The sequence below is a fragment of the Mustela nivalis genome, assembly GCF_964662115.1.
Source record: "Mustela nivalis genome assembly, chromosome: 7".
Taxonomy (NCBI): Eukaryota; Metazoa; Chordata; class Mammalia; order Carnivora; family Mustelidae; genus Mustela; species Mustela nivalis.
Genome location: NC_139026.1, coordinates 37,468,737 through 38,441,297, shown reverse-complemented (window position 1 = coordinate 38,441,297; position 972,561 = coordinate 37,468,737). Strand labels below are relative to the sequence as shown.

The window sequence follows — 972,561 nt, the reverse complement described above, 5'->3', positions numbered from 1 at the left end:
CATGAACTACAAGAGTTCTTGGCACAAACTACAGATGAATAAACATTTGCTAACGAAGTACCACAAAAAAAGGATCTCCTTCCCCACATACCAGATGGCTAGTGTTTTGCCAGAATTAGCACACCTAGAAGGCGCTACAGTTTGAAAAACAACTTATGTCTTTGAAAGGAATGTTTCAGACCACTGTGAATCAGATTTTTATCCCAGAGTAAAGAAATGACTTGTCATAAGCAGACGCAAGAGTCTTTCATTTTTCCTCCTCCTTGGATTAAGATTTAAAAGTCTGATTTCAGCGTCCTGAGCTCTTCTAACTACACCTGATGAGTTATTTCCCCTTTCCTGTCAACAGATAAACAGAAGCTGCTGGTCAATTCTTACTCTCATTTACTCCATCTTCGATCTTTGGGATTGTTTGCTTCATCTTAATGCAGTTACAGCTCCACTCTGTGGAAAAACAGAGAAAACAGGCGATGCAGAGCAGGTATGCTACCTATGTGACCGCTAAGACAATCTGGGAAACTGTATAGAGATCACAGTCAGTAGAAAGATGCACAAGATTTCAAAATGATGACATGTCTTTTGTTCTAACTTGAATTGGATATGGTACTCTCTAAAACCTAAATGTGAATCACAGGCCAATAAATATTGGCTGGTTTACACTTGCTCTCTTCCCATAGTCCCACCTTCCCATCTCTCTTTGTTTCCACAGCGTGCTTGAAACTATTCAGCAAGTTTCTCTTTTCAGTAAACTAAAAACATGGTGACATGTATAAAAATCACAAACACAAGACGCAAAGTTCATTTTGGTCAGACCCAGAAATGAGACAAAAGCAAATGATTTCCTATGTCTAGATGCACAGAAATACAGCCATGGAAACCAGAGGAGGCAGCACTGCCTTTTGTTAAAAGGAAAAGAACATTTTTCACTGATACCCCTTGACCCTCACCTATGAATAAGATCCTTCATGAAGTGGCCAATCATGATGAACAACATTGAATCAAGACTTAATCAATGTCCAACTGGTTCAGTTTCTAAGAGATGGGTGCTGATATGAGTGAACCATCACTCCCAGAAAAGCCCAGAAATATTTTTAACATTTCTTAGGACTTAATGCATTGCAGTTTGGAGGTCTCCATGGAATCAAAGCACAGCTTGGTTTCCAGTAACACAGTGACACATGACACAAGAGCAACACTGCTTCCACCACTTTATCATCTAAGAATTTAAAACCATTCGGACCCAGTTTCAACGTAAGATTGACGGACACCGTATTCATCATCCCTTCTCTACCTTGAGTTGAATTTGAGCTCCACTTCATACTGGGCTTTTCACTGACTAACGCATTAGAGAGCTTTAACCCTTAGTGAAATTAGAAACTAGGCAACATTTATCTTTGGTGACCCAAGATAACCCTTCATCTCCACCCTCCCCCATGCTCCGGACCCTCTTTACTTCTCAGGTTCTTTCCTTATCAAAACAGCCTCTAATGAAGAGATCTGAATTCCTTAGCACCAAAATAAATCTCTGCTAGGAGCTTCAAGGTTGACTTTTCTCAAGGAGCTAAGGGAACAAATAGGAATTACAGCTTTGAATTACACTGTTTTCAAGAATAAGAGAGCAAGCATAAAGGACAGATTAGTACAAAAAGGGAAAGTTTCATAGAGGGGCCAGTGACTGAACTTGGTTCTCAAGGATAAATAAGAATTTGTTCAGCAGTCAAGGTTAAAAGACATTTTAAGCAATGAGATCAAAATGAGCAAGGTAAGGTGGAGTGAAAGCATTGTTTTAGTAGCATGGCTTCTAATTTACCTTTCTTCCCCCTCCAGAAGATCTTGACCCTTGGGATTATAAAATCTGCTTACAACAATCGGTGCTCAGTTTTAGAACATAGATATGTACTGAGAATATTACTGATGGATATTCACTATGTGGAATACAATGAGTCAGACACAGCCCAACCACAAAGCAATTCACAATATAACGGGTTTCGATAGAAGTGTATGCATATCACATAAGAGACTGAAGATTGTCTAGGAGGGAGAGAGAATGCTGCACAAACTGGATAAAAAGCCAGCTCGCCGTGAAGCTAGTCAGCCACTAGCTTCCAAATTCAAGTAAAGATGTACAGATGATTTAAAAAATCCTACCGAGCGATAAGGTCAATGTTAGGAAGTCCTGCCTGAGTTAGAGGAGACTGGTGTTGTGGGTAGAAGTGGTTGCCTTCGGTCCCATCGTAGTGTTTCCAATTTCTTGAATAAACTTAACTCACAAAGATCAGATTATCCCAGAAAGGGACAAAAACCAAAGGTTTTACACTTTCCACATTTATTAACTTATCACAGAAGAATCCCTCATCACAGGAGAATTCACCCACAGCTTAAATCATGTGGGAGCGTTCTCAGCGAAAAGGGTGACCACTTTCTTGTTTGCTCTGACTGCAGGACCCATCTTCCTTGAAAAAGAAATTAAACCTCAATATCTTGCTGATTCCTCAAAATCTTGCCTCTTGTTTCTAAGGGCTGCACGTCCCAGTCATCTGCTTCCCTTGCACACCTCACCCCTCAGCCTCAGCTCCTTGATGTGGGTGGGGCCACATATACAGACCACTCAAAATGAAGTTCAGGAATTCTCTCAATCTGGGTAGAGTTCTCTCCATATCGCTGCTAGTAGCAACAGTCCCGGCTGAGGCCAGCCTTCACTCCGCCAACAGTGTGAAGCCCAATTAGAGCCGGGAGGGAGAGCTTTGCTGCCACTGCAAATGTTGACAAATTGCCCTTCACCCATGGCTAGATCATGGGTGTTGAGTCTGAGCTCACTAAGAAGCCTCTGACCTCTCTGGTCAAACAACCAGCTGATTGTTTTGGACAATATGAATTGTGTCAATATTTTCTGAAGGCTGAATATTTTTAATAGTTTGAGAGAATGCTCTTCAAAGCTTCAGGTACTGGGTCAAATGTACCTTTCCTTTAAAGAAAATAAAAGCTCTTCCTTTCTCTTTTTTATCTTTTGTAGCATTATGGACAATATTTGAAAAAGCTGCTCTTTTTTTTTTCTTGTTTGCCTTCTTGAGTATGGAAGTTGGAAGGCCCATATTAAGATGCCCTTCTCTCCTGTGAAAGCATCTCAAGTCCAAGCACGTGCCTTCAGATTCCCACCGATGTAACAACTGAGCTCACACACACAATGAAATCAACCTCAGTAAACACTGAGTTTTCTATTACATGAAAATATGAACAGGGTATCCTATAGTTTCAAGTCACAGAAACACAGATTCCAAAAGACTTCTGGGTATTATATATAAATGATGAGTTACTAAATTCTATTCCTGAAACCAATATCACACTATATGTTACCTAACTAGAATTTAAATAAAAACTAAAAAAAAAAAAAAACAAAAAAAAACTTAAAAAAAAAGATTCAAAAGGACCTCAGAGACCATCTCCTCTAATCTCTCATTTTATGATTTAGGGAATTCATTCTCATTCATTCATTCATTTGTTTTAACTGGGCAAGATTCATCCCAGGCCAGCATTCATCCCAGTGATTCTCAAAGTGTGATTTCGGGACCAGCAATAGCCTCATCACCTGGGACCTTTTAGAAATGAAAATTCTTGTGCACCATCCCAGATCCACTGCATTAGAAATGGTGGAGGAAGGCCCCAGCAGTTGGTATCTTAACAAGTCTTCCAGGTTATTCTAATGCACCCACAAGTCTGAGAATCATTTCCCTATACCTTATAAGTGGAATATTTTAGTCAGAGCTACTTATTTTAACTGGATTAAACAAAAAGGGACTGTTAGTCCATGCCAACTAAAGAGTTCAGAACAATCTTTGAAAAACACCATGTTTCACTTTTCTTCAATGGCTGCAGATTTCCTCCTCCATCAGCTACAGACAGCTCAGTTAGGGCTGTCCACGCCATGATGCTAAGCTACCCATCAAACTTGACTTCACACTGCTCTCCAACAGCCACCTTGGACATAACTTTCAGTCTCTTCCCTATGGTTTGACCACAGCACAACCATTCTCGCATTGTCATTTCATCCATGAAGTTCCCCTTGAGTGAAACATGGCCTTTCCCTCAGCCAGTCAAAAATCCTGCCCCGATTTCAAGAGTAAGCTCCATCCAGTTCTACTACTTCCATCAAAAATCCTCTGTCGGCTCCAAACCTGTCTTAAAATTTTTTTGTGAACTCCTACAACTTTCCGTGTCTGACACATAACAATACAACCCTTAATTACATGTTCAAGGCAGGGACCGTTTTGTTGTAAGAGAAAACATTCGTGCCCATTTAAATAAATAGAGATAGTTGTAAGGATTCAGAGGGACTTCATGTAACCCAATCATGGGGGAATTAGCTAAACCTCCATAGTTTTGAAAGGTCCCAAATATTAGACTAGAATAATTATTCCTCAAGTTTTACAATGCATGGACTCTCCCCATACCCCTCAATTTTGATTATCTGATTGGTGACGTTGTGGTAAGAAACCACACACTACACACGTGTAGTCCTGTCCTCTGTCTTTTCAGGGGGACTTCTGTGGGGGTCGTTCAGGGGCAGGTGCTCAGGGCAGGGAGAAACGGAAGCAGGGCAGCAGCCAGCACTGCGATTTTTAACTCTGCCTCTGATGAGGTGGACACTTTTATTTTAAAGCTGAAGAGAGCGAGTCCCTTGTGATTGCAGGGTAAAAGTTGTTCTCCGAACAGTTTAATCAATAATAAAAGTGACACTTTCAACTCCATCTGTCTAACTTCTTTGTCCTTTAATTGGTTCCAACTCTGGAGAAAAAGAAAAGGGTATTATTACAGGTCACCATAAAATTTAAATAACAGGCAGCTGTTCTCTCTTTCTCCCTCTGGAGCTGCATATTTATCACCCCTGCTGTAAATCCACTCCAACTCCTCACATTCTCAAAATTCACTTCTTTTCAACTTGGACTTCTGGCTCCTCATTAACTTGGGCATTTGTGTGGAACTGAGTGTGACCATTAGTGACAGAGACTGCTAAGTTCCCCCATATGTATTCCCCTCTTCTTGTTTAATAACAGAACACCCAAATTTTAGCTGGGCATGTGGAAGCCCAGAATAAAGAATACATTCCCCAAGTAGGTACAGTCATATGGCTAAGTTCTGTCCAGTGGGATTTAAGTGAAAGAGCTGTGGACAACTTCTGGAAGATATCTTTTAATAGGAGGGAATTTGCTCCTCTCTTCTGATTTCTTCCTTTCTACTAGTTGAAATGCAGTTTTGTTTGTTTTTTGTTTTTTTTTAAGATTTTATTTATTTATTTGGCAGAGAGATAGAGAGAGAACAAACAGGGGGAGCAGCAGACAGAGGGAGAGGGAGAAGCAGGTTTCCTGCTGAGCAGGGAGCTCAATGCAGGGCTCTGATCCCAAGACCCTGGGATCAGGACCTGAGCTAAAGGCAGATGCTTAACTGACTGAACCACCCAGGAGCCCCTGAAATGTAGTTCTAATGTATGGAACCAGGACAGTTATTTTGGACCATGAGGCAGAAGCCGTGGTATTTCAGCCTGGTTCATACAGGTTCAGGACAGCAGATCATTGAACATTCAGGAATTTTGCAGCCAGTTTATTAAAACATTGATAGCTTGAAATTGGCCATGGTGGGAATATTTCTATGCTAGGAATCAGGCAACACTATGTGTCAAGCACCCCCCTCCCCCAGAGCCAGCTCACCAGCACGGCACTGGATAGAAGTACACACTGAAGACAACAAAGCAATAGAATGGGGGAAGCCTGAGTCACTGATGGCAGTGAAATGGCTTTGCCATACAAGCCCTGGGCCGCCTATGCTCATGTGAGAGAGAAATGAGTTTCTACCTTGTTCAGGCATTTCCGCCTTTCCAGTTCTTGTTTTCCACCCTCAAAGGTTTACTGAGACCTAGTTGAGGCACTGGGCCTAACTCAGCATAGCTGATCATAGTTTGGGATCATTAGGAAAGAGAAATCTAATTGCTTCAACTTAAGTCAAGTTTCCATATCCTAGACACAAACTAAGGGGAACAAAGGTGTGGGTTCCATGGTACAACCTGGCCAACTAAACCCACAGCAGGGGTGTGGGTTTACATCAGGGGGAAAAAAAAAAAGATCTGAATGGAGCAGACATCCAAACTGTACTATTGTTGACTATGGTATAAAATAGTAATATTACATATATTACATATAGCATAGTTTATTATACTACCATTTATTACATTAGATACATCATCTAATGTCATTCCATGTAGTGTTTAAGTCTCTGTGTCTGAATTATTTTCCAAAATAGTTTATAAATCATTGTTTATATGAATTTTTCCCTATAACTGATCTATATTCCCCCTATGCCCTGCGTTCAACAGACTACACTACACTCTCTTGGCCCCTGAGAGTTCTGTCGCGCTGCCCTGAGTTAAGTGTCTCGTCTATTCCAGTGTGGTCTCTCTCCATTTGTTTTATGTTCTGGCAAACAGCTCTGATCAATAAGGCTTGACAAAAGCCGTTCAGATGACAGTGCTGTACCTGCCAAAAGGAACGAGAAAGAGTATCACAGGAAATTTCAAATGCTTATTTTATTGTAGTTCTAGGCACCTGCAAGGAAGCAGAAACTAAAGTTCCTTGGGCAATGAGACTCGTGGAAGTCCTTTAACTTTATGAAAACCTCATAAACATTACGACATCCAGGGCAGACTGGCCAACGATCGCATGAGTAAGTAGCTAGAGAGAGATACAGTTTGGAGGCAGAACTTTAGGGCATCTGAAGAGACTGAAAAATGCTATTGCCAGTCTACTCAGAGGAGTACATTTCCAGGGGACTTTGCTGTAAGGGACTTTCACATTGCCGATCCAGTTAAGAGTACCAAAATTCGAGACCACAACTGTACCACTGAGTGCAATATGCATCTACTTAAAATGTACACGCGTATTTATGTTTCATTTGTGGGTGATATTTTATCTCCAATCAGATTATAAATTCCTAGAGGACATGGAGAGAATAAGATAAAGAAGACAAGATCTTTGACCTGCTAGAGAAAATGGGCAAGTGAAGGCACTACTCCAGAACGGTGTGAAAGTGCTAGGAGAGAGATGGGCGGAGAGTAGTGGCTCCTGACGCTTCAATGTCCGTTCTACTCCACGTGAATCATCTAGTCCACTCATGAGAATCCCACCTCCTTCACTGGTCAGTGGTTTAAAAAGGGGCCTAGGACCCAATCTTGGTCACCAAGACATGAAAATAAGTGGATAATTTTCTCACTCCTAAAGAGACACACACACACACAAAGAGATGTTTCCTGTCTTCCTCTGGACTTCGGGGCCAACCACTTGCCCGGTGGGCTTACTATAAGAAAGTAGACACTATTTCAGCAGGTGAAAAAGAAAGCCTAGAAAGACGAAAAAGCAGAGTAGAGTAGAGAGACTGAGACTCTCTGAGTAGAGAGACTTGAAGCGCTGTAGGAAGATGTAGCAATTACTTTGGTCATAGCCAGGAGATAAGTCTCTTAAGAAACCAGCTGATTTAAATGATAACTATTTACAGAAATCTCATCTTATCCCTATCCTCTACTATGTTATAGGGCAAGGACTATATCTAAAGGCCTCAGGCACAGTGCCTTGAGCAGCCCAATCAGCAGTGTTAAGAAAAAGTTCAAGAGCAAAAACTCCAATGAACCTTTTGCAAGGAATAAGATTGGGTATTTAATGGGTGAAAAAAACCAAAATCACTAGAAAGAATTTTGGAGGAAATAAAACAATTCCAGGATCCCCTCCCCAAATTCTTCCTCCATTAAACCATTCATACAGAAATCTACCTTCTTCTCTCTCTCTCTCACTCTTTTAGATTTATTATTTATTTCACAGAAAGAGAGTGAGAGAGCACAAGTAGTGGGGGCAATAGAAGCAGAGGGAGAAGATTCCCCACTGAGAGGGAGCCTAATGCGGGGCTCCATCCCCAAACCCTGGGATCATGACCTAAGCCAAAGGCAGATGTTTAACGGATTGAGCCACTCAGGTGTCCCCAGAAGCCTATTTTCTTCAGTTGTAACTCAAGTACCTATTTCTCACTTCAGAATTCATTCTAAATCCTGTCACTTCAGGGTCCTATTCTGCCTGGCACTGGCCATATAAACTTCTTAACCCTTACTCTATACCAAAATCACAAGGAGAATTTTTTTAAAAATACCAAAATGAGGTCCCACTTCCAGACTGATTGAATCTAATATGAAGCCAGGACTGAGAACCACAGTATCACCATAAATAGACTGTTGTTGGGTGCTAAATACCGAGAATTATTGGGGTACCTACTCGAAATATTAAAATAAAATATTTTTTAAAAATTATTGAGGAATGCCTGGAGCTAAGAACAAAACTGTATCCCACATTCCAAATTTGGAGAACTTACAGATGTAAGGGACAGACACCTTCACCCAGGAACTGGAGAGAGTCAACATTTCAGCAGACTTACTTCTTTGATTAAAGAGGAAGGATGGTAGAAAGACAGGGGTTACCTCTTTGGGGGCGGGGTGGGGAATGTACCCTGATAGGGTGGCAACTATCCCTCCCATTACCCGTTTGTGTTCAGGTTAGAACTCTACCTGGGCCCTCCACACAATGAGATGGACACTGAAATGTTGCTTCCCACCACTATAGCTAAGTTGTGGGTTGGAGATTGGCTCTGGTCTGAGCATGGGCAAATCACTGGTCAGGCACAGCACTTGATCTTCTGGAGAGTGGAACAAGGAGCAGGAGAGAGATGTTGAAGCTGATGGGAAGTATGGGAAGGCAAGCGACATTGCCACTTTTCGGAGTAGCAAGAATGCAGGGCTTTCCCACGGCTCTGCTCTGTAAAAGCAGCAGGTGGCTGCTTTTACACAAAGCTGTATGCCCCATGGAATAAAGAAGAATACTGCACCTGAGAGAGATCCCTACCTGGCCTGGCCAGGGATAGCCTATAGAGCCCTTTGAAGAATAAGTCCTGTGCCCCAAGAGAGTAGCAGCATTCAGGCTTCTTCCACACAGAATCAAGCAAAGGACACTTCACGTTAGCCAAATAGCAGCCACAGCCTACAGAGAGAAGAGGTAGTACAAGATACACTTACTCAAAGCGGGCAGGTAAGAGGACTCAATGTCAGTGTTAATTCCTATTGCAGAGGGGAAGCACAAAAAAGGGGGCTGAGATGAGAAAGAAGAGACCAAGACCCCCATCTCAACCTCCAGCATTTAAGATTAGTGGTCCTTCTGGGGATGAGCAAGAGAAGGAAAGAGGAGACTTTGAATAGAAAATCATTTTTAGGGGCACCTGGGTGGCTCAATGGGTTAAGCCTCTGCCTTTGGCTCAGGTCATGATCTCGGGGTCCTAGGATGGAGTCCTGTATCAGGTTCTCTGCTCAGCGGGGAGCCTGCTTCTCTCCCCCTCTCTCTGCCTGCCTCTATGCCTACTTGTGATCTCTGTCTGTTAAATAAATAAATAAAATCTTAAAGAAAAAATATCCCCCATTTTTAAACTCAAACGAACATTACAGTGTCTTGAGATTTCAGTGATACTATTTTAATAAACTGGAAGTGACATAAGTTATGGAATTAGGCTGGGACACCCTTAAGGGAGCTGACCACCAGCTGACAAAGAGTTTTGACAGAACACAGCCGTGATTATGGGAAAAATAAATCCCTTTCATGTTCATATAAGATTCTCACAAAACTGGTGGCATATGGCAGCGTTCACAGCCCTTAAACGTGAGATGAAGTGTTGCCTATCCTAAGTAACGCATTTATGTTTCCAATGAGGTTTTTATGGAGACAAAGGTGGAAAAGGGTGCTGGTATGAGGAGGTAGCAGAGTTTGAGGGTATTAACTTGCCAAGAGCCAGATGTGCCTCAAAATAAAAGGTAAACAAATAATTCATAAAAGGAGCCTCATATTACCTACCAACTAGATCATGTTCCCCATGTGAGATTCTTCTAATCGTCACAAAGATTGTTGGGTGTGTATGTAGGTTTCATGGTCATCCTCCTAATTGTGAGTTAAGTGAAAAACATTTAAAAATAACCAAATAAAAAATGTGGAAAGAGAGCCAGAGGGACTCCGATGATAGTTTTGAGTCAGACTCTCCCACATTTCCCCCCTCCTTTTCCTGTAATGAAATAAGATTCCAGCCTAATTTCCAGGATGCAGCAAATCCAGGATCAGTACCTTATGGCTCAGCCTTGAAGGGACTAATAGCTACAGAGTTGCCTCTGTTTGCTTACCAATTGTGTTGAATACAATGAAATAGTACAACAAATAACTCCTTTCTCAAGACCTAGAACCAGATTAATTTTGCATATCTGCAGTTTTCTACACCACAACCACCTATCCCAGAGGCCACTGCCCCCAGGTCAGCAGACAGAGAGGGACTCAAGATGAGAGTCTGGCTTCAGAGTTCCATAGCCTAAGGTAATTGTGATTTGAGGTATTTTTGAAGGCCCTTTCCCTTCCCTCTGGGCCAAAACTTTCTTTCCTGTGGGTCTGCAAAGTAGTGCGTGAAATTCTCAGCATTCCTGTCATTCCCTAAGGGCTCGGGCAGCTCTCTAAACATTCTTGCCCACAGGCACCTGAGGAATGGGCCCCCAAGTTCTTGCGTGGGAAGACAGCAGGAAGTTAAATGCACGGTGCAGAATATTTGGGAAATATTTGGGGAAATGACAGGGAGGCCTAAAGCAAACACAGAAAAGAGTGCAGTGTATGCGATAAGGAGGTGGTCTACGTGAGCGCCTGCCACAGATGGTTCCACCACTCCGCTTGGTTAGTGACCTACCTTGAAATGGAATGTGGGCCAGAAGAAGCGGATACAAAGCTTTGAAGGCTGGAAAGCAACCCAGCGCCCTAGCACAGATCCTTAATAAAAAGTTTTAGCTAGTTATCCCTTGCAGGAACCCTGGGAAAAAATGTTCTCACTGAGGTCCTCAATGGATCTCAGAAGCCCTGTTCAGAAAGCCCAGTCATTGTACACGGAGATGAGCTACACTGGCAAACACCTTGTCCCCTTTCTTTCTTTTTCTCACCCTCCTTCCCTCCTCTTTTCTTTCCCACACACAATCTGGGAATTCAGTTGGGTAAATTTTTTTTAGAGAACTGGGGTCCAACTGCAGTTTATTCGTTTAGGCCACAGACAGGCCACTAGAGGGCAGTGTCATCACTAATCACGGAAACTCTCCTGAGTTCCTTTGGCTTCAGTGTTGGAGGCAGGCCCATCTGCACATCCTGTGACAGGATGTTTCAGAACTTTTCCTTCAATTCCCATTGTAAATAAACAGCCTCGGGGTGGACACATCCAGATGCACATCACAGCTGGTATGAATTGCCCAGGCCAAAGTTTCTGGTAATCTATAACCATCTTGCCCAAAATTGTGGGCACAGTTCAGAATCCAGGGCTTATTCTTGGCCTTCTAAATTTCTTCCTAAATTTTGGAATTCCTCTCATATGCTATCCTCAAAAGCAAAAGGAACTTTTCAAAGTAATGAAGAGTTAAATAATCCAGCACAACCTGTTTGTACAAGATTCTGTTTTGTTTCCATATCCAAGTTGCACGTGTTTAGCTTGCTCTAAAGCAGGGTTGCCCAACTGGTCAAAAGTTATTAGGAGAGTAGGCATGTGTGCAAACACCGGGACCAAGGGCCACAGGTTTCTCTCTACTAGAGACACAGAGTGTAAAGTAAATTTGGTCCTCCGAAGTATGCCAAAGAAAGCAAAGTTGCTAGAAGTTTGGGGCTTTTTTTTTTTTTTTTTGGCATTATTCTTCTTCCTGTGAGTTCAACTAGTGCTCCTAGGCAGACTTTGCACCCTTGCATGGGGGCAGGCGAGTATCTGATTTTTCTGAAATGAGTATTTTAAGAAGCCGTGCAAACTACCCTACTAACCAAACACCTGCATGCCATTATAAATCATCAGGTAAAGGACAGAACATGGCATAGGTATGGCTGCCCCAACACTGGTGCTATACTTCTTCAAACAACAGATAGCTGCTCGTATTAAGTTCAGCCTCAGTTTATCAGCAGAAGCAGATAAGGTGAGGGAAACATCTGCAGCCAGAGAGATTTCTGGAATTTTCCTACAGTGCTGAAATACCATCCAAAGTTCAAGTGGGCCATATTTGGACAAAGATTGCTATGTTATTTTTTCTATCTTTTGTATTTTCCCTGCTATATCATAACATTAACACTCTTTACACAGGTCAGCACTATTTACCCAAGATTTTCCCACAGGTTTCTCTTCTTTCCTACCACCTCTTCTCAAAGCATCGTGAGTACATGCTACATTTTTTTGAGGGGTAAAATAAAATATAGGAAAAATGTATAGAAATTAGGCAGGTGGGGATTGTAAACACAGCAAATCCACATTTACTGAGGCGAAGATGGACCTGAAAATTAGTCCCAAGGTTTAAAGATCATGTTTCAACAGAAGGCTTCTGGAGAGTTGGGCCAACATTGTGTTTCACAGCAGGTGAGGAGAGAGAAAAAATTACAGGAAAACAAAGACAGAAGAAATTGCTGTGGAAGATGACTGATTCCTGAGCAAAACCTGACTAGGTAGACTATTGACCAAGCATGGAAATGGACTTGCAGATAACACCAGTGGCTTTCATCCACCTCCTCACAAACCTGGGAACATTACCAAGAAGACATCACAGCCTTTTCTTTTACAGGCACCCTCTTTACAGGACTGTGCCCCAGGAAATCAGGGAACAAGCACCTCTTTGGTTCCAGCTTCCCTTTACAAATCCAAGATCTTGGCACACTGAGACAAACAAAAACAGAGAGGTAGGAAAGGATAAACAGGAGACGAGATCCCAACTGTAACTGCCTAAATAGAGTTGTTTTAGAACACAACAACGTGGTTTTTAGTCTGTATTATTCTGAATGTATAATCCCTGTGGCCATCTTTTTCCAGGAAAAGAATTTTTGTTTTACTATTTTTCTTCTACCCTTTCACTCAGAATGAATGGCTTCCTCATTAGGCAGTGTTCACATGCCCTGGGAAAATGTGTTTGGAATAGAGACTCCCTGGAATCGCAGATTAAAATGCCAGCAGAGTTGAGTACATTCTTCCCTATTCTGAGCTGGCTAAATGAGAACTGTCGCTCTCCTTGCAGGGAAATTCTCAGGTAAGACTATTAAAGCCATGGAGCCATCTACTTAGTGTAGTTATCAAAATCCTATGGCACTCAGGTAAATAGTGAGTAAATTGGCAGCTAGAACATCTTTTCCCGTTCCAGCCTCTGTATTTCCTGGATTTATAGAGGCAAAACAAATAGGGAAGATTTGGGTCTTCTCACCCATTTTGAAGATAATAGCTGAATACCTACGCAATGTATTAGCCACTGGAGTGCAACAATGAACAGGGCCTCGTCGTCTTTGCCTTCAGAATCTAGAGTCATGAGGGAAACAAGCCAGTTAAAGGCATTTATAACTTCACACCTACTAGGGTAACTATCATTTAAAAATCACCCAAAAAGCAGAAATAACAAAGATTGGCAAGGAGGTGGAAAAATTAGAACCCTCACAGATTGTTGTGGGGATATAAATGGTATTGAAATGGTGTGGAAAACAGTTACCACATGACCTAGGAATACCATCCCTAGGTACATATCTGAGCGAATTAGAAACACAGGATCACAGAAAAACTTGTATACAAATGTTCATTAGAAGCATTATTCATAGTAGTCAAAAAGAGAAAATAACTTAAATGTCCATAAATTAATAAACTAATGACTATCGGATAAGCAAAATGTGCTATATTCGTACCATGGAATATTATTCAGCCATAAAAAGGGATGGAGTACTGACACAGATTACAAGATGGATGATCCTTACATTATGCTTAGTGAAAGAAGCCAGACACAAAAAGACAAATGTTGTATGATTCCAATTATATGAAATGCCCAGAACAGGCAAATACATGGAGGTAGAAATCAGATTAGTAGTTGTCAGTGGATGGGAAAAGCGGGGGAATTGGGGAGTGACTATCAATAGATGTGTGATTTCTTTGGGGGATGATGAAACTGTTCTGAAATTATACAGTGGTGATGGGTGCACAACCCTGTGAATATAAAAACCCTGGAATTGTATGCTTTGAAAGGGTGAATTTTATGGTATGTGAGTTATATCTCAATAAAATGAGTTAATTACAATGCCACGTGATAAGTACCTCATGAGAACAGAGTGCTGTTTGACATATTTGGAGTGGAGCTGGAGAAGGAGTCCAGAAAGGTTTTCTGAAAGAAGAGGCTCTCAAGCAGAGACAACAGGCACGTAGGAGTAAGAGGGACAAAGGAGGGAGAATGATCAAGGCTGAGGAGAGAGCAAAGCATGCCCACTGCTGAGGGGAGAGAACACAGGGCACTGTGAGCAGAAAGAACTTCTGCTGAGCCCAAGCAGTGCTGGCCACAGGCTGAGGAGAGAAAAGAGCCTCAGGCTAAAAGGGGCCAACAGGCTACGCTAAAGAATTTGGACTTGGTCCAGATTATAAGAGAAAACCCTTGCAAGAGTTAAAGCTTGGGAGCAACGGATCTGAACCGCTCTTCCAAAGGGTGCTTCCAAGGGCAGTGTGAAGAACAGATTGAAAGTGAGGCAAGGCTAGTGGCTGAGAGATTCGTTAGATTACTGCACTAATACCAGTCAGAACTGACCAAATAGGGGAAACTGGAAGGTACTGGGGAAGTTTATCCAAACTCTCTGTAATGTTCTGCCAACCCTAACAGCGCTGGGCTCCACCAGGAGCAAGAAGATGTGGTCCTGTAAAGACGCAGTGCTGAGACTAACAGCAGGCCCTAGCCCTGCCTTTGGTCTAGTTTCTTTTCTATTCAATCCCCTCTAGACTTGGTTTCCCTTTTCTGGCCACCATGACCATAAATATCCATTTGAGGATATTTGTGAATAAATATCTTCCAACTATCTCAGTAGTTGTGACTATACTAGAACATGCAACTTTATGTCCTTCTTTTAAAATTTTAATAAGGTAAGCACTTTTGAACCTTATTTATTCACCATTTGCAACGGAAAACCAGTCTACTCTTCATAGAGGATGAAATTGAGAGTCAGAAACACTTGGGATTTCAAATTCCTATTCTGACATTTTCAAACTATGTGATCTTATGTAAGCCATTCCATTTCTGACCTCAGTTTTGTTCAAATGTGAAATTTGGAAGAAACTGCATATCTCATAGTTTTTATTGAGGGTTATGACTACAGATGTAAAAAGCAGCCTTGTACCAGGCCTGTCTTTTGGTGGGTGTCCAACAGATGTGGTTCTGTACGATTCAAGCCCTCTGAGATGGTAACTCTGTGGTTAAAGTTGCCATCATAATTTCTCAACGTGAGTATGAAATCAAAGAGTGGTAAGTAAGCCTTAGGCCCGGTGCTGTCAAGACTTTAGGAAGCGAGGAAAGACTATCCCACTAACAATCTAGAGACAGGTATTTAGCCAGATGACAAACATAAGTCATTTGCATCCATGGCTCATTAAGTACCACTTCAAAATCAAATATATTTAAATTAATTCCTAAAAGGAAAGGTCTGAGAGCTCCTCAGACAACTCATCAAACAGGGCCTGTTTACACCCAAACAGAAAGGCCAAAGTTCCAGGTAAAGGCTCTCCTTTCTGGCGGCTCAGCATAACTCCGGGGCAGCAGACCATATAAATAGTTTGAGGTACTGAACAAATGGAATGCTGTCTGGAATGATAATGTGGAAAGAGAAAAACAGTTCATGTAAACACAGCAGGCAATTTAATTTAAAGAAACACATTTAACAAGCCACCTCTATGGAGCTTTCTAGGCACAAGTGTCTGGTTAGGTTTTTATGCAGGAAGGAAAGCATTTAAAGAACAGCTAAGAAGAGAAAAATATCACAAAACGTCTTAAAACCTTTCTTAAGGAGCTTATTGTTATCAGCACTAAAACCAAGGTCTTCACTCTCCTCCTTTACTAGGATGCAGTTTCTAGTGGTAAAATGTAACCTCGTAAATGAGCCCCTAAACTTTTGGAAAGATTTCTCTCTCTCCCTTTCTCTCTCTCACACCCAGTCACACCCACACACGCAATTATCTTCCACGCATTTGAAATGTTTCCTTCTCACCCTCTTTTTATCGTAAGAAAATTTATCTCCAAAGGAACAACCTTCCCAAGTATTTTTCTTTGTTCGCAGATTACTGTAATGGGTTTCCAAAAGCACAAGGTGGCAGAAGCGCACTAGGAATGGGGCTGGAATCAGCTTGGCTATCCTGGAAACTGCAGCAACAATCAAGTTATTTTTTAGAAAAATAAGAGATTTCTCCTTGTAAGAACAAATACGCTCAATAAAGCATGGGAAATAGGACTGTAAAAAGAAGAAAGAGAATGCTATCACCCAGAGATACAAATGTTTAATTCTTCTTCCAACTATCTCAGTAGTTGTGACTATACTAGAACATGCAACTTTATGTCCTTCTTTTAAAATTTTAATAAGGTAAGCACTTTTGAACCTTATTTATTCATAGAGCTCATTCCAAAAAAGATTTAAGGTATCTTCATGTGTCCATATTTTTGTAAACCCTTTAAAAAGGTCGTTCATTAGAATGTGGCTCATTTAATCTAGACATTTTCCTCTTACCAACAACAAGAAACATAACCAGTAATGTCTCACCAAGTAAATTTACATTTTTAAGATGCCATTTCCAAACACAAAAAGCCAGATATCAGAGAAAATCAGAACTGAGCAAATATAACGATAATCATTTTTTTTTCTAAAACAGAGAATGAAATGATGGTATTCTTCTCTGTCCAAACAGCATCTACTCAAAGACCTTTGTAACTCCAGTAAACAAATACAGAACATATGATCTCTTGAGCTGACATTTATGTAACTGGATCTTGTTTTTCAAAACTGTACTATTGTGTATAAAATGTATTATATGTGTGTATACCTGTTTATTTATGTATAATTTTATATGTAGAAAACATACATAATAAATTAGTTTTTTAAATATTTAAGTTCTTCCCAAAGCAGCCAGAAGTCATTTATATTTTTAAAAGATTGCCCTAATTAGCTTTGCTCTTGGAAAATTAGCCAAAGCCAAAATTTATTGCTGCTTTGGAATCATGAATCTGAATGCTGAAAGGAACTGTATACAAATAATGTTGGTCGAGTAAGCCATTATTGTTCCCCTCTGTTCTGGCAAGTGAAGTTTGCACCAGTATCAGGCAACTAAGGAGGAGAGGGGGTATTTAGAACTCTGTAGCAATTGGGAAAATTTCATATGTTTTGGGTCCTTAATTCATACCTTTAACACACAGGTCAAACTGAACAATTAGAAATAATGTGACGATTCCTCTCCTTTTTTAAATGAAAACTTCATTTGCTCTGTTAAATGAGCAAAATACTGACTTCTGTAGGAGGGGAAATTCAATTGTCAGGAACAAATACTATTACATTCAAGAAACTCCTGAATGCTAAGTCTTGATTCTCTCCTTTGTAAGAACTTAGTAGGTATCACATGAAATTCTCTTCGAAGAACAACTCTATTCATGCCTCCCCCTACCCCAGTCAGAACTCCAAACCAAAGGGCTCTCACTCTGATGGTTTCACTTGCTCCTTTCCAGCCTCCTCCTTACCAGGCAGCTTTGAAGAAGTTTCTCATTTTATTCAAATGCTCTCAGTCAGTTCACAGAGGGGATTTCTTCTCCTCTGAACACCAAGGTTAAGTCTTCAGAGTTCAATACACTACAAGTTGGAAATAGCTGCAGGGGGGAAGAAAATCACCTTAAAGAAATTATTAGTGCAGGAACTTACTGCACTTTATCAACATTTCTTCTCTTTAGGCCTATATAAGAAATTCAAGGGTCTAGATAATCTGACTAGAACCTCAGTTACAGAAACTTTTTCTGCCTCCCTGAGTCCTGAGGTTCCCCAAAGATTGGGCTTATCCATTTCCAGAGCCCTGGGGAAGAGGAAAAAACAAGAACTATATTAAGTAGCAAGCCTTGTCTTTGGAGCATCCACAGGTTAAAAGCCTAGAGATTCTGGTTTGGAAAAGCTAAAAAAGTAAACACCAACTATGATGACTGGAGAAGTTAATCTTTCCTTTGCTCAATCTTGTCCCCAAACTTCCAATAAAAATAATTTAGGTTTTTGCCCTCAGAATTATTTCCTTACAGAGACTGCTTACCATCATACAAGAATAGCTTCCCCTATTTTTTGTTTATTTGTCTTTCCTCTATTTCTATTCTTTCCCACATAGATTAAACCAAAATAAGATTAGCCAGACCTAATTTGATTCCAATCCAAACCACACACCCTATGTATTCCATTCCAAATCAAGTTTAATTTACTGACTTCCTTGGGTCCCAACTGAATGACCTACTGGAATTCATGAAAGAGGTCACAGAATATTATTGCAGGCCAGAAAAAGAATGTGAAAAACACAAACAAGCCTGGAAACAGATTGGCCCAAAGACATGACTTGCTTAAGATGTTTTTTGTGGAATTCAAATGATAAAAGATCAAGTCTTCCAACAGGAAAAGCAGATGAAGAAAAGCAGATGCATTTGTATTTACCTATCATTCATTCATACATTCATTTGTTCATTCATTCATTCAGCAAATATTTATTGAGTACCTATCATACCATCAGCCCTTCCGCACTCATAGACCTTACAAAGGCACAGGAGACTTGAAGAAAACATCTGCTCTTTTGGTTCCCAATTTTGCATTGAACTGTACGTTGTAAAACCTGCGAGCATGAGCTTTACTTTTTATCTGCTTTATCTTTTGGTAATTTAGAAGCTAAATTAAAAACCTCCCTTTTGATTCTGGCTACCCACAGATTTTGGATTCCTTAATCCAAAGGATTTTAGACTTTTTTAAAAAAAACCTTTGAAATAAGATTGACTGCTAAAAGATAAAGCCAATTTCATTTGATAACAATATAAGAGCTAATAAGAGAACAGCTTTATATGGTTTTATACTAGTGGTAAGTCACTAATACTGTTACAGCTCATGTTACAAACTTTTTAATCAATTAATAAACAATTTTTAATCAAGAATTCCTCCTTATGATTCAGAAGATTCCTGCTTAGTCCTAAATCTTTGGTTTTGCTTTAACAATATATCATCTGCTCCATTTGGTTTAAAAACAGAAATTAAACAAATTAAACATGATAACAACAGAGTATAAATAGATAAGACTTCCATAAATAGAACAAAAATGGTCACTTCTTGGTTATAGCATGTCATTTTGGTGGACAGGAAATCAGAAAAACTATTTTAGTCCCCATTTCAGCATTATTTAGCTAATTAACGTTGGGCAAGTCCCTCAAGTTCTTTGCTACAATTTTATACACTATTAAGTGGGTATTAAAATTGTCCTTTTAAGTTTTACAAGCAGTACAAAATCATTAATTGTAAAAATATTTTATGTAGTTCCTAGTGCTACTGGTATACGAATTCTGAAAAGGTCCAGAAAAAAGCCCATTTCCAGTTTCACTTCATATAGTATCTTAAGAGACAAGGTACTTTTTTTTTTTTTTTGAGGTTTCTTGTTTAATATCTAGAATATTGTGTTCACATTCAATGAATTCTTTAAATTCCTTTTACTGACATTCATTTGGACCATGAATCCAGAATCATGTAGGCATTTTTGCTATTACATGAATAGACTGACTGGTTTGCTCAACTTACACAGTAAGTTAGTAGCAGGATCAAAGGTCAAAATCTCTGATCAATATCCTAAGCATGCCAGAATCATTAGGTGACACCTCTGCTAACAAGCGAGAACTGTGACACCCTCTCTAATGTATCAACAGAATTCTCTAAGCAAAGCCTTATTTTAGCTATCAGTTTCTCTCAATTCAGATACTAAATTTTTTTTTTTTTAAACCAGATCTGCTTCTTTCTTTCTCTATTCATGCCTAACAAGCAAAGACACAGATAAAAGGAAACCTGTAAGTGCAGAGGCAAAGAATGAATAATCCACAAGCCAGAAAAACCTGACTAAATGAGAATTAACTAAATGGATTTCTTTTCTACAGTTTAGAAAGTAGATTACCTTAAATCATATGGTTAGTCTCAAGATCTACAGCAAGGTACAATGTGGGTGCAATTAAATTTCATTTTCATGAAAACTTTTACATAGTCATAACCTGGAGATGAGGAAGTGTGTAAGCTGGCTTATCCTAAGAGAAAGAAAAACATCTGTCACAACTCTCTCACCAGCACAAAACAGAAAAAATCATGAAAAGCTTTCAGAAAAGTTAGTATAATCATCAAAAGTAATTTATAAATTGGCTGGAGATCTATTGGTAGTACAAAGTCCTTAGAGATTAGGAAGAACTGGAATATACAGACAAAGCATATATGGAAATAACAATACCAATGGTTCTGCATTTACCATATGACACACATTATTGACCCAGGAATTCTTTAAAATCTTACTTAATTCTTACAAATGCTAGATCCTGGGGCACCTGGGTGGCTCAGTGTGTTAAAGCCTCTGCTTTTAGCTTGGGTCATGATCCCAGGGTCCTGGGATCAAGCCTCGTATCAGGCTCCCTGCTGAGCAGATAGCCAGCTTCCCCCAACGCTCTCTCTCTGCCTCTCTGCCTACTTGTGATCTCTGTCAAATAATGAAACAAAATCTTAAAAAAAAAAAAAAAAGTTAGATTCTTAAAAAGTTCACCAATCCTTTTAGAGAATTAATCTCTCCTTCCTCTGTACTTGTTTACATCATGTCTATACTTTATGTAAATTTACCAAAAACAGAGGCAGTCTGATCGCCTGTAGTACTGCCTTGGGCATCTATCAAGTGCCCTGCCCAATAAATAGTACGGTTTAAATAAGTGGTTTTCAAACTTTGGATGCATAACGATTACCAAGAGATTTGTTAAAAAGGGCAAATCCCCAGGCTCCAGAAAACTGGACTCGGTACAGCTGAACTGAATCTAGTGATTAATTCAGATATTCAATAAACATTTATTAAATACTTTACGTGGTAGGTGTTATTAACTCCACTTTATAGACAAGGAAAGAAAGCTATGGGTAAAGTAACTTCTTAACAGTCATAAAACTTGTAATAAATAAGACTCAGGGTTAGGCTAACATAGCAATCAATCAATGTTTCTCATTCACTCATTCATTCTTTCTTGCATTTACTTATTCAATAAGTATTTGAAAACCTCCTATGGGCTTTCAAAAGCAAAATAGAGGCAGACACTAAATGCGAATTATTTCAGCACCATTAGCTAGCAGTCTTGGAAAAGCTTTCTCTACTAATATAGCCTGGAATAGCCATCAGAAAGGGTACAAATCTAGAAGACAAAAGGGATGTCCTAGAGTTCTATTTCTAGATACAGCAGTGCTTCACTATTTTGGGAATAACTTTTTACTTTGTACACTAAATTTATTCTATTGGGAATGTGTTTTTTAAACTACCTTTTCAATCTCTTTTTCTGTATAGCAGCTTAGTTGGCCATTTTTAAGACACCAAGAAAATCCAACTATATTCTTTAATCCATATTACCTTTGGTAATCCCCACCAATTGAAATTTAAGTCCCAAATATTTTAGTTGAAAAACTAAACTCTATTGCCTGCTTTTTCTTATTAATATCACTCATAGGGAATAGTTCCTATTTCTGAACTCAATTAGAGATTGGAGCACCTCGGTGGCTCAGTTGGTTGAGCACCCTACTTTTTTTTTTTTTTTTTTTAAGAGCTTATTTATTTGTCAGAGAGAGAGCGAGCGAGAGCGAGCACAGGCAGAGTGGCAGGCAGAGTCAGAGGGAGAAGCAGGCTCCCTGCAGAGCAAGGAGCCCGATGTGGGACTCGATCCCAGGACGCTGGAATCATGACCTGAGCCGAAGGCAGCTGCTTAACCAACTGAGCCACCCAGGCGTCCCGAGCACCCTACTTTTGATTTCAGCTCAGGTCACAATCTCAGTGCTGTGGTATTGAGCCCCATGTCATCAGGCTCTGTGCTGAGCAGGCAGTCTGCTGGAGATTCTCTCTTCCTCTGCCCCTCATCCTGTGTGTGAATGCTCTAAAAATAAGTCTTAAAATAAATACAAAAGAGATTAAACTTTCTTATACTCTACAAATTTCATATAATGACAAGTGAATCACCTGTTTAAGCTGAGCAAGGTAGTATCCTGCTAGAGTGATACTAATCAGAAATGTAAGATCTAGGAATCGACAAGTATAAAATCCAGTATTTGAGGACAGAATACAAAAGGAATTACACTGTATGTACAATTTCAAGTTAATACATATAATCGGACAATAAAATATTCACATCCTAGTTAACTTTTTTTAGGTCAGAAGATAAACACTGCTTTCAAATTTGTGCAATTCAGAGGGAAGATGTTTTGTTCTAATCTTTTTGAATACCCCGTGGCATTCTGCCATAGTGATCAAAAAAATCATCCCCAGTAACACCTATAATTGCCATTCTCTATTTTACTGACTTACAGTAAGCAAATCCAAATCAACAAAAATTGCTTCTTGTTATCAAGGACCAGGTCAGTAGACAAACAACTTCTTGCTTTGATATGCTTCCTGTTCTCTGTTATTAGGACATACTGGTCATAGTAATCAGGTACACTGAAAAAACAAGTGAAGTAGAGAAAGAAATTGACTTGTTGCCAAGGTTCATGAATTCACGCTGATTCATCCTGTTTGTTTAGTTCTCATATCAGCTTGGCTAATGACACTGCCCTGGAATATATTTGTTCAGGAGTCCAGGCAGAGGCATTTCTTAGCAGGAAAGCAGGCTGAGGATGAGGCTGGGGATTTGGAAAGAAGGGAGACCTAACTGGGAAATACTCAGAGCTTCTCAAGTAAACTAACTCAAAAAGCTCTTTATTTCTAGAAGATATTTTCTTTATCCAAGACTTTGTTCAATGTTCTTTCAATAGCTACATTTAGCAGGGGATATAGAAATTGTATTAGATACATACAATACATACAGCATTCTTTTTTTTTTTTTTTTTAGCACAGAGTTTTGACTTGCTTCTAAGGACAACCTCCCTAGAAAAGCAAATATAAAACCAAATGGTAGTTTTATTACTTATCCAGAGCTTCCTGATAACTTTTTTTTTTTTTTTTTAAATTTCAGGAAAGACAACCATTATAATGTTCTCAACTTCATTGGTACAAATCATACTATAAGAATTACCTCATTTTAATTCTTCTCCCATCATAGCTATGAACAGGCATTGTATCACACATTTTACATGTATTACCTCATTTATTCTTCACAATGACCCAGTTAAGTTAGCCCTACTTTGTCTTGTTGCAGATGGTGAGATTATAAAGCAACATGTTCAAGGTCACACATCTAACAGTGGTACAGCCAGGATCTGATTTCAAGTAGGTCTAACTTGGAAACCAGTTCTCAAGTGGTTTGGAAGCTACCCCTTCAATAGGTGGTATGCATACAAAGTGCATTAGATGAGGCCTTTCGCTGTAAAACCAGGATTCATCAGATGAATACATTTTCTAAATATTTCTGCCTATAGTTGACACCAACCCTTCCTCCCCAAGTCCTTCAAAGTTTGCTTCAAATGCTAGGTCCTAAAGAAGTCTATCCAAGTTTTCTGGGAATTCAATCTCTCACTCCTCTTTTACTTGTGTAGATTCTATTCTTTAAACATATGTAAGCTTTTCGGGAATAGTTTGACTCCTTTGAGTATTCCTGCGGATGCCAGGGGACTCTGATGTAGGAACAGAACAACTATCACACTTGAACACTGCCTCCGACTATTTGCAACACTGAATTGAAATCATGTTCTAAAGAGGTAAGGTTAGAGTTAATTTCTATTCTCCATCAAAGAGTAAGTTTTATAACTTTCTGTATCTTACAGTATTTTGTAATCTCTAACATTCCCTCTAAACAGACCCGTGTTGCAGACCAGTTTTGTCAGTAATCAGACACCTCGGTTTTCCGGTTCTAGAAAGATATGATTCCACTTATACCACCATGTGACATCAGGGTAAATGACATGCTCTTCCCAGGCTTACTTCCTCTTGTACAGAGATCATCAGCTTTTTAAAAGTTAGGAAGATGTTATAAACCCATTTGAGACCAAATAAGAGAACCTCCTCAAGTAGCCTGAAAAAGAGAAATAGCTCTTACCAAATTGCTATTTTTAAGAGTTTTTAAAAATCTAAGTATAAAAAGACTAATGCTATTCTATAAGTGAACCAGGGGTAAATACTCAAAACTGGATCTAGTTCTCCCACATATATCCTTTCCAAATAAAATAAATCTTTAGGCAAGGACCACAAGAAAAGGATAAAATGTACTAACTACTCAATTACAAAAAAAAAAAAAAAAAAGAAAGACAACTGATGATTTCATCACAGGGGGAGCATTTCTCAAGTAACTAGACAACAAAAGCCTGTGAAATACACTGTACTTAGTTCTACCTCAACTGCAGAGCTCAGAAGAAAAGAAAAATCCAGGAAGAAATAATTTATTTAGCTGTGGGTGACTTTGGGGCTCTAAGTCCACAATCACTTTAAATTTCTCAAGATTAGGGGAGTAAATCCTTTCCAAACATAAGATTTATAAGCATGATTTTGAGAACATAAACTATATAGCCCATGACATGTATTAAGGCTACCACTGCTTAGTGGTAAGCATTTATGCAAGGATAAATGAATTTCAATTCTCATCTTTGGAAGGTCCAAAGTACATTCTAAGAAGCAACCACTCCTCAACCCTGTGTCCACATTTTTTTGGGCAATAAGAATAAAATGATGTAGGTTAAGATTTTTTCACTGCTGTGTCCCTTGTACCTAGAGCAAAACCTAGCACAAAGTAGGTGAACCAATGTGAATCAATGCAATATGCAAGAATGTAGGCTAAGGTTGATTTCCATATTCAGGAATAAGAGTGGATCCTTCTTTTTGGATGGTATTGGCAGGAGTAAATGATTTTGCCAATATTAATTATTAGGTAGTCCCCTAGGTGATGACTGCCAACAGCTGGGTTTTATTCTAAGCACTGTTTGACTCTCAATGGCCCAATCAGTCACATGGTAACTTCACAACCTACCCTCTAGCCATCATTCAACATTTTCCTTTTCATTAAAAAAGTAAGGGAGTTTATATTAAGCAACATGTACCCTAATACTCAAGTTGATGCCTTAAAAAAAAAAAAAATCTAGTGTAGTTAACATATCGTGTGGTATTAGTTTCAGGTGTACAATATAGTGATTCAACAATTCTATCATGTCACTCAGTGTTCATCAGGATAAGTGTACTCTTACAACTCAATCACCTATATTACCCATTCTTTCTCTGGTAACCATCAGTTTGTTCTCCATAGTTGAAGAATCTGTTTCTTGGTTTCTCTTTCTCTTTGTTCATTTGTTTCTTAAATTCCACTAGTGAAATCATATGGCATTTCTTTTTCTGACTTATTTCACTTCTACTATCTCCAACCATTTACTACAAATCACAAGATTTCATTCTTTTTTATGGCTGAGTAATATTCCATTGTATATTCTGAATTGCCTCCCCACCAACACTCCCATTTTCTTCAACCATTCATCCATCACTGGACACTTGGGCTGCTTCCATATTTTGGCTATTGTAAATAATGCTGCAATAAAAACAGGGGTGCATATATCTTTTCAAATTAGTGTTTTCATATGTAGGTAAACACTCTGAAGTAGAATTACTAGATCATATGGTAGTTCTATGTTTAATTTTTTAGTAATCCCCACACTGTTTTACAGAGTGGCTGTACCAGTTTGCATTCCATCATCCAACATTCTTATTGCCCCTCCATACCAGGCCTGGCTCACAACCAGCTATGAAGATTTATCAATGGCTGGCACCTCTGCATAGACTCTCATTCAGAGGTGACTAGAGATAGAAATGTCTAGTCTCTATTAAAATCCACAGGATGAGTTTGAGTCAAATTTTAATGTGGTGGGTGAAGAAACTGCAATTTGGGCATTTTTTTATTATAAATTTTAGCTTATTATATAAGCTGTCTTTTCACACCCAACTTAATATTTATACATTTTTACACAGTTATGTGGCTGCATTCTAACTTGGAACACTTTAAAGTGACTTACCTACTTAAAAAAAAATCTGGACTTTTATAATTAATCTCCTGAGATTCTCAATAAACATGAATAGATTCAAATTTTTTTAAAAAATTAAGATATATTTAGGATTTACCTTCTATTTGCCCAGAAAATGGGTAAGAAGATAAGTGAAAAATGGCAAAGGAACAAGTAGATTTCTGTCATCTCCTTAAAAATTTTCCCATGAAAACCTAAGTTGGAATATTTCAATATCCACATAGCTTTCACAATTAAGAAGACCTCTACGACTGCCCTCTGGTTTTTATATCGTCTGATAATTTCAATGGCTATCAAGGCTTTAATTTTTCACAAAGAAAGGTAGCTCTTGATTCTGTGTCCTGAAAGGGAATATATACAGGATAAAACTGAAAAAATTATGCTGGAAAACAAGGAAGGGCTAAAGGGACACAAAAGCCAACTTGGAAGGGACTCCTACTAGCTAAACATGAGACAATGTGGACATAAAAATAGTAAGTGGACTAAAACACACTAAGTAAGCAAGCGGTGGACTAAAACACACTAAATATATAAACATACATATGACTTACCTTTGGAGATTGCTTTAGCTGTGGTCTATTATTACTAAAATGATAAAGGGAAACAAACAATGTGATCTTATCTTACTCATATTTTAAGGAACCAAGTATTGGTAATTCAAAATTTCTCTTTAAAGAATTCCAACTACTAAGGTACATAGAATCAAAGAATTAGAAAACTATATGATATAATGGCATCTAATGATATAATGGGTCTGGGCAATAATTATCAATGTCTGCTAAAATCATTACATAAAAGGTTGAAGAGGAACTTTAAAATAGAATAATCAAAAATGAAAGAAGATGGGATCAGGAGGGAGACAAACCATAAGTGACTCTTAATCTCACAAAACAAACTGAGGGTTGCTGGAGGGAGGGGGGATCGGGAGAGGGGGGGTGGGGTTATGGACATTGGGGAGGGTATGTGCTATGGTGAGTGCTGTCAAGTGTGTAAACCTGGCAATTCACATACCTGTACCCCTGGGGATAAAAATACATAAATATTTATTTAAAAATAAATTAATTAATTAATTTAAAAAAAGAATAATCAAGTTAACACTATCCCAAATCTGTTATTCTTAACATTACTATAAGTGAGAAAAGACATAGGGTGCCTTCTCATGTGATTCAATATAAAGTACACACAACCTATGAATTACTGTACAAAAGGTATATATATTGAATCTAATAAAGCCTCTATCTAATAAATAATTTGCAGAAAAACAGTGGGTATAGAGGGACAAAATAAACAGCATCATTAAGATGCAATCTGTCAAATCCAGAAAGTGGGAAATTCTACAGAGCAAATTATCTAATTTCCTCAATTTGAAAAATGGCAAAAAAATTGGAGGTATAATTTATATGCTAAAAAAGACTTAAGAGACATATCAACCAAATGACTCTCATTTAGATCTTTATTTGAATAAACTACAATAAGGACATTTTTGAGGTGTCTGGGGAAATCTGAACATAAAGTACTTACTATCTATGTGAGAGCCATGCAAAGGGGTCTCTCTAGTCTCCTACTGTGGGAAAGGTAATTAACTGACAGTTCTGTGGTCTGAATTTACCATGGTCTTCAACTAAGTCCCTATTTCTTGCAGGTGCTCCCTGCCAACAAAGGAGCATAGCATAGAATACAAAGTCAAGCCCACCCCTGCAAGATGTAGGTCTACTGCAATAAACAGGCACCTTTGGTTTGAGGACTTTTTATGCTTCCCTAAAACTTCTTTCAAGCTATACTATTATAAAGACTTCCTGCTCAGCCATCCTTCTTCCCTCTCTCCTTCACAGTAATCAGACCTGTACTAAGGCCTCCCAGCCTCTCCTAGGTCCTCACGGTTATTTTCCCCCAATAAATCTCTTGCAGGCCTTCCCCTCAGGAACCTACGCTAAACAGATGATATCAAAAAATTAGCATTAAATTTCTTATGTATGATAATATTATGGTTATTTAAGTTCTTATCTATTAGAGAAACATACATGAAATGATAGGATGATTAAAATTTAACTTTACAATACCCCAGGATAAAAAGAAAAATGGGGGATAAAATAAAATAGCAATATATGGGGGCACCTGGGTTGCTCAGTGAGTTAATGCCTCTGCCTTCGGCTCAGGTCATGATCTCAGGGTCCTGGGATCAAGCCCCCCATTGGGTTCTCTGCTCAGTGGGGTGCCTGCTTCCTCCTCTCTCTCTGCCTGCCCCTCTGCCTATTTGGATCTCTGTCTGTCAAATAAATAAATAAAATCTTTACAAAAAAAAATTAGCAATATATGAATCATTTTCTCAACTTCTATGCATATCTGGAGATGGTCATAGTAACAAGTGAAAAATACCTGACCGGTAATCCTCAGAACTGCTAATGTCATAAAAAATAAGAGAAGTCTAAGAAACTCTCACAACTAAGAGGACTGTTCAGAAATATAACTACTAAATGTAATGTGGTGTCTTAGATTGGAACCTAGAACAGAGAAAAGACATCAGTGAAAAACTGAGCAAATCTGAATCAAATATATTGATAATAATGTATCAATACTGGTTTATTAGTTGTAAAAAATACACCATGCTATTTTTTAAAAGATTTATTTATTTTAGAGATAGAGTGCAAGTCAGAGGTAGGGAAGGGCAGATAGAGATAGAGAATACCAAGTAGACTCTGTGCCTAGTTCAAAGTCCAGTGTGGGCCTTGATCCCATGAACCTGACATCATGACCTGCACTGAAACCAAGAGTCAACTGTACCACCCAGGTGCCCCTGATGACATTTTTATTAACATATAACGTAATATTTGTCTCAGGGGTACAGGTCTGTGAATCATTAGTCTTACACATTTCACAGCACTCACCATAGCACATACCCTCCCCAGTTTCCATAACCCAGCCACCCTACCCCTACCTCCCCACCACCCCAAGTAGCCCTCAGTTTGTTTCAGGAGATTAAGAGCCTCTTATGGTTTGACTCCCTCCCAATCCCATCTTATTTCATTTCTTCCTTCCCTACCTGCCACAACCCCCTGCCCTGCCTCTCAAATTCCTCATATCAGAGAGATTATATGGTAATTGTCTTTCTCCAATTGACTTATTTCGCTTAGCATCATACCCTCTAGTTCCATCCATGTTACTGCAAATGGCAAAGTTTCGTTTCTTTTGATGGCAGCATAGTATTCTAGTGTGTGTGTGCGCACACACACACACACATACACATACCACTTCTTCTTTATCCAGTCATGTGTTGATGGACATCTAGGTTCTTTCCATACTTTGGCTATTGTGCACATTGCTGTCATAAACATTTGGGTGCATGTGCCCCTTTGGATCACTACATTAGTATCCTTAGGGTAAATACCCAGTAGTGTGATTGCTGGATTGTAGGGTAGCTCTATTTTCAACTTTTTGAGGAGCCTCCATACTGTTTTTCAGAGTGGCTGCACCAGCTTGCATTCCCACCAACACTGTAGAAGAGGTCCCCTTTCTCTGCATCCTCACCAAAAATCTGCCGTTTCCTGACTTGTTAGACATTCTGGCAGGTGTGAGATGGTATCTCACTGTGGTTTTGATTTGTATTTCCCTGATGCCAAGTGATGTTGAGTACTTTTTCATGTGTCTGTTGGCCATTTGGATGTCTTCTTTGCTGAAATGTCTGTTCATGTCTTTTGTCCATTTCTTGATTGAATTATTTGTTCTTTGGGTGTTGAGTTTGATAAGTTCTTTATAGATTTTAGATACTAGCCCTTTATCTGATGTTGTTTGCAAATATCTTCTCCCACTCTATTGGTTGTCTTTTGGTTTTGTTGACTGTTTCCTTTACTGTGCAAAAGCTTTTGATCTCGGTGAAGTCCCAATAGTTTATTTTGCCTTTGCTTCCCTTGCCTTTGGTGATGTTACTAGGAAAAAGTTGCTGTGGCTGAGGTCAAAGAGGTTGCTGCCTATGTTCTCCTCAAGTATATTGATGGATTCCTTTATCACATTGAGGTCCTTCATCCATTTTGAGTGTTTTTGTGTGTGGTGTAAGGAAATGGTCCAGTCTCATTTTTCTGCAAGTGGCTTTCCAATTTTCCCAACACCATTTGTTGAAGAGATTTTTTTCCATTGGACATTCTTTCCTGCTTTATCGAAGAGTTGACGATAGAGCTGAGGGTCTATTTCTGGGCTCTTTCTTCTGCTCCATTGATCTTTGTGTCTGTTTTTGTGCCAGTACCATACTGTCTTGATGATGACAGCAATGTAATAGAGCTTGAAGTCTGGATTTGTGATGCCACCAACTTTGGCTTTCTTTTTCAATATTCCTTTGGCTATTCGAGGTCTTTTCTGGCTCCACATAAATTTTAAGATTATTTGTTCCATTTCTTTGAAGAAAATGGATGGGACTTTTATAGGGATTCCATTAAATGTACAGATTGCCTTAGGTAGCATAGATATTTTCACAATATTTATTCTTCCAATCCAGGAACATGAAACATTTTTCCATTTCTTTGTGTCTTCTTCAATTTCTTTCATGAGTGCTTTATAGTTTTCTGAGTATAGATTCTTTGCCTCTTTGGTTAGGTTTATTCCTAGGTATCTTATGGTTTTGGGTGCAATTGTAAATGGGATTGTCTCCTTAATTTCTCTTTCTTCTGTCTCGTTGTTGGTGTAAAGAAATAGAACTGATTTCTGTGCATTGATTTTAGATCCTGACACTTTACTGAATTCCTATACAAGTTCTAGCAGATTTGGAGTCTTTGGGTTTTCCACATATAGTATCATATCATCTGCAAAGAATGACAGTTTGATTTCTTCTTTGCCAATTTGGATGCCTTTTACTTCTTTTTGTTGTCTGATTGCTGAGGCTTGGACTTCTAGTACTATGTTGAATACCAGTGGCATGCACCACACTAATGAAAATCATTAGTAATGAGGAAAACTGGGTGTGAGGTATTCTTTTACTCACTGTACTAACTTCTCAGTAACTCTTTAATTTAAAATTCCTCTCTAGTACTTAAAAAGCAGCAATAATTAAAAATAATAAACTACCTGGAAAGAAAAGAAATATTCTAAATCAATAAACATAGACTTCAAATTTTTTCTTTACTCACTGATATGCAACACTGAATTTCTCCTTACTGATGAATTAGCGAGAAGATACTACTGATTTTCTGAGTTCACAGTGAATTTTGAAGATTCAATCTCCGCATGGGCCACCCCAGTGTCCTTACATGGAAAAAAACAAAACCCCAAAATCAACAAAAACAAAACTGTAACTGATGAAACATATATTTGTTCCAATCAAGTTTTAAAATTTGAAGAAAAAAAAAACGTTACTAAAAACCTTCAGACAATAAGAGAGATCAAGCTTAACACAGTAAAACAAAGATTTCATTCCATAGTCTGTTGGACTTAAGAATCCATTTGAGTTCCAGAGAGAATACTAAACTAATGCAGTTATTTCACGCTGCCAATATCCACGCTGGGTCTTTTCCTAATACACTCTTTTGCATCATAAGCAACAATGAAAAGATCACCTTTTTTTTTAAGTCCACATTATGTATATAATGTCCAAAAAAAGACCAAGATCTTTACCTAAAAATAGAAATGCACAATGCAAATTTGCAAGCATTGATCTGTATCAGAATCACTTCAAGGGCCTGTTAAAACATAGATTGCTGGGCCTTACCTCATTCAGGGTCCAAGAGGTACTATTTCTAATCGATTTCAAAGTGAAGTCAATACTACTAGTGTGGGGACCACACTTTGAGAACCACTGGCAAACTATTGAATAGTACAATAATTATGTCATAAAAGTGAATATGTTGCAGCGAAGCAAAAAGCACTGCTTTGTGACTTTGGGCAAATCACCCTTCCCAATCTGTATTTTGCACAAGTTTTAAAGAGTCAAATAAAAATATTTAAAGCATTTAACACAATGCCTGGCAAATGGTACTACTGAACTTCTAATTATTTAATGCTGTTATGCTATCTTGCATTAGCATTAGAGTTGTGCTCAGACTGTCAACCAAGTCACTATACTTAGCTGAACCTCTTAAGCTACACTGATCTTAAAGGAGTTACAAGAAACATACTTAGCTTTTTGAAAGTGAAGAGTAAAGTTGGGCATTTGGTCCAATATTAAAAGGGAAGGTTTGCTTTCTAGCTTCCTTTTCAACCTCATCTGGTTAGACATCAAAATAAAATGAATGAATTGTAAAGGATATTATAACCAGTCCTACCTCTTTAGTATGAAGGTCCAAAATTACATAACTTCTCTCCAAGAAGTTAACCAGGAAGAAAATGTAACCGCTTATAGATGTGAAAAGGAAATTAGACACAGGAGATTAAGAAAATATGTGGGTAGTATACAGCTACTGATAGAATTGTGTGCATGCACAGAGTGAATCTAGAAGAAATAAAACAGGGATTTGATGAAGTCTAAGATAAAGGCCTCAAGGTCCCATTACGACTAAGAGACCTTACAATTTTTTCAACAGGCTTACTAATGGAGTAGGTTCTTATATAAGGACTTGAGACATTATCTAAACAGTCTGACTGAAGGATGCTTGTTCACTTGTTAGACATGCATGACATTACTGAGAAGATTAATTTAGAGTTGTAGAAGTAAAGAAGACTGATTAGCTTGTGCAGGTGTATGAAAAACGACACATTCGCAAAAGGTTATGTAAACCATTTACTCAAAAAACAAAGACCAGATTTTTACATTCCCAGACTCCTACTTATCTTTTTCAAACTATGAAGGACCTGAAATTCTTTGAACACCATCAGATTTAGTTGATAAGAGATCCAATTTTGAATTAGGAAATTATTCATGTAGTTTTAAAACAAAGACCATTAAAAAAAATTTTCAGTCAGATTGAACATATGTACACTTCCTCACTTCTTCAAGAAGTCCCACCACTGAAGTATACAGATCTTAGCAATATGGCATTTTTATTTTTTACAACATTTTTCCTTCTACAATAATGTATACTAAAGATTCAAATGTGCTGTTTTAGTAAGAGGCACACAAATTAATTAGAAGATTAACATCATCCCTTAACTCCAAAAGTAAAACTCATGGTCAGCGTTTTACTGATAGTTCAGGGAGGAAAAAAGATAATTAACCATTGTTGAAAAATAAATGAAAATTTATTTTTATTGACTATTATTTTACATGCAAAACATATTAAAAGTCAATCTATATCAAGTTGACTATTCCAACATGAAAACCTATGCCATGGTAATTATAAAAGCTCTCTACACAATACTAATGTCGTCAATAAATTATCCAGGTGTTTTTCTATAAATATTTAATTACCTGAATTAACTGATTTTTCAACAAAACAGTAAATTTTAGTTTTCATATGGTTTTTGCTGGTAGCAGCAGCCATCTGATACTTAAACTCAGAAGAAAAACCCTGATTAAAATAGCCAAATCTTCCCCAAAAAAGGTTCACCAAAAAAAGTAATGTATATCTGTTAGGTATCCAGAGGAGTCAAAACAAAACAGGAACATAATTAGTGTCCATCAAGTGATCATCACTAACACTCTATTATTACCAAAGAAATATGTGTCAGGATGTGAACTGCTTATTAAATGTAAATACTTAAAAACAAACTAGTAATCAGTAATGTACAGAGAGAATACCATTAATAGTTTGTTGTATCTGAAATATTATTGAGTTCTTTTTACTTCATTACTGCTATATTCTTAACAACATTCTCTTCATAAAGAATAATTACCTAAATGAAATATAGTAAGATATTTCCCAACATGCATCAGGTCTTCCACTCCACCATTCAGTAAATGCTGCAGCAAATTAAATGGTACCTATTAACTAGACCTGAAAGACAATGGCTAGATAACACCAAAACCAAAAACCAAAAAACAAAAAACAAATTTTTGAATGAACTATTCAGATTAGACCAGCTAATGCTAATTAAGGTTATACTTTGTGCTACTGACACACACTACATAGACTGTACACTGCTAAATGAAAGGGCTGATCCATGTTCATTTTTTAAAAATGTCTATAAAAACTATAACTAGATACCTATCAGAATAGTAAATACTTGCGAAAAGATATGAAAATTTAATATATTTATAGTCCTTATCCATATTCCTCTCATATACTGACACATAATTACTTTTAGAATGGGGAGAACATTTTAACATGCTATGAGAGTCTAGCTAAGTAAAATTAAAAAAACAATATGGGTTTAGGTTTTCTAGAATAATTTTTTAAGTCAATACTGAGAATGAAACAACCAACTTCTATACTTTAATGAGAAACTTAACAACATGGGGGAAGCACCTGAAGAGCAAAACATTTGTTGTCTATTAGTATTATGCTTTCGGCTTAATGGAACAACAAAAGTGCACTAGTTCTCAGATAAGTAACATATAAATTACAATCCTAGTTGATGGGATGTCCTTTACTTATGAGAGTGAACACAGTTCCAAAGCAAAGGAAGTAAAGCTTACCATTACATATTAGGAATGGTTCAGATACAGTAAGAGAATGTTCAGCACTGACTTTAACATGTTATTTTAGTTCTAACGCCTTGAATGCTAGATCTTTCTCAATTACTATTTCTACCAATGAAAAACTGGTGTGTTTGGTTTCTTACATTACAAGATGAAAATCTATGCTGGAATCTTGTAACAGGCTATTAACTAAACCATGAACAGTTACTAAATAAGTGCCAATACTACATGGAAATTACCAGGCACGGACTCAAGATTATAAAACTACAAAAAAGACAAAAGATGACTATCACTCTACATATAAATATTGTCTAGGACATCAGATCAATGATCAAACCAAAGGTCTTTCCTGTTTTATATTACAGTGTTGAACTTACAAAATCATTATACTGACTTGTATTTTCAAGAAAGTGTTAGTGGACTCAAAATGTTACATTTTAATTTGCAATTATAAAAATCCAGATTAATCCAGAAAACATAAACCCACATATAATTGAGGTAGGGTTTTCACCTTAAGAATACATTGTTTTAAACCACAATTAAAAAGTTAATTAAAAAAAATTATTGCTACATGTGTCTGCCCTGATACTAATTTTTTATGTTTTAAACTACTTGAGCCAGTGTGACTGTGCTAATCTTAATCTCTGTATTTAGTAAATTCCCTCAGAAATACATAACCACCAAACTCTTCCTTTCTAAAGGTGACTGTAGTACAATAAAATAATAATTCTAGAAAAATGAAAAATGGAGGTTACTTTGTAATTCCAAGTTAATGCATGTCAGAAATCAGGGGAGACAAGTCATGTTCATGCTTCAAAATTAATAAACATTGTTTTGAAAATAATATCATAAACACATTAAAACTTTTGTATGCTTTATTATGCCATAAATTCCCAGGAAATATAAGAAATATCATTTCTGAGTGGTACTAAAAATTTCACAAATACTAGCATTCTATTGACAACAGCCAAGTTTTCTAAGGTAGTGCACATGTCTTTATCTTTTTAAAATCTCAATGCTTTTTTTCAACCTCAATGCTTTTTATACATTTTAAAGGGAAATTGCAAAAGATCCTACTTAATTTTTCAATATTCAGTGTCAAAATCTATAAGTGATATAAATATACATTTTAAGGCCAAGAGGAAGGACTGCTTGTGAACTGCTTTGCTTAAGTTGTCAGGCTCCTCTATTTGCACTAGGTATTATGTAAAAAATCATTGCTGGAACTTTTCTAACAAACTGAAGAAAAGGAAAATTTAAAAACAGTCCGTCTTTAAAAGCACTAATAACTGGCATAATTTTAAAAAGGGAAATGAAATATTCCTTTATTTACATATGGATTAAATAGAAGTTTCAAAAACTTTACTGAAAAACCAGCACACTAATATATTTTAAAGCTGGATACTGACAGCATTTTCACAACATCCAAAGCTTGGATGCAAACTAGAAAATACTGCTATTTCTACCACATACTTAAGGGTAATTAAAGGGAGATGAGTGCCTCAGAACCAAGGCAGTAACTGAACCTGGCATACCACTTTGATATGTGGAGAGCAGGTCACTGTTCCCATGTTTGCTAACATTCTTCAAAAAGGATGCCCTTATGCAATAATTCTGTAACTATATCAAGTTTGGTAATCTAACATTAAACTTTTGGGTAAATATACTTAAACATATGAAAACTTCCCCAGAGACCAGATAAATTATTAAATAAACTAAAAGGGGGACAAAATGCTCATAGCTAACATATGTTAATTCTAGGGTCTGCAGTGGATGATAGAGAAAGGAAAGAGGCAACAGGAGCTATTTCCAAACCTAGGTTATGATCAGAATCATCAGACAGTGAGATTTAAAAATTCTGTTCAGGGTCTCAACCTAAATCTATCTAGAAATTACAGACTGGGAATTCTTTGTAGGCAAAAGTGATTCTGATGATCAACCAAGGCTGAAACTTCTGAATGAGAAGCCAACCTAGAATTATAGAATTCAACATGGGTGATATTTATCAGTTACTCTACATTTTGTCCAACTGTCTCACTTCCCTATTTTTCCAGTAGTAAATAATGAAAGGACTTGGCAAGTAAAGAAAAAGTTAGTAGGTTACCCAAAATGGATTTTACTATGTTTAATTGGACAAAACAGGATTAGTATACTGTTTGGGATTCAATTATCAGACAGACATTCCTTAATGTTTATATATTTTGAAAGAGGGGGTTTTCCTTACTCAACATGAAAATTTAATATACAACTCTAAACACTAAATGATATTTAATAGAAAATTTATATACTTCAAAAATTTTTTAAATTGTTTTTAAAAATCCAATGTTAGGAAGAAAATCCCTTAAATTTGAGGTTATTCTCAAATGAGAATAACTGTATCATAGTGTTATTCTCCAAGTTAGAAATAAGCAAAGTATTTTGATACTATTTGTTTATGTGTTGTTTTGTAAATGTAAGTATAAATGTTTATAGTGTGGATAAATATTTTGGTTTTGTTTTTAATGCAAATGATAATTAAAAATATAAATTTTTTTCTTTTACATTGAAATTGTACATGCTCTACTGGAATGATGAGTTAACAACTTTTTAAATATTCTATGTTCATTTATAAACCTTGGAATAATAAAAAATGTAGTACCTACATAAGAAATTTTACAATGAAATTATAAGTTTATGTTTTTCAGATGCTAAAGTGATTTAAAATTTTTTTTCAATATTCAAATACAAAAGTTGTATATTTTAATTTACTGTAGCACAATTCAAGTATTCTCTAAATTTTTTTATATTTAGCCAACTGGTACATGATATTAAATGACATTTCATAATAGCTTTCCTTTTTAAAGATGACTGTTAGTACAAAATGGTATGACACTCTATTACTCTAAGCTGCTTAGAATAAGTTGAAAGAACAAATGACAATAGACAAAGCCTATATGAGTAAATCAACAACACATAAGTTTGCACACATCAGTAATAAGGCAATTGCAGGTAATTCCCCAAAAGTATTTGAATCCATGTAAACAAAGACTATGTATATTCCTTTAGGGAGAAAACACACTACCGTAGATAAAATATATTCAAATGGTTGTGACTTTAAACCACATATTATTTGAATACCACACAAAACCAAAAGAGGCATAACTGATCATTTTAATAACTGAAAGATGTTACTTATTGGTGAAACAGAAGGTTGATACTGTTTTGAAATAATGAAAAAGAAGTATTTTGAAAATAAACACCCACTGTTTTCTCAAAATAAATATACATACTTAATGTATTGCAGCATAGGAATATTATCCTAGCATTAACCATAACATTCAATCAGTAGTTTTAAAATGTTTTTTCCACACTGGGTCTTGAATCTTCTACCTTGTTAGCTGACCAACAACTTTCAAAAGAGTTTTATTTTCCTGCTTTAGTTGTTCATTTTCATCTTCTATGTCATCTAGGTCCTTAAGCAAACAAAAAAGAAAATAACATAGGAGTTTTTTTAAGTACTTAAAAATATTCTAAAGGTGATTTTAAAAAACACTTCAAAATAAATACATTCAAATATAATTCATACATGCACTTAATTTGGAAACAAGGCCAAGTTCCAAAAACAACTTTAGGTGGAGTATGCCCCACACCTGAAGGGAGCACCCACTACTCAACTCCTTCTCATTATTATCATGGTTAAGACAGATCACGTCTTGCCAGATTTTTCATTTTTAAGAGAAATAAAAAATCAGAATTCTTTAATTGTGAATCTTCTAATTTTTAATCATTATAAACAGCTTAATTTTTTAGTTAAGAACACCCCCCCCCAAATTGAGGGCTAAATAAAATAAATATGTGGACAGTATGAGGTTCAGGGTCTCAGATAACAGCCTGTGTCAAATGAGACATCAGAAAGATCGAGGTACAGGTTCTGGATGTACTCCTACCACCTTGTATGATCTTTAATAAGAGTGTATGTTGTGAGGTGAAAATCTGAGGAAGTGATAAAATGGAGGCATACAGTAAAGGAGATCTGGAGCACAGAGAGTTGATCTGGTTCAATTCGTGTTAGGTTCCTCTATAACATTTTGTTTGAGGAAAAGGTTTTTAAAGCTCAAAAAAAGAAAGCCACTAAACTAAGTAATCATCCTCCAGCTTTAAAGTTATATGATTACAGGTCTATGTTCCCTATGTTAATCCTAGGCACCATATACAACAATTGGTAAATATGAAGATAATCTACTCTAAGTTTTAGTTAGAAGAAACTATTTCAAGGCAGAATGCTTACTGATAGTTCTAAAAGCACATATTTTAGAATTATCCTTGTCATTCAAAATACTAAAACTTGAAGTAATCAATTTAAAGTATAAGCATGCTACCAGATAGCAGCATTCTGATAAATTCAGCATACTGCCTTTGGACAATTATGTAAGTGTTTTTAAAATGTGCAAAAATAGAATCTGCATTTAATCACAAACTAAATGAATGATGCTGGGGAACTTACCTGTTGAAAACAACAATAATATACAAGATTCTGAAAATTACTACAACTGAGACCTTTCCAAGATGTAGAATTAAGTAAGATATATTTCTGTATCATTACTAGATTAGAAACTCTGTAAGAGCAGATGTTTTATTATTCTTTTTAATGCACAGTGCCTAAGACAGTACTAATACTACTTCAAAACTATTCTCAGATTTTATTAAATCATATTCCAAAACCAGTAGAGGAACACCTGTGTTCTAAACCAAGATGGAAGACTGTCTACAAAAACAGAAGAGCTCAGAATTAGGATTTTGGAATACCTGCTGTCAAATACTGGTTCAGATAGTTACTCTGTGATTCTACCTATGACCTTGAGCAAGTTAAACTAAGTTTTGCTGTCCTCATCTATTACCTATAGTTAATGCCTCAGAGCTTTATTTAGAATGGGTTTATATAATGAAGCCTCTTTATTGCCTCTTCTTTCATTGTTAGGGTTAAGACTCAATTAGGAGGGGCGCCTGGGTGGCTCAGTGGGTTAAGCTGCTGCCTTCGGCTCAGGTCGTGATCTCAGGGTCCTGGGATCGAGTCTCACATTGGGCTCTCTGCTCCGCGGGGAGCCTGCTTCCCTCTCTCTCTCTCTCTCTGCCAGCCTCTCTGCCTACCTGCGATCTCTCTCTGTCAAATAAATAAATAAAATATTAAAAAAAAAAAAAAAGACTCAATTAGGAATCTGCTTCCCAGCACCTGGGTGGCTCAGTGGGTTAAGCCTCTGCCTTCGGCTCAGGTCATGATCTTAGGGTCTGGGGATCAAGTCCCGCATCAGGCTCTCTGCTCAGCAGGGGGCCTGCTTTCCCCTCTTTCTCTGCCTGCCTCTCTGCCTATTTGTGATCTCACTCACTCTCTCTCTCTCTCTCTCTGTGTCAAATAAAGAAATAAAATCTTTAAAAAAAAGGAATCTGTTTCCCTCCCCTCACCCCCAAGCAAACTTTTTTTTTTAAAGATTTTATTTATTTATTTGACAGACAGAGATCACAAGTAGGCAGAGAGGCAGGCAGAAAGAAAGGAAAGGCAGTAGGCTCCCTGCCGAACAGACAGTCCACCACGGGGCTCAATCCCAGGCCAGGCGGGGCTCAATCCCAGGACCCTGGGATCATGACCTGAGCCAAAGGCAGAGGCTTTAACCCACTGAACCACCCTGGCGCCACAAACTTTTTTTCTTTTATCTAAAGCATTCCAGTATTCAAAACTATGGAATCTCTTCTCATCAGCATTGCTTAAGTATGGCCCAGCACTAACACTTGCTTCTTAAGCAAAAAGTAAATTCTAGGCTGAAAGCAAGAAAAAGAATTACAAAATAGTATAATAGAGACCTAGCATAATGCTAAACTTAAGGGAGACATGCATTAAATACAACTGGGGAGAAAAAGGTGGTAAAACACAAAGACATCTCAAGTTTCTTATGGCAAGAAAGCAGCAAGTTTTGCTCTTCACTGAGGCAACTCTGTACCAATGTCCTTTTATGTGTGGTGGTGACCAAGCTGCCTCTCACCTTGACTAACAAAACACCGAACAAATCCATTCATCAGTCCATCCCCAAAAGAACAATATTAACTGAATACAACTGACAACTGGCCAGAGGAAATCAGTTTACAGAAAGAAATGATGAATTTTATTACCACAAATTACCATCTCTTTAACAAAATAATGAAATTACATAATCTCTTCATATATATGTATTTTCATCCAACTGTCAGGGAAAAAAACTGTGAAACTGAAATGTGTGAATACTTACTCGATTTAACAAATCAATTTCTTCTTTGAGTTTTCCGATCATTTCCTCTTTATCTTGCATTAGTCTCACAAGTCTTAAGTTTTCTTGCCTTTCTCTTACTACTTCCTGGTAGATATAATTAATATGAAGTATTAATTGTGAAGTAACTGGTTGTTTTTAACCTTAAGTGACATGTATCTGCCAAGTTTAGTGACGCACCTTAGATATATAAAGATTTCAATGGATTTCTTAAGTCACCTGGTGAGGGAAGGAAAAACCCAGCCTAGGAAAGACCCAAAGAATGAGAGGAATACAGGAGATGTAAGATATATTCCTCCTCCTTCTTCTTCTTCTTCTTCTTCTTTTTTTTTTTAAAAGGATTTATGTATTTTATTTGAGAGAGAGAGAGAGATAAAGAGAGTATGCCCCGGTAAAGGTGAGCATGGGCAAAAGGGGAGAGGGAAAGAATCCAAGCAAAATCCCAAGGCGGGGCTTGATCTCACAATCTATTAGATCATGATACGAGAAGGACCCAAGAGTCAGATGCTTAACCAAATGAGCCATCCAGGTGCCCCATATTTTGATTAAACTGATGTTTACACAATTCTTTAACAAACAGTAATACCCAATGACTTACCCTCTTTAGTTCATTACCACCATTAGTAATGATATATCTTATTTTTTAAATGACTAATATCCTGTTTGAAGAAATTCAAATTTGTTATTTAAAATACAAAGTTTAAGGTACACCTAGGTGGTGCAGTTGGTTAAGCCTCCTACTCAGGTACTGATCTCTGAGCCCCTTGTCAGCTCCAAGCTCAGCGGAGGGTGCTTGGGATTCTTTCTCCCTCACCACCTGTCCCTCCTCAACCAAGTAAGTAAATAAATATATCTTAAAAACAAAACAAAACAAACCCACAAAGTTTAAGAAAAGGAGATGGCTCTGGAAAACTAAACAGAAAAACGATGGTTCTCAATGTTACCTGTGGCTCTACCAGTTAATGGATAAAATAAAGGAACTGAAATAGATTACTGGTTTTTAATTTTTTTTTTTTTTAAATAATAATGCAACACCTTTTTCAAAGAAATCTGACTTAGAATCCAGGGCCTTGGGCTGGGCTGACTACCATGGGGGCAAAAGGATAGCAGAACTGAAAAATTTTGCTCAGAATTTAACCTCTTTTCTGCTAGCCCTCAGAAAAAGCAGCCAGCGGGTCTCATTAAACAGCTGCTGCCAAACTACTCAGGACTGGATCCAAACTCATGTGGAACTAAAAGCCTTTCTAAAGAAAGCTTTTAAACTGGTTAGACTATGTATTCCTTGAAGTTTTTAATTTAAATTCACAGAAACTGGTATCAAAGCTGAAATATGAACTAAAAAACAATCATAATGCATACAAATTTTTTAAAATTAAATTTCTACTTAAAGCAATCTTTGTATCACAAGGAATAATTTCAAGTCAGCAATACAAAACATTTTCAACAATCAGAAAGTAATCAGCACCATTACCAACTTTACATATTAAATGTCAACAGAAAAAAACCCCAGAGACTGTATGGTTAATATATTTATGACAATATTCATTTGACTTGTTCTCAACTACACTCCTGAATAGGTCTATTCTGACAATTGTTTCAAACACCAAAGATGACTCTAAGCTCTAAACAAAACCCAGAAGAAAGTCTACAAATGATACACTATACTGATAATATAATAAACACACAGTAGGACACACAGCCAGCATAGATTTAGAATCATTTAAAAAGACTGTCTTTTAAAATGTTAGGGGTAACATGTAGCAAGAACGGGAGTACACATTAAATATTAAGGAATACAAGAACTGGCTTCATTCCTGAAAGTTTTAGCAACAGAACTGTATAGAAAAGTGTTAATGGAGTCAGAAAATGTCTAGCCACAATGCATCTGGAAAATATATACTTAAGATTTAAAGATGCAACTTGACTATATATGGAAATACCAATTAACCGTAATAGTATCTTCCACTAGCACCTCTCATTCTTTTCCTTTTGTTGGCACTATCTCTCCCATACAAATTTCAATTTATTTTCTCAGCTGCTCTAAAGGTAAAAAAAAGGAATCCCTAAGGTATATGAAATTTATCAATCTTAAAATAGTTTGTAATTCATACCTTTTCAAGATCTTCAATTTTCTTTTCCAACATGCTACTTGAGACCAAATTACCTGAAGCATTTGCATCCCTGTTATATCTGCTGAACCCACTTCTATCTGTTCGGGGATATCTACTTGAAACATCTTCTTCTGAGGCAGTTGTGCTATGGAAATAAAAAGATGTATTTTATAAAAGTATCTAATACTCAGCAAGAAGAATGCCAAGAATATTTTCTATTCACCATAAATAATTACCATTCCCTGAGGACACATGGTTATAGTAGCCAACTCATCTATAACTAAAGAAGTTAATCATTATTCCAACACAACGAAAAAAAAATTAAAAAACAAAAAGTTAATTCTTCTGACCAATAACTACTGAGTAGCCACTAAGTACCAGACACTGTTCTGTGCATGAAGATATAGCAGCAAAGAAAGACATGGACTCTACCTTTCAAAGAGCTTTCAGTCTAAGAGGGAATATAACCGATCATAATAAAGCAAGATGACCACCACAATAAGGTTAAATGTAGGGTACTATGACAACTGACAGGGAACTTAATGTAGATTACCTGTGGTAGAAAACCATTTTGTTTTCTTTTTCCATTTTTTTTTTTTTAATTCTAATCCATCATGGACCAATAGATCAAATGAAAACAAACTAGTGGAAAAATAGGCCATATAAAATACAAGTTCACTGTTTTATTAGCTATGTCCATAAAGTTGTATTTCAATAATTAGAATGAACAGAAAAAAGAACTACATAAATTGTGTACTTTCATTGAACTGTATATAGGCAATCACAGAAAACAGCCATCACACTAATAACTTTTGCCATTTCATAATTATAAGTGAAAGTGATGACTGAAATGGCAATTCTTCATATTAAACACCAATTCACATTCCCTGAACTAATAGCATATATGCTCATATTTAAAGTTTTTAACATAATAAGTGAGTTTGCTTCTTGTTTTTCATATTAGTTATTTATTACTACATTAAAAGTTACACCAAAACTTAGTGGCTTAAAACACCACACACTTATCTCACAATATCTGTTGGTTAGGAATCTGGAAGCAGTCTAGCTGGGTGGTTATGTTTCAAGGTCTTTTATGAGATTTTTGGTCAGGACTACAGTCATCTGAAGGCCTGACTGGTCTAGAAAAATTTGCCTTTGAGTTCACTCATATGGCTGATGGCAAAAGGCTTCAGTTTCTAACTGGCTGTTGACCAAGCATTAGTTCCTCAGTATGTAGGCCTCATGTAGGGGGTTGTTCACCACGTGACAGCTGGTTTCCGGAGACAGACAAGACAGACACTGCAGTATCTATGACCTAATCTCCTAAGTGATATACTATCACATCAACCCTATATATACTGCCATATGGAAGGAGATTACGAAGATGGAAATACCAGGAGGTAGGGCATCCTGGGAGCTCTGTCAGAGGCTGGCTACCATGTTTGTAAATTGACCTATACAAGGTTAGACTGATGACAATGCCAGCCATGAGGGATAAGGTATATCTAAACTACTTCTAGGTTTTCCTTCAATAGCACTCATAACAGAAAACCTAGTTTCATAGCTGTATGTTAACAGGAATAGAAAGTATTTTAAAGCAATTTCAGCTCAGGATACTAATTTTTAACTTTTACCCAAAATCCAGAAAATGATGCTTTTTAAAATTTGTCTTCAATCCTTTATTAGTAGCCAATATCAATAATTTATCCATCAAAATTATAGTTCAATCCACAATAGTTCTTGATGAAAAAAATGGTTTCTTGAGCTATTGATTTTATGATTTGATTTTATATTTTATATGATTTTATATTTTAATAAAAAATAAAATTCAAAGTATGTCTCACCAAATTTATAAATCTGTCAAACTTCTTACCAAGTTTGCCTTACCAATTTGATATTAACATTTTATAAATGCGCACTACAAAAATTACCAACTATTTTACTGACAATTGTTACTGTGAAACCCATCATAACAATCTGTGGAAATTTTTCCCCCAAATTTCTAAGTTTCATTTTTGTCCTTTGATATTATATAATATTAAAAACATCTGACTTTCTTTCCTTGCATGGAAAGGTAAAATTATTTTTAAAAAATAATAAGGCTGTCAGACAAATAAAACTAATTCACATATTTAAAAAGTTTGGAGACCAAACTGGCTCCCTGCAAAAACACTAAGCGTTCATCCCAAAGTTCAAACACTTTTGTCTGAATATTTCCCTTTGAAAATTATTGTATACCTTAGCATATGGTAACAGCTGACTGGCTCAGCTTCCAAACTATAGTTTATTTTTTTTTAATCTCAAATTTAATGCATTAGTGTTTGAGCAATTCACACTTTTAGTGAACTACTGTTAATTTAGCTGATAAAGGAAGTATACTGTTTAGTTCAGCTGACAATAGCAAGGCTTTCTCAATGAAAGAAGCTGGACATTGATTCACATTATGGCACAGGTTCCAGAGTGTTTTTCTTGTCACCATCTCTCTATAATCAGAACATACTCCTACAAAAAGCAAAAAAACCCTCCAAACCATATCTATTGATTTGTTAACCTTTTAAAGTTTTACATAAGTCCTAGTAAGTTGTGTTTGTAAACAAGGAAGCTGAAAAATAAATTCTGCCTTCCTATCACTGTCATATTAACAAAATCAATGTGATCATCAAACTGTAACAGAAAATCCCTTTGCTATCTCTATCTGTCCAAGAGTCAGTCTTCTGTATCACTAAACTATTCCTAAATATATCAAGCTATGGTGTTGTCAGAAAATATTATATAAACTACCTTCTCTGCTATGGACTCATCCAAAATTTCCAAAGAAACACCTTTGTCTTTTCATTTTTGTGTAGTTGTTTTTAATGTTAGCACCATGAAAATGAGACTTAGAAAGAAACTAAAAAAGCTCTAATGATTACATAAGAAATCCTGCAGATCTGCTTTTGTCAGCTTAACTGTAATATGCCTTCTTTCAAATAATTCATTTGTGGTTGTGAATGTACTTATGTAATACATATAAATGCCACTTAAATTTTGATGTTATTATTGTTGTAGCAGCCAGCACATCACTGCAAATAAACCATTGTGGTTTTAGCACTTCCCCATCAATTACGGGTAAAAACCGAACTCAACACAGGCATCCCTTGGCGATACTTTGGGTTTGGTTCCAAACCACCACAATGAAGCACGTATCGCAATAGAGTCAAATGAATTTTTTGACTTCCCAGTGCATATAAAAGTTATGTTTACACCATACTGTTGACTATTTTTAAAAAATTTATATGACTACAAAGTGTTGTTTTTTTTTTTAAGACTTCATTTATTTATTTGACAGAGAAAGAGAGAGAGATCACAAGTAGGCACAGAGGCAGGGGGAAGCAGGCTCCCTGCTGAGCAAAGAGCCTGATGTGAGGCTCGATCCCAAGACCCTGAGATCATGACCAGAGCCGAAGGCAGAGGCTTAACCCTCTGTAAGTTGTTTTTTGTTTGTTTGCTTATTATTTAAATTCTAGTTAGTTAAAATACAATACAATATTGGTTTCAGGAGAATTCAGTGATTCATCACTTACATACAACATCCAGTTCTAATCGTAACAAGTGCTCTCCTTTATCCCCATCACCCACCTAGCCCATTTTTCCCTCTCTCAACCTTCAGTTTGTCCTCTGTCATTGAGTTGGCTCCCTCTCCTTTTTTCTTTTCTCCCCTCCCATATGTTCATCTGTTTTGTTTCTTAAATTCCACATATGAATGACTTATTTTGCTTAGCATAATACTCTCCAGCTCCATCCACATCATTGCAAAAGGCAAGACTTTATTCTTTTTGATGGCTAAGTAATAGTCCATTGTATATACTACTACATCTTCTTTATCCATTCATCAGTTGATGGACATTTGAGCTCTTTGCATAGTTTGGCTACTGTTGATAATGCTGCTTATAAACATTTGGGTAAATGTACCCCTTTGAATCAGTACTTTTATATTCTTTGGGTAATTACCTAGTAGTGAAATTGCCAGCTGATATGGTAGTTCTATTTTTAACTTTTTGAGGGCCTCCATACTGTTTTCCAGAGTGGCTGTACCAGTTTGCATTCCCACCAATAGTGCAAAAGGGGTTTCCCTTCCTCCCCATCTTTGCCAACACCTATACTATAGCCTATTAAGTGTGCAATAACATTATGTTTAAAAAAATGTACATGCTTAAATTTACAAATATTTTTTAAAATGCTAACCATCATCTGAACTTTCAATGAGTCATAAGCTTTTTGCTGGTATTGGGGGGCAGGGGTCCATACTACCCAAAGCAATGTCTATACTACCCCAGAGCAATCTACATCTACTTCTGTGTTAATGGCTGCTGACAGATCAGGGTGATGGTTGCTAAAGGCTGGGTGGTTGTGGCAATTTCTCAAAATAAGACAACAATGAAGTCTAATGGATTGACTGAATCTTTCTTTCACAAACTATTTCTTTGTAGCATGCAATGCTGTAACATAGCATTTTACCCACAGCAGAGTTTCTTTCAAAACCGGGAGTCATTCTCTCAAACCCTGCCAATGCTTCATCAACTACATTTATGTATTATCTAAATCCTCTGTTGTCCTTTCAACAATCTTCACAGCATCTTCACCAGGAGTGAAGATGAAAACACCCATCTCAACAAACCACTTTTTCTGCCCATTCATAAGAGACAACTCCTCATCCAGTAAGGTTCTATCACAAGACTTCAACAACTCAGTCACATCTTCAGGCTTCACTTTTAATTCTACTTCTCTTTTTTCTACCCCATGTGGAGTTAACTTCCTCTATTGGTCTTGAACTTCAACCTGTAAAAAAGACAGTAACTACAAAACAAAAAAGCAGAGTGCAATAAAAGAAAGTATGCCTATATAGGAAAACCAATGCTTCCCAACAAAACTAGCACAAACTCTTTTGGTCTGTAACTCTTTGAAATTACTTCCATCATCATCATCATCATCATCATCATCATCATTCTAAATGCTACTGTCGCATTCAGAAAAGGTATTCTCTTTTCCTATCAAAAGAAGTCTAGTAAAGCTTGTTTTATTATATATAAATAGGATTAAAAATACGGATTAAAATTTTACTTCCTAGATTTAGATAACACTAACAAAAGCAGAAATGGAAAAGAATGAAAGATTTTCTATTTGTTTATTTTTAATTATTATATACTCACTTTTTAATTATCTTCTTTATGAAATAAGAATAAATAATGCCAGATTTTTAAAGTAAATAAATTCTTGTTATTTCCTTCAGCTCTTACACATTTTGGATTACAACTGACTCACATAAAAATATTTTAGACCATAAAACACACCTTCACAAATTTAGAAGAACAGAAATCATACAAGGTCTGCTTTTAGACCAAAACAGAATTACACTGGAAATTAATAACAGAAAGATAACTGGAAACTTGTAAAATGTGTAGAAATTAGTTATCGGAGTTCTAAATAATACATGAGTCAAAGAAGAAATCCCGAAGAATTTTTAAAATGTTTGAACTAAACAAAAATGAACCCAAAACTTAAAATTTGTGCAATGAAAGCAGTTATTTGCAGGGAACTTTATAGCACTGAATGCCTATGTTAGAAAAGAAAGAAAATCTACAATCAATACTTTAGGTTTCTGCCATAGGAAACTGGAAAAGACAAATTAATCCAAAACAAGCAGAAGAAATAACAATCAGACCAGAAATCAATTATATTGGAAACAGGAAATCAATAAAGAAAATCAATGAAACCAAAAACTATCTCTTTGAAAAGATCAATAAATTCAATAGGGTAGGCTAACTAAGCAAATGAGGGGACACAGATTATTAGTATCAGAAATGAAAAAAGGGACAGCACTAGAGAGTCCATGGCCATTAAAAGGAATACTGTGAACAACTCTTCTCAAAAATTTAATAACCTAGGTGAAATGGACCAATTCCTTAAAAGATACAGTCTGCCAAAACTCACACAAGAAGAAATAGAAAATTTGAATAGGCCTATATCTGTTAAAGAAATTGAATCGATAATTGATAACCTTCCAAAACAGAAACCACCAGGCCCAGACAGGTTCACTGGTGAATCCTGTCAAACATTTAAGGAAGAATTATACCAATTCTCTACAATATCTTTCAGAAAGACAGAAGCAGAAGGAATACTTCCTAACTTATTCTGTAAGGCCAGCATTACTCTAACACCATAATCAGCTGAAGATATAAGAACACTACAGACTGTTGTTGCTCATGAACATATAGATGCAAAAATCCTCAATAAAATATTTGCAAATAAAATTTAACACCGTATAAAAAAAATTACAGGGGAACCTGAGTGGCTCAGTTGGTTAAGTATCTGCCTACAACTCAGGCATGCTCCCAGGGTCCTGGGACCTGGCCCCATGTTGGGCTTCCTGCCCAGCGGGGAGTCTGCTCCTCCTTCTCCCTTTGCCTGCAGTTCTCTCTACTGTTTTCTCTCTCTAATACAAATATAAAATCTTTTTAAAAAAATTATATTAAGCAGAATTTCCCAGGAATCCAAGGTTGGCTCAACATTCCAAAATCAATTAATGTAACTGACAGCTTTCCCCTAAGGTTAGGAACAAGACAGGATGTCTACTCTCACCACTTTAATTCAACACAGTACCAGTGGTCTTAGCCAAAGCAATCAGACAGCATAAAGAAATAAAAGTCATCCAAATTGATACAGAAAAAGTAAAACTTTCACTATTTGCAGATGATAGGATACTATATACAGAAAACCCTAAAGAATCCACAAAAAGACTACTAGAACTAATAACTGAATTCAGTGAAGTAGCAGAATATTAAATCAATGTACAGAAATCTGTTGCGTTCTTATACACTAATAATAAAACAGCAGAAAGTGAAATTAAGAAAATAATCCCCTTTACAAAAACTGCAACAAAAACAGTAAAATACCAAGGAACAAATTTAACCAAAGATGTGAAAGACCTATACTCTGAAAACTATAAAATACTGATGAAAGAATTCAAGAGGACACAAACAAATGGAAAGACATTCCAAGCTCATGTGTTGGAAAAACAATATTGTTAAAATATCTATACTACTGAAAGCGATCTACACATTTAATGGAATCCCAATAAAAATACCAACATCATCTTTTACAGATCTAGAACAATTCTAAAATCTTTTTTTTTTAAGATTTTTAAAATTTATTTATTTGACAGAGATCACAAGCAGGCAGAGAGGCAGGCAGAGAGAGGAGGGGAAGCAGGCTCCCTGCCAAGCAGAGAGCCTGATGCGGGGCTCGATCCCAGGACCCTGGGACCATGAGCTGAAGGCAGAGGCTTTAGCCCACTGAGCCACCCAGGCACCCCTAGAACAAACAATTCTAAAATTTTATGGAACTACAAAAGACCTTGAACAGCTAAAGCAATCTTGAAAAAGAAAAACTAAATTGCAAGTATCACAATGCCAAATCTCAAGTTATATTACAAAGCAGTGGTAATTAAACAGTATAGTACTGACATAAAAATAAATGCACAGATCAATGGAACAGAACAAAAAAACCTGGAAATAAACTCACAATTACATAGTGAATTAATCTTTGACAAAGGAGGAAAGAATATACAATGGAAAAAAGTCTCTTTACAAATGGTGTTGGGACAACTGGACAGCAACAGGCAAAAGAATGAAACCGGACTACCTTCTTTTGCCATACACAAAAATAAACTCCAAATAGATTAAACATCCAAATGTGAGACCTGAAACCATAAAAATCCTTGAAGACAGAACCGGCAGTAATCTCTCAGGGCCATAACATCTTCTAGCTATGTCTTCTAAGGCAAAGGAAATAAAATGAAAAATAAACTACTGGGACTACATCAAAACAAAAAGTTTCTGCACAGCAAAGGAAACAACAGAAATGAATGGGAAGTGATATTTGATATGGGATACAATGATTAGTATCCAAAACAAATAAAGTACTGATACAATTCAATACTTCAAAACAAATAATCCAATTAAAAATGGGCAGAAGACATGAACAGACATTTCTCCACTGAAGACATAGAGATGGCCAATAGACACACAAAAAATTCTCAACATCACTTATCATCGAGAAAATGCAAATCAAAACTACAATGAAATACCACCTTATGCCTGGCAGACTGGCTAAAATAAAAAACACAAGAAACTGCAAGTGTTAACAAGGATATGGATAAAAAGGAATCATCTTGCAGTATGGAGAGAAATGCAAATTGATACAGCCACTGTGGAAAACAGCATGGAGGTTCCTCAAAGAATTAAAAACAGAACTATCTTATGACCCAGGAGTCACACTACTAAGTAACCAAGAAATATGAAAACTAATTCAAAGGGATACATGCACCCTCATGTTTACTGCAGCATTATTTACAATAGCCAAGATATGGAAGCAGCCCAAGTGTCCATCAATAGATGAATGGATAAAGAAAAGGTGATATATATATATATATATATATATATATATATAATATATATATATATATATATAATCTTGAGATTATATATATAATCTTGAGATTATATATATAATCTTGAGATATATATATATCAAGAGGTGATATATATGTGTATATATTTATCTTATAGCTTAATAATATATACATTATCAGCCATAAAAAAATTTTCCATTTCCAACAACATGGACAGAATTAGAGGGTATAATGTTAATCTAAGTCAGAAAAAGACAAATAGCATATGATTTCATTCATATGTGGAATTTAAGAAAAAAAAAATGAGCAAAGGAAAAAAAGAGAGAGACAAACCAAGAAGCAGACTCTTAATTATGAGAACAAACTGATGGTTTACCAGAAGAAAGGTGGGTGGAGAGATGGGTGAAAAAGAGGATGGGATTTGGAGTATACTTACCATGATGAAAAAAAAAACCAATTAAAAAAAATCAATACAGTCCATCATGTCAACAAGCTAAAGAAGAAAATCAAATGATCATACCAATAGATGTAGAAAAAAATCACATGACAAAATCCAACAATTATTCATGAGGAAAATCTGAAACAAATTAAGCACAGAAGGGAATCCTCCTCAACTTGATAAAGAATACCTACAAAAAACCTACATCATACTAAATGGTGAGACACTTGAAGCTACCCTATTAAAAGACCAGGAACAAGGCCAAAATGTCTCCTCTCAGCCCTCCTTTTCAACATCTTAGAGGAGTCCTAGCTAATGCAACAAAACAAGAAAAGGAGATAAAAGGTATACAGATTGGGAAGACAAAAATAAAACTGTATTTGTTTACCGATGACATCATTGTCTATGTAGAAAATCTGAAAGAATCAACAAAAAAATTCCTGGAACTAACAAACAATTATAGCAAGGTTGAAAGATACAAGTTTAATACACAAGTCAATCAATCACTGTACTAGCAAGTGGAATATGTAATTAAAAAACAATATATTTATATTAGCTCCCCCAAATGAAATACTTCGGTATAAATCTAATAAGAAAGTACTGGATCTATAGGAGGAAAACTACAAAACTCTTGATGAAAGATATCAAAGAAAAACTAAGTAACTAGAGATATTCTCAGCTAATGAATAGGAAGATTCAACATTGGTAAAATGTAAATTTTTCCCAACTTGGTCTGTAATCAATACAAATCCAATCACAATCCCAGCCATGTTATTTTGTATTGACAAACTAATTCTGAAGTTCACACAGACAGGCAATAAATAAATAAATAAATAAATAAATAAATAAATGAAAATAAATCCAGAATAGCTAACACAAGATTGAAAAACAAAGCTGGAAGACTGATTATAGTCAACTCAATACTTACTATAAGGCTACCGTAACCAAGACAGTGTGGTACTATTGAAAGAATAAACAAATAGAGCAATAGAACAGATAGGGAGCCCAGAAATAAACTAACATAAATAACCCGCAACTGATCTTTGACAAAGGAGCAAATGCAATACAATGGAGAGAAAAGACAGTGTCTTCAACAACTGGTGCTAGAACAGCTGAACATTCACATGAATTTTTCAAATTAAAAATTAAGATAAAGATCGTATACCCTTCACAAAAAAACAACTCAAAATGGATAACAGACCTAAATGTAAAATGCAAAACTACGAACTCCTAGAACGTAACCAACATAGGACAAAACCTAGAAAACCCTGGTCATGGCAATGACTTTTTAGATTCAACACCAAAGGCATAATCTACAAAAGAAATAATCAACTGCAGGACTTCATTAAAATTAAAAATTTCTGCTCTGTAAAGGACAATGTTAAGAAAAAGGGAAATGGGGCCTTGGGTGGCTCAGTCGGTTAAGCATCTTCCTCCCATTCATGTCATGATCTCAGGGTTCTGGGATCAAGCCCCATGTCTGACTTTCTACTTAGCAGGGAATCTGCTTCTCCCTCTCCTTTTGCCTGCCACTCCCCTTGCTTGTGCTCTCCCTGGAGCTACTTCCTCTGTCAAATAAATAAATAAAATCTTAAAAAAAAAAAAGGGAAGAGAAACCACACTGAGAAAAAATACTTATAAAAGACACGTGCAACAAAGAACTACTACCCAAAATGTACAAAGAACTTTTAAAATTCAATAGTAAACAAACAACCCTATTAAAAAATAGGCCAAAGACCTTAACAGACACCTTATCAAAGAAGATACACAGATAGCAAATTAGCATATGAAAAGATGTTCCATATTATGTCATCAGGGAAATGCAAACTAAAAAAATAATGCACATCCATAAGAAAGGCTAAAATCAGAAACAATGACAATCCCAAATGCTCTTGAGGATTTAGAACTGCTAGTAGGAAGGTAAAATGGCACAATCACTATGGAAGACAATTTGGTAGCTTCTTATAAACTAAATATACTCTCAACCACATGATCCATCAGTCATGCTTCCTGGCATTTACCTGAAGAAACTTTTGTCTACACAAAAATCTGCACATGGATGTTTACAGCAGCTTTATTCCCAATTGCCAAAATTTAGAAGCAATTATAATACCCTTTCATAGATCAATGGACAAATAAACTGTGGTATATGCAGACAATGGGATATTATTCAGTGCTAAAAAGAAGCTTAAATGCCTATTACTAAGGAACAGAATCCAGTATGAGAGAACTATACACTGTATGATTTCAATTATATGACATTGTGGAAAAGGCAAAACTATGCTCGAAGTAAAGATAGGTAGTTTCCAAGGGGTAAAGGGAGAGATAATACAGGGAAGGAAAAAACAGAGGCAGTACAGAAGATTTTCAGAGCAGGGAAAATACTCTGTATGCCATAATGATGAATACATGTCATTCATTTGTCCAAACCCATAGAATGTACAACACTAAGACTGACCCATAATGTAAACTATGCCCTTTGGGTGATTATGATGTGATATGGAATTTATCAGTTTTAACAACTGTGCCTCTCTGTTGGGGAACACTGATAATGTGGGAGGCTATGAGTGAGGGGAGGCAGGGAATATACTGGAAACCTCTGTACCTTTCCCTCAATTTTGCTGTTAATTTTAAACAGCTCTAAAAAAAACCTCGAGTTAAAAAAGGAAATGAGGGGCCCCTGGGTGGCTCAGTGGGTTAAGCCTCTGCCTTCAGGTCAGGTCATGATCTCAGGGTCCTGGGATTGAGCCCCGCATCAGGCTCTCTGCATGGCAGGGAGCCTGCTTCCTCCCCTCTCTCTCTGCTTGCCTCTCTGCCTACTTGTGATCTCTCTCTGTGAAATGAATAAATAAAATCTTAAAAAAAAAAAAAAAAAAAGGAAATCACACAAGCATCATGGTACTTGAACTAGTTAATATCCTATTGAGAAAGGAGACCACTGATCATGCACTTAGATGTGACGATGACAATATCAAAATGCAATTCAAGCTTTGAAATGTTTACTCTCAAGTTCTTTTCTTATCTTGTCATGGGCTGGTAAGAGTTGAAGGACCATACTTTGAGTAGCACTATGCATGCTAGTGAATATTTAAGCTACGACTTAAAAGAGGAATAAGAATGTACAAATATTTATAAACAAAGAGTATATGGCTCATTTAAGAAACAGAAAAGTCCAACATAGCTAAGGTATGAAATATAAATATAGGCATGGTAAGATATGATTCTTGAAAAGCATATAGGAAGGCTGAAAGGTACTTTATAGAAAAATTTGAACTAATGATCTCCAAACTTTATTTATTACATAACCATGTTGATATGTGTCTTTGTCTCCTATTTTTATAATGACTTATAAACATTATATAAATAATACATTTACATATAGTACATTATTACACAAATATATGAAATATATAACATATAATACATGTACATAATATATAAAATATTTACAATATAATCATACCATGAAAATGTTATCTGTATCACAAAAAATAGAACATAAAGGGATGAAAAGAATTTGTTTTAATTACTTATGATACAAAATTTTTTTGTTTTCTTAAAAACAGACTATAGTATTTTTAGTAAAAGTATAGTTGAGTATGTTTCATTACTTCTTAGGGTCTTACTTTAACACTCTGACATAGAGATTCAAAGAACTAGTTCTAAGATCAGCTAGCAAACTTGATCTTAAGTGGCCATCATAGCAAAAAGAGGTAACTGAAAATAAGAACTTAAAATTTTTAAAACCTTTCACTTACAACTCTGAAATAAGGATATAAGAACAGATCTGATTTTGTATATTTTGCCTGCTGACCAACCATGAGTTCATCTTTGTACTTTTTTTTTTTTTAAGATTTATTTATTTACTTGAGAGAGAAAAAGTGTATGCGCACATGAGTGGAGAGGGAGAGGGGAAGCAGACTCCCCACTGAGTGCAGAGTCCCACACGGGGCTCAATCCCACACCCTGAGGTCATGACCTGAAATTAAAAAAGATTTTCTTCTTGCATACTAGCATTATCTTGTGTATCACCCTACCTTGGAGACTAGTTTAGACTTAATTCAAAGGCCACAGGAAGCCATTAAAGCCGGGAAAGTGAAAAACTCATTTAACAAAAAGCATGAAAGAGAAACAAAACTGGAAGCCGGGAAGCCAGTTTGGAACCTATCCTAATAATCTATGTAAGGGATGATAATGTCCTAGACTGGTGTGTTTGCATGGAAGATATGCAGGAGATATAAACTCAATCTTGATAAATGCCTGAATGTAGATGCAGTAGTAGGGGGATAAAAAAGGTCATAAACAATGTCCAGATTTCTAGCTTGAGCAAAAGTAGATTATGATGTCAACTACTGAAATTTAGCAGGTTTAACAAGTTTACTCTTGAACATGCTGAGTTTTTAAATACTTCTGAGATACCTGTAAGTAGATATTTAAAAGTTGTTGGTTAATACAGATACAGAGTCAAGGACTTAGAAGCCACTGGTGTATGTATAGGTAGTACTGTAAGTCTGAGAAGTAAAGAAAATTTCTGGCACAAAAACACCAAACAAAAAGAAAATAAAGTTGAAGACAGATAGCTGAGTAATACCAACACATAAAGAACAAGTACAGGAAAGGATAAACTACAAATAAGACTGGGAAATAGCAGCAAAATGGTAGAGAGGAAATAAAGAGAGTAAGGTATCACTGAAGCCATATCATATTATAGAAGGGCACTGGAATAACTCTTAAAAAGCTTTTCGCTTAAAAAATCTAGTTATCACATGAACAGACATTTCTGCAAAGAAGACATCCAGATGGCCAACAGACCCATGAAAAAGTGCTCCATATCACTCAGCATCAGGGAAATACAAATCAAAACCACAATGAGATACTACTACCTAACACCAGTCAGAATGACTAAAATTAACAAGTCAGGAAACGACAGATGCTGGCGAGGATGCAGAGAAAGGGGAACCCTCCTACACTGTTGGTGGGAATGCAAGCTGGTGCAGCCACTCTGGAAAACAGCATGGAGGTTCCTCAAAATGTTGAAAATAGAACTATCCTATGACCCAGCAATTGCACTACTGGGTATTTACCCTAAAGATACAAACATAGTGATCTGAAGGGGCACGTGCACCCGAATGTTTATAGCAGCAATGTCTACAATAGCCAAACTATGGAAAGAACCTAGATGTCCATCAACAGATGAGTGGATAAAGAAGATGTATATATACACAAAGGAATACTATGCAGCCATCAAAAGAAATGAAATCTTGCCATTTGCAATGACGTGGATAGAACTAGAGGGTATCATGCTTAGCAAAATAAGTCAAGCGGAGAAAGACAACTATCATATGATCTCCCTGATATGAGGAAGTGGAGATGCAACATGGGGGGTTAAAGGGGTAGGAAAAGAATAAATGAAACAAGATGGGATTGGGAGGGAGACAAACCATAAGTGACTCTCAATCTCACAAAACAAAGTGAGGGTTGCTGGAGGGAGGGGGGTTGGGAGAAGGGGGGTGGGGTTATGGACACTGGGGAGGGTATGTGCTATGGTGAGTGCTGTGAAGTGTATAAACCTGGTGATTCACAGACCTGTACCCCTGGGGATAAAAATATATTATATGTTTATAAAAAATTAAAAATTAAAAAAAAATCTAGTTATCTGTATCAAACACAATGCCATTTATGTAGAAATTACAAGGCTGGCAACCACAAACATAAAAACCTAGAAATATGGCTATCCCTTAAGAGTTCATATTTGCGGGGCACCTGGGTGGCTCAGTGGGTTAAAGCCTCTGCCTTCGGTTCAGTTCATGATCCTAAGGTCCTGGGATCGAGCCCCATGTCGGGCTCTCTGCTCAGTGGGGAGCCTGCTTCCCTTCCTCTCTCTCTGCCTATTTGTGATCTCTGTCAAATAAATAAATTTAAAAAAAAAAACAGTTTGTATTTACTTGATGCAGAAGCTTAGGACAGTATTTCAGAAAATTTAACCCATTAACAATTTCTGAAATCCTTCATATTAAGCTAGGTAACTATATAAATGATACTATTAAATAATTTTAAAACAAGGAATAATTAATACTAAAAAAAAACATTGCTTTATGTGCTATGTATTAGGTTTATAAGGAATACTGTCAAAATTATGAATAGCAGTTACTTTATCTTTTGCCAAATTTAACTCTGTTTATTTTAAAAACAGAAATGTTTTCAACGTATTTTGAGGGACAGATATGTACAGTACAAAATATACAGAATAAAAGTTTGTTTTGTCAACTCCAAAAAGTTTGTAATATTCTACTTGGGAATGTTGACATAAAGCTCTAATACAATTCCAAAAAGAATCCCCTCTGCCCTTAGCTATTAAAGATATTAACTATAAAGTTCAGAAGAGGGAAAAGAATAAAGTGTCATAAAAGATAAATACTTCCATTCACTGGAAGTTTTTCCCCTCTGGGAATTTTCACATCTTCTATGGAAAGACTAGGAGGTGTTACATTGGGGAATAAAAAACTGTTATTCTAAAACTATCATGAGAACAAGATTGGCACAGCATTATAAGATTACAGCTAGAGGAATTTTCCACTATAAAAGGTATTTTAAGGCTTAGCAATTAGAAGAAATACAAGATTCATGAGTAAAATCTCACTTGTAGAATGGTATCAAATATTTAGCAGTATTGGATAAACTATGAAATCCCTAAATAACCAACCAGTACAGGATTGCCCTTCATATTTTTAACATGTTTTGCTATCTCTCTCCCACCATTACTCACACTCCTCCCTAAAAACAGCCACTTACTCTGTGTAAGTCTTCACTTTCTTCCTTTACACACACACATACACATAGAGTAACAACTAAAGATCAAAATCAAAAACTCTCAGACTCATTCAAATTTATATATTAACTGCAGGAACCAAAAAATATAAATCACTCATCTCAATAATCCCACTAATGCAGAGATAACTACTGATATATTGTAAACATAGTAGTTCTTAACTTTTTTAGATCACAGTCCCCTTTGAGAATATGTTTAAACGATAATTATTTATTAATAAACGTTACATTCTATTACGTATAATTTTAGTAATTTCAAGTTATGAAGACTTAATATATATTATGATACTTTGTTTTGTATCATTCTCTTTGTATATGTGCTGCCTAAGCGAGCACTGTATCATTCTCTTTGTAACATGCCCGCCCTCTCCCCATTTAACATATAGGTAATAATTATTCTACATAATTGTTTTCTACAGCATCAGATTAATGTCTGCATTGTAACTATTTATAATATATTAATATATTATAGCTAATAACCTCCTCATTGTTAGAAATTTAAGTTTTTCCAGTTAGGGTCTATCATACATGCTCATTTCTGGTATATTACATATACTGAATTATCCTAACGAGATCAAATGACAGTTATCTCATCATTTTACTCAACTACCTGGTTGCTAAATTTCACTACCTGAGGGACAGACAAACCCAGAAAACATTCTTCCAGAGGCAAGTCACAGCATTTGCTAAGCTAAGATTATACACTTTTCATTATTCTCTTAGCACGTGTCTCCTAAACACCAAGCATAGTACCTTGTACCTCAGAATTATTCGAAACATATTGACATAAAACATCTACTTTTTTCAGAAAAATTTTCAACTAAGCAATATGGAAAATTTCTGTGTATTAAGAATAAATAAGAATCACAAAAATTTATACATGAATGTTCATAGCATACTATATACTATATATTCTAATAAAATTCCTATGAGCCAAAAGGTGGAAACACCCTAAATATCCATCAAATGATGAATGGTTAAACAAAATGTGGTTTTATCCAGGTAGGCTACAACACAGACAAATCTTGGCAGGCATTATGCTATATGAAAGAAGCCAGACCAAAAAGCCACATATTATATGATTTCACTTAATGCATTACCCAGCATATGAAAATCTATTAAAAAACACAAAACAGAGTACTGGTTGCTTAAGCTAAGGGGAAGGGAAAATGGGGACTGGCTGGCCATTTAACAGGCATGGGGTTTCCCCTTTTATTTGGTGTGGAGGTAGTTCTGGAACTAGATCGTGGTAATGGGTATATAACCCTGTGTAAGTACTGTCAACCACTGAATTGTATACTTTCAAAAAATGAACTTATGATATCTGAAGTACATTTCAAAGCTCTTAAAAACAGAGATTAAATATGGAAGAGCAAATTCAGATTAGTGATTAATTCCTAAGGAAATATAATACATAAAATGCACTTTAAAATAATGTACCAAATGTTATCACACAATTTATCTTTCATGATTTTAAAGATAACTTTAGATCTTGTTGGATTTGAAGATTAAGAAAAAAACTTATTTTCCCATGCTGTAGCCAGAATAAAAGTAAAGATAGCTGAGTGAACTCTGTGAAATCCAAAGCCACATGAGTAGTAAACTATGTTAAACAAAAAAAAAATCTAGTTATGGGTACCTTCCAGTTACTTGGGAGTCAAAATAAGCAAAATCAAACTCTGAATCAAATACTCTACATTCTAAAACACTAAGCAAATTAATATTACCATGAGGTATAAATATGTTGATAAGATCAACCAATTAATATGTCTGATCTCAAAAAGACATTAAATTTCCCTGTGCCTCAGTTTGCTCATTTGTAAAATGGGGATAATAAGGTTACCAGGAGATTTAACTGAACTAATATATAAGGAAAGTACTCTGAATAGTGTATATTACATAATAAATACTATATAAATCCTAGCTACTAATATTTATAGCATAGATAAAAATTCACCAATCCACAAGGGAACCATGAGGTCCACAAAACGTGCCAGTATCTCAATTATTTTTAAATTATCATCTTTTTGACATTCACATTCATTTGTAATATCCATTCATCAGAAGAACCACAGCTAGAACATACAGCTACTGTATGCCTTATAGCATTAGGTAAAATAAAGAATATATTAATAAAAAAAACAAGACATTTTGAAAAGGAATATATTTCCTTAGAAAACACACAGTCCAAGAAACCTGGTTCCTCTTCAGTTACTAGAAGATACATTTGGTCTTTAGTCGGTAATTCTCACCTTTAAACAATCCAGCTGATTGTTTTGGTTTGATCCCTAACCAACAAACCAAAGAAATTTCTTGTGACTCAGTAATTCTCAAAACACATGTGCAATCAAACAAGAACTACTGGTTTTAAAACAATGGTTATAGAGAAAGTGCCATTTAGAAAAAAAGTTGCAACATCTTAAAATATTTGCATGAAATTTTTCTGAATAAATTATTTACCTTCCAAACTTAAATAGGTTCTATTTAATTTCCTATGAAAGAGCCTCAGAATCAAGTGACAACTAAAGGTTTGAATTTCTGTTTGGTAGTTCAAAACAACAGATCTAAGATAATATCTGAGAAATAATCTGAAGATACAGTATCTTTTAAAAGTGATCCTTCTTTTTTTTTCCACAAGAAATATAAGAAGGAGAGTTATCTGAAATCATATGGGAAGTTGTGACTCACACTCAAGTCTTCTGGTAGATGTCTGAGGTGTGTGTTTTTTGTGTCTTCCTACATGGTTCAGTTAAGCTAGGCAGTTTTATACGCTTACCTAGTGTTTCCGATGAACAAAATTGTGTCTTGACAAACACAAAAATCTGTGTTATGGCCAAACTGTTCCCTAATATATCCACTGGGACAAATTCGAGTTTCCAAAAACATGTATTATAGCAGAACTGACAGGAAGATGATGCTGTTGTCATGTCTGTCCTAATAAAGAATTGAGGGACCCTAACTGGCTTAGAATAGCATGCAACTTTTTGATCTCAGGTCCACGTTGGGTATAGAGATCACTTAAATAAATAAAAACTTAAAAATAAAAAATAAAGAAATTAAGGGTCCCCAAAGGAGTTACAATGAGTGTCTCTGGTATATTTATGTTGTACTTCATGAAAGGGAGAAAAGAAGAGACTGCTCTATTGATATCAGCCATTCTATTGAAAACTTAAGAAGGAGCAAACCAGAATGCAAAATCATACATCCATTAAGCCCATGGTCATTCAAATAAAAGCCTAAAAACTAAAGTGGAAGTAAAAAATTAAAATAATGTTAATAATGATTAACGTGGAGGGTAGTGTTATGAGTGGGATTTTCCAATTCAAATCTTCCAATAGTGAGGACTGCCTTTAAAGAGAAGAAAACAATTTTTAAATCGTATAAAAATTCTACCCTGATTGCTTTTAGTAACAGCAAAAAATTATAAGGGAAGAAAAGTCCCAAAGAAGGTACACACATTAGAGTTACAGAAAGAATAATAACATAAAACATTATAGATCTGAAATAGGATTTTGCACCTATGTTTTAGTTAAGACAATGTTTATTCTTTCTAACATTCATATCCTGATGTGTCCATGCTCTTTGTAAAAGCAAAACCTTGTGGTGCCCAGGTGGTTCAGTCTGTTAAGCTTTAAGACTTGATTTCAGCTTCCGCTCCTATCAAGATCATCAACTAAATTACCTTGAGATTAGGCCCCTGGACAAGCTCAGTGGGGAGTCTGCTTCTCCCTTTGCACCACCCGCCCTGCACTCACTCGGGAGCAGGTACCGTCTTTCACTCTCTCAAATCTTTACAATAAAAAAATAAAGGAAAACCTTGTAATATTTCCTCTCTTGTAACTTAACTAATTTCTGCTCAGAGGGCATGTGGTAAAACAAAGGGTTCACTGAACTAAAGCCTTTTTCTTCACTTTGGAAAGAAGATACCTGTCCTGCTGCCTGATAGGATTACTGTTAGGTAATGTCTGTGAAGGTGCTTTGCATACCATTAAAAACTACATAAATGTAACCTAATGTTAAGGTTACTAGATGGGGGGAGGACTTAGAAGCATTTTTGACTCCATAATTACTTAATAAAACAATTAATACTGCATTGAATACATTTGTGAAAACAAAGAGACCAGTTAATTACTATGTGAGAATGATAAAACTTAGTATTTGTCTTAAATCGCTTCCCTATTTTTTAATCAGAGCCATTCCCTATTTTTTAATCAGAGCCTTTAATCAGAGCTGAATTACATACATAAATAAAAATGGTAAATTATAAACTCTGGTTAATCCTGCCCTTTGCAAGTCATTTAGAAGTGTCTTGCCTTTTTTTTGGGGGGGGGGGGCGGTATATGACAGTTTTATTTAGATATCACACTGAGTAGGGTATCTGCAAGCACACATCTAATAACCTGTCTTGCCTTTTTAAAAAAAAACCTTATTTTGACCAATGCACTATAAACTTAACGAAGTAGGCATATTAAGAAAAATCACACAATGAAAAACAAAAACAAAAACCTACAAATATGTGATACTGATTCATTGTTCCTAAATCTTGAGTTGCAGAAATTTCATTATTCCCACCTCCAAATAGTTTCTAAATATATTTTTTTAAAGATTTTATTTATTTGAGAGAGAAAGAGAGAGAGAGAGACAAGGCACAGGCAGGGGGAGGAACAGAAGAAGAGGGAGAAGCAGACACCTCTTTGAGCAGGGAGCCCAATGTGGGACTTGATCTTGGGACTTCCCATGAACTGAGCCGAAGACAGCCACTTAACCGAGCCACCCAGGTGCCTCTAAATATGTTTTAAAAAGGAAATTAGTCCATATATAAGAGATGCCCGAGATAAACAAGAGTTGATTCAATAAAATACAGCCTAACTAGTACTTAACAGACTCAATTCTCAAAAAGTACATTCTTGCTATTTGTTAGAAAAATTAAATATTTAATTCATAATTTATAACAGCACGCATACAAACTAGTTCTGTGAGTTCTTGTATCCTCCAATGACTTTTTTTTTTTTTAAGATTTTATTTATTTATTTGACAGACAGAGATTACATGTTCGCAGAGAGGCAGGCAGAGAGAAAGAGGAGGAAGCAGGCTCCCTGCTGAGCAGAGAGCCCGATGTGGGACTTGATCCCAGAACCCTGGGATCATGACCTGAGCTGAAGGGAGTGGTTTAACCCACTGAGCCACCCAAGCGCCCTCCTCCAATGACTTTTTAAGAATTTGTCTAGCTGTGTACAGTATCTCATAAATTGTTTGGTACAGTGGAAACATTTTCTAACATATGAGGCCAAATTTCTATTCTTTAGGCAGTCTTCCTTTTTTTAAATGCCCATTAGTCAGCAGACACCCTCACCAAGATCATCCATTCTCTAGTCCCTGCTACATGTGCTGACAGATTAATGAAAATAATGAACTGCTGATGCACAATTTAACAAATTCCTTTAGATAAGAAATTAGTAATTTCAAAATAGATTCTAGATTTTGTTTGTTTTTATTTTTTTAGTTATTTTTCTCCTTTTTAAACAGTATTCAAACTAAAAGTTGCTGTAAGTCAGGGAATAATGACTAGAAGCTTTAAAAATGTTTGTTTTATAACAGAATTAAACAGGGCTAAACCTTTGAAAGCTGAAAATTAACAAAACACGCTCTAGGTCACGAAAACAAAAAAGTATCAGTATAGCAACAGGTCCCAAGTAAAATAATGGTCTGAAAAGCTTAAAAATAGAAACATTCATGATGGAAAACCAATCTTCTTCCTGATTTAACACAATGAAATGTAAATGAAGTATTTGATGAGTATTCATAAGAAAATTATTCCCTTGTTGATTCTACTTAACACTAATCTGAAAAGTGTCAATTATAATTCAAGGTTTACTATTTAATAAGTAAATATTTATACATTTATTAAGTTACTGAAGTTTATCTTTATCCCCAAACCAAAAACTAACGATAAAAATGTTTCTGGTTTGAGAATGTACCCTGGAAATAAGCCAAATCAAAGCTATTCGACCGGCAATAATTTCTAGCAAAAGAAATGAGATTCTTTCCAGTTTAAGGTACTCATGTTCAGTAAAAATTATTAAGCAATGTATAAATGTTAGACACTTTAAAAAGAATCACAGGTTTCATTATACCTAAATCAAAATTACTCAGAAATGAAAATTAAAACAGAAGGAATAGCAAATATATTAAGTTCACCTGAAACCGTTTCACTTTCTTACAGTCAATAGTCGCTTATTTTGGTCTTTTTACCTTTTTCTACTACTAGTAGATATTATGGCCCACACTAAAAATTAAAAATTGAGTTTTGTTTATATGTAATAGTATTAAAATTAGAGCTCCTCTTAATCAATGTTTTATTTTAGAAGGAATATAGTAACTACAACTTTCAACCAAACACTTTAACATACAAATAGAGGAACTCGGTGGTTTTATGTGTATAGATCTACATAGATGGTGCAGGCAGGCATGTGTTGGGCTGTCTGAGTTCAAATCATGATTCTGCTAATGACTAACAAGCGTATTCCCTAGTGAAATTATTCTACCTCTTGAATCCCACACTTTTCTCATCTACAAAATGAAAGTGAACATTGTATCTATTGTACCACCTTTTAAGACAATTGTGAGAATTGAATGAGATCGCTCTATGTAAAACACCTGAGACATTATAAGCACTTGATAAGGTTTACCACTATTCTATGATTTTAGCGCATGTATGACCATATCTTCTGTAACCTTTATGATGTCACCAGGGAAAGAGGAAGCTAAGAGCCCAACCATCTCCATTAAACAACTTCTCATATCTAATTCTGATTTTCCTCCTGTACATGTACATACATACTCAAACACATTTTCTGCTAAAAGTATTACTCATAGTGTAGAAGAATTGGTATTGTCTGAGTGTTCTGCAACCTCCCAAAAATTGTATTTTGAAATCCTCATGTTCAATGTGGTAGTATTAGGAGATAGAGCTTGGAGGTGTTTCAGAGGTTCTTAGGTCACAAATATAGAGTCCTCATGGATGGAATTAGTGCTCTGATAAAGCAATCTGAGAGAGCTCCTTGGCCCCTTCCTTACCACAGTAAGGACAGAGCAAGAAGTCTGCAACAACTAAGATGGCCTTCACCAAAATCTGACCTTGGTGGCTCTCTGATCCCTAACTGCCAGCCTCCAGAACCATGCGAAAAGTAATTTCTGTTTAAGCCCTCCCTTTCTATGGTGTTTTGTTATGGCAGCCCAAGCTGACTAATAAAGGTAGTATACTTATATTTTCAATGTTCAAATACAAAAGGGGATATGATACTTAGTTTCTATTTTGCTTAATTTCATCAGTTCCATATAAATTCATGGTATGCACAGTTTTCAAAGACAGCAGGGTATAACAGAGTAAGTCATGATGAAACAGACATTACTATACTCCTGCCTACAATGTAATTTCTTAACAGCACAATATTAAGGTTTCTTATTTTTCAACAAGCTGTTTGAAACAGTTCTACTTAGTTAAGCCATGGTCAGACAGATATTACAGTCACATCTATAATATGTTGTAAGTTAAAATTTAAGGAGTCTTACCTTTTATATCTGCCTGAAACTGTTCTAGATGGGTCCTGTAAAGCAATAATAATGACATTAATTTCGGTGTATGTGCAAGAACACAATTCCACATTACATAAAACAGTTAATAAATGATTTTGAAAGAAATTAATTTGGAACAAATATCACCGCTTTAAAAACTTGACAATGCTAGTCAAACAAAATAAGAGTCTGCATCTGATTTCTCAGACAAAACCAACCACTTTTTAAAAATAGTATTTTTAATTTATGAGATTTTTAAAACTCAGAAAATTGAAAAAGGAAACATTATTCATCAACCAATCAGCTTAAATCACTTAGGAAGTCACTGAACATTTAAAAACACAGTTAGACTACACACACACACACACACACACACACACGATACATATATGTATATAATGTATCTCCCTCTGCTGCTTTTTTATACCCTCAATTTAAAAAAGACTCACCTCAAATACATATAATGACTAATGCTTATTTTAAAAGACAGCTAAAAATTAAAAGTAAGAAAGTATTCTTTATGCTGATTGTATGCTATCCAAAAGAAAGGCTGTTGTAAAATTAACATTAACAACTGGGATGGGGTAATTATTACCTTGCAATTAACCAGGGATTTTTCTGTTCAATTTTTTTTTTTTTTTTAAGATTTTATTTATTTATTTGAGAGAGAGTGAGTGAGTGCCCACACCTGGGAGTACCAGGAGGAACACCGGAGGAGGTGAAGGAAGGTGGAAGAATCTCAAACAGACAGTGGTGGGCTTGATCCCTTCACCCTGATCATGACCTGATCTGAAACCAAGAGTCAGACACTTAACCAAGTGAGGAACTCTGGCACACCACTGAATCTTTGTTTTTTTTAAGATTTGATTTATTCACTTGAGAGAGAGAGAGAGAGAGAGAGAGAGACATCAAGAGACAGCATGAGCGGGTAGGAGAGAGAGAAGCAGGCTCCCTGATGAACAGGCATCCTGATGCAGGGCTTAATCCCAAGACCCTAGTATCATGACCCCTAAGCAACTGAGCCACCCAGGTGCCCCACCCTCTTTCAATATTTTAATACTCCAGGCTCTCCAAATATTTTTTGCAGTTTCATTTTAATAAAACCTGTCAAAATGAAATGATGAGTCTTTTTAAAAATTGATCATTCTTTTCTTCTAGTTATCATTTAAAGTATTCAAGACTCTACAGTTAAAGAATGTCCCATGTTAAAATCAGAGAATCCACCCTTTTATAAATAAAATGACCAGATGCCAGACTAAAACAGCAAATACTGATTGCATGGTGCAATAAAGGACTCATCAATGTAGAGGAAACAGTATAGCAAACCACATGGTTTAGAGTAAGATTTAGATCCAAGTTCCAACCAGACAGACTTCAGTAGCTATGAAGCAATGGTAAGTTATTTAACTTCTATCAGTCTCAGTTTTCTCATCTCTAAAATAGGAGTAACAATGTCTATGTTATTGGATTACGTGGGGATTAAAGGACATAAGTGAGTAAAAAAATTGCATAACTCCTTTACAATAGGCTTACAATTTAAAGTTTGAAGCGAAGATTTTTTTTTTTAAGATTTTATTTGACAGACAGAGATGGCAAACAGGCAGAGAGGCAGGCAGAGAGAGGGGGAAAGCGGACTCCCCGCTGAGCAGAGAGCCCGATGCGGGGCTCAATTCCAGGATGCTGGGATCATGACCTGAGCTGAAGGCAGTAGCTTTAACCCACTGAGCCACCCAGGAGCCCCAAGATTTTTTTTTTTTAACTGGGATACAGAATAATCTTTACCAATTTTTCTATGTGGAATTTTAGTAAATCTGTTTCAATTGTTCCAAGTCAGTACATACCCATTACGACAGTCTAACCTACCTACTTAAATAAAAGTTTATCTCATTTTTTCATGTCTGATATATATCTTATTTTCTGGAAGATAGGGATTCCCACCTTTGATAACTTTTTTGTCCCAACCCCCAGCTCAAATAGTATGGAATAAATAATATGGGCAATGTATGAAAATAACCTCTCTAGTCACCTGCCACTATAGAAAAGTACCACTTTGGAATTAAGCAGTCGCAGAAAGTAACCAGGCTACAGATAGGATGCTAGAAGTGTCCGTATGTATGGGCTTGACCCCTAAACAGACTACCTTTGAGAAAGTTATGCTTTGACAGCTGGTTTAAAGACATTTTAACTCTCCCTACCCTGGCATCAGCTGTTCTTACAGAAGGGAGTAACAACGCCTACCAAGTAAACTTGAAACAATTTATCAGCCTGTATTAAAGTGGCAGTACCTAAAGATAAGGCAGGTGAATCTTTGTACTTTATACATCAAACATGTAAACAAATCATCTGTTTACAAAAATATTTCTTATAATCAACAAAAAATACTTTGTAAAACCTAGCTTTTCAGTTATTTTAAAAACCACAATAACTAGATTAAAATGTCTAATCACTTGCTGAAAAAGCATCTTACAAAGTACAGCATCCTTTCCTGATCAAAACTCTTCAAAGTGTAGGGAAAGAGGGTACATACCTCCATATCATCAAAGCCATCTATGAAAAACCCACCGCAAATATCATTCTCAATGGAGAAAAACTGAGAGCTTTTCCATTGAGGTAAGGAACACGGCAGGGATGTCCATTATCACCACTGCTATTCAACAAAGTACTAGAAGTCCAAGCCTCAGCAATCAGACAACAAAAAGAAATGAAAGGCATCCAAATTGGCAAAGTAGAAATCAAACTATCACTCTTTGCAGATGATATGATACTTTATGTGGAAAACCCAAAGACTCCAAATCTGCTAGAACTTGTACAGGAATTCAGTAAAGTGTCAGGATATAAAATCAATGCACAGAACTCAGTTCCATTTCTTTACACCAACAACAAGACAGAAGAAAGAGAAATTAAGGAGGCAATCCCATTTACAATTGCACCCAAAACCATAAGATACCTAGGAATAAACCTAACCAAAGAGGCAAAGAATCTATACTCAGAAAACTATAAAGCACTCATGAAAGAAATTGAGGAAGACAAAAAGAAATGGAAAAATGTTCCATGTTCGTGGATTGGAAGAACAAATATTGTGAAAATGTGTATGCTACTTAGAGCAATCTATACATTTAATGGAATCCCTATCAAAGTCCCATCCATTTTTTTCAAAGAAATGGAACAAATAATCCTAAAATTTATATGGAACCAGAAAAGACCTCAAATAACCAAAGGAATATTGAAAAGGAAAGCTAAAGTTGGTGCTATCACAAATCCAGGCTTCGAACTCTATTACAAAGCTGTCATCATCAAGACAGCATGGTACTGGAACAAAAACAGACACATAGATCAATGGAACAGAAGAGAGCCCAGAAATAGACCCTCAACTCTGTGGTCAACTAATCTTCAACAAAGCAGGGAAGAATGTCCAATGGGAAAAAGTCTCTTCAACAAATGGTGTTGGGAAAATTGGACAGCCACATGCAGAAAAATGAAACTGGACCATTTCCTTACACCACACACGAAAACACTCAAAATGGGTGAAGGACTTCAATGTGAGAAAGAAATCCATCATTATCCTTGAGGAGAATACAGGCAGTAACCTCTTTGACCTCAGCCACAGCAACTTCTTCCAAAGAACATCACCAAAGGCAAGGGAAGCAAGGGCAAAAATGAACTAATGGGACTTCATCAAGATCAAAAGCTTTTGCACAGCAAAGGAAACAGTTAACAAAACCAAAAGACAACTGACAGAATGGAAGAAGATATTTGCAAATGACATTATCAGATAAAGGGCTAGTATCCAAAATCTATAAAGAGTTTATCAAACTCAACACCCAAAGAACAAATAATCCAAAAACAAAAACAAAAACAAAAAACCCCACAAATAATCCAATTAAGAAATGGGCAGAGAACATGAACAGACATTTCTGCAAAGAAGACATCCAGATGGCAACACATGAAAAAGTGCTCCACAACACTCAACATCAGGGAAATACAAATCAAAACCACAATGAGATACTACTACCTCACACCAGTCAGTATGACTAAAATTGACAAATCAGGAAATGACAGATGCTGACGAGGATGCAGAGAAAGGGGAACCCTCCTACACTGTTGGTGAGTATGCAAGCTGGTGCAGCCACTCTGGAAAACAGCATGGAGGTTCCTCAAAAAGTTGAAAATAGAGCTACCCTATAACCCAGCAATTGCACTACTGGGTATTTACCCTAAAAATACAAATGCAGTGATCCGAAGGGGCACGTGCACCCAAATGTTTATAGCAGCAATGTCCACAATAGCCAAACTATGGAAAAAACCTAGATGTCCATCAACAGATGAATGGATAAAGAAGATGTGGTATATATATGCAATGGAATACTATGCAGCCATCAAAAGAAATGAAATCTTGCCATTTGTGACGACGTGGATGGAACTAGAGGGTATTATACTTAGCGAAATAAGTCAATAGGAGAAAGACAACTATCATATGATCTCCCTCATAAGAAAAGGGGAGATGCAACGTGGGGGGTTTGGGGGTAGGAAAAGAATAAATGAAACAAGATGGAATTGGGAGACAAACCATAAGAGACTCTTAATCTCACAAAACAAACTGAGGGTTGCTGGGGAGAGGGGGGTAGGGAGAGAGTGGTAGGGTTACTGACACTGGGGAAGGTATGTGCTATGATGAGTGCTGTGAAGTGTGTAAACCTGGCGGTTCACAGACCTGTACCCCTGGGGATAAAAATATATGTTTATAAAAAATAAAAAATTAAAAAAAAAAAAAGAAAACAGCTTTTTTGGAAGCTGATTTTTTTTTATAGGAAGTTATATAAGATCAGTTTTCCATATTTCTTGCAGCTTTTTTTTTAAACAATTAGTCACTTAGAACACATCTCAATCAAGTTTCACACAGTATTTTCTATACAGCTAGTATAGAAATCGGGAAAATAAGAATTCTGATCAAATCACTCCATGTTTATATCCAAGATGTGTAAACAATTAGAATTTAAGCTTATTTCTAGATAACCACAGTTTCAATAGTGAAGATTCTGAAGCAGAGAGAAGACACTTAAGCTTATTCTATATTGGTAGATTTAAATAGGGTATTTTATTAGATTATATATTTTGTAGCTAAATGTTATTTTACAGTAATTCTAGTAATCAAATTACATTCCTTAACAATGGAATGTTCCCCAAACTGGACAGACTATATTAGTATGAGAACTAGTACCAGAAGAAACTAGGAGGAGTAGTAGTAGTCTGCTTCTCATGTGCATTCAATATGGTCAATTACAGATGGAGTTTAAAGAGATTTCTAACCTCTATCCAAAGAGAAAAAACTGAGCATTTCTTGAATGAGAAATATTAGACAGAAAAAGCAAAATCAACCTCATACTACAGCAAGAGTCTCCTACAATTTTAAGAAGGAAAATGCTTGATGTATTTACACATTAATACACAAATAAAAACTTCACCTCAGATTTTTTAACAAGAAATCTCTGTATTCCTGTGGCAATAAAGACTTACAAACAAAGGATGACAACTCGGTAATTATGATACCTGTTAAAGTTGACAACTGCATTCTAAATGGGGGTGGGAGGTAAAAGAAATACCAGTATCACTGAAACCAGTTATAAGAATTACAACTGCTAAGAGTGACATTGGTCTTAAAAGTTTCAAAGACTATGTAATTAGACCTTCCAATAACCCCAAAGCCTGTTATACAACTGATTTAAATATGCTTTGCCTGAAATAATCTCCCTTGCAATGGGATGGTTTATATTACTAAAGGGAGGGGTAAAGACCTTTACAGCACTTAGAAAATGTTGGCAAGACACAAACTGTTTTGTGTAAGTTTAAATAAAACATGCTGCTTTAGTCAAGCTTAGAATGGTCAATGAGGAAATCCCATGAATTGTCTTTACAGGTGCAGTGGCAAATCAGAACTAAAGTATAAACAAATATAAAAGCATATGTGAAATAAGATCAGAGAAAATCAAGACCAGCTAAATATAGCAAAACAATACTGAAGTTATTCAAATAAACTAATTACTGACAAAGCCATAGCCCTCAATAAAATTATGGCATTACATGCTAACTGGCTCTCAGGACTTATACTGATAGACATAATGTAGCAAGATATACTGCTGAAGATGAATGCAGAACAAAATATCTGCAATGTGTAACTGATAAAAATAGCTAAGAAAATGAAAAAACAAAACAAGAACTTTAACAAATTAACAAAGATTTTAAAAGGAAAAACACATCATTCCCCTTCCTTTCTGAACGATTCAGTCCTAAAACCATTAGGTGAAGCAGAGCTAGATGGAGAAGAAACATAGTGGCCCAAACCAGGGTATCAGAGTACTGGAGCCCTATATGAAGAAGAGCTGCCTGGAACAGAGAATCAGAGTGTAAGCAATCTGAAGAGAATATCCATACAGCAGGGGGACTTTACTTAGACTGAGAATTCAGACCCAGAGCAGAAATGAGGGTGTCTACAGAGCAGGAAGGGGAAGGCAGACTATCAGTCCTGGGACAATGTCAGAAGCAAGTCCCATATAGGGAACATCAAGAGGCCCAAGTAGAGTGTGAGGGTCATTCATTTAGGAGAACAGAGAACAGGTGGCAGAGAACAGAGTTTTAGAGCTCCAGAAGAGTACGAAAGCAGTATGGCACAGAAGTTTGCAGCCCTTGCAGAGAGCCTCTCTACAGAAAGATTAACAGGGATGATATGCCAGAGCCAAAACATGATGAAGAGAGTGTCCACATTAAATGGTATTCTAGTCTGAAGGTGTCAAAACCCAATCAGGTTGATGATGGGTCTCCATGGAGAAGCAAATCAGCATGAGGTCTTAGAATCTGAACATGAACAAAGACCCTAGGAAGGGCAGCCTATCATAAGGTTACAGAAGCTAAGCGGTATAAGGAGGGAATCCCAGGGCTGGGGGTGGGGGGGGGTGGGGAGGAGGTTGTGATCCAGTGTGGGGAGTCACAATTCAAGCAGGGTATGGAGGGCATCCTACAGCCTTGCATAGGATGCCCAAGCCTGAAGAGGGTCAGCAAGAGTTCATGCACAAAGAAAGCCACCATGTGATGTCAAGCCCCACTTGTGGTGAGGAGGGTATAAATATGGGGAAGGGGTGGCAATGGGAGATAAGTTACATAAAAGGGGATTGAACAAATAAGAAAGTATTAATAAGAAAGTATTAAGGATAACGGGAAACAAGTTTCTCAATGTCACAAAAGGGATTTACAACTACTAGAATAAATTGTAGTATTAGATTAGATTGGAAGTTATCAGTATAAATTAGTTTCAGTATCTACACAGATGTAGGCAGGTGGGCAGACAGAAGACAGATATGTATATATACAGATATACATATATTCTGTAGGTCTATACACAGAGACGGACCAGGAATGGTGACATTTCAGTATCATAAACAAACCTACAGCTCAGATCGTGGCTTCAAAGTACTTTCTAGTGAAAGGAATCCGAGCTCCTTAGCTTCTCAAAGAAATGGCTGCTTCCAATGTCCGTGTAGAAAAGTTAAAAATGAGCCTGTTAACATCATATTATGCCAAGAAGTAGTCCAAGAATGATGGAGATGTGGCAAAGGATACAAAAGCTCGAAAGAGTTTCCACTGGCAAAATCTGGGATAATTTGAACATCAAAATAAAGAATAATGGTGTGGTAGGCAGAATAATGACCCTCAAAAATGTCTATGTCCTAATTCCTGTAACCTTCAAACATATTAGATAATCCGACAAAGGGAAATAAAGGTTGCTAATCAACAACCCTAAATCAGGAGATTATCCTAGATTGTCTGACTGGCTCAATGTAATCACAAGATTCATTAAAAGTAGAAGACAGAGGCAAAAGAAGGTCAGAGGGAGATATGATTAAGAAGAAAGGTCAGAAGGACAAGCTGCAGGAAGTACTCAGCCTACCGTTGCAGGCTTTGATGGAAGAAGGAGGATCATAATCCAAAGAATGTGGGTAGTCACTGAGAAAGAGCTAAACAAGGTAAGAAAATGGATTCTCCCCTAAAGCCTCCAAAAATGAATGTAGTCCTATTTTCGCCTTTGAAGTCTTTGATTTTAGTCCTTGATTTTGGCCAATTAGAACCGTGTTGGACTACCAAATTATAAAATTGTAAGATGATAAGTTTGTGCTGTTTTTAAGACAACAAATTTGTAGTAATTTGTTACAGGAGCAACAGTAAACTATTAGATTGTAACAGGGTACACAACCCATCAGATAAAATAGGTAACAGTGAGTCTATACAGATATAAAGGCAGGAAGATGATAAAGTTTGATAGAGATTAAGATATCTACATGGTTCAAAGCACTTACCCACAAAATACTTTTTTTTTTTTTCCTGTTAAAGGACTCATTTGATCATCAGTTCCACAAAAGACTTACTAAGAAAGGGAAAGTGAAGCCTGAAAAAAAAACTACCTTAATCATATGACCAGACTGATCAGCAGCCATGAGGGGACAAATTACAATTATGTGTGAACTGACAGGATACATAATGAGAAGAATATAGCATTAATTCTGTGATATTCCTGACACAGATCTATAACCTGAATCTAGAAGTAAATATCAGGTAAACCAAACTGAAGGTATATCATAAAGTAACTGCCCTGTAGCCCTATAATCTTTTATTATTTTTAAAGATTTTATTCATTCATTTGAGAGAAAGAGAGAAAGCACAAGCAAGGGGAGAGGCAGGGAGAGAGGAAGCAGGAGACTCCCCGCTGAGCAGGGAACCAGATGAGGCAATTGATCCCAGGACCTTGGGATCATGACCTGAGCTGAAGGCAGATGCTTAACCATCTGAGCCACCCAGCCACCCACCCTATAATCTTTTAAAGTGGTAAGATTAAGAAATTTATTTTTTTAAAGATTGATTGATTGATTGATTGATTGATTTGACAGAGAGAGAGAAAGAGCACAAGCAGGGAGAGTGGCAGGCAGCGGGAGAAGCAGGCTCCCCACCAAGCAGGGAGCCCAATGTGGGGCTCCATCCCAGGGTCCTGGGATCATGACCTGAGCCAAAAGCAGACATTTAACCAACTGAGCCACCTAGGCCCCCCACAATAAGACATTTAAAGAGAGATTGCTTTAGATTAAAGGAAACTAAAGGGATAACAGCAACTAAATGCAACACCTGATTTGGAATGAGATCCTTCTGCTATACTTTGGAATATCACTGGGATAACTGGTGAAACCTGAATAAGGTCTAAATATTAAATGGTAAGAATGTATTATTTTTAATTTTCTATTTTTAAGAGCCATGTTGTTGTTATATAGGCGACTCTGTTTGTAGAAAATACTCAGTAAAGCAAAGAAAGGCTCTTTCCTTTCTCTGTGGCAGCCATCAGCTCAAAGGTAAGCCAAGATGGGCAAAATTGTTCCTACCAATCAGGAGTCCATTCAGGAACTATGGAGGAAGAAGTAGTCCACTACAATGTACTTTATTCTCAGGGTGCACTGCTGGCAGTACCACCAGCTCTCTGCACTCCATGGGGCCCCTACTCAACCTGGCCCAATAAAGCACACAGACTAGGGTATAATGCCAAGCAAAGTTACGTCATATTTAGGATTCGTGCACAATGTGGAAGCCACAAATGCTCAGTCCCTACAGGTGCGACCTACAGCAAGCTTGTCCACCATGGTGTTAACCAGCTAAAGTTTGCCTGAAGCCTTCAGTTTGTTGCAGAGGAGTGAGCTGGACACCACTGTGGGCATCTGAAAGTCCTAGGAATTCTTACTTGGTTGGCAAAGATTCCATATACAAATTGAGGTTATCCTCATTGATCCATTCTATAAAGCTAGCAAAAGAAATCCTGACACCCAGTGGATCACCACACCAGTCCACAAGCACAGGGAGACACAAAGGCTGACATCTGCAGGCCGCAAGAATGTGGCCTTGGAAAGGGTCACAAGTTTCACCACACTAATGGTGGTTCTCGCTGTGCAGCATGGGGTAGCTCCACCATTACTGCTAATATAAGTAATGTTTGTAAAATTAAAAGTGTTCTTTGTCAAAATTAGTTGTCTGCGGAATGTCCCATGAATGCACTGTCAAATTATGAAAGTTAAAGTGCAATAATGTTTGAAGACTAAAAGTGAGGGTGAGGGTATATCTTGTTTCTTATAAGAGAAACGCTTTTATCTTTGCTCTACCTTATTAAGGTGTTTATATGTCAGTGTTTAAAATGCTATTTGGTATAACAGGTATAATACAAATTCTGCAAAAGTGAAATGCAGAAGTTAGCCATGTAGATTTGCTGGTGCGTGTAATGAAACCTACAGCTTCACTGTAGGCTGATGTTCACTGTACATCATCCGAGATGATGCTCTGCTGGTTTATTCTCAAATGGCTGTTTTTAAGGGTTTGGTAGAAACAATTTTTTTTTTTTTTTTAAGATTTTATTTATTTGTTTGAGAGAGAGCATTGTTGGGGGGGGGGGGGGGTGTCAGAGGGAGAAGCAGATTCCCCACAGAGATACTTGGTGCTATTTGAGTATACCAAAGTGGCATGACCAAGAATTAAAATTTTAATTCTTAATACATTTTTAAAAAGACTATTTATTTATCTGAAAGACAGAGATCCCAAGTAGGCAGAGAGGCAGGCGGAGGGGTGGGGAAGGAAGTAGGCTCCCTGATGAGCCTGACGACAGGCTCCATCCCAGGACCCTGAGATCATGACCTGAGCCGAAGGTAGAGGGCTTAATCCACTGAGCCACCCAGGTGCCCCCTTAATAAACTTATTCTTAATAAAAATACTGTATTGTCTGTATTTCAATAAATTAAGCCTCTATCTTCACCTGGAATACACCCAGATTTAACTTCAATTTTGTTAAACAAAGGATACAAAGATATTTTAGACTATGAATAGTCACACAGATACTGAGAGAAACATGGCTTATTAGCTTACACCATGTCATAATAGGGTAGGTACTTCTAGTAACAACAACTTAGATACAAAGAACAGATAAACTTGCATCACTTCATCATTCTTCCCATCAGTGTATCTGCCTCAAAGAGGAGATGACAAAGAAATTTTGCACCTGCATTTCCAAACTACCTCAAAATATTTGCATCTTTCAAATGCCTTTTTATCATAACCTTACAAAGTAAGAGAGTTTATATTTAATTTTTTTCATTAATAAAATGGGGAGATATTCGATCTGCTCAGAAACGCCTTTTAAAGTGATATATAATAAAATGCATTTATAAAGTCAAAACTGGAGGCACCTGGCTGCCTCAGTCAGAAGAGTATGCAACTCTTGATCTCAGGGTCACATGTTTGAGCCCCACACTGGGTACGGGAGGTTACTTGAATAAATAATTTTTTTAACATCAAAAATGAACTCTGAGGGGCGCCTGGGTGGCTCAGTGGGTTAAGCCACTGCCTTCGGCTCAGGTCATGATCTCAGGGTCCTGGGATCGAGTCCCGCATCAGGCTCTCTGCTCCACAGGGAGCCTGCTTCCTCCTCTCTCTCTCTGCCTGCCTCTCTGCCTACTTGTGATCTCTGTCAAATAAAAAAATAAAATCTTTAAAAAAAAAAAAAAATGAACTCTGAGAAGATGACAGATAGTTTATGATCTCAATCATCAAATTAACATAAGATTAGATTATATCACGATCATTCCCAAATTCCAATTTAAATTAAACAATTCCGCAGAATAGTTTGCTTTCTACTGATGCATTCTAATACGATCAACTCCAAGTTTTCTTTGCCACAAAAACCCAAAATAACAGCTAATTTGAAATTGAGTTTAATTTTACTTGTATAATTATAAAGAAGTGCTGATGTTTCTGGCAATTCACAATACTACAGTTCATTCTTTAGTTGCTATATAATTCTAATGCAGTATCAGCGTACAGCAGAACTCAAAGGCTTACTAATTCTAACTTTATTAAGAGCAAAGAGGAAATTTTTTCCTAGCTATCACTGATCAGGAACCAAGAACCATATATACTTGTATTTGAACAGAAGGAAAGTCAATGATTAAATCCATTGAAAATACTTAAATGGAGCAGATGTCACCAAAAGGAGAATGGAAAAATTATTAAAAGCTACTTAAAAATGATTGTTAAAATAGCAACTGACATCCTAGTATTTTTAGATATTCATTTGTAAACTAAAAAAATTTTAAAAATAGATTTTTAGGGGTGCCTGGCTGGTTTAGTTGGTTGAGCACGTCACTCTTCATCTTAAGAGTTCAAAATCAATCAACATATAGTAACTCATAAGAAAATGAATTTTTAAGGTAATTATTTAAAATTAAACTTAAATAAATAAATACTCACTTGTAGCAGGTAGGAACTGCCTGGATCTAATAAGCTGACAGCTTCATTCTGCATCGTGTTCTGTTGTGTAATTGCATCCTCACGTTTCCGCTCTTTCTGCCCTGCTTCATCATCTTCATATTCATCTAAGCACTAGAAGAAAAAATAGTTTCCATTTTATTTCCAGATATACTAACAGATTGTATTGGCAGTATGTGAAGATACATTTGGATAGCATTAAAGAAGTATCTGCATTCAGAAACTAATTTATGTGATAATGGTGTTCCTTTCAGTAATATGTACATTTAATTCCTGTAAATTAAATTACCTGCTTAAACCCCAAACTCCACATTCACACCCCTGACAACTTATCTTTCCTCTAGACTCTAAATAGCAGTGAGAAAGCTTGCTTAAAAGGCAAGGTTCTTTCTTTCACATTCATCCAACAAGTAAATGAAAGGTGTCTACCTTTAAAAAGGCACTTTTCAGAGAGTAACAAATGATATACCCAAGACGTGGAATTTATGGTCTAGTGGGAAGTTAACATAGAAGATGTAAGATATACAGAGATATAGATATAGATGCAAATAACTCAATGATAAAGGCCATTTTCCAGCTTAGTACTACCTAAAAGTATACACAGAAAGAGTATTTTCACCTGCAGAATAGTCTTCTATAAAAACTCTGTAGCAGAGTTTATAATTTAAAAAATGGGTAAAATTTAGAACTGCGGATATAGAAAAAAGAAAATTTCAGATGGTGGGAAGAGCATATGGAAAGGTTGTTGCTAAAAAGCTGAATCAACATCTGCATTATCAATTTCCATACCCTACAGAAAAAAAAGTCATAAATAGAAACAAATTTCTATTCATTACAGCCATTGTGGAATGGGCTATCTGTTCCTTGCAAATGAACACATTCTTTTTTTTTTTTTTTTAAGATTTTATTTATTTCTTTGAGAGAGAGAGAACAAGAGAGCACAAAAGCAGGGAGAACAGCTGAGGGAGAGGGAAAAGCAGGCAGCCCTAAGTGGGAGTCGATCCCAAGGACCTGGGATCACGACTTGAGCCAAAGGCAGATGCTTAACCGACTCCAACACCTAGGCACCCCTACAACTGAAAACATTCTTAACCAATATCGCCCTAAAGGGTTCTGTGAGACATGAAAAATAATGTTTCAGCAGGCAGCCTGTAAATAAGAAGGCACTAACAAAAGAAACAGGACCTACAAATTATAAAAAGAGAAAAAAAGTTAAGTTACATCACTGGGAAAACCAAGAAGGGACACAGTAGATAAGCAGCACATTCAAAGACACAAGGTTCACGATGGGGGATATGGAAGAAAGCGCCTGAGATGGAGTCTTAAAAATTACAACGATATGGAAAGGAAGTGAGGGGAAAGAATGAAATCTCCTGCTCTCCCTATAATGGAACTGACTGTGTGTACAGGTGTCTTCTGGCCCTAAATGGGACTTGGGTTATTGGTACAAAAAAAAAATTATGATACTGAGGCTACTTGACTCTGAACCAGGAGACTAGTGTATTTGGTCATGATCCATGAAATTACAGCAGGCTAACATGGTTAGTTTGCAAGCAGGTGAGATCTCAAACCCTTCACAGTTCTTGACAGAGGTGAAGACTGGAAAGGCAATACTCTGATCACAAAAAACACAAATAACCTGAGAAGTGTGGACTTTTCACTATGTAACACAGAAAGATGTTATGGTGCTACAATTCCCTGGAATATAAATAAAACATAATCAAAACTGATGCAGGGGTGGGGGGCACCTGGGAGGCTCAGATGGTTAAGCATCTGCTTTGCGCTCAGGTCATGATCTCCAAATCCTGGGATCCAGCCCCATGTCTGGCTCCTGGCTCAGCAGGGAGTCTGCTTCCCCCTCTCCCTCTGCTTCCCCCCACCCCCTGACTGTGGTCTCTCTCTCTTTCTCAAATGAATAAATAAAATCTTTAAAAAAAAAAAAACAAAACTGATTTTGGAAATAGAACCTATATAAAAAGCAGTTCAGAGTGGAAATTAACAGGGACCAAAAGTGGAGAGTAGACAACAAAGCAGACAATTTGATCCTATGAAAAATACCATATCCTAGGTAGAACACAGAATCAGTTAAAAGAAATCTAATAAAGGGTACTAAACTTTAAGAAACTAGTCCCGATTAGAAAAAGAATCTCTCTTAGGACTCTTTTTAGAAAACCTTTCTCAGACCAACAGATAGTATCATGTTTAACGGCAAAATATCAATAAAATTTAAAGCAAAATCAGACTTAAAACACTGATATCCATTCTACTATAAACAGAGTTATTAACATCATTCTGGAGGTGCTATCTGATAAATCCAGGTAAGAAAAATAAAAGATTTCAGCAATAGGAAGAAGGCAAAATTCCATCACTTCAGATGATACAATGTTGAAATAACATAAAAATCTTAGAATTATTAAAGTTCATTAAAATGGTTTTTATAGACGTATACAAAAATTGCTTCCCAAAGTAACATCAACAGCCAGACCATATAATTTTAATAACTATAAAAATAAGTCAAAAAACTTTATGAAAAAAACTACACAATTAAAATCAATTCTTACATTGAGAAAAACCTAATATTGTGAAGATGTCAATTATCTGTAAGCCAATTTATAAATTGAATAAAAATCCCAATCAAAATCTTAAGGAAATTATTTGGAAAGTAGGGGTAACCATCTGGATAAAGACATAAACATCCAGAAAACTTAACTTTTTAAAAAAGTTATGACAAAACAATCATTTTAACATTAAAATATATAAAACCACAATAATAAAAACTTTGTAACCGAGGTCCTAGAATAGAAAAGAGAATAAAGTAAAGGAATTTCTCAATACACATTACTGAGATAAAAGGTCATTTAATGCAAAGTGGGGGCTGAGAAGCAAGTGTATAAGATCTGGAAAAAATAAAGAGTAATCTCATCTCTAGGCTTCTACTCCATGAAAAGAATCATCTCATTCTTCAGTACCTGGACTGCAAAAACCCCTGACCTTGGGATCAAATGTCAGTAGTATAACGCTAGAACTCTTAAATCCTAACGTAGTGTAAACAGAAAATTAAAGCTGAAGCAGACAGCCATGAACTCCCTGAGCACTGGAATATTATTTTATTTATCTTTGTTTTCATTTTCTGAGATCCAGTCCCTCAACACTAACCTCCCTTCCTTCCACTACCTCAATAAATGTATGCTCCCTTACCAACACTTTAAAAAGAAGAAAAAAAAATTCAGTAAATGCTTGATAAATGAATGAATGAGTTACCAAGATGAAACAAATCAGGGAGATGGACTATAGCACCCCAAGATAAAATAGAACATTCTTTTCTGTGGCAACACTGTTACCCACTGACCTGGGAGCCTATTCATCACACACACTATCTCTGAGAAGAATGTGCGCATAGTACTTCCAGGCAGCTTGGATTATATGATGAATCACAACTTCCCTCCAAGGTTCTTGTAGCAACCCCTAGAATTCTTTTAGCAACAAGCATCCTACAAATTCTCTAAGCTATCTTATGTAACTGGGATAAATACACCTAGAGGAAACTTTGGTGGAAATGGTGAGAAGAAAGAATGAAAGCAAAAAAGAATTGAGTCAGTGGACCAAAGTGGGTTAAGACATTTTCCACTTCTATTGCTTTTTTTTTTTTAAGATTTTATTTATTTATTTGACAGATCACAAGTAGGCAGAGAAGCAGGCAGAGAGAGAGAGGAGGAAGCAGGCTCCCCACTGAGCAGAGAGCCTGATTTGGGGCTCGATCCCAGGACCCTGGGATCATGACCTGAGCCGAACGCAGAGGCTTTAAGCCACTGAGCCACCCAAGCGCCCCTCCACTTTTATTTCTTGCAAAGATTAAGAATTCTCTACATGCACAGCTGATGGTATCCTTAATGGAGACAGTTATTTTGGGGTGTTTTTTTTTTAACATTTTTTCATTTTTAAGTAATTGCTATACCCACCATAGGGCTCAAATTTACAACCCCGAGATCAAGAGTCACATGCTCTATTTAGACAGCCAGTCGTCCCAAGAGTAATTTTTTTTTAAAGATCTTATTCCTTTATTTGACAGAAATTACAAGTAGGCAGAGAGGCAGGCAGAGAGAGAGAGGAAGGGAAGCAGGCTCCCTGCTAGCAGAGAGTCCAATGCAGGGCTCAATCCCAGAAACCTCAGATCGTGACCTGAGCGGAAGGCAGAGGCTTAACCCACTGAGCCACTCAGGCGCCCCCCAAGAGTAATTTTAAAATAAGTACTAGCAAGAGAGAACCAAAAAGAACTCAAACATGTTTTAAAGTTTATTTCTGGGCACTTGGGTGGCTCAGTGGTCAAGCCTCTGCCTTTGACTCTAGTCGTATCTCAGGACCCTGGGATCAAGCCCCATATCAGGCTCTCTGCTCATCAGGGAGCCTGCTTTCCCTCCCCTTCTGCCTGCCTCTCTGCCTACCTGTGATTCTGTCAAATAAATAAATAAAATCTTTTTTAAAAATTCAGTTTCTTTCTACTAATCAAAAGCTTTTTATCTGAGAGAGAAAAAGAGGAGATGAAAATAAATGCTGGTTCTATATTATAATTACACCAATGTGTAACTCAATGCACTCTCTTCCCAGCTCTTATTTCTAGATAAATGTAATCACGTCAAAGTTACTGTGCCCTTTTATATAGAATAGAGAGAACCGCATGAGAACAGGGTTAACAATTATTTTAAATTGAAACCAAAACGCTTTATGAAATAACGTTTTTTAAACAAGGTGAGAGTAAATATCATTGATTGTCACCAAGCTCTTTACTATTTCCAAAACTGCATTTTGGAGCACCAGTATTTTGGCAAATAAAACTCCTGAATAAAACAAAAGTATGATTTCTCTCTCTCTTTTTTTTTTTTTTTTGTGGCCATATAATATCCCTTGTCTTTATTTCCTTCTTTTCAGTGTTCCAGAATTCATTGTTTATGCACCACACCCAGTGCTCCATGCAACATGTGCCCTCCATAACACCCACCACCAGGCTCACCCAACCCTCCATCCTCCTCCCCTCCAAAACCCTCAGTTTTTTTCTCAGAGTCCACAGCCTCTCATGGTTTGTCTCCCACTCCAATTTCCCCCAACTCACTTCTCCTCTCCATCTCCCCATGTCTTCTGTGTTATTCCTTATGCTCCACAAGCAAAACCATATAATTGACTCTCTCTGCTTGACTTATTTCACTCAGCATAATCTCCTCCAGTCCCATCCATGTTGATACAAAAGTTGGGTATTCATCCTTTCTGATGGAGGCATAATACTCCATTAGTATATATAGACCATATCTTCTTTATTCATTCATCCGTTAAAGGGCATTTTGGTTTTTTCCACAGTTTGGTGACTGTGGCCATTGCTACTATGAACATTGGGGTACAGATGGCCCTTCTTTTCACTACATCTGTATCTTTGGGGGTAAATACCCAATAGTGCAATTGCAGGGTCATAGGGAAGCTCTATTTTTAATTGCTTAAGGAATCTCCATACTGTTTTCCAAAGTGGCTGCACCAACTTGCATTCCCACTAACAGTGTAAGATGGTTCCCCTTTCTCCATACCCTCTCCAACATGTTGGACAAACAATTGTCTAACAAACATGTTGTTTACTGTCCTAACTTTGGCCATTCTGTTTTAAGTGTGTTGTAAGGTGGTATCTCAATGTGGTTTTGATTTGAATCTCCCTGGTGGCTAATGATGATGAACATTTTTTCATGTGTCTGTTAGCCATCTGTATGTCTTTCTTTGGAGAAGTGTCTGTTCATGTCTTCTGACCATTTTTTGACATGACTACATGTGTCTATTGCAAATATCTTCTCCCGTTCCATGGGTTGCCTCTTTTTTTTGTTGTTGACTGTTTCCTTTGCTGTGCAGAAGCTTTTGATCTTGAGGAAGTCCTAAAAGTTCATTTTCACTTTTCTTTCCTTTGCCTTTGGAGACATATCTTGAAAGAAGTTGCTGTGGCCCATGTCAAAGAGGTTACTGCCTATGTTCTCCTTTAGGATTCTGATGGATTCCTGACCTCCAGCTGAGGTCTTTTATCCATTTCCAGTTTATCTTTGTGTATGGTATAAGAGAATGGTCGAGTTTCAGTCTTCTATACATATAGCTGTCCAATTTTCCCAGCACTATTCGTTGAAGAGACCATCTTTTTTCCTAGCATATTTTTTCCTAGTTTGTCGAAGATTATTTGGCCATAGAGTTGCGGGTCCATATCTAGGCTCTCTACTCTGTTCCAGACCCCAGTTTTGTTTTTCTTTTTCAACATTTCCTTAGCGATTTGGGATCTCCTTCTGGTCCACATGAATTTTAGGATTGTTTGTTCCAGCTCTTTGAAAATGGTACTGAAATTATAGACTGCTCTAGGCAGTATACACATTTTAACAATGTTTATTCTTCCGATCCATGAGCATGGAATAACCTTCCAATTCTTTTTGTGTCTTCAATTTCTTTCATAAGTGTTCTGTAGTTCCTTGAGTACAGATCCTTTACCTCTTTGGTTAGGTTTATTCCCAGGTATCTTATGGTTCTTGGTGCTATAGTAAATGGAATCAATCCTCTAATTTCCCTTTCTGTATTTTCATTGTTAGTGTATAACAAAGTAACTGATTTCTGTACATTGATTTTGTATCCTGCCACATTACTGAATTGCTGTATGAGTTCTAGTAGTTTGGGGCTGGAGTCTTTTGGGTTTTCCATATAAAGTACCATGTCATCTGTGAAGAGAGAGAGTTTGACTTCTTCATTGCCAACTGGAATACCTTTTGTTTCTTCTTGTTGTCTGAATGCTGTTGCTAGGACTAGTACTATGTTGAACAAGACTGGCAAGAGTGGGCATCCTTTTCAAGTTCATGATCTCAAAGGGAAGGCTGTCAGCTTTTCCCCATTGAGGATGATATTCGCCATGGGGTTTTCATAGATTTCATGAGGTTGAGGAATGTTCCCTCTATCCCTATACTTTGAAGCGTTTTAATCAGGAACAAATGCTGTATCTTGTCAAATGCTTTTTCTATATCAATTGAGAGGACCATGAGGTTCTTCTCTCTTCTCTTGATTTGTTCTATCACATTGATTGATTTGTGAATGTCGAACCACTCCTGCATCCCATGGATAAATCCTACCTGGTCATGGTAGATAATCTTTTTAATGTATTGTTGGATCCTATTAGCTAGGATCTTGTTGAGAATCTTAGCATCCATATTCATCAGGGATGTTGGTCTGAAATTCTCCTTTCTGGTGGGTTCTCTGCCTGGTTTGGGGATCAGGGTAATGCTGGCTTCATAAAATGAGTCTGGAAGTTTTCCTTCTGCTTCTATTTTTTGAAACAGCTTCAGGAGAATAGGTATTATTTCTTCTTTGAATGTTTGGTAGAATTCCCCAGGGAATTCTTCAGGTCCTGGGCTCTTGTTTTTTGGGAGGTTGTTGATCACTGCTTCCATCTCCTTACTAGATACTGGTCTATTCAGGTTGTCAATTTCTTCCTGATTCAGTTTTGGAAGTTTATAGGTTTCCAGAAACGCATCCATTCCGTCTAGGTTGATTAACTTATTGGCATATAACTGTTGATAATAATTTCTGATGATTATTTCTATTTCCTTGGTGTTAGTCGTGATCTCTCCCTTTTCATTCATAATTTTATTAATTTGGGTCCTCTCTCTTTTCTTTTGGATTAGTTTCACCAATGGTTTATCGATCTTGTTCTTTCAAAAAACCAGCTTCTAGTTTCATTGATGTGTTCTACTGTATGTCTAGTTTCTATCTCATTGATCTCTGCTCTAATCTTAATTATTTCCCTTCTTGTGTGGGAGTTGGCTTAATTTGTTGTTGATGTCCAGTTGTTGTTGTTGTCCAGTTCTTTAAGGTGTAAAGAGAACTGGTGTATTCTAGATTTTTTCAATTTTTTTGAGGGAGGCTTGGATGGCTATGTATTTCCCCCTTAGGACTGCCTTTGCTGTATCCCATAGGTTTTGGACTGAAGTGTCTTCATTCTCATTGTTTACCATGAATTGTTTAAGTTCTTCTTTGGTTTCCTGGTTGAACCAAACATTCTTAAGCAAGGTGGTTTTTAACTCCCAGGTGTTTGAATCCCTTTCAAACTCTTCCTTGTGGCTGAGTTCCAGTTTCAAAGCACTGTGGTCTGAGAATATGCAGGGAATAATCTCTATCTTTTGGTATAAGTTGAGTCCTGATTTGTGACCAGAGGTCTATTCTGGAGAAAGTTCCAGAGAACTTTTTTTTAACCTATTTAACCTTTTTTAGCCTCAACACAACGAAAGGTTCAATACAACAAATTCCATAATAATAACCTTTAACTTGAACTTTTTTTTTATACATATACCTGTGTTTTTCTTTTTTCTTTTCTATTTTTTTAAATATTCATATAGAGATAAGCTTCAAGGGTAATCCTCTTTCCCCAATCAATACTATCCCTATATACTATCCCTATAAATAAACCAGTTTTAATCCCCCTTTATCTCTGGAAAGTTGAGCCCTTTAACAAAGATATCAAGATATACCCAGGAAGAATCAAAATAACCTTCCCCCACACTGAGGATTTATAACACCCTCCCATCTTTTCTTCTGTTTCTGTATAGTGGTTTTTCTGGTAATATATAAATGTTCTGGTAATATGTAAATATTATACTTGGGGTTCATTTTGGCAGGGTTCTTTTTTCCTTGTCATTTACTTTTGTCGGTTTTTTTGTCTGTTTTTGTTTGTACACCTTATAAATCTTACCTTTGGGGCCCATTCTGGCTTGGTCTTCTTTCTCTTTCTCTCTCTCTCTCTCTTTTTTTTTTTTTTCTGTCTCTCTCTTCCTCTCTCTTTTTTTTCCTTTTTCTTTCTTTTTGGTGGGGAGTCCCAATAGCTCGGAAGTGTGCCAGGGTGCACCTTGCCCAGATCACGGTTGATACATTCAGCTACACATCCCCTCAGCCATCTCTCACCAAAATGACTAGGAGGAGGAATGCCCAACAGAGGAAAAATTCAGAGACTGTGCCCTCTCCATCAGAGCTACTGGATATGGATATAAACAGTATGTTGGAAAGGGAATTCAGGGTAACAATTATCCAGGCAATGGCTAGGTTGGAGAAAACCATTAATGACAACATGGAATCGATTAGGGCAGAAACGAAAGTCACCAGGGAAGAAGTTAAAAATGCTATCAAGGAGTTCCAATCTAATCTAAATTCTCTAATAGCTAGGGTAAATGAGGCAGAAGATAGAATTAGTGATCTAGAGGATGAACCGAGAGAAAAAGGATCAGGAGGAGGCCTGGAACAAACAGCTTAGAAGCCATGAAAACAGAATTAGGGAAATAAATGACTCCATGAAACGTTCTAGTGTCAGAATTATGGGAATCACTGAAGGGGAGGAGAAAGAAAGAAGACTAGAAGATATAGCTGAACAAATTCTCCATGAAAATCTTCCCAATCTGGGAATAGAACCAGCATTCCTGTCCTAGGGCAGAAAGGTCTCCCCACCAAGATCATAGAATCTAGAAAGACCTCAAGACACCTGATTGTGAAACTGATGAAATCATAATTTTAGACAGGAGCCCTTGAGAGCAGCTAGGGGGAAGAGATTCCTCACGTACAGAGGAAGGCCCATCAGAATAATGTCAGACCTATATTGAAATACCTAAGATACTGATGATAAACACTGAGCTAATATGTCATTTGAGATCTGCTTCAAAATAACACAAGAAATAAAATGGGTAGTGTGTGGTGCGTATAGATAAAACTTGCCAGAAGTTGATAACTCTTGAAGCTGAAGGAGGCATACATGGAGAACCTCATTACAACATTTTCCTTAATTTTGTACATGATTAAAAGTCCCATAAGGTTTTTTAAAAAGCAGTAAAATTTAACTGACCATTTACTAAATAACTAAAACTAGATAAATATTTATTCTAAGGGCATTTGGGTGGTTCAGTTATTAGGCGGCTGCCTTAGGCTCAGTCCATGAACCCAGACTCCTGTGATGGAGCCCCGCATCAGCTCCCTGCTTGGTGGGAAGCCTGCTTCTCCCTCTCCCGCTTCCTCTGCTTGTGTTCCCTCTCCATCAAGTAAATAAATAAAATCTTTAAAATATACATATATTTTATTCTAAGTAACACAACTCTTCTGCTTCTAGAGAATAAAATAATGGAGTATTATTCACAAAGTGTTTTCCAAGAAATGGGAAATGTTTGCAATTTCATGCAGAGTGAAAAAAAGATATGAAATTCACTCAGCACATCACAACCCAGAATTTTTATGAAGAAAAAGAAAACAGAACAGAAAATATCAAAGAACACTTTTTTGTACAACTTTTGTTTTAGATTGTCTGTGAATGCACTGCCTCACTTAGTACAAGATAGAATTAGTAAAAGTTGCAGGGAAAGAGTGGCTATGAGTTGACAATGGCTATAGCTAGATGACAGTTGGATAAGCATTTATCTACCCTACAGTTCTATATATGTGTATTTTTATTTTTTATTTTTTAACTTTAAAGGGACTTTCTGGAGGGATTCTATCAGATCTTATTTCCACATCTACTTTGGACACTGACAGCAGGCCAAGCTTCCCTGGGTCTCATCCATCACTGTACAGACCCTCATTTCCATCTTATTCTGTACATTCTATAATCTGCTTCAATCCTATATCCCCCTCCTCTCCCTTCCAAATCATCCCATTGTATCCTCTGAATTCCTGTAGATTAATATTTTGCTCTCCTCAACTGCAGAATGAAGTCTAGCTGGCTCCCTGAAAAATCCCTTTCCCCTATGGCTGTCTCAATTGAAAGCTATTTGTGTTTTAATTTCTCTAGTGTCAAAAAAAAAAAAAAAACCATGTCTCTAGTGTCTTCTCTGACTACCTATCTAGAACAAGTCTCTCCTTTGGTCACAAAGCGCTAGCCCAGTGATTCTCATTCCGTCAATACCACTCCCTACAAGGCATGGAATTTTTTGAAGGCATTTTTGGCCATATTGATGACTAAGCCATGCTACTGGTTTATGGATCAGAGGCATGGAATGAATATCTTGCAATTTGAAAAACTAGTCCCTCTAAGAAAGAACTGACCCATATCCCATTCAACCACAGAATATAATACTGAACAGTCATGCAGGTGAAAAACCCATTATTATAATTATCTGAGCCTAGACATATTCTACCTCTAAAACACAGTATGTTTTGGGGGTAGTTTACAGCATTTTAAAATATATAGAGATCTTTCCAGAAAGACAATTATATCCTGTAAACGATATTTTGTTAGTAATCTTATGAAAAAATTTGCTTGACATTTCAGAAAATGTCACTAACAGCATGGTATTTGAGTCATTAATAAAGCACACTTTTATCAGTCCAAAACAAAGTTTGAAAGCCACTCCATTATGTTTTGATAGCTCTAAGACTTTGCGTAAGGCAACAGATTCCACCATCACAATAGCAACGTCACCACAGTATATCACACTTATTACAAAACATGGCAGATATGGTATATATTCGATGTTTGCCGAACTAAATACTGGTTGCATAGTGAAAAGACAAGACTAGACTGAACCAGGTTAAAAAAGACACTGAAACTAAGGAGAAGTTGGGGCTTAAAGTCCTAAACACAAAGTAACCAGACAATCATCACTTAATTTCTTGAACAAATGAGAGACATACTGGTTTTCAAAGACTAACCACAGAGTGATATATATGTGAAATACGCAAATAAACTTGGCTTAGAACTCTTAAGGCTGTAGTTTCCTACTACTAAAATTTTTATGACTATACCTCAAAGGTTGTGGGGTTTTTTACTTCTTTTCAGTTCAAACTCATTTCCCTTTTATTAAAGTCCAAGTTACCATTACATCGTTTGGTATTTAATAAAGGAAAACTTGTTCAAATAAGGTAAAATGTCATCCAGGATCCTGGATGACATCATCCATGTCCATGATGACCATGGAGTATTTCCAAATACTGGAAATCAGTATTTCCAGGTGGCTGTTTGCAGCCAAGTAGCATCATGCATAAATCTTTAAGAAGCCCATCTATGAAGTTTATACTTTGTCAAGGCCCAATTCCTCTGGAGTGGAGATTCTCAGTTTAAAGTTGATCCCCTGAATGACTTAGGGGTAGATTTCCTTATGAGGTCCTACTTTGTTCTTAACAATCTCTAGGATGAAAACTACACTAGCAAAATCATTTCACCACCTACATGCCAGCAAAGCAGCAACATTGATTTTGGATTCTGGAACCAGATCACAGCCAACAAGTATGTTCATCCCTTCACAATTTCCAGGCATCACTATCTGGCTTATAGAAGTATGTCACCCAATGAGCATCAAATTCCTCATCTGTTTCCTCTGACCCACAAGAGTAGCAGCAAACTGGACAGTGGCAGTGGGGCAGGGGGCCTGGGACCAGGTACAGGAAGCCTCAAGGGCTGGTAACGGCCATTATAGCTACTGCTACAGTACGAAAGAGAACAACGCCAAGCCTAATGGTGAAGTCAGCATGTACTTTATCTATGTCAAGGTTTTTAATATATCAAAAATGTAGTAGGTTCATAGAATAAAATACTAAAAAGGATCCAATTCATAGCCACTTTTCCTTATCAATTTTATAAGGCAGAATTCCATGAAATTTAGGAGTTCAGAAAAAGCAATCAACATACCATTTGCCAACTTTATTATTTTTTAAAAATATGTACATATTTGAGAGAGGTAGTGTGCGTGTGCAAGGGATGGGGGTGGGGGATGGGTACAGAGAGAGAGGGAGGAGTAGACTTCCCTGCTGAACACAGAGCCCAACATGAAGCTCAATCTTAGGACTCTGGGATCATGACCTGAGCTGAAACTGAGAGTTAGCTGCTTAACTGACTGACCTACCCAGACGTCCGTCCCCATTTGCCAACTTTAAACACAATTTTATTAAGGTATTTTTAAATTTTTGTAATATATGGAAAACAGCACACTCCATAGGACTTTTTACTTACAACAGTAAGAATTCTTGGACACTAGGGGTATACCTAACCATAACAGATTACCATCATTCACAACTATTATTTACCTAAAACTACACATACAAAACAAAATACAATTTAAAAAAATTCTGATTTGAACACACTAAGAATTTTTAAAATTAATTTTTGTTAAATATAAATGCTTAAGCCTAGTTTTGAGACTTTGATATTTTGACAGTATAAATTGTGTGGTATACTATTTAGTTCTTGGAGGAGTTCAGCTAGATACTGCTTCACATTCCTCTTTTTTCACAGCTTAATCTTTTTCTTAAGCAATGAGTCTTACAAAGAATGAAATAATCCATTCATCTCCAAACAATATTGAACAGTTCATAAAATTCATTTAAAAATGCTACTTCCTTTAATTTTCAGAATTCTCCCCAATTTTAATATTCTCTTCTATCCAAATGCTTAACTCTGTATAACATACGCATATCTGATCTTAAAATAAAGAATCCCCATAAATTCCTTAAGTGTTCTCATTTTTCAATAAATTTTTGCAAAGTATAAATACTTCTCCAGGGAATAGGACATTTTCCTCATATGAATTAGAATGAGGACAAGAATTAAAACAGAACTAAAATGAAATGCAAATTTCAAACAGCCAGGTAAATTTAACTGTATCTATTATAATAAATCATATGAATGTGGCTCTAAAAGCATTCTCACTGTCCTTTGCATTTAAAAGAAAATCAAGTAAGCAATCCTAGCAAAGCTTTTAGGGAAAAGAAAGAAAAGCTATATAGCTCCAAGAGAATGAAAAAAGTTTCTATTCAGGATCACACAATTACAAACCATAAATGTGGGTATGTAGCTATGCTTTTTCAAAATGAAAGTTACTATATCCATGAAAGGCATTAGGAAAGTTGAGATTTTGTTCAGTAAGACTATGTCAATCCCTATCGGTACTGCTGCTGCTTTATCTGCCCCCCTTTCTGGTAACACCCTTTTTACACCCTCCATTAGTTCTTTTCTAGCATATAGCAGTCTGTCATCACGCAACCTCTGCCTAGCTTCTCCTCACCTTCCTCCCCGCTAAGTCAAGAGGTTTATTTTGAATGGTTAAACAAAAGAAACTTTTCAATAACAAAAAGAAAACTGAAATAAGATCAAAATAATAAGTATCTGTACATGAAAAGAACTGAACAAAATGAACAAATGAATCCTCTCTCCTCTCATCAGGTGGCTAAAAAAGCCATGTATATCGTACCACAATGATTAAAACTACTACTACTATTATCACAACAAACAGCCCTAAGCCAGAAAGTTTGGAAAATAAATGGAGTAATTAAAATGTATGGAATTTCCAAAACTAATTATTAAATAAGAATTCAATAACTGAATTAGTTGTGTTTTCTAACAACTTTGTAATATCTAGCAGAAGTACTCTGACTTCATGGATTTAAAAGCTAAATTTACAATAAACACTAGCATTTTCAATAAAAAAGAAATCTTAGTTATAAAGAATCTCAAAATATAACCCTCCAAAAACAAAAAATGAAATCAGAATTTCATTCTTACAGTTTTAAAGCACCTTTCTCACCATTAAAATCTACACCAATACCATCAGATATGACGACTCAGCCATGGTCAGACCCAACCACACAATCTTGTGCTGGGATCCTACTGGACCTCAGGGCTAAGCAAGTGTTAAATTCTCTAAATAGCAATATTCATGATTAGACAGGTAGCACTTTCATTTTCAGCCATTTCAACTAATATTAGTAAACATAAGTCTTTAAAAATAATTTTAAAACTGCAGTTGGGTACTTTTATTTAAACAGAAAATGACATTTTTCCTAATTACAAAATTAATTAATGTACATTACCAAAACACTTTCGAAATAAAAAAGGAGAAGCGCCTGTGTGGCTCAGCTGGTAAAGCATCACTCTTGATTTCAGCTCAGGTCATGATCTCGGGATCCTCAGATTGAGCCCTGGGTTGGGTTCTGTGCTCATTGGGGAATCTGTTTCTCACTCTTCCTCTCCCTGCCACACCATCCCCGCCCCCAGGCTCCCATTCACTCACTCTCTCTAAAATAAATATTTAAAATAATAGACAAAACTGTTATCATTTTGGCACAAATCCCTCCTTCCACTAGAACTTTCTTCTTAAACTCATATAATTATAGGCATCCTGTTGAGACCTACTTGTACATCTCTCTGTTTTCAACAAAAATTTTAGTAGCTGCATAGTATGATTTCACATTATGAATATACATCATGATTTATTTAATCATATCCAGTTGTAGGTCATACAAGCTCAACAGTCTTTCATATAAATTCTAGTATACATCTCTAATTTTCATGGCTCTTTAAGAATGCTGCCAAGGGGCACCTGGGTGGCTCAGTGGGTTAAAGCCTCTGCCTTCGGCTCAGGTCATGATCCTGGGGTCCTGTGATGGAGCCCTACATAGGGCTCTCTGCTCAGCAGGGAGCCTGTTTCCTCCTCTCTCTCTGCCTGCCTCTCTGCCTACCTGTGATGTCTGTCAAATAAATAAATAAAATCTTTAAAAAAAAAGAATGCTGCGAAATCTTCTGCCAAGAAAGTTGTTTCATCCTTACTATTTTTTTTAACTATTTCCAAACATATTAGGCAAATAATGGTTTGACTGAATCCTAGTTAGCAAAATAAACTTGGGTTATCTTTATTAACCTTATGTATCTCTTTATGTATCTTTACTTTCCTCACTATGACCTCTCTCAATTTTTATTTTTTTTTTAAGATTTTATTTATTTATTTGCTAGAGAGAGAGAAAGAGCACGAGCACAGGCAGACAAAGTGGTAGGCAGAGGCAGAGGGAGAAGCAGGCTCCCCGCCCAGCAAGGAGCCCGATGTGGGACTCAATCCCAGGATGCTGGGATCATGACCTGAGCCAAAGGCAGCTGCCCAACCAACTGAGCCACCCAGGTGCCCCTCCTCTCTCAATTTTTATATTAGTTTCATTTCCCTAATATTTCTGAAAGCTCTTAATATAGTAATATGGCAACTTCTATCATATAGCTAATCTTTTCCTAGCTCACCTTTTAATTCTGTTTCCTTTTGAAATTTTCTCCCTGTGGTTTTAAGAAAATATTTTCCCATTTTGAGATCTAACAAACACATACACTTTCTAATTTTTACTATCTCATTATTAATTTCTTAACCCATTTCCTATTTAATTTGTTATATGGTCAGGCTGGAAACAAACCTGTTTCCTTTTTTTATAATAAGCAGCTGTTCTAGCCATATATATGGAATAATCCAGAACTGCAACACTGGTAGTGGGTTGTATGAGTTATGGCTCCTGGAGCACCCCCTCCAAGTTTCATACCCAGGGGCTCTGAACAACCCATCTCCCTACCATAGATACAAAATCCTACCTTTATTACATATTTATGGGTATGTTTTTAGCTTTCTATTATGTTCCACTGACCTACGAAACCAGGTATTACTAATTTAAAACTCATTAGTGCTATGAGTCTAATATTCTATTCTGAAAGCTTATTTATCAGTATTTTCAGCAAGCTCTCTAATTATTTCTGGAATGAATATGAAAGAGGGTCTTCCCATATCCCTCAATTGTAAAAACAGGTAATTCAGAAGCAAGTCCTGACTAGCAGGATATTAACTGTGTAATTATACTTGAATATATTAACTGGGCTAGTATCCTTTCCCATCAAAACTGACTACCCTATGGAATTTTTTTAAGTTCTTAAACTTAGTGAATCCAGGATTTTACTAGTTTTTCGCAAATTTTCTTTCCATAGCCTTATATTATACACTTTCTTCTATTACCCACAACCCACGTCTCAACCTAGCTAGACTTGTTTTAATGCTTAGCAGTTGGGAGTAATAGGTCTTGGTATTTATAACATACGAATTCCTCAACATGAGTCACAAAAACAATGCTAGGAAAACAAACTAGGCACTAGTTTAAGTAAAGAGACTATCTTCAGAAGAAACTATTAAAAAAAAGACAAATATGCAAAACATATTCTATCTTAAATGTATCAATGATGGCTCTTAAGCATAGTGTTAAGATCAGAAAAATAAACACCATACTCTTCAGCTCAAGAGTTCACACATTACGGATTACAGCCCTAGAGAGCAATATGAATATCAAAGAAAATGAACAATCCAAGTTATCTACAGTTTTCAGCTATTATCAGATTTAAACAATCCAGTATTCACAGGCTTTCTTGAGCTACATCCAATGATGCAATCTAATCCCATGATAGTTATTCCTCAGCTTCCAAAATATTTGGGCAATATACTCAACCATTCTATGCTTGTTCTGCTCATCTACAAAATGGGGATAACACCAATAGATATTCCCATAGAACTGTAAGGATTAAAGGAAATAATGACTGCAGAAAAACTAAAACAGTAACACACAGCACTTAGTAAATACTGTATCATAACGCTCATCAAAGAACACTCAGACATACATTTAAGCATGATACTGACAGTAACAGCTAACTTTTACTGCATACTTACTATGTACCAGATATTTTTCTAATACTTTACTTGGATTATTTCAGTTAATCCTCACAGGTAGGTACTACTATAGATTTATTTGGTCAATGCTGCTTCAACTGGAATTTCCTTCTCCTTACTTGCCTATGTTTCCAATTCCCAGTATCCAATTCTTCCACATAGTAGGGATATAGGTATTTATTGAATGAAACCTTGTCTGATTATTTCAAATGGAAAAATCAGACTATAAATCCTTAAATTCTTAATATTTAACTCATTCTAGTTCCTGATTACCTACCACTACATTGCTCCTTTCTTTCATGTTACCTACTTAGTTAGACTTTAAGGTTCCCAAAAGCAGGTTTCTCATCCAGTATTGTTTCTGGATCCTTCAGTCTCTTGTCAGTAATAACTACAAAATGGGAAGTTAATAAATACAAATGCATATTCCTTAATTTAATATTTCCTAAGGACTTCCAATAATATTTTAAAATAATTTTAACAGCAAATTTACTAACTTATTCAAGGACATTCCTTTTTCTTAAAGCTACGATTGGAAAAATACTCAGGAGAACTCTCATACATAACATGCTCTAAGAAACACTATACAAATGCAGTAAAGTCTTATTTCTTCTGCACTGAACAGGCCAAACCTCCCTATGTTCTAAATAATTAATATGGGTCACTCAACCTCAAACCCCTCCCTCTAAATAATGAAAAGCAGTGATTACTAAATTCAGAGGATCGAAAATTAAGTCTAAAAAGACTGCAGACAGAAGTTCTGAAACTTTTAGAGTAAGTTATGTCTTTCTAGTTTTTGTGGGAATGTTTACTATAAAATCATTCAGAATTTTCTTTAAACTACCTATTGAGATTTTGGGAAGCAGAAAGAGAGAAGACTATGGAACAGAAAGCAATCTACCACATGTTGAGATTTCTCCAATGCAATGTGCTTTTTCCGAGAATTTAGAAATATTTGGATAAACACAATGACAGAATAATTTGTATACATACTTCAACAAAAGGAATGATAGCACTGAATCCTTTGGAACTGAGCAATTATCCTGGAATCTCTTTTATGCCTGGAGTAACAAAACCACCAAAGAGCTCTTCTCTATTTTAGCCAGAATTTTCAATAGAGAACATTACCATTTGGTCAATACTACTAAAAAGAAATTACTAAGTAAAGGAAAGTCATAGGAAAAGGAATCCTAAAGAAAAGATGGAGAGTCACAGTTTTGCTAAGGTTTCCACTTTCACAGCATAAAGTTTTGTAAAGGTTCTACAGGAAACCTACCTTTTCAGTTTAGTATCTCTTAAGTGCATCTTCTTTTTTCCATTAGAAACATTCATCTAGCCCCTCTTATGAAGTTATATTTCTGTTTAAATTTTCTTTTTTTTTTTTTTTTTTAAGATTTTATTTATTTGTCAGAGAGAGCGAGCGAGAGCGAGCACAGGCAGACAGAGTGGAAGGCAGAGTCAGACGGAGAAGCAAGCTCCCTGTGGAGCAAGGAGCCCGATATGGGACTCGATCCCAGGACGCTGGGACCATGACCTGAGCCGAAGGCAGCTGCTTAACCAACTGAGCCACCCAGGCGTCCCACTGTTTAAATTTTCTTGTTCCCTACACACATCCTCTCCCATCCTCAATATAGTTCCACGAAAATAATTCAACTTAAACTTAACATATAAATCATTCATACTAATATGTAATTTCATTAAGAATGGTTTCTCTCAAAAATTAATTAATTAAAAGTGTATGTCTACATAAAACAAACTAAACTGATCTTGAATGTAAGTCAGCACTTAGCACAGAGGCTGGCACACTGCGGGTATTTAAAAATTAAGTAGATGAACAACTTAACAAGTGAACCAATGAATCTACTCTTGCCTAGCATGCTCCCACCCACCAAGGGTCTTTCCTCAGCGCTCTCTTCGTCCTAGATCCTCCATTTTTCTCCCATCCGTTGGCCCCAAGACTCAAGGACCCAAGTCCTACGTGCTGTATCCTATTCTTCTATCCCAGGCGTACAACCACAGAATGACCCAAACAGGCAATCCAACTTGTATAACCAAGAGAGATTCGCCTTCTCAAACTCTTTAATCCTTTGGATACACATATCTCAGGCATTAAGAAGAGAAAGAACCTAGGAGAAAGACTACTTTGGGAGCACAGGGGTATAGCTTAAAGGAAGTCAATCCTAGAAGAGTTTGACAGGTAGGGATCTTGGAAGACAGCTTATGCGTATATGTATCTGAGTCTGAGGTCAAGAGGAGTAACTAAAAACTGAAGTAGCAGTTTTTAGCAGATAGTAAAGATAGTAAAGAAAATATAAGGAGAACTAAAAATTTAATCTCAATTTTGTCTAATTACCATATAACACCCACCACTGAATGGTGAATTCATTTTACTTTACATTTTATTGGATAACATTAAACTCTATTTGTGCCCTTAATTCTCAGGTTTTATTGATTATACGAATGTAGTAAAAATGATTTTTTTTAAATTTTCTATATAGTACATGATCATGCTAACTCAAATGTAGTAACAACAGTAATAGTTAACAATCATAGAACACTTCTAGGTCAGGCACTGGCCTAAGTGTTTTTCAGAGAATAACTCTTAATCTGCACAACCCTGTAAAAGAGAGGTATCATCAAACCCACTTTATAAATTCCGAAGCAGTTAAGTAACTTACCTAAAGTCATACAGCTAACAAGTTGATGGAACTGTGATTTGAACTCAGATAATGTATCTGCAGGGCCTATTTTATATTATTTTTTTATTTTTTAGGGCCTATGTTCTTAATCAGTAACCAGTATTTACTATTCTGTGGTGACTAGCTTATTCTCTACTCTTATAAAAAAAAAAAATTTAAGTCTCAAATACAACAGATATTTTATAAAATGTTTACTAACAGAATTAAGAAAATCTAATGACTTACAAAGGGAAACCGCGTATCTCCTTTCTTGAGCATTCTGAAAAATCATAAATATTTACCTGCTATGCTATAAGATGAAGATGGGGGAAGGTGCATAACAGGAATACTATTTTGTGGTGACTAGCTTATTCTCTACTTTAGAAAAATTTTTTTTAAAAAGTCCCAAATAGGGACACCTGGGTGGCTCAGTAGGTTAAGCCTCTGCCTTCCGCTCAGGTCGTGATCCCAGGGTCCTGGGATTGAGTCCCACATCGGGACTCCTGCTCAGCAGGGAGCCTGCTTCTCCCTCTGCCTGCTGCTCCCCCTGCTTGTGCTTGCACGCGCTCTCTCTCTCTCTCTCGCTCTCTCTCTGACAAATAAATAAAATTTAAAAAAAAAAAAAGGTCCCAAATACAGCAGCTATTTTATGTTTACTAATAGGAGTAAGAAAGTCTAATGATTTACCAAGGGAAACTGCATATCTCCTTTCCTGAACATTCTGAAAAATCATAAATATTTATCTGATATGCTGTAAGATGAAGGTAGGAGAGGGTGCATAACAGGCAAAATATATTTTATTAAATCAAAGATGCCAGTGATTTAAAACATACCATTTTTTTACATGCCACTGACAAAAAACACACACACACACACACACACCTGCCAAAAGATAATGCAGTATTATGTTAAAACATATCATATCTTAAATGAAAAGGGAACAAAGGTATAACTATGTCAACAAACTACAGTCACTTAATCGAGGAAACTTCAATATATAGTTGCTTAATAGATGAGACCATGTAAAGGAAAATTAGTATTTCCTGAAATCTGCTTTATTATTCTGGGTATCTACATATGTAGAAGAAATTAAAGACTGGAAAACAACCTAAGACTAGCTTTTAAACTGTGGTTGTAGAGAATTTTAAAACTACATGAGATACTGGTTTACCAACCATATGCCTAGATTAGTTAGCTGGGGATACCATTAACAAAACATGATACAATGGGGGCCTAAAGAAGAGAACTTTAATTTTCTCACAGTTCTGGAGGCTGAAAGTCCAAGACCAATGTGTCAGCAGGTTTTGTTTCTACTGACACCTCTCTCCTTGGTTTGTAGACAGCTGTCTTCTCACAGTACCTTCATATGGCCTTTTCTGTGTGGGTGTGTTTCTCTGCTATCTCTCTCTCTTCTTATGGACACAAGTCATACTGGATTAGTGTCCCCCTCTCAAAATCTCATTTAACCTTAATTATCTCCTTAAGGGCCCTATCTCCAAGTGTAGTCATATCGGAGGTTAGGGCTTAGGTAGATGGAAGAAGATAAAATTCAGTCTGTTATAAAATACAAGAGCAGATCTTATTGGAACCCATTCCTAGAATGCAAAACATCATTTCTGTATAGGCAACTACTATTGATGTAATAGTCCTCAGTACAAAATCATTTCTACATTAGGATCGACAACTAAAACATAATAATAAAATAATAATAGTAGCTCTTCATTTGAGACTAAAAAAATTATTCTGGGATTTTTATAAATTGTTTAAGGCTCAAGAAATTACCCTTATTTCTGGTTCTTGCTATATTCTCATATGAGAATCAATTTACATTTTACATGACAAATACTGCTTTCAGGCAATTTTTGCACATTATTCTATGTATTACTTAAGAATAAGAATCCTGGGGCGCCTGGGTGGCTCAGTGGGTTAAGCCGCTGCCTTCGGCTCAGGTCATGATCTCAGGGTCCCGGGATCGAGTCCCGCATCAGGCTCTCCGCTCAGCAGGGAGCCTGCTTCCCTCTCTCTCTCTCTGCCTGCCTCTCCATCTACTTGTAATCTCTCTCTGTCAAATAAATAAATAAAACCTTAAAAAAAAAGAAGAAGAATCCTATGGCCACCTGGGTGGCTAAGCGGGTTAAAGCCTCTTCCTTTGGCTCGGGTCATGATCCCAGGGTCCTGGGATCAAGCCCCACATCGGGCTCTCTGCTTGGCGGAGAGCCTGCTTCCCCCACTCTCTCTACCTGCCTCTCTGCCTACTTGTGATCTCCATCTGTCAAATAAATAAATAAAATTTTAAAAAAAAGAAGAAGAAGAAGAATCCTATTTACCTTTGATTCCTTAGCACCTCACAAAATGCCTGGCATGTAGTGGCTGCTTAGTAAGTATCAGGGGGAAATTTGAAAGAAAAGAAGGAAGAAATAAGTTAATTTAGATACAGCACTCTTAACGCTCCCCAGTTTCTCCTAGTAGGTACTCTGTAGATTACTTGAACAAAGTACTTAACATTCAAAAAATATATAAAGAAATACCCAGCAAATTTAAGGTCTAACAGACTCGCTTCATGTCACAAATCATAAAAGTAGAAAGCAAGAAAATCTCATGAACAAAATGTCAGCTCCCTCTGAATAAGCATTTAAATGCTATTTGAAAGAAGAAAACAGGGACACCTGGGTGGCGCAGTTGGTTAAGCCGCTGCCTTAGGCTCAGGTCATGATTCCAGCATCCTGGGATCTAGTCCCACATCGTGCTCCTTGCTCAGCGGGAGCCTGCTTCTCCATCTGCCTCTGCCTACCACTCTGTCTGCCTGCGCTCACTCTGACAAATAAATAAATAAAATATTTTTTTAAAAAAAAAAGAAAACAGACACAGTTTAAAAGACCTTTCAAAGCTTAGAGGGTCTGTTTAAAAGTCTACTAGTTCAAAAGCTTGTTTTTGAAGCTTGCTAGATTCTACTGTTTCAACAAGAAACTTCTACGAAATTTTATCGGCTTTGTCCCCCAAAAAGCCTTCATAAAACACAGCATTTACTTACAATGCCTATTCTAAACCCCAGATTTTCAGAAACCATCCATGCAATAAGTCATCAGCTCATTCAAGGTTTATCATCTGTATGGCTCTACTGTACATGGAGAAAAGCAGAAGCATAGAGTAGGCTAAAGATAGGTGAAAAGAAACATTCTGACGGTGGTTACCCACTATTTTTCAACTGTCAAAGAGTATCAGAATGGATGTACAAACCAAAAATAAAGCAGTATCTAAATATTCAGTTGGGGGTGCCTGGGTGGCTTAGTTGGTTGAGCATCCAACTCTTGGTTTAGGCTCAGGTCATGATCTCATGGGTGGTGAAATGAGCCCTGCATCAGGTTCTGCACTCAGAGGGGAATCTGCTTAAAGATTCTCTCCCCCTTAACCCTCACCACTGGTGCATTTGTACTTATGCATTTACGCATATGTGCTCTCTCTCAAATAAATATATACATTTTTAAATGTTTGGTTGGGATCTTAACCATAACAGATACATGAACGAAGGTGGACCATTTTTAGATTATTGTGTCCATGCTTCTCCATAAAATTTAGACAATTAAGTATGAAAGCAAACAGTAATAACATTACTTTGTCTTGACACATCTGAATCAATGAACATTAACACACAATAGTTATTTAGAAAGAAAAACATTCCTTCAGTACAAATGTGCTTATTACAAGGCTTCTTGTCTTTGTAATTTGAAATTTAAGATTTGTTTAAATTGCCAAAATCCCGTATCATTGAGTTTTAGTTTATTTTAAAAGGATCCAAAAAAGCTCTTGGTCTCATGTCAGAAGAAGTGAATAAGACTTTTATTATGAAAGAGAAAACAAAATGCCTACAGAAAATGATAAATTCATTTTGTCTTAAATCTGAGATTTACTGAAACATATTCTTGTGTAGCATACTTTTCAAAGCCTTTCAAAGAATGATAATAATATGCTTTTCCTATTACATAGTTCAGATCAAATTACATGCCTAACAATTACAAACATGAAGTACTTATTTACATACCTTTTTTCAGTGTTCAGAACACGTTTCTTATTGACCAAATTGCTTATGTGAAAGATTTAAATAAGACATTAGGTAACAAAAGTCCATTTCTCATTTGTTTTCCTATTCCTTTTATTAAACACTTTCTGAGCCATATCCTTAAATATTGATATCTAACTATATCCAAAATATTTTGTGTGTATATATATATATATATATATATCTGCAACTATATCCAAAATATATTATTCTATAGCACTGCTTTGTATAATCTGGAGCCCCATGGAGCCAGCTCAATATTGATCTGGTTATAGCAATTCAAACAGCTCCTTTCAGTAGTAAGCCCAGTATCTCAATTATGAACATGACGGCTGCAGTCAGGTTCTACTACCATGTACCTACCCTTAAAGCCGCGTCTCTACTTTTTTATATAACCACATTTAGTGTTGTTCAAATGAAATTATGCTTATTAAAATACCTCATAAAATGTTTACTTGTTACACAATCTAATGGATACACCGTTCCTTCAAATATTTACATGTAAGGCACTGTGTTAGCAAATGGGGACTGAGAAAACAGAAAGAATCCCTCTCCTCATGGAACTCAGGTTCTAGCTGTGGAAATAATTAATAAACTTAATCTCAGTTTCCTTCCACTAAAGATGACAATGAAGAAATGTAAAAAAGACTTTACTACATAATGACCAAAAAAAAAAGAGGCAACAGAAGGAGAGATGACGGCTAAGTCTTGGATTACAAAAAGCAGATGGACAACTGCTGATTTAGCAAAGTAAATAAAGCTGAAATCTACACATCAATCAAAAAAGAAAAAGTATACCAAGGAATTGAAGAAAAGGTTTAGGAACTAGAAGTATCAGAAGTCCATCCCCTAAAGACAAGAAGGGGGGTTAAGCAAAAAGAGGAGGAATAGTAAAATCTCTATGTCAAAGGAAATTAGGACAACCTGCTCGTACCCTCAAGTCAACTATTTTCTCCCCACAGACAAGATTTAACTCTTTACAAATACTGAATCAAAGAGGTGCCTGACTCTGAGACTTCAGTAACAGTGACATCACTAACAGTTAAGGGTAGAAGTGAGGAATGAATCACCCTGAAACAAGGAGTGAACATACATACATATAAAATAGTTACATTTTTTAAAAACAGTGTCATTTTTTTTTAAGTGTTCTTTTCAGGGGGGACTGGGTGGCTCGGTGGGTTAAAGCCTCTGCCTTCAGCTCAGGTCATGAATTCAGGGTCCTGGGATCCCCATTAGGTGCTCTGCTCAGCAGGGAGCCTGCTCTGTTCCCACCCCCTCACACCCCCTCCCCCGCCACCTCTCTCTGCCTGCCTCTCTACTTGAGATCTCTGTCAAATAAATAAATAAAATCTTTAAAAAAAAAAAAAAAACTATTTTTTAAAAAGTGTCCTTTTCAGTCTTCTTCCATCACAAGGATATCAAAACATCCAATGAAAAAAGTGCACCAAGTATTATCCATAATTTCAGGCTTATCCATTAAGTCACATATTAAATACAGTAAGTATTTATAATACTTCATCAAAAAGCTATATTTCTCTATCAAAATAATTTATTTATTATGTTCAGAGAAAAAGGACATAAGGAATTATTTTTGGAGGTTAGATGATGATCGATCATCCTGTCAGGGACTGCTTTAGGCAATGAGTAAAAAGGTAATCAACACAATTTTAAATAGCATACAAATGGTTATTATTTTAACATACATTAGAAAAAATACTGCTATATACTGAATCTGTAATTTCAGATATTATTGCTTAGCCAAGGCTAAAGTTAAAAAAATATTACTGTAAATACTAGCAAAGCACTTTGCAGAAGTAACAGCAGTATGTAAACATCTGCACTTCTAAGCACACTACTGCAGAGACAATGACTAAGTTGGCTAATAATATTAAGACCAGATAAAATTCCTTCAAACTCCAAGGATTACTTCAAATCTGATTCTAAAAATGTTTTCAATAGGGGTGTCTGGCTGGCTTAGGCCATAGAATATGCAATTCTTTGAGCTACAGTAATTTAAAATTTGAAACAGAATAATAAATTAATGAAGAAATAAGGAAGTACTTAGAAAAAAAGGAAAATTAGAAGTTATATTAATAAAAACTACCATTTACTGAAGTTCTCTGTACTGAGTCAGACAATAGAAATAGGCAGTCTTCACAAAATTGTCGTTTATAGATTAAAAATCTAAGACTCAGAGATTAAGTAATGTAGCAGTGGTCCCGGGGGAAAGATGGGAGGAAAAATTGAGACATAAGGGAAAAAATTATCTGAATATCAACTAAGTATCACAATCAAATTCTTCATATAGTTTTCTAACTTCCTAACATCTAAAAATCCTTATAAAAATCCATAAAGTAAATGACTAAAGACTATGAGGCAAACAAAATGGTCAATAAATTAGATTTACTTTAACATTCCAAGGAGATATTATCCCCAGAAAAACCTTCAATTTGATAGAATAGATTCTTCATGTTCATCTTATTCTGAGGATTTAATTACATTGCTGGTTCAGCCAATGAAGAGTCATAGCAAAACAAATGCCCAAAACTTAAATGGTCACATACCACTTTTCAATAACACAAAGTCATTGAGCTGATAACAAGAAGTTACTGAGCAGCCCAACGAAACAACAAAACAAAACTTGGCCACATGCTTTTTATTTCTCTGACCTGTGTCCTTAGAATGTCAAAGGACTACGTTAGCAGTTATACATAAATTCTCTAAGTTTTCAGAAATCCTCCCATATTTGTATTATCATAAAAAGTAGTAATTTTGTGAAACTGAAGGGAGACTCTGCTATTCATGCTTTTAAAATGTGCTTTTAATTTTTCTGACTACTAAAGGCTATAATAATGTCACTTGGAAAACAGAAGGCTGAGTGAGCATCTGAGGGTAAAAAGGAATGTTTTCACAGGCGCAGTTGGTAAATACCACTGGCTCTAGATGAACATTCTTCCCTAACTGGAAGCCAATCACAATTCAACTTGAAAAATCTCCTTGTTACACAGAGCAATGGGAGATCATATTATCTTAATTATCCCTTCACTTAAACACAAGGGTTCAACTAATACTTTAAACATTATCAACATCCGTTCCTTTTTACTGTTTCTAAGTCCATAACCAGAGTTAAGATTTAGCCTAAACCAGTAAACAGGCCTACATGTTAGTTCTCTAGTTTGGGTACAACAAAAAGCTGGTTTTTATACTCCATACTTTGCAAACATTCAATTTGCAAGTTATAATACAAGTGCTCTAAGGAAAGAACTTGAGACCCCCATTTCAAAATTTTAATGTCATAGCAATCATTCCTTGTATTATATGCAGCAGTATTCAGCACAGCTGAATAAGGACAATATTATGGGAAGATGTAATTCTATACAATTTCTAAGGTTAATAAATCTGCAATCAGTAAATCTATTTGGATACTAAAGTACATGATCTTGAACAGAAAGAACTAGATGTCCAGGAGAAATATGAAGTATAATCATATGAGGTAAGTAAAAATTTTTAAATTAAGCAAAATATTACATTTCTGAAAGTTAAAGTATTTTTCTTTCCTCTGACATAAATTTTTACTCTATGTGTCTGAATATTGAATATATCATAAACATGAACAGGCAACTCAGAAAACACCAATACCCAGTTAAGTAAGTGTAAACATGTACTATCTCAAAGAAAAGCAAATTACAATAAAAAAAGAGAACTGATTAAAGACTTTATGGAACACAATTCAAATTTGAAGCTTTCCTTTATAAGCCTGAATCCTCAATCCCAGATCATAGTCCTCCATATCTTGACTCAATCTCTCAATATAGATGCCCCATGTGATATCTCAGTTTCCACCTGGACAGAGGATCAGGTTATGCTCACCTCTAGGCTGTACTAGCAAAACCAACACTCAAGTAACAATAAGAAAATCGAGGAGGAAAGTAAGAGTACCCTTGGTCCCTTCTACAGTGGATTTCTAAAACACTGTTCATAGTTGTAAACACTAGGAACGACTGATATGATCTGTATTTAAAATTTATGCTATAAAAGGAAAAAAAAGGAAGCAAACCATGTCACTCAGCTGATGAATGAACAAATACAAACAAAAGTGGTATATGTGTGTGTGTGTGTGTGTGTGTACACACACACACACAGCCTTAATAGGGAAATTCTGACACACACGACAACATGGATGAGACATATGCTAAATGAAATAAATTAGTAACAGAAGGACAAATAACAGCATGATTCCACTTCTTTTTTTTTTTTTTAAGATTTTATTTATTTCTTTGACAGAGAGAAATCACAAGTAGATGGAGAGGCAGGCAGAGAGAGAGAGAGAGAGGGAAGCAGGCTCCCCGCTGAGCAGAGAGCCCGACGCAGGACTCGATCCCAGGACCCTGAGATCATGACCTGAGCCGAAGGCACGGGCCCAACCCACTGAGCCACCCAGGCGCCCCATGATTCCACTTCTATGAGGTACCCAAAGCAGTCAAATTCATAGACAAAAAAGTAGAATGATGGTTACTGGGGGTGGGGTGGGAAGGAAGGGGAACTAGGGATTTACCGTCCAACAGAGTTTCAGTTTGGGAAGATGATTAAGTGGCTGCACAACAATGTGAATGTATTTAATTTAATGTATACTTTAAGACAGAATGGTAAATTTTATGTTATGTATATTCTACCACAATGAAAAAGGAAAAGATAAAAACAATGAAGCTCATAAGTGCAAAGATTCTTTAAGACTCTCAAAAGCACTAGTAGAATTTAAATACTTAATTGACTAATACAAGGATATTCTTTGGCTAAACATACCTTGTAATACAGACTACGACCTGATGAATGTGAGGATTTGCGCTGATAAAGGAAAGGCTTTCAATACAAGTCCATTTAAATCTTTCATATGGAAAAATCCTCCGATTTGTGATTCAATGGAGAATGTCATTTCAAAAGCTCTTTGGAAAGAGTTCAATGATAAAATAAGATAAAAATACGGACCTTGATGCACTTACTTCGTTTTCCAAACTCTATATTAACCTCTTCCTGAAAGGAATGCATATTCTGCAGCAAATCTTTTCATCAATCACCATGTGAAAACCTTTGGCAGGGACACTGTGCATTCCTGGGAGGATTTAAATGAGTTTGTGAGAGACTAAAACCTGGCTTTAAAGCAAAGAATTGGATTCAGAATTTGACAAAGAGTTTCTTTTCTGAAGAACTAAAAATGTTCTATCATGAGTTTCATATTTATTTTCTCCGTCATTAGCAAAGAAGCAAAATAAAATTATCTTTTGGTAGTTTTCTACAAAATTACTGCCCTAGCTCTATCTGTCTATACTACAGTCCTATATTTGAAATCATATTCCTATTTTTAGCAAAAAAGGAATAAACTAAAAATTCCAATTACAGGAAATCCTATTTCAAATCCATTATTTAAAAATTCTTAACTCATATGGACATTGGGGAGGGTATGTGATATGGTAAGTGCTGCGAAGTGTGTAAACCTCACAATTCACAGACCTGTACCCCTGGGGATAAAAATACATTATATGTTTATAAAAAAAATTTTAATTAAAAAAAAAACCTTAACTCATCTACTTTTGAACTCATTCTCTACTAGAAAACAGGATAATTTTTTTAATTATGCAATTTCAATCTCTGTAAACATTTCACTTGAATTGATACCAGCGCTTATTAAAAATAAATCCACCCTTTATTTCAAATTCTTGGGGTTTTTCTTCAAAAGTTTTTTTTTTTTTTTTAAGATTTTATTTATTTGTCAGAGAGAGAGCGCGAGCGAAAGTGAGCACAGGCAGACAGAGTGGAAGGCAGAGTCAGAGGGAGAAGCAGGCTCCCTGCGGAGCAAGAAGCCCGATGTGGGACCTGATCCCAGGACGCTGGGATCATGACCTGAGCCGAAGGCAGCTGCTTAACCAACTGAGCCACCCAGGCGTCCCTCTTGGGGTTTTTCTTAATGTTCATTTGTCGTGACAAATTATCTTAATTATAAAAAACAGACACTCATTTAATTCTGCAACATTTAGTTTACACCTAAAAACTGAAATTGCTCTAAAGAATCCTTATTTGTAGGGGTGCCTGGTGGCTCAGTGGGTTAAGCCTCTGCCTTTAGTCAGGTCATGATCTTAGGGTCCTGGGATGGTGCCCCCCCCCCATCGCATGGGGCTCTCTGCTCAGCGGGGAGCCTGCTTCCCTCTCTCTCTGACTTCCTCTCTGCCTACTTGTGATCGCTCTCTCTCTCTCCTACTTGTGATCAAATAAATAAAATCTTTTTAAAAAAATCCTCATTTGGGGCGCCTGGGTGGCTCAGTGGGTTGAGCCGCTGCCTTCGGCTCAGGTCATGATCTCGGGGTCCCGGGATCGAGTCCCACATCGGGCTCTCTGCTCCTCTCTTTCTCTGCCTCTCTGCCTACTTGTGATCTCTGTCAAATAAATAAATAAAATCTTAAAAAAAAAAATCCTCATTTGTAGTGGAACAAATTACAGAAAATAAAGTACTCATACAGGTGCTATCTGAATGATATACAATCTTCCTGGAAGAGCCAAATTGTCAGATCAGCTTAATTTAAGTACTAAAACATGTTAAAACAGCTGCTGTAAGCCCAGGAGAACAAGATAAAAAAATTAAGAAAAACGAATTGACAGTCCTTGAAGAATAGAAGGGGGAAAACCAAAAGATCCTTGTGAAGAATATTTCAGTCCTATGACTCAGGGAAATAGCATCCTATTGGCACAACAACAATGGTAAAAAAAAAAAAAAAAAAAAAACAAGAAAAGTCTACCCATAATGGCATCACCCACCATTTCCATAGGTAATATTTGCTTAAATACAACTGCATTCAAAATTTACCATAATTACAAATAATATTCTCTTAATTAAAGCAACAAAATGTGGGGGGTGGGGAAGAAGACATGAACTAGTCAATCCACTGGTTATAATATGACCAAATATAATAACAATAATAATAAGGCAGTCTGTGATCGATTTATTAAAAAGAGGGAATACACTCCCATGTAACAGACAAAGCTTTGCATCAATTATAAGACAGTGATTCAAATGACAGCTCACTTATCCCTCTACACAAAAGCATGTGTTTCTCCTTCCCATAAATCAACTGACCAAGAAAGGCTCTGGAGAGTTTGCTTTACTTCTTAATATAGAAAACTGCTCAAAAAAGTATAATTTTAATGGCGTTTTAAGACCCCATGCAAGGGGCAATTATCACTTGGGTACTGGGGACTGCAAGCACTTGAATACCCTTTCTTTTCAGTAACAATCAAGGAATACTTTCACCTTGTGAAGTATTGCTACTGTACTATGAGGAAAGAGCTAAGGTAGTAGAAGAAAGTTCATTTGTTTTTATTAAAGCCGCTTAACATCTCTATTACTTTTCTAATGTATTTCGGAGTGCTAAAAATGCAGAATCTCAGGCCTCTCCCTGGATTCTCTCAACAAAATCTGCATTTTACAAAAGCCTCAGGTAATCTGCAGGCACATGGAAGTCTGAGGTGTATTCGTCTAAAATGGCCACACCTGCCAACCTCTGAATCAGCCCAGACCTAATTACATATCAGCAGTCTCCAAACATTTTTAAACTTTAAAATGGAAGTGTGAAAGGAGCTCAAAATCTGAATATGAACTAACATTTCCTCCAGTATCAGACTAAAATGAGAGAGGACTCAATGAAAGTATAGGATCCCCTTGGGAGTGTTAAGAAAATATTCATGTCTAGGACGCACACCACAGGATTAAATACCAAGCATCAGTCCTCCAGATGACTTTAATATACAGCTAAAAAAGATAACCAATCAACTAGAGCCTGGCTTCTCACTTTAGTGCACCTATCACCTGTAGATTTGTAAAAGTGCAAATTCTAATTCATTCTCTGAAATTAGGCCTGAAATACAACATTTCCAAAAAGATTCTCAGAAGCAACAGCCTCTGTCCATGTGGTCTTAACAACTCAGGAACAGGTTGTCAAAAATAGAGATTTTGAAAAAAAAAAAAAAAAAATAGAGATTTTGAGTTATTGTGCATCTTATGTTCAATAGTCAAGTCTGAGTATGGATGATCTCCAAATTCAGAATATTCATATTATGTGTCACCGTTTTAGACAAACCACTACAAAAATTAACGAGATACATAAAATTCCTACCCTCATGGAGTGGACCATCTAATACACGAAAGAGACAAGCAATTAAAATAGTGCTGATGGAGATACCTAACGCAGACCTGGAATGGAGAGAGATTTTTTAAGTACCATATTACAGAGATGAGCACATTTGGGATAGAATTCCTTCAGGGGCAGCAGACAGTGCATCTGAAGGTATCAAGGTGAGGAAGACATCACACTGAGGAATCCAATATTCACTATGTCTAAAGTTCAAAACATGAAGGAGAGAATCTGGGAGATGGGACTGAAGGGCAGACTGAGCAAAGGCCAAAGCATGCAGAGTCTGGTAAACTAAGAGTCTAGACATTTCCTAACTCCTTTTTGAATAGGAGAATTATATGACCAGATTTGTGTTTTGAAATCTAGCTCTTACTAGGACGGAGAACAGACTGGAGGCAGATAAATTAATTCGAAGCTACCACAGCGATCCAAATTAAGTAATACTGGTGGCTTGAATTATTGCAGTAATAATGAGGATGGGAAAAAAGTAGATGAATCTGAGTGATAGGGAGGAACTAAAGTTGACAAGATGTAGTGAATGAATGGATGTGATATGGAAGTGGAGCAAGAAAATATAGAAGATAATCATGTTAATTCAGAGCATTCATAACAATAACTTAGCGAAACTAGATGGTCATACTACTCACAAGTTAAGGAACACAAGAACAATAAAGTTCAGCAGGAAAAGGTTATAAATTTTTAGGGAAAAAAGCAGAAATATTTAGTAGGCAGACTGCACACATGTCTCAAGCTCAAGAGGAAAAAAGACACTGGAAATACAGTCATAAATTAACAGTGATGACATCAATTTCTGGCTAAGTTGGAGTAACAGGGACCAGACTTACCTTCCTGTCTGGGGTGGAAAAACAAACAAACAAAAAAACAGTTGAAATATATGAAATAATGATTTCAGACAATGAACATAAGGCAGCATACAATAATGAACACTGAGAGAAAGAAAACTAAGAAGTAAACTCCAAAGTTACTGCTTAGTTTCCAGACTGTAACACAGTGAAGAACCTGGGCAGAGCCCAGCAATCTCCAGGAATTGAAGAAATAGATGTGGGAGTCTTGGAGTGCCTAGAATTTGCAGGGCAGAATTCTGAAGAGGACAGAGGCACAGAAATCTCCAGAGATGGAACCCCCTCAAGACTGAAGCTAAGTATTGATCAATGAGTGCCCATGAGAAAGTACCCCAAAGCAGGGCAGAAAACCATCCATGAGATTAGTGGGAACAAATCTAAACAAAGCTAAATAGGCAACACCACTATGCTGAAGGAGACCAAATTTAAGAGTACATACTGTATGATTACAGGTATATAAAATTCTAGAAAATGCCAAGTAATCTATTGTGACAGAAAACAGATCACTGGTTGTCTTGGATGGGGGAAAAATTACAAAGGGGTAATGGGTAAACTACTGAGAGCAACCGATGTGTTCAGTATCTTAATTCTAGGGGTAGTTTCATGGGTGTATACAAAAGTCAAAACTTGTATACTGTACACTTTAAATATGTATGGTTTACACAGTGTTTATCTCTCAATAAAATTTTTTTAAAAACCATCAGCATATACATACAAACTGAGGCTATGGAGTAGCTAAGATTGCTGAGCAATCACATATAGATTCAGAAGATGATCTAGGTAGGACCATAAAGAATACCAATATTTAGGGGCACCTGGGTGGCTCAGTGGGTTAAAGCCTCTGCCTTCGGCTCAGGTTATGATCCCAGGGTCCTAGGATCGAGCCCCACATCAGGCTCTCTGCTCAGTGGGGAGCCTGCTTCCCCCCTCTCTCTCTGCCTGCCTCTCCATCTACTTGTGAACTCTGTCAAATGAATAAAATCTAAAAAAAAAAAAAAAAAAAAAAGAATACCATATTTAAAGAAGTAATAAAGCAAAGAGATTGTGAAGGAGTGTCCAAAGAATTAAAGGAGAAATCTGGAAAGTATGGCATCACTGAAGCAAAAAAGTAAGTTTTCTCTCAGGAAGTCTGTTAAGGAAAGAGCAGTCTATGATGTCAAATATAAGGCCTACGAAAAGTTCAATGTGCAAAAGAGATGAAGACTATGAGGCAGGCAACACAGCTTAGTAGAAAGAGCACCAAGACAAACATTCTTTATTCAATAATTTGTCAAATTTAACAAGAAAGACTAAGAAATAGGGTGAAATTTTTATTTTAGGTTTGACAGCTAAGAAAAACCATGAATCCTAGATGCCAACAGACTGTTACATCTGGCACTAGCACCCTCCTAACTGATATACTATATACAACATAAACAACAGTAATTAATTATCCTTAATTGAGTCTTTAAAGGAAATTAAATCAGAATCATATTCTCATTAAGTATGAAAAAAAATCCAACTTGGAGGTCTATCTTCCCATCTAAATTTAATAGGAAACTAAATACTTGAAATTCTTCCAGTTTTTCTTTTTTGATGAGTAATAGGGTTATTTATGTTCTTCCTATCAACCAACCATAGCAGAACAAGATTTTTTTGCCTCATGCTAAAATAAAAATTTATGTTTACATACAGATGCACACTATCAGAACACATAAGAATTCAGTAAATTAAAGTTAGTGAAAAATCTTTAAAACAAATGAAGATTTATCTATGTTATATAACACTAAAATTCCAAGATAATAAATTAGTCATCCTTCAAAGTAAATACCAGAAAGTAGTTGTTTTATTGCTCCTTTTAAATGTTTATACAGATTCAACTTACTAAATATCTCAAAATGAAAAAGTTATAGATTCTATCTATATGTTAGTCTCTTGATTCTCTCTATATATTTTAATCCAAATTCAAGCTACAAATATCGGTAATATTTTATAGCAGGAGCACTTTACTTTTAATTTTACTTTTTTCAGTGTTCCAAGATTCACTGTTTATGCAACACACCCAGTATTCCATGCAATACGTGCCCTCCTAAATACCCACCACCAGGTTCACCCAAACCCTAACCCCCTCCCCTCCAAAACCCTCAGTTTGTTTCTCAGAGTTCAGTCTCTCAATGCTTCGTCTCTCCCTCCGATTTCCCCCAATTCACTTTTCCTTTCCTTCCATGTTATTCCTTATGCTCCACAAATAAGTGAAACAAATAAGTGAAATAAGATAATTGACTCTGTCTGCTTGACTTATTTCACTCAGCATAATCTCCTCCAGTCCCATCCATGTTGATACAAAAGTTGGGTATTCATCATTTCTGATGGAGGCATAATATTCCATTGTATATATGGACCATATCTTCTTTATCCATTCATTTGTTGAAGGGCATCTTGGCTCTTTCCACAGTTTGGCAATTGTGTCCACTGCTGCTATGAACATTGGAGTACATATGGCCCTTCTTTACACTACACTTGTATCTTTGGGGTAAATACCAAGTAATGCAATTGCAGGGACATAGAGAAGCTCTATTTTTCATTTCTTAAGGAATCTCCACAATGTTTTCCAAAGTGGCTACACCAACTTGAATTCCCACCAACCGTGTAAGAGGGCTTTCCTTTCTCCACATCCTCTCCAACACTTGTTGTCTACTGTCTTGTCAATTTTGGCCATTCTAAATGGTGTAAGGTGGTATCTCAATGTGGTTTTGATTTGAATCTCCCTGATGGCTAATGATGATGAACATTATTTCACGTGTCTGTTAGCCATTTGTATGTCTTCTTTGGAGAAGTGTCTGTTCATGTGTTCTGCCCATTTTTTGACATGATTATATGTTCTGTGTGTGTTGAGTCTGAGGAGTTCTTTATAGATCTTGGATATCAGCCCTTTGTACTGTCATTTGCAAAGATCTTCTCCCATTCCGTGGGTTGCCTCTTTGTTTCATTGACTGTTTCCTTTGCTGTGCAGAAACTTTTGATCTTGAATAAGTCCCAAAAGTTCATTTTCGCTTTTCTTTTCTTTGCCTTTGGAGACGTGTCTTGAAAAAAGTTGCTGTGGCCCCTGTGGAAGAGGTTACTGCCTATGTTCTCCTTGAGGATTTTGATAGACTCCTGCCTCACACTGAGGTCTTTTATCCACTTCGAGTTTATCTTTGTGTATGGTGTAAGAGACTGGTCCAGTTTCATTCTTCTATACATAGCTGTCCAATTTTCCCAGCACCATTTATTGAAGAGACCGTCTTTTTTCCACTGGATATTTTTCCCTAGTTTGTCAAAGATTATTTGGCCATAGAGTTGCAGGTCCATATCTGGGCTCCCTACACTGTTCCACTGGTCTATGTGTCTGTGACAGTATATGCTGTCTTGGTGATCACAGCTTTGTAGTAAAGCTTGAAATCAGGCAACATGATGTCCCCAGTTGTTTTCCTTTTTCAACATTTCCTTAGCAATTTGGGGCCTTTTCTGTTTCCATACAAATTTTAGGGTTGTTTGTCCCAGAACTTTGAAAAGTGCAGGAGCATTTTAGATACTGGATAAAATAAGCCGATAGAGAAGGCCAAATACAGCCACAGACATTCACAAGCATAGACAGGCTTTATTTGATCTTGTCATGAAAAACACTGCCCCACATTCTCCCTCATTTTACTAGCATCATCTCCACCTGTACAGTAGTAATATATGACTGGATAAAACCCACGAGTTCTCATATAGTCTTATATGAGAATATATAAGACCAACTGATCCCTAAATAAGATTAAAGTGTTAATTTTTTTTTCACAGTAAATTCCATTTTATAACAATGCATATTTCTATCTGTGGTCATTCAGAATATTTATTGCATTCTCATGTAACTATAAGAGAAAAATAAGCTATAGCAGCTTAAGACTACACATTAATTATCATTTATCAATGATAAAGAAGATTAAGGTTTTTAAAAATAATTTACAGTGATATTTAAAAAGGATTTTGTCTCTGGTCTGTCCGGTTTCCCTTTTTATCTTTTATGATATTTAACAGAAGAAAATATTGGGGTTTAAAAGACTACATACTTCCCAAACACAGTGATACAAACTGTTCAAAAGTAGAAAGGATAAAGAGAGGTGGGGGAGAGAGACATGGAATGAAAAGAGTAACTCATACTAACCAACAATTTTATTAGACGAGGCTGCAAGAAATAACAGTAAAGTGAAAACAATATATTCCTCGTGTTTAGTGAACGGCCCATGTTGAAAGTCTGAGAGACATAACTAGCCTTTAAAAGGCATTAAAAGCAAATTTACCATAGACATATGAATTATAAATACAAGTATTTGGGAGCTCTACAATCACCTACAGTGAGCAGCCCGAAGTCTCTGATGAATTTACCTTGGTCAGGAGTAGCAAGAGAAATGAAGCAAGGGAAACAGGAAACAACATGGATAAAATGGTTTTTCCTAAGGTAAACGTCAAAGTGCCACTGACAGGAATCTGGTCCTTTCCTGATCAACTGAACATGTTAAGAGGCAGAGAATAAAAGTACATAGTTATTAGGTACCACAATACAATTCAAGATGACAGAAAGAAACATGCAGCAGAAGTGCAAGGAGAAGGAACCAGGAAAAGAGGAGAATGAAGGGAAAGTAAAGATTAAAAAACACATTCCGGTGGGACGCCTGGGTGGCTCAGTTGGTTAAGCAGCTGCCTTCGGCTCAGGTCATGATCCCAGCGTCCTGGGATCGAGTCCCATATCGGGCTCCTTGCTCCGCAGGGAGCCTGCTTCTCCGTCTGACTCTGCCTTCCACTCTGTCTGCCTGTGCTCGCTCTCGCTCGCTCTCTCTGACAAATAAATAAAATCTTTAAAAAAAAAAAAAAATTTCTTAAACACACACTATAACCACCACGATCACCTCACAAGTCAAGGATACTTTCCTGTCATATAGACTTTCATAATAGCCCATAACAGAAGTTCTTTTTTTTTTTTTTTAAGATTTTATTTATTTATTCGACAGAGATCACAAGTAGGCAGAGCAGCAGGCAGAGAGAGAGAGGGGGAAGCAGGCTCGCCGCTGAGCAGGGAGCCCAACGCTGGGCTTGATCCCAGGACCCTGGGATCACGACCTGAGCCAAAGGCAGAGGCTTTAACCCACTGAGCCACACAGGCGCCTCTATACCAAAAGTTCTTAAGCTCTAGCATCCATCAGTAAAATACCCAGGGAGCTTGCTAAAACACTAGGTCCGGAGTGAAGTACAAGAATTTGAATTTCTAACAAGGCTGTTAGAAACTCTCACATTTGATGAGGCTGCCAGACCCAGAACCACACTTTAAGAAGCACTGCTCTATATTTACCTTTTTCTAACACTTATCCTACTCAAGACCACTTATTTAATATCTGTCATCTGAGAGGGGAGAGACTCTGTTAAATCCATCACTATATGCCTATCTCCCAGCACAACAGGTGATATACATCATAGTCTCCAAATATTATACAATGAATAAAGACCACCATGAAAAACCTGGAATGCACACAAAACAGAAGTAAATGGGGGTGGGGGGAAATGCACTAAAAAGAGAAATTAAAGTACAAAGCTGTAGAAAACAAAAGCACAATATAAATTTACAAGCATTTACCAACAAGAACTGCCCAAGTCTTTTTTTTGTTTGTTTTTTTAAGATTTTATTTATTTGACGGAGAGAGAGAGGTCACAAGTAGGCAGAGAGGCAGGCAGAGAGAGGGGGAAGCAGGCTCCCCACCGAGCAGAGAGCCCGATGTGGGGCTCGATCCCAGGACCCTGAGATCATGACCTGAGCTGAAGGCAGAGGCTCAACCCACTGAGCCACCCTGGTGCCCCAAGAACTGCCCATGTCTTAATGAGAACGGCACCAACTGTACACGGATCTAATTTCACATAGAGGTCGTAAGCAGAGAAATGTGTGTGACAATGAGCCAGAAAAAGTAAAAAAGTTAGAAGTAAAGGAAGAAAAGTCAAAGAGTATTGATATCATTAAAAAGATGGTATTTTAGATGGAAAGAGTGGTAAATTACATTCAAGTAGAGAAAATCTGTTATGGACATACTGCTGTTAGACAGCTGTGATCCTAATCATCAACATCAATACTAAAATTAAGTATCTATGAGTCAGACACTACATTAAGCAGTTACATTTGACTAACCACTCCAGATAGTTGTTCTCTACATTTTACAGATAAGGAAACTAGACTAAGTGATAAAATCATTGACCTTTAGAGTCAGACGGACCTAGACTTGAACCCCTAGAATAGTCTTTAGCAAATATTTTAGCTTTTTAACCTCTTGCTTAATTGTTACTCCTCTCATTAAATTAGTTTTTTCTTACGGTTGTTTATTTTGTTTTTAACTTAGCATTTAATGAGTCTCCTGTGTGCTAAATAAATGGTGGTCAAGAGTACCAAGGTATAAACTCAATGCCTAGGTTGATTTCACAATGAAATGGATATAATAATAAGACCACTAGCCACACAGGCTTAGAAAAGTGTCTAGCAATAAAACCTAACATCTATTATCATTACAGATCATTGCCATTATTACTATTAATCCATATACCAACACAGATATTAGTCCAAGCCAAAAGAGAATAGGACCTAGTAACTAACTGTTATCTATTAAGTATTTGTTGGATTTAGTTGTTTTATCTATACTCAAAATGCTACTAATAAACTTTTTACAAAGTTTAGAGAATTGAGTCTTCTCATTTACAAGAAATTATTTTTCTGTATGCGATGGGGGGAAGGGGAGCAAAATTGTCAGGGGAGCTGTGTAACAAAACTAACATCTAAGTAAGAATAGAGAGTAAAAGAGAAAAGAAAGCAGAAGGTGACACCTCTTGTTATGTCCAGAACTCATAAAAGAGGCCCTCAAGATATACTTGATCTTATATATTTCTACTTTCTTGGAAGGTGTATCTCTCATTTCCGGATACAATCACCCTTCCTGGAAATACACCATGATACCCTGGTATGCAGAGGCACAAAACATATATGATCTATTCTTACAGCACCAAATATATTCAAAGATGCAGGAGGGGGTGGTACATAGAGGAAAGGAGACTTCAAAGAACTATGCAACCATACCAGTACAACTTGGGCCACTTGTGATACACAGAACTGTATGCTCTCCTGCCCAGGAGTTATTTGGTGGCAGTTTGAGAAGTACTGGTTTCTATATAAACCTATCAGTGGTATAATACTAAATCTTTTTCTACAATTACTAAAAATGAGGTCAGTATGATCAAATCAGATAACACATGTACATTTTCTTCAAACTGTCAAGAACTACCACATAAATTTGTATTAATGCCCTCTTCAGTTTTAAAATACTATGACTTGGGGGACCTGGGTAGCTCAATGGGTTAAAACCTCTGCCTTCGGCTCAGGTCATGATCCCAGGGCCCTGGGATCAAGCCCCGAATTAGGCTCTCTGCTCAGCAGGGAGCCTGCTTCCTCCTCTCTCTCTCTGCCTGGTTCTTTGCCTACTTGTGATCTCTGTCAAATAAATAAAAATGAAAAAAATCTTAAAAAAAAGAAAATACTGTGACTCCCCTCCTTGAGGAAAGGCCTCATGTAACAGATAATTTTTCTCTCCAAAGTCATTTTTATAACTAACATTTATATAAGATTTCCTACCACTATATTTTTAGAATACCTATGCAAATTGCTAGTGTCAAGCCATTTAAAGGTAACAGATCTTTGTTAATCTTTTTTTTAAGGATTTATTTATTTGAGAGGCATATGTGTGCATGAGTGGGAGGGACAAAGGGAGAGGGAGAGAGAATCTCAAGCACACTCCATGCTGAGCATGGAGCCCAATACAGGGTTCAATCTCAGGACCCTAAGATCATGATCCAAGCCAAAATCAAGAGTCAGGTGCTTAACCAACTATGCCGCCCAGGTGCCCCTGTATTAATCTTTTCCTAAAATTGTATGATTCACTATCTAGGTTCACCTCTTTACTTACATCCAAAGTTTTTTCAACTGCTGACAAATACCAGAATATTAAAAATCAGATGTTTCTATTATGATTTTCCCTATCCCCAGATCCATGCTGTCCAATAGAAATAAATTATAAGCCAGAGAGATTATTTTAAATGTTCTAGTAACCACATTAAAAACAAGTCAAAAGAAGCAGGTAAAATTAATTTTGATAATATACTTTATTTCATCCAATAGACCAAAAGTATAATTTTGTTTTATTTAAAGATTTTATTTATTTGACAGAGATCACAAGTAGGCAGAGAGGCAGGCAGAGAGAGAGGAGGAAGCAGGCTCCCTGCTAAGCAGAGAGCCTGATTCGGGGCTTGATCCCAGGACCCTGGGATCATGACCTGAGCCGAAGGCAGTGGCTTTAACCCACTGAGCCACCCAGGTGCCCCAAAAGTATAATTTTAATATGTAATTCATATAAAGTTTAACATTTTAATGTTCTCATAATTTTATATTAATATTTTTTCAAACAAAGTCTTCAAAACTCAGTTTATATTTTATTTGGTCTCCCCCCCAGTGTGTTTTATACTTAACAGCACATCTCAACTCAGACGAGTCACATTTCAGGTGCTCAATACCCACCTGTAACGGTGGCTATCATATAAGATACAGAAACCCTATTTGGTGACACAAACAAGTTTCACTAACCTAAATGCTACAAATTCCTGATCTTATGCCTACCTAATCTACTAAAGGAATTAAGAGAGAAAACTTTTACTCCCTCTCCCTTCATTGTCTATCAGATTAAAACTGAAAATGTAGTCAAATGCTCTACCACTGAGCTATACCCCCTAAAACTGAAAATGAATGCAGACAAAGATCTAATTCAACAAAATAAATACAAGTATAAACCTCTGCACTAGCAAAATTAAAAAGATTCAGTAGCACATCAACAAACCAGAAACCAAAAAACCCATGAAAGTGAAAATTCATTAACTGAGTACCTACTGTGTTTAATATTAATCTATAAAAAATACAGCTCTAAGTATCAGTTAGTGATTCTCAAACATGGCTGGAATTCAAACACAGGCAAACTAACTTCAGAATTAGAAAATTCCACTAGGATTTTTTTGCTGGGTACCATGTTCTTTCTGTCATAAATCCAAATGACTTTCCTCTTGGTAATTGCCTATACTTCCCCCACTTTTACATCACACCAACTTCCTCTGGACCGCCTAGATATGCAAGAGTCCCGATCATAAACCCTTCCTTCCCTCCTGAAGGCAGGTATACAGACCTTTTCTTTAAAACACACAAATTCTTTCCTCAAGAATTTCTTAAATCCTTTACCATGTTTGTGTGTATTCTGAAACATCCAAGAAACAGTAATAGGACACAAAAAATATTCCAAATTTATTTAACTAGTAGAACTCTTCTCCTCCTCCTGGACATGACTTCACCCCCACCTTACTCCATCCCTTGACTCCATTAACTAAATAAAGATGCTCAGTGCTCAGCTCTCAAAATTCTGCTCTTATATATCTAAGCTACCTCCCTATATCTACTCTTTCATGGTTTAAACAACACATATCATTAATTCCCAAAGTGTGGTCGGCAAAGTAAAAGTAGCATCACTTGGGGACATGTGCAAAATGTAAATTCTTGGACATCCCTCCAGACCTACTGAAAAAGAAACTATTTGGGTGGACCCCAGCAACTGCATGTTAGAACAAGTCATCTAAGTGATGTTAATGTGTGTTGAAGTTTGAGAACCACTGCTCATGACAGACCTTCTAGCTCCAAATTATTATCTCTAGGCCAGACTTCTTCCTTGAAATACAGGCTTAGCCTATGTAGTAATAAGATAGCCAAAAAGCATCTTATTGCATTTTTTTAAAGATGGGATTTACATACTAGAGAATAATATAAATAGTAAATATTTGCCTATAGCTAAGAGAAAAAATATTTGCCCTTAAGAACTTCTATTTCAATTTTTTTTTTAAAGATTTTATTTACTTATTTGACAGAGAGGAGACAGCAAGAGAGGGAATACAAGCAGGGGGAGAGGGAGAAGCAGGCTTCCTGCTAAGCAGGGAGCCTGATGCAGGGCTTGATTCCAGGACCCTAGGATCATGACAAGAGCTGAAGGCAGACCCTTAACGACTGAGCCACCAGGCGACCCTATTTCAACTCTTAACCATAAGATTTCTAACTAAAAAACTTAATAACAAAAAATTTCAAACTGAGTATGGTATTCATTATCAGCCTTGAAAGAATCTCTGGGGATATTCATATATATTTGCTGGTAAAAAAAAAATCACTGGAAGCCATACAAGTCAAGTTAACAATGGTTATTTATATATACCATTTGATTTTGTCATGGGCATGTTAAGTTTTAAAAATTAATATATTTAAGGTACTATTTCACTTTCAGTTGTAAGAAGATAGTTTTCTTACTTTCTTAAAAAACTGTTCTTAGTAGCTCTATCTCTCTGTCAAATAAATTAAAAAAAAAAAAAGCCCCTATACATAGGCTGTGATATCAGAATAACTAGGTTATGATGTCCTTAACAAATAAAGAAATCAAAGATCAGAGAAGTTAGGTAACCGCTCAGAGTCATATAGTCACAGAAAAGTAAAAAATATTTTTGTCCTTAATCTGTGACCTTCTACTGTATCTAGGGGAAATCTATGGGGAAATCTATATCATCTGGAATTATTAATCTCTTGCTTCCACTCACATCCTCATTCCAGCCCATTCACCAACGGACTTTACTGCCAAACTGAACTAGAATTCAGTTCAGCTTGCTTCCCTCTAGCAAAGCAAAAGGAATCATTCACACATAAAGGCCCAGCTCTTCTGGATTCCAGACTAAGAAATCTATACGAAGGCTTAAACCAAATCACATAAAGTCCTTTTAAGCATCTGCAAACTGTAATAAAATGGCATCCATTCCAATCAGGCCTATTCTAGAAAAGAGAGGACAGAAATAAACAGAAATAGCTCTAAAGTGTATGAATCAACACTTAAAACCGTAAGTGAGATAGGAAAAATGGGCAGGACACCAACAAGAATCTCAGCAGATCTCCACACACCTGCTAAAACACAGAGTAAGTGACTGGAGTTCATTCCACCGCAACACTGATCCTCACTTTATCAAACATTTACCCATTCATCAGATTTATTAATTCTTAATATTTATCCTTCATAGTCATTCTTAATAATTATTATTGAATACTGTTAACTATTAAAGATGTTCATTAAGAAGGGTGGATGTCCAAGTGAGATAAACCTGAATTTCAATCTTAACACCATCAGTTAGTAGCTATGTAAAACTGGGTAGGGGCACAGGTGGCCCTTTAAAAAAATGAAGAGTCACTCAACTATCTTTAGATTAAATTAAATAAGTTAAATTTAAATTTAATTTTTAAATAAATTTACTTATTTATTAAATAAACTAAATAAATTTATTATTTAGGATTAAATAAATTTATTTCTCACAGTTCTGGAGGCTGCGAATTCCAAAATCAGGGTGCTGGCAGTTTGGTTGTCTGGTGAGAGCCCACTTCTTCATTCACAGACAAGGGTCTTTTTTGCTCTCTTCTCAAGGTGGAAGGTGCAAGGGAACTCACTGGAACCTTTTATAAGGGCACTTATCCCATTCATCCCAACCTAATCACTTCCCAAAACCCCCCCACCTCCAAATACCATCATCACATATGAATTTGGGGGAAAACACTTAGTCTATAGCAGCTTATAATGAAGTTGTCCTTTACACTCTGAACAAAAAAATTGCCCATCAAAAATAAACACACCTAGTGAGAAATTTACTATCTACTTTTCATAAGCAATTATTTTCTTAAAGAGCTGTACAAAACAAATCTGAAAATAGTCACCAAAGGCCACCACTTCAAAGGCTGAATAGCAACTAGCCCCTAATATTTCTTTAAAGACTTTATTTATTTATTTATTTATTTATTTATTTTTATTTGAGAGAGGGAGAGTGTGCACAAATGTGGTGTGGTGGGGGGTGGTTTAGGGAGAGGGAGAAGCAGACTCTCCACTAAGCAGAGAACCTGATGCAGGGCTCAATCCCAGGACGGTGAGATCATGACCTGAACCTAAGGCAGATGCTTAACCCACTTAAGCCACTCAGGCACCCTGTCCCTAATTTTTTTAAGTGAGTTTTCTTTGGCCAAAATGATTTGGAGATTGAAAAAAAGGATCCGAATAATCCTCTTCTTTGACTGCAACTCAGCAAAACCCTCTCCTCGATTTAAAGAGAAATCACATAATAAATTAAGCACTCAAAAAGGAAGTCTCTTTACTGTCTTAAGAGTCTTCTCGAGGGGTGCCTGGATGGCTCAGTGGCTTAAGCCTCTGCCTTCAGCTCAGGTCATGATCTCAGGGCCTGGGATCAAGTCCCGCACCGAGCTCTCTGCTCGGCAGGCAGCCTGCTTCCTCCTCTCTCTCCGCCTGTCTCTCTGCCTATTTGTAATCTCTGTCAAATAAATAAATAAAATCTTAAAAAAAAAAAAGAGTCTTGTCTAAATTTTGGCCCAGTAGGATAATGTAGTGTTTTTAAATTATTAATTACCATGAACTATCATTAACAAGTTTTTACACTGAATCGTATTGACAGGAACATGCCCTGGAAATATATTTTTATTTTGTTTTTAAACCACGATATTATCTTGTTTGGGGTCATATTATTGTTTTTTAGTAAGGCTTTTTTTCTTTTTTTTGAAGTAATTATACCCAGGGGCGCCTGGGTGGTTCAGTGGATTAAGCCACTGCCTTCGGCTCAGGTCATGATCTCCAGGTCCTGAGATCGAGTCCCACATCGGGCTCTCAGCTCAGCAAGGAGTCTGCTTCCCTCTCCTTCTCTCTCTGCCTGCCTAACTACTTGTGATCTCTGTCAAATAAATAAATAAAACCTTTAAAAAAAAAAAAGATTCTCAGAAAAAAAGCAAAAATTTTATAAATGCGAAAATTAATTTTTAAGTTCTTCTTATAGTCTACAAATACAAAACTAAAATAGATACCTTCAAACCATAGCTATGCTATTAAATTCTAATCTCTAAAATAGTTTTCAACAGCTCCAAAAACAACAAGAGTCTAACTAGAGATTTATTTTGCTGACAGATTATTCTTTGTGGTTCAGCTTCCTTCCAGCCTTCAACTCATATCCTTCTTACTTCTAACCTGCATTAAATAACCACTTAAACTGCCAAATATTTTAAGATCTATAGATAGTTGGCTTAATAAACTTGTCTCAACATATTCCTATTGTATTGTAAAAATTCCAAAAGTCAATTAAAATAAAAATTGTTAAGTACAAGAAAATTCCACATTTCATCTCAAATATACATAAATAAGGAGTTAAGATGACCTCCCCTCTTTCATTTATGAAATTTTATTATGACTAATTAATCTATTGCTTACACTACTCTGACACACATCTTCTCTCTCCAGACTTCATTCCATTCCAAGTTTTAGTCTCTGGGCTTTATCATTTTTGACAGCTTACAACTCCCAGTCTTGCTCAAATTTTGGAAGCAATTCTGGAACTGGATTACACAGTTCAGTTTTCTAAAATCAAACTGTGGTAAAGCCTAACATCCCATAACAGAATCTGTATTTTAACTTCTATGGAGTTAACAATAATATATCTCACAATACCCAAGAGCTTTAAACTATTCACAGACATTATCTTGTTAATCTTCACAACATTTCTATAAGGAAGTGATAGGTAAAAGCATCAGATAGCTTGGAAGCTTTCAATCCTTTTTAAACTCAGGTAGTTTCTTAGAGATTATGTTATTTGACATACTACTAAAATAAGCAACCTCTAAGATACAAACTGCATCCTAAATAAGGCGGCAACTCAAATGGATTAGCAAAGGGCTTCCTTTCTCTTTAGGAGTCTAACTGAAAGTAGTTTCAGTTAGTATAAAGGGGGTTTTGTGGTCCTCTTTCTCACATAGTAAAACAAATGCAATAAAGCTTTTATCTCCCTAAAAAGAAAGAATTAATAATTTAACTCACCTTATTTGTACAAACCATATCTCAGGGTAACTAAATAGTTGATAAAAGAAAAGTTCTTTTTATAAAATACTCCAGCTAATAAGTCTTTTTTTAAGATTTATTTGACAGAGAGAAAACACATGCGCACACAAGTGAGGGGGGCAGAGGGAGAGAGAGAATTTCCAGGAGACTCCCCAATGAGCACAGAACAGACGCAGGGCTCATCTGAGGCAAAACCAAGAGTCTGCTGCTTAACCATCTGAGCCACCCAAGCACTCCTAGCTAATAAATTTTAAGGGTATGACAGAATTAGAATATCACCATTTTGCAGCCCCTAATAAAATGGATCCTGACCAAGAATACCCAAAGCATGGTCTGGGCATCGCTATGGGTCCCTAAAACCCTTTCAGAGAATCTGCAAAGTCAAAACTATTTACATTACTAAAATGTTGGGGCATCTGGGTGGCTCAGTCAGTTAAGTGGCTACCTTTGGCTCAGGTCATGATCCCAGGGTCCTAGGATTGAGTCTCCTGTCAGGTTCCCTGCTCAGCAGAGAGCCTGCCTTTCCCTCTGTCTGTCTGCTGCTCTGCCTACTTGTGCGCTCTCTCGCTCTCTCTCTCTCAAGTAAATAAAATCTTAAAAAAAAAAAACTAAAATGTTACTTGTGTCCCCCCCCCATGCTCTCATCTGTGTATATGAAGTTTCCAGAAGCTACAGGATACAGATATCACAAAAAAACTAAATGATAAAGTAGATATGAGAATCCAGCAGTCTTTTTTAAGCCAGATAGTAGAGATTTACAAAAATGTAAAACAATGCCACTCTTCTCACTAAGTTTATGTTCTTGAAGTAGTTTTCACAAAAACGTTATTCATATAAACATGGCAGTTTTTGTTATTTTTAAATAAATGATTATTTCTAAAATTTGTTTTAATTTCTATTAAAATAAACACCAATAGATATGATATTTATACATAAACAAACTCTCTAGGGTCCTTAATAATTTTTAGGAATATAAAGGGGTCCTGGGACTAAAAAGTTTTGGGACAACTGATCTAAGCAATTCATTAGTAACTGCTAACATCATAAAAATCATAAAAAGAGAGATAACTGAACAATTTATCCCTCCTGACACAAGTACCAAATATCAACTATGAGGTATTCTTAACCCACAAAAAAACAAAAACAAAAAAAAAAACCACAACACATCTGAACATGACTCTGATCAGCTTCTAGTTTAAATAATATCGACCAACTTACAGGAAATACAGGGTGCACAGGTTTACAATAAATACCACCATGGGGATGCATTCAGCAAAATCCAAACTACAGTAAATACTACACATCAGCTTTATTCAATAAATAAACTGCCAAAGCATATAGGAGAAAGAATGTAAAGAGTAAAAAAAGTAAAAGACATAGTAACCAACTGCAGCATATACCTTATTTAGGTATAATATTAAAAAAAATGAAACAATTACACAAATGTGAGCAATGGATATTTGATATTAAGGAATTATTATCTACCTGTAATCATATTATAAAAGTAATATTGTGGTTATCATTAAAAGAGTCTTTATCTTTTATAAACTTTTTCTATTTACAAATGAAATGACAGGATTCAAGGATGTCTCAAAATAATGAGGACTGATGGAAAATAAAATTACTAAATCCAGATAGTTAACGGTTGTACACAGGGTTCACTATACTATTTTGTTTACCTTTGTTCTTTTGGTTTTTCTATAAGTTGCTGTTGCTTTTTAATGTTTGAAGTTAGGAGAAAAGGTATTTCCATATGTTAAGGTCATTCACTCACTCTGAAACCAAAGGGAGCTATAACCAGTATTTCCTCCCATTAAGCTACCTGATAATGTGTTGTTTCAGCTTCACAAGGCAGCCCTACGCAGTTTGTCATTGGTTACCCAGCATCCTACTTCTGAATTTTTCACCTCCAATAATATTATAAAACAACAAAAAAAAAAACCAACTAGGAGAGGACAAATACAAAGAGAGGAATCCGGACAAGTTGGGGACTTCACACTAGAAGGAAACAGTCTCTTCCCAATAGAACAAACATAGACATGCTTACACAGAGGCACATATTGTCCATTATAGCCCAGAAATGGGAAAGTTCAAAACAAAGCCAGGGAAAGGAAGGAATGAGTGCATTGCTCTTTAAAGATTTATTTATTTGAGAGAGAGAGAGAGAAAAAGTGAGTGAGCATGGGCCAGGGGGTGTGGGGGCCCAAGGGAGAGAGGGAGAATCCCAAGCAGGCTCCCCTCTGAGTGCAGAGCCAGATATGGGGCTCAATCTCATGATTCTGAGACCACCAACCAAGCCAAAATCAAGAGTCGAATGCTCAACTAAGCCACCCAGGTACCCCTGTAATGAGTGCTTTTTTTTTTTTTTTAACTTAAGTTCAATTAGCCAACCTATAGTGGTACACCATTAGTTTTTGACATAGTACTCAATGAGTGCATTTTAAAATAATTGTACTCCTATCTTTTTCTATTGCAGACACATCAAAGACTGATTAGTTTTCACATTTTGATTTGAAGTCTTCAGTCCTAGAGTTGTTGAAAGGCAAGCCCTAAAAGTTACTGCCCTTAGTTATCTATAGAATACCCCACCAACTGGAGACTATGTAAAGATTAAAGTTATAAAATCAATAATCTTAAATTTAGAGTTTCTTGCACATGGTATTACTTGTTTTTTAAAAGTAATCTGCATGACAAACTTATGAATCACAAAGGCTTCAATCTTTCCCCGCAAGGAAGGAAAGGTGTAAGCCATATTCTCAAATAGGACCATGTCCATTTATCTAAGATCATCCACATTTCAAATTTCCTATCTTGTCATCAGGTCTTACATTCTGATTATTGGTTTGAGGAAAAAAAGTCATCGATCCACAGAACTTAAGTAACTAAGAAATATATTTAAATAACATCTAAACAAACAAACAAACAGCATCTTTCACAATATAAGGTTGCACTTCCAAAACCTCCAAAAGAAGCAACTCTATCAATAATCTATCAGGAGTTGAATAACTCTGAATAAAGTTTAAATAACTTTAAAAAACAAATCATATAATAAATGGGAAAATTAACTGAAAATTAACTGAAAAATTAACTGTTAGATAACTTATTCTATATCGATGGTAGTTAGTCTTTATTTTTAATGATCACTTTTCAAGAAAAAACTCAGTATTTTTAACCTAAAAAATGGATAAAAAGCAGAAGAATCTGTCTTCAAAATAGGGAAGAAAGCTGTCAATCACACTTTCATTCCTTGAACCAGAGCACATTTTTAATATTTTCCATTTTAGCAACATAAACAGTTTATACAAAACAACAAAAAGTTTTAAAGAACTAATTGATAGGGTCCCTGGGTGGCTCAGTTGGTTAAGCGACTGCCTTCAGCTTAAGTCCTGGGATCAAGTCCCACATGAGGCTCCCAGCTCCAGGGTAAGTCTGCTTCTCCCTCTGACCTCCCCTCTCATGCTCTCTCACTCTGTCTCTCTCAAATAAATAAATAAAATCTTTAAAAAAGAGCTAATAGATAGTATGTAACCAAGGCCAAGAGAAAAATGCAAGGGAAAATTACAAAAGGGTTTTTCTGTTTGTTTTCAAAACTATATTCTCAAAGACTACCATGGAATCACATAATTTAAACCTAAAAAATGAACTATCATCCTAGTTAATACAGTAAGGAAAGAAAATATATACAGATTGGAAAGGAAGAAATAAAACTGTCTTTGTTCAGAGATGACATGATGGTCTATATAGAAACCTCAAAGAATCAACAACAACAACAACAAAAATGCTGGAAATAGGGCACCAGAAATGGGGTGGTTCAGTGGGTTGAGTATCTGCCTATGGTTCAGGTCATGATCCCAGGGTTCTGGAATTGAGCCTCGTATTGGGCTGGCTCTCTGCTCAGCAGGTGAGTGTGCTTTTCCCTCTCCTCCCACCTTCCCCCCTCATGCTCACTCTCAATCTCAAATAAATAAGTAAAATCTTTTTTAAAAACTCCAAAAATGATAAGCAATTACAGAAAAGTTGCAGAATACATAATTAATACAAAAAAATCATTTCCCCATACATCAGCAATAAACAAGTGGAATTTGAAACAAAAACACATTTCTATTAGCACCCCCCAAAATAAGAAACCTAGATGTAAATCTAACAAAAATATATGCAAAATCTATATGAAGAAAACCATAAAACTCTGATGAGAGTTGTCAAAGAAGAGCTAAATAAATGGAGAGATATTCCCTATTTATGGTTAGGAAGACTCATCACTGTCAAGATGTCAGTTCTTTCCAACTAATCTATAAAGTCAATGAAAGCCCAATCAAAATTCCAGCAGTAAATATTTTGTGGATATAGACAAACTGATTCTGGAGAGGCCAAAGTCCCAGAACAGCCAACAAAATACTAAAAGAGAAGAACAAAGCTGGAGGACCAACACTACCCAACTTCAAGACTTACTATAAAGCTTCAATAATCAAGACAGTATGGCACTGCTGAAAGAATAAACAAATAGGAGCAGTAGAACAGACAGAGAGCCCAGAAACAGATCCATGTAAATACAGTCCACCTGACAAAGGAGCAAAGGCAATACAATAGAGCAAAGACAATCTTTTCAACAAATGGTGCTAGAACTACTGGACATCCATATGCAAAAATTCTATCTAGACATAGACCTTACAACTCTCCAAAAAAATTAATTCAAACTGGACTACAGACTTAAGTACAAAACATTAAACTATAAAACTCCTGGAAAATAACTAACATAGGGGGCCTGGGTGACTCAGTGGTTGGGTGTCTGCCTTTGGTACAGGTCATGAGGGTAGGGTCCTGGGATCAAGTCCCTGCTTAGTGGGAAGCCTGCTTCTCCCTCTTCCACTCCCCCTGCTTGGAACTCCCATGCTCGCTCTCTGTCAAATAAATAAATAAAATCTTAAAAAACAAAAACAAACAAAAAAAAAAACCACAGAAAGAAAATTACTAATATAGGAGAAAACTTATATGATGGTAGGTTTTACAATGACTTTTTAGATCTAATGCCAAAGACACAATTCATGAAAGAAATAAGTGATGAGCTAAGACTTCATTAAAATTAAAAACTTCTACTCTGAAAAAGACACTGTCAAGAAAATGAGGAATGGGAAACAACATTTACAAAAAAAACATTAAAGACTGTTATCCAAAATACACAAAGAACTCGTAAAATGCAGCAAGAAAACAACCCCAAAAATGGTCCAAAGACCTTAAAAGACAATTCACCAAAGACATACAGATAGCAAATAAGTATATGAAAAGAGGCTTCATATCACATGTCAGAGGGAAATGCAAATTAAAATTACATAGGCATGTTACCTATCAATCAGAATGGCCAAAATCAAAAACACTGACAACCCCAAATGATGTCAAGGATATGGAGCAACGGGAACTCTCACTGTTCATAGGAATACAAAATAGTACAACCACTGCAGAAGACAGTTTCTTACAAAACTATACACTTGGGTGCCTAGGTGGCTCAGTTGGTCAAGTATAGGACTTTTGGTTTTGGCTCTGGTCATGATCTCAGGGTCCTGGGATGGAGCACCGTCTCAGGCTTCCTGCTCACCAGGGAGTATGCTTGAGATCCTCTCTCTCCCTCTGTCCCTCTCCCTGCGCGCATGCACACATTTTCTGTCTCTCTAAAATAAATAAATTAATTAAAATGGATAAATAAATAAATAAATAAAGCTGAACATACTCTTACCATTCAATCCATCAATCACACTCCTTGGTATTTACCTAAAGAAACTGAAAATTTAGAAGAAAAAGGAACTGAAACTGAAAATTATGTCCACAGAAAAACCTGCGATGGTTATAATAACTTTAATTATAATTGCCACAACTTGGAACCAATCTTCTTTAGTAAGTGAGTGGATTGAGTGGTACATCCAGACAATGGAATATTATTCAACACTAAAAAGAGCTAATGAAAAGATGGAGGAAACTTAAATGCATATTACTAAGTGAAAGAAGCCAGTATAAAAAGACTACATACTGTATGATTCTTACTATATGACATTCTGGTAAAGACAAAGCTATGGAGATAGTAAAAAGATCTGTGGTTGCCAAGGGTGGGGAGGGAAAGGCTGAAGAGATCGAACACAAAGGATTCTTAAGTGTGTGAAACTACTCTGTATGATAACTATAACAATGGATATATACCATTATATATTTATCCAAACTCACAGAACGTACAAAACCAAGAATGAATAACATAAAATACAGACTTGGTAATAATGATGTGTCAGTGCGATTCATCAATTCTAAACAAATAAACAAATCACCTAACTCTTGTTAGGTGATACTGATAATGGGAGAACCTATGCATAGGTGGGGGCAGAAAATACACCGAAGATCTCTGTATCTTCTGTTCAATTTTGCTCTAAGTATAAAATCGCTCTAAAATATAAAGTCTAGGGGCACCTATGTGGCTCAACTGGTTAAGCTCAGTTGATTAAGCTGGTTAATAAGCTCCTTTGGTTAGGAGTTTTTCGATCAAGCCCTGTGTCAGGCTCCTGGCTCAGCCAGGAATCAGCTTGTCCCTCTACCTCTGCCCTGCTCATGCTCTAATAATAAATAAATTAAAAACCTTGTTAAAAATTTTTTAAAATAAAATATAGAGCCTATTTAAAAAAGCTATCAGATCTGGTCCTGGAACCAAAATTAAATGGATGAAACATCTTAACATTAAAATACCCATTTTATGTGTTATTATTATAAATTTTTTTTCTTGAACAAAAAATGCCAATTAGTTAAGAGTAAAAATTCTTCATAGAAAAATCAATTGGCTTCAAAAACACTAAAAATAACTCATTCAGAGTGCCTGGCTGGCTCAGTCCATAGGATTCTCAAAGCATACTCTTATCTTAGGATTGGGAATTCAAACCACATGTTGGGTATATAGCTTACTTTAAAAATAAATAGGGACACCTGGGTGGCTCAGTTGGTTAAGTGTCTGCCTCTTGCTCAGGTCACAGTCCCAGGGTTCTGGGATGGAGTCCCTCATTGGGCTCCTTGCTTGGTAGGGAGCCTGCTATGGGGATTCCCTACTTTCTAATCAATTTCCCTATAAACCTAAAACTGCTCCAACATGTTACTATAATCTAATATAAGTGGTTCAGATCATCCAGAGTAGAGCTCTGAAAGAAACATTAGGGGTACCTGGATGGCTCAGTCAATTGATCGTCTACTCTTGGTTTAGGTTTGGGTCATGATCTCAGGGGAGTGGGAGTAGGCCCCACGCTAGGTTCCTCACTTGGTACAGAATCTGCTTCAGATTCTCTCCCTCTCCCTTGGACCCTCCCCCTGCTCGTGCTCTCTCCCTAAATAGATTCTTTAAAGAAAAGAAAAGAGGGGCGCCTGGGTGGATCAGTGGGTTGAAGCCTCTGCCTTCAGCTCGGGTCGTGATTCCAGGGTAGTGGGATCGAGCCCCGCATTGGGCTCTCTGCTCAGCGGGGAGCCTGCTTCCTCCTCTCTCTCTGCCTGCCTCTCTGCCTACTTGTGATCTCTCTCTCTCTGTCAAATAAATAAATAAAATCTTAAAAAAAAAAAAAAAGATAAAAAAATAAAGAAACCTCAAACCAAACTACCGACTTTAATATCTATACCCCTCTACTACGTGTTTGAAAACTGAGATTTTACAGTTATGTATTTTTTCCATTAACCTTCTGCTTATAAAATGTAATTCTGTCAAAGTTCAAGGAGAAATTGACAAGCCAACAGCAATTAACATCAGTATATCATCTAAGAAACAACAGATCAAACAAGACAGAAATAAGTTAAGGTTAAATGATGTGGAGCATAATTTGGGAGACTGGCTTAACAGAAAATACTCAGAATTTTATACTCAGAAAATACACACCTTTTCAAATACCCCTGGAATATCTACAGAAACTTCCCATGCCTTAGGTCACGGAGAAAATCTCAACAAAGAAAGATTACACAAAGAACATTCCAACAACAAATATCTCCTCAATTCAACCATCCAGAGATAATCACTATTAATCAGTCCATGGGTATCTTTTCAAATCATTTGCTATGCTTCTCTCACATGCAGCTTTTACCTCAAAATAAGCAGGAAAGAGAAAAAAATCTCTTAAAACAAACTAATTAATTAAAAACCTGAAAGATGGAACACGTGGGTGGCTCAGTCAGTTAAGCATCTATCTTCCGCTCAGGTTATGATCCCAGAGTCCTGGGATCCAGTCCCTCACAGGGTCCTCGCTCAGCAGGGAGCCTGCTTCTCCCTCTCTTTCTGCCTGCCGCTCCCATTGCTTGTGCTCTCTTTCTCTGACAAACAAATAAAAATCTTTAATAAAATAAAAACCTGAAAGCAACTTAAATATAAGGATGTCAACTTTGTTCAGGCTAATGCTAAAAGGTGATACTGCTCCTACTGTAAACTTGAAAGCATTGGGGTGAAGAGACAAAGTTGGCATCTAATTCTTTAAATCAGAAATCCAATATGGCTTATCATCTCTGTACTTCACTTTCCTCATCAGTAAAACATATAGCAGTTACCTTCCTGGAGTTTTTCTAAAAGTGTAGTGAGTTCAGGGCGCCTTGGTGGCTCAGCTGGTTGGGCATCTGCCTTCGACTCAGATCATGATCCCACAGTCCTGGGATCAATCCCCATGTCTGGTTCTCTGCTCAGAGCCCACTTCTCCCCCTCTGCCCGCCTGCTGCTCCCCCTGGCTCCCCGCGCTTGTGCTCTGTCAAATAAATAAATAAAACCTTCAAAATAAATAAATAAAATAAAAATAAGAATAAAAATTTAGTGAGTTCATACCCATAAAGGGCTTAGAATAGTGCCAGGCCCAGTAAGCATGCAAATGCTACCTATTTATTAACATAGCTTGCTTATCCTAAGAGACAAATGTCTTTCTCTTCACCTACAATCTAAATAATAAAATATTCTTTTTTTTTTTTTCAAAAGATTTTATTTCTTTATTTGACAGAGAGAGATCACAAGAGGCAGGCAGAGAGAGAGGAAGGGAAGCAGGCTCTCCGCTGAGCAGAGAGCCCGATGCGGGACTCAATCCCAGGACCCTGAGATCATGACCTGAGCCGAAGACAGCGGCTTAACCCACTGAGCCACCCAGGCGCCCAATAATAAAATATTCTAAAAGCCAGTTTGTAGTATAAGTGATTTCTGGTTTATTATCTTTGAAATATTCATGTAACTCATAATAAGCCCCCCTAAGCACTCCAACTGAAGACAGTAATAGTCAATTAATCAAGACATAAAACTAAGAATGTTAATGAACTGGGACGCCTGGGTGGCTCAGTTGGTTAAGCGGCTGCCTTCGGCTCAGGTCATGATCCCAGCGTCCTGGGATCGAGTCCCACATCGGGCTCCTTGCTCAGCAGGGAGCCTGCTTCGCCCTCTGCCTCTGCCTGCCATTCTGTCTGCCTGGGCTCGCTCTCTCCCCCCCTCTCTCTCTGATAAATAAATAAAATCTTTAAAAAAAAAAAAAAAAGAATGTTAATGAACTATATTCTACTACAATGTTCTAATGGTTTTACATACAATGTCTCCCCACTGTGTATGACAACCTCCCAATTCATTTCCTTACTTATGTTCTCCCCTTCCTCTTACCTATTCTACACATCACTACCCAGCTGATCCTGTTAAATTCCTGGTGTCACAAATATGAACATATCCTGCTCAAGGTTCTCCTTAGGCTGACACATCAAGCCTAAAATTTTCAGCCCAGTTTTTAAGATCCTTCACAATTCTGCTCCCTAACTATAATGATTTCCTAATATAAACCACTTATTCCAATCAAGTTGCTAACTCCGACCTTTGTAACTTTACCCACCCTGCTCTCTCAGTCTGAAATAATGACTCCCTTCTTTATGCATCCACTTCTTACAGTCCCTCAAGATCAGCTCAAATCTCACACTCACTCCATGAAACTTCCCGGTTCTCTGTACTAACAGCATGGCATAACATTTAACACTTTATTATACATTTCTCTTTAATGTTTCAAAATTATCCTACATAATACATATTTCTCCAAATTAAATAACTTGCTCAAGGACAAAATGATGAACTATATTGTACATTCAAATCCTGAGTGCAGGTTAACAGAACAGATACAGCAATTCATATGCCCAAAAGGCCTACATCAGTGTCTAACATGTATTACTTATGGAGACTGAATAATAAAATATGTACTAAGACTGTAGCAAATGTATGGTAGCTTTATCAGAACATCATATTATGAAATATTCTATATTAAGAGTAACAACAACACAGTGGGGCACCTGGCTGGTTCAATCAGAACACATGACTCTTGATCTCCAGGCTGTGAGTTCAAGCTCCATACTGTGTAGAGATTACTAAAAAATAAAAATAAATTAAAAAATAATAACAACAACACAGGTATATATATTTGCTGGCATACAAAGATGCTCATGAGATACTGAAAACAAAAAGGTCTAATAGTATTTGTAGAATGATTAAATTTCTGGATATATTTATTTTTATACTCAAGAATTATATGCCAAAAGTATAAAGTAAGAGTTACCACTGGACAGTGGGAGTTATGATTATGAAGCAAAAAATATTCAGTAATTAACATCTCTTCCAAAAAGCTTAAAAGGAAATAGTAATATTATTATTGGCCATGTTCAATGATAGGTCATGTTTAAGTTTCTAAAAATGTACACAATATAATCCCACTGTATAAAAATAAAAATTGAAAAACATGTCAAATTGATACAGTAATCTATAGCTGATTTTTGCACAATCCTGTTTTCGCTAATTTTACTTCTAATTTTCTACAAAGAAGCAGGCATTACCTTTGCATCACCAAAAATAAATACTATTCCTAAACCATCATTTGGAGAAGCACGTGACTTCCTCTAAGATAACAGAGACAGAAGGGATAAGGGGGCACCCGGGGAACATCTGTGGAAGTTGAGCAAATAGTATGTGAGAAATGATTCAAAGGCAATGCTCACCCTTTAACACCTATATCCCAAGAATCTATATCACAAGATCAATCGTAAGAAAGTGGGAATGGAAAAAACATCACCTTTCACATCAAGTACTGAGCCACATCTAAACCCAGGGACAATATTAAACTATAAACTTCTTCATGGTAACACTCATTACAGAATCTGGCAATTTAATACCATCAGAGTCCCCATCTCCTCCCTCCTACTCCACTAAAAATGCCACTCCCAAATCTACCTACAGTATAGAATTATTTTTGTAATAAAAGGAATTACTTGGGCACAACTCTGCTTAGAGGTTATCCTCTCATTTCTTTTTAACCCATATGGATATTCAGAATTATTTATTCTATTATATGCATATAATTTTTACCTAATTTTATATTGTTTATTATTTTTGAACAGATACCTGCCTCTGAACAAGAAGATCCTCTTAATGACTTCAAATTAGGCAAGCTAAAGTTTTCCGTTCCAGAAGCAGTCAGCATTACTAGATATACAGGTATGGAAAGAGGAAGGAAATACCCAGCCAACAACACTAACAGAAGAATAGCAGAATAAAGTCTGAATTCCTTGGCATGACATCCAGTTCCAGCAAAATCGGTCCATACTATTCCTCTTCAGCCACTCTCCATTCACTCCCCACCAAGAATTCTCTGAACATCAAAGTTTCCTCTGTTAGAATATATCCCTCCCTCTTTCCAACAGTGACAACCCATGTGTATGCACTGGCACCCAAACAAATCTGGAGTCAAATCCAAGTTCTGCCAGTATGGCCTTTGGGCAAGTCACAACTTCTTCGAGGCATCTTGTAAAACGAGGAATATATTTTTAAAACCTACCTTGTGAATCAATGTGAAGATTAGAATTAACACATGGAAATCCCCCAATACAATGTAGGGTACAGAGGAGATATATTTGTAATAGAATGTTATTATTTCCTGGCTTTGTGCCTTCACAAATGCTAGTTCCTCCACACAAAATGTTACCGAGTCTCCCCTCTCCAATTGGGAAATCCTTCTTATCAGTCAAGACACAGGGCTCAATAATACTTTATCTTATGTAAAGCCCTCCTTGACTCCCTCATGTAACTAATGGCTCCCTTTTCGGAGCTAGTTCAGTACTTTGTTCTTTTCTCTATTTGGAATGTGTGCCCCCAAAATTTCTAGGTCAAGACCCTAACCCCCAATATTACAATATTAGAAGTTGGGTCCCTTGAGATTAGCTCATAAGAATGGGGCCCCTCATGAGTGGGATTAGTGCCCTGATAAAAGGTAACTCTCTCACCCTTTCCACCATGTGAATGAACCAGGAAGCAGGTTCTCACTAGACACCAATTCTGCTGCTGCCTGACACTTCACAGCCTCCAGAACTGTGAAAATAAAGTTCTGTTGTTTGGAAGCCACCCAGTCTATGGTATGGTTATGGTAGCCTGAACTAAAAATTATTTTTTCTCTGAGAGATGACAGAAAGTTCCTTAAAGACTGGTGAGTATGTAATTCATCTATGTATCATCTAGCACTGAGCTTGGGGCAAATGGCAGGCACTCAAATGTTTCTGAGTAAACCAAGTAAAAAAGAATCTAACAAAAATGCTGTAGCACCCAAGGGAGAAGAATGACAAGGGCAAATACTACAGGGAAGTCAAATAGGCTGAAAGTAGAAAAAAAGCTATCTCATTTGGCCATTAGGAGGTCACAAGCAACCTTGTAGAGATCAACTTCAATGAGGTAACAGGAAATGAGCAATAAAATGGAAGTTAACAGGGGAAAACAATACTGCAACTTGAGCAATTAAGTTGAAAGTGAAGCAGAATTAAGGTAACAGTTCTTCATGAAAGATGAACGAACCAAGAGGGAAAGTAGATGTATTTAAGAAAGAAGGAAAATACCAAGCAAGATTTAGATAGGAATCCCGGTACAGGTAGCCCTGGAGGGTGGGAAGGTATGTGCTACCCTCAGCTAGAGGCAGGAATATATAAGAGGCAGGAACGTTAAGGACGAATTTTCCAGCTCAAAACACTGTTACATAATTTTCTAACACCAATGAAATACCTCTTAATCCATCCATTCCTTTCCTTTTTTAACTGCCATTGCCCTAGCAATCAGTACTATTATACTCTTAAATAAGTATTCTTATCTCTAGTCACACCTGCTCCCTAGCCCTTTCTCTGTCTCATTACTTAGATTGAATTTCTCAAGCCACTGTTTCACATATTTTGGATGAAAGAAGATGTGCACATAAATGTATAAATAGATGTATACATATGGATATTTACATATACATTATAATATTTCTTTGGAAAACTGATTTATTTGTTCCAACACAACTGATATATTAGGGAGCAAGTCGAGCATAATATAAATACGACATCTGCTTACATGCAACTGAAAGAAACACTAGGTGAGCACAGAAAATGCAACCCAGTCACACAGAATGACACAGAACACATACATCTTAAATGTCTGCCAGCTCACTCCTGGTGTAGGAACCCATCCACATCTGGAGTTAACAGTTCCAGTCCAATTCAGATAACCATTCTTCCAACACTTCACAAACTGTCACCCTTTTGATACCCATTTCTATAAGAAAGCTCGGGTTTTTTTCAAGGTCAAGTTTCCTACCTATTGTAGTATTTACATATTTCTTAACCATTTAACATGTGTAAAATTGTGCTGCTCTTTATTATATTTCTATCTTTTTACATGTTACTGACAAAATTTCTGAGTATTATGACCCTAAACTCCATTTTTCCTTATGTCCTACATTTTCATTGTATGATTTTGCATGTATAATTAGGAGCAGTTACTTACACACACTTATAATTATTGCAACTGTGATCACCAATTTCCCACTGAAATCAAAGGCCACAGAGGAGGTTAAAAAGGGGGGGGGGGGCATGGGGCATCTTAGTTAAGATTTCAGCTCAGGTCATCATCTCAGGTTCTGGGATCCAGCCCCATGCTGGGCTCCATGCTCAGCTGGGAGTTCACTTGAGGATCCTTTCTCTCCCCGCCCCCCGCCCTCTCTCTCTCTCTCTCCTTCTCAAATAAATAAACAAATCTTGAAAAAATTGGGCATCCCTCACAAAAATCTGAAGGTCCTAGTATCTATGAGGTGCTTTGAAAGACCCAAACACTTGTCTTAAAGAACGCTTCAGGAAACAAATACATGAAAACAAAAAAATATATATCTGTTTATCTTAAGACAACTTACTTATCTGCCAATCAGACAACTACATAATAGAGCAAAGAAGCAATAGAGTCCTTTACCAATGAAGTAAAGCTCAAGTATTATAATACCAAAGAACACAACCATATCCATCCCTAAAGACAGAAGTATAATGGTAGTTGCCAGGGACTAAGTAGGTAGAATGAGGAGTTATTGTTTAATAGGTATAGAGTTTCAATGTTACAACACGAAAAGAGTAATGCGATGGGCTGTGATGATAACTGTACAGTAATATGAATATATTTAATACCACTGAATGTACACTCAAAACAGTTAGAATTTTCTTATTAGTATTTTACCACAAAGAAAATAATCCCTATATTGCACACCTAAAACTCATTTTTTAAAAAATCCATCCTTATTTTTGAAGAACACCATCACAAAAACTCACGATGAATGACTACTAAGTGCACATAAAATGTGTATAGTGTGGTTCCATTTTTTATGTAGATATAGAGAAAAAGGATCTGAAATAAACATTTATATAAATAAGATAACGGGTGATGTTTATCTTTTCCTGTATTTCTACATGGGAACTACAATGAACATATTCTTTTTTTTTTTAAACATGTTACTTTTACCAGCAGAAAAAATTAAGATTATGTAAGTTTAGTGTGGATCAATTTTTGCCTGCACTACAGGATATCAAGTCCTGCCAAGAATTTGAAACCCAAAGTAACCTCTTTGACTACTGCAACTAATACAATCTTACTTTTTATTCCTCAAGTACCATATTCTGAATATTAATACTGTTCTTCAAAATGATTTCCATTCTTTTTTAAAGTACTACTAAAAATATTCTGGGGGCGCCTGCGTGGCTCAGTCGTTAAGCATCTGCCTTCGGCTCAGGTCATGATCCTGGGGTCCTGGGATCAAGCCCCCCATCAGGCTCCATGCTGAGCAGGAAGCCTGCCTTTCCCTCTCTCACTCCCCCTGCTTGTGTTCCCTCTCTTGATGTGTCTCTGTCAAATACACAAAATCTTTAAAAATAAAACAAAATAAATAATAAAAATTAAAATGTTCTGCACAAAATTCCAAAAGCAATACAAAGTCATTACATACTTTGTGTAACTTGTGAATTTCACCTTATGTCCATAAGCTTAATATTAAATAGCATCTTTTAAAGTTAATTTTATTATAAAACATGTTTTCATCCTGTATTTCAAACTGTATTATTTTTATTTCTTATTCAGCTAGTCCCCTAGGGTTTATATAAAGAAACTGCAAACACAATTTTAACTATTACAGAAATGTAATCTGTAAATTCTCTCCTTTCTATTCATTTCAGCAAAACCCTAAAATACCTTCAGAATACAACAGACTGTTTTAAAAAAAATTCAGCCCTATAAAACAAATGAAACTATTACTGAAAACTACCTTATGACCCATAGAATTTGGTGAAGGAATTTTCTAAAGACTATCACAGGATATATATTTAATATCCAATTTTCACATGCTAGGTTTTGAACTCACTGGAGCAGTTTCTACCTTTTGAGATATGTAATTTTGCCACATGTAGAAACTACATGTTCCTACAATTTCATTCAGACATGGTGCCTAGTGTATTTTTAAGTAACCCAAGAAGAATATGAAAGATGGCTAAGGCTTGATTCTATACACTATGTCTATGGCTCTAAACACAAATGCCTAAGATTTAAACTGAAAAGTTCCCTCAGCAAAACCAGATATTTTAAGAATCAATTGGCTAGCTAAGAATGCCTATAGATTTAATATGTAATAATGAACAAGAGAAAAAATCATGCAGTTGGGAATATTTTGTGATAAGATGGACAAAACCTGATTTAAGAGTTTGAACCACTAAGTATTAAATACACTTACAAACATGATTATACACCTTCCCTTAAAGATATGTAAAAATGAAAAATGAATGAAAGTTCAAATTACATATTAAGGTCGAGTTGTGGGGTTTTTTTCCTATAGTCTATGCTTCTAACAAATTCAAAATAAGCAAGGCAGATGCAACATTTTTCATAAATGTTTAAGGTGCTTTGAATTTCCAAGTAGTTCAAGTTATCTTTGTTAAAATGTTTAAGAAGTTTTTAATTAGAGGCACCTGGGTAGCTCAGTGGGTTAAAGCCTCCGCTTTCAGCTCTGGTCATGATCCCAGGGTCCTGGGATCAAGCCCCTCATTGTGTTCTCTTCTCAGCAGGGAGCCTGCTTCTCCCTCTCTCTCTGTCCACCTCTCTTCCTACTTGTGATCTCTCTCTGTTAAATAAATAAAATATCAAAAAAAAATTTTTTTAAGTTTTTAATTAGAAGGGAAAAAAAAAAAGAATTTAACATCCCAATAAGAAATTTCCATTAGAGATCAACAGTTATCGATATAACCACACAGTAACTATAATTTATCACTTTATCATTTTTAGAACACATATACCAACATTATTTTGATTCCTGTAACAATCCTGTTAGATAACAAGTATCAATTTCACTTGACAGATCAGTAAACCATCACAGGGCATTTAAGTCAGTTCTTCCCAAACTTTAGGGTGTACAAGAATCACTCAGGAACATGTTAAGACTTTGCAGTCTCCGTAACCCCTCCCTCTCCCCAGACTGAGCTGGATCCCAGAAATTTCCATTCCAAATAAACAACACAGGTAATACTTGTACAGAAGGTCCTAATCCCCACATCCCCAAGCCACTAAGATACTGACTTAAGTAACATGACTAAGATTTCAGGTGGTTTAAAATTCCATTTTTACTGTGAATCAAAGTTCCCAAATGTTTAGATAGCAGAGCTGTGCAGAGCTCCTTGAAAGATATGTAAAATTTTAATTTTTAAAAAATTTTCTATTTATTTAAAATTTTAATTTTTTTTAAGATTTTATTTTTTTGAGAGAGAGCGCGAGCATGAGAGGGTGCAGGGTCAGAGGGAGGCGGAGACTCCCTGCTAAGCAGGGAGCCAGATGCAGGACTCCTTCTGGAACTCCAGGATCATGACTTGAGCAGAAGGAAGTCACTTAACCAACTGAGCCACCCAGGCACCCTAAAAATTTAACTTTTAAAAAATTTTACATTCAGTTTAATTAAATATCTCTTATACTAAACTCCTATATGAACAAATGGTAGATGTTTAAAGAAATATAAAATGGAGAAAATTCTACCATAATTTCATTTTCTCTGTGAAATGCAAGAAAAGCTGAGATTGAATTATTTGAATACTGCTGCATTTTATAGGGTGGGAAGCTAAAACTTAGGTACCACATGTTCTAAAAACATAATGAAAAATTAAGATGAAAATATAAAAGCACTTAGAGCACAACTTCATGAATACATTAAAAACCACTGACCTGAATAATTTAAAGGATTAATTTTATAATCAATGAATTATAATCTCACTTTTTAAAAAGAAAAAAGCACTCAAAAACTTGAAACTCTAATTTGTCAATCATTTTAAACTTCTAAAACATATATTATCCTTGCCACTAAACAGCATAATTTTCTGGCCTACATCACAGGTGCTAAAAACCAATGCACAAATAATAAAGAGCATAAATAAAGCCACTAGCTTGTAGTGATTTTTTTTTAAAGATTTTTTATTTATTCATTTGAGAGAGACAGAGACAGATAGCAACAGCAGGGAGAAGAGGATAAAGCAGGCTCTCACTGAGCAGGGAGCCCCAATGCAGGGCTCCATCCCAGGACCCTGGGATCATGACCTGAGCCGAAGGCAGATGCTTAACTGACTGAGCCACCCACGCAACCCTTGACAGTGATTTTAAATAAGAATTTTAATGTTACTGTTTATTTGCTCTCAAGTTTTTCTAATAAAGTTCAACTTTATCTGCCTTTTTATTATAGGGCTATTTTCAAATTCTATAGTCACATGTTAGCATCTTCTAGTTTACTGCTAAAATAATCTTTGTCTTTCTTAAACTAGGTATAAAGTATCAATACACTGAAATACAGTAAGATGGTTTAAAGGCAGACTATCTCTACTCTGCTGCATACCACATTTGTGACTCGAAGCAAGTATGCTTACTTGCTCTCCTCCATCTTCCCATAGGGTCGCAGTGAGAATTAAATGCACCAATACATGTGAAGTGCTTAGAACAGTGCCTACCACTTAATAACCACACCATAAATGTTATCTATTTTAATTACATAACTATTTTTATAGAAAAAGGCATCTCAGCTTAGATGACTCTTTACAAATCCTAATAATACTAAAATTTTAATTTACTTTATCAATGAGTTCAAACATTTAGGGAAGTTGGGCTTCATACCTTATTAAGCAGTCTTAATGTTTTTGCTATATCTACCCTATTCACAAGTTCAATTTTCCCCAACCTGAGTCACTATTAGTTCCTCTTCTGACTCATCACATAGAAAGGTAGACAGTCTGGAACATACTGGGCATACCGAAAGGCATTTCTTAATCCACCTGGATTTACATAGTTTACTAAGTAAAACTTGTCCTACATAATGTTCAATAAGTATGTTAAATAATTATAACTTAAAACTGTGCTCACTTAAAAGTGCTTTCTATATATCACATGCTCCTTCAAACTATAGTGTAGGTGTTTAGTCCCATCTTGACAGAAAAACAACATATCACTTAAGTAAAAACAAAGACACATTTTCTGACTTCTAGCCAAAACAGATTTTGCTGGTGACCTGGTGTTCAAAATCTTGCCAAGCAAACTAGAAATTAGAGTCAGAAGCAATGTCTGAGCCTACAAATTTGACCTTTATTTCTATTCAGTTCCTTTTACTGTTTTCCCCAATCCGTTGTTTAAATTATTTAGGAGAACCTCTAATAAAGAGAGAGAAAAAAAAAAAAAAAAGCTATAGGGAAATTAAATAATGCAAAATAGGTTTTTTTTATTTTTTATTTTTTTAATTTTACGTAGGCTTCGCACTCAATATAGGGCTTGAAATCATGACCCCAAGATCAAGAATTACACACTCTACCAACTGAGTCAGCCAGGTGGCCCCAGAGTAGGTTAATTCCTAAAAACACTTTCCCAAAATGCACATACATTAAACACACACACACACAAACATTTAAAATATTGCTCTACCACTTATTCACCTTCCATGTGATCCCGAGTCGTTTGAATTCTCTAAGCCTCCATTTTGTCTTCTGGAAAGGAGGATAAAAAGAGAAACTATAACTACCACCTGGGATTGCTGTGAGCATGAATTAAAACAACACAAAGCACTCTAGCCAATCACTATGAAAATAGTAAGTTTTGATATATACTAACTTTATATTTAAATCAAAACTTCAGTGCCAGTTGACCTTGACCTATCGAATTATTGTATCTTCATAAGCACTCTGAAAACTGGAGTGGTATAGTAGAGCAATCCTTCCTCAACTATCCCCTCCACAAGTTAGATACCCTGCTCAGGAAACAGGCTGTACTTAACGCTGTACTTTACCTCAGTTCCCTAGATTACTTGAGAGGCCCTATGGAAAAGTCCTGTGTCCTATTCATTTCTCTATCCCCAGACTGCAGCCCAACAATTCTAAACCCTGACTCACAGCAGAATCACATGTGAAGTTTATCAAAATATTAATGCCTGGTATCCATCCCAGACCCATTAAATCAAAAGGGAGTCAGGGAGGGAGAGGGCAAGTATTCTCCATGGGGAGCATTTTTTTAAGATCCTCACATGATTTTAATTTGCTACAATTAAGAACCACTGCACTGATACTTAAAATACTATACAAACAGGTATATATGTGTATGTGTGAATATATGTTAAAATATATAACTACAGAAAAACAAGTCTCAGCTCAAGATCCTCATCCTCAGTAGCTTCTCACAGCCCAATCATCACTTTCCTCTAAACACAAAATATATAGAGATTTTTTTTAAGTAATCTCCACACCCAATGAGGGCTTGAACTCACAACCGTGAGATTAAGGGTTGCACGTCCACCGAGTCAGTCAGGCACCCCTAAACACAAAATATTTCTAATAAACAATTTGCTGTGTTAAGATGGATTTTCAATTGTTAACTCAGTACTTAAGTTTTTTCATATAATTATGCCTTATCCTTCCTCTTGGATTATAGTTCAGCTCCTTAAGAATATACACTGCCTTACTTTTCTCTTTCTACAGCACTTACAATAGTGCCTTGAAAACAGACATGTAATAAACATCTGACTGATCTAATAAACATATACGAAAATGACCAGCAGGAGGTATGTCACATCCAAATTATCCAATTTGGACTACTACCCCTAAAAATAAAGTAAAAATTTAGAAAAAAACATTTTTAAAATAATCTTTACCTCAGTAAATGAGAACTAAAGTTTGTCCAACAACTGAATATTTGCACTTTTCATTAAAATTATTACAAGCAGTATCTCCCCCCCAGCTTCCCATCCCCATCTACACTTTAACTTTTTGACTTGCTTCCTCACTGAAACTATCTTCTAGCTATTTGTGGTATCTTCAGCTGTTGTCAGGTATCTTTCCAACAATTTTATAATACTCTGTAATTACTAAAATAAGTTAATGAAAGTCACAATGTGTCACACAGATGTTTAATAAATACTTCTTGAAGGAGCTTAATGTTTATCAACCACTAAAATAGGCTTTTGCATACAAGTTACATACTACTCTTCTACTATAAACTTGGCTGAGAATATTGCCTGAAAATAAAAGTCTTTCTCAACGTTATATAAGATGACAAGGCCACACCTAAATGACACATTGGTGATTTTGTTATTATATTTGCAAACCTGAAAATTTTTAAAAATATTATGACTTCTTAAACCAGGATTGCTAAGTTGTATTACACAAGAAACTCCACAGCAACTGATATTCTCAATCTTGAAACTACTACGAGGAATGAATAGTGCACAATTCTAAAAAAACCACCACCTACAACAACCTAAAGATATAAAGATGGCCCACCTTTAAAGTTTTGTGTCATGTATTTACCACTATTAAAATAATCTGTATGACTTAAGTTGTTTTAAATGAAAATGAAAAGGCCCTTAAGAAGTATGCCTGCTAATTAGATATTGCAGTAAAACATTACCATGTTTTGTTGCGTCCTACACCAGCAACAGACAGAACCATAGTTACCACAAAAAGAAAGCAGTCTTCAATTCCCTATTCAATAAAAAAGGTTCAAATTCCACAGACAAAAAATGGTACCCTGAGCTGTTTGTTTTTAAGGAAGATTAAATTTAGGAGTTGCCAACACCCAAACGAAAAACATTCCAGAGTATTAGACTCAATTGTAGTGGGGAGTCATCTACATTCTCAGCACTATGTTCTCTAACCCAAAGCAGCAGTATTAACAAAGGATGTTTCTTAGGATCTCATAAGATACACCACACTTATTTCCCCCAGTAAACATTACCCTTGTTAAAAACAAAAACAAAAAAGGTACTTGAGAAGTAACAATTCTAGCACAAGCAGCCAGACAAAAATGAAGTTTAACATCTGCCAAGATATTTCCCAAAATAAGACCCCTGTCAGTTGAACAATGAGGAAAAGATTGAAATGACTAATTCTTTTATTTGGACCATCAGCTACTTTTAAAAATAAAGTTGAGGAATGTAGCTTTTCCAAAGCCTTGTCTTTAGTTTCCCCTTAATCTTCATATTTTTAACTAAAAAAAAAAAAAAAAAAAAACCTAGAAATTTGATTACCACTCTCATGAAATTCCTTTTAAAGCAATTTAATGAATAACAGATCTTTTGTGCAAGTAGCAAACCACAGAGGACAGTTCTGCTGGCTGATAAAAATCTGTCTGAAACATGCATATAAAAATATATCCTTCAAAGACAAACCGTAATTTTCCAGGTATGGAAAACATATTAACACTTAAAAAGCTGGGTATGTTTGACACACACCCTAACTTACTGCGAATGCTTTTACTTAAATCACAATTAAAGTTAGTATACTCTTATTATTTACTGGTCATCAAAGTTGAATAATTAGAAAACCACGAGTAAAAAAATGTAAAAAATTAAAAAATTAAAAAACCTGAAGAGCCAATGAGAAAAAGATGCAACTACTTTGGGTGAAACAAAGTTGTGTAATCACTTCCCAAAACCAGTGCGCTTCTATTAAAGTAGCCAAAATTGCTTAGGACTTTTTTTTTTTTTTTTTTTGAGGGCAGAGATAGGTGCGGTTACACATTAAGTAAAAATGTTTCACCACTCACTCTAATAGGAAGATGCTGCTGCCTGCAGAAATGTTGAGACAGCTCAAAAATACAAAACAAAAACAAAACCCCTACCACAACTCTTTCCCGCAATATACAGAGCCAAATACTTAAATACAAGGAAAGATCATCTTAGCAAAAAGAATTATGGATTACTACAACTTTCCTATTGTCCTAACTATCACTCAGAATTAACTGCGGGGTAGGGGGGTGGGGGGTGAGGGGCTGAGGAGCGCTCTTCCCCAAAGCTGGTTTATAGATAAAATAGTAATATCTTTAGTTGGATATTCTCATCTGGATACACTGAAAAACTTGTGCTAGATAGTGCTAAGGACACGTTTTTTTACAGGTGCTACTAAACACTGTCAAGAGAAAAGAGATAAACAATCTGATAACTTCAGATAGACACGTGGGAAACCAAACTTAGTATGTCGTCATCGCCATTAATCAATTTTTTTAACTGATTAGGCGAAAACAAACAACCCTAGGTGGGCAAGTTTTGGAGTTTTGTCTTTCCACCGCTACAGAGAAGGATCCTGAATTTTCAGCCAGGAAGCCCGAAAAGCACGTGTCCCACTTGGCGTTCGGGGAACTTCCCAGGAAGCACCGAGTAAAACTCCATCACCCCCTGCCTGCCTAACCCGGTGAAAGGCTAAGTAATGCGGGACGGGCTAGAGCGGGGAAACTCGGCGGCCCGGGGGCCGGGGGAGCTCCGCCCGCCGCCCCCGCCCGCTCACCTCGGCCGCGGGGATGTTGACCACGCCGGTGGAGCGACGCTTCTCCCGCAGCTTTCTCTTCTCGATCTGCCCCTTGCCTTTCCTGGCACTGGGGCCCGAGCTCTTGCCTTTCTCCGCGGCGCCGTCCCGCTCCTCCTCGTCGCCCCGGGCCGGCGGTGCCCCCGAGGCGGAGACCGCGGCGGTGGCCGTGGGGGGCGACTCGTCCTCGGGCCGCCGGGAGCCGGGGGTGGACCGGGGCAGCGCCGCGGGGCCCACCGCGCAGTTCACGCCCCCAGAGCCGGGGGCGGCAGGTGCGGCCGCGCCGCCCGGGAGGTTGTTGTTGAACTCGTTGGCGGCGGCTGCGGCCGAGGTGCCCGGAGCCCCCGCCGGGGGCTTCCCGGTCGCGTCACTGCCGCCCCCGCTCGGAGCGGCCGGGCCCGGGGGGTTCTGCTTGGCGCGCATCTTCTCGCGCTTCGCCTTCCACTCCTCCAGGAAGTCTGTGGTGCTGCCGCTGCTGCCGCTGCTGGTCCGGTAGCCACCGGTCGCCATATTCCCAGCGGGGCCGGCCGGGCTCTCACCTCAGGCCGCCCAGCCCGGCTCCGGCCGCCGCCGCCGCCTTCCCGAGGCCGGGAGGATGCGAGGGAACGACCCCCCGGGCGCGGGGGCGGCCGAGGCTCCCCCGGTGGCCGGTGAGTCTGAGGGGAAACACAAAAGGGGGCGGGGAAGAGAAGCGTTCAGGTCCCTCGCCCGGCCGGAGGGTCTGCCCGCCGGCCCGCCTCGGAGCCCCCCGCCCCCCGCGGAGCGCTCTGCCCAGTCCCCGCCGGCAAGTGGCTGCCCAGTCCCCACCCTGCAAAGATTCTCGGACGCACCTACACAGCGGGCCTGGACGATCGCCGCCCCTCGAGGGGAGGAGAAAAGGGCCTGTCCCCACCCCCGGCCCGCCCGCCCCATCCCCACCGGGGTCTGCGCCCGCGGCGGTCGGGGGACCAGGGCCAGACCCCTCCACCTGTCGGCCCGCCGGACCTCCTGCCCCTCGCTCCGGCCACCGTGGGCCAAGGTCCCCACCACCAACACCTTCGTTCCTGGGCGAGGCGCGAAGCCCCTAGGCGGCTCGCTGAGGAGGCGGGACGCGGACACACAGCAGCTGTCCGGCCGCCTCGAGGGTCGAGCTCGGGCGGCCCAAGCAGCCCCTTACCTGAGAAGAGTTTTGCTGGGGGGCGAGGCGTGGGGTCTGGGAGGAGGCGTCCAGGTGAGCCCGCCCGGCGGCGCGGAAGGAGCGGCGGCTGCAAACTCGCGGCCAGATCTCACGGCTCCGCCGGGCCAGAGGGAGGGAGAGAGGGAGGGTGCGAGGGGCGGGAGGGGAACCGAGCGGCGCCGAAGCGCGGGCGGAAAGGGCCGAGACGGCGCGCGAGGGGCGCGGCGCGCAGTGCGGGGGGTCGTGCCCGCCGACGCCCCGCCCCCGGCGCTCAGGTGCGCGCCGCCTGGTCCAGCCCGCCGCTGCAGCCCGCCCCGCGCCCGCCTGTCCCACCGCACATTCCTGGGCTCGCGGCCCTGCAGCGGCGGGCCCCGCGGCAGCGCTGACTCGGAGCGGGACAGCCCTCCACGCCCTGCACCCCGCTCCTGTTCTCCGCCTCTCCGTCTCCCACCACTCTTCCTTTTAAGTACAAGTTATATTCTTCGAGGGAAAATCAAGAATGGGGCTGGCCGAGGGGGAAAATGCAATGAAGTTGGGATGATTCAGCCCTGACTGGCTGGGATGGGAAAACAGTCGCGCGTCACTTTTCCTGGTCGCTGCCCGCTCTTCAGATGTGCTAGAGTGGCAGGCAGAAGAGTCGGAAACAACAACAACAACCAACAACAACAAAACCGAAACAAACCCAGACCCTTCTCTCTGAGCAAAACCTGTGGTTTCTGGGTGAAAGGGTGGGCTGAAAGAAGGAGGGGCTTAAATTATCAGTGAACTATCAAGGGTTTACTATGTTAGGCTTGCAAGAGAAAAGGAAAAACTCGTTTTTACAGTGTATTGCACTGGCATCCGAATCCTATTTGGAATTGTCCTTTTAACCCTTCTCTACACCTCTTCTTTACAGAGAGAGAATTTAAGATACCAAGATACCAAAACTGCGTTGAAGCTGATCTAATGTGACCTGGGGCGGTAATTGACTCTATTTTTCTATCTTGAACATGTCATAGGATATATCTTATCCTCAGAGGCAAGTCATCTAACATTTCTGGATCGGGGCTGGGTGGACTGCCACCATCATACACCTCAAGAGACAGATCTCACTATATTACAAGTGGAGCCAGGGCACATCATTGTCACAGCCTACAACTGCCAGGTCACCACCTTGAGAAAAAAAAAAAAAAGTAGGCGAGCTCTGAGTCACACTCTTACCTAACATAAAACTTTCTTCCTTCTTAGTATTCCTGTTTTGCCCAGGTGGCACATGGTGGGTGGGCAGTCAGTGTGTGCCTGCCACAAGAATGAGATTGGGAGAAAGTGATTCACATGCTATTTATTTCTCAGAGGGAAAGTCACACAGTTCTCTCTTTGGTCTGGCTGTTGGGGTGAACATGTGGGTAGCAGGGAGAGAACTCTGGAAAAATCCTTAGAAAATTAAAGGCCTTCCTTGGGAATTGGTTTCAAAGGCTGAGCCTAACTGGTACCATCCGGGGTGTGCCACCTGAAATTCCTCAATTACAGATTCACTACAGTGTTTTGTTTTCTGAGTTTTAAGGGGGTGGTAGGAGGGTTGGGCATTAGACAGATTCACATTAATGCTTTTTAACTTACCAAAGGATTTTCACCTGGAGGGGCCTGCAGGATACAGTGGAAAGAGGATTCAGTGTGCCTGAACACAAATTCATAAGTAGCTGAGAGATCTTGGAGGTGTTGTGTTGTTTAAATTCTCTGAAACTCAGCTTTCTTTACTATAAAATCAGTAACAACAGCATGTATTTTTAAGCTATTATAAGAATCAACACTATGCTTGGTTCAAGGAAGACACTCAGTAAATATCCTCTTGTTAACAGGATATCAAACAATTTTTGGTCTCTAAGAAGTGGGGGAGGAGTGTGGGAGAGAGAGAAGGCAGGCGAAAAAGATAAAGTACTGAATACATTATTAATTTGAAAATTATGAAAGAGAATAAACTAGAATAACACTTAACGCCACATGAATTTATCACACACTTTTGGACTAGTTCTCTTAGTATTAATAGGCTCTGACTCGGGAATTGGCTACTACTGACTCCTGTGGCTTTGGGCAAGTTGCTTAACTTTTGTGCCTCTGTTTACTTACATATAAAATGGGGATAATGATACTTCCTACATTGTGAGAGTGTTGTGAAGGTGCCTGAGATCCTTGGATAAAAGGTAGTATATGAGAACCAGAGTAGTTATTATTAGTCTATAAATGCCCTAGGAACCATGGATGAAAGAGATTATTGAGGTACAAAGCACTGTGTATTATTATTATCATTTATTATACCTTTTGTCTTTACCTTACCATTCTCATTTCCAAAGATGTATTTCACAGTCAGACTGCTTCCAGCCCTGCACCAAGCTATTTAGCTGAGTCAGGCCTAAATTGCAAAATGTTTGCATATCATCAATCTTTATGTTTAGTATCTGATGAAATAATCCTCAAAGACTGAGAGCATGGTTTCTCAACCATGGCGCTACAGACATTGAGGACTTGGTAATTCCTGGGGGTTTGTCCTGTCCATTGTAGGATGTTTAGCAGCATCTTTGGCTTGTAGCCACTGGATACCAGTGGCTGCCCCTGTCCCCCAGTTGTGACTATGCCGAATGTTCCCTGAAGGGGAGAATCTTCCCCAGTTGAGAACTGAGCTAGCCCTAAAATAACTAATATTGGTGATGCACTTGCCCTTAATAATAAAAGTAAATATGATGATGCTAACAAATAAAAGGATTCATTGTAATATGTCTGAATGAAATTCACTCTAAATGTTAAGTCTTACTTCATGTTTTCCAGGCAGTGGATTAGCCATAATGTGAAATAGCCCGTTTGTATGTATTGAAATAATTAATAGGGTATTGAGGAATAGTCATTGTTCCTTCAATGCCAGTATTTCTAGAACATATGCAATTCACCGTCTAAAATCAAAATAATACATGCATATAGTCTTAGAAGGTAAATACTTTAATTCTGCAAGGATTATTACAAAAGACAATGCCCTACCTAGCCTTCCCACTCCCCCCCAAAAAAAGTTGTAACTATGCAAATATTGTTCACAGCTGAGCCATGCAGTGTACTATGACTGCATTTTTACAACTTTTGTCTTGTTACACAATTATTTCTTTTTCCTCCACAGTTAAAACTTGCCATTTTTAAAATCATTTCATCATATTCCATATACCAGTCATAAATTGAAACCCAAATTTTCCTCCTCTCAGTACAATTAGTCATGTCAGGTAATCTATAAGTTCTATTTCTCATTTTCTTGGAGATATCTCTCTTGGAGCCCTCTATCCCCTGCTGTGATCTGGGCTGACTTTAACAGCTCATGGCTCTATGGTCATCTTAGGATTGTTTCCCTAACATCCTGAGAATCATTCCTATACAAACCTCTTGTTTCTTGAATCCAATATTGTCCTCTTTCCTTTTCTCCCCCATTATTTCAGTGGAGTATAATTTCAGTTTATTCTGGAGGTAGAATTACACATTCCTGAAGACACTGTGTGTTGGAAAATTTTTTTTTTAAGATTTTATTTATTTATTTGACAGAGAGAAATTACAAGTACACTGAGAGGCAGGCAGAGAGAGAGAGAAGGAAGCAGGCTCCCTGCTGAGCAGAGAGCCCGATGCGGGACTCGATCCCAGGACCCTGAGATCATGACCTGAGCCGAAGGCAGCGGCTTAACCCACTGAGCCACCCAGACGCCCCGAAAATGTTTTTAATCTATCTTCACACTCAACAGTTTGTGGGGTGTGGAACTCTAGGTTAGAAATCACTTCCTTGGGACGCCCTGCACAAGATTCTCTTCCTCTGTCCTCCCCCATCCCACACTCTGTCTCTCTTTTAAAAAAAGAAAAAAGGTGTCACTATATTGTCTTCTAGTTTCCAGAGTAGATGCTGAGAAGACCAAAGGCATTGATTCCTTTGTGTTTTCTCTCTGGAATTTTCTGAACTTTTTAACCCAAATCTTCTGGAATATCTTGGATTTGCCTTGATTTAGCCTTTTTTCATTATAATATTAGGCACTCGGTGGGCCCTTTCAGTCTGCCATCTGCCCTTTAGCTGGGAAATTTCCTTATCCTATTACCTTTGGTAATTCTTCTCTTCAGTTTTCTCTGTTCTCTCTAGAACTTTTGTTAAATAAGTGTTTGACTTCTAAACATTCTCTAATAAATGTTTACTCTTTTCCTGTTTCCATCTCTTTGGCATGTTATTCTACTTTCAGTGAAATTTCCTCTATTTTATATGCCAACATTTCCATCCAATTTTCTGTTTCTGCCACCATTTTTTTTTGTAAGATTTGTTTCTTATTCTCTAAGTTCTTTTTCCATCCATATCTTCATGTTCTTATGTCATAGATTCACCATCTTTTCTCTCCCAAAGGGAATTTCTTTAACTTTTCTTCTACTGGTCCTGCACTCTGTCTCATCTATATGTTCCTTTTTTCACTTTTTTTTTTTTAAGATTTTATTTATTTATTTGACAGACAGAGATCACAAGTAGGCAGAGAGGCAGGCAGAGAGAACGAGGAGGAAGCAGGCTCCCCGCTGAGCAGAGAGCCCAATGTAGGGCTCCATCCCAAGACTCTGAGATCATGACCTGAGCCAAAGGCAGAGACTTTAACCCACTGAGCCACCCAGGTGCCCCTCCTTTTTTCACTTTTTTATTGCTTTAGCCTTCATCTTTCTGTTAGAAGATTTCCTCCTCCTTCTGCCATTCATTCATATTTAAGACAGAAATACTAAAAAGCCAACTGGATGCTCTGAAAAGGCAGAGCTTGTGGACTGATGGTCCTTATTTAGGAGGCTGATGTTTGGACCCAGGCATTCTGTGGAGGCATGTGTCAAATGTCAGCATTTATGGGACTTTTCTCTTGGCCAGAACAGTTTCCCTGAGAGAACTTGCGTTTCTGCCTGTGTTGCCAGTTGTCAACCATTTCAGGTGCCAAGTAGGGAAAGAGGACTTGGGAAGTCTCATTACTCAATATGCAAGTTTGACCCCATACCTATGCTCAATATTCCTGGAGTACACAAGTTCGGTACATTTGAGATTCAGCAACTGCAGTGTGTGAACTTCCAGGTCTCTGGCAGGATCAGGGGAGACAGCCTCCTTACTCCTGAGCCTTAGAGAAGGGACTTAAGAATCTAACTGTTCCTTTCACAGATTTTCAACTAATTCTTTGTTTTCACCACCTTCTTCTGTTTTCGTAAGTACATGATTCTGCCTCCAATTTCTGAGCTTTCTTCCGGACAAAAAGGGTTATTTCTTGTCAGTTCTGTCTCTTAGAGGTGGTTGGAAGTCACCTTTCTCTGCTCTGCTAATGTCTGTTTCCCAGCTTCCAACATTTTGTTCTTGTCTTCCATTCCCTTTGTTATGACTGGTTTATTAGTTTATTTTTGTTTTGGTAAAATTACTTGAGGACAAAGAGGTAAACATGTGTATTCTGCCTGTTATATTTAACAGGAAGCCTAATCCATCCAGTTTGCAGATTTCCAGATACTTTGAAATCTAATCTGTGTTGAGGCCAGATAAGTAGAGCCCTCTACATCTCCTTATTGAATTACATCATAAGACCCTATGGATAGACACTGTGAGAAAGAACTCATGAGATGTATTGTCTCTAGGCTGTCTATAAAGATGTGGCACGTGATATTATATAATGTTCCTATTATAATAAAAACTAGGAAAAATGCCTGACATTAATATTAAATATAGTTACACAGTATTGTAAGAGCACTGTACAGTGATAGACAGTAGCTATACTTGTAGTGAGCACAGCATAACAGAGTTGCTGAATCACTACACCACACACCTGAAACTAATGTAACATTATGTGCTAGCTATACTTCAATATATAAAAGTAGAAATAAAATAAAATGATGGTATCAGACAGAGTCTTTCACATTGCAGTCATGACCCCTTAATGGGCCATGGTCAAAGAAAAAAGAAAAACATTAGAGAAAAGCCCTCATGTAAAGGTGAAGGTTGTTTGATGACCTGTTGGTCTCAGTTGTGTGAGGAGCCCCTCTGTGAGCATGTGAAGTTCATTCCATATGGTAAGCAGAGTCAAAAAAGCATGAAAACCAGTATCATAAATAAATATTTATAAAGATATGGAGTAATAAAAAACAGACAAATAAAAATATGGAGTAGGGCTTATCCACTTAAAATGCAAAAACCAGTTTACATAACCAAATGCACATTATAATCTCATTCTGTGGAAGGAAAAAAGAATAGCAGCATATTTCTTTTGCTAATGGTTTTGTGGGTTTTTTTAACCATAGTAAAACTACGTGTTATATAGCTTGTAAATTTTCCCTTGACTTCTGGTAATCTTAAGCCACATTTGTGGCTTATCCAGGAAAGACCTCGGTTTTGTGGTATCTGAGGCTTATATAACTTAAGAAACCTCATTAAGAAAAAGAATGTGTAAGAAAATAAATATTTAGGATAAGATGGCTTTAAAAATTGTAAGTTTTAATAAATTGAAAAATGCCATAAACAATTGCAAAACCCAGAAAGACAACCTAAATTATTTTACTCTGGCGTATTTTATAATACTATTTTGTCTGCATTTTTATTATTGATTTTATTATTACTTACTGATGCACAAAATAGATGACTTTACACACAGACGTATCCTCTATTTGCAGAACAAATATGTAGATTAATGTACCATACATACAGGAACTCTGATAAGTCCAATTTCATACTATTTCCATCATAAAAGAAAATAATATACTCAGCATTTATAATCTTATGGCTTGTATTATGAAATATATCTGAGGTAGGAAAGAACTTCTGTTTCAACTAGACTTGCCAACCTCTTTGCTGGGGTCACTAGCCAACTTCCCCGCCACTCTGAATCACTGAGGATCTTAGCTCCTGGTTGACTGTCTTCTCCTATTTATGTCACTTCTTAGTGATAACTTGCAAAGATAACCTATTCAATCTTCTGGCATCTCAGAAACTTGACTTTACTTCCAATAATCTTTTCCTCTTTACCTCTCCTCAGTTAGGCAGCTCTTGACTTTGTCATCACCAGCCAGTACACCTCCAGATTCCCAGTTTAAACATCCCATTTCCCAACCACTACCTCCTACTCCTCTAGCACACTTACTCCAGTATCCCCACCAACCATTTTGTTTCTGTTGATCCCACTGATTTTTCGTTATCTATTTTTCCATGTCCTAACTTCCTTACTCAGCTTAGATTCTAAAGTTGATTGTTATTAGCCTCCTCTGTGCCTGTACCGCTCAGCTAAATAAGGTTAATTAAAAACAGTAGGGCAGGGGCACCTGGGTGGCTCAGTGGGTTAAAGCCTCTGTCTTCGGCTCGGGTCATGATCCCAGGGTCCTGGGATCGAGCCCCGCATCAGGCTCTGCTCATTGGGGAGCCTGCTTCCTCCTCTCTCTCTGCCTGCCTCTCTGCCTGCCTCTCTGCCTGCTTGTGATCTCTGTCCGTCAAAAAAAAAAAAAAAAAAAAAAAAAAATTAAAACAAAAAAAACAGTAAGGCATGCTTTCTAACCCTACTTGAAATGTATGACCATAGTCTCAACTGAACAGTCTATGCAGTCTAGCAATCCTGCAGTCCTCGTAAGCTTGCTCTTCTGTGCTCCAGAATGACTAGTTCACATCAGTCCCTTAAACTTCCAATACCCCTTTTCCACCCTGGCACTCAGTTGATGAACTTGTTTTCCTATTTCATTGACTAAAGTAGGACTGATCAGAGCAGAGCTCCTCGTATTCCTAAAACAGCTCTACCCACTTTCCTATACCTGGATTCACTCTCTGCCTTCTTTCTTTAAGATGAAGTTCTCTACTCCTTTCAAAAGCAGTTCTGCCATCTGTGTCTTTCCCTTCTCAGGAGTTTGCTCCTGCTACCACACTCTCCTCTTGTGCATAATCAGTTCCTCGTTCTCTATTAAATCATCCCCTTCAACATACAAATAAACTCTAGTAATCCCTTCTGTATTAATTTTCTCTTTATTGCTCTAACAAAATTTCACAGATGTAGCATCTTAAACAACACTTTATCATTGTATAGTTCTATAGTAGATGTCCCACATGGGTCTCACTCATCAAAAATGAGGGGACTGGCAGGGCTGCCCTCCTTTTGGGAGGGTTTCTGGAAGAACCTGTTTCCTTGCCGTTTCCAACAGTTAGAACCTCCCACATTCCTTGGCTCCAGGTCCTCTTCCCCCATTTTCAAAATAAGCAATGTTGTATCTCTCTGTATCCTCCTTTCATTATCACCAATCCCTATGATTCTCTTTTCTGCCTCCCTTTTCCACTTGTAAGGATCCACGATTGCATTGCGGGTACCTGTATATTCCAGGATAATCTATTAAAGTTAGCTGATTAGCAACATTAATCCCATCTTCAACCTTAATTCTCCTTTGCTATAATTCAACATACTCACAGGTTCTAGGAATTAGGGCCTGGAAACACTTTGGGGGTCATTATTTTAACTCTAGCATCCTCTTAAAGGGAAAAAAAAAATCCCTTGACTAGGGGATCTATTCTGGTCGATGTCCCATTTCTCCTATGGTGTTCAGTCAAAATTCTTGGAAGAGTCATCTTTACTCACCGTTGCAGTCTTATGGGACTGGGTCACTAACCAGTAGGATCTGTGCTAACTCCAGGTAGTTAATGTTAGCACTGAATTAATTGTAGGACATCTGATTAGTGTTCAGAGAGTGGGAGACTGGTTAGTGTGAGAACCCACTAACATTTGGTGTTAGAATTGTTGAGAGTAAAGGAACACACTGCTTCCCCTTTTACCTGGCTAAGTTGATGATGTGATTTTTTTTATTTTTTATTTTTAGTAACATCTAATGTATTATTTGCCCTAGGGGTACAGGTCGGTGAATCATCAGGCCTACACATTTCACAACACTCACCATAGTACATACCCTCCCCAATGTCTATAACCCCACCACCCTATCCCTACCCTCCCACCCCCCAGCAACCCTGTTTGTTTCATGAGAATAAGAGTCTCTTATTGTTTCCCTCCCGATCCTATCTTGTTTCATTTTTTCCTTCCCTACTCACCCCCCCACAACCTCCACCTTGCTTCTCAAATTCCTCATATCAGAGAGATCAAATAATTGTCTTTCTCTGATTGACTTATTTCACTCAGCTAATACCCTCTAGTTCAATCCATGTCATCGCAAATGGCAAGATTTCATTTCTTTTGATGGCTGCATAGTATTCCACTGTATATATATATACCACAAAGATGTGATTTCCTGACAATCCAGTGATGGTACCCTCAGGTATCTCCCCTAGAGAAACTATGACATAAACAGGGACACATGGACATAAAGGTTCTTCACTGCAGTACTTATCATAATAGTGAAAATGTGGAGATGTACCTATAGTTAGCAGGAGAGTGAATATATAAATTTACAGTTTATTAATACAACAGACCATTTAGAGCATTTCAGAAACATCATTAAAACCCAGTTTCAAATGGGTATGTAATGTATACTCTTCGTATAAATTTCTAAAATGTGTAATAAAAATAAACATATGCATATATTTGACAAAGACTTACTTTTGTAATATAAACACAAACACAGCAAACCACCAGTTCAGTGTATTAGTGACTCCTGAGGACAGATGGGAGGAAAAGATAGAGGAACTATAATTTGCTTTATTTATGTATTTATGTTTTATTATTTAAAAAATAGAAGAGATCAGGGACACCTGGGTGGTGCAGTCAGTTAAGCATTAAACTCTTTGTTTCCACTCAATTCATGGTCTCAGTGTTGAGATTGAGCCCTACGTCAGGCTCCGTGCTCAGCATGGAGTCTGCTTAAAGCTCACTCTCCCTCTTACCCCCCTCCTCTTAGCCCCCCTTTCTTTCTCCCTTTAAAATAAATAAACCTTCTAAAAAATAAAAAATAGAAGAGATCTAAGATAAATGTTTCAAATCATTAACATTTGTTAAATCTCAATGGGGGATGGAGAGGACCTAGGCTCTTTGTTATATTATTTTCTATACTTTTATATGTTTCAAATATGCTAGAATTTAAAGTAATTTTTAAAGGAAAATTTCTGGACTTCAATAAATCATTTTATAAGACAAGGTTTGATTTTTAAAAGGCCAAAACTTTAACAAAATTGTACTTGCCCATCACATCTTGGGGCAACCTTAAAACAGCCCCGTTTTTTCATGCCAAGCAAAAGAAGAATCAAAATTGTAGAAAATTTAATGGAGCCATGTACCCTGGAAATATTGGAAGTGGTTTATTGCTTGGGGCAAAGGAAGAAAACTGAAGGCATACCAATTTCAGAGGGCACGATCCCCTTGATAATCACTGATCTTCCCTCTAATATCTGGAAACATGTCGCTAAACCATCTCCTAAACCACTTTCATTCAATAGGCAAACAACTGGAAGAAACTGCTGATGCCTCTCATTTCAACTGCTCTTTATTATTATTTATTTAATAATACATTTGTTTATATTATTTTACATATATAAATATATATTATATTTAAATATATATTATAGATTTAATATATACATACATATGTATGTATATATTATATAAAATATATTTTATATATTATATAAAATATATTTTATATATTATATAAAATATATTTTATATAATATATAAAAATATAGATATTGGAATACTTCTTTGGTGGCATCTGTACAAATTAAATAATAACAATAATTTATTATTAATTATATATTAATTTAATTAATTAATTAACTTATTTATTATATTATATGCCTATATAAATATATTTATATACTCAAGAAGTATTCCAATTTTTCTGCTCCTGTTTCAGAAACTTGACAATTCATTGTCATGTTCCAAATAGTGAAAAAATGTGTCTTTGTCAAGGAAAGCTTTGTGCAGACACAGTGTTTGGTTCTCTGGGCGAGGTAACATACCTGGTTGAGCGACTTTGCTGAAGGTGCTCCACGCGTCGTCATGACTCATTGCCCTCAGCATCAACAGGAATTGATTCGTGCCAGCAATTCTCAAAGGCGTCTTGTTTACTGCTGTGAAAGTCATCAACTCTATCGCAGCCTGATCCTGACCTCAGCCTTTTCAACAAATTTTGACTAGAAAAGAGATCAGAGTAGGAAGTTCTTCTCTATTACACTTAGTCCACTAACTTTACAAAGAATACATCGTCAAGTATGTGATTGAACTTCATGCTTAAGTTGTATGTATGCTCTAAGGAGAGAGACGCAGAGAGAGAGCGAGAGAACAGTTCTCAGAACAATGTAATTAAGAGGAGTTCCTTCCTGGTTTTGTTACATCATAGATATTTCTGACCAGGAGACTAAAGCAAATCTTTTGATTTAAGGGTCTAGAGAGGGTGTTACGGATACTGCTAAAAGGAACTCACCAAATTCATAGCTGAGCACCATTTCAGGAAGTGAGGATAGAATGCAGGCAACACTGTAAGCTTTCCAGTGAGGAGAAGGGCTTTCTATGGTCTGAAGCCCACTGAGAAAGTTTTTTGTTTTTTTTTTTTAAAGATTTTATCTATTTGACATATAAAGAGACAGCAAGAGAGGGAACACAAGCAGGGGGAGTGGGAGAGGGAAAAGCAGGACTCCCACCAAGCAGGGAGCCCAATGTTGGGCTTGATCCCAGGACCCTGGGATCATGACCTGAACTGAAGGCAGACACTTAACAACTGAACCACCCAGGCACCCCCCCACTGAGAAAGTCTTATTAATTTCCCTACAAACAGAAATTTTCAATATCCCCAAACATCATAGAATTCTTTTACAAACAGAAATTTTCAATATCCCCAAACACCATAGAATTCTTTTACAAGCTTCTGTTCCAATGACTTTAAAATTAAAACACAAAGTAATCCTTTTTGGTCCCCTCCAGAAAGCTTCGACAATATACCTAATCAAAGATAGTTTCATTAATTTATGGTGGTGGTGATGAAGCAGGAATTCAACTTAATCTTGGGGTATGTTTTTGACCTGTAGGAGCCAATGTTTTCAGTGTTTATTACCACTAAAAAAGAAGTGAAATCAAGTGGATGACATAAATGACATAGCTTTTTTTTTTTTTTTTTTTTTTTACATAACCCAACTTCTTATTCAAATCAAAAGCATCCTTTCACTGGAATTTACTACTGAGTACAGTTAAGGTTGCCTTTGATTTTATTGGCACTCAAATTAATGAAGACAATATTTTGCATAATAACACTAATAGCAATAAGTCCTTGCTTACTACACACTAGGGACTGCACTGTCACTTCGTGTGTAACACCTAACAATTCTCAACAGTCCTATCAGGGAAGCACTAATATTCCTTTGACAGATCAGCAAACTGAGGCATAGTGACAGTAAGTAATTTGTCCAGTGTCACAGCTAGTACATGATAAAGCCAAGTACTTCAGCACATGGCTGTCTGATTCCTGAGCCCATCCTATATTATGTCAAAGGCATTTATTTTCAATGCTTTAAAGCAAACTAAATGCAAACAGACTAGTTTCTGTGCATTTTTCCGTGAAAGATTTGTTTCGGTTTCATCAAAATTTTAGGGTTTCATAATCAGTGATTCTTAGGACTGAGAGCAACTGCCTTAGACAACACAGCACTTGGGAAACCTGAGCAGCCCCTTCCCTCTCTGTCTTTGCGTCCTAGTGTCTGGTCTACAGCAGGTGCTCTGCATATAAAAACTTCTCAAAAGGCATGCAGGCAGGATGGCTGTCCTAAGGTTGTCCTGGAAGCAGACTGTCCACCAGGGCTTACTTGGGCAACGGGCACAGTTCTGGTTGGAGAAGTGAAAGACCCGCGGATCCCCTTACCCAAGAATCCAACACTGCCACTGGATGCAATCAGCAAGAGGTTTATTGTCACGCAGGTACCAGCGGGTGGTTGGTAGCTCCGGCTAACCGAACACACCGATCGGAGTGAAGCGGGGTCTTTTATAGGAAGGTACAAACAAGTTTTGGGTGGGGCGCAACTGATTGGTGGACAGTTTGAACTTTTGAAAAAGGCATACTTGGGTTTTGCTGATTGGCTCTGAGGACCTGCGCGCGCGCGCGAAGAGAGCGGCGGGAAGGGGGAACAAGCTGATTGGTTATGAGGGCCCGCGCTCGGGAAGGGAGAGGCGGGAGAGGGGAACAAGAAGGGGGGAGGAATGCCATCATGGCGTCTCCATTATTTCTATAAGCCAAGCGGTTACAGAAAGGCAAAAGAGCAATTAATAAGCAATTAATCACACAATTAATAACCTAACCTTATACCTAAAAGCCAGCGGTTTACAGAAAAGCAAACAAGCGGTTAGTTATCCTATCTGTCTACTAAGGGAGGGGTCTTTCTAGGGGAGGGGTCTTTCAGAAGTAGTCCTGGATATCTTTACCATAGTCAGCCTTTGATCCTCAGCATCGCTGATTCAGAACTCTGATTTTTTTTTTAAGATTTTATTCATTTATTAGACAGAGATCACAAGCAGGCAGAGAGGCAGGCAGAGAGGAGGAAGCAGGCTCCCCGCTGAGCAGAGAGCCCGATGCAGGGCTCGATCCCAGGACCCTGAGATCATGACCTGAGCGGGAGGCGGCTTAACCCACTGAGCCACCCAGGCGCCCCCAGAACTGTGATTTTATCAGCAATTAGAGAGTGTATTAATTTTCAACAGCACATTCACATTAATGTAGCCCACTTGCCTGATGTCTAAGCGCCAAATAACTCATTGATTTATGATGAAAAATATGAAGGTCAGAAACACAGGAATGTTAAAGTCATCACTAAGAGTGTGTAATCTCCAAGAAGGCAGACCTACAGGGGAGTGAAAACATAACTGGAAGTTTACTTGGTGAATATGGAAAACGAACAATAGAGGTTAATTCGAGGAATCCAGTGTTTATTGCCCTCTGGTAAGAGAGCCAGAGCATTCATCCCCACAAATAAGGAGGTCTTGCCAAACCTAAGAGAACAGAATGGCTCTCTCCAGGACCTTTGCATTCCATCTCTTGTTTGCTAAGGAAGCTGCTAACTTGGCTACTGATGGACACATTCTTTCTTTGTATATGCTAATGATTTTAATCTGGTTATGGGCCTATTTTCTTGGTCAGACCTCTTTCAGGTGAATTTGAATATTTCCACAAAATCCATCTATTGAGTTTTTAAAAATTATTTTTAAAATATTTTTAAAGATTTTATTTATTTATTAGATATAGAGCATGCACCAGAGGGGAGGGACAGCAGAGAAGGGAGAAAGAATCTGAAGCAGATTCCAAACTGGTCTTGGAACCCTATGTGGGGCTCAATCCCATGACCACAGCATTGTGTCCTGAGCTGAAACCAAGAGACCATGGCTTAACAGACTGAGACTCCCAGGCGCCCCATTTATTGAAGTTGAATTCTCCCTGGACGATGTTATTGGTGGGCATTCTACTATAACTTCAGTGTGCTGATGACTAACATTTTCTAAAGCCCCTCAGTAAAAGTCTGTGATCCGTTGATCTTGCAATAGAAATTGCTCCTCATTTTAAAGTTTATGTATAAGCTACAAGAAGAGAAGGATTGTGGGTCATTCATAAACACTTTGGGGGTGTACCTACTGTGCATCAGGCTTGTTCCATGCAAGTTACTGTTTAGACAATGGATGGATGACAGCTCCTGCCTTCAAGGCACTTGCAGGTGGGTAAAGACTTACATAACAAAAAGAGATACTACAGAAGAACTTCTGTATAAAAAGACTTGGAAAGTGCATTCCAACAGACGGACCCAGGGAAGCTCAAACACAGAATTGTAAAGTGTGCACAAGAAATGGGGAAGGTGAGGCCCTTGGAAGGCTGGGAGGGGCGACACAGGTGAGCTGGAGGACATGGAAGCACAGGGATGACAGGGCTTGAGCTCTTTAGGGCCAAAGGCACAGGAGACATTTCCTCCCTCTCCCACGCTCCTTCCCTCATCCCCAGAACATTCGTTTTTCTATGTTTGCCTCTTGGGCCTCTAGTTATTAATTCTCTGTTTCTTTCAGAAGCTTCTGTTTTGGGGCGTCTGGGTGGCTCAGTGGGTTAAGCCGCTGCCTTCGGTTCAGGTCATGATCTCAGGGTCCTGGGATCGAGCCCTGTATCAGGCTCTCTGCTCAGTGGGGAACCTGCTCCCCCCCCCCTTTGCTGGCTGTTCTGTCTACTTGTGATCTCTCTCTCTGTCAAATAAATAAAATCTTTTTTAAAAAAGAGCCATAAAAAAAAAAAAAAGAAACTTCTGTTTTCTCAGGTTCATTTTTTAAATCAATAATTTTTTAAAAACTGGGGACCTCGGTTGGTTCAGTCAGTACAGCATGCAACTCTGGATCTCAGCATCATGGGTTTGAGTCCCATGTTTGGTATAGAGATTACTCTAAATAAATAAATAAATAAACAAATAAAAACATAAATAAAATTTTTAAAATTTGGTTTTTGGTTACATAATACCTGTTCGTGGAATGATGTTCAAGAGCTATAAGGGCAAAGTGCAAAAAACCTAGTTTCCCTCTCACCTGGGCCAGCTGCCCAGCTCTGCTCTTCTGATCCTAGGGACAACCACTGGCACTGGCTTCCTGTATTTCCTTCCATAAAGTCTCTGGATAGGCAAGCATTTATGTGTGTGTATAAGTGCACGGCTATGTGTGTATACATAGTTTTTTACACCAAGAGTAGAATATTACTGCATTTTGCTTTCTCCACTTTAAAATGGATTTTAGAGATTTTTCCATATCTGTCCCTTCTTTTATGCATTCAGTTGACAAGTTCTTATGCAGCATCTACCATGTGCCGGGCACTCGTAGATGGTAAAGATAGAGCAGTGGACAAAAATCTCTGCGTTTGTGGAACTTCTCTTCTAGGAGAGGGGTACAGGGAAGACAAACACACACCAAAGAAGCAACGAAGTACGTACAAGATGCCAGCTGGAGAGGAGAGCTAAAGGAGAGTGCTGGAAGGGTAGACGCCGGAGAGTGGCTGCAGCCGTCTAAAGGAGGGAAAAACCAGAGCCCGAGAGAGAGAGAAAGGCCTAGTTCTTCTGTTGGCCCCATGACATTCTGTCAGATGACTATACCATAATTTGTTTAATCAGTTGCCTACCGACATTTACCTTGCTTCTCACACTTTGCTGTTACAGTAACGCAAATCGGACCTGTAGGTCATTTGACACATCTAAGAGTATATTTGTAAATTAAATTCCTAGAAGTGGAATTGCCATTTTAAGGGTCTGTGCTTTTTAAATTTTATTTTTATTTTTAATTTTAACAGATATTGCTAAATTACTTTCTGCAGAGTACCAACTTACAGTTCTTTCAGTAATGAATGGGAGGACCCCACCAGCTACAGCAACACTGTGTTGTCAAGATTTGTGATGTTTGCTTATGTGATGAGTCAGCTATGAAATCTTGTTATACGTCTAAATTGCATTTTACTGTTTATGATTGAAGTAAAATGTCTAAAGCCCCCCCTCCTTTTTATTTTTATTTTTTTTATTTTTTTTTTTAAAGATTTTATTTATTTATTTGACAGACAGAGATCACAAGCAGGCAGAGAGGCAGGCAGAGAGAGAGAGGGAAGCAGGCTCCCTGCTGAGCAGAGAGCCCAATGCGGGCCTCGATCCCAGGACCCTGAGATCATGACCTGAGCCGAAGGCAGCAGCTTAACCCACTGAGCCACCCAGGCGCCCCCCCCTCCCCTCCTTTTTAAAAGATTTTATTTATTTATTTGACAGAGATCACAAGTAGGCAGAGAGGCAGGCAGAGAGAGGGGGGAGGCAGGCTCCCCACTGAGGGGCTCTATCCCAGGACCCTGAGATCATGACCTGAGCCGAAGGCAGAGGCTTAATCCACTGAGCCACCCAGGTGCCCCTCTAAAGGCCCTTTTTATTCCTTCTAAACTGATCATGTCCTTTGCCAAATTTTCTACTGTATGTGTGAGGAGTGGGGCCGAGGGTGGTTGCTTCGTTTTGTTTTATTTCTGATTCATAGAAGACTTCTCAGTAAAGAGTTACAGCTTTCTTGGGATGTAGGTAGCAAAAATTTTACCTAATTTGTCAGTTCTCTTTAGATTGTGTTTATAATAAATGGTTTTCATAATACATAAAAATTTTACTATTATATATAACCCAGTTAAATAATCTTTTAAATTACTTTTTTAAATATTTTATTTATTTATTTGAGAGAGAGAATGAGAGAGAGAGAGAGAACATGAGAGGGGGAAGGTCAGAGGGAAAAGCACTCTCGCTGCTGACCAGGGAGCCCGATGCGGGATTCAAAGTGGGACTCAATCCTGGGACTCCAGGATCATGACCTGAGCAAAGGCAGTCACATAACCAACTGGGCCACCCAGGCACCCAGAATTTTTTTTTTTAATTACTGTTTTTCTTCTAGTACTTCAACATTTTTTTTTAAAGATTTTATTTATTTGAGAGACTGAGAGAGAGAGAGAGAAAGAGATGAGGGGGTAGATCCAGGACCCCCAGATCATAATCTGAGGTGAAGGCAGACATTTAACCAACTGAGCCACCTAGGCGCCCCAACTGTGTGTTTTTTAACATTTAAATATTTGATTAATTTAGAATTCATTATATGGAAGGTGTGAGGCATGGTTCCAATTTTTTTTTTCCCAACGGGAAAACGGGACCCAATTGTCCCAACCCCATTGATAGAATACTTCCTCTTTTCTCCACTTTTTTTTTTTTAATATTTTATTTTTTTAAGTGATCACTATACCCAACGTGGGGTTCGAACTTATAATCCAGAGATCAAAATTCAAGTGTTCTACCAACAGAGCCAGCCAGGCATCCCTCCATGACTTTTAAATTCCACTTTTTCACATGATAAATTCCAGTAAGAATTTGGGTCCAATTTGGGTATTCTAGACAAATCTGTTGATTCAACTTTTCATTTAGTCAACAATTTGTAAATTATATGTGCCAAGTACTGCTCTACATGCATTAGTAATATTTTAAATGTTACAGCTTATAAAATATAGTGTACTATCTGATAGAAGAGTACATCTTATTTTTCCTATTCTTCTTGACTTTCTCAGGCTCTTTTTATTTGCTTATTTTCCATTTGAACTTTAGGATCAGTTTGTCTAGTTCCAAAATAAATCATCTCAGTGTTTTTATTGGGATTACACTGAATTTACAGATTAATTTAGGGAGAATTGACATCTCTCTCATGCTAAAGTTTTCTGAACAAGAGTATAGGACATCCTGTAGTACATTTTTGTGTGTTTGTGTCCCTCAGTATCTTAGTTTTCTTCATATAAATTGTGCACATTATCTGTAAATCTTACTTTTTTCCAGTTTTTTTCCTTCATATTGGCTCCATGAATGTTCTTATGGATTTTGAATTCTCTTACTGTTTCTAACAGTTTTTCATTAAATTCTCTTGCACTTTCTGATTAAAAAAAAAAATCCTACCATCAGCAAATAATGATGATTTTACTTCACTTTTTCTAATTTTTATTTGTATTCATTTCTGTTATCTATTTATATTGGCTAAATAGTAGCAGTGATAAAGAAGACCCTTAACTTACTCCTGATTTGAATGGGAATGCTACCCTAACAGAAGCTTCTTTGTCAAAGCTAGAGGCAGAAGGTTCCACTCAGAAGTTTTTAATCATCAGAATTTGGAGTGTTCACCAGAGATCAAACTTTTGGAAAATGAAGAGGTTCATGTATAGGTTCTTTCTAGTGATAGAGATTTATTATAAAGATATTTGGGAAAACAAAGGATAGAGGAAACCATGGCAACATGGTTGCTAATAACTTATTGTTTCATTCTTTTTTTGCTAACCTAACACTATGCTACCATTTTTACACATATGAGGTTGTTTGAAATTAATCTCCTCAAGGGTTACAGGCGATATGCAGAAGCAAAATGCCTGAAAAGGAAAGTTAAATGATAGAAGTTTCCATGTCTTGCTCTGATTGCTCATTCTTTTATTTTGTTAAGGCTTATTTATTTATTTGAGAGAGAAGGAACGTGTGTGACCACCAATGCACATGTGCACATAGGGGAAGGGGGAGAGGGAGAGAGGAAATCTTAAGCAGACTCCCTGTTGAGTGAGAAGATCAATGTAGGGCTTGATCTCATGATCTTCAGATCATGACCTGAGCCAAAATCAAGAGTTGGGTACTTATCGACCTAAGCCATCCCCTGAAATCACTCATTCTTTAATGGATGTACCAGAGGAGAATAAAATTGCCAAACAAAAAGAGTAGGAAGGAGGTCTGAGATCCAAATAACCCAATAGCATGCTAACTCATCAACCTCTAATTAGCCAAAACTTGGCCTTAATTTAGACCTTTTTTCTCTCAAATGTAAAAAAAAAAAAAAAAAAAAATTGGCTCCTGCTTGTCTAATCTATCAATACTCAAGTTTTCCTGTTTCAAAAAATTGCCTTGATATTGTTCAAAGGCTTTCATTTACCTCCACAATGCCTTAAATATAAGAGATGTTTAAAAAGGTCAGTTGAGGGACGCCTGGGTGGCTCAGTCTGTTAAGCGTCTGCCTTCGGCTTCGGTCATAATCCCAGGGTCCTGGGATGGAATCTGCATCGGATTCCCTGCTCAGTGGGGGAGTGTGCTTCCCTCTCTGCTTGCCTCTCCCTGTGCTTGTGTTCTCTCTCTGATAAATAAATAAATAAAATAAATAAAAGTTGAATGAGTGAATGTTAGGTAATTAGCATATCCGTATGGTTTTAAAGTAGTGATCTGTCGCAATGTCTGTTAAACAAGGAAAGACTTCAGTTAGTCTGACATAGGCATCAGCTTTTTAGAAGATGGTGAAGGTAGATAGTTTGAAAACGTCATATTGCTATAAAAATATATTGATGGATTGCTAACGATTGAATTTGTACTGAAACTTTATCAATCATTATGGTTAAAATTTACTTTATCTTTTGTTATTTTTGTTTTTCTTTAAAACACCACAAAAAGCCAGTGTAACTCTGTAAATCAGATATTCATTAATAGCACGCATGTTAAGATAAGGACATTTCCAAAACTCCTAATTGCTGTCTTTTTAGAGCTTTTAGACCATGATTTTTTTTTCAAGTTGCAATGTAGGAGTGAGAGTTGAGTAACTTATATACTACTCTACATGTGGTAAGCTGAAAAACTAGGAAAATTTTAGCAGTCTGGAAAAAAAGCTTTCTCAAAACAGCCTCTTTGTTTTAAGTCTCTAGATGTTATTTGGAAGATAACATCTGTTTGGTTCAGTTGTCACAATACAGTATCACTTTCCTCCATGGGTTCTTACCTCAAGTTCCTGGCCTTCCTGTGGGTCAGCGGCTTCCAAGCACTATGACCACAATCTACAGTAATAAGTGGATTACATTGAAGTCTGATGCACATGTGCATATACCCATAGAGTTTCTTAGGACAACACTTAAGCCATCTGCATGTTTTATAGTCTGATCTTCTCTGTTCTGAACCTAGCCTATCCTATCCCATTCTGCTCTATTCATTAAAAAATTTGCTTGTCGTGACTTGCCAAATTGATTTCATAACTCTGCAGTTTGAAAAACAATGCTATAAATCAGTGCTTCTCAAATTTTGATGCTCACCAAATCACCTAGAGATCTTGTTAAAAATGCAGATTCTGATTCAGTAGGCTCTAAGAATGAGCACTTTTAAGAAATCCACAGGTGCTGCTGCTGCTGGTCTGCCACACTTTGGAGAAGTAAGCCTATAGATATTTGTCTGCCCACCCCCATCTCTGGTTTAATTGGCTGTGATGGGCAATTGATGGCCATGAGAGCAGCGTAGACTCTTGTCAGTGACATTCCGTTCCAACATTGAGGTACATAGCATGTGTCTCCTAAACACTATTTATTTTATACTTACTATGGGCCAGGCCCAATTCTCAGACAAACTAAAGTCCTTCTTTTTGTATTTCACGTTTAATGTGTAATTACAAATTGTGGTAAGTGCAAAAAAGAGAAACGAAGCCAGCTGAAGAAAAGATAATGGCAGTGTAGGGGCACCGACTGTTTTAGATTGGGGGTATAGACAATGCCTACATGGGTCAGTGACACTTGACAGAGACTGAAGGAAGGGAGATGGCCAGGGGAAGAACTAGAGGAAGGATGGTTGAGTTATGACAGACAAGGACACAGGTTCTGAGAGGGGAAGAAATTGGTAGTGTCTCAGGAACTGGTAGGAAGGCAGTAAGTCACACCCTTACCAGAGGGGAGTAAGAAAGGAGAGTCAAAGATGGAGTCAGTGAGGCAAGGAACCCTGATGATATAGCATGTGATAGGCTGAGGTAAATCGGGATTTCATCCTAAGGGTGAAGGGAAACATTGGAGAGTTTTGAGCAAGGAAATGACATGAAATTTCAGTTGTAAATAACCACCCTGGTAGATATGTGGGGACCTACTACCAATGGACGAGATAAAGTATGGAGACTGGCCAGGATGTCAGAGCAGTGACTTGCTATTTCCACTAATAGGACTGTGCCCATTTATTTTTTAGAATAGGAGATAAATTCAGGTATTTTGAATACTGAAATGATACACGATTGAAATACAGAGATATGCACTTGTATTATGAACTTTTGTTGATAATTGATATCTAATAATGCCAGATGCCAAATTCAACAAAGGATAAATCAGTTAAAAAATATATAATTTTTTGGCCCATCCTTCTGTAAATGGAGCTATTTAGGTGAGCTGCAAACCTGCACATCATCATCTGACCTCCATCTCTCAATATCCAGCTTCCATAGTTGAAATTTCACCTGCCTAGAATCACCAAGAATCCCATGTGCAGCAGAACAGGAATGTGGTTTTTGTTTTAAGTAATAAAGTACTGCAATATGGTTAAAAGTACCATCACCCTCATCTCTCATAGGTGATGACCTTTTCCCTCCTAGCCCTTGTGCCCAAAGCTGACCTCTCTGCTGTATTCCTGGTCTTATTTCCCATATTATACTCAGTCTGAGATGTCATCGTGAGGCTGATACACCATTATTTATTGTATCATGGAGTAAGAACAAAAGTACTGAAAACATTAAGTAGAAATACCGTGGAATGTAAAATGGGTTTCAATCTGAGGGATGTTGTATGTGAAAAGAAAAGTGTGTTTTATAGAATTAATGAAATACATATTATTATAATCCATCGAGTCAGAAACCTGAAGGTAATCATAGGCTCCCCTCTTTCAACTCCCATACTCTATCAGTAACAACTCCCTGGAGTTTCTACTTCCCAAATCTCATACAGTTCTGCCCCAGCTTCCATTCTGGAAACTCTTATCTGTTCTAACCTGGATGACTTACTTAACCACTCACAATAAAAGCAGAATGGCATTTTAAAACATAAATCCCATGATTACATTATTGGATTAAAATCCTTCATTTTTCTCTAGTGTGTTTCAGGGTAAAATCTTTTTTTTTTTTTTTTAAGATTTTATTTATTTATTTGACAGAGAGAGAGATCACAAATAGGCAGAGAGACAGACAGAGAGAGAGATGAGGAGAAGCAGGCTCCCTGCTGAGCAGAGAGCCCAATGCGGGACTCGATCCCAGGCCCCTGGGATCATGACCTGAGCCGAAGGCAGAGGCTTAACCCACTGAGCCACCCAGGCGCCCCTTCAGGGTAAAATCTAATCTTAGCATCACCTAAACATATTTTGTAATCATGTCTCTCTTTTTCAGGTAGGTTCAGGTACATACAAACAAACCAGGATATACAAATTTTATTTTCTCCTTCTGTACTAGCCTCCTTTGCTCCCTTTCTGACTTGAAAACACCTACTCATTCTTCATGAATCAGGTATGTCACCCCCTCAGTGAACTCCCTCAGGTTCCCTCTGTGCTCATTTTTGAAGGAGCTAAGTACGTACTCCTCTGCAGTAGTTGACTCACAGGTCCCTACTTTAGGCATTTTCATATTTTATAATTGTTTGTACTTCTGGATTATGAGCCGCTCAAGGGTAACCACCATATTTTACCCATTTTTTCTATCCTTTAGCATTAATCCTGGCACACAAGCAGGCACTTAGCAAATGTTTGCCAAATGAATAAGCAAACGATGTAAACCTGAAAAAGAACCACCTTACTAAATAATGTGAGATCCAAAGTTATGAAATATATATCACTCCAGCTTTGAAGAGGGAGTCAGGCCAAAGAACAGGCTTGGCTCTCTTGCCCTCCTTATCCCCTAATGTAAAGTCCACTGGTGTTGCATGGGGTCCAAGAGCATGATGGAACCCCAATCTTGGGACCTTTTGTGTCTTCCATCTCCCCGAACCCACGTTTGTGAGGCCATACAACACAGGTGATCACAGAACTTAGAGTGCCTTTTGGCCATCTCCATATTTAAGAAAAGGAATCTAGACTGATGATCAGTTCATCCATTTGGCTTATCATTAAAAATTATTTTGCAGAGGGGCGCCTGGGTGGCTCAGTTTGTTAAGCACCCGATTCTTGATTTCAGCTCAGGTCATGATCTCAGGGTCATGAGATGTCTGGCTCTGTGCTCAGTAGGGAGTCTACTGGAGATTCTCTCTCTCTCCCTCAGCCTCTCCCCCTACTCACATGCTCACTCACTCTCTCTCAAATAATAAGTAAATAAGTAAACAATAAATCAATCTTTTTGAAAGAAGAAATTATTTTACAGAACTATCAACCACCATTAAAAAATCACAATTCATAATTTACAGTTGTTCAGCAATAAGGTGAAAAAGCAACAGCTCCCAGCAGATTTTTCTCTCTAACTCTCCCTCAAGGACATATGCTCACAAACCAGAAAATTCCAAGGAAAGCTTAATAGTTAAGTATATAAGCTCTCCTTTAAATTCTTCTACAACCAATATGATGTTTTTTATTTTTCATTTTATATCTTTCTACACCTTACTGTCATATAGAGTGCCAGTACCTTGTAGGTACTTGATACATGTTGATTGAAAAATGCTGAAAAGAGGAACTGACTTTGAAAAACTTTCCAGCTTTTTTTGGTTTGGCTTGTCTCTTTCAATCCTGGATAAGTAACAGGGAAAACATATTCGCTAGTTTAAACCACTAAAATCATGACTAGTATCCCTATTGTCCTATGTTATTCAATATAAATATTATAAGAAATGTACAAAATGATGTTCAAAGGTAGGAGGTCAAAGGCAATAGACCTGTATTATAAGAAAGGTGAGGCCCAAATTTCTTATTCTATTATTTTCAGACTTATAAAAGGATTGAGCATTAGGAGAGAGTATGTAGGTATTCAAGAAGTCAAAGAAGATGAAAGAAAAGAGTTCTCTTGAGAAAGACAAGTATATTATAAATATATACATATGACATTGCCATTATTGTGAATGGTTGACTATCACTAATTTGATATGGCTCTAGCAAATAGCAAAAACAAAAGGAAAATGGAGGGGAAGTATTCCCTCCATTGTTGATGCCATGTTAATATTTTGAAGAACTCAAACAAAAATGAAGATGGCCTTTTAGTATCAGAATCAGCCAGGGGCGATATAGCATACTGGTTAAGATATGAATTTCAAAATCAGACTTCCTTTCATTGAATCCTACTTATACCACTTACTGTGTTGTGTGATCTTGGTCAAGTTCTTCTGCCTCAATTCCTTCACCTGTAAAAGGGAAAAATAGTAACTCTTACTTCATTTGGTTTTAGAGTCGATTGAATAGAATAAACGTGAGGGTGAAACTGTGCTTTAATGCAAACCAAGTTTCAGCCAAATAAATATTATTTCTATCAGTCTTATTCAGTCAGAAGGGAAACCTTGAAGTTAGCAGGCATATATGTGAAAATAAATAAGGTTCAAAGTATTATTTTTTAAGATTTATTTATTTATTTGAGAGAGAGAGAGCATGGGAGTGGGTGGGGGGGAGGGGCAGAGGGTGAGGGAGAAAGAGAATCCTAAGCAGGCTCCAAGCCCAGCGTGGAGCCCAATGCAGGGCTCCATCTCACAACCCTGAGATCATGACCTGAGCAGAATCAAGAGTCTGATGTTTAATGAACTAAGCTACCCAGGCACCCCTATTGATTATTTTTATTAGATATTTATCAGAGGATATCAGGCTTTGGGGTCAAATAGATCTGGGTTTGTCTTTGGGGAAATTTGCTTACCTTTTCTAAGTATCATCTTTTTATCTGTAAAATGGGCAAAAGATTATACTTAATTCATATGGTTGTTGTGAAAAGTAAATGGAATTTTTTATATAAAATCCTCAACAGGGATGTCACTAAGTGCCTAACAAGTTGCAGCTATCACAATTAAAAATAATTAGCTACACTGACTTGAATATTACAAATATATCTTCTTTCATTTTCCTAAAATTAACCACTCAATAAGGAGGTTAAAATGTTTATTTCAGAAACTTTTCCTTGAATATTCTGTAATAGTCATTGTTTAGTTAAATTTTTAAAGGTTTTATTTATTTACTTATTTGAAAAAGAAAGAAAGAAAGAGAATCTCAAGCAGCAGGGCTCAATCCCACAGCCCTGAGATTGTGAACTAGCCAAAACCAAGAGCCAGATGCTTACCAACTGAGTCTCCCACAGGCCCCAAGTTAATTTTTATTTATTTATTTGACAGACAGAGATCACAAGTAGGCAGAGAGGCAGGCAGAGAGAGAGGAAGGGAAGCAGGCTCCCCGCCTCCCCCACCCCCGGCTGAGCAGAGAACCCGATGAGGGACTCGATCCCAGGACCCTGAGATCATGACCTGAGCCTAAGGCAGAGGCTTTAACCCACTGAGTCACCCAGGTGCCCCCCCCAAGTTAGTTTTTTAAGACATGAATTAGAATTTTTAAAAATGTATGAATTCCATAGACATACTCAGTTTGATATAATTCAAATGTATGAACCATGTTGTAATTTCAAAATGAGTACCTTAAAAAATCATCAGAAATATTACTTCATGTAGCATGAAGTCATAGTTATAAAGTTCTTTGACACAAAAATGTAAAAATAAATAGAATGAAAGGAAATGCTGTTTCGTGTTCTGGCAAACAAAGACCTATTATGTTGATCAATACAATGAAATGAAGGCAAGAAAAGGGTTGTCAGACTAGTAAGGGGTGCCATATATCGTAAGAGGTAGCTAATGTTCTATCTTCCTTTGTTAAATTCCTATACAGCTCTGACATTGTGGTATCGTCATAGGCTTCAACTCTAGGGAAATATTCTTCCAACCAGATGCTCTTATAAGTGATACCATTCAAAGGCAAGGAAGAAAGAGCAAGATCAGTTGCTGAAGTTGACTCAGAAAATTTAGGAGACAAGCAGGTAGAATATGAACAAGAACAATGAGACGATCAGCTGGGATTCAGTCTTCAAATAATTATGGGAGGTGTTTGTTTAGAAAGACATTCCAGGGATCCATATGTTCCAAGAGAAAAAGAATGAGTTCAAAGATGATATCATTGGGATGGATTTGATTAATGAAAAGGACAACATTGTTAAAGGAGAAGTGCTTTTATATAACTTGAAAAGGTAGAACTGATATACAACTTCATCATACTTAATTAACTAGGAATGTATTTTCCCCTGAGGCTCAAGAGCTTTAAAGCCACATAAAATATTTCATTTGTCTTGTGATTCAGAATGCTGGCACATTTCACATCAAACTCAATTAAACAACAGTGCACCCTTCCTAACATTATCTTCCCACAGAAAAACTGAGGAACATTAAAGCAAGTGACACTGTTAGGAGTACAATCTTCACCTTTATATTCAATATTTTGTTCATTTCTTGTTTGGTATCTCCACACCTCACTTTATGAGACTGACGCGCTACCTACTGCGCTAAGGAGGCAGGTTACACCTCACTTTAAATGTCTGATTCCAATGTCACTGTGTGCTCCCATATTTTTTTTCAATATTTCAATAGTCTACAATAGTTTAGTTTTGGTTCGAACTAGACAGATAGCACCCAGAGTTCCCTTCTGCATGCATTTTTTTTTTAATTTTGAAAATAATGAATCTGCACAGCAGAGTGGTTAAAGTTCGGTATTTGGTTTCAGATAGACTTAGTTCAAATGCAAGACCTGGCATATTTACTTCAAGTCTCTAAGCCTCACTTTTCCTCAATGGGAAGACTGGTGGCTGTAATCATGCTTACAGCATTTGGCTGTTGAGAGGATTAATTGCATATAAGACAACCAACATAGTGTCTGGCACATGGTAAAAGGTAAAGGCATGATAATTATTTTTGAGCTCTTTATTAGAGAATGTTGGGAGAATTATAGGACTTACGTGATGGCATTTACTTATTCAGATGGGAACTGGAGTCATTTTTGCTTCACGAAGTATCCTGAAGCTGTAACAATCTCTTCTGTATTTGACACTAATTGCACACTTTGAGATACTTTTATTATTACTTTCTACAGTAAGGTAGAGATTATTGCCTCTACAGATGAGATAAAAAGGCGAGAAATAAGACTTCTACTTCTGGGAAGAGGCAGTAAGTATACTTTTCCCTACTTCTGCCATTAAGAACAACTTGAAAGTCTGCATAGACATAAGTGATTCTGAAAGGTGGTGAGAAGGAGGCAGACCAGCTAGGGAGTTTTGAACCCAAGGAATGGTTTCATTTTTGTCTCATTTATCCTGGAATAGATGCTAGAGAAGCCCCCAAACTAGACATATCAATAGGCACAAACAGATGCCAAAAACATCTGTTCTCTCTAACCAAAGAACCAAGAAAGCAGTAGCCTAAGAAGACAGAAAACTTTGACACAACTACTCTGCCCCAGCCAGTACCACAGAAAAATCTCTCTCCACCTCTACCCTCACCAGGAAAAGTAAAAAGAAAAACAACAACAACAACAACAACAAAACCCATACAGAATTGCATATCTTACCAGTGAGGATTATTCCATGGATGCATGGTTGCTTTAATACTTGAAAATCAATCAGTGTCATTGTCATCCTAATGGAGTAAGAATGAACAAAATGCATGATAACATCAACTGATGCAGAAAAATCACTTGAGAAAACTCAGTACACATATATAATAAAAATACTCAGAAACACAGAAACAGATGGTGAGTGCTGTGAAGTGTGTAAACCTGGCGATTCACAGACCTGTACCCCTGGGGATAAAAATATATGTTTATAAAAAATAAAAAATTAAAAAAAAAAAAAACAGGAACAGAAGGGAACTCCCTTAATTTGATCAACATCTACAAAAAACCTACAGATAACATCATACTTAATAGTGAATGATAATGCTTTCCCCCTAAGACTGGAAACAAGGAAAAACACCTACTCTTACCACTTTTTCTAGCATAGTGCTAGAAATTCTAGCCAGTGAAATAAAGCAAGAAAAGAAAAGAAAATGCATACAAATCAAGAAGGAAGAGATAAAACTGTCCCTATTTATGGATGACATAATTATCTGCATAGAAAATCCTAAGGAATATACAAAAAAGACTTCTACAACTAATTATTGGTTCCTCAAGTTCACAGGATAATCAGTAGGCACATTAAAATAAATTGTGTTTCTATATACTAGCAATTAACATGTGGCTACCCAACATTAAAAATACAATACCATTTAGGGGTGCCTGGGTGGTTCAGTGGGTTGAGGTCTCTGCCTTCAGCTCAGGTCATGATCTCAGGGTCCTGGGATCGAGCCCCGATTTGGGCTCTCTGCTCCACAGGGAGCCTGTTTTCCTTCCTCTCTCTCTGCCTGCCTCTCTGCCGACTTGTGATCTCTGTCAAATAAATGAATAAAATCTTAAAAAAAAAATACCATTTACAATCACTCAAAAAACTGAAATACTTAGGTAAAAATATCACAAAAACAGGTACAGGACTTGTATGCTAGAAACTATAGAACACTGGCAAAAGAAATAAAACATCTAAAAAAATGGAGAGATAAACTATGTTCATGGATTAGAAGACTCAACATAGTAAAGACAAAAATTTCCCCTGATTTGATATGAAAGTTTAATGCTATTTCTATCAAAATCCCAGCAATGATTTTGTAGATATAAACAAGGCTATTCTAAAATATAAATGGGAAAGGTAAAATATTCTTGAAAAAGAAGAATTAAGTAAGAAGAATCATTTTTTCCATTTCAGTATTTCATATATTTCATTAATGAAGATAATGTGGTATGGGTGAAGAGATAGATACTAAATCAGTGAGCTAGAATAGAGAGTCCAGAAGTAAAATATGCCCAGCTGATTTTTGACAAAAGTTATAAACATGATTCAGTGGAAGAAAGATGGCTTTAAAAAAAAAAGTGCTGAAGCAATTGGACATTCATTAAAAATAAAAATTTTCAAACTAACCTTCAGACCTTGTCCAAAACTAGCTAAAAATGATCATGGACAAAAGGTTGATATCCAGGATCTATAATGAATTCCTCAAACTCAACACATACGAAACAGGCAAACATATAAAAAAAAATGGGCAGAAGATATGAATAGACACTTCTCCAATCAAGACATACAAATGGCTATCAGACACATGAAAAAATGTTCATCATCACTAGCCTTCAGGGAGATTCAAATTAAAACCACATTGAGATATCACCTTACACCAGTTAGAATGGCCAAAATTAACAAAACAGGAAACAACATGTTTTGGAGAGGATGTGGAGAAAGGGGAACCCTCTTACACTATTGGTGGGAATGCAAGATGGTGCAGCCTTTTTGGAGAACAGTGTGGAGATTCCTCAAGAAATTAAAAATAGAGCTTCCCTATGACCCTGCAATTGCACTCCTGGGTATTTACCCCAAGGATACAGATGTCGTGAAAAGAAGGGCCATCTGTACCCCAATGTTTATAGCAGCAATGGCCACGGTTGCCAAACTATGGAAAGAACCAAGATGCCCTTCAACGGACGAATGGATAAGGAAGATGTGGTCCATATACACTATGGAGTATTATGCCTCCATCAGAAAGGATGAATACCCAACTTTTGTAGCAATATGGACAGGACTGGAAGAGATTATGCTGAGTGAAATAAGTCAAGCAGAGAGAGTCAATTATCATATGGTTTCACTTATTTGTGGAGCATAACAAATATCATGGAGGACAAGGGGTGTTAGAGAGGAGAAGGGAGTTGGGATAAATTGGAAAGGGAGGTGAATCACGAGAGACTATGGACTCTGAAAAACAATCTGAGAAGTTTGAAGTGGAGGGGGGGGAGGTTGGGGTACCAGGTGGTGGGTATTATTGAGGGCACGGATTGCATGGAGCACTGGGTGTGGTGAAAAAATAATGAATGCTATTTTTCTGAAAATAAATAAATTGAAAAAATTAAAAAAATTATCATGGACATATATGTAAAATAAAATACTATAAAACTTTTAGAAAAAAGTAGTTGAAAAAATCTTTGAAATATCTTTGGAATCTAGCAATAAACAAAGAGTTCTTAAACCTGACACCAAAACCTGATTCATAAAAGGAACAATGGACAGACGGGACTTCAACAAAATTGAAAATTTTTGCTCTGTAAACGATTCTGTTAAGAGGATGAAAAGACAAAGACTAATGTTTGGAATACATAAAGACCTCTTAAAACTCAACACTTAAAACTCCATTAGAAAATGAACAAAATACATAGAGACATTTCATAAAACAGAAAACACTGATAGCAAACAGGCACAAAGAATGCTATTTAACATTAATAGCCATTAGGGAAATGCAAAATTAAAACCGCAATGACAGGGTTGCTTGGGTGGCTCAGTCAGTTAAGGGTCTGCTTTGGGCTCAGGTCATGATCCCAGGGTCCTGGGGGAGCCTGCTTTTCCTTCTCCCTCTGCCCCTCAACCCCAACTTGTGCTCTCTCTCTCGCTCACTCTGCGCGCTCTCTCTCTCTCAAATAAATAAAACATTAAAAAAAAAAAAACCCACAATGACATATCACTAAACACCTCTCAGAATGGTTAAAATATTTTGAAAAGTAATGCAAACATCAAATTCTGGTGAGGATGGGGAGACACTGGATCTTGCATACATCGCTAGTGAGAAGGGACAATAGTATATCTGTTTGGAAAACAGTTTAGCAGTTTCTTTAAAAAATTAAGCATGCAACTACACAGTGACTCAATAATTGCACTCCTATTTATCTCATAGAAATGAAAACTTACATTCATACAAGAATCTATACACAAATGCTCATAACATCTTTACTCCTAAGAGCCCAAACCTGAAAACAACCCACATATCCTTCAGTGGGTGAATGGTTAAAAATCTGTGGCACATCCATATCATGGAATATTCTTCAGCAATAAAAAGGAATGAATACTTGATACATGCCACAGTCTGAATAAATCTAAGGAATTATGATGAGTGAAAAACTAAACCTTAAAGGGTTATACACTGTGATTTCGTTTTGTTTTGTTTTGTTTTTGGAGAGAGAGCAGAGAGCAAGCGCATACACATGGGAGAGGAGTGGAGAGGGGGAGGAGAAGACAGAATCTTAAGCAGGCTCCACACTCAGACTTGAGGTTCTATCTCTTGACCCTGCGATCATGAGCCGAAATCAAGAGTTAACCAACTTAGCCCCGGTGCCCCAATATATGATTTCACTTATATAACATTCCTGAGATGACAAAATCAAAGAAATGGAGAACAAATTAGTGGTCCCAAGGGACTATGGTGGGAACTGTGTGTAACTATAAATGTACAACACAGGAATTTCTGTGGTGGTGTAATTGTTCTGTATCTTTCTTCTTTTCTTTCTTTTTTTAAGTAGGCCCTACACCCTGTGTAGAGCCCATCATAGGGCCTGAACTCATGACCCTGATATCGAGACCCAAGCAGAGATCAAGAGTTGGCACCCTACTGACTGTGTTACCCAGGTGCCCTTAATTGTTCTGTATTTTGACTGTGTTAAGTGTCCATATCCTGGTTCTATAGTACTTCAATTTTGCAAAATGTTACCATTAGGAAAAACCGAGTAAATAGTACATGTGATTTCCCTTTTATTTATTTATTTTTTTAAAAGATTTTATTTTTCAGTAATCTTTCTACCTAACGTGGGGATTGAACTCATGACCCTGAGATCAAGCATAGAAAAGCGCTATCAACTGATCCAGCCAGCTGTTCTACTCTGTGTTATTTTGTTTATAACTGCATGTGAATCTATACTTTTATCAAAATAAATAGCTGGCTAATTGAACATATAATATAAATATATAAATAGTTGAATTAAAATAAAAACTATAAGTCCTAGATTCCGATCCTATGTCTAGGTGATTTTTTAGAAACACATTACTCAGGGCACCTGGGTGGCTTAGTGGGTTAAAGCCTCTGTCTTCGGCTCAGGTCATGATCCCACGGGTCGTGGGATCAAGCCCTGCATCGGGCTCTCTGCTCACCAGGGAGCCTGCTTCCCCCCCCCCCCCAACCCCGCCGCCTGCCTCTCTGTCTACTTGTGATCTCTGTCTGTCACGGGTCGTGGGATCAAGCCCTGCATCAGGCTCTCTGCTCACCAGGGAGCCTGCTCCCCCCCCCCCAACCCCGCCGCCTGCCTCTCTGTCTACTTGTGATCTCTGTCTGTCAAATAAATAATAAATAAAATTTAAAAAAAAAAAGAAACACATTACTCAGTTTACTCATTCGTAAAATGGAAGAAGTAGTATTTGTACCGTATCCTGGAGTTGGGCAAGTAAAAGTAAAGGTTTAAGAAATTGCACATGCTACATACTTGGATCAGACTTCTGGAACGGAAGGGACCTTAGTAATTTCCTACCCCATTGGTCTCCAAATCATTTTTTTCTGGACCCAGGGACCCTGGTTGGACGATCAGAAGGTGCTTCCCATATATCCCTCTCCTTCCAACATGCCATCGGTGCCCCTCCCCTCCCAGCCTCACTTTCACTGGTTTTCCATACAGTTCTGGGAAATTTTGTAAAAGTGTTTCTTACTTAATGCATTTTGGTATTAACTCTTCTCTTTTTCCTAGTCTTTCATTTTACTGGCTAGAAGACTGGTAACCAGAGAGGCTTAGTGACTTAGTACACTAAGATGGCTGGTTGGTAGAGATGAGAACAGAACCAGGGCTATCGACTTTCAGCCCAGCATTGTTTCACTCAATCACAGTGCGTTGTATTTGGATAGATTGCTCAACATTTTTGCCAAAAGTGGTTTCTTAAGCAGCTAGAAATCCTAAAGTAATAGCATTTAAGGTTGTCTCGAGCCATAACTTTATATGGTCTTCCTTAAACACATGGTTTGAATGTGTAGACATGCCGGTAGTGATCGTATCAGGTATTGTTCATAAGTGGATGGAATTCAAGGAGCGTCTTAAACATACATCCTTTAGTGTACATATTTGGAAAAAGCTTGTTGGTGCCACCTAGTGGCTCAAGTGGTAGCTATTATACTGCGGCAGAAATTCAGAAGACATTTTAAATTTCCCTTTTGTTAAATGCTGTTTCAATTAATATACTAAAACTCATTGCCAACTACCTCAGCCACCTTATTTCTTTGATGTTTCACTGAAAATGCATTTCAGAATATACAGGAAGCGGCTCATTTTTGGCTTAGCTATCCAATTTATGCCAGTTGAAAACTTTCTTCTTAGAGAAAATTACTTAGATGAATTTATTTTTATTTTTATTTTTTTTAAATATTTTATTTATTTATTTGAGAGAGAGACAGTGAGAGAGAACATGAGCTATGAGAAGGTCAGAGAGAGAAGCAGACTCCCCGTGGAGCTGGGAGACCGATGCGGGACTTGATCCCGGGACTCCGGGATCATGACCTGAGCCGAAGGCAGTCGTCCAACCAACTGAGCCACCCAGGCGTCCCAAGATGAATTTTTTTTTAAAGATTTTATTTTTATGTAATCTCTACACCCAACATGAGGCTTAAACTCATGACCTCAAAATCAAAAATTGCATGCTCCTTGGGGTGCCTGGGTGGCTCAATGGGTTAAAGCCTCTGCCTTCTGCCTTGGACTCAGGTCATGATCCCAGGGTCCTGGGATTGAGCCCAGCATCCAGCTCTCTGCTCAGCAGGGAGCCTGCTCCCCCCTCTCTCTGCCTGCCTCTCTGCCTACTTGTGATCTCTGTCAAATAAATAAACAAAATCTTTAAAAAAAAAAAAAAAAAAAAAGCATACTCCACCAACTGAACCAGCCAGGTGCCTCAAGATGAATTTTTTTCAAGCCCAAATTACTTGTTAATTCAACCAATTTTCAAATAAGAATAGTGAATTCTTACTTAGTACAGATCCTAAGAATTCCTGTAAAATTAATGGTCAGGTTGCAGTAGGAATTGAAAAGTACTCACATTTTCTTTTTAAAAAATCTACAATTCAGACTTTTCACTTAGTGGGGTATTACTTTGTGTAAAAAAAAAAAAAAAATCTGTGATCATGTTAAATACTAATAACATAAGGGCTATAGTTGGAAATAATAAGTGCACAATTTAACCATTAGATGGGATTCAACTCTTTGAAGTTTTCTAATGAACATACATTTTTTTTTTCAGTGAAAACTTGCACTTAATCTTCCTCCTAACACTAAAGTAATTATTTGAGCAGACCAAACCCCATATCAAAAACTATTGAATGCTTAAAATGCTTACTTGCTTCTATATTCTCACCATATAACAATTTTTTTTCTTTTACGATAGGTCATGAAAGGAGTGAATCATAAAATCATTTGTTAGCTCAAGGTGTTATTAAGTTAAGAAATTGCTGGTCTTCTGGGCTGGTCCACTTATCAAAGTTATTTTTAGAACAATAATGACTAAACCCAAATACACGAAAGACATTTGGTAGACAAGGATAAGGGAAGTTGTTGATAAGTTTGTGGAGGGAGGGAATCTGGAACCAAGAATAGCAGGATACAAAGCAGCCATCAGGAAAGTGGAACCAGAGACAGAAAGATAAGAAAAGAAAGTTTTAGGAACAGAGGTGAGGTACTACGAGGGCAAAAGCTGTGAAGGTCTCAGATAATGCTTGAAGGGGCTGCAAAAGTTAACAGGATAAATTTGAAAAACAAGCTTAAACCTCATGTAAAAGTTTCAACCTGTACAAATTATGCTTTCAGTTGTTCCAGATTTATTTTAATAACTGAGTATTTTTTAACCATTGACTAGAGGTATATTTTCACACTGCCAACACAAAAAAGATTTATTTAAGAACACGTGATACAAGTGTGGCCCATTTCCAAGGGTTAGGATCAGAGACGGACTTTATGGGTATCTCTCATTAGTTATTTCAAGTGATGCTAAGCTCTTCATGTAAGTTACCCACTGCTAAATTAAAGCTACTTCCTCCTTAAAAAAAAAATCGAGGGGTGCCTGAGTGGCTCAGTCGTTAGGCATCTGCCTTTGGCTCAGGTAACAGTCCCGGGTCCTGGGATGGGCCCTGGCATTGGGCTCCTTGTTCATCAGGGAGTCTCTTTCTCCCTCTTCCATTCCCCCTGCTTGTGTTCCCTCTCTCACTGTACCTGTCAAATAAACAAATAAACTTAAAAAATAATCTGAACACTATTGGAATACCTTAGGATCATTGCAATTAAAACAGATCATATCAATTGTTGAAGACAGGTGGGAACAAAATAGATTTTGAAGAAAGTCTATGAGGCTTTTTAAAATTAAAAAAAAATTTTTTAAAGATTTTGTTTTAAAGTAAAATCTACATTCAACATGGGGGTTCAAACTCACAGCCCCCAAGTCAAGAATCATATACTTTTCTGACTGGGCCAGACAGGTGCCCCCAAGACCTTTTATGTTGACTTCTTGAAGCTGCATGAAGTGGAATGGGTGCTGAATCAAATCCTGGCTTTTTGGCTTATGCCCTGAGTTCGTTTATGACTTCAGTTTCTTCTTGTAAACTGGAATGATACTGCCTCTCACACACTTGCTATGTGGATTAAATCATATATATATGTGTGTGTGTGTGTGTGTGTGTGTGTGTGTGTGTGTGTGTGTGTATCTATACACACACACATATATATGTTATGTGGATTAAATTATATGTATGTATATACATATATATGTTATGTGGATTAAAGTATATATATATATATATATATATATGATACGCACATACACACTGTGCATAAGGTGCTTGGGAACACATGGCACACAGTAGGTGATTAAGAAATGTTCATTTCTTTTTTCTTTGAGACTCCTAGATAATATTTAGTAAAGCAATCAGCAAAGAATTCAAAGTTTTTTCCCATGGTCTTTGCTTTTACTGGCAGCACAGACTTGCATTAGCAAAGAAGTCATGAGCTGTTTTTAATAAGATTCACATAAAATTCTTAATGCAATAAGAATCTATTATTATACATAATTATAACAAGTAGGTTTTGTGCCTGGGGATACATATTTTTAAATCTTCTAATAATTACAAGAGAGTGAAACTCACTTGTTCCATTTTAACTTGCAGTTACAAATTTCTTAGTTAAGAGCCAACACATAGCTTTTTAAAGAATTAAGGGAATAATAAGTATGTAGGCTACAAAAAGAGCAGTTCTATTTTTAGGATTGGTATCAACCAGATGTGAAATGATTGTGGTGGGGGCTCCTGGGTGGCTCAATCACCCTGAGTCCTGGGATCAAGTCCTGTATCGGGCTCCCTGGCTTCTCCCTCTGCCTGCTGCTCCCCCTGCTTGTGTTCTCTCTCTCTGAAAATAAATAAAATCTTAAAAAAAAATAGTGGTGGTGTCGAAAGAGATTTTTGTACCAAGATTTGAGAAAATACTCGCTTGTTTCTTTCTTTTTTAAAAATATTTTATTTAGGGGCGCCTGGGTGGCTCAGAGGGTTAAGGCCTCTGCCTTCGGCTCAGGTCATGATCTCAGGGTCCTGAGATCGAGCCCTGCATCGGGCTCTCTGCTCAGCAGGAAGCCTGCTTCCTCCTCTCTCTGCCTGCCTCTCTGCCTACTTGTGATCTCTGTCTGTCAAATAAATAAATAAAATCTTTAAAAAATATATTTTATTTATTTGCTTATTTATTTAGAGAGCACGGGGAGGGGCAAACAGAGAGAGAATCTTAGGCAGACTCAGTGCTGAGCATGGAGCCCGACTTAGGGCTCAATCCCACCGCCTGAGCCAAAACCAAGAGTTAGATGCTTAACTGACTGAACTCCCCAGGCAGCCCAATACTCCTCTTTCTATTAACATTTACAAAGATGTATAAATGAACACAGATTATAATTTCAAGGTGCTCTTCAAGACTGACTATCCATTCTGAAATTTTTACTTTCCAATATCTGGAATCTAAATATGCTAAAATGTCAGTCCTAAGATGTAGTGTCTACCTCTCGGACCCCTAAAAACTGTTTAATACCAACATATTCTTGCATCAATAAGTTGTGCTTATAGATAAATACTTTTTAAACTCAGTGGTGTATTGATGGACTAGCAAAAAAAAAAAAAAACTGTTGGCATATTGGTAAAGGGCAAATTCAGCCCTTTTAAGAAAATCTGGCAATATTTAAAGTAAAATTATAATGAGAATTTAAAATAAGCTTTTAAAACTTTGATGACTATATGTAAGAAATAATTCTTAAGTATGCCTATTTATATAGCTTTGCCATTTGAAATATAACTTAACATTACTAAGCCACTGAATGCGGGCACCTGGGTGGCTCAGTAGGTTAAGCATCCCTTGATTTCAGCCTGGTCGTGATGCCAGGGTCATGAGATGGAGTCCCCAGTCAGGCTCCACACTCAAGTGCACCATCTGGTTGGACTTCTCTCTCTCCCTCTCCCTCAGCCCCTCCCCATCTCACTTTTTCTCTCTCTCATAAAAAAAAAAAAAAAAAAAAAAAAAAAAAAAAAAAAACAAAAAAAACCCTAATCTTAAAAAAGTAAGTCACTCAATATATTTTGTCTCCTTATCTTTTCCAAATAGATAATTTAAAAACTTAAAGCACCTCAACATTTTTCTTTCCTTTTTCAAATTTACATTATTGCCTATTTATATCTACTATTATTCTATAGTATAGATATACTATGCCCTTTAGCTACTTAACCATTCATTCATTCACGTGGTTTGGGGTGTGTCTCCCAGTAGCTGTGGGTTCGCCTGGGGTCCTAATGCATGTATTGCATGTACCAAGGCGGCAGGGGAAACCCTCAGAAGTGAAGTGCGTTTCCTTAGATGTATGCTCCACGGTCACTCCAAGGAGTGTGGAAGCGGGTAGAGGAGCTTCCAAAGGCTCCCGTCCCCCAGCTGCAGGGGTAGAGGAAAGAGAGCACATGTAGGGGATGTGCACGTGGGAGCTCCACGGCCGGGACCACAAGTCCCTGCAGGGAGATGCCTGTGGTGCGTGAATGCGGAGTCTTTTTCCACGGTGGCGGTAACTAGCACCCCCTCTCCTCCAGCCTGGCTTGTCATTCCTCCTGGATGTCCGGTGACCCTCTAGCCTGTTTGCCCAGGGATTCATCTGGCCTTATAAGGAGAAGCTGACCTTTTAAAAAGACAAGAGATCCATTCTAATTCTGAGATTCTGTGACGTTCCCTAAATCTTTTTATTAAATTTTATGAATGATAAAATGCTTCATTAAACATATATATTGCTATATTTTTTTCGTTAGCTTCAACGAATATGCCCCCCCCCCCCCGCGACCCATGTCACTGAGCTCGTTTTTACCTCCTAGCATATCATACATATTGTTCTTTTACGCTTAAAATAGCCTCTAAAATGGACTCAATTTATACAAACGTAAAGGGAAGAAATGACTCATTTCAGGGCCTTTGACAAAAATAAGATGTGCTGCTGACTTACGGTCTGGCGGGAGGAATGGATGTACTCAGAGCCGATTATAACCCCCGTGGCGGAGGCTGAAAGGACAGCCGTGGGAGCCCAGAGAAAATCAGGCTTCGCCAGAAGGATGCGGCCGCCGCGTCTCCACCGCTGCGCAGGAGCCGCGGCAGGTCCTGGGGGGCGGCGCAGGGGTTCTGAGGCCGGGCCCAAGGGTGCAAGCCTGCTAGTGCGGCTGCAGCACGGAGGCGGGCCGGTCCCCGCGCGGTGGGAGAAGCAGGCCTGGCCCAGCACTTGGCCTAGAGCAGGAGCTCGGTCAACGCTGAAAGAGAGACCAAGATGGATCATGTCGCTCTCATGCTCCGAATCTTCCCAGCATACATGGGATACAATCCCGGGACCTCCCTCTGGTTCCGGAGACCCTGCAATTCCCGCCTCCTTAGCTCTCCCCCTCTGTTTATTACCACGCTTTACCCTGGTTAGTTGTGCTCTAACTCACTATCTCCTTTCTCTTCCTCAAACACGTGACGTCTGTTCCTGTCTCAGGATTGCCCCTGGCATCCCCTCTGTGAATCCCACTCCTTCCACAGACGCGCGTGCAGCTCAGCTGTCACTTTTCTCTGGTCCTTCCTCAGAGATGCCTTCCTTGTCCGCCTCATCTGGAAGAGTCACCCCATACCCAGTTACGACCCACTTCCTCTATTTTGGCTTTTCTGTGCAGGGCTTACTGCTTTGTTTACTTGTTAATAGTCTATCGTCCCTACTAGGCTATAAACTAAGTCACTGAGGATAGGGACTTCATTTTGTGGACCCTCATGTCTCCAGGGCCTCTACATAGTAGGTCTCAATAAATTATTTGGGGAAGGAAAGGAGAGAATAAGGAGCCAATCGGCAGAAAGTTTGAATACCATGCCCAGTTACTCAGCACACAAACTCCCACCAGTCACATTTATTTATCTCTGATGAATAAATCCTTGTTCTTTCCTTTATTAAATAGGGATATATTAAGTGCTGAGTATGTACTTAATATATTATTATGCATGAGAAGGAAAGAAACCCATAGACAATTGTCTAAGTCAACCAATATTTGCTGGGCACTTATTGCCAGGTACTGGGCTAAGTGCTGGTAAAAAGTAGCGAGCAGGGGCGCCTGGGTGGCTCAGTGGGTTAAAGCCTTTGCCTTCAGCTCAGGTCGTGATCCTGGGATCCTGGGATCAAGCCAGGCTCTTGGGCTCTCTGCTTGGCAGGGAGCCTGCTTCCCCCTTTCCCTCTTTCTGCCTGTCTCTCTGCCTACTTGTGATCTCTCTCTGTCAAATAAATAAATAAAATCTTTTAAAAACAATGCTTAACCGTAAGAAACTGCATTACAGAAAATTCAGAGAATAGGGGATATTACCTATAAAACTATTCTCTAGGAAATATGCTATGGTTTGTTCCACTTGTTCTAACCTATTTAGTTTTCTAATTAATTTTTATGTGTGTGTGTGCCTTTTGAGGGGAGGCACTTTTTTGGGGAGGCACTGAGAGGTGTGGGTTTAGGGGTCAGACTACAAATGAATTGCAAGGTTGGGGGGTTGCAATGCCGACCGAGCATGTTCCTGCTCCGTCCGCCAATGCCTTTGGTGTGGGATGATCTGTGCATGTGCTCCTGCGTGTGTGAGTGTGGGTATGAGAGTGTGCATGTGAGTGTGTACCCACCAGGGGTCAGCAGGTGCATGTGTCTGAGTTGGAGAGAATGAGGCAAAATCTTTTTTTTTTTCCCCCAGTAATCTCTTGAATTTACAATCCTGAGATCAAGAGTCACATGCTCTACTGACTGAGCCAGTGAGGTGCCCCTGTTCTAGCCTTTCTAAAGGCTAGTTTTTAAATTATTAAAATGATACAGAGATTTTGCTTCCAGTAATGGCAGAGTAGCTTATCTTGGACTAAGCCTCCCACAGGTAACGATATGGAGTCTGGGCAAAATATGAAAAATTGCTGGAAAGCAAACAAACGTTGGCAGGCCTACACTATAGAGGACTCAACCCTGGAAAAAAGAAACCACACTTGGTGAGATGCATATTTAAACAGATTTACGGGGCACCTGGGTGGCTCAGTGGTTAAGTCTCTGTCTTCGGCTCAGGTCATGATCTCAGGGTCCTGGGATCAAGCCCCATATCAGGATCTCTGCTCAGCGGGGAGCCTGCTTCCTCCTCTCCCTCTCTACCTGCTTCTCTGCCTACTTGTGATCTCTGTCTATCAAATAAATAAATGAAATTAAAAAAAAATAATAAACAGATTTACCTCTGAGGGCCTTCCCCATCGAGTGCATTAGAGGGTGGTTAGAACTAAACTGAAGGTATCAGAGAACAGAGTTCCAGGCTGCCAGAGCAACTGGAAATTGAGGCGGAAAGTTCTGGAAATGAGACTCACTGAGATGGGAGTCCCAAAATCTATGTACAAATTTCCTTTAAACCTTTGGATGAGTTCATTATCCCTGGTCTCAAAAAAAACCAAAAAACAAAAAACAAAACAAAGCAGGAAAAGAGCAGCTAGAAAATACAGAGCAGAGATTTCCATTGTTGCCAAGATAGAAGAGACAGAGTCTGGACTTTGAATATTGCTGTTAGCCCGTTTGGTCTACTGTAACAAAAATATCACAGGCTGAGTAGTTTATAAACAAGAGAAATTATTTTTTACCATTCCAAAGATGAAAGTTCAAGATCGAGGTGTCAGCATGGTGGGGTGAGAGCCCTTGTCCAGACTTCTCATATCCACCCTGATGGCAGAGACTAAGGAGCTCTATGGGATTTCTCTTATAAAAGCACTAAACCTACTCATGACTATTCTGTCTTCATGACCTACTCACTTCTAAAAGGCCTCACCTCCTAATACCATAACACTTGATGTTAGGATTACATGTGAATTTGGGGGGAACACAGACATTCAGAGCATAGTCCTACCAAGTCAGAAGGGCTTGGTAAACATCTCAAGCTCTTAATCAAAACTCAAAAGGAGGGGCGCCTGGGTGGCTCGGTGGGTTAAGCCGCTGCCTTCGGCTCAGGTCATGATCTCAGGGTCCTGGGATCAAGTCCCACATCGGGCTCTCTGCTCAGCAGGGAGCCTGCTTCCCTCTCTCTCTCTCTGCCTGCCTCTGTGTCTGCTTGTGATCTCTGTCTGTCAAATCAACGGATAAAATCTTTAAAAAAAAAAAAAAAAAACTCAAAAGGAGCTACACCTCTGGCATAAAGACTATTTCCTGGGACTAAAGATTTGCTCTAGAACTAAGAATAAAATTGACATAGATCCATCCTAAAAATATAAAAAGTAAGCTTACACAAGTTCAAAGTCATCAGCCAATAAAGGTATCAGTAACTTAGCTGCCCACTAGAATGGAAATCAGAATCCTTCAGAGGAAGATAAATTCATGTATTGTCTACAATGTTTAGGATAAAAAATATTAAACATGTAGGAGGCCTGGCTGGCTCAGCTGTTGGAACATTCAACTCTGGATCTTTGAGTTGTGAGCGCAACCCCATGTTTGGATGTAGAGCTTACTAAAAGATTTTAAAATTTTTTTCTTTTTTTAATGAAACATGTAAAGACGTGAGAAAACATTACCCAAGATAAGAGAAAAAAAGTATCAATAGAAAGAGGCCCTGAGGTGACCCATGACTTTAAAGGAATTTAAAACAGTTATTATAGATATTTTCAAGGACTTATATCAAAAGATAACCATAGTGAGTGAGCAAATGGAGGAATCTCAGGAGAAAATGAAAACTATTAAAAAAAACTAAAATGAAATTCTAGCACTGGAAAGTATAATATCTGAAATGAAATGTTCTCTGGATGGGTCTAATATCAGAATGGAGATGGCAAAAGTATAAGCGAATTTGAAGAAGATCTATAATAATATGCAATCTGAAGAATAAAAAGAAAAAAGATGAAGAAAATAGAACAAAGCTTAGTAAGTTGTTAGACAATATCAAGCAGCCTAACATGCATGCAGTTGGAAACCAAAAGGGTAAGAGAGAAATTATGCAATGGGGAAGAAGAAATATTTGAAACAATAGTAGCTGAAAATTCCCCAAATTTGATGGAAATACCAACTTATAGTTCTGAAAATTTCAGTGAACCCCAAGCAGCAAAAGCACAAAAAAATCACACTTACACACTACCAAACTGCTGAAAACCAAAAATGAAGAGAAAAATCTTAAAACAACCAAAGGGAAAAAATACACATAAGGGGAAAACGAAAAAATATTTCTTTTACGAGAAACAATGGGGACCAGAAGACAATTGTATGACAACTTCAAAGAGTTGAATGGAAGAAAAAATAAGTCATACTAGAATTCCATATCTAGAGAAAATCATCTCCATAATGAAAGGTAACTAAAGACAATAAAAACATACAGCTAAAAGAGAGTTGAGAGAATTATCACCAGTAGACCTCTATTACAAGGAACACATAAAAGATGTTCCTTGAGTTAAAAGTAAATGACATGAGGGGCGCCTGGGTGGCTCAGTGGGTTAAAGCCTCTGCCTTCGGCTCAGGTCATGATCCCAGGGTCCTGGGATCGAGTCCCGCATCAGGCTCTCTGCTCAGCAGGGAGCCTGCTTCCCTCTCTCTCCCTCTGCCTGTCTCTCTGCCTACTTGCGATCTCTGTCTTTCAAATAAATAAATAAAATCTTAAAAAAAAATAAAAAAAAAATGTAAATGACATGATAGGACAATTTTTATCTACAGGAAGAATTTAAGAGTACCTGAAAAAGTAAATACAAAACACTATCTAGATTGGTTTCTGTAAAAGTGTAAAACACTTCTAGTGCTACTGTAACCAATTGCCACATGTAGCTAAAAATAAGACACATTTACTCTCTTCGACTTGGAAGGTCAGAGGTCTGAAATGGGCTGCACTGAGCTAAAATTAAGGCGTTAGCTATGCTCCTTCTGGAGCCTTATAGAGCAGAATCCATTTCCTTGTTTTTCCAGTTTTTAGAGGCCCGCTGCCCTCCTGGACTCGTGGCCCCATCTTCAAAGCCAGCGATGCCACTCTGAGTCCTTTTCATGCTGCTATTTCTACTGGTTTTCTTCTGCCTTTTCTTTCTCCATTTTAGGGACCCTTCAAATTGTTTTGGGCCTAGTTGGATAATTCAAGATAATGCCCCATCTTAAAGTCGATTGTTTAGCATTGATAATTTAATCTGCTACCATAATTCCCCTTTGATATGTAACCTAACTTACTCACAACTTCTGGGCATTAGGACATGACATATTTGGGGGAGCCATCTTTCTGCTGACCACACCAACTTTTTCCCCCTCTTAATTTTTATACAGGACAATTGATTATTATTGTAAAAATTACAACATAGTATTGTATTTATAAATAAGTAGATATCAAATGCAGATAGCACAAGGACTAGAAGGTGGCAAATGAGAGAAACTGTTGCAAGTTTCTTCCATTTTATATGAAGTGTTATAAAATCAACTTGTAGGGGCATGTGGGTGGCCCCGCATTGCATCTGGCTCTCTGCTCAGCAGGGAGCCTGCTCCCCTCCCTCACCCCTGCCTGCCTCTCTGCCTACTTGTGATCTCTCTCTCTCTGTCAGATAAGTAAATAAAACATTTTAAAAAATAATATTAACTTTTAGGAGTCTATAATAAGTTAAGGATGGATATTGCAATTCCTGGAGGGGAGTTTCTCAACTGGGGCTCTATGGAAGCTAGTTTCCTATAAAATGTTGCTAAGTGTTTTGTTAGAGATCATGGTTTGATGAACTGCCTGAAACAAGCAGAGGCCAAGTTGTATTAAATGTTTGTCTTCATATCTGAAAACAAAAGGTCTATCTTAAAGGAACTCGCGTTGGCATCTGAACTGATGATGCCTTATCAATGGTTGGCTGCAGCATCCTGTTAAGAAAAAAGACTGGGTATTAATGTCACAATATACTGTATGGTGGTTTTTTTGGTTTGTTTTTGTTTTTTTAAGATTTTATTTATTTGACACAGAGAGAGAGATCACAAGTAGGCAGAGAGGCAGGCGGGGGCGGGGAGCAGTCTCCCCACCAAGCAGAGAGTCCCCTGTGGGGCTCGATGTGGGGCTCGATTCCAGGACCCTGAGATCATGACCTGAGCCGAAGACAGAGGTTTTAACCCACTGAGCCACCCAGGCGCCCCTACTGTTTTCTTTACATAGAGCTGTTTGTGTTAAAAACTCTTAAGAGGGGCGCTTGGGTTGAAATTTGGAAATTTGGAAAGATGCTACAAAAAAATGGTTACCTTTATTAAATAAAGACTAATTTACTTAAGAATTTTTTTGAAACTGTTTCAAAATGTGGACAAAAGAGCGCATACATCCCATGCTACATACAGAAACCTAGGGGCTTAGCAGAGAGAGAGTTCTCAATAGGGTGTTTGAGGTTAAGAGACTTACAAGTACTTTCAGGAAAAGAGAGGACTAGAGTTTGCTCAGGACTTTGAAATGAAGCAGTTATGGAAATGAGCCCCCTTAGCAAACACTTTTTTTCCCTAATCCTATGAACCTGTTGAAAAAAAATCTCTGCAAGAATCATAGGACAGGATTTGATTTCAATTGACAAGCTGCTTGGATTTTGAAGGAAATGGAATTTTTGGGGAAATATTGCAAAGGGGAATTTTGAAATGTTTCCTCTGCTGCTTGGGTTTGAGAGAGAGGAGGACTATCACCCAGTGTCTGGTTTTGTGAAACCACGTGGAAGAACTGCAGAACAAAAGTATTTACCCCCCCTTCCAGGCAAGTGTGACTCAGGGAAGGTCCTTTTCTTCTGCTCAGCTTGAGGATTTGTGAGTGGCAGGCTGATTGTACACCAAGACGAGATTTACTTATCTGCCCCTAGACAAGTTTTGGATTTCTGTAAAAAAGAAGATTCTGTCATTCATAGGAAAACAAAGGACAATTTACTACAGTTTTCAACTTAACTAAACTTTTTCAACTTAAGTTAAACCCGGAACTGAGGACATGTTAAAAACACATAATAACTAATACATATGCTCTAAGAATCTTACACTAAAAGGCTTCCGTCTTTCGTACTATTGTTATTGGTCTGTTATTTTACATATGTTAAAAACCCTCAATATATTGTTCTTATTTTTGGTTAGGCCATCAATTATTTTAAGAGCTTTAAATAGAAGTACATTGTTCTTTATATTTATGTACATTTTAAGGCCTTCGTTCACTCTTCATTTCTTTGTGGAGATCAAACTACTCTCTGATATCCTATTCTTTCTGACTCAAGAACTTCAACATTTTTTTTCTCTTTTTGGCAGTATAGATCTATTGAATTCAACATTTTTTTTTTCTTTTTTTGGCAGTATAGATCTATTGAATTCAACATTATTTTTCTTTTTTTGGCAGTATAGATCTATTGAATTTTCCAATTTTTTTTTTCTGAAAAAGCATTTTTTTAAAAAGATTTTACTTATTTAAGAGAGAGAGAGAGAATGGGAGCAAGAGGGAGAGGGAGAAGCTGGCTCCCTGCTGAGCAGAGAGCCTGATGTGGGGCTCGATCTCAGGACCCTGAGACCATGACCTGAGCCGAAGGCAGACAATTAACTGACTTAAGTCACCTAGGCGGCCCTCTTTATTTTTCAAACATGGTTTTGTTATTGTGCACAGAATTTAGATCCATCAATTCTCTCTAATTTTAGCACTTTAAAGATCACTCCACTGTTGTTGGGCATGCCCAGTGCTGAGACCAACATTTAACATCTCTTGGCCTTTGCTTGTTTCAGGCAATTCATTAAACCATGATCTCTAACAAAACACTTAGTAACATCTTGCAGAGATGAGCCCCATTTGAGAAACTCTATTCCAGGAACTGCAATATCCATCCCTAATTTATGACAGTCTGCTACAAGTTAGTATTATTTCACTTTATATAAAATGGAAGAAAACTGCGTTCATGTCATCTTTGTTCTGTATACAGACATCTTATTTTTCCCCATTGTTAATGAGATTTTCTCTTTGTCTTTGGTTTTTAGCAGTTTGAATGTAGTGTATCTAGATTAAAAAAAATTCCTTACCATTCTCTGAGCTTTTTGAAACTATGTTTCCGTATGTTTCATTAATTTTGAAGATTTCTTGACCATTATCTCTTCAAACATTTCTTCTGTCCCATTCATCTCTCTCTTCCTCCTGGGAAGAGACACGTACAGTAGACTATACGATACTGTCCCACAGCTTTGGTGGGGTATGTTATTGCCTTTTTTTCTCTCTCTCTCTCTCTTTTTTTCTTTTTGAGCTTCAGTTTGGATAACTTCTTTCGACCTATCTTCTATTCAATCTTTCTTTGGCTGTGTCAGATTACTGATATGTCTTCACATCAGTCACTAGGCAGTCTTCCTATCTGTTACTATAGTTTTTTCATTCCATCTTTTCCATGTGAGGGTTTTTTGTTGTTGTTGTTGTTATTTTTATTATTTTTTAAAATTATGCTCTATGGCCAATGTGGGGCTTGAAATCATGACCCCAAGATCAAGAGTCGCATTCTCTAATAACTGAGCCAGCCAGGCACCTCAATGTTCTTTCTTTAAATTTCTTTTTTTAATTGAAGTATACTTGACATATAACATATTATTTCCGGTAAACAACATAATGATTTGATATTTGTATACTCTGTTGAAATGATCATTATAGTAAATTAATTTATCATTCACCACCATACAGTTATTAAGTTTTTTTTCCATGTAGGATAATTTTAGGATTTACTCACTTGGCAACTTTCAAGTATGCCCTACAATATTATTGACCATAGTCAGCAGGCTGTGCATTATATCCTCCTTATTTTATAGTTGAAAGTTTGTATCTCTTGGCCCTCCTCATCCATTTTGCCTGCCTCCCAAATCCTCCTCCCCTCTAGCTGCCACAGATCTATTCTCTGTATCTTTGAGTTTTATTTTTTATTTATTTATTTTTAATTAATTTATTTATATATATATTTAAAAGATTTTATTTATTTATTTGACAGAGAGAGATCACAAGTAGATGGAGTGGCAGGTAGAGAGAGAGAGAGAGGGAAGCAGGCTCCCTGCTGAGCAGAGAGCTCGATCCCAGGACCCTGAGATCATGACCTGAGCCAAAGGCAGCGGCTTAACCCACTGAGCCACCCAGGCGCCCCGAGTTTTATTTTTTAGATTCCACATGTAAGTGGTATTTGTATTTTTCTGACTTATCACTTAGCATAATTCCCTCAAGGTCCATCCATGTTGTAAATGGCAAGCTTTTATTCTTCTTCATGGCCAAGCAGTATTCCACTGTATATATTATATACATGAATGACATCTTTATCCACTTATTCATCAATGGAAACTTAGGTTGTTTCCATATCTTGGCTGTTCTAAATGATGTTGCAATAAACATAGGGGTATATATATCTTTTTGAATTAGTGTTTTTGTTTTCTTTGGATAAATTACCTAGTAGTGGAACTGCTGAATTATAGTTATATTTAAACAATTTGGAGGAAACTTCTTGCTGTTTTCCATACTGGCCGTACCACTTATATTCCCACCAGCCGTGCACAGAGGTCCCCTTTTCTCCACATCCTTATTAACACTTTTTTTTTTTTTTTAATACTAGCCATTCTAACACGTGTGAGATGGTATCTCATTGGGATTTTGATTTGCATTTCCTTGTTAGTGATGTTGAGCATCTTTTCATGCATCTGTCGGCCATCTGTATGTCTTCTATAGAAAAATGTCTATTCAGGAGCACCTGGTTGGCTCAATTGGTAGAGCATGCAACTCTTGACCTCAGGGTCCTGAGTCTAAGCCCCATGTTGGTGTAGCACTTGAGGAAAGAAAAGAAAAGAAAAAAAAAAGGAAAGAGAAAAGAAAAAAGAGAAGAGAAAAGAAAAGGGAAGGGGAAGAAAAGAAAAGAGAAGAGAGAAGAGGAGAAGAGAAAAGGAAAGAAAAAAGAAAAAGAAAAAGAAAAAGCTAGGAAGGAGAAAGGGAAGGAGGAAGGAAGGGGCGGGAGGGAGGGAGGGAAGGGAAGTCTCTTCAGGTCCTCTGCTCATTTTTTCTTTTTTTTAAAGTAGGCGCTACACCCAACATGGAGATTGAGCTCACAACCCTGAGATCAAGACCTGAGCTGAGATCAAGAGTCAGATGCTTAGCTGAGCCACCCAGGTGCCCCAACTTGCTCATTTTTAAATTGGAGTTTGGGGATTTTTTGGGTGTTGAGTTATATATTAGCATTTATATATTTTGGATATTAACCCCTTGTTGGATATATGATTTGCAAATATTTTCTCACATTCAGTACATTGTCTTTTAATTTTGTTAATGGTTTCCTTTGCTATGCAGAAGCTTTTTAGCTTGATATAATCCCATTACTTTATTTTGGCTTTTGTTGCCTGTTTTTGGATCAGATAAAAAAAAAATCATTGCTGAGATTGATGCAAAGGAGCTTATTGCCCATGTTTTCTTCAAGGAATTTTACAGTTTCAGGTCTTGCACTCAACTCTAATACATTTTGAGTTAATTTTTTGTATATGGTGTAAGACAGTGGTCCAGTTTCATTCATTTGCATATGGCTGTTCAGTTTTCCCACATAATTGGAAGAGACTGTTCTTCTTGTATTATATATCCTTCTTTGTCATAAATTAATTGACTGTATGTGTATGGGCTTATTTCTGGGGTTTCTATTTTCTACTTTTGATCTATGTGTCTGGCTTTATGCCAGTGCCATATTGTTTTGATTACTAAACTTTGTGATAGAATTTGAAACCAGACAGTATGATGCTTCCAGCTTTGTCTTTCTTTCTTTCTCAACACTGGTTTGGCTAATGGAACCACAAAAGACCCCAAGTATCCCCCCGTGTGGGGTACTCAACTTTATGATGAAGGTCCCAAAGGTTGGGGTGCTTGCTGTGGGGCATGAATCCTTAGTCCTCAGGGAGAAGCTCAGCCTTCATCATACCCCTCCTGATTTTGGGTTGCTGTACTGGGGTGGGATATTTGGTGAGACCTTATCTTTGCCTCTCCTACCAGTCTCGATGTGGCCCTTTAATCTTTTGTTCTGGAGTGCTACTTTTCAGGCCCTTTTCAGAGGGAATTGTTCCGGATGTAGTTATCGATTTGCTACATCTCTGGGAGGAAGTGAGTTCAGGACCTCATCACCATGGACTGCCCTTTCCCATTTGACTCTTCTATAGCTTCTGTATCTCTGCTGAATTTCCTTCTCTGTTTATTCATGTTCCCTACCTTTTCTGCTTTAGGTTAACATATTAATCATAATTATTCTAGATTTACTATCTGGTCATTCCATCCATGTCATAGCTAAGTGTGGTTCTTCTGATTGCTTTGTCTCTTGGTGATGGGGTTTTAAAAAGTTTCTATTCCATATTTTGTACTTGCTTGCTGCACATAATGTATAGAACAGTAGATACTGAGGCAAATAGTATTTATTGGAAGTGACACCCCTTCTTTTGCCAGGCCTATGGAGGGCTGAGTCAATGCCGCTGGAACTGAGCTGGGTTTGTCTTGTTACTGCTATGTTTACTTTCCATGTCTCATGTTTTAAATCGTACTGAATTTTCCTTGTGATTCGGGTGGGGATTGGTTTTCTCACTGTTCTACTTCTCCTTTAAGTCTTCTCTTTGAGTTTGTGCTTCAGAGAGGGTCTCTCCATGTTCTTCTCTTCTTGTTACTTGGTACTTATTTGGTGGTTGCCAGAAGGCTGGGGAGAGTGGAGAGGGGGCAGAGGAGGGTTCTCAGCCTCAACCTTAGACTTTGGATTTCTGATTTCAAGGGTGTGGTTTTTCTTAGTGATTCTGTACCTCACCTTGAGGTAGACTGGGGCTGTACTGGTAACTTTATAAGGACTGAATAAACTCATTTTACAGTACAGCCATTTATTTCTCCAAACAAAAGTTTCTTGTTGGGTTCCTTTTGAAGGCATCCACTACAGGGGATGCTTTCTTCCTTTGAGGTGGATCTGCTCCACTTCAGATTAATTCATCCGATTATGACCCTTTCCAATCCAGTTTCAAGAGTAAAATGTTTCCCAGTACTTTTCAGATTGAGGGAGTGAAACCTGCAGCATGCTCTCAGCACAGCTAGAGAATCCTTATTCCCTCGTGATCATTCTTTTAAATTTCCACCAATGAAGTCTAAAGAGAAATTAAAAAAAAAAAAAACAACATTTAACTCAATTTCAGTCCAGGTTATCTGGATTTAAAAACTTCAGACCAGTAGTTCTCAAATTCTGGGAACTACTGGTCTGAAGTTTTTAAACTGTGCTGGAAGCATGCTGCATCATCATCTCTTGGAGGGTTTGTTGAAGACTGTTGGGCCTCATCTTCAGGTTCTGATTCATTGGGTCTGGGGTGGGGCCCAAGAATTTGCATGTCTACTAACTTCCCTGTTGATGCTGACACTGTTGGGTCTCAGGATGGCAATTTAAACTCTGATAGAGATTTGCACATCTATTCCTATAAAGCTAGCCACTTAGGCCATGCAGGAAAAAATGGATACATGTTTAAACATGGTAGAGTCCTATAGCATGCTGAGTAGTGCTAATGAGGTGCTTTATGTAACGCAGGTAGCTTGGGCTTTTTTTTTTTTTTTTTTTTAAAGATTTCCTGACCAAATGTATGGGACTGTTGTCAAGTTGCTTTTCTCATGGAAAAAAAAAAAAATCCTTTTCTGTTGTTGTTTTTTTTTTAAGATTTTATTTGACAGAGAGAGATCACAAGTAGGCAGAGAAGCAGGCAGAGAGAGGGGGAAGCAGGCTTCCCGCTGAGCAGAGAGCCCAATACAGGGCTCAATCCAAGGACCCTGGGATCATGACCTGAGCTGAAGCCAGAACCTTTTTATTAATTTTATTTATTTATCAGAGAGAGAGAGGGGAAGAGAGCGAGCACAGGCAGACAGAATGGCAGGCAGAGACAGAGGGAGAAGCAGGCTCCCTGCTGAGCAAGGAGCCCGATGTGGGACTCGATCCCAGGATGCTGGAATCATGACCTGAGCCGAAGGCAGCTGCTTAACCAACTGAGCCACCTAGGCGCCCGTTTTGATTTCTTGGCAAACTGTATGTCATTTTTTTTTTTGCATGTGTCCTTTTCCTCAGCCCAGGTATATGTTATGATTGGACATATGATTTCTTAAACTACCACTAGTATTACTCAAGGTTTAGTATCTCTATAATCTCCTTTTATTTTTTATTTTTTTTTAAAGATTTTATTTATTTATTTGACAGAGAGAGATTACATGTAGGCAGAGAGGCAGGCAGAGAGAGAGAGGAGGAAGCAGGCTCCCCGCTAAGCAGAGAGCCCGATGTGGGACTCGATTCCTGAACTCTGGGATCATGACCTGAGCTGAAGGCAGCGGCTTAACCCACTGAGCCACCCAGGCGCCCCTATAATCTCCTTTTAACTATTAATATAGTATACCTACATTTTGGTTTCTCAGAGGGGACTTTACTTTCAAATTGTGTACTTTCATTCAGGAGATGGACAAATGATACTGTCCATGTATGTAATGCCATCCATCTCCAAATACAGTTCCTCAACCAGCAGTATCAGCATTATCTGGTTAACTTGATAGAAATGCAAATTCACTGGTCCCTCTCAAGACTCTAAATACTGAGTCAGAAGTAGGAATGGGGCTCAAGCTGGGTCTGAACAAGCTCACCAAGTGACTCTTATTTGAGAACCACTGTGGTAGAAAAATGATTAAGCTAACCATTCCTGGGATAGTCCTAGGACAAGAAAGATGGTGGATACTACACACTGGGATTCATGTAATCTGATCCTTTGGGAACATTTTAGCAATTATAGAATCACATTTTACAATCTAGATTTTGGTATCGAAAGCAGAAATGAGAACTGACCACCTGAACAGAAAGAAATACTACCACCAAAAAACAAATGAACAAACCCCACAAATGAGGATAATGCAATAGGTATACATACCAATGGTAAAACCGATGAGAAAAATTCTTTTGAGAACTGACCTAAAATATTAATTTTGCCCAAAGAACTGATGTGCTTCTTTTATATAGTATTGACATTTATAATAATGTTTTTCCATTTCCAACTTTGCTGCCAGGAGTCTTAGCAAATTTTTTACATTTACTTAAGTTTCCCTCTAGGAGACCTAGTCTAAGTTTTCTAGTATAATTATTCTAATTCAAAATTTATTATCTAGTTTTTAAAATAAAAAATAGTATACAGGCTTGTATTATAAAGAGTGACAAGTTATTGTTAGCAAAAGGGCATAAATAAAGTAGTAAGTTTGTTGAAGCAAGTCTATCACTCAGGAGCAAGGCTAGTGTACAGTACAGAGCCGGTACATCTCTAAATGAAGTCCCTAATCTAGCTCTTGGTTGCCTCTCTGACCTCTCCTCCTCCTCCTCTTGCTCACGTGGCTGGAACACTAGCCTGTAAGTCAGACATTCGAGAACGCCTGCATCTCAGGGTCTTTGCTTTCCTTGCTCCCTGCGAAAACACTCTTCTCCCGGATACCGGTGGTATTTTCCTCCTCTCCTTCTTCCAGTTTTGGCTCAAATGCTATCCTATGTTTGTTGTGTAAGACTTTATTTTTGTAAAAATATACCCAAGGTGGGGCTGGAACTTACAACCCTGAAACCAAGACTCATATATTCTACCAACTGAGTCAGCCAGGTGCCCCTCAAACATCTTCTCAGTGAGGCCTTCTCTAAGCAGCTCTCTGCTCCTTCATCCCCGGAAATTCTTATCCTGTTTTGTTGTTTTTCCATAGCTCTTATCTTCTATCACAGTGCATTTGCCTATTTTCAATCTTCCCACTATTTGAATGTAACCTCCAAAGGCAAGATTTTGTTGTTGCCTGCTTTGCTTCTAAGTGGGTGCCCACCACATAGGGCAATGGCTGGCATGTAAATGCTAACAAGAACTTGTTGAATGACTGAAAGTCTGCAGGAATCAGAATGTTATTTAGTAGCTTAAAAAAACTTAAATCTAGAAGTCAGCTGAGATTTCTTCTTCCACAAAGTGTGTATATCAGAATTTAATTATTTGAGTTTACTTGTTCCTATTTTTTTTTAAATTTTATTTATTTATTTATTTTGAGAGAGAGAGAGAGAGAGAGAGAGGTCACAGGTAGGCAGAGAGGCAGGCAGAGAGAGAGGGGGAAGCAGGCTCCCCACTGAGCAGAGCCTGATGAGGGCCTTGATCCCAGGACCCTGAGACCATGACCTGAGCCAAAGGCAGAGGCTTAACCACTGAGCTACCCAGGTGCCCTACTTGTTCCTTTTTTAAAACATTCAGCAAACACTGACTATGTGTAAGGCATTAGGCTAAGTGCTGAGACAAAAATGAAAAAGACCCTGTTCTTTCAAGGGGCTCACATTAGAGCAAAATAAAAGAAACAGCTTAAAAAAAATTTTTTTTTGAACCACAAAACCAAGATAAGTACAGTGTGTGGTACACAGAAAATAGTAAAATTTAGCTGCCTTCCCTCTGGTTTTTCTACTGCTGGTTACAGTAAAGCAAGTACTAGATAGATGTATAGTCTGGTATTAAGTATAAGAGACAGGACTATAAATTTCAGACAAAGGATAAATAAAGTAATACAGCTCTTATGCAGAACATCATTAACAAGGTTAGTCTGATCTGAAGGTTAATAAACAACCGAGATGACCAGAGGACATCTTATGAAAAGCACCATGCAAACTTTAAAAGAATCCAAAATTAGTGATGATCCTGACATTCCAACAACTATAAATCTTAAGGAAAACAACTATTGAATAGCAGTTTTTTTAAAATTAATTTTTTATTATGTTCAGTTAGCAATTATTACAAGTATTAAAACATTTACTGGCCCATACTTACCACCTGCCTCTTCTATGGCAAATAAATTTTCATGTCATATATATAAATTCTGTCACTTTCCCCCATACCTCTTTGCTAACAGCAACTGCAATCCATAATGGATTAGATTTACACCACTAGAGCCAGTGTCCATGGAATCTGTTGGCACATATGTGGCATGGTTAGAGAGGTGTACCTTTTCCTTCTTTGCAATGGTTGAAGGAAGTCCTCTGAAATCCACCTCTTACATATCTTTCTTATTGACCCTAGAGTAAAAAATCAGCTGTTTATGGTAACTCGGTAAATCATTCCAAAATTTTATTTTAATATATTCTAAGAAGAAACAATTAAAATTTTAACTACTACAAGTTTCTCTGGGCCATAATCTCAGGGTCATGAAATTGAGTCCCATGTGGGGCTCTGGGCTCGGCAGGGAGTTGGCTTGAGGATCTCTCCCTCCCTCTGCCCCTCCCTCCACTCTCTCTAAAATAAATGGATAGATCTTTAAAAAATGTTACAAGCTTCTCTGGAAATATGCTGACATTATCAAACAATCTTAACAAAAATAAATTCCATTCCCAAGTATATTAGTACTTTCAGAAAGTCACTGTAATCTCTTTAAAGTAATAATAATTGCAATTTTGAGCATATATCTACTGAACTCTACAAGTATTCAACACACTTTATACAGATACATCATTAACCTGAAGAAATTGACCCCGGATGGTTAATTTGACCAGTGCCACACAGTCATAAAGTGGTGAAACTAAGGTTTACATGGAGATCTGAATGAATTCAAAACTCTTTTCTTGTCAAGTGTTTAAAAACATAGAATCTAAGTAACAAGTAAGAAAATCATGCTGTTGTCATGCTACTGTCTTAGGCTTATTTTGAGTACTTTCCTTTGGGGTGAGGTCATATCTGGGTTAATGTAAATACAATTTTCATGTTATATACTGACATCCCACAGATTTTCACTGGGGAGCAAAATATGCTGCTAAAACCATAGCACTATTAATATTGCCTATCTTACTTGGGAATAAAAAAGTTGGGAATTAAGCTCCAATCACCAACTAAAAATGTCTATTTTTTAAGTATGCAGTTCTTTCGCATGTGGGTATGTGAAGTTATCTTTAAAAACTTGATGGTCTACCAGATAGTTAGAATTTGCATCAGGGCATCAACTAGCTGCTTGAACTTTAAAGCATTCATTTAAAAAAAATCCCATTATAGGGCAGAATGGTTTAGTAATAACAGGTTCTAAGGAGATGAGAAATTTAGTGAGTGTGGGGATGAGGATGTAGAATTAAAGAATGCGAAAAAAAAATCAAGAAACGCTGTCCTTATTTTAAGCTGAGACATATGAAATAGGCTTGCAGGTAACTTCTGCAATTTCATGCAAATAAAAAATAAAACTAAACTAACTGATAATAGCAGAAAAAGTCCTGGATTAAAAGATGGGGCGGGGGAGGGGGTGCGCCTGGGTGGCACAGTTGGTAAAGCAGCTGCCTTCGGCTCAGGTCATGATCATGATCCCAGTGTCCTGGGACCGAGTCCCACATCGGGCTCCTTGCTCAGCAGGGAGCCTGCTTCTCCCTCTGCCTCTGCCTGCCTGTGCTCACTTTCTCGCTCTCCCTCTGACAAATAAATAAATAAAATCTTAAAAAAAAAAATTAAAAAAGATGGGAAAAACAATGCCAACTACAATCAAATTTGGGTAAGAGCTCTGCTTTGTATTAGGTTTGGAATGTTAAATCAGTTAATGATCTATACATCTCAGGTTTCTCACCTATAAAATGGACACAGACTTTATTTATGCAGCCTGTTGTACAGATCAAATGAGATATCCAACTGAAATGGATTTGTATCAAATCAGACCTGTAAGAAAAACAGAATGTGAGGAAGGGGAGAAGGTAATTTCTTTTTTTCTCTGCTACCAGTCTCCCAGACAGAAAAGCACAAAGTACAGGCCCTATTAACTGTATATTATTCAGGACAAAATCTACTAATATTTATGATTCTTAAACATTTCCCCCTTCTTTTTCATTAGCCTTTTAAAATGAAAATCTAGTTAATTTTTGTAACCTGTATATTTATTGAGATTCAAGTATGACAAGTGGTGACAGGCTGGCTCAAAAAAGCTTACTTAAAATAAACTTTAAAACACTTGTAATAAAATTACAGTGATTAGAGAATTATTATTGTTACATTATAGAATCTTAAACTTCTGACTCCTATGTTTTTAAATTTATTACTTTGTCATCTGGTCATTCTGAAGGCAAGGAACAGAAATACGACACTCTGTGTCACTTACCTCAGAGAAAGAGCAATCTGTTGTTTACACAGCACTTAACCCCAGAGAACCTTTCCAAAATCAAAGTCAAGAAATGTATTTAGTTAGAGTTATGAGATAAATAGGAAAAACAATTTTATTCTTTACCAACAAATCCTTTTTGGACTGCACATTACACCCGTTGTACATGCATACTCACAGAGCCCACATACCGTGTACAACGTGGACACCAGTGAAGATTGCTTATTAGTCAGCCTTCATCTTCACAGCCAAAGGTTTTCACTAATGGATAGTTAATAATTGTTAATAGGGTCTGCTCTGTATTCTGCTTAGCATGAAGCAGAGTGAAGGACAAACCACAGGGCTATTATGTCCTGTGGGAAATACATGGTCCTAGGCTAGAGAGAATTTGGCCTTCTGGATTATTTGCTTCTTTACGACAGCAGACTCAGTGAGTGTGGACACTGAGTGCGTCGTGACTGTTTCAAATTAGCCAGGAAAGACTAGGTGATAATAAACCTTTAAGCGAAAGAATAAAGTAGTCTAATGGATTGGTGAGTATCTACTTTTTATAGGAATGCTCTCCAACACAGTTCGATAGCTGCTTTTCATTTGGCTTTGAACTACTGGCATGTGAAATTCTTTTATGGAGGACAAATAGCAGCAGTATCTTTCATCTGTGAACACTCATAGGGTAAAGTACTGGAAACAGAAAGAACAGAATTCAGTTCTTGTTGAATTTAGTTAAACATAGGCTTACTACACATCCTCTACCAAAGTTCCCAAACTGAAAGTGCCGCCTATGATAGTTACATAGTTATGGATGTGTCAGTAGATGGGGGATTGAACTTTGGACAAACCTAGGCTGAAGAACGAACTAATAGTTTACATCTCAATGGAATATTATCTTTATATGTATTCCCAAGCCCATGTATACAGCTAAGAAAAAAAGCACATGTTTAATTTAGAAACCACAAAATGTTTATGTAAATGAAATCTTGCGCTACAAATCTACTATCTTCAGACTTACTGTTATTATTTTTTACCCACTTATTATAAAAAAACTAGTTCTCAGATTCTGCATACAGACAGCTTTATGTAAAATATATAAACATTTGTCCAAATTGGTACACAGATTGCATAAATATGGCAATTAAGACTGCATTTACAGATGTGCATGTACAATGCTGTGCAAATTATCACAATATTACAATTTCAGAAATTATCCAAACTGGAATCCAAGTAAAGCAATTAGTGAAAAAATACCCATGCGGAATTTAAATATCTCAGAACAAATTTAAATGTCTTCAGTAAAAGGTCACACATTTAAAATAGTTTTATTCATTTTATTTGTATATGTCAAAATACATTTTTATTTCCAAAATAGTGGGTTTTGCAACTAGTTTCATGCAGAAACAAGGTCTGCTCAATACTACCAATAAAATCAATATAGCACAGTAGCTGTTCAGTTTTAGATACAAAGAATAAATAACCTAAATACAAAACACTAAAATATTAGAAACACGTATTTAATCATTCTTCACAGGCATCCAAACTTCACAAATATAATCCTTAGCATGCCTAACTGTTGTGCAACCAGAACATGTTGCAGTCACTCAAACTGATCAATTATCTGTATATTTTATGTCCACATAAGACCATGGAAATTCTCTATATTCAGACCCACCATTCATACAGTTCAAATATAACCAAAAATAAAATTCCCATAACTATCCTTGTACCTTTAAAAATCAAGAATCCTGAGCTTGGTAGTAAGAGCATAACCTTATATCTTCATAAAACCAATCAAGAGAAAGAGGACTTAAAATCCTGCTTACCAAAACACCCTATCCCAGCCCCAAAGTAATCTAAAATAGGCAGTAGAACACAATGACCTTTTAAAATGAAGGGGTACAAATTCACATTTAATATAGTATACAATACAATCCATAATACAATTAGCTACTATAAGCTTTATGATGTACAATTTATTCAAATGGCTGAACTGTTCAGTGGTTAAGGAGACAGTTATGTGCCAGAAAGATGTAATAGTTTTTTGCATGGTTTGATGAAAATATAAAAGCTATTTGTCCAAATAAAAGCCATCTTCACTATGTACTTGGTTCTGTTTTTTTTTCTTCTTTTTCTTTCTTTCTTTTTTTTTTTTTTTTAAAAAGGCCACTGAAATGTATAAAATGGTCTGAACATGATGGTGGTATCAAAGTCAATGCCTCTTCACATGGCAAAAACAGTGCATTTAACATTAACTCATGGGTTAAGTCTGCAAATGATTTCATAGCATTACTTTGGCTAGCACAACAGTTTTAGACAGCACTCAGATAAATATAGGTATGTGAAATGTGAAGCAATTATCTTATGCAACTTGAATTGTGGTTGAATACTATCAAATGAAAACTGGAAATAAAAGTAAAAGCACTTTACAGTAGAAAACTTTTGTAAAGATAGGGCTCCATATAATGTGCTACTTTTAAAAGTCTTTATATCACATTGTTAGCAAATTTTGTTTTAACACTATTATGGAGTAGCCTACTTTGCATTAACAGACATTTGAAATAAGGAAATTCTCAAGCATGCCATGTGGTGGTCTAAAAATCAAAACAATACACTTATTTATATATACAGCATTACTCAGTACCTGCTAAAATGAATGTGAAGATTACAGAATCTAACATCTTATACTACAATAATAAAAAACAGAAACAAAGAAGTGACCAATGAAGGCAGAAAACAGGACTTAAAAGAATCTAATCTCAATTGACTTTAAAGCATTCATATAAGAAATAAATGCATATTGCACAAACAGTGAAAGCAAATGTTCCACCAAGCAGTTCAGTTTCAGGTGGAAGACAAAACAGCATGATCCTAATACATAACAATGGTATCCGAAGAATGAGTGTTCTTTTCTGTAAATGAGAAAGCTGTGAAAACATAGAAGAGTCTGCCACATGAAGAGTTAGAAGGAAAAAAATACAAACCCAAACTTAGATGTAAAGCAAAAAATTAAATATCGAAAAACTGGAAACTGTGGCACATCAAAAAATGTTGAATAACTGTCTTCTGTGAAAGCTCAAAGTTTTTGTTGACACAAAAGTATTTATGTACAACTAAGGCTTACTGGTTAAATATCTGAGGCATATCTGGCCTTGAACACTTTCCTTATATGCTGGAGCTGTAAACAAGTTTTCTCAGTCATTAAAAAAAAAATCTTCTCAGCAGCTGCATTAACATGAAACAATGGTCTTGACACAAGGAAAAAAAAAAAAAACCAGAAAATTAAACAAAATTCCTAGATAAGAGGGCATTTGGCAGGATATCCAAAAATGACAGTCTCCAAGGATTCTTCCCAGGCTTCCAGTGACTGTCAGTTATGGTCCACTGGGTTGCTAATATGTGCAATTCCATTATTTGCTGCTTTTTATTTGGAAAGTTTGCTTATAACTCTAATCAAGGCCCCATTTTCATCCTTTAGCCTCTGGTTGTCTGCTTTTAGGTCTGGTAACATCTGTGAGAAGAAAAATAAAAGGAAAAGTTTTACTTCAATAAGAACATACAATGTTATTCTTAATAAATTTTACGTTTTCACCACAAGACACATGAACAAGCTTTGTCAGTTATATAAATTTCTAGTGGCTAGAACATATATGAAAGAAAAAACTTGATTTGTGAAGCTAATTAGTTTAATAAATGATGGAATTAAAAGTTTATTCTCCCAAAGTTAACAACTGGAATGTACTAAATCACTTGCTATTATGACTCACAAGCACACCATATTAGAGCAGCCAAGAAAATGAAGCCTGTTTTTGTTAGGATGGGCTCTCAAAGGGAGTTCCTCTAAGACTTCCTGTCAGCACCTAAACCAAGGCCTTTTACTTTATTTACATCAGATCTCAATCCATAGTACTTACTACTATTCCACAAGGAAACCAGCCTATTTAGCAAAGTTCTGAGGAAGTTAGACTTGTTCTAAATTATTGAAATTCCTTAAAGGATTCACCTGTAATACCAAGTTTAAGCAGGTAGTACAATGTGTGATCCAAGACAGATGCTCATTAAATTATAATAATTATTACTATTATTAGGAGAGTATAAGCCAAAGTAGTCAGTCTGTATTTGTGAAAATATCTAAGCACTGAAAAAACCACCAGTATTTGGAACAAAAAAACACATTTCCACATCCTCAAATCTTCACATCATCTATTTTCTATTTTATAGTCAAACTGAAGGAGGGGGTAGAAATGTTACAAGTAAACTGGATTTTCCACTAAGAATGAATTAAATCATATGTGATCTGCCAGATTTGCTAGGAAGTGGAACAGCTTATATTTTGGGCATTAAAACACAATTTGCAAGGTACTTAAAATATCTTTCTAATATCTCTCCTCAGTTATCAAAATGTACTTGGTTGTAAAATTAGATAAAAGCATGTAACTTCTACTTGGCAAAATTACGTTAAGCAAAATCTTTATGAAGAGTTTAACTTTATGTGGAACCAATCAATTCTTGTGTTCACAATATATGGGTATAAAATACAGTAAGTTTATGTATTAGGATACCTCTGTAATAAAGAACTGAGTGAATATTAACTAAAGTGGTTCTCACTGAAAATGGTATTATTTTGAAAAATAGGTAAAGCATGCTTAATCTTCAGCTTCAATGTATTAATTATATGTCAAATGTTATACTGCTTATGTTCCATTTTCTTTCTAATAAAGAATTTTAAAATTATATTTAAATATTTAATCCCTAAAATATCTGTAGAGCCAAAAAAGTGCACAAGCCTTGCAAAAGTGCAGACAAGTCTTTAAATCCCTAAATCATTTCCTAAATTTATTGTAGTTTATCAGTTGGAATATATCATTAGTGACACTTTCTAACATTCTGAGAAGCCATGCATAATTAACAGTTATATGATAAGCTTCAGACACAATGGCATTAATTTGTAAAAGTGAGCTTAAGACACGCTTACTAATACAAAAACACCTGCCTGGCTCTACCAAGAAGAAATGATGAAACTATAAATTATAGGTTCACAGACTGCAGATGCCTACAGAACCCTGAGCGCTTGGCTACCACTCTTGTCAAGGCCCTATTCTCAGTCAGCAGTCGCTCATTTAACTCTCTCAGAGTTTGAATTTGCTTTATTTGATGCAGGTTCTGCAGGAATTAGAACATAAGAAATAGAAAATAAAAAAGATAAGAAAATGGAAAAGAATACAATAAAAACACAAAGAATCACAGATACTGAACATAAGAAGAAAAAAATTAAGAGTCTTGACTGTAAGGATATTCACTCCATGAGATTTGCAAAGGTAAATAGTGTAGTCCTAAAATTCCATAGCAAACAAAATACATAAAAATTTCCAAAAACTTTGTCTGCAAAACCATTCAATGATAATGTTTTAATAAGGAACCAAATTCAGTAATACAATAATTAAATCTTTAAATTCTAATTCTATGGTCACATTTTCCTATGTATCAGTTTATTAATTCATAAAAGATATGTTATGCAAGATAATACAATAAAAGGCAATCAATTAACTATGTTATTTTTTCACCTGAAAAGAGGGTTCCTTCCAACATTCAAAACAAATAGCTACTTCCGCAGGTAATTCACAGTTCAATAAAACATAGCTCTGCTCACCCACTACTGTAATGTCCTTTATTTTCAAAGAAAAGTATTTTTGATTGATAACCCCTCCACTATTTGCTCTCCAAGGAAAAGAGTATGTGAAATGTGAAGAATTAATAATAAATCCTGAATCTTACAGTCATTACTGTCTAATTTCTTCTATACCTAAACATCAAAAGAGATTGCAAAATGATCTGAATTATAAATGTTCTCCTAGCTCACCTAAAACCTGAATTTAGAAAGAAGAGAAGCACAAGATACCAATAATTCACAAATAACGGTTATCAGTACTGAGAACAATTAACGGAAACATAGTATCTATAAGCTTACTGTAACACCTGAGTTGATAAACAGCACTATCTCTTGTAAGTAGGAGCACAGTTTACTTACTTTGAGCTCTTCTTCCATTTCAGATATTCTTCTTTCTAGAGCTCTTCGTTCCTAGATCAATTTAAGGTACCAATATTAATCATGTTAATTATTATATTCTTAATTTTCTTCTAAATTGTGAAAGAGTGGCACTGTATAGAGTCAAAAATCAAATCAGGAGCAGTGTGGAAAAAGATGTGAGGCCAGTGATGTGTAAAGAGCTTTCCAAATTTCGAGAGAAGTAAATATGAAGATTATTATTTTTATTAACTTCTATAATCTCTTTCTTCAAGCTTTGACTTTCTAGTAAGATGCTACATAACATATTCAAAATATACATATTTTTTAGTTTACATTAAAACTTAGGAATAAACCAATATTCAAGAATATTGAATTCAATATTCAAGATCACATAGAACAGAAAAAAAACACACACATAGATGCAATTATTCTACAGTGACAGAAGCAGAAACGCAAGCAGCAAACATGCCTAAAAATATGTGTAGTTTAAAATTTCAAAAGGATCTAAGAGAAGGTTCATCTCCTCCACCTACAATGTTTCCTAGCCATTATTTATCCAATTGACTTTTATAGCTCTGTATCTGGGTCGATACTGTGTGCAGCATTAACGCAGTGAATCTGATGAAGAAGCACCTGCAGCACTTATTGTAAAGTACCTCCTTTCAAAGAGTGACAGGCAAAGGCAACATACATTACTGCAGTGTATGGTTTTACTCTCCCCTAAATAAAAAGCATTCTAGGGTGTTACGCAAAAAGCAAGCAGCGGTAATTAATGTGCTACAAAACTTTGGTTGTTAGGTCATACCGCCCAGAAGATACTGACTCTTGCCGGTCACCTTTCAGATACAAACCATTTAAATTTAGTTTAATCACTATGAATTTCCAAGACATTCTTTCCCAGATTAATAATTAATGTTGATATTTAGTAAAGCAGTACATTTACTGTAAATGTTAATGTTTTTAGATTACGTAATGTAAAAAGTAGATGGAATCCTACTCAAAGTCTTTTAAGTACATGTTATTCTAGTAATAGCTGGTTTAAACACTATTATATAGAGAAAAATGTTATCTTCTATGAAAAAAGAACTTTCTCCTAGTTAATAATACAGCCATGACTATTCATAAAAACCACTGCACTTCCCAAAACAGTAGGATATACACCATCATATTTGATTCTCATAACTTGGTGAAATCTTATAAATAGTGTATTTCCTTCTGTCTCATCATCCTCTATTTTATTAGGCACCTTCAAGATTTTAACTATTCTGGTAAAGCAAGACAGGAATACTATACCAAACTGTCTCGCTGCCAAATCAGCAGCTATAAAGTTGTAGGCAATTTCTTCTGTTTTGACAAACTTACTAACATAAAAAAATATGGTTAAGAGAAAATACAGGTGAAGTGCTTAGCCCGGTACTTGCCTGGAACATTAGGGTGCTGAATAAATGTGATAAGCAGTTATTATTAATACTATAATTACTAATGTCTGTTAAGTTGAAAGTAAACTAGCTACTTTGTAATTTATTTGCATTTGACAGGCAGACAAAGGTCAGGTGAGACCATAGGAGTATCAACATGTATACCATGTGTGCACAAGCCTAGATAAAAAAGGACAGATAGGGGCGCCTGGGTGGCTCAGTGGGTTAAAGCCTCTGCCTTCAGCTCAGGTCATGATCTCAGGGTCCTGGGATCGAGCCCCGCATTGCGCTCCCAGCTCAGCAGGGAGCTTACTTGCTCCCTCTCTCTCTGCCTGCCTTTCTGCCTACTTGTGATCTCTCTCAGTCAAATTAAAAAAAAAAAAAAAAGGACAGACATCATTTCTCTCTTTATTTTTTTGCTCAGAAGGTAAATTGGCTATTTTTATAACAGAATGGAGGAAGGTGTTTTATCAGCTGCTCCTGATTATTTATTCTTTGTCCTAGCTACCCAGGATGTACTTTCCTGTCCAGCTGAAACTCTGTAGGTCTAGCCCTAGTCACTTGGACTAACAGATACTCTTTTTCTTTAACTTTTTTTTTTCCCTTTAACTTTTGATCATTTATACATTATCAACTGCTCAGACTAAACTGGTAGAGTTCTTCCTATGGCCACTGCCAGACCTCTGAGTAGTAACTATAATAAATTGAGAAATACAGGTAAATATATCATTGTCAAATAAAAAATTACAGAAAGACATAAAAAAGGGCAAAAGGCTTTTCTAGTAATTAATTTTTTGTTTAAAATATGCTATTTAAGTATTTAAATTCAAAATTAAATAAAGTATCATTAACCTTAAAAGAAATTTGAGAATTTGATGTCCTTAGAATCTTTACAAACTTGAAGAATGGATTTAAATTTTCCAAAGAATTAAACTAAATGTATGCATGATCAAAATGTTTTAAGTATACCACCACAGAAAAACAAAGAGAGATAAATGGCCTTTCAAAAACATCAGATTCACTATCACAATGTCTACACTTTCAGAATCAAGGCAAAGATCATTTTTTTAATCTGTTAAAAGAATAGCATGGTAAATTAAGTCTTAATACTTAGAGAGGTAAGGTAATTTCACACCTAGAGAGATCTCACAGAACTGTATAAAGAAGATAAACCAGAAAACATTCCCAATTAAATTAGTATTAATCTGTACTAACAAAAACTACCATTCACAAAAATAAAACTAAAAGAAAACAAAAAGCCCTACTATTGCTTATGTAAAACAATAAAGGGGTCAAATGACTATTCAATAAAATGGATACTTACCCTTTTTTCCATTTCTAATAGTGACCTATCAGCAAACCTTTCTTGTCTCTGTAACAAAGTAAGAAATATAAAAGGGATATAAGTGCAATAAAGGAAGGGTGCGTGAAGCTGAAGGAGGCCCACAGTGTCTCCTCTAGTGGTTTTCAAATACATCACAACATTCAGGTAAAGAAAAGAGAAAATAATTTTGTGTTGAAACAAGAAAGAGTTAAAGGAATGCTTAGAAATAGAATGGTCTCCACAGCTCTCATGGTCTACTCGTGACTTTTCCTCAGGTCTGTGCATAGTATAGTAGGGGCTAAGGATGGATGAGTACCGTGGAACAAAATAAAAAACATCCTAGAGTTTCCTCTCCGATGCTCAAGGTCTCTCTTGCACATCACTAGGAGGAGTGGCTAATCTGAATGGTCAGATTCTAGGACCTTGACTGAAAGGTACCTGGGACTGGGATAAGTGAGCATCCAAGGAGCCAAGCCAGTAAACTGGCCTAAATTCTGTTGTCTATCACAGCTTCATATTCCTCCCTCTCTATCTAGAGTTTTCTTTTCCAATCATCCATCCTCCAAAATTGGTAAGAAAGTTTACACCCCCTGTCACTTATAAGAAATCCTAGCTATAAAGCTTTTCTTCTTCTGGTGAGTTTAGGGCTCTCATTTTTCCTTTCCTGTACTATGCTATCAACTCAAAGTTGACAAAATCCTGAGATTTGGGAGATAGAAAAGGACTCTTGGAATTTTAAACCACATGTTAAAGCACTACCTGAAGGCTCTGCATGTGGATTCAGAGTGAAGGGCCAGTTAAAAAGAAGTGGTATCCTAGGGGTACCTGAGTGGCTCAGGTGGTTAAAATGCCTGACTTCGGCTCAGGTCATGATCTCAGGGTTCTGGGATCAAGCCCCATATTGTGCTCCTTGCTCAGCAGGGAGTCTGCTTTTCTCCCTGCTCTTCCTCCCACTTATACTCTCTCTCTTACTCTCTCTCAAATAAATAAATAAAATCTTAAAAACAAAAACAAAAAACAAGTGGTATCCTAGTTCTTTTAGATTCTCTTTTTTTTAAGGTTTTATTTTATTTGACAGAGATCACAAGTAGGCAGAGAGGCAGGCGGAGAGAGAGGAAGGGAAGCAGGCTCCCTGCTGAGCAGAGAACCCAATTCGGGGCTTGATCTCAGGACCCCGGGATCATGACCTGAGCTGAATGCAGAGGCTTTAACCCACTGAGCCACCCAGGCGCCCTGGTATCCTAGTTCTTACACCGACTTCTATACATATATCCCCCTCGGGATGTCTGGTCAGTTTCCTATAAAAACCATCAAACGACTCATTTCCCAAAAGTCAATTTGCTGAATTTTACCAATTGACAACTTTAACAAAATGCTTTTTTGTGACTATTAACCACAAAATCTACTTAAAAATATATTTATTTCATCATTAATTTAAATATATATTTTTTCTTTTTAAATTTTATTTTTAAGTAATCTCTACACCCAACCTGGGGCTCGAACCTACAACCCCAAGAACAACAGCTGTGCTCTACTGACTGAGCCAGTCAGCATCCTAAATGTTTATGTAATTTTCTATTCTGTCAACTATCTCAGCATTCATACTTTAGTCTGATCAAGGCCAATTACCAAGTTACTTTTTAATCTTTTCATAACTTCTTTTTTATGGTTATGATATATAAAATTTAAAGATCTAATCATGGCCAGGGGTCCTTCCTTTTCCCTGTTGTTTTAAATTGTTTTATGCTTTTGTGCTTATTCTTTCTGGAAAAATAAAAATCAATGTATTTTAATTACTTGTTAGAAATCAAATTCAGAATTTCAAGTATGATGAGACTTTTCAGCTAATTCTGATTTCTTTTTGATGTTTTCAAATCTATATTTATATTTAACTGCCAAAAATATAAAACAAAGGCTAATATGCCCCTTGAGGTTCTGCAAATGAATCCTAAAAATGCTTTAAAGACTGAAAAATGCAGGGGTGTCTGGACAGCTCCATCACAACAGCATGGACCTCTTGATCTCAGGACTGTGAGTTTGAGCCCCATGCTAGGTGCAGAAATTACTTGGAGGGAAAAAAAAAGACAATAATTTAAAAATGACATTCAAAAGCACCCAGAAGAATTCAAAAATAGCTCAAACACGGCCATTACATGTAAATCAATAAAATTTTAGATGGAAAATTAGCATTTTTTGAGGATTTTTTTCTTCATATAGGAACATTTTAGCTATTTTATGATTCACCTGATAATTTCTTAGGTTAAAAAAATCAACTTTAGTTAGTATTTCTGGTTAATAATTCTAGTTAAAGCTGTTAAAATAATAATTAGTGAATCTAGTGAACTGACATTTGACAAAGTATTATTCATCAAACTGGCTCCTGGTAAACAGTCTATTTCCCTCCGCTGGAGACTACAGGAAGGAGGGTGGCTGGGTGAAGGAGGATTCAAGGATTTTAGAGTCCCTTGGCCAAGTATTACCAAACACACTATTAATAAGATGATAATTCCCTTGGAAAAAACTCCATGCAACTGTCAAACTGCTACCATTATGTATAACCATGAACAGTTATGGAAGTAATGTCCCCCCAAAAATATAAAAATCAGGTGGCATGGGACGCCTGGGTGGCTCAGAGGGTTAAGCCTCTGCCTTCGGCTCAGGTCATGATCTCAGGGTCCTGGGATCAAGTCCTGCATCAGGCTCTCTGCTTAGCGGGGAATCTGCTTCCCCCCCTCTCTCTGCTTGCCTCTCTGCCTGCTTGTGATCTCTGACAAATAAATAAATAAAATCTTAAAAAAAAAAAAAAGTCAGGTGGCATGATTTATAGTAGACTTAGATGCTCAGGATAAATACTCGAAAACTGAACAAAAAGTTTAATGTTTATCAGTTTTGCTTTTACATGTACCCTTAAATTTTAAAAACACAGTTTTAAAATTTTACATAGTTTTTCCAACTAAGATATTAACTCTGAATATTTTATACTCTGAATTACCCCTTCCATCATTCATTCAGTATACTGGGTACGGTACTCAGAATGTTTGCTAAGCCCATTAATAGTAATTTGTTTTCCTGGCCATAATCCATAGGATCAGAAATTGGTACATGACCCAAACGCAACTTGCTCTAGGTTGTCCAAGTGTCCTATTAAATGGTCACTAACAGGACTGCTCCATGCTGATAATAACTGGCTAATTCTTTCAGATCCCCTCAGTTGTAGACTTTGAGAGAGACATCTAGAAAGAATTAAATGACAGCAGGGTAGGGAGAAGAGCAGAGAAACAGAGAAGGTAGTAAGCAGTAAAAGCACAGATTAGCTGACTCACCATATTGACAGGACACAGCAGTATGAAGCAGTGGACATTTTTTTTTTTTAAAGCAGTGGACATTTTTATTTAGAAAACATTATGATCAGATCTCTGGAGCTAGAACTATTTTCAGAAAACTTGTTATTGTATTTTTGTGTGAGGAGGCTCACGAAGCTACTAATGCAACCCAAAGAATGATGATTTTCCAGTTTACCAGGAAGTCTAAGTTACCCCAGCAAGTTGTAACTTGAATGACATTCCAAGTTTTTATGACACCTCACCATGAAACATGTTCTCGTTCTGACTTAATTCTCTGTGTATCTTTATAGTAAACTCGCATCAACTGATGGAATCTGTAGAGCCTTCTTAACTTCTTAAGGTTAGCTTAACGCCTGGAATTTCAGCAAAGGCTCCATTGTGCATAAACAACTGCTTTACAATGCAATAGCTGTTAACAGCAATAAAAAGGGGACCTGGTAACCAGTGTAAGTTCAACATAGAGAGTTAACTTAAAAAATTATAAGAAAGATGAATGTAAAAGAATGCCTGAAGACTGTATACAGTCTCATTTATAGAACCAAAGATGTCATTTCTAGATGAGTGATTTAAAACTGGATTCCAAAAGCTGAACTGCAGAAATATGTTTATACTACAAAGTCTTATGTTAAAATTAAACAAGTTTGTTTTCTTAAAAATTACAGGACTGTTTCGTGCCTTTTAACTCATGAATAGTAACCTCTAAAATCTCTAAGATGTAGTATAGTATTTCCCATGAAATAGTTGGGTCACAAAACTACTTCTTTTAAGGGGGACAGGTGGAGAATGAGGAAGGAATGTGCCTACTACTATCTCCTACGATTACTGTCTCCCACATTCCATGGAAAAAGCTTGGGAAAAAATTCCTAGATCATACATAGCCTAGATCATATGTGTATGGTTGTGAATTTTGCTTGGCTATCTCAATTTTCTTGTCTAAAATGGTCTCCTGTAGGCTGCTGCAAAGAAGGTAAGTAAAAAGAATTAATGACAAACTATTTTCTTCCAGCATTAGTATATCAAATTAATTTTGGGAACAAACAGGAAATATTTATAATGAATAAAAATGATTATAAAATTTTTTAATGGCTTTAAGAAGATTCTGCATAGATACTTTTAATACCTTGCTGCATGTGGTATGCTAGAAATAAGCATTTAAGCCCTTTATGTATCACAACATAGGTATTTTTGGCTTAAAAATATTTTAACTTTCCGTTACAAGGTTTTATTTCTGTATTTTTAATTTATTGTAGAAAGAAGTGAAGTTATCAGTAATCTGTATTATTTTGATCCCTTATTAATAAGGTATTATCAGTAACCAAACTCATGTTTTGAAGAAACACCTGAGAATATTTCAATCTAATTTTTTAGACAGAATAAATCAAAACCATTTTTTTTTAAGGGTAACAGAGAAAAAGTACAAACCTGGGTAGCCTTTTCCAATTGTAATTTAAGATCGGTCAGTTCCATATTTGTATCATGTAGCTGTGCTTTCAGCTTTTCATTTTCAGCTAGAATTTGTTCATAAAGCTACAAAAATTAGGGCAGAACAACAAATTATTTTTCTGTTCTCTTAATATTTTAAGATTTTCCACTGATTACTTTGCAGTATTAAAACAAAGAATGTAACACATGAGCCATTAAAGGATACATTCAAAATATTTTAATGTTTTATGGTTGCAAGGCAAAAAATTTTGGTTATGTATGTATCTGCCTCATGCACATTCATTAACATACTAGTTCCAGTATTTAAGACTTCACTGACAAATCTAACTTTTCTCTTTCCATTAAACAAAATTCAGTTATATGATAAAGAGGGATCACATACTGCAGAGCAACTTTAGCTAGAGCTGAGGAGACACTGATCTTCATCTGGGGTCCATAAGCTTTTCTGCCTATCATTCTCTCTTGAATTCCTGACCCTGACATGGAACAGCAGTTGTATTGATCATTGTAACTGTACTGTTTTTACTAATATTTGAAGGAAAGTGAAATACTTCTTGAATACTTTCTTAACATTTGACTCTACTACTTCTTTTGCCCGCATCTCTACTTACTACTAGTATAGATGGTTAAAATCATCTCTTAATACTAGAATTATTTTTCTGACCTCCCTCTAATTTGTCCTATATGTAGCAAGTTAAGAGTTAACTTTTTAAAATAATCTCAACTTCATATGCCAACCATTCCATTAACCCTGATGTTAGAAACCCCTGAATAGCTTCCCAGTGTTCTCAGTATAAAGATACCCTTAAAATAGCCTGAAAAGCACTGTACGGTTTGGTCCTGGGCTTTATAGCTGAGTGCATCCTCACACTACCATCCCTTCTGCTCTATTGGCACACTGAAAATTTAATTACTTCAATGCATCTTGTGCCTTTCCACCAGGTCTATGTCTTCCTATTTCACTCCATCTAGAATAGGTTTTCTTCCATTTTACTAGTTAACTAATTGTCCTTCTATGATTCGCTTCTGAAGCTTCACTTCCTTAGGAATTCTATCTTTAGGCCCTGCCACTTTCCTTTGTTATAAACTCTTATGAAATAGATTCTTTACTTCAGGTAATTCTTTCAATTTCTAAGTTATAATTTGTTAATATGGCTGTATGATCATGTTGGTCTCTCCCATTACATGGAAAATGTCCATAAGAGCAGGACAGTATCTCCAACTCTACTACTCACGAGTAGAAGCTCACTACTTAGGACAATTCAGTGTTTAGTTCTTTACTGAATAAATGACAACCTTATACATAATGTAAACTGACCCCCTACTTTCCTTTTTTTGCTGACTTAGCTTATAAGACACCCATTCAAACAGTTGCCAACTACTTGGGGGAACATGTACACATATCACAAGCCTTCTTTTCCCCCCCAACAAACTTCATCAGGTTTATTCTAAGCTCCTAATATTAGGAATTATGAGAGTAAGAATACTAGACTGTTGAATTTCCAGGACTTCTTTCATTGTTATTTTCATCGTTAAGATGTAATAGTACTTACCGTACCACAAGTTTTTTAGTTATCTAGGAAAAACTGTATGATCCTAAGAAAAGCTTTGTTCTTTGTTTGGCTGCCTTTTATTGACAAATAGGTAAAAAAAAAGTGGGTGTGCATGCTTGTGTGAGTGTACATGCACACACAACCCTCCTGCCCACCCTGTGCCCATGACTCTTTTCAGCTCAGTCACAGCATCACAGTACTGGCCTGAGACACTTAAGTGTGATATAAAGTCTCTTCCTTTTAAAAAAAACGAACAGCTACCATTTAGTGTTCCAAACTGAAAATTAAAGTAAAACACTGATTTCATTATGAGTTTCCAGGAATAATATCCAAACATAAATATACTAACACAAAAGATTATTTTTAATTACACAGTTAAATAATTAAGTAATCCAAGTACCTTTTTAAAGTCAGTGGAGTCATCCTTTTCTAGCCTGCTACTATAAGGTTTTCTTTCTTCTAAGTAATTGTATGATCCACAGCGACCCAGCAAGGAATCATACCGATCACCAGCTGATGTGGAACTGCTTTCGTATCTTTAAAAGATGAGTTAAAGTCAAAATCCTTATTATAGGCTTTTATTAACATGCAACTTAGTATATTTTAACTTGATATTCCAAAATAGTAGATAACATTCTCTTTCATCTATTATCATCTGTATCTGTGGTAATAAATGAAAAATTATTTATAATACTATTAGTTTCTATTATTTGAGGAAGAGAGTCAATACATCTATATGTAAAAAGTCAGAACTGGTTTCACACGATAAGTTATTTCAACAATGTTAAACTGCACACGTTTTCTACATTTTAAAATCTTTGAAATCAGAACATGGCTTATAAACCGATGGTGTATCATAGTTTAATTGGTAGCATTTTAAGTGGCATTTAATTGTTTAAAAATTATTAACCGCTCAGATTTGATAAACTCCTCTATCCAAACTGATGGATAGTAGGTCTGCCCTGAACAGAAAGAACATATCTCATTTGCACATGTGAATTTTCTTATTATCTTGTTATGAATTCAGGTTACCTTTTCCTGATAAATGCTATCACCTCTACATTTCAATAGAATCATTAATATATAAAAATCTGTTTTTGGTTTTACAAGGTTTTGGTTAAATATTATGAGCAAGAGAAATGGAATGGAGATTAGACTTAAGGACACTATGGAAGTTCTCTAAAAGGTGAATAATTTTGAGCTAGATGACAGTTTTTAGTGTCTTCTTTGTTCTTCTTTTATCTAAAGCAGGGATCAGAGAGAAGATGCAGAACACTCAATCAAATAAATTTCCGGTGAGTTTCATCAGCCTCTGCTGTTAATAATGACATAGTTAATATTAACATAATTTAGGAAGCTTAAAACTTAAAAAGTTATCACTGTTTTAAGGATTTAAGAAAAAAATTTTTTTAGTGACTTACTATGACTACTGAACTAGAAGTAAAGGCTTTGACAAAGAAAGCTGGTAACAGTTATTAGGTCATCTAAACATCTATAGATTTTTATTATTTAAGTAATTCTAACTCACAAAATTTGTAAATACTAAGCAACACAGAAAAAAATAAGAAAAAAGTCAGTAAAAATGTAAAACATACCTAGAAATGGAATCCGTCTAGAAAAGAAAGAGAAAGACAGAGGTATATTAAATTTTTATACTCTTATTAAAGTAACTTGACCGATGAAGTAAATTTAACATTTATACTATTTTCACACTTTTAAACTAACTTATCTATTTATTATATATTTTTTAACTTTAATGTGATGGTTCAGAAGTTCTAGAACAGAGTCACTATATATTTTTCATGCACAATAACCATATAAATACACTTCACTATTTATGATCATTGTTTACAAATTCCTATAAATGCCACCATACAATATTTTAATGGGAAGGGAAAAAGAAAGGCTAAGACATATATCTCCTACTTCTACCTACCCAGGAGAAAGTAATATGTTTATTTATATTAAGAAATGTCAAGTTTACTATGTGTTATCACAAAGCAACTATTTTTCTGTTTTTGAGGCAGTAACATGAGAGGCAAACAACTGAATACCTTAGGTATTTTATGTACAATACTATACACATAATTACGTTTAAAATTTACTTTCTAGAAATCCAGCTATAAGTCTATAAATTCCATCAAAGTTTAGCAATTGGAGACAGGAAATTAGGACTTAATTTTCTCAAGCAAATGGTATACTTTAACACTGTTTCATAACTGCTCATCCAAATGGTGAAATTATTAGAGTAAAAGAATCTTAGTTCAGGACAAAGCAGGTGTGTTTTTTTGGTGGGGGGTGGTCATGTTGAGCTCTTTCCCTTCTATTAAAGCTCTTGCTTGGGGCACCTAGCTGGCTCAGTGAGTTAAGCCTCTGCTTTCAGCTCAGGTCATGATCCCAGGGTCCTGGAGGGGGGCTGCTTCCCCCTCCCCCTCTGCCTGCTTCTCTGCCTACTTGTGATCTCTCTCTGTCAAATAAATAAGATCTTAAAAAAAAAAAGCTCTTGCTCAAACTATACTTTTCTATAAGGCAACTATCAAAAAATGGTTCGTTAAATTTCTGAATTAGGTATTTGTATTTTTCCATTACATTTATCTTTGAATGCACTGTAAAATTATTGGGTTCCTTTGGGATTGTTAAAAATCTCATTTGGACTAAAAATGCCTTAGTCTATTTAGTCTACTTAAATTTCCTTTGCACAACCAATTTTAATTTTGTACTTGCTTCCTAGTTTTTGATGTAATAATGCTTTATTTCATTGATTTGTTCATTAGTTTTATGACAATAACAATTTTGAGTTAAATTTCAGCTTTCAAGAGATTCAAATTCAAATACTGCTAAGCGAATAGACTTTGAAAGTTCTTATCACGGGGGAAAATGTAACTATGTGTGGGAATGGATATTAACTAGACTTACTGTGGTGATCATTTTCCAATATATACAAATAATGAATCACTACGTTGAACACCTAAAACTAATACAATATTGTATGTCAATTATATCTCAATTAAAAAAAAAAAACCCAGAACCAAAAAAACCAAGAGATATTACTCAAATTTAGAAAAATACCATGTATGAAGTAAAATGTGTAAATATCAAATGGAAACATCGCCATTCATCTCACAACTTGCACTCTGGTTCACTGATTTAAATTAAAAAACAAACAAACAAACAAAACTCTAGGCAGTCACAGAAATAACTCAAATTCCATTTCTTTGTCTTTAAAAGTTATGGTGCTATCATTGTTATTTGTTACATTTTTGAGACTGTAACAAAAACACATGACATAAAAGTTACCATCTAAACTACTTTGAGGGGCGCCTGGGTGGCTCAGTGGTTTGGGCTGCTGCCTTTGGCTCGGGTCATGATCTCAGGGTCCTGGGATCGAGCCCCGCATCGGGCTCCCTGCTCCGCAGGAAGCCTGCTTCCCTCTCTCTCTCTCTCTGCCTGCCTCTCTGCCTACTTGTGATCTCCGTCTTTCAAATAAATAAATAAAATCTTTAAAAAAAAAAAAAAATAAACTACTTTGAGTACAGCTCAATAGCGTTAACATATTCACATTGTTGTGCAACACAGCTCTAGAATATTCTTATCTTGCAAAACAAACTTTATACACATTGAACAACTCCCCATATTCTTCTACCCTCACCCCTAGAAACAATTCTACTTTCTAAGAGTTTGACTAGATACCTCATATAAGTGGGATCATACATTATGTCTATTTCAGGACTAGCCTATTTCATTTAGCGTATGTCCTTATTTCATATAGCAATGTTCTTGCTCCCTGTATTTCAAAATTATTTTTTCAAAGTAAAAATATACTTAATTACAGAACCATAAGCTTATCTAAAAGTACCACAGCCTAAAAAGTTCCTCTATAACTCCCCTGGCCTCCAACCCTCTAGATAACTACTGTTACCTTTTTTGTATTGATATCCATGTATGAATTTCTGATTTGTACTGTTAAACTAATTTCTGTAAAGGATGGCAGATGGCAGATGGCAGAGGCTTAACCCACTGCACCACCCAGGCACCCCTTAAATTCTTGATTACTAATATCCTTTGCATGATTGAAGTTTTATTATACAATAACTTAATGAAAGCAAATCACAATAGCCAAAGCAACAGAAGTTGTTACAGTTCCAAAACCTTATATAAAAATACTATTTCAATAGTGATCATACCAAATCTGAGCACTACTAGCCTTTGCCAATTTTACTTTTTTATATTAATTGTCATGTCTTCGGTTATTAGTAAAATTAAATGCATTTTCAAGCTTATTGGCCACTTGTATTTCTTCTTTTGTAAAATTTTAAGTTTCATGTATTCTGTCTCTCTTTTCCTAGAGTTTTTCATAATATGAATACTAAACTTTAAAGTATGATAGATGCCAAGATTATTCACTTTTAACTGAGCAAATGTGTCTCACTTTAAGAAGGGTATCATTTCTGTCGTATTCTAGTTTTATATGTTTAAATAATTAAATCTTTTAATCTTTTCTTTTTTCTTGCCTTGGTGTCATACTTAAATCCTTTTATTTTTTTAAAGATTTTATTTATTTATTTGACAGACAGAGATCACAAGTAGGCAGAGAGGCAGGCAGAGAGAGAGGGGGAAGCAGGCTCCCTGCTGAGCAGAGAGCCCCATACAGGGCTCTATCCCAGGACATTGAGATCATGACTTAAGCAGATGGCAGAGGCTTAACCCACTGCACCACCCAGGCACCCCTTAAATTCTTGATTACTAATATCCTTTGCATGATTGAAGTTTTATTATACAATAACTTAATGAAAGCAAATCACAATAGCCAAAGCAACAGAAGTCCTATTTTTAGAAAGAATGTTGTAACACATGATTCTAATAATATATAATTCTAATAACAAACAACAGATGTTATGATAAAATCATGCAATTTTCTGTGATAAAGTTTAATCTTAATTTCTTTTAATTTATATTCTGAAGGTAGACAGCTTGAGTTTCACATGCAATTCTGAATTTGGAGGAACTTTTTGAAATTTACTATTTGCTTACCTTTGAAGCAAAAAAGTACATGACCCAATGCCATTTTTTAATGTGGTTAACTTGGATTCTATAACCTGAATGGAAGTTCTATTATCAAACACACTTCTGAGGTGATGACATTATTTACTTCAGAAAATGCACAGAAGAATTTTGCTAATACTTTTACAAGGAAAAGCAGGGGCTGATGCTACAATTTTTTTTTTTTAGGATGTTCTTTATTTATTTGATAAACAGAGACACAGAAAGGGAACACAAGCAGGCGGAGGGAGGGAACACAAGCAGGGAGCCCAATGTGGGGAGGCTGAATCCCAGGACCAGCGGAAGGCAGATGCTTATCAACTGAGCCACCCAGGCGCCCAGCCCCCTCCTTTAAAGATTTTATTTATTTATTCATCAGAGAGAGAGAGGTGAGTGAGCAGGCACACAAGCAGCGGGAGCAAAAGAGAGAGAAAGAAGCAGCCTCCTCAATGAGCAAGAAGCCTCGTGAGGGACTCGATCCCAGCACCCTGGGATCATGCCCTGAGCTGGAGACAGATGTTTAACTGACTGAGCCACCCAGGCATCCCCGATGCCACAAGCTTTTAAAAGAGAGTGGCATATCTAATGGCCAGAAGCACTTTTCTAGTTTACGGAAAAGACTCGTTAACTTCCATTCTTCCTTTTCCTCACAGTGTACCAGTCAACTGGTTTAAGTGAGATGGTATACAGCCCACGTTAGTAGTAAAATGGCTGCTCTACCCTAGTGGTAGACTTTGCCTAGTCCAAGCCAATTATTATAAATCCCAGCCCGGTGAGGTATACCTGCTTGAAGATGAAGCTGACATAGAGGGTTGTGTAATACAACAGGAGCATAACAAATTCTTTGTTCAATTTGGTTTCAGTTGGGTTTTCTGTTACTTGTAACTGAATGCTAGCACAAAAACAAGAGCTAAATAACCCCTTATTTAAAATGAACAAACCTATTTAAACTGTTTGGAACTAAGAAAATGTTTCTCCCTACAAACAATTTTCTACTCAGTCTTAATGTATCTCATGTATAACTTTAACAGGAAAATTTAAACACAAGAAGCAATATGCTTCGAAGTCACAACTCGAAGTCAGAAAACCTTTTCCCTTCTATCCCAGCCTGGTGGGATGTGAGGTCTGTGTGATATGTTTACTAACCCATTCCCTCTTGTTTTCCTAGTATTTTTCCTTTGAAAGATGGGAATTCACCACTGGGAAAGGAAGACAACGGTCAGGTTTACAGAATATAATAAACACAAGATACAGGGGAATTGGGGGATGCTAACAATTGGGTTTAAAGGTGATAAAACTTCACCCTGCAAATAATTTACCCTTGGAAGTAATTAATTCTTTATTATCTGTCTGGGTACCTATTTATAAAATAAAAGTACCTTTCAGGACCAAATAGCAAACTTGGCCCTAAAAGTAACATCCACAGTCACATAGCACAAGTAACCAACTTCTGGTCGCTTCATATTAATGTACATCCTTGCTGACTGAAAAGAATTTCAATACCTCTATTTAGGAACTCCAAGTAAAAAATAAAGATGATATGACAGAATGCCATTTCAGGTTAGATACTGCTAAGCTTAGAAGATTAGAACCAATTCATATTATATGGCTCTGCCCTTATGTGAATAGAGGTCTTTAAAGCATGTCAGCTTTCTCCGCAGCCAAACAATAGGGAATAGAGGGGGGAAAACAGTGGGAAGAAACTTTCAGAATTTGCTAGTTATGTAACCCTTTAAGTCATTCAAACTTGCCTTAGTTTCTTCATCACTACTGAGGAGGAAAAAATGCCTTTTTGGAGAAGACTGTTGGTACAGTAAGTTCTGATAATATAAAAGTCCTTTAGAGCACTAAATTTCTAAACGAATGTCAAGAAAGTTAAAAAGACCTACTTACTGTCTTCTCTAGAAGCTAACTTTGCCCTCCACTACTTCTCGATATCCCTTACTTTTTTTTCTTTTCAACTCTGAAGATTAATTTATATATAATAAACTATTCACTTAGGGTATGCAGTTTGGTAAGTTTGACAGCTGTATATATCCAGAAAATCACCATTATAATCAAGATCCAGAATATTTCCATTGTCTCTAAAATATTCTTTGTGTCCCTTCTGGTCCATTTACCCCTGACCCCAGAGAAGCTCTAAGTCTATCCCCAGCATGCGGGAACTGTGTGCAGTAACTGTCTTGCATGAATAAATACAAACACAAGCAAATAGCAATCCTTAAAAAATACGAATACTTCTAAACACAAATGCTTTTTACCTGAGTTTCTTTCTTATTGGATCCTTCTTCTGTATCTGATTGTTGCTCTTGTTCATTTTCATCGCTCTAAAATACATTGTCAATTTACTTTAGAAAAGTAAAAATAAATATCAAACACTTGATACTTAAATTTTTTAAGGCTTTTCTAATTTTTTAAAAAAGATTTATTTGAGAGAGAGCATGCAAGTAAGAGGTGGGGGATATGTGGTGGGGATGGGAGAGGCAGAGAGAAGCTCAAGCAGACTCCCTGCTGAGCTGGAAGCCTGATGTGGGGTTCAATCTCATGACCCTGAGATCAGGTCTCCGTGGAAATCAAGAGTCAGTTGCTTAACCAACTGAGCCACCCAGATGCCCCAGGGCTTTTCTAATTTGAAACAACCCTTGAGAAAAATCTACCAGGAAACAAATCAAAAGGAAAACTAATCTTTAAGTGGGAATTTTTCTATCCTGTTTTGAAGAAGCCTTATTTTGTCTGCATGACACAATCTAAGCAGGTTAACATGCATGGTGAAAAAAGATCATCTACCTAAAAACATGATTTAGGAAACACATTCACAGTGGGGGTGAGGAAACTGGAGGCTTAGCAGAAGGTATTACATTTTATACTGTAATGATACTGCATGTGCTTTAATAGTTAAAATGTATTATTTAGACACTCCACTATAATGGGGCAGCAAAAATAGGAAATTCATTATATTAAGTAAGAAAAGTTGGGATTCTATAAGCTTGTCAAGATTTATGCAGAAGTCCTATTATATTTAGGTAGTTTATCAATATCTGGAAATTTCTTGGGAGTTTACAGCACACTAAATAGAAATCAGGCAAAATCAGTGGTGCTGTTGTTAGTTTTATTAATATAAATGTTAATATAAAAATATGAATTCCACCTCATGAAATGATTGTTTTTAAAAACTGCAGTTTTATGGGAAAACATTGAAACTGGAAATTTAAAAAGTGGGAAAGTTCACAGGTCCTAAAAGTAGTAATAAAAAAAGGTGGGGGGCTACTAATACAAGAGGTTAAAAAGCTGCCTAACTACATAATACCCTTCCTTTGACAGAGCTCTTGGTTCTTTTTGTATGTATTTGAAGCTGATATAGCTTCAAATGTAGCTAAGATGGGGAAAGAAGACCTGTCCTCTGATGGCTAATTAGAATACAATTTAATGCAGGTTCAAATTAAAAAGATGAGTACTGCCAATTTGAATCCCAGGAAAAATCCTTACAATGCAAAGTTAAGGATATTCCAGAAAGTGAAGTTCTGAAGGGAGAGCTGGTCTGAATAAAACCGGGGAAAAATAAATACTGTTTAACAAACACAGCTTAGACTATGAATTTCCTAATACAGCGACTTATTAAAAAGATAATTTTAAGTAATAAGAGTAACTACGTTAGGGTGCTAATTAAGACTGTAAGGTTTTGTTTCTGTTATTAAAATGGTAATGAGCAATCAATTAAAATAAACCAGATATCATATTCTTCTTGATGAACAAAGATACCTTGCCAAAAGAATTTTTGAACCACAATGGGATCAATTCTTTACCTGGTAGTTACCAGTTGGTAAAATGGCAGTTACCAATTTATAAGAAATATAAAAAACCACATTAATGTGTTAAACAACACTTCTGGGATATGATAACCCAAGTTCATTCAAAAATAACTGTAAGGAAAAAAATGAGATGGAAGGAGAAACCGATTAAAAGAGGCATTAAAGATGTACTATTCATAATGCATAACCCCTACTATATTCCAATCAAACCAGCAAAGTATAAAACTACAACAAACCACTTATGGCATATATAAGTTGAATGGATATGAAAACTGGATATTAAATATTAAGGATTTACAGTTAACTTACTTAACAATAAATGTGTTCACAGTATTGTGATCATTTGCTGTATGGTATACATACTGTGATTACTTTTATTAAAAAATATTAATTCTGGTAATTTTTAAAAAATCCTTTCCTCTTGAAAGTACAAATTAAAATTTTTAGATGAAATGATATTCTATAGATTTTCTTCAAATAATATGGGATTTGGGAAGTGTGGGGATATCTGGGGTGGGGTCATTATACTTCTCTGTTACTTTTGTACATTTGAATTTTCTGTATTAAAAATTAAAAGAAAAACAAAAACAAAACAAAACAAAACAAAAAAAACAACAACAAAACAAACCCAAGAGGCTGGAAAAACCCAAACAGATTATGTTTGTCCTTCCATAGTAAAATGTTCTATTGAAACAGCATAAATTTCGTGTTAACTGTGCTACACTATAGTTATTCTTTCTCCTGTATATGAATAGCAATGTTATGCATATATACAATCAGGGATAAAGAAAAAAAATAAAATTTTGAATGAATGTTACAATTTGATAAGCCAAAGCACAACTTCTAGCAAACATCACTTGAGATGTAACTAATTGTTATGTATATTATATAATCATATTCATGAAAATGGAATGTAAAGCATCTTAAGGAGTTCTAGGTAGATGGTGAGGTAGGAGGATCCTGAGCTTACCTCCCTCCATGGACACACTGAGGCAACAGCTACATATAATGTAAAAACTCACTCTGAAAACAACCTGAAAATTAGCAGAACAGATCTTCCATTGCTAAAAAAAACATACAGAAGCCCCCTGGAGAAGGGCAGGCGGGGCAGAGAGGCAGTTGAGTACCAAAGCTCTTATATGGCAACCCACAAATGAGAGGATTATCATAGGTACAGAACTCCTCCTCGAGGTACAAGGCCCATCATGCCTCACAGTGGGCAACCCCTACTCTGGGGACCTGCATGGGGAAGATGAATCCCTGTAACATCTGGCTTTGAAAATAAGAAGGGATTAACTCCAGTAACTTTGAAAATGAATGGGCTTAACTCTGAAAGAGTCAGAAGACTAAAGGAAACAGATATTCCACTTTCAAAGGGCCAGCTATGTCATTTGTATATGTACTATGTCATTTGTATAGAGACCCTGTGCTGAAGCAGCAGTTTGAAAAGCACCTGGGTTATACATGAAGATTTTCACTTACTAATTTGAGAGCATGTGCTTGAGGGTCTGGTATCTGCAGGGATTCTCTCTAGGGAAGAAGGTACTAGTTAGCACCATTTCCAACCCCCTTCTGCCTAGTTGGCCAGACATAAGGGTCAGTTCTGACACCCTCTATCTACCTTGCTAGCAATGCTTACCCCACCCCAGCTTTGCCCGTGGATGCTCCCTGCTCAATCCACTCATGCTGGCAGGCACCCCTTCAAAGTGGCTCCTGCTCTGCAACACCTGATGGGCAGCCTTCGTCAAAACTTGTGTCCCCAGAAAATGATTACTGCCCCATCACACCTAGTGGGCAGCACTGGGGTGGGGGTCCTAGAACACTTTCAAAACTACTCCTGTCCTGGGGACGGGGAGAGCCAGTCCCACCCACCAGCCTACCCACAGCAGCTACAGTCAGGCTTCTCAGTCAGCTGCACTGGGGACCAGCACTGCCCAGCAGTGCAACTGTAGTAGGTGCAGCTGATCACTGTAGCCAGCTGGGCTGAGGGCCAGCCCACCCACTAATGCCCCCAGATCAAGGCCTAGTTACAAGAGGAAGGTACACACAGCTTACACAGGGGATCCTATCCCCTATGCTGGAGCGCCTGGTTTTGTTAATAGGGTGGGGGGAAGGGTTGTGTTACAGGGCACCCCAAAACCACAAGCCACTACTTTCAAAACCAGGAGACATGGCTGACCCACGTGATACAGAGAAACAAACACAAAACGAGGAAACAGACAACTATGTTCCAAATGAAAGAATAAGACAAAACCTCTGAAAAAGAACAAAACAAAATGGAAATAACCAATATACCTGGTATAGGTTCTAAGTCATGGTCATAAAGATGTTCACCAGACTTGAGAGAAGAATGGATGAACTAAGGGTGAATTTCAACAAAGAAAAAGAAAATATAAAAAAGAACCAATCAGAGCCGAAGAATACAGTAACTGAAACGAAAAATATATACTAGAGTCAGCAGCAGATTAGAGAATACAAAAGAATGAATCTGCAATCGGGAAGACTGGGTAGTAGAAAGCATCCAAGCTGAACAAGAGAAAAAAAAGAACTAAAAAATGAGGATAGGTTAAGGGAATTTATAACAATACCAAAGATATTAACATTAACAGTATAGAGGTCTTAGGAGAAGAGAGAGAGAAAGAGGCAGAAAATTTATTTTAAGAAATAATAACTGAAAACTTCCCTAACCTGGGAAAGGGAACAGATATCCAGATCCAGGAAGTACACAGATCACCAAACAATAGGAAACCAAGAGGTCCACACCAAGATATTTATTAATCATAACATCAAAAATTAAAGATAAAGAGAATCTTAAAACCAACTACTTATGTACAAGGGAAACCCTGTAAGGCTGTTAGCTTATTTTTCAGCAGAAACTTTGCAGGCCAGAAGAGAATGGCATGACATAAGGCTGTCATGGAAAAAACCTAGAACCTTCTGAAAAAAAACCTACAACCAAGATTACCTAGAAAGGTTATCATTAAGAAGTAAAGAAGGATAAAGAGTTTCCCAGACAAAAAGTTAAAGGACTTCATCACCACTAAACCAGCCTTATAAGAAATGTTAAAGAGACTTCCGTAAGTGGAAGAGGCAAGGCCAGAGCTAGAAATAAGAAAATTATAAAAGGAAAAAATTTCACTGGCTAGTATATGAAGCTTAAAAAACAGAAGTATTTGTTAAAAAACAAAATAAATTATACCTACAGAAATTAAAGGATACACGAAATAAAAGTAGTGAAATATGTCACATACATAAAATGTAGAGGAGGGAGTAAAAATGAAGTATTTTTAGAATGTGTTCTAACTTAAGCGATGACTATTAAGACAGACCGTTGTATACATAAGATGTTACATACAAACCTCATGGTAACCACAAACCAAAACTTAAAATGGACACACGAAAAATAAAAAGAAAGGAATCCAAGCATACTACTAAAGTCATCAAATGACAAGGGAAGCAAGAGAAGAAAGGAACAGATAAGAACTACAAAAACAGCCAGAAAACAATGAACAAAAATGAAAGTACATACCTATCAGTAATTCCTGTAAATGTAAATGCTCCAATCAAAGGATACAGGATGACTGCATGGCTAAAAAAAAAGAAGACCCAACCATACGCTGCCCACGAGAAATTATTTCAGATCTAAAGACACATACAGACTAAAAGTAAAGGGATGGAAAAAAAATTCCAATGGAAGAAAAAAAAAAAAGGTGGGTAGCAATACTTGTATTAGACAAAACAGACTTTAAAACAAAGACTAAAAAGAGACAAAGAGGTCATTACATAATGTTAAAGAGATCAATCCAAAAAGAGAATATAAGAATTTAAATATCAATATACCCAACGTAGGAGCACCTAAAAATAAAAAGCAAGTATTAACAAACATAAAGGACAAAACTGAAATCATACAATAATAGTAGGGAACTTTTAATACCTTAACTTACATCAATGGACAGATAATGCAGATAGAAAAATCATTAAGAAAACAGTGACTTTGAAAGTCACATTAGACCAGATAGAATTAACAGATATGTATAGAACACTCTATCTAAAAACAAAATACATTCTTTTCAAGTGCGCATGGGACATTCTCAAGAACAGATCATGTTAGGCCACAAAATAAACCTCAAAATATTTAAGACTGAAATCATATCAAGTATCTTTTCTGACCAAAATGGTATGAAACTAAAAATCAATTAGAAGAAAACTAGAAAAAACATGAACATGTGGCGGTAAACAATATGCTACTAAATAAACAATGATTTCTTCTTTTCAAAGAAGAAATCAAAGAGGAAATAAAAAAATACCTGGACATAAATGAAAAGGGAAACAATGGCTCAAATCTTTGGGATGCAACAAAAATGCTTCTAAAAGGGAAGTTTACAGTGATACAGGCCTATCTCAAGAAACAAGAAAAATCTCAAACAATCTAACCTTAAACCTCAAGGAATCAGAAAAATAGCAAAGCCCAAAGTTAGCAGAAAAAAGGAAGTAATAAAGATCAGAGCAGAAATAAATGAAATATAAAAAACAAAAAACAAAAAAGATAGATGAAACTAAGAGCTGGTTCTTGAAAAGAGATAAACAAAACTGATAAAACTTTATAGCCAGCTTCCTCAAGAAAAAAAGAGAACTGAAATAAGTAAAAAATGAAAGAGAAGTTACAATGGACACCATAGGAGTACAAAGAATTAGAAGAATCTATTAAAAACAATGACATGCCAACGAATTAGAAGAAATGGATAAATTTCTAGAAACACATAATCTAAGATTAAATCAGGGAGAGATAAAAAATCTGAACAGACCGATCACCAGTAATGAAATTGAATCAGTACTTAAAAAATGCCCAGCAGAGAGTGAAGTCCAGAATCAGATGGCTTTACAGATGAGTTCTACCAAACATTTAAAGAAGTAATACCTATCTTTCTCAAACTTTTCCAAACAACAACAACAACAACAACAAACAACAAAACACCAAGCCCCAAAAAACTAACAACAAACAGAAGAGGAAGGAATGCTTCCAAATTCATTCTATAAGGCCACTATTACCCTGACAACAAAATCAGACACAAAAAAAGAAAATTACAGATCAATATCACTGATCAACATACATGCAAAATCCTCACAAATATTAACAAAACAAATAAAACAATACATTAAAAGGATTATTTCCCACGATCCCATGGGACTAATCTCAGGGATCTAAAGGTACAATATCTATAAATCAATCAATATGATATAACACATTAACAAAATGAAGGATAAAAATATGATTGTCTCAATGCAGAAAAAGTATTTGACAAAATTCAATATCCTTTCATAATAAAAATTTTCAACAAAGTGGATTTAAAGGAAACATACCTCAACATAAAGAATGCCATAGATGATGAACCTATAGTTAACATACCCCACTGTGAAAAGCTGAAAGTTTTTTCTCTGAGATCAGAAAAACAACAAGGATACTCACTCTTACCACTTTCATTCGACATAGTATTGGAAGTCCCATCCAATGTAATCAGACAAGAAAAAGAAATAAAAGTAATCCAAACTGGTAAGGAATAAGTAAAACTGTCACTATTTACAGATGACATATACAGGGAAAACCCTAAAGATTCCACTGAAAACTATCAGAACTAATAAATGAATTCAGTAAGTTGCAGGATACAAAATCAATACACAAAAATATATGTTGCATTTCTATATATTAATAACAAACTGAAAGAGAAATAGAAAAAAAAATCCCATTTACAACTGCATCAAAAAGAATAAAATACCTAGGAATGAATTTAACCCAAGAGATGACAAGACTATACTCTGAAATGATAAGATATTGGTCAAAGAAACTGAAGATGATACAAATAAATAAAAAGATACACAATGCTCATCGACTAGAAAAATACTGTCAAAATGTCCACACTAGAGGCAATCTATAAATTCATGTAATCCCTATCAAAAAGCAATAGTATTTTTCACAGAATAAGAACAAATAATTCTAAAATTAATATGGAACTACAAATGACCCTGAAAAGCCAAGGCAATCTTGAGAAAGAATCTTAACAAATCCAGAGGTATCACAATCCAAGATTTCAAGGTATACTACACAAAGTGATAGTAATCAAAATACTGTCACAAAGAGACACAGATCAACAGAGCAGAAAAGAGAGCCTTAAAGTAACCCCATGCTTATATGGTTAATCTTCGACAAAGCAAAAGAATATATATAAGGAAAGGCGTTCTCTTCAAAAAATGGTGCTGGAAAACCAGACAGCTACATGAAAAAGAATGAAACTGGACCATTTTAATACCATTTACAAAAATAAACTCAAAATGGATTAAAGACTATTTAAAAGAAACACAGGCAGTAAATTCTTGGATATCAGGCTTAAGAAGTGTATTTTTGGATCTGTCCCCTGAGGCAAGGGAAAGGAACAGCAAAAATAAAAAACTGGGACTTATCAAACTAAAAAAATTTTGTACAATGAAGGAAACCATCATTAGAATGAAAAGTCTAACTCACTGAATGAGAGAAGATACTTGAAAATAATATTATCTGGTAAGGAGTTAATATTAAAAAAATATAAAAACCTCACACAACTCACCACCACCACCACCACCACCAACAAAAAGGCAGATTAAAAAATAATCAGAGAACTTAAAAAGACATTTTTCCAAAAAGACACAGATGGTTAACAAATACAGGGAAAGGTGCTCGACATCACCAATCATTAGGAAAATGCAAAAAGAAACCCCAATCCCACTACGAGACATTATCTTGCACCTGTAAGAATGGTTAGCATCGAAAAGATAAGAAATAACAAGTGTTGTCGAGAATATGGAAAAAAGGAACCTTTGTTCTGTTGGTGGGAATGCAAATTGGTGCAGCCACTGTGGAAAACAATATGAAGCTTCCTCAAAAAATTAAAAAGAAATATCATTAACCCGAAGAAAACTAAAATACTAATCCTTAAAGATAGATTTTTCCCCATGTTCACTGCAGCATTATTTACAATAGCCAAGACAAAGAAGCAACCAAAGTATCCATTCAAGAGATTGAATAAAGAAGATGTGAAAATATATACAATGGAGTATTACTCAGCCATAAAAAATATGAAATCTTGCCTTTCACAACATGGAGAGACCTAGAGAGTATTATGCTAACAGAAATAAGTCAAACAGAGAAAAACAAATACCACATGATTTTACTTTTATGTGGACTCTAAAAGCGCAAAAAATTAACAAAAAAACAAACAGAAATAGACTCATAAATACAGAGAACGAACTGATTGCTTCAAGAGGGGATGGCGAGATAGGTTAAAAAGATGAAGGGCATTAGTTTAAACTTCCATTTATAAAGTAAGTCAAGGCGATGAAAAGTACAGCATAGGGAATATAGTCACTAATACTGTCATAACTGTATAATGAGAGATGGTTACTACACTTATTGTAGTGGGCATTTTGTATGTAATTGCTGAATCACTATGTTGCATACTTGAAACTAATATACAATAATAGTAAAAATATGTAAAGCACCTTTCTTTCAAAGAATGTCCAAAGTAAAGCCCGTTTAACCACTATACAGTTATATATATTTCCTGAGCTGTACCTATTAGCTATTATTTTTATTTCAAAATTGGGACAGAACTCTTGATTTTCAATAATACCAAAAATGTAAGTACTCATTAACTATCATTATAAAAAAGAACCTTTCTGATTTAATAACTTGACTCAAAACACATAATGATGACTTAAAGAATATGTAATCTGAGGTATATAAGAAATTATTAGTATGTACTTCTGGAAAGATTAAGTATACTATCAAGTAGTTATATGTTAACAGGTTCTCACATCTTGTGTCCAAAATGAAACTCCTGTAGATCTCCTTTTCTCTCTTGGTCTCCGTCGTTCTCGGATTGATTTAGGTTGTGATTTATCTTCTCCTTCTTTTTCCTCTTCTTTCTTTTCTCCTTCTGTTAAAGATTACAGTGAGCCACAAGGTAGCAATATATCTTGACGGTATTTTGTAAGAAAAATACATAACAATTCAAAGTCAATTTCCTTCATGAAGCCTTCTGAAATTCTCCAATCAGAATTATTTTTTTGTCCCTCTCAGTGCTCCTACGGTTTAAACTTGGTTTAAACATGTCTTTGTATCTCCCACTGGATAGGTTCTTGATCAAGAGAAGAATTTTAGGGGCGCCTGGGTGGCTCAGTGGGGTAAGCCTCTGCCTTCGGCTCAGGTCATGATCTCAGGGCCCTGGGATCGAGCCCCGCATTGGGCTCTCTGATCGGCAGGGAGCCTGCCTCCTCCCTCTCTCTCTGCCTGCTGCTCTACTTGTGATCTGTCAAATGAATAAAATTTTTTAAAAAAAATTATTTTTTAAGGGGCACCTGGGTGGCTCAGTGGGTTAAAGCCTCTGCCTTCAGCTCAGATCATGATCTCAGGGTCCTGGGATCGAGCTCCGCACTGGGCTCTCTGCATGGGCTCTCTGCTCAGCAGGGAGCCTGCTTCTTCCTCTCTCTCTGCCTGCCCCTCTGCCCACCTGTGATCTGTCAAATAAATAAATAAAATCTTAAAAAAATATATAAAAGTCTCCTTGGAGACATAGCAAAAGAAATTACAAAATTATAGTATTAAGAGGGTTTTTCAGAGTCGTTTTTGGAATTGGTTTATAGCAACAATCTCAAACTCCAACGCCTACAGTGGCCATCCAGATAATATAAATGGATAAAATGGGTCAGGAGAACACTATTCCAAGTAGTGCAGGGCTGATAACTATTGGGCTCTAGCCAGTTGTTGATATGCGAGAATTTTTAGACCCACTGTTGCTGAATCTTCCAGTTATTCAGTAGAAGATGATAATCTACACTTTTAATTGGCACAAACTTCCTACCAACATTATGTGGGCCTCACACTCAGTGGCTTAAAGAACTGAAGGAGTGCCTGGTGGGGGCTCAGTCAGTTAAGCTTCCGATTCTAGGTTGTGACTCAGGTCGTGTTATCAGAGTTTTGGGACTGAGTCCTCCAACAGGCTCTGTGCTCAGCTGAGATTCTGCTGCTTGAGATTCTCTCTTTCCCCCTCTCTCTGCTTCTCCCACAACTTACATATGCATGCGTGCACTCTCTCTTTCTCAAATAAATAATAAATCTTAAACAAAAAGAACTGAAATATTTCTGACCCAAAAAAGTCAGCTGAAAATTAAGAAAAACTTAATTTTCTCAAGTTTATCCTATAGGATACTGTCATGACTAATCCTATGAGATTTTCTTTTAAAATATAAAATGCCTGCAATTAGAATTGACTATATGTAGTGCCCACCTCTGACTTAAAGTACGAATTATTAAAATTTAAATAGTAAGTTTATATGAAATGTTAATAGTGATCATCAATATGCCAGCACACAGCTGAAAAAGAAATCTATTTCTCAAGAATAAGCATAAAAACAGTTTCATTTTAGCAAGGATATTACTTGTGTAGGTGATTTTAGTTTAAAACAATTTCAAATACAAAGACTTAAGAACTATGATTCATTCAATAGGCAAGAAATAACTTAAGGCACTATTAACTGCTGCTAGAAACAATCTCTTAACAGTTCTTCTATACTGACTTTTTTCTATGTTGCTGGACATAAAAATTTTTGTGAAGTCTTGAATTATAAAGACAATATGTATCAATGCCAGGCTACATAATTTTCTATTTTTATTTTCTACTCGTCTCATTCTCATCTGTCATTTTCTTTCTGGAAGAATGGCAGAGTGATTCCCAGTTTGGAATGCTGTTTTATTTTCTATTGAACTATAAAAGAAAACAACAACAACAACAACAACAAATGATACAAAGGATTATTTATAGGAAACAAAGTGTTTCCAAGATTTGGTCTTCTTACCTCTTTCATTTTCTTTTGTTAGTCCTCTGGAGTAAGCAGAAGTTATACCTACAAGACTATTTGGCCTGTTTAGTTGACTTGAAGCATAAAGTGAACTGCTTATGGTAGAAACTGAAGAGGATGGAGTGGTTGAACTTGCAGTCGATACTGGTCTGTAACGTTGGTAAGTCTGTGCAATATTAAAATTAATACCCATTTAAGATAGTAAACAGCTGAAAACACATAAACACTTAAATTCATTTTAAAGGAAAAATAATGTTTGAATCATCTCAAAATAATTCAGATTTCTAGTTAAAATCCTTTTTAGTATTTTGTATATGGTCTATTGGTACATAAATCTCTTACACTTTGAGAGTCACAAGAACTATTCATACCACTTGACCTAGCTGTGTTACTGGTTTACTATTACCTCATCATATGTTCTAGAGTATTTTTGTTTATATTCATCTTCTCTTGATGTTTCCGATTCCTTCTTTTCTTCTTGCTTTTCTTTATCCTGTTTTTCTTTTTCCTCTTTTTCTTTTTCTTCATTTTCTTGTTCTCTGGTTCGGGTAGAACGACTTCTTCCTATTGTTTTTTCAGCTTCCTGAAGATCAGTCAACGTTACTCCCTGTATGCAAAAAGGGTAAATTTAATAATGAGAGGCATTATAGCTTGTCTCAAAGGAATATCTTATAAGCAGACAAATTTAATATGAATGTATTAAAAGTCAAATACACATGTTTGGAATTGGTTTGGAAACCAAAACAGAATTTCTACTTGGCAAGTCACATTCATTCTATTAAGACTCACCATGAGCAACCACAACAATAGTTTTCGGGAAAGATATAAAATGTAAAAAATAGTCTCTATATTCAAGAAATTAACAAAAACAAAGGAGAGATGACAAAAATCATACAAATTTCTAAGAAGTTCAGAGAAAGGAAAAACGGATAAATACATTGTTTATATGCTGGTTTTATATGTATTTATGTTTTTATGTATATATTTGCAGAAAATATTTAGTAAAGTAAAGAAATAATATTTGAAGGATAAGCCTTGAAGAACAGGTTAGATTTCAAGAAGTAAAGGTACAAAGACAGGAAAAACATATTAAGATCTTAGCAAACAGTTCAGCTTGAAATGTAAGAGTAAGGATCAAGGAGTTAAATCTGGATATGGAGCTCCTCAACTGTAGCAAAGGACAGAAGATAAAAGCATAGAATGGCAAGGAAATTAAGGAGATGATAACTAGATTGGGTGATATTTTCCTCATACTTGCACATTAGTTGTTTGAAACATCTAACATAATAGACCTATTCCCCATAACTGCAAAAATTCATAGAATTCTTTAATAATTATCAGACTTAAATATTAACACTTATTGAATACTCTGTGCCAGATACCATCTTAGTAACAAAAGATAAATAAATATTCAAAGACACACAAAGGCTTATGCTAATTGGATTAAATATAATATTAACAATGTGGCTATATACAAAAGAATAGCGCAGGATTACTAAAGCAATCTTTATTTTTAAGATTTACTCACATTATATACTGACATTGGTATTTCCTTTTTTTTTTTAAAGTTTTTAAAAATTTATTTAAGTAATCTCTATAACCAACATGGGCTCGAACTCACGGCTCCAGATCCTCCGAATGAGCCAGCTAGGCGCCCCAATGATATCAGTATTTAACAGAGAAGAGAAAAAGAGAAAGGTAATTTGTTTTGAAGTTTTATACATCATATACATTAAATATACCTGTGTTGATCTTCTAGACTGTCTTGCTTGTCTAGATCTTGCTTTTCTTTGGGATTCGGACTCTTCATCTCTAACAGGAGTGAGGTATGATCTACAGTAATAAGTAAAAATTGTTAGTTGGAGATATAATATCTGTGGATATAATTATATAGGAATCGGTGAATGAATACAAACCTAAGCATTTTAATGGGTTTTAAAAAGTCTTAAAAAAGGTTACATTCACCCTGAAAATTCAACAATACTATCTGATAAATTTTTAGATTGGAAATCTAAAATCATGCTAATTTATATTTTTCAGGTTCTTCCTAACTATAGTTTTTGTTTGTTTGTTTGTTTTGTTTTTTAAAGCCATGGGACATCCGTCCTCTTAGCCCCTCTTTTGAGTCCCTGCAATACCATGCTAGATGATATGTGAAGATATTTGGCTAAACTCTAGACTGTCAATGTCTTTTTATGGTAGAATGGTTAGGAATGAAGGCGACATTCAACATATGGAATGACTAGTGAGCAAGCAACACTCCCTGAATTCCTGCCATGTGCATTTATTAATGTTTTTGGCAGATATCATTACTTTGTTCACACTTTGAGTTCTCTAAAAGGTCAAGTGCTTTTATACAAAACTGCTTTAAAATCAGCATCTGATTCCTGGTTACTGATTTTCTGATATAAAGAGGAGTTAGTATTTAGTTAACTTCACTACACTTCATCTTATACATCTAAGCCTATGTTCCGTCCTGTCACAGAACATGCACCATTTCAAAAAGCTTGCAATCTATGTCGAGATTAATATTTCATTAATTAAAGGACTGAATTAGCAAAGATAAGACAAGAGCCCTGCAACACAACAAAAAAACTTCCCTCCAATGATCAACATTAGTTGGGAAGTTCACTTGTTAATACTTCCTGCAGTTATATTACCATCTAAATCACATTTCTCAGAGAACGCTTAGAAGTAGAGTATTTCGGGGCGTCTGGGTGGCAGTGGGTTAAATCCTCTGCCTTCGACTCAGGTCGTGATCCCAGGGTCCTGGAATCGAGCCCCACTTTGGGCTCTCTGCTCAGCAGGGAGCCTGTTTCTGCCTGTCTCTCTGCCTACTTGTGATCTCTGTCTGTCTGTCTGTCTCTCTCTCTGTCAAATAAATAAATAAATAAAATCTTTTTAAAAAAGAGTATTTCTATTTTCTATGTTGTTTATTAAATTTATCTAGTTTATACCATCCTGCCCCTCCCCTCTAAATGTTACTTTTTAAAAAGGCTTTTTAGCTTTAGTATGCTTTCCAATTGGTAATTCATTCTGCTCTTTAAACTCCCTGAAACTATTCATATATCCATAGCAAACTTTGGAATTTATTTTTGGGTTTATGCCTCATCTTTTATTTTTTCTGTGCTTCCTTTAAAGCTCTAAGTTCAGAGAGTCTATCACATCTCATACTCCTTAGAATAATTTACAGTTTTTTAGAATTCTTTTGGAGAGCTTCATTCCTTTTATCTTTCTTTCACGCTCTTTAGTTTTTAGAAATTTGTCTAAAACTAGAATATATGATTCATTATTCCTAGGAGTCACCTCCTTGAATAATTAACCCTAACATAACAAAGTCCCCCTTGTCATCCAAAAACTGGTCACTTCAATTCCATCAATGAACTCTTACTTACTGGTTAAAGTTAGTTCTAGAAGACTGATTTTCTGTATTGCTTCTACTCTAATTACAGATAAACCTGAAGCAAGGTAAGTCAAGAACTTCTCTAGAGGGTGTTTTTGATCGAGACATCCAACAAATTTAGAGAAAGATGAAAAGCCTCTCCCTACTTTTTTTGACTTAGGTTGTTTTTATCATCTGGTTTGAGAAAATATCACCTGATCTCTCTACTTGGCTAAATAACTTACAGCACTACTTCATAATGATATTATTGATTTTTTTCCTCTTTGTCCATATGTTATCATGTTTTCACCTCTATGTTTCTAGAGTATCCTGAAAGAGTATGTCTTTTTGCTATTACAGTAGCACTACATTTATCTTGTAAATCAAGCACACCTCATGAAGTATTAGAAGAGCTCTATCTTACTAAGTTTGGTTTCTACTAAAACACTAGTACAGGTTTAAGTTTATAACCTGAAGTTTTAATTCAAAAATTAAATGTCTAGTTATTTGTTGTCTGTTACTTTTTTTTTTTTTTTTTAAGATTTTTATTTGACAGAGAGAGAGAGTGTGTATGTGAGCACAAATGGGGGAAGAGTAGGCAGAGGGAGAAGCAGGATCCCCACTGAACAGGGAGCCTGATGTGGGGCTTGATCCCAGGACTCTGGGATCATGAGCTGAACCTAAAGCAGACACTTAACTGACTGAGCCACCCAGGAGCCCCTGTTTTCTGTTACTCTTAATTTGTCCTCTTAAATGTATAGGGCAAAAAAAAAAAAAAAAAAAAAAAAAAAAACACCTCACTAAACAAAACACTTTAGTTACCAATATATCTTTAGTTTCACTTTCTTTTAGAGATTTTGCAACACATGGCTTCTGTACCAATGCACAGACCCAAAGAAATGAGAAGAATTGGTAGGTCCATGATGCTCAAGCTGCACTAAGCTTGGTACTTCTCTTTCTCTCACTGTTTCATAATTTTCATTTTGACTATATATCACCTCTTCTGAGTTTTCAGCTTTTTATTTAAGATATAAAAGATATTTAAAATAATAGATATAACAGACACTTCCTATTTTTATAACAACTCCAGTGATTTTTTTTTTTTAGGACAAGTAATTTAAAAGGTGAAAAAGAATAACAATAAACTTGTTATTTCAGTTTCAGTTTAAGAAAATTAATTTTGGAATATAGTGAGGAGCTTCTTTGTGGCAGAAGTTGGTTATATGTATTTGGAAAATGCTATACATTCTGACCTTCTCTAGGAAAACCATGTTAAAGGCTCTGAGAAGAACTGAAGGAAGAAATCTCTTTAACCTTGTTTAATTACGCATTTCCCAAGATACTGAAGTAGAAAATACTTTTCTTTTGTGGTACTCCTGCTACATGTGCAAAGTGCTCTGTGAGACATCAGCCTGAAAAATATGTCCCGGGGCGCCTGGGTGGCTAAGTGGGTTAAGCCTCTGCCTTCGGCACAGGTCATGATTCCGGGGTCCTGGGATTGAGCCCCACATCAGGCTCTCTGCTCAGGGGCGAGCCTGCTTCCTCCTCTCTCTATCTCTCTGCCTGCCTCTACGCCTACTTGTGATCTCTTTGTCAAATAAATAAATAAAATCTTAAAAAAATATATATGTCCCAATGGTTATTTTTTTTTAAGCCATTTATTTAGTACTTATTTATGCATCTACTGCCCCTATGCAATTTATTGCTTTCTGGACTTCTACCAGATGAGGGGAAGATAATAAAAGGAGATAAAACCTCAATGTAATGGTGAATCTGGTTCAAAAGAAAAACTTGATAGCAGTTTAGATGGCTGCTGGTAACATTTCAGTAATTCATGAGCTGCTCTGAAAGTTAGGCATGAACATGGACTTCTGAATCTGACTCCCGTATGTAATGGTCAAAATTCCCTTATTTAGTTTAGAACAGGGAAATCTGCAATGCCACTTGCCATTCTGATCTCCACGGCAAATGAAACTAATCAACCATCACACTCTTCTTCAACGGTTTCAAGTTGCCACAGAAGTTAAATGTATTTATCATATCTGTTTTAACATACATAGATAGGTTAAGGGGATAAAAATTACTAAATGGAAGACTTACAATTTCTGTTCATTTAAATTTTCCTAACATTTGTTTCAAATGAACATAAAAATCAAGCCTATCAATTTGCAATATACATTTCCTATTATTTTAAGAGTTCCCATCTGATATTCAGTTCCTTTCTCCTCTTCTGGGGTTCCTGTACAGAGAAGACCTCTACGAATAAAATGTAGAGAAGAAAATTAAGTCATATATTTTATGTGTTTTTGATTAAAAAGAGCTGACCAGAGCACGTGGGTGGCTCAGTCAGGTGGGCGTCTGCCTCAGGCTCAGGTCACGATCCCAGAGTCCTGGGATCAAGTTCCACATTGGGCTCCCTGCTTAGGAGGGAGTCTGCTTCTCCCTCCGCTTATGCTTGCTCTTTCTCTCTGTCTCACAAAAATAAAAATCTTAGAACAAAAAAAAGAGCTGACTATCAAAAATCAGAATATATCAGTCAAAAAAGAGCTGACAGAATATATCAGTCAAAATCCACTGGTGCCGGGGCGCCTGGGTGGCTCAGTGGGTTAAAGCCTCTGCTTTCGGCTCAGGAAATGGTCCCTGGGTCCTGGGATCGAGCCCCACGTCGGGCTCTCTGCTCAGCAAGGAGCCTGCTTTCCCTTCCTCTCTCTCTGCCTGCCTCTATGCCTACCTGTGATCTCTGTCATATAAATTAAAAAAAATAAATATTAAAACAAAATCCACTGCTGCCTTAATCACTACTGTATCACTGTCATACTGGATCTTCTTAAAACTACGCAGGGTACATAATTTAACTCCTTAGTAATCTCAGACTGCTTACTACTTTCTGGGCAACTGAAAGGTTTTTTTTTTAAATTAATAATTTTCCAATAATTCCAATTATTCTATATATTTTTGATTTCACTTTCTTTAAAAAAAATTTATTTATTTAGAAAGAGAGAGTGCTGGAGGGGAGGGGCAGAGGGAGAAGTAGAGAAAGAATTCCAAGCAGACTCTCCTGCTGAGTGGGCCCAAATTGGTGCTCCAGTTCATGACACTTAAAATCATGACCTGAGCCAAAATCAAGAGCAGGACACTCAACTGACTGAACCATTCAGGCACCCCAATTTCACTGACACTTACTGCTGAAATATTCATATTTATTTATAATATTTATATTTTGGGTAGTCAACAAATTACATTTTTTAAAAAATGGAAAACCAACCCTTGTTTTTCATTCAGCTTTTTCCTTGTAAGAAGAAAAGTGAGCAAATGCATGCTGACTGAGCCAAGGGAAAAAGGTGGAAGAAAATAATTATACAAAGTAATAGTTCCATGTGAATTCATGCTACAAATATGAACTTATTAGTAAGTATTTTAAAACTTAAGACTTAAAGACTGGAGAACTAGAAATATTTAAGAAATGAAAGAATTTGCTATCATGGTCCATCTATTTTTTTTTTTAAGATTTTATTTATTTATTTTTCAGAGGGAGAGCGAGAGCGAGCACAGGCAGACAGAGTGGAAGGCAGAGTCAGAGGGAGAAGCAGACTCCCCGCGGAGCAAGGAGCCCGATGTGGGACTCGATCCCAGGATGCTGGGATCATGACCTGAGCCGAAGTCAGCTGCTTAACCAACTGAGCCACCCAGGCGTCCCTGGTCCATCTATTTAAAGCTATCTTCTCTTCTCTACTCCCCACCCCACCACCACCATTAATCCATTGGAAATCTTAACTAATAAAAACAGAAAATCCTCATCCAATCCTGATCAATCAAAGTAACAAAACTCATGAATATGGTGGAATTTAATAGTAAGGTAACTTTATATAATATCTGAAAGTACGTATGTAAGGATACCTAAAATGGCATAAATGTATTAACTTATCTTTTTTTATCCACAATATATATTTAAATGCTAACATATCCATTTTGAGGACAAATAGTCAACCATATTCATTTCAAAAGCATTAGTGAAATTTAACTGAAAGACAAACAGAAGAGGCCGACAATGTATTCAAAATTGCAAACAATCACTTGACATGAAACAAAACACAAACATTAATATTACTGCAAACATCATTGAAACAGAGTAAGACAAAATTTCCGTAATAAACAACAGGAAAAATTTCATACACATTTTGTTTCTTATGCTATTAAAATCTGTTCTGTCCTATTAATATCTCCAAATATTTAATTCTCAATCTTTAATGTCTTTCAGGATTAATTCCAAAAAATTGATCCAACAACTTTATAATAAAGAAATATGAGGTTAGGAATCATTTCTTTGTTCTGAAACAACTGATGATTCCAGGAAAATACTCATTAGGCTTTAATAATCACTGGAAACATTTTTAGAAGCATGGAATCCTAGAAAGTATTCTAGAAGTTAAAAATTATATAAATCAAATTTATATAAATCAAATTCCTCATTTTACAGAAGAAGAAATTCTGACCTTGAGCACTCTAACCTTAGGATTAAAGCAGAAAAAACTAAGGATTCCTGACGTTTTTTCTTCACTCCCCGTACACCATAAAAGCAAAGGCCTCAAATTTATTTTCACTAGAAAGGTATGATGGATGCCTATGATCCTCTAATTTCTGTTTGCTAAATGGTCTTACCCAAAAATACCTTAAAAGCCTAAAACTAACTTAAATTTAGAAAAATGAATTAAATCATGGTACGACCTATACTGGTATTCAAATCACAAAATGTTAACTTCTTATAATGGTTTCATCATAAAAACAGAAATAAAACATAAACATATTGGTAGAAGATAAAGATGCAATGATAGAAAGGAAAATATTTTAACGTTAAAAATTTAATGTCTTGTTACTTTTCTTATATTCACCACAAATATTATTGCAAGGATATTAATACCTACTACAGGCCATGCACTTTGCTATGCACCAAAGACAAAGACTGTATACGAATACTACATGCCAGAAATAAGACAAAGTTAATCTGGTTGGTATTTTTGTTAAAAAAAGAAAAATACCAGTTATGTAGCTAATTTAATTTTATAAGAATAAAATGTAGAAAAGGTGCATTTCATTTCTAAAGACTTTAGTTTTCTCAAGAGGAAAAACAAAATTCAAAGCTAGGAACTATGCATGATAGCAGAAAAAATATGATTATCCTGTAACCTTGGGCTTCACTTCAGTTCTCACACAAATTATATAAAAGTGGAAAAGACCCTTAATATCTCTGGGTCTTAGTTTCCTTCTGTAAAGCAAGGATATCACATGTAAGTTCCTTTCCACATTTGTGATTCCATACCAATTAGCAGCAGCAGGAAAAAGTAAAGCAATGCTCTTAACATATAAGCACATAAAATAAATTCATAAACTGTTGAAGAAATTTAATCAATGAGTGCCTTTTATGTGCCAGAATGTACTCAATGTACTTAAAAATTATTTGGCTTACATGTATCCCTAAGAAATCTTTCTTCAAGAGAATCTTAAAATGAAAATCTTAAAAATAACAAGAATAGTTAACATCCATCAAAATTTTTAATAATGGGAGAAACAGAGAAGAATGAAAAATCTGTTTTTGTCAGATCTAGTCTTCCATGAATCTGACTGGGTATGCTTAGATCTTCATCACAAAAACATCTTGAATGAAAACAACCATTAAAAAAAATGAAGATGGCTAAGAAGACCAGTGTCTGGCTCACTGCCTTGAAATGAATTCTGTCAGAAGGAGTCACCAAGCCTAAATGCTAATAATTGCCCATTACATCCATCTATACAGTTTTGAGATGATATAGGTTATTTTATTTATTAACCTATTCAAGAGATGGTCACCAACCTGCCAAGATTAAAGAGCAAAACAAACAACTTTCATCACTGGGCAAGATAGATCAGCAGTCCTGTGAGGACCTTTACACACCTGCGTCTCTCCCTGACCTCTGATGTGGAGGAGACAGTGCCAGCAGTAGTTGTAGTCAGGGTTGTGGTTGAGGCTGCAGCATTTACAACAGTTGGAGCAACAGGGATGGTCAATGCCGTAGGAACACTGTCCTTTTCTTTTTCAGTACTATCCTCAGCCCACAAACGATTTGAGGTACTATCGCATCATAAGCAGCAACACAAAAAGAGAAAAGGAAAACAGCTAAACAATGAAAGCACTTTCTAGCAGCTCAAACAGGTGACTATAGGGATGGATTTTTTTAAAACACAAGGCAAGACATCTTTCAGCTATGAACCAAAAAGCTCACCCAGAGCTGTCAACGGAGAAATTTACTTAATTTTAAGCAGCCTGATTCAAAGAACATTAGTAATTCAGGAACTTAATTTTTTTCCCCAGACATGCGTATTTGCCTCTTTTTGGAACCAAATTTGATTGTAAATAATTTAAATGAGGTAAATGAAAAAATCCAGAGCCCCACAATCTTCTAAACAAAAATGCATGCACATACATAAGCACACAGTAGGCCTGAACACAAAATGTATCTGTGACTCACCTGCTTTGTGTGCCTGCTGAGGAAGAACCCGTTGTAATCTTTGTAGTAGTGCTTGTGCTGGAAAGCAGGCTTTTCTGAAGCCCAGTTGCAGAGGTAACTGTTGGTGTTGATGTGGTGCTTGGAACACTAGAACTAATCAAATCATCTGGTCTTCTACCAAAGGAGCAACTAAAGGAAAGAGTCATATCTATATAGAATGTGTTTGTATGTGTATTCTATAGTTAATATCTATATATTATACAGATTCACAAGGCTAGGAAAAATCTAAAAAACTGTGTTCTAAATACACCACTGGCTCCAGCACCAAGAGTTGCATCTACAACTTGCTAGGAGTCTGGATGTTTTCACTAATTTGGTAGTGTATCATTTTACTGCCTCCCTCTTCCCTCAACAGGACTCAAAGATGATCTGATCTGGTATTTTCCATTCCTGGACTGTAACACACCATATGGTCATGCCAGGCTGGGTCTGAGAAAAACACTTAGGTCTGGTTTTATTCAGGGAAAGTGAAGATGGACCTTTTTGAAGAAAAGTGTTTCAGCAATGAGTCACATCCTTAAGTAGTGACCCATGACTATATTATAGTTGTTCATCTTTTCTTCTTCTTTTTAGTTGTTTTTAGCAGAGAAAACATTTAAAGCCCCCTCCCACCCCCACAATGTGATTTTATTACCAACATTTTGATTCAAGACATTTTTGTATCTCTGAGTTCTAAGAAAAGTAGAAACTTCCGGGTCACTAATTAATGACCAGGTCAATGAAGACACTAATCTATTCAACTGCTGTAGTTAATTATATAAGGAGTTCCTTCTAAACATGCTACAATCTAAAAGGTACTTCCTAATATAGCAAATCTAATGAAATATATATGTAGAAGCAAATTTTCACCCATCTTTAAATATATATTCTGGGTCTTTAAATGATGTTTTATTTAAACAAAAGATGTATTTATAAAAGCACATATTTTTCTAACAATACTAAATTGAGGGCCCCCAAAAAACTGCCTCATATTTTTATAAAAGTCAAGAATGTTATTCAAGAATTATGTTACCTTTTATGATAAGTTGATCCTTCATTAACTGAACTATTCTTTTTGAGATCATCTTCCCATTTTCTTCTTGTATAGGAACTACTTGTACGCAAACTTGAAGAATCTCTGTGAAAAGAACATCCTTCAAGTTCTGGTATATAATTTTAAAATAGGTTAAAAAAGCTGTGTATTAATAAACATTAGTAGAAGCAGAAACCAGTAAAATCCCTTGGGAAAGCACTCTGGCATATTACTGAAAGTAATTCTGGTTCTAAGTTCTATTTCTCGGGTATTAATCCTAATTACGGGGGGGAAATTAAGATGTTTACAGAAGGTTTACTTATGATCACAAAATATGGGGAGGGGGTGGGGAGGAGAGAGAATCCCAGGCAGGGGATGTCTAGCACGGAGCCTGACATGGGGCTCAATCTCACACCCTGAGATCATGACCTGAGCTGAAATCAAGAGCTGGATCTGACTGAGTCACCCAGGCATCCCAATAAAGATTTTATACTTAAAACACACAGCAAATCATAATAAATTCACCTGTTTTCTTTCTCTTCAATATCAGATGTACTGGCTAGTCGTCTTGGTATTGTAGGTGCAACATATGCAAGTCTAGTTCCTTTACTATCTTTCTCCTACACAACAGGAAAAAAAAATGAGTAAAAATAAATCTGTGTGATGATTATAAGAGCTGCTAAAGGTATTAAGGAAGAGTAATCAACAATGCACATAATATAGCCATCACCGTTTATAGTATTCTTCCAAAGTTCCTAGCTATATTCTAAAATTAATGTCTATCAATACTATAAACACTAAAGGACAGACTGTTTAAAATAATTTTCTTTCTCCTTTAATCTAAAATTAGACAGTATTTTAATAAATGGAAAAAAAACATGGACAAAAAAATCCTTCCACATTTTAATGACTTTTTCTAAAACGTCCAAAACAGGTTATATAAGGTAACAGAGTATGATAAAGTAAAATATTCTTATTTTTCTAAAGAAATAAGGTCTCAAAAATGGCTGACTGGTAAGTCCCAATTATTTATTATGTAAGTTATTTACTACTTTGATGTAATATTAAAATATTCAGAACAAAAATTACTTAAATTTGTATTTATCCAAATCTGGTTGAGACTGTAGTAGCAAGGCATCTGATATGTTCCCACTATAATGGCAGCAAGTATTTGGAAAAGAACTGGCCAGTCAATCATACAAAATAAAAAACATTAAAATTACTTGATGAGAAATTCCATTTCTGAATTTCTGATACAAAGAAATACTTATATTTTTTTATTTTTTTTAAAGATTATTTATTTATTTATTTGACAGAGAGAGAGAGATCAAAGTAGGCAGAGAGGCAGGCAGAGAGAGAGAGAGAGGAGGAAGCAGGCTCCCTGCTGAGCAGAGAGCCCAATGCGGGACTCGATCCCAGGACCCTGAGATCATGACCTGAGCGGAAGGCAGCGGCTTAACTCACTGAGCCACCCAGGCGCCCAAAGAAATACTTTTAAATAGGGGAAGGAAACTATATGGAAAAAAGTCCAAGCACTAAAAATGCAATAGAGAATAGATAATCCAGCTATATAAAATATCACTGAATGAACTGTGGCACATTCTATTTGATGTTCTTTATAATTTAGTATTACCTTTCCAAATATAGTTATTAAAACTACTCATCAGAAGGAGACTTCTTTTGATATGAAAAAGCAGATAAAAAAACTGCAGATACTGGATAAAAGCAACTTAGGAGTATAATTACTTTCTGGAATAACTAAATTCTAGAATGAATGCCCTTTAATACATTTTATTGTAAGCTCTCAAGTAAGATAAAACATTAGAGTATAATGTCATAATTGATTTTGTGATCTCTCTGTCAAATAAATAAAATTAAAAAAAAAAAAGATTTTATTTATTTGATAGAGATCACAAGTAGGCAGAGAGGCAGGCAGAGAGGTGGGGGGAAGCAGGGTCCCTGCCTAGCAGAGAGCCCGACGCGGGGCTCGATCCCAGCACTCTGGGATCATGACCTGAGCCGAAGGCAGAGGCTTTAACCCACTGAGCCACCCAGGCGCCCCTTCAATATTTTTTTTTTAAAGATTTATTTTTTTCACTTGAAAGAGAGAGAGCACATGCAAGCACAGGGAGGGGCAGAAGGAGAGAGAGAGAGTCTCAAGCAGACTCTGCACTGAGTAAAGAGCCCCATGAGGGGCTTTATCTCACAACGCTGAGATCAAAACTGAGCCAACACCAAGAGTCAAGACACTTAACCGAATGAGATGCTCAGATGGCCTCAAGCTTTTTCATTATTATTACATGTGGTATGGTGATCTGTGTTCAGTGATTATGAGCTGCTGAAAGCTCAGATTAGGGTTAATATTTTTTAGCAATAAAGTATTTTTTAATTAAGGTATATATATTTTCTTTAGACATAATGCTACTGCACACTTAAGAGACTATAGTATACCTTTTATATACAGTAGGAAACAAAAAAATTCATTTGACTTGCTTTATTACAGTGGTCTGGAGTCAAACCCACAATATCTCTGACATGTGCCTGTAATTCCATACTGATATCTGTTTATATTATCATGTAATTCATTAAATCAGGTGAATTAAGTTGATACACAGATCTAATAATGATACACAGTAGAAAATCCATCAGATTTGATGTTCCTAGAAAAAAAATTATTAGAGTTTTAATAGAAACCAGATTAGGAAATAGAGTACCTTTTCTTTATTATCCAAAGAGGAGGAAAGCCTAGGACTTGAAGCTGAACGCATCACACCTGCGGTGTCTTTGTCTTTCTGAGCCTCTTTAGATGCCGTGATTTCTGCAAGTGCGCCATAACTGCCAGTCTTTCTAAGTCCTAACCTCCAGGATGCAGGAGACTCATCCTTTCTCTCTTCTTCTTTGGGAGAAACTTTTGTGGCTGAAGTTGGAAACTGTTTTTATTTTATTTTTAAAGAAAAGAAAAAAAAATATTAAGACTGATCAATCCCTAAGCTGGAAATGACAAGTTTACAGGTAATACGTCTCAAATTATAGTTAAAGTTTCAGGAGAAACACTAAGTAGGTTAATGTCTTAGTAAAAAATTTAAAGATCTAAAACTGGAAAAAAAAAAAAAAAAAAAGAACTACCTTTCCAAAAGTTAGATTTAATAAAACACACTCCACACTTTATACCACACAGAAAAATTATGATGCAAATACGGAGAACAAAAATGAGCACACCATAAGGACTTTAAAACCATGCATCTTTGGAACCAATACTCATATTAAGCTTGTTATGTTGTAACCTAATATAAATCCTTGCACATAGAAATGCCTCACCATAGATTTTTCACCCTTATTGGGCACAAGAACAATGCCAGTTTTGCGCAAGCCCTGCCTCCATGATGCAGGATCTACTGATTCCACCACAGGCATGATAGGAGCAATGAAATCATACTAAAGCCAATTAAAATAAGACAGGTAAAGAGATAAAGATTGAAAGCATAAGAACAGAAAAGGAAATTATGAACAAAACACACTTAAAAAGAAGACTTTTATAACAAATTAAAGCCCAGTAACTGGGTAATGATCCAATCTTAAAAGTCACTGGGAACAAATTCTAGTTTTAGCATGAGAGAGATTCTGAAGGAATCTAATAAAGAAATTTCCAAAATAGTTAAAGGCACATGGAGCAGGTAATGTTACAGTATATGAATGAACAAACTTACTGCACCTGAATTTTGTTTTTATTCATTTATATACTTAGGTCAAAAAATTTTTAATCCAGCATAATCAGTAAAAAAGTAACAGCTGACATACCTTCCACTTACAACATTTCAGTAATATTTTTAATATCATAGCCTTCAACTATTTGATTTTACCACAAAATATTATTTTATACATTTCAACTCAAAATTAATTTTTATACAAATACTTATTTCATTTTCAAGGCTTTCCAAAAGCAATAAAAATGAAACATTTGTTATATTTAACTGTTCATTTCAACTCACAAAGTTTAAATATTTAACTACAGATAAGAATAGATGGGTGAATATAGCAACTAACTAGTTCCTTTACGTACAGGATATGGGTAATTAAAAAAAACAACAACCACTTTCCCCTGTATTTACTGCCAAAGTTTGCTACAATTAGCAGTTTAAGTTTAAAGTACCCAAGATGTCAGAGGGCTACGACAAAACTATTGTGTGAGATACCTCTGGTACCTCCAGTAAGTAATTCCTATCATTAGGGTCAAAATATAGACTCATGATATACAGCATTCCCCAGTACCCAAAATGTGTGCTGAAGCCCCAGGGTGCCAGAATAAAATCACAAGGGCACTGTGGGATATTTTAAAGTTTTAAGAGAAAGCACAGTGACACCTGTTGGACACCACACAAACTGCTATTGTTAACTTACTTGCACTTAACTACTTAATAAAGGAAACAAAGAGGTACTCCTATTGGCCAAGAGGCACTGTGAAAAAAATTAATAAAACATTAAACGTCCCACTGACTGAGAAATTTCATCGAGGGACTTCTGTAACATTTTATACAATAATACATGTACTTAATGATCAGTTATTGATTTCTGAGTCTCAAGTTGTAGCATCCAAGAACAGAGGTTAGCAAACTTTTCTGTAAAGGACCAGACTGTGAATTTTAGGCTTTGCAAACCACAGTCTCTGTTCTAACTCTTCACCTATACCGTTGGACCAAAGTTGCCACAGGTAATACATAAATGAATGAATTTGGCTGTTCTAAAGACTTTATTTAGGTACACTGAAATTTTATTTGTGTCACAAAATATTCTTTTATTTTTCCCAACCATTTAAAAATATTAAAACCATTCTAACATGTGGGCTGTACAAAAACAGGTAGTAGGCCAGCTTCGGTCCACGAACTATGGTTTGCTAAACCCTGACCTGCAACTTCCCCAAAACTGGAAATAAAGTTACTTCTCCATGATAAAATAGGTAACCTAACATTTACTGAATGGTACAAGAGAAGCTAACATTTAACAAATGTTTGCTCCTGTCAGGCCCTAAGCTTAAAAGTCCTTCACGTGCGTTATCTCATTCAATTCTTGCAACCACCCAGTGAAATGCTATTATTACTGCTATTTTAGAGTTGAGAAAAATGAGGGAGTATTAACAATTTTGAAGTGGACATTTGTTGCACTGTAATTACTGATCTCTCTCCATTCTGCCTAATGTGAATTTGGATTTATTGGTTTATGTGTTTCAAAGCTCCTTTCAATTTTACTTGGCCTATAAATGAACGTATCTGAAATACTCAACTATACCCACTCTCTGAAACTCTTCTTTTGATGTCTGTAAACAGTTTTGACTGTTTAGTCTGTTCTAACTTTCTTACTCCCCTCCGTCTTAGTCTTCTTGATGTTGTTAGCACAGTCCTGAAACATAAGCATCTCAAGACTCTGTTCTCAGATCTCCTTTCTTCCGCTAAGGGCTGGAAATAGGGTCTTCTATACTTCTTAACGTTAAATATTAACAGCACTCACTTATTCTTCAAATTTGATGTCTCTAATTTAGAATGACTCCTAAATTCCCAGTCCTGAATTTCTATTTACCTAGAGAATGAACTATCTAGAACTATAATTAGAACCTTAAACTCAACATATTTAAAATCAAACACCTTTATTTCCAAAACAGCTCTCCCTCAGTTCCCTATTTGTTAGTAGCACCAATAAATTTCTTCTCTTCCCCATATTTGAAACTTCTTATTCATCTCCCCCCCATTTATAAATTAGGTGCCAAGTCTTGAATCTCCTGTCCTTTGTAAGACCACTGCCACTTCTCTAGTCTATCATCTTAGGCAACTTCAGTAACTTTCTAGTCAATCTTCTCTCAATTAGCCTCCCTTCAAATATACCTGTTCGTTGCTGCCAAAATAATATTCTATAAAGGATAATTCTCTCGTGGCCTTGTTCAAACATTTTGTAGTTCTCTACTGTTCATCAAATTATAAAAATGTTACCATAGAAATGAAGACATTCCATAATTTGTCGTTACTTTTCCTGTTTCACTTTGTATATGTACCCTATAAATCAATCAAACTACACAACTTATTTTCCCTGCAAATATTTCACAGTATCCCTACTTTGTTTTCTTTTTTTTTTTTTTTTTAAAGATTTTATCTATTTATTTGTCAGAGAGAGAGCGAGAGCGAGCACAGGCAGACAGAGTGGAAGGCAGAGTCAGAGGGAGAAGCAGGCTCCCTGCGGAGCAAGGAGCCTGATGTGGGACTCGATCCCAGGACGCTGGGATCATGACCTGAGCCGAAGGCAGCTGCCCACCAACTGAGCCACCCAGGCGTCCTACTTTGTTTACAATTGTTTCTCTTCTCTTCCTTTCAGTAGACTGTACAAACTCTCTTTCTCTGTTAGTTGAAATACTACCTACCCATTTAAGATTTATATCAAATGTTCTAATTTTATTACCTCAAAAAATATGATCTCTTCCATTTCTTTTTCAAGATTTATTTATTTATGTGAGAGAAAGAGAGAGAGAGAGAGAGCGCGTGCATGGCAGGGGAAGGGGCAGAGGGAAAGAAGGAGTCCAAGCAGACTGCACTGAGCACAAATCCCAACGTGGCACTTCATCTCACAACCCTTAGACCATGACGTGAGCTGAAACTAAAAGTCACACCACCCAGGCACCTCTCTCTTCCATTTTTATTTTTATTTTTATTTTTTTTTTTGTTTTTAAGATTTTATTTATTTATTTCACAGACAGAGATCACAAGTAGGTGGAGAGGCAGGCAGAGAGAGAAGTGGAGGCAGGCTCCCTGCTGAGCAGAGAGCCTGATGCGGGGCTCGATCCCAGGACCCTGGGATCATGACCTGAGCCGAAGGCAGAGGCCCAACCCACTGAGCCACCCAGGCGCCCCTCTCTCTTCCATTTTTAAACAATCATTCTATATTTGTACACTTTAACTGGCATACATCATATGGCCACAGTACATAGTTTATGAAATTATTATTACATTTAATAATTGGATCCAATTAACCAAAACACTTAATTCTAAGAAAAAGATGAATTTTCACCATCTAATACAGCTTACACTTACCAGAATTTATGTGCATACAGCAAAATAGGTAATCTTTTTCAGAGATTCCAACAATATTTATTTTGATTAAAGAAAGGTATATAAATTCACTGTTAAAACTTTAAAGTTTACTTATTATTATTTTTTAATAATCTTTACACCAATTGCAGGGCTTAAACTTATGACCCCGAGATCAAGAGTTGCATGCTCTCCTGACTGATCCAGCCAGGTACCCCTACTGTTAAATTTTTATTTTATTTTATCTTATTTATTTATTTTTTAAGATTTTATTTATCTGACAAAGAGAGAGACAGCAAGAGAGGGAACACAAGAAGGGGGAGAAAGAAAGCTGGATACGGGGCTCTATCCCAGGACTGGGATCATGACCTGAGCTGAAGGCAGACACTTCAACGACCGAGCCACCCAGGCACCCCTAAAATTTTAAATCATAAAACCAAACTGATAGTTTTATAGGAAACATCTCCACAAGTCACAGGCCTGGTCTCTCTTTAATTTTAGCTGAAGAGTTAAGAACTTAATGCAGTATCATTTAAAGGGAAGATATCTACGTTTTTCTGTAGCTACCCTGAATTATTAAGAATATAAATGGTATTTAATACTCTTTTAGAGCTACCTGTTTTGTGATCTATTTCTTGCTGTGTGTGCATGTGTTTTTTTTTCTTTTTAATTTTTAAAAAATATTTTGTTTATTTATTTGACAGAGAGAGCATAAGCAGAGTGAGAGGCAGGCAGAGGAAGAAGGAGAAGCAGGCTACCCACTTGGCAAGGAGCCCAACATGGGACTCAATTCCAGGACCCTGAGATCATGATCTGAGCTAAAATCAGTTTAACTGACGGGATGCAGATGCCCCCATGTGTGTATTTCTATTATTTTATGCACTGGTGGTAGAAGCAAGAGAACTTAAGATACCTCTGTCTAAATATCAAAACCAGAGTAGTGAGTGGAACCTAAAAACAGAACTCTCAACTATGAAATCTTTTAACATGCATTTAAAGATTCAGGTAAGGAAATTCACTTGTGAAGTCCCTAAGTTAAAGGAAAATTCACATTATCCCTAATTGAAACTAACTTAGAAGACATTAAAATGCTATATTAACATTAAAAAGTATCACTGAACATAACAGGCTTTAAAAGTCATACAAAATAAGTAAATTACTCTATCCATTAAAATAATACTTCAAATTATCTGTATGCCACAACTTTATTAAAATAAAATTTGGTTACAAAACCTTAAGAACAAAGACTAAAAATATATAACCTTCAAAGTAAGTTATGATACCTGAAATTGAGAATAAAATGGAGTTTCTAAACATGCAAAGCACAGAGGAAGATAGTTGTTTTTGGATCAATTTAATAACAGAATCAGAAGTAGCTCTGAGTAAGGATTTTTATAGCAAAGAGGTTACTGGCCTAACTCTAACAGTTATTATGTTATGATTACTATAACAGTAAGTTATTATTACATTAACAATTATTAAGAGTTATTAAGAGCAATTAAGTTATTAAATTAGGGCTATGTTTGAGAAAAATGTAATTGATCAAAAGGATCAAAGTAACTGCAATTACTTGACAATAGCAGTAAAGAGATTGTTTAGCTAAATACTCAAAAGAATGACAGCCAGTTATTTGTGGCCAGATATTTCAGAGGGATGGAGCTATTGGGGAACTTCTGATAATCATTAATTTTAACAGATAGTAAATCAAAAGAGCTAAAGTTTGGTACTCATTGAAGAAGTATACAAGGACTCTAGAATTAAAGTTTAAAACAGCCTATGATGTCTCCAGTTATAGCATGATAATCATCGTTAACATTCGTCACTTTCCTTAGCAAGAGTTTTAGAGGAAGATTACTACTAGCAGTATGGATTGTGAAAAACTTCTCTAGTTTATTATTCTGAAAGATTCATATTTTGACCACTTTGGAGCCAAATCCAAAGATGAACAATACTGACAACATCACAGAAACACTGCAGGGATTTAAAATCAGTCCTCAAACCCATGCAAACCAAATAATGTCAGATAAGCAACAAAATAAGAAGTCCAAAGGCAGAGACATGACAGTTAAGCACAATGTGCAATCCCTCAGTGGACCCCTGATTTGAAAAAACAAACAGAAAAACATTAGTAGGACAACTGAAAAAACCTTGACTATGGTTTGTATGTAATGAGCATAGATAAAAGTATTACAACAAATTTAAATATCCTAAATAGGATCATTTTATTATGGGAATGAAGGATAATGCTTTCGTATTTAGGAGATATGTACTCAAGTATTTGGGGTTAAGTGTTATACTGATAGCACCCAATTCTTAAATGTTTCCACAAAAAAAGTATGTGTGTGTGTTTACAGAGAGGGAAATGAGTATGTTCATTAAAGATAAGTAAGGGTGGTGGGGAGAAGCCTTTAATAAAAAAGACCAGTGGTATACAAAACAAAACAAAACAAAAAACATGTAATGTTTAATTTGGGTTAAAAGAAGTACAGGTTCTAGAGTAGTAGGGAAAAGAAGTATCTTTAAAAAGATCAATACACTACTTGGGAAGCACTGTTTGGTGGAGAAAAGGAAGCAAAAGGACAGAGAACAAATGGGGAACAAAATAAGGGGAAAACAAAAAGAAACTGGTATTTTGAGAGTACTTAGTCACTAGCTAGCTCTCTCTCTCTCTCTCAACCAAGGTTTATAATGCTAATTTACTTTCTCTTTTAGGTTATTTTTTTTTGTTTTGCCTTTTCCCTGACAGATAAGGAAGACAGCAACTTGCTAGATGTCCTTACAATTAATAAGAGGTGGGGTCGGGAGTGATCTCTGGTTTGTCCAAAATCAGAGCTCATGCTCTTACTGGCATATCACCCTTGCATGGTGGTATTTTCAAAAACGTTTGTATAGAGTCTTGTATAAAGTTAGACAATCGTGCTTTGTATAGAGTTAGACAATCTAGGTTCTAGCTCTCTGACTTGTGATAGTACTTTTTGTGCTTAACTGTGAAATTTTCAAAATGTGCCTTTACTTACCAGGGATAAAGGATACAAAACCCATGTTTCTCAGAAGTTCAAAAGAAATTAAAAACTACCATGACCATTACCATTAGTTTTCATATGCAAACTAGTACTTTAAAAAGTATTTTTTTTAAATGAATATAGTTCAAAGGAAATCTCAGTCAAATTTAAAGAAGAAAAATATATTCTTATTCTAAACCTTAAATATTTTTTGTAATAAACTATAAAAATTTAAGAACTGTCTTAATGCTTTAGTACTTAAACAGAATGTAAGTATTTTTAGCAAACACAATTTTGGCTTACCTTTTTCATAGGTGATGTAGGTGTTGCCTGACCGGATGACACAGGTGTTGTAACAGCTACAGGAGCTGCTTGTGTACTAGAAGTACTGGCATTAGTTACAGAAGCCATGGGCTTTGTCTTATCTATTACAAAAACATGAAAAATTTAAGAGTTAAGATTCAGTATGGATTGTTTCAATGTCTAGAAAAACAGTATTTTATATTCATTTTTTAAAAAGGTTTTGTTGTTCAAGTCTTTTCCATTTTTTTTTTCTTTTTTAACAAGGGAGTTTTTTAAGAAGTTTCCAGAAATGTCTCAGTATGTATGCTGAAATAATAGAACATGATGACATAACAAAGCATCTAAGAATAAAAAACAAAATCTGATTTCCATACTTTTAACACTACAGAAATATAAAACAATTGATATTTAAAAGTTGAATGCTTGAATACAGGGAAACCAAAAAGACTGTAAGAGCTATACAATTTTTTCTAACAGATCCACAATTTACATTGCTTATTTAAAACTCATAGATCCTCTTTATTCCAGGAAATCTAAAAAGTGCTTTTTGTCAATGGTCAGTTTATATTCCTGTGAAACAAAGTTCATACTTTCTCACCCCTAAAAAATCTAAACATCAACAAGAATATCAGCTGATAATCTCTTTTCGCAATGTATTAAAACAATTTCTAACTAACAATGAAGCACTGAGAGAAACGTTTTTGAAAATATAGATGCCAAAAACATTCAGACTATATTTGAAATATGTACAAATTTTTAAGATTTACTTATTCGAGAGAGAGAGTGCGCACATGCACACGAGTGGGAGAGATAGGGAGAGAGACTCAGACTCTGTGCTGAGCGCACTCTGACATGGGGCTTGATCTCAAGATCCTGGTATGACCACCTAGCTGAAACCAAGAGTCAACGGCCTAACCAAAATGCGTGACCCAGGTGCCCCTATATTTGATCATACAAATCAGACTGGCTTTTAGCAAAAACAAACAGTTACCTATAAATTTAAATCTATAAATTAGCTATAATTTATAAATGGGCCAGAAAGGCTACACTATATTTCTGTAGTGTTAATGGTCAAAGATCATTAACCCAGTTTTAAAGTAGACCTTTGGTTTCAAAATGAGGGAGGATAGGTATTCTTCTATACTTTGGGGAAGAAGTATAGTACTTTAAAATTCTATGAGATATTCTTTCATGATACTCATATTATACTCCCTCCTTCTCTTAAGTCAGTTTTTTTTTTTTTTTAAAGATTTTATTTATTTATTTGACAGAGAGAAATCACAAGTAGGCAGAGAGGCAGGCAGAGAGAGGAGGAAGCAGGCTCCCCGCTGAGCAGAGAGTCCGATGCGGGACTCGATCCCAGGACCCTGAGATCATGACCTGAGCCGAATGCAGTGGCTTAACCCACTGAGCCACCCAGGCGCCCCATCTTAAGTCAGTTTTTCAACATAACTTTCCACCTTATCATTATGCAATTATACTTTATAAGTAGAAAATATTAAAATATAATTATCTTTAGGGTAGGTATGTAGTTGTATACATGTATACATGTATAAATACCAAATAGTTCTGAATTTGTATTGACTCATTCATTATATTTATGACTAAGAAAATATCCACAAGATGTTAATAGGGAAAAGCATAGGATCCCAAACTATACCAAAGGACAAGGCCAAAGTGCCACACTTAAAAATCACTATGATCTTAACTTTTTGAATAAACTGAATGAGCTAACTACAGTCTAATGAGCTTTATTCTCATTGTTACACAATACCTCTTTTAATTCAATAGAAGCTAAGCCTATTCAGTACAGTTAAGTACAAATCATGAATAATCTATTAGACCATCATCTTGGAAAACAGTCTACCTAAATGGAGATAAGTCAATAAATGTTTATTAAATGCCTCCATATTTCAAGTACTAGGTACTGAGTCCACTGTACCAGTTGATGAAAAAACAAAACATCTTTTAACAGCATAGAGCTTACAGTGTAGTAGGAAAAATAAATAACAAAAAGATAAAATTCAACAGATTTTTTTCCCCTTTTATATTCTCCCTTTACTCTTGGTTTAAATATTTATTTTATATTAGTGAAATCCACACATCAAAGAATGTATATGCATGAATGTATAATCATTCAGGCTTGTTTTATGAATAATAATGAAACAAACGTCAAGTATCCACCATCCAGCTTAGCATTATTAATATTGTTAAAGCCCTTCTACTAATTTGATTTCAATGAAGAATGAAAAGTTCAAGTCTTAGAGTTAAAAAAACCCCAAAACAAAAACACACTTCCCTTCTCATTCCTTCAACTACTTCTCAAATTTATAAATCACTCTGGAGGAAATTAAATTTTTGGTTGAGTTCTTATTTTTAGCTCATTTATAAGAAACCAGTTAGATATATAATTAATGAAAGAAAATTCAGCAAAATCATTATTTTACATCAACTAACTTTCCAAAGAAATAATCTTCCAAAAACTAGGTAAAGAAATAATTTAGATATTGTCAAACCAAGCTGTAGCTCTACAGGGAAACAACTGCTTTCTCAAGTTTGCAAATCAAGTATGATAAAACCTTGGGTGATATTAGAAGAGTGAGACAGAGGGAACTAGACACATTTACATGGATTAATTCTTGAGATAGAGTCAAGTTTTCCTGGCACAAGCAACCACTAGCAAAAGGAAGAACAAAATTATCATAGTACAATGCTTTAGAGAAACATTTAGTTAGCTTAGTAAGAAACAGCAGAGAGTGATTGGTATACCTAAACTCCAGAGGAGGAATACAACGCAATTTGATGGCAATTAGTTCTACTTGTAGTTACAAAGCAGTACAGTTTATCAAAAAAAAAAAAAGATAAGAAAAGAAAGAAAAAAAGAACAGTATGTTTAAAGAAATACCCAGAATAGTTTAAAGAACTATTTAGATCATTTAGTCCAATTCTTATTTTTACAAGTTAAGGAAATTTCAACCAAAATAGGTTAGGAGGCTAGTTTGTTAATGGCAAGACTGGCTTAATCTGTAGGCTTATTTCAAATAGTTCCCCAGTGCCCGACTTGGAACAGTGAATTCTATAGAAGGAACCAATTAAGAAAATATTCGATAACAAAATCTCAGAAATTTCTGTGAGATGCTTGGATTCTTGAATTCTGCTATATAAGTAGTAAAAGACCGGACACATTAGTTAAAAGATCTAGGTGCTAGTTCTAGCTTTCTTGTGCACATGTAGTATACTCTGATTTGTAGTGGTGTATTTTACATATTTTACATGCATATGGATTTTATAAAATTCAACTCTACGTTAGCACTTACTACAAAGCAATGCTACATTTAGTATCCATTTAAAGCAAGAAATTTCTGAGAAATCTGAGATTAGAGAAATATGAGATTAAATAAATTAACCACAAATACAATTATACTCATGAATCAGTCTGTGTTCTTAAACATTATCCATGCTCATTCTCATATAACATACTTTTATTATAAGAAATATTTAATTAGCAAGTCATAAAAAGGAACTATAATATTCAGTGACTACCTGGTTGCTTTAGTTTCCAATTTTATCCATACTCTCACCAAGACGAAAGATGTGCTGACTCATCTGACCAGCAGTATGACAGCAATAATAGATATATATAGATTATATATCTATATATAGATATATAATAGAAATTAGATATATAATAGAAATATATATATAAATATAAATAGATATATAAATAGATATATAATAGAAATTACATCCCTGGCGACTAGAAGATGGTCATTTACATTCTCAGAAATTCTTTTTTACCAAAAAATAATTTACCTGTAGGGTTAGTAAGCTTCAAAAAAAAAAAACAGAAATTTAAGAAACAGTACCTGGCAACAAAGCTAGCCTTTATCTGTTTAACACTTCACTTTTAATGGGAAACAGATAATCACTATCTTCTTCCATGTGTGTTTATTTAGTACACTTTAGCTTCCTGAATTTTCTTAGGGGAAATATTTTGCTGAGTGAGTAAAAATAAAATGATCCATAACTATTGTTGTGTCTAGAGGAAATTTAGGGACCAAGAAATTCTAGGGCTTCATTTGTATTAACTGATGGCCACCATATTGGTCCTGATAATTTTTTTTTTTGATCAAAAATCTTAATGGAAATGGGCTATTTTTTCCTGATAAATTTACATGTTAAAACATCAGTTTATACAACTCAAAGATGGTAACACTGGAATTTTACATTGGAGAAATAACCAATAAATATAAATTTTCTAATAGAAAATTATAATTCATTGAAACAATACAGAAACCATACCTTTGGGAATAAAAAGGACAAGAATGTAAACGTGATAGTGACTTTATAAAGAAATTTGGCAACATCCATGAAAAGTGAAAATGTGACTCAGTAACTCAATTTTTAAGTATACCTAGTAGAGTATCTCTTACTTATACACATGAGGAGACAACTGCACCAATGGTCACTATGGCATTATTTGCCAACAATGGAAAAATGGGAGTAAGATAAATTTTTATCAGAAGGGAAACAGATGTATTTAATGAATACTATACAACAACTAGAGGGGTAAGTTATATAGGTAAAGATATAGGTAGATGTAAACAAATCTAAAAATTACAACTTTTAAGTGCAAAAAAAAAAGCAAGTTGAATAACAACTCCTAGGTATAAAAATGAAAACACAAAACTGTCCTGTAATTACTATATATTGCTTCTGAATGTGTAAGATAGCATTAAAATGGACTGGAAAATATAAGAAAAAACTCAGGACAGTGACTGACCTTGGGAAGGAAGGAAAGGGAAGTAGACTAGGGCTCATGGTCAAGAAGGCAACTGTAATGTTTAAATGTTATTAAAAGAAAAATTAAAGTATGTGCTATGATGAGTGCTGTGAATTGTGTAAGACTGATGAATCATAGACCTGTACCCCTAAAACAAATACATTTTATGTTAGTAAAAAAATAAAAATAAATAAACGTTTGAAGAAAATACAGCTAAATGTCAGCAGCTATTCATTCTTGGTAGTTGGAATATGAAGGTGTATTATACTTTCCCCTATCTTCAAAATTTCTTGAAACAAAGCAAATTTCTCCATACCCCACAGGAAAATATCTTGATTCACCTCAACTTTCTAAAAATTTACTCTTGCTTTGAGAATATTTGAGATGATACTAGGATCAACTTGCTGGACTGTCGGGCCTCAGAAAGTATCAGAAGCATTCTTGAATTGCTGGGAACCCAATTATACCCCATCTGTACCATCCTAAGGGAATCTTCTCCTTCTTCAAACCTAAAAGTACAATTCAGCAAAATGCAGAGGTAAGAACCTCCAAGTCATCAGAGAACAATAAATTCACAACTATACTCAAGTTTCCAATACTCTCTGAAAGATAATTTACTGGCTTGTGAAGTATCTGGACAATCAGGAAATCAGTAAAGTTTCAAAATTAAAGCCTGATCTTATCTTACTTAACACTGCATCACGATTCACTGAAAATCCCATCATGCTTCAAATTTTACCTGTTTCAGCTTCTGATTCTGAGTCATCCTCTTCATCTTCTTCACTAGAACAGCTAGATTCATCTTTCTTTCCTTCTTCTTCATCATCAACTTTTTCTTGTTCCAGAGATTCAATACGGGATGCATTTTTCTCTGGCTCAATAATCAGTGTCTCTTTGCTGTGAAAGGAAAATAGTTTTCAAATGATTAAAAACACAAAAGACCAAAAAACTTCAATTTTTCTCAGATCCACCAAATCTGATAAAAATGTCTATGGCCCTCATGCCAATTCATTCATAACAATAACAAAACAATATTTTACTTTAATATTTTACTTACTTTTTAAAGGTCTTCTGTGACTGATTATTGTCCATATTGGCTGTTGATTCAATTAGTGGAGATTTCTTCTCCCGTTTTTCAGTATGTAGCTTTATAAAAGTTATACAAAGGAAAATACGACTATTAAAATAGTACTAATATGTAAATACCGAATTTGAAGTAATAATAACAGTAGTTTTCCAAACATGAAACAAAACCAAAACAAAGGAAAGATTTAAGTTCTATCTGAAAAAAAGTGGGGGGGGGGGCAGGCTTGAATAAAGAATAAAGAGGACTAAATAGTTTAAAGCCGGGTGAAAGACAAAGTTGGATTTTTTACATCCCTCCAACTTTAGATCACTGAAAAATCAGGATCCCCTAGCCACTCAGGATGTCTGATAATATTTCATACTTAAAAATCTTTCTTACCTACATAACGTTTTCCTTATCTAGGTCCTGCTATTTTAGAAATCTGAGATTTTTATAGTCTCCACCTTCTAAGCAAACTTTATTATGAAATTACAAAAACATGTTATTCTTGAGTAGGTACATTATAGAAGTATTCATTTTGTGAAGAGGACCTAAGAGAAATGGGGATTACTAATACTAAAGGTTGAACTCTACCCCTATTCTTTATTCTCTTTGACTGTCACTTGGTTTGACTGTCAGGAATAACTTAGAACCAAAAAGTATAAAACATCACAAAAATATTTTTTCAACTGTCTGAAAGTTAAAGCCATGGAAAATTCACTAATATAGACAATTTAGACAGTCATCAAACATACCAGATTTTGTTTCTTTTGCAACTCTTCTAAATATCCTAAAATATCTTCATCTGCTACATCAAATGCTGTCTGACCCTGGGTAGGAAACAAAGGGCGTTGGTGATGGTAAAAAGTCAATAAACTATAAAACACCTTTGGTGATTCTGTATAATTATACAGAAAGAAGTTAGATAACATTTTGTTATGTATGTAGTTTGTTACGCATGTAGTAATAACAACAGTATGATTTAAAGGAGATATATCAGAAATTCATGTGAGAGAAGTAGCGGATACACCTCTCCTTTCTTTGATAATAGCCTTATTGACATAAAACTCACCATACAAAAAGCCATTTAAAGTGTCCAATTCAATTGTTTTTAGTATATTCATAGAGAATTACAACCTTCACCATAATCAATATAGGACATTTTCATCACCCCAAAAAGAAATGACCTCCCCACTTTTCTCATTTCCCTTCCCAACCCTCCAGCCCAAGGCAACCACTAATCTACGTTCTGTTACTATAGATTTGGATTTGCCTGTTCTGAACATTTCATATAAATGGAATCATAAAATATGTGGTCCTTCATGACTGGCTTCTTTCACTTTGTATAATGTTTCAAGCTTCATCCATGTTGCCACATGGAAGCACTAACTTAAATCCTTTTTATTGTTGAATAATATTCCATTGCCTGACGTACCACATGTGTTAATCTATTCATCAGTTGATGGATATTTGCTTTTGCTTTCTGATTTTTGGCTATATATAATAAATAATACTGCTAAGAACATCTATATACAAGTTTGTGAGTGAACATTTGTTTTCATTTTCTTAGGGATATAGCTCTAGGTAAAATTACCAGGTCATGTGGTAACTCCATGTTTAACCTTTTGAGGCCTTTTTTTTTTTTTTAAATTAACATATAATGTATTATTTGTTTCAGGGGAGGCCTTTTTTCTTTTTGATACCTCCCTAAAAATCATGGAAGTCTTAACAGAGTAACAAAGTAAAAATACATATTTCCAAACTGCTTAAAGTTCAGCCAGCCACAGGTATGCCTTAGTTTCAAAAACTAGTTTAGATGAACATCTGTCAATCTATTTTTATTCACTGTGGAAAAGAAAATTTCAAAGAGCTGCTGACCAAACATAGTAAGGTTTTCTTCTGTTGCCTGCAATGACCCTATTGGTACAGGATTCCAGAATGTCAAAAAAGTTCACTATTAGAATACATTCTACTTAATATGTTGGCTGGTATACAATCCATTCTCAGAAAAATACTCTACTTTTTTCTAACTAGAAAATGTTATCAATCTTAAAGGCAATTCAAATTTCTTTCACAAAAGGAGTCTCACAGCTACAAAAAAGCCAGATGAGTAGATAATAATGCCTTCTAAAATTATATAAGCTCTTCCATTAAAAAACAAATCTAAAACCCTCAATTCTACACCATCATTAGGATGCTGTCATCTACTTAGATAGGAGTTACATTTTCCAGTGCTATAAAATGAAATATAAGCTACCCAATATCTGAGCTGGTTTTCCACTGTCTATTTATAAAATAAAAAAATATGATCTATGAGATGTATCCTAAAAGTACATGGAATGCTACTTTATCAAGATAGGCAAATGTATGTATTTAAAATTTATGTATTCAGAAACACTGATGTATCTGCATTTTCTTGTTGGAAAATCTTCCCAGCAGGAATTTAAGAACCAAACTATCCTTTCCCACTCAGTCCAGGAGAAAATGTTTTAGCTTTAATAAACCTTTTCCCACATTTCAGCCTTGAGTATTAAACACTAAGAATTAAATTCCTTAAGAATATGTAGCTGTGAAACAAAGTAACTGGCTCAAATTTTGAAGGTGCCCTTTAGATTACAAATACATGGTAATCCATTTTGCTATATCAGTCTGTTTGTATAATTATTTCTATAATGTTACAGATACTATGTTATGCAAATTGTTTCCAAGATCTTGTTAAGCAAAAATAATAAACTGGCTTTAAGTATTATTTTAAGCATTTATCAACCCTTCTCATGAATGAAATACTGCACCTTAAAATTTTTTTAAATTGTAATTAAATTTTAGCAGCAGTTAAATGTAAATGGGGTTATTTTAGTAACCAAGGAATCTTCCTTTACAAGAGTAAGAAATGAATCACCTTACTAACCTTTCTTTTCACTTTCTCCCTTGAAAAATGAGTCTACTTTGCAAACAGCAGCTGATAGAGAATAAAAACTAGAGTAAAATGCAGGCTATAAAGAGAGTAAAGTTTCGAATTTCAGAAAAGCACACCCCTCAACTTAACCATGCGCATTAAACAATATATAGGACAGTCATGAAGGCAGCCAATTACAAAGTCTTATAAACATCACCTGGTTCTTAATTACTGTAAGGCTACTATGCTTCATTAATGGGATGCTACCACAGTAGGGCATATAACCAGAATCACTCGATGTAACCAAGAAATAACCAAAGAGAGTACAATGCTAAGAAATAAGAAAATAAGAACTTTTACCAATAAAGAAAACAATCTTTTAAAAAAATTACTGCTTAAAAAATCAGTTTACAATACATCTGATAATTACCAGAATCACACTAGAGCTACTGTTTAAGTCTAACTTCATAGACTCTTCATTCTTTCCTAACTTATTCTAACCGAATTGCTTTTACAGGTGTGATCTCTCTTCAGTTTCAAGAACAACCAGTGAAGTAGTCAGGACAAGCATTATGGTTCCCGCTGCACACAAGAGGAAACCTAGGCTGAATGTATGGCATTTGCTTAAGGTCATGCAGGCAATGAAGGGAAAGTGAGAATAGAAGCTAGGTCTCTACTGCTCCACTGTCTTTACAGAAAATAAGAATAAGCTCAGATAAAGGCAGGGGGGAAAAACCCATGTGCCCATTAAGGAGAAGCAGTTTTGGTTTTTTGTTTTTTAAAGATTTTATTTATTTGACAGAGAGAGAGAGTGAGAGACAGCAAGAGATGTAACACAAGCAGGGGGAATGGGAGAGGGAGAAGCAGGCTTCCCACCAAGCAGAGAGCCTGAAGCCTGGTGGGGTTCAATCCTGAGATCCTGGAATCATGACCTGAGCTGTAGGCAGACGCTTAACGACAGAGCCACTCAGGTGCCCCAGGAGTTTTTTTTAATTTACTTAAATCTTTGTAATAATAGTTACCAAACTAAAAAGTTGTCTACCGATAACTGTTGTATTAAAAGAAAATTCCAATTAGAAAAACATCTTAGTATTTAAAAAGGAACAATATTTGGTTATATTATAGTAAGACAATTATTTTAATAAATTAAGCAAACAAAATAAAAATCTTGGGATTTAAAGTCTGTATCACATAATTTATAATGAGTTAAAATGACAGCAAATGGCTTACAATGTTAAAGAAATAAGACCAAAACCTCTTATTTTAAGAACACTTCTCCCACTTTTATGTAGACTTTCAAATTTTCTACATGATTTGTTGCATTTTCTGTATTATACATTTACCAAAATTATACTTTCTATTAATAAAGAATTCATCTAAATTCCGTAAGTTCTGTATGTACTTTTTGATACCACTTTAAAAATAACTTTATTAAAAATTTAAATCTATAAATACTGAAGGTATCAAATGATAAGAAAAATTCATTTAAACAGGCTTATACAATAAAATCTAATTTTGATCGAATAATATGACATATTTTTGTAAAATGCAGCCAATAGTAACAGATTAACTCGCACAGGCAAAATTATAAAATTAAAAATTTAAAAATACAAAGTCTTGTAAAAATATCTTCCATTACTCTAGAATACAGTCTCCCTCCCAACAACAACAAAAATGCTTGCATTTTGGTATACTTATGGCATAAAGGCCTTTAAAATGCTATATACATCATTTGCCTCTTGCCATTAAACTATGTCTTTAAAATCCTGGTATTTTAAAAGAAAAATCCAATTCTGATAAAAATTTTAAAATCATATTTTTAAAAAATTTGAGTTAGTATCTGGAAAAATAAAACACGAGAAATCAAAAACTATAAAAAAGCTACAGAGGAACTTAGCAGAATAAATTATTCTTTTTTAAAAAGAGATTTATTTATTTCAGAAAGAGTAAGGGAGAGCACATGTGCACAAGTGGGAGGAAGGGCAGAGGGAGAGACTCTCAAGCAGACTCCCAGCTAAGCACAGAGCCCAATGCAGGGCTCAATCTCACAACCAATGAGATCATGACCTGAGACAGGACCAAGAGCTGGATACTTAACCAACTGAGCCCCCTAGACCCTCCAGAATAAATTATTCTTAATTAATTACACTTAATTATTAGGGCTTTAAGAAAATCACTGGTCTTCTCTGACCATGTTCTCAAATCTGTGTAACTCAGATAACAATTCTGTAGGGCTGTTAAAAGGACAGCATTAGATAATATATGTGAAAACAAGTTGAAAACTATAACATTCTAAGGAACTATGAGGCATAATTCTTCTAAGATCATATAAAGATACTGAAATGATGAAATGAGGGGATAAGATATTAAAATTTAGGATGACACAAGAAAATGCTACTATAGTAAGACAGAAACAAAAGGAGATAAAGCAAAACTATTTATATGCAGTCTTTGTCCCAGAGCATAATTATTAGACAATTATAGAACAGGTATAAGATAAAGTAATTTTTTCACACATACTATATATTGTCCATGAATCACTACCAAAACATAACATGTTTAAACTGGAAAATGATACAATCTTTTTGGAAAAGCATTTTCATTAATAAGCTGCTCTCTCTGGTCCTTATCTGGAGGCCACTACCAAAGAATGAACCAATTATCAGTACTGTCCATGTCAATGAGCAAGTGGCCATCAGGGGATGCTGTTTGGGAGAGAGAGAGGCATGCAAACAGATTAGAACGTAAGAGGTATTTACTAATTTCTTCAGAAAAATCCCAGCACCTGAGGGAATTTCTATACCAAGGAGAGGAAGTATGAATTGTCAAACTAAAATTACCTGGCTTTTTAACTTAAAATCTAACAGTATCAACATCTGTCTTCTAATGCTGATTACAAAACAGAATACTGTTATAATAACAACAGTAGAGAAAGCAAATTACTAAAAGTCGTGACTACAAAATCAAAGACTTTTATACTTATATAAAAGCAAACCTATACTTATACTCTCAAACACTTGGATCAATCTCAAGCATTTTTTAAATCTTGATTTTCCTGAAGATTTTCATTACTTTTTAGACTGACTTTAACTTGCCTGCACACTTCTTACTTAAAACACATTCATAAACACATACGTGAAATGCTCCAGAAAGAGCAAAGGAGCTCACAGGGCTTCTTTATTGCTTCATGTCAGCAACTAGGACATCAATCTGCACAACCTCCAAACACCCACAGGAAAATCTTGGGCATATGGTATATCATATCTGTTCTCTTCCCTTTGCAGATCTCCAATTGGAAACTGTAGTTAATTAGAGCATAATCAGCACCAGTACTTATATTAACGGACACAGTAGGATCAGATGGTGCCACGTGAATAAAGATGAGATCATTTTAGGAATCTCTGCTAAATAATATACTACATTATCTTATAAAACAGAATACATAAGGGATATTCTATAGAAGTTAAGGGTAATCAAGCTCACCTAGGGGAAATGTGTTTTAAGCTCTGCAACTGTTGGTAGATAGTAAGAATCATGAACACAGAACAGGAGGAACTAACAGGAATACTGGTGACACTGGTAACTGAATGATGGTGCTTAGAAGGGAGTCAAGGAAAAAATATCTCATCTAATAAGAAATCTGATAACCTGAATCTGTTCATGGTTTTGTAAAAAAAAAAAAATAATAATAATAAATAAAATAAAATATCTATCTATCTATCTATCTGACATTCACTCCTTCTTTCCCTCTACCTAGTTGGGTGATACTAGATGTTAAGTAAATCTTTTACCTCATAAATGGTTTTCTCATCTGCAAAACTAGGACTAGACGTTGCATCTCAATTTTTTAATTTGGGCTAAAACTTAGTGGTTTTTACTAGTTTCACATACTGTAAGACCCCATTATCCATGTCACTTAAAAAGCTACTATAAACAAGCTATTAAGACTATCAGCTAAAGAGAAACAGAAATATACTTCCGCATGTGTTCCAACTCAGAATGATGGGAGAAAACATTCACAGAGTAATGCAAAATTTTCTTTTATTTATGAGTTCCCAAGTACCCAAATCTATTATGTATGATTATTCAAAGAGTAATACTTCTTTCTCTGAGGAACAAGGCCAAAACCACCTCACAGACTGAGAAAAACTTAAATAATTGATAATAAAAATCAATAAGTGGTTGATAAATGTTCTTTTGTACAGTTCATAAAACTTAATACAATTACAGAATTTATATTACAACATTTTTCAGACTCTAAAACATTTATTTCTAAAAGTTAAATATTTAGAATACCTATTGGATATTTCTAAAAATTTAAATATTTAAAATACATTTAAAAGGCCTACCACTTTGTTGACCATCTCCATATCACACAGATTATCCACTAAAATTCGACATGCTTCTTCTTTACCCCAGTGAGCAGCAGCATGAAGAGGTGTCCAGCCATCATAATCTTTAATATTAACATCATAGCCTGCCTGTATTAAAAGTCTAAAGAAATTACAGTGAATTAGATAATCATTAAGAAATCTAAAAATGAGCAAACTTATATCATTAGCTTTATACCATGCAAGTTAACAAAAATTTGTCATGTATTTCTTTCCCTAGTTTGTATCTTCTCCCTTTCCTTCAATAAATTAACTAGGACAAAAGAAAATAATTCTCAGAAAACAGTGGCAATGAGGATCTTGAATTACTGTCATAATAATGCACTCAGCTTTAATTAATTCCTAATGACTAATAGGTCTTATGGTTTGGTGCAATACTAACTTATTCTTGTTAATATGAATTATAGTTGAAATTTTCATAGGAAAGTCAGTAATTTTTCAATGTGAACTTAAAAGCTCCTGGATCAATTTGTATGTTAAACTGATTTATTGAGGGAATGTCTTCATGTATCCATTTAATATATCATCTCAAGCTAAATGTGTTCTAAAAATAAACTGGGATCAAACAAATTTATTTTGTAGTTTTTCTGTTGCCTTGCAGTTGAGGAACTAGTTTGTGAAAGTTTTCACAAAGCTTAATGATTTATCATGGGTAATTTTCATAGGAAAATGACAATCTGTTAAGAACAAAACAAAGCAAAACAAATATTCAAGGGGTCGAATCTACTTTTCTGCAGCAGTAGAAAGCAGATATACCAATTATCAACAAAGCTAGAAAAGAGGAATACATTTTAATACAGTGCAAAGAACTGTATAAATTATGTTAGTATGCCTTCCTAACTTTATATTGACATTAACCTTTATTTAGAAAATTAAGCTCAGAGAGCAAAGAATTGGTCTATAAATTGCACATAGCACGCAGCCTCACACACACAGGCGAGTAGTAAATACTTTACAACTCATGAAATCTGGTTGACTTTTACCTTACTTTCCAAGAAGTTGAGCTTGAGAAGGGCTTCTTTTTACCTACAGGAGGTGGCAGTGATAGCTAATACATAACCCCTCATTTATTTATATTTCATGAACTGATCCCCTATTTCCTAAGAATATCTAAAGCAGCCATTTCCAATTCTGGATCCAAAACAAAGCCATTTTAAGGCTTATTAAAAAAAAAAAAAATCCTCCACCTCCACTATAGTCCTATGGAAATAAACAGTATATTGGGAGATGCACCTTGCCAATTTATATTTTTAGTAAATCCCGTTACCTGCCTGAAGACCAACATTTAAGAGTCTCCAATCTAAAGAACAGGCTAACAGATATAAGTCTAGAACTTAAAGTTCAAAAAAATAGGTCCACTAACATGTATTATCAGAAACTTTATTAACAGAATAATACTGGAAGATATAAAAATATATCCCCCATTAGAAAATATGAACTGGGGCGCCTGGGTGGCTCAGTGTAAGGTTAAGCCGCTGCCTTCAGCTCAGGTCATGATCTCGGGGTCCTGGGATCGAGTCCCGCATCGGGCTCTCTGCTCAGCAGGGAGATTATCTCTTCCCTCTCTCTCTCTGCCTGCCTCTCTGCCTACTTGTGATCTCTGTCAAATAAATAAATAAAATCTTAAAAAAAAAAGAAAATATGAACTGGAATCATACTAAATATTCTCAGTGACAAAAATTTTAAGTACTTGGGATTCTATCCGGAGAGGCAAGACAAGAAAGGTGTATATATATATATTCCCCCCGCCCCCATAATCATAAGGCTCTCTTTATATGCCAGGCCACACAATACTAAAAAAAATAAGACAGTGCTTATTATATTCAAAAAGCTTCAAATGGAAGATAAAAGTCAAGTAAAACAATCAACCCTGAAAGAGTTTCTGTAATGCAATGGCAGTACAAAGTTGAAAAGCATCAAATTCAATAGAAAGGGGCTGTGTATTTGTGGATAAAGGGACAGGGGTAATAAGTGGGGAGAAAGTTACATATGAAACTGGTATCTTCTGTTTATTTTTCATTTCATACATATTTTTATTTAAGTAACATACTTACAAAGTTCAGAAATAAAAAAAGAATAAATGGCTAGGGAAGTCAAACTCCCACTTCTGACCTTTAGCCAAACAGTTTCCCCTCCCTCAGATAACCATACTACTAATTTTGATTGGATCCTTAGAGAGATTTTATGTATATACCAGCAAAAAAAATTAAAAGAATTTTTTTTCTTAAAGACTTCATCTTTAAGTAATCTATACACCCAACATGGGCCTCAAAACCACAACCCAGGGCAAGAGTTGCATGCTCCACCAACTGAGCCAGTCAGATGCCCCTAAAATTTTCAAATATAAACACAAATGATGAATATTTCTGTTCTTTTCTTTTTATAGTTAATATATCTTAGTGTTCTTTCTATTTCTATATATAGTGTTTTAATTGCTACCAGAGTATTCAGTGAAAGAGTGTATTAAAAATTATTCAACCTTCTCTTACTCCTATTACAAATAATGCTGTTGTTATTAGCATATACCTTCTTTCCTCTGAGATTATTTTAAAAAAAAATTCCTAGAGGCAGAACTAATTGCTAAGCCAAAGAATAACTGTTACTTTGATAGAATCTGTTCAATTGTCATATAAGTGCCTTTTCCCCAACCTCGCCAACACAGTGTACCAAACATTTTAATATTTGCCAATATGACAGATGAAAAATGGTAATTCACTGTAGCTTTATCTGCACTTATTATGAATAAGGTTGAGCATATTATTTCATAGGCTTAAGAGCCTTGAACTGAGTCAAAGGATCAAAAGGAATTTGCCTCCAAGTTGAAGAGATGGTGAATGAAGGTATCTAGACAGAAACAAAGCAGGCATTAAGACATCATGACAGAACTTCAAGTAGATATATATTGTTGGAATAATGCATGCCTGAGGAGCAATGGTAGCAGCTTAGCTTAAGAGGATGACTTATGGTCTTAAGTACTAATTTGAGGAGTTTAAAATATATCCCAATCCCCACTGAAAATCTTAATAAAGAATTTTAAGAGCTTAAATAACCTAATTAAAGACCACTTGGAAGCTGTCTGGAAAACTATTTTATAGTGCAGCTAGTACTCAAAATATATTGCCTTTACCATATGCAACTCTCTAATATTTCAATTTTTTTCTTTAAAAAACGCTGTCATCAAGTCACTAAGTTCATTTGATACCTGCTAATGGGGTCTACAAGTTTGCTAAGCTTGGGATTAGAGAAAAACACACAGGATAACAAAAGGTAATCAAAAGTTAACTTCACTATTCTAGAAGGCTTCAGTTACTGAAGTCAGCCAAGATTGAAAAAAGGAGAAAACCTGGGAATAGGTGGCCCACTTAAACCTCACTGTTTTTACTGAGAAGAGGGAATAAGGAGAACAGTTTTATATTAGGAGCTCCGGTGGAACGTAACAATATAAAGGGTGAAGATTTTCCTGCGTGCTAGTCTTATTTCCTTTCACATACATATAACAAAAGTTATGCACTGAATTATTTTTTTCATATGGCTGCCTATAGCTTTGCACTGCATAAGTTAAAGAAAAAAAATTATTGTGATGTAACAGAGCTTTGTTTCAAGGAAATTTGCTGATCAATATATAGACCTAAAAAGTCTCAGTTGCTTATAAACCGGTATTATGCTAAAAGCACTGAGTCCCAAAATTATGTAGTAAAAAGAAAACTGCATTTTAGATAAATTACATGTAAATAAAGATCCACTAAGAATCAAGTTCTTTGAATATGATGATTATGTTTATATGGAATACTGTTTTTAATCTCAGTAACCAGAGTTGGTCAATCTGGGAACCTCAAAATGACTTTGTAGTAATTTACCACCCCAGAAGGTAACATTTAATGACTGTCTGACACTTTAACTTAGTGGAAAACTACAACCTAAGAATAGAACAGAATAATCAAAATTCAAGAGCAAAAAAAAAGGGTTTGAGATATAAAGCAATAACATTCAATATAGTTTTCTCTTTTACCTATAAATAGACATCAAATCACTTTTATAAACCGTTTCAAAACAATGAAATAAAGAAAGTAAACCAAATTAGAAAAATGACTGTGAAAAATAATACTTACTTTAAAACTTCTGTATAGCCTTTAGCGGCTGCAACGTGGAGTGCTGTCCCTCCAGATTTTGCATGTCGGACATCATTTATGTGACCACTATTTAGCCACTGTCTTGCATCTCTAAGCATTATCCGTTCTTCTTCTTTTCGAGCTGCTTCTATATCAACCCCTGATAAAATGAAAAAATTTTTTTTCTTTATAGAAAATGTTTTTTCTATGTTGGGAAATAAAATTATTCAAAATAAGTCAAGTTTAAATAAAAACTAAAAATGAAATTGTATTTTTGAAAAATGGGCTGCTAACAACAACCTGGTTCAATAAGGAAATGTGGGAATACCATAGCTATTTTATTAGCCTTCTCTGCTCATTATTTAGTTTTTGCCCCACAATATTATTCTGGCTTTCTTTTTACCTTTTCTGATAAATCTTTTGTTCTTAAAATTTTGTTTATTTCCTTAGGTATATCATCCTTTAGTTTAAAAACAAGACAAAGCAAAATATAATTAAGTCTTAAATTTCTAACTGCTTTGACCAATTCTCTGAACTCTAGCCTACTAGGTAGAAATGTTTATTGAAGACTTCGACTCAGAAAATTTAGCAATTTTCATACAGATGCTCTACCAAACTCTTTTCTTTTCCAACATAGTACATTCTTCACTATTAGTATCAGCATTATAATTTTAATAAATTATATAGATGTTCATTCATTTAAAAGCATTTATTAAGCACTGAGGTTGAGATGGTAAGAGTGCAAAGAATTTAAAAAGGAACACTACATTTAACTTCTTTCAAAGAGCTCAAAATCTTGAGAAAAAAATTAAAGTAGAAAAGATAACCTTGAAATTCCCAAATGATCTCATGTGGTCTCATGGCTTAAACTGCTGGTTATTTAATGAACAGCATAAACCAGAGTGCAATTATATAGTCTGTCTTACTCCAGGAACCCATGAACTAATTAAATGTAAAGATAATGCTTTTTTATCCTGTATCCTCACTCTCTAGATGAGTACCTAATACACAGTAAAAGGGATCAGTAAATATATACTAACTAAATGATGAATAAGTAAAAACAATTACACACACACACCCCTTCTCAACTAAGATTTCACCTATAATTAATTTCACCTATAATTCATATCCACGTATCGTTCTCCCACAGCATTCTATCCCTATCTATATTTTAGCACATAGCACACTGCATTGTGAAGCTCTATTTATATGTATCTGTTACCTCTGTTAAACTGTGAAATCCTTAAGAATAAAGATGGTCTTCTTTCTTCCTTTCTGTCTTTTCAATACCCAGCACTCAGAGCATTTGCTGGGATACTAACTAATACCAAACCAATCATACAGTTAAGATCAGTCTTGCAAAAAGCTTCCTTTACATACAAGGAAACCAAAGGCAAGAATTTTTAGTACATTTCCATGCCCTTCATAGCATATAATAATTGCTAATATTAGACTTATAGGAAGATTTAACTAGTGTTTAACAGGAAATGGTTAGGTATCTATCTAGGCATTCATCAGAGCAAAATATAGGCAGATAAAGCAGTCTTCTTTCTAAGTTATGATGCTTTGTATCTATTCTTCCAGCCTCCTCGGGTCTTGAATATCCCATTATTTCAAAATGCCTGGGGCGCCTGGGTGTCTCAGTGGGTTAAGCCACTGCCTTCGGCTCAGGTCACGATCTCAGGGTCCTGGGATGGAGCCCCGCATCGGGCTCTCTGCTCAGCAGGGAGCCTGCTTCCCTCTCTCTCTCTCTGCCTGCCTCTCCATCTACTTGTGATTTCTCTCTGTCAAATAAATAAATAAAATCTTTAAAAAAAAAAAAAAGAAAGAAACAAAATGCCTGCTCAGAACATTCCTGTTAAAAGCTCTTCTGTGTACTTATCCAAGCTCCAGTTTTTAACTACTTTTCTAATGTATGCCATTTCTCCTGGGCTTCAGGGACCTTCAACTATCTGTTAACAATGTCTCAACTCAATTTAGGCACTTAAATATCTTCTCAGCTCCAGTGTCTTAAGATTATCATTATTATTTTATTTTTTTTATATCTTTTTTTGAGAGTGAGAGAAAGAGAGGGAGCATGCACATATTGGGGAGGGGATGGGGAAGAGAAGAGAGAGAATCTTAAGCAGGCTTCAAGCTTAGCATGGAACCCCAAAATGGGGCTCAATCTCACAACCCTGAGATCATGACCTGAGCCAAAATCCAGGGTCAGACACAACCAAATGAGCCATCCAGGCACTCCTTAGATTTTTTTTTCAGCACTTAGTCATTAAGAATTCTGGGGTTAGGAAAATTCTTAATGAAAATTCCCACCTCCTGACAACCATCATTCCACTTATTTTCTCTATTAATCTGATTCTTGAAGTATTTCATGTAAATGAAATCATACAGTATTTGTCTTTTTGTGACTGTCTTATTTTATTTACCAGAATGTCCCCAAGGTTCAGCCATGCTACAGTATGTGTCAGAATTTCCATTTTAATGCTGAATAATATATTGTCCACTGTATGTAAATACCACATATGTTTATTCACTCATCCACTGACGATACTTGGTTTACCTCAATCTTTTGCTTATGTGAATAAAGCTCTTATAAACATGGGTATACAAATTATTTTTTGAAATCCTTTGGAGTATGTGCCTCCAAAAAAGAACTGCTAGATTTTATTATATAAAGATATTATATATATAATATAATACAAACATATTATGTATTATGTATGTCTCAAGATACAATTCATATACATTTACAGTATACAGTTCAGTGGTTTTTAATTTATTTGCAGAGTTGTGAAACTAATATTACCATAATCAGTTTAGAATACTCATTGCTCCTAAACAAAACTCTACCCATAAACAATCACTGATATCTCTCAAAATTGTATCTCTAGCCTATACCTTTCTTGGCTCACAGATTCAACTGCTTAAATATCTAATCAGCAAAACAAACTTGACATATCTTAAAATAAATCCCTGAACTTTCCCCACAAAGCTTACTTTTCCCAAAATATTCATAGCTCATTTATATCTTCTTTCCTGCATACTCTACACTTAATCACTCAATAATCCTCTTGACCAAACCTTCAAAATACATCTAAAATCCAACCTTTTCTCATCAGCTTGTCCACTACCACCTACTTCTGCCCTTACTTTCCTACAATCCACTCTCAACACAACAGCCACAGCCTTTTAAGTTAGATCGTGTTACTCTACCTCAATTACTCCACTGGCTCCCTACTTCGCTCTGCCTAAAAACCAAAGCTGTTCCAACAAGGCCTTGATTTGGCATGGTTCACTGTTACCTCTGTGACATCATCTTCCCCCAGCCTCTTCTTTGTTCCACATACTTTAGTAATACTAGTCTACTTGCTGCTTTTCCCAATAAACCCTGCAAGCTCCTATCTTTGCACTTGTAGCTCCCTGTCTGGTATGTTCTTTCCCCAGATGAATGATTAATCCTCTCGCGTCATTCAGATCTTAGCTTAAATACCCACTACCGCTCTATTTAAATTTGCAACGTGTTTCATTCATCCTGTCCACTTCTCTAACCTCTTTGCCTATTTTCTCTCCAAAGCTTTTATTACCACATAATTTTATGTCTGATCCTACAATTTATGATACTTCTTTCAATTTTAAAAATACTAAAAAGATGCAGAATTGAGAATCATGTATTTTTTTCAAACAGACATATACACACATACTATTATAGAAGGTGTTATTTTCCACTCAAATTATGATTTCCCGTTTAGTACCAATGATTATTTTATTGAAAAAGTCAAGTATCATATTCTTTCTAAAACAGTTTTAAACATTTCTTTCATTTAGGTTGCTTTTACATTACCTTGCCGATTAACTTCATTTTGAAGTAGCTCTTCCATTGCTTCCTCCTCAGCAATATCTAATGGTGTGTCTCCTTCACTGTTGACAGCTCCTACATGTGCTCCCTGACCAATTAAAAATCTGTAAAAGGGAAAGGAAGACAGTTAAGCAATGACAGTATCATTAAGACTAAAAGCATACTAAAAACACTAATGTTTTTAGCAACACTAAAAACCAAGGATAGATGCATTAAGTTTTCAAAAAGTAGGGCATGTTTTCTTATATGTCCTAATTTTTCTATAATGTACAAACACTGCCTTACTAATACAAAAATATTATGTAATGATAATTAGAAAGTCTTCCATAGGATCATTTCAAATCGCCTCCACCAATATTTTTCATTATCTTCGTATTGACTGGTTTTCTAACTGATCTCCATGCTCCCAGTCTGTCATCTGCAATAGTTTTTTTTTTTTTTTTTAAAGGATTTATTTATTTGAGAGAGAGAGAGAGAAAGAGAGAATGTGCACCCGAGCAGTGGGGCTACAGAGGGAGAGAGAATCCTTAAGCAAACATGCCGCTGAGCTTGGAGCCCAATGTGGGGCTCAATCCCAGGACCCTAAAATCATGACCTGAGCCAAAGTCAAAGTCAGACGCTCAAACAATTGAGCCACCAGGTGCCCCATATGCAACTGTTCTTAACTGGGGTTTGATGGACTAAAGTCAGAAGGCCATTCAACTGATGCAGATATCTTAAAATACTGTTTATGATCATCACTACTTTGAAATTAAAGTAACTGTTCGATCAACTATTAGGTTTCCTTATTTAATGTGTTACTAAAGAAGCACGTATATAACTATACCATAAATGTGTTTTCCTAATATTTTGAAAAATGAAACCCAACAGAACTTTTTTTTTTTTCTTAAACACTTTGTATTTTATTTTCTACATTCAAAATAACAATCCTGAGAAAGTATCCAAAGGTTTCACCAAACTTGACAAAGGGATCTAGATACAAAAAGGTGGGAATCTCTTTTCACTGCATTAATTAAACATCTCCCAGAATCTCCTTTTAAAATGACTGGAGTAAAAAAAAAAATAAATAAAATAAATAAATAAATACATACATAAAATGACTGGAGTTAATTTCCCACTTAAAAATCTTTGCATGGTTGTACTATACTAAGAGAAAACATACCTGGCCCTCAATAAGCTGGTTTTGTCTTCTTTTTCAGCCTCATTTTTCTTCTGTCTTGTACCACACTTTGGGCTCCAACAATAGAGAACTATGCTTACAGTGCCAGACTAACCCATGCTCCTTTGGCATCCCTGATTTTACTTTTGTATATGTAAAGAACGGACTTTTTACCCTCTATGTCCCTAACCAACTTAAACTCTTATTCATATATATATTTTTATAGACTTCATAAAAATATCTCATTATAAAAATAGTAAAAATGCCCAGAGTTTAAAAAAAAGAAAAAACAAGAACACCTTTATATCTATCCTGTACTATTATGTTCCCTCATCAGAGATAAAAATACCAACAATATTTTCTTATAACTTTCTATGAATTTGTATGCATGTATATAAACATATGTACAGTCACTTTTGATGTTCTTTTTTGAAAAAAAAAATTAATGAAATTATTTTCAATGTACAGGAATGCAATGCATTATAATAGTTGAAAAATATTCCATAGTATGGCTAAATCATACTATCATTTCAGACCATCTCCTAGTAGCCATGTTCTTAAATGAACAATTGACATTATCAATCTTTAAATATTTTCCCAACATGATGGGGATAAAACTTTATTTCCTGATCACACAAGAGGCTGAAAATATTTGGATATGTGTACTGGCATTTGTATTTTCACCTCTTGTGAACTTATTTACATCTTTTGCTAGTACTTCGAATGTGTTCATTAATTTAACAAATATTTATGGGATGTTTTTATGGACTGAATGTTTGTATCCCCAAATTTCATGTTGAAATCATAACCTCCAATGTGATGGTATTAGGCGGTGGGACTTTTGGTCAGTAATTAGGCTTAGATGAAATCGCTCATCACCCATGGGTGATGCACCCATGATGGGATTACTGCTCTTACAGAAGAGGGAGACACTAGAGCTCACTGTCTTTCTGCCAGAGGACACACAACAAGATGGCAGCTATCTGCAAGCCAGGAAAAGGGCCCTTGCCAGATACAGAATTGGCCAGCACCTTGGCCCTTTCATTCCTGAGTCTCCAGAGCTATGAGAAACAAATGCCTGTTGTTTAAGCTGCCCAGTTTATGGCATTTTGTTATCCCAGCCAAAGCTAAGACAGGTATCTAGTATGTACCTAGTACTATGTTACATGCCAGGAATAATACAATTGTAAGCAAAACAAACAAAGAACTTTCCCTCAGAGAGTTTATAGTCTAGTAAAAGAAATTATTCAGAGTTAAGATTATTGTAAAACTTTGTAAGTCTTACAACAGAGAATTTTGGGGTCTCTACAAGTAAATAATAGGATAATTTAATTCAGTTAGGTCAGGAAAAGTGTTCTCTGAAGAATATGTAGGTACTAACAAAGACAATGGAAGGAAAAGTGTGTTCCAGGTAAGAAAGAACAAAAGGTACTTTATACCCGGTGATAGTTAAGGATGTATGGCCCACAAGGGCCTCGTTCATTTTCCTGAAAGAACTGATAAATCTCTATGTATATCTGTCTCTTTTAATCCCCTCCCCCCGGTCAGTGCCTACTTTTCTGAGATGTTATATGATCAGGAATGTTTCAAAAAGATCACTTTGTGCAGTATGGAAAATAAATCAGAATGTACAAAGAAAGTAGACAGATCAGTTAAGGAGCTACTGCAGTAGTAAAAAAAAAATTATGTTGGAAGCTTGAAATTATGGAAGAAATGAATGAATTCCAGAGATACCCAAGGAGATACTGGGAAATCAGCTGGATATGAAAAGTGAGGGTGAGGAAGGTATCTAGGATAAATCAAAGTTCTTGACTTGTATGATGTGATAGATGAATGGTGGCACTAATTAATGATATAGAGAAAATGAAGTTATTTCCTACATCTGACTAATAGCTATGCTACAAATATTTCTACCATACTGTAACTGCACTTAAAAAAAAAAACTTTTCTATTTTGCTTAGGTAGAAATCATTCATAGGATATAAAGACTTGAGAATTAAAGGAGTACCTCAGAGTAGCTTCAGTGCTTGCAGCAGGGGGAGCTACATGGGAAGCAGAGTCTCAAGGAAATACCAGGTTGAAGCCAAATACAGACAATCCAAAATTTATATAAACAGGAAGGATCTTAAGAGAAACTAACAAGAATAAAGTCCTAAAACTACTGGCAGGAAACAGAGCCTGGAGTAATTCCTGAGCCAAAAGTTAAGGTATATATATATATATATACGTACTCATATAATTCACAAAATCACCTGTACTCCAGGACTATCATTTGCAAATACAATTAAAAAAAAAAAAAGATGTGGGGCGCCTGGGTGGCTCAGTGGGTTAAGGCCTCTGCCTTCGGCTCAGGTCATGATCCCAGTGTCCTGGGATCGAGCCCCGCATCAGGCTCTCTGCTCAGCAGGGAGTCTGCTTCCTCCTCTCTGCTTGCCTCTCTGCCTACTTGTAATCTCTGTCTGTCAAATAAATAAAATAAAATCTTTAAAAAAAAAAAAAAAGATGTATAAAGGGGAGACTGGGTGGCTCAGTGGATTAAGCCTCTGCCTTTGGCTCATGTCATGATCTCAGGGTCCTGGGATCAAGCCCCAAATCGGGCTCTCTGCTCAGGGAGGAGCCTGCTCCCTCCACACCAACACCCCAGCCTGCCTCTCTGCCTTTTTGTAATCTCTCTCTCTCTGTGCCAAATAAATACATAAAATCCTTTTAAAAAAATAAACAAATGATTTAAAAAAATAAAGAAATAAAATACCATGGCATTAATTCTGCGCTACAATGAATAACCTCAAAAAACCATTCAAAGACTGGCTGTGTGAAAAACAGCACAAACATCTGGGTTCTGTAGACTTTGAGTCAGGCTCCCAACTCACCCTCTTGACAGCTGTGTGACATTCATTAGAACATTGGAAGCCTAGTCTATAGGTAAATGTGTGAGATTTAAATAAGTTAATGTCTATAAATAAAATTTTATCTTTTAGCCCATCATGCAAAATCATCACAGTTAGAAAGCAATGTTTAAGATAAGGTGAAATAAAGTAGCACAGATTTTCTGGAATACCAGAATTTTACTTTGAGGGGCCCTCCAGATACTGAAAACAGAAGGCTATATTTCCTTCAGAACAAAAAAAGCACGAGAGTATTATAAGCAGCTCATGTGACTGCTAATTAGGAAACATATTTAAGATCACTTGGAAAGAAAAAATTTCATATAGGATATCCCAAATTGAAAGTCAGAAGATTGGGCTGTTTCTTAGATGAGTAGTTTTTTTTTTTTAAATGCTTTAGAGTGTTTTTTTTTTTTTAAAGCAGGTTTTATTGCCTTAACAATGGTTAATGATTTCCTCAAGCGATACAAATGAAGCCAACATAGAAGATACCTATAAATGATGAGCTTCTTAATAAACTGTAAAAATGAAAAATGTTATTTCTCTACACCAACAAGACAGAAGAAAGAGAAATTAAGGAGTCAGTCCCATTTACAATTGCACCCAAAACCATAAGATACCTAGGAATAAACCCAACCAAAGAATCTACACTCAGAAAACTATAAAGTACTCATGAAAGAAATTGAGGAAGACACAAAGAAATGGAAAAATGTTCTATGCTCCTGGATTAGAAGAATAAATATTGTGAAAATGTCTATGCTACCTAAAGCAATCTATACATTTAATGCAATTCCTATCAAAGTACCATCCATCTTTTTCAAAGAAATGGAACAAATAATCCAAAAATTTATATGGAACCAGAAAAGACCTCGAATAGCCAAAGGAATATTGAAAAAGAAAGCCAAAGTTGGTGGCATCACAATTCCGGACTTCAAGCTCTATTACAAAGCTGTCATCATCAAGACAGCATGGTACTGGCACAAAACAGACACATAGATCAATGGAACAGAATAGAGAGCCCAGAAATAGACCCTCAACTCTATGGTTAACTAATCTTCGACAAAGCAGGAAAGAATGTCCAATGGAAAAAAGACAGCCTCTTCAATAAATGGTGCTGGGAAAATTGGACAGCCACATGCAGAAAAATGAAATTGGACCATTTCCTTATACCACACACAAAAATAGACTCAAAATGGATGAAAGACCTCAATGTGAGAAAGGAGTCCATCAAAATCCTTGAGAACACAGGCAGCAAGCTCTTTGACCTCAGCCGCAGCAACATCTTCCTAGGAACATCACCAAAGGCAAGAGAACCAAGGGCAAAAATGAACTACTGGGATTTTATCAAGATCAAAAGTTTTTGCACAGCAAAGGAAACAGTTAACAAAATCAAAAGACAACTGACAGAATGGGAGAAGATATTTGCAAACGACCTATCAGATAAAGGACTAGTGTCTAAAATCTTAGAACTTAGCAAACTCAACAGCCAAAGAACAAATAATCCAATCAAGAAATGGGCAGAGGACATGAACAGACATTTCCGCAAAGAAGACATCCAGATGGCCAACAGACACCTGAAAAAGTGCTCCACATCACTCAGCATCAGGGAAATACAAATCAAAACCACAATGAGTTATTACCTCACACCAGTCAGAAGGGCTAAAATTAACAAGTCAGGAAATGACAGATGCTGGCTAAGATGTGGAGAAAGGGGAAACCTCCTACACTGTTGGTGGGAATGCAAGCTGGTGCAACCACTCTGGAAAACAGCATGGAGGTTCCTCAAAATGTTGAAATAGAACTGCCTTATGACCCAGCAATTGCACTACTGGGTATTTACCCTAAAGATACAAACATAGTGATCCGAAGGTGCACATGCACCCGAATGTTTATAGCAGCAATGTCCACAATAGCCAAACTATGGAAAGAACAGATGAATGGATAAAGAAGATGTGGTATATATACACAATGGAATACTATGTAGCCATCAAAAGAAATGAAATCTTGCCATTTGTGACAACGTGGATGGAACTAGAGGGTATCATGCTTAGCGAAATAAGTCAAGCAGAGAAAGACAACTATCATATGATCTCCCTGATATGAAAAAGTGGTGATGAAACATGGGGGTTAAGGGGGTAGGAGAAGAATAAATGAAACAAGATGGGATTGGGAGGGAGACAAACCAGAAGTGACTCTTAATCTCACAAAACTGAGGGTTGCTGGGGGGAGGGGGGGTTGGGAGAAGGAGGGTGGGGTTATGGACATTGGGGAGGGTATGTGCTATGGTGAGTGCTGTGTAGTGTGTAAACCTAGCGATTCACAGACCTGTACCCCTGGGGATAAAAATGTATGTTTATAAAAAATAAAAAATTAAAAAAAAACCAAAAGAAGTGAAAAACTGCCAGATTCACTGAGATTTATAATAATCTAGCACCTTGAGTCAATAAATAAATTTGGACAAATTAACTGAATAGACCTCAAAATCAAGACATGATCCAAATGGACCTTTAAAAAATTATTTGCACATGTCCTAATTTAAAAATCTAACAAAAAGTGTAAAATTCTTAACCAAGTTAGTTGCAACTTGGATATGATATGTTACATAAATTTGCAGGAATCTATCTGGGTTAGAATTATTCAACATTAATTGAATTTGGAAGATAAATTTTGACAGTCTCTAACAATTGTCTTGTTTTATGAGTTTTGTCAAAAACCAATCCATAGAAGAGAAAGGGAAATAGTTCTTATTTAAAAAATTTGATCTTTTTAAAAACTGTCTTTAAAGTAGAAGCTAATGAGCACACAGTGATCAAAGAGACAAGGAAGAAGAAACTCCATCAGCAAGAGCTGAATATATTTAGTGTCCAAACTTAATGTATATTGACTTTTTTATTCAAAAATGAATCTTGAAAGACCAGAAAATCAACATAGCCTTAAAAAGGAAGGAAATTCTGTCACACAGTAAACCTCAAAGTCATTATGTGCTAAGCAATATAGGATTGTTACAAAAGGACAAATACTGTATGATTCTACTCTACGAAGTATCTACAGTTGTCAAAACCATAGAAACATAAAATAGAAAGCTGGTTACCAATGGCTGAGGGTACAGAGGGGAAATTAGTGTTTAGCACATACAGTTTCAGTACTACAAGATAAAAAACTCTAGAGATCTGCTGCACAACAATGTGAATATATTTGACACCACTGAACTATACACTTAAAAATCATTAAAATGGTAAATTTAGTCTCGTGTGGTTTTACAATAATTTTTTTAAAATTATAAAGTCAGAAGAATACCACTGGAATAGCTGTTTCTTGAAAATCAAAATGAGTTCCTCAAAGCCATCTAATGACACAGAACTATGAACTACCTGAACTTTTCAAAGATGAGTAAGTAGAACATTACACTATTAACTTAAGAAATAGATGCTATTTTCCTTTAGTAGTCTTTGAGCAACAAAAATCTTAAAATAAGTATAAACAACCTTATGCATCTTCAGTGGGAATGCACTTTGCTATTTCATTCCTGAAGTTCTATACCATGATGAAAAACAGCTAAAAACAGCTGTAAGAATCCAAACAACAGCTCTGACATGGAACTTCTGAACAGCTTTATTAAAAACAGCAGTTCTTTATTCAGCACTTGATCAATGTTATACCACTTTCTCCAGGTCTCCATGAGAAATCTGGTGTCATTTGAATTTCCCTTCCTAAAATAGTTTTTCTTTCTACTTCAAGACTTTTGTCTTTAGTTTTCAGAGGTTTGTATGTCTTGGTGCAGAGGGCTTTGTTTTATTCCTGTTTGGAATTTGCTAGGCTTTTTGAATCTGTAGGTTGGTATCTTAACCATCATTTATCGTTTCATTAAGTATTTTTCCAGTCATGCCTTCCTTCTTTTCTGGGACTCTAATGGTACAAATGTCAGCTCCTTGTTATAGTCCCATTAAGTCTCCAAGGGTCTATTCATTTTATTTTAGTTTATTTCCTCTCTGTTGCTAAGATTTTGTAATTTCCGTTGATCTGTTTTTCGGTTCACTAATTCTTTCTTCTATCCCCTCCATTCTACTCTTGAGCCTACCCATTTTTATTTTGGTTATTAGACTTTTCAGGTCATTCCCATTTGATTTGTCTTAGTATCTGCTATTTGCACAGTTTCTTTTTGCTGTGACTTTCAATTTTTTCATTGGTTTCAAGCATGCTTATAATTGCTTTTGAAACATGTTTATGATAGCTGCTCTATAATCTGTCAGATAATTTTAAGAGTAGTATTTCTGGCAGTTCTATGTTAGTCTCATGTTGGTCTCTACTGATTGTCTTTTTTCATTCAATTTGGGAATTTCCTCGGTGTGACAACTGATTTTCAACTGACATCTAGATACTCTTGAGTTTTATGTTAAATGACTGTAGATCTTGCTTAAATCTTCTATGGTAGCTGGCTTTGTTTGGCTGTGGTATAGCAGAGGAAGCTGTGGAGGTGCCATATCATTACCACAAGGTTGGGGTAGAAGTTTAGGTTTCCCACTCAGCTCCACTGACACCAGAGATGGGGTGGTGGCTCCTTGTTACTTCTAGTTTACCATGAGCCTTCACTGATATCTCCCTGGATAAGAAGGGTATGAGTGCTTCATTATTACTCCCCATGTGGCCTCCACTGACAATAAGGGGAGGGAGGAAGGCATCTTTACTGGTAGGTGGTGGTGAAAGTATTCACTCTCTACCCAAGGAAGGAGTAGTAGTAGCTGGCTGGTATCTACTATAGGTGGGGGTAGGGCTAGTTAACCATTTGACCAGGATTAAAGTCTGGGCTAGCTCTGGCCTAATCTGACATCAGTGCGGTAAGACTATTGGCACACCTCAATAGAGCGTGGTAAGGGTGAAGGTCTACACTCCCTACACAGTCTTTGCTGGTGAAGGCACGGGTGAGACTAAGCTTCGTTTTCCCTGTGGACTTTGCCTGATTAAACAGAGTGGTTATTATTATTTTTAAGTTTTCTGCCTTGCTTAAAGACTGGGGAGGGCACCCCTCTCCCAGTACTTGGCTAACGAGATTAGGCTTTCATTGGGTCTTTTTCTTTTTTTGGTGTGCCCATTTGTGCTTCTGGATTATCCATGTTTTCAGTTCAAAGAGACATGAGGAAAAAGAAAAGCTAGGAAATGCTCTCCTGTGGGTCCTGTGATGCCAAGCCATCATGCCTTTTCTACCCCTCAGAAACTTATGTTTTATATGCAATATTCAGGGTTTTTATTAGTTCTTAGCAGGAATAGGGAAAGCCATGTCTACTCTATCTTCCCCAAAGCAGAAATTCTTCCTCATTTTTAATGTCATATTTCAATGTTTAGAACATTGGCAATTTTAACCGTTTTTTTTAATTTGTCAAAACCCTAAAGGCAAAGTATTATCTTCATATATAAATCATTTTGTTAGGTCAACTGTTAGTCCTGATACCTTGCCAAATACTTTGCTTAATTCCTGACATCAGGGTTCCACGACTGTCATAGACATAATTAATTATGCCAATAGCAAAAACCAGGCTAAGAATATCTGTGAGAGAAATGAATCTATTTGTGAAACTGGGGTCTATTTTCCAGTTGTCTAGGAACCTGGATTATCACGTGTTTAAAAAAAAATCAGAATGTGGGAAAAGTATTTAAATTCCTCTATTCTCTTTGTAAAACCACCTTTAAATATAGGAAATCTTCAAGGTTCTCTTTCATTCCCTGTTTGTCTCAATTACTCTACACCTATTTGATGATGCACTGACTCCTGAAAAGGCATATTTGTTTATTAAAATCAATTATATGCACTACTGTCTTACTTTATTATTGCAACTTTTAATCCCCAAAGGCAAAAATCCTACTCACAATTCTGAAGTGTACATTTCCTTCACATTTTAAAATCATGGAAATCTTCTATGAACAATCAATGTTACAACCCATGATGTCTTACAATGGCTATTGGCCAGGTGGCAGACACAATATGGTTGTGATTATCGGTCCCCATGTAACCTTAGTCACAGCTATTCATACTGTTCTAACTTCAGTCAACTTATGTGCATAACAGGTACCCTATTTGTTGAACTTAAAATGTCTTCTTGGATGTCAACTGAAACTTTTTGTTGGTACTTTCTGGTAAAATCAAGAAAGCATTGAAATCAAAACTTGAAGAATGCATACCAATGGTTTAAAGTAAAATCCCAAAGGCAATAAGTGAACATTCTTTAGTAACACTGCATCAATTACACTCTAAATTCCATAGAAAATAATACTGTTGTGAACAAAATCTAGGTGATTAAACACACATACAAAAACATACACAGTATCACAGTTTCATTTTTTAACCTTTTTTTAGTTGGTATATAAAATAATCACACTGTGTTACAACAATGGCATCTTAGGCTTCATGAAAACCAGTACATGCATTATAAAAACATCCAATATATTCCTGGCTTCCTACAGCACCATATCCATTAGCATCTCAAACAGGGCCTATTTTTTTTTTTAATATTTATTTATTTATTTGAGATAGAGCATGAGAAAGAGCATAAGCAGGTGGCAGAAGGAGAGGGGGAAGCAGACTCCCCACTGAGCAGGGAGCCCAATGCAGGGCTCAATCCCAGGACCCTGGTGTTTCTTGGCCTGAGCCAAAAGTAGACACTTAACCAACTGAGCCACCCAGGCACCCTCAAAGAGGCATATTTAAAACCACATTCCACTACAGTCTCTTCTATGCTTCCGCCAGTCTTGCTCTTTAGGTCTCTTGGTAAGTTTAAACGCATCATTTGCTAATCACAAAGGATAAACGAGGGCAGAATAGTGTACTGGTTTAAAGGACAGACTTGAAAAGTTAGACTGACTAGGTTCACATTCTAGTTCTGCCACTTACTCTGTGTGATCACTCTGACTCAAGTTTTCTCATCTGTAAAAGAATTATCATACAGGTCAACCATCACTCATCCAAAGCCAAATTTCAAAACTTTTCATATTTTAGGAAGATAATATTGCAGATTATGTAAAAGCCCCACTGAATCTGAGGCAGCACTTTATAACCAAACACATTAATTAATATTTTTACAAAAAATGAACATATATTAATGGGATAAACAAAGACTATAAATAGCCTTATATCAGTTTAGGTCATGGTTTCCTGCCAAATGAGCCTATACCCAAATTTACAATTAGTCTGTCATTTTTCCAACTTTTTGGGGTTTGTAATTGTGCATATAGACCTGTGAGGTGGTGGAAACAACATATTTTCATGTGCTTTTTAGGGTAACTGAAATTATATACTTAAAGGACTTAGAGCAGTGACTAGCACATATCAAACACTCAATGAACATTAGCTATTATCAGGCATTATCACCACCTTTTGATTTTTCCTCCTATCTCACTACGCATATCCAATGAATCACAACCAAGCCTTACCAATTCTGTTTTCCAATTTCTCTCAGGTCTGCCCCACTTCCAATTTCTGCCAATAATACTAATCTGTGAAGAATAGTTTTCCTAAAATACAGAGTGAGGATCATTCCCTAAAAATGCATCAGCACTAAAGGTCAACCTTAGCAAGGCATACAAATTCCTCTATGCTATAGACTCAGTTCATTTTGCCAACTGGATCTGCTACTCTCTATATACCACTAATGCTCTTCTTCCTGAAAAACTATGGCTCCAAAAAACTCTTCTTATCCAATGGAATCAAAACAAGTATTTGCTTGGTTAACCAGAAAGGCCAATTAAAAAAACAGGGAGTCATAAAATATGATATATAGATATGAAAATAATTAAATGTAAATAAGATATTTAAATCAACACAGAAGATACTGGAGAATGTCTCCAATGTCTTAAACCTATGCTACCTTTCTTGCATAAATCACACTCATAGTACATTTCCTAAGACCTCCAAGGGTCTTTAAAATGAAGCAAAAACTTGAAGTCAACAGGAAAGCAAAGTACACACTCCCTCTGGATCTTTTACTTTCAACCCTTCATTCCTTCATTCAGCACATCCACATCTACTTAAACAGCAATTATATATATAAAATATTTATTTATTTTAGAGAGTGAGTGTCAGCAGGGAACGAGGCAGGAGAGAGAGAGACTATCAAGCAGACTTCATGCTGAGAGCAGAGCCCCATGTGGGGCTCGATGGAGTTGAGACTCCCATCAAGATGGGACCTGAAACAAAGAGTCGGACACAACTGCTGAGCCACCCAGGCACCCATCAGCAATTATATTTTTAAGGCTTGCCTTTATCAAGTCTTTCAAAGTATTTAACTTAGTTACAATAGTAATTTTCTTTTTTGTACATATTTCATCAGTTTTGGGCTATCTAATTAAATAATCAGTAACAAGTTCAGAGGCACTTGGGTGGCTCACTGGGTTGGGCCTCTGCCTTCAGCTCAAGTCATGATCTCAGGTCCTGGGATCGAGTCCTGCATCGGGCTCTCTGCTCAGCAGGGAGCCTGCTTCCCCCTTTCACTCTGCCTGCCTCTCTACCTACTTGTGATCACTCTGTGTCAAATAAATAAATAAAATCTTTAAAAAAAAATAACAAGTTCAGCACACACCCAATTAACTTTTGGTAGTCTTGTAATCCAATCGGTGAAACAGAGTAAGCAACCTTAGTAGAAGTAGCCTATTTGTTGCAATGTTTAGTTTTAACAGCTTTACAGGAAGCAGTCATTATGTTTTAACAAAGAAGTGGCAAATGCTAGTTAATACAGTGGAGGCCAGTTAAAAGAACTTTACCATATATTATTTCTCACTCATGAATAACATGACTTTGTTCAGAGAGCTCCCAACTCTCATAGGCATAAAACCCTGCTCACTGTTTAACATAACAATTAACGTCATCTCCTCTAGAATCATTCTCTGCCCTAATCAAAATCAATCACTTCTTTCGGAAACAACAGATGTTGGCAAGGATGCGGAGAAAGGAGACCCCTCTTATGCTGCTGCTGGGAATGCAAGTTGGTACAGCCACTCTGGAAAACAGTGTGGAGGTTCCTCAAGATGTTAATAACAGAGCTACCCTATGACCCAGCAATTGCACTACTGGGTATTTATCCCAAAGATACAGGCATAGTGAAAAGAAGGTGCACATGCACCCCAATGTTCATAGCATCAATGTCCACAATAGCCAAACTGTGGAAAGAGCCAAGATGCCCTTCAACAGATGAATGGGTAAAGGAGATGTCATCCATATACATAATGGAATATTCAGCCAACAGAAATGATGAATACCCACCATTTGGATCCACATGGATGCAACTGGAGAGGATTATGTCAAGTGAAGTAAGTCAAACATGGCAAGACAACTGTCACAGGGTTTCACGCATATGTGGGACATAAACAACAGCGAGGAGGACCAAAGGGGAAGGGAGAGAATCCAAAGGGGGAGAAATCAGAGAGGGAGATAAATCATGAGAAACTTCTGACCCTGAGAAACAATCTGGGGGTTTCAGAGGAGAGGAGGGAAGGGGGTGGGGGGTAACAGGATGATGGGTATTGTGGAAGGCATGAGCTGTGATGAGCACTGGGTGTTATATTTAACTAATAAAACAATGAACACTGCATCAAGAACTAATTATGTACTATACAGTGGCTAACTGAACATGATAAAAAAAAATAAAGTGATATGGAATGGAAAAAAAAATAGCATAGGATGTGACCTGCCCACAAGAAGAATGATTGGATGTGTTTCCTTCACAGTGGGAGCAAAGCTTGTGCTTGCAGCTTTAATTCCTTGCTGCTTAAAAGACTGGGATTATTATAGTTATGCAAGGGGGATGGACTGGGAGGTGAAAATGGTCATTAAAGGATGTGTTTTGCTTTTTAAAATGGGAGACAGTTGAACTGTAACACGACCGTGTAAAGTGGAAGGAGGCATAACTGGTATAAATCATTGTAACTTAAAAATAATCACTTCTTCAGTGTTCCTTGTACATTTGTTGGTCCCTTTATTCTATGTAGTATTAGTTAATTAACTTCACATGTATCTGTAAGTTTGAGATTAGGAATGGAGTTGTAGCCATTTTTATCTCTCACAATGCCTAAAACTACTTATGAGATGGTTGTGATACAATGAAAAGAACATCAGAATTTGAGTCCTGAGAATGAAGTTTCAGTTCTGATTGTAAAACGGAAGTAACAGTGAACATTCCCATACTGTTCTTTAAAAAAGCAGTAAGAATGTATATGAGAAAATGATTTTTACAGTTTTAAGCAAACACACCTCATTATATAATAGTAAGATAAAAGTATCTCTTATATAAAATTTTAATATTTTTGTAGGATTCTAGACTTAGTTTCACCTTCTGAGACTCCTAATCAAAATACACCGTCTGCTTTAGACAAAGTATTGTTCTTAACAAGAAATATATAAATAAAACCCAAATTCATGAATTTGACAACTCTTCTTGAAGCTCAAATATTCACATATCAAAGTAAGTGTGACATGACTACTACTTTACTATCCTCTTGTTCTTCTCATCTAGTTACATTTACTTTCATACCAGATGACATGACAGTTTTTTTTATAATCAGGAGAACCAAGAGCTCAGCTATTTTTCACTAAAAGCCATGACTAAATACAGTATTTTGAATAATATCAATTTAGCTAACATTTACTGAATACTAAATATGCTATATATTGTACCAAGTATCTTACACACATTCTCTAATCTTTACAATAGTCTTATAGAATAGGAGTAAGTATTTTTATTTTATAGATGAAGAAAAGAGGTTCAGAGAAGCTGCAAATCTGCCTAAAGTTAAGAGCAATTCTGGCTTCTACTCTGAATGCATTATGAATCCACTGGAAGGATTTGAATAAAAATGTGATGTCATCCCACTTGTAGTATTTTAAATGGATCATCCTGGTTGCCGTGTGGAAAACAGATGGGGGGGGAGGTGGCAAGAGGATGGTTATAATTAAAATTGTTGCAACTATAATAATTCCAGTGAAAAACAACAGTGTCCAGGATCAGGAAGAAATTAAAGAGGTGATGAAAATAGTCACATACTGGATATATTTTGAAGGGTAAGCCAAGAGAAATCTTGAAAATTATATTGGATGTTTATGGAATAAAGCTATAATGAAGAAAAGCCACGCCATAAATAAGCCATCACAAATATTTAAAAGTTATCATACTCTTAAATAGTTGATACTTTAATGATCAAGTGACAAAGCTCATGAAACTTTTTCCAAGCTGTAAATAGGACCATGAAAATGTCACTGAATGTAATCCTACTAGCTTTTTTTTTTTTTTTTTTTTTAAGATTTCATTTATTTGAGAGAGAGAGAGAGAGAGAGAGTGCAAGAGAGAGCCAATACAAGCCAGAAGGGGGATAGGGGCAGAGGGAGAGGAAGAAGCAGACTCTCAGCCCTATTGTGGGGCTCAATCCCAGGAATTTAAGCTGAAGGCGGATGCTTAACTGACTGAGCCACCCAGGCACCCCCTACTAGCATTTTATAAGGATATAAAATCTTCAGTAGTAGTGGCTTTGAAACTACTCCAAACACAAGGAAAAATGCATTAAACATACTAATTATGCACTATTCCATCCTATATAAACTAAATAATGCAAGCTTTATACAGGTCTAGTTTTCTCTACTATTGAAAATTTTTATGGCAAACACCAAAGCTACTCAAGATAAAAGCACTCCTAGGAGTGCCTAGGTGGCTCAACCGACTGATCTTCCAACTCTTGATTTTGGCTCAGGTCACAACCTCAGGGTCATAGGATCAAGACCTGCATTGGGCCCTGCTCAGTAATGAGTCTGCTTGGGACTCTTTCCCTCTTCTTCTCCCTCCCCTCTGTGCCCCTTCCCCTGCTCATGCATGAAGCTTCTCTTTCTCTCTCTCAAATAAATGAATTAAAAAAAAAAAAAAAAGAAAAGCAAAATAAAGCAAGCACTCCTAAACATCTGTGGTAGAAGCCTAAAAAAAGAAAAGTGATGAAATTAAAATATAAAAAGATATCAGAATAATCACATCAATAACCAAAACATTAATAAAACAAACTGTTTACTAAAGTCATTCAAATAAATAGAATTCTTTGGCCAATTAAGAAGAACAGGCTGTATAAACTACAATGACATACATACACAGAGTAATAAAACCTAAACAATGAGAACAATGAGAAATAGGTCTATATACCCCACCATATAGTGATTTCCAGAATAGACTGTTAAGAGAAAAAAGCAAATGAAGAAATATGTATATGGTATTCTATCATTTACCTACAAGGGGAAATAATATTTTCAATGATACTTGTATTAATAAACAAACTGGGGGGATGCCTGGGTGGCTCAGTAGGTTCAGCTGCTGCCTTCGGCTTGGGTCATGATTCCAGGGTCCTGGGATCAAGTACCAAACGGGCTCCTTGCTTGGCGGAGAGCGTGCTTCTCTCTCCACCTCTGCCTGCTACTCTGCCTGCTTGTGCACTCATGCGCGCGCTCTCTCTCTCTCTCTCTCTCTCTCTCTCTGATAAATAAATAAAATATTAAAAACAAAACCCACACTGGGGTAAAATACAAAATTTGCAAAATAATGTGGAAGGAAACAGGATAGATAGAATTGCCATTAGAACTCAGTATTTTATGTAAATTATAAAACAAAATTAAATTAAAAAAAGCAAACTCTAAAAAATAAATAAAATTGAACAATGAACCTAACAGTATATCTAATTGGTGGCATAACCACACAGAAAAGAGCTATTTCAATTGCTTTCAACACTTTATGATGGTACATGTGAAGTGGGATACCTTAAGGACCAAAAGAAATGCCCCCACACAAAACTTCAAACTGCTTTCAGTAATCATATTATTGTTGTTAGTGGTATTGTATAGTGGCATTATTATAAAGAGCCTAACATATGTGTAATATATAATGAAGCAAATTAGTAATCATGTGTTATTTTAATACTACAATTCCTGGCAATGAAATAAAGGGAGAAAGGACATATTAATACAAGATAAAAAAGGTAAAGGAAAACATCCTGGTGCCAAGAATGAATTTGAAGCAATGACCAACTCAGTAGCAATGAATAGTTCTAACATCCATTACTAAAAACAGGGCTCACCAGAGAAATAGCAATTCCAAACCCGGGGCGGGGGGGGGGGGGTGGTGGTAAAAAAAAAGGGACATCTTGTAATGCTGGCTAGCAAGGAAGGTTTAAAGATCACTTCATTTGTTCATATCCCAAGGTCTTAGAAGCTAACATGAAGAGACTCTTGATAACCAAAGATGTATAATTTACTAATCAATAAAGATAATGCCAGTAACATATAAAGCACATTAAGTATATATAAATGTAAGAGCTCCTGAAGTTGCTTATCCCTCAAAAAACCAATTAGTCCTTTTTGAAGGTAACTAATGAACCAACTTACTATTTTAAGAATCTGTATATAGAGGAAAAGAATAAAGGCTACAGCCTCTCTTTCCTACAAAACTTGTATTGGGTTGACTATATAAACACGAAGAAGTTTCTTTCTTTTTTTTTTTTAATAGTTTGCATTTTAAAGATTTTATGTATTTATTTGACAGAGAGAAATCACAAGTAGATGGAGAGAAAGACAGAGAGAGAGAGAGAGGGAAGCAGGCTCCCTGCTGAGCAGAGAGCCCGATGTGGGACTCGATCCCAGGACCCTGAGATCATGACCCAAGCCGAAGGCAGCGGCCCAACCCACTGAGTCACCCAGGCGCCCCAACAAGAAGAAGTTTCTTTTACAAAAACATTCCAGTTAAATGAAAAGACAGAATTAAAATGCTGCCACTGTATAGCTCCTATGTTTTCATTTGATTATTTCTTCAGTTAGAGGACTTGGCTTTCATTGCTTTGTGCATAATAATTCAGTTTTTTTTTTTTTAAGATTTTATTTATTTATTTGACAGACAGAGATCCCAAGTAGGCAGAGAGGCAGGCAGAGAGAGAGGAAGAAGCGGGCTCCCTGCTGAGCAGAGAGCCCAATGTGGGGCTCAATCACTGAGATCATGACCCGAGCTGAAGGCACAGGCTTTAACACACTGAGCCATTCAGACGCTCCTATTTATTTATTTTAGAGAGAGCGTGCGAGCAGGGGGAGGGGCAGACAGGGAGAGTGAATCTCAAGAGGACTCCACACTGAGCATGAAGCCTGACATGGGCCTCAATCTCATGACCCCGAGGATCATGACATGGGCCAAAATCAAGATTGGATGCTTAAGCGACTGAGCCACCCAGGCACCCCTGTACATAATAATTTGAATATATAATTTATACTTTATGGTTAGAGAGTTAAGACTAACTGAACTTACGTATTGGAGAGCTAAATTAAATACTTTCTGGGTTCTGTAATTGTTTGCTTTTTCTAATATGTCCAAAGCCATTCTATTCAATTTTACCTTTAAAGCACAACCCAATGACAACAGTATAATTTTTAGGGATGAATACCTTGAAGCGACAGTAAGACTTTTATACTCCCTATATTAGTGTACTAGCGCAACCATAACAAAATAGCATTAAAAAAAAAAAAAATACCACAGTGGGGCACCTGGGTGGCTCAGTGGGTTAAGCCTCTGCCTTTGGCTCAGGGTCCTGGGATGGAGTCCCACATTGGGCTCTCTGCTCAGTGGGGAGTCTGCTTCCCCTTCCTCCTCTGCCTGCCTCTCTGCCTACTTGTGATCTCTCTCTCTCTCTAGTAAATAAATAAAGTCTTAAAAAAAATACTACAGACTAAGTGGCTTAAACAACAGAAGTTTGTTTACTTATAGTTTGAGAGGTCTGAAGTTTTAAGATCAAATTGTTGGCAGGTTTAAAAGGGTTTCTTCTGAGGCTTCTCTCCTTGGCTCAGAGATGGCTACCTTTTTCACAGTGTAATTTCCAGTGGTCTTTTCTGTGTGGATGAACTAGGTGCCTCTTTTTGCAACCAAATTTCCTTTTCTTACAAAGAAACCAGTAAGACTGAATTAGGACCTATCCTAAGGGCCTCATTTTAACTTAATTATCTCTTTAATGGCTGCATCTATACAGTCACAATCCAGATTTTGGGGGGTCAGAGCTTCAACATACGAATTATGTACAGACACAATTCAGCATACTGAAGGAAGAGAATGATGTTAGTGCATACGTATCAATACCCGACCCATCAGTATTTAGTAAAACAATGCATATGCTGCATTAACATCATAGTCCCCAAACTTAAGCCTCCTTTTTTGTTCCTCTAATCCACTCTGAAAAAGGGGAATTATTAAATAATCTTTATTTTTAGTTCTTCCTAAGACTTCTACCTTATTCAAAGCAGGGAAGTTGAGAATAATTATGTGGTGAAAAGGTGAGATAATTGAGTCAGAATATGAAGAGCCATCATCCATTTTTCACTTAGCTGCAAACCAGATGTGAAATTGTTAAACGTCTAGAAACTAAACTGTAATCTCATGCTCTCTGTTCTATGTCCAACAGATAAAATTTTATTCATTTTTTTTTTTGGTAAGACTTTCTTTTTAAGATAATCTCCTTGGGGCTCAAACTCACAACCCTGAGGTCAAGAGTTGCTTGCTCTACTGACTGAGCCAGCCAGGTGCGCTTAGGGGTCAAAAAGAAGTCACTGTATCCAAATCATTCGCAAAACTTTAGAGTAAACTGTGTGGTTCATTGTTTATTTCATCTCTCATTTCAATAGGGATGAACGAAAACTATTTTGTGTATAATGCAGTTCCTATCAAAGCATGTAAACATCTGATATATTGTAGATATGATGATGATGATGATGATGATGAATTACCCAGAAACATCAGAAATGTTTCTGGCAGAAGTGACCTTTATGTAACTGCATTTGAGAGTTTGGTAGGAGCTGGTCAAGTAAAGAAATAAGGCAAATGAACCAAAGTAAGCAAAGACTCATTAATATGAGCCAGCAGTGAAAATCTGGGGAATCAAAAGTAGTCCAGCATTGAGAGAGTGAAAAATATGAAAAGCTCTAAGAGAAATAAGAGGCAGGAGGAAGCCAGATCATTCCTACTATATAATAACATTAATCACTGGGTGAACTAGCTTGGCCAAGGGCATAAAATTAGTCAATGGCAGAAGCAGGATTTATAACAAATTTAACTCCAAATACTTCACTTAGCAGAGTAACCCAATTTTCCTAGGTTGTTCCTGGTTTATAAATATTATAAAGGAGTAAGGAAGTTGAGAACCATGATTGTAATGATGAACAACCTACTGTTGATGAACAAACTACTGTTTTGCATGACAAAAGACTACCTCATTTTATACATAAAGAAATCAAGGCTCCGGGGTACCTGGGTGTCTCAGTTAAGTGTCCAACTCCTGATTTTGGCTCAGGTCATGATCTTAGGGTTCTGGGATCAAGCCCTGCGGTGGGATCCATGCTCGGTGGCAAGTCTGCTTGAGGATTCTCTCTCTCTCCCTCTTCCGCTGCCCCTCCCCTGCCCTCATGCTCATGATCACGCTCTCTTTCAAATAAATAAATCTTTAAAAAAAAGAAAAAGAATCAGAAATCAAGGCCCAGAAAGGAAAAGATGAAATGTAATTAGTATTACAGGTAGTAATAAAACTCAAGTGACTCAGACATTTATTCCTAGGCCAGAGTACTTTTCTTTTTACCAAACACTGCCTCCCATTTAAAATGGTGTATTGGGGCACCTGGGTGCCTCAGCAGATTAAGCATCTGCCTTTGGCTCAGGTCATGATCTCAAGAGTCCTGGGATTGAGCCCCACGTTGGATTCCCTGCTCCAAGGGGAGTCTGCTTCTCCCACTCCCTCTGCCTCAGCCCCTGCTTGTGCACACAATCTCTCAAATAAATGAAATCTTAAAAAAAAAAAAAAAAGATGTATCATAGTTCCAATACACACGGGGGGGGGGGGGGGAGAAATGAAACACACAAAGAAATAACAATATTTAAGACTCTCTTACAAGAGAGAGTTATAAAGCAGAACTCCTATATTCAGTATTTACCAGTGGATAAGCTCTGAGGTAAGCAGACAGACAATAAAACCTGTTTAGGGTGTTGGTCACATAGTAACCAAAAAGTGAAATAATTTAGTGTAAAAATTATTTTGTCAGGAAAACTATACTTCCTTGTTAAATGTTTTAAGAATCAGATTTTCTTGGAAAGTACCATTAAAGGTAGGTAAGAATGATCACTGCCCACTGAATTTTCTAAAAACCATATTTTTAGAAAACAATTTTAGTAACAAGCATAAATGTTTTGACTAATTAGAGAACTATGTAACATATTCTCCCTATAGCAAAGTAACCCAAGTTCTTGTTAGTTTCCCCTAACAACACACAATTATTAAGGATAGACTGACTAGACTGCTAAGTATTATTCTTGAATCATTTGACAATGCTTTCCATGCACTCAAAAGAAAAGGAGATGGGAAAGGAGAAGTGTACAATTACTCGTACTAATAAAAAGTACCAAAAGCCCAAAAAGGTGGGGAGACGGAAGATGACCTCCCAAAGAGAGACTGGATATATGGATTCCCAACTGCTTATTCTTTTTCCTGGGAAGAATAGTTTTCATGAATTAAGGTAATATAAGAGTTCATTTATCTGCAACAATTTCTATAAAATTTCAGGTAACTAAAATAGTGTTTGGATATTTGGACAAAACTAAACATAGAACTGACTTACTCTGCAATGTCAAGATAGCCACAGGAAGCAGCTGCATGTAGTGGTATCCAGCCTTCATTATCAGGTTGATTAATATTTGCTCCATTTTCAACCAGAAACTTCACCATATCAACATTGTCATCAATGCAAGCCTAAAAACAAAACAGAAAGCACAATTAGGAAAAATGTGAAATCAATGCTCCAAATAAACTCTGCAGCTTTTATAACATAACCATTCTCTTTTAGTCTGCTATCTTGACTGTACTGCCATCAAACAGGCTAATGGTACCAACTAAAGTATAAGAGTCCCTGCTTTGAGGCACACATGTGACTAGACTTTGCCAATCTCATGATAAAAATAAGTAGATACTATAGTAACAATCAAAACATTATATGAGTACCAATAATATCCTCTACAGCAATGGTTTCCAAAATGTGGTTTGTTGAGGGGGAGGGATCCTTTCAAGGAATTTACAAGGTCAAAACTATTCTCAAAATAATACTAAGATGGTAGTTCCCCTTTTCACTGTGTTGACAGGTGAACTTAAGAGTTCAGAAAGCACCACCGGCAAAATCTGCTTGTGCGTTAGCACAAATCAAGGCAGTGGCCAAAAAAATTTCTACTAACAGTCACTATATCTCCCACTATGCACTCATAGTTTTTTTTAAAAGCTATTTTTATTTTTGAATGTCCTTGGCAAAGTAGTAAAACCCATAAATCCTATTAAGTTTGGACCCCTGAATACACATCATCTTTTTAATACTCTGTGGAACAAGAGAGAAGTATGGATAAAACACTTGTTCCAAGTACAATGACTGCTCTTAGGAAAAGCATTTGTGTAGCTAAGATGCAAGCTGAACTAGCCACTTTTCCCATGGAATACAATGTTTACTTAAATGAGAAACTATACTTGGTTTAAGTTGGGTTTTTGGCATAGATTTTCTTAAAAATGAACAGACTGTAATTTCAAAAAAACCCCACTATTTGCCATCGATGATGCATTCACACTTTAAGAGCAAATGAATGAATGATTTTAAAGATTTTATTTATTTATTTGACAGACGATCACAAGTAGGCAGAGAGGCAGGCAGAGAGAAGGGGAAGGAGGCTCCCTGCTGAGTAGAGAGCCTGATGTGGGGCTCCATCCCAGGACTCTGGGATCATTACCTGAGCCAAAGGCTTTAACACACTGAGCCACCCTGGCCACGAATGAATGATTTTAAAGTGCTATTTATGTAACAGGGGTACAATACAGCTGTTTTAAAATGAATTAATAAATACTTAAAACCCTCAGTTTTAACCTCTATTATCATGAAATATTAATATATACACACCACTGACACAAAAAAATTTAACTGTAGCCTATAGTAACTAGAAGAAGGGACTTCGATAAATGTCTACTTTGTGCAGGTAGTATGACTGGTGCTTTACTGATTTATATACACTGTCCTCATATAAACCTTCATGAGAGCAGAAATTCTGCTGTATCTGCAGCATCTTACACAGTTCTTGGCATGTGGTAGGGGCTTAATAAGTGGATGAAAGAATGAGAAAGCTAAGATTCAAAGAGATTAAGTAGCCTGAATAAGTCAGACAGGTGAGAGATGATAGAGGTGGCACTAACAGATGTTTAGATTCCAAAAGTATAAGCTCTTTTCCACACATAACACTGCTTTCAACAGATATTCCTAGTTTATCAATGCATTTCTCACGCATCTGTAGTCTCTGAAACAGGGTATCATAAGTGTTAGGTACTTACAAAGTGTTGTAAGAATGAAACCAATTTTTCTTTACCTATCACAGAAGCAAAAAAAAAATACTTTTAGTAGCATTTTCTTAGAGAAAAAAAAAGGGATTAAAAAAAAGCATTATGGTTAAAGTACAAAGTGGAAAAATACTGACAGGGAATCAGAGCTAGGTTCTAGTTTAGGCTCTGCCACAAATTTTGTAGTGATGGACAAGGAATTCAATCTTTTGAAGCTTAATGTCTTTATTTTTCAAGTGGAGGAAAGAAGCTGGTGGGTTATATATCTCTCAAATTCCCTAACGGGTTTAAGATACTTATGGGTCTATGATTCTTCTCCTTGGAACAAGTTATAAGCAACACGATGACAAGGTCCCATAGTGCCCAGAACAGTACCTTACATGTGGCAGATGGTAAATGAATATATGTAAGTAACATTCATATGCACTTTAAGTATATACGGCTTGGAAAAAGAATCGTTTTCAAAAAGCAGTGGTTAAAGAAAGGGCTGGAGAAATCTGAGAACCATTAGCTATCTAATAAAAAAAGAAGAAATGTCAAAATACTGTTATATTAGCAAGTAGTCTATAAAAATGTTATTTGAGATTGCTGATGACCCACAAGGGCATCAATTAATATTAGATCTACTTATAGGCTTAATCATTAATTTTCCTTGAGAAAAGTTTTTTTTTTTTTTAAAGACTGGTTTAATTCTATTACCCTTTTCACTCAATCTGCTTTAATTTGTACAGGCTCTGTAACAGTATTCTGACTTTTGTCACTGATATAAAAATATAAAATTCTATTTGGTAAATTTAATATGAATCTGATTTTTTTTATTTGACAGAGATCATAAGTAGGCAGAGAGGCAGGCAGAGAGAGAGAGAGAGAGAGAGGGAAGCAGGCTCCCTGCTGAGCAGAGAGCCTGATGCGGGGCTCGATCCCAGGACCCTGAGATCATGACCTGAGCTGAAGGCAGAGACTTAAACCACTGAGCCACCCAGGCGCCCCTGATTTTTGTTTTTAAAATTGAAAGATAATGTCAACCAAACAAGAAATGATTCTTTTATAAAGGGATATGGGAAATGCTCACAATTTATTAAATTTTTAAAAAAGGATATAAGAACAGTTTTCCTAATATGATTCCAATTTTACAAAAAAAATGTACACAAAAAGACTAGAATATATATTCAATTTTAATAGTCATTATCAGTGGTTGAGACCAATAAAAATTTTTATTTTCTTCTTTAAATTTTTATTTCCAAAATGTTTAAAATAAATAGGCAGTTTACATACGAAAATTTAAGACTTGATTCTTTTTTTTTTTTTTAAGATTTTATTTATTTATTTGACAGAGAGAGATCACAAGTAGGCAGCGAGGCAGGCAGAGAGAGAGAGAGAGAGAGGAGGAAGCAGGGTCCCCACTGAGCAGAGCCCGATGTGGGACTTGATCCCAGAACCCTAGGATCATGCATGACCTGAGCTGAAGGCAGTGGCTTTAACCCACTGAGCCACTCAGGCGTCCCAAGACTTGATTCTTTTTTCTAAAGATATTATTATTATTATTTTTTAAAGTGAGGGAGAGAGAGTGCATAAGAAGGGAAATGCCAGGGGGAGAAGCAGACTCCCTGCTGAGCAGGCAGCCCAATGTGGGACTCCATCCTGGGACTCCATCCTGGGACTCCTAGGATGAGGTGAAGGACTGAGCTGAAGGCAGCTGCTTAACCAACTGAGCCACCCAGGCACCCTAAAGATATTTTTTAAGTGATTTCTACACCCAACATGGGGCTCAAACTCACAACCCAGAGATCAAAAGTTGTATGCTTTACCAACTGAGCCAGCATGGTGCTCCCCAAGACTTGATTCTTTTCTTTTTTTTTTTTTAAAGATTTTATTTATGTGACACAGAGATCACAAGTAGGCAGAGGCAGGCAGAGACAGAGAGGGGGAAACAGGCTCTCCACCAAGCAGAGAGCCCGATGTGGGGCTTGATCCCAGTACCCTGAGATCATGACCTGAGCTGAGGGCAGAGGCTTTAACCCACTAAGCCACCCAGGTGCCCCAAGACTTGATTCTTAAAGGAGAAATATTAAACCTATTTTAATATGGAGAAACAACCAAATTGTTGGTGAACTGTTTCTTAACCCTTCAGAAAACCATTTGACAGTATCTACAAAAGTATAATAGGAACTGACTACAATACTCCCATCAGTAATACTGGCTCAATTTAGCAGTAGAGAGAAGTAAGAGAAAACATTTTATAATTTTAAGAAGATAATATTTAAAAAGAGTTCTTCAGGGTTTTTAAGCAGAGGGGTGAGATGATCAGATCAGTATTTCAGAAAGATTACTGGAGGCAATATGAAAAGAGAAGAGCCTGAACTGAGCCTTGGCAGTTTTTCAGACTGATATATACTGAAAAACTTAAGGTGAAAGGCAGGGAGAAGCCATTCAGAAAATAAATGCTACAGGTTCAAGAAGGGGTTGGGGAAAGAAAGATTATTTATTTCATAGCTTTGGATATGCTGAATTTGTAGGTGTCTGTACAACTATCTAACCATGTATATCCAGTGGTCAATTGGATACACAGATCTAGAGCTTTGAAAATAAATGTGAAATAAAAACATCAATTTAGGAATTATCTGCATTAAGGTAATAATATAGTGGGGCTTGAAATCACTTGGGGAGAGGATGTAGAGAAGTGATTCTGAAAACAGTAAGAGAAGTGTTGAAATTAAATTATGATCTGTATATTCTATTTGGAAAACAAAGACATTTGTGGTATTTTTTATTTGTGGTATTTAGTCAAAGAGAAAGTTCTCAAGAAGCTTACCATACAGTAAGTTCCCGAGAAGCTTACCACCCAGTATAGAAGATAAACACATAAACAGATAACTATATTAAATGGAATATGATATAGTTATACAGCTGTACACTACTTATTGTGGGAGCTCAGAAAAGGAAAACTAAGGAAGAATGGTGGGTGATAGTCTGGGACTATTTCCTGGAGAAGGCTCTACACCAGAGCTTAACATATGAACAAGTGACAAACATTTCCTGGTGTATGAATATGCAAAGTCACATAGAGTGAGGATAAATGTATGCAGATTCTAGAATAGAGTTTATTTGCCATCTTATGGGTAAATCTTTGACATTGATGAGGAAAGATTTTCAAGAAGAATGGTTAATTTTTAAAGTTTAGGAAGGCAATCCCCCGGGCTCTTTGAAAAAACTTAACCTGTGGGTATTGCTAATTCCCAATAAATGAAATGTTGCTGATTCTGATTTAAAATATTTGTTTTCAAGTCAGCACAATGTAAGAAACACCAATAAAAATACCTAAAGCAGTTAATACTAAATCTGCTCGTTCCTTTGTTTATAGATGTAGTAAGTTTTTGAAATGTTTTAAAATCAATTAAAATCAATGCTAAATACGTTGTCACAAAATATGTATTACATATGAATCTCAAGTCTGTGGAGCAAGTTGTTCAAAGTAGTCTCCTGAACATTTATAAAGCACACACAAGAAACTGGCAAGGCACGTCCATAAAAATATTGTTGCTAAGAGAATCAAAGGCTAACATATGCAGCACATTAAGAGACACATGACTTGCTAACTTTCAATATTTGACTAAATATGGTCAGTTTATTAAGCCATATATGGAAAGAAACAGAATGACTCACACTATGTTAGATAAAATTTTGGAGGTATATCTTAAGTGTTTCATGAATACATATTCAGAGCAATTGTCAATAATAAATGGCTGTGTGAAGACCCATTTGTCATTTAATTCCAGGTACAGGCAGCTTTGTCAACTTTAGCTGTAAACTAATTCTAAAAACTAGTTCAAGTTATTAAAACATCTGTTTTTATTGAAAAGGAGACCTAGTTATTTTTCTCAGCAAGTTAGCTCAAGGACAAGCTTTGTTTCCCACACTTTTAAAGAAAAAAACTGCAACCTAACAACAGAGTTGAATAAAGGGACTATATTCAACATTGGCTAAAAGCAGACAAAATCGAAGGCCTAATAACTTCTGGGTGGGGCATGTATGGTTTTAAATTCCACTCCTAGAGAAATAAAAACAAATGTGTTAAGCAACTACATAATTCAACTGAGTAAAATAACAATAACAAAATGAGTAGCATCTGAAATAAATTTTAACACTGTAATATTCCTTTTCATTAAAGGGGTTTTGTGTAAAGTACATACGCTAGAGCCACACTGTCTGGGATTAATCCAGTTCTGCCACTTACTAGCCAGGTTTTGTTGGGCAAATTACTTAACATCCTGTGTGCCACAGTTTCCCCTGGAAAATGGGGGTAGTAACTACCTCAAAAGTTTACTATGAGAAGTATATGAATTAATATAGAAAGCACTTAAGTAGTACCTGTCAAATATTAAATGCTTTTATGTTTGTGTTAATACATAATCAACATGCTAAATCACCTCATTAAAATTTTCTTTTTTTATATTCTTAACTAAAACTTACTTTTTCGTCCCTCTACAAATTAAAAAACAAGGTTACATGCTGAAGACTTATACAGTACCATTTTGGTTAAAGTCCCACCCACAATTATTTCTAAAAGGAGGATTAAATTTTGAAAGATGTACTAAGGAAATCTTCGGGATTTCAAACTTCTTTCAAACAAACATTAATATTTAAAAGTTTTATATAAGCTCATTCATACAAATTATATACAACTCAGAAAAGAGAAAAAGATTTAGTTTTATAAATGTCATTAGAGAACTTAAATTTAAATAAAATTGCAGCCAATTAATCGAAATGTTTACAACCTGTGCCTAAATGTTAGTAATACAGTTAATGAACAGACAAATTAATTTGAATATGGAAGTAATTTAAATCAATTTCCACTCCCTTGAAACAAGTCTTTACGACTCCTACTAAGGAAAACTTGGTTCTGCTCAACAGCTAGGAAGAGAAATTTGTAGATACACTAGACAGTAGTCTATGTGCTAAGCATTCAGATTGACACGCATGTCAGTGAGCAGGCTTAGAGAGGAACTGAACTGAAGATGTCCAAGCAAGTATTTGTCTATTTAAAAAAAAAATGAATTTGGACTATCAAAGGAAGAATTATGGATGTGGTTTACACAAGAGAAACAATGAAGAACCCTAAGCAGTACTCTCATACTGAATAATAAAAAAATAAATACCTTGGTCTTGCATTAAGATGGGCAAATAATGAACATGTACAATCTTAACAGTCATCTATTATATTAGTTATGAAAACAAGTAAAAAGTTCAGCACTGCAATAACTTTATTTTTTGTTTAAAGATCTTATTTATTTATTTAAAAGAGAGAGAGAAGGAAAGCATAAGCAGGGTGAGCTGTAGGCAGGGAGGAGGGAAAAGCAGAATCCCTGTCGAGTGAAGAGTCCCATATAGGGCTCAATCCCAGAACCCAAGGACGATGACCTCAGCCAAAAGCAAACACTCAACTGACTGAGCCACGCAGGCCCCCCAACACTGAATTAATTTTATTTTTTATATTTTATTTATATTTTTGCCATTCTACTCTTATCATATAAGCAGGTAGGAAATCTACATGTAAAAATAAAAACTTGTCCTCGTAATAAATCAAATATTCAAATGATAAAATGATTGGGACAATAAATTTACAACACAGATGATACACAATGCTGGAACATGGGAAATTCTTCATTTGGATTAAGAAAAGTTCGTGGTTATGTACATCTGGTATCCTAGAGAGAATAAAGGAGACACATTCCTGACAAAGAGAAGATCCACTATATATTTGTGGACTAAATATACTAGACATGGCAAACAGACTATAAGACATCTGAAAAACTTTTTTGAGACCAAAAAAAAAAAAAGCTTTAGGAGAAAAATAATCTAAGTATTGCTTGCATGCCTCATCCAACAAGTACTACGTATTTGAAAGACCATACTAAAAACTGGAAACCATAAATATTCAAAGATTTAAATATATTCTTATCCTCTCATGATGGAGCTCTGTTATTTGCTTTACTGATAGAGATCTATAAAGTAGTACGTTAAACCTAGACCTTTAGAGGCCAACACTTTCATCTGGGAACTCAGAAAGGGAAAAACTTTTCTTCTAGAGTTTAAAATCCTTTGGGATCTAAAGAGAATCGAACTTCAAGGATCATTCTCTTGCTAGTCATTTTTACTGACTGTCTACTATATATAAAATGCATTCTGGTGAATACAAGGAAGAATACTAAAGAATATATTCTCTGTTTCCTTTATGCACAGTGCCTGGCATATAGGAACTATGTAATAAACACATATAAAATGAATCAAAACAAAATGTTAACTTCTTAACAAGTAGGCATTACTTAGTGTGTGTATGTGTACACAAAACTGTGCTAAGTACTGTGTAAGACTGGCTGCTTTTATTGCTTCATGTGTTTCAGTTTTTTCTCCCAACTAGAAGACAGTTCCTTAAGAATTGAAAGTGCCTTCTATACCCCATAATACCTAACAGAGCCACCCAGTAAATTTTTGTTAATGAGCTAAAAACAGAATATTCAATCTATAATTAGGAAAATAAGATAAGCAGATAAAACAGAAAAATAATACACAATTTAAAAGAAATACAGTATTAATCAAGAAAAAGTCAGTATGAGAGTAGAGATGAGTTAAACTTTTTGGAGAAAATAAATCTTTGGCCATGTTTCATTAATGTCTGAGCTCTACATAGGAAATCAGTTGCAGTTGCAGTTTGCTGCTCCTTGTAGTCTTTTATTAGAAGTGGTCCCAAACTGACCTGGAGGGGTTTAATCAGTGTATATACTAAGAAGAAAATAATTTAGTTTCAGGAGAGGAAATAAAAGCTTCTACTTAGTATTCCTATTAAATTTTTAAGAAGTTTACAAAAATATGTATAATATGGTACCATTCTTTTTTTTTTTTTTTTTAAAGATTTTATTTATTTATCAGAAAGAGAGGGGGAGAGAGCGAACACAGGCAGACAGAATGGCAGGCAGAGGCAGAGGGAGAAGCAGGCTCCCTGCCGAGCAAGGAGCCCAATGTGGGACTCGATCCCAGGACGCCGGGATCATGACCTGAGCCGAAGGCAGCTGCTTAACCAACTGAGCCACCCAGGCGTCCCAATATGGTACCATTCTTGCCACTGATATACTTAATTAAGAGTCCAGGAGAGTATGTACTGTGTAAGACTGGCTGCTTTTATTGCTTCATGTGTTTCAGTTTTTTCATGTTAATTAACAAGTCAAAGTCATTATTTTCCCAAAATGTCTCTATAGTGAGGACATAAAATTCTTATGGCTTTCCAAAACAAAACAAAAAACTTCACATACTCGTTATGTTTCCTGATGAGTTTGTTCAGTATCCAGCATAATATGTGGCCAATAAAGAGTAGGAGATTCTTTATTAACTCAGGAAGTATTTACTGAGTGTCCACTTCAGCCACTATGCTAGTTGCTAGAAATATACTGGCAAAGAATATAGACCAGATTTCTGTATTCAAAGAGGTTAGAGTCCAGCAGGCAAGTCAGAAAGAGTATAATAAACAGTATACATATAACTAGAGTACTTAACCTGAATTTGGGAGAAAGAGGAGAAATCAGAACTTCTGAGGGTGGTACCCAGGAATTTCCACTTTAAAGAAATTCCCCATCTAATCTGTAAAAACAGACTCGATTGAAAACCTCTGATATCCATGGTAACTGAAGCTAGAGAGATAAAACAATGCACAAGCATTTGTACAATGGGATCAGAAAAACCTATGTCAAAACGAGAGGACCATCAGTATTTAAGAAAGGGGAGACAAAATAAAAGGGAAGAAAAACAAGTGTTAGAAGGCAAAAATCCAGAAGGAGAAGGCAGTATGGAGGAAAACACAACTTGGCATGCCAAATGCCCCACATTTTGGTACTCCTTAATAACATACTAAATAAAACATGAGATCAAAGGTAAGATGATAAGCCCTATTTAACAATAAAATCTATCTAATTAAACAAAATATATTCAGGAATCAAGACAGGATGATCAAAGGACTCGTAAGTAAATCAAAAAGAATCCAAATATAAATTCTAAGAAAGTAGAAAAATTAATACAGCTAACAAAATGAAATGAGGGGACAGAAGACTAATCTTCTAATCTTATAAAATAGTATAAAATAGTAAAATCTTTCTAAAATTGGAATGTGGTCTTAAAAAAAATCCTATGTCACTGTATTCATAGACTCTTTTCTTGATCTTCAAGGAACATTTAAGGACATACTCCCTCTAGTTGTAAAGAAAATTTAATCTATAATTTAACCATTACTTCAGTCTTCAGTAGTTTTCTTTGGCAAACAAAAGCAAAACTAAATTTAACACTTTTTAAAAAAAAAAGATTTTATTTATTTATGTGACAGAGAGAGAGACACAGCAAGAGAGGGAACACATGCAGAGGGGATGGGAGCAGGAGAAGCAGACTCCCGACCGAGAAGGGAACCTGATGTAGGGCTTGGTCCCAGGACCCCAGGATTATGACCTGAGCCAAAGGCAGATGTCTAACCAACTGAGCCAACCAGGAGCCCCAAATTTAACATGTTTTAATTAAAATAGTATTTATAATATGTGTCCTTTTTAATAAAAGCATGTCAAAAGGTCTGCACAGAGAGATCCTAAAATAATGTTCCCTAAATGATGGTTAGTTATGGATAATTAACATCCACTGGGCCATTATTACTACTTTTTTTTTTTAAGCATATAGCACAGTGCCTAGCTCAAAATGAAAGAGCCAAATCCTGCCAGCAACTCACAGTCTAATCAGAAATAAACAAAAGCACAGATAAAATCACAAAATGATATAACTTTTCTAATCTCAAATTCTCCTCTGTATTTTAATATGCATGAATTATTTTAGTATACTTTTTATGAAACGTTTTAACAAAAATGTTAAGTTTTAAAAACTATGTATATATATATAAATACATTCAAATTGAAGAAAAGGAGAGACATTTGGGAACAGAAACAGATTTTTTGGTCATGTCCATGACATAGATTGGGACGGGCAGATTGCAGGGAATAGGCTAGGTCTTGAAACTATATCCCTGCATCCTTTTCAGAAAGCAAAGAGCAAAAATATATCTGACAGACTGAGAACCTGGTACTTTTCTGCTATACTCGGATATGCTATGGCAAAAAATATCAAAGATGAAGTTAACAATATGTAATTCTGAGTCCCAGGAGAGAAAATTTTTAAAAAATCTATTTGGTTATTTTAATGAAACAATATTTTCCATTTTAGATTGCCAGGCTATTCTGTATTTCTGGGACCACTGATGGAGGAGTTATAGGAGCAGGAGTTAGTATTTCCAAGTCACAAAATAAGAGGGTCACTAAATATTCAAATGGAGAGCAAAGGGTTTATCCCCCTAACCCTAACAAAAACAAGTGAGCAAAGATGAAACTGATTTTCAAACACTTTGTTGAAAAGTAAGAAAAAAACAGTTACTAGTAAGCATAGTACCAATAGGATGCAATTATTAAGTATTTACTAATAATAAACTGAGGGATATAAAATGCCACAAAAATTATTTATTTTCGTTTACTGCTATGGTAAATAGGCTCAAGATGGCAAAGATCTCTGCCTCAGGTAATCATACCCTTGTGTAAATTCCTCCCCTGGAGTCTAGGCTTGACTTGCTTCCAACAAAATGAGCAGGGCAAAAGTGATGCGATGTCATATGTACTCTCTCCTGCCCTCTCCTGGATCACTCACAACGTGGGAGCACTCATGTGCCATGTCAAAAGGCAGCCCTGTTAAGAACCCCATGTGGAAAGCAGGCAAAGTCTGTCAATAACCACATGAGTTAGCTTTGAAGCGGATCCCTATTTACTCAATCCCCAGCCCAGTTAAACCTTCAGATAAGACTGCAATCCCAGCCAAAGGCTTGAGGGCAACCTCATATGAGATCTTGAGGCAGAAACATCTAGCTAAGCCCCATTCAAATTCCTGAACCATAGAAAATATGAGTTAATAAATGTTTATTATTTTCAGTACAGAGGTAATTTATTATGTAGCAATAAACAGTGGCTACTTTGCTAGATTTGGGATGAAAGTAAGAGGCACTTCTATCAATTTTCATTGGTTCAGCTTGTGTGCACCCAAACATCATACTCCCTTCTCTACTTAATCTCTAATTTGTCATTTGTCCTATATATCAACTCGTTTTTTAAATGCTATCAAGTGGTCCTTTACACAAAGAGTTATCTAAATTATCTAGACCTATCTCACCATGTCCATAAATTCAAAGCTCTAATCACAGTGCACCACCTCCATTTCTTGACTATGCCAGAACAATCTGAAATTACAACTTCAGAGTAAGTAAATAACAATCACCTGGTAATGTGCCAGTGTGTACATGTTTGATGAGTGAAAAGGAACAAAAGAATAACCTTCTAAAGAGAGCTATCCTAATAAATAAATTAAAAAAAAAACTATTATTCCTTCAATATTTACTTTTGAGGAAGGAGAGCATATGAATAGCAAGAAGAAAAAAAGTAAGCTTTTATATTGACACTTCCATCTTTTTCAAATAAGCATTAAATGGTGGCTAGGAGTGCCTGGGTGTTTCACTCTGTTGAGCGTCTAACACGGTTTCAGCTCAGGTCATGCTCTCAGGGTTCTGGGATTCAGCCCTGCATTGGGCTCTCTGCTCGGAGCCTGCTCCCCCACTCTGCCTCTGTGGTCTCTCTCTCTCTCTCAAATAAATAAATAAAAATCTTAAAAAAAAAAAAAAGAAAGAAAGAATTCATGTGAAGATTTCGGCATAGCACCATAATTAGTAAATACAAATATATTCCTTTACATTGAGGGAAAGGGAAATGCATGATTTTCTATTGTATAATATATTCATTTAGTATCTCCCAAAATGTTATGAAAAGATGCTAGTACTTTTACATTTACATAAAAGAAAGTTTTTATATTCCTCCAAATGCAGATCTCTAGTCAAGAGAAAACAATAAGGCAGAAATAAGAACACCCAATTTTTCAAATTGCCTCCTGAAACAAATGTCAGTATGGAGCTCTTCTGAAAGCAATTTATCACAAAAATTTACTGCTGTATTTCCCAAATTGTTTCCATGAAACTACTAAACTAAAAATGTTAATAAATGGTTTCTGACAAAAATTCTTAAAAACTTCTAAAACTTTAGGAAATACTGGATTAAACATTTCTTTACTAGAGCTTGTCAACAAGTCCCTTTTCCCAATAAAATCCATTTTTATCACCAAAATCTATTTTTATGTCCAAGCTGAGGCACTCAGTCTAGGGCTATGGTCCCACACAATCCATGTGAAATACAATAAATGAGTGTAAATTCCACTGTGCCATAAACTCCAAGTCTCTCTCAGATATAATTAATCAATAGTGAATTATTACTTTCATAATTTTATACGATTTTACATCTTTGGGAGGAAAACTCTGTATGCAGATTTTATGCACCAATAACTACATGGAACCAAAAAACTTCTGAAAGATCTTTTTTATTATTTACCTATACTAGACCAATGGTTAACATGGCTCACTCAGTACATTACAAATGAGATTTTCACCTTTGGGGATGATTCTCCAGTTATCTAGAAGACTGTGACACATGGGTGTTTTTCACAGAAAGAGGCTACAAAATTTTGCTGAGGCTAACATGTCAATAAAGAGTCTTTTAGATAAACCCAGTACTAATGAAGAAGCATATCCTTAGGTTCCACCACAAAAAAAGCTGGTTGATAGGAGGAGGGGGTTGAGTCCAGGTGTGAAGAAAAAGTAACCTGATGATGAAATTTCATTTCTTTTTGATCATAAGACTTAACTAAAGCAGCCTGGGACTTTGTAACTTCTCTGGAAGATAAAGGGTACCCCTGGACCAAAGGCTGAGGAACTGCTGGATCCTACAGATTGCTCTTCAATTTAGTCTTCTTTTAACCATCTTAAGTTTTTATTTCTTAAGCTTCCCCACTTTATGGCAGTGTAACTAGAGTTAAATCACTCCCTCCTTCCATTTTCTATAACATATAAACATATCTGTCCTAACATACTTAAAATACTGTAATAATTATTTTCCCATATGTACTATCTCTACATTCACTTTCCTCTCATGTCTTCACTATACTATTAGGTCTCAAAGTCAAGGATCCCATCAAGTACTCATAACACAGTATTCAGAATACATCACAGACAGTAATCAAATGTCAATTGGAGGAGCCTGCAAGTATGATTTAGCTTCACTGGTAGAACTCAGAAATAGGTTGCAGAGTTTTTGTTACCTGTAGTTCACTGTATCAGAGAAATTAATTTTTCCATGTCATATCTGACTTACTACATGAAGATAGAGGGGTTGCAAAACATTTTGAAATCTTTTTGTTAGGGAAATTATACCTTCCCTTTTCATACATGAAAGGTGTGTAACTGATAACAACCATTCTAGTATCTATAAAGTATTAAACTATCTTGGAGTTAAATGTATGTATTAGTGATAGTCATGATCACTCAGAAACATCACATTCTTCAAAGCAAAAAAGACGACTAGAGCTAAGTAAGATCATACGGGGGTAGAAATAAGGTACTGTTTTAACAGCCCTTTTGATGCCTATCACTGCTGTCCTGAAGGTGCACACCTTTTGCAGTGGTGCCCCCTAATCAGATAGCACTAATTCCAAGAAGAAGACTCCAAGCAAATAACTTCATTTTCACTTCCCTAATACCTGCCATTAATGGTCCACTCTCCAATTGCACCCCATGCAGATATGATCCCTCCCCTCCCTTGTAGTGAGATACAATAAATCAAAACCACTTTTAGGTTTCCCTAAAAAAAAAAAAAACACACACACAGAAAACCCCACAAAAGCAAAGAAAAAAAGCAAAAATTATATAACCAATAGCATACAATGTTTTGTTAAAATAACGTTAGCATTCTAGCATAAAACTACTGCCACAAAAGGAATTCCTTCCACGAGTAAGACAGACTCCCAATGCACATAAGGTTCTTAGTAATTTAGCTACTGTGGTAATAAAAGCAGCCAAAAAGACAGTACTGAAGACAAAGTGAAAGCCAGCTAGTTTTTTTTTTTCCCCCCTTTCTTTTTTGGAGTGGTGCCTTGCATTTCTCTGAAAGTCTAAAAGCTAAGTCTTGACCATATAAGGCTGTGGGATTCCCATGGATGGAAATGCCTAACCAACAGTCAAATCAAATAACCCTAAAATACATGAAACATAGATACTAAGCTACCATGAGAGGTTCTTACTTTTTTTTAGTTTCACTTACATTCTTGTAGATAATCCTGAAAGTGTTCCTGCAAAACATTAGGATAAAATTCACAAAAGTTAAAATATCTAAGAAGTATATATAAATTATTGAAATTTCCATAAAAAATACTTTTCATGGATCTTTCCTCATAAAGGCTGTTACACATTCCTTTATCATTTTAAACAAGTACCAAAAAATGTAATTTTACTTTTCTCTATAAACCCAACATGATATCAACTCTTAAAATGTGATATTACATACCAATGTCCTTCTAGCTAATAGTTTATGCAGCTATAATGATACTTAAAATGCTTTATGGGAATCATTTTTGCTTTTAATAGTTTTTTTTTGCCTTCTATCTTGCTTTTATCTATCACCTTTTAAAACTATCTTTATAATTTCCTATCTTCATTTTAATTTGTAGCTCTTAATTTACCAAATACTGGAAAAAAAAATAGATCTTAAATAAGAGCACACCAAAACTGTGTGAGGACTTCTGCTTAGTAAAATAAAAATATTCGTGCTTAAGTGTGTGGACTCTGCAATGTCTGTTTCAGTTTTATGAGTAATGTTTATTTTTCAGTGTTTTTATGTCATAAAGTTCCCAATATGAAAAAAATGTACTGAAGAAACTATGACCTACCTATAAAATGTAGAAGGCTGACCAAGTGACACCAAAACTGACAACTGCTGATAAAAACTAAAACTGATAAATGTTATTGCCAATGTTTTCTCTGCACAGATGTGATTAAAAAGAACAATCAGGTGACACAAGTGCTGATCATTTCAGAGCTCCTGGAAAAAAAATAGTGACCCCAAGAAAATGAGCAAAGACCCTGAGATAACAGTTTACTTTTCTATTACTTATGTTTTATTTACAACTTTGCATGCTCATGCCTTTAGAATAGTAAAATGTACAATGACTTACTTTGTGATTTAATTTTCAAGAATTCAAGAACAACAAGAAAAAAGGAAAAGCAGACGTGGTTCCTTTTACAGAAATAGCAATATGTAAACCTCAGTGGAACACTCATGTCTGATACAAATGGAAGTATTTTCTGATATAGCTATTTCATATTAATAAGAGAACAGACTATATTAATAAGACATCAGTTAAACCCCAAGCTCTACTTTGTCACCATAATAAACTTCTTCTCCCAGAAAACATCTTTCAGAAGACCAAAACTAGTTTGCGGACTTTAATACCCATCACCAGCACTGCTACGCTATTCAGGTCTTTTCCAAAACTACTAAACGTCATTAGGTACAATATGCCTGGCATACAAAGGAAGATCATTTAATATAGATGGTTATGAAATAGAAGACTTTAAGGGACCCAAACAGGAAATAAGATGATCTTTATTTAATATGACAAGTGTCATATTTTCTAGGATATCAGTAGATAGGAATAGCCTAGAGAGGAGTCAGGGCTTCTAGGAGAAACCTAATCTATGTCTTTAAGGGAAAAAGAAATGGGGAAGGCTGAAAATTTTCCTAAAAGGGGGAAGCAGCCTATTGGACGAAGAGCATTTGGTACTGTTGAAGGAGCACAAAGTACAAGAAAGGATGGTAGGTGATTTGGGAGGACTAAGAGGAAATGAGAGGAGGAGACTATAGCTAGCCTCACACACCAGGCTAAGAAGACTAAATTTACTCTGCACGACAGTAATTGTGAAGAATGCGTAACATAAGCAGATCCCACTAAAAGGAAAGAAAATTCCTACAGATTTCCCTAAAACTGACATTATCTTTATTACACTATTTAAATAGCTATAAACATAAACCTAGGCCTGTATACATGCTGTAGTACATACATAAGCCAAAACAAATTTATAAATTTCCTCACCACTTTTTTCTTTACTTTATGAAGAAGGCTGTCATGTCATTTGGTTGGGAATTGACTGTTACTGTTACAAACATGGTATTTTCATTAAATACATCCACGTCTTTCCTCATTTGTCTACGATTGTTAAATTTGTTGTATTTGGCACCAAATCCAACAAAATGTGAATGTATGCAGCTAAAATGAAGCAGTATCCAGCTGCAAGACAGTTGTTTACCCATCTACCTAGCTACTCATGTTCATGCAGTATAGACTGTCTTCACAACGAAAACTCAAGAATTAAAACATTCTTGTTGAGACAGAGATTGAGAGAAAGAGTTTTAAGAATGCTTCCTAAATTTCTGGCTGATAGGATGAGGTGGAGAATGATGCTATCACTTCCAAATGTCACTTCTAAGATCTCAGAATGATGAAATTCCCAGAGAAGAGCATACTGTCACTTTCTCCCTCTTTTAACTGAATCTCTCTCTCTCTTTTTTGGTTCTCATTGTGAATTCCTGATTCTTGACCATTCTATTTCTTTCCAGTCCACCTATACAGGCTTTACTTGCCTCTTTTCTATTTCAACTATCCATTCACCACCCAAGAGGGCTGAACAATACCACCCACTTGCTTTCTGTGCTGTAATGCAGACACACTGATCTAACTGCACAGCAATGCAATATGGTCCACTATAACGTCACCCTAACCTCATTTTAATATTCCACTAACAGATCAGTCATTTGCCTGAATTCCTGTCACGTTGTATTTACCACTCTAAATCTCCAGTCTCCTTAAGATCCCACTGATATTAAATATTACTACTCTATGACACACTTATGCTATTGGGGAAACTGAAATGGTCAATGGCAGTTTTCTAAGGATAGTACTCTTTTCACATTAGAAGTTCCTGTATCTTCACACCCTTCTTTCTTTACTTTGGTTTGGAGGAAGAAATGTCTTACTATTCCTAAACAAAATTCCCAATGACTTCCTACACTTCTCACTTTTCTATGTTCATGTTTTTTCAATATTTTACTTTATGTTTCAACCGAAGTGAACTACTTACTAGTCCAATTCTTATGCTGGTATTTCTTCTAATGCTGCATCTTTCTCCTATAATGCTTCTCCTACATCTCTGCCTAGATGCATCCCCCAATCTTACTATTCCTCTACATTCTAAAAGCTACATAAAGCCTGAAAATATTTCTTGATACTACCTTCCACCTAAAGCATTCTTCCTCTTTTCTTCCACATTTTATTATGAAAATGTTCGAACATATAGCAAAGTTGAAAGAACTTTACAATGAATACCTATGCACTCACCATCTAAATTCTACTATTAATGTTACTAACTGCTATTGGCACATAACTATTTACCTAGTAATTCCTTTACACATCTATTAATCCAGCTACTTTGAAATGTAGCAAAAAAGTAAACCTGTAGAAATTAGTATAGATAATTACTAAATTGCCTCTTAAATAGTTTAGCTTGTATATCATTAAGTAGAATTCAGTATTTGTTTTCTTTTGATATAAAATTTACATACTGTGAAATGCAGGGATCTTAAATGCACACTTACTGTGTTTTAACCAATGCATAAACCTGTGAAATCCAAACTCCTATCAAGATTTAGAACACATCATTACAGAAACTTCTTTCATGTCCTTTTCTAGTCAAACTGTTCCTCCAACCCCCTGAGGCAACCATTATTCTGGCTGTTCTCCCAACATAAACAAGCTATTGCCCTCCTAAAATGTCTGGTAAGTGGAGTCCTAGAGTAGATCCTTATTTTGTGAAAGGCTTCTTTAAGCAAAATGTTTATGAAATTCATTCATGTAGCTGTGGGTATCAGTAGTTTGCCTTTTTTACTGCCAAGTAAGTATTCCCTTGTATGGCTATATCACAGGTGATCCAGTCCTTTACTGATGACTACCTGGACTGTTTCCAGTTTTCAACTATTAGGAATAAAGCAGAACATTATGTACAAGTTTTTTAAGAACATATGTTTTTATCACTCTTGGGTAAACATTAGGAACGGAATTTTCTGGGCAGATGTGTGTTTACTGTGTAAGAATTTGATAAACATTTTCCCAAAGTAGTTATACCAATGTACATCTTTATCAACAAAAAGAGTTCCAATTGCTCCACAACCTCACCAACATTTGATGATGTGAGTTTTTATTCATTTAGCCACTCATGGGTGTAACACCTTGTTTAATATAATTGGCATCTTATTCTATATAATATTACATAAGTATGTACTTCCCTTGCCTCTATTAGACTATAAACTTCCTGGAGTTACAAATTGTGTTAGTCCTCTTTTTCCCCTACAATGTTTATAGCAGAGTGCTCTGCACATGCTGGAACAAGTATCAGTTTAATTGAACTGCTTAATAAAATTTCTTTGTCCTTCCTGTTCTGGATAAGCCATGGGAAAAAACAAAATACAAAAAAACAAAAAACAAAAACAAAACCCCAAAGGCAGATCTGTGAAATGAGGCTACAGAAAATCAAGGGTTGGTACTCTCCAAATTTTATCCTAGTCCTCTGTTAAACTACAAAGCAATCTTAAAACCATTTATTATGCTGTTTATCCTACAAGAGTGTCACATCTAGGCACAAACATATAGAAACATGCACAAATAGAATGCAAACTCCGTATGAACTTTGTTCATTGATGTGTCCTAGTGCCTAGAATAGTGCCTATGACTACTGTTTAACAGGAACACAAATATTTAAGGAAAATATTTATGTTGAATATACACAACATACACATTTCCATAAATGTGCCTTTTAAATTAATAGCAGTGAACTTACATAATGAACAGAACTACTTATAGCTATAGCTTTAAAAGCTTTAACCATAATACCCATGAACATATCCTTCCAAATACAGATTTAAGTTTCTATCTGGCATTTTAAAATAGTTTCCAAAGTTTATCTCCATATAATCCGAAGTGGTTATTTTCTTTATGTATATGACTCCAGGAAGCATACACATTGAATTTTAAGAGAAGAAGGTGGCTCCTCAAGAGTCACTGCAGATGTACCAAATCAAGCTGGCAACTAATGAGATGTCCTGTACCACAATATAGAAGGATTGCCCAGCTATTAAAAATCTTAATATAACCACTCACCTGTGTATCTATATAACAAATAAATTAGGGAGAGAGATTTCCAAATGTTTACTTCTAGTCAACACTTAAGATGAGGTCTCTGAAATCAATCATTGTGAAAAGAATTCTTCAGACCATTAAACATTTCCTGCATTTCAAGCAATCAGTATCCCATAGTGTGTGTGTGCTAGGTGCTAGGGCTACAAAGACAAAATTAAGGGGCTTATATTTTAGTGGAAGAGACAGTGAAGTAAATGAACAATTACAGAACCACTAAAAAAAAAAGCAAGATTTCAAGGACAATACTCAAGATTGCTCTGTATCAGGAAAAAGTCAGGATAAGCTTCTTGGCAGAAGTGATTTGAGATACTTAATCTCATGAGCTAGAAAAATAGGGGTCATCCCTCAAAGAAAAACTCAGTAGTAGTCCTGCTCAAGAGCCAGTTTTCTCTAGGGCAACTGATCCTCTTCAGGCAGGTTCCTATAGTTACTAAGGGACAACTGAAGGACATTCAGGTTCTTGATAAAACAGTTGGAAGGTATTTAATTTGTTTTCAGTTCTTGGTGATTATAAATAATGCCACTATAAAAATCTGTATACAGGTTTTCATGAAACCATATGTTTTCAGTTCTCTTGAAGAAATAAAAAAGTAAGCTTACTTTAATTTGCTCACTTCTTGTAATCAACTGCATAGCTTTCTTAAAGGTAACTATCACCATGTAGCGATAAGAGGTATTTACTACCTGAATCTGCCCAAAAAAGGGATCAAGGAAAAGGAGCAAAATAAAAATTAGATTAAGATCTAAAGAGAAGCGGGGCGCCTGGGTGGCTCAGTGGGTTAAGCTGCTGCCTTCGGCTCAGGTCATGATCTCAGGGTCCTGGGATGGAGTCCCACATCGGGCTCTCTGCTCAGCAGGGAGCCTGCTTCCCTCTCTCTCTCTCTGCCCGCCTCTCCATCTACTTGTGATCTCTCTCTGTCAAATAAATAAATAAATAAAGATCTTAAAAAAAAAAAAAAAATCTAAGGAGAAGCTACTCAATTTTTAAATTGAATCATTCAACAATTATTTACCGAGAATTCACTATGAACCAGGCCCTGTGATACATGATGATAAATGTTTGGGCTTCAATGGCAAACAAACAAACAAATGCACAATCACACCCTAAGAGAAGATCTATGAAACAAAAATGCATAATCACATCTTAAGAGAAGAAGTATAAAAGAACAAGGAGCTAATAGGGAAAGATACATTTGAGGATAATAAGAAAGTCAGCAAAGGTTTCCATCAGGAAGTCACAAAGCTTGATAGGAGTTAGCCAAGAAGTGGAAAGACTATTACAGATGAAGGGAAAACATTAATGGAATGGAGGCATGAAAGTTTAGTGTGTCTATTTGAGGATCTGAAGGAAGTGTAGCCAGAATACAGATGTACAAGGAAAAGAGACTACAAAAGTCAACAGATCTTGAGAGATCTTGGAATTTTCCCTACCAAGTTTGTTCAGCTTGGATCAACTACTTTATATATCTGACAATTCCTGAAAATTAAGAGAGATACAGAAATTCAAAGCAGATCAATCTCAAATCTGTTAAGTGTTCTCTAACAAAGAACATCATTTCCTCTGACTGTTACTGATAATTTCAGCACCAACATTTAAGATGAAAATCTGATATTTTGTCTTAAGCTCTTTTATTATTTGCATTTTATACATTTGGTATTTCCTTTAATGCAATAAATTGGTCCACTTTTTAAAGCAAATACTAGATTTTTGACATCTCTGATTCTCATACTGAAAAAATTAGCATAATTCCTATTTCAAAATTCAATTCCACAAGCATTTATTTACCAGATACTAAAAAGATGTGTTTACAAAGACATAAAAAAATGTTGAATTTTCAAAGTAACTTTTTTTGAGAGTCTTGTTTCCATGCTGTTTAACTTATGAAATCACTTAAAACTGATTCTACCAAAAATACCAATCATGTAGACCTTAAATTTTTGTATTATTCTAAATGCCACTATCTGGACCATGATAAATTAAGCCTAAATATCATGTATATATACTATTTTTTATCTATTTTGCTCATTATAATTAATTGTTTGAGAAAATTAAGGTAAATATAAATACAATAATCAATTCACAGCTCTTCAAAAGAATGAATGTAAAACCACATTACAATTATTACTAAGTCATTTTCCCCTCTACTCAATAATAACTCTGCCTCTCCTCCCATTCAACATTAGATTTTTTCTAAAATTTCTTCTAAAAATCTGCTTGTCTACAAACAAGAAAGTAATTACTTTTACATAAAAGTTCTTCCTGTTTCTTCCCATTTCTCCTGGACAACAATAAAATACCATTTCTATGTAGTAATTAAATAGAAAGAATGCTCCTTAATGACTAAGGTCATTCAGATACATTCACTCTGTACCCCCAAATAGAATAAAAACTCAAAGGCAGATAACACCTCATTTGTGCTCCATAACACAAGGTTTGAAATTGAGTAGTTATGAATAATTAGCTCTCTTTCCCTTTTGGTTAGAAAGGCTGTAGTAGGTACTTTCACATATACCAATTCAGAAACCCTGCTGCAGAATACTACCCTTCCCTAACAGACTCTAAGGAGAGAGGCCTTGGACAGATTAGCTCATTCCAGGGATAGAAGTTCTTCCCTCTACATTTTACTATTTCTTAAACACCTACACCACTCTATATAACATTTTATTAAGCAACTGGCTGTTTAATAAACTTGAAAATCTGCAGGTATCACTTGCTCTATATTTAACGTTTTGAAAGGCAACAGCTTTCGATACTTAGGGGGCCAAGCAAAAGTTATGTGGTATAGAAGTAAAGCAAAAAGCAAGGTGAGAGAACTATTGTTTGATTCTTCAAGACATTTTGAAGCATCTTCACTTTGCCTGAAGTGAATACCCAGATCACACAAAAGTTCAAATACAAATACAAAAACATTTCTAAAAACCAAAAATAGCAAAACTCATGTTTGAAAATCCACTTTAACACGTTATACTGTAATTCAATTCACAGACAGCTTGGCTAATCTTTCTTCCAGCTGCCATGTTCCTAAAATAATCTCTCTTTACTAATTCTATTCATGTTTTACCATAGCTATTATTTTCCTGCTTAGTATACTTAAAAAGCCTTCAAACAACTTTTTATAGCCTGTTAAGCAAAATTCTGGATAAACATTCTAACAAAATAAAATTGAAAAGCCCACTAATTTAAAGACAACACCACTAGAGCTTAGCAACACAACATTAATAATTGAGAAACAGAGCTACATAAAGAAAAGTTTCTTAAATATTTTATCATACTATCTTTATTCTTTCTCTTTATTATTTTTATTTTCTGAAGGAGAGGCATACAGTACCTGTGTATTCTAAATCTTCCTTGACTTCCTGGCATCAAGGTAAAAAGAAAAAAATAAAAGTTAAAAAAAAAAGCAAAAAGTGTAAAGTGTAGAGTATTTATTAGTATGTAGAAGGTGAAAACAAGAAACTGATAAGCAGATCAAGTGCCTTCAAAGGAAGATAAAAGTTCGTTCTACTCCTATTTTCACTTAATGCTGGGCTTTAACTAAATATATAAAAATATATATTTTTTTAATTTGAAAGACTGCTGGGGCGCCTGGTTGGCTCAGTCAGTTAAGCATCTGACTCTTGATTTCAAACAGGTCATGATCTCAGGGTCATGAGGTCGAGCCCCACAACAGGCTCCTAGCTCTGCACAGTCTGCTTGAGATTCTCTCCTTTCTCTCTGCCCCCCCCCCCGCTCCTGCATGCACGCACACTCTCTAAAATAAATAAATAAATAAACAATCTTTTAAAAAACTGGAAGACTGTTATACTTATGGAGTATAAGCAAACAACAAACATAATATTTTAAATGGAGTGATCTCCACTCTTATTAGCCTAAGGAGCAATCAGATTGCTTGCCACAGTAAAATTCTGAAAGAACAGAAAACTTCTTCATATAAATGGAACTCTGGGACTGGAAATGTTTAGTTAGGATACTAATTCATCATTCATTTCTTCTATATGAAGTTTTCTTTAATCAATGTTAAATTTTATAGTACCTTACAGAATAATTAAAGAGTAGAATCTTTCCTGAAAAAAGTCACTTCTTTTTGAAACAGGGTGATGATCCAAAGTATTATATTTAATTATTCAAATCTTCAGAGAGGATACTGATAGTTACCATATCCAAACTAGGCTCTAGTTTTACTTTTATTCCAAAATAGGAAGAGAGCAATTAATAGAAAAAAACAACAAAAAAGGAGACGCCTTTGAATTTTTTGCAGAAACTAGGAACTGCTTTTCTCGTAGCCTTTTTTTTTTTTTTATCCATCATCCACAGTCCTGTAAAGCGTAGAAGTTCTAAACTTGGAATCAGATTAGCCAATAAAAACAAACAAGCTTTTAGTAATGGAAAAAATGACTTAATACAAGAGTAGAAGCTAGCAGAAAAGCAGGTATATGATCCCATATATGTAAATTAAAAATGAAACAAGCACGTAATCAGCTTTTTCACAGTATCTTCCAACAAAAAGAACATTTTAAAGTACTTAATGAAAACATAAAATACTCACATAAGACCTATAACCCGCTAATTCTGTATTATATGTTAGGCATTATATGTTAACATTTTTCAAATAAAGGTATTTAGACCCAAGGGCTGATAATACAGAAATTAATCATATCCAAAATTTTGGATCCTAAATTCCTTTTCCAATATCACTTACAATCATAAACAGTGAGCCTTGGGATGACAGATCATGTTAGCAGGCAAAAGTCAAAAGTCTCTGGCTGTCTCTAGAAAGTTTCTTGGAACACACCAGGATACAGCTTCAGGAATTAACTGAACTACTGGATCTGCTCTGGCCTATCTATTGCTCTATGTTTAGTTCAGGGATTCTTGAGAATATCATATAGATGGAATCTGGAGATTCAAGTAGTACAGAGGCAATATAACACAGTATTTAATAGTGTTGAGTCAAACTGCCCAGGTTCAACTCCCAGCTCTGAAACTTATGTCGGGACATTGCAGTTAAAACTGTTACCTTGTAAAACAAAACAAACAAAAAACCCCAAAACACACACACAGAGACACAGATACACTCCCACACCTATCCCCCAAACTGTTAACTTGCTTTCTTCCCTGGTATAGTGGAATATTAAGACTAAAAATATTTACCTCTTATGATTCTTTTGAGAAAATACAAGTGCTGGGGAGCCTGGGCAGCTCAGTGGGTTAAGCCTCTGCCTTCGGCTCGGGCCATGACCTGGGGATCCTGGGATTGAGCCCTGCATGGGGCTTCCTGCATTGGGCTTTCTCAGCAGAGAGCCTGCTTCCCCCGAGCTGACCCCACCCCCTCTGCCTGCCTCTGTGCCTGCTTGTATCTCTCTCTCTCTCTCTCACTCTCTGTCAAATAAATAAATAAAATCTTAAAAAAAAAAAAAAAGGAAAATACAAGTGCCGAAAACAGTGTCTGTTATATAAACACTATTATGTAAGTGTTAATTTACTGTTAATTATTCCAATAAAACAGGTCCTTCTGATGATGCGGAGGTATTCAATTCCATACCTGTTATAAGAATCTGTCCTAGTATGCATCTCTTTATGTCACATTGTTTTCACAATAAAAACGGGGAAGAAGTGGGCACCTGGGTGGCTCAACGGGTTAAGCCTCTGCCTTCAGCTCAGGTCAAGATCTCAGGGTCCTGGGATAAAGCCACACATCAGGCTCTCTGCTCAGTGGGGAGCCTGCTCCCCCCCCCCCCGCCTGCCTTTCTGTCTACTTGTGATTTCTCTGTCAAATAAATACATAAAATCTTTTTTAAAAAAAGGGGGGGAGAACTACTTTGTAATTGCCAACAAGTATTAATCGTCTGGAGGGTGAGTAAAGAAGAGAAGAGTTTATTGGGAAGAAAAGGGTTTTTGTAAGTTAGATTAAAAGGCCCAACCGGAACAGAATGGGATGGTGACATCTAATTAAAATGAAACCTTAAGGGGCACCTGGGTGGCTCAGTGGGTTAAAGCCTCTGCCTTCAGTTCAGGTCATGGTCCCAGAGTCCTGGGATCCAGCCCCCATCAGGCTCTCTGCTTAGAAGGGAGCCTGCTTCCTCCTCTCTCTCTTCCTGACTCTCTGCCTACTTGTGATCTCTGTCAAATAAATAAATAAAATCTTAAAAAAAAAAAAAAAAACCTTAAAAGTGTATCTCCAAGAATTATTTTGTTCTTAAAATTTTTTTTGTGATCTTGTAAGAGATACATAAAACTAAAATGCATTAAATTTAGTTTTTTCTAGAGGCTCCTAGGTGGCTCAGTGGGTTAAGCCTAAGCCTCTGTCTTAGGCTCAGGTCATGATCTCAGGGTCCTGGGATCAAGCCCCACACCAGTCTCTCTGCTCAGCAGGGAGCCTGCTTCCCCCTCTCTCTCTCTGCCTCCCTCTCTGCCTACTTGTGATCTCTGTCACATAAATAAATAAAATCTTTAAAAAAAAATTTATTCTACAAAGAATTTCACTTCTAAAAAAATTAGAATTAATGCATTTATTATTAATTCTTGTTTAAGGTCTCCATCTCCTCAAAATATATTATAATTAGAATTATAATTAAGAGTAGGTATACTTGTTCAGGGGGACCCAGACCCACCAAGCCACTGCTGATAACCTAAGATGACACATGAATAAACCTAAGGTAGATCAATTTGTCCCTTTCCGAGGAATTAGGAATTAGAACTCAGAAGATCAAGGCATCAAGATCTAGATTAAGTTCCTCTCTAGGTATCTAGACCAGAATATAAAATCTGAAATTATTGGTGTCCTTATATTTTTGCCTTTTGAACAAGGAAAATAAGAAATCTAGTTTGCTTGCAAAAGAATAATGGATTTGTCAGAAACAATGATGAAAAATTTTGTTAAGATACTTCCTGGGTTGCATAGAGTTGCTGGTTTGAATTCATTTCAGAAGATGAGATTCTATGAGGTATCTCCATAATCTTACAGTGAATTACTACACTTTATTTAGGCTAGTTCTGATGAGTTTTCTTACTTAAAGAATCCTAACTAATATGTGTAAAAGGTCCTTCTACCATTTTCCTACTTAGCTCCCTTCTTTTGTCAAGGGATTCAAAAGAAAACAGCTGAGCTGATGGTTTAGGGGGCAGATGTCTTAGGGCATATGAAGAACTACAAGTATGCGTGTGTAATTATGTACAAATTTGCTAACAATTCTAGAAAATGGATTGGAATATAGGTTTGTTTTTCTCTGCAGAATTTTGTTATACAAAACCACGCTCCTGGGGGTGGGTAATCAAAAGAAGGCTGTAGCTGGTTAATACGGGCTGAAACCGTAGACAACGCTCAAACTGTAGAACTAGATACCATTCTACAGATGTGAGCTCACAGTACAGAGGAAGAGTTGTGGTTTTTTCTTTCCTATTTTTTTTTTTTTTTTTAAATCTAGGCTAGGGGAGCCTGGGTGGCTCAGGCTTTAAGCACCCTGGGATCAAGTCACGTGTTAGGCTCCTAGCTCAGTGGGAAGCCTGTTTCTCCCTCTCACAAGCTTCTTGTTTGTATTCCCCCTCTTGCTGTCTCTCTGTGTCAAATAAATAAATAAAATCTTTTAAAAAATTAAAAAATAAATCTAAGTTAAACACTAATTTAGCTTTACAATGATTTAGTATGTTTTAAACTATTATACTTGTCAGATACAAGGCTTGCTGTTAAGCTTTTAGTAGCCTTTCTTCCATGTTTGTCAAAGATGATCTTTACTAACCTATATGCATCACTATATTAATACAGGTATTTTACATTAACAACCATCTTTTCATCTTATTGTTTAAAACCAACTATTTTATGCTTTTTTTTTTTTTTTTTTAAGTTCTCAGCTCCTACAGTTAAATAGGATCCTAAACATCCTAAAATGTTAAACAGGATAGGGTCAAAATTAAGAACACAAGGACCACTATTTTAGTCCTCCCTCTTGGTTGCCACTGAGTGACTGAGTCAATCACTAGGCTGACATGAATATGATGGTTCATCCAGCGGTTAATCCATCTAATCCTGCTAATACTCATGCCACATTTTTGTCACATTAACCACAAAGACCTACCAAGAGCCTGCTCAAGTGGTTTACTAAAAAATCAAGCTATACTTGGTTTGCAATACTTCCCTCATTTAAATTTAAAAACCTTGTCAAAAAAGGAAATTAAAGAAAGATCAACATAACTTAGTTTTCAGAAAACTCAATCTGGCATCTAGTGATCAACACAATCTCTTATAAAACAATGTTTAATAATGGATATCAGAAACTTGCCACAGTAGAAGATGATTTTAAACATGTAAAAACATGTAACTTAAACACCATGCTATCAGTTACTTTCTCCTATTTTTGTTCCAGTTTACACCTCTTTAAAGACCTTTTTCTGTACAGCAGAAGCGATGTCAATGATAGTCAATGATATAATAATGTATAATGACAGATGATAACGGCATTGTATACAATTATGTATACAATTGTAATGTATACATTACAACTGTCAAATCACTATGCTGTACAGCTGAAACCAATATAACATTATGTCAACTACACTTCAGTAACAACAAAAAAATTTTAAGGCCTCTTTTCACTGTCTTGAAAAATATTTTCACAAAATTCATGTAACTCTGTAATTCAACATTCTTGATTCTACTCTTAGAGATTTGGGGCCATTTTCCAATTCATTTTTAAAACGTATTTATCATTAAATGCTTTTACTCTTCATAAAGAACAAGGCAGAGGAGTTTCCTGTGTACAAACTGCTTTTCTAGATCGTTTCTCATATTTCTCCTATTATAATTACTTAAAATTCTGAAATCCAAATTTTATCTTTTAAAATCCCTTTATTCCTCAAAGGCTAGCTGCCTTTCTGGGAATTATGCTTATCTTTTCTCTGAATTTTCTGTAGTCCACCTGCCAAAAGCTTCAAAACATATTCAATTAACCCCTTGATTAGTTTTCTTACTTATTTTTAAAACTCTCCCAAGGTATCCATCACATTGCCAATCAGTCTTTCCTTTTTAAATAAAAAAGTTAATTTAAAAAAAGGTAGGCATTAGTGCAGAAATAAATACTTAACTATCAACACCAGCTTCCTTGAGTGGCCAAAGAGTAGCAAACAAATACCCATAAATTATATCAGTATCTCTATATTTAATCCTTAATACAATACTGGAACTAATCATTTTAGCATTCTTCTCCAAGTCAGATTCATCTTCATCATTTTATTCTCCTTGTTTTTAATGAGAAATCTGTTCTATTTCCCTCCAAGAGATAACCGCTGTTAACTAGAGTAATTTCCCCAGATTTGTTACTATGCAAACAACTTTTTCCCCCAAAATGGAATCATACCATATAGTCTAGAAACTAACTTTTTAATATTTAAATATTTTTTGAAAGAGAACAATTTATGTTCTATCAATCCATTTTGCACATAACACATATCTTGCCCCACCATCCCATATCCCAGATTAGTTTTAAATATCAAGGGTGGGTTGAAAAGGGAGAAGATATCATGTTAATTTTGCATTAAAGTTTAAAATATAATAACCATTTCCCATTTTGTCTAAGCTGAGACAAGTTCCAAGATGCTTCTTCAAGGTCAAAATAACCCACACAACATTTTTGTACAACTGCTACTTTTCTCATTAAATGTGCAACTTAAAAAAAATATTAAAATGCTAAAAGGTCACAAATACTCAAAGCAACTCTAGTAAAATTTTGAACAAAACAAAAACAAAAACAAAAACAACTCTTTAAACTGTATTAGGTGAAAGAATCAGGGAGTCATCAGGGAGATGCAAATTAAAACCACAATGAGATATCACCTTACACTTAACAGAATGGCTAAAATAAAAAAGACAAGAAATAACAAAAGTTGGCAAGGATATGGAGAAAAAGGACCCCTCATAAACTACTGGTGGGAACACATACTGGTGCAGCCACTGTGGACTGCAAACAGTATGGAGGTCCCTCAAAAAAATTAAAAATAGAATTACCACATGAACCAGTAAATTCCACTACTGGGTATTTACCAAGAAAACAAAAACACAAATTTAAAAAGACATATGCACCCCTATGTTTACTGCAGCATTATTTATTATAAATAAGATATGGATGCAACCCAAGTGCCCACTGATAGGTGAATGGATTAGGAAGATGTGGTATATACGCACACACAAATTGGAATATTACCATCCATTAAAAATAATATCTTGATATTTGTAGCAACATGGATGGACCTAAAGGGTATAATGCTAAGTGAAACAGATCAGTCAGAGAAAGACAAATACCACACGATTTCACTCACACATGAAATTTAAGAAACAAATGAACAAAAGAAAAGATTAAAAAAATCAGACTCTTAAACGGAGACTAAACTGGTGGTTGCCAAAGGAGATGTGGGTGAGGAGCATCGTGAAATAGATAAAAGGAATTAAGAGTATATTTATCTTGATGAGCACTGAGAAATGTACACAACTGCTGAATCATTATACTGTATACCTGAAACTAATTTATCACTGTATATTATTTATAATTGAATAAAAAATGTATTAGACAAAAAATGTATCAGGTTGTAAGTTTTTTACTTATAAATAATATCTTCTTTACTTTTCCTAAAAACACGACTTAGTAAATTTAGGAACTGAGAAAATATTAGAGATGGTTGACTAAATGCTTTAACTGTACTATTCTGAGCAAAAATCCAACATGGCTCTGAAAAAATATACTCTCATCTCTCATTTTAATCTATGACCTTATATTCACAGTGCATTATTTTAGGCAATAAAAGACTTTTAGATTGTTACTACTATCAAACTTTATTCCTAACAGCTTTGTGTTCTACCCCCTGAAGCCTTTAAAAACACACACTCTGTTCTCCCCCCACAATATCATAAAAGTAAATCTGGCTTTACTTCTAAGTTCTTAATGAACTCTTCTGAACTTGAAAGGCACAGAAAAACAAACACAAAATTTTACATGTATTTTTAGATGGTTCACCAAAATCTTAAAAAAAAAACACATCTAACCATGAATCCTTATCCTCTGGTTTTTCTATAGCCTCATAAATCATTTTCCATTTGGTATTCACACTTCCAGAAAACCATGAAGATCTAAAAAAAAAAGGCTAAGTTCAAGACTTAAACAGAAAAAAAAGAAAAAACTATAAATAAGATTTTGATTTATTATAGTTAGGCCACCCTTCCTCCAGGCTGGCTCAAAAACTGGTATATCCTTCAGCATACATTTTGCACTTTGTTATAATTCCTTGTTTATTGCCAGTCTCCCCTTAATATCATTCAAATATACTCTGCTTCTGACCTAAAAAGTAAGCACACAGTAAGTACTCACTGAATGAATATATGCTGTGAAAAGCACCTTTACTCTACTCCAAACCAGAAGCTAAGTGCATGCACATCTTTGACTCCTATTCCCGGAAGTTAATCCACTTCCAATTCATATTAATTCTATTTCCTAAATGTGTCTTGAGTCCATCTACTATTTCCCAACTCCACTGCCATTAAGTTAGTTCACTTCTCAGACTACTCAATTTCCTAACCTCGTCTCCCTGCCCTTCAGTCTTCTCTTTTCAGTGCATTTTCCACATTGCAGCCAAAGTGATTTTTTTTTTCATTGTTCAAGGATTTTATTTATTTATTTGACAGAGAGGCAGGCAGAGGGAGAGAGAGAGAGAAGCAGGCTCCCTGTCAAACAGAGAGCCTGATGCAGGGCTCGATCCCAGGAGCCTGAGATCATGACCTGAGCTGAAGGCAGAGGCTTAACCAACTGAGCCATGCAGGTGCCCCCAAAGTGATTTTTTCTTAAGGAGAAAATTTGATTGTCTCATTTAACCTGATTAAAATCCTTCAACACTTCTGTTCACCTCCAGCTCTTTGAACACACTATTCCCTCTCTCTGAAATAATTTTCTACATTCTTCTGTCCCTCACAACCCTGGCTTTTACTCATCACTCAGCAGCTCAAACATCACCTGTCCCCAAGAAGCTCTCCTCCTCCCCAAATTTAGGTGAGATGTGCCCTCACAAACTTCCACACCACTCTGTACTACCACCATTACATATTGTTACACAAAACTGACATAAATGTATAATTACCTGTATATATTATCTACATACCTCAGTACTCTGTAAGCTGTGTTAGGGTAGGGACAATGTTTGGCCATCCTCTTGCCATCACAATTACACTGATGAACACTAAGCTTAGGCTGGAGTTGGGGGGACTAGAAGATAATTATAACCTCTGCCAGTGCCTCAATTCTTAGTGGTGAACACAGAGAATTTTATTTTTAAAAAGCTATTAATAGCTTATTGAGATACAATTCACACATCATGCAATAACCCATTTCAAGTATGGAATTAAAAGAGTTTGAGTATATTCAGAGTTGTGTAACCTTCACCACAATCATTTTTAGAACGTTTTTTATCATACTAAAAATAAATAGTATACCCATTAGCAGTCACTCCCCATTTCCCCTCAATACCTCTAGACTTTGGCAACCATTAATCTCTCTTCTATCTCTATATATTGCCTATTCTGAACATTTCATATAAATGGAATCATCCAATATGTGGTCTTTTGTGACTGGCTACCTTTACTTAAGCGTAATGTCATCAAGATTCACCTATACTGTTTCAAGTACAGTACTTCGTTTCTTTTTACTGTCAAATAATACTCCACCAATTTCAGTAACATAATAGAGGACATTTTACTTATCCACTCAACTGATATTTGTGTTGCTCCCTCTTTTTGGCTTTTATGAATAATGCTGCTATAAACATTAATATACAAATTTTGTGGGGATATCTGTTTTCAATTCTCTTAGATATATACTAAGGAGTATAACTGGTTATAAGGTAACTCTATGTTTAACCTTTTGAGGAACTGCCAGACTGTTTTAGAAGTGGCTGCATCATTTCATATTTACCACCAGCAGTATAAAGGGTTCTAATTTCTCCAAACCCTAGTTAATACTTGTTAATGATCTGTTATTTTTATTAGAGCCATTCTAGTGGGTATGAAGTATGGTTTTGATTTGCATTTCCCTGATGGCTAAGTAATTTCATTCTGTAAACTCTATGAGGGTAGTATTGTTATCTGTTTTGCTTAAAAATAAAATTCCCCCAGGGCCACCTGGGTGGCTCAGTGGGTTAAGCCTCTGCCTTCACTCAGGTCATGGTCTCAGGGTCCTGGTATGGAGCCCCGCATCGGGCCCTCTGCTCAGTGCTTCCCCATTTCACTCTGCCAGCCTCTCTGCCTACTTGTGATCTCTCTCTCTCTGTCAAATAAATAAAATCCTTAAAAATAAATAAATAAATAAATCCTCTCAGCATTCAATAGCTATGATACATAAGAGGCCTCTGATTTCTCTTTCAGGTGGGCATGTAATGGGAGCTGTTAACTACATGTAAGAAGTGAAGAAAACAGAAGATGATGTTGAGATTTTAGTTTAATAAATGAAAAACTGATGATACCAAAAATTAGATGTGGATTACATTAAAAAGGAGAACAAATCATATAAAGAGAAAAATTGAACTATAGGAACGAATGATATGGGAAAGGAAAAACAGACATAGGAGAACCTTGGAACATTCTTCTTTAAAAAAGAAAGAAATTGGGGGTGTCTGGGTGGCTTAGTCAGTGAAGTGCCTGCTTCTGGCTAAGGTCATTATTCCTGGGTCCTGGGATCGAGCCCTACTTTGGGCTCCCTGCATAGAAGGGAGTCTGCTTCTCCCTCTCCCCTAGCTCAGGCTCTCTCCTGCTCTTTCTCTCAAATAAATAAAATCTTCAAAAGAGAAAGAAAGAAAGGAAGAAAGAAACAAAGAAAAGAAGGAAGGAAGGAAGGAAGGAAGGAAGGAAGGAAAAGAAATTAAAAGGGACACTGAACAGGGGCATTCAGAAAACAAGCAAGAAGGGAACAGGATCATAAAGGCTGTGGACACTCATTACCTATAACTTAAACATAACTTTCGCAGGGATGTTCTTCTTGATATTCTAGGTTAAGTCCTCCTAATAAAAACTTTCATCTCACCCTGTATTTCTATTCTAACTCTTACTAAAATTTTCATCATTTGTTCACACTACCACCCCACTAGATAATATGCTACATTCAGGCAGGGAACATTGTTTTTAGAGATTTGTACAAACGCCAGGCATATAGTAGATAATGATTTATATATTTGTTGTGTGAATTAGTTAATCACTAATTTAAATGAGTAACAACATCATATATCTGTAAAATACAAATACTGTTTAACATTTTAAATAACTTATATGCAAATTTTATTAACACACATGGAGTAATAAAACAGATGTATGTCAGGAGAAGTATTTTCAACGTTAGTCTTCTATCTTAAATACACTAGAGACTTTACTGAAAATGGCTTTTGTATAAAGAAACATTAAAAAAGCATGTTATTTTGAGCAAAACATATAAAATTATAGGTGAAAGTTCTAAAAAGCAATCCTAACAATACAATGCCATGAGTGAGCAAGGATACAATACCCACTATATCATGAAAAGTTGGAAATATAATATTCATCACAGACAAGTGGGAAAATAAATTTTGGGATACACAGCCACACACCCACACACGAATACTATGTAACCATTAAAAAGGAAAATGAGAATCAGCATTCATTAACCTAGAAGTTTTTTAAAAAATGTTTAATTTACGGGCACCTGGGTGGCTCAACTCTTCGTCTGAGCTCAGGTCATGACCTCACAGTCATGAGATCCAGCCCTGCATAGGGCTCCATGCCGAGCATGGAACCTGCTTGAGATTCTTCCTCTCCTCTCCACTCCACCTCCCCCTACCCCACTCATGTGTGTGCATGTGCAAGCTCTCTCTCTTTCTAAAAAAAAGTTTAATTTAAAGATAAGTTTACAAACCAGAAAATTAAATACAACCATTTATAGAAAATTATATACTGAATAAAGATGGACAAAGGAAAGTTTAATAAGGTTTCACATGGGCCTACCTCAGGCCTGAAAATCTAAAGTCCTTTTTTTTTTTTTAAAATAGGCTCCATATCCAACATGGAACTTGAACTCACGACCCTGAGATCAAAAGTCACATGCTATACTCACTGAACCAGCCAGACATCCCAGTATTTCTTTCTTTCTTTCTATGTTCTTCTATGATACTTCAACTACTTAAATAATTATTCTTTAGTGTTTATCTGGGATAAAATACATAAAGAACAATAAGCAAACCTGAAAGTAAGCCATGTTCCAAAGCAGAAAGAAGATGGGGAAGACGAAAAAGCAAGAGCAGAAGACACTGAAGGCTTAATAATTACTTAAGGCTTTTTCATGTATATCATGGGATAAGTAAAAATGTTGGGATGATCAGAAATTTAGACATTTTATTGTAAAAAAAAAAAAAAAGATGGTTGAAAGAGTTAAGCAGCAACAGACATTCTGTAATGAAAAAACTTGAATATGAGACAGTTTTTATGCAGCTTGTTCCATGTACTCAGAAAGGATAGACTGCTGAACAGGTCATCTGTCCTAATCTTTCAAGAAAAACTGTACAAATTAACATACTTTTGAGAAATACAATAGCTCTTAATGAAATGCAGTGTCATGCGCTGGCAACAGCAGCATCAAAATCTTTTCTGGAAAACAAACATCTACAAAGAAACACCATGTTCAAATCATAAGTTAAAACACTGACTTTTTTCATGTGAAGTCTAGAACACAAAGAGTATGCCAGGTTAACATGAAGAAATTCTGAAGCATACACAAGTCCAACATAAAAAGAGTTAAATAAAATCCAATATGGCCTTCTTATGATTATATTCCAATTAAAAATAAGCATTTTTTAAAATATCATCTAATCACTGACAGTATTAACTATGATTACCCATGTTCACCAGACATATGCTCTTGGTCACCAAATGACTATCAGTTTCAAAATTAAACGCTCCTGAAAGAAAAGAAAAAGAAACAACAAAAAACACTTCAACACTGAAAATATTCAAAAGATCACTGTGGAGCTGAAGAGTTCCAGAAATGTTCCAAACAAAAGTATGAATACTGGAACACATTTATAATAATCTAAAATAAGATTAAATAAAATGTACATACTTTAATATGTTTCCTATAAAGGTAATTGGTATGTGTGTGTTTTGAAAGTTAATCCAGGAAAATAGACTCTTCCACATGGTTAACTTCTTAAGAGGGTATCAACTCACATTCTCACAAAATTTCTTTGGCACTATGCAAGTATTTCAGAAACTGGCACAAACTTTCTATAACCTTATCTTTTTGTTATAGAACATGTTAAACTACAAAAAAAATGTAACTTCAGCTCAAATATGACTTAATAATCAAACTAAAGTAACTTTTTAAGTGAAGCTCTCCCTGTAGAGTATCTCACTCAACACACATAAGGCATTTAAACAGATTACTAAAAAGGTGACAGCTGAGGAATGCCTTCATTTCTTTCCATGGTTTCTACCAAATGTCATTTCAGAAATACCTATACAACACATGACAATGTGGAATGTCTCCACCCATGAAAGAGCATTCTAGTCCAGCAAGCACACTTAGGGCAGTAACACAGAGCTCAAGTTTGTCTTTTTATGGTTAGCCAGCATAACAATGAAAAGATAAACAACCAAAATACTAATAAGGTCAGAAAATCCTGGCATACAGCTATCCGCAGTGAAAGTGTTATTTAGAAAAAAATATACAAAACTGTGATTAAAATCATTTGAAAATATGAATTAGCTTCTAATGCCAGTATCCTAAGGACTCCTTTTCTAAACCAACAACCAACAATTTGTTTGAAAAAATTCATTTTTAAAGTATGTTGCATAAATGAAGCAAAAATCTGCTTATATTGGTAATCAGGAATATATTCCATTTCAAAAATAAATCTAAGATCCTGCTAAATTTTGACTGTAACAATGGCTACCTTTGCATTTTAAGCATTATAAAAGTAAGTTACTGGTATAAACACTTGTATTACAATTTTTAATGATCGCTTTGTGCCCAGGTCATGCAAGTCTCCACTTTGCGCTTTGAGCTGTGCTTTAATATAAATAAGCTAAGAAATACATTCCAGAGGAAGACTACATGTGCAAAGGCTTATGGAAATATATATATGAAACTGGTGGTTCCTAAAATATGAACTGGTGGATCACTTTCACTGGTTTTGTGAATCTCTAGTTAAGTTCCTTTTTGCTCCATCTTGGGTAATCAGGGGCCAGGCACTTGTACCCTAATGATCTGGCCTGCCACCACCTGAGTGCCATCATATCCTTCCAAAAGGAGGACACAGGTAATCGTGTCATGAAATCTGTTCATCCCCACTTACTCACTCTACTTGCATGAAAGATTATCAAGAAAATTTCTGGTCAATACAGCAATAATTTTATAAATTGACAAGACTCCCCACTTTCTTTTATTTATTTGGATACTATAGCCTTTATTATTAAAATATTCTTTTTCTTTATGAAAATGGTGATAATAGTATAAAGTGGTCACACTGGCAAATAAAAATTAGGCTATCCCCTTTTAGTCAAATTTAAGTAAACAGGTCTATGAAATGTAAAATTATGGGAATCAGTGATTTAATGGGCAACACGTAAATTACATTCCAAATGTTGCTCTCACTTATTACCACTAAGGAAAAAAAATTCTGGTACCATTTCCAAGTTAAGATCTAAAACATAATTTGGCTGAATTTTGCAAAAATGATTTAAAATTATTTTTTTAACTTGGATATTCCTACTAACAAAAGGCTTCCAATTAAAATCAAATATGATTAACATTAATAAGTATGGTTTACTAATTCATAAATTAATTCAGTTAATTATATTAGCTTTTCATGTATTATCTCAAGTCCTAATAATCACTGTTCAGGAAGTAAAATTCAGATTAAATGGTAGTAACAAACTCATGGTTGTTTTTTCTTTTATTTTGTCCTGATATGAGTTTTCCTATAACTTATCTCTTTTCATTAAAAGTGGTATATATAAACAAAGCATGTACAGTAAATGCATACATAAAAATGCCTAAAGCAACAATATAAATTATTTTTAGGATAAAGGAAAATAGAGACATTTAAAGACTAAACTCTATGTCTCCAAAAAAGGAGTTTTTGTTGCTTTTGTAACTTCCTTGCAACTTCCCAAAGCACTTGATCAAATATTCTGCACAAAATGACCAGTCAAAAACAATCTTGGCAGTTCCTAAACTTTAGGCTAGATTCTGAGGTTAATTTAGATATAGTACTACTATACGAACAAATAAAGTTCATAAGGGGGTTAGCTAGCTAAAACAAAAGTAGATGAGAAAAAATTGTGTGATATTGTGTGATATTGTGTGTGTGTGTGCAGTGTGTGATTCATTTGATTCCAGTTAATTCATTTGATTCATTTAATTCAGCTGATTAACTGAGAAATCTCTAACTACTAATAATCAATCATAATGACTAGAAGATTTAAGAATACTTCTTCAGACTTAAAAGAAGAAATCTAGCATGGTCTTAAGTTTGGGCTTTGGACTCAGAAAAACATACATGTTAGAACCCAGCTCTGTTATTTATTATCATGGCAATCTTGAGCAAGAAAGAAGGGATGCTGTGAGAATTAAATGAGATACTGGTTGTAAAAGCATGTACCACAGTGTTCCACATATACCAAGTCCCCAGCAAATGTTCACCAGCCAATTCCACTTCTCAATAAAACACTAGTAAGTCATGGCTAATACCCAAGGTCTTCCATCTTTCAAAGATGTATACCTTTTGGTATACAGTACTCCATCTTTCCAACATGATTATGGAACCCCATAAACTTTCATAAGAAAAGTGGGGGTGAAAATGGAAATATTTTTCAGGCAGAAAGGGAATCAGGAACCCTCAAGAAGTAATGTTAAAGCAGTAACAAAATAATTTTCTATACTCTCCATCCCCCATAAAAGTAATCTTTCTAGTCATCTTAAAAGAAAATCACCTAACAAGACTCTTTTTTTAAAAAAACATATTTTATTTTTAAGTAATCTCTACACCCAACAAGGGCTTGAATTTACAATCCCGAAATCAAATCGCATGGTCCACCAACTCAGCCAGCCAGGCGCTGCTAGACTTTTTTTTTCTTTTTTCTTTTTTTTTAAGCAAAAGTTCTTTTCTTATGTGAACAGTACTTGTAAAATGTGGTAACAAATTTCTTCTATGCCATCTAGTGCTTCTACCTGATTATACTAGAATATGCTCAGTCACAGCTTGCAATCACACTAGCTGAAGCACATGAAAGATGGTCTTGGTTATGACACTTCAAAGTCAGACCACAAAACTGTTGCCAGGAAGCACAAAGGCAGCAACTGCAGAGAAGACATTGTAACAGAGAACTGTGGGCACTAGTGCCCTAAACCAGCACATCCCATATATGGATAGGGTTGTCCATTTATTTGCAGGAAGTGAGGGGCCAGTTTAGAGGGGTTAGAAGTTTTGTTTGTTTAGGTGGGTTTTTTTCCTTTTAATAGATTTAGGATGATTTCAATAAAAAGTTTTAAGAGCCATCAGCATCAATATGTTACAGTCTTCCTAATTAAAAAAATCATGTAGAGAGAGTAATTTATACTACATGCTCTTTTAAACAGCTATTGCTGTTATTATTTATAAGTGATTAGATTCTTCTAAGATCTTAACATCCCTCACCCCCGAAAAAATAAACAATAAACTCTATATTCACTTTTAAACAGATTTCTCATATATAGCAATTACATTATTTTCTAACAAGAGACTCAATATCAACCACTCCAATCTCTCTTCCTTTTGGTTGGAAAACACTTTAAGTAGCCTTATTAGAATACTTTTAAAGAGAGTTACATTTCAGATTACGATTCAGTGAAAACAGCTTGGCTGAGAAGATTAAGCCCTTAAGAAAAGACTGCACAAAAGTATTCCTTTTACTGTCAAGAAGGGAGCCACATATTTTTACAAAGAAGCTTCAAATGGCGCCCTTAAAGTTGATAAAAGTTGTATTTTAAGAGCAAAAGGATTGAATACTAAACTTATCTGCAAGTCTGTCTCTATTGAAAAGTAAAAGGAAACTTTATTTTAAAATTATGATAGCATAGAACATGGATCTAATTCTACTTGGTATTCCTGTATAGGACCTAGTTCAGACTCTTATAAAGAAGCTGGCAAATTAATTAATGTCTCAAATAAGTATTTTTTTAACATATTACTAGGATTTAAACTGGTTTAGGGTTTTTTAAAAGGAAGAAGATTAACATTAAGAACTTTTTAAAAGCTCAAGATATTTAAACAAATCTACACAGAAGATCCACAACAAAGATTTTCATTTGTTTTATGAACACCTAAGTTCCACTATGTGTAAGAACAATAAAACTTTGTACTTGTAATAATAGGTAAAAGACACACGTCAATAAAATCTTTAGTGAGCACCTAATATGTGCCCGACTCTGGAAATACGACATGTAGAAAATTGGGTCCTTATACTCTATCAGGAAAGACAAACTTAAAAACAAACAGTATTCAATAGAAGCGTTTCAATAGCAGCAGAGAGGCTAAATATAAGATACAGTGAGCACCCCAGAGAAGAGAGTCCTTCTCCAGTGCCATATTCTTATTCGAATTCAAAGAACAGAAAGATCCCTACTGGCTGGCAATTCCACTGAACTCTGAAGAATAACTAAGATTTGACTGGCAAAGAAGGGAGGGAGGATAGTCTAGTGGCAGAAAGAGCATAACCATTGGCATGAAAATAGAAATGTAAAGAGTAAAAAACAATGCAATGGAGATACATCAGTTATAAGCTAAATGATGAAACACTAAATTTAAGGAAAGGAGTGACACATTGAAAGTGCTATTGTTAAAAAAAATTATTTTTAGAGCAATATGAATGCTGGATTGGACCAGAAACAGAACAGAGGCAGAGAAAGCAGTTAACATATTACTGTACTCCAGGGATAAAGTAATAAAGGTATAAACTAGGTTGATAATGAGAGTAGCCAGGAAAAGAACTGATGAAAAGGCAATTGTGAAGATTGATTGGATATATGTAGACAAGGGGATGACTAAACAATAACTGAGATGTTTAAAACTTGATCCAGAGATTAATGACATCATTAAAAGATTCAGAGCTATCAATGAGAAGAGTAGGCTTGGTGAAGAAAGATTTAAGTTTTATTTCAGGTTGAATTCAAAGAAATTCCTAACATTGATGTAAAACTAACAACTTAAAATACTCAGACTGAAAAAAGGATACAGGTGAAGTCTAAGGAAATAAAATTAAACATACATATGTATCTAAACTAATGTTACCTGATAAAAGAGTATAAAACTGAATGCTAACTATGAAAATCCATGTTTGAGTAAGAATCCTTTGAAGAAATCACAAAGCTAAATGTAAATGCAGTAATTGCTACTCTATGGCAGAGGCAGTGAACCTCTATTTACTATCTTACTACTTAAATACACATTTTTAAATATAAAATCACAACATAGTGAATTAATATTTCATTCTACATCAATACATCAGCACTAGAAAAATGGAAATGAGGGACTGGAGCTCTGCAGAAATGTGAGAACTGGAAATCAACTTGATAGTTACTGGCACAGAGTAAGTAGATAAGATTTTAAGGTAAAATCGAAGGTTAAACTCAACATTGTTGGAAGAAATCTCAGTCCTGCATTATGCACACCAGTATCAGCAGTAATCAGCAACAAAGCATTCTACAGAAACCTCTATTACTCTTCTAAAATATTTATAATGTATACTGAAATACAGATATAGATCACAAGGCAGAAAACTCAACCAGGTACCTATAAAATCAGAAGTGATTAATGCCCACCAATTAAAGTGAAAATCTACTCTAGACCTCAGTTCCAGAAAATGAAGTTTATTTCAGCTTCAATACCGTTCAGCATTGTTTTCTAGCTATGGGAGTCAGCAGGAGAGGGAGGCTACTCCAAAGACCAAGACAGGAAATTTGACAAGAACACTGCTTTTTCTCCAACATGGATGACATATTTCTATACAAAAAGAACAGCTAAAAATTAAGTAGCTTTTGTAATTTCTAATGAGAGGGCACATTCAACCAATAAACTTTTAAATATAAGCTGCTTACATTAAAAATGGAAGTACAATATGAGATTAAGTGTAGTTATGGCTTGTAAAGTTTCTAAAACTTCTCCTGACAGTGAAATTTAAGATGCCTGATTAAAACCAAAAAGATAAGTGAATATTCCCAAAGACTAATCAATAATCTAGCAAAAACATTTTAGGTATTACACGCTTTTTTGAGAAGTTAATTAAAAAAACACTATTCAAAGGCTATTAAACCAGTGGGTCAATTTTAGGTTTTATAATTTAAGTACTTAAAACAAGCAGCATTCGAGAGATTTCTTAAAAGGTTAAAATTTTCTTGAGATTCCTTTTAAACAAGTTTTATTTACCACCTTTCACTATCTGTCGTCCTGAATTTGCCCAAAACGAACTCCTTGTTCTCAAAGTCGCAACAGGGGAAAAAGTACGAGTTGATAAAAAAGAAATGAGTGAAGAAAACATGATAAAAATTTTAGTACTTGGTATTTTAAAGACTGTAGCTTCAGGGACTTAAGGAATGTGCAGATAAATTACAAAAAGATATTATGCAAATGATTATGCATAAACTTTTGCTTAAAAGCTTGTCAGGTAAAACAAAATACGCAATAAAGGCTATACCTGTGTGTTGTCAAACTACTGAATTCAGTTAATCAGGAAAACATTGATAAGTCAACTAATTCTTGCAACATGTCCAAACTGAGGGGGGGGGGGGGAAACAAACTTAAAAAGTCTGTTACATGTATTTTCTCTTCCCACCTAGGCCAGTATTACATTAATATAAGCATTAGAAAATTTCCTCTTTCCCCAAGCCAATACAATTGGGTTCCTCCACGAGTGTGATAACTTTAAATTTCTATCTGACAATTTTAATAAAATATATTGATGTAAACCATTATCCAATTGTACCCTGACCTTAGCATACAATAACTGTGTCTTTCAGAATTCCATACTAAATCGTGCAAATTGCACTTAAAAGATCCTTCATCTTACATAACTACATTACCATTTTTAGTGCCAAAAGTTTCTTTCATTCTCTATACCATGTTTTTAGAATCTAGAGTTTGCTATGCTTTAAAATAAACCTCAGCCAAATAAAAAGTATGCTATACATTAAAGACTCCAAATTTATGGAACAGAAAAAGAACTACAGACCGCGCTATATTTTTACTGGGTGCCACATTCTGAATTCCAGATTTGTCGAGCAATTTGTCAGTCATTTCAATCCATCCAGTCAACTTTGTAAACAAAGGCTATAAGCCAAGTTTGATATGAGAATTCAATTAAATAAAACTTAAAACGGTCATCATTCACCAAACAGGAAGCAGTAAAAGGAAAATGCCACCACACACCTTTTAAAAAGGCAGCAAGGCAATATTCATAAAATACAGAGCCTTAAGTTTCAACCTCTGTAACAAGTTTTTGTAACAGTCTTAAATAAAATACAGCTATGATCTTCCACATACAACCAAGGTAACGTTGAGCTAGTTTACAAATCTTTTCATTTTAAGGGGAAGCTATTGCTATTAAGTCAGATTCTAAGTAATTCCAAATTGCCCAGTAAGAAAATAAAAAGAGTCTATGTCTTGTCACCTATTACCATCACTCAAAGATTGCTTTTTATGCAGAACTCTACGTGGTTGTGTTGCTTTTGGCCTGTTAAAGGCAAAGCAACATTATCTCTGGATTGCCAATAGTTTCTCCTTATTTGGCTAACACTGAGCGATCCCAATCAGGCTACTATAAAACTTTAACATGTACAAAGCATCCATTTTGAGAAAAGTTTGTGAACAGCTTTCTTTTTTATCACCCCCAAACGGAAAATCGGAGCTTGGTAATCGGCTCTGAAAAGCGTGCCCAGTGTTTATTCTTCTCTTTCTAACCCCAGTGCACACCCCAAGACGTGGGGCTCGAGGATCTCTGACACTGCGGCAACCTCTTCTCCCAAAGACACTTCAGTACCTTTGGGTCCGGCGGTGGGTAAGCCCTTTTGAGCACTTCCTTACCTTACCCATCTCCATCCCCTCCCTTTCATCCGGAGCAGATCAGCTAATTACACCCCATTTTCCCCCTCCCCAATGGCCAAGCGTAATAAAGGAGAAAACAGGAAATCATCCGCTCAGACACTCGGCTTAGGGCTCCTGATTACTATTATTATCATCATCATTTGTAATCAAGCCCTAAAAACTACAGTAAATTCAATGCCCACCTACAAGCCAAAGACGTCCATCTGTTCAAGTGTCCCTAATGCCCCTCGTGGGTCGTTTTCTTTAGCATCCCTCGTCGTCCAAGTATATCACTGACACCGGGCCCAGGTACAACCCCAATACACCCCACCCCGTCTCGACCCCGAATCCCAGACACACGTTCACAAATGGCCCTGGCGCCCCAAGCCGATCACAGTCCCTTTTTCCTCTGCCCCGGAAATCACCCGGTTCCTAACACCAACATCAACTAGTCTGAAGGGGGCCTCAAGCCAGAAGCCCTCCCTCCACCAGTTCTCTTCCCCCTCCCTCGCGGGAAGCCGCCCCCTCACCCCGCAGCAGGGAGTCTCCCGCCGCCCCCAGCCTCTAGAGGCCGAGGGTGGAGAACAGGCCCCAGCAGGAGGCCGACGAGAACCCGCAGAGTCCGGAGACCCGGCGGTAGGGTGCACAGACCTGGTGCAGGGCAGTGAGTCCGTCCACATTGGCGTAATTGATGTCGGCGCCGCGGTGCAGCAGCTTGAGGACCTCGTCTGTGTCGCCGCTGGAGCAAGCAGCCAGGAAGACGGCGCCATCGTCGAACTTCACCTTGGTCTTCTGGCGCTTCACCACGGGAGGCTCGAGGTCCGTCTCGGAGCCGATCCAGCGCTTCAGCTGCTCGTTCCGCTTCTGCTTCGCGTCCGCCATCTTCATCCCCTCTCCTGCCGCCGGGTCTTCTTATCGCGAGGGGGGGAAGGGGGAGGCGGAGAGGGAAGAGAGGGGAGGCAGGGGGTGTGTGACTGTTTCTATGAGTGCGGGCCAGAGGAGGGCTGGGAACCGGGAGGAGACGCTCCAGACTTCCAGTATCCCACAGAGCACTGGGGCGGCGCGCCCGGCCAAGCGGACCTCCCTTCCTACCCCAGAAGCCCTCCCGCCCCCGGCCCAGCCACCCGTCACCGGCGGCCAATCTAACGTAACTTCGCGAGATCCGGACAGGGAGGCGCCCTTCGGCCACTGCGCATGCGTCCTAGTCCTGTGCCCGCCCCAGGAAGAGCGCTCCCGCGAACTGCGGCGGGGGCGGTCGGGCCACCGGAGGGAAGCGGGTGTGGTCCAGGCCGCCCGGGCTGCTGGGGGCTGGGACCTACCTGGAAGGGCGGAGACAGGGAAGGGAGGTTCCGCCGCTTGGCTGAGGGCTCCTGGGGTTCCGGAGGCCAGCAGTCGGGCGGTACCGCGACTCTACCGGGCCGACCCGCCTCCGGGGCTGTCTGAGCTCTGCAGAGTAGTTCGCTCAGGGCGGAGGATTTTCCTATTGGCTGCGTTATAGGGATGGAATGGAGGATAGGTCGTGAAATTCGGCGCTTGCGATTTTCTGGGGAACTCGGATAAACTTGGGCTTGTCAGTATTGCTTAGAAGCTCTCAAAAGTGGGGTCTCTGTAGCCGAGGGCTCTGCTGGCAGTTACCCAGATCTCAGTCATAGGTGACCGCCTCATAACAAGGGTTGACCTGCGGTTGATTGCGGCGGCTTCCTGCCAACCTTCACTGCCGAAACGTCTTTCCTCTTATGCTTGTTTTTTTGTTGCTTTGTTTTGTTGTTTCTCTGTATTTCGGGTCCTCTCACCCTTTCTTCGGTGCTCTAAGCCTGCCTTGTATTACCAATGAGCTTAGCTCAGCCTCGTTACTGGTCGTAACCTTTTAAGGGATTTCTGGTTCCTGCCCCATCGCTTTCTAAGGATGGGTAAAGACCCAGCTGCTTCTAGGGTTCAAAGGAATGTTAATATTACGCAATTAATTCAGTTGGTATTTATTGAATATTTACTATGAGCCGGTCGTTGTTCCAGGCACTGGTGATCCATTGACCGTAATGAGTTATTTAAATCACCTTTTGAAGTTACGTGACTGGAAAAAAAAAAAAAAAAAAAGACTTTCTAAGTCATTATAATCATTTAAAAAAAGGTTTGTTTGGTTTTTTTTTAAATCTTTTTGTCTTGTTTGACACCACACACACGACTTGTAACAATAGCTGAAGTCTTTCAAGCCATCTATTGGCAGTCTTCACCAACTGATACATTTTTTAAACACTCCATTGTTTTAATCCACTATATGTTTGTAGAATATTTGGAGCTAAAAGTAAGACAAGTCATTACTCTTAACTGTTAAAAGTCTATCATCTAGACTGATTCCCCAAAGATCTAATTAACTAATTTTACTCAGCAGCAGGATTAGGATTTTTTCAGCAAATGTTGTGCACCTGTACTGGGTCAGGCAGGCATTGTTCTAGATGTTGGGGATGCAGCAGTAAATAACAGCTTTTCTTATCCTCCAGTAGAATACACTGCAGCCTATCATACTGAGAAATAGAATATTTGAGTAAAATGCAAGTAGGAACCCACCTGCCTGTAAGACTGAATTTTCTGGAATGCAGAAACTAGGATAATAATAGAACTCAAACTAGGATAAAAATATTTTCTCTGGAAATATTGTAGAAATAGGAAGTGAGTGTAATATGCATAAAATGCACCAATGGTAATATCAGACCTTTGAATAATGATGGTGTTAGGAGCTGAAGAACTGTTAGGGCTAAAATATAAAATATCTATTCACTTTAAGAGCTCCAGAATCCGTTCTTATAATAAAGGAGTGGAATCTGAGAACTGCCTTGCCAGCCCTTCTGTCTACCTAGAAAAACTGACAAACGTATCCTTACTATTTCCCAAGAATGTTATGGTCTATTTGGTAGCTCTGAAATAAAGATTGGTATCTCAAGTTTTCATGTGGACAAGAGTTTGATGGGAAATATGCTGTTTCTGATTCAAGTATTTCAAAATGTAGAATTAATAAAATAATAGTTTATTAATAAACCATAAATAGCTAAGTATCAGTTACCAAAGTTTACCAGTCAAAAACAAAAACCCACCTGGGCTACTGTATGCAAATTTCTTTGAGTTTAGCTTTCCTTCCCCAGCTCCAATGGACAGCAAGTTCCATGTTAATCTCTTTGGAAGCAGTCTTAAACTGCCCCCTGCTTTGCCTTATAAGGAGGATTTTTTTTTAAACGTATTATTGAATTAATACTGAAGTCCTGTGGCTAATTCTAGAAGAGGAAAAACTTCTTATTTAAAAAACAACAGAAAGCTAATCATTTCATAATACCTTAGTAGCTGAGTGAACTTCAAACTTTAAGCAGAAGAAAGGAAAATACAAAATAAAAATTAAACTATATTTGTTACTGGTTTCCTTTGCTGCAACAAATCATCAGTCATGTTGGGGTCTTAATTACATGCAGGAAGTTGTCAAGAGGGAATATATTTTTTCAAGATTTTATTTTTATTTTTAAGTAATCTCTATACCCAGCATGGGCTTGAACTCAACAACACCAAGACCAAGAGTCACATGGTCAGCCCTCTGAGCTAGGTAGGTGCCCCCAAGAATAAGTTTTGATTTTTTTTTTAAGATTTTATTTATTTATTTGACAGAGAGATAGTGAAAGAGGGAATACAAGCAGGGGGAGTGGGAGAGGAAGGAGCAGGCTTCCCGCTGAGCAGGGAGCCGGATGTGGGGCTCTATCCCAGGACCCTGGGATCATGACCTGAGCTGAAGGCAGATACTTAATGACTGAGCCCCCCAGGGACCCCTGTATGTTTTTAAAAGCCTAATTATACCACAGATATTCCTACTAACCATTAACGTATTTGTTAATTATGATAAACTTGAAGAATTTTTAATTAAATGATTATTTTAAATGCTTACACACATGAAGCTTAGATATTTTTCTGTTCTCTCTCTCTGATGTACCATTACGTAAAGAGTCCAGCAATAATATGATACTACACTTATAGTCAAGTTTATTATTAGAAAAACAACTAGAGAGGGACGCTTGGGTGGCTCTGTCGTTTGGGCATCTGCCTTCTGCTCAGGTCATGACCCCAGGGTCCTGGGATTGAGATCTGTGTTGGGCTCCTTGCTCAGTCAGGAGTCTGCTTTACCCTCTGCCTGCTGCTCCCCCTAATTTGTGCTCTCATTCTTCCCCACCCCTCACTTCGACAAATAAAAAGAAAAACAACTAGAGAATATAGTAACAAAGGCACAAAAGCTTGTGTGTGTATGGCCTTAACTTAGTACTAACCTATACAATGTGGAGATTTGTTTATTTTTTTACTTATGAATGAATCTAAACTTGAAAATATATTCGATTATATTGTGATATGTGAACATAGAACAAGAAAAGGAAAATTTTAAAGTCAGCCCAAGCAAAAATAAAAATTTCAGAATTAGCCTTTTGTTCAGTAAAAGACTGGTGAATTGCCAGATAGTAAAATGCTTTTTTACATGTCAAAAGAAGTTAATCTTAATTATTAAAGAAAATAATTAAGGGTGGCTCAGTCAGTTAAGCATCTGACTCTTGGTTTCAGCTAAGGTCATGATCTCATGGATCCTGAGATCAAGCCCCACTTAGGGCTTTGCACTCAGCAGAAAGTCTGCTTGAAGATTCTCCTTCAGCTCCTGCTGCACACTCTCTCTCTCTCTTTCTCTCTCTCTCAAAATAGATAAATAAATCTTAAAAGAAAAATAAAATAGTTAAAAACTCTTGAGATCTACATGGTTTCTTTGCTTAATTATAGCTCATTACTTTCCGAGCCTTCACAACCTTCATAATACTGAAGGTATGTATCACTAATATAATCTAGGATGCTAAAGTTTTCTATAAACCAACTTTCTGTTCAGTGAATCTTTTTCCATGTTAACTTTTATTATACAGCTGGAAATATATTTTGGTACAAAGTGTATGTAAGATATTGATAAGTAAAGTCATACATTTAAGTTCTCATCCCTAATTCAAATCTGAGAATCTAATTTACTTTTATACAGTTGAGAATAGAATAGTCAACAAGGCAGTTTGCTATCATCGCCTATACTCTACACATGGTCTAGACTCTCTTCTACTATATAACAATCCTTCCAAATGTTGTTTTTAGGAACCTAAAGGAAAGTTTACAATCTTCTAGCATCGTAAGATGTTGACTGGGACCAACCCCGAATCACCCTAAGTTGCTTCAGACTCTATACTTTTAGATCAACCATGATTCCTAGGTCATAGCATCTAATCCCTTGCCTTGACGCTGGGTTAAAAAGTTAGCCTCACTCCCCGGACCCAATGGCTTACTACTCTGAAAGTCATCTTGCTTTTAACTCTTCAGGGTAAATGCTCCGTCACATCTGGCTTCATCCCAAGAACGTAACCTCAGACATTTACTTGTGGCTGATATTCTCATGAAGTTGCTCTGGTGCCCATAAATAGGCAATCAGATGAATGTCTGGCAACAATTTTAAGTACAGAAATAGAGCTAAAAAAATGATGACTTGCCTCCATTGCACATGACTTACAACCTGTATCATGGTCAGTGTCAGAACATCACATGGCCATTCAAATGAATTTCTCAATTTAGTGTTCCCCAAACTTTGTCATGATTTTTGCCTGATCCAGAAACCACAAATACTATTAAAATGTTTCCTTTAACCTTTTTTTTAAAAAAACTTAGCTTTATTTTTGAAAATAGATTTACTTTAAAGGAAACATGTCACTTTTGTAAGTGAAAAACATTTCCAACTGACATAAATAAAAGAAGACCTTAAAAGCAAATGCAATGAAAACAAAATGTTATACTAGTTAGGTTACCTGCCTAGGTTCCCAGCCCATGGCCTCCTCTCAATTTGTTAAAACAGGAAGATTGGTAAGTGTTGGGAATATTAGCATCAACCTGTTATTTTTCTACATAATATGATCGTAAAGATTAAAGTGTATTGAAAAGAGAATAGCCTTTTTGCTAAGTGCTTCACTGACATTTGAACATCCCATCCATCTAAGATTACTTCGTGTACTACCAGTCTACATGTCTCACACTTTGGGGAACAGTGGCTGGCTTTAATTACCATGTATAATAATAATTATAATTAATTTTGTGAGGATTACAAGAAGGGCCTTCATGACACACCCACCTCCAGGTGTCAAGGCAGGCCAATTTATATGAGAGTATCTATGAGCTCCAGGAGAAAACATGACAGGAACTTCACAGCTAAGTGTCACCTCCGTAGCAACGAAATTACAAGAGCCACTAAATTCTGCTCCAACATCTGAAAGGAGAGTTTATATTTATGGGCTCCATCTTGGAGCACTAGGTTTTATCTGAGGGATTTATTCAAATATGCTTCAACTCACATCATAGCAAAAGCTTCTAAATTCCTCCAGAAACCAGAGTTCAAAAAACAAACAAAAAAACATTCATAGCAGAATACTAGTGAGAGTGGACATGCAGTGACAACAACAGACACAGCATCACTGGTAATCACAATGCTCAGTTGGGGGGGGGTGGAAATAATGTATCAACTTGATGTGGTTTTCGGATTAGATGAATAATGTTTGCAAGAAAAAATTGAGATTTTTGTTTCTTTTCTTGTATTTGCCTGTTTTTCTTTCCTCATTTAAGCTGATAGCACTCTTCTTCCTCGCCTCAGGGGTTGTTTGTGTCAGGGGAAAAAAGCAGAAGTTGCTTTCAAAACACTTTCCTTCCTAGCTTGAAACGGCCACCCCCAGATTACTATTTAAAAGACTTTAAGACTAGTAATCTGGTTGGAAGTAGTGTGCCAGGTAGCTATGAGATTTATGGAAGCCACATTTACATAGTATTGTAGATCAATATGAACAGAAACATTTTTCTGAATTTTATCTTCACTAGAACACTGTTAATTCATAGTATCATGAATTATTAGTTTCATTTGGGGTGGAGAAGGGGGAACCAAGCAGAGCAGTCTTCCCAATCTACCTTTGGGTACTGTCATGGGAAAAAAGGACCTCACTGAGAATTATAAAGTGATGCCTAGGCTAAAAGAATGAGAAAGATGTTGGTGGGTCTCTAGAGCAGTGAGGATCTGTTACCTGATCCCTGGAAATGTCCCTGGAATGTGACAGGATCTGTGAGGGAATGGCTGAATGGCTGCACTAGAGAGGCCAGAACCTATGCCAGGGAATCTCCTTCGCCAAACATAGCTATGCCCCAAACTTGGCAAGTGTTATGGTCTGAATATCTGTGCTCCCCCCACCCATTTATCTGTTGAAATCTTACCCTCCAAGGTTCTGGTATTAGGAGGTAAGGCCTTCGGGAACTGGTTAGGTCACTTGTGCCCATTTGTGCTCTCTGAGGGCCCAGAAAGCTCCCTTGTCCCTTTCTCCTAGTGAGGGCACAGTGAAAAGGTGACCATATATGAACCAGGAGGGGAGCTCTCACCAGACACTGAATCCTCTTGGACCTCAACCTAAGATACAGTCTTAAGGTACAGCCTCCAGAACTGTGAGAAATAAATGTTCATTGTTTCTCAGCTGCCCAGTTTATAGTATATTGTTATAGCAGCCCCAATAGACTAAGGCAGTAGCAGTTTGGTAGACCCGAAGTTGATCAGTCAATTGTTATTCTAGGTTCTGGGGATACAGGAATAAATAAATAAGATGCCTGCCTTCAATAAGTTTACTTTCTACTGGATAGGGACAGAAAATGAAAACATTTTACAAAAATAAATAAATTCACACATTGTTGAGTATAGTAAAGGAAAAAATGCAGATGAGAGAGAAACTAAAAGACAATGTCTGAAGTTTCCGGCAGTTGGGGGGAATTTGTGGGGTAGGGAAGAAGGGATTACTTTAATTAATCAGGAAAGTTCCAAGCTGAGGGACTCTCCTGGTTTTGTGGTGCTTTGCATTATACAATTTGGTGATTCCTTTTTAAGAAAAAAAAATGGACAATTTCAAATAATTAAGTATAGGGCCTTAGAAGGGACCCATTCAAGTGAGAGGTCCTGAAGTTTGACAGTAAACCTACCGCTAGCTGGGACCTGAATGTCAAGAAGCTACCTGAAGAGATTGTGCGGGCCAGTATTAAGTAGTGTGCAAACATGACTAATAACCACAGTAGCACTGTATACTGTCATCTCAGAAATCTGACACCCTAGTAGAGGTGAAAGACCACCAAGAAAGACCAATATAGATTTCCCAGGTATTAAGGTTGAAATTAAGTTCTTTATAGAAAATTAGAAAAAAGGAGGAATCTTTAAGTGAGAATCAGTCCCAATACTTGTGTAAGGAGTTCTGCATATAGTTCACATGGACCTCATTTTCTATTGGTGCTGTAAGAAATTATGACACATGTAACAACTTATAACAATACCCATTTATTATCTCGTAGTTCTGCAGATCAGAAGTCCAAGTGGGTTCAGCTGGGTTCTATGCTCAGGGTATTACAAGGCCGAAAACAAGGTGTCAGCTGAGCTGGACTTTTATCTGGAGGCTGTGGGGACACCATACAAGTTGCAGTTGCAGGACTGAGGTCCCATTTCTCTGCTGGCAGTAGATAAGGAATCATTCTCAGCTCCTAGAGGCTTCTGTTTCTTAGGCTTGGTCCCTTCCATCTTCAAAAGCAGCCACGGTGCTGGCTCTCATGCTTTGCTTCCTCTGTCTCTGACTTCCCCTTCTGCCACAAATCTGAGAGAGGTGTCTGCTTTTAAAAGCTGCTGAAATGAGCCAATCTCCTTATTTTAAGGTCAACTAACCATATAACAAAGCCTAATCACAGGGATGATATCCCATCATATTTATAGCTTCCAAGGGATTAAAGCAGGGTTATCTCTTTGGTACTATTTTAGAAATCTTACTTGACATAGGGCTCAATAAATAATAGTTCCTTACTATATTACATTTCAGTGAGCATTCCCCGATCACTTCCAATAATCTAAGAACTAATTTAAAGGAAAAGAATAAGATATTGTCTTTTTTAGATTAAGGGGTTTACACATTAGTGGAAGAAACTGATATTGAAACAGGTAATTTTAATATGATGAGAGCTAATATTTACACAGAATTTACTAAGTTTCTATTGTCCTGTTATAAGCACTATGTGTATATATCATCCTATAGGGTAGGGAAGGGATAGAGAGAAAGCAGTATATACTCTGGAAGCATTGAAGTGTGTACTTTAGTGGGCTGAGGGGAGGGACAGATAGGCATAACCTATCAGGGAAATCTTTGAGAAGGTAATTCATCCTCAAAGAAGATAGAAATTGTTTAGGCACAAACATGATGTGTGTGTGAGAAGGAGGTGGGTGATGTGGGGTAAGGATTGGGGATTTTACATGCATAAAGGCGGAAAAAGGGACAGATTAATAGTACCAGAACACGAAACATCAAGAAAGTCATAACAAGATCCAAAGCTGGGAAAATAGTAACCTTATCACAGAAGATCTTATATATGAAAAGGGGACATATTTACCATAAAAATGGTGGGGATGATGGAAGGATTTGTCAAAGGGTCACACAGAATTATTCAGAGTAGCTCAGATAGCCCTAGATAAAATGTGAAGAAGGCTTAATTTATCTGTGAAACATTTCTCTCCTCTTCAAGTATTTATCCTGTGACTCATTCTTGCTATTAGCAGATTTAATCAATACTTGACACAAGCTGAGAATTAAGATCTTGGCTAATTAAGGCTTAAAATATGACCTGTCTCATTTTAAAAGAAAATTCTCAAAGAATGAAAAATCATCAGTGCAATGATAAGACACCCAAACCCTCATATATTTAGATCAGAATGGACAGTTCCTTTTTTTTTTTTTTTTTTTCCTATTGGGTAGGTGAATTTGAATGGAGTTGTAGAGGGAAGTTAATGGAATGGTGAGAACTGTGTGTCTTGCTACTTTCTTCCTTTGTCCCTTTGTCCATTCTGATTGCATCTTTGAACATTAGGCATGTCATACTGGCTTGCCCCCAATTATGCTTTAGTTGAGTAGTCTGGCTAGACTAAATGACCTTGGAACTTATAGAAAAAAATATATTTCTACCCCACCATCATAACATAAGATCAATCAGTGAAGACTTGGAACACTGCTCTTAAGACAGTGGAGTCTTGTAGTTAAAAATTAATACTAAAAAACTGGAGGACAATTAGATATAAAATAATATGTAGAAAATCAGTTGACTTCTTCTAAATTAAGTATATACACAAATATACATACACACATACATGGTGTAGTGAACATCTTTTTTTTTTAATTTTAAAAATTTCACCATTCTGGTCTGCCTTCCCCCTTTTGTTAATAGTAATGCATAGCTTTTCCTGGGAAAGAAAGAAGTATTGCTTATTTCATGGCACAGAGTCCTGGGATTATCCATCAAGGTCCCCTGGCCAAGAGTGGATGCATGAAACAGCATTCTTGATTGTAAGTAACAGGCTGATACTACCTATTTCTATTAGTTCTCTATTGCTATGCACCATTTTACCAAATAAACAAATAAACAAAAAACCCAACAAATTAATGACATAAAAAACCCCCAATTTTTATTTATTTGCATTAATTATTTTAATTAACATATAATGTATTTTTGCCCCAGGGGTACAGGTCTGTGAATTGTCAGGCTTACACATTCACAGCACTCACCATAGCACATACCCTCCCCAATGTCCATAACCCAACCACCCTCTCCATATCCCCCCTCCCCACAGCAACCCTCAGTTTGTCTTTTTTCCATTGGACATTCTTTCCTGCTTTGTTGAAGATTAGTTGACCATAGAGTTGAGGATCTATTTCTGGGCTCTCTATTCTGTTCCATTGATCTATGTGTCTGTTTTTGTGCCAGGACCATACTGTCTTGATGATGACAGCTTTGTAATAGAGCTTGAAGTTTGGAATTGTGATGCCACCAACTTTGGTTTTCTTTTTCAGCATTTCCCTGGATATTCAGGGTATTTTCTTGTTCCATACAAATTTTAGGATTATTTGTTCCATTTCATTGAAAAAAAAAAACTGGTGGTATTTTGGTAGGGATTGTATTAAATATGTAGATTGCTTTAGGTAGCAAGACATTTTAACAATATTTGTTCTTCCAATCCGTGAGCATGAAACATTTTTCCATTTCCTTGTGTCTTCCTCAATCGCTTTTATGAGTACTTTATAGTTTTATGAATACAGATTCTTTGTCTCTTTGGTTAGGTTTTTTCCTGGGTATCTTATGTTTTGCGGTGCAATTGTAAATGGGATCAACTCCTTAATTTCTCTTTCTTCCGTCTTGCTTGTTGGTGTATAGTGTATAGTGTCTTGCTTGTATGGTGATTTCTGTGCACTGATTTTATATCCTGACACTTACTTAATTCCTGTATGAGTTCCAGCAGTTTTGGAGTGGAGTCTTTTGGGTTTTCCAGATAAAGTATCACATCATGTGTAAAGAGGGAGAGTTTGACTTCTTCTTTGATGATTCAGATTCCTGTTATTTCTTTTTGTTGTCTGATTGTTGGGGCTGGGACTTCTAGTACTATGTTGAATAGCATTGGTGATAGTGGACATCCCTGCCATGTTCCTGACATTAAGGTAAAAGCTCTCAGTTTTTCCTCCATTGAGAATGACATTCACTGTGGGCTTTTTATAGATGGCATTGATGATATTGAGGTATGTGCCCTCTATCCCTACAGTTTGAAGAGTTTTGATCAAGAAAGGATGCTGTACTTTGTCAAATGCTTTTTTCGGCATCTATTGAGAGTATCATATGGTTCTTGCCCTTTCTTTTATTAATGTATTGTATCACATTGATTGATTTGTGGATGTTGAACCAACCTTGAAGCCCAGGAATAAATCCCACTTGGTCATGGTGAATAATCCTTTTAATGTACCGTTGGATCCTGTTAGCTAGTATTTTGGTGAGAATTTTCACATCTGTGGTCATCAAGGGTATTCTCCTTTTTGGTGGGGTATTTGTTTGGGTTTGGGATCAAGGTAATGCCTGAGGTGGAATTGCCTACCCTTCCCAGGGACCGGGCCAAGTAATCTGCTGGCATTCGCTTTTGGAGTTTTTGTTCCCTGAAAGCTTTCCCTAGAGCTTTGGAGGACGGGAATGAAAATGGCGGCCTCTCAATCTCCGGCCCAGAGGCGCCAAGAGCTTGAGGCCCCATTCTTAGTGCATCTTCAGAGCAAAGCGGTCAATGACTCCTGTCTCCCTTGTCTCCGGCAGTGTTCTGTGCTCACCTGGCCTGTGAACAAGCATTTTTATTTCTGGGCACAGCCCTGTTTGGAGTCTAAAACCCCAGCAGATTTCTGCTGCACTGCTTCTTCCAGAGCAGGAAGGTAAGTATTCTCGGATCTGCCACTTGTGGGGTCCCTGCAGAGGCCTGACTGTGCCTTGGATCATGGCTTAAGGAACCCTGAGCTGAGAGCTCACTCTTTGGCTGCGTCTCTGCAGCCAGCTTCCCTGCTCGGATACTTGGCAGCTCTGTTATACTCAGACACCCCTGATCATTCAGTGACCCGTGGGTCCTGAGACCACACTGTCCCTTAAAGGGGACACCCTTTAAGGGACAGTGTGCTGTCCCTTAAGCTCCACCCTTGCTTAGCCTCTAGAGCAATGTTCTTCAGTGGAGCCGAATTCTAAATGTTCTGATTTTGTGCTCCGTTGCTCTGCTGCTTGCCGGGAGCCAAGTCTTTCATCCCCTTGCTTCGGATTCACTTCTCCACAAATCCTACCTTTCAGAAAGTGGCCGATTTTCTGTTCCTAGAACTGCTGCTCTTCTTCTTGTCTGTCTCCTCCTGAGTTTGTAGGTGTTCAGAATGGTTTGATACCTCTCTAGCTGAACTCCTGGGATCTGATGTCATTTCAGTCTGCTACTCCTCTGCTGTCTTACTTCTCACCCCTGAATACTTACCGAAAATACAAATTTTTAAGTCATAATTTCTGTTGGTCAGGAGTCTGACATATTTTAGCTGGATCATCTGCTCAGGGTTTTTCAAAAGGCTATAATCAATTTAGGGTCAGCTATATCCTCCACTAAGGATCCTTTTCCAGGGTCTCTGGTAGTTGACAGCATTCGATTCCTTGTAGTTGTAGATCTGAGGTCCCTATTTTCTTATTAATTATTTTCATTAACATATAATATATTATTTGCCCCAGGGGTATAGGTCTGTGAATCATCAGGCTTACATACTTCATAGCACTTACCATATCCACATACGCTCCCCAATGTCCATAACCCAACCACCCTCTCCAAAAAACCATCCCCCCAGCAACCCTCAGTTTGTTTTGTGAGATTAAGAGTCTCTTATGGTTTGTCTCCCTCCTGATCCCATCTTGTTTCACTTTTTTCCTTCCCTACCTCCCAAACCCCCACTCTGCCTCTCACATTTCTTTCTGACTATTAGCCAGAGACTGCTACCAGCTTCTAGAGGCTTCTCTCTGGTCCTTGCCATGTGGCCTCTTCCATAGGCAGCATACAACATGGTGTTCAAGCCAGTAGGAGACTTTCTCTCCAGGAAAGGCCCAGTCCCTCTTTTAAGAGCTTTCTCTATTTAGGCCCACTCAGGATAATCTTTAAATTTGTTTTTTTACATTTTAAATTTAAAATTAAAAGGTGTGAATTGTGTTAAATTATACATAAACTAGTTTTTACTATTTTAAGTGTAAAGTGGCATTAAATACATTCACATAGCGTGCAATGATCATAACCATCCAACCTCTAGAAGTTTTTTCATCTTGAAAAACTGAAACTCTGTACCAACTAAAGAATAACTTCATTTTTCCACCCTTCAGCCTCGGGAAATCATCATTCTTCTCACACTCTCTATGAATTTGACTACTTTACATACTTCATATGAGAAGAATCGTACAGTATTTGTCCTTCTGTGACTGGTTTATTTCACTTAGCATGATGTTCTTAAAGTTAATCTATGTTGTAGCATGTGTCTCATTTTTCTTTTTAAGGCTGAATAATATTCCTCTATGTGTGTGTGTGTGTGTGTGTGTGTGTGTGTGTGTACATACCTGTATGTCATATTTTATTTATTCACCTTTCAGTGGACACTTGGGATATTTTGACTTTTTAACTGCGGTGAATAATACTGCTATAAACATAAGTGTACAAATATATTTTCATGCCTATGCTTTTTAAATTCTTTGAGTACAAACTCAGAAGTGGAATTGCTCGGTCATATGGTAATTCTATATTAAATTTTTGAGGAACAATCATACTGTACTCCATAACATTTCTACAATTCTACATTTCCACCAGCAAGAAAATCTGCTTTTGATTAACTAAAAATCAGCTGGTTTGGGATATTATTTACATCCTTCACTTTCATTATATATATAACCTAATCATAAGAGTGAAATCCATCATATTCAGTTTCTCCTGACACTCAAGGTGAATGGGTTATATGTGGTGTGTACACTAAAGACAAGAATCCTGGGTGCCATCTTAGAAGTCTCCCCACCATACTTCCATAAGAAGAAAATGTATTTATGGAAAAGATGTTGAATGCTTCCAGAATTAGTGGGAAGCCTGGAGAATGAAACCCAAAAGTGAGCAAGGACAAATTTAAGGCAGGTTGTAACAAGTATAGTTTAAGATTGTACTATAAGAAAACTCTAATAGAATGGTATTATTGGTAACCCCACCACCAGACATTAAGTATTATAACAATTGTAATAATCAGTCTCCAAGAGGGACCCCAGTGATCTCCACCTCATGGTATCCATACTCTGTGTAGTGCTTCCACATTGTCCCTGTGTTGTTCTGTGTGACCAATATCATACAGGGGAAGTGATGACCTGTCACTTCCAAGATTATGTGATAGAAGACACTGTGGCTTCAGTTCTGGTTGGTTGCTCTCTCACTCTTTAGGATCACTCACCCCATGAGACTCAGGTTGCCATGTGTGAAGACACAGGCAACTTTATGGAGAGGCCCACATAGTGAAGAACTGAAGCCTCCAGCCAGGTGAATGAGCCTTCTTGAAAGCAGATCTTCCAACCCTATTCAGGCCTTCAGATAAATAACTACAGCATTCTTGCCAGCAAGCTAAGAATGGTTTTTTATATCTTTAGAGGATTTTAAGCAAATAAAGATGAATATGGGGAAGAGATCATATGTTCATGTAATTTCTAAACTATCATCTTGCCCTTCACAGATAATGTTTCCTTGCCCTTCCCCCAGCACTGCTGAGAAATATCATGAACTTTTCCTTCAGCTTTCCAAAATTTTCTTTATATTAAAAGCACTTTGGATACATGCCCTATTGGTTAAGCCTAGTCTCAGTGGTCAAAACTTAACTGCCAAAGAATCAGAAAAGAGAATGTCTAGCCTCATGTAACTTCTGTAGTGGGTGTCATGGTCTTTTCTCCCAACAAGACTCAGGAATTGTCCCCAGTTAAAAAGTGTTCAGATGAAAAAAAAAAAAAAGAAAAAGAAAAAAGAAAGAAAAAGAAAAAAAGAAAAGAAAAGTGTTCAGAGGACAGCTAACAAATAACAAACAGAAAAATGACATAGCTCAGTATAAACCAATCAGATTAGCTCTCCTCATCATTTAGCAGACAAAATTTATATGTCCAGATGATGGTACCCTAAAGAGACTATCCTGGTATTCTTGTCATTACTTACATTGTTTTTTTTTTAAATTAAATTTAATTTTTTTCAGTGTTCCAAAATTCATTGTTTATGCACCACTCCCAGTGCTCCATGCAATATATGCCCTCTATAATGCCAACCATCAGGCTCACCCAACCCCTTAGCCATCTCCCCTCCAAAACCCTCAAGTTTGTTTCTCAGAGTCCACAGTCTCTCATAGTTTGTCTCCCCCTTCAATTCCCCCCCCCACTCACTTCTCCTCTCCATCTCCCAATGTCTTCCATGTTATTCCTTATGCTCCACAAGTAAATGAAACCATATGGTAATTGAGTCTCTCTGCTTATCTCTGATTTATTTCACTCAGCATAATCTCTTCCAGTCCCGCCCATGTTGCTACAAAAGTTGGGTATTCATACTTTCCTTGGTTTTTTAGCTTTTTTTTTCTTTCAATTTTGGGAACTACCCATATCCTCTCAATTAATTAATCAATTAATTTTTTTTAAAGTGAGAATCAATTTCTGTGCTGGCAACAAAGACCCCTACCTGGAAATGATATTATTGATAGTAAGTGACTAAGATCATCAGAAAAAAATTTCAAGTTTGTTAATAATATTTTATTTCTCCAAGACACTTTATTACACAAAGTGAGAACTTTCCCCCAAAGGCAATATCTCATAACTATTGCACTTTTCACCAGCAAATGACATCAGGATATGTTTCTGAACACTTGCATAATAATAAGCATGAGCAGAAAATTACATGTTATAAAACATAAGGTTTAAAATAAACAGAGTAAATAAATGCTGAATAATTTCTTTCTACAGTTAGATTTATAACCATCTATTCCAGAACTCATGTGTCAGAGCCCTACTCCCTCTATTTTGCTAGTTATCCCTTAAACTCAGTTTATATCATTCATTTATTTGGCTTATTCAGCAGATATTTATGAGCAACTGCCATGTATCAAATTCCATGTAGTGCTAAAGTTATAACAATGTACACACATATTCCCTACAATTAACAGCTTATAGTGGGCAATAATGCAATTCCATGATCAAACATAGTACCATGAACAGTAGAAGAGGCTCTGTTATGGGCCCTAGCATTATCTGTGCTATATTTTTGCCAAAAATTAATAGCTTCAGTCAAACTCAGTCTTTTAGATCAAATGTTATGAAGGGACTAAAGAACATTTAATAAGAAAAACCCAAATGTAGGGTAGTTTACAGGATAATTGACCTGGTCTCTTAAAAATGTTAATGTTGTAGAAAATATAAAAAAGGGGATGTTTTAGATTGAAAGAAACTGAAAAGCAAAACAACCAAACTAAACATGTAAATTTTAATTAGGTTCTGGTTTGGAAAAAAAGTTTTAACATATTATTGAAAAAATTTGAATGTAAATTGGGTTTTAGATTGATGTTAAAGAATTTTTTTGCTTTTGTTTTTTTGTGTTCTAAGATGTGGTAATAACGTTGTGATTTTAGAACTAGTCCTTAATTTAAGGAGATGCATGTATATATAAAGTGTCATATGTTGACAACTTCATTTCAAATGGTTCAGCAAAATAAAAAAATAAATACAAACACACATACATAAGACGATAAAACAAATATGACAAGATGTCAATAAAATCTGAATCTATCACCCAGTTACCCCATTCTCCTACCCACTCCCTTCTGCAACCCTCAATTGTTTCCCAGAGTCCAAAGTCTCTCATGATTTGTCTCCCTCTCTGACTTCTTCCCATTTCTCTCCCTTCCCCTGTGGTCCTCTGTTTTATCCCTTATATTCCACACATTAGTGAAACTATATGATAATTGCCTTTCTTTCCTTGACTTATTTCACTTGGTGTAACACCCTCCAGTTCCATCCATGTCAATGCAAATGATAGATGATGGGCATTAAGGAGGGCACGTGATCTGATGAGCACTGAGTGTTATAACACAACTAATGAATCATTGAACACTACCTCAAAAACTAATGATGTACTATTTATTGGTTAATTGAACTTAATAAAAAAAAAAGGTGTGTATAGAAAAAAAATCTGAATCTAGCTAGTGGGTATTCAAATGTTTATTGTACTATTTCAGCTTTCATATTTGAAATTTGTCATAATAAAATGTTGAGAGAGAAAAAAAACACCTATTGGGGGAAAGCTATGCTGTGCTCTCTAATAGGACCAGTACCATTGCCCCAAAGGCATTTGGAAATGTGGACGGGGATATTTTGGTTATTAAAATAACTAGTGAGCACTAGTGTGATGTAATGGGGAGAGAGGCAGCAGCAATCCTGAGTAATTTACAATATGAGGGAAGTCACATAATATCAAATTACCCTTCTCAAATTCAAGACCTCACCTGCTGAGAAATACTAAAATAAACAAATAAACAACTCTTCCAAAAAAATTTCTCCTCTTCCAGTACACAATTTTAATGTTTCTTCTTTATTCCACAAAAAATAATCCTGATAGATAATCTTTACTCATGGTTTCTACTTTGTCATTTTTTTTTAAGATTTTATTTATTTATTGGACAGACAGAGATCACAAGTAGGCAGAGAGGTAGGCAGAAAGAGAGAGGAGGAAGCAGGCTCCCTGCCGAGCAGAGAGCCCGATGTGGGGCTCGATCCCAGGACCCTGGGACCATGACCTGAGCTGAAGAGAGAGAGGGTTTAACCCACTGAGCCACCCAGGTGCCCCATGTCACTTTTTAATTCATTCCTTAATTCACTCTAGTTTGGTTTCATAACCACCATTCCTTTTTTTTTTTTTTTAAGATTTTAATTTATTTATTTGACACAGAGAGAGGGAGAGACCAAGCACAAGCAGGGGAATAACAGGCAGGGGAGAAACAGGCTCCCCACTCAACAAAGAGCCTGACGTGGGGCTCAATCCCAGGACCTGGGATCATGACCTGAGCCAAAGATAGCTGCTTAACCAACTAAGCCACCCAGGCGTCCCTATAGCCACCATTCCTTAAAAACCGTTCTTATTGAGAGGACTATCAATGTTATTGCTAAATCCATTATTGCTAATATTGTTAAATCCAAATATTGACACTGTTCAATATTTAGGCATGATGAATATAGTCCCTCCTCCTTGAAAATCTCCATCTTCTGGGACACCATCTTCTGGTTTTCCTCCTAATTCTCAAACTAATACTTTTTTTTTTTTAAGATTTTATTTTCAAGTAATCTCTACATCTAATGGGGGGCTCTAACTTACAAGAATTGTAAGAATTGCATGCTCTACTGACTGAGTCAACTAGGCACCTCTCAAACTACTACTTTTTTTTTTAAGATTTTATTTATTTGATAGAGAGATATCACAAGTAGGCAAAGAGGCAGGGAGAGAGAGAGGGGGAAACAGGCTCCCCACTGAGCAGAGAGCCTGATGAGGGGCTCGATCCCAATACCTTGGATCATGACCTGAGCTGAAGGCAGAGGCTTAACTCACTGAGCCACCCAGGCACTCCTCAAACTACTACTTTTAAGACTCCTCTCATATACATCTTTTTCTCTGTCCCACACCTAATTTCACAGGACTTCATCAATAATTCTCTTTTCTTTTCCCTTTATAAAGTCTTTCTTAGATCTCCATATCAAGGCCAGACATTCCATCTAAGTTCCCTAACTATTTATACCCTTGCCTACTGACATGAAATATCCAAGCCTTATAAACACGAAATGGATCTTAGCTTCCTACATATACTTGGTTCTTCCCTTAGAGTCTTTATTGTAGATAATGACTGGGATTTACTCAATACTTTTTGAACCCACTGTAAAGATACCTATCCTAGATGGCCAAGGGAGGGAAGGAGTAGGGAGAGAGTTGGCTTCTGGGAGGAGATGACACTTAAACAGGATAATTAATCAAAGAAGAATTGGATGAGGTGTTTGGGAGGGAGATTTCTGAGTTGGGGAGAAGGCTCTATCAGAGCAACAGAGGAAGAAACACAAAGGCAAGAAAATTGCACTTCTCTTGGAAATGATGGTAACTTGCAATTGATGAAGCACTTGTACTTTTTTTTTTTTAATAGGAAGAACTGGCCAAGAGATAGCGTTGGAAAGATAAAAATCTTCAAAAAAAAAAAAAAAGGAGTAGTTTGAGAATTAGGAGGAAACTCAGAAGAAAATTGTGTCACAGAAGATGGAGATTTTCAAGGAGGTAGAAATAGATCACGAAGAGCCCTTTATGCCATGCTAAAAGTTTGGATTTTATCTAGTCAGATCAGAGGTGACAAATAGATTGCCCACAGACTAAAGAAGTGGTTTGTTTGACTCATGTTGTGTTTAAAAAGTATTGAATTGTTACATTTAAAAATTTAGAAATTTCACGTGCAAATCTGGACTTCTAGCCTCTCTTGAAGAATTGGGAATTCTGGTCACATTTTTGCAAATTTGGCAGACTGCTGTCACCACTCTGCAATAGTTCCTGACTGATCTGCTTTATTCAACTGTCACTCATACGACCTGCAAAGCCCCTGTGCCCAATGGTAATTCCTACTTTTGTTACAGATGATGGGGGTCACTGAAGAACTGTTAGCAGGAGAGGAGTAGCATCAGTTATTTGGGTTAGAAAGACCTGAATTCTGGGAAAAAAGAGGATGGATTCTGGGGAACAGAAGAGGGTGCCATAAGAAATGTATCTGTAAATTCTAGAGCAACAGTGGGATGTGGATCAGGAAGGAGAATAAACTCATCACTTTGCTCCCCAACCCCTGCCCCCTGTCCCTGCACACCATCTATCATCCTAAACCACTGGATATCTCAGAGGAGGCAAGACCTTTGCAGAGCCAGAGAGATAGTTGGAGAAAGCCTCAGCAAGGGCAGTGATAGTACGGATGGGAAGGAGAGGCTGGACATCAATAAAGCTTAATGGTTGGTTATACATGGGGTGTCAAAAATGGAAGGAATGCAGGATAGTTTCTGAAAGGATGATGAATGACAGGGTCTAATATTGCTAAAAATCCTCATTGATCACACTGCCAACTAATAGGTAAGTTCTTTTGCATTAATTGAATAGATTGGCTTTTCACAGTGATCAGTACACTGGATATATTTTCACATCACCCTAGTAACTATACATCAATAAGTCATACTTTGTTCCTGGGTAAAACTTTAGGAAAAGACAATTAGACATAAAAGGAATGCAATGTATTGCACATTTGAAATTTACTAAGAACATAAATCATAAAAGTTCTCATCACAAGAAAAAAATTGTAATTTTGAATGGTGACAGATGGCAACTAGACTTACTGTGATCACTTTCAGTACACACAAGTATGAAATCCTCATATTGTACTCCTGAAGCTAATATAATGTTATATGTCAATTATACCTCAATTTAAGAAAAAGTTTGAGAAAAGATTGGTAATTACCAGGCACAACTAAAAGTTCTTGGAAAATACGCCATGCTAATCTAAGCTCACTGATTAATTGTTTGCCTGTTTGTTTATTTTGTTAAAAACGTGAGGCTAAGTCAGAATGATGTAGAATCTGAGAGGGGAACTGCAATTTATAGTTTCTCTAAGAGGTTTGACTTCACAACTACATGACAGACACTGGATTTCTTAGTCTGAAAATTTTCTCCAACTCTATCAGCTTTCCATTTTTCTTAAGAATCCTCCACATTAACCTAATCTCTTTTTCTACTTTTTAACCCTTCCGTTTTCCTTTCATTCACCAAGAGTGAATATATCTAATTATATATATCTATTGGGCTTTAGATGCTTCTAGTTCCCCCAGACTATATGAATTTTATTTAAGTCTCCAATATCATTACACCTATTGTACCTGTCTTTACCTCTGACTCATCATCCTTCTCACTGTTGATATACACACATACCAATTAATACATTATATGTAAATTATATGTAACTCCTTTGATTTTTTAAAAAGATTTATTTATTTTGGGGGGGGAGGGGAAGAGGAAGAGAATCCTTCAAGCCATCTCCCTGTTGAATGTGGAGCCTGACTTGGGGCTTGATCCCACAACCCATGAGATCCCTACTTGAGACAAAACCAAGAGTCAGACACTTAACTGACTAAACCACCGAGGTGCCACTCCTTTGATATTTATTTCTCAAGTTATCTGAATTCATTTCACTTTAATCCTATTTCAGATACATCCTTGTGAGTTTTATCTTTTTCATATCTTATTTTTTATTTTTATAGATAAAATTATATAACTGACATTCCTTTATACCTTCAACATAGTTATCTGAGTAGCTATATGTATATGCTCTATTCACATTTAGGGTTGTAAAAGAAAATATGAAAGGTGTGTTGAGAGGGATAAAATTATATTAGCCATATATGCATAGGTATGTAAAACACAAATATATTGAAATTATGAATGAAATGTCTTTATACTTACTTTCATTTACTTCTATTTTTTTAAGTTGTTATTTAAATTCCAGGTAGTTAACATACAGTATTATATTAGTTTCAGGTGTACAATATAATGATTCAACAATTCTCCATCACCTATTGCTCATCACGAGAATGTCTTTATTTTTTTTAAATTAAGATTCATTTATTCATTTGAAAGAGTGAGTGGGGAGGAGAAGCAGAGGGAGAGAATCTTAAGCAGGCTCTCTGCTAAGCAGGGAGCCCGACTTGGGGCTCAGTCCCATGACCCAGGAGATCATGACCTACGCCAAAACCAAGAGTCAGATCTTAGTTGACTGAGCCACACAGGTGCCCTGAGAATGTCTTTATTCTTTATTTTCAAAAAAATTTTTATTTATTTATTTTAAAAAATATTTTATTTATTTATTTGACAAGAGAGAGAGATCAAAAGTAGGCAGAGAGGCAGGCAGAGAGACAGGGGGAAGCAGGCTCCCCGCTGAGCAGAGAGCCTAATGTGGGGCTCCATCCCAGGACCCTTAGATCACGACCTGAGCTGAAGGCAGAGGCGTAATCCACTGGGCCATCCGGGCACCCCAATTTTTATTTATTTTTAAAATTTCTTTTCAGTGTTCCAGAATTCATTGTTTATGCACCACACCCAGTGCTCCATTCTTAAAGATTTTTTATTTATTTATTTGACAGAGAGAGAGATCACAAGTAGGCAGAGAGGCAGGCAGAGAGAGAGAGGAGGAAGCAGGCTCCCTGCTGAGCAGAGAGCCCGATGCGGGACTTGATCCCAGGACCCTGAGATCATGACCTGAGCCGAAGGCAGCGGCTTAACCCACTGAGCCACCCAGGCGCCCCCAGTGCTCCATTCTTAATGAATTTACAGCTAAGTAGGCAATAAGATAAAATATTTTTACCTGGGAAGGCAACTAATTTTCACTTTTCTTTTAGCATAGGTTAAAAGCAAACCTTAGAATAGATGAGAAGTCAATTCCTCTGCACGTTTTCATAAAGACCATTGCAATGTTCTATTTCTTCAGGTACAGGAAATATTGGTGTGGCATCAGATTGGTTCAGCATGGAATGAAAGCTTAAAAGCCTGTCCCTAAAACCTTGGGCTGGTACTTTTGTAGCATTCTTGTGTACTTACACTGGCACCCTCTTGGGCTTCCTTCATTTCCATTACTTCTATCACACTTCAACTCTGTTTACCTCATTTCTAGAGATGAAATTTGGTATAGTATTGTTTTCTCTATTATAAGATATTATAAGTATGTTATGGACTTAATTCTGAACACAAATGTTTCCTCTGGACTGAGTAAGGGAAGAAAAGGAAGAATATAGAAAATGAGAGTACTAATATTTTGAAGTGATAGAGCTGTTCTCTGTCTTGATTATGGTTATGGTTACATAATGGTATACATTTGTCAAAGGTCACAGTACTGTACATGAAAAAGTGTGAAACTTACTATAGCCAAATTATACCTCATTTTAAAAAGAGAGAGAAAGCATCTAATTTCTAAGACTGTCAATGTTGCAACCAGAAAAAAATACGCTATGTTCATAAAGTCACATTTATAACCCAATGATAATTTTCCTGTTATGATAGTAAATATTATGAACAGTCTTCAGTATAGCTTAGTTACTCTCTTTAAAACTCTGGAAGAAAACAGTTCAGTTCTCAAAAGCCATCTTACATTCTATGTCATTTGTTTTTCAGAAGTTTAAATTTGAACTTCAATTAATAATATCAAACTGGTTAAATAAGTGTAGTAAGGAGTCTGCCTCCAAGATGGCCCCCAGTGAGTCTCACCTTCTGGTGTTGTCAGGTGCTCTCCTTCTTATCTCTCTTTTTATCTCTTGATGCTCTGCCCCTCTGCCTCTATTTCTCCATCCCCTTATCCCCATATCTCTCTGTCTCTCTCTTTCCACTCCCCAGTTTCTCCTTTTCCTACTGCTGATTTAATTTTTCTCCTCTTCTCTTGTCCCTTTCTTGGCATCTCTTCTCCCCCTTCTAAATCTTTCCATTATTCCTTCCCTCTCTCTCTGTCTTTGTCCATCATATCCTCATCTCTCCTTCCATCCTCCTTGCCTTCCCCTCTCCCTTCCTCTTCCTTATGTATCCCTCTCTCTCTCTTTTTTATTTTGCATCATCTCTCATTACTTACTCTATGTTTTTTGTCCTTTTCTTCTGAAGGAGGTCTGCCTTCAAACTTAAAATATTATGAAGATTCTAAGATCAGTTTAATGACTAAAGCCAATTTAAAAGATCCCATCAAAGTTTTCTGAAATACAAAACATCTCAGAAATCTGGAGGTTACAAGATCCTTAGCAATCAATGGCAGTATTTAGAAACAGGAAGACAATAAAGGCCTCAGAGCAGCTAATGTAAATGTCTCAAAGTCCATGAACCCAGTTACTTTACATATGGGAGCACCTAGCTTTACCTCTTCAGGTCTTATGCTTAGCCTGCAATAAATTAGAAGGGGAAAAAAAAAGGAGAACACTGCTAAAGTCAAATTCTTGGCAGCAAGTGGCAGGTGACACTTGAAGAGTGAAAGATTACATTATTTAACAACCATAACAACAAAAAGCAGACTCAAGATCCGAAAAACAGAAAACACAACAGCATGGACTGAATCAATAACCATGCCAACAGTCTTATACTCTTCAGTAGTCTGGAGCAAATTTATCGAATAGAGCATTTCATTATAATACATTAAAGAGAAGGTATCATATTTTATTTAGCTATTTAAGATGGCAAGAATGTACTTTGTTGGGTAAAACATTAAAAAGTGTGACCCTTAAAATGTAAGCTCTGGACATGAAGAAAATTTAGATATGAGGAATATCACATTTCCAGATGATTTTAATAAAAAGTTAATTATTTTAAATAAAACCCAACTGTTACTTTTAGGTTTTTTTTTTTTTTCATTGTTGTAGGAGAAAAATTTATAAATTCAGCCTTTGGTATAGTAGAGTCCAACAGATCTTAAGACACTAATGCCCTTAAAATTAGAAATTTAAAATGTTATAAAAAGTATTACAGGTCTCCATCAACCTCACCTTAAGTGCAAGCATTAAACCAGTTCAACAGGTGGTTAAATGGTAAACTTCCTTCTGCCCATGAACACAAGTTAGCAGGTTTTTATGCCCCTTACTAGTTAATAGTAAAAAAATGAATCCTGTAGATATGTTTTCATTCTCCAGCTAGTTCTAAGATCTTTTTTTTTTAATTTTTTATTTTTTATAAACATATATTTTTATCCCCAGGGGTACAGGTCTGTGAATCACCAGGTTTACACACTTCACAGCACTCACCAAAGCACATACCCTCCCCAATGTCCATAATCCCACCCCTTCTCCCAAACCCCCTCCCCCCAGCAACCCTCAGTTTGTTTTGTGAGATTAAGAGTCACTTATGGTTTGTCTCCCTCCCAATCCCATCGTGTTTCATTGATTCTTCTCCTACCCACTTAAGCCCCCATGTGACATCACCACTTCCTCATATCAGGGAGATCATATGATAGTTGTCTTTCTCTGCTTGACTTATTTCACTAAGCATGATACACTCTAGTTCCATCCGTGTTGTCGCAAATGGCAAGATTTCATTTCTTTTGATGGCTGCATAGTATTCCATTGTGTATATATACCACATCTTCTTGATCCATTCATCTGTTCTTTCCATAGTTTGGCTATTGTGGACATTGCTGCTATAAACATTCGGGTGCATGTGCCCCTTTGGATCACTACGGTTGTATCTTTAGGGTAAATACCCAATAGTGCAATTGCTGGGTCATAGGGCAGTTCTATTTTCAACATTTTGAGGAACCTCCATGCTGTTTTCCAGAGTGGCTGCACCAGCTCGCATTCCCACCAACAATGTAGGAGGGTTCCCCTTTTTCCGCATCCTCGCCAGCATCTGTCATTTCTTGACTTGTTGATTTTAGCCATTCTAACTGGTGTGAGGTGATATCTCATTGTGGTTTTGATTTGTATTTCCCTGATGCCGAGTGATGTGGAGCACTTTTTCATGTGTCTGTTGGCCATCTGGATGTCTTCTTTGCAGAAATGTCTGTTCATGTCCTCTGCCCATTTCTTGATTGGATTATTTGTTCTTTGGCTGTTGAGTTTGCTAAGTTCTTTATAGATTCTAGACACTAGTCCTTTATCTGATATGTCGTTTGCAAATATCTTCTCCCATTCTGTCAGTTGTCTTTTGATTTTGTTAACTGTTTCCTTTGCTGTGCAAAAGCTTTTGATCTTGATGAAATCCCAATAGTTCATTTTTGCCCTTGCTTCCCTTGCCTTTGGCGTTGTTCCTAGGAAGATGTTGCTGCGGCAGAGGTCGAAGAGGTTGCTGCCTGTGTTCTCCTCAAGGATTTTGATGGATTCCTTTCGCACATTGAGGTCCTTCATCCATTTTGAGTCTATTTTTGTGTGTGGTGTAAGGAAATGGTCCAATTTCATTTTTCTGCATGTGGCTGTCCAATTTTCCCAGCACCATTTATTGAAGAGGCTGTCTTTTTTCCATTGGACATTCTTTCCTGCTTTGTCAAAGATTAGTTGACTGTAGAGTTGAGGGTCTATTTCTGGGCTCTTTATTCTGTTCCATTGATCTATGTGTCTGTTTTTGTGCCAGTACCATGCTGTCTTGATGATGACAGCTTTGTAATAGAGCTTGAAGTCCGGAATTGTGATGCCACCAACGTTGGCTTTCTTTTTCAATATCCCTTTGGCTATTTGAGGTCTTTTCTGGTTCCATATAAATTTTAGAATTATTTGTTCCATTTCTTTGAAAAAGATGGATGGTACTTTGATAGGAATTGCATTAAATGTGTAGATTGCTTTAGGTAGCATAGACATTTTCACAATATTTATTCTTCCAATCCAGGAGCATGGAACATTTTGCCATTTCTTTGTGTCTTCCTCAATTTCTTTCATGAGTACTTTATAGTTTTCCGAGTATAGATTCTGAGCCTCTTTGGTTAGGTTTATTCCTAGGTATCTTATGGTTTTGGGTGCAATTTTAAATGGGATTGACTCCTTAATTTCTCTTTCTTCTGTCTTGCTGTTGGTGTAGAGAAATGCAACTGATATCTGTGCATTGATTTTATATCCTGACACTTTACTGAATTCCTGTATAAGTTCTAGCAGTTTTGGAGTGGAGTCTTTTGGGTTTTCCACATATAGTATCATATCATCTGCGAAGAGTGATAATTTGACTTCTTCTTTGCCGATTTGGATGCCTTTAATTACCTTTTGTTGTCTGATTGCTGAGGGTAGGACTTCTAGTACTATGTTGAATAGCAGTGGTGATAATGGACATCCCTGTCGTGTTCCTGACCTTAGCAGGAAAGCTTTCACTTTTTCTCCATTGAGAATGATATTTGAGGTGGGTTTTTCATAGATGGCTTTGATGATATTGAGGTATGTGCCCTCTATCCCTACACTTTGAAGAGTTTTGATCAGGAAGGGATGCTGTACTTTGTCAAATGCTTTTTCAGCATCTATTGAGAGTATCATATGGTTCTTGTTCTTTTTTTTATTGATGTGTTGTATCACATTGACTGATTTGCGGATGTTGAACCAACCTTGCAGCCCTGGAATAAATCCCACTTGGTCATGGTGAATAATCCTTTTAATGTACTGTTGAATCCTATTGGCTAGTATTTTGGTGAGAATTTTCGCATCTGTGTTCATCAAGGATATTGGTCTATAGCTCTCTTTTTTGATGGTATCCTTGTCTGGTTTTGGGATCAAGGTGATGCTGGCCTCATAAAATGAGTTTGGAAGTTTTCCTTCCATTTCTATTTTTTGGAACAGTTTCAGGAGAATAGGAATTAGTTTTTCTTTAAATGTTTGGTAGAATTCCCCCGGGAAGTCGTCTGGCCCTGGGCTTTTGTTCGTTTGGAGATTTTTAATGACTGTTTCAATCTCCTTACTGGTTATGGGTCTGTTCAGGCTTTCACTTCTTCCTGGTTCAGTTGTGGTAGTTTATATGTTTCTAGGAATGCATCCATTTCTTCCAGATTGTCAAATTTGTTGGCATAGAGTTGCTCATAGTATGTTCTTATAACAGTTTGTATTTCTTTGGTGTTAGTTGTGATCTCTCCTCTTTCATTCATGATTTTATTTATTTGGGTCCTTTCTCTTTTCTTTTTGATAAGTCGGGCCAGGGGTTTATCAATTTTATTAATTCTTTCAAAGAACCAGCTCCTAGTTTCGTTGATTTGCTCTATTGTCTTTTTGGTTTCTATTTCATTGATTTCTGCTCTGATCTTTATGATTTCTCTTTTCCTGCTTGGCTTAGGGTTTCTTTCTTGTTCTTTCTCCAGCTCCTTTAGGTGTAGGGTTAGGTTGTGTACCTGAGACCTTTCTTGTTTCTTGAGAAAGGCTTGTACTGCTATATATTTTCCTCTCAGGACTGCCTTTGTTGTGTCCCACAGATTTTGAACTGTTGTATTTTCATTATCATTTGTTTCCATGATTTTTTTCAATTCTTCTTTAATTTCCTGGTTGACCCATTCATTCTTTAGAAGGATGCTGTTTAGTCTCCATGTATTTGTGTTCTTTCCAAACTTCCTTTTGTGGTTGAATTCTAGCTTTAGAGCATTGTGGTCTGAAAATATGCAGGGAATGATCCCAATCTTTTGATACCGATTGAGTCCTGATTTAGGACTGAGGATGTGATCTATTCTGGAGAATGTTCCATGTGCACTAGAGAAGAATGTGTATTCTGTTGCTTTGGGATGAAATGTTCTGAATATATCTGTGATGTCCATCTGGTCCAGTGTGTCATTTAAGGCTTTTATTTCCTTGTTGATCTTTTGCTTGGATGTTCTGTCCATTTCAGTGAAGGGAGTGTTAACGTCCCGTACTATTATTGTATTATTGTTCATGTGTTTCTTTGATTTTGTTATTAATTGGTTTATATAGTTGGCTGCTCCCACGTTAGTGGCATAGATGTTTAAAATTGTTAGATCTTCTTGTTGGACAGACCCTTTGAGTATGATGTAGTGTCCTTCCTCATCTCTTATTATAGTCTTTGGCTTAAAATCTAATTGATCTGATATAAGGATTGCCACTCCTGCTTTCTTCTGATGTCCATTAGCATGGTAAATTCTTTTCCACCCCCTCACTTTAAATCTGGAGGTGTCTTCGGGCTTAAAATGAGTTTCTTGTAGGCAACATATAGATGGGTTTTGTTTTTTTTTTTATCCATTCTGATACCCTGTGTCTTTTGATTGGGGCATTTAGCCCATTAACATTCAGGGTAACTATTGAGAGATATGAATTTAGTGCCATTGTATTGCCTATAGGTGACTGTTACTGTATATTGTCTCTGTTTCTTTCTGATCTACTACTTTTAAGCTCTCTCTTTGCTTAGAGGAGCCCTTTCAATATTTTCTTTAGAGCTGGTTTGGTGTTTGCAAATTCTTTCAGTTTTTGTTTGTCCTGGAAGCTTTTAATCTCTCCTTCTATTTTCAATGATAGCCTAGCTGGATATAGTATTCTTGGCTGCATGTTTTTCTCGTTTAGTGCTCTGAATATATCATGCCAGCTCTTTTTGGCCTGCCAGGTCTCTGTGGATAAGTCTCATGCCAATCTAATATTTTTACCATTTTACGTTACAGACTTCTTTTCCCGGGCTGCGTTCAGGATTTTCTCTTTGTCACTAAGTCTTGTAAATTTTACTATTATGTGATGGGGTGTGGGCCTATTCTTTGATTTTGAGGGGCATTCTCTGCACCTCCTGTATTTTGATGCTTGTTCCCTTTGCCATATTGGGGAAATTCTCCCCAATAATTCTCTCCAGTATACCTTCTGCTCCCCTCTCTCTTTCTTCTTCTTCTGGAATCCCAATTATTCTAATGTTGTTTCGTCTTATGGTGTCACTTATCTCTTGAATTCTCCCCTCGTGGTCCAGTAGCTGTTTGTCCCTCTTTTGCTCAGCTTCTTTATTCTCTGTCATTTGGTCTTCTATGTTGCTAATTCTTTCTTCTGTCTCATTTATCCTAGCAGTGAGAGCCTTCATTTTTTATTGCACCTCATTAATAGCTTTTTTGATTTCAACTTGGTTAGATTTTAGTTCTTTTATTTCTCCAGAACGGGCTTTTATATCTCCCAAGAGGGCTTCTCTAATATCTACCATGCCTTTTTTGAGCCTGGCTACAGCCTTGAGAATTGTCATTCTGAACTCTAGATCTGACATATTAACAATGTCTGTATTGATTAGGTCCCTAGCCTTCGGTACTGCCTCTTGTTCTTTTTTTTGTGGTGAATTTTTCCGCCTTCTCATTTTGACCAGATTAGAGTATACGAAGGAGCAAGTAAAAGACTAAAAGTGTGGCAGCAACCCCAGGAAAATATGCTTTAACCACATCAGAAGAGATCCCTAATTGTGAGGGGGGAGAAAGGGGATAAAAAGAGGTTCAGAAAGAAGGCAAGAAAAAACAAAACAAAACAAAAAACAAAACAAAATAAAAAAAGAAAGAAAAGAATTTAAAAAAGGAAACGAATAAAGAAAGGTATAAAAAAGAAAAAATATATATTAGGTAAACTAGTTAAAAAAACGTTAAAAAAGAAAAGGGTAAAAGTTAAAATAATTTTAGCAGAAGAAGAGAAAAAAAATGAAAAAATAAATTTAATTAACCGCAAGACTAAAGAATCATAGGGAGAAAGCCATGAGTTCCGTGCTTTTCTTTCTCCTCCTCTGGAATTCTGCTGCTCTCCTTGGTATTGAAACTGCACTCCTTGGTAGGTGAACTTGGTCTTGGCTGGATTTCTTGTTGATTTTCTGGGGGGAGAGGCCTGTTGTAGTGATTCTCAAGTGTCTTTGCCCAAGGAGGAATTATCAGGGGCCGGGCTGAGTAATCCGCTCGGGTTTGCTTTCAGGAGCTTTTGTTCCCTGAGCGCTTTCTGTAGAGTTCTGGAGGACGGGAATACAAATGGCGGCCTCCTGGTCTCTGGCCTGGAGGAGCCGAGAGCCTGGGGCCCCACTCCTCAGTGCGCCCACAGAGAACAGTGCCCAGTAACTCCCGTCTGACTCACCTCCGGCCGAGCTCTGAGCTCACCAAGCCTGCAACTGGTTCAAGGTTACCCCGAGCTCTCAACTCACTGTCGGCTCTGTCTCTGTAGCCAGCTTCCTCCTTCTAATACCTGTAAGCTCTGTGACACTCAGACACCCCCGATCCTTCTGTGACCTTGCAGGACCTGAGGCCACGCTGACCCCGCGTGGGCTTCACCCCGGTTTAGCCTCTGGAGCGAAACAGACTTTTAAAAGTCCTGATTTTGTGCGCCGTTGTTCCGCCGCTTGCCAGGAGCCGGCCCCTCCCCCTGGGGTCTATCTTCCCGTCGCTTTGGATTCACTTCTCCGCTGGTCCTACCTTTCAGAAAGTGGTTGTTTTTCTGTTCCAGAATTGCTGTTCTTCTTCTTTTCAATCCGCTGATGGATTTTCAGGTGTTTGCAATCTTTAGATAAGCTATGTAGCTGATCTCCGGCCCGCTGAAGTAGTCTCAGCCTGCTACTTCTCCGCCATCTTGACTCCACCCTCCAGTTCTAAGATCTTTTAAAGCACATTCAGCTTCTTCTGTTTTCTTACACTGTGAAGTATCATGTCCCTTATGTTATGCATGATTGACAAATGCTTATGATTGATTAATTGAGTGATACTAGAGTTTGCAACAGGGGCTGTTGGCAAACATAATAGTTTCTTTTCAAATGTGCTGCATTCGTGGACATTGTAATCAGTTCTCAGAGACCATAGATTAAACTTCCCCCTAAATGCTCATCAGACTTATTTTGTGTAGTTTTTTGTTTTATGCTTATAAAGCTTATTTATTCCCATTGCAAAATTATCAGGAAATAATAAAACATGTAAAGAAGAAAATAATGTCATTTATAATTCCATTACTCAGAAATCTTTTAACATTTGATGCCTAGAATATCTTCCAGAATTTTTTTAAAAAGATTTTATTTATTTATTTGACAGAGATCACAAGTAGGCAGAGAGGCAGGCAGAGAGAGAGGAGGAGAGGCAAGCTCCCCACTGAGCAGAGAGCCTGATGCAGAGCTCGATCCCAGGATCCTGGGATCATTACCTGAGCTGAAGGCAAAGGCTTTAACCCAGAGCCACCCAGGTGCCCCAGGTTTTTTTCTTTCAATACATTTATGAATATATACACATGTGTATTTACTTATTAGTTTTTTTATTCCAAGTTTTTATTTAAATTCTATTCAGTCAGCATATATGGTAAAATTGGTTTCAGGTGTAGAATTTAGTGATTCATCACTTACATACAGCACCAAGTGCTCCTCAACAAGAAGTGCTCTCCTTAAAACCCATCCGTCATTTAACCCATCCTCCACCCACCTCCCTATTTATTAAAATTTTTTTAATTGAGGTATAATTGACATATAACATTATATTACTTTTAAGTGTACAACATATAATATGAATGATGCCTACAATATGTCTGGTAAACATCCATTACCATAAATAGTTATAAAAATTTTTTAGAGATGAGAACTTTTAAGATTTGCTCTTTTAATTTTCAAATATGCAATACAGTGCTATTAAGTATAATCGCCATGTTGTATATTATATCTCTATAACTTATTTACTTATTTATTTGAGACAGAGAGAGAGAGAACATGCACAGAGGGTGTGGGAGAGGGAGAAGCAGACTCCCTGATGAGCAGAGAGCACACGGCAGGGCTGGATTCCAGGACCCTGAGATCATGACTTGAACTGAAGGCAGATGCTTTACTGACTGAGCCACCCTGGTGCCCCTCTTCTTTATTTTATAACTGGAAATTTGTACCTTTTAAAAAAAGGACTTTATTTATTTATTTGAGAGAAGGAGAAAGGGAGAGAAATAGTGCAGGAGAAAGGGAGAGGGAGAGAATCTTCAAGTAGAATCCCCACTCAACACGGACTCTGATTTGAGTCTTGATCTCATGACCCAGGAAATCATGACCTCAGCCACAGCCTAGAGATAGATGCTTAACTGTGCCACCCAGGTGCCCCTGAAATTTGTACCATTTGACCCTTTCATTCATATTTCTCAGCCCCAACCCCCACTTTTGTCTGGCAACCACCAACCGTTCTCTGTATCTATGAGCTGTTTTTTTTTTTAATTCCATGTATTAGTGAAATTGCATGGTATTTGTCTTTTCTTGTCTGACTTATTTTACTAAGTGTGAAGCCCTCAAGATCCATTCATGCTACCATAAATGGCAAGATTTCCTTCTTTATTGTGGCTGAATTAAATTCCATTTTATATATACTATATATGTATAAAAAGGAACTATTATTATATTACATATTAAAATGGAATATATGTGTGTGTGTGTGTGTGTGCGCGCACGTGTATATGCCACATCTTCTTTTTCCACTCATCCATCATGGACACTTAGGTTGTTTCTGTTATCTTGGCTATTGTGAACAGTTCTGCAATAAACATGGTGGTGCGTATATCTTTTTGAGTTAGTGGTTTTGTTTTCTTTGGAAGAATAGTCAGAAGTGGAATTCCTGGTTCATGTGGTAGTTCTATTTTTAGCTTTGTGAGTCACCTCTATACTGTTTTCCACAGTGGACACACCAATTTACAGACCTACCAACAGTGCACAAATGTTGCCTTTTCTCCACATCCTCACTAACTCATGTTATTGCTTGATTTTCTGATATAGCCATCCTAACAGGTATGAGATGATACCGCATTATGGTTTAAAACAGGTTTATTAAAACAAACAAACCATGAGGTAACTTTATACAGAATTTAATAATCAACTTTCTCATTTAACTATACATTGTGAACATCTTCCCGTGTCAATGTATATAGGCCTACTATACATAGATGCATTGTATTTTATTTAATCAATCTTCTTTTGATGGCTTTTCAAGTACTTTACAATTTCCTAATATAAAAAAATGCATAACTGCATAGCTTTGACTCATCCTTCTGAAGGAAAAATCCCTTAATATGTAGTTGCATAACAGAAGTTTGAGCTCCAAGCATGAGATTAGTAAATACTTACTGATTGATCATCAGACTACATGACTGATTATAGGGACCCAACTATTATTCAGCTAATTTGGAACGGTTAGGCAGAGGATGGTGCTTTATAAAAGTATATTTTGAGGTAATTCTAAATAAATAAATAACTCCACTGACAAGTACTTTGAAATGTCTATTTAGTAAGGAAACTTTCAAGAACTTTTTTGGTCTAAAGTTTGGGTAAACTCAATACACACTTAACTACCAAAGTCTTGATGTCACTATCTCCCACAGGGAAATACTAAATCACAGTTGTTTTTGTGGTTGATATTCACAGTGAGGTTAAACATTAATAATGTTACCTGCTAACAATAGGGAGATTCTTTGTAACTGTAGTTATCATGTATCAGAGGAAGTGGTAAATTCATACCAGAAATTAAATTTTTTTTGTTGCTAACTTAAGGATCTTGGGGAGATATTGACCTTTTACACTCAAGTGACTAGTGAGTTGAGTTTTAAAGAAACTTTCTGATGAAATTTTAGTCAGACAAATTCATAAATTCTTGAAAGAATTATGTGAGGCAGTTAATAGAACAAAGTTAGCACAGCACAATGTTCAGGAACATATGCATAGATTTTGATATTTGATAATTTATGGTGGAATACTACTGTTTTCTCTGGAGCGAGTAAAAACTTCTTTAAGCATTAGTTTTCTCATTTAAAAATGAAAGTGATAATAATTTTAAAGTTACTGAGAGAGCCAAATGAGATAATGCAAAGTGCCTGTTATATGGTAAGTACTCAAAAAAAACTTTCAATCCTTCCTCTTTTTAATCATCATGATACTCTACCTCTAGCAGGTAACTATTACTGTTGAGAGATGAGCATTCAATCTCAACCAATTCACAATGACCATTAAAATTAATTCCACATTTGTATAGACTTCAAAATAATTTGCGGTGTATAAGTATATACAATCACACTAATTTTATTGATGTTAGAAAAAAAAGCCTAAATTAGTAAAAGATGTGAATTACAGATATTTTTAAAAAAGTAAAGATAGCTATATTACTTTTAAATTCATTTAATTACCATAAGTAAACTAAAGGTTTTCAATAAGTTATTTAAGAAAATACATTATGTTACAGAAGTAAAACTAGAACTTTTTCACTTAACTGATTACTAGTAAGTTATTGTGTGCTAATAAAACTTCTTGAGGTAAATGCACAATCTGCACAAGTAATTTAAAACAATTTCCCCTTAAAATCTCCATTCTCTTGGAAGCTGTTGTACTCAGAAAGGCAACATTTGTCAACTTAGGATTTTAAAAACTGCAGGTTGACTTAACTGACTTTTTCACTGGGTGTTTTTTTATATAAGCTAGCTAAAGGAAAAATGAGAGGAAAATGACCCTTTCTTTGAGACCATTTCAATTTTAATGTTAAACTTACAGTGAAAGCAATGTTAGCTTTAAACTAAAACATTATAAAGTATTAGAGACCCTAGCACTTCAACCTAATTCAATTAATGAATATTAAGCTCATCTTATGGGTTCAGCATTGTGTTAGGAATACAAAGATGAATTTTAGGCAGATGTTAATGCTGGGAGGGAATTCAGAGGTAATTTAACAGAATCCTCTTAATAGAGGAGGAAATTAAGGCCCCTGAGAGATGAAGTGGCTTTCCCATAGTTAGTAGATGAAGTAACTGAGCCAAGATGAGAACACTTCCAATTTAGTATTCCTTGCATAGCCTCACACTAACTGCCCCAAGGTTTTACAAATATACTCGGTACAGTTTTTACATTGAGTAGAGCTCTTGTGGCTGGGCTCTCCCAACAAAGCAGGTTGGGAAAATTTCCATGATAGTCAGCATCTCAAAATAGCTGCAGGCCACTGCTGTTTTGTTCCTAACTCTGTAAGAAAGAAAGAAATTCTAGTTATACAACTGGCACTGGACAAATGGTCCCTCTTGACAAATTTAAATGCTTCCCATGTGCCTGGTTCTGTGCTATCCTCTAGGAATGTAAAGTGGACTCAAACAGCTTTGTTCGGAAGAAACTAACAGTCTAATAGAGGAAACAAACAGATTAATTTCAGTAACATTGCACAGCCTAAACCAGTACCCATGAAAATGCATTTCAATTTTTTAAAAAATCATTAGTTGTTAAAATTTTGTTATACTTTTAGGGTATTTTCACCAGACACAAATACCTAACTCCTACTTCAATTAACCCTCTAAGAAGTTTCTGTGGCAGGAATATGCAAAAGGAACTATGACAAAGGGAAGCACATTTAAAACCTTGGCTCCGAAACTCAAAACTCGCTGCAGAGAAACAAGATAAACTGAATAATAGTTTGAGGGAAGTGACCATTTTCTAATCTAACTGGACTTAAATTATCTTAGCCCAAAGTACCTTTAACACTCAAACTCCACATTTTAAAGATTTTATTTATTTATTTGTCAGAGAGAAAGAGAGCGAGGGAGAGAGAGATCACAAATGAGGAGCAGCAGGTAGAGGGAGAGGCAGGCTCCCTGCTGAGCAAGGAGCCCAATGTGGGACTCGATCCACCCAGGTATTCCTCAAACTCACATTTTAGAGCATATTCTGGTCATATGGAACAAAAGTAAGTGTGAGAGTGAAGATAAACTAGTTGATTAGGCCTCTGACATTCTGGACCAGCCCTGGTCTTTATGCTTGGATACCTGGAAGAAAGCAAATCAGACAGAACCCCTACACCCGATATTTCACTCCTGGCGTCCCACCTACTATCAAATATGGCCTAATCAATCACTTTCAAGCTGATGACCTTTTCCTCTCTTCCTGGACAGTTTGGTGTCTTTGCTTAAAGCATTATTTCCTTCCTAGAGTGTTCTTTCCCTTTTATTCTGGCTGATAACTTCCTTAAAAACTCCACTTAAATTTTATCTATAAGATCTTTTATTTAATGCTGGTAGATTTGGATCAATCTTTTTCATTGTACCACATCACCCATTACATTTATGACCACATAGATAACTAAGATGTTCAGTCCTATTTTGCTCTCCTAAGTCAAGGGAAGAGTTGCTAGTTTCAACAGAGGAGCTACTCAAGCACGTAGAGTTTAAAATATTTTTAGATAGGTCACGAGAAGTGACAAACATTTTGAATGATTACAGCTCTGTAATTCTGTGAGCCCATTTTTATTTTTGAAATCTTGGCATTACACAAGAAACAGACACTCTTGACAGAATCTGATGATTATCTCATGAGGAAGTGCAGCTGTGGACAACAAAAAGCAACAACCTGGCTACTTTGGTCCAGAAAGCCCTGCCTTTACTTCTGTCTTTTCATAAGCTTGATCTAAGAGCTCTGTAATACTAGGTGTTTGCTTTTTCACATTTGTCACTTTTGAATGACACTGGACTCATAAGCTTTTCCGTGTCAAACATCAATGTTTCTCCTCAAAACACATTTTTATAATCCCATTAAAACAAGCATTTAATTAGTTTTTTATTTTTCAGATTACAACCTGCAGGAGAGTTATTTATTCAACTTATTTTTTTTTAAGATTTTATTTATTTATTTGACAGAGATTAAAGTAGACAGAGAGGCAGGCAGAGAAAGAGGAAGGGAAGCAGACTCTCCTCTGAGCAGAGAGCCCGCTTTGGGACTCGATCCCAGGACCCTGGGATCATGACCTGAGCTGAAGGCAGAGGTTTTAACCCACTGAGCCACCCAGGAGCCCCTACTTATTCAATTTAGGTCTTCAATTTAGTTGAACACGCACTGACTACAAGCATACTATGTGGCAGAACTTTTGCCAGGTGCTGGAAATACAAAGATGACTACAAAATATACTCACAGTGTGTGAGTGTAGATAGATTAGCCAATGATAAATGCTATAGGAGTAGTGGGAACACTGCTAAAGGAAGGAAAAACATGGAGATATACTCCTTGGGTGAAAGGAAGATCAGTGCTGGAGAAAAGCAATCATTGGGATTGTTGCCACTAGAATATGGCACCAGTGCCAGCTCCCTTTCAGGGCTCCTTGACATTCGGATTTTACCCTCACATCCACCTGCTTCTTCTATTTCCTTTCTAACTATTCCAACTTTCACAACCCCTTATGTGACTCAACCCCTTTTTTATGTTTCATCTTCCTTTGCTTCTTGCCCTCTTCCTTCTGGCAAACCACCAGTTTGTCTTGTTCACAGAGCAGATAGTTTCTCTTGCATGAATTCCTTCAATATCTGCACTTTTCCATTTCTGCCACCCCTGCTATTTCAAATGATACATGTTTTCTTTTGTTTAATTATTTTAAAAATATATAATATATTATTTGCCCCAGGGATACAGGTCTGTGAATCATCAGGCTTACATACTTCACAGCACTCACCATATCACATACCCTACCCAATGTCTATAACCCAACCACCCTCTGCACACCCCCAGGCCCCCTAGCAACCCTGTCTGTTTAGTAAGATTAAGAGTATTTTGTGATTTGTCCCCCTCCCAATCCATCTTGTTTCATTTTTGCCTTCCCTACCACCAAAACCCCTACTCTGCCTCTCAAAAATTCCTCATATCACGGAGATCATGTGATAATTATCTTTCTCTGATAGGCTTATTTCGCTCAGCATAATACCTTCCAGTTCCATTCATGTTGTTGCAAATGGCAAAATTTTATTTTTTTGATGGCTGCATAGTATTCCATAGTGTGTGTGTGTTTGTGTGTGTGTGTGTGTGTGTGTATACACAACATCTTCTTTATCCATTATCTGTTGATGGACATCTAAGTTCTTTCCATAGTTTAGCTGTTGTGGACATTCCTGCTATAAACATTTGGGGCACATACCCCTTTGGATCACTACATTTGTATCTTTAGGGTAAATACCCACTAGTACGATTGCTGGGTCGTAGGGTAGCTCTATTTTCAACGTTTTGAGGAACCTCCATGCTGTTTTCCAGAGTGGCTGCACCAGCTTGCGTTCCCACCAACAGTGTAGGAGAGTCCCCTTTTTTCCGCATCCTCTCCAACATCTGACTTGTTTCCTGACTTGTTAATTTTAGCCATTCTGAGGTAGTATCTTACTGTGGTTTTGGCTTGTATTTCCCTGATGCCAAGTGATGTGGAGCACTTTTTCATGTGTCTGTTGGCCATCTGGATGCCTTCTTTGCAGAAATGTCTGTTCAAGTCCTCTGCCCACTTCTTGATTGGATTACTTGTTCTTTGGGTATTGAGTTTCATAAGTTCTTTATAGATTTTAGATACTAGCCCTTTATCTGGTATGTCATCTGTGAATATCTTCTCCCATTCTTTCAGTTGTATTTCGGTTTTGTTGACTGTTTCCTTTGCTGTGCAAAAGCTTTTGATCTTGATGAAGTCCCAATAGTTCATTTTTGCCCTTGCTTCCCTTGCCTTTGGTGATGTTCCTAGGAAGAAGTTGCTGTGGCTCATGTTGAAGAGGTTGCTTGTGTTCTCCTCAAGGATTTTGATGGATTCCTGTCTCATATTGCGGTCCTTCATCCATTTTGAGTCTATTTTCATGTGCGGTGTTTCATTGTTGGTGTCCAGTTTCATTGTTCTGCATGTGGCTGTCCAATTTTCCCAACACCATTTGCTGAAAGACCGTGTTTTGTCCATTGAAAATTTCTTCATTGTCGAAGATTAGTTGACCATAGAGTTGAGAATCTATTTCTGGGCTCTCTATTCTGTTCCATTGATCTATGTGTCTGTTTTTGTGCCAGAAACATACTGTCTTGATCATGACAGCTTTGTAATAGAGCTTGAAATCTGGAATTGTGATGTCACCAACTTTTGCTTTCTTTTTCAACATTCCTCTGGCTATTTGAGTCTTTTCTGGTTCCATATACATTTCAGGATTATTTGTTCCATTTCTTTGAAAAAAATGGATGGTATTTTGATAGGGATTGTATTAAATATGTAGATTGCTTTAGGTAGCATAGATAATTTCACAATATTTGTTCTTCCAATCCATGAGCATGGAACATTTTTCCATTTCTTTGTGTCTTCCTAATTTCTTTCATGAGTAAGTTTATAGTATTCTGAATACAGATTCTTTGCCTTTTTGGTTAGGTTTACTCCTAGGTATCTTATGGTTTTGGGTGCAATTATGAATGGGATCAACTCCTTAATTTTTCTTTCTTCTGTCTTGTTGTTGGTGTATAGAAATGAAACTGATTTCTGTGTATTGATTTTATAGCCTGATACTTTATTGAATTCCTATACAAGTTCTAGCAGATTTGGAGTAGAGTCTTTGGGTTTTCCACATAAAGTATCATATCATCTGTAAAGAGTGAGAGTTTGGCTTCTTCTTTGCCGATTCAGATGCCTTTAATTTCTAATTGCTGAGGCTAGGACTTCTAGTACTATGTTGAATAGCATTGGTGATCGTGGACATCCCTGCCATGTTCCTGACCTTAAGGTAAAAGCTCTCAGTTTTTCCTCATTGAGAATGACATTTGCTGTAGGTTTTTCATAGATGGCGTTGATGATATTGAGGTATGTACCCTCTATCCCTACACTTTGAAGAGTTTTGATCAAGAAAGGATGCTGTACTTTGTTACATGCTTTTTTCAGCATCTACTGAGAGTATCATATGGTTCTTGTTCTTTCTTTTATTAATGTATTGTATCACATTTTTGATTTGTGGATGTTGAACCAACCTTGAAGCCCTGGAATAAATACTTGGTCATGGTGAATAATCCTTTTAATGTACTGTTGGATCCTGTTGGCTAGTATTTGGTGAGAAATTTCGTATCTGTGTTCATCAAGGATATTGATCTGTAATTCTCCTTTTTGATTGGGTCTTTGTCTGGTTTTGGGATCAACGTAATGATGGCCTCATAAAATGAGTTTGGAGGTTTTCCTTCCATTTCTATTTTTGGAACAGTCTCAGGAGAATAGCTGTTAATTCTTCTTTAAATGTTGAGTAGAATTCCCCCGGGAACCTGTCTGGCCCTGGCCTCTTCTTTGTTGGGAGAGTTTTGATAACTGCTTCAATCTCCTTACTGGTTATGGGTCTGTTCAGGTTTTCTATTTCTTCCTGGTTCAGTTTTGGTAGTTTATATGTCTCTAGGAATATATCCATTTCTTCCAGATTGTCAAATTTACTGATGTATTGTTGCTCAAAATTTGTTCTTATAATTGTATTTCTTAGGTGCAAGTTGTAATCTCTCTCTTTTACCCATGATTTTATATATTTGGGTCCTTTCTCTTTTCTTTTTGATAAGTCTGGGCAGGGTTTTATCAATCTTGTTAATTCTTTCAAAGAACCAGCTCCTAGTTTTGTTGATTTGTTCTACTTCTTTTTTGTTTTCAATTTCATTGATTTCTGCTCTGAATTTTATGATTTCTCTTTTCCTGCTGGGTTTAGGCTTTCTTTGCTGTTCTTTCTCTAGCTCCCTTAGGTGTAGGGTTATGTTGTGTTCTTCAGACCTTTCTTGTTTCTTGAAAAAGGCTTGTATTGCTATATACTTTCCTCTGAGGACCACCTTTGCTGTGTCCCACAGATTTTGAACAGTTTTGTTTTCATTTTCACTTGTTTCTATGAATTTTTTCAATTCTTCTGTAATTTCCTGGTTGACCCATTCATTCTTAAGTAGGATGTTCTTTAGCTTCCATGTATTTGAGTTCTCTCCGACTTTCCTCTTGTGATTGAGTTCTAGCTTCAGAACATTGTGGTCTGAAAATATGCAGGGAATGATCCAAATCTTTTGGTGCTAGCTAAGAGTTCATTTGTGACCCAGGATGGGAGCTATTCTGGAGAATGGTCCATGTGCAGTAGGGAAGAGAGTGTATTCTCTTGCTTTAGGATGGAATGTTCTGAATATATCTGTGATGTCTACTTGGTCCAGTGTGTCATTTCAGGCCTTTATTTCCTTGTTGATCTTTTGCTTGGATGGTCTGTCCATTTCAGTGAGGGGAGTGTTAAAGTCCCCCACTATTATTTTATTATTGCTGATGTATTTCTTTGATTTTGTTATTAATTGGTTTATATAGTTGGCTGCTCCCATGTTAGGGGCATAGATGTTTAAAATTGTTAGATCTTCTTGTTGGACCAAGCCTTTGAGTATGATATAGTGTCTTTCCTCATCTCTTATTATAATCTTTGGCTTAAAATCTAATTTATCTGATATAAGGATTGCCATCCAGCTTTCTTTGGATGTCTATTATCATGGTAAATTGTTTTCCACTCCCTTACTTTAAATCTAGAGGTCTCTTTGTGTCTGAAATGTGTTTCTTGTAGACGGCATATTGGTGGGTTTTGTTTTTTTTATCCATTATGATACCCTGAGTATTTTAATTGGGGGAATTTAGCCTATTTACATCAGGGTAACTATTGAAAGATATGAAATTAGTGCCATTATATTACCTGTAAGGTGACTGTTACTGTATATTTTCTCTGTTACTTTCTGTTCTACTACTTTTAGGCTCTCTCTTTGCTTAGAGGACCCCTTTCAATATTTCCTGTAGGGCTGGTTTGGTGTTTGAAAATCTTTTAAATTTTTGTTTGTTCTGGAAGTGTTGCTTTTTTTTTTTTTTTTTAAGATTTATTTATTTATTTATTTGTCATAGAGAGAGAAGTAAGAGCAAGCCCAGGCAGACAGAGTGGCAGGCAGAGGCAGAGGGAGAAGCAGAATCCCTGCCAAGCAAGGAGCCCGATGTGGGACTCGATCCCAGGACGCTGGGATCATGACCTGAGCCGAAGGCAGCCACTTAACCAACTGAGCCACCCAGGCGTCCCTATTCTGGAAGTGTTTTAGCCATCCTTTTATTCTCAGTGATAGCCTAGCTGGATATAGCATTCTTGGCTGCATGTTTTTCTCATTTGGTGCTCTGAATATATCATGCCTGTTCTTTCTGGCCTGCCAGTTCTCTGTGGATAAGTCTGCTGCCAATCTCATATTTTTACCATTGTATGTTACAGACTTCTTGTCTGTGGCTGCTTTCAGGATTTTCTCTTTGTCACTAAGACTTGTAAATTTTCCTATTAGATGACTGGGTGTGGACCTATTTTATTGATTTTGAGGGGGGGTGGTTCTCTGTGCCTCCTGGATTTTGAGGTTTGTTCCCTTTGCCATATTATGGAAATTCTCTACTATACTTTGTTCCAATATACCTTCTGCCCCCCCTCTCTCTTTCTTATTCTTCTGACATCCCAATTATTCTAATATTGTTTTATCTTATGGCATCACTTTTCTCTCAAATTCTCCCCTCGTGGTCCAGTAGTTGTTTGTCTCTCATTTGCTCAGCTTCTTTTTTCTCTGTCATTTCATCTTCTATCTCACTCATTCTCTCTTCTGTTCATTTATCCTAGCAGCAAGAGCCTCCTTTTTTTATTTCAACTTGGTTAGATTTTAGTTCTTTTATTTCTCCAGAAAGGGATTTTACTTCTCCAGAAGCGGTTTCTCTAACACATTCCATGCCCTTTTCAAGCCTAGCTAGCACCTTGAGAATCATCATTTTGAACTCTTGTTCTGACAAATTACCAATGTCTGTATTGATTAGGTCCCTAGCCGTCAGTACTGCCTCTTGTTCTTTTTTTTGTGTTGAGTTTTTCTTCCTTGTCATTTTTATCCAGATAAGAATATATGAATGAGAGAATAAAATACTCAAAGTGTTGCCAAGACCCCAGAAAAATTTACAGTAACCAAATCAGAAGAGATCCAAGACTGGGGGTGGGGGTGGAGAATAAAGGGGAGAAAAATAAAAAAATAAAATAATAAAAAACAAAAAATTTTATATATAATTATATATGTTTATATATATATAAACATATATATGAAAGCTCACTCATTGGTATATATATTTATATATTTATATATATATATATTTTAGACTCATGAATAGAACAGAGCCACCTACTTAATTTTGGCTGTATTTTGGTCTCTTAGAAGAAATTGCTTTCCAAATTTTAAAGAAAGAAAAACTTGTATATACAAAAATAAGGGTAAACACAATGTAGGGATGGAATATGACTGTAAAGAAGAAAATTTAAAAAAATTCTAAAGAAGGAATTGATAAGTTGGTTTGAAAAAGAAAAAAAAAAAAGGAAAAAAGGAGGAGGGAATGTCCTTAGCCTGGAGACTAGAAAAAAAGCCATGTACTAGATTAGGGTATGTTTCGATCTATCAGAAGAGATTGTACTCTAAATTTTTTAGAAAAAAGAAAACCTACATGTATACAAAAAATAAGGTCAAATACAATGAAGGGATACATTATGTCTATAAAAATGAATGTTTAAAAAGTTATTTTTAAAGAAAAGTATTGTTGAGATAAACTAGTTTAAAAATGCTTAAAGAAGAAAGAAAAGTTAGAAAATAGAATAAGGAAAAAAATAAGAAAAAATTTAACTTTGCAAGACTAAAGGATCATGGGCAAGATGCCATGATTTCTATGTGTTGCTTTCCCCTAGCTCTGGAGTTCTGCTTTCTCATTGATCTGTGAGCTTGGTCTTGGCTGCATGTTCTTGCTGATCTTCTTGGGGAGGGGCTTGTTGTAGTGATTCTCAAATATCTTTTCCCAAGATGGAATTGCACTTCTCTTGCCAGGGACCAGGCTAAGTATTCTGCTTGGGTTTGCGCTCAGAGCTTTTAGAGCTTTTGTTCCCTGAACACTGTCCACAGAACTTTGGAGGATGGGAATGAAAATGGTGGCCTCCCAATATTTGGCCCAGAGGAACTGAGAACTTGGGGTCCCACTCCTCAGGGCGCCTTCAGAGAAAAGCAGTCAATCACTCCCATGTCCCTGGCCTTTGGCTGCACTCAGTGCTTACCCAGCCTGTGACTGAGTGTTTCTTTCTCTGGCACATGGCCCCTTTGGAATCTCCAAACCCAGCAGATTCCTGCTGTGCTGCTCCTCCCAGAGCAAAAATGTAAGTCTCCCCGTATATGCCACTTGTGGGGGTCCCTCCTCAAAAAACAGTGGCCCAACTGTGCCTAGGATCATGGTTTAAGGTAACTCTGATATGAAAGCTCACTCTTTGGTCTGTCTCTGTAGCTGGCTTCCTTGATCTGAGCCATGACAACTCTGCCACACTCAGACACCCCTGATCTTTCTGTGACCCCACTGACCTGAGACCACACTGTCCCCATGAGGGGTCCATCCCTGCTGAGCTGCTGGAGTGCTATCCCTCAGTAGAGCAAACTTTGAAAGTTTTGATTTTGTACTTCACTGCCCTACCATTTGCCGGGAGCTAGCCCCTCCTCCTACAGTCTATCTTCCCATCACTTCGGATTCACTTCTCTGCATTCATCCTACCTTTCAGAAAGTGGTGGATTTTCTGTTCCTAGAATTGCTGCTCTTCTCTTCTATCTCCTGTTGAGTTTGTAGATGTTTGGAATGGTTTGATACATATCTAGCTGAACTCCTGGGATCTAATGTTGTTTCAGTCTGCTACTCCTTCCACATCTTGCCTCCCTCTTGTTTTTTTTTTTTTTTTTGCTTTTGAGTGAAGTACAGGGAATGTTTTTGAGAAGAATAAACTTCATAGCCAACCAACAATATTTACCAGAAATGTGGAGGTAAAAATAATTACTAAATTTGCACATAAATCTCCATAAACACAGAAAAAGACACCAATAGTATTTATTATCTCCCTTTTGTAAGCACAGTTAGCTTTGCTTAGATAGTATATAAGTTAAAGAGGAAAGCCGGTGATTATCACTATAAGAAAACACTTACTGTGATAGATACTTGAGGCAGTAGTGAACATGTGACATAAATCAGTAAACATTAAGTGTAAGCAAAGATAAAGTACCTATCATGTAGGGTGGCCAGGTAAAACACAAGATACCCCACTGAATTTGAACTTAAGATAAAAATAAATAATTTTTAGGATAAATATGTCCCTTGTATTTCACAGGAAATACTTATAGTAAAAATTTTTATTTTTCTGTATTTTTACTTGCTAAATCTGTCAACTCAGCTAATATAACAAAATGACTTAATTTCTTATAGGGACACAAAGATTATCAGAAGTTCTGTGGTTTTTGGAAGTTGAGGCTGGAAGGAATTTGTTACCACATTTCTAGCTGGTGAGGCCACATTTCTTTTAAATGAATTCAATTCAATTTAAACATTTGTTGAGTGTCTCCTAACCTTGATGGAATTGTAGGTGCTGACTATGTAGAGTTCAATAAATTGATTTCTTAATATTCTCAGAGCTCAAGTAAAGATGGTTTTAGGCCTCTGGTACAGGTGGTCCAGAAATAATGTGTGAAGAAGAGAAAGCAGGATATGACCATTGAGCAAATGTGACTGTGAGGAAATAGCTGGGTAGAAAAAAATGTATAATGGATGATAAGCAAGTAGAAACTTCACTTTAACAATAGGTAGCAGCAGATATTAATAATATGCTATGAGAGAGAGAGGCTCATGTGCTACCAGTGGATGTGACATATCAACAATTTACTCTGGAGATAGGTTAAGAAATTATAATGTCTTTTTTGAAAGAAGTGTTGAAACCAGTTAATGTGTAAAAACTCCTCCCACTTTTCCTTTTTTAAATTACATTTTTAAATTAAATTTTAAATTAAATTAATTAAATTTTAAATTGAGAGAGAGAGAGAAAGAAAGGGAGAGGAAAGCTGGGGGAGGGGCAGAGGCAGAGGGAGAGTCAGAGAAAAAATATATTTGGGGTGTGTGTCCAAAAATTAGGTCTTATTTGTAAAGGGGAAAAAAACCCTTACTTTTACAATGGAGTTACCTGATCAATTAGCATAGCTATCAAACCTAGGATTACAACAGACAAGCTGAAGTATGTTGTTCTGGGTGTGGTCACAGAATTATAGTGTCAGTATGCACAAATGTTTAGACTAAATCTAATCAAGTTTAAACTAAACCTAATCCAATCCCCAGATTACAGGAAAGAGAAAGAGAAAGAGAAAGAGAAAGAGAAGAAAGAAAGAAAGAAAGAAAGAAAGAAAGAAAGAAAGAAAGAAAGGATAACAAGTCTAGTGACACCAGAAGACTGGTCAAATCACTCAAAGGCAGTGTGATTTCATCAGAGAAGCCTGAAAAACCTTTTGGTTTTGAAGGTAAATAAGCAGAGGTTGCTTCTGCAGCTTTCATTGAAAGCCCTATTTGTTCATAAGGATAACATGTTGCTGCTGTTGGTCTGAGCATTTTATTCAAATATAAAGGAATAATTTTATGCTACATAGCAGAATAACTCTAATTTCAACATGAAGAAGCAATGCAAATTTAAGAAACATTAAGCTTTTTTGAGAACCAGAGACCTTTTTCTAAATAAAAGAAGAAACAGTTCTTGTCTAAATAAGGGCATTTTGATTGCTCAGTTCCACTGATCCTTTTTGCTGCTTGCTACATTAAGTTCTCATTCAATGTGCACTTGCCTTCTTTGCAATGAAAACAGATTAATCTCTAACATTGATTTTTAAAATGTTCTTTAGACTTCTAACTGGATCATTTCTTGTTGATGCCGTTACACTGCTATGACATTTTGGACTTAGTGAATGTCATTGAAAATCACCTTTCTTAGGTTATACTTAAGCTTAGATGAAATACCAGAGAAGCACATGATTCATTTCCTTCCCTACAGAATGTAAAGAGCTTAGACTATGGGCTCTTCTTGATTCGGAGGAGAGAAAATTCAGAGATATTAGAGGATTACATCCTGGTTTTGAGAGAGAAGAAAGTTCAGGCTCACCCTTTTGGAAATGCCAGACAGCATAGCTTCTGAGCAGAACTACTCTATTTTTGCCACCGGCAACTCACCCATTCTGTTCCCAGAAACACCCGTTAGTTTCCCCTCTTTGAACTATGCTATTTTATTCCCCTACTGGTTAGTACACATCATTACTGTTAAATAATAATCAAATACATATTCTTGTATAGTTTAGAGACATCAAGTTATTTTATAGTCTTGCTACATTAGTGTTAAACTTTAGGTAGCTCTTCTATCTTGTATATATGAGTACAAGAACTAGGCTAATGATAGAAAAATGGTTGCTTTATTGCATTTGTGGATAGATCAGTTTATAGTCTTACAATAGCCTAGAGTCTAAGCTAATAGTTCTTAATGTGTAATGTCTAGACTTGCAGCATCAACAGCATCTGGAAACTGGTTAAAGTTGCAAAAATTTGGAACTTACTTATTGAATCAGAAACTCAGGGTAAAGCACCGAAATCTGTGTTTTAAGAAAGCATTCAGATGATTTCTTATGCATACTAAAAGTTGGGAACCAGTCTAAGCCATGAGTTTCCTTATGTTCCTTTATTGGTTAGTCAACATATTTAAGCATCTTTTGTGTACTATTGTCCATAAAAAAGTAATATCATAATCTCTGTCCTGAGGGTGGTAATATGGTACATAAGAAGAATAAAGTTTACACATAAAGTTATAACAGGCACTTATTATAATCTGTCTTTCCAACTACTGGGTGTTCCCAGGCTAGAGTCTATAGATATAAGTGGGTGAACCATGTTAACCAATGGCAAAGAGGCTAAACTGACATATGTATTTATAGAAAAGAATAGCTCCTGATGTGATTACCAAGAGTTAGACTTAAAGACTGAAGTGTTAAAGGTCAGTGGACTTGGCTGGGATATGGCCCTGGGGGAATTGCACTGCTCTTGGAGAGAAAGCAGGCAACCAACCTGCAGACATACAACACAGAAAAAGCAATCCAAAGAGCACCTGAGGTACACAGTAGGGAGGTTATTAGCTCATTTTTAAGTGTGTCCCAGAGAGATAGTGTTCACAGAGAAACCCCTCCAGAAACAAAGGAACTGGCATTAGCCATTTCTCTCCCCTGCTTCCTAGCATAAGCACAGAGTAACCTATGGGAACCAGTATAGCAGTGACACTTAACTACCTAACTTGCTTATATAAAGTCCCATCCCCAGTGCTCTAGTGGAATCACCCTTCCCAGTCATATTTACCTCATTCCCAAAGTGGTAAGTCCCTCCTGTTTCCACAAGAAGATCAGCTCAACCCTCTGCTCACACCATGTCTCCTGGTGCAGGAGTTTTGTGGAGACTTGGTTCTGATGGCAGTGGCAATAGGTCTTATATCACAAGGAGACCAGAGCACACCTAATTAAAACGCACCACATTTAGGCCAGGGACCAAACACTGATCACAACAGGCAAAGAGAGCCTCTGCAGACAAGTGGCCTAAAGGATAAATCAACCAGGATAAAATAGCACAGCTCACATGGCAAACATTGGAGCCATTCCTGGACAGGCCAGGCCCTGGTAGGAGACACTATACAGCAGGGCACTAGAGGACCTCTTAGTTATAAAGCCATTATCCTCAAGAATAGAGATGTAGTCGACTTTCCTAACACACAGAAATAGGCAAAGACTTGGAGAAACTGAGAAGACAGGGAAATTTAGCCCAAATGAGCAAATAGGACAAGGCCACAGCCAGAAATTGAAGCAAAACAGATATAAGTAACAGGCCTGATACAGAATTGAAAGTAATGATCATAAGGATACTCACCATAATTGAGAAAAGAGTGGAAAACAAGAGTGAGACCCTTGACACAAACATAATGAATAACATAATAGAAATTAAAAGGGCTCATTAAGCCAAATGCAAAACACAGCTGATGGAATGAACTGTAGGCTGGAAGAAGCAGAAGAATGAATTAATGACCTGGAAGGCAAAATAATGGAAAGTAATCAGACTGAACAAAAGAGAGAAAAAATAATTATGCAAAATGAGACTAGACTTAGGGAACTTGGTGACTCCATCAAATGTAATAATATTTGTATTATAGGAGTCCCAGAAGAAGAGAGGGTAAAGGGAGCAGAACAAGAGAGAATAGATGAAAACTAATCTAGGGAAGAAAACAGATATCCAGATCCAGGATGCACAGAGAACTTCATTAAAATCAACAAAAACAGAGACACAACAAGACATATTGTAATTAAATTGGCAAAATATAGAGATAAAAAAATTTCAAAAGCAACAAAACAAAAGAAGGTAGTAACTTAAAAGGGAAAACCCATAAAGATATCAGGGGATTTTTCAGCAGAAACTTTCCAAGCCAGAAAGAAGGGGTATGATATATTCAAAGCACTAAACAGGGACAATATTCAGCTAAGAATACTCTATCCAGCAAGGCTATCATTTAGAATAGAAGGAGAGAATAGAAGGAGAGTTTCCCAAACAAGCAAACAAAAACTAAAGGAGTTATGACCACTGAATTAGTCCTGCAAGAAATATTAAAAGGGACTTTGGAGAGAAAAAAAAAAGTGACAATATAAAGGTAGGAAACACAAAAGTATAAAAATGGATATTTCTAAAAGATACCTAATAATAAACAAAACAATCAAAGAAATTCATAAAATAAAAGGATGTAAATATATCAACATATACATAAAATATAAGGAGGAAAGTAGTGAAGAATGTGTTTGAATTTAAACAACCATCAACTTAATATAGATCACTATATACAGGAGATGTTATGTACAAACCTAATGGTAAGTATATATTAAAAACCACTAATGAATATGCAAAGAATTAAGAAAGAAATCTAAATGTGTCACTAAAAAAAAAAAAAATCAATAAACCATGAAAGAGAGAAGGACAAGAAAGGATCAGAGAAAATCTTCAGAGATAACTGAAAAAACAAATAATAAAATGAAAATAGATATGTATATAACAATGATTACTTTGAATTTAAATGGACTAAACACTCCAATCAAAAGACATTGAGTAACCCATCTATATGCTTCCTAAAAGAAATTCATTTTAGACCTGCAGACTGAAAGTAAGGGGATGGAGAAACATCTATCATGCACATGGATGTCAAAAGAAAACTGGAGTACAATATCAGAAAAAGTAGACTTTATTTATTTTATTTTATTTTTTAAAAGATTGTATTTATTTGTCAGAGAGAGAGAGATCGAGCACAGGCAGACAGAGTGGCAGGCAGAGGCAGAGGGAGAAGCAGGCTCCCCGCCGAGCAAGGACCCCGATGTGGGACTTGATCCCAGGATGCTGGGATCATGACCTGAGATGAAGGCAGCTGCTTAACCAAATGAACCACCCAGGTGTCCCAGAAAAGGTAGGCTTTAAAACAAAGGCTATAATAAGAGACAAAGAAGGACAATATATAATCATAAAAGGGACAACTCAATGAGAAGATATAACAATTGCAAATACTTATGCACCCAATACAAGAGCACACAAATACCTAAATCAGTTAATAACTAACATAAAGGAAATAACTGATCATAATACAATAATAGTAATATTATTGGGGACTTTAACACTGCAGTTACAGCAATGGACTGATCATCTAAGCAGAAAATTCAGTAAAGTCACAGAAATCTGTTACATTGCTATACACTAATAATGAAGCAGAAAGAGAAATTAAGAAAACAATATCATTTACAGTTGTAGCAAAAATAAGATACCTAAAAATATGGGGTGCCTGGGCGGCTCAGTCATTAAGTGTCTGCCTTTGGTTCAGGTCATGATGCCAGGGTCCTGGGATTGAACCCTGCATCGGGCTCTCTGCTCAGTGGGAAGCCTGCTTCTCCTTCCCTCTCTGCTTGTGTTCCCTCTCTCGTTTTGTCTCTGTCAAATGAATAAATAAAATAAAATAAAAAGATACTGAATAATAAACCTAACCAAAGAGGTAAAGGCCTGAAAAATATAACACTGATGAAATAAAGAAGACATCTAAGAACTGGAAAGACATTCTCTGCTCATGGATTGAAAAAATAAATATTGTTAAAATGTTTATTCTACACAAAGCAATCTACAGATTTAATGCAATCCCATCAAAATAACTACCAGCATTTTTCATAGAACTAGAACAAACAATTCTTAAATTCATGTGGAACCACAAAAGACCACAAATAGCCAAAGCAATTTTGAAAAAGACAAGGAAAGCTAGAGGCGTCACAATTCCAGACTTCCAAGTTATGTTACAGAACTGTAGTAATCAAAACAGTATGGTACAAGCACAAAAATAGACACATAGATCAATGGAACAGAATAGAAAACCCAGAAATAAACCCACAATTATACAGTTAAGTAATTTTTGAAAAGTATGAAAGGATACTCAATGGGAAAAAGACAGTGTCTTCAAAAAGTGGTGTTGGAAAAACTGGGCAGTCACGTGCTAAAGGATGAAATCAGACCACTTTCTTATATCATACATAAAAATAAGTGCAAAATGGATTAAGACCTAAATGTGAGGCCTGAAACCATAAAAATCCTAGAAGATAACACAGGGAGTAACTTCTTTGACATTGGGCATAGCAGCTTCTTTCTGGATATGCTTCCTGAGATAAGGGAAACAAAAGCAATTAATAACTCTTAAGACTACATCAAATAAAAAGCTTCTCAAAAGCAAAGGAAGCAAGCAACAAAACTAAAAGACAACCTATGGAATGGAAGATAATATTTGCAAATGACATATTTGATAAAGACTTAGTATCCAAAATATATAAAGAACTTATAAAACAAAATATTTAAAAAACTACAAAAGACTTACAAAACTTGGCACCCCAAAAACAAATAATGCAATTAAAAATGGCCAGAAGACATGAATAGACATTTCTCCAAAGAAGTTATACAGATGGCCAACAGACACATGAAAAGGTGCTCATCATCACTCATTATTGGGGAAATGCAAATCAAAACTACAATGAGGTCTTACCTCACATTTGTCAGAATGGCTAAATCAAGAACACAAGAAACAAGAGGTGTTGGTGAGGAATTGGAGAAAAAGGAACACTCATGTACTGTGGAGGTTCTTCAAAAAGTTAAAAATAGAACTACTCTATGATCCAGCAATCACACTACTGGGTATTTCTCAAAGAATACAAAAACACGAATTCAAAGGAATATATGTACCCCTATGTTTAGAGCAGCATAGCCAAATTATGGAAGCAGCCCAATGTGTAAAGAAGTGGTACACACACACACACACACACACACGTATATACACACATATATACATACATATGTATATATGTATACACACATACAGTGGAATACTATTCAGCCATAAAAAGTGAAATCTTGCCATTTGCAATTACACTGATGGATCTAGAGGGTATAGTGTTAAGCAAAATAAGGCAGTGAAAGACAAATACCATATAATGTCATTTATATGTGAAATTTAAGAAATGAAACACATGAGCAAAGGGTGAAAAAAGAGAGAGAGAAAATCATCAAGAAACAGTCTCTTCATTATAGAGAATAAACTGGTGGCTACCAGAGACAAGATTTGTGGGGGAATAGATGAAATAGGTGGTGCAGATTAAGGAGGGCACTGTGATGATGAACAGCAGATAATGTATGTAATTGTTAAATCTTTATATATTGTACACCTGAAACTAATATAACACTATATGTTACCTAACTGGAATAAAAAAAAACAACTTGAAAACACTAAAACTAAATAAAATAAATAGTGTATTAAAAAGGATTCTGAGAATATTAAAAGAAGACCTCATTCTATTTTATAATGAGAAAGTGAAATCTACTAAAGAACATTGAGAAGTGGTGGGAGAGATGGTAGGAGAACTGGGATGATCCAGTTTGAGGGAAAATTTAAATTATGCACCGTGTGTGCAACCAGCATTATCTGTCCTTATCCTGTTGACTTAGCTGTTTGGAGTTCTGTCACAGATTCAGTTCCCTATTGAGATGGGATAAATTATTCTTCTTCTTGGCCATCGTCTACATCCCACTTACAATACAAGGCATCAAGGTGGAATGGGGCACTGGGGAAGGACAGTAGATCATTACACGTTCATCTCTATTTCTGGGTGAATAACTGAAGGCCAATGAGAGTGAGTGGTAGTACCATCTTTGTAGGAGGTGGTAGACAATAGATGATAAATTTCTCAAATATTTTCCCAAAGCTTTAATTAGTACAGAGAGCTGTTGTTTTGTGAGGGTTTTCTTCAGGCAAATTTACCTTTATGAAGAAAAATACATAATAATTTCTCAAGGAAAATTAGTAAAGTTTAACTTAATGCTCTTATAATTTTTCTGTTGTATAACTTCTAAAATGTTTCCTTTGGTAAAATTAGCTCATTTAAATATTTATATCAGCACATAAATATGTAGCTCTCTTTTTGTGTACCTTAAATAGGTCTTGAAGATATTAAAAAATTTAGAGGTTAATTTCTTGCATCCATATAAGGAGACAGAAGTTAAATGCGTCACTTTTAAATATAACTGGCTGCATCCACCAACATCAGCGAAGATGGCTTAATGTTTCCATCCATGCAAAATTCTGTTCCTAATTCAGCCCTAGGAAAATGCCTCGAGGTAGAACTTCAAAAATCTATCTTTCAGCAGAACTTTTCATAAAGTTTCTGAGTTTAAAATTACTATCAGTATGTATTAGAATATTCATATGCTCAGTGTTTCCCTGTGTCTCATATTTGAACAAATAGGAAAAATTTATAGTAAACATAATCACAATAATGATGAATGTCACTGGGGAAAATAATTTTTAAAAATAATTTCCCATCATCATTTAATACCAAGAAACTATGTGCTTTAAGAAAAAACCTTTTTCTAAAAATAACATTTTTAATTTTTATTTTTTAAAGATTTTATTTATTTATTTGACAGAGAGTTCACAAGTAGACAGAGAGACAGGTGAGAGATGGGGGGAGGCAGGCTCCCTGCTGAGCAGAGAGCCCTACTCGGAGCTTGATCCCAGGACTCTGGGATCATGACCTGAGCTGAAGGCAGAAGTTTTAACCCACTGAGCCACCCAGGCGCCCCATGACCCTTCATTTTAACCCCAAACTGAGGTATTTTCGTCTGTCTTTCTCTGCCATGAGATACATTGAATGGCCAGATGCACATAAAAACATATTATAAAAAAATAAGGAAAAACTCACAATTGTTTATTTTTTGAATACGAATTAGGAAAACTAGTATATATATTTTGGGCAAAGGCTTCACCATAATCAATATACAAACCCACTGACATGTGAACTTGTTTCCACTTAATGGGTGAGTTAGGAATGTTAATTTTACTGACCTAAAACCACTGTCTCACTGAAGACAAGAAAGCTGGCCTCTTGCTTTCTCATCTCACACACACACACACACACACACACACACACACACACACAGGCACTGTGAAACAGAATATGCATTGGTAGATGTCACCATGTAATTATAAATCTGAAAGGTCAGGGTCCATATGTACACAAATAAAACCCTAATACATCTAATATAACCCATGTGTAATTATTATATGATAAGAACTTTCAGAAATTATTAAAGGACATTTGGAAGTGATCTTGCCTCAACAATTCTTATTTTCATTTAACTTCTAACATGCTAGCACAGTATAGATCATTAACAGAAGCAGGCAGTCCTTGGCATGAATGAGTGAGCTCTTTTTATAAATTAAAAAGATGCATGTTGAGGCGAAGATGAAGAATAGTGAGTTTTCTCACTTTTGAGTATGTATAGTTTATAATTATCTCTGGTGCTTATTAAATATGTTTACGTTTGTACGTTTTTAATGTAAGCATTTTACTTATTTTAAATAATAAATCATTAAATAACCCAATGGGTGTTTATTAAATAAACACAAGGCTGTGTCTTATTTTCAAAGACCCAAGCTTTAAATCTTTCGGAATGACTTGACAATGCATTTTGCATATTTAGTTACATTTGAAAATAACAGTATCTCTAATTTATGCCTTTTTTTTCTTTTTTCTTTTTTTGCCTTTGACTCCGGTTAAACTTTTGATCACTTGTTTCTGCAAGCATTTGTCACCAATAGCCTTTTCATTACACAGCACTAAGGCTGTGTCTTGAGCAAATTAATTACTATTACTTCTAGGTTATTCTTTGGAGTTATAAGATAAATGTTTTCTAATATGACACTTTTCTAAAAGAAGGAAACTTGGTCATGGTATCTAAGAATATATAAATATTAAATAAGTACGCTTAATCCTTAAAAAGGATAAAATTTTGGGACATCTCTGCAGCTCAGTCGGTTAACCATCTGCCTCCATCTCAGGTCATGATCCAGGGTCCTGGGATTGAGTCCAGCATCAGGCTCCCTGCTCAGGGGGAACTCTGCTTCTCCCTCTGCCTCTGTCCTTCCCCCTGCTAATGCTATCTTTCTGTCTCAAATAAATAAATAAATACATAAAATCTTTAAAAAAAATAAAATTTTTAAATTTCCAAATTATCTTTCTTGCAGGGAAAAGAAGAAGACATTTACAAAAATTCTTATTACTAGAATCAAAGCTAATCATAGATTTCATCTAAGCAATTTTATTATAAAGCATATACCTATAAACATATTATGTAATTTCTTGCCTGAATAGTTAAAGCAGGTCACATATCACAATCAAAACAAAGATAAACACATGTGGTAACCTAGAAACATGATTAAAAATTTCACCATCTTACATAATCAAAGCATCATTTAAGTTGGTGAGCCAAAATGATTACATATAGTTCAGTCTATTAATTGATAAATTCAGAAGAAATTTCATTGTCTGTTCATGCTAAGAATTTTTTTTAGTTCCTGTGTCTACTTGGAGTTTTAGATTGATTATTAGATCAGGTTAGACTATTATAGTAGAATTTTCAAATTGATACCCGAAGATACTCTGTATCTTATCCAGAATGATGGTGCAAAGTAGGCTGTCTATAATTATAATTGAGAGAGACAGCCCAAGGTTGGAATGTTTTCTTTCATCTTCAAAGATATGCATATTATAGAACCATGGGCCATTGCATCTGCAAATTGCTGGTGAAAGTAAATCATGTCATCAAAGCAAAAGATTCCAATAAAGTAAAATTTTATCTACCAAGCTAAAAAGTTCTGGTTGATTGCACTATAAGTTCCAAGGAAAATTATTTTACACAATGGTCCTAAGACAAGCCACTTTTGATCCTTTATGTGTGGTTATGTGATTAGCAGAGAGTTGGAATTTCTATTGACCCAGTCTTGTCTTTAAGGATATAAATACTCAGTGATTTGGTCTACTTCTATAGACACTATGTTAGGTACTGAGGATTCAAAGATGAGCTCTCATGCATGAGAAATTCAGTGTCTAGTCAGGGTGGCAGACACATTAACCCATAACCACAATATGATATTATAAATATTAAGTTGGAAGCAGGCACAGAATGCTATGGGAACACAGAGAAAATATGGAGTATGGTTTCCAGAAATGTGTATCTCAAGGTAAGGAATCCAACACAGGGGCAACTGAAATACTTTTCTCAAAAGATGGGCCTGAATTAGGGCAACAGTTTTGGGGCTGGAGGAAGGGGATAGAGTTAGGCAATAAATAGGAAATACAAGAGGCAGGATTTAATGATTGATTAGACAAGAGGAGAAATAGAAGTATAGATATAGATTAGATAGATAGGTAGATAGAGAAAGATTATGGATAGATTTCTGGGTTAGATGAAAGTGTTATTAATTGAGAGTGGCAATATAGGTGAAGAGCCAGATTTGAAGGAAAATATAGTACTGGTTGGGACAAGGAGAGGTAGGAGATAAAGTAGGAAGTTAAAATTGGGGTACCTGTGGCACATCTTCATAAATAATATACAACATACAGTTTAATATAAGAACCTGAAACATGCCTAAAGGTAAAGTGCCAGTACTCAAGGAGATATTTAAGCTCTAGTTGAGTAAGAGGATAATAAATGGGGCCCCATCATTGTGATACTCTGAACCTTATTATCATCCTGATCTTTATATATCTAACATCTTAAATACTCTTACGTCCTATAAGTTATCACTGAGTACTACCATCTCCTTGGTTTCACCAAAGCTACCCATGATCTCATTTGAAGGAAGTATTTGAGAGCCAAATATTAAACCAGTCATGAGATTGGTCTCATTTTAATCTTAACCACAGTCTTGCCCTTCCCCTTAGTTTTTTTTTTTTTTAAAGATTTATTTATTTATTTATTTGACAGAGATCACAAGTAGGCAGAGAGAGAGGAGGAAGCAGGCTACCCACCGAGCAGAGAGCCTGATGCAGGGCTCGATTCCAGGACCCTGGGACCATGACCCAAGCCAAAGGCAGAGGCTTTAACCCACTGAGCACCCAGGCTCCCCTCTCCTTAGTTTTAGTAGCAGTTCCTAATCATGCTGGTTCATGATTGAGTCCCACTTCTGTGGTTACCCCAATCAGTACTTGCAGTCCACCAACATTGCTTTACTCCCATCAGGGCTCCCAGACACTGGAATCTTGTCTAGACCTCATGGTTGTGTCCCTGCTGCAAGACCACTTTGATTTAAGGTGACCCACTCATGCCTGGCCCGCTGCCTCAGTGTGTACATTTGTTGTGTATGGATCCTAACACTCACAAGTGTTCTAAGAAATAACCTTAGCCAGATTTCCCTTTGGTGAATCCCTTCTATCTCTGTTAGCACAGGTGGTCACTGTGAAGCTGACCTATGCTCTTCTTGTTTTTTTTTTTTTTAATTTTTAATAAACATATAATGTATTATTAGCCCCAGGGATACAGGTCTGTGAATCGCCAGGTTTACACACTTCACAGCACTCACCATAGCACATACCCTCCCCAATGTCCATAACACAACCACCCTCTTCATAACCCTTCCCCCTGGAAGCCCTCACTTTGTTCTGTTAGATTAGGAGTGTCTTCTGGTTTGTCTCCCTCCCAATCCTATTTGTTTCATTTATTCCTTTCCTACCCCACCAAACCTCTCACTTTGTCTCTCAACTTCCTCATATCAGGGAGATCATATGATAATTGTCTCTCTGATTGACTTATTTCACTAAGCATAATACCCTCTAGTTCCATCCATGTCATCAAAAATGGCAAGATTTCATTTCTTTTGGTGGCTGCATGGTATTCCATTCTATATATATACCACTTCTTCTTTATCCATTCATCTGTTGATGGACATCTAGGTTCTTTCTATAGTTTGGCTATTGTGGACATTCCTGCTATAAACATTCTGGTATACATTACCCCTTCAGATCACTACATTTGTATCTTTAGGGTAAATACCCAGTACTGTGATTGCTGGGTCATAGGTTAGCTCTATTTTCAACTTTTTGAGGAACCTCCATGCTGTTTTCCAGAGTGGCTGCACCAGCTTGCATTCCCACCAACAGTGTAGGAGAGTCACCTTTTTCCCGCATCCTCTCCAACATCAGACTTGTTTCTGACTTGTTAATTTTAGCCATTCTGACTGGTGTGAGGTGGTATCTCATTGTGATTTTGATTTGTATTTCCCTGATGCCAAGGAATGTGAAGCACCTTTTCATGTGTCTGTTGGCCATCTGGATGTCCTCTTTGCAGAAATGTCTGTTCATGTCCTCTGCCCACTTCTTGATTGGATTAATTGTTCTTTGGGTGTTGAGTTTCATAAGTTCTTTCTAGATTTTGGATACTAGCCCCTTATATGATATGTCATTTGCAAATACCTTTTCCCATTCTGTCAGTTGTCTTTTGGTTTTGTTGACTGTTTCCTTTGCTGTGCAAAAGCTTTTGATCTTGATGAAGTCCCAATAGTTCATTTTTGCCCTTGCTTCCCTTGCCTTTGGTGATGTTCCTAGGAAGAAGTTGCTGTGGCTGAGGTCAAAGAGGTTGATTGTGTTCTCCTCAAGGATTTTGATGGAATCCTGTCTCACATTGAGGCCCTTTATCCATTTTGAGTTTATTTTCATGTGTGGTGTAAGGAGATGATCCAGTTTCAGTGTTCTGCATGTGGTTGTCCAATTTTCCCAACACCATTTGTTGAAAGACTGTGTTTTGTCCATTGAAAATTTCTTCATTGTCGAAGATCAGTTGACCATAGAGTTGAGAATCTATTTCTGGGCTCTCTATTCTGTTCCATTGATCTATGTGTCTGTTTTTCTGCCAGTAGCATACTGTTTTGATGATGACATCTTTGTAATAGAACTCGAAGTCTGGAATTGTGATGTCACCAACTTTGGCTTTCTTTTTCAACATTTCTCTGGATATTCGGGATCTTTTCTTGTTCCATATAAATTTTAGGATTTTTTTTTTTATTTTTTTGAAAAAGTTGATGGTATTTTGATAGAGATTCCATTAAACATGTAGATTGCTTTAGGTAGCGTAGACATTTTCACAATATTTGTTCTTCCAATCCATGAACATGGAACATTTTTCCATTTCTTGTGTCTTCCTCAATTTCTTTTATGAGTACTTTATAGTTTTATGAATACAGATTCTTTGTCTTTTTGGTTCAGTCTATTCCTAGATATCTTATGGTTTTGGGTACAATTTTAAATGAGATTGACTCCTTGATTTCTCTTTCTTCTGTCTTGTTGTTGTATATAGAAATGAAACTGATTTATGTGTTTTGATTTTATATCCTGACACTTTACTGAATTCCTGTATGAGTTCTAGCAGTTTTAGAGTGGAGTCTTTTGGGTTTTCCAGATAAAGTATCATATCCTTTGTAAAGAGTGAGAGTTTGGCTTCTTCTTTGCTAGTTCAGATGCCTTTTATTTCTTTTATTGTCTGATTGCTAAGGCTGGGACTTCTAGTACTATGTTGAATAGCATTGGTGATAGTGGACATCCCTGGCGTGTTCCTGACCTTAGGGGTAAGCTCTCAGTTTTTCCCCATTGAGAATGATATTTGCAGTGGCTTTTTCATAGATGGCTTTGATGATATTAAGGTATGTACCTTCTATTCCTACACTCTGACGAGTTTTGATCAAGGAAAGATGCCATACATTGTCAAATGTATCATATGGTTCTTGTTCTTTCTTTTATTAATGTATTGTATAACATTGATTTATTTGTGGAATTTGAACCAACCTTGCAGCCCAGGAATAAATCTCACTTGATTGTGGTGAATAATCCTTTTAATGTACTGTTGGATCCTGTTGGCTAGTATTTTCATGAGAATTTTCACGTCTGTGTTCATCAAGGATATTGGTCTGTAATTCTCCTTTTTGGTGGGGTCTTTGTATGACTTTGGGATCAAAGTAAGGATGGCCTCATAAAATGAGTTTGGAGGTTTTCCTTCCATTTCTATTTTTGGAATAGTCTCAGGAGAATAGGTGTTAATTCTTCTTTAAATGTTTAGTAGAATTCCCCTAAGAAGCTGTCTGGCCCTGGCCTCTTGTTTGTTGGGAGATTTTTGATAACTGCTTCAATCTCCTTACTGGGTTATGGGTCTGTTCAGGTTTTCTATTTCTTCCTGGTTCAGTTTTGGTAGTTTGTATGTCTCCAGGAATGCATCCATTTCTTCCAGATTGTCAAATTTACTGACGTATTGTTGCTCAAAATTTGTTCTTATAATTGTATTTCTTAGGTGCAAGTTGTAATCTCTCTCTTTCACCAATGGTTTTATTTATTTGGGTCCTTTCTCTTTTCTTTTTGATAAATCCGGGCAGGGTTTTATCAATCTTGTTAACTCTTTCAAAGAACCAGCTCCCAGTTTCGTTGATTTGTTCTACTGCTTTTTTGTTTTCTATTTCATTGGTTTCTTCTCTGAATTTTATGATTTCTCTTTTCCTGCTGGGTTTATGCTTTCTTTGCTGTACTTTCTCTAGCTCCCTTAGGTGTAGGGTTATGTTGTATTCTTCAGACCTTTCTTGTTTCTTGAAAAAGGCTTGTATTGCTATATACTTTCCTCTGAGGACCGCCTTTGCTGTGTCCCACAGATTTTGAACAGTTGTGTTTTCATTTGTTTCCATGAATTTTTTCAATTCTTCTGTAATTTCCTGGTTGACCCATTCATTCTTAAGTAGGATGTTCTTTAGCTTCCATATATTTGAGTTCTCTCCAACTTTCTTCTTGTGATTGAGTTCTAGCTTCAAGTATTGTGGTCTGCAAATATGCAGGGAATGAGCTGAATCTTTTGGTACCGGCTGAGAGTTGATTTGTGACCCTGTATGGGATCTATTCTGGAGAATGGTCCATGTGCAGTAGAGAAGAAAGTGTATTCTGTTGCTTTGGGATGGAATGATTTGGATGTATCTGTGATGTCTACTTGGTCCAGTGTGTCATTTAAGACTTTTATTTCCTTGTTGATCTTTTGCTTGGATGGTCTGTCCATTTCAGTGAGGGGGTTATTAAAGTCCCCTACTATCATTGTATTATTGCTGATGTATTTCTTTGATTTTGTTATTAATTGGTTTATATAGTTGGCTGCTCCCATGTTAGGGGCATAGATATTTAAAATTGTTAGATCTTCTTGTTGGACCAAGCCTTTGAGTATGATATAGTGTCTTTCCTCATCTCTTATTATAATCTTTGGCTTAAAATCTAATTTATCTGATATAAGGACTGCCATCCAGCTTTCCATTAGCATGGTAAATTGTTTTCCACCCCCTCACTTTAAATCTGGAGGTCTCTTTGTGTCTGAAATGTGTTTCTTGTAGACAGCATATTGATTTTTTTAAAATCCATTATGATACCCATTGTCTTTTTGGGGTACATTTAGCTGTATTACATTCAGGGTAACTATTGAAAGATATGAAATTAGTGCCATTATATTACCTGTAAGGTGACTGTTACTGTATATTTTCTCTGTTCCTTTCTGTTCTACTACTTTTAGGCTCTCTCTTTGCTTAGAGGACCCCTTTCAATATTTCCTGTAGGGCTGGTTTGGTGTTTACAAATTTTTTAAATTTTTGTTTGTTCTGGAAGTGTTTTATCCCTCCTTTTATTCTCAGTGATAGCCTAGCTGGATATAGGATTCTTGGCTGCATGTTTTTCTCATTTGGTGCTCTGAATATATCATGCCTGTTCTTTCTGGCCTGCCAGTTCTCTGTGGATAAGTCTGCTGCCAATCTCATATTTTTACCATTGTATGTTACAGACTTCTTGTCGTGGCTGCTTTCAGGATTTTCTCTTTGTCACTAAGACTTGTAGGTTTTACTGTTAGATGACTGGGTGTGGACCTATTTTATTGATTTTGGGGGGGTGGTTCTCTGTGCCTCCTGGATTTTGAGGTTTGTTCCCTTTGCCATATTAGGGAAATTCTCTACTATAATTTTTTCCAATATACCTTCTGCCCCCCTCTCTCTTTCTTATTCTCTGGCATCCCAATTATTCTAATATTGTTTTATCTTATGGCATCACTTTTCTCTCAAATTCTCCCCTCGTGGTCCAGTAGTTGTTTCTTATTTGCTCAGCTTCTTTTTTCTCTGTCATTTCATCTTTTATCTCACTAATTCTCTCTTCTGTTCATTTATCCTAGCAGTAAGAGCCTCCTTTTTTATTACACTTCATTAATAGCTTTTTAAATTTCAGCTTTGTTAGATTTTAGTTCTTTTATTTCTCCAGAAAGGGATTTTACTGCTCTGGACAGGGTTTCTGTAACATCTTTCATGCCTTTTCGAGCCAAGCTAGCACTGAGAATCGTCATTCTGAACTCTTGTTCTGACATATTACCAATGTATGTATTGATTAGGTCCCTAGCCATCAGTACTACCTTTTGTTCTCTTTTTTGTGGTGAGTTTTTCCAGGTTTCATTTTATCCAGATAAGAATATATGAATGAGAAAAGAAAATAGTAAATGGGTGGCAAAGAACCCCCAAAAATGTATGATAACCAAATCAGAAGAGACCCCAAAATCAGGGGGAGAATAAAGGGGGTAAATAGAAATTTTAAAAAATAATTTAAGAATGTATATATAAATATAAATATCTATATATTAGAGTAGTGACTAGAAGAGAGCCACCCACTAGATTTTGTGTGCATTTTGTTCTCTGAGAAGAAACTACCTCCCAAGATTTTAAAGAAAGAAGAACTTATATATATACAAAAATAAGGGTAACATGACGAAGAGATGGAATATGATTGTAAAGTTAAAAATTTAAAAAGAATTCTAAAAAAGGAATTGATAAGATAAGTTGGTTGGAAAAAGATAGAAAAAGAAAGTTGAGAGAATTCTCTCTAACTCTGTGCTAGATTTAGTATATATATTGATCTAGCAGAAGAAATTGTATCCCCAATTTTTTTTTGAAGAAAAAACCCAATATACGTACAAAAAATAAAGTTAGATACAATGAAGGATAAAATGTGACTATAATAATGAAGGTTTAAGAAGGTTTTTTTTTTGTTTAGATAAACTAGTTAAAAATGTTAAAATAGGAAAAAGGAAAAGTTAAATAAATTAGAGAAAGAAAAAAATAAAATTAAAAAAATTTAATTAACTTTGCAGAACGAAAGAATCATGGGGAGTAAACCATGAAGTGCATGCTTTGCCTTCCCCTCCTCTGGAATTCCTCTGTTCTCCTTGATCAGCGAGCTTGGTTTGTTGTTGATCTTCTGGGGGAGGGGCCTGTGGTAGTGATTCGCAAATGTCTTTTCCTGAGGTGGAATTGCACAGCCCTTGCCAGCGGCCAGGCTATGTTATCTGTTCGGGTTTGCTCTTGGGAGCTTTTGTTCCCTGAACGCTCTGTAGAGCTCTGGAGGATGGGAATGAAAATGGTGGCCTCCCAATCTCCAGTCCAGAGGAGCCAAAAGCTCAGGGCCCCACTCCTCAGTGTGCTCTTGGAGAAAAGCACTCAATCATTCCCATCTCCCTGGTCTCCAGTTGCATTCTGAGCTCACCTGGCCTGTGACTGAGTGTTTCTGTCTCTGGCACACAGCACCATTTGGAGTTTCCAAACCCAGCAGATTCCTGCATGCTGCTCTTCTGGCAGAGGAAGGTGGGTGTCCCCAGATCTGCCAGTTGTCAGGTCCCTGCTCAAAGAACAGTGGTACAACTGTGCCATGGACCACAGTTTAAGGTAACCCCAAGCTGAGAGCTCACTCCTCAGCATCATCTCTGTAGTCAGCCTCCCTGCTCTGATACCTGTGAACTCTGTTATACTCAGACACCCCCAATCCTTCTGTGACTCTACAGGACCTGTGACCACATGGTCCCCCACAAGGACCCCACCCTCTCTTAGCCTCTGGAGCAATGTCCCTCAGTGGAGCAGACTTTTAACAGTTTGGATTTTGTGCTCTGTTGCTCCACTTCTTGCTGGGAGTTGGCCCCTCCCCCCATGGTCTATCTTCCCATCGTTTCAGATTCACTTTTCCTCACATCCTACCTTTCAGAAAGTGGTTGATTTTTCTGTTTCTAGAATTGCTGCTCTTCTCTTTGATCTCCTGTTGGGTTTGTAGGTGTTCAGAATGGTTTGATAACTATCTAGCTAAACTCCTGAGACCTGATGTCATCTTAGTTTGGTACTCCTCTGCCATCTTAACTCTAAGCCCAACCTATGCTCTCCTTAAAGAGGCTTCAGACATTCAGAAACTTGCCTTTCTTTAACTCCAGTGATTGGTTCAAAAGCAGTGTGTGTTCCAAGCAGAGGTGATACTATATGTTCCCTCCCACCCCCCATTCATGGATGTGAAAGTCATGTCCTTTCTCCTGCTGGATGAGAGTAAGAAAGCATGTAGCCCTGCTTGTGGTCTGAGAATAGAAAGAGAAGAGAAACAGCACATCTTGAAGATCATATTTGGGCTTTTCATTTGGCCGCTTCTGATGTCATATCTTAACCTGGGCTCTTCAGGTTTGTTATTTTTGTGTTAAAGAGAATTTGGGTTGGGCTTTTTATTTTCAACTGAAGAAAAACCTTAATTTATTCATAGTTGATTCACTGAACACCTAATCATTGGGGATGCACACCATGTCAGGAGTTAGCAAGGCACTGTGGGTATATGGATATGGAAGAGATTAATCAGAGACAGTCTCTGCCCCATGAAGCTAAGAGTTGATTGGAGGACCACTGGTAGATTTCCATGACATTAATTTTGTCCTTGCCTGGACTTCTTCCAGGACTTCTGTTGACAGATACCTTTGATTTTGGCTTTGTTTGTGAGGTTTCACAGAATTCTACCAGTTGCATGCAAATAATTCAGTGTCTTGTCTGGAGAACTTCATCATTATGGGCCCTCAGCTATATGGGCCACCCTACCCTTGTAGGTCTTTCTAGACTCTGGATCTCAACTATTACCTTTCTGACCTAGGACACTGCTATCCTAACTTCAGTATGTTGTTTCTCATGTTTTACTTTATTTGCTGGTTTTCAGTTATCTTAAAAAATAAGAATTGAACAACTTTAAGGAGTCAGAGAGTCAGAAGGAAGGGGGGACCTAGGTGCATGTTCATTTATCATAAACATACTGTTTCATAGAAACCTTTCAGAGCCACTTCATGGAAAAAAGTAAATTACAATGATCGGAAATTAAAATTGACCAAGCACATAATTGTCCCCCTTCCTTCCTTCATTTTCTCCCCATCGCTCCTCTCTTTTCTCCACTCTCTCCTTTCCTCTTTTCTAATTATATTTATTAAACCAATTCTTGGTACTGTTTTGGAGGTTGAAGTCCAGCTTTAGACTTCCAAATCCTTGTCATTATGAAACTTGCATTCTAATGTAGAGGCATTGAGTTCAAAGCCTTACATGTCATTCCATTTGAACTATCAAGAAATCATTTTTACCAATAAGGGAATGGAGAAAAAGAGTTATGAGCATGTAATTTGTTAAGGATCAGAGTCAAGGCAGAGGCAAGATTCCTAGCCATGTTTGTAGCAGAAGAAATCACACTAAGCCCTAAGAGCTGTGAGGAAAACTAGAGCAAGGTATATGGGATACAGAGTGATGGGACTGGGAAAGTTGGAATTCCAGAAGTAGAGCAGGAATCTGAATTAAGCCAGGCAGAAACCTAAGGACAAGCTTTGCAGGTGGAGGGAAAGGCACATGCAGCAGGAGCATTCTGGAAGTGTTGGAGTCCTGAAAGGAGGGCAGTGCAAGAAGGGGGAGGGTTTCAGGAGAAGGGCTCACAGGCAGATAGGCCTGATGAAGCATCTTATGGACCACAATAAGGTCTCTGAATTTAGGTGACACTTGTCACTCTGATCTGGTTCTAAAATGCCAGGTTTTTCTGTTCAAGGTTCAGAGGATTGAGAAAGAATGAATCAGAGATAGGACTTTGAAAGCTCAGGGATTGGGTAAAACAGATGAGATAACAATGCTCGGGCTTGGGCCAAACTTAAATCCCACAGTGTCACCACACCCTGCTTGGATTTCATTTCTCTCTTTGAACTGGAGTCCGAGCAGAATGGGAGTGGAGGGTCAAACTGCCTCTCTGTAAGAATGCTGTTCTGATCTCTTTCCACTCTGTGCCTGGGCAGAGAAAAAGGAAGATCAGCACAAGTGGGTGTGAGATCAGAGAATTATGCAGCTGAGACTCTGTTTAAAAGGAATTCCAGTGTTCACCCCCACTCCAAAATATCAGTGGGAATTTCTGCACAGCTTTCTGTGAAGGCTGACACTGCAGTGTTATACTGACATGCTCTTCATTTTCTCAGGAAGTGCTTTTTGCACAATTCTATACAACTCAAATATCTAAAATAAGCCAAACAGAAGACCCTATGTAATATGATCTTTAAAATTGTTCTTGCAGTTTAATATAGATCTCTCTGAAAGTATTGGGTAATTTACAGTGCTTACAAAAATCTTCACTATTTGCTTTAAACTTTAGGACTAAGACTGATTTTCCTTCTACATTTCCTTTGTTGAACAATTCATTCTATAGTGGAAAATAGAAGTTTTCTTAAAATAAGGAAGACATCATAAATACTCTGTGTGAAAAACATTTCATATTAGAATTGGGTGAAAGTGAAAGACTACACTAAGACTGGGGGTTGGCAGAACACAAGAATGGAATAGAACAGAATAAAATAGACAAGAATTCTGAGCCTAGGTGTTCTTTAAATCACCCCTGACATTTTTTCTTTTTTAACATGAGAGAATTGTTTGGAGTAGTTAAGCTTAAGTTTGAAGTTTGCTCTCCACACTTAAAGTAACCTGTTCTTTCTGTTCTAACTTAGTGACATGTGGCTTTGCCAAAAATGGCCATTTTATTATGACTGTATTTTTATAAATGCCAATGCATATTATGGTGGAGAGTACTTCTGATGGGGTTGGTGATAGGATTTTGGAGGGACTTTGCCAGTTATTTCTCTTATATATCTCTATCTCCATATTTATATCCATATCTAGGCCTATGTCTGTATATTTTTAAACTGTAAGCCACAGAAAGAAATGTATTTTATACTGGGACTCAGCACACACACACATGTGCACATATAACTAAAAGTTTTTTCTTCTCTTTGTTTATCTTCTCTATGCTTCAGGTTTTTTTAAATTCTTTTCTATATAATTAAAAACTCTAGTGCCAACCCATTGCAGTGATTTTATAACCCACCTATGGGTCTTACTCACTATTAGAAAAGAAGGCAAGATTTTGAAAAAAAATATGATTGACTAATGATAAAACCCATAATAGCTGTAAAAGGAAGCTGGGGTTATTTGGGAATCATATTCCCAGGCACATTGGTGGCTGCTATCATTGAATTAACCCATTTCTACTTCTCAGCTAGATAGGCAAAGACCCTGCATTCCATTTTTTATCTCCTTATCTTCTTATTCTTGGTGTCGCTAATTAGTTGGATTAACCTTACAGTACCTGAAAGAATAGTCACATATTCTTGAAGCATTTGCTGTATACCATGAGCTCTAAGTATCTTCTTATAGCTATATAACTCTAGGTCTCAATAGCTGGAGAGAAGGAAATCAAGAGAGAGCAAAGTTCAATACTTCATTCACATGTGAGTTTCAGTCATCAGTCCAAAGTTCTCCCACAACTTGCCACAAACTGTAAAGGCTTTAATCCTTACAACACATAAACGTCATAGGAATCCCACAGAAGTTAATGGTTTTGGGTCTATTTATAGTCTAAATCTTTCTGATCATGTACCCTAGTTTTCCTATTCTTTATTCATTAGACTGCATCACTATGTTGAAACTCACAATAGGGAACAGCTCTTGTTTTGCTAGCTCAGTATCTATGAATCTCCCTCTGGTAAAACAGTAACTTGTGTTTCCTCTTGGGTACCATCTATCCTGTCCCCTCTCAGTTCTTGCAGTGTAAGTCATAAGGTCAGGGCCTAATTCCCAGCCCTGTCTGTTGTATTTTGCTGTACTTTCCTCCCTATTGCTGATTGAACTTGAACCCCAAAGCATATGCAACCTCACCCTAACCTTCAGGACCAATACTGAGGACACATAACAGTAATCTAAAGAATTCTGCAAGGCAATGTCATGTTTCTTTTTCTTTTCTTTTTTTTCCCATATTGGTTTCTGACATTGTGCCTCAGTTCTAATAGTGGGCCACCCACCTTAAAACCTGAGGCCCGAGTCATGGTATATAACTTGTCCTTGAATGTCTGACACTTTGCCTCACTCTTGCTTGTTCCTGGAGACTTAGTCTGTGACCACATCAATTATGTCTACTGCTGACTTGACTTAACTGACTCCCTTAATTTTCCTTTAAGCTCCTGGAGGACTGGTCTGTACTCATTAGGCATGTCATGGTTAGGAGGGTTCCTACTTCCTTGTAGAGGTCACCTGCTGGACTACTTGCCCAGGCTACCTCCTACTGTTTGTTGCAATGTTTCAGATTCCAATGTTGTCTTCTCGCTGGGCTTTCTCTCAGAAGTTGTTTCAAATGTCTGCTCCACTCCCATGGATGAGCCTGTTGTCAGAGCTGAGCCTCTTATTTCCCTGCTGTTAACTTGACCTTATCTGGTGGAATCTGAAGATATATGAAACTAACTTTTTGTTATCGTTCCCTGTGTCCAAAATAGTATCTTGTTTGGGACACTGTTGAATAACATGTCCATTTGAAATTTATTATCACTCATCACAGTTGTCATTTTGTTTAGGGGGTCAGACTCACAAAAGGAAAACTTGTACCTTGGTAACTACTCTATGTGAGAAAAACTTGGAAAGAATGGGTCTACTTCAAGATTTATTATGAAATAAAATGTCAAAGATCAGGTTCAGAAGGACGTTTATATATGTAACTGCAACATTCAAACTGTTTCAGTTTGGTACTACAACTTTTAGGTATGTTCAATGTTGCCTCAAATATTTTAAAAATATCTTTAATATGATAAATTAAAACATTATGATATTATTATGATATTAAACTGTTTTATGACACAGCACAATAGCACAATGGTTATCCGACAGAGGTAAAAGAAAGAAAGAAAGAAAGAAAGAAAGAAAGAAAGAAAGGAAGAAAGAAAGAAAGAAAAAGAAAGAAAGAAAGAAAGAAAGAAAGAAAGAAAGAAAGAAGAAAGAGAGAAAAAAGAAAAAGCTAGGTTCCACTATAGTCCCCTGCTGATTCTAACCCAGAGGTCCTGAACTCCATTATGTTCATTCAAAAAACTTATTTTGAAGAAACTAGAATCTCAGTGTAATTATTATGATTATTATTATGTTTCAATTTTCAGTTGGTAAAACAACACCTGGTTAATAGAAAATAGAATGCTCCTCTTATTAAGGAAATGCATTCAATTTGGAACATGATTAAAAGTACATTCTGTTAGTATGTTAAATGTCAGTTAAAACATGCTAGTTACATTTCCCTGAAAACGCTCCTGGGATTGAAAATTTCTCTTTGTGGATTTTTGTAGTGTGGATATTCAATGACTTTAAAACAAAAGTGAATCATTTATTTGACCCTTCTTACAGATAAGCTTATCAACCTAGCATGGGGAGATGTTTTCTCCTGTGCTTGAATCTGAGAGTAGCTGAATGAAAGATTCAGTTGGGAAGGGATAAGTGCAGGAAAAAAAAAATGTGTAGCAAGAGAGAATGCCAGACAAAATACCTCTGTAATTGCTTTAAATGCAGCATCATGGGCTATTTGCATTTTTACCAAATCTGCTTAAGCACCAGAATATTAAAACTAGCTTTCAAGGGGCTCCCTGTCTCAGCACAAATGCAGACAAGCAAACAAATAATTGGAATATTATTTAATGGCAGAGCAGGGGAGCTAGAGACAAACTATCTGGGTAAGTGAGCCGTGAAATCTTCACACTGTAAGTGATGTTTGAACAGTGTAAGTGAGCTATGAAGGCCTCACAAATGCAGATAAGTAGGTTTCAAATGGGGATAAGAACTTTCTGGATGGAGAGAAAAGGCAGGCATTATGGACAGAGAACAGCTGGAGCAAAGGCAAGAAGTTGTGTAAGTGCCAGGTGTGCTGAGGGAATCCGTGAATGGCCTAGAGTGGCTCTAGGACAATACGTATTGGGACAGAGTTGTTGGCATGAAGTGGTGAGAAAGGATATTGGGACCAAGTGATGGAGAATTTTATGTCAGTCAGAGGATTTTGGACCTGATTTTAGCAGAGTGTTGGGTATTTCAACTTTAATAAAAATTTAACATGACAGGGGCAACTGGGTGGTGCAGTAGGTTAAGCTCAACTGACTCTTGATTTGGGCTTAGGTCATGATCTCAGGGTGGTGAGATGGAGTCCTGGGTTGGGCTTGGGCACCACGCTGAGTGTGGAGCCTGCTTAAGACTCTCTTGCTTCCTCTCCCTCTGGAGCTCTCCCACCCCTGCTCATGCTCTCTCCCTCAAAACAAAACAGAAAACCAAAACAAACAAACAAACAAAACCCCCAAACTTAATATGACAAATGTTTACAACTTGAATTTTTACATCTTGGTGTAACAGGCCATTTGGGGAGGGGACATGCAGAAATTATTGATTTCTCTGCTGAACACAGCCATTATTTCTATTGTCTCCAAGGTTTCTAACATGATGATACTGTTTCCTTGTACTACAATCATTCCAAAGCTGTTCAGTCACCCCAAATTGTTATCACCATACATTCATCTATCACAAGACCCATAAAGAGATCAAATCCCCTCAGTATTCCTTGGACATGTCTTCTGCTGTTCACTTTCAATGATAACTTCTTGTCTTAAAGTTTTCAACTGGAGAGGGTAACTTTTGCTTATGGTGTCCACTCAGTGGACCTAGAGCTGCTTTGAAATGGCAGTCGAGATCCCCTTGAACTCCTGCAATATCATCAGTTTTTAAATAGGAAAGAGCTTGGATAGATCCAACAATCTCTTTTCCTAATGTTCCTGGGACACTCAGCCATGGAAACTGTTGTCCTCTGGGTCACTGCCACCTGTCATTCATGCTCTTCAACCTCAGCTCAGCCATTTATCCATTTATCACATGCTCCTTTTAGATTCCATGTTAGAGAGTGCATTGAATCTGTAGACCACTTTGGGTACTATGGACATTTAACACTATTAATTCTTCCAATCAGTGAACACAGTGTGTCTTTCTGACTTGCTATGTGCTGTGTCTTGTTTAATTCCTTCAACAATGTTTTGTAGCTTTTAGTATAAAAAAGTCTTTCACTTCTTTTCTTGTTTACTCCTAAATATTTCCTTTTGTCCTTTTTGGTGCTGTTATAAATAGGATTGTTTTCCTAATTTCTTTTTCAGATAGTTCATTGGTAGTGTAGAAATTGTGTAGAAACACAATTGATTTTCGTATGTTGATTTTGTACCCTGCAACTTTACCAAATTTATCTATTCATTCTAATATTTTTTTTCTTTTTGATAGAGTCTTGAGGATTTCCTGTATGTAAGATCATGTTGCCTGCAGACAGAGACTATTTTACTTCTTCCCCTCCTAATTAGATGCCTTTGATTTCCATTTCTTGCTTAATTTTTTTGGTTCTATATCTAGTATTTGAGAGTTTGAATTATAAAATGTTAGATTTTTTCAAAATCTTTTCTGCATCTTTTGAGATGACCATATGATTTTTATTCTTCATTCAATTAATGTAGTGTATCATGCTAATTGAATATTGGGTGTTGAAAAACGCTTGTATTCCAGGGATAAGTCATCCCACTTGGTCAGAGTACATAATCACTTTAATATCCTGCTGGATTTGATTTATTGGTGTTTTACTGAGGGTTTTTTTCATCTGTATTCATGAGGGATTTTGGCATGTAGTTTTCTTGTGGTATTTTGTCTGGCTTTGGTAGAAAGGTAATGATGGCCTTTTGAATTGAGTTTGGAAGGGTGTCCTGCTCTATTTTTTTTGGAAGAGCATTGACATTAATTCTTTAATGTTTGGTAGAATTCATCAGTGGGGCCATATTTGTTGAGAGGTTTTGTTTACTGATTCAACCTCTTTACTGGCTATATGTCTATTTATACTTTCTATTTCTTCATAATTTAGTTATGGCAGGTTGTATGTTTCCAGGAATTTGTCCATTCTTCTAGGTTGTCCAATTTGTTGGTATATAATTGTGCATAGTAGTCTTTTTTGATGCTTTTTATTTCTGTGGCATCAGTTGCAATGTCTCTTGGTTTTATTTATTTGCACTTCTCTCTTTTTTTCTTCCTCTAGCTAAGTGTTTGTCAGATTTATCTTTTCAGGAAAAATAAAGCCTCTTAGTTCTGTTTTTTTTTTTCTATTATTTTTCTATTTTGTTATTTCTGCTCTTATCATTGCTGTTTCCTTCCTTCTTCTAACTTTGGGCTTAGTTCTTTTTCCAGTTCCTTGAGGTATAAAGGTAGGCTGTTTATTTGAAATAATCCTTTTTTAATGTAACCATGTATCACTCTAAACTTCTTTTTTAATAATGCTTTTGTGGCATCCCATACATTTGATATGTTGTGTTTTTGTTTCTGTTTATCTCAGGAATTTCCTTTTTGATTTCTTCTTTGAAACAGTGCTTGTTCAAGGGTATGCTGTTTAATTTTCACATTTGTGAATTTTCCAATATCCTTCTACAGATTTCCAGTTTCATTTCATTGTGGTCAGAAAAGATACATGATATGATTTCAATCTTCTTAAATTTGTTAAGACTTGGTTTTTGACCTAATGGCATCTAACCTGGACAGAGATCTGTGTGTGGTTGATAAGAATGTGTATCTTATTGTTTTTGGATGGAATGGTCTGTACATGTGTTAGGTCCCCTAGCTCAAGGTTTTATTTCTTTATTGATCTTATGTGAAGATGTTCTTGTCTATTATTGAAAACAGAGAATTGAAGCCTCTACCACTGTTGTATTTCTACTTACTTTTCCCTTCATTTTTGTTAATGTTTGCTAAATATATTTAGGTACTCTGTCATATATATTTCTAATTATTGTATCATCCTTTTATCATTATTTAATGTCCTTCTTTGTCTCTTGTGGCTTTTTTTTTTTTTCACTTAAAGTCTAATTGGTCTGATGTAATATTGCCACCCAAGCTCCTTTTTTGGTCATTTTTTTTATACTGACTTTCCTTTCTTTTCATTTTCAGCTCATGTGTTCTTAAATCTAATATGACTTTCTTATAGACAGCATATATCTGGGTCTTAGGTTCTAATCCATCTAGTCACTTTATGCCTTTTGATTAAAGACTCAGTTTATTTACATTTCAAGTAGTCATTGATAGGGAAAGCTTTTAAATTACCATTTTGTTAATTATTTTCCATAGGGTCAGTTAAACAATTAAAAAAAATCAATGTATACAGATACTTTTGTAAGTTATAATAAAAATGAATTACTAGGAAAACAATAAAAAATCAAACATAAAAAATATAAGGCCTAATTACTATGTCAGATTGGTATAAAAGTTCCTAAACACTTAATCTTAGTTGCTGTATTTATCTCTTGGAGAATGAGTCCTAAGTAGCTTGCAAACCAGCACTGGCCAGTAGACCACATTTGGGGTAGTGTCAGCCTAAAAGGTAACGTAGAAATCAACCAACTAATAACTCAAGTGATTATCTTAAATCAAATTTTACTAAGAGCTTTGATTAAAAACAATAATATTATGTGTCACTTAGTTACAGAGGGAACCAAGATGGGATTTCTGAAAAGATGAATTCTGAGCTGAGGCTAATGCATGAATATAAATTACTCAGACAAAGAGTGTATTTTTACTAGAATCCATTGAAAGAAAACATTCATGGAAGTAGAACCACACGTGCAAAACCTTGTGGGGGGAAGGAAATTATTATGTGTCTTCAACTGTGTTAAGCCTTTTGTGTGTTTTTCTCATTTAATCTAAACAATCTTATAAGGTCATTCTTATGTTCTCATGCATGCTCTAATAAGTTAAGCCAACCATTAACAAGTGTCTTTTATCTATAGTAGAGATGAGAAACCTGAGGAGTAGAAATATGACATAACTTACTTAACACATGTTGCTAGCTAGTAAGGTATAGGATTTGGAGTTGGATTCCAAAACTAATGAGGCTATAATCTGTTCTTTTACCCACTGTGCCATGCTACTATCATATTTAATCCAAATAATTATTTACCAAATGATTTCAACCCTGGAGCCATTTGCTTCTTAGCAATTCTGAAGAACCACATGAATTTCACCATCTTCTTTGGTAAAGCTATAATCTATAATTGGCTTTATCACATTCCTAACCATTTCCACTGAGAAAATGGGTGGAGACTCAGAACATTCAATGAAGGCTTGTATTAAACACCATAGTCATTTGTAGTAACTTTTAGTAGGAGAGGTATGTGGCTCATATCAGAATTAGGTTCATCTGTAAGTAATAAAAACCTCAAAGCAACAGTTGCTTCAAGATTAAAATTTGTTTCTTTATCTTGTAAAACTCCACAGACAGGTAGTTCAGAACTCTATTCCATGAAGTCATCAAGGCACCAGGCTCTTTCTGTCTTACTGTTCTGACATTCATAGCAAGCCATCTCATGACCTAAAATGACTGCTTAGGCTCTGTATTAGCTTCCCAGGGCTGCTGAAACACAGTACAGTGAACTGGCTTACAATGATGGGAATTGATTGTTTTATAGTTCTGGAAGCTAAAAGTCTAAAATTAAGAAGTATGGTCAGACTCTCTGTAAAGCTTGTAGGAGAGAATCCTTCTTGCATCTTCTAGCTTCCACTGTTTGTGGGCATCCTTTGGTGTTCGTTAGCTTGTAGATGCATCACTCTGGTCTCTGCCTTTGTCATTCACGTGGGAATCTTCTCCCTGGATGTCCCTACACTGCCTTCCCTCTCTGCCTGCTAATGTATCTTCACATGGCTTCTCCTTGTATGTCTATGTTCAAAGTTTCCCTTTCCTATAAGGACAATAGTCACCCTGGATTAAGGCCTACTCTCATCACCTTATCTTTACTTGATTAAATCTCCAACGACCCTATTTCCAAATAAGGTTAGGACTTCAACAAATCTTAGTTTGCAGGGAGGCACAATTTAACCCACAACAGGCTCCAAAATCATATTTACATTCCATCCTGCAGATGTAGTAAAGGAAGAAGGGTGCTATGCCCCTTCTTGAAGGATACTTCCTATATGGTGTGCAGAAAAATTTTGCTTACCCTGGACATACTTAGGGTGCAAGGGAGGTTGGCCAGCTTTGTACACAGCAAAACTGGAGGTTATGTTATTAAGGAAGAAGGAACGAATTTTATTGGGTGACAATAAACAGTCTCTGGCAATTTACCACATGGTAATGTGGTCTAAAAATCACTCTTCAACATACAAATGGTTGACAGACACATGAAAAAATGCTCAACATTTTTCAACATCACTAGTCATCAGGGAAATACAAATCAAAACCACAACGAGGTACCACGTTACACCAGTTAGAATGCCAAAAATTAACAGGACAGGAAACTACAAATGTTGGCGAGGATGTGGAGAAAGGGGAACCCTCTTACACTTTTGGTGGACTGGCAAGCTGGTGCAGCTACTCTGGAAAATAGTATTTTTAACATCCTTAAGATGTTAAAAATAGGGCTGCCTTATGACACAGCAATTGAACTACTAGGTATTTATCCCAAAGATACAGATGTAGTGAAAAGAAGGGACAGATGCACACTAATATTCATAGCAGAAATGTCCAGAGCCAAACTGTGGAAGGAGCTGAGATGTCCTTCAATAGATAAATGGATAAAGAAGATGTGGTTCATATATACAACGGAATATTACTCAGCCATCGGAAAGGATGAAACCTGTCATTTGCATTGACATGGATGGAACTGGATGGGATTATGCTAAGTGAAATAAGTCAAGCAGAGAAAGGATAATACCTACCTACTATGACTATTGTATGGTTTAAGTAGGGTGTGTGTGTGTGTGTGTGTGTGTGTGTGTGTGAAAGTTCCTGGAGTATATAAGGTAGTTTATATCTACTTATTAAATATGAATCCGACAAGAAAAAGATGGAAGGAAAGAGAAAAGAAAGGAGGAAGGGAAAGAAATTTTCTTTCAGGATATAACATTCAAATGGGGGAAAAAAAACCAAACCAAAACAACAACCCTTAGGTGGGGAAAACTTTCTTGAGTGTACTTTTAAATGAGTCATGGTTCTTCTGAGAAAATATTGATCTATTTGCTCTCAGCAGTTCTTTTTTTTTTTTTTTAAAGATTTTATTTATTTATTTATTTGACAAGTAGGGAGACAGAGACAGAGAGGGGAAGCAGGCTCCCTGCTGAGCAGAGAGCCCAATGCGGGCCTCGATCCCAGGACTCCGAGATCATGACCTGAGCTGAAGGCAGAGGCTTAAGCCACTGAGCCACCCAGGCACCCTCAGCAGTTCTTTTGATGTGATGTAAATCCTATAGAGTTTAAATTACTACTTGAGACTAATTCTGAGCCTATCAGTTCGAAAACAGCCATTGATCAGATAATCTCACCTGACTTGATCAGTGGCAGCCATGGCTATTGCAGCTAACCCAGAGGAGTGGTCTGAATGACCCCTTTGGCATTGTATCCACTTGTACTCAGCTTTTCTGGCAGACATTGTGGCAGAATCTGCTAGTGGTGCCCCATATTCATATCCAGTTCCCTTTCTTTTTCCATGTGGTTGAGTATTTAGCTGGAACACATGACCATCTATCAAATGATTGTATTTCTCAGCCTCTCTTGACACTTGGTGTGTTCATATCATCAAACCAGTGAATATGAGCACAAGCAATGTGTGCAACTTCTGAGTCCTGCAAGGAAGAGGCATTTCTTTTCCTGAATCTCTTTTCTCCTTCTGCTGTCTGAGATAAGGACATAACACAGAGACTTCTTTGATGAGAGCAATTACTTAGGACAGCAGAGAACCAAGATAACTTGAGCCCTGTGTTCCTAATACCATGGAGCTGCCCTAACAGCTTAGTTTGGATTGCTATATGAATATAGATTATTTTTTTAAAACCACTGTTATTCTGGGTTTTATTATAGTACCTGAACCTGTATCCTAAAAAGTGCAAAATTTGTTACCTCCAAGTAAGCATTGGCTGAGTGGTACAAGAACACAGTTTCTGCATTCTGGAAAAGTTGGCTCTCATATTACACTGTGGAAAAATATTTGGAAAACTGTCATCAGTAATCACTTGAAAAGTGGACCAAATGCTTATGGAGACCACAGCTCTAAAAGAAAGGTTAAAATCCATCCATCCATCCATCCATCCATCCATCCATCCATCCATCCGGATGTTTGAATGTATTAGCTGTTTCTTTACCTCTTTTGGCAAAATTTTTAAGACAGATATGGATTCAGACTGGATTGAGTCAATACCTTGCAGAAACAGAAGACAATACAACTTTCCTAAGAGAAGGTCTCTCCACCCGGACCAGCCGTCTGGGTTGACTAAACATGGAGTAATTTAAGAAGGGTTGGAGGAACCAGCTGCTTCTGCAGGCCAAACTGTAATAGTGATAAAAGGTGGCTATGAGCAGTAGGAGTGGAAAAGTTGGTTTTAGTTCATTATGAATCTCTACCACACCTCTCAAGCAGGTCCAAAGAAAAATAATAATCCATTTTCCAGTTGATTTTTTCAATGTTCAATAAAAGCATTATTATAAAACTTTAACTGTTTATCAATTCACATCCACCATCTATGTAAGAAGAGTGTGTTTACTATGAAAACATAGCCTCAGATAAATTAATCTGGTTCAAAGATTCTTAAACCAAATTGTGCAATCCCTAGGGCACAGGAAGAAATCCTTGTGGGTACCTGGACACATATAAATTTAAGAGGGCCAATTTATAGACCTTACACTTTCATGTTTATCTTTTCTAAAACCTCATCTACTTGAGAATTTCTCCATGGTCAAGAGTCATTGTACTTCTCCTTTGCTACTTTTTCTTTCAACCCCTCTTCCACCTACAATCCTAGCATACTACAAATGTGCAATACTTTGTGATCTTACAGTAATTGATGACTAAAACTAATGATAACCAGAAGACTTGTAACGAAACACTTAGACAGTTGTGATTATAGGGCAAAAAAACCTATTCAGTGTAAATGTATATACATAGTCTGTTGCAAAGAAATATTATAGAGGTGATTGATATTAGATGGAAAACACAAAATATATTATATAATATAGTTTCATGAAAGAAATGACAAGGAAGCAAGAATTCAAGGAGCAAAAGGAACTGTTAAAAAAGACCTTGTTCGTATTTATATTTAAATGAATGGTGATGGTATCAAATCATTATATTACTCACCTTCTTTTTGATACATTTAAAAGAGTCTTAGACCCATTTTGTATTTAAAATGTCAAACTACACAATATGTTGGAACTGCACCTTTTGCTACTATTTAAATTTATAATGGAGATAATTTTTAATATTTGGATTTAATAATGTTGGAGGGGCTTCTGAGTATTTAAATTGTTCTTTAGGGGCGCCTGGGTGGCTCAGTGGGTTAAAGCCTCTGCCTTCGGCTCAGGTCATGATCTCAGGGTCCTGGGATCGAGCCCCACATCGGGCTCTCTGCTCAGCGGGGAGCCTGCTTCCTCCTCTCTCTTTCTCTGCCTGCCTCTCTGCCTACTTGTGATCTCTCTCTCTAATAAATAAACAAGATCTTTTTAAAAAAATTGTTCTTTAATTGTACATTCAAGCAAAAATGCTTGAAGACCTCACTTGTATTCTCCATTATAATTGGATTACTGCCCGTAAACTATTCTTATATGGAGATAGGGACCCTCTGTTGTTCCAGAGCAAATAATGCCTTTGTTTAGAATTGCTGATGACTTCTGGATAGTTGAATATTGTCTATGGCAGCCAAATGAAATCAGCAGAAGTTTTGTCTACATAAAATGTAGGGGAAATTAAACTTCAAATTAGGGTAGAACTATGGGCCTTTCAGCTTAAGTGTAAACAGTAACATTAGGTTATTTGAGGTAAAGAAACATATGAAGAAACAAACAACGTATGCTTGTCTTTTTTCTTCTTTTGCCAAGCTTTCCTTTTCTTGCAGAAGAGGTTGAAAGTACACTTTCTCATTCCTCCCATATTTAATACCTTCACATAGAGATAATCTTCCTGAAAAATTGTTATTCCAGATGCTTTTCATGTATCCAAAGCAAATACTAGTTTCCAGTTCTTTGTATTTTTTCAAATAGGATTGTTGGAGTTCCCAAATATGAACTGTACTCATTCTGCTATAGCTAGAAGGCTTGGCAAGTGTTTTCTAATGAAACATTGTATACCTTATTAGGTTTGTTACTTTTTTTTTTTTTTTTTAAAGAAGGGAGATCTGGAAGAACACATCAATGAAATGCCTTAAAAACCCTTTACCTTGATATTCTAATAAGAAAAAAAGTATTAAAAGTATGAGCACACTGATCACCTTTTAAAAATAGGTGGGGATTGAATATCATTTGAATAAAACTTAAAAAAAATAAAAATAAAACTTTAATTTCTCGGGTGCCTGGGTGGCTCAGTGGGTTAAGCCTCTGCTTTCCGCTCAGGTCATGATCTCAGGGTCCTGGGATCGAGCCCCGCTCTGTCAAATAAATAAATAAATAATCTTTAAAACTTTAATTTCTCTTTAACAGAAATGTCCTCTTTACTGTAGTACATATTAATTATTCCTATTAAAGCTAACTGTGAAAAAGACTACCAGGGCACAGTTGAATTTGTCTTCCAACTGGAATATATTGATTTTACATACTTTTTCCCATTTTTCCTATTGAAATAAGAGGAGTAAAACTAGAACTAATTTAACCTGGGAATTTGAATACTGGATGAAGAATCCACCAAGCTATATTTCTCTAGGAATTATTCATTCTACCAGAAGGATGTCTCCTCCCCTCACGGTCTTATTTCTATAGAAAGTATCACTTTCAAAGTACTCAAATGATTGGACAAGGGGCTGCAGCCCTCTTCCTCTCTCCAACCTGAGCAAAGCCAATCAAACTCCCTCCCAGGAATTTGGAATTGGAGTTGAGAGACTGGAGTTTGCTCTCCACTTGTGACTGAGGCTACTGTTTATTTCCTTGGAGCATATAACCTACCTTTGGGGAAGAACTTGCTTATCCCTAACACGAATGGTACTAGGAGTGAGAGTACAAATGGTAGTTGTTGTATCATGCATTTAAATATTGGAAAGGCATAAGTTAAGGAAACAAACTGTTAGATATGATATTTTCTATCTTCTATCTTGACAAATATAATTTACAACAACCTGGGAAATGAGGTCTGGAATTTTAAAATACTAAAACTCAGAATTCTATTAGGAAAACTGATTGTGGGGGACAGATGATCTGTAATCTCTTCTTTTTCCACCAAGTATCCATATATTGCATGGACATGGACATGGACCCTCCAGGAAATCATTTAATCACCACCTGCCTTGACCATGTTTGGGATTAGGGGGGCACACCGGCAGAACAGTCTGTCCTTGAGAAAACAGACCCAGGAAAGAGGCTGCTGCAGTTTCTGGAAATAAGCTGACCCACTGAAGGTGGAGGGAGGGAATTCTGAGGCCTCAGGTGTCCCAACCATGTTCTAGAAGGGACTATGTTGGCTCTGGAAAGGCACAGCTTTTGTTGTCATTCTTGTTCATTGAAAACAGACTTCAGTTTTTAGAGCAGTTTTAGGTTCACAATAATGTTGAGCAGAAGGTACAAAGAGAGAGTTTCTATATACTTTCTGCTCCCACAAAAACACAGGGGAGACTCTACATGCCTGGGAGCATATCTTTTTAATCTTCCAGACTCCTTGACTCATGGGGAAGTTAGGGAAAGGCAGAAATGGGACCTTCTAAAGTTTTGAGCCTAAAGCAGATGTTCCTCTTGCCTGGGCCTAAGGACATCATTGGAGAAGAATAAGGTAAATTGAACTAATAAAACAAAGAGACAAGATAAAGAGAATACAAGGGATCTTTTAATTCCTGGCTTTAGTCTTTTCCAAGGCTCTGCTGTTTTTCTGTTCTAGTTTGTTTATTTGTTTGTTTTTTTTTTGACACTATGGCATTCTTATAAAACATTTCCCCATTTTTTTTAAAAAGCTGGTTTCATGGGGTTTGTGTTGGTTGTAATACATGAGACCTAACTAAGAAAACAAGGGCATCAAACTGGGGAGACTTTGAACTACTAATCTAATTAAAGTTTTATTACCCAAATTTATATATTTATACTATGTTTACTGTCCAAAGTGTTTTCACATCCACTCAGTAATCTCCACAATACCCTGTGAGGTAAGAATCACTATTTCCATTTTGCAGATATAGAAATGAAAGCTCAATTAACTTGTCCAAACTTCTAAACAAGATTTCCTTGTGATGCATAAGGGGACTTATGTATATTGCTATTAGGGTGCATAAGGGGACTTATGTATATTGATATTAGGGTGCATGAGAAAGTATATCAACAGGTGCTAATAGGGAAATCAGGAGGACACCTCTTCCCACAAAAGCTATTAGGAACAAATTAACAATAGATCAAGACATCATTTGTATTCTTTTCCCAAGCAAATATGATCCTTCTGAAATATCCTTTGAAGAGAGTCCAAATGGCAAGAATAACAGAATTCAATTGTCAACATCCCTTCTTTGGTGTCCTACACCAGGTGCTAAGCCCAAAGTATGCTTTTTAACTGTGAGTGTGCAAGGTGTAAATGCAAGAAGAACTCTTGTAGACTCACAGGAAGTTGGGAGGGAGAAGATATGCAGGTGTTAAATTTATAGCTGAGCTATGTGGGGATTCCTCAGAGTTTTAGGAATCCACAAATTTCTGGTATAATTCCTAGTTATAGAAAGAAAGTGAAGGTGTGATGTGTGGGCAAATAATTCTTTTCTGGTTTTGAAAATATGGCTCCCTAACAATGGAGCTGAGTTAGGTGGACAGAATGTAAGTTCACTGGAAGTTAGTAGCTCTTTAGGATAACCCAAGAAAATGTGGTGTGAGTGTCCCTCAAGCTAACTAATATACTAACTTAAGTGTGGAAAAAGATAGATCCCAGAAGGATAAGCACAAATAAAATAAATAATTAAAATTAGAATTATGATGATGCCTGGATGCAAGCTAAGGAGGGTGGATCTGTTGGTGGAATGCAAATTGGTATAGGCACTGTGGAAAACAGTATGAAGGTTCTGCAAAAAAATTCAAATAGGAAGACCATATGAGCTTTTCACAGAACTAGAACAAAGAATCATAAATTTTTTGTGGAACCACCAAAGATCCCAAATGGCCAAAGCAATCTTGAAAAAGAAAAACAAAATGGTAGGTGTCATGATTCCAGATTTCAAAATATACTACAAAGATGTAATAATCAAAACAGCATGGTATTGGCACAAAATAGACACATAGATCAATGGGAAAGAATAGAGTTCAGAAATAAACCCATACTTTTATGGTCAATTAATCTGTGACAAAGGAAGCAAGAATATATGAGGGAAAAAGACAGTTTCTTTAACAAATGGTGGTGGGAATACTGGATAGTTACACGCTAAAGAATGAAACTGGACGGGGCACCTGGGTGGCTCAGTGGGTTAAAGCCTCTGCCTTCGGCTGGGGTCATGGTCTCAGGGTCCTGGGATCGAGCCCCGTGTCGGGCTCTCTGCTTGGCGGGGAGCCTGCTTCCTCCTCTCTCTCTGCCTGCCTCTCTGCCTACTTGTGATCTCTGTCTCTCAAATAAATAGATAAAATCTTAAAAAAAAAAAGGATGAAACTGGACTACCTTCTTACACCATACACACATGCACACACACACAAATACACGCACGCACGCACACACACATATCCACCTCAAATTGGATTAGAGACCTAAATATAGGACCTGAATGCATAAAATTCTTAGAAGAAAACAGGCAGTAATGTCTTTGACATCAGCTGTCAGAACACTTTTCTAGTTATTTCTTCTTTGGCAAGGGAAACAAGGGAAACAAAACCAAAAATAAACTATTGGGAATACACAAAATAAAAAAGCTTTTGCACAGTGAAGGAACCCACCAACAAGGCAAAAAGAAAATCTATTGAATGGAAGGAAAGATTTACAAATGATGTATCTGATAATGGGTTAGTATCCAAAATATATAAAGAACTCCTACAACTCAACATCAAAAAGTCTTGCAAATAATTCAACTAAAAATGGGCAGAGAACATGAATAGATATTTTCCCAAAGAAAACATACAGGTGGCCAACAGACACATGAAAAGATGTTTAACATCTCTTATCAAATCAAAACCACAATGAGATATCACTTCACACCTGTCAGAATGGCTAAAATTGAAAACACAAGAAACAAGTGTTTTCAAGGATGTGGAGAAGAAGGAAGTTTCATGCACTGTTGGTAGGAAAACAGCATAAGGTTCTTCAAAAAATTAAAAATAGAATTACTATATGATTTGGTAAATTGCATTACTGGGTATTTACCCAAAGAAATGAAAAACACAAATTCAAAAAGATATATGCACCCTTATGTTTGTCACAGCATTATTTACAATAGTCAAGAGATATAAGCAGACCACGTGCCCATTAATATATAAATGGATAAAGAAGTTGTGGCATATATAAAGCAGAATATTACCCAGCCATAAAAAGGATGAGATTGTGTCATTTGCAACAACATGGATGGATCAGAGAGTATAATGCTAAGTGAAACAAGTCAGTCAGAGAAAGACAAATACCATATGATTTCACTCATATGTGGAATTTAAGAAGAAAATGAACAAAGAAAAAAGGGACAAACAAAAAAATATGCACCTTTAAATATAGAGAACAAGCTGGTTGTTGCCAGAGGAGGTGGGTGGGAGAAGGTGTGAAATAGGTAAAGAGAATGAAGAGTATACATCTTGTGATTGAGTAACCATGGCATCACAGGTGTGGCTATTGATTAAATAGCAAAGAGGAGTTTTTTAGAGGTTTCTTAGTAAGAGTTCAGGAGCTACATTTGTGGGGATGAGGGATGGGGGTATGAGAGGTGAGGAAGAAGGGCCATGATAAACTGGCCTTGTTTATTTTGAGAACTGAGGCTGGACGTGGTGAAGAAGGAAAACACACCTGTCATGGGATGAAGGAAAAATGAGAAGATCAGGCTCATGTACATCAAATGTAACTCAACAAAGTACTGCTACTCATATGTAAGTGTATGGTAGTAACAGGGTTGTTATTTTTAATACTCATAGGAATTTGTACTTTTGGCCCACTCTTTGACCTCTGTGGGGATGATACTGGGTAACAACCCTTTGCAGGTTGATTTCTTCAGCTTTCATCCATCATAGCCCCTCATTAAAGCATTTTCAGCACCCCCCCGACTCCTCAGCTTTTCTTTTTTTTCTTTTAATTTTAAGATTTGAAGTATTTTTTTCAGTTTTTAAAGTTTATCATTATTTTTATTAACATATAATGTATTATATGCTTCAGGGGTATAGGTCGGTGAATCATCAGTCTTACACAATTCACAGCACTCACCATAGAACATACCTTCTACCATGTCCACCACCCAGCTACCCTATCCCTACCCCTCCACCCCCCAGCAACCCTCAGTTTGTTTCTTGAGATTGAGTCTCTTATAGTATGTCTCCCTTCCCAGTCCCATCTTGTTTCATTTTTTCCTCCTTTCCCCCCATGAACACCCACCCTGCCTATCAAATTCCTCATATCAGAGAGATTATATACTAATTGGCTTTATCTGATTGACTTATTTCAATTAGCATAATACCCTCTATTTCCATCCCTGTTTTTGCAAATGACAAGATTTTGTGTTGTTTTGGTGGCTGCATAATATTCCATTGTGTATGTGTATATATACACATATATATGTATATATCACCTCATCTTTATCCATTCATTTGTTGATGGATATCTAGGTTTCTTCCATAGTTGTACTATTGTACACATTCCTGCTATAAATATTCGGGTGTGCATGCCCTTTCGGATGACTACATTTGTATCTTTATGGTAAATACCCACTAGTGCTATTGCTGGGTCACAGGGTAGCTCTATATTCAACTTTTTGAGGAATCTCCATACCGTTTTCCAGAGTGGCTGCCCCGCTTGCATTCCCACTCAGCAGTGTAGGAGGGCTCCCGTTTTTCTGCATCCTCGCCAACACCTGTTGTTTCCTGACTTGTTAATTTTAGCCATTCTGACTGGTATGAGGTGGTATTTTACTGTGGTTTTAATTTGTATTTCCCTGATGCTAACTGATGTTGAGCACCTTTTCATGTGTCTGTTGGCCATCTGGATGTCTTGTTTGCAGAAATGTCTGCTCACGTCTTCTGCCCATTTCTTGATTGGATTATTTATTCTTTGGGTGTTGAGTTTGATAAGTTCCTTATAGATTTGGGATACTCGCCCTTTGTCTGATATGTCCTTTGCAAATATCTTCTCCCATTCTGTCAGTTGTTTTTTGGTTTTGTTGACTGTTTCCTTTGCTGTGCAAAAAAAAACCTTTTGATCTTGATGAAGTCCTAATAATTCATTTTTGCCCTTGCTTCTCTTGCCTTGGGTGATATGTCTAGAAGAAGTTGTAGCTGAGCTCTAAAAGGTTGCTGCCTGTATTCACTTCAAAGATTTTGATGGATCCCTGTCTCACATGGTGGTCTGGTCTTTCATCCATTTTGAGTCTATTTTCATGTGTGGTATAAGAAAAATGATCCAGTTTCATTGTTCTGCATGTCCAATTTTCCCCAACATCATTTGTTGAAGAGACTGTGTTTTTTTTTTTTTTTCTATTAGACATTCTTTCCTGCTTTGTCGAAGATTAGTTGACTAGATAGAGTTGGAGGTCTATTTCTGAGCTCTCTATTCTATTCCTTTGATCTATGTGTCTGTTTTTGTGCCAGTACCATACTGTCTTTATGATTGCAGCTTTGTAATAGAGCTTGAAGTCTGGAATTGAGGTTCACCAACTTTGGTTTTCTTTTTCAACATTCCTCTGGATATTCAGGGTTTTTTCTGGTTCCATATAAAGTTTAGGATTATTTGTTCCATTTCTGTGAAAAAAAAATAGTGGTATTTTGATAGGGATTGCGTTAAATGTGTAGTTTGCTTTGGGTAGCATAGACATTTTCATAATATTTGTTCTTCCAATCCATGAGCATGGAACACTTTTCCATTTTCTTTGTGTCTTCCTCAATTTCTTTAATGAGTACTTTATAGTTTTCTGAGTATAGATTCTTTGCCTCTTTGGTTAGGTTTATTCCTAGGTATCTTATGTTTTTGGGTGCAATTGTAAATGGGATTGACTCCTCAATTTCTCTTTTTTATGTCTTGCTGTTGATGTATAGAAATGAAACTGATTTCTGTTCATTGATTTTATAGCCTGATACTTTAATGAATTCCTGCAGAAGTTCTAGCAGACTTGGAGTGGAGTCTTTTGGGCTTTCCACATAAAGTATGTCATCTGCAAAGAGTGAGAATTTTACTTCTTCTTTGCCAGTTTGGATGCCTTTTATTTCTTCTTCTTGTCAGATTGCTGAGGCTAGGACTTCCAGTACTATGTTGAATAGCAGTTGTGATAGTGGAAATCACTGCTGTGTTCCTGACCTTAGGACCTTAGGGGGAAGCTCAGTTCTCCCCAACTGAGAATGATATTTGCTGTGGTTTTTTTCATAGATGGCTTTGATAATATTGAGGTATGTACCCTCTATTCCTACACTGTGAGGAGTTTTGATTAAGAAAAGAGACCATACTTTGTCAAATGTTTTTTCAGCCTCTATTGAGATTATCATGTGGTTCTTCTACTTTCTTTTATTAATGTATTGTATGACATTGATTGATTTGTGGATGTTGAACCAACCTTGCAGCCCAAGAATAAATCTCACTTGGTCGTGGTGAATAATCTTTTTAATGTACTGTTGGATCCTATTGGCTAGTATTTTCATGAGAATTTTTGCATCTGTGTTCATCAAGGCTATTGGTCTGTAATTCTCCTTTTTGGTGGGGTCTTTGTCTGACTTTGGGATCTGGTAATGCTGGCCTCATAAAATGAGTTTGGAGGTTTCCCTTCCACTGCTATTTTTTCAAACAGTTTTAGGAGAATAGTATTAATTCTTCTTTAAATGTTTGGTAGAATTTCACTGGGAAGCCATCTGGCCCTGGGCTCTTGTTTGTTGGGAGATTTTTGATGACTGCTTCAATCTCCTTACTGTTATGGGTCTGTTCAGGTTTTCTATTTCTTCCTGGTTCAGTTTTGTAAAAAGTTTACACAACTCTAGGAATGCATCTATTTCTTCCAGATTGTCAAATTTACCTGTGTATAGTTGCTCAAAATATGTTCTTTTAATTGTTTGTATTTCTTCAGTGCAGATAGTGATCTTTGATTCACAATTTTGTTAATTTGGGTCTTTTCTCTTTTCTTTTTGATAAGTCTGGCCAGGGGATTATATCAAGGGGTTTATCAATCTTATTAATTCTTTCAAAGAACCGGCTCCTACTTTCATTGATTTGTTCTAGTCTCTTTTTGGTTTTTATTTCATTAATTTCTGCTCTGATCTTTATGATTTCTCTTCTCCTGCTGGGTTTAGGCTTTCTTGTTCTTTCTCCAGCTCCTTTAGGTGTAGGGTTAGGTTGTGTTCTTGAGACCTCTCTTGCTTCTTGAGAAAGACTTGTATTGCTATATTCTTTCCTCTGAGGACCGCCTTTGCTCTGTCCCACAGATTTTGAACAGTTGTGTTTTCATTTTCGTTTGTTTCCATGAATTTTTTCAATTCTCCTGTAATTTTCTGGTTGTTCCATTCATTATTTAGTAGGATGTTCTTTAGCCTCAATATATTTGAGTTCTTTCCAACATTCCTCTTGTGATTGAGTTCTAGCTTCAGAGCATTGTGGTCTGAAAATGTGCAGGGAATGATCTGAATCTTTTGGTACTGGCTGAGAGTTGATCTGTGACCCAGGATGTGATCTATTCTGGAGAATGGTCCATGTGCAGTAGGGAAGAATATGTATTCTGTTGCTTTGGGATGGAATGTTCTGAATATATCTACGATGTCCTTCTGGTCCAGTGTGTCATTTAAGGCCTTTATTTCTTTGTTGACCTTTTGCTTGGATGATCTGTCCATTTCAATGAGGGGGTGTTAAGGTCCCCTACTATTATTGTGTTATTGTATTATTGTCTATGTGTTTCTTTGATTTTGTTATTAGTTGGTTAATATAGTTGGCTGCTCCCATGTTAGGGGCATAGATATTTAAAATTATTAGATCTTCTTGTTGGACATACTCTTTAAGTATGATATAGTATCCTTCCTCATAGTTTTTGGCTTAAAATCTAATTTGTCTGATATAAGGATTGTCACCCCAGCTTTCTTAGGATGTCCATTAGCATGGTAAATTGTTTTCTAGCCTCTCACTTTAAATCTGGAGGTGTCTTTGGGTCTGAAATGAGTTTCTTGCAGACAGCATATCAACGGGTCTTATTTTTTTTTAATCCATTCTGATACCCTGTGCCTTTTGATTGGGGTATTTAGTCCATTTACATTCAGGATAACTATTGAAAGATATGAATTTAGTGCCATTGTATTGCCTGTAAGGTGACTGTTACTGTATATTGTGTCTGTTCCTTTCTGTCCTACTACTTTTAGGCTCTCTCTGTAATATTTCTTGTAGGGCTGGTTTGGTGTTTGCAAATTCTTTTCATTTTTGTTTTTGGAAGCTTTTTATATCTCCTTCTATTTTCAATGACAGTCTAGCTAGATATAATATTCTTGGATGCATATTTTTCTTGCTTAGTGCTTTGAGTATATCATGCCGGTTCTTTCTGGCTTGCCAGGTCTCTGTGGATAAGTCTGCTGCCAATCTAATATTTCTACTGTTATATGTTACAGACTTCTTTTCCTGAACTCCTTTTGGATTTTCTCTTGTCACTAAGACTTGTGAGTTTTACTATTAGATGATGGGATGTGGACCTATTTTTATTGATTTTGAGAGGGATTCTCTGTTCCTCTTGGATATTGATCCTTGCTCCTTTCGACAAATTAGGGAAATTTTGTCCTACAATTTACTCCAATATACCCTCTACCCCCCCTTTCTTCTTCTTTTTGGATCCCAATTATTCCAATACTGTTTCATGTTATGGTATCACTTATGTCTGAAGTAGTTGTTTGTCCAGTAGTTGTCTCTCTTTTGCTCAGCTTCTTTATTCTCCATCATTTGATCTTCTATATCATTAATTCTCTCTTCTGCCCCATTTATCCTAGTTGTCAGAGCCTCCATTTTTTATTGTATCTCAATAACTTTTTAAATTTCAACTTGTTTAGATTTTGGTTCTTTAGTTTTAGTTCTTTTATTTCTCCAGAAAGGGATTTTATTTCTCCAGAAAAGGATTCTCTAGTGTCTTCCATGTTTTTTTCAAACCCAGCTAAGAGCTTGAAAATTGTCATTGTGAACTCTAATTCTGATATCTTACTAATGTCCATATTGATTAGGTCTCCACCCATTGGTACAGCCTCTTCTTCTTCTTCTTCTTCTTCTTTTTTTTTGAGGTGAGATTTCCGCCTTGTCATTTTATCCAGATAAGAATAGGTGAATGTGGGGCACCTGGATGGCTCAGTGGGTTAAAGCCTCTGCCTTCGGCTCAGGTCATGATCTCAGGATCCTGGGATCAAGCCCTGCATTGAGCTCTCTGCTCAACAGGGAGCCTGCTTCCCCTCCTCTCTCTGCCTGCCTCTCTACTTGTGATCTCTGTCAAATAAATAAAATCTTTTACAAAAATTTAAAAATGTATAGGTGAATGAGAGAATGAAATAATAAAGGGGTAATAACAACACCAGGAAAATATACACTAACCAAATCAGAAGAGACCCAAAACCAGGGGGAGAAGAAAGGAGAAATATATAAAATATAAATATATAAATATACAAATTAGACTGGTGAATAGAACAGAACATCACACTTGATTTTGAGTGTATTCTGGTCTTTTAGAAGAAACTACCTCCTAAAATTTTAAAGAAAGAAATTATATATATATATATACACACACACACACACACACACACACACACACACAAATAAGGGTAAAGATGATGAAGGGTTAGAATATGACTATAAAGATGAAAATTAAAAAAGATTCTAAAAAAGGAATTGATAAGATAAAAGTTTGTTGAGAAAAAAAAAGAGGAAAGAATATGCTCAGGCTGGATATTACAACAATGCCATGCACTAGATTTATGGTATATTTTGATCTGTTAGAAGAAATTGTATCCCAAAATGTCAAAGAAGGAAAAGCCTATATGTATACAAAAAATGAATTTAGATACAATGAAGGGATAGAATATGAACATAGCAATGAAAATTAAATGGATTTTTAAAAAAGGTATTGATAAGATAAAATAGTTAAAAAAAGGTTAAAATAGTTAAAGAATAGTTAAAAAATGGAAAAAATAACATTAAAAAAAATTTAACGTTAAAGACTAAAGAGGGGCACCTGGGTGGCTCAGTCATTAAGCGTCTGCCTTTGGCTCAGGTCATGATCCCTGGGTCCTGAGATTGAGTCCTGCATCTGGCTCCCTGCTCAGTGAAGAGCCCGTTTCTCCCTCTCCCACTTCTCTTCCTTGTGCTCATGTTACTACTCTCGCTGTGTCTTTCTCTGTCAAATAAATAAAATCTTAAAAAAAAAAAAGACTAAAGAATCATGGGAAAAAAACCATGAATTCTATGTATTGCATTCCCCTACAGTTCTTATTGATCAGTGATCTTGGTGGATATTCTTGCTCATCTTCTGGGGGTGGGACCTGTTTCAGTGAATCTCAAATGTCTTTGCCTGAGATGAATTGCACCGCCCTTGCCAAGGAGCAGGCTAAGTAATCTGCTTGGGTTGGCTCTTAGGAGCTTTTGTTCCCTGAATGCTTTCCGTAGAGCCTTTGAGGATGGGAATGAAGATAATGACCTCCCAATCTATGGCCTTTAGAAGCTGAGAGCTCAGGCCCCTAGCTCCTCAGTGTGCCCTCAGAGAAAAGCAGTCAGTCCTTCCCATCTCCCTGATCTCTGGCTCCACGCTAACCTTACCTGGCCTGTGACCGAGCATTTCTATCTCTGGCACACAGCACCATTTGGCGTCTCCAAACCCAGCAGATTCCTGCTGCATACTTCATTGCCACTCCTCCTGGAGGAGGAAGGAGGTGGTTTCTTTGGATTTGCTGCTTATTGGGTCTCTGCTCGAAGAGCAGTGGCCCGACTGTGCCTTGGATCATGTTGTAAGGTAACCTCAAGCTGATAGCCCCCACCTCGTTTCCATCTCTGTAGCTGGATTCCCTACTCTGATACCTGGTAGCTGTGCCACACTCAGGCACTGCCAGTCTTTGACCACACAGGTCCTGAGACCACACTGTCCCCACTGGGGCTCCATCCACTTCTTAGCCTCTAGAGTGATGTCTCTCAGGAGCAGACTTCTAAAAGTCCCAATTTTGTGCTCCACTGCTCAACTGTTGTGGGGAGACTGCCCTTCCCCCTGTGGTCTCTCTTCCTGTGTATCGCCTAGGAATCACTTCTCCTCACATCCTACCTTCCAGAAAGTGGCTGCTTCTCTGTTCCTAGAATTTCTGCTCTTTTTCTCTTCAATCTCCTGTGTAGTTTGTAGGTAGTCAGAATGATTTGATAACTATCTAGCTGAACCCCTGGGACCTGACAATATTTAAGTCTCCTACTCCTCCATCATCTTGTTCCTTCCTGTCCTGACTCCTCAGCTTCCCTATAACATTTTGACACCATTATCCCTTCAATTCTGTGAGTGTCTTTGGACATTGGAAATAACATAAATTGGGTTTTGATTCTTGGGCCTTTTAGTACAAAACCCAGAATACTCTCAAGTGAGTCATTACCCTTGTCCCTTTTATCACCATTCAAAAATTTCTCATTCTTCAAAGCTGCAGTAATGTGACAACTTAAATGCTATGACCAAATCGTTAATTGTTTTTGCTTGGCTTTATTCACCTTTTTCATTATTCCCATTAGGATATGAATTAGAAATAGAGTCAGAACTCTTTTGTTGTCAGTTGCTCAAATTAGCTTATTAGTCTATTAAAATAACTCAAATTACAGCACAATTTGTAAATATATAAGAAGATGAAGATTATCAAAGGCATTAATGAAATTCTCTATTATAAATGGTTTATACTAGTGTATTATATAAACAGATCCATGAAGACGTTGTTCCTTATTTTAGGAGGTTGTAGTCAGAGATAGAAGTGTAAGAAATTTTCCATTTTTATGAATTAATACAAACTAGAGAATATGGGCTTTGAAAAAAAGATCTTTAATTTATGAAAAGACCCAGAGATGTCAGGGGTGTGCTTGATGATGAGAATAGAATTACATAATGTTGGATGAATATGTGTATATGTATACACCAAGCTACTTACTCATACTTAAATACCTTATACAGGTATTACTTACATGCTCTAATAATAATTATCAGTCATAATTGAATGTTTACTCTGTGTTGGGTAGAATACTAAATGCTTTATTTATATTGTCTCATTTAATTCCATTAAATGGTCTATTCAAAAATAGGTTGGGCATTTTTTTTCTCAATTTACAGATTAGGAAATTGAGGTCCAGAGGATGAGGCAATTTGGCCAAGATTAGATAGTTAGTGATAGTTAATTGGTAAGCTTCTTCGACCTTCACGCAGAGGTCAAGACTCCAAAGACTCCACATAACATAGTCCAACTATCAAGTATAAACATATTCAGTATTAGGTAGAACTGTTGCATGCCAAGGTAACACCTTTGGCTCCTTGTTTTCTGAGACTGCTCTAGCCTTCTTCAGTGTTTCCTGCCAGTTCTTTCATCCTGGGCTAGTACTGCTCCTCCCCATCTTGAACTGTTCGGCCTACCTCTGTGTTTCCTAGATTGCACTCTATTTTCTACTTGCTGCAAGTTCATCTGCAGAGCCTGGGGCCTATCACATATCTGCTAAATTTTAGTCTCTAGGAGTCAGGTCTGAGGATCTGCATCTTATTGATTATTCCAAATGATTTGCATTCATATGAACCATTGAGAGCCATCAGGCAGGTTTTAAATTTTACCACACCTAACCTACCTTATATAATATGTGAGGAGTAATAGGAATGGTGATAAGAGGATGAAGGGAGTGAAGCTACGTTGCATACTTAACATACATAAATACTACATAAGCACACCAGATTAATCATGTTCATTTTATAATACCATTAGTAATCTGGAACCCAGCTTCAAATTCAGAAATAAATTAGAAACCCCAAAACAGCAACAAACCAAAGATCCCTAATTGGCTGTGAGGCTGACAAAAGTGAGCCAGCCTTGAAACAGAGTCTGCCATTTTAGAACTATAATATCCCATTTTAAAAAATTCACAAAGTAGGCTATCTGGTGTCCTCTGCTAAATGTTAGCCCTCTGTATGTTTACAATGACCCAGATTAGAAGAAGTTAAGAAGGAAGATGGTTATCTGAAGAAGAATCGCTGTGCAGAGAAAGTGGACAGCAGAAGCAGGGGCTTCACCAGATACAGAAGAATTCAGTTAAGTCAGTGAGTAGAAAACATCCACTTGTCTCAGTGATCATTGAAGGAATCACTACATGGCACACAAGAATGGATGCTTAAAATAGTGTTTCCAAATCTCAGCTGCTCTTTGGTTGAAACTTTGGATTTGTCTTTGACTTTCATCTTTCTTCCACAATGTATATATCTTCTGTCAACAAATCCCACTGCTCCTGCCTTCAACATATATCCAGAACTCAAATACTTTTTACAACACCACTACTGCCCCGATCCAAATTACCATCATCTCTCTCCTGGATTATTCAAACAACCTGCTAAATGGTCTTCTGGAATTTGTCCTTGACACTTAAAGTCTATTCTCAATATTCAGCTAGAGTGATCTGGTAAAAACAAAAGTTACATTGTATTACTTCTTGGCATAAAAACTTCCAAGGGTTTATCATCTCTTAAAGAATGCATTCAAAGTTCTTCCTTTGACCCAAGGACCCTTACAATAATCTCAGCCCCCATTATGTCCTTCAGTTAATCTCGTTCTATTTTCCCTGCTGATCACTCTGTACCCATATAGTAGCCATCCTGCTGTACCGGGAACATGCCAGACACCTCATCCTGGAAGCCCTTGTTTCCTTCCTGAGACGCTTGACCATTTTTTCTTTTTTTCCTTTACTCTAAATTTTCCCAGTGAAAAATTTCCTGACATCATATTTCAAATGACAACCATCTTCACACATCTTATCTATCTTCTGTGCTTTATTGTTCTCCATGGTACTTATCTACTTACCACCAATGAGAAATGGGGCTGGGCTAGTAGTCCTAATTTTTTTCTTTGTGTACCATCAGGCTGACTCATTAGGGCCCTGTTGGTGTGGGGAAGCTTTGAGGGACTGCTTTATGGAGTCTCAACTGGAGATCTGAAGCAATAGCCCCCTGCCTAGTTCATTTACATAACAACACCTCTTTATTCACTGAATCAGAGTTTGAAAAGAGAAAAATTGAGAAACACGCATCTGATAACTTCACTCTCCTCTCTTCTTCTCTGCCTCCTCCCCATAATTTCCCAGGCCAAAGAACATGGCTCTTTTATCTTCTCTATGTAAAACTATGGTCAATCCTTCAAACTCTATGGTTTACCCCAAATCAGGCCTACCACCTGTTTTTGTATGCCCACAGGCTAAGAATGTCTTTCTCCTTTTTAGATGATTAGAAAAAAAAACAACCAATAATATTTTGTGACATGTGAAAATAATATAAAATCAAATTTCAATGTCCTTAAATAAAGTTTTATTGGCACATAGCCACACCCATTCATTATGTATTGTCTATGGTTGTTTTGGGACCCAGTGGCAGAATTGAGCAGTTGCCATGGAGACTGTATGGTCTGTAAAGCAGAAAATGTCTACTCTCTGGCCCCTTACATAAAACGTTCCTTGACCTCTGATATAATAGAACGCCTTTCTGACTCAGGATAGGAAAGAATTTCTTAAGACATGAAAGGCACTAGTCACAAAGGAAAAGGCCGATGAATTGAATCATGGTAATACGAATCCTACATAGAGATTGGGACAGGGCAGGGAAGAGAGAAAAGAAGTAACTACATGAAGAGACGCTATTTAAATTGAACTCTGAAAATTTTTAAGCACACGTCACTGCACAGTTCTTAAAATCCAAGCCCAAACAAATGCAGAGTATAGATGACAATGTTTCTTAAAAAAGACCTTTTAAAGGCATAGGTACAGATTTCCTTTTGACTTTAAAGAAAAGATTATTTTTCTACATAAAATTGTAGTAACTGTGAAATTTTTCAGAACTTAAGGACAAATTTTATGTCTCTGCCACTCATACTGTTAGGGTCCGTAATCAAAGGAGTGAGACTGAGACGGCCCTGACTGGTCAGTATGATTCTCGATGCTTGGTGCGAAATAAAGCTTTGCTTGACCTTCGCTTTGTATCAGTCTCGCTCCTTTGATTACGAACCCTAACAATACTTCTGTAGGCACTGGACTGCTCTTTGCCAGGTGGGTATCTTGTTGCCTGGTACCTTCCAGAACTCCCTTACATCAGGGATGAACACCACCACGTCTTAAACCTAGAAAGAGAAAAAGAAAAATTAGCATGAAATATTGCCAGTTTGTTCAAGAATTTGGAGATACCTGGGGGTTCCTTAGATAAAGCAATGATCTACTTGTCATGACATATCTTCTAAAAGGTTTGTAGTTTTGTCTTTCATCTTTAAGATTTTTAACCTGGATTTGATTTGATTTTGTGTATAATGAGATAACCAATTATCCTGGTGGCAACCACCTTTCAGAGCCTACTGTAAAGTGTATTCTGCCATAAATTGAAGAATCCATTTTTGTATGGAACTTATCTAGTCCTTTGACTCTGGTGTATTTCTCTTTTCCTGTCCCAGTATCTCACTGTCTTTATTACTATAGCATTATAAGAAATTTCTAGATTTTGTATGCCGGTCTCTCTGATCTTCTTCTTCTTATTATTTATAAAATTTTCTTGACTGTTTGCCACCCTTTGAGTTTTTATATAAATTCTAAAGTGATCTTGTCAAATACTATCAAGAACCCATTGGGGATTTTGATCATTATAGCTTTGACTTTTTATTTTTGAAAAGCTTTTATTTACTTGAAAGAGAGAGAGAGCATAAGCAAGGGGGAGGGAGAGGGAGGGAGGGAGGAAGAGGGAGAAGCAGACCTCCCCCCACCCCATCCCCTCTCAGTAGGGGCCTGCCCTAGGTCTCTGGGGCTCCATTCTAGTACCTCAGGATCATGACTTGAGCCAAAGGCAGACACTTAACTGACTGAGCCACCTAGGTGCCCCAGCTTTGACTTTTTAAACCAATTTGTAGATGTTGGCACTTTTGTGTCATTAGGACTTCCTGTCTCCTTTAAAAACTATTATTATGAAAAATTATCCACCATCCAACTCTAACAAAAAACATTTTGACATATTCCCTCAATGAATCCTGTAATTACTTTTGCTGAAGTATTTCAAAGCAAGTCTCAGAACCGTGTCACTTCAATCCCTAAATATATCAATATGCATCTCAGAAAGGGAAAAACCTTTTTTTTCACATTATCCCCATGCCATTATTGCACCTTATATAATTATAAATAATTTTTATTGTGATCTAATATTCAGGTCACATTCAATTTCCCCAATTATCCAAAAATGTATTTTTTGCTGTTGAGTTGAATTAAGATCAAAGCAAGCTACTCTCACTATATTTGATTATTAGATCTTTTAGGTTATTTCTATTGTAGAATGGTGCTCTCTCCTTTCGTTTTTTATGCTTTTGATTTGTTAAAGAAACTGTATCAGGTGTCTTGAGGAATTCTGCATTTGGTAGATTTCTTCCTATGATGTCCTTTAACTTCCTTTAACTTGTTTCTCCATCTGTAGTATTTCCTATAGAATGGAATTTAGATGTGGAAACTTAGAATTAGTTTTAACTTATTTTGGCCAGAAATACCATAGATAATTCTAATTATCTAATATCTAATGTATTTCCAACACATGCAGTATTTCCTATTACATCCTATCAGATGACATATCATGCCAGCTCATCTCACTTTCATATTACTAAGATTGCTATACAGGTGCCAGTGGCAATATCCTGATCCCTTCATTTCATTGTTTCCCATCAACCCATTAATCTAGTGTTATTACCTCCATTAATGATCATATCCCAAATCAGTTAGTTCATTAGGATTTGTATATGGTAATTTTCTAATTCCATCATTGTATCTGCATTTAGTAACTGGTATTTTTGGTGAATAGAATGACCTGTTTTTCTCCATCAAACATACTTGATTACCCTGAAATATAATTCATCCAAGAAAGGCAGAATAGAATGCATAATTATGCCCATTTTACCATGAATTCATGGAGTAATGATTTTGTGCTCTCACAAATTTCCATAGTATCTAATGAGTTCTGTTTTTCTGTCTGTCTTTTCCTGCCATCTTTTTTAAAAACATCATCATTATGAACTCATTATCAAACTCATATGTTCATGTGTTTTACCAAATTGCCGGATTTCATCTATAGGCCACAGTCTGTTGGTCCCTGTTCTAAATGGAGGCTACTCCATAAACCTGATCCCCAGGGAAGAGTAGCACAGAGCAAAGCCTCCAATTGACCCGCAAAGGATATCCGGCATATGAAAAAATAAAAAGACTTGTTATCTCAAGCCATTACAAGTCTCTTTCAAGTTAAAGCATAACCTAGTTCAATCTGACACACCAGTTTTGTTTTTAAGTGGCAAGGCAGCAATACAAGGGTTAATGGAAAGAGAAAGGAAAGGGAAGCTGAGAAAGGACCAGGAGTTTGGACTGAAGGTTAAAGAGCTTATTAAAATTTTGACAGATTATTCATTCTTTTCATCTGAACTCTGTATCTTTAAATCCCAATCATCTGTCCATCTGCAGGTTTCACCACGTACCTTCTACTCTTTCTGGGTATGTTTCTGGAATGTTGATTGTTTAAAAAAAAATTTTTTTTTTTTTTTTTTTTAAAGAAAGTCATAGAAGGATTTTTAAGTAGATCTGAAAACTGCGTCAGAAAGTCAGGAAGGCCAAAATAAGGAGCTCTGTTAAGAGACATTCCATCAACAAAAATATCTCTTCTCTCCTCTGCCATGGCAACTCCAAAATAGTAAAGAATATGTAATATGCAGTATCCTTATTTGAACCAGGATGCTGAGACGTGTGCAGCCAGCAAGTGTCTATTTTGGTGGCAAGCAGGGGCAGATTCTGAAGACACTGCACTGATTCTCTTGCATTGCTGGAGCTTTCCCGGCTTGGAGTGGCCAGATTCCAAGGATGCTCAATGGATCTACTTTCCAACGGCTTAAACCGTATATTCACCTTGTGTGTCTTTGTAATTGTCAGAGCCCTGATTCTAACACGGTTGGTGTGTGTCAAAAAACCTTTTTCTCTGGATGTGCCAGAGCTGAGATGTTTGTGAAGAGATACACAGGAGATGTTTGTGGTGATAAAAAGAGAAGAGATGTTTGTGGTGATAAAAGATTGCACTTGTTAGAGCCTCTTGCCCTAGAAATGTTGGTGAGGAAACTGCCCTTATTTGATCATTTTTAGGGTGAGGGAAATGAAAATAAGTTGTGTGCACAGGCTGCCTCAGGGCAGCTGAGTGGGAGAGAGAGGCTCTTTGGAAAACCCACAGTTTATTCTTACAAAACAATGTAGCCTCTAAGAAGTTGAAAACATTTGGAGAAAGTACAGAAATGAAAAGCATTATTGTGTGAAGTTCAAAATCTCAAAAGAAAAAAAAAAGGTGTTCTATAAAAGTCTCAGACTTTACTTTTTGCCTTGGAAATCCTCTGGCCTACAATAATATGATTTGTTTAAAATATAGCACTTAAATATTTAAATGTAGCAGGCCCTATGTGTTTAATTTCTTTGTTTAACTGATGCATAGTTTCCCAACTATGTAGTGACTGGTGTAAAGTGTTCTATATTTATGTGGTTCAGCTTTCCAGAATATTTGGCTACTGGCCTTAGATATGTACAGTATCATTCCTTTGCAGTAGTGTTGACAGTGCCCAAATATATTAATGTTATAGCTCCATAGTCTACTTTTCTGAAGCATGGTTAGCGATGAGAAAAGTAAGTAAATTATCAAGTAGTTTATCTAAATTGCAGAGACCACAGAGAATTACAAAGTTAAATGTCCATTTCACGATGTACAATGTCAGATCCTGGTAAAATCTTTTATTTATAATTTAAATAATTATGACTTGAGTATATAGATCCTTTATGCAATGTCAATATGCATTCTGATGAAATTAATAGCATGAAGCACAGAGCGAGGCATTAAGAATTTAAAAAATAATCATTTTTAATAGCTGCTTTTCTATCAGAAGCTGTGGGGAAAAAAAGTTTTTGAAGGAAAAAGAAGTGAAATGTTACTCTCTAGTGAATGCTTTTATACAGAATGAATGTGTCTTCAAACAAAGGTTGACTATCCTGATGCCCTGTGGCACCAAGACATTGTTTTTAAGTGTAGAAAAGAGAATGTGGATGCCACGGTCTGGTCATGACCTCTGTGGATACATGGAACCTCTCCCTGGGACTGACCTTCACTGCAGTGAGGTCAGTGACAAGAATGTGGCCTTGAAAAAATCATAAATTGACAAGCAAGCAGAGAATATGAAAGAGCACATTTTCTATCAATCAGACTTTATTAGCCCTTAGGAAGACAGCATATGTTTTAGAAAAAGCAGTCTACTCCTGGCAACTGGGTCCCAAGGCAGAAATGAATGAAAGAATAGTAAAACAGGCTAAGAGGCAAAAGAGAGCTAAGGAGAGTTTATATTATAAAGCACATGCTAAATTCCATAACGTGCAATGCTCAAAGCAAGCAAGATTTTAAATGATACAGATGTTTCAAGATATATAGCATTTTGTGGTTCTAAGAACTCTGAGTCTGCACAGACTTTCTGGTTCAAATAGTGTGATACAATATTTCTGTGTATTCTGTAGGAGACCATTAATCCAAAAGATTCTGTATGGCTTCCTAAAACACTTTATTAACCATAGGAAGATCTGTTTCTTAAGAGACTGTGATTCCCCCCACCTCCCCACCCGATGGCACTATTCCTTCCTCAACTTCTGGCTGGGTAAACTAGTCTTCTTGTAGAACCACCCCTTTGGCCCCTGGACTTGGTGTGTGAATTAGAAGCATGGATTTGGTGTGTGTATTTGACCTTAATTCCAATTTTAGATAATCTGCTGGCTTTTGGTAATCCAGTCTACCCTCATGACTTTGGACAAGACCATGCTAATCTCCTCCAGACCTGTCATGTGCATGCCCCACACTGTGATTCCACCTTATATGCAGTAGATTGAGATCACCTTTTCCAGAACGCTGCCTTAATTGACCTTCCTCTGGTTTGGTGTACTGCATAGCCATCCACAAAAGTCTACCTTGAAAAAATAAAAATATTCATCTTGTTGAAAGTTTGATGTTTGTAATCACAGCAAACTTTCTTAACCCCTGCATATCTTCCTTCCTATGCATTTAAAATGAAAACAATAGCTATAAGTTCATGATGCAAAAATATATAAATAATTCTGATTTTCTGCTCGACCCTGCCACCTCCTTCACCTCTGCAGTTGAATAAAAGCTCACTTTCTCTATTTTTTTCCCTTAGAAACCATTCTTAGTCTTAAGACTAGTAAAGAATAGGTGGACAGGGTCCTGAGTGGCTCAGTTTTGTTAAGTGTCTGTCCTGGACTCAGGTCATGATCCCAGGGTTCTGGGAGCCCAAGTTGGGCTCCCTGCTCAGTGCTGAGTCTGTTTCTTCCTCTTCTTCTGCCCCTCTGCCCTGCTCATTCTCTCTCTCTCTCTCAAATAAATAAGTAAAATATTAAAAAAAAAAAAAGAATAGGTGGACATTCTTGGATACCATATTATCAGGGAGATTCAAAGAATTAAGACTAGAAGTATTGCTTGGTTTCTCTTGAAATTGTGGTAAAGCAGTGGATGCTTGTTAAATCCAGGAATTAGGTGGGAGGAGTAGTGCCCCAAAGTACTCACAGTTCATAAAGGCATGACCTGAAAACCTCAGCTAGCAGGGCAGCAGCAACAGCTCACAAACATATGTGGGTAACAAATAGAACTTGTATTTTTTTTTTCTGGTTGAAATTAATATCCATTTTGAGTTTTGGCTACATGGAGTAGAGTAGTTGAACACCATCCAAGTTAACTCAGGGTTTCACCATCCCTTCCCCAAGCTTGTGGCTAATTTCTATCATGGTTTATGGAGTATCAGGCCAGCAGTGTGGAGACTTTACATCTTGCCTTGGTTGTTTTGACCAATTCACCCAGGACTGTGTTGAGATGGACATGATCTTTCTGGTCTTCTTCATCATCCTTAGAGGTTGCAGCTAAACTATCTCTTGCTCAAACATAAGAGACTCTTAACTACAGAGAATAAACTGAGGGTTGATGAAGGGATGTGGGTGGGGGATGGGTTAAATGGGTGATGGGTAGGAAGGAGGACACTTGTGATGAGCACTGAGTGTTGTATGGAAGTGATGAATCACTAAATTCTACTCCTGAAACCAATCTTACACTGTATATTAACTGACTAGAATTAATTTATTTACTTTTTATTTTTTAAAAAAGATTTTATTTATTTATTTGACAGAGAGAGAGACAGTGAGAGGGGAACACACGCAGGGGGCATAGGAGAGGGAGAAACGTGGGGCTCAATCTCAGGATCCTGGGATCATGACCTCAGCCAAAGGCAGACACTTAACTGAGCCACCCAGGTGGCCCATTAACTGACTAGAATTTAAATAAAAATTTTTAGCAAACAAAAAAATAAACTATCTGTTGCTCATCATGGTCTACTGGGAAGGAGAAACTTTTGGTGGCTAGTTGTTCTCTCTGTGGCCACAGGACCTCTACAAGTTCTCTTAGCCTCTCTCTGACTCTACATTACCTATATGGCCAATATTATTCCATTGGTCCTAAGCCTTACTGAGCCCTGGATCTCAGAGTCTCCATGTAACCTGTGAGAAAGGGAACTCCAAGAGTCTCTCATTCTCTCTCTCTTTTACTCCTCTACCCTAAATCCTGGATTTGGTCAGGGCATGGTGTCAGGGCATGAGACTTCCACAGAGACCCAGGATCCCCATTCTTGTCTTCCATTCTCTGAGTCATTATCTTTCTCAGATCTGATTTCCAAAGTGAGCCATAAACACTGCCTCTAGTTGATAGTACAATCTCACAAGAATACTATTTATAGCACATATTTATGCCCAAAGCTCTTTATTTAGCTACTTTTGAAGTTATAAAGCCCAGGTTCTAGAAACTAAAAAGTTAAAAAATTTGACACTTTTGGGGTGCCTGGGTGGCTCAGTGGGTTAACGCCTCTGCTTTCAGCTCAGGTCATGATCCCAGGGTCCTGGGATCGAGCCCTGCATCGATCGGGATCTCTGCTCAGCGGGGACCCTGCTTCCCCCTCTCTCTCTGCCTGCCTCTCTGCCTACTTGTGATCTCTGTCTGTAAAATAAATAAATAAAATCTTTAAAAAAAAATTGACACTTTTGTTGTTTATTATTCTAAACTGCCTAAACTGCTGTCTAAATGAGAGAGTGGGTCATATGTGAACAGAAAGTACGGAAAACAGAAATCAAGCCAACCAAAACACACAAAATTAGTGATTTATAACAAAACTAGAGTCAATGGAACTGAAACTTAACTACCAACTCAAGTCTGATAGCCAAAAGTTGGTTGCCAAAGCTCAGAAGATAGTCTAAAACCTAGATAGGTTAATTATCTATTATCTAATATCTATCTATCTATCATCTATCATCTGTCAACTACCTATGTCTTCCCCCCACATCAGCCCTCCTCTCCTCTCAGCGAATCTAGAAAGATTTAAACAGGCATGAATTAAAAATGAGTTATAGTCATCAGTGGCAATGAGAAAGGACCAGAAGCAAGGCTAGAAAAATTTTAAAGATTCTTTAAAGGCAAGGACTTCTTGCCAATGGTTGTATTCGGGTCTCATGGTCATGAATGAGGGGCAAGTTCTGAGTAGTAAAGGCGGAGAATGGCAACCACATCAGTCTACAAATGTCAAATGGGGCCAACTTAGATCCAGATATAACCGATAGCAACACCAAGAATCAGTTCATTTTTTAGGGTGGGGCTTTAAAAATTATTTTATTTATTTGTTAGGAAGAGGGAGAGAGGGGCGCCTGGGTGGCTCAGAGGGTTAAGCCTTTGCCTTCGGCTTGGGTCATGATCTCAGGGTCCTGGGATCGATCCCTGTATCGGGCTCTCTGCTCAGCGAGGAGCCTGCTCACCCCTCTCTCTCTGCCTGCCTCTCTGCCTGCTTGTGATCTCTGTCTGTCAAATAAATAAATAAAATCTTAAAAAAAAAAAAAAAAGAAAGAGAGAGAGAGAGAGATGGAGAGAGAAGAGAGTGCACAAGCATGGGGAGCAACAGGCAAAGGGAGAAGAAGGCTTTCCACTGAGCAAAGAGCCCAATGTGGGACTTGATCCCAGGACTGTGGGAATGTGACCTGTTCTTAGACCCTTTTCTGACTAGGCCACCCAGGCATCCCTGAGTTCATACTTTTAAACTCAGAACTTTATAATGACAAAACAATGTACTGGGAATGACTGTAATCACACTGAAGATTTACAGTAATTAGTCATCAACTCTTCTTACAGCAACCATTCAAGGTGAGGATTACTGGTCTCTTTTATAGATGAGGAAATAGGAGTCTGAGAACTATCTAAAATAATGCCACCCAAGGATACATGGATAACATGCTAGAGTCAATGTTGTAACCCCAGTTTATCGGCTCCCAAATAAATTCTCTGCTACACCAAGTCTATTTATTTCCATATACAAGTGACCCTTGAAAAACAGAGGTTTGATCTGTATAGGTTCACTTAAAAGTGTATTTTTTTCACTAAATACAATAATATAAATGTATTTTGATTTACAGTTTACATAGACTAAGAGTGGTGTGGCTCAGTGGTTATGAACATGGACCCTAATGTCCTCCATAGCTTGAGCTAGAAACTTACATTTTCATCTTGAGGAAATTGCACAGAACTCATTTATTGCTTGATTCTTATTGCTTTGTTACAGCTTTGTTTCTTTGGCTCCAGGAGCATTGAAGACTTCTTGCTTTTGTCATTTCTTGTCCAAGTTTTGTGAGCACTGATGAGTTTCTTTAAGTCTGTATACTGCACTTAAAAACAAAATATAATTGACCCTTGAACAATGCAGGAGTTTGGGGTACTGTCTCCCCATACAGTCAGAAGTTTATATATAACTTTTGACTCCCTTCAAACTTAACTAATAGCCTATTGTTGACCAGAAACCTTACTGATAACATAAATTGTCAATTAGTATGTATTTTGTATGTTGCTCATATTATATGTTGTATTCTTACAATAAAGTAAGCTAAAGAAAAGAAAATGTTATTGAGAAAAACACAGAGAAAATATATTTACATTACTGTATTTATTGAAAAAAATTCACTTATAAGTGAACCTATACAGATCGAACCTCTGTTTTCCAAGGGTCACTTGTATATGGAAATAAATGGATTTGGTGTAGAAGAGAGTTTATTTGGGAGCCGATAAACTGGGGTTACAACATTGACTCTAGCATGTTATGCATGTGTCTTTGGGTAGCATTATTTAAGATAGTTCTCAGACTCCTATTTCCTCATCTATAAAAGAGACCAGAAACCCTCACCGTGAATGTTTGCCGTAAGGAGAGTTGATGACTAATTCCCTATTTTGCTAATATCCTATGAGTGTCTCAAAATGTTGATTGAGTTCAAACATTTATATGAAATATAATAGTAATAACAATAATGAATCATTTTTATTTGTGTAGCACATTTAGATTCTCCTACCAGTACTTATGCACCTAGAAAAAAAATAACATTATAAGCAAAAAAAAAAAAAAAGAAAAAAAGAAAAAAAGAAGTGATAGTCTTTATTTGACAGATTTAAGTCTCTGGTTTTGTTTTACCTATCTAGTTTTTGGCTCTAACATGCAGTATACATCTCAATTAAATAAGGTGTCCATAATCTGCTGATTTCAAGATGAATAAGTAATTGAAATTCTGTATACTTACATATATTTTCAAACTTTCTCTTTTCTAACACCTTTCCTCAGGTATACTGAAGTGTCCTCTGTCTTTAAAAACCCTCTCTTAGCCCTAAGACTGCCCATTATTCTATCATACCAAAGAGTTTTTTTTTTTTTTCTGTGTCTACTCCTCCATCCAAATGTTAAATCTTTAATTTTGTGTTTTAGAATTATTTCTTAGATTATGTCTCAGATGTCAGGTAGTCCTAGGAACAGAAAGTAAGTTAAGTATTTCAAACAGAACAAAATAAAAAAGGAAAGACTGTAAAGTACCTGATGTTATGCTTCACATTTCGCACCAAGAAATGGAAGCTTAAATTGTATTGTGCGGTTGATCCTATCATTTCTGCTCTGATGGTGTGAAAGTCTATCAACATTTATTGATTATCTGCCATGCAATTTCTGGGCCTAATTCAGAGATTAAGGGAAAATATCCACAAAGCATTATCCTTTGTGTCAGGGAAAACCAAGGGAGATAAGGGGGAAAAAAAGAAGAAGAAGAAGAAGAAAAAGAAGAAGAAGAAGGGGGAGGGGGAGGGAGAGGGGGAAAGGGAGGGGGAGGGGGAGGAGTGGGAGGAGGAGGAGGAGGGGGAGGAGGGAGTAAGGGAAATCATAATCAAGGATTGTTTTGGTTATGAGACACAGAGGCCTAGGTAAGCTCGCTTAAAGCAAGGTGAATTTATTCCAAGAATTCTGGGATATCTTAAAGAATCCTGGGTCAGAAAATATATTTGTTGTTTTGTGAAGAAATGGGAAGTTGTCAGTAATTAAGAATGATTTGTTGTCTTATATTCTTGGCCTTGTTTTCACTTTCTCTTGTCATGCAGCCTCATGTTTCTGCCTGTTTCTGAATGTCTGTTATTTCACTTTCTTCTCCCTGAAATCAAGCTCCTTCTCCTTCCTCATCAGTACAAGTACATCTAAATGGCCACCCTGGGTCCTGACATGACAGTACCTTTTTAATTTTAGCTGACTCCCAGTTTCTGGGACTCTTAGATCAAGTCCTTAAGTGAGGGAGTCTGGGGGGACCCAGCACAGGGGTCAGATGTCCACCAGTGACCCAATCAGCTGCCGGCCAAGGAAGAGTGAGGTCGTGCAGTATAAACAGTTGGGACTGTACAGAGATGCAGGGCTCAGAGCAGAGGGCGTGAGCTGGACGAGCATCCTAGAATGTGTTGATGACAGGCAGTAAGCCGAATGCCCAGGATGGTTTTAATTCACAGTATGGTTGCTGAGGAACAGTTTGGAAAAACAGCTTATGATAGAGGTTCCAAATTGTGTTTGTGTGTGTGTGTGTGTGTGTGTGTGTGTGTGTGTGTGTAAGAGAGAGGGAGAGAGAGAGAGAGAATACAGAATTCTCATTATAGAAAAAGCCAGACCTAAACAGGAAGGAAAACATCAAAACAGGTTGTTCTAGGGCTGGAGGATAGAAATTATTTAGACTACCCAGAAAACTGAACCTGGAGGACAGGACCTAGAGCAAAAGCATTGGATATCACCGGTGTGTGTACAACAAGGGCTGTTACGAATTTCGTGCAGCTTGAACTTATACATGTCCCTCTAGAGGAAGTCCATTCTAGCTGTAAGGGGCCTAGATCATTCAGGCCCTCCAGACTCTTACGTGAAATATAAATGAAATAAATAATGCGAAAAAAAAAAAAAAAAAAGAAAGTGAATAGATGTAGAGAAATGGCAGAGCTGGGGGCAGGGAGAGGGAGGAACAGAGGGGAGGGAAAGGAGGAGAAAGGGAGGGAGGGAGAGAGATTGTTTGCTACTTTAAACTTAGACCGAGCTAAGTACTGGGAAACTACTTTAGGAACATTAATCTTTTAAAAACGTACACCCAGAAATTCCCATCCAATAGGATAAGTTAGCTCGGTCTTTGGCCTGCCTCTGCGTGTTGTCCAGAAATGGAAGAGGGAAAAAGTGGTTCTCTGAGGGATGAGCCAGGAGGGAAAGGTTTGGGTCCAGAGATGTTGTTTTTTTGCTGGCAAAATTGCTTTTTTCTTTCTTTCTTTTTTTTTTTTTTTAAACTCTTGGTTGGGTGGTAACAGAGACCACACTCAAACTTTAACAGTACATGAGTTGGGTGTCAAGATCTAAAATGATTGTTTCCAAGCAGAATTTAAAAACATAGTCATAAAATGTTAGTACTGACGATTCCTGGGGAGTAGGATTGAACTTGAGGAGGAGTAAAAAGAGGGATGGTACTTTTTGTTTCTTAATACTTTATTATGTCTGATTTTTAAAAATAATTTAAAAAGTATAGTAACTTCATAGGAATACAAAAAATATCATCTGTGTTAAAAAATCATCAAAATGCATAGTGACACTAATAGTGACAATTAATATTTGTACTTGGTTGGAGTATTAGGGTTTTGTATAGCCGGGTTTGTTTTTAAATGTCTGCAGTTTATCCTGCAACATTTCAACTATTGAGATACTGCTCTTTTGCCTTCTTAAAAAGAGAATACTTGATGATTTAGTAATTTAATGGTTAGAGTATGTAGAAATTTATAGGAAGGTTACAAAATTCAGCATCTTGAATTTTACGTGAATTTCTAGTCTAAGACAGGAATACAACCTAATGCATAATTGCAACATAAGATGTTCTTTAAAAAGAGTACAGTATGTGGTTCCAGGATTCTGGAATAAGGATATGGAAAACAATGAAAAAATTTGTTAAGTAATAATGACTTCACGGAAGCTGATTGTTCTTAAGTATTTTAATATTAAATTGAAAAAGAGGTGATACTGTGTTATTATTATTATAATCATGGCACTGTTATTTAAAATGACTGGAAACCAAATCAAATCCAATATGTTGCCTAGCAACTACAAGAAACAAACACTTTGTTTCTTAAGCTAACTGACATTAAAACATTACCAAAGATTCCTAAAAATACCTGCCTCAGAGTTCAGTTCTCAGTTAATCTTTTTGGATCACAAACATAATTTTTTCCTGTTGGAACATGTGACATTAAAATTCCTAAGATGCACTTTAGTAATTATCCCAGTTAATTTATTAACTTTTTTGCCATTTCAATCTTCAGATAATTTTAAGTTGCTTTTTTACTGATACTGTAACATGATAAATGAAATGCCTATAAACATATATAACTTAGCAAAGCTTTTGGCTTGGGATGTAATCATAAGGAAGAGGGTATGTAACAACACTTTTGGTGCTGCAGTTAGGTGTTGAAGCAAGAAGTGATTCACAGGTGTCTTTTACAAGTGAAGTCCCACTATCTGGGTCCTCACCCTGCAAATACATGATTTGTGAGGGAGGAGGAGGGAGTCTTTATATCTCCATCACTCAGAGCAGGATTAGAAGAAGTATGTCTAGCAGATGAAGGCCTTGCCTAAATAGGAAATCTAGAAATCACCTAAACAAATGTGACTCCCGGGAGGGGAGTTGGTTTATACTCCTGCTGTGAGAAATATCAGCCAGTCGCTGGTTTTTGAAAATACTTTAAAAATACTGAATACTCTAACAGGAAAAAAATTCTCTTTTGTCTCTTTTGCTTCGGGCTAAATGGAGACAAATCAGGCAGAAAAGATGTAATGCAGATAGAAAAATAAATGCCGTTTATTTAAAGTCAGAGAAATAAAAATAATGATGCTAGCAAATATTTACTAAGCATTTCCTATGTGCTAAGTAACTAGGTAGATGCTCTACATTGAGTCCTCAAAGCTACACTTGAAGCAGGTAGCTAGAGTTATCATGTTAAATGTGAAGAATTAATGGATAGAAAGTATCTTGCCCAAGGTCGCACATGGAAAGTGGCAGAACCAGTTTCAGCCTGAGTCATTCTTGGTTCCAAAGGTCTGGTTCTTTGACCAGGAGAGTACGTTTAAATCCTCATTTATTGTTTGGTATAGCTAATTGGTTTATATTATTAGGCTCATGTTCTGTTTTGAAATTTTATGAAGACTGCAAGATAATCAAGAGCTTAACAAATTACTGGAAACTAGAACATTTACATTTCGCCTAATTTAACTGAATGAAAGCTATCATCAAAAAATCATAATGAAAGAGTGTCATCTTACACATAGAGGTGACGTGCTAACTCATCTTATTTTTCTACTGTGTTTTATATAATTTTATATAATTTCATTCCCCTAAAGCTTAGCTCCAAACCTTACATATAAGCGCTTGATGAAAAATTGTTGAATGAGTGAAGGCCATTTATATTTAGGTCTTAAATATGATTACTCTTAGTAGTTAAATCTGTGTGTTGACTTTGTCAGGGTCTAGCTGTGGTAGCCACACAGAAGCATTATGAGTCACAGTAATATAAATCTGTCTGTAGTATGTCGTAGCTGCCTTGAGTGCTGTATATATGTTAGCTCATCTAATCCTTCCAATCATCCTGTGAGATGGGGACTAGTGTCCCTATTTTTGGATAGGGAAACTGAGGCAGCAAGAGATTAAGGAATTTGATATTTTTTATATTTTTATTTATTTTTGTCAAGGTCATAAAGCTTGAACCTAGTGCAACCAGGGTACAAACTCAGGCTATCTGACTGCAGAGACATGACTTTGAAAGGGCCAAGAGAAGGAGAATTGGAGGGTTAGTATCAGGTTGTCTGGGAAACAAGTTTGTCATTGCTTTCTTTTCCTCTTCATCCAGTCTCATATTCTGCTCCACACCCCATCCCTACTCCTTTCCCTCATTCCCAAGAATTATACTTAAGATGACTGAATCATTTCTCACACAGACAAGGCCAATTTTTGAGGAAAAGGCAGCACTAGTTAGATGGCCTACCATGTGTGAACGCAGACTGCCCTGGAAACTGGGATTTTTGAATCATCATTAATATGTTGTGCCAGTGTTCTGCTTATTTCTTTGTTGTTTGGGGTTTTATGATGTTAACAGAGTAAAACATGTGTACCAATGTAGATTTTGCCAGTCCCTACAGCAGGATATTAAGCTGTCCAGTAGTTTGCTATTTTAAAAAAAAGCTACAGGGACACCTGGATGGCTCACTCAGCTAAGTCTCTGCCTTTGGCTCATATCATGATCCTGGGGTTCTGGGATGGAGTCCTGCATCGGGCTCCTTGCTCAGCAGGGAGCCAGCTTCTCCCTCTCCCTCTGCCTACTGTTCCCTCTGCTTGTGCTCTTTCTCTCTCTGTCAAATAAATAAATAAATAAAACTTTATATAAAAAGCTATAGTGTATAATCTTTTGCCTTCATATTTCACACATATGCATAAGGAAATCTACAGGACCATCTTTGCTAGGCTAAAGAGTATGCATACTTGTAGCTTTGATAGACATTGTTATATTATACTTCAAAGAGGTTTTACCAATACCCACTCAACATGCTTGAGAGTGTGTGTTCCCAATACTCTTGCCAGCAGAGTATGCAATAAATCATTTGGGTCTTTGCCTACATGATAGGTAAAAAATGATATTTCAATGTGAAGTATATTTGCATTTCTCTCATTTTTAATTTCCTTTTCTATGAACTATTTGTATTCTTTCCTACTGTTTTTTCTTTTGGTTAGATGGCTTTGCTATTTGATTTGTGTGTGCCCTTAATACAGACTTTTGTGATACTTGTTGAAATATCTTTTCCAAGTCTATCATTTGTCTTTTCATTTTGTTTATAATAGTTTTTGCTATGCAGAAATTTTTACTTTCTTAGAGTAGTATTTATTTGTTCAGTTATACTTTTTGGTTTTGAGTCATACTTAGAAAGTCTCCCACACTCTAAGGTTGTATTTTTTTTTAAAAAACACACTGCAATTTCTTCCAATTCATCTGAAATTTATTTTGTATACTGGTCCTACAGATAGAATAAACTTGTTTTCCAGATGACTACCCAGTTTCCCAACATCAGTTATTAATCCATCGTTCCCCTCCATTTGTAATGCTACTTTCATTACATACAAATTCTGGTATATATTTGGCCCTAATTCTGGGTTTTTCATCATGCATCCTAGTCATGTGCAGGTACAGATTGTTTTAGTTATTACAGCTTTATAATATCTTTTAAATATCTAAGCAGGCTATTTCCTCCACTCTGCCTTTTTTCCCCCGGAATTCTCCTGTTCTTTCATGTTTATTTTATATATTAATTTTAGAATTATCTTGTCTAATTATAAAAAGCATAGAGTTATTTAATGAGTATGTTAATTTTTAAATTATAGCAGAGAAAATTGGTGTTCTTATTACACTGTGTGCTCCTGTCTGAGAATGTCATAAGCCTTTCCAACTGTCCAAGTCCTGTTTAGACTTCTTTCTCAGTGTTCAAAAAATTCCCTTGATGTGGATCTTGCTAATTTTATTTATATTTATTCCTTTGAACTTTTTCTTTTACTGTTGCTATTATAAATGCAATTTTCTTTCATTGTATTTCCAAACATAGTATTGTGTGAATATGTGAAAGTTTGTTTTATTTTTATTTTTTTGGTACTTTTTCTTTAACATATAATATATTATTTGTTTCAGGATACAGATCTGTAATTCATCAGTCTTATACAATTCACAGTGCTTACCATAGCACATACCCTTTCTAATGTCCATCACCAGGTCACCCCATCCCTCTTTTCCCCCTCCCCTCAGCAACCCTCAGTTTGTTTCCTGAGATTAAGAGTCTCTTATGGTTTGTCTCCCTCTCTGGTTTCATCACATTTCATTTTTCCTTTGCTTCCCCCATGATCCTCTGCCTTGTTTCTCAAATTCAAACTTGCTTTATGCTCAGTGTGCGTTCTGCTTGAGATCCTCTCTTTCCCCCTTCTTCGGATCCTACCCACCCCCCAATGCTGATCTGTCTCTCTCAAAATAAAATAAATCTTAAAAAAAAAAGAATGACTAATGAACACACACACATACATCCCCAATTTAAAACTATATAAAACAAATTCTCTCTTTCCAAAAACCATAGTTATTTTTAAAGCTATTCAAATATGGGGTGCTTGGATGGCTCATACTGGTTGAGTGTCTGACTTGGTTTTGGCTTAGGTCATGATCTTATGGGAAATGGGATTGAGCCCTGCATTGGGCTCTGTATTCACCCTGGAGCCTACTTGAAAGATTCTCTCCATCTACCGCTCCCCCTTCTCTCTCTCTTTCTTTCAAATAAATAAATAAATAAATAACTCAGAAAATAAAGTTATTATAATATAGATGTTTATACACAGCATAGATATAATATGTTAATCTTTTTTTAAAAATTTTTTATTTTTTATAAACATATAATATATTTTTATCCCCAGGGGTACAGGTCTGTGAATCGCCAGGTTTACACACTTCACAGCACTCACCAAAGCACATACCCTCCCCAATGTCCATAACCCCACACCCCTTCTCCCAATCCCCCTCCCCCCAGCAGCCCTCAGTTTGTTTTGTGAGATTAAGAGTCACTTATGGTTTGTCTCCCTCTCAATCCCATCTTGTTTCATTTATTCTTCTCCTACCCACTTAAGCCCCCATGTTGCACCACCACTTTCTCATATCAGGGAGATCATATGATAGTTGTCTTTCTCTGCTTGACTTATTTCGCTAAGCATGATACCCTCTAGTTCCATCCATGTTGTCGCAAATGGCAAGATTTCATTTCTTTTGATGGCTGCATAGTATTCCATTGTGTATATATACCACATCTTCTTGATCCATTCATCTGTTGATGGATATCTAGGTTCTTTCCATAGTTTGGCTATTGGGACATTGCTGTTATAAACATTCGGGTGCACGTGCCCCTTCGGATCACTACATTTGTATCTTTAGGGTAAATACCCAGTAGTGCAATTGCTGGGTCATAGGGCAGTTCTATTTTCAACATTTTGAGGAACCTCCATGTTGTTTTCCAGAGTGGTTGCACCAGCTTGCATTCCCACCAACAGTGTAGGAGGGTTCCCCTTTCTCTGCATCCTCACCAGCATCTGTCATTTCCTGACTTGTTAATTTTAGCCATTCTGACTGGTGTGAGGTGGTATCTCATTGTGGTTTTGATTTGTATTTCCCTGATGCCAAGTGATGTGGAGCACTTTTTCATGTGTCTGTTGGCCATCTGGATGTCTTCTTTGCAGAAATGTCTGTTCATGTCCTCTGCCCATTTCTTGATTGGATTATTTGTTCTTTGGGTGTTGAGTTTGCTAAGTTCTTTATAGATTTTGAACACTAGTCCTTTATCTGATATATTGTTTGCAAATATCTTCTCCCATTCTGTCAGTTGTCTTTTGATTTTGTTAACTGTTTCCTTTGCTGTGCAAAAGCTTTTGATCTTGATGAAATCCCAATAGTTCATTTTTGCCTTTGCTTCCCTTGCCTTTGGCAATGTTCCTAGAAGATGTTGCTGCGGCTGAGGTCGAAGAGGTTGCTGCCTGTGTTCTCCTCAAGGATTTTGATGGATTCCTTTCTCCCATTGAGGTCCTCATCCATTTTGAGTCTATTTTTGCGTGTGGTGTAAGGAAATGGTCCAATTTCACTTTTCTGCATGTGGCTGTCCAATTTTCCCAGCACCATTTATTGAAGAGGCTGTCTTTTTTCCATTGGACATTCTTTCCTGCTTTGTCGAAGATTAGTTGACTGTAGAGTTGAGGGTCTATTTCTGGGCTCTCTATTCTGTTCCATTGATCTATGTGTCTGTTTTTGTGCCAGTACCATACTGTCTTGATGATGACAGCTTTGTAATAGAGCTTGAAGTCCGGAATTGTGATGCCACCAACGTTGGCTTTCTTTTTCAATATCCCTTTGGCTATTCGAGGTCTTTTCTGGTTCCATATACATTTTAGGATTATTTGTTCCATTTCTTTGAAAAAGATGGATGGTATTTTGATAGGAATTGCATTAAATGTGTAGATTGCTTTAGGTAGCATAAACATTTTCACAATATTTATTCTTCCAATCCAGGAGCATGGAACATTTTTCCATTTCTTTGTGTCTTCCTCAATTTCTTTCATGAATACTTTATAGTCTTCTGAGTATAGATTCTGTGTCTCTTTGGTTAGGTTTATTCCTAGGTATCTTATGGTTTTGGGTGCAATTGTAAATGGGATTGACTCCTTAATTTCTCTTTCTTCTCTCTTGTTGTTGGTGTAGAGAAATGCAATTGATTTCTGTGCATTGATTTTATATCCTGACACTTTACTGAATTCCTGTACAAGTTCTAGCAGTTTTGGAGTGGAGTCTTTCGGGTTTTCCACATATAGTACCATATCATCTGCGAAGAGTGATAGATTGACTTCTTCTTTACCGATTTGGATGCCTTTGATTTCCTTTTGTTGTCTGATTGCTGAGGCTAGGACTTCTAGTACTATGTTGAATAGTAGTGGTGATAATGGACATCCCTGCCGTGTTCCTGACCTTAGCGGAAAAGCTTTCAGTTTTTCTCCATTGAGAATGATATTTGTGGTGGGTTTTTCATAGATGGCTTTGATGATATTGAGGTATGTGCCCTCTATCCCTACACTTTGAAGAGTTTTGATCAGGAAGGGATGCTGTACTTTGTCAAATGCTTTTTCAGCATCTATTGAGAGTATCATATGGTTCTTGTTCTTTCTTTTATTGATGTGTTGTATCACATTGATTGATTTGCGGATGTTGAACCAACCTTGCAGCCCTGGAATAAATCCCACTTGGTCGTGTTGAATAATCTTTTTAATGTACTGTTGAATCCTATTGGCTAGTATTTTGGTGAGAATTTTCGCATCCGTGTTCACCAAGTATATTGGTCTATAGCTCTCTCTCTTTTTTTAAAAAGATTTTATTTATTTTGACCGACAGAAATCACAGGGAGGCAGAGAGGCAGAGAAAGAGGAAAGGAAGCAGGCTCCCTACTGAGCAGAGAGCCGGATGTGGGGCTCGATCCCCGGACCCTGGGATCATGACCCTAGCTGAAGGCAGAGGCTTTAAACCACTGAGGCACCCAGGTGCCCCTATAGTTCTCTTTTTTGATGGGATCCTTGTCTGGTTTTGGGATCAAGGTGATGCTTGCCTCATAAAATGAGAAGTTTTCCTTCCATTTTTATTTTTTGGAACCGTTTCAGGAGAATTGGAATTAGTTCTTCTTTAAATGTTTGGTAGAATTCCCCAGGAAGCCGTCTGGTGCTGGGCTTTTGTTTGTTTGGAGATTTTTAATGACTGTTTCAATCTCCTTACTGGTTATGGGTCTGTTCAGGCTTTCTATTTCTTCCTGGTTTAATTGTGGTAGTTTATATGTTTCTAGGAATGCATCCATTTCTTCCAGATTATCAAATTTGTTGGCGTAGAGTTGCTCATAGTATGTTCTTATAATAGTTTGTATTTCGTTGGTGTTAGTTTTGATCTCTCCTCTTTCATTCATGATTTTATTTATTTGGGTCCTTTCTCTTTTCTTTTTGATAAGTCTGGGCTGGGGTTTATCAATCTTATTAATTCTTTCAAAGAACCAGCTCTAGTTTCATTGATTTGTTCTATTGTTTTTTTGTTTTCTATTTCATTGATTTCTGCTCTGATCTATATGATTTCTCTTCTGCTGGGTTTAGGGTTTCTTTCTTGTTCTTTCTCCAGCTCTTTTAGGTGTAGGGTTAGGTTGTGTACCTGAGACCTTTCTTGTTTCTTGAGAAAGGACTGTACCGCTATATATTTTCCTCTCAGGACTGCCTTTGTTGTGTCCCACAGATTTTGAACTGTTGTGTTTTCATTATCATTTGTTTCCATAAGTTGTTTCAATTCTTCTGTAATTTCCTGCTTGACCCATTCATTCTTTAGAAGGATGCTGTTTAGTATCCATGTATTTGGGTTCTTTCCAAACTTCTTGAGGTTGAGTTCTAGCTTCAGAGCGTTGTGGTCTGAAAATATGCAAGGAATGATCCCAATCTTTTGATACAGGTTGAGTTTTGATTTAGGACCGAGGATGTGATCTATTCTGGAGAATGTTCTATGTGCACTAGAGAAGAATGTGTATTCTGTTGCTTTGGGATGAAATGTTCTGAATATATCTGTGATGTCCATCTGGTCCAGTGTGTCATTTAAGGCTTTTATTTCCTTGTTGATCTTTTGCTTGGATGATCTGTCCATTTCAGTGAGGGGAGTGTTAATGTCCCGTACTATTATTGTATTAGTGTTGATGTGTTTCTTTGATTTTGTTATTAATTGGTTTATATAGTTGGCTGCTCCCACGTTAGGGGCATAGATATTTAAAATTGTTAGATCTTCTTGTTGGACAGACCCTTTGAGTATGATGTAGTGTCCTTCCTCATCTCTTATTATAGTCTTTGGCTTAAAATCTAATTGATCTGATATAAGGATTGCCACTCCTGCTTTCTTCTGATGTCCATTAGCATGGTAAATTCTTTACCACCCCCTCCCTTTAAATCTGGAGGTGTCTTCGGTTTTATTTTATTTTATTTTATTTTTTTATTTTTTTAAAAGATTTTATTTATTTATTTGACAGACAGAGATCACAAGTAGACAGAGAGGCAGGCAGAGAGAGAGAGAGAGAGAGGGAAGCAGGCTCCCCGCTGAGCAGAGAGCCCGATGCCTGGCTCGATCCCAGGACCCTGAGATCATGACCTGAGCCGAAGGCAGCAGCTTAACCCACTGAGCAACCCAGGCGCCCTGTCTTTGGTTTAAAATGAGTTTCCTGTAGGCAACATATAGATGGGTTTTGTTTTTTTTTTTATCCATTCTGATACCCTGTGTCTTTTGATTGGGGCTTTTAGCCCATTAACATTCAGGGTAACTATTGAGAGATATAAATTTAGTGCCATTGTATTGCCTGTAGGTGACTGTTACTGTATATTGTCTCTGTTTCTTTCTGATCTACTACTTTTAAGCTCTCTCTTTGCTTAGAGGAGCCCTTTCAATATTTAGAGCTGGTTTGGTGTTTGCAAATTCTTTCAGTTTTTGTTTGTCCTGGAAGCTTTTAATCTCTCCTTCTATTTTCAATGATAGCCTAGCTGGATATAGTATTCTTGGCTGCATGTTTTTCTCGTTTAGTGCTCTGAATATATCACGCCATCTCTTTCTGGCCTGCCAGGTCTCTGTGGATAAGTCTCATGCCAATCTAATATTTTTACCATTTTACAGACTTCTTATCCCGGGCTGCGTTCAGGATTTTCTCTTTGTCACTAAGTCTTGTAAATTTTACTATTATGTGATGGGGTGTGGGCCTATTCTTATTGATTTTGAGGGGCATTCTCTGCACCTCCTGAATTTTGATGCTTGTTCCCTTTGCCATATTGGGGAAATTCTCCCCAATAATTCTCTCCAGTATACCTTCTGCTCCCCTCTCTCTTTCTTCTTCTTCTGGAATCCCAATTATTCTAATGTTGTTTCGTCTTATGGTGTCACTTATCTCTTGAATTCTCCCCTCGTGGTCCAGTAGCTGTTTGTCCCTCTTTTGCTCAGCTTCTTTATTCTCTGTCATTTGGTGTTCTATGTTGCTAATTCTTTCTTCTGCCTCATTTATCCTAGCAGTGAGAGCCTTCATTTTTTATTGCACCTCATTAATAGCTTTTTTGATTTCAACTTGGTTAGATTTTAGTTCTTTTATTTCTCCAGAACGGGCTTTTATATCTCCCAAGAGGGTTTCTCTAATATCTACCATGCCTTTTTTGAGCCTGGCTACAGCCTTGAGAATTGTCATTCTGAACTCTAGATCTGACATATTAACAATGTCTGTATTGATTAGGTCTCTAGCCTTCGGTACTGCCTCTTGTTCTTTTTTTTTGTGGTGAATTTTTCCGCCTTCTCATTTTGACCAGATAAGAGTATACAAAGGAGCAAGTAAAATACTAAAAGTGTGGCAGCAACCCCAGGAAAATATGCTTTAACCAAATCAGAAGAGATCCCTAATCATGAGGGGGGAGAAAGGGGTTAAAAAGAGGTTCAGAAAGAAGGCAAGAAAAAACAAAACAAAACAAAACAAAACAAAACACAAAACAAAATAAAAAAAGAAAGAAAAGAATTTTAAAAAGGAAACGAATAAAGAAAAGTATAAAAAAGAAAAAAATATATATTAGGTAAACTAGTTAAAAAAACGTTAAAAAAGAAAAGGGTAAAAGTTAAAATAATTTTAGCAGAAGAAGAGAAAAAAATGAAAAAAAAAATTTAATTAACTGCAAGACTAAAGAATCATAGGGAGAAAGCCACGAGTTCCTTGCTTTGCTTTCTCCTCCTTTGGAATTCTGCTCCCTCCTTGGTATTGAAACTGCACTCCTTGGTAGGTGAACTTGGTCTTGGATGGATTTCTTGTTGATCTTCTGGGGGAGGGGCCTGTTGTAGTGATTCTCAAGTGTCTTTGCCCCAGGCGGAATTATCAGGGGCCGGGCTGAGTAATCCGCTCGGGTTTGCTTTCAGGAGCTTTTGTTCCCTGAGCGCTTTCCGTAGAGTTCTGGAGGACGGGAATACAAATGGCGGCCTCCTGGTCTCTGGCCTGGAGGAGCCGAGAGCCTGGGGCCCCACTCCTCAGTCCGCCCACAGTGAACAGTGCCCAGTAACTCCCGTCTGACTGACCTCCGGCCGCGCTCTGAACTCACCGAGCCTGCGACTGGTTCAAGGTAACTCCGAGCTCTGAACTCACTTTCGGCTCTGTCTCTGTAGCCAGCTTCCTCCTTCTAATTCCTGTAAGCTCTGTGACACTCAGACACCCCCGATCCTTCTGTGACCTTGCAGGACCTGAGGCCACGCTGACCCCGCGTGGGCTTCACCCCGGTTTAGCCTCTGGAGCGATGTCCCTCAGCCGAACAGACTTTTAAACGTCCTGATTTTGTGCTCCATTGTTCCACCGCTTGCCGGGAGCCGGCCCCTCCCCCCGGGGGTCTATCTTCCCCTCGCTTTGGATTCATTTCTCTGCCAGACCTACCTTTCAGAAAGTGGTTGTTTTTCTGTTTCTAGAATTGCTGTTTTTCTCTTTGATCTGCAGATGGATTTGCAGGTGTTTCCAATCTTTAGATAAGCTATCTAGCTGATCTCCTGCTAGCTGAAGTAGTCTCAGCCTGCTACTTCTCTGCCATCTTGACTCCTCCCCTAATATGTTAATATTTGGACTTGAATATTCAGATAAATATGTATAAGAATTCAATATCCATTCATCACATATATATTATTATTTGTATATTTCTTTAAGTTAGCACTGGGCTTTCCTTCCATTATAGTTGGGCTGTATATTGTCTCCAATTTATTAGGAAGAATACTTTTTTCAGCAAGCTGGTAAAGGCAAGAGAATGCCAATTTAAATTTGCTTCCTTTCCCCCGCCCCCACCATCTTCTCTCCCTCCTCAAGGTATGTCTGTGATATCAGTTGATACATTCTAACTTCTTTCAGAAAACAAAAGGGGAAAAAAAACCCAGAACACCCAACAACCAAACATGCATTGTTCAAACTCCTTGGGTTCCTTTAGTTTCAGAGAAAAATTTAGGGAATTCTTTCTCTCTTTGGTATCATCTTTTTGGATTCAGATTTTGTTTGCTCAGTTTATTCTATAATTAAGAAAGGAGAAGCATTTTCCTTTCTGGTAACCAGTGTGTTTTATCCCACATCATTCTGTAGCAATTGTAGTGAAATAGAAAGAGTTTTGTGTTCAATGACTTGGCCTTCTTCTTACCCACAGTTGTTATCCCTCTTACTGACAATGTTTTGCCATTCTTTTCAGTCTCCCCTGGGCTCCCATGCCTCAGTTAAGTTTTTTTTTCTTTTTTCCTTTCTTGGTGACGGTACCAAGATGGCTGCCAGAAGGAGAGGTGTTGACACATAAGTGATGTGCTAAGGCCGTTAGCTTGCAGTTGCCTATTGCTCACATCTTGTTTTTTTTTTTTCCTTTTTCCTTTTTTTTTTCCCTGAGCAAAGCTGACTTTATTTAATTTCTGCCCCGAATGAGGTTTTTAGACTATGTGGGGAAAATATCTTTGGTAAGAGAAAACAAACAAAATTAAAACAAAAAAACAAAAAAACCAAACACGAAGGGTTTTTCCCTTACAGTCCAAACTCTTTGTGATGATTTTGTTTCTGAAGATAATTTTAGAAAATCATCTCCGTACCATAAGAACACAAATTTGTCCTTGTTCCTGACAGCCTTCAGTGTTCAAGATGAGGACTTCTCAAACAAGTAGCTTAACATGAAATGATTATGAATGTTTGGAAATTCCATGCTAAATATGTGGAGAGGAAATTGTCACTATTTTAGAAGGGTGGACTGAAGGTACTCTACTTTCAAAGGAAACATGATCTATGCAATAGGTGGGAAATGCAAGTAGGATGTGATTCTTCTGGCCACATAGTGCCATAAGGCAGGCTTGCAAATCAGACAGATTAGATGGGAACTCTAGCTACACAACATATAAGGATCTTGAGCTTGGGTACATCTCTTAATCTCTCTAGATCTCAGCCTCTTCGATCATCTTAAGTGTGTGTGTGTGTGTGTGTGGGTATGTGTGAACATGCATGTGTGTAAACGCTTACTTTGTCAAATCAGCTAAGATATATAAAAACACCAAACCAAGTGCTTAAAAAATAGTAGATACTATTTTAAGTTTAAAAACTGGGCATATTTTAAGTTTAAAAACTGGGCATGTTGGGGCGCATGGGTGGCTCAGTGGGTTAAGCCACTGCCTTCGGTTCGGGTCATGATCTCAGGGTCCTGGGATCTTGTCCCACATTGGGCTCTCTGCTTGGCGGGGAGCCTGCTTCCTCCTCTCTCTCTCTGCCTGCCTCTCTGCCTACTTGTGATCTCTCTCTGTCAAATAAATAAATAAAATCTTTAAAAAAAAATAAAAACTGGGCATGTTAAGAGTGTATTAAGTGTACTATAAACATTAAAAAACCTGGAACGTGTTAAGTACCACCACAGAGTCAAATCAGTAGGCATTTAATTTGGCTACATTGAGCTTTTAGTATCAGTGAGATATTAGTGCTATGAAGACAAAATAATGTGTGGACCATCTCTTTGGGAGCAAAATTTTGTGCCAGCTGTCCATCAAAGAGGAAGATTTCAAACAACTAGTCTTTCTAAAACTACCGCTTCCATAAACCAAAAAAAGGTTTTCATATTTGTAGAGTGACAACAAAGGTTGGCTGGATATCATGTCAACAGGAATTTACTAAGTGTACGGAAATGCTCAGTTTGCTTCTCCGAGGAGTTTGTTTTCTCGTTAGAGAAATCAAGATATCCATGAATAAAGCAATGAAACCCAGCCTTGTACTGAATTGAATTATGTACTAAATTCCAAAGTGTGTTTCCAAATGGAAAAGATTCCAAAGCCAAATAAAAAGAGTGCCTGTCCAGATGTTATGAAGAGCTATTGCCTCTGGTTGCCTGAGATCACTGTCCACCTTCTCTGCCTACTTCTTTTGGACAGTAGCTCGTCAGCAACAATCACATGGTTGTGGGAGGGACAATCAATCATTTTTTTCCCAACTTGCTCTTTATACACTCTCAACCCTGCCCTCATCCGGAGATGGGTAAGTGACTTGATTATTCTAGCCTGTCACCCTCTTGCTCACAAGGATCAGTCATAATTAGGGAATGATTCTGGCCGGGCTAGACATAGTACTTTCCTGAATATCTTTTGTTGTTTTTTGTTTTGTTTTGTCTTGTTTTCCTTTTTTGAAATTTTTAATTGTTTTCTTTAAAATTATAAATCATTGAAGAGATTATTTAGATGTATTACATTAATATTTCTTTTTTCTTAAGATTTTTTCTCTTTGTACATTTATTTATTTCTTATTTTTTTATTATGTTAGTCACCATACAGTCCATCATCAGTTTTTGATGTAGTGTTCCATGATTCATTGTTTGTGTATAACACCCAGTGCTCCATGCAATCTGTGACCTCTTTAATACCCATCACGAGGCTCACCCTTCCCTCCACCCCCCTCCATTCTAAAACCCTCAGTATCTTTTGAACTGAAATTGGGGATTTATTTTTTCTCTTTTTGGTGGTGAAGCAAGTGAGATGTGAGCTTGGAAGTGCTAATATACATAGTTGCAGCTTCATGGAGAAAATATGATTGTGAGAATGATGGCAATGGTTAGAGAAAGGTAGAGATACCAAAGGGAGAGGGACAGAGGGACAGTGAGGCCCTGGTTCCCTTTGTCATTGACCCTGAGATTTGGATTGGATTCTTGTCATCCTTAGTTAAAGAGTCCTAAGTTATGTGATGCCATCCTGTGAACATTGCTTACCTCATTTACCTATTTTGGGCAGCAGGGTAATGACAGCAGATCCCATTTAAATGTGGGTTGCAAAACAATAGAACAAATCAACGAAACTAGGAGCTGGTTCTTTGAAAGAATTAATAAAATTGATAAACCCCTGGCCCGACTTATCAAAAAGAAAAGAGAAAGGACCCAAATAAATAAAATCATGAATGAAAGAGGAGAGATCACAACTAACACCAAAGAAATACAAACTATTATAAGAACATACTGTGAGCAACTCTACGGCAATAAATTTGACAATCTGGAAGAAATGGATGCATTCCTAGAAACATATAAACTACCACAACTGAACCAGGAAGAAATAGAAAGCCTGAACAGACTCATAACCAGTAAGGAGATTGAAACAGTCATTAAAAATCTCCAAACAAACAAAAGCCCAGGGCCAGACGGCTTCCCGGGGGAATTCTACCAAACATTTAAAGAAGAACTAATTCCTATTCTCCTGAAACTGTTCCAAAAAATAGAAATGGAAGGAAAACTTCCAAACTCATTTTATGAGGCCAGCATCACCTAGATCCCAAAACCAGACAAGGATCCCACCAAAAAAGAGAGCTATAGACCGATATCCTTGATGAACACAGATGCGAAAATACTCAACAAAATACTAGCCAATAGGATTCAACAGTACATTAAAAAGATTATTCAACACGACCAAGTGGGATTTATTCCAGGGCTGCAAGGTTGGTTCAACATCCGCAAATCAGACAATGTGATACAACACATCAATAAAAGAAAGAACAAGAACCATATGATACTCTCAATAGATGCTGAAAAAGCATTTGACAAAGTACAGCATCCCTTCCTGATCAAAACTCTTCAAAGTGTAGGGATAGAGGGCACATACCTCAATATCATCAAAGCCATCTATGAAAAACCCACCGCAAATATCATTCTCAATGGAGAAAAACTGAAAGCTTTTCCACTAAGGTCAGGAACACGGCAGGGATGTCCATTATCACCACTGCTATTCAACATAGTACTAGAGGTCCTAGCCTCAGCAATCAGACAACAAAAGGAAATTAAAGGCATCCAAATCGGCAAAGAAGAAGTCAAATTATCACTCTTCGCAGATGATATGATACTATATGTGGAAAAACCAAAAGACTCCACTCCAAAACTGCTAGAACTTATACAGAAATTCAGTAAAGTGTCAGGATATAAAATCAATGCACAGAAATCAGTTGCATTTCTCTACACCAACAGCAAGACAGAAGAAAGAGATATTAAGGAGTCAATCCCATTTACAATTGCATCCAAAACCATAAGATACCTAGGAATAAACCTAACCAAAGAGGCACAGAATCTATACTCAGAAAACTATAAAGTACTCATGAAAGAAATTGAGGAAGACACAAAGAAATGGAAAAATGTTCCATGCTCCTGGATTGGAAGAATAAATATTGTGAAAATGTCTATGCTACCTAAAGCAATCTACACATTTAATGCAATTCCTATCAAAGTACCATCCATCTTTTTCAAAGAAATGGAACAAATAATTATAAAATTTATATGGAACCAGAAAAGACCTCGAATAGCCAAAGGGATATTGAAAAAGAAAGCCAACGTTGGTGGCATCACAATTCCGGACTTCAAGCTCTATTACAAAGCTGTCATCATCAAGACAGCATGGTACTGGCACAAAAACAGACCCATAGATCAATGGAACAGAATAGAGAGCCCAGAAATAGACCCTCAACTCTACAGTCAACTAATCTTCGACAAAGCAGGAAAGAATGTCCAATGGAAAAAAGACAGCCTCTTCAATAAATGGTGCTGGGAAAATTGGACAGCCACATGCAGAAAAATGAAATTGGACCATTTCCTTACACCACACACAAAAATAGACTCAAAATGGATGAAGGACCTCAATGTGCGAAAGGAATCCATCAAAATCCTTGAGGAGAACACAGGCAGCAACCTCTTCGACCTCTGCCGCAGCAACATCTTCCTAGGAACAACGCCAAAGGCAAGGGAAGCAAGGGAAAAAATGAACTATTGGGATTTCATCAAGATCAAAAGCTTTTGCACAGCAAAGGAAACAGTTAACAAAATCAAAAGACAACTGACAGAATGGGAGAAGATATTTGCAAATGACATATCAGATAAAGGACTAGTGTCCAGAATCTATAAAGAACTTAGCAAACTCAACACCCAAAGAACAAATAATCCAATCAAGAAATGGGCAGAGGACATGAACAGACATTTCTGCAAAGAAGACATCCAGATGGCCAACAGACACATGAAAAAGTGCTCCATATCACTCGGCATCAGGGAAATACAAATCAAAACCACAATGAGATATCACCTCACACCAGTCAGAATGGCTAAAATAAACAAGTCAGGAAATGACAGATGCTGGCGAGGATGTGGAGAAAGGGGAACCCTCCTACATTGTTGGTGGGAATGCAAGCTGGTGCAGCCACTCTGGAAAACAGCATGGAGGTTCCTCAGAATGTTGAAAATAGAACTGCCCTATGACCCAGCAATTGCACTATTGGGTATTTACCCTAAAGATACAAACATAGTGATCCAAAGGGGCACATGCACCCGAATGTTTATAGCAGCAATGTCCACAATAGCCAAACTATGGAAAGAACCTAGATGTCTATCAACAGATGAATGGATCACGAAGATGTGGTATATATACACAATGGAATACTATGCAGCCATCAAAAGAAATGAAATCTTGCCATTTGCGACAACATGGATGGAACTAGAGCGAATCATGCTTAGCGAAATAAGTCAAGCAGAGAAAGACAACTATCATATGATCTCCCTGATATGAGGAAGTGGTGATGCAACATGGAGGCTTAAGTGGGTAGGAGAAGAATAAAAGAAACAAGATGGGATTGGGAGGGAGACAAACCATAAGTGACTCTTAATCTCACAAAACAAACTGAGGGTTGCTGGGGGGAGGGGGTTTGGGAGAAGAGGGTGGGATTATGGACATTGGGGAGGGTATGTGCTTTGGTGAGTGCTGTGAAGTGTGTAAACCTGGTGATTCACAGACCTGTATCCCTGGGGATAAAAATATATGTTTATAAAAAATAAAAAAATTTAAAAAAAAATTAAAAAAAAAAATAAAAATAAATGTGGGTTGCACTCCTTTCCGTAACCATTTTCAAAGGAATCCCTTTAAATGAGAAAAAATTGTGTGTGTATATGTAATATTCAGCCATGAGAAAGAAAAAAATTCTGCTATTTATGACAACATGGTGTGGGGGAATCAGGGAGATGTTGCTTAAAGGGCAAACTTGCAACTAGGAGATAAATAAGTTCTGGAGATCTAATGCACAACCTAGGGATCATTGTTAACAATACTGTACTGTAAACTTCAAAGTTGCTAAGAGACTAGTCTTTAATTGTTCTCAGCACAAAAAGGAATTTTATTTATGTGACATGATAAAGGTACTAGCTCATGTTACTACAGTAATCATACTGCATACATAAAAATGAATCAAATAAAAGATTAGTTTAAAAGAACCACAGGTGCCTTGTTAGCACAGTAGGTAGCACGTCAGTCTCATAAAAGAACCTCAATGAGTATTAATTGAATTTATATAATTGAGTATATGGCCTCCATCTTCTAGTATTAAGCAGAATACTGTTGGTTTCTCCACTTATGGGCCTTACTGCTTTGGTTTATGTTGCTCTACTTTATACAGCTTTAAAATATGTATAATGATTATACATGACTTACCTAAGAGATAGTATAGGAAAATGGTTAAGAACATAGTCTCTGGAAAAAAGAATTTCTATAGTCAAATCCTGCCTTTATAGGATTTACAGAACTTGTTTGTGGTTTATTGGGACCTGTGACAAGTTACTTAACCTTCAGATGTCTTGGTTTCCTTATTTGTAAAATGGTGGTGAAAGTAGGTATCTACCTTATAAGATTGTGTGTGATGCATGTTTAGTGAGTTCATGTGTTTTAAGCTGTTCACATAACAAGTACTATCTAAGTGTTAATATGTATTATAATGACATTATTCAGTTGTAACTGGATTAAATACAATCCACATCACAATACCTTCATCATGATTAGCCCTCAGTAAATATTAATTTCTGTGGCTGTGGATATTTGGGTCTAGTTCCAGTTCTGTACTGACAGTTGGCATACTGCCGTCACATTAATCTTATTAAAGTCACATTTTGTCATGTTTTGCTTATGCTAAACACAATCAGAAGCCACCTATTATCTGTAGATTGTTGTCCTTTTCAGGCCATTTCTATCCTAATCGTTTTCATCTATTCCCCAGGATCACCTCACATGATCATTGCACTTATTTGAAAGATTTTTCTCGTCTCATTATATGTCAAGATCTCATTATATGTGAGGAGTCTGAGATTTTCCCTAACTTGCAAGCTAACAAATTAGCCTACCACTACTTCATGGGTTTTGGCAGAAGATGTGACATTCCTGAGTCATTACAGTGCAACAAACAGCATGAGCTTCATGTTTACACCGGTTCTCCTCAATCCAGAAATCCCCTGGGAGGGGGATGCAGAAGGGCTCAGGTGGGTGTTCTGCATGCAGTGGCTGAGGAACTTCAAGCTTAGGGTACCCAATATTCTTTGATTGGAAATCAAAACTCAATAAATGGTAATTTCATAAAGCTTAGTTGCAAGGTAGAATCTGAACCCATATTTGTTAACAGTGTTTCACTAAAAACAGGTCCCGATTTCATGGCCCTGATCAGTTGGGGACTGAGACTGAGAACCCCTATATAGTGCCAAACTAATATCAAAGTTTGATGTGAAATTTTGTTTTGTTTTGTTTTGAGAGAGGGTGCAAGTGGTAAGAGGGGCAGAGAGAGAATTTTAAGCAGGTTCTACACTCAGTGCAAAGCCAGACATGGGGCTTGATCTCTTGACCCTGAGATCAGCAACCCCTGAGGTCGGGACCCTGAGATCAGGACCTGAGCTGAAATCAAGAGTCCCATGTTTAGCTGACTGAGCCACCCAGGTGCCACCTTGATGTGAAAATCTCCCTCTGTGTTTTAATCCAGAGCATTACTGTCTCTTATTACCATTGTTTCATTACAATTTTATAAAACTAGCCTGGAGTCTCATTTTTTTAATAAGTGAATTCCACCCAGGATCACAGTTATATTTTTAGTCTTTTTTCTAAACGCCAACATTAGTCATTAGATAGAAGACCTGGTCATGAACCAGGCCATTGGATGACTCAAGACTCCATCACTTGACCTCATACTGAAAATATGAGAGCCAAACAGAGTTTGTTTGACAAGCAGCACTGTAGCAGTGTTTTCTGCTTTTCAGTTTCACTGTACAGGAAAACATAGTCAGTTCTAAAATACTGGTTTTTCTTTTTTTTGGGCCAGTGGCCATGTTGCTTTTTATTGAGAATGGTCCAGTTGTAAAAATCTCCACTGGGGAAGTGGTTCTAATTGAATGCCAACACCACATTTTATGGCCTGCTAAGGCCAACAGATTCCAATTAACTGGTGTCAGAATGAATTTCTCTAATTATTACTTTAATTTGGCCACTTCCTTGCTTAAAAGAATTCTTTGGAGTATATATTCAAGCCTTTTAAATCTGGCCAAATTCCTTTTTATGAACATCCCTGCAAGAACCCTAATACTATAATTACACTGGTCTACTTTCTTTTCTTTAACTCTTCATTCCCTTACTTGTCTTTCTTTTGTTAGTTCTATTCTTATGTATCTTATAGTATTTGCTTTGAGTGGAATGTTTTCTTCTGTTATGGTATCCAATGGATTATTACTGATGCTTAAGAATACGCCATTGGTTTTTGTATGTAGCCCTTTTAGACATAAATCTGCTGACTCTCTTTAAATTGAAATGGCTGGATTTAGAGACTATTGAATTTTCTGTATGCATAACCATATTTTCTACAAACACATGACAGTTAGGCCTCTTTATTTCCAATTATTATACCAAATAATTTCATTGGCTTGCATTTACTAGAACTTATACTAAAATGTTCAGTAGAAGTAGTGATAGTGGGTACTCTTGTCTTTTTTCCCAACATTTAAAAGAATGTGTCTCAAATTTCATCATTAAGCTACTTCATGAATAACTGTATATGTGAGTTAGCATTCCAGATGGTTAAGAACTAGGACTCTGGACCCACTTGCCTGGATTTAAATTCCAGCTCTGTCACTTCCGGCTGTGTTACATTGGATACATTAACCCTCACTCAATTTTCTCATGTATAAGATAGGGCATGATAGCACCCTATCATAGGGTTGTTGTAAAGGTTCAATGAATTAATACTTGTAAAGTGCTTAAAACTATCTGATGCATGGCAACCATGATGTAAGTGTTCTTTATGTAATATATTGAATCAAACATTTGAAATTTTTCATTCAGTATATTTTTAATTTATATTATTATATTGAATACCTTTTAAGTTCCCAAGATGTCATATTTCATAATGAGTTTTTTAAAAATACATTGTTCACTTCTATTCAATATTGTACTGGAGATTGTAGCTGGGACAATTAGGCAAGAAGATGATATAAAAGACAACTAGATTGGAAAGAAACAGATAAAACTACTCACAGATGACATGATATTGTGTATAGAAATCCAAGGGGGGAAAGAAAGAAATCCTAGGGAATTCATACATGCATACATGCCTATGTGCACACATACACAGACACACCAATGATGAGAACTAATAAATTCATCCAAGTTGAAGGGTACGGTATCAATATACAAAAATTAATTGTATTTCTGTATACCAGCAATGAACAATTAAAAAGGAAATTAAGAAAATAATTTTATTTATAGTAGCATCAAAAAGAAAATATTTAAGAATAAGGTTAAAAAAGTTATACACTGAAAACTATAAAACATTTTTGAAAGAAATTAAGGAAGAACTAAATAAATAAATACCTCTTGCTCATGGATTGGAAGACTTATTATTAAGATGGAAATATTCCTCAAACTGATCTACATATGCTGTATAATCCCTAATAAAACCAGCTGCCTTTACAAAAAAGAAGTTGACAAACTAAACCTAAAGTTATATGTAAATGCAAAGGTCCCAGACTAGTCAAACCAGTCTTGAAAAATGATTAAGTTAGAGGACTCATATTTCCTGATTTCAAAATTTACTACAAAGCGAAAGTAATCAATGCAGTGTGGTACTGGCATAAGGATAGATACATAAATCAATGGAATAGACTTGAGAATCTAGAAATAAATACTTCTATTTAAGATCAATTGATTTTTAAAATTTTATTTATTTTTATTTTTAAAGATATATTTATTTGAGAGAGAGAGAGGGCATAGAGGGAGGGAGGGGCAGAGGGAGAGGGAAAGAGAATCTTTCAGGGCCGGATGTGGGGCTTGATCTCAAGATCCCGAGATCATGACCCCGAGATCACTACCTGAATCAAAACAAAGAGTCAGACAGAACTAACTGTGCCACTCAAGTGCCCTTAAGATGAACTGATTTTGGGGAACAATGTCAAGGCAACTCAATAAAGAAAGAATAGTCTTTTCAACAAATGGTGTTGTGACAACTGATCTCTACATGTATAAGAATGCCATTGGGACCCTACATTGGAACATAAATAAAAATTAACTAAACAATGTTTAAAAACTCAGAGAATAAAACACAGAAATAAATCTTATGACCTCGAATTAGGCAGTGGTTTCTGCTATGACACCAAAAGCACAAGAAACAAAAGAAAAAGAAAAAGGACTGCATCAACTTAAAAACTTTGGAACTTTAAAGGACATTATCAAGAAAGTGATAAGATAAACCACAGGATGGTAGAAAATATTTGCAAATCAAATATCTGATAAGGGATCAGATTCAGAATACATGAAGAATTTTGGCAGGTCGACAATAAAAAGACAAATAACCCAATTAGAATTGGGCATAAGATTTGAAAACATTTCTCTAAAGAAGATACACAAATGGCTAGTAAACCCTTGAAAAGATGCTCAAAATCATTAGTCATTAGAGAAATGAAAATCAAAACTATAGTGAGATACCTCCTCACACCCACTAGGATGGCTATACTAAAATAATAGGCCATAACAAGTGTTGACAAGGTTGTAGAGAAACTTGAGCATGTGTACATCTCTAGTGGAAAAGTAAAATAGTGCAGCTTTTTTGGTAAAAGAGCTTGTCAGTTACTTAGAAACTTATAGATAAGGGTTACCATATGATCTATATGATCCAGCAATTTTACTAAGTTTATATGCATTGAAAATACATACCCACACAGAAAATTGTTCACAAATATTTGTAACAGCATAATTCATAAAACTCCAATATGGAAACAATCCAACTGTTCATCAACTAATGACTGGATAAACCAAAGGTGGTATATCTATACAATGGAATATGATTCAGCCATAAAAAGGAATGAAGGACTCACATGCTACAATATGGGTGAACCTTGAAAACATGCCAAAGGAGAGAAAACATTCACAAAAGATCAGTATCATATGATTCACTTATACTAAATGTCTGGAATGGGAAAATTCAGAGACAAATTGAATCAGTGTCTTTTAGATGCAGGAAGTAGAAACTGGCAGTCTAGTTATGGAGACAGGATTTCTTATTGGAGTGAAGAAAATGTTCTGGAAAGGTTGTACAACTATATGAATGTACTAAAACCCCCTGAATTATACACTTAAAAAGGGTCAGTTTTAAGATATGTGAATTACAATTCCTTAAAGATGTTAAAAAATGCATAGTTGATTTAACTTTCTAGTATTTAATTCAGGATATTTGCATAGATGTTTATAAGTGAGATTGTTTTTTGTTTTTCTTACACAGTCTTTATTTAGTTTTGGTATCTGAACCTGAATAATCCGACTTCTCTAGTATGTATAAACTGTCTTTGTTTCTCTCTGGTCTAATTCCACTTTAGTGCTAATTCTTAGCCCCTTCTGCCTACTTAAGAATTTAGTTCTAGCAAATTCTCCCTCTCCTCCCTACATTAATAATTTTCCCCTATTATCTCCTTGATAATTCTAATAAGTATTTAAAGTGATGTGATGTCTTTTGCTGTGAAAGCACACTCCCTTGACCCCACATTCATCTCCAGTAACTACCATGTTTCTTTGTTCCTCATGATGGCAAAACTTACTGAAAAATTAATTTATGGTTACCAGCATCTTTTCCTTCATCCTCTCTTGAATCCATTTTGTTTTTATTCCATTTTGTTTTGTTTCATTTTATTTTATTTTTTAAAGATTTTGAGATAGAGCGAGAAAGAGAGAGAGAGAAAACACGAGTGAGGGGAGAGCGGAGAAAGGAGAAACAGGCTCTCCACTGAGCGCGGAGCCTGATGTGGGGCTCAATCCCAGGACCCTGAGATAATGACCTGAGCTGAAGGCAGGCAATTAACTGACTGAGCCACCCACACACCCCTATTTTATTTTTTTTTTAGAGAGTTATTTATTTATTTGAGAGAGAGACAGAGAGGGAGCACTAGCAGTGGGTGGGGGCAGAGGGAGAAGGAGAGAAGCAGACTTCCCATTAAGCACAGAGCCCCATGTGAGTTTGATCTTATGACCCTTGAGATCATTACCTGAGTCAAAATAAAGAGTCAGTTAACCAACTGAGCTACCCAAGTGCCCCTCTTCAATCCATTTTATGAGGCTTTTGTCCTCTTTTTAGCCACTAAAGCCACCAGTTAGCTCCACATTGTTAACATTCTACTGATCAGTTCTCTGTTATCATCTTACATGAACTTCCAAAAGCATTTGATTAAATGATAACTCTCTTCTTGAAATATTTTCAATTTAGTTTTGGGATGCTACTTTCTTGGCTGTATGATTGAGGGTCATGGCTTTTTGTTAGCTGTCAGCTGAAGACCATTTTCCAATCCTACAGACTACCACAATTACTTGCCATTCGGGCTTCTCCAACATGGTTGCTTACTTCATCAAGACCCCAAAGAGAGTCTCTGACCTCAGGAAGAGCTCAGCCTCTTTACTTTAGGACTTTTCACTTAATTAACCAGACCCACCAGGATAATCTTGCTTTTGATTAACTCAAAACTGAGTTAATCAATCAACTGAGTTTTGATTTGGGACCTTAATTACATCTTAAAATACCCTCTCCTTGGCCATATTCTATTGGTTAGAAGCAAGTTACAGGTCTTGGATTCTCTTGAAGAGTGGGGATTGTATAGGTCAGGAAACAGCAAGAGGTAGAAGTCATAGGAGCCATCTTATAATTATGTCTACTGTACTCCTTATCTGTTTGATCTCTAAAATTGTAAGTCCTTGGCACTCAGTTCTTGCGTCCCTTTGTCTGTTATGCTAAATATCTTTTGCCTCTCCACATTTGCTTTCTCCCTTCTCTTCTTTTATTTGTGCCCTAAGAGTTGGTTTGAATACACTATATGAACAGATGCCCTTGTTCTTGTCTTTCCTGTTGGTCATTGGGAAGAGGGTGAGGTTGGGCTATTTATTCTTCTAGCCTCTCAACGGCTGTGTTGCGCCCCTTGACTAAAAGTTATAGCTCTTTTTAGGGATCCCTCTCCATTCGGGCACCACTTTTATGTTCCCAGGAATTCCTACCTTCTTTTACTCATTTAGGTTCCCTGCTATTGGGGTAAATGCATATGCCTCATTATTATTTACAGTAAACTCAGCTACACCACTTAAATAGAAACTTTGTTAGACTCTTCTCAAGTTGTATTGTTGGAGTATGCTCCTTGTACTGATGTGTAAGTCTACATGCTCTTCCTTGCTCATCTCATCAAGTCTCATGGATTTAAATTTTCATGATTCCACTGATGACTCCTAAATTTTTATCCATAGCCTGGGCCTCTTCCTTGGAATTCCTACTTGAAATTTTTACTTGGCTACCTTCTGTATATCACAGACTTTACATGTCCCAAACCTCCAACTCCGATTTTCACCCAACTTCCAACCTCAAACCTGGCCTCTCCACATACTTTCTGGTCTCAGTAAATGGTAATATCTTTCTTCCACTTCAGAGGCCAAACAGTCTGGAGTTATTTTTGGCTTTACCCTTTCTTTCATACTCCCGATTTGATCCAACATCAATCTTCTTCTTTCTCTCTATTTGCATTTTAACCACTTCTTACCACCCCCTTTGCTTCCACATTGGTCTAAGCCATCATCTTCTCTAACCTGGGCTACTGGACCAGAATTCTAACTAGTTTCCTTCCTCCTTTCCTTGCTCTTCACATTTCATTCCAGTCTTTTCTGAACAAGGCTGGCATAGTGATCTTTTCAATATGTAATTTACATCTTCTCTCTTCGAAATCCTTCGGTGGCTTCTCACTTCATAGGGAGTAAAAGCTGAAGACTTTAAAATGACCTAGAAGGCTGCATGTGATCTGACCTGCTGCTACAATTCTGACTTTGCTCTTACTACTCTTCTTGCTTATTCTATTCCTGTTTCTTTGCTGTTCCTTGAATATGTTGTGCATGCCCCTGCCTCAAAGCCTTTGAACTCCCTGTGCCATCTGCCTGGGACACTTGTCCCTTACCTATATCTATATGTCTGGCTTCTTCAAATACCGGCTTTTCACTAAGTCTTCTCTGGCATTCTTTATAAAATAGCATCCTTCCTTCCAGTTCTATGTTCTTTTTCTCCTTACGTCAGTTTATTTTTTCTTCCTAGGACTTTTATCCCCTGAAGTACTATAACATTCTCTTGTTTATTTGTGATCTGTTTCTCTTTCTGTTCCCCCAATCCCTGCAACCACAATGTATGCTTAATACATTAGGGACTTTGTTTTGTTTGCTTATTTTTCTGAAGCACCTTGAATGCTGCCTGTTATGTAGTGCTGTTCAATAAATAGCTGTTGAATAAATAATTGAGTTTCTTAATGACAAAGTTTGAGTGATTAGGTATTATAGTGGTTTAGTAGACAACATCTATAAAATCTCTAGAGTTGTTGTGTTTAGGACTCCTGATCCATGGTAATATTGGAGATAATGCTGATACAGTTATGGTGCTAGGAGGTGTTTGGATCAGTTCTGGTCTTAAGATTGTATTTCTTTTTCCTCCTACTTTCTCAGGTCCAACGCTGCCTAATAAACCACAGTCCCTATCATCAAATGCATTGTTTAAGCCTCCTCTATGCTCATGGTGGTCTCAATGCAGCTGCAGCTTCAGGCAGGATGCCTGCTTCTGCCTACTTATCTGCCTGAGCCTTCCTTGCTCACTACATTGCCTCTCTGTTCTATTTCATGTCCACTGAGATTTTTATCTTGGTTCTGTACCCAGCTAATGTCATTGGGCTTTTAACTTTTTATACATTTCCAATCATGGCTGTGGGTTTGGAACAGATAATGCATGGTAATTTATGAACTCACTAAACTGTCTTAACTAGAAGTCTCCATGCACTTCCAAAGTTTGGGTTATTGCCAAATTTAAAATCTGGGAGATAGCACATAAAAATTCAGATTTACCATTTATCTTGAAAATTTGTAATATCTGGCAACTCTTGGCCTACATTTCTGCATAGGACAACTGGGTGGAGGTAAGTAAATACTAAGACCCTTCAGTGGGTCAAGTACTTTCCAGGTTGCCAAGTTCTCACTGCTGCACTTTTTCTTAAACATGATAGAGATGATTTCATTGCTTTGCCTTATCTTCCTAACCCCTGTAGGCATTTTAATTTGTGACTGCTATTTTGGGTATATGATGAGCTAAAGCATCAGGTAATTTATTAAGAGGTTAAAAACTAAATGCCACCCAAACCAAAAACACATTCTTTATTTTGAATAGTATGTGTGAAATGGAGAGAGAGAAAGCACTCTACGTTTTTTCTTCCTAGCGTCAGTTTTTTCTCCTATCTCTTCCAGTCTAAAATGTCCAAGCCTACTAAACCTGCAACTTTTCCATTTTAGGCCAGTCTTCTCCCCTTAAATAAATTTCTTTTGGATAAAACTTTATATCAGGGAATACCCTGTAATTGAGTGATGCCATTACACAGTGAGTAACACAGCACTGAGAATGTAAGCTGTCTGTAAGAGCTCTACAATTCAAGGAAGAACTAACTCTTTTGATGCTATTGACAAGCTTTTCTTCCTAAATTGAACTGAGTAGTTATGAGAAACTGATTTTTCATGTATACAAGAATCTAGGTGATCAGCTTCTTTGGTCCAACTACTACAGATATTCTTCCCAGAATATTAGAAGTATGTTTATACTTCTTAAATTATAAATTTCTGTCCTCAAATGTACAACTTTGTACAAGAGTAACCATGAAATGGACATTTGCTTAGTTTATGTGACTTGTAGAATATCAGAAAAACCTACTGCTCTTCCTGCTTTCCCTGCCAGTGAGTCAGGAATTGAAAAGGTGATATTCCTGATAATAAATCAGAAATTTGGGGCGCCTGGGTGGCTCAGTGGGTTAAACCGCTGCCTTCGGCTCGGGTCGTGATCTCAGGGTCTTGGGATTGAGTCCCGCATCGGGCTCTCTGCTCAGCAGGGAGCCTGCTTCCCTCTCTCTCTCTGCCTGCCTCTCCATCTACTTGTGATTTCTCTCTGTCAAATAAATACATAAAATCTTAAAAAAAAATCATAAATTTATTAGGTTAATGCAATGAAGCTATTGTTGAATAGCAAATGAATCCTCTTTTGTTTGTGCCATTTGTCATCTCATTATAGATTTCAAGTTTGCAAGGGTGGTTTACACAATGCTACTTGCTATTTTCTGCATACTCTCCCAGAAAACTTAATGACCCTATTACTTATTACTTTCATGCTTACTTATTACTTACCTTATTACTTACTTAGTACTTACCTGTGCCTAGGTAAGGGGGCTTGTTTGTAGTCCAGATAGCTTAATTTTTGAAGTATGTTTTTGAAGTTATAATTGTAGTCCATTTTTCTGTTCAATTGTTGTTTCCCTTCCAAAAATTAGAATTCCTTCAAAACATTTACTGATGTTTAATCTCTACACTTCCAAGGAAGAGTCACATGACACAAGATTTAAAGAGAATCAAACATTAAGCACAGAAGTGAGCAATAAAATTAGATATTAATTAAATTTGTCTAATCCAAGTTTGTTTTTTCTCCTCAACTTGAGTTGGATCAATTTACCTTGAGTTACAAATGTTTTCATTGATCCTTTTTATTATTTTGTTATTTGAATACAAGTCTTGATGGTTGATTTCATTCAACATTAGAGGAAATCTTTAGCTGCTTGCTTCAGAATTAGAAGGCAAGTTGTGACTGAGCGTTTCTATCTCTGGTGCATGGCCCCATTTTGAGTCTCCAAACCCAGCAGATTCCAGCAGTGTGCTGCTGCCCTGCTCCTCCTAGAGGAGAAAGGAGGGGGTCTTTCTGGATCTGCCACTTGTGGGGTCCCTGCTCAAAGAGCAGTGGCTCCACTGTGCCTTGGATCATGGTTTAAGGTAACCCTGAGCTGAGAGCTCCCTCCTTGGCTCTGTCTCTGTAGCTGGCTTCCCTGTTCCAATACGTGGGAGCTCTGCTGCACTCAGGCACCCCTGTTGTTTTTATGACCTGGCAGGTCCTGAGACCATACTCTCCCACAAGGGCTCCAGCCCCTGCTTAGCCTCTGGCGTGACATCCCTCAGTGGAGCAGACTTCTAAATGTCCCAATTTTGCACTCTCCTGCTCTCTCACTTACTGGGAGATCTGCCCTTACCCCGGTGGTCTCTCTTCCCATCACTTCAGTTTCACTTCTCTGCATGTCCTATCTTCCAGAAAGTGGTTGATTTACTGTTCCTGGGATTGTTGCTCTTCTTCTCATCCATCTCCTGTTGGGTTTGTAGGTGTGAAGAATGGTTTGATACCTATCTAGCTGAACTCCTGGGACCTGATGATATTTCAGTCTACTATTCCTCCACCATCTTGCTTCCTCCTCCTGAGGAGTTAGACTTCTCAGGTGGCCAGGACACAGGGTCACTCAGGTAACCTCACATGAATGGGGATATTTTATAAAGACATGAAGGGATGAATACCTCCTTAGCATCTGTATAGTGTCCTTCATGGAATCCCATTCATCATTGTTCATCATTCAGCTACTATAGCTCTAGTGATCTAAATCCCATCTTTGGTGACCTGGTCATTTGCCTACTCCAAGAAGTACATATCCATTGCTCTTCTCAAATTCTAATGTCTCAGCTTTTCTTAATTTCTGCTTCTCTCTTTTTGTGACTCATTTTCCACTATACCCCCCCCCCCCCGATTGCTTCTGCCTACTTCATCTTCTGTTCTCTCCTATCATTCTCAAATGATCTTATTTGATCATTTGATCTTATTTGAACTTCTAATACCATGCTACTCAAAGTCTTGTCCTCAGCCCAGTAGTTCAACAGTAACTGATAACTTGTCAGAAATGCAGAATCTCAGGTCACCCTTCCAGACTTGAAAGATATTCTGTATACTAACAAAGTGCTCAGATCTAGAGAAGTGTTGCTCCAGTGTGCTAACTACTTAACTTTCTTCCTCCTTCCAGCCTTCTCATCTGTTTTCATTCTTTGACCATTATTATTTACTTTAGGTCCCACAGTCCTTTATTTGAAAGACTCTCATCAATAGTCTTATCACACTCTCATCAATAGTCTTAACTCCCTGTCCCTTTGTCTCTTAAGGCTTTCCCTCCTACTTATGTGATAAAAGCCCAACTTTGAATGAATGCATCTATGTTCTCTCTATGTCTATGACTGAACAACCTGGCACTCTGACAAAAAGTCACCTGTCAGGGCAGAATCATGCCAATACACTGGGCTCTTTAAGTGTGCCAATTCTTTGTTCCTTTGGTAAATTTTCTCCCTCTATTTTCAAAAATTGTTCTAAACATTATATACTCTATTCAAACCTCAAATATTCTTAGCTCCTCCTCAGTCTCAGCAGATGACTTCACCTCCTACTTCCTGAAGAAAATAGAAGGGATCAGATGGGAACTCCTTCAGCTTCCTGCTACCAAATTCACACAGTTCCATCTGTACCCGTGTTCTTCTCTTTTCCTCCTATTTTAGCATAGGATCTAGCCTTCTGATCATTTAAGACCAATCTTGCCACTTGTGTTTTGGATTTTGTTCCTTTATGCCTTATCAGGGACCTTACATTATCCATTCCTCCTCATCACCTCCACTCTGCTATTTATTCAACATATCCTTCTCAGTTGGATTATTTCCAGGTACATTTAAACTTGTTCATGTCTCTTCTATCTTAAAAACAACCACCTTTTTTGGCTCCCACTTTTCCCTCCAACTCCTTTCAATCTTTCCCATTTCTTCAAATCTGAATTTTCTAAAAAGTTCTCATTATTTGGTTTGTCCATTTTTTACCTCTTCAACTTCCTCCATTATGACAGTTGTTTCTAGCTCTGCACCTAAACTGTGGCTAAGGCTACCAGTGACCTCCATAATTTAAATCCACTGGATATTTTCCAGTCATTTTTTCTGATCCTTAAGCACTCTTGCCCACTCCAAGTTTTTTTTGTTTTTGTTTTTGTATCATGTTAATTTTGTCTCCCAGGACACAATGCCATCCAGGTTTTCCTTCATACTTTTCTAGCATTTCCTTCTTTGTTACTTTGCTGATACACCCTTCTCTGGTTGGTGTGTTCTGAACACTTTCCCTTTCCATTTTATATTCTATTATATGTTGGGTTCTCTAGATCAGATGTTGTTGTGATAGAGTTTGGGGTGCAAGGTGTTCATTGTGAACCAACACCTGTGGAAAGAAAGCAGAGATGTGAAAAAGAAGTTGAATTTGATACAGTTCCAACCAAACTTTGGCCAATTTGGGAATGAGTATGGGGGCATCATGAATTATGGATTCATCCACCATTAAATTGACATGTCTGAGCCTTCATATACCTGCCTTACTCATTCACCAGATGTGAGGTGCCCAGAGAAGGCATGAGGTCCTTCGAGGGGATACTCTTAGCTGAAGAAGATGCTGGAGGGGCTGAGAACTGAATAATATCTGTTGGGAGATGTGAGTGGTATATCTTTGAATCTATCACATACTCTCTCTTTGGACAGTATTTGCCATATGCATGGTTCATTTTCATCAGTTGTCTAATGATTCTCAAATTTATACCTCTAGTCCAGACCAGACCAGACCATACACTGAATTGTCTATTCAGTATCTCTACTTGAGTGTCTCAAGGAGTTCTCAGGCTCAATGTGTCTAAACCACAAAACAAATATTAATATTCTTGGAATCATTCATCTCTCTCCTTTTCTGCTGCTATTGCTCTAGTTCACACTATCATTTCCTCTAGCCTGAACTCCTGCAAAGTCACCCTACTTGGTCTTCCCTTATCCAGTCTACCTCTTTCATCAATTTATTATATTGTACTTAGAGTAATATTTTTCAAATACAATTTTAAGTATGTTATCTCTTTTCTATGCCTGAAATCCATGCCTTGAGAGACTTAACATTGTTGTTTTTGGCAGAGACCAAAATAATGCATATAGCCCTCAAGGGCTTCTATGGTTGTCTCCTATCTGTGTCTCAAACCTAGCCTCAACATATTCTTTTCCTCAGTCCCTGCATTCCACTGGCACTGATTTATTATTTATTTTTAAATTTTCTCTAATGGGTATACAAGAGCCTCTCAGATTTGTTGTCTCTACTAATAATACTCTCCTCTTACTTTTTAGCTTCTTAGTTCTTCTCCATTTTTTCAGCTCAAGTCACATTTTTTTCAGGTAAGCCTTTCTTAAGCCTCTCATATTGAGTCAGGCTTTCAAAGTATTTTGTTTTATTTCTTCTTAGCACATGTGTTAGAACGTACATATATACTTGTTCATGTGATTATCTGACTACTATTTGACTTCCCCATTTGTAAGTCTCATAAGTACGGAAAAATCACTGTCCATTCTTCAATGTCTACTCTACTTAGTGCACTTTCTGACCCAGTATATGTTCTCAATATGCACTTGTTGAATGAATAAATATGCCCTAAGCTAGAACACCTGACAGGGTTATTAGTTGTCACTTAATATAGAGTCCATCATGTAAAATTTTTGTTCCAGGCTCTTAGTTCAGCCTAGTAGTTGCTTCTGGAGAGGAAATTGGTTGAGGTATATGTAGTGCAATCACATGCAACCAACCTCAACCAAACGTGAATTAGAAGTTACATGTGGTTGCTTTCTTAGAAGGTGCCTGTGAGTATAACCAGTTTTAGAGGATGAGAATCTCTTCTCCAGGTTAGACTTCTAGCTTATTTACTTTAGACATTAGATGACATTAGATCAAAGTATTTGGTGGATATAAGAGGAATCAAATCTACCCATACTTCTCTTTACTGACTGTTTTGTGTAGTAGCATTCTAAACAAGTCCTTAGTAAGCAAGTCTGTTGAATGTGATATTAGCTCTGAGTACAGTAGGAAAATTGCCTTAGAAATGTTAACTACAGGGGCGCCTGTAGTTTCAGCTCAGGTCATGATCTCAGGGTCCTGGGATCGAGTCCTGCATTGGGCTATCTGCTTGGCAGGAAGCCTGCTTCCTCCTCTGTCTCTCCCTGCCTGCCTCTCTGCCTACTTGTGAACTCTGTCTGTCAGATAAATAAAGTCTTAAAAAAAATTGTTCACTATAATTAACTCACATTGCATAAAATCTAAATATTTTGTTCATACAAGTGCTCTAATATTAATGGCTCTCATATGACTGGAAAATTCTCAAAGTGATTTGCTAACACACAAAGTTCACCAATATCAACCAGGTCTGAGACTGCAGTGGGGGGGTAGATCTATCATGCTGCACAATTAAGCCTCTTCAAAATGCAAATTCAAAAGAGCACCTTATTCAACTGAAGCTTCAGGGGAAATTTAGAAAGGCAAATGCAATTATGCAAGTTGGACAGCTGCCAAAGAAGGAGTTAGCCAACATATTTAATTTTGCAAAAAGGGTCATTATCAATTTTTATATATAAATCTCCATCTGCCCCTGGAGAGATAATGAGACCTCTAGGGTACAAAGTGAAGAGATGTTTTTCATGGAGAATCAGTAATATGTAAACAATTATGTTGATGCCAAGATACTTATAGCATCTGCTATCAAATAGACAGTAATACTGCATATATCCAGACAATGCTAAGTAGTGACCAAAGCCTAGAATTTTCATTATGCATGAATTTTTAAAAAAGATTTTATTTATTTATTTGAAGATAGAGATTACAAGTAGGCAGAGAGGCAGGCAGAGACAGGAAGGGAAGCAGGCTCCCTGCTGAGCAGAGAGCCCGATGTGGGGCTTGATCCCAGGACCCTGAGACCATGACCTGAGCCGAAGGCAGAGTCTTTAACCCACTGAGCCACCCAGGTGCCCCATGCATGAATTTTTATTTTTGTATTGTGAACAGCTCCCTGGTGATATTAGACAGAAGACAAGTATGTCACATCATTTTGTCTCTCAAAGGGCTTAGAAAAAAATCTATTTGAACATATACAAACAACAAATATCTAGAAAATAAATGTTAGTAAATATTTATTTATGATTCCTCTTATACCCCAAATAAAATCCTGAACTTAGTAAAAATTTTTTTAGTTTTTATTATGGTCTTCTTTCTTTCTTGGGAAACTAAGAAATCAACTGAAAAGAGTTTTTTTTTTTTTATATCAAGAATTTATAAGTAGGGGTGCCTCTTAACCTCAACTTTCCAATTTGTAAAAGTGGAAATATAATGATTCTGTAATTATTTATGTAATAATTATGTAAAACATAAATAGTGCCTATAATTACATAAGCCAATAGGCCTGGCCCCAAATAAGTATTTAATAAATTTTTCATGAAGTAGTGAGCTATAGAAGAAAACAACCTGAGAGCTAGAGCTAAAAGGAAAATCATTAGAGAGAAGGTTCAAGGCACACAAGATAAGGAAGAAGATCATTTGAAAGCAAGAGCCATCAATGATGTCAATGCTGCAGAGAGATCAAGGAAGACTGGGACAGAAAAGATTTGGCAATGTGGAAGTCATTGGTGACCTCTATCTGAGAGGATTGAACCAAAGTAAAAGCAGAAGTCAGACTGTTGTAGGTCAAAGCACAGAGGAGAGCTGAGGAAATGGAGATACATAACTAACTCTTTTAAAGTGTGGATAAGAAATTGGGGATAGAGATAGGATAGAGAGTTTAAAAATAAAATTAAAACTACTGAGTAAAAGGGGAGTCATTCTAACAAGAGATATGAAAATAATATTGCCAAATGATGTTGAGGTCCCAAATCTGCTGTGAATCCTGACTATTCTAGGCACCAACCTATTAGTTCATGTAATCTCCAGCAGTACTTTGCAACTCTTAGCTATTCTTATAAGGACTCCACAATTATTTTTAAGATCCCAGGTGTATGCAGATGACAGATGATTATATTGATTTACATATGAGTTTTTTGAAAGTTTGGTGCAAAGGAAAGTTCATGGCTTCAAGTGATAAAAACCCAACTCAAACTAGCTTAAACCTATAAGAAAATTGATTGGGCTATATAATTGGAAATTTTAAAGTTTACCTGGTTCCAGGGGTTAACTGCTGTCATTGTCTTTTTCTCCAGTTCCTGACTCTGCTTCCCTCTGTTGTCTTCCTTCTCAGGAAAATTCTTCCTTACTGGTGACAAAGGAGAACACTTGAATCTTAATCCATTCTTACATAGCCATCCCCCTCAAAAAGAGAGCACATCTTTCCCATTAGTTTCAGAAATTCTTACTGAAATGGCTCCTATTTATCTTCTTGGATCACAGATCCATCCCTAAATCAATCATGTGGCCCAGGCAATGGAGTACTCTGATTCGCTACCCCTGGAGCTTGTGGGTAGAGTAGATTCCATTCAAACCACATGCACTGGGACGCCTGGGTGGATCAATGGGTTAAGCCTCTGCCTTCAACTCAGGTAATGATCTCAGGGTCCTTGGATTGAGCCCCACATTGGCGCAGGCTCCCCCCGGCCCCCACTGCCCGCCTCTCTGCCTACTTGTGATCTCTGTCTATCAAATAAATAATTAAAATCTTTAAACCACATGGACTAACCACGTATGTGGGAATCCTTATCCAAAAGGAAGAGATGCAAGGCTGACAAAATAAATAAAAATGAAAACTCAAAACCATGTCACTTGTCTTCTTTATTTTACTTTCCAAATGTCCCATTTGCATTCAGACTAAACATCATGTTTTTTTAAAAAAAAATTTATGGTTTCAGTGTTCCAAGATTCATTGTTTATGCACCACACCACTGCTCCATGCAACTTGTGCTCTCCTTAATACCCACCACCAGACTCACCCATCCACCCACCCCTTTCCCCTTCCAAAAACCCTCAGTTTGTTTCTCAGAGTCCACAGTCTCTCATGGTTCATCTCCCCCACTCTGAATTCCTCCAATTCACTGTTTTCTTTCCTTCTCCTAATGTCCTCCATCTTATTCCTTATGCTCCACAAGTAAGTGAAACCATATGATAATTGACTTTCTCTGCTTGACTTATTTCACTCAGCATAATCTCCTCCAGTTCCAGCCATGTTGATACAAAAGTACAAAACATGTACAAAAGACACAAAACATCATCTTTTAATGCCCAGATCTAAACTTATACTTTTTATATTTCTAAATACCAAGCTTAATCTTTTTTCAGTTTCTCCTCTACACATTCTCATCATTCTGTTCTTTGGTTTCACCCTCTGTTAATCTACATTCAAAATAATAATCTTCACTTCTTAAAGTCCTCCATTGACCAATATTGTTTCAATATTTAAAAAGCAAATCTATTTTAATCTTTTCCAATGAATTCAATTTAATTAATTTATTACTCATTCTCAAAATGACAATGGGATCAATATTAATTTCAAAATATCTCTTTATATTTAAGGACATAGTGTGAAGTAAAAGGTGTAGATATCCTGCACACATATATTATTCCACAGGTAATTCAGTGAATATATATTGGCAGTTTAAATGTAATCAATGTTAAACTTGGTGGTTAATACAAATTGGATTATGTTTCCTTCTGCTTAGAACCCTTTAGTATTTTCTATTTCTCTGAAGGAGAAGACCAAACACATTAGCATGGCACATAGAGCCCAGCCTGGTCCAGCTCCTGCTGCCCCCTCATCATGACATAGCCCCTCCAGACTCATTTCACTGCAGGCTCACTAGTCCTCTTTCAGTCCTTCCTACATACTACACAACCTCCCACCACAGAATCCTCTTATAGGCTCTTATTTTTGCAAGCAAGTTTTTCTTTTTTCATCCTTTGGAACTCTGTTGAAAGTTCTCATCTTCAGAAAAGAAAAAGCCTTTCCTGACCTCCTTGACCACATCAGTTCATCGGTTAGATTAATTTCAATTTTTCTAACACTGCAATCTGCATTTCTCTTGACACAATTATAGCTTTACAGTTGTTTACGTAACTACTTCATTATAGTCTATCATACTCATTGCATTATAAGTGCTAAGAAAGATAGGGACTGTTGTATCTCTAGTACCCAATACATTGTCCTGCACATTGTTGACACGTGATAAAGCAAATATATATTGAATGAACCAATCTATTTGTAAATTCTTTTTAAAAAGATTTTATTTATTTGAGAAGGAGAGAGAGAGAGTGAGCAAGAGCTTAAGATCAGGGGGAGGGAGAAGCAGACCCCCTTCTGAGCAGAAGCCCGACACAGATTTTCATTATATTTTATAGCAAAACATGGAAGATATTCCAAGTTAGCTCTAAGGTAGGCTTGCAGGGTGGTTTATGAAAAATGTATTCTTTGTTGTTGTTGTTGTTGATTTAAGTTTTTTTAGTTTATTCATTTGAGAGAGAAACAGAGAGTGAAGGAGCAGAGGGAAGGATCTGAGGGAGAGGAAGAAGCAGACTCCTCACTGAGCAAGGAGCCCTATTCAGGACTGGATCCCAGGACTCCAAGACCATTACCTGAGCCAAAGGCAGATGCTTAACAAACTGAGCCACCTAGGTGCTATTGGTAGATATTAACCAATTTACCGATTTTTCTAACTAATTTTTTCTTAATGATTGACTACTTTAGATCCTATATGCCCAAAATAAGCTCATTATTTTCCTAGTAGAATAGAAAGGTTTTCTTTGCTTATTGATCATAGCCCTTACATATACCCCTTACCCAGAATTATTTATATGTATGGAGATATTAGCATTTGTTCATGTCTCAAAATTTATTATTATAATGATTGAAAGTTTTTGCTCCTTCATTTATCCCCAAAGTAGAATCTTGGTCTGAGTAAAATTTTTTTCAAATGTGCTTTGTTCTCTTTTCTTCTTATCCAAATGGTATGGGCATATCAGCTCAAAGTTGCTACACTATTGTGTTGCTCCATTTACCCATGTTTAAACATTGTTAATGGACATGGTTTAAAGATTCATAGTCACATCCTTTTACTTGAACATCTTTTCTTGGAGGTGGGTCGAGGATTTGCTTCAATGAGTGCCAGAGCAAGTGATTAGTGCCACAGCAAGCAATGATTGTTTCACAGTGCTCTAATTGTCATTTCTACTTGGACCAGCTGAATCATACCCTAGAAAATCATGTGTGATGGAATACATACTGCTAACCCAGTGGTTTTCTATAAAGGAAGCCCATTGTGAGGATTAATTTTCCACTGTACACTTTTGAATAAAGTCTCTCTTCATTCTTTGAGAGATTCCTCTATCCCACAGATATGCATAAGTTAAAGCCCAGCATTACCCAGCTGCAATGTTATGTGAACATATGCAAACAAAAATGCCCCAAGTAATATCCTCATGTATTTGACTTATATTTACTTCTTGCATCACTCGTGCTCCAGCTGTCTCTTCTGCCCATTTTATCAAGTGAAGACTTGCCAAGGCATCCTTTCCCACTCTTGTGTTTATCAAGGCAGGGAATAAAATCATCTATGTTTTATTGTTCTTCTATGGTACTCCTTATAACCAAACAAATAAATAAGTTTTGGAATGCCTGGGTGGCTTACTTGGTTAAGCATCTGACTCCTGATTTTAGCTCAGGTCAGGATCTCAGGGTTATGAAATTGAGCTCCCCATAAGGCTTCACTCTGAACATAGAGCATACTTAAGAGTCTCTCTCTCCCTCTTCCTCTATCTTGCCCCAACCACTTGGATTTTCTCTCTCTCTAAAAAAGAAATAAAGAAAAAAATAGATAATTTTTATTGAAACATATTTGACATATAACACTATGTAAGTTTAAGGCATACAATGTATTGATTTGATACATTTATATATTGTAATATTATTGTCATTGTAGTGATAGTTAACATCTTTATCACATCACACAATTATCATTTCTTTTTTGTTTGGAAATAATTAAGATCTAGTCTCTTAGTAAGTTTGATGATTATTATAAAATATTATTATCTGTGTTCACCATATTGTATGTTAGAGCTTCAGGACTTAATTAATAGATATGTAATATTAAGTAGTTCTTAAGTGCTCTAGAAAATACATAGTTTATAATCTCTAACTTCCCTGGGGAAAAATAACCTTTTGTTGAGAGTAAATGCTTTAACTTAATATAGAGGCGTTGTACCAAAAAGAATAAAATACCTGGGAATAAACTTAAACAAAGAAGTGAAAGTCCTATATTCTGAAAACTATAAAACACAGATGAAGGAAACTGAGGATGACACAAACAAATGGAAGGACATTCCATGCTCATGGATCAAAAGAACAAATATCATTAAAAATGTCTCTTCTACCCAAAGCAATCTACAGTTTTAATGTAGTCCTTATGGAATGGGAGAAGATATTTGCAAATGACAGTACAGACAAAAGGTTGATATCCAGAATCTATAAAGAACTCCTGAAACTCAACACACACAAAACAGACAATCATCTCAAAAAATGGGCAGAAGATATGAACAGACACTTCTCCAATGAAGACATACAAATGGCTAGCAGACAGATGAAAAAATGTTCATCATCACTAACCATCAGGGAGATTCAAATTAAAACCACATTGAGATATCACCTTACACCAGTTAGAATGGCCAAAATTAGCAAGACAGGAAACAACATGTGTTGGAGGGAATGTGGAGAAAGGGGAACCCTCCTACACTGTTGGTGGGAATGCAAGTTGGTGCAGCCACTTTGGAGAACAGTGTGGAGATTCCTCAAGAAATTAAAAATAGAGCTTCCCTATCGCCCTGCCATTGCACTACTGGGTATTTACCCCAAAGATACAGATGTAGTGAAAAAAAGGGGCTCAATGTTTATAGCAGCAATGGCCATGGTCGCCAAACTGTGGAAAGAACCAAGATGCCCTTCAATGGACGAATGGATAAGGAAGATGTGGTCCATATACACTATGGAGTATTATGCCTCCATCAGAAAGGATGAATATCCAACTTTTGTAGCAACATGGACAAGACTGGAAGAGATGATGCTGAGTGAAATAAGTCAAGCAGAGAGAGTCAATTATCATATGGTTTCACTTATTTGTGGAGCATAGCAAATAGTATGGAGGACAAGGGGAGATGGAGAGGAGAGGGAGTTGAGGGAAATTGGAAGGGGAGGTGAACCATGAGAGACTATGGACTCTGAAAAACAATCTGAGGGTTTTGAAGGGGTGGGGGTGGGAGGTTGGGGGAACCAGGTGGTGGGTATTAGAGAGGGCACGGATTGCATGGAGCACTGGGTGTGGTGCAAAAACAATGAATACTGTTACGCTGAAAAAAATAAATTAATTAAAAAAATATATATATGTTTATAAAAAATAAAAAATTGATAATAAATAAAAAAGAATATATCACTCTCTAACCTAAAAAAAAAAAACACCAGCATTTTTCACAAAACTAGAACAAATAATAACTAAAATTTGTATGGAACCACAGAAAACTCTGAATAGCCAAAGCAATTCTGAAAAAGAAGAACAAAGCTGGAGGTATCACAGTTCCAGATTTCAAGTTGTACTATGGAGCTGTAGCAATCAAAACAGAACAGTACTGGAACAAAAATAGACACAGAGGTCAATGGAACAGAATAGAGAGCCCAGAAATAAAGTTACATATATATATTGTCAATTAATCTATGACAAAGGAGGCAAGAATATACAATAGGGGAAAAGACAGTATTTTCCATAAGTGGTGCTGGGAAAACTGGACAACTACTTGCAAAAAGATGAAACTGGACTACTCTCTAACATCATACACAAAAAAATAAACTCTAACATCATACACAAAAAAATAAACTCCAAGGTTAACGACCTAAACATGAGTCCCAAAACCATAAAAATCCTAGAAGAAAACACAAGTAATAATTTCTCTGACATCAGCCACAGCAACATTTTTCTAGATATGTCTTCTAAGGCAAGGGAAACAAAAGCAAAAATAAACTATTGGGAGTACATTAAGATAGAAACCTTTTGCACAGCTAAGTAAACTATCAACAGAACAAAAAGACAGCCTACTGAATAGGAGAAGATATTTACAAATAATATTTCCAATAAAAGGTTAATATTCAAAATATATTAAGAACTCATATGACTAACACCAAAAAAAAATCTGATTTAAAAATGGGCAGAGGTCCCAAATAGACATTTTTCCAAAGAAGACATACGGATTATCAACAGATACATGAAAAGATGCTCAGCATCACTCATCATCAGGGAAATGTAAATCAAAACCACAGTGAGATATATTCTCATGCCTATTAGAATGGCTAAAATCAAGAAGACAAGAAGTAAGTGTTGGTGAGGATGTGAAGAAAAAGCAACCCGCTTGCAGTATTGGTTGGAATGTAAGTTGGTACATCCACTGTGGAAAACAGTATGGAGGGGCGCTTGGGTGGCTCAGTGGGTTAAGCCTCTGCCTTCGGCTCATGTCGTGATCTCAGGGTCCTGGGATCGAGCCCCGCATCGGGCTCTCTGCTCAGCAGGGAGTCTGCTTCCCTCTGTCCCTGCCTCTGCCAGCCTCTCTGCCTACTTGTAATCTCCATCTGTCAAATAAATAAATAAAATCTTAAAAAAAACAAACAGTGTGGAAGTTCCTCATTCAAAATAGAAATGCCATATGATCCAATAATTCTCCTATTGGGTATTTATCTGGAGAAAATGAAAACATTAATTCAAAAAGGTACATGAACCCCTATGTTTATTACATACTTAATGTTTATTACAATACCCAGGATATGGAAGCAACCTAAGTATCCATCAATAGAAAAATGGATAAGGAAAATATGATGTACATATACACAATGGAATATTGCACAGCCTTAAAAAGGATGGCATAAAAAAAAAGGATGGTATTGTTCTGAGACAATATGGAGGGACCTAGAGGGTATAAGGATAAGTAAAAAAGTTAGACTGTGAAGACAAATACTCTATGAGTCCACTCATAAATGGAATCTAAAAAATGAATAAATGAACAAAAAGCAGAATAAAGACTATTAATATAGAGAATAAACTGATGGTTGCCAGAGGGGAGGGGAGTGGGAGATTGAGCAAAATGGGTGAAGGAGAAGGGGAGGTACAGGTCTCCAGTTATGGGATGTAAGTCACAAGAATAACAAGCAGAGTTAAGGAATACAGCCAATGACACTGTAATAATGATGTAATGGGACAGATGATACTTGTACTTGTGAACATAGCATTGAACTGTACACCTGAAACTAGTGTAACATTGTGCATCAACTATACTCAAAAACATATATAGAGGCATTGTCATACACTAGCAGTCAACATTCAGAGTTCTATAAATTATTTTTCTATATAAACAATGTGGAATAATATGTTTCTAGTGAAAGTGAAAAGTGAAATCACTTTTCACCTTTTAAAACTAAGCTTCACATTTACTGTGATTCTACAAACAGGTAAGAAGTGAGAAATTTCATAAATTGATTTAATATGTGATGGATTGATTTTCTTTTTTTTAAAATTTTTTCTTTTTTTTTTTTTAAAGATTTTATTTATTTGACAGACAGAGATCACAAGTAGGCAGAGAGGCAGGAAGATAGAGAGTGAGAGAAGGAAGCAGGCTCCCTGCTGAGCAGAGAGCCCGATGTGGGACTCGATCCCAGGACCCTGAGATCATGACCTGAGCCGAAGGCAGCGGCTTAACCCACTGAGCCACCCAGGCGCCCATGCTAAAATACTGGCTCAAGATGGCTCTACTGACAAAAAACCAAGTTAGGATTTGACTATGCCTGTTTTTGTGTAGATCGAATTACTTGTGTCTGTTGATCTGTCCATCATTTCATGATTTTGCTTTTCTAATTTTGCATGTTGTGACAGGTATCTGATATTACCTGTGTTCAAAGGAACACAAAGCAAATAACAGGAATTCTTTGCCACTGTGTTTTCATTTTCATTGTAACTCTAAATGTTCTGTCATTTTCATTCCCTCTCTTCCTTTCAATAAGTTATTTGAGAATCTTTGGTATCTTCCTCACTATTTTCCTTGAAAAAACCAAACTGTTTAAAAGAGTTTATTGTTTATTTAGCTTCATTTGAGGGTTTCTTCTTTTTTTGTATTTCAGTTTTCCTGAGAGCACAAAATCTGTTGCAGATTTGTAATAAGTACAGTTATAACTTCACTTAGGTATCCATGGAGTCAGACCAGGGTTTTGAGATCCTGTCTTAGTCTCTTGATTGTTGGACCACTTATGTTCAGGTAACTTAAATCCATCACACTTCTCATTGATGAAACAGCAGCCACAACAATGGCTCATACTTATTGAGCCAGGCAACATTCTATGCACCTGATATACATTAACTAATGCAACAGTCACAAGAATTCCATGTGCTAGGTATTATTATGACCTATTCCTGATTTATAGCTAAAGGGAAGTTACTATAATTATCCCAAATTTACAAAGAAAAAAAAGAAAAGGAAAGGAAATAGAAAAGAAAAGAAAAAGAAAGGAAGAAAAGAAATTGAGGCCTATTTAAGTTGAGGGTAAGTTCCATACTCAAGGAAAACCTCTAGTAAGTGGCAAAGCGGGAAGTTGAGTGGAACTCTACCATACTGTTACCTGCCAGGTCAATTTGTGGGAATTAAATGGATAATTCTATTAAAAACACCTCATTGTATACTTGAATTAAATACAAAAACATCTTACAGTGAACTTTACCTATAAATGCTTAATAAGTACTGATTATTATTGTTTTTATTGAGGTAGCATGACAGTGAGAATGGAAGGGAGGGTGTCATATTCACTGTGGATCTTGCTTACCTGGAACTGTGCTTTGCAATGAATGAAAGAATGCATAATGAATGATATTAAGATAAGATTAAGTTGGATATAATTGATCAAAACCATATATAAAGTTACCAAGTGTTCTAGGTGCATCATAAATGTTGTTATAGTTCATTTTTATAGGGATAATAAAGTTGAGAAAGTGTTGTAGGAATAGGAAAAATAAGACTATAAAAATGCTGTTACAATAATTTTAAGTACAATAATTTTATAAATTTGTTTTATTAATTGTGATTATAGTTACTAGCAAAAAAAAAGGCAAGAAAAGAGAAACCCATGATAAAATTTCAGTTTTGTAATAAATTTGTCATAGCCAAAAGAAAAGAAGAACATTCTGTGATTTACTGGAATTAAAGAATAATGAGAATTCGAACTTTGGGAAATTTTCTGAATGCATAGCTATATCAAATTCCTTTTGAATGAAATCCAGAAATAATATTAGTGAGAAATTTTTCTATTCATCTCTTTTTGAGAAGAGGAATGTATTTACTCCATTGATGTATATATATTCACACAAATATTTCTAAAAACATGGTTGTGTTTTGTTATCCTTGGCAAATGATACTCAAATGCTTTACTTAATTAAACATTGTATTTTATTTTTAATAGACCAGGATAACAATTCAGCTTTTATATATATATTTATTTATTTAAAGATTTTATTTATTTACTTGACAGAGAGAGATCACCAGTACCAGAGAGGTCCATAGAGAGAGAGAGGAGGAAGCAGTCTCCCTGACAAGCCGAGAGCCCAATGCGGGACTCAATCCCAGGACCCTGAGATCATGATCCGAACTGAAGGCAGAGGCTTAACCCACTGAGCCACCCAGGCACCCAGCAATTCAGCTTTTATAGATGTATGCAATTTGGTACAAAGAGATCACTGAATCATTTAAACTATTTCTGCTTTACTTGTATCTTGTGTGTTAATTTTCTGAAGTCATTCTTACTAAAGATAAAAAGGTGAGACTTCAGCATTAAAATGAGCACAGTCTCCATATTAAATTTCTTACAAACCTGCAGCGGTTAAAATTTGAATTCTTGAACATTAGATATACTCTATTAGATGTGGCCAACATTATTTTTGTCTAAGAAAACAGGCCATCAGTTTTGCAAAACTATCATTTTGGATCATGTTCAAAATTTTATAGAGTTTTAAAAGTAAAAACAAGGTTAATGCTTTTTTTTTAAAAAAAGATTCTATTTATTTTTCTGAGGGAGACCCCGAGTGCATGAACTTGGGGGAGCAGCAAAGGGAAAAGGAGAAGCAGACTCCCCACTGAGCAGGGAGACTGCCTATGGCTAGATCCCATGACCTGAACTGAAGACAGATGATTTAACAACTGAGCCATCTATATGCCCTAAGGTTAATTCTTTTTTTTTTTTTTTTAAGATTCATTTATTTATTTATTTGACAGATAGAGATCACAAGTAGGCAGAGAGGCAGGCAGAGAGAGAGAGGAGGAAGCAGGCTCCTTGCTGAGCAGAGAGCCCAACGCAGGGCTCAATCCCAGGACCCTGGGATCATGACCTGAGCCGAAGGCAGAGGCCTTAACCCACTAAGCCACCCAGACGCCCCACCTATGGTCAATTCTAAATAAGAAAAAAATGTAAATGTATGGTTATGATCATTTATTTTTAAATGACAGGGACAATGTTGTCAAAAGTCAATTTGTTTAAATAATTATAATTGCTAAAGACAGATTCTACTTGACAAATTTTCTTTAATTACATCTACAAAGAAAGAGAAAAGCAGACATTCTTCCTATTTATTTTACCTACTCGTTTCTACCATGGCTAGCATTATACAAATGCATGTTTAACACTCAACTTGATATAGGTGCTGTAAATACTCTTATGTGTACATTAGAGGCAACTCAAACATCAGGGAGAAAATATTAGAATCAATAAAGCTTAAGTTTTCATTTTCTTTAAGACAAATAAACTACCAGTATTTTTAAATATCCTCAAACATAAGTAAGAAATTCAAATTCAGTACTTTTTAGTGTTGACAATTTATTTTAATCTTATTATTTAATATGAATAATAATCTCATTATTTAAATATGCATGAATCTGAAGCCAGGTTTAAGTCCCACTGCTAAACTAAATAAATAAATAAATTCCCAATGCTTATGGTTTTTAAATGATGACAAAACTAACACTCATGTACAAAACTACCAAACTAATAAAATACAAAACTACAAAACTAATAAAATATATACTAGTGACATTAATTTTACGTGATAGCATGAGGTTTTGCTGAAAGGAAATTGTTAATTGTAATGTGAATACTATTTCACAGGACAGCCTCTTTCTAACTTGCTATGTCTGTAGTATAACACGTTTTATGATCACTCATTTTGTCACCATGTTTACAATTTAGACTATAAAGAAATCTTTGTCCAGCACACCATGATAGCAGTTGGTCCTCACTTGGCACAAACTCATCATTTAGGTATTAAGTTGATCTCTGTTCTTTTCTCATTAACTAGTGATGATTCAAGCAGTGCCCTTTGTTGATGGTGTACTCATAAATACAGACACCAACAAGGCCCTAAAATTGAGTGGAAATATTCAGTTATGAGGCTATTCTAACAGTCCACAATCTGTTTTTAATCGTGCCATTTTAACGTCAAACTAAACACATGACATTAAGGAAAAAATCCACTGAGCGCACTCAGTTCCTTGAAAAAACTCTCAAGGATCAGTTTGAAAAACAATAATTTACAGAGTTTTCCTTTTAGATACTACATATGTCCTTTAAATCCATTTAAAAAATTTTTTAAAATTTATTTAAAAAAATTTTTTTTCAGTGTTCCAGAATTCACTGTTTATGCACCACACCCAGTGCTCCATGCAATATGTGCCCTCCATAATACTCACCACCAGGCTCACCCAACCCCCCACCCCCTCCCCTCCCAAACCCTCAGTTTGTTTCTGAGTCCACAGTCTCTCATGGTTCGTCTCCCCCTCCATTTTCCCCCAAATCACTTCTCCTCTTCATCTCCCAAAGTCCTCCATGTTATTCCTTATGATCTACAAGTAAGTGAAACCTTATGGTAATTGACTCTCTCTGCTTGACTTATTTCACTCAGCATAATCTCTTCCAATCCCATCCATGTTGATACAATAGTTGGGTATTTATCCTTTCTGATGGGGGTATAATACTCCGTTGTATATATGGACCATATCTTCTTAATCCATTCGTCTGTTGAAGGGGATCCTGGTTCTTTCCGCAGTTGGCTACTGTGGCCATTGCTTTAAACCCATTTTATTAAAATGTATGAAAACATGTCTGCTAGTCATTAAGGTATGATGGAGCAGAAAAAGGAATGCACACTTTGAAGGAAAAAAATGTATAAAGTGGATTTCCTGGGAAGAATGCTGCTGATTATGGACATTTTACAGCCGATGTAATTTTCTAAATGGCCATAAATTTACAAATGCAATATTACAGTAGTTTTAAAAGGAGATGTTGGGTATATCAGAATCATTACAGGTATCATCCTTAAGAATTTTAAAGGCTTACTAAAGTTCTTATTTACCTTGTTCAACTTTAGTCCTGGTTACCACATTTAATAAACCAAGAGTAAACTCAAATTTGCTAAGTAAAATGAATCTCTAATACTACTACCTCTTAAACATTTAGGAAGATATTCAAGTCTCGATTTTCTATTAGGATCATTATAGACTTAATTTGTCTAAGTGAGAAAATAAAAAAATAAAACTTGGATCAGAAAATAAGACTTTTAGCTGATATTGTTATTTTCTTGCTAGATTGAACTACTACTGAGAGAAATATTCCAATGGAAAAAAATAAACATATAACAAAACAAAGCATCAGAAATTTCAATATTTATATCATTATCAACTATACTTACTAGTAGCAGGTAACATTTACTGAATTATTGCCAAATGACAGGCACTATGCTAATTGTTCTACGTGGATTTTCACATTTAATCTGTGTAAAAACCCTGTGATTAGGTACTAATATTATCCCCATTTCACAGACAAAGAAATCGAGTAGTTTGCCTGAGGTCACATGGTCAGTGAATAGCAGAGCTTGAATTTGAATCCAGGCAGTTTGACTCTGGAGCCTCTTCTACTGACTCTAGGCTGAGAAACTTTCCCAAAATAGTTCACTGGTTGGACCAGTATGGACAAGCAAGAAATTTTTTGTCTCATTAATGACCCCTTTTCAATTTGCACTTCTTACATGGTTAGTGGCTTAAAGAAGCCTTCCATGTGTTACTTTTTATGAGGAAATACTGAAAAGATCTTTGCCAATGAAGCATTTATTCTTCCTATTTGCTAAATTGGCAATAATTGAGAATACTAATTTTTAATAAAAGGGAACTACATAAATTTGGCAAATCAAAGTTACACAGAGAATTAAATGAGTCAATTGTTCTTTAATAAATCTATTCTAGTATTTTGTTAAAAATTTGCATTTTTAAATATTCACTTTGGACACCATGAACTATCAGCTGTGCAGTGAATTCCTCTCTTGCTTGAAGTCATGCCCAATTAAAACATTAACCAGAAGCATTGCAATGTTGGATGCCAAAAGCAAATAGGAACGCATATATTTCATATAGTCTAAAGAAAATTCTCAAGAAGACCAACCAAACAACTTATAAGGTGGCATTGAAAGCATTAAATATAATATATCAACAAAGTAATTTTGAATTGCTTTATAGAATTCAGGGATGGAAATAAACAAGTAGAACATTGTGTCTGTTCTGCTGGTGAATAGGTATTTTTAAACAAAAGGAATGAAAAAGAAAAAACAAAGCAAAACACTGTATGTTCTTACTTAGGATTTTTTTTTTTAAGCGTATGGGAGATGTGTTAACTCTTGAAGGTAATGAGATAGAAAGGAGGGTAAACATGAATGTTACATTAAAAACATTATAGGCGTGCCTGGCTGACTCAGTCAGTAGACCATGCAATTCTTGATCTCAGGGTCTTGAGTTCAAGCTCCATTTAGGCTTAGAGCTCACTTTAAAAAATTACGTATTTTTCTATTTATAAGGGTGAACAGTGGTCCTTACAAAAAATTGCAACAGGGGCGCCTGGGTGACTCAGTAAGGTTAAGCCTCTGTCTTCGCCTCAGGTCAGGATCCTGGGATCCTGGAATCCTAGGATCAAGCCCTGCATCGGGCTCCTTGCTCCACGGGGAGCCTACTTCTCCCTTTCCCACTCCCTGCTTGTGTTCCCTCTCTCCCTGTCTCTGTCTCTGTCAAATAAAACAATAAATCAAATCTTAAAAAAAAATGCAACAATACAGAGACATATTAGGGAGAAAAATTATCCTGTAATTCTATTTAGTTTGTAAAATACTCTTATAGGTTTTTCATCTGTATATAGTAGCATGAATAGAATATAGTCTACTTCATACTTAAATGCACATGTTTTATGTTATATGTAAGTTATGTACATACATTTTTCTTTTACAGTAATTATTATATATGCTGCTTTGTTACTGATTTCTTCTTCATCTTAATACTGTATCTTGGACATCTCCATTTTTGGGAATTTTTATTTTTTATTTTTATTTTTTCTTTCAATATTTTATTTAAATTCTAGTTAGTTAACATATAGTATAATACTGGTTTCAGGAACAGAATTTAGTGATTCATCACTTACATATAATAACCAGTACTTATTATGACAAATGCCCTCTTTAATACCCATCACCCATTTAACATATCTTTTTTCCCACCTCCCTCTGTCAACCCTCAATTTGTTCTCTATCTTTAAGAGTCACTTACGGTTGGTTTTCTCCTTTTTTCTTTTGGCCCCTTCCCATATGTTCATCTGCTTTATTTCCTAAATTCCACATATGAGTGAAATCGTATGGTATTTGTTTTTCTTTCACTGACTTATTTTGCTTAGCATAATACACTTAGCTCCATCCAATCTGGCAAGGGGCAAGATTTTATTCTTTTTGATGGCTAAGTAATACTCCATTTTATATATGTATATACCACATCTTCTTCATACATTCATTAGGTGGTGGACATTTGGGCTCTTTCCATAGTTTGGCTGTTGTTGATAATGCTGCTATAAACATCTGGGTGCTGTACCACTTTGAATCTCTATTTTTTTAAATCTTTTTTTAAATTTTTTATTTATTTTTTAATTAATTAATTAATTAATGAAATATATAAAAATTTTTCTTTTATAACCATGTATTTTTATCCCCAGGGGTACAGGTCTGTGAATCGCCAGGTTCACAGCACTCACCAAAGCACAAACCCTCCCCAATGTCCATAATCCTACCCCCTTCTCCCAACCCACCTCTCCCCAGCAACCCTCAGTTTGTTTTGTGAGATTAAGAGTCACTTATGGTTTGTCTCCCTCCCAATTCCATCTTGTTTCATTGATTCTTCTTCTACCCACTTAAGCCCCCACGTTGCATCACCACTTCCTCATATCAGGGAGATCATATGATAGTTGTCTTTCTCTGCTTGACTTATTTTGCTAAGCATGATACGCTCTAGTTCCATCCATGTTGTTGCAAATGGCAAGATTTCATTTCTTTTGATGGCTGCATAGTATTCCATTGTGTATATATACCACATCTTCTTGATCTATTCATCTGTTGATGGACATCTAGGTTCTTTCCATAGTTTGGCTATTGTGGACATTGCTGCTATAAACATTCGGGTGCACATGCCCCTTTGGATCACTACGTTTGTATCTTTAGGGTAAATACCCAGTAGTGCAATTGCTGGGTCATAGGGCAGTTCTATTTTCAACATTTTGAGGAACCTCCATGCTGTTTTCCAGAATGGTTGCATCAGCTTGCATTCCCACCAACAGTGGAGGAGGGTTCCCCTTTCTCCGTATCCTCGCCAGCATCTGTCATTTCGTGACTTGTTGATTTAGCCATTCTGACTGGCGTGAGATGATATCTCATTGTGGTTTTGATTTGTATTTCCCTGATGCCAAGTGATGTGGAGCAATTTTTCATGTGTCTGTTGGCCATCTGGATGTCGTCTTTGCAGAAATGTCTGTTCATGTCCTCTGCCCATTTCTTGATTGGATTATTTGTTCTTTGGGTGTTGAGTTTGCTAAGTTCTTTATAGATTTTGGACAGTAGTCCTTTATCTGATATGTCGTTTGCAAATATCTTCTCCCATTCTGTCAGTTGTCTTTTGATTTTGTTAACTGTTTCCTTTGCTGTGCAAAAGCTTTTGATCTTGATAAAATCCCTATAGTTCATTTTTGCCCTTGCTTCCCTTGCCTTTGGCGATGTTCCTAGGAAGATGTTGCTGCGGCTGAGGTCAAAGAGCTTGCTGCCTGTGTTCTCCTCAAGGATTTTGATGGATTCCTTTCACACATTGAGGTCCTCATCCATTTTGAGTCTACTTTTGTGTGTGGTGTAAGGAAATGGTCCAATTTCATTTTTCTGCATGTGGCTGTCCAATTTTCCCAGCACCATTTATTGAAGAGGCTGTCTTTTTTCCATTGGACATTCTTTCCTGCTTTGTCGAAGATTAGTTGGCCATAGAGTTGAGGGTCTATTTCTGGGCTCTCTATTCTGTTCCATTGATCTATGTGTCTGTTTTTGTGCCAGTACCATGCTGTCTTGATGATGACAGCTTTGTAATAGAGCTTGAAGTCTGGAATTGTGATGTCACCAACGTTGGCTTTCTTTTTCAATATCCCTTTGGCTATTCGAGGTCTTTTCTGGTTCCATTCCAATTGGAATTATTTGTTCCAATTCTTTGAAAAAGATGGATGGTATTTGATAGGAATTGCATTAAATGTGTAGATTGCTTTAGGTAGCATAGACATTTTCACAATATTTATTCTTCCAATCCAGGAGCATGGAACATTTTTCCATTTCTTTGTGTCTTCCTCAATTTCTTTCATGAGTACTTTATAGTTTTCTGAGTATAGATTCTGTGCCTCTTTGGTTAAGTTTATTCCTAGGTATCTTATGGTTTTGGGTGCAATTGTAAATGGGATGGACTCCTTAATTTCTCTTTCTTCTGTCTTGTTGTTGGTGTAGAGAAATGTAACTGATTTCTGTGCATTGATTTTATATCCTGACACTTTACTGAATTCCTGTATAAGTTCTAGCAGTTTTGGAGTGGAGTCTTTTGGTTTTTCCACATATAGTATCATATCATTTGTGAAGAGTGATAATTTGACTTCTTTGCCGATTTGGATGCCTTTAATTTCTTTTTGTTGACTGATTGCTGAGGCTAGGACTTCTAGTACTATGTTGAATAGCAGTGGTGATAATGGACATCCCTGTCATATTCCAGACCTTAGCGGAAAAGCTTTCAGTTTTTCTCCATTGAGAATGATATTTGCGGTGGGTTTTTCATAGATGGCTTTGATGATATTGAGGTATGTGCCCTCTATCCCTACACTTTGAAGAGTTTTGATGAGGAAGGGATGCTGTACTTTGCCAAATGCTTTTTCAGCATCTATTGAGAGTATCTTATGGTTCTTGTTCTTTCTTTTATTGATGTGTTGTATCACATTGACTGATTTGCGGATGTTGAACCAACCTTGCAGCCCTGGAATAAATCCCACTTGGTCATGGTGAATAATCTTTTTAATGTACTGTTGAATCCTATTGGCTAGTATTTTGGTGAGAATTTTCGCATCTGTGTTCATCAAGGATATTGGTCTATAGCTCTCTTTTTTGATGGTATCCTTGTCTGGTTTTGGGATCAAGGTGATGCTGGCCTCATAATATGAGTTTGGAAGTGTTCCTTCCATTTCTATTTTTTGGAACAGTTTCAGGAGAATAGGAATTAGTTCTTCTTTAAATGTTTGGTCGAATTCCCCCGGGAAGCCGTCTGGCCCTGGGCTTTTGTTTGTTTGGAGATTTTTAATGACTGTTTCAATATCCTTACTGGTTATGGGTCTGTTCAGGCTTTCTAATTCTTCTGGTTCAGTTGTGGTAGTTTATATGCTTCTAGGAATGCATCCATTTCTTCCAGATTGTCAAATTTGTTGGTGTAGAGTTGCTCATATTATGTTCTTATAATTGTATTTCTTTGGTGTTTGTTGTGATCTCTCCTCTTTCATTCATGATTTTATTTATTTGGGTCCTTTCTCTTTTCTTTTTGAGAAGTCGGGCCAGGCGTTTATCAATTTTATTATTTCTTTCAAAGAACCAGCTCCTAATTTCATTGATTTGCTCTATTATCTTTTTGTTTTCTATTTCATTGATTTTTGCTCTGATCTTTATGATTTCTCTTCTCCTGCTGGGTTTAGGGTTTCTTTCTTGTTCTTTCTCCAGCTCCTTTAGGTGGAGGGTTAGGTTGTGTACCTGAGACCTTTCTTGTTTTTTGAGGAAGGCTTGTACCACTATATATTTTCCTCTCAGGACTGCCTTTTTTGTGTCCCACAGGTTTTGAAATGTTGTATTTTCATTATCATTTGTTTCCATAATTTTTAAAAATTCTTCTTTAATTTCCTGGTTGACCCATTCATTTTTTAGAAGGATGCTGTTTAGTCTCCATGTATTTGGGTTCTTTCCAAATTTCCTCTTGTGATTGATTTCTAGCTTCAGAGCATTGTGGTCTGAAAATATCCAGGGAATGATCCCAATCTTTTAATACCGGTTGAGTCCTGATTTAGGACTGAGGATGTGATCTATTCTGGAAAATGTTCCATGTGCACTAGAGAAGAATGTGTATTCTGTTGCTTTGGGATGAAATGTTCTGAATATATCTGTGATGTCCATCTGGTCCAGTGTGTCATTTAAGGCCTTTATTTCCTTGTTGATCTTTTGCTTGGATGATCCGTCCATTTCAGTGAGGGGAGTGTTAAAGTCCCCTACTATTATTGTATTATTGTTGATGTGTTTCTTTGATTTTGTTATTAATTGGTTTATATAGTTGGCTGCTCCCACGTTGGGGGCATAGATATTTAAAACTGTTAGATCTTCTTGTTGGACAGACCCTTTGAGTCTGATGTAGTGTCCTTCCTCATCTCTTATTATAGTCTTTGGCTTAAAATCTAATTGATCTGATATAAGGATTGCCACTCCTGCTTTCTTCTGATGTCCATTAGCATGATAAATTCTTTTCCACCCCCTCATTTTAAATCTGGAGGTGTCTTCAGGCTTAAAATGAGTTTCTTGTAGGCAACATATAGATGGGTTTTGTTTTTTTATCCATTCTGATACCCTGTGTCTTTTGATTGGGGCATTTATTCCATTAACATTCAGGGTAACTATTGAGAGATATGAATTTAGTATATTGTATATTGTCTCTGTTCCTTACTGATCTACCACTTGTAGGCTCTCTCTTTGCTTAGAGGACCCCTTTCAATATTTTCTTTAGAGCTGGTTTGGTGTTTGCAAATTCTTTCAGTTTTTGTTTGTCCTGGAAGCTTTTAATCTCTCCTTCTATTTTCAATGATAGCCTAGCTGGATATAGTATTCTTGGCTGCATGTTTTTCTCGTTTAGTGCTCTGAATATATCATGCCAGCTCTTTCTGGCCTGCCAGGTCTCTGTGGATAAGTCAGCAGCCAATCTAGTATTTTTACCATTTTATGTTACAGACCTCTTTTCCCGGGCTGCTTTCAGGATTTTCTCTTTGTCACTAAGACTTGTAAATTTTACTATAAGGTGACGGGGTGTGGGCCTATTCTTATTGATTTTGAGGGGCGTTCTCTGAACCTCCTGAATTTTGATGCTTGTTCTCTTTGCCATATTGGGGATATTCTCCCCAATAATTCTCTCCAGTATACCTTCTGCTCCCTTCTCTCTTCCTTCTTCTTCTGGAATCCCAATTATTCTAATGTTGTTTCGTCCTATGGTGTCATTTATCTCTCGAATTCTCTCCTCGTGGTCCAGTAGCTGTTTGTCCCTCTTTTGCTCAGCTTCTTTTTTCTCTGTCATTTGGTCTTCTATGTTGCTAATTCTTTCTTCTGCCTCATTTATCCTAGCAGTGAGAGCCTCCATTTTTTTTTTAAAGATTTTATTTATTTATTTGACAGAGAGAGATCACAAGCAGGCAGAGAGGCAGACAGAGAGAGAGGAAGGGAAGCAGGCCCCCTGCCGAGCAGAGAGCCCGATGCGGGACTCGACCCCAGGACCCTGAGATCATGACCCGAGCCGAAGGCAGTGGCTTAACCCACTGAGCCACCCAGGCGCCCCAGAGCCTCCATTTTTTATTGCACCTCATTAATAGCTTTTTTTAATTTCAAATTGGTTAGATTTTAGTTCTTTTATTTCTCCAGAAAGGGCTTTTATATCTCCCAAGAGGGTTTCTCTAATATTTTCCATGCCTTTTTCGAGCCCGGCTAGATCCTTGAGAATTGTCATTCTGAACTCTAGATCTGACATCTTACCAATGTCTTTATTGATTAGGTCCCTAGCCTTCGGTACTGCCTCTTGTTCTTTTTTTTGTGGTGAATTTTTCCGCCGTCATTTTGTCCAGATAAGAGTATATGAAAGAGCAAGTTAAATAGTACAAGTGTGGTACCAACCCCAGGAAAATATGGTTTAACCAAATCAAAAGAGTTCCCAAATCGTGAGGGGGGAGAAAGGGGATAAAAAGAGGTTCAAAAGAAAAGAAAGAAAAAAAAAAGAAAAAAAGGAAAAAAAGAAAAGAATTTTAAAAAAGGACAACGAATAAAGAAAAATATTAAAAGGAAAAACATATATATTAGATAAACTAGTTAAAAAACGTTAAAAAAGAAAAGGGTAAAAGATTAAAAAAATATTAGCAGAAGAAGAGAAAAAAAATGAAAAAGAAAAAAATTAAATTAACTGCAAGACTAAAAAAATCACAGGGAAAAAAAAAAAGAAAAGAAAAAAAAAATCACAGGGAGAAAGCCATGAGTTCCGTGCTTTGCTTTCTCCTCCTCTGCAATTCTGCTGCTCTCCTTGGTATTGAAACCGCACTCCTTGGTAGGTGAACTTGGTCTCGGCTGGATTTCTTGTTGATCTTCTGGGGGAGGGGCCTGCTGTAATGATTTTCAAGTGTCTTTGCCCCAGGCGGAATTACACCGCCCTTACCCGGGGCTGGGGTGAGTAATCCGCTCGGGTTTGCTTTCAGGAGCTTTTGTTCCCTGAGCGCTTTCTGTAGAGTTCCGGAGGACGGGAATACAAATGGCGGCCTCCGGGTCTCCGGCGGAGGAGCCGAGAGCCCGGGGCCCCCCTCCTCAGTGCACCCTCAGAGAACAGCGCTCAGTTACTCCCGTCTGCCTGACCTCCGGCCGCGCTCTGATTCACGGAGCCTGCGACAGGTTCAAGGTAACCCCGAGCTGCGAGCTTACTGTCGGCTCTGTCTCTGTAGCCGGCTTTCCCGTTCCAATACCCGCAAGCTCTGCGACACTCAGACACCCCCGATCCTTCTGTGACCCTGCAGGACCTGAGGCCACGCTGACCCCGCGTGGGCTTCGCTCCGGTTTAGCCTCTGGAGCGATGTCCCTCAGCGGAACAGACTTTTAAAAGTCCTGATTTTGTGCTCCGTTGCTCTGCCGCTTGCCGGGAGCCGGCCCCTCCCCCCGGGGTCTATCTTCCCGTCGTTTTGGATTCACTTCTCCGCTGGTCCTACCTTTCAGAAAGTGGTTGTTTTTCTGTTTCCAGAACTGCTGTTCTTTTTCTCTTCGATCTGCCGATGGATTTTCAGGTGTTTGCAATCTTTAGATAAGCTATCTAGCTGATCTCTAGCTAGCTGAAGTAGTGTCAGCCTGCTACTTTTCCGCCATCTTGACTCCTCCCTGAATCTCTATTTTTGCATTGGATGTCTTTCAGTGTCATTACATGTTTCCTCCCAGTGACTGCACATGATTCCATTGTACTAAGATGTGTTTAACTATTCCTTTACTAATGATATTGAAGTTGTTTCTACTCTTTCATCATTACTGACACATGCAATAAATATGCTTGTATATATTCAGTTAAATAGAACTTGGAGACTTTATCAGTTAGGATAGGCCAAATCCTGTATCATTAATAAGCAAAAGTAAAGTCTCAGGTGCCTGCTACAATATAAGTATATTTCTTATTTAGGCCCATTGCAGATTTAGGTGATTCTTCAGGGCAGTTGTCCTGCCTGTATTGACTTAGATAACAATCTAAGACTCATCCACATCAACAAACACTATTCTAATCACTGTGACAAGAGAAGGATGAGCTGGAAAGTCAGGCAATAACAATTAAATACTTCTATTGCAAGGTAAATTTTACTTGCATCTTTTAAATTTTTATTTTATTTTTTCTGTGTTCCAAGATCATTCTTTATGCACCACACCAAGTGCTCCAAGTAATATGTGCCCTCCTTAATACCCACCAACAGGCTCCCCCAACCCTCCACTCCCACCCCTCCAAAACCCTCAGTTTGTATCTCAGAGTCCACAGTCTCTCATAGTTTGTCTCCCACTCCAAATTCTGCCAACTCACTTCTCTTTTTCACCCAATGTTCTCTCTGTTATTCCTTATACTCCACAAGTAAATGAAACCATATGATAATTGACTTTCTTTGCTTATCTTCTTTCTTTTTGTTTCCAGTTTCTTCTTTTTTTATTAATTATTTTTATTAACAGATAATATATTATTTGCCTCATAGATTCAGGTCTGTGAATCACCAGGCTTTCACATTTCACAGCACTCACCATAGCACATACCCTCCCAATGTCCATAACCCAACCACCCTTTCCATACCCCTCTCCCCCAAGCAACTCTCCGTTTATTCTATGAGATCAAGAGTCTCTTATGGTTTGTCTCCCTCCCAATCCCAGCTTGTTTCATTTTTTCCTTCCCTAGACCTCAAACCTCCCATGCCTCTCAAATTCCTCATATCTGGGAGATCAAATGATAATTGTCTTTCTCTGAATGACTTATTTCACTTAGCATAATACCCTCTAGTTCCATCCATGTCAATGCAAATGGCAAGATTTCATTTCTTTTGATGGCTGCCTGGAATTCCATTGTATATATATACCACATCTTCCTTATCCATTCATCTGTTGATGGACATCTATGTTCCTTCCATAGTTTGGCTATTGTAGACATTGCTGCTATAAACATTCAGGTTCACACGTCCCTACGGATCACTACATTTGTAACTTTAAGGTAAATACCAAGCAGTGTGATTGCTGGGTTGTAAGGGAGCTCTGTTTTCAACTTTTTGAGGAACCTCCATGCTGTTTTCCAGAGTGGCTGCACCAGCTTGCATTCCCACCCAACAGTGTAGGAGGGTTCCCTTTTCTCCACATCCTCTCCCACATCTGACTTGTTTCCTGACTTGTTAGTTTTAACCATTCTGACTGGTGTGAGGTGGTATCTCACTGTGGTTTTGATTTGTATTTCCCTGATGCTGAGTGATGTGGAGTACTTTTTTATGTGCCTGTTGGCCATCTGGATGTCTTCTTTGCAGAAATGTCTGTTCAAGTCCTTTGCCCATTTCTTGATTTGATTATTTGTTTTTTGGGTGTTGAGTTAGATAAGTTCTTTATAGATTTTAGATACTAGCCCTTTATTTATATGTCATTTGCAAATATCTTCTCCCATTCTGTCAGTTGTTTTTTGGTTTTGTTGACTGTTTCCATTGCTGTGCAAAAGCTTTTGATCTTGATGAAGTCCCAATAGTTCATTTTTGCCCTTGTTTCCCTTGCCTTTGGTGATGTTTCTGGGAAGAAGTACCTGCACATGAGGCCAAAGAGGTTGCTGCCTGTGTTCTTCTCAAGGATTTTGATGGATTCCTGTCTCATATTGAGGTATTTAATCCATTTTGAGTCTATTTTTGTGTGTGGTATAAGGAAATGTTTCCAGTTTCATTGTTCTGCATGTGGCTGTCCAGTTTTCCCAACACCATCTGTTGAAAGACTGTGTTTTGTTCATTGAAAATTCTTTCCTTCTTTGTCGAAGATTAGTTGTCCATAGAGTTGAGGGTCTATTTCTGGGCTCTCTTTTCTGTTCCATTGATCTATGTGTCTGTTTTTGTGCCAGTAGCATACTGTCTTGATGATGACAGCTTTGTAATAGAGCTTGAAGTCTGGAATTGTGATGCCACCAACTTTCACTTTCTTTTTCAACATTCTTCTGGATATTCAGGGTCTTTTCTTATTCCATACAAATTTTAGGATTATTTGTTCCATTTCTTTGAAAAAAAAAATGGATGGTAGTTTGATAGGAATTGCATTAAATGTGTAGGTTGCCTTAGGTAGCATAGACATTTTCACAATATTTGTTCTTCCAATCATGAGCATGGAACGTTTTTCCATTTCTTTGTGTCTTCCTCAATTTCTTTCATGAATACTTTATAGTCTTCTGAGTATAGATTCTTTGCCTCTTTGGTTAGGTTTATTCCTAGGTATCTTATGGTTTTGGGTGCAATTGTAAATGGGATTGCCTCCTTAATTTCTCTTTCTTCTGTCTTGTTGTTGGTGTAGAGAAATGCAATTGATTTCTGTGCATTGATTTTATATCCTGACACTTTACTGAATTCCTGTCAAGTTCTAGCAGTTTTGGAGTGGAGTCTTTTGGGTTTTCCACATATAGTATCATATCATCTGTGAAGAGTGATAGTTTGACTTGTTCTTTGCCAATTTGGAGGCCTTTAATTTCCTTTGGTTGTCTGATTGCTGAGGCTAGGACTTCTAGTACTATGTTGAATAGCAGTGGTGATAATGGACATCCCTGCTGTGTTCCTGACCTTAGCGGAAAAGCATTCAGTTTTTCTCTATTGAGAATGATATTTGAGGTGGGTTTTTCATAAATGGCTTTGATAATATTGAGGTATGTGTCCTCTATCCCTACACTTTGAAGAGTTTTGATCAGGAAGGGATGCTGTACTTTGCCAAATGCTTTTTCAGCATCTATTGAGAGTATCATATGGTTCTTGTTCTTTCTTTTATTTAATGTGTTGTATCACATTGATTGATTTGCGGATGTTGAACCAACCTTGCAGACGTGGAATAAATCCCACTTGGTCGTGGTGAATAATCCTTTTAATGTACTATTGAATCCTATTGGCTAGAATTTTGGTGAGAATTTTTGCATCTGTATTCATCAAGGTGATGCCGGTCTCATAAAATGAGTTTGGAAGTATTCCTTCCATTTCTATTTTTTGGAACAGTTTCAGGAGTATAGGAATTAATTCTTCTTTAAATGTTTGGTCGAATTCCCCTGGGAAGCCGTCTGGCCCTGGGCTTGTGTTTGTTTGGAGATTTTTAATGACTGTTTCAATCTCCTTACTGGTTATGTGTCTGTCCAGGTTTTCTATTTCTTCCTGGTTCAGTTGTGATAGTTTATATGTCTCTAGGAATGCATCCATTTCTTCCAGATTGTCAAATTTGTTGGCGTAGAGTTGCTTATAGTTTGTTCTTATAATTGTCTGTATTTCTTTGGTGTTAGTTGTAATCTCTCCTCTTTCATTCATGATTTGATTTATTTGGGTCCTTTCTCTTTTCTTTTTGATAAGTCTGGGCAGGGTTTTATCAATCTTATTAATTCTTCCAAAGAACCAGCTCCTACTTTCGTTGATCTGTTCTATTGTTTTTTGGTTTCTATTTCATTGATTTCTGCTCTGATCATTGTGATTTCTCTTCTCCTGGTGAGTTTAGGGTTTCTTTCTTGTTCTTTCTCCAGCTCCTTTAGGTGTAGGGTTAGGTTGTGTACCTGAGATCTTTCTTGTTTCTTGAGAAAGGCTTGGTTGTGTCCCACAGATTTTGAGCCATTGTATTTTCATTATCATTTGTTTCCATGAATTTTGTCCATTCTTTAATTTCCTGGTTGACCCATTCATTCTTTAGAAGGATGCTGTTTAGTCTCCATGTATTTGGGTTCTTTCCAAATTTCCTCTTGTGATTGATTTCTAGCTTCAGAGCATTGTGGTCTGAAAATATCCAGGGAATGATCCCAATCTTTTGATACCAGTTAAGACCTGATTTAGGACCCAGGATGTGATCTATTCTGGAGAATGTTCCATGTGCACTAGAGAAGAATGTGTATTCTGTTGCTTTGGGATGAAATGTTCTGAATATATCTGTGATGTCCATCTGGTCCAGTGTGTCATTCAAGGCCTTTATTTCCTTGTTGATCTTTTGCTTGGATGACCAGTCCATTTCAGTGAGGGGAGTGTTAAAGTCCCCTACTATTATTGTATTATTGTTGATGTGTTTCTTTGATTTTGTTATTAATTGGTTTATATAGTTGGCTGCTCCCACGTTAGGGGCATAGATATTTAAAATTGTTAGATCTTCTTGTTGGACAGACCCTTTGAGTATGATAGAGTGTCCTTCCTCATCTCTTATCATAGTCTTTGGCTTAAAATCTAATTGATCTGATATAAGGATTGCCACTCCTGCTTTCTTCTGATGTCCATTCGCATGGTAATTTTTTTCCACCCCCTTACTTTAAATCTGGAGGTGTCTTCAGGTATAAAATGAGTTTCTTGTAGGCAACATATAGATGGGTTTTGGTTTTTATGCATTCTGATACCCTGTGTCTTTTGATTGGGGCATTTATTCCATTAACATTCAGGGTAACTATTGAGAGATATGAATTTAGTGCCATTGTATTGCTTGTAAGGTGACTCTTACTGTATATTGTCTCTTTTTCTTTCTGATCTACTACTTTTAAGCTCTCTCTTTGCTTAGAGGAGCCCTTTCAATATTTTCTTTAGAGCTGGTTTGGTGTTTGCAAATTCTTTAAGTCTTTGTTTGTCCTGGAAGCTTTTTATCTTTCCTTGTATTTTCAATGATAGCCTAGCTAGATATAGTATTCTTGGATGCACGTTTTTCTCATTTATTCCTCTGAATATATCATGCCAGCTCTTTCTGGCCTGCCAAGTCTCTGTGGATTAATCTGCTTATATTTTTTCATTGTATGTTACAGACTTATTTTCCTGGGCTGCTTTCAGGATTTTCTCTTTGTCACTAAGTCTTGTAAATTTTATTATTAGGTGATGGGGTGTGGGCCTATTCTTGTTGGTTTTGAGGGGTGTTCTCTGCACCTCCTGGATTTTTATGCCTGTTCCCTTTGCCATGTGAGGGAAATTCTCTCCAAGATACCTTCCGCTCTCCTCTTTCTTCTTCTTCTGGAATCCTAATTATTCTAATGTTGTTTCATCTTATGGTGTCACTTATCTCTCGAATTCTCCCCTTGTGGTCCAGTAGCTGTTTGCCCCTCTTTTGCTCAGCTTCTTTATTCTCTGTCATTCGGTCTTCTATATCACTAATTCTTTCTTCTGCCTCATTTAGTCTAGCAGTGAGAGCCACTATATTTGATTACACCTCATTAATAACTTTTTAAATTTCAACTTGGTTAGATTTTAGTTCTTTTATTTCTCCAGAAAGGGCTTTTATATCTCCCGAGAGGGTTTCTCTAATATCTTCCATGCCTTTTTCGAGCCCGTCTAGAACCTTGAGAGTCGTCATTCTGAACTCTAGATCTGACATATTACCCATGTCTGTATTGATTAGGTCCCTAGCCTTTGGCACTGCCTCTTGTTCTTTTATTTTGTGGTGAATTTTTATGCCTTGTCATTTTGTCCAGATAAGAGTATATGAAGGATCAAGTAAAATACTAAAAGGGTGGCAACGACCTCAGGAAAATATGCTTTAATCAAATCAGAAGAGACCCCAAATCATGGGGCGGGGGAGAAAGAGGATAAAAAGAGGTTCAGAAAAAAAAGAACAATTAAAAAAAGAAAACACACAAAGAAAAAATATAAAAAGAAAAAAATGTATATATTAGATAAACTAGTTTAAAAACGTTAAAAAATAAAAGGGTAAAAGTTAAAAAAAATTTAGCAGAAGAAGAAAAACATTGAAAAGAAAAAATAATTAAATTAACTGCAAGACTAAAGAATTATGGGGAGCAATCCATGAGTTCTGTGCTTTTCTTTCTCCTCCTCTGGAATTCCACTGCTCTCCTTGCTATTGAACCTGCATTCCTTGGTAGGTGAACTTGGTCCTGGCTGGATTTCTTGTTGATCTTCTGGGGGAGGGGCCTGTTGTAGTGGTTCTCAAGTGCTTTTGCCCCAGTGGAATTGCACCACCCTTACCGTGGCCTGGGCTGAGTAATCCGCTTGGGTTTGCTTTCAGGAGCTTTTGTTCCCTGAACACTTTCCGTAGAGTTCGGGAGGACGTGAATGAAAATGGCAGCCTCCTAGTCTCTGGCCAGGAGGAGCCGAGACCTCGGGGACCCCTCCTCAGTGCGCCCTCAGAGAATACACCCAGTCACTCCTGTCTCCCTAGCCTCTGGCCACGCTCCAAGCTCACCCAGTCTTTGACCGGTTCAAGGGAACCCCAAGCTGAGAGCTCATTCCTTGGCTCTGTCTCTGTAGCCGGCTTCCCCGCTCTAATACCTGCGAGCTCTGTGACACTCAGACACCCTCGATCCTTCTGTCACCCTGCGGGACCTGAGGCCACGCTGACCCTGTGTGGGCTTCACCCCGGTTTAGCCTCTGGAGCGATGTCCCTCAGCGGAACAGACTTAAAAGTCCTGATTTATGCTCCGTTGCTCCACTGCTTGCCCAGGAGCCAGCCCCCGCCCTCTCTGGTCTATCTTCCTGTCATTTTGGATTCACTTCTTTGCCAGTCCTACCTTTCAGAAAGTGGTTGATTTTCTGTTTCTAGAATTGCTGTTCTTCTTCTCTTCGTACTCCTGTTGGATTTGTAGGTGTTTGCAATGTTCTATCTAGCTGATCTTTTGCTACCTGATATAGTCTCAGCCTGCTACTTCTCCGCCATCCTCTATTGGCTAGTATTTTTTGGGGAATTTTTGCATCTGTGTTCATTATAGTTATTGGTCTGTTATTCTCCTTTTTGATAGGGTCTTTGTCTGACTTTGGGATCAAGGTAATGCTGGCCTCATAAAATGAGTTTGGAAGTTTTCCTGCCATTTCTATTTTTGGAACAGTCTCAGGAGAATAGGTGTTAATTCTTCCTTAAATGTTGTGTAGAATTCCCCTGGGAAGCCCTCTGGCCCCAGACTCTTGTTTGTTGTGAGATTTTTGATAACTGCTTCAATCTCCTTACTGGCTATGGGTCTGTTCAGGTTTTCCATTTCTACCTGGTTCAGTTTTGATAGTTTATAAATCTCTGAGAATGCATCCATTTCTTCCAGATTGTCAAATTTGCGGGTGTATATTTGTTCATAATATGATCTTATAATTGTAATCTTGGTGTTGGTTGTGATCTCTCCTCTTTCATCCATGATTTGACTTATTTGGGTCCTTTCTCTTTTCTTTTTGATAAGTCTGGGCAGGGTTTTATCAATCTTATTAATTCTTTCAAAAAACCAGTTCCTAGTTTCATTGTTCTGTCCTACTATTCTTTTGGTTTCTATTTCATTGATTTCTGCTCTGATCTTTATGATTTCTCTTCTCCTGCTGGGTTTAGGCTTTCTTTTCTGCTCTTTCTCCAGCTCCTTCAGGTGTATGGTTAGGTTGTATACTTGAGACCTTTTCTTGTTTCTTGATAAAGGCTTGTATTGCCATATACTTTCCTGTGAGGACTGCCTTTGTTGGTGTTCCACATATTTTGAACAATTGTGCTTTTATTTTCATTTGTTTCCATGAATTTTTTCAATTCTTCTTTAATTTCCTGGTTGACCCACTCTTTCTTTAGTAGGATGCTCCTTTAGACTTCATGTATTTTAATTCCTTCCAACTTTCCTCTTGTGATTGAGTTCTAGCTTCAGAGCATTGTGGTCTAAAAATATGTGGGAAATGATCCCAGTCTTTTGGTACTGGTTGAGACCTGATTTGCAACCTAGGATGTAATCTATTCTGGAGAATGTTCCATGTGCAGTAGAGAAGAATGTGTATTCTGTTGCTTTGGGAAGGAATGTTTTGAATATATCTGTGATGTCCATCTGGTCCAATGTGTCATTTAAGGCCTTTATTTCCTTGTTGATCTTTTGCTTGGATTATCTGTCCATTTCAGTGAGAGGAGTATTAAAGTCCCCTACTATTATTGTATTATTGTCGATGTGTCTCCTTGATTTTGTTATTAATTGGTTTATATAGTTGGCTGCTCCCATGTTAGGGACATAGATATTTAAAATTGTTAGATCTTCTTGTTGGACAGACCCTTTGACTATGATATAGTGTCCTTCCTCATCTCTTATTATAGTCTTTGGCTTAAAATCTAATTTATCTGATATAAGTATTGCCATCCAGCTTTTTTTGGATGTCCATTAGCATGGTAAATTGTTTTCTAGCCCCTCACTTTAAATCTGGAGGTGTCTTTGGGTCTAAAATGAGTTTCTTGTAGACAGCATATTGATGGATTTTGGTTTTTTATCCACTATGATACCCTGTGTCTTTTGATTGGGGCATTTATCCCATTTACATTCAGGGTAACTATTGAAAGATATGAATTTAGTGCCATTGTATTGCCTGTTAGGTGACTGTTACAGTATATGGTCTCTGTTCCTTTTTGTTCTACTACTTTTAGACTCTCTTTGCTTAGAGAACCCTTTCAGAATTTCCTGTAGGGCTGGTTTGGTGCTTGCAAATTCTTTTAATTTTCCTTTGTCCTGGAAGGTTTTTAATCCCTCCTTCTATATTCAGTGATAACCTAGCTGGATATAGTATTCTTGGCTGCAAATTTTTCTCATTTATTGCTCTGAATATATTATGCCAGTTCCTTCTGGCCTACCAGGTCTCTGTGGATAAGTCTCTTGCCAAGTTAATATTGCTACCATTGTGTATTACAGACTTCCTTTCCCAAGCTGTTTTCAGGATTTTCTCTTTGTCACTAAGACTTGTAAATTTTACTATTAGATGATGTGGTTTGGACCTATTTTTAATGATTTTGAGGAGGTTTCTCTGAGTCTCCTGGACTTTGATGCTTGTTTCCTTTGCCATATTAGGGAAATTCTCTACTACAACTTTCTCCCATATACTTCCTGCCCCCTCTCTCTTTCTTCTTCTTTTGGAATCCCAATTATTTTAGTATTGTTTTGTCTTGTGGCATCACTTATCTCTCGAATTCGCCCCTTGTGGTCCAGTAGTTGTTTGTCTCTATTTTGGTCAGCCTCTTTATTCTCCATCATTTGATCTTCTTTATCACTAATTCTCTCTTCTGCCTTGTTTATCCTCGCAGTAAGAGCCTCCATTTTTTAAAAAAGATTTTATTTATTTATTTGACAGAGATCACAAGTAGGCAGAGAGGCAGACAGAGAGAGTGAGAGGGAAGCAGACTCCCTGTGGAGCAGAGAGCCCAATGCAGGACTTGATCCCAGAACCCTGAGATCATTACCTGAGCCAAAGGTATCGGCTTAACCCACTGAGCCACCCAGGCACCCGAGCCTCCATTTTTTATTGCACCTTATTAATAGCTATTTTGATTTCAACTTGATTAGATTTTAGTTCTTTTTTGTCTCCAGAAAGGGATTTTATTACTCCAGACAGGGTTTCTCTAATATCTTCCATGCTTTCTTCCAGCCCAGCTAGCACCTTGAGAATCACCGTTCTGACTCTAGTTCTGACATATTACCAATGTCCATATTGATTAGGTCCCTAGCCATCAGTCTTGCTTCTTTTTCTTTTTTTTCTTTTGTGGTGAGTTTTTCAGTGTTGTCATTTCATATAGATAAGAATATATAAATGAGAGAATAAAATACTAAAAGGGTGGCAAAGTCCCCAGAAAAATGTACTCTCACCAAATCAGAAGAGATCCAAAACTGGGGGGAGAAGAAAAGGGGAAAAAGAAACAAAAATTAAAAAAATCCAAGAATAAAAAAATAAAATGTATGTATATATGTATATGTTTATGTATGTATATAGTAGACTGGTGAATAGAACAGAGCCACCTAATTCATTTTAGGTATATTTCAGTCTCCTAGAAGAAATTATCTCCCCAAATTTTAAAGAAATAAAAAGTTATATATATATACGAAAATAAGGGTAAACATGAAGGGATGGGATATGACTGTACAGATGAAAATTTTTAAAAAAATTCTAAAAAAGGAATTGATAAGATAATTTGGTTGGAAAAAGAAAAAAAAAAAAGAGGAGTAAATGTGCTCAGCCTGGAGACTAGAAAAAAGCCATATGCTAGATTAAGGTATGTTTTGATCTATTAGAAGAAAATTTTTTGTCTATTAGAAGGAAATTTTTGTGCTCTCTGTGGCAGCACATACACTAAAATTAAAAGGAAATTTTTAAGAAAAAAAACCCATATAGGTATAGAAAAAATAAGGTTAAATACAGTGAAAGGATAAAATATAACAGTGAAGGTTTAAAAAGATTTTTTTTAAAAGAAAGTTATTGTTAAGATATACTAGTCAAAAAATGTAAAAAGAGGAAAGAGAAAAAGTTAAAAAATAGAATAAGAAAAAATAAAATTAAAAAAAAAATTTAATTTTGCAAGACTAAAGCATCATGGGGAAAAAAACATGAATTCTATGTGTTGCTTTCTCCCAGCTCTGGAGTTCTGCTGTTCTCCTTGATTGGCAAGCTTGGTCTTGGATGGATGTTCTTGCTGATCTTCTGGGGTAGAGGCCTGTTGCAGTGATTCTCAAATGTCTTTGCCAAGGTAGAATTGCACTACTCTTGCCAGGGACCAGGCTAAGTAATCTGCTTGGGTTTGTTCTTGGAACTTTCATTCTGTGAATGCTTTCTGTACTGCTTTGGAGGATGGGAATGAAAATGGTGGACTCCCAATCTCCAGCCTGGAGGCTCTGAGAACTGAGGGCCCCACTCCTCAGTGCACCCTCAAAGACAAACAGTCAATCACTCCTGTCTTCCTGGTCTTTGGCCGCACTCTGAGCTCATCCGGCCTGTGACTGAGTGTTTCTATCTCTGGCACATGGCCCCGTTTCGAGTTTCTAAACCCAGCAGATTCCTGTCACACTACTCCTCCTGGAGGAGAAAAGTGAGTTTCCCTGGATCTGCCACGTGTGGGGTCCCTGCTTGAAGAACAGTGGTCCAACTGTGCCTTAGATCATCGTTTAAGGTAACCCCAATCTGAAAGCTCACTCTTCAGCCCTGTCTCTCTAGTCAGCTTCCTTTCTCTGATACCTGGGAGCTCTGCCACACTCAGACACCCCCGATCTTTCTGTGACCCTATGGGACTTGAGAACACACTGTCCCTGTGAGAGCTCCACCCCTACTTAACCTCTGGAGTGATGTCCTTCAGTAGAGGAGAATTCTAGAAGTTCCAATTTTGTGCTCCACTGGTCCACTGCTTGCTGGAAGCCGGCTGCCCCATGGTCTATATTCCTGTTGCTTTGGATTCATTTCTCTGCACACATCCTACCTTTCAGAAAGTGGTCAATTTTATGTTCCTAGAATTGCTGCTCTTCTCTTCTATCTCCCATTGTGTTTGTAGGTGTTTGGAATGGTTTGATACTTATCTAGCTGAACTCCTGGGATCTGATGTGATTTCAGTCTGCTACTCCTCCACCATCTTGCCTCTCCTGTTTGCCTTATTTCACTCAACATAATCTCCTCCAGTCCTGTCCATGTTGATACAAAAGTTGGGTATTCATCCTTTCTGATGGAGACATAATACTCCATTGTATATATGTACCATATCTTCTTTATCCATTCATCTGTTGAAGGGTATCTTGGCTCTTTCCATGGTTTGGCGACTGTGGTCATTGCTGCTATGAACATTGGGGTACAAATGGCCGTTCTTTTCACTACATCTGTATCTTTGGGGTAAATACCCTGTAGTTTTTGCTTCCATTTTTGTTGGCCTAAGGAAATAACAACATGCCTCATGTCATAGGATAGGGGAATATAGTTGTTCCACGTGGCTGAAAGTAGATGAGATCTGAGTACTGCCAAAGAGAAGAAATAAGTACCACAGTGATTACCTCATTGATCAGTTGTGAACAATAAGGAGTCCCAAATACCTGAGAATTCTTGAGTTTAAGTTATAAGCATTGGAATGTCATTAACTAGATCCTGGGGTTCTTCTTGGAAAGATTAGTTAATTAAGATAGGATGGAGATTGTGGTGGGAGTTGGATCAGAGATTATACCTACTCCTTGGCTGTGAGAATTGCCCTAGCAACTGCTGTGCACAGAGGAACTTCATCCTGAAGAACAAAATGTAGTATTGATGGAGAAGCTGTAATTTCAGTCATAGGTCTGGTAAAGATCTGGCAGTAAGAAAAAGGTAAATATGAGTCATATTATCTCAGTAGGTAACTGGAGACAAGAGTTGAGATCCAGATCCAGAGTTGAGATCCAGAGTTGGTGGCATTTGGTATTTCAGAGTCTTAGAATTGGCTTTGGAGAGTGATATGGTTCTAGGTGTCAAGATAGGATTCATGATCAGAAATGTCTCTGGGGTACCATGACATAACAAGACTCACCCAGTGGTTCTCAACATTAAAAAGTTTGTGGTGTACTTTGTAACACTAGAAAAGATAAAAAATGAATATTAGTTTTTTTTAAAAAACAAGCAATCTTTGGAACATTGATAATATTATATAGTTGTTGCCCATATCTCTAGGTGTGCTTTCACACTGAGGACCTGTTTGAATAGAGCTGATTAATGCCCTAAATATCTTCTCAGATTAAAATTCTAAAGAAGCACGTGGCTCTTCTTTTCACTACCTTCAGTTGTAATCTCTTCTCTCATACCCTTTACAGACAAGGGTCATATTAATATCTAATTTAGTTATCTCTGTTTATCTTCAACTCACTTTTGGGGGGGTTTAATGCAAAGAAAATATTTAAAAACTTTTATTGATTTAGAAAGATATGGCCTTGATTACTTACTTACCCTTTAAAATTAATTAAAAAGCTTTGTGGACACATAATTCACACAGCATAAAATGCATGCTTTTAAAGTGTAAAATTAAATGGTTTTTTGTATATTCTGGTATTGTACAACCATCATCACAGTCAATTTTAGAATACAGTGGTGCCTGAGACTACAGATAGTACCAAGTTTTATCTACATTATGTCCTATAATACATACCCATGGTAAGGTTTAATTTATAAAAAACAGACACATAGAACAGTGAAACAGAATAGAGAGCCCAGATATGGACCCTCAACTCTATGGGCAAATAATCTTCGACAAAACAGAAAAAAATATACAGTGGAAAAAAGACAGTCTCTTCAATAAATGGTACTGGGAAAACTGGGCAACTATATGTAGAAGAATGAATCTTGACCATTCTCTTACACTGTACACAAAGATAAACTCAAAATGGATAAAAGACCTCAACGTGAGACAGGAATCCATCAGAATCCTAGAGGAGAACATAGGCCGTAATCTCTTCGATATTAGCTACAGCAACTTCTTTCAAGATATGTCTCCAAAGGCAAAGGAAGCAAAAGTGAAAATAAACTTTTGGGACTTCATCAAAATCAAAAGCTTCTGCACAGCAAAGGAAACAGTCAAGAAAACAAAGAGGCAACTCATGGAATGGGAGAAGATATTTGCAAATGACAGTACAGACAAAAGGTTGATATCCAGGGTCTATAAAGAACTCCTGAAACTCAACACACACAAAACAGACAATCATATCAAAAAAAGGGCAGAAGATATGAACAGACACTTCTCCGACGAAGACATACAAATGGCTATCAGACACATGAAAAAATGTTCCTCATCACTAACCATCAGGGAGATTCAAATTAAAACCACATTGATATATCACCTTACACCAGTTAGAATGGCCAAAATTAGCAAGACATGTGTTGGAGGGGATGTGGAGAAAGGGGAACCCTCTTACACTGTTGGTGGGAATGCAAGTTGGTGCAGCCTCTTTGGAGAACAGTGTGGAGATTCCTCAAGAAATTAAAAATAGAACTACCCTATGACCCTGCAATTGCACTACTGGGTATTTACCCCAAAGATGCAGATGTAGTGAAAAGAAGGACCATCTGTACCCCAGTGTTTATAGCAGCAATGGCCATGGTCGCCAAACTGTGGAAAGAACCAAGATGCCCTTCAACGGACAAATGGATAAGGAAGATGTGGTCTATATACGCTATGGAGTATTATGCCTCCATCAGAAAGGATGAATACCCAACTTTTGTAGCAACATGGACAAGACTGGAAGAGATTATACTGAGTGAAATAAGTCAAGCAGAGAGAGTCAAGTATCATAGGGTTTCACTTATTTGTGGAGCATAACAAATAGCATGGAGGACATGGGGAGTTAGAGAGGAGAAGGGAGTTGGGGGAAATTGGAAGGGGAGGTGAACCATGAGAGACTATGGACTCTGAAAAGCAATCTGAGGGTTTTGAAGGGGCGGGGGAGGTGGGAGGTTGGGGGAACCAGGTGGTGGGTATTAGAGAGAGCACAGATTGCATGGAGCACTGGGTGTGGTGCAAAAATAATGAATACTGTTATGCTGAAAAAAATAAATTAAAAAAAATCAGGCACTGTAAGAGATTGACAAAAATAACTACTTATAAAATAGAACAATTATAATAATGTACTGTAATAAAAGTTGTCTGAATGTTACCTCCTCTCCAATATTTTATTTTACTGTAGTCACCTTTGTTCTTATGATGATGTGAGATGATGAACTGTCCACATGATGAGATGTGAATGACATGGGAGTGTTGGGCTGTTACAGAACTTCTGGAGATATGTCAGAAGGAGGATCATCTGCACCCTGACCGTGGTTCACCACCTGAAACTGAGGAAGGCAAAATGGTAGATGGGGAGTGATGGTGGGAATCTACTGTACTTGGACAGAAACTATTCCTGTGAAAATGTGGCTATGACAGTGCCTAGCAGTTTAAATCTCAGGAATCGAAGGGTGAGCTCTTCCCTGATTTGAGCTGGCTTTGATTTCTATGTGCCCTAATGTTAGTTAAAGAGAAGTGAGAGTTTCCTGGAGGCAAGGAACCTACATTTATTGATTACCTATTGTTTTTATGCTAGGTTCTTTATATATTTTTATTTTATTTCTCGCAAGTCTGTGACCTGGAGAACACTATAGCAATTTTGGGAAGGGTGGAAAAAATGAGACCCTGGAAGTTGATTTGGTTGTTTAACATTTCATAAGTACTAAATGGTGGGGTTGAGAGTCAAGCCTAGTTCATGCAGTCACAATGGCTGTGGTTAGTTATTCTGGTTCTAGCAGATTCTATTTAGTTCGAAGCACATGTTCAGCCAGTGGTAGAGAAACCAGGTCTGTGTTTGGTCACATGCCCATAGAATAATCAAGATATATCATGCATTTATGTATGTCTATTTTTCAAACATGTAAGGTTGATTTTATGATTAGTAGTCACAAACCTACTTATATCTTTAATAAAATTACAGTTTCATTTTGTCATTATATAGTCAGAGTTTGAGAACCTAGACCTAAAGGTTGAAAGCAGTATTGTGCAATGGTTAAGACCCCAGGTTCTGGAGGAAGAACATTTTGCATTTGAATCCTGGCTTTGCTATTTACTCTCTAGCTAGGTGACATTGGGCAAGTTACTTCACTTCTCCAAGGCTCAGTGTTTTTACCTATAAAGGAAGACACCATTGAATTCATAAACTTGCTATGAGGATTAAATAAAGTGATCAATGCAAGTTACTTAGGACTTGTCTCAGACTAAACACTGAAGTTTTAGTTTCTATTATAATTTCTCTCCTACCAAGAATTTAAGAAACATTCTAATTTTAAGAGGGAAAATATTTAAAATGGGTAAGAACTTCTGCATTCAAATCCAGTTCCATCCCTTAGGACCTATAACTTTGAAAAGTTACTTTGAGTTTTTTGTATCAGTTTTCTATAAGGTGCCTTTAATGATTAAAATGAAATTATATAGATATAGCACTAAATGAAGCATATGAGAAATCATAAGTGCTCAGTCCATGATAGAGATGAGAAATATGATAATTATGATTTAATCATTGGGTATAATTTAAAATTTACTTGGATTAAGTAACTTTTCAAAAATAGTCATGTAAGAAAATGTGTGACAGGACTGAAAACAGCAAAATCACAATTTCTCAGCAAGCCTTATGGGCCTGTCTCTGTGTTAGACAATATTATGTGGTAAAAAATGATGAGGTCCCTGACTATAAAGGAACTTGCCATCTAATTTGAGATATGAGTCACCCACAAATGAGATAATGTCTATAATGCGCTCGGTACCTGTCTGTCACACAGTAGGACCTTAATCACTAAAAGCCAATGTTTTATTATTATTAATATTATTATTTTATTAATTGCCAAATACTACATAGCAAAGAGCTAACCAATATAATAGCAACAATTAGAGTCTAAGGCCATGTATAATAAAGGGCTAGGGTTTTTTTTTAAGTTTTTATTTATTGGACAGAGAGATCACAAGTAGGCAGAGAGGCAGGCAGAAAGAGAGAAAGAGAGGGGGAAGCAGGCTCCCTGCTGAGCAGAGAGCTTGATGTGGGGCTTGATTCCAGGACCCTGAGATCATGACCTAAACCAAGGGCAGAGGCTTAACCCACTGAGCCACCCAGGCGCCCCAATAAGGGGCTAGTTAAGAGGTAGAGCTATATTTAAATTTGAGCAATATGAATGTAAGCCACAGTGAATTCTTGTTCTTTGCAAGTTATGATCTATAAAGTTGTTGAGAACATCAAATTAGGGAATACTGAAGTGAATTGTTCCAGTAAGCAAGCACTGCTTTCAGGGGAAATACAGGGTTAGGTTCCTGTGAGTCTGGTTACAACATTTTCATCCACCGATCAATACATAATCTTGTCTCTCTTTAAAGACACTTACTTAATGTACATTGTTGATTCATCAACACTGATCTCACAGCCAATAGCATTGCAACCCACATCTGAATGAAGATCATCAGACACATGCATTCTCTCTGTAAGACATCACCGTTTGCTTATGCTTTCGAATTCTCAACAGCACTTCAGCACCATGGTTGGCGGCCATTTCAAACAGCCAAATCACCAACAGAAAGCACCAATATGTAAAAGAGCATCAAATATATGACCAAAAGGCCACCTGCTTATAGTATGAGAGCTGAAAAATGAAGGTAGAGCATTGCCTAGTTTGACTTTACCTGGAAAGCTGCTGCTCTCCACATGTTTTTGAGTGATTGGGAAAGGACCACAACTATTGATTTCGGGGGTGACAAATACACTGTAGCCAGGAGGTGAATTTGCAAATACTTACTCTGTGAGTAATGTACATTGCAAACCTGGAGGACTGGCTTCCTGGAAGAGGCAATTTTTGCAGTAGGCCTTGCTGGTTGAGCAAAGGAGGATGAGAGAGATAGATGGGGAGAGATAGCAGGCCCTCATGGGGTCCAGTCTCCCACACATTCTTACATTCCTCTCACAGATTGTTTGCCTACTTTGGGATACCATGCTGTCTCCCAAGCTGAATCTTTGAACTTTGCTGTTTATTAAAGAAGCAGTTTCATAATCAAACACAGGAAGACATCTCCTTTACAGAATAAAATATTGTTAGGTGTCTTTCCATAATTAAGGTAAACTTCTTTTGTCTATGAATGAAAACAGGTTGGAGGTTTCTCACTTAAGGATAGGTATCAATTAAAACCCCTGGGTTCAACCTGCAATGAAATATGCAAATCAGGACAGATCGTTCTCATTTTTTTTTTTATTGTGCACCTATATTAGGCAGAGCAGAGCTAGAAAATTGGGGGACAAGCAAGGAGAGCCTTTTAAATCTAATAATGCTTTCGAATCCCCAAATTAGCTTATGTTGTTTTCGATTGTCTTTAAGTGGAAAAAAATGATTTTCTCTAAATCCATTTTTCAAACATTGCTTCTCAAAGTGATAAAAATAGCATGTAGGTATTAGTCAAAGATTTTCTTTTTCAAGATTTGGCTGAAAACCAAATGAAAACTTCCATGTGCTCCAATAAACCCAGTGTTTCTCATAGGTTGCTATTTCTAATCCCTGTTTCCATGGAAATGGACTTTTTACATCAGCAAAATGGGGATGAGGTACTGAGTGATTTATACCTGCTGTTTGATATTTTAAGTGATTCACCACTGCTCTTTTTCTTTACTGTAGAAAATGTATACAGATATTTTTCTTGCAGGGCTCTCAGACCCTCAGGATAGGAGCTCTAGAAATAAAATCCTTAAGGGATAAAGCCACAGCCAGCATGTCCCTTATAAGCCATTTAGGACAGAGGCAGCAGTGGTTATAAGAGTAAACCTAGAAGTCATGGTAGTTCACTGCTCTACTCAAAATGGTTTGATGGAAATGGGAAGTTTATGAAGCATTTATAATATATCCTTCAATCCCAGCTAGGAGATAGAAACCTTTAAAAACTATTATTAAGTCAATAGCTTAAGAATGACTTTTATTTTTTCCCCCTCTCTGTAGGATTTTTTCCCCTCTGTTAAATCTAAGAATCCCTGAATAGTCAGTTAGAGGAGTTGTGATTTGGTTCTAATCGGCTCCCAGAAGCAGAACTGGTAGTTCTGCTGGGTCCCCTTGTGGACCTGCGCTTTGTGGCTATTACATTTGCTTCTACATTAATGGGAATAATTCATTAGTCAGAAGTCAGTTCTGAAAGGATCAATCATATACATGGCTGCTGCCAACTTCCTTTTTTTCTGAGCTTAGTTCCCCTGTCTCCCCGGAGCCTGGAAAATAAGGACCCCTTCCACGTATAATTGATAGATTTGACACTCTCAAAGTTTGTCTAAAAACTCAGGAATTTTAGCTGCCGAATTGGTAGCAAATATTGTTATTTTAAGAATATAGTTTATACTAACCTTATTAGTAGTGAAGTTCCATGTAGACCCATGCAGTTGAGTTCAACTTTTAAAAAACATCCTGTTTTTCTTGCTAGAAAGTATTTGACTGAATTCATTATGTTAACCTGTGTTTAGGTGTCATGGAAAACTAGTAACAAGCTCATTATTTTACAGAAGTTAACCTCTTTTCCTTATCTTTCAAGTTGGCGTTGGGGGTATGAGCTATTCTTACAACTCTAGAATGTTTATGCAAAGGAAGAATGATTCAGTCTGGCTGCAGTCATTGTGCTAAGATGAATAAATCCTTTCCTACTTTTGTTTTTCCAGTTCCTCTACTTTCACTTTTTCCCTCGGTGGCTGTTTCCCATTTCAAATGGAGAAAATGATAGTATATTAAAAGAAAGTTCTTTTCAGTTACCAAGGCAAATGTTTTTAAACTCCCTTCTCCAGCATGGAAGCTCCATGGTCTTTAAGAATTATTCGATTTTCTTTACATTTATATTCCTACAGCACTAGGTTCACAGTCGGTGCTGCCCAAGCATTAAATAACAGCTTGAAGAATATTTTATAATTCCTGCATGCTTATGAGTAAACATCCAATGAACAGTAAAATGGAAAGCCCCAGTTTTAAAAAGTGAGTGTCTCTTGCAGTGATTCAAATGTTTGCTTTAAAAGCACGTAAGAAGTTCCTGCAGAATCTCTTGCTCTCTCCTTGTTACAAGTCCTGCTTGCTCCTCCTACATGGAAGGTTGATGTTACCACAGGAGTTCAAATAAAATGGCGTAGTACAAGTCCACACAGGCCAAATGCCTCCAAGTTCTTTTTGTGGTGCGGAGTGGGTGGAATACAGATCCAGTTTTCTTAACACAAAGAATTCTAAGTACTTTGAATATTTTAGTGTAAGAATCAAGGTAGTCAGTCACACACCTCCTCATTCTGGAACATTTTTGTTCTTGTCATTGCTCCCCAACAATACCTTCCCTTCTGATGTTTAGGCTCTTGGATGGTGGCCAAAAATAAATAAATAAATAAACGGAGACTCTTTTCATTCCTCCTTTACAGTCTGCACTCTCTTACAACTGTATTGCAATCCAATTAATGTAAAATAAGGAAAATATTTACATTATAGCCTTGCTATAATGTTCATCAGGAGGCCTTGTGGAAAGAGAGTAGAAAGGTGGTGCCTGGTCCTGGGCATATGTTACATCACCTAATCATTATATGTATGAAAGTAGTTTTATCTTTTTAAAATCCTTATTTAATAGATGAAGAAACTCAGTCTCAAACTGGTAAAGCAGCTTTTTTCAAGGGCACAGAGCTAGTTACCAGGGAAACCTGAGGTTGGAATCTCTGTTTATCTGAGTCCCACACCATACATGTAAAGAAGGGGAAATGGTATGGTGTTGATGTCCTCAGTGCAATTAAACAGAAAATTGTTTGGGAAGGGCTCCAAAATTAATCTGCTCCACTTAAAATTTTTTTATTCTGGAGAAAGGTTATTTGGTCTTCAAGGATCAACTGAAATTAAGCAATGTTCTTAATTCTGCTAACACAACCTTATGTTCTCTTATGTAACAATGTATCCAGCCAGGCTTCAATTAGTTCCAGACCCATGAATTTATTTGTTGGTTGCAAACTAGCCCAGGGTACAAGAGGGCAGGGAGATACTAAAGAAAGAGACAGACCACTCCAAGTTGGTAAGGTGGCATGGGAATTTACAGACAGGCTTGTCTTTTGCAGAGCTTTGCACCTGCTGGCCAGAATCTTCAAAGCTTACAGAAGTCTTGACTTGATTCAGTCACTGTACCATTCAGATAGTCTCAACAACACATTGCTCTCTCAAGGCTGTGTCCTTGAATATGGTTTCAGCTGTGGGAATGATGGGCAGAATGCACATTCCAAGGACAGGGTTGGAGGTGAGGAGCCTCCTATCTTCTGGGTCTAGCTCATGGGTCAACTGGCGGTCACATCCTCTCAATGACCTCCTCCAACATGACTGGTGGATAAAACCACTCAGATGTCTCCTGGGCACCTCAAACTCAATACAGGTAGGTTGATGAGTATGAATATCATGATTGGGGGACTCTGCCAGAAATATCTGTGTGACTGAGCAACTCACCCAGCCTCACTGCATCTCTGTCTCCTCATTGGTAAACTGACAGACTTGCTATGAGGTTTTGAGGGAAAGAAGATATATTCTGTTATATATATATATTCTCTGTGTGTGGTGTGTGTATATATATGTATATATATATATGTATATGTATATGTGTGTATATATATGTATCTATCTATACACACCACACACACACACACACACACACATATAGCCAGGTACAGAAATATTGCTATGTAATTGGTTGCTTGTTATGCACGCACATACACACACACACACACGTATGTGTGTGTGTGTGTGTGTAGATAGATAGATAGATAAATAGATAGCCAGGTACAGAACTATTGCTATGTAATTGCTTGCTCGTCACCCAAAGGCTAGGGTCTTTATATGTTCCTTGTGTGAACTGCCTTGGTGGTCCAAGCTAAAGGACTGGGCATGAGCTGATTCTTTCCCCTCCTTCACCACCATGTCTAATCAGTCACCTGGTCTTGCTGATTTTAGCTTTCAATCTTTATGAATCAACCTATTTCTCTTCATCTCCACTGCCATTTCCCTAGTTGGAGATACAATCTATTTTACCTTGACTACTTGAATAACTTTCTTGAAGATCTCTTTCCATTCATTCTCTCTACTTCTAATTTCATCCATTTTCCTCATTGTACTTAGTGTGGTTTGAAAAATGTGTCTGATGGTGTGACTCCTCAGCTTCAGTCTTGCTATGGCTTGCTACTGTTCTTGTAGGTGCGACTACTATAATTTTAATACGATCCTACTGACTGACAGCCTCATCAGAGCCATCTCTCACCACTCAGTCTGCACTCTGAACTCTGGCTACAAGCGCCTTCATTTGTTTTCTTGTAGACTTCACACCCCTTCTGGCTGTGGGTCTTCTTACTTGCTATTCCTCATGTCAGAATGTTCTCTTTTCTCTTCCCATAGTTAATTCCTATTAATTAATTCTTCAACACTCAGCTGAAGTGGTAGTTCCTTCAACTAAGACAGAATCAGAACCATTTATTATATGTTCACACCACTCTGTACTTCTCTTTAATGGCATTATTTCAAATGCAATGAAATCATGAATTAGTTCTCTTCTGTGCTAGAATTTAAGCCCCATGAAAGCTTTCCTATCACTGATGAATACATATTATCCAGCATCATGCCTTGCACCTATTTGTCATTCAGTAAATATTTATTAAATGACTTTATCAATTAAAATGGTAATAGAGGCATAAAGTGGAGGTACTATTAGTATGTTTTAAAAGCTTACACATTTGAAAACTATCATACAACTCTTTGCAAAAAGAATGGGGTTATTGGGGTGCCTGGGTGGCTCAGTCGGTTAAACAACTGACCCTTGAACTTAGGGTCATGAGTTTAAGTCCCTAAATTATGAAACTGCTTTCAAGATAATATTATATTCTAGGCCCCTGATAAATGATAGCTTTTCCTTGCTTCTAAAGATTCATCAGTATTATTTCAAGTATGATTAACTTTTCCTGGCCTGAGGTTTTGAATTTGAATTTAGTTCATATGAGAAATACCTCAATAATTTCTCTATTGATTTATTCTAATCACCTGTTGAAGTTGGGCTGTAAAGCAAAGGATTTCCAGTATTCACATCCATTTAATCTGAAAACTACTAAGTAAGTATGATTAGGTGTGCAGCACCCTGCTCCTGCTGTGAAGGATACAGAGCTGTATGAGGCAAAGAACCTATTCTGAAAGCAGTTTGCAACTAGTAAAGAAGACAAGAAAAGTGTTTGACAATGTCCAAATTCAGTAGATCTGTGATAGGGCCAGGATTCTAACTTTTAAAAAATGTTATCATGCAATTTGCATCATTATCCCAAGTGGTGTGGGGATCAGTGTTGTATGACTAATGTTAATAGTATTCTGAATCCTATATATATCAAGGTCTGATGGTGGGCAGGGCACCCTAAGATCTGATTATTTTACAAGAGAAATAGTTCTTATGTTGAGTGTGCATGCAGTAAATACTTGTTGAATGTTTCTAATTCCATCCCTTTGATACTGTGATAAATAACCTTTAAATGGGGCACAAGACAGATATACCATGTGGAAGCTAACTGTCAACCCTCACCCAACAAGAAATGTCTTAACCTCACAGCTCTTCCCCCTCCCAGACTCTGTTAAGAGGTGCTTAGAAAAACCATCAGCCTCAAGCTCTTCCATTTCTCAATACTTGCTGCTCCTTAGCACCTGGGAGCTCCAATAAGTTGATACTTGGGGCTCAGCCAAGACCAATTAAATCAGAGATGTCAAGGGGGGCATATTCTGTGCTATCTGTGGAATAGAGCACCAAGCTTACTTGGGGAAAGACCCAACTCAGTTGGCTAATTGGGACCAAGGGTATATTTAACAGTAAAATGGCCACAGTGTCTTAGTTCTTCATTGCCTTCCGTATTCCTTCAAGAAGGCCTGCCTTGAATCAGGGTGGTAAGAGTAAGGTTGTGAGTGAGGCTGGAAGGAGGAACTGCCTGGTCAAGCATGTCTTTTTTTTTTTCTTTTTAAGATTTTATTTATTTATTTGACAGAGATCACAAGTAGGCAGGGAGGCAGACAGAGAGAGAGGAAGGGAAGCAGGCTCCCTGCTGAGCAAAGAGCCTGATGTGTGGCTCCATCCCAGGACCCTGGGATCATGACCTGAGCCAAAGGCAGAGGCTTTAACCCACCGAGCCACGCAGGCGCCCCTGGTCAAGCAAGTCTTAAATGCAAGGCATTATCTTAGATGCCTATAGATTATGTCATAAAAAGGTTTAGTAATGATTGTGCATCATCAGTCTTTTACAAATTCTGCTCAATTCATAAATTTTTTAAATGAGGAAGCCCAAAATATTAGAAAATAAAAACTAAAATTAAGAAAATACACTGAGAAAAAGATTTGTGATTAGATTAAGAATATCTTGTTTTTCCGTAAAATTTGTTTGGAGCTGTTGTAAGAAGATATACAGTAGAATTAACTCTGGGCTTTAAACATCTGTGGAGAGCAAGTCACATTAAAATAAATTTAATTATCACTTAGTCAGAAAATACTAGAGATAGAGATATGCTAAGGTTTATCCTTCATTTTGGAGAAGTTAAGTTACTTGTCCAAGGTCACACAGCTAGCTATTTTGGGAAATTTTCTCACATGCCCCCTAAATTTCCAAAAGAAACAGAAATATTGATAGTAATTCAGAAGATGTTATGTCAAGATGTCCCAGAGATTTTACATTTGCATTACATATTACCATTGTTCTTAGTTTACAAATTGTCCTAATTAAGACTTCTTCTATTTGGAAAGTAAAGATATTAGTTTTTAACGCAACCTATAAAAATGTTTGCATATATATCAGGAATTGCAAGTGTCATGAACCCTGATTTAAATACAAAAAGTGAAAATTGATAACATCTTTGTTCTATATTCCAAATCTTGTCTCCCCCTACCAGACACCCCTTTTCAGGCTTTAGGTTTCTGAATAAGAAAAGGTAAATTTTTATCCATTGCACGACTGCATTCCAATAACTATTGCTGAAGGTGGTTTATGGAAAAGTTTACAAAGCACTGGAATTTGGCTGTCAATATATGGGGGTGCACCCAGTGGAAATCATGAATGGTTTGGTTCCCAAAGGTGCTGGGGAAAATACCATCAACCATGTGCATATAAAAACATTTCCATCAAAACACAAGCAGACTGTTTTGGGAGCATGTTCAGAGTTAACTGTAGAAGCAAATTATCTTATCATATCATTAGAAATAAAAGGGAATTGTTCCAAGGTCAACAGGGAAGAATGGATGCAAATCACAACTGCTGGGCTGCACTGATGAAAACATTTGCTAGCTCCAAGGCCATGGAGCCTCGTCAGCTGTTACAATCAGATGCCATCAGTCAGTGTCTGTGTGTGGCAAAATTTACACGTGAGACAATGAGGAAAGATGCTTTAGCTCTTGGCAGCTTTGCCTTCTCATGAAATCATTACTTCTTCCTGTCTTCTTTTAGGACAGAATGGCCTTTTCAGGACCAGGAACCACTTCTTGCTGACACTGTGGCATGATCCATGTCCAGGATCAGGGATTGTGATCTTCACAGACTGTGATAGTCTGATTTAGGTGGATATCCCTGTGATGGGCAGCCACACTTGTGTTTGCTTTATCTTCCCAAAGACGGACTATCCATCTTCTTTATTTTGCTATCCTTTATCTTTCCTCTTCTCTCTATATTTTTATTAATTCCTTTTCTCTTCTTCTCCTTATATTTTCTAAGCTGATGCACACTTTTAGATTTTCAGGCAACTAGAACATCTTCTATAGGACATGATGATTTTTGCAGACACCTTGTGAAAAACACACATGCACTGGTGTGTAAACAATAAATCTTGGAACACTGAAAAAATAAAATAAAATTTAAAAAAACATATATACAAGCATACAAATGTGCACACACACAAATATACACATGGACACACAGACATACATGCAATCCTCAGGAGAACTCACTATGTACAATGCTTTGGGTTGAATTTGTTCATGTTCTGGAATGGTTTGATTATATTTGATTAATCATTACCATACAGAAGGTAATTAATGGTGAACTTTCAACTCTTTTATAGTTTCTATCTTTCTACTTAGTTTAATTGATTCAGCAATAACATGACAGTATTTTTTATTAGCACTATACTGAAAATAATGTTTTTTGAAGCATTTTGTTCTACTTCAGTGAGTTTGCTAAAAACGGTATTTAGCTACCAATTTGACAAATTTACTTATTGCTTCAATTTGCTAAAATACATGTCTTTTAAATGTTGGTGATTGTTACAGCAAATCATGACGGGTAGGATGTTCAGCTTCTGCTGAAGCTGGCTAGACTTGCTCACCTGTGTTCGTCAGAGGGGGCTTGGATGTGGATTGCACCATGTGGACTGCAGAATGGCTGCTTTAGTTTCCTCTTGCTGCCATAAAAATGACATAAAATTATTGAACTGTTACTCAGATAGTCAAAAGAAACAAGACTTTTGTAAATCGCTAATATCAGCGAGTTGGCAAATGAGCTTTTTACTTTAGTCATTTAGCTAATTGCCTTTTAGTGAATTGGCTTTAGAAAATTTGATTTTTGGCATACTGACTTGCTCCCCTTTCAGATACGTTATATCATTTGAGCTTTACAGTAATTCTGATTATTTTTATTCTGCTATAATTCTGAGTAATTGTTAGTGGCAAGTGGGTGGGATCATATCCAGCTTTCTTTAGCCAAATAATTCTAAGCATTGTGAATCTTATCAGGATGCACACCTGTTGTCAGTTTGTCCCATAATCAGTGATGTGAAATTTGATAACTTGGCTCAAGTGACATTTGGCAGATTTTCCCATTGCTGAATCACTTTTTTCTCTCCATAATCCATAGCAATCTGTAGGGAGACACTATGAGAATATGTCAAAATCCTATATCTAAAGGAACTTCCACCCAATGGTTTTAGCATCGCTTCATGATTTTGTTTAAATCAATTATTACCTTGATGGTTGCACAAAACTGGTTTTCTAATTCTAACGTTCATTCTACATTTATTAGCTGGCATTCTTCTATAAAGAAGTTTCCTTGCACTCCCTTTTCTTTGGTATCACTTTGGACACATCAATTCTTTTTTTTTTTTTTAAAGATTTTATTTATTCATTTGACAGAGAGAGATCACAAGTAGGCAGAGAGGCAGGTTGGGTGGGGGGAGCAGGCTCCCCACGGAGCGGAGAGCCCAATGTGGGGCTCCCTGAGTTATGACATAAACATGCATTGTAATTTTTATTTACTATCCTTGTGGATGTGTAAGATTTTTTTAAAAGGATGTTTAGACAAATTTGGATTTGAGAAGACTTCATTATTTTATGGGGACACAGAAAACTACGCACTGTCTTTTCAAGCATTTAAAGCTCGAGTTGACCCATCCTTTCAATTCACATGTCATTATTGGCCAGAGAAACACCTGACTGGTCCCACTCAACTTCAAGGGGTGAGAGCAGTGCAAATATACCACATGCCTAGAAGGGTACATGGGTATACCAATGATTACCATCACATCCATCTCAGTGACCAAATGTTTACAAAATAAATAACCAACCACTCTCTGTTAAGGCTTTCACTATTAGACTAGATTGTTCTGGCAAAAGCTTATATGAAACTTTTATTAGGGAATACAGGAAGCTGGTGTGAGTAAAAAGGAGAATGAGACAGAGAAGGAGCTAGAGCCAAAGGAATATATATTCTGACCTGGCCTTGGTACCAGCTGGTATCAAATGCAATTGATTACTCATTCTTGAAGAGCCTCCTTCCAAAAGGCCATACTAAATTACTGCAACTCTGAATGGTCCATCTTAGGAAGAGGAAACTACCCATCAACTTTTCTCTCCCAGTACTCAAAGAGTTGTTTCATACAGTGTTCGGTTCCCTGCGTTTTGATTGTGCTTTTGTGTGTCCTGAGCAAGCAAGGCAGGGTCTTACATCTCAGTGGAAACAGAGAAACCCTGAGATTGAAAACGAAAGATATATCCACTGACATGAATGCGCAGGTGCTATTGGGTGTACCTACTGGAGCCCACACTGAGTTGGTCATCAAAGTGAAAGCTCAGGTGGACCAACTGGAAAGGACCTCAGAGACAAATGAGGTTGAGAGTATTTAGGGTGGCACTTAAAGGGTATGCGACATAATGGTTTTTGCCTCTGAATCTTAGTTACCATCTTAATTACCACCTATAAATATATATAAAATAGAGCACATCATGTCTTCTCCAAAAAACTCTTTTTTTTTGCTTTGCTTTTCCCATTAATGACATTTGAATCATTCAGTTAATTTAGATTGGAGACCTTGAAATGATCTATGACTCCTGCTTCTTCTGCAGTCACCGTAAGAAGCCCAGTTATGTAGAATGTAACTTCACAATGACTCTTGAATCTGTTACATCATTCCTATTCCTAGTGCCATCACTTTAGCTTAGGCTTTGAGTACATTTTGCCTGAAATAATCCCCTCATGTTTTCCTTACTCTTTGCCTCTTGTTTCTCTTGTTCGCTCTGAAAACTGCTTACCAGAATAATCTACCTAAAGCATCTGATGTTTTTTTTTCTTCTTTATGACATCAATTGCTTCCAAGAATCTACCAAATTAAATTTATCCTTTTTTCCCCTGTAGGATCTAGAACAATCCACAAACTAATAAGCCTACCTTATCCACCAGGTTGTGTTTTACTAGTATCCACAGAACCAACTGCAGCCAAATTGGGTCTCACAGATTTGCTTGGACACTGTGTTTTCTTGATTTCATTATTTGCGCATATTCCCCTCAATCCGAAATGCCTTTTCTACTACTGCTGTTTTTCAAAACATCCCTCTTCCTTCCAAGCTCATCTTTTAAATGACCCCCTTCAGGAAGCCTGGACAGTACCCTCCAGCGTGTTGTTTTTATCATTGCCCCTAGCCAATCTCTTGCACTGGTGTTCTTCACTTCTTATTTGGGCTATTTTTAACTTTCCTTTAAAGAGGGGAGTGTGTGTGTGTGTGTGTGTGTGTGTGTGTGTGTTAGGAGGAGGGGATGTGCGCCTGCTCTATTATTGGAGCCACAAGAACACTCTGAGATACTGTCTAGTTTCAGAGCTAAGCCTAAGGCAGGGAAGAGGTGAACTTGACAGGCTAAGATGAAGGACATTAGAGCTACTTGTGTTGTAAAGATACATATTCTGTACTCTTAGCCTGAGCTCCTTGATCATACAAATTTGTAGAAAGGTCTAAGCTGCCATCAGGCTATGAAGTATCATTGAGACAGACTGATGCCAACCAATTTTGCAAAGACAGTTAACTACGTTATCTGTTGATTTGGGCAAACAAGCAGAACTGGGTGGAGGTCTGCTTGTGGCTTAGGAGGTGAAGAAGACATTGGATTTCATATGCCAAAAATGCTTAATTATAAACAAACTCTAAATTCAATTACATTTACAGAATATAATGAACAGTAGCTCTATCAGTAATTCTGTACCACAGCCTTTTAGAGTAATACAGAATATTGTTTAATTGATATCATTTCAAAAACTCAGATATCATTTGCTTTGTTTGGGTGGAGTTATTTTTACTAATAACAAAATTGAGGAGAAATGACTCTTACTGCATGTGAGCTGACATTTTGTACTAGTAAGAACATATTTTGGTAGGAAAAAGATGATGGCTAAAAATAGCATCCTGGAGAAGTCATTTTTATCAGGCAGAGTCTGACTGAGAGAGGTCCTAAAACTCCTGTCTTAAGAAGTGTTTAATCTTAGATCTGTTTTTTTGGTCATTTAAAGAAAAGGAACAGGATTGCCTTTTGATATTGATACTGGATATTAAACAGAGTTTCTTGTTACAAAGTAAATAGAATATTTACTGAGAAGAGGCCTGCTTATAAGGAGGAAGCTGGCTAATTTTGGCCCATTTCCCTGCAATCACAATTTCCTATCTGATGGGAATGTGAGGAGCATGATTGTTTATGCCCCAGAAAAGACAGTGGGAAGAAGAGAGGAAACAGCATCAAGGGGTTGACCTTTTGACCCAGCTGACAGCCACAAAATCCAAGATTTTCGAATTAGGATCAAAAGGCATCAGGCACGCATCTCTCTAAGGCAAATGAAACACAATTCTGAATTCTCTGAAGAATGCAGGACTCTCCCCCGACTATGTCTTGAATCCTTTCGTTCCTCTCCACCATTTCTTCACAGGATAAATGCAACAGCTTCTTACCTGGTCTCTTGGCCACAAGAGCCACATAACTTCAGTTCCTCCTGCTGCGAGCATTTTAACTGGAGTGATAGAGGTTCTCTATTTTGCTCACTAGACAGTACCCGGTAATAACAGATAAATGAAAACATCAAAAAAAAAAAAAGATGAATAAATGTAATGTTTTCCAAAAACAACAAATTCAAATAATGCCTGCCCTTTGCTTATAAGTCTTTATTGTCTTGCTATTGATTACAATAAAATGTCAAAATCCTTAAGCTCAACACTTCCCATCAGTGTTAGTGCATTGGATTTCCAATGTACTGTATTGGGGTGATTTGTTGACATATCACTCTCACACCTAAGCAGTGAGCTCTGCAAATGTGGAGGTTATGTCGTATTTATCTTTATATATTCAAGTCCTTAATATATATATTTTGGCTCATTGTAGGGATTCATTATATTTTTCCATTTTAAGATGCTAGTTAGTAAACAAGGTCTTGTTGACTCTAGTTACACGATGTATTTCAGTTCAAGGAATATCTGTCGAATGCCTTCTTTATGTCTAGAACTCCCTGACTCACAACTTTGTACACATAATATATCCTTTCACCAGTTCTCTTTAGAGAGTGTTTGCTTGTTTTCCTTTTAACACAGTTTTCATCTTCTCTTACAAGCAATACTACTATTCTTTTGATCTCATTAAGTGAGGCTTTTCAGACTTTTTCTCCCATCCCCACTTCACCCACTCTTCCACCCAAGCAACAAAAAGCCTGAAAATGCTGTCTTTTTTGAGTCTTTGTCTTTAGCTTGATTATGTCACCCACATTAGGCCAATCATAGGATGGGATAGCTACGGTGATAGATTTCTAATTATCTCCTTCTTAATGCCTTTTTTTCAGATAATGCAAAAAAGATGTATGGTAAGTTATAGTAAAGCAACTGCAAAGATTTATTGACAAATTATAATATGTATTATTTCTTTAGGGTTTCTAAATATGCCAGGCACTATGTTGAATCCTTACTGGATTATTTTATTTGGTCTTCACAACAACCTTGAGAGTAGACAAATGTTATAAATGAGAGCATAAATGATTCAAAAATCGTAATTATTTCTCTAATGTCATCCAGGTAGTAAACAGCAGCACACATGGGATTTGATTCCAAGTCTTTCTAAGCCTTGAGCCCAGGTAGTCCCACCACTCCCATTGTTTTGTCTTTCTTTCTCTTCTTCCTTCTTCCCTTCAACTACTTTGTTTAAGAATCCACTTGGTGACTTAACATCATGGCTCTTTTCTTGCACAGGTAACTGTTGAGGCCTAGAGTTGCTATAACACCTGCTAAGAGAGTTTCCTGTATTTATTTACAGAGAATAATGTATAACCTCCTTATAAAAAATGTCCCAAGGATCTCCTCTTCCTTAAGGATCTCTCAAAAAAAAAAAAAAAATCCTAGTTTGAGAAATACTGATTTAAGAGACCAAAGGTTTATTCTATGAAAATGTTCTTCAATTTGAATTATTCCTACAAAGAGAAGTTTTAGATCTAGACAGGATAAGGTGAATTGTTAAAAGATTTTCATCAACATAAAATCATAACCATTAAAAATCTTACATGTTCACAAATTTGTCCTTGGACTCTGGGGTCCTTAGGCAGTGGCATAGCAAAGGATCAACTTGAGGTTGAGGAAACCATACAATTTTCTTTATCCACACCAGGAGTGGATGCTGTGGTGTGTCCTCAAGGTCCTGCCTTTAACACCAAGACCCTCATTCCCCTGGGCCAGCGGTGTTGGCTGCTGGGGGCTCATAGTTGATCCCTACCCCAGGAAATTCTTTTGGCTGCCAAGGCTACATCTTATTCCTGGGACCATTGGGTTTCCTGTGACTGGTTGATGGGTGTGAAGATGGTGAAAACGGGTGTGAAATGGGAGGGGCATGAAGGTGCAGGTCAGATCTGAGGGATCTTCCTCAACTTCTGAGAACTTGTGGGATGGGCTGAGTCCTCTCTTGCAAGTGTAGCACAGCTCCCCTGTCCCTCTGCCCTGTCCTGCATCCCTTACTCCCTTATATGCGTTGTTCTTGAGAATACCCTACAAAAAACCACCTGTATGCAAATCTTTGGTTCAGGAACCAACTCATGACAACCTTGAAAGCCATCTCAACACATGAAGCCTTTAAGGTGACTCTCCTAGGCCTACCTTTAACTCAGAGTCTTGCCCCTGAAGCTCTTCCATCAGATATTCTAGAAGAGAAACTCCTGACCCTAACATAGTATTGTTGTGAACATTAATTATGTACAACCCCCTCATCTTTAGAAGCCATCCTATAGAAGTCACTCATTCCTCCCTAGAGGGGAGAAACTGTACAACACAAAGTAAATTCAACTACCTCAGGTTAAAAAAAAAAAAAAAAGCAATTGTAGTAGCAGCTTGATCTTGTTTGGTTTTCTAAATTGATCAAGTAAATAGAATAATTGACACTAAAACTGTCTACTTTGTATCATGTAGATGGTCTAATATTATAATACAACATGGCTAAAAGGGCTTAGTTGCCATTGTGAGGATGATAAGATAGTATATATCCATAGTGGGAAGTTCTCTGTGGGTTTGTGGGGCCATCTTTTCAGCCCTCAGTAATCTTAAACAGGAACAATTTGTTTTGAGTTCCAGTAATTGGAGGTGTGCCTGAGTTGTTGAGCAGTAAGAATGTAAGAAATGCACAGAGAGTATATGAGATGACACACACTTACCATATGTACTAGTTTCAGAACATGATTTTGGAAACATGAGAGATATATGCAGAATCATCATTCAACTAATACAAAGAATTCCAGCCCAATCCATCTGAGGTTCACACAAACTTCTTTGAATGTTTTTAGGTTGATTAAAACAAGTAATTATCAAAACCATTCCTTTCCTTTGAGTCATGTAGATAACTAAAAAGAAAAAAGGTATTTGAGATCACATTTAAGCTTGACATACAGATACACTTCTAACTTAGGAACTTAGTTCAACGATGCATTCTAAAGTATAAACCAAAGAAGTACAACTAGTGAATAATTGAACATTACATCAAAAACTAACAATGTATTATATGTTTCCTAATTGAATTTAAATAAAGAAAAACAAAAACAAGAACCCTAAACACTGAAAGATTGGGGGAAAAGAAAATAAGTGCACTATCTCCCAACACCGAAATAATATCAGGTATCTGTGTCCCCTTACATGAGGGTCATGACATATCTTGATAATCAATGGAGGCAAAAATGATTGTCCTTAGCTCAGTATGCAGGGCTATGGCAAAGCTGAAATGAGGCTAGCAGGCAAGGAGGAAGTTAGATGTAGGGTACACTACAAGGTCCACTGCATGGGTAATTACTAGCCTTACTATGTAATGGAAAAGGGGAAAATTCTCCTAGCTGGTCAAGATGTGGCAGTGGAGAAAAAATCCAGATGTAGATTCAGAAAATAATTTTTTTTTTTTGCATAGTCTTTGCTGACTGTGTTTATAAAAGTAAATGTCAAGGTAAGCTTGGCAAGGAACAAAAGAGATGAGTCACATTTCTCCAGCCTCATTCCGGAGATGCTATCTTTTTTACCTTTCTGAGTATACACAAGTCTGGCACTGGGTTTCTGCTCCTTTATGGGAACAGTATGCAAACACTCAAATAAGAGCAGGACAGTCATTTTTCATATATGCTTTGTTTTCATTTCTAGGACTTGGAAAGACCAAGTTTCCAAACGCAGAAATCCATGTAGTTGCCCTGCAACTTGAGTCCTCACTTGCCCTCTGGATGTTATAAAGCAATTAATTTTAAACATACTCTCAGGAGAGAGAGTATAAGCTTTGAATTAAAAACCCTTTTCTCTGTGTCTTGTTTTCACGTCCAACAAAACCAAGTTCATTTAGAGAGTAGAAAGGTGTGAATAAGACTTGTCAGTACCTCTGTCTTTTTTGCCTTAATTATATTTTCCCATGTTTCTGAAACAGTGTCTATGTAATCAACTATTATGTTATAACCTGTTAAGGCAACAGGTGTTAACATGAGACTACCAGACCTTTTTAGAAAACAGTGACTTTTAAGGTTAAAAATCTTGACTTGTAATACTAGCAGAAAAGACCATCACACGGTTTCCTTATAGCTTTGTAAGGAGGGTGGTATCACCCTTCCTTGACTTCAACATCTCGAATCATTGCCTCATTTTTTTCCGCTTTCTTTTCACTTCCAAACTTCCCTAAAATACTTTAATACTTGACACCTCTATTTCCTGCCTATTCATTCTTTATTTTCTTCTGATTCGAATTCAGTCTCATCACTTTCCTCAAGGTTTTTTTCATAATCATCAGTGACCTTTTAGGAAACATATCAAAGCCTTTTAAAAACTGACTCTTAATTTTTTTTTTCACTTTCCTATAACATTTGTCTTGTTGATTGCCCTCACTGCCTTGAAAGTCTTCCTTTCTTCTCTTAACATCTGTGAAAGTATATAAAACCGTTTCTCAAAACCAGCAGATGCTCTATTTCTCTATTTTGGTCATGGATTCAAACCAGAAATTACAATGGATTCATCTCTATCCCTTTTCTACTCAATCTTAAGTCTTGTCTATTTCTCCTTTGTATTACTCTATCTCCTTTTTTCCTTCCAAGTCCCACTGTTACATACCACCCTTGTCCAAGTCCTATGTCATGCTTTTTCTCAACCAGTCTCTTTGTATTCAATTTTTTCCTCATTCCAACTGTTACTAAGCTGCTGCCATATTTTTTCATCCAAACATTTTTTTTTTTTTTTTAAACAAGTCACTCCATCATGCTCTCTGCTTGGAAGTGGCTGGATTTAAGCCAGGTGGGAATGTATCTGTTCTTGAGGATATATTTCCCTTAAAACTAGACCAATACACCCAGTGAAGAGGTAGAGAAAACATATCAGTGGTCATCTTGGATGTAGATGCTGAAGTAGAGCAATTTAGTCTGAAGCTTAGACTGCATTGCATGAGCTAGAGGTCAGGGCTGTGCAATCAAAGACAATTTGAAGAGTAGATAGTTGAAACGAAGCTGATGCAGAAATGGGTTGAAGAATATTAGGGACTCTAAATGAGAAAGAATAAGATAGTCTGAGGACAGACTGACAGGTGATCTAAGGAAATAGCCAGCCAATAGACTAGAGTAAGCAAATTTTGGTTGTTACATTACTAGAGAGATGTGGGGGTGGTGGAGGTTGGGGGAGTGGGGAGGTAGCCAAACTGAGTTCTATGGTTTCTGCTGTGATTTTTGCCTAATGAGTAAAGTTGTGCTGAATGGGCTTAGGAATTGTCTGAAGAGGGAGGCTAAGGATTTCCCAGACTGATTTGCTGAAGAGTGGTTTTTCCACGATTTCTTTGTATCAACCTCTTGTTTGTTGATCAAATGAATCTAGGAATTGTTCCCAAGCCCATTCCCGCATCTCTGCCATATCTTGTATTAAAACCATGATCTTTCTTTTCTGCTTTTATGAATTTGATCTATCTTTGAAAACTTATGCATGTTTGATATGCTATCAGTTAGTTCTTGGTTCAAAGCAATGAAAGGGAACACTGGTTAACTTAAGCTCTACCTTGCTGTCTACCACAAAAACCATGAGAAAGCAAAATTTACTAGAAGGACTCAGAATTCACAGGAGGCTAGCAGATAAGTTTGGGGCAGCTGGAACCAATAAAACTCTAGAAAGTCAAGAAGCAGAAGACATACGAGCAAGCATCTCTCAGCAAGGAGAACCCATTAAGGACTCGGTCACTGCCACTGCAGCTACCATGACCTTGACCTCCAAGTATCTCCTATCACTCACATCCCTCTCAGAATTCTAAGGCCTGGCACAGAGCATCCATTTGGCCCAGACTAAGTCATATGTCCATTTATTCGGTCCAGTTTGTGGACGGGACCTCTGTTTCCAGAAAAGTACTTCCAAGCAAGAGTATGTATACCATGGGCTTTCCCAAAAGGAGGAGTTAAATATTGTTAGGAGAAGGACAGTCAGATGCCGGAGAGCCTCCAAATGACAAATTCCACTGTTGACCTCCTCCATGAATCATTCTTTTGTACCCCAGCTCAAAGTAACTGCTGCTGCTCCTTAAAACGTTTTTTTCCTCAGTCATTTCTTTGGGGGTGTAGTTCCCAATACTTAATACTGTTTTTCTATGTCCTCTTTCCTTAAGAAGATGGAAACACCTTGAGAGTTGAAAAAGAACTTTGCACATGCTGTGTACTAAATTATTTTTTTAAAGGATGACATTGACCAACTAATTATTTCATTTCTAGTGAATGGTGTCCTATGAGAATTAGCTTCATGTTCTATTTCATTTAATAAGCCAGGAGAGGGTAACTGACATTTTCTGCACACGTACTATGTGTACCATGCAGAATAATTTCTTTTATAATAATAATAATGATAACAATAACAAGTGGTATTTATTTAGCTTTATTACGTGCCATCCATGAAATGAAGTGATTTACATAATTTCATTTCATCCTCAAACCATATGAGATAGATCTCATTATTTTGGTTATTTTAGATGATGATATTGTTGGTTAGAGATGTTTAGTAACTTTCCCAAAGTTTCACAGCAGATCCATGTGGAGCTGGAAGTTGAAGCTGTTTCAGTTTGATTCCCCAGCCTTTTTAATATTTTGCATTGTTGAAATAGCAAAAATAAAGTTTGAACAAACATATAATTTCAATAAAGATTTCATGTCCTTCACCATTAACTGTATTCTGGTTTCTCAGTCTCACCTGGGAACTTGTTTGAAATGTCAGTTATTGGGCTTCACCACAGACCAGCTGAGTCAGAAACTTTGGAGGTAGGGCCCCAATATCTCTTAGCAAAAGAGATTTTGATGCTTCTAGTGTGCATTATGGTTTGAGAAATGGCTAACTTATATTCTTTCTCATTGTCTGTGTCTTTTTGTGGAACTATACCTATGCAAGTCATGCTGAACCCCTATAATCTGCTTATTGTAATCTATTACATGTCATCATTTAAATGTTACTTACATTATCTCTTGTATTTTCCAATTTCCAGGTTTAGTTCATTTATCTGGTGCATTTTTATGGGCTGCTTTTGTTGAAAATTTAAAAATACAAAACTATATAGAAAGCATGCCTATGTGAATACCAGTTACCATATTCCAGAATAGACCTCAGGGCCCTGGGCATTTTTATCTACCAGGAAGAAAACAGAATGAGAAACAAAACTTAATCTATGCAGGCAAGATTCATCTCTGCTGCTTCATACCATTTGTCAGAGGAGCCGAAGGTTTTGGGCAATAGTTTCACATTGTCTTCTCTTCCAACTTTTGTTGGAGCATCAACAAGGATGTCAAAAAATCAGTTATGACTCTACATCTCTCTAACTTGCTTTGGATTCATTGAAAATCTGCACAGATGCTCCAGATGTACTATATACCAATTATATGTGACCCTCTTCTTCTGTAAAACATAATGCTGTCTGCTGATCATTTCAGCCACAACACTCTTCAGGACCAGGTATGTACTCCAAGTGAATGAAGGTTTTCCTGCCCTGCTCCTCTCACCCGCATATCAAGCAAATTGACTATTATGGAGGTGGTTTTGAAGATCACATTACGATATATGAATGTTTTCTCCCACTTTCAACAGGGAAATGAGTCAGAAAGGGGGAGATGAATAGTTAATTTCCCCTCTCTTTATGCATCTCTCCTGTTGCATTTATATCAAAAATGCATTTCACTCGACTCTTAAAGTCAGTTCATTTATTTTGATCTTTGAGTTTAAAATACAAGTAAAGTGACTAAATCCATCTAAATTACCAAGATTAGGTTTTAGTTACTTATTTTTCTTGTATCTAAGGAAACAATCCTAATGCTTGTTACTAAGATCTTGCCTCTGTATTTAAAATTTGCCCGATAAAAAAGGTTTTCTTTCTTTATTTCTTCCTTCTTTCACCTCAATGTCTTCTTTCCTCTTCCCTCCTCACCTCTCTCCCTTTCCCCTTTCCTGACCCTGGCTCCACTTTGATCACAAAGAAGAAGGATGGAAGGAAGGAAAGAATTGAGGAAGGAAGGAAGGAAGGGAAGAAGGAAGGGAGGAAGGAAGAGAGGGGCAGGAGAAGTGAGGAAAGGAGATAAGAAAGGCCAGCAAACATTAGTTGAGCACTTACTCTGTCTCAGAAACTGTACTAATTCCTTCAGATTTTTTCAGTCTATTCTCTTTTGGGTAATCCTTCCTACATTCAACCATCTCTTTCCACTGAAACTTTCATGCTTTCCCTCTTCACAATTTCTCACCGAGTTCCATTGATTCAATTTGTAAATATCATTTAAATCTATCCTTACCACTTTATCATCTTAAGGATCTAAATGGCATCAGCTTAAGTATCTAAATGACCTCTGAACTGGCTTCCCTGACCTCATTTTCTGCAGCCTCTCGTGCATATATATATTTTTATCACTACTAAAACAATCTTTCTACCATGCAAATCTAGTCAGTGATTGTTTCAACAAATATTCATTGAGTGTCTATTATTTTAGACATTTTTGTGCTGTGAATACTTGTATGAATATGACAAGATTTAAAACCCCCAAATGTGGGGCGCCTGGGTGGCTCAGTGGGTTAAAGCCTCTGCCTTCGGCTCAGGTCATGATCCCAGGGTCCTGGGATCGAGCCCCGCGTCGGGCTCTCTGCTCAGCGGGGAGCCTGCTTCCTCCTCTCTCTCTGCCTGCCTCTCTGCCTACTTGTAATCTCTCTCTGTCAAAAAAAAAAAAAAAAAAACAAAAAACAAAAAACAAAAAACAAAACAAAAAAAAAAAACCTCAAATGTTCCCTATTTAGCAGAGGGGACAGGTGTATAATTGGTTAATAATTCTAGAATGTGATTCATAAGAGGATGAAAATATACACACAGTATTTAGGAAGCATTAAGGAAAAGTATAGGATTCTAGAGTTGAAGTTGGAAGAGGGACTCAGGAAGGACTTGCTGGGCAAAATATCTCCTGAAATGTATCTTGAAAGATGAACAAAAGATAATTTAGGGAGAAAGATGGACATAGGACTGGGCATGGGTGCTAGAGGAAAAGGACATTCTGAAGCCAGAGATCATTTTAAACAATGACAACAACAACAACCAAAATGAATAGCTTGATGTTTCCTAAACTAAAGAAATTCTGTTCATTATTGTTTAAATTGTCTAAGTTTTAGAATAATTTTTTATGTAGCAATAGATAACTAATGCAGTAACCAGAGGGCTATTTATAAAAATAGTACAAAGAGAATCTGAACTGGGTTGGTAACTATAGAGATGGAGAGGATGATACAGACTTAAAAAACTCAAGGAATTAAAATCTTTAAGATATGATGATTTTGACTGGGTGAGTGGGGAAAGAAATCAAGTTTCAAGTTGGGCATGGCATAGATTTTACTCCCCCCTCCTTAAAATCCATTAATGGTTCTTAATTATCCTCTAGGATAATGATCAAATATCATCAAAAACTACTCTGACCCCTAGAAGCTGGCTCTTTGCTACTTTGCTTCCTGACTTTATTACCAGTTATCCTCACCCCCACTCTACCCCACCATGTTACTGATTTTAGAACATAATCTCTTTTGCTTTTTAAAAAAATTTTTGCTTGTGGGGCACCTGGGTGGTTCAGTGGGTTAAAGCCTCTGCCTTCAGCTCAGGTCATGATCTCAAGGTCCTGGGATCAAGCCCTGCATCAGGCTCTCTGCTCAGCAGGAAGTCTACTCCCTCCTCTCTCTCTGCCTGCCTCTCTGCCTATTTGTGATCTCTGTCTGTGAAATCAATAATAAAATTTAAAAATATTTTTTGCTTATGGAGATTCCTCTTCTAGGAATGTTTTTGCTGTCTTTGCTCTCCAACTTTGATTACACTTCACATATGCCTCAGTTGCACAAAGCACTCTTTCAGAATTCCACGCCCATCCCATGGACCCACCCCAAGTCAAAGTTAACTATTCTCTCTTCTGTGTTACAGCAGCATTTTCTACTTATCATCATAATTATTTATTTATTATTTATTAATAATTATCATATAATTATTATTTATGTCTACCTATTCTTCTGGACTATAGACTCCTCCCAAAAAAAGGCTTGTTGTCTTATTTATTTTGGTGTAAGTGCCTATGCTAGCACCTGGTATATAGGAAGTGTTGAATCAATGTTACTGAATATACGAATGAAAATGCGTCCTCTAAATCAATGAAGTATCATAATATCTTTCCTGAATTGTTAAATTCCTCATTTTGAGATTCATATTGGAGATGCTTACACATGGAATTTACTTGAAATTAATCTAGCTTCAAAGAATTTGGAACCACCTGTCGTTGGTCTCTTCACAGCCTAAACATTCTAATCAACTTTTCAGCTACTTTATAATGTTTTTCTTCTCTTAATTTATTTGTTCCTCAGAGTAAACTATTTTGTATTTCTCTAATTTCTTCTATTTGCACTAGTCCCAAGGAAGTTAAGAGACACATGGGTCAGATGTGGACCCAACTTAAAACTTGGACCTAAGCCTAATCAAGCCCAAACTAGATCACCTAAACCCTAGACCAGATGTCTAATCAAGAAAATATACTGTTTTTTAGAGCCACTGCATTTCAGCATTGCTTGTTAAATGGTATTGTTAAAGCAATAGCTGACTGAAATAATCAGGGATTCATTTTTTTCTTTCCCTTCCTTTCTCAATACTATCATCCTCTTTCTTTCACTATTCACCCAGACTGTTGGCATAGACCACCAAGAGAAGTCTTCCAACATTTAGTTTCTTTTCTTCTCAAATCATTTTATGTACCACATCAGATTATTCTTCCTGTTCTAAAACATACAATGATTTCGTATTATTCTCTAAATAAAATTCAGATAAGTGGTTTATCTCCATTTATTGAAATTCTATCTCTCCTTTGATGTCCATCTCAAATGCTACCTTCTTTAGGAATCTGCTATCTTCCTCCCAACTGATGAGCTCTCATTTTCCTATGGACTTTAACATCTCCCAATCCCTCTGTGCCTCAACTCCTAGTAAACACCAGTCTACTTTCTGTTTCTAGGAGTTTGACTTTTTAATATTCTGATTATATACAAATATACAATATCTCTGTTTCTCTGTTTGGGTATCTCACTAAGTGTAATGCCCCAAGGTCCACCCATATTGTCAAAACAGTGGGATTTCCTTACTTTTCATACTGAACAATATTATCATATCTCCTTTATCCATTCATTTGTCGATGTCTCCAACTTCTAAATATTGAAGTTCTACAAGGTTTAGTCATTGGAAATATTCTCTTTATTTTTTGTTTATTCTGCATAGAAATTAATGGTCTTCTTGAATCTATGGGTTGATACATTTCATTCATTTTAGAAAATTATTAGTTATCATCTCTTTAATGCTCTGTCCCCTTCTTTTTAGCAATCCAGTTATATGTTGAACTTCATAGTGTACTCTAGCTCTCTTAACCATATGCTTTGATTTTTCTCTACTGGATTATTTTTTTCTGAGTTTTTCCAGTTCCCTATTTCTCTCTTCAGCCAGATATAATTTGTCTTTAAATCCTTCCATGACTTCTTAATTTTGGTAATTATAATTTTAGCTCTTTTCAAGTTTGCTATGATTTATTCTTATAGTTTTTCAGTTGTCTGCTTTCCATGACTAAAGTAAGCATGGTTATGCTAAAATCTAATTTTGGAAATTCCAGTATCTGGAGCCCCTGTGGATATCTTTCTATTGTCTGTTGTTTTTGCCGTATCTTCTTGTGTACCTCGTTACCTTTGATTGCTTATCAAATATGACAATGGAAAATTGACTACAGAAATACTTTGAGGCCTAAACATATATTATATTCCTCAGTAAAGGACTCTTATGGTTTCTGCCAAGTTCCTGAGGGCATTAACAATCCAGTATCACCTTCTCAAGGGTCAGGTTTAAGATATTCTGGGCTACTCAGATGATTTGAAGCCTGGGTGATCTTTGTTTTTCTGAAGATGAAAGTGTTTTTATATGTAGTTAAACATAATTTTTTTTAACATTTTGTTTTAGTTTTACTGATGTGTAGTTGACAAATAACAATGGTGTACTTAAGATGTATAATGTGATGATTTGATATATATACACTGTGAATAGTTTTTCAACAACCAAGCTAATTAGCATATCCATCACCTTATATATTCACAATGAAAAAATTCATTTATAAGATGAATAAGTTTGGGGCATCTAATATATAGCACAGTGACTTTAGTTCAGAATACTATATTGTATACTCAAAATTTGCTGTAAGAGCAACACTTTTTTTCCCTATAATTTGGACATTTATTTTTCTTTTAATTTTTATTTAAATTTAATTTAGTTAACATATACTGTATTACTCATTTCAGAGGTAGAATTTAGTGATTCATCAGTTGCATACAACACTCAGTGCTCATTATATCACGTGCTTTCCTTAATGGCTATCACCCAGTTACCCCATCTCCACACCCATGTCCCCTTCAGCAACCCTCAGTTTGTTCCCTATAGTTAAGAGTCTCTTGTGGCTTGCCTCTCTCTCTGTTTTCATCTTATTTTATTTTTCCTTCCCTTCCCTTATGTTAATCTGTTTTATTTCTTAAATTCCACATATGAGGGAAATCATATGGTATTTATCTTTCTCTTACTGAGTTATTTCACTTAGCATAATACCCTCTAGTTCCATCAGTGTCATTGCAAATGGCAAGATTTTATTCTTTTTGATGGCTAAGTAATATTCCTGTGTGTGTGTGCGTGCACGCATGTGTGTGCACACCCACATTATATCTTCTTTATCCATTTATCTCTCACTGGGCATCTGGGCTTTCTCCATGATTTGGCTATTGTGGACACTGCTGCTATAAACATTGAGGTACATGTGCACCTTTGAATCACTGGAGTTAGACATTTAGGTTTTAACAAAAGAATCGTTCTGAATTATTTTGTCTTTTTTGCTATTCTCACTCTCATACAATCTTATAGATCCTCATGGCTTTAAGCATTCTCCTCTCTATAGGTTGATAAGGCTTAATTTGTTTCTTTAGCCTGGACTTCTCTCTTGAATTCTGATCTTGTATATGCCATGTCTGTTTTAAGTCTCATTTTGGATGCTTAATAACATTTTCCAATTAAAGCTGCCTGAAAATAAACTTCTGCTTTTCCCCAAAGCATGTTCTTCTTCAAGTTTTCCCCATCTTTGTTAATGGCAATTCTATTCTGAATACTTAGTCTAAAAATATTAACATCTTTCTTCTTTTCCCTTTCTTTCACATTCCAAAACAGATCATTTGGTAAACCCTCTTAGCTTTAAATTTAAAATATATTGAGAGTGCAGTCACCTTCATCACCATTATTCTGGTCCCAGACAGCATATTCTTTATCTGCATTAGTACAATAACCTCTTGCCAGGTCCCCCAGCCACTGTCTTGTCCTCATACAATTTATTCTCCACATGAGGATAATATAATACCTTTTTGACCTCAGGGGCATACCTCATGCTATATTGTTGACCTTCAGTACCTAGTTTTCTCTGCTCCTTCCATCCTGTCTTCCATCTGCTGGTTTCCAAATATTCAAGGAATGCCTCAAGATTTTGGACTAGCTCTTCCATCTACCTGGAATGTATTTTTTCCAGACAGACAAATAAAGCTATTGGTCTTGTTCAAAAGTTTTCTACCAGGGACACCTTTTCTGACCACCCTATTCACAATCTCTATCCTTGCTCTAATCCAACCCTTCCAGATATTTCATCATTCCTTGTGATTTTTCTCCTGTTTTATTTTTTAAATAGCATTTACTTGCACAGACATCCTATATATTTTATTTATGTTTATTTCTCATATTTCTTTCCTTGCATTCCACTAGAATGTAAGCTTCACAAGGATAGAGATTTGATCTGTTTTGCTTACTATTTTACTCCCAATACCAGGAATATTGCTTGGTACATGATAATGTTAAATATGTATTTCTTGACAGGATCACTGTTGCTACTCACAGGAATAAAGTGCAAATTTTGGACAATTTCATATAAGAAAAGCTCTTTTTTAGGACAATAAAACAGGATTGTTTAAAGTGTAATCAGCAAGGGTAGATTTAATCTTTTAAATTTTATTCTGTTAAGTCAATTGTAGCTGTCCGTTTTATAATGAAATGCCAGTAGTTACTATAATTTCATGTTACAAAGAAATTTCTAAGCAACAAAGAAAGAATATCACTGAATTGTTATTTTAGTAAAAATTCAATTACCATCTAGTTCTATGATCTTCATGAACAATCAATTATGAATACTCATGTTCATGTGTACACAGTGAAAGACATTGGTATAGTGTTTCAAATAGGTCACTGCCTGGACAGTACTTTGATGAACTTATAAGAAATGGGATTGACCAAAATCTCTTACCGAATTAAGTATTTGACCCTGGACACATCAGGACACTTATTTGGATGATTTAGCATTATCTTACTCTGTGCTCAGGTCTTAATATGCTTTCAAAACACTAATTAATGCTGACCAAATTCTGAGAATTTATTTTTAATCCTGATTTTACAGATGAGGAAGCAAATAGAGAAGAAGTTAAATGACTTATTTAAAACCACATCACAAATTAACAGCAAGCTGGGACCCTATGCCAGGCACTCTTGTCTCATGTTTCTAAGTTTATTAATGTCAGGATCTGATGCCAGGATAGTCACCGGAACCCAGGCTTGGGGAACAAGATTTATTTTCTGAGGCTGCTGCCAGGATGGCTGAAGATCTTTCCATTAAAATCTTGGACAAGACCTGCTTCACAATGATTAAAAAATGGAGCTCTAATTTGTATTTTTGTTCTTGCGGAAGAACTATCTTCCTGATGACTTTCAACCTTTCAGATCAAGGTGCTAATATAATAGGCTCCATGAAGAAAATAGAGTTCCACATATTTTGATGTTAGTACAATGGAGTATTACAGTTTATAAGTAGAATTAGAGTTGGAGTTTCCTTTTCAAAGAGGACAGAGTTAAGCTAGATACCACTTTTCCAGACAACCACACAGTCAGTTATACAGATGTGGAGTAACTTGTTATGAATCAAAATGTATGTGTTCCTTACAGGTATAGGGGATTCTTACTCAAGCTTGCCCTTGGACAAGCACTTCCTTCCTCCCTTCACTTGTGTGTGTCTCTCCCTCTTTCCCTCCCTTCATTCTTGCCTCTCTTCCCTCCCTCTTTCTTTCTTCCCTCCTTCCTTCCTTTTTAAACTATTGAAGTATAGTTAACATGCTATATTAGTTTCAGGAAGGGCTCCTTTCTTTATGTTAGAAAGGAGGGCTTAGAATTATAATTATACTCAGTTAAAACTTCCAGTTGGTTGATAGGATTATTTTATTCTTTCATATTCTTAGTTTCCTCATCTGTAACATAATGATAATTGTGGAACCTCTCTAACAAAGTTGTTAGAAGAATTAAAAGAAATAAACTAAATTAAATGTTTAGCTAAACTTAGTTTAGCAATCTAAGTTGAATGTTAGCATGTGCATTGCACATGGTAAGCACTACAAAATTGTTAGTGCTATTCTTCTCCTCTTCCTCCTCCTTCTCCTTATTACCATTATGCATGATGATGATTAAATGAAGATGAGAGCATATGTTCCCCAGAGGAATGGGAATGGGTGAAGAAGTTTTTTAATCTTCTTCTTTTTTTTTTCCCCCCACAGGGCAGAACCCCGCTGAGCAGAGAGCCTGATGTGGGGCTCAATCCCAGGACCCTGGGATCATGACCTGAGCTGAAGGCAGAGGCTTAACCCACTGAGCCACCCAGGCGCCCCTAATCTTCTTCATTTCAAAGATTATGAGAGCTTTTGCTACCAGATGCAAGATAAGAATATCAACTACTTTAATAGTCATGATTCCAATACAGAAAGCCAAGAGCTAAATTAGCATTTTCAGGCAATAAAAGCAAATGTCAAGAAAATCTATAAAATCATATTTTACATTATAAAGTGGCAAGAGTACAATAACAGACTGTAGCTGAATAGGATGTGTTCTCAGAGAATAAAAGAGTAAAGATAGAAATGTAAAATTAATATTGAGTATTGGCACATTGCTAACACCAAAATGTTTTTTAGATGAATGAGCAAATGAATTGGTGGGTGTATGGTTGGTTCCTCAGCTAATTACAAGTCTCTGAAAATGTTCAGTGTGGCAGATGTATTATCTTACCTATCTTTTCCATATTCCTTTTAGTGTGTTCTGCAGTATTGTGGAGACTAGAAAGCTAAAACGCATATCTCTTAGCAAGGATGCCAGATGTGAGTTAGATCTGGTCAAATTGATTAATGAGATTTAAATTATGTCCTGAAGGGAAGAAGGGTAAAAAGTATTGGTTTTGCTGGTGCAGATTGCTGTAGAGACAGATGGTCCTGGGGCTGGCCTTGGAAGTGGCAGCTCCTTGATGGTGACATGTGAGGTGATATCTAGGAATTTCATTCCCACAGTGAGAACTTGGAAATTATTCTTGGACACTCTGCCCAGTGTTAGTTTATTTAGTTCTTCTATTTACTCTTGACACACTTGAATACCTGGGAATTAGAGCAATCCCTTTCAATTTAAAAGAGGTTGGTATGGATTCTGCCCTCTGCAACTAAGCCTTGACTAACACTAGAAGTGGTTCCTTCTACTACCATGTCATCCTTCATTTTTCCTGTCCTTTTTTCACCTTGTCTTTGTCAAATGCCTCTTCCCTTATTAAATATTCCCTGATCTCTCCAACTAATATGGTTTATTCAATTACCTGAAAGGTTTTGTGTTTCTATGATGACTTTTGTCAGATTGTGTCTTATGAGTTAGTCTTCTTACTCTGTTCAAATGCAAGCTCTTTTGGGGTGTGTAAAATTAAAATATACTTTTAGACCTTTTTGAATTTCCACAGTGTTTATCACAGTGCCATTAGTATAGTTGGTACCTCATGAATATGAGAAGAATTTTAATAAAATAACTTTAGGAAGGCTGCCTTTAGAAACACTAGGGACCTAGGGGTCATGTGCCGATAGTTGAAACTATAATGTAGGTGGTGATGGCCACTCTCTATTCAATGTAGGCCTCTCTTCAGATTTATTCTTCTAGCCACTACCCAGACATCATCAACTGATATTTCATTCACACTTTATCTATTTATTTGGTCCAAGTTTTTATTTAAATTTCAGTTTGTTAACATACAGTGCAATATTAGTTTCAGGAGTAGAGTTAAGAGATTCATCACTTACATAACCACACCCAGTTCTCATCACAAGTATCCTCCTTTTACCCCTTTACCCATTTGACCCACTTTAAACCAAACACTTCCCAAACTGAATTCACTGTCTATACCTTCAAACTTGCCTTTCCTTCCCTGCCCCCTACACTAATGTATGTCAGGCATCTTCGTTCTCTTAGCCTCATTCAAGCCAGGTCCCTGAGCAATGATCTCAAATATGTCTTTTGTTGTTGTTGTTACACCCATTCAGTAGCCAAGTCACCTCCACCTAAGTTCCATCCACTTCACCCATCCCCCTTTCTTCATTCCCTCTGCTACTGCCATTTTTGGCCTAATCATTTCCCTCGGGGACTGCAGCACTGATCCCCTCATGCTACCTCACGCTGCTCTTAGTGTAGCAACTCTTACATTTTTTTTGTTTGTTTGTTTTTCAGCTTGGCCAACAACTTTCTGTATTTCAACTTCTGGGGTCAGTGCAACTGCCGCTGATGTTTAGAGATAATTTGCTGGTGTATACAGATTTTTTTTTTTTTATATTGATATTACAATTTTATAATTATGCTAGTTATGACACAAAACTTTACATAGAGGACAAATACAAAAGCAATCATCCCAACTGCTGGTCGTAAAAAATGCAAGGCAACATAGAATAGAATAAATATTTGGTATACAGATCATTTTGAGGGACTGTACCTGGAGTTTAGTTTTAAGGTAGATGGATTTTGATGTCTGCTTTGTTTACTAGTTGTGCTCAGTTTTGTCAGAAGATGTGTTTTCGGACAGTTTTAGCATTATTAATTAAATAACCACATCAAATGTCATTTACTATAATTAGTTATTATTTTGTTAAGAAGTACAGCACAAAGCTGAAAAGTGAAGACTCCGGCGTCAGACTCACTGGGTTGGGATCACCCAAGTTCTGCCCCTAATGGCCTAGAGAACTTGGGCAAATTCCTTAATCTCTCTGTGCTTCAGTTTCCTTATCTGTAAAATATGGAAAATAATAATATTTACTCTGAATCTTGTAAGGATTGAGTAAATCAGTATATGCCAAGTGCTTAGAATGGTGCCTAGCACTTAGTTAATATATGGTGCCAGCTGTTATCTTTACTAGTTTTTAAACACGAATTTGAGCTTTTAAAGTATCTAAATGATGTGAAATTTCAACTAATTAAGAGAGAAGGGCTGTTATCTTTGGGAATATATGTGGACTTCTGTGGTGGTAAGAATTGAGGGACTTTACATTTATGATATAAACATATCTAGAATAACTTTTTTAAAAATTTATTTTTTATTTATTTTCAGCCTAACAGTATTCATTATTTTTGCACCACACCCAGTGCTCCATGCAATCCGTGCCCTCTATAATACCCACCACCTGGTACCCCAACCTCCCACTCCCCCGCCACTTCAGACCCCTCAGATTGTTTTTCAGAGTCCATAGTCTCTCATGGTTCACCTCCCCTTCCAATTTCCTCCAACTCTCTTCTCTTCTCTAACTCCCCATGTCCTCCATGCTATTTGTTATGCTCCACAAATAAGTGAAACCATATGATAATTGACTCTCTCTGCTTGACTTATTTCCCTCAGGATAATTTCTTCCAGTCTTGTCCATGTTTCTACAAAAGTTGGGTATTCATTCTTTCTTTTTTTTTTTTTTTGACTTTTAATTTTTTATTTTTTATAAACATATATTTTTATCCCCAGGGGTACAGGTCTGTGAATCACCAGGTTTACACACTTCACAGCAGTGGTGATGCAACATGGGGGCTTAAGTGGGTAGGGTATTCATTCTTTCTGATGGAGGCATAGTACTTCATAGTAACTTTTAAAATTCACCTAACCTACCAAATTTATCTTCAGAAAAATAATGTATGTACAAAGTTCGAATTGTTCTGATGATTGTTAATAAAAAGTAGCATGCTCCACAAGAATCATAAATAACCAGTGATTTTTCTATAACTCTTGCAGATGTATATTAGAATTCAATGATCTTTTCATTCTGGTACCTTTTTTTTTTTTTTTTTTTTTTTTTTTTTTTTTTTTTTTAAAGATAGGAGCAGGTAATTATACTCTGTCACATTTCCTGAGTTCTTAAATTGCATGAACTAGGCTGGTGATTTCAAGGGAAAAAAAGACAAGATATTTTTATTAGCTATATTAATAAAATAGACTGTTAAATGATCTTTCTCTTACCTTTTGGATTACTTTGTGGAATTTAACATTGGTGTTATCTTATCTTTATTTTTCTCCTCTAATAGGAAGATGACATTAATGACTCATTTTTTAACCATCAAGTTATACCATCAGAAAGTAACAATGATCAGGTATGGAGAGGAGGATATCAGGCACTTATTTATTGGCACTCAGTGTCCAGGGAAGAAGGATACTGCCTCCAGGGAACTTGGGTGTGCTGAGCACCTATTGCCCAGCCCTTACACCATTCCTTTTTTGTAGGGGCTCAGTACATAGGCAATGATTAAGTGAAGAGGCAGACTTCTTTCATTACATCTTGCCATGCTCTGGATGAAATCCTTTTAAAGGATGGCAATTTTTCTTGGTTTGCTTCCCAGTCTTGGATTCTCTGAGATTCAGACAGAGTATCAACCGCCATTCAAGATTTTTCACATCAGTTCAGCAGAGACATAAAATCAAGCATTTCAAGTGGCTCAAGTTCTACAGAGTCTTCAGGGTTAATGGCTGGTAAATATATTTTTTCTTTATATGTTTGTTGTAGAAAGATTTAAGGCTAGCAACATAATTTGTCTTTGAATAAAAATAAACCATATTTAAGGAAGCACCCGAACAGCCACTCTGAGGATGAAACGGGAAACCGTCCCCCACACTCCCTCTTCACACTGTCCTCCCTCATTTTCAAGTGGACTTGGTCAAGATAAGATAGACAGATCAAGGGGGAGCTATATTGCTTGCTTTGTATACTGAATGGGTATACGAACTTTTGAAAGAAGTTTTGAAAGAAGACCAAGAGAGAAGGAGAGAGACTCTTGAGAGGGAAATGATAAAGGAAAGACTTACATCAGCACCATCCAAGAAAAACATAGTGTGAGTCTTCCATATACTTTTAAGCTTTCTATAAGCTAGATTTAAAAAAAAATTGAGAGAAACAGGTGAAGTTAATTTTAGTCATATATTTTATCTTGACAGTACATTCCAGTTTGGGCTAGCCAAATTTTAAGAGCTCAGTGGGCACACATGGCTAGTAGGTCACTGTATCGGACAGCTCAGAGGTAATGAGAGGAATGTCAAAATCATAACCAGAGTCTGCAGTCCTGGGAAGAGACAGGCAGTTAAAGTCCCAAGTGATGGGAATGGAGAAGGGCTCTGAAGTTTCCATTTTTCATTCATTTTCTGTGTTATGCTGTGATGTAGTCTGCCTACCCCAGCATTATCTCTATGTCTTTGGTAAAATGATGATACAGAATGTAAGACATTTTCAGTGAAACTTCTCCATATCTATATTGGTAGGAAGCACTATTCCTAAGCTTTCATCCAAGCCAGGAACATAATATCTCTCCTTTTCTGGGAGCCTATAAATCCGAGTCCCATTCATTCTATAGCCTTAATATCATCTGTATTTCTTTCCTCCTTTATATCCCCACTTTGCTTTGTTTGTATCGGATACTCAAAGGAAAAGGGGTTATATGCCACAGTTGGGTCACACAAAGCAGAGAACACAAAGCAGACATCAGAAGTTAGATGCGAGTAAGATGGAACTCAGCAGAAAGGGCAAATCAGAGAAGGCTTAGAGATCTGGCAGGGTGGCAGGCAGGAAGTTTCCCACTCTTCATTGGAGAAGAGCTTGACTCATTTTTATTTAAATATTAGAATGAAATTTGGAGAACTTAGTGCCACTCAAGCCACTAGTGATTTCTATGGGAAGGTGTGGTTGTGAGATGTGGGAAAAACCGTGCAGGATGAATTAACATAGTAGTATTTCATCTTGAAAGAATAATTTGGTGACAAAGTCCTACCTGATATATTTGGGTCTAAACATGGCATAAATTAACATAGACTATTTATAGTCTTTGTTTTCACATTTAGGGTGGATATTCATATATTTTGCAGCAAAAATATTAATGTATTCAATGATGGTATCCAGCTATAGAACGTTACATAATATAAAGTATAAGCACTCTTTTTTAAAAAAATTTTATTTATTTATTTTAGAGAGAGAGTGTGTGTGTGTGCACAAGTGGGGGGAGGGACAGAGGGAGAAGCAGGCTCCCCACTGAGCAGGGACCCCAATTCAGGACTTGATGTTGGACTCGATCGATGTGGGACTTGATCCCAGGACTCTGGGATCATGGGATCCGAAGGCAGACACTTAACCAACTGAGCCACTCAGATACCCCTAAAGTATATGTACTCAAATTAACTTTCTGTAGTCCAAACAATTCAGAGCTCCAAATTCTGCTGGCCTCTTAGGTTTCCAGTAAGGGGCTGTGGACTTGAATTGGAGGTAGCGTGGGGATAGGGAACACATGAATGGGAAAAACTTCTAGAACACCTCAAATGAAGGGCTAGATGTCACTGCTTAAGTTGCCTCTGTTTAAAGTGATCTCTGCTGATAGATACATCCTTTTCTTTCATTAATTGAACAAAGGCTCTTTCTCTCCTTCTCTTAACTTTGTTTTTTCCATTCTTCATTTTTTGTCCTCTACCTTCTGGAGTCCTGCAGGATTGTGTATACTTCCCAATGTCAAATTCTAGCTTTGTTGGATGGTAGGGAGAAACTCTTGAATCTCTAATTAAGAGGTGGTGTTGATCAGAGTTCATCTCCGAGGTGTTTTTTTTGTTGTTGTTTTTGTTTTTTTGTTGTTGTTTTCTTTTGAACAGAAGATACTTGATTCAGGTTGATCATATTTGATTAAGTATGTTTCTTGCTCTTGAAGGATGAAGAAGGCAGAACATAGGTAGTAAATATGTGCTCCAAGTAACACATCTGTCCTATTTTATTTATAGCATAGTGATTCTGATCTTATCAGAAGAGTAAGCTGCTTATGTAGTATGCTCTTCAGGTGTACTGTCTACATTCTCTATCTAGAAATTCTCTCATGCTAAAAGAGTTAATGGCTCTATATAAATAGGGCTCAATTTGCCCTCAGAGAATAATTTACTTGGCTGGAGAGAGGTATATATTTCTTCTGTGTATTCAGAGGCATCCCAAATACTCTGACACTTTGTACATCTCTTGATATAGTTTCTAATGAAAACAACAACAAAAATCAATGTCAATAATTATAGAAGGGAGCTTGCTCTCCCTCAAATAGAAAGTCCAACATGACCTAAGTTCATTGCTTCTCATAAATCTTTCCAAAATATTTTTTTCTGGTTGTCTTACTGAGCCAAACTTCTTTCAAGAATTATATCTCTCCTCTGTGATATTCATTTTGAAAATGCTTCTCTTTCTCTGTAGCTTTGACAGAATAATGTGTTCCCTGCTGAACAGAATGTAGAGTAATTTCTTATCTAATAAAAATGAAAAAAGAAAGCTGTTCAAAAGAAACTTCCAAACTGCCCTACAAAGAAAACTCCAGAGAGATACCCCAGCAAGCTGGGGGATCAAAGGGTAACATTCAGGACTCATCCACTCACATTTATCATTCATCTGAGCAGCTAGTGATGTGCCAGTCACTGGCTTTTGGCTGTTTCTAAGGCAGCAAACAAATACAATAATTACTGGAGAAAAGACCTGCAGCTTGGTGGTAGATGGAAGAAAACTCAAAGTACGTCTTAATTTCACAGACATCCATTAACATTGGTTTTCACTTTAGGGCCATGAAGAGCAGTTGTTATTCACCTTAGTTGAGTCAGGAATTGTCACTGAATAGGAAGGACCCTTTCCTCAGAAAGATGAATGCACGTACAATTGTGTATAATTTAGGGAAGTGTGTGGGTTCTCTGAATCTCATATCTATAACCTGGGATAAGTCTAAGAAGAGAAAGACTTAAACATAGACACCCTTTATTTTTTTTTAACTTTTAAAATCTGTCTCTGAAAAATCATGCTTTGTTTTATATTTGCATCTTAAAGAAATTACAGAGAAAAAGAAGACAAAAAATGTTCAGTTATTTAATTCTGGAGTTGTGTGTGGCTGAAATAATAGATTATAGGACTCACAATAAGATTAATTTCAAAATCCTGGCAAGACAGAGTAGCCCAAAACAAACCATCTTGTGATGTCTTTAAGGTCTAAAATATCAGTTAATCTGAAGACATTAAAAGAAAAATTCTATCTAAAAAAAATTCTGTGGGAATAGAGGCATTTTATGTACCTAAATTAGTAATGCTTTTGCAGAGCATGGACTTGGAAATTTAAACATTTACTGTTCCCTTTAGATGGACTTCTTGTGGAAGGTAGATTTTCCAGAATGGAGGGAAGGGTGGGGATTAGACATGGGGGGAGCAGTTAACAAATTATTAATATCATTGTGAATGGATCTCCAATTTATATGACATTTAAAAATTAATATTAACCTCAAGAGCATCATGAATTCTGTGCCTCATAGAATCCAAAAATATCTAATCATTAACTTTGTATCACTTTGAAACTCACTTTGTAGGCACTTTTCACAGATATCTTTACAACCACATATGGTAATTATCATTACCATTCTTTTTTTTTTTTTTTTTTGATTGAGGAAATTAAGTTCAGAGAGGTCAAATAACTTGCCTTCCCAATCCCGGTTGTGATAGATCTGGGGCTTCTGATTTCCCTTCTTTTTACTCAATCAAGAAACTACATTCCATGGCAGAGTCACCTGGCCCTGCAGCCTCTTGGTCTGGCTGTCACTGTCCATGACAATTTATGAAATTAGACTAATTTCTTCTAGGACCAGAAAGGACACGGTCATGTGAGTATGGCAGGCTTCTTGTCAGAGAGGAGCAATGATAGCAAGCAAGACCTTGATGTGGTGAACAGCAGTGGCTCTGGGGAGTTGGAAGTTTGGTAGAAAAGAACGGAAGAAAATAGATTTTCTTACGGCTCAGCTGTGTCAGAGCCAAATCCTACAGAGCACAGTTTGATGATGTGAAAGAGGTCTTTAAGAATGGGAAGAAAAAAAAAAAAAAAAAAGGAAAAGGCAGAGACCCAGTCAACTTTGTGCTTCATTCTTTGTTAAGGAAGATGCTAAGATTTTCCCTCCCAAATTCCAGCTTGAAGCTGAGAGGTCAGAGGTACTAGAACAAATAGTGACAAAGGCACAGTATGTTCTAAACCTAATGACAAAGTAGATGCAAATAAATAGCTGGGACTGGAGGGCACTCATCCAAGAGTAGAGCAGAGTTCCTCTGAAGGAACTCAAGAGTAAAACAGTCTGTGGGTCTAAGGCAATTTATAGTCACAGATGACCCTTGAGTGTTTCTAGAATTTAAGGATAGGTAACAAATCCAATCCCCTATTATAAAAATCCAACATTTGTCATTAATTTGTTTTTTCTTCTATTTAAAAAATTAATTCATAAATGTTCATTGAGTATCTAGTATAAGGCATTATGAAATAATTGTGTTTTTGACTTTTCAAATTGTTTTTATTAAATTTCCAGAAAGCTCAACAAATCTCAGACATCTCCATAAAATTACTTATAGACTTAGCAGCCTGTCAATTCAAGGACTTTTATTGTAAGTTAAGACCATGACTTTAGGGAAATAAAATCACAGACCAATACCCAAAACCTAAAACACAGTTGACAAACACTTCTATTTAGGAAAATTACTATACTAAAAGCAGAAAAGCAGAAACATGCCCCATGATCCTATGCATAATTGAGCCTACAACAAAAGACTCTCAACAGGTTCAGATGGGACTATCAGAAAGCAGGCAAAGCAGTAGTTTCTAACACTGATTCTCCAAATTAGTCTAGTTTTTTCTTCCAGGTAATTTAAGAGATGATGTTGTATTGACTTACCCTAAATAAGACATAGTTTTTGAATGAGGGCGACAGGAAAGTATATGTTTATTTCTTTTCTGTCCTGCTAAGCTAGAAATTATTCCCTAAGATTTCTACAGAAGGATAGTATGGCCTTGAATTGAAACTTCCAAGTACACTGACACAAGTTCTTTTATTTCATACTTTTCAGTTGACCTGTGAAACTATCAGAATCAGAAAAGAATTTTGAGGTAGGTATTAACAATAGAGACATTACCACAAAGAAAAGCAGTATGTAGGTGAAAAAGCATTTTTTGCTAATGGTTGTAAAAACGCAACTAAGGCAGTGTATTATTGCAACTATAGAAATAGAAATAGAAATTCCAAATGTCTTTTTTTTTCATTTAAAAATAATACCAACTTGTAAAGGAAAGCTAGATTTCTGCTCCCTGCTTTACCTTTCCATGGTACTTGAGCAAGACAGAGGGCCTGTAGAAAGGAAAAGGGAAAAACTGAGGCACATTTGGATATTCTTAGTATTAGTTGGATTAGGAGATCCCAACTTTGCTGGGACGAAGGTAACAACAATCATAAAAGGCTTGCTACATTTCTCTCTCCTTTTTTTTTTTTTTTAAAGATTTTATTTATTTATTTTAGATAGAAAGTGACAGAACATGAGCAGGGGGGAGGGTCAGAGGGAGAAGCAGATACCCCACGGAGCAGAGATTCTGACAAGGGGATTGATTCTGGGACTCCTGGAATCATGACCTGAGTGGAAGGCAGATGTTTAACCAACTGAGCCACCCAGGCACCCCATGGCTTTCTACATATCTGTGTATCTTTTAACTTTAGGACCACATGGTATGACTGTTCATTTTGGAAAACTCCATGTATTGGTGGGTCAGTTAGTAATAAGGTTCTGTTCTATTTTATCTTTTTTAGTGTAAGTATTATCTAGTTCAAAAAGTGAGTTTTCCTATCTTTTCTCTCCACTCTTTCTTATTGGCCTTCTCCCCTACCTGCCTTTTTTTAAGCATAAAAAAAAAAGGGAAATCAGACTGAAAGGGTTTAGAGGAGGGCTTGTTTGGCCTTCCTAAACCTTATACATTCCGAGACTTGCATTTTATTGGCAGTAAATAAATAAGGCTTTTCTTATATCTAGCCATAAACTATTGCTGGTTTTTGAGTGAGAAATGAATATTCTCCTCCGCAGTTGCCACTACTTACCTGGCAATTTTTCTCACATAAAGTAAAGAGCTGACATTATGTCTAAATGTAGCAGGAATATGGGGTTTTTGACTGTGCTATTAATTAGAACTGCTGTCAAAATTATGAAGGGTCAACAGTTATTTTTTTCAGCTGCCTGAAATGTTAATTGAGTTGAGTAATGTTGAGTTCAATAGCGTTCTAACTTTAGGCTTTCTTTTTTAATTAATTATTTTTATTAACATATAATGTATTATTTGCCCCAGGGGTGCAGGTCTGTGAATCCTCAGGTTTACACACTTCACAGCACTCACCATAGCCCATACCCTCCCCAATGTCCATAACCCAACCACCCCATCTCTACCCCTACCACCCCCCAGCAACCCTCAGTTTGTTTTGTGAGATTAAAAGTCTTTTATGGTTTGTCTCCTTCCCGATCCCATCTTGCTTCATTTTTTCCTTCCCTACCCCCCAAGCCTCCCACACTTTCAAATTCCTCCTATCAGGGAGATAATATGGTAGTTGTCTTTCTGTGATTGATTTATTTCACTTAGCATAATACCCTCTAGTTCCATCCACATCATTGCAAATGGCAAGTAACTTTTGGCTTTCATCTGTATTTCTGTCTCTGGGCTCAACCTAGGAAGTGCTCAATAAAGAAATATCTTGAGTATCTACTAAGTTCCAGGAAATCTCGCAGTTTAGGAGGATAGGCTCTGGATATAGAATTGGGTTGGCATTGTGATTCCACTGTCAACTAGCTCAGCACATTCTTAACCTCTTTCTATCTCAGTTTTTTTTTTTTTTTTTTTTTTTTTTGTAAAAGATAATAATAGTGCCTTCCTTATAGGGTATAAGAGTTAAGGGAACATATTGTATGAGGCTGCTTGGGGATTGTTTATGTTCAGGTCTAGTCCTGCCCATCCCCAGCTCTAGCTCATATCACAGAGGGTCTCACGCCTCCAGGCTCCATTCCCCAGGGTCCTGTGTCAACAGGCTTCTGGCTGGGGTGGAAGACTGGAGGTGTGGAAAGAAAGGAGAATCCGGGGCATCTGTCTTCTTTCCTCTCTGCTTGGGGATATCCTTGGGCAGCAGCTGCATCTCCTCCATGACAGTGGCTCCCGCTGGACCATCACCTTTCTTCCTGCTTCCTTCAGGTGTCCCTAACCCCTGGGTTCCCGCAATATCACCTCCTCTGTCTCTCAATCCTAAATGTAACTGACTGTAACTTCCTGCTCTTGCTGCTCTCTGGGTTACCTCATTCTTCCCTGTTTGGTTCTCAGTTCCTCTAACCATTTGCATGACCAAATTCCCTGAATCAGTTTCTCTGCTGTAAATTCTATTTATTTGTTTATTTATTTATTTGAGAGCGAGAGAAAGAGAGAGAGAGAGAGAGACAGAGACAGAGAGCACAAGCAGGGCAGAGGGAGGGGGAGAAGCAGACTCCCCACTGAGCAGGGAACCCAATGCAGGGTTTCATCCCAACACCGCAAGATCATGACCTGAGCCAAAGGCAGACCCTCAACCAACTGAGCCACCCAGACACCCCTATCTGTTTTAAGTTCCTGCAGTGGTTTCTGTTTTTCCAGTAGGTTCCTTATTGATGCATGTGTGTGCATGTGTGTACTATTTATTATAGTACCTGCTCAACTATAAATTGTCCTTGTATATGGGTATAAACAAATACAAACCAATTAGAAATTAGTAAATCTTAAGGAATTTTAAGTATATGAAAAACCCCAACCCCACAAACCCTTATCCACAATTCTAAAATCTGTAAAGCTCTGAAAACTTGAGTTTTTTTAAAAATTAAGTTTATGGGAAATTCATTTAATTGTAAATTCTGACTTGAATTGACATGCTACCCAAAGTTTTTATTCATCCCATTCAGTGTGCTTTTATTGATGTTTTAATACATAAAAATTGATGTGTTTGATTTCAAGAGACTGATCAGGCTCTACTGGGGATATTTCTTAACAAATGGAAGGTGCCCATATTCTTTGTCGAAACTCCAAAAGATTCTGCCTTCAGAAATCCACTGGACCCACATATGTAGAATAGGGGAGCATGTGACTATATAAAACTTAAGAAAAGGAAAAAGTTATCTTTGAAACTGGCCTTGTTGGGATGCCTGGGTGGCTCAGGCATTAAGCATCTGCCTTCAGCTCAGGTCAGGATCCCAGAGTCCTAGGATGGAGCCCCGCATTGCTCCTGCTCAGCAGTAAGCTTGCTTCTCCCTCTCCCACCCACCCTGCTTGTGTTCCCTCTTGCTGTGTCTCTCTCTGTCAAATAAATAAATAAAAATCTTAAAAAAAAAAAAAAGAAATGGGCCTTTGAATTGGTAGAGATAGGGGCATATTGAGTGAAGAGAAAGTTTTGGGAAAAGGTATGGAAAAAGGGAAAAATGAGATGAATGTGGAAAATGGTAAGTAGGAGTAGGAGGAAGTGAAGAGAGAATAAGTTGAATACAAATCATGATAATCTTAAAATGTTGATTTTTTTTTGTTAAGATATGGAGAACCCTTGAATTTTGTGCAGAAGAGTAACTTAAATAATATTGTGCTTAAGGGAATATTAAACGAGATAGGCTGGTATAAAGAAAAAAACTTTGACAGGTGAAGATATCCTCAATAGGCTGCTTTGATAGGGTGAGCAAATGCAGTTGAAAGGAGGGACAGTAGACCCCACTTATCTCTGGTGTCTGTTATCCATGGTTAACAGTGGTCTGGAAGCAGAGGACTCTCCTGATGAATCATTGAAATGTACCCCAACATGACATCACAATGCCCACGTCACTCACCTCACTTCGTCTCTTCATGTAGGCATTGCATCATCTCACAATGATACAAGTAGAAGGATGTGTATAATACAATGAGATATTTACTCATTGTATAGAGTATAGACTACATTTATATAACTTCTATCACACTATATTGTTATAATTACTCTATACTATAATTACTCTATTTTATTATAGTTGTTGTCAATCTCTTACTGTGCCTAATTTATAAGGTAAACTTTATCATAAGTATGTATGTATAGGAACAAACAGTAAATACAGGATTAGGTACTATCCTTGGGTTCAGGCATCCACTATGATCTTGGAATATATCCCCAGGGAAAAGTGGGGGGGACTACCGTAGTGGCATGCAGAGGACAGTACAAATATAGAATCTGTAGGCCTTGACTCATATGGAAAAAGATGAAAGTGTGATGGTTAATTTTATGTGTCAGCTTAATTGGGCTATGGGATGCCTAGATAGCTGGCAAAACATTATTTCTGAGTATGTCTGTTTCTGGAAGAGATTAGCATTTGAATTTATAGATGGAGTATGGAAGATTTCCCTCGCCATTGCGGGAGGGACCATCCAACCCATGGAGGGCTTGAATAGTACAAAAATGATGAGGAAGTGCAAGTTTGCCCTCTGCCTGAGCTAGAATATTAATCTTCTCCTGTCCTTGCACATTGGTGCTCCAGGTCCTCAGGCCTTCAGAGTTGGACTAGGACTTACCTGCTCCCTTGGTTCTCAGAACTTTGGATTGGAATTACAACATGGGCTTTCTTGGGTCACCACTGGCTTTCCTTGCAGATAGTTGACTGTGGGACTTTTCAGTCTCTGCAACTGTGAACTAATCCTTCATAATGTGTCTTTCTAGTTATCAAGATATATCCTATTGGCTTGGTTTCCCTGGAGAACCCAGACTAATACAGAAGCAAACCTAGAATAATTAAGTTCTTGCCTGGTCAATTAAAAAAATTGTGCTAACATTGCAGAAATATGAGACAGGAGGAGGAGCAAGCTTGGTGGGAAGATGGTATGTTTAAGTGATGACATACTGACAGATTCAAATATTGAAGCAATGTGGAAATGATGGAATGTTTGTGAAGATAGCAAGTAACTATCAACTTTGCTATAGTCCATTTATGGATTCATGAGATTGTGAGAAAAGTAATTTCAAATCTGTTCTTCACTTGAAATTTACATATGGAAATCTGACTTCAGAACTGATGGATTTGCTTTGGTAAATCTCTTCATAACAAAAGAGTTGCCAATGCTAGAATTTAAATAAATATCCTCTAAATCCAGAAATTCCTAATTTTATATTAACAATTCACTTTCCCAGCACATATGGTGCAGTTCAAGAATTACAAATTCAATGAGTACACAATTACAAAAAAGAAATCCCTAAGTGATTTTTAGGATTTTTACTTAGGATGAAATTAGAATTACCACTCTAAGGTGTTATGAAATTTCCTGTTCTGTACCAATAGTTAATTAAATAGACATTTATCCCCTTCCTTTGTAATTGTCAATCACAAAACCAGTCATATTTTTATCACTGCTTTATATACAACTAAAACTGCAGTGTCATAGAAACAGACACACTTCTCTAATGATAAAGTGTCCTGCCTAAAGGCAAACACGTTGTTCAAATTTACAATTAGTTCCTTTTTATTAAGGGGGTATTCTTATGACTAGAGTGGGATTCATTGTGGTCCATGTACACGAAGACACCTGTATTCATTTGCCAGAGCTGCTATAACAAAACATCACAAACTGAGAGGCGTAGGCTTTTATTTTTAAGATTTTTATTTATTTATTTGACACAGGGAAAGATCACAAGTAGGCAGAGAAGCAAGCAGAGAGAGAGAGAGAGAGAGAAGGGAAGCAGGCTCCCTGACAAGCAGAGAGTCTGATGCGGGCCTGGATCCCAGGACCCTGAGATCATGACCTGAGCAAAGGCAGAGGCTTAACCCACTGAGCCACCCAGGCACTCGAATATCAGCTGAGATCTAGCCTTCTGGTTTCCATTGGAATTGAGTCAATGAGACAGATCAGCAGGTCGTTAGAGACTAGGAAGTAAGGGTTAGGTTACTGTCCTGCAGCCTTAAGAATCGGCAATGGCTAGATTCCTAAAGTCACAGCTCCCATCTGGTAGCCCTTTCCCAGAGCTATAGCTACAGCTTCCCATGAGTTCTGGTAACTGCTTCCTCTCCTGGACTAGAGCTGGTAATAGCTTCCCAGTGTTGCTGGTCCTGGGCTGTTGGTTTTCCTTACTCTACCCGTATCTTGTAGATGGCCCCTTCACTAGACCTTCTTCAGTTACCCCTTCTGGCTATACCATCTATGCTCTGTCAAAACCACGATACAACTTCCTACTGTAGAGTCCATATATAAATTGAGAAACAGGTGGTGCTAATATTCTTTCTTTTCAAATGTAAGCTTTGCTAGATTAGTGATACCCTATTTTTTAATATGTATTTTCATACAGTTACCTTTTCATTTGGAAAATGATTTTATCTGCGTTAGAGTTGCTTTTTTCTTCCGTCCTCTCCTTCCCTTCCTTCCTTCTTCCCCTTCTTTCTTTTCTCTTCTTCCTTCCTCGCTTCCTTCCGCCCGTCCTCCCTCCCCATTCTTTCTTTTTTCTTTCCTTCCTTCCTTCCTGCTTTGTCTTTCTTCCTTCTATTTTCTTGCTCTGTGCAGTAAGACAAGAAAGATATTTGAAATCTAAGCAACCCTGGTACAAAACTGTAGAACAGGTGTTTTGAGGAAAGAGATTACCACTAAAGCCAGAAAATTTGGTGTCCATTTTATATTAGAAAAAAGGTAAAATCCTGGTGTTTCTATTTATGTATTATACTTCCTCATGACTTATACTTCTAATCTAAATACCACACTCATAATTACTTCCCTGCATCCTTGCCATCTGTTACCAAATCTTATATATTCTACTTTCCCAATATCTCAAGGTTTATTTTTTAAATCCCCATTGTACCTTCCTCTGTAAATTCTATCCTGTGGTATATTTGAAATAAACAATAGTTCTTAAACTTGTATTTATAATGGCTCAATTTAACTTTTTCTCCCCAGCCAAACTCAACTTAGCCCATGAATCCTATTTACAATTTTGGCAGAAACTCATTCTTATTAATGCAAGGTTAACTCAATTATATTATTTCCCGATGAAATATCAGACAAGAGCCTCACTCAGGGTCTGGATTCTGCATACTTTGTTTCCTTTCTGCTTCTATGATATCTCACTGCTGTTCACATGAAGCCACGGTAAACCGCCTGCAGTTCCCCAAACAACGAGCTTGGTGCTTTTCCTGCCTCTGTTTTCAGACATGTAGTTCTTTTAACTGGGTAAACCACAGTCCCCTTTCTCTCTCTTTACCTTATTCACTTCATAGGAATAAATAAGTGTCTATTCTCTTTATTTGACTACTCTTTCCAAACGTTTGATAAACACCCAGCTTACAAAAGTCCTATGGTAGCAAGATCATTCCTACTCCAAAGGTAAGGAAACTGATGCTTAGAGTGATACCCAACATTAAAAATTTGATAAATATATCAGTTGTGGAGGTGGAACTGAAACTTCTCTTTCTGACTCTAAATTTTGTGTCCTCCTCTCTACTTACCATAACCAAACTATTTATTCATACAGGAGACATTTGTGGAATTCCTAATATGTAGTAATCACTGCAATACAGGGATAGTTGGAAAGTGCTCACTTTTACAACAAGGGTTGTAAGTGGAGAGATGGACAGGAGACCAATTAGAGAAGAAGTAAAAGACAGTGGAGGAGGGGCAGAGAGAAATGCCATCCTCTGGGAAGGCAGGAGAATTTTCCTTAGAGAGATAACATTTAAGTTAGTTTTTGAATGTAAGGAAGGCTTCCCTAAGCAGAATGAAATTCATGAAGGATAACTGATACTGTGTTTATTTAAAATTTTGATTTTTATTTATTATAATTTTTTACATTGATTTATACTTTTAAAGCATTGCATTAGTGTTTGTCTTGATTCCCGAGCATTTTTGTGCCACCTTTAAACTTGGTTCTTGAAGCAAGAGCCTCGCTTTTCTCATTCTAGTCCTTTTTCTGTAAGTCATCAGTGGAAGGGTCTAATTTTTCCAGTAAAAAGTGACACTCCAGCCTTGGTGAAGTGAAGTGTGTGAGCTAGGGACAGTGGTGGGGGTGGAGACTATCCAAAGACAGCGCTGCTGCTGGGCTGTGGAATGGCTAGGTCACAGCCTAGAAGTCTTGGTTTTGATTTTTTGAAAGAGTCATTGGAAATCTTTCTGAAAAAAAAAAAAAATCAAGGATGGTAAAATCAGATTTGATTTTTGAGAGATCTTTTTATGAGGACTGAGTGGAGGAGGCAAGACTTAAACATGACAATAAACTATGAGTTGGTTTCATCAAACAAGATAAGGAATATTGGAAACCTAAATAAAATCAATAAAGCTAGCTAGTGTAAGAGGGGTAATTTGATCTTATATTTAATTTTCCAATAAAATTTTCTCTTGCTAAGCATAGAATTAATTTTTTTCCTTCAAGGAAAGCTCATTTAGATAAGACTTTTTAAAGTCATCATCTTGTCTTCTACTTTTTAATATTTGACTTGTCTCTAGTTAAACTTTAATAGTGAAGTGCAACTTTACATCTTTACTACATAGTACCTTATCTGACCAACGTTGCTTTTCTTGTTCTCCCAAAAAATCAATAGCAGAGTTGATTTTGTTTAGCATGTCACCACCTAGTTAAAAAATAAAAAATGAAAGAAATAGAAGAAAGCAAAACAAGTGCAAGGCGCTTGAGCAACTGCAAGTATCTCCCAGTCACTCGAGCATTGCCTCTCACAATACTTTACAAACTGTCTTCAACCCTAATAAGGAGAAAGTTCCTCCACTACATAAATGTTCAATTCATTCTACTGTAGTTTTCTCATTTGTTGACTTAGCAACAGCCTTTGACTCTGAGAGTTTTTGTTTTTATTTATTAATTTTTTAAAATTAGAGCTTATAAGGTAAAAACATTGATTTACCTAATGAAGTAAGCATCCTTGGAAGGTAATTTGTCCAACTATAAGGCAACCAGGGTCATGCCATGTTTCATAAATGAAATTGTACTAATTTTTTTTTTTTTTTGAGAGGGTCTCAGAGTAACTCTCCTGGGGAATTAAGATATGAAAATGGTAAAGGTCAACTGTGAGTAGCATTTAGTGTCCCTGACAGGTCACACCATGTCATTGACAAGGGTTATAGCTATAAAAGTATGAAGTTAAAAAGAATGGAACAAAGGCTATAGGAAGTTTGTTCTGGAAAAATATGAGGCAATAAGTAACTTTACTTTGGCAATGACTCCTGGCTGACTTGGATAGTATCATTTAATAGATTTTTTTCTGAGTATGTTCCTAATAGGACATCTTCGTCATGAAACTCAATGCCAAGTGCCTTATCTTGGAAGTTCCTATCTCTTCTTTCAGTGGACAGAGAGTTTTTGAGAAGTCCTTTTTCAGTTTGATGACTAGAACCTTCTCTAAGCAATTAGGAAAATGAAAATGCATTTCTAGTGGATGCTAATTAGGATTCTGTTAGCATCATCCTTCCCTCCTTCCTTCCTTCATTGTCTTTTACAGTTATATGGTTTTACATTTAAATTTAGGTTTACAGGGGCACCTGGGTGGCTCAGTGGGTTAAAGCCTCTGCCTTCAGTTCAGGTCATGATCCCAGGGTCCTGGGATCGAGCCCCACATTGGGCTTGATGCTGAGTGGGGAGCCTGCTTCCTCCTCTCTCTCTCTGCCGGCCTCTCTGCCTACTTGTGATCTGTCTGTCAAATAAATAAAATTTTTTTTAAAAAATCTAGGTTTACAATCCATTTTAAGTTATTCTTTTGTATGAAGAGTGAAGTATAGGTTAAGGTCAACTTTTTTCCCTCTCTTTGCCTATGGGTAGTCAATTGTTTTATGCCATTTGTTGAAAAGAAATCCTATCTCCACTGAATTGGTTTCACACTATTGCCAAATACAAACTGACAATATTTGTGTCTATGTTTTTATAGATTTTCTCTTCTGTTCCATTGATCATTTTCCTTTCACTAACACCATCCTGTTTTGGTCACTGTAACTTTGTAGTAAGTCTGAAAAATCAGATGTTGTGGGTTCTCTAACTTTGATCTTACTTTGGCTTTGAATTCTTTTGGTTATTCTTATTATTTTACTTTTCCATTTAAACTTTAGAAGGAGTTTTTTATATCTTCTGGGAAGAAGAATCATACTTCCAGGTTTTTTATTGGGACTTCATTAAATCTATGGGTCAACTAGGGGAGAATTGACATCTTGACAATATTCTTCCTTCCAATTAATGGATACTGTATACCTTTCCATTTTTTTTAAAAAAGTCTTCAATTTCTTTCATCAGTGTTTTGAAGTTCTTTGCATACATACCATGCATGTATTTTTGTCAGATTTACACCTCAGTATTTAACCTTTGTTGGAGTTCTAAGCAGTTCTTTTCAAAATTTCAATTTTCACTTATACACTTATGTAACAGATGAATTTTTATATTGATATTGTATATTATGACTCTTCAATTTACTTATTAATTCCAGCAATTTTTTGAATTTTTTTGGGGATTCTTCTACATAGAAAATTGTATCACCTGTGTATAGAGATAGGTTTACTTGTTTTTCAAACTGAATAGATGCCTTTCCTTTTTTTTTTTTTTTTTAAATTTCTTTTCAGTGTAATAGTATCCATTGTTTTTGCTCCATGCAATACGTGCCTCCTTAATACCCACCACCTGGCTCCCCCAACCTCACATCCCCCACCCCTTCAAAACCCTCAGCTTGTTTTTCAGAGTCCATAGTGTCTCATGGTTCACCTCCCTTTCCAATTTCCCTCAACTCCCTTCTCCTCTCCATCTCCCCATGTCCTCCATGTTATTTGTTATGCTCCGCAAATAAATGAAATCATTTGGTAATTGACTCTCTCTGCTTGACTTATTTCACTCAGCATAATCTCTTTCCTTTTTTATTCTCTTGCTTTATTACTATGGTCAGAACCTTCAGGCATATTGGAAAGAAATGTGAGAACAGACATCCTTGCCTTGTTCCTTATCTTAAAGGGAATACATTCAGTTTTTCAACATTATTATCTTATTTGTTGGTATTTTATAAATTCCTTTTACCAGGTTAAGTAAGGGATTTTTCCTTTCATTTTGACTTTTTAAAATTTTATTAATCATGAAAAAATCGTGAATTTTGTCAAATCCTTTTCTACATTTCTTCATATGATCATGTGGTCTTTTTTAGTATGTTAATATGATACATTATATTGATTTTTGAGTGTTGATCAGCATTGCATTCCCAGGATAAACCTCACTCAGTCATGATCATATTATCTTTTTAAAACATCGCTGAAATAAATAAATAAATAAATAAATAAATAAATAAATAAAATATTGCTGAATTCAGTTTGCTAATGTTTGCTTGGAAATCTTTGTGTCTAAGTTTATGACAATATTGTTCTGTAGTTTTATTTTCTTAATAATTTTTTGGTATCAGAGTAATATTGGCCTGCTAAAATTAGTTTGAAAGTGTTATCTTCACTTACAATTTCTGGAAAAGATTGTGTAGAATTGGTATTATTTATTTCTCACAAGTTTAGTAGAATTTGCTAGCAAAATCATTTAGGCTTGGAATTTGCTTTGTTGAAACATTTTTTAATATTTCTTTAATAGATACATGACTATCTAGGTTATCTCTTTTTCTTGAGTGAGTTTTAGTAGATTGTCTACTACAATATAAGATAAAATATAATGACTTTTTAGTTTGTGTTATATAAGAAATCTTTGCAAAAACCAAGGTGATGAAGATCTTCTCCTAAGTTTTCTTCTAGAAATTTTAGCTCTTAATTTATCTTCTAGAAATTTTAGCTCTTAATTTATGGTTTATGATCCACTTCAGGTTAATTTTTGTATATGTTGTGAGGTAAAGGGTGGGGTGCATTTCTTAATTATGTGGTTATCCAGTTGTTTCAGCACCATTTGTTAAGAAGATTATCATTTCTGCATTGAACTACCTTGGCACCTTTGTTGAAAACTGATTGACCATATACTTGCTATTTCATTTTGCTGATCTCGTTGTCAATCTTTTTAATGATACCAAACTGTGTTAGTTATTGAAACTTTTTTTTTAAGATTTTATTTATTTATTTATTTGATAGACAGAGAGAGATCACAAGTAGGCAGAGAGGCAGAGAGAGAGAGAGGAGAAAGCAGGCTCCCCACTGAGCAGAGAGCCGATGTGGGGCTCGATCCCAGGACCCTGGGATCATGACCTGAGCCGAAGGCAGAGGCTTTAACCCACTGAGCCACCCAGGCGCCGCAGTTATTGAAACTTTTTAATTTTTGGAACCAGAAGGGTAAATCCCTCAGCTTCGTTCATCTTTATCAAAGTAGTTTTGTTGACTATCTCTCCTTTTTTATGGTTATAAAACTTTTATTGATCTCCTGTCTTATTAAATTACCACCAAAACATACACATCACTTTATAAGGTTCTTGTGGATTGATATATTGTTAGTTATTATTAATATATTAGTGTTTATTTATTTAAAAATATTCCCCTCTTTACTACCTGTGTTTTTAAAAAGCCTTGATTTTAATTCTGGTTAGCTAACATATAGTGCTGTATTAGTTTCAGTTATACAATATAGTAATTCAGCACTTCTATACATCTTCATGTGCTCCTGATAACAAGTGCATTTCTTAATCCCCATCACCTATTTAAGCCAGCCCTGCCCCCCCCATAGTCATCAGTTTGTTCTCTATAATTAAGAGACTGTTTTTTGATTTGTCTTTCTTTCTCTTATTTTTCCCTTTGCTTGTTTGTTTTATTTCTTGAATTTACATATGAGTAAAATCATATGGTATTTTTCTTTCTCCAACTGACTTACTTAATTTAGCATTATACTCTCTAGTTCCATCCTTGTTGTTGCAAATGGCAAGATTTCACTCTTTTTTATGGCTGAGTTATAGAAATGTATCTATGGATATAATCTCTATATGAGATATATATATATAATTTATACATAATATATAAATTATATGCAATTTTATTTATATTATATATTATATATTTAAATTATATTTAATGTATGTATATAATTATATAAGTCTATCTATCCAGGTAGGTAGGTAGATAGATATATACCACATCTTCTTTATCCATTCATCAATTGATTAACACTTGGGCTACTTCCATATCTTGGCTATTGTAAACATCCGGGTACATGTATCGCTTTGAATTAATGGTCTTGTATTCTTGGCTGATTATCTGTCCTTTGAATTTTTACAAAAAAAAACATGTTGGGATTTTATTTGGATTGCATTTAATTCCCCAATCAATTTTGGGGAAAATGACATCTAAACAATGTTGATCAACTGATTCATTAATATGGCATATGTCTCTATTTGCTTAAGTCGTTAATTTTTTTTTTGCAGCAATATTTTGAACTTTTAGTGTATAAGTCTTATATATATTATATATGGTCCTTTTAAGTTTGTTTTTATGCTTTGTGAGGATGAATCTTGGGAGGTTTAGTCTAGGTTATTTTGCTCCACTACTGGGGTAATACCCTTCTGAATACTTTACCTAGTGCCCTTTGAATTACAAGATTTTCCATTGTGTCTTATGGGAGCACGAATGATTCCTAGCCCTACGTGAATTTTGGAGATTGTTTCCTTGGTTCCTTTCTGATGTTTTTGTTTGTCTGTTGTTTTTTGTTTTGCCAGCATCAGGTAGTTTATCGTACATGCATGTACTAATCAGTACTTAACAATATTTAACAATATTTACTTTCTATAGATCTCTGGAGCTTTCTCTTGCAGCTCTCCACTCTACAGTACTGTGCTTTACAAACTGGCCACCTTGGCCTCTTCCATCTCTCTCCCCTGTCTCCTCAACTCATGGGAATTATCAGACTTGGTCTGAGATCCCACCACCAGAAGAGGAGTAATCTGGGGGAATTGAAGTGCTCACCACACTATTCCTCCTCCTTCAGTGATCCCTGTTCCATGTTGCCTGCTTTCCAATATTGGAAAGCCATTGTTTCATATATTTTACACAGGTGTTTAATTGTTACAGTTTTAGTTGTTTTAATTCATAAATTATATCTGGTCTCTGTTTACTCCAACTTTCCTGGGAGCAGGGATGATAATACTTTTTAAATCTTCCATCTCTTTTTATCTTCTTGCATGTATACATTTGTATTTTGAAAGCTACTTCTTTCTAGCTAGTGTGGAAATGATGACTCTTTTTATTTTAACTATGACTTTTGATGTAGGAGTTTCAGATAAGACTCCAATTCCATAGAGAACGGGGATATAATATAGACACTGTTGTGGGTGTGAAAAGGTTTATTACTCACTTCAAGAAGCTTTCTAAGGAGGGCAAGGCAGGCTTCCAAGTAGGTCTGAAAATAGCTTGTGAGAGCAAGGAAAAGAAGACTGCCTTGTTTTTTATTGTGATTATGGTGGGGCTGGGGTAAAGTACCATCACCCTGGGGCAGGCTTACATGGTGTGAACTTCCTATTGGAGCTAAAGGATAGAACTTTCTTACCAGCTTAACCACATGTGGGACATAAGAGGAAGCGGGAGTGGTAAGGCTTGAAACTGTCAGCAGTCAAACATCAAAAATGAAGTCAGACTCTTAATTGGAGCTCACCCCTGATATTTGGCTGGTGACTGAAATGGGCCATGTTTCATTTAATTGAAGTTGAGCTTGCTAAGTAAGTCATTATGGCACTCTATAAGACCTGTAGCCTGAGGCCAGTAGGAGAGGTGAAAGCTTAATTAAATGTCTTTTTCAAGACCACAACATTGTGTATTATGTGAAATGAAATGGGTGTCTTGCTCACCTTTAGTAATGTTTGGAACCTCGAAGGATATAGGGAGTGTTACTGAGACCTTATATCGTGGCTCTCATATGTGCAGATACTGGGAGATCTTGATTTATATTTTGGGTATCTATGAGACAATATTGACTAAAGAATTAATGAATAGATGGACCAGCCAAAGACATTGGCTTAAGAGTTTGTTTTCCACCCCCTTACTTTAAATCTGGAGGTGTCTTTGGGCCTAAAATGAGTTTCTTACAGACAACATATCAATGGGTCTTGTTTTTTTTTTTTTTTATCCATTCTGATAGCCTGTGTCTTTTGATTGGGACATTTAGCCTATTTTAATTCAGGGTAACTAACTACTGAAAGATATGAATTTAATGCCATTGTATTGCCTGTAAAGTGACTGTGATTGTATATTGTCTCTGGTCCTTTCTGGTCTATGTTACTTTTAGACTCTCTACTTAAGAGGACCCCTTTCAATATTTCTTGTAGGGCTGGTTTGGTGTTGTAAATTCTTTTAGTTTTTATTTGTTCTGGAAAGTTTTTATTTCGCCTTCTGTTTTCAATGACAGTATTCTTGGCTGCATATTTTTCTCATTTACTGCTCTGAATATATCATAACAATCCCTTCTGGCCTGCCAGGTCTCTGTGGATAGCCTGCTGCCAATCTAATATTTCTACCTTTGTAGGTTATAGACCTCTTGTCCCAAGCTGCTTTCAAGATTTTCTCTCTGTCTCTGAGACTTGTAAGTTTTACTATTACGATGGGGTGTTGATCTATTTTTATTGATTTTGAGGGGGGCTCTTTATGCCTCCTGAGTTTTGATGATCGTTTCCTTCCCCAAAGTAGGGAAGTTCCCTGCTATAATATATATCAATTTAATATATAACTTCTGAGCATCTGACAAGGAAGTGAAGACAGGAGAAACCACCTTCTCCTACAGGTGGGCTATGCCAGAAGGTCCAGGTTTGGTTCTATCCTGTGGGTACTATTTCCGTTTTAGCAAGCTTGGCAGCCTTGCTGAGCTTTGTAGAGTGTTGCTTTTATAATCCAGTCATTTTGAGCAGTCAAGTAAGACAGTCACAGTCAAGGCCTCTGAGAGCCTTTGTTCCTGTCATGATCCAAAAAGCAGTCAGCCATTGCCCCTCTAATGGCATATAGTATGTACCTGAGGAGGTCAGCTTTTTACACCTGAAAACCAAGGGCAACTTGTGATCATCATGGATGGTTCATAGACTCCATAGAGGAGGTTGCTAAAGCCTCTACAATAATAAAGTCTCTGGAGGTAATGCTAAGGAGAGTGTGATTGTTATTGTACTTTGAACAGATTCTGGAGCCTTTTGTTATGGGGCATTGCATTCAAGGTGGGTCATTTGGTGAGAAATGGCATAAATAGTCTTAAGAAAACTTTTAAAATTAGGAATATGTTGCTTCAGAACACAAAAAGGCTTAAAAGATATTGATCTTGTTTTAATGCCATGGGTGCTTGAAGAATCATTGATAGTTGTTCTTTGACAATGTTAGAAATGAAATGGCCTTTAGTTTACAAACTGATTTTCAGGAGTTTAACCAAGGTATCATGTACAAAGTATGGCTCAGTGATCTTTTTTTGTACATGAACTCTTGTATTTGTATGTCCTGAATGAGTACATCAAGTGAATCTCCTTGGAGGAGGAAGACATCAGTATATCATGACTATGCAGAATTTAGGCAAGGCAATTTTTCTGATGGCTGAAGTGAGATATGGATTTGTCCTCTATTTTATGTTTTATTTACTCTCCTGAGAGCATAGAGGGCATCTTATTCAAATTTAGTGCTATCCCTAAGTTTAATTTGAGCACTGATATTGATTAAGATCATGAAAGGTTGCCAACTGGTACATTTCAACAGATGTTAAAGGTAATTTAGATCCTCTGTTGTAGAGACACAAAAGCTGACCAGCGCCGTTTTATCTTTCTATTGTATAAATTCTTTTAGTTTTGCATTTTGGATTTCCAGTTAGGTCAAATTATGGATCTCTGTCGCAGTGTTTGGTTTCCTCTCCCTCTACATCCAAAGTTGTCCCCCCCCCCCCTTTTGGTTATTGCATATGCTTTGGTGGGAGTAGGTAATTCTTTTCATTTTTCTACCTGTTCATAATTTAAGTTTTTTTTTTTTTTCTAGAGAGTCTCTAATCAGTGTTATCAGGATTAGCCCCCTACCCTCATGGCAATGACTGCTTTATAGGATTTACAGTCTCCAAGTTTAAGTCAAGTTTGAATTAATACCTTGGTTGTACCCTGGGGGTGTCATGGGTTTCTTCTGTATAACTCTGAAGATCAGGATTTTTTGGCAAGAGATGCACAGGTTATAGCATCAGCAAGAGCAATTTTTAGGGGTCCTAGTGAGCCATCTGCTTTTAGGAATGTGACACCAGCATGCTGCATGATGACTCCTATTCCTCACGTAAGTGACCAAACATAAGTGGTCTGTATAAGATGTCAGTGGGCCTGTATATTCCACAAAGTATCTTCCTTTATCCTGAGCTCTCTGTGGAATTAGAACCAATTCCTGGTTGAGGCATGCATCAGTCACAGGGTAAGAATCATTCTCCTAAGCTTAGCATCAGTCACAGCTTATTCTAGGACACCTGATTCAATCTGAGATACACAGGTTGGTCTGGTCTAAGATATATAACCTGAGAGCCACATTAAGTGGTTGTCCCTAAATGTTAGTTATCAAAACTTCCTACTTAGGTTGGTTCAATCTCTGACAGAAGCTCAGTAGGACTTAGCAAGGGCAGCAAGAAAGGACACAGCTTAAAGTGCAAGCTTGCCAGCAGGCAGCAACATTGCCCAAAGAACATGCAAGACAGCAGGCAGTAGAGCCAGTGAGCCAAGGGTTTAATCCAACAAATTCCCTTTATACCTTTTACACTACCATAAGAAAAGAAAAGTTAAATGGTAGGTACATGGATATATTAAACCAAGGAGTTCTTAATTAAGTATGAGTTCAGCTAGAAAAATAAATAATTGTATTATTGTACGATTGGTCAACAGGGAGGTAGGTTAAAGGCACCAAAGAGAGTGTAATCATTTTTCCTAAAGTAGAGAAGGAGGGAGAAGAGAAGGATTCAAAGAAAAGGAAACGTCGAGCTGATTTGGAAGGAAGATTACTCCAGGAAGAATGAGGGGTGGATGGCTGGACTGGTATTAGAAACTGAAAAGATTGCATATGCAGAGATGTGCAATGGTGTATTTGAATAATTATAACACTCTCAAGATGATCAAAGCAGAAGGTTCACATCAGCAGGTGGGCTGAAGCACAGAATAGAGATATTTGTACCCCATGGAAGGAAAATCATGATAAAGTCTGCATTTGGAAAGATCACTAATGCAGCATATGTGAATGACTTGGAGGGAATACCTAGAAGCAGGGAGACTCAAGTCTACTGCTAACCCATATAGAACTTTTATGCAAAGTTGAAAAGTGTACTCTTTCTCAAGGTACTTTATTTTTTGGAAAATAGTCATATCACGGATTATAGTAGATGTTTTACTGTAAAGTGAGAAAATTTTTGCAGAAAAATATAAATCTGTAATGCCCATGATGTAAATGATGCCTTCATTAATTACCTCAAGTGTGGTGACTGTGTAGACCACAAACTGTACAAACAGGTCTGTCTGTCTGTCTATCCATCCATCCATCTACTAACAAATAGCATTAACTCAGGGTGGTAAAATCCAAGGGTTTGGTGGTCTGTGATTACTCAGACCCAAAATTCTAGATGCAAGATTTGAAGAAGCAGTAGGACCCTTAAGGTGATTTTTTTTTTTTTTTTTGATCTTGGGAAACTAGGTGCATAATTATGTCATCTGCTAAAGTAGCTAAAAGAAAAGGACAGAGGATGGTGGTTGGTGTGACTTGGGAAATGAATTTGATTTAGTTTTACAGATGCTAAATTTGTAGTGTTTGTGGGCTTATCTATAGGCAATTAGATATATTGATCTGGATCTCAAGACAGGAAAGATTGAAGCCATAGGCTTAGTAGTTACTAACATATAGGCAGTTGTAAAAACAATGGGAATGCTATATTATAGGCAAATTGTATGACTGAAAGAGCCAAGACTAAGCATTGTCCCTTGGTTTCTCCCTCTCATTTTTTTCCTGGTATCTTGAGAGGATTCTTACATGATTTCATAGATGGAGGAACTAATCTGTCAAGTGGTTGGCATAGGACGGTTACTCTTCTAACCTGATGGGTGGGGGCTCAGAGACAGAATGAATTCAATTAAAAAAAAATGAAGTAGTGTGTCTTTTCTTAAACCTGCTAATTCATACTCTATGCATGGAGGCAACAGAGCTTTCTGGCTGGAAACATTGGCCTGGAGGCCAGTATTCCTTCAACATGAGAAAATGGCATCATACAGTGAGCATGGAACATGGAGAGAAGAACCAGAATAGAGATGACACAATGATAAGGGCAATCGGGACAGAGAGGCAGTAAGCAAAAATGGTTAGGGACATTGACTTTGAGATCAGGTTGTCTGGGTTATAATGCAAGCTCTGCCTCCTACTTATTATATTAAATATAAGTTAACCTCATGGTGTCAATTTCTTTATCTGTAAGATGGGATACTAATGGAATGACCTTATAAGGTTCTTTTACTAGTCATAGGATTAAATGAAATGATGTGCATAAGGCTTTTAGTTGAATGCCTTTCACATTACTTTTCAGTACATGTCAGTGATAAGCATTTTACTTAGAGAATCTATATGTTTGCCTCTACACAAGGGTGTCTTTAGAATTTGTGTAGAAAAATATAATGTACATATTTATTAACTGATGCTTCTTCCAATTTATCACAGAAGAGGCTGAGGTGGCACTACCATAAGATACAAATATAAAGAGAGTATAATGAAGGGATAGATAAGTCGAGTCATATAAATTCAAGAGGATGTAGAAACATAGGCCATAACATCCAACACTATATCTGTAAGTTGGCCATATATTTAGGTCAATAAAGCAAAGAGTGGAATCTAGATTTTGGGTTATTTCTTCTTTCCAGGATAGTCGTGGAGGTCAGGCTGTTCCTGTATTTCCACCCTGCACCTCTTGCATTTTGGCAACATAATCATGTTAACTCTGCCTAAAGGAAAAATATTTACAGAGAGTTATTTTCCCCTGTCTTTCCAGCTCCGCTGAAACTTTCTACCGTATGACCAACTCCCAGAGTTAAAACTTTGGGCTTTTCTTGGTTCCTTTCTCTCAATATCTGCTCCTCAGAAGACATTTTTTTCTGCCTTTGCAACTCCTCTGCCAGCAGGTCTTCCCTTCCCATTCCTGCCACTATGCCCCTGGTTTAGACCTTTGTCCTTTTATTATTTTCCTGACTGTTTTTCTCCCTGCTTCTTGGTCTCACCCTATTCAGGCTCTCCAGTATATCCCTATTATGTCTATCTTCCCCAAACAGAGTTCTAATCATATTACTCGCTTGTTAAAAAGCTTTGAGTGGCTCCCTCTTGCATTCTAAATCAATGTTAAATGCCTAATATTGAAGGGAGCCTCACAATCTAAACCCATTCTTTATTTCCAGATTAGTCCTTCCCCACTTCCCTCCTCATAGCTATGTTCTGTTACCCCAGTGCTTTCTTCTTTAGTGATTCCTGCATATTTAAATTCTTGCCTGTCTTCTTCCTCTCTGTATTCCAGAGAACACTGTGTACAATGCCATGCTGAAGGTAAAGAGTTCAGTTAAAAATCTCAAGTTTTGCTTCCTGTGAATTCAAAACCCATAGAGTGCTGCCCTCTTTTGGTTAAAAGTGGCCCAGAGTCCAAACCACCAAATAGGGAATGATGCTGAATGACTCATCTTTTCCTTTTGGTTAGAACCCTCATGGAAACAAACAGGCAGGATGAAATAATTCTATCCTCTTTTCTCATTTCATCTAGCTTCAAAGATTGTTTGGGGAGATAGAAAGAAGATAAAATTCTGTATAGAAAACTTGGAACTCTACTGTTTTAAATCATATATTATTCGTACACTCAGAGCCGAAGTAAAGCCAATAATTACTTTGAACGCTTCCCAAACTCTGGAAATCTTCGGGCCTCCACACCCGACTTTTATGTAAAATTCAGGGGATGAGCAAAGAACAGGCATTCCTTAAAAGCTCTGTAAGGGGATAAGCAGCTTCTTGATGTAAGGGACACGACGGCAAGTGTCAAGATCATTTTTTCACACTGATAACTTGTTGTTTGGTCCTGTAAGAAATAATGAGGCCTGGCCTGGAAGGTCAGCTGTCCTTCCATAGATCTTGCTGGATCACAGTCTTTGCCTCTGGCTGAGCCCGTCTTGAAGATCCAGCAGAAGGAGAGAGGAAGGAGGACTTGGAGACCCTGAAGAGTACTGGTCACATGGATTGTAAGCAAAGATGACAGGATGAGAGATGCACAGGAAAAAGATATGATTCTTGATTATGAAATGGAGGTCTAGGGTTATTAATTTGAGAGCTTTATCACCATGTCATTTTTTTTTTCATTCTATTAACATGTCACATATTATTTGTTTCAGGGGTACAGGTCTGTGAATCATCAGTCTAACACAATTCACAGCACTCGCCATGCCTTCCTCCATGTCCATCACCCATGAATCCTGTTGAACTGCGCTGGGTACAAAGACAATGAATAGTAAATAAGCAAACACTATAGATATCAGGAAAGCTCAGTTAAGGCAGACCGTGAGCTTGATCTCAAATGTCAACAACACCAAGCTTCCTTGGATCTGAAAGGGAAAGGCATTCTAAAACCGAAACTCTGCGGGTGACAGGATGCTCCATACCTTTCGCAGGACGGAAAGGTTTGTGGGCTGGTGTCTGATGCAATCTTGGCACCATCTTTGATTAGGAGCTAATGTTAGCAGAAAGATCAGGTGTCAGTCATGACCAGAGCTGTTCTCTACTATCTTGAGAAGGTCACCGGATTGCTGCCCCTTCTTTTTTGAAACCTGATCTGAGGGCCACAAAGAGCCACAATGAGTTGGATCACTGCCATACGCTCTAAATTGGGCTGACAAGGCTGACTCTGTGCCAGGAGTTGACACAGGATGCAGCTTGAAATATTCAGCTGGGGAGAGGGTTGAGTTTTCTTTCTCATTTTCAAGAATGGTATTTGAGGAGATAGGATTGTATATGAACATCAAAGAGTGAATTAAATGAGGTTTGTCATGCATTTGGGTAGAGGAGATCCACATAAGTCTGCAACTTCCCTGTGTTAAATTTTAGGCTCTGGATTACTTTGCTATATTGGGAGGCTGCTGTTCTTTCTCAATGTGGTGGGCGGTCTCTTTAACTTTGTAAATATAGCGTTTGTTTAAAGGTCCATAAGAAACAATGGAAAATCCCTCCTGTGAGTAAGGATATGTACACTTCCATAAATACGGGTTCTTTGGTTTGTGTGTGAATTTGCAAGCAGCACCTCACTAGAGCTGAACTTCTGCTATATAAATAAAACCATCTGGTGTATCCAAAGAGTTTCAGTCTCTAGAGAACAGGATCATAAACAATCGATCCTCCACAGACCTTTCAGTATTTTAGTCTGAGTACAGCTTTCCCACAGTGCTGCTTTGATTATTTGATCTGCTTTTAATCTTCCAAGGATTTTATAATTTGGTCTCTCTAATCTAATGTCTTTTTGTGGGTCTGTAAGGAAAAGGTCTACCCCACCACTTTTGGCATCCCTTATGTTATTTGGATGAATGGATCACAATTAGATACTCAGATTAATAGAGAGTTTGGAAGAAGGAAGTACGGTATATTATTCCACTTTTCTGATGGGAAAATGAGAGATAGAGTGATAAGTTCAAAGTCCCACGTCCCACAACTATTAACTGCTAAACATGAGCCAGATTTTGTGAATCCCAGTTGAATACTCTTTTTACCCAACACTGTCTCTAACTTAATGTTTATTTTCTTTGAAGCGTGCTTCTTAGTAAAACAAAGAAAATCCAATCTTTGACCAATTGACCAAACAAGACCCACCAGCTGGGAAATTGGTTACATCTCATAAGAACGCAACTGGTTTTCTTCTGCTTTTCTTTTTTTTCTTTAACCTCTCCTGCCTCCTTTAGCAAAAGCCATTTAGTATTAATTCATTTCTTGGAAGAAGCAGATTTCTAGGCAGCTTCTGAAACTGGAATATGTTTGCCTGGAAGACCAAAAGGGATAGATCATAAAAGTCATATCATAGAACCTTGGCCAGGGTGTCTCCATCCACAAAGCTGCATTAGAATCACTGGGGTGGGGGTGGGGTAGCTTAAAAACAAAGTCCTGATGCCTGGGTCCCATACCTAGAGAGTAGCATCTCATTGGTCTGGGTGGGGCTGTCTAAGATAATTCTAAAATGTATAGGCAGGGGTTGAAAGTCACTGTATGATGCACCTGGACTACATTATTCCACAGGGAAAGCAAGCCTATGGATTCTCATCTTTCTCCTAGGGTGGTCTTTTATGTTTAGAAATAATTTTAAGTGAAGTTAAGAAGTCAGATAGCAATATGGGAGGAGTCTAAGGAGGGATCAAAAGCAGCTGTAATGGGAAGACTCACCAAATACTGGTTTCCACTTTTTCCTGAGGTTTAAGTAGATCTCCAGTGTTCCTTAGGTGATTAGAAGTAGGGTACATAGGTTGGCAGAATCTGCTGACCTTGGCTCCTGCCAGAGCTGGTCAGAGCTTCTCTGGCATGATTTTTTTTTTCTTAAGATTTTGTTTATTTATTTGTGTGTGAGAAAGAGAGAGAGTACACCAGCATGGAGAGCAGCGGGCAGAGGGAGAACCAGGCTTCCTGATGAGCAAGGAGCCCCATGTGAGATTTGATCCCAGGACTGTGGGATTGTGGCCCAGGTTGAAGGCAGCTGCTTAACCAATTGAGCCACCCAGGTGTTCTCCCCCCTTTTTTTTTTTCTTTTAAATAGCAGGTTGAAATATCCTAGATTCTGCATTTAATTTGGGTATATAACAATGCTGTTGTTTCCATGATTTATTTTTGGCACATAATGGCATTACTAGCAAGTATCTTCATTACAGTTTTATTTGGTATGTGACTTGTCCAGCTGTCATATGCGTGCACTGATATTTGCCGAGCTCTTCGGGAACAGGATGTGTCCTGCCTCTTAAACGACCCACGGAAGAGCCTCCCCAGGCCGGTAAAATACACACGCCAATGAGGACAATTTTTAAATAATTTAATGCTGAGACAAAAAAAAAGAAATTCAAAGAAGCATAAAAAATTATTAAAGCTGATGTCTTTTTCTTTTGGACAGCAAGGCATCACTAGTCTCAAATCAGTGTTTGTAGTTTGGAAAGAATCTATTCCACGAGTTACAGTGCCCAAAACCATGGGCAAAGGGAACACTTATAGCACAGCCTGAGAATTAATCCGAGTTTTGTTTAGTGCTAGTATTCTTAGTGGTTCCTTTTTAAAAATAGTTCTTCCTTTACTTTGTAGTTCATGCTTTTCCCAGGCTGGTGTGGAGGAGTCTTGGTAGCATTGTAGCAAAGAAGGCCATCTGTCCTGTCCCGGCAGGGCTGGTGCTCAGAGGCGGCGGGCTTTCTGTGAGCACCGGGCAGTGGGCTAGGACGGAGTCTGGGTGCTTCACCCTGCATGTCTGAGGCCTCTGCCTCTACCCTGGAGAAGAGGTCTGTCCTGGCTCTGAAGACACACCTTCAGTTTGTTTTACATTGTGACTTTAACGTGATTGGATATTGCCCAGATACTATTTTGAAACAAGGCAGGGAAGCACTAAGGGAATTTTAAAAAACCGTTTAATGTGTTTCTTAACATATTCAAGGTTCCTCCAAGAACCGAGTATTTTAACAATTTATAAAGTTTTATTTAGTTTGTTGTTTCTTCTTCAAAATAGAATTGTCCTATCCAAACGGTTGCCCTTTTCCTGAGACAGGATTTTAAGACTACTTGACAACTTGTTCCATAAAGGCTTTGGGATTAAAGTAGGTTTATAATGGTTACATTTTAATAGAGAGGGTTATGGCTCACAGTCAGAGTTCTGCTCCCAGCTCTGCAACTCTGTTGCTCTGCCACAATGAGCAAGTTATCTTCAGCTCTGTTTACATGGCAAGAGAGGGCAGAGAGACCACTTACAGGAACTTTATTTAAATCTGATGGTCCACTTAAATAAGATTTACATTTCAGTGAAGGAATTCTAAAAGGAAATTTCATCCAGACTCGCTTTTGAGAAACCCATCTCTGTGTGCAAAATATTACATTACCCATGACTTCAAAGGACCACCATTTACTCTCAAGAATATGTAGCAAGTAGTGAACAAAGTATCAAGACATACTCCACCACCCCTGCTCTTTCCTTCTATGGGGAAAAAAAAACCAACAACAAAAAAAACCCAACCCTACTCCAGGGCCTATGTATCTTGGAAGTTCTGATGCAGTATGTCTCTTGTGGATACCCTCAGGACATATGGTAAACTTTTTGATGAGACCAGTATGGCAAGCCAGACCCCAGAGCAAAATTTTCTTGGCAATTGTTTCCGTTCTCACAGAACTTGGTGTACAGTTGGTATTTTTTGTTTTGTTTGTTTTGTTTTTAACCTCCAACACAATCCATTCAGTAACGTGAGGGCTCCCCTCTGCTTGTCAAGCTATGGTTGGCTACACTGTCCTGACTGAGATGGCTGCAGTCCAAGATAAGCCAGTTACTCCTCACTCCTCCACCCCAGAATTTTCTCCCAGATTCTTATTCCGGGTCTGTTCTTTGCTTCACCATATGACCCTACTTTCTCACAGAGGTCTATGGGAAAGTAGAGGCTTTGGGTGTGCCCCTTTCAATAGTGAATATCCACACTGGAAACCTTGCTTTCACTAAAATAATGTCCTGGATTTCACATGAAAAGGAAGTTTCACGTAAAAAAGAAGATTTTGTGAAGCATTACCAACCAAAACTCTTGTTACTACACATAAAAAATAGCAAGTTCTCATAAGAGGCAGTTCTTTTTGAGGGAAAATGCCATGTGATTCTAAGTGAAAAAGGCATATTTTTGTCCAATGTATTATTTTAAATTAGGGGAAGTATCTGGCAAATGAAAAAGAAAAGCTTCTGATAATTGATGAAAATTATTGAAAAACTAGTAAGTGGTTGTTAACGATCATACTAATTTTTTTTTAAAACCATGAAGCTCCTAAAAGTAAGCAAGCATGGTAAATTGTTAGTACATATCCAGATATTTCATGAATAAAAAGAAAGTTATTACTTCAACAATCATTTGAATTGGGAGATAAGGGATGTGTTCCTCACTGATATAGAGTATGGGTTTATTTCAAGTGTTTTTTAAGATTGTTGGTAGAATTATCACAGCAAGATTTAGAGGATTAGACATGTCTAACGAACCCTCAGATTCTCTTTATCTGGAAAATACGGAATGTCCTCTAGATGGAGCACCAAGCCTTTTCTTTGGTAAGATAAATTAAGTCTTATTTTTATGAGAGGAACTGCAGAAATTCATTTTGAACAGAAAATAATTTAAAGAACCTTACACTTAACTTTGAGATGTTTTACCCTGAACATCTACTCTTTAGTGAAGCAAATGTTTTATTTCAGACAACGTAACTTATCTTCATATGTGTTGGAGTAAAATATGGTTGATTTTCAAGTTCTCCAAGTGAGATCCACTGAGTTCTGGAGGCCTGTTTTGGCAATTGCAAGAGCCAGAAAAGCTACAGATGTCTTCTGAAGACTTAAGTAGAACCATGAGGGAGGGATGGTGAGGTCTGAGAACCACAAGGGTCAGGAAAGGTCCCTTCATTTAGATGGAAGCATTTCCAAAGGTAGTTGCAATGTTTGCCCAATTAGCCATCATGAATGTGAAAGGCAGGAAGTTCTAAGACTTCTAATACATTCTTCTCATTTTATAAAAGAAGAAACTGAGACCCAGAGAAGTAACTGTTTTTCTCTTTTATTGAGGGAGTTTGATGGCACGCACAAAGTTGAATCAACAGTGTAGTGAAGTTTTGTTGTTTTATTTATATTTATTTTTATTTTTGTTTTTATTTTTATTTTTATTTTAGCTGTCTAACATCCATTCCCTTTTTCTCATGACACTAATTTTCTTTTGGGAATTACATTCCCCCAACTATATGGAGTTTTGGAAAACTGGTATTGGAAGTAGGAAGTGTCCCATGAAATTCTTTCTTTATAGCCAAGGGTTAGGCATATGACCCAATCAGTCACTCAAGGGACCTCAGATCTTAAACAGAGTTTTTGTAAGGAAATATGAAACAGTTATCTTAGGTGATAACCTAATATTCATTGTACTAAGCATGATTTCCCCTCCCAACTTTATTATTGAGATATAAATGACTTATAAAATTGTGTAAGGTTAAGAGGTAAAATGCAATGATTTGATACATGTACACATTGCAAAATCTCAGCATGATTCTTCAGTCTTTCTATTAGTCCTGTGAGATTCTAATAACCTCCTGATAATTCCCCTTCTGCTTAAGTTGGCCAGAGTTAGTTTCTGATATTTGCAACTGTAGAAACTTAAGGGATTCCAGTAACTACCATCCACCCAACAATCAAGTAATGCTTTGTTACTATAAATTTAAACCACACGGTAGCCTGGGTGGCTCAGTTGGTTAAGCTTCTGCTTTCAGCTGGGATCAAGTCCTGAATCTGGCTCCCCAGCTCAGCGGAGAGCCTGTTTCTCCCTTTTCCCTCTGCCCCTCCCCTCTGCTTGTGCTCTTTTTCTCTCAAATAAATAAAATAAAATAAAGCAACTTAAGTCACCCAACATACTCACTTTAAGTCACCAGGAGTAACTTAAAACTGATTCATATAGGAAAGGTGAAAACGCCCTTTTTTAAAATACCTTGACTGGAAACATAATCAGAGTGTTACATTCTAGACAAATTTTGAATTCTAGGGAGAATAATGCGACAACGTTATTATAATAAGTATTTGCTGTGTAAGTAAAAACAGTTTTCCCTTACATAATGTTATACCACGGAGGACTCTAAAATTGTATTGTAATATAGTATTTATTTTTTCTGATGATGAAAAGTAATAATGATTTCTTTTGCTCAGGTTTTTTTAATCTTAAAAATTATTTAGATGAATAATAGACTATTGTTTGTTTTCCTATTAGAAGCAAGGAAAAAAATCTTCCACACTGGAAAAGTAGTACAAGCAACAAGGCATAGAAATATGTGAGTCAGACTAAAATAACAATGAAATAATAAGGCCTTTAAAATTATTTTCCCCATTCAAATTCCTTCTCAAAAGCATCTGACTTAACCCTGCTATTTAGAAAATGTGTTACAAAAACCTCATTTTTCTTTATAATGTAATTCCATTAAATGTACCCAGCAACTAGACACTTACCGCCCTTTCTTTATCTCAGAATATAATTTTTTTTAAAAGGAGTTTGATGTTTATAAAAGTTTCTTTAGGCTATTATAACTAATCTTGGCATAAAGCAGTATGATATGATTTATAAGCTGACAAGTCTCATGTTTTAACAATAAAATCTCCTAGAAACAGTTAGGTCACTCTTATCTTAATGGCATTTTTAAGGCAGAATTTGCAGTTTAGCTCAGCTTGGCAAAGCAGGGGAAAGGAATGCACTAAAGGCTGCAAAGCATGCACACCGGCTTTCAGAAGCGAGCCAGCAGAGGGCTTTTCTGTCATTGCTGCGAGTGTCTTGTTAATAGGAAATTTGTAGAGCAATGGAAGAAAAATTACCTTATAAGATCTAAACTCAGGCTAAAGGGAAATCAATTTCCTGGATATAAGCTGGCTTAAATGAAAAGAAAATAGAAAGGATGGATAGTAGAATGAAAGTTATATGATTTCATTCAAGTTGGTATTTGAATTGTTAATGTAACTTTTTTTTTTTTTTAAAGATCACAATGTTCTGATGGGGTAGAAGGGCAGATAAAAACTCACCAGTTTTTGGGCCCACTCGAATGAGAATTTGACATAGACAATGTCCTATGAGCTCTTTACCTGGGTCGTAGTGCAATGGTGTTACCAGGAGAGCTGATGGTATGTGGGGGCAAGCTCCTGTTGGCTCACGGATGCTGGTTACTACGCTTGTAGAAATGTTATGAGTCCATTGAAATCATATTGCACTGAAGCCCCTCTCTCACTTTACTTCTCTTCCCTTACTTCTTGCTTACTTTCTCCCTTCTGGTCTTTCACAGCATGTTGTACCTGCACTTGTCCCTAGCATTGCCTTAGTTCTCTCTTCCAGGATAGTAGAGCTTTTTAGCTTCACACCTTAAGGAGCATCGCTCATTGTTGATATAGTCCTATTGTGTGTGCGTGTTTTTAAGATTTTACTTGTTTATTTGAGAGAGAGCAAGGACAGGGGGAGTGGGAGAGGGAGAAGCAGGCTCTTTGCTGATCAGGGAGCCTGATGCGGGGGGGCTTGATCCAGGACACTGAGATCATGACCTGAGCCCAAGACAGAGATGCTTAACGGACTGAGCCACCCCAGGCAGCCCTACCATTTTTTATAAATGTGGTGGGGCCTCATGTTGACTAACACTACATTCATATGTGCAACAGACAATTAGGGTCTTTATTTTCTTTCCCATCACTGACCTTCTGACCACCATCCACTGCTGTTTGGATGGTCTAGGTTACTATGTGAGGTACTATGCCTTCCTCCACCGGCATGTAGGTGTGGGGCATGACTCACTTGTCTTTGTCTTTGGGATACTGGCTCTTAGGTCCATGTAGTGTTCTCTGGAAGAGGGCGGGTCCTAGCAGAGAGTGGCTGGTCTGGGCTTCTCCTGGGGCAGGCCACTCCTGCTGTGCACAGGGTCCTACCCCTAGGGTCCTGCTGATGTTTCCAACTGCTGATGGTAACTGCTGTAACGTCCGCTTTGTTCCTCTGGTTATTTTCCCTGATGATTCCAACTTGAGCTCTCAATGGCTTTAGGGAACTCCCTGAAGTCTGCCTGTGAATCCAAGGCCACAAAGTCCAACTTGCAGATGTCTGCTACCCAGGTGTCTCTTTGTTAAGAGAGCGGCCTTCTTGCTAACTCTGAAGTCAGACTCTGGTCAGCCTTCTGCAGCAGGCGTGTGGCTGCATCTGTCCAGTGGCATCAGAGGACTGCCCAGGAGAGCTGAACTCGGGTCTTTCCTCTGCTTCTTGATACTCGCTTCTACCTTCAGCATGCCCTTTGTGGGGCTGTCTTCTTTCCTACTACTGATTCTTTTACTTCCACTTTCCCTCTGACTGTGGATGATGAGATTTAACTCCTTCATCCTCTTACCTCAGTGGGAACATAAGAAACACCAAGATCCCGTCCCTCAGTCTAGTCTAGAAACTCTCCTTCTTGAAAAAGCCTGTCTCTTAAATGTATTGCCTTTCTGCAAACCAAAAAAAAAAAAAAAAAAAAAAAAATCCCATTTTGTATGCTCGAAGCTGAATATCATATTTTCCTTTTCTCCTCTTTGTTTCCTGGATAAACTAGCTGGAATCCCCAAAGCAGATGCATGCCTCGTTCTAACTTGGGAGAAGGTCGTACACATGAAATTACAAAAGAGAAAAACATGTTTATTATATTTGAAACATTATTCCCATTACATGTACTTAATTTCTCTGGCTCTCTGGGTTATAAGTTTCTTGAGAGAAGGCTCTCCTACTGGTCAAGAATTTTGAGCAGCCTCTTATGTCTGTATCTCCAGTAACTACTTCTCTGTGGTATCCTTCCTATCAGCTTTTAAATAAGGACCTGGATCTCTGTGATTAAAGGAACAAAACAGTTCTCCCTGGACTTCACATCCATTCAAACCCATTCTTTCTCCAGGGTTTCCTATCTCAGTAAGCGACATCTCCACCCCCCACAAATAATCATGCCAGAGGACAGCATCGTTTTCACCTAGTTTCTTCTCATGGGCCACAGTTGGTGAACTAGGAGATTCTGTGAATCTATTCTGTGAATCTATTCCATATATTTCTTGAATTTGGTTCTTTTTTGCATTCACCTTTGTTCTTGTTGGATAGAGAGTGATTTTAAAACAAACAAATAGTAGTTTATACAATCTGTTATATGCATGTCTGTATACGTAAAAGTACCTATGTGTGTACATATTAGTATGTATTCACATATGTGTGCGTGTATATATATAATATGTATATATACCATATATAAAATCATGTTTATCTTACTCTTTTGCTTCAAGCTTTCCACTAGCTTCTACATTTCTTGGGGTAAACATCCAAAATTCTGACAATGGCTCACGGATGCACGTGAATGACGTTTGCTGCCCTCTCATCCCAGCCTTGTCCCTTTCTCTCCCCGGCTCACTCTGCTCCAGCTGTACTAAACCTTTATGTTTTCAGATCTACAAAGCTCTTTCCTTCTTAAGGCATCTGAACAAGCTGTTTTCTCTGTTTGCTAAAATCTTGGTTCTTTCCTGCTAATTCCTGTTCTCAGTTTCAAAGGAATCGTCTCTTGGAAGTTCCTCCGGATCCCGATCCCTTCTCTTCTCTGCAAGACTCTCTCATGGCATCTGATACTCTCTTCAAGGACACACACAACAGTTATAATAAAATACTTCCTTTAGTTTTTATTTTTAATGTTTGTTGACCTGTCTGGCTTATAATCTTTGAGAAAGGAGGCTATCTTATACTTTTCTCTATTCCCTCTGCCTAGACTTAGACTGCCCATTAAATTAGGTTAAGAGATGATTTGTCCATGTTTTATCTTTATAGTTGAATCTTCACACCATCTAATATAGTGTTTTACCCTTAGTAAGTGTCCTAAAGCTTATATGAATAACTATTTATATTTTTTACTATTATTTTTTCCCCTCTGCTTGCTTCAAGAGGTTTTTGTCTTGTCGTCTATATGAAAAGGAGAGGGTTTTTTGGGTGAGATATTTGTGTGAAGATGAAAGCAATTAAACTCAAAGAAATAAGCCAGCTAGTGGATTCTGAAATGTTGAATTCAACTTCATGGAGCATACTGCTATCAAACAGCTTTTTAAAAAAAATGGCCACTGAGGGTGCCTGGGTGGCTCAGTGGGTTAAGCCGCTGCCTTCAGCTCAGGTCATGATCTCAGGGTTCTGAGATCGAGTCCCACATCGGGCTCTCTGCTCAGCGGGGAGCCTGCTTCCTCCTCTCTCTCTCTGCCTCTCTTCCTACTTGTGATCTCTCTCTCTGTCAAATAAATAATTTTTAAAAAATGGCCACTGAAATTTCTAACAGATCTCCACTGTCTCTAGGAGCAAGTCCATTGTATTCAGCATTGAATAGAAGGCTTTCCATGATTCGGTCTTAGCCTCCCTTTCTAGCCTTATTTCCCATCCCACACCATCCCGCCTTCCAATCCTGCCCACCAAGCTCTGTGAACATAGCGGGGGAGGGAGATTACCATAAATTTCACCATTGCTGTCACCACTAATGAAATTTAGTAAGCATTAGTTTATATTAAACACTGCATGGGGGGGGCGCCTGGGTGGCTCAGTGGGTTAAGCCGCTGCCTTCGGCTCAGGTCGTGATCTCAGAATCCTGGGATCAAGCCCCGCATCGGACTCTCTGCTCAGCAGGGAGCCTGCTTCCTCCTCTCTCTCTGCCTGCCTCTCTGCCTGCTTGTCATCTCTCTCTGTCAAATAAATAAATAAAACCTTAAAAAAAAAAAAAAAACACACTGCATGGGAGCCTGTGGAGACAGACAAAGATGTGTATGTCAGACTTACAGCTCTCAATCACCTGTCAATCTAGTAGAAGCGATAGACATGCTCATAAAAGATAAATACCAATATAAATTAGTTAAATAGGAAATGCCTAAGAGTAGTTGAGAGCAGGAGTGCAATTTCCTGAGAGGTAACCAGTGCTCTGCTTTTGTTTTATGTTTCTGCAAATAAATGTGGCCCTTGGGAAATAAGGGGAGGTAGGGAGGAGATATTTAATGGTTTGCTTTTCTCCCTGAAAATGAGTTGCGTGATTTATCCATTGCTCTGTCTAGTCTCCCTTCTTCCTTATCTCCAAACCTGCTGTAACTGTGATCTTAATTCAGAATTCAAAGGAACAGGTATTTGTCAATGACTCAGAGTCCTCATCCAAGTCTCCTTGAACCCTGGGCTCACTAACATGCAAACTCAAATATGTTGGCTTGACCTGTGGAAGCAGTGCTTGGATTTATCCACGCAGAGGAGTTAATCTGGTCCACTGGATGGGCTGTGCATTAAAATAGAGAGAGTAAAGAGTCTATAAAAATTCTACTCCCACAAGGGTCTTATAGCAGAGAAACACGTTAATCTTTTTTTTTTTTTTTTTTTTTTTTTAGGAAATAACTAAGGAACTTTATTTTTAACATTCTAATTTAATTTTATTTTTTTCAGTGTTCCAAGATTCATTGTTTATGAACCATACCGCATGCTCCACGCAATACGTGCCCTCCTTAATACCCACCACCAGGCTCACCCATTCCCCCTTTTCCCTCCAAAAGCCTCAGTTTGTTTCTCAGAGTACACAGTCTCTAATTTATTCAGCTGATGAATATTTTTTGATAAGGAGGAAAGGAAGAAATTAAGATGAATCCCAAGTCCTCAAAAATCCACAGCAGGTGAAAAAATCCACAGCAGATGGAACAGCCATAAAGAAATACACATATAATACATTGTGCTGAGAGCAATGATGAGTAGGAAGCAAGAGGTGGGGCTCAATCCCATAGCCCTTAGATCATGACCTGAGTTGAAGTCAGACGCTTAACCAACTGAGCCACCCAGGCAATTCTGCTTACTGACTTTTTAAAATGAGCCCAGATTGATGCCACAATAATGTTTCATATAGCTGACAACTCCAAATCTCAATGGCGTTCCACCTGTTAATTTCTAGCCATGGGAGTCAGCTCTTTGAGGAGCTGGCTGGAGGCCACATGTTTCCTCATTGTCCATGGACTAACAGTTACCCAGGACAGATTCTTCTTCTGGTAGGTACAAGAAGTGCAAGAGAACAATCCAAAACTCTGAACCACATTTAAAGGTGTTGCTTAAGTTGTGTCTGCTAGCATTACTTTGGCAAGAGAAAGTCGTATGAGCAACTTAACATCAATAGGGAAGGGACATATGCTTTTTCTACTTCAGAGGGAGGTATTGCAAAAGCACAATAAAAAAGGGAAGACATGTAATTCTATAACAAGGTGAATATGAAAAAGGAACTGGGAACTATAATCTAACCTATCCAATGGTGTTCCTACCTGCTATCATCCACATACTGCCATAGAATTCTTAGATGAAAGTCTTCATTCCTAAGACCCTTGGTGCCAAAAATGTCTTCTAAAGTTCCAATCTTGCCACAACTTCCTGGTCATTCAAGTAGCCCTGACTCCCATCGGTGGAGTACTGTGATAGAAATCTAACTCACAGGTTCTGTGGATCTGGATCTGGCTCTTGGACAGCAGAAGAGTGAGCAAGACTTAGTATAATGCTTGGTAGAAGCGAAACTATTTCACAATGTCTCATTTATCTTTCTTTTTGGGTTCTTGCTCACAATTTTCATATCCTTCTTACTAATACCTTTCAAGAGGTTTTTATGTGAGAAAATTTATGCATATATGTATATATATACACACCTCACAGTTCTCCAGCTTTTCTTAGGTCTAAGTAGATAATTTGGGGACCTTGGTTTAGTAAATGCCATATGATTTATTTATCTGCAGTCAACAAGATGGAGAACTTGTAGTGTGGTTCTTGTCTGAATCTGAATCTGAGTCTGAAGACAGGAGAAGACTAATGTTCCAGCTCAAAGACAGTCAGACAGAGGCAGGGAATTCTTCCTTAGCCACGTTTTTTGTTCTATTCAGTCCTTCAGTGAATTGGTGAGACCTACCAACATTGGGAAGGGCAATGTCTACCAATTCAAATGTTTACTTCATTCAGCAACACCATCACCAACACATTCAGAATAATATTTAACAAAATATCTGGGCACCTTGTGGTCATGTCAAGTTAACACATAAAATCAGCCATCACAGTCATCCTCCTTTTCCTCAGTCCCTCTGCATCAGTTATGGATATCGGGGAATGAAATTGTAACCAAATTAACTCAATCAGAAAGAAAGTTATTGGATAGATGTGGTCATAGAAACCAGAATTTGAGGGGCGCCTGGGTGGCTCAGTGGGTTAAGCCTCTGCCTTCGGCTCAGGTCATGGTCTCAGGGTCCTGGGATGGAGTCCTGCATCAGGCTCCCTGCTTGGCGGGCAGCCTGCTTCCTCCTCTCTCTCTGCCTGCCTTTCTGCCTCCTTGTGATCTCTCTCTCTGTCAAATAGATAAATAAATAAACAAACAAATAAATAAGAAACCAGAATGTGATGAAGCATCTTCCCTATCACGTATTTCTTTGCCTCCCTCTAAACATCTGCTCCACTTTCCTACTGCTCTTTCCTACTTCCTCTTTCCTACTTCTCCTACTTCTCTTCCCAAAGCTTTGTTTGCTTATTTAATAGTATGCACATGACTGAAAAAGAGCTGCCCTCTAAATCTGTAGGACCACAAAGCTCCATGGCCTACAACCTTATGACTACGTGGGACTTTTATGTCTGTAATTTATATTTCAATACCTGAGAAGGAGAATTGAGTGCGTTAGGTTCCTATTGCTGCTTTAACAAATTACCGCAAATTTAGTGGCTTAAAACAGAAATTTATTTAATTCTGGAGATCAGAAGCCTGAAGTGAGTTTCACTGGGGTAAGTCAAGATGTCAGCAGGATTGAATTTTTTCTGGAGGCTCTGGAATGGAAAATCCATTCCATTGCATCTTTGAACTTCTGGAAACTCCCTGAAATCCGTGTTTGTGGCTCTTTCTTCAATCTTTGAATCTCTCTTTCATTCTGATCCTTCAGGCTCTCTCTTTCACTGATGCAGATTCTTGGGATTACATTGAACCCATGAGGATTTAAGTTAAAGGAATCATTAACTTAATTATCTCCATAAGTCTCTTTTGCTATATAACAAAATTTGCTGGTTCTCAGAATTAAGACATGGATGTCTTTGGGGTGCCATTATCCCACCTATCATGGTGAGAATCAAGGTGTGTTGCATTTGGGAGGAATTTTTTTTTTTCTTTTTTGTTTTTGTGCATAAGGAGTGTGGTAAGAGTAGGCAAATTATATAACATGCCTACTTTATTTTCCCAAGTAAGGAGCTGTTCACAAGAGGGTAGTGAGGCTGGCTTCCAACCTCCACTTAATTTTTCTACTCTCAACATCTTTCCCTCCAGTGGGATCTGTCAGTGCTCCCATATTTGTAATTCACTTGCATTCCTTTCTCCTACTACAATGAACTAGCTTGGTATTTAATTTCCCCAAAGTGAGATTCTTTATTACAGTACAGGTGTCTAATCCACTTAGACTCATGGATCAGAAAACTTATGGGATGTAGTAGAGGTGGGTTTGGAAATCCGTTCTTCTAATGCACTCCCTAGGTGATTTTTACACCTACCAAAGTTTGAGAATCATCACTGTATACTAATGTAAAGTTGATAAACTTACCTTGTTAGCAGAGAAGGCTAAAGAAAACCTTCCAAGATAATGTGTTTGTTTTTACTGCAGCTTTTGGGAGGAAATGGTAACAATTTTGCATATAACTCAGTAAGACTCTAATTCAGGTTAGGAGCCAGGGAGGAAGGCATGTCATGATAAAGGACATTTCTTTTTGAGATTTTCCAAACCTTCTGAGGTTCTTAAATCACAGTCAAGGTTTTGGTTTCTTCTAAGTTATGTTTTCATACTGATCTCTGCTCTGCTGAAAACCACAGTGATGCTGTATGTCTCCAAAGACAGTTTTCCTGTACCGGCCTTGTCAATTTAGGAAACGTGGAAGATGATAAGTTGATGTTTGGTTTTCCAGTGGCTGTTGCAGTGGCTGTTGTCACAAATGAGGTTGTCAGGTGTTTAAGTTGAAATGTTGATGCAATATGAAGTCATCCAACCATGACATTTAGATATGTAAGAGGTTTTCTTTTATGTTTTAAATAATTTGATCCAAGTATGACATTTTTGATATGCTTTCTTTATGAATTTGTATTTGTTTGGAATAACTTGGTTAAAATTAGCAGAGTTAAATTAGATAAGTATTTGTCTATGAATCATAGATGGCTGCACATTACATGTTTGTAATTCAGCTGGAAAAGTAAGTTGCTAATATATAAATTAGGAACTTAGAAAATGAGGTCATTGATATTTGGTGATTCTGTTTTTGGCAATATGGTAGATTAAATGATTTAAATATTTGCCAGCTGTGAAATACTTAAATATGCTAAATTAAATAAAAGAAACATCCATTTAAGTGGTTGGACGAGTTCACAAGAATGTAAGGAATATCACCAGAGGCCAAAACCAAAGTAGAAACTAGACTCTGGCCTTCCATTACTTTGGGTTTGGGATTTGAATATATATTTTATAGTCTGGGAATCCTCAAACTGAGATTAACTGAAATTTCTTGAAGCAGCCGAGAGAAGCAGTCTTTTCTAGTGGGGCATATTCTCAGCCCTGAAGTAGAGGATTCCCACAGAAAACAACCTACAGATATGGACCCAAAATTCAAAATCACAAAAGCCATGAGGTATTCATCCTAAGTATGAGAAGAAAACACAACAAAAAACAGGTTGATATCCCTCCTCCTCCTGAGAAATTCAAATAACGTTATCCCTCAGCAACTTTAAAATAAGAACACCTAAAATGATTGAAGATACAAAATAAAATTGAAAATATGGGAGACAAATTTGATTTATATTATTATATAGAGAGTGTATTATATATTACACTATGTAATATAAATCCGTAGTGTATAATAGTTTAGAGAACGAAGAGAACTATAGGAAATACTGGCATTATATCTTAAAATTATCTTAAAATGTTGACAAGAAAACACTAGTTGTAAGAACATTACTTCTTTCAAGATATCAGTTAGGATTGCAAATCAGTGGCACCATAGCAACTTGAAAAACGAATGTCCCTATGAGATACAATACATTAACTACTAGGAGTGGGCTTTAGATTGAAATCATGGCCAACACAGATATCCCTTATGATGCATAATCATGTCTTTTATCCAGAAAAGCTAAGAAAATGCCATTTGTAAATTAAATGATATGAAACATCTCAGAAACTGCCAAGCAACACACCTCCTGAAAGCATAAATAGAATACTGCAGAACTGTCTCATAATAAGGCAGTTAAATTCAGAGTGGTTAGAATCATGTCAAAGATACAGGATTCTTTTTGTTTGTTCAATGATAGCAAATTTGGGATAACATCACTGGACCTGAAAGTGAGAAATAATTGCATTTCACGAGTAGAATGTGATATGATGGGAATCGAATGTTATCTCCTTTAGATTTTATCTCAATGAATGAAAAATGAGTGCTATATCAATCACCAAAAACATTCATTTTACCCAAAGATAATGAACTTCATTAAAAATACACACTCCTTTTTTTTTTTTTAAATTATTGATGTAGAAGGCCAACGTTTTCCCATCTTTGCCAGTTGTTTTTAATGTGGCGTGTTGAGTCCAATAGGCTGTCAGGTGTCAACTTTCTAAAGATCATATTCCATGTGGGAAAATGAGCAGTGCTCTTGTAGCAGAAAGAGAACTGTTTATTCCATGCATTATGTATCGCCTCAGACTTCTTATGAACATAATATCTCTTCACAAGCCGATAGCTGACTCACTTTTTGCCAAAGTTCTTTTGTCACGGTAGAATGAAATATAAAAGCTGTCAACTAAATTTTGACATTAATAACTACATGTAGCAATAGTCATAAATTCCTTTGTTGTGGCTCTGGGTCTAATCTTTTATCTAAACTCTCAGTTCTATTGTAGCTATTCATGGAAGTCTATTTTGCCTGTTTTCATGCAACCTACCATTTAGTGTAATGAGTTCATAATGTAGTTAGTTGAAAAAGACCTTGGGATTTGTCATTGTTCTCTTTGCTGCTGTTCATTCTCCTTTACTAATCTCCTACTGACTGTAAGCCTGGAAGGAGGAACAAGAGAAAAAAAGCATACACTAAACCTCTCTCTATAGAACAGTGGTCACCCTGAAAATTTCTGTTGTGATTTCTATAATTTCCTTCCACAGAAAAAAACAATTTATAGTTTTTAAATGCATATAGTTCAAAACAGAAAAACCATAATAAAAATGCCAGATGATATAGCCTTGGAATTTCCAACTTAAACCAGTGAAAATGGCTGTGATGATTTTGAATCAAGAGTTTAAAGATACTATATGAATTTTGAGATGAGAAGTTCAGAGTTGTCACATTAGAAATAAATACTTTTTACATGCCTTTATATCTCTGTATACTAACCTTTTCTCACCAAGTTCTGGTAATGTTCAGAAAAAACTATGAGTATTACAGAAATGTTTTTATTTTTTGAATCATGAAATTAAGGTTTGGTTTCTATTTGGGATTTTCCCACATGTGTGTCATTTGTGAAAAATTTCAAGGTCAAAGAAAAAAGACAAGCAGTTAAATAGACTGGGAAAAAAATCCTAAAATCTGATTTATGGTTCATTTTCTTTATTTTAGACTTTATTTTATTTAATTCTTTATTTTATACTGACTTATACAGGAAATGAGGAAGCCAAGAAAAACTACTGTAAATTAAAGAGGGGACTGAATATGTATATTTGTTAAGTTTAATTTCTACCCTTTCCAGAGAGTTAATAAACATTCTGCATAAAAAAAAAAAAATTGCTCTCTTAATTTAAAAATTTCTCTGGAGGACCAAAGTAAGAATTTCTTTGAAGGAAAATTATTATTCTCTAAGTAAATTTCAAGCTTAACTTTTAAATTTACTCTGTATTCCCATCTTAAGTATCTAGAATATTTTATAGTTTCTATTGTGGTTGAGTAGACACATAATTTTGGACAAATATTTAAGGTATAACCATAAATAACTAAGCCTATCTGTTTAGAATTATATTAATTCACTGTCTAATTAGTTTAAGAGTAATCATGAATAAACTTTCAATAAATATTTATTAAACATATACTATACTTCATTTATTTAAACCTATCCATGAAAATTTTAAAATGAATTGTGCAAGTGTAAGTAATGTGTCTGTAGATAGGTGTGTAGTCTTATAATTTCAATGAATTATAATGTGTTTTCATGCTAAAAATGTGAACTTATAGGCAAACATCTTCTCTTGGCTCATGGAATTAGCAATCATGTAGGCAATGGAAATGAATTAAGTTCATTTAGAACAAGAGTGAAAGGTCATTGAGTTTGGGACTTAAACAAGAAACTGTCTATATAATAGATAGGCATGCAATATAATAGGGTATCAAGGACACTTCACAGAAGAATGAAAATTCATTGCTGAAGAGGTGTCTAAGTACAACAAGATGTTAAGAACTAACTGCTGTGCTTTTCTGTCTCAAAAGATAGTTCCTGTGTAATCAGACATTCTTTACTACTATGCCCCCATCCTGTGAACAAGTGTGGTAATAGTGCAGATATTGGATGAAATCCACTATAGGGTATGTACTCCCCTTATATAAGCATGGCTTTAATCGTTTATGGGGCTCAGATCATCTCTGTAAGGTTCATTATGAAATATTAGCAGTGTTCTGTGATTCCCAGCAGGGTAGTCAGCCAGTCGCTTCTAGAGCAGAATGTGCTTCCTGCTGGAGTAAGAAGCCCTCCTTTTCTGTCTAATTAGGTATTCATCACAGAAGATGGAAAAAAAAAAAAATGGAGTGTGAAGGGAGGGTTTTCAGGGCTGCATGAGTTACTTTAATTTCTTTGTAAAATCAGATATTAGAATATCGTCTTCTTGTGTTATTTTCTACTTGTGTTGCAGAATGTTTCACAGGAAGATGTGTGGGCCCAGGAATATGTCAACTTAAACTACACTGTAATGGGACTTGCACTGAAACTATGCACACATAATCCTAGTTTACTTTTAATTTCTAAAGAAAAAGGAATGGGAACATCTGGACATTCTAAAAATGATTAATAGGATGTTATTTCACCTTTGTTCAAAAGACAGGTAATTATTTTATGAATAAAACACAGATAATATACCAACAGCTAGCAATCATGGTTATCTTCTGTGACATTAGGAGATAACAACAGACTTTTTGTATTTTGGATGCTGCTGTCTCTAGAAGTTGTAAAGGGCTAGTATAGACTAAAAAGGTGTGTGATGTGCAGGAGTGGGATAGGGTGTAACTGATCCGGGCTTAGGTAGGCAGCTGCCATGCATCACTAATGAGACACTCAGCCAAAGGCTTGCCTGCAACCTGTAAAGCTTCAGATGCTGTATGTAGTTAGAAAGACTGGAATTTCTTTTCGAATTGCTTTACTACGAAGCTATATTTATAAGAATTTAAGCCCTCTACTCATACACATACTCCTAAGATGCCATCATAGTAAAGACCAACAATTTGGTTGCATTTCAGGGAGAAAGGCTCCACTGAAATGAACATTGTGAGGAAACTCAATTTAATGATACCTCGGAGTGTATTCTTGCTTCATATACTGTTTTCATTACAAGGTAAGAACCTATATGAAATTCTAACCTTATTTTATTGTATTTTATTTATTTATTTATTTATTTATTTTAAAAGATTTTATTGTGTTTTAGTTTCTCTTGCAACTGATAAGAAGAGCACTTTGGAGTCATTAGAAGGGATATATACTAAATGACACATGGACCACCTTTTTGAAAATTTGTAGTAAGGTAGATAATTTGGGACTTCGGTTTTCGTTTTTTTGAGTCTTCAAATCTTAAAATTTGGATTTTATCATGCTAGGCAACTATACTGGAAGAAACTCTGATTCTAATTTTTTCTTTTCTAAAAGATGATTTATAGTAGTTTTCTGTATAACTTAGACATTTGAATTTTATAATAAATTAAGAGAAATTGAGTACTTAAATTTTCTTCATGCATGATCTGAAAGGAGAATGGTAAAAACTTGTTTATAAGAAGGGCTTTGGTTTTTTTAGGGCTAAGAATTGTTTTCAAATATTTTTGATGGCAATTTTATTTATAAATTAATGTTTATAGAATATTCTCATGGGGAAAGCATTTCTTTACATTCACTTGTTAGTTTTTAATCCCTGAAAAGAGCTGTATATTTTGGAGCTTGTAGGGGAAGTGGGAGAAGTTACTGAAATGGAAGACTAGCAAGGCCATGGTCCCCATCTTCCAGTCCTTGTAGTGACTGAAATTCCAAGGAGAAAATGTCATAGAGCATTGAGAACTGGAGGGGAGTTTCAAGATGCACTTGTCCACTACCATCATTTTATTTATGTGTTTGCTAGCTTGCTTAACCTTGGCATTTACTAAATGGTAGGACTGAGACTAAAACTTGGATCTGTGACTCCAATTTTAGTGCTCCTTTCACTGTATTATGTCTCTCTGGATCTAGGTACCCTGTTCCTTCTATCCAGATTAACAGTCCCTCTAATATTTCACAGGGAATTGGCTGCTTAAAATCCACTAGGAAATGCAAACTAACTCATAGCAAAATTCAGTCTATGTTTTAGAATCTAGGTTAAAATGATCTGTTTAATAACCAGAGCATGAGACCAAGATATCTGAATAATTTTTTCCCCATTCTTATCTCTACATATTTATCTCTGGCAGGATATATTTGCGGATCATCCATCTTGACGAAAGTATCAAAGTGAGTGTTTCTTGTTCTTTCTGTCCTCTAAAACATAAGGTTAATGGGAATGAGCATAGCTCAGTGGATAAATGTATCTGTTTTTGAAAAAAAAATAGATATTTTACAAAGTAAAGGCATGAGATGTGTTCTTTAAAAGCAGTTCCAAAAATTAAAAATTATCAGCCATTCGTTTCCTTATTTATGATGAAAAAATATTTCTTTTTAGTTTAATTACAAAATGAGTTCTTGGTGGTGTCCAATGACTATAGATACTAAGGAGATGTTAATTTCACTTCAGTGATTTATAAAGATGTTATGTTGGGTAAATTCCCCTTTTATATTGTTATTATTAATATACATTGTTTATTATAAATGTGCTCTATCTTAACATAAAGCAATTTTTGATAATAAAACAATAAAATTGTTTTAGCACTAAATAATGAAAATCATTTTTGGACTTAACTGATCTGCTTAATGAAAAGCAGAATTCCATTCATCATTTGATTTTGATAGATCACAATTTGATGTGCTTATTCACATTAACGTTAATCTATGCTTTATGACATGGAAAGGGAGAGAAGTATTATGTTTGGAAAAAGTTTATGTGCTTCTGGCAAATACGTACCTCAGCAGTTTTATGAAGTTATGTGGAGAAAATACCGTGTGTGTCAGTGCTACAATATTACAAGATTTTGTTTATTTCTCTGTCTTGAAGTTCCTTCCTAAAATTCAGTGTACATCAGAGATTGGAGAGATCTGGGGACACTCTTGAATTTTGTAAAATGAGACAGCACCACCACCCAAACGTAACCCCTCCAAGAGGGGAGGGGGACCTTTTAAATGTTAAACCAAGAAAGACCTCTTTGATAAAGTGATGGAAATCAGGAGGAAAACATCAGCTCTCTCCTGGGAAAGGCTTGTTCAGGTTGCCTAGGGGCCTTTGACTATACAAGTTCTTTTTGTTTTCTTCCAGAAACGGGTTTAATGAAAATCGACAGAAAAGAGCTCTTTTAGCAGCACAGGTAGGTTATGCCTCTGATGGAGAGAGGCAGAGAAATAATCCATTCTGCTTTGGGACTCCGCTGTCACTTCAACAATGAGGCCTTTGTGAAGGGGAATAAATGCTAAAAACAAGACAGGAAGGAGAAGAGGCAGAGTAACTTCTCCACTGCTTTTCTGCAACCCTCAAATCCATGCTCCGTTCACATTAACTTTTTGCTCGAGTGTTTTTTTTGCTGTTCACCTCCATTACCTACCGATAGGCTCACAGTGTGTGGGAGATTCAATGTCATCAACTTGTCAGAAATTTTTAATTGGTTTAAAAATTAAGCGCGATATCAGAGCAATGACAGTCGAACAAACACAAGTAAAAAGGGGCAGAGAAAGGTATACATGGTGCAAAAGGGTGTCGAAGGTGGCCTGGTGTCCTGACAGACAGCTCTGTTAGTGTCTGACAAATCTCAGTGAGAGACACTTAGGGGGAGGCGATCTTTATTTTTGGAGCGTCGTGTAGCCCTGAATCCAAGAAGGCCCTTTTGGTCAGGTCCCCTTCAATAAGGGATGTTGGATAACATAATTGCAATATTTTCAAACTTTGACTGGAATGTTCAAAGAGGTGGTTTAAAAAATATATTTGTCTATAAAAAACAGTTGGGAAAATAGAGAATCCTAACTTAAAGATGTGTGTGGGCAAGTAATGTGATGTGGGTATTTATATAACAAATGGCTTATGTATTTAAGGAGGCCTTTGTCAAATCCTGAACTGCAATCCATGCTGCTAGTATTTTCTGGTAAAGGCCTGAATTTTTATATTTTCGTGTTAATTAAAGAGAAATGAAGAAGATGGATTTGACAGTTTAGAGGACAGAACTAATTTATTCTTATTCACAATAGAATTTTTTTTGTGCTTAGACGGGCAAAAGCCTGGAATGGAAACACTTTTTAAAAATTTTCCTTAAAAAGTGTTTTGTGTACGTAAATACTTATGTATCATGTGAAGTGGTTAAAATGGCTTTTCTCTGAGAAATTTAACTACATGTTTGTCAGTTGACCATGTTATCCACAAGAAGACATCAGCATGACTCTAGTAGAAAATCCAATTTTGAAGAAACTGCATTTTGGAGAGCCCACCAGTGTCAAAATCTGTGAAATATATCCCAAAGTTGTCACATAAAGTGACGTCTGGTTGGGGTTATACTGTTGTCTGTTTAGATATTTCTAGAATTTGTCTCATTTACCCCAACAGAGGTAACTTTGGTTAGTAGGTGAGGAACACACTTACCTTGTCCTCAGTTCCCTTTTAGAAAGAGTGAAGAACAGGCCACCTACACTGGCTCCTCAATGTCCTGCAGCTAGAGAACATGCACCAACATTATGTAATATCTGAATAAGTTTTAAAAGAAGAAACGCTGAAGAAGAAAGGCAGTGAGGTCATAATCTCACACTGCACTGTTTAGGATCTCATCTATCATAAGGCCATTCTTGTCTGCTGATTCACGACTCCTGCTCTAGCAAGACGGAGCATTGGTGGAGAGACATCTGTGCAAGTAAGGGTTCAGATATGCTGACGATGAGATACACAAAGAGCCAAGAAAGGGGAGACATGGACCCCTGCCTGTGGTGTATTTCTGTGCCACACACATTTTTCTCTAGATTTCTCACCTGGAGACGGTTTCTCTGTGCTTCTCACGTCCTGTGGAGATGTTATCAGCAAGGAGAAAGAATGGGCTGTCACCTTTTTATCGATTATGTGAATGTAGGCACCCACTGCCTGGAATTCTTTTGCATTTGGGTTACATTTCAAAATTTGTCTCCTAAAAGCAGGTGCTCAGGCAGACTAAGGTGCAGCTAATTTATTTGGTGGGGGATAGAAAAGTGAGACCAGGAAGGAGCAAATCTTAGTATGTTGAGGAGGGGCTCCTGAGGCTCAGTCTTGGTGGGGGGTCCCCTGAGGAGCTGTGTAGAATTAGTTGTGGAATTGTTTCTCCAAGGAATGGGGGAAGTTGCCTGTACTTATCTACTGATTCCTGTCTCTCCTTGATTGAGGTGTGGCCTTTGGGAGACCTTTTATCCCCAGGGAGGCGTTTTTTGTGGTCTTTCCTACTTGGATTTTGCCCTGAGGCAGAAAAAGAAAGAAACCAGTACTTGAAGCTGAAGGGTCTTAATGTGCACAGAAACCCAGATGCAGGTGGGCTGAGAGGATGTGGAGGGAGATTCAAGAGAATCTTTTATAGTCATGGTTCTGAACAGGCTTGGCAGGCAGATTATTCCCATTTGAATAATGCCTAAAATTCAACTCAGTTGGTATTTGTTGACGACATTCAAGAGACGGTGCTAGAGACATAGAATGAATAATGGTGCTTATTGCCTAGATACTCAATGCCTCGTGAAGGCAGGCAAGTAAAGAAACTATTTCTGTGCAGCTTGTTCATCGTATCTAAGATGCCATAAATTGCCGTTATTTATATGACTCAAAAACAAAAGTGTTCCCAATTATAAATGTAAGATGCCATTATGAGTTCAGGTTGGTTAAAAAGTAAAAGCTATGTATGGGTCTTGTGTTAGTATTGGTGAAATGTGGAATGATGCATGAAACATGTGGTCATTAGGTTTCCAAGGTAACTAGGATGCTTCTGTGGCCAGAAGGCTGGTATGTTGAGCAATTGTCCTTTCCATGGAGGTGTAGCCTGAGTTGAGTCAAAAAAATTATATTTCTAGTCTTGGTCTATTCTTGTCTGATGTATTCAGTTTTTGCCTAATAATTAAATTAGGTAACATTTACAACCCTTGTTGCGTGCCCAGCTCTACTATTGGGGCTTTACTCTCTCCATTTCATTGAATACAGTTCTACTGTTATTCCATTTTATAGATTGGGAACTGAGGCTGCATAGGTTAAACAGTTTGTTCAAGGTTATAAGCCTGTATGAGGCAGACTTGAAGCCACTATACACTTTTAGTGAGCATCGCAGATAATTCACTGGAGCTGAAGTCAGATTTTGGTGCCCAGAATTATTGGTGGCTGTGCTAGAGGTAGGCAGTTGGAAACAAGATGGCTACAGACAAGATAATATTTGCTGTCTTGGGGAATCAAAGTTAGAGACTGTTATGAGTTTAACTTAATTTGAAGACAGAGGCAAAAGCAGAAAGGAGAGATTGAGCAGTGAGGATGAAACCTGGGAGAAATAAGAACAGGAAACAGTGAACTTGGAGGCATAGTATCAAGCAAGGAGTTTAGAAAGGAGTGTTAAAGTTGAGAGCAAGTGTGGAAGTCCTCTTCTCTGACTTGGAGCAGGTTTGGCTATTAAAAGAAAAACTACTTCGCTGGAAAATACTAAAATAAAACTGTGTGTGGAAAGGAGACTGGGATTTGTTGAGGTAGGACTTTGGACCTGAAGTCACATTCCCTATCACCGCTCTTTTCTTGTCTTCACCCTTTCCAGATTTTCTGACAACATCTGGTACTCAATTTGACAATTACATGGTAGGCTTTGGGAGTGTATGTTCTTCTGATGAACATAGAAATCCTATTTGAAAGGACATTGCTTTAGACCGTATGCTAAATTATCAATGAGTTTGAGTAAAAATCCTTAATTAATTAGTTTCAGTAATCCACAGTTATTTGCTAGTAAGCTCTATTGACTTCCAAAAATCTTAAGGTTTTTCAGGACTGCTTAGATTAATATAAATATCTTTATTGCTAATTCTTTCTATGTGAGGCACTACACCAGAATTTTTACATACGTTATTTGAATTTATTGTCATAACTGCACAATTAAGTAGGTACCCATCATTCCCATTTTACAGACAATGAAAGAAGGTGCTAAGAGGTTAGAAAACTTCTTTTTGTTAAGAGTTAGGGAACTTGTCTAAGAATATGGACTGGAAGACTTAGGACTCTCAACCAGGTTTCTCTGATCCCATAATTCATACTCTTAACCATTACCCTAAAGTGGTGGGAAATCTATAAAAAGATACATTTGAATATTCTACGGACTTCAAAGTGTCAGTTCTTTGGAGACTGAGGGGGGGACACTCTCTCTGTAGCAGCAGAAGCTTCTGTGGTTGGTGTCCTCACAGATGGCTCTGCAGGCAGTGTGGACGTCCCCGTCTGTTGGTCCATCAGCCCCATGTGTTTTCTCCAGCCCCATCTGTGCTTGGAAATATCAGAGAAGAGCTTCTTCTGTAGGCAAAGCAGTTAGTTAATGTAAAGATTAGAATCCACCCAGGTTCTTTTTCAAGGAGGACAAGGAGGCAGGAGAAGAAAGAGCTCAGAGAGGACAGAGACTCGTCAAAGTCAGGTAAGAGGTAAAACCAAACCTTGAGATCCTGTCCTCTAACCACGAAGGGTTCTTCTGGGAGCCTCCTTTGTTGCCTCCAGAAGCCAACAAAATAGAGTCAACAATTCATAATTTCTGTTTCTGTAGCTATTTCCCAGACTTCCTGATTGCTTATTGGGCTTGAATTAAATAATTTAACTGTCTTGAATTCTTATTTCTGTTTTTCAAAGTTGGAAGCAACGTCTTCAAGATATTTCTTCCATGAAGCTATTAATTGGGGTGAGAGCAAAATAAAAGGTCGGTGTCACACCTTTGTTTTTGTATTTGCTTTCTTGAAAGTCCCCTTTGAGGGATATAGTGAATTAACTATTGCCATTTAATGCAAGGAGGAAGCTGAGCCAGGGTGGTAATAATGGGAACAGTTAAGTTCACTTCATGTAGAAATTTGAATTACGTTTGGAAAGAAGCAGGGTTAAACAATTAAAGTAGGCTGATAAATCTGTGATCAGGAAGTATCTGGGTATCAAACGATTTTTTTCTGCATCATTTCCTGGCTCCTGTTTCCTTGGCCTCCTTATTTTTACTTACCCATTTCCCATTTTCATTAAGCAGAATGCTCATGAGAACTTGAAGTTTAATTCAATTTTTTCATTTTACTCAAAATATAGCAATTCCTGGCTAGTTTTGGATTGATAGTTGTTTTCAGGAGAATAAACAGGGCTTGTAGATAAATTTTTGAAGGAGATACATGTGTTTGTCTAGGTGTTTAGGCATTTGTTTATTTATTGTAAAAAGTGTAAGATTGTGATCTAAGATAAAATTTAAAGGGGAAGAAACTTCACTTAAATTTGTGAAAAACATAAATTTTTACCTATATTGATGATCAAAATTGAAACAGCTTATTTTTCCTCAGTTAAGATGTCCTTAGAGACTTATAGGTGTTTCAGTGTAAAGAGATATTTTAGCTCAGTGGATCTTAAAGGTAGAAAGACAATGGCGTTTTCTAATTCTTGACTTGGGCAGAATTGTGTTTAATCATCTCAGCTAGTTAACTGTCTTCCACGACCTTAACGTAGTCCAAAGAGGTACCACTTTGTGGTTACTCGAAGATGTGTTCTCATTCTCTTGATGTGTTACTTAAATTCTTCCTGTTTGAAATTTGCCGATTGCTCCTTGTCCTCCCTCCTTATTAGAGGGAAAGTTTTCACTGTGGTTCATTTGCATTTTCAAAACTTACTCAGAAGCTCATGGTTTCTTGCTTGTTCTTTCAACAGAATCCTTTGGGGCAGTGTTTCTTTCCACGAAAAAGAATATTTTTGGTGATGGCTGGTTTAGATCCCATTAAAATTAAGTATGGGTCAGAAAGAATGTATTATTTGTAATGGAGCCTGAAGATTAATTAACACACACACTTTGAATGAAATGTTTTATTCTTCATTGGGGAGGGTATATGGTATGGGTAGTGCTGTGAATCGTGTTAAGACTGATGATTCACAGACCTGTACCCTTGAGACAAATAATACATTACATATTAATAAAAAAAATGTTTAATTCTTCTTCTCAGAAATGAGAGTTTCTGTTTGGGTTTTTAAAATACTTTGTCTGATTCCCTGAGTTAACAATGGACAGTACTTTAAGACAACACTCATTCCTGGAGATGGAACCCTTTGGACGTGCAGCCGAGCCAAACTCCGTCAATGGAATCTTCTGCAGCTTGTTCATTTCTGGTTCTCATCATCTGGGACAGGGATTCCTTACATGGGAACTTGACCTTTCAATTGCTTGAAGGAAGCTAACCTTTGCTCTCAGGGTAGTCTGAGATGTGAAAGCTTGTCTTTCTTGTTTCACAGCACACATAATGAAATGAACTAGATAGAGACTCGATGGGCTTAATTCTTTAGCTCATCAAGGCAAGAAGCCCAGGGTTCTGTTTGAATTAATAATGGTTACAGTTAGTCCAAGCTAAATCTTGACATATTATGTTTATAAGAATTGATGCACACCAGAAGATAACTTTTTTTTTTTTTTTTTTTTTTTTTGTCCTTCAGGTTCTTGTCCTCATGAATGCCTTAACGGAGCTTTCTGTTCTAAGACTGGTACATGTGACTGTCAAATATTTCAGGCACTTGGGACACGGTGCCAGATTGGTGAGTTTCAGGGCTACTTGAGAGAATTATAAGTCAAGGAGAATTTTAAGGTGTAATTGGCTACATCAGTGTTCATGCACTGGGAGTTGAGGCAGTCGTATTATGCATTAACTTGTGTCCCTAATTCATTCAGACAATTTAGAAATAATGTAAAAGAAAATGCATATGTCTACTTTCGCTTCTCACTGATCTCTACTACTTCCTCAGGTTTTTTGTTTTTTGGTTTTTTTTCCATTTCATGGATGGATGATATCAGTCCATTAAACCAGGTTCTTACTTGTTTCTGTTTCTGCTTTATAAATTAGACTTATTATTTGGAGCCACTCTTTTTCTTACTTTGAATTAATTGGACATTCTGTATATAAAATAGAAACAGTTTTGAGAGTTCTTCAAAGGCAGAGGGTTCTTTAAAACATTTTTAACCACATTGTCTGGGATAGGTTCCTACCTCAGTAAGGATAAATATTAATTTGTTTAATAAGTATTCATGGAGTACCTACTAAATCCCAGACCTGCCACTGGGGATACAATAGTGAGTAATACAGACATGCTTCTGCCCTCTGGGAGGTTACAGTCTAGAAAAAAAAAACAATACATAAGAGATACATATTCATTATACTTAAACCACATGCTATAAAGGAAAGTACAAGATTCTGTGAAAATCTGCAACGGAGGTAAGGCATACTGTCAGAGAAGACTGAACAATGAATTGCTCTGTTTTTTCCTGAAAAGGACAATGGTCAAGGCTAAAAAATTTAGGTAAAATCACACACACACACACACACACACACACACACACACACACACAAAGACAATGATTGTGCCTTATTTCTGTGCTCCCTACAGCAGCGTGCATTAAAATGTTTTATATTGAGTGCTTGGTAAAGGTAATTGATTTCCATATTATCCTAAAGGGAAGGACCTAGAAAGTTAATATAGAATAGAGGGTTATCCACAAAGGGAAGAAGGGAGGTAGTCACAAAGGCAATATGAAATGAAGTTGTATGATTTAAGATGAATATTGTTTGACATTTGGCCAGTTTAAGGCTATGAATTCCTAAATTCCAGCATCCTTTGGATGACTAATGCTCCCCATCCCAAGGTCTCAGACATATAAACATGATCTTTCTTTTGTCATGGTTATTTTTCTCTGTGAATACTATTGAGATATTTTTGAAAGAATTGCAGAGTCTGGAACACTCTACGGCTGCTTATGCAAATATTTAGGGCACTCGGTGGTAACATTTCTTTCTTTTCTATGCCACTGTGTTTGTTTTATCTCTGTTACCTTCTTTTACTGTATTATTTTCCTTACTATTCACTTCTTCTAGACTTCTTCTGGAAGCAAAATTTAAAGACGTTTCTAACACAAAACCTTTCTTCAAAGCAACTTGGAAACCATATTTTCCTTTAGGAGAGTTTAATAGTTTTGAGAACAACTGAAAATTTTATATTGGTTGTTTCTTTCTGCGATATTGACCACCAAAGAAGAAAATATTTATTTTCATGAAAATTGGAATCACCTACCATAACTGAACCTTGCCAGAATAATTTCTTTTATTCAATTAAATATTGTCTTATTTCTTTTCAGTGCCAAACATGGGCAATGGCAGAGATGGGATTTGCAAAACCTGGGGACAGTACCACTTTGAAACTTTTGATGGCATTTACTATTATTTCCCAGGAAACTGTTCTTACATTTTTGCAAAGGACTGTGGTAATTTGGAGCCTCAGTACACTGTATGGGTAGGTGATCCTAGGGCATAATTAACTTAAAGATTTTTTTTTTCCTGGCAAAGTTTATATTCTTAAAGGTGTGCACAAATGATGGAAAATATATAATAATCATAGTGCAAATACTTGGGGCTCTGACTGGGGAAGAAGAAGGATTCGTTTTTAATGGGATGGACCCAATTTGTAGCTAAATTGAGTCTCTCTTATTGAGATGGGGCTTTGGATTGGGAGAAGAAGGGTTTGGATCTGTATGGGAGAGAGTTATAGGTAAGGCAAAATGTCTATATTACAATGTCATAATATCACTTCTGGTTCATATCCCCATTATTCAGATTGTATTCAAACATTTTGAAGAGGGCGTGGGTTTGGATGCTAACCAAATTGCTCATACAGATTTCTTTTCTGATGCTACCATTGTGATATTCCCCCGGATTAATTATTTTTTGAAGGCACCCCTTAGTGTGATCAGAGGCTGGCATTCAGGAAATGGAGTACAGAAGCAAGGCCCAAGGACATAGAGGCAGGCACTTACTAGGTTGGTTCATACTGTATAATTGAGTGCAGAGAGATAGTGTTTAGCTGAACTCTTGATTTGGAAGAATTCCTAAGAGACTGCTCAGAATGCAAGCTGCAGAGTGGCTCTAGTTGAAGTAAAAAAGTCAGGACTCTTTCCCTGTCTCACTCTCTTGCCCTGACTTTCTAGCTGTCTCCAAGCAGAGTCATGAGATAGCTGTGCTATCCTGTTCAAAAGCTAGAACTCTCCATAGGCATCATTTGTTCAAACTTCTGTTTTCTTTTTCCCTTCTAACTTAAATTGAAGTTGCCTAGATTTTCCTCTCCTAGGTGGTACAAATTTTAAAAAGTAGGCTTTGAAGTTTTTTAAGAGCAACAAGAGCCTTGTGACCCAGAAAGGAAATGAGGTCTACTGAAAGTTAACTTATGAGGCATAAAGATAAAAAAATCCTCTGTGTCTTTAGATAGGGAAGTCAGTGGCAAGCATCTTCAGTATTTACAGGGCTCCTGTTTTCAGCCACTTATTGTCTGTTTCTCCTCCATTCTCTCACTGGGTTTATCACTCAAACACCTTCTGACTCCCTCATTGAAATGTTCTTGTCCAGGGTCTCACCCTTCTGAAGAATAAAGTGTCAACTAGATAATCTATCCTTTGATAATAGCACACAATGCTGAACTGTGCTCCCAGAGCTAATTTTGTTTCTACTTGGCTCTGTTTTAGCTGGTGGAATTTTCTTTCTAGGCAACAAATCCATTCATTTTAAATGTCATCTTTCCCCTGATTATGGAAATAGTTCATCCACCTTTTTCTTTCTTTCTTTCTTTCTTTCTTTCTTTCTTTCTTTCTTTCTTTCTTTCTTTCAATTTTATTTATTTATTTGAGAGAGAGAGAACACAAGTTGGGGAGGGGGCAGAGAGAAGGGAAAAGTAGACCCCCTGCTAAGCAGGGTGCCAATGTGGGGCTTGATCCCAGGACCCTGAGATCATGACCTGTGCCTAAGGCAGATACTTAACAGACTGAGCTTTCCAGGTGTCCCTGTTCTCACCTTTGATAAATTTAAACCTCTTAACAAGCTACAAGTTATAAGATGACATGTAAGTGGTTTTACTCAAAAGTTAGTCTAATCTTTTACAAGAAAATTCTCGTGTGTCTTTTAACTTCTTGAAATAGTTCACTTTTCTTATAGAAAATTTAAAAATTTCAGCGAAGTCTATAAAAATAGTGTTTGAACTACTGCAATATAGACTGCAGCCTATGGCCATTTGGGCTCTCTCCATCCTTTGGCTCATGTAGATAATAAATGCTATAAACATCAGGCTGCATGTATCCCTTCGAATTTTTATTTTTGTATTCTTTGGGTAAATACCTAATAGTGCAATTACTGGGTCATAGGATAGTTCTATTTTTAACTTTTTGGGGACCCTCCATATATTTTCCAGGATATCACTCAGCCATTGGAAAGAATGAAATCTTGCCATTTGCAATGACATGGGTGAAGATAAAGAGTAATATGCTAAGCAAAGTCAGTCAGTTAGAGAAAGCCAGATACCACATGATTCCACTCCTATGTGGAATTTGAGAAACAAACAGATGAACATGTGGGAGGGGGAAAAAGAGAGCGAAGGACGCAAATCATAATAGACTCTTAAGGTTAGAGAACAGACAGAGGATTGTTAGAGGAGGGTGGGGGATGGTCTAGAGGGTTGATGGCTAGAGGGTTGATGAGCACTGAGTGTTGTATGTAAGTGAAGAATCACTAAATTCTACTCCTAAAACCAATACTACCATGTATGTTAACTAACTAGAATTTAAATAAAAATTTAAAAATAGAGTTAGCACTGCTAATGGCTTCACATATTTTCTTCTACTCTTTTTTCTCTGAATTTTAAACACATTTATAATCTTGAAATCTGACTATGTATAATTTTCTGTCTGAGATTTTCACCTGGTAATTATGTTAGGAACTTTCTTCCATGTCAAATATTCTTGAAAAACCAAAATTTTATTAGCTATTTTTGTTCCAATTTATGGAATATTCAAAATCTTTACTTAAGCCCTGTTTTGGAAATTTAGAATTTAAAATATATTTTCAGTCTTTTTTTTTAAAGATTTTATTTATTTATTTGAAAGAGAGAGAGAGAGATCACAAGTAGGCAGAGAGGCAGGCAGAGAGAGAAGGGGGAGGAAGTAGGCACCCTGCTAAGCAGAAAGCCCAATGCAGGGCTCAATCCCAGGACCCTGGAATCAGGGTCCGAAGGCAGAGGCTTTAACCCACTGAGCCACCCAGGCACCCCTTTTCAGTCTTTTAATACATACATTGATCAACATCTTTCTGTATATATCCTTTTCTATTCCTGATCATTTTCTTTTTCAATTTAATTTTACTTTTATGAAAATAATACCTGTACATAGTTTTAAAAACTTATCTAAGGCATGTGAAGCAAAAATGTAGCCCCTGCTTGCTTTCACTCCCAACCTTAGCTAAAATCTGTCTCCCAAAGGCAATTGCTTCAACTCCTTAAGCTATTTCTTCTGGCTTTTACATTACATGCCCAAATATGTTATTATTTATTTATCTTTCAAGTTAAGCCTTAGTCATTTCCTACTACAGAAAATGGAATCATCTTTGTTATGTCACCCTTCCTGCCCCTAACACACACACACACACACATACACACACACACTCTCCTTCCCTCCTCTTTACAGAGTTGTATTGTCATCTCAGGTTAAATGATATGTGGTTTATTATTGTGATTTACATATTACACATATATGTATGTATATATGAATTCATATAAATATTATTTAGACCTGAGCCCAGTAGTTTATTATGATTTTGTTTCTCCTCTTTGTACATTTGTATAGAGTTATTATCTATACAATTATCCCCCTTTTTTTGTTTGTGACACTTTTTTTTTTTTAAAGATTTTATTTATTTACTTGAGAGAGAGACAGTGAGAGAGAGCATGAATGAGGAGAAGGTCAGAGAGGGAAGCAGACTCCCCACGGAGCTGGGAGCCCGATGCGGGACTCGATCCCGGGACTCCAGGATCATGACCTGAGCCGAAGGCAGTCGTCCAACCAACTGAGCCACCCAGGCGTCCCTGTTTGTGACACTTTTATACTCTAATCACTAATTTTTTTTCTTCAAACTCTTTAGCTCCATAAATTTCTTCTCACTGTGGTCAGATATTTATACTTTACTTTTTGAACCCTTGAAATTAACTTTGGAATAGAGTAAGGTAATCTTTCATTCTTCTCCTTTCTTCTCTCCTTGTTTTTTGTTTTTTTTTTTAAGATTTTATTTATTTATTTGAAAGACGGAGATCACAAGTAGGCAGAGAGGCAGGCAGAGAGAGAGAGAGAGGGAAGCAGGCTTCCTGCGGAGCAGGGAGCCCGATGTGGGGCTCGATCCCAGGACCCTGAGATCATGACCCGAGCCAAAGGCAGCAGCCCAAACCACTGAGCCACCCAGGTGCCCCTCTCCTTGTTTTCTTTATTCTCTTTCTCTCTTCCTCCCTCCCTTCTTCCTTCCTTTCTTCTTCCTTCCCTTCCCTTCCTTTTCTCTTTCTTTCCCTCAACTAAATTTCCCATCAAATTTTGAGAAGTAAACTTTGTCTTTCCTAAAATATTCTTTTATTTTTAGAGCAATTTTATTTTTAGTGAGGTTGTTAGTCACTTTTGCGACCTCTAGGTATTGCATTGTATAGAGCTCCATTTCATGAGTCTCTAACGTGACATGGACATGAAAACTACAAATGTGTTTCTTTGTGGTGCTCGACTGTCTTCCTGTCAGAATTAGTTTTTTTCTAGTGCATACCAGGTGTCTTTAAAATAATAAGTCAGTCAGAGAAAGACATATACCATATGATTTCACTCATATGTGGAATTTAAGAAACAAAACAGATGAACATAGAAGAAGGGAAAGAAAAATAGAATAAGATTAAGATAGAGAAGGAGGCAAACCATAAGAGACTCTTAACTATAGGGAACAAACTGAGGGTTGTTGGAGGGGAGGTGGGTGGGGGTGGGGTAATTGGGTAATGGACATTAAGGAGGGCACTTGAAGTCATGAGCATCGGGTGTTGTATGCAACTGATGAATCGATAAATTCTACCTCTGAAACCAATACTATACTGTATGTGAACGAACTTGAATTTAAATAAAACCTTGAAAGAGAAAAAAAGAATGTTGAGACTCAAAATGTAAAGATTCAGCTCATTTAAAAAATATGCTGAGGGGTGCCTGGGTGGCTCAGTGGGTTAAAGCCTCTGCCATCGGCTCAGGTCCTGGTTCCAGGGTCCTGGCATGGAGCCCCACATCAGACTTTCTGCTCAGCGGGAAGCCTGCTTCCTCCTCTCTCTCTGCCTGCCTGTCTCTCTGCCTACTTGTGATCTCTGTCAAATAAATAAGTAAAATCTTTTAAAAAATGTTGAATTATCTTGTACTCTAAAAAGTTGATTTTGTTGTCCAATTTCTTTGATAAATCTTCTTTTTTCCTCTTGAAAATCCTAAATGTTTGTAATTTTGTAAAGTGGCATTAGTCTAACAGTGCTGTAGAACTGTAAACAGACATTGTGACTCTGGGAACTCAAATGAAGGCCTACATATCTTATTGGTTCCAACACTTTCTATTTTTTCGCCCCTTCAAGGTTCATAATAGCCCTAAGTGCTATGGTTCAGTGTATTCCTGTTACCGGTCAATCAGCTTGTTCTTTTCAGACCAAGAGGAAATTCGTATTTATGGGCATGAAATAAAAAAGGATGGAATCAGGTAAGATATGATCAATGATATAATGAAAATAACACCGAACATGTCATGTTTGAAATTGAATTATGGGGAGTAGAAGAAAGGATTTCTGTCAACCAATAACCTTAAAGTTATATCATACAGACATTAAAATTCAGCAAGCTCTGAGGCCAGTCAGGTGACCAGAACCTAACCAGTTTTACCTCCCTAATGTTTGTGTAGGATACACTTAGGTTTGCACAGGTACAGATGCGATTATAAAAGAGATTCAGGAGAAATCTTCATAGTTCAGCTCTTCAATTATACTTGCCTTCTTTCTTAAATCTTCTCTTCTTTCTTTCTCTCTTTCTTGCATCTTCCCTTTCCCCCCTCTTTCTTCCTCCCTCCCCACTTCCTCTCTCCCTTCTCCCCTCCCCCCCCCTTCCTTTCTTCCTTTGCAGTTACTTAAAGTATAACTAAACCTGTGGAAGTCTTTTCCAAATGTGTACGAATGAGGCTTGGGTGTCACTTGAGACTTTCCGCTAGTATTCTGACCAAGATTCAGAGCCAATAAATAACTGGCTTTCTTGAATAGATCAGAGAAAGGCCCAGTTTTGCCTTCCTAGCTACCAAGAATAAGGCCTGAGAGTTTGGGGGAAGGGGGTGTTTATTAGTTTGAAGAAAGGTTTTCCATATGTAAGGTTGGAATACTGTGGAATAATCCACCTTCTAATCTAAATAAATATAGAATTAGTCAATTTTAAGATTTCTTGGCTGAGCTATGCCAGAAAAAGTAAAATGTGGGATAGGACAATTCTGTCTGTCATTTAAAATTCATATGAACCCTAGGGATTCTTGCCAGTCTTACAAACCTGTGTACTTTTTTCTCAGTTTGGACTCCTCAAGAGGCAGCAGGCGATAGCAGGAAGGGTTTTGGATGAAGCACCAGGCAGCCAAGCACTGACCTAGGCTTTGTCACGGTCAGGGGACCCCAAACAGTCTCTCACCTCTCTCAGGCTTATTTTCTTGATCATTTGGGTTCTGTACTTCTCATTTTCTTAGAAAAGAAACCTGTGCCTTTTGAATGGGATAATAATGCAACTGCGTATGTATTTTTTGGAGCTGAATTTAAATAGTAATTTAGAATTCCTTATATGGGATTTGGGGTAACAGAATGAGCTCTTTAAAAAAAATTATTATGTCTTATAAAACAAAAATACACTTCAAAAAAAAATACCTTTCAAGTAGATTTTCAGGAATACTAACTCTTTGTTAAATCTCATAGAAAATATTTCTTCGAGGATTTCCATTTGTATGAGAGATTCCATTTGTATGATTTGTATGATGGAAGAAGGATGGTTTTCTTACTATTCAGCTAAGTTGCTTATACTAATACTGCACCTGGCCTAGGGCCTAATTCAAAGCAGGTGTTAGAGAAATATTTGCCAAAATCAAATCAAATCAAAAGTGCAAGTCTCTGCAAATTGCATCTTACCTCTCTAGACTTTGGTTCTTTCGCCTGTGAAATGAAGGGTTTTGGTACATATGAATCCATAAATAATTTTCAGCATTAATTTGTACATTCATTTTAGTTTGCATTGTGAATGTTTCCTGACTAGGTTACATGGAGCTTTTCTTAAATTTCTGGTAGATAATGTAATTTTTACTATTATCCCCCATCTCTACTAGCATCTTTTTATGTTATACACAGCTGGATAATCATAGTTAGGCATCTTCTAGTTTCAAAAATTGTGTATTTCATCAAATTTGCTGTGAAAGAATCAAATGATAAATGACCAAAACAAAAAATATCCACAGCAGAACAACTGTATCTCCATACACTTAACATTCTGTAGCAAAGAAATATCTTTATAAAATGTGATTTACTTTTTTCAAGCATAGCTTTTATAAACTTGCAAATTTAAATGACATTACTCATATAGACTTTTACTGTGAATTTAATAGGAATTTCTCATGCTTATAATTTTTAATAAGAAGAAGTTACGGTAATAGCTACAGTCATATTTGTCCTTCAGGGTAAAGTTTAGTTATTTTTTTATTCTTACAACTAATTCTGCATAAAAAAGTGATTTGCAACCAGCTCTATACAAGTAGTTGCAGATATTTTGAATTGTTTCTTTGGGAATTACCATTTTGTTAATGAGTAAGTTTGATTTTGTAATTTTTATTCCATGGAGCATACTCTTTCTGAAAGGAACTCACTAATTTGAAGTGTTTAAGGTATGAACATACTAACTAACCTCCCTCCTCACTCATAGTTTTTAAGTTTCACTTGGCATGGCTATTTTAATAAAAATGATTTTTTCCTTCCATTTTCTTAATTCTTAGTGCCTACTCTTTTCTGTAATTTTCATGGATGGAAGGAGATCAGTGACTTTTCAAAAGCATTTTAGGTGATTTACTTTTAAAATGTCCAGTTGCTTAGTTTTCTTCAAGTCTCTCATTTTTCCCACTTTTTTCTTTGTGAAAAGTGGAAGAACTGGACATTGGAACAGGAATTTAAATATTCAATGTTACTGTTGTTTAAATAGGCTTAATTACATCCAATTAAAAAATTTGACTTTTACCCCTATGTAATACTGTAGAACAAAGTATTTTATGTTCCTAATAATGTACTTTGAAGCATTAAAAATATAAATTCTAATTAATCATGCCCAGATGTTTTTCTTTTGGAAAACAATGACTTCTGCCATGGTGACATTTTGGAGATAGAAGCTCCTATTTCCTTACAGGCAAGTTTAAAACAAAATTAGACAAAGTCTGAACTCAGTGTTTTTACCTATTTGCACCATTGTTTCTCCTTACTTCAAAATTGTCCAGCATTTTTAGATTATCTTGTACTCTCTAGATAAAAATAAATACATTTAAGCTCTCATTATTCTAAATAGACAAGGTTATCTTCCAGTTTTATAAAATTATTGATATTTAGCAGCAATGTATTTTTTGTCAGTTGAATAAAACATCCAATTATATGCAGAAAATCTTTACCAGTGGGGAAAACAGGTACCAATTTTGGTTGTCTTTTTATTTCGATATTGAATTTTTCCAAAATGTTGAGATTTCCTCTGTAATGGCTGCTTGGGAAATCTAGCTGCATAGTTCATTCAGTAATTTTGAATAATAATGATATTTTATTTACTTCTCAGTCACTTGAAGAAAGAAATTTATCATGTGTAATGAATTCGTCATCATAACTCTTAAATTGCCTTTATTCTATTTTTCAAGTTTAACGTTGCCTCAGACTGTTGGGCAGGTTTTCATTGAGAAACTAGCTGACTACATTTTGGTGAAAACAACCTTTGGTTTTTCATTGGCTTGGGATGGAATATCTGGAATTTACCTCAAACTGTCTCAGGAGCATAAAGGGAAATCATGTGGTTTATGTGGAAACTACAATGACATTCAATCTGATGATTTTATCATTCAACAAGGTAAGTGCAGTGGAAGAAATGTGTGGTACTTCTGTGGTCCTCTTCACTCACTGATCAAGCTATTTGTATCCAGAAGAATGCAACTTATCCCAGGTTGGGTAAAATTAGAAGCTAGCACTTGCCTGCTACAGTGATTTTAAGTGAAGACTGAATAGAAACATGTTTGTGAAAAAAAAAAAAAGAAAAAAGCAATATGTTTGTGTCATTTTCAAAAACCATAAGCTAGTTTACATTTACTAAATTAAGATACAAGTCTTACTCATGTAACAAATATTAAATGAACATTGACTTTGTGTCTGTTGTAGGAGCTTGGGGATACATCAGTGAACAAAACAGACTCCTCCCTTGTCTGGGCTTATCTTTTAGTGATTCAAACCCATTTGAAACAAACTTATCTACCTTTGGACAAAAGATATTTTGCATCTAGTCTTCATAGGAATGAATTCATTGACTGCCAAATAATGATTTTGTAAAGATAATAATGTGAACAGAACTTATAAAAGCTGAGTGAAAACTTGGAAAGGTTTTTTTTTTTTTTATCATATATAATGATGTACATACCATCATTTATCTACTTATACTAAGTCATGAAACTAATCTCAGTGTGCCATTAAAAATGGGTTCTCTTTCAATTTAGATACTAGTGTGGAATGGAAACAGAATAAGAATCACAGGACACAGTTACAAGTTAGGTCCACATTTCAAGGTCCGATAAAGAATACTATTCTTAATATCAGCACTCTAGACTGTGAATCTTCCTCCAACGCTTACATGTTGTGTAACTTGAGGGAACTCATTTAATCTCTCTGATGTTCAGTTATTTTCAGCTGTAAAATAGAGATATAATTATTCTGAGTTCATAGTGCTGTCAGTAATAATAACAATATACCTTGATACTATTTATAGTAACAGTTAATATGAACATGTAGCTATATTATTCCCAACACTTACATCATCCTGTAAGGTGGCTGGCATTTTCTTAATTGTACAATGAGAACTCAAGGGGATGTACCCAACCCAGCACAGCTTGTAAATGGTATTATCAGGGTTGGATTACAGACCTTACTGACTTCCAATCCCATGCTTAGATGAATGTGTGAGAAACTGACTTAACCTGTAAAAATGCTATGTCATATGTATGTTTTATAGTATACAATTCACAGAGAAGTGTCACCCCATGTGTTTTTAGAGACAGTGAAAGTCCTACTTAGAGGGTGGGTTCTGGAGTCAGATTGTGGGGTTCAAATCCTTCTTTGCCACATATTAAACTTTCTTAGTTTAATGACAATAATAGCATGGAGTTGCAAGGATTAACTGAGATAATCCATGTACAATATGTAATCCAGTGTCTGGCACATAATGAATACTGAATACGTTTTAGCTAATTTATAATCATCTCCAGATGTTCTCAAGTAGCCTAGAATGGAGCTAATAGGAAAACATTTGGTTAAAGACATTGTTTTAAGAGGTTCTTGTTAAAATGCAAACATTTTACACAAGATGGATAATGCATCGTCAGGATTAGTTTACTAGCACTGAGAGTACAGAACAGGGTTCCAAGCTGTCGATTTTTCTCCTATGTAAAATGAAGATAATAGTAAAGACCCTGGGAGCTTCCTAACCTTTGAGCATCAAATGAGAAAACGTAAGTGAAAGTGTTCAAAAGTCTGTGAGCACCACATGGATGTACAGTATTGAGATCATCATGAACTAGTGTTTTCATTTGGATATTGAGAATGACAGAATTCATAAACTTGGAGTCTTGAGACTCTATTAGGAAGTAGGGTTTTGGACTCAGGCAGATCAATCAGATGGTTGTTATTGATTTCTTTTTCTTTGGTGTCAAAGCTTCATGAAGAAAATAATACTCAATTCAGTTCTCCGTGTTAGAGTTAGAAAAGACTGTTGCGGGCAACTTCCTCCCGGGTTGTCTGGGGAATATGGTACAGAGGTGAGGCTAGAACAAAGCATCTGCTCTTGCTAGAGGAAGAGGGACTCAGGTAAGGATTTGAGCTGAGGGTCAGACAGGCTTTGATAATCTGGAACATAAAATGGTGAGATGCCTGGGCGGCATGCGGAAGAGTGTTAGCAGATTCTGGGTGGCAGAGGACCGGCAGGCAGCGAGTGGACTGAATTACGATTGAATTGGCAGAAGGCAAGAAGGACCCTGGAAAGTTGGTAGGAAGAGCCTGAAGAGAGAGTTCAGATTTTTCATAGTTTAATTTGGTGCACAGTGTGAAGCAGAGTAATAATAATAAAAAAAAAAAAAACAATAACTTGTAAGGATGTGACTGGAACTTGCCCTCCAATTTTCTCCTATTCTAATAATGCAAGAACATGTCTACAGTTGAGCCGTATTACCTTTAGCTTTAGCCGTATTACCTAGCGGTTTTTTGAAACTCAGCCTGTTCTTTGCTGATTAGATAAAACTTCAGAGGCACTGAGGTAGTTTGATTGAAAGCCATTGAACGCACAGTTTCTTAACAGTGATTAAAATTGTATTTCTCCCTGCATTTCTATTCTTCAGGGATGACTTCACAAAGAAATGAGGCTTTTCAGAATTTCCGTGGATATAGAAATATTTTAATTGATTGTCTCAATGAGCTTCTGGTTCCATAATTCATGTTTATAGCTAGCTACACATCAAAATAGATGCCCTGGCTTACTCTTGTTTTTCCCAACATAGTAATTAATAATGCCTCATTTTCACTCTTAGAAAGCATTCCAGTATGCACAAGAAATCACTTTACTTGTAGCATATATTATGTGAAACATTTTTTTTTAAGATTTTATTTATTTATTTGACAGAGATCACAAGTAGGCAGAGAGGCAGGCAGAGAGAGAGGAGGAAGCAGGCTCCCCGCTGAGCAGAGAGCCCACCGCGGGGCCCGATCCCAGGACCCCGGGATCACGACCTGAGCCGAAAGCAGAGGCTTCAACCCACTGAGCCACCCAGGCGCCCCTATGTGAAACATTTTAAATTTAGTTTTGCAGTCTTCCAGACAACCAATCGATATAGATTTAAAGTCTCATTATAGCCAGCTTTTGGGACTTTTATTATTATGATGTCATAAAAATAGATAAATATGTAGCTATAAACTGGAATTAAAGTGAACTCTAAGGGGCTGTCCAGGTTGTTTAGTTACATTAAAATTTGTGCATAGATATTGAAATCAGTGGGCCTTCAGGTAGTATTTTTGGTCCTACAGACTCTTCAAAAAAGATGTTTTGAAATGAAATGTGACTATAGATTTACTTAAAAGTAACATTGGGGGCGCCTGGGTGTCTCAGTTGGTTGAGCATCTGACTCTTGGTTTCTGCTCAGGTCATGATCTCTGGGTTATGAGATCCAACCCCATGTCAGCTCCCCACTCAACAGGGAGGCTGCTTGGGATTCTCTCTCTCTCCCCTTCCAGCTCTCTCTCATGAGCATGAACATGGGCTCCCTCTTTTTAAAAAAATAACATCAGATTTCCCCTTTTTTTAAAAAAAATATATATTAGGGGTACCTGGGTGGCTCAGTTGATTAAGCATCCAACTCTTAATTTCAGCTCAGGTCATGAGCTCAGAGATCTAGCACAGCCTGGAGCTCTGTAATCAGTGGGAAATAAGGTGGAGATTCTCTCTCCCTCTTCCTTTGCCACCCCTCCCCCACAGGGGCTCCCTCTCTCTCTCTCTGTCTTTCTCAAATAAATAAATACACCTTCTAAAAAAAGAGTATATTGGGCCAGGCTGATGCTTTGTTCAGTGGAACATTTCCAGCAATATCAGAGACGATGAGGTGAGCTGGATAAACTGGAAAGCTTTAGGATTCTAATAATCTATTTAAGTGTTGCAACCCCCCCCTTTATTTATTCATTCACTTATTTGGCAAATGTATTTTGAACCCCGGGACGCCTGGGTGGCTCAGTTGGTTAAGCGGCTGCCTTCGGCTCAGGTCATGATCCCAGCGTCCTGGGATCGAGTCCCACATCGGGCTCCTTGCTCGGCAGGGAGCCTGCTTCTCCCTCTGCCTCTGCCTGCCTCTCTGTCTGCCTGTGCTCGCTCTCTCTCCCTCTCTCTCTCTGATAAATAAATAAAATCTTTAAAAAAATGTATTTTGAACCCCTACTACATGCCAGATACTAAACTAGGGAGAAGCAATAGGGGCAGCTTTGACAAACCATTGCCCTATATGTAGAAGAAGACAAAAGAAATAGAGAAAAATTAACATATAACGTTGGTAAGCAATAGCAGCTATGAAAAAAAGAATTTGGAAAAGGAGATTAAGAGCGATAGAGGAGTATCTGGTGGTAGTTCAGATCATGTGACCAAGAAGACAGCTCTGAGGAGGTCTATTATACAGACACCTAGCTGAGAGAATAGAGGGAAGATTAGAGGGAATTTTGAAGAATGGGGAGCATAAGCAAGAGCAAGGTGGGAATGGGCTAGAGTGGAGAACAGTATAAGGCCAGTAGACTCAGCAGGGATAAGAGAGGGAGAGGTGCATGGGAGTGGGGTGGGCAAAGGAGGTGGGAAGTCAGGGCAGTGCAGGGACCAGATCAGAGAAAGTCTTCGGGCCACAGTAAAGTTTGGAATCCTACGCTAAGAGAGTGAAGCATTCTTGTAGATGAACTCCCACATTCTCCCCAGCAGTTGTTATTAACCAGCAGGCATGTTCCTATTCTGAAGATGCAGAATGGTCAAACGTTTGGCTTGAGAATTCTTATTCTAGTGGTGCAGAAGCTTGTTGTCCGTGGCAGACTGCATAAATCTAAGTGGTGAGAAACCTATAGTTCACCTTTCACTGTTCTCTTTCGTGCAACTTTGAGATGTTGCCTTGTTGGTTCTGCTGCATCTCTGAGATTTTAGATTCAACTTTTTTTTTTTTTAAAGATTTTAGTTATTAGGGCGCCTGGGTGGCTCAGTGGGTTAAAGCCTCTGCCTTCGGCTCAGGTCATGATCCCAGGGTCCTGGGATCGAGCCCCGCATCGGGCTCTCTGCTTAGCAGGGAGCCTGCTCCCTCCTCACTCTGACTGCCTCTCTGCCTACTAAAGATTTTATTTATTTATTTGACGGACAGAGATCAAATATATATATATATATATATATATATATATATATATATTTTATTGTGGTATACCTCAAAAATGGAAACTTGATTTTAGCAAGGTTCTGACTAATCTTAAATATAATGAAAGGGCTGTCAGAAAAATTTCATACCAAACTTTTACTTAACATTTCTTGGTTTTAGGTGTATTTCCTCCTCTCTACAACACGCTTAGGCTAATGAGAGCTTTACTGGTGTGTATGTTGTACCATTCACTTTCAGTGCCTCTTTATGTTGCTTCAGTGATGTTTGCTTTTTCCCTTCAATGACATGAACCTTTGTTTGGTACTTACACTTTGTTCAATGCAGTATTTTTATACTAAAGTAATGGTATAGTCTGATATCACTGACAATCATTGGTATTTATAAAGGTATTGAATTTAACTTTTTGGCCAAAAAGTATATGTTGATGAACTGTATTTGTGTAAAGTGATGCTAATACACACATATATATTTTGTGTATGTGTGTGTGAAATAGAGGACTATACAGAAGACATTGCTATGTTTGCAAATAGCTGGTCGGTGCAAATTCCTGATGACACCAAATGTGTACCGATGCCTTCAGACTTTCCAAATCCATGCTCCAGCGGAATGCCAGCATTTGAGGTAAATTTGATGTGGCAATCCTGGGCTTGTTGGATATCATACATATACATTGTATTTGCATATTGAATATTAATCAGTTTTGTACAAACAGGACATAATTAAACCCGGTAAAATTCAGGTAATGTAACTGCAACAGGAATAACTTGAAGATAGTTCAGACATTGTGAACGTAATGAGTTTCATGAGAGCAGTACTCTTTGTGCAAATATGTAGTTAGAAAAATGGTGGTTAAAACCAATAAGGATAAATCACCTTCCCTTTCCTGGTAAGAAGGGAATGCCCTGCCAATAGATCAGTAGAAAAAATGAGAGTACACTTGTATCATTAAATATGTTCTGCTGACTGCCATCCTCTTCCACACAGGCCATCTTCTTCAAGTGTCAGATTTTGTTGCAGTTCCCATTTCTGAGCTGCCATGAGTATATTGATCCGTATCTGTATATTGCCAGCTGTGTTAATGATCTTTGCAAGTAAGTGAAATAATTAGTATTTGTAATTGAATTCTCTTTGTCCAAAAAGAAGAGCAAACACCACTTCTCTAACGTAGTCCTCTCAGCAGTTCACAAAGTATAATGGAAATGTAAAACATAAACCATACTAACAACTGTTAAAAGCTTGCTGGATAATAAGAAGTACAGTCTAAATGGTTTATAGAAGCAGCATGAGCAGAACACAGCAATTCTTAAATGGTTTGTTCCACTGTTGCCTTATGGGAGTTTAGAGATGTCAGTAAATTCTTTCAAAATAATGTTTTGAAATGCACAAAATCAGACACACAAAAAACTATATTGAAATAGTTATCAAAATAGTAAAAGAAATGAATTTATGATATATATGTATTTTTTAGACAATTCTTTAAAAAAAAAAAAGATTTTATTTATTTATTTGACAGAGAGAGATCACAAGTAGGCAGAGAGGCAAGCAGAGAGAGAGAGAGAGGAGGAAGCAGGCTCCCTGCCGAGCAGGGAGCCCAATGTGGGACTCAATCCCAGGACCCTGAGATCATGACCTGAGCTGAAGGCAGAGGCTTAACCCACTGAGCCATGGGTGCCCGATATATGTTTTTTATATGCCTTTCAAGTCTAACTCTAACTACTATAATATATTATTTGCCTCAGGGATACAAGTCTGTGAATCATCAGGCTTACACACTTCACAGCACTCACCATAGCACATACCCTCCCCCGTGTCCATAACCCACCACCCTATCCTTATCCTCCCATCCCCCAGCAATCCTCAGTTTGTTTCATGATATTAAGAGTCTCTAATGGTTTATCTCCCTCCTGATCCCATCTTGTTTCATTTTTTCCCTCCCTACCCCCCAACAACCCCTCACCCTGCCTTTCAAATTCCTCATATCAGATCATATAATTGTCTTTCTCTGACTGGTTTATTTTGCTGAGCATAAATGGCAAGATTTCATTTCTTTTGATGGCTGCATAGTTATCCATAGTTATCCTATATATACATACATATATATATATATATATATATATATATATATACACACACACACACACACACACATATATATGTATATATACTACATATTCTTTATCCATTCATTTGTCAATGTCAATGGATATCTAGGCTCTTTCCATAGTTTGACTATTGTGGACATTACTGCTATAAACATTGGTATGCACATGCCCCTTTGGATCACTACATTTGTAACTTTGGGGTAAAAACACAGTAGTGAAATTGTTGGGTTGTAGGGTGACTCTATTTTCAACTTTATGAGGAACCTCCATGCTGTCTTCCAGAGTGGCTGCACCAGCTTGCATTCCCACCAACAGTGTAGGAGGGTTCCCCTTTCTGCACATCTATGCCTGCATCTGTCATTTCCTGACTTGTTAATTTGAGCCATTCTGACTTGTGTGAGGTGGTATCTCATTGTGGTTTTGATCTGTATTTCCCTGATGCCAAGTGATGTTGAGTATATTTCTTCATGTGTCTATTGGCCATTTGGTTGTCTCCTTTCCAGAAATGTCTGTTCATGTCCTCTGTCCTTTTCTTGATTGGATTATTTGTTCTTTGGGTGTTGAGTTTGGTAAGTTCTTTATAGATTTTGGATACCAGCCCTTTATCTGATATTTCATTTGTGAATATCTTCTCCCATTCTATCAGTTGCCTTTTGCTTTTCTTGACTGTTTCCTTTGCTGTGCAAAAGCCTTTGATCTTGATGAAATCCCAATAGTTCATTTTTGCCCTTGTTTCCCTTGCCTTTGGTGATGTGCCTAGGAGGAAGTTGCTGCAGCTGAGGTTGAAGAGGTTGCTACCTGTGCTCCTCAAGGATTTTGATGGACTCCTATCTCTCATTGAGGTCTTTCATCCATTTTGAGTCTATTTTTGTGTGTGGTGTAAGGATATAGTCCAGTTTCATTGTTCTGCATGTGGCTGTCCAATTTTCCCAGCACCGTTTGTTGAAGAGACTGTCTTATTCCCATTGGACATTCTTCCTTGCTTTGTAGAAGATTAGTTGACCATAGAGTTGAGGGTATATTTCTGGGCTCTCTATTCTGTTCCATTGATCTATGTGTCTGTTTTTGTGCCAGTACCATACTGTCTTGATGATGACAGCTTTGTAATAGAGCTTGAAGCCCACCATTGTGATGCCTCTTGATTTGTTTTTCTTTTTCAACATTGTTCTGGCTATTTGGGATCTTTTCTGGTTCCATAGAAATTTTAGGATTATTTGTTCTATTTCTGAGAAAAAAAATTGATGGTATTTTGATAGGGATTGCATTAAATGTATAGATTGCTCTAGGTAGCATAGACTTTTTAACAATATTTCTTCTTCCAATCCATGAGCATGGAAGGTTTTTCCATTTCTTTGTTTCTTCCTCAATTTCTTTCATGAGTATTCTATAATTTTCTGAGTATAGATTTTTTGCCTCTTTGGTTATATTTATTTCTTGGTATCTTATGGTTTTGGATGTAATTGTAAATGGAATTGACCCCTTATCATAAAAACCATCTATGAAAGACCCACAGAGAGTATCATTCTCATAGGGGAAAAACTGAGAGCTTTTCCCCTCAGGTACACCAGGGATGTCCACTGTCACCACTGCTATTCCACATAGCACTGGAAGTCCTAGCCTCAGCAATCAGACAACTAAAAGAAATAAAAAGCATCCAAATCAGCAAAGAAGAAGTCAAATTCTCATTCTTAGCAGATGGTATGATACTTTATGAAGAACACCCAAAAGATTCCACCCCCAAACTCCTAAAAGTCACATAAGAATTCAGTGAAGTAGCAGGATATAAAATCAATGTACAGAATCAGTTGCATTTCTATACACCAACAACAAGACAGAAGAAAGAGAAATCCACTGATTTCTTAAGTGGTGTGTTGGAGGTGAAGAGGCTGGGTTTGGGGGCAGAGCAGCCACGCAATACCAAAGAAAGATGTTGTGTTATAAATCAAGTGAGTGGGCCTTTATTAAATAGAAGTGAGAAGCTACCAGAGTTAGCCTTTTATGTGTCTCAATATTTCACCCAGGACTAGTCTTCATTACATCCCTTCTCCCCTAAAGGAAGTTCTCTTCATTTCTTATTTACTTATTTGTCAGAAAGAGAGAACAGGCAGGGAGAGCAGCAGGCAGAGCAGGCAGAGAGAGAAGCAGGCTCTCTGCTCAGCCACCCAGGCGTCCCTTCATTTCTGATATTACAGGATGACACCACTAAGTTCCTGTATCAGGAGAACAGAATTGTGAATCTGCTGAACACAGATTAATTTCCTGCTTACATTATTATAGTATTTTGAATTCAATTCAAGACACATTTGCTCAGCAGCAATTCTGAGCTGAGCATCGTGCCACATCTTGGAGAAACAGAAACAGCTTAGACATGGACCCTGTCCTAGGAACTCGCATTCTAATGGGGGAGAAACAGGTCACATGTTCTAAATGTGGTGTACTGTGGCTGTGGAGGAGAGAATTCCTGGCTTTGTCAGGAAACGCCGACCACAGCTCCACAAAGGAGATGACATCTGAGTTGGAATTGAGAGGATGATATAATAACAATCTTTTAACATATGCCCTCCTATTTCTGTTTTAAGAATGATAAACTTACCCTCAGTTTGTTCTCTATACTTAATAGTCTCTTATGGTTTGTCTCCCTTTCTTTTTTTTTTTTCTTTCCCTATGGAGAGGAGGTGGGTAGGGGATGGGCTAAATGGGTGGTGGGCATTAAGGATGGGCAATGGGCACTAAGAACGGACACTTGTTGGAATGAGCCCTGAGTTTTATATGTAAATGATGATATCCTTAATTCCGCTCCTGAAACCAATTTTACACTGTATGTTAACCATCTAGAATTTAAATAAAAATTTGAAACAAACATTGGTAAACCTAGCAGCAAGGAAATGCTTCTAACTTTGCCATTCCAAAGTTAATTGATTTAAAACAATTATTATGTCACGCTCATTTTCATTATTAAAGTGAATATCCAAAATGGAGCAAATAAGCTCATTTTTCCACTCAGTAAATTAGAATTATAATTTCTTTCTTGCCCAGTTATGAATTTTCGCATGATGCCATATGTTACAGGCCTGGCGTGGATCCTGGAGTAAACATAGATACTTAAGAAATGGCAGCTATTTTAATAATAGTTGCAAGGGTCTGGGAAACCAAAGTATTCAGATACTTTGTTAACATTCTCTTTCTTTTTTTCCCCCATTTTCTTCAAAACAATTTTATTGGATAAATGTCTATATTATAATCCCATTTCTTTTTTTAAGTGTTATTTATTTATTTATGTTAGTTACCATAGAGATCATCATTAGCTTTTTCTTCTTTTTTAAGACTTTATTTTATTTTATTTTATTTTGGCAGAGAGAGGCATGGCGAGAGAGGGAACACAAGCAGGGAGAGTGGGAGAGGAGAACAGGCTTCCCACAGAGCCGGGAGTCCTACACGGGCTCAATCCCAGGATCCAGGGATCATGACCTGAGCCAAGGCAGAAGCTTAAGGACTGAGCCATCCAGGCGCCCCTACATCATTAGTTTTTGATGTAGTGTTCCCTTTGTTAACTGTCAAAGCCTCTGTTAATTATAGAAAATAAGACACATCTTTAAACATAAATCAGAAACTTCCTATCTTTCTAGGAATTCAACAATTTTAGCCTACCCACTTTTTTAGAGAATTTTCTTGTTTGGAGGTTTAGAATATTTTCTGAGCTTCTGAAGTTTATATGCTCTGCCCTTTTTTTTCCCTCTAAAGCTCAGTTAATTGGACTCAATAAGCTACGTGACTCCAATTACAGTAGCACAGGAGAAGTGCAATTTGAGATGCTTGGCTTTTACAACAGAGATACTGAAAATGCTAGGGTTCACAAAATACATTCTTAAGGTCATTATCTTGTAAGATGTTTAACTATTCAATTTTGAATTTGAATTGGGTTGAGAAACAAGTCTACTCCCTTATTACCAACTCTGCTCATTTTATAGATGTTGTGTTAACCTGCTGTGGGAATTGACAGACCACTTATATTTGTTCGTGGGGCTTCTAGAGTGATTATAAGAAAACAATGAAGGATTATTTACTCTTGGAAAATATTATAAAAGTAACTAGCTTTAGCAACTTAAACTTGAAAGAATTAAAAATAAAGAACAAAAAAGGAATAAAAATCTTTTAAATCTTAAGTTCAGTGCTATTTATTCCATCTTTCAAAACTGCTGATTTATTAGTACTAGTTTTATTCCAGCATATATACTACTTACAACATCATATCTTAGAAATAATTTTCATGTTTGATGTTTTTATATATGCATCAAATTCGATATATATATCATATTTGGTGCTTTTATATATTTTATATTTATATATTTAGTATATATAAATATAAATTATATAATATATATTTATATATTTTATATTTATAGATGTAAATACATAAATAAAAATTTATTTCTATTAATTAATAGGATTTTATAAGGTCTAGGATACTTGTTGTGGGAGCAAAGTGATACATACAAAGATTCAGGGTAGAATGTCATAATTAAAATAGGAAATTTTTTCGGTACAGGTGCTCTTTTAAATCAAAAGAAAAGTGGTCAAATTATTAAAATAGTTTGATAAGGACAATTTACCCAGGCCCTTTTAAGCTGGGATCTCATGCTAATATGTTTTCTGCATTATTGTATATGATATGTGCATACTGACATCAGTTTATACTAGAATATTCACCATGCAATCAGCATTTCTAGAGATCAGGAGCTCAAAGGCTTGGTTTCTGCCAATATTTCCAGTGTGACTGTGGTTCTGTCTTTTCACTCTCCAGAACTGATGATGATGAAACCTATTGCCGAGCAGCCACTGAGTATGCCAGAGCCTGTTCCCATGCTGGCTACCCTATTCAAGACTGGAGAGATGACTTTCCAGCATGTAGTAGGTTTTTTTTTTTTTAATTTCCTAAACCCTGTGTATTTTTGTTAATGTCAGGTTTTTCCTAGCACTTAACGCTAATGGTTTGTCAGGATTTGTCATTGTCACACTAACAATGGTAAACTCGGATACTTTTTGAAACACTGTACTTTCTTGGAAAGAGAGGTGAGTATATTTGATTGACAGCTCCTGTGTTTGCCCATTTTAGCTGATAAATGTGATGATAGCTTCGTCCACCGGGATTGTATCAGTTGTTGCCCACCAACCTGCACATTCGAGAAACAGTGTCTCGGGAGCAATCTCCATTGTCTTGATGGATGTTACTGCGCGGATGGTAAGCACTTCATGCAAGAAATGATGTCTGTACTCAGGGAATCCAGAATCCAGTGATCTAAGATTCCTATCATAATGTTACAGTCTCAGGACATTAGGGCTGTTGCAGTCTTCTCCCCTTGTAGGATCTGGCCCCAAACTGACTAGGAAGGATGGATGCTTTTCTACTTTGTACATTTCCCAAGAGATTTGCAATCCAAAGTCCTGAAGTTAGCCATGACGAATCTTTTGTTCTTGGATATTTAAGGACATTTAATAATTTGTATATTTTCATATTTTGAAGATAAAAGTAAGTTCAAAAAAAGCTTCGCATGCTGGCAGTATAAAATTTTAGTCCTGATGCAGTTTTAATATTTGAAATTAGAAGTAACATAGCAAGTGATACAGGTGAGATTTAAAATTAGGAATGACTGCTCTACTGATAGACCTTAACCAAGAACACTGAGAATTTATTCAAACCCTTTTAGTTTTACAGATTAAAAAAAATATAGAATCCCAGAGATGTTAAGTGTTTTTCCTAACTTAACATGAGCAAGGACTACTTGGAATCAGATCTGTTGACCTCAGTCCTTTGGTCTGTCAGTTCTACTCAAAGCATAATCTTTAGACCAACTCGAGGCCTGAGCTGTTTGTTACCAATGATACAATAAAGAGTTTGAACCAGAATAATAATCAATGTGCCAAAATATAAGCCAATGCTTCCTTCACCTAGGAATTCTTATTCTGAAAAAAGGTCAGCCGAATGAAACATGTGCTCAGTAACATGGTTGACTTACATTCTGGCTCAACCATCTTTTCTCATGAGAGAGGCAGCAAAGGCTGGCCATCTGCCCTGGTCCTCTGAGTATGAGGACCTGGCTTTTTAATATCAGTGTGACAGTAGTGGAAGTCTCTCATTCTGAGATGAACAAAAGTTAAATCAAGAATATGTGTTCACTCTCCTTCCTCCCCCTTCTCTCGAAAGCAAGGAAATACTGTCTAGTTGCCTTTATTCTGTAGAGCAAAACTTGAGTTTTTGAGGGCAAATCATGGGATAAAAAAGTTGAAAATCACCAAAATAGACCCTTAGGACATAGCTACTGATTGAGTTAGGACCAGGTTGTCAGTAACCTCTTCACAAGTAAAATAAATAAACAAATAAATAAATAAACAAATAAATAAATAAATAAAAAATTTTATTTTAAACACCTGGTCTAAACAGGTGTTCAATAAAAGTTGATTGGATTATTGTGTTAAAAATACACATTTTTGTTATTTCTTTTAAGAATTTGATACATATTTTTCTTAAATAGGCCTCATAATGGACAATGGGACTTGCATCTCCTTGGAAAACTGCCCGTGTAGTTTTCATGGATTAGCTTACTCAGTTGGTTCAAAAATTGAACAAGAATGTACTGAATGGTATGTGATTAATGTGCAACCAGTAATTTCTGTGCACCTGGCTAGTTGGTATCTTTACCATGATATATGTTTCAAGAAGCATACTTGTTACAGATTTTCTTCCAAAAATTCCAAGACATGGTTTGCATCTTATTAAAGTCTGTATAGGAGTGAGGCACGGGGTCATACAGATTTTCACATTTTAAAGATGAAAGCAAGTTCAAAACAAAGTTGGAAAAAATGTAGAAAATCTACCACTTCTTTTATAATCTAATTCTTCTCCCTTCCCTTGGCCATAATTCCATCAAATCATATAGCCATGTCAGACGCCTGTCTGTTGCATTTTCTTTTCATTTATAACTAGGACTTTGGATATACTTTTCCTATTAGAATCTGACGGTGCTCCTGGCCTTCTCTATTTGGTACTTGAAAAAGTGATGCTCTGTATTGCCAATCCTTGGCCATGGTGACATACATTTAGAATTTCTTATTACATCAGATAATTAAGACTATTCTAGGAAAGCATTGAATCCCTCCAGGGAAGTCTTCCAAAGAAATAGGTATAAATGTCATCAGGCCTTTTTCCTGTTGCTGTCAGTGTAATATAAGTGACATGCAGGTAGATAACTAATCGTGTTCTTAGACACTCATTTAAGCTCCTGCCTGTCAGATACTGCTTCTCTCCTTCTCTCCTTAAACTCTTTTTGCTCACAGAAGGCAGAATTTATTTTACAGAAGAGGACATCTTGTCTCTTTAATGTCTGATGATCCTCAAAAGAGACTTTCTTAATTTCTAATAGATGAGATAATGTATTACCTGTTTATGAATGTTTCCCTAATAATATAGGTAAATACTTTTCGTGTGTGACTTTTTTAAGTCTAAGCTATGAGAGAAGGACATAAAACAGAAGTTCTCTGCATAGGACTTTTGTTCCTGACCATTCTGTATTCCCTTTGTATCATCTTTACTGATTTAAATATGACACACAATAAATAATATTAGGTACTGGCTAGTCCAAATTTATCAGTTAATTGAACTTCTGTCGATATATTTTTCAAGTCAGATTATTATGAACCTATAAACATTGTATGTTTTGATACATTAATCAGTACATTGATGGAAACGCTAATACAGTTTCTCTATATAAGTAATTAATAATCTTATAATTTCATTTAGTGTATGTGTTGGTGGTGTTTGGAACTGCACTGAACATGACTGTCCAGGTAAACCTTTTAAAATGTTTTTAAAGAAAAATTCTCATTTTCTGTAAATTGAAGGAAGATAGCAATGATTTTCATGAGGTCATCTCATATATAACAAGAGATGGAACAACCAATAAATCCAGATATTCAGAGCATAAATGGAAAATTGAATAAAAGAGGGCTTTGAGCGGGAAACTGGTAAAAGTTTATTGAAGTAGTATAAATTACAGAACCTAAAAATTACATGGAAGAGCTGTCATTCAATAAATTTTAAGTTAAATTTAATAACATAACGTAGTAAGTTCATCAATCTAGTACATTTTAGATACCTTAGCTGTTCTTTTTAATACATGATTATTTACCCAAAGTCAGCTTACTGCCTTTTTTTTTTTTAAAGATTTTATTTATTTATTTGATAGACAGATCACAAGTAGGCAGAGAGGCAGGCAGAGAGAGAGAGAGGAGGAAGCAGGCTCCCTGCTCAGCAGAGAGTCCGATGCTGGGCTTGATCCCAGGACCCTGGGACCATGACCTGAGCTGAAGGCAGAGGCTTTAACCCACTGAGCCACCCAGGTGCCCCAGCTTACTGCTTTTTAACAATTTCTTTCTCCACCTTCTCCTTCTCTCTCTCTTTATTCTTTTTGTCTTTTCTTATTTTTATGATTTTTTTTTTTTTTGGCAGTTCAATGCTCCGTTGTGGGTGATTCTCATTTTACAACGTTTGATGGTCGACATTATTCTTTTATTGGAATGTGCCAATACATTCTTGTGAAGGGAACTGGAAAAGATAAATTCACAATTACTTTACAGAAAGCTCACTGTGAACAGGTAGGAGCATCTCAAAATGGCCAGAGGAATGTCCTTTATTTTGTTTTGTTTTGGACTCAAGCTTCATTTTAGGTGAAGAGGGATCATATGAATAAATAGTTATTTTCTTCAAAAATAATTATTAAGATGTATCATTATTCTCAATTTGACAAAGAAAGAAAAATGTTGATAATTAATCTGTTTCACTATTGATTATATGATGTGTCCTGATTTGATATTAAAATATGAAAACATACATGTTTTAGATTATTATATATGTAATTGTATTTTATTTCTTAAGAAATGGTATTTGTATGTACAGTTTTTGGCATATTTCATGTATGATTGCACAATGGACCTAAGGTTTTTGTTATTTCAAAAACTACTATTTTAAAAAGGTGATTCTTGACAGTGAATAGGCTTCGTAAATTCTAAATAGATGGGATAAATTTCTTAGCATGCTGAAATATTTATTTTAGAGCTTCTCTTCAAATAAACACATCAGTTATCTGTAAAGACACAGAGGTTTTCCTCTCTTAAGTCTGATAGTCAAAATTTTGCAGAAATCTTTAATTTTCTACTTTTATCACAGTGTGAAATGGTTATTTCCAATAAAAATTCTGAGCTACTTTATTTGCTTTTTAAAGTTTGATTTTTTTCCTTTGCAATACATCAGAGTCTGAATAAGCTTTCTACATAGAATCTTAATTCTCTTTGTTCTTTTCCTGATTGAATTTTTTATGCCTAATATGCCACTTAAGAGTTTGGAATGGTACTTTAACAATGTACTATGGAAAACTTAATAATTGGCACTTTGTTGAGAACATTTTTATTTAATGTTCTATGTAAAATATGGGTATGAATATGGTATACTTAAGGTACTCCATAAATACAGATTTCATTAGGAATGGGGTTATAGAAGATGGATTGTGTGGTAATTACTTTATGATATTACTTATACTCAAGCCTTCTACATGCCAGAAATGGTTACATCTGTGCACTTTCTTTCTCCTTTCTTCCCCCCTGTCTCTCCTTTACTTTTCCTCATTCCCCTCCCCTACTATCATGGTCTCTTTCTGTGTCTCTATCTCCCTCTCATTTGTTTAACTGATTATTTGATTTTTTACGCAGAACCTTGGCTTGGTCTGCCTTCAGTCTATAACTCTGATTCTGGAGGATGATTTTAACAAACAAGTGACCATAAGTAGGGGAGGACAGATCCTTACCAGTCCTAACCAAGGCTTCAATCTGAATGGTAAGAAGCTATGATGTTCTTTCCCTATGTGAACAACAATAAAACCAGCTAAATGAAGTTTTCTCCCATCGGCTGATTAACCTAACATTTGAGCTCCTATGTGTTGCCAGGTCCTCAGCTAGACATCTCAGAGATGGCCGTGGTTGTTGGAACTAGTGTTCACCTCAAGTGGACTGGAGTTTGCAAGAGGAGAGATGCAAGCCAAGAGCCACTTACATAAAATAGTATAAACTCAAAGATATGCACAGGGACTTTGGGGGTCTAAGTGAGTGCACCTTACCCAACCTTGAGCAGGAGTGTCCAGGTATAGTCAGGCAAGTTTCCTGAAAGAGGTGATGTTTTGTTCAGCATTCAAATCTGAGGATTATCAGGATGAAGTAAGTGGGGAAAGGGTTTTGTGCAAAGCAAGGAGGTGTAGAACTCTGTGGTATGTTTAGGGTATATCATAACTAGCTTGGGACCACTACCACCTGAAGAGGGTCATGGAGATTGTCTAGCCATGAGAAGAGAGACATAGGAGGTGGAATGAAGACTGGAGAAAGCCTTATATGCCAGGCATCGTTACGGTTTTCTTGTTTCTGCCTGTGTTCCAGCATAGTTATTGTTAGTACCCTCACTCCTAAAGACGTCCCAATTTGTATTATGAATTACATGGTCATGCTAAGGAAGTTGAACTTGATATGAAATTGAATATGAAATTATCATTATTAGACATTTTTATGTACAAAGATAACAATCTCATATGGTTCAACCAAATATATAATGTTAGTGAGAAGACTGATACAATCTTTTTTTTTTTTTTTTTTTTTTTTTTTTTTGGTAGACCATTATGGCAACCATGTGGAAACGGCTTTAAGAGATGCTAGCAGGAAACCTGGAGAGTATTACAATGATACTGAAGTAGGGCAGGGAAGGAGGAGGAATTGGTGTAAGGCAGGGACAGTAGAGATAGAAAGAGGACAGACTGAAAAATTACTTAGGGAAAAAAAAGTGGTCTGAAGCTGGCGACTGGTCGGGGAAGGGTAACATGGAAAACAAAGTGATCAAAGAATGAATCTCTGATTTTTGGGTGTGGCAACCAGACTGATGGCAGAAATTATGATAGGGATACAAGAGCGACTCCTGTGCCAGCAAAAGTCATCACTTCAGACCTGAACACAAGTTTCTTGTCCCTAAAGGTCTCATAAAATGATACATCTCAAGTCCTGTGCTCCCCTTTTTGCTGAAAGACTCAAGGGAATGAGGAATTTTTGAGGAAAGTGCCACTTCCTTATTGAACCATGACCAGTTTGTGGAGGATGTTAAAAAAAAAAAGAGGACAGACTTCAAATGCTAAGGACTGTCCACACCTGCCAAGAGATGCTTGCCAACTGAAATAACCTGTGAACATGATAACCTATTAAAACGATCTGCTGAAGATCCAAAAAGGAGAGATAGAAGAAAAATGGGAAAAAAGAAAGAACAAGGTGGCAAAAATTGTCCCTGGAACATAGGAACAGGAACTGGGAGCTTGCTGGCTCCATGCCCTGCCCTCTCTCTCTCTCTCTTTTTAAAAATGTTTCAACTTTTTTTTAAATTCTAGGTTCCAGTCTCTTGAAAAAAGAGTTCTTGTGTTGTACACTAGCATTTCCCAACACTACCTATGAATCTCAAAGCTGATTTATGTATGTTCTTTCCCCACAGGAATTGTTGAAATTCAAACTCTGTCATCCTTATTTATTCTTCTAAAAACCACATTTGGTTTAAAGATTCTGTTTGCTATAGATGGAGAAAGAATTTATATTCAGCTCACTAGTGCATGGAAAAGAAGAACACTAGGTCTGTGTGGCACTTTTAATGGGAACATAAGGGATGATTTCCTGTAAGTATCATTTCTGGACATGATTTAATGACTAGTAATTTAGAGGATACAAATTCTTTCATTGAAATCATTTACTTAACTAATAATAGCTTAGTCATCACTGTTCCAAGAGCTTTACATGATCATCTATTTAAACTTTATGGCAATCCCCTGATTAGTAGCTCTGTTTTATAGATCAAGAAACTCACAGAGGCCCCAAAGTGGCAAGTAAATAGCTCAAAGTCATTTAGCCCAAATATTGTGGAGCTGGGCTTTGGCTTTGGGTGGTGTGACTCAGAGTCTGTGGGCTAACCCACAGAATAACCACCTCTGATTGTCTCCCCCGGCACCAGTCAAGCTTAACAGTATTTTATTTTTGAACATGCACTGCTTTAAAAAGAAAAAAATCTTTTTTTCCCAAAGATTTTATTTATTTATTTGACAGACAGAGATCACAGTAGGCAGAGAGGCAGGCAGAGAGAGAGAGGTGGAAGCAGGCTCCCTGCTGAGCAGAGAGCCCGATGTGGGGCTCGATCCCAGGACCCTGGGATCATGACCTGAGCTGAAGGCAGAGGCTCTAACTCACTGAGCCACCCAGGTGCCCAAAAGAGAAACATCTTAGTATCATTGGCTATTAATGATAGTAAGTTATACCTTAAAAATATGAATATCCTTTGGTATAAATGATACCTCTACACCTACCTTTTGGCATCTAGGTCACCTGGCTTTTATGATAGTTGGTGTTTCATCAGAAGAAAAGCAGTATAGTACAACTGTACCCCGTATACTGGCGAAGCAGTTTCGCCCACCTGTGAGAAGATACAGTGTATAATTTAGTGAAAATGCTCTGGGTCCCTGTTCTTCTGCTAAGCACCATAAGACAGCTGAAGCAGGGTCACATGGTTCCCATCCTCAGGCAGCTTGTATTGCAGGTCAGGAGGGGATAGCAGCCTTCCAGAAATAATTAGGTCGACCAAGGTATTAATCAGCTATATATAAAAACACTGAGGTAATTCCAAGATGTTAATTATTGAGCTGTGCGGTGGTGGCTAGAAACATAGCTGGATTTGGAGTAGGTCAGTGTGGACTGTGTAGCCAGGGACCATTTCATGGACAAGCCATTCCTCAAATATGATATTAAAATTTTTTTTCCAATACCCTATTTTTTAAAAGACTTCTGCATATTTTTGCTATTTGGGATTTCTTCTGCTTCCAAGTCTTTCTCGTGAATTCCTATATGTTGTTTAACCCAATTCAGAATTTATTTGCTTCAAAACATGAGCTCACATCCCACCAAAGTTAACTTTGACTGCTATCTATGAAAATGAAAATCTGTCCCTTATCTGTCTGGTTTCCACTTAAAATGGCTTTGAGAAGGAGGATCAAATTCTCGATCCTTCTGTTCCTAGGAACTAACATAAAGTAGATAGTTGAACTACATGGAGGTATGTTGTTTTTTTTTAAACTTTTTAAACTTTAAATTCGATTAATTAATGTATAATGTATTATTAGTTTCAGAGATACAGGCCTATGAGTCATCAGTCTTATATAACACCCAGTGCTCATTATATCATGTGCCCTCCTTAATGTCCATCACCCAGTAACCCCATCCCCCAACTCCCTTTTCGCCAGCAACCCTCAGTTTGTTTCCTGAGATTAAGAGTCTCTTATGGTTTGTCTCTCTCTCTAGTTTATCCTTGTTTTATTTTTTGGAAGTAGGACTTTTAACAGGGCACCAAGAAGAGAATTTGCAAAGACAAGGAGAACCGGCACTTGAAATTTTAAATTTCAGAAGAGAATTTATTTAATCTTTTCTTCTGGGTGACTAATTTGTTTTCAGCTTATTTAGTTCATTATGTTTCATTTATTTGTAGCTCAGAATATCAATATCTTCATCACATTCATGAAATAGACTCTATTAAGTGGCTGGGCTAAAATGTGCAGAAAAGAAGTTGAAGCCTTGTTTCTCTTCTTTGTTTATCAGAATGGGTTAGCAGTCAATGTTTAACAGGTGGCAGATCTGTCTGCCTTTTTCTAAGACACCAGTCTCCTCTGTGTATAAACATTCAGGAGTGATAACAGTGCAGGATAATATTTCAGGGGCAGAGATAACTTCTGAACAATGTTTAGCTTTCCAACAAAACAGTTAAAGTTCTTTATTTCATAAAGGTTAATGCGAATCTGCAAGCATAGTGGAATGGAAAATATTAATTACTTGAAAATCTTGTTAAATATGGCGAGTTAAATTAAATTTAACTCAAGTTAAATTTGGTGAGCTATAGGATATTTTATAAAATGCAGTAAGTTAATGGGTCTACATTGTGGTTCCTCTTTTTTTTTTTTTGTATTTATTGTTTTTAAGTCAGTTCAGTGAAATAAGAGAACCATGCTCTGAGTCAGTTCCTCCTGGGAATCCTGACTACACCCATCACCTTGACCTATTTCATTGTCCTTTGCAGGGGTGCAGAGGGAAGGAGAGGGAAAGAAAAGAGCTAACTAACGCTCTTCAATTTCTTTGAGTCTCGGTGTTCTTGTTTGAACAAAAGGAGATTTGTGGTTAGGTGTTTGTTATAATCCTTTACAGTTCTAGAATGGTTTGATTTTGAGGGATAGGAAGGGGGTGAGGTTGGGGAAGTGTTGTGGAATGGTTTATGAAACTCCTTTTAATTCTCTCTCAGCCACTATCTGGTAAGAAGCTCCATATAGTTCCTAGTGACTAAGGTCAATGGTAATCATAGCACTTCATTTAGGACAATAAAGCAAGCTGAGAAAAATCCTACTCCACTCTTTGGCCATGTTGTTGGGGCTTTCATTAGTCAACTTTTACTTGGTCAGAACTTCCCATGGGAGACCTAGTCCATCCTGATTCTCTAGGTAGTTTTGACAATGTGCCTGACAGTGCCCAGTAGGGATTGTCACTTACTAAGTACTGGTTGGTGAGTTAGTAAATCTTGATGGCTGCGGGAGGGGGCATCTTAGTGTTCAGCTCTTCAGTGTTGTTGTGATTTATAAGCCTGATTTGGGAAGGGTAGATATTTCTCTTCCATTTTGTTTTGCTGAGGAAACTGAGGAAGTGAGCAACCTCAAATGAAGTATGCCTTTTATACCATTTTCCCTCAATTTTCTTTTGGTTTGTTTGGTAATTTCAAGATGGTACCTCGGTATTTCAGTGCACGTCATGGAAATGAAATACTCAGTCAGAAATATAGGCTATTTATATTTGGGGCATTTGCTTTTACACTAAAAAGAATCATGGGAACTACCTATCTCTACCTCTGCCCATGAACTCTAGACCAAACACACATTAGTGATTAGTGTGTGAATGATGTTTCATTAAAATGGTCAGAACTGGATTTGAATCTTGGCTGTGACACTTATCAGCTGAATGATTATTATTTCTCTGAGCTTCTGCATTGCTTGCTTTCTCCTTAAAATGGAAATTATATTTTCTTCACAAGGCTGAGGTGATTATTAAATAAAACTATGAATGTCCACAATGAGACACATTATAAAGTCTTAATAACAGAAAGCTACTGCATGTATAATTTTAAAAAAATAGAATATTTTAGCCTCTAAGTTTTTTGTAAATTAAAAAAAATAGTATCCTCCTTTTCGATAGTGGAAGACTAGGAAAAAATGAAATGAATGGGAAAGATTAAGATGCATATTATCTTGGCTCTCTAGTTCTCCATCAGGCATGATAGAAGGTACCCCACAACTTCATGCCAATGCCTGGAGAGTTTCCTCCACTTGTTTTGCACCTGTTCATGTTCCTATGGTGGACCCCTGCAACATTAATCAACAAAATAGTAAGTCCTTCTTCATGTATGAGGAAATTCCATATATTACTGTAATCTTACAAAATCAGAGAATTAGATATGCCTCTTTATCTAATCTAGGTTATTTTTTTTTTTTAAAGAACTCCAGAAAATGACTATTTTATTTACTAGTTCACATTCACAAGTGTACTTATTTTAGGTGTTTGTGAATCTTCACACTCTTCACGAATGTGGTCTAGACTTTTGGAGGTTTCAGATTCTTTAAATGCTAAAGAAGAATCTCTGGAAATCCTGTAATAATGCTGTTACCGGCTTGCAATGTTCGACTTCAGTTCCGTAGTGTGACAACTCAAGCAGAGTCTTCTGTTACCATCATGAGACAGGTTCCTAATCGTATGGCATGTTTTGGCTTCATAAGCAGGAGCCAGTGACCCAGGGAAGCCTGTGCTATCAAGTGTGCAACAATTTGAGATGGTCATGCTCCAGAGTTCCAATTTGCAATGACAGTGCAACAAACATGCCAAGAATCTTTGGCTGTGTTTTTGTACTAAAGCTATAGCAAACTATGCAAAATGCTATTTCACTGATCAACAAATGAAGACTTTATATATATATATACACACACACACACACACACACACACACACACACACACTCATAAAAACCCAGTACAATCTCTGGATTTTGTAGTGGCTGTTCAGAAGGATTTTGTTGATTATCGTATGGTCCTTATTATTAACGTACAGTTTTGGTATCCTGGAAAGAATACAAGATAATGTTTTCAGTGCTGTTGTTCTGTCTAACCTAGCTTCTAAACTTGTAGAAGATTGTTAACTCCTGTGGTCATTTTTCCTATCTAGAGTAAGAGGATTAGACTAAAGTCTTGTGGTCTCCATAACTCAATACTTTTAATCTCTCTCCCATTTAATGATACTTTCTCCCCTGTTCTGTCCTCAAATTTCTACTAATAAAGTTCCTTCTCCTTCCATCAGTCTTGCTCAGTTTGTTTCTAATTTTCTAGATTCTCTCTTTGATACTGCAGCAACTTTATTTTTTTAATAACATGTAAATTTGGGAATAGAGTCTAAAGGATAAATTCAAATTCCCCCTGGTCTTTAATGACTTCCCTTTTATATAATCACTTTTATTATATGTCTAATCACTTTTATTCCCCTGTCTCATGTCTTCCACGACATTTAGTCTAGATATTATCCTTCTTCACCTTTGCCATGACCCAGTTTTTAAAACTTCAAATAGGTAAGCATAGAAAGATCCCCAATAAAGGAAAATAGATACAAATCAATAATTCTGAAGTGGATTTTGAAGGATGTTTGTCACAAGGATCTTCTTGAAGCACCCTTTTACTCAATGCTAGTAAGAATATTTTTTGATCTACAAATCTTTAGGGCACATAGTAAAAGCCCCACCGTTGAATTCCTTTGTTTTGGAGTTCTTGCGGATTAGGAAAATGCTTGCCAACAGAATGCTATTATAGTTGTTATAGTCTAAGTTACCTGTTTTCATATATATATGCATAGCCATGCAAAATATAATATTCAGAGAATTACCATACATTTCCTTATCAATTATAAATATATTTAAAATACTCAAAATAAATTCAGATTTTTAAGAAAATTCCAGTTAGTTAATATACAGTATAATCTTAGTTTTAGGTGTAGAAGTGATTCATCACTTACATATAACACCTGGTGCTCATCACAAGTGCCTTCCTTCATACCCATCACCCATTTAGCTGATCCCTCCCCCACCCCCGCTCCAGCAACCTTCAGTTTATTCTCTATAGTTAAGCGTCTGTTTCTTGGTTTGTTTTCTCCCTATGTTCATCTGTTTAGTTTCTTAAATTCCACATAGGAGTGAAATCATGTGGTATTTGTCTTTCTCTGACTGACTTATTATTTCGCTTACCTTATTATTTACCCTCTAGCTCCATCGACGTTATTGCAAATGGCAAGATTTCATTCTTTTTTATGGCTGGGTTCAGATGTTTTGTTTGTTTGTTTGTTTGTTTGTTTTTAGAAAGATGGGATCTAGATTGCTTTGTCAAACTTGGTTACTTGCATCATTTCTATCTGATCAGTCATTCTAAAGGGAAAAGTCAATAAATTTCAAGAAATGGTTACACAGACCTCCCAAAATGGCTTGGTAGTTATATTTCATGGCCTTTAGCATGTGATCCAATCCCTAATTTCTATTCATGATTCATTTATTCATGCATTCCTAGGTTCACTTATCAGACATTTTTCAGCTCCTAATATTTGCCAGACATTGTGCCTTGTGCAGACATTGTATTCCATGGCTGTATGGTAACTGCCACAGTACATTCACCCCAGAGACTTCATTGGAATGAGATGTTTGCCAATCCTTCCTGGATAATTGTGTATTCTAGGGAGTTGCTACAGCATCCGCAGTCTGGCACCACTCTCACTGTGTGTGGCTGTCTGGAGATAAGCCTTCCAATACTCACCAATTCTTTACAGCAGAATTGGGGCAATTTTCTATGAAGATCCACAGACAATGGAGTGATTGAGGCCATTTCTATTGACCCTTCTGTTACTTCTCTTACTCAGCTATAACACAATACTTCTTCTTCTTCTTCTTCTTCTTTTTTTTTTGGCTAAAAGCATATTAGGTATGGAATAAGGGCTGCCATCAGTATCACTAAAGGTAAAAACAAATCCACAAAAGAGCATAAATGGAAAATAGTGATTCTTGTTGAAAATAATACTGCAATTCAGTATGTTCCTAGAAAAGCAGGATGCTTAGATAGTTCTGGAACTTGGAACTTAGCGGTATGATCTAGACTAATAAATGAGGTGCTAATGGATTTTGGTGGTGGGGGGGGGTTGTTGTTAGTTGGATATGCAGCACACTGTGATGTTATCCACCGAGAGCTCTTTGCGGCTTGCCACATCTACATCAGCCCCGGGCTGTACTATCAGCTGTGCCGCCATGATGCTTGCAAGTGTGGAAGCGCCTGTCTCTGCAATGCTCTTGCCCACTACGCCTACCTCTGTGGCCAGCGTGGTGTTATCATCGATTTCAGAGCTCAGATTTCGTTCTGTGGTGAGTACGATGACAGCACAGATAAAGATGATCAGATGACACTTTAGAGATTTTTGTGTAATTAACTGCCTTTTTTTTTTTTTTAAGAAAGGTCAATATTGCCCAAGTTATCTGGAATATGATTATAGTGTGCAAACGTGAAAAACAAACAAAGTACTTCACTTCTTAAAATTAGAACTATATGGGATAAGACCAATTTTTTGGTACTATTTTTATTATAAGCAAAATTAGAGTTATAACAGCATGGTTTGAGATATGCAGCGGAAATAATGTGAAAAATCTGAACAAATTCATCATAGAAATGTCACATCGAAGTATTGGAAAATATAGGTGATTTGTAGGTAAATACACAACAGGCAATTATCTCAAGTTCAACCTCATGGCTTATGTGTCTGTTGTCTCATTCATGGTAGATTGTGTCCTTTCTTTATATGATCTATAATTTTTTTATTAATTTTTAATTTTTTATAAAAATATATTTTTATCCCCAGGGGTACAGGTCTGTGAATCACCAGGTTTACACACTTCACAGCACTCACCAAAGCACATACCCTCCCCAATGTCCACAATCCCACCCCCTTCTCCCAACCCCCCTCCCCCCAGCAACCCTCAGTTTGTTTTGTGAGATTATGATCTATAATTTTTTATGAGTTCATGTATATAAGGGCTACCCCTTGCCCTGCCGCTGTTAGAAGCTTGCAGCCCCTGGGTTTCAGGAGTGTTACTCTCTCCACCTTTCCATCCCCGCGCCCTGCTACAGGTTTCATTAAGCTTTTTCCTATTGCTGCAGGGGTATGGCTGGCCAGTTTTGATAGTAATTTGTCAGCTTGGGCTTTCTAAGATAAAAATAATGTAAATACAAAAGTAATGTAAATTCATATACCAAACTGCACAGGATGTAAATCTGAGATTTCTAATTTCTCAGACGATACTTTATTTCATCAGACACCCCACAGAATCAGAGAAGATTTCCTGGCCTCTTCCTGTACTATGATCCAATTTCTTCTAGTTCAGGAGTTGGCAAATGATACCTTTGGGCTTCCTATATTTTTGTAAATAAAGCTTATTGCCCATATACATCCATATTGTCTATGGCTGCTTTGGAGCTATAAGGATGGAGTTGAATAGTTGTGACAGAGACTGTGTGTATGGCCTCCAAAGCTGAGGCCATGTACCACTTGGCCCTTTACAAAAAAAGTTTGCTGACCTCTGCTGTAGTATGTCTTTTAACTGAGGAAGGAGCTTTTCTGAGAGTCAAGTTAAAGTTCTCCCAGTTCCTTGCCTTGTGAAGGATCAACTCTCATTTCCCTTTCCTACATGAGTTAAATGTAAGGTTCAAGATTACTGGGACTCATTCTCCCTTTCTCTTCTCTAAGTTCTGGATTTTATTTCCCTCTTCACATCTGGTATCTGGGGAGATAACCCCTTGCCCACTTTTTCCTCACAAGATCAATTATACATTTAACATAATTTCCATTATATTTTATCTAGCTTTTTCTAGGTTTTTTTAAAAAAAGGATTTTATTTGAGAGAGAGAGAGAGAGAAAAAACACAAGCTGGGGGAGGGGCAGAGGAAGAATGAGAGAATCTCAAGTAGACCCCAAACTCAGCTGACTGAACCACCCAGACACCCCTCTAGGTTTTTTTTTTAGCTTTTTTACAGGTGTGTTTTTAAATTATTTTACCTTGTCTACTATAACCAGTTTGGGTTGGTCTAAAGAGAAATTGGGAAGGTTTAGAAAAAAGTATGAACATGAATCAGATCTCTGAGTATGAATCAATTAAGCCAACTTTTGCCTTATTTGTAGAGGACTTAAAGGTTACTTAGCTTTAAAGAATGTCACAAACAAGATGATGTCAGTATAGCAGCAATAGATTTAAAATGTGAGGACAGAAAGTTTATTTGGACTTGCAAATACCTTATATATTAAAAGAATATAGTACAGATTGTTAGACTGTTATGGAATGTCACACTTCAGAATGTTTCAAAATAGAAACTTTATACATCTGTTACACTTCTATTGAGGCAAATACAGTTGATCCTTGAACAATGTGGGAGTTGGGGGCACTGATTCCCCACCACCTATACACTCCAAATCCATGTATAGCTTTTGACTCCCCGTAACACTTAACTACTAATAGCTTACTATTGCGAAGAGCCTTACAGATAACATAAATGGTCAATAAACACATATTTTGCTTATGTATTATGTAGTATATTCTTATAATAAAGCAAGCCAGAGGAAAGACAATGTTATTAAGAAAATCATAAAGAAAATACATTTACTCCTGTTCTTTATTTATTGAAAAAATCCAAGTATAGGTGGACCAACCCGTGTAGTTCAAACCCATATTATTCAAGGGCCAACTGTAAGCATTTTATTTATTTGCTTATTTGTTTATTATTTCTTTCTATATAAAGAAATATATATAAAAATATAATATATATAAAATAAATATATATATCTTTTTTAAAGTAATTTTTAAAAAAATTTATTTGAGAGAGAGCATGAGCACAATCAGGGGGCAGGGGAGAGGGGCAGAAGAAGAGGGACAGGCAGGCTCCCCGCTGAGCAGGGACCCCCACAGTGTGGGACTCAATTCCAGGACCCTGAGATCATGACCTGAGCCGAAGGCAGATGCTGAGTGACTGCGCCATCCAGGCACCCTTGTTTACTATTTCTATTATAAGATTATGGAATGTTCTAAGGTTTACCGATGTATAATGTATCTTGGTTTTTCATGCTTCTATCAGAGGCCTATGACCCAGCATAAATGTCTCTGCCTCCTGGGGCAGTCCTTCTCACTGTTGCTCCTTCATCCTAGGGGTCGTATGCCAGAAGGGCATGCTGTACCATCACTGCTCCTCCTTTTGTCGGCGCTCCTGCACTGCCCTCGCCGCCCCCGAGCAGTGTAATGACGACTGCGCTGAAGGCTGCAACTGTCCGGAAGGCAAATACTATGAAGACACGCTTAGCTTTTGTGTGCCCATGTAAGTCACAGGAATGGGCTGCTGGGCTCCAGGGTCTCTTTGTCCTTACAGGTTCAATGGGCTTGCATGCTTGTTTTGTTTCTTTTCTTTTCCTTTCTCTTTTCTTTTTTCTTTTCTTTTCTTTTCTTTTCTTTTCTTCTTTTCTTTTCTTTTCTCTCTCTCTCTCTCTTTCTTTCTTTTTTCAAATTTAACCAACTCAGCACCATTTACTGGGAAATAAATTTTCTCCATTATTGAATAACCACTTTCCCCCTACACAAGTATGTATATAGGCAAAGATCTGCTTGTGAGCTGTGTCATTAATCTTTCTTGCTGTCTTTACCTTTACTGACTTATTTTTAACCCTGCCCATGTTCACCAATAGCTGTAGAAACAGCGAAGGAAAGTGATGGTTAATCCCAACGTTTATCCCTGCTTGTTTTTACCACATCAAAATTAATAATAAGGTTTTGGTTTCACTGTCGTGTGACAAATTTCAGGAGCAGGATTGTCTGTCAGCGCTCAGAACGTCCTGACATCTCCTGTGAGATCAGGACTTTTGTCTCGCACGTAGGGCGGGATGGTATATCGATTATGTTTCTCTGAAGTGCATTCGGGGACGTTTTTGTGACTTAAACAACATAGTCTCTACTGTGACTCACACCCTAGAGCTTCTGTATGTAGGAAACATGATCTGAAGCTGCACGACACTCCCCAGGGAAACAGTTCCCACCATTCATATGGTAGAACTGTGCACAGGCGATGGATAGGGTCATCTTCGGTGTGTGCCTTATAATGACCAATACGGAGCAGAAGGGCTACATAAATTTTCGTGGATTTTTTTTTATGTATATACTATTTTATTAACTTAACTCCCCTTCTCCCCCCCCCCCCTTTTTTTTAATAGATTTCACTGCCGGTGTCATTATAGGGGCAGCATTTATCAACCCGGGGAGCTCATCCCAACACCGTCGGGCTTATGGTAGATTCATTTCAATGATGGGGCTTATACTTGACAACAAGAACTGATAGACTCCTTTAACCCAAACTGTGATTTTAAAAATGATTTCTGTGATTTAAAATATAGAGATAACCTTTATGTGGCTTTTTCCATATGTATATTACATTTCAGCCCAGAATGCCTAAGTCTTGTACTCATAACTGCAGAAAACAGTTACTAATTGTAGTGGCATGCAGTGAAATGGAAGCCCTTTGAGGGATTTGGTTCTCAGAAATACTGCAAGTTGGGGCACTTGGGTGGCTCAGTGGGTTAAGTGGTTTCCTTCAGTTTGGATCATGATCCTGGGATCCTGGGATCGAGTCCTGCACTGGGCTCCTTGCTTATCACGGAGCCTGCTTCTCCCTCTGCTTGCCTCTCCCCCTGCTTGTGCTCTCTCTCTCTCTCTCTAAAAAAAAAAAAAAAAAGAGAGAGAGAGAAAGAAAGAAAGATTGCAAGTTGCTGAGGGATTTTAGTTGGACTGACCAGCTGATATCACATGCTGAAATCAGTGAACCTCCTCCCTAGTGACATCGATCCTAGCAAGAGAGCACTTATAAATAGGATAACACTCTTTCCTGTCCTAACCTGTTCGTTAAAAATGCACACACATCCATGCAGTAGTCCGCATGGATCTCCATCCAACTCCCAATCTCCATCTTTCAGTTGCACCACAGGAACCAGCAGATAATAATAGACAGCAGATAACAGTAATAATAATAATGGTAATAATGATATCTAAGCCTCACTGTGCATATTCTGCAGTTCTGGTACCCTTCTAAGGGTTTGATGTCTGTTATTCAAACACTCACCCCCGTAACCCTATGTCCCAGGGAACATATGATATGGAAAACCTGGATCTGGGCCCCGAGATCCCTTGGTTCCCCTCTGCCATGCCCAGTGCGAGAGAACTGTACCTCTGGGTGTCAGCTCAGTGTTACATGATGCATAAGCGTATGTTTCATGTAACCTGGGCTCAAATATAGAATGCATGATCTGGTCCAAAGCTGAAATAAACGCTGTTTATGATGGAGTTCTTGAGAACTCGTGTGTTGTTTCCTATCTTGATTTTTTTTAAATGGACATATAGTTAAGTGCTATCTTTTTAAAGGACTTTCAAGATTAATCTTGCTTGATTTGGTTTGCTTTATGCCCTGAATTTAGATCTTAAGTTGCAAGGGAAATGTGACTGTACTCTATCTTCAATACTGTTGCCAGAAGGAGTTTTCTAGAATTGGAGCCAACCTTATTACCTCTCCTTTTAAGGTCTCTGGGATAAAGGCTTAGCATCTTAATGAGGTTGACCTTGGCCTCTTTGCCATCTGCATCTCCTGTCACTTCTTGCATTGTACTTTGTCACACAGAACACTGCTTTGTACCACATCTCCCCTGAGTGTTATAGCCTTCCTGCTTTATCCATATCATCACCTACATCCAATTCTTTAAGACTGTCCAGGCTTTACCGTCTTTGACTATCTTGATGTCAGTTGCCAAGAGATTTTAAGACATTTTTCGGCGCTTTACTTTCATATTTTGAACATCTTTCTCTATTGCATATGTCATACTGCATACATTGTTTATTTGTGTTTTCCTTTCTTACTAGAATATAAGTACTTGGGTGAAGACCATGAATTTTGGGTTTTGTATTCCCTATGCCCATTGCAGTGCCCCCGACATACGTGTTTGATAAAAAATGAACCGAAATAATTTTTTTCAAATTGGGCCTAAACCAATAGCCTATTTATTAAAAAAAATATATGTGGAAAAAGTAACATTTATCTGTCTATCCAATCAGTGCTTGCACAATAGATTGTTTTTGAAATACAGAAAAAAACTGAGGTGTGGCTTCATAAATTAACTATTTGTTTACCTCTGCCAGCCAGTGTTCCAATGGGACCGTGAAATGTGATGAACCAGCAACGCCCTCTACTGGTAAGATCGAGATAGGTGTTTTCCTTAAAGAACGCAGCTCTAACACCTTTCCCATTTTTCTGGAAGTCATAAATCCATCGCAGCCCACCTTGCCAAGATGCATGAATACGTAGCCTTGGGAGTGTTCCTCAGCATGGTGCTCCAGTGCTTCCTTAGTTTTTTCATGTTGATAATTATAATATTTGTAGGACATCTTGGGGTGAACTGATAAGGCTGCAGAGGGGCAGAGCTGTTCAACCCGGGGATGCTGCCTACAGGCCGCCCACCCCAGAACGACTTCAGGGACTACACCAAAGGCTTTAGGCTCATGTATCCAGGCATCTGTTGAAACCAGCTGGACTGGAAATTGGGAAACTACTCTAAACCAGGACTTCCCAGGTGTAATGTATACACAATCTCCTGGGGACCCTGGTGAAACATTAATTCTGATCAAGCTGGTCAGGGGTGATGCCCAAGATTCTACATTTCTGCTGCCACTGCCACTGGTTCTTAGACTCCAGGACCAGCAGCCATCAGGTAAACATGGCTTGCAAAATGACATCTACTGCCATCTCTCTTTAGAATGTTATATTACTCTTACATATCATTCCTGAAAGTCCTATATATGAAAGTACCCTACCTATTATTTATTTTCACCACTACAAAGCCTCGAGTTTTTAGTCATGGTGTAGAAATTCCAGACAAATAACAACAACAATGCCTTCATTGATTTTAATGGATAGAATGAGGGCAGGCTGATAAAATGGAGCTGTTGTTTTTAATTATTCGTATGGTCTTGTATGTATTTATAATAAATTTGCTTCGCTTTATAAGCTCTGCATTTGCTTTACGAAGATTCAAACTATCTAGGCTTCTTTATGGGCTGTGTTCATGGACCACACACATATTCAGTATTAATGGGCCATCCTTGCCCTGCCCTATCTGCTTCAGGGTGGCTTCAAGTTAAAAAGGGAAAGTCCAGGTGGCCAGACTTCTCACAGAGGAATCCACACCATTTGGTCCCATTGGCCCCAAGAAGGCAACTTACTGAATCTCTCTGAGCCCAAAAGCTTTCTGGAAGGCTATGTAACCCCTATACTGCCTATAATTATGTCTCCTTTTGTACTTCTACACTCTATTGAGGACTGATGTAAATAATGACTCAGAGGGGAGGACCTGAACCTATCATGTGTTCATTGGAAACACATGGCTTTGTAAGAGTGTAAGTATGTATCGTACCAGTCTTCAAGACATTGAAAGTGTATGTTTGGATTAGTCCAAATACCCTGATTGTTGACTTTAGAAAATGATACAATAGTTGTTTAGTTATTGCTCTGTGGAAAGCAGAGAAGGTTTTCCAACTCCCAATAAGTTTCTGAAATGTAGGAAACAATAGAAAATCTTCCTGGAGAAGGTTTCTAAGTTCCTCAGCGGAATGTTACAGACTCAGAGCAACAGCTAGTAATTACTGGTAGGATATTCTAGGATGAATTCTGCCTTGACGACAAATGCCTATCAGTGTGATTATTTGTCTATGAAACAAATACAGAGTTAAGGGCATTTTTTCTGTGTCTTTCCCCTGAAGTTCCTGCCTGTCCCGAAGGAAAAGTGTATTTTGACTGCAGATTTCCTGACCCTGAATTGCCAGCTGGTGGTGTAAATTGTGAGACTACATGTGCAAACCTGGCCATGAACTTCACTTGTGCCCCATCCTCCCCCTGTATAAGTGGCTGTGTTTGTGCTCCAGGGTAAGTGTCTTTCTCTCTCTCTCTGTCTTTTTTTTTGAAAATATTCAGGATTTGACAAAATATTTGATAGAAATATTTAGCTAAAATTGTTCTGGACTTTGGTTAACTGTGGTTAACTTTGATTGGCAACTAGAAGACTATTGCAATTATTTTGCTATATTCATGTAACATATCACATGTATTTTAAATATGACATATGACATATAACACATGATTATGTCACACATGTTATATGTACAATATTATTAAAGTAGTACAATGAATTGAAGAGAGAACTCATTTCAGGATGGACTTGACGTTTATCTTCTGTTTTGACTGCAATTTTCAGAACATGATAGTGAGCCATTATCTATTTAAAATACTTTAAGTGCATATCTTTTGTATATTCTGTTGTGCTATTACTGTTGTTGAAATTAAGTCATAACAGTGATGCCAACTGCTTTATTTTTTTATTTTTACCTTTTTAAGATTTTGCTTATTTATTTAGCATGAGTAGGGGGAGGGGCCGAGGGAGAGAATCTCAAGCAGACGCTATGCTGAGCCTGGAGTCTGATGGGAGGCTCGAACCCACAACCCTGAGATTATGACCTGAGTTGAAATCAAGAGTCAGATGCTTACCCAACTAAGCCACTCAGGCATCTTGCCAACTGCTTCGCTTAATGGATGTTACAAAAAATGGTGTGTTGAGGCTACACAGGGCAGTGGGTAACAGCGGGATCTCTGGGTTCAAACACACTGGAGTTCAAACCCCAGCTCTGCTGATGTTAGCGGAGTTATTTTTCTGCAAGTTTCTTTTAAGCCTGTGATATACGGTGTGTGTGTGTGTGTGTGTGTGTGTACTCAATAAATATGAATCACTATCTTATGGCAGCATAATCTACTCCTATTTTTGTAAGTTTCCTTTAATAGCAGGAATGCCTCGTACATGGGGAAGTTAAGTACAGAATCTGGTGGTTATTCGTTTTCCTGCAGGCACATAACATCTGACCTCACTGGCCCTCCCTCCCCTGGTAGTGAGTGGAGGCAGAGCACAAGGAGAGGCCATCTGAGGCAAACAGGTCACCCGTTCTTCCTTGGTGAGCCTATTCACAAAGAGGGATTCCTGGGCTCGGGTCATCTGAACCATGAGCAAAGAAGAGAGAGGTTTTGTGGTCTGTTTCTCAGGAGAGTTGGCATTTGTCCATCCCCATCTGGAGTAGAGGGAAGAGCCAAATGACTTGGTACTGTACCAATCTCTTCAGAAAGGGAAGAGGTTGAAAGAACAGGTGTCTGTGCGTGGGAGAATAAAGGCAGGTAGAAACCAGGTCCTAGAGCAGATGAGTGAGGAAGACATTTTAGTAAAAAGGACAAGGGAAATATCACCTTTATGATGGTAAAATAATTGAAACCTACAACATCACTTGATTAATTGTGATATGATTACGACTCAAGGGTGCATGGCTGATTAGATAAAGCTGCATCCTAATTTTGTTTCACAGGCTTGCAGTTGACGCTCTTTTTTTTTTTTTTTTTTTAAGAATATCTAGTTACTGTCACCTTTGACTTTTTAGTTCAACAATGATTGATTGATTTACTGGTCTAATTTCATTACAAAACTCAAGAAATTTTCTCCCACCTTCTCTTATTGTATTGAAGTAAATATGGTTGGAATTAACTAAGAGGCCTTTGACTGATTTGGAAATAATTTTATTATATATAACTTTCCTGTTACAAAGCTGTTCATGGTAATATGATTTGGATTGTCTTCCATATGACCTTGGCTGGCTTATTTTAGGACAATAAGCCTCATACCCCCTGTTTTATGGGTCTCCTCAGAGTGACAGCAGTTCATTGAGTATGAAAGGAAAGATCCTCATTCCTTGGTTTAGAAATCATTGTTGGAGCGTCTGGGTGGCTCCTTTTGTTTGTTAGTGTCAAACTCTTGGTTTCAGCTCAGGTGGTGATCTCAGGGTTGCAGTTGAGTCTCTGGTCAAGCTCCAAGCTCAGTGGGGAGTTTGCTTGAGTTTCCCTCCCTCTTCCTTTGCCCCTCCCCCTCTTCAAATAAATAAATCTGAAAAGAAAAGAAATCACTATGGATTAAAGAAATGGAAAGTAATATAGTGAAAAGTGTCATATAAAAATGGTTCAGATATTGGCTCTCCTTATTAGCTGAAGTACCTCAGGGCAAGTGACTTAACCACTTGGAATCTTAGCTTCCTCTTTTTATTTGTTATTTATTTTTTTTAAGATTTTTATTTATTTGACAGACAGAGATCACAAGTAGTCAGAGAGGTAGGCAGAGAGGGAAGAAGAAGCAGGCTCCCTGCTGAGCAAAGAGCCCAGTGCGGGGCTCGATCCGAGGACCCTGGGATCATGACACGAGCTGAAGGCAGAGGCTTTAACTCACTGAGCCACCCAGGCGCCCTCAGCTTCCTCTTTTTAAAGTGTATCTACAAATGTCTATTTCATGGGGGTCGAGTACGTGCAGTGTACCAGTCATGTGGTGTTAATGTTTGGGACACTGTGTTAAGCTACAAGTGGGGGGCACTATAAAATACATTTATAACAACAGAATCTGCCTGTGGGACTGTCACTAGGATTAGGTGAGTTAGTGCTGTATTTAAAGTGGTTGGAATAGTGGCTGGGCCAAGGAGGCACTCAAAAATATTAGTTTTTGCTGTTTGTGTTTTTTTTAAAATTTCTCTATGAGAGAGTTAATCAAGTACTTGCAGTTCATTGAGATGGATCCTCTAGTAAAGGTTTTTTACAAATTTCTATGGGGAATGTGGGACATAAAAGATTGCATTAATTTGAGTCTTAAATGGTGAGGAGTTGTTTGGGCTGAGCTGGGGAGGAGCAGGGTTTTCCAGGCAGAGGAGAAATGACGATGATGCCAGGGAACGTGGAGAGAAGTGTGGGATGGGGGAGCCGAGACTCTCGGACTCTGTTGTCTGAAAGGAAGAAATCTAAATGAGTTAATGCAGCATTTACATAGGTTCACTTGGTCACCTTTATTCAATAATTGAGTGTCTGCTGTATGTTAGACTTCAGGACACAACCATCAAGATATTCATGCCTTCCTGAATGGAGTGTGAAGTCTAATGGACAATGTATACATTAAATAAGGAATTACAGTGCTGTGCTAGAGGAGCTGTGAGAGCGAAAGCAGAGAAGGAAAATAATGGGATCATTTTTACTCGAGAGAAGAGGCAAGAATCCGGAATTCTTGACTTCTATGTAAATTTTTTTTAAAGATTTTATTTTATTATTTATTTGACAGACAGAGATTACAAGTAGGCAGAGAGGCAGGCAGAGAGAGAGGAGGGGAAGCAGGTTCCCTGCTGAGCAGAGAGCCCGAGGTGGGGCTTGATCCCAGGACCCTGGGATCAGGACCTGAGCCGAAGGCAGAGGCTTTAACCCACTGAACCACCCAGATGCCCCTCTATGTAAATTTTGATAGCAATGAATTATAACATTTTAAAGAATATTCAGAAAACACTTCATATTTTCTATTTTTTTTAAGATTTTTATTTATTTATTTATTTGACAGACAGAGAGCACAAGTAGGCAGAGAGGCAGGCAAAGAGAGAGGAGGAAGCAGGCTCCCTGCTGAGCGGAGAGCCCGATGTGGGGCTCGATCCCAGGACCCTGAGATCAGGACCTGAGCTGAAGGCAGAGGCTTAACCCACTGAGCCACCCAGGCGCCCCATATATTTTCTATTTTTAATAGTTACCTGTGTTTATTATTTTATTTTAAATTAGTATATTAGTTATATTATTATAATTTCAATTTTCTTTATTAGTAGTATTTTATTGTTGATGAAATAAATTCTTGAGAAAAGAGTTTAAGCATATTGAAATATTTTTCTATATATTTATATTAAGGGTATTGGAATATGTATCATAAATTTTCAAATCAAAATATTTTGAAAATACACTAACAATAATTATCCCTTGAGATTATAATATTTAATTGTTCTATTCATAGATATTTTAAGATACTTTTTTATGGGATGACCTTTCAAGAAGGAAATAACACATTAAAGGACACTAACATTTAAATATACTATTAATAAAAAATGTGAAACACTTGATATAGTGACTTTTTATTCAAAACACATCTTAACTCTCAGGATTTTAAATTTAAGCACTTACATAAGGAGCTTTTTTTTTTTTTTTTAAGATTTTATTTATTTGACAGAGATCACAAGTAGGCAGAGAGGCAGGCAGAAAGAGAGAAGGGAGGAAGCAGGCTCCCTGCTAAGCAGAGAACCCGATGGGGCTCAATCCCAGGACCCTGGGATCATGACCTGAGCTGAAGGCAGAGGCTTAACCCACTGAGCCACCCAGTCTCCCCCATAAGGAGCGTTTGATTATTCTCTCTGTCCTGCAACAGAAAAGGTTATCCATTTCATAATTTACTCTTTTATTGAAAATTTTTTAGGCCCTATGGATTTTTTTCTCTTAAGTAGCAAATACCAAAAAAAGGGCCCTCACATATTCTTTAAATGTTGTTTTCACAATAGCTCACTGTTCCCGGAAATTTAAGCTTGTGTTTATCTTTTATTGTGCTAAGCAATAACAAACAGTTAAAAATATTGCAACTGATCACTTGCTGGCATTTCATTTACTCTTATGATCTGCAAGGTACTGTGTGAAAAAGAGAGAGCAAAAGATTAGATCCACCCCCTCCATAAGTCAGAGAGAACATGCCTGTGGCAGTGGTAACAAATATAGATGGTGGTGAATATAACAAGATTTCTGATTCTTAAAAAACTGAAACTAAATAGCATTTACTTCTTCATCGGAAGAATGGCAGAGCACAAAGGAAAATGTTATGTTCCTGAAAGCTGTCCGTGTATCTGGAAAGATTGGGAGTACCTCTCAGGAGAAGTGATTGCTACACCATGTTATACCTGGTAATGAGATCCATTTATTTCAAAACATTTTTCCTAAGCAATTGTATTAGTTTCGATCATCTTATAGTTAATGTGACTGACTTGAGAAAACACTAAATCAAGCCTGAGTAAATAAGATTTTAAAGGCATTCAGGAGTTGGTAGAAAGCTATTCCTACAGGGGAATCATACCATTATTTTGAGGCATATTTCTTTAGCCCAGGGGGAAAAAAAAACAAACCGTGAAATGTGAAAACTTGAAAATTTAATAAGGATAAGAATATCTCAAATTTATAAGAAATTAATAAATGCACCAAAGAGAAGATCACATTTAATATAAGGTCTTATGTTTGGATATAAGCCAAAACAATCCCATAAAACAAAATTGAAATATAATTTCTTTAAAATGTGGGAAAAAAAAAACCAAGCTCATGAACAATGTCACATGTAGTATATTTAAACTGATCCAAATATAGGAGATGGCATTATGGGTTTTTTTGCTCCCATCAAGGCTATGTTCAATAATTTATTCTGTCTTCTGCTTTCAGGTGAACGAAGTAACAATTTTTAGGCTTGATTGTGCTCTCTGATAATATATTTAAGCAAAGTGATAAACATAGGCCTAATTTGTCAATGTAATAAATGTTATTGAACCAATTGGCATATAACTAAGGGCTCTTGGCTCAGTGAATGTTCTTGAATACAAAGCTTACAATGTTTTTACCACTTGCAAAACTCTAATTAGAGCCAAACGTCTTAGAGAGATAACTGGTGTTATTTTTGGCTAGTGTTTGTCGACGAGGGATGTTCAATTGCACCTACTATCCATGCCCGGCTGTGTGTACAATATATGGGGACCGGCATTATCATTCTTTTGACGGACTGGAATATGACTATATCAGTGATTGCCAGGTATTTCTGATAAAGGTATGTCACAATTAGGTACTTTTATTTGCCCTTGTGTAAAAGCTTAATGTAAAAAACAAGTATGCCAATATATGATACATCAAATCCACATGCCATTAATAAAACCTACAAAAGTGATAGCAATTTTAAACATTTCACATTTCACTTTGACTCATAAATTTTATTATTTAATAGGAGGTGGGCTAATTTTTTTTTTTTTTAGAGATTTTATTTATTTCTTTGACAGAGAGGGATCACAAGTAGGCAGAGAAGCAGGCAGAGAAGGCGGGTTGGGGGGGGGGGGAAGCAGACTCCCTGCTGAGAAGAGAGCCCAAAGTGGGGCTCAATGAGATGGGCTACTTCTTAAACTTTCTCTGCTTCTGTTTTCTAATTTGCAAAATGGGGATAATAATTGTACCTGTATCCTGGGGTAGTCTTTAGGATTAAATAAGATAAAATTATGTAAAGCTTTTAGACAGTGCTTGATGTATAGTAAGTGTTCAATAAATGCCAACCATTTTTATTTTTATGGGCTTAGTTTGGTGAATATAAATATAAGACATTAAACCATGCACTGAATAATATGTATTGTTCATGATTATAGCAAGAAAGAGACATTATTCTTAATTCTAGATACATTATCTTGATGATATACTATAGTCAACCCTGGGCTTAGTGTACCCGATAAAATCCTTAAAATTTCTCATATGCTTAATGCATTTGGGTTTTCTTTATACCTGCATTTTATTTAGACATCACTGACCCCAGAATTAAATTTCTAAATATAAAAATGTTAACTTTAGAAAGAAGTTGTACAAGAATAAACAAAATAACATCTTTTCTTCCAGTAAGGTAACCTGTGATTATCTTGAATGCATGTCTTATTTCTGGGTAAGGCTTTTATGTTAATAGAGGTGTGTGTGTGTGTGTGTGTGTGTGTGTGTGTGTGTGTGTGTGTGATCCTGTTCTTTAAAGCATGTATCAACAAAGTAGACACATTCCTATTTTGTATCAGTTCTATTAAATTAAAAAAAAAAGGTGAAATCCCTTGTGTTCTAAACTTAAACAACTCCTGCTTATGTTTTAAACCATTAAATTTCCCATTTGATACTATCCTCAGCTTCCACTAGGAACAATTTCAAGTTTCATAAAGAATAAATCCAGATTTGTCCAAGAAAATTCTGAAGTTGAGAAGATTGGAATCATGCCTTACATTTTTTTCCCTCCCCAACTCATTTTGCAAAATGCTGAGCATTTGGCGAACTCTTACTAACTACTTATTTGAGCTCTATGCTCTGCCTGGCTTTTCCTCAACCCCTCATTTGTCTTCACAGTAGAGAAATCATAGTGTTTACCAGTCTATTTTAAAACAATGATTGTGCAGAAAACATTTCAAGTAGAATATTTGTCTCAACTCTGATTTTTGGTTAAGTGAAAGTATGTGCTTGTGTTTGTTGCTGAATGATAATAGCAGCCTTAAAAAAAAACTGTATATGTATGTATATATGTATTCATTTATTTCTGGTGCTTCACTGTAAGAGTATCATTCCATTTAGCAGGCAAGAGCCATTAAAGTTTGACTTTTAGACTTTTAAAACCTGACTCCTATCATAACTTTAATTTGCTACTATATTCTTCTGTTAAAAATCAATATCTCATGTTCAATTTCAAATTTTAATAAGATATGCTTGTCTGTGTATGAGAAGATATGTCACAGGAAATAGTCTTCCAATCTCTTAGTAAGCAATGAAATTTAGATCCTGAATTTAATATCTAGATTAAGATCTGTCATTAGGATTCATGTGGTAAGATTAAAGTCTATATTTTTAAGTTCTGGAATTGCTTTTTTTTTTTTTTTTTTTTTTTTTTTTTACCAAAATAGAAGTATTTTTCCTTTTGGTACTTTAACAATGTTCTTTAAAAAAGAAAGCGTTTACAAAAGACAGACTTCAGAATATAAGTTTCACGGATTTCAATTTAGTAATTAAAGAGAAGAAAAACTACTATTAATAATTAATTAGAATTATACTAGAGAATTATTTACTATATTATAATGGACATTTTTATGAAAATCAGTAAAACCAGTACCAGGCCCCAAAATAATTAGGATAATTTGATCAACATATACTTGGTAAGTCAAGAAATAAGTTACTTGATCATGGAGCAGATAATTATTTCATATCCAAGATGAATTAGTGGTTAACAATGCAGCCTAATTTTCATGGGTTTGAAATCTTTTCATGCTGGATAGTAAAATTCTCAATGCTTAAGGTTTTGCTTTGTTTTTTTCCCTGTTTCAATTTTTCTTCCGTAATTTTTTTATTTGGTTTGGTTTGGTTTGGTTTTGATTTCTTTGTTTACTCTACACACCTAGCTTTCTCTTTTTGGGGAAGAATAAGCATTTCCTTTGAGAAGGATAGAATTGCTGCTTGCCCTTTCATTTAATTACTACTTTTTCATGGACAAGAATAATTTCTGTGAAGTACAGATTTAATTCTCTCTTCCATGTCAAACAGTTCTCTTTCCTCCTTCCTTGATTACAAATAATTCTAGGTTTTATTTTTGTTATGTGTAATACATTTTTATCTGGTGAAACTTAGGACCTTCTGGTGGATCCAGCAACCTCATCCATAAACATGTCTCTTCATTTGCCAATTAGACTTCTAAAAATTAATACTTATTCAGCTTTACTTTATAAGTAACTTGACCGTCACATTCAAAGAGATATGGAAGTCCCCCCACCCCCAATCTCTGGATTGTGGCATTCTCATTGTAATCTAGTTTTAGGTACAAAGTAAGTACTTACAATATCTTTGTTGAAGCTCGTCAAACTTTAAAAATCCAGGTTCTCTGATATTTTATTTATTTTGGAGGCTGTTTACCCTTTCCTGTATTAGCATATGGAATATACAGCACATTGTTTTTTAAGTGGTTTGAAGCACATTTAAGACAAAGTTATAACCAGAAGTAAGACTTGTTTAACAGTAAAAAGAGATGAGGAACCAAATGACATCTTGACCTAGGCTGTAAACTCAAAAAGAGAGAACACTGGGTATCTTCGGCAAAAATAGGAAATACAATATTCTAACTACCCAGATTCAGAGGCTACTTCTCTATTACTACTGTATTACTACTCTGTATTACTATCTGTAACTCTGCTTCTATCTAATCTATGATAAGCCCCAATCACTGCTCGACTTCTTCTTATAATTTGTTCCAGATTAGGTTTTCAACCTTTTCTTCAGGTGAGATCTTAAACGTTTGGTGCTCTCCTTAAGCCGCTGAAAATGCTTCTAATTTCATCACTCTCCATCATTTGTCCCATTAATGTTTCTGGTTTGCCTTCTTGTGTCAGGCCCTTGATTGAGGAGTGCAAGTATGATGATCACCAAAAATAAAGATGGGCCTTGCCTCTGAACATGAGGCTGGGGTGTGGTGGAGGGGGGGTTAGTCATTAATCACCTAATCACAAAACTCATAAAATTTCAACTACAAAAGTCAATGATGACCTGAATGCAAAACCTCATTAAACTTTTAAAAGTTTATCTTTTTTTTTTCCTTTAATGTAGCTTGTGCTTTGTCATTCTGCTGCCTCTGCTGGTCCCTTGTCTCTGATCACTCCTCAATATCTTCTGATGGTTCCTTTCTTCAAGAGTTTCTTAGAACATAGGGCTTACAGGTTCCATGCTTCCATGTTTGTTTCCTCTGCAAATCTCTAAGTAAGGAACAAACTGAGATCCTAAAAACATTAGAGAGTTTATATAAAAGTATTTCTTTTAAAAGTGATAAGTATGCTATCTTTCACTTTCTCTTCCTGTGGCCATCCTAACATTGACTGGAAATTTTATTCCCTATTACAAAAATCTTTTGATTTTTTTTAAATATTTTATTTGTTTATTTGACAGAGAGCTAGAGAGAGAGCACAAGTAAGTAGAGCGGCAGGGAGAGGGGGAGAGAAAGAAGCAGGCTCTCTGCTGAGTAGGGAGCCTGATGCGGGGCTCGATCCCAGGACTCTGGAATCATGACCCAAGCCGAAGGCAGCTGCTTAACCAACTGAGCCACCCGGGCGCCCCTCTTTTGATATTTTTGACTGACTTCCTGTTCAGCAAATTCTGATCGTCTCCAATCTTTATTTCCACTTCAGTCCCACAGAAGAAAAACTACTCTAAAATGATCTTATAGTTACAAACTCAGGAGATGGGCAGCCAATTTAAAATTTTCTCCAAGTAGTAATCATTTACACGTATTTGCCGTCTCTAAACTAATCATTTTTATTCCCTGAAATGAGGTTCTTAGTGTGGTTTGTCTTCCAGGTGCAGTTTTTATTAATATTCTTTGTGTGACAACCATGCTGAGGACAAAGGAATCAGAGACAAAAAGACAACAACTTAGACCTTTATTAATAGTATAATATACCTTGTCTATAATACAGTGGATATTTTTAATGCACATCAGTTTTTTTATAGTTTCCTAAACATTTTTATATCAGGAAAATCAGAAACATTTATAATGAAATTAAACTGTATGATAAAAATATAAAGAAAATTCCCTATCATTTCTGATACATTAATGTTGCCAAAGCTAAAATGGAAGTGAAAAATACATTACTTTTATTTAATTTTTAAAATTATATGAACAAAACATTATAGACAACCCTGGGGTATTTTTTAATCTATTTCAGTAAGAAGATGAAAATCTTGGAGTTTATGGAATTAATTATGTGCCATTTTTTTTTTTTTTTTTGAGAGAGAGAGAGAGCACGAGTGGAGTAGGTGGGAGGGGCAGAAGGAGGAGGAAAGAGAATAAAGAGAATCTTAAGCAGACCCCATACCCAGTGCAGAGCCCCATTCAGGGCTCGATTTCAGGACCCTGAGATCATGACCTGAGCCAAAATCAAAAGTTGAATGCTTAACTGACTGAACCACCCAGGCACCTCTGTCAGTATCTTTTCAAAAAATTAGCATTTAATTAATTTTCTACTTTATCCATGTAAACTAACTCTTAAATATTGTATCATTATTAAAAATTTCAGGGAAGATGATTGTGATATTTTATCCATAAGTTTGATCTCCATTATTAATCTTAGATATTAAGGTTCAATATTTACTTTGCATTGTAATAGTTTACCTACTTAGATAATACACCCTTTATATTAAACCTTCTAAAACATTCAGTAGTACAATGATAGCATAGGTTTTCCAGTAATTATTTTTGTACCTTTTTTTCTTTCTCTTTCCCTTCCTTCCTTCCTTCCTTTTTTTCTTTCTTTCCTTCTTACTTCCTTCCTTTTCTTTCTTTCTTTCTTTCTTTCTTTCTTTCTTTCTTTCTTTCTTTCTTCTTTCTTTTGTATTTAAATGTACACTCTGTGCTAGGAGCTGTTAAGGGTACAATTATTAAAGACATTAGCTTACCCTCAATTGTTTTATGTTTAGGGGAGTCATTAATAAACAAAAAGCTAGCAGGCTGGGATAAATGAAAACTTTCTTGTGGGAATGTAACTAATTTTGACTAGAGAAAGAATAAGCAGCAAAGTTTCATGGAAGGGGTAGGAATTGGTACTGGAGTATTTCAGCCCATTATAACCCACCTTTTTTTCAGTGTATTTTCAGGCAGAGTTCCTTGGTAATGAAACACCTCAGGATGGTTTTCTTCTCATGGCATCCTGGTTAAGCACCTGCTGTTTCAGGGAACCAACAGTAGTGTGTCCTGTGGTAATCCTCGTGTAAAACCCCAAGGGAAATACCATCCCAAGGAAATTTTTGAACAAGACTATACACCTCACAAAGGTGACAGCTGAAGGCTGGTTTTGCCTCCCAAGCAGCAGGAGTTCATGGATGTTTTGTTGTCATTCATGCCACAGGGACAATTTCTGTGTGATTGCTCTACTCTCTTCTTTCTCAGGCTTGCTTATATAACTCTCTTTTCTGTATTTTTTATCTTTGCATCAGTTCAATCATTGTTTCTGCTTCCTTATATTTTAAGCTTGCTCTCTTCTGTTCAGCAGCCTTCTACCTTTTATCCTCTTTCTATTTACCTTCAAATCTTACTACAAAAAACTTTTAAAAAACCCATCATTTTCCAGTTCAAGCATGAGAGATAATCTAATAGGCAAGAGTTGTCTTTTCATGCTTTCATTAAATTCCATTGGCTCGAGTTGGCACCATGACTGTATCAGTCTAGCTCAGTGGCTTAGCTGCATCCCAGCAAGATCACCTCTTCTGTGTCATTGTGTGAGGAGAATGAGTTCTCAAGCAATCTCATAAGAAGCCACAGTAACCAGAAGGTCATTTTGATGCACCAGAAGATTCTAATTTAGAGAAAGTACTATTGACAAAATTTCCAGATTATGTTAATCCTGTTACTAAAGAAAAAGGTGGACCCAGAGGCACAGAACCTACCCAATATGCAATTGGAAATGTAAAAGATGCTGTATTGATTTTAAAGCCACATATTATTAACTTCATGACAGGTTTCATGACCACTGTCAAATATAGAGATAAAATTTGGTGGCATGAAAGCATTTATGGTCTTTATATCCACCAAAGACTAAAGAAAAAAAAAAAAACCTGAAGACTACCAACAACTGATGTAGCAGCAATGGAAATGCATCATTCAGATCTCCTTTTATGGGAAGCAGAGTTGACTGAGAACCTCAGGTGTTACCTCACAGAATCCTCCACTAGGTTTCTGCTGAAGCCACACTTCCCCCAGCTGTTCTTAGCCAACGAATGAGTATGGGGGGGCTGCAGTAAATGAGTATGCTGGCCCACTCCCCTGATGGGTGACATTGGGTCAAGGACGCCCCATTAGCCTCCCCAGAATTTTGTTGGTACAGTGCTGCTGTTAAAGACTCTTCCTACCCAGTCCTCCTTTTTACTCTTTCCCCATCACAGGTGTCAGATTCTGCCTACTTTGCCCCTTTAAAGTTCAACACATCTCCCCAATAAATCTCTTTCATATAAAAACAAAAACAAAAAAAAAAAACCCAGCAGAACTCTTTTGACCCATTGGTGAATGTACTGCTTTGGGACCTAAAACATGGCTTCCTGAGGCTACTGTATTAACAAGGACTTTGTGTGGGATACTTACCCTTAAAAGGGTAGGGGCTATGACAGGTGCTTAGATTGACTGACATTCGAGTAAAATAATATTCTACCTTGAGAGGTGCTGACATTTTGTTTTAGAATCACTTGGGAGAATATTTTCCATAAATGTTTGCAGTACCTCAGAATAAAGGGTTTGAGGAATCCATGTGGTACACTGATGTTGACCTTTTCCCTCTAGCTTTATAATCATTACTTATGTTGCTTAGCAACTCTGTAGCATTATCTCCAAACCTCATATTAACTTGAAATACAATAGAAATGAAAATTATAGAAATGTGACTCTTAGGAATTGATATTTTTTCAAGTTACTGTCAGCAATAACATGATATTACAAGGCAGACTATACAATATAGAATATTTTGTGGCATTTCTGAGTTTAATATAAAGACTAATCTAACACCGAGGAACTTTAATTAATAACAATAGAAATGTAATGGTAATAGAAAGCCTTTCAGCTGGCTTTTCACATCCCTTAATCTAAACAACATTTCTCAAAAGGAAGAACAAAACCAAACCCTGAATTATATATTTTTTCTTTGAAAATCATTCATAAAGGCACAAAATGTGGCATGATTTTTTTGAGTAGTACAATGCCATAATCATCTTAATGATCTTTATTATTCCCTTTTCAAAATTGGGGCAATGCTTTGCAAAATGATTGTTTAAGAAGAAGTAAAAGCTTTCAGTTCTTATGCAGGAAGGAAGGAAAAATGGGTCACAGAGGGACACATTAATTACTTTGTCAACACCATTCATTGAAAACCTATCCTCTTGGCACTAGGCTATAATAATTACTTATAAGACAGAAAGAATTTGGCCAAACCAAAAGAAATATTGAGCCAGTGTTCATATTGCTGGTGATATGAAAAACTAAGTGGAGAGAATTTATAAGACATGTATGATTTGCAGATATTTAAAGACTTTTTCACTTTGAAAATAAACACTGACCTGTATACCTAAAAATGAAAAGAATTCAGGAAATGTGTGGGCCTTTGAAAATTGAACATAGAGTTCAAAGAAAGTTCTCTCTGTTGAAATCCTCACCTTCCACAAGTTAGTGAAAGCCCTCTTAGAGCAGTGTGTCTTTTAACTTTTGGAGGGATAAGGACCACTTCAAAAATCTAATGAAAACCATGGACTTTCTTCTTAGAAAAATACAGATCATCAAAAAACATTTTGCGATGAATTTCCAGGGTCTGTAGAGCCACAGAAGCCCACCTGAGGAAACTGATAGCAAAAAAAGAAACCCCGATTCAGAGAATGTGCTCTTAGCAGGTGCAGTTGGGAGTGGCTGCAGGAAGGTGGGGGTGCGGGTGGAGGGGGTCCAGTGCAGAGTGTACAGGGCTAAATAACATTCTCCCAAATGAAGAACTCCCTATAACTTAACGATTGACTTCTCTGCTCAATCATTGCTAAACACTTCCTAATTTCTCTGCAAGTACCATAACAACAATAACAAGACAAGATTAGGATTTGGAACTTTGTCTCTGCTCTTATTTAACCAAGTGACCTTGGACAATCAGTTAATCCTACTTCACTTCACTTCCTGCGCTGTCAAGTGGAGATAATATTTAACTTAAAAATTATCTTAAAAATTAAATATCATATGCAATGTTCAAAGGAAGCCCTCAAATGATATGTGTTATTATATTCACTAACACTGCCAAAATTTTGTGTCAATTTGAGTTTGAGCCTGTAGGCAGATAATTATTTAGCCAGAAAACTTTTGAAAATACAACAAAAGATGTTACCTAAAATGAAAATATGTCTTTTAAAATTCCCCTAAGTGACATGCCTTGGGTATTTGTTGAAAAGAAACTGGTCAATACATTGGAGCTATAATAATGAAATAAAAAAAATTGTTAAAACAAAATTTTAATAGAAGTTATTGAAGATAAATGTTTAAATATTGAATTGCTTTGGTATATTTTTATGAATTTATTTTACATTATTAGATAAAAATGATTTGAATTTTAGAGATAAGCTGTATTTCTTTTATTTAATATTTTTGAGATAATCTGTATTTTAATTTCAATACAAACTATTGCTGATCTTAGTTTTCTTTAAGGTTTGTTACAAAAAAGGTTTATAAAAAATAACTAATAATAACACATAATATACATTTATTTGTTAATTATACATTTATTTATTTATTAATGCATTATTTTTGACATTTCAGAGTGTAGATGATTCAGATCTATCTGTCATTGCCCAGAACAAGAAATGCTTTGACAACGATATTGTTTGTTCCAAAAGTGTTTTGATCTCGGTTGGGGACACTGAAATTTACCTGAATGATACTCCTTACAAACAAGTGAGTAAACTATTTCTTTTAGGATCATTTTATCTTGTCCCGAGAATACTGAAAACAAAATAGAAACAATTCAGAGAACTTTTCTCTGCAAGTGATGACTAGATTCAGGTTTTCTTTGTTGTTTTATGTGGTGTCAATAAATCATACGTGACTTGTCTCTTTGACTTACTTTTTTAAAGACTTATACATTTATTTGAAAGAGAGAGTGAGAGTGAGAGAAAGAGTGGAGAGAGGAGAGTGGCAGAGGGAGAAGGAGAAGCTGACTCCTCGCTGAGCAGGGAGAAGGTTGCTGGGCTGGATCCCAGGACCCTGCGATCATGACCTGAGCCAAAGGCAGATGCTTAATTGACTGAGGCACCCGGGCACCCTGGTCCCTTTTGTTTATGTTTCACTTCTCCATATTCCAGTTCTTTCCTCTTTTCTTCAAACCCATGGTACCATGCTGGCCCTAGCATCTCCATCTCCAGTTCCATCTACACTGGATGCTTGGCTTCCCGAGTTAGTTCCTCTCCTCTTACCCTGCCATACTGCAGCCAGGGCAGCTTTTTTCCCCTAAAATGGGGATCTAATCTTCCATCAGTGTAGTGCTTCAAAACTCTCAGATGACTTCCCAGTTCTCTGATAAGTCTTTACCAGTCTGACCATCATCACCTCTCCTGCCTCACATCTCCTTACTTTTTGCTTTGAGCCCATGTTACAGAAGTCAGAGTTTTCATTAGTTCTTTTGATGGCCTATTCTTTCTCTCACCTCTGTTTCTTCGTGAATGTCATTTGCTCCTGCCTGGATCTGCCTTTTCTTTAACTTATTCTTCTATGATAGGTCTCATCGTAAGTCCTTCAGGAGCTCCTCTTCATACCTTCAAGCGCCCTGTTAGGACACATAGCATACATTAGTGAGATTTCTTGTGTGATTGTCTGTCTTCTGTCCATTTGTCTAAGAGTTTTGTGAGAAGTAGGACTGCTCTCTCCCTTATTTATTCCTGTATTCTTGGAGCCTGCCCAATTTGAAAGAATGAAAACATTTAATTCATTCATCCATTCATTCATTCATCTACAATTTCCCAAAATCTCTATTAATTATTGGGACTAAAACAGTGAAAAGACACTGTGCTTATCTTTCAGGAATTATACTCAGGGGTGGGAGACATTCAAATAAACAAGAATACGCCATGGAATGTGCTATGGCCAAAGTGTGTGTAGGACAGTATGGGAGTCCCCAAGAAGAAGCCAACATTGGATGTTTAGGGTAGTTGTTAAGGGTGTAGACTTTGGAGTCAGTCAGTGCTCACCTAGAACCCCTGCTCTGTCACTTGCTGGTTGTGTCACTTTGGGCAAGTTTCCCTCACCTATTTAAGCTGCAGATTTCTCAATTGTAAATTTGGAATGATGATAGAATCTACTTCAGGGGCGCCTGGGTGGCTCAGTGGTTAAGCCGCTGCCTTCGGCTTGGGTCATGATCCCATGGTCCTGGGATCGAGCCCCGTGTTGGGCTCTCTGCTCAGTGGGGAGCCTGCTTCCTCCTCTCTCTCTCTGCCTGCCTCTCTGCCTACTTGTGATCTCTGTCTGTCAAATAAATAAATAAAATCTTAAAAAAAAAAAAAAGAATCTACTTCATAGGTTCATATGATGTTTAAATGAGATAATGGATTTCAAGAAATGACTTTCTTCCTCTCTTTCACCCTCCTTATATTTGGAAGGCTCAGAAGATATGCTTTGTATTAAACGATTGGAACTGAATCTTTTTTTTTAATATTTTATTTATTTACTTGACAGAGATCAGAAGTCGGCAGAGAGGCAGGCAGAGAGAGAGGAGGAAGCAGGCTCCCTTCTGAGCAGAGAGCCCGATGCGGGTCTCCATCCCAGGACCCTGGGATCATGACCTGAGCCGAAGGCAGAGGCTTTAACCCACTGAGCCACCCAGGTGCATATATATATATATTTATATATATATATGTATGTATTTTTTAAGAAAAAAACCTGAAGAGAAAATAGTAAATGCTCTTGCAGAAACAATTTGACACATTTTTGAAGTGGTAATTACAGTTCAGTGTAACTTTCAACTTCCAGTGTTCACCTGTATGCAGGCGTAGATGAATCTTCATGTCAGTTGCGAAGTATGAAGTAAGATAAAGGAAAGTCATAAAAATACTTTGACCCTAACAAGTACCTTGCTAATATTTTCTCTTGAACATCAGAAGTGAAAATAAGTACCACTATTTTTGGCAGATGGATTGCTCATTGAGGGGAAGAAAAAAAATGTTATTCTTTCAATAAACACAATTTTGTTTCATCAAACATGTTAAGATATAAATGTTTTATAAATTTATTTAAGTGGCACTTTAAATATTTTCAGTCTCCACCTTTATAACTTATCTTTCTAACATCATTGGAGTTTGTTGAAAGTGCTACAATTCTCATCTGAAGTAGAGGTCTAGATTTGGGCAATTCACAACACCCTCCTTTTTCTAATGGAAAGCATCTCTACTTCTTAATCTGAAAAGAAAGAAGCACACTATCTCCTTTTGACCAAAGAGAACTGTTTTTCTTGTCTTAAACTCCCCTGTTTAGTAAAAATGAAGGATTTTTACCTCTACGGGCAAATAGAAAAGATATCTTTTACATCAGGAAAACGGATGTAGCAACAACCTTAAGAAGTCTAATGATAAGCTGCCTGCCTTATCCAAAAATTATTTTTAGACTCTAAAGATAGGTCAACCAGTCCAAGAGAACTTTAATAGGAAAATACACAAAAAAGCATCTTATGGATTGAAAGGAGCTATAGGCCACCAATATTCTGCTTACTTGCTTTAATTCTTGCTGATCAAGCCGTAAGGTAAGAGCCGTGAATGGGCTGTTGGAGGAAGGTTTTACACATCTATACATCACACCTTGATCCAGAAGCCGAGGATACTGTTATAAACTTGATAAAGTACCTCTTTCAATGAGCTAACATTCAGGTGGGGAGAAGGCAGATAATAAAACGGAAGAAAAATCATATAATAGAAAGGTACTGAAAAGTATAATCAAAACAATAAAAATAGATTCTATGGCAGAGAGTGACTTGGGGTCAGGCCAGGCTACACATTGGGTGGGCCTAGTAAAGAATGATAATGTGATGCCTCTTGTTCAAGCAGGAATTATTCTTTCTCCCTTTGTTTTACTGTCTCTTTTGACCTGTCATGGTGTGTGCATGGTTCTTTTTTCTTTATTATTTAAGGCCTTGCTCACTCAGGAACAAGGATGCTCCCAGGTTGTGTGAAGACTCTCCTAGGCACCCAGGTCCTTGCCCCATACCTCCAACTTGGCACCTGGGAGGAGAAGGAAAAGAGGTTAAGGAAATCCATTATCCATGTGCATGCTTATACAATATACACTGTTCCATATAACATATTGAGCCCTTGTAAGTTTGAGCTTGTTCTAGAAAACTCTTTATGGGTGTGACAAAGTTTATTTACCTTGCCCTAAGGAATGTTTCTAAAATAGTATTTCCAAACTCTGACTTTGTTATTCTATAATCAAAGGATAGTATATCCACTTCACAATTTTTTATTTTGCATCTGCCTGAATTTGCTTTACTTTCTTTGATTTAATTTGATTTTAATATTTTTAAAGTTATTATATGAGTTAATTACAATGTCAGATTTAATGGGATCTTTTACAGGGTATAGCCTCTGTTCATAAGGAATGCTGAATATTTGTTCTTTAGGCTAAAGTGTTCTTAATTTTCCCAACTGTTTCCATCTCCAGTTTCTCTCTAAGGTTGTTATTAATAGCCTACAAATTATCTTCCTTTACTATAAGCATGGTCCATCACTTTCCTATTCAGAAGCTCTTACTGAATGCATTTTGCACATAGAATAGCAGCCTTTGACTGTATGGACAACTTGGCTGCAAAAGGGTCTCTTACTATGCTTCTCATGAAACCCATGTTCGAGCCTTTTGGTGCTCTCCTTACCTCTGAACAGATTTTGAATTTTCTTGCCCCTAAGTCTCTATTCAAGCTATTACTTTTGTTTGGAATGATTTCTTCTCCATTCTCATTTCCAGCTCTGTATACTTTCTTGTGTATGGTCTCTTACAGATCCGTTCATTATCCCACTCCTTGCAAGAAGCCTCTCCAGGTCCCTTTAATAGAAATCCATTTCCCCTTTCTCTTTCGCTCTCTCTCTCTCTCCCTCAATATAGATAGATATAAATATGGATACAGATATAGATGCATCTATCTATCTGTAGATATATATATATATATATACATATATACCTATATATGTAGATGTATCTATTTATCTACCTATAGATCTATTAATCTATCTGTATATAATATATTTTTGGTACTTAATCATATGAATTATCATCAGCATAGAATTTGAGTTAGCAGATATAACCCCTTACCCTTAATGTACTCTATGCTCATGCTTTTGTTTACGCTCTTTTCTATAGCAGAAATACTTTTGCTTATTTATCCATATTGAGCCCATCTATCAGATTATGTCTCATTACCAATTTATGTATTTCCTATTTTATGCATATTTTATGCATTTGTTTTGTCTTTTGCTATGGAGCCAACCAAAAATACTTGTACGTAGATACTCATTGGTAGATACTAATTAATGTTTACACTTTGGTTAATGAACAAATAATTCATTTTTCTCTTTCTTTCCTTCTTCCTTTTTTTTTTTTTTTTTTTTTAAGAAACGATCAGGTTTTTTTCTGGAAAATAAGCCTACGTACCAGCTTTGGAAGGCAGGGTACTACATAGCAATATACTTTCCAGAAAATGATATCACTATTCTTTGGGATAAAAAGACAACCATTCATATCAAAGTTGGACCCCGGTGGAAGGTAGGTTAACCTATTTGTTAGGCCAATCGAAATGAAATGTAAGAAATGAAGTTACATTTACCTTTAGATATTTTATGGAAATAAAACAATTGACATTTTCTTTAAGAAACAAGTTATATTATCAGAATTACTAACTCATAGCCCAGTGAAGAAAACTCTTACCAATTAGAGTACAGTGTTGCATACAGTTCTTTTTTACTTTAACCTTGGAGTAACCATTTTCCGAAGTTACTTAGGTCAACTTCTTTCTTCCCATCCCTTTCAGCGTGGTTACGTGATGTTTGTCATACTGTTAGATTTATTTATTTGTTTATTACATTCTGCACTCCATCTTTTCCTCCACATTCTGGATTTTTTTTAAGTTTGCATACAGTACATTTGTAAAAAAAAAAAAAGTTATGGTCTAGAGTTCTATGGATTTTAACAAATGCATGGAGGTTTTTTTAATCTCTCACTAGAGTTTCTATATAGAACAGACCTCTCTACTCCCGATTTCTCCCATGTTGCCCCATTATTGTCATCCTTTACTGATCTATTCTTCAACTCTATAGTTTTGCCTTTATGCTACCTGTTGGGTCTGGCTTCTTTGACTTCACAAAATACATTTAAGGTTCATCCATACTGTTGGATGAATTAATAGTGTTTTCCTTTATACTGTTGAATAGTATACCATTGTATGGATGTACTAATTTGTTTTATTTATTCATGTTCGAAAATTCGCTCTGGGCTGGTTAAAAAGCAATTTCCATTTTAAATTGTTTTAATATTATTTTCTGTTAAATGTATAAATATTAAGTATGATTATTATTTTAAATAATATAAATCTTGTTAAATTTATATATGAGATTTAAATTTATATATGATTTATATATAATTTAAATTTATATATGAGATTATTTTTAAAACAATACATTTTAAAAATCCAGTTTATCTGAAATTGAAGTTCAGACTCATGGATATAATGTGTGGCAAGTTAGGGAAAAATTGGGATAGTAACAACATATTCTTATTGGACTGTGGAAAAGTTACATAGTTTTAAAGATTTTAATATGTTGTAAATTTAAGATATTATTGTATATTAAAGTCATTTTCTTTCAACCTCAAGTGAGATAAAGCCCATAAATCTATTACTAGGGTTTGCTGGCTTCCTGCATTTCTTTGATGCAAATGAAACAAGTTAGTTACTACCATACATCTTCAACCATGTTTTTCTGCCATCCTTTATTACATATCCTCTCTTCTTTACTTTTTGAAAGTGATTTAATCAGTTATTCTTCTACATCTCCCCCTTTACTGCTGCCTTAAATTGTTGGGTGATCATGGAGGAAGTGGCCATTGTCTTGCAGAGTTATTGTGGCTTCTGAGAAAGAGGCACAATGATACACAGTGGTCATGACAGTTGCAATCCCAGGGTTATTATCAGCTTTGCTGGAGACCTGGGCAGCCTATTTTATCAGCTAAGGGCTACGGTCCATTTCTCACTATATGAAGAAAACCTTCAGTTTGTTTAATTTCATTGTTTTAAGGGTGGATTTCCATTGTTTTAAGAAGAGTATTCTTCTTTGTACTTTTGGTTTATCTTCCTCCTCTAAAAGTAAAGCATTTCACATTATTTGAGAAAATGCAATGGGTAATGTTAATATGATTACTTCATATGGCACTTTCAGTAACCTTCATATGGTACCTTTCATAACCTATAACAACCTTTATAATTGTGAAATAAGATGTGGTTTTTATTTATTGTGTCTCCTAGTGGCATGATACATGAATATTAAAAAGTTAACTTTTTCTTTTAGAAGTTATGTTTTGAATGTTTCGGCTTTTCAGAGTATGACCTAGAGAAAAATTTATTATTCTTATTGTTTCAACATTTATAGTGTTACAGAACCTTAAGCATATTCGGAGGTGGGTTTTTCATCATTAAAACATATATGTATATGAATATATACAGAATATATATGTATACATACACATACATATTATAGTGTCTGTATTATACTTCTCCAAGTTACTTATATTATTACTTGTATCAGTGCTAAGACAATGGTAAGTGTGACTAGATAAAATTTGGGAGATGGCGAAACATCATTAAGAATTTAAAATAACTTAAATATAATTAAATAGATATGAAATTATCTTAACATATTTATATAATTGTGGAAATTCTAAAATGTCTATTTTAGATCTATTTTAGATTTTTAGTGAATGAGACCTTAAATGTTGATGTGAAAATAGAATATTTCATATTTCATGATTTTTTTTCACTTTAGAACAAACTATCAGGATTATGTGGAAACTTTGACAAATGTACTTCAAATGATATGACCACTTCCAATAACTTAGAAGTAAGAAATGCCCAAGTATTTGGAGATAGTTGGGCATTAGGGCAGGTAAGCAGAATATATGTATTATAGAACTCAACAAATATTTTTTGATATATTTATTCACTTAATCACTTTTTTTTACAGGAAAATTTATTTAGGTAATACTACTTTATGTCATATTTGTATAGTAATTCATAACTGACAAATTACTTTCACATTTACCTTCTGTAAAGCTTGTGACAATCTTGTAATGTAAAGGGTGTTATCTCTATATGACAGATGAAGAAATTGAGGCTCAGGAAGGTTTAATGACTTGCTTAATATTGAATGTCCAGAAAGAAGCAGAGATGACATTTAAATTCATGTCTTTTAATCTCAGGTTTTTCCTTCCATAGCAAATGCTTTATCAACATACTTATATTTCTAATAATATAACTTTTGCCAACTCAAAGCAATGAGAAAATGAAGGCAGAATTTCTCACCATTTGTTCTCCAGGCATGGTTGTGTGGGGTGGGGATCGGTAGGGAATGGATTTGTGGTCTGCTGCCTCTGGGAGCAATTTGAATAAAGTAAGTTAGACATATTTCTTTTTTGAAGGATTTCTTGAGTAATTATAAGCTTCCAAGGGAGGAATAAATCTGAAGTGTTTACCAACTTATTGACACAGAACCTGCTTTTATGTATTAGTTGTCAAAGAAATAGTGTCCTGTGGGCCGGCCACACTTTGAGAAATGCTGAACTAACTCAGAAAACAGAATCGAATTAGAAATTAGCACTCTTTTCTTCTCCTTTTTCTTTTTAGCCTACTTTTCTTTCTAGCTGAAAGTGGTATCCATAACTACAGCTTTCTGATTTGTTACTATTTGGTTAATTTGCCTTCCTCTTTACCTAGTTTACCTAGTATATCTAAATTTCTTTAAAAACATAAAAGGGGTCTAGGATAAAGCACTCACCTAATTCAGTAAAATTCAGCAGCATATTTGAATGTGGCCCAAGCTGAAAAGTACAAATATTTTATTTATTATATGAACTATCTACTTCATAGATACAAAATCCTTTTTATTATGGCTGTCATATATCTTGTAGCACTTATAAGTCTTCGAAGAAATTATCTTATATTTGTCCATTTAAAATGAATTAAGGAATAACCAATTTATAATAATAATTAAATATTTGGAGTAATAAAAGAATTTTATACTCACTATAATGTGTTTTCTTATTCATACTTAATGGCCAAAACTAAAAAAAATTTTTTAAAGCATTTTCAATTGATAAGTTTAATTTAGTGCTTTGATGTTTTCCAGGTTATATGAACCCATAATAGGATTAAAACACAACCTCTGTTATTAGGAATTTAGAGTCTAGATTGGTAGTTGAGCTAGAAAAATTACGAATGGAAATATGAAATAGGTGCTTTGATAGAGGTGAACAAAGCATTGGCTTCATTACAGTCAAAGGTTTCCCAAAGAAGGTGCCATTGGGCTGAATCCTATAAGACACAGGAACTAGAAAAGTGAAGATGTTGACAAACAGTGTAGCATCAAAGGAGGGAATGGTCCATTAGAAGGTGCAGGAAGACGGGTGTGTAATGGGAATTTCAAAAAATTCAACATGGCAGCTCTGGGGAGTTGGAAGTTGTCAGTGGCTGGAATGCAAAGTATAGAGCTGCAAGCTATGAGTGCTAGGATCTAAGGCCCTAAAGTAGTTAGGAGGCTCTTATAATCCAGCTGGTAATGTTAAGTCAGTGAAGATTTAGAAAACTATACAAATTTCAGAGGCATTAAAGATTAAAATCATCAGCATCTGTTGAAAGGTTGCATTTAGGAGAATCTGGAGAATTCAATAAGGTCTCATAGCTTTCTTACTTGTTGGGTAGTTGCTGATACTCTTCCCTGAGGAAGGGCAAAAAGGAGAGGAGATAGGATAGTGGAGGAAAGTGGGCCAGGACAACTGTGTAGAGATAAGAACAGGCTAGGATGCATTGAGAGAGAGGCTACAGTGAAATTTATGTGGAGATGTCCAGTTTTGAGATTCAGGAAAGATATTTGGGCTGGAAATACAGATTTGGCAGTTACTAGAATATGCAGGTTGTTGAAGCCGTAAGAAGTGTACAAAATGAGAAAAATAAGAGGTTTGAGGATCAAGCTTTGCACAGAAGGGAGGGGCAGAAGAATGGGGAAGTAGCAGCCATTGAATTAGGAAGAAACTCAGAAGAAACTGGTATCACAAGAAATAAATGTGGAGAGACATTTAAGAAGGGCAAAGTAGTAAGTAGAGTCAAAGGTAGTGAAAGGTCAGGTGAGATGAAGACTGAAGCATTGCCTTTATATTTAGGCAACTCTAATGAAGAGATCACTGATGACATTTTCAGGGCAGTTTCGGGGAGGTGGATTAGAAGAGGCAGAGACCAAGTTGCTGAGTACGTGGGATGTGAGCCTAGAGACACGTGAACATGTACAACTCCTCAGAGGATGACTTCGATGGAAATGAATGAGCTGAAAATGAAAGGAAAGAGAATCAATTGCTCACATAATTTTTTAATGACCGCATTTGAGACAAATTTAAAACCATTTACCTCTACTCTCTAATATCGCCAGAATTTTAATAGTATGTTTAATTGTTTTCGAAAAGTAATACATACTATTGAGTTGGCTGAACACAGATGCTTTAGGTAAAACTTGACTAAAGGAACCAGAATATATGAGATGTGATTGTAATGCCGGAGTCAGAATAGTTTACTCTGATTTCAGCCTCAGAAGTCACCCCTTTGAAAACTCTCTCTTCTCCCTTATTTCTCTTCAACAGTGTGAAACCCCAAGTGAATTATTTAAACCCTGTGAGGCACATCAAAACAAATTTCCTTATGCCAAGAAAGAGTGCTCCATTTTGTACAGCGATGTTTTTGCTCCTTGTCGCAATGTGGTAAATGAATACTTTACAAAACTTTCATATTTACATGGGTATTGCTGTAGCTGTGATACTGAGATGAACGGGACAAAGAATTTAACCAACTGTTGGCTTTTTGGGTGGACTATCTAACCATTGTCGGGAAGAGAAATTTGGTAGTTTGTTGGTAGAAGTGATGCATTTAGTTGATTTACTTTCTCCCTCAATTCATCTTATTTAACAGCATACATTTGTACATATTTATTGTAATACTCTGTTCTACTTCATGAAGCATTTTAATACATCCTCAAAGCCAGAAGTGATTGGTCAAAGCCAAAAATTTTGTTTTTATTTAGAGAACATTGCTGCATGGCATCTTCTCCTCAACCCAATGTATAGTTTAAAAGTATTAGTAGTGGCACATTTAAAAGGGTCTTAAAAGCATATGCCAAGATGGAGTAATTTAAATTTTTAAATGCCTTCCCAACATAATAATTTTAAGCCTCCATAGTTTAAGAAAATTGCTTCAGGTATTCATAAAAATCACTAAAAGTACAATTGGTGATAGAACATTCTTTTCATTCCATGTGAATATGCTAATAAACAATGAGATTGTACAAAATATCAAAATATGATTATATTGAAGTTACTGAAATCACATTTTTTGTAAGACCCATTATCTGTTTTGCTGGTTCTTTGATTTTACATTTGCCTAATAAATTCCTTTCTCCTTTGGTCCCTATAGAGGTTTGAGACGTTGAGAACTCTAGGTGGCAGTGTTAAGTTGATAATACCAAATTTTGAAAACCTACCAGTTTGTTTTCTTTTAGAAGTTTGAATTTGAATCAGTTGTGGTTCGTACTTATTGAAATGAACTCATTTTCATTTCATTTTCAGATCGATGTTACTTCTTTTGCCAAAAACTGCCATGAAGACACGTGTAACTGTAATCTTGGTGGGGACTGTGAATGTTTATGCACCAGCGTGGCAGCTTACGCATACAAATGTTGTCAGGAAGGGGTATCTGTTCACTGGAGGTCATCCACTGTTTGTTGTGAGTACCCTAGTGAGAACATCATCACCAGGTTGGAAACTTATAAAGAGATTAATTTGTCCTATCACAGAACGAATACCATGCAATTCATGCAAACAGAATTTAAGATAACTAAACTTTCTATTCCTTTGACAATGCAGATAAACTGTAGTACAGCTAAAGGGTTTATAAAATTAAACATCAAGGTAAAATTTTCTATTCTGTTTGACTGTTGTCAGGTTGACATTCGAACTATAAATTGTATACCACCCTCAAATTGTTTATGACTTCATTGCCCTTACGGCTGTGAAATTTCCCTGTTCTGATTATAAGAAACAGATTTGAGTCTTTAAACTTTTCGTTTACTTATGTAGATGGCAAGTCATCTAAAGATTTTAACACTTTGAGTTCCCATTTCTAAGTAGGCAGATACATTTGTCTACTTATAATCTTACAAAATTTAATTTTTCAACACATCACTCTTAAAGAATCCTCTTTGCTCAGAGGAAGTTCCTAAATAATGATGTCATTCTGTGTTCTTTCACTTGGTCATGGATAAACATACAGCAATATTTTGCATACCTTCAGATAAGGGGTTAGACCTTTAAAGAGTTTAATATTTATTCTTTTATTTTTTTTAGCTCTTGACTGTGAATATTACAATGAAGGTATGTGATATTTCAATAACGATTATTACTATAACCACTCTGTGGGATGTATTTTCAGAGTAAGTAAACAATGTGGGAACAATAGTTTATAATTCAGTACATAACTCAATGAACAGCTTTACTTTATAAAATTTATCTAAATTTCTAAGTATTTGAGTTAAAATTTATTTCCTGTAAAATAAAAAGTGTGTAACTAAGTTTTCGGCATTTAGGAGGCCCTCAATAAATGTTTTTTGTATGACATGAATAAATTAATGAGTGGAGATAGCTAATTTTTTAGGCAAAAAGGATGAAAGACATATACCAAATGCTTATCTTTTACCATTTTGTATAAATATAAACATTAGTCAAACATTATGTCATAGATATCAATTAGTATGATGATAAGCATGTAAGGAATTTATTTTGCCATCATTGAAGGCAAAAATAATTACATATTATCAGAATGAGAATTTATTGATTTAATGGTAATAAGAGGAGGCGCTACCTAAAACTAAGAAATTGACATAAGAAGAAACAGAGTATCACATCCTCAGTGAAAATGCCAGATAATGGCAGAATTAGAGCCTGCTTTATTATCAAACCTGCTTATTGAGGAAGGCGTAGCCACTTAAACCTAATTCAAACAAGTAAGATGATCCAGGACAGTGGTCAGTGTTCATTTTGTCCATGACTGGACAAATTCTGGACTCATGATGGGATAAATTAGAGTAATAGTTAAAGGGAAACTGGGCCATTACAAAAACCCCAAGCAACTAATCAAAAGCATTTTTGGTGCCTTACTGAGCTAGGGAGAAATCTGTCAGCTATAAATACCCAAAGAAAGCCAGATAATTTTAGAGAAATAGAGATGACGGATTAAAAAGAAAATTGACATTTTAGTTTTTGGTTGTTTCTGTTACATTTATGGAAGTTTGATGGAGGAAAAAAGCCCAACATTAAAAATAAATTCAGTGGTAGTTAAAGAAAATATAAACCAAAAATATCTCCTGTTGAGAGGTTCACACACATGTGCGTGCGAGTGCATGTACGTGTGCGCACACACAAACACATTCTACATCAATCCTTTGGATGTCATGCTGAAATTGAAACTGATTCCCTAAAAGTAATAGCTTTTGTTGTTAACTACTTTATGTATATCATATAATTTAAGCTTCAAAATATGCCTGTAAGGTATTACTATTAACACTTTATAGAGGAGGAATCTGAGGACCAGAGGGGTTAAAATAACTTGGTCAAAGTCACTTGGTCAAAAATGTAGTAAACTGAGATTTGTAAGCAATCTGATTCAGAACCAAAGAGCTTGACCTCCATGCTGCACTGCCCTGAGTATGGTTAACGAACCCCAAACTCAGAAAGATCAACACACATTGTGATCATGCTCTAATCAATGTACACAGACATCAGTTTGAAAAAAATTGCTCCAGTAACTTCCTCACTTAAGAAGGCTTGCCTCACACAGTTCTGCTGTAAAAATCTCCATCTGTGCCTTTGTGCTTTCTGGCATTTCTTCTGTCGTCCTTTGGATCCCAAAGCAGAATTTTCCATGAATATTGAATTTCTACCTTTTGCTTCTTGATATATTTTGCTTTCTCTCAACAAGTCTGCTGCACTACTAGTGATGGTTCTTTTTTCTAATGTGTTCTAGGATTCTTCAAACCACTTCCCCTGGTGTCATCTATAATATTCAGAGGACGAACATGGGGCGTTTAGCCTCCATGGGACACTGATTGACTCAGTGGAGTGGCAGGGGAATCTGTTTCCTATGATCAAAATAATAGGCAAAAGCATTAACTGGACAAGGAGAGTACAAGTTTGCAAAAATAATGCAATGAAGATAGATGATTGAAGGGGAATATAGAATTGAGATTGTTGATACTAGTTATAAAAAGAAAATTGTTTAAATGAATATTTTTAATAGGTTTCATCCCCACTAACTTTATAGATATTTTAAACCTACTTAGTTTTCTTAGGATATTCAGTACTGATATATTTCTTCCTTTATTTAGTACATACCAGGCACTGTGTTTTCAAGATACTTATTAATATTTCAAGCTAATGCAGAAGTAAATAATTGTGATTCCGTAAGAGGAAAATTTAAAAAAAAGTAAGAGAATTCAGAGGTTGCTGTTGATATTATTTCAGTAATCTTTAATGCAAAGGCTATATGTAACATCTTCATATTCATTTTTATGGCATTTGCTAAAAATACAAAGATTTTATTATTGTGATTGCTGTCAGTGAACAAGGACTTCAATATTCCACTAAAAATTGTTGTGCAAGTTTTAAGCTCAGAGTGATTTTATTAGCCAGGATATGCCTAATATTGTGTTAAATAATCACTGAAGGAAATGATTACTTTCAGTAGGTGGTGAAATTATACTCTCCCTAAAGAAAATTAATGATAAAGTCAATGACTTTTGCCTTAATTGCTAGTGAAAATGCATGAGTATCCAAATACAAGATATCAATCAACTGGGAGACAATTCGGAAGCTTTCAATTTTTATACAAATGGATTTTTCAGGTGAAAATTATCTCTTCAGGTTGCTGTTAGTAAAGAACTCATGCTCTGGACGAGAGAAGATTTTGTTTGGTTGTCTAATTCAGTTCCCTTCTTCTTTTTTAAAAAAATTTTTTAAAAAAGAATTTTATTTATTTATTCAACAGACAGAGATCACAAGTAGGCATAGAGACAGGGGAAGGGAAGCAGGCTCCCCGCTGAGCAGAGAGCCCGATGCGGGGCTCGATCCCAGGACCCTGAGATCATGACCTGAGCTGAAGGCAGAGGCTTTAACCTACTGAGCCACCCAGGCGCCCCCGTTTCCCTTATTCTTGTATCGAATGTCCATGAGGGTGCTTCAGTCCCTCAAGTTGTAGTTTTATATGTCTTCATTTTGAATTATATCTCATTGTGATTTACATACTTACCTACTAATTTCTACATTGTTTACCTATTTGTACAAACGAACATGCTTATAAAAGGAAATACATTTGTATCTGGGAAGTATATGTTGCTCTTATCCTTCTTAGAAAGTGTGCCAGCAAATAGTGGAGACTAATGATAGAGCTTTCTTTGGTTCTTGTAGATTTGGGCTCTTAAACACTGTGCATTGTGTGTATTTGTCAGAGCAATGGGGAGGCCGTGTTGTGGGCTCTTGAAGAGGTTCTCCACTGTATCTGCTCAGTTCCATCTTGGTGGGAGCAATTGTCTTCAAGTCTCCATCTCTACTCAAGTTGTTCAAATTTTTGGTAAAACTCTTTCTCTCACAGCTTGTAAGGGTCCCCAAGTGCTCATTGGTGAGGCATCTCCAGTCCGTGGAGGAGTCAACACTTGAAGATAACTTATCCTGAGTCCTTGCCTCCTCTCTAGGTCTTCATGAAGGAAATTTTGGTTCTTGGTCCCCTTTTTGCTTCAAAGACTTTTGACTCCAGTCTAATTTCTCCCTTCCCCCAAACCTGATCTTCAGTCCTGAAAGAGAAAAAAAAAAAAAAAAAAAAACATAACCCTCTGATTTCTTTAGATATTTTTCTCTCCTCCATCTTTAGAGTGGGCTTGGTGAGGAAAATTGTTCCTGAGATAAAAATTAGAGGAAAGAAGGAATGAGAAATTCACTGAGCAACTGGATTGATCTTTTATGATAGCACTTGGCACATACATATTAATATTTTACATAACCTATAACATAGAAAATATACACACAATTATTCCAAGCATACAGGTGATAATTATGTAACCTAATTTTGATGATTCAGAAGAAATTTCAAAGTTTTATAGTCTCTCAGTTATATTAATCATGAAGTTTAGACTGGCATGGAGATTAGGCTGGAACATAAAACCTAACTCATCATTTTTTTGAATATCATGAACTTAACTATAATTCATAAGATAAGGTTTGCAGAAAAGTTATTCTGGTTGAGTTTCGAGTTTGTCTCTATACTAATAAGGTTTTTACTACAGTAAATGTTTTCCATTTTATATGGAGCTAGTTAAATGCATGAGAAGCAATAGCATAAGTGAAAATACTTTGGATATCTTTGTTGAGCTCCGTCTGATTTTCTTTTTTATAGACATGCCTCACTGTCAGTAATTCCCCAAACAGAAAATATCGTAGATCACGTCTGTGACTTCTGTTTTCATGCAATGCAACCTGTTAGAGAGAGATGATTTTTTAGAAGACTTTCAAAATCCCTGGCCATAGATAGAGATAAATTTATGTTTATTGAGAATAGGTTCAAATCATGCAATATTAGAGTGGAGAGTTACCTACACAAACTTTTTCACCTAGGTGAGAAAAACGGAGATCCAGAAAGCTTGAATCAATCTTCTAAGGAGCACTGCTTTAACTATACAGATACATGTAAACATATATATATATATATATATAATATATATGTTTTAATTTACATAATCTAAATATGATTTATATATTCCAATTTGTTATAGTATGTTATTTTTAAAAAATAGTTCACTTATTGTATCAAAGATAAATACTTAAGTGCACAATAATTTTTATGGTATTTCTTTGTTATTAACATCTATCCCATTGAAATGTCAGCTTGAAATGTAAAACTCCAATGCCAATTTATACTTGTAAAACTCCTATGACAATTTATTATTCTCTTATCTGCATTTAACTAGGGCTTGGAGAAGGGCCATACATGCTGGCAAGTTATGGACAGAGTGGCCTTGTTCTGGGGGCCAATATGACCAGTAGAAGCATTTTCTCTTTGCCAAGGAGTAGTATTCATGGCAATTTATTTTTTAATTTTATGATCACTCCAGGCCTTTTTAAAGAGAAGGCATCATGTAAGTATAATTTCCAATTGAAAATAGGAATTTCATTTTCCATTTACATTGTTTTTCATTTATTCATGTAGTAGCTATTAGTTGGGGATCTAATACATTTAAGGCATTTTTTTAGGTGTCCTAAAGGGTATATAATAACAGACTGGTACACGAAACAATTATCTCTTTTGTATATAAAATATTTTCTTTGTTTATCTTTTAGCATACATACATTAGAATTGAAAATATTTGACTGAATTTTTGGTCTTAAATAAAGCATAACTTAAATTTTCATAGTAACCATTATAGATTTGATTTGAAATTTTGATTTGATATCAAAGTAGTTAAATATTAAGAAAATAAATCAGAGTCTAGAAAGCCTTTTGTCCTTTATGGCCTTGTCTTTCCTGGAACCTGGTCCCACATTTACTGATATCCATCTGCAGATCTATACTGGTCCAATTCACTTGGCACCTGTTCTAACTAGTGGTTAGTGTCCCCTTCTGACTGGAGATAATCAGGCTACGTTGGTGCTATACTATACTACGTTGGTGCCCTACTTAGAATCACTCGTGAGGTGTTACATGAGCTTAGAAAATATTTATTAAATGAATCAGACTTAATTTTTTTTATCTATTTTGAGAAATCTCGTGATTTTCTAGTTAGAATGAATTGTATTCTTCTTATTAAAAAACTTTAGTTCTTTTTAATCTATGAAAACCCCTATCACAGTCTGAAGTTCCGATTTATGTGTTTGTTCCATACTTTTCCTCTGAAAAAGATTTCTTTTATTCTTCTTTGCATCCTCCAGGGCTCAACAGAAGGACTTGCAAGTTTTAAGATATAATCAATGCCTTTGGAATTATACATTGGATTTGAGCGAGCTCTTCATTTTATGATTTATATTAAGTGATGTTTTAATAAAAAAAATCCTAACGGATTTAAATTAAAACCTAAAAAATTAAGGTCTAAGAAATTAAACCTAAACTCTATTAAAAAAAAAACCTCTTATATCATGGGTTTTACAAATATGAGGAAAACTTTTTCAAGCATTTAACAAAAAAGGATGACATTTCTCAAATGTTTTATAATTGTTCATTAGCCCTTTGACCATCTATTGGGAAATAGACAATAATGTTGAGCAAATAGTTTTTTCTTAATGCCGCAAAATCACTTGCAAGATTATTTACCCATTAAGAGCCCAGTTATATTGTAATGCAATGACATGCCTAAATTGATCTGTTTCCTATTCTTTTAGATCATCCAATTTAGCTCTTTGGAGAGTCTGTGCATTTGAAAATGTTAAAGCTTGCAAATACAAATATGTGTTCAATCAGTCATTCAGTTCCTTGTATGAAATTGCATGTGCTGGGGTCCTAAGTTGGTATTTCTTTTGTCCCCTGAGGGACACGAGAAATTATTTAAAAAATAGAATTCAGCAAAGACTGATCTTTTTGAGTTTTTGAGCTAACAATACATTACATTAAAATATTAATTTTCTTTTTAAAGATATTAGAATTCATCTCTGAAATCTTAGAGATGGTCTTCATTATATATGGCAGTTGTGCAATTCTGTCTTTGCAAATACATTTTACAGTGCTGGTGTTGACGATCTCCCATCCAGGCGGAAATCAAACATGCTGCTCTATGTTTTACAGCATTGGCACTTGTTTCCTTGGAGTCTGCCGAAAGGCCAAACTACTTTCTCTATGTCCACGATGATGACACTCTCAGTTTGAAACTGTGGCAGGCAAATTCAGCCTTCCATCGAAGAGCCACATTTCTCCACCATCAGGGGCTCTGGATTCCTGGTTACAGTGCGTTTGAGTTATACAGCAAAAAAGGCTTTTTCATCATCCTCACAGATTTTAGTGTCAAAGCATCAAAATATGATGATTCTGAAGAATTCAAACATTCAAGTAGCTTCAGCATAGAAGGTATGGTTTCTGAGATCTTCAAAAGGAGAATCAATAGATAATTTACCTTATGGCAAAATATCAAAAATTTTTAAGTCATTTGTAAATGAGTCTAAGTAGACTAACTGGTATGACCTTGAGTGAGTAAGTTTCTTAACCTCTTTGTCTTTGGTTTATGTGAAATTAGAATGGGGGAAATAATAATACCTACTTTATAGAGTTATTATTATGTCACATAAATTAATTGGCAGATAGTTTAGAACAGCCTTAAAAAATGTTACTTTTATTTATGGTGCCAGGTATTACTTTTAGGGCTATCTGGACTTTGGAAACTGAGCTTCCTTGCATTTCTTGGGTCTACTGCTTGTACTTTTTCTTTCCTAGAAGGCAGCTTCTCAATATCCTGATTCTTAATGATAAAGGCAGCATGTTTATCTCTGTCTTTTGAATAGTAAGGTATCTGGTTCCATTGACTTCTGGAAGATTTCCCTGGTTCAGTAGAAGCCTGGTTTTATTTCTAGAAATCCTTACAGTTTTATAGCTGTTGAATTTTCTGAATTTCAGAGAGGAATCTCCACTTCCTCATCTGATGTTTTTTCAAAATCTAGGAGCTTAACACATACCTTGGATCTCCCAAACAAATTCCTTCATTTTAACATATCATTTGTTTCATTCATTCATTTGCCTTTTCTGTTGTTGATAAATTTCTGCAAACCTCGATAGTCTTTGGATTTGAGGAATTCAGATGAGCTTCAAATTTTTGCCTATTAAAAAGGGTTCCTGCACTCGTGAGAAAAAGTCACTGATATGTCTATACTACATTCTATAGAGCAGATATGATGTTTTTACTTGACTTTACTTAAAAGTTGAATGTTTTGACACTCTGTTTCCCCTCCAGTCTAGTTATACTCAGACCCAGTGGCCCCACCTAAGTTTTGGACAACTGTTGCCAATGGCATCATTAGAATCTCAGAAACTGATCATTGCGGAGTTCTTAAAACTAGGAAATTCTAGGGATCTACTCTAGTCTTAGAACCAATCCTCTGTCAGGACTCACAATTCCAGTGACCCAGATCTAATGGCCACGCTAATCTTTAGATGCACAGATGCCTTCCAGAAAGTTTTATTTTCCTATCCCTACTTTAGGATTCCATTCTGTATCCAGAATCTGAGAAACATAACACCTACCATGAATTTTCTCCTTTATGGAGCTCTCTTCTCCAGATATAATTTTGGACTGCTACAGAAAGATTGTTCTATGTTGTGAGAAGAGAGAGTACTAGCAGAATTTGTAAAAGGAAACTCTTCAATCAAGGGAGGTTTTATAACTGTAAGCATGTATTATTAAAGCCCATTCATTTGTTTTTGTCATCAGATAATTCTTACCATGTACAAGGTAATGCTCTAAGTTCTGTGAGAACAAGGATGGAATGCTCTCCCTAGGTTTGATGTCAGGAAACATGTCTTTGGTCTTGCCATTTTCCTAATTGTTTGAACTTGGCAAGTCATTTGGCTCCTCTGAGCCTCATTTTTTTTTTTTTCATTTATAAAATGAAAATAATACTCAATAGGCTTTCTAGGATAAAATAGAATAATGGACAAAAATTACTTTGCAAAAAGTAAAATTCCAAACAAGTGTTCAGTATTATGACATGTAGATCATTAGAACCCAGTGAACATAAAGGGAAAAGATTTTGAATTTTTCATTGTTTTCTCCAACTGCTGGGGTTTAAAAATCTTTGGAAGGTGGACTAACATTTAAATATTCAACCTAACCATGAAATATTTTGATCACCAAGTTATTGCCATGTGTTTTTCCCTAGCTCTGTCTTTTCTACAACATTATGGTCAAGGAGGGGTCAAACCCTAGAAGCGTTGCTATCATAAATCATTATATTTCAAGCTGTACATTAAAAATATGTGCAATCTAGACTTTCTTCTTTCTCCAGAAATACAGGCAGCAGTGCCCTACCGGAGGATGTGTGAATGGAGATACGAACCTTGTGCCACTCCCTGCTTTAAAACATGCAGTGACCCTGAGGCGCAAGCGTGTAAATTTCTCCCACCGTAAGTTTAACCATTCAATGCACAACTTCCAGCACTAGCACATTCTTCTCTCAATGGACTTTTTTTTTTTTTAGAATTTTAAAAGTAAAAGACCATTCTCAAGACTCATTTGTATGTGTTCTATACTTAATAAAGAATTCATTTCCTTGTATTCAAGCAGTAGTTATTGAGGGGTTGTGATGTGGCAGGAATTCTAGCTGATATGAATGTAGTACTGAATGAAACAAAGTATCTCCCGTCATGTTGCTTACACTTTGTTGGGTTAAAGCAGAGAATAAGCCACTGAAAACATAAATGTGTAATACAATATATTGTTAGATGGAGATAGTTGTTGTGGAGAAACAGAAAGGAAAGTAAGGGAGACAGAGAGCATAAGGCATGTGTGTCTTTGCTAATTAACATAGAGTGGTCAGAGAAAAACACATGAACAAGGCAGTGTGTGGTCAGAGATGTAAAGGAAGGAAGGGAATTGGCTATGTGAATGTCTGGGGAATGATCTGAGAACAGTGCAAAGGTCCTGGGGTGGGAATATATCTGGTATGTGTGAAGATAAACAAGGAAGTCAGTTAGTTGGGACAAAGTGAACAAAACTAAAAGAAGTAGGAGATGAAACTGGAGAGTCATGGTGGTGTGCAAATCACATAGGGCCTTGTGGTCCATTGTGGGGACTTTGTTTTTTCCTCTGAGCAATGTTCTGATATATTTTGGACAGAGAAGTGACATGGTTTGATTTATGTTTAAAAAGTTTCCTCTGGCTGTTGAACTGACTATTGGGAAGGCAGAGGACAAGGGCAGAACTGGTCAGTAATTCAGATAAGATGTGAAAGGGATTTGACTAGGATGCTAGCCCTGAAAGTTGTGAAAAGTGTGAAGATTCTGCATATATTTTGAACTTAGGGCCATGGGTTTTACAGATTTAATATTAATCATGAGAGATAAAGGAGTTAGTTTTAAGGTTAGGCATCAGCAATTTTTAGGTAGAACCATTTGAAATTACCATTTTTGTAGTAAAAATTGCTCAAATATTAGATGTTTCCACTTAATGGGGTGACTTAGTTGCCATCTATTGAGGTAGGGAGCACGGTAGGGGAGCAATCTGTAGGAAAAGTCAGGAATTTAGTTTTGAGGATATCAAATTTGAGAACAAAATTGTTCATTAGATTTGGCAAAACAGAGAATATGAAGAGCCAAAACAGAGACAGAGTATAAACAGCTTCTTCTTCTTCTTCTTCTTCTTTTTTTTTTAAGGAGTTTTGCTGTAAAGGAGAACAAAGAAATGAACAATAATAGGAGGGAATATTTTTTAAAGGATCATTTTACATGAGGCCTCTGTGAGCTTCATTTCTGTGATAGACACTGGGTCTACAAAAGGTTCTGGGCACGTGAATGAATGAGACACAGCACTTCTTTCCAGTCTTTAGGAAGAGGACAGAAACAAAACCCAATAATGATAATACAGTGGAAAGAGGGCTGAAGCAATAATGAAAACAACTAACACACTGTAGTCTTTGTAGAGTGACTCACACGGTGCCGAGTGCTGTGAATTGGGTCATCTCTTTATCCCCACTGTCGGGGGGATAAAGAGGCACAGGGAGGTGACACAATTTGCTCTCTATGACACAGTTTCTAGACACTCGGGCCAGGAATTGAACCTCTACTGGGTATGAAGTGCCATGGGAGCAGAGAGAAGGAAGTATTTCTATTTCTATTTCTTTCTCTCTCTTTTTTAAAAAAGATTTTATTTATTAATTTGAGAGAAGGAGTGTGCAAAAGTGGGGGAGGGGCAATGGGAGAGGAAGAGCAGATTCTCTGCTGAGCTGGGAGCCCGAAGTAGGGCTCGATCCCAGGACCTGGAGATCATGACCTGAGCTGAAGGCATAAGATGCTTAACCATCTTAGCCTTCCAGGCATCCCTCTGTTTTCTTAAAAATAAGAACAGCTGATTCTGTATAAAAAGGAGACATGGCCAGCATTCACTTGGACCTCTCATGTTCACACACCTACTTCCTGCCTCTTCTGGTAGCCCTCAGGAGGAAGGGACACAACAGGGAAGTGGGGGCGCAATGAGTTGGGCACTGGGGCAAGGAAGGGAGACAGAGGGCAGAGAGCATCGCCCACCCAGGCACAGGGGAGGAAATGAGCTATAGTTTGAAGTAGCGTATTATTTCTTTTGGTATAACCGATCTCCTAGGCAGCTGAACCCAGATGCTCAGTGCTTCCGTAGTTTGGTCTGTAGCTTATTCCAAAACTTTCGGTTAGGATTCAGAGAAGAGATTCAGGATGAAACTTTGCCTCTCCCAAGCTTTCTCATCTCTGTCTTCCTTCAGCTTCTCCCTCTGCCCTGCACTGAGATGCCTAATTATTTCTCCTGAGGAAGACTCAAGTACAGATCTGGGGCTTTTTTTTTTTTTTTTTTTTTTTAAGATTTTATTTACTTACTTGAGAGAGATCATGGGAGGGCAAACGGTCAGAGGGAGAAGCAGACTCCCTGTGCAGGGAGCCTGATGCAGGACTCGATCCTGGGACTCCAGGATCATGAGCTGAGCCGAAGGCAGTTACTTAACCAGCTGAGCCACCAAGCCGCCCTGGAGCTGGGGCTTTAACACACCTCTGCTCCCTTCTCCGAGTCCCCCACAGAACCACCATCCTCCTTCTAGATTTTTTCAGTTTCTGGCACATAGCAAGTGTTAAAAACAAAAATATCTAGTGGAAACGAGAACTTCTATGAGAAAAGATGCCAACTAGCATACCATAGAGCCCATATGTAAATACAGTTTTTCCCTTTATGTAATATACCTATTATAAGAAATGGTCTACATCTGAGGCATTTATTTATCAGTCAGAAGTTGAACAGATGATCAGTTGTGTGACAAAATAAAGAAGAATCTGCTGTGTGCAACTATGAATGCGTTTTAAAGGAATAAGTTACTGATTTTTGCAAAATATTTTAAGTGGCTTTGGTTTTGACTTGCATAAAACAATCATGAAGTAATTGAGTTGCACAAAAAATTGATGTTTATTTAATTTAATGATAACCTACTGTCCCTAGTCTTTCCATCCATATAGTAACTTTAATTTTTGTGTTTTGTTTGATGAAATTTAGAGTAGACTAGGAATATCATACACCAGTTGAAGTTTTATTATTCAAATTCATTTTATAAAATAAACAATTGGTCACATAAACTAAGCTATTTATGTAAAAAAATAATCTGTGAGGGAGGTATCCAAGAGATGGCTAAATGTGTCTCATGTTAGAAGAGAAATTAGCTTTCCTTGTTTTTTTGTGTGTGTTTTTTTTAAAGTGTTGCCTGGATTTCTTTCCGTCAACTAGTGCCCTCTCGTGGCAATACTTACTCCTAATGTCAGGTTCATTTTCATCTTGAACTGGAAAGAGGCTTTGAGTATTTTTAATTCAGATTCTCTACAGATATTGGAAATGTCTAAAACCGGAAATGTCTAAAAATATTTAAAATGTTATTACTAACTTCTAGTGTATTTGAAAGTCAGATAAGCAAGGCTTTTTATAAAAACATTTGTGTTTATTCTCTCTAGCATGTATGAACCCAATTGGTTATACACAAAAGATTGCATTTACTTTCTTTGAATTAGAACAAATTGGACTCTGAGCATCAATTAGACAAGAAAGAAAATGTAACCTCAATACTTATATTGACTTCATTCCCTTAGATAAAAGCATTCCAGATGACCACTCTTGTCTTTGGCCCAAGACATTCAAGCCATAGCGCCTTCAAATTTGGGACCCCTGCTTTGCTTCCGTGCCATGCATGAGCAGTGGAGATCCTTAAGGAAACCGAACATCCTGGAATTTGCAATCCAATATCCATAGGCTTATATACCACCATACCCTCCCAGGGCACTGCCAAACTTTTGGGGTCTTGAGAACCACCCCTTCTGCTCCTCCCCTCCCTGTTCTAGAAGAACAGCAACCATGTTCTACCTCCGTCCGTTCCACCTGGAGAGTCCTAATACCTTTTCAATGATTTAGGACTTAATAGTACTCAGGGAGAGCCACTGAATGTCTCTTTTGTTGTGCCAGCGTCTTTAAGGCAAGGATATTTAAAAAACATCTCTATCAACTGAGATTTGGAGGAATGTAAGAGTGGAAAGAACAACAAATACAGATTAAAATCACAATAAATGATTCTTCTGCATTTCCAGTGATTTGTAGAGCATGGCTTTAGTGTGTTCCAAACACAAGCATATGCTTTGAAAATTCTGTGTTCAGATTCTTCATGAATCATGAATGATACCAATCTATCACCCCTTAGGGATTGGGATTTCATAAAATGAAGTATGATGGAATACAACAAATGGAGCACTCCTTACTACTTGGCAAATAGAGTAGAAGACTTTCAGGAAGAATATGTGTTTATTGCATATATTAAATACAGTATTTTTTTTATTTCAAACTTTTTTCACTTTTTTTTTTTTTTATGTAAAGGGTTGAAGGATGCTTGCCCTACTGTCCTAAAACTATGATCCTTGATGAGGTCACCCTCAAATGCGTTTATCCAGGAGACTGTAAGTGGGACATGTTCCTAATTTATTCTGAACAATGAAACACATAAGTATTTTTTTCTCTACTGATGGCAAGTGGTTATAAACAGAAGTTTTAGACAACAGACTTTTATAAGATTCTTCTTTAATATCCTTTCCACTTTTTTTTGTTGTTGTTTTTACTTCTAAAGCATATAAATCTTCCCTCTGACACCCCTCCTGTGTTTTCTCCCCCAAAACATTTTTCTGGAAGCTAAAGATCCTTTTGGAAGTATATATGGACCTCATTTTAAGCACAGCAGATTAAGGAAGTGTATCTTTGTGCTTTTTGTTTTTTGTTTTCATTTTTTGTTTTTGTTTTTTTGTAGGCATACCTCTGATTCCCACAGAACCTGCATTAGTGCCACCAGGTAAGCCGTCTCTACCCATGTTTACAGCTATTGTTACCATTTGAGACCCTGAGATTAGCATTATGTAACTTAGGTCTTAGCACACTTAACAACGGCTAACTGACATCGGTATTACCCATTGGCTTGAAAACCCAGCAGTCACTTTGTTGCGTTCCGTAGCTGTTCACTGGCTCAGCATGCCAGGTTTTCTGAACAGCTTCATCATTTGGTTTACTGCTTCCTCTATTTCGGTAGTACAGATAACAAGGACTTCCCTCACATTTTAAACTTAGAATTTGGGTGTCGCTAAATCGTGCATAAATATTCGCAGTCGTTAAGTAGACTCTGAAGAGAGGCTCATGCAAATGAAGTCATCCTTTGGCACTTCCATTTTTGTTCTGTCCCAGCCTCTGGAGTGGACATTCTGGCTCATACCTCACTCTCTCCCTCTCTAGGAAATTTGGCATAGGAAAGAGTTTGATAAATCTGTTCACAGTAAGGCTTGACAAATGTATTATTTTTCCGGAGGTTATACTTTAGAAAAGTTCAGATACTTATTCTATTTTTTTTGTTGTTATATTATCATAGCTTCACTGTATTTCTAATTAAATTATCTACTTAAAAAGGCAGGTAGGTGTTGTGACCTTATGTAAGGGTTATGGCTTTCAGAGTCCATTCCAAGAGATTTTAAAAATAAAAATGTTCTGAATCAATCATCTAAATAAACAAAATTTTAAAAATTGAAGTACCGTCGACATACATAAACCTCTCAATAACTATTACTATTCCCACTATTCTTCCTGGCTCCCAATTATCAAATATTTAGCACATGCCAAGCGCTGGACTAACCACTTGGCATACATTTAATCCTTGTAAGTCATTAGAATTTTCCATGACTCTGTGTTTATTTTGGACTAGAACTTTATTTCCTCTTCTATGGCTTAAATGATTATGATGATAACAATAAAAATATTTAGGTTTGTATTGTTTCATATTTTCTAGAAGATGTAATCTAGAACATGAACACTGCTCCTAGGACCAAGGAATGGGAATTTTGTTGTTCTTTATTCTTAAATTAGAAATGATAAAATAAGCACAAAATTAAGGTTACTTAGAGAATTTATTTCACTGAAAAAGTAAGTTTTCTCTTCTATCATTGTGATAGACTGAACTATGGCCCTCCAAAGATGTTGATCTCTTAATCTCAAGAATTTGTTAATATGATCTTACATGCAAAGGGACTTTGCAAATGTGAATAAGTTAAGAGTCTTGAAATGGGGAAATTATCCTATATTAATCCATGTGTTTCCAGTATAATAACAAGGGACCTGATAAGAGAGTGGCAGGAGTGTTAGAGTCAGAGGTGACAGGATGACAGAATCAGAGAAGGGGAAGGAGAGAAATTTGAAGATATAATTCAATGGCTTTGAAGATGGAAAATGGGACCATAAGCCAAAGTAGTCGGGTAATTCAAAGAGTTGGAAAAGGGAAGGAAACAGATTCTTCCTTGGAGCCTCTAGAAGGAATGCAGCCCTGCTGATACCTTGATTTTTAGGACTTTGATTTCCAGGACCACAAGATAATAAATTGGTGATATTTTAAGCCATGAAATTTGTAATAATTTGTTACAATAGCAACAAGAAATGAATACAGTCATTTTTGGGCAATATCAACTCAACAGTGGATACCAATTATAGCTAGACAAAATTTCAACCATTCCTTTTGGCTCTTCTGTGGTCCTTCAGACTTTGACTATTTTAGAGATGACTTGAGTCCTAACAATAGATTTTGAAGGCGCCTTACACATGTGTTTAGCAATCACATCTTCCCTGTCTATGGATCCCTTCTTCATTGCACCCCCACTGGTGGTCCACATGGGACTCAAAGCCCCATCCATTCTGCCTGCAAGGAAAACATTCTAGAAATTCACCAAGCGAAATAAATTAGCTTCACTACTTATTTTTAAAAGGCAATAGAATTTGTAACTCCTGAGCACTCTTCAGTGATACTGATATTTTTACCTGTTCAGACAATTGTGTTGACACCATCAAGACGGTGAAGAAGTTTATAGAATGGTGGTTAAAAATCTGAGATTTGGAATAAGAATCCCAAGTTTGAATTCCTAGCTTACCTGTCTATACCTTCATTTCCTTATCTGTAAAATGATAAGAGTGTTGTACCTACTTGATGGAGTTCTTGCAACGAATAAATGAAATTATCTGTATAAAGTTCCTTAGCACACGTTCTATTGCATGCAAATTCCTTATATGATAGATACCATTCCACTAATGGAAAGGATATCTTCATTTCTAATAGGTCCAGAAATGATTACTCCATCAGACTTCACTGTATTGGACGTGCTAACTCCCACAACGACAGGTTTGGAATGTGAGGTATGGCTGGGTGATCTAGTCCAGTTACTGGAATTCCTCATAGCATCTGTTCAAGTTTGTGTATCACTATCCAAATGCTATTAAACTTATCTTGCTATGTTCTGTAGTCCCTCTTTGCCAAGAGATAATAAGAAATATGCATTACATTTTAGCAATTTTTTGGTGCCCTCTTAGAGGGAAAAGCAACTGTATTTTCTCACGTGGTTTAGACATGTCCTACTGATTAGATTCTGGTCACATTAAAAACCAAAATTCAGATGAAATCTTTTTCTTCTTCTTTAAGATTTTATTTATTTATTAGAGAGAGAGAGATGAACATGAGGAGTGGGGAGTAGCAGAAGGAGAGGGAGAAGTGAAGCAGACTCCCCACTAAGCAGGGAGCCCAGAAGAGGGCTTGATCCCAGGACCCTGAGCTCATGACCTGAGCCCGAAGCAGGAGCTAACTGACTGAGCCCCTCAAATGAGGTCTTAAGTATGATACTTTAATAAAAAGTTAACTAATGTGGGCTGCTCTGTGAGACGGGAATTCAAAAATATTTATTAAGCAGCTATTATATGCCAGGCACTATGCCAGAAAACAAAGATACACATTGGCAAGCAAAAAAAGTTCAGCTCATTGGACCCCAGAGCTTGTAGTTGTCTTGGCTGTGACTTGAACACTTGGTTATCTTCTTGCTTCCAACGTGCTACTTGTTTGATAAGCCAACTATTCATTCCACCAATATTTATTTAACACCATTTATGGCCAGGCATTATCTAAGTAGTATAAATAAAGCAATATAAAAGCAAGCAAAAATTCATGCCTTTATGGAGTTCATATTCTATTGGAGGCTCTAAGATAGCCAGTAAGCAAAATAAGTTACTAAATTATAGAATGTTAGAAGGTGCTGCTCAAGGAATAATAAATCTGTTTTCAATGACATGCTCAGAAAATCCTCCCAGATAAAGTAACTTCAGAGTAAACGATCTGAAGAAGTTCGGAAATGGATCCCTGCAGAGAACTAAGGCAGTGGGAATAGCTGTGGAAACCAGGAAACAGGGTTCCAGGCAGAGGGACCAGCAAGTGCAAAGGCCCAGAGGTAAAAATATACCTGACATTTTAAAAGAATATTAAGGAGGCCATTAAGCTAGTAAGCAATAAGATAAGAAATAAATTAGATTATTTAAGGCCTTGTAGATAATTGTAAAGACTGTGGCTTTTATTTTAAAAGACATAGGAAGACAGTGACTATTTCTGAGCAGAGAGATTACACAATCTGATTTGTTATAGGATCATTTTAGCTGTTATGTTGAGAATAGGGTGCAAACAGACAACAGAACCAGTTAGGAGGCTATTGTGAGAATTTAGGCAGAGATGATGGTGGCATGGACCTGGGGAGAGCAGTGAGGATTGTGAGAAATGCCTGGGCTCAGAGTGTATTTTGAACATAGAGGGCACAGAATTTGCTGAAAGATTAGATGTGGGGTGTGAGTAAAACAAAAGCATCAAGGATTCTAAGATCTTTTCCTTCAGCAATTAAAGGATAAAATTGAGTTTTGTGATGTGAAGACTGAGATTGTTCCTAGACATCAGAAAGGTGCAGATGTACAGTTCTGGTAGACATAAATAGAGCTTAGAGCAGAGGTCAAGCTGAATTCAATTTTGGAACTTCTCAGTGATGGGATGAAATCACAAAAGGAGTGGGAGCAGATAGAGAAGAGAAGGAGGAAGATATGACAACAAACGAGCAAAGGATAGTGAAATAGGAAAAAATGGAGGAGATTGTAGGTGGTCTAGAAGCTAGGGAAAGAAAACACTAATAAGGAAGATGGAGTCCTGTGCTATCTTAAATACTTTAGGAGGTCAAGCAAGGGTAGGTCTGAAAACTGATCGTTGGATTTGGCAATGTAGAGTTCATTGGTGACCTTGTTAAAATAGTTTCAGTAGAATGGAAGGTAGAGATTGTTTTAGGTGTTTAGATGTTGTAGGGACTCTAGTTTTTGTCTAACTGCTTTCATTTTCCTGGTTAAACAGAAAGCAGAGCGTCAATACTGGGAGGTGATACAACCACACCCAGAAAATTTTAGAAAATCAGACTTGACTATTTGCCTCCCTTTGGCTCTCAAATTTGGGAGTGCTCACCTAATAGTCTCCCTATTTTGAGAAGTATTTAACCTCTCTTATCCTTAATTTTGATCATATTTAATATTGGAATGATAGAAACTCAACTCATAAAGTTTATGGAGAAACAAATGAAATAAGCTACTGTTAGTGTACGGCATATAACAGATGCTAAATAGATGTTAGATTTTCTTCCCCATCCCCTGAGATTCAGTATAGAGTAGTGGCCAAGGTCACAGATTCCAGAGTAACAATCCCTGAACTTAAATTCTAACTCTTCCACCTACTAGTATGGGATCTTGGGCAAGTTACTTTGACCTTCATCCTCCTGATTTCCCCATCTATAAAAGAGAAAAAAAATAATAGTACCTACCTCAGAGGGCTATCGTTGGGGGAGTGAAATGTGTTATTAGAATATGTCTTAAATATAATTGGGACATAAATATTTGATCATTGCTGTAATTATTACTATAACTTAAATATAATAAAATTTATATATTTTAGAAAATCTACCACTGATTTTTTAAATTTGTTTATCTAGAAGTCAGTGAGCTATATATAAAAATTAACTTATAATGATTTTGGGGCACCTGGGTGGCTCAGTGGGTTGAGCCTCTGCCTTCGGCTCAGGTCATCATCTCAGGGACCTGGGATCAAGCCCCTCTCAGGCTCTCTGCTCAGCAGGGAGCCTGCTTTCCTCTCTCTCTCTGCCTGCCTCTCTGCCTAATTGTGACCTCTCTCTCTGTGTCAAATAAATAAATAAAATCTTAAAAAAGAATTAACTTATAATGATTTTATCTAGAAGCTATTAAACTGATCTCACATATGAATGTTTAATGAAATATATATAGCGTTAAGTAATAGTTTTTTTAAACTGACATTAACAGAAGTTATAATGATACATTAGCTTTATAAAACATATGAAAGCCTGACCTGTACTGTATAGGTCTGTTTGTAAACACTAATGAAGACAATTTAGAACAAGATTTCAATGTGCTCAGATGTCTGAGTATATAGGCAATTCTGATATCAAATCAGTATGAAGGTAAAGCTTAAATTAAGTTCAAACTGAGTATTTTAGAGAGAATACACCAATAAAAATTGTAGTGAAATTTAAATGATCTCTCAAAAGCTTTTGTATTTAGGAAATATATACTATGGGTAATGGGATTGGGCAATTAAAAAATTAATTGAAAACATTTGTTGAAAAGAGGAAAAAGAAAACTAATTTTCTTTTTTATTCACAGCCTCAACAATTTGATCCTGTTTATAATTGTAGCCAATATATATGTCTTAATATGGAATGGCAGTTGTACAACTGGTCCCTCAATTGCCCAAAGGACTTGGAAATGCCCGACTGTGGTTTCCGGGGAAGGCCCGTGCAAGTGAACAGCGATATCTGCTGCCCTGAGTGGGAATGTCCTTGTAAGTTTGCATTTCTTACATGGCAGGCAGTTTTCCAATCAGGAGGAAACTATTTTTTTTGAGCTGATCACCTCACTCATCATACCCAGCTATTGCTGAACTTTCTCCATTTAATTTAGGATTTTATTTCCCAGTATGCAAATTTTAGAGTTGCTCCTTGTCAAATGTATTAACACTAATTTAAAAGTGTGTGTGTGTGTGTGTGTGTTTAAAGGAGTTATCATTAGTACAAATACAAATAGTGAATAGACCAAATCCATTCTCTACCATGTTTTTTAGGTCGGTGTTCCATGTTGTCAGAGCTGAGCATTATTACATTTGATGGAAACAATGCAGCATTGTATAGTATGGCTTCTTATATCTTAGTGAGAATTCCTGGGGAAATTATAGTTGCTCATATTGAAAAATGTTCCATGAATCAGGTAGGTCATAATTCATTCTCGTGTCATTTCTTCATAAATCTGTAGCTGATGTACACTGCTACGTTAGATATTGTCAGAGCAAGAGAGGGCTCAAGAACTCACTGAGATTTATCTTCTAGTACTTAAAAAAATGTTTCATGTGAATATATTTAGAGGCATGTAATATTAATTTGAATAATGTTTTTAAGAAGTCAAATAATATACTTTTAAAGTGTTTTTTATACATTTTTTTTTCAGAATGGAAATTCACTTAAAAAGCTAGTGAGTATTTGTAAAGTGTTTCATAAATTACTTCTCTTCATTGCTAAAGTTTTGTTTTGCTCCATAAAGTTTTAATTTTTTTTTTCAAATTAAGACACCCTCTGGAAGAATGTATGGACTTTGTTTTAAGAAGTTAAATTTGACAACATCTATGCATAAAATACTTGTTAATCGGGCAGCAAGAAAGGTAAGAGCTCAAAGTTAAGAGAGCCTCACAGGGATGCCTGGATGGCTCAGTTGGTTAAGCAGCTGCCTTCGGCTTGGGTCATGATCCCAGCGTCCTGGGATTGAGTCCCACATCGGGCTCCTTGCTTGGCAGGGAGCCTGCCTCTCCCTCTGTCTCTGCCTGCCATTCTGTCTGCCTGTGCTCACTCTCTCCCTCTCTCTCTGACAAATAAATAAATAAAATCTTAAAAAAAAAAAAAAAAGAGAACCTCACATTGGAGAAAATTAAGAAATTATATTAAACACGTTTATTTCCAAAAGCAGGGAAAATTAAATATATCAGTGGAGTTTCATTATTATTGTGTTTAATCATTCATTTCATGGACAGTAAAAAATTGTGCTTCTTAATATTATATTTCTCCTTCCATAATGTACCACGTGTTGCAAATCTTTCTCCCCTTGTGAGGTTAGCTATAAAAGCCATGTCAAAGACATGAAATCCCTTTTAGGTAATGTGAGTGCCCAAGTTCCAGAGTGAACATTAGTGTTTTAAATTAAACAAGGTAGAAATGATGTAAAAAATGAGGAATCACAAGGTTGAAAAACCTAGTAGTTAAGAATACCAGAATGCTGACCACCGAGAAAAAAATAGTTTCAAAGTGCTGATGATGTTAATTTTTCAATGAATATTTGATAGCTAAAATAAGAAAAAATGAAGAAATATTTAATGACTGAAATAAACTGAAGAAGGGGGATGTTTTATAAAAAGATCGAAAAAAGCCATTTGGTTTAATAGGAAAAAATCTTTATCCCAAGGAATATGTGTTTACTAGAGAAGGGTAAGTTATAAACTGGGTATTTCACTTATATGGTTCTCTCAAAAATGTAAGAAAATGACGTGTAAAGATTTTGCTAAAATGACAGATGTTACACACTTTCTAGGAATAATTCTGTCTTTTTTAGCACAGGCCAAACATTCTAGACTAGAAACAATATGAAAATGAACCTAAAATATAGTAAGGTGTTAGAAAGCTTTATTTTAAGTAAAGTAAAATATATGAATGAGGGAATTGTTTAGATGATAGCATTTGTATATACTTCTGATTCAATCAGTTGATTCATTGACAGAAAATGAGGGAAATAAATTTAAACTTACATCTGGTCAGTGCTATTAGTGAGCATTTGGGCCAAAGGGATTATTTATGGTTTCAACTGATTCATCTCTGGTCATGTATTCAGTGAAGAACTAACTCTTTAAGAATCATTTATTGAGAGTTTGTGTGATAAAACAAGAAGATCCTGGTCTCAAATAACTTGTAGCTGTATGTGAGGTACTTAAATGTAATTGTCTGCCAATTAGAAAGCAATAGGAGGTATAGTGATAGAGTTTGACTGATATATCACAGAAACAGGTCACCTAATGCAGTTCATAGGATGGTCAAATAGGTGTTTTTGGAGGAGGTGACAGCTAAGAGAAATCTTAAAAGAAAGTGGAAATTAACCAGGTAGCAGTAAGACTCTTTCAGCCTGCAGATGGCAGTATGAGGAAGATATAAAGATGAGAAACTGGATGGTTGGTGAGATAGGACCCAGAAAGGTTCTCTGTCTTTGTCATTGTTTAAAACAGTGTTTTTCTAAATATAATGCTTGGATTGCCTACATTTGTATTACCAAGAGTACGTTTTAAAAATACAGAGCCTAGTATCGCATCCAAGACTAGGAAATAGAACTGCAGGGAAACTTAATCTTTACCAAGATTGACAAATGATTATGAAGAACATTATAGTTGAATGGTGATTTCGAAGATCAAAGAAAGGACCTAGATTAAAGAAAACATCCTAAAAATAACTCTATTATATTAGTAGATAATCTTGTAATCAACATGTATTAAGGGAAATGGACAGAAAGGCATAGGTAACACAGAAGAAAGTTAAGTTTTGAAGAAAATAAAGGGCAACAAGTTTAGAACAAATACTGAATATAGAAAGATACAACAAAGGAATAATAAAAGAACTAGAAGTTGTGAGGAGCTGTAGCAGCAGCAGAGAAATAAATTTTTAAAAACTTAGGAAATAGTTTATATTCAACAAGAAGAAATGGAAACATCTGAATTCTACTTCTTCTTCTTCTTCTTTTTTTTTTTTTTTTAAGAATTTATTTATCTATTTGACAGACACAGACCACAAGTAGGCAGAGAGGCAGGCAGAGAGAGAGGCAGAAGTGGGCTCCCCACTGAGAGCCCGATGCAGGGCTTGATCCTAAGACCCTGAGATCATGACCTGAGCTGAAGGCAGAGGTTTAACCCACTGAGCCACCCAGGCGCCCCCTGAATTCTACTTCTAATGTGTATATTGAAACATAAAAATTTGTCTAACATTTGTAAACTTATTGTGTCATTTTAGGTAGAAGTGGATTCCATTGTTGTGCCTCTGCCCTTTACAAATCAAGAACTATCCATAGAAGATTCTGGTACCATGTATGTGATTACGACTCCAGCTGGACTAATCATAAAGTGGGCTCACCTTACAGGGATCATAGACATTCATTTTGGCTTTCAATTTAACTTGTCATCTTACACAGAAGGACTCTGTGGTGAGCATTGCTCTTCAAATCTTAATTTCTTTTCATTTTTTTTTTCCTGTTCACATTACACCAATGACCCCTGATGCCCCACTTTTCATATTTGAGGTGTAATGTTAACTCTCAGTTCCCCTGTGAATACTATTTCATCCCAATAAATGGCTTAAGAAGCAAGAAGTAACATTTCAATTTCCATATTTTATGAAAATACATGTTCACTACTACTATCACAATACTGTTTGTATTCCTACTATATTCTATATCTATCCTACTATATTCATCTTTATTAATTACTAATAAAGTACCAACTGTTATTTTATATACTTGAATTTATTCAATTCTAATAATAGCCCTCATAAGTTGGTATTAATTTACAAGTGAGAAATATGAGTTACAGAAAGATTAAAGGCTTAAATGGGTTTGTTTCTTCCTTATTATGTTAAAATTCGAAATAAGGGAAAACTTAGTTGCTTAAGTCATGTTGAAAGTTACATGCCGGGAACAAACCATTCTCAATATTTATCCCAGTTTTATTATAAAGTATAATGCCTAAATGTATCTTTACACCTGATTAGTATCACATCATTTTACATAGACACATAAAGAGTTATATTTTTTTGACACGTAGTTATAAACTAAAGGAAACAAATTTTAAAAACCCAGGTACACAACAAAATAAAAAAATATAATACTGAATTTGATATCTGATGGAGGTTATTCTCTTTGTAGCTCTGTGCTCTGAAGAGAACATCAGTTTCCTCATCTTTAAAATGGGAATAGCAACATTCTACCTTCAAGATTGTTGTTAGGGTTGAATGTAAAAATTAATGTCAAACACTTCACACATTGTTTAATACACACAATCATAAATCCTAGTTTAGTAAAATATAACTACTTTATTCTCACCAAATATTAATTGAATAAAAGTTTATGGATCACCTTCTGAGTGTTTGGACTCAGTGTTTGGTATTGACAACATAAAAACAAATAAGACCGTGTCCTCTCTCTCAAAAACTACATAAAACACCCAGATTTCTTCCTTAAAGCATTTAGTGAAAAGTTTGTATGAAAAGATTTTACCTTTTTTAAAGGTTTACCTTGCCTATTTATAGCATGCTATACATTGCGCAAAGTTCCATGGGGAATGAATATTATCACTGTGGACATAGCTATTTTTGAGTATGTACAGTATTGGTTAAACATAATCCATAGTGTTTATTGAGTAATACTCAGAGACTTTAGGAATGCATATTTTCTCTGATGATTTATCATTTCTGCCTGCTATGATTTCTCTTTGATCTTGTGGATTTTTCTCCTCCACTTATTGTCAGCTTATACTTTTACAGACACACTCTGTTAACTGGATTTTTAAATAATCACTGTTTTATTTATTTATAGAGAAGGGGGTAGGATTGACTTTTTGCTAACTGAGGGTCACCCCCTAATGGTTATGACCTCCATAGTGGGTGAAGAAGGTTTTTGTTAGAGGGAAATCTGGGTGCTGTCGGGTCTGAAAAAGTTGCAGCGAACAAGAGTACGACCCAAATTGAGTATGAACACCAGAATGGGAGATCTGTATGAATACTTTGTTCTGGCCAGAACTGTGAAGTGTGTAGGACTGGTGGCTGGAGTTGCAATAAGAACAATTTTTCCTAGCAGTTACCTTTTTCCAGGAAAGTTTAGACTTAAAAAATAGTAGCTGCTTGACAATATAGTTCACTTCACTTGAGTTTTTTTATTTTTTTCTTTTCATTGCCTTCAGTCATTTGTATATGACAAAGCAAATATGGGAGCAGCAACCTTTATGATCTTAAATATGCCTACTTGAGGATTAAGATTTGATACTTGAAAAAAATGTTCAATTATATCTTTTGTAGCCGGTGCCTTAGGGATTAAGAAAAAATATATCTTAAGGTATGGTGGGCTTCAGATAAAGTATGATCAGGGTTCTGGGCTGATTTTCTGCCCTCACCTTGAATCTGCACTCCACAGCATGAAGAGTAAGCTCTTCCCCAGTCTGGCCTTCCTCAGGAAGATAGAGGCTATAGCAGATCCAAGCATCATAACCACCAATAGGCCATGTCATCGTAAGGAAGAGAGATTGTCTATGTCTTAGAATTTCGAGGTCAAATTCTGTTTGGCAGTGGTTGTTTAAATGTTGAATGTATCCATGTGTCTAGGTGACTGTCTAACCTGACTGGTGTATTATCTGTAACAGTTGTAATGCACAGGAGTAAGGACTACCTTTATGCCAACTGTGGCCTTCTCCTGTAATGGTGATGGGGCAGGGATACTTCCTGAAGCAGAATTTAATGTTTTCAGGCAGGGTTTTCCTGGAGGAACGGATGCCGGGAGGCAACCATCAAATGCCCACCACCTTAAGGAATATCTTGGAAAGCTTAAGAACTAGTTCTTCAATTGGGTGATGGTGGTAATAATGAAGGAGTGTGGGAGTGGAGTCAAGCTCCTCTTTCTTCATTTTCTATCATCTTTACACATTTCTTAACTTCTAGGATTGTGGTTTCTTCCTTATTTGGTTAAGAAAACTCTGTATTGGGGTACCTGGGTGGCTCAGTCATTAAGTGTCTGCCTTTGACTCAGGTCATGATCCCAGGGTCCCACAGTGGGGGTCCCTGCTCAGAGGAAAACCTGCTTCTCCCTCTCCCACTACCCCTGCTTCTGTTCCCTTTCTCCTTGTGTGTCTCCCTGTCAAATAAATAAATAAAATCTTTAAAAGAAAAAAAAAAAGAAAAAGAAAACTCTGTACTATTTTATCAAAGAATCAGATACATAATTTAAAAATCCATCAACATTAAAGTGAAAGGATATATATTTGGAACCTTGTTCAGTAAGTAATTTATTCATTTAAAATCAATTATTAAGATGATTTATTTCTGCTGCCTACATTTGGTTTGAGTGAAAAAGTTTTTCCTTCTGAATGTCACATATCTTTCTAGGAATTTGCAACAAAGATCCGGACGATGATCTAAGGATGCAAAATGGCACAATTATTACAAATATGGAAGACATAGAATTATTTATTGAGAGTTGGGAAATTGAGAAATCATTTGAAGTAACAACAAGAAGACCTGTTAGGAATTGTACTGAGCATGACTGCAGTCACTGCATTGAGCTATTGAAGAGAAGAGTTTTCCTTCCATGCCATAATAAAGTAAGTTAAGGGAAACCATAAATAAGAACTGTCATGTTGGATGTGTTGAGAGTTAAGCCAATAAATTCCTGTTCTTGCCATGATGTTCTTCTCCTGGGAATAGTTTAGCCCCAAACCTTCTGTCAGTATGCTTTAGATTTCAGAATCATTTGCTTTTATAGACTTAAAGAGATAGGAAGGATACTTACCTTTTTTTCTCCTATGTTTTTTCAGAATTGTATCTACAGTTTTCAAGAAAAAATGAAATTCTGTCCTATGAATAAATGCCTCTAGGAGAAAGAAATCAATGTCACTTGATAACCAAATAGAGAAACCAAGACAGTGAGGATATTGTCAGTTCTCTATGATCTTGGCATCTTAGGTGTATACTTGTAGTAGAGCCTGTCATATATTCAATTTAAACATTTTTTATTTGTCTCCAACTTTCTGACTTTATGTGACTAGTATATATTTTAAGTAATCTCTGTCATTAAAAAAAAAAAAGGTGTATTGTTAGGGACACACAGGACAGATAAATATGGCATTTCATGAATCCTTTAGTGAGAGTTTGTGAGCATCTAGTACTTCCAAAGCATCGTGTTAAAGTCCTATGATCCAAAGATGAGTAAGACTCTCCCACCTCCCATGCTAGATTATGGAGTGTAGATCCCATAATTCTCACCCTGCCCTATGAGTTCAAAATGGCATATCTTTTGGGAGCTTCAGTTTTACTTGGAGATATGGATGCAGATGGGTTTTAAATGTTCACATTTTTTTTTTAAAAAGCAAGTATATAAAAATGAAAAAAAATAATACTTTAAAACTCAGTTTAGTGTTATTTTAATGTCTTTTTAAAGCACATGATGTTTTGGACACCTGGGTGGCTCCGTTGGTTAAGGGTCCGCTTTCAGCTCAGGTCATGATCCCAGGGTCCTGGGATCTAGTCCCGCATTAGGCTTCTTGCTCAACAGGGAGCCTGCTTCTCCCTCTGCCTGCCGCTCCCTCTGCTTGTGCTCTCTCTCTCTCTCTCTGACAAATAAATAAATAAAAATAAGATCTTTAAAAGAAAAAGCATGATGATTTTTTAAATGATGTGTTTTTTGTAAAGATTTTATTTATTTATTTGAAGTTTCTTTCACTTACACTTAACATACCTGCCAACAACCATCTTATCAAGGTGTATGAGGTCCTCTACCCTCTGGCCCACCCACTTCTCTAGCTTCCTCTTTGCTGTGCCCTTCTGGCTTACTAAGCTCCAGTCTCCTGTCAACTCTTTGAATATTCCAAAGTTTTTCCTGCCAGTGGGCTTTTAAACTTCTAGTTTTCCCAGCCGGAATACTTCTCTCCTCTGATTCATTTTAGTGTGTTGACTCCACTGGATCCTATTCAAAGCCTTTTTTTAGTTACGAGATCTGCAGACAGAGAATAGGTCTGTGTTATTGACCTTTATGCTCCTCATGCATAGGACAGTGTCTGATAAGTAGTTAGGTGTTCAATAAATTATGAAAGCCTGCTTAAGTGAATATATGAATGGGAGATATAGGAGGTTCAGCTTTTGTGGTTTAACTGGAAAGGTATCTAACTTTTTACTTTGGATAAATTAAGTCATGTGGGATTTCAAAGCAAAATACCCAGAAAAAGCTTGGAAATGTAGTTCTGGGGCTCAGAGGAGGTAAGTTAAGGCCAAGGATCAGGTTTGGGGAATTATTTGTGTATGGGTTTTTTGAAAGATTTTATTTATTTATTTGACACAGAGAGAGATCACAAGTAGGTAGAGAGGCAGGCAGAGAGAGAGGGGGAAGCAGCCTCCCCACTAAGCAGAGAGCCTGATGTGGGGCTTGATCCCAGGACCCTGAGACCATGACCTGAGCTGAAGGCAGAGGCTTAACCCACTGAGCTACCCAGGTGCCCCTGTGTATGGATTTTTTAAAATAACAATAAATAATGTGCAGTGTGCCTGAGTCTGCTCTGTACATTTACTGTATATTAGCTCACAACTATCTTAAGTAGTACTAAGTTTATGAGTAACTCTTTAACTTACGAAGAAACCGAGGAAAAAATTTAAATGCCCAAGATGGTGGTAGGAATCCGGGAAAAACATCTGTCGCTTGTAGACCTGACTGTTGAGGGTGAGGTATAGAGAAACACTCAGAATCAGAGGCAGCAGAGGAGCTGACATTGGACAGGAGAAAAGGCAAGAGAATGAACTACACACAAAGTTCAAGGAGAGAGTTTTAGGAAGGAAGCTCTCCGTTTCCGATTCTACAAGGAAGATGCCAATGACCTCAGCAAGTGTTCCATGTGAAGTACTGGAAAGCAAGGGAATGCTATAAAGAAGACTCAAAGAATGTAGAATCTTGGTCTATACAGATATGGCCTTTGAAGTAGAAATGATGGGATATGAAAACTGCTAAGTATTATTATCTGGCACCTTGAACTCTGTCAGAATTTGACATCTGCATGGAGATGTTTAGTACGTTTGCTGAATGAAATGAGTAGAGAGAAAAATGGAATAGATGTTGCTACAAGTTAAATTATTTAGATATCAGGCATTTTTAAGTCAAAATGAAACAATCTATAGGAATAAATGTCTTTAAATTGAAGCATGTCAAATGATTTAAATTATTCAATGTTCAATATTGATACATAGTTTTTGAGAAGCATTTATAACCTCATTTAACAAGTAATACCAAGTATCATTATGAAATGCTTCAGAAACTTCCAGTTTTATTCCTCATAAAGTCCTATTCTATATATGGAAAAGACAATTGTGACCCAAGGTATAATATCAGAAATAGATTTTGCTGGGTCCACATAATTTGTTTCGCTTTCATCTTTATAAGATAGACTTATATACATTAGTGCAGACAATATTTACTTTATCCAAAATGTATTTTAAAATATTATCACATTAGTGGGTGCCTGAGTGGCTCAGTCGTTAAGTGTCTGCCTTAGGCTCAGGTCATGATCCCAAGGTCCTGGAATGGAAACCCACACAGGGCTTCCTGCTCAGCGGCTTCCTGCTTCCCCTTCTCCCACTCCCCCTGCTTGTGTTCCCTCTCTCACTTACTCTCTCTCTTTCAAATAAATAAATAAAATCTTTTAAAAAAACATTGTCACATCAGAGGTGACATCTGGAATCTAAGGTCTAAGGAAGATCTGTAATAAGTATTAACTTGCTACCCTTTGATTCTCTGAATAGTTTTCAACTAACATAGGGCCTTTAGCGAAATAAAACAATGTAACTTATCCCAAGGCCAACTGTGTCTCTAGGTTTCACCGAAGAGCTTTTGTGAAAAGATGTGGATCAATTATACCTATTTTTGGAACTATGAATGCGATGCACTTTCTGCCTACGTGGCTCTGTGCAACAGGTTTGACATCTGTCTTCAGTGGAGAACACCTGACTACTGCTGTAAGTAGTACTTTTTCAAGAATATTTCCTAACAATCCAAAAGCATTGCATGTTTTGCATTCACTTCTTTTTCTTTTCATTTTTCATGAATTATTCTGAATAATTATTCATAAATTATTTTTTACCAAATAATTTCCTAAGGATAAAACCAGATAAAAGCAACCTGAAAGTTAGGGGTCAGCTCTCCCACACAGTCTAGTTCTAGTTTTATTCTGATCTAAATCTAGGGTTGGCCTCAACCCTCCCAAAAGAAAACCTAGTCCACAAAATATTAGTCAGCAAAACCAATGGAAATATTGAAGTTACAGGGGGATTGAACAGGCACTTTAATTCTGTATCCCGGAGCGTATTTTGTTGGTTTCAATTCAATCTGCCTCATTTGCCCACTGCTTGTCCCCTAGCTTGTGAAGAAGACACATATTTTTCTGCTCCCTTTTCCTCCTTTCCTGACACAGTATCCACTTCCTGGAAACTTATCTTTCTGGCTTTCTTTGATTGATATCTGGATTCAGCCTTTTTCCAAATACATGTTCATGTTTGTGGATCCTTTTTCTTTTGTTTGTATTCTTTGACAGTTTTTATTTATGGGGCTCATGTTTTCCAAGTTATGATGCTTTTCATAAAGATTTTATTAAACCTATATCCAATCCTGGGTACATTTCACAGAAAATATTGTTAAGTTAAGAAATAGCAATTAAATGGTTTAAGGGTTAAAAGATGGTCAAAATGAATGTTAGTGAGATGTTCCAAAATAAAATAAAAGTTTTCATTTTCCCTAGGAGAAAAGGTAAAATATGTATAGAAAGGATAGCATATCACAAACACCAGTTATATGACTTCATTTCAGAAATAGGAGTGCCTGGGTGGCTCAGTGGGTTAAGCCTCTGCCTTTGGCTCAGGTCATCATGATCTCAGGGTCCTGGGGTTGAGCCCCACATCTGGCTCTCTGCTCAGCAGGGAGCCTGCTTCCCCTCTCTCAATGCCTGCCTGTGATCTCTCTCTCTCTGTGTCAAATAAATAAAATCTTTAAAAAAAGAAAGCAAGAACGCAAGAACGCAAAGCAGCTCCTGGCGTGCCCTACCATCCCTTCCCTCTCTTTGCTCCCAGAGGTAATCACTATTCAAGAGTGGGTTTGCTTGATTCATAGGAAATCTGTGACATCTCTAATTTTAATAGATACCATCAAATTGTTCCCCACTGAGATTTTACCAATTTATACCCCAACAGCTGTGTGTTCATCTTTTAACAGTATGATATTTTAAGATGACTGAGAATCCAAAGAATTTTATACAACATCATTTAGAAACGGTTCAGCAATGGTAGTTTCCTTTGACAGTGAAGGATTAAACCTAAACACACAGCATTTTTCTTTTTTATGGCTTGGTTGAGTTACATACATAAAGCATATTTCTGTGCTTATTCTGAGTAGACTGTTATATCTCCCCACTACCAGAGAAATCACTCCATGCCAGCGGACTCAGGATTAATGCCAACCAGATTTGGGCTGCCTCTTGATCATGTTCACTTGCTACAATTCAGATGAGCTTTTTCTACCATAGCATATCATACTAGCTGGACCCCGGAAGATACTCAAAAATACCTATTACTGGGCACCTGGGTGGCTCAGTGGGTTGGGCCTCTGCCTTCCACTGAGGTCATGATCTCAGGGTCCTGGGATGGAGGCCCATATCAGGCTCCCTGCCCAGCAGGGAGCCTGCTTTCTCCTTCTCTCTGTCTGCCTCTCTTCCTAATTGTAATCCCTCCTGCTGTCAAATAAATAAATATATTAAAAAAATACCTATTGCTTATTTTGTTTCTAATTTTTGGTTACATAATACATGAAAAATGAAATTTGAAGAGACGGAAATGGGCCAAATGCATTTTCAGAAAGAAATCTGATATTTTTTCCTTTCACTTAATCATCCAAATAGATGACCTTTCTCATTAGCAAATTCTGTCCTCTGTTATTCATAGCTCTGAGTTGCCCAGAGGGGATGGAATATCAACCCTGTGTAAAGACCTGTGAAGCAAGAACATGTCTGAACAGATGGTTCTATGGGCATTCCTCGTGTCTGAATTTAAGAGAAGATTGTGTGTGCAAAAATGGAACCATCCTTCACAGGCCAGACTCAGTCCAGTGCATTCCAGAGCAAGAATGCGGTAAGCAGCGGAGGGCAAAAATGACTGCCTGGGGTCTCGGCAAATAAATAAAGCTTGTTTAGATCTTGGGGAGAGGTGCTGAGGAAGATTGAACAGGTCCCCTTAAGTGTTGGAAAGAAAACCAGTGTGTTTGTAGTTTGATTTTATGATTTCAATCCAAGTTACCCAAATTAGATGTTTCAGTGGTGATCTGGTTTTATTGTTGTTGTTGTTGTTCCAAGTTTTTGTTTAAATTCCAGTTAGTGAACATATGGCGTAATATTAGTTTCAGGTGTATAATTTAGTGATTCAACATTTACACACAATACCCAGGAGCTCATCATAACAAGCTCCCTCGTTAATCCCCGTCACCCATTTAACACCTCCCCACCACAGTGAGGCAGTGATGATGTGTTTTAATCTCTATGCCTGTAATAACTAGGTGAAGATATGATTGATGAAGAATTAAGAGCATAGGATGTGAACTCAATTGAAATTCTAATTATTTCATGTAATAGTGATTCGTCTTTACCTCTTTGAGCCTGGGTTAGCATCGGTAAGATGGGAAAAATAATAGCACTTATCCCATTAAGTTAGTGTGGGGATGCATAAATAATACAAAGCAATTTGCAACAGTGCCTAGAGAAAAATAACCACTCAAGAAATGTCAGATAGTGTTATTATATGGGAGAAAATATTTAATTTTTCTACTTTCATATTCAAACCTTTTCATTCTGACTCATCATCTCAGTGGTGGTTGCAGATGAAAATAGTGCAAAATTGAGAAAATTACAGTACAGAGCTTATCATTACGATTAGAGGAAAAGAGATTAAGCTAATAATGAAAGAGAATGGGCAAGTAGAAGCAAAATGCATTTATAGTTCCAGAAACAAGTTTGTGTTTGCCATTGAGAAAAGTATTTGCAGAAGACTTTGAGAATAAACAGGCATCTTTGTTTTTTTAGGGACCTGTGAGGTTGGTTTGATAGTAAAGAAAATAATACAAAAGAAGTTTATTTGAGGCTAGGGATATGAAGCTCACTATACTCCTCTCTATCATTTTTATTTATTTATTTATTTATTTTTCTCTCTATCATTTTTAAAAGAACTACCATTGGACTGTATTTATCACTAAGTAAAACTTGAATAACAAAACTACATAATCACTAAATAATAAGTCACTAAATAATTAGCTACTTCCCACATTTAGATTTTAAAGCTGACTGACGTGTTTTGAATTTTCATATGACAAAAATGATAAATATATGGTAGGGATTTTCCCCACTGAGTTTGAATAGCTAATATTGAAAAACTAACTTAAATTCATTTTACTGAGTTTGTTCAAGCTAAATAAATTATATTAATAAGGAAAAATGAATAAAATATAATGAACAGATTATCTTATGTATATAAGGGCATTCAAATTTACAGATAGTTATAGAAGGGAAAAATTTTTTGTAGACTATATGACAAATTTCATTGAAGAAAAATGTAAGCTACAAGCCGATTAAAAACAGGACTTTAAAGAAGGATAAATCTGTGACATGTTATCTATGTCATTAAGCCAAGTCATGGTCTGAAATGCAAACATCACAGCCTGATTTATTTTAATGTCTAGGTTATGAGTGATGTAACATTGTCCATCTTTTTAAGCATGCACGGATAGTGAAGGTCAACCTCGCTCTGCTGGGGATGTTTGGAATGGGGGCATTGACGAATGTGCCCTCTACAAATGCTTGGAGAATGGAAGTATTATTCCTATAGAACCTGATTGTGATGAAGAGCCCTCGCCGATTTGTGAGCGAGAAGCTGAAGTTGTCCTGGGCATCATTGATAAGTGGACCTGCTGTACAAAGGAAGTTTGCAGTACGTGTGCAGGGAAGCCTTCCCATCTGTCAATGCCACAAAATGTGTTGATATTATTTGTGAAAAAAGCAGGGCATGCATAATGTTTGGTAAACAAAAGGGTTGAGGTAAAAACAGAAATATGGCCATAAATATCATTTGTATTTTCTCAAAGCAAGTTTTTCTCATTATGGTTTTGTTGACTTTGCAAATAAACATGCAAAACTCTGGCTATAAGTGATTAATATTGTTCAATAATATGTGACAAGGTAAAGGTTCTGAAAGTCTTTGACTTATGACAACTGAGGGTGAAAGGGGAAATCTGCTACCGTTTCACATTTTCCCATTTGTAAGTTGAATGTGTTTAATTGCCCTGCAAAAACATACACAGTAAGAATCACTTCCTTGATTTGACTTAGCACAGGATTTTAGTTATATTCACTAATATTTTAGTGCTTCTATTTTTTATTTCCAGGATGTGACATGACTTTATGTGAAACTGCTATTCCAACATGTACGAATAGTCAAAAATTGGTTGTTGGCCATAGTCCTCTTTCTTGTTGTCCACAGTATCAATGTGGTGAGTAATCAACTAGGAAAAACAAGAGTGGGGTTCATTGTTTGTTCAGAATAGAGGATTAGATTCTCATTCTTTGGGTCAATAAGAAAATGATTTGTCATAAAATATTGTAGAGTTGTCTTGCTAAAGATAGTTCTTTTTTTTTTTTTTTAAAGATTTTATTTATTTATTTATGATTTTATTTATTTGACACACAAAGTGAGAGAGAGAGAGAGAGAGAGGTAGGCAGAGGCAGAGGGAGAAGCAGGCTCCCTGCTGAGTAGAGAGTCCAACATGGGGCTTGATTCTAGGACCCTCGGATTATGACCAGAGCCAGAAGCGGATACTTAAGCCACTGAGCCATCTGGGTGCCCCAGAATAGTTCTTTTTTAACCTGAAATTTCTTTGTGTATAAAATCCCTCTCTATATAATATAGTTTATATAAATCTCATATATATATAAATTTGAAGTTTATATATTAACACATGGATTTAGATAATTAGCTCATTTTAAAGATCTTAATCTTAGCAGAAATATATAAGAAATAGCAGGTGTGATATTGTAATTTATAATAAGAAATACATATTCGGTCTTCCACACCATTCTCAGGAAGCAATCCCTACCCTGAATTTCATAAATGAGGAGACCTATAAAGGTGTCTTTTGTTATGTTAATGTGATGCTTTTGGAAGACCTTTGGCTAATCTGATAATGGGGGTTGGTTGCCAGGGCAACCAATCCTGTGATTGGAGGGTTAGAATTTTCAGTCCCACCCCCTGACCTCCAGGGAGGGGAGATGGCCTGGAGGTCGGATCTGAACTTCAGTAGCCAATAGTTTAATCAATCATGCCTATATAATAAAGCCTCTATAATAAACCCCTAAAAGAATGAGGTTTAGAGAACTTCCAGGTTGGTGAACACAAGGAAATTGTGCTCTGAGATAGAAAAGCCCCTATTCTTTCCCTATGCATCTCCTCCATCTGGCTATTCCTGGTTATATTCTTTTATTAAAAAAATGGTGAAATGGTATACAAAGTGTTTCTCTGAGTTCTGCTGGCTGCTCTAGCAAATTAATCAGACCCAAGGAGGAGGTTGTGGAAACTCCTGATTTATAGCCAGTCAGCCAGAAAGGAGCACAGGTAACAAGTGGGGCTTGTAACTGGTGTCTGTAGATAGTGTCAGAATTGAGTTGAATTGTAGGACTCCCAGCTGGTATCTAGAGAATTACTCCGTGCTGTGTGGGAACCCTCCCCCAGCAAATACACACTGAGGTAGCAGGTTATATTTAAATTCAAATAGAACTAAACCATATGACTTTATTTATTTTATCGTTTCATTCTATACAAATTTTCAAATACCTTGGTGTTTCTGCAGAATGTGACCCACTGAAATGCCCCAGTATTTCAACACTAGAATGCAGAGAAGACCAATTCATGATTCAAGTCCAACAGGAAGAGCCTTGCTGTTTTTCTCCTCTCTGTGGTGAGTGTTCTGTGAGAAAACTTTTTGGAACAAAGGGAGAGTGTATGGAAAAATCTCTTATTTGACATGAATTTCATGGGACCGATGGTAACCAGTATTCTGGTGATACACTGATAGGAATTCAACCAAATAATGACAGTTGAAAAGAAAGTATGACATTTTAAATGACTCGGCAATTATTACAGTTAGCACTACTTTCTATTTTTATATGGAATATATACATATATATATATATATATATATCAGTCAAAACATACTTAAGGCAATATAATTTTTTTTCTTTAATAAGGCTAGTACCAGTTGTTTTTAGAGAAAAGTTTAGCCTTGGCTTTCCTTGGAGAACCAACTAAAATAATGGACTCTGCTAAGCCTTCGGAGAACCTCTTTAAAATTTGATTTTATATATCATGTATGATATTTGTGTGAGCATGGTGATGATGGAATAGAATGGCAGAAATGAAAGGTGTCTGGGAAAAGAATACATGAGCTATATATTTTGTCCAATGAAATAGACATGAAAAAAATAAAAAGTATTCTATTTTCCATTTCAAGTAAATCTTCAAATCAAAGACTGGTGATTAATGTAGGTTTCAGGTGTATCTATGGAAATCAAAACACATCTCTTTTTACCAGTTAAGGTTCTTTGGGTGCAAGTGGCAAAATGGACTGATCACAGCTAGCTTACACACAAACAGTTACTAGAAGGCTTGGGGATCAAGATTTTGTAGGATCAAGATGAAGCAGAACAACCAAGCCCTGGGAAGGAGAGACACCATCCAGTCCAGGTGGCAGTCACTAATGACTGAGTCAGCAACACCATTTCCTGCCCTGGCGTGCTTCTGTTTTGATTCAAATGCCATAGAAAGAGTTTCTGATTTGTCTTATGTGGGTTGTTCCTACACAGAGGACTGCTGACAGTCAGGCACCTTTATTAAGAGTCATTCCAAGGCAGTGTGGGTGGGACATTTTGTCAGGGTCTTTCAGAGAATTGTAATTGAAGTGGGAAAGGGATACTGAACAGCCCAAAAGAACAGGTGCCTACTCTATTATTCTTCCACAAATTGGAGTAATCAAAGGTAGCAAATTTAGAAAACTGAAGTAAATAAGTCAATGACATTTTGATCCCAGGAAAAAGAAAATTGCTCTAAAAAAGTTAACACTATTTCTGGTAAGATGGTGTTTTTCTCTGTCACTGTTTGGAACGCACATGCTTGATAGTACTGTTTTCATGACCAAGTGAGGAGATCTGTCATTAAAGCCTTATTTTCCCTGTTTCTTATTTTATTAAACATTATTTCATGTTGATTTTTACGTGTGTGTAGAAATCCAAATTGATGGACAGTTTGTTTTTAGCTCAGTTGTGACTTCTGGCTTTTCATTTTACCTTCAGTTTGTGAATCTTGCACCGAACCTATTCCGCTATGTACTGATGGGGAATTTCTCACTGTGGATCTTAATACTACACATTTCTGTTGTCCACGGTATTATTGTGGTAAGTGTATCTTAACTAACTTAAAATATTCAGCTATACCTAATATTTAAGAAGCCCCATGAATCTTCATTGTGCTGTTATGTCAGACCTTCGTTGAATTCTACATATAAAATATATATTAAGTATATGTAATAATTTTTCACATCTAAGAGCTCTCCTTGGATAATATTACCTCCCCAAAATAGATTACTATGACTCTTCTCATATCCTAGAATTTCCAGCTTCCCAGGTGATTCCATACATTCTCTGCTTCCTTTCTCTTCTTGCATATCCGGCATGTCTCAGGGCCCTTCACCTGCTGCCGTAGTTCTACTACTGTTCTATCTGCTCGGGAGTCCTGTATTCCGTCTCCAGTGATACATGGCAAGTGAGCGGTGGGAGAGAGATGAGTCCATGCACTGCATCAGCAGTGGCTGGGAGCTAACTGGTAGGCAGTGAGGACAAGCTTCTACAAGAAGCTAATCATTATCCATGGAATTTTTTTTTATTTAGTTTGTGACCCACATCTTTGTCCTGCACCACTACTCAACTGTGCAGAGGATATGAAGCTTGTGAAAGAAAATGTATCTGGTCAATGTTGTCCAACATGGCATTGCGGTAACTAATTTTTCATACTTCATAGTTTTTATTACAGTATAGTGTAATATTCTGACCAATGTAAATGTATTGATTTTTGCCTCCTAGAATGTAGCTGTGAAAACCTTGTTACACCTACCTGTGAAGTGGTAAGAATACATATTTTGATTGAAATGTCATATTATTTAAATCAGTTTATCCTTCCTTTACACCTTATTTCTGAGTTCTCAGAGTAGATTAAAGTAATGTACTCTGGTATCAGGGAGCAGTAAACCTTTTTTATTTCCTGGAGATAAGAAGATGTAATCCATTATTTTTTCATTGGTGACTGAATCTACTAGCCTCATATCCACGTCACTGGTCTTAAAATGAAGCTAAACATTGAAAGAAAGAGTATCTCAATATTAAGAAGTGTTTCCAGTGATTGTTCAAGAAATTGTGCCAATGATGCATCTATTGTGGAGGAGGAGGGTATATAAACATGTAACTGTTGGTATTTTCTTAAGAGTTATCTACAAACATTTTGTAAATAAGGAAGTTGAGGTCTAGAAAGAGCAAATGATTGACCGAGATCTTTAGGACGATAACAAGGGTTGTTTTATGTCTGTGTCTCCTTTTGTGTATTCCTTTATTCTTCTACTCTGCCATAACTCTTTCATTTCCCTTAGAAACTATAGCCCAGACATAAGTAAAACATAAACAAAAAAAGCAGGTTGAAACTGCCTTGTTTTCATTCCTGCCTGGACTCCTTTTACCTGTGCTTCATTTTCCTCACCTGCAATATAAAAAGAATGACAATACCTATATTTATGAATAAGTTAATATAAATTACTTAGATAGTACCTGACACACAGAAAGAACTCAATAAGTATTAGCTGTAATTATTATGATAAAATAAACACAATACTCAGAATGTTAACCATAAGTTACAGATTATCACGGAGAACTTTCTAGGGACGTTAACCATCAAGAAAATTTTGGAAGAAAGTGATAGGTTAGGATATTGGATGAGAGGCATTGAACTATTCTAGATAGAGGCTAGGTTGAACATGAATAAATGCACCAAAGTATGAGGCAAGGTACGTATGCTGATAGATAGCAACTTCTCTCACCCTTGAAAAAACCATGCAAATCTTGGTTTCAGCTCAAATCATGATCTCAGGGTCATAAGATCTAGCTGCACATTGGGCTCTCCACTCAGCACAGAGTCCGCTTGACATTTTTTCCCCCTTCTTCCCCCTGCCCTCACCCAACTCCGCACTTGCACTTGCATTCTTTCTCTCTCTCAAATTAATAAATTAAGTAATTAATTTTTTTAAATTTTTTATTTTTTATAAACATATATTTTTATCCCCAGGGGTACAGGTCTGTGAATCACCAGGTTTACACACTTCACAGCACTCACCAAAGCACATACCCTCCCCAATGTCCATAATCCCACCCCCTTCCCCCAAACCCCCTCCCCCCAGCAACCCTCAGTTTGTTTTGTGAGATTAAGAGTCATTTATGGTTTGTCTCCCTCCCAATCCCATCTTGTTTCATTTATTCTTCTCCTACCCACTTAAGCCCCCATGTTGCATCACCACTTCCTCATATCAGGGAGATCATATGATAGTTGTCTTTCTCTGCTTGACTTATAGAAAAAAGAATCATATTAATTTTATTACTGATATCATATGAAAAACGCACTCAGGAAAAGTTGATACTTAAAAATGTGATTCTTCAAACTTTAAACCTGGTACTACACCAAGAAGAACTTATAGCATTTCTGACAGGGCAATGTTTAAGCATCTGTATGACAACAATTTATTGACACCTAAAGGTTATATCACACTTTCTGTGTGTCCATCCTATTGTAAGTTCTTTCCCTGAACTGACCCATTTATTTCTCCAAATAAACCTAAGAGGTAGGCAATGTCATTATCCCCATTTTACAGATGAGGGAAGTGAGGAGAAGCCTGGCTCAGGAACCTTCCTGAGATCACACAGCTGGTAGGCAGCAAAGGCAGGAGGGCACAGAGCAGCCTTATTTCTGAGTCTGTGCTATTAGTGTCTCGACTATACTCTTCTGCTCCTGATTTATATGCTGTAGCAACCTTGCCCCATGCAAGCATCGGAACCTTGGACCAAGAACATTTGCACCAACAAAAATTTCCAGGATTAGCACATATTTTCTTGTCTCAAATTATCCACTAGATGCCCTGAATCCGACAATATTTTTAATTGTTGGATTAAACATAAAGAACATCTTCTCTACTTTAACTCATTTAATAGATAAATTAAAGTTTAGAGAGGTTAAGTGATCCATAATCATATTGTTTATTGTGAATTTTTTTCTGTGGGCTGTTAATTAATGACCACTGGGTTAATCAAAGCATTTTCACGATCAAAAATTTAATAAGCACCTGATATGTGTCTGGCTATATAGTAGGGAACTTACTAAATGCTGTACTGTGTATATGTTTTTATAGTTGTTATAAAATAAGCTGTATAAATCACATTTAATAATAATATCTTTCTAATAGGGAGAATTTACTGCAATAGACCATAACTTTCAGAGTGACTGTGGATGTGTACAGTATCTCTGTGGTAACTATGTTTTATCTAGCTTTTAAATGATATGAATATTATTGGTATCTGTTGTTCACTATTCATAAATTAAAAATATTTTCTTTGAGTTGTATTACACATTTTAAACCATTTTGCCAGTTTTTGAGTATAAAAAATGCACTATTATTTTTCAGTTGCCTCTTTTGTAATACCTGTAAATGTTCTGACTAATATGTTAATGGGACAGAAAAATGAATGTTTGTCAGAGGCTTTGCAGAATTTAAAGTTGATTCTGTTTTTTTAATATATATATTTAATATTCTAAAAATAGGCATCTAAAAGGGAGAATTTTTGCTAACTGTTCTATCATTATGGATGTTAACATTGCAAAACATAGAACTGATTTTTCTATAAAATCATAAATCTTCTATTATGTATTCGTGAGTTAATAAAAAACCTTTAATTCAACAGTTTGGGATTTTTGCATTTTTATATACAAGAAAGTTTAAGAGCTTCTGAGCTGAATCTTCATTACTATGGTAGCCTAACTTAATATGCTTCTATTAATATTGGCCACTTTCTTCATCGAGTATGATGTACAAGACTATATTTTGCATCACAACAAAATTGAAAATTTTCTCTCAAAAGAACCATTGGGATGCCTGGGTGACTCAGTTGGTTAAGCGTCTGCCTTTGGCTAGGATCATGACCTTGATGTCCTGGGATCAAGTCCCACATCGGGCTCCTTGCTCGGTGGGGAGCCTGCTTCTCCCTCTGCCTCTGCCTGCCACTCTGCCTGCCTGTACTCACTCTCTCTCTCCCTCTCTCTCTCTCTCTGAAAAACAAATAAATAAAATCTTAAAAAAAAAAAAAAGAAACATGATATGTTAGTGCTAACCATTAAAAGTCCTACCACTTTTGATTTATATTTTGCTTCTGTCTATCTCCACTCCCCCAAATTGTCATGTCATGTTTCCAGAAGAGAGAATAACAAACAAGTAGCTTGGTGATAATTCTACAATTCTGGAGTCTGTGATGAAGTATCGCTTTTTTTTTTTTTTTTTAAAGATTTTATTTATTTATTTGACAGAGAGAAATCACAAGCAGGCAGAGAGGCAGGCAGAGAGAGAGAGGGAAGCAGGCTCCCTGCTGAGCAGAGAGCCCGATGCGGGACTCGATCCCAGGACCCTGAGACCATGACCTGAGCCGAAGGCAGCGGCTTAACCCACTGAGCCACCCAGGCGCCCCTGAAGTATCGCTTTTGAAGGTAGTTTAAAACAGTAAAGAGGAGTTGAGTTTACAGACCACTTTCTTATTGTATGTTAAGGAATGAATGTGCAACATTCATCATTAAGTAAACTCATTGAGTTGTTGATAATATATAGAGGTAAAGATCTTTATTGGTTTTGAAAAAATTGCACATCATAATGAAAACATAAATATAAATAAAAGCTCCATTGATTGATTAATAAAAAAAACTCAAAATAGTACTTTCACTGACTTTCTTTTCTTAGAAAAAGATGATGTGTGTGTGTTTCAAGAAGTATCAGTATTGAATCCTGGCCAATCTATGATAAAGTATTTGGAAGGGGACTTTTGTTATACAGTGGAATGTCTGGAAGAAAAAGATAACCATACAGGCTTTCACACTCTGAATTTTACAATAGTGAATTGCTCAAAAGAATGTGACATTGTAAGTATTCTTTGTAAGTCATTCCAGTGGAGACTTAAATTAATCATAAAATGGCAGCTATAGAATTTTAACCAGGGAACATGGCATAAGTTAAAAGTATACACTTGAATAGTTCAATAATCTATTAATGTGTAATAAATGTCTATGATGCATATTTTCCTTTTCCCGTGTATGTTCCTGAGCCATATTATCTATTTATCTATATAGCTTGCTTGACCAGCTTGATGAATCTTGGCTGCTAGATGTAAAGGTTAATATTTACTTCACTTTCTAACACAGCCATATAAAGTCGGTTATTATTTGAAGTGCCTCAAATTCAACCTTTAAAATGCTTACAGGTGTTCTGAGAGAGCATATAGTTATATTGGGAAGCACTTCCAGAATGGATTCATTAAAAATACTGGTATTGTTTGTGGCTAATTAAATGTATTATCATTATATCCAGCACCAGGTGTACATCCCGTCTCCAAGTGATTATGATTGCTGTGGTACCTGCAAAAATATATCCTGCAAATTTCAAATGGAAAATGGAACATCAGTTATATATGAGGTAGGAATTCCTTAGTTCCTAAAGTAAGTTCTTTGGAGGGTAGCTCTCTGTGCTGTTTTCTGAAGAAGATGTTCTGAATTCAAATAATTTGAAAAATATCACAGATGCACACACACACACAGAGTTCTACACATAATAAACACACTCATATACAGCACACAAGACACAGTTACATTTTTTACATTTTAAAGTTCTAATAATTCCTGCTATAAAGGAATATGTTGAACTCATTTCTCAAACTCATTTTTTTTCTAGATATGAGGAAAATGAGCTTTGAGAATTGCTTATTTCTAATCATTAGAACAAAGGGGAAAAAACATTATTTTATTCACAAATTTAAAAAGAAGCATTTTAAAGTAAGATATTAAAAAAACAAAGGGGAGAACACCTGGGTAGCTTAGTCAGTTGGGTGTCTGCCTTCAGCTCAGATCATGATCCCAGAGTCTGGGGATCGAGCCCCGCAATGAGCTCCCTGCACATTGGGGTGTCTGCTTCTCCCACTGCTCCTCACCCTTTTTGTGCTCTCACTGTCCCTCTCTTTCTTTCAAATAAATAAATAAAATCTTTAAAAGAAATTTTTAAAATAAAACATTTTAACAGAAATAAACTCATGAGGTTAACATTTAATTATTTCGGGTATTGAAGATTTCACTGGGTAAATAAAAGATTGAGAATATTAGCCATTTTTTTTTTTTTTACAAAGAAAACCTCAAGAGTCAGTAATGCTATATCACATCTTTTCAGCAAAAATAATAAAATAATTATTCAGCATTCTCTTATAGTCTCATAATAACTCCATATAGGTTTATAGACTGACCTACTCCTTCCCTAGAAGAGAAAAATGGGACTTTCTATTATTAGTGCAGTTTTTAGTGATGTCACCAGATGTAGGAGTATCACTAATTTTTTATAACTTACATTACCTTAAAGCTGTTCCAATTTATTATTGCCATTTTAAAGTTTTTCCATTCCTAGTTTAGTTATCTAGAGGTCTTACTTCTGGTGTTCTTCATTACATGGGATTACTCACATACCCTCCAAATAGATTTCTCCAATCCTGTGCATTTTATTAAGTAAGAAAGATGACCAATTGTCTTCTTGTGCCATAACCCATGTTTCACAGTTATGTGCAAGCTAGTGTTACTGATTTAATTAGTGTTGTTGGTATTGTTTGTTTTATCCTAGCAGTATTTCTGTTTTATAATATATTATTTTAAAGAAGGTTTTTTGATAGCAGAAGCTTCTAAAATGATGAGGAAGTCATAGGTGTCAGTGAGAGAAAATGAACCAGAGTTTACTTGAAAAAAACACAGAAATCTGGGGCTTTTAGTAAAAGGACTACATAAACTCCATAATCAAAAATCCAGGAACCTTCTAGTATTCACAGTGAGAGCCTGAAATGTAAATAAAAGACCAAATTATGTTCAGAATATATTTTGAGAACTCAACAGGTAAAGCAATCAAGGTAAATAAACATCAAGATCGTTAACTTTTGCTCTTTCAAAAATAAGCTTTATTTATCTAGGAATCTAATTTCTATGGAAAAACTAATTTTTCTATTTCAGATAAGATAGTACTATTAGAAATGAATATTGGAATTACTATTTAAATTTGAATATTTTATTTTCTCTTATACCCGGACTTGTAGATCTTTTCTAATTGATCTAAAAGATCTAAAGAGGGGGGCCTGGGTGGCTCAGTGGGTTAAAGCCTCTGCCTTTGGCTCAAGTCATGATCTTAGGGTCCTGGGATGGAGCCCCACATCAAGCTCTCTGCTCAGCAGGGAGCCGGCTTCCCCTCCACCCCCCCCCCCCCCGCCAACCGCCTGCCTCTCTGCCTCTCTGTCCGTCAAATAAATAAATAAAATCTTAAAAAGAAAAAAGATCTAAAGATATGTAAATTAAAATAGAATCTGGAGAAAAAGAAGTTCGTCAAAATTCCTTACCGTACAAGGAATCTTCAAGTCAGAGTTTGGCTAGCATTTTAAAATGTGGGTTATAAAAAGATCTACAAGAAGAAGTAAGACCTCTAGATAACTAAATGTGGGTTATAAAATGTATCTGTATTTGTTATAAATACAGATTGACAGCCACCAGCCCAATAATTATAACATGTCCAGCTGCTTTTATTTCTATATAAGAATTCTGAAATCGGGAATGAAATAAACAGTTACTATGTTTAAAAATTTGCAAAAGGAATAGGGATATGTTTTAAAAATAGGGATAAGGAGTGTAGAGCTAGAAGCAAAAGTCAATAATCACTGTCATCCAAAGATTTTTTAATCGTTTTGCTGATAAGGGAGTAGAAGGAAGGATAAACAAATCTCAAGAAAGGAGGCATATTAGCTAATATGATTTGTTGTTTTATAATTAGTGAGGGAACAGTTGAGCAAGACCTTTGACACATGGCCAAATTGGGTAATTAATCTTGTAGTAGAAACAGATACCTATTTGTTTCTTTCCTCTATTGCTTTATTTCACATTTACATCTCAGTTCTGGTATGAAACCAAACACACATACATGCACACACCCCATCTATATATTTCTACTCCTTTTTGATAAATTTGAGGATATTTCCAGATAGACATTTTATACCACAAGAAGTTCTCTGCATCTTGACTTGGAGAGGAAATATTCTACTTAAGAAATATATCAGATTTTAATAAACAAAACAGTAACTTTCTCTTATTTTTAGGAGGGGAGTACCTGGCATTATAATTGTACCACATATGAATGTGTAAAGACTGACGAAGGGACAATGATTCTGAACTACAGTATGGTCTGTCCCCCTTTTAATGAGACTGAATGCAAAATGGTTTGTACTTTATTATGTCTAAGAAAATGTAGTATTACATAGAATTTAGGAAATATGTTTTCAAAGGTTGTATATACATATGTTATGGCTTATTTACTTTGGTCTATGTTTCATTTTCACGTGTGCGTAAAAGCCCTACTAAATGTCTTCAGTTTGCCACTTTGAGTTATCAATGGTGTTCCAAATAACTTTGATTCTTCCTGAACGGATATTGTGCTAGTTCAAAAAATTATTGAAAAAGCATTTGATCAGCAGACCTAGCCTCTCTTTCAGTATGAATTGATAATCTATTGGAGGCTGGCCAATTTTACATCTTAAACACACAGCCAGAATTTATGATGTCGTTCCCTTTTTTAATACAAGCTGGCCTACGTCAGATTTGTCTTGACTCCTCTGAGCACGGCCCTGGTGGAACCTGGCGTATATGACAGCACTGCTGATCCTTTAGGTTAGATTCCCCAACTCCTTCTTCTCTCAGAGAAGAGTCCACTGGGAAAGTAGATTTTTGGAGGTGATACTTTTTTCTTGTAAGATCCTTTGTAGCTTTAACTATTTTGGAGATAGTAATCCTTCATGAAAAGTGAGCTTTGTTCTATTGCATAGGCAATATTTTTCTTAAGTGTGCAGAAATAGCATAGTCTCATTGATTTTTTTTTTTCTCCCCAAGATGTGCCCTTTTAGTGATGGTGGCTAGCTAGCTGGGTAGGTAGAGGTCATGTATAATAAAGTAATAGAATTTCAGCTCTGAAAAGAATCTTAGGCATCATCTATTTCACAGATTCATTTTTATGGCGCAAATTCTTTGACTTATATTGAAATTGGTAAGTTACTAAAAGCAATTAGCGGCTTACTTTAAGAATTCAAAAAGGTAATCAGTAAAAGTTTTCTTAATTTAGTCCTAGGCAAGAGTCATCCTGAAGCGAGCGATTTTTTTTCTTTTTAAATGTTAAAGAAAAAGATACATCATTTAAACATTCAATTATATTCAGGAACTTAGTCTTATCTCATAGAGTACCTTAGCTTATTCCAAGGAGTTGAAAAAAACATAACGGCCTCAATTTAGAGTCCCTATTAGTACTCTGCTTTGGTAAGAATTTTTTGTGCATTATTGAAAATGTTTTTAGTAAATAAATAAATAAATAAATAATGTGTTCTTTTAAGTAAGTTCATCTCTTTGCACTTTACTAGTGAAGAAATAACAAAAGTTTAAACAAAATATCAGCTGCTTAGTTTAAAAACAAATTCTCATTAGAAATAGTTAAATTTCTATAATTTTCCAGTTAAGGCTTTGTGATATTTAATAAAAACACCAAGAGAGTTAGTTTTCTATTTCTAGTCCAATAGGACATGAACAAACACTATGAGTTTTGACTTTATTCCTTCTCTCTTCCTAGAATGAAGGGATTGTAAAGCTTTATAATGAAGGCTGTTGCAAGATCTGTAAGTGAGGACATATTATATGCGTTAATTTGATTAGTTTTAATTGCTCATGGTAATTATGATCTTTCTCATAAAATTCAGATCTTATGATGCAAGGAGGGAAGCATATTTTATAATGTTATTATTTAAATGTTTGTCATGTGGTTAATTATTTTTTAATTTAGTCTTCTGGAGTATGAATAAAGTATTTTTAATTTAGATGAATTTTAACCTAAATATCAGAAATTTCTTTATTGTTGTATTTCCCAAAAGGTATTGCATAGGATTTTAATATAAGTTTTAAGTTTAAAAGGTTTCTTTTGTCAAATTTGCTTGGAACATGCGAGGCTACACCAAGTTAAGTAAGTTATGGTGAGAATGGCATTTTTGGCTTCAATAAGGACCTTGGATTTTATAACTCCATGCTGATTATTCAACAAGTAGGTCCATTTTGTTATCCAAGGGCAGGTAGGGGAAGATCTATGCAACCGACCGTAAACCTTCTATTTATTGCCTGCCACACATTGGCACAATTAAGCCCCGTAAAGACAGTATTGTAACCAATCTTTACAACAGTTGAGAGATAAATGAGAGGTGGGTATGGTTTCCTCTACAGATAAGGAAATGAAGGTTCAGAAAAGTTGATTTGCACTAATCAGTAATGGACTCAGGCCTGTCCACTGCCCAGGTCCAGGACCTTTCAATTCTGCCAAGCTCTCTAAAGTTGCAGAATAATACCAACCTACCTCAGTTTCTCCCATCTGACATGTAGGGACTTGTGGAATATCTTCTGCTTGGTATCACAAAATCCTTTTCTACAAACTTTGTTTCTGGGTGACTGGGCTATCTTGGACAGACTGGATGTTGGATACTATTGCAAATACCATGCTTAACCAAATGTATTCCCATAGTCTTTAAAAAATGAAGAGGAAATGCCTCTTGGTACTAATAAGTTCAGCCAGCTAACAATAAATTTAAGCTATCTCATTATATTTATTACACAAATTAGCTCATCAAATAGATTTCTACGAGGTGCCTGTCATGTATCAGGCACTCTTTTAGGCACAGGGACAATGATAGTGAATGAAACAGTACATGCATGCCCTAGTGCATATTATGAAGAAGGGGAAGAAATAAGGAACACATAAATATATACTATTGTGTCAGGTAGAGATGAGTGACATAAAGAAAATTAGTACAGAATAAAAGGGATGGAGGGTGGGGAACTGGGTTGCTAATTTAAGTGAGTGGCTGGAGAGTGCCTCTGTGGTGAGGTGTCTTCTGGGTAGAGACTGAGTGACTGAATCCAGCCAGGAAGAATAACAAGTATGGAAAGCAGAGGAAATAGCAAGGTTTGGCTAAGCACAAGGATGAAGGTGACAGAAAGAAGAGGGTGGGTACCTTATAGGTCACATTAGAGATGATTTCTTCCTTAACTCTTCTTTCCTCTGACATGAGAATAGAAGGGCTACTAAAGTAACTAACCACTGAGTGAAAGCACCATAAGGTACACACCAGCCTGTCCTCCATCACAAACTCTGAACCGCCAACCAGACGGTAGTTGAGAGGCAAGGGAAAGGAGAAGGGACAAGCATAGGATTCTGAGGAGGAGCCGCAATTGAGATGGAGAAAAACCAAAAGGGCTGTTTCAGAAGCCAAGTGTGGAAAGTATATCAAGGAGGAGATAGTCATAGTCATAGAAGAGAGTCTTCTCAAATGCTGCTGAGAAGTTAAGTAGGATGAGAACTAAGCTGTAATCTCTGAAGTTAGCATTTTGAAGGTCAAGAGTGACCTTGAGAAGGACAATTTACTTTCAGGCAATCTTTGCTACTCATCTCTGCTTCAACTTGAGTAGTTTAGCTTTTAGATACTTTACATGTTGGAATTTCATATAAGCACTTAACGTAAAAGATTTTGTGGCTAAACTGATTTGGAAACTGAAGATCTAATTCCAATCTTTTGCAAACAAGAAAACTCAGCAGAATGATTTCAGTGACTTTCCTAAAGTAACAAAGCAAGTTATTGTCAGAGTGAAGTAAGAACCTTGGTCTTTGTGCATCCTGATTCAAGGGTTATTTAGATATAGCTTTAAATATGTATTCCTAGGTGTCATCAAGTGGTCATCCATCATACCACAGAGGCATTTTAATATATCATTAATTAATACAAAGTATTTTAATGTGAAGTCATAAGAGATCATTTCAGAGCCATAAATATCAACTGTAATGACTCATCCATACATTTCAAAATGGTTGATAAATAATTCAATTACCTTCATGTATGATTTTATATTAAAATCTATTAAGATAAAGTAGCTTTAAATCTGTTTTTAATTTTAAAATAGGTTTATGTATACATGTATAGCTGCCTAATTATGTACATGTATATATACTTCTACATACAATGTTTCATTCTAAAAATAATTTAATAATTTTAAAATTTTAAATATATATTTTATCTCTCTATATGATACACACAGGTTGATGTTAACATTATTGCATGTGTAGAATGTTTTGATTCTATTCTAGGACAATAAGGTAAAGAGATAAATATAATGCTAAAAATATGAGAAAGTCTATTTAGAAAGTGAAAATAAATATTGAGCATAAAATATTTGAGGGAAATTTTAAGTATACTTTAATATAGGAATGTATTTCATATCAATATATACATTATTTTATTTTAAATATAGGTATATGTTTAATTGAATTAAGAAACAATCTGACATGGGCTTTCTGATGAATCAATACATTCTATATTTTATCAGGCAAACGAGAAGAAAGAATTTGCCAGAAAGTGATCATTAAATCAATCATAAGGAAACAGGACTGTATAAGTCAAAACCCTGTAAGTGGAAACATATAATTTGTTACATAAAGGGCATGTGTCTTTCCAAAAGTATATAGCACTAATACGTTTGTAAGTCAACAAAATGCCAACTGTCACAATATTTAACTTTGCGATTATTCATACATTTTAATATTAAAATATTCTGTTTGTGAAGAAGTATAAACTATTCTTGGCATTAATAATCAATAGTTATGAATCATAATTGCAATCTAGAGAGATGGAAATTAAACCAAATATATTTGACTACATATTTTTTTAACTATGCAATTTTACTCAGCAAAAATAGTCTTAATTCTAATTTTACCCCATTTAATGTGACCTACCCAATACTATTGTCTCCACAAGGTATGATATAATACAGATTACAATAGAATCATTAGATTGTGATGAACATTGTACATATACCTGACTAGTTATTGGGTGCACATTTATTTCAGAGTTTATGTCAGCCTTTCTGTCTTAGGTATCATCATGGAACATCTCCTGGACTTATTCAAGTTATTAAAGTCTAACCTGGTATTTTCTTGCAGTCTTCTAATATACAGTAGCTTGAGACTTAATACAGTGATAATAAAGTTTTGCTTTCACTTGGTATCATAGGAGAGTTGAATAGCCAGTTTTTAAACATTTTAAGAATTCTTTTCTCATTGTCTCTCCTTACAGGTAAATGTTGCATCTTGTGATGGAAAATGCCCGTCTGCTACCATATATAACATCAACATTGAGAGCCATCTAAGATTCTGCAAGTGCTGTCGTGAAAATGGAGTGAGAAACTTGTCTGTGCCTCTCTATTGCTCAGGAAATGGCACCGAAGTCATGCACACACTCCAGGAACCTATAGACTGCACATGTCAGTGGAATTAAACTTCTGGATTTCTAGGAACTCTATGTAATAATCACAATGTCAAATGAAGTTACCTTAATGTCATTATTTAGGCACTGGAAGATTTTATTAAACATTAATGTATTTTTCAGATGTTTGGGATATGGCAATTTAATGCTTGGTACAAATATGCTATTTCCTAGAAAAAATAATTGTCAAAATAGTTGTCAAAATAAAAATAAATCAAATTTATTGATTTACTGTATTTTAGAGACTCAACTGATTCTAAGTTATTCAGCTGAGATGCAGTTATGTATGTAATTGCAACATGCCACAGCCCTGGGATATTCTCATCCATTAGAAGGTTATTTTGCATTTTCCATTTGCACCCAATAGAGATTTTTTTGCTTTGCGAAGTCTGCCATAGCTTCCCAAATTAAGATAGCAGTACTCTTTCCTCACTACTGTTTAATCTGTTAAATGTAATTAGTTAAAGCTGGCATCTGGATAGTCATAAAGCGTAGGATACATAGAGACAGATCATTCAACTATAGGATTTTAGATTATTTAAAGCCTGAATGAATATTAGGGTTGTTATTGCAAATGCCACTTGTTTTGCAGGTGTACCAGGTCACTGGAAAAGCTGTGTGCCTTATAACAAATGACTTTCTGAATCCCAGTCCTATGCTCTTTTCTTTTGAATGGTATAGTAAGATGTCTGTCATGGAATCTTTGATTCTTAAAGAGCTTGCTTTGCATAGAATTAAGAATTTTAAATTCAATTCCTTTTAAAGAAATGAAAAATAATGCCACACATACGTATGTATATACATACATATAATAGTAATCCCAATAATAAGAAATGGAGAAAGGTAGCACCACTTGCTAAAGAGTGGCGGGATATCTTGGACTTTTATTTTTTATACCATTACAACTGTTGTGAAATAAGTTGTTACTATTTAACATTTAATTATTTGCTATGCCATGGACCAATGGTTTTTGATATGTATTTGCATTCGATTGGAGTTGCGTGCTATTTTTCTTTTCATGCTGCTGCTTTGCCAATGAAGAATGAAATAAAATGATTTGAATGTATTAATCATTCTGCAATGGAATGCTGCACTTTTTAAACATAATAGGCTATTGATATTTGCAAGGAACATATCTTGAGATTTTTGCAAATCCTCAAATTTTCTGCCACTTACAGTGTAGAATTATTTGAATTTCCTCACCTGTAAAAAAGAGAGAATGCTCTACTTGCTATGATTGTTGTGGGGATCAAATGAAGTCAAATAGCAACACGAAAACAGTAAAGGTGCATTGAAAAGCAGATGTGGGTGGGCCTGGTGGTCTAGGTTCAGATTTCAGCTAGGTGAGTTGCTTGCGTTTCAAAATCATGCTTCCCAGAAAAAAAATGCAACTTATCAGATATTTTGGACCTCCAGGGTTACTAAGAAACAAATGAAAGAATGAAATGAACATTGCTTCTGCAATGTCCCAGTGTCTACTGTTTATAAAAATGGACTTTATCTTATTTGTGCTTAATAAAAGTGTTTCATCTAGACATTAACATTTCGGTATTCTTTGACTCCTGTTAACATATAGATTGAATCAAATGTCTTTGGTTAAAATAAATTAACATTGCTTGAGAGAAACTATTATGTACCTCTGCTGAGGCAGGTAATGTGGTCTATTGTCTGCCACACATTTCTTTATTTTCATGCTCTGTAAAATACTTGTAATTAAATTAAAAATACTAAATCACGTTTAGACCTATTTGTGGGGGAAAACGGGAAACATTGTCCTAGAACATGATAAGCATTCTGCAATACAACAGACAGGTATTGAGCACCTTCTCTGAGCCAGGTGCTATTCTGAGCTCTGAGGACAAATGTAAAATAAAGCAGACACAGTGTAGACTCTCCTGTAATTTAAAGTCTTGTGAGAAAAGTAGGCATTAGTCACATAAACATACCTATGAGAAAGTTCAGAAGGAGTGCCCCAAACTTTGGAATGTAGCATATGATCCAGGTGACCCTCCAATCATCAGAGGTGATGAATTGGGACACCTGGATAATAACCTGGACAATAACCTGCTGTTGGGACCACTGGATGGTAACTTGGATTTGGATTCATGGTGCTCTGCACATGCGCTGTGCTGTTCCTGCCTAGCCGTTTTGAGAAAGTTGGATTCATACATCCATTGACATGAAGATAAATTCTACATGAATCAGAGATTGAAATGTTCAAAAAGGGAGGGAGAGGGTAAAACTAAAGAAAATATGGGAGAAATTCACTAATGCCTTAGAGTGGGGGAGAGTCATTCCAATTCTGACTCAACATCCAGAAGCCCAGAAGAAAACATTGATAAGTTTAATAAGAAAACTGAAAACAAATTCTGCAAGACAGAAAAAGTCCAAGTCAAAAGAAAAAAATGTAAAACCAAAGCACAATATTTACAATGTATCACTGATAAAGGCTCGTCTTCTATAGCAAGAGCTCCTAAAAAAGAACACAAAAGGAAAATATGAACAACCTAATAGAAAAATAGGCCAATAACTTGTATGATATTAGAGAGAAAAAGAAATAATACTTGAGGACACTGGAAAGATAATTGAGCATACTTTTTAAAGGGATTTATTTATTTATTTGAGAGAGAAAGAGGGAAAGAGAGAGAATGAAAGAATGGTGGGGAGTGGAAGAGGGAAAGAGAATCCCGAGCAGAATCTGAGCTCAGCACAGTGCCTGATGCAGGGCTTGATTCCATGGCCCTGAGATCACAATCCCAGCAGAAATCAAGAGTTGGACACTCAATTGAATGCACCACCCAGGCACTCCAATAGAGCGTGTTCTTTTTTTTTTTTTTTTTTTTTTTTTTTAAGATTTATTTGTTTATTTGACAGACAGAAGAGCCCGATGCGGGGCTCGATCCCAGGACCCTGGGATCATGACCAGAGCAGAAGGCAGAGGCTTTAACCCACTGAGCCACCCAGGCACCCCTGGAGCATGCTTTTAATAAAAGCATTTCACATTCAATTTACACACACAAAAAGCCATTTCTCACCTACAAGATGGTAGCCAATTAAAAGCTTTATTATACTTTTTTTTTTTTTTTTTTTTTTTTTTTAGGCTAGGTGGCTTAGAAACCATAAACATTTATTTCTTATAATTCTTGAGGCTGGGGAGTCCAAGAACAAGGTGCTAGCAGTCTTCTTGCTGTTTTCTCACCTGGCAGGAGGGATGAGGGAGCTGCCTGGGGTATCTTCTGTAAGGGCACTAATCCCATTCCAGAGGGCTTAACCCTCATGTTCTACTCATCTCCCAAAGGCCAACTTCCTAATACCATCACATAGGGTGTTGTGAATTTAAGGCGGGACAGGGAGTGGGAGACACAATAATTCAGACCACAGTAAGAGGTTGAAAGGTGATTAGTGGATGGTCAGTTGAACCCAAAATACACACTCTCCTGCTGTACTCATGCCCAGATTCAGGCAGGCACATGTTCATGTTTCTGCAGCTGGTGGTCCTGGACCTTCTGCCGCCTTCATGGCAATTCTCTCTGCAGGCAGCCTGAAACAGCTGGACGGGAACAGCACAGTGCACGTGCTGAGGACCAGCCAAAGCCACTGGCCTCCTTGCCTTCCCCTGACCTATGTTTTCTTTCTCCTGCCATAGACATTGGCTTCTCCCACCACCTCTGAGCCTTCTGTGAAAGAAGCACCACACCCCCATGACTACCCTGATAAACTGGGTGATGTGGCCTGGAATAAAGAGGGGATAAGTACCCTGTGAAATGAACTCTGAGCAATGATGGCAGGCCCAGGAGCCTGCAGGTAAATTGCTCACTGTCACTCATCTCACAGACGATTCCCAGATGCAGTGGTTCCTTTGGCTCTCCAGAGACATCTGTGTTCTACGTGAGCTGTGGCCAACTCTCTAGTAATTTTGACTCCTCTCCTGCCCCACTTCCCTTAAATCAGTTCCTTGCAGAGTCTTCCCCACATCAGTAAATAACAAATTTAATGTCTGTCTGTGCTGTGTCAGCATGGACTTGAACCACATACATATTTCCTGACAGGCTCAGAGATTAAAACTACGAAATGTTAACTTTAGCTTATTAAATCAATAAAGATTTAACTGTTTGCTATGTCCTGTTGGAAGGGAGAAGAGTAAAAAACAAAATCATGCAGTTTCTAGGAGATAAAGAAGAATATAAAACATCCATCTAAATAATTTCTATTGTCATTTTATTTTCACTTATCTCTCTGTCTCTCTTCCTCCAGGATTAAATTGAATATACATCTTTTAATTTTAAATTTCTTTAAGAATTTTTATGTTCTAAAAAGATTTTCTGCAGTAGAAATTTTATATGCTATATAGTATTTTCACAAGTGAATATCATGATCTATTTAACCGGTCTATTAATGGTTATTAAATTTGTTTCTCATTTTCCCTATTATAAACCCTTACGTACGAAGTGAAATTGAAGGACCAAATGACATCAACATGCTGAAGAATTTCCATACATTTTGCTAATCTGTCTTCCACAACTGATCAACTTTTTCCTTCCCCAAGAAGTTTATGAGGTTTTTTTTTTTTTTATTCTTTATCATCATCAACACTAGGTAGTACCAGACAAAATTCCTTATTGGTAATAATAAGAAAAAAGGTCAGCTCATAGTAGAATGTCCTTATTGATAATAACAAGAAAAATCCTTATTGATGATATTAGAAAAAAGGTTCAGCTCGTAGTAGAATAGATACCTGACTGTGCCACTGAATTCAAACCTTTCTATATACTCATTTTATCTTTTGTCTATTTTTTCTTTGTCCATTTTCTTAGTGGTAATTTTATAGAGTTCTCTTTCAGGACAAATGATTTTGCAAGCTTTAATTGACCTGTCTCCATCTTTAAGTATTATAATTAATATACCCTGGGACTTAGGGTTCTGTTTTTAAAATTTAATTATTAGGAGTGAAACAAAACCTTTTATTCATGTTAGTTTTAAGAGATGAATATGAATAAATTATTGATATATTCCATTCAATTTAAGCTGAAATGGAGAGAAGACAGACACTGTATCTTGAGGCTCTAATGTCCAAAAGAGAATAGATGCTCTTACTAGGAATTTAAAGGTTTCTGAGCTTTTTCTAGGCAATTAACTATCATGCAATGTTTCACGGTTAATGTTCACATTACATTAAAAAAGGACACTACTGAAATAGAGATATCTCAACAATTTCTTAAAATTAATCTTTCAAGAACGTTTGTGGTTACAACATGTAGATTCAGAAGATTTCAAGATACACAAAAGTTATGACTCTGGCCAGATGGCTTACAGCCCAGTGAATTAAGATTCACTGCGCTAATATTCCCAGACAAGGTCAGTGTGAATGGTCCAGCAGTCTGGTTTCCGTATAGAAGTGCTCACCTGAGAGGCAAGGGAGTATTGAAATCTGGCTCATGTTTCTCAAGCCAGGTCATATACCGTGACAAGAAGCTCTTTCTATCCAGAGGAAGGAATGCCTTTTTCTTTGCATGAAGACACTGGTCTCTTGCCAAGCCAAACACCCATCTGGGAGTCATCTTCCCAGAGGGAGGAGAACTTTCTAATAATTCCTGAGGTATTTTCTAATTTATCCACCACACGCTGTGCCTTTTCCTAGTGTATCTACCATGAGGAGGCATCTTTTGCTAACTTGCACAAATATTAACAACCATCTTGTTCATAGCCTTCCCATCCATTTTTTTTTTCTAATGATGTCACATGAAAGGCTATAGTACTTGAAATCTTGCCTCTAAACAGCATCTTTGGTTGGGGGGGAATATTTGACTTTTCAGAGTTATTTCACTGTTAACTAGAAAGACTGACATTCTGGTTAAAGTTAAAATTCTATCATATTATCAAAAATGTTATCTATTATCAGAAAATAGATTATAGAAACCTTGAGATGGATACAAAATTTTAAAAATTGTGTTTTGTTTACTAAAGATATGGAATTTAAGCTTTCTGCCTTCTTAGTCATATTTATTTTGTGCCAAAATTAAATTTTATCTATTTATTCTATTAAAAGCTATATATGCATGCACATAAACATACACATAAAAATAAATTCAGTTTTTGCTATCTAATTTTATAATTCTGAATATGGACTAGCCACAGTCTTTACTGACAGTCCTAGTATCTCCATTACTGAATCCTTATGTTTGTTTGATTTCTTGGTTGCTTGATTTTGTCTTCAAGTAATTTTTCTCCAGAAAGGTATATGGGTTATATATTTCCCAAGACTTTACTCACACTTTTACATAATAACTAAGGTCTCAGGCCCTTGGATGAAATAGGTATAAATTCAAATCCTAATATCATATTTTTCTGTGTGACTCTAAACAAACTTAATAATTTTGCACTTCATAGTTTTCAAATTCCTCAAAGGATTTGTGTGAGGCTAATGGAGTTAATACATGTAAAGTACTTACTAGAGTGTTTAACATATAGGACTTGATATATATAAGCAGAGTATAAAAATTTGAGTTCATAGTTTGCTTTCAAAAACTCTAGACATTGCTTCATTGTGTTTGGACATTTAGTGCTGCAAAAGAAAAGTCTGGTTTCCATTTTAGTATATGGTTCCATTATAGGTATTTTTCTTTTCTTTTTTCTTTGAACGGTTGCTTATTATAATTTTCCTTCAAGTTTTAAATTCTTCTATTGTGAAAGTGTGTATAGGTATGGTTCTCTATTTATTGATATTCTTTTGGATTTTCTGATCTTCACACAATCTTTTTTTAAATATATAAAAGGTGTTTCTTCTATTGCTAGTATATTTTTATTTGATATGTTTCCCTTTTAATCTGATTTTATATTCAGAAAAATTATGTATACATTGTTTTTCTTTCATACCTATGATAATTTCTTTCTGTCTTCATCTGTTTGTCTTTTTTGCTCTTCATAATTGTATATTTTTTTTCCATAATAGTTATTCATGCTTACTCTACTTCTATCAGTGTAGATTGTAAATCTGAAAAATCATTTTTTGTTTCCTTGTATTTATTTCCTATCAGATTCTCTTTTTAACTCATCTAATTTTTTTTAACTTCAGGCTATTTTCTATTGATACAAAATTATTCTTCTCAATATTTTCTCATACTTTTACGGAAATCATGTATTTTGCATACTTCAGACAAAGACAAAAACTTTCCTGATTTCTTCCCTTGAATTCTGCATCAAAGTGCTTATAATATCTAATCTCTTCTTTTCCTCAATTTTTAAGATGATATTCTCTTTGCTTTCATAGGTCTCATGGCTTATTTTCATGTCATTTTGGCTGTTTATATTAGGTTATATGGATTGCCTGTGGTTGTCCTCTATTACCACTTGAGGAACGGTAAGAATTATACTCTCATATTTCCAGCTACAGGACAGGATGAAAAAGTCTATTCCTATTTTACTTTCTATATTCTGGCAAGCTTGTCCTAATAGTTTCCAACTACAAAGGTCACAGATTCTCTCTACATCATTTCATGCATCTCTGATATCCTGAATTATCAAAAGTCATGAAAAACTATGATTTTTTTTTGCTCACATCTAGCATTTTTATCCTTCATTTTTCTTGACACTTTCATCTATAATGCTTATCTTGTAATGAGTGCTCATAAAATACAGTGGAGTACTGCTAAACTCCTTTGTTTCCTGGGAACTACTAACTCTCAAGCGATTCAGAAAGACCAGAAAGAGAGTTGGAATTAGAGAAAAGTTTAACTACTTCCTGAAAGACACTGTTTCAGCACCATGTGTCCACTGACCAGCTTCTGATGCACAGAACTCTGAGTTAGGGAATTGGAAATCAGAGAGATATAAGCTATCTCTTTTGTCTTTCCTGGTAAATTTTACATATAATAAATAACAGATTTTCTTCTGAAGTCAGTTTTATTCTGTTACGCAATTTTTGTTCGTGAACTTTGTTTTGTTTTTGTATTTTAGAACAGTACAAACTGAGACTCAAATATTAGCATTAAACAAAAGGTCTACAAAATTTTGCAAAGGAGTCTTGAGAAAATACTACAAACTATTGGGATAACAAATGTTTAACCAAACATATGAGATTATTTAATGTTGAGAGCAGTAGATTAAAGTGAACATTTAGAAAATTATTTCTTAACTTTAGAAAAAATCTATAAGATATAAATATATTAGACCTGCTAAGAGTAGTACCTGGATACCTGTGCTTTTTGTCATGTTCATTTTCTTGATCTACCTGCAGCTGCTCTAAATTATATCAAATAAGATGAGATTGATTATGTAATCAATGGGTAAGGATATTCTTCTGTGATTCATGGTTAAGAAAACAGCCTCTGGAACTAGTTGCCTGGGATCAAATCCCACTTGCTACTCATTAATTCTGGGGAGGATGAGTGCCACTGCAAAGAATATCTTTCACAGAATTTAAGAATTTGAGATAACCAACTTTGAGATGGGCCAGAGTGAAAGAAATGCCAAGACTTGAATGCACTTATCTCTGCTTCCCTTGCTCTGCCAACTCCATTTTCTCCCACTGCATTCCTGTTGCTCCACATGGCAACCTTGTATATAGCTATGGCAGCTTTGATGAAACAACCCTTCAAGATGTTTTCCAACAAAGAGGATAGGACATCCATCTCTGACTTCTTGTTAGGAACGCCTGTGCGACGACTGCCCAAGTTTGCGATCCATTAACTGTGGGTATTGCTTTTCTATTGCTGTGAAATGAAGTACCACAAATTTAATGTCTTGAATCAAAACATTTATTATCTGACAGTTTCTGTGAACCAGGAGTCTGGGCTCTCTGCTCAGGATCTCACCAGGCTGAAATCAAGTTGTTACTTAGGACTGTGATCTCATCTGAGGCTATGGGTCCTCTTTTTCCAGGCTCATTCACATCGTTGCAGAATTAAGTTCCGTGAGACTCTGGGACTGAGATCACAGTGTTCTGACTGACTGTAGGCTGGCACACACCCTCAGCCTCTGGAGGCAAGGCTCATGTTCTAACCATCTGGCCCTCTCACATCATGGCAACTTACTTCTTAGAAGTCCGCAGGAGAATGGCTTTTTTGTTCTGCTATAGTGAAGTAGTCTATAAAGTAAATAATCATGGTAGTGATGATCTCATCATTTTCACAGGTCCACCAAGCCTCAGGGGGAGGGGATTATACAGGGTGTGAATAACAGGGGGTGGAAATTTTAGGTGTCATCCTAGAATTGTGCCAACAGTAAGGGTTTGAGTATCTTTCTTGGACTGCCAGGGTCATTGGCCATCCCCTTGTAAGGTCACAGATCTCCCTTTTCCTCTAGTGTCCCATAAAAAGAGACAAAAACCATGTCACTAATTTATTCAGGTTATAAGTTTTAAGGAGGGATATTTTTATGTTGGTCTTTAACTTCTCCCTTTCATTTTTCAGGGTATAAGGATAGTGGATCTTCCTGTCTAGATAGAAAGCTCTTGTAGTAAGGAAGTCACAGTTTTCTTGCCTTATCTTTCCTGTCCCTTCTGCTGGAAAGTTTCTCAGTAAAAATTTACTGAATTCATTAAACATGTTAAATGTACTGATAATCTCATTTAGAAATAAATTCCCACCCATCCTGGCATACTTGCTAACAAACCTCTCAGGAAAGCCATAAACGTGATGAACCAGACCTCAGATTATTTCACAACTACCCCATTCCAGAGATGCAAGTCCTTTTTTCGTCTCAATTCTCAATATGTCATTTGCATTTTAGTCCACACCAATAAATACAAATAAATCTGAGTTTTAATCTTCGATTCTGAAATGCAGCCAATAACACATTATTAAACATACAATTTTCACTCAAAGTAAATTCATTTGGATTAATTTGGATGATTAAATCATTTCACAAAAGATCTGTTGCAATAACTACTTTTCATATTGTATAAATAAATATGCTAAAAAGATAATGCCACAAATTGTTAGGAAATTTTGCATTATAAAAAAGGCCAATCCTAGTTACAGAACTAAAACACCAAGCTTTTTGGCATCACATTTAAGAAATAAATACAGATGAAAAACATGCTGCTAATCCATCTTTTATATTCTTTCTCTTGTAACTCATGCCAGCAAAATAAAGCTTAGAAATTCTATAGCAACAATGGCTTTCCTTTAAATAATGATAGAAATCTGGCTCACTTTGATTACATGTCAGCTTATAAAAGTCTTATTTTTGTAAGAAAATTTAGAGTAAAATATCTCCTTTGAAAGAGGACATTTAAAAAGACCCATAAAAATAGGAGTCAGGAAACAAGGAAAGACAAAAACACTTCATTTAATTTATCTAGAAGATTTAAGATAGAATATTTTTGTGTTGGTCTTTAACTTTTAAGCACTGTTCCATTTGAACCTTAAAACAATATACTTCTCCACAATCTGGAATGTGACAGATCTTGTTACTGTAAAGAGGAAATCATTAGGAAAGAAAGAATCTCAGGCACATCACAAACAGTTCAGAAAAAGACTGTTTTAAAGCAGATCCGTATTAGAGGACTCCTATAAGTCATACATTAGTTTTTTTAGAATGACATGACTCATCTTAAAACTTGTATTTGTGTTTCAAAAACGTTTAGAAATATTTACAATGAAGTGAATCCCCAGTGTCACCTAGAAAAAGGAGGTGGCAGAGTTTTAGAATATTTCTCCTACAAGTATTTATTCAAAACATGTTTGTTGAGGGCTCACTATGTAAGATATCACAATTGGATCGTAATATGAAAATCAATAGGAAATAAGACTTATCTTCAGGGAGATTACAGTCTGATAGAGATACTAAGTTGTTCACAGATAATTATATAAAAAAATAGAATTCTATGAGCCATGTATTAGGGGCACTAAGTACCACAGAAGCACAGAGGAGGGGATAGAGCTCTTGTTAGTAATACCAGGACAAGTTTCATGAAGAAGGTGAAATAAGAGGAAAATATTGGGAAAACAGTGAACTGAACATGTATGAAGTAAACCAAAATATTTCTGGAGGACTTACTGGGTACAGTAAGGAATCAGGGAGGCTGAAGAGTCATCGAAAACACTGTGAGGAGGGAAGTAACATTATCAGAACTGAACTCTAGAAAGATTAATCTGAAGAAAGTTGAAAATAGATTAGAAAAGAAGAAAAACCAGAGAGAAGGAGACTTATTTTGAATTGTATTTTGGCAGGGGGCAGAGTAGAAGGTGCAGGTAGAGGGAGAAGGAAAGGGAGAGAGAGAGAAGCTTGAACAGGCTTCACACACAGCACAAAGCACAAGGCTGGGCTCGGTCTCAAGACGCTGAGATCATGGCCTGAACCCGACTCAAGAGTCAGACACTTAACTGACTGAGCCACCCAGGTGTCCCTAGAGAGAAGGAGAACTGTTTTAGATCAATCTAATAAGAAGGCATGAAGGGATGCCAGTTATCCAGTGTGATATTGAGAGTTTTAATAAAATATATATTTGGTTCTCATCACTGTTTCCCTTGGAATTTCCTCAGTGATGGCAGCTATAAAAGTGTCTTCTGTTATTTTAATAAGATGACCTTTGGACAGATTCTAAGAATGGGGGTTTGTTGCCAGTGAAGCCAATTATATGATCAGGGGGATGGAAATTTCAGTTCCATCACCATCTCCCCGAAGGGGAGAGGGCTTGTAGGACTGTGCCTATGTAATGAAACCTCCATTAAAACAAAACAAAACAAAACAAAACAAAAACCATTGGAGTTGGGGGAGCTTCCAGCTTGGTGAACACATGGACATTTGGGGAGAGTGGTGTGCTCCAAGAGGGTGTGGATGTCTCTTCCAACATACCCTGCTCTTGCATCTCTTCCATGTGGCTGTTCCTGAGTTCCATCCTTTTATAATAAATCACTCATCTAGTGAGTAAGCGGATTTTCTGAGTTCTGTGAGCCACTCTAGCAAATTAATTGAACCCAGGGAGTTCAACTGAGCCTACAGTCCATAGGTCAGAAGCATGGATAGCAACCTGGGCGTGTGACAGACATATGAAATGGGGTGGTGGGGGGAGTCTTGTAGGACTGAATGCTTAGCCTGTGGAATCTGACTCTATCTCTGGGTGGACAGTGTCAGAATTGAGTTGAATTATGTATGGGACACGAAGGTGGTATCCCAAGAATTGTTTGGTGGTGTGGGGGTAGCACCTCCCATCCCAATCACACACATTGGAACTGGGTCCAGGAACCCAAAGATTAGATGAGAGGGAAAGAGGCCTGGGATTTAGATAGTAAGAACAGGATCAAGAGGAATATGGTTGTGCATAGGATCATAGTATATAATACTCAGCAGTCCTTCAGTAGAATTTAAGCTAGTAATTAGTAGCTATGTAAGGGAGAACTAGGAACATTTGTTGCTATAGCCTCAGTGCTTAGCACTGAGCTTGACACATAACATTCACTAAAAACCTTTAACTGAATTCCTGCAATTTGAAGGTGAGGAAGGGTTGGCTATCATTTGTGTAATTGTTACATTTCTATCAGAGATGTGGTTATACATGTTATGTCCACCCAACCTCTGGTGATGATGTGGGTTTCTTGTCATAATAGATATTTAAATAAGATGCCAAACAACATATTTCCTAATAGGGAATTGAAGTTTTAAAACATTAATGATCTCCATTATTGCCTAAATGGCTTTCGGCTGTGTTTCACCATCAGAAAAGTAAGTTCTTTCCATTTAAAACTAAATGTCCTGAAATTGTCCTAATTCAATACTTTCCCATTTCTAGAAAGAGAGGACCCATAATTTTAAAAATCATTCTCTTTGTTTCTCCATAACTAAGTTCCTAGGCCAAATAAAGGAACAAACTCTTAACTGGGATAGAATTTCATAGGGTATTGTGTCAGGAAACAGCTTTTGAGGGAAACACTATTGATTAACTTGCAACCAAGTTTGCTGACTTAGTGGAAAGACTGATGTCAACTATGGAAGGTAGTGATCTTCTTCTCCTTCTCCTTCTTCAGATTTTACTTATTTTAGAGAGCAAGAAAGAGAGCTCCAGGAGGGTGAGGGGCAGAGGGAGATGCATACTCCCTGCTGAGCAGGAACCTCTGACTCTGGATTCCCAGATCATTACCTGAGCCAAAGGCAGATTCTTAACCCATTGAGCCACCCAGCTGCCCCTGGAAGGTGTAGCCTTAACAATGTCTGTTTATTTAAAATGCCATTGTTTGCAAAGCAAATATATGACTGCCTCCCCCAAAATCCCACCACATACTGAATTAGATATACTTGATTCAATTCACTTGATGGATTGTTATCTTATATATTTATTTATTTTTGTGATCAGTTTCCTGATTTGTCTGTTTTTTCCAATTTTCTTGAGATACACAATTGACATAAGACATTGTACAATTTTAAGGTGTAAAATAATGATTTGATATATGTATATGCTGCAAAGTGATTACCAAAAATGTTCAGTCAACACCGTTGGTGAATTTTTTTTTTAAGATTTTATTTATTTGACAGAGATCACAAGTAGGCAGAGAGGCAGACAGAGAGAGAGAGGAGGAAGCAGGCTCCCCGCTGAGCAGAGAGCCTGATGCGGGGCTGGATCCCAGGACCCTGAGCCGAAGGCAGAGGCTTTAACACACTGAGCCACCCAGGCACCCCTGTTGGTGCATTTTTAATCTGATCATATTTCTCGAAGCCTAAAACTAATTCATTGGCAATAAAATCATTTTGTGATATACTCCCTTGATACTTTCTACTTTTATAAAGTAAAGATATGTACTTCCCTCAGGAATTAAAACAACAAAAATATATAGTTCGTATCTGTAACTGTGCTTATATTATAACGCAGTCCATGCCATCAAGGAATTCCTAATCTGGCTAAGGACATAAACACATAAAAACTAAATTTTTGTGTAAGAATATGAATAAAGTCATACAGGAAAACAGAGATGCAAATGATTATGGCCTGTTACTTAGGAGGATACAAGTTAGGGTGCCAAAGAGGAAAGAGGTGAAGATGGAAAGTGGATTTGGCCTGAGGTACTATGTAAGCAAGAGTCAGAATAGGCTTTTAAGTAAGCACCTCCAGGAGGATCATGTGTGTATTTCAGAAAGCCCGTACTGGCTAACAGCCAGTGTGGGCTTTGACCTAGCCCAAGTTTAATTGTTTATTTTCCGCAGCGTTTGAAGTGTTGATTGAACTCTTCCTCCTTTCTGCGTGAAGTCTGACCTAGTCCAAGTATGAACTTATTGGAAGTAATTTCGACAAACCAGTACTAGTTATCAGTGTATTAAGTATTTACGCTCCAGGAGCCCTCTACAAGCCTACTGTTGACTACGCCCACCTTTTCAGAGATGCTGAGCTAGTAAACTGAGACAAACGACCTGAATGAACTGAGATTCCAACTCTTAAACGTGGCATATACTTTCCAGAGAGGAGAGGTAGCCAAGGTTATCACCTAAGCCCATGGCTGTGGGACTGGAGAGGAAATAATTGCCCTAAAAGATGTGTTAGAGGCAGAATCAAAAAAGATTTTTGAGGACAAAATTGACTTTGAATAGTGAGGGAAAGAATCTGAAGATGCAGAGTTGATAATTTTTTGGGGGGGGGGGTTGGCTGACACTCTACTCGGGAAGGGCTGGGAGAAGGATGATCATGAATTTCCTTTTGGAAAGATGGTTTTGAATTGCTTTTTGGGCACATCAGGGTGAAGAGACCCAATACTGAGCAGTATCTTGAATAGGACCGAAATCACACAAGGGAACAAAATAACCCTGACTCAACAAAGGCACCCTGGGTCAAGTCCATTTTTAAGGTGGAAATGTCAGAGGATAAGGTGGAATAAGATGGAAGATCCAGGTGAGGGTGATGTCAGGGATGCCAACTGCAGCAGCGTCCAGAAAGGAGGAAGAGAAGGAAGGTGGAGATCGCAGAAAGCAGGAAGAGTTCAATCAGCACTTCAAATGCTGCGGAAAATAAGCAGCAATTAAACCCCAAGGCCCGTGGACAGGGAAAGAACGTGGCTCCGCACACAGCCCCATGAATGACGTTAACTCAAAGCTGTGTCCACTCAGGGCTGTTCACAGCCACCCGGTGGGCTTCTGTTTCTTTTTCACGAGAGGCCGGGTTTCCCACTCGGGTTCTCCGTCACCGCCCGCCCCTTCCCTCCCTTCTTCCACGCGGACTGCGTCCGGCTCCTCCACACACCGACGTCGCGGGGCTCGCCTCCCACTCCCCTTCCCACCCGCCGCCTCTCGGCGTTTCCATGGAGACGTTCTCTTAATGAACCGAGGGACAGGGCCTCCAGGCGGGAACGCGACCCGGCGGAGCCCGAGCAGCGGCGGGAAGAGCTGGAGCCTCGGTCGGCGAGGAGGCTGCGAGGAGCGCGGGGCGCCAGGTGGGGTGCGGCGGCGAGTGGGCGCCCCGCCGTCTGCGCCTGCCCCGCCCCGCACCTGCGCGCGAACCGTGCAAAGCGCGGGCGGCTGCGCGGCGGGGCGGGCGCGGACTCCAGCCCGCACCCGCTGCTGCGCTGGGCGTCCCGCGCCCGGACCTCTGGGCTCTGCCCTCCGCGCGGTCCCACGCTCCCACCCCCACCGCGACCCCAGCGCGGCCATCCTTACAACCGGAGGCCTTTTCTCTCAACCCTGTTCCGCGCTCCCTCCGCCCAAAGTGGGCTCCCGCGGCCTCTTTCTAAACCAGTGCGCCCCAGGGCAGCCGCTCTCTTTCTCCGTCCCGGGCGCGGCCCCTGTGACTCCACAGATTTGAATTTGAGCGGGGACTTGGACTTGACGAGCAGGCAGCCCGGAGAGATCTTTCCACGTTGGCATTCCTAGGAGGGGGCACAGCTTTCGCAATGCTAGTTCTCACTTGGAGAGCTGGCGCGGGAGGTGGATACCGCAGCCCCGCGGATAGTACAGTTACCTCAGGTTGGGGGGAAATGAACAAGGTTAAACATTGCACTTTTGTGCAGGTGTCTGGATTGGAGTATTACGTATTTTTTAACGGGGTTGACTTTTATCTCAGGTAAACAGCGTGACAGGAACAAAGGATTTTGTAGGAAGGAATTCGCTTTACAGTGGGCTCTCTAGGGGTTTTAAAATGGATCATGGGTACCTGTTTAAATATTATCAGTTTTAGAAATATGTATAATACCAAGTCTGTTAATTTTTTTCCGTTATATCTTTCGTTGAATGGAAAGGTCTCAGTTACCCAGAGAGTTTAGATTCCTAGGAAAAGTGACACAAGCTTTTTAGATAAATGTGCTTTAAAAATAAACTAAGTTGAAAAGACTTAAATGTTTTTCCCAGTTCGTCAATAGTTCTGAAATATTTTTCTTAACGATGGTGTAATATTAAAATGTGAGAAATTACTTCCATGAAGTAGCAGTGTGTAGGTGTTCTAAATTTCCAACAATTAAGATTAAATAGTTTCACACAATGTGATACAATTTCCTGTAATTGCCTGATAATTCATTTTATTTCTAACACCTCCTTTATACTTAATTATAGCAGCTTCTAGAAGCAAGTTACTTTGTAATTTGTTGGAAAATACTGGCGATTCCAGTTTTATTTGATGGAGGATATTAAGCAGCACCTACTTATTAATGCTTTAACATTCAGTTGGATGAACAGTCTAAATTGAAAAGATGACATTGAAGTGATATACATACACATCTAAAGAATGTCCAATGATTTAGTTTTGAGGCTAAAAAAATACATGTTTAGTTGAGCTGAATATACTTTATTTTTCAGATGGAGAAATCAATTATTCTATTGCTCTGGTTACAATATGTTGTTAAGGTAAGACATTTTTGAGCATTTAAAAAAAAATAAGTAGTTAGGGGCACCTGGGTGGCTCAGCCAGTTAAAGCCTCTGCCTTGAGCTCAGGTCATGATCCCAGGGTCCTGGGATCCCTGCATTGGGCTGTCTGCTAGATGTTGCACAGATTTGTACATGTAAATGGCATCTGTTTTCACTGCTTACACATTGTGTTGGGAAAAATCTGTGGGAAGAGAGATCAGAAATTGGTAAGATTCATGGTGTAGTGAGGCATTTTAAAGTTATTTTTGGTAGGAATTTTGATTAAGTATATCATTCTCTTGAGGTCTGAGGTCTTTTTTTTTTTTTTTTTTTTTTTTAAATCATCTAAGGAATACATCTCTAATCCTGTGGTCTAGCTGTTTTGTCTCAGTTGCTAACATTTTCTTTCTGTAGCAATAAACTGAATCTCTAAAATAACTCAGAATCAAGCATTTTTTACTCTAACTTATTTCTGTTGCAAGTGTGTTATCAAGAATGTCTGTGAAATAATTTAACTCTGTAGCCATTATGATCAAAGTACATAATGGACACACCAGGAGGGTGTGCTGTGCTTTTCCTGTGATTTTGAGTCTCTTCTTTTCTCCCTGACCCCAGGAACATGGTATTTCCAACTTTGAGAAACATGGATCTTGAATTTCCTTGCTTTCATTTTTACTTATCTTTCTTAAGTCATTTTCAAAATTATGTTTACAAATAAAGTATCCAATGGGATGTTACCTAATTCATGTTTAGAAATTGAGATTGCTGAGATACTTTTCAGTTATAATTTGACATATTATGGGCTTCATTTTTGTAAGTTTTCTAATAAAATAGAAGTGGTTAATAATAACCAAGAATGCATTTTTATTATATCTTTACAGTTACTTTTCTTTCCCATTTCAGATCTCAAAAAGTTTCTGTCATATGCCAATGAATAATAAAACAACAGCAGTTTTTATTGAATGGGATGAATTTCCTAAGGCAGGAAATCCTGAATTTTATTTTTTAAAATACCAACTTGTTAATAATTTTGCTGAAAAAGTAAGACTTTTTTTTGACTCTGATAAAAAGTAAGCATAATGTAAATGTATTGGGACTAAATGTCACATCATAGTAGGAATTTGATGGTTATTGAGATTCCTTTTTCTCCAATTTTATTGAGATAATAATTGACATATAACATTGTATAAGTCTAGGGTCGCCTGGGTGGCTCAGTTGTTTAGGTGTCTGCCTTCAGCTTAGGTCATTATGCCAGGGCCCTGGCAACCAGCCTTGCATAGGGTTTCCACATAAGGACCCTCCCTCTACCTGCCTCTCCCACTGATTGTGCTCTCTCTCTCAATATGTTTTAGATATATTTATTTATATATAAAATATATTACTATAAATATATAATATTTATAAATATACATAATAAATATAATAAAATATATAGGTATATATAAATATATAAATGCATAAAAATATATAAATGTATTTATTTAGATAGAAAGCCACCCATGCATACCAATAAAAAATTTTTTAAAGCAAACAAACAAAACATATATAAGTCTAAGGTATATATAATTTGATACATTTGTATGTGTATGTATATATGATATAATGATTTGATATTTGTATATTGAAATGATCTGACATTTGATATTTGTATACTGTATATTGCAAAATGATGACCACAGTAAGTTTAGTTAATATGTATTAGCTCACATAATGACAAGTAGCTTTTTTCCTTATGATGAAAACTTTTATGATCTACCCTGGAGCAACCTTCAAGTACACAACAATATTGTTACTTATTCTCATCATGTTCTACATTATATCTCCAGAAATTATTTATCTTATAATTAGAAATTTGTATCTTTTGGTTATCTTCACCCAGTATTCTCTCAGCTCTGGAAACCACCACTCTGATCTATTTGTATGATTTTAGTTTTCTTAATTCTACATATAAGTGAGATCAGTATTTGTCTTACTCTGACTGATTTCACTTAGTGTAATAATACCTTCAGGGCCCATCCATGTCGTCACAATGGCAGGATTTTCTACTTTTTTATAACTGAATAGTATTCCCCTGTGTTGTGTATGTCTGTGTTCATTATATATGTTGGGTATTAACCCACTATCAGATGTGTGGTTTGCAAATATTTTCTCCTATTCCATAGATTGGCTTTTTCTTTTGTTCATCTTTTCTTTTGCTATGCAGTTATTGGGATTTCTTACTCTTATTTCATTAGTGTGTGAAATGTGAGCATTTTATGAAATATCTTCAATAAGTAGTCAATCAAATTACCCTTGAACTTTTTTATAGGAATGATTATATTTTTAATAATTTATATGTTATACAGAGAGTAATTATTTGAGGTAATATCATTTTATGTAAAAATAAATATTTTATGTATATATTTGTATTCTATTCGAAAAATTGCTTCTTACAAAAGAAATATACAAAAGTCAAACTTTTAATGAACATACCTGACTCAGTTAATAAACATTCCTTAAGCAGATGAATCTAATTATTTACAGAATATCAAAAGCATTCTTGTAAATCCACAAGAGCTTTCAAAATCAATAACATTAGAGGAAAATGAAGACTATCACATCATTCTACAGTCCCTAAAATATGGACAAATTTTAAGTGAAAAGTCATTTAAAATCCGTAAGTAATATATATTTGTTGTTTGTCTGTATTGCCTAATTGTAAAAGGAAACATTTTATTACCAGGTAATCTGAATTTTGTAGTAATTAACAGTCATATAATGGTACAAAATTACATCATGATGATAGTGTTTTGTGTTTTTTTAACATAGTGTAAATTTCAAAATTTAAAGGAAATTATAAATTAAGAAGAATATTTTAATTTCTGACATTTGATGTGTACTAATATGAATAGATAGGCATAGCAGAGATGTTACATGCAATCTAGATTATCTAAAAATATTATAATGCAGATTTGTAATCTAAGTCATTTATTTTAAGCAGGGGACAAGAAACTCTCATATAGTCTAGAAAGTATTTTATAGTAGATAATTTGCTCTCCTATCATAGTCATTCTTTTGTGACTCAACATCTTTTGTGTTTCATTCAGTTTTATTTGAATCCAACTAATTATTGTTCTTGACTTTTTTTTTTTTTAGGTAGTTTCTCAACTAGCAATATTAAAACAATAGTGACAAGCACGAGTGTTTCTTTTAATTGGAGTGTACTGTCTTCCAATGACATTTCAGTGTCAATATCTCTCAATAATTCTTCACAAATTATGCCAAATAATGTTACAGTTAATGAGTGGGATAATTTAAAACCTAGAAGCCTATATACTTTTAAATTTGAATTTAAACAGTTGTATTTGGATTTTATAAATATATTGCAGAGACTGGATGTTCAAGTAGAAACAGGTATGCAAATATCGGGTTCATTATTAATATATTATATATCTTGTAGATACTTGGTAGATGTATTGTTCTTTTCAAAAGTGGCTGAGCCAAGTATTAGCTACAGGAAATTGCTTGTAAGTGAACCAGCATAGTTCCTTTTTTCTAACTATATCATCCTGGTATTTGACTGATTTATTGAACAAGCTGGATTTAGAACTTAACAAGCTGGTTAAGAACTTTGTTTCCTTCCACCACTTTTTAAAAATGAAACCAAGTGGGTTCTCTTTTCTTTAGTTCTGGCAACTATTGATAGCTTTTTTTTTTAAGGTTTTTTTTTTGTTTGTTTTTTTGTTTTTTTAACAGAGAGAGACACAGTGAGAGAGGGAACACAAGCAGTGGGAGAGGAAGAAGAAGGTTTCCTGATTAGCAGGAAGCCTGATGTGGGTGGGGCTCGATCCCAGGACCTTGGGATCATGACCTGAGCCAAAGGCAGACGCTTAACTGACAGCCACCCAGGCACCACTATTGATAGGTGACTTTAAAATATCAATGAATGGTCTTATCTTTAGGTATTAATGGATCCATTAAAATCCATAAAAATATCAATGAATGGTCTTATCTTTAGGTATTAATGGATCCATTAAAATCCATAAAAATATCAATCTTTCATCCTATATAAGGCTTCTTCATTATTCATCCCCAGTCGGATGTGACCAAAATTTGGAATATTCCAAGGGATAAGGGAATGTATGTTTAACTTCTTTGTGGCTTCCTAGATCCACTTCCTTCCTCCACATGGTGAAAAAAGATTTAAGAGAAAAGGAGAGAGTCATAGACCCCTAATAACAGCAACACACTGGCTATTTTAATACCCTGTATAGGAATAAACTTTGAACTCCAGTATACAATTACAAGTGAAAGAGAGAAACACGTCAGCAGTAAGAAAAAGATAGTAAGGTAATTAAAGCATCCCCTCTTCCCATCTCCTTCTCCTCCCTGTGAAAAAAGAGGACAACAGTTTGTTCAAAAGATCCTTCTTACATCTCCCCAATATGTTGGGTTGAAGCACTGATAAAATATCTACTCTCCGGGCACCTGGGTGGCTCAGTGGGTTAAAGCCTCTGCCTTTGGCTCAGGTCATGATCTCAGGGTCCTGGGATTGAGCCCTACATCGGGCTCTCTGCTCAGCAGGGAGCCTGCTTCCCCCCACCCCCTGCCGCCTCTCTCTGCCTGCCTCTTTGCCTACTTGTGATCTATCTCTGTGAAATAAATAAATAAAATATTTTTTAAAAAAATCTACTCTCAATAGGTTGATATTTTCCCCAGTCTTTCCATGGTGTATAATCTTAGAGAAAAAGTCCAAGTGTTTTCTGGAAAGTGAACCCATTTGAAGTCAAGTAGCAATAGCAGAGAGCAGAATTCTTAGCAAGTGTTATATCTAGTTCTCTAAAATAAAGATAAACCTGAAAAGTCTCTAAAATAAACACTTAAAATTTCTCCGCCAACATAGCAGTGATAGAAAGGGCAAACTAAAGTGATTTAGAAAGAAAAGAAAAAAATCTGTGGTTTTATTTTAATTAAGTTATAATTGGACAATAATTCTGCATAATTAATTCTTAGAAACTACTTAAAACTATTTTAATTGTTTGTAACCCATTTGCTACTTGAATAATAGCAACTTTAGTGCTTTTACTGGTTTGGGAGAACTACAGGGAAAGTGCACAATTAATGCTATGAGGTTTTCATGATTAATTACTATAAATGTTAAGAAATGTACTAATGAAATGTTATATTACTGAATTCATCTTTCACAAAACATTTTTCTTTCGGTAGGTTCATGTTCACGAGGATGGCTAGCATTAAGAAACAGTTGTTACAAAATTAGCAAAGAGAGGGTGCCATGGAATATAGCCCAGCGACGCTGTAGGTTATCCTTAAGTTCTGCACACCTTGTGGATATAATAAGTGAAGAGGAAAAAAAATTTATAATTTCACTTCTCAGGTCAAAAAATCAGATAATAATATGGGCTGGTCTTAATGACTTGAAGGTTAGTCAATGTAAAGAAGTGCATGTATCATGATAAAGCTATGTTTCCTTCCTTCCTTCCTAATTCCTTCCTTCCTCTCTTCCCCGCCCCCCACCATTCTCTTCCTTTCTCTTTCCTTCCTTTTCTCCTCCCTCCCTCCCTCCCTCTCTTCCTTCCTTCTTCCATCATGCACTAAAAATTTAGAGTACTTCTTATAAGCCAGACACTGTTTCATTCTCCGTTTCTCTATCTCAATCTTTCCCTCCCTCCTTGCCTCCCCATCACCTGTCTTGAGAGCAGTTTAGGTTCATAACAAAATTGAGGGGAAGGTCCAGAGATTTCCCACCTACCCTGTCTCCACACATAAATAGCTTACCCCGTTATCAGCATCCCCCACCAGAGTGATACAGTTGTTAACAATCGAGGAACATATACTGACAACATTGTAATCACCCCAAATTCATAAGTTTACATTATGGTTCACTTTTAGTACTGTATATTCTCTGGGTTTGGATAAATGTATAATGACATACACTGATTATTTTGGTATCATGCAAAATACTTTCATCAACCTAAAACCCTCTGTTCTCTGCCTATTTGTCTCTTCCCACCCCCTTCACTCTCTTTGTAGGCATCTATTTCTTCCCATGATCTTGTTCTAATTTTGGTCTTCCCCAGATCTGTTTTAAATGTGGGTGATGTCATCCATTTCTTATTTACCACCTAGCTCAATTGTTCTTATGTATTTACGTAGCCCACTTTTCTCTTCTGCGTTCCAGACATCAAATTTTCTTCTTTTTTAAAGAAGATTTTATAAAAAAGATTTTATTTTTTTATTTGACAGAGAGAGAGAGCACCCACAGGCAGGGGGAGTGGCAGACAGAGGGAGAGGGAGAAGCAGGGTCCCCGTAGAGCAAGGAGCTCAATGCGGGGCTCGATCCCAGCATCATGGAATCATGACCTGAGCCAAAGGCAGGCTCTTAACTGACTGAGCCACCCAGGCACCCCTATCTTATTTGCTTCTGATTATCTCTTTAGGAATTTTCCACAGACACTTCAAGATTGCCCAGACTGTCCTTTCCTTCCCACCAACCTGCTCTACTTCCTCTATTTCTCACCTCTGTGAAAAACAGAATAATGTGAAACTGAAAATATGGAATATAGAAATTTTGTTCATTTTATTTTTTTATTTAAAACATCCAGGTTCGTGCTTGCTTTGGCAGCACATACACTAAAATCGGAACGATAAAACATCCAGGTTCATGAAATTTAATTTTACTACAAGAGTTATAGAAAGATCTAAAGATCTTATGCAATACCAGTGAAATAAGGAATGTGTGATATTTTCTCCCAACATTCTTATCACTATGGAAAATCTCATGAAATTTTATTTTGTAGGAAAACCCAAGACGTAGCATAGTTACCTCTGTCTACTCTGTGTTTTCTTCTTGATGATCCATTTATTAAAAATTTCCTTCCACTCAAAAATAAATCTGTTCTCTACCAGATAGCCTGACCTCTAGAGACCCAAGGCACATCAGTTTGATACAATCCTCCCCCCCCCCCCGCCCCCGTGGAACTTTGCATCAGCTTGAGGAAAATTATTGACAGTCTTTTTTTTTTTTTTTTTTTTTTAGATTTTTAAAATTTCTTTGAGAGAGGGGGTGAGAGGAACAGAGGGAGAGACAGTCTTAAGCAGACTCTGCCCTGAGTGCAAAGCCTGACCCTGAGATCATGACCTGAGGTGAATCCCAAGAGTCATAGCTTAAATGACTGTACCACCCAGGTGCCCTTTATTGACAGTCTTTAATCACATTTTCATCATTCTCTTTTGGGGCCTCCTTTATCTTTTCACAGTCAGGGAATGAAGTTCTAATAAAGATTCCTCAAATCACAGTTCATGTCTGACTCTCCCAAGCCGACCTCCCAGCATGCCAGTCTCTTTTCAAGTAGACCAGTGAGTGTATATATATCGTTGTTTCCTGCTGTTAGCATGATTGTTATAAACTGTTAAATTAGAATGTACACTTCCAGTAGTTCTTGTTACTGGTTTCTGGTATCAGGTTCAGGTCATATGGTCATGACAGCCAAAGCGAGGGTGCCCAAGGTATCATGAATGGTTGCTGTGAATTATTCAAAGGGGTCTAAGATACAGTCTCTGCTTTTATGATACTTAAAAATAATTTAGGAGGTAAATGAAACATCAAAGTAACTATTAAGAAAAACTTCCTTTATAATAATAGCTGAGTCCTATAGTGTCTCCTAAGTGCAAAGCGCCATTCTGTGTGATTTACTTGTATGCCATATGAGGAAATTGGAGCACAGGGAGTTAGCTTGCCCATGTGGACATGCATCAGAGTCTGCTCTTAACCATTATATTCTATAACCTCTACGTTAAGCTGGTCTCTTGAGGTTAACATCAAAGTCACCTCCTGGGTTATAATCCCTGTGGCAGGTAGTGAAAGACATCACCTCATTCACTCTTGCTGAATAAGTATGAGTTTGTTACTCAACTTTGAGGATAAAGACAGTGTCTTATTCATCATTCTATCCCAGCTTCCAGTTACGGCCTGGCACTCAGCAGGAATGTGATGAAGGAAAGATTAATAGTTCTGTCTTCCAATCTAGAAAGTTTAAACCGGTAACTCTCATTTAGTTCTCACAACAAATTTATGAGGGAAGTACTGTTATTGTTCTCATTTATAGATAAAGGAAGATGGAGCTCAGAAAAATCCTGGTCACACTGCTAAGAGATGACCCTGCCAGGCTTTGAATCTGTGTCAGTCTGACCAGAGCTTTGTGCCCTGACCACTTACGTGTACTGTCTCCGATCCTCTGTCTTTTTGCTAAGCTGCAGCCCACTATGTCCAGTTTTTCAAGGAAAGAGTATTCTTCTATTCTGTTAGGTGGAATTGGAACAGATTGTTTTAACATCTCTTACCTGTGAGCATTGAGGTTGGTGATACTCACCAGTGACATCCTGTAGTAGAAAGGTATCAACGACCTCCCTTGATGCCTCTGGCTTATTCAGTGAGCTGAAATAAAGTAACTAATCTGTAATGAATAGTGGGGTCTATACTTGGCATTGTGTTGGGTCTTTACCTGCACTGCCTCTGTAATTAATTTAGAATGTTGGTTCTATTATCACAGCCATTTTATGGATGAGAAAATAAAAGCTTAATGCGAAGGCGCCTGGGTGGCTCAGTGGGTTAAACTCTCTGCCTTTAGCTCAGGTCATGATCTCAGGGTCCTGGGATCGAGCCCTGTGTCGGGCTCTCTGCTCAGCGGGGAGCCTGCCTCCTCCTCCTCTCTGCCTCTCTGCTTGCTTGTGATCTCTGTCAAATAAAATCTTTAAAAAAAAAGCTTAATGTGGGACTCAGCAATTTGCTTGAAGACATAAGGCTAATGGGTGAATAAAAGTGAACTCTGTTTCTGGCTCCGATAATTCATGACAGATACATATATTTGAAGATATGACACCTATTTCTTGTTCTCGGCTTAATTTGTACATCTTATTTCAGAAGGACGGTCATCTCACATGGACAGATGGATCATCTTTTGGCCTTAAGAAAAATGAAACCTTTTCTTTTCCAATGCTACCCAAGAATGAAACCAATTGCTACATTTTGCAACAAAATGCAACTGGATCAAACTATTTCTATACAAGATTTTTCTGTTATGTTCCACTGCCATATATTTGTAAATATGAACGTAATTATTTTTATTAATATTCTTATACCATGTAGCTCACTGTCATTATTGTAAAGATAGAATTATGATTTTTAATTACAAACAATCCTCCTCTGTATTTTTTCCAGCACCTTCTCTGCAGGAAAACCTTTTGATCCACATAAAGGATGTTGGAACAACTGAAGTTGTATTTGGTTGGCATAATCGGAATTTTTGGAACACTTTGAATAAGTGGCTAAAACTGGGATATAAAATTATCATTAAGTATTATTTAGATTATACAGAAGAACAATATTTTGAAAGCATATCCCCAAATACTACAGAAAAAACAATTACCAAATTGTTTCCTGGCCATATTTACAGATTTTTACTCTTTGCAGTAAATGAATGGGAGGCAAGAACTATGTTAAGTTCAGTATTTATTGTTGAAACACGTAAGTTACAAAATCTCTGAAAATGTGATTTTTCAGTTATTGAATATCATAACCAGCAGATATTTCCTGAGGGTTTGGTATTTTCTCATAACACTCTTGACCTAGATCTTTAGCCATTTTAACCATTAACCATTTTAAATTACAGTGGATCTGTTTATGTCTTTGACTTTGCTATTAAACTAGATAGCCATAAGGGCAGGAACTATATCTTACTTGTCTTAACAACACAGACTAGACTGGTGTCCAGCCCACAGTGGATAATTGAGACATTTTTTTTTTTTTGGAACTTAAGTTTTGATATGTACTAAGAGCAGGAGATAAACGGACATGCATTGTGGATTTGGGGAGACATGCAATGAAGAGAATTAGTAAGGAAGAAAAGTAAAAGCAAACAAAAGATAGCAAAGTGTAGGAAAATGTAGGAGCCTAAATTATCAATCACTTAGTGATACATTTAATAAGTGCTTTCTAGAATTCAGAAGATGGGTGATGGGAAGACTCGTGGAAAGGGGAGGCTTAGCTTCAAACTTGAAGGAAAACACTGTGAGCAAAAGTATGGAGACAGCAGTTTGTGGGGAAAGAATAGTGTAGGTTAACTGGAAAAGATTTCCTCAGGCATGAAGGTAAAAACAGTTGGAGTGGTGAAGTGTACCAGATTTGGGAGTGCCAGGGGTGTGAATCTCAGATAGTTGGACTTGACCTTAGAAGCATTGGAAATCCATTAAGTGCAGTTTCTAAAACTCGCCTTACCTTTTACAAAACACTTTTAATGCATAATCTCACAAAGGTCGTACCTCAGCCCTGGGAGTAGCTATATAGAAATGAGAAAACTGAGCTTCGGAAAGGTTAAATAAACTGACTAGAGGAACATGCTTTGTTAGCCACACAGGAACCCAGATGGTCTTGTTTTAACTCTTGAGCTATTGCTTCTAAAGAAAGGATAGAAAGGAATGAGTGTACTCTGTGTGTGTGTGTGTGTGTGTGTGTTTGGAGGTTAGGGATGGATATGGGTTTGAAGTTGATATGTGCAAGGTGCTTTTTAAAGAAAATTAATCTGGAAGGATGGATTAGAAAAACCACTGACTGGGATTGGTTGAAATGCTTTGGTGTAGGGAAAGATTTCTGCAAGGATGAATACTTGAGGTCTAGTGATGACAGAAATGAAGAATAAGGAATAGGAAGTCCCTGCTCTCTAGTCTGACAGGGCAGAAGGATTAAGAGGCATTTAAGATATGATCACAGAATGCCAGAAATGCCATTTTTGGTGGTTTTGTTATAAAAATAATGATTGAACCAATAACAGAGGTCAAATGATTTGTGAAGTGCTCTCCATTCCTTATCTCATTTAATCTTCTTAATAATGTTCCAATATCGCTACTACTGTAATTCCCATTGTACAGTCAAAAAAAATAGAGGCTCAGGGAAAGTAAATAATTTACTCAGGGAGTAGAGACATACAGTAGAAAAGCTAGGTCTCAAATCCAGTTTTTCTTTTCTCCAACCTAGAATATTAGGGAAGTACTGAGAGGTGCTAGAGTACTCTGCCACATTATATCACTAATATGATCTATTTTTCTGATTTTTGAAATCTCCCAGGCCCATTATCAGCTCAGAATGTCACAGTGACTCTTGTGACCCCAAAAGAAGTATTTTTACACTGGAATCCTCCAGATCTTATGTCTTTTCACCATTATCTTGTGACTATTTTGGATGTGGAAAACAGCACATCAGAAGAGGTGCTTGTTGAAAAATTCAGCACATCAGTGAAAATTGGAGATCTGAAATCTTTCCATCATTATCAGATATATCTATTCAGTGTTGGGGAAAGAGGAACTTTAAGCTGCTTTGAGAGACCTATCTCAGCCGTTACAGGTAAGCACAGGCCGATTTTGCCTTTTAATAAAAAATTTAAACTTCATATTTTGAAATTTATCTGCTGAAGTTTAATTATGTTGATCCTTCATCAGTATAAATACAGTTAAACATTTGAGTGTTAAATCAAAATTTAGCATAGATTCTATGGACTAAATTCGTTTAGATTTACATGAACTCTTTAAACATCTGCGTTGTTCCTACCAGAGTTCCTAGAAGACATATTTCTTATAATAGCCTTGGCTGGGAAATAAGTTATTATGAAACATGAAGAAGATTAGTTCATCCACTTCTAGATCCAACAAATTGGTCTGCATATTCTTTTACTCAAATTCATTTTCTTACACAGTGTGAGGAGTTCACCTCTAGGGGGCAGTATCACTCCAGGACTTTGGGCAATTGCATTTCTAATCCTTCACCTCCACATGCCAATTTTGAATTCTTGTCTGGAACATAATCATTAGAGTAACCTATCTTTTAATGAAGCAGTAGGTATACTCCTATGAGTCACTTTTTTAAAAAAAAGATTAGAGTATTATATGAAACAACGCATAGCTAAACACTTTTTGGAGTATATTCCTGCGTGTGTAATTGTTTGTAATTGTATTGTTTGTGCATGTGTATTTAACATGCCTATATGCAAAGTTCTTTGGCTGAAATTCCAGTCAAGTCAGAATAGCTAAAATTCAAACATGCTAGACCAAGGTAGGAGAAATGCAAAATGTGCACAGCCATAGAGCAATTAGCCTTCTCATACTTATTGGCAATACTTGCAATACTTTGAAAATAAAACAACAAAAGGTGCCATTTAAGGAGAACTTAATGCAAATGCTTAACATACATGTATTCAGTGTTGCAAATCCTAAGCAAACGTATTTTTTCCAAATGGATAGTAGATAGCCAATTTTTTCTCTTCCTTGAGCTCAGACAAAGCTCCCTTCAATGGATAAATGCTTGGTTGACTCTATTACACTTATGAAGATGATTTTTTTTCTTTTTCTCTTTTTTTATTATATATGCTTCATGTGTACAATATTATAATTCAACATCTGTGTACACTACACAGTGATCACTCAGAAGTCTAGTTACCCTCCATCATGCTGCCCTTGACCCCCTTTACCCCTTTTGCCTACTCTCCAATACAGATCTTCTCCGGTAGCCATTGGTCTCTTCTCTGTAAATGTTTCCATTTGTAACTGACAGGAAGACTAGGAGGATTTCTCATAGATTTGTTCATTTTGAAGTCAAATTAGAATCTTCCATGGCATATACCTGCTTACTAGAGGGACAGGAAGAAGGTACATGTGTGTCTGCACTTTTAATTTTTGGGTCATTTGCTCTGTGTATTAACTGTAAACTGACATAGCAGTGCATATGTGGAAATTAGTAATCCCGTGTTCTTTTATTCTTAAGCTTAAGGCAATATCCTTTTTTCATTCATTATTCACTCAATATGTTATTTTTTTAGTATCAGTAATAGGTACTGGAGATGACTAGTATCTAGACTAGAATGATAATAGGTACTAGAGATGCAAAGATGAATAAAACCTAGCTTCTGACTTTAAAGGGCTATGTGCTAATAGAGTGAGACAAGTAATTTAAAAAACAGTGATAATGCTGTCTTATAGTTGCAACTATAGGGGTTCTGCTCTGGGGACTATGGGCCCATAAGAAGCATCAGTTAACCCAGAAGTCTTCTGGTGGAGTCATGCACTGCTTCAGGAGGAAGAATAGGAGTTAGCCAGGGGGCAGTAGCGAGGCAAGAGGATGCTGTGAGTAGGGCAAACAGCAAGTGCACAGGCAGAGAGGACCAAAAAAGAGGCATCTAGGTAGCCATACCTGGGAAAGCCAGAACTTTTAGAAAGGACTGACATTTGAACATTAGCAAATTGGCAAATAGTTTGGCAAGGCTGAAGTACGGGGGCTTGCAGAGAATCTAGAAAGTGTAAGCTAGGCACAGAATAGGAAGAGCTTTCATACATATTAAGGAGTATATTTTATTCAATAAAATTTAACTTTTATGGATCATGAAGTCTTTTGAGAATGTGGAAAGATTAATGGACCCTTGCCCATAAAAATGCACATGCATAAACAGAAATTTCTGTGAGTAATTATAGGGCTATCACAGACTTACCAGATCTCATCTTTTCCTCAATCTCTGCTTGTGTGTGGCATTCATAGATTTCATCTAAGTCCTGCACTGAAATAAATGTTTGTGAGTTTTGCAATCACACAAGAACAAAGATCTGAAGTTGTTTCACCCTGGAATCTTGTGGGCAGCTTGTCTAATTGGATTATTCTAGCATTCTCTGATCATTTTTATATACATAATTAATTTCATTGCCTCTAGTCAGACTAGCTACAGTTTTGTGAAGCGGTATAGGATGAGCAGATTATGGGTCTGAACCAGAGTGATATTTTCCTGAGAACTAAAAATATGGTCAGTCTTTATTGTGTTGATAGGAAGTGAATCTCAAAACAGATTCAAAGTCAAGTTACAGTTTTTGGGAACAAACTAATTACAAAAATTGTAAAGAATTCTTTGAAGATTATTTAAAGTATAACTACTGAACAGTTTAAAATTACATAAGTATTCTTGGACATAAATTAATGATTGATCTTTGTTTTGGTGAACTATTGAAAGTTCAGAGGAAGTATATGACATGGGATAAACAATTAAGCCTAAAAGGAGGGGATTACTATTTTGAGAGAATTGTATAGTATTAAAAATCACAAGGGTTGATAGTCGTGTAAATTGTATAAGGAGCTAATTAGCCCCAAGTATTTTCTTCAGTTATTATGATCGACTATCAAGAGCTCTCTGATGATTTTCTGTAAGAATAGCAACGACAACCTGGTATCATCCTATTTTCAAATAGATATCATACCTTCAGAAATTTGAAAAGTAATATAAAGTTATAACTATTTCTAGGATAAATACCAGTCTCAAAGTTCTAAAAAAATCTACATGTTAATAACTCCCAAGTGTATATCTTCAGCCTCCAGACATTCCTCCTGAGCTTCAGACTTATATATGTTTACAGTAATACATCTTATTTGGATATCTGATAGACATCTTAAATCCAATATGTCCAAAATGGAACTACAGATGTTTCCACCCAAATCTGCTGTACCTATGACCTGTACTGTCAGGTCAGTTCATGGCTATTTCATTCATCCGGTTGTTTAGGTCAAAAACCATCCTCAGCTCTTCTGTTTTTCTTACAGCCTACACCCTAGCTGTCAGGAAATCCTACTGTTTCTATCTTTGCAATGAATCTAGAATCTGAATACTTCTCCTTGCTTTCCTTATGGTTGCTGTCATCCAGGCCATCACTTTCTCTCGCCAGGAGTCCTGGGCTTGCCTCCTCTGTTTCAACCATTGGCTCTCTGTGGGGTTGGTTATTAACGTTAACACCCAAGTGATTCTTTTACATTTAGGTGAGATCATGCTTCTGCACATAACTGTAGTAGCTACCTACTTTGTTCAAAGTAAAAGCCCATGAAACCTCTGGGTTTCTGTTATCCCCTGACCTCATTCGACTACTTTGTCCTTTCACTCTGGTTTTCTGTATTTGAAGATAACAAGTAAACTCCCACCATGTAAAAGCTTTTATAATAGGTTATAATAGGTTATAATTCTAAGCAATTTTTTCCCCCTGCCTGGAAAACTCTTCTTCCAGATATTGAATATCTGTCTTTTTAAAAAATTTATTATGTTCAGTGAGCCAATATATAGTACATCATTAGTTTTTTGATGTAGTATTCAAAGATGTATTAATTGTGTATAACACTCAGTACTCATCAGATCACGTGTCCTCCTGCATGCCCATCACCTAACCCTATTCCCCTACCCACTCCCTTCTGTAACCTTCAGTTTGTTTCCCTAGAGGCCAGAGTGTCTCATTGTCTCCCTCTCTGATTTCTCCCATTAAGTTTTCCCTCCTTTCCTCTATGGCCTTCTGAGCTATTCCTTATGTTCTACATATAAATGAAACCATATGATAATTGTCTTTCTCTGCTTGACTTACTTCACTTAGCATAATCCCCTCCAGTTCCATCCATGTCAATGTAAATGATAGGTATTCATCCTTTCTAATGGCTGAGTAATATTCCATTGTATATATAAACCACATCTTCTACTTTCTTAACCTCCTTCCAATGCTTAGCTCAAAATCTCATCCTTTCAAAGACACCTGCTCTGGATTCCCTATTTAATACCACAACTTCCCCCCAAAGCCACCTCCTTCCTGGGCTCCCTAGCTTTAGCTTACTTTTTCTTTTTTCCCTTAGCCTAATCATATCTAAAGTACTATATAATATTTACATTTATTTTATGATTGTTTATTGTGTATTTCCACCCATTACAATATAAACTGCATAAGGCAGTGATCTTTGTTATTTTTTGTGCAGGTGACTGCCTGGTATGTTAGTAGGTGCCATGCACATTTGATGAAAAAAGGAATAACCTTGGCAATAGAAACCTTACTCTGATGGAACTCTTAAAAATCTGAAGAATTTGGGGCACCTGAGTGGACCAGTGGGTTAAGCCCCTGCCTTCGGCTCAGGTTATCATCTCAGAGACCTGGGATTGAGCCCCGCATCGGGCTCTCTGCTCTGTAGGGAACCTGCTTCTGACTCTCTCTCTGCCTGCCTCTCTGCCTACTTCTGATTTCTCTCTCCTTCTGTCAAATAAATAAATAAAATCTTTTTTTTAAATCTGAAGAATTTGCCAAAGACTCTAGATTTCCTTAATGTGCAATGTGCTTAATCTTATTGACAAATCTTACATAGTAACAACAAGACATATTTTTCTCTAAAATGGAGTCTATTTTAAGTCATGGTGATGTAGGGATTTGCTAAATTTTACTGTTAACAGGAACTAATATTGGATTAAGACATTTTTACTCCAGAGCAAGAGTAATGCTAACAATAAACTAATATAAGTCTATCTACTTATCTGTTTTTTTGAAGGTATTAATCCTCCTCAGAAGGTTCACATTAAACCTGAAGATGTGGGAGAGGGCAGTATAATTCTTCAGTGGGAATCCCCACCAGATGGCCACGAGGTCTACATTCAAATCAAACCCTCATCAGATATAAGAGAAGTCCTGAAGCTTTTTGTAAGGAATGCTAATAGATTAAAGATTGATAATTTAACCCCTGGGATGACATATGACATTGGAATGGCAACAGTGATGAATGGGAATTTGAGTGAGCTGGTAACCATTCAACAGACTCTAAGTGAGAATCAAATGTTTTTCATTCATAACAGATATCTGCTGATTTGGGGCTATTGTGGAACATTCCCTGACACACCCCTCTGGTAGTAGGTTTTATCTTTTTAAGTAGATTGTTGGTTGCATATCTAATGGTAGCCCAGGACCTGGAGTGGTTTGCATTTCTCTTCTCCCAAGAATGCTTAATGCATGAATTAAGGCAAAGTTGATTTTGATTAGAAACTTGACCCTAAAGCCACACCGCCTAAGTCTGAATCTGGGCCAAACTAGTTGAGTGGCCCTGAGCAATGTATTTAACATATTTTTGCCTTAATTTACCCATTTCTAAAGTGGGAGAAAATAATGGTATGTTCATATTGAATGGATTTTCCTGAGAATAGCTGATTTAATAAAGGTGAGGGCTTAGAACAGTGCCTGACACATAGCTATATGAATGTCTGTAATTATTATTATAAAGGCATGCTGTTGCAGCACATTGAAAGAAAATACTAACAGTATTTAAAAGGCTTAGGGCCAAACCAACGACAAATCTCCATGTTCTTTCTCGAATAAGGTTAATTCATGCCATATGTAATCATTAAAAATCTAAAAAAATAAATTAAAATAAAAAATGCCAAAACAAATCTATTAAGGAAGGAGAAAGAAAAGAAATGACAAGTAAATAAATAATATTTTTAGATATTTATAAATCGTGCTAAACATTAGGAGGGGAAAAAGCAATGGGGTGTGATGTAACTGAAGAGGGGTGGGCGGTTCTGGTGTGGATGGACTGTAATGTGAGTTGCCTAATGGATGAGAAGGAGCCACAGTGTGATCAGGTGGATGAAGGGTGCGGTAGACACTAACACCCGGTGTAAAGGCACAAAGGCTATAAAACAGGGAAACGTTTGGTGTATCTGAGACCAAAAAAGGCTGTAATATGCTGTGTCTAATGAAGAGGGAGAAGAGGAATATGAAATGATATTGCAGAGGTATTCAGGGGTTAGATCACAGAGATCTTATAGGCTGTGCTTTTGAGTTTGTTTTGAGGGCAATGGGAAGCCATTCAGAGTTTTATTCAGGAGAGTGATGGTGTGAGCTCTGTTACAAAAATTCCCCCCGATTGTGTGCAAAGAATGATTTGTAAAGGGTCAGGGATGGAAGTAGGACAGCTGGGTAAGAGTGTCCTAGAATTTAGGGAAAAGATGATGGTGGGCAAGGATGGGAAAGAGCAGATAGAAAGTAGTAGATATATTTTATAGTTTGAAAGTAGGAAGTCTGAGCTTTGGTGATAGAGTGCATGTGAGGCATAAAGGAAGGGTTTTTTTGTTTTGTTTTGTTTTGTTTTGTTTTTACTTGTATCTGATTTGGGTAGAAAGAGGTATCTCTGAGAAAGGAAAGAAGATTAGACCTCACAGGCCTTTTTGGCTAATAGTAGGGTAGCCTGATGGGAAAAATGACTTGGTCCAAAAAATTATGTACCAGTAGTGTCCACACTCAACCACATCAAATCTTACCATTTTGTCTTCCAAAGACTAAAACTAATGAATCATTGAATACTACATCAAAAACTAATGATGTACTATATGCTGGCTAACTGAACTTAATAAAAAAAAAAAAAAAAAGAAGACTAAAACTAAATTTGTCTATAGCTATTCCATACTTAAATTTCTGAGAAAATGTGCCTGAAGATAATTATCATAGGAAAAGGTTAGGAAAAAAGAAAACATCTGAAAAAAAGATATTCCTAAAAAGAAATATTCCTAAAAAAATATATTTCATGCCCAACCCCCAAAATTTTTATTGGCAGAATGGAAGTACTAAAATTAAAATTCATAAATGGAAAATGAACCAACTATTAACAATATGAGGTTAGAGTGTCCCCACAGTGTCTTGGTGCCTAAGTTTTCTCTTAAAAATTTAGATCATTGAATACATTTTTAAATTGACTTCCAGCTCTAAAGTCCTATTTTTTTCTTTGAGTCCAGGGAACTCAGGAGATTTCAACCCTCTGCTATCTAAAATATAAAAATTTTATCTCCCTTTCTAGAAAGTGAGCTTCTTTGAAATCTTACTCAGCCTGGAATCTCCAGGTGTCTGACAGTTCTTAACTCTGTTTAACTCAAATACATTTGTAAAACTGCTCTCTAGCATGCAGGCTGAAACATGATTAACATATATAAATCCTAGGAAAAATGATAGAATTTGGGGGTTTGAAGTTAAGATAGAAATCTTCTTGCCAATGCCCTACCTGATATGTAATTCCTAGCATAGAGCCTCTCATTATTTTGTAAATGCATCCCTGTAATTTTTCTCTATTATAAGACCATGTTTGTTTCCAGAAGCATTACAAAGAGAGCACATCTACTCCCTGATTCACATGAAAGGACATCAGTTGTTTGGAAATAGCCATTAGGTGTTCCTGGTTTCTATAGTTTCTTCTTTTCTGGTGAATTGTCTTTAGTTTCTTCAAGCATATCACTATTTCTTATAATTCTATTAGCTTTTCTATTCTGTTCTTAACCTTAGAAGCACTACTGGTGCCATCAGATTATTTACCATTCATCATTTTTATTTGTCTCAGATGATATATATTAACCTATCCCAAGGTGCATAAATAGAAATTAATTCTCTGTATGCATCCATTCAACAAACATTTGTTGATAACTGTTACCTACCATGTCCCATTTCTCTTTCTTCCGTACAATTTGAGATGGTTAAAGCATAGAGAGACCTGTACCTGTTAATGACCTTTTTCAGAAGCAGAGAAGAAAATAAAACTCACACCTTCATTGACTTCCCTTTTCTTTTTGAAACATATTTGTCCATCACTCTAAATTATCTTGAAAATAACTAGCCAGATTTGATTTCCAGTTATTATGTTGGTGCACATGAATTGTAACATGTGACCTTTGGGAGGAGGCAGTGCTTAGCAGCACCGACCTTGGAACTGGATTGTCTCAGCTGGAATTCCAGCTCCACAATTATCAGCTTATACCCACTGGAAAGTCCCTCAAGCTTTATTGGCCCTAAGGTTCCTTCTCTCTAAAATGGGAATGATGATAATCTTATCTACTGTATGAAATCAATAAAATTTAAGGGCTCAGACACCAAGCAAGCATTCTGAAAATGTTTATTATTGCGACGATTTTTATTTTCTCAGTAGGACTGGACTGGTAGCTTGAGGCGTGAAGAGCATCCCTAGTGTTTCAACCACAGTAAAGCCGTTTGTTTATGTAGTCTCTCATTGTTGGAGGAATCAAGTACTCCTTTTCTTGAGGGAGGGAGAGCTGGTATTTGAGTCTCCTTCTGTCCCTCTCAGTATAGAAGGATAAATATTAAGACAGGCTGGAAATCTCTGAGACTTCATTCTTCCTTGCCCATAATAAAACCCTTTGAATTTAGCCTTGTTCCATTTATCTTACATTGAAAAAAAAAGTCAACAAAACCTCATATAGTCCCCACTGCTTTCACTCCTTTTAAAAGATCTCTTTCATGAGGAAGTGAAAATGCAACGTGGAGAGTTTGGGGGACAGGAAAAGAACAATTAATCTCACGAAACAACTGAGGGTTGCGGGGCGGGGGGGAGTGTGGTTGGGTTATGGACACTGGGGAGGGTGTGTGCTATGGTGAGTGCTGTGAAGTGTATAAACCTGGAGATTCGCAGACCTGTACCCCTGGGGCTAATAATACATCATATGTTTATAAAAAATAAAAAATAAAAATAAATAAAAAACAAGAAGGCTAGGATATGAAGGATAAGCCAGGAGATCAGAAATAGTCAGTACAGATTATTGCTGGGGTCCACTAGTAGATGAGCATGTAAATTGAGCAACAGCAGAAATGGTGAAGAGGAATAACAGATATGTGAGTTATTAAAGGGGCACACACAAAGGAACTTAGTGTAGACTGTATATAGTTTGGGATGGAGAGGAAGGAGGACTCCATATTGATTCTTGTCTTTCTGGCTATGGTGATTTGATAACTGTTACCATGACAATCCAACCCTTTTGTCCCAAATGAAAAAGTTTTATAATTTACTAATGTAATTGTTTTCTTTTTTAACTTAAATGCTGTTAATAAAGATGAGTAGTTTAACATTTAAAAAAAAAAGATCTCTTTCAGGAAAATGGGTAAGGATAAAGGTCACAGCCACGAAAGTGGAGACACCTAGATGTCTCCAGAATATGACAATACAATTAATTAATTAATTAATTAATTAGTAATACTTTCTCTCACTTGAGTTTCCAGAGGTTCAGGATATAGTTTTAAAGAGAAGAAAGAACTTTGTCTTGTTTTCCACTTTTCCAGCCTTGGTGTCCATCTGCTGTAATATGTCATTTATTGATGTCATTGGTCCCATTTCCCTGAACAAGTGGAACTGATGAAAAACCCCACATTTACCAGCTATAGAGAATGTCACAGACTATACAGTTTTAGAAACTAAATTAGATAATGCCTATTTAAAGCATTGTCTTTCCTTAGAAGATATCTTCAGTGCCTAGGAACAAGGAAGTGAACTGTTTCCATGACTACACTGGCCACTTATTTCCAATCTCCTGATATTTAATTTCTGCTCAAGGTAGATTTAGAAACTTTCATATCATTGCTCACACATTCAAATGGATTGGATACTTGTGGGATGTCAGACTAGCCTTGGAAAAACCATACTTTTTGTTCACAGCTTTGTAACTGAGGAGAGCTGTAAGGGATTTAAAGAGGAAACCCACAAAAAGCATCAGTGATGACAGAAAAAGGAAAGTTAATATAGCTTGAAAAAGAAAAACATGGTAAAAATGCTTTGAAACCCAGTAGTAAACCATATGGTATTTGTTATGATTAATACATTGAACATTTCCTCATAACTCCCCAGACTAAAAAAGGCAAGAAATTTATGTTACAAATGAACGAATTGATGGACATATTGCACAGGTTTTATGTTCTGGAATGCTAATTATAGTTATGTATTTAAATCCTTTTACACTGTACTGGTTCTGGGTAAACTGGCGAAATCACATTATCAAATACAGTATTATTGACTTAAAACAAATTCCATTACATCAAACCAGATGTCACAAAGAAAACTGAAAAGCAAAGGCTGTCCAATTACTCTCTGGAAGAAAGAATATTTCCTCAGAATGTATCTTAGAAGAAGATATATACTTGGAAGAAAGACACATATAAGGATATACTAGGTTGTATTTCAATAATCCACAAATACAGTTGAAATTAAAATTGACCTGAGGGGGGAAAAATGTGAATAGAACTCATCTGAAATTTTAAATCTGCTCTAAATAGGACAGCAGAGGATTACAGTACAAGAAAGCTCTTACAGAGAGGTCAGCGAGAGTATGAAATGTAAGTGAATCCTTCCCCTAAACTGTTACCAGGACTGCGCTCCTAAAAATGAAATGAAATCTGTTCAGAATCCCTGTGCCCACAGGATAGAGTCTGACCTCCATAGCACGGCATGCAAAGCCTCTTGCAGACAGCACCCAGCCCCAGAGGTGGCCTTGCCAGCCTGATCCCTGTTCCTCACGTACCCCAGGCTTTTACCACCTGAGCCTGGAACTAAGCACTTTGTATACAAATACAGTCTCTCATTGGATCATCACAATAACCTTGCAGAGTAGATACTAGTCTCCTTCCCATTTTAGGAATGAAGAAACCAAGGCACAGAGTGACTTAGTAACCTGCCAAAGATTAGGGACTAATCTTGCCATAGTTGCCAAAGACTAGTGATTAGTAACTTGTCATGCTAGTAAACAGAGGAAAGAACATGATATTCCCCGAATACACAGTGATGATGATAATCATCCCAATTTCCTTTTTGGTTCCTATGCTTCATTCATCGTTTTCTCTTTGTCTGAAATTCCCTTCTTACCACCTCTCACCACCACATTCTCTTTCTGGTTAACCTGTACTACCCTTTAAGATTCAGATAAAACATCATAGACTCTGGAAGCCTTCTCCAATGATCTCTACTAAAATTGTTTTCTTCCTTTCTTCTCAACAGCTTTTTGTTCATGTTACCAGCTCAGCTCTATGCATTTGGGATTTAGTAAGGGATTTGCATATCTCTTTCTTGAGATTGGGAAATCGGAATGCAGGAATCTGGCCTTACTTAACTTTATTTAAGCACTCTTCCTAGTATATAGGTTTTCAAAAGCATTGGCTTAATAAAAATATAAAAAAGGTAAAAAAAATCAGAAAATCTCAGATTCTTAGGTTTTGGAGAATCAAAAAATGAAAGTTCCTGAGAATCAAAAAATGAAAGTTAATCAAGTATTTCCAATATATATGTACATACAGTCTTTCAGAATATCCACCTTATTTTTCTGATATAGTAAACATAAGTTTGCACAGGCTTTTAGTGTTTTTGCATATTCTAGAACATGCCAGACAAAATGGAGAGAAATAGATTTGAAATTAAAAAAAAAAAAAAAAAAAGCCCACTGGGGTAACTGGGTGGCTCAGATTGTTAAGTGTCTGCCTTTGACTTGGGTCATGATCTCCAGGTCCTGGGATCAAGCCCCACGTCGAGTCCCGTGTCAGGCTCCGAGCTTAGTGGGGAGCCTGCTTCTCCCTCTTCCTCTACCTCTCCCCCTACTGTGTGCTCTCTCTTTCTCTAATGAATAAATAAAATCTTAAAAAAAAAAAAAAGCCCACTACTTATAAATCTCTCTTTTTATCTTTCGGATCCCAAACCAGTCCAAATTGTCATCCCATATGAAAGCCATAGTACCTCTATAATCTTATTTGTTCGAATGCCCGATATTGGAGTGTTTGACGGCATACACGTTGTAATTGAAGGAGGGCCAAATATGACCAAGTCCTTGAAACATGACAATAAAATAACTGTTGGCAATTTAATCCCAGGCACAGAATATAATTTTTTTTGTTTACATCATCAGTGGGACTAAATTAAGTAATAAGTATTATGTGCCTGCAGTTAAAACAAGTATTTTGGGGGTGCCTGGGTGGCTCAGTGGGTTAAGCCGCTGCCTTCGGCTCAGGTCATGTACTCGGGGTCCTGGGATCGAGTCCCGCATTGGGCTCTCTGCTCAGCGGGGAGCCTGCTTCCTCCTCTCTCTCTCTCTCTGCCTGCCTCTCTGCCTACTTGTGATCTCTCTCTGTCAAATAAATAAACAAAATCTTAAAATAAGTATTTTGGGATTTAGGTGTTTTCTTGATTTTGATTTTGTGTACCATTTCATATTAGTAAGCTACATTTACTTCAATGGAGTTATTTTCAAAGCTCTTCTAAAATAATTACAAATGCCTTTCTCCTGAGCCTGATCTTTCATTGCTCAAGTATGAAGAGCTAACTTTATGTAAAATTGACAAGTCCTGAATTTTTATATCTATCCATTAACAAAAAATGTATGTGCATATTAATCAGAACTTAAAATGACTTATTTTAAGAGTGAGGAATGTGAATAGTTTTAGGCAAATTATGAGAACTAGGCTATATTTTTTGAGTCTAGAGACACTTAATAGTGTCTCTCAAAGCATATAATCTTAGCATGTGTTCGCTCTCTCCATGCTGCCTTTTGTCTGGAAAGAACTAGTATATATTTTCCCCACTTCTTTGAATATTTAAAATTAGTGTGTATTATATTTGTTCATACCAATACTTATGTTTTGAATTTAATTTTATTTAAATTTATTTGACAGACAGAGATTACAAGTAGGTAGAGAGGCAGGCAGAGAGAGAGGAAGGAAAGCAGGCTCCCTGCTGAGCAGAAAGCCTGATGTGGGGCTCGATCCCAGGACCCCGGGATCATGACCTGAGCTGAAAGCAGAGGCTTTAACCCACTGAACCACCCAGGTGCCCCAATACTTACGTTTTGAATTTCATATCAATTTTGGTTTATCTTTTCTTTAAGTCACTCATAAATTCTACAAATACTCATTTTCACCATCAAAGACACATGAAATTCATCTAAGCTATTGACCTAGTAGATATAGAAATGAATGGCACAGAGTAATAAATGCCAAACAAAAATCATATGTAGTCCTAAAAATGTAATATTTTTTACTATAACATATCCAAGTTCTTCACGTTTTTCTCTTTCACTCTTTAAATGTACACATATATTATTATATTACTGTGTGTCATTTCTTCTCGAATTGTAATCTTTCCATTACTGTTTAAACTCAAGTTTTCATAAAATGCTTCCAAACTGATATCACCAGTCACATACTGTAATAGTACTTTAATCAGCTCAGTATATGTTTATACTTTATTTTTGTTTGCAATTTTTATATACTTTTTATATCATATCTGTATTCTCTGTCTCTTCCTTGTGTTATAAATCTTTATGGGCAGCATTATATTTGACAGTTCTTGTCTTTAAAAATAATTAGTACTTGATCATCTAAATATATCAATTTTGTGATATAAGTGGCAAAATATATCGATATATAAGATGACAATCTAAAGCAGCAATTTTTTTAGTTTTTATGAAAATTTTTTTTTCCGTATGCTGAATGGAATCTTTAATTTGAAAATATAACCCATTAAAACTCATCAGATAAGATTTGATTTTAGCTTTAGCCAATATTTGATACAAAGAGGATTCTTTTACTCCCTTGTCTGGACTTTACATTTTTCTCTCTGTTGTCCTTTTAGTGTATGGTAATAGACTCAGAAAGCTTTAATCTCTTTTTTTTCTTTTGGATATCATGCAATTTGCACTGTGAATTTCCTGTTATGTAGTTTTTGTGGCAAAACCAAAATCAGCTGCTTGTTACAGTGTTTTCAATGACTCTGAGTATTGCCACTGATTATTATATTTGATAAACTGTCATTTGATATATAAACAATACTTTAAATTAGGATATAAAGGTGGTTGATTAATAAACTTTATTCTTTACCCGAAATTATGTTTTTTCCCCCTTTACAGGGATAAATTAAAAGAAAAACCCAGTTAGAAAACATATAAATTGAATTTAAATGTGTTGTGTGTTTTGGGTAGGTCTGGAATCGCCATCAGATATCCACAAGGGCAAAGTGACAGACTCTTCCATAGAGATTCTCTGGAATCGAGTTGATGGGAATTTCCAGCATTATGAAATCACATGCCTGAACTGTACTGCTGCTCTCATGGTACGTTACAGGTGGCTCTTGGAGGCATTAACTCGAATCTTTCATGCTGAACCCAATATTACTGTGTTCTTACATTACATGGTAGTGAAATTAAATAACTCCCATGCTTATTTGGTTGTGCTGAATTGTGGAACATTTTTTAAATGAACACTTGCTAATTTATTCTTTTGGATGGATAGGTCCAGAAGGTAGTTCAAGAAGCAGCTACGTTCTCCCACCTGGATCCCACCACAGTGTACGCCTTCTCAATTCACCCTGAAAGGGGAGGTTTTAAAGACAGCCCTCCTAATGTCAAAGAAATACAAACAGGTACAGCCTGCGTAAGCACTTTAGGTATTATTCCGTGTTCAGTTATTTGTTTCATTCTTTAGGGAAGATTTAGAAAATAGTTTGTTCTTCCCGTATTTTCTTTATGGACAGACAGTTGTCATCTCTTGTCCCTCTTTCTGTTTCCCTTTATATGGGTTAGAATAACCTCTCTTGTATATGTATTGCCAGGCAGTAGTGTGACTAGTTGCCTGGGGTCTGACCAGATTTTCCATTTGTGATCCAATTCCTTCATTGTTCAGTTAAGCAGGCAATGAAGTGACATTTCCCCAGTGTTAGCAATTTACTCTCCATGGCAGATGGTGATTATTCTAAGCTAGTCATATGAAATAAAAGACGATTGGGAAGGATGTATGTAAAATGTATGCATTTTCATATCTAGATGAAGTAACATTTTCAACTATCCTACTAAAATAGCTATTTTAGTGACTCTTGACACTGATGTTATGGGAACATTGATCTATGTGTTTAGAAACTGGTCATATCTGGTATTCCTTTACTGTATTAATACAGAATGGAATTGGGAGAGAATATCTTGGCAGTTTTGTTCCTTTCTTATACATGGAAGAATTTTAGAGACAAAACAAAATACATATTATACACTATTTCGTTTAACTTTTTTTCCTTAGGAAGGAAGGGAAGCATTTCATGTTTAGATTGCAATGAACTTTCCTGCTGATTAACCTTGTCACTATTTGGTATTTAATTAGAATGAGTCCGAAAAATCATTAAATATTCCTGAGATTCATGGGGTTGGGAAGAAAAATAATTTTTTCTCTGCCCTTCTATGTCCTTGACTGAGACCCAACACCACCCCGCCACCCCCACCAACTCCTCTAAGACAGATCAACAGAGAGAAATAAACAGAAATTTAATAACAAGTATACTTCCTGCTTATGTAGAAGAGACCCAAGGAATCTGAGAAACTTCCTAAATGGTCTAAACAACCACCTTAAATATCATCTCCAGCTAAAGACAAAAGAAAATATTGAAGGGGTAAGAGAGCCAGTTATGGGAGGCTACCAGGAAAAGCACAGAAAACAAATGTAAGGTTGTTATGGAGATTTAGGTCTGTCTTCTCCATTGTTAAGAGTTTCTAAGAGATTTAGTCAGGCTTCTCTCTCTAGTAGAGAAAGACACTGTTATGAATGGAGATTTCCCTTATAAATGTGTCTCTTAAAAAGGGTAGCTTTTACTCAGTTTTCAGAGTTTCTCCTGTATCTGCTGTTTATTAAAAATAACCAGCTTGAAATAATCCTTATGGCAAAGAGGAATATTTTGGGATGGCATTTTCTGCTCCTTTTTAATGGTTGCCCAGAACCAAGATATAATCTCTCCCTACATTTTGAGGCAAGGGAAATGTTGGCTGCAGTACTACAATAATATATATTGGCTCCATTTTAAAGTTTAAAATGATACTTGCTGTTTGTTTGTTTCTCTTTTTTGACTTTTAACTTTTCATATGTACCAGGAAGAATAAAAGGACTATCTTGCTTACCCTCAGAGTTTACAGGAAGTAAAACAAATCTTGGGAGTGTTTCAAGGCTGTTTTAGAGCAGGTGCTTTGTGTGGTAGAAAATGTTATTTTATGTGTACGTTTTAATGATATAGCCCCGAGTGCCGTTGAATTTATGAACCACAGTAGAAACTCCAATGCAATAACTGTTAGCTGGCCTTCAGCTAGAAGTCTTCTGGATGGATACATTATTTCAATATCCAGCGAATGCTTAATGAAAGAGGAAATCCTGCCTTCCACAGAAAGGTATGAAAATATCGAAGAGAAATTGTGTTACATTACATGGAACACGAGATTAACATTTTATATATATTTTTGAAAAGCTATATTAGTGGCTTAATATAAACAAATTAGAAGAACGTAAGACAACTTTTTGGACTATAGTGTGATTAGAATACCTGAATCAGATGTACAGTAACAAATCCTTTCTGCAAATAAATAATTATAAACCAATTCAGGATGGCTCATGCTTATATATATAATACACAGTTTTCGACTTAAATGAATTACTCTGTGTAAGCAGCTATGGTTTCTCATTAACATTTGTGCTTAAGCATAGCAGATTATTTTCATGAGAGGCAGTAAAAATACTATAAGACTTTAACATAAAATCCTTTCTGTAGACAGTATGAAAAAATGGGAGTTTTCCAAATGTTTCTGAGCGAAACGTTTTAATACTTGATTTTTTTTAAATGTGTAGGACCTTCACATTTAATAGCTTGTCTTCAGGGACTGACTTTTTAATTAGCATTGTAACTACCAAGGGACTGAAGAGAAGCCATCCTACTGTCCTCGTGATTAGCACTTGTAAGTTTATTTTATATTTAATTGACTTTTCATGGGAAAAAATAATGGAAATGATTGTGTTTAAGCCAATATCTAATTAAAAATGAATGAAAATGGAAGTGGTTTATGGCATGCTTGAAGAAAAGGAGCACTGCATTTATTCGGAGAACGCCTGAGTTATATTCCTGCCTCCACCGCTTATTAGTTATGTGACCTTGGGCAAAACTATTAAGTTTTCACTTAGAAAATGAGAATAATTATTCCTGCCTAGGTACAAAATCTTGTTACTAAGATCCAAGCGCAAAGCTCTTTGTGCAAGTGCAAAGTACTCTAAACCTCAAGCTGTTATTGTCACGAAATAATATTTTTCTAATATTTTGACTGTATTTAACATTTTATGAAGCACAAAACAAAACTTAGAGTATGAACAAATAAATGGCACTGTTATTTATTTATTTATTTATTTAAAGATTTTATTTATTTATTTGATAGAGAGCACAAGCAGGGGAAGTGGTAGAGGAAGAGGGACATGCTGAGCAGGCAGCCCAACATGGGACTCTGTCCCAAGATCCTGGAGTCATGACCTGAGCTGAAGGCAGATACTTCACTGACTGAGCCACCCCCCCAGGCGCCCTAGCACTGTCTTTTTAATTGCATTATTTGGGTTCAGTTTGCCTCTTTTGATCTTATTAGCATCACTTTCACGTAAGCTCGTCCCGAACATATGCAGTGTTCCAAAAAGCCCTTTCCCATGTGGGGCCCAGCCACATGCACCTGTGCTCAGGTACCAGTGCCCTATCAGTGTGAGAAGGGGCTTACTCTCAGAATTTGCAGTGTGGAGGAATAGAAAGCACAGGAAGATGAGCAACAGCCAGGTCAATTCCTGGAAAAGACACTAAAACATCTGAGCTGTTACAATTTACCAGCATGGTATTATGTGCTTAAGTCACCATATTGAATCTGCCTAGGCTACCTCAAATGTAGGTTAAGGCTCAGAGGTGTTCATTACTCATCATGGAAGGTGAGATTTTTAACCCAGTTAACTAACTCCAAAACTGATAGGAACTTTGCAGCCTCTCACAAAGACCATCCTAAGAAATATCAGAAATAGATGAGAAACAGTTTCATTTGGATAAGTTTTATTAAAAAAAATTTTTTTTGTGGGGTGTCTGGGTGGCTTAGGTCATGATCTCAGGATCCTGGGATCAAGCCCCGCATCGGACTTTCTGCTCAGCAGGGAGCCTGCTTCCTCCTCTCTCTCTGCCTGCCTCTCTGCCTACTTGTGATCTGTCTGTCAAATAAATAAATAAAATCTTAAAAAAAAAATTTGTCAGTGCAAGTTTCTTTGCTGCTTTGATCTGAGCTGTGCCATTATCACTGCCACCTTCACCCTCATTGTCATCATCAAATTGAGTGCTTGTTGTGTGTCAGAGACTGCTCAGGATTTTCTATCCTTTATATCACTTAATTCTGAATGACAACTTCTATTTTTTTTTTTTTTAAGATTTTATTTATTTATCCGACAGACAGAGATCACAAGTAGGCAGAGAGAGAGGAAGGGAAGCAGGCTCCCAGCCGAGCAGAGAGCCCAATGCGGGGCTCGATTCCAGGACCCTGAGATCATGACCTAAGCCGAAGGCAGGGGCTTAACCCACTGAGCCACCCAGGCGCCCCTGAATGACAACTTCTATTCTATCGATCATAATGAGATGCATATTTTTACATTTTTTTCTAAGTGAGGAAACTGAGGCTTGGAGAATTCTAGTAGCTTATACAAGATAACAAAGATTTGAACTTGGTTTCCCTAACATAAAATTTTGCCCTTGTAACAACTGTGCTTCACAAGGAAGGCCACTATATCTGTCAAGGAAGGATACTACCTACCCACTCTTGGCTCTGTGACTTTGTACAAATCCTGATTCTGTTTGAACCTCAAGATCTTCATCTCTACTCTGGGTTTAATAATACTTTCATATTTCATGATGTTGTTTTGGCTGTGTTTTCCAAGACAAGGCAACTCTTTTCCTTGATAAGATAAGCTAAGAGATTTGACTCTTATCTTCTACTGTATGTTAATGATTTTTTTAATCTTTCTGTACCTCTCTTTTCTGGAAGCCACCTCAACTCCATTTGAAGTAGGTGGGATATTAATAAATTATAAAATAGAGCTAAAATATATTATGAAAATTTTGAGGTAAAATAAATTAATTCCAGTTAGGAGGGAATATGCATCACAGAAAAATAAAATGAAAAAGATGGTGATTCAGTGACTCAGGTTTAAATCTATCACTGAGCTGAATTCTAATAAACTTAAATCAATATGTAAGTGGGCACAAAAAATCTTATGCAAAATTTGAATTTTAGGGATGAAATCATTCCAATAAAATATTAATGTTTTGTTTCCCTGAGTTAAAGAAAGCAATGCAATATGTCAGTTTTTAATATAAATTAGAAATAGAGTCATGTTACCAATTTGAAGGATAAGATTCAAGAACATTCTCAGATACAGCATTTAAAGGGAAAAGGAGTTTGTGAACTTAAGACAAGGGAGATAGATCAGTCTCTTCATGCAGTGTGTAAAATTGTAAGTTAAAGGGGGGGAGGAGTCAAGATGGCGGAGAAGTAGCAGGCTGAGACTACTTCAGCTAGCAGAGATCAGCTAGATAGCTTATCTAAAGATTGCAAACACCTGAAAATCCACTGGCAGATCGAAGAGAAGAAGAACAGCAATTCTGGAAACAGAAAAACAACCACTTTCTGAAAGGTAGGACCGGCGGAGAAGTGAATCCAAAGCGACGGGAAGATAGACCCCGGGGGGAGGGGCCGGCTCCCGGCAAGCGGCGGAGCAACCGCGCACAAAATCAGGACTTTTAAACGTCTGTTCCGCTGAGGGACATCACTCCAGAGGCTAAACCAGAGAGAAGCCCACGCGGGGTCAGCGTGGCCTCAGGTCCCGCAGGGTCACAGAAGGATCAGGGGTGTCTGAGTGTCGCAGAGCTTGCGGGTATTGGAACGGGAAAGCCGGCTGCAGAGACAGAGCCGACAGTAAGCTCGCAGCTCGGTGTTACCTTGAACCGGTCGCAGGCTCGGTGAGCTCGGAGTGCGGCCGGAGGTCAGGCAGACGGGAGTAACTGGGCGCTGTTCTCTGAGGGTGCACTGAGGAGTGGGGCCCTGGGCTCTCAGCTCCTCCGGGCCTGAGACCAGGAGGCTGCCATTTGTATTCCCGTCCTCCGGAACTCTACGGAAAGCACTCAGGGAACAAAAGTTCCTAAAAGCAAACCCAAGCTGATTACTCACCCCGGCTCCTGATAAGGGCGGTGCAATTCCGCCTGGGGCAAAGACACTTGAGAATCACTACAACAGGCCCCTCCCCCAGAAGATCAACAAGAAATCCAGCCAAGACCAAGTTCACCTACTGAGGAGTGCGGTTTCAATACCAAGGAGAGCAGCAGAATTCCAGAGGAGGAGAAAGCAAAGCACGGAACTCATGGCTTTTTCCCTGTGATTTTTTTAGTCTTGCAGTTAATTTGATTTTTTTTTTCATTTTTTGTTTTTTTTCTCGCCTTCTGGTTAAATTTATTTTTTAACTTTTACCTTTTTCTTTTTTAACATTTTTAAACTAGTTTATCTAATATATATATATATATATTCTTTTTTATATTTTTATTTGTTTTCTTTTTTTAAAATTCTTTTCTTTTTTTTTCTTTTTTCTTTTTTTTTCTTTATTCCTTTTTGAACCTCATTTTATCCCCTTTCTCGCCCCTCACGATTTGGGATTTCTTCTAATTTGGTTAAAGCATATTTTCCTGGGGTTGTTGCCACCCTTTTAGTATTTTACTTGCTCCTTCATATACTCTTATCTGGACAAAATGACAAGACGGAAAAATTCAACACAAAAAAAAGAACAAGAGGCAGTACCAAAGGCTAGGGACCTAATCAATACAGACATTGGTAATATGTCAGATCTAGAGTTCAGAATGACAATTCTCAAGGTTCTAGCCGGGCTCGAAAAAGGCATGGAAGATATTAGAGAAACCCTCTTAAGAGATATAAAAGCCCTTTCTGGAGAAATAAAAGAACTAAAATCTAACCAAGTGGAAATTAAAAAAGCTATTAATGAGGTGCAATCAAAAATGGAGGCTCTCACTGCTAGGATAAATGAGGCAGAAGAAAGAATTAGTGATATAGAAGACCAAAGGACAGAGAATAAAGAAGCTGAGCAAAAGAGGGACAAACAGCTACTGGACCACAAGGGGAGAATTCGAGAGATAAGTGATACCATAAGATGAAACAACATTAGAATAATTGGGATTCCAGAAGAAGAAGAAAGAGAGAGGGGAGCAGAAGGTATACCTGAGAGAATTATTGGGGAGAATTTCCCCAATATGGCAAAGGGAACAAGCATCAAAATTCAGGAGGTTCAGAGAACGCCCCTCAAAATCAATAAGAATAGGCCCACACCCCGTCACCTAATAGTAAAATTTACAAGTCTCAGTGACAAAGAGAAAATCCTGAAAGCAGCCCGGGAAAAGAAGTCTGTAACATACAATGGTAAAAATATTAGATTGGCAGCTGACTTATCCACAGAGACCTGGCAGGCCAGAAAGAGCTGGCATGATATTTTCAGAGCACTAAACGAGAAAAACATGCAGCAAAGAATACTATATCCAGCTAGGCTATCATTGAAAATAGAAAGAGAGATTAAAAGCTTCCAGGACAAACAAAAACTGAAAGAATTTGCAAACACCAAACCAGCTCTACAGGAAATCTTGAAAGGGGTACTTTAAGCAAAGAGAGAGCCTACAAGTGGTAGATCAGAAAGGAACAGAGACCATATACAGTAACAGTCACCTTACAGGCAATACAATGGCACTAAATTCATATCTCTCAATGTTACCCTGAATGTTAATGGGCTAAATGCCCCTGTCAAAAGATACAGGGTATCAGAATGGATAAAAAAACAAAACCCATCTATGTGTTGCCTCCAAGAAACTCATTTTAAGCCCAAAGACACCTCCAGATTTAAAGTGAGGGGGTGGAAAAGAATTTACCATGCTAATGGACATCAGAGGAAAGCAGGGGTGGCAATCCTTATATCAGATCAATTAGATTTTAAGCCAAAGACTATAATAAGAGATGAGGAAGGACACTATATCATACTCAAAGGGTCTGTCCAACAAGAAGATTTAACAATTTTAAATATCTATGCCCCCAACGTGGGAGCAGCCAAATATAAACCAATTAATAACAAAAACAAAGAAACACATAAACAATAATACAATAATAGTAGGGGACGTTAACACTCCTCTTACTGAAATGGACAGATCATCCAAGCAAAAGCTCAGCAAGGAAATAAAGGCCTTAAACAACACACTGGACCAGATGGACATCACAGATATATTCAGAACATTTCATCCCAAAGCAACAGAATACACATTCTTCTCTAGTGCACATGGAACATTCTCCAGAATAGATCACATCCTCAGTCCTAAATCAGGACTCAACTGGTATCAAAATATTGGGATCATTCCCTGCATATTTTCAGACCACAATGCTCTAAAGCTAGAACTCAACCACAGAAGGAAGTTTGGAAAGAACCCAAATACATGGAGACTAAACAGCATCCTTCTAAAGAATGAATGGGTCAACCGGGAAATTAAAGAAGAATTGAAAAAAATCATGGAAACAAATGATAATGAAAATACAATGGTTCAAAATCTGTGGGACACAACAAAGGCATTCCTGAGAGGAAAATATATAGCGGTACAAGCCTTTCTCAAGAAACAAGAAAGGTCTCAGGTACACAACCTAACCCTACACCTAAAGGAGCTGGAGAAAGAACAAGAAAGAAACCCTAAGCCCAGCAGGAGAAGAGAAATCATTAAGATCAGAGCAGAAATCAATGAAATAGAAACCAAAAAAACAATAGAACAAATCAACAAAACTAGGAGCTGGTTCTTTGAAAGAATTAATAAAATTGATAAACCCCTGGCCCGACTTATCAACAAGAAAAGAGAAAGGACCCAAATAAATAAATCATGAATGAAAGAGGAGATCACAACTAACACCAAAGAAATACAAACTATTATAAGAACATCCTATGAGCAACTCTACGGCAATAAATTTGACAACCTGGAAGAAATGGATGCATTCCTAGAAACATATAAACTACCACAACTGAACCAGGAAGAAATAGAAAGCCTGAACAGACCCATAACCAGTAAGGAGATTGAAACAGTCATTCAAAATCTCCAAACAATCAAAAGCCCAGGGCCAGACGGCTTCCCGGGGGAATTCTACGAAACATTTAAAGAAGAACTAATTCCTATTCTCCTGAAACTGTTCCAAAAAATAGAAATGGAAGGAAAACTTCCAAACTCATTTTATGAGGCCAGCATCACCTTGATCCAAAAACCAGACAAGGATCCCATCAAAAAAGAGAGCTATAGACCAATATCCTTGATGAACACAGATGTGAAAATACTCAACAAAATACTAGCCAATAGGATTCAACAGTACATTAAAAAGATTATTCACCATGACCGAGTTGGATTTATTCCAGGGCTGCAAGGTTGGTTCAACATCCGCAAATCAGTCAATGTGATACAACACATCAATAAAAGAAAGAACAAGAACCATATGATACTCTCAATAGATGCTGAAAAAGCATTTGACAAAGTACAGCATCCCTTCCTGATCTAAACTCTTCAAAGTGTAGGGATAGAGGGCACATACCTCAATATCATCAAAGCCATCTATGAAAAACCCACCACAAATATCATTCTCAATGGAGAAAAACTGAAAGCTTTTCTGCTAAGGTCAGGAACACGGCAGGGATGTCCATTATCACCACTGCTATTCAACATAGTACTAGAAGTCCTAGCCTCAGCAATCAGAAAACAAAAGGAAATTAAAGGCATCTAAGTCGGCAAAGAAGAAGTCAAATTATCACTCTTCGCAGATGATATGATACTATATGTGGAAAACCCAAAAGACTCCACTCCAAAACTGCTAGAACTTATACAGGAATTCAGTAAAGTGTCAGGATATAAAATCAATGCACAGAAATCAGTTGCATTTCTCTACACCAACAGCAAGACAGAAGAAAGAGAAATTAAGGAGTCAATCACATTTACAATTGCACCCAAAACCATAAGATACCTGGGAATAAACCTAACCAAAGAGGCACAGAATCTATACTCAGAAAACTATAAAGTACTCATGAAAGAAATTGAGGAGGACACAAAGAAATGGAGAAATGTTCCATGCTCCTGGATTGGAAGAATATATATTGTGAAAATGTCTATGCTACCTAAAGCAATCTACACATTTAATGCAATTCCTATCAAAGTACCATCCATCTTTTTCAAAGAAATGGAACAAATAATGCTAAAATTTATATGGAACCAGAAAAGACCTCGAATAGCCAAAGGGATATTGAAAAAGAAAGCCAACATTGGTGGCATCACAATTCCAGACTTCAAGCTCTATTATAAAGCTGTCATCATCAAGACAGCATGGTACTGGCACAAAAACAGACACATAGATCAATGGAACAGAATAGAGAGCCCAGAAATAGACCCTCAACTCTACAGTCAACTAATCTTCGACAAAGCAAGAAAGAATGTCCAATGGAAAAAAGACAGCCTCTTCAATAAATGGTGCTGGGAAAATTGGACAGCCACATGCAGAAAAATGAAATTGGACCATTTCCTTACACCACACACAAAAATAGACTCAAAATGGATAAAGGACCTCAATGTGCGAAAGGAATCCATCAAAATCCTTGAGGAGAACACAGGCAGCAACCTCTTCGACCTCAGCCACAGCAACATCTTCCTAGGAACAACGCCAAAGGCAAGGGAAGCAAGGGCAAAAATGAACTATTGGGATTTCATCAAGATCAAAAGCTTTTGCACAGCAAAGGAAACAGTTAACAAAACCAAAAGACAACTGACAGAATGGGAGAAGATATTTGCAAACGACATATCAGATAAAGAACTAGTGTCCAGAATCTATAAAGAACTTAGCAAACTCAACACCCAAAGAACAAATAATCCAATCAAGAAATGAGCAGAGGACATGAACAGACATTTCTGCAAAGAAGACATCCAGATGGCCAACAGACACATGAAAAAGTGCTCCATATCACTCGGCATCAGGGAAATACAAATCAAAACCACAATGAGATATCACCTCACACCAGTCAGATTGGCTAAAATCAACAAGTCAGGAAATGACAGATGCTGGCCAGGATGCGGAGAAAGGGGAGCCCTCCTACACTGTTGGTGGGAATGCAAGCTGGTGCAGCCACTCTGGAAAACAGCATGGAGGTTCCTCAAAATGTTGAAAATAGAACTGCCCTATGACCCAGCAATTGCACTACTGGGTATTTACCCTAAAGATACAAACGTAGTGATCCAAAGGGGCACATGCACCCGAATGTTTATAGCAGCAATGTCCACAATAGCCAAACTATGGAAAGAACCTAGATGTCCATCAACAGATGAATGGATCAAGAAGATGTGGTATATATACACAATGGAATACTATGCAGCCATCAAAAGAAATGAAATCTTGCCATTTGCGACAACATGGATGGAACTGGGGCGTATCATGCTTAGCGAAATAAGTCAAGCAGAGAAAGACAACTATCATATGATCTCCCTGATATGAGGAAATGGTGATGCAACATGGGGGCTTAAGTGGGTAGGAGAAGAACAAATGAAACAAGATGGGATTGGGAGGGAGACAAACCATAAGTGACTCTTAATCTCACAAAACAAACTGAGGGTTGCTGGGTGGAGGGCGTTTGGGAGAAGGGGGTGGGATTTTGGACATTGGGGAGGGTATGTGCTTTGGTGAGTGCTGTGAAGTGTGTAAACCTGGTGATTCACAGACCTGTACCCCTGGGGATAAAAATATATGTATATAAAAAATAAAAAAGTAAAAAAAAAATTGTAAGTTAAAAATCCCAATTGTAATAACTTCATAATGAATTCTGCTGTGAGAAAAATGGTAAAATTCATAGTTTATATGATTTTATTGTAGGGAGAGGCTTTCTAGAAAATTCTTTTCTCCCTTCCATTGCAGAGTTGGGGAGACTGAGATTCAGGGTAGATAACTTACATAAGATCACATAGTGCTAAATTGGACTGGAAAAACCTCTATATCCTAGGACTCTTCCATAGTGTGACAGTCAAGTTTTTTTTTTAATTTTTATTTGTTTTTTATTTATTTTCAGTTTCATCAACATATACTGTACTATTAGTTTCACGGATAGAATTACGTGATTCATCAATTGCCTGTAACACCCAGTGCTCATTATATCAATGACCCTCCTTAATGCCCATCACCCAATCACCCTTCTCCCTACCTGCCTTCCCTTAAGCAGCCCTGTTTGTTTCCTGGAGTTCAACATCTCTTTTGGTTTGCATCCCTCTCTATTTTCATCTTATTTTATTTTTTCTTCTCTTCCCCTATGTTCCTCTGTTTTGTTTCTTAAATTCCACATAGGAGTGAATTCCTATGGTATTTGTCTTTCTTGGATGACTTATTTCACTCAGCATAATACCCTCTAGTTCCACCCACATCATTGTAAATGGCAAGATTTCGTTCTTTTTGATGGCTGAGTAATATTTCATTGCATATATGTAGCACATCTTTATCCATTCATCTGTTTATGGACACCTGGGCTCTTTCCATGGTTTGACTCTTGAGGAAAATGTTGTAATCAATATTGGGGTGCAGGTGCCTCTTTAAACCACTGTGTTTATATCCTTTGGATAAACCTAGTAGTAGAATTGCTGGATCATAAGGTAGCTCTTTTTTTAATTTTTTAACTTTTTGAGGAAACGCCACACTGTTTTTTAGAGTGACTGCACCAGTCTGCATTTCTACCAATAGTGTAAAAGAGTTCTACTTTCTCTGCAGCCTCACCAGAGTTGTTTTCTGAGTTGTTAGTTATAGCCATCTGACCAGTATAAGCTGATATCTCATTGTGGTTTTGATTTGTATTTTCCTGATCCTGAGTGATGTTGAGCATTTTTCATATGTCTGTTGGCCATCTGTATGTCTTCTTTGGAGAAATATCTGTTCATGTCTTCTGCCCATTTCTTATCTAGATTTTTTGAGTGTTGAGTTTGATAACTTCTGTATAGATTTTTTTAAAAGATATTATTCCAGTGTCTTATTTTGTTACCCTTATTTCATTACCCATAGATCCAGACCCACCATCAGATTTGATGACCCACCACCAGAAAGAAAACACAATATATTTGTCTTGGAAACTTCCACAAAGAGGCTTTGAAAAGTTTCAGGTAAATAACAGTGCTGCTATCATACAACATAGATGTTTAGTGGGATCTTTATTTCACTCTTTGTTTTTATCTTTTCTTTTGCGTAATGATTTTGGAAACTTTTCTACTTTTAACATAAGATTTTCCTCCAAAGTAAATTTTCTATTTACTGCTTTAAAAGTACAAGGTTATCATGGCAAGTGTTCAAATATGAATCAAAGCTGATACTTTAAGATTACGGTTTTCAACAGAGGTAGACGTGTGCACACATAGTACAGAGAAGGGAATAAAGGGACAATGGTGCTGGGGAGTAATGCTTCTGTGACAGCACTGGCCAGACAAAAATGTGAGCTGTTAAAGCTGGGTGATGTGTCATAAGCTCCCTTTTAACCTTATCCAAGCGATTTAGTTGAGTGGAGATTTGTGGCCAAGAAAGTGGGAGAATAAGATATATGGAGAAGCCACTTTTTAACTGTATCTTTTGCTATTTGTAGTAAACATGTACATTTTTGTTGTCTTTTGTCATTAATAATGTAACCAAGCATCACATTAATATATCCACCCTGCATCCTACATTGTATGGTTTACAGAGTAAGCTGCCAGAGACAGCACTACTGCTTTGTATTCTGTGGGGGCAAACAACTTTTCCATACTTTCATAGCAGTAGGAGATGATAATTTGAGTTACAAATAATAGAAAACAATCTGACATAGTTTAAGCAATAAAGAAAAAAACCGCATTAATACAAGAGTGCTTCATGGAGACCAAGGAAAAGGGTAGAGCTGGGTGTTAGGAAGACCTGTAATGTATTTTATGCCTGTGGAGAATCCACGGGTTATTTTCTTTTTTGTCTACTTCTACTCATCTGCTTGCTTTTTTTTTTTTTTCCCCCTAATGACCAATTTTCTTCACTAAGCAATCCATGTGGTGAGGGAAAGAGTGCTGTATACAACTTATGAGTATAAATGGTGTGTTACCAGCCACAGAGAGACAGATTCTCCTTAAATTCCCATGGGGAGGACTGTGATTATTCCAAATTGCATTAGACACCTAGTACAGTTCCAGTTAACTGTGCTTCTAGGTCCCAAATCGTGTAATACATGGTGCCCACAGGTTTGTGGGGGAGAGGTTATAAAAACAATCATTAGCTTTATGGCAAACATAGCAAAAGATGTTTCCTAGAAATAAAAAACAATACAGAATTTAATAATTTATAGAATCAGTGCAATCTAAAAGGAGCCAGAACAATAAAATTCCTAGATACATGATATGAACAGATTAGTACATCTGGGTTTTATATTTGAGTATGAATTTCTTGACAATAAAGGTCAGTAAAAGGAGCAAGATAATGCACTTGTATAAAATAGAGAGTCTTTTAGTGCTTCCCCATTGTCCTTCTAATGTGCACGCTACTGAGTGTGACCTTCAGAATCAGACTCTAACAACCTGTCTCATCTATTTTCTCAAGACTTCATATTTCAGCAGAATTATATTGCCTACAATTATCTACATAGTTTGTGTTTTCTTGACTCGATTCCTTAGTCATGTCCTTTTAACCAGAATACATTCTCTCCCGTTTTTCTTTGACAGTTCTTTAAGACCCTGCTCAGATATATTCTCCCTGTGAAAGTTCCCTTGAACACCAGTTATCAGTCTCCCATACCAGAAATCGTGCATAATCTTTGACTTCTTTTTCTTTATGTCCATATGTACTTGTTGACTGAATCCTGATGATTCCAACTTAGAATTATTGGGAAATTCCTACTTATTCTTTCCATTCCCTTTTTCTTTACCTCTGTTCAGGCTCTTCCCATTATTGTTGGCTCCCTTGTGCTCCAAGGATCAAGCTGACCCCAGGATAATCCTAAATCTATTGAAACTTCATCTTGTTTCTTTTCCCTGTATTCATCTTAAATTTCAGGCTTATATTGTAAATACATTAAACATCTTACTCTTACTTTCCTCAATAGTACACACCCCTTTGAGACTCATCCCTGTAAGGTATTTCTCTCTTAAGTATTTATTGGCATATTTTTATTGTTACCATATTATGGCAGATGGCTTCCCCAGCTATTTCCAAAATAATTATTTTTTCTCTTCTGTGATCCATACAATTTTCTGTTTATGTCTTTGTCACAGCCTTTATACAACATACTTGTTTTTAAAATTTTTTTATTTGAGTATAGTTGATACATAACGTTTATTAATTTCAGATATTTACCACATACTTGTTTTGATTGCTCACCAGGAATGTCTTTGGATGCCAAGAGAGACACAAAAGCACTTCACTAATATTCAAAACAAATTGAGAATTCCCAGAGGGGGATAGGCTTATATAAGGGTCCAATGAGGAGAAGAGCAAATAGAAAGGAAGAGAGGTTGAGTTTGGTTTTTATTGTGATTAGAGGATAGAGCTGGAGCAGGGGCTTCCTGGAAGAACTAGAAGCTGGGAGGTTTGAAAATTTCCTGCTCTCAGAGGCAAAGGGATCCAAGTCTTTCTTATCTTGAGGCCCAGATGTAGGGAAGACTGGAAAGAAGGGTGAGGATCTCAAGGTTGTCAATAGTCAAGTAAAAAATGGAGTTAAACTCTTTATATTATAGTAATTTATTAATTATATATGATTGATAGAAATAAAGTAAAAAGGAGTTATCATTATTATTTTTTAAAAGATAGAGGTATGGTGTATGCCTTCAGGCTGAGTTGAAAGATTCCTGGAACAGTAAAATTTCATTCATTCAATAAATCCAACATTCAGCATTAAAAAAAATTATTCCTTCAACAACAAATTCTTGTCTTGATGGTGCTTATATTCTAGGAGAATTGCAGATATGAGAAAGCTAGTGACTAGAATGGTTAAAAAAGCCTGGAGGAGGGAAGATTAAGCTTAAATCCTCTGAAATCAAAAGGAAAGAGAGCATTATGGGTTAAAAGCCTTGGTTGATTAACCAAGGAAAATTTTTAAATGAACTATCTTAAATGAAATTTTCAGTCTCAGTCACCAAGTATTATTAATTCCATTACTGCAGTATAAATTCCAGTTGGCTCCTCATGGTTTCTCAGAAAACCAAACCACCTAAAAGTTCTCTACCAATGTGAAATGATGGAGTCTGCCTGGCATACAAGATCATAAAAGTCTATGTCACAGTTAACATAAGAAAACAGGTATCTTATATTTCTGATGATATTAGTAAACATTGACTTCAACCAGTTCTGCCCTTTTCAGAGGAATTAAGCTCATAGTGATATGCTTATGCAGAATATTCTGGCAATAGATTTCATAATAGGAGTTTCTTTACAAAACAGAAATCCTTGTGTATTTTTTTTTCTTTATACTTTTATTTATTTATTTGACAGAGAGATCACAAGTAGGCAGAAAGGTGGGCAGAGAGAGAGGAGGAAAGCAGGATCCCTGCTGAGCAGACAGCCCGATGTGGGGCTCCATCCCAGGACTCTGGGATCATGACCCGAGCCGAAGGCAGAGGCTTTAATCCACTAAGCCACCCAGGTGCCCCAGAAATCCTTGTTTTGTTTTGCTCGGCATTCTGAGCATTCAAAATATAAAGACAGAACATTTTATTAGTATGGACAAACTGTGAAATTCATTTGAACACCAAATATTTGTCTAGTGAATAATCCTCTGAAACTATTAGATTGCTAGCTTTCTTTTCATGAGCCCTGGGAGTGCAAAAAGATTTATATCATTTCAGAGAATCTCATAACTGTAACAGAACTGAAGGTGTACTGTATTCCAAGCATGAAAATAAACATTGGCTCCCACATTTAAGACCTAAAAGAATTCAGTGTGAACTTAGAAAAAATCATATAGCTGATATAGGACATCAATGGAAGTTTGCGATTTCCCTTCTTAATACCTTTCAACTATTTTTTATGTACTCTGAATTATGTTATAGACCCCTACTGTCCAATAGAAATACAATGGAAACCATAAATGAGAACCATATTTATAATTTTAAATTGTCTAATAGAGACATTAAAAAAAAGTAAAAAGATACAAGTGAGGGGGCAGTCCAAGATGGTAGCATAGGAAGCTCCTGAACTCATCTCCCACAGGCACACTGAATCCATAGCTACAATGGAACAGTTCCTTCTGAAAAAGACCTGAAGACTAGATGAAGAGCTCCTTTCCAACAAACAATAAAAGGGTCAGATTGAGATGGGTATGAGAGGCTGAGAGGCCAAAAACCCCATTCCTGCCACAGTAACCCACAATAGGGAGGGATATCACAAACCTGGAGCTTCTTCCTGAGAAGCAAAGTGTCCATACCCCACATCAGACCCCTAAGACCTGTACTGGAATGATGAACTCCCAAAACATGTGGTTTTGAAATTCAGTGGGGTTTATGTCCAGGGGACCCAAAGGACTGTAAAATATTGAGATACTGCTCTAAGGGCTCTCACACATCCTTCCTGGGACCCAGCTGAAAGAAGCTGTTTGAAAAGCATCTAAACTATATATGAAAGAGATTCATTTGCTTATCTTAAAGTTTCTGTTGGAAAGGCAGTAGCCTCTTGGGACATTGCCCAGTGACAGAGGTCTTAACAGGAACGATTTTTGTGTTTTTTCTCTACCATGCTAGCATTGGTGGGCATGTGTAGTTCCTACATTCACCCACTGGCCTGGTAAAATCAGTAGGTGTGCCCCAGTCCTGCCCGCTCCTGCTGCCAAGCTAAAGCCATAAGCATAGGCACATAGTCCTCACAGGGAATGCTTCTTGATGTGGTTCCAATGGTCAGGGTGTTTGTGTTTCTGGGTTCCATGGGATAGAAACAATTAGAGAGATAGTTTTGGAAGGACACAAACCCCAGGGTACTTCACAGATCACAGAGTAAAGCACACCCCCAGTCTTGCTGTGAAAAAGGCCTATTTACTTGTCCTGGAGCTTCAGTCTGGAGGGCAGACCTTAGTTTGCCACATATTTAGAGGCCATGTAAGTGTTCTCAGGGAGCATTTGCTGGGGGAAGTCACCTTTGTGCTTTCCCTTGGCCTCAGTAAGCTTGCTGGTATCTCCCAGAAAGAAATGTTATACTCATTTGGAGCCCTGATTTTTACAACATTTGCTCAAAGGACATCTTCAGACCACCTGGTTGGGAGGCCAGCAGGATTTATCATTGTGATCCCACAGGAGTATATATATTTACTTACATTAAAAGCTGCTTCCTGGGGTTCTATATTTCCTGTCAGACTGAAACTAGGTGATGACTGAGATCTCTCCCTTTGGAATACTAGCAGGTCTTGGCACACCTCTTCAACTGGGACCTAGGAAGAATAAGCCAGACTTTTTGGAGAATCACAAAGGTTTGAGAGACAGCCAAGAGCTGGGACAAGGTTGAACAATAAGGTTTCTTTCCTACATGAGGTCTCTCCTTCAAGAGTGGGGGAGGGAGCTGTTTTCCTAATACGTGGAAACCAACACAGAGAGAGCAGCAAGATGAGGGATCGAAGGATTCTGTTTTAAATGATAGGAAAGGATAAAACCTCAGAAGAAGACCATAATTAAATGGAGATAAGTAATTTATCTGATAAAAGTCAAAAGTAGTCATCAATAAATGCTCACCAAACTTAGAAGAAGAATGGATGAACACAGTGAGAACTTCAGGGAGATAGAAAATAGAAGAGAGTACCAAACCAACTCAGAGAACTGAAGGATACAGTAGCTGAGCTAAAACAACAGCAACAACGACAAAAATAAAACCAAAAACTAAAGGGGTTCAACGGCAAATTAGATAAAGCAGAAGAAAAGATCAATGATCTAGAAGGTAGGATTGTGGAACTCAGAGCAACAAAAAGAAAAAAAGAATTTTTAAAAGAGAAGATATCTAAAGGGACTTAGAGCACAACATCAAGTGGAATAACATTCACATGATAAGAAGGGGCCGAAAACTTAATTTGAAGAAACAATGATGAAAGCTGCTTTAACTTATGTAGGGAAACAGACATCCAGATCCAGGAAGCCCAGAAAATTTCAAAAGGGAAAAACCCAAAGAGATTCACACCAAGACATATTACAATTAAAATAGCAAAAGTTTAAGAGAGAATTTTAAAAGAAGCTAGAGAAAACATTATGTGTTATGTAAAGAGGAACCACTGTAAGACTTTGGAGACTTTTTAGCAGTAATTTTGCAGGCCAGAAGAGAATGGCAAAATATATTCAAAGTGTTGAAAGAAAAAACTTCCAACAAAGAAAATTCTACACAGCAAAATTATCATTTAGAATTGAAGGAGTGGTAGAGTTTTCTAGACAAACAAAAGTAAAAGTTCATCATTACTAAACCAGACTTAGAAGAAATATTAAAGCTTCTTTGACCTGAAAATAAAGAGCACTTGTTTGTAACAAGAAAAGCTATCAAAGTATAGATCCTATTGGTAAAGATAAATATATAGTACAAGTAGTGGATTAATCACTTATAAAGCTAGTATGAAAGCTAAAAAACGAAAGTAGTAAAAATAACTAAAACTACACATTTATTAAGGGATACATACACAAAATAAAAATATGTGAGATGTGACAACAAAAACATAAAATGTGGGCAAGAAGAATAAAAATGTAGAGTTTTGCAATGCATTTGGATTTAAGTTGCCATCAACTCAAAATAGACTTAGTCTATATATAAAATGTTATATGTGAGGCTCACGGTAACCACAAAAATACACTTTTGAGTATCTATAGTAGATACTCAAAAGGTAGTGAGAAAGGAATCTAAGTATAACACTAAAGAAAGTCATCAAACCACAATGGAAGAAAGCAAGTGGAGAAGAAAGGAACAGAGAAGAAAGCCAGAAAATGATCATCAAAATATCAATATACACATACATACCAATAATTACTTGAGGGGTGCCTGTCTGGCTCAGATGGAGGAATATGTGACTCTTGGTCTCAGGGCCATGAGTTTGAGCCCCATGTTAGATGTAGAGATTGTATGAATGAATGAATGCAATTATGAATGTATTAAATTCTTCGAAGGAAAAAGATGTTCCATAAAAATGAAAACTGAAAGAAAGCTGTGGTAGCTATACTAACATCTGGAAAAATAGACTTTAAAACAAAGGGGTGCCTTGGTGGCTCCGTTAAGTATCTGACTCGTGGTTTCAGCTCAGGTCTTGATCTCATGGGTTGTGGGATCAAGCTCTACATGGGGCTTCATGTCCCACGAAGAAGGGGCACAAAGGGCACTAAGTGGCTTCGTGCTTAGATTCTCTCCTTCTGCCCCTTCTCCCACTCGCATGCTTTCCCTCCCTCTTTCTTCCTCTCTCCATCTCTCTCAAGTAAATAAATCTTTAAAAAAAAAGTCTATAATAAAAGATGAAGAAGGGAATTTCATAATGGTAAATCTCAACCCAACAGAAGTATATAACATTTGTAAATGTTTATGCACACAACATAGGAGCATCTAAATACATAAAGCAAATACTAAAAAAAAAGAAGAAATAGGCATCAGTACAATGATAGTGGGGACTTTAATACACACTTACATCAATGGACAGATCCTCCAGACAGAAAATCAGTAAAGAAAAATCAGCCTTAAATGACACATTGGACCAGACAGAGTCAATAGGTAAATACAGACTATCCCATCCAAAGACAGTAGAATATACATTCATCTTAAGTGCACATGAAATATTCTCCAAGATAGATCACATGTTGGCCACAAAACTAATCTCTATAAAAAGACTGAAATCCTATCAAGCATCTTTTTTGACCACAATGGTATGAAACTATAACTCAGTTATAGGAAAAAAGCTGAAAAAGTCACAAAATATATCGAGATTAAACAACATGCTACTGAACTGTAAGTAAGTCAATGAAGAAATCAGGGGAGAAATAAAAAATACTTTGAGATATTTTGGTGTAGTACCAGTAGTTTATTTTGGCTTTTGTGTCCCTTGCCTGAGGGGACATATCTGGAAAGATGTTTCTATGGCTGATGTCAAAGAAATCACTATACCTATGTTTTTTTTCTAGGAGTTTTATGGTTTCAGTTTTCATATTTAGGTTTTTTAAATCCATTTTGCGTTTATTTTTGTGTATAGCATAAGAAAGTCATCCAGTTCCTTTTTTTTTTTTTGTTGTTGTTGTTGTTTTTTGTATCATCTGTCTAGTTTATCCAGCATCACTTATTGAAGATTCTCTCTTTTTTTCCATTGTATTCTTGCCTTCTTTGTCATAGATTATTTGATAATGTAAGCATGGGTTAATTCTCATAAATCTTCAATCTTTTAAAAAAATTATATTTATTTATTTGGTATTGAGAGAGAGCACAATAAAGAGAGTGGTGGGTCGATGAGAGAGAGAAGCAGGCTCCCCGCCAAGCAAGGAGCCAGATGCAGGACTTAATCCCTGGACCCTGGGATCAAAACCCAAGCCAAAGGCAGATGCCCAACTGACTGAGTCACCTGGGTTGCCCAAAGAAGCTTAATTTTGATGTGAATCTCTTTACCCCCCTCCCTTGCCACACAACAATCAGAATTCTCTCTCCTGGAAGTATAAAATATGTATCATTCTTGGGTTTAAAATCTCCTGCCATGGCTTACAATGCTCTTCCTTTCTCTTGTGACCTTATCTCTTCTCCTTCCAATCTCTGTCAGCTCAGGAAAGGCCACTGTCCAAAAATCACTGCCCAATTTTTGCCATCCTCTCCTCCTTCAATCCGTCAGCTAGTTCTGACATTTAAACCTCTAAAACAGATTGTCGGTGTGTCTATTTCTCTCCATCACCACTGCACCTCTCATGTCCTAGTCACTATAACTTCTTACCAAGACAGCAGTCTAGGTGACAGATGGTAGCTTCTCACATCCCAACTGGTCTCTGTTTCCATTCTTGATTCCCTTATAATCCACTTTGCATATAACAGCCAGAGAAAGAGAGAGCTATTAAAAACACAGTGTCTTTCATTGTTTTACCATCTTCTGGTAGATTTCCATTGCCCTTCAAATAAAAACTAAACTCCCTGCCATGGTCTCCAAGACCTTATGTGATTGGACCTTCATCTAACTATCCTGTCTACTTAGTTACTATGGGTACAACCATATGACTTTCTTTCTACTCCTCTAGCATGCCCAAAACATCTTCATTTCAAGGTTTTCCCCTTGACCTTCATTTTGCATGGATATCTTGCTTTCAGTTTTGGTTGTCTTTTTCCTGTTACTAAATTCTAATCTCAAATATTATCTTCCCATCTCCTTTTCTGATTGTGTAATCTAAACAAAACTGCTCTTTGATCTAAACAAAACTGCTCCTTGATGTAGCTGAGTTATCTCATTCATTTATTTATCGAGTTCCCTTGCTATTAGGTGCTCCTGCTAGACAGTAACTTCCCTACAATCAGATGTCTTTTCTGTCTTCTTTATCCCAATTATACCTAGTGCCTATTCTAATGTTTACCCTGAATAAGAAGCTCAATAAATATTTGATAAATAAGTAAAACATAACATTGTTTCCCCATATATGATTGGGAGGGAAGATATCAATACTGAATACAGTATCAGGAAAATGTAAAACTTGAGATGCACTTTTACTAGGCTTCATACTCATAGAAAAGAAATGATTCCACATGAGCAGGTTCACAAGGTCATGAATGAGCATTCTATTTGTTACTTCTAAATGTCATTCAATGATAGGGGCCTCCTTATAAATCATTCATTGAAAATCCTATTCTTTCTGAAATTATTTGATTCATTTTTATATTCAGTATAGGTGAAAATCCTAAACATTTTTAATATTAATTGTAAAAAGTTCACATTTTATTTTACCCTTACCTGTTTGTACTAATTCTCATTTTTCAAGGCAAATGCCAAAAAAAAAAAAACTTTCTTTGGGGTTAACTGAGGCTATAAAATTATTTATTGTCAGATGAAACATATAAGTCTAGAGTTAATTTTTCCTATTTTTGTATGAACACTTTTTCCCCAGAGACTGTAAATTATGTATATACTAATAAATGAAACTTATTCTAAGAAATCACGTTAATATTTAGGATTCAGATTATTTTTCAACTATGTTATATTACTAATGGCTATCCTAATCATTCTCAACCAATGAGATTATTTGTTAAATTTTAATGAATTAAGCAACAGTATCCTGTTTGCTTAGCACAGTGTAATTGCATAATTGGGATCATTTACCTAATCATTTAAAATTAATCATCCCAGATCTTCAAACTATGCTTTAAAAGTAGAAATAAAGCCAGAATTACATTTTTTTTTTCAATTGATTTTTGTTAGATGCATAGTCCCCATACTTTGGGAAACAAATCTCTATCCTTCAAACTGGATTTTAGGAATTTATATATTTTACATGAGATCACCACAGACTGTTTCTTTTCTTTCTTTCCATTCATTAATGCCTTAATGTAACTCTTCATATGTTCAAATTTAGCACTCCATTAAGATTATATTCTGTTATTACAAAGTACCTTCTCCTACCATCCTTTTTGTCCTGGAAGTCTTCAGCATTCTCCTCACTCCTCCTGCCTTTCCATATGCCAGACAAGCAAGGTAATTGTCAGTGACACCTTATAAATCAATAAACAATGATATGCATCCAGACCTCATGATTATCTTTCTCAGTAACAAAACACTCTTCCCACAAGACAGTGATAAACATGTCTACCTCGGAAATTTGTTTCTCTGATTCCTACCACATAACAATTGCTTTTTAAAGCATCATAATGTTTAAATAATTTATAAAATTAATATCATTATTTTCATTTAGATACATCTTTCTGTTTAACAAACATGAAATATAGAGTGAAGAAGAGTAAAGATTGTTACAGCTTTTAATGACTCAATAAATCTTCAAGGTATTAGAACTATCAGGTTATTCCACTGAAAATTTCTAAAGGCAATGCCAGTTCTCAGAGCTTTAATGAATAATCGATTGGCTCAGGTCACAATGGAAGATGGCCTGCCATGGAGCACATTTGTCAGGCATCCATTTAATAATCACTGGAGGGCGTTCTCTATCCCAGGTGTGTCTTTTTGTTGTTCTCTCTTGCTGTTTTGTTTTTGTTTGACTCCCCTAACACTGAATGTATTCTAGTTTATTTAACAGTCTTCCAAATCCTGTTTCTCTCCTGAGGCACATGTGTGAGTGCTCTGGAGAGCCCTGGGACTTGTCCTCATTGTCCATTTCCTTGACATGATGGACCCAGCTCAGTCTCAACCTTTTGCATCTCCTCTCAACCCTGTCTCTAACCCTGACATTATATCCCACTGTTTGTGCTGCCAGCGTCTCTATCCAGGGGCCAGCTTTCCTAGTGGAGTATTGGGAAGATGGTTTAAGGCTGACTACTCCATGTGCTTGTACTTGATTTATAGGACATTGTCATCTTTGTAAGGGCAGAAGTGGGTGTACAGATTGTTCCATGGCTCTTTTTTTGCAATGTTCTTTCTTATCAATTTCCTTTTTCTCTGACCACTTGGGAACATGAGCAGCAGGTCTGCTAAGTACATGTCCAAGTGGGAGATGTCATTCTTTCTAGTAGGCACCCTCAATTTATAGTAGAGATACACGTCGGTCTCATTTACCTGCAGTGTGGGGGGTGGGCAGAATCCCCCTGTTTACAATACCTTGGGATGCCAGGGAAAAGCCATGGTCTTCTTTACGAAGTCAGAAACTTGCGACTCCAGTGATTCCTGCTTTTTCTTCCTCTAGTATTCTGCTTATGTGGAGTTGGGAGAGTGATATTTTTTTGTTTTCAGGTGAACAACATGAAAAGTCCAATTCATTATGCAGTACATCTATTATACACATATCCACATATAAGTCAGAATATATACATATATACACACATATGTATACAGATACATATTTTAAATACTTCATTTATATATATTTGTATATACATATGTATATATATATATATATATGTATGTATGCTATATATATATGTATGCATGGATGTGTGTGTGTGTGTGTATGAAATTTAAAAACTATTTGAGACTTTGTGTTTTAGTACATAAACTTCTGAGTCAGACAATTATGCTTATTAACTATGTGAACTTCACTCAGTTATTCAGAATCAACTGGCCCCAAATTACTCCTTGATGAAGACAGGAAGAATCACAACCCCTTCTTTTCAGTATTAATGTCTGTGAATTTGACTGGTACAGAGTTGGTGCTAAGTAAATTATTTTTTAACAGTCAAAAGCATAAATTTCTCTCTTTCTCTAGATATTCTTTTGTATGACATCTAAAAAGGAAAATACATTTCAAATAATTGTGGATGACAACAAAGCCAAAGTAAAGGATTTGATTCCAGGGGTGGACTACATGTTGGACATGAAGACAGTTAGAGGCAGAGATTACAGTGTATCTGTAATGACGAAAGTGGCTACAAGTAAGGTTATATCATAAATAAATTCTTTGCCGTATAGTTTTATAAGAACTTAAAGTGTTTTGGCTTAGCATAAATATAGCTATTTTAAAACATAAATCCTGATAATGAAGGAAAATTATGACGATAAAAATATGGTTAAGATAATTCTCAAAAACTATATGAACAACAAGCAGATCTTTGTATGACTAAATGCATTGAGACGTACCTAGAGCTTTTTCTAAATAATCTGAAGCCAACATGTATATATAAGTGTGTGTATTATTTATCACATATATGAAATACACATGTGTGCATACATGCATATATGTTTGTGTATATACACAAACACTGTATATAGTACGCCACAATAATATAAACACAATTCATTTTCTACTGAGGAAGGGGTTTGATAGGAATTTTTTCCTCCCTGATATTTGTAAATTTACTGTAAATCAGTTTCATAATATTTTGGATGTGGTGGAATAATAGTATCTTACCAATAATTCTTACGAAAGTGTGTGTGAGGCCTACAAGATCCCCTCTCAGTGCAAATGAATTGGTAGTGCAAAAAACAACATTACTTCCTTTGACCAATGTATTAAAAATGTAGCAATATAGGAATGCTAAAAGCTTTGATGTAACCAGAACCACATTCGAAATTACCCTCACTTCTGACCCTTGTTCACTCTCTGACTGACTTGTTCACTTCTGACCCGTGTTCACTCTCTGACTGACTTGTTCCGTTTCTTTCTGCCTTGCCTTGCCTTTCCCTTCCTTGCCTTCCAATCCCCTCTCTTTCCTTTCTCTTTCCTTTCCCTTTTCCTTTTCCTTTTCTTTCCTTCCTTTTTCTCTTCTTTTTTTCTTTGTAGAAAGCATGAGGTGGAAGGGACAGAGGGAGAGGGAGAGAATCTCAAGCAGGCTCCATACCTAGCAGGGAGCCTAACAAAGCTTTATCTCAAAACCTGAGGTCATGACCTGAGCTGAAATCAAGGGTCAGATCCTTTAACTGACTGAACCACCCAGGCACTCCATTGTTCTGTTTCATTTTTTATTCAATATGTAGCTAACTGCTAGTCGCAGCTAACAAATTTGGGATTATATGGTATAAGGATCCTTCCGTTACAAGCACTCAGGGGCACAAGTCTACAGGAATTACTAGTGACTTGACTTATGATTGATTAAGGAAAGACATTTGGGAACTAGGGAAGATATTAATGAGTCACTTAAATTGAAGCTAAATATATATAATGTCCTGTTTCTCTATTTGCAGAGCTGAACATAGAAGCTGTTATACATGAAAAAATTTAAGGATTGGTACCTAGATGATTAAATTATATTATTCATTTTGCTTTGTGTATATGTGTGTGTGTGTGTACATAATTTTAACTTATATATAATTTACCTTTTCAATAGAACCATCTAGGATATGTGGCTTAACATTAAAAGCTGTGAATACTACTTCTGCACATTTAATGTGGAATCCAACAGAGACCAGTTTCACTCAGTACAAGATTTATATATCAAACAGAACATTTGCAGACGAACATTTTATTTGCGGAATTATTCCAGAACACACAGTTACAGATCTGACTCCTGGTGGAATACATAACATCGTCATACATAGAGTGAGAGGCAATGTTGAGAGACCTCGCACATTTATCAGAGTTGTTACAGGTATACAAATTCTTATTGATATTTTAAAAATTAACATTTGTGTTACATATTATATTGTTCAAGATACAATTTCAGTGCATTTTTTTTAATTTGAAAATTTAAACTTTGTAAAATGAGGGTAAAATACTCATTTTATTGGGATAGTCTGTGCATTTTTTGAAAGAATATAGGTAAAATGCAAATTGGATTAAATAGTTTCTGGTGCATGGTCAGTGCTCAGGAAATGTAACTAATACTACACTTGAATGTCACATCAAATTAGAGGTCCAGCTAGTGAAAGTAGGTGGATGATTTGGGGATCATCCATTCTCCTAAAAACTTACTCATTGTTTTTCGTGTCCTACGAGGTGATATACGTGTAAAAAAGCATAGTCTTAGATTCTACAGAGAGTAGTAAAGAATGGAAGCATAATGGAACATATAGTATAAGTCAAATTAATAGGTGACACAATGGAAATAAATTCAAACTTATTCTGGTTGCATAGAAAAGGAAAAGACTAGCTCCATGGCAGGGATGGAGAAGGTTCTTTGAGCCTGGTAATGACTGCAAAGTGTAAGGCATTTTTTAATTTGACTAGAGGGCATGTGGGGTGTGAGAGGGGGAAGACTCACAGAGAGAGGGAATAGCCTACGCAGAATTATGGAGGTGAAATGAAAAAGGGCCTATTTGTGGAATAATAAGCAATTCAATATTGTAAGATTTTGTTGTTTGTATATGTGAACAAAATCATATTCTGAACAAAGCATCATTTTAAAATCCAAATGAAGCTGTGAAACCTATCAATATTTTAAATTTTTGAAAAAAGAACACAATCACGGCAATAGCTTATGAGATTGTTCTTTTTTTTTTTAATATTTTATTTATTTATTTGACAGAGGGATCACAAGGAGGCAGAGAGAGAGAGAGAGGAGGAAGCAGGGTCCTGGCTGAGTAGAGAGCCCGATGTTGGGCTTGATCCCAGGACCCTGAGACTATGACTCGAGCTGAAGGCAGAGGCTTTAACCCACTGAGCCACCCAGGTGCCCCTATGAGATTGTTCTTAAGCAATCTTTAAGACTGTGGATTCAACACAATCCAAAGCAGACATGCGATGATAACTCAGTCTGTGGACATTTGTGATGTGGCTTTTATACATAGTATTTGCCTCTAACTGCTGTTGTAACAAATTGCCATAAGCTCAGTGGCATGAACCAACAAAAAAATTTATTATGTCCTTATTCTGTAGGTAATACATTCAATATAGATCTTACCAGTCTAAAGTCAAGGTGTTTGGAAGGTTGTGTTCTTTTTAGAAGTTCCAGAGGAAACCCAGTTCTTTGCTCATTTAGAGTGTTTGCAAAATTCAGTTCCTTGACCATGTCCTTGCTGGCAGCCGAGAATTGATGCCAGCACTAGAGGAAGCCTCATTCCTTGGTTTGTAATCCTTGTCTTCCATCTCTAAAGCCAACAAAGAAGGTTGAATTGCACCCATGCTTAAACTCTCTCCTACCTTTTTTTTCCTATCACATGTGACTGTTCTTCCTTCCACTTTTAAGGGCCTATGTGTGTAGATTGGGCCTACCTGAATAATCTAGGTTGATTTCTCTGTTTTAAAGTCCGTAATCTTAGTTACATCTAAAGCCCCTATTGCCATGTAACATAACATATTACAAGGCTTCAGGGTTAGCATGTGGGCACCTTGGAGTGGCATTATTCTGCGTACTAAATAGAACTATTGTTTTCCTAAATGTGATATGTATGTGACAATGAAAAACAAGCAATGTGTTTAGAATTCATTCATCAGCTTTACTCCTGGATTTGATACTTATTAACTGACTATTATTGTTTGTTACCTAGTATCTTTGGCTTTATGTTTCAGTGTAATTTGGAGTACATGATCTTTGAGACTCTTATGACTCTTAAACATTCTATTACACTTTGTTCATTTTATTTTTTAATTTTTAAAGGTTTTATTTATTTGAGAGAGAGAGAGAGAGCACATGAGTGGGGGGAGGGGCAGAAGGAGAGGGAGAGAGAGAGAGAAGAAGACTTCCCACTGAGCAGGCAACCCTTCATAGGGCTCAATCCCAGGACCCTGAGATCATGACCCAAGCCAAAGACAGATGGTTAATCCACCTAATCACCCAGGGGCCCCTACTTTGTACATTTTAAATATTATTTATATATAAATACTCTACATCTTTGTTATTTCTTAAAGAACACATTTGTTCAATCATGTATTCAATGTCTTTTCTTCAGAGTGTCACAGTAAGTACAGTATACAATCAAACACATTAAAACTGGACCCATTCAAAAATTTTCAGTCTGTGGCAGATTTTCTAAACCTCAGTACTACTGACATTTTGGGCTGGGTGATTCCCTCTGTATTATGCACTGTAGGATGTTTAGCTGCATCTCTGACCTCTGCCCACTACATAATAGTGTCATGGTAATCACATTCCATTTCCAGAAATCCAGAAGTTGGCAAAGTCACAAATGGTCCATGGTAAGCACTGATGTATGTGGTTGGACGGAAAGATCAAATCACTGAGCAAAGATTGAGAAAAAGCATGGTAAATATTTTGCTGATGTACAGGTAAAGAAGATTATGCAGTAAATGGAACAGAGTTTGCTCAATAAGAATTTGGTAAAGTAACCAAAACAATGTCAATGTCAGAAAAGTTTCATGGAAAATATAGACTGTCAGTGGTCATTTTCATGAAAGAGAACACTTTATGAAATAGTTAGGAACCTGATGATCTGAACGCAGTGTGGTATAGGAGATGGTTTTGAGAGATTATAGGTGGGTAATGGAAGTCACTGCTAGAGGAGAGGAGTGATTTGAAGTGAGTTGATAAGGAAGGGAAATAGAGAAAGTGGCAATCTAGGTTCCCCGGGGTGGGAGCGGGGCGGGGCGGGGGGTGTCTCTGGAGCAGGAATAGATCCTGCCACCCTGCTTTTTGCAGAGTAGTAATAATGGAACAATGTTGGGGGGGGGCATTGTGTGCAGAGCACTGTTGACATGAGGAGGGGGTTAAAATTAAGAAATGTAAAAGAGGCGATGTGATGGTTTTCTACTAGTCAGGGCTTACATTATCCTAAGCTCTTGCTATGTTCAAGCCACTCTTCTAGACATTTTATATGTATTAACTTATTTTATTCTCACAATAGTGTATAGAGTAGCAGTATTATTATCTCCAAATTGATGCAGCCAGTGAGGTACAGAGGGGTTAAGGATTTTGCCTAAAATCTTACTTATGTGGCAGAGCCAGGGTTTAAACCCAGTAAACCAGTTCCAGGGCCCATGACCAGTGCCTGTTACTAAAAAATGATTCCTTGTTTAGACTTACGGCACCTAAGGTGATGCTGACTTACTAGAGAATGCTTATTTTATTAATAATTTATACCTATTTTTGAAATAGGAGAAAGCTATAACCACTTGATGAATATGTGTTGCCTTAGATGGAGTCCCTTTAAATTGGGGACCATTTCAAATAACAATCTTTGACTTAACAGTAAAACTATGGATCACCCTGTTGCTTGAATCCTCTATAAAGTATTGATTTATTTGGGATTTCTTGATCTGCTGTTATTTGTAAGCCACTTAGTATAGGTTAGAGAGGTGCAGTTATCTTAATTATTGAACCTTAAGTTCCAAAGCTGTTGCTTCTAGGTCTAAATCCTGGCTCTACCGAGTTCACCTATTAGCTTCGAGACCTTGGTGAAGTTGCCTAAATTCTTTGTTTCTTAGTTTTCTCATTTCTTAAATGACAATGATAATGGTATGTACTTATGAATGGTTATGACTGTTGCATAGAGCATGTGAAAGTGCTAGCCCAGGACAGATGGTATCATAAACTTGGTACAATTAGTGATAATTTTGCACGTCTTATGCATGAGTATCTCCTCAATGATAGTATATATTGTGCCCAGCTTATGATTTAGTCATGGAAGGATTTAAATGGGATATGCCAAGCTTATTCTATACAGTGTTGGTACATAGGAAGTATAAATAAAAATTCATAATAATGGTAGTGGAAACTTTTTAAGTCTTCCCATTTGATTTTTTTTCCCCATTTGATTTTAAAATAGCTGGCTTTTGTTTTCTTGATAGTGTTTTGATAAGTATGTGCAGCTTTTTTGCGGGTATTCCAAGATATGTAACATCTTCCTCTCACTTTGTGTAAGTGTGCTCTTTTGAGTCAGAATCTTCTGAGGAGTTCCTTATGTAGCTTGTTCTTCCATTTTGAGTCTCCTCTTCCTCTCTTTCTTAAAGGTTAATATACCATAGTTCGTACCAGAATTTTGTTTTTGAGGTCCTCCGAGTTCTTTTGAACTTTTTATTTCTTTGTAGACACTGATCATAAGAGTAGATTGTTGCTATTTTTTTTTTTTTTTTTTAGTTTCTCAAAATGCAGTTTAGGCAGACTTACCAAAACACTAAGGGGAAAAGTTGAGAGATTCTTTAAAGCTATACTGTCCAATATAGAGTGATAAGCAATCTGTGACTATTGAGTTTTAAGACATGACCAGTCCAAATTCAGCTGGGCGATAAGTGTGAAAGATATAGGATTTCAAAGACAGTATGAAATACAGGGAACTGGCTCATTAGCAATGTTATATTGACTAAATGTGAAATGATGTTTTGATATATTGGTTTAAATAAAATGTATTATTGGGGTAATTTTACATGTTTCTTTTTACCCTATTCATGTGGCTCACATTATATTTTTTGGACACTGCTGCTTTATAGAATCAAGAGACAGTTAAGCATATTTAAGTCTCTGAGATATCCCACAATAAAGAAAGCTGTTTAACTTAAACAAAGAAGTTATTGACAAAGTGGCTGAATCATAGAACATCTTTTAAACTCTGAGGATTTAGGTTTCTGAGAATTAGCTCAAGAAATTTAGTCTGAAAAAAAATATGTAACTATGCCTAGAATTCTGTTTGCTATCCCTAATTAAATTGAACACAATGTGATATTCTCTTAAAACTCCAAACACATCCATCTCACAATTTGATTTTTGTTGGTTAGTAACAACTTGGTTGAGAGTAATAGTTTCGCTTCACATTTTCCTGCCTTTTGAGAGATTACATTCCATGAGGTACAAATCATGTATTTATTACAGCATTTACTTTCAGTTAATTGAATCTTCCAGCTCATATTCAGGACTGTGCACTCTTCCACAATGACATAAGTGTTGCTCCATCTCCACTACTTTTTTTCTGAGGGCAAGCCTCCTGTCTCTCTGTCCAGACTACCACAGTATCCTACTAATTGCCCTCCCATTGCCATTTTCACTTCTCTCCAAGTCTCATGTTTTTCATATACTATTTCAAGCTAATCTTTTAAAATAATAATTTTAAAAAGCCACATTGATTTTTTCTTCAAATTCTCCAGGTTTCCATTGCATTTGATGGGGGGGGGGGGAATCTAACATCTTTATGATAGCCAGCATGATCATCAGACGTTCTCTTTCTTACTTGATTCCAGAAACTCAGGTTGGCCTTTCTCACTTACACTAAATTCTGTCCACTTCCAGGGCTTCTATTAATTCTGCTTCGAAAAGTCTTTACCAAACTGTGTGGAAGCTTCCAGTCTTCTCTCTCAATCAGATCGGCAGGTTTCCAGACAAATACATTCTTCCTCTTCTTGGTGAGACATGCTTTATCCTTAGCCAACCCTCCTTCAGTGTGTAATCTTAACTCACAGTCTAGGAAATTATATACTATCTCATCACCATCCCAGTAAGCAGACCTTTACTTCTCCTATCTTTTTTCTTCTTCCAAAGTTTCATTCCAGGTCCTTTTCCAGTGTCTTGACTAAGATTTCATGGATATTAGTTACTTTCTAGGATCTTGGAGGAAATAAAAAGTATTAGTCCTCACATAATTCAGTAAGCGTGAGTACTAATTGGTTGGACTTTTGTCATGTTGGATTTTTGTCTATTTTACTATGAGCTGGTGAGAAGAACCAAGCTCTTTTCTCTCGAGCTTGGGAATACAGAGGACATAGGTCTATGTTCAGAATGATCCAGGAAAAATGCCAGCGGCAGCTATGCATAATAAAGGAATTCTACCCATACAAACTGGTATTCCTCTGATCTTTTTACTTTGGCTTTCATATTTTAAAGAGTTATTATAAAACTATAGTTTTCCCTACATGGGCAATTTGGAGATGATGCTGAGAGAATGTTTATTGTGTCTTTGAATGTCATCGTGGAAATTAACTGGTCAATACCAGGGCCAGTTACCAGGAAAGCATTATAAGCCTTAAAAAAAACTTTTAAAAGAAGATAAAGAAAGACTACTCTAAAAGTATCTCTCACCTGCCCCAATGTGAGAAATTGACCTGTTAAGGTTTCTATTTTATATCACGTGACCTATCAGTTTTGTTAGAAAATATATATTTCATTTTTTATTATATTCATTTTAAATCATCTCTGATAGATGGCTTTAAAATGATAAGCAGAGTTAAATATTTAATTCCACAGTCCTTTCTTCTGGGAGTGGTATTAAATTTGTCTTTATCAGGTATGTTTTTGGCATGCTTGGCTTCATAATCTCTCTTCCTCCCCATATATTGTTTGTCTGGAATCTGCACTAAAGATAAGGGAGAGTGAAAATCTGACTCATTGGCAACCAATCAGAAGAACCTTATGTAGAAAACTCCCTTCAAGGAGGTACAGGCAGCATAAACAAGACTCTGGGAACAGTGGAAGTAAAAGTAGAAAAATATGGTTGAAGTGGCTAGAACTATTAATACTTATTGTTGAGAAGCTATTGTATTTCACTTCCTACATGAAAAAAGCTTTTCTTTTAAGGAGACACCTGACTAAATATTCATCAGAAATGCTCACCCTTTAAAAAAATTTGGCAGATGTTAGTTATATTTTTTCCAATTATCTTCTGCTTTATAAAATATCCAGTTAATTGGATCAATAGTTTGGATTTAAATAATTTGCTTAAAATGATTCAAGTTTTCAATTAGAGCTTAAGGTTTATAAAACAATTTGGGCAACCAGCAGATTTTAGCAGGTAAAGAATATCCCAGAAACAGATACATTAATTGATATATTATTTCTGATAATTATACTTAAAAATATTTATTATTAAAGATTTAGATGCATAACACTTTTGTGTGATCAGAGATAATTTAGAGGATTTGGTGCCTTTTAGCAATGTGATTATATTGAAATCTGACAGACTGTTGATTTTCATTTTTTCTTTTGAATATTTAGGAGAATAACTCTATTTCAAACCTCTATTTTTCAATATCAGAACCGGAAAAACCCGAGAAACTTAAAGCCTTCAATATTTCCACACATTCCTTTTCTCTCTACTGGAGCCTGCCCTCTGGCCATGTGGAAAGGTTTAATGTGGATCTTGTTCCTGACAGCGGCTTTGTTACTATCAAAGATCTTGGAGGTGAAGAGTATCAGGTATAGTTTTCATTATCATACTTGCCGAGCCAACTTGTTTTATATTTGGTCCTCATAGGAAAGTTCTTTATGAAACTCATACACCATGAACACTTTGAGAGTTTTTAAAAGCATAAAATGAAGACAAAAACACTGATGCTGAGTTGATGAGTGTAAGTTTCAGCATGGGTGGACTGTTACCTTAGCAACGTCTATGCCTTTTTTCTTAAGTCTTACCCTGAACCTACAGCCAGCCATCCAAGGGTTCATGAATAGTTTAACAAAGAAAGGGCAGAGCTATTGAGTAATCCAGGCTCATTAATTGTGTACTTGCCAGGAGGATCTGTCTTTAAATCATTAATGCAGGCAACATTTCTCTCTAGAGCCATCAATGTGATTCCACTGCCTGAAAAATGTAATAATGATGGATTTTCTTATCATTTTTCTTTTACTTTTTATTGGAGCTTCAGAGACACAGGTATTTCATACATACTCTTAAAAACCAGGGTTAAGTAATGGGTTGTAGATTTCTTAAGACTCTTAAATAGTTGTTTCTTGTGACAACAAACAAGAGGGATTGAAGTACTGATTTTGTTTTTGATAACACCGTATGCTTTGTAAGTTTTTATTATCTGTTACTTGGTAACTAGTTATGTGATAAAACAAATTTATTATATTTTACAATAATATGGAACTTGGAATATTTTAAACAGTGCAGAGTTTATTCTGTTATTGTTATTCTGTTATTGTTGTGATGGATTTATTGTTTTAGCTTTCTTGTTTTTCAGAAAGAGTTTTAATGCAATTATTTGGTTTTGGTGTTCCAGGTTGATGTTTCCAAAGCTGTTCCTGGAACTAGGTACGATGTAACCATCTCTACTATTTCTGCTACAACATACAGCTCACCTGTTAGTAGAACAGTGACAACCAATGTAACAAGTAAGTATATGTTCCTTCTTTTATGAAGTACTTTTTATGAAGTATTTGCAGTTAGTCTATTGGATAGAAATACTTAGCTTAGCACTATGTGCCTTATATACATGAAAACAGGTTAGTAATTAAAGCAAAATGGAAACTTAAGAAAGTGATCTGTTTAGGACTTGTGTCCTACTGGTTCTTTAGCTTTCTTGACTTTCAGAGTAAAGATAATTATACTTGTTTGTGAAATTGACCAGAGAGACCGTTAATGGTAATATTTAAATAATACAGAGCCATGAAAATAGACTCAGTACTCTTGTTCAGGAAGAATAATTAAGTTTGTAAGACTGTGTTCTGGCTTTCTTAGTTTTATGTGTAAGCTTTGCACAAATAAGTTTCTTTTAAAAATGATCTGGCATCAAAAGTGTATTTGGCATGTATGTAGTAGCATTCCATTTTTTACATTCTTATAAAAGAATGTTTCTGGTATCCCCCAAAGCATTTAATCTTTTTTTTTTTTTTTCTATTGGTAGCAAAGCTCTAGGGAAGATAAAGTCACATTTGAGAGACCATTAGTCTTAGGGAACTTGGAAAGTCTACATTTGTAAAAGCTTTCTTATTTATGATTGTGAAAATGTAATAATTGTTTGACCTTTTAACAACATATTTTTTTTAAATAGAACCGGGACCTCCAGTCTTCCTGGCAGGAGAAAGAGTTGGATCTGCTGGAATTCTTCTATCTTGGAATACACCACCTAATCCAAATGGAAGGATTATGTCTTATATTGTGAAATATAAGGAAGTTTGTCCATGGATGCAAACAGAATACACACAAGTTAGAACAAAGCCAGACAGTCTGGAAGTTCTTCTTACTAATCTTAATCCTGGAACAACATATGAAATAAAGGTAATATTTTTGTTAATATTTAGTATTAAATATTAACTATTTAGTATTAACACAATATTAAAATACTCCATTCATTTTAAAGATGAGGGCACTTTTTCCCACCTGATTAAGTCTTTACAGCCGAACACAGCCAAGTGATTGAAGAATGATCACCTGAGTCCTGACCTCAGTGCGCATCTGGGCCTTTAAAATTTGAACAACTGTTTATAACATTTTTTCATTATTAGATGTATTTGTATAATTTATTTATTTTAAAAACATTTAACTTAGCAACTTTTTCAAAGAATGAATCTAGTTTAAATGACATAATTTAGGCTTTATAGGTAAAAAATAGTCTACTTTTTCATTAACCTTTAAGTTAGCTTTGTTATTTTTCCCTTAATCCTGTTGTATTTCTGTGTCAGTTATCAAAATTTAAATAATGGAATGAAAGTTTCTATTGAGCCAGCTTCTCAGAGAACAATAAATTCAATTCAGTTCCATTCAATAAGTATTTCTTGAACATTTATTGTGTCTTTTGTGTTTATAAAAATGTTTAGTTCTTTACAATGTTTAATAGGCAAAATCAAACATCTTATTAAAAATTAAATAAAGAAGAGCATATAAAAAGCAATCCTAAACTATGCCATATGAAAATGTTTCCAATTAAGATATATTTGTGGTATTTTCAGAGGTTAGTAAAAGATACAGATATCTTTGTGATCCTTTCTATTTTCAAAATAACATCAACATATTCTTTGAGTTTTTAAGATAATTCAATATAGAGGAAAACATCTATAAAAGCTGTATAAATATGTGATAAGACATAAGTGAGATGGCTTTCTGGATGGTAAGAAATGATGGGAAAGAAAGAATTTGCCTGGGGAGGGGGTTTCATTATTGGAAGCATGCCTATTTGTGAAAGCAAAGCACACAGTAAGAATTAGAGAGCATCCCAGTAGTAGGAATCCCCTATATGAGAACAGTTAAAGGGAAATTTTTGCAAATGTCAAAGATTCATGGTGGTTATTTCATTGCAGAGACATGGGTAAAGAGTAGGAGACCTTTTCTAACTGACACATAAAATAGCACAGTATACATATATTTTGTCAACAGTACATTTTAGATTAGTTTATATGTTAAAATATACTATTGAAGGTAATATGTAAAGATTACATTTTAATGTGATCATAAGAAGCTGTTACAGACAGAAAGGTAGTTCTACTTAGATCTATATAGAGTTCAAATTGTTATTCCTTTGAATTTTCTTATTTCAGGCCTATTGGGAAGCCCTTATTCTTCTTTTAATTCCACACTTTTCTAAATCATTGTTGTGACCTTTAAGCTGTTCAAATAAATGTTAGCCATTTCAGAATTACAAAGAGTATTTGGTGCAGTACGTTTGATATCTTCAAATGTAGATCTCAAATCTATATGATCGGGGGAAAATCCCATTAAGTTCTTTACAGGTATTATTTCATTTAGTCCTTAGAACAATTCTATGACATAGATAAATCATTCTCATTTTAAAGAAAAGGAAGATGTTACCTAGAATAAGGCCAATAAATTGCCTACAACTACTCATTTAAGAATTAGTGGAGTGCAATTTAAATTAAGGTTTTCAGACTCCGGTTTTGGCATTTGGATAAGTGAAGAGTCTTAATCTCAATAATGACATTATCTCTGCCTATTCTAGTCTATTTGATTAGGATATCTGAGTTTAAAAGAATTTTTCTACCTGTTTTTCTATCTATTTTTTCCATCTTTCAAATTCAAAATACTTAGTCTAACTGATTAGACTTATTTTTTAATTGTTTTCTTGAGTATGTATTTGTTTAGATTGTAAACTATAAGGCAAGATACCATATATATGGTTTCATATTTGTTACAGAAATAGTCATAGTATCTGGCATGAAGTGAATATAATAGAAAGAGGTTGAGCTTTAGAAATAAACATAACTTCAGTGGAATTCTGGTTCTACCACTTATTCCGTAAGACTCAAGCAAGTTACTTGACTTCTCTCAACCAGTTTCCTCATCTATAAAATGCTGATAAGAACACTTCATGCATTGGTGATGTGGATAAAATGAGATGTGTAAAATTTCTAGGAGATTTCCTGGTACATGAAAGTTGCCCATAAATAACTGTTACTATTACTACTACTAATTGGCTATAAAACTTGACTATTAATTTTTCTATTGGGAATTGATTAAATATGTTGAATCAAACTATGCTGCAAATATATCCTTAAGGATAATAGAAATATGGAATAGCTCCAAGTGTACTTTCCACTTTGGGAGTTTTGCAGGGATTAAGGGAAAAATATCTTTGTCATTTAACTAATCAATATTAAAATGTTATTATTTCAGATTCTGTTTAATTAGAGAGCATGAACATAATTCTTTTGGTCTGTTTTAGGTTGCTGCTGAAAACAGTGCTGGTATTGGAGTGTTTAGTGACCCATTTCTTTTCCAAACTGCAGAAAGTGGTAATTTGCTTAAATCATTTATTCTAAATTAACTTAATTATAAGTTTTTTATTTAAAATAAATAGGTATATAAGCCAAATAATGATGTTAAAATCCATAGACTCTTCAATAGCATGGCCATTCAATTACTTTTAGAATCTTCTTAGATAATTATTCATTAAAATATATATTATTCTCTAAATTTATGAAAGCAGTGTTATCTTAAAAAAAGCTTTGAAAAAATAAGAAACAGACAGTAAAAATTACCCATGACCTTGTCATATAAAAACTCTGTTACCGTTTTGGTGCGCTCCTGGCTGGTCCTTTTTTCCTCTTATGAATATGTGTCTATATGAGTGAGTATATGTTCATGAAAGTAGCCTTATACCATTTATACAAGTTTATATCCTGCTTTTTCCTGTTAATATCAAATCATATACATTTTTATGACACTAGACCTTTGGAAATATGGATTTTATAGTTATCATATTATTCTATAACATGTAATCATTTTCAAACCAATGTAAGTTACCTCCCTTCTTTCAATGGTGGAGAAGAAAGAGTTTGATGTATTATTGATGCCTCTTTCTCATAGTAAACTCTAGTCTATCAGCAAATCCTGCCAGCACTATATCCACATGCATCCTGAATCTCACCCCAATTGCAAATCACTCTAATTTATTATCACTTCTTGCCTGAGCAACTGAACGTCTCCTTACTGGTTTTCCTGTTTCCAGCTTACCTGTCTACAATTTTCCATCTCCACAAGAGTTGCATCATCGTTTTGAAACATAAGCCAGACCATAGTATTTCTCTCTTCTTAGTAGGGTTCCTATCTTACTCAGAATAAGACCATAAGTCCTTCCCATGGTGCATAGCACTCAGGATGTTCTTTTCCCTCTCTGATCCATCTCTAACATTCTCCCTTCCCTCCAAATAACACCATCCATACCTATCTTCCATCATAGAGCCTTTGTACTTGCTGTTTCCTCTAACTGAAATACTCTTTCACTAAATATCCACATCTCTCTCTCTCTGCTAGTTAATTCAAATCTCACATTAGCTTTCCTAACTATACCTCCTAAAATAGGCTGTATTTCTTCCTGTCCATCTCTAGTCCTAACAAATTATTTTTCTTCATTAGAGCAGCCTGATATAGTACACATTTACTTGCTTATTTTTTATTCTATATATCAGCCTAGTTAGAACACAAGATTTTTGATAAAAATAAGTTAACGAATGGAGGTGTTTTTATTTATTTAATAATTCCTCTATTTATTTATAATAGTAAAAAGTTAGGACCAATAAATGCAGAACGATTAGATAAATAATGGCATCTCCATTCAACAATAGATATTTTCTGTGCAGCTTACATTCTGTGGGCTGAGATAACTATGAGTTACTAAGTAATATGTCAGGTTAGTGGTAACTACTGTAAAAAGAATTTCCATAATTTTTTGCAACTATAAATGTTCTACATATTTAGAAGATAAAAATCTTCCAGTGAACTGCTTTATGCCAATGAGATAAGTTGAATGAACCCTGTGTATCTAGAGGGGCTAATACAATGGCTCATGTTAAAAAAGATACATCAAGCTTTGTGGCCTAGTTTCTGTTTGAGACATTATCTAGAGAAGCATATGAAACATGCTCTATTCCATAGAAAGTTAGAGAAAATTCAGTTTATTAAAATTAGAAATTAATCATTTATGAGATTTAAATTACTCTTGTTGATTTTGAGCATATTGACTTTCAAATTATTCATACAACTAAAATTCAAGTGGGAAAATTATCATTTCAAAATTAAATATTCACCAGGATAAAAAAGAAAAATTTATTACTTATGTTTTCAGTTTTAGGGAAGTTAATTGGATAACTTTTGAATGACATATGAAAAATTTTTTCTTGGGAGTCCTACTGTTTCTCATTTATTGTGTGTTTTTGGGCAAATTAGATATTATATAATTTCTCTTGCCCCTATATTTCCTTTTTTTTTTTTTTTTTGGTAAATATAAAGAGGTAAAGACATTAGGTAAATCTAAATTTAATTGTATCGGTATTCTACCATTTTCACCCTAAGTACCCCTTTTCATTATTTATGATATAAAGAATCCAAATTTAAGGACTAGTTTATGGAATAAATAAGCTGCATTTTTAATTTAAATAAGAAGGAATTTCTTTTCCTGTGAATAAAAATGCTCTTAGGAAGAGTGTATGAGTTAACTAGTTATACCATACTGAGTTAATATTGCATCCACAAGCACAAAAATCTCAACTTCTTAACTTACTGTGAGGCATTATTTCAGATAAACATAGAATTTATTTGGGCTTTGGGATAATAGAATGCACTTCCATTTTCAACTTGATGAATCATTAGAAATGCAGGAAAAGTCTCTATATTGGATTTATGAAGTTTTTTTCTGGCTCAATAAATGTATACTTTGCATAACATATACTTTGTAAAGTTGTAGACACCTTCACACAACTTATACAGATTTATGCATATCACTAGTCTAGATATATCCTCAAAGTGTTAGAAGACACCTAACTGAAAGATGAAATGACTTTATGAACAGAAGTTTTTGGTGCCACAGTGTCAAACCTTTGCTTGGATCAAGATGGATGAATTCATTCTATGAACATCAAGAAATAATGGGTTTTGGCACATGAAAGTTCAGAAGTAGAAACTGCAATATTTAGGGAAAGACCTACCAACTACAGAAAAGAGCCAGCATTATTCTTCGGACATAATGAAGTCAAAAAAGAAAATAAAAGCAGAAATATTTAATTGAGATTAAAAGGATTAAAGCAAGTTAATAAAAATACCTTTTTCACTAAATGTTTAGCATATTTTATTACTTTCTTTTTAAAAAATATTTTATGCATTTATCAGAGAGACAGAGAGAGAGAGCACATGAGCGGGGGAGGGACAGAGGGAGAAAAAGAAGCAGAATCCCCCGCCAAGCAGGGAGCCCAACAGGGGGCTCAAGAGGGGGCTCAATTCCAGGAGCAGGGCTCAATCTGATCCCAGGACCCTGGGATTGTGATCTGAGCTGAAGTCAGATGCTTTAACTAACTGACTGAACCACCCAGGTGCCCCAACATATTTAATAACTTTCTATGTATTTAATATTTTGGTCACTTTTCAAATATTTCAAAATCATGTATTTAATAAATTTTTGATTATGTTATAAATTCAAGTTTATCTATACTCAAGTACTTCCCTGTGACTGTTATTGAAGCTCATTTGAAAATGTTTTGAAAGCAAATTGTATTTGTTTTTTTGTATGAATATATTTAATTTGTGTGTGTATGTCTGTGTATACAGGCATACTTATAAGAGTATATATAGTTTACACAAATAAGGAATTTGAAAGGGCGATTGGGATTCATGAATCGAGTAAAATGGTGGTCACCAGAGGATGGGGTGGGAGTGTAAGACTGATGTTGTTTATGGGTACAAACTTGCCTCAAATAATAAATAGGCATAGAGATCTGATGCACAGTATAATGAATATAGATAACAGTGTGATATTATAGTTACATAAGGTGATTTTATAATTATGTAATATCATAGAAGTACTAAATATCACTACAATGGCAGTCATAGCACAGTATGGAAATGTAGCAAATTCACATCTTGTACATCTTAAATTTATTTTATTTTTAAATATTTTATTATTTATTTGAGAGAGAGAGTAGGTTTTTCTAACAGGGTATATTTAATTTTATATAACTTGAAAAAAATAACATCTCAACATTATATAAATGCCATTCTAAATTTTATAACAGTGTTTTTTCTTTTCCTTCAATCTCTGTTACTTCCCCAGCTCCAGGAAAAGTGGTGAATCTCACAGTTGAGGCTTTTAACTATTCTGCAGTAAACCTGATTTGGTATTTACCTCGGCAACCAAATGGCAAAATTACCAGCTTCAAGATTAGTGTGAAACATGCCAGAAGTGGGATAGTAGTGAAAGATGTCTCCATCAGAGTGGAAGACATTTTAACTGGGAAATTGCCAGAATGTAATGTAAGTATCATGGAACACTTTCTGTGTCTCAAAAATTTTAGGTGTGAGCCTATCACTTGAAGTTTCTAGTATCTGGAAACTTTTTAAACCACAGTGGTTATTAGCTGTTTGATTCCTTATAGTGTTCAGTTATAGTATCATGTTAGATGCAACTGACTGTATTCAAGGTGGAGTAAGAGCAGGGTTTGAGAATTCAAGAGATATAAAAATCTTACAGGAAGCTCTGAAGAGACATCATGAAAGGAGTAGCATTTGTTAATGGACCTTGGAATTGCCTTGGTGTAAGGACAGGGGAGATTGTGTGAGGAGTATTTTGGGTGGAGGATATTTAAAAAGACCTGAAATAGGAAGGTAAAGGATATCACTGAAAAAAAAATATTTCCATGTGACAGGAGGGGTAGAAAAGGCAACAGTCAAAATTATGTTCATGGAAGTAGATTGTTTTTGTTGTGCATATCTTAGGTGAAAAATTTGTTAAATGACTCTAGTCATTTATGGGAAATCCCTGGAAGTACCATAATAATGTTTTCCCAAAAGTAATCTAGATGATCTTTAGGATATTATTGATGGGAAAACAAACAAAATTACTTTTGTTTTAAATACTGTAAGTTATAGAAGTCTTAAAACCTTCTTTTTAAAATTAGGCTGTATTTCTAATACACACATATACATATATGCCCATATATATCCATATATAACATTTATGTTATTGGCTTTATCATTTAAGTATTTTTTTTGAGGAAAAAATGATAGTACCAGTAATAAAGTGATGTATGCTTGAAATTTCACAAAAGGGAGACTATCTCTTTGGTTCTTGAACTTTTAACATGAATTTCAAAAATTCTTACTAATGATTTTGCTGTTGCTAAGCCTTTTGAAATCCTATTCATAAGAAATATGAAGGTATAAAGAATGCAATAAATATATTCTCTTCTAAAACTGTAGACATAAATGGGTATAATTAAGCTCTAGCAAATTGGTCCATAACTTGGAATAGATAACAATCTATATCTATTAAAATCTTCATGAATCATATACATAAACATAAATTTAAGAATGATATTTATGCTATAAAGGAAAGAAATAAATTATACTGCTCATATTCATTAAGAGATACCACATTATTTTTCGATTGCTGTTTATTTTATTTACTAGGAGAATAATGAATCTTTTTTGTGGAGTACAACCAGCCCTTCTCCAACCCTTGCTAGAGTTACGCCCCCATCACGTACCACATACTCATCAAGCATGTTGGCTAGGAGTAAAATAAGCTCTGTGTGGAAAGAGCCTATCAGTTTTGTAGTGACACATTTGAGACCTTATACAACGTACCTTTTTGAAGTTTCTGCTGTTACAACTGAAGCAGGTTATATTGATAGTACAATCGTCAGAACACCAGAATCAGGTATGGTTTCATTTTTTGTGTATGTAGAAAAAAAAAAGAATTAAATTAGTTATATAATAATCTTTCATTTTTTCTATATAGATCTTTCTGTTAAAACCTTCTTTCCCTTCCAATAACTTTTCCCCCCAATAACAGATCATGGGCATACCATCTGAAACATCTTTAATTTCAGTACTCTTTTACAATACTAACATAAGCATCTAAAAAGAGAAAGGACATTTGGAAGAATGGATTCTTGAGCTTAATAACCATGATCCTACAATCAGCTTTAATTTATCTTTGATCTGAGCAATTTTCAAAATCATCTCTGCCCTTCTCCTTCTCCGATAATCATCTATACCCTCCTCTCACTGATACTGTTACAACCAAAAGTGGAAGTTAGACCTGTAGTAGAAGAAATATCATGTGATTCATATTTCAGTATTAGACAAAAATAGTACTTAAAAATATACCTACTTATCTTCTCTTTGTACTGGGTTTCCCTATGTGAAAAATGGAGGCAGCAATAGTACCTCCCTTATGGTGGTGGTGGTAGGATTCAATGAGTGTCATTTGTATAATTACGAAACTTGAAGAGTGCACACAATTTCTAGCTATGGGTGTTTATGTATTTAATTATGGGATTACAGTATTATATATATGTAAATTTATGTAGTTACTGACATAATACTATATTAAATATATAGTATGAGACATTCCATTGTGATTGGTAATTTTTGAGGTTACTGGAAATTATTACTGGTAGGGTAATTTCCCTAAAGCACAGTATTTTTTTTTCTGATGACATAGCTGTCAGCTTTTATCATTTCATCACATCAAGTTTGAAGTTTTTTCTTGATTTAAATAGTCATCTTTGAATCATACCATTTTCTCCTTCTATACTACTTATACAGTTAAAAAATAATTTCTTAAGGATAACACAAAGTGAAATTTGGTAGACAAGAACTTTGGCTTGAGAAAAATATTTGGAATGTTTCATTGCAATCAAAAGAAAGTAAAATGTGGGACTACATCTGTGAAAAGTAGACTATTTTAAAATGTCATTTTTTTATATGATGCCAATGTTACATTAGAATTTTCTAACTGTAGGTTATAAATTTCCTCTCAGAAACAAATACAAATATTGATACATAAAGTGAAGATCTTTTCCAATAAGGTAATGTAGAGACAGTTAATTCCCTGACCCATCTACCTGTGTCCACCAGGGGGAGGGTGTTTTTCAAGTCAGATGCCAAGGGCTGGTTTAATTCAATATATAGGTGTGTGTCAGGACAATGTAACTATACAAGGAACAATATTAGAATGAGAATGAAATAGCCTGTGCAGTCATATACAACATTAAATTAAAGTAGTAACTGTTGCAAATAAGTAGTTCATCTGATGATCCAGCATGCCTTATTTAAATTCTTCAATTTATTCATTTTTCCTTTTTCTAAAGTTAAAAAACCCTTTGCTCATAGTGTGATATTTTCTTTTCTTTCAGATTTTGTGTTTTGTTGTGTATATTTAATAAAATGCTCATTTATTTTAAGTATATATTATTTATTCATGTTTTTCTATAACCCTTTTAGTGCCTGAAGGACCGCCACAAAACTGTGTAACAGGCAACATTACAGGGAAGTCCTTTTCAATTTCATGGGACCCACCTAGTGTAGTAACAGGGAAATTTAGTTACAGAGTTGAACTATATGGACCATCAGGTAAGTCTCAAACCAGTTTTGTGTTTACCTTTTGGAGTAAGAATTATACAAAGCACATTAGTATTTTCAAAGTTCTTAAAAGTAACATGATCTTTTTTTATATAAGATCTTACAATTGAAGCAAATAATAGAAAAGCAACAAGGGAGGTGAGGCTCTTTGAACTTTTTATTTAAAATCATAAATAAGTATATGGATGGCAAAACATTGTTCATGTTCCATATTTCATGAGGAGAAGCTAAGAGAATAACTCCTAAGAAGTGTTAGAGGACATATATGTCTTCAAATGTTTGAATAGGAGGACCTTGACTTACTTAATTGCAAATATGTTTATGAAGAACAATGGACTTCAGTTAGTTCAAATCTCTGCTTAGAACAAGGAGCGCATTTCTAATAATTAGACCTCTCTAAAAATAATACAGGCATCTTTATAATGTCGCAAGCTCATCTTTTTCAACAAGCACAACCTGGATGTTCCCTTATCAGGTATTTTGAGGGGTTCAGATATTATTGCTGGAAGTCAACTAAGTAAACTCTAAAATTCTTTCCTAAAATAGTGCTACAAAAGAAATCAACCGGAAGAGTAGAGAGTGTTGGGTCACAGAAGTTGAATAGGGGTCTAGGCAAAATTTAGGGCTCATTTGGGGTGTGGTAGTGAATAAAGTGATATCAATCAGAGTGGATCTGTGTTTTTCTCCAGCTCCTTTCAACAAGAAGAGGGCAAGGGAATGGAAGGCTTATGCAAAGGTAGTGATTAATTGACAGTGCCATTGAGGTTGGATAATAGTGGAAACCAAGTGGTAAGGGACCAAACCAAACGGAATAAAATAAAATAGTTCATACGATCAATGGATTGGAGGTCCCAATGAACTTAAAGAATTGTTGCTTTGGGGTTCTAGAATAAGTCAGAGAGAGTTGCAAGAAATTGGGATCATGGAAGATTCGCTGTTACTGGCAGTAGTGATGTCTATGGGAGTGGATGAGATAGGGTGGTAGATTAGATTATTTGAGGAGAGCAGGGAGTGTTTTAAGGACCAAGTCTAGGGAATCCTGAAATCACCACAAATTAGCACTAAAGACAGTGACATTGAAGCAGGCACTAAACCATCCAGAATGAAGGTGAATGACCCTAGGCCTAAATCTATCACAGCAACAAGGAGGGCTGGTGGAGACCATACATGACATGAGATTGAAAGCTGTGAGCTTTTGTAAGGAGGGAGGTGGGCTTGTCTAAGATTAGACCCTGAGGTGCTCGGGAAACACATGCCATACCCGAAGGCGTCATCACTTGGTGACCGTGAGATAAATTAGACCATTCGGGGAACAGAAGCCATGTTCTTAGGGAAGAGCCAGGTTCCAGCTACAGCAAGAAATGAAAGAATTATTCAGAGGTAAACTTGAGGATTAAAAGAATTTTGATGATGGGCTATTAAGAAGGAGTTTTGCTCAGAAGCAGAACTACAAGTATTTTCTAAAAATGTCTTTTTATAGAAGATAATGAAAATGTTTAGTATCTTAATTAACTAAATTTATGTATAAAATGCTGTCATTATTTTAATATTAGCAAAATCTAATGTTTTCTTTTTAAAAATGTCAAAAAGTAACATGGTAATTGGATAGGGCTTTATGATTTAATGTTATTCTGACTACCAGGAGATTTTCATATTCTTTCCATTGTTTTATTTAACCTGATATCAATGTACCACTAAGCTAAATGTTTGAAACTTGAAATAATTGTAATTATAATGTATTAAAATTGTAATAACAAACGTTAATTGCTATTCTTGGTTCTCTACTGAAATGTGTAAATGATTATGTGCCTAATGAGAAAATAATTCACAGTATCTTTTGTTTTTTGCAGGTCGAATTTTGGATAATAGCACGAAAGACCTTAAATTTGCGTTCACTAACCTAACACCATTTACGGTGTATGATGTATATGTTGCTGCTGAGACCAGTGCAGGAATTGGACCCAAAACAAATATTTCAGTATTCACTCCTCCAGAAGGTAAAAACATCTTTTTCAGTGTGCTCATAAGATATGTTTGTAGATTTTACTGCATTGGTTAAACATTATATTAGAAGCTATTTGGTTTATATTTACTTATTTCATGCTGTTCCCTTACCAGATAACTACCTATGCATTCCAAACATGTGTTCCTCAGAACATTAAACCCACACCATGCTTCATAGAGGAACTGGAGATCAAGTAAGGTTAGGAAGTACTACCTGTAGTGTCAGTGTGTTTGAGACTCACAGTGAAGACTGGCAAAACCTCAAGAGGTCCGAAGAAAAAAACAAACACATTTAACATTGTTTGACTCACATTATTCAATGTAGAATAGATTTTTCTCATAGAATGACGTTTAGGAGAATCCATATATCCCCAATGCCTCTAACAAAATATGTTTGTAAACAAAAGGATATATTAAGCAAGTGAAGATTCCTAGAGGATGCATAATACAAGTTTACTAGCACATCCTGAAATAATTACAAAATAGCTTTCCTAAAGAAAGTTTTTGTTAGCATGTATGAAACATCACAGTTTTAGGTGTTTAAAAAATGTTCCTGCATTGTCTCACAACTTATTTTCCTGGCCCACATCAAACTTGCTAAAATGTCTTCATTTTTACTTACGGATTGCAATTATTTGAGAACATCACAATTTTATTACAAGCACATTAACACTGGAAAAATTTCCAGATTTTGTGTGATAGCTAACATACAGGAACTTGTAAACTAAATACACACATGTGTTCAAGTGCACATATGCACATATAACTAAAGATTGGGCTTATTATGTTCATCAAGACTGAGAGATAAATCACTCAAGTATCTGACCATTAGAGGGCAGCAACTATTAGGGAATTTTGTTCTTCCCTTCAAAGTACAATTAACCCCTTATTAATATTTTGCTGTTGAAAGAATGTAAACATTATGTTTTATATCAAATGAAAATGCTGATGTGTATATGATTTCAATACACAGATTAAGAAAGATATGTAAACTTACAAGCAAAATGTTTTCATTTCTTTGTTACTAAATTTTTTCCATTGTGTTTCTGTCAGAAGTCTTACCTTTGTACTTATTTCCATTACACCTTAAATCTCCCCTTCACCTAATAACTGCTCTTAAGCATTTCTTAGAAAGCTAGACAGCTTTATGAATGGCTACCAAAAATGGCAGAGTGACCTGGCCCTCATTAGTCTAGAGTCCTTTGGTTTGATTTTAATAACATTTTCTCAAACCACTTAATTGGCCAACTAATTTTTATTCTTAAGGCATGCAGTTAAATAAATTCAGAATTTTTGTCTTCCTTCAAATCAAGCCAGTTTTGGCACCCCTAAGTTGAATCGATAATTTAAGGGTTTTTTTTATTTGTTCTTATTTTTGGCCTATAGCATTTGGCAAAAATAGGGAAATAGGTACTATATTGCCACATATGCTCTCATGTTGTTGATTTTGGGCATCATTAAAAGAGTTCATCCCTCTTTCTTTATTTTTGCATCTTTTTTTATTCACAAAACAATAAATAAAAATTTAAAATGTTGCTCTATATTTTTCACACAGCTTATTTTTGACACAAAATTATTTTGAACAAACGATTTTGTTTGCCCTATGTAATAAACAATTTATCCTGAGTTTTATCTTAACTACCCTCCTGACCATGTCCAGGTGGCCCTCAGGGGGTTCCATTGGCAGCAGGTGGGCTCCACTAAGTGCAGCAGTGGCATGGTTCTTATCTCTGCGTGCTAGCCTTCCTCCATAGAGTTCTCTTGGGATAGTTCAGACTTAGGAAGGGCTTTAGTGAAATGCTGTGGCAAATGCAGTAAGTGTATCTCTCAGCTTCTGACAACACTAATTAGTCCTAGTCCTACTAATTAAAACTTTGCAATAAGGGAATCTTTAAACCATATGAGAACAATCTAATAACTCGCTAGAACTATATACTTTTGGTTAAAATTGATACCTTAATTTTAGACTGTTTTCTTTTTCATTTATTAATACAGCTGGGTTCTTTGTATTCTAATTAAGGTTCCCCAATTTATTTTCCTCTCCGTATTTAAAAGTAGACTCTCTATTTAAAAATATACTAGGAGAAATTTTTAAATTAATGTTTTTAAAACAACTGGTATTCTACAAATCTCCAGATAGTCATGGAAAAAATGTTGAATTTTATATTTATGTTGAATTTATATATTTATATATATAACTATATATATATTTATATATTTATGTTGAATTTCTTTTATAGACAATTGCATATGCCATTATAGTAATATGGGGCTGATTTCATTAACACTGAGAATGTTATAGTCCATAGCCTACTTTGATCGTCAATGAAAGTCAACATCATGTCATGGCAGTACTCTTGTACATTTTATAAAATTCCTATATATACATTAATCTTTTACTGAGCAGATTTCTACACAAGTATGAGGAAGAGATGGTTTTGAAAAACAAAGATAGCTTAATAATTGCTGATGTTACAAAGTGTCATGGAGTTGCCTATCCCAAAATGAGAGAGTGCTATTATATACAACATAGACATCAGCATTTTCTTATTTGTTTGGGATGGTTAAACAAATCTTAAGTAAAACTTTGTTGCTTCAATATCACCTAATAACTTTTCTGTCACTAGTATAAAAATCTCATAAGAAGGTTAACATTTTTTCTTAAAAGCAAATAGAGTATTGAAATCTATATTTATTCTTCCATAAATAGACTACGAAAGTGAAGATTTTTGTCCTCCAACTTGTTCCTTTCTGCAAATAGTATAATCATTAGTAGGGAAATCAGAGAAAGTCTCAAATTTTCAGGGTTCTCAATGACTTTTGTCAATAGATTTTTTTTCCAAAATTAGTTTAATTTAATTAAAATTCAATAAATTAGTTTAATTTGCTAGACAATAGCAACATTTAATTTATGTTTTAAAAGCTTGATTTATTTTAAAGAGAAAGAGAGAAAAAGAGCCAGGGTTGAGGCAGAGGGAGAGAGCCTTAAGCAGAATCCCTACTGAGCACAGAACCTGACACAGGGCTCCCCATCTCATAACCCTAAGATCATTGCCCTGAGTTCATGACCTGAGCCGAAACCAAGAGTCAGATGCTCAACTAACTGAGCCACCCAGACATCCTACATAATGGCAAAATTTATTTTAATACATTTTCTTTCCCCTGTGCCAGTGTCTCCATTTTATTTTTTTCTAACCCTTTTTCATTTGAAAGCTTAAAATCATTTGAACATTATTTATCCTTTATATGTCTGTTCTGTTTCTCATTTATTAAGAAAATTTATAAGTGTATTGACTTGAGAATGATTCGCAGGAAATTCCTGTAGACTACACCTCAGAATCGATGCTGAACTGTGAATAATTCCCTTGTGTTTTTTATTTTCTTTAGTTAATTTGGTATCAATATTAAAAGAATCTGATTTAATCCATACTTCTCTGGTTTCCTAATAAGAAATTTTGCTGTAACAGATCAAGTATCCTTCTTTGGACAAGGACAAGGACAAATGGAGTCATTTCCTTTGCCCCCCAAGCTTTTTCTTCTTTCACTGAAAAAGAAAGAGAGAGAGAGAGAGAGAGATAGCTTTACAGTCACTCTTACACAGGGGTACATTTTTAGGGTAATATACAATAACTTAATCTTTACTTGAATTATAATTTAAGGCATTAGTGTCATAGAGCAATACTTAGTTATTTTTAAAAATATCTTATAAATTAGAAGATTTCCTCTCTTTGATTAAATAAGGGATAGTAAATTCACACACACACACACACACACACACACACACACACACACACACACTTACTTTTTTTTCTTTTTGCTTCTTTTTGCTGTACTGGGTATTCACTAGATTAATGTGTTACATCAAATGGAAGTGACACTTTACTTATTTTTTTGGTAGGCAGGGTTTCCTTACCTCTTAATCCGATCAGTGTAGTCATTACATTTGTTTCTTCAGTTGAAGTTCTACACAAGATCAAATTAAATGGAAAAATGCCAGATCTCTTCCATGATACAATACTGGCCAAGGTTTTGTCTACGTAGCAACTCTAAAATAAAATGTAGAAGAATGGTGGAATGGGAGCTTTGCTTTTTAAATGGCTGTGTTATTTTCATAGTACACAGTCGATTGGAAAGTTGCTCTGCCTTTGGAAAAATGTGTATTGGTAAATATGATGATAGAAACATAAGGACCATATATGTTAGGAACAACATTTATTTTGTATATACTTACATAAGAGGTGACCTGTGCAAAAGTTTTTATCTATCTTATTTCTTGCTCGATCCTCAAGAGCCTAGAACAATGATTAAAAGATGAGGGCTCAGTCTGCTGGATGATGGAGTGAATCTGTGATTATGGGGTCCTAGTCTAGAACTCTTCCTCCATCCTTCAAACGTCAAACCGTTTTTCCTTCAGATCAGAAGTTCTGGGGGAGAGATCAATCTAAAGAGTTATCCTTCTATATAAAGAAATATGGAAATATTTTTAGAAAAGGAGATTTAAAGAATTAGTAAATTACAGTGGTACTTTCATGTTTATATCCTAGTTCTGAGCAGAGTTGTTACTCTGTGCTGGACAGGAAAATATTGGCTGTAGTAGTAATGAAAATCTTAGGCAAGAATTACTCATTCATTCATCTAGCCATTAATTATTTAGAAAGATTTAGAAATACTTATATTGTTACACTATATAGGGGGCTTTTTAAATGGCTACTTCATAGACAAAAAAACTCAAATCTGTGGAATGAAAAATCCCTATAGTTTCCTATATGGTTGAGGTAAGCATAATTATATTCATTAATTTTAAATCAATTTAAATTCATTAATTTAATTTAAATTAATTTTAAATCAATTTAAATTCATTAATTTTAAATCTTGTAAATGTTTACAAGAGTTGTGAAACTGATTTTCAAGTCCTTTCTGTTATCTTAGAAGGGAAAAGGGTCATTCTCTATTTATATTTTATCCCTAAATTACCTCTGTTCTAAATGATATTTGCAAAAACTATCCTAATGTGAAATAGCTTAGGGAAATGAATTTGACGTTTTACTACATCTTGATCGTAAGAAGTTATATTATTTTCTTTCTTGAGCCTTTCATTCAAGGTTCCTTATGGTAACCTTCCATAGTAATAAGAACAGTATAATTTTACTCATTTTATAGGTTAGCAAACTTAGGGGAGGGGTTAATTGGCTATTCATAATCACACTAGCTATAAACAAAAAGTAGACCAAAGCCCAGGGCATGTTTATCCTTGATTCATTATTACTCCTTTAGTACTGGGAGGGTTACTGGATGTCACTCATGGTCACTTTCTAACTACAATTTACGTAAATACTTGGTGCTTTATTGTAAGCCAGTGGTTAGTTTGTTTCTGTTTCTCTTTATTACTGAAAAGAGTAAAAGTACCTCAAATTAGAGACTCACATAATTCATTTGTAAAATCAGCAGACCGAAATCAATCAACTCTTCAAGCAATCTTATGTAATAAATTGAAAGATAACCTAGTTGAATTTACCAACTACATTTCATTTCAGGCAAAGTCTTCTGGATATTATTTTTTGATATGTTGTTATAATTTTATAAAGCTTTCAGGTGGGTATTAATCATCCCTAAACAGCTTTTTCTGGGAAGTTATTTTGATTAATGAATTTGTTTCAAACAAATATTATGACATTCTGATTTGAGGAAATTACTCTATGTTATCCTATTTCTTATTTACGTTTTTGAGAACAATATGTGGAAATTTAACTCTATCTATTTATTTAATGAGTCTTATACATATTTGTTAATAAATAATAAATTGTTGTAGTCTATTTTCTAATGGACTAGTTACAAATCTTAAATGTTGAGCTAAGAATTTAGGGAATTTTTAAGATTTAAAAATATACTGTTAAACTCGTCCCTCTTTATTCTTCTTCTTTTTTTTTTTTTTTTAGTTCCAGGTGCAGTATTTGATTTACAACTTGCAGAAGTAGAAGCCACACAAATAAGAATTACTTGGAAGAAACCACGACAACCAAATGGAATCATTAACCAATACCGAGTCAAAGTTCTGGTTTCAGAGACAGGAGTAATTCTGGAAAATACTTTGCTCACAGGAAAAGATGAGGTATTCACTTTCATTTCACATCTTGGTGAGCCCTTTCTCCTTGGTTTTGGCCCTGATAACTTGGAAGACTTTCCAGCATTCAAACAAAATGTATGACAAGCATCATGGTACAAAGTGAAGTAAATTGGGGCTATAAAGTTCATGCAACTAGGTCATATTTCATTTTAGAACATATATTATTAGTTAAATGCTATCATTCTTTTTCAGCATATAAAAATGTTAATTGAGCAATGAAGCGGGACTAAAGGTGCTTCCATAAGTGAATATTATTATGGTAATTCAGTTAATGAATTGTTTAGAAACTCCTGTTATGATTTAAACACTCCTCTTATGCCTGCTTGCAATTTGTAACAGTTGCCAGGGAAAAGCACAGTATTTCGTAGTTGTTGACAAATGACTTGTCCTGTTCAGTCTTTGGGAGTTAATTTTTTTCAAAGCTCTCTCGTTGGGGAAAAAAAAAAAAAAAAGCAGAATATGTTTGATTACAGAAAGCAGATGGCATCTAGGTGGCTCAGCTGGTTAAGTGTCAGGCTCAGGTCATGATCTCAAAGTTGTGAGGGTGGGCTCCTGTCCCACTCCCTGCAGTGAGGGGAGTCGGCTTGAGATTCTCTCTCTTCCTCTTCCTCTGCCCCTCTACCTGCTCACTCACTCACTCTCTCTCTCTCAAATAAATAAATCAATCTTAAAAAAAAAAACCAACAACCTACTAAATGATGGAGATTAAGCTATGCATGGATAAACGATAAAAGGACAATGTGTTTGCCTCTATTCACAATGCGAGTCTTATTTTTTTCCCCTTTGGTTTTTTGTTTGTTTGTTTGTTTTAAAGGTTTTATTTATTAATTTGAAAGAGAGAGAGAGAGATCACAAGCAGGCGGGGTGGTGGATGGTGGGGGAAGCAGGCTCCCCACTGAGCAGAGAGCCCCATGCGGGGCTTGATCTCAGAATCTTGAGATCATGACCTAAGCCAAAGGCAGAGGCCTAACCCACTGAGCCACCCAGGCACCCCTTCCCCTTTGTTTTTGTTAGAAATATGGGCCACACTGGTTTCCTTTTCCTGTCTTCATTCACCTTACCCAGCCAGCTCTTCACCTGTGAGAGCCCTGGAAGCCTCCACACTAGTCACATCCAAGAATGGGTACAAACATAAATGCACTTAGGACCAGTGAATCCAATCACAGGCCTTGCAGGAGCTACCTGATGGCTGTTCATCAACTCATTTCTACTGTTTTGGTCCAGAATCACTGCTTTTTCTAGTTGCGCTATTATTTTTCCCCATACATATTGTCTATTCTATTTCTAGTCTCTACTTTCTTTCACTTCTTGTACACCCTTGAAAATTGATGTTGCTGTGTGCTCAAAGCACTCTGGCTGCCCAAGATTTATGACTCCCAATTATTCAACATCTCCAGCACAGGATTAAAATTCAATCCTATGTTTACTCCTTTTCTGTGTGTAAAAGATGTGTTAAAGCTTTCTCTGATACTCTAGTGGACAATTCAGGCAAAGAGCAAAAGCATAAACCTTTGCTCTGGCTGAGACGGTCTTAAATTAGATAGTTGGCTGTTTTGAGACGAGGTGACAGATCTCCCACTTCTGTTAATGACATCTGTTGAATGGTCAGATACACCTGTTTTTCTCTTGAAACTAAGGTGTTCTAGAAAGACTTCTTTGGGATTCTGCTTCTGTCTATATGTCTTGTAATCCCTATGATACACTGAAGAGAGCATGAGCTTTAGAGTCCTATAAATCTGGGTTTAGGTCCTGGTCACTTAATGGGCTCTACAGTAGAGAGATTGAGACCATGGTTCTAGGAGGCAGAATGCTCGGGTTTAAACCTTGGTTTTGTCAATTATGGTTGGTTTAACCTTAGAAAGTTGGCCTGACCTTTCTGACCTTCAGTTTTCTCTTCTCAAAGATACAGATTGTAAGTCCCTATAACAAAAGTATTAATGAGGATTTAATGGGTTAATGTGTACAAAAGAGTTTAGAACAGTGTGTGGTATGTAATAAGTGCTATGCTAAATAATTGTAAACTGTTGTGATTATTAATCATGGCATTGAAACTTTCGCTCTGATTGATACACATTATTAGTTTCTTTGACCTCTCTCAATAAAAGAACACGTTACTTCTCCTTGTTTCTATGATGGTATCTTTTTTTTTTATCAGATCAGGTCTATTACTGATATTTCTGTTTTCCCATGTAACTGATGTTTGGGTTCATCTTTAGGGAAGTTGATTTGGGGAGAGAGACATGGCAGAGGCTCTAAATCCAAACAGACTTCGGTTCTAGCCTTGGCTCTGCCTTATACTAGCTCTATAACCTCGGACAAGTCAACTTTTGGAGACTTGGTACCCTCATTTTTAAAGCAGGGCTTATAGACCTACCTTATAGGGTGGGGAGTAGGGAAATAATAGTTAAAACCTCGGTGTAGTGTATTCATTTATTATGCTTCATTTTGACCTTGATACCAGATAAGAGCTCTTACTTTTCATTTGCTCTTCTACTTCTCAAAGTATGGCCTCCACACTCTTTCATAAGAATTAACTAAGTCTTTGAAATCTTGTTAGAAGTCACCAGTGACCTAAGTGTCAAATAAGGTGGTTATATATTTTTAAGTGTCCCCATCTTTATTGTCTCCTCCAAAATCCATTTTTCTTCTCTCCTACTCTCCAGCTTTTTGATTATTTTCTGCCTCATGCTTCCTCCATTTTCATATGCTGTGACTTTGAAAAACTTTGCTCTTGTATAGTACAAATAAAAATGAAACAGCTAGTTCTCCTATAATTTTCTAACTCCTTCATTATAAACATATTCCAGCCAGTCCTGTTTTCAGCCTTCTTCTTACAGTCTCTTTTGATGATCATACGGTTTCAATCACAGCTTCCTACCTGAATAATCCCTTTGCCTTGCTTTCTACTCTGGTCTTTCTCTGGTACTCTATTCCTAATGGCAACCATCTGTAGAGAGATTCTATCAGGGTTTATCTCATCTAAACTCATTTTCCCTCATAAAACAAACAAACAAACAAAAATCCTTCTATGGATAATGGTCTGGTTAATGACCAGGAGGAGCAGACAAAGATGGGATACAGCTTGGAACCGATGACTTGACAGATCCGGGGATGGCGATGGAGACCTGTGAAGGTTTCCACGGGACACACAAGAAGAAAGACAATAGTTTCAGTTATGAAGAATGAAGTCTGGAAAGAGACTAATTTGTACCCTAGATACCAAATTACTAGGCTTAGAATTCCTTTACTCTTTGGACTGGGACACCACAGGTCTCTGACATGAAGGTCATTTTCAGAGCACTGAGAAGGCCTTTATGGTGCTTTTACATGCCTGATACTTCTCTTTTCAGATTATGGCATTGTTACTCTTTCTGTTGTAAAAGTTCAAAACCATGGGGTTACCTCTGACTTGGGTTATACTGAACGTTGAGTAGTCATTCAAGATTAAGCCAGCTATTTTTACCTCCAAAGGGTAATTCATACATCTATATTTCATTCCTGGGTCCCCACCATAGCTCTGGATTGCATAGTCTCTTGCCTGGACTGTTGTTGTCTTACTGCATCAGTTTTCCACTGTCGTATAACAATTCGCCACAAGCTCAAGACAACTCATATTAGGGGCACCTGGGTGGCTCAGTGGGTTAAAGCCTCTGCTTTTGGCTCAGGTCATGATCCCAGGGTCCTGGGATCGAGCCCCACATCAGGCTCTCTGCTCAGCAGGGAGCCTGCTTCCTCCTCTCTCTCTCTCTCTGCCTACTTGTGATCTCTGTCTGTCAAATAAATACATAAAATCTTTATTAAAAAAAGGCAACTCATATTAATTTATTATGTCACAGTTTCTGTGAGTCAGGAATCCACACAGCTTAGATGCATTCTCTGCTTAGGGTCTTGTAATATTGTGGTCAGAGACTATGCTGTGTTCTCGTCTGGTGGCTTGACTGGGAAGAAGCCATTTCCAGACTGATCAGCAGATTTAATATCCTTTTGACTGGAAAACTGAGGGCCTCAGCTTTTTGACTGGATGCTAGCCTTAGTCCCAGATCACAAAGGCCTCCCACAGGAAGATGGTCATGAGGATTTTCCCAAAGTGGCCATTTAGTTCATCCTGCCCGCAAGGGGAATCTGTTTGGTACAATGTAATCATAGGAATGTCATCCTCTCACCTTTGCCTGGTTTCATTGGTTATATGCAAATCATAGTTCCCACACAACCATAGGAATTATACAAATGCATGAACAGCAGCAGGTAGGAATAATAGGGGGGGTCACATGAGAGTGGGTACACCACACTGTCCCAGCCCACTATTACATATTTCACACTCTATTAGAATAATCCTTCCAGGTTTAAGTATATTATTTATACTTCTCTCTAATGCAAAGTAACTAAAAATCGAGAAGAGATGGGGAAGGTATATATCTATTTAAGAAATCTAGCTCCATGGTAGAAAGTGAGTCATCCTTATTGAAAATTTTTTTTCCAGCGACCTTTTATGGTTTGTTCATTTCTTAATAAATAGGGATTATATGAGTATGCTGAAACATGTAAAAGATTTCATTTTCAATATTTAAACAAATTCTTGAAAAATATATTAGAAAATTAAATCTCAGAATTTGAAGACTTTTGTTTTAGATTTTATTTATTTATTTGACAGAGAGAAAGAGAGATCACAAGTAGGCAGAGAGGCAGGCAGAGAGAGAAGGGGCAGCAGGCTCTCTACCAAGCCAAGAGCCCGATGTGGGGCTCGATCCCAGGACCCTGAGATCATGACTGGAGCTGAAAGCAGAGGCTTAACCCACAGAGCCACCCAGGTGCCTACATTTGAAGACTTTTATTTCAGCTTCCAAATTTATATATGAATTGCATGTATAATATGCCTAATAAATGATTGGGAATCCAGACTCTGCTAAAATATTTGATCAGCTCTGATAATAGGGTAACTACTACCATAAAAACAGCTCCTATTCTATGAACTTTAAAATATTCTTCTTTGTGACCTCGCAGGCATGTGGTTATTAAGTAACTACAAAGTTCCAAGCATTCTGTTAGGTCCAAGAAATACACAGATGAGTAAGAAACTACTCTGTTCTCTAATTGTTCAGAACTGAACTATTTTTCTTCTAATGTTTACCAGTTTGTTTCCTCTCTCTTCTCTAGACTCACATGGTATGAGCTTGGAATTTGGAACCAGAGAAATCTGTTTCAGTCCTACTTCTGCTATGACTATTTTTGTGAACTTGAACAGATGACTGTAAAATTAAGCTCTTGATACCTCTTTGGGCTATAATGAAGTGATATATGAGTGAAAGTACTTAGCACTATATTTGACATGTAGTAGTTTTAAATGTCATTCTTTGTAGTAGTAACAATAGTACACAGTAGTGTAATTTTTTATCATTTGAAAACAATGGTCATTTCCCTAAGGCTTAATGTCCTCAGTTTCTCATCAGCTGTGGTTTCTGGATCCATCATATTATTGACTACTCTCCTATGTATATTTTCCAGTTTGTCAATGAGCCTCTTAATTATCTGAACACAATATTCCATATGTAATTTGATTAGATCTGTCTTGAGAAGAAATATTTTCTACCTTGATGTTCGTTTCTTACTTCTTTCAATGCAAAGAATAAAATTAATTTCTTAGCAAGACTTATTCCACTGAGACTAAAGTCTGTAAAACCCTTAAGTCATCTCTCCATGGACTGCTCTTAAGTTGAATTTTCAGTCAGCTCTCATCCTGTACTTGTTCTTCTGGTAGAATCCTGGAGCATTTTCTCCCCTAAAACACCATCTTGCTGCCTAATGTTATGAATTTCTGCGATTTATACAGATACATCTTTTTATCCGATTTATTTCACAAGAATCTCAATCTTTGTCATTGGTGAACATGAGAAGAAAGCCAGCTAAATGCTTGACCAATTGCTATGGAATGAAGCTGACAGGACTCAAGGGTAGCTTAGGAATGCTTGTGATAAAGTTTACTTTATTGACCATTAGGAACAGAAAAAAATTAAGCCTTAAGGATTTGTCACCCAAATAATATGCAGGAGGATACAATATCCATTAGGTTTCCAAACATACACTAATTGTGGACTTTTCTTTTTGCCACTGCTTAATAACAGCATAAATCATGTTATAGTTCATAATAAAATATAGAAGCCTTTCTTAAGAATAAGTCAACTGTTTCATTAATTTAACCCAGTAGACCTCCAGTGAGTCCAAATTGATAGATGTAATGGAGTTTTTTTTAGAAATAAAATCACATTAGCTATAATGAAGGTAATTACACGTAGAATCGGGTTGGTTTATACAGATGGATTAGGAATTTAACTCTGAGGAACTTGTAATTCTTTCACATAAATTCCAAAGATTCCTGGGTAACATATGAGAGGCCTTTCATGTTGGTGAACTGTGACATTTCCTAAGTCAATTGTGTTCAACCAAGGGAGATTTTGCTCTCCAGTTGGCAATCTTTGAAGACGTTTTTCTTTGTCACAACTGAGGAGATGCTTCTCATGGGTCGGGACCAGGGATGTTGCTAAACCTCCCACAACAAAACATTATCTAACACAGAATGTCAATAGTACTGAGGTTGAGAGCCTGGGACTAACTCAGTCTGAAACCTTTAGGAGTTGCAGTGGGCTTCTTTTCCCTTCTGTTTCTCTCACGTCCATTTCTACCACTTCCAACTACTTTTTCTTTCTTTCTTTTTTTTTTTTTTTAAGATTTTATATTTGACACAGAGAGAGAGAGAGAGAGAGCGAGAGAGCGAGCAAACACAAGCCGGGGGAGTGGCAGGCAGAGGAAGAAGCAGACTCCACACAGAGCAGGGAGCCCAATGTGGGGCTCAATCCTAGTATCCTGGGATCATGACCTCAGCCAAAGGCAGATGTTTAACCAACTGAGCCACCCAGGCACCCCCTAGTTACTTTCTTCAGTTCTAGTTCTTTCCCATCATTTTTGCTCTTGAGATAATTATTTTTTATTCTTTGAAAAATTTAATATCTGCTGTCTTTTTAAGAGAGGCGAAGAGTGGGAAATATTCATGGCACAGCCCTCTCAGTGGTAACAAATAATATTCTGGGTTGTTGTGAAACCAAGGTTCAAATCATCGCCCCAGTTAGGAAGGGTCTTTCCAGAATACCAGAATTCGAGAGAAATTCAGAAAGTCAAAATTATTTAGGTCAACTCTTTCATTGAAATGGCAGTTGCCAACAGAGATGCTTAACTTAGTTAACCGATAGGATGCTGTGGTTTTACTCTCAATAATGTATCTGACATGGAGTGTAAAATATTGGGAGATTTAATGCAAAGTTGTAGTTCAGGGGGAAATTGTACTAATTCATTGTACCTTCTGTAGTGCTTTGTACACAGTAGACTCTCAAAGAGTGGCTGATTGATAGTGGAAACAGCTGTGTGTTTCAAGCATAAACTATTGACTGGAATACCAGAGCATCTCTGAATTATGTGTTTGTGATTCATGCCCTTCCTGATTTCCTTGTGGAGGCAGAACTGAAGTGAGCCGTTGGAAGATAGAAGACCTTTAACTTGTCCCATATAGAGTTCCCTTTTCAGAGTTCTTTTTGCAACAATTTTAGAATAGATCTTATAGGTATCCCCCTGCTTTCCATCACAATACTCTTCTGGCTAAAAATGTAACAAGATTTAGATAATTTTATTTTATAAACATCATTTGGAGAACTAGAGATTTCCTTGGATCATTTCTCCATTCTTTCATATCTCAGAAAAGTTAATATTCCAATGGCCTATCTTTGTAGATGGTTAAACAAACTGCCTTAAAATTTCTTGCCTTCCTGAAATTTTTCCTGAACACCTTTTACTTTTTTTTTTTTTAATAGAAAGTGTTGATATTATTTAGGAATAAAAACCCTGTTTTTGGCTCTAGGACTAAAGACAACACCAAAACATGTAAGATAATTAAAAAAATAAGAGTACCAAAACTTACTTACATAAATAAAACCTTTATTATATATTATAAGTTTTGAGGATACGAGAGCATGGAGTTGGGAAGGAATAAATGCAAAAAGCATTTTTGCTTTTCTTAAAAAGGTGAATTTTGAAGTAGAACTTGAAAAGGAATGGACCAAAAGCAAGTAGTTCTTGCAATTTTTTTTTCAAAATGATTTTATCTTGGAAAATTTTGAACAGATATAATAGTAGAGAAGAGAATGTAATAACCCCCTATTAGTCCTTCACCTTGGTTTAGTAACCAACATCCTGCCACACCAACATCAGCTGTTTCCCATTGTTACTATTGCCCTAGACATATTTTAGAATGAATTCCAGACTTCATTTTGCTCCTACATGCCTACTTAAGAACAAATCTCTAAAACTTATGGACATTTTAATTCATATAATGATTCCATTACCATGAGTATCAGAATTACTAATATTGTTTTGGTATCATCTAATATCTAGAACATATTCAAATTTTCCTGATTATCTTTGAAGACTGTGTTGGTAGGTATGTACTAATTAGAATCCAAAGTCCACACATTTCATTTGGTTGTTAAGTCTCTTAAGGCAACATTTACTTTGATTAACACTTAGCGTTATTTCCGAGGTTGAAAAACTACAGAAAATACTTAATAGTATTTGGCCCAAATACCCTTTCCTCTATCAGTTATGCTGTGTGGGGAGGGAGAAGGGAGAGAGTCATCTTGTTATCCCAATAGAAACTCTTTCTTTCTTTATCTGTAATGTGCCCCTGATATTTTCTCTTCAGTATAGGTTAATTTGGTGAACTTGACATGTGTGAAGTACATTATGGGATGTAGGAGCAATCACGGTTGCTTAAAATATTCTTTAGGTCCAGAGCCTTGGACAAGCTATTTGAAAGCTATTGCCATGCAGCTTTGTTCTTGTCTGTAACTTCCCTTGATCAAAGATAAACTACTGTTTATTGATGTATCAAGTGGGCATGAAAGCCTCTCACACCTCATGTGCAAATGAGAACACAAAGATAGAGAAGCAAAACATATTTTAACAAGGCAATGTGCCCAGAACACTTACTTTTGGGGGTGAATAGTTTTAAAATAGTTTAGTTATGAAACTTCTGTATGCGGACAACTAATTTTACAATAAAGTAACTCACTCCAGTAACAAATATCCCCTTCATCCCACAATACAGTATTGATCTCTTAAATAATGGAGTGATCAGGATGTGTTAAAATGATGCAGGAATTTAATAGCTCTAGGATGAAATCTGGGAATGTAAAGGAAAACAGTAGCCATGGAAATAATATTATCTTTTTAAAAAGTGTGATTCCAAAGTTACTAGTTTTTTAAGTTAAATACTTGAGCGAAGTCATTATTAAGTGTAACTGTTAGAGTCATGGTAAATGTCTGTTTTTAACTGCAGTATATAGATGACCCTATGACTCCAGAAACTGTGAACATAGTAGAGTCAATGGCAGAATTATTTGAGGGTTCAGCAGAGATATCTTCAGACCTGTACTCTCTTGCTTCCGCTATATATAACAGCCATGCACATAATAACTTTCCTGTGAGGAACGGAGTTGAAGACCAGCATTCAGCAATTGGTAGGTACAATTTTTATGTTCTTTGAAGTGCATTTCAAACCACCAGTCCTAGCTAGCCCAGATATGAACCTTAACTTCGAGTTCAACCATATTATTAATGGTTCATGAGCTAGAGTCAGATTTTTTTTCTTCTTCAACTGTTGGATAACCTCATGCAGCAAATGGAAATGCCACACAGGCAGGAGTTGGCCCCTCCTAACCCATTTGACCTTCCTCCTAGAGAAAGTAGCACCCTAGAGTCTCTGGCCAAGCTGCATAGACAATCAGTTATTACAGTTGCCAAAGCAGGTGTGATGGGCAGGGATTAACATATCTTCAAATCATTTACAGGCCTCCCACTCTCTGCAGCTTTTGAGTAATAGGTTTTCAAATGTCACTAAAGGTAAATAGGTCAGAAAGTTACAACTCTAGTGCATGCGGTGATAAACAGGTGTAGGTGACCCCAGCGATGTGGTGATGTCATTAGTGTATACACTTGCTTTTCAGGGTCAGTAGATCTTATTGTTTCTAAGAGAAGAATGCCATAGATAGCAAATTAAAAATACTTGGTTACACGACACAAGATCTAAATGATCTCTTTGGTCATTCTAAGAGTGAGAAGAATTTTTTTTTCATTGCCTTTTTTCTGATTTGGTAATTATCTCATTCCAAATTAAAAGTGTTATGTTATTTTATGATGCTAGAATTAGTAAAAAAAATTCACATTGTATTCAATATATGTTTATTTCATTTACTGATACATTTTTTTCCTGGGCAAAGACCAGAGCAAGACCAAAAATTAAGAGACTTCCAATTTCTGATACAGATGTTTCCTTGGGTATTTGTTTGGCCTAATTTTTATTTAACATTGTTGGAAGCACAGGTTCTTAATTTAAAGAAATTAACATTTGTTGAAATCCTTATTCAGGCATATTTATGTGTAAGTTACCCTAGCATGTTTACTTTAAACCTCAAAGAGTTTTAATAAAGGTAAGGTGATTTTTGAGTCCAAATAATTCTCATTTTGATAATATTTACATTACAACAGAGCATTGACTTATAACATTTTAATTTGATATTACTGCCTCATCTTTCATTTCAGAAAGCAATTCTTAGCCATTCCCTTTCAGAAGTCTATATTTTCCCAAAACCCTAGTCTCATGTTCCAGGATGTATGTATTATTAATAATATATATATATATATTATTCATACATATCTTCATTATTTTGCATAAAGAAGTACATAGAGAAATTAATGACTAATGTGAAGTCAAGTTTAAGATTTCACTCTGTGAGCAAAAAATAATTTTGATGATTTTTTTAACTGATTTCAATAGGAACTACAGAGAATCTGTATATCACTAACATTGCAGCTGAACAGCTGTCTTATGTTATCAGGAGGCTTGTACCTTTCACTGAGCACATGATTAGTGTATCTGCTTTCACCATCATGGGAGAAGGACCACCAACGGTTCTCAATGTGAGGACACAGGAGCAAGGTAAGAATGTATTTCCTTTGAAATAATTACCTGCAAATATTTTTCTTACACATTGTAATACATTTTCTTTTTGTTCACATTAATTGTTCATTCTTCTTTACAAGTGCCAAGCTCCATTCAAATTATAAACTACAAAAATATTAGTTCTTCATCTATTTTGTTATATTGGGATCCTCCAGAATATCCCAATGGAAAGATAACTCATTATACCATTTATGCAATGGAACTGGATACAAATAGAGCATTCCAGATGACCACGACAGCCAACAGCTTTCTCATAACAGGTAGAACAATCTTTTTTAAAACATTGCTTTTCTGATGAAAACAGGCATCTCCTTCTGCCTTAAGCACTGCAGGACACGTGCTGCATATTTCAGATTTCCTTATGCTGTGCTGCCATGGATATCTTGAAAAATGTGCAGAAATACCTTGATTAAATGAGTTTTTCTTTATCTATATTTATCTACAAAAAAAGAGAGAGATAATCAGACCACAAGTATTGTACGGACATACTTAACCCAGAAAATATTTTTATCTGGTACACCGAAATAAAGTGTTAAAAACTTTAAATGCATGAATGTGAAAATCAGCTGAAGTAACTGAGTTAAATGCTGTTTGTGCCAGGTCAACATAGTCCTTGCAGTGGGCCAAAAATTATTTTTCAGCTTCAGATGATTATCTTAATATTCAGAAAAGAAGTAAAATATCAACATGGGAAGGCACTTAAGCCCAAGGAATTTTGGAACACTGGGATTACATGGAAACTCACTTGGAGAGCCAGTCTCCCAAATAAATTATTTTCACTAGTCCTTTGTCAAATGAACCTAATCCATGAATGTTATTTTATGATCTTAAGCAGATTACCTGTTGTCATTATAGGGTTAAAGAAATACACAAAATACAAAATGAGAGTGGCTGCCTCAACCCATGTTGGAGAAAGTTCTTTGTCTGAAGAAAATGACATCTTTGTGAGAACTCCAGAAGATGGTAAGAATATCAGGTGCAATTTTAATTTAAAAAAAAAAAAAAGCAAGTAGTGTCACATGCTTACTGCTGTCTACCTCATGTTCTCTAGTGGCTGAAGCAATTAGCATGGAAAAATACAGTATTTAAAATTTTGTTTTCATCTCCCAGAGCCAGAATCATCACCTCAAGATGTTGAAGTTATTGATGTTACTGCAAGTGAAATAAATTTGAAGTGGTCACCACCTGAGAAACCCAATGGGATTATTGTTGCTTATGAAGTGCTGTATAAAAATATAGATGCCTTGTTTATGAAGAACACCTCAACCACAAACATAATCTTAAGGGACTTAAAACCTTACACCCTCTACAACATTTCTGTCAGGTCATATACCAGATTTGGTCATGGCAATCAGTTATCTTCTTTACTCTCTGTAAGGACATCTGAGACCGGTAAGTTGTGTATTTGTTGTATAATAATACCTAGTAATGAAGTAAACATGGCTGACAATTGTCATATTGTTTATATCTTCAGTAACCTACAATCTCTCATTCTTTTTTATATAATCTAGAAATTTATTTGTTTTTTTTTTTTTCTGGTAAGATGTGGGAAAAGGGCTTGCTGTGTCAATTGTTATGTCTTATTTACATATATGGGAATTCCAAAATAAGGTCAGTGAATTTTTCAAATGCAAGACCTTGAGAAACCAAGGAATCTTTCAGTGTACCTGTAAAATAACGACGTGCTTGCAAATTCAGTAAAAGCAGAGCACACTCATAAGAACAGAGTTCTGTACTCCAATAAGGTATGTGTATAGAGAGGTGCAGAGTGGGAGCATAGGAAGGGCATGTCTGGGTGGGGTTTATGGAAGAGGTAGCATCTGACCTAGTTCTTGAAGAGCAGGATAAAATGGATGTTATTGAAGTTGTTGGGTAGGCAGGGAGGGGAATATCTTATCTAAAGGAAATCATGGAAGCAAGGAATTATACTCTTGGGTTTCAGTTTCAGTGCTGCCAGAACAAATAGCATAAGGTAGACATTCTGCTTGATGATCTTAGCTTATTGTTATGTTATGTTTATAATCATATATTGGAGCATCACTCTTAAGCCAACTCTATAATTTATGCCAAGAATTAATAACTAAGTGTAAAGTTACTGGTTGATTCCTACTTTAAAAAAATTAAATATTTATTGACTAGCTACTGGCTGAACCATGTGGAATTACCATTGCTATGGGTTATAATGGCCAAATATCAGCAATTTCATATGTTTCAGCCGGATGCTCTATGTGAGGCCCTGTCTCTAACCTTGAGGATCCAGGTGTCTAGCAAAGCTAGATACAGAAGCTTTAAACAGAAGTTTCTTCTTGACACTGTTCACAGATATTAATGAGATCACGCAAAAGAGCCCATGGAGAATGGTGCTCTTTAATTGCTGGACTGAGAGAATAATGAAAGGAAAGTTTTATAGCATTGAGAGTTATCCCCCTTAAAATGAAATCTAATTGATGTTAAACTGTATGTTGGCATGTTTCATTGTTTTTATAGAAAATTGATTTTAAAATCAGTATTTTTTTTTAAAGAAAAATACCTGCTCTTTACCTGACCTAGCTTTATTTTACATTGGGTCAAGGAAAGAAATCATTGTATTTTAAACACCTACAAATTGCCATGGGCTATGTCATTGGCTTTCATGAAAACTTCCTTTTTAGTTTTAAAATAGAGCATTAAGGTATTATTATCTTCATTGCCTAATAAAAAGCAGGTCTGAAAAGTTCATCCTTTCAGTAAATACTCAACACATATTTGCAGTATGCCAAGGCTACTGAGAATATAGTATTGTAAAGGAAAGTGAATTTCTACCCTCTAAAGTTAAAATTAATTGGTGGATGTTTAATTGCTTAAAATCACCCAGCTGGTAAGTGACGAAGCTGGACCTGAAACTCAAATGAATCAGACTGTAAAGCATATTTCCTTTCACAATATAATCTGTTTTAGAAAACATCAATAAAGTTGGTAAATTATAGAATATATTTGGGATTCTTTTTGTTTATTTTTGTAGTGATATTTTGCTGCTTGGGTTCTGCACAGCTTGAGGATGGAAAGGAGAACTTTCAAAGTTCCTGTTATGTTAAATAATCACCATATTTATGAATATTTATCAAATACTTCACTGCTTAAGTGGTCACAGATCAAGAATACCTTATCTTCATGATTATCTATAGAATACTCTTTTTTGTTGGCTAATTTTTACATGCATGCGATCTTTTACTTAGTATTGAATAAGTAAATTTAATTTTCATTTTACTCTCTCTTAGATGAGCTTAATTCCAAGGTAAGGATAATAAACCTTAAATGAATATAAGAATTTAATTTGACATGTAATTAAAAATGAGAATATTAGTTTTGAAAGGGATCTAACAAAACACACAGAACTCTTTATTTTATAGATGAGGAGACCCTAGAAATGCTTTAGCAAAATGACTCAAAAATCAGAGTAGATGAGAAGTAATGTTAGGACTTGGAGGTAAGCCTCTTGAGCTAGTGATAAAAGTAGAGAGAAGAAGGAAACACAGTAGCTCACCCATTTGTGTGGGTTTAGGTCATTTTGACACTAGACTCTTCAGAAGCAAAACAGACCAAATAATAGGGCATAGTGTTCAGTGTCCATACTTCTAATTCTAACTCTGTCCTAAAGTGTCTTACTTTCAACATCTTTGCATCCTTCATTCCAGATGGAAATAGTGGACAATGAAATCTACATTACTGACTTTCCCCACAATATGTGTGCAACTACTGAGCCACCAACTTTAGCTCTTTTTGCAAAAGAGGAAGTTAGAATGTTAAGTAGTCTCAAGGTGTCATTTGAAGGAAAATGTACTCAAGAACAATTATCTATTCCCAAGCTTTCATGTTCTTATTAAATACAATGAATTCATCCTCTACTGTTGTTATTTTTTTAAAAAGCCTATTTTTCAATATTGTTTCAGGAGAAATTGAGAGATTGGTTAGTGGTATGTTACTGCTGCTAGCTTCAAATTAAGAATAATTTTTTTGTGCACATACTTTATCTTGTTTGGGGAATCAGTTTAGTTATGCTTGGGAGTAAAATATTCTGTGTTTAAGCAGAAAAGATTAATCTGAGGTGGATCTCATGGCTGTGTGTGTGTGTGTGAAAGAGAAACTGTGTGATTATGTGCTTTTTAAGTATAGAATGTATAGTTTGCAAAGAAATAAGATTAATTCATGTTTTCATATACTCAGGGTTCAGTAATCACATAAGGAACTTTAAATTCTCATACAGATTACCTTTTGGTGATCTTTATTTTTCTCTTTCCTTTTTTAAGATCTAACTTTCTTTGTGGTAAGTCTTTAACAAAATACCTTGAATATGTCTGTTGTGGAGTAATAACCACTAGTGGATAGCATCTTAGATGTTGACCAGAATTTTGTATAAGACCCTATAGATTTATCTATATTAATGAATAGAATTTAAAAAATTTTCTACATGTTATTGTAATTGTGTATGCCAAACAACAATCTTTTGGCATACTAAAAATTACATGTCACTTCCTGTTTTAGGACCATCATGAGCAAACTTTTCTTATTTTTATTTTTTAAATAGATTCAAATTAGTTTCAACTGACTGTAATAATTTATTTTTTATTCATTAGTTATCTATTTTACACAATACTTTTTTAATTTGACACACTGTGTTAGTTCAGAAACTCTAAGTCCATCATTACTCTCCAAAATCAGTAAGCCATCAGGTCTGTCTTCTTCATTTTCCCTGAATCCAACACTGGTTATCCCTAAGGATAAATGAATAAAAATGCAAAGGATATCAGCCTGGGGTCAGGGATGTATATTTATTTTCTGACTACTGGTAGTAGACAGACAACTCCAGAGGGACAACTTAGTAAGTTCCAATGAGAATTTTTCAAAATCAGAAGTCATAATGAGTTATAAAGTTCAGGCATTGTATTACTAACTCCTTTTATTCTTGTCGTTAAAGAGCTATTCAATTCAATCTTATTTTGCTTAGCTGTGAATTTCTCTCTTGCTTTTAAATATATTTTATGTCATGTTGAATGTATTATTCATGGCCTGAACAGGTTTTCATGGATTCATGCATTGTGGATATAGCAGTAAGACAGAATTCCTACCATCCTAGAACTTAATATTTTAGATGTTTCACAGAAAATAAATCAGTAAACAAGTAATGTATATGACTTCGGTAGTGTTAAATTCTAGTAAGAAAAAAAAAAACAGGGAAAGAATAGAGAGTTATTGACTAGTAAATAGACTGTTTGAGGCAGAGGACAATTATATTGGCCCAGAGAGAGTAACAAATGTATAAGAGTATATTAGGTGAGGATAAAAAATAAAAATGCTCCAGAAGAAGGAATAGCAAAAGCCAGATCCTCAAATGGGAAGATACTTGTGTGGTTGAAGAAGAGCAGAGGATTTCTGTCATTTGAGTACTAGGAATTATGGGAAGAGAATTAGCAGATGAGGAGAGAGACAAGCTGGTGAAGGTAGACTGTGCAGATTCTTGGTGTCATTCTAAGAGGTTTGGAGTTTAATTTTAATGAGTAGCTATTGAAGAATTATGACAAGAACATGATATGATTTGTAATTTTGGAAGGTCATTACTCACTATATTGGATTTGGGAATGCGGAGAAAAACACAATTACTTACTAGGTATTTCATTTGAATATCTGGGTGATATTCCCTACTGAGATAGGGAAGTCTGGAGAAGAGGTCAGCTTGGAGGAAATTCAGTTCTGTTTTGAACATGTTTTAAATATCTGATTACATGTTATTAAGGCAATTGGATATGTAACTTTGAAACTCAGGGAGAGGATTCAGGGTTGAATATACAATTTGAAGTCAAGGGATGAGCTAAAGTCACCTCAGGGGGCATGTAGATAGAAATGGAAAGAAGCAGACACCTATGTTCTGAGGCAATATAACCTATAGACCTGGGGAAGTCAGAGAGGAGTTAGTCAAGGACTAATCAGAAGTGGGTTGTGGTGAGGTAAGAGGAAAATCAGAAGATTGTGTCTTGTAATGCAAGTGAATAAAGATTTTCAAGTAGAAGGAATCTATTTCCTGTGCCAAATACTGCTGCCAGTGAAGTGAGTAAAATGAGGGCATACAACTGAGTGGTTTAGCATTATGGAGATCACTCGTGACTTCATGACAGCAGGTTTCATGGAAAAAATGGAGGAAAATGCCTGACTAAATAAAGTAAGACAAAGAATGACAGATTGAAAAAGTGGAGAAAATGAATAAAGCTGACTTTTGAGCAGTTTTGATATGACATGGAGGACAGAATGGAGCAATATTTGAAAGGGAAAAGGGAGTCAAGTGTCTTTTTTCTTTTGCTGTGATATAACATGTGTATGTGTGTTCACATGGACACAAAATAGAAATAATTCAACAAAAAGAAAAATCAATAACACAACAGAGAGGGAATAACTTCAATTCTAAAACCTCTGGCCAGATAAGATAGAATGGAATCTAGCAAAGAAATGGGGGGCTAGCCAAATTTCCATCGACTGTTGAATGGATAAAGAAGATGTATTTTCATACAATGGAATGCTACTCAGCCATCAAAAAGAATGAAACCTTGCCATTTCCAATGACATTGATATAGCTAGAGAGCATTATGTTAAGAGAAATAAGTCAGTCAGAGAAAGACAAATACCAATGCATGCAGAACTTAAGAAACAAAACAGATGAACAGAAGGGACAAAAAAGAGAGGAAAACCAGGAAGCGGACTCTTAACTATAGAGAACAAACTGATGGTTACTGGAGAAGAGGTTAGTGGAGAGATAGGTTAAAAAGATGATGGGGATTAAGGAGGGCACATATGATGAGCCCTAGGTGTTGTATGTAAGTGATGAATAGCTACATTCTACACCTGTAACTAATATTACACTGTATGTTAATAAACTGGAATTTAAATAAAGACTTGAAAGAAGAAATAAAAATAAGTGCCAAGCTGTGTCTTGGAAGGAAGTTAGGAGAGAAAGCAGTTAAAGGAAAGTCAGTAGAAGGAAGATAATGCTGTTCTCTCCTGAGTGTTTTTATTATCTCAATGAAGTGGGAAGCAAGTTTTTCAGCTTTGAATAAGAAGTAGGGAAGATTTTTGGATGTTTGTGGACAGAGAAGATGGTGAAAACATACTTAACAGAGTTGTAGACGGAACTGACAAAAGTAAATATAGGCTGCTGGGAGGTAGAGATGATTCATTTGAAATTTGAGGTTTAAATTTAAATGAAGCTTGTTAGCCTAGAGTTTTGTTTTCTTTCGATATTTTCAGCTGTTCAGTGCAGATCTGGAATTAGCACTGAGCTCAGTTTAACTCAAATCGGAATTTTTCTGGAAAGCCAGATGGAAACAGAAGGAGCTGATGGAGATTACTAGGGGCTGGTTGTGGAGGTAGGCTCTGGCCTGAGTGAGTAGGGAGATGAGGACATAGTGGTGGCGATGAACAGCGAAGTTATGATGAGGGTCGAAGGTCTGTTGGATCGTCAGAACAAAGGTCAGTAAGCTAGAAGGGTAGGAGGTGTTGCCAAAGAAAGGAATATTGGCAGTGATGGGTAACGACTAGTTTGTGGTTATAACCACAAAAGCTACTGGTTAAAGTAAGGTGGAGGAAAACTAGAATTATGGAGATCAAGGAATTGGGCAGATCATTTGGTCTGGGGAATTGGGCAGATCATTTGCTTTGACATTGACATCTCTTAAGAGTGGTAGAGACGAAGTCAGTCATACAAATGATTTCTTTTTCCTTTTTAAGTTTTAATTTTGATTCCAGTTAGTTCACATGCAGTGTTATATTAGTTTCAGGTGTGCAGTACGGTGATGCAGCACTTCCCGCGCTCTCTGGCGCTCCGCACGGGAAATCCCCACCTATTTCCCCCCCCCTCTCCCCACCCTCTTCCCCTCTTAGGTGATAACATTTTTAAGATTTTTTTTTAAAGATTTTATTTATTTATCAGAGAGGGGGGTGGGGAGAGAGCGAGCACAGGCAGACAGAATGGCAGGCAGAGGCAGAGTGAGAAGCAGGCTCCCTGCTGAGCAAGGAGCCCAATGTGGGACTCGATCCCAGGACGCTGGGATCATGACCTGAGCCAAAGGCAGCTGCTTAACCAACTAAGCCACCCAGGCGTCCCACATTTTTAAGATGTTTGAAGAAGTTTGACTCTTAAGGAGGGGTAGCGCTAGAGCTTGTCAGGTAGAAGGAAGGAGAAACAATCCAGATATAGCAAAGAGTGATAAATCCAGCTACTGAACTCCCAGGTCCTATGGTTTTAGGGATTGTAGGAAAAAAAAAAAAAAAAAAATGTCTGCCTGTTACCCAAGAGCGCTAAGTTGAAGCTGAGTTCTGTCTGAGAGGATCGATATGTTTAGTTGCTTTTGAATAACAGCAACTCCCTCACAGATTCATTTTAACTTAAATTCTGAAGTGAAGTTTTTCAGGTGGCCTGGATTTCAGCCACATAGGCTCTTAGGGATAGGCTTGCAGTTCAAAACTGCATCATTTTTCTTTCTTTTTTTCATCTAGTGTGGAATAAGAAAAAATAAAAATCTTCTCTGCCCTCTTTTGTGTGGTGGTTTCACTTCCCACTCCCTCCTCCCTGAGGGTGGTCACAGCACACTGCACAAGATCACACTGAATTCTGGGACATTCTGCAGAATAATTCAAGTTGCCCTCTGGAGTTGTCCAGTAGAGTGGTTGAAATTGTGTGCTTTTGGTCTTCCAGGTTCTTATACAGGGATATTCCTTACTCTGCTCTTGGCCCAAGGCTTTCTCTTCTTTATCTGGCATTCCACACAGCTGTTAATGCAAAAACATCGCCAGGATTGGCCAGTCCTCTCTAAGACAAAGCTGGCTTTCATATCAGCTTCTGTTTCAGGATACCCATTTTAACTTTGTTTTTTGTTTATTTTTTTTTCTTTTGTTTTTTGGCTACCACAGATTTCTGACTTTCTTGTCCACTCTGCAATTCTTGTAAAGTTTGTTTTAGTTTTTATTTTATTTATTTATTTATTTATTTGACAGACAGAGATCACAAGTAGGCAGAGAAGCAGGCACAGAGAGAGGGGGAGGCAGGCTCCCTACTGAGCAGAAAGCCCGATGCGGGGCTCAATCCCAGGACCCTGGAATCATGACCTGAGCCGAAGGCAGTGGCTTAACCCACTGAGCCACCCAGGCTCCCCTATTTTAACTTTATGAAGAGTTTTAATTGTTTTAATTAAGATAGTCATTCAGTTTTAGGGTACCTGTTTCAATATTTACCAGAGTCAGAATCCCATATGTAGTAATAGGATTTGAATATGTGTAGAGAACCATTTTACAACCATTGGATTCAATATAATAAGGCATTAGTAGATACATAAAACTAGTATTTTTTTATTTTTTTAAAGATTTTATTTATTTATTTGACAGAGAGATATCACAAGTAGGCAGAGAGGCAGGCAGAGAGAGAGAGGGAAGCAGGCTTCCCGCTGAACAGAGAGCCCAATGTGGGGCTTGATCCCTGGACCCCAAGATCATGAGCTGAGCCGAAGGCAGTGGCTTAACCCACTGAGCTACCCAGGCCCCCAAAACTAGTATTTTATCAATGTTATTTTGTATTCTTGGGAGACTGGTTTGCTGCTCAGTCCTACTGTACAATATTATAACTAGGAGAGGTTCCTTGCCTTATCATACATCTTGTTTTATACCCAAACTAATTATTAATCTTTCATATATTATCAACATTAATGAAAGGCAGAATTGATTTTTAGGTGTTTCTCAAACTTCTTTCTTGCATCTGTGTGTTCTGCAGTGATAGAAAGTTTAATACCATCTCAAGTATTTTAATAAAAATATCATCTTATAAGCATTATTCTGTAGAATCAGAGGATGAAATTTTCTTTTGAGATGTAATTCTTACATAGTTGTAACTGTATAAGTTTTGTATCTCTTATTCCATTTAGGATGTTCTTATATACACATCCTTGTGCACTTGAGTGAAGACTTCAGCAAAATTTTCATTTTTTTTTCCAGAATACATTTTTAGGATGGAATTATTTTATGCATTTATGTTTTTGTTTTTTCCCAGTGCCTGACAGTGCACCAGAAAATATTACTTACAAAAATATATCTTCTGGAGAGATTGAGCTGTCATTCTTTCCCCCAAGTAGTCCTAATGGAATCATACAAAAATATACAATTTATCTCAGGAGAAATAATGGAAATGAGGAAAGAACTATAAATACGACTTCTTTGACCCAGAACATTAAAGGTAAAAATAATATGTAGTGTTAGGCCTTTACACTAATATTGATAGTAGGCACAAAATATTGGCTTGCTTTTATATTATAAATGTTAAATATGATTAGTATTATTCGGGGTATGACAGTTCTGGCTTTTTAGTTAAATAAACTAGGAGTTTATTATAGTCTCATGAAAGAATACTTTAAGTCAATCCTTTGTCATATTATCCTATATCATTTTGTCTTTGTAATAAGACTTACTATTTGAAAACACTTCATTTTCATTTAGTTTTTACTTTTGGAATATTAGGTCATTTCATAATTTGCCTCTTGTGTATTACTAAAGGATATTTTGTAAGTCTTATCTATTTACTTTCTTTTTAGGACTGAAGAAATATACCCAGTACAAGATTGAGGTGTCTGCTAGTACACTTAGGGGTGAAGGAGTGCGGAGTGAGCCCATAAGTGTACTGACTGAAGAAGATGGTAAATATAGTACTGGATACATATATTTTGAATCCATCACATTTCAAAAAATGTGTGTATATAAAGTGAAGGTATAAAGTAAAAATTCTATAAGATTTGGGTTATCTGTTGTGTGTTATGCCAGCATTAGAGAGATTTCATGTCACAGTTAAAGAAGCTAGCAAAGTTAGATTTATGTTAAAAAAAATCAGGTATAAAATGCTCTTTTTTTTTTTTATTCTGAAGTCATCCTTGCTCTGTAAGAAATCAGCAGTATTTTTTTCATGGGAAATTTTAAGGCTAAAACTTTGGTTTGAATGGTTTGAACATCAGCTACTGTATATTATGACTGTTTTTCAACTTTAATGTTCATAAGAATAGACATTTATATCAGTTTTGTAGTGGATTCTGTTATGTCAACCTGCAACCTTTTTTACTATATTAGGATTAGCTTGCTAATGAGTTCAGGCCAGTTTCCAGGTTTCTCTACATAATTTGCCAAGATGCTATTCTTGAATGTTAATAGCCTTCATATTGAATATTTAAACATGTCTTTTCCTAACCTGAATAAAATCAACTTTACTACTGAGACCACTTTACACAGGTACCTCACCAAGTTCTAGGCATATATCATGCTAGGAAAATTACTTTTGAGGGATATATTTGGGATTTGGATTTGCATTTTATGTTTTATACATTGTATATATTTGAGACTGTTATTTATATTTCTGCAAAGGGAAGTCCTGTTGTCATGAGGGATGTATCATAAGTGTTTGTAGGGTATCTTCCTCCCCACTTTCAAATTTTTCTATCCTCAAGTTTGCTCGCATCATGTGGATGTTCAGATTCTAATCATTCACCAGGACAAAATATGCATTATATACTTCAAGAAGAAGGAAGGATTTCTCTGCATTGTTCTTATTTTATTAAAAATGACGGTCTTCAGAGCCTTCTTTTCCATTTCAGGTTCTTCCCTATTTTTGCCTCCATCAAATTACTTCATCAAAGCATCCTGGTGGGCCACTCTGTTTATCCCAGGTTCTAAATACTCTCATGGGTTGGTCTTCTGTTGTCATTGCATCTCCTAACTATGCTAATTTCTCCATCAAAACGCACTTGTTCAAATTTTCATTTTTTCATAGTTGAATCCTTCGTGCTGAAAGAAAGTAAAAATTAATAAGTAAATCCTTCCCAATGGGACAATTGTTAAAGACTGGGGCATGGGTGAGGTTGGCTCTTTTTTCCATCTTAGATAATGCCTACGAAAGATGTACTGAACCATTTATGCAACGTCCCTGTGAACATAGTACTCACTTTTTTTTTCTAATTTAATAAAATAGTCCTGATGGTAAGAATTTGAGGTCTATATGAAGAACTTAAACCAGTAGTAAACATATATACTGAGCTGACAAGAGTTTTGTTTTTTACCACTTAAGTCAATAGTTCCAAGCTATACGGTGTATCTGAATTATCTGGACTGCTAAACATCATGGTATGTCATCATAGTGAATTTACCATCTGAGTCCTTGGCCAAGTCATCAATATATTTGCTAATGAAAAGGGTGAAGAACAGACCCCTTTATTGAAAAATTTTAGCAAATCAAGAATGGATAAATGACTGAGCAACTTTGCTTTCTTGTGTATTAGGTGCTCTTTGCCCTCATGAAACTTGTGGTTTAGTGGAAGAGATCTAAATTGGATTTGTGTGTAGATGAATAATCTTTGTAGCCTTAGTCACTGGTTTAAATATTCCCCCAACTAATTCCTAAGGACAAAAGAGGAATTTTAGTTACTCTGAGGCATCAGAGGAAGAGTAGCTAAGGAAGGTACACCTAAGCTGTGACCTGAGGGAAGTGAGTGAAGAGGGAGGATGAGAGATAGGAAAGACCACAGCAGCTAGAGGGAGGAGGAGTCTTATGCATGCCCTTCTCACTTATTCTCATATGCTCTGTCATGATGAACTGGAGAGATTTCAAAAGATATTGCATGTGTGGGCACCTGGGTGACTCAGTGGGTTAAAGCCCCTCTGCCTTCCGATCAGGTCATGATCCCAGGGTCCTGGGATTGAGCCCCACATCAGGCTCCCTCTTAGTGGGGAGGCTGCTTCCTCCTCTCTCTCTCTGCCTGCCTCTCTGCCTACTTGTGATCTCTGCCTGTCAAATAAATAAATAAATAAATAAATAATCTTAAAAAAGAAGATATTGCATGTATGTATTCTAATTTCCTTCTTTCTTTCTTTAAAGTAAATTTTATTTTTTAACATTTATTTTAAATATACCTCTTAATCTCCCTCACCAATTTCATTTTTTTAAATTGTACTTCAGAATACAAATGCCAAAATGATAGTACATATTTTGTTTAGCTAGACTGGTAATTGTATTTAGTTAGCAACAAAAAGTTTTACATAAAAAAGGAAAATGCCCAAGAATATCCTGAAATTAAAAATAAAACACTCAGAATTATCTGATATTTGACATAAAAGCCTGAAACCATATTATAGAATAGAAATGTTTAGTTACAACATATTATGTTCAAAATCAGTACTATTTTTGATGGAAATCCTTTTTTTCCAATAATAAAAAAAAGTTAAGTTTGCAAAGATGTTAGTAAAAATATCATAAGCTTTTGTTTTGACAAATGACAGAGTTCTCAGAAGTAATTCATATCTTGGGAAACAGACATTTCCAAGTGATATATGGATTCTTGTGATAATCAATATTTGATAGCATTTTTATTGTAGTGCTTGTGAGAATACCAAATGAAAACACAAATACAGCTGTCACCATTATTCTTTAGAATTCATCTCATAAAACTTTTCTCTGCTCAATAATTTTTTTGTTGTTGGAAAGTTGTTGTTACCAAAATAATGAAAACGCACATACACACATACAAGCATATGTATACCCACAACTCTAGCTGAGATTATTCAGAAAATCAAAAATTCAAATAATTCAAGTTGTGTTTTCTCCAAATTATTACAAAAAGTGATGTGCATGTGTGCTAATATATATATATTAAGACTGTTCAAAGATCTGAACAAATTCTTAAAACGTCTATCAGCTACCTATGAGTTCACTTTCCATATATAACTATAACAATGATAAAAAAGTTTTAATGATTTATACCCTTCTGTATGCAAAAAGTTGTATATTAATCTTCTAAGACAGTACGATGGTGCTATACAGTAGCTGAGAAATGCCATTCTAAACGTTTTATCTAAATGTGAATATAAACTTGGTTAAGAACGTTGTGCTAGTAATTTTTTTAGTGATTGTACAGTGCAGAATGGCTAAGGTATTTGAATCCTTATGCTGTCACAGCAGAATTAGAAGCAGACCCTAACCTGTCCATGTTCTTGTTTATGTGCCACACTGGTTTTCTTTGTCACCATTCAATTTTGAAGACTCAGTGAACAGATTTTGATACTATTTTACAGTTTAAAGCAAGTGAAATTGAAGAATGTAGTTTTTATTCGTGAGGTCAGTCATTTTAACTGCTCTCTCCGTGTTATGCTTATCACTTTACCACTTCTTGAATGTGTGATTTTTTCCCCATCTCTTTTTATTGTTTGAGGAGCATTTTAACTACACACTATATTTATTCACCCCAGTCATTTTATTTTTACTAGAGGATGATAATTTACCAAGATGTACTTGAACAGTAGGTGAATCACTGTGACATACTTCTTGTTCTTTTTTCTCATGAAATATTTTTTTCCATTGAATCACAGAAACAGATGTTCTAACGCCACCATGCAAAATCTCTTTTTATCATCTCATTTTGAAAGTAAACAATTAGTCTCCCATGCTCATGGAGAAAGGCGCTGTACCTGATTTCGTTTACCAGAACGTTTGAAGTGAAAACTTTGGGTGTTTCCTTTTTAGTGTTCTCTTATATATGTTTAATAAAATGTATTATCCTTACCCTAACTTTTCAGCTCCTGATTCTCCCCCCCAAGACTTCTCTGTAAAACAGTTGTCTGGTATCACGGCGAAGTTGTCATGGCAACCACCCCTGGAGCCAAATGGAATTATCCTCTATTACACAGTTTATGTCTGGTAAGAAACTTCTTTCTTTTTTGGAAATAGTTCTGAGAACAAGTATTAATCTGTAACATAATAGGAATGTAGTTTTTTTTATTTTAGAATGTGATGCTACATTAAGAACCTGATTGTTAATAAGCTAGTTAATATGTTTTTTTCAAGAAACAAGTCTTTCCCATACTACGCAAAAGGTCCAACCATAGTCAAACAATATAATTTTTGTACCTAAAAATGTATATATCATGCATAATTATACTAAATTTCTGCTCTTAAAAGCCATTGACTAATCAACTTATGTGTACAAGCATATAATTTTAAACTCAGTTTTACACAAATATTCTGTATATCACTGCTTTGTTAAGTTTCTTTGAGCAGAATAATTTTAACAAATTTAACTGAAAGATATTTCTTCATAGATCTGTTATTTACAGCCAATATTCCAATGAAATTGAAGCAGTGCATCTATTTTTTTTCTGATCACCTTTACCCTGATTACCTATTCATGTGTCAGTTGTGTAAATGATTAAATACTCACATCACATCAGTTCACATCAGTTAACAACATGGCTCTACTGCTTCATGAAAACCCAGTAAATAAAAATCCTCACCTTAAGCTAATGAAAATCCTTTGCAAAGATTCACCAGGTAATATTTCCCAGTGGATTTTAAATATTTCAACTCAGAAAATACAATTTATATCATACAGAACATAGGCATTTCTTACCTTTATATTCCTGACTTGAAGATCCAACACTGAGAGGCTATGATGTTTTAAAGAAGTCTACTCTTCTCTTTCCTAAACTAAGACTTTTCTTTCCATAATATCTCTTTAAACCCTTTGCATACCACTCTTTAGGGCTATACTTCCTGTTTTTTTCATTGCTTGATTCCTAGTCATTTTGCCTAGTCATGAAAAAATTGAGGGTGACTTGAGAAATATCAGTAGGAAGAGAAGCAATGAGAAGAAGGTAACCATTCTCCTCTGTGGCCCAGTTCATTCATTATCAATTTTTCATTACTTCATTCAACAAAACTGATAAAGTGCCTGTATACCAGTGAAGGAGACATACATATGCCTCCTGCTGTCAAAGAGCTTACAGTCTTAAAGTGGACTAATATCCCAGAAACAAACAAATGAAGGAAAGTCAGGGGAAACAGAACTATTTTTGATGGGATGCTTGAGGAAATCATTTCCAGAGTTCACAGTCTGGATGACAAGCTTTTTATCAAATGAAGGTCTACAAGGTGGAATTTATCAAGAAGAGAGAAGATCAGCTGTATAGGCTCTGTGAAGAAACACAATTTGTTATTTTGAAGACCAGAGGTGTCAGTGTTGTTTGGGGGGTTAGAGAGACAGGGTCATACTGAGAGGTTGAAGGCAGCCAAAGGTCAGGAGCTAAGCCACAAAAAGGATATGATTTTTTAAATTTTAACTGTAATGAGAATTATTGGATAATTTTAAGCACTTTGGATACTTTATGGAGAAAGAATTGTAGATAGCAAAACTGTTGGCAGGGATAGTAGCTAGGAGACTATTTTAGTGGTCTGGGCAATAGATGTTACTGACAATGGACAGAAGTGGGTAGCTTTTTTCTACATTTAAGAAAGAAAGTTGACAGGACTTGGAGATACATTGGATGTGAGGATAAAAAAAGAGAGATGAATCAATGATGACTTTTAGACTTTTGAATAAAGAATGATGACTTTGAGATTTTTAACACCATTTTATTGAGTTAGAAAAAATGGAAGTGAAATAAGTTAATAAAAGTGAGAATCACTTTAAGATTTTACAACTGGGATTTCTGGCCCATGCTGTAGGGACAATCTCATCCCTCTATATAGTGTTCATGCTATGTAAATTCAACTTCCCAGTGGTGCATTCTCTCTCCTCTTCTGAGGTGTGTCTCTGTTCTTTCTCACTTAGTAAGATGTATTCTAGGTGCAAGGGAAGCCCACTGAAAGTGGGGTCAGGGAATCTCAAGTCTGTGGATATTACAGCTCATCTTACCTGGTTTTTTGGGAATTGTGTTGTTGCTCACCTGTAGTCATAGCTTCTAGTTTCAAGCTTCTGATTTTCTGTTTTATCCTTGATCCAACTTCAGGCTTATTCTAGTGCCCTAGCTCTCTTAGCATTCCTGTCTTACTTAACCTTCAGGTAGCCAGATGCTGTCACTAATGTGCAGTGGGCAGGATTGCAAAGGTGACTTCTACATCCTTCTGTAGCTCCAGATGATCTACTAGAGGAGCTTTTAGATCTTGTGAATATGGTGGCTTACTGAAGACAGATTTTGTAAGAGGCTTGTCATTTTTCTCTCCATCCTGAGAAGGAACAAGCCCTTCTTACTGTCATTTGGAGTTATTCACAGAGACACTGAGTCAGAGAATCTGCTCCTAGGATCAGCTGAGAGTTTAAGATGGCAGAATTAGGGTGGTCAATAGATGGGGCATCACCCAAGAGAATCACCTTCTCCTTTGTTATAGAGGGAGCCAGAGAACTTCTTTTAAGGCATTGAAATATATCCCCAGCTGTAGGATGACTCCAAAAGAAATACTTGAGCACACCCTGGATCACAGAAAATTCATCAAAACCAGCAAATAGTCAAAAAAAAGCAAAGCATCAACTAGCCAACAATATTAAGACTCTTGTAGGGAAAGAAATCCTTGAGCCAGGGCTGCTATATCATCTGTCAAGAACAGGCTACTGACATGTATTTTACTGTTGATTGCCTGTCTGAGTCTAGGATGTTACTGAAAATTTTATATGTATATTTTACTGAGCAGGCAATAGCTCAGCCTCTCCATTCAGAAAGTTCCACTTCAGTAAATAAGACACTTGGAAGTCAAAGTAGCCATGAGAATCAGGCTGACTTCACTGGTTTCATAATCCAGGGGCAGGGTTCAACTGCAGCTGCCCCACAGCCTGTTTGGAGTAAGGTGTCCTTGTGAAAAATGAACTTGGAGTCCAGTTGTGGGAATGTGGCCACTTTGTCCTGACTCGTTCAGTTAAAAAGCCGTTCCATGACCTTCGGAGTGCCTGAGTGTGTGTGTAACTTATTGGACAGCCAAGCCTGATAAAGTTGTTAGAATGAATATGTGAATCTTTCTTTTTAAGTATTAAAATAAATATTGTTTAAAGGTACATAAATTTATTAAAACTTTAAAGTTATTTCACAACTTATTGAGATTAAAAAATAAACTCTTACTATATTAACTCTAACAACCTCTAACCAAAGACCTCCCAGGAATTATATTTGAAAGGATATAGAAAGAACTCCTTATAAAAGGTTTTAATATTACATTTTTTTTGTTTAAACTGGGACTTGGAACACTTTTGGAGACATGGGGTTGAATTCTGGCACTGCCTTTCAATTATCTGTGTGGTTCTCTTAAAATACTGGATAAATGGTGATATTGTTATTAACAGTGTTCCTGTTTCAGGGGTTCACATTTCTTTCATACTTCTCAGTTTCCATTATTTTGGTTGCTCCAGTAATTACCAAATTCTTTTAAAAACAACATCTTTGGATATTTCTTATTTTCAGTGTATCTACAAAATCCAGACTGCCAATTTTATTCATTATAATGGGTGACTTCTCTCTGTCATGAATATTTCTCTACAAAAAGTGGGTGAATAACCACTACTATGTGAGTCACATTTGGTTTTTAGATGGTGTGCACAGAAATCTGCTTTAACTAATTGCATTTTTAAATGATGTTTCTTTTTAAACTTTGTTTTATGTAATAGCTTTTATCAGTTTATCAAAATGGTGAAGTAGCATTTTCCCCTCAGTTGTATTGATGTTATGTTTCCATGTGTCTAAACGATAAACAATCTTTGCATTGCAAGGGCAACCACCATTAAATAAATGAATTCCCATTGAAGCAGTTGCTTTTTTAATACACTTTGGATTGAGGTATAATATTGTAGTAAACTGATACAAAGCTCATTTATTTACTTTATATAGATCTTCCTTAATTTGCAATAAGGTTACATCTGGATAAACACCTAAATTGAAAGTATCATTAAGTCAAAAGTGTATTTAATATACTTAACCTTCAGAATATCACAGCTTAGCCCAGCCTACCAAAATGTGTTTATTTAACACCTATATTAACCTAGAGTTGGGCAAAATCATCTAACACAGACCTCCTCTACAATAAAGTGTTGAAAACATCATGTACTTTATTGAGTACTTTACTGAAACAGAATGGTCATATGGGTACAGTATCCTTGTAAGTATATTGGTTGTTGATCCTCATGATTGTGTGGCTGACTGGGAGCTGTGGCTTGCTGCTTCTCCCAGCATCACAAGAGAGGACTCTATTACATATGGCTAGCCTAGGAAAAGGTCAAAATTTAAAATTCCAAGTACACTTTCTACTGAATATGTGTTGCTCCTCACATCATTGTGAAATGGAAAAATCCTTTATAATAACCATTGTAAGTTGGGAACCATCTGTAGTTGAACTCAACTTAGATTTGTTTAGCAATTTTGCTTCTATAATTTTAGTAAAACTTAACAGTAGTTTTCTTTTTTTGTTGTTGTTTATAAAACTTCCAGGTGAATGCCATATAAGGTATAGCTAAAAGACTGGAGTGAAAGTAATGTTGAAAATTCTAGCTTATGTACAAATTTTGGCTTTTAAATGTTTCTCATTTTCTTAGTAGTAATTTTGAATCAGTCAGTCTGACAAATGTTTATTAAACTCTGTGGGGAGATAAAAATATAAAGAGAATTTAAAAATTATTGTAGGTTAATTGGAGATAAAATATGTATATGAAATAATTCTAAAAATATTTGCTAAGTAGTATATTAGGAAGTCAGCTTTTTAAAAAATGTCAATTGTCAAATAATTTCCCCCATAACATAAAAGTTTAACTTTGGAAATGGCCTTGTATATGCTAAAATTATACTTAGTTCTGTTGCTTCCAGTTTTCTACGGTATTTCCCCCCCTAGTAAAATTACCTGTTTGAGCATACAATATAGATCAATAATCAGAAAGGGAAGGTTGTAAAGTTAGATTGATAAATCAGTAGAACACCTCAGCGGAAACAGTCCAGTAGTCTCCCCTTAACTGTGGTTTTGGTTTCTGCAATATCACCTACCCACAGTCAGCTGCAGCCCCAAAGTAGATGATCCTCCTGACAAATTATCAGGTCGGTAAGAACCTAATGCTGCCTCACCATGCCTGCGCCATTCATCTCACTTCATTTCATCACGTAGGCATTTTATCATCTTACGTCATCACAAGAACAAGGCTGAGTACAGTACAATAAGATGTTTTAAGAGAGAGAGGCCACATTCATGTAACTTTATTATGGTATCTTATTATAATCATTCTGTTGAATTATTAGCTACTGTTGTTAATCTCTTACTGTGCCTAACTTATAAATTAAAGTTCATCTTAGGTATGTATGTATGGAAAGAATATACATAGGGTTCAGAGTTACCTGTTGTTTCAGGCAGAAATCCACTGAGGGTCTTGGAATTTATCCTCTGTGGATTAAGGACAATGAATATGAAGCCTTGGAGGCATGGGAGTGAACCGTGCCAGGATGTTGATAAGTAGCATTATAAAGATGGAATATTGGGGTCACATTCGGCTGGGAGAGATAGGAACACATGTAGAGAAAGTGGTTCAATACAAGGATACCCTTGAATTGTTTAACTTGAGGTTTCTGGGGGGATATTAAAAACTCCATGTCAGTTCTATCTTGTTAGTTGTTTTTCTGAATGACCTAGATGAATGTGGGTGTCAGGTCACATACAGGCTCCTTGTGGGCCACCTGTGCTTTGCTGGACCTGTGAACCGTTAATCAATTTTGATTAGAATTCTGTCAGCGTTTTACAATGACTAGATCTCTAGTAAAACTTCATATTCCTTTGTTTCTTGCAGAAATCAGGAAGTTTGCCATATTCCCTTTGATAAAAAATCAGCTGGAGTTAAATAGAAGCTGTCTTTAGATGGGGCATTTGCTTGACAATTTACCACAGTTCCCACCACACCCTGTTTCAAATCCAGTCTTCTTAGTCATTTATTTTGCTCGGGTGGATCTTGAATCTTTACACCCTCAATTTGGGGGTCTTTAAATCACATTTATGATATGTACACAGCTGGGAGAGATTGTTATTTCCTTGTATTACAGACTTAGGGAACACAACATCTTGGAAAGCTAGGCAAAAAGGCCAAGAGGGATAGTGTAGTAGTTAATATTTTGGGACAAATGTGTTTGGTTCCTTACCTATATTTCTTTATTTATTTCTCATAAAAACACCATAAAGAGAATATTATTCCCATTTTGTAGGTGTGAAAACTGAGTTCTGAGATTAAGGAGTTATTTGAGTTTACAGAGCTAGAAGATAACAGTAAGAATTCATGCCTAGGGTTGGGGTACCAGGTGGTGGGTATTATAGAGGGCACGGATTGCATGGAGCACTGGGTGTGGTGAAAAAATAATGAATACTGTTATGCTGAAAATAAATTAATTAATTAAAAAAAAGAATTCATGCCTAGATCTGTCTTAGTTCTAAATCATACATTTCTCAAATCACTAGGAATAAGTGCTATATCTGGCATCTGTTCTAAATACTCAGCAGTATACCTACAGAATTAGGGAAGTCTTAGTTTGATAAAAGTATTTGTGAGAAACACTAATAACCCTGTAGGGTTATAATAGATTAAGCTTATTGCATCAACATATATGGGCTATTTCTATAAAAAAAATCACTGATTTGTTATTGGTCTGCATTAATTGATGGACTATATTCATTGTGAGAGAATAGGTACACTGTTTCATGTGCAAACCATTATGATTGCTGGTCTCTGTCTATAGCATGTAAACAAAATAGAGCTTGTTCAGGGAGGGAAGGATGCAGATGGTGGAAATACACAGGATCAAGGCATGTGAGAAACTGCTGGGAGAACAGGAAGAGGTTTCAGTCAAGACTTTTAGTTTCAAGTGCCTGGACCCAACTTAAATAAGCTTAAGCAAAAATAGGAATTTATTGACATATGGCTGAAAATCCAGGATATGCTAATTGGATGTAGGAGCTCAAATAATTTCATTAGATGTGGTTAACAGTAAGAAGCTTGTGGGGATAAGAGCAAAGTAACCCTATATCTTGAGTATAATGGTTCAGGAGGAAAGCAGGAGATGATGAAGCTAGAGAGGTGGGCAGCCCAGACACATGGATTTTTGAGGCTTGAATAAGGGTATACATATGTCTCTATCTGCCCATCTATCAGGAGAATATGAATCTCAATATTTTATGGGATTTAAAATTTTTATTTTAGCCATGGACCCAAAGATCACACTGCTAGAGAAAATACTCCAAGGACTTTCTAGTCCTTTTTTAATAAAATTCAAACTTCTCATTCTGGCCTAAGGGATATTTACTCTCAGGGAATGAAATCTTTCTCCTTCAGCCGAAGCACAATCCCTCCTCCTATCTTCCGGTCCTTAATTCCGTGTGTCTGCTCCAAGATCATAGTTTATAAATGGTTCCCTATCTTCAACTTCATTCTCTTTTTCTTTTAATCTTATAAGTGTGTCTTTTCTGCAAAGGCAAACAAACAAGACAAAACCAAACCAAATCAACCAGCTAACCAAATGATGACAGTAAGAATAATAGCAATGACAAGTAAATACCCTGCTTTTACTCAGACTCTCTCTGAAACACTATTAAGAGCTTTAGGATCATAGAATATGCACCCATTTTTGTCTTAATTAGTTTTGGGTTGTTTAATACATAATTGTGAGTCTATATGAACTCAGCTATGCAGGTAATTGTTCTAGACTAAAGCACAACATAGTCAAGCAGTTTCCTTATACTGGGAAAATTTGTGAAAATCACCTATTCATAGAAGAAGAGAGTATTTGACGGAGTCATATATGTGGATGTTTAAATTATTATTGGAAGTGTTATTTACTGAGTGAAATGGTTAATCTAGAATATATAACAGCAGATTATAGCTTTGAAAACATAGAAATGGGCAAAGATGGATATGCCATTAGATTAGATTACCCACATGGAACAAAATACCAAATGATGAAAGTTAGAATTAAGACCACGCCTTTCCAAAGGATCTCAGACCTTGTGTGGAAAACCATTCACGTCCATGCTTAGGGAAGTGGAATTTGTCTGAGTCTTCCCAGGCAGTTTTGGTACTCAGCGTTCCTCCACTGGTGATTCTTGCTTACCACGATCTTGATGTGGTAAAAGATGAGCAAAGAAAGTGCTAACCCAGACCAAAAGAATTGCTCTTATACTCTAGAATTTCCTTTATGCCCTAGAAGTCAAAATGTGCTCTGTTTTTTTGGAAAAAAAATCATAACTTAATGAGGAAATAACTTTGTTTTAAAGATTACATTAAGCCCATCCCAAGACATTTCTTGGTAATGTTGGTGTTACCGATGAGATAGAGAGCAAAACTGCGTCTTCTATTTATTCAGCCTGGTTTCAAGGTTATTCAAGTTATTTTGATATCTCAAATTCAAGAAAGCTTTTAAGATGTTCGAATAAGTTTCCAGAATTAAATCAGTAATATGAAAGCACTGAGTACTCCCCTCAAGTTTTTTCTCAATTTGAAAATTTACACTGACTAGGAGGTTTGCCTGCTGTTGAAAGTTACCTACTTCAGAGATTAAGTATTGTTGATATTTATATTCCTTCCTTTTCTACACAGTTTATCCTTTTGGATATGTAAGACTTAAACCTGTTTTGTCAGGGAGGCCTCTATTCTTTCTCTTCCATCCCTCTTCTACGCACAAACCTTACAAACTAACTTTCTAGTCAACAGTTTCCTGCATCTTTGGGAGTTATGCCTTATTCTCCTTTTCTAAATGTTACCATTAGATAAATTTTACAAATTTAACTTTTTTTTCACTGATTTAATTTTTTTGCTCATCAACTTTTCTTTGCTGTGAGCCACTGGTGGTTGGGATGGGGAAGGTGTTATACTTAAAGGGATCCCATTGTTATTAATGAATTGTTTTATAATTATTTACTGTTCTGTCTATTTTGAGAACAGGGGCTACATCTTACTCATATCTATTTTTAACATAGTTCCTGAATAAAGTAAATGTTCAATAAATTTTGTCAAATGTTTATTGCATGCATATCATTTCTAAATTCAGAGGGCCTGGGGAAGTATCTATCCTTTGTTTGGAGTACTAATTGGAAGTATTTCTAATTCTAATATATAGACTATATATATAGTCTAATATAATATATAGACTAATAATTAGTCTTTCTATTCTATATATTCTATATATATTAGACTATTCTATAGTCTAATATATAGACTAATCATTAGTCTTTCTAATGCTAATATATATTGTTTTCCATTTAAACCATTACAGTAAAACATAGGAAAGGAAATGTGTACAATATGCAAAAAAGAAGAAAGGACCACATACATATGAAAAGATATTCTATCTCACAAATGGTTAGGGATGTATAGATTAAATAGATTTTTTTTTTTTTTTGGTCAAACCTGTAGTAAGTAAAAAGATTAATATCCAAACTAGTGATAAGAGTTTGCCAAAAGGTGTGCTCTCACACGTTGTAGTTGTGGCTCTAAATTATAATCATTTATAATTTGGGACAGAAACAATTTTGGAACAGTAATCATTTAAAAAAAATCAAACCATTTGAATCAATGATTACACTCCTGGGAATTTAACCTACAGAAATTCAAGTGCCGTTATGAAAAGGCATTTGTGTAAGAATGATTGCTGCATCATGATTAGTAACTAAAAGAGAGAGAGAGAGAAAGCAACCTAAATGTTAGTTTTACAGAAGAATGGCTGAATAACTATGATACATCCAAATTAGGGAACTACAAAAAAAATAATGATATAGATTATTGTTATTGTTAATCACATAAATCATAATAAGCCAAAAATAATCAAGATATAGAAGAACACATACTTTTACAAGTGGAAATAAAAAACTCCAACGGAACACCTAACATTCCTGTTACAATATTTTCAAACTAGTAAGAACAAAACGGAGGTCTTTAAACCAAGCCAGTTAAAAGCCAAAAGATGATGGCAGTGTCCAGCCAGGGTTTCTCATGCACGGGATGGAGTGACCCATCTGAGCTGCAGGACGGCTCCGAGATTCCTCTTTGGAAGGCAGAGAGCTCCGGCGTCAGCCCAGAGGTTCATGGGTCTTTCTTCTCATCTGGCAACTGCTTTAGAGCAGGAGGGTGGAGTCAGTTCCTTGGAGACAGAGCACTTCCCTCCTATTTTACTTCCACGTTCTCAGTTATAGAGCAAACTCTTTATCTGTGTTCTGAATTTGGATCAGAATTTGGAATTTCAATTGAGTTTACTTATGCTCAGATATTTTTTTTTTACCTTAGTCATTAAAATATCAGCAACAATCCTAAATTCCAAATGAAAAACAAACAAGCCTGAAACAGCAAGATGTATCAGTATCTGAAAAATGTTATTAGTACTATTTTGTCTCAGGATAACCCAGAACAGATTTAGAAACTATGTTGGTATATGCTGAGGTGGATTATTGGTTTTGTTATTCAGATAATTCATAAAGACTATCTTCTTCCCGAAATATCTGGATATAGGAGACAAAATGTACTCTGACCTGCCTTTTCCAGGTAATTGCCTCCACTCTACATTATTTATGGAACATAATCAGGGTTTTTCTTATTGTAGGCATAGTCATCTGCAGTATTTTGTTGTGAAGATCAGGGCAAGAAGGTAGTGACGCAAGGCAGAGGATAACATTGAAAAATATGCTTGAAAAGGAATTTTTAAAATAGATAAAGTACAATTAGATTACTTTAGCTAATTCCATAGCTTTGGAGATCTGAATTGGATTAACCATACTGCAGTGTCTAATGACCTGTGACCAATGACAGGAGTATGGAATTGGGTAGAGTTTCTGTGTCAAGGCATTTCTCCGAGACTAACAGCCACAGCATTAAGTTCTAAGAGCCCCCTCCTGGGTCTCAGTGAAGTCCCGACTGTCTCTGAGAGAGACAGTCTGATGGAACTGTTTCAAATTGCTGAACAGCCTTGCTAATCCTGCCCGTCTCCAATCTCATACTCTGAATCCATATTTTTCTCACTATGGTAAGCTTTCCAACTACTTTTCAGATAACCACACTTAATATTTGGAGTGGATTGACACTTTTGTAATAGTAAAACCACGCCTGAAATGTCTGTCTTTGTGGATACCCTTCATTATTTTAATGGCAAAGAGAGAGCATTTTTACTCAGAGGAAATATCCATTTCCTTCTTGGGTGCTTTGTGATACTTTAGAGGAAAAATGAGATTACGTGAAAGATACGTACTTTTTCTGCGATATTGATCATATTCCCTTACATTCTTTCATAATTAATTTTCTTGCTTTTTAAAATCTAATTTTTTTAAAAAAGATTATTTATTTATTTGAGAGGCAGAGGTGGGGGGAAGCACAGAGGGAGAGGAGAATCCTCAAGACTCCCCACTGAGCACAGAGCCTGATGTGGGGCTCAATCCCAGAACCCTGAGATAATGACCTGAGCCAGAATAAAGAGCCAGATGCTAACTGACTGAGCCACCCAGCGCCCTTAAACTTCTTTTTTAAATGCTGTTTTCAGCACCCCTCTATACATGTTCATTCTTTAATTTAGATTCTAATCGATACTTAATTCAAAACTATAGAAACTCTATGAGCATGAAATAAGATAATTGTAGTATTTTATTACTTAGCAACATTTTGTTCTTTAGACTTTCTTTTCCCTCTTGTGATTTCAGTACTTACTTGGAGAGTTTTTAATCAACATTTATTTGTGTTTCCTTTTGTGGAGTGACATTTTAAATACTTCTAAGATTTTAATTTGATGAAAGACATGAGCTCTACCTTTTTCTTTTTTGTATGTTATACATACATTCTTTTTAGTATGTTTCCAGTGAGTACATAATTTATTATTAGAAATTAATAATTAAAGGTTAATTAATATAATGAATAAATGAAGGGTAACCCATAAGCTTGTTATTTTAGTTGATACTACCATTCAAATATTTACTATTTCTTTGAATTGGTCTAAGGTAAATATTACTTTTGTACGATACATATGAAAAGTGAATTTGACAAATAAAGAGTATAAATAAGATATTGTCAACACTTAAAAAGAACACATATTTGAACAACTAAAACATGGGTATGAAAAGGAGTAGTGTAGTTATTTGGACCACATAGTATTCCTATAGATCTATTGAAATCAGCCCAAGCAAATTCATGTATGAATATCTTATTAACACTTGATTAAATTACTGGATATACTTGAAAACAAAAGAGTTATTTATTGAATTATTCTGAATTTCACTCTTCAGCCTTTCAGAATAAGTGACATTTTTATCCTGTTTTAATGTGCTTATGCTCAAAATGTTTGTGTAATGTTTAATAGTCAACTATACAGATAATTTCTTTTTTTCTCTCAGGAATAGATCATCATTTAAAGCTATTAATGTAACTGAAACATCATTAGAGTTCTCAGATTTGGACTATGATATTGAATATAGTGCTTATGTAACAGCTAGCACCAGGTTTGGTGATGGGAAAATGAGAAGCAGTATCATTAACTTTCGAACACCTGAGGGAGGTGAGTTCTTTTGGATGTAGGCCAAGTAAAAGAATATCCTACTTAGAAAAAATAAGTAGTAAATATCAAAATGTATTATTAAACCCAACATCTGTCATCATTTTGGAGGCAAAATTGCATCATTTCCCAGCTCTGTGATGTTGGGAAAATTAATCTCTCTGTGCCTCAGTTTCCTATCTATATTAATGGAAACAATGTATGTCTAATTTACAGGCTCCTTATGAGGCTTAAATGAGTTTATATTTGCAAATGCACCCAGTACAGAACTTGACAATTAGTAAGCTTTTTACATATTTGTTAAATGAAACACAGTGCATGAAGTGAAATGAAACAAAATGCACGAAGTCAGCTTTTTACCTTTGTTCTCTGTTTCCAGATTCTAAGTTAAATTAGAATTTCATATTATGTGCTTTATATTGGAGACTTGTTATGATGTTGTTTTCAAATACAGGGCAATGGGCATGTTTTAGAGCTGAGATAGTGTTTTATGAGTAAAAAAATCTAATAGTCCTCTGCTTGGGTATTGCTAAGATATAGTGTGAAAGCCTATGGATTTCAATTTCATTTCTGACTTCTAATTAGGTATTATTCTTTATTTAATTTTTTATGAAAAACGATGGTCATTACTTATCAAAGACAGGTATTTAGATTTCAAAACATTATTTGAAACCACAAGTACAGTCTTCTGTTCAAAATTGTATTTTGTAGCACCAAGTGATCCTCCCAAAGATGTTCATTATGTAAATCTCAGTTCTTCATCAATAATGCTCTTTTGGATGCCTCCTTCAAAACCTAATGGGATTATACAATATTATTCAGTTTATTACAGAAATACTACAGGTACTTTTGTGCAGGTAAGACCTGAGTTTTCTCCTACTTCTTTATTTATATCCTTCAGTTTTGTTGATGATGATAAAGACTTGGCATGGTAGAAAAATCATTTTTCTTACACTGATAATTATGCATAGACATTTTGTAAAACTCCCACTGACGTTAAGAAAATATGGTGGAAAAAATGTCAGATACATTTTAATCTAGCTATGCATGCTCACACATTTCAAATGTATTGCTAACAGTGAAGCGACCACCTATTTAAAATTCTGTGTATAAATACGGCCCTTAATTCTACTTCTCCAAGAAGTGTTCTCTAAAGAGTTGATGGTTTAATTTACCCTCACTTATTTCTTAGCTAAATTTTCCCCTTTTGTTTGTATACAGTGAAAGTTTGGATATGTTTGGGTATTTTTCCTCAATTTAAAAAATTTTCACTACTAGCAGAAGGGGTTGTTGTTGTTGTTACTTAGTATTAGATGTAATAAAACTACTAGTAATGTGGTTATTTAACTTGATATTAACCCTCTGCAGGGTTTTAGGATCGCATAGTTTTCTGATGTGAATGATGGTTATGAAGATAGCTAAAATGCATTTCATTTAGAGAAATGTTTTCAATTTACTCAACAGAAATCCTCTATTTATCCAAACTAAATATTTTATAGACCTCTAATATATGAAAAGGATGAAACTGGAATGGTTGTGATTGAATCAGAAATAGGGTTGGAATATAATTTGGGAAAAAAAAACAATTTCAAAGAAATACTACAATTTACAATCTCGGGAAACAAAGCAGGATTTATTGTATTATTTGCTTTAGTTTAGACTGATCAGTAGAGTCAGACCAGAATTTTACTAGCTGTCTCAGGACTAACCCAGCAATGAAGAGGAGAAATCCAAGATTGGTTTGGTTTTGATAATCTGCTCAAAACCCTCTAAGGGTAGGGGTTGAATAAGTGTGACTACTTAAAACTTTATGCCAAAAGGAAAATGACTTTATACAAGACATGAAGATATAGATATATATGTAGCTATAGATGTAGACTTTTTAAACAAATACCTTAAGAGAAGCAGAAGAAAGGAGGATGCTTTTTTCCCTTCTATGTGTATTAAGCAGTTTTTGCTATTCCTTTTTGTTCTACTCTATTTGGAGAAAAGAAATGAGATTAATGTGCAATTTATTATTTTTATACAATTGTTTTATAAATTTAACGATGTGTCATTATGTCATAGAGACCATTCAAAATGCAGATTTTTCTTCTTTCATCCACTCAACAAAAATATTGCAAACTGGTATCAGTAGTTCTAAACCTTAGCAAAGGTTTTGCCTCTGCACAATTTACTTTATGACCTATGTACAAAATTCTATCTTGGTTCTCTTTGTCCACATCTAAATAATGAAGTGTAAACATCTAACTATGGTTTCAATATGATCTTATGAACCTATTTATTTAAACCTGGGTATATGATACCATCCTGTTTACAATTCATCTATCTTAGAAAATGTAATATTTTATTAAATAATCTTAAGAATGCTTTTAAGTGTGACAGCTGCAAGAGGGCACAGGCTAATGATGTGAAAACATTTCTCATATTGCTTAAAGTTCATCTCTGCTTTAATTTGTGCCTCCAGTTAGTGTTAAATACAGCATCTTCACTTCCTAATTTTCTATTTTGTATTGGCAGAATAGAAGAAATCCTCAAAATAAAATTCATGTAGCAGAATAAGTATAACGCTTTTGTCTTCCTCCTTCTCTTTCCCACAGAACTTTGTAGAATACTTCATGGCGGGCCCATCATATTCTGCTTTTCATTCCTGGTATCTGCTTACTTGTCTCAGCTCCTATGCCATAGCAAATAACTTGAAGAAAAGGGTCATGTGACACTTATCATTCCAACCTCCAAAGTCCCCTGGTACTCTATCACACATAGGTTTAATGCTCAGTAAATATTTTTAGTTGAAAGAACACAAAATTATTATTATAGATCAACCTTATTTTTGGCACTTAGTTATGGAGCATTTGAGTTTGTGGTGAAGTGATTTTTCCTTCTTCTTACCTTGGGGAATTTAATCTCTTGTGTTTTAATCTCATGTGTTTTTCCCTCAATTGCTGCACATTGTGTTTAGTAGAACGTATTAACGCTTCCACATTTTCCCTTTGACCCACTTATGTCATATCTCCTCCCTGTGCCTGACATAGTGTCCTGTTGTACTAACGGGAATGCTAAATAAATACTGTACTGGTGGATTAATCAAATTTGAATGCTTTCACTATATAACTTCTGGCTGCATTTATATATACAAAGTAGCAAGTCTTAATTCAATAATTTAAGCTGAAAGACAGTTTTTTCCAAAAACCTAATAAAATGACTGAAATAATCATCTGGATAACTGATCTACTTCCAAATTTATTACATGTTTATGCATGTTATATTCATCACGAATGAGTTCTGGGTGATTCAAAATCATTCATGTCTGAATAGTCAATAGGTAAATTATTCTGATAGGTAATCAGAATAAATTCCATAACAAAGAAAAATTAAAAATTATACTCAAAAGCTATATTAATATATTTTTTCATTACCGAATCATGACTTATTTATTTTATAACTGGAGTCTGTACCTTTTGATCATTTTTACCCATTTTGCGCACCTCCTCCCACTCTGTACCTCTGGCAACCACCAATCTGTTCTCTGTATCTGTGAGTGCAGGATTTTGGTTTTTTGTTTGTTTTAGTTTCCTCATATGAATGGGATCATATGGTATTTGTCTTTCTCTGTCGGACACATTTCATTCAGCAGCATGCCTTCAAGGTTCATCCTTGCTGTTGCAAATGGCAAGATTTCCTTCTTTTTTTTTTTTTTAAAGATTTTATTTATTTATTTGACAGAGAGAGATCACAGTAGGAGAGAGGAAGGGAAGAGATCACAGAGAGAGAGGAAGGGAAGCAGGCCCCCTGCCGAGCAGAGAGCCCGATGTGGGACTCGATCCCAGGACCCTGAGATCATGATTTGAGCCGAAGGCAGCGGCTTAACCCACTGAGCCACCCAGGCGCCCCAAGATTTCCTTCTTTTTAAATGACTAATTATATTCATATTTTTAAAAGATACTTCATGTAACCCAGTTATTCCATGTGTAAGATAGATATGTTGAAAGATATTGACGTTTACAGATCATATTTTGTGTGACATTGTTATGTTGTTTTAACTTGCCTGTTTCTGGATAAGCAACCACAAAATTGAGGTAGATCTTTTATTACACTCATTCCTCCCTCCACCAAATATTGGCAAAAAAAACCACAAAACTTTGCTGAATTTAATTTTTTGATACATTATAGAACCATCCTAACTATAAACTTTAGTCAAATGGACTACCCTAAGTTTTTCATTTATATTTATTTATTTATTTGAGAGAGAGAGAGAATGCACACATGGGTGCATGAGAGCAGGGGAGGGGCTGTGGAAGAGGGAGGGAGAGATACTGTCAAACAGACTCCTGGCTGAGGGCAGAGCCCAACATGGGGTCTCATCCCAGGACCCTGAGATCATGATCCCAGCCAAAATCAAGAGTCAGTGTGTAGGGCACCTGGGTGGCTCAGTCAGTTAAGCATCTGCCTTCAGCTCATGATCCCAGGGTCCTGGAATTAAGCCCCACCTCAGGCTCCCTGCTAGGCAGGAAGTCGGCCTCTTCTTCCCCCTCTGCCTCTCTCTCACCCACTCTGTATCAAATAAACAAATAAAATCTTAAAAAAAAAATAAAAAGAGTAAGATGCTTAACCAACTGAGCCACCCAGATTACCCTGTTTTTTCATTTAAATCAACTATTTATCATTTAGTGTGGTTTTAATTGTATACCAGATATTGTTTTATATGCTTCCATATCATCTAATCCTCAAAATCTCTCTGTGAGGTAGAAATAATTATTCCTATTTTATAGTTGAGGAAGGAGAAGTTATGAGTTGAGTTGATTTATTGAGGGCTACTCTGCTAGAATTGAATTAAGTCTATAGGATGTTCAAAGCTTTGTCGGGATTGGAATGACTAAGCTTTCTTTGTGTAGATGCACATTATTATTAAGACTTAGTCATACTAATTACCTACATAATTTTTTAAGTCTATTTTTCTTTATTTTAGAATTGGTTTTCTTTAACTATGTGTTTTGTGTTTAAATATGTTCAAAAAGGAAATGATTGCATAAATAAGTTCCCTAATTTCCCTAATCATCGAAAATGCCTTAGGACAAATATAACTAGGAGTCAGGAAAAAGATTTTTAAAATTGCTCTCACTCTGCATAGAAGAAAGAAAATCCATCTGACTTCCTATCTCTCTGCATGATTATTAAAAAAAAAAAAAAAAGCCCATTAAGGATGAATAATAACAATTTGAGAGAAAGAGGTGAATATTTTCATAATTTCTTTATCATTAACAGGATGAAAAAAACAAAAGTTTTTATAGGATACTTAAACTTGTTCAAAAATATATGGTCAGTGTTTTGAAAAATACTTGAATGTTTTATAAAGAAGACAGAACACTGAGAGTACAGTTGTAGCATTTTCAGTTGGCCAGTGAATATTCACCATAAGCTGGAAGTTTCTCCTCTTAGCTATTCTGTATGTTGATTTTAGGATAAAAGCTACTACCATCCATTCCTCTTTTAGCACAACATATTTCCAGTTTAATTATTGCACTAAAACTTTCTATGTTGATTTTTCTCAAAAATTGACATATTAAAATAAGACAACCAATTCATGGATAATAATTATTCTGAAATGTTTATGTATGCTAAAACTATATCCTGAACAATTAAAATGATATGTTTATTTTTCAGAATTTTACACTCCATGAAGTCACCAATGACTTTGACAATATGACCGTATCTGCAATAATAGATAAACTGGCAATATTCAGCTACTATACATTTTGGGTCACAGCAAGTACTTCAGTTGGAAATGGGAATAAAAGCAGTGACATAGTTCAAGTATACACAGATCAAGACAGTATGTAAACCAAAAGCATTTATTAACCTTTAATAGGATTAATTTAAAACTTTATTTCAGAACCTTTTTTTCTGTTGCATGCATTGCTAGCAAAATCTGTAATTTATTTAGGCACATTTAATTAGTTATTATAGAAGTTCGAAATGCATTTAATGCAACTATAAAACTATTAGAATAACAGCTTTCTCTGTTCATGAAAACTACTACCATTCATGAAGACTCTGTCACTTTTATTCCTTCAGAAGATGTCACAGCCGTCCAAGTTATAAGCATGAAAAATGCTGTTGCATCCAGGGATGGATTTTCCAATACTTAATATACTTGTCCCTTTGCTTTTAGGAGCTACTTTTATTTATTTATTTATTTTTTTAATCTAGCAACTTCCATTTCAGCCTTTGAATCCACATAGGACTCTATACAGCTTCTTCCTGTAATTTTGACTCAGATACCTGGAATGTCTTTACTTTTTTTTAACCCCAGAATTTTCTTGTATGGAGCTATAGCAGTATCCTGTTTGTGCTGAGTGTTCAGAAAACTGTGATGATTGAAGCACTTGATGTTTTTCAGGTTTCAGCTTCAAGAATACAATGACACAAAAATCGTTGCCTATTTCTTCTTGTTTCTGGTGTCCACTTATTTCTTAAGACTAGTCTCCTACTGAGAAATGGTATTGACCTAAAATTCTGCGGAGAGTAAGATTCTGTGTTTATTGTCTTAAGATTGTAAACCAACAGATGCGATACATATGAGGGAATGCCTTCCTTGTTAGAGCACTCTTTTAAATAGTTTACACAGTGAGTGACAGAATAAGTTATGAAAAAGTATGTGAAAATATGTGCTTGCAGAGTCTTTAGCAAACTGTTTTAGTGCAGTATGTGGTCAATATCATTTCAGACATTCTTTAAATGCAGATCTCTCCCTGTATTTTCACCAACCCATAAATTTTATCAGTGGCCATTATAGCACCGGGAATAATAAACACTTACTGTGCACTGTTGTGGATGAGAAGTCCTAGATGTGATATATGTACGATAAAGATAATCTTTAGAAGAAAGAAAATAAAAAATTTTTAAATAATTTAGATAATACAAATTATCAAATATTTAAATATCGGTGTATATATACACAGTTGTACATGTATAATACATGGATAACCTCCATGTTATAGGAAAGAAAAGACAAGAGAGTATTATATAAAGCAATTCTCTCCCATATTAAAGATGACAGGGTTTATATTTTGAATCATTTTTAATATAATTATTTTGTAGTGATATTTTATAGTAGGTGGTATTTACTACATCTGCATTTAAATGATGTAAGAGCTGATGGTATAAAAAATGCCACTGCAACAATTACCCTCAGTTTGTGAATTTACTTAGATTTCATTTAGGGTGACTGATAATTCTTATATTTTGTACGTTACCTACCATAGTACCTGAAGGGTTTGTTGGAAACCTAACTTACGAGTCCATTTCGTCAACTGCAATAAATGTAAGCTGGAGCCCGCCGTCTCAACCAAATGGTCTAGTCTTCTACTATGTTTCTCTGAGCTTACAGCAGACTCCTCGCCACGTGAGACCACTTCTCGTTACCTATGAAAGAAGCATGTATTTTGATAATCTGGAAAAATATACTGATTATATATTAAAAATCACCCCATCAACAGAAAAGGGATTCTCTGATACCTATACTGCCCAGCTACACATCAAAACTGAAGAAGATGGTAGGCTGGACCCTTTTATTGCCTATAAGCTGATTTCTAATTTATAGGGGCTTTCTGATAGAAAACATCATTCTTATATAGAATCTGTTTGTTCTCAAATAATTAGTCTTTCCATAAACATAACAAACTCTATTTTAAAATTAAAATAATTATCTGCTAATAAAATTAAGTCCCATTACTATTAAGCCTCTTCTTTTTAATGCTAATTCACTTTTGCTTTATTTAATATTCTTTTTTTCTTTTATAGTCCCAGAAACTTCACCAATAATCAACACTTTTAAAAACCTTTCCTCTACCTCAGTTCTCTTATCATGGGATCCCCCATTAAAGCCAAATGGTGCAATAATAAGTTATGATTTAACTTTACAAGGACCAAATGAAAATTATTCTTTTATTACTTCTGATAACTATCTAATATTGGAAGAGCTTTCACCATTTACATTATATAGTTTTTTTGCTGCTGCAAGAACTATGAAAGGACTTGGTCCTTCCAGTACTCTTTTCTTTTACACAGACGAGTCAGGTAAGCCGGAATCCATACCTATTCAAATGATTTCACTGTTGCAGCCTTGCTCTCTCTTTAAGGAACAGCATGGAAATTGAAAGGATGTTCAGTTACCTATTTGTAACAAGCTTACAACTATTCATCTACTTTGCTGAACATTTTTCTTTTCCTTAGTTCAAGCTTCAGAATGAAGTGTTTGTTTAAAACTACTTTGGAACTACTGAGTTCCAAGTGTAAAAATGTAATTACTGCTGCTATTTATTTCTGAGATTGAAATACCATCATTTTAGAAATCTTAACTAGTGTTTTTAGGAAGCTAGAGTCACAATTATATTTTTATGCAAAAAATGTTATGAATATAAGTTTTATAATGTGTTTTCCTGCAGTGCCTTTAGCACCTCCTCAAAATTTGACTTTAATCAACTATACTTCAGACTTTGTATGGCTGAAATGGAACCCAAGTCCTGTTCCAGGCGGTATTGTTAAAATATATAGTTTAAAAATTCATGAACATGAAACTGATACTATATTTTATAAGGTAGGTTGATTATAACAGTGTATGTTAATTTCAACAATTCAAAAATTGAATTAAAATCTTTTGACATGCAGGGGAAAACAGATTGTTTTAAATTAAACAAGGATCATCTTTTTAAATGTTTTTTTTTTTTCCTGCAATTTAGGGGTGTTTGTGGAAAACACGAGAGAACATTTGTCAGATATGGAAGCTGAATACTTTGTAGAGCAATTTACTTAGCACTTACAACTTCTAGATATTAATAAGTTAAGAAATAATTGCATTGTATTGTTAATGCTGGAAAGTATATAGTAAATTTTTTCAGACTATTTAAAACCTGTTGTTATCTTAAATGCAATATATTTCTATTTATTGTCAAGATAGATAAATAGTGATGTTTTTAACCTTTCAGAAAAGTATTTATACTGGAATCTGGTAATCTTCCCTGATAGAATATAATCCCACACTAATTGGTCTTTTAAGCTATACCATTATTCTTTTCAAAACTAATTCATTTGTAACACTAAATACCCTTTCCCTCCTCCATTTTTAGGTTCCAGAATCAATGAAAAATACCCAAAGAACTGATATTATAAAGGATCTCATATATACTAGCATTTAATTGCCAAAATCTGGTATATGACTGGCTTTTGTTTTTAAAAATGTTTTTATTTTTTATTTTTTCCAAAGGCAGATGAAGTACTGGGATGCTCTTACTTAGTTACAGCAAGAAGCGTGAAAAAACTCTGCAGTAAACATTGTCCCCAATATTATATGCATTACAATTTATTGTTGATGGTAAATCATTTTTATGGCATATGTAACTTACTAGTAAAAAGCAAAAGGAGTGGTTAAGGTGATGTCTTAAGGAACAATGACTTTCTTTCTGGAAATCAAGATATTAATTTAAAATCTGATTGGCTGAGTAGAATTTGAATTATAATACTCCATAAATGTGGACTCATTCCCCAAAGCGTGAAATTCTATTAATGATGCTAAGTCTCTAGCCCTCTAATATCTATGTCTGATCTAATCTTAACATATTCCCATTTTTTGTTTGTTTTATCTGTAATGGTCACTGGGCAATCATTTTCTTACTGCAATCACATTTGGGACTTAATGTGCTACATTATAGCAGTTGCTTAATCTCTCAGTTTCTTCAAATGTAAAATAGGAATTATAAGGATGCATACATTAAAGAATGAGGATTATAAAGGGAGACTCTATATCAAGCATTTAGAATAATCTTTAACACTTGACAAATGTATTAGCTGTTGTTGTTATCATACATATTTCAAAAAAAGATTTTAAAAATCCATCCGGCATTGTCATAGTACTAAGCATGAAAGACAGTACACCCCTACCTGAGTATGAGAAGTTATAGTCTAAGCTTTTAAACCTCTTCATTTTTCAGTAGAAACGCTACCATTAAAATTTCACTAGTAGCAAACATATTACCTTTATACCATAAGTATTAAATGTGCCACTTTAAATTGAGGGAATAGTTTTTCTTTAAAATGTACTACTTTTATTTATTGCTATTTACATCCATTTTTCTCTTCTGTCAATTTTCATAGTCTTTTTTTTTTAATATTTATTTTATTTTTTTTTTATTTTTTTTTTAAGATTTTATTTTTTTATTTGACAGAGAGAGATTACAAATAGGCAGAGAGGCAAGCAGAGAGAGAGAGGAGGAAGCAGGCTCCCTGTGGAGCAGAGAGCCTGATGCGGGACTCGATCCCAGGACCCTGAGATCATGACCTGAGCCGAAGGCAGTGGCTTAACCCACTGAGCCACCCAGGCGCCCCTTTAATATTTATTTTAGAGAGAGAGTTTGCTTGTGAGAATGGGAAGAGACAGAGAGGGGGAAAGAAGCAGACTCCCTGCTGATGTTGGAGCCTGAGGCAGCTGAATCTTAGGACCCTGAGATAGTAATCAGAGCAAAAACCAAGAGTCAGGCACTTAATCAACTGAGACACGCAGGCACCCCTTCATAGTCTTATTTTAAGTTCCTTTACATGTACTTCATGCCGCCTTTTTTCCTTTCCAAGCGATTTACCCTATTTCCCTTTCTATGTTTTCCTCTGCCTCTCTCCTATTGGTTTATATTTTTTTCCTTTTTTATCCGTTCAAATTACATGTGGGATTGTGGAGGCAGAATAGTTCCCGAACCATCCCCAAATATTCCCACCATCACAGTCAGTCCGGTGTGGTCCGCATGGAGACCAATTAATCCAGGCCTGCTGGTAACTTGGATCATTCGCACATCTGATGAAAGGAAATTGTTCAGTAAAAAAGTTCTGTTACAATTTTGGAAATATTCCTCCCTCAATTCTCCTTCTTACAACTTCTCTTATGTAAATCTAGTAACTATCCAGTAAGCTGCTCACCTTTTTTTTTTTATTATAACCTCAAATTCTGTCATTTTTCTGGGTACGAGCCCCTCCTTATGCAAATCGAAATTTATTTACCTGAGCTGTGTTTAATTTCTTCTCAATAAATTGTTGATAGCTTTCTTTGTTCAACATAAAAATTCCTTGATACAGGAACCATGTATTTCTTATATTTGTATCTTTATAATCTCCTGGTTATCTAACAGTATACTTTATAAATAGTAAGTGTGAAAGAATGAGAGGAAATAATATAATACAATGTGTTCCTAAAATATGTGAATGACTTGGCATATTAATTTAAAATATGATTTAATTTAAAATGTGATTAAACTGTAAGTACCTTGCAAGGTAGTATTCTTGCTAAATTTCTGTTACTGAAATGTTTAATAAGTCAAAGTGGTTTCTATTTGGGTCAGATATAATGCAGCATTTTAAAAATTATACCATCATAGGAGATTGTCTTCCCTTTCCATAAACATAACAAATTAGTCTTAACTGATCTCTCAGTTTTGACAATTATCTTTGAATGAAGACTTTACACTTAATGATAAATTTTTATATGAGAATGCAAATCCTTCCTTGAGCAGTTGTGATAACTGTTTTGTTTCTTTTTTCATTTTCCTAACAGATTGGGTAAAATTAGAAATTTAGGAATTATCTGAGTAAACTCCTTATTTAAGATTCATGAGAGTAGATATTTTGTTTAATTAATTATTGTATTTCTAATACCTAGTAGGAAGTAGCTGATGAATAAATTAATTTACATAGTATATTACTGGGTTTAAAAAAAATGACTCTAGATGAATTCAAGAAAAATCGAATATTGCTGACCACCCATAATTTGATTTAAGTTGGAGACTTTGATTTTTGCAAATTTAAAGGAAGTAATCAGTATATTAATCTAAGCAAGTGTTAAGGAGACAAAATACTCTAGCATTAAAAAAATTTAAACTATAGCCATTATGACAGTCTTTAGAGCTGAGAGGGTGCCTAGTTTATCCTATTATCATAATATGATCCCACCCTGTGGCACAAAAAATGTTTACTCTTTCACTGAAAATACCCATACTTATTAAACATAGATGGCATAACTTTCATGTAACAAAACTTTTCTTCCAGTTACAAATTTTTGGTAATGTTTTGTGACAAAGAATTATTTCCTGCTTTCCAGAATATTTCAGGTGTTCAAACTGAAACGCAACTTTTTGGACTGGAACCAGTCAGCACCTATTCTGTCAGTGTATCTGCATTTACGAAGGTTGGAAATGGTAATCAGTTTAGTAATGTAGTAAAATTCACAACTCAAGAATCAGGTAAGACACAGGTTTTTGATCCTAAGATGTTTTACTCTGCATTTAACACTTTTCTCTTTTTTTTGGTTTATGTGATAAAGTATCATCATTTAATAGTGCATTCAAAGGGAAGTTGAATTTCAGGACTTTAACAGTAGGCTATCTTGTGTGCCTTCCAATCTATACATATGTGATTTTTCCTTTTGAATGGAGGTAATTGAAAGAAGGAAATAGTTTAGGAACAAAGTAGGTTTCTAGGTATCTGTGAAAATTACCTAATTCTTTTTTTATATAAAGTTTTTATTTAAATCCATTAGCTAACATGCAGGGTAATATTAGATTCAGGTATACAATATAGTGATTCAATAGTTCCATACAACACCAGGTACTCATAACAAGTGCCCTCCTTAATCCCTATCACCTGTTTTACCCAACACCACCCACCTCTCCTCTGGTGACCAACAGTTCTCTATAGTTAAAAGTCTATTCCTTGGTTTCCCTCTCTCTCCCTTTTTTATTTCCCTTTGCTTGTTTGTTTTGTTTCTTAAATTCTTAGTATCAACTGAGACAGCTGGGGTTGTGGAGGAGGGAAGAGAAACCAACCAGTAGTCACTTTTAACAGATTGGTTTATATTTCCATGAAGCGATACCAGTGGTTTTTTTTTTTTAAGATAATGTATTGTGACATGTGAAGACCACTGGTCATTATGTAAGCTTCTATTTTCCAATTGTCCATCTGTAACAAGTGGAGGGAATTATGAAGACTATGAAATACCACCAGTCTAATTAAACAATGTACCTACATGTCACATGCATGCCAAAGCTCACCTTTGCTTGTGTACTGGATAGTTTGCGTTTATGATCTATTTCATGGGTGACTTAGAAATGCACTTTCCTTCTCTCAACAGGACCATATATATAAAAGCTCCTCTGCCTCACTTTTTTCATCAGTGATTATTGAATGAGCACAAGATATTACTCTAGTTGTTTTTACTCTGTACCTTTAGATGTACTTCCTCTCACTTTAGTGAATCTCTAACTTGAAACTCGGGACCACTCACTGATAAGTTAGTCATTTTTGCATTGATTTATGAATATCTGAGACTTTTTTTCCAGAGAATTCCCATAAAACAGGCTAAGACAAAAATATATACCATGGATAAAAGTGCATGCTTTGAAGTCAGTGTCTGGATTTGAATCCAAGCTTGCATAGCTATATAACCTTGCAAAGGTCCATGAGTCCTCTGAGCCTCTAATGTTCCTAACTGAAAAGAAATACGTGTAAGCAGTAGCCACCTCTAAGGTTGTGGTGGAAAATATTTTAAAAGATCCACATAAAGTCCTTATTAGAGTTTTGGGCACACATTTAGTGGCCAAAAAAAATATTACTCTTGCCCCATTCTCATGTTACAGATGAAGAAACCATGATTCAGACAGTTTAGATAAAAAGATCTGAAAAATTAGTGAAGAAACTGAATTAGAACATCAGCTTCTGACCACTAGTGAAGCGTGGACATGACTGTAGGAAATGGTTATATTATAAATGATAATTTACATATTCTATACAAATGTTAAACCTATAAAGAAGAAAAACATTTTAATGATTTATACATGTATCAGTTTAGTAAAAATCAATGCTAATCTTTTAGATAGTAATCCAGTAAATGCTTTCATCAATAAAATAAAATTATTGCATAAAATTCTATGCCTTGATTGGTTAAGTAAAAAAGATTTTCAACTTTAAGGGTTAAATATTGCTGGTTAATTATTTTTTGGTTTACAGAGTCAGTGAAATAGATATTCACAAAATCTGGATTTGTAAATTAAACTTAAGCAAAGTGTCAACTGAATTTATTTTGTGAAAATATTATATATTTTTGAAAATAAGGAAGCAAATAATTAATAATATTTAATTGCCAGAACTCTGGATCAGCTGAGAAATTGTCTTTTCTTTAATTTTAAATGCCACATATCCTTTAGTGCAGATGCCTTTATCTTACAGAGGAAGAAAATTTGTAAAGATAAATTTAGGTCAGAGGAGAAAATGAAAGAGTACTTGAGTACTCTTTAAATAATGATGCCTTGACCTTTACCCCTCGGGCAAATAATACATTATATGATAGTAAATATAATTTAAAAAAAATAAAAATAATTCAAAAAAATAAATAATGATACTTTTCATAATGGCAGCAAGTTGTTTACACTTCTTTATACTCCACTAAGTCTTCATACTCTGCTACTTCTTTACAATCCACAAAATGATGATATGCAAATTTTCCTTCTAGCACCCTCTATTTACTGTAATAAGAAAAGCTATGCTAATATTAGGGGACATTACATAATTAGACATTTTCATGGGAAGTAGCCAGTCTAATCTTCAGTCACTTTGATGGGCTGGGGTACTGCTCTTCAAACAGGTCCACAAGATATAGTGGGCCTCTGAGAAATTGGGTTACTTCCAAGTAAATTCATGGAAGTTCTAGAAAAAAAATAGTACTGAATTAAAAGCAGGGACTGATTTAAATCTTCTCTCCAGGGACTTTTTAAAAGATACTGAGGGATCAGTTTTTCACAATTCTTCCAAAGAAGCCTACCAATTATAAAAACAAAATTCCTAAATTGATTGCATGTTTCCTAGTACTGTTGTTGCAGCAATTCTCTGCCTTTAGTAGTGCCCCTGGTTCTTGGTCATGCCGCTTCGAAGAATGAAAAGGTAGATGAGACAGAGAGTGGTGAGCTCCAAAGCAAAGTTTATTGAGCAAGAGAGTATAAAGCTCCCAGAGAGCGAGGGGACCTGAGAGAGTTGCTGTCAGAGTTTCTAAGTTTAGGGGGTTTTATGAGCTCTTTTGCAGAACTATCTTCAGCAAGCAGGGTGTGCTGAGTCATGCCAACCAGGGCTTTGATCACGTATAGGTCTACCTATTAGGTTAATGTCCAACTGCTGATGGTCTTGTTTGGTTGACATCTGGGGCTTATGTCTTAACTGCCCCTTGCTCATGACATATACTTTGTAGTTATTTGTCTTATTTTAGGATGTTTTGCAGAAGTCACTTCTTCAAATGCTGCAAAGCAGAATATCAGTCTGGTCCTATTTTAGCTGCAAAACCGGATGTTAGTGCTGGTTTGTCTTATCTGTTCTGACTCTTTATTTTCCTGTTGGGGACCCTGGCTCTGACTGCCTGTCAACTATCTCCTGACAGTCTTAGGTCCAGAGGTGTCACATCATGGAGGTACCTACATCTATGTTTTCCATTAAAAAGTTTCCATTAAAAAAGTATTACTAAGACTACTCCTTTCCAGTTAAGAGATAAGGAGAACAGGCTTCAACCACTGCCTGAGCTTGAGGCTGTACAGTTAGTTGCTTCTCAGGATTCGAGGTTGATTTCTGCTTGGGCCTAGGAAAATATTCAGTGATTGGCTCAGTATTGTAAGTATTAACATAATAGCATAGAAAAGGAGCTAATTGCCATTTGATTCAGTCTACGTTAAGAACTTAGCCTACATTGCAAGGCTGATATGTTAAATTTTTATTTGGTCTCAACTCCTAAACATGATTTTGTGTAGCAATGATGTAAGGAAATCATTTACTACATGTGGATAAATTTTAACTTTGGACATTTATCTTTTAAGTACCAGAAGCTGTACAGAACATACAGTGTGTGGCAACTAGCTGGCAGTCAGCTTTAGTGACATGGGATCCACCCAGAAAGGCAAATGGAATAATTACACATTATATGGTAACAGTTGAAAGGAATTCTACAGAAGTCTCTCCCCAAGAGCACATGTATACTTTCGTGAAACTTCTTGCCAATACCTCTTACATCTTTAAAATAAGAGCGTCAACCTCAGCTGGTGAAGGTGATGAAAAAACATGCACCGTCAGCACCCTTCCTGAAGCAGGTAACTACTTTGAAACATGTAACTGATCTGAAACAGGTAATTTACCTCACACCTCAAACAAGTAACTCTTTGTGGCCTGTGTCAGATATTTTTCAATACCATTTGTAATCTTTTTTTTTTTCTTTCAAGTTTTTATTTGAATTCTATTTAACAGACAATGTAGTATTAGTTTCAGATATAGAATTTAGTGATTCATCATTTATATACAACACCTAATTGTGCTCATCACAATTGCCCGTCTTATTCCCCATCACATATTTAGCCCATCCCCCCACCTACCTCCCTTCCAGCAACCTTCAGTTTTTCTCTCTAATTTTTCTCTCTCTGTTTTTTGGTTTGCCTCTTTCTCTCTCTTTTTTTTTCCTCCTTTAATCATCTGTTTTGTTCCTTAAGTTTCACATATGAGTGAATTCACGTGGTATTTGTCTTTGTACCACATTTATCTGAAGATACAAAAGACATATTTAAAAATTATAACACATACATTTTTATGACATGTGTTACCTGAGCACTAGCTGTGTAGTACATTGACCCCTCTCCACAACATTGGGAGATTAAAAGGAGGAAAAAAGAGAGAAAATCTACTCTACTGTGTTTCCACAAATATCTATTTCTTACTATCCAAACTCTGAACTTATTGAGTTATGCTTTCTCATAATTTAAAATATGGAATAGACATGTAAACATTTTGATATTTATGTTTTACTTAATTGATTTTATGGAATTCTAGATGCTTCCCTGAATTCCATAGCTGATGGTGTCAAACTCTCATTCATCTATTTGTTTTCGTATATACCAGCCCTTATCTTATATATTATCTGAATAAAAACATCCAGTTCACTAAGCTCTAGTCCACAAAGAGGAAAACTCTTGCCTTCCCAGCACTGGTCTGATCTATGTCATAATCTCCTTCATCCTTTTACCTTCTCCAGTATTGTACCTGCTCATATACATGTAAGTCTGATTCCTTCCTGATAATTACTTTCCTGGAAGTTCCAACAGGGACTGTGGTTAATGGCATAATTGTTTACTTCTAGCACATTTGAATCTATTATCTTGGTCGCATCTTGTAATTCCTTACTCCTTTTGAAATCAGCATCACCCAATTTTACTCCATTTCTCTATCCTTGAGGCGGTAAACCGTAGAACTTTGAGACATGGTGTGCCTTCTCTCTGGTTTCAGCATCCTGATCAGCATCCTTTCCTTTTCATTCTTCCAATGCAACGCTTCTTTAGACTTCAGTGTTCTTACTGTTCAGCTGGAATGGATGCTTCTCAGCAACGCCGCCTCTTACTCTTGATATCTCAAACCATGCCACTGTGACTCATCCTCCAGGGGTTTCCCAACGCTGAGAGGACTCCACTGTTTGTTTTCACTAGATGCTGGCTGAAGAATAGTGCTATAAAAAAACAGAAATGGTTTACCTGTTTCAGCTATAAATTCACCTTTTCTAACTCTCCTAGTTGCTCCATAATCTTCTACATACCCTTTGTTCATACTCTTTCAATTTTCCATAGCAGAATTATTCTCTCATTTTGAACATAATCTACCCATATTATCATCTATATTTGATGTGGTTATTCATTTTACTATATTGTGATACTGACTTAACCTCCTTCAAAATTTGCCCATATCTTCATTTATGCTCTCCAGATAGCCTCTCAGGGGTATCACTGACTTCCTCATTTCAGAAATCTGTTTCAATATCATATCTCCTCTAGAACATTACTCCATCAATTTAATATACCTTCTCCTGCATTTTTTCCCACCTCTCTCTCACACATACACACACAAATACATACCCACATAAATTATTAGAAAATTTCAGCTAAGGAACTGGTTGGGATATCAGCCCTAAATATTTTCACATGGAATTTATACTACATGAATTCTTCTCTTCCCTACTTTTCTATGCCTGTACTTTATAATCATTTTGACACCAAGCCTCATATTTATATGTGATTCTTACTCCCATCTTTCCTGAATAAAATCAGATCTTATCAGTTCAGTCTCTGCCTTGGTTCTGCACTCTGCTCCTTCTTCTCCAACTTGTCTGCCCCATTTTGCATCATAGTCTCATTGCTTCCTGTAATAATACCCTAAGGTAGCCTTACTACACACACTCATCCAGCCTGCTCATCAGTCTTCTCTTCTTACGCTCTTACATTGATTGAATTGTCTCTCATACACAGTTTAGAGCATTTATGTGTTGGCAGTTAAAGTTTATTATCTGAGGGTGAAAGTTAAACATATAGATTTGAGGCATAGAGTTAAGAATGAAAGTCACAAGATGTAGGAGATGGTCCAGAATACTCCAAAGGTTTTACTTATTCTTATTGTCTAGAAAACGCATCCTGGGGGTACCTGGATGACTCAGTTGTTAAGGTCTGCCTTTGGCTCAGGTCATGATCTCAGGGAGCTAGGATCGAGCCCCGCATCAGGCTCCCTGTTCAGCAGAAAGCCTGCCTCTCCCTCTCCCACTCCCCCTGCTTGTGTTCCTTCTCTTGCTGTCTCTCTGTCAAATAAATAAAATTTAAAAAAAGAAAGAAATAAAAGAAAAGAAAGAAAGAAAATTCATCCCAGAATTTATCAACAATTAGAATCTGACTTCTGTCTAGATTTTCATTTTTATGTCCCTCCACTGCTTTTCCTCATCTAGCTGATGTCTCTAGCCAAACTTCATTTTTCAGTATATAGACTTGAAGTATTCAATTCAAAGAACATTTATTAACTTCTCGCTACTTGCTATGGGCTAATAATTGATTAGACTCTCTCTTTTTAAACATATCCAACACTTTCTCATGATCAAATTGTTTTGCTTCCTGTAGCTATATTGTCCTTTTCCTTTTCTAGGTCACACAAAACTCTATTCATTCTTAAAAGTCCAATTTAAGTGTGTGTGTGTGTGTGTGTGTGTGTGTGTGTGTGTGTGTTTTAAATTCTTCAATGACATGCCAAGCTTTAAAGCCACAGGCTTCACTCCTGACTTGCTGAATCACATCTTCAGGAGTTGAGGCCCAAGAATCTGTTAAGCATCTCTTTAGGTGATCTGATGGCTAAATCTGGGGAAGTACTGGAGTAGATTACTCATGAACTTTGATGGTTGGTGCTATGTAGCAGTGAGGACAGGGAGTGTCAAAGAGGTTCAAAAAAGAGTGATAGGTAGTTGCCTAGTACGTGGGCAGCAGACCATTGCTATGTAGAATCTGGAAGAAGGAAATCTGTGCAAATCCAAGCAGATGGTCTAGTACCAGGTACAGTGGTCTTGATCATTGGACAGGAACTGAGTCTCAGAAAAGTGGAAAAAAGGATAATAATTCCGAGATAAATGAGAGGTTCAAGACTGAAAATGAGGCCAAAGACTCATTATTGAGTCCACTGGTACTCAGGGTGACTGCTTCATCACAAGAACAAAGCAGAAGTTCAGTTAGTAGAACTGAGACATGTAATCAAAATAGTAAGTAACCTGCATTGGATAAAGAGACACCTGAATGCAAGATATAGGTCTTTCTAAAAAATATATATATTTGAATTTGATCTTAACTCAGGGTTAGAAGACTACATGAGTGAAAGCTGAAGGGAATCTAAGTCAATGAATTAGGCAGATATTAGATATATGGTACTGTGTGTGATGTACTCACTCACTACTGAAGACAAATTCTTTTCAAAGTTTGTATTCCGAACTCCCTGCATCTGAATGTATATCCCTGAGACCCTACTCCAGATCTAAGGAGTCAGAATTTGGAAAATAAGACTCACAACAAGTCTGCATTTAAACAAGATATGTGGGTAGAACAATGCTGAAATTAGACATCTACTCTATTCCATTGTAAAATTTTTGCTTGCAGGGCCTATGTCTAGTTTGTCTTTATTTTACTCACTGTTTCTAGCACATACCCTGGGAATTATAGGTACTCACATGTTTGTAGAAGAAAGAAATGGATTGTTTTGTTATGAAATTTATCATTTTCCATAAGGGTTTTTATCCCATTGCAGAATATTATTTCTAGGGGAACCTGGGTGGTTCAGATGGTTAAGCATCTGCCTTTGGCTCAAATATTGATCCCAGGGTCCTGGGATTGATACCCACATGGGGCTCCCTGCTCCGTAGGAAGGCTTCTTCTTCCTCTCCCTCTACTGCTACCCCTGCTTGTGTGCTCTCTCTCTGTCAAATAAATAAATAAAATCTTTTTAAAATATTCTTTCTACATTTTCACCAGGCAAAATTACAGATATTTTCTCCCATGCAAATGTAGAAGTATTTTTAATTAAGGAGAGTCATTCACATGAAACATAAGTATTAATTGGTACTTCAAAGATAGTTAAGTAATTTTTTCATCTTTAAATTAAGTTTCAGATCTAGGATGTAATTATATTTCTGATTACAATATTTGTTAGGTAAATACTTTGCTTTTATCTGAATTCACATGAATTGTTTGTTGATTAGACAATTAGAACTGGAGATTCATTGTTCAGAATGGAAACAGTTTTATAGCTGTTGCAAACTTCTAATTTATAGTGGTCTAAGATTGGTCATGGTGTATAGTCAGCTCTGAGTCACTGACTCTGTACTTATTTTTGACATAAAGTAAAATCAAATTTAGCTCACTCTCTCACTGCCTGGTGTCTGACCTTAACATTCCTTCCAGGGATTATTGGGTATTTTTCTCAGTGTAAACTTGGGCGTATCTGGGCACAGTTAAACATGCATCATGACGACTAAATTTATGAGAAGATTAGTGTTTGGCGTCTAAGCTGGTTCCATTGTCACAGTTAAGCATGTTGGAATAGGGCAAATATAGATGATGGTCCCATACCTTGGTACTTTAAACAGTATTTTATATCAAAATATATCATATGTACCAATAAAAATATTACAGCAAGTTCATGTGTAACCAGAACTGAAGTTTTAGAATCTCATATTAGATCAAAATACATGTACTTACTCATATTATTTTCAAATCTTTGTAAATGTGACTTAATATTGAGGTTTTTTTTTAATTTTTTATTTTTTATAAACATATATTTTTATCCCCAGTGGTACAGGTCTGTGAATCACCAGGTTTAGACACTTCACAGCACTCACCAAAGCACATTAATATTGAGTTTTTAAGACTTTTTTTTTTCCCTTGGAAGATAATTTTACAGTTTGGATTTATTCAAAGCTCTTCCAAGTTCAATAATTTAATATCAAGAGAGAAGAATTATCTACATCCCTTGGATGACCAAAACTCAATGGAGGGAAAGTAAAATACACATTTGTGGTTTTTAGGAGTGTTCTTTTCAGCAATGATTTCTTCATTCATTTTTGTCCAACAGAAGATATCAGGTACATAGGAACCCACTGGAAGTCTACTGAGCTAGCAAATATAAATATAAATATATTTAATTTTATTTTATTTCTTTTCAGTCTTCCATAATTCATTGTTTATGTACCACACCAATGCTCCATGCAATATGTGCCCTTCTTAATACTCACCACCAGCCTCACCCAACCCCCCACTCCCTCCTCTCCAAAACCCTCAGTTTGTTTCACAGAGTCCACCATCTCTCATGGTTTGTCTCCCCCTCCAATTTCCCCCATCTCACTTCTCTCCATCTCCCAATTTCCTCTGTGTTATTCCTTATGCTCCACAAGTAAGTGAAACCCTATGACTCTCTCTGCTTGACTTATTTCACTCAACATGATCGCTTCCAGTCCTGTCCATGTTGATACAAAAGTTGGGTATTCATCCTTTCTGATGGAGGCACAATACTCCATTGTATATATGGACCATACCTTCTTTATCCATTCATCCGTTGAAGGACATCTTAGTTCCTTCCACAGTTTAGCAACTGTGGCCATTGCTGCTATGAACATTGGGGTACAGGTGGCCATTCTTTTCACTACATCTGTATCTTTTTTGTGAATACTCAGTAGTGCAATTGCAGGATCATAGGGTAGCTCAACTTTTAATTTCTTAAGGGATCTCCACTCTGTTTTCCAAAGTGGCTACACTAAGTTGCATTCTCACCAGCAGTGTAAGAGGGTTCCCCTTTCTCCACATCCTCTCCAACGCATGTTGTTTACTGTCTTGTTAATTTTGGCCATTCTAATGGGTGTTAAGTAAGGTAGTATCTCAATGTGTTTTTGCTTTGAATCTTCCCGATGGCTAATGATGATGAACATTTTTTTATGTGTCTGTTAACCATTTGTATGTCTTTGGAGAAGTGTCTGTTCATGTCTTCTGCCCATTTTTTGATGTGATTACCTGTTTTGTGTGTGAGTTTGAGGAGTTCTTTATAGATCGTGGATATCAGCCCCTTGTCTGTAGTGTTATTTGTGAATTTCTTCTTTCATTCTGTGGGTCTCCTCTTTGTTTTGTTGACTGTTTTCTTTGAGCTAGCAAATATATTAATGGAACAGTATGATTGAATTGGAATGTGTTCAATTTCCTTGTTTTTCTTTTTTCTTCTACTGTTGATTATTTGAAAAAAACATATATGGCATTAAAAAATGCATATATTTTTGCATTTAAGTATATAATATATATAATATATATAACTTATTATACATATTAAAATTATATATAATGTTCATAATATATATTTTAATAAATTATCTATATTAATATCTATTTTACTCGCAATCCTCTTCTGCAAAGTACTGACTGCAGTTCCCCTGAGAATTATTTAAGAAATATTTATCTGTCATGCATTTTATTTGCATCCCTATTCTGTGGACCTCTCTGAGCAGTGCAGAGATTACTGGGCAAACTCATTACAACTAAATTTGGTTTTCATTTACCAGGTTTTTAAAAATATAAAATATTTATATCACTTACAAGAATGCATACCATTCTCAAATACCATTTAATAGACTGAATGTTTTTCAGGGTTGCAAACTAATGCAGTAATTCAAAAGTTCACTTTTTCCTTTGTCTGCATCCCACTGACATTGTTCTCCTTATCCATCACCTTAGTTGAGATGAGAAGTCAAGCATGTAGGAAAATTGAATGCTCCTATTTGTTCTTAAGCAAGTGAATTGACACATTCTACTTACTAGTCAGTAATTGCTGAAAGCATAAAAACCATTATAGTTGCCTGTCACAGATCAGAAAGAAATAGCTATTAGCATTGCTACTCTAATTGAAATTCAAGTGTTTTACAAAATATCCCTCATACGGACTTAAGTATTAAATATAATCCTTCTCTTAAGAGTGAATATCAGGTCTGAAGTAACTTTTATAATTGTAGTGTGGAAATTTGACCAATAAATACTTATTTAATACTTACTATTTTCAGGCTCTGTGTTTAGGGTTCAAGATCCAAGTGTGTATCCCAAATAGCACCAGTGATCCCTGCTGTGTGCTTCCAAATAATGCCACCATTATTGTAAAGACATTTCTATAAAGCAATTAAATATGAAACTATATTAATAGTTAATAGTTGTGTGGATTGAAGATTAAATCAAATAGGAAATAGATTTTATTGAAAGCGACACTGAAGATTAGAAATAGATTTTACTGAAAGCTGTATTGAAGAAATGGAATATAAATTAGATGTTGCTCATTGGTAGGTTCAGCATTTCTTTGTATAAAAAGCTTAGATTCAGTAACCTAATGGGAAATGATATGGTCTTGAAACTTGAATTTCATAGGCAGTTATACTAGTGTTTACTTAGATAATCTGATACAGATCAATAAAAGAGCCAAGTTTTTGAAATGCCCTTTTTTGTTGTTCCTCAATATGCCTTGAGAAAATGTCATATTACATGTCAAAGAACATTCTTCATTTTATTTGAGCTATATGAATGGTAGGGAGAACTAAAGATTGTGGGTATGCTAAGGCACTCATGGTAAGCCATCCTGTGGCACCATCACTATTCATGAAGAGTGAGATTAAAAGAGAGAAGGAAGTAAATATGAATTCTAAGATACACAGTGAGATAAAGGAATGGGATCAGGCTGAAGGGTGCTTTTGTGGCTCAGTTGGTTAAGCTTCTGCCTTCGGCTTGTGTCATGATCCCAGGGTCCTAGGATAGAGCCTTGCTCTGTGGGAGCCTGCTTCCTCCTCTCCTCCCAGCTCAGGCTCTCTCTCCCTATCTCAATTACTATCTCTGCCTTTCTCTCAAATAAATAAGACCTTTAAAAAAAAAACACAGGGGTGGGGGGGTGGGGGGGTAGGGGGGGTGGGCGGGCAGGCTCAGGTGGAAACCTGACTAGAGTGGGATGCATTGTATTGGAAAGAGTGTAGGAGGGGAGGTTGAATCACTTAAGTGGGCCTTATTTTGCTCTTAGTTTTGCATATTTGTAGCAGAAGTTTGAATATAATATCGTGGAAAAAATGAGAACTCTGCTAAATTTAAAATAGGAAGCAACATAAGTAACTCTAAAAATAGTGATTGTTTTTTGACCATTGTCCTAAAAGACTGCAGTAATTTTGAGAAGAATTTGTTCATTACATAGTTACTGAGCACCACCACCCCCCCACCCCGCCAAGTCACAAAGAATAAAATCCACAGTCATTTCAGTGGCCCAGAGGGTCCATTTTTAACCCACCATGCTCTTCCTCTAGTTATGTATTGTCTCCTCCTTTATCTTTTGAAAATTTATCCTCAAATGCCACCTCTTTAAAGAGGATCTGATTTATTTATAATTGAACCTCCTCCCAGCTAAAATTTTCTGTCCTCTTTATCTGCTTTACTTTTCTGTATTGTATATGGCATTGTCTACAGGTCTGTCCTCATTATAATACACATTCTGTGAGGATAGGGATTTTTCTCTGTGTAGTTTCCAGCTATTTCCAATGTCCAGAAATGTGTATGGAATTCAGTGATACTCAATAAATACATTATGAAGATTGAATGAGTCAACCAATCAATCAGTACACAGTCCTAGAAAAGTGATAAGCACACAGTAAACACTTAATATGTATACTTTGGGAGCCTTAAATAAAAACTTAGGGTTATAAAATTATTTTTAGACAATTATATGGCAAACTAAGAAAGGTATGTCTTCTGGAATATATTTTTTAAATTCAACTTTATTTTGACATAGTTGTAGATTCATATGCAGTTATAAGAAGTAAAATTTAAAATAAACAAAAGTTAAAATTAACAAACCCCTAGCAATTCTGGCAAAGAAAAAGAAGACGCGACTTACCAGTATTTAGGAATGAAGCTACTATAGACATTACTAACATCAAAAAGATAATAAGGAAATAATACCAACAGCTTCACACACAAGAATTTTTACCTTAGGTGAAATAAACTCTGTGTTAAAAAAACCACAGTTTCCACAGCTCACCTAGTATGTGAATAGCCCTATAATTATCAAGGCCATTATATGCATATGATTTCCTGTGACCCACTCTGGTAGGGAAAGGGAGGGCACCTCTCCATTCCTGGCAGTTGGGGGTAGGAATCGGAGTTCCCCCCTCACCCTCTGCTGACACCCCAGGGAAGAATGCTGAGTGGGCACAGGAAAGAGGGCTGCCCACTAGCCTCTATTGAGGAGGCCTCCTGGCCCTAGCTGAGAGGGATAGGAGTTCCTCATTATGCTCCACATGGGTTCTCCACTGACATGGGGGAGGGGTCTTGTTACTTCTGGTAAGAGTAGAAGTTCTAGCTTCTTATTCTGTCGACTCCAACTTCACCCTATCAAAAATGGTTGGCTTGCCTTAATACCTAGGGCAGGAGACTAGGTTCCCCATTTGACCTTTGCTGTATGTGAGGAGGTGGAGCCACAGTTTTCTTCCGTGGTTTTGGGTAGAGCTATTACTGTCTATAAGTTTTTGTCTCACTAAGCTACATGGTTTTTTGCCTAGAGAAAGCAGGCTTTTATTGGGACTTTCTTGGCCTCAGCTAGTTGGCTTTTCCAGATTGCTGGCCTCAGGGATGTATGAGGCAAAAAGAAAATGCAGAGAACTAACCACTGTGCTGTTTCTTGGGTCCTGATTTCCCTAGTTCCTCTGCCTTCTCTCCACCTTTGAGTGTATTCACTTTATATTTAATTTAAATATTTAAATATAAATATCTAAATATTTATATTTAATGTCCATGGTTTTAGTTGCAGGTAGTGGAAGGAGTAACGAGAATACATCTACTCTAGCGTCTCCAAAGCAGAAGTTCATATGGGGATATATTTAATGGTTCTAAGTAAGCATCTTTGCTGTAAGCATTTTCACCACAATCAAATCATTTCCACTCTGTAAGGCAATTTCACTGAAAAAGATAAAAATAACGGGCTGACAGTTTGATTTGACGGTTCATTTCATCAGCTGGTTGACAGTTTGGTTTCATTTCTCTATTGTTACAGTTCTCCCATTTTTATATGATAAAAATCTTAGCCGGTTCCCATGGTGGTCTGTAGAATGGCACAGAGTTTTGAACCCACACTTCCCATAGAACTTTGGAACATCCTTCAGTGGGCATGTGACAAAATGCCAAGAACTAATAACAGTGTGGAAGGTTTTCACAATGAAAGACAAAGCTCACTTACAAAAATGCATTCCAGTATTTGGAAACTGATATATCCTTTAGTGAAGGAAGAAATTTTAGGGAAAAAAAATGAGATACTGTACATGAAGATAAATCAACAAACAAAAGCCTATGTGATACAATGGATGAAAAACTTTTCTGATGACAAGTGCTTAGGTACACTCCAAAAAATAAAATCCATTATTTTTGCAGTACTGCCACGAATCGACACTATACATTTTTAATGTATTCAGATATTTAGTATTTTGCAATAAAATCTTTCAAATTCTATCATTCATTTTAAATGTTTCATTATGTCCTTTTTAATGAATATCCCTCTTTAATTTTTCATGATTTTTTCATTTATGGCAGAGTTGTCTTCCAGTCAATTAGTTATGTAGCAAAGATGCTTCCAGCAAAAATACTTCCAGCAAAAATTCTAAACATGTTTAGTATCAGGCATGGTGCCCTTTTTATCCACCTACTCAAGATGATGTTATTTAATACATATGAAGTAGTATGCTAGGGACTATGGGAAGACTATGATGAAACAAATTTATTTCTTGTGCTTTTAAAATTTAGAATTATATAATTTTATATCTTCGTTGGACTTCAGAGATAACCTCATTCAGTCATTTCATTTGGCAGACGTGGGAAATGAAGTGCACAGGTTAAGCGTCTGTTCAGTGAGCTATAACTAATTATTAGCAGAACTACCACTGATCCAGAACTCTTTCTTCTTATTTACCCTTACCTTAAAAATTCAATGAACCATTGTATTTATTGAAATTAGAATTGTTTTCTTCCATTATTTCACAATATCTGAACAAAATTCTTATGGGGTGAGGAGATTGAGGTCCATTATATGAATTTTCTCATTAATTTGTGCCGATATATTTATGATAAAACTATATACAGACTTTTGCCCAAATATGGATTTAAAATGAAGGAAAACTCAATTTCTATCATCAGATATGTGCTTACCTTTAACCCAAAAGTACTATAATACTAAAAATACTATGTAAAATACTGCAGCTATTCTGTGAATTTTTAGAGTTCCTAAACATGTATCACATTTTTTTTTTATTTTGGATTCATTCCAAAGGTGTGATGTTTGGCTTTGTGAGATTGTCTTAGGTGTCAAATTCTAAATTATAAATTTAAAACTCCTTTTAACAGTAATTCCATTTGTAAAAAATGAATAGGAGTCACTCTGCATGATTCTCCTTGACCCCACGGATGCTCTAATACCTTTCACTAAGCACACTCCCGGCATTACTCCTTTCTTCATCCCAGCTCCAGCTAAAGACAGCTGTTCTTCAAGCAGCATTTTTATTAACTTATTTAAGAACTGGGGCGTATCTTATTACCCTATTTTCCATTCCTGTCCTATGCAGCTGTAGCTGGTACTTTTCATAACAGCTTCTACATATCAACCTCCTCCCCCATTTCACTCTATTTTTTTTCCTTTTTCTCTTTTACTTTCTTTTTTAAGTAAATTAAGGATGTGTATGTGTGCATGCAAGAGCCTTCTTTCTTTATCTCTAGTAACCCTATTACTTGAAAGCTTCAGGAATGTGCCTGTTGTTTCGGTGAGATTATAAGAGTCAGGGGAAACGATTTATGAACGGTGTAAAAATTCTGAAATGTGAAATAAATGACTTTTACTGATAGCAAAATTTCATTAACAATGCTACATTTAAATTCAATTTTAATAAAACAGTGCAATATGAATATAAAGAAAAAGCTTTGAACAAATTGTTATTTTGAACCTCCCCTTAATGAACTTCAAATATTACAAGTTTCATGGTGTGTAAGAAAATAACTTTTGGTTAGGAAACTATTTTATAAAATAAGGCATGCATAAATAGCAGCCACCATGTGATTAGACACTTCCAAAATTCAAGTAAAGAAATAATGATTCTTAGTATATTAATGTTATCATTATAATTTGAATTTTCACCACCCAGTATTCTTTGCACCCTCAAATCACCCATTAGTTCTGTGTCTGGTTACCTTATTATGAAAAATTATTACCTTAAAAACAATTTGAAACAAATGTTAGAAAGATAATAACTGTTATTCCTTATGTATAACAATAATAAAATCTATACCAATTAAAAGATACATTAAAACCCAGTAGCCTAATTTTCTGGTTTGTTGGTAATTAAATTAGCCTGCTTTAGAAAGGATTTTTTTTTTTTAAACCAAGATCTTGTTTGTGATTTTTTAAAACACAATTACATTAACATTTGTTATATAAGAAAAGTCTAACATTTTTAAAGTTTAGACTTAAAATTTAAAACTAACTTTATATTTAGAATATCATGACAGAGAAATGGTTAATTGTATAAGACATGATTTTTGAAAGCTGGATAGAATGCTATTCTCACAAGTACTAGTAGGAACTTTGCTTGAAGATTGAACAATTGCCAGAAGATAGTTGAAGTTGAAAGTGTGCATTGATTACTTGAACTAATCTGTAAGGCTTCTCTAGTATGGATATATGAAAAATACAACAAAGCTCCTTATTTTATCCCACTAACAGGTAGATTTATAAAACATTAACTATAAAGTATCAATGTCTAGTATTTTTTTTAAGATTTTATTTATTTATTTGACAGAGAGAGATCACAAGTAGGTAGAGAGGCAGGCAGAGAGAGAGGGAAGCAGGCTCCCCGCTGAGCAGAGAGCCTGATGCAGGGCTCAATCCCAGGACGCTGGGATCATAACCTGAGCCAAAGGCAGAGGCTTTAACCCACTGAGTCACCCAGGTACCCCTAATATTTAGTATTTTAAATTTCTGTAGAGATGTAATATGTAACTTATTTTAGATATTACTGCTATACTTGTATGGGAAAGCTTTTTCCTTTTCATGTTTTTATGTTTTCTTTTTTATGTTTTTTACATATGGGAAATTATTTTATACAAAATGAAATGCACCAAAGTTAAGCAAGCAGTTCAGTGGTTTTCCATATATGTGTACCCCCCATGTAACACCATTTAACAACATATAGAACATTTCCATCTCCCACAGAAAATTCCCTTGGACACCCACTCTCAAAGGCAACCACTGTCCTGATTTCAATCAGCAAAAGTTACTTTCAGTTGTTCTTGAGCTGTATGTATTCTCTCATTTCTGGTCTGTTTCTTCAAACTTAATTGTGAAACCCATATTCTTGAGGGTTTTACTAATTTGTTCTTTTTTACTGTTAAATATTTTTCCATTATATGACTATTCCATTACTCGTGTGTCTCTTTTTCTGGTCATGTAGGTTGTTCTAAACTAAGTGTTATGAATAAAAGCATTACAGATATTTTTGTTTAAATCTTTTCTTGTGGAATTTCTGGGTCATAGTCTAGATATGTGTTTGTATTCAAGAAACTGGCAGTTTTCTAAAATGGTTGTACTATCTTAAATACATACCTAACAGTAATATGTGAGAGTTCTAATTCTCAGTACCAGCAGAATTTGGTCTTCATAATTTCAGACATTCTACTTCATGTTAAGAATTTCTATCTTGTTGTAAGTTTTATTTTCATATCAGTGATGATTAATGATGCTAAATCCTCTTACTATGAGTTTGACTTTTTTAGATTTCAGACCTATCTATACCTTTCTGAATCTGGCTTATTTCACTTAACAAAATGATTTTAAACCTCTCTTCTTTTCAAATATAATCATAGTGATGTCTCCTTCTGATAATTTTATATCAAAAATTTTAGTTTCTTACTTCCAGATAAAAATATTTTCTAATTTCCTTTGCAATTTATTCTTTGTGCCATGGTTACATAAAAATATGTTTGATTTCTGATTATTTGGCACTTTTCTGGATATTCTCATGTCATCAACTTTTAATTTATTGCCATTATTGTCAGAGAATTTATCTTTAAGATTTTATCTTTAAAAAATTGTGGAGAAATTTTCTATCACTCTGCATATGATTTATCTTGTTGAATATTCTTCCATGCACACTTGAAAATAATGTATATTCTTCAGTTGTTGGCCATAATGTTCTCTGTATTAATTCATTGTGTTTGCACATGTTTTGCAAATCTATATCCTTACCATATTTTAGCCTAATTATTCTATCAATTATTGAGAAGGGAATTTTAAAATATACCATGATGATTGTGGATTTGTCTGTTTCTTCTTACAGTTCTGTAAATATTTGGTTCATGTACTTCAGAGTTTGTTCTTTTTAAAATATATACATATTTATGATTGTTATAATTCCTTAGTTGACCCTTTAATCATTATACCTGTCACTTTTTATCTTTGGGAATACTCCTTATGTTAAAAGTTATTTTGTTTGATATTAATATTGGCACATGTTCTTTAGTTTATTGTTTGCATCATACATCTTTTTCTAACCTTACTTTTGAATTATTTGTATCATATTTAAACTATGTGCATAGTGACAGCAAAGTATGCTTCTTGTGGGCAGCATATAATTGGACCATTTATTTTTATTTTGACTGACATTCTCTGCTTTTTAATTTTTATTTTTTTACTATACAAGAATTTTTTTTTAATTTAAATTCAAGTAGCCAAGGTATAGTACATCATTTTTTTTATATAATGTTCAATGATTCATCAGTTCAGTATAACATCAATCTCTGCTTTTTAAGTGGAGCATTTAATCTATTTATATTTAAAGTCATTATTAATTTTGTTGAGTTTAGTTCAACTGTTTACTATTTTTTTTCTCTTTGTCTTATCTCTTTTATAGTTCCTCCCTTCTTTCTTGCCTTCTTTTGGGCTAATTGAATAGTTTCAGCTTTCTATTTTAATTCTTCTGTTGTATTTTTGGCTGTACTTCTTTGTCTTATTAATATTTAGTGGTTGCTCAAGGGGATTATAATAGGATTATTTGGGTTGTTATAGCTAATTAATATCATACAACTTCACATAAAATAAATGGAGTTGCAGGAGCACCTGGGTGGCTCAGTAGGTTAAGCATCCAAGTCATGACCTCAGGGTTGTGAGGTCAAGCCCCATGTTGGACTCTGCACTGGGTGTGGAGCCTGCTTAAGAATCTCTCTCTCCCTCAGCCCCACCTTCTCCCATCCTCCCACTCCATGGAGTTGCAAAAGTTCAATGTTTTTTGCCATACTTTATGTTATTCATGTCGTGCATTTGATATCCATATAAATAATTTACATATATGTACATTGTAAACCCCACAATTTATTTTTACTTCCCAGTAAATCTACCAGTAGATTTAAATAAATTTAGAAAAGACTGCATATCTTTTCTATGTAATTACTGTTTTTGGCGTTCTTTATTACAGTGTCATTTCACCCAATGTCACACATCTAGTGTCCTTTCCCTTTAACATTGTTAAGACTTTGTTCTAGTGCAGGTTTGCTCACAACAAATTCTCTCAGATATTATTTACTTAAAAAGGAATTATTTTAGATAATTCCAGATATAAAATTCTGAAAAGGTAGTTTCTTCCCACCCTCTCCCTAAGTATTTTTCTCTTTGAAGATGTCATTCTTTTGTCTGTGATACATGTAATTTTTTCTGGCACTTTTCAAGATCCTTTTTCTTTATATTTTCTTTAAGGCAGTTTGTCAGTGATATGGCTAGTGTACTTTGTTGCACTTGTTTTGCTAAGGGTCCATTTAGCTTTTTGTATTGGTAAATTAATATTTTTCTGAAATTTGAGAAATTTGGAGCAATTATTTTTTCAATTATTTCTCTTCCCTCCTCTATCCAATTTTGAGACTCCAATTATAACCTCTTGATATCATTCTTTGAATGACTGAGGTTTTATTAAACTTTTTTCACCTTTTTTCCTATGTTCTTCAAAGTGGAGTTCTGTTGATGTTTTATGAAGTTTATTGACTTATCTTCTCCTATTTTTACACTAGTGTTAAATAATCCATTTCAGATGTATTTTTAAGTTCTAGAGTTTTTATTTAGTTTATGTTTCCTTAAATCTATTCCTCTCCTGAAATTCCCTATTTGGTTTCTAATTATGATTGTATTTTCTGTTAAGTCAAATAAAATATTTATATTGTTTGAAATTCATTTTCTTCTAATTCCTCCACTTGAGTTATTCTGTGATTTCTTTCTTTTGAGCACTTTTTCCTCCTATGAGTTACATTTTCCTGTCACTAGAAATTTTCCTGCTTACCCAGTAATCTTTGAACTTATATTGGACATTGTTGGTGATGTTTTGCAGAAGCTCTGGATTTTGCTATCTTGTTTTGAAGAGTGTTGGTTTTTATTCTACCAGACTATTTAAATTACTGAGTAACAATTTTGTGAATGTGTGGTTTTGATTTCTCCATTATTTACAGAGGAAATTCCTTAATCCTGGGATATAGAGTAAAGTTAAATGTATGGTCCATTTTAGGATTTTGTATGAGTCCTATGCTATTTACCAATCCCTCACTTTGGTGGAATTGAAACTCCAAATTCTGCCTTCTCTGCACTGGGAAGCAACTAAACTTTCTACTCAGTTTTGCATCCATTTCTTTCCACCATGTTCCTCAGTGTGTCCTTCATACATGAATGATTAAGAGATTAGCCAAGGATTTCAGAGGAGTTTAGAGCCAGAATTTAGGTCTAACCCCTCTTTGGCTCCCTCTTTTTCCAACTAACTATTTTGGCAGTTTCATATGCCATTCCCTACACCTCAAGTCAAAAGCCGTTTATATGCTTCTTTGTTTCCTCCACAGTGCGTAGTTGTTATCTGCAGAATTAGTCTGATCCGAACTATTGTTGTACCATCAGAACAGATCCTCAAACTTCCTGTGTTTGGGCAGTAGAATGTTTTGATATTTTGCTGCTTCTGCAAAATTATTTTTTGTATGATTTTGACAATTCTAGTCATACTGAACACTTTTATGTAAAAATAGCCTTACTGAATATTTTGTGATAAGCATGCAGAGGGGAGGTTTACATTGCAATAATACACACGACTCTAAAATAAACAGTATATGTTTTTGTTCTTAAAAATATTTTGACAATCAGGGATTTTTTCTGTTCACTACATTATTTCACAGAGTCTCCAATCTCACCCCATCCTTTCATCCTTTCTCCTCTGTCGGTTGTTTTCATCTCTTTTCATCTCTCCTTTGATTCTGTGTGTGTGTGTGTGTGTGTCTTACAGAATCCTGGAAAACTCCAAATTCTTTTATAGAGCTTTCCCCAAACTTTAAAACCAAGACTCCTTTTGTACATTTTAGTCTATCAGGGTTTTCTGTACAGCCACAATCCTTAGAAAACAGGAATAGTTTTAAGTAGCATTTGATTACAATCAGCATTGGTGATACTTGTTCATCAGTCAACATTGGTTACAGCACTGGTGACACTTTCTTCTTGAAATCAGTACATACAACCATCCATTCATTTCCTCAGTTATTTATTTATTTGTTAAACAAATATTTCTCAAGTATCAGTATAAGCCAGACATTATTGACTGAATTTTTTTATGATTTCTTTTTCACATTCTACTTTACTGCCCATTAACTACTAACTTGATAGAGACTCAGTTCTTTATCATCTGCTGTGGTGATACTATATATACAAATATGCCCCTTAAATGTTTATTCACTCTTACGATTTTCCAAGCTTACTGATGCTTATTTATGCCAAATTAGCTTCTCTTGACTTCTTAGGCTAACCCAATCTTTTCCTCCCAAGATATCTCTATTCATGTTAACAAGATATGAAACTAACATGTCATTTACTCATATCCATCCTCAAGTAAATCCCACAAACCAGTATATATTTCCCATTTCTTCATTAATGCTGATAATTCAATTTCATCTCCAGGTGTTATAGGGTTGTTCTTAATAGACAACTAACTCTTCTATATAATTACTACCCTAAGAACTGCTTCAGATAAATAATTTCAAATCAAAGTTGTCATTTTTGATGGACATTCTCACTATTTAGTTTGGTATATAAAGCTGTCAAAGTAATGACTTTATAAAATAAATCAATTCATTGTCTCTCCAAACAGAACATATATAACCCATTTTCTTTGTAGTGGTGTCCAAAAATAAAACAAAACAAAAGTTTTAGTGAAACATTTTTATAAATAAGTTATACATTCAGTAATACTTGATTTAAGAACTATATAATTATAGCTATGGTCCATAGAGTTTTGGGCCCCTCAGTTGTCCATTTATACATGCATTAAGACAGACACTTTAAAATTTTTTTAGGAAATTTTATCCTGCTTTATACTTTCTCAGTTCTCTTTCATTTAAGTGGAATATTTAAGGTGATTTTATTTAGCACACTAATAAGAATGTTTCAACCCATGTTCCCAGTTTCATAGTGCCACCTAATATCATGTTTATGTAACATATTTTGATAAATTCTAACCCAGCTACTCCAAAATCTATTTCTAGATTAAACTAGACTGCTAGAAGAATGCCTGAACTGAATAATTAGAACCTCTGAAGAAATAGTTTTACTAAAACATGTTTTATAGTTATTCTCTCATTCAAATTGAGAGCCATTGTAAGAAAGAGCCAACTTACAGATACTTAGCATTTGCTATGTAAGGATGTTGTTGAAGATATTGTTCATTAAATTATATGGCAACCTGTTTATTTGATTTTTTTTGAGAGAAGAGAGAGAAATATTTCTTCTCAGTAACAGAGATTATTGTATTTTCTTGTTCATTTAATTTGCTTTTATTTATAATTACAGAGTTTAAAATCTTGAGTTTCTCTTTTGTATAATTTTCTTCAACACAGAGCCAAGTCATAGTCTACCTTTAGGAAGTGAACAGTGTACATTTTCTATTGACCTAATTACTGGGTTCATTCCATGTTTTCCTCCTATCGCCCCTCTGCCCAATAAATAAACACATTCTGCTGATATTCTTTGCTGTTTTTAAAAAACTCTATTCCCAATTATTGTTTGTTATTTTAATCTGCATTACACTGCATGTGTATAACATCTAACCAGTTTCTATTAAATTATACTTTATGTAATAACTATTTACATGGAGGCTCAGGATTTCCTTTAAGTTTAAACTTTACCAGTTAATCTCTGTTGATTGTTCTCTGTTGCTTAATAGAGCTTAAGTAGTCACCTAAACTTTTTTCTCAAAGAACACAACTGGCCCCCTCTTTTTTTTCTTATTACTCTTTTCTTGAGTCTAGTATACTTTCCAGACTTTCACAGTTTGTAACAGTTACTTATATCTCTCCCATACTTAATGCCCTTGAACATCTTTTCTTCCACATACCTATGGATTCTTAATTATTCCTTCGAGTTATAGCCCCCAGATATTCTATTTCCTTGAAAGTTTCCTTTGGGCATTGCCTATTTGTGGTGGTTTCTATGAGTTAAATTACTTTTCATATATGTATGAAAAGCAGCTTATTCCCTAAGACTATAATAACTTGCCCACATTGTTCAATATGAATGATCAGTAATTGTTATTGATTAAATTCAAGTTAATGCAAAATTTTTATCTGCTATGCTGAAATATTTTTGCACTCAACTTCATAAGAATTTCTATTTTATATTGATTCATACTATGTTAGTGTTGATAAAGTGTAATTTTATTTGTATATGCTCAGATCATATGTTAGCACCTTGTGTTTCTAAAAGGAGTATAGATTATTTAAAACTACTAGAGACAAATATTTTATTGATAAACTAGGAAAAGATTGTGTTGGTACTTTTTAAGGTTTTATAAATATAAATTATAAATATAATTGTTCAGGCATCTGTTTTGTTTAAAAGAAAGTACATCTGTGGTTGAAGATAAAAATACTTAGTCATAAATAAAGATTTAAAGAAACTTGGTCTTCCATATTCATATACTTAATCAGGTCAGTAAGAAGCCAATACAAACCACTGTCAGAATCTTATCATGGGAAGTTGGCAACTTCTAACAGCTGATATTCAGAAGTTTAAAGAATAATTACACTTTATACACATTTTCCTCTTCTAAGTGGGACCTACTAAATAGTCACTAAACACTGACATGCATTTAAACGTACAACAAACTTCACTTCTATAGTTCTATAGACTTTCATTTCAACCATGATGAAAGTATTTCACAGATAAGAATAATTTATGAATAAAAATGTAATTCACGGAATACCTTGCCAGTGAATGTTGATCGCTTCATCACAGTTCAGTCATGTTTAGAAAATCTAAGCAAGCTGTGTGATTACTCAAGGAAGCATGGAATGATGTGTTCAAATTAGTACCATCTGTGGATAGAAAAAAATTGAGGTTTTTAGTCATTCTCAAAGAATGGAAATCTGATTCTCCATGCTAAAATGAGTGTAATCCTTTTTGTATCTGTAATTCAATAGGGCAGTTGCTTTGAAATAGTCCAGTTCAACACACAGTTCATCAAAAGAGAAGATACTGCATATCAATGCTAGTCTTTTATGAGTGCCACTGAGGTAGTCTTCCTTTAAAAAATTGTCTATGAGCTATATATTTGGGCTCAGATTAAATTTATTTCTGGTTTATCTTTCTAAATATATGTGATTAGAAAATGTGGACAAAATTTTATACGACTTGAAAGCCAAAAGACTGTTTCAATGAACCATAACTTATTCATATATTCAACACGTACTGAGTTCCTGTATATGCCAGATGCTGTGTATCGGTGCAGGTTCCATCATTGTGCCTGTCACATGGAAGGCAACTCAATTGTTGTTACTCTTCCTTTAGCCAGGTTACACATAGCTCTTGTTTCTTTTAGACCCTTATTTCTTTGCAATACTTATTTGGAAAACCCAAGAGTCTGTGGACCAGCATTAATATGGTGAAAGTTTTTATGCATAACCAATTTTGCCATTGAAGTCTTCATTCCTAAAATCTGAACATTGCAAGGGGGATAAAAGTTGGTCATAGGACAACCATGGGCATTTAGTCATCCCCTCTGCTGAATTGGGAAAAACAGTTCCTCTGACTTCTCCAGTTCATTGGATAGCTAATGCACCCCATTTTCTTCCCACTCCTAGTTGCTTAGTAAATCCTAGGTAAAAGAAATTGAAATGCGGAGCGGTGTTTGGTGATGGACTCAAAGGGAGGTAAATGTATGGTTTATACTCCCTGATTCCCATAGGGAAAGAGCAGAGTGTACAGTTTTAATGCAAATGAAAACTTCCCAAGTGTCCTCACTATACTTGAGATAAAACTAAAAATCTTGAATACAGTCCAGAAGGTTCAGCATTATCTGATTCTGACCTACATCTCCAGCTTTCTATCTTCTTTTTTTTTAATTTTTTATTTTTTATAAACATATATTTTTATCCCCAGGGGTACAGGTCTGTGAATCACCAGGTTTACACACTTCACAGCACTCACCAAAGCACATACCCTCCCCAATGTCCATAACCCCACCCCCCTTCTCCCAACCCCCCTCCCCCCAGCAACCCTCAGTTTGTTTTGTGAGATTAAGAGTCACTTATGGTTTGTCTCCCTCCCAATCTCATCTTGTTTCATTGATTCTTCTCCTACCCACTTAAGCCCCCATGTTGCATCACCACTTCCTCATATCAGGGAGATTATATGATAAGTCAAGCAGCTTTCTATCTTCTTATCCATCTCCTTGTGTACCCAACTATGTTCCTTAAGTGTTTCTAATGTACCACACTTCTTCCCCTCAGAATCTTAACACATCCTGATGTTATTCACCTGGAAAGCTAATCTTATCTGTCAGTTCTCTGATTAAATTAAAGTCTTCCCTGACCATCTATCTAATTGAAATCTCTGGGATGCCTGGGTGGCTCAGTTGGTTAAGTGCCTGCCTTAGGCTTAGGTCATGATCCCAGAGTCCTGGGATGGAGCCCCATGTCAGGGTTCCTGCTCAGTGGGGAGTCTGCTTCTCCCACTCCCTCTGCCCCTCCCTCCCACTCTCACTCTCTTGCTCTTTTGCTTTCTCTCATAAATAAGTGAAATCTTTAAAAATAAATTAATGAAATCTCCTCTTATGCCTTCTTATTCATTGCTTTAAAAATATTTATTAAATGTCTATTTTGTTGCAAACATGACTCTAGACCTTCAGAGACACAATCTAGTATTTGATTATTTGTGTAGATTGATATTTGTATGTATATATGACATATGAATAATCATACACATTTTGTAGTCATTGCTCAATCTTTTTTATTGATAGGAATGTAGAATCAAAACCTTTCTAGACCTTTAGAATACATATTGGAATGAAGTGGAGTTGAAAAGAAGATTAGGTCTAGTTGAGGTGGGTTTTCAAAGTAGAATTGGGATTTAGAGAAGGGTGGCTATCAGTTCAAAACAATGAAGTAGAAATAGAGCTATCTGAAAATAAATTTCAAAAGGGATCCCCTCAAGACTTTGAGTTTCCTTTTGCTCTATGTATTTAAATAGAGGCCAGAAAAGTAGAAATTGGCCATTTTATAGAGGAAAATTACATTAGTTTTCTATTGTTACGCCACAAATGATCACAAACTTTGTGGTTTAAAACTATGCCCATTGATTATTACACAGTTCTGTAGGTCAGAAGTCTGGGTATATTGTGCATCGATTCCATACCCAGAGGCCCACAAGCCAACTCAAGGTGTCAGCAAGCTGTATACTCACGTGGAACTCAGTCCTCTTCTAAGCTCACAAGCTTGCGACAGAATTTGGTTTCTTACATTGATAGGTCTGAGATCCCGAGTTCCTGGCTGGCTAATAGCCAAGGGCTTCTCTTAGTTCCTAGAGATGTCCTAGATTCTTTATCCTATAGCTCCTTCTTCTTCCAAGACAATAATGGATACATTTTTATATATCATATCTGTCTCTTGCTTAGAGTATGTTCCTTCCTCTTTTGTAATGAAACAAAGAAAACTCTTTGCTTTTAAAGAACTCAGTCTATAAAATCAGGTTCATTGTATAATCCGTCCTTATTTTATTTATTTGTTTGTTTGTTAAGTCTTTATTTACATTTCAGTTAGTTAACAGCATAATATTAGTTTCAGGCATAAGAATAGTGATTCAACACTTCCATACAACACCTGGTGCTCATCACACGTGCTTCCCTTAATTGATTTGGTTTCTTAATTACAGATGAAAAATTTCCTCATACCATTACCTATATTTGAGTTTAGTTGAAAAATTGGATGAAGGTGAGTGTACAGGGGCCAGGAATCTTGGGGATGTCTGTCTACATAAAGGTCAGGCATAAAAAGACAAGTTGACTAAGATCATCTCTAAACTTCCTTCAAATTCTGCTTCTGTCATCTTCTGATTCATTTGCCTATTCCATGAATTCGACCACCAAAATGGATCTAAAAATATATTTCTTTCTTATTGCTACATTTTTTTTCTTTTTTTTTAAAACATATCCAGTGATCTATAAATTTGTCCTTTTCCCTGTAGTATAATTATCAGACTAGACTTGATAAAATGTACTTCTGAACATCTCATTCTGACACTTCAATAGCTTTCCATTGTCTAACAAACTCTAAGTTCCTCTCAGTATATCCCCAGGTTATTGTGTAGCCTTTCTGTTTTAATTGGCAGTATGAACTATAAATAATAGTTGAACTTGACTTAGATCACATTACCCTTCTTCTAAATCTCTACCTTAACAATCAGTGAAATCCTGCCTCACATGCCACGTTTTCTCTCTCTCTCTCTTTTTTAAAGATTTTATACATTTATTTGCCAGACAGAGGTCACAAGTAGGCAGGGGGGCAGGCAGAGAGAGAGAGAGGAAGGGAAGCAGGCTCCCTGCTGAGCAGAGAGCCCTATGCGGGGCTCAATCCCAGGACCCTGAGACCATGACCTGGGCCAAAGGCAGAGGCTTAACCCACTGAGCCACCCAGGAGCCCCACCACTTTTTCTCTTAAGGCTTCTCCTGAACCACCAGGTCATCCATATGTCTCTGCCTTGGGTTAGAATATTTTGAAAATTTGTGTTTTCTTTAGGTGGTCTGAGTTCAAACTTAGTGGCTGAGAGATTTGAATAAATTATAGAAATTCTACTTTTTATGAAAATTCTATTTTTTAATTCTTAAAATGATTCCTCTATAAGGTAAATTTTCCTTAAAAAATAACTTTTTCTCTAATTGCTTTTCTGCTTAACTAAAAATAGTAGTTATGTTGTAGGTATTGTATCAAGTATTCTGCTTGCAATCTACTTTAACGGTTAATTCAATTAAATACAATAAAATTTGATAGTAAATATTAGTATTATAAAATAGAATAATTGAATCTAACCATATGGCTTTAAATTACCTGCTTCTTGTTTTCCATTGCATTAGAATTTCTCTCCTCTATCAGATTTAGGCAAATATATAAGCAATAGGTCTACATATAATTCAGCAAAAATTTAAGAGGAAATTAAAAATTTTAACTCAAGTCTAGACCTTTCTACAGAACTCCAGACTCATGTGCCCATCTATATGACATCTCTTTCTGGGTATCTGGTAGTCATTTCAAAGTTAACATGCTCAAAATAAATTTTTTTTAAATTAAATTAATGTATTTATTTTCAGAAAAACAGTACTCATTGTTTTTTCACCACACCCAGTGCTCCATGCAATCTGTGCCCTCTATAATACCCACCACCTGGTACCCCAACCTCCCACCCCCCTGCCACTTCAGACCCCTCAGATTGTTTTTCAGAGTCCATAGTCTCTCATGATTCACCTCCCCTTCCAATTTACCCCAACTTCCTTCTCCTCTATAACACCCCTTGTCCTCCATATTTGTTATGCTCTACAAATAAGTGAAACCATATGATAATTGACTCTCTCTGCTTGACTTATTTCACTCGACATAATCTATTCCAGTCCCGTCCATGTTGCTACAAAAGTTGGGTATTCATCCTTTCTGATGGAGGCATAATACTCCATAGTGTATATGGACCACATCTTCCTTATCCATTCCTCCACTGAAGGGCATTTTGGTTCTTTCTACAGTTTGGCGACTGTGGCCATTGCTGCTATAAACATTGGGGTACAGATGACCCTTCTTTTCACGACATCTGTATCTTTGGGGTAAATACCCAGGAGTGCAATGGCAGGGTCATAGGGAAGTTCTATTTTTAATTTCTTGAGGAATCTCCACACTGTTCTCCAAAGAGGCTGCACCAACTTGCATTCCACCAACAGTGTCAGAGGGTTCCCCTTTCTCCACATCCTCTCCAACACATGTTGTTTCCTGTTTTGTTAATTTTGGCCATTCTAACTGGTGTAAGGTGATATCTCAATGTGGTTTTAATTTGAATCTCCCTGAGGGCTAGTGATGATGAACATTTTTTCATGTGTCTGATAGCCATTTGTATGTCTTGATTGGAGAAGTGTCTGTTCATATCTTCTGCCCATTTTTTGATATGTTTGCCTGTTTTGTGTGTGTTGAGTTTGAGGAGTTCATTATAGATCCTGGATATCTACCTTTTGTCTTTACTGTCATTTGCAAATATCTTCTCCCATTCCGTGGGTTGCCTCTTTGTTTTTTTGACTGTTTCCTTTGCTGTGCAGAAGCTTTTGATTTTGATAAGGTCCCAAAAGTTTATTTTCGCTTTTGTTTCCTTTGCCTTTGGAGACATATCTTAAAAGAAGTTGCTGTGGCTGATATTGAAGAGATTACTGCCTATGTTCTCCTCTAGGATTCTGATGGATTCCTGTCTCACGTTGAGGTCTTTTATCCATTTTGAGTTTATCTTTGTGTATGGTGTAAGAGAATGGTCGAGTTCCATTCTTCTACTTATAGCTGTCCAGTTTTCCCAACACCATTTATTGAAGAGACTGTCTTTTTTCCACTGTATATTTTTTCCTGTTTTGTCGAAGATTAATTGACCATAGAGTTGAGGGCCCATATCTGGGTTCTCTACTCTGTTCCACTGGTCTATGTGTCTGTTTTTATGACAGTACCATGCTGTCTTGGGGATCACAACTTTGTAATAAAGCTTGAAATCAGGTAACGTGATGCTCCCAGCTTTATTTTTGTTTTTCAACATTTCCTTAGCGATTCGGGGTCTCTTCTGATTCCATACAAATTTTTGGATTATTTGCTCCAGCTCTTTGAAGAATACTGGTGGAATTTTGATCAGAATGGCATTAAAAGTATATATTGCTCTAGGCAGTATAGACATTTTAACAAAGTTTATTCTTCCGATTCAAGAGCATGGAATGGTCTTCCATCTGTTTGTGTCTTCTTCAATTTCTTTCATGAGTGTTCTATAGTTCCTCAAGTACAGATCCTTTAAAAATAAATAAATAAAATCTTTTTTTAAAAAGGATCTTTTATTTTTTTAAGATTTTATTTATTTATTTGACAGACAGAGATCACAAGTAGGCAGAGAGGCAGGCAGAGAGAGGAAGCATAGCAGGCTCCCTGCTGAGCAGAGAGCCCGATGCGGGGCTTGATGCAGGGCTCAATCCCAGGACCCTGGGATCATGACCTGAGCCGAAGGCAGAGGCTTAACCCACTGAGCCACCCAGGTGCCCCTCAAAATAAATTCTTAATCTCTCCCCAGTGTTTACTCCTTCCACGTCATCTTGGTTAATGATGACTTCATCCTTCTGTTTGCTCAATCCAAAGGCTTTAGAGCTTTCCTCTACTCTCTCCTTCTCCCACATGTCACACATCAGCAAATCCTGTCAGCTCCCATTCAAAATATATTCAGTGTCTGAATTCTTCCTTTCATTTCTGCTGCTGTAATCCCCATCATGATCTGTTGTGTCGACACTGCAATAGCCTAGTAATTGCTCTCCCTGTTTGTACCCTTACATCTCTTCACTCTATAATCAGCACAGTAGTCGGATTGTGTGAAAACATGTTAGAACCTGTCATTCCTCTGCTCAAAAGAATGTCTTTCAGGGTGCCTGGGTGGCTCAGTTGGTTTACCATCTGTCTTCAGCTCAGGTTGTGATCCCAGTGTCTTGGGATCGAGTCCTGCATCGGACTCCCCTCTCCCTCTCTCACTCCCCCCTGCTTGTGCACACGTGCTCTCTCTTTCTCTCTTTCTTTCTGTCAAATAAAGAAGTAAAATCTTAAAAAAAAAAAAAAAAGAATGTTGTATATAATCTAGCCTTCATTATTTTTTTCTCAGACTTCAACTCATTAATAAGCCACACTGGCCTCCTAATTATTTTTCAAATATACCAAGGATGGTTCCAACTTAGAGCTTATAATCATGCATTTTTCCCTGCCAGGAATGTTCATTTTTCAAATATTCCCAAGGTTGGTTCCCCCACCTTCGTCAGGAACTTCATGTCTTCTAATCAGTGAGGCCTTCTCTGAATACTCAGTTAAAACAATCAGTTTAAATGATTTTTTTCAAATGAAAGATGATCAGTATCATCTTTCTCTTCTTCCTTTCCTTATTTCTCCCCCAAAACACTAATCATCATCTAAAATACTATATACAGTAGTCACTTACATTTTTATTGTATGTAAATATACCAAATATAAATTACACAAGGTCAGGGACTTCTGTCCGGTTTATTCATTGTATACTCAGCACCTACAGTAGCACTTGGCACAAATTAGGTGCTCATTAGACATTTACTGAATCCTGAATTAATATGATACTTTCAGGAATAAATGAGTTTTCTCTCATTTATTTTCTAATTTTTAAGTGTGACTATTATCATATAATTTTTATAAATTATGTCATTTTCATACAAGTCATTGTTACCATTCTATCTTAGTCTTGTAAGCAAAATCCTTTTCACACATGCAGGGAAAGACTTGGTTGAGGAAAGTTCTTACATCACTTATTTCATTGTTCTTTCATATTCTTAATTATAACATGCTTGTATTACTTGTTCAATAAATTGCAGTTTCTTAAAAAATCAGACATAATCCTTTTATATCTTGAATCCTTCACATCAGGCTCAGAACCTCACAGATGGTATACAAATAGCAAATTTCATATTGGTGGTCAATATGAAATCAAATAAGTGACCCCAAGTAAGACCTTGTGATTATAGGTGATATGCAGATTTCTTTGTCTGTGTATTTAATATCAGTGTGCTGAATGATGTTCTAGAAAGGGTTTTGACAAATTAATTAATTAATTAATTTGTTTGTTTATATTGGTTTTTATCAAATGTAAGTATATGCAAGATAAAATAAAAATCAACTAATAAGTAAATTTCTAATTTAGCTAATAGCATTGTTTATTTAGAATTATTATATAATCAATCTTTACTATATATAGGATGCATTTGTGTCTATCCAACATTTAAATGTAAGTATGTCTTTCTTGGGAACTGAATATTAAAACTCAGACCATATCCAGGGAAGTACATAAGGTTAAATGAGCATACAATTTTATTTTGTACTAATGTTTATGTATGAAGCCAAAGTAAGTTTATACGAGATTCTTATGAGTCAGTTTGGGAGCAAAACTTGGAATTAATCAAATCACAGTTGTTTTGTCCTCTACCTTTTAGATTAGTGGTCTCTGAAGCACCACCTTAAGGTTCCACTCAGTAAATGTGGTACTGTTGAACTAAGGGTAGTTGTAATAAGGGATTGCCACTAGATGCATAATAAAGACATATTTTTGAATCCAGTCTTCCTTCTGTTTAACAGTTTTTGGTAGTTCTAATTGTTTTCAATTTTTCTCCTTTAACTTTTAGTTCCTAGTGTTCCCACAAATATTGCTTTTTCTAATGTTCAGTCAACTAGTGCAACATTAACGTGGGTGAGACCTGACACTATTCTTGGCTACTTTCAAAATTACAAGATCACCACTCAGCTGCGGGCTCAGAAATGCATAGAATGGGATTCTGAAGAATGTGTTGAGTATCAAAAAACTCAATACCTTTATGAAGCTGACTTAACTGAAGAGACAGTGTATGGATTAAAGAAATTTAGGTGGTACCGATTCCAAGTGGCTGCCAGCACCAATGCCGGCTATGGCAATGCTTCCAATTGGATATCTACACAAACCCTTCCTGGTCGTAAGTATTATCTTCTATATGTGCTTATACTTCTGCTTTTGAGAAAAAGCTTTTTGAATGTTTTTCTGCAGAAATCACTCAAAGTATAAGTAATGATTGTTCTTGTAACTTTAGTTTTATGTCTTAAAACTAACTAACTACTCTTCTTGTTTAGATAGAATCATTACTCATAATTAGCTAAATAAATTTCTATGACTTATCCTGAATACTATCTACATGGAATTATAATGGCTTCCATGCAAAGGAAATAAATATATACATATTTATGAAAGAATAAATACATACACTGATATCTGTTGAATTAATGATTTTTTACTTAATACAATCACTGGACATGAAAATTAAATGAATTTGTCTATAAACTAATAGATGTAATAACATTTGTTTTTAATTTAATTGAATCCCAATGGAAAATTCAATTTTAGACATTATTAAAGACTTTTCTTGGACTTTCAGAGTCATACTGAAATCCTAGAGTCTTCTCTTGCAATAAAGCATTCTGGGCCTCTCTTGGAGTTTATGACTAGGCTATACTGATTGCCACTGAGCTCCCTTTGTCCATGCCTACATTTTCCCCTTCATATCTAGATGCCCTGCACTTTTTAAGCTATACTTTACAACCTTTTTGATGACTTTATGGAAACTCACACACACACACACACACACCAGCTGAAACAGATCTATCTCCTGGCAAGTAGCTTCTCAGCTTGTGCTATACCCATATAAAATTTGGAGGCAAACAAATACCAGGGGTTCAACTCCTAGCTGGAGATGTGAAGAAGGGAAAAAGCACAGAGAAGGAACATAAAATAATTTCTTAAAAATTTCTCTGCCTTTGGTGAGTGCTGTGAAGTGTGTAAACCTGGTGATTCACAGACCTGTACCCCTGGGGATAAAAATACATGTTTATAAAAAAAAATAAAAAAGTAAAAAAATAAATAAATTAAAAAAAAATTTATCTGCCATTTATCCATCTTTCAGGACTTTTATATTCAGGAAAGAGCTCTTTTAATGCTTCTCCATAGAAATTATTCAAAGTCCACATAAAAATGCTGTTATAACTTTAGTTTTATATTTTAAAACTAACCGGTTGCCCTACTTGGTTAGATAAAATGATTAACCATGAGTAAGGAAATAAATTTCTATTATTTATCCTAAGCAGTATCTACATAGAATTATAATGGCTTCGTGAAAACTAAATAAATTGCAGATCAAATGCTGCAAACCGGAGCTGCACTTTCTGAAATGCCATTTCCACCCCCAAGCCATCCTGAGCAAATTTCAAGTTGCCCAGGTCACCCATTGCAATACCCTCCCATATAAACCATCCAAATAGGCACCTTCTGTTACCATTCTTCTATCTTGATCAAGACTGTTACTAAATCACCTTTTGAAAGGTGATTCCTTTCAAATCCAAATCTCATTTTCCTAAAAATTTTTGGTACCTATAAGTTGAGTGAACACACACATACAGAGAGATTTTCGGTAATAAATAGATGCTGTCATAGGCCTTTATAAATAGAGAAATAAACTTTGATCTAGAGGCTTTATTTTTTAGGTTACTAAATGTATTCCCAGGAGAGTATAGCGTAATTTTTGCAGAGTAAATTTCCAATCCATATTGTTAATACAATTCAACATCTGAGATAGAGTCCAAACAACTCAACTTTCAACACAATTATCCAGCCTCTCCTCCTTTTAGCACTTTGACTCTAGCTTTCTGTAATATCTGCCCTTCTTGCTTTTCTCCTGTCTCCCTGGTAGCTCTTTCTCAGTCTCCTTTGCTCATGCCTTTTTAAAATCTAAGTGTTGGGGTACCCAGATATCTGTATTTAACCCTTTTTGTATCAACATACAACTTCCAGGAGATCTTACCTTGATGTGACTTTTTCTGGTCCTACGACTTTAAAGTTTACTGATACGGTAATTATTCTCAAATATCTATTTCTATCACATTGACTGATTTGCGGATGTTGAACCAACCTTGCAGCCCTGGAATAAATCCCACTTGGTCGTGGTGAATAATCTTTTTAATGTACTGTTGAATCCTATTGGCTAGTATTTTGTTGAGTATTTTCGCATCTGTGTTCATCAAGGATATCGGTCTATAGCTCTCTTTTTTGGTGGGATCCTTGTCTGGTTTTGGGATCAAGGTGATGCTGGCCTCATAAAATGAGTTTGGAAGTTTTCCTTCCATTTCTATTTTTTGGAACAGTTTCAGGAGAATAGGAATTAGTTCTTTAAATGTTTGGTAGAATTCCCCCGGGAAGCCGTCTGGCCCTGGGCTTTTGATTGTTTGGAGATTTTTAATGGCTGTTTCAATCTCCTTACTGGTTATGGGTCTGTTCAGGCTTTCTATTTCTTCCTGGTTCAGTTGTGGTAGTTTATATGTTTCTAGGAATGCATCCATTTCTTCCAGATTGTCAAATTTGTTGGCGTAGAGTTGCTCATAGTATGTTCTTATAATAGTTTGTATTTCTTTGGTGTTAGTTGTGATCTCTCCTCTTTCATTCATGATTTTATTTATTTGGGTCCTTTCTCTTTTCTTTTTGATAAGTCGGGCCAGGGGTTTATCAATTTTATTAATTCTTTCAAAGAACCAGCTCCTAGTTTCGTTGATTTGTTCTATTTTTTTGGTTTCTATTTCATTGATTTCTGCTCTGATCTTTATGATTTCTCTTCTCCTGCTGGGCTTAGGGTTTCTTTCTTGTTCTTTCTCCAGCTCCTTTAGGTGTACTCTTAGGTTGTGTACCTGAGACCTTTCTTGTTTCTTGAGAAAGGCTTGTACCGCTATATATTTTCCTCTCAGGACTGCCTTTGTTGTGTCCCACAGATTTTGAACCGTTGTATTTTCATTATCATTTGTTTCCATGATTTTTTTCAATTCTTCTTTAATTTCCCGGTTGACCCATTCATTCTTTAGAAGGATGCTGTTTAGTCTCCATGTATTTGGGTTCTTTCCAAACTTCCTTTTGTGGTTGAGTTCTAGCTTTAGAGCATTGTGGTCTGAAAATATGCAGGGAATGATCCCAATCTTTTGATACCGGTTGAGTCCTGATTTAGGACCGAGGATGTGATCTATTCTGGAGAAAGTTCCATGTGCACTAGAGAAGAATGTGTATTCTGTTGCTTTGGGATGAAATGTTCTGAATATATCTGTGATGTCCATCTGGTCCAGTGTGTCGTTTAAGGCCTTTATTTCCTTGCTGATCTTTTGCTTGGATGACCTGTCCATTTCAGTGAGGGGAGTGTTAAAGTCCCCTACTATTATTGTATTATTGTTGATGTGTTTCTTTGATTTTGTTATTAATTGGTTTATATAGTTGGCTGCTCCCACGTTGGGGGCATAGATATTTAAAATTGTTAAATCTTCTTGTTGGACAGACCCTTTGAGTATGATATAGTGTCCTTCCTCATCTCTTATTATAGTCTTTGGCTTAAAATCTAATTGATCTGATATAAGGATTGCCACCCCTGCTTTCTTCTGATGTCCATTAGCATGGTAAATTCTTTTCCACCCCCTCACTTTAAATCTGGAGGTGTCTTCGGGCTTAAAATGAGTTTCTTGGAGGCAACATATAGATGGGTTTTGTTTTTTTATCCATTCTGATACCCTGTGTCTTTTGACAGGGGCATTTAGCCCATTCACATTCAGGGTAACTATTGAGAGATATGAATTTATTGCCATTGTATTGCCTGTAAGGTGACTGTTACTGTATATGGTCTCTGTTCCTTTCTGATCTACCACTTGTAGGCTCTCTCTTTGCTTAGAGGACCCCTTTCAATATTTCCTGTAGAGCTGGTTTGGTATTTGCAAATTCTTTCAGTTTTTGTTTGTCCTGGAAGCTTTTAATCTCTCCTTTTATTTTCAATGATAGCCTAGCTGGATATAGTATTCTTGGCTGCACGTTTTTCTCGTTTAGTGCTCTAAAAATATCATGCCAGCTCTTTCTGGCCTGCCAGGTCTCTGTGGATAAGTCAGCTGCCAATCTAATATTTTTACCATTGTATGTTACAGACTTCTTTTCCCGGGCTGCTTTCAGGATTTTCTCTTTGTCACTGAGACTTGTAAATTTTACTATTAGGTGACGGGGTGTGGGCCTATTCTTATTGATTTTGAGGGGCGTTCTCTGAACCTCCTGAATTTTGATGCTCGTTCCCTTTGCCATATTGGGGAAATTCTCCCCAATAATTCTCTCCAGTATACCTTCTGCTCCCCTCTCTCTTTCTTCTTCTTCTGGAATCCCAATTATTCTAATGTTGTTTCGTCTTATGGTGTCACTTATCTCTCGAATTCTCCCCTCGTGGTCCCGTAGCTGTTTGTCCCTCTTTTGCTCAGCTTCTTTATTCTCTGTCATTTGGTCTTCTATATCACTAATTCTTTCTTCTGCCTCATTTATCCTAGAAGTTAGAGCCTCCATTTTTGATTGCACCTCATTAATAGCTTTTTTGATTTCAACTTGGTTAGATTTTAGTTCTTTTATTTCTCCAGAAAGGGCTTTTATATCTCTCGAGAGGGTTTCTCTAATATCTTCCATGCCTTTTTCGAGCCCGGCTAGAACCTTGAGAATTGTCATTCTGAACTCTAGATCTGACATATTACCGATGTCTATATTGATTAGGTCCCTAGCCTTCGGTACTGCCTCTTGTTCTTTTTTTTGTGTTGAATTTTTACGTCTTGTCATTTTGGCCAGATAAGAGTAAATGAAGGGGCAAGTAAAATACTAAAAGGGTGGCAACAACCCCAGGAAAATATGCTTTAACCAAATTAGAAGAGATCCAAAATCGTGAGTGGGGAGAAAGGGGATAAAAAGAGGTTCAAAAAGGAAGAAAGGGAAAAAAAAAGAACAAAGAAAAGAAAAAAAAAAAAAAAAGAAAAGAAAAAAATTTTTTAAAAAAAGAAAACACCTGAGAAAAATGTAAAAAAGAAAAAATATATATATTAGATAAACTAGTAAAAAATCGTTAAAAAGGAAAAAGGTAACAGTTAAAAAAAAAATTTTTTACCCGAAGGCGAGAAGAAAAAAAAAAAAAAAAGAAAAAGAAAAAATTAAATTAACTGCAAGACTAAAAAATCAATGTGATACAACACATCAATAAAAGAAAGAACAAGAACCATATGATACTCTCAATAGATGCTGAAAAAGCATTTGACAAAGTACAGCATCCCTTCCTGATCAAAACTCTTCAAAGTGTAGGGATAGAGGGCACATACCTCAATATCATCAAAGTCATCTATGAAAAACCCACCGCAAATATCATTCTCAATGGAGAAAAACTGAAAGCTTTTCCACTAAGGCCAGGAACACGGCAGGGATGTCCATTATCACCACTGCTATTCAACATAGTACTAGAGGTCCTAGCCTCAGCAATCAGACAACAAAAGGAAATTAAAGGCATCCAAATCGGCAAAGAAGAAGTCAAATTATCACTCTTCGCAGATGATATGATACTATATGTGGAAAACCCAAAAGACTCCACTCCAAAACTGCTAGAACTTATACAGGAATTCAGTAAAGTCTCAGGATATAAAATCAATACACAGAAATCAGTTGCATTTCTCTACACCAACAGCAAGACAGAAGAAAGAGATATTAAGGAGTCAATCCCATTTACAATTGCATCCAAAGCCATAAGATACCTAGGAATAAACCTAACCAAAGAGACACAGAATCTATACTCAGAAAACTATAAAGTACTCATGAAAGAAATTGAGGAAGACACAAAGAAATGGAAAAATGTTCCATGCTCCTGGATTAGAAGAATAAATATTGTGAAAATGTCTATGCTACCTAAAGCAATCTACACATTTAATGCAATTCCTATCAAAGTACCATCCATCTTTTTCAAAGAAATGGAACAAATAATGCTAAAATTTATATGGAACCAGAAAAGACCTCGAATAGCCAAAGGGATATTGAAAAAGAAAGCCAATGTTGGTGGCATCACAATTCCGGACTTCAAGCTCTATTACAAAGCTGTCATCATCAAGACAGCATGGTACTGGCACAAAAACAGACACATAGATCAATGGAACAGAATAGAGAGCCCAGAAATAGAACCTCAAATCTATGGTCAACTCATCTTCGACAAAGCAGGAAAGAATGTCCAATGGAAAAAAGACAGCCTCTTCAATAAATGGTGCTGGGAAAATTGGACAGCCACATGCAGAAAAATGAAATTGGACCATTTCCTTACACCACACACAAAAATAGACTCAAAATGGATGAAGGACCTCAATGTGCGAAAGGAATCCATCAAAATCCTTGAGGAGAACACAGGCAGCAACCTCTTTCGACCTCTGCCGCAGCAACATCTTCCTAGGAACAACGCAAAAGGCAAGGGAAGCAAGGGAAAAAATGAACTATTGGGATTTCATCAAGATCAAAAGCTTTTGCACAGCAAAGGAAACAGTTAACAAAATCAAAAGACAACTGACAGAATGGGAGAAGATATTGCAAACGACATATCAGGTAAAGGACTAGTGTCCAGAATTTATAAAGAACTTAGCAAACTCAACACCCAAAGAACAAATAATCCAATCAAGAAATGGGCAGAGGACATGAACAGACATTTCTGCAAAGAAGACATCCAGATGGCCAACAGACACATGAAAAAGTGCTCCATATCACTCGGCATCAGGGAAATACAAATCAAAACCACAATGAGATATCACCTCACACCAGTCAGAATGGCTAAAATAAACAAGTCAGGAAATGACAGATGCTGGCGAGGATGTGGAGAAAGGGGAACCCTCCTACATTGTTGGTGGGAATGCAAGCTGGTGCAGCCACTCTGGAAAACAGCATGGAGGTTCCTCAGAATGTTGAAAATAGAACTGCCCTATGACCCAGCAATTGCACTATTGGGTATTTACCCTAAAGATACAAACGTAGTGATCCAAAGGGGCACATGCACCCGAATGTTTATAGCAGCAATGTCCACAATAGCCAAACTATGGAAAGAACCTAGATGTCCATCAACAGATGAATGGATCAAGAAGATGTGGTATATACACAATGGAATACTATGCAGCCATCAAAAGAAATGAAATCTTGCCATTTGCGACAACATGGATGGAACTAGAGCGAATCATGCTTAGCGAAATAAGTCAAGCAGAGAAAGACAACTATCATATGATCTCCCTGATATGAGGAAGTGGTGATGCAACATGGAGGCTTAAGTGGGTAGGAGAAGAATAAAAGAAACAAGATGGGATTGGGAGGGAGACAAACCATAAGTGACTCTTAATCTCACAAAACAAACTGAGGGTTGCTGGGGGGAGGGGGTTTGGGAGAAGAGGGTGGGATTATAGGCATTGGGGAGGGTATGTGCTTTGGTGAGTGCTGTGAAGTGTGTAAACCTGGTGATTCACAGACCTGTACCCCTGGGGATAAAAATATATGTTTATAAAAAAATAAAAAATTAAAAAAAAAAAGAAAGAAAGAAATAAAGAACCAAAAAAAAGAACAAATATTGTGAAAATGTCTATGCTACCTAAAGCAATCTACATATTTAATGCAATTCCTATCAAAACACCATCCATTTTTTTCAAAGAAATGGAACAAATAACCCTAAAATTTATATGGAACCAGAGAAGACCTCAAATAGCCAAAGGAATATTGAAAAAGAAAGCCAAAGTTGGTGACATCACAATTCTGGACTTCAAGCTCTATTACAAAGCTGTCATCATCAACACAGCATGGTACTGGCACAAAAACAGACACATAGATCAATGGAACAGAATAGAGAGCCCAGAAATAGACCCTCAACTCTACAGTCAACTAATCTTCGACAAAGCAGGAAAGAATGTCCAATGGAAAAAAGATAGCCTCTTCAATAAATGGTGTTGGGAAAATTGGACAGCCACATGCAGAAAAATGAAATTGGACCATTTCCTTACATCACACACAAAAATAGACTCAAAATGGATGAAGGACCTCAATGTGAGAAAAGAATCCATCAAAATCCTTGAGGAGAACACAGGCAGCAACCTCTTCAATCTCAGCCGCATCAACATCTTCTTAGGAACATTGCCAAAGGTAAAGGAAGCAAGGACAAAAATGAACTTTTGGGATTTTATCAAGACCAAAAACTTTTGCACAGCAAAGGAAACAGTTAACAAAACCAAAAGACAACTGACAGAATGGGAGAAGATATTTGCAAACGACATATCAGATAAAGGGCTAGTGTCCAAAATCTATAAAGAACTTAGCAAACTCAACACCCAAAGAACAAATAATCCAATCAAGAAATGGGCAGAAGAAATGAACAGACATATCTGCAAAGAAGACATCCAGATGACCAACAGACACATGAAAAAGTGCTCCACATCACTCGGCATCAGGGAAACACAAATCAATGCCACAATGAGGTATCACCTCACACCTGTCAGAATGGTTAAAATTAACAAGTCAGGAATGTGTTTTGGTGAGTGCTGTGAAGTGTGTAAACCTGGTGATTCACAGACCTGTACCCCTGGGGATAAAAGTACATTATATGCTTATTAAAAATATATATATATTGTCTCCTTCAAGAACAAACAGAAAGGATTCCTCCTGCTCATTATAAAAGTCTAAATTTTCCACACTGAGTTTTCCTTATATGTAGGTGTCATGTGACAAATTTTCATCACTCTATGGGAAGTGGGACTCAGTTTTCCAGGGTAAAAATGATGATAGGCAATTGTTACTACTGCAAATAATGAAATATCCTTTGTCTCTGAAAAAAAAAATATCTATTTCTAGCTCTGATTCATCCCTAGAATATAATATACTGATTATATATACTGAATAAAATATACTGATCCCAGATCAGTATATTTACCTGATCAACTGATGTCTTTTGACCCTATTGCGCGTGTGTGTCAAATATACCTTTTAAAATTTAATGTGGTCTAAACACCTAACCTCTCCTCTTCTAACATTGCCTTTCTCAGTAAAATGTGCCATTATTCATCTGGTTGCAGAAAATGAAAATATAGACAGTTTTCTTTTCCTGTTCAACTCTGCCAATGATTTATTTCAACTGTGCCATCTAAATACATCCCTCCCTTTGCATTGCTATCATACTAGCCCTTTCCTTCATTACTGTTACCACTGCATGAACCTAACTGACCTCCAGAGTTTCTAGGCTGACCTTTTTAAACCTAAATCAGATGCGATCACTTCCCTGTTTAAAGCCATCCAATGGATTTCCATTGCTTTAGAATAAAATTCAAATTTCTTTTTTCAAGATGTTATTTATTTGTCAGAAAGAGAGAGAGAGAGAACCAGCAGGTGGAGAGACAGGCAGAGGGAGAAACAGTCTCCCAGCTGAGCAAGGAGCCGGATGAGGGACTCGATCCTAGAACTCTGGGATCCTGACCCGAGCTGAAGGCAGATGCTTAACTGACTGACCTACCTGGGCATCCCAAACTCAAATCTCTTAACATGATTTGCATGACCTGGCCCTTACCTAACACCCTAACCTCATCCATAGCTACTTTCCCTCTTAACCATTACTCATCATTCACACAAGACATTTTTTCTGTTGCTTGAACACACTAAACTCCCAGAACTTGGGCCTTTGCATCCCCTGTTCCTTTTGACTGGAATGTTCTTTCACCTCTAGCTTTGCAAGGGCAGCTTCTCATAATGTATACCTCTATTTAAATGATTCCTACTCAGAATGGATTTTCCTGACCACCCAACCTAAAGTAGCTTTGCAGTCTTTTTCTAGAATGTCATGTTATCTAAATGAGCGTTTATAAATATGCAATTGCTTTTTATTTTTGTTTGTTTTTAGAATCTGTCTTGACCATTGCTATCTCTTATTGCCTAGAGAATGGTGCCTGGTAAGAGTAGGTACTCTATTAATATTTCCTAAGTAAGTGAAATTGATTGAGTAAGCTAAAGTGGGTAGGGGAGAATGCACTATTTTCTAGTTCAGGTGATACTGAGGATGATAGTGCCATAACACAGAAAGAAAAAAAAAACGAAAAAATCATATTTGGATTGGGTTTAGTCAGTAACCATGGTTATTTTGAATCTGTTGGATTTGAGAAGAAGTAACTATTCTAATCCAATTAACTAGAAAATAGAAATACATGCTTAGTGATAAGAATGTAGGAAAAACTAGGGACTTTATTTGCATCAGTGTGGAAAATCACAAATGAAGATTTGACTAAAAAGTGTGACACTGACTGGGGCACCTGGGTGGTTCAGTCAGTTAAGTGTCTGCCTTCGGCTCAGGTCATGACCCCAGGGTCCTCAGATTGAGCCCCTAGTTGGGCTCCTTGCTCGATGGGGAGTCTGCTTCTCCCTTTGCCCCTCCCCCTACTTATGTGTACATGCATGTGCACCCCCCATTCTCTCTCTTTCTCTCTCTCTCTCAAATAAAAAATAAAATCTTAAAAAAAAAAAAATGGGACATTGACTGAATGAATAAACTTTAAGGTCCCGAGCAACTGGAAGTTAACTGTAGGGGTGCTAAAATGAATGAAGCAGGCTGATGTAAGGCAATTGGGGGTGGTGGAAACTGACAAATTAACAGAGAATGTGCTACCTAAAGGCTTATTACTGTCCAATAGATCATGCTATTAGGACTTCTGATGTTTTCAGAGAAACAGGAAATTTAGATTTATTTTTTTAAAATGTGAAAACAGTTTCTTGCTTGTGACTTTTTTTTTTTTTAATTATTTAAGAGGCACCTGGGTGGCTCAGTGGGTTAAGCCTCTGCCTTCGGCTCAGGTCATGATCTCAGGGCCCTGGGATCAAACCCCACATCTGGTTCTCTGTTCAGCAGGGAACCTGCTCCCTCCTCTTTCTCTGCCTGCCTCTCTGCCTAATTGTGATTTCTCTCTCTGTCAAATAAATAAAATCTTTTAAAAAAATCATTTAATAGTTCAAACTAAACACATCTGTAGCCCTGATCTGGCCTGTGGACAGCGGCTTTGGAGCCTTTAGTTAAAATAGACCTTCTGCCTGCGCTGAGGGTCTGAGGATTAGACACTGAGGATTCCCACCCTGACACTGAGGTTTCCCATCCCATTCCTTACCATCATCTCACTTGGATGGTACCTGCTTTTACCTCCTACCGTGAGCCAGCAAGTAGATTTTCTGGATGCCTCATCTCTTCAAGCACTCTAGACATAATGATAGATGTTCAATTAGCATAAAATGATAATTAAAATGATTAATTCAGAACTGCTCAATAAAACTGCAAAGCTAAGTTTTTAAGGAATTTTTCCATTTGAATGTCATTGCCTCTACCCTAGTCTCCCCTCCTCCTTACCACCCCGTTTTAGATCCGTGATCAACCCACTAGCTCATTTTCAATTTCCTGCTACTCTATTTTGCTCATTTTTGTCTAAAAGAATAATGGTAGAGTATTGCAAACTTTTCACAATCAGCATGAGCTTTTTTTTTTTTTTTTTGAAGTGTTACTTCAGGATGAGTCCCTTTGTCATTGGTGGTTTGTTGGTTGGCTCGTTCCTGATGCAATGGAGAAAGTAATCTTGGCTTCTCTTCACCCCAGTTTCCAGGTCTTTACTTGATGACTAATTCACAGAGAGCCTGTCTACAAAGCTCTAGTTTGTCTTTTATCTGGTACCATTCTTCTCCCTGGATCTAGTATCTCACTGCCACAATTTGAATTCACCATCAGAGAATACTTGCTTGTATGAAGCTTGTATGAAGCTTGCTTGTATGAATACTTGTATGAAACTGTTTATCAGTATATAAGTAGGTTGTCTATACTAATGCTTTTCCCTTCCTCTTTTTCTTTCTGCTTGAGAGCTGATTTTCTACTCTGTTATTTATCAGTAGAAAAAAAAATTTTTTTCCTATCTTAGTTCCAGAGGATACATGGAAACTGCCTTCCTGCCACTGTGATTTAGAGAGAAAATTAAAAAGGTTTATATATTTCAGAATTTGTGACAATAGACATATGATTTTTCTTGGCATTTGCAAACTTACTAGCTTTTCATCTGAGTATTCATATGTGTGGGAATAATTGTATAATTATGAGAACAAGAATGAGTTGGTTACCCCTTTTTGTCTCAGAATGGAAAAGACATTTTTTTCTGAATGGTATATGCATATATATGTATACATATATGCATACATATATATCTGAATTTCATAATTGTACAGTGAGAGAAAAGTTTTATTTATTATATTAAGCCCAGGAAAGATCATCTGGGATTGTACTTGATATGAAAGACAAAAAGACACGATACATATTATTGCCAAATAAAATATACAGAGAACTAACATATAATACAAGAATAAAATAGGGGCACCTAGGTGGCTCAGTGGTTTAAAGCCTCTGCTTTCGGGTCGGGTTGTGATCCCAGGGTCTTGGGATCGAGCCCCACATCTGGCTCTCTGCTCGCAGGGAGCCTGTTTCCTCCTCTCTCTCTCTGCCTGCTTCTCTGCCTACTTGTGATCTCTGTCTGTCAAATGAATAAATGAAATCTTAAAAAATAATAATAATAAAATAAATTAGGTGGCTCAGTCAGTTAAGTGTCTTCCTTCAGCTCAGGTCATGATCCTGGGGTCCACAGATTGAGCCCCACATCGGGCTCCCTGCAAAGCTAGGAGTCTACTTCTTCCTCCTTTGTCCCTGCTCATGTGCTCTCTCACTTTCTCTCTCAAATAAGTAAATAAAATCTTAAAAAAAAAGAATAAAATAAATTAAAATAGTCCAGCAACAAAAATATTGATAAGCAGTAATGCTTTTAAGATAAAAAATAAGTAGCATTTATTCTGAATATTAAAGATGAAAAGTATTAAAGACCTTTTACAAACATAAAAAGTAATCTGAATGAAGAAAATTAATATTTTGTATAGTCATTATTCAAAAAAGTGTTATGTTTTTTCATAATCTCATGTAAGAAGATAAAATGATGAAAATGAACTGTTTCTCTCAATGATAGTAAAGAATAAACAACAATATAATTTAGTACAAATCACTATTTCATATGTATGCATTTCTAATGGCATTGAGTTGCACAGAAGCGCTTAGTAATGGACCCTCATATCAAAGCCTGGAGATTCTAAATAAGGAGCTAGAAATTGATGGCTAGTTTGATATTGACTTTTTCAAAACTCTGAATTCAAAATACAAAAATTAAATAATTCTAAAATTATTAGGATAATAATTTTATTACTATTAATAAATATTTATTTATTATTAATAAATAAGAATATCAAATATTAAATATTGTCTGAATAATAAGTATGTAAAACATTCTGAAATGGCTTGTAGAATAAGAAAATATGTAGTATTCTCTCTCTTTGAACTCATAAGGAAGAGTACTCAAATGAAGATTTAGGGAGCAAAGTTAGAACACGAACTGAGAATTAAATTGAGGTACTTTCTGCATTTGAATCTACCACTGTAAACTAGAGTGAAGAAAGGAAACAATATTCAGCCAACTCAAGCTAACATTTCTTTCTCCCACATACTCTGATCTAGATAATTGAAGCCAAATTGCTTTTCTCCTTAAGTCATCTGTATAATAGCCATAACTCTCTACTTCATGCTGAGTGTGTATAGATACAAACATAATCACAAAAATTACAAATGGCAGAAATATTTAACTTGAGACATTAAAGTCTTGCAGATTATTTTACTCATCTCTTTTTTTCTGATTGCCTTTATACTCAAAAGCCATTTGAGTTGTGTGTGGAGGAGGAATGTAGAATGGAAAGCTGCTAAATATCTCCATGGTGCACAATAAGTGCTTATAATGCTGAGGAAATGTACAACTTTAAAAGAGTGTGGGTGTGAAATTAGTATGGAATGAAATGAGACTCTCATAATGTGCATCTCCTATAGACCACCAGGACTGGAAGACAGCAAGAAAGGAAAATTCCTGGGGTAACACTTAGGTTGTGAAAACCACAGGATACCATACTCATGAGGAATTTTAACTACCCAAACATCTGTTAGGTTAAAAAAAAAAATTCAACAAAACATGTCTCATCAAAGAGGCTTCCAAGGAATGCAACTTTATGATCTAAAAAGAAAAAAAAAAACTAAATAAAGGACAAAATATGCCTTAACAATTTTTAAAAATAAGAAGTGGTTACTGAGTTACTATGTATTCAGTTTTTTTCCTTAATTTATTTTAAATGGTATAATGCACTTAAAATGTGATAAGTGCTATCTAACAAAGGTAGATGTTATCCCTTCTATAAAGAAGCAATTATATAAAGATAAGAGATGTTAGTCATAAATAAATAGGAAAATATAATCCAAGACATAAAGAAGTCCATTTGGTGGCAATGAATTTTTAGAATGGCTCTAACCTGCTGCCACTAGAGGAAATGAATATAATTTATTCTAGACATGATGGTTGTACTTCTGTGAAATTCGTTAGATGCTATTGAAAGCCTTCTCATTCAGTTGCCTGAGACTCCCAAATGTGTAGTTCAAGAGGACATCTCTCTTCTAGGCTGTAGGTTGAGGTTACTAGCATGACTGCTTAGGTTTCCACAGACATGTCAGACCCATATTACTACTGCCCACCTCCCCCCACCACAACAAACCTTGCCAGCCTGTGTTTTCACTGTTTCAGTGCACTTTTACTATTGTTCATTTAATTGTTCATGCCAGCCACCCTAGAATCGTTATTACTAGTCACCTCCCATCCCCCACCCCAACTCCATACGTGAGTCTTATTGAAGTTACCTTCTAAGCACTTCGTGAATTTCTTTATTTTTCTCTGTTAAACATCTCTAAATCCAAACTCTTAAAATTAATTTCCTGCATTATTACAAAAAATATCTAAGTGATCTTTCCAGTCCCATTTCCTCTATATTCCCTGAACCCAGCTTTTGAATACACCTATCTGACCATGTTAATGCCCTGCTTAAAAATCTTTAAAGTTTCTATTCTCCTGTGGCATAAAAATCATACTTTTTAGTATGTTGTATAAGGTAGGTCATCTATGATTCCGCTTACATTTCCCTTGGTCTTTCTCTTTTGTGCTCCAGAATCTTTGCTAATCTTTCTCACTGTCCTTTCTGTGGGTTTTGTTTTTGTTTTTTGTTTTGTTTTGTTTTTTGTTTTTTGAAAACAGCTTCCTTTCCTTTATATTTCACACCAACCATCTCTTTTGCAAACCCTTCTATGAGTTCCTCTCTCCACTCCCACATCTTGAGAACTGTTTCTCAAATACCGAGTATTTTGCTTCATAATTGTTTTTCTCTCCCTCTTTTGCGGTACTATGAGCTCCTTAAAAGCAGAGATGATTAGGAGTGTCTAGGTGGTGTGGTCAGCTAAGCATCAGAAACTAAAAGGTTTCAGCTCAGGTCATGATTTCAGGGTCTTGAGATCAAGCCCCATACTGGTCTCCACAAGTTGCTTGGAGTCCGCTTAAGATTCTCTCTTCTTCTCCCCCTCCCACTTGTGTACTCTCTCCCCACCTCAAATAAATAAATAAATCTTTTGAAAAAGCAGAGACAACTAGGTGACCATGTCTTATGTATGTTTCTACCTCCATGCCGACTTAGTATCTACGATTAAATGACTATGGCATTTGGACTCGTGGAAGGCATTGGACTTAATGTGGAAGTCTATCAATGCCAAAATTCTCCATTACAAAATAATTCATACTAATTCTTTTCTTCATTTTTTTCTATAATTTGTCTTTCAAATACTTACATAGTTATAGCCAAAATTAAAATTCTCCCAGTTACTGTCCATGTTGAACATGTGTAGCTTCTTTTATTTCATGAAGCCAGTCTATTTTATATTGCTGATATTGTTTTTATTTTTCCTTGTCATTAGCATAGGAAGCATGAATTCTGCACTTAGGAAAGAATTATGCATGTAATAAATTGAGAAATATTTCAAAAAATAAAGAAAAATAGTATATGCCCATTTCAGAAGCATTAACAGTATCTATATGATTAACTGAGAGAATTAACTTACTGTATTTGTATAGCAAAGTGGGATCAAAATAGATTGATAGTCCATGAAGAAAACAAAAGAGAACAATGTCTAAATTTGGGCTGCTAAGTATGATTACAAAGAAAAGATATTTGGGTGAAATCACAATTTAAAACAAAATAGTAAGCATATAAAATTAAGGAATTTAATAGAGAAGTCAACTATATATTTAACTCAGAGCTTTTGTCAAATTATTAAACAAGTTGTCAGAGTTTAAATAAAAATTTTAAAAATTCTATTACATAAGCACATAGAGCATGTTTCTCAGCAAAATCATTAAAAATAAAAGGATGTTATAAAGATCATCAGTTACTTTTAAAATCACTAATGTTAAGAAGGACTGGTTATCATAGGGGGAAAAAAATGAGAAAAAATATCTTTCCCCTAAGTGTAGCTACTTGTATTTTATCTTTCAATGATAAATGAATTCTCTCACTTTCTCATTTCAAACTTCAAATCTCATAGTGAATTGAATTTATTTGGACTCTTCTGAGATTTTTTTTTCTTGGTTCAAAAAGAAGTGTGATGTTAATGGCTTGATTCTTTGTTACTTTCAGATCCATTTTCTTCTGCATTACTAAGGAAGTGGGGAGAACTCTGATTTGATTATGGAAAACTCTCAAATCTGAAAAGACCATATAATTGCTATACCTGGTAGTCTGGGGCACTTTTTGGTTGGAACCAACAATTGAACTGAGAGCCCTTTGCTGGGTTGTTAAAAATAATGACAATAGCTAAGCTTATCAAGTATTATATGCTGGTTCTATTCTAAGAACTTTACACACATTGATTCATTCATGAACCTCATTTATTTCTAGGGTAGAGTCTGTGATCTTAGATCTGAAATAGGACTTGGGCAAAGCCTCCTGGTGATATGAAAGTACCACAAAAAAAGAAGCAGAGAGGGACACCCAGGTGGCTCAGTCAGTTAGGCATCTGCCTTCAGCTCAGGCCATGATCCCAGGGTCCTAGGATCAAGTCCCTCATACGGCTCCCTCCTCAGTGGAGAGTCTGCTTCTCCCTCTGCTTTTGTCCCTCCCCCTGCTCCTTCTCTCTCTCCCTTTCTTTTTCTCTCTCTCTCCCTCAGTCACTCTTGCTCTCTCAAATAAATAAAATCTTAAAAAAAAAGAAGAAGCAGAGAGGTGCTAAGTGGGATTACAAAGAGAAGCTATCCTGTTAAAAAGTAATTTAAAGGAAATACTAGTAAGTATTTAAAATTAAACTGTTTGCTGAAGCATCCAATTCAATATTTAGTGTCAAAAAAGCTTTTGCCAAACCTTAAGAAAGTTTTCCAGAATATAAATAAAAATACTTTGAAATCCCATTTGCATGAACAAATGCAATGTCTTTTATAGCAAAAGCACTAAGAACCAAACAGTTAAAAGAAATTTTAAGGATAATCACTATGTGGTATTATTAACTTCAACAACTGGGACTAAAACAGACCTGGAGATATTAGACAAGCTTCTAGTATATAATCCCACTATCTCCATTCCCAAATAGTTTAGACGGGACTTATATTCAAAATTACACTTTCAGTTTCTTTTCTCTTTGCTGATACACCTGATAGTTATCTTACCCACATATAGTGACTGGAAGGATGAAATAGGGACATTTATCTTGGTCCCAATACTCCACTGTGGTGATGGCCTCATCTGATCTGCTGATGGCCCTATCTGTATTATTCCAGATGGTTTCGTCACAGAGTTTCTGTATTCTTATGGGACACAAGGGCCTATTATTACTGTGGGAACTTTGGGAATGGGAAGGAGTGACAGTAGGGAGAAGCCTTGCTGTAATTTATCCAGAATTAAAATAAATGGAAGGTAGGAGGAGACCAGTCTATGGAGTATATATCGGCTGGATGCACATTTCCGTGTTTATCACCACCAGCTCCCAAGCCCTCCTCCACTGCTTCCCTAGCTCTCACAGAAGCAGTAATTTAATCCCTGCCCAGGCTTCTGATTCGGTTACATCTGGGGTGTGACTTCAGAATTTGCTTTTCAAACAACTTCCCAGGTAATTATTGATACTGCTTGTATGGAAATCCCATTTTGAGAACCACAATCGTAGGAAGTTATTTTATAAACCTGATGCTCTAGAAAAAGATGCATCATCTGATCCTAAAAGCAATAGTAATAATATTAAAATATTTTAATTCTTACCTGGCATGGTAAGTGTTGGAAATGAGAGTTTTTTGTATTTTGAATTTTTTTCAATGTAAGCCAGACTGAAATGACTCAAAAAATTACTCATTACACATCACAGAAAATGGTCATTCAGTGAGGTCTAATACTATAAGCATCCATGACTCATTCTCAATACGCATCAAACAGTCTGATTAAATACATTCTTGGGCTTATGGTATTTGCCTTTGTGATGCCATCTTGGTGTTAGAAAATCTAACTATAAAACAAAATTAAGGTCCTATAGAATGCTAGGAACTATTTTATACCCCAACCATATTGTCCTGTACTAGGCAGTGAGATCACTACCTTTAGGGCTTTAGGAAAGCATTCAGCCCCAGGGAAGGATAACCGACTAGTGTAGTGCTGTAACCAATACGGTGTGTCCTGGGATGCTCTTGAATTATTTAAAATTCAAGGAATCTACTCAAACCACCCAACCAATTAGATTTCCTCTGGTCTTGAGAGACAAGTAAAACTTAAAGCTAATTCTTCCAGGTGTGCTGAATCAAAGCCAACTCACAGTCCTAGGGGCCAATACTTGTATAAGTTGAGAAAGAATGGAGTCCCTCATGTAGTAGCTAGGAATGTGGTAGTCTACTCTACCAAATCCTGAAACCAAAATACCCTAAAAGATAGGCCCTTGAAATAAGCTTTAAGCTCAACTTAAATCCAAATAGATACACAGGCAATTTAAATAACATGTGTGCAGAGCTCAAGATTTTCTGTGTTGTGAGTTGTTGTCAAGTCATTTATTTATTTATGTTTATTCTTTGAGGAACATCACGATTGTGTGGTGCACTAAAAAACTCAGTATTTTCTACATTTTTCATCATTATTTTTGTGGGGATCTGCAGAAGGCAAAGTTAATAATAATAATAAGTCTTTGAATGTGCTTATTTTGAAAGTATAGTATTAGACACACCAAAATATATGGTTCTTAATCAAACTGGCATAGACTAGGGGGCCTTAAAGCTCTTATACGTATGAGGCAAAATGATGGTCTATCCAGACTCACCTTTCAGCTAACACACTTAGCATGGGGACACAGATGGATGGGAAAGATGACCCTGACCCACATAAGACCCACATTCCTGTGCAAGGATAGAAGCATGATAATCAGGAAATGATGGTTGTTAGTTACAGAAAATGCATTATTGTGAAAACCAGGGGAAAAGTGCTTATGAGAGGAAGTGATTGGATTATGGGGAATGAGAGAATAAAGATAGATCATTCCTACTGAGTAAATTGCTGTGATTTATAAGAGAAAGGGTATAGTGATATCTTGGCCCATTACTGACTAGATTCATTTCACAAACAATCCTAAATCAGAATGTGACAGTTTATGGGGAGACAAACAAAGTCTCCCAAAGATGCTTATACGTTACTAAGCTTTTAAACTGGCATATTTTCATCTCCCCATTTCTTTAGTGCTTTAAGCTTCCTTGGTTTTGCTGATTGGCATTTGTAATTTTAATTTTGCATTCTCCTTTATATGACTTTAGTAATAGTTTACTACATATTGGAATAAAAGAGAAAAAAATACTCATATATCTTATTATGTATGTTTGGAATTTTGAGAATTTCCAAAAGAATATTACCTAAAAGAAATTTGAAAATATCATATGCTTTAAAGTACACTATAATGTTTGGAAAATATTAAAATAATTGATACTGTTTTCTAATAGACAAGCATTTTGGTATTCTGTATATTTCTCTTAAATTATCTGTGAATTAAACGATTATCTTTAATTGTTTTATACAGATAAAATAAGAATCAATTAAATGCATATTATATATTCTTATATCAGTTTAGTAATGTGTGTGTCTACTTTTTTTTAATATAGATTTAGGGGTTCTGATATCATTATATTCTAATTCTTCAAGAATACAGATTGATACACTACCTTCTAAGAGAAATTTTCACAATGGATTCAACACAAGAAACCTTGTATAAAGAAAGCAATTTTATCAGATTGATTAAAAGTACAAAAGTTTAGAGTGTTTCTTAAAAAAGAAAAAAGAAAAAGTCTTTGAGAAAAGTTCAAGAAATGGCATTAAAGCACAGCTCAGCAAGGGGCTAAATACCTTGTCTTTTTAAAAATAATGATTGATTAGTGTACAGAACTGAAAATATTTAGTAGTCCAATTGGTTAGTGTCTGCCATGAATGATCTTTAAATGTCACTTTTCTCTCAACTCTGCTTGGGATAGCAGACACTCCCTGATGAGGGCTTGATTACTAGTATTTAAGGAATGATTGCAGAGTTGACATTTTCCTATGAAAGATAAGAGTTGGAAGAAAGGCTTCATACTGCTTTCTGAACTGGCCTACAGACATACTTGCAAAATTGGCCAAGGTTTCCCTTGGGAAATGGTTTTGGATCGGCCTTCACTTGAGACCCGAAAGACCCAAACTACAGAGCAGAAGAGACATAGACATATTTCCTTGGGAATATTTCCAAAGACAGATGACCATCAACATAGTCACAGAAAAATTTCATCAACTTTCTTAGCCACAGAAAATTATCAGTAAACCGTCTGTGATATTTGTTAGTAATGTACCATCTTGCTTTTCTGCTACAAGAGTTTGGTTTAAAAGTTAGTCCCAACAGCCATTGAATTGGTATACTTTATAGAGGTGTATGAATTACATTCTGCAGGTAATATTTCCTCTTTGGATCTAATTAAGTTTGGCCTATCTTTCTGGTATGTGTTAGACATCAAATGTCAAAATCTTTAGAGGCCCCTTTAGGCCCCATAGTGAAAATACACTATGGCATTTTCTTTTTACCCATGACAGCAGTTCTTACAAAGTCCTTAACACTGACCTTAAAGGCCCTACACAAACTGGCTCCCATTTCCTCTCTTACTCTCATTATTACCTGGCTTTAGCCTCACTGGAGTACTTGTTATTCCTAAAAATAGACCAGGCAAAATCCTGCCTCAGGGCCTTTGCATTAGCCAGAGTCTTGTCTTTGACACTCTTCCTTCAAACATTCTCATGCTCCTTTACCTCCTTCAAAGCTTTGTTTTAATGTCACCTGCTTATAGAGGTATGCCCTGACTGCCATATTTAAAATAGTAATTCTCATCAGCACCCCCATTCTTACTATCCTGTTTCATTTTTTTGTCATGATTTATATCACTTCCTAACATCATATGTAATTTACTTACATATTAGTATTAACTGACCTAAATTTTTATGTTATATATTATTTATCTCCCTCCACTAAAATAGAGGTTCTATGATTGTTATCTCTTGGATTTTCTTCTCTACCACCAGACTTCAAAAATGCCCATCGTGTATTAGGTGTTCAATAAATAGTTGTTGAGTGAAGAAGAGAAGTTACAATCTAGAAACTCTATATAGATAGGTCTATAACTACATCCATCACTTCTGTAGTTTTTGTGTCTTCCCAGTATTGGGTACACAGAAGGTATTCAGTCAATATTTGCTGGTTGGATAAACATATAAATTTCATCTAAAAGCCAACAGAACATTTGGATATAACTAAAGAGAAAGGAAGCCTCAAATATTTTCTTTAAAGTGGTATACTTTAAATTTGCGGCCTGTCAGAAAATTGTTCCTTTCCACAATGGTTCTTACAGAGCTAGAAGTCCAGTTTTGCAAAAGGATTAATTAATGTTAAATAACAAAAACATTATTAATTAATTAGTAGATGTCTTAATAAATTTGCACTTAACTGCAGCCCATCCCCATTTATAGAGTCAAAGGCAGCAGAAGATAGGCCACTACAGACCATCTTACTGTTTTCAAAGCAGATTTCTCTATGAGGAAAAGTGTGTGATTATGATCAGTAATGGTGTACCTGGTCCTGAAGCCTGTCCTCTCTTCATGTAACATTCTGAATAGAGAGATTCAGGGATGCTCTTTGTTATTTTGCTGCTTGTTAAGGTGGGCTTAACATTTCTAAGGAACATCCAGTTTGGAAAGGAAAAAGGATTGCCACTCTTGAATATGAAGTGCATTATTCTGCTGGGCATCCAAAGGCAATTGATTATGCGACTGGCAGATCTCTCATAGCTCTCGTTTGTTATATGTAATTATCTAATGAATTGTGCTATAATTTGAGACACTTCATAAATCTAGGATCATAAAATTAGAAGTAATAAAGACTGAAGATGTTAGGATATGCAGGTGTGTTTAAGTGCTGGGATTCCATGATCTCTCCACATTAGCTACCAAAGAAATCATGTATCCAATTTTGTCATCATTATTAGTGCTTCTTAGCTCATCAGACTTCTGAATCCTGAAGCATCCTCTCTCCACTGTCTCTCCTGGATGCCTTCCTGGGCCATACAGACTAGATCTCTGAGTTAGTGTACAGAGTGTTGCACAAGGGTCAGAAATGGTATGTGTCGGAAAGATACGTTTGGTACCTCAAAGGCATTTTCCCACAGAAATTTCCTTTTATATGATTGTTAGAGTCCTCTATTGTTACATCTGAATATTGTGTAAAAATATTTTAATGCTACTATTAAAATACATTTTTATGGACTGAGTTGCGTACCTAAATTCCACACATAATATCTCTCATGGAAACATACTCTAAGTGCCAATAACATATTCATAGTTTAAAAATTGTCACTGCTATTAACATTTTATCTTTTTTTTATGTTCTGTTAGTCACCGTATGGTACAACATTAGTTTTTGCTGTAGTGTTCCATGATTCATTGTTTGCTTATAATAGCCAGTGCTCCATGCAGTACGTGCCCTCCTTAATACCTATCACCATCATCATTAGCCATCAGGGAAATTCAAATCAAAACCACATTGAGATACCACCTTATATCAGTTAGAATGGCAAAAATTGACAAGGCAAGAAACAACAAATGTTGGAGAGGTTGTGGAGAAAGGGGAACCCTCTTACATTGTTGGTGGGAATGCAAGCTGGTACAGCCATTTCAGAAAACAGTGTGGAGGTTCCTCAAAAAAGTTAAAAATAGAGCTGCCTTATGATCCAGCAATTGCACTACTGGGTATTTACCCCAAAGATACAGATGTAGTGAAAAGAAGGGCCCTGTACATTCCAATGTTCATAGCAGCAATGTCCATGCTGTTAACATTTTAAATAACTATCTAGTACTGAAATAATCCTTTGGGTCTCTTCAGAGGATGCGACTCACTTGAATCAGATATGCTTGCTGTATTTGTGCTACCTTGATTTGTAAGGAATTATCTGAAATTTTAAAAAAATTCTTTTCTATCCTGGCCCTATCTTCCTAATTCTAGGCTTATCTTTCAAATTATCAGGTAGGCATTCTCAATTCTTAGAAGTATCTCAGACTCGGTGAGCACTAATCCAAAATTATTATCTCCTTCCAAAGTTTTATCCCTACTTAAACCAGTATCTGCTCCTGAATATACTGTTGGTATGAATTCTATCAACATTCTCCTGGTACTAACTCTAGCTTTTAGCTTTTGCTCCATCCTCTATGTCAGTTTTTACCCACATGTAATCAGCCTCAAGTTTGTTTGTTTGTTTTTCATTTAAATTTTCTAAATGACTCTAGGATTCATCTCCTCCCATCTATACCCAGTGTCACTAATCTAGTTTTGGCTTTTTGGAAATAGCCTCCCTGGACTCAATGCTTCAGAGCACCCACCTATTGTATAACTACTAAAGTTTTCTTCCTAAATCATTAGAAAAATATTCCTTTTTCAAAAACCTTCGGTGGCATTCTATTATTTAAAGAATGAGCTACGGGACGCCTGGGTGGCTCAGTCATTAAGTTCTGCCTTCAGCTCAGATCATGATCCCAGGGATGGAGCCTCACATTGGGCTCCCTGCTGGGTGGGGGGCCTGCTTCTCCCTCTGCCGCTCCCCCTGCTTGTGTTCCCTCTCTCACTGTCTCTCACTCTCTGTCAAATAAATAAATAAAATTAAAAAAAAAAAAAAAGAATGAGCTTCAAACGCTTTAACATAATAACCTTAGTGTCCAAAAGACCATCTGAGGCTTGTTCCTTACCATATGAACACGGGTCTGTCTGTGATACCTGTATTCCTTGAATTTAGGGATTCTGAATCTTTTTTTGCATCATGAATTCCTTTGCCAGTCTGAGGAAGTGTGTGAACTCCTTCCTAGGACAATATTTTTGAATGTATAAAATAATAAACATAAGATTACCAAGGAAAACACTTCTACAGTGATAAAATTCTGTCTGTCTGGGGACCCGGCTGTTTATGTCTTTGTGGCTATGCTTGTGATCCTCTTAGCAAAGAAGTGCCCCTAAAACTACTCCTCTGATTATTGAAATCCTTCTCATCTTTCAAAGCTTATTCGATTCCCATCTCCTCTGAGCAACTTTACCTAAACTCCCCACTCCATCTGTATTCAGCACTCTGCCCTTGGCCCACTCACAGTTGATTCTTTGTATTTCTGATTTGTCTTGATCTTAACTTAGCCTTTTGTTATAACATATTGTATTAATTGACAATGATGGGCTGAACAGTAGACTAATTGGCCACTTTCACACGTTTTGAATACACAATTTTTTTAAAACACTATGAACTATACATATAAGGAGGAAACCAAGGTCCAGAAATTTTGTTTGACTGAGCTAGTACAATTTATAAGAATAAATTATTTGTGGAAAGGACTATTTTAATAATCTTTTTCTTTATACCTTCTCAGGATTCGTGGGACAATATTTGTTTGATAATATTTGCTTACATGGATTTAAAAATTAGAAAAACTGGAAAATTCTTATCTCCCAGTATTTAATGCCCCTGAAATTGACTAGGGGCCATAGAAGGACAGAGATATGAATAGCAGTGTCCCTAGTTCAATATATATCAAATCAACAGTGACTAAATCCTTCTTAACATACTAAAAACTCTTCTAGTTCATAACAGTTTCACAAATTGAAAATTTACGGAAGGGTTTTTAGCAGGCAGTTCCCTAAAATATTATCTCTTGTTTTGCACTCTTGATTTAAAAAAAAAGTAATAAAAATAGGACAAATTAAAGAATTTATGTGGAGTCATAATGAATTCAGGAAAAATTTACATTTGTGATAATATCAGTTGTAAACCTATTTCCTATGTTACTCCCTTGGTGAAAACAATAAAAGCAACTTAATTTTAGACATAATTCCCTTGTTCCAGTTCCACTTTTTTTGTAGTCAAACATGTTTCTGCAGGTGTTCCTAAAACAACATTATTAGGCAATCTATTTTTAAATAAAAGCATTTATTCAAAAAGATTTGCAATAGTAATGTTTTCATTTCAAAATATTATTTTGAGTTTAAAAATCATATGTTTATGATCATTAATATGTCGTGTGAAAGTTTCTTATATATAGTAATTGTTTTGAAAGGAATTACATCTTTCAATTTGCCAGTGCCTTTAGTATGCATAAACTATAAATTGATGTATAATTAATTCATTATCACTATATTTTTCTCATGGCCTTTTCTATTATTATCTTGCAGCAAAGACTAACTCAGTAGTCCCAGGGTAATTGATTTTCAATTTTCACAGCTCCAGATGGTCCTCCTGAAAGTGTGCATGTAATAGCAACATCCCCTTTTAGCATCAACATCAGCTGGAGTGAACCTGCTACCATCACTGGACCAACATTCTATCTGGTTGATGTCAAATCGGTAAGGTGTGTCTTACCTTCTGCAAAAGACAGTATAGAGAGTGATTAAGGATACACATTTTGGAACCAGACTATTGGAATTTTAATCCTAGCTCTGTTAGTCCTTGGGCAACTTACTTAACTTGTATGTGTTTCAGTATCCAAATCTATAAAGTAAAGATCAAGAATAGTGCTCAGGGTACAGAGATCTTGTGAAGACTAAATTAGAAAATAATGCATAAAGTACTTTAAACATTGCCTGAGTTGAGGGTCAGTGAATGTAAATAAGGCCTAATAAATGTAAGTAAAGTATTATAAGCACGATTATCATATTTATCCCCAGGTTTTAGATAACGTATGTAAACAGGTGGTTAAACTGATAATAATACACTGATTTAAAATACAGTGGAAAAAGTACTTACTTCAGCAGCATATATGCTAAAATTGGAAGGACAAAGAGCAGATTAGCATGGGCCCTGAACAAAGATGACATGCAAATTCATGAAACATTCCTTATTTTAAAACAATAATAATAATAATAAAAATACAGTGAAAAAAAAACTCAGAATACGAAAGGTGAAGGGAGAAGACATTAGGGGAAATAGCTCCCCAAAGAGGTAACATCAGAGCTTAATGCAAAAAACACCTGAAGCAGGCCATGAGGAAGAAATGGTACTAACAGTGTGAAAATTAAGATTCATTCATGAAGAAGTGAGCAGTTCAGGAATCCGTGGTCAAAGCATTCAAGAAAAGTGCTGAGAGAAACTAGATTAGGAAGGCAGACTGTACAACGGTTAATGGAATGTGGGTTTCATGATAAACCCGGTGGAGTATCAATTGAGGAATTAAAGCAGTGCTGGGATATAGATTTCTATTTTATAGGATCAGCTTGGCTGCACTGCAGAGGACAGAGCAGTCCTAGTGCAAAATCCAACCAGGGGACGATAAGGACAGAGGAAATGTATTGAGGGAAGGGAATGGAAAATCATTTATACCTACAGGATTTGGTGAAAAAAAATTTTGGTGGATGGTGAGTGAAAGGAATAATTGAGGATGACTTCAAGATACAGAATTTGGAAAAATGTGAAGAGAAAGAGAATTGTAAAGGAAAGGAATGAATTCAGTACTAGATGTACTGAGTTTGAGATACCCAGGAGTCCCAGATGAAGATACTCCCTTAGCACTATTGTATCTAGATCTGGAGCTCAGGAGAGGAAATCTGAATTTGCAAATCTGGGAAGTGTTGGTATTCAGATGGTAGTTGCAATGATAGGAAGGGATGAGATGAAATACAGGACATGTCACATAAGGACCTCTTCTGTTAAGAACTAACCTGAGGATTGAATCCTGGGGAATCCAGACATTCGAAGAAGAGGCCACTGAAGTCACCAGCCTAGGAGCCATCCAGACAGAAGGAAACCCAGGTGTGAGAGTCAAGCCTTTCACCTAACAGGTGCTCACCAATGGAAATAATGCAGTGTAAGCTAGGATTAGGATCGGAAAAAGCTCATGAGGGCCCTGCTTGGGTTTTACTGGGCCTGATGACTACTCTCTTCTCGTGACATCTCATGCACTGAGTCAGATAATTAATTTACAGTAGATTTTCCTCCCCCTTCCGTGCTTTCTCTACCTACCTTTTGTCTAATGTTTATAGTTTTATTGTGTCTTTGTGTTATTTCTAAAATGGAAGTGCCTCTCTCTCAAAAGACCTGTCATGATTAAAAGAAAATTTAAGGGATTATTGTTGCATTTGGACTCCCACTCAGTCTTCTGTTTATGTTCCTTTTTAGAGCATATTTGTGAAGACTTAGTTCACAATTAGCCAAAAGTAATCAACACGCATGACAAGCACTCTGGGAATATGTATTAAAAGCAAATTATAAAATGAGAACGCTCTGTTCTGTCAAAAGACACCTTATTAATGAAAACAGTTTTCTCTTGAAATTTGATCATATTTAAAGGAAGGGAAAATAATTTTTTTAAAAAAGTGGTTTATAACCTCACTCTCTTAGTATTCTTTAAAGATATTAAAAATGAGCGAGGGAAAGAGAAGGATGATTAACATGGTAATTGTTTACTTTCTATCAGTAGCCTCTCCTCTAATATTTTGCTGTAAATATACTATCTTCATTTTGCATAAAGGGGGGTTGAAGCACAGAGATGATGGCTTCTTAAATGGTTGAGACATGACTACACCCAGCAGACAGTAGTGTGATAGGAGAAAGGAAAAACCACCAAGTAGAAAATAAAATGTGCCAAGTTGTAGTATATGACCATCTAAACCTTTTGGGTCAAAGATAACAAGAATTCAAAGAGATTGTAGCACTTCTCAGTTACCCCAGGGTTCTTGGAACTAGGCTGTCATGGTTTTAAATGTGCTAGGTGCTGGATACCTGGAACAAGTCTGATATGGACATTGTCTTTATGGAGCTTATCTGTAGCTCATTTCATGGATACATAATTATCTGTCTTCAAAAATCATTGGCTCCTAGGCCAGGGAAGAACACATATCATTGAATTTAAGACTTACGCTGTATCCTTTGCCAAATACTAGTCACAGGGTCATAAAACTCTCTTCCTAAAAGGCTCAAGCAAAACTTGATAGTCTTAAAGATATATGGGCAGAGGTATCACCCTGGATGATACTATCATAAATTCATGCATTTTTGTGGTCCCTTGTTTGTTGTTCCCTTTGTTAGTTTTGTTTGTTTGTTTTCAAAATAACAACTATTTCTCATTTCTGCTCACCAAAATAAGGATGCAGAACTTAGGTAGCTCACACTGTAGTGGGAGACACCAAAATGCAAACAGCTAATCATAGAATGTGAGCTAAATGGTTTTTTTGGACCATAAACTAGCAAAGTAATTAAAGTTCCTGTTATGAGTGGCGTACAATACATAGGAGACTTCACAGAGGAGGTTATATTGGTTATGGGACTTGAGGAATGAATTGAGGTGTGCCAGGTGGGGAAGGGGGCAAATGGGGTAGGAAAAGGAAAGAAAATAGAATCAAAGTCTAATGGCTTGACATTGCCTATAAAACTACTGTACTGAAAAAATAATGGGGCACATTTCATAATAATAATAGATGATCAAATAAAATATGAGCAAACAAGCTTGGAATTGGTAAAAGGGAAATAATGAATCCAAAAGATCTGAGGTTTCAGTCCTGGGTAAGCAAACAAATAATGATTAACAATAACAATGACAGAGTAGGTTTAGTGAAGAATATAAATGAATTTTGGTACATTCTGTATTTGAAGACCCAATATTCTTTTTGGATTTTATTATATATGTTTTTTAAGATATAGTAGAACACTGGCATATTATGTCACTTTTTATTACTCAATATTTGGTATATCCTATTTTAATGGAAGACATTGAAATAATTTAATTTGACTTTATAAGATCAGGCCCAGTGTAGTAGTGTAGAGAGTTCTGAATTCTTGAAAGACTTGGGAGCAAATTCTATTTGAGCTACGAAATAACTGTGGAATGTTGAGGAATTCACCAACTCTATAAAATCAGAATTCATATAGTTATGGTGGTCAGTCAAGTAAGATAAACTTCAGTCAGTCGGGCAGAGCCATGGTGATTTGAAGACTCATGCCGCGTTATAGGAGTCAACTGTCACTCATCTCTAGGTAATTCTTGCCGAGCATGAACATAAACTTAATCCTTTTTTTTAAAGATTTTATTTATTTATTTGAAAGAGAGAGATAGAGTGAGAGAGAACATGAGAGGGGAGGTCAGAGGGAGAAGCAGACTTCCCATGGAGCTGGGAGCCTGATGCCGGACTTGATTCCAGGACTCCAGGACCATGACCTGAGTCAAAGACTCAACTGACTGAGCCACCCAGGTGTCCCAATATAAGGGTAGTCTTAAGGAAAATTTTAAAAGCTAGATTTTTAAGGGATGTTTAAATGCTGAGAGCTAACTGAATCACACTCACTTCCTACCAGTGAGTACATGCACTTGATCAATAGTATTTCTATGCTGATTTGGTTTTCTGCCACTTTACAGAAAGGAGGCAACTGCCTTCAGTGCTCTAAGGTGGGAACAATCTATTTGACTTTGCAATGCTTACATTATTGGTCAGCCTTTTACTGTGTTTCTCATAGCAACATCTTCTTTAAGTTAAAAAAGCTCTTAGAAAAGGGCATTTGAAGAGTATTTTGAACAAAAGATCTTCCAAAGTTTCAAGGGAGGGTCAAGTTGAGAAGAACTTAGTAGTGTGAACAGTGTACACAATCTGGTTTTAAGTGTTTCGATTTGGATACCTGAGAGTAGCATGCATTGTAGGATTTCAAATTTTCTGTTGTTCATTTTTGGAAAATCCCTTCTTTGTATTGCTAGAAACTTTAGCTATGTTGAATACCTGCAATGAATAGGCCAGACTCTGCATCAAAGGCAAAGGCAGACGATGTTTGAATACACTATATGACTATATTTAATACACCTAAGGATACTCATTTTTGCTCATCTAATACTTATAACATCCACGATTGTCTCCTCATCCAGTGCCATGCTTAGTGCTAGATGGGAGTTTTTCAAACTGCACTCATGACCAAATTTTTTTTAATAAACTGGAGTAAATTTCAAAGAGAAGAAAATATCAAAGTGCATTTCAGAAAGAAGTTGCATTTCTAGAAATTGTTTTCAAGTTGTAAAGAAGTGTGTATATGTATACATATAAGAGTATAAACACACACACATCCTGAGTTATATTACAAAATGTGCTTCCTTTTGGTAAGTCATAGTCAAAAAAAAAATCAAATTCTCTGGGCCAACTACTTCAGATCTGTTTTTCTAAATCTCACCAAACTAAATAGATATTATTACTGCAATTTTACATACACAGAAAGTAAAACACAGAGAACATAAGTGATTTGTCAAATGCTACAGGAACTATTACATGACCAAGTTGGGATTTGAACCTTTACTGATTAATTACCCAAACCTGTATTCTTTCTCCTATAAAACATTGAAGTTGAGACTCTTAATCTAAGGAAACAAACTGAGGGTTGCTGGAGGGGAGGAGGTGGGAGGGATTGGGTGTCTGGGTGATGGGCATTGGGGAGGGTATGTGCTATGGTGAGTGCTGTGAATTGTGTAAGACTGATGATTCACAGACCTCTACCCCTCAAACAAATAATACTTTATATGTTGGTATAAAAAATGCAGTTGAAACTAGAGTTTCATTGACACAGAGATAATACTTACTTGTTCATTAGATGGATTGATTGACTGTGATGGCTTAGTTTATTTTTTTTTCTTTTACTTTCAGTTGTTGAAATAATTGCTTTTAAGTAGACTGTTAAAGTGGCACTTTAGATTTCCCAGGACAATCTGACTGCAAGAAAAAAACTAATTTAAATCTTGGCTAGATAAGTGTACCACACGTAGCTTTGTAGTATTATGTTTTGGTGATTTGGATCTCAAGTGCAACTAACTTCCTTTAATTACTAGCTATTTTTTCCTATAGGTAGACAGTGATGAATTTAATATTTCCTTCATCAAGTCAAATGAGGAAAATAAGACCATAGAAATTAAAGACTTGAAAATATTCACAAGGTATTCTGTGGTGATCACAGCATTCACTGGAAACATAAGTGCTGCATATGCAGAAGGAAAGTCAAGCGCTGAAGTGATTGTTACGACTTTAGAATCAGGTAAGGCATATTGCCCATCACTGCTAAAAGCTGACTGAGATTTAAGTGCCTTTTTTTTTTTTTTTTTTTAGAATTTCTCATACCACCGCTTAAAAAGGGTATGTTTTACAAGACATTTTTTAAGTGTATAAAATACAAAATTCCGTGATTCGCCATAACTGATAAACGTGAAGTTTTCTATTTACATTTTTTAGGCAAAGAGGAATTATGTAGAATAATTGGTTCTGGGAAATACAGAAACAAATTAGCTCATAATAATGTCCTAATTGTATTTTTTTGTATTTATTTAAACACTAAATATTTCAGAAATTGAGTTACCTTGCCTAAGAGAAGATTTTTCAAATGGTCTGTAGCCAATAATTTTTCATGTAAAATTCCATTTTAATTATTTCTATGATTTAAATGCACATTAAAGTAGTAATAGTTTATCATTATATAATCTGCAATTCAAAATTAGAATCCTGGTCATGCTTACCTTCTCTGTTTTTCTCACCTAATCAAATGACGTGTTTTTATTACATAACCTATTTAATAAATGTCAGAATCCATACAGATGTCCTCGAGTTCCTACAAACAGGGTCTGAATGAATAATAAGTTTGTAACCAATAGGAATTAAGTGTGGAAAGTCAGCTTCCCAGAACTTGCTTGCCCTATCCTCCTTCAGACTCCTGATGTTCTTTGCCACCAGATTTATCTTTGGAAAGAGCACATGAAGGGAAGTGTTGCTATAGTTTATTTGTTGCTCTCTGTAAGGTAAGTATGGGAGGTAAAACATGTTTTTTAGCTAGTCTTTTCATTATGTTATATGCTCTATTGTCTATAAAGTTATGGTTCTGCATTAGAAGATATCCTCAGCACCCTAAAATTTCATTTGTTTCCATTTGGCTGCCACATATAGCCCAGATACTTACTTTCTTATACTTTGTACTTCTCCCACATCTCACCTGGGAGGAAAGTTGCTGCTGAATTTATTCACACTCATACCGTAAAGTACTGATTGTCAAATGCTACCCCTCACAAAGATATCATGGTGAAATAAATTATTACTAAATCTCTAAGAGTAGAATTTTAGAGGTAAAACCAAAGATATTTGGAAAATGGGAAATTCTTTCCAGCATTCAGAGAGCTATTTCACTTATCCAACCTTAAACCTAATCTGATTTTTTAGAAAGAGTTCTTATTAAAAGAAAACATATTTTTTATATCATAGAAATGTATAACAGCAAATGTGACAATACATCTATCTTGAGCCAATTTAACTTTCACTTTAGCTATGCATTTTTCTACTTAATATTGATATTTGGCACTATACCATATTTATCTGTTCCTCTTTTTTTCCCACCGTTATTATTTGCTTTTTTTTTTTTTTTGCTTGTTGCAGAGTTTTACCTATAAAGATATTTTATAAGATAATAAATAATAAATAAAAATACTAGAGCTTGAGCATCCGAGCTTTGCTAGCCAAATATTAGCAGCCTTATTCATGGAAATCCCCTTAGTATGGGAGATATATCCATTTCAGTTTGATCAAAATAAATATACTCATGCAGTCATTCATTTACATAGAGAACACTAATATGTAGTACAGCAAGAACTAGTTCTTATATTCATAAATTAATTTCATACTCACATATATCACTTTCTTTCATTATAATTCACTGACACTTAGCTGTTGTGTATTAGGCTAATTTTTATTTATCAAAAATAAGATGAAATATCTAGAATATATGAAGAACTCTCGAAACTCAAAAAAATTCCATTTAGAAATTGGGAAAAGACATGACCAGACATTTCATCATGAGGAGATACAGTGGGCAAATAAACTCATGATAAGATAGAGTTTCAGCATCATTAGCTATTAAGGAAATGTAAACTAGAACCACAATGAGATATCACTATGCATCTACTAGAACAGATAAAATAATAATTATAAAACAGTGATGATGCCAAATGCTGGCAAAGATACAAAGAGACTGGATCTCTTGTACATTGTTAGTGGGAAAGCAAAAGGATACAGCCACACTGAAAAATAGTTTGGCAGCCTTTTATAAAACTAAACATGCACTTAGAGCACATTACCTAGCAATCATATTCTTGGACAATTATCACAGAGAATTAAAAGTTTATGTTCACACAAACAGCTGTAAATGAGCATTAATAGCAGGTTTATTAGAAGTAACAGAAAAACTAGAAACAACCCAAATGCTTTTCTATGATTAAACAAACTTTGGTGTATCCAAAAACTGGAACACTGCTCCGTGATAAAAAAAAAGAATGAACCACGGATACATACAACAACCTTGATGGAATTTAAGCATTATGCTGTTGTTTTCCTTAAAGTGACAGAACTATGAAGAACAATGGTTCGTGTTTTGGGAATGCATAGGGTGCAAATGCAAGGGGACAGCCGGGGAGGTTTCTCTATGGAAATGGAAAAGTTTTACACCTTATTTCTGGTAATGATTACAGGAATCTTTACATGGAATAAAATTGCAGAGAACTACACACACATTTATGAAAACATGCAAGAATGGTGAAACCCGATTAAGGCCTGGAATCTAATTAACAGTATTGTACTAAAGTCAATATCCAGGTTTGAGATTTGATATAAAACTAGTTAGTTAAGTTGTCACCACTGGTAAAAGTCGGGGGAATGTTCTAGGGGTATGTATGCACCACTTTCACAAATTCCTGTGAGTCTACATTATCTTTAAATAAGCAGTACAAAAGTCATGGGAATGCATTCTATATAAAAACAAATACATGTAAAAGTCAAAATAAATAACCAAACTAACTGAATCACCATTATGATTTCTGTAGCCCACACATATCAGCCATTTTGCTTGTCTCCGTAGCATACATGGTTTAAATAAGTTGTGTAACACATTTTATTTTTTTTTTTTTAAGATTTTATTTATTTATTTGACAGAGAGAAATCACAAGTAGATGGAGAGGCAGGCAGAGAGAGAGAGGGAAGCAGGCTCCCTGCTGAGCAGAAAGCCCGATGTGGGACTCGATCCCAGGACCCTGAGATCCCAGGACCCTGAGATCATGACCTGAGCCGAAGGCAGCGGCTTAACCCACTGAGCCACCCAGGTGCCCAAGGATACATAGCGCCCAACATGGGGCACGAACCCACGACCCTGAGATTAAGAGTCTCATGCTCTACCGACTGAGCTAGCCGGGCGTAACACATTTTAGAAGCAGACATTTAACACATATTTTAAATGGAGATTAAAAAGAAAAACAAAAAGTTTTAAAAACTAATTGCTTAATATTTCATTTTAGTCCCCAAGGATCCACCTAACAACATGACATTTCAGAAGATACCAGACGAGGTTACAAAATTCCAGTTAACGTTTCTTCCTCCTTCTCAACCCAATGGAAATATCCAAGTATACCAAGCTTTAGTGTACCGAGAAGATGATCCTACCGCTGTCCAGATTCACAACCTCAGTATTATCCAGCAAACGGACACATCCGTCACTGCGATGTTGGAAGGACTAAAAGGTGGACACACGTATAATATCAGTGTAAGCATCCGTAGCTTTTAATGACTCTCCTGTCTTAAAAAGTCAGTTTGCAAACTCAGCATCCAACACTAGTAGAAATCCAGAAATAAAATAAAGGGGGAAAAATGCATGTTAAAAGCAAGAGAGCAGTGATATGTAAAGAGAGATTCTACCTAAAGGAGGCCATTTATGTGTGATTATAAATGGAAAATGGAGAATGGAAAAGCAAATTTCAAAGGCAAAGGGCAGAAACAACGATTTACATGTTTGAAATTCACATACCTTTCACATAATAATTACTAAAGCTAAGCATTTTACATCCCAATTTTAAATGATCCATGTGTGTTTACAGACATACAGATATTCACACAATTTATTTCAAAAATGTGTTTTTATAGTATGTCTTAAACTTTGCAAATAGAATTATATGGTCAGAATATCATCTTTTAAGCAACATAACATTGAAGTAGCTTAGTAATTAATTTTCCTACCTTCTTTTATGATTATCATGTAATCAGAACACTTACAAATAATTTATATTCATATATATGTTTATGTTTTTCTCTATATTACATCTATATACCTGCATATCTTCATTTCTTCCTTCACTCACTATATATATATATATTTTTAATATATGTATCTGTCCTGCTAGGATTCTTATTGCACACCCCATTATATGGACTTTTATTCTGTAAGGTAGAGGGAGGGTGGTTAGAAGAATGAACTGATCTGAGTTCAAATCCTGACTCTGTGATTTGCTTCTGAGCACTTGCCTCAATTCTGTACCTCAGTTTCTTTATCTAAAAAACAAAAACAAAAACAAAAACAAAAACAAAAAACAGTAAATTCTGCTCTTGAAACTAATATTACACTATATGTTAACCAACTGGAATTTAAATAAAAACTTGAAACCAAAAAAAAAAAAAAAAGGAAAAAACAGTAATAAGAATAATGATTTCTTTATAAGATTATTGTAAGATTTAAAGAATTAGAGTTATAGGAAGCAGTGAGTTCTCCATGAGTTTTGCCTTTTGGGATAAGAGAAAAGAATAGGAAACAAAGTAGAACTAATTCATAATTTTAAAAAAAATAGCAAAAACTTAATAGTAAAAAAGTTATCTAACTTACTGCTCAAAAAATGCAATTTATAGCTCCTCAACACCAAGGAATTTATTAACAATATATAACATCCCAACCTACTTAAACAAAACCTGCATATCTTCATTTAACAGGTTTACAAGTGACTTCTTTGTACAATGCAATTTGAGAAGCATACCTAACTTCATTTATTATCTCACTTAAATGTTAGGCTGTACCACAAAGAAGTAAAAATAATGTAGCACACCATAATATCACTTTCCATTTTTAAAATTTTAAAAAAATATTTATTCACTGAGAGAGAAAGAAAGTAAACACAAGTTGGGAGGGGGGTGGTGTGGAGGGGATGAGGTGGGAAAGGCAGAGGGAGAGGGAGAAGCAGACTCCTCACTGAGCAGGGAGCCCATGTCGGGCTCCGATCCCAGGACCCTGGAATCATGACCTGAGCCTGAGCCGAAGGTGAATACTTAACCAACTGAGACACCCAGGCACCCTAATACTTCTTTCCTTAAATTTACAAGTTCCAATAAATATTTTCTTTAGATATTTTTTGACCCCATTTTTAGGCTTTGTCTGTTTACTATGCCCATTGCATCATATATATTACTATAATTTTAGTTTTGTAAGTATCTATAGAGTGGAAGTATAGAAAACAAGTCAATTAGTTCCAATACACATATTATATTCTGAATTGTGTTTGTGAATGAGATTGGGCAAGAATATAGTCTCTGTTTTTATAGAGCAAAATAAAGTAAATAAAAGATTCTCTGTCTACAATTTCTTAAGCATTAAGTGAATTGAAAGGATCCCCATTTGTGTGAATCACCCTCTGTCTATACAAACAGAAATGTTTTATGTGTATATGCTCCATTATGCAGGTTATAGTGTCGGATACTTCGGGGCAGGGGTGAAAAAGGGCATAAAGGCCAACTTTCAGAGGGATGATTTAATACAGGAAAACAAGGAGGTTGAAGGAATAGGATTTCATTTCAGAGAAGGGGAAAAAAAGAAAGTCTTGAGTATGGATTTAAAGAAAGCCAGAGTTACCTAGCTACAGAGGGATGGCGCAGATGTGAGAGTAGATGAAGGAGTGTAGACCTAGGGGCTTTTCTGCCTCTGCTCCTCCCACGGGTTCAAAGTGAAGCCACATCCTTCCTGGTCACCATGATAGGGCTGTCGAAGTCACTCACCCTTTGTTCTCAGGCCTTAGTACTGTAAGATAGTTTGAAAAACTACTTTGTTATGAATGATCTTCCTCCACAGATTGTATTCATTTGAGTAAGTGCAAGAAAAATATAATAAATAGGCTATGTTTGTTTTTAAAAATAGAATTATTTTAAAATTACATATGACCCTGATAAAAATAGTAACAAGATATTTCTCTTTTTTTAGGTTTATGCAATCAATAGTGCTGGCGCAGGGCCAAAGGTTCAGATGAGAATAACCATGGACATTAAAGGTACAGACATGAACTGCCTTCCTGTGAAATATTGTTGTCTTAATCAAAGAGTAATTATAATTGAATTCTATTATTAGAGTTAAGAATGTAGTCAAGCTTTTAAATGATACATATGCAATAATAAGCCTACATTTAGTGATAAACTCTGCTTATTAAAGCTATATTTAAAATGTCTAAATAATAATGCAAATTACCATCTTAAAGAGAATGCCCACCTGTTATTTATCTTACATTCTTTCCCTCTGAATTTAAAGTTTTCTAAGACAAATTTTATAGTCTGTTATTATGTTTTGTAGTTTTATTGAAAATTCATTGTTAAATTACCCATGGCTAGACTTTGACTAGTCTTAATTAAATTCCTTGACTGATCTTTATCTTGAAAGTAAAATTCTTTTTTAATCAGATAATGTTTACTGCACTACCATATATTCCGCTTTGTGATTCTGACTGTAAAGTAGATCGATCAATTCATTATTCTGACAGGTATTGTTTATAGAAAATATAATTAAGATTTAAGTCTGCCTCCCTCACACAAAACGATCCATGAAAACCAAAAGAGATTGTTAAGAAAAACTTAGGGCTAGTCAGTCATTCAGATTCTTTCTCTTCCTGACTGAAAACATACATGCAACTGTGCCATCTCTCTAAAAATCTATAGTAAAACCTGCAGAGATTAAAAAAATGAAACATACAGACCGTTAGTACAGAGATTAAAAAAATGAAACATACAGACCGTTAGTAGAATGCTCCTCATTCTGAAGCAAAGAGTAACTTTTCTTAGTCTTTTGTAAGCACAGCAGAGCAGAGTGATTAAACGAGCCAGATCAGACTATGGAGACTGAATCCTGGATTGGCCTCTTGATATCTGTTAGACTTTGGGCAAGTGTCTTAACCTCTATAAGTTGTAAAATGCAGATAAGGCTGGTTCCTACCTCACAGATTGTTGTAAAGATTAAAAGAGAGAATCTCTGAAAACCCTTAGGACAGTGCCTAGAAACTAGTACTATTAAGTACTATTAAGAAATATACCCTGTAAGATGAAGCTGGTAAGTTTTGTCTTTTCATCAATGATAGTTTATGTAACTGTAGTATTATTTAAAAGTATTAAGATTTGCTTTTAATTCCAAACTACTTGGAACATGCAAATGCATAAGTTCTTCAAAAACATCAGCTGTTTTACAAAATGACTTCATAAAGAAGGACTTATGTCATACCATGTTAATCTCTTTTTGTTATTCAGTGACAGACCAGTCAGGATGCAGGTAATGATGGCTTCATTTTATTAATTCTTTAGCAAAACTTCCTGTGTGTATTGCTTTGATCATCCCCAGATAGAGATGATTTGTTCTGACTTTCCACTCCTTAGATAGGACAGATAGACTCGTGATTAGGTGTCTAGAAAAAATATGTGAGTACTGGTGGTACTGGTGAGGTTGCTAGAGACTCATTTTTCTCCAATAATATGCATGATTATTTTTGGTGACATGGAGTGGCCTTGAGTTAATAGTAGTGTCACTAAATTTGCATTTGACACATAATATACAGTTGGATAATTCTATCAAAATGCCAGATTCCTCTAACTGGAAACCTTTTCTTAGGGACTCCCCAGTGGCCTGGCTGAGAGTTTTCCAGAAATCCCTGAAATCTGAGGCTCTTGCTGCTGAATCCTTCCTTCCTTCTTGTCTCACACAGGTATTAAACCTGTGATCTGGGGTCTAAAGGCTCTTGCCGCCTACTTCTGTTCCCTGTTCCTTGACTCTTCATGGGTAGTTCCTCCAATAAACTTCCTAAACTTCTAATATTATTATAGCCCTTATATTACAGAGGAATGAGCTAAAGATCAAGCCAAAAAGATTTGATTGAAATCTTGGTATTTCCCTTTTACAGCTATGTGACATAAGGCCATTTCCTCATCTATAAAATGGAAATGGTATTGCCAATTTTATGGCATTATTGAGAGGCTTTTAAAAAAATTTTAATAAATATGGAAATTGAAGTTTGATTAAGCAACATGCCGTGCTCCAACAGCTGGTCTACGCATATAGCTATGAGATGAAATGAAACAAGCAGAGCTCTTACAGATATTGATTTTGGAGATGTTTGTATGCATTGACAGTAAAATGTGAATTATCATGGCACTTTCAGAAATTATTCTGGTAATACCTATTAAAGTTAAAAATATTTATGTATTTTGTTTCAGAAATTCTGTTCTTGGAAATCTATTCCATAGAAATAAAAGGATCAATAAATAAGACTAAATATATAAGGCTATTTATTGCAGCAAATGTTCAAAACCAGAAGGAAAAGTGAATTCCCATTACTAGCTGAATGATTGAATAAATATGATGTCACACCCTGATATATAACATAATCATTAAAAAGAATGAGTTAGCCCCTGCTTGGTGACATAGAAAGACTTATATAAGTCATACATAAGTGAAGAAAGCAATATGTGGAGTGATTATAATACATGATATAGTCCCATTTAAAAAAATCAAAAGTGAGAATAATCTATCATGTATGATTTTATCTATTTTATATGGTTATGTGAACATGGAGAAAAATATGGGGGATATCATCCATATGTTTGGCATGGATAAACTGTGGGAGGGATGTTGGTATGACTAGAATAGAAATTGATGAATCAGCTAAAGGAAGTAAAAGAAGAAAAAAACCACTAAAATATTGTATGATTTAATGCACTTATAAAAATTATATGAATGGGAACATAAATAATTTGATTTTTTTTAATATGTGAAGAGGACTCAGATGGGTAAAAATCACACCTGAGCCCCATTATCTCAAGCAATTATGAAATACATAATTTAAAAAAAAAGAAATACATAATTAAAACTTCAGGAGATAATAATTGCTAACCATCTGTTATATTCAAACAAAACTCTGTTTCATTTGTCATTTGTCATCATTTTATATATAAATTGCCTGCATGAAATGAGAATTTAAAATTTTTTCTTCTCTTCAGAAACAAAAAAATCAATTGCAGTGGTATTTCTTCTTTGTTTAAAGCTCCAGCACGACCAAAAACCAAACCAACCCCTATTTATGATGCCACAGGAAAACTGCTTGTGACCTCAACAACAATTACAATCAGAATGCCAATATGTTACTACAATGATGATCATGGACCAATCAAAAATGTACAAGTGCTTGTAACAGAAGCAGGAGGTATCATCAACTGTTAACTTATCTTGTTAAATTAGAGTATGAATTGTTGAATGCTAAAGAAATTTCAGTTCAAAATTAGTAATATAAGGTTGATTACCTGTTATCACACAACTTTTGAGCTTAATACTATTAATATTATCATTAATTATACATTAATTATTAATGTACACCTAAATTACTTGACAAAATTAAGAAAAGGCATAGTTAAAATATGTGATCTATTTATTCCATATACTGACTGGATTGCTTGATATTGGCAAGATGGAGTTTTGATAGCTTCTTTGGAGGTATGAACAGGAGAGTTACCCTTGACTGAGAGAGGTTCTTTCAGTCTCTGAGAAGTTATCCTCCACAATAAAGCCTCAGTCATGTGGAATGGAAAAAGATAGGGTTCCCTGTTTATCCAGGTAGATCAGCTGAATCATCCCTTGTGGTTCACAGAGTGACGGATGTTGCATCCAGATTTTCCTCATGCAATTATAGAAATGCTCTTCAGAAATGTGAAAATACCTTCATATATTACTTGTTATTTTATCCTTTTTTTCTGAAAATAGCTCAGCATGATGGAAATGTAACAAAGTGGTATGATGCATATTTTAATAAACCAAGGCCATATTTTACAAATGAAGGCTTTCCTAATCCTCCATGTACGGAAGGAAAGACAAAGTTCAGTGGCAATGAAGAAATCTACATCATTGGCGCTGATAATGCGTGCATGATTCCTGGCAATGAAGACAGAGTTTGCAATGGACCTCTGAAACCAAAAAAGCAATACTTGTAAGTATAGTTGACACTTACGAATGCATCATGGCAGCAAGCAAGTCAACGTCTTTTATTCATCCATCTACCCATCTTTTTGTGTTTCCAATAAGCACATAATGTATCATGACCTGCTATGTGGTGAAGATCAATAAGATATTGTCCTTACATTCCCTAAAGGTATAGTTCTGTAGGGAAAGTAAGCAAGCTTAGAAGTAATTATGACTTGATATGGTAAGTGACATAAGAACAATATGAAAAACATGTAATTGGAGAACATGGATAGGAGAACTGAATTCTTTCTGTAAAAGATAATATGACTAACATAATATTTTGTGCTCTTCACTCAGTATTTTGCAACGCGTGCTAATGTACGGGTTTTTAGAAACACTATCCTAATCTTTTAGTTGATGACATCTTCAGTTTATCAGTCATAGCAGTAATTTTGTCCTCTTTGTACTACCAAGCCACTCAATTAGTGACTGAAATATTTATAATTCACTTTAGTATTTGTCATTTTGTAGATCATAATAATCTAGTGTATTAAATACTACTGCTGATATTCTGGTTTTATTAAATGTTTTGCTAAATTAATCACTTATCTCCTGTTAAATTGACTGTGTTTTGTCATTTTGAATTTTAAATTTTTAAAATTTGTCAATTTTAATTTTAAATTATTTAATCTCCAAAATATAGTTTTTACTACTAAATTTGAAAAATGCAGCTAATTTCTTGTTTGCCTGATAGTTAAAGCATTATTAAATTCTTCATAAACATCCTAAGCCAAGTTAACATTAGAAAAACAGAAAGGTTAGACATTTGAAAAAATAGACTATTGTATCATCAACTAATAAGTATAGTTACTTTGGTTACTAAGTCATTGCCTGAAATTTAATCATTATACATAGGCAGTAATAAAATTACTTACTTATTTGTTTATTTAATACTTATTCAAATATTTAATATTTATTCAAAGTTTAATATTCAAATTTTATTTATTTACTATTCATTCAAATATTTTAATATTTATATTTATTCAAATATTTCATTTGAAATAAAATTTAATATTTATTCAAATATTTTTTATTTTGCATCTTTTTCCAACACAGACTCTTCACATAATCAATAAAATCATGAGAATTTGAGAAGGGTAGAGATTAAATTACAAACTGAAACCTATTAATATAAGTTGGTTTTGTACTTTAAAATGCTTAGATGTCTATCATTTTTAAATAAGGTAAATTTCAGTTATCTCTGAAAATGTTAGAATCACCCATTCTGTAACCATTTTCTGTTTCTTATGTCATAAATGCATAGAAAGTGAAAATACTTCTGTGCACACAGAAAATTAAGAAGAATTTTTCTTACTTTGTTAACATGTGAACAAAATAATTCTGTATGACCATTCCAAATCACTGGTATTTTTAAAGGTAGTTGAGGTATAGCAGTTATTATACTTTGTATTTGTAGGTATGTTTGTGTAACACTGTTTCACAGACATGAAACAATTTCATCCAAATAAATCTATGAGGGATGTAATCTTCATCTGTTTAAACTGCTGACCTCACGAGTCTGGTCAAACTTAATTACTCTCTTATGTTCAGGATAATTATTCATCTCACATAAGGATAGGATATATTGTTCTGGATGGCAACTGATTTCCAAGTTTGCATCTTATAAATACATTTTCTCTTGAATAAAAATGTGCATTTTTCATTGCAATTTGTTAAATTGTTCATATAAAAAAGTCATATACCATGCAAATTGTTGGTTTTTAATTTTTTTTATTTCATAGATTTAAATTTAGAGCCACAAATATTATGGGACAATTTACTGATTCTGATTATTCTGATCCTGTTAAGACTTTAGGTAAGATATATTCTGTAATTTAATTCCATTGATAATCTCAGCATGGTAATCATAGTTGTAACATTCATTAGTAAATATATTAATCCATGACTGAATGTTCTCAAGTATAAATTCATTTCAAGGTTAAGTAGCCTGACAAAGAAAAAATAGTATTTGTGATATTTTTTTAAGTGATGGATGTTCCATCTATTCACATCTGGACATCGATTTCAATATGGTGTTAGTTCTATGCTGATGTGTTACTAGCATTATACTAAGCAAATGTTTACTTGGCTGTTTAATATATAATCTTATATGTAAAACATTTTTACTTAATAAAGAAAGGAAAAGGTTTATGGAAGTTTTCCTGAAATAATCTTAAAAACTAGAAACTTACCAGCTGTTTTAAAGTTTATTTTATTTCTAATCAAGTCTTTCATGAGTTTTTATGATCTCTTCCTAATCAGGCTGAATAAAACAGAAGTACAGTTTAGTCCAATGCCAAGTGTTTTCCTCCACTTCCTCCCCACCCCCATCTTTACCATCATCATCATCATCTTCTAGACTCTTTGTGTGTAGTAACTAATGGACTCTTCACAACTGTCTTTTAATTGATACCAGTAGTTCTCAACCAGAGTGATTTTACTCTCCAGGGAATATGTAGCAATGTCTGTGGCCATTTTTGGTTGTCTGGTTGTCACAATTATGGGCCAAGCTACTGGTATTTAGTGGGTAGAGGCCAGAGAGGCTGCTGAACATCCTGTATTGCCCTGGACAGTCTTTTCAGCAAAGAATTTAGTGCATAATGTCAATAGTGCCAAGATGGAGAGAAGCTTTTGGGTGCTGTTAGCTCCACTTTATAGATGAGGAAACCAAGGCCCAGATTAAGTAAGTAAGTGGCTCAACCAGTATTCTAGCACAGATTCCATAACCATTACAAATAGAAAAACAAGACTTAGACCTGGATTCAAAACTTGACTCTGCCACTTGAGAAAATAATTTCTCTAAACCTCAGTTTCCTATTTAGAAAATGGTGATGAGAGTGTCCACTTGAAAGACTTAAATAAAATAGCGTATATAAAGATAGTAATATTTTATAGTTAGTAAAATTTTAAATACTTAATCACTTCTTTTTGGATAAGTTATAATCAAGGATTATAGAAATACACGGTTTTTTAGGAAAAATTATTTCCCTAGGATTTCTCCTAATACATTATAGCTTCCAATTTTCTCTGTATCAAGCTCTTAGAATGTGTACCTTTGTGTGCCATTCAGATCCACAGTATAATGTGAGTTGCAACAGATTTCAGTGAGAGTTGTGGCTGGAAGAAGGTAGATTTTTCCATTATACTAAGTTAGAAATTCTCCTCTGGTTGAGGAAGTTTTAAAGTCTAAAAAGTCAGCTTCAGCAACCTCTACTTAGTTAAGGAAATTTTCAGTCTTGAAGAAATAAGGGGGCTTTATGGTTGGCTACATAGATGTTTATAGAGGAATAACATGAATTTCTTTGCCTCAACTGTCTTATTCCATGAAATCAATAGTTTGATTAATTAATTTTACCCAGTAATTCAATCATTTTACATCTGGCTGACTAGACTTGTGGTTTTGAAATGGTGTGGAGTATTTCATCATTTGATAGGTGAGTGGATCACACCCTGACACCACCACAGTGAACTAAATGTCTTGATGGCACCAACATCATTTCCTTTAGGTCAGAGCATTCAGAAACTATTACGACAACAAAAGGGTGATCCTGGTGTGTTTACCAATGGAAGATAAGAGACACAGACAAAGTGTCTGTGTTCATGTTCATGTATCTAACAGAGATGACATTTTGTAGGAACAGTGCTGAAGATGTTGCCTCGCTGTGTAGTTTTCTTGTGTGTTATGTCTCTCATAGATTGCTGGTTTCATGCAGATTATCAATGTGAAGATATGTTCAGTCAGTTCTCTGAGAGATGAAGTTACAACACCCAGAGTAATAGGAATGAAAAAAGGGGAAAGACAAGCATGCAAAACCATGATGTTCAAGGATGTGATTTCTCACATTCTGTCAAATAGGTTCTCTCTGGCTGAGGGTGGACCTCAACTAGTATTTTGGCTGCAGGTGGTTTCAAGGTGCTCCTCGGTGATGCTCTTCTTTTTCTTCCTTTCTCTCGCCACCAATTCAGTGGAATAAAATAATTCTAGAAGGTAACAGAAATATGCCATGAGTTCTCTCATTCCTTCTTTGAAATCATGACTGTCCCCACCCCAGTCATCCAGGTACTAATGTCTGTGTGCCTGGTAATAACAGGAGTCTAAAGGGGATGCAAGATGTGGAACAAAGAGCAGAGCAGAGGATCTGGTCAAAATTAGTGAAGGAAGCACTGGTGAAATGTAGATTCAACATATAAGGTAGAAAGCCATTGGGTTGGGTAGTTATAAGGAACGGTCCCGTACATCTGTGATCTAATTTTTCAGAATTTGTACATTATTTGTAGACCAGGGACATAAGAGAAGCTGTTCAGGCTCCTCCTTTAAGTTTCCTCAATGGATTTTCTTCTGATAAACAATGGTTTTGTATTAGTCTTCTGCCCTATAATCTTACTCTGGATTGATCACATGAGTTCTGCTATCAAAATAGTCATTTAAAGTTAGTGAAACCATGACAGGCAGGAGTGGAGAAAATGGTTAGGAGTGCCACCCTGAGTGGTGGTGCAATGAGATGTGTACTTTGGGAATATGGAGTGGACCACTGGAGCAGAATTCCTCAGTGTCTGGAAACGTAGCCCAGTCATCTGGCTGGTTAATGGACTTACTACCATCAATTTCTGTCCTCATATTACACCTGACTATTAGATCTTACAGTTCTGTGGATATCAGATTCAGCTTGATGGGTCAGGCACCAAAGAGTACCCTCCAGAAATGGCCATGATCCATGATTTGACATTAATAAAAGACCATGGACTTACAAGAGTTTGGTGGGGGTGGTGAGGAATTGCCAATGAAGACGTAGTAGGACTCAAAAAGGAAATAAACATAAATATTTCTACATTGGTCAGTGATAAGAATGGTTTCATGGCAGTGAAAATGGGAGCAAACAGTGCATTGATGCAACACTCCGGTATCATCAGAATATTACGATGGATGTTCAAGTCCTTGTTTATCTCAAATATGTCATGTATTAGGATGAGTGATACCATTTGCAACAGACTAGAGGCTCCCAACATTCCTAACAAGCCTGCTGAGAAGTTATGTGTGTATGTGATCTCAGACTTCAGTGAAAGAAGTGAGGATCCCATCTAGGTCTTCAAACCACCCGTGGATACACATTCCTTCACTGGTATTTAGCATAGCACAGGCGGTGAGCTCCAAGCAAAGTAAAATCTTCAGGATTTAAGTCTTTGCAAGACTGTCTTTTTAAGTTAATATAGAGTATACATTTCCAAGATAGACCATTTTGACAGTGGTTGGGCGTCCTATGAATACTATTATTTGGAAGTTAAAATTAGGGGTAAAAGAATCACTATAGACTGATCAACTAAAAGATTTAAGTTTATTGAAAAGGGCTAACAAAAACACAAGTAAGAGGGGACCAGGCAGGGCTTTGCTGAATAAGTATGAGTATGTGGAAGAGGAGTTTGCGTTTAGGGTAATCTTTATGGCCTGTAGGAATAAACAGGGGAAATGACATATGCCATTATTTTAATCCTAAAAAATACCTACAATTTATTTGATTTTGTTTTCACTCGGAATGAGCATTAGCATTTTTACTAGCAAAACTCATAAGGATTGTCTTAAACTCTTCTTAAAAATCCTCGTTAGGCACATCAGTTTATGGAAACTGCTCATCGGCAATGTTTTGATTACAAGGTTTAATTATAGAGGATTCCTGTGATTTGAAAACCAGACACTGCTTTCTGCACCTTTCCGGGCTTCATTAAAGTGGAGCAAGATGAAACCTTAAACCCCATGGCAAAGGCACTCTGTGATTGTTTTCTTTTGTCATAACACTTCTCATTTAATTACTATGCTAACAATGAGAAGTTCCAAAATGCTCACTTAGAAGCAGAAGTAGGGAGTCGCTATGTATTTTTTTTGCAGCAAAAGGATCACTTGCTTCCAAGACACCAGACAAATGAGGAAAGTTTTATGATGTTAACGAGGCAGTGGTAATGTGGTGCTGAACCTCATAAACTTTGGAGTCAGACAGGGATATTTCAAGCAGTATGGGCATATATTGAATTTATGTAGCCTTGGGTTCATTACTTTAACAAATTAATTTCTGAAATCTTATTTCCAAAATGAAAATAATAGTACCCACCTCATCAGCTAACTGGAAGGGCAAATCAGATGAATGAATGATGAATAAATATGAAATGTTTATTAATAAAGATAATTATTAATGTGCCAAGGCTTTTATGAATATTTTTATATATAACTACACATCCTCTTCACAACCCTATTAACAAAATCCCCTATTTATAGGTATCCTCAATTTATTGCTAAGAAATCTGAAGGTGGGTCTTTAAAGCAACTTGCCTGAGGCTACAGAGCTGGGACAGGGTAGCCCCAGCTTTTAGAGCCAGGCAGCCTGACTCAGGTCAGCTCTGTGTTTGTAACCACTAGACGCATTGCTTGGAAATTGCTATGTGTCTGAGTCCATTGCAGTTGCCCTGCTCCTAGTGATGTTTCTGCTCCCACAGACTTACTGTCCTTGTGTACCATTTTCTCCTCGCAACATTCTTAATTACATTCAGCTGGTTTTTTTTTAATCATCTTTTCTCCTAGCTTTTTGAGATTAGGATTCACACATGAGTATGCTTTACTTTTGCACAAAAAGATACAAAAATTCCTTTTTTGTTTTTTTTTTAAACAAGGAGTGTTTCATTACACCCTGGAAACCACTACTTATTGTCTACCTTTAATATTTTGCCAAACTGATGCATGAAAATATGTCCAGGGTATTTTATTTTATTTATTTTTAAATATTCTCTTTATTTATCTGAGAGAGAGAGAGAGAGAGAGAGAGAAAACATGAGTGGGGGAAGGGCAGAGGTGGTAGAAGCAGGCTCCCTGCTGAGCAAGGAGGCCAATGCAGGGCTCGATCCCAGGATCGCAGTATAATAACTAGAGCCAAAGGTAGACGCTTAACTGACTGAGCCACTCAGGTGCCCCTAGGGTGTTTTAACTTACATTTCTTCAATTATGAAATTGAGTGACTTTTAATAAATTCTTTGTGCAGTACATGAACATCTGGGATGAACAGTACTGTCCAAAAGAGAAGAGATCCTTATACTTGAGTTCTGTTATAACAATTTGTTTTCTTTTAAGATTAATAATGATATTAGAAGATTTTTCACATGACATTCATCTATATCAAGAGCCAGATGTGTCCAATGAGCTTTATAATTCATTTAATTCAGCTTCCGCTTAGAGTTAGAAAACTGGCTTATAGCAGATTTATCACCTGAAGTGAAATAATAATAATTTCAATCAAAAAACACTTATGAAAAATTAGTGCTTTATAATTATTGTTTGCTTAATTACAGCAGCACATTTTATTAGGCAAATAAAACATAATTTAATGTGACCTTTTTTAGGACTTTAAGTTTGGTCAGGAAATGACTTCTACTTATTACAGAGAGAATCATGTTGAGAATTCTTTTCAAGTGAAAGAATTCCATATCATATGGAAGGATTTGGAGAAGTGACTTCATTTCGGACAGTAATGCTCTGTGGGTATATGCATAGCAGTGAATCAGAATTTGTGCTCAGCAGTCATGGTACACTTTGTCCTTTCCTACTAGTACATTTGTAATACATGTGTCCAAAAGGATTACATACTGTTTATTAATATATTGTATGTCATTTCCTCACTTCACTTGGCTAGTGCTTTGAAACCGTAATCTAATCTGAAACATTTTTTTTGTGGTCTATGAAATCATTTTTTTCCCCACTGGGTTCGAAGGTCCAATGATTAAGTATTACCTAATAAAGAGGATTCTTTATTCATCTTCATGTATTTCCCATAAACATCCAATTAGAGTCAGCATATGAAAATTCTTAAAACAAGCCATTCACATGTTAACATATAAAAAAGAGGGTATCTAAAATACTGTCCAGTCTCCTAACTTAGCTGGAGATTCTAGATGTCCATGAAACTCTGGAAACAGTTTTTAAGAGTCAGTATTCATTTGAATCCACCAGGCAAAATAGCCACAGGAACCTTTTACTATTGTTAACATTTCATAAGCACCAATCCAGGGGGGAAAAATTAAAACACCAATTCTTACCTGCTACATAGTTAGTTAACCCATTTTATTTTGTCACTTAACTTTAATACTTTTTACAGGACAATTTTAAATGATAACTCATGTAACTTAAAAATGGTTATAATTGTAATAGTTGTTTCTAAGTAAATGATAAATATCGTGCATTTCTTATTTGTTTCAATGTTTGATCTTTAACCCGAAAATTTTTAGTGTCTATTTCAAAACTAATATTTATATTCATTAGTAAATTTAGCAAATTTACTAATGAATGTTCAATTTATTGAGCATTTATTATGTATCTGGTATTCTCAGAACTGGGAATACAGTTTTGAATAAAACAAAAACTCCTGTCCTCAGGGAGCTTTACACTCTGGACAATGAACAATGAGGACTATAAATAATAAATGTATTTTAAGATATATTAAAGTGTGGTAAAAGCAATGGAGAAAAGAAAAAGTAGAACGGAGTACAGTTGAGGTAGAAGGCAGAAGGCAGAAGTGAGAAAGTTGGAGCTTCCAGTTTTAAATAGAATGATGTCTTAGTCTGCTTAGGCTAACATAACAAAATGCCATAGACTGTATAGCTTAAACAACAGAAATTTTGCTCACAGTTCAGGATGCTAGGAGTCCAAGAACCAAGTTCCAGTCATTTTGTTGTGTGGTCAGGGCTCTCTTACTGGCTGGCAGAAGATCTCCCTCTTACTGCGTTCTCTTACTGTTTCCTCAATCTATGCACATAGAGGGAGAGAGATAGCTTTCTGGTGTCTCTTGTTATAAGAACACTAAGTCTATTGGATTAGGGCGCAACCCTTATGACTTCATTTAATGTTAGTGACTTCCTAACTCCAAAGACAGTCATACTGAGGGTTAGGGCTTCAACATATGAAGTTTGGAAGAACACATATATTTGATCCATTCAGGCTTCATTGAGGTGATCTTTGAGCAAACCCTCAACGGTTATGAAATGGCTACTCAGAGTATACAAGGGGAATACTTTTTCAAGCACTGGAAGAAGCTGGTGCAAATGCCCCATGACCTGATATGTTCTGAGAACAACAAGGGGGCCAGTCTGGCTCCAGCAGAGCGAGAAAGGTAGAGATTGAAAGAGAAGTCAGAGAGATAACAGGGAGTCAAAGAGTTAATGAGGGACCAGATCTCAGAGGCCATTGGAAGGACTTTGGCTTCTCCCTGTGAGAGATGAGGAGGATTTTAATTAGAAAGGTAATGTTATAAAAAGGATTGCTCTTCCTGCTTGCTGTATTGAAAATAAATGGGAAGAGCACAAGGGTGAATCCAAGACTTGTTAGGTATCTATACAATAATTTGTGCAAAGCAGGGTGGTGGCCTGGCTCAGGATCCTGGCAGCAGAGGGGATGAGAAATGAATGCAGCTTACACAAAGTTTTGAATAGTATAATGAAACCCTAAATCCTTACTAATTAAATGTAATAGTTTTTAACATTTTATTACGCTTGTTTTATTTACACATTTGTTCCTTTATTTCTGAAGTATTTTAAAGTAAATCACACAGGGGTGCCCAGGTGCCTCAGTCATTAAGCCTCTCCCTTGGGCTCCGGTCATGATCCCAGGATCCTGGATCAATCCCCTGCATTGGGCTCCCTGCTTAGCGGGGAGCCTGCTTCTCTCTCTCCCACTCTCACTGCTTGTGTTCCCTCTCTCGTTGTGTCTCTATCTGTCAGATAAATAAATATAAATCTAAAGGAAGGAAGGAAGGAAGGAAGGAAGGAAGGAAGGAAGGAAGGAAGGAAGGAAGGAAGGAAGAAAGGGAGAAACAAAAGAAAAGAAAAAAAGAGAGAGAGAAAGGGAGGAAAGAAGGAAATCACACAATGCATTATGTTCCACTATTTACTATGTTTCTTTAATAAGAGCATTTCTATTGTCACAATTAAATAAAATTAATGATAAATAAAATCCTTAATATATAATATTCTACATATTTTCAAATCATCTTCTGTTTTTTTCTGCATAATATGTCTGAATCAGGACCCCAGTAAGAGGTCCATTTATTATTTTTTGTTGTTGTGTCTCTCGATCTCTTTTCTTCTTCCTCTTTTTTCCCCTATGCCACAGATTCATTTAGGCAACCACATGAGTTGTTCTATGGGTGGTCCCATATTCTGATTGTTTGTTTTCTCTAGGAATGATTTAATTTTTATTCCTTCCTCTACTTTCTTAAAATTAGAAATAAGATCTAAAGGTTTGAATATTCACAATTAACATTTTCGGCAAGGCTATTTTGCAGGTGTTGGCAGCCTAGATTAAATTACCTCTCATCAGGAGGCATATAATATCTGGTTGTCACATTTCAATGATGTTAAAATTGATCAGTGGGTTTAGTTATAGTGACAGCATGATCCTACATCGGCAAGTTGGGTTTTTCCCCCTTGTTATAACCAACAAATAATCTGTAGGATGAAAGTTTAGTGTCCTGTTAATATCCAATTCCTTTCAACCTACCTCCTAATCATTAAGGATGGATTTATGATTGTTACCTAAATCACTTACTTTATTAGGAGTGAAAAACTAATTTCTAATTGTATTATTCCTTCTGCACTTACTAAATGGAACTCTCCTCTCAGAAGATCTTTATTGCCTTATGTAGGAC

The 972,561-nt window shown here is 36.4% G+C and overlaps 6 protein-coding genes, 1 long non-coding RNA gene and 1 pseudogene across 12 annotated transcripts in view; 5 read left to right on the top strand and 3 right to left on the bottom strand.

Moving 5' to 3' along the window:
- Positions 1 to 33,235: 33,235 nt before the first annotated feature.
- PAWR (pro-apoptotic WT1 regulator) lies at positions 33,236 to 150,364 on the bottom strand. Its single transcript, XM_082742821.1, has 7 exons — positions 150,187 to 150,364; positions 149,013 to 149,686; positions 78,592 to 78,723; positions 66,271 to 66,305; positions 42,983 to 43,127; positions 40,854 to 40,958; positions 33,236 to 38,048 (listed from the first exon to the last, which is right to left on the bottom strand). The coding sequence occupies exons 2-7, from the start codon at positions 149,538 to 149,540 to the stop codon at positions 37,962 to 37,964; spliced, it is 1,032 nt and encodes a 343-aa protein (XP_082598947.1). The 5' UTR covers positions 149,541 to 149,686; positions 150,187 to 150,364; the 3' UTR covers positions 33,236 to 37,961.
- Positions 75,670 to 76,325, top strand: LOC309868818 (large ribosomal subunit protein eL15 pseudogene; annotated as a pseudogene). Its single transcript has one exon. The product of its transcript is annotated as a large ribosomal subunit protein eL15 pseudogene (transcript).
- Positions 149,626 to 151,227, top strand: LOC309870213 (uncharacterized protein; the record flags this gene model as incomplete). Its single annotated transcript, XM_082742417.1, has 3 exons — positions 149,626 to 149,680; positions 149,749 to 150,240; positions 151,082 to 151,227. 3 exons carry the CDS (start codon positions 149,626 to 149,628, stop codon positions 151,135 to 151,137), a joined length of 603 nt encoding a protein of 200 aa, XP_082598543.1. The 3' UTR covers positions 151,138 to 151,227.
- A 57,040-nt stretch (positions 151,228 to 208,267) lies between these two features.
- PPP1R12A (protein phosphatase 1 regulatory subunit 12A) lies at positions 208,268 to 350,182 on the bottom strand. Of its 4 annotated transcripts, XM_082742789.1 has the most exons (26): positions 349,640 to 350,143; positions 304,892 to 305,022; positions 283,189 to 283,307; positions 279,348 to 279,507; positions 275,197 to 275,341; positions 268,707 to 268,781; positions 267,943 to 268,031; positions 267,625 to 267,782; positions 262,103 to 262,224; positions 254,445 to 254,660; positions 252,256 to 252,350; positions 251,731 to 251,835; positions 250,680 to 250,847; positions 250,106 to 250,282; positions 242,537 to 242,627; positions 241,201 to 241,401; positions 240,792 to 240,960; positions 238,752 to 238,873; positions 229,359 to 229,424; positions 223,653 to 223,669; positions 222,458 to 222,593; positions 220,484 to 220,588; positions 215,718 to 215,765; positions 213,781 to 213,811; positions 212,976 to 213,026; positions 209,052 to 210,458 (listed from the first exon to the last, which is right to left on the bottom strand). In XM_082742789.1, exons 1-25 carry the CDS (start codon positions 349,874 to 349,876, stop codon positions 212,995 to 212,997), a joined length of 3,015 nt encoding a protein of 1,004 aa, XP_082598915.1. In that variant the 5' UTR covers positions 349,877 to 350,143; the 3' UTR covers positions 209,052 to 210,458; positions 212,976 to 212,994. The 4 variants fall into 4 exon arrangements, with proteins under 4 accessions (XP_082598914.1, XP_082598917.1, XP_082598916.1 ...); XM_082742788.1 differs by lacking the exon at positions 213,781 to 213,811 and having other exon boundaries at positions 208,268 to 210,458; positions 349,640 to 350,182; XM_082742791.1 differs by lacking the exons at positions 213,781 to 213,811; positions 250,106 to 250,282 and having other exon boundaries at positions 208,268 to 210,458; positions 349,640 to 350,182.
- LOC309870491 lies at positions 311,897 to 317,386 on the bottom strand. Its single transcript, XR_014314617.1, has 2 exons — positions 313,746 to 317,386; positions 311,897 to 313,523 (listed from the first exon to the last, which is right to left on the bottom strand). It is a non-coding gene; the product is annotated as an uncharacterized lncRNA (long non-coding RNA).
- Positions 350,183 to 361,208: 11,026 nt separating the features above from the next.
- OTOGL (otogelin like) lies at positions 361,209 to 741,010 on the top strand (the record flags this gene model as incomplete). 2 transcript variants are annotated; one of them, XM_082742761.1, is made up of 59 exons in its annotated part: positions 361,209 to 361,317; positions 610,302 to 610,396; positions 611,493 to 611,532; positions 612,488 to 612,536; positions 617,021 to 617,087; positions 618,839 to 618,937; positions 620,529 to 620,683; positions 625,838 to 625,959; positions 629,161 to 629,366; positions 634,934 to 635,061; positions 635,425 to 635,531; positions 641,344 to 641,450; positions 641,656 to 641,781; positions 643,073 to 643,181; positions 644,338 to 644,384; positions 645,046 to 645,191; positions 646,302 to 646,425; positions 648,109 to 648,286; positions 651,950 to 652,074; positions 654,919 to 655,128; positions 657,955 to 658,120; positions 659,007 to 659,081; positions 660,976 to 661,028; positions 662,593 to 662,755; positions 667,546 to 667,653; positions 668,420 to 668,558; positions 677,823 to 677,957; positions 682,650 to 682,799; positions 685,070 to 685,189; positions 687,930 to 688,046; positions 688,908 to 689,064; positions 689,685 to 689,711; positions 694,352 to 694,519; positions 696,157 to 696,435; positions 698,364 to 698,481; positions 702,944 to 703,023; positions 703,368 to 703,436; positions 705,705 to 705,781; positions 709,130 to 709,307; positions 709,587 to 709,729; positions 709,967 to 709,990; positions 710,085 to 710,177; positions 712,558 to 712,747; positions 715,693 to 715,907; positions 719,160 to 719,301; positions 721,276 to 721,461; positions 723,094 to 723,306; positions 723,761 to 723,865; positions 725,219 to 725,326; positions 726,717 to 726,818; positions 727,311 to 727,415; positions 727,503 to 727,543; positions 729,920 to 729,983; positions 731,459 to 731,637; positions 732,083 to 732,187; positions 734,883 to 735,002; positions 736,397 to 736,442; positions 739,189 to 739,268; positions 739,935 to 741,010. In XM_082742761.1, 58 exons carry the CDS (start codon positions 610,321 to 610,323, stop codon positions 740,133 to 740,135), a joined length of 7,062 nt encoding a protein of 2,353 aa, XP_082598887.1. In that variant the 3' UTR covers positions 740,136 to 741,010. The 2 variants fall into 2 exon arrangements, with proteins under 2 accessions (XP_082598887.1, XP_082598888.1); XM_082742762.1 differs by lacking the exons at positions 361,209 to 361,317; positions 610,302 to 610,396; positions 611,493 to 611,532 and adding an exon at positions 611,753 to 611,811 and having other exon boundaries at positions 703,368 to 703,409.
- A 14,371-nt stretch (positions 741,011 to 755,381) lies between these two features.
- Positions 755,382 to 816,974, top strand: LOC309870212 (tenascin-like; the record flags this gene model as incomplete). Its single annotated transcript, XM_082742416.1, has 18 exons — positions 755,382 to 755,476; positions 756,831 to 756,878; positions 757,783 to 757,920; positions 759,403 to 759,535; positions 760,015 to 760,272; positions 762,085 to 762,299; positions 765,800 to 765,989; positions 766,097 to 766,402; positions 767,999 to 768,274; positions 773,249 to 773,518; positions 782,475 to 782,605; positions 782,785 to 782,914; positions 784,544 to 784,694; positions 785,149 to 785,255; positions 795,456 to 795,553; positions 807,725 to 807,890; positions 809,439 to 809,543; positions 816,808 to 816,974. Exons 2-18 carry the CDS (start codon positions 756,831 to 756,833, stop codon positions 816,972 to 816,974), a joined length of 2,889 nt encoding a protein of 962 aa, XP_082598542.1. The 5' UTR covers positions 755,382 to 755,476.
- A 382-nt stretch (positions 816,975 to 817,356) lies between these two features.
- PTPRQ (protein tyrosine phosphatase receptor type Q) overlaps positions 817,357 to 972,561 on the top strand; it is a 198,273-nt gene continuing 43,068 nt past the window's right edge. The window contains exons 1-33 of the mRNA XM_082742760.1: positions 817,357 to 817,425; positions 817,775 to 817,886; positions 818,546 to 818,772; positions 821,171 to 821,240; positions 825,050 to 825,249; positions 826,405 to 826,654; positions 828,226 to 828,354; positions 830,214 to 830,360; positions 836,304 to 836,476; positions 845,871 to 846,051; positions 847,368 to 847,529; positions 847,634 to 847,813; positions 848,409 to 848,516; positions 848,664 to 848,945; positions 857,617 to 857,799; positions 858,155 to 858,256; positions 862,173 to 862,293; positions 874,738 to 874,898; positions 875,607 to 875,752; positions 880,560 to 880,728; positions 882,161 to 882,451; positions 882,699 to 882,974; positions 883,343 to 883,494; positions 887,035 to 887,176; positions 890,786 to 891,055; positions 920,083 to 920,406; positions 946,043 to 946,164; positions 951,628 to 951,814; positions 955,104 to 955,348; positions 957,821 to 957,887; positions 960,915 to 961,073; positions 961,628 to 961,850; positions 963,628 to 963,715. Of these exons, the coding sequence (XP_082598886.1) occupies positions 817,369 to 817,425; positions 817,775 to 817,886; positions 818,546 to 818,772; positions 821,171 to 821,240; positions 825,050 to 825,249; positions 826,405 to 826,654; positions 828,226 to 828,354; positions 830,214 to 830,360; positions 836,304 to 836,476; positions 845,871 to 846,051; positions 847,368 to 847,529; positions 847,634 to 847,813; positions 848,409 to 848,516; positions 848,664 to 848,945; positions 857,617 to 857,799; positions 858,155 to 858,256; positions 862,173 to 862,293; positions 874,738 to 874,898; positions 875,607 to 875,752; positions 880,560 to 880,728; positions 882,161 to 882,451; positions 882,699 to 882,974; positions 883,343 to 883,494; positions 887,035 to 887,176; positions 890,786 to 891,055; positions 920,083 to 920,406; positions 946,043 to 946,164; positions 951,628 to 951,814; positions 955,104 to 955,348; positions 957,821 to 957,887; positions 960,915 to 961,073; positions 961,628 to 961,850; positions 963,628 to 963,715 (5,706 nt within the window). The 5' untranslated portion in view covers positions 817,357 to 817,368. The remainder of the gene's footprint in view (positions 817,426 to 817,774; positions 817,887 to 818,545; positions 818,773 to 821,170; positions 821,241 to 825,049; positions 825,250 to 826,404; positions 826,655 to 828,225; positions 828,355 to 830,213; positions 830,361 to 836,303; positions 836,477 to 845,870; positions 846,052 to 847,367; positions 847,530 to 847,633; positions 847,814 to 848,408; positions 848,517 to 848,663; positions 848,946 to 857,616; positions 857,800 to 858,154; positions 858,257 to 862,172; positions 862,294 to 874,737; positions 874,899 to 875,606; positions 875,753 to 880,559; positions 880,729 to 882,160; positions 882,452 to 882,698; positions 882,975 to 883,342; positions 883,495 to 887,034; positions 887,177 to 890,785; positions 891,056 to 920,082; positions 920,407 to 946,042; positions 946,165 to 951,627; positions 951,815 to 955,103; positions 955,349 to 957,820; positions 957,888 to 960,914; positions 961,074 to 961,627; positions 961,851 to 963,627; positions 963,716 to 972,561) is intronic.

Excerpts from the sequence above, each read along its gene's own strand:
- PAWR (XM_082742821.1), bottom strand. The coding sequence starts at position 149,540 with ATGGCGACCGGTGGCTACCGGACCAGCAGCGGCAGCAGCGGCAGCACC. Across the intron at positions 78,724-149,012 it reads TCAACATCCCCGCGGCCGAG|TGCTTAGATGAATATGAAGA; the intron begins GTGAGCGGGCGG and ends TTTTTCTTCTAG. Across the intron at positions 40,959-42,982 it reads AAATTGAAGATCTTGAAAAG|GAAGTAGTAAGAGAAAGGCA; the intron begins GTATGAATTACA and ends TATATCTACCAG.
- PPP1R12A (XM_082742788.1), bottom strand. The coding sequence starts at position 349,876 with ATGAAGATGGCGGACGCGAAGCAGAAGCGGAACGAGCAGCTGAAGCGC. Across the intron at positions 305,023-349,639 it reads GACTCACTGCCCTGCACCAG|GCTTGCATTGATGACAATGT; the intron begins GTCTGTGCACCC and ends TTTTGTTTTTAG. Across the intron at positions 242,628-250,105 it reads GAGGTCAGGGAGAGACGCAG|ATCATACCTCACTCCTGTTA; the intron begins GTGTGTAAAGGT and ends TTATTACTGTAG.